The 1,153,433-nt window shown below is 38.8% G+C and overlaps 9 protein-coding genes and 3 long non-coding RNA genes across 39 annotated transcripts; 6 read left to right on the top strand and 6 right to left on the bottom strand.

The window, feature by feature from the left end:
* The first annotated feature begins 14,710 nt into the window (after nt 1–14,710).
* TMEM18 (transmembrane protein 18) lies at nt 14,711–18,052 on the top strand. The gene is made up of 5 exons (XM_085056741.1): nt 14,711–14,842; nt 15,046–15,166; nt 16,336–16,390; nt 17,242–17,335; nt 17,429–18,052. Exons 1-5 carry the CDS (start codon nt 14,795–14,797, stop codon nt 17,516–17,518), a joined length of 408 nt encoding a protein of 135 aa, XP_084912867.1. The 5' UTR covers nt 14,711–14,794; the 3' UTR covers nt 17,519–18,052.
* Nucleotides 18,053–92,658: 74,606 nt separating this feature from the next.
* Nucleotides 92,659–96,565, bottom strand: LOC146440230 (uncharacterized). Its single transcript, XR_014851374.1, has 3 exons — nt 96,475–96,565; nt 94,164–94,254; nt 92,659–93,974 (listed from the first exon to the last, which is right to left on the bottom strand). It is a non-coding gene; the product is annotated as an uncharacterized LOC146440230 (long non-coding RNA).
* A 93,428-nt stretch (nt 96,566–189,993) lies between these two features.
* On the top strand, nt 189,994–203,741 carry ALKAL2 (ALK and LTK ligand 2). Of its 2 annotated transcripts, none has more exons than XM_085056737.1 (6): nt 189,994–190,266; nt 191,197–191,466; nt 193,864–193,917; nt 194,020–194,100; nt 196,452–196,518; nt 203,079–203,741. In XM_085056737.1, the coding sequence occupies exons 2-5, from the start codon at nt 191,208–191,210 to the stop codon at nt 196,514–196,516; spliced, it is 459 nt and encodes a 152-aa protein (XP_084912863.1). In that variant the 5' UTR covers nt 189,994–190,266; nt 191,197–191,207; the 3' UTR covers nt 196,517–196,518; nt 203,079–203,741. The 2 variants fall into 2 exon arrangements, with proteins under 2 accessions (XP_084912863.1, XP_084912862.1); XM_085056736.1 differs by having other exon boundaries at nt 191,131–191,466.
* Nucleotides 203,742–207,725: 3,984 nt separating this feature from the next.
* ACP1 (acid phosphatase 1) lies at nt 207,726–228,196 on the bottom strand. The gene is made up of 6 exons (XM_085056735.1): nt 228,039–228,196; nt 216,951–217,024; nt 216,734–216,847; nt 212,123–212,184; nt 209,794–209,899; nt 207,726–208,864 (listed from the first exon to the last, which is right to left on the bottom strand). Exons 1-6 carry the CDS (start codon nt 228,079–228,081, stop codon nt 208,787–208,789), a joined length of 477 nt encoding a protein of 158 aa, XP_084912861.1. The 5' UTR covers nt 228,082–228,196; the 3' UTR covers nt 207,726–208,786.
* A 27-nt stretch (nt 228,197–228,223) lies between these two features.
* On the top strand, nt 228,224–275,361 carry SH3YL1 (SH3 and SYLF domain containing 1). Its single transcript, XM_085056734.1, has 10 exons — nt 228,224–228,428; nt 241,477–241,587; nt 242,117–242,230; nt 242,724–242,788; nt 245,339–245,451; nt 248,196–248,324; nt 249,470–249,614; nt 250,300–250,372; nt 251,106–251,162; nt 274,762–275,361. Coding segments are annotated over exons 1-10 (1,008 nt in total). The 5' UTR covers nt 228,224–228,427; the 3' UTR covers nt 274,962–275,361.
* Nucleotides 275,362–375,173: 99,812 nt separating this feature from the next.
* On the top strand, nt 375,174–386,783 carry FAM110C (family with sequence similarity 110 member C). 2 transcript variants are annotated; one of them, XR_014851090.1, is made up of 3 exons: nt 375,174–376,573; nt 379,782–380,094; nt 386,073–386,783. XR_014851090.1 is itself a non-coding variant. In XM_085056732.1 (2 exons), exon 1 carries the CDS (start codon nt 375,439–375,441, stop codon nt 376,531–376,533), a length of 1,095 nt encoding a protein of 364 aa, XP_084912858.1. In that variant the 5' UTR covers nt 375,174–375,438; the 3' UTR covers nt 376,534–376,573; nt 379,782–383,249. The 2 variants fall into 2 exon arrangements, 1 of the variants encoding a protein (XP_084912858.1); XM_085056732.1 differs by lacking the exon at nt 386,073–386,783 and having other exon boundaries at nt 379,782–383,249.
* A 68,827-nt stretch (nt 386,784–455,610) lies between these two features.
* Nucleotides 455,611–461,942, bottom strand: LOC146440225 (uncharacterized). The gene is made up of 2 exons (XR_014851088.1): nt 461,878–461,942; nt 455,611–459,324 (listed from the first exon to the last, which is right to left on the bottom strand). It is a non-coding gene; the product is annotated as an uncharacterized LOC146440225 (long non-coding RNA).
* A 4,378-nt stretch (nt 461,943–466,320) lies between these two features.
* Nucleotides 466,321–475,931, bottom strand: LOC146440224 (uncharacterized). Of its 2 annotated transcripts, none has more exons than XR_014851087.1 (3): nt 475,914–475,931; nt 467,036–467,134; nt 466,321–466,417 (listed from the first exon to the last, which is right to left on the bottom strand). It is a non-coding gene; the product is annotated as an uncharacterized LOC146440224 (long non-coding RNA). The 2 variants fall into 2 exon arrangements; XR_014851086.1 differs by lacking the exon at nt 475,914–475,931 and adding an exon at nt 469,631–472,756 and having other exon boundaries at nt 467,036–469,159.
* A 178-nt stretch (nt 475,932–476,109) lies between these two features.
* Nucleotides 476,110–506,934, top strand: FBXO25 (F-box protein 25). Of its 5 annotated transcripts, none has more exons than XM_085056729.1 (11): nt 476,110–476,263; nt 479,146–479,289; nt 485,402–485,511; nt 486,841–486,890; nt 489,764–489,856; nt 493,500–493,593; nt 494,335–494,519; nt 496,422–496,604; nt 498,675–498,818; nt 502,862–502,888; nt 505,423–506,934. In XM_085056729.1, exons 2-11 carry the CDS (start codon nt 479,153–479,155, stop codon nt 505,510–505,512), a joined length of 1,113 nt encoding a protein of 370 aa, XP_084912855.1. In that variant the 5' UTR covers nt 476,110–476,263; nt 479,146–479,152; the 3' UTR covers nt 505,513–506,934. The 5 variants fall into 5 exon arrangements, with proteins under 5 accessions (XP_084912855.1, XP_084912853.1, XP_084912851.1 ...); XM_085056725.1 differs by having other exon boundaries at nt 476,210–476,373; XM_085056727.1 differs by lacking the exon at nt 489,764–489,856 and having other exon boundaries at nt 476,208–476,373.
* A 7,574-nt stretch (nt 506,935–514,508) lies between these two features.
* Nucleotides 514,509–545,104, bottom strand: TDRP (testis development related protein). Of its 2 annotated transcripts, XM_085056723.1 has the most exons (5): nt 544,631–545,104; nt 531,797–531,856; nt 520,041–520,144; nt 517,425–517,796; nt 514,509–515,800 (listed from the first exon to the last, which is right to left on the bottom strand). In XM_085056723.1, exons 1-4 carry the CDS (start codon nt 544,736–544,738, stop codon nt 517,451–517,453), a joined length of 618 nt encoding a protein of 205 aa, XP_084912849.1. In that variant the 5' UTR covers nt 544,739–545,104; the 3' UTR covers nt 514,509–515,800; nt 517,425–517,450. The 2 variants fall into 2 exon arrangements, with proteins under 2 accessions (XP_084912849.1, XP_084912850.1); XM_085056724.1 differs by lacking the exon at nt 531,797–531,856 and having other exon boundaries at nt 514,509–517,796; nt 544,631–545,089.
* Nucleotides 545,105–591,663: 46,559 nt separating this feature from the next.
* ERICH1 (glutamate rich 1) lies at nt 591,664–680,647 on the bottom strand. 3 transcript variants are annotated; one of them, XR_014851084.1, is made up of 8 exons: nt 680,497–680,647; nt 666,762–666,956; nt 654,493–654,627; nt 625,075–625,452; nt 622,228–622,422; nt 617,464–617,647; nt 594,640–594,728; nt 591,664–592,826 (listed from the first exon to the last, which is right to left on the bottom strand). XR_014851084.1 is itself a non-coding variant. In XM_085056721.1 (6 exons), exons 1-6 carry the CDS (start codon nt 680,516–680,518, stop codon nt 617,574–617,576), a joined length of 999 nt encoding a protein of 332 aa, XP_084912847.1. In that variant the 5' UTR covers nt 680,519–680,647; the 3' UTR covers nt 617,091–617,573. The 3 variants fall into 3 exon arrangements, 1 of the variants encoding a protein (XP_084912847.1); XR_014851085.1 differs by lacking the exons at nt 591,664–592,826; nt 594,640–594,728 and adding an exon at nt 614,636–615,567; XM_085056721.1 differs by lacking the exons at nt 591,664–592,826; nt 594,640–594,728 and having other exon boundaries at nt 617,091–617,647.
* A 198-nt stretch (nt 680,648–680,845) lies between these two features.
* On the top strand, nt 680,846–1,141,079 carry DLGAP2 (DLG associated protein 2). Of its 18 annotated transcripts, none has more exons than XM_085056702.1 (16): nt 680,846–680,970; nt 758,703–758,757; nt 896,720–896,752; nt 977,768–977,800; nt 1,031,835–1,031,900; nt 1,046,437–1,047,506; nt 1,063,257–1,063,468; nt 1,078,549–1,078,696; nt 1,081,828–1,082,047; nt 1,100,316–1,100,665; nt 1,110,663–1,110,748; nt 1,111,997–1,112,412; nt 1,121,390–1,121,481; nt 1,126,195–1,126,347; nt 1,127,168–1,127,185; nt 1,128,670–1,141,079. In XM_085056702.1, the coding sequence occupies exons 1-16, from the start codon at nt 680,953–680,955 to the stop codon at nt 1,128,886–1,128,888; spliced, it is 3,189 nt and encodes a 1,062-aa protein (XP_084912828.1). In that variant the 5' UTR covers nt 680,846–680,952; the 3' UTR covers nt 1,128,889–1,141,079. The 18 variants fall into 18 exon arrangements, with proteins under 18 accessions (XP_084912828.1, XP_084912831.1, XP_084912829.1 ...); XM_085056709.1 differs by lacking the exons at nt 680,846–680,970; nt 758,703–758,757 and adding exons at nt 797,351–797,495; nt 980,726–980,845; XM_085056710.1 differs by lacking the exons at nt 680,846–680,970; nt 758,703–758,757 and adding exons at nt 812,649–813,084; nt 980,726–980,845.
* The last annotated feature ends 12,354 nt before the right edge of the window (nt 1,141,080–1,153,433 follow it).

Below are 1,153,433 nucleotides of genomic sequence, written 5' to 3'. Positions count from 1 at the left end.
TAACCAGCTTCTTTCCATTTAAAGCATCTCCTGTCTTTGATACTTGGCAACTCTGGAGAACTGCATGTATCTGAAAATCACCATGGGATAGCTAGTTTTAATCCATTGATGCTTCAGGTGCTTTTTTTTTTGTTTTGGTTTTGTTTTTCATTTTGTTTCTACGCCCTTTGTCCTAGTCCTTTAAGAATGCTTTCTCTTTGCTTCCTTCTCTTAACCTGCTGCGTGCCACACCCTGGCTTTTGCCACTTGCTCTTCATCTTGCCCCAAATGTGTTAGTGCCTCTTATGTTTCTAAACTTCTTTAGCAATGAAACACTCCTGTCTAGTATCAGAATGTGTAAAAACTTCAACAGCTAACATTAATCCATATCCCCTCTGCAAGAATGAAGAGCTGTCCACACTACATTTCATTTGATAACCTGCTACCTTAAATCACAATGGCACCCCATCTTCAGTACGTGATTAAAATTATCTTAGAGAAAAAAAAATCAAATCATTTGTTAATGCTTTGTGACTTCATCTCACTCACAGTGATGCAACCACTGAAACTGGGATGCTATGAATACCAGACACAGTAGACAATTGGGTAGCTGCCAGCTCTTCACATTGTGCTAATCTCCTCTCCTGTGGTTTTTTCATAGCTTTCTGTTTTAAATTTTACAGCACTGAGCTTGCTTTAGGCAAGCCAGCAGAAATAGGTAACTCAGTGCATGTGTTCTCCCCACCAAGAAAATTCACAACTACCCTCTCATTACAAGGAAAGAAGAGAATGTGTGGGTTTGTTCAGGATGAAACATTAGTAATTACAATCGTTCGTTGTCTCACTGGATGTTTATATTGTACTGATAGCCTTTGGGTGACACTGGGTAACACTGCAAAATACACAGTAATTTTTAACTTTTCCTGAACTGACAATGATACCGACTTCACCTTGATGACAAGAAATTATCAGAACAGCTTTTGTAGACTTAGCTTTTGAATTATTTCTTCTGCCTTAACATTGCAATGTTTTATATAAATCATTTGCAATTTCCATAACAGCCTTTAAAATGTAATTCTTATGTGTAATCTTAAACAGCCTTTTCTATTATTTTTATGAGTGACAACATTTGACTTCAGTAAAGGTGTTGCTTAAGCAATGCCAGAGAGTAATTTTCTAGTTAATGTGTTATCTATTATAAATGCCTCCCAGTTTCTCAAATGATGCCAAGAACTCTCAGCCTAGACTTTGAAGGACTGGGAATGTCTTGACCTGGGTCTAGACTCTATACACACTTCAAATCTACTAGTGTTTTGATGAACTGATACACACTGGGCTGCCACTCTGCCAACATCTCATCATGTCTGATCAACTGCTGAAAGGAGCCTATGGGTATAACTATCATGACACATTTCAACAGGATTATCAAAACCTGCATTTTCTCAAAGCTGAGCACAACACCTGTTTAAAGGCTGAAGAAGCTGTCTCATGGCTGTCACCATGCCAGCTCCTCCTCCTCCTCTGGTTTCTGGTCGCAGAAGGGCCTCAAGCTGTATGGTGTCCTCACCAATGTCTTTGTTCCCACCCCTTCTCAGATGCTCTAACTCCTAAAAAAAGGACAATAATTAGGAAATGCATGGAAAGCAAATGGAATATTTCATGACTAACAAAGGCAGACTCATGGGTATTGACTTGGCTGTAAAAGTCTTTTCTTTAAAAAAATCTTATTCAAGAAACACTATTCATCATCAAGGTGAAGAAAAAGGTAACTGTGCAAAAAAGGACTCTTTTCATTCAAAAAAAATCAAGGAGGAAAATTCCTAGCATATTTGTTAATGAAAAAAATATATAAAAATATATATAAAAATATAAAAAAATTACATATGCCTTATACCAAGGGCTTATGTCAGAATAGAACTGACTTATCTTGTCCTTTCTAAAAGAGGTATTTTAATAGTTGAAACTGAATCTTCACAATAATACAAAAAATTACAATAGAAGGGACCATTGTAAATTGTCCCATTTGACCCATGGACTATTTGACCATCCAGTCAAACATCCTACTCTCATCAGGGCTGAGAGGTTAGGTCATGCTGCTCAGAGCCTTCTCCACTCAACTTTTGAAAATATCCAGAGATGGAGATGCCACATTGATAGTATTCAACAGACATTAAAAAACATCTTGTGAGGGAACAGTGCCATTTTTTAAATCCTTAATTATACTCATGATTTGTCTAGACCAATACTTCTCCGGTGTTTAGAAATACATGTTGAAGTTTGGTGCCTAAACAAGGCCAGTTTTTTACTTTCAAATCATAGAAAACTATGGAAAACTGAATATCCCCAGCACCCTCACTGGGCAGGAACATCAGCTGGATATGCTGCTTACTGATCTGTCTGGAAAAGATGCATTAAGTGAGAGAGAATGCTCTATATGGTCATGAATGCCCATTCATTTAGAGAATGCCCCATACAGGAGTCTTCCTCTTTAGGTTCATCCCCAAACAGGTCTTCTAAAGAGAGGAGTGGGAGAGAAAAAGTAAAATCAGAGAGCTGGCTAGGTCTTTCACACAATTCCCATAAAAGTGAATTGCTTTCAAGGTTTTCAGTAGTCCTGCCTCCTTCAGCTGCTATAGTCAAGCCTCTTATTAGTACAGCCTAAAATAACAGTTTTTATTTCCAGCAAACATTTGTAAGAAAAAGTTGTTTTCTGTAATTAACACTTTTCTCTCAAACTTTTTTGTTAGCAGAGAACACCAAGTGCACAGACTTTCATGCACACACACATTTTTAAAAGAATCAATACAGTAAGGCAATAGTTCTTATTTTCTGACATTGCAATTCACGTTCCCATTCCTAAAATTTTCCTTTGATATTGAGTTTCCTTTAATATTACCTATCAGATATTATTTCCTTTTCACTGTCATACATGTAGCAAATATCTTAACTCCATCTGTTTTTAAGCACTTTAATTACTACAATTTCAAATAAAACTTTATATTTAAGAAATAAAATTGTTTCAGCTTTGCATCTCCCATTAATCATTACACTGTGAATCTACTAATTACAGTATACAACTTATCACTAAGATTGCTTACAGCTTATGTCAATATAATGGAACTGCATTTTATCTTACTATTTTTTTCAATTTACCGCGGCCTTTCTTTGTACACTACTGCCAAACTGTCCATAGATTCCCAAGAAAATGTGAAGACCTGGAAACCCCATTGCTCTTTTTGTTACCTCCTCATTCAGGTATGTTCCATCAAATGTTTTCTACTTATCTATTTTTTTCCACAAAAGCAGTGATAATTAATTAATCATTAATTTACAAGTCCTAAAGAAGTACATTTTTTAATATCTATAACCAGGCACTTTCTTCATGCCTTTGGTACTTGCAACTAACACAGATTTTCACTGTTAATAACAGAGGACTCTTCAAACCAGGAGTTATTAACAGCAGTATTTTCTAGAAGACTAATACTGAGAAATCAAAGACACTGTTCTGCAATTTACAGAAAAAATATTTAGCTATCACAGAAAAAACCCAAACATAACTTTGCATAATACAAATTTCAGGTCCCATTTTTCAGGTGCACTTCGTTCTAGGATTTTTGTTTTTCCATGAATGGATATTGCCTACATTTGGGCACATACTCAGACTCAACTTTTCTGCCTATGAGAACACTCCCCAAACAGGAAATGGGCATACAGAAAGGCCAGGCTGCACTTCAGCACTAATCTCATTGACAATATATACATGAATTCAACAAGATTGGTTTTACACAGGGTTTTCCATAACCTTCAAAGGCATCTCAATAAACTGGAGAGGTACATGTCCATCCCCACAGTAAACTCTAATTCTTATTCCACTGTGCACAGCATGCTAACCCATTCTCTACCAACACTTTCCTGCTCCAGAAGACGTGAATTACTCCATTCATTTTTAGGGCAGTTTCTTTCTACACCATCATCATGAGTGTCTAGAGAGCACAAAGAACTTTGATTCCCGAGAATGCAGCCCAACACCACCTCTCTGTAGTAACCTGCTTTCACCTCACAGATGGCCAAAACCTGGTTTAGCCAAAAACTTGAGCATTACATATTCAAAATCAGGAAACTAAAGGAGGATTAACTGCTTACCTAATAATGAAACCATTCTTCTTGGAAAGAAAGTCACATCTTCCCTCCTTTGTGAAACTATATTTTATTGCCAGGATTCTACTGTATATCACATCACATCACATGGAGATTCTCCACTTCTGGGCAACTAGTTGAGGTTCCAGAGCCAGCCTCAACAAAGACTGGGGTCAAGAAGAGCCACTGGGGTCCACATTTTAAGTTGCACCAAGGAGCATGACAGAATCCAAAAGCAATCAGAACTCTGAGGTAGTTTCTTTGTCCCCATAAATCTCAAATGATACTTAGGTTAATAAATGTGTTTAGAAGGCAGCAGTGATCAAGTACACTACAAAGAAATTGTGCTTAGTAAAAGCATATCATAGGGCAATATTAGAAAAGTATGATGAGTGATTAGTTTTGTTTGCATGGCATGGCTAGAAAGCTCAGAGTCACTTGGCTTCTGCCCTCCTATTCACCAGCCTCCTATTAACCTCCCATGTTCCAAACACAGACTTCCTTTTCATACTGGTAGCAGCAACAGCTGTAGGACACAGCACAGATGAACCAAAGCAGATGCTGTTTCTCATGCACAGCACAGCACACTGTGCATGGGACAGACACACTTGCAGTAGGTGTTGGCTCCTAGCAGACATTTAGAAAATACAGTAACAGTTTTCAGTGTTTCTACAGAGATGCACAACACAGTTTTTAAGTCTTACTGGTGGCACTTTTTTGCTTTCCTAACCTTTAAGGTAAAAGATCCCTGCCTGCATTTTTTCCTAACGTAGGGTTCTACAGAAGTCTGCAGAGTCTTTGTACCCACAGCATATATTTAGCAGTAGGGGCTAAAAGAGCAATTATTAATGCCTGCGGGAAGCATAGGCGCTGTTCCATACACTTAAAGAGGTGTGCTGGGATTTTTATTATGATGAGGCTCTACAGCTCAAAACTTCCTTCATCTGAATGTTCTTCAAAGCCTGTTTTGTGACTACTGCTCCAGTGCTCCTGAAATAGCGATGTCCTGAGGAAAAGCAAAGTCAGAGCGCCACCTGCCGCTGTTTTTTAACAGGAACAGGGTACTGGATGCTAGTTTCTCCTCCTATCTTCCACTGCACGCTGAAGTATCCTACTTGGACTCACAGCCAGCTGAGCGATATCGGCTTTACTGCACATGTATTTGGACACTCTTACAACCTGTTTCCGGCATTCACCAGGAATTGGTTAATGTTTGCACTGAGCCTTTAGCAACTACAGTTCAAATCTCAATCACAAAAACTTTTTTCCAGCTCTCAATGCTCAAAAGGAAAGAGTTGCAAGATACAGAAAATTTGTTGGGCAAGTATCTATATCTGATTGTCCTGTTTTTATATTCATCCCTCGGAATCTGCTACTAGACACTGACAAACTCAAATGTTGTACCGGTTAGTCCACAAAAGTCCATAGTCCATAAAAGGAAGGCTTTCCTGTAACAACCTTAGCCTGATAACACTAAAAAAAAAATCCCAAAACTAGAGGCAAGCCTTCAAATATGGTCTTGATACTGGAAAAAACAAACAAACAAAAAAAAAAAAACCAAAAAAACCAAAAAACAAAAAACCACCCCAAAAATAAAAACCTAGGTTATTAGTTAACAGATACTAATACTAAAACCAGTATTTTGATTTTTTCCTTTATATGTTAAACAGATCAAATAAAATAAACTATCAAACACACAGACAAGTATTTAATGCCCTCAATTTAAACAGACACTAACTAAATTAAATATCGCTTTAAATGTTTCTTTGGAAGGAAGGTCTTAAAAATTTCTTCAACCTTCTGCCTTTTTCCTTCTTCCTCAGACTGCCTCTAGAAGTCTTTTTTTTCTCCCATGAGGATGAACGTCTGAGTTAATTAACTAAGGAAAACACACTTTACTTGAACAGTTAAGGTGAATCAACAATAATGGTTTATTGAGCAGCATCATTTCTCCTAGGTATGAATGTGCTGAGCATCCATGCTCGGAGTAACAAGGAGCACACTTTGGGCACACAGCCTGTGCACACACTGTGGTTTCTCTCCTGAACTAAGCAGAAAGCTTCACACTGAGATGCAATCCAGAGTACCAGGGTTACTGGGGACACAAAGTACAGCATTTAAAGCAAGAATTCAGCAACTCTGAAGTCCTCCTGCTATTAGCAAGCAACAGATCTGGAAATAGTTATACGTCTTTTCCTTCCTCTGTAGTTGAAGGAAATCCAAAATTATCAGGGAAGTAAAAGGAGACCAGTCACAAACTTACAGACCTTCCAAAGAAAAAAATAGCTAGAGCAGCATCTTGGTGGGACCATCACTGCAAACTGCTAGCTGAGACAAAATGTATATGTGGCCTTTCTACTTCCAAAGAGGACAACTTTAATGCAGTATTTAACCCGTCAATGTAAGTGATCTTATACCACCATTAGACCTTCAGCTCAGGAGAACAAAAACATGGGCAGCTATCAGAGGATCACCACCCTGATTCTGTCAGGAGGTTATTACTCTGGTGAATTCAGTCATGGAAATGACCAAAACTTTCACTGCGAGGTTGAATGATCTGATAGCAGTCTGCAAAGGTCACAGGGCTATCCCCACAGAGTCCCACTCTACAGAATCAATGTTGCACAAAGTTAAAATGAAGGCAACATTTGAAAAACAGGGGCAATAGCTAAGTCTGCTAAACCCATCTCTGTTACAGTGAACTGAAGAATTTTGTCTGGGAGAAAGAAAACAAGGCTACTGCACTACTCAACATGAAGTCTCTGAAGCCTGGATGAGACCAGAGGACCCTCTTGAGAGAGATTCAAAGGCTGTGGAAAAGGAGATTAACCACACTCCCCAGTGAGAATATCCCAATACCCTGGAGTCTCCCCATGGGCATTTCTGAAGCCAAAGAGATTTGATAATTCTAGAGCTCTGACTCAATATTGTACTGGTGAGAGACAGTTAATTCCTGTGGTACATGACATCTGGAAGATTGCCTAACTACTGCTAGTGGTGAAAGCCTAGACTTTATATTTAAGGAAAAATCTCTGCCTGCATCTTTCCCCTAGCAACAGCTAATGACACAGTGAAGCCATGCAGTAGTTTCACTTCAGGGATAGGGGGGCAAGGATAGGGGGCAAGGAAGGCAGAGCAGCTATTTTCATTTGATCATACATTTATTTGTTTCTATCAGGACAGCAGTGAAACTCTCCCTGTCCCTCTGTGAATCTGTGTTACCCATACTGATGTAAACGCAGCCTCAGGCAACATGTTAGGAGAGCCTGATTTGAAACCATACACAGGCAGTGCGTTAATCAAAGTAAAATTTAATTCCACTCCAGAGAAAACAGCAATAACAAGGAAAGGATGCTACAATGCACACTGCAAAAGAGTGAATGTTGCCATTGCTCACAAAGCTGTGTGTGGGGTCAAGCACACAGAGAAGCATTGTCCTTTAATTGATAATGCATGCTCTAGAATAGATTTTTAGTGGTGCCCCAGATGTTACCATATTTTGTCTTTTTTCTTCCTCTGCTGTGCTTTTTCTTTCTCATTTTGTATTTTCCAGTATCAGTATGCCATCAAAAGGCACTGCAGGGGATTTTTTTTTTTTTTGGTTGTTGTTGTTGTTGTTAAACAAATGACTACTACCTTATTTTCTGGCAGTACTGTTTATGGTACAAGCAGGGCACAGAAGGACTGGACACAGAAAATAAAAGTGGGAGAATTAAGCTGGAAGAAGGGATCTCCAGTTGCAGAATACTGTTCCAAGAAGGAAGTATAGGACATAGTTACTGGACAGATATGTATTTCTTGCTAAATTCCCTTATTTCAAAGAACGTGGATTTTTCCAATCTAAATCCCACAACTCTCAATTCGAAACTGGTTAACTTTTGCACTGCACAGGCCTTCAACATGCCCTATGTACAACCATGCCCATGACAGTGTTTCTTTGCCAAAGGGAATTTTAAAATGAGACTGCATGCAATTCACTGTCCAAATACCACACAATCTTGGAATTGAAAACATGAGACCCACAACTAAGAATTCAGGACTTAGGTCTGCAATTCTTTCATCTGCAGCTCTAAAAATTGGTCTTTGCCCAAAATATTCTTTGTGGTCTTCTTCTTGCATTCATCATTTACTTCAAATTTGTGCAACTTGACTTTTCTCACAGGTTTTCCAGATATGCTGTGTGTGAGCTTTCTAAACGTTTTTGCTGATTTATCTCTCATACATTTCCTTTTCCAGTGCCTCAAAGCTTCCATCCACAGGATGACGTCTCAGCTTTTAGGGGAGCTGCAAATCTCTGTCCCTACCACAGACATCTACAAAATTGGGAAATCCTTATAACTCAAAATCTCTGAGGATTCCACAGAAATTTCTGACACAGAGGTGTCACAAAATATTCATGTACAGAATAGTATCTAAAAACTCTCATAATCTTCACAACAGTGGACTTGTCAGCACTGGTGTACTATTACAGGAGACAACCTTGAATCAAAATACTTATATCACACATTGAAAAGTGGTGTGTGAACAATTCAAAATATCATCACCACAGTAACATCCCCATCCAGTCAGGAACAGAGCTAGAGACATATCCCACCAATCACAAGGGAATGACACTGTGGGACAACCTATGAATCTGTAAAACTTCAAACTGCAAAAAAGCTGGAGGAGGATTAACTGACTACTTCTCAACTCCTCTGATGCAAGATGTTGCAGTGGAGCTCCCACACCTTTGCCAGAAAATTTCTACATGTGGATATTCTCAGGTCATATGCTTTTCGCTCACAGATAGTAAGGGGCTGATAGATGCTAATTCAGTATTTTAACATGTTAAATGCACAAATGTTTACACCTTTCCAAATATTGTTGTGTTTGAAAGTATATTATTTGTGTGTGTCAATTTCTATTTCCAAAAAATCAAATCTTAACTAAAGTGCTCAGATGGTCTGAGCCATTTGGACAAACTATACCAACAGTACTTTGGATTGCTGAGGTGATGGAATAGACAAAACACCAAAAAGCAACGACCATGGATAGCTCTAGGATCAATAGATGGATGTGCTGGCTTTCTAGCTCTTGGATGTCTCTAGCCAAATCACCACCATTTTTCCACCCTTCATTCTTCATTCATCAGAGAAAGATGATAAGCAAGAAACAGCAGAAGCCTCAAAGTACACGACTTGTATCAAGTGTTCAGTCTCAGAGATGAAAAGGCTGAGATCTCTCAGAACAACGACAACGTTCAAAAAAAGTCTCTTCCAGTTTCTGATCCTACTCCTATTGCTCTCTGCTCCATGCAGATTGTACTTCCCCTATATATTAAGAATGACAGGCAGGAGAAGCTGGGATGTGCCTTAAGAGATACCCTGAAGCAGAAAATACAATGCTGACATGAAGTTCTGCAATCAGATCAAAAACAATAATGGAAGTTGCCCTGCATGTCCCAGATACTTCTACTCCTTCTTGCCCTTTTATTACAATAACTGTACTGCAACTGTATTAGGTGCACTGCATTATGTGTTGGGTGCAGTGCATTCACACATCAAAGAAATGCAGAGGTGCTTAATTTCCATACCATGCCATGGAATGGCACAAGGTGGTATTTCTGAAATGAAAAACAATCAATGCAGCAATTCTGTGAGAAGAACACTTTAGAAGAAGTCAAAGAGACAGTAAAGTTTATAACTAAGAACAGGATCTGAGATTGTCAGTACTGCTTTTTGCTTGCAACTACACTTGGCCTCTTCCACCCTGACTGGACAAAGTCTTTCAACAGAAAGAAAATCTAGGTACTTTGCCAGAATATAGTAGGGCTTTGAAGGAATTCTGAGATCTTTGTTGGGATTAATGGAATAATTTAACAGGCAGTCATGTTAGTAGGTAGAGAACAAAAAGACATTTGCATTTCAGACTGCGTGTACTGTTTGGGAATAGCGGAGGAAGAAAAATAAGCCTGAATATGCCTGAAGCTACTCTGCAATGAGGAAAAAAAGCCCTGAAAGAAAGTGGAGGAAAGAGATAAAGTTAAGGGAATAAGGTTCTGAAAAAAACATACAAAAGTATTTATTTCACTTCCCGGCTAAAGCAATATTGTTTAGTGAACATTACTAAATAGTTGATTTCTTTCTTTTTAAGTTGTGGAGTCATTGAATCAGGATAATTCAGTTGGAAGGGACTTTAAAAAGTCATTTCAACCTCTTGCTCAAAGCCAGATTCACTATGAGGCCAAACCATGTTGCTCAGGGCTTTATCTAACTGTATCTAACTTTATCTAACTTTATCTATCTCTCCAAAAAAGAGACATCCCACCTCTGTGGATACTTTTTCCATTGTTTCACTGTCCTCATGAGGAAAAAGTTTTTCCTTAAATCCAGCCCAAACATCTAGCTTCACTTCAGGTGCATTGCACCTCATTCTTGCAGCACACCAGAAGAGCCCGGCTCTATGTTTTTTACCAGCTCCTCATAAACACTGTCGGGTTGCTACAAGGTCTCCCCTGGAGACCTTGCCAAACAAGCCCAGCTCCCTCAGCCCCTGCCCCAGGACAAATGCTTCAACTCCCTGAATATTCTGACAGCTCTCTGCAGAATTTTCACAGTTTAGCTCTATTTTCCTTATATTTTAAGTATCCATAGGTAGATGCAGGTGTGTTTTGATGAATGCTGAATCCCTTAATCTCCTGTGTGTGCTGTTAATACAGCCCAGGGAACTGCTGGCAGTATTTGCTGCCAGCTCACACTGCTGGTTTATGTTCAGCTTTTTGCACCCCCAGGCTCCCCAGGCTGTGCTTAGCAGTGCTGCTCCCCAGCCAGTTGGTCCCAGTCCATATCCCTGGGAAATCAAAAGTATAGAGCAATGTAGGTCAGACCTCTGGAGGTCATCCAATCAAGCTCATTCTCAAAAACAGGGGTAACCTCAAGCTTAGATGAAGAGGCATCCATCATCTAAATCTGAAATGCACAAATTACACGCATTAAAAAATCCAGTTTTAAATTCTATTTCTAAAGAAATCTTTAAACACTATGATTATTATTCTTATTTTCCAAGCACATCATAACCAATAAAAGCTGGTACTATAAAAAGATAAAGCAATGACAGCAGCTGCAAAAAATAATGGAAGTACTCAAAAATTATTATTTTATAATGGTAAGGACAGGGAAAGTGAAGGATTTAAGTGAAACGTTTATTAGAGTAAGTACCAGACCTGGGCTCCCTTCAGTTGCATTGGAAAGCATATGCAAATTCAAGACAGCTTTTGAGCACAACCATGAATATAAGGAAAATCTTCAGAGCAGATAAAAAGTGACCAGAGCAACAATGAACTCCTCTCATCCAGACTCCTCTCCGAGGCTCAGCCTATTTTCATAGCGAAACTGCTCACACCTCCCAAAGCTCTGGAAAGACTATCCAAGACAGTCAGTACAACACATGACTTCACAAGAGCAGGCTGAGACAGGCAGGACATGCAGAAATGAGCAGTCCCTGTCCCCACAGCAGAACTCAGCAGTGGGATGCTTGCAAAGCACAGAAACTGGGCTGTCAATATCTGTCACTAACCCCTACATGTGCCCACCTTCTATCTTTGCCTTGATTGATGAGGTGAGGGGCTGCCCCATTCATTTGCCCACACATCTTCTTACATCTTCTCCTCAAGAATGGGAACTCCATTTCCCTCAGGAAATAGCAGGAAGTAAAAAAGGCACTTCCGAGTGGTTTCTAGTACTGCGAAATATGATCTGCTAGCAAACATGCATGTAGGGTTATGACTAGGAACATAACTTAGCATTTAAGTTTGGGATTCCCTATCATTCATAGGCTTTTAGCAACCAGCTTGTTTTTTCAGCGACATAAACTTGAGATAAATGTCTGATTTTAGATCTTTTCCTATGTAAAGTAAACAAAGTTTTTCAGTTGCTAAAAGGGAAAAAATCCTTTCACCAATTGGCTTTCTTTTATCTTTCATCCAATCTGCTTGGATAATACTGTAGTGCAGAAGGAAATTACATAGGAATCTGAATCTTGCAACAGAAAACTGAGAGTGAGCTTTAGAAACTACTTAAATTACTTACAATAACAAGAATAGAAGCACTTCTATATCATTATTGCTACTGTATACTTATGGTTAGTAAAGTATTTTAAAAATTAGGATTTAATTGTAGCTTACTGGCTCTGCAAAGAAGCTATAGAAGGACAAATACACAGGTTTTTCCCCTATAAAAGAGTAATGTATCTGTTCATTGCCTCTTAAGTATCTCTGTTCACATTTCATTCTCCACTAAAAATAAATGAAAGAAAGCACAAAATATCTGGCAATACTTATGTATCTGCTACCATCTGCTGACAAACAGCATTATTGACTTTATCTTAGTCAATCTTAAAGAAGCAACTCCTATTTTCCTATAGGAAAGTTTCCATTGCTGCTACAGTGGCTGACATGAATAGTAAATAGTAAAAGCTACATGAATTTTTAATTCAGCATGTTGTAGCCATAGTAAGCCAATAATTTCCCATCCTCCCAGCTTCTCTACATCACAGATTCACCACTGACCAGCAGATTCCACTCATACAGCAATGTCTGCATCCTGCATTTATTAAAGCCCTTCAGTTACTGCAGATAGTTTCTGAAGTTAATTACTTAGCAATTACAAGACACTCATTCCTCATTTACAAAACACAAAACCATTTATTTTATTATTAGCTGTATGACTTTCTAAACAAGAAGTCACAGAATGGGTCAGGTTGGAAGGGCCACAGTGGGTCATCTGGTCCAAATTCCCTGCTCAAGCAGGGCCATACCAGAGCACATGGCACAGGATTGTGTCCAGTCAATTCTTGAACAGCTCCAGTGAGGGAGACTCCACAACATCTCTGAGCAATCTGTTCCAGTGCTCAGACACCCACAGTAAAGAAGTTCTTCCTCATATTCAGGTGGAAGTTCCTGTGCATCAGTTCCTGCCCACTGCCTCTTGTCCTATCGCTTGGCACCACCAAGAAGAGCCTGGTCCATCCTCCTGGCACTCTCCCTTCAGATACTGACAGACATTGATCATGTACTCTGTCAGTCATCTCTTCTGGAGGCTGAAAGACCCAGCTCCTTCAGCCTTTCCTCATAAGAGAGCTGCTCCAATCCCTTAATCATCACTGTAGCTCTCCATTGGACCTGCTCCAGCTGCTCAATGTCTCTCTTGTCCTGAGGAGCCCAGAACTGGACACAGCACTCCAGATGTGGGCTCACCAGGGCTGCATTGAAAGGCAGGATCACCTCCTGAGACCTGCTGGCAATGCTCTTCCCAATGCATCCCAGGATACCATCAGCCTTCTTGGCCACAAGGACCCACTGCTGGCTCATGGACAGCTTGTTGTCCAGTACAACCCCCAGGTCCTTCTGCGTGGAGCTGCTTCCCAGCAGATCAGCCCCCAGCCTGTGCTGGTGCATGGGGTTATTCCAGTCTGATTTTCCAATGTACAATGTGGGATCTAAGTATCTTTTCACCCCAGTCTTAATTTTAAGAGAGCAATGGTAGTAGGAACTGCCACCTATCACCTGATTAAATTTTAGAACACTTCAAGTGAAAGCCTTGATTAGCCTCCAGATATTATTTTTGTTGAGAAAAAGACTAAAATATCCCTAAAGAAAAAAAAATTCCCCAATTTCAAGTATCTCATACTAAATTGCAGAAGTGTGGACGTGAAAAGAAACCAGGTCGTGATGATGACCTGTATCTGGCTATACGGTAAACTGAATTAAAAGAGTACCTACAATATATACTTATCCATGCACTTCAAAACATTTGGAAAAAATAAACAAAACCAAAGCTTCAAATCTGATAAGCCAGAATGTCAGACAACAGTAATTTAATCAAAGAATGTGGAGGTATATATTACAGTATTGTTTGTTTGACGAATCTAATCCTTTAGATTAGATTTGGCTTAGTTGTGATGAATCTGCGTTTGAAATGCTCTTTAAGCAGTAAATCTTAAGAGCAGTTGGTTCTTCCAGACCTAGATGCATTTAGCAAAAGGAGTTATAAATTAGAGGTTTAATCTGTGTCTTGTTCCCTTTCCATTGTGATGTTTTAATTTTTTTTTAACTTCCAAAGTTAACAAATCCGTGTCCTTGAGCTCGGCTGCGGTGGCGAGAGCAGCAGGTGACCCTGCTGGGCCTCGCAGTGCTCGGGGGTCGCAGTGGGCGTTCCTTGGAGAGACGCAGTGTTTTTCATCTGACTTAAGTTCCTGCCTGGAGAGCTCAACTGTTTGTTTTTAAAGAACTCCCAGCTGGGCTTAAAGCTTTTTTTTTTCCCCTGCACTTCCATCGCTAAAGCCAACCTTGGGTGTTGCCGAGAGGAGACCAAAAGCCTGCACCAGTGCTGGGCCACCGAGCCACAGCGCCGAGCCCAGCGGGACCCCACGGGGCAGGGGGTGACACTGCAGCCTCCCAACGCGACCGGAGCTCCTCTCCGCTCCGGAAAGCCAGGGCTCTTTCTGTCAGCCACCTTCCGGAGAAGGAACCACCGGGACGTACGGAGCTACCTCAGCTCGCCTTCCAAAACACGGGACCAGCTGCGGTCCCTTCGCCTCAGGGCAGCGGGGCACCCTCAGCCCCACCGCCCCTTTCCCGCCATCGCCCCGCGGGAACAGCGGCGGCCGCGCGAGTCTCGCGAGAACCAGCGCCGCCGCCGCCATGGAGCCGCCGCTGCGCGGCCCGCCGGGGCTGTCGGCCGTGCTGGCGGTGAGGGGAGCGGGGCCGCCGAGGGAGCGGGACAGTCCGGCGGGGAGGGGGGAAGCCCCTGCTCTGGGCGCTCTTTGCCGAGCCTGGCGCGGGGGGGCTGCGGGGCGCGGTCCGTGACCGAGACCGGCCGCGTTCGGTCGCTGTGGCCGCCCGGCGACGCCCGTTCTGCCACCGCGCCTGACCCGCTTTCCCTCTGCCCGCAGAGCACGGACTGGTCCGAGCCCTGGCTGCTGGGGCTGGCGGCTTTCCACCTGCTCTGCTTCCTGCTGACGTGCGCGTCCCTTCAGCACCGCCGGGTGCAGGTCGGGCACTTCCTGTGCATGGGTGAGTGCGCGGGCACGGCGTGCGGCACCGGGCACTGCGTGTGACACCGGACACGGCGTGTGGCACCGGGCACTGCGTGTGACACCGGGCACAGCGTGTGACACCGGGCACTGCGTGTGACACCGGGCACGGCGTGCGGCACCGGGCACTGCGTGTGACACCGGGCACGGCGTGCGACACCGGGCACAGCGTGTGACACCGGGCACTGCGTGTGACACCGGGCACTGCGTGTGACACCGGACACGGCGTGCGGCACCGGGCACTGCGTGTGACACCGGGCACGGCGTGCGGCACCGGGCACTGCGTGTGACACCGGACACGGCGTGTGGCACCGGGCACTGCGTGTGACACCGGACACGGCGTGCGGCACCGGGCACTGCGTGCGGCACCGGGCACTGCGTGCGACACCGGGCACGGCGTGCGGCACCGGGCACGGCGTGCGACACCGGGCACGGCGTGCGACACCGGGCACGGCGTGCGGCACCGGGCACGGCGTGCGGCACCGGGCACGGCGTGCGGCACCGGGCACGGCGTGCGGCACCGGGCACTGCGTGCGGCACCGGGCACGGCGTGCGGCACCGGGCACTGCGTTAGAGTTCGTGTTCCTCTTCGAGCAGTGCAGGTGTCTGTCGATGGTCATCTGTGACTGAAGCTGCTGTGACCTGTAAATATGTAATTATTTTGTTTCCAAGAAAATATATGAAGTAGTGACTTAAAACGCTGGCCTTGTGAGGATTTGGGATGATAAGGTTTCTGCACGGTCATTGCCCTGTTGGTGACAGCTTCCCAATAAAGTGTTACGCTGGAGAAGCAGAAAAGAAATCGACTGAGAGCCTGCAGTTGCTTTCTGCTCTGCGTTGTTCTAACTTTGCAGTTCAGTGGCCGTGGGCACCTTTAGTTTCCGAAGCAAGTTCACCATAACCCTTCTGACAACTGATGGCGGCATGAGGAAAAGCAAGGCTTGTACATTGCAGTAGCAACTTGTGTTAGTTAGCTCGGGGTTTATCAGCCTGAGAATCCAGTGACCTTGCCTAGCCAAAGTAGTCATGGCTGACTGGCAGACCTACTAGCTTTTATTTAAAATCACATAGGTTTTGATTAGGTCATGTATTACAAGCAGTTGATTTTTAAAGAAATACTGAATCTAATATTTTTCTTTCCTTGTACAGTGGGCTTAGTGTACTGCGCTGAATATATCAATGAATTAGCAGCCATGAATTGGAGGTAAATGTTTTCACTTCCATCTTTTTGAATAAAACTGTACAGTACAATATAGTTATCACTTAGCTTATAAGCAATAATAATCATTAATAGCATGCATTTATTATACTGCTTAAAATCTGTTTGTATGGGTGCTTGTAAACTAACTGGTGAAAGAACTGAGGGAGAAGCAGAGTGCTGTGGTTAAGGGGAAAAGAATGTGAACTTTGAGTGTTGGTTTTGTTGGGTTTTCTTTGGTATTCATGTTTAATAGCTGAAGTGTTAATAACCACTTCTCAAAAATACACTGCTTTATATACTTGCTTATGTGTATAAAAAGCACTAACATTTTTCTGTTTTACTAAACCTGTATAGCTGAATTAAACTGATGGTTTATTTTGATAAGCACTAAACCAGTCTTTCCCTGACATGACTGAAAGTTATGTGTTTAACACCACTTTATGCAGGCATCTAATTATAAGTCTTTATGTTTCACTTCAGGCATACATGATGTAATTACAGCTTTGCTATGTTTATTATCTTTTCTAATATAAGTAAGCAAAATACGTAAAAGAATCATTTCAGATGCTTCAAGATAAGCATGATTTGTGATGCACTCGTGATGTACTCTTGTAGTCATGTTAGTAAGTTTTTGCACAGCAAAACTGTAAAGAAGAGAAAGACTAATACTAATATTCATAACTGATCAGGTACCAACTGCCTCCTTTTTCTAACTCAATACAGTAGAATTCTTGGTGATCCCAAGATGTAGGATGTTGTGTACAATGTCTATGTTGAATAGTTGCTGGGAAAGTTGAATGTGTGAACTACACTGAGTAAAGCTTTGTGTTTCATTTTCATTGTATTTCTTTCAGGCTCTTTTCTAAATACCAGTACTTTGATTCAAGAGGAATGTTTATTTCACTTGTATTTTCAGCACCACTGCTGGTGAATACTATTATAATTGTGGTATGTATGTGTTCATTCATGTAGGTGCTTTCATTAAATGGGTAAGTAAATATATGTAGATCAGCTGAATTTAATAATTTACTTACTTTTCAGGTCACCTGGGTTTACAGAACTTTGAATGTAATGACTGAACTAAAGATGCTACAGCAGAGAAGGAAAGCAGAAAAAGAGAAAAAGAAGTGAAAGCGCCAAACTGTATTTTTCTTTTTTCAGTTGTAATAATGCCTGTCTGGGTAATCAGTCCTTCTGTATGGGTATGCAGAAACAAAAGTAATTTTGTGTCTGATGTCAAGAGGACTTTGTGACTTATGGCTGTGGACATGGAGGTGAAAGCAGGTATCTGCAGTACATTTGAATTGGCTGTGAAATTAGGAAATTAGGAAAGCCAGTCTTAACAAATCTTTTGCCCTTCGGTGTAAGATAGTTTTTCACCATGACCAAGGCTGTTAGCATTGATGAGACACAATCTTCCAGTTTCCATTTGCCTGTGTATTTTTTAACTATGTCTTTACTCTGTGCTTATCAAATATCAATTCTTCTGCTGCTTAAGCCAATTGGAGCTGTGTTGGTAAATGAAAGATTTTATTCAGAATAACTCAGGAATCCATGCTTCTGTGAAGCATTTCACTTCTTTATAAATCAAGTTTCATGCTTCTGATGTGTACTGTGTGCCAGTGGCATTTTATAAATAAAACTATCTACTCACTGTATCTTAAATTGAGTTAATTTGTATTCATTTTTAATCAGACTTTTTTCTTCCTTTTTTCTCATAAAAATGCCCCTTTTGTTAAATTTCCCAGTTTAATTTGTGTAAATAATTAAAAATTATCTCTGCCTTTTTTTCAATTTACACTTCATGTTTTTAGGGCTACTAGATTTATTTTTTCAAAACTGTATGAAAATTTGATAGTTTTATGCTTCTTTATAGAACAGAAAGGGAAGTAAGTAATGTTCTGTGCAATTTTGTTCCCTTTTCTATGCTTTTTAATATAAATAACGAAAAATTAAATATAGTTAAAAAGGAAGGCTTCAGTTTTGCCTCAAGTAGCCTGTTTTTATTGAATTAAGGTAATCTGAGGAGGGGTTTGAACACAGTGGAGACTGTTCATATTTAGTAAAAGTTGTATCTCTGTGGAGATGTACAGTTCTGTCTAAAATAGGTGTCATTTAAGACGTAGAAAAAATGATCTACAAAACTGATCTTAGAATAATGTGAAAAACATTTGGGTACAAAATTGCAGCACACTAGTAAATTTATAAGCTAAGGAAGTATTTGTGAAACTAATCTAAATTACTTGAATAGTCTTCACAAGAGTGAAGATACGGACTTGAGGGAGAGAGCAGGTGCGAATCACACACAGTTTGCAAGTCTCCTAAATAGGGAGAGTGAAACTTACTGGAAGGGCAGTGAAGTGTTAGTGTTGGATCCGTTTCTTTACCTCTCCTGTGCTTCTTTGGCATTCTGTTACCCACTCATTGCTCCATCAAGAGCTACTGACAGCTAGATATGAGATAACTTTGAACATGAACACAAGAATGTGGTTACCATATATCACAAAACACATGGGTTGAAAGAGACCTTGAAGATCATCTACTTCTGACCCCTGGCCATGGTCAGGGATTCTACCCACTAGACCAGGTGGCTCAAGACCCAGTCCTACCTGGCCTTGAACACTTCCAGGGAGCAGCATCCACAGCTTCTGTGGGCAACCTGTTCCAGGGCCTCAACATTTTCTGAGGGAAGACTTTCTTCCTAACAACTAATCTAAACCCGCCCTCTTTTAGTTAAAAGCTGATCTCCTTTGTCCTATCACTACATGTCCTTATAAAAAGTCTCTCCCTCTTTTTTGTAACACCCATTCAGTGCTGAAAAGCTGCAATCAGGTCTCCCTGGAGCCTTCTCCAGGCTGAACATCTCTGGATGACACTCCTTCCTTCTTTTGTGTCACCTGCACCACTCAGCTCTGTGTCATCTACAAACTTGCTGAGGGTCCACTGGATCCCACTGTGTCATTGATAAAGACATTAAAGAGCACTGGTCTCAAGACAAGGGCCCTGAGGGATACCACGTGTCACTGGACTCTGCCTGGACATCAGCAATTTACTGCAATTCTCTGCTTGTGTCCATCCAGCCAATTTCTTACCCACACAATAGTCCACACTTCAAATCCATGTCTCACCAGTTCAGTGATGAGGATGTGTGGGACTGTGTTGAAGGCCTTGCAGAAGTCCATGTAGATGACATCTGTCAGTCTTCCCCTGCTGATTATTGCAGTCTCTCCATTATAGAAGGCCACCAGGTGGGTCAGACATGATTTGCCCTTAGTGAAGCCTTGTTGGCTGTCTTAGATGACCTTGTCTTGCATGTGGATGTGTGTTTGTCAGAAAAATATTCCCATTTTCTACATATCAGAAAGACTCAAACTTGTCTGTGTTCTCCTCTAGCTACATTTACCTAAGAAACACTAATTTCAGGAACAAAGTTTGTTTGTTTGATTTGGGGTTTTAAAATAGGTGTCTTAAACCATAAGAGAAACCCTCAGGAAGTGAAGTGTGACCTTTTTTTCATCATAAGTCTGGATTTATGAAGTGATAGTGCAATAACATTAAGTATGGGCCTACTTGCTGACAAACCAAAATAATTATATCATTAATTTAGAGGCTGTTTTGCCTGCTTAGAATTTGTATGTGTAAGTGAAGGAGAGCCAAACATTTAAGACTGGTGGAATACCTTTGCTTTTAATGGGGAAACCTGAATTTAGGTTGCTTACAAAAGAGCCTGTTTATTTCAGTTTCAAGTGTGCGTGCAGCAAAGCTGGTAGCCGCTCAACTGTATCCTCTGGAGAGCGAGAGGAGACAGAGGTGATTTGTTGCTGGTCTGTGTATCTTGCTGGCAGTGACTCAAGTCTTCAGCCTGCCTTAATGTCTCTTTCCATGACAGCACACAGCTGCATGGAAAAACATTACAAGGGAAAAAGTAATATTAACCTGGCAACTTTATCATAATAGGAGTTTTGTTGCACTGTGAAATAATGATAATCTGTGAAAAGACAGTTTATCAGAAATTAATTGACAAACTTGCTTTAGTTTGAGGTTGGCCTTGTTTCCTATGAAAATAATAACTGAGATGAGTTTCTAAAAATGAGAACCTAGAATGCTCTCTTTTTCCATATCCACTGAAATACCATATTCTTAACATGGAATGTATTTTCATCTCTTTGGTCTAATGAATCTCATGATTTCCTCTCTTAATAGATACGTGCATCTCGTTCTGCAATAAAAAACCCACCTATTTCTGAAAGGCACAGAAAGACATTAAACTGAGGTCTCCTACATCCTTGAGTGTATTTTAAACAAACAGCCTTAAAGGGCAGTATTAATACTTTTCAACAGCTGGATCTTTAGGGATCTACTCCAGAAAATCTGTCGGAATTAGATGGTGATCTGCTGTGGCTGTGAATCCTAAATGGAGGAAGAGTTTACGAAGAATTGCTTTGTGGGTGTTTAGGATCATAAGCTCAGATCTTGAACTCCATTTCTATAGGAACTGAGATTATCAGGAAAAATAATAGTGATTCTTTGTATGAATGAGATAGAAAAGAATACAGCTGGGGTATAAGAAATGTTCTATTTCTTCAAATACAGCTAAACATTTTTGTTCACCTTTATTGTATGCTTGAATAAACCTTCTGGATGCAATCATGTAGTATGTGCTCTAGAATGACCCTGTTTGAGACAGGAGGTTGGACGAGGTGACTCGCTGTGGTCCCTTGCAATGTGACCCATTCTGTGATTCTGTAATTTTTCACTTCAGATGAACACACTATTTTTGTAATTAATGTATCAAAGTATGGGGATTTTTGTTCAGGGAATACAAATAATGTGTATATTTATCTACTGGGGTTTTTTTTAAATATATTTTAAAATATATTTTAAATATTTTAGTGTGTTTCAACTAAGTACAATGATGTTTTTCTGTTTGTCAGGGGAAGAGATCACTGCAGGTAACCAAACTCACCACTGGATGTCACTATCTCACAGGCAAAAGTTGACTCGAAGCCTTCCTTTTGAGAGGGTTCTGTAGAGCTTTACTCCATAGCTTCATAAATTCTGCAGCATTTTGGAATGACCAGGAAGCCTTGGGCTGTAGCCTCTGAAAGCATAAACTGTTGCCTGAGCTCCAAGATACATCTTGAGCCACTTTCAAGTGTTTATAGACACTCTTGCTTTTTACATTAAAAAGTAGCAGTGATGAGGTACATATATGTAGGATATATACAGGAAGTATATATGTTTTAAAATTTCTTATTGCGGCAAGGGAATAAATACCCTCTTCACTGATACCTAAATTTCATGAGGAGGATTCTGCCTTCAACAAATTAAAAAGAAATATAACAATGAAAAATAATTACATTATTGTGTGAGCAATGTGCAGGAAAGTTTACTGAAGTAGTCTGCTTCATGAACCAATGGAGTTTATGCAGGTCCTCTATTTCTTTGTGAGTTACCCTTGCATAATGCAGTATTACCACATCTGTTCTTGTTACATGGCAGCTGGCAGTCAGCTGGCAGTCACTTACAGTCATGACTGAGGTTCTTAGAAGTCACTTCAGACTTTTTCCACCACCTGGCAAGCAGTGCTTTGGAGTGTTCAGAGGCTTTATGACTTCATTTGAGTAGGTCTGTATGCAGTCTTCTCCACTTGACGTTCTCCTTTGTGTACCAGGTTTTGAGCCTGGTTTTATTTAGCTTTGGAATTCATCCGAGTTCTATTTTCCACACACCACCTCTTGAAGAATATAGACTTACAGTTTGAATGGACTTCATCCCACTTCCCATGAGTTACATGCATTCACATGCACAAAACAACTCTGAAAAGATTAGGCAATTATAGTACAACATGCTTGGGAAATGCCAGCTTCATAAATCAAAACTGATGTGTTTTGTGGACCTCTGTTTTGTAATTGCTGTTCTTCTAACCAGTTCCTCCAAATTGTGGTCATACTCGCATGACTGTTTTGATCTAATACCAGAACAGTGTTATACTGAATAGAAAATATCTCAGAGGACTCAAAAGGAAGGCCTCTATATTTCCTATGGTTGTGTTTATTTTTTCATATAAATATGAACTGTTAGAATCTTTTTCATATAGTTTCAGAGGCACAATGAAGCCAGGAAAGGAGCTGTAACTGGTAATATGTTACACTGCTACAAACATTGATTTTAAGTGGTCCCGCTGAAAACGTGGTCCTGTTTTCTTTGGCACTGTGTAAAGTTAGAACCAGTTGAAACCAACAGGAGAGGATCAAATATGTTGCCTCTTTCATCTGAAAACGTTGTAATAATTAACAAGGCATTTAGCAGAACTGATTGAAACAAGGCACATGCCTTAAAATGGACAAGTTCCAAGTGTCATTTGTAATAAACTTGTTAATCCAGCCCTGAATCAAAGAAATGCAGTCTTGTGTACCTTTCTTCCCTTCTGTTCCAGCAAAAAGAGTTTGGATAGTGACCCAGGAGGAGGTAGAATGAGGTCCAGGTAGACAAAGAGGCATCTAAGGTAGGACCCGTCACTAAAATCATACTCATCTGTAAGTATTAGAACTGTGTAATGAACACACCTGAGTAGTTTCAATCAGCAGAGGAGGAGGTGAAGTTTTTTTAAGACCAATCCTTGATCTTGAAGAACATTAAGCTTGGAAGGGTTTTAATATGGTAGGAGCTACAAGACACAAACCATTTAGGTCTGTAAGAGCAGTCTCTGATAAAATGCTCTTCACCTTGATTTAGGGATTAGTGAGAGTAATCAGCTTCCTACAGCCATCCTGGAGAGAATGTGGTTTGTAAGGTCTGTACTCAAGTAAAAGCAGCACAAAAATCAGGAAACTGTGTACTAAATAAAGAGCATGGAAGCTTTTGGCTCTTTATTGCAAAGTATTTTCTAGCAGAATCCACTGAACTGTAAGCTTTTTGGTTGTCTAAATACATTTGATCCACAGTAGTGTTGAAAAACGGGCTTAGAAACAGACCTAATGGCTTTACTTAAAGGTGTTGGATGTGTATGTTAATTGATAGTGAGAGCTTTTGTAAGTAATCACAGTCAGTTTTTTTATGTCCCGGAATCAACACAAACAAAACAGTCCAATTTTATCTTTTTTGTTGTTTCAATGTCCCTAAATCCTAAATTAGACAATTAATTCTACAGTAATTATCAAAAAGTGGGGCACAACAGCCCTCTGATTAAAAAGAGCTAATTTATAGAAATGGCTTATGAGACTTATTTCTTTCCAGCAAATTGCTTTATTGATTTTTACTATCAACAATTCAAATAGATTAGTAAATAGCGTATGTTATACAAGTTGTCTGCTTCCTCCATGGAAGAAAAAAGAGTCAAATGCAAAAATAGCTGACTGGATTTATATGTGAGCAAACAATGACAATTGTAATGGTATATGATTTCCATGTAATTCTCTTTGAAATAGAAGAAAAAATATTCCAAAATATTATTAAATAGAGGTCCTTCAGAAACTGATTTGTCGGTAACTTCATTACTTACAAAAAACAACTTGAAAATGTACAAAATGCATAGTTTATACATGAGCTGTAGTTCCCTAAACCATTAACTTGCATAGAGTTTATAAGAAGTTTGGCAAACTTTAATGAAATATACTAAAGGTACTGATTTATACATCTATGTCAAAAGAAAAATCGAGTTCTCCAAGCTCTGAAGAAACTCACAGAATGACAGATTTTTCTGACTTGGAAGGAACCCACAAGGATCATCAAGTCCACTGGAATTTTGTAGAACTAAAAAATGTTTGGTTTTGAAGAGTCCTTGAAGATCACCTTATTCCAGCCCTACTTCCATGAGCAGGGATGTCACCCACTAGACAAGGTTACTCAGAGCACAGTTCAGCCTGGCCTTGGACACTTCCAGAAATGGGGCCTCCACAGCTTCTCTGGGAAACCTCTTCCAGTATCCTACCATCCTCAAAGTGAAGAATTTTTTCCTAATGTCTAATGTAAATCCACTCTCTTTCAGTTTGAAGCCATTCTGGCTGGTCCTGTCACTACAGGACTCTCACTCTTATAGGTCCCCTTTAGGTACTGGAAGGTGCTCTAAGGTCTCCCAGAATCTTCTCTTCTCCAGCCTGAACAACCACAAGTCTCTCAGACTATTTTCAATTTATGACTTTCAAGAATTCAACGTTAATAGAAATCATCCAAAAAGGCACACAGTCTTGACACTTTTCAGTGGAGTGAATACATTGGAGTCTTTCAGATTGTTTTTTGTAGTATAAATTTCAAATTATATGAATGTATTTAAAATTGAAGTTAAGTAGAATTAGTGCACTTAAAGACAACTTGTCATGGTTCTATCATGATCAAGAAATAGAAATGCCAAGTAAGATAAAATTACAGGGAAAAAAGGATATTATTATCACATTTCTTGACTGACTGCTTCTTTAATTCTTTTTACATATATATATGTTAATATATATCAACATTGACAAATTCTAGCCTGCTATAGCTCAGAAATGTCACCAAAAATCCTTTCAATTGAAAAATTGAGACTATGTCCTCTCAAATAAAAACAACTTTCTTTTAAAAGTCTAGCTGAATCTTCACACAAACATTGAATGAAAATGCTGAAAGTATGCTAAAGGCATTAAATTTAGTATTCTAATAATATTATTATTACTGCTATTTTATTTTGCCTAGAAAATTATTGGTTACAATACCAGAATATCAAACTCAATTAAACAACACCAAAGCCTTCTGGCTTTCTTGTATGTATGCTCATTAAGTCAAGACATATTAATTCAAATCCAATTTGCAACAATCATTATCATTCAATATCATTAACTTTGATCATTACTATAGAAGATATCCTTTTAGAGTGGTCAACTTATTTAAACTTAACCCAGTAATGTGATGTAATATAGCTGTATTAAATCATAAAAAAAAAAAGATCAAGTGGAGAGTATACACAATTGTTTCAATTAAATACGTATCTGGCCATATTATATCTTGGCTAGAAAGTGATCAGTTTGCTTTACAACCCTTAGAGGGCTCCATTGCCATGTAGTACTGCAAAACAGACTAATTTTGTCATCTTAACATATTCTGACATCAACTGTAAGTTAATTTAGGCTTTATATTAACTCTGTTTACATGGGTTTAACTCTGTATAGAACCTTCCAAGCTGGCTAAAAGGTCTGATGACGTAGATTTAGGATTCTGAGATGAAGGAGAATGCCTACAATGCTGTTATGTGTAGTTTTACTGGAATTAGTATCAAAAATGTGAGAAGGTTCTCAGTTCCCAGATTTGAAAAACATGAGTCCTCGTCTAAAGGCAAACAATTAAATCATGGCTTAATAATTCCTCATGATTTTCCAAATGCTTTGCTGTCCATTCAGAATGTCTGTGTGTAAATTACAGCATTGCAGTAATTTTCTCTTTAACAGGTTGAGGCAGCATGTTGCCTCCAAACAACAAATACCTCATGAGGGAAGAAATGTAAGAGTACTTCCTTTTCTTCCTTGCTGGGGATTCAGGTGTGACTCAGCTACTTTCTAGAGGTACAAAACCAGCTAAGACTAACAACATCTCTAACAAAGGGCTGGCACCACAAATAAGAAGGGTTTGATGAGAGAGAAGAGCGTGGATGTGGTAACTGAACTTCCATCCATGTTTCAGCTGTCTAGATGATGTTATTGTAAAGGCAAAAGTGAGGGCTACCACAGTAATTGAGACAAAAGAGACCTTGAAGGGCAATTGCAATTTCATAGACTATTGCTGTAGGGATACCATGTGCACAGCAAATGGTAAGGGGTTTGAAATGGAACCCCTCTACAGAAACAATCTGGCATGTATAGAAACAGATCTGGGGGAAATGAGGCATTGAAGTTAAATGTGCTTTTGTTTGTTTAAAGTAATTTTAAAAAATCTAATATTTGGAAGGAAAAGTTAAGAAAACCAAACCAATCAGTGGAGGAAAAACTACATGCAAAATAAAAAGCACGTGATAAGGTGAAAGTTTTTCCGGCAAGTGGTGGATACAGGAGAGCAGCCTTCTGGGAAAAGGAAAGGAGAATACAGCTATCTGAAAGAATATAGAAATGGACAATGAAGTAAAAAGAAGTGCTTCTTACAGCCTGCCAGTTTTCTCTGTGAAAATACGGCATATTCCTTGCATAAAAATCCTCCACAAGAGCTCTTGTGAAAGGGACCAAAATTATGTTGCACTTGTAACTTGGAAATTCTTCTAAACCCATCAAATCATGAGAATGAAAACTGTTTTTCAGAAATAGCAAGCAAACACTTACTAAATAGGTCCATGCTAAGAGTTAAAAGCCACTAAACCTCATGTGCTGCCTTCAGCACTCTGCTGAAGAGGGAGGTTGACCACAAGATAATGCTCCTTGTTCCTTTACTCTTTGGATTACAGTGTGTTTTACAAGTCAAAATGCTTCCCTAAGCTCTGTTCCTCTAGAGCATGAAGAAATGAACCATGACCATTTCAGCACACAAATCTGGCACCTTTGTCTTTGCCAGATCAATGCATTGCTGTGCATTTTCATATTCACCTGATTTGAGCTCACCAAAGTGAAACCTCAGCCAACATGGTCTCTTCCTCTGTTGCAGTTTAGAGGATGTTAAAGCAGACCTTACCCTAGAGCGTCTCTACCCAGCCCCGTTCAATGCCTCAGAGCTCCAAACCCTCTGTCTCAGGGCTGGACACTGTTCTCTCACCAGCTAGGGAGCCATAAGGCTAGCTCTGGTTCGTCTGCTTCCACAACCGGCGGTGATAAAGGAGGCGAGGAGGGTCTATGCGTTGTGTCCATGGAAGATGTTTATTCGCATGGTGCAGTGGAGGCCAACGACCTCCCCGAGGCAGAGATGCCTCGAGGGCGAAGGCCTCACATGCACAGCCACATGTGGTGCATAGACACACGTGGAGCATAGACAGCAAGATGGCAGAGGGTAAGGGGTTTTATAGGGAAACAGAGAGGGGCAGGGACAGCACACAGGCCCAGTGACCTCTGGGCACAGGGGAGGTACAGGGGCGGAGTTAGGAGTACAGGAACCATTAGGGAAAACTGAAGGGCGTGGCCAGGACCACGTGGGGTGGGGAAGGCAGGACAATAGGTGACAAGTACAGTCATTAAGAAAGGGGTGTGGGGAACTTGCAGCTATTATCACAATATTCCTCAGCTGCGTATTCCTTGCCACGGGAATGGGAAGTTCTGTCTTGCTCCAGCAAAGGGTCCAGATGGGCTTCTGAAAGGGTCCAGATGGGCTTCTTTCAACAAGCCATGCTCTAATCGCTACAGGATTCAGTATCAGGAAACTACTTCAAACTACCGGTTGACCCTGTAACCTGGAGAATGCTAAATGATCTCCCTACAGAAAAAGGGGAAACTGCCCACCTTGCTAAAATTCTCCCATAGTCTTATTGAAAATGGAATCTATAAACAAAAAAGAATTTTTATGAATATTAATATTTATTCTTCAAGGAGTTAATTTTCCAAGAGAAGAGAAAAAGGAAAATAGGTATCCTGCCAAGAATGGGATGTTAAGGGTGCAAGACAAAAATTGTATGCCATCTTAATTGAAAGTATTTGTCTAATACTCATGAAAGTCGTATCTAAAATACAAAATTAAGGTTTTAAAAGTTAAATGAATGACAGTAGTGCTAGTAGGCATAGAATAGTTTAAGGTGAAAAAATATGTATGGGATATATTAAAGTTCCACCAAATTTAAAAGAAATAGGCAGGAAGGAAGGAAAATTATTGCATGAATCATACTCCCTTGGGTAACAGTGTCAGCAGACTTGAAATCATCATGTTGCATAGGACAAACAGATGAGCAAATTGATGAGTAACTGACAAAACCTTTTTTTCCTGAACACTGAACTGGCAAACAGCTCTTTTTATATAATAAAGATGTGAGGTAATCACTATCATCTCTCTGAAAGTCAGAGCTATAAAGAAGGATATAAAGGAGCAGATGCTGTGTTATGATAATGCTCTAACAAATGGCTGCAGTAGCAGCCATGCTACTGCAAAATGCTTCTTCACAGACTGATTCAATCACAGGGGATAGACTTTGCCCTCACCACTTCAAAGCAGGTATTTATGGCATGGTTTAGCCCATTAGGCTTCTTTCAGTTCTATATACTCTGTGGCTCAAATTTCTTAACCAGTAGGGTTTGAATTTAAGCTGATCCCTTGGTGGGCCCAGATTTGTTCCTCTGTTGGGCAGTTTGAGTGCCAGCACATCAGCAGTTTGGATATTCGAGGAGTATAGACAGGCCTCGGGCTGACAGTATAGACCTGTATTTCTTAAAACCCTTTGAAGCTCTTTTGTTAGTATCTGTCTCTGTGATTTCCCAAGTTAATTTTTCTTAGTTCTTTCTTGGTTAGGTAGGGAGGTAATGGATCCTATGTATTTGACTCTGCAAGTTTGTATAGGTTGCCCCTTCCTTAAAGTGATGCCAGCAATTCCCTTCCTGAAGCAGCAGCTCAGTTAACCCTGGAAAGTCTTTGCACAGAACTAGGAGTAAGTTATTAGAACAGTATTATAATACTAATTTGGGAAAATAACCATATACAGAAATAATTTGCCAAATCATTAGCACAGAGATACCTACAGGGAGCAAGATGGACACTGAGGAGTTACAGAAGACAGTAGAGACCAGAGGGGAGCCAGTGCGAATACTCCTTTTTTTCCTCTTACTTTTCTGAAAACTTAATATTTTCCTCTCAAATGAGATTTACAGCTTGAAAATATTGACAAGTTCTGCACTACAGCAAGATTTCAAGACATCTCATGTCTCTTAAACATTGCACATTAGGCAATGTATGAACTTTAGTAATGATTTCCCAAGCTGTAGTGTAGGAACAACAGATAAAAGGTTCCCAAAAAGTGTGTGAGAGCAGTTGTAGCCTCTCTGCAATGTGATAGTATTCTCTTTGTGGTCAGGATAGAAATACAAATGGTAAGGTATGAGGAAGACAGAAAACAAATCTAATCTATGTGGCTAGTATTCCAAACAAAACAAACAAGAAAAAAAAAGACAAATTGATACTTGGTAATAAAATTAGACTTCTTGAAGTGGCTACAAACGAGGGCCACAAAAAAAATCGGGGTTTGGAGCATCTCTGTAATGCCCCTACCCACTCAGTGGTTTTGGGGGAAGATCATTTGATACATTCTAGGCAGGGCACAGGAGAAACAAAAATTCTCAGGGGCTTCAGTAACAAATCAGTCATTAACCCACGGAGGGTTCAAATCTTTTCTCCCATTAACCCTCTCCAAGGGTCAGCTTGACTTTCTCACAGAGGCAACCTTTCAAGAGGTCTGGGTTACACCAGAAAAACATTTCAACAGGTCTGATGTGCTTGGGTCATACTGAGAGGAGAAAAATTATAGCAGTGGGGAGCAGTAGAGGTCAGGTGTATCCTGGGTTGCCATGATCTTCCACTGGAGATTTTGGCTTCAACCAAAAATCGGTTCTCCTTTGTCCAGCACTCTGGCTGTTATCCCTGTAGAAAAACCTCCTCACTGCTTCTCACAGACTAATTCTGAGCAGAAAAACCCAATTTATCATTGTAATTTACTCTGGGCAGTGTGTGGGAGAAACAAGAATTCTCAGGAGGTTCAATAAGCAGCGGGGAGTGTGATTTTGAGGAATTTGGATTAAAAAGAACCAGTCTTTATTTATGCAGATACCTATCCAGTTTTTAAGGGCTGTACTGAGTGGCTCCCTTTTTGAGCACAGAACCAAAGCCTCATCTTCTCTTTATCCTTGTTTGTACTTTAGGACAGTGGTTGTGACTTGGCCTTTCTGTAGGGATTCTCACAGCAAGGAACTCCACCTTCTTCCAGAGATGACAGTTCTGGTTCTGCCTGCAGGCTCCAAGCAAACTGAAGATGTAGGGGAGGACATTCTCACTAAAGCAAAGAGAAAGAAATCAAGTCAGCTCATGTTCTGCTTTCCTCTCTTGATTTTGAGTTCATCTCAGGATTTTATGCCCTAGCACCCCACTTTTCAGGCAGCAGTGATTATCTCTTTCCCTTATTAGAGTTTAGAATTATCTACTTCATTTATAAATAAATTAAAAACCTCTTATACAGGACGGAGTGGACACCACCTTGTCTATACAATACTGTCATTATCCAATATTAGAATTCTGCTTGTCTTTTCAATATGTAGGTTATGTTTCTTAATTTTTGAGTAGGATAAAAGTAATTGATTTATAAAGACAGAATATAGTATTCTGGTATTAAGAGCTAATAGGAAGGAATAATAAATAAAGGCTCTGCAGGTCCAGACCAAATATATTCCAGTGCTGTCTCTATGGAAAATAGCAGTTACTTTGTGAAGCTTGTAAGAACAAAAAAATTATGTGTCCTAGCATCCCGCACACATAACTTGGTGAGTTTTGCTGTGGGACATCCTGGTAAGAGCATGGCTGTTAAATAATCTGAGATGCACATTCTTTCCTCATACAAATGTCATAATTTCAATGAATCCTTCAAAGCAAATCCAACAGTATGTTCTTCTTGGGTCTAATCTTCAAGGGTATTCACTCACCTTTTGTGAGATGCAGAAAAGCCATAGTCCACATTTTCCTTTTGGAAGATGAACTGAACCCAATAGGTGTTTATAGCCTAAGCCAAACTGCTGAAAGGCATGGGATCAAGTCCAAACTTAATGAGTTGGTTTTTTTAACTCATTAAATATTTTAGTAGAAATAATGCTAATTTGGTTGAAGTTCTTCAGCGTCTCCCAAGCTTTCAATAATCCCAGGTCAACTCTGAAAGCAAAGTACATAGATAATGTGATTTTGACACTATGTTCCAAATAACTGGACTATCTTGTCCCTGTTTAAAATGATAGGTGGATACCAATCTGATTTGCTACCTTAAAGCTTGACAAATTCAATATGAATGAATAATTTGTCCACTTTCTTGTCTTCTTAAGTGGGGATGAAAGGATTTTTTTTTTTTTTTTAGGAATTATATGTTGATAATTGACAGGAACTTATATTTTGTGGGGGTTTGGGTTGAGTTGGATTGTTTTTTAGGAATAAGCTCTTTTGAGTAACATTTTTGTTGGTAAAGGTTTCTCAAGTCTGAGCTGAAACTGCTGATCATAATGATCGGAGAGAGATGGAGGGAACCTCCTGACAACTCACAGCTCAAGGAATGGGACCCTCAGTTAGAAAGTTATATAACTAGAATCACAGTCCTGGCCTGGCTAAGGCATGAGCTTGAGATGCACCACAGTGCATTTACTTACCAGCAGCCTCTCAGATCTTCTCGGGCAGCCTGTTCCTTCTATCTCCATTCAAGGGCCCAAGAGAGAGCTCAGCTATTAGTGAGAAGGCCTGGTTCAAACTCTCACCTGGTGGGACAAGGTGCACCTGCAGTCAAGCCTCTTGAATCTCTCCAAACTTGGTGAACAGTCTAGACATCAAAGCACTCTGCAATGAGGCTCTCTATTGTATTTTATCTTGCCTGTAAATGTTAATGAAGGACATATATTTTGGAAATGCTTTAAGGAGCACTTGACTAAGTACTAACTCCTTCTTTAAGTATCATACTGGAAATGATGGACAGGGTTTTTTTATTACTAAAAAAACAGAAAGATAAATCAATGAAAAATATGCTTAAAAATCAGTAGCATTAGTTTAAATGTTTGTAATATTTGGGCTAAAACCAAGAAATCTGAAACAAGATGTCAAAAGTTAGAGTACAACAATTTAGAGTTAAAGCTATGCTAATTTTTCAAAAGATTGCTGTACAGTTTTGAGGAAAAAATACTGTGCTGCAAAATGCTTGGGTATTTGCATAAATTTTAAAAATTATCTTCTTTCTTTCCTGATTATAATTATGCATGTACATGGGAAATTGTAAGGTGGTGAATGTTAATATAGACAGTAAAAATAACTACATGCATATGGCAAGGAAGGGCTATTGCTAATCTTTTTGTAACAGCTTAAATTATCATTATTCTTGCATTTGTTGATAGGTTTTTCCTGCTTGACTGTCGAAAACATTTTAGTACTGTATGGTGGCTTTTCTCCAGGTTTACAGAATATTGTTTTCTTGTTGCAAAAGGGAAAATTTACATTAAATTTCATATATAGTAATTGACATTTTTAGTGCATGTAGGATTGATTACTTTAACACATGAGAAAGCTGGAGCCTTAAAATATACAGAATATCATACCTTTCCAACACATTATTTACTCTGTACTATTAAATCCTCCACTGTTGGTTGGTTTCAATGTTCTTGATACCTGAATTTTTTGCTGTGATAATATAAATTAAGTCTCGATGCACAGGTGTTTCTGAATGTCTACCAATGTTAGATGTATTGCTGTGTTATTGTCTCACTTGTGTCAGTCCAACAGTGAAATTTTGCCTGAAGGTCTGGCAAAGACATTGGTGGTAAACGTATTATGAAAAATGGATGAATTTTTAAGGTTTTTAATTTTGGTCTGAATAGGTATATTGCAGTTGTTACAAATTCTGAGTTGCTGTTCCCAACTAAAATTATGTCTGAAATTAGCCAGATTTTTTTCCTGGAATAAAAAGGAAACTTGGATTGGGATTTTGTGCAATATTTTGACTCTTAGAATTGCACAAACTTTGGTGTTTTTTCCAGAAACATGAAAGCAAATCCGTATAGTATACATCAAAAATTGTAAAATCGGCATGAGAACTGTTTGTTTGGTTTTTTCTCAATGTGAGAACTTCTACTAGCATTACCATAAAAAAGGTCTCATTTCCTTTAACTACAAAAAGTAGAGCAGTTCAGCTCAAAACTCTTAGGTCAAAATTATGCCTAAAATTCTCTTACAGTTTGAGGGCAAAACCTGAGAGAGACTTTATCTGGGATCCTCAGGAGGGGCATTACTTAAGCAGTGAAGGGAGAACCAGCCTCAGTAAAGCATAAGATTTCCCCCATTTGTTCTCTGACTATATATGCACTTTCCTTGTGTGTGTGTGTGTTTGTCCCAGTCTCATTCCATCCCCAAAATTCTGACAATAAAATTCAGGTAGCCTCCATCTAAACAACAACCTCTAGCAATAACCAGTTCTGTTTGTTTTTTGAAAATTGAAAGGAATCAGATAACAATATTATAGACAAGTAGTTCACTAAAGTTTCACATTTTCATGTTAGAAACACAAACGTTTGAAATGTGATGACAGAGAAGGTCACAGCCACACTATTAAATACAGCACCATCGAAGGCAGGGTGAGAAAGACACTTGCTGCAGGATGTCCTCCAATTGGGTGCAGCATGGAAGGAGTTGTCTCCAGGTCTTATCAGACACTGCTCTTGCTCTTCCTGCTAGCTGGGAAGAGAAGTTGCACACCCACAGTGTATGAATTCCTGGTGGGCAGCAAGTGCTGGAAGGCTTGAGGAAAAAAAGGGGTGCTGTATCTCACCACAGCCAATATGCTGTTCATCCTTGCTTAAGAGAGATGTGAAAATGACTGGTAGGCTTCCTTAATAATATTTCTATAAAATTGGTTGTGCTTTATTTGCCACAAATTTTATTAAATCCTAAAGCTTTACTCTTGTACATGAGTTTCTGCTCACTGACCTTGAAAATATCTCAGAAAGATTAGTAAAAGTTACTACCATTTATACAGAAAAGCAACACATAAAAAGTTTAGGGATATCTCTCAAGGGACAGAGAGAGAGAGAGGTGAGAAGATGCTTTTCTCAGTCAGCAGATAGCTGTTGCTCCCCACCTGCAGATGACCATTAGCATGGGAAGCAAAGGGTCACTTATTTTTTTCCTGAGAGTATGAATTAATATAAAATCTATCTTGGAGCAAAAAAACACACTAGACTATGTAGTTAAATGAATTCTAAGCCACTGAAAAAATACATTATAAAGATGTTAGACGTGGCTGCAAAAAAGCTTCATGCGAATTATTTTTCTGGCTAGTCATTGGTAGTAGGTTACTCTAAAATGTAAATTTAAACATCCATGATTAATTAAATATATCTCTCTCACATTTGACATTTTCATATTTAGTATGTAACTGTTAAAGTTTAATAAGCAATTAAAATATGCAATTTAGATCTTGACTTATAACTGTTTATTCTTTAAAAATTGCAAGGATTAACAATGTTTAATGGTTTTTAATTTAATTTTATTTTATTTGCACAGTTATTGAAGAACCACTTTGCCATACTGAATTTCATTGCATGGAGAAATCTGCATTACAATGGTGTCATAAATACCTCATTTATATTCAGCAATTTACAATTTTGCCTTTCTGCCAAAATCAGCTTTAACTGTAAGATAAAACTAGACTCCTTGTACAAAACACTTACTCCAAGGATACCACTGTTAGACAGTCTAAACACTCTTTTCCATCTAATATCATGAAAGACTTTACAAAATATTATTTCCTTGTCATGCAGCCTTTTGGCTGTAAGGTCTCAATCTTTTCTAGGAAATTTTAAAATTAATCACTTAACAACTAAAAACACACTTCAGCTAGTGCAACTATCTGGGAACAGCTATGATGCAAAAATAAAAGCATCCACAAGTTTTGTATTTCTGTTCTCTCCTGTTTTTGTTGTTGTTGCTTTGTTGGGGTTTTTTAATAAAAAAGCCATAATTCTTCTGGTACTCTGTGAAGTATATCTTCTATTTTTGCATGACCTTCTGAGAGGTTTAATCTCTACTGCATATCACTGTCAGTTTTATATAATCACATCCGTTTTGATAACTTCAACATGTCATAATCTTTTAGAGACAGATGCAGGAAAAGAAGCATGAACAATATTGTATGATACGCATTGCATATCACCAGTTTTCATTTAACCTTTATATTCCAGGGCATAATTCAAAAAAGTCTGTGCCACTTTCAGGAAACCTTTGCCTTGTAAGACAGTTTGTTTTAATTATTCAAGACAACATTGTAACTCTAGCAGTATAATGTTTCATTCCTTTTTTTTGTTGTTTTTTTTGTTAGCGCATCCCACCTAAAAAGTGGCAGCTTGAGTAAAAATTGGTAAAATTGTTATTGATCAATCTGTATTGGATTTTCCTGAATTTTCAATTAAATATTTCTAAAATTCATGAAGCTAAAGGGGAAGCAAGAAGTTGGACAGTTGTTCAAAAATAACAAATGAGCTCTTCTGGAATGTAGCTCTGGGTGAATACTAAACTTACATGTTTGTGAGTTATTCATAAATCAATATTTCTAATAAGATAAAATAAGTTTATGGTAGATTTTGATTTGACATTATTAGTACTGATCCAGTGTTCTGGTCTGGCTAGCCTACAGGTTCACACAAAAAAGATGCCTGGACAACAGCTGTTTTACTATCAGCAGAGGTGAAAAATTAGGAAAACATTTAAAATACGAGTGTTTGAAAACAAAAGTGAGCTTTTCCCTCACTTCTATTTTCTTCTAATGAAGTCTCATTTTTTGCAATTTATTAGTAATGCCTCTTTCTAATTATAACATGCCCTTTGTCGTCATTTACAGAGGCTAATTTCATTTGTAGTGTTTTCTATCTGCGTAATCTCACCTGTTAGCTTCTGATAGTATGGACTAAAAATTCTAATTTTCTCACTATTTCATAGTCAAACTTTTTCTCCTCTGTTAGACATCTTGTACTGCTGACCTCCTACTCTACTACTATTGCACTGAGCACACTATTATTTCTTGTATAGAAGAGTCTTACTGGGAGAAATACAAAGATGCTGGAATCTGAAATTTATAATGATCCTGTAAGGAAGCAAAAATTCACTGCTAACTTCCCTGAAGAGAGTGGAGGAAAAAAAATCTTGTTATTCTGCCTCTGTTGGTTCTGCTTTTGACTTAATTCATCCATGTCTCTTTATCCATGTCTATTTCATTTTCTGAGGGTTAATTCCCATGTCATACCTTGCTGATTTGAACATCCAGACTTCTGCTTTTACTGCATTTACTAAAGCTCCAAAATGTTCAATGAGATTTCAACAATTCTCACAATATAGTAAGAATCAGCTGAAAGTTTATAATTATGCAGATTGTCTAAGTGAAAGGAAAACATGCCAAGAGGGAAGAATGTGAACTGTACAGGCAAACTAGGCTAATCTGAGCTAATTTAATTCACAGCATTATCAGCAATGCCACATGGCAAACAGGACCTAATAAAGTCAATCTCTCTCTTCACGTGGAGAATTAGAGCATGGGAGAATATATGCATATTATATACACACTCTGCTTGCACCTTGGACTGTCTTGAGAGAGGTATTGTTCCAGAGAAGTAAGTGAATGAACCATTAATACTGTTACAATCTGTGCCTAACAAAATCATTTCCTGTAGAAACTGGAGTCACTAGAGGGTAATCAAATCATTTTTGCAGGTGCTAAATCTGTGGAAGTATCACCTCGACTGAGGTCCAGGGGATAACACACCTTAGTCACTTCTGGTTAACAAGCCTGGAAAGGCAGACAGGCCACAGAGTGTACTGAGACAGCCCCTGTCAGGAGAGGCTGACACACTTCCTTTGGAAAAAAAGATGTGAAAACCTTGTGGACTGGAATTATTGAGTATCTATGTGGCTGTAAACTATAGTGTATAATTTATGTGTTCATCTCTGTTTTTTCTTTATAAATTTTAACTGTAGCATTTTTTAATTCAAAAGATCTGGCTGTTCATTAGTTAACCATGGCACTGGCCCTGAGCAAAAGTAAAGCTGTTCAACTCAGTGAATTCAAGCTCAGATACACTATGAGGTACATTTCAAAGAGATTTTGGAGGTTGGAAGCAGGTTGCTCCACACATACTCCTTCACAAAGTATTTGTTAAAAATGAATTTTCTAAGTGCTTTCCCATAGGTTGTTGCTCATCTCAGACAGGATGGTTGGTTGCAGAAGGAAGGTGGAAGGTAAAAAATTTAAACTATTTTCTACTTGGGAAGCTTTACTAGAAAATATTCAGCAGCTTATAGCAAACCCCAGGGACACTGATTTGGGTGAGACAATCCAAGTATGACTCAGTATGTAGTTCCAAGAGCATGGTGTCAATCCCCTGCTGGACACAGCCAGGTGAGCAAACAGTGAAGTCATTAAAAAAGGGAAAGAGCTTTGGATAATAATAATAAAAAAAAGCAAGTTCAACAGAATTCATTGGTGTAGATTTTTGCACCCTGGCACACAGAGACTTAGTGGGATGAGCTGTTGAAGAACAAATTCTTAGTGAAAAATAAAGCCTTAGCAGCAACATCCATCAAAGTGTGTGAGCTGAGAATGGCAGTTTCTGAAACCATTATAAAATAACAGCATGCTGGGACACTTTGGCAGAAGAAATGCTATGACAAGGCTGCCAAATTCCGCTATGAGCATGACAGCGGTTGCAAGCAGAACACCTCTGACAGCCCAGCAAGTGGCACCTGTAGCCCCTGAGCTCAGGTAACACAGCTGCACATCACTCTGCCCTCCGTTCTAGTAGCCAAACCGTGTGTAGAGGTTCATCAGCATGCCCTGTCTCAGTGCAAGGCTGTACAGAGCTCCTCCTTGCTGTGTGCAGGGACAGGGCCAGAGCAGACCCTTGATCCCACACCCAGCAGCTGAGGCATTTCTACTTGTGTGCCTAACAAGCACACCAGGCACAAAAATACTAGTTTATGCATTTTGGAACAATTGATACTGACATTTTGTTGTCAGGCAAATTGTTGGTTTTTTCTGTCCTAATATGCACATCCTTCCTTAAATGTACACAGAATTACAGGAAAATATAGACTGAAAGGGGACTCTGCGTGTGGTATAGTTCAACCTGCTACTCAAAGCAGGGCTAGATGAAAATTAGATCCATCTGTGCTGGACCTTGTCTAGTTGAGTTTTGAAAGTCTCTAAGGTTGATGATTTCACAACAGTCTTAGTGATCTTATTTTAGTGTTTAACCCTCTCATTGTAAGGTTTCTTTTTTAAAGTAGTGTAGTAACCATCAATGATTTCAGAAACTAATGAAAATTTAAAAAATAGGAAAATAATTATTAATTAACACAAGTATTTCAATTATACATTTTCTCACTGTCCATTTTTGAATAATAGGAAAACCCAAGAATAATAAACTAAATGCCCAAATTAATGTTCTGGATCAGTCTAGCACGCATTTTATTTGACTGCAAAAAAAGGTTTGTTTATTTTTTTGTTTTAAGAAAAATCATTTAGCCAAAATTAAAAATCAGTTATTTATGCAACTATTTAGACTATTTTAATGCTACTTATATATTATCCACAGGAAAATCATATTGTCTTCAGTGTCCAGGAGTGTATTTTGGGTTGATTAATACTACACAAATATTTTGTGAGTGGTTTGGTTTTTTTTTTGTAAATACTTTTAACTCTGTAGTTCAGCCAATGAGCTGCTTAGGGATCAGCAAAAGCAGGATCATTTTGTCATATTCGAGTTGTAAGAGACAGTATTAATAAATCAAAGAATTGGAACAATTGCAAATAAGTGATGAGAAAATTGCAGACAATGATGTTCAATAAGGGAAGGACTGCACATTTATTGAAAGACTAATAGAATTCAAAATGATCTTGACAAGTAAAGAATGGTTTTAAAACACTATGATGCAAAACAAAGTAAATGAAAGATTGACTCAGACAATCTACTTCAGTTGTACAGAATGGAGAACTGAAAAGCTGTCAGTTTTAGAAATGAAATCTTTTGGGATTATAATGGCCAATACAATGGATGTTAACACAGTGGTATCATGCTCCAGAGGTAGCACACTAAGAGAGTCACAGCCTACATGGCAAATAATCTTCCCTCTTCTTCAAAATTCCCTTGAAGTGCTATGCAAGTTTGAAGTTCTGCTCTTTGTGAAGGATATGGAGGAGTTGCTGAGTGGAAGAAAGAAGTCTGAGCCACGACATGGAACATTTCAGATCTACAAAAGGCTGCTGAAGAGAGAAGTGAGTGAGCTGTTTTCCCCCTTGGAGTTAGAAAAGGCTTTATTACAATAAATTTTAGGTTAGGCTTAGCAAAAGAATATTGCCTAAAATCTTACCTTCTTAGAAAGTGATGTTATTATGGCACATTTTACCAGATGATTTATTAGGCCCTGTAATATGTCTGCATCATTATAAAAGACATCTCAGTATTTTAATTTCTGAAATAAAATCTCTTTCCAGCTGTTTTCTGCTAATGTAGGTTGAGATGCCATTTCACTTCTAAGAGGTTGTGAGTAATTTGATTATTCTATTTTTATTAGCAATATGCTGTGTGAGACTGTGTAAGTTAATATGTACCATCTACTCTACACAAAGCAGTATAATTTTTCAAACTTCAGGATAAAGAAAATGTCCCTTTAAAGCTCCCAGGTTTTGAAAAGTCATTAATTTTCAGCTTCAAGATTCAGATTTGATGTATTTCCTGTCTTTCTGAAATCAGAAGTACATTGTAATATATTTCAGTTGAATTACACACATGCATGTGTCTGGATTTAAGTTTCAGAGAAGGGTGTAATCCACAAGTAACTTCTGAAACCCATAACACTTTCTAATGCTGAATACAACTAAGTAACTTAAACTTGTGTGCCTAAGAGTGGTATTGACACATCTACCTATTGTACACATATTTTTGAAGATCTATAAAATACCAGTGCGGTGGAAAATGAGGTATAGATGACAATGGGAACTATAATAGATCAGCTACTTTCTAGAGATTTCTGAAGGTCTGTGATAAGAAAAGCTTTGTAACCTACCCTTGAATGCTGCCTCTCTGCTCACTGGAGCTGTTGTGTGCCATATCTAATCAAGGAGTGAGTGAGTCAGTGCCACGAGTTTAGTGGAATACTCCACTTGGATATTATCACTAAAACCATTCATCTTCTTTGTTGGGGCATGAGTCACCATAGTCACAGATTGTGGCATCATACAAATTTCTCATTGCTTACTCTTCAAGCCCATTGATTGAATTTGTGATATAATTGTAATGTTTTGTGAGAGGACCATACTATATCAAAAGGACTCAAAAAAAAAAAAAGAAAACATAATGTAACCTCACTATAAAATCAGTAAAAAAGTTTCTGAAGTGCATCTGCTTCCTAAAACAAAAGAATAATATTCATTGCCAATATGACAAGAGCAGTGTTGGAAATGCTTCCAAACAATAGAAAAGGGAAAAAGAAAACAATTCTCTCCATCCCTACCCAATCTCACAGGAAGACTAAAAATCAACACTCTGTCACTGAGAGTATGCAGGGTTGCTGAGAAGTCTGCCAAAAAAGTACTCAGTCAAGAGTATAAGAATATTTCCATCTCACTAGTGACATTTACAGTAAATCCATGAATTCAGAGGAAAACAGTTATGTGAAAATAATTTTCTGTAACATCCCATAAAACACACATTCCATGGATGGCAGGAAGCTGAGTTTTAACTGGCAAACCTCTTAGCTGCCAAGTGATCAATTTAAAATCACTCCTCAATCAAGGGAAAGCATCATTTAATTGTTGCAATAACAAAACCTGCTTTGTGGCCCATATTAATTGATGTGCCCAAATAATTGAATGAAACTCACCTAGAGCATGCAATACTAACTTATTCTCTAAAACAACATCTTGTTATGAAACAAATTGCAGTTTCACCAGCAACTTTTCATTTTGACCTTACATACATTAGATAAATCCAGAATAAGTAACAATAGTTGCTATGGACATAATAATGTCCATAGAGCCTGATTGACATAAATTTTCTTCCTCAAGAAGAGAGAGAACAAAGCAAATGAACTGAAATAGATGAGAGATTGGTTTTTCCATTTTTTTTTCTGTTACAGTCATTCAACACATTTGTTTAGGTTTTTTGGTTTTGTTTCGGGGATTTTTTTTTGGGCAGAAGGAGATAATGTCACTGGTACCCAACTGTTAATCCACAAACAAAAGCATGTTGCTTTTGGTAAAAATATTACATGCTGCACCTAGAAGAACCCACTGACAAAAGAGGTTGTCACGCCCTTCCTTTTCCACCCTTGTTTCCATGACATGAAACTGACATGACATGGATAGCACTCTGCAGTCCATCAGCTAAAGCTCTCCCTTACTTCCCCACACTCTACATGGGATTATATACTCACAAATGCCCTCTGAGACAATATGGGACTTGGTCTCACTAGTTATTGATATTTGTGAGACTCCTACACTGCTTAAATGATTTGTTTACTGGAATTTTATATTGCAGCTCACAAAGAAAATCATTCTAGCTCTGGTTTGGCGGAAGGATTAGCATCTAACGTCAGTGGTCTAAACCCACTTGTGAATAATGAATCATTGCTTTTATTACAAGAATAGGCTTATTTTAATGGTATCATAACAATCTCCAGTTTAATAATTACTCATTCAATTCAAAATGTAATGGTTATATATAATTTGTTTAAGGTAAAAAAGAAAAATCTGTGAGGAAATGCAATGATGTAAAATCAATCTCAAGTCTAATTTCCCTCTGAGTTACATCAGTGCAATCAACTGAAATTATTTCATCAGGGAGCTACTTTCAATAAAGAGTATCAATAAAGAATGCTTATAGACATTTTATATACCCATAAAAATTGTAAAGAACATAAATATGAATATATACAGCAATTCTGTTAAATCTTATACCTACCTAGAGACTACGCAATAACTTCAGGGATAAAAGTGCTAGCTGGCAAATTAAAAAACATCTTGGAAACCAGAGATTTTGGCTAAGATACTCTGTAAGTGTATTCACACCTTGCTTCTTTTCTTGAAGTGCCCAGTGATGTGCACAACCTGACATAGAGATGCTGCACACTTGGTACAGTTAAGCATAAACAGTTCACAGAGTAACCCAGACCCACCAGACAGGTGTTCATCTGCCAGCAGTGCCCTGGCTGCCTCCATCCATCCCAGCAGTGGGGTCCTTTGGGACTGCAAACCCCTAAGGGTCTACATTGACTTCTGCTCTCATGGCTGTGCCACAGCCCCATGTCTGGAAGACATAAAAATACCTGTTTTACCTCTAAGGAATTCACAAATGAAATCTGACCCTGATGAAATTAAATAGATATTTTGCCTTTAACATCACTGAGCTCATTATTTGATATTTTTTCACTAAGATTTATACCCATACTTAAAGCACGAGACCTGACTGAGCTTTTCAGACCACTGTTACTGTGAAATACTTTCCTCATAGAGGACTGAGCACAATCTCAACTGAATAGCCTGCTCTTTCTGTACCTTTTGACACAACCATAATGATGTTACATGGGTTTTTCTGCTGTTGTCTGTCATTTTGGTCAAAACAGATTTTTTACTTTCATTTTTAGTAGTGTCTATTTTGTTTATGCTAATAAGCACAGCATCCTTAGTGAATAGCAGAGACAAAAAATACTTGTGACAAAAATTTTCATTCTAAAGTTCATTTTATCCTTTCCCTTACCTACTCTGTTCTCATATTTTCTTTCATTCAATCAAATTTTACCAACATACTGCTGTGAGCAAGTGCTAAGTTTTATATTTGGCAAGTGCTAGGAGTTTGGAAGAAGAGCACAGCTGGAGTAGTTATAATGAAACAGCATTCTTCTGCACCAAAGTGATCTTGATGCTGATGAAAAAACCAAAAACATTCACAACAATATGGTGTATATTTATACCAGTTTAATGAGGCTCTATTCAAAAATCCAGCTGTGAAAATGTGATTAATCTATATATGTAGTCTTCCAGTACTAGAAAGTAAATTCTTCATAGGAAATACTGATTTCCACATATTACAGATTGTATCTTGTCACTTAATCATTTCCTGGAGAACATTCACGAGCATGTAAGTACACTTTGGAGTTTGAATATGCTGCATGGGAAGCATAGCAGCTACTAATAAGCAGCACTTCATCACTGCAGGGCTGAGCATCTGTATAATTCTAGTTCCCGAAATTCTTTGTTTATTTATGTATTTATTTATTTATTTAATGGGGGGGCACTCCTCTTCACTTTCATGTCTTTATTCCTTTTTAAAATACTTTTTACTTCAATGGAAAATTTTTAAAGCTAATACTGAATTACTTCTGTAGGTGGTGCCAGAGATGTTTTGATGGTTTTTCTTGCTTAGATTTTACTGTGTTTTAAATATGTGAAACATTTGGCTTGATGTCATACATTATAGTTTTGGATCTCTCCTTGTAATCTCTATGGGTTTTTTATCAGAAGATAAAAACAACGGTTATGCAATCTGGAAAGCAGTGGATTACCATTCATGTTCTCTGCACTGTGGTGGCATACTGTATTTGCAGAAGGAACCTTCTAAATTTTTAAGCAAGAGCATGGAATCTTTTTAAAAATTTCTAATATTCTAGGTCATCCAAATTTTAGGTTTATGTCAAAGTTAGAGACTTCATTATGAATATACCAATTTCATTCATTCTGTACCTTAGGTTTGATGTTGGTGGTTTTGGGTTTTTTTGATTGTGGTGTCTTTTACGTTGGTTAGTTGGTTGGTTGGTTAGTTGGTTGGTTGGTTGGTTGGGTTTTTTCTGTTAAAGGAAAATGCCTTTTCCTTGAATTCACATAAAAAGTGACTGAAGGGTTGGGGGACAATGCCTTGAAGACAAGAACAGATACAGCCTGTAGATTCTATTATTATTTATTTGTATTCTAACAGAGTTCCCTGGGGCTCCAGACACTGAGCTAGAAGTGTGACAAAGGATAAAATAGTACCATCACATTATTGACAGGGAACAAGAGCCAGAGGAAGCTGGAAGGAGCCACAGGAATCTGCAAAGGTAGAGAAATCTGTGTCCCATGTATTGAAAATGCCACATGTAATGGAACTCTCTCATCTCATAAGAGGAATCTGCACTGAACAGAGAGGCCTGAGCTCCTTAAGCATTCTGTGCTTAAGCAGAGGACTGTGGTGTGTTTTCCCTGATCCAATGACGTTATTTTCTAAATAGCTGCACAGCTTCCAGAGGAGGTTTGGAGTGTACCACCTTTCTTCACTCAGATCCCCATGGAACAAGCTATTATTTAATGACTAAGGTCTTCTGTGGAAGAAATGTTAAAATCCCCTCATTAATTCATATCTCCAACTCCTACCCCAGGCAGCTCTGTTACTTTGCAGGATTGATCCCCAATTTTCCTGCTTGTGAATTATAGTAACTTTTCACTTAACATGGTCATTGTGAAACTAATATATCAAATATCAATGAAAAAATAAGCTTTTTTTAAGGAAGTTCTTAAAAGTCACCTAGATAAACCAGAGTTAGTAAATGTATAATGGACCTGGAAAAGTACAGTATGCGAAGAGAGACGAAGGACTACAAGATTCCTTTTCGTCAATAGAAGGAAAAGAAAAGGGGACTGGGGAATAATGCCATATGTGAAAGAAGCATGTAAACTACACTTTCTCTCCCTGTGAAAGCAGGCTTGTAATTAGAGTTTTCTGGTTTTCCTTAAGAGGTAGGAAAAAAGAAGTGCTTAGGTTATGGTTTACTATGCACATTTGAATTAAATATCCTCATCCCCCCAAAACATGTCAACAGCAACAAAGGTTGATGTTAACAAGCTTTTTCATCAGGGAATGCCTTCTCTGTCTGAACACAGGACTGATGACTGAAGTAGCATTTCCTATGGTTGTTTGTTGCATACTTATTTTAATAATTCATCATTCACCTGGATATGTATTTGACTGTATTGAGTTTGGGGACAGTCAAGGAACACATCAGGCTCTCCAATTTTATATATTTATTGCCTGTAATAGGATGATGAGATGGGAATTAATAATAAATAGGCACAGCAATGCCAAACATAGAATACCAGACTGACTGTTTCACAATGGAGCTTTGTCACCCAGAGCATGTAAGTACATTAACAGTTTGTTCACAGACACATCAGTGGAATAAGATATAAGTGAAAGGAAAGAATTACAGTAACAGCAGTCAAACAAAAGTAAGAAAATAGTAATCGGTATGTTTTGCCACTGTGAAAGTGACATCAAAATGTCTGATTCCAATTGTTTCAAAATGAGTATGTCAAAGTCTTCAGAGAAGAGACAGAAGCTAAATAAGGTATATTTTGTCTCTTCTATGCCATGGTTCAGGAGAAAATCGAAGCAATAACATTCCTGACACTGTGCTCTAAGACTCTATACCAGGTTCATTCCTGTGAACCTGAAATAATTCTGGAACCTGTGAATTTATTTTCAAAGGTAAAACTTTCTTTGCAGGACTTCAGCAGACAGGAACTCTTCCTGTACTGCCATCCTCCAGCAAAAAGCTATAACTGCAGTCTCTTATTCCTTGCTTCTCTGACCCAGTAAAAGAGACATTGAGTAGACTGAATTATTTTCATCTGTAATTGGTGCCAAATGTAAAAGTTAGGCTTACAGGCAGCCTGTCTGACCCCAAAAATCATAGGGCCACTGAGCCATTTATGTTAGAGAGGAACTCATAAAATCATCCAGGCTCATGTCCTTAGAGTAAGGGCCATCATTAAATTGGAGTTGTTCAAGACATTGTCCAAGTAGGTATTGAAAATCTCCAAGGATGGAGACTATATAACCTTTCTAAGCAGCCTGTTTCAATGTTTTATTCCAATTTTTAAAAAGAAGAGGGTCTTATAACCTCTATTTCCTTAAACTACGGTTACAAAAGCCACCTTTTCTTCTCACTTCCTATTCACAGTGCATAGGCTTCAACATATAAAATATGAGATGGTGCAAAAGCCATTGACAGACACATTTGTTGCCCGAATGCTACATTTAAAAGTTCTGTGTTGATAGCTGTGACTGGAAGCAGACAATCCTTAGGAATGTTTGTCTGTTATCTGCTTGAGCAGGGAGGTTGGGCCAGATGACCCGCTGTGGTTCCTTCCAACCTGAACCATTTGGCAATTCAGGAATTCTGTGACTAAAAGAAGTTCTGCTTCCTGATAGTCCAGAGATCAAGGTGCAGCTGCCGCTGTGTAGGCTATAAATGTTATTGGCTTGGCTTACTATGCCATGGCACATGCATAGCTCTTCTGGAAGAGCTATAGACTGGTCCATGACTCCCTATTGCCTCCTCCTCTTACTGAACTTAAGAAGTTGTTCCTTTTTGGGGGAGGAGTTGATAGCTACTTCTTGTTCCACCTGGCCTTGGAGTTGTTAGAAGAGCTCTAAAAAATGTGCCTTGAGCTTCCTTTACTTTGGAGGGACTATAAGCCTTCATAATAATAAAAAGATTGCTCTATTGCTATTAAATCATATGTATTATATTTCACTGCAAATATATATTTCTATTCTGTAAGTGATAAATAATACTGTATGGGTGTCTTTTAAGCATATGTGCAAAAACTCCATAAAAGAATGGTGCCAATTCTTCCTGCAGGTGATCTTAATGGTTCCATGAAGACTGCACACCCTTAAGTTGGAACATATGTCTCATACACCTATAATGCTTTGAAGCTAATTTTTTTGCATAAATATATTGGGAGTTAAAACATGTAGCGCATTAAGCAACGGCATTACTGCTGCTGACCTATTAAAATATACTGTCTAAGAATGAAATGTCACAGTCTTAGTCTATCCTCAGAAGAATGTAAGTGATAATGAGCCTAGTAATTTAGCTATCTTTATACCAGTAGATAATTTGCAAATAGCACATAAAGCACAACAGTGTGCTGCTATTTTACATCTTTGCTCTCACATTTGCTCTGCTCTGATGAGACAAGTCATTGTAGTGAGAGTGGTTTGCAGAAAACAGGGAAATGTCTATTTATGAGTTGCATTGTATAATACACACTTTATATTCTGGGTGGCTGTAAGACTTGTGAAGCAATACTGTTCACACGGTTCCCTAAATAATTCTCTGTTGTGATGAGCTGACAGACTTAGCAGAGTGCATTACTTGAAAGAGTAAACATCGAAAAGCCTCCAGGGGTTCTCTCACTTCATTCATTTTGCATTATCCCATTTAGCAATTGTAGTTACATCTCTGCAGCCCTAATAACTGCTCAAGTGAAGTAATGTTATAGTTCTAAAAGACATGAACCTACTGGGCCAAACATAATCATATTCAAGTTCCAGTGATGGACATGCAGACTAAAATGTATGTAACAGCAAGGGGATATGAGCTTGCCAAGTAATCAAAGCAGACCAAAACTGACTCACTTCCTGATACAAGCAGCTAAGGCTTGGATTTTTAAAAAATTGCATTCTGTACAAAATTATAAATAATTGCAATTCACATTAACATACCCTGAAATGGAAGCTCTTCTGGCTGCTGCTTGGGAAAGTTTTCTTTTAAGACTACAGAGCTTCAACATTCTAGTTTGTTTATTGTTAAGTCAGTCTGAAAGGGTCCTTTGCTCAGTTGCTGCTAGGAGCAGTAGAGCTGCACTGCATTCATATTTGGCACCCTCACTGAGGTGGAAGCTCTAGAGAGGTTTGTTAAGAACTGTGAGCCTGTGTGGCTCAGGAGAACTGGAACCAGCATTGTTTCATTACTGCTGGCTGTGTAACACTTGAGTCCACCTCAAATATTGCCATTGTGCTTAAATAGAATCAGAACTTCTACAGCAAGAACAAGCTTGTGGAGCTAAGCTCAAAACAGGGCCAAGACAGGAATAAGACTAAATAAAACATAAAGAGCACTGGATATTTTAAAGGAAGTTTACATGTATGTAACTTGGGTTTATTTCTGTCTCTTTGTTCTTTTAGCTAAATCAGCTTTCTCTGTAGGTTAAAACTAAATATCAACCGTTCACATGAATCTTGTGCTGGAACCTTTCCTTTTCTTCATTGGTGCTTAATCATGCTAAGCTGTCAGGTGGGTAAGGAAAGAGTAATCAGAGGAGGCTGGAAAAGGAAATCTGTAATCTTGGTAGAAAAACTTTGCCCAGAAAAGTCCCTACAGCAGAGAAAGCTTATAAATGCCTTGTGAGGCAAGGCAGAAAAAAGAATCACTGAGCCTGCAGTGCTGGATAAATAGGCTTCTGTAAATGTTAGGTTCATCTATCTAGACCAGAAGTGTTTAACTCTTTATTTGCAGGAAATATCACAGCACACCTTTAAGCATAGTTTGAACAACTTAACTTGCTCCAGTTACTCCTCATCTCGTGTTTTAAAATCCATGAATCAGATCCTGAAGCTCTGCCAGGTTGCATTGACCAATGGATCTACCCGACCTGCTGATCAGCAGAGTCACACATCCCGTGAGCCTCTTGGCTGACCAGCTGTGGGATGAATTTTATAAATGATGAATAAAACTCTTATTTGTACCTTACCTTACTCCTTTGAGAAAGCACAGATCAAGGCAGATATTAATGGAGCGAAACTGCACAAGTCATGACAATTATTTTAGTGCATTGAAGTTAGTGTATTTACTTAAATTAAATTTCTTATGGCAGGGTTTAGTGGGACAAGGTATTTGTTGTTGTACCAGTAGTACTTTATAGTTAAAAAAAAAGTTGTCCTTCTGAGGCTTTGTTAATAACCTTAAAGGAAACTGTATAGAAAAAGTAAGTTTATTAAGAATTAAAATACATAAAAATGTGGACTTTGGAAACTTGCATTCAGAATAAAAACACTTCTTTGGATTAAACTGAAGTATTGTAACACAGGAGAAGAGTATTTTGCAATGTTAGATAAAAGCCAGGACACATGTATGTGCAGTCTGCACTTGAAGGATCAAACTCCAGAAACGTCAGCTTTGTTTCAAAGTAGAAATATGTATGCATTCATGAAGATAAACTCAAGTTTTTTGACAAAGCCTCTCAGCACATTGCTTTAGTATGAATAAATAAAAGTAAGCCAAATGCATATTTAGAAGCTGTGAAGGTGGTATCTTGGAAAAAAAAATTAAATGAAAGATAAATATCCTAAATTTTTTAGTCCAATCTATAAAACCGCTTTTAGTCACTGATATAATCTTTGCCACTCCTATTTGTATGGAACTAGTTAACTGCAAATTTTCTTTCCTTTTAATTGATGTATGTAAATAACTAAATATTTATTCCATTTCATATGCTATATCTCAAAGGGTTAGAAATAGATGTGAATGAAAATACCTTCATACTCTTTCTAGTCTGTTATATTTTAGTAGTAAACTGGGGCTACAAAACATGCTTTTTTGGCAACTTTCCTCCTTTTGGGGGTACTATAATAGAGAGAGATAGAAAAAACACTCTCTAGTAAACCAAATTAACGATGTCTCTTCCAAATGCTGGGTTTTAACAATTTAGAGTCAGTCTTCAACCTATGCAGGGTTTATAACCATAATAATTGGTTCTTCAAACTCAGAAGGCTACAGAAATGTTTATCAAGTGTTTAAATGATACTAAGCTTTGATGTAAACGATTAATTAATTTTTAGATATTGTGATGAAATGCAGTGACAAATTGATAATACAACAGTGTAAAACAAGGATCACTTTTTGTTCTGTAGAAGATTTCTGAATTATTACATTATTCACATAACTTCTCAGCAAGATGCCCACAACGCAGGGTACCAAATCGTGGATAATCAGGAAAACACTTTATCCTTTACTAAACTGATCAAATAATATGATGAATAGCAGAAGACTGCAAAGTGCTGAGTTACTATGGTGATAAAGGTGATATAAGGACTTCTATAGAATGGTAGATGATATAAAAGCACAGGGAATTCATCTTATTAAATATGCACCAGTCAAGCTTTCTGCTTTGTGTTAGCTTGCTCACATGCAGTCTCATATATTCCATTTTTTAATGTCCTTTGGGTAATTACTTATTTATCTCATACAAATCATCTAAGTAAACACAGGTTTAATATAACTAGTTACTGAAGTTTATATACCTCTTGGGCTTTTAGTGTTGTCTGATTAGATTAAGGAGAAGAAAAACATACCAAAAAATCCTAGTTTTCTCAAGTTTCCCCTTAACTCCTATAATTAAGTCAGTAGTATACATATTTAATAACACTTTGCTTTTCTATGCCCTCATATATGGTTGAGTCGTATTTCGAATATGTATATTTTCATAAGATTAAAAAAAAAGGGAGAAATGTAGATTCACACTGCATATATTGAGCTCTGTCTGTAAAGACTGACATAAGAATAACCTGACGCCATAAGGGATAAACAAATCTGGCTTTTAATACTAACTCAGGTTTGAACATTTATGCTGTATATACAATTGAATTGAATTCCCTCTCATAGCCAGCACATCCCAAATTATAGCTGAGGTTATTCTCTGAGGTTGTGTATATCAGTAGTGGTGTCACAGTGCATATAGAATAAACTGATTGTCAGAAAACTGGATCATGAGAAACACATATAATACATTATCTTCCCTCAGTCTGCTGCAGCCTGCAGACTTAGTGAACAGGCAAATGGACCTGATCTGATTTCTCACCCCTTTCACTCAATCCTGTAAACAAATCAAATGGAGCAATTATTAATTTACCATTAAGTAATTCACATTACTCTCTTAGACCCTGTTTGTTTCTCATTTCTGTCATTAATTTTCAATCCCAGTTCTGTACTCCTCTTAAATATGGTGTAGTGTTAAATTTTCTCTTGGAAATTAGCTCCAAAAAATTATTATCCCATTTTAAAATGTTTTAATTAAAACTTTTCAAGCTTTTATTGATGTCCTTAACAGAATCTTGCAACATTTGCATCTTCCTTCAAAAATATTTTTAAGTAGTATTGCAACAAACTTCCTGATCTCCTATATATATCAAAGTAACACTCTCTATTTTAATAAGAAAAATGTCAGCTGCTGTATTACCAATCAAATAGGTTCTTAGAAGATCAATAAAATGTTATTACATTAGTAATATAGAAATTTTAAATGCAAAAATGATATTAAAAGTTTTATATAATTTTTGGACACCTCTCAATATGAAAGGTAAAATAATGTAATAAACCACCATATATAAATATATATACAGTCATTAAAATTTTATTTGTGGTAAATATAGCAATAATTACATTATGGTGAAGAAAAGAAAACATACACACAGGTTTTTGTTCAGTTTGGATGAAGACATTGAAGACAAGCATAGGGACAAAATATTTCTATGTCCTTTGCTTTTTGAAAAATTAACATTATCACAGTTTTTTGGTACCTGTTTGAGTTTTTACTTTTTAGAATCTAAACATTACAAAGAAAAATAGCAAGAGAGATAACTGGAAATTGAATCCTTTTATTCCTAAAACTATGTATAGAAACCTAATTTCCAGATAGAGGAATTATAGAATTAATCAGACCCTGTTTCATTAAATTCCCAGCTCAAACCTAGAGTTGCAACCACCTGATCTATGAAGCTGTAGGTGGGTTTGTGATTCACAGGATCAGGTCCTAAAAAATCAAACTTTCTTTCCAATCCGTTTGGGAACAAATATACTGAATATCCTCTTCTTACCTGGAGTGAATTTCAATACATCAGGCTTTCTGAAGACGTACCTCAAATACTTGAAAACCAAACGCATTTGCTTTCAAGGTTAAATCACTGCAGTATAGATCGCAAAACAGTTTTCAAAAGTGATTTTGACTGATAAATCAGAGCCATTTCAAGGGGTTCTTTTAGTGCTAAACTTTGTATCACCTCAACAGTTTATGGTAATAGTGTTATTGAAATATCATCTGTTATTAAGTGGATAGAAAATAAATGGATGGCTTAAATGACTCACTGGAGGAAGTTAGTTGTTTTGGGGGTTTTTGCATGTGCTATAACGTTTTAACAAACAGTTGCACCACTGAGAATTTGTTGGGATAAGCAGTCTACTTAGCCAGCCAAGCTTCAGGCTTCTAGACACTTATTACCTCTTTGATTGGATTTTGTTTTCTTTACTGCGTTAAACTTTTTAATACGGATTAGCAGTGGAAGAGGACAAAAGTAAACAAATCATTATGCTCATGAGATTGTGAGGGACAAACACATTCATCATTTAAAGGACACAGAACAGGTAATGTGGCACAGTGTGATCACGTATGCGATAGGGAACAACTACTGTTACATTTCACAAGCATACAGACTCCAACTTCTTGTTAGGATTTTGAAGTTGTAGCATATTAATTTGCTGTTATGTATTTATCAAAGCATGACTTGCTGTCATCTTGCTGTCAGTTAGAATTATCTTTCAAATATTCACCTCTGCTGCATTCCTTACGACTCGCTCTGATACAATTCTTATATTTACTTACCTTGATAATCTCATTCTATCTGATTCTGGTGATAGAGTTGAAGGAAAGACGCACATGAATAATCTTATGAAATCATAAGTTCATAGTAACCATAGTCTGAAAATGACCCCAAGAAATGATCTATTCCATATTCCTGCTGTTAGGCAGCCCTGTCTAAACTTGTTTTACCTGCACACCCCAAAACTAATAAACATGTAAGTAAACGTATTTAACGTAGGATTTCCTAACACAAGCAGTTTTAAACATGGGTTATACCTTGTTGATAAAGTACATAACAGTGTAAGATTTTCAAGCACAGGAGTTGTCACTTCAAGGTTACTGGAAATAAAAGAAAAACTGATATCCATTTTCTCACTATACTGGTGGCCACACTGCAATTCCATTCTTACCTGGAATTCTGTATGGACTACTTCATAGATATGAAACCTTTCCTTATAGTTTACAGGATTTAATGCTGGATAACACACCTAGCAGAAATCAAGGTATTGACTCCATTCAAATGCACTTTAGAGACTGGTGAGGATATTGCCATCAGCCCTACTGGGAAAGCCATCTGAGAGGGCTGTCAAAGGCACGGAGAGCACCTCTGTCAGCAAGTACAACAGGGATGTTTTAGAAACTCCCAAAGGTATTTCTTTGCCTCATAGTAATCACCTATGCCAAGGAAAATTTAGGTTTCATAACTTCCTGTGCATAATAGTCTAAAATACATTTCCATGGTGCCCTACTCTCAAAATCTAAACGCCCTTTAAAATTAAATAAATATTAATTTTGGTATAGCTCTGGCAAGAGCTATTGTGTAGAAAGTGTGCAGCGAAGATTAAATAGGACTTGATTTAAGGGGAAAAGTGAAAATCTGAGAGGGTTTCTTTACAGAGTATTTGCTCTTTAAGGTAGGTGAACTACTTAACAACTGCCTTGAGCCCTTCTTTCCTGCCCCTGAGAAACATCCAAGACAGATGACAGGCCTGAAGTAGTGGTACCAGGTAAGACTCTCATTCCTAAAGCAGGATCACAAAGATTCTTTTCTGTTGGCTGTAAACCCAGGATTTTTTTCACACAAAACAGTACACACAAAACCCAAAGGTTCAGACACTATTTTTCATTATATGCCAGAGTGTCAGACAAGTTCTTCAAAAAGGGAAAAAGAAGAAGCTATAGTCCCATAAGGTAATGCATCCTTCTATACTTCCAATACCACCAAAAAGCAGCAGCTTTCTTTAAAGCTTTCTTTACCTACTCGTTCTCTTGTGCTGAATTTGAAAAATCTCTAGGTTGTAAGCTTTCTGGAAATGGATTAGCATCTGCAAAGCATGGTGAGTGTGGAAGGAGCTTTTTTCAATTGAAAAAACCCCCAGTAATTTTCCTAAATTCCCAGCTAGCTTGACTTAATATGTCTATCACATAAAGGATGATCCCAGATGCTCACAGGTAGGAGGCTTACATAGCTGGGTCTGCTCCCACACAATGAATTTAAAATATAATAAGACTCTTTTATATTCTTTAAATTTTCAAACAGCCTCAGAAAGAAAACATATTTCATGAGTGGTCTTACAATTTCAGTTTCATTATCATTTTAAGCTTTCCAGCCAGCAATGTTTTCATCAAGCTGATTAAATTGCTTCCCAGTAAAACTATTCATCCCTTTAAAAAAGTATACATCCCATGATTATGAACTCCTGGGACTCAGCTCTGACCACATGTGCAGGAAAGGCACAAGCTCCCTGGGCTGGATGCAGCCACGGTGGTGACAGCAGATTTGAGTGTGACACTGAGCACATGCCTTGCCTATAAGGTATATGCTGAGATTGTTCTCCCTTCCCTGCCCTGGTAAATCTATCAATGGATTCAAGCCCTTTTATTTCCAGAGGAGTGTCCACATGGGCCCTCAGTATTCACACCAAGCACAGTGGTTTGCTGCAGGAAAAGTAGGTGGATGTTCAGTGATTTATGAGGACACCCCATTCCCTAAACTTTAGGTTTTACAATTTCAAAGGCAACAGAGCTAATCTCCAAACTTTATTGTGGAAAAAGTTCTCTTTAATTCAGTCATAGTTTTGCCTGAATTATTTTATAGCAATTGGTCATGTCCCCAAAGCTTTGCATTAAACCTTACAGCATTTCTTAAACCAATTTTAGGGACAACAGCTGCACTATGACATCCGTCAGCAGAGATCCACAGAGCTCCCCTCTCATTCATGGCAAGCCACAGGTGTACAGCCATCCCTACAAATGAATCTGCAGCTCAAAAAGTCCCTACAGGGGTATGTCTATACCTCTGCTAGTAAATAGAATGGGTTCTCTGGCCCTGAGGACAAGTGATATGGAATGGTTTGCATCCACACAGCTAAAACCTTGTGTCCCCCCAGCAGGGCAGTACTGTCCATAGAACAGTTTCATAGGGTGGAACAGCCCCAGGCCACCCACGGGCTGAGCCCAGGCACTCTGTGAAAATGATGCCTGCAACAGAACAAAATCATACAAAGTAGTGCACTAGCATTAAACACTGCAGATATCCACTGGACCAGCAGCTGAGCTTAAGCCCTGTCTCTGTTTTGTTCACCATCACCAATACCACCAACAAAGCCCAGTTTACTCGTACACACTCCTGAAGGTTTGTTAGTAAGCTCAGGATTCATTCAGTTGAAGCTAAAAGCTAATTATGTGTGTTTATATAAAAGTTATATGTGACACTGAAGAGATTAAATATTCATTAGGACAGCATGAAAGGATTTCCTTTATGCCTAAATGAAATGTTTAAAAATAAATGAACAATGTATTCTAAAAATTAAATACCTGTTTTCTCCAACCATGTCCCACAGCTTAGTTATGCAATTGGGAATGCTTCATTTTAATTTTGTGCATTGATTTCAGATGGCATTAATAAAATATTTCCTTTTACTCTAAATTATTAATAGAATTTGTTAACACTGACATGCACCTGGAAACTTACAACCATTCAATATACCACCTCACCAAGAAATCAACAAGAATATTTCCCAAATGGGTTAGTGATAGACTCTTTTGCTAAAAATCTGCATTTTTAGTTATACAACAAATTCTAAATTCTTCCAGAACACTCCCCTCTCCCCAGAACCAGCTTAGTCACATGTATTTCTTTGACAGATGAGGTCTCTGGTTTTCATTGGATTAAATAGTGCGTGCAGGGAAGAGCACCGGCCGAAACAATAGCAGTGGCTGTTCCTTAATTTCACTTAGCCTGCAGTACTTTCATTCATAAGTGTTAAATTGGAATTGCCAATATTAACTTACCAAAGAGCTGGCGGGAAAAGTCCATGTGCTATTTATCCTCAAGGGCCCAATTCAGTTGCATCCCTGCAGAATGTCACTGACCCACTTCATCAATTACTGAAGGCAGGCGTGGGAGCTTTACATTCCTCCTGATTGTACCAGCCAAATATACCCTCTCTTTTATGTGAGAACCAGACTGCACAAAAAATAATTTTTGTAAGTTTATTTGCATTATAACAATGAAATTCTGCTTCTATTTTGCTTAATCACAGACTTAAAAAGAAGCAGGCCATAAAATGATTACAAGCTGAGAGACCTGTTAATAACAAACTACAGAAATCGTTGAGAGTTCCATCTACAAGGACAAAATACAGCTGAGAAACTTTAGAAGAACTGTAAAATGGTTTAATTTCAGTGTTTTGTACTGAAAAGTGACACTGTATGATTTTGTAACCTGAAAGTTATGAAGATATTTTCTCGTCGGGTAGACAGATATTTTGTGAAGCATACATGCTTCTGTTGACTATTTGCTTTTCATAGGGTAATGCTGCTTCACAGAGACTCATAATGTTATTTAATTTTTTCATATTCTGGTTTTTTGCTTCCAGGTTTCAAAAGCAATGAATTCTATTCAAATGCTGATTACACTGAGTAAATAATTACAAAGTTCGGGATGCATTTCCCATAGATAAATTACATATAGTCGATCAGCCTGGGGCATATATTTCTTGAAGCTACAGCAAACAATTAAAAATCTCTCACAGTTAAATAATCTCCTCCTGCTAGCTGGAGAGTAAGGGATATTTTCTTAAAATGTATCACAACGATGTTTTGTTCACCTCATCTACTGGAAATAAGACACATTCCAATGGTTTTTTTTTTCTGTAATTTTAGCTTCTATAAGAAAGAGATTTAATTCAAGCTCATCAATGACACTTAACAGAAAGAAGGAAGCATTTCTATAGACCAATTCCTCCCAGCCTAGGACACATGTCATGCTGTCATTTGGTGATTATTCTCCCACATTTCTTATCTGCTGCACAAAAGTAATCTCAAGAGACATGACAGATATGATTTTTCCGCGCTCAAGTTTTCTTTTGTGCACACAATTCTGAATGGGCAGCCACTTCCCTGCACCATATGGGGTATCTAAAAGGTGTGTGCTATAACAGCAATGCAGCCAGCCTGGGATCCTCTAACCAGCCATGGAAGTCTGCCCACAAGGAGCAGTTCCTGATGCAGCTCTGGGGTCCCTTATGTGACCCTCAGGAGGCAAGGAGCTGTATTACTGATGGGGCTTCTTTGGGCAGGGCAGGATGGTGCATTGCTTTCATGAGTCTAAGATAAAAAGTTGTCTTAGCCCAGTGATGATGCAAGCTGAATATCATGTGCAGGAGTTTCTTCAGTTAAAATAACTGACTCTGAAAGAAAGCAAATGTAAGAAAAAAAAAATTAAAAAGGGAAAAAAGAAAAAGAATGAGCAGTAATTTATTGACAGCTGACATTGATAAAATAGTAGGTTTTTTCCCCATGAGCAGGTAGGCAGGATGTTCCACAGCAACTGTTAGAAGAACTGTTCGAACAGCTATTAGATGAGAGAGTTTTCACTACTGTGTATTTTACTGGAGGGTCATGTTAAAGAACAAACAAATTATGTGTGAAAAGCTGTGTCAAAAAGACCGGAAAGTCAAAGAAAAAGTTACTTTCATGCATGTACTGTGAAAAGTATACTGGCCCATGTTCTACATTAGAGATGAACTCACTGATCATAATATTCTCTTCTGGTGTGTCAGTCATTTGTGACTGACTGCTTAAAATATATCCAAAATATTTTTTGCATTTTACTGAGAGAAATATTTCTATGTCTACTTGAATTCCAGTCAGTATTATATTCTTAACAAAAATATTTAGAACATGGAACTTCAGTTACTTTATTAAAAGCTTTCTGAACTTTTCCAAAAAAAGCTTAGCTTAGAAAAGCAGTTTGTTTTTTTTTTTTCTCCAGGATCGAATTTTAACATTTCTAATTGCATTGTACATACTAACACATTTATGTGAAGCAAAGTAGCTGACACAGCTTGTCTCAAATCTTGGTATATAAGGTAATGAGAAGGATTCATTTCTAAGTGTTAGTGAAAGCAAAGCTCCTTGTACTATAAAAAATATCTGTTTCTAGAAACTGTGGAAAGAAGTCCTTCCTTGGAAATTGGATGGACACTATTAACAGTATTGAAAGAAGCAGCATGCCATTGAAGCATAGGAGCTATTCCAAAATGGTTTTGAGTGAGGGGAAGAGTACCTACAAGAGTAAAGTAGACCATCAATAGCTGAAACACAAATGCAAGGGACAAAATACTAGTCTTATTTGTCTTGTTTCCTTCCAGAAGGGAAAATCTACCGTTAGCAGGGATATCAATTTTGAAAGGTTCATATCATCCATTTTGGTGGGCAGAAGGAAGTTTAATGAAGATCCTTCTCTGATTACCCCTCTGATCTCTCTTTCATCCATCAGTAACAACAGGCACTATTCTCAAAGTTGTCACTATATCTGCTTTTGTCCCTTTTCTGCAAAGGGATCATTTCTGCAAAACACCCTGTGTGGTGCAGGCAGCAGCTTCTTCTGTCTCAGGGTGTGAGCTGCCCACTGATGAACCTGAAAGAGGTAACTGTAAGTTACAGCTGCTCAGCTGGCAGATGTCCACTGCTTACACAAAGCTGTAATACATCCAAATTGTATTACACCATCTAGTTCACCACTCAGTTGAATGGCTTTGTGAAAGATGTAAAATGTAACAGTGCACAGAAAAATGTAAAATATTATTAAAATTTTTTGTGCTGAACATTGACTTGTACTTAAAGAAAAACAGGTACTAATAAGTAATTATCTTCAAAACTCTTTAAACATCTCATTTTCTTTGCTGTTAAGATCCAAGAGACAAACTTTTTTTTATGAATTCCAGCCTTTCTTTTACCAGACGTACCACAGGGGCAGACAAAAAAGCTGACACAAAAAACCAAAGAGGAGGCCTGTCTCCAAGGACTGACCAAACTGCTTTTAAATTGCTTTTAACTGCTTTTTAATGTGAATGGTAGGTATTTATTATCTGTGAAACAGGAATAGCAAAAGGTCAGGTTGTCGAATAAAAAGTTTGGGGTTAGAATAAGGTAAAAGATTTGGCCGTAGCATAAAAGCTGGCAAAAGCAAATATGAAGGACAGCTCTTTAGAGTCTTTGAATGCTCTAGAACTGAGGGTACCTGAGCCAGCAGCAAGCAGTGCTATCCCTTTGCCTACTTACTGTGTAGCAGTTCAGACCTTCTGAGTGATGCATCAGTGCAGGTCTGCTCTGAGGATATTAAACCTGTCTTTGAGCTAATGCCTATGGAATGAACATAGCCCTGACACATTTTCACTGCTTCTAGTGTCACTGCTGGCTTATGCAGAGCTAACAAAGGATATCTGCAAAGGATATCACACAGCACCAGACTTAAGGCTTTCAGCATGAGCTCATTTGTAATGCTACTGTTGCCATCAGCTGAGGAGAACTGTCCTGGACATCACAGTAATATGATATGGAAAACTGCCTGCAACACTGTGAAACTTGCAATTCTCATTTCTTTTATATTTTTAGTGCTGGGAACATGAAACCTGAAGGACTGATTATCTGATGGAATACATTCATACACACTTTTTTATGCTGTGACATATGGAGACATGAGCAAAATGTTATCCCTGAGTAATGTAAATATGACTGCACATTGCATTGAAGTCTTACAAGATCTGTTTTAACTGATGCTAGTCCCTTTAGTGTCTCCAAGTTCCCCACTGAGGTTTTCCATCACCTAGAATATGAAAGAAATTATTGTAATTTTTTGTGTGCTTAGCACTGACTAAGCATTTGCTTTTATTGATCCCAAAGATCTAATAAAATAAAAGGAACAAGCAAATAAAAAGAAGAATCACTTCTGAGTGTGTTTCCAGACACTTGATGAATCAACATTATTATTTCTACAATGTCCTAGGGGTATGCAGTGCTTTGCAATGTTAACAGTAAATTATTTGGCTTTGTCCATAGATTCCAGGTGAAAGTGAGAAGCCTGATATTGACCTCTGGAATCAGATAGCCCATGGAAAGAGAAGGCACTCTGTGGAACAGACTAATATAGTCTTGTTAGCTGATGAGGAAAAAGATATCTCCTGCTATTTTTGTGTGAGAGGCATGTAAAACAGTGGTGATGTATCTCTTAGGGCTGTTAAAATGTTGTTCTTGTCAATAGAAACTAATCAGTTCCCCTGAGTCCATACCTGAACCTGACTTGTTACAATCCTGTCTTTTGAGCAGTTCTAGCCAGCTCCCTACTTTTACAATCTCTTCTTAGAGGCTGAAGCTCATTTCAATTTTCTGTCTGCAAAAAATTTTTCCTATCAGTGTAGAACTCAAATACCTGCATAAAACAACTCTTCTTGGTAGAAACACATCAGAAGAGAAGGTCTATTTAACATGCCTAATCTTATGCTTGCGAATTGAGTTCAAAGGTGTCCACCTGGACTTTATTAGAGAGCACCAGCAAGAGTCATGTCTCCCTTGCATGTCCTATATGCTCCATTGGAAGCAAGGAAAGAAGAGATATGGTCACTACTGTGAGGCACTTTTGCCACTTCATGAGCTTCTGAGATGCTCCACTAAATCTTTTTGACTCTCGCAGGAACTACGCAGTCTCTGAGACCTCCATGCCTTTGGAACAATTATTTTGGTTCTTGCAGACAGAAAAGTCTACAAATGGATTTTCCTGAAAGTGAAAATAGACAATATATATCACCCAGGATGTATTTTTATCTTTATTTGGATTAACTTCACCTTCGGAAGAGCTTCTTGTAAACCTTTAACCACATATCATATTTTTCTCTGCAATTGGTCTAGACTGAAGGTGCTATCCTCAAAACAGTTCATTCCACTTACAAAGCTGCAAGCAATTTTCATACTACATTTTTTACATTAATCCAGCAATGTATCAGACATGAATGATGGATGGATTAAACTAATCTTTTACAAATTCTTAATGGTGACAAAGAAGAAAGGGTGAGGAGGGGATTCTAGGGGAAGGTGAGAAGTTCAGTTGTTGGTAATACAGAAGTATGAGGCTGAGACAGAAGTTTAATAGTTTAAACAACTTGTAGCAGAAATGACAGAAGAGCCTAAAATAAATAAAAAAATAATATTGGAAAGCAAAAGAGAAAGGAAATTTAAACAGAAATTCAAGGAAAGCAATGTTAAAGATGTAGGGAAAACAGAAGGCACCAACTAAGATACTACAGGAATAGCCAGAGTGTCGGCACAAGATCATGAAAAGAATGGAAGCTCAAAAGCAGGTAAGAGAAAGTAAGTCATGAAAGGAAGTCAAGGTAGAAAAGCTGATTAAAAAGGAAAGTTCTGACTTCTCAGTGGCATAATTTAAAACAATAGTCAAAATGGGGGCTCAGGGGACTTCAAGCAGTGCAGAGGAGAGGATCAAGAAGTGAAGAAAGAAAGTAGAAGTAAAAAGACCAAAAATTAAGGAAATCTGCAAAAAGAATATAGTGGAGTATGGACTACTAGATGTGTGGCATTGTGGGAATTTGTATTCAATACTTACATCCCACTTATGAAAGCAAGTTGGGAAAGATCCCAAAAACCTGCCCAAAATCCCCTACCCAAAATTCTGTCAAGAATCTCATTGTAGGAAATTTTTGTATTCATTGAAGAATTTATGTCTGCCACCTCAGGCCCTCTGTTTTCTTGCCAATAATACATCTGAACACTTACTTTGCCTTACTATTGTGCCAAAAAGCCATTTTCTTTTCCTGTAGTAAGAATATAGGAACTGATTTCATTACATTGAATAAATTTCTATTGTTACATTGAAAGTTAAATTACAGCCTAGAGATAGTTACATAAAATGTGTTGTCAACAATGGATAGTAGTTGATTCTAAACTTACTTCTTAGAGTAGTTTAAACTACTTCTCAAGTAGTTGCTTGTGTTTCTATGCAAATCAGTAGAACATAAGCTCTTCCTTCCCATCCATGGAGTTATTTGGTTTTGACATGAAGAAAACATGAATATGATACAATGTGATTAAAAAATATAACTCATTTGTGCCAAATATGGGCTCTTCCTTACAGGGTACATTGCTAATTAAAGAATTTTAAAAGAAATTAACTACTTTAAAAAATAATATTTAAAGTTGATATCTGGGAGCATGACATATTTGAATATTCCTAAAAAGAGGCAATTGTATCATAATATCTGCAGCACCTCTGTGATATTTTACGTCGTTTTTATGCCACCTGGTGGTCAAATGTCTAATAGAGTCACCCTGGGTGGAGCACCCCCGGCACACACTGTCCCGGGGGAAAGTGGATGTGGCCGCAGTGCCATGCAAAGGGTGGCTGACCAGGGCAGCCTTACACAGGGAAGTGCTGACATCCACACCAGCTTTCTCCAGGCCACAGAGAAGGACTGTGACTCCTAAAATTCCCAAACAACAAGGTAAGTGGTAGCCGGTCTGTCTCGTGCCTCTAGATACAATTGGGGTAAGATTTTCTTTCTGTCTTTTGTCACTGGGGCTTTACTCCGTGTGACTTGCATTGACACAGGAGGCTCCCACAAGTCATCAATTAACCCCAGGGCAAATTTATTCAGTTTCTTCCTGAATCACGAGAAAATAACTCTAAAAGCAGGTGGTATCTTAGAGTTTAAAACACATTCCTGAGGAGATAAAGATGAGAATTCTCTTTCTTGGACGAAGGATCCAGCTGATCTAATACCTGTTTCTAGTACGGGATAGCATCACGAGTTAAGCAGCCAAGTTTCATGTACCTACATCCTGGGAGCATACAAGACCTACCTGAACACCTCTAGTGATTATTCCTGATTCTCCACTTTAAACCTACAATTAGCTAATTAATTTTTCAATGGCTAAGCTCCCAAATTAAGGTTTCATATGATTTAGTCCTTCCCTTTCCAGAATTAAGGAGATCTTTTAGCTTCAACAAGCCTACTTTTTAATATGGATCAACATGGGAAATGCTCAAGGAATGAGCATTATAAGAAAACAGAGCAAGTATAGACTGATTTTTTCCGTGCTATATCTCACAGCTCTGGAAAATTTCTGAACAGGGGGGGTTTCATCTAAATAGTTATGTTAAAAAATATAAATTCTTAAAAATAAAAATATTAATTTATTTTATATCAGGAGACTATTTCTAGGCTACTGGGATTTTTTTTTCGATAATTCTTTGGAGTTCTAGGAATGGCTTTTTCCATAATTGTTCTTAAAAGATCATAAAAGGATGATCCATTCAATTCCAGCCCATGCCCATTGAGCTCCTCCTCACTGGGGAGCAAAGGAATATAGCTTGACCTTAGAACTCTCATAATGTCATGAAGTTGGCAGGTTGTAAGAGAGAGGAACATGCAAAAATATTTCATAACCCAGAAGATTTTCTGTTTGTGGAATGATAGTAATACTTTGTATTTACATACTGCAATTCAATCTTGTTCAGCAATGTTAGTTTAACCTCCTGTCACTCCTGATAGTATTAATATAATTTTTCTTATGTCATAAATGAGGAAACAAGCCCAAGGAGAGTAAATAATCTGCCTTTAACTATTTTGGTGAACATAAGAGAGAATGAAAGTTAATACAATGCCTCAGTCCCAGTCCTGTGCCTCACACACAGGACAGTATTCCAGCCAAGAATAACACACAATGACCATTTTGCCAGGCTTTTTATCTGACACATAATATGTGTGAATTCTATTAAAACTTGTAAATCTTAGTAACTGGAACAGTGGTGTCAGCTACACAGGTCGTTGTCTGGTGATGGCACATGAATGCAGTATTTGTCTCAAGATAGTAACATGCTACATTCTTTGTTATGTTTGTTCGTATGTTGGTTTCAGCTAATAAATCACAAACACCATCTTCATCTTGTCCTGCTTGTGAAGCTGGTTAGGTCCTCAACATCAACATCTTTTCAATACTCTGTTTTTTGGCCTTAAGAAAAGCTGCAGCATTGGCCAACAAGGACAGTAAGATAACTGCCTTCTGAGCAGTCTGGACAAACACATCTGTCACTGTGTTTGAAGAATACATCCAAGTTTATGCCACATGAGGAAGATTATACAGTTTAAAAATAGTATTCACAAACTTGATAAAGAAGTTTATATCCCTTTTCCACTGTCCTTTTGCTTTAGTCACTGATGGTGGACCTTGTCTTTTTGGAGGCAGTTTCCTGATAGAGCTGTCTCAGTGTCACAGGCACATTCTTGACATAGTGCTGGATGGCAAACAATAGCGCAACAGCTTCTTTGAATCAGATCCCTAAATCAAGAACATATACTTACTTAATTTGAATTCTGAAGTGTCACTACCAGAGCCATATTTGACATGGCACTGTCTAAATATGTAGAGAGTTCAGATGTCAAAATGTCATTTGCTCAATTGTTAGCCTTATTTCTGCAGTGGAACTTTTCCATCTGCTGTAGTTGAAAATGGATTATTTTTCTGGATGTTCATAGATTTTCAAGTGTTTCTTCATAAAACCATAAAAGTTAAAATCACATAATCATTTAGGCTGGAAAAGATCCCCAAGATCATCAAGTCCAATCTTTGACCAATCCCTGCCTTGTAAACTAGACCATGGCCCTAAGTGCCACATCCAGCCATTTCTTGACAACCTCCAGGGACAGTGATTCCACCACTTCCCCAGGCAGCCTTTGGATTTGCAGGATGTATTGGAGAGAACAGGAAATTCAGAGTAAAAACTGTAAATGTCTGATGCTCATGCCAAGCCCCTGTGAGGCTTCCTGATTGCTCTCTAGTGACAGATTTGATTGTCTGTTTGGGTGTAGCTGCCTCTTTATCAGATTAAGACCACAATGGTGATTTGTGCCATTTGGGACCTATGGTAATAGACATTGCTGAATTCATATGAGAGTCACCAGATTAAATTTTTACGTTGAGCAGCATCTTGTAAGAGCTACAAAAAGAAATTGGCGGAGATTGTTAAATCAGTTGCTTTCATCCTCAACTTAAAAATAGGTGTAATTTCTCTTAAATTAATAAAAATATCAGAAAAAAATAAAAAGGTAAGTGCCTAATCATAAAGTTAGAGTGGATTGAAGGGACCAAAAAGGCTTGAGAGGGAGCTGATATCAAAAGATTCACTATTAAGAAAGAGATGACTGGTGTAAAACCAGCCGAATACAGACTGCAGTTACAGCTTCCTCCTAGTTCCAACCCTTTGTAGTTGAGTTGAAGATGCTGAGATCATAGTGATTCTGCTAATAAAAGCTGCTGCTGTGAAATGGTCACAGACTTGATATAACTTCCCACAGTGGCCATGTTGTATCTCTTTATTTCAAAATGTAACCATCATAATCAATGGTGTTTCTCACAGCGAACACCCAACTGGCTCCAGGGACACTTTCTAACTCACAGAGATTCAAAACAGTGGTGCTATCCTAGCCTGAAGAGGAGAATAACACAATAACCTGATCTTCAGCATAGTTTCCCAAATTTCTCACTAAAAGTTAAAGGTATTTTATTTATCTCCATTTAATGCAGAATTGATTTTGTGTGGGAAGATAGAGAATTAGCTATGCAGACAAATTACTGTCACTCTACATATTGCAAGAAAGATTAATTGTCTACAATGGCAGAGGCTGTGCTACAACTAATTTATTTGCCACTGCCATCCTTAAACTTTAACAAATGAATATATTAAGATAAATCAGGCACTTCAACATGCCCCAGCTAAAGTAAACTGTTCTGATGCTCCTCAAACATTTAATTCATCACTGAACTTAATTCTGCAGTCCTTTACAATGACCAACTTAGCTTTCTCTAAAGAAGTGATAAGGTCAACCTTGAGATAAAAACAATTCAAATCCCAGGAACTGTTAATGAATTAACACCTAGTATCTTTCACATTCCCAGATTCACTTGGAAAGCTCTCACAACCCAAAAGTGTATTCCCTGAGGCCATCAGCTACCAGCCAAATATCACCAAAAAGAAAACAGGACAGAAGACATTTATCCCAGGCATCGCTCAGTTGCCCAGAAAGAAAAGAACCTAGTGTCACCACAGATAATTTTGTGTGACCCCATTGTCATCTGCTGCACTCTTACACATGTCAGTGTAGCCTCCAACCTTTTCCTAGCCCGCCTCTAACCTAACTCACAGATTTAGTAACTCATACTGAAAACTATTCCAAAGTGAGACAGAAAGTATAAAAAGGTGAAAAGTTTATATGGCCTTACTCTGTTCAGACATCAGATGAAGAAAATAGATCCAATGAACTCAAAAACTCTGAAAACATTAAATATTTTATGAAGTATGGGAAGAAATCTAGTGGGTACTGTTTGTTATCAGAAAACTACTGGTGCAACTGATTCCTTGCTCTTACAGTGACTGAAGGTCTTTTCTGAGGCCTCACAAGGGCTTACATACAAATGTCAGAAATATACTTGCACCTGATATGTCTCATGGAAAGCAAAAAATTCAGAAATATGGTGAACCTGTATCTGATGTAGGAATATTTGTGCCAAAATAAACATTCCAGTCCCCTTGACTAAAAATTGCTCCGTACTGTTGAAAACACTACTGGATTTTTCAAACTGTATTTATGGCAGATTTAATGAATGAAAACATATCCTCATGTATGTTCAGACTACATTAAAATGATACATCATCCAAGTGTGAGCCAAATGAGCATTTAATTTATAAAGATTAAACATGCAGGCCAACTGGTCAGGTACACGAGTGTTAAATCAGCTCAGAACCCTTTCACATAATCACAGAACCACTGAGGTTGCATGGCATCTCTGGAGATTATCTGGTCCAACAGTCTAAGAGTAAGGTCAGCCAGACCAGGCTACCCAGGACTGCATCCTGATGGGTTTTGAATTTGAAGAATAGAAACTCCACTACTTATTGGGGCAATCTGTTCCAGTGTCTGACCTCCCTCATGGGAAAAAGAATTTTTTCTTATGTTTAAAAAGTATTTCCTGTGTTTGAGCATCACAGAATCATAAAATATCCCAGGCTGAATGCTTTATATAGCCTAAGTGGTATTATGTCCCAGGTACTGCTGGCCATGCAAGAGACTGGCACTGAAAAGTTACCTGACACTCCTCTTCAATTGTTTGTGAAATATGGTCATTTTTCACATAAACCCTTCAAATAGATGTGAAGTCCAGAAAAAGTCACAGCACTCTGTAGCTTTGGCCAGCTTCCCACAGCTCTGTGTCCTGGCCAGTGATGTCTCATTTCATGGCCAGTAGCTGTCCATACACCTTTCAGTCAGCTTAACCTCAACTGAAGACCTTGTCAGAGACCTCATCATCTTCTGGCAGACGTAACACATGCTAGGGAGAAATTTGCAGTATTTTTAATATGAAATATTACCTGATTTCTGTAGCAAATAGCAATGATTTTTCTGTCTCCTATAAGTTAATATGTCCACCTCCCAAAAACTGTACAAATCCAGGTCCTTAATCCAACTAATTTCTACTTTCTCATGTATAAGGGCAGAATTTTAAGGAATATTTAGGAGGTACTTTATGCTTGAAAAGCTCATCACAAAAATTTCAGAGGGTTCTGCTCTTCCCTGGTACTTTAAAATCAAAGAAGAATAACACAGGGCTATAGGGATTTCTCTGTTTGAGAGCTGTTGGGGTGATTTCTTTTAGTGTAATTAAATGTGCTTGAATGCAATTGCAAAGGAGGGCACATCTTGCCCTATTTTCTTCTGCTCCTGTGTTTCTGTGGTTATTCTTCACATTTTATCGCTATTTTTCAATAAGTATATTTTTTCAATGTAAGAGTTTTGCTTTTCCAGATGAAAAACATTAAAGTACTTCCAGTAAAAGAGACATGAACAAGTTTTTATTTACTACTATTTACTGAACAAGAGGGATCAGAAGAAGGCTGAGAGGTAGAGGATACAGGATACATGACCACATATATCACTTTCTTAGAAAACTCAACTAAAAATGACATAATATATTGGCATTGCAGCTGTCTTCTCCCCTTGTTTCTATATCACTCCTTTTTAAATCAAGTATCCTGTTATCCAGACTACTGCTCACACTAAAATACATGCAATCCACATTTTCTTGTAGCCAGAACTGGGACTGCATGAATCATTCCTATGACTCATCATAACTCTTTTTTTGTACCAATGTTACAATGTACTGAATGATTTAACATAAAAAGTGGAGTTCTCCCCCTGTTCTGATAGAATCTTTCTGCTAAAGATTCAAATTGCTCTCTTTCAAATTGTTTTAACTTATGTTCTTCCTGGGATTTTGCTTTATTGGCAGCAGAAACAACAGCAATTAAAAGTTTAAAAGCTCATCTTTTAATCTTTGTGGATAGCCCTGATGAAAAAGACACAGTCCCCATACAGCAAGTGATATTCTGTTAAAAATATCAAGATTTATCAATTTCTTTTACACATTTCTAAGGCCTAAATAAATGTTTGGATTAAGCAGACTTTTATATTCCTACACCAAAGCATTTTTTCTCAGCACAGTTATCCAAGCAGTAGAAATTACAAGAAGCACTATGAAGCCTCCAGTCCAATGCACAGAAGTCATACACCAGCTATCTTTTCTTAATGAAAGACTATATGGTACCCCTGGGACACTAACTGATAGTGGGATTTGTATTCTGGTACCCTGCAGATGCTTTGGAAAGCAAAAGGGAAAATAAATCTTTTTACCACTTGGAAAAGTTAGAAGATCTACTCAGATCAGGAATTCAGGCCCCAGATCTGGTATTTTCCCCATAGCTTCCGGTGGAACATTATCACACTCAGCTACTTACTCAGAAGGATATTTAGTATGAATTTCCCTCTGGAGGGATTGCTCATGACAGCTGTGAGATAGAAGACATTTGAAGGTTGGTAAGGAGGATTAATCTGTGTTGAGTGTACAGTACAAGAGAATAGAAGTGCTTCAGAGGAAGCCAGAGGAAATCACAAAATGGTAGGAGGTGGTAGAATGAATGAGTTGTTTTCCTCAGTGCACAGATTACTAGGGCCACTCACAGGAAAAGGGTTTGCTGAGGTAAGCAAACACTCAGAGGTATTCAATGACTACAGCCTCTTACTACAAAGAGGCCAGAACTGTCCAAGAGCAGTGGGTGGTACCAGCCCATGAAGCATGTGCTGGGAAGGAAGTGAATGCAGTATCTGCAGTGAGTCCCGCTGCAGGCAAGTTACAGCAATCTAAAACACATCTTCTGAACAGGGTAGCTGCAGCTATGGAGACTGCTATTATGACCTTAAACCCTGAAAACAGCAATCCTTTTTTTTTTTTGTGTCAGTGTGCAGAGCTACCCTGCTAGCAGCTGAAAGTGTTTTCAGAAGTAAGTTGTTTGGTGTATGGTATCCCATGAGCACAGTCTTCCGGTGAGATGTCTGATGAAGGCAAAAAGCTTATTAAGTAAGTTCATATAAATTGAACTAAAGAAATGCACTTCTAAATAAAGTTCATATAAATAAATCTAAATAAACACAGCTGTAATATTTCAGAGAGTAATGTTTTTCTATGCCTCCTTAATGTATGAGAAAAGCATATCAGTGTCAGAGTTTAACCTTTTCATGCTAGATAGTGACAGTTTATCCAAAGGTTTGGTAAAACTTTTTTTGCCAATTTTGCCAGGTCCTTAGTGCCCCATCTATTGATATATCATCTACAGATCCACTGTGGGACACAGGCAACTCTCCTTTTGACAGCTTTTTCTAGGAGCATGTTCATGGTGCATGTTCCCCCTGCTGTAGCCAATGCAGGGCTGGGTCTAAGCTCCCCAGTCCTGCAGGGAGGCAGAAGATATTCAGTGTGGCTTTCAGGCACTGTACAATGGGTGAAGAAATGGCTAAATCATGAACAGATTTGCCTGTAAACTCATGATGGTGTCTCCATTGCTTGACAATACAATGCTCTGCAGCTCTCACTCATTATTTGTACTGCATGGTGGAACTCTGAACTTTGTGAAACAGATTAGCATTGTGACAGCCACAAATGCTACTCTGATGTAATTTCATTGTATTCTTGGAATAAAATGTCCCAAGTGATAATATGCTTGCTGGTTTTAAATGTCACCAAAATGCCCATAGCATCTTGAAAAAGCATTTAGATATCATTTTCATTCATTATAAAGGAAGCTTTTTTCATAATCATCTTGAGTTGAGAACCTGATTCAGTTAATATAACTGTTGATGATATATGTTGATTTAATAAAATATAAGGTGGATTTTGGGTCTGAAATTGCCAAAGATTTTCTTGCAGTCTTAGTATGTAATGTCCAGAAATTTAGTTCAAACTTCTTGGATATTACTGATGTTACGTCAAAGATTCACTACACAAGTAAATACTTCTGTACTATCCAGATTAAAAAAAAACATAATTTGTTTGGAAACCCAGGATCTTTGTAGCTGGAGAGAAGGTACCTCCAAGTAACAGTGTAATGGTGGATAATATTAAACCAGCTATCTCCTGCTTGAGGGACAGGACAGTTAATTTTGAATTAAGCTTTTTTGCTTTCTCTATAACGTATTAAATAATATTAAATTACATTATAACACTATCACAGTGCAGAGAATGCATTATGAATTTCCAAAGACCAAATAGCTGAGTGATTTCCTTTAATTCCCACCACTCTCAGAAAAGGTCATGGTTGCTTGACACTACAGCTCACTTGCAAGGAACAGTTCAAATGGGTCATCCAAGTAAGCTTGTTTAGGGAAGAAAGTTCCTTGATCCTTTATTTGAAACTTGCCCATACCATTTCTATGTATTTCTGTCTACTATTCAAATACATGGGCAGAATTAGCCATAACAATAACACACCGCCATCTCTTAGCTTATAGTCAAACAATCCAAAAAAGTGGAGTTGGTCTCACTAACAGGGATCACCTACCAATTAAAGAAATGAAAACATGCAGACTTCAGAGTCATTAAGGCCATGTAATTTTTAAGTCCTCAATGCTTTCCAGAGACCTCTTATTCTCTGGCACCCACCTATTTTGCTTTAGTTGTTTCTCAGGCTTGGTGATGTGCTCAGAGGTCTCTTACACAAACATCTTGGAACATTAAAAAGTTTTTGTGGTGGAATTACAGAGGCCAGAAAGTGTTTCTTCTGTAAGTAATATGTGGACATGGAAAAGCTCCAGATGGAGAACACTAGGTGATGAATAAGTTGGAGAAATCCTGAAGGCAGAAAGTCTCTCCCCCATGATTTCATGGGCCATGCATCCCTGAGGGTAATGTCAGAAATTACTACCGCAATTTTCAATAGTACTCATCTTGTCTGCAGCTCCTGTGTCCTGAAGGAGCAGTGTTCCAGACCAGAGTGGAGTAAGACTATCAGAATTTGTAAGTAATTTGTGGAGTAAGACTATTAGAACTGACTCAGTGCATTAGGGATGGGATGGCTGGTAGAAGCCCCTCTAATTCTGTAAAACCCTCCAGCTGCCAAGAATACTATTACCCGGATATTAGATATTGCCAGCTCCTTATCAGTTTTCCATAGAGAGGATCATGTTGTGTGCTATACATTTGAATTTCAGCTTTCCCCACCCAGGTATTCAGTTATAAATTTCATATTTCTGTCAAATAGAAACAAGGAGAAAAATTAAATTAGACAAGAGAAGGATATATCATGTCTGAAGGATAAATGCTGGAGGCAACTGAGTTAGATTGTTTCTTTGATTTATTAAATAAATCGGCTGGTATTCCTAACCTAAACAGTATTTTTATTATACTTATTCTGTCTTATATTGATGGGTTCACTGATTTTTCTGAAATACCTCCCCTAAACCTCCCTAAAGGTTTAGAAAGACCACAGGGAAATAAATAAATGACAACATGCCAAAGTCCATCACCACGACTGCTGTTCTAATTCATTTGATACAGGTCAGCTCAGATCATGGAGTTGGAAAGCTGTCATTGATTTAATTAAGTGCAGTACACTGTATTGTTTTAAAAGGAGATATTCTTTCCATGTTTTACATATAAATTTTATGACATACTCAAAGCAAGAAGATACGCTTGGAACATTGGAAAAGAATACAGCAAAACTGAGTCACTGAATAAAAGGTTGCTTCCAGTTTAGTCTGATTTAAGGAAGAGAGGTAGAGATGATCTCACTGAGAGCTAACACAATCAGAAAGTAGCAGTGAAGTGATCGATTTTTGTTTCAAACTTAAAACTTAAAACACTCTAAAACTGAAGACAATACCAAAGCTCTGAATCTAAAACTACAAAAGTCAGAAGGGGGGAAAAAATTACTTCTTTAATCAAAATCTAGGAAGAGAAACAGTACCATTTTGATGCCCAGCTGGACTTGAAACACCTGTGTTCTTCATTTATTTTAGCCCTGTTGAATTGATGCTCATGTCTGAGCTCAGATGGTCTGCTGCCACCTTGGCACTGGCCTTCCTTAGCATTGGAAGAAGTCAGTGAGAGAAGCAGCAAACAAAAGGGCAGCCAAGCCTCAGCTGTGAAAGCCAAAAGCTGATCTTAGCCAAAGAAGATCCCTATGACCCTGTGACTGGATGATCTCCTTCAGTATGGGTCCACTGTTTCTGTGCTGTGAGTAGGTACTCACATGGGATCACAGAATCATAGAATTGCTCAGGTTAGAAGAGACCTTTAAGAGAATTGAGTCCCATTGTAAACCTGACACTGCCAAGTTCACCACTAAATCATGTCCCTAAGTATGACCTCACACAACTTTTAAGTACTTCCAGAGACAGTGACTGAAACACTTACCTTGGCAGCCTATTCCACTTCTTGGCAACCTTGTCAGTGAAGAAATTTTTCCTAATGTCCAATTTAAATTTCTCCTGGTGCAATAGGGACATTTCTTTTTGTCCTATTAGTTGTTACATGAGAGAAGAGACCAACACCCACCTGGCTACATCCTCCTTTCAGGTAGTTGTAGAGAGCAATAAGGTCTCCAGGCTAACCTCAGGTGCTTACTATTAGATTTGTGCTCCAGACCCTTCATCAGCTAATGAGATAAAGTAGTAGTGAGGAACCCAAAACTGAACAGAGGATTCAAGGTGTAAACTTACTAGTGCTGAGTCCAGGGAGATGATCCCTTCCCCAGTCAAGCAATTGTCCAGCCACACTTCCCGAGACAGTAGAATTGCATACAGAAGTTACTGAGAAAAATGTAGCTCTAGAGCACCACCTGGGGCAATGCAGGGCTCATTAGCTGCCGACTGCTGCTGGGAAAGCTGCAGGAGAAACACGTTGATGGCTTTTCCCTGCCTCTCCTCTATTTACTTTCTGCCCTCCCCCAGGAGTAAGAGGAGAGGGAGCAGAAATGAAGCCAGAACTTGCACATGTTCCCTGCTTGTTAGGCTGTGCACTCATTCCAGAGGGCATAACCAACCTGTAGTCAGGCTCTGGCTGCAGCTGCCACTCTGGAAGGATGTGCTCAGGTGGTGTCTGAGGTGCTGCACCCTCCACGTTCCCTCGATCCTGCCTTTACGCCTCGGTGTCACAATCAGATGCTGCTTGCTCTGGACGCACATCTGGTGTGAAAACATCTTCTCCCCAGGAGGAGGCCTTTGGAGGTGATCCACCAATGCTGCAGGAGCATCATTCCACTGCTTGTATGATGTGCAGCACTGAGACAGACAGATTGCCACCCACAGCACACACGCACAGCTCGACCCAAGCCCACAGAGAACAAACAATTCAACAGCTACCTGGAGGAGCAGAAATAAAGCTGTGCTTCAATCCATACGGATAAAAAGGAACAATGACATTTCTGGAACAGAATCCATATGCTGGTCAAAATTAGATTAATGGATTCAAACCATGATTCAAACCAACCACTGTGGCTGATTCAAATCAATATTTTATGTTGAAGATTGGATTTTTCCCCAAATATTCACTCGTTCTAGTTCTATATTCTTTAGTAATGTGAGAATCTGGGTGATTCACTGTGGGATCCCCTTTCTATTTGAGAATGTATGTGAGCTAGCCTCAGGCTCAGATTTTTTCAACACCTGCAAAACGATATTTCCTTTTTCTGCTCCCTCTCCTCTAACTGGAATTGTTATTCCCAGTGTCCCTGGGGCTCACTCACTCACAATTAGGGTCAATAAGAAGGAGACTTAGAGTATTTAGTCTGTTCTATGAAGACAGTCCTGAAACCAAATCATTCAAAACAAAAAGAAAACTTTGCCATGGCTTAAAGCACCTTTCTCCCTTCTATTTTTCTGAATATTTTTGCTTTTATCAGAATGTGCTTGATTTCCTTTTGTAGGGATTTTCAATTTTAAAGCATGAGTGTCCAAAATAACACATACTGCAGAAGAAAAATAAATTAATTCCAAATCTAACACCACCACCCATTCAAAAACCAAGGAAATAACTGCAACTACACACATGCACATGCAGAGTGTAAATCTATATCTATCAGAAATATATTTCAGGGCACATTGGATTTTTCACATCAGCATTAACACAGTTCAACACTAATGAGATGGGAAACAAATTAAACAAGAAAAATGCATAAAATTATGAATTTTATTTTGATCTCAAGCATATAACTTCAAGCCCATACTGTTAAAATTGATAGAGATTTAGACTGTTATACTGTACATATGTACCATATACATGTATTATATCCAGATTTATACCATTATAATGGATCTGTAAGGGCTGATGATTACTGCAGCCAATTATTCTGATTGGAACAATCAGGATGCACTAAATTCAGCAGCATGAAGCAGTCTAGTCTTGACTTGGCTAAGACTGGGCTCCAGAGTGGAAGTAACATAAACAAATACCATGATTTTGCCATGTAACTTCGTTCTTGGTCTCCTTGAAGAGAAACCATTTTAAGCAAATGAGAAGGAACAAATGCCTAAATGAATTTTTGGGGAGGCATAACAGATACATGCAACAAAATGGAGTTTTGTCCAAAGAATTGCTTTGTTGTCAGGTTGGAAATGCTTTCAGTGATGTGATAGAAAGACTCAAGGTTGTTTTAAGCCAATATGTAAAAACTCATATCTTGTAAAAGTTTACAGACTGCCAGAACAACAGACAGATTTCACAACATTTAAATTTCAAAAGCTGAAAAAAGAACATGTTTAAGAAATGCATTTAAGCCTACCTATCATCTATGAGATAAAAAAGAAAAACTAGACATGTACAGCCCATGCTACCTACATGTACCACATTTGACAATGAATTTTTATCATGCTGGAAGGAGCTGATAAGACAAAACAGATGAGACTTATTTCTTTGTTCTAGAGCTGCAAAGACTTCAGACATCTTGGTAGCATTGCAAGTCAAACTGTAACTCCCTCGTGCTCTTCTGGCGTGTAAAATAAAATACACAACTCCTGCCACTACACAGAATGTTAAGAAGCAGAAAAATAACCATGGAGCATGAACTGGTCCATTTCCTGTCTATGGGTAGAGGATAGTGTTTGAGACTTCTCTTTTGGGTCAATATCCAGCTAAAAGATAGGCCTCAAAAACTGCAGTGCCAGGATCTAAATTTTTAGGAGCTGGGAAGCCTTTAGAGGCTTTTGGCAGAGACACTTTACAAATAGTCTTTAGCACCAGACATGTACTTTTGAGATTAATGTGGTCTCGGTTACTGACTGTGATGAGAGATCAGGCTGCTAGAAAAGTTGGGAAACAGCGCTGATCCTCCAAAATGGCAAGGATTTGGCAGTGTATTATTTCTGATACAGAAGGAAAACAGGATTAAAAAAAACCAAAACAAACCAAAACAAAACCAAACCAAAACAAACAAAAAAAAAATCCAGATTGCATAGAATAAGGACTTAAACAATCTGGGTGCCCTGAAATCATGTTTTTAGACAAATAGAAATTTTCAGTTTTGTTTTGTTTTGTTTTTTTTTTCCCCTCCCATAGTTCAAGCAAGCAACCCAAGAAATTCTGCAAGAAACCTTGAAATTCTGGTATGGGTTAACTCTTTATTTTTTCTAATTTATTTTGAGAAAAAAAACAACCCCAACCAAAACCAGTATTTTAGCTTAATTATTTTACAAAAATACTTCAGACTTAATGAATGATTTTTTAATGGAAATAAAACAGATGTTTTAATTTTTTGTGCTACATTTCATCTTCTAGTGACATATTACTTTCTTTACCACACAGAATTTAATATCTAAAGCCTGAGTGAAGGTTTACAAAATCTCTGTATATAACAGAAAACATAAAACACAAATGCATGGTACCAGAGACTTAATCAGATTTTTTTCTCCTACATTACCTCAACAAAATAATTTGTGCCTTTTTTCACTCCTCCTTAAATCCAAAACCTTGTGTGAAGAATATAAGAAATCAGAGAGAGCTGTTACACCACAAGCCAAGAATTAGGAAGGTGTTTGGTCTGAAATATTTTCCAAACAACTCCAGGGTCCTAGTCAGACATTAACCTTCTCTTATTCAAATACAGGTAAGTATACAGAATCACCAAACATTGATTAACAATTCCAGATAATTAATAAAGTTGAAGTAATTTGAATCAGTTGCAAACATATAGGTTAAATTTGTATTGCTCTTACTCTGGAGAAGTTCTCTGACAAACCACTGCCTTTACTGGCACAGCACAACCTAGTGAAAGGGGAATGAAATATATCTTTTAACACAAAAACTGAGACTGCATTCAGCTTTTCTGAATCCTGCTACATTGTGGGAAACTTCAAAGAGCAGCTCTATGACGTTGAATTTCTAAGAAACCTATAACAGATTTAAGATAAATAAATATGAATTATAGTATTTAAAGAAAAGGAATAAGAAGAAAATATCTGAAGGGATTTTTTAGAGCCTTTGGATAGATGTGGTCTGAGATGAGGATGATAAAGGAAGCAGCCAAAATTGTAACAAGGGACAAAGGTGAAAAGTTTCCCTTTAAAATACTTTCAAATTTTAGCTACAACTTATAAGAGATTTAAGGATTGGAGTGAAATCACTGAGCTCAAGCTGACCTCATTAGAGCTACTCATGTGAGGAAAGTGAGCAGGATTTGGCCATAAATCAGAAAGGCCTTTGGCCTTGTTTTCATTGCCAAGTATTTTTTAATTGATACTGCATGTAAACTCTGCCCTCTCTTAATACACTAAATAATCAGTGCTATCCAAACCCATGGCTCATTTTCTGCCTAAAATGTGATTTTGTTTGTATTGGTGCCACAGGAATGACGAGGGAGCCAGGAAGGGGCTGTGCTGTTGGACTGCTCCATCCCCATGCTGCACCATGTTTGTGTTATTCTGTGCTTGCTAATGGAGAGGTCATAGCCCTCTTAGCTGTAGTCCCCTGGTAAATCCCCACCCAGCTGTAATCCCCTGCACCTTGAAGAGGATGGGATCCCTCTGCTTTCTCTGAACATTGTATTATGTCCGTGAAACTACCAGTTGGCTTTAAAGAGACTGATTATCCAAATCCTTACAAATTATATGTAACTTTTGGATAGATATCTAATTAGGAAAAATGTACTCTAGGGCTTGGAAAGCCACAATGTCCTGAACAGAAATGGGGACTACTTTAGGCATCTCAAATAATTTTGGTAAACTCTAGTATAAACTCTAAAACAGGACTATGAGTTACTGTGATTCAGGTTTTTTTATTAATTTTGCTATTTTGCAGCATTAAAATCTTACTAAATATCCTCAACTTTACTGTATAATGCAAGAGTGTTTTTGCTATAAAAACTTGTGACTTAAGGCTGGTCTCTGAAGTCAGATTCTGTTTCCCAACAGTTGCTTATTCTCTGATAGTGTCCCTATATATTATGACACCTGATGTATGTAAAAGCTACTTTAATTTTATACTCACATCTCAGAAGCTGAAAAAGACATTTCTCACTTGCACAGTTCTTGGTGATGCTTGATGCTGACTCTATATTGATTTTTTTGTGCCTAGGAAATAGTGAAACTACTGAAGAAATTCACTGTATCAGGTACCGGTGATAGATAATGACTTGTGAAAACAGTTCTTTCCTTTAAGATTTTCCTCACTTGTCTTCGGATATTATTCAATAATTTTGTAATACTTACCTCCACTTCATAGGTGGATTCGAAATTTAAGGAATTATAATATCAGAAAGAGCTTTAAATCTAGCAATGTCCTTTCAGAAGAAAGCTTCTAAAACATCTTTGAATTATTTTTTTTTGAAGTGGAAAGATCTTAAAATACCCCAAGTCATGCAATGTCAGTGAAAAAAGCCCAGATACTAACAATATCCATGCATTTCTCCTGTAATAAGTCATACTTGTAGTGAAAAATGTGCACCTTATTTCTCATCTAGTTGTGACTTCCAGCCATTACAGTTTCACTGATTGCTCTTGCTACATTCAAATGGTTATTTCCCCCACCTTGTATTGCACTTTGGTAAGTGAAACAGAGTGCTTTGAGTGCTGCTCAGTAACTTGCTTGCTTTCTAATAATTCTTCCATGAGCACTCTTCAGTGACAAACAGTCAGTATGGACCACAATCCAAAACGAGACAGAGGGTGTAGGATTGCTCTCACTTAAAATACAACCCAGACAGCTCCCTGCTAGGTACTTGCACTAAGCTCTTGTTATTGTCAGTGAGGGCTCCTTTTTACATGTGATTCACAGTGTGTTTTGTATATTTGAGATGAGGTGAATATTACCCTAAAAACACCTATTTGAAGATAATGACATTATTTGGATAAATTCTTCTATTCTGGAAGCTGCAGCATTAGTAAAATTACATATGGAAATTTCTTTATCCTACACAATTGCCTTATTTTACCTACTCAGCAGTTGTGTTTGCCTATCTGTCCAGTGTTTCCAGAGTGTGCTTCATCCTTCTAATCATCCTCAGGGCCCTATTATGGACTTATTCCAACAGGTTCATGTCCTTCTTAAGTTGGGGGTCCCAGAGCTGGATGCAGAACTCAGGTGGGGTCGCATGAGAGCAGAGTAAAGGGGGAGCATCCCCTCCGTCAACCTGCTGCCCACACTGCTTTGGATGCAGCCAGGACACAATTGGCTTTCTGGGCTGCAAGGGCACATTGCCAGGTCATGTCCAGCCTCCCAGCACCCCCAGCTCCTTCTCCCAAGCCTGCTCTCTCTCCATTCTCCACCCATCCTGTATTTCTGCTTGTGATTGCCCCAACCCAGGTGGAGCCCCTTGAACTCAGCCTTGTTGAGCTTCATGAGGTTTGCAAGGTCTCACCTCTCAAGCCTGTTCAGGTGTCTCTGGATGGCATCCCTTCCCTCCAGTCTCATGACCACACCACACAAAGCTTGGTGTTTTCATATGATATCAGTCTCTCTGTATTCTTCCTAGGCTACCCATCCTAGATTCTACCCTCTGGAGGCTGAACACAGACATATACAAAAGGATAGGTGATATTCTTTCACTTATTCAGACATAGAATGCATACACATGCAGGAGCGATGCTCCATGTATGTGAATATGTGTGTTGAATTTACAGTTTCTTAGCACAGGTTTAGTCTCAGACTTCAAAACCTGTAGGTTTCATTATCCAAAGAAGGAATTTATGACATGTCCATGGGCCTTCTGATTTGTTATCTAGGTAATCAAGAGCATTGAGTCATGACACAGCCATGTGTTAACATAAAAAATGCCCTGAAAACAAGGTTGTCCTCCAGTGTCTACTATTAGTTTCAGTATGCTTTCATTAGAAAAGGATTTTTAAATTCAAATTAATTGCTAAAACATTAACAATTGCTCCATTATCTAAACCAAGAAATGGTTTAGAATAATCTTGTTAGCATTTTTTTTCTTAGAAATACCAATTTAATCAAATTGATACAGTTTACCAGAAAGGGAAACTTCTGGCAAATTTCCACTACCACTATTTCCATTGGTTTTTTTAAATTCTGAAATGGTCTGTTAAAACATTTTCTCAAAGAAAAAGACTGCATTTTTTCATGGTTAAGAGAATCTTATTTTTAGAAGGTAAGGAATACATTTAATAGACCTTCTAAAAAATATTTTTTTCAAAATTAGAGGAAGGAAACAATGCAATTTAATGTCATCTTAATGTTAATCTGAGAGCATTTTACATACTATAAATGTAAAAATACAAAAGTATACGTCTGCATTGTCATATGAAAAATATTGAACAGAAAATCTTTGAGAGCATAAAAACATTCAGTTTTTCTTCTTCAGACTACCTCTTGAAAAGCAGGATTTTGTTGCTCAACAACTACCAAATACTTAATAAGTATCGATAACATTTCTTCCAGTATGTAATTTCTTTTTTTTAACATATGCAAACTTTTAGCTTCCCCAGCATCTTACAGTGAAGCATTTTAAGTGTAACTATGCATTTTATGCCACTTGCAAGCCTCATGTAATGTTCCCAAAATTTTTCCATTTGTAGCAATGAATAATTGCCTATCTACCTTCTCAGCGGCTATCATAGCCAGCCACAGATATGTTTCCTAAGCTGAAAAGCCCTTGAAAACTCTATTTATTGTTTCTTATACAAAATCTGTTCTTTATCTTTTAATTTCAGTTCTTAAACTCTTTTGACAGTCCAATTTTTCATCCTGGTTTAGTCTGGGGAAAATGTTGAAATATTAAAAAAAATTCTTTGGGGATGGGAAAATCATTTTCCGTCCAGCTCCAACTTTCAGTTCCATTTTACTATCAAGAACAAAGCATCTAAAATCTGCAAACATGCATAGTACATCTGGAAACAGGTACTTCAACACTGAGAGATTCTTAGACAATGAAATAAATTTAATCTCCACAAATTCCTCAGGTGATTTGTTGCCACACAACCTTCTTCTACTTTATTTTCATTAAATGTATTTACCATTAATAATTATTACCATCTGTTCAAGTTGGGGTCTGATTTGTAGTGCTATAAATTAGAAGTAGCTTTGCAGAAATCAGTCTGATTTTTGCTTTAAATTATAAACTTGGTCATATTCTATTGTTTTCATTCATGCCTGCTGCAACTTTATAAAAAGAAAAGTCTGTAGAAAGAAATTAGGATAACCTCAGAAATTAAGTCATTTCAAGAAGTCACAAAGGGCCATAACATTTATAGGCACCCAAATTAAAACAAGCACCTTTAGGAAATATTTAGCACATCTACATTTTGGTTTATGTGTATATATTAAAAACCAAACAAATAAAACTGATAATTTAAGAAAATCAAATGGTCTCATGCACTGATTCTGCAAACTTACAATTCTGACCATAAAAAAACTTCTAATGTTAGTAATCAACATGATTCTAGATGTGTTATGTACTATGTGCATAAAAATTAGAAACTTATATTTTTTTGCTTAAGGGTGAAGAAAAATAAGCTAACTATAAGACAAAGCCAATTGGTTGAGAGGGAACAGCTATAGGAAAATAAACTGAAAAAAAGTGAATATATATGCTTTCTCTTGATAACTTCAAATCAAGGATATGTGCCTCTCCAGAAGCCATGCTTCACCAAGAGTAGATAACAAGAGATAGATTTAACAGTAACTATGCATTGTGATCATTGCTATGATACACACTTGACCCCTATTGCCTTCCCTTATTTGCAATTTTGAGGATTTATCCACAGGATAAGCCATTCCATATTCATGGAATATGATGGATTGAAATGCACCTCAAATATGGACGCTCAAATTGAAGGACAAAAGCAACAAAATAACATTTGAAACAGAGAAGAAAATTGGGGAAGAAACAAAATATTTTTGCATAGAAGTGGCATTGGATAAACTAAATAAATTATTATTCAGCAACTATTTCTTAGTTGAGCTCAATTAATTAATCCACAGCTTATTTAAAAATATCTATTTTTCGCTGTAAATTTAGGACACCAAGAGTGGAGCTTTCTAATGTATAAAAACTAAACATTCTAGTAATAAAATACTTCATCAGAGACTTTAGTGGTGGATGCAACTTTGCATCCTTGCTAGATTTTGTGTTGCAAAAAGTATTCAAGACAAAGGCCAGCTCTTTAATTGTGGTTAAGACTATCCAGCATACCAGAAAACAAATTCTACAAGATTAAGTATGTAATTTCCAGTAGTTTTATTAATCATCTGTCAAAAAATTTACTATTACTCTGTAGCAAAAAGGCAGCATGTATTGCAGAAAAAAAAAATAGGCAGTATAATGCAGATATTGTGACAGTGATTTTGCTGAATCAACTGCTAAAGAAAGAAATTAACTTTTTTTTACTATGAAGCTCCAGAGAAAGCAGAAGAACTAATTTACCACAATACTGGGAGAAAGTGTGCACTGTTAGAATGAGAATGCAAGGAAGGTTTTCATTTTGTCTGGCACTTCAAACACAATTTCAGTGTTACAGCTAACCTCAATTATAACAGTTTTTCAATTTCAATTAGCCCATCCTTTCCATCTGAAAAGCTTATAATTTGAGAGTCAGTTTGATAGCTTGCTTCCAGATCCCACATCCAAGCCAGGACCTAATTCTTCTACATCAAACTTATAGAATACAGATTTCCTGTTCTCCATGTCAGTCACTCCATGTACCCAACAGCCTAGTTTGCAGAGAAGGTTCTTTATTACTACTGTTTAGCAAGTCATTGAATTAACATCCATTGTTACAGCACAATTGTGATGACTTGCTGGAAGGAGCTGTGAATCCATCCGTTAAGTCATAATATACTACATAAATCCAAGGATCCATTTGATAAAATATGCAATATCACAAAAAGCATGCTAATATACATATCGAAGAGAAATACTAGGAATTGGAGGAAGCAAAGTTAGTACTAGAAACATACTTTTGATTTAACTTTTTTAAAATTAGAATTCAGTGATAGCCTATAAATTCTAAATATATTTACTTTGATATTACATGCATTAGTATATCCATCAATTCTTTTTTACATTAGCATATGCACACATATTCCTTTCAAAATCTTAATATTCTGCATGCTAGCATATGATCTTGAAATATATTTTTAATAAAAGTTTCTATTTTTAACATAAAAAATATTATGTTTAATAGCATCCCAAAGTAATTAAAATGCCATTGCAGGAGAGTGTAAAGGAAAAAAGTCACATCCCTGTCGTGGGTCAGAAAAAACTAAGATGAAAATCTTGCCTGTTTTCAATCAGTAAAAACAGGAAAAATCTTTCACAAATCATATGCAGAAACCTTTTCTTCAGCCTGAAAAACTCCATTTCCACTTTCATATTCTGTTGTTCACATGATGGCTCCACCAGATGTTTTCTCATGGAGCACCAGACCACAAGCAAACTGTGAAATTCTGAAAGCTGTTGTAAAACAGAATTGTCACCCTCTGGTTGGCTTTTCTGCCTGCAGAACAGCCATAACAAGAGTGGGGCAAAAAAACAGACAAGAGAGACAAGACATATCTTAACACTGCAAGTCTTTCTGCTAATTATAAAGCCATTTTGTGGTAGTTTGCATTTAGGAAATCAAAATGTTTAATAAGTAAACAAAGTGAGCATTACTTAACACAAGGTTTCAGCAGGACTACTGTATTGATTCAGTAGATTACACAGCGTATCAGCACCATGTCCCTGAAATATATTCATATTTGAGAATGTCCTTTTAGGTTAAAATATCTTGTTTTTTTAAGACATTCCCTTTGTAAGACAATTCCCATTTCTGGACTGCTTTTACACGTATCTATGCAATATGGAACAACATGAACAGCTGAATTACTGCTGAGCAGCCTAAAGCAAAGATGTGTGCAAGATTAAAGGCTCAGGTTCTGGAAGCAGTAAAGGCAGGTTAATGTGTCACTGCCTCTTCTCACAGCATCTCACTGGGGACAGCAACACAACTACACCTTTTCTCTTTCTAGAACTATCATGCTCAGAATACCCTACAAATACTGATGTGCAGGCCAGAGTCAAGCCTCAAAGGCAGTGAATTTCATTTTGCAGATACATCTTTTCCCAGTTCTTGTACCACAATAACAAAAAAAAAAAGTGACTGAGGGTGACATGATTTTGTGTGATCAAGTACTTAAATGTATAAAGGGCTTATGGCACATTTGTAATTCACATAGTGAAAATTATTGAAGGGGTGAGATGAGGACATTGGTGGAGTGGAAGATGAGAGACAGATTCCTTAATTTCATTCCACATCAAAGTCCTCTCCAGGCACAAACAATGGTTTATAAAAGCTTTTTCATAGACTGTGCAGCTGCCTGTACTGGTTCTTCTTATTCCACTAGCTGTTTTCTACCTCCTCTCATAAGGTTCCTTTCAAGTGAGTCTCTTCTTTCAAGAAATGTTGAATCACGGTCCGGGAGGGTGGCACAGGCCGGCTCCCCCCCAGTCCAGGGTCCCTGGTTCTTGTAATCTCCACCGGATGCGGGGCGAGTGGCCCCCAAGGTTCTGCAGCATGGCGTCAGTCTTCAAACCACGTCAATTCAAGCAGCAATATAGTGAGACGAAGGAAGAACTGGACTCCATCTCTGTTCTGCTAGAGGTTTATTTGGGGTAACGGGGAAAAGGGGGTTGCAGGGAAGGAGAAGGGGGAAGGGAGACAAGGCAGGTAGCAGATGCTAGCAGCCCAGAGATGGAAGACCTCGAGCTGATCCAGGCTCTGCCTTTTAAGGGAAAGGAGAGGGGGCAGGGGCTGGCTCTCTCTGAGCCAGTCCCAGGAGGATGAAGGGAAGATTGCCAGGAGGGTACACACCAATAGGTTTTGAGGTACAGCAGAGCATATTTTAAAATGAACCAATGTATACAAAGCAGAGGGACAAAGGAGCACATGGAATCCTAAAATCCCACGTTGCTACAAAGAAATATTAGAACCTTCGCAGAATTTCATCAGGATAATGTGCTGCATTTGTCCTCTGAAAAGTAACCCTGACTTAGAAGGCCTATGATCATTTTTTCTCTAAATATTCTTTTACTCTGATAAGAACCAAACAAAGGAGAGATCACAGAATATTCTGAGCTGGAAGGTACCCAAAAGGATCATCAAGTCCAAATCTTAAGTGAGTGGCCCATATGAAGACTGAACACACAACCTTGGTGTCATTAGCACCATGCTCTTACCAACTGATCTAATCTCAGGCTAAGACGATTTAATAAATACAAGAAAAGAAAAAAGTGAAAATTTGAGTTATTATGAGCATAGAGAATGTGGACGAGTGTGAAGGAGAAGGATATATTTGCTGCCTTGAACATTTATTTACTTAATTATATTCTGACAATCGCAGCCAGGGAGTGAATACATCCACATTGTTAATGAAATGTGTGACATTTAAGTCATAAACCTAGGCTGAGCAATGAACAGATAATTTGCATGTCAGGTTTTGAATTGCTACCAGTAGCTAGCATTTATGAAAGCTCATACCTTTCTCAGAGTGGGATCCGCTGCTGCCATCCCACACTGTATTGCTGAAACTTGAAATGTGTAACATCCCACATTTTGCCTAATTCTGAATGCTTAAGTCTCTGTGCTACTGACAAAAAAAAAAAAAAAAAAAAAAAAAAAAAAAAAACCCCCAAACCAAACATATTTGCTGCAAGCAAAATGACCAGAAGCACTCTAGTTGTAGGTCCATTCTTGTCATTTGGGAAGGTTTCTATGAGCTCTGTGTGTGTGGAAAAACTGAACAATATTCTAAAATTATAGTAGATATCCAAATAAGTGACAATCTGTTCCCAAAAATACAAAATCTGGATTTCTCCTTAGGGCAAAAGTCACATTATTCAGCCTAATGAAAATAAAAGTCATAATGTGGAGGAGTAAAGCATCTCTTAAAATTCTTAAAGCCATCACTCTCTGAGCAGTTCCTTTAAGCCCTGTTTCTAAAGAGAGACAGCTATTTTCAAGGTCTCATTGGAATATTTTCTTCAGCAGCAACTCACAGAAGACTCCCTAAATGCAACACACATGTTCTCATGTAGTCTGCAGCTATTCAAGTCATGGCTCATAACAGATTATGAAAACTATAAGACTCCTGATGAAGATACTTTCATGCAGAAAAACCTTGGGCTATTTACCAGCCTTCTGTTGTGTGACTATTAATATGACAGATCGGGTGGGCAAGGGTTTGAAGGGAAACACAGCTGGGACAGCTGATCCCAGCGGACCAAAGGGATAGTCTACAATGCATGATGTCAAGCTCTGGAACAGAGGAAAATAAGGTGCTCATGGAAATGACATTTGCATTCCCAAGTAAGTGTTACAGGTGCTGAAGCTCTGCTTTACAGGATGGGACTGGACACCTGCCAAAGGTAAGCAGTGAATTAATTCCTCTTTTTCCTTGGCTTGCACATACTTGTTTTTCTTTCCCTATTAAAATATCACTATCTTCATCCACGAGTCTTCTTGCCTTCATTCTATTTTCATCCTGTCCTTCAGGAAAGGGGTTTGAGCAAGGGGCTGGATGGCTGTTTGACTGGTAGATGCAGCCACTTCATAATGTTAAAATAGAGTGTTATCTACAGACTTTTCAGTGAATTACTAGTTCTTTCAGATTTATTTTAACAACACACTTTTTGCCCTATGCCAATTTTTATCTAATCTGAAAAATGGAAAAAGATAATTCAACTGCTCTAAGATGTAATCCTTTCTTCAATCCCAGTGCAATTCACACATATGTCATAAAAGCAAGTCACAGATTTTAAATTGTAATAATATGCTATAAAAATGTAATCATAAAATCATAAAATCATAGAATGGCTTAAATTTTAAGGGACCTTAAAGATCATCTAGTTGCAATCTCTCTGCCATGGACAGGGACACCTTTCACTAGACCAAGTTGCTCAGAGTCCCATCCAATCTGGCTTTGAACACCTCCAGGGCATCCATAGCTCCTGTGGGCAACCAATTTCAGTACCTCACCACCCAATAAGGAACTTCTTCCTAATATCTGATCTAAACCTACTCTCTTTCAGTTTGAAGCCATTTCTCCTTGTCATGTCTCTACATGCCCTGCTATAGTCCCTCTCCAGCTTTCTTGTAGGTTCACTTTAGGTGAACTGGAATGCCACAGTTAAGTCACCCTGAAATCTCTTCTCCAGGCTGAACAGTCACAATTCTCTCAGCCTTTCCTCATTGCAGGGGTGCTCCATCCCTTTGATCAGCTTGGTGGCCTCCTCTGGTCCCCCTCCAACAGGTCCATGAACTTCTTGTGCTGGAGAACACAGAGCTGGATGCAGCACTGCAGCTGGGGTCTCACCAGAGTAGAGCAGAGCAGAGCAGAGCAGAGCAGAGCACAACAGAGGGGGAGAATCTTCTCCAATTTTTTGCACAGCTTTGTTATGTTGTGAGAGAAAGTGCCATCAACTTCTGTCTTCATCAGACCGAAACAGTCCTGTCACATGGGCTGAGGGTCACTACATGAAATTCAGAAACCTTCTGGCTGATGAGAGTTCAATTGTTCATATGTAGTCACGCTGATCTCAGTCAAGATTTCAAATGAATATACAATTCTTTATTGTCTATTGATCTTATATCTACTCCAAATTTTCAGCAATACAGAAGGCCTACAAATGAAATGAGTATCTGTGTAAGATTACTAGAGGGTTTTAAGTTTGTTTTTGGATTTTTGTATCCTTTATTTGAGTAACAAAAGACTTTAAAAACTTGCCTGCTATAAACTTTTTATCTTCTTCCATGTCATATTTTTGCATTATGATAATAAAGGAGATATGCTCCTCAGAGATGATTTATAAGCAGTTAAAAAAAGCAAAAAATTCTCAGTTATTATAATATCCATCAGTATCCCCCCAAATAATTATATCTATGCAGTTTTTACATATTTTTCCCCAAAAACCTTAAAAATACCTATACTTTAAATTAGGAAATCTATTATTTTGTAAGACTTGTGAAGGCAAAACCCCATACATGTCATTTGTAAGCATACCGCCCCAAAAAATCATTTTAGAAAAGAATAGCTTGGCGATTAACTTAAAAGTCTTAGTCATCAGAAACCATGTAATCCCTAATGAGCACATCTCAAAAAGAACAGAGTGCAAACTGCCAAATATAAAATCTGTTTTATTTTTTATATATGTGGTTTTATTTGACTAACAACACCAAGTGAATGGGATTTAGGCACCTAAAGCTGCCAGTGCCTCATGAAAATCCCATCTTCATTGACAGACCTGTAGTGATCAAACTGCAATGCCCAGCACTGCCCTCTGGAGACCCCCAAAGCCCTTCACCTGTGACTGCCAGGAGATGACAGGACTGGTTCCCTCTGTATTTAAAAACAGGCCCAACTAAAATGCTTAAATTAGGTGGGTTAGGTCACACCTGCAAACAACATCTTCATATATGCCAAAGTTATTTTTATGATTGTTCACGCAACACAGGTATCCAATGGCAAACAAAAAGCTGTGAAGTGTTTGTTGAGGGCATTCAAAAAGTCATTGGAAATAAAAAAGCTCCTGACCAGCTCATCACAAGTTCATCTGGTACAGGAAAATAACCTTTGAACAAATATTATTAAGAAAGAGCTATTTGACCAGGTGTATCTTGCAGGTGGATTTCATTTCAGGTAACAGCCTCAAAATGATGATAATTATCCATTACTTATTTGCCTGTCTAAACTTCTGTTCACAGAAAATAAACAATATGGAAAAGAGCCATTGACACATTTGAAGAACTTCCTGCATTTATCAGAGCTAATTCTTGTTTTAAGCACACTTGTGGTCCAGTTTTACTCAATCTATTCAGTCATTGAAATTTGCTTTTATCTCCCAGTTATTCAAAGTGACAAGAATATACAGAACATGGAAAACTGAAATATGCTGCCTCATTTCCCTCTACATTTCTTTTTGCCCTTCCTATTTATTGACCTTTTTCCCCCTTTGCCTTCCATTACTCTTGATAGGGCTTGATACTTTAATCAATTTTTTGCTTACAGTCATTTGTCTGTGGAAGCTTTCCTTGCTTATCTTCCTTCTTATTTCCCAAATACATGGTTCCTTTTTTTTTATACTTTCCTTTTTTTTTGCCACAACAGGAACGCCCAATCAGCTCCCTTCACTTTCAGATTCCCTCTTTTTACTAGCTTTCCTCTTCCTTTTGCTTCTGCTTCAGCCCAGTCCTACTGTACTAAGATTTCTTGGGGATTTCTGGTTTTGGTTTATTTTGGTTTGGTTGTTATGGTTGATGTTTTTTTGGTTTGGGAAGGTATTTGTCTCTGACATTTGGGTAGTGCAGAAAGTGCACCCCTTTTTTCCTGTTCATTTCTCAATGGATTACAAAGAATAAAACCCTGTGTGTTGGGGAATGGTACAAAAGCCTGGGAATGATTTGCACAAGAGATTAGCAGAGTTTTTACTGTCACACGGTTTATCAGAAGGCACATAACTGCTGATCTGATGGGATTTATGCTGGGTAGCACTTTCACACCATGGGATTTTCAGAAATATTGTACAGTTATATTGCCAGGTGGAAGAAAACCCTAAAGCACGATGTGCTGCTGAATGTGTGTTATAGGAATTAAACTGTGAACTGAGCAGTTCCTTGGTGTGACTGGGAGAGCAAGGGCAGCGATTAAGACCAGTTGCCAAATGGGTCCCAGTTGTGCAATTAAACAGATGAGTTGCTGGAATTCCCTTCTGTCCTTCTTGCTGTTCCAGTCCATGGTATGAACAATTGAATGTCCTGGCAGTCATTTGTTTCATTTCCTGCTCAATTTAGCTTTCAAACTAAAAAGAAGTATGAATTTTGTAGTGAAACTGAGACACAAAAACGAAATGCAATGAATTGGCACTCAGGTGGACTCTTTATCGCTTCCCTTGTCAACAGACAGAGAAGGCAAATTGGGAATGGCAACCCATCAATCTCAATATAAGGGTGTATATGAGCCATTTTTCTGCTCCTCCATTCCACTACTGAGGCTCAGGCAAAGTACCAAACTATGACAAACTGGCTGCTAACAGCTGTGAAGTACAAGTCTTCCAAACAAACAAATCATACATAAATAGATGGTATATGTTGCCTTCTGTATAAACTTTAGCAGGACACAGAAGGAAAATATCTTCCCATCCCCAAAACTGTTTTGCTTGTTTAGATTTTCAATCAATCAAATTTTAATATTCACAATGGAGAATGAGAGTCACTTGATGTATTCTGGAAAAATTACTGTTGAAAACTTGCTGTGTTAAGAGGGGCAAGGCCAAAGATTTAAAACCAAATAAAAACCCCACCCCCAAAACCAACCAAAGAAAGATGAAGTAGGTAGAAAAAACATAATTATTCTATTTGACAAACTAATCCTTCAGAGAAGGAAAAAAACACAGAACATTTGCTCAGCCTATGTGTCAAGAAAAAGAAGGTCTGAATATTACCACAGAAAAGAAACTGGGATAACTCTTATCCAAATTATAAGTTTGATTGGTTGTTTCTACTATAGGTTGAATTCATGTAACTTTGGGAGTCATGTCTGGTATTTATAACATTTCTGCATGTTATACAGTAATGCCCTCCACCATGACATTTCTGCCCCTTGTATAGTCATTCTGAAATGTCCAAGGGAAAGTTATACTGTATTATTGCCTTTAGTAAGCTAACCAAGCCAAAATTTTAAATTCTTTTGCTAGGAGACACATTTTTCAATTCAGTGGTCATGCTCATAGCTTTCCTTGGCAGCCTCCCTCCAGTTTTTAAATCTTATCCAAACAGTTTCCGTATGTTCTGAAACCGATGTACTAGAGAAAGATTCCTTTATCCAGACACACTTGGGTAGTTTGAATAATGTGATACATGCTTTTGCAGCACACTTCTGCAAAACTTTGTGGGAAATTCAGCTGATGAAAAAACTGAACATCAAAGCCACTTTAGAAGGAAGGAACAAAGGTAGACTCCTCAGAAGCTTCTTGGAAACTGCATATAAAAAAAACAACTAAGTAAAATATGCTTATGTGGGAAAGATATCAGAAGCTAGAGCATGATTTGAAGAGTGTTATTAGTGTGAAACATCATAACAATGTATTTGGATACTTGTCTATAAATGGAGATTGACAGTTCATGGTTAAATCCATGTGTTGCTGTTCATATCACAGAAAAAACACTGCCCACATATGGAGATAACCAGGAACAGTTACAGAAACAACTCTAGCTTAAATGTGGGGCATTCACACTGCACTTGATAGTGCTAATTAGGAAGCTTTCTCCACCTTGGAGAATAAAGTTGTAGAATACACATCTCTTAAAAAACCCCAAACAAACAAACAAAACATATGGTAAATCTAATCCAGTATAAGTATCAGACTGTGGGATTCCTTAAAGAAACTGAGTTGCTAGGAAAGCTTTTAATGGCTTACAATTCAAATAGTTTTAGCATAACAAATCAGAAAGATGGAACTTATTTACTGATTGAATTCTGTGGGAAAATACTGCAGAAATGTTATCCTTGGATGTGAAAGGTTAGCGTTTTTACAGAATATACAGAAAACCCGAAGGGAATTCCAGCACAGGGAATACAAGCTCCCTTACTTATGATTTGGACTGAAGGAAACTCTGTAAAAGCACCCAGTGAATGCTCAAGGCACTCTTGCCTGTGCTCCTAAATAGAAGAATAAAAACCCAACCAAAACCCGCAGATTTAGTGACACGAAATGAATTTATTCAAAATAGTAACACCTGTTGTCTTTCATTCAAAGCCCACAATTTTCCCAGTCTCAAACTCCCATCTCATTACAGATATGCATGGGGTTTTGAACAAGGCCTTCTCATGAAAAGGAAGCATGAGATGTTGAATAAGACACTAGTCTGAAATTGGGAATAGCTCAGATTGTGGCTCATTGCTATATGGCAGAGGAGCTCAGACAAGTGGCTGATCCATGTCCATGTGTAGATCATCAGATGGTAATTTAGCATCTTCTCATGACTCCCAAATTATTACTCACTGTTTTGCACTGAAGCCTACAGTTAGGCTGTTGAAATATTTTGCCTGCCTTGTAAAGTGCATGAGCAGATCTGAGGTGCTGTCAAGGTCAGTCTTCCAATGAAAGAGAATTAATGATCTGAGTTAGTTCTGTTCCTAGGATTTTTTTCTCCACAATGTGTAACTGAAGTTATCTATGGACAGGTTGACTTTTCTTCAGATAGCTTAGGTTATAAGAGAGTAACCACACGTCAAAACAATGTTCAAGCCACACAAAATCATACACTTCTAAGGGCAATCTCTCACTTACTTCAAGCTACAGAATCCCACGTGTGTCTAGAGTCAGATAAGAAGCAACACAAACAACACCCCAGAGTAACTTAGCACAGAAAAAAAGCCCTACATCTTGAATGAAATTAATCCTATGCAACTTTACATGTTTATTCTATGATAAGAACAGCTTCTCTGGAAGGGTTGCTCTTTTCTATTGAATATAAAAGGAATATATTTTATATTGAATATATAAAATATTATTGCTTTAGCTTTGGACAATAAATATTAAATTAATTTAAATTTTAAATGTCTAAGATGATTAAGATAAATCTCACTCCTGTATCATAGTCTTCAAAGAAAAATGATCCTAGATTGTGCTGCTATACATATTGTGCTGCTATAGTTGGAGTAGCTTGGAATAATCCCAGCAGAATACAAAAATTTAGTTCCAAAAGGTGTTTTTAGGAATTTGATGAAACCCCAAATCTGCAATATCCACAGAGGTGTTAACATCATAACCTTTTCATCACTATGGAAACAAATCCAGTGGGAAATGACTGCATATTTCTTTTTAAGTACCAGTAATTTCTAACAACATAACTTCAAGTCCTCAGTTAGTGGGAACACTGTTCACAATATTTTTAATCTTACGTCACATTCAGAATGTCTTGTCAGTTTATTTATTCAAGGAAATAGCTGTCTTCATACAGATGAATATGCTAAATAAAGCATAGGTGAACTTCATATAGATATGAACAAATATAAGCTATAAAGATACAAACAGAGATAAAATTAAACAAGCTTACTAAAATACCGATATAATTGTTCACAAAAAATATTCTATCATGCTCTTTCTAAACCCAAAGACACAGAACCAGTTTCATATGCAGCTAAAAAAGAAAAATGAAATATGTGACCATAACCTGGAAGAGGTAACTGTAAACAAGTCCAGCCAAGATGTGCTGTAACAGAATTTGCCAATAAAACATGTACCACAGGAAAACCAGAACTAAAGCAGCCCTAAGTAATTTTAGTGGTTGTGGCTATAATTAAAATTTTCACATCAATATTTTCCTTAAAATAGCACAGAATTCAGATGGTCACACCACTAGAGCCACAATCAGTATTTCCCTGTCTGTCAGTAAAATCCCCTACTCTTAAACCCTCACCATTTCACTGGCAGCATGGGAGCTATTTATTTCTTATTAATTTTCCAGCAGGAGAGTGTTTGTTATGTTGTGCAGAATTCTTCATAGATTTGTCTGGGTAAGTACTGAATTGTTTTAAAATATATAACAAAATTGTGATTAATCTCTACTTTAATATTAGCCTCCAAGTCAGCAAATAGAAAAATACCTTCCCCAATAAATTTTAAAAATTAGACAGAGAGAGGGAAATGACAATATTAACAAATATGTAAATTTTGAATAGAAAAAGCTTGCGCAGTGGTGAGAAAAAAACCACAAGAGCAATTGAATAAATTAACCATAACACATGGTATGATGGCATATGTTCATAATGCAGTTTCAGAGTAAATATTTATATTCAGGGAATAAACTCCCCCTTTTTTTTTTTTTTAGCAGGAGAATAAGCAACATAACAAGTTAGTACATATCCACAGAATAAATCACAAAATAATTATATCAAATACACAGAAGTTATAAAAACTTAACAAAAACGGTAAAGAAAAAACAATTGGTACAGCTTTTGCATAATAAAACAAAACTGTAAGAAAACAGTCTTACAAAATGGAAGAAAGACTATATAAGAAAATAGTTTTATGTCAAATATACACCTGGTAATTCATTAAAAAAAGTATTGCAGAACAGTCCATTCTTATCTATATCCGGAAGTAGCTGCTGAGCATCTGTACTAATGACGTTCATTCCAGTACGTATTTTCCTTGGGGACAGCAGTGCACAGAAAAACAATGATGTGAGCACTACAATATCTCCCCACTGCAATGTTATGGTTTGTTTGTCTGATGGTTTTTAATAAAACTGTAATAATTTCTTCCATTTTCTCTGAGATCTCATAGACTCCTGGCAGCAGATACTGTATTAGCCCAGCAGCAATCTGTCTTGTTTCAGTTATGAGGAAGCATTTCATAGAAACATAAACATAAAAAGTAGATTTGTTTTAAGAGAGATCTATTTAGAAGCTGGTATTTGACTGAACATAATCAATTTATTTGTTCAGACATGCATACCTACACTGTACAGATTTTGGAGTGTTGATTCACAGATTAAATAGGTGAGTATTTACCTGAAGGTACTTTCACAAGTTGTCCACTATGTTTTTAATCACCTGATGCCACATTCTCCAAAATGAAGCCACCTGGCTTGGTCAGCTGGCTCTTAGAATTGAAGGAGAAATCCATGGAAGGGGAAGGTACTCAGAGAATTCTCACTCTCCACACTTACCAGAAAATGTATTGATGAGAAACTATTGTTTAAAATAGCCCACCTTCTAACTCAAGTGCACTCAGAATATATGCTTAGAAGCATAAGTCTGTTGGATTTCATAAAATAACTGTAAAGTCCTAGCAGACCTCCTTACCAGAGAAGAGGGTTGAGTTAAGTAAATTCAAATCAAAGTCTTGTTGGCATTTAAACAGAGTTACCCTGGTCATCAGAAAATGGTTGGCCTCAAATAGACCAGACAACGTCTTGGACATTATTCCTGAAAAGGGATGGTATATACTGGCCTGCAAAGACACCTGCATGACATCCAAAGCTGCTAGACTAGAAAAACCCTCTTCATAAAGAAGGATGCAAGCGTTTTTATGCTAGTTAAAGAATTCGACTTCAATGCCAAATCTAAGTCAACAATGTTGACTTTTATTTTCAGAACTGAAAAATGTTTCAATTAAAAATTAGGTAATTTTTTTTTTTTCACATAGAAATTAGTTAATTCAGTGTTCATGTAAGCTGTCTGTTGTGGGTTGAACTTGGCTGCCTGCTGGGTCACTATTCAGCTGTTGCCTCACTCTCTCTCCTCAAAAGGATGCATGTGTTGAGATAAAGACTGTGAGATGAGCTACCTTCAACCATCACGGGCAAAACAGATTCAACTTGAGGAAAATCTAATTTAATTTCTCATAAATTAAAAAAATGTAAGTAGTGAGGTAAAAAAGACAAAAGATAAAATACTTTCTCTCTATCCACCCCTTCTTCCTGGGATCAACTTCAGCCCTTCATTTCCAGCTCTTCTAACTCCTCCCCAGACTCAGTTGTGCCATGTGGGTGCTTCCCACTGTGGGCTGCAGTCTTACAGTATAAACCTGCTCCACCACAGGCTCTCCACGGGCTGAAGTTCCTTTGGAAAATATCCACCTGGCCCAGCATGGGGGTCCTCCATGGGTTATTGTCCTGGTTTCACCCCATCCAGCAAACAAGTACCATGCAGCCACACTCATTCCCCTGACCTGCCCCAAAATACTGGGGAGCGAATTAGAAGAGTAACATCTAGAAAACTTATGGGTTGAGATAAAGACAGTTTAATAGGGAAAGAAAAAGCCAGGCATGCAAGCAAAGCAAGACAAGGAATTAAATCACTGCTTTGCATGAGCAGGCAGGTATTCAACCATGTCCAGGAGAGCAGGGCTCCATTGATTCGCCCCAATCGAGCTCAGAGACACTTCAGAGACCAAGTCAGAGAAGTGGGTATTTGCTTTATTCGGTGCACCGGATGTGTGGGGATTGTTTCTACTAAACACACACACACCTCAGTACCCCAAAGACACAGAGTTATAGGTAAAACCATGAATATTAATTACATTCTTCAGGATAGGAGTGGTTATACAAATCATTTTTCGGAAGTTATTAATATCATTAGCATGTGCACCACGCATGCTCCGTATATCTTGGTGGTCTTTGGAGACCCCCAAAGCCTCCTCCAAGGTGACAGTCCTTCATGGGATGATTCAGCGGTTTCTGTGCTGGTTTCAAATGCATGCTTAGCTGATAAGCCATCAGGCTAGAGCTGTTACCTACAATTTGAATTTGAATTAAGAGTTCAGCCTTCAGCCCTGGAGGCTACAGACAGGCGCCTGTGCTGGTGGAAGGGGGCAAAAAGCTCAGAGTCTCACCATCACAGCTACTTCAGAAGACAAATGCCATCACTCCAAATGTCCCACCCCTTCCTCCTTTTTCCCTCTACTTCACATATGGAGCATGATGTCATTTGGTCTGGAATATCCTTCTGGTCAGTCTGGATCACCTGTCCTGGCTGTGTCTCTTCCTAACCTTCCACTCACCCCCAGCCCCCTCACCGGGGTGGCAGCAACAACAAAAACAGAAAAGGTCTTGGCTCGGTTTAGGCCCTGCTTGGCAATAACAAAAACATCTCTATATAATCAACCTTGTGTTCAGCACAAATCCAACACAGACCCATACCAGCCACTGCGAAGAAAATGAATCCTCCCTCAGACAAAACCAGTGCAACTGTGATGTGAATACCTGCTTCACCATGGCCCCGTCCAGAGGCTGCAGGGGAATCTCTGCTCTGGGGCCTGGACCAGCACCTCCCTCTCCCTCTGTTCTCACCTTGGTGCTCACGGGCTTGTTTCTCTTACCTACTTTTTCCTCAGGATTTTCTGTGTGACGCTTTGCCCTTTCTTGAATTTTTTCTCCCTCAGGTGCCCCTGCACTGGCTGTGGGCTCAGCCCTGGGTGGTTGGATCCTGCTGGAATCAGCTGTGTCCGGCTGGAACCGGCTGTGTCCGGCTGGAACCAGCTGTGTCCGGCTGGGGCAGCCCCGGCCTCCCCTCACGGAGCCCCTGCTGCTGTCAGGGCCTGGGCACCCACACCCTGGGCAGGATTACTGAATAGAGAATGCAGCACTTAGTCCACATGATGCATGTGCTGCCAGTGGCTGTAAGGGAAGCATTTCCCCTTAACCATCGTTGTTTGAGTTGACCCCAGTGGTCACAAAATTTGAGAGCCAATATCTTTCACCACAGTTTACTTAGCCTTTAGCCTTTCAATTGGTAAGACCAACAGGGATCTCAAATACTAACGGTAGTTATTTCAAAAATGTCATATTGGGACTGACCAGCTGCTTCCACGGGAGCCTGTAGACACCCATAGGGGAGCAACAAGGCGCACTTGCTGCCATCCTGACCCCAAGAGAGAGGCTGCATCCACCCTCTTGTACATGCTGATCCATTGAGTCATCCTGTGAACCCAGCCTCGCTATTTTAAGACTCCATTGAGCATACGATGTGGCCATAAATAGAAGCATGTCTGAAGGCAAATAAATACAAAATAAATTGCTCATTTTAGCTCGTTGCAAAAACTGTAGAAAATAACTGCCCTTTCAACAAGAAAGTCAAGGCAGTTTTTTGCCATTTTTAGCTAACAGTTCATCTGTTTCCTTTGAATTAAAGCATATTTCTGTACTTCGAAAGTTCTGTAATCTGAATAAATTTGAATCTATTTTGTCTCTTTCCAATATCTTAACAATTTTCCTCTTCTTTATTTATTTCAAATAATTTCCGTTTTAATTCTGTACAGATGATAAGATTCAAGTTTTCAATTTCTGGAAAAATTAGCCATCCTGTTTGGTTTCTGATGCAGGAACTGATGAAATATGCAGTCACAGATTACACCTGCTGGCTTCGTCTTCCTTGAGGTTTCAGTCTCTGCTTTACCCAGTATCAAACAAGGGTCCTAACACCATGTGAGCGTGACTCTAACTGTAGTTGACTGGGGAGTAATGGTGTTCAGGACACATATCTGATCTCCTAAAAAAACTCTGTGTTTTGGGGAGACATACATTGATGCAGTTTAAAGATATCTCTCTTCACTCAATGTAAGATCCCTTTCAGGACTTTAAAAGCATCAAGAAATTGGTGGTGCTGTATGTCTGTCATGGTTTAAACCCAGGAGGCAATCAAGCCACTTGCTCAGCCCCCACCCCTAGTGGGATGGGGAATAGAATAAGAATGGTCAAATGGAGGAAAAAAGCATTAATTAAGACAGTTTAAGTAAAGCAAACAAAAGCTGCATACACAAGCAAAGAAAAAGAAGGAATTAATTCGCCTCTTCCCACTTACAGGTAAGTGTTCAGTCACCCCCAGGAGAGATGGGATCAGCTGTTCCAGTTGTGTCCGCTCCCAGCTTCTTGTGCACTCACATCCTCCCCACTGGTAGGGTGAGGTAAGAAGCAGAGAAGACATTGATGCTGTGCAAACACTGCTTAATGAAGACAAAAGCAACTCTATTTTCACCACAAATCCAGAACACAGTCCCATACCACCCTCTATGAAAAATATTAACTCTATCTTAGCCAAAACCAGCATAATGGCAAAAACGTGTAAGGTTTGGCAGGGCTAAAGTGTTTGAATATTCAGATACAAAGCTCTCACAGCACCAGCCTGTCAATGGGACAGTTTATGAAAACTGAAGCTATTTTCCCCAAGGAGAAGCAGAATGACCATATTGAATTGTAAAGAAAGTAGTGTTAATTATGACAGGCAACAACATTACGGGGAATTTGAAAGGCAGTACTAAAAGTCATACAAGCCAATATTGACAGAATAGCAGAAGTGAAAGTCCCAAAGTAACTCTAGGCTTGCTTGGCCCAAAGGAGCATGTTAAACAATTCAGTTGGAAATCCACCAGAAATATCCTGCCTTGGTCTCCCCATCTGTTTGTTCATCCTGTACCTATTAACAACCCAAAGCTTTCCAATTATTTTTAGGTATTATTCTGGTGAAGCCTCTGCATGGAAACATGCACATTCTGGTGTGCTTGCTCAAGGTCTGATGAGCAAACTATATATTTGCAAGAACCGCAGTTTTCAACATAGAAGATTAGGGGCTCAGGCTTGGGTGTTTTCCTTCTAGTCAGAAGACCTCTTTTCCTTCTGAATAAGTCAATTACTTTTTAAAAGTTAGATTAAGTACTAGGTACTTTTTGTAATAAGTTTTGGTTTTAGTCTTCCCAGGAGATGATTCACTCTAGCCCAGGGGTGGCAGTAATGTCAACATCAGGTAAGGGCAATCCATAACCCTTTTGGAGAAATACTAGAATTAGAAATGCATAATGAATTTGGGAATCACAAAAAAAAACCTTGGGGAAGAGATCTGAATCTGAACAAAACACACACCAAAAAAAAAATGGATACAGTGTGAAGGGAACTAATGATTTTATATCGTGATTCTCTTCGTTGAAAGTGATACCCAGGATGGAGGCTAATCTTTTCACATAAAGCTAAGGAACTACTTAACACAGAAGCACACAAAGAGGCAGTTAAGAAACCAAACGGGATGGTCATATCTGGAGAGTAGTGGTCAATGGCTTAGCATCCAGATAGACATCAGTTATGAGAGGCACCCCTCAGGGACCTGTACTGGGACCAATAGTGTTTAATGTCTTCATTAATGACACAGACAGTAGTGTTGTGGTTTTATGGATGTTATAGTAGACCTTACTGGAGCGTGTCTCTGCCCAGCCTGGTTCAGCGCCTCAGTGCACCACACCCTCCGTCCCAGGGCCAGACACTGCTCTCTCACCAGCTAGCCAGAACTAGGCTAGCTCTGGTTTCATCTGCTTCCACAACCGGCGACGATAAATGAGGCAAGGAGGGTCTATATATGGTGTCCATGGGAGGTTTTATACACATGGCTGAACCAGAGGCCAAAGACCTCCCCTGGTGCATAGACCATGTGCAATAGAATAGAAATCCACATGCATAGATGACAATATGGTGGAGGGTGAGGGGTTTTCTAGGGAGACAGGGTGGCGGGGACAGCACATTGGCCCAGTGACCTCTGGGCACAGGGGAGGTACATGGGCGGAGTTAGGGTACAGGAACCAATAGGGGCACCTGAGGGAGTAGCCAGGACCATGTGGGGTGGGGAAAGGCAGAACAATGGGAGATGGGTAAACACATTAAGAAATGGGTGGGGAACCTGCAGCTTTTATCACAACACAATAGAATCAAATGTATGCTTAGCAGGTTTTCAGAGGACACCAATATGGGTGGTTTGATTCACATAACTGAGGGACAGGATGCCAGACAAAGGCACCTGGGCAAGCTTAAGAAATGGGCCCGTGGGAGCCTCATGAGATTCAGTAAAGTTAAATGCAAGATCCTGCACCTGGGTCAGGGTAATTTCAAGCACAAATACAGTTTGGGCAGAGAATGGATTGAAAGCAGCCCTGACAAGGACTTAAGGTGGATGAAAATCAGACATGACCTAGCAATGTGCTCTCGTAGCCCAGAAAGCCAATTGTATCCTGGGGTGCACCAATAGTAGCATTGCCAGTAGGTCGACAGGGATGATTCTTGCCCTCTATTCCACTTTCATGAGACCCCATCTGGAGTGCTGCATCCAGTTCTGGGGTCCTCAACACAAGAAAGATGTGGACCTGTTGGAGCGAGTCCAGAGGAAGGATGCAGAGATGATCAGAGGGCTGGAGGAGACAGGCTGAAAGAGCTGGGGTCATTCAGCCTGAAGAAGAGAAGACTCCGGGGAGAACTCATGGCAGCCTTTCGAGACTTAAAGGGGGCTTATAAGAAAGTTGTGAATAGACTTTTTTACAGGTGCTGTAGCAATTGGGCAATGGGTAATGGTTTTCAACTAAAAGAGGGTTTACTCAGACTAGAAATGAGGAAGATTTTTTTTACAATGAGAGTGGTGAAACACTGGAACAAGTTGACTAGAGAGCCTGCACATGATCTGTTCTTGGAACCATTAAAGTTGTGTGGGACAGGGCTATGAGCAGCCTGATCTAGTTGAAGATGTTAATGCTCAGTGCATTGGGATTGGAACTAGATGATTTTCCAAAGTCCCTTCCAACACAAGCCATTCTATGATTTTGGGTGATTAATGAATATTAAAGCATCCATGTCAAAACATGCCAGCTTTCCTCTGACAGCACTGAAAGTATTTTACAGTTAAATAAGTGAGCTGCATTTTTACAAAAATTAGTGACAAATTTGAAGGATTAAATCTGTGACAACCTCTAATGTACCACCAAAAATGAACAGAATTGATCTGAACAGGAAGACTGAAAATATAATTGGAGTGAGAATAGCAAATCGCCTTGTTAAAATCATATGGGTTTTTAATGGTAATAATGGTTGTAATATTTCAGCTAACAGTCAATATAGGATATCCAACTAATTTACTTGTACTTCAGAAAGCATTTCAAACAGCCCACTAAACAAGCAATTATGAAATTAAATAGACACAGGGTAATAGATAATGAACTTTGAGGGTGAGAAACTGATTAACTTCTAAAATAAAAATATACTAGAACACAATCTACAGATTTAGGTGCTTTAAACAGCCTTTTCATATACATCCACAAAATTAATTTCTGTCATGCAAGGAAGAAAGAAAGGGGAAAACTATGTAATGAAAAAGAAAATCCACAATATTGAAAAGCTCATCCAGAATGCTGCAAATTGTCAAAGAGACTTTTTTTCTTTAGAAGTTAACCTTGTTAAAAACATTCTATTCTTTGTGCAACCTCTTAGAGAGTTCTTAAGCAACTAGTTGGGGAGAAAAACAAACCCAAAAACATTACAGTACTGACATGGAAAACCGATCCATATGAAAGACTATTACAACAATGTCTTAAACAACGCCATGCCTTAGCAAGGAAGTCTGACCCAGTCACTTCAAACAAATTATTGAATAATATTACAATGGAGTTGTAAGGGAATGCACATGGTAAAAAAATAAGAGTCATGGAAACCTCTCTATTAAAGAAGAGCTTAAAAGAAAAGATATAAAATAATGGTTAATAATGTTTTCTGATTTTACTTACCTCAGCATAGTAGAAGGTGTAATTGTCTAGAAAGGAGCATAAGAAAGCATTTGTTTCCAAATTGCGTAAATAACTTATGTAATTGCCACATGGTGTTTAACAGTATAACAGTATTAAAAGCATGTTTATATGGAATCATCACAAATAAAATCACTTAAAAAGAGAATGGCTCTTATGCTTCAGGGCATAATTAAATCAGGACACAATGGGGCCAGAAAGAAAGTTGGTGTTGGGGAAATAGTACTTATGTCTGCTAAGTATATCTGGGCTTCCTGCTTCACACATTCATAAGTTCTTGTGATAAAATGTTGTATGTTGTCTCACATTGCAAGCCAAAAACACTGTGTCTGGCTAGGTTTATTGCTTGCTCTGTTCCCAAGTGAAACTTTCTTTTTGTAACTCTCTTGTTTCCTACATTATTTTAACAGCTCAGCTGGGCCCTGGAGATCCTACATCCGTCATCTCAGAACACCATCGGAGCTGCACAATATTGGTCACTCTTATAGAAATTATCTGACTTCACAGGACTCACTTTTTTTCCTCATTGTTTTCCTCAAGCTCAATACATCATTGCTTTTATTTGGTACTATAAATCTGCCAGTCAGATTTATAATAATCTCTAATTTTAATCCCTGTGTTGTTTTGGGGATTGGAGAGTGTGCAGAGAGCTCAGGACTGTTTTCCACGTGCATTCTGTCTGTTAGGCATCCCTATGCCATCTGAAGATTATCATCTCATCTACCCAGCATTGTATGTGGTAGTGAAGTCAAAATCTGGGCAAACCCAGATCCATCTAGAATCATCTCCCTGAGCTGCTGAAATTGAACAGATTAGGTTAGTGACATTACAAACTGCAAATCATGAAGAAGAGGCAGTCTCTGAATCCTTCTCTATTACACTGTGTTCAAACTGGAGCCTCTTGTTTTCCTTTTCTTTTGTCAAGTATGAAAGATCTTGACACCTATGTAGACAGAGACAAAAAACCTGTAAATACTGGTAGTGGGCCAGCCCCAAATTACTTACTCGAGTAAGGACACATTAGATGCCTAGAGTCTGGCTGTATTCGCAGGACTAAAGAAACTGTAAATCAGCTGTTTTAAAGATCTTTGGTCTTCTCTTGCTGACAGTTAACTGGGCAGTAGCTGTCTGATAACAAGTTTTTCTTTTGCACAATGTTTTATTCCAGGAGATGCTGATTATTTTTGAATCCTAATTCAAAAATTCCAGGAGATGCTGATTATTTTTGAATCCTAATTCAAAAATAACCAAAAAGAGAACTATTTTATTAACATCCCAGAAAATATATACCAAATTACAAAATGCTATGCCCATTCTGATTCTGGGAATGCTGTGATGACACAGCATCTGACGGATCTCTGGTCAGGGCATTGCATAGAGTACATAGCCTGTCTGTGGTGAAGTTGACCAGCATTACAGCCTTAATTGGGTTTTCCTACAAGTAAACAACTCTATTCATCATTTTTGCTGTTGAGCAAAAGGATGTTTATATGAAAACATCCTGTTTCACTTTGAGACAAAGACAAGGACATGCTGGTGGTGTCATTACTAGTGATCCCACGTCAGAGAATTGTGCAGTTCAGCACAGCCCTAAAGGGCAAGTACTGTTTGAAGTAAAGCACAAACCTCAACCTACTTAGGTCAGCTGCTGTGTGGATCAATAACACCTCATCCTCCAGCAGTCTTTGTTTAGGATCATGGCAGAAGTCACAGTATCTGAGATTGAAATATCAAGCACACTGCATTCTTGGAAATCCATTATAGGATTATGGTTCTCACAGGACTTGGGCATTTATTTATTTATTTATCTATCTAGGTTCCTTCACTGAAAAGAGGCATTTTGTTTTAAGGTCTGAAGAAGAGCTATGTCTTTTGGTTTATTGCACAATCCCCAGCTGACACTCTTCTTCCACAGTAAGACATACAGATTTCTGGAAATTCACACTTTTTGATAAGTTTCATATCGTTTTCAGTATGATATCTGAATCTGTAGGTATAGCTAGATGCAATACTGTGTCAGTGAATACTTCTTTAGTGAGATCTTCTGGGCAATGTCTTCCAACACTGCTGAAATGCTGCAGGGCATGGACGAATTCAGTAAAAATGTGACTTTTGCCTTGTGAGCCTTAGGCCACAACCTAAGTGATTATCATAGGCTTGTGGTTGGTTTTACTTTACTCAGAAGATAAAAGTGTTAACCTTTTTTACAAGCCTTTAAAATCTCAAAGTCAGAGGTTCTTGGGGTTAATTTTCTGTTGTCTATACATACAGGACATATGTAATCTTTCTCCTCCAAAGTAAATAACACAGAAAAAGAATGATGACCCTTTTACATCCATATACTCTCTCTCCTTTTGTCTGTCATTATATTAACCTAATGATATCTTTTCCCTTGATTAGGATCATAGGATAAATAAGGGTGAGAGGAACCTCAGGAGGTTTCTAGATCAACCTCTTGCTTGAAATCTGGATCAGCTTTGAGATCAGGCCAGGTTGTTCAGGGCTTTATCCAGTTAGGTCTTGAAAAACTGCAAGAGTGGAAGCAACAAGTGATCAGTAGAGAGGGATAGTCTCTTCCCTCATTGAGCTGTCTGTGCTTCTGCTAATGCAGCACAAGAGATGCTCTTGGCCACCACTGCTGATGGAGCTCACTGCTGGCTGAGGCTCAGGTCACTGCCCACAGGACCCCCAGGACATCTTCAGCAGAGCTGCCCTGGGCAGGCAGGCCCAGCTGGGATCACTGCAAGAAGATTCATTTAATTTTATGTACTGATAAGAAGAGTTGTTCTTATCATGGAAAAGGCATTTTAACAATTTACTGATGAATAATAATAGCATTATCCATGATACTGAAGCACACAGAAATTTAACCATCTTCCCACAGTTCATCAGCACATGAATGCATGTAGTAGTAGGGAGCTTTCATGGCCCCTAGAAGGCCTTGCGGACCTTACCAAAGGCCTGGCTTCGGCCCGCCCTCACTCCTACTCCGCCTCTCTGGCCGGCTCAGTCGACCCCGGGTTGATCCGCCGCCGGTCCGTGATCAAGGAGTGAGCCCAAGAGCGGGGAGAGAGTGACCGGCTTCTTGCCCCCGAGAGTAAAGAAAGTCCAGAGAGTGAAGGTCTCCAAGGCTCGGCTTTATTGATGGAGCAGCGGAAGCATGAGCATCAGAAAACCCTCAGGCAATTGGAGTCACGGGGAGCTCAGCACCAAACACACAGGTCTGGTCCCAAGCAGCCACGAGGCACCAAGGGCACAAACACACAAGGCAACAAGGGGTTTTAAGGTCATACACAGGGTTTCTGGGGGCGGAACAGCAGGGGTGGAGCCAACAGGCTCTGGTACAGAGTTGATGGGCAAGCGGGGAAGCAAATCAGAGCCAACAGGGGAGGGGTTACAGAACAACCAATGGGGGAGCGGCAGCAACAGAAGGTTCTAGCAGGGGGTGGCAACAGGGGAGGGGAGAAGGCGAGGTAGCAGAACTTTAACCCTGTAAACTAACAGAAAACTTTCCAGGGGAGGAGTGGGGAGGCTCAGACCTCGGCCTCTGCAGAGTCCCAGGAAAGCACGTCCTCCTCCTCATCGGGGGACTGGACAGCATTTACTGTTGGGCTTTGGGACTCGGGATCGGCCTGCTCAGGCTGCCGCACCTCAACAAATGCACATCTTAATGCTTGCCTCAAAGTACACAGTGATAAATGGATTCCTATTTCAGTCCTTTTCCAAAGGATTTTGGACCAATTTACTACTGCAACTGGGATTATTTTCGTATCTTACTTTCTTCAATAACTCCGGTATCTGAACTACACATGTTTCATCACTTGCCAACAGGTAAGACATCTATGTCCTTTAATATTGCACTCTATCACTGAAATGAATGTGAAAAGGTTTTGCGGTTTTTTTCGGTGGGGTCTCTTTATTTTCAATTATTTCTCTTGCTATGGAAGCTTCAATCCACCCTTCACTCAAATTCTTGCACGCAGAGTACTGTTAGTGTTACTGATAACCATGAAGCCTTTCTATGTGTGAATTGCTTTTATTCTGAAAAAAATGTTCTTTACACATAGCTTTGGTTTGTATCCAGCATTATAGCTGAAGACCCTTCCAACTGAGCATTTGTTAATGAGATTCTCAATGTTGCCTCAATTAACACACGTGCCTGTTTACCAGTTCTTTTACCTTTGTACACCTGATTGCAGCTCTCATTTCATTAGTAATGATTTCCCTTGCACCTAGTATTATTTTAACCATTGTGGATTATTCCCATGCATGTAGCAGAGATCACATCTTTTAGCTGGATTTCCCACTGACACTTTTTTGAAAGAAAATCTGTGAACTCCTTAACAATTCTTATATTCTCAATATCATAAAGTTTGGGAAATGAATATAAGTATTCCCTCAAGTTACTCTTTCTTCAAGAGCAGACCATTTCAATTTATAGTTATCAAATTGCTTCCTTTATTTTGTTCATCCAAGGAGTGAATTTATTTTGCTTGGGCAATTTATTTTACTTCATGATGGTGATACCTTGTTTCTCTCTCCTTATAAAGAGATTGCCTGATGTTTACTCAGAGTGCCCCTAAGCAGTTTCATTTTTCCTGGTTTTATTTATTTTATTCTTTTTACTATTGCTCCATTTCTATGCCACGGGTAAAGTTCTTTTTTTTTTTTTTTTCCACAATAGTATTTTTTTATAAACCTAATTTTTTTAAGAATGGGTTCAGTTCATATCTAATACTCTTATGGGGCATATGAGGGGAAAAAAAAGAAAAGTGTAAAAGTGTAAAAGAAACAATTGAAACTGATACTTTGGACCTAAATATGGATTCTGTATGTTGTGATGGAAACATAACCTTTTCAGGTAATCCATTGGATATAATAGAAAATCTGATTCAGTTCTTTTGGGTTTTTGAGCTACTTTTAAGATAGATGATATAGATAGATATAGATATAGATGATATAGATATAGATAGATATAGATAGATGATATAGATATAGATAGCTTTATGTTCTAAATAATAAAAACTTAGGATTCTTCTAAATTTAAAAAATGAGAGATCATGTCTCTACTCAGTTTAGGTGTTCCAACCTTGGACTAGTTGCATGGAAGCATGTGTGTATTTCTGGCTTTCAGAAACCCCACTTGGCTCTGTTTCCTTTTAGATATCCCAGCCTAATAAAATTTACCTTGCCTTCTTGTAGAATTGCCAAACCACCTGTGATCCTGTGATCTTCTAAACAAAGACTTCCCAGGTTTGAAATTTGCTGAGGCTGTTTGTCTAGGGCTTCTATTTTCAGCAGGTTTCATCAATTCAGTTTCCATAAACTTTACTCTATGGTGTTTTTCTGTCACTTATGATCATCCTATCTCTTGTAGTCTGAAACAATAACAAAATTCTTCTTGTTAACAAGACTCACACTGCCTTTCCATTTAGTTTTTTACAAGATATGTAGTTTGTGAGAACTGATTCTGTCTATGATGATCCAGACAGAGAAACCTGGGCATTTTTTTAACCTTTGTGGAAATAGACTCAGACTACTCCTGGCAGAGCTAACAGTAAAGGAAATTGCTATAGCCTAAAGTTTCTTGCTCACACTTTGTGATGTGCTAGGACACAGTCAGTGCTAGGACAGCCTCTCTAATCTCAGGCAACAAAATCTCAATCTTCACCATTCTGTGGCTTATTCAGTTGCATTCCTCTGGAAAAAATAGCATTAACTGGAGTTTTCAGTTTTGTTAAACTCAGCTATTTAAGGAGTCCTTTATTTTTATACTGGGACAGAAATCTGTTGGGTTTTGATTTATTTTTAGCAAGGTTCTCATGGATTGTGACCACCATGGTCCATAGCTAGAAGCCAGCACCCTGCTAGCTGTCACTCACATTAATCTCTGACTTCATCCTTCTTTTCTTAAAGGAACTGTTCCCAGTCCTCATGTTACTTTGTACATAACATTATTAAAAGATAGTCGATATACTGATTGCCTCACTAAAAATTAACAACAAGAAGTTCTTTGCAAAGACCTTCTGGGATTGGTCCACTCTGGCTTGCTGACATCTTTTTCCTTGAAACTTCTTTCAGTAGGATATATGTTTGTGGGGGTTTTAGGAACAATTACATATGTGTTAACCTCAATTTATGTGCACCAAAGAGAACTATTCTCAATTTATACTATTGCTGATAAAGGAATAGTTGCATCTGTATATGGGCATTTCTTCACATAACAAAGACACAATGAAATTTCATCCTGTTGAAGCTGAGAGCAGAACCATGTTTTATCAGCATGCAAATTACAATCAAAAAACCTCTCACCATGCAGGATGAAGAAGAGCATTCTTGCATTTACCAAGACAGAAAAAGTAGGAGAATATCCTTTCAGTATAGTGTTTTTATAATTATGTAACAAAATTGTCTCTGTAAAATGTACTCATAACAGAGGACAGTTTGCCGACAAACTTCCTCTAGCAGAGAGATGATCTATCACTTATAAAAAGCTTCCAACTTTCTGAGCTGAACACTGAGGCTGAGTCATATGTAGCTGTACACAAGTTCAAGGATACAGGTCCAAGTACGGACAAACAAACTATCTACTAAGAACTAGCTCTACTCTGTTATGTCCTTACCTGAAGTGTAAGACATAATTGTTGCTAACTTACCAATAAGAGATATGTTTAAAGACTGTACCACTATTCCTAGATGTTTCAGAGAGAAATCTTGATGTATTGTCTGTGCAAAGCAATGATGTGTGACATCCATCTCTCTGTGAATAGTTAGATCAAGTCTGTTTTGAGAATATGGTTGATTTGTGAAGTGTTTGCATATCTTTCTTCCCATCTAGACACTGGACTTTTTTCCCAGAGACTTCATAGACTGGGAAGACAGAGAAATGAAAGATTCCCTCATAGCCTCAAAGGAAAAAATTATCATAGGTACCTGAAATCCTCTGAGATTGCCTTGCATGCTAATCATTCCAGACAAAAAATATATGCAATATTGGAAAACACCTGGTACAGTCTTGGATGTCATTGAGGTTTTGACTTTCTCAAATATTCCTGCCTTCTGTCATCATTCCTGTTTATTTACTGCACCTTTGATTTTCATTTCTATCATCTTCCAAAGCATGACTACGAATGAATATATCAAATAAAATTATTATAGTTCTCCCCCTAAAAATATGTCCACATTTTCCTTTTGTGTTCTTGGTTTTAATCTACTTTTAGCCCTACTCTCTCTGTACCAATGATTTGATTCTGGTCTCTGCTATTTTCTCACCACTTTTTCTGTTTCTTTTCTCCACTGAATCATTCTTATGTCAAATTGCTTTCCTTTGCTTTTTGCCTAAGGAAAAACATATTCTGGATACTGTGTAGTAAGCAGAGACTTAGACCCCTGCATTGTTTGTCAGTAGTGTTGGATTGGTTCCTGCACTTTCCAGATATAATTTTGAGATGGAACTGAGAGAGAAAGACCTCAGTGAAAAGGGTCAAAGATACAACAAAACCTTTTTTGTTTGTTTGTTTGTTTTCTCCATTCCCCTTCATAAATACAATAGAGAGTCAAAAGGTGGAAATGCATTTCCTAAGTTTGAGGTCAGCAATATAGTATAAAATATATGCATGTGGTATTCAGAACATGTTTATATTTTGATCCTTTTTTGACAATAACTACCTGTAAAAATGAAGCAGGAAAAAAGACAAGTTTTATTACCATCAATGACTAGTTTGCCATGGGGTAAAAATACCAACAATGTAAGCACGCAGAAGCTGTAAAAATGTATCCATAATAGAGGTCAGTTTACAAAGATGTGCATGGTCAAAAAAAGACTCCAGGTCTAAATACAAGGCGAAAAACAATGTGCTAGTCCCACATAAAGGAGTATAGGCTCCTTTCAAGGCAGCAGCTAAGCCAGACCAATGCAATGGGAGGGCAAAAGCCCTCTTCCCTAAGTGACGCTGACCACCAAGAATTCAAGCCCAGGTCCTGTTTAACACCAGTTTGGAAAAAGAAGATGCATGGCTACTGAATTTTTCTTCTTGAAATATACTTGCGATAGTCTGTGAAGAAGTTCAACCCTTCTCAGCCATCAAGTCCTACAGTAACCCAAGGGTTCTCCTAACTCCAGAGCAGCCATCCACCCCTCTGCTTTCTGCTCTCCCCTGCAATATCCCTTGTTACTATGACTCTTAGCCTTGATGAGGACATTTAATCTGCTGAGATGACTTCTACTCCTCCCTTTTCACTCTGCCCGCCCCACCTCGCAGTCTGAAGAGACCCTCCCATGAAGCAACCCTGTTACTATCCAGGGAGAACATGTCTCCCTTCTTGCAGACAGCTCCCAGTGCAGTCCAGTGTCCAGTAGGTAGAAAAAATACCCCACCAGCCTTCCTCCCTACAGCCTAGACTACTCTTTTTGAAGAAACATAATGTACAGTAACTGTGAGTAAAACCATTAAGTAGTTGCACAATCCACCACAAATTTCAAAGACCATTTTGTGATTTTTGACCTTAATGTTACAGAAGTTTGATATGCACAGTCATTCTTGTAGGATTGATTCGTCATAGAGACATCACTGAATCTCTCTCGAGCATATTGCCACTGTGTTTCTAAGGAGTGATCCATCTCCATGTAATTTTGATGAGAGTTGCATCACACCCTTAGTCCTTTACTCTTTTATGTACTATGGTGACAGTATTTCCAGGAAGTCCAAACTGGGTAATATTCACAAAAGCTTCGTATCAGGCTTGTTCCTTGTGGAGCCCTAAGGCCTTCATAAACAATCAGCAGTACTTCATACCTATCTATGACAGCAGCCTTGTATGACACAAATAAAGTGGGATTTTCAAAATACTTAAGGGAATCTGACTTCTGCTGGTTAGAGAAACGTGTCCTAAGTTACAAGATAAAGGGCTTTTGTATACTGCTTTTCCAGTTCTGATTTGTTTCTCACTCATGATCCCTGATCCCATTTCCACTTTACCTTGCTGCATTTAATAGCTCTTTCAGGTTCCATTTCCTGATTAAATGGAGATAAAGGCAAAACCAATAATAACTAGAAAATTCATACACCAGCCATATTATAAGTATCATACACACACCAGTTAAAAGCATCTTGTGAATGAGTGTACATGTATATATGGTCTCAGTCAGCCAGCATTAACATAAGTGGAAAGGCTGGCAATGTTTTCAGTGGAAAAGATTAGGAACTGTGGGTGCTTGTTAGCCACGGGTATATGTGACACTCAGGGACATGGTTTAGTGATGTACTTGGCAGTGCTAGGTTTACAGCTGGATGTCATATGACAAACAAACCTTACTCACTTTTTTAAGTTTTGGAAGGTTGAATTTCTATTAACAGTGTGTCAGGATACCCAGAGCATTCCACTATTTTCACATTTTGCTATCCAGGAAGGAGATGCATCTTAATCTGTGTAGGCATTCAAAATATAGATTTGTGCCTTAAAATGTGGCAGCATGGACCACTGTGCTTAATGGAACAGAAATGGTGAATTACCATACCTGTACCCAGAATGTATAAGACTACGGTCTTCTGAAACTTACAAATCTCCTTGTATATTCTCTCAAAGCTTACAAATCTCCTTGTACATTCTCTCAGATTGAGAATTCATCCTTCATTCAGATGACACTCCAGACCTTATTCTTTTTCTCTGGTGTTTATTAAAGTGACGCACCTCTGCAATGACACCATCCCCTGGCGACAGGGAACACTCCATAGTGGAAGTGCTGGGAGTCATAAGGTAGCCTCTTGATAGTAATAACTTTATTATAATAATCAGTGTTCTTCTAGCTTATACACTGGTATTGTAAAATGCTTGTCCAAAGTGTTTTTAGAGTAAATTGCTAATGAGAAATAATGAAATGCTGAAAATTCTTCCTTCCGCAATTTCTTATTTAAGGCACCAAACTCCTAACATTAACTTATTCCCTTCAGAGTCATAGGACAGACTCTGGCTTACTAACTTCCTGCCTAATGGGTCTTTCTTATATGGGTTTATTTTTCCCTGCAGAGAAGATAGCCGGATTATGCTTTTTTTTGTTGTTCTTTATCTATTATTTACACAGAAAAACATTTCATTTTTTTTCCTTGCTGAAAATATGCAGTTATTCCTGGCACCAATAAAAGCGGTGTTGTTAGTGTAATAAATGATCAGTTACTGTATTTTCTCTAAACTTGTATATTACTGAAATACATGTTGAATACACAGCACAACAAATTTTGACTGATATAACTGAAGTAGGAGTTCAGACACTGCATATTTTTATGGGTGTGTCCCAGGTTTGGAGATATCCATGCATATTTCCTCTGATCCACAAGAACTATTTCTCCATGATTCTCCTTTCTATACTTGTACAACATCAGGCTTAGCTTTAAAACACAGATAATGTGAAATATTTGTTAACCACAGCTAATACATACTCACAAAACACAATACATTTCCATTTAGCTAAAAGAAGATTAAATATTACTGTGTTTAAGTATTAAAGGATGGGGTTTTTTACTGACAGAGAAAATCCATAATATCGGGAATCAAAAGGGTTTTTTTAGATATTGCTGTTCTAAATGCAAGTTCCATTAGGCCCATGGAATTTCCTCTGCTGACATTTTGCTGTTGGCAAGGGTGACCTGAGTGTCTGACTAATGCGAGTATCATGATTAATGAAGCCATTCAGTCATGGGCCCACGGAGATGACGTGCTTCAGGTGAGACTGCATCACAAGAAATGACTGGACACAAATTGACAGGAATCTGTCAATATGATGTTTCACCAGTCACAGAATCTACCAGCTGACTCCTCAGTCCTGCTTGAAGTTTAGTTTTAGGTAGTCCTGTGTGAAGCAGGGAGTTGGACTTGATTATTCCTATGGGTCCCGACTAACTCAAGATGCTCTGTGATTCTGTAAATCTTAGAGAGGTACTTGAAAGGTAGCAGTTTCCTATGAAGGAAGTCCAAATTTAACTGAATATGCATCACCCATGTGAAAGAGGTAAGAATACAGTCAGCAGTTTAAATGTGAACAAAGTAAGGCCTTGTTGATTCAATAAAGATTACACAACAAACAGGTGACAGATTCTGGGAAGATGTCTGGTCCCACTGAAATAGAATAAAAAATTTCAAGTATTGCCTCTATTACTTGAAAATCAGGAGTTCATTCCTCCTATACCACATCATTACATTAAATATCAACAGCTTACCTGACTAGGCAGACACAGAAAAATTGTATTTCTAAAAGTACTCTGAAGTTATGCACAACTGTAAGACTTGACCCAAGAATATACATGTTCAGCATGGTCTTTTTAAGATTAGGTTAAATATTCTAAGCAAAGTGTACAAAAATGCTCAATGGAATTATTACCCTATTTATTGGTCTATAGTTCAGTGCATTTGTGTTAAGGACATAAAATCAAAGTCTAAGGTCAGTCTAAGCTCAGTGTCAGCCTAGTAAAATTGGACTGGGTTTTGTAGACAGTAGGGAAACTCATTCTTTGGAACAAGATGAAGTGTAAATGTGGCAGTCATTTAGAGATAGTTCATCTTTAATAAGTGTGTGTGCAAACACCTCTTCTCTGTTATCCCCTTTGGCACTTGTACATCTTAACCCAAACCACAGCTGCACACATCTATAACATTGCATCGCTGCTACTGACTGCTTGGCCATTATGAGAGACTGAAAATTAATGGCTTAAGCATTGTTAAGAAAGACTTCTGCCCATTATGGCAATACTGTATAGAAGAGCCAAGACCACTGAAGCACACCCTTCCCTGAATATGCCTCCTGACTGGAACTGGAATGTAAATTGAACCACCTAACAGTGACTCTATTGTCCAATTATGTCAAGTCTATGGAAAAGTAAACTAGGCTGAGGGAGAAAAATGTATCCACAAGGAAAGCCAAACCCAGAAACTGTCCCAAAAATCAGCTCTGGCTGGGATCAGGGTGCGAGAGGCCATAGCCCACAGACACATTTGCTGAGGCCACGTTTGCACACATTACCTCCAAACCAAAGGGAGAGGAGGGGAATTTTCAGGTGTGTGGTGAATACCCATCCTCCCTTGCACAAACTGGCTTTCCTTACTGGCTGTAAAATCCCCCCACCCCAGGAAGGCCACATACACATGGGACATTTATGTGAGAGACAGCTGAGAAGGATCATAAACCATCAAAGACCCCCAAAGTGCTCCCAGACTCATTCCTGAGGCCTTGCACCAGAGGATGCAAAGGGATGCAACAGATCCAGAGCCTGTGGCAAGAGACTGTAAAAATTCCCCCCAGAGGAGGTACCTGGCTGTTCTCAAACAGCCTGAACAGATATACATCCATTGAACTCTGTGTTTTGTCTCCACTGAGAAGACCAGAAGAGGATCAATAGGATGTCGTCAGGATCCACAGAGCGCTAATATTTTCTACTTAATTTATCTTTCTGTCACTCTCTCCAGCCTCCCCCACACCTTTTATTATTCTTTCTCTCTCCCTCTCTTTTTCTCTCTCCCTCACATTTACTGTTAAATAAAATCCATATTATTGACTTCGGCATGTGGTCTTCTTTTCACTTTAATTCAGGCAGGGGCATCTCTCTAACAATTTTATTAACTGGTCCTTAACAGCCATAGAGGCTGACATAATTTTTATATTATACATAAAGTTCCTTATAGGATATGCTGTTTCACTTTTTTTTTTGAATATATTTTTCTATATTCTTAAGAAATTCAAGTCTTAAGAACCCAAAAAAAGAGCTTGTTTTTCACTGCTCCTTAAAAGTACAATTAATAGGTCCTACATGCTTTCACCATTCTAAAAGTCTGGTTTTAGAACTTCTTATAAAGTTTCCAAGAAAGAGTTTTTCAAAGAAAAAGATATTAAAAGATCTGAAAAACCAGAGTAATTCTTTACAGTGGCAAAGTCATGTATCAAAGAAAGAAAGAATGCAAAACAGCTTCAGAAGAACACCACAAAACTAGGTTCTGAGAATATACTGCTAAAGTGAAGAGCATGAATACAATTTTTGCTAATGCTTGTTGCCAGTACCATGGTATGTATTGGTTTGCTCATTTATTAACCACATGATCTCCAAAAAAACTTTGACATCTCTTGATAGTTTCTGTATTTCCCACATTTACAAGTCTATCAGCAGAAAAATTCTGTAAGTTTCATGAAGGCACAGAAAAAGGAATATCTGTATTTTGGTAAAACCTTTCACACATAGGAAAATTCACATAGGTAATACATTATTTCTTATCAGTTAAATCTTTTCTGATCACTGATTTTGACATCGTCAAAATTGCAGTTATTTTTTTGAGACCCACCAAGAAAGTTAGAAATAGTCCAACTGTAAAGCCCCCAACAATGAAAATATTTTGAGAAAATATTTAGCGCACTCTCTCAGATACTGTCTCTGCCCTGTTTTTTATTATTGCTCACCTGTTTCTGAACAGTAAACCTACTGTTCTTGTCTTTCATATGCTCTAATTTATTTGCTAAATAAACAGACTTTAGACTCTTCTGGTAAACTTCATTCTTGTAGAAGCTCTACCATCACTTTCTCCAGTGAGGGCTGTTTTAAAAGACTAGAATGTCTCTACTACTTAATATCAGAAATCTCGTCAGATAGCAACACACCTTTATTACAGATGGCTGGGATGAAGACTATATTGCTAAAAAATAAAAAATAAAATAAAAAACAACAAAAAAATTTATTAGACCACATGAAATTTCAGTCAACCTTTCCAAACAGTAAATCCCAACATACTATATTCGTAATGATGAGGTCAGCAGTTCTTGAAATGTTACAGAAGGGAACACAAGAAAGCAAGCTTCCTATAGTACAGGAGACCTCACCTATATCTTTTCTAAAAGGAAAGTTAAAATCACTTTGGGATTAAACTTCAGGGTTGAAAAGCTTGAAACTATTATATCAGGTATTTATGGAGCATGTGGTTTGATGAAAAGTTCCCTGACTTTTGCATTCTAAAACCAGAGTAATTGGGACAATTCTCACTCACTGAAAGTGAAATGAAATTGCTTGAGATCTGTGGCACTGAAGTGCGCAAAACTCTACTGGAGTGCAGTTAGCTGATGCAGGTAAGATCAGTGTCAAATAAAACTTGCACAATTTTTTCTAGTGACAATCCCAAATCCTCAGAAACACAGTGAAATTAAAGGTAAATTCAGGAAGACTCCTGGAAAAGATTTCTGGTCTTTCACTTCTTTCCACAACCAAGTTCTTCTCATTCTCTGACCATTTTGAGAAAAGCTCATATTATTAGATAAAATTATTTTTAATTGAAAAGACAAAAACCACAAGACAGTTACAAAAATTAAAAGGCTTTAATTTTTTTCTAAATAAGAAAGTAAAAAGCCACATCATTGGATTTTCCAGGATCATTTTCTCAGCTGAATACAACTATTTTATACAGCTCCGATTTGATAGCTTCCTGTTTACCCAAGCTGAGGCCCTGACTCATAAAATCATGTTCCTAAGTATCAGGATGGACCATTCTTTTACTGCAACAAGGTTGTCCTTAAGAATGCTAACATAGCAGAGAAAGGAAATATTTCCTTCCTTGAAGAAAAAAAGGAAAAAATTTACAGATCCAGCAAAAATATTTATTCAGTTCCTTCTGTCACCCAATGTAGAGCAGGAGTTATGTTTAAGGTATCAATATATTTCACCATTAAATTGATTCATTTTAAGTATTAGAAATCAGAAATTTAAACTGTGTCATTGGTAATCACGAAGTCCCTTAGCTATTCTGTCTCATTATAAAGAAGGAAATCCACCTACCTTCTAAATAAAAAGGCAATTAAAATTCAGAAGTGGTTTAGAGCTGAATCTGTGAAAATGTCTGAAATGACTGAGAACAGGTACTCAGAATTTGAAGCATATTTATTTAGATGTGAGAAGTTTTTATTATTTACATATGGAATATTATAAATTGTATATTGTGGAACACATATAAAACATGAACTTCAAAGAACAAATAATTCCAACCAGCTAAATTATAAATTATTGGAAAAAATCAAGTGACTATCCAAATACATTTGAATTCATTTACTCTTCCTCTTACTTTTGCTTTTGTATTGTGTCAGATACATTTAGCCCAAAAATGAAGGGTTGCTTACAAATAGACCCAAACTAATCTGGTCTTTTTGCCATGGTAAAGTAATAAATGAGGATTATCAAAAAACAACTAGGCACCCCAAATATTCTTTACAATTTACAATTCTTTACAATTGGTTATGAAATTTCAGAATGTCTGCACATTAAATCCTGTTACCCACTCCATTGTGGGAAATAATATCTGACTAAAAAAAATGCCTAATTTCAAAATAAACAATAACAAAAAATCCACATTGGCCTTAGCCAACATTAGAAACATTCATAATTTTAACACTAAATTCAGTGAATGTCAGTGCACAAAATCCAGTGAATTACCACAGCAATATGAACAATTAGAATAAGATAAATAATTTTTCCAAAAGTTTGTTATCATTTTTATTGGACTTCAATGTACTTTTTCCTCCAGGCATTTTGCTATCTTTTGGTTAACAATATAAAAAATAATTCCATACTAACCAGGTCACTCTTAAATGAAATAGCTGGGTGATACTGATATTTTTTGCTAAGCTCCTATTACAGGAGGAAATATTGAAATTAGATACCTTTGGTACCTCGGCTACCAATTACCTCTGAAAAAATTGTTTTATGGTGCTCAGTTCCATGGAACCCTATTCTCTCCTCCTCTCCCTATTCACTCACTCATATGAAGCCCCACAAAATAGTTTCCAACTTCCTGAATAAAACTGAGGAAGTACATTTATAAATAAATTCTGACACTTTCAATCTCAGCATTTCCTTGCAGGAATATTGTTCTTTCTGCTGAAGTGAAAATATGAACCTTAAAAAAGCTGTTAAAAGTTTTTCATGCCGTGGTTTATTTTGGTTTCACCATTGTTATTTCTTATAGAAGGGACAGGAGAGAACACTTATTGCAATTTAATGAAGGAGAACATTCTAAAAGTCTTGGTCAAAAATATTTTTTCACTTCTCTTAAACTATTTACTATTCCATTTTTGTTTGAAAAGCTTTTACAATATAACAAAAATCTACACAATTCGGCCCTTTAGTTTTGCTAGTCTGCTTGCAAGTTAGAGCATCACTCAGAAAGCTCATGATCCGAATTTTGTGATCTTTTCTGAATGATGTGCTAAAATTATTACCCAGTTTCATTAGATAATGCCCATGCTGAGATGTTGATCCACCTGCTATCCACAGGAGCAGCTGCTCAGTGACTGCATTTGTTACTGGCAGAATAAAGACATTTGGGACAAAGACACTCTCAACAGTGATGTTCCTCACTGTGGTGCCAGGGGAAGGCCAGGACAAAGTTATTTTGATTGTGAATCTTGCAATAGTAGCTACAGAAAGGAGAGCAGGAACTGCAAGCATGGTACTTATGATTGACATTGAGTGTCTTGAACAGTATATAAAAGGGATTGTCTTCATGTCACTCCTAAAACATCATGGTTTGTCTGGGGTTTTCCTTTGAAGAGTATGTTTTCTTGAGCAACTGATGTCTTGTTGAAAACAGTTTCAAGATTTAGCCAAACAACTGAACTCAAATGAATGCTTAATTATAAAGATACCATTAGGGTTGGGAAAGTAGTCATGCTAAGAAAGTTAACAAGAGATAAAAGTAAAGCAATTTTAGCTTATGCAAATCAATACCATGTTAGAGCCTATGTTCAACACAAAGGCCACCATGGCAGCAGATGGATCAAATTTGCAGCTGGTTTAAATCATTAAAATTCTCTGGGTTCCAATAGAGCTTTTCTGATTAAAAGCATCTGAGAATCTGGACCAATTATATCCAGATAAATTATTCACCAAATAATGGGCAAAATTGCAAATAATTAATTTTATTAATACAGTCTGACCATCTATAGAGTTAGTTGAGTAGGAGAAAACATTTTTGTGGAAATAATACTTGATAATTAATCAACAAATAAAAAAGATGTCATTATTATTCCTTCGATGAAAAAAGAAAACAGAATACACCAATAAAGTGATGAGAATAACTGCAGGATTTCTTATGGGATAATTAAAAAACATAGAAGTGGAATGCATGAATTTAACTTGCTCTGAGATAGAAGATTTATTGCTTAATTATATTACAATTACAGGTCTATTAATGAAGCTAATATGAAACAGGAATCCAAACATCCAAACAAGGAATTTCAGAAGAGAATATGGGACAAATCTTGACATATTGCAAGTGGTGTAACTATATGGTTGGAGATGAACTCATGCCTCTGAAACACAGCCTGTTTGTATTTGAGAATAGCAAGGAAAAATAAAGTAGAAGAAAATATGTATCAGATACATTAACTATTACTGGGTTCCAAGAACAACACAGTACATTATTCCTAACATCAGGCTGTGTGTCAACAGAGGAAATAAGCTGGAAATTTGAAATTAATTAAACTTGCCATGTTTCCACTGCATCCTGGATATGTCCCAAGTAAGTATAAACAAATTTAAATATATCGAATAAACATCTGGACCGTCAATATTGTCATACATAATCAAATTAGAAAACAGTTGCTTAGTCAACTTTCCCAGGTGCTAGAAGCACAAGCAAAAAAGTCTTAATTGTGTGAGCCAACACATGTTAGACATTACTGTATCACAGAATTGCTCAACAAAGGAATTAAAGATTCTCTTAGAGAAAATCACTACTAAAAGTGAAGGCTTTAGTTTTCGTAACTATCTCTGCTTCAGTTCCCAGGCAATTTACTTTTGAGATTTCTTTAGCTTCTGTATGCATCAGTAACTCTGCTAGCCTGGAAGACTCACAGAGCATTAGGCCCTGAGGTTTTGTTCAGTTGAGTATTCAGACATGACTTTAAAATAAAAGTCTCCTGGCTTCTGCTAACCTACAATTAGGGATGGCTGAGCCCCAGCATCAGCAGAATCCAATATTTTTGTCATCTTCCTACCTGAGAATGATAAAAGTTATTGCTCTTCATGCCACTGGTTCAGCTCTTCCTTTTGTCTGTCCTGTTCTGGTTCCAGGTCTACTACCTCTCCCACACAGCCAGCACAGGTCAGGCTGTAAGTTTGTCTTAACAAGGCTCTCATGTTCCTGGGAACCACAGTTGTAGGCATAAAAAGTCTGAAAAAAAGGATTTGTATTACTTCCTTCTACTCCTGGGCCTACATTTATAGTATCCTTTTATCAAACACTCTCTGTTAAATTACTATAAAAAGGAAACGAGAAACATTTTTCCTAGTCAAGCCACCTTGTAATTTCTTTCCTATCCCTTATGGCCCTTCAAAGTGCTGCACTGACACAGTGAGACTATACAAGTTCAGGACTTGGTTTCATGGAAAAGTCTGAAAAACACAAGAGTAATTTTGTTTTAAATTCTCTGTTGTTTGCATTTCTTCTGTTTGGTTTACAAATTTGCAATGGTTTCTCTTTAAATCTCAAAAAGCATGCTTGGAAATACTTTTGTGGAGAGGAAAACATTCTCCCAGTTCTCTTACTCTCGTTTTGTTCTGCTACAGTAAGTGCAGCTAATTCTGACTATAGAGATAGCAAAGGGTAGCTATTCTGACTCTTACTTACTCTTACTTTTGTACCCTACGAAGTATTAAATACCAAAACTATGGTTGTCTGGAGGGCATGACACCTGTCTTTGTGGTCTACAGCCAACCACATACCTGAGAATAACTCATCTGATTTCAATAGAATTTAATTTTATCTTCAGTGGTGCAAATAACATTGCAATCTCGGGTAGGATTAGAAAAGTGCTTATGTGCTGAATACACTGTCACTTTGGCATTACATAATCCTAAATCTCTTACAAATGACTTTCCGTTAAATAGGGAAAAATATGCATTATTATATTTCTGCCTTTGCTCAAACTGAGTAGCAGCCCAGCATTTTGGCTGCAGTTAAAATCAGAGGAACAAACTGCACATCGATTACACTGAACATAAAAAAAACCCATGGCATTTAAGGTAGAATACAGGCAAAACTCAAGGCATTTAAGGTCAAAGATGAGACCCATGAATACTAAGCTCTTTAATACCTGAAAGCTCATAGCTCCTATGTTTTCCCCAGAAAATTTTAAAAGGTTAAACTTCTCTGCAGGTATTGAACCACGGCCTTAAAACACAGTCTGGTAAGCATAAACTAATGATGACTTTCAAATGCACACACAGTCCTTTTATTTACAAACATGGTTGGAAAAGATGATAATGCCAAATTCTGGTACCCAGGCTCAGGGTTAAGATTTTCCTCAGGGGGGTCTGCAGATTGCTGGGAGTCCAGAGAAGTTAGGGACAGAAACTAACACTTCTGCACAGAAGGATGCAAAATTTTCAACAGGTGAGGGGAATGGCAAGAAGAAAACTGTGTGTGCTTGTCTTCCTAATGTAGTAGTATGTAGCTGCTCACTCGAGAAAGGGGCACTGTTCTCCACAGACTTGTTTGTGCCTTCTTTCACTTTAAAAGTAGTTGTATAGAATGTTGCAGAAATAAAACGTTCTTACTAAACCACAATTTTTTCTAAGTGAGACTGTGCATGTGTGTTCACTCCACTGCTTGGAGTTAAAGGTGGCAGAGTTGAGGCCTCTGTAAAGGAAAAGAATTTTTCTGTCATTTTTCTGTCTGTATATAGCCAGCAGCTCCTGAAACACAACTCTTTGTTTTCAAAGAACAAATGTGATTTGACCAGGGAGACTGTGTTGTGTTTTCTCAGCTGTTTAGATTGTTTCACACTTTTTTTTTGCAGCCAACTCTGCCCAACTGAGTGAGCAGGGAGTCTGGCTCACAGCCCTTCTCCCTTCTCGGTGTGTTTCAGCAAATCAAATTGCTATGACCACTGCTGAAAAAGAGGCCTTAGCTGGTCAAGAATCTGTGATGACAGAAAAGCAAACATAAGATTCATGTCTTTAAAGTTTGGACTGGAAGTGACATTAGAGAGCTGTTCCCAGGGCTTGTGAAGAAAGCTGGTCATGTGGAAACATTATGTTTAACGCAATCAACATTTTTAAAACAGCTAATTTTATACATTCAGAGCTGTCTACATAGAAACTAAATCTGTATACTTTTAGTATGACCTACAGTCCAAAAACATCTATTGTAATATGCTTCTCTTTTTTGTGATATGTGATACCATAATATAGTTGATATTGGTGTACTATGATTCTGAGGCTTATAAGAATTCTGATATCAGTATAGGCATATATTTGCATTTTCAATGTAAATATAGTCTTCTTTTTTGGAAATTTTCCAATAAACTTGATTTGTTTTCTAACTCATGTTGTCATTTTCTGTCACCATTTGATATTTCCTCATTTGTGAGCAATTCACAGAAATATTCCTCTGGTCCTTTTTTTAACATATCCAAATGATTAATTAGACTCTCTGTGGGAAGTTGAAAAGACACCCTTAAGGTCATCTGGTCCTAATGACAATCTTCATTTTTTTCCCCTCCTAAACTGGTTGCAAATGCCTTACACATGTTTGTCATAAAATCAAACCCACTGTTTGCATGAGAAAGTAGAAGTTGGTGCTGTTTCACACCTGTTGTTATTCTTGTTCAGTAAGAAAAACTATGTGTGAAATACATTACTGTAATTGTCTATTTGCAGAAGAATTTTTTTCTACTGAGCAAGACTTCTAACATCATCTTAAAGCCTTTGTGGACCTAAATTTTTGGGAACACAAAACGTTTATGAGGAATCAGAACCAGAGAGAGGGAATACATGAATTCTGTGAAAGCAGCAAAAGAAAATAAATTAAAATATCAGGCTACAGCAAGTACCAGAGGCTGCAGGCTGACTCATGTAGATCCCATACACATATAGTAAGAAATAATACCAAGAGGAAACTGAATGGACTAATGAAATGAAGGTCATAATTTATTAATATTTCTGATGGCATTGGAATAACGCAGCAGAAATGAAGCAGTACACAGCATGGATCTTCATTTTATAAAGGCTTCCCATACTGCACAAACAGTACACACAAATCAGATTTCAGAACCTCTCTGCTGAGGTAATAGTGTGCAGCTGCCAAAAACAGACTGCTAATTTTTTTTTTTTTTAATGGCACTAGTTGGAAAAAAGTAATAATCCAGAATGGTATATAGGATCATCACTACAATTTATGTTCATCACTTCTGTAGTTGAAATTCAGGAGGCTAAGAAATGAATCATCTAAGTGACTGGATGTTGGCTCAGGGGTTTACATCAGCTGGGGTAAACTCAGCACCTGGTGACTGAGGGCCACATTAACAATTCCCATTGTTTCAGACTTGCAAATTTGGACTGTAGGTGTTTGATTTAAAGAAAAAAAATTTCCATGTGAATTAAACAAAAGGTAAAGTAAAAATTTCCAACATCACTTTTATAATAAGATCAGCATGCTGTAAAATTTAGGTAAGCCTAGTCCATCTTCAAACATTTACCTTAAACTGATAAGCTTTTATTTTAGCAAATTCATTTATCTGTTGGCTTATCTAAAACCGTACCGCAATGTCTGTACTTCCCTAGGCACATGAGTTTGATGAAAATAAACACAATGACATGGTCTGGACTCCCAAGAACAAAGAAAACAAGGTCACAGTAAAGCCCCTCCCTCAAGATGGCCGCATCTGTACATGACCATGTGGTCCAGGGGACAAAGACAAGATGGCACAGAAGCTCCTCCCCAAAATAGTGGCCTCCATAGAAGACAGCATGCTCCAGGGGACAAAGGAAAAATGGTGGACAAGCCCCCTTCTCACAATCGTGGTGGAGAGAGAGAACCTAATTAAAAATAAAACAACACAGCAACCAAACCTCTGCAATTACAAAACTACCTCTTCCTCCAAACAACAATCGACAGGGAGCAAGGACAACAACCAACAGGGAAAAGAAAACCTGGAGTCTGAAACCAGTCAAATGCTGCCGAGACGTTTGCTCCACACCACCCGACAGGACCTGTCCCAGTGGCAGCAGCTCTGAACCAGCAGTGTCAATTTCTCTTTCAGCCCACTGGACCCAGGTGGTGTCGCACTGCAGTTCTGTTGTCAGGACGCTTTGGGGCAAAGAGGAAAAAAGGGGCCCTGCAGGGCACCAAAACCAGTAGTCGTGACCCTGCTGGTCCCAGCTGTAAAGAGGTATTTGTGAAATTTGCCCTGAAACAGTTTAGGATCATGAAATGCAGTTTCTTGGAGGCCTTTGCCAGGCAAGGAGTTTAGAGAGAAACCAAAGGCGTCTGCCTTGCGCTGCCTTGCACTGCCTTTGCTCAGTGAAGCAACTCTCTTAGCAGCCCTGCAAGAATGAAAAGAAAGCCGTCCTTGAGTGATCCTGACTCTGAAAAGAACCCCAACACTATCCACCTCCAGGAACCCAGGGGAAGACACTCCAGTTCTGGTTTTGGCTCCTGGATCTCAAAGGCACAGTAACAATCTTGGGCAGATTGGTGTATGAAAGACATGGAATATAATATACATCTTTTGGTTTACCCAGGACACAATGTGAGAAAGAAGCCTCCTACAAAAGTGAGTGAACAAAATAATTTCTAAAGCATTACTCTGCTGAAAGTTAACCATCAAGAACAGCTCCATATATGACAGCACAGTCAACTCCACACTCGGATGAGAAAATTCAGAGATGCATCTCTTTTACTGCATGTAATCACAACCTTTGATCATAAGTTGTCTTGTGTTCTCGAGTATTCCTTTCAAGGTTCCTTAATGCTGTAAGGAGCACATGTAAACAATCACACAGTGCATTGGAAAATATTCTTTTACTTACTGGACTGATAATCTAAAAAAAAAAGATATATAAACACCACGTGAAGAAATTACCAGAGCATTCCATATTGCCATGGTTTAACCCCAGCCAGCAACTAAGCTCCACACAGCCATTCAGTCACTCCACCTCTTGTAGGATAGGGAAGAGAATTGGAACAGTAAAAGTGAGATAACTCATGGGTGGAGACGAAGACAGTTTAACAATTGAAATTAAACCTAATAATAATAATAGTAATGAATATCATTATAAATTATAATTATAATTAAAAAATAAAAAATAAAATAACAAATAGGAACAAAATCCAAGAAAAACAAGTGCTGCAAATGAATACAATTTCTCAGTATTAACCAACCTATGCTTATTCAGTCCCTGAGCAACACCTCCCCCACCAATCTTCCCCATTAATTTTATTGCAGAACATAATGTCATATGGTGTGGAATATCCCTGTGGTCAGTTGGGATCAGCTGTCCTGGCAGTGTCCCCTCCCAACTCCTTTTACACCACCAGCCCACTCATTGTTGTGGTGGGGTAAGAAGCAGAAAAAGCCTTGATGCTGTGTGAGATCTGCCCAGGAGTAACAAAAACCTGTATTATCAACAGGTTGTGCTGTTTTCAGCACGAATCCAAAACACAGCCCCATACCAGCTGCTGTGAAAGAAAGCAACTCTATCTCAGCCAAAATCAGCATGTACATATGTGGCTGTTGGTGCCTTTTCCATTGCTCCTGTAGAAGATATACTGCCTACTGGAAGGTTCAGGACCAATGTGTGGTTTTCAGTTCCATTGACTAATTGATTCATCCAGAAATGAGACACCAGAGTTTGAGGCCTTTCTCTGGCTGAGAGTCAGCTCTCATCTTGCAGCAGACAGCTGGGATCAGAAAGTGGGTGATCAGAAACACCAGAAGTAAACCTGCTGAATTTGGACAACACATTAGCAAACCTAAGATGCTCAGGGAGACCTTGATTACTAACTGCAAAATGATGAATGTCAAGCTGTTCCTACCATCCTCCAGTGCAGAAGGTGCTAAGAACAACTCTTGTCTTTTGCATTAAGGAATACTTGTGCAAAATGTAGTGGCAAGTCAGACCTAGTTCCCCGAGAATTTTTTTCCTTCTTTGGCTGCACTGATTTCTGCAGAGATCCATGTCAGCTTCAGCAAAGAGGATAGGGAAAGTGTTCAAGCACTGCAGTTTGGCTTGGTACAACCAAGACATGCTGCCACATGACTTTCAGCCTTGGAGATTTGAACCAAAGGTAGCCTAAAATCCAGATCTCCCAAGTTCTGATGGTCCTGGCATGCCCTTCATTCCAAAGTCAGTGTTACCAGCATCTCCTAGGAGACTCTGAGCACGTGCATCAAGAAAGACCCCTTTGGGAAGAGCCCTAGCAATAACTAGTTTGTGACTACTTAACAGCCCTGATGTCCCTTGTCAGACAAAGTGGTGGTGTACAAAAATTATGGACATCAAAAGATACTAGGGGAGGTAGGCATGGAGTGTTCCTTTTATAGCTTTGTTAAAAGTCAACATGCCTGAAGTAGTCCTAAGGCATTTATGTTCTTTTAGTCTTGCTTCAAAAGATGATAAAAATATAAGGCAAGGAAATACATACTTAGGACTGAAAAGACTTTTGGGGGAAGTTAAAATTGTGTTTCTGGTCAGGGTTTTCCTCATAATCTTATATCTCTGACATTTCTTTAATGTTTCCTTTCATAATATATGTTAACAGAACTATGCAGTGATTTTATTCTCTTCTTTATTACTCCAGTGCCAAAATCTATGAAATGAGCTAAATAATTCAGTAATCATGCCCTTTAAATTAAGAGATGTTAAAAGGACCAATGCAGCCAGGGATTTCTTCAATTATTTAATCCATCCACCTGAAAATATGATATAGTCAAGTAACAGGGCCGCCATTTGAATGCTCATCTAAATTATATCTGTTTATTTAAAATGTTTTGCCATCAAGTAGTACTAAAAGTGGTATAGTTCTGATTAAAATGACAAATTTTATCCTGGAAATCTTCCTCCTCTCCTAATATATTTCAATTACTTATTGAAGGGTTTTCCTCATGAGGTAAAAAATAAAATACCAATGTTAGCTGTATTTCTCCTTTCTCTCCCATATTTGCATCGCTGATACTAAATAATGTAATTGCTGCAAGCATCATAAATTGTAAAAATCAATGTTCAGCAGGGACTCAATCCAGCCCTAAAGCCAGAGAGCATTGCAGCCCCAAAAGCTGACAAAACACAAGTGAACAGAGCCAGTATTATGAGAATTTTCGGTTGGTGCACTTCTGTCCATTTTCATTCTGTGATCTTCACATTCCTACTCTCCTTCCCCTAACAGTGGTTGGCAATGTAGACATGGCTTTATTGTGACTTAGTGGTTTTGTGGATGGTTTTGACAACCACTTCTGGTTTAAGTACTCTTTGTATGAGTTATAGCAATAAATAAAAGGCCTTAGGTAAACTTTCCCAGTCTCTGGAGCTTATTATACATTGTTTTGGTGCAGACAGTATTAATACTTTTATTTTCATCATCTTGGTAACCTGGTGCTGTTAGCATTTTAGTAAGGATTGGTTTTTAATGTCAGATCCAACGTACAGTGTGCACAAGTCGCTGCAGTTAATTCACACACAGCCATTCGCTCGCCAGAACTGAGCACACGTCTGGGATTTGGCACCCTCTGTGTGGAGTTTGCAGATGGTTGGTTCCCCTGTGGGATCCTCAAGCCTCTGAAGGAGAGGTCAGCTCACCTCCCCCCTTCTTCTGCTATTTGAGCCCTTTGAGGGACAAAGAGGCCTGACCTGTTCATCTCTGTGCCTCTCCTCGTGAAACTGTCTACAATGAAAAGAGAATTGCTAGAGTCACAGACACAAAAGATCAAAGAAAAGAGAGTGTGGCACAGTCTAATGAAGAACACATCTGGCTAAAGGATGGGGAGCATGGGTACTGCTCCCTGGTAAGAAAATATTTCAGATCTTTTTTTTTCACCTGAGATGCAAAGGCATTCCTCAAACTAGGACCCAAAACTGGGCATTCTGGTAGCAATTTCCAGCTACTAAGCAACAAAATTCTTCTTGTTTATGTTTGCTGTCATTTGGTCTCTTGCCTTCAAAAAATGGAAGAAACATCTTTATCATTTGAAAGTTAAAAGATGGGAGCTTTGTCCTAGCCTCTGGTTTCTTTGAATATTTTTCTATAAGACTTTGCCACCTACCAGGCCCTTCTAATTCAAGTGCAAACAGTAAAAGTCTCAGCAAGTGGAATGTTGAAATTCAACATTCCCAAGAATGTTGAAAAATGTGTTTTCTCTGCAATGTGGGAACTTAAGGAATTAGTGCGGAAAATACAAAGACTGAAAATGTTCATCACTTCAGAGCTGCTCACATTTCGTAGAGTTCTTTTTCTTTAGTTTAAAAACACTTTAAGATACTTTTGTTGAATCTTTTTTTCTGTTTAACAGAAGCAGCAATGACAAAGCTTCAGCAAATAATAATAAATTTATACTTTTTTAATTTTTTTAATAACAAGGCCATGGTGTGCAGCTCTGCAAAGTATACTTTCTATTTATATTTATGGCATATAATATGTTAGTAATATAAGAATGTATTTCAGACTTATGAAAAAGTCTAACTTTTCATTATCCTCTTCCACAAATCTGTACTATCATACTAAATGATTGTATATTTCAGTGTAAAAATTTGGCCAATGGTCACATGACTAGAAACATAAAGAAAAATATAAGAAATCAACAAGTTTAGATTGCCCTTCTACAATATGCTAGTACAGACAATCCACATTATAACTTTTACTTAAAATTACCAATCTGGAATTTAAAAAAGTAAATGTTTGTACGTGTGCAAAAGGGAAACTATAGTACCAAATGTCTGGCTACTTTATCAGACTAGCACTTTACATCTTTTAAGAGGGCATCAGGCTATTACATATGACTAATAGATCAAGTTTCAATGCAGCATTTATTCAAAATTTAATAGAGATAATAGTAACATAAAAGCTACCCTCTGAATCTTATAATTAAAAGGACAAGAGCCTGAGAGTCATAAGAAGAGAACATAAAGATAATTACTTGCTTGTGTACAGAATAGGAAGTCTATAATCTTAAGTAGTAGCCAATTTGTACGTTTGAATTCCTGAACATTAATGTATTAGGAGAATCATTTCTACTTCTGATAATTTCTTCATATAATTATGATTAGACACTTAGCTGTAGTTTAATTTACTATGCCACTTCCCAACACGCCCCTTTCTCTATGGTTTTGTTTACCAGAGCAAAGATTTCAGACACGGATATTGTCTGAAAGCTTACAGTAAATCTAAACAGTAAATATGTTTTACAGTCAGCTGTAGCAGAAAATAAAAAGTGATAGTACTGAGTATTTCTTAGTAGATATAAAATCCAGTGGGGGTAAATTATATTCTGAAATATTAGTTTTACGCTCTTTATGGGTAAAATTAAAGTTAAATTTAAAAATAAATACCCATGTTTTCTCCAGAAATAATTTTCAGCTAAATTTTGGTGTCTATGACAATTTTCCAAGCTTTCAGTATCAACTCTTCCGGGAGATTAAAAGTAGTCAAGAGGGGCAATGCTGAAAATGCAGAACCTGAACACTTTTCCAAATTGCTCTTGAGAGTTTTTTATTTCCTACTGTACATCATGTACCCTATTTCTTTCCTACTGCTGCTAAATTACAAGTCAGATATGAAAAACCTATCTGGAGCTTCCTTGAGCATCTGGAAAAGTGGTGCAGCACACAACAAATAGAGGGATGAAAATGTATTTGGAAAAATATTTCAGGATTAAAGCAACAGCCCAGATGGCATGATGGCCAAACTGACAAAAGTAAATGAAACTTTTTAACAATAAAATGGAGAGGAGAGGAGAGGAGAGGAGAGGAGGAGAGGAGAGAGGAGAGGAGAGGAGGGAGAGGAGAGGAGAGGAGAGGAGAGAGGAGAGAGGAGAGAGGAGAGAGGAGAGAGGAGAGAGGAGAGAGGAGAGAGGAGAGAGGAGAGAGGAGAGAGGAGAGAGGAGAGAGGAGAGAGGAGAGGAGAGGAGAGGAGAGGAGAGGAGAGGAGAGGAGAGGAGAGGAGAGGAGAGGAGAGGAGAGGAGAGGAGAGGAGAGGAGAGGAGAGATTAGCCTAATGACCCAGGTATGAAAGACCATCTAGTCAGAATCCCAAACTGAAGTGTATGCTTTGCTTTCACATTCAAGATATTCAATCATATTGTGCACAACAACAAAGGCTGAACTGTTGACTGGAAGGGGATTGTATAAACAGAAAGTATCACATCTGAAGTGGGAACAAATTTTAAATCAAATATATTTAAAATCAATTCTGAAAGCATAGACATGAAATCTAAGAAGGAAGGAAGGGGGAATGTAGTAAACTACCCATATTTCAGAAGGTGTTAAATATATTGTGAAAAACTGCAAGTTTATCAATTTTCTATGACTAACAGGCTGGAGACAAGACCTTGTTATGTTTTAATTATACCCTTAAAATTAATTCAGACAGAGAAAAACCGCATGACTTTTACATAATCCTGAATAATGACAAAATAGAAACATGTTCATCTGTGTTTATTTCTAATCAGATGCACTGATATTTCAGCATGATTACTGCAACATAGGTATGCTTACTATGTCTTCCAGCAGGACTAGATAAGCTTGCTTTCTATGGCATGTATTCCTAAACTTTCTTTCCTGTCAGTAGTTAAAAATCTCAATAAGCATCATCTAATTTTCAGGACAAATTGAATTTAAGATATGTGTCTGTCCATGATTGTTTCATGGGTAACATACTTTTGAAATCCTCATGTAAGTCTGAATGTCACCTAACATTGCCAGGAAATAAACAGATTAATTTAAAAGTACCATTACATTGAAGTCTCACAGATCTTCTACAATTCTGATTCTAAAATAAAGTGTTGCCATCACATCTAGTTCAAGATAAAATGTGAACACAATTATAGCTGCATAATATGTTGGATTAAAGTCAAATTAAATAAAATAATGTCCCAGAAGTGACACACCTTGTTGGATCTGTGTGCAATACTAAGTTCTTAGGTGATAATTATAGACAGCATGATGTGTAACACAGAAAATTCACATGATGTTGTGAAAATACAATTACTGACATAACATTTCCTTTCCCTGAAATAGACAAAGACATAAGAAATATATTAAAATATAGGGTTATTCTTTTAGAAATCATTTAATAGTTTACTTTCACTCTTCTACAGATGTATCCACAGTTAATGTCATTACGTAACGATTGATGTCATAACCAGTAACAATGGCTTTACACAGAATTTGCATATGCAGAAGTTCTTTAGAGCTAGGCATTCCTTTGCACAGTGAAGAGACAGGACCCTATAAGGGATCCCTGTTAAAATAAATAGATCTATTACCTCGTGGGACTACAAAAAGGTCTTGATCATTATTTGTATTTTGGTTAGTAAGTGATTAAAATGGACTAACACATAGTTAATACAATTTTAACTAATGATCAAAGAGTTAGAGTATAGGTAAGGAGACCCCATCTAGTGTCTTGTATGGCTTAACCGTGCAGGAAGTGAATATTTGTTCTTCTGATAATGGTACATATTTGTTATGGGTTTATATTTGTAATAAATATTTATTTATTAAAGACTTACAGCTGTTTCCATAACTTTAATACAGACTGCAGAGAGAGGATTGATTTTATTCCATCAGAAGAGTCCCTGTGTTTGACAGACTTGTAAAAATGTATCAACTGGATTCACATTAAAAATTATTTTGATGCAAAATTTTAAAAATCATAAATTGAAGACCACTTCTCACTGGGTTTATATCACATTTTGGAATAAAGATGGTGTAATGGCATGTCCTAGTATCAGCAAGGACATACTAGTTTTCAGAGTAAAAGAAGGTATTTCACCAGAGAAACATACACAATGATACAATTGCACTTATTCTTATATTCACCAATAAATAATAATACTAAAAAGAAGCTTCCTTTTTAAAGAGAAAACATATATATGAAACTGATAAAAATTCACACAAATTTAGATAATTGCTCTAGGACATCAGTGTGAGTATAAAATTATCTTGGAATGACTTGCAGTAACATATGCTTGCAGCACATTTTCACAAGGTCCCTCATACTCATTCTGTCTTCCACAGGACAGGATGAATATCTGGGTGAGCACTACAGCCGCACAGCTGCCTTACCAGCGCCTGCCTCCAAATCAATCAGTACCTTTCTTAAATCAGTATCTGTCCTAATCATGGCAGCCCTCCAGTTTATCACTCCAGAGTAACACACCTGTAGTGTGATATTTTCAGTGGTCCTATGCTTCTCTTCATTAGGTACAATTCCACTGCTGCTACTTACTGTACATGGATGAGTACCTCTCCTTCATTTTTTTTCTGGCACTCAGTTTTGCAACTCAGCAGGGTTCATTTCTCAGCAATAGCAGTGGAAGGAGGTGTGAATCTGATAGCAAAGGATAATTTCAGCCACCCACTGCCTTATCCTCACAGAATAAAGTAGGAAATAGTATAGTAGAGGAGGTATACTGTCTTGGAGCAATTGATTTTGTGGTTCTATAATGCAATGACACGTATTTGCTGTATATGTCCAATAATGTACTTTCTGGAAACACTACTACATGATCATCTGGTTTAGTTTCATTGATTCTAAAACTGGATTTGTATTATTGTCTGGACTGCTGGGTCTGGATCTCAATATGTATTTCTAAGAGTGTGTAGTGTACTTTTATTTGGACATGAGGGTTTGGATCCATCCTTATTTAAATCTTCTTTTATTGAGGTTAAGATACGGAGCCAGAACACTCTTACAATCAATCTCTTAACATTCTTAAATCTTGAATGTTACATCAACCAACCTGATAGCCTTCTACAAAGAGATGACTGGCATCATGAGCAAGGGGAAAACAGCAGAGAAAATGCTGCTTGCCACAGCCTGGAGAACTTCTGAAAAACAGAAGGCTCAAGTAGTGTAGATCTTATCACTGTGCATAAATACATGATGGGAGGAAAAGGAGAAAAGAGTGACAGGCTCTTCTCAGTAACACCCAACAACAGAAAGAGTCAAGGGGCATAAACTGAAACACAGCACATTCTGAATGAACATAAAAAATCTCTTTACATTGTGACAGTGGTACAGCTTGTCCAGAGACACTGTGGAGTCTCCCTTCTTGGAAATGTTCAGAAACAGACTGGACATGGTTCTGAGCATTATGTTCTATGTGACCCTGCTCTGAGCAGGAGGTCAGACTTAAACAGTCTCCCAAGGCCCCTTCTGATCTCAGCACTTCTGCAATTCTGTGTGTCCATCCTTCTTTCTTGGCTCACTCACATCTTCTGTTGGCTTGTACTAAAATCCATCAAAAGCAGAATAATTTTAGGAGACTTTCACTGTTCTCAGAGTCAATTAAATTAAAGCATTACTTACTAAACCAAATTCTCCAATTAATATGCTAAATACATACATTGAATAGAAGCACATGCATAGCTGAGGGTATAAACCACCCCAGGTACTGTACATTATTTATGATGGAGTTCAACAGCTTTTTGTATTTAATTTCTCCTTCATCATTTTAACCGGAGTTCTACTACTGAAGGCAAATGAAAATATTTACAGTAGAAGATCAGGAGAGAGAATTTTTTTGGGCTCATGATAAAAAAATAATGCATAGTTTTATGCTTTGGGAATTCATCTCCCATGTCCTGCAAAATATAGTACTGAGACGGGTTATAATGGATCTGGTTTATCTGGAACAAATACTGTAAGATATGATTTCCCCTTCAGCTAACAAGAATTTGCTAATTATTAGCATGGATGATTAAGTGTTTTGAAAGAACAGTGAGAAGGAAATTGCAGTGAAAAAAATCATATTAGAAACTTGCAGCAACACTTATTATTCCCATTAAATATGAATCATTTATTACCAAAAGTGACTGTAAGTGGTACACATGCATTCACAGATAACCCAGTGTGAGGCTTATGAAATTAATGGGAAATAGAGCAATCTTTGTAATGTCCCGTTTAATGGCTGGATGGCTAGTCCCTGCTAATATAGCATGAAGCACTTTGAAGGGTCATGGCCTTTTCTCCTTGCCTCACTTCTGGTCATTGTACAGCAAATTTGGTACTGTGACTTGCGCAGAAATACCCAGGATGTGTGTATTTTCCTTGATTAGATACATTCTGTAGAAAAAGCACAGTCAGATCTGGTTAAGAATGAAGGAAGTTAAAACGAGTAAAAATTAAATCTGTTGCCCTGGAAACAAACAGAAATGCTAGTGAGTAAGGTCCATATCACAGCAGACATTTGGGTCCCATTCCTTTTATTTTAAAAAACAGGTATAAGGAAACCAAGTTAAAAAAAAAAAAAAGAAATTATTTATTCAAATCCTATTTTACTAGTTTTATTAAGAAAGAAGATCATAGAATCAAAGAATGTTTTGGGTTGGAAGAAACCTTTAAAGGTCACCTAGTCCAACCCCCCTGCACTGGGCAGGGACAGCTTCTACTTGATCAGGTTGCTCAGATCCCTACCCAACCCTTGAATGTTTCCCAGGGATGAGGCATGTACATATGAATGTACCATGGAAATGGTAAATATAAAGATTTTTCAAAGGTTATAGTGTCAAATTACTCTCTCTGCATCTAATAGAGGGTGGCCATACATCTGCAATATTGAAGTTGTATTTAAAAGAATTATGAATCTTTTAGATTAAATTATGAGGAAGATGTTTTCCCTAGGTTATCAAGCACCACACTGAGGCTTTCTCCTCCAAAAGACAGGTGAACATTGGGATATTTGGCAATACTGTGGAGGGCAGCTTTTTATACGTTGAAAACACTGGGCTATTTCCTTGCCTTTAATCTCCTGTTCTCTGTACAGTTCCTGAGCAGACCCAGTAACAGACCTAAGGACAACCTTATCTTCTCATGAAATATTTATAGATTTTGATAAAAAAACCAGAAGAAGAAAATAAAACAGAATTTAAAGTAAAGCATAAAAAAATAAATAGCATGATGATCTGACTTGAGCTCAGTGTAGTGTTTGTTAGAGAAGTTATATTTGGTTTGTTGCATGTGTACATCTGTACCTGTACGAGGTGCAGGTGCACAGGCTCCAGCAGCAGCGGGGCTCCGGGGGGGGGGGCTGCCCCAGCCGGACAGAGCCGGTTCCAGTTGGACACAGCCGGTTCCAGCCGGACACAGCCGGTTCCAGTTGGACACAACCCGTTCCAGCCGGACACAGCCGGTTCCAGTTGGACACAGCTGGTTCCAGTTGGACACAGCCGGTTCCAGCCACATCCAGCCACCCAGCTCACGGTGCAGCTGGGCCCACGGCAAGGGCGGGGGTGCTCTGAAGATTATTTAACAATGGGAAAAGAAGACTGCGCAGGCAGTGAGGAAGAAAAGGTGAGAGAAACAGCCCTGTGAGTTGGGGAAAAGAGGAGAAAGAGGGGAGAAGTTCATCCAGACAGCAGAGCAGAGATTCTCCTGCAGATTGTGGAGGGAACATGATGGAGCAGACACCTGCACTGCAGCCCACGGAAGACCCCACATTAGGGCAGGGGGATATTCCCTGGAGAGCTGCAGCTCATGGAGACACCACACCAGAGCAGACTTACCCTGAGTGTTCAGCTCATGAAAAGGACCCATGCCAAAGCAGAAGAAAAGAGTGTGAAGGAAGGAGCAGCAGAGAGGAGCCAGCATTTACTGACCATGGAACGCTGCTCTGCATTTCTCCTATGCTTCTCAGGAGGCAAGAGAGGAGTCAGGAGAAGGGGGAGAAAGTGTTAGTTTCATGCATGTTTCTCACTATCTGAATCTATTTTTATTGGCAACAAGTTGAATTATTTTTCCTCAAGTCAAACATGGTTTGTCTTGCATGGTCACTAGTAAGTGATCTTGAATTTATCTCAACCCACAAGCTCTCCTTTTTTTGCCATGTCCTACTGAGGAAGGGAAGTGAGTGAGCAGCTGGATGGGAGTTTGGCTGCTGGCCAAGGCTAATTTGCCATTGCATGGGAGTCTTTTTCATCTTAAAATTTAGCTGACAGATGAACAATCCCCGAATAAAAAAATATTCCCACAAAGATTTTTCTGTAAAATCCTCATTAGAACATGAATACTTTCCCTTGTGACAATAAAAAGGTAGATATTTTATGTCCAACTTAGACCCCTTTCTGCAATCTAATTTGGTTTAGATTTCATTAGAGCTTTCTCATAAGCTTTAGTTTAAGAAATAGTAGGGTTGAACAGTCAAGAATAACAGGGTTATGGTGTCTAAAAAACATTTCTAGCACAGGAATTTTGTTATCCATAAAGCTTATCCTTGATTTCATTTGTAAATCCAGATATAAAGCATACCTTCATTCCTTTCCTTTCATTTATAATATCCAGATTCTTAAAAAAACCAGGAGTTATTATGCTATATTTTATATTTGTTAGTCTATATTTTGTATCTGACTCTTTTCTTCTGAGTAGACTCTGTTTACATTGGTTTTCCTCTTACTATTATACACCATGTCTTCAGTTTATCAAAATCATTATGAGTCTCCCAAGGTTCTCGTGATCTCTCCAAAACTGGCCTTGTCAGCAAATTTTATCGAGCACTTTCATCTGTAATTCACCACACTGAGATATGTAAGAAAAAGTATAAACTAGAGCTTACAGCTAGGAATTCCTCTGCGACAATATAAGGAGGAGGTTTCTGTTTCCATTAAAACCAAACATTTACTTTTATATTTAACTATAGTCAAAATTTGAATAAAGGTGTAACATAATTTGTTAGAGCTATAGGCATAAATGGAAAAGTGGTAAGGTATGCCAAATTTTTCAGTTTTTGAAAGAATTATACCAGTCAGATTAGTGGTCTTGTATATTCCCTCATCTGGTTCTTCATTAGTGCTTCAAGACTACATTGACTCCTTTAACAGACTGAATCATAAAATAAATAACCAAAATAAAGCAAAAAAAAAGTACTTTATTATAAATTTTGATCCTTCAACAAATGCAAAAATCTTCCCTTATCAGGAATTTGGGAAACAAATTACTTTCCATGGCTTCCAATAGTTCCTCATTCATAATCTGAATCTTGAAACAATTATTAAGTGGAAAAAAGGTGGGGACAGAATAAACTCGCAAAACCCAGCAATGAATACATGGGTATGTCTTTTGCTTAGGGAATCTACACACTCTGAGAAGTCCCAGTTTATGGGTAAATGCAACTTCCTTCAGCGTAAAGACTAGTGTGTGCAGATGACATACCCCTCTCTCCCTCCCTTCTTACCAGCTGTTCCTTCCTACCCCTGAAATGTCTCTCAACAAAATCACAGAGCTGTTTGTGAGGCTTCATGTTCTATCAGTTAAAAACCTGGCACCAATGAAAAATAACCCTTTAAAGATGACTAATTCAATGAACAATTGCTTCTAGCATTATTTTCTGTCTTTCACTCAATCTACTCACAGTTTAACATTCAGGATTTGTAGAATGCTGGCCTCAAGTCAGTCCATCAAAATGTACAAAGAAAAGCTGTTCCATCTGAAGAAATTACATTCACATGCACAGCAGCTAGGGAAGTCTTCTTCAGGGGCATTAAAAACAGGTTTCAATTCTCATTCATAAATCTTGCCTCTGTGTGATCCACCACTTCAGAAATCCACAGATCCACTCACCAAAACTTGATATATTTAGTATTGAACAAAATTAAATTTTTCCATCACATGCATATCAAATTCCAGTGTCTATTCATCTACAAGCAATTCAGCTCTATTAGAACAGACAATTCAAGGGCACATAAGTGTGTGTATATATATCTGTGTGTGTGTGTATATATGCACATATGGTGAAGAATACTGAGAAGAATAGGAAGTACATCATGGTGTGGTTCCAGCTAGCAAAAGATAAGGAAATTTGAGTAATATAGGAAAACTAGACAGGGAAATGGGAACAAAGGAGGCTGGTGTCATCATCAGGATAAAGGAAATCCAAAGACCTTGACAAAAACTAAGCGTAGAAATTGGCAGCAGTGTACCTTCCAAATTATTTCCAGGGACTTCAACTAAATATCCTGGGAATGATTTTTATATGTTTCTTAGACATGTATACTATAACCACAGACATGGTGTGACACATATTTAAAATAAAAAAAATATTATGCTTCAATGCAATTAAAGTATAATGCAATAACTTAAGAAAATGAAGAGCCAGCCTTATAAGAGATGCCTTCAGTTACTCTGATATTGTAGCAGAGATTTTAATGACATGGAAAACACAGCTAAGTATTCAATTGCTTTTTGTTTCAGAATCAACATTAGCTATAACTTAACCTGTCTTTATTTCACTTCTACTATGGCCTAGTTTTCTACACACATCCATATTTGTCTGTACTTCTAAATATATTTACCTGCTTTTTTTCCTTATATGTGTAATTTAAACCACCACAAAAAGCATACAAGAAGAATTTAGTGTAAAGAAAAATATACTCAGAGCTTTTCCACTGAAATTCTGGTTCTCAATTATGTCTTTAGTTGAATGACTTTTACTTTTTTTATCATTCTGTAATCAATACTTCAGTCAATAATATTAAGCACTCAGAATTTTAATGATGGAATTATTAAGGTTTTCTTTGTTTCATACTGCCCAATTTTCATGGATATTTATAGGAGGAGAGTCACTACCTGATACTCTCCTGAATTTGGGATATTTATTTCCATATCCTCTTCACCTCCCCAATTACATTTTCTTCCTCTGTCTCTGATACTAACCCCATTCTGTTTCATTTTGCCTATGATAGAACAACTTCTTCTGTTGAAATCTATGCTAGTTTTGGGTGGGGTAGAATTAATTTTCTTCCCAGTGGCTGGTATGGGCTGTGTTTTGGATCTGTGCTTAATACAGGGCTGATAACATAACAATGTTTTCAGTATTGCTGAGCAGGGCTTACACAGAGCCAAAGCTTTTTCTGCTTTTCATACTGCCATGCTGTTGACGAGGCTGGGGCAGAATGGGAAGTTGGGAGAAGACACAGCCAGGACAGGGGATCCAGACTGACCAGAGGACTATTACAGACCATCCTGGTTAATATATAAAGTGGAGGGAAGAAGGGAGAAGTGGGGGGACATTTGGAGTGATGATGCTTGTCTTCCCAAGTAACTGTTTAGTATGATGGGGCCCTGCTCCTCTGGTGATGGCTGAACATCTGCCTGCTCATGGAAACCAGTGAATTAATTCCTTGCTTTTCTTTGCTTGTGTGAGTGGCTTTTTCTTTCCCTATTAAACTGCCTTTATGTCAGTTCATGAATTCTGTACCTTTTACCCTTCCAATTCTCTCCCCAGTCCTGCAGGTGGGGGAGTGAGCGAGTGGCTGCATGGGGCTTGGTTGCTGGCTGGGGCTAAACCATGACAAAATCCCAAAAAAACTGCTTAAAACACATCCTTTGCTACTAATGAAATAAAATTACAGAAGCTTCCTCTGTTGATAAAGCAAAGCCAGCACTATAAGTTGGATGCAGGAAGATGGCTGCACTTGCAGTATAATGATTTGCCTCTACTTGCATTCAGATAAAAGCAATCCTGTTTTTCTCTATGACAAATTTATATTATGAGTCACTTTCTGTAAGGTCGCCATAGGTGCATTACATCACAGGGAGAGGTACAACTCAGCATTGCATTTCTGTATTATATCACTGGAACAATTCTGCCAAGTTTTGTCAGCAGGCAGAAGGGTCAGGTTCAAAATCTGTGAGTTCTTTGTAAAATTACAAAACAAAACCAGATGAGTATTCATTCAAGCACCTGGGAAAATTAAACCCTTCTTCTCAAGGCCAAAGGTAGTCAATACATTCCTATTCTCAAGGAGGGCATAATTTTGTGCATATAATAAAACAAACAAAAGTAAAACAAACCCAAAGCATTTCTCTTAAGGTGAAAGAGAGCACAAGCAGCAAGGAATTTGCAAAATGTAATGTATAAAGCACATATAGCCCAAAATTGATTTTGACAATAAACTTTTCCCTTTGCTTCTTTTTTGTGCTGACACAAGTATCCATTGACTAAATATCCTGTTGACACACTTATTTCTTGGTTTTATTTTTTCATGACTGGGATTTATTTCTTTTCGATAGTGAACGGTCAGAATCACTTTGATGGGTACATTTTGAGCCCCTCGATGAAAACCCTCAGTGACTTCTTTGGACATGCATACATAGCTCTTCTGCTCTCATTAGCAGAGGTTTAGTACTAAAGTACTTAATTTATGATCAGGTCAGAGCCATTTTGTACATGGTCTGCTCAGACAATGGACAGAGGATCTTTCTAAACCCACTCCAGGACTACCCCCATTAAATGACCTCTTGACTTCATCTTCAAGCATCTTTGTAATAACCTGGTGAACCAGGAGGATCTACTTTCAGATTTGTAAATGCTGTGCAGAAAATCTGGTTTTTTTTTTTTTCCTAGGGGAGCTGCTGTGGATAACAATCTGTAGCAATCTGCAGCAAAGAAGTGCCCTTTTATTTTTAGTGCCAAAACTATGCTGATTTTAGCCCTGTGCTTATTTTGAGAACTGGTTTAAATTCTCATTCAGCTCTTGATGCAACCTAGAGCTTCAGCAAAATGTGTCTTCCATGTGATTTCTCCTCTGGATTCTGCTGTAAATTGCAGAGTACTCATTTGGTTTTGACCCATTAAAACAAATGGAGCAAAATTGTCTTTAGCCACCACACATTTGTTCTTTCTCATTTCTTTCAGCTGTGTCTAGAAGCTAGAGGATGGCAAATCTAGTTTCTTTGTTTAATGTGGAAGTATGACTAGTGAAAGCTGAAACATTAGCAGCCTTTAAGCCCTTTAGATTGGAAATGTAGGATCAGCTCTAAGGTTTAGTGTTTGTATTTGTTGGTTCATATCCCCATTGAGGATCTGGACCACAGTCTAAATTAACCAAATGTGATGCTATCATCTAAAAGGCGTGGCAAAAGACTAAAAAACTGAAATATCATTACTTCAAGTTTCCAATAAGCCATAACCCATATAACCTCTGATACTAGAAATGTAGTTGACAGCTTTCTATCAGAGAAGGTTGTCCAAGTTAAAAACAAAGCTACAGTTGGTTTCAGTGGTAAAGACCTAACTGTAGATGTTTAAATCTTAGAAGGGAAGTTCTGTTTCTCTTTGACCTCCAAGATGACCTAAGTTTACAGATGATTCAAAACAGATGATGCAGAAAGAAAAACAATGATACCACCAACAGTTAAAGACTGGGAATGAATTGAGGGTTTTGTCCATATGTTCTTCAGGAGGTAAAGGCAAGGTTCTTTTACTTACTAACCAGCAGATCTGTCCTACAGGGTGGATAGTTTAATTCTTCATTCAGTTCTTGACTTCATTTGGTGGGTCCTTGTTTCTAGTGTGATAATCCTTTTTCTGTGTAAATAAAATGAAATGGCATGAGGCAAAAGAAATAAAGGGAGTTTTAACAAAAATATTTCCTTAAAAGTTCTCCACTTATCCCTTTTGCCTTTGAATTTGAAAATTTTTATCCCTTTGAATTTGAAAAATTCAAGCATATTTTTCCCATGTCATCTCATGAACTTGTATATAGAAATGAGAAATTAGTCATTTTCAAATCTGTAGAAGGATTTCACTCCTAAAAAATAAGAGATCTCTCCCTCAAAGTAAAAGCAAGAAAAACAAGACTAAAAAATGAAACAATATGCATGGTTTTTGGTTAAAATATGTTAACAAAATACTGATTTAAAATCAGAAAAGCCAGGAGATGCTACAGGTGTTCATAGTTTCACTAAGTTTCAAAGAGTCAAAGAAAAGACATTTTGCTTGAAAGCTGTCCAACACTAGAATAAGACAGGTTGAGCCCACCATGCCTGCATCTCTCAGTACTCAGTAGAGGACATAACAGGCAAATCATATGTCTTTAGAAGTTATTTCTCACTTTGATTTATTAGAAACACAGCTTTGTATCCATTATGGCTGAAAACTTCCAATACAGACAGACAAGGTCCATCAAGACAAGATCTTTGATAAGGATTCTGTTTGTTAGATGTTTAAAAGTTGAATATTCTGTTTTGAATTAATAAAAGGGATGTTTCTGCTAACAGCAAACAGTATCTATTCCCTCATTGCTGATAATCACAAAAAGCTTTCCTTCTATGCTGTTGCTCTTGAAAAAGAGCAGGGTACTACCATGACACATTTCCTAGGATTTTTTTCCCAATCTATTTCCCTCTTTCCTAAATAACATGTAAAGCTAGCAGGAAGATTAATGAGAAGACATGGTCTATGAAGCATATTTGGCATTGTATCTCTTCTACCAGATCTATCCAGAATTTCAGAGCGACTTAGAATATGGATGAAACTGGACATTCATGAAATGAAAAGGGATCATCTGTATAAAACATTAGAAAGCTGAAAGAATTGACAAAAGAGATTGTTCTTGTCCCATGAACCACTTTGCATGTAATTCAGTGAGTATTTCAAGTGTTTGTAGGCTGCAGCCCATTGGCTTTTCATCTTCTGGTAAAGATGGTTTAGAAACAGCTCTGCATATCTGTAGTCCCTATATCAGAATTAATAAATTTCCGGGGTAAAAAATTGTGCCAGCAACCTCCCTTCCTCAAAATACACCCCATTCTATTGAAGAGCATGTCTCCACAGTAACTAAAATAATTTTGGATAGAGGCAGACTGTTAAAGCTATTCAGGTCTCATGTCTTTCTGCTGTCTTGACATTGTCTTCTTTCACGACAGAAGGCTAAATTTTTTTAAAGTGTATACAGCCTGTTGAAGCAAGATTTTAAGAAAACTCTCAAACACCTAAAAATTCTCAAAAAAACTATTGAATTATGTACAAAATTTCAACATGTAATTCTGACTTCGAAGATAATTTTATTTATTTATTACATATTATCTTTATCTCTGTTTTCAGGTAACTCAAGATCTATACAAATCTTGATGTTGATTTCAGTCTTGGTTATTCAGCTGATCCCACACTTCTCCAACTCTCACCTCTTTTTGCCAATAACAAGTTATATTAAAAATGTTGAAGTGTGGTCTAAATTTTCAAGAGTGGATAGTGATTTAAGATTGCTGAAGCAGCTGGGAATCAAGCACATGAAATTTTATAGATGCAAAATCTATCTTTCAACCAGTGAATTGCTGGGTCTTTTGGGGAAAATAAGCTTAAAAACAACACAAGAACTGAATCATTCAAATGATGCATTAGAAAATGCTGAAATACAACTGAGCTAATCTTTTCTGTTCTTTATTCTTGCTCTGAATTGCTGTGCAGTTCAAATTTACCATACTGACAATAATGGCAATATCAGGATATAGACAAAACAACAATAGACCTCATCTTTGTGTTGAAAATGCCAATAGCAAAAATTAGAGATCAGCATAGTTAGCAGTCCAGTCCAATCCCATAAGGTATACACTTATCTTAAGCACAGAATTTTGTAAGGCCAAAACAAACAAAAAAAAAAAAACGTAACAGGGTGTACCAAGTAAAGCTAGCAAAAACTTTGTAAGAAAATACTTTTCTCATAATAAATGCTGTATGGTCAAACTGTAAGGGTTCTTTCCTTCTTTGGAATTTTTTTTTCTCTATGGCTTTGAAATTTCCTTAGTAAAAAATGTTACTTCTCTGTTTGATATCCCTTCTGGGTTTTAAATGCAAGCAAATTAGAGTAACAGCCTTTTCAAAACACAGAACAATGAATGTGTGCAGTTAATTGTAATTCACAATGGCACTATATTTTTAAAATTTTTATTTTCACAGCATGGAAAAAAAATGCTGTTTATCTCCAGCAACAGGAAAGAATTCTGGCATTTTTTCAGTGCAGAAAATAAAGACTAGAGCTACGTCAGTCCTTGGGAGCCATGGAGAAAGTAGTTCTGGATACCTGAAGGAATGTAAATTGATCTACCCTTTGGAAGGCATCCCCCATTCTTTTCTTAAATTGGTTTGGCAGGAGGAAGGGTTAGGGGCTGTGACTCTTCCCCTCTTCTAGACCCACTGAGATTGGCATTACAAAGATGAATGCAGATAAAAATCCATACTGATGGTATCTGTTTCAGATCCTTCACTGGTAGAACTTGAGGAACAACTTCAGTTCCAGAGCAAATTCACCTCCACAGCTAACCCAAATTTAGGAGCACATCAGATTCCTTACATTTATATACTCAGCTAAGATGGCTGTTACCAGATGGCTTAGTTATCTAATCATCCAAGACTTTCACTTTCAATGATGAAACGAAATAGATGCCCATAGTAATTTACTCTTATCTGAGAACATAGATCAGAGTGAATTGCCTTCTGAAAATATCTATCATTTCCTCTCTCCACTGAACTGCAAGGTTCCTCAGTTAAGCAGTTGAAATTAGGAGAGAGAAATCTGGGTCTATTAGTTGCAGAGGCACTTAAAGTGTTAAGGGTCTGATTTAAAGTTATGCTAACGGAGAACCATGGTTTTGCTATTCTGCTTGTACAGGGTTATATTGCTTTTGTTAATGGTCTTCTTTCTGGTTAATAAAATTTTAGTTTAAAATTTTATTCACTCTTTACATTTGCTAAGTTTATGCTTTATACTGGATACTAACCACATGTGTTACTTTGAAGTCCAATACTGTGAAAAAGTGATGGTAACACAGGATAGGATCTTCAATTTGGTGGGATAAAGTGCCAAATCAAAGCACTCCATTTTACTAGCTGAGATAATCAGTAATTGTAACAGTTCTTATTAAGAGAGAACAGAGATGATTCTTTGACAGCTATATCTAACATGTTCACATCAAATTGTACTGGACTCCTTTTTGAAAGTTGAACACTAGTGAAATAAAGTAGCTAATTGAAAAAAATTCATAACTTAAATTCAGTTGCCAAGGTTTGTCCTTATAATCTCAAAACTTAGTCCAAAAAGGTTGTCTACATATGGAAGAAGGAAAACATACCATCTTGGGGAAAGTCTAATGAAACCACTGTTAGATTAGATTTTTCACACTAATCCCATCTATCCTGATTTACAACATCCATTTTTCCATAACCATAAGAGTTTCTGAGAGATGATAATCAATTGGGCAAGTGGTGAGAATACATTTAGGCTTTCCCAATCCACAGCATTGTTGCTGATAAAGAGCCTCACCAAATAACTTGGTTTTCTCCACAGGGGAGCAAGTGATGTATTTTTGGTTGTTCAATCAGGCTGCATCAAATACTTCATATTTGAAACAAGGATTTTTTTCACTCTTATGTTCTGCAGCCTACTACAAATAATAATAAAAATACAGTTTTCAAAGAACTTTTTGGATGACATATCTGTTCAGGCAATTTTACAGTTTTACCTCTGAATTGAAAAAAGACATCACTGAAATAATACTCCCTGTTAATTTGACACTCTCCAAAATTATGAGCATAGTCAAAAAATCACAAAACTGTTAAGTTTGGATGGCATCTCTGGAGATAGCCTAGTTTTCCATTCTTTTTTCAGAAATATCTAGTGAATGAGATTGTAACAATATTCTGCTTGCGCTACAAATACTGCAAATCTATGTGCACCCGTGCACTTTCATTTACCTATATAAACATAAAAGATTAAAAAACAGGATAACTTATGCTAATCTTGAATGAAACTGGTTTTCTGATCCTTACTAATTCTTTGCTTTCAGAACGTATTACTGACACTTGGCAACAAAGCACATGCTTCACTCACCTCATGTGCTAGCCTGCATAAAGATGAGTAATCTGCTATTGCCTAGTGTTAATGAAGACGACTGTATTACTTTGTTGCTTGTTGTTATTACTTTAGATTTGCATAGCTTCCAAAATGTAGTCTCACCTGTTAATATCAAAGGGATGATTTGTGACTCATCATATCTTTTTTCCTACTTAAAGTGATAGAAAATTGGAAAATAATCTGTGTTCAGACTCAAGTTGGTAAGAACACATTTTTCCATATATTACCATTAAAGTACATTAAATTTAGGAGAAGTTTACCTAGGTCCATTCACATATGCTGAGAAATTCCGGCTTAGTGTTTTGTCTCAATAAATTGATGAGAAAATAAAACCTTCGTAGATTTTGTTGCCCCTTCTCATTTGTCCTGTATTGTAGCTGTATTAGTAAAAAACCTCAGACTGTATCATCTCTGTCTGTAATGTCCAAAACCATCTTTACCTAAAAACACGTATCCAAAACTTTTTTTCAAACAGTTAAATCTAGTATGCATCATGCAGTAGACATCATGAAGTAAATAAAGAATTACATCTAAATTGCAATGCATTTTTATGGCATTTTTCAGACAAAGTATGCTCATAAATCCTGTCTGCTCAGTCACGAAGAACTTCCAGTTTAGCAGTGAACAAAACAGCAATCAACTTGAAGCTTAATTTCCAGAATGCTCCCCACAAATAATTTCTGTTTATGAAGTCTTTCTATCAGATCAGCAGTGTCACTGGCTACAGCAAAGCCAGATAGATTCATGAGGCTATAGAAGGCACATGGCCTCTTCCACCTGCAACAAGGCTGCAGTGCATTGCTACAAAAAAAGCCATGGATTTCTAACATTCAGGCTCTGAAGAGGTTTCATTTTGTACCACCTTTTGTCAAGACTTGATAAAAAAATAAGAGGAAGGTGACAGAATCAGATTAAATCTAAAGTAGAGAAGATTTTTCCTGCTAGCAAGACAGCAAGAAATGAGTCAGCTGAGTAGAATGATCCTACATCAAGTTAGAACGAGCTGCTGGAGATACCCAGTGTATCAGAGTCTAACAAGCACTTAAAATTCTGGCTTCTTCAGCTTTGAACAAGAATTGCTTTTCATCTATAATAAAATTGAGCAGACAGAACATCACTACTTTCATTTACCACAATAGCACATGTGGCAATTGTAATTCTCAGAGAGGTTTCAAGAAATATTAAAGATATAATTAAATTTTGGATTCCTTACGCATGTCATTGGAGATAAATCTTTGATCACCAGCAAACCCCACAGAGAAAAAGCCATGTTTGCTAACAGGATAAGCAATGGTCCTGTTCTATCTAAATCATCATGTAATTTCTGGATGTAGATAGTCTAAGATTGAGAAGGTCACTGTGATGTCTGAAATACAGCATATCTGTGGCCACCAGGTTTACCTTAATTTACATGTTTTCGTTAACTAATTGTTTTCTTGTACCTAATTCACTCAAGCCTTATGTCTTAATCTGGATTTTAATTACCTCAGGCTCTGATCTTTGTTATAACGTGGCCCGCTAGATTTGGAAAGCTTTCAACTAGCAGTTTTCTCTTCCTTCTGTAGCTACTCACAGACAAAAGTCGTCTCTCTTTAGCCTCTTCTATGGGCAACTCATCTCAGCATACATCAGAAACACCTGAGCAAGCCTGACATCAATTAGTTTGAGCTCATTCTTACATACTCTGCTGTGGAATCATGACCTGATTTTCCTCTGCTAATTTCTGTTTCTAGAGTACAGATGTGCATCGTCAATTATTTTTTTAATCTCTTGTTGATAGCACAATATAAAACATTGTAAGATTTTAAAAGAAACAAACAGCTAACTTTCTCTTCTAGAATTATGAAATTTTTGAGTCCAAACCCAGACAATTTCTGTACAAATACCTTTTACTTCCAGTATTTTCTTTTTTGGTGTTTGTCTTCCTCTTGTTCTTTTATTTCTTCTTTGGTGGGGAGGAAGGTGTTTCATTTGCAAAACCTGTCCTTTCTCAGATTTCCCCTGCCTCGAAAGTTTTCAGTCTGTGATTGATTCAGCAGCTCTTAAAATCAGTTGAAAAATTAAGCTCATCTTTGGTGGGTTTAAGACCAAAAATAAAAGTCAATGTAAATTTACACTACGATGCTAAGTTACAATATTAGTTTTGAGTACAAAGACGATTGATTTCACCTAAAATCTGTGTCTAAAAAGTTAGATGTCTAAGCCTAACTCAGTTACTCCCTTTATACATAATGGTGTATAAGAAGTATCTTCACCAAATGACTCATTGCATCATAAAATGGGTGTCTAAGATGAGTTAGTTACCTGAGTCACCCTCTCTAAGTATATTTTTCTCTTCACTCACTATAGAAAGGATTATTATCCTAGATTTAGAAGAACAGTTTTTAGGTATTTCAGGAATGATTCAGGTGCCTATACAGACATGCTGAAGATTATCCTCATAGAGGTAAGAGAGACAACACAGAAGTGGAGGCCCACATACACCTGCAGCACTGTGAGCACTCAAAGGTGAGCCTTCTGAGGTTTTGGGAGGGTAATTTGACCAGAACCATGAAGGCCATATGCATACTGGATGTCTTCAGATGCAGGTTTATGTACCAAACCAGCCACTGAGCATAGAAGTGCAAAAGGGTGCAAGTTAAAATAACTTAACAGTGGATAAAAGCGAGGGTATGTTTCCTCAAGATTCGTGCTCCACAAACGCAGTCGTCTTCTCTCTGAGTGGTGATATTCCACAGTGCTGTGCTCTGCAGATCTACCAGTCTCTCAGACTATGCACTACATATTAGTTCAACTTGAGACACATAAAATCAAGCATTAGAACCTCAAAAGCTCTTCCAGATAAGGCAGATTTCTTGAGAAACCTGCATTTCTATTAATCCACCTTTCTTGAATTAAATGACCAGAACAGTGAAGCAAGGACTAAAAAAAAAACTCATATTTCAAATAAATTGTCTAATCACTAGAACAATTATTCATTTTTTTCCTTTTCCTTGACCTTTCTGCTCAACAAATAGTAATTAAACAATGTGAAGTAGAAGAGTTTTGCATTCCCTTCTGGCAACAAGAAGAATAAGCTTAAATGGACACATTTTGGTCTCTTCTCACTCAGGGAGGACCAGTTCTGGTTTAGGTGCTTAAATCATGGACCTGATGAATAAAAATAAGCTCTAACTCAACATTATTGTTTGAAGTTATGCTAAGGCACATGGAGGACAGGAGGTGATTCAAGACAGCCAGCACAGCATCACCAAGGGCAAGTCTTGCCTGACCAACCCAGTGGCCTTCCTTCAGTGGAATGACTACATCAGCAGACAAAGAATGAGCTACAGGTATCATTTATATGAACTTTTGTAAAGACATGGTCCACACAACATCCTTCTCTCTAAATTAGGGACAGGTGGATTTGATGGGTGGACTGTTAGATGAAAAAGAAAGGAGCTGAACAGACACATCCAGAGGGTAGAGGTCAAAGGTTCAGAATCCAAATGGACATCAGTGAAAAGTGGTGTCCCTCAGGGGTCCATATTGGACCCAACGTTTTTAATATCTTCATTAATGACATGGATAAAGGGATCCGTTGCAACTTCAGCAAATTTGCAGAGGACACCAAGCTGAGTGGCGCATCCTAAAGGACAGGGTGCCATCCAGAGGGACTTGGACAAGCTCAAGAAGTGGTCCATGGAAATCTCATGATAAGGTCAATGCAAGGTGCTGCACCTGGGTCAGAGCAACCCCCGATATCAATGCAGGCTGGGGCAACCAGAACAGATCCAGAGCAACCCTGGAGAGAAGGACTTGGGGCTGCTGTGGGTGAGAGGCTGGACATGATCCAGCCATGTGCCCTGGCAGCCAGAGAGCCAAACAAGTCCTGGGCTGCATCCAAAGCAGTGTGGGCAGCAGGGGAGGGAGGGGATTCTGCCCCTCTGCTCTGCTCTGCTCTGCTCTGGTGAGATCCCACCTGCAGTGCTGCATTGTTGCTGTTGAGCAGCTAGCCGAGTAAAGAACTCAGTTCTCAGTGGCAAGAAGGAAAGACCTTTATTGTTTTGATTTCATCATATATATAGAGTTTTCAAAAGTCACCCAGATTGGTTAGTCAGAAACCTCCCCCTAGGCCTGATTGGCCAGGCCTGCACCATCCAGATCTTGCGACACTGTTTTTAATAACATCCAAACTTTATCTTTATTTATAAAAAACAAAAAGAATTCTCATGGGAACGACCTGCGCTAGCCACACTGCATCAGCTCTGGGGTCCCAGCACAGGAAGGACATGGAACTGTTAGAGCCAGTCCAGAGGAGGCCACCAAGATGATCAGAGGGATGCAGCACCTCTCCTATGAGGAAAGGCTGAGAGGATTGGGTTTATTCAGCCTGGAAAAGAAGCAGCTTAGAAGTGACCTAATTCCAGCCTTCCAGGAACTGAAGGAAACCTGCAAGAAAAATGGGGTGGGACTTTTTACAAGGGTGTGTAGTGGCAGGACAAGGGGGAAGTGGCTTCAAACTAAAAGAAAGAAAATTTAGTTTAGATATTAGGAAAAAAATTCTTTACTTTGAGGGTGATGAGACACTTCAACAGGTTGCCCAGAGAAGCTGTGGATGCCCCATCCATGGAGGCATTCAAGGCCAGATTGGATGGAGCTTTGAATAGCCTGATCTAGTGGAAGGTGTCCCTGCTCAAGTCAGAGGGATTGGGATTGGAACTAGATGATCTTTAAGGTCCCTTCGAACCCAAGACATGGTTTGAAGATTGGAGTGAATCTATGGCACTGAGGTATCCAACCCTATGTGCATTACCAGCCCATCTCAAATATATTTAAAGTGCATTAGATTAAAATACTTTCACTAAAACTTAATACATTTTTCTTACATTTATGATGAATTAAGAGCATGTAGGTGGCAGCATACAACAGATTGTTGACAATGGAGGTCTCTGCAGAGATTGTCTCTACCTGCTACCCAATCTTGAAGGAATTCAGTTCAGAATTGACACATAAATGCAGGTGTTTACACATAAATGCCTGTAGGTAGGCTGTTTCTTAAATTCTCCTTATATGCAATGGACTATTATTCAACAGAATCAATCAAAATTGAAAGAGTTACTCAGCTCACCATAAAATAGATATCTGGTGGTATAATCTGGAGCTGAATTTTGAACACTATCACTAAATATCAACAGCTGAACCACCACCATTAGGTGATTATTTGTCTATACTGTCAGCAGAGAAATCCTAGACAAAAAGAATTAAGCTCAGAAACCTAATTGTTACATGGCTGGAATTAGATTAAATCAATCTCACTGGTTTTATTGCAAGGTTTTTCCTTTGTCTCACTCTCATATTCATTCTTTGGCCATTTTTTCTGCAAATTTCTCTGCTACATTGTGAATAAGCTGCTAACATTGTTAGCAGTGGTTGAAAAAAAATAGGGACATACCCTGATTATTTTAATTTTCAGAAAGAAAGAGGTAAATAGATCTTGGCTTCTCAATGGAGAAATAATCTGATAAAGAACTGTTTTCCTAATATATATTTTTGGTTGCTCAGTACAGTCAGACTAGGGAAGAAAATTTCTGAAAGCAAAATGACTTGTAATGATGAATCACAGCTGAGAAAGGGGATATACCAATCATCTTCTTGGCTGTATTGATTTCAGTATACAGACAGCTCAATCTCTGATGTAATGGGAAGCACTGTCCATAGCACTTCCCTAAGGACTAAGAGGCTTTATGCTATTACATGAATGTCTCCTAAATGAGGATGAGGATTAATTTTCAAAACTCTGAAACAAAAACTGTAAGTTTTGCTCTCTCACACTCAGTTGGATCTGTTACATAGCAACTCCCACTGCTTAATTCTCCAAATTGCAGCAAATTGGCCCTGACTTTTTAAGAGTTGGCCTTACCTCATGCAACCCACAGATAAACTATTTTATTTTGTTTTGTTTTTTTTTTAATTAAAAGACCAAATTATACAAATTAAAGTCTCGCCAAAGTATTCTGTTGAAATATGCACCTAGACAGGCTGAGTTGGGAAAAAGATGAACTCTTGATCCTTTTCTCAAAATCTGACATAGACACCTGAAGTCAACAAATTTTGGTTTTGAGTGAGACAGGGTTTAGGATTATGTCTTTACCATTGGAGAGTCATTGATTAAATTAAATACAGTGCAATTTGAGATCTAATCAAATCAAGCACAAATCTTTTCCATAAAGAAATTCTAAGAGTCCGCTATTTCCTTAATGATGTTAATGTTCAAATATATACGTACCATGTATAGTACCTTCATGCTGAAATTCTCTATCTCCATTTGCCATCTTTGTCTTTCTCATTATTTGTATATAGTTCAGAAATTAGAATATAATAATATGATCTGTTGAGAGCACTGAATCCCCAAGTAAAATGTTTCAAGCAGCATGATTTTTTATTGGCTCAGCACTACTGAACTCGGACTTGGATACTCATCCAAATGTAGTCTGTTAAATTATAGGTTCGTGTTTGATATTGTTAACGGAAATACATTTTTAAGTATGCATAAATATGGACCAATGGCACACAAAATAAAAGCCATATGCTACTCAGATTAAGCATTTATGTGAGTTAAAATCATTGTGTTATCCTGAAACTTGATAATTTTTCTTTTGACTGAAATTTGGAATGTTTTCTTTTTGTTGAATGTTTCTTGGTGGGTGTCTTGTTAGAAAGCCTGATGAAGCAGACTTAAGCAGAGTAAATTAAAAGCAAAGAGGAGTTTTCATTTTAATATACACAGATATTGTTAAAATGAGACACCAACCATGTTACTGTGAGTCTTTCACTAATAGTGTGTGAGTTGTCTTTCAGTATTACAGCAAATACAGCTCAAATTCATTCAATATGCAACAACAGCCTGATGCTTCTGTCTCTCCACAGGAACCATGATACAGCTTCGGAATTACATAGAGCTTCATATATTTATGTTACTGAATCATTCTTTTAAGACACAAGTTTAATCTTCATCGCCATCTTCCTGTTTAAACAGGCTGGCAAATTAAAATGAATGCTCTTTGGAGAACATCTGAAGAATACAGTAGGAAGTCCCAGGTGAGTTTCTGATCATGCATGAGATACGACATGACTGACAGGCTTGTTCTTCCTTCATGTATGATGCATATGAAAGATCATGTTGGGTGACTTCAAACAGTAGGTAACAGTCATTCCGAAGCTAGGAGATACAGATCTGTAGGAGTTTCTGTATTTATGGCACTATAATAAGACCACACTTATCCATGCTTGGTATGGGCATGGAATTTAGATTCTAATTTAAAATCTATCATATTAAATATATGCAACTAAGAAGATATATTGTACTGAAGTTATGAACTGGCCAACACCTGACAGTTGCTATTTAAACCTTAAAATAGTGCCCGCAACTGTCACTTCACATACGTATCACACAGGATGGAGAGATAGTGACATTCCTGTCTGACCACTGTCAAAAATTATCTAACACAATCCATCTGGAAATCAAGCATGGAAGACCACACATATTTACAGCAGCATGAGAACTTTTCTTCCCATATTCAGTGTGTTACACACTTGCACTCTGAGACAAAAGTGCTGCAAGGAAGTTTCCTCTTACATAAATTTTCTTAGAAAATTTAAGATAGCTACAAAAAAGGAAGGGATTCTATAGTGGTTTTACATTAGTTTCATCTTCATTTTAATGCCAGAAAAATCCAGTATTACTACTTAGATTGATTAGTCTCTTAGAAACTTTGTCTTCTGCAGCATCACAAAGACTCAGACTGAATAAGACAAATTTGGGAGAAAAGACCTTGCTAAGTATCTTTATCCTGCTACAATGAAGAACATTACTACAATTTTTTGGCTTTGCCTATTCACTTACTTAAGTTCTTCAACATTTTAACGACCTACTTTGTAACTCAGATCCCTAAAACTTTGATTTCCAGTCTTTGCTGCAAAAAGCAGGTAGTAATTATAATACTTTCTCTAAAATTCCGTTAAATATTCAACTTTTCCATCTAAGAAAATCTCCAGTTTATAAAGGAAGAAACCAATATTTTAAATTTGCCAAGAAATAACTTCCACATGGGCTGTGTTGGGCTTTTAAATGTCTGCCATTTATTTCATTATATTAATGATGAACTTGAGATATTTCATCTTCCAAAACTGGCTTGACCTGACTGTAGGACTTCATGAGAGGATGAGCTAAGACTGTAGGAGAGAAAGAGGGAATTAACAAGGGCGGAAAGATTGTTAGGGGTAAATTAGAGGACATTGAGAAGTTATACTTGAATTGCAACAAAAATTATAATGGTATGAGATGTGTAGGGTAAAATACAGTTGCTGCTCCCTGGATAGAATGCAGCTGGCATGCTCAAAACTTATTCCAAAGTGATTCCCCACACATACACACCTGCTAAGGGGATGGAATGGAGGGTGGAGCAGATTGGAGACATCGCAGCCAGACTCTGTTGAAATCCTTGCAGGGAAAGGAACCTGATGGTACTTTGCAGCTGATAAACCACATAACACCCGTCAGCCAGGGCAGATAGGGGAGGTGGTGTCTTGCTGCTGAGCCAGCAACTGTGGGGAAATTTCTCTCCTCAGATGAACTTGGTGCATTATAGCCTAATTGTAATATTACTGCACACCTCCATCCCAAAGTTATCCATCACCAAGGTACAACCACTCCCCACTGGGCATGCAATCGAAAGTGTTTTTGACTGTATCTTTAAAAGCAGAGCGAGAAAATTTTACATCAATCAGTGACAAAGATATGTATGACTAGCGTCACTCAAGCTCCACCTAAACATGGAGAAATAGTGTAAAATCAAGTTGAGAATGGGGAAAAAGTTAGAGAAGGCTCCATTGTAACTGTTGGGATCAGTCAATGGGCTGAACCTTTCTTCTCCCCCATAGGGACACCTATTGTGTAAAAATCACACTCTGTGTGCACTAAACATTTTACTGGGGATTAGAGCTAGTCCATGTATTGCTTTGAATATATTTTTGCAATCAGATGCAATCACCAGCAATCCTCGATCTTTAAGCTGTCACAATTTTATATTAACAAAGAGTGATATTCCATAAACTATTGGTATGAGTCCTTCACGTGCACTGGTAGTCACCAGCAGTGGGGAAAATACTGGAGTAAAGAGGAACACCTGCTGAGGGGTCTCCCTTTTGCTGCTGGCTCATTTCCCTGAACAAGTCAGTCAAAAACAGCCTCCAATCCAGCAGGACTGCTCAGTGAAGGGTCCCCATACTGGGACACTGACAGACTGGATGAGAACAATGGTCTTGGCTTTACTGGGATGCTGACAGACAAATCAAACACTAAGGGTCAAGGAAACCTCCCCTTTTTATGTGACAAACAAGCATGACAAGGGATTTCTTTCTGGAACTCCAGATTTAGATATGATGCTTTTGGGCTGGTAGAAGCTAGAGGAAATAATGATATATGGCAGTGGCACAGAGAATATCAGATAAAGGTGAGAATATGGCAGTAGCAGTGTTAGTGGCTGGGGGAGTGGTACAGATATGGAAAAGACCATATCAAAGAGAGCAAAACCTGGAAGAGAGACTGGATGGGTGAGGCCAAGGCAGGTAGGTGTAGGTCAGCAGAGGACAGAGAAAAGTAGCTAAACCATGCTATTATGTTTTCGTCAGGGCACAATGTCTTTGTGCACAGATTTGAGAGCTGACAGAACAAGACAGGCTGTGATGATCCCAGCATCAAATCCTCTTATTTCTCTGAGTGTCTTGGACTCACTAGAAAGGCTCAAAGTTCCCTCTTGTCCCAGGCATCTTTCAAAAGGGATGTGACTGCCTCTGTGATTATCGATTGGTTCCTGTTTGTGCATCCCCAGACTGCCTGCTGTCATGAGACCTACAAAGACCAACTCTACATATGGGTAGAGCTGAGTATTCCTGGGTCCAGACATCCAGACGTTTTGTACTCTGGGTCCAACTTCAGGCACCTTCTCATTGCTGGTAACATGATGCCTTATTAGAGTGCACACTCTGAGGGTCTGACCCTCAGACTAAGTATCTTTCTCTTTATATATGGACATCAGGACTGTTATTTTCAAAAGAAACATTATCCATTAATAAGAAGTCAACAAATGCTGTTGATATATCCTGCTGACTGAATATCATACCATGCATCAGAAGCATTCCCTGGAATTTGGTGACAATTTGGGAAATATCCTACATTTAGTGTCCTAAATTATGACATTGCACTCCTTTAGACCATGCAGAAATGCCCAGAACGTAGCCAGAATATGTGGCCACCCATCTAGGGAGATGTTCATTTTCTACTAATGAAAAAGATCTCAAAAAGACCACGAAGTAAGCATCTCATTAGCTAAAATTAGGGCCTGCCTTCTTAAGAACAAAGCTAAGAAATCATAAGAAATGGTTTGATTGTAGAAGTTCTGCTTGAAAGTAATATGTTCAACATTTTGATGACAAGTCATCTGAGATAAATGAATGAAATTATGTCTATTGTTTCATCAGACAAAACATCCCCAATAAAACCAGGTGCACTAACAAAAGATACTGTATATACCTACAGCACATCTGCACCAATTTCTCCATATGAAAATAGAAACGTGTGGGCGGCATTACATAATTAATTCTGTAGCTGCTTCTCAAATTTCAGTAGTAATCTACAAAGATCTATGAACAGTGTTTGACCACCTTATGTGTTAACCATGTACAGTAACATCCTGCATTTTAGACAACCTTTTCTCCAAACCTCATAAACCTATAAAGTCCTTATGCATATAATTAGTTTGATAGCCTGAGGAAGAGATGGAGAACCATTCTTTTCAGAGATTCATCATCTCAAGAACAATGATGTTCTGTCAATCAGCAGTGGGTTCCATTTGCTTTTAACATTGTAATTTTTGTTTTAATCACATGCCAAAGAGGATAAAAATACTCAGGGTAGAATTAGAATACACAAATTACAGAATGGATGACATTGCAAAAGACCTGTGGAGACTGTCTAGTTCAACACCTAGCTCAAAGTTGTGCAGGTAATTCAGGACTATTTGGCTTTGAATATCTTCAAGGATTAAGCCTCCACAACCTCTCTGGGCAAACTGTTGCAGTGCTTGACTCTCACTATAAAAAGGTTTCTTTCTTATATTTAAACATAATTTTTCTGTGTTTCAATTTGTGCCCATTGCCTCTTTTCCTGCCAGCAGGCACCAATGAGAACAATGTACTTCTCTCTTCTCCATTTCCTCACATTGATAAGATCCCCCTGAGTCTTCCCCAAGCTGAAGAGTTCTAGCTCTCCCAGACCCTTCTCTCCATCTGACAGATGCTCCAAGCCCTAAATCATCTTTATGGTCCTTTGCTGGACTCTCTCCAGTATGTCTGTATTCTCTCTTGTACTAGGGTTACCATAACTGGACACAGTACTCCAGGTATGGCCTCAGCACCACTGACTCAACCATGACAGTCTGCTAGGCCCATTTCTCCAGCCTATCTGAGGTCTATCTATCTGGGTGGAACCAGCCCAGTTGGTTTGAATCATAAAAGTAAATGTCAAACAGAAGTGGGCCCAGTATCAATCCACAGGTATGCTGCTAGTCACTGGTGCCCAGGCAAACTTTGTGTTGCTGGCCACAAGCCCTTTAAGCCCAGCAGCAGTTTTCAGTCCACCTCACAGTCTATTTCTTTAGCCTATGCCTCATCAATTTTTCTATTAAGATGTGATAGATATAGTGTCAACAGCCTCATAAAGTCAAGATAGGCAACAGTCACCACCCTCCCCTTACCTTCTGTCACAGTCATTTCATTGTGCAAGACTATGAGGTTGGAAAGGTATTATTTCCCTTTTGAAAATCCATGTTGACTACTCCCAATCATATTTCTGTCCTTGATATATTTGGGAATGATTTCCATGAGTGTTTACTCCATTCCATTCTGAGGCCTTGAAGACAAACTGCCTGTCCTATAATTCTGTGGGTACTTCCTCTTGCCCTTCTTGAAAATAGGAGTGTAACATGCTGTCCTTCTGTCATCCTAAATCTCCCCCAGTTTCAATGGCCCTTTCTAGTGAATTCTTCCCACAAAGGATATAAATATTATGTCTCAAGCCCCCTGAAGAAAACTGAGAAAGTAAACAATACTGTGTGGTTACTCATTAATGAATATATCCCTTCTTTAAAAAAAAGCTTTCTTCTATTTGAATGGGCAAAATAACTAATCTCTGTGCATAACTGTTACTTCCCAATTCTGTTTTGTAGTCTTTGATAGAGAATTCCAGCTGCTGGAAAGTTTTATCTCTTGCCCCAGTCATGATGTGACCACCATCATCACCACTTCTGTACTTACTACTCTGCCCATTTTTTCCAGCAAATGCAGCAGGGTTTCCTTGTAGAGGAACCAGGGGCACCTGATTAAATTCTTGGCATGACAAGGAAAAGAAACTGGGGTCTCCTTCACATTTTCTCAATTTTACTCCTTTTAAGCTTGATCCTGTCACAGGCTGCAGCATTTATGGACCACAAAGACAACTGGCAGATCTTCCAAGATAAGGCAGAAACTAATAAACCCAACTCAGTGCTGAAATCAGCTCCAACTGGGTAAAAGGTAATTCTGGTAGGGGGAGATCTGTAACCACTGACTCAGGGGCCACAGACACAAGAAACCTACTGACCCAAAAGAAGAGAAACACTGAGCATGGGGACTAATTAGCATGAGAGGCGAGAGAATCATTAACCAACAGAAGATAGAATGCTAATTAATAAGAGAACTATGCCACTTGTATCCAATGAACACTACCTCCTTTGTTTGCTAAAATGTATAAACAGTAAAAAGTTTTGATTTTTGGTGTGCTTGATTTGTGGAATTCCACAAGCACCCAGGCTTGCACAAGTCTGAAATAAATAATCAGTGTCTCACATGAGTGTTAATTTTTGGCTTGTTGCACATCAGGTAACAAATCTGAGTTTTGCAGACAACATGTGAACTGAGATGTCTCACCAAAGGTTTGCAATCTGAATAAAAATTCCACCCTGAAAACATATTGGAATGTTAAAAATGCCTCAAATCCTTACATAACTTGCTTGCAAATGAGGATTAGTAGCTACCTTTACTTGCCAGCAGATGCTGGCAGAACACTTTTTCCCTGGGGAGGTTTCTCTCCATCTGCAATTTTAAATAACTTTGGATTCCTCTTTTGATCCACTTATCAACAAAGGTGAAAAGCAAGCTTTTTGTTTAATGTTTCAAACCAGCATCCTAGTAGGCAAAAGGGACATTATCACTGGGTAGTAGATATGCATGCTCACACATCCTTACTGTTTTTCCCACTATAGTCTGTTGCTTTTGCACAGCCAGTGGCACAACTTCTGGAAGATAGGGAAGACTCTTTCATCTACTCAGTCTTATGGCTGGTCAATCAGGATATTCTACTAGAAAATTGAAATAGGATGTTAAAAATTCTGGGAAGAACAGAAAGTCAGTTACTCAAATTCTATAGATGTGCACATGCTCTAAATCCTTAAGTTGTAACCTTTAGCCTAGGAAGTATTGTTCCAGGTTCATAAGTAACACCTGTATGGATCTCTTCTTCTCCTCTCTGAGTATCTTCCTGAAGGACAAACACTAGCAGTGTGAGTTCTGTGTTGGACTCTAGGCTGGGATCACATGCTAAATGTGTATTTTTTCCTATTGTCTAGCTAAAGACAGCCAGGCCTAGAGCATGATTCAGTTGCATCAAGATAGGACAAGCAAGAAAATTACTGTGAAAATGTTCTTCCTTATACCTTTTATGTGCCCACTACTTCCTCATTTTAGAGGCATTGTGAATTTCAGATAAACATCAAGATAAATCTACAGCTCTGGCATCAGCTACATCATTTACATGTATACACTACATGCAGCTATGTTGTACTTGTGGTAATTGATTCTGTGTTTATAACATTCCAGCTGACAGATAATACTGTTGAACAGATTGGAAAGATATTGTGCCCTTAACAGTCTGGCTTCTGTGATAAAATTATACATTAGATAGATGACATACTGTGTTTTTCACTGATGTCTCAGCACAGCTTTATACTTTCAGTATTATCATTAGCTAAGCAGCCTTCACAGTATGTCATTATTTACATACATGCAGTATCTTCGAGGGTAGCATTCGAGAGCAGATGTCAGACAGTCTAGTCTTGCAACAAAAGCCTCCAGCATAGGATAAACATACAAAAGGAAATGTTCTTAAGAAGGCTGTCAGGTCCCTGCCTTTCTGGAGCCTATGAGCCACATGGCACCCAGTGGAGTCAATGGAAATCTTTCCATTAACTTCAGTAAGCTTTGGATTAGTACTTTGAATTTCTGTGGTAGTCCTGATCAGCCACTGTACAAATGTTAATGAGATGAACTGAACAACACCCTTCGAAGCTGCAAAGACAGAACATACTGTTTCATCCATCCATTTCGGACAAGGGTGTAGTGCCCTGAGGGAGGAATGTAAGGAGATACCACACAGTGTCTCAAAATGCTCATTATACTCTTTAAAAATCCAAAGGCATTTAGATGGATGAGTTTCTATTGGCTCCCTAATAATTCCTCTTGAGGATAAATCCATAAGCAGAATTAGAATGGAGATAACGACTGAGGTTGATATACATTTGCTTAAACTTCTGTCAGGAGCATGCCTATAGGCTTTTAAGCATTTTAGCACCACTCCTAAAGTTGAAAATCACAAATGAATACTTAGAAGTATGTAAAATAATCACAGATGATCACTTGGACTTTTAATAAAACTCCTATTTTCTCACAATGCTAACTCATTGCTACAGCAAATTCCAAATAAAGATGTAAAACTGAGTTCAAATTGTTGGCATATTTTAAAAAATATATTATTCTTGCAGTATTAAAAATAATGCTATGGATACTGAGCCTTGTGAAGTTTCTATGAAAAATGTTCATGTCAGGACACACTTAGGAATACTATTTCCTAAGCACACACTCTTGGCCTCCATCACAGAATGGCTTAGATAAAATGGATGTCTTGGCTTTCGGTGCAAACACAAAACAGTCTGCTACTGGGTCAAACAGCACATCTTAAATTTTGTGACTTTCAGGTAGGGAGAGAGAAAACAAGGAAGATAGAACAAAGACATTTAAGGACATAAACAGAGGAGTTGTGCATTAAGTGAAGGTGTCTCACTGACATACATAGTTCATGGTACTCTTTTGCAACAGTAAACACCATGAAAAGATAGCAAAAAACCATCTTACTGAAATCAATAAAACTTGAATATAATTAGCATCAAGTTTAAGGCAAATAGTCCCATATGTCTATACTTGGTAAGCTTTTATCCATTAGGTTTTCATTTGCCAAGGTCATATGTCTTGAAATATATACGTTGTTTATATCTTGGAAAACTTACAAATTGCTGTGTCCCTTCTTCAAGCAGGAAAGCCTGGGTGGAAGAAGTTTCTCACTGTTCTCATGTTAAAACTTCCTGTGTAAAACCAGAAAAATACCATGATACCTATTAACTTTGTGAACCCTCAAATCCTGTCCTAGCATGAAAAGAGGACACTTGAGAAAATACAAAAATCTTCAGACAATTATAGCATAAAATATTGGTGATTCCATGCTTATTTATTATTGATTTCATGTGTGTTTATCTGTACACTTCCAAATTGATTTTTTTCAATATGTTGTATATTTTGTAGTATAAAAATATTTTAAGCTATTGGAACAATCTCTGTCAAAATGGGGAGAAACTGAAATCGTAGCTTTCCTTTTTGAGCAAGACATAATTTAAAAAACTTGATTTTAACACAAGAATGACTGGATGAAATTCTGATATAATTACACTGAATACCAGATTGGATTAATTTTGTAAGTTTGTTGGAATATGATAGACTCCACACAGGAAAATTAATTTTGAAATTTTAAACATACGGTGATTACCATGCCCTGTTGAAAGGATTCACAAAGTTACATCAAAAATTTGGGAGCACTTTTTGAGTTCCAACTAGTCCCTTGATTCCTTGACCACTAGAAAGAAAAGAAATTCCTATTAAATGGAAAACTACTGATAAGTTTGATGTAGCCAGAATCACACTGTATCTGCTGCATATGGTTATGCAATTGTAGGTGTATTTCCTTTTTTATAAAATAGTCATATTTCTATTTTTTTCCTCCTGTGTCTTCTAATATTTTGCATAACAAAACCAGATGCATCTTTTAGGATACTTGTCATATTGCAAGCCCATAAGTGAAGTATTTTCACAAGAAGTTAGTATCAGCACTGAAATACATATTTTTCAATGAAATTTAATTAAGAAACATAATATTTTTCTCCAGAATAATTAATTGCTCACCTTAAAATGCTTATGACCATAATTTAAAACATAACAGCATGATAGTGATCTTGGCATTTCATTAAATCTTTTATCTTTTTATGTATTAGTTTTTCCTTGTTTTGCAACTTAGCATCAAGGGTTTTGCCATAATTTCAATTTTTAGAGCCATATAATTTGCCCTTGCTCTTCTAGTGAACTTGAAAATAAAAAGCCTCCAAATAAATTGTCCTTTATGTTATTGATACCGAGTCAGACATCTGTTCGGAATGCTCTTTTTGCACACCTAATCAGAGTTTCTGGTGGTCATTTATTTACTTATTTCACTCAGAAGAGCAAGAGCAAAAGGATATACTGGACATCAAATCTACTTTAACATACTAATGCCACAACCTGTTGGTCATCTGTCCATGGATGATAGCTAAGTCAGTATAATCATATCATAGGACTGTCTCTTCTCTATTTCACAACTTTCTGTTCATCTACCTGTGATTTGCTGGTTTGCTCATATATTACATAGTTATTTGCAAATTTTATAGGAAGTCAAGTTTTGGAAATAAGTAATTTGTCCTACAGGGACTTTGTTGCTGTTGAGCCGCTAGCAGAGTAAGAAGACCCAGGTTCAAAGTGGCATCAAGAAGAAGGTTTTATTATTTAATTCCATCTTATATAGACTTTTCAAAGGTCACCCAGATTGGTCAGTTCGAAGCCTCCCCCTAGGCCTGATTGGCCAGGCCTGAACTGTCCACATCCCGAGAAACTGTTTTTAATAACATCCAAACTTTATCTTTATTTATAAAACACAGGAAGAAGAGACAGAATAATTCTCACGGGAAAGGTCTGTGCTAGCCACAGGACTTCCCTGCTGTGACTAGTATGTAAACATCTTTGTTTCCATGTGCATCTTGCAGGCAGGCAAAGGATTGTGGTGTTTTGACTTTGGCCAGCAGAGACACCCCACCCAGCTGCTCTCTCACTCTGCCTCCTCAACAGGATGAGGGGAGAAAATAAGGTGGAAAACTCATGGATCAAAGCAAGCACATTGGGATCATTTAACAATTGACACCACAGGCAAAAGAGACTCATCTTAGGCATAATTAATTTAATTTATTGCAAATTCAAAATATAGTGGGATGGTGAGAAACAAAGACCTCACCACACCCTCCCTTTTCCCAGGCTTAATTTCAGTACTTCATTCCTGATTCCTTTACGTCCTTCTCCTAACCCCAAGTGGCACAGGGGAATGGGTAATGGGCACTGTGGTCAGTCCATATGAGTTCCTCTGTTGCTCCTTCCCTCTCCCACTTTTCACCTCTGCCAGTCTTTCAGGGTAAATGTGCTCCAGCATGGAGTCCCCACTGTCAGCAGCTCCTTTAAGGAGCCTTCTCCAACATGGAGCAGTTTATATTCATGGTTATAACTTCCTTCAGAATACATCCATGTGCTCTGTGTGGTGTCATCCATGGGCAGACAGCATGGTCCTCTCCATGGGCTGCTAGGGAACCACCTGTGTCATCACAGGCTCCTCCACAGGTTGCAGGGGAATCTCTGCTCCAGGGCCTGCAGCAGCTCCTCCACTTCCCTCTGTTCTCACCTTGGCGTTCACAAAGTTGTTTGTCTTGTCTGTTTTTTCCTCAACACCTTTTGTGCAGCATTTTTGCCTTTCCTTACACACACTGTCCCTGAGATGCCCCCGCTCTGGCTGTGGGCTCAGCCGTGCCCTGCACTGGGTGGTTGGATCCAGCTGGAACCGGCTGTGTTCGGCTGGAACCGGCTGTGTCCAGCTGGAACCGGCTGTGTCCAGCTGGAAGTGTCTCTGTCCGGCTGGGGCAGTTCCAGCCTCCCCTCACGGAGCCCCCACAACCCCCAGTACTGCCAGAGCCCAGGCATGGGAACTCTGTAGTGTCTCTGGAGAACATCAAACCAGAAGCTCTAAGCACAGACACCCTCTTCAGACTGGCAAAAGCCACTTCCTTGACAAGTAGAGCTCCTTTAAAGTATGCCTTTGAGGGTTACATATCTTTTAGACACCTTAAGGATTTTCTGTCACTATGGATACTACTGTCTACTACTGTCTGTCTACTGACAGACTGTCTACTGGCCTGTCTACTACTCAGTGTGGATACAGTGTGCCCAGAGAAGTGAGGCTCTGCAGTAAAAACCAGGGTGATTTTTTTGTAACAGGACTGCCCACTGTATGATGGAGTCTGGGACCCAGGATGTTGTCAGGAGACTCTCATGACTTGTCAAGCCCTCCAGCTGTTCCCCTAATGACTCCAATGACATGGACATGCTGGTCAGTAATGACATTACCAGGAGAGAGCCGGAGTGTACCAAGCAAGACTACAAGGCTCTTGGGGCAATGGTCAAGGGCATGGTGGCCCAGGCTTCTTTCTCTGTAATCCTCCTGGTGAAAGGGACAAGATCAGGAGGAGTGGAAGGATCCTGTGGGCAAACAACTGTTTGCAGACCTGGTATCATCATCAGAAATTAAACTTTTACGGCTATTTTTGAGGATTTGAAGACTTCTAGGAAGATAGAGAAGCATCTGAGCAAGTGCAGCAAAATTGTCTTTGCCAATTGGCTGGCCAACCTGCTGAGGAGAGCTTTCAGCTAGGAAAGATGAAGAAAGGAGGTGATGATCAACAATCAGATGAGGAAATTTTAGATGGGTGGCAAGCAAAGGATGTAGGGTGATGTGGTCAGAAGAGATATGGTAATCAAATCAAAATCATCATGGTAATCATCAAAACAGGGTTGAAGACACTACTTATGATGACATAAATAAGGGAATGATGAGAGGGCTGCATTATGGGAGAAGCTCTCATACTTCTGGGAAATCACCACAACTCTGTGCTGATGATCGGTACACTAATGCATGTAGCATGGGGAACAAGCAGGAGGAATTAGAGGACTGCATGCAGTCTCTAGGCCTCTACACCATCCATTAAAATAAACCACTCATTCTGATGATTCAGATGTACTTTATAACTTTGTTTCATCTACAATACTCTTTTGAAGATATATTGAGGTAGTGGTGCTAAACTAAACGGTTCTAACTTCTTAGACTCTGATCTAGCTTCTTTTGTTATCTGATTTTTTGAATGATTTGTCTGTGGCTACAGCTCAGGATGAGCTGTATGAGTGCTGTTGAGTGGAAAAAAGAGATAGTGGAAAAGAACATATGTCCTTAGAGACAGCATCCTTTTAAAGTTAGGAGGACTATAACAGACATAATAGAAAAAGTTTAAGTCACAAGAACCTTTCTTCAGATTTAAACTAGAAACTTTAATCAAAACAACCTCATCCCATTTACACTGTCAAATATACACGAAGATACACGAAGATGTCTAAAGATACACGAAGTTCACACAAGAGATCACATCTATAAAAAAATAGGGCTTTTGCAGTTTAGTCTAGATTTTGAAGCACCTGTTTTAAAATGAAGTTCATTCTTTATCAGTGTATTGGATCTGACTGAGCTGGAGCTCATTTTCCCCATGGCAGTCCTCACAGTGCTATGCTTTGTATTGGTACCTAGAAAGGTGTTGATAACACACCAGTGTTTTGGCTACTGCTGAGCAGTGCTGGCACACCATCAATACTGTCTCTCCAGGTGAGCAAGATCTTGAGAGGAGAAACAACCAGGATGGCAGACTCAAACTGTCCAAAAGCATATTCCATACCCTATGATATCTGCTCAGATGCAAAATCATTATTACAGTGCTCGTCTTCCAGAGCAACAGCTACATGTATTTAACCCCTGCTTCCCAGAAAGTGGCTGATGGGAAGTAGAGAATAAAGCTTTCACTTTTATTAAACTGCCTTTATCTTGATCCATGAGGTTTTTCCATTTTATTTTATCCCCTCTACTCTCCCTCCTGCTGAGAAGGAGAGTAATACAGCAGCTTAGCGGATACCTTGCACCCAGCCAAGGTAAACCCATCACAATCAGCTACCTCCTGGACATTCATTCTATGTTTTTGCACACTTACAGCCTTGGCTTCCAAACTTTTATTCAATAGTGCACATGAAGGTATGAATCCCAGTACCTCATTCAGCAATTCAGTTTCCAAAACATCACCTAAAGCAAAACTCTGGGAAGGTAAAGGCAAAAATTTTTCAAGCTGTTCTCTGCCTTTTTAAATGCTGCCTGTATAGTATACTTACTATAAAAAGTAATATAGTTTGCTGCCTAAAGTATATTTATAAATACTTTTATTGTATTTGATAACTTCTGACAACTGAGGTTTTTCATTGATTACTCTGAATATCTCATTTAACAATTAAAATTAATGAAAAATTTGGGCAAATATGGGTATATTCTAGGAAAAGATATGGCAATAATATTCATGTATCTTCATAAACAATGCAAAATAAATTAAAATTAACTTAATTTTCAATAAAGGCTCAAATAATTATAAAATGATGCAAAATTGTGAAAATAAATTCAAATACTTTTATGACTAGGTAGTTTCAAACCAGTACAGTGAAATCTGTTCCAACAAGGTAAGAGGTCATTTGTATTTGTAGCTTGCCATATTGCAAAGCAGAATAGGTCTACCTAGTCACTACATAGTTTATATCCAGTAACTTTCCATTAAGTTACAGTGACATTAACTGTAATGGTCCTAATGAAGCCAAATCAAGTACTCACTGTATGTCTGTAACACAGCTCTCTCCCTTCTCCATTCCCACTGAGTTTTCTTAATGCAACAGAGTCTCTGAATCCAATGCCAAAATCCATTACTATGAGACTGACTTGATTGCTTCAGGAAATGTTTAAGTTGCCCTGTTAGACAATTATTGCTAAGTCAGGTAAGTACATATTAGTTAGATAATTTGAGAAATTTCCTCCAAAAGGGCTAAGCTTTGTCAAATTGTTTTTCATTCAATATAATAGAACAGATTCATTACCAAGTCAGTTTATAGTTTAGCTATGTGTCTGAACCCTTAACAACAGACTGATGACATTTTTATGATGAAAGTTGCTTTCAAAAGAGTGATTTTCCAGAACATTGTAGCTTCACCAGCTCATAAAGAATGCAGTAGAAACCTGTCCTCTGTGGTGTGCAACAGAGAAGGAAAAGACATTAAAGTGTTCTCATCACTTCCCCTTAGTTCCCAAGTAACAAGCTGAAGTGCAGGATTTCCCTGAATTTGCCTTCTGTTTTGGCTCTAGTTTGAGGAATCCTTGTTTCATTGTGCATGCAGTTAAATAAAACTGCAGAGATGATTTTTCACCCTGCATGACCTAAAGTAAAGCAAATTATGTGAAAGGAGGAGAATCAAAGAGTTTTTCAATAGACCACCAATAGTCACCTGGCAATACATGGTTATTCTACTAATGCTGCTGTATAACCCAGAATAGTAGAGGTGATTGGAATAGTTTGGTAGCATAGATAATCAAATTGTAGATACAGGTATCTTGATGTGTTAAAGGATGGTTCTCACATCTATTGTACTTTGTCTTTTTTCTCCCATTAGAAAGTAAAACCCCACATAAACTAGTTTATTTAAATAAAAGGCAGCTAAGACCCATTACTTCCTGAAGAAAATTAGATCACATACTGTGAGGGATTTGGAGAAAACAGTCTAAATATATTTTTGCATTTTGAATAACCAAAACCAAAATTCTGCCATTCTTTTTCACACTAAAAATAGAGAAACTCCTATTAGTCTTATGAAGCCCTGCTCCCATAACACATTCAACAGATGTCTTCCATTAGGAAGAGAATGCCCTTAAGGTGATAAGTCCCATCTAGTCAGACTTCTTTAAACATGAATATATAAGGAATGCAAATACTTTGCCAGCATTATCTGTCTCTTTTTTATGTTGGAACTCCAGTGAAAATTTACACAGGAATGAGGGAAACAGGAAAAAAAATTCATTTAGAAGACATAAAATATTGAGGGATATCAATATATCAGTTTGTCAGGTTCTCTTTGTGTTATTGACAAAAGTAACTTGAAAAAATATACAAATCTGAAAATTTAACTTTTGGTTTATTATTTACATTTAGATAAACAAAAGGGCATTTTTTACAATCAAGCCAATGTTAGGTCAAATAAATTTTACAGGTAAATTTTAGATGGTTGAAACTTAAACTCAGTATTTGTGGATTCTGGCTGCCTCAGAAAAGGATCCAAAATATGTAACACAGAAGAAGCTATCTTAAAGCAGCCCTTACAGAATCACAGAATGGGTCAGGTTGGAAGGGACAACAGTAGGTCATCTGGTCCAACCTCCCTGCTCAAGCAGGGTCATCCCAGAGCATATTGCACAGGATTGTGTTCAGACAGTTCTTAAATATCACCAGTGAGGGAGACTCCACAACCTTTCTGAGCAATCTATTCTAGTGTGTGTTCACCTGCCCAGTAAAAGAATGCAATTTTTCTGTCTTTTCCTGATTACTGTAGACATGTGCATACACATCCCTTGTGAAGTGTGGAAAGGACTTGACTTTGTTCCTCAGTCTGAATGGGCATCACATGGACACACACACACACACACCCCTTAGAGTGACTCAAGCAACTCCAAGAGTTGTCATTTTGTATGAGGAAAGGACACTTTTCATGTCTTTTATAGACCTTTTCTACATTGAAGAGTTTAGGTCATCCATGATTCCAAATTTCTGAAAAAATAAAGATTTCATCCAAGAAGTAAAGACATAACATTGATACCAGGTGGCTAGGACAATCTTCTGGAAATGAGGAGGATTGTTTATCAAACTGGTAACAATCTAATATAAAATGTAGATGGTGAACAAGGAGCAGAATTAAAATGGAGTTGCCTTCTCAGCAGTGATGCCTGGTCACTAAACCATAAAAGCACAGTCCATCCTCTGGTCCGTCTCTCACTCTCTTAATCTACAATGGAAAAACAGCTTCTGAAGAGATACAAAATGCCCGGTCAACACCACCCAAAGCAGCCTTAAAATATTATTCTCATTGACATGTATCTCCTGGACCATATGATTTCCCTTAAATAGCATATGGCATACAATTCAGGTTCTCTACTTTCTTGATGGAAGCTGTAGCTATGGTCAATATACAGAGGGGAAGAACTCAGATTGGGCTGAACTTGGTTAAGCTTGGCACAAAATTGTGCTCATGTTTGCAAAGGCTTCTCTTTGTACAGGGCACCTTGCACCACCTCAGCATTGACCTAAACCACACAGTGGAACACAAGTAAAGGTTTGTGCTCAGAGTTCTCTAAATTCATCTAAATGTTTTAAGCATATACAAAATTGGAAAAGTGTAGGGAAAGGAAGACTGCATGTTAATTACGCATTTAAGCTGTTAAATTTTGTCTTTCCTAAATGAAAAAATATATGAATGCATAAAAATACTTGAAAACAACTAAAATTAAAAAAAAAAAAAAAAAGGTTTTGCACCAGGCTACTGAATGTGAAACTGGGGTCAACTGTGAATTTAAATACAAAAATTTGATTGGGTCAGTCTGGGGAGTAAAATTGTCTACATAGAGGTAGGTAGCACTAATACAAGTATTTTACAAGTAAGGACTAACTATGATAGTTGTTACTGCTAGTATACAGTTTTGCACATTTAGACTGTGATGGTTTCAGTAACTTCATCTCATCTGCATACAACTGAAAAAGCACAAGTATTTATTGAACAAGTGTGGAGAAAATATTAAAAAGAAGCATTTTTATGCTTATATTTTTAAAGAAAAGCTCTCAAGTCTAGGGGGGTTTTGAAAGTTGCAGGAAATTTTTTAATAAGCTTTGGTAGGAAATGAGCATTTTTATCCTCTGAGGGCTACATGTCTTACTAAATGGTCTCAAATCCAGAGTTTATAGGCAAGAGACAATTAAAGAGACCCCAACTATAATAAAACTGCATCATGCTCAGAGGCTCAAAGAAAGAAACACCCACTGTGCTTTAGGGTCTAAGGTAAACATGAAAACAGAACTCAGATCTCCACAAAATGAATTCTGTTGGTTCTGCTTAAAGATTCAGAAAAATCGAATACAAATGAATAACTTACTAAAAAGAACTACAGAAAAAACCCTTATTTTGATTACAAAGTCAAAAACTTGGAAATAGCTACAATAAGGTTTCCTTGCTCTCTCAGTTTAACTGCTTTCTGTTTATTAAATGATATTTTTTCCCTAAATGCATTCAGTTGTAATCAAAGCATGCAATGATACATGCAATTATTTTTAAGTACAGAATTAACAGATATTGGTAGTAACATTTTTTTATTAGTTTATTGACTCTGAAATTGTGGGTGGAAAGCAGTCTTGGGAAAGCAGTCTTTCTTTTCAGCACCTTTTATTATGCTAAGACTGAGTTCATATATTAATAGGTCCTTCTTACAACTGTGTTCTGTTGTTTAGGATAATTTATAGGGAAGGCATGTAGAGAAAGACTAAAACTGAAATAATTTTAAACTAAAGAATGAATAAGAAAATGAAATGTTAATAACATCTTGTAATATTTCATAAAGTCCACAAGCAACTTTGTACTTGGTTCAACACACCAGAAAGTAATTTTCTAAAATGTAACATGTATTGGTAACATAAATTAACATCTCAGACTTCAAAGCTCAAATTCTCAATTATTCAAAAACAATGAGTTGTTTTTAACTGTCACATAATAAATTCAAAACTGGTTTAGTTACACAATCTAGGGTAATGAAGGAAGTATTTTAGAATTTGGTATTTTATCATAGCACATAATGTGTATATACTATACCATAGTGAAGTGTAAGCACTTCGTCTTCACATTTTATCTAATAAGCATTTTCACAGAGTTGACAAAGGAAAAAAAAAGAAAAAGAAAATCAAACCTACATGTTTATTTTGTCCAGTAATTCTGAGATTGGAGTTACTTTTTTTGTTGTTTTTTTTTAATGAGCAAGTAAAAGAATGTAAGTATTTTTAGCAAGGCTCAGTTCTGGACTCTGAAGTCTCCTGGGCATGTTATGTTATTTAATAACTCACTCATGAATAGAAAATTCAAGGAAGCATCTGTGAAAAGATAAAAACTTAACTCTGATACAGAAAACAAAACACAAATTTAATCAAGTTTGGCAACTGAGTACTGAATTTTTATTGTAAAGGTGAGCAGCAAAATTGTTTAAACAGTGAATAGACAAAGTCTATTATTTAACGCATATGAGAAGTATTCATATGAAGTTTCAGAAGTTTCAGAACTTTCAGAAGTTTCAAGACTTCAGATCATGGAATATTTTAAAACAATCATAGTACTATGAAAAAGAGACTTGTGTATTTTGTAATGAGGATATATACACATATATGATAAAGATGCATATATAAGATAACCCCTGTGTCTTACATTTTAAATAGACTTCGTCTGGGAGGGAACCTCATGATGCGCTTCAGAAGTAAACTTACCACACGTCACATATCAGGCAAGTCCTGAGGCTGAGAACAGAAATCAAGCTTAGTGCTAGCACTGCACACCCTGGAGTAGCACTGGCAAACTCATGAGACTGATGCCAGCTTTGGTACCAGCACAGATTTATACTAGCACCAAAAATGCTTAAAGCACATTTAAAATAAATTTTTCATTATACATTAAAAATCTTCACTATTTCACATTTCTAGATCCTAGAGAGAAGAATCTGAAAAGTTAATTTATTTGCATTTGCAAGGCCTGTAAAGTTGGTACAACAGTGAAGGCCAACAATAATCCTAGCTAACTTCTTATCTTTTTCAGATATTTGCCTAAATTTGGGGTTACAGTTATAGTTGGACTGAAGATCTAGTTTTATTTTTGGATTCTGAACACAGATACCAGAGAACATGAGAAAATAGCTTTAAATGAGTTAGGGAAGGGAATTTAGCCTCTTAGTGAGGCTAAGGCTGGATTAGAAACAGATTTAGTGTCTCAGAAGAGAAGGCTGAAGATCTAGGTTAATTTCTGGATTCTTCAGTGCCTAGAGAGCTAATCCAGGGCCATATAAACAGACAGTGGCTTCTGCTTACTTTGGAGGCAGATGTGAACTGCAAGTTTAAGAAAAGCTGTAAAATCAGAACCGGGAGGAATGAAGGAGCATAGTGTTATTGGCAGCACTTGAAAAGCACAAAGAGCTGTGAAAGACTTGGTGCTAGAGCAGCAAATTGGTTTTGGTTAATTGTCTAGATGTTATTGGGTTCTGGGTGCAGTTATCAATAAGGATAAGATTCAGCTCTGAGAATATGAGCAGAACTCATCAGCAAGTGAAGGGTTTACCAGCAATGCTACCTATGACAAGTATGAATTAAGTATATCTCAAGAAAGCTTCAAATTAACCTTGAGAATATGAAAAAGTGAACAAGATTTTTTTCAGGTTCCTGCAGCTCTGCACTCTAGAATGCACAATATCAGAGGCTTGAAGTGGGTCACATACACAATATGGTATAGTGCACAACTGTAGAGTACAAAAAAAAATTTGTATTTTGTGTGACAGTTTAATTTTGGAAGGAGGAAATGAATTTTTTCTGTTTGTTATGTGTGATTTACAGGCCTAGGGTGATGTTTTGCAGAGTCAAATAGGTCAGAATGAAATGGATCAGGCCAAAAAGTGTATTGTTTGGTTTATATTTCATTTCAGTTCAGAGATTCAGACCAAGATATACTGAAGATGTGGGCTACATGTAACCCATAAGCCCGACAGAGTCAGGGACAGAAAGTGTTAAATTGCTAAGACTATTTTTGGAAGCAGCAAAAAGACAGAAAACAAGATCTGGAAACTGCAGAAACAAATTTCTTATAGTTGACCTTTTGTCTTTAAAATCCTAACTGTAATAAATAACCGCCTTTTACCAACAATCAATGTCTACATTAATATTAGACAGGCTTTCCAAGACCATCCTTCATCTTGATTTAGAAGATCCTAAACTATATTGTTACCAGTTTAGCCCCAGAGCCCTTGTTGTATAGCACCATGAAACAAGCAGAAATTTACGTGAAGCACATTTGAACCAGAAATAAAACCGTTTATCAAAGCCAGTTGCGGGATCACCCTAATTCTGCAAGAATTAAACCCACACGATTCCCAAAAGTTTTCAGCACCTGTTGTACAGAACCTACATTTCACTTTCAATTGTAGCCCTTGTCTCAGCTATGCTTTAAGGGCCCATAAACACCTTCACAGAACATCTTGGTCCTGTGTGCTCTGCTCTCAATGAGCTTAATTTCTTCCTCTGTTCATCTCACCTATTTCTATTCCTGGACCTCATTAGAACAGTAAATTCTCCAATACAATCATCATAAAGACTCAAAAGAAGTACTTCACAGCATTCACCCTCATTCTGCCTCTTCAAATTACATCTTAAAAGACTTCAGTCCCTGCTGTTCTTACTACTACCCCATACCATAAAATTAGCCCCAGACTCTACCTTTTACAGAGAACTATGCTCCCTTCCCTTTCAGAACTAAACTTCTCATTCAGACCAAACTCACCTACAATTTGTCTGGTCCTACAGATCCTGCAGGAAAGATAAAGCCATTATCCCAACTCTGTAGTTATTGTTACTATAATCCTTCCTAATTTTAAACTTATTAACAGTAGTCTGTTCCATAGGAAGGAGTCTCTAAAGAGTACCTTCCAGGAGATAGCTCTGTGGCTACCCCAGCCTGCTACTGTGCAGTTAAGAAAAGGGAAAATATTGTGGTTATGGCAAAATTCATTTTATTGTCAAGAAATGCTTCTTGGCAAACTGGGAATTGGGATGGAACTGGCAAGGTCCTGTATCTTACAGGTAATTCCTAGGTGATTTCAGGCTGATGATAAGTCAGAATAAGATTTGACTTTGGTGTTGCTAGTACTATTGGGGAGAGGAGATCATGGAAATTTTAGGATATAGCCATGGTGCTTTCACCTTCTCTCCTGGCACCTACAATGCCCTCCCTCTCCCAGTTTTGAGATTAAATTTAAGAATAGGAGTGATGGATTTATTGAGGTTATTGCTGGATCTTGATAAACATGCAAAAATTTGGCGAAGACTAGCTCTGTAATTCCTGTATTCCTTTTCTTCTTAACCTGATATCAAAGCATCCATCTACCTTTAAACAGAAAAAAAAAATAAAGTGCTTCTACTCATCTTAGGTCTGCATGGCTTGCAAGATGTCTTCAATATCAAGTTCTTCAGTACCTCTCCTGCCCGCATAATTGCATCACTGTTCCTAATCTTTGGTCTCACTTTGCATCTATTAGTCATAACTGCCAGAGAATGAACCATGACTCTCCCACTCCTGTTGGCACCAGCTTTAATTCCAAGAGTGTGAGCCTTTTTTCCAATACTGTATTATTAACCATAAGGTCTCACTTTATAACACTTCATAATATGGTGGGCACTATTATCTTACATAAGGATTTAGGAAGGAATTCAATCGCCTGGCTAAGTGTCTGTGCTTTTGGAAAAGGTGTGAGGTTCTTAAATATAACACAGTAAAAACTCTTCCTGAGCTCTCAAGGGCCAAAAAAGTAAAACTTGAAATGACAGAGGTGGATGGGTTCAAGGTAGTAATTTCCAGCCTATAATTCCCATCTATTGAATTTCCAGTGTTATTGATTTCTTGAAAAATCTGTTTATGGTTTTAGTAAAGGATCTACTTAAAAGCAGAACAGATATAAATTCAAAATGAGATGTGCTGGATGTGAAACATGCAAATGTTTTAGAGCTGTTTATCTGGCTAGTAGAAGTATCCTTTGCTATCATAAAGATGGGATAGAGCTGAATGTAGGGGTTTGATAAGAGCCAGGGACAAGGGTCTGAATTGCAATTCAGCCCCTGAACCAGCTGATGCCTCCAACACAACTTCGTGCAGCTCTTTCACAAATCCTTTTGCAGCAATCTGACCCCAGGTTACACAGCTGCACTGTCTCAAAGCTGGCCTCGACCACAGGTGGTCAAGCATCTCAGAGAGGGGAAAGGCATGAAGGGGCTGTTGTTGGGTCTCAGGACCCTGACAGCAAGAGTGGGTGGGGAACACCTCTCCAATTTTTTAGCAACAAACTCTTACCAAGAGAGCTGAATGAATGAAATGCTAACAGAAAAGAGGTGCCTAAGAAAGCAGATCAGCCTCACAATTCATTTCTCAGTGTTATTCACTGTCAACATTATTGCAGTCCATGCAAAAGAGAAACCCCCAGGTTAGCCTGCTGATACTTCATCTGAGATAAAGACATCAAAAAGTTCCAACATACACAAAAGATAATTGTGCCATGGTCAATACACAGTCAGATCTCCTGTCACACTTTGTAACTAATACGGTTGAGCTAATCTATTCCAGATCTAACTCTTCAATGCTCTTAACACCCATCTTTTGCCATTCTTTTGCTCTATGATGCAGGCTTTCTATAGTCAGAAGTTCTGCAACCACCTGTATAGAAGTGTTCAAAAACATGCATGTCCTTAATTCCAAAACAAATGTCTCTGGATACTTCTCAGGAAGCTGCTTATATTTTTTATTATCCAAAGGAGAGAATCTTCATGTCTATTTTTGTGCCTCATTCCTGAAAATCAGGTGCCAGTTAAAGCATCAAAAACTTGCTAAACGTAATAGATCCAGGCCTTGTGCATTATAGTCATCCATCTTAATATGCCACAGAATTCCATGAAGATCAACAACTTCATCTCTCTTAAAGAAGTGAAATACAGTCCATGGTCCATGGATACTCTAATAGCTCCTGAGAATGCTTTTCATGCTCCGATCAAGCAACTAGTAAGATCTAGCCTTCGCTTTTAAGTCAATGCTAAACCACATTTGGACATGTGATGTCATATTCCCTGCATGTATTCCTGCAGCAGGTTTGGGATTTTCCAAACTGTCTTCCACAAACTGGACAGCTTGACAACCCAAGGGTATCTGGATTACATTAAGACACTTGAAAGCTCTACAAATACTTCCAGTTTATCCTCAGGCTGATTTTACTGGGAGACAACCATTCCCTGTGAGTTTACATCACTGTACCTACCCTATGTGCTGGCTTCCTTTTTGTTGTGGTCTGCTAATCAGAGCAACAGTTTTTAATCCTTTTTCATAGTCCTGGAGCCTCTTGTTTTTAATGTTCCTCCTGTAGCAATCATTCTTACTTTGCCATAAGTTCTTGCAAGTGGTCACAGGCTCTCAAAGCTTCTACTGGGTCTGCTGCTGCCACCTTTAACTGCACCTGTAGGTACATTTGCTGCAACTGTTCCTGGTGGTGTGCTGCTTCCTTTTGCTTTTCTTACCAAGGAACTTTGAATCTGCATTTTCTACTGGCAGCAGCCTTGCTGCAAACATTCTCCCTCTCAGGTGGTCCGGCTTTGCCTGCGGTCACCTTAGGATCACTGGTATCAGTCCACTGAACAACTCTTTATCACTGTTTCAACACAAAGCAAATGCAGCAATGCTACCCAGGGAATAACAACAGACCCCTTTTTCCTTGTGTAGACATAATTTTTTCACTTACTACGGAAGAATCAAGACCCACACAATGGCAACCCCACATAAGATGCACAAATACTTGAAAAATTGGTATGCAAGCTCTTCTACTCCTTCACTAAGGTAGGAATTGACAAGCATGTGTGTATCATTTTATTATGGAATACAAACAGTCAATTTGCTAGATTCAAAAAAAATAGACACATGAACTCTATTTGAGGGAACTAACAAAATTAGTTCTTGTGAGTCATCACTGCATTGCTGGTAAAGTGAAAGTATTCAGAACAGGAAGAATAGATTAATTAAACTTGAACCCCGCAAAGCAGGCATGGCTAAGATAAAACCAGGAACCAGTAGGCATAGAATGGGTTTTATTTTATTTTCTGGCAAGTATTAATGGGTGGTTTACAAGGCTACCAGAGCTGAAGAATAAAGCATAGTCTTCTACAAGATTATAATGAAGGTCAGAGATCATAGTTATTATGGATCTTTGATCCACAGTAGCGTTAGTTCTGCTTCCAATTAAGGTTTCTCAACAGAAACTGCTAAATTTTTACTTTTTTTTTTTTTAAGAGGGATTTTCAAGATCTCCAGGGATAGCTGTAGGTCTGGAGCCATGGTATTTATTTCTGAACCAAGTATGATCATTATGTCATATAAGAAATATAGCTGGTTTTCAAAAACTCAGTATAGATTATAGTGCACGTGATGGCATCCTGGGTTACGATTAAGCAAATGGTTTTCTCTGGAAATTGGCTAGGGTTCAGGACTGTGAGAAACTGAGATGAGTGCTCTACAATTCAAATATTTGGTTGAGTGGGGTGAAAGCTGGATTTAACAAACATGGGTTTTTGGTCTTTTTTTGGCACCCAGTGTAAGGCAGCGGCCACAGGTGTCAGGACTTTCACAAGGGAAAATTGCCCTTGCCTATCAAGGAATTGCTCTTGCCAATGAGGGACCCACAACCTGCGATCACCTCATCATGAAAATAAATCCCTGTGACCTGTCAAAAGTCCCTAAATCCCCCAGGAAGGATGAACACCAGAAGAGAGCAGAGACCAAGGAACTACCTGGTGCAAGGAAGCAGGACTTGAAGAGGAAAGCCACAGACACTCCTGAGGAGTTCCTTTGAAAGAGAAAGAGAGAAGACAAGGAGAAGAATGATAGAAAATGAAATCAGGAAAGGAATCAATATCATTATAGTCTTTAGCTAACAGACTTCAATAAACTGAAAGCATCAAAAGCTTCATTTGACATGCAGAAAAAAGATCTGCTGCTCCTGCCACTGCCACATATGTCTATTGCACAGTCTGCACCAAAGTCAACCAAGACAGCCCTTAAAGAGGCACAGAACTGAGACTGACAAGCTTCCTACCATGAATAACACTGCCAGGAACAAGAGCAACCACAAGAATCCTTTGTTCACCATGGAGAGGAAAGTGAAGAGAAACCACACAGAACTGTCAAAGGGTGTCAAAGGGTCTGCAGGTCTTACAAATCATTTCCCAGTGCCTTCTTTACCAGATGGTACCTTCAAGTCAAGGAGGCCTCGAATCAATTCTGAAAAACAGCATTCAAAGAAATACTGCTTAGAAAAGACCAAGAGGCTGAAGCACAAAGCTGATGCGACAACTGAGAAGGCTGGAAAGGCCTTTCAGTACCAGGCAGAAGCGGCCATACTATTCATCAAATATGGGATTGCCTTGAAATCGGATGCACTAGAACCAAAATCAGTTTATGGCATATTCAGTGGTACCAAATTTCTCATCAAATTCATCATGACATTGAAAACCATTTGCAAACTCTTCAGTATCTTCACATGGAAAAATCTTTGCCATGTTATGAATGTGCTGACAGTACATTTTACACATGGCAATGTTTGGTTACATTATTCCAGGCTCTTGAATGACCACTTCAAGACTTATTCCACAGTAAAACAAGCTTCTTCTCCAGATGTTGCAAGAAGCACAGACTTGCCTTCTGCTCTTTCTCCAACACCCTCTCCTGTCAGTTTTGTGAGTTCTCAGCTGGGATTAAATGCCAGCAACAGCATTGGCAGAAATGGCATTGTCTAGAATGGCTTCACGTCTGAATACATTTAAACTTACCATTTGGAGCAACCTGTGTCAGGGTGTTTTGCAGAAAACACAGATTAGGAAGCACTTCCTATCATCTGTTTTGAATATAAGGCCCCTAGACCTTTCATTTGAAGACACAAGCATTCCCTATTCACTAATCGACCAATAGCACTCTTGATTTCATAATCCTTTACCACATGCCTTCACTCATAATTTCCATGTTGAAAGTCCTAATGCATTTAGCTGTTCCCTGTATACAAACTATTTCAAGTATCTCATCATCTCTGTTAACTTGCAGAGCCTCATGCAGTCGTAATATGTATTTCTGCAGTGGGTAGGGAGGCAGGAACACAGCTGCAGACAGATCACAATGCTCTGTGGAGAGGGAAGGAGTGGTTTCCACCACTTCTTTTTTAAATAGTTCTCAATATTGACTTGATTTTGAGCAACACGTTGACATTTTTAACAGAACAATATATTTTAATTCAGAGACAGCATTCAGAATAGTAATAAGTTCAATTTCCTTTCTGTGTAAAATCGAAATTATTTTGCTGAACATCAGATGTATCTGTACTGAGTCTCACCTGCCATTGCAGTGACCAAGCTATCTTATATGGCTCTTTCCTACTTTTTTCATAGTTAGGCTCTCCTGAATAACTTAATATCAGTAAACACTGTCACATTTCCCAAGGAATGTCTCATTTCTGAATATGTTGAAAATTACCAATCTTAGCACAGATTCTTGAAGGGCTTTATCAGTAATTTTACAGAATCACAGAATCGACGAGGTTGGGAAAGATTTCGGAGATCATCAAGTCCAATCTATGATGTAATACCACCTTATTAACTAAACCATGATACTGATTGCCACATCCAGTCTTTTTTTAAACATTTCCAGAGACAGTAACTCCACCACCTTCCTAGACAGTCCATTCCAATGCCCAACCACTCTTTCTGTAAAGGATTTATTTCTAATGTCTAGCCCCTGGTGCAGCTTAGGACTGTGTCCTCTCATCCTGTCACTGGTTGCCTGGGAGAAGAGACTGACCCCCATGTGGCTACAACCTCTTTTCAGGTAGTTGTACAGAGTGAAAATTTACTGCTTACTCTAATTTATTACACTGTGAAAATTTGCTGCTTACTCCAGTTTCCATTTTATGTATTCTATACATTTACATGTGTAACATGTTTTGTGCTTATTCAGTGGATGCTTTATTTGTGTAGGATCTATTTGGGATAGCATGTTGACAATATCAGTCAGATTTCCTTAATACATGCTTATTTCTCAAACAAAAGCACAATAGGTATTATGTTGTGTATGGTATGACTTGTGTAGTGTAAGGTATGGCTTTCCTCTGCAAATTTTGTGTTATTAATATTGAAACACAAAAGCCACCTGAACTAAAACCACCTGAACTATAGGAAAGCTAGCACCAACGGAAAAAAATCCATTTGCAGCACAGCTAAGAGTGAGGAATTCTAGTGCACTGAAAAAGAAATGAATCATAGCAACAAAAAGGCCTTTTAACTAGACACGGATTGCTAAATTATTAAAAGTGCAGAAAAGGAATTTTTATTCAATTAATACTTTTGCTCTGTTTTTTAAAGAAAGCCTGGTAAGATACATGGATCACATAGGAATAAAGGAAAGATTCTTAATTCACCATCAACTGAGGAAGATATTAGACAACATCAAAACCAAATAAGCATCTTACAGGTACATAAGATGTCCCCAGTAACACTTAATTGTTTGCTGAGGAAAAATCTGGCCTCCTAATTTGAATTTTATTTATTTATTACAGTGACAATAAAAGTGTAGAAGACTGAAAACACTGATTTTTTTTTTTTTGGCCGCCATTCAGAATGAGGAAATGGAATGTTAATTGATTAGTCTGATTCCAGATAGAAGGATATTAATCAAAAGTTATTTCAGAATCAATAAAGAATTAAAAGACAGAATTCTAGTTAATCTCAGTAAACAAATATTTTTAAAAAAGAATACATTTTTTCAAACAAGATGGGATGGATTTTTTTTAGATAATACAGATCTAGAAATAATACAGATAATTAAATATATATATATATATTTTAGATAATATTTTAGATAGTATCTTTTTGTTAATAAAAGTCTGTTAACCAAACGGATACTGTATTGTTAAGGAATTAAATATGTACAAGTAACATAATAACTCAATGCCATCCTGTAGCAAAATAACTGAATGAATTTGCACTTGAGTTTACTAACAAGAGATAAGAACTGGAAGTTCAGATACAGCAGTGGTGAGACTGTTACTGGCCTCTTGACGTTATGTTTCCTTTTACAAAAGGATATAGGGAAAAAATAGAAGACCCTAAAAAAAGGGAACATAAAAATAATTTAAGGGTTATAGAAAGTGTGAGAAGAAACATACTACATAAATTGGAACAAGAGTCAGGTGCTTTTGCCTTGAATGAAATGAAAACCTGTGAAAATAGGCGAACACAATAACTTATCCCTGTAATCTTCCACTAACCCATGATTAATCCACTAATGTTTGCATAGTTAATTGGGCTAGCTTCATTTAATCCTTTTCTGGAGGCATAAAGTATATGGATATTTCATCAAATGAAAGAATTAGGATCCAGGTTAATGTGGTTTTACTGAGTCAAATATCACTTGATTTTCTCTATGTATACCTTTGGGTAAGATAAGAAAGAATCATTCAACTTCCTTCTCACAGCAACAAAAATGTACCAGTTTTCCACATTATGTGGAGCAACTAATCAAAGCATCCATTTGCTCTGGACAGATATATGATCAATACTGGAATAGCGTTTCTTTTCCAAAGTATGCTATATAAAACTGCCAGATCTGCTTGCCATTCTTGTGGGATACACTGCTGACAGGGCCATCTCACCTTGAATAGAGATTAGGATGAATAAAATGAAAATACTGATTTTTTTCCATTAACATAAAAGCATAGAACTTTTTCTGATGTTTCTTCATAACTTTCTGTTCAATATGTATCTGCTTGCCTACACAAGGACTTGCTTGTTCAATACAGTGAGTTTTGTCATGTCTGCAGAACAACAAAAAAACCCCAAGCAAACAAAAAGCTGCAATATTAAGTGTTCCCCTACTAAGAAATACCTTAAATGGATCATGCTTATTTAATTTCTGTTCCTTCCCCCAGTTTTTCAGACTGAGAACTTCATACTACATGAAGAGAGTTAGTAAGCAGTTTTCAAACATGGCAATATTTCATTAACGGAACACTTCTTTGTTAAAGAGCTGCTAAAAATATTTTGTTTTCTGTCAACCTGTGATGAATCACAAATGGCACTTCCTAGTAGGTTGCACTACACAGATCATTCCAGAGTCCGGCAGCTGGGCATTTAACAGATGGAACAGCCCAGCTGAAGTTTCTTGGCACAGTCAGGAGTTACACAACATCATTGAGCCAAGAGCACAGCAGCCTTGGAAAATCTATATTCCAGCTTTAAAGAACTTGGAAACATCTCCAAGGCATCCTGCTCCACATGTCCTTTGTGCTAGTCCTAATTCTGGGGAATTCCCAAGAATGCTCCCACTTCTGAATGAGATGTGTGCACTTTTTAATTTTGGAGGAATCATAGGATATTCTAATTTCCTGAAAGACTTGTAGTATTTATTTTCCACTGTCAATATCTTTGAAGGTTTTTTATTTGTTTGTGAGATTGTCTCAGGTCAAAACTACATGTTTTGAAATGTTGCACTTTTTCAGAGAATGGAAGTTCTGAATTTTATCTAGCTTCTAATAATTATCACTGTGGTTGTGACCCTTTTCCTTTAAGTACTGTTCTCTTGCTCCTCTAACATGTGAGGAATGGACAAAGAAAAGGTGACAAATAGCTCAATCTGAAACAAGGTGTTTTTCTTTCTTGTGTATCTCATGTTCTCAAATAGAATGATTGCAGAGCTCACACTTTAACTGAGCAACACTGCTCAGGGAACATTCTCGTTCTATGACAGCCTCTAACAGAAACATCTGCCTGCAATTTGTGACTTAGCTAAATTACTAAACACTAAAGTGGTGTTTCCACTGCAGAATAAGAAGATGGGCATAAATATTGATATCAATGTGCAGTACCTGATGGCTGTGACAGGAGTCCATCTGCATTCCTTTAATCACAGAGAAAAATTCTTTGGTATATTAGAACAACATTTTACAAAATTTGTATATAAGAGAAATAAAATCTTCATTGAATATCTTAACCAGAAATTAACATTTTAAGACAGAAACCCTTCTCTTGTGATATTTGTTACTACATCTTTAAAAAAATGCATGAAGACTTCCCCAGATGAGTATGCCAACAGGGTAAGGGGAAAACAATTCTGCTGCTTCTGTTATTCAGGCTGAGCTCAAAGTAAAATTTAAATCAATGGCATAAAACAGGGAATTGTCAATTCAAATTTTTTTTTTTTGTTAACCATATGGGTACTAATTCAGCAACACAGGTTTTTCTCATATCAGTACCTGTTGCTGCTGCTGTTTGCTAAATAGAGTGAGAATTGTAGAAAAGACTTTCATGATGTGATTTTTTGAACATGACACTTCAACACCAACAATAACACAACCCAAAAAAATTGAAGATTGGTTACATTTTATGATGAATGTCAAATCCAAGTCAATTTCCAGTTTCAGAACCATTTGGCATTAATGTTCTGAGACAAACTGGAACACACCTGACATTTTAGCTTAGAATAAGACAAAAAGAGAAGTGAATACTACTGCTACAAGACCCCTCAAATGAATTTAATGTTTGGACTGGTCTCAAAATGGTATTATTCTTTTATGTGTGAAAATTTCTCCATTAAAGAATGTATGAGTAGTTTTGGGGGGGTGGAGAGGGGATCATGTCTGGAAAGGGGCCAAAAAAAGCAGTCACAATAGTAAAACATTCAGCAGGTATGCCATACCTTTTTAAAAATAATGTAATGTGAGACAAGGTAATTTTCTATCTTAGGAGAAAGACCAGCTTTTAACAGTCATATAAATTTTTTTTTTAATCTCTTCTTTTTCTTTGAACTAAAACTAAAGATAATGAAAATTTTGGCCCATTGCCATACAAGATCTAACAGATCTTGCATTTATAAAAACAGTGGACCTGAGGGGAAAAGGAAAAAAAAACCAACTTTTTCTTGTTGTTTAACTAAGTTGGTTTTACCGTGGTTCTGCCCAACTTGCATTGAATCTTTGCTGCCTCCAGCGGAAGCCATGTATAGCTGCCTGACCATAAAGACATGGAACTATTTTTTTAAGCTGATTTCAAGTCTTGATGCTGCTTTTTGAAGCCTCTGCAGTTCCCAGAATCTGATGCTTATTTTATTCCCATTTAGGCCATGACGCAAAAAAGCTCATGTCAGTTCCACCGACCAGTAGGAGTCCCCAAAGCTTTTGTCTCTGCCCTTTGCAACACAGGAGGGACCCACAGGTTGTGACTGTAACAGAAGAAAAATGTGAAAACAGCCAGGGAGGTTTCCTGGCACTGGAATGCAGCCATCAATACTGTTAAATTGTTAGGGCAGTCCCTGGAACACGGTTAGTCTGTGACAACTCTCCTGATCGATCCTTGTGTACTGTTGGGAAGCCAGGCATCCCAGGAAGTGCTCCTAATGAGTAGTTTGCGTAAGGCTGTCCTCTTGCTGGCAGTAAGAAGGATGGACAGAATGGATGTGGCCTAACCTGTGCCAGCTGGCTTAAGTGCCACAGACTTTATCAGTGCTCTTGAACGCATTATATTTATTCCTGCAGATGTAGCCTGTGTATTCCAGGCCCTGAGCTTCCTGCAGTTCACCTGAACCAGGATATTTTTTCTCCTCTAAAGGACAGCAAATTTCCATACAAGAAGAGATAACATTCACGACCCTGGGCTTGTGGATGCACAATAGAGTATATTGAAAATATATTCTGCACTTTGATATCTTTGCATCACTTCAAGTGCAGAATCAAAAGCTAGAAGTTGAACACTGAAATCTAGAGATAGCTCTTCATAGTCTTCTGTTACTGTTGAATAAACTTTCAGTCTTTACTGTTAAGACAGCTTAATCTCATTATGAAGCTGGTTATGAGGATGCTGACTGGGTGCAGCTTGGGACTGCAGCACTGGTTTCTGGAAGTAGAAAACCTCTGGTCAACAGTGAACATGTGTAGGGGGCTCAGTGCTGCACAGTAGTTGTAGAACTGCTTATGGCCTGAAAGATAGGTGCCTAGAAGGGGATTAACCTCCCTTCCTCCCTCAGCAGCTTTTGTAGGCACCTGATCTTCCAAAGGGTGTGCTTGCCTCCAAGAGGTCTCTGGAATACACTCTGGCCAATGGGCCTGCTCTACAGCTCATCTGTAAAAAGTCATCCGGGTCTCCACTGGGTAGTCATGAGGCCTGCTCACTAAACCAACAGTGTGCCTGCCTACTGATGACCTGCAGAAGGAAACAACTACCTCTGCTTTTTATAGTTCTCGATGCTTGTACTTAGCATTCAGATGCTGATAGTGAGTCATATGGGATATCCTTATGTTGCCTGAGATGGCATTTGTTTTTCAGCATAAATTTTTTAAGAAGTGGTGCAAAGACAATGTGAGATAACATTCTCAGATTTAGAGTACACTATCAAAACATGTCATCATTTATCAGCCATGGCTCTGAAAAACACATATGAAACACTTGTCTCTTCGAGCTAAGAACCATGGCTATGATGAAAGATGAAGCTACTCTGCTTCTAAAATTACTAGGTTCTTATGCACACTGAAGCCATCCTCTTTCCTTTGGCACAGAAAGACCAGAGTAAGCCAGAAAATGTAATACATTCTATCAGCTAATGAGACACCAGCTAGGGCTTTTACTTGTAATCCTAATTTGATGCAGAAAGAGTTTCTGTGGCTGCAGCTATATAACCCTAAATAAACAGATAGGAGCCCACATGTAGCAGGCTCAGTGCTGCACAGTAGCTATGGAAGGTCGTTTCCTAGAATGGCATTAATCCCCTACCCTCCCTTACCTGCTTAAAAGTTTAGGGTCTGGTCTATGTTAGTATATTTCTGTAGGCAATAGTCCACACTCCAGAGAGGTTTGACTTCCTTCACTGGGGCATTTATCTTTACTGTGTAAAAGAAAGTATCTCTGAAACCCTAAATACAGAGTAATTCTGAGGGGTGGTCTCTGGACATTTCAGGAGGTACCCTGAAGACTATGAAATGCATCTAAAAAAGAGAGACTATCCTCTCAGGACGTAAATTTCCTTCTGCTGGTTCAGTAGGATTTCCAAAGCCTTGTGTTGGTGCAGCACTGTTGCCCTGCTGCAGCACTGCAAAGCTGATTGAACATAATTTTAAAACTGGCTCAATAACTGATGCATTGGCCAACTCAGAGGTGTCTTCAGCCTTGAATTTACAGGCAGAGAAAAGTTCTAGCCAAAAATCTGGTTGGGAATTTTGTTGTGGTTTCTTTTTTTAACTTACTACCAAACATCAAGCCGGCCCTGGCTGCAATTCTGATGAAACATTTGGGAAATGTATCAAAGTTCTTCAATTTTGGTTGCAGTGATGATTAATGGGATTTTAATCTTGTTGGCATTTGCATCAGGTAGGAAGTGGGGAAAGCCCTTAAAATGCTCAATTGGCTTTAATACCCCTAACATCTGTTGAAGTTTTTGTTCTAGTTATATATGTTCTCTGGCTGATTTCAGCGCTATAGGAATTCTTAATGCCTCATCTTTAGTCTCCCCAGCAGCTGTCATTGGGCATTGCCTCTGAGAGTTGGAGGCTCACAGAGATGACTCGGCCAGGTGCATAAATATTATTTTATACTTATGTACAATACATTATATTGAAAACATTCTGCATTTTCATTAACTTGGAACAGAGATTTTAGAAAGTATCATCTGTTGGATGCAGTGTATATATTTTTCTATACAGATTTTAAAAGCAACTATCACACATGCAGATTCCATGTGTGTGGTCAACATTTTATAAATTGAATTGCCATGTCAACCAACTGATACCCACTCAACGCAACAGAATTACCAGCCCAATCTCATTCCAGAGTACTAACCTCTACTGGGATTGGCTTGTAACCTGAAGATTAAATGCTGCTTTTCTTTTGTGAGGAGTGAAAAGTCTGGTTTTTAAACCAGGAGTTTTGTAAGTTGATGTGATGTTTAAGGGAAAAAATGTATTTTAAAATATTTTTTGAGGTTCTGAGGTCAATAAAGAGCAATGCAAAATGCATTTTTTTTAGCCTAGTCATATGAAGGTCCATTGGAATTTTCTTCTAAGCATACACTCAGTTCATGTATTGGTTATGAGCCTGATTTAGACAATCAGCTCTGCTCTGCAATGACTCCAGAAAATGTTGCACTTGCTTTTATTAAATATAGATAGGGACCCTTATGTCTGTTATAATCAGCTGAAACAAGAGCATGCTTGAAACTGTAGGGCTCTTAGCATGAAAATTTCACCAGTCGTAGACAACAGCACCACAGAGAACACATTTTCTTGCTTTCATGTACACCATGTAAGTAAAGGAAGCCAAGATATCTGTCCTTTGCTGTCTTAGCATGGCACACTAGAATGGAATACTAGAATGGAATTGGTGAAAACAGTGACTAATGTGCGTTATTTCACAAAGCTAGAAATTCTGCCTGGCATTTGTTCCAAATCCCAAATGTAGAGCCTCTGTTTCATAACCAAGGGAACAGGGTACAGTGGCTAAAACTATCCACCAAATGCTGCATTTGATCTCCTCATTTGCGTATGCTTATTTCGCGAGGTTCTTATCTGAGGATCACGGTATTTATTTGAAAGACAGGGTATTTTTAATAACATTGTAGATCGATCTACACATAGATTTTGATTGTGGAAAAATGAACTAACTTGACATTCTGTAAAAATAAGACAAAAAAAATCACATCACTTTTAAATGAAAACCACTCCTCCAGGACAAGCCAAAAAACTGGATTGCATAGCATTACCTCTAGGGATCTGGTCTCTCAGGTACATGCTGCTTTTTGAGAATGAGTTTCAGATCTCCCTCTCCACCTTCTTTGAAGGAAAGCAAGCAGGTTTTTGTCCTGGCAGGAAAGGTGTGTTCATCTTTCGTCTCTGCCTGAAGGGATTAAAACTTACATCTTGTAAATCCTGGAAGAATGCTTTCTTCACCATCCTGGCTGTTTAGTGTTGACAAGAGTCAGGCGCTTCCCGGTATCCAGGGAAGAAGTCCAAGAACCTGTGAGTGGTCATGGCAAAAAGTGCACCTACTCACTTTAGAAGCCTCAGGAGTCACATTGAGGGTGGGTGGAAGCTGGGGATTGTAGTTTTGACAATATATATGCAGAGTAGGAGCTTGGTAGCACATAGGCAGTTACCATCTAGATGGCTAGCTTAGATGAAGCACTAAGAAAATGGACTTAAGAAAATATAACCTGTTTGAATATTAAATTACCATCCTAAACCTATCAGTGGGAATTTCAACTCTATTCAAGTTATGGGAGCTATTATATATCTTTGTATATGTCAATGTAAACAAATCAGAATAAATCCTTGTCTCAGAGTCTGCATGCAAAAAAACCCAAACTGTTCCTCTACCTCATATCTCTGATAATACCTTCATTGTGCTTTGAGTCTGTGTTTACATTAGTAAATTTAAAAGGAGTATTCCTGAGCATTGGAATTCAATTGTTTATGACATTAACTTGTCCTTGGTGTGTCTTTGGCCAGTTCCAGCTGTCCCATTCCCAGACTTATGTTCACTTATCCCATAAAAGGAATTAATGCAGTTTCTGCTAATGTCCACTGTCTCTTCAAAAAGAAGACAACTACACAAACCATATTATTTAACAATCTGCTGGTCGTTCCTTGACAGCTGGTCTCCATGCCAAACAGGCATCTCTGGGTACATCTAACATGGTAGGAAAGATGCAGCCAAGCATTCCTGACTTGAACTGGTGTGTACTAAAACCACAGATCCTTCCTTACACGATGGTGACCAAAACCGACATGGAAGTTGTAGCTGTAAGGAAGGGGAGGATCCATCCAGGTGTTTCGCTTAATTCCTCTTTGAGTTCTGCAGCTGTCTCTCTTTCCCAAAGAGATTACTTCAGGTGAAGGAATACTTAAAATGTAATCTTAGTAACACCAAGCTGTGCTCTGCCTGCCTCGTTTTCCATGTTCCCTGTCTCCAATCGGTGACCTCAATGTGTCAATATTTGGAATGACTAACATGTAAATACAGCCATACCAAGTTATGTCATGCAAGGGGACATTCTTTTTCACTGTTGAACTGATTGTTCAATTTCTTTTTTCCCCTGAGTCTTAAGGTGACTGGAAACAAACCATGAAGCCAAGAGGAGGAAGGATTTTGGACACCTGACAAAGCAGTCTTGTTCAGTCTTGCCTCTGGGTCTCTTTCTTCATCATGTGGTGTGTATTTTTCTTTTCGGTTTTTTTAATGTTTTTGTACCTTCACTGTGACAGCATGGGCTGAGATTTTTGTAGTGAAAGACATTTGTGCAATTCATATATCGGTTTTGAAGATAAATCTATTAAAATAATACTTCGGAAACCAACTGCATGCAATACAGAGAAATAGAGGAGGTGACTGTGTGGATGCCGCACGTGAGGAAGCGCTGCAGGCCGGGCCGGAGGGCGCTGAGGGCTGCCGGGCCGGAGGGCGCTCAGAGCTGCCGGGCCGGAGGGCGCTGAGCGCTGCCGGCTGCACGGTGCCGCTGCCCGCGGCCGTGTGGGGCTCCGGCCGGTCCCTCAGCGGGACGGCCGCGGGGCGCTCAGCGCCACCTGGCGGCGGACGGTAGCAGCGCAGGGGGCGCGCGGGGCAGCGGCCGCTGGGGGTCGCTGTTCTCGCTGCTGTGCGCGCGGAGCCGGCGGCGCGTGGCCCCCGGAGAGGCGCCCCCGGTCCCGCGCGCGGAGCAGCTCCGCGTGCGCCGCCCGGCTCCTGAGGGACAGGCTCGGCCACACGGCACGGCGAACGGGGAGACTGCCGCGGGCCGGGTTTCAGCCTCCCCCGCCGCGCCCCGAGGGGCTACGCCGAGAGGGCGGCAGCGTGTGTGCCCTCTGGGTAAGGGGTCTCGTAGGAAGGGGCTCGGCGCTCCCCGCAGGCTGCCCCGTGCCGCCAGTGCCTTTCGCTCGGGCTGTCACCTCAGCCGAGGGGCCGGCAGCTGCGGGAGCGGACAGGGTGCTCCCGGCGGTGGCACTGCCTTCGTCCTCCTCCTCCTCCTCTCCCGGCACCGCAGGGAGCGCTTCCAGGCAGCGCCGCGCCGGGAGCCCAGGAAGCCGCCTCGCCACCCGGGACCTCCCGTGCCAAGAATCGGCGAAAGAGGCGGCACACCCGCTCCCTCCCTCTACTCAGACCCACTGCAGCTGCCTCTCCGCGGGCTTCCCGGCCGGCGGGAGCAGAAATAGCCTTCCCCTTCCCCGGCAGCTCGCCCCCGCCCCAACACCTCCCTTTCCCCGCCGCGGCCGGGCTCGGAGTTCCCGGTAAACAGGCGGCTTCCCCGCCCGCCCCCCGCGGGGCTGTGGCCGCGGGCCGGGGACCCGCCTGACGAGAGCTGCGCCAGGGACATCAATATTTCAGTGCGGTTCTAATTAAAGGCTCGGGCGATGCGCCCCCCCCGTCCCCATCTTCCCGCCGCCGCCCCCTCCCACTCCAAACACACACACTTGGGACCGTCTCCTTACGTCGGAGAGCAGCGAAGGAGTGACTGAGCCCTGCCCGGGAGAACCGAGCAGGGGGAGGGACGGGGGGAACCGGGGCGGGAGGGGAGAGAGGGCGGGAAGGGGGGGCTTGTGCAAGCAGCGACGCTCCCGAGGTTGCCAAGTGGACTTTTATTGTTTTCCACCCACTTCCAAGTCGATACTATCTGCCGTCTCATGTCCATCCTATAGCCTATATAAGCGGCTGCGCTGGGGCTGGCGGCGATGGAGTAGTTTGTGGATACGGCGGGAGCGCAGGGACGGGAGGGGGGCGGGTGGGCCAGCCGCGGAATACTCGGACTCCCTGCTGCTCGCGGGCTGCTGCCGTCGGGGAGCGGCTCTCTGGGGGAAGACACCTCGGCTTCTGGGACGGAGACACAGGTAAAGCGGCCGGCGAGCGACAGCAACCTCCTTCCCCTCTGTCTACCTCCCCACGCCCCCATCCCTCCCGCCCCGCCGGGCCAAAGCGCTGCGTGCGGCGCGACCGGTGACAGCCGCGGGCGAGAGCGGCCGCCGCCGGACCTCGGCAGAGTTGGCAGGGCAGAGCCACCGCACGGAGCGGCCGTGTGTGAGGGGCGGTCAGCCGTCCGAAGGCGAGCGGCTCCGGGGATCAGGCTGGCCGCCGCTCCGGGCTGCTCCTGTGGGGAAGGGGAGCGGTGAAAGGTTCAGAAAACAGGAGACTGGCGGTGCTGTCCCGTGACCCCGGCCGGCTGCCCCCCAGCCGCGAGCCTCCCGTCCCGCCGCTCCTGCCCGCAGCCCGGGCACGCAGCCCCGCAGCGAGGGTGGGGAACCTCTCTGTGCGCAGCTGCCGCGGCTCTCCGGCAGAAACTTCGGGGAAAGTTGTCGCCCCTCGCCCGTGTTCCTCCGCTCCGCGGCGGGGCGGGGAGAGGCGTACCGGAACGCCCGTCCCGACCGGGGATCTGCTCCGCCGGGGCACCCCCAGCCTGGCCCCGCTGCCGGGCTCCCCCCCCACCCCCCCGCGGGGCCCGACTCCGGGCGCTGCCCGCGGCCCTGGGGCGGCTCTGCCCGCGGGGCGGGCGCTGCGGGGCGCGGGGGCAGCGGCGGAGCTTCGCGGACCCCCCGCCCCGTCCCCCGCCGCCAGCCCCCGGCAGCCCGGAGCGGTCTGTGTGTGCCCCCGCCTTGTGTAACCTATGAAGCGCTCGCCGCTCTTTGCTCCACTAATGTTTCCGATTTCACCCCCACGAGTCTCCCCACCTTCGACCCACCCCCGATTTTCTCTTCCAGTGAAACGGGAGACCTCCCATAGATAGCAGCGGATCCTTCCCCTTCATCTCCTCATGTACTCTTCAGGTCGAACTGCAATGAGTGGACTGAGGTCTTCTGGGCTGCTGGGGCTGGTACTCTTAATGCTCTCAGCAGGATACTGCAAAGAGAAAACGGACTCCGCAGATTTGAAGGACAAACAAAGTCTCTTAAATCTCATCATGGAGATCATTCAGGAACTGAAAAAGTACCACCTGGAGAAGGACAGTGGGGTTCAGTACTTCTCCAAGCATGACTATAACTTGGATCGAAGGGAAGTGGCTGACTACGGAGGATACCAGGACGAGCAGAGAGTCGGTAAGTCACAGTCCGTCTTTTTCTTTTTTTTTTCTCTGGGGTACCTTGCTGAATGAGATAGTGCACCAGGTTACTAATTTTGTACTAAGAATTCACCACTCAAAATACCTGCAGATTCTCTTTGGTATCGGAAACAGACACAAATGGCAAATTTGGAATAGAAAAACTCCATTCGCCTCTCAGAGTCTTTTACTCTCTGGATAATGTAATCTACTGAAAGTCCAACTTCCTGTGGCTTTGAACAAAACCTGTTAATAAGGGAATAGACTGAAATGGGCTGAGATCAAAGAAACAAGGGATGAAAACGGTTTTTCCTGGAAGGTTACCACTTATTATCATGGGCTTGGTTTAAGTGTTTCTTGGAAATGACTGTAGCAAGAATTCTCCTGCAGGACTACAGTATGTCCTTCCCTGCAGCTCAGCTTCCCTGAACTGTTCACCCTGCTTGTTAGTTCCTTTTGTACTCCAGAGGTTGCGCCTTTGAAATACTAGGGAACTGAGACAGGACTCCTGTGTCACTGTGCAGCCTGTGGCCAGTCTGGGACACTGCTGCAAGTCATCCTTGTACTCATTTGACTGGCTCTTCTCTAACCTTCAGTGAAGCCCAGGTTTGTTCATGAGATGTTCAGGGTTGCATAGAGCAGTCCAGAAGTATACACAGTGATGGATAGTTACTGCTTAGTTTGATGATGTGCTTCTGTGCATCCAGTTGAAACTTGATTTAGTTTCTACTGCTGCCATGTCTAATTTAGTGTTCCCTGTCACTCCCAAACCCCTACAGCATTACTGCTGCTCATCTGACCCCTCCAATTGAAAGTGACTTTTGAATATTTTCCAGCAGATGTCTACTCACCTTTTCCCAAATTTGCCTTCATTTTGATAGTATACTATTTATTTTGCCTTTATTGATCTTATAAAGCTTCATTCTACCTTTTTGTCATTCTCATTCAAATATACTCACAATTTGCATTTATTGGTGGTTGTCATGAAGATGTTGCTTCTCCATTTGGATGATTAATGAATGTACAGAGGAAGACAATTTTGTTCTACTTAAGGTCAACACAGGAGAGAACATTTTGTTTATGAATGTTAAAAAGTCAAAGAGGCCAGACTAAGCAGGGAACCAAGATCTGCACAACTCTAAATCTCATCTTGGAATGTGGGCATAGTTCTTGGTCCCCCTGTTGGTGTGAAACATCTGGCTTGTGTGGAACAGTTATTTCTGAAATTAATAAACCTGATTCAGAGCAGATTAGTTGGTAGTGTTGTTATTGGTGCCTAAGCAGGATTTTTCATTCTGTTATTATAATGGAGTTATTCCCAGCAACTCTGAAAAGGACCTACTAGTTAGTCTTTCATTTCAGTTTTGGCATCACTTTCCAAGTGAGCCTGTCCCATGGGAAACTTCTGAGTGAAGCATGTGTGTTTTTAATGCTGTTCATGACATAATTAGGTCGAATAGGATAAGGTCAATTTTACTTACACTGACTAAAGTTAGAAGTAAATGAAGAATGACTTTCGAGAAGTGTCTAAATTCACAAGTGAATCGGATCTGGATGGAAATGCTCTCTGCTTTATATCTGATAAGAGGTGCCAGGGGAATGGAAAAGGCTGCTCAGGCATTTATGGTCAAGTAAATAAAGCACCATATAGTGTATCATTCACAATCAGCACTAAGCTATCAGCATAGAGTTTGTAACGGAAAGCAATCAAAGATAGCTGTAAATCAGGAAGTCACAAGCAGGGGTTAGGGCTGAAATGGATTTCAGTAAACCAGTTTCATTTTGCCATCTGCTGAACACAAAACACAAGGCGGTAAACCACAAACACAGGGAGCCAGAAGAGAGCAATTTGCTTGGAATAATTTCCTGTGAATTTTATTTACTGCTAGAGGGGAGGGGAAAAAAGATTCCTGTAAGTAGATCAATCCAGTTTTCATGATTACAGCAGAGCAATGCTTCTACAAACATACCTGGGACAGAACAGTGGATATATTTGCATAAGAGAATTAGAAGACACAACCCCAAACTTGAATATATCTTTGGATCTCTATCACTAGTGTAATATGAAAGAATTTAAATCTAGGTAAACTTGATAATGCAGTTCATAGAGAGCTAAAATCTGACTCTTAGTTAATAACCGTCATCATTAATGTTTTCTTACCTAACAGACATTGTTTCATCAGCACCGTGTTTCACAGAGCATTTTTCAGAGTCTCTCTATGTAAAGCAAATGCTTGCATTTTGGCCTACTGTATGCAAAGGACTTTTGACCTCTGTGCACCTGTCAAGACATAGTGGTGATGTTTGCTGGACAGAGTATTCCCTGTTCTCATACTGTGCTTGGCAAGCATAGTTCCAGTGCAGCACAGTAACTATTCCTTTTTCTGTCCAACAGAAATAGTTCCAAGAGATCTGAGAATGAAAGACAAGTTCTTAAAGCATTTAACAGGTACGTTTTAATTTTGCATTAAAATACATACATATTCTAAGCTGCACTACTCTACCTGTGAGCTGTACTGATTCATGACTTACTTTTTTCTTTATATTTCAGGTCCACTCTACTTTAGCCCAAAATGTAGCAAACACTTTCATCGGCTTTATCACAATACAAGGGACTGCACCATCCCAGCATGTAAGTGACAAAAGCAGAGACTTCCCTATAACAAAAGGAAAGTCTAAAATTTATTAGCTCTATCAAGTATCAGTAGTGATAGAATGTCGGAATGCATTCCTTGCAAAGAAAAATTTGGAGTGCTCTGAAATGTACTAAGTGTTCTCTACAGCATTGCTGGAACAGCATCAGCATTATAGAGAGGAAAATGGAAACAAAACTTTTTATCATTGCAAATACATTGTGTAGAATGGCTGTAAACACTGCATCCTTAGGTACTGGAATATTTGCCTCATGGGTACCAAACCAAGTGTTTGCTTCTCATAGGAACATGACTCCTCTCACAAATATTCACAAATATTAATTTCTAGTGCTCTAAGTTCAAGACAGGATCACAAACACAGGTGGGGCTATTTACTTTTCATTGATTATTTATGTAGGACATATTTTATAGACATTCTCTGTTTTGACTATTCAGCTTCCAATCTACCAGTGACATTGTCAATGAATCTTTTTAACACTTGTCTTCACTGAGTTACAAAAGTATAACTTCATAAGGCTCAGGAAAAAAATAAAAGTGCTGACGGACATAACTAAGGAAAGGCACCTTATGATTCCTCATCACTGTTGGCAGCACAGAGAATTAAATAAAAATCAAACGTTGACATTTATCAGTCAGTGGATGTGACTCCAGATTCATACTGAGGTGGACCTGTTGAGTAAGCAGATGCTATTTTAGTATAGCCTTTTCAGAATGGAAGCACACTTTATTTTACTTGTCTGAGGTCAACCAGTTGGGTCAGTAGCAGAGCTGGGAATAGAAACAAGAGTTACAGATTCCAAGTTTCAGCCCAGTGAATTTTAAAGGCATATTTGGTAAGAATTGTGGACTTTTTCGCTATTTGTAAGGCTTCAGATTAGGAATACCTTGGAAAGACAATAATTTCTAGATGATAGGTAATCAGATCACATTCTGTTTACATGGGTGGAGATGTAAGTTGTTCATAACTTGTCTGTTTTGAACAAGCAATGGTCATACTACCTTTATTGTAAGGATGACAACACAAACATAATTTGGCTCAGCACTAATGAGTACTCTGAGCTGTGAAGCTAGAAACTAGTTGGCCTTAAAGTCTAAATTAGCATTTTCCTCCTGACAGGTGACATATCCACCAACATAATGTCTGGTTAATGAAGGATAATTTGTATGGCAATTATAGCATAACTATGCTGTGAGGCGGGGATTGTTAACATTTCATCTCTACAAAACATTAGATGTAGTTACTCATTAATGAAATAATGCCTAGCAAAAGTGAACATCAGTTACTGGACTGGATTGACTTGCATCTCTTTAAAGTAACTTGCTTCCAGGAAAATGACATGAACAGCCTGCTTTAATTCTTCATGCACAAAACGATGTTACTTTTTGATAATATCCTGAATTCAAATAATATTTCTCCTTCTGCGTAGAAATCATAAGGCCAAACAGCAAAGAAATTAAAATCCTCTATGATGCTGCAGTACAAAAGCATTGTGTTGGCATACTTTCTAGTACTTTGTATAGTGTAATAGCATTGGCACCTGAAAAATAATTCACTTTTCTCTCTGTCCATAACCAGCTTTCACAGTATGTGCTTTCAGATTTTCATGTAAATGAAGAAAGAACCCTTTTGATTAATTTTTTCAGTTTTGCATTCGTTCTGTCCCTTACTATGAATGCATAAAAAGGTTGAAGGTACCTAAAATACAAACAACTAACAATAGGACTACTGTGGAAAAAGCAATTTTACTAGTGTTAAGATAAAACTTGATACTCTTACGAATGTTTATGATATGGTCATCTACTTGGGCTAGACTTTACATTCGTATAACTACAAGATGTTATTTATCTAATTTAACAGCTTTCTCAGGAAGAAAATCTATTGGAGAGTGGCATTACTTAATATTGACAGACTTGCTCACTGAAGGCTGGATTTCAAAGGTGGATCAGCACTACATATTCTTTCTCTAAGACAGAAACACTACAGTCCCATGTTTAGATCCCACACAGAAGCACAGACAGAGATGTATAAATTTTCATACATACACACACTTGGAGAGCCTCCAAGCATGTTGATGCTGTTTGTTTACAGATAGAACATGTGCAGAAGTCAGTTGCATAGTTACACGTGCCATTAGGCATGGCTTTCAGTTAACACAGGTTTTACACACTCCGTTTTTAAGTTAAAGGAGTTGATTTTTACTCTGCTGCAAATGAAGGTATATATTGAACTTTGCTGTGACACTAATTTGCACACTGATACCAATTTTGATTTTTAAAGGCAAAGTTGATTACTTTGGTAATCTAGTCATGCTCTTTTTTTTTCATACAGACTATAAAAGATGTGCCAGGCTTCTTACTCGATTGGCAGTAAGCCCTATGTGCATGGAAGGATAAAGGTAAGCTTTTTCTTAGCAGTAATGACATTCCACTGCATAGCAAAGCAGTGGATGTTGTGTTCCATACATGAAAATTCATGGGCATATAATAACAGCTGTCCTTTAGATAAGGTATTCCCCTCTTAGAGGACTTGAAGCAACTGGCTTAATCTGGCAAATTTTGGCATTAAGGAAAGTGTACCCCCTACTGGAAGTCATTACATAAACATCCATGTGCATCATCCGTGAATTATTTATAGCAGCGTACAGTTAGCAGTGAATTTGTTGCTACAGAAGAAACACAACAGCTGTGGCTTATTTTTCAAGAGTTTACTCAGTACACAATTGCCTGTATCGGCAGCAGCAGCCACCCTTTTATGTGTGCAGCTGTAGATCTGTGCTGTGCTCTCTAGTATGAGTTAATATATACATAGCTATCCACATGAAAGCTTTACAAATGCAGATAGGTTGCAGGTGCTTTTATAGTAATTCAGTTAAAATGTATTGTTAGTAGCATTGATAAACTAACTTCAAGCTACTCGGATTTCTTGGGATTTCCTTGTGTACACCTCTCATGCTTATAGGTTAATTCCCTCCTTTTTTGCCTAGATGTGCCTCTGTTTCCCCTAAATACTTCAGAAATTTTATCATGCACCAAAATAAAATGAAAGCAAATCAACCAAAACAAAAAGTACTCCCAAACTGTCTGTATTTTTAGAGAACTGTAACATAAGAACACAGAAGGACTAACTTACATTCTGTCCTCACCCTCAACCTGAGACAAAAATGTGATCTTGGACAAAAGATAAATAATAACCATGTAGATTTGTCAGTAACAAATGCTGTCAAACCAAGATACTTTAACTCTGTGATAACACACACATCTTCTGGAAGGAGTCAGTGAGAAAAAGTAGTAAGTATTTTATTTTATTTCTTCTTAAGCATTGACACTGTTTTGCACTTCACTCTTATAAGCAAGCTGGGGAAATATGATCGAGATAAATGTAAAAATATCTGGAAAAAGATGTAAGTTGTTAGCGCTTAATTGTCAAAACTGGAAAAATGTATTGAGCAGTGTCATACAGCTTCATTATGGGTATGATATTGTTCAATACTTTCATTAATAACTTGGGTGATAGAATACGGTATTTATGTATTTTAGTAGTACAGGAGAAGCAACCGTGACAGTACAATCTTGAAATTAAAAATAATCTTGGAAAATGAGTCTAAAACCAGGATAACATAAAAAGAGGAGAATTATGAAGTCATGTAGGAGTATTCAACTGCAGAAATACATGGAATTTGGTGAACAGTTAGACAGGTAGTGCTGCCGAAAACATAGAGGTTGTCACGGACCACAAACTAAGCAAGTCAGCAGTGTTACACTTGAAGAAAATAATACTGGAATTTATAAATAGAATCACTGTTTATGAAACTCCTGATATTAGTGTTACTGAAATAGTATATTTAATTAAGGGCTCCACATTTGAAGACATGTGAGTTCTTCTTGTAAGAGGCCAAAAAAGATCAACATTGATGTCCAAAGGCCTAGAAAACTCAGTATATGAAAACAGTTACAAGAATTGGGATTATTTAATCTGAAAAAAAGACATGGAAAAACATGGAAAGGAAAACATGAAGGAGCAATTCAATTTCTCAATTTCACAAAAGGTTGCTACAAGTTATTCTCCCTATCCAGTCTGGATAAATGAGACATAATCTTGTTTAACTTTGCAAATACCTGAATAATGTTATTACCAATACCAATAAGCAGATACATCAGAGTATGATATTCTTTTCTTCCTTTAGAAAGTTTTGTCTGTATCTTAATAACCTGTCATGGAAACATGAACTCGTAATATGAAGGAATAGCAAAGTAGTTCACATCTCAAGCTGGGAGTCTGTTTAAAAATGTCTGTCTCTCAAACATCTTTGCTCAACTAGCAGGCATGTTTCAATGTCAGCATCAGCTCTCATTCACACAGACACAAATCAATAGTGGCAGACTTCTTAAGCAGCCTTGTTAGTAGAAAGGGAGACTATCCTCTACCACATGCATCTGGAGATGCACAGGTGTCTCCATAAGATTAAGCTTCTTTTCTCTTTAGAGCTTTTCCACTACATCAGTTCAATTTGTGTGAAACTAGGTTTCCTGTTTTGCTCCATATCTGATTTTTGTTTCCTTGGAGTTTTTTAAGTGGGCTGGGCTACAGATGGACTATTACTTTGGCAAACTGGTAGTTTTGGTGGATTTTTCAGATCTATGGACATATATCCATGTTTAGAGATCAATTTGGAGAGGAGAAAAAAAAGATGGATTTATTTATATTTGTATATAAAATGCATTTTGGACTATCACAGCTTTAAAGCACACAAGACATTGAAACTCAGAGTTAAGATAAAACAAGAAAATAGTATGTGAAAAAAGGAATTAGACATCTGTTAACTGTCACAACACATACCTAAGTGGGCACATGTGTGTTTATGTTACAATGTGTTTTATGGACCCTTCACTTTTCTCATTTATCCTACACATATGTAACTGAGCTCCATATTCTTTTTTTTTAGTGTATGTTCCCTTTCTGCCTGTCCTACAGACATGAGCAATGCAGGGACACAGTAACAGCCCTTCAACTTATTGAGATTGCATGAGTGAAGCCAGAGCAGCAGATTTGTGTTACCACATCTCTCAGTAGTCCTTTTTTTTACAGTCAGCTACCCAGGCTGTATTCCCTGGCTGCCACCTGCACCATCTCTGATTAATTTTATTCTACAACCCCTTCTCATGGTCAACACAGCTATGCTAGAGTCCTGTCCTTGATGCTCCTTTTGTTTTGTTCTGTTCTTCAGCCTCATTCTTCTGCCAGCTTCCTAGTAGTTCCCATATTCCATGCTTGCTTTGCTCCACTCTGTGCAGATACATCCCAAATTTGTTATGTTTTCCATATCTGCAGTAGATAAGAAATGCCAGGAACAGGATTCCTGAAGTCTTCACCTAAATAAAGTTCACAATTCAGATCATGAGCATGTCCTATGACAGACAGTGATGAATCTGAAAATCCCTTTGACAGCATTTGTCACAGCCACTTTAGCTACAGTCATACGGAATTTACTGCTTTTGGTGGAAAACTGCAGTTGCTACTGTTAGTGCCTTCCCTTTTCCATTACCTGTTGATCATGTGTTTGCTAGAGACCAACACTGATCTTGTACTTTATGTTGAAAACTTGTACTGTGAGGAGTAGTTCAGGGACTAAGGACTGCATTATCACATGTTGTTACATACTTCTGTTTTGAAGATTTCTTCTAATTTCTATACTGACAAATATTAATGGAGTTTTTAAAACTTGTTTAAAGCATCTGCAGTTATTTCAAATGAAGTAAAACTAATGACACACTTTTACACTAATAAATACAAGACTGGTGTGGGTAGTTGGAGTCTCAGGCTAAGCAGAGAAAATGAGGTTTATATACTATAAAAAAAGTGTATTAAAGAAATCTACCTGTTGCTTGTTTCCTTAAGAAGCAGATACAAATAATTAATATTGGTACATACAGATCAAATATTCTTTACAAAACTCCTAGTAAGCTTAAAACTGACATTTCCTTTGGAACTCAGAAAAATCTGTATAAACTCCTCAAGATTTATTTGCCATACTAGTAATGTGTGTGACAAATGCTGAAAATCCAAGATAAAGTTGGAAACTTAAAATACATGAAGGAAAAAACAAAATACCCCACTAAACATCCCATTCCTATACACCATATTATATATCCATTTTTTCAAACTATTCTTAAACCATGTTATTTGGACACTTGAACTTTGCTTCAAGTGTTTTGTAACAATGGAAACAACAGCCCTTAACTGCATTCTCTCTTAGACTGCTGCTTACTCAGAGTAACCTTGAGTGCATTCAAGAAATGTCAGACACTTGAATTGCATAAAAGTGAAGGTGAAATTAAGGTGAGGGGGTTGTGTATTATTCAGTGAAGGCCTTTTTATTTCTAGATAGTATAGCTTGATCTGTTACACAGCTGCTCAGGGCATGTTCAATCACCTCTTGGTGCCAGGAAGTGGTTCCCAAGGTAACTAATTTAAGACTTTTATCAGAACTACTACTTTGAGTTAAAAAGGCAGTCAGTGTACATGGTTACTACTGTGGCATAGTCCAGGTTTATTAAAAGGCAGCTCATAGTTCTCCTTGCTGTGGGATGTCTGTGGCTAGGACCAGATGGAACATTAACAGCTTCATCGTCTTCAATGCATGGATCTCTGTGATCACATTACAGCAGAATTCCACCTGGGTGTGCACACTAGTGAAAAGAATTTTTTACACAATTATCTGTAAGCACAGGGAGGTTCTGCTACAAAACCCTACTCGCACAGAATTTTAAAGTTTATATTGACATTTAAACCACTAAATTCTTCTCATATAGATTAGCTTTTTCTTACAGAGTTTATCATCATGCGCAGATAATAACTAGAATCAAATTTGGAAAGCTGTAATATGCCTTTACAATAGCTTTCATTTGTCCTTTTAAAAATTGGAGCATTTGGTTGGCAATTTGTGTCGGTACCTATGTTCTCAACAGAGGCTGTATTTAAATTGCATTCAGGATCTCCACTAAGACTACCTGTCATCCTTCAGCTAAGTTCCAGTCTTATTTTCCTAGGCTTATGCATATAACAAACTATATGAAATAAAAAATTATTTTAAAAAGCACAACAGATTTATCAATGCTAAAAATCTGGGGTCTATTCAAGGATTTCTGAAAATGCCAGGGGTTTAGAAAACTGTAAGTTAGCTGATAAAAACCTGTAAATTACCTATGCAAAAGCAGGTGTAGATGACAAATTAGCATTCTATCCACTGTTTTTCACCCCCAGTGAGCTGCATATTCCCATTAGTAATGAAAAAAGTTTGTATTACATTTTCAGTGTTTAACTTGTGAGTTGGAACACTCACTGATCAAACCAAATGTATGTAAATTTCTTCTAAACACTTTTAAACATCATAGCTTAAATACGGTGCAGTAGGAGCATACATACAGAAAATAAGCTAGATGAAAATGCAAGACAAGGAAAATTTACGTTTCCCTTCTAAGAAAGGATAGTAAAAAAAATAATTGTCCTATCTGCAAAGCCAGAACAAAACCCCTAGATTACATCACGCTTTTTTGTAACATTACATTTCCTAATAGCTTTCAAAAATTGCAAAACTAAATGTTTAAATACTACTAACAAGTATTCCTGTATGCACCAATAGCTTGATTTTCAATGGATTATGTCAAGTTCAACTGACTTCGCATACAAATGATTCTATTACAAATTATACTTAAGCAGTAGAAAATGTAGAGAAAATCAGAGTATCAGAGAATTCACACTGATCATGGGAAAGACAGTCACCTATGTTCAGACAGACAATATGAAAGTTTTAACTGTGGAAAGTGTTACCAGAAGAATTGTAGTATCAGAGTGTTCCTGGTTTTCATCTCCCACATGAACATTTGATGGCTGTAAGACACCCAAGCTTCAGCTGAATCTGTTTGCATGTAAGAGTCTTTCAGCTGTGTAGTTCCTGCTGACTAAAAGACATCATATGTTTCTTACTTTTAAATAAGAACAATAGCAGGCATAGAAACATGTGAAACTGGGTGGGCAGACTTGCAGCATTCAGTTCTCCTGTCTAGAAGATATATGGAAGATGCCACCTGTCCAGAGGAGGATGGGCTTCTAGATACATGTATATGCAGTTACACTACATTTTCTTACAAGCTTTAAAGGTGTGGGGAATAGGGTTGTGAAAACCTTCACTGCTCACCCTTTGAATCAACATTTCTGGAATAGAGACAAAATATATACATAAGCAATGTGGAAACCTGTAATTTTGTATCAGTGATTTTGAAATCAGTGTCATAGGCATGGTTGTGATTTCATTCCAAGAAACTATTCTGGGAAGAGTTAATTGAACAGGCATCAAATTGAACCACTGCAGCTCCTGCTTAGTTCACGGTGGCTCAGTGCTTGCACATTCCAGGGGCTATATTTATATAACCAAATCTAAAAAAGTTACTTCTATTTGTTTCTTGTTTATATGAATCCAAGTTTCTTCACAAATGGGCCCAATGAAACATCAAATCCTTCCCAGATCCTTCAAACTGGACACCCTATCAACAGCTTCTGACACCAAGGCATTTAGACAGAATTTTGCAATCTGTTAATGCTATTTCTGAGGTTTATTCACTTTTTGACTTCACAGATGCAGTCTTTGGAACTGGCCAGACTTAACTATGAGCACATTTCGAATAGGTAGAACTGGATTTTCCTAGTCTGTCTACCAAAAATGAATCATCAAAAACACGATGCTTTCCAGAATTTCAGCCTTGATGAACAAAGAAAGCCTTAATGTAACAGTCAGGATGATATGAACTGAACTAAATCTGAAATACTGGTCTTTCCAAAGTTATTACCAAATTCTCCAGTTTATTTACTATTTTCACTATGGTAAACACATTCTCAAACATATGTATGTGAGTATAAAAATGATGAAAGGTAATTTTCTTCTTTCTTTTAATCCACCAGATGTTATTACTATGACAAGAAACACCAAGAACCAAGAGAAGTGCCTTGGAAACCAACAGGGAAATAGAACTTACTACCTTTTAGTGAACTCCATTGTGAACAAGAGATTTATTTTTGCAGATTGACAGATTACTTCCCATAATTCTTTTAACATGCATTTTGTATGCCATCAACAGTTTGCGGATTGACATTCTTTACAGTAACATAACTGCTAGTACTTAAAAGCTCCATACTTAAAAACACACTACAATTGATGTGTAATGCTGCCAAAAATTATGTAAACACAAATATTTCACCAAGAAAATTCATGTTCTATTGCTTAATTCTACAATTTTAAGGAATGTTTGTTTGTATATCTAGAACTACTAAAGATCTGCTCCACAGTAGTTGTGGTCACTTGATAACCTTCATGCTTATGCAATTTTTTAAAAGTTTGGTTAAAACAGACTTGCATTGGGGTCACATTGTACCCTGGAGTACAAATTGCATGACAAACAGGAACGTAATTCCAAGTAGACATACTTTTTGGGACAGTGGAGCATGGATTTTGTACACAAACACAAGCTGCCATTAATTTACTTTATATAATAAAACATTCCAGCGAACGTGCAATATGTAAATACTGTAAATAACAAGCGTAAGTAATAAAGTGTTTGGTATTAAGTTGTTCTCAGTTTGCTTTCTGCTCACTGAATCAGGGTAAACAAGCTACCTTCTGCTAGTCACTATCATTTATCTACACTTGAACCTCTCTCCGCTAAGAGTTCACTAGTTTAAGAAGGAAACGTACTCACCTCAGAGTTCAGTAATCTGGACAGCCCGGATTTGTGAGGATGGATGGATCTGTGTGTTTCAAACCCACAAAATGCCCAGACCACAAGGCTGCTCCAATTCTCTACAGCATTATAAAATGGAATAGTTTTAAAGACTAACAGTTCTTCTGGGGTTTTCATTTGGGATTTGGGTTCATTTTGGGGAGGGACTTACTCTTTGTTATTTTAATAATATGCAGTCTGTTCATGATACTGCAAGGCAATGTAATCAGAGAACATCCAGGAAATCATTTTAATATTGTAGGATTTTTAAGGAGTTGGTGAACACTTACTCCAGAAGCCTTGAGACACATTTCCCTCTCTTCTTTAAATCAGTTATTAAATCCAGTTGTCATAGTAAAATGACTCAGAGGAAGAATATTTTTATGTGCAACCTATAAATGCATGTATTGGGTTTGCATGGCCAGGTTTTGGCAGTGCAGGGCCTACAGGGGTGATTTCTGTGAGAAGCTGCCAGAAACTTCCTCCATGTCTGGCAGAGCCAATGCCAGACAGCTCCAAGACAGACATGCCCCTGACCAAGGCTGGGCCAATTAGAAGTGGTGGTAATGCCTCTGTGATAACGTAGTTAAGAAAAAGAAAAATTGCATAGTTGTAACTGGGGCTAGAGTAGAGCAGAGTAAGAGTGAGAGGAACAGTTCTGCAGACACCAAGGTCAGTGCAGAAGGAGGGGCAGGAGGTGAGATTCCCCTGCAGCTGAGATTCCCCTGCAGCCCATGGTGAAGCCCATGGTGCAGCCCATGGTGAGGCAGCTGTGCTCCTGCAGCCCATGGAGAACCATAGGAATGCAGAGATCCACCTGCAGCTCGTGGAGGATCCCATGCCAGGATGCCTGAGAGGAGGCTGTGACCCTGTGGGAGGCCCCTGCTGGAACAGGCTGTGCCTGAAGAACTGCACCCTGTGGAAGAGTGACCCAGAGTGACCCCCATGTAGCAGTTGGTGGAGAGCTGTTACCTGTGGGATGGACTCATGTTGGAAAAGTTCATGGAGAACTGTCTCCAGTGGGGGTGATCAGTGGGGTCCAGTGGAGGAACCCCAGGCTGGAGCACGGAATGACCCCTCTCCCTGAGCAGTGGCAGCAACAACCTGTGATGAACTGATCATAACCCCCATTCCCATCTCCCTGCACCACTGGAGGAGGAGGTAGAGTTCAGAAAGAGGGAGGAGTGGGGAGAAGGAGTTAAGGTCTTACTTTACTTATCATCCCGCTATGAATTTTTTAGTAATAAATTAATTTAATATCTTGAGTCTGTTTTGCCCATGATGGTATTTGATGAGTGATCTCTCCCAGTTCTTATCTCAACTCATCGACCCTTCGTTGTATTTTCTCTCCCCTGTCCAGTTGTGGAGGGGAGCAAGAAAGAGGCTTTGGTGGATGTCTGGCATCCAGCTGGGGTCAACCCACTACAATCAACCACAGGTACTTTAATACTAGCATTTATAATTTCCATTCTATCCTCCATTTGAACTGATGCTGGATGATTTTTGCCTTTTTTTCTTTCATATATGTTTGTAGCCTTCCCTGTACTTTTCCCTACCCTTTTCCCCAGCTAGGAAGACCAAACACATTCCAGAGCTCCAAGCCCTGGGGGGCACAAGGCCCCTATTGTATCTTGGTTCTGCCTGGGAACCAAGGTTGAGAACAAGGTCTTCAAGACACATTTTCATAAACAAGTACAACTAGTACCAAGGGTGGAGGGCTCCAGACTAGGGGCTTGACCTGGGGGGGAATTGTATCACTTGTCCTCCTAACTGGTGCTTTTTATCAATTACACTGATGTCCTAAAACCTGAAAAACTGTATTCACTCCTCTGGGGGTGGGCTTTTGTGGATATTCTTCTGTAACTGCCCCTGGAGCTCCAATAAAAATCTATTTTTATGTTACCTCCTATACTAAAATTATCTCAAGGTTCATTTCTAAGCTGAAAAAGGCAACAGAACCACAAAATGTAAAACCAAACACAACCCTGAGAAATAAAGGAGCTTAAGTTCTGGAAACCAACGCTTCAGAGCCTTCAGCATCCAACTCTTCAGAAGAAAATGACAGAAGTACAAAATCCCATCCTGGAATGTGGCTGTATTTAGCAGGGGAGAAGTATACATTTTTATTTGGTTTCAGTGATCACTAAATGCTGAAATTCCATGTCTCAATGGATAATGCATGCCTGCAGAAAAACCTGGCTGTTAAGGGAATGAACTACAGGATTCACTAAGCTGCTCATCTACAGTAAATGTGGATGGAACTCTGTTCTTCACTGTGCTTTCATTCCACTGACCAGATCACAGCCTACTACGTAACGTGGGTTTATAATATTTAAAATATTGTAAAGCTTTCTTTTTCTAGTATGATACCTGAAATCAGGCTAAACAAAAACTTTCTAGAAAATTTCCTTGTAAAAGAAAAATAGCAACTTATTTAATGATTTCATAAATTAATCCCTTAGAAGTTTTCTAGATTTAGCAGAAATCAACATGCTCTGACAGAAAATACACCTATACTATAGCACAGACTTTTAAATTTAGTCTTAACTTTACTACCTAAAATATAACAAGCCATGGGGGAGGAAAGGGAGAAATAGGAGTCAGTTCTGTATTTTTTCATTTAAAATTAAATTTTTCATGAGAGGTATTTTGGATGTGTGAGCTCTTAGTCATCTGTATGATACATGATTTGTGCCTTAATCCTGTGTTCACTGTTTCTCTTTAAACCCAAATAATGGTTCTGTGCAACTGACCTTCCCAAGGGCAATCCCTGTTCTGTATTTTGGGCTTCTGCAAATTTGTATAAAACACCATAGTGATCTCCTTCCCCTCTTCCAGAAAAAAACATACTGATTATAAAAATAAACCAATCAACTTATTCCTCCTACTAGAGATCGTTAATTATTTAGTCAATAGATCACTATTGTCAATAGATCACAAAAGCTGAAAATCTGTCTCAAGGCTTAAACTTTTAAAATCTGAACTGAATTTAACACAAAGAGCTTTGACTTAGTATCACTTTACAGGAAGATTCCTAAGGCTAGTGAAGGTAAACAACCATATCCTCTTATTTCCTTTGTTACCCTGGCAGCTCAAAGATAAAGATTTAAAACCTTTCAATCTTAGCTTTAATACACAGGAAACTATAGGCTGAATTCCTACACAGCCATGAATGTGAAAGCAGCACAAACCACCATGTTCTCAAAATCTTTTGAGTTATTTTACTTTCACTGGAATATTTGCAATGGTCATTCTGGCAGGGAATAACATAAGATTATGCCTAAATACTTCCACCTTTGAGGTTAGTGCATCAAACCATATTTAGAATGTTTTGTCCCTAATTGCCCATCACTTTCCCCCATTTACTTTGAAATGGAAAATAATTTTTCTAGAGTCAGTACTTAATCGGATCTGAAATAGCGTATTACTTTGTGCCTGAGAAGTGAAGCAGCTATTACCTTGCAAATTCCTAGACTGTTTTTCAGAAGTCAAAACTGATGGTAATGCAATAATGCACAAAGATTCTGATTTCTGTATTTAAGTATTCCCTCTACCACCTGCCTTTTGTAAGCAGACTCCAAAGTTTTATGTCTGATTGAAATTTTAGCACAAAGCAGTAACCTCACTAACACAAACACATCTATTCTACAGCAAAAGTTCCAAGAAACTTAATCCCCACTGTGAAGCAATGCACACAGAGTGACACCAGGATTCCAACCTCCCAAAGAATAACAGGATCTTCTATTGAAATCCATCTCTCTCCCAGAAGGTTGAGCAGATGACAAGTACAGAAACTACAAGTTCAGAAGGCAGAAAGAGACAAAAACAAGGCTAAAGTAAGAAACCAAATTTTATAGATCCAGTTTTATAGATAATATGGTAATGCTAGTTCATACCAATGCTGATAATATTCAAGACAAGAAAATCATCATGGTATCACTTACATTACTGATCTCAGCACATTTACGTGTCTAAGGCAGACAGAAAAGGTGATGTTCAGACAAGCAGGCATAGACTTTTACAAAGCATTCAAATTTTGTCCAAGAGCAGAACTCTACTTACTGGCCTTCTGCTAACTTAGTATTGCATTACAGATGGACTGTTTTTACATTGAACTGTACTCTCAAAGAACACTTTTGACAGGCTGTACATTGTCCTGAGTAAACCTGGGTATACTATCTGACCATCATATAGGATCTGGGATAACAGCAAATTTCTTATCTTTTATATTGCATGGACTTGAGTGTTTTACTACTGTGAGATACAAAATGTGATTTCACATTTCAGTTTTTAGGCTGGTATGTCTTCTCCTCAAAGTAAATGTTATGTTACATGTGCTTGTGTCAGTGTGCTAGGAACTGACCAGAAGACCAAAGGAAGACTTACTTAGTTCTATCAGACAGCAGATCTTTTAGTCTAGCAGGCTCTATTTGAAACAGCTTCCATCCAAAGGCTGCCTAATGATACTGGGATGACACACCTAGGTTACACATCAATGATTATCTCACAGACTACCATTGAAAGTTGATTGAAATTAACTCACTGAGGACACAATGACAAGACCTCAGTTCAGTTAGCACAGCATATAAAAAAGCAAGGTGTTACTTTTGCAGTGCTTGTGAGAAAGCACTGGAAGAGTTTACAGATAAATTTATCCTGAATTATATGCTTTATTACTACATTGATGTGTGACAAAATGGCTGATCATGTAATCCAATTAAAACTGTTCTATATTTTTTCATTGGATTTCAGAACAGCTAAAATACAAAAATTAAACTGAATAAGTATTGAATGTGGAGGCATAATTTTACAATTTAAATACATCAACCAAGGAAATTTTACATATTTTAGGAGAAGCTAATTACTTTCTTTTAGAAATTATATGATGAAACATTAATGAGACTTCTCCAAAAATGCTTTACAGCATCTAAGACACTGCTCATAAACAGTTTCAAAGTCCTTTTCGTTTCCCTAGAAAAGAAGAGAGGAAAAAGATGGTAAGAATAACAATACTGGTTAAAGAGAAAATAATAATAATTGCAGACTTGTCTCTCCACTGTCAGTAATATCAAACAACAGACATTAGGAAAAAAAACCAGTGCAAATACTTGGTGATAGCTTTTGCATATTTCTCTCTAATTTGAACTCGGGAATTTCCACAAACACTGTGACTTTATATTCACCGGTCCTGTATGACTTTCCTTCACTTATTTCTTCCAATCTCTTTTGAGCCTTTTAAGTATTTTCCTTTTTTATGTTCACACTCACCTGTCATATTGAGTTTCACAGTTTAATGAAGCACTGTGTGGAAAAGAAAATAAACCCAAAACAAACCTCTTTTTGTTTTGAACCTGCTTTCCACTAATACCATTCGATATTCTCTACTTCCTGGGTAATGAATAGCAATTCCTTATTCAGCTTTTCCCATTATATCAACATTTTATAGAACTCTACTGCATCTTCACCCACTTCTGTTTCATAAACTGAAGAATTTTAGTCTAATTGTTTGCTCTTGCCTGGTACTATCGAACTTTTTTGACCACCTGAGTCACGTCTTGGTCTCTATCTTTCCTGATCACAACCTCTTTGCAAGGAGGCTGATCAAACAAGGCATCACCCAATACTGAAAATAGAGTACTTAAATTTAATAATTTATTTAAATTATTAAATAATAATTACATTAAATTTAAATAATTGTTATAAGCATAATAATGTTCTCCTTTCCTGTCCCAGTAATTTATAGTTTTCTTAAGTCATTAAAAAAAAATTTACACTTTGCTTTGTATAAAGTGATGATATATCAAATTACGTATCACATGCCAACTGTGGGATCTGGAAAGATTATATACTACACACACACAATTTTTAATCAAGCCACCCAAAGAATTTCTTACACATACATAGTACGGATCTTCAATGATAAGCTGTTTCTGTGGATCATAAGTTCCAAGTAGCTCAATTTTGGCCTTGCAGTCTTTAACTTGGTTGCTTTTCCTGTTCAAATCTCTGTAAAAGAGAAAATAAAAATTCCCCTGAATTTCCCCTCGGAATTTTGGCACCAACACAAGATGCTCATGACCATTTCTAGACAACACAGGAAAATAACGTGTCTGGACTCAGTCAATCCTGTGGACTCTATGCTGCTGCTTATTTTTGTTTTTCTTGCTATTTGGGGTCTTGTTTAACAGAGTTTGGAGGACAATGCAGAGCATAAACAAGCATTCAGACACTTAACCTATAGATTAAAAAAACTCTGTAACACTAAGTTCATAAAGTTCTTCCTCAAATCAATCATTAGTATTTTAATACCCACCCTTAGCTTCTATTGAACAAAAAATAATGGAAATTATCCAGGTATTTCCTGAGAAGTACATGTAAGATGCTCCCATGTGCTCAAAGCCAGTGTTTTAGATTGGTATGTTACAAGTTCTCTCAATATTACCTCTTTCTAATGTGAAATCCTACCACATTCAGTTAACAGAGAATGGTAAATCAGTGAGCTACACCTGTTTTTCTTTTGATATACTGCAACATTTCCTCAGTTGTCACATTCTCTTCCTTCTACATTGCCTCTCATTGGCAAAACATTCTGGTTTTGAGATGGCATTTTCCCTATCTGCTTAAAAATGGTCATCTATTATCCCAAAGGCATTTAAAATGCACCTCACATCATCTTCAGATTAAAGTCAGCTCAGTACTATAATTTTCACAATGAACTCCCAGAACATACTAAATTATTTTAATATTACACATCTCCATACCAGATCATCGTTTTACTTACTCACCATTAGAAAAGGCAAAGAAACCCCCTGTGAACACTTAGTCATAACCATATCAGTTTTGAGAAATTAAATTCTATTTATTAATTCTGATTAAGAAATTAATTTCAGATAGTTCAGAATTAGCAGTGAGACCACAATACTGGTTTTGATTGAAGAAAAATCAGAGCTCCTTTATCAAGTTATTGCTTGAATTTACAGATTTTTCAATAAATTCTCTAGACTTTTATTATTAAACAAATGTCAGACCATCTTCTTAAAGGCTTTTGGCATACCACTTAGTGAACAGGTGAAGGCCAGATAGCTCTGCTACTTAAGAAAGGACATGTCCCAAATCTTCCTTTTCTGATATTACAGGCATTCCATCAACACCTGGAATCCTAGTGCCACTAATAGGCATTGCTATGCAAAATGGTTGAACTCAGTGCAATTTAAAGGTGAAACTTAAGCATAGCAGTAGCAATATCCCTGTTGCAGTTCCTAGCAGTTTCTTCTGCTCTACAGCTCATAACATATAAATTGTTAATTCAAATTTCTGTTTAAGAATTCAAGTGAAAATAGAAGTAAGCCTTGTCACGTCATTGCCTGAGATGCTGCAATCAAGTCAAGTGTTATATACACCTCATTCATGAAGACTGTGGAAGAGAGCTTATTCAAGATGTTCTAGAAAATTCAGCAAAATCATACTTATTTCAGTTAAGTACTGCTGCTTCTAGAAGTCTTTATGTGCTACTAATAGGGTCTTTATTTGCGTTTTGTTGTTGTGGTTTGGGCCTTTTTAAACTAACTTTACAACAGCCCTTACAAACACTTTGACACATTTGGAGTTTATTAAAATTCAGCTCCTTAATCCTCAATATATATGTAACTAAGTAAAAATTTTGCTAGTGATATCTACATTTTTACACTAGGCAGCTACTTCACCATATCTTTCTAAAGTACACTTAACTAGAGCATAGCTAACAATAAAACAAGACTTCTCCAAGCTAACAACCTTGCTTATTTCAGAGCTCCCTCTATTTCTATTAAAAAAAAGTTAAAAAATCCACACCATATTTAATCCCTTAAAAGTTCCCACGGTTTGTCTTTTAGCTGGCATGCAATTAGAAAAACAGATCACTTCAATCAAGATAGTAAGTACATCCTCATTCTTAATTACACAGGCATCAGCTGTATACTGCACAAAGTAACTAAATTTCCATGTCTTTAATCCTTGAGAGGCATGTATCACAGAAATAAACCATTGAGTTCTGGCTCATTAAACTTATTAGAAGTGAAGAATCCATCCATTAGCTCATCATTCACATACATGTAAAAAGAAAAACAAAAAAAACCACAAAAACCCCCAACACAAGCTAAGCAGTAAAATGTGACATCTGTCTTCAAAGTGACTTATGAGACATCACTACAAGCAATCCATATGAATTTGTTCCATTTCTTTATACATTACCTTAGATTGCTCTCATCCATACAAAGTATATGATCAAAGGTCTGGAAATCCTCTTTAGTAATCTAGAAGTAAAAATAGGTGCTTTAGTCTAAAAACTGCATTTGATTAATAAAAAAGGGGGAAAATTTTCAAATTCTGTAGCTCTGATTTATTAAAAAAGACACAGGTGGAAGAATAAAACGGCACCTTCATCAAATTTTACAATAACTTGTGACATTTAGAATATACTCTATCATGATTATTTACCCATTTCTGCAGGTATTCTACAAAAAAAAAGTCAGCTATTTACATTTTTTTTTTTTAATTCATGCATCAACTTAAAACATCATTACAAGCAACATTTCTAGTACTTTTCAACTACTAAAACTACAGTAATTTCGAATCATGGAAATATACAATAAAAATGGTTAAAAATAAAACAGAAAAATTACTTTCTTGATAGGACAACAAAAATGTAGGTAACCTGGAATCAGTTCCAATACTTCTGATCTAGAAATTTGCCACTGCACAGAAAAAGATACCAAGTGAAACTAAAAGCTGAAGTACGATGGTATGAGTTACAATCTCTTAAAAACAAATGCATCCACAATATTTTAGACCATGTAAATTCACAGAATTTGTAGTACGATGTGAAAAAATCTGGGATCTATTGTACATCTTCCTACCATCCTATGATGTGTTCTTTTTCTTTCCTGTTATTTACTGACACCGAAACATGCATATCAATTAAATTCAGAGATCTGAGTTCACAGTCATGTAGGCAAATATAGCAGATCAACCACTGACTTAAATACTAATGTCATCTGTGCTGTTATAAGGATGACTGCAGATATTTGCCAGTGTCATTTTATTTCAGTTTACATTAAAGCACTAGCTCAGGGTAAAATCCTCCTAGACTATGCCACAATGCTGGTATAAGATTCTGAACCAGGTGTCCATAATGAGGATGAAGAAATGGAATAAAATCTCTAATATTAGAGTTCATATTAAGACTGCATTTCATGCATAGTCCTATATGAAGCATCATAACCAAGAAACTTGGAAAGTTTGTTCAGAGCAGATTCTCTGGCAGGCATCTCTTCAAAGGAAGGTCTAGAGAAGTTCAATAAGCAAGTGGACAGACAGAAAGGCAAACCACATTATCCTGTAAGTGTTTTGACTTGTAAAACTTATTTCTGTATTAAAAAAAAAGTTTAGATGGCAAAACAGCCACTATTTTTTTGTGCATATATCAACTAGACACTGCCTATTATGGAAGCTTAATCAGTAAGAAAAGACAGAAATTATCATCAAAATAAAGCCATAAATAAAAAATTACACACAAAGAGAATTGAAGGGGTGAGGTGTGTCATGAGTGCATGTGAAAAGGAAGGGTTAAGGGTGAAAACTAACGCAGACTTGTTTATTTTCACTGTAAAAATATTTGCTGTATTCATGCAGTGCCTTTGACCTATGAAAATATTTTTGCAGTGGAAATAGCTCTGTTTTCCTGGCAAATCTAATCAGAACCTCTACAAGCTGCTTCTGATTGCTCTATATGACTAAACACTGGCCCCTGTGAAAATATGAGGGCACAGATCTCTTTGTTGTACAGACAAATGTAAGAATAAACTAGGAACACTTGACAATGTGAGAGTTATTGCCCTATGTGAAGCACTAACACAGTTGCAAATGTTTTTAGTTGCAGCCCTGAAACCAAGGTTTCCATTTGGCTTGTGTTCTTAAACCTTAACACGAACATGGTGTCAGCTAAAAAAAGCTTTAATTGACCAAACTCTTGTGAACTCATGGTACTCCTCAAAACTATGAAAACTAGTACTTTGGGGGATGAAATTGAGGACAGAAAAATTTACATACATTTCGAGAAGAGCAGTGAAAAGTTCAAGTAGTCAACTTTGGATGAAACTACACAGACCACAATAACTTTACATTAAAAAAATGCATATAACCATTATTATTTTATTAGTGAAACATTTCCCTTTATTTACAGAAGGGAAATCTCATTTTCTCTACCTAAAACCCAAAGAGAGGCAGTAATCCTCAAATTTATCCAGTTGTGAAACAGTGTTTAATACAACCTTCTGCTAATCTCAATTTCATATTTAAGGCAAATGCATGGTATGAGTCATACCAAAATCAATTTTGGCCTCAGCATGAATAAAAGTGAAACTGATTAAAATCTCTCTGGTTTGTGCATGAAGAGTAAGAGCTTAGAGAATTTCAGTGCATACATAAACATAAAGCAACCCACCATCAACTGTTAACAACTCTTTATTTTATATATAAATATATACATTTATTTTTATACTTCACTTTTAACTTAAAAGATCACTGTATATGATGGTAGGACACAATCAATTTAATATTCTCTTTACATAAACCATTCTTGTAGTTTTGAATTTAAAAAATGCTTAAATCCATGATTATCATAATTATGCAAAAATTACATGAAAGAAGGTGCCTTTCACTGGGTAGGTAATAGTTTTCCACAGGACTGAAGAGGATAATTGTACAAGGTACTTATCTTATGACAGTATTTCAAAGGCAACAGAAGATAAATCCCTGCTCTCCATTTCTGTAGCTTCTGTATTAAATCTTCCTTAATCTGCTCTGAAACAAGTGTCACACAAATTTCTCTCCTTGAGGTTGTTTCTAATAGAGAAACAAATACACTTCCACTTGTACTAACCTGACCACTCTGAAAAGTCCTATTCCACTCTTTTTTCAGAAGTACTACAAAACCATATCAGGTCTGCAGTTCAGAGAATCAGCAGAGACCATCTGACAGAAGTTTGGGGAAAAAAAAATTGGAGTTACATAGTTTTGACATCAGTGCAAAATGAACAGTTACCTGTAGTTCAGGGATTTGAAGATTTTCTTTACAAAATGAACTGTTAACTTTGTTGAACTATGAACAACTATTTTGTTGAAATGAACTGTGGGATGATTTAGACAAATTTTCATCCTGGTAGTCTTTCCTTTAAGTGTCTCATTCTTTTAATTTTCTCTCCCTGTACATGTAATATTTTAGGGCCTTCTGACTAAAAAATCTCTTCATTTGCCAGAATGTATAAGCAAATGTCTTCACTGAAGTGTTCTCATCCCTTCTCTGCCAAAGGAGGATACAAAAATTTGCTTCAAGACAGAGGATCAACTTGGTTTGGTCCTTTGCTTTAATTAAACTGCTCATAAGCCACTCTATGAATGCCCAAAACAGTTCTCAAGTTTCCAAGGTGTTTTCTAAGAAGACAAACATGTTACACTACTGTGATGACTGAAACACTGACTGAATAGTTTCAGTACCATCTAGCTTGTATACTGACAAATAACGATGTTTGTAAGCATTGATAAACAGTAAATCAAGAGGTTGTAACAGGAAAAGATTACAACAGACTTTTTTTAGTAATTATACTAATAGTAAAATATTGAAAAATCTGAAATGGTGCTGTGCTTAATTCCGTTTATCGTACAAAGAGAGATTAACATCAGGAGAGGTCAGTAGAGGGCAACTGACTAATTGAGAAAATTTATTTTTGAAAGTCAAAAAAATAAGCATGTAGTCTTTGAAAAGTCAAGAAAGTAAATATTACCTCAGTGAGGTCTAGTAAAATTCTGAAGGGAACAGAAATGTAAGATAATAACAAGACTACTTGATCTTTTTGTCAATACAAAAGCTAGTGGCATAAACTTAGACTAAGTAAAGGTCAAGCCCTAAAGGAATATCTTATATCCAGAGAATAGTTAACTGAAGTAAATTATGTGCATTTATTTGAGTGTCTGAATGATTTAAATAAATGCAGACACATTTACTTCCAATCTCTTTGGAATGCAGTATGGAAATACATGTTCTTTTGTTAATGAAAACAGATATGAGTTCAGGTAAAAGTTTGAGGATTTCACTAAATGATAAACCTGCTTTTGACTTAAGGATGATTCAAGGATATGTTGTCCTCTTAAGTTACCACCAACTGTGCTACTGATCTTGGGTTTGAGTGCTTTCATTCTAATTTAGCACTCCATGTATTTTTAAAAGATCTTCACACAAGCACAGAAGCCTTTTGTGACGGATGAACAGGTATTCTACTTCTTTTTGGACATGCTGAATAAATATATAATTCCTTGCTGAAGGATGCATCACAGGTTACCAGACTAAGTACATTTTTAAAAAGTATTTTTAAAATGCTCAAAATACTAAACATTTGGAGGCAAGAACTTTCTATAATGCAGAAACCGGTTCAATGCTTGCTAGTTATACTTCCAATGAAACTTAACAAAAAACTGATTAAGCCTAACTAGAAGAGTTAGGCCACTTTGGAGTCCTTTAAAAAACTGCACGAAGTATCTATTACTTGATGCTTAACCATGCATCGGTCAAATGACTTCTGTGATTGCAATGGTTAGGGCATGAGTATGAATGAGAAAGAAAATATACTCTCTTCTACCTGTCGTGCTTTATGTGCTGTCTCAATGCCATGATTTCTTAGACAGCTTAAAGCCCTTGAATCTGGGAAGCGCCCCACGTTCCAGTCTGAAACAGCGGCACTGTCTGTCCTCCACTGTAACAACAAAACAAATATATACACAGGTTTAAAGAAAATTAAGGTACAGTACCTGCCTGGCAATATGACTCATGGGAATGCCATGCTTCTTCATGCAATTCTGTCCTCGATAGTCAGGAGGGCTTCCTATTTCATAGGCAGATGTCGCTGCACTGTCTATCCTCCACTACAGAAAAACAAATTTATATTTTTATGTTTTTTTCCTCACTACTTATATTTCTAACTGGCTAAGAGACAGTTATGTCTTGGAACTGAAATAAATAGCTTACCTTATGTTCAAGCTTTTCATCAGTTACAAGTTTTCTAAAAACTGCTTCAGCTATTGGAGAGCGACAGATGTTTCCTATGGAAACAGGAGATTAAAATGAATTTTCAGACTATTGAAAACAAAAAATCCATAATTGTGTGGAATTTACTACCCCAGACTAGAATAAAGCTTTTTATTTATGTAGATAGAACGAGGATTGCGTATGTGAAAACCCAGAGTTCTTCATCTGGGCTGGGGCAATCTCCAATATCAGTACAGACTGTGGCACTGAGAGGAGCCTGGTGGACTGGGGACACCAGTGGATGAAAAGCTGGATATGAGCCAGCAGTAAGCACCTGCAGCCCAGAAGGCCAATCATATCCTTGGCTGTATCAAAGGCAGCATGGCCAGCAGGTTGAGGGAGGGGATTCTGCCTCTCTACTCAGTTCTCATGAGACCCCACCTGGCTAGTGTACTGATTTCTAAGGCACCCAGCACAAGACATGGAACTGTTGGGGTGGGTCCAAAGGAGGGCCACAAAGATGATCAGAGGGCTAAGCATCTCTGAGTGAGAGCTGATGTTGTGCAGTCTGAAAAAGAGAAGGACTAGGGAGATCAAATCTTGCAACCTTTCTATATGTAGAGGGGACTGTAGTGACGGGACAAGGGATAATGGTTTTAAACAGAAATGAAGAAGACTTGTATTGGACATAAACCAGAATTATTTTTTTTTTTACAGTGAGGATGGTGAGACATTGGAACAGGTCACCCAGAGAAACTGTGGTGTTCCATCCCTGGAAGTGTTCGAGGCCAGGCAGGAGAGAGAGGGCTTTGAGCAACCTGGTGTAGTGGAAGGTGGTCCTACTTATGATAGGCAGGTGGTTGGAACTGGATGAGATGATCTAGCTGATGATCCAAATAATTCTATATTATCCAACTGTCTCTTGAAATGCAAACTATTGTAACATATAACCTATTAAATAGGAGGAATTATGTGTAAGCACATCACTCTCTTCTTCATAAATGGTATGTGATCATGGAAGACAAGACAAAACTACAGAATTTAAATGGCAGAATATAATTTTTATCTTCTAATCTTCCTACACACTGCCAAATTTCAACTAATACCACCTTCAAGTAATGCACGAAGAATCTTGAATATTTGCCTGAAGTATTTATATTACTACCTACCTGTGAGCAAAAACTTTTGGACAACTCCAAAACACAGCCATCACCATTGTGAAAATGTAGTGGAATGGCTGAACAACCTGCAGTAAAAATGCTCTTAATCGCTGAAGTCGCTACAGGTCAAACTGAGCCTTTACCAAGAGCTGCATCCAGAAATCAATTCCAACCCACCACCCCTCCCCCAAATGAATTAAATTACACAAGCTCTAAAACATCACAGGAAAAAACAATCCAGACTTTTTCATCCAAAATGAGGAGGATTACAAACAAAACCCAGCACACGGCAAAGTTGAAGTGCTGTCAATCAGCCAAGAAACAGTTAAGGTATTACACAAATACATCATCAGTTTTCCCCTCCAACTGCACTAGTCACTTGATCTGACCTTATTTTCAAAAAACCTATTTCAACAATGCATTACAGCCCCATTAAAAACTAAAAATAATGTATCTACAGCAAATTTGTTCTGAAACTGTAACTAAGTTAACAATCTATGGTAGACCTCTTAAAAACACATGCAGAATTCATATTCTTTGAGAAAGAATGAAGCATCTCAACAAAAAGAAAAACCCTTTATTATTACCCTTCAACTATTACTTTAACTCTTTCTTTTTCATCCTTCCAAAATTTTCGGTAATTAGATGGATATTTACAGTATTTGATACGTCACCCAGATGGCAGTTACTCATATGCACAAATCTTCACATTCCATCAAACAAAATGTGTAACTTTGCTCATCTCTGACTTTTGAGCAGGTAAGTATAAAATACCAGAAATGGCAAAACTCATCTCTGTACCCTTAAATAAATCACTCTCCTACCACTCATTAAATTCTTTCCATATCTCAAACAGTAAAAAGAAATAAATGCCCATGAACAAAGTTAAATTTCCACCAGCAGAAAGAAATTTTCACATTAAACAATCTCATTTTCATGCCTATATTTTCAAACAAAACACCAAGGTAGACACTTCATTACTAAATAGAGAGAAGCTGCTGTGACCTGGGCATTTAATAACTTGCTGTCACATTCAGGTCAACTATAAAAATCACAAAGAGGGAAGGAAGTGAAGGACTGAAGCAACGTAAATTGACTGTCAAAGATTTTGAGAACATCAAATCACTAAATGGCAAAAGGAACAGGTTAACCACTGAAAAACTGACCTTGCTGAAACAGAGAATTCTGACATCAGTAGATCTTCCAGGAGAAAACATACTAATTCCATTGTTTGAATTAGTTTATTTCATGACAGAAATTAAATTGGTCTTGGAAGAAATACAAAGCAGGAAAATTTTGGCGTTCCTTATGTGGTTAAGTGAGAAAACAGGTCAGTACTATTAATTATGAAAACGTTTAAAATATGGTAATAAAGTAAAAAATCTCACTTTTGAGTAAGCAAGTTAAGCATTAAACAATACAATTTCAAAACACACAGCACAAGACAGAAAATAACCTTCATATCAATGAACCCAATCCTTTCATATTGCAAGCCTATATAGCATCACTCCTTTTACAAACACACCAAGCTCCATTTTAAAAAGCATCACCTATCTTAAAAAGCTACTCCAGACACTAATTTCCTGTGGTAGCATAAGACCTTCCAGTTTCAACTTAGTATTTATTCCTGGAAGTCTGCGCTCATCAGATCTTGGTTAACATCAGTCTCTGTCCTTCCTTCAGCAGATACAGAACCCTTGCAAGCATAGCTGTGCCAAAGTAAACAAACCAAGCTCTCAGTCTCCTCATGAAATTAACTGACCTTATCTAATCACTCCAGTTAAGTCAGCTCCGCACTTTCTAATTTGAATTTACTTTTCTTAAGTACTGACAAATAAAATCACAGACTACACTACAGGAAAAATTTGTTCCAATTTGTTTTTTAGATTTAAAAAAAAAAGTCAGAAGTAAGTAGTTAGTTATTTTGAAAATAACCTCAGAATTTCTATACTCATATTTGACTCATTCACGGGGTATCAAATTTATTATTATAATCCCTTACTTTTCATTTGTCCATTTCCTCTTTCTGTTGCTTCAAATAGGTGATCTTTAAGTCTTTTCTGCTTCCATTACACCAGCTGTTGAGGCCATCCATTTCTTCCTGTACAAAATCTTTTCTCTGTACAAAATTTTTTCTCTGTATAAATGACCCCACACAACTGTGCATGAACAGTAACTTTCATTACTACACTCAACATTTCAGCAAAAAACAATGATTAATACTGCTGGTCCTAGTAAAACACTAGCTAGCTTCCAGAATTTCAAAATGGTGCTTTTGAAATAAATCCCTCAATGCTTTTTCCATTTGTTTAACCTTCTGCTTTATATGGATTGAACTTGTTTTAAATTTTCACTCTTCTATAGCTTGCTCACTTCTTAAAATAAATGCCATAAATATAATCTTTAATGATATAATATCAAATACTACAATGAACAGCACCATGATCATCCTTAATTAAACATATTAACTACCACTTCTAGCAGTAACTAGAAACTACAGTTGTATCATTTTTAAAACAAACACTTAACCCAGTTTGTGACTTAAAAATTAATGTGTTCTCTGATGACACATCCCAGATATTACCAGAGGTATTAACACTGTTAGGGAACTGCAATCATCATTCAGATCTATTCTTGGGAACTATGGACAGAATCACAGAACTGACTTAACAGAGGCTCTTTTCCCCACATATTCTGCAATATTATTTTCATCCTAATCAACTTTTACCTATGCTACTCCTTGCAACTGTTATCGTTCATCTCAAGATTGATATAATGCCCTATCTTATTCCACTGACATATGCAAACCTAATCCTTGTTTTCCAGTCACTTTTCTCACTAAATTCTATCCATTTCATATCCAGTTTTACATCCCACATTGGTCTTTCCAGGCTTTGCTGAGGTTCCTCACAGATGTAAGTATTTCCTAAGCTATGGATTGACAGACACATTTGGAGAGTGAAAGGGGAAATTTCACAAGAATCATAGGGCAATTACCTTCCTCCTTGGACTTGAACCATATTTTCCTTAAATGCTATCTACACCTTATCTTCACTACCTATCCTCTTCTGTTGTTCCTTTCTTCTTTGTTGTATTTCCAATTTATCTGATCATGGCTTTATTTAGAAGGTATCAGTGTTCAAGTTCTTACAATCTCCATCTTCTCCCTTCCTTTTTTTGCATTTCAAGTTCTTTAAGTTGCAGTGGCATTTTCAATCATAGAACACTAATGCCGCAGGTACCCAGTCGACCCACTGAAATTAATCCCACAGACATCTCTGAATACGATGATTCAAGGACAAGAGATTTCAATCACAGAATCTGTATTGCAACCATTTGTCAATAATTTTTAAACAGTCATGTTTTCTCACTCATTTTCTAAGCACAAGGCCTCCACTAACACTGATCTAAGCCAACACTTAATTTTTTGAGTTCTTACTCCAGTCTGCACTAATATTTGACCCATTCCCAGACAGAAATGGGAATTTCTGCTTCTACTCGCAGGAAAGACAACTTGCATCCATTTCATGCTCAGGTCCATTGGTCATCTCTTGAGTATGTTGATCCAAGTATCTATTCTCTTAATAGTTTTTGTATCTTAGTTGTTTCTTATTTGGCTCCCTAATGCTTTCAGACCTTCCCCAAATGCAAGCAAATGCTTTTCTCTTGTCCCTTTCTTTTTCCATCAGCTGTTAATAACAGAAGTTTTAGTAGCTTTCATCTTCTCACATGCAAAAACCTGATTTTAATTCTACTTATCTTTTCATGAATGATCACTTCATCTGAGTGACTGGAATAATGCCTTCCAGCACCATTTCCTTCATTCATCAGGTCCCTTCACAAGCAAGTGTTTAAAACTGACTGGTCACTTTTATTCCATTCTGTACTCAAATTCCTGTCAGAACTTCTTCACAAGTCCTAGTTCTTTCCATCTTGTCACACCCAACATTCAACTACTTTTGTAAGGAACCATTCAAGGCACTGATTTTAGTTCAGATTCCCTGGTCTTCACGTTCATGTGTATGTCTCACAGAAAAGTTTCCTTGCAGCAAGAATAATTATCCTGAGTTACTCAACTGCTGGTACATTATGCTTTTCTAATGAACCTAAAGGTTCATCAGGGAAACACAAGTTTTCAATACATAAGCACCTAGTCACAACAATCAGACCCTTAACATGTTTTAAGCACATATCTTGTTTTTCAATTCCAAGATTACTTTTATAACCATGCTTTCAACTCTCTAGTACTTCTGCATCATTTTGAAACACATATTAAATAAAACACTGTATTCTTACAGCTGTATTACCAATACTGAAGGGAAGAAAGGTAATTTTCCTTACATTTATCTAACATTCTCTTCTTTATTAAAAAGAAGACATTTTTTTGTCAACTTGCCAAGAATATTCATCACAGCATCTGTTTTTCATGACTTTGTCCATTTCTCACCCAACCTATTGCTTTCCCATTCTGCAGTTATATAAATAGCATTTTGTCCTATGAAACCTAGTATTTGGCTATATATAAAGACATATAATGGATTGTGACAACTGAACCAGAAACTCAAATCTCTCTGTAACTGTCAATGTCCTCATACCAACTAAGTTAGTTGCCATTTCAGAAAAGATTTTATGCAGTGTAGATCTCTGGTGATAATACTCACACTCAGTGATTCACAACAAGCATTAATCTTCTGAAGATTTAGCCAAAACCACTTTGCTCAACTCATCTTACACTCATGTTACAACTGTTCCCTCATCTGTGGAGGAGATCATGGTCTAAGATGCCCATTTGGCTTATGTTACAGTGGTGAAGACATCAGAGGGAAAGAGGTTGACTTATATAACGCAGCATCATATTAAGCGCATTTCTGGAGCTCAACTATTAATTACGTGAGCTAAGTAAGTGTAAAATGAGCAAACTGCGTTTTGATTCACCTCCACTTTTAATTATTTCTTTGCTTAAATTCTTTTCTGGTGCCTTTTCATATGCTGTAATTACATATGCTGCTGCGTATTTCAATTATTTCTCAGTGATGAGGAGCCCTTATCACTAACATAGTTAGGCACATTAACTAGATTGTATTTTGTTGTGTAATGAGTATCTGCTTATTTCATTACAAACAAAGAACACAGTCAATAGATGTTTCAGTAATAAGTTTCTTTCAAAACAATGTTGAAAGAAAATGTAATTTTTCATGAAGGATGAAAAATCCCTTTCTGGGATCCACTCTCACTAGATGTGGCAAACTTCACTATCAATGTACTGCATTACCAGCAAAGAACACTACAGTTAAATGCAGTTCTAGAAATCTGTTTAGTTCTCTTTTCAGCACTAATCTCAGCTATCACTCCTAATAACATTTAGGAGGAAAAAAGTATCACTCTTGAAGAATAAAAAAAAAAAAAATCAAGCAAATGTAAAAAAGGAAGAAGAAACAAGCTGCGTACAAAATTTAACTGAAAAGAGTGTATATCTCATCGGAAAAAAAAGAAGTGCTTATCGTATCAATTAGCTTTTCACACCACATACCATTAAGGTAATTCTTTTATAACCCAGTAACACAGAAGAGGAAATTTAAAAGCTATGTACAACATTTGATTAAAAAAATCCATCCCATTAACATTGGTACTGACTTGTCCAACCTTTCCTCAGGCTTAATAACTAATTAATAAAAACTACTTTATTATGTTACACTAATAGGGAGCTCCTGCATTAGAACCTTGTTATAGTGCACATCACTGTTGTGGACTTAGAAACCCACCTGTATGAATTGTTTCACAAAATCATAGCATAGTTTAAGTTGGAAAAGATCCTAAAGACCAAGTCCAACAGTCAACCCAGCACTGCCAAGTCCATCACTAACCCATGTCCTTAAGCATCATGTCTATTTGTCTATTAAATACCTATAGAGCCTCAACCATTTCCCTGGGCAGCCCCTTCCAATGCTTGACAACCCTTCTGCAATGAAGTTTTTCTTAACACCCAATTTAAAACTTCCCTGGTGCAACTTGAGAACTTGAGGCTGTTCCCTCTCATCTTGTCTCTTTTAACTTATTTCATGTATTATAAAGAGTGGTAAGGTTTCCCCGCAACCTCCCTTTCTCCAGGATAAAAAACCCCAACTCCCACAGTCACTCCTCATCACACTTGTGCTCCAGACACTTCACCAGCTCTGTTGCCCTCCTCTGGACACACTCCAGCACCTCCACGTTGTTCTGACTGAGGGGCTCAGAACTGGACACAGCACTTGAGATACAGTTTCACCAGTGCTGAGTACAGGGGGACAATCACTGCCCTGGTCCTGCTGGCCACACTATTGCTGATCCAGGCCAGGATGCCATTGGCCTTCTTGGCCACCTGGACACACCCTGGCTCATGTTCAGCTGCTGTGAACCAGCACCCCCAGGCCCTTTCCCACAGGGCTTTCCAGCCACTCTGCCCTCAGTCTGCAGTACTGTATGGGGTTGTCGTGATTCAAGGGCAGGACTCAGCACTTGGTCTTGTTGAATCTCATGCTGTTGGATTTGCTCCAGCCTGCCCAGATCCCTCTGCACAACCTTTCTACTCTCCAGCAGAGCAACACTCCCACCCAACTTGGCGTTGTCTGTGAACTGACTGTGGTAGTTCTCAATCTCCTCATCCAGATCATTGACAAAGACATTAAACAAGACTGATCCCAATACTGAGCCATGGGGAACCACTACTCATGACCAGCTACCAGCTGGATTTAACTCCATTCACCACTATTTTGGGCCCACACATCCAGTTTTTTACCCAGTGAAGAGTGCACCCATCCAAGCCCTAAGTAGCCAGTTTCTCCAGGAGACTGCTGTGGGAAATGTTGTTAAAGGCTATAGTGAACTCCAGGTAGACAACATGCACAGCCTCTCTCTCCTCCACTAGGTGGGTCACCTTGTCACAGAAGATCAGGTTGTTCAAGTAAGTCCTGCCCTTCCTAAACCCATCCTGGCTGGGCCTAATGCCCTTGTTGTTCTGTATGTGCCACATAATGGCACTCATGATGATCTGCTCCATGACCCTCCCTGGCACCAACATCAGGCTGACAGACCTGCAGTTCCCCAGATTGTTCTTTCAAACCTTCTTGTACATGACTGTCACATTTGCCAGCCTTCAGTCAACCAGGACCTCCCCAACTGACCAGGATCAATGGTAAATGATTGAAAGTGGCTCGGTGAGCACTCCCAGCAGCTCTCTCAGTGCAGGAAACATGGCTGGAAAGCAACCTGGCAGAAAAGGACCTGGAGGTGCTGGTTGACATGCCTAGGTGGCCAAGACGGCCAGGGACACCCTGGCTTGTTTCAGCAACACTGTGGCCAGCAGGACCACAGCAGTGATTGTCCCCCTGTACTTGGCACTGGTGAGGCTACACCTTGAATCTTACATTCAGTTCTGGGTACCTCACAACAAGAAAGACATTGAGAGGCTGGAGTGTGCACAGAGAAGGGCAACAGAGCTGGTGAAGGGTATGGAGCCCAAGTCCTGTGAGGAGCGGCTGAGAGAGCTGGGATTGTTCACCCTGGAGAAAAGAAGGCTCACAGAGAACCTTATCACTCTCTACAACTACCTGAAAGAAGACTGTAGACAGGTGGGAGTTGGTCTCTTTTCCCAGGCCACTCACAACAGAAGAGGAAATGGACTCAAGCTGCAGCAGGGGAGGTTCAGATTGGACATCAGGAGCAATTTTTTCACTGAAAGGGTGGTTAAGAATTGAAAGCAGGGTGAGAGAGTCCCTGTCCCTGAAGTGCTCAAGAACTAACTAGATGTGGCACTTACTGCTATGGTTCAGCCAATAGATTGATGTGTGGTCAAAGGTTGGACTTGATGACCTTGGAAGTCTTTTCCAACCTTAGTTGGAAGTGTGCCAATCTGTTCTCCAGCTCAGGGGGCTGGTACACAGAGACCAACTGGTCCTACTGTTCAAGACTGAGAAAAAGAAGGCATTAAATACCTCAGCCTTTTTCTCCTCCTTTATCACTGTCTCCTCCTGCATCCAATAAAGGATGGAGATTCTACTTAGCCCTCCTCTTGCTGCTGATGTATTTATAGAGTTTTTTTTCTTTTCAAGTGGCAGTAACCACTTCAAATTCTAGCTGGGTTTTGGATCTTCTAACTTTTCTCCCTGCATAACCTCATGACATCCTGTTGTCCTTCTGAGTTGCCTGCCTCTTCTTCCAAAGGTCACAATCTCTCCTTTCTTCCTTCATTTCCAGTCAGAGCACCCTGTTCATCCAGGCCAGGCTTCTTCCCCACAGGCTGACCCTTCAGCACATGAGGACGGTGATCACCACTGTCTTTAGAACATCATGTTTGGGAAGGAGGATTCATATTAATTAAGATGGTTTTACACAAAAACATTTGTAAAAACCACTAGCTTCCAAACACACAGCAACTGATAATCCCTTACTAAAGGATATTTTCCCTGGATTATTATTAGGGGTTGATTTTATTTTAAGGTAAACATCAGAACATATTTCACAAAACTAAACTCTCGTTTTACTATTCAATGAATCTGCAAATCTCATATTACAAAAAAAAAAAAAAAAAAAAAAGCAGATAGTGAAAAGCCCAAACATTAACTAATTGGTTTTGCAACACACCTGGCAGAATGCCAGGGATTCATAGCACATGGGTAAGATTCTGTGGGCTAGGAAGCAGGTAATGTTAACAGCTCTGCAGATAATGTTAACAGCTCTCCCGGATCAGAGCAGAGAGCCATCCAGCTTGTTATCCCCTGAAGAAAGCTGAAGTTTAGAGAAAGAATGTACAAAATGGGGCATGGTTCTGTAATCTATGTAGACAAGTTGGCTATTTATTGGTTGTGATTATCTTATTTACCAGTAATCGATTGTCCTAAGCTTCAGAAAACATTCAGGTGATTTCTGACCCCATTTACACTTCTGTTTTCTATGACTTTGCATGACAAGATTTACAACTTATACAGAATATCAGTGAAAGGACGTTTTCTATTTCTTCATTTTGGTAGCCTTTCAAAAAAGTCTTATTCTTTTCACTAATTTTCATAACAGATCAAGATTTCATTATTAGATCATGATGGATCAGGCTCTACCAAGTTCTCTTCCTTACTTAAAAGTCCTAACCTTCTTTCTCTCTTTTCACAGTGACTGTTACACTAACTTCAGTGATTCTTGTGGTTTTCTCTCCCTTTCCCACATCAGGTGCTCCCAACAGCAAACCTGCAGGCAGGCCCCCCGTTCCCATTGCACTCTTCCAGAAGCTAAGTGCTGCACAGCCCATCTCAGAAAGATGTCCACAGCGACCTCTCCGTGCTGCCCCCAAGCAGCAGCCTTAAATCAGAGCTGGCTTATGCATTTTAGGTGTTGCTCTTCCCCACACACAACCTTCATGTTTGTCAACATTCGATCTTATTTCCTTCACTATTTCCTATTGATTTCGTAGAAACACAGAACTATTAGGATTGTGAGGGACCGCTGGAGATTATCTAGTCCAATGCCCCTGTCAAGGCAGGGTCACCTGGAGCAGGTTACACAGGAACGCGTCCAGGTAGGTTTGGAATGTCTCTAGCCAGCGAGACTCCACGACCTCCCCGGCCAGCCTGTTCCTGTCATATGCCACCCTCAAAGCTAAACTCTTCCCCATTATTCCTATCGCAAAAAGGGCACGGGTGCATTCCGCTTTCTGCCTCCCTTCCTGGGTACTACTCCGGCCCTCCCCGAGAAGGGAAACCCACGGAGCCGCCCGAGGTCGAGACGCCTGCGGCACCGCGCCGGGCCTGCCGCACTTCCCCGCTCCCAGCCTCGCCTCACCGCGCTCGCACCCCATCCCGCCGGTGCCCCGGGCCGAGAGCGGCGGGCGCAGAGCGGGAGCAGCGGCGGGCGGAGCAGCGCAGCGGCGGCGGAGCAGCCCCGCCGTCCCTCGCCCGCTCACCCAGACACACGAACAGCACCGACTTCCCCTCGCCCGCCGCCATCTTCGCCGGGAGGACCTCGCAACTGTCGCACCGCCCACGCCTCGCTTTGCGGCACCGGCTGTTATAGGCGGCCAGGGCATTTGCCTGTTTTGAGGTTAAAAGGGAGCGCGGTCGGAACGCGCCGGGACAGCGGGAAGGGAGGGACGGGACGGCAGCGGGCTGTGTCGGTGCCGCCGTGGAGCCGCGGGCGGGAAGGGGAGCGGGAGCTTCGCAGCCGCCCCGGCCCCGCCCGCCTCACCTGCGGCAGGTGCGCGGCTCGGCGGGGCTGCCCCGGCGCCGCCCAGTGAGGCTGCGGCGGCAGGAGGAGAGGAGGCGAGGGGGAGCGGGGCGCCGCGGCCCGGGCAGGAGTGAGTATCCCGCGGGGGCAGGAGCGAGGATCCCCGGGACAGGAGCGAGGATCCCCGGGGGCAGGTGGGCTCCTCAGCGGGGCAGCCAGGCGGGCTCGGACTCGCCCCGCAGCCCCGCGGGCGGAGCTCCCCCAGCGCGGGCAGCGCAGCGCTGCTCAGCGCATCCCCTCTGGCCCGGGTCTCAGTGTGCTGCGCCCTCCACGTAGAAATCTTAGAAGCGTCGAGTGCGGCTGTGGCCTCGCCAGGCTGCTGGTGACATCGAGCACACGGGCGCTTCGCTTTCTAGGGCAGCTCGAGTGTCTGGTTTTTTGGTTTGTTTTATTTAGTTGTATTGTATATCTATGTATAATATAGATAGCATGATATATATCTACTATATATTGTAAGGTACATAGATGCGTATTTATATTTTAAATTTTTTAACTTTTATATGTATTTATTTCTGTTTTTTGCTGGGCTATCTTGTACACTGTATCTGCGTACCTGGCTGGGTTTTGTAACGCCAGCAGACACAGCCCCACCATGCAGGGTGTGGCCGCGACTGGATTCCTCTGCTGCTTTTTAAAGACTTGTTTGGCTGGTCTTTTGGTCAAAACGCAGCACTTTGGAGAATAAATAAAAAAGTGCTAGATTCATAATTTTGCGCCAGATTTGTGACTTTGAAATGAAAGCTGAAGAGCTTATATAACATTTACTGTGGACTGGAACAAACTTCACATTTCGTTTTTTGCTGCTTGAAATGCTATCCTGCATTTGCTGTTTCTTTTGTGAATGTATTTGTACAACCAATTTGTTGAAATTTATCTAATTAGTTTACTTCGCAGTAGAAGTGATTGATAATCAGCAACATAGTTTCTCTCTCCAGCGTTCCCCGGTGCCTTCAGCGTCCTGCTGTAGTCAGGCAGCTCCCAGGTGTGGGGAGTTCAGGATGGTGGAGCCAGGCAGGGCTCAGCGCGTTTGTCAGACATGGCCTTGGTGAAGGAGGGCAAGATCAGTCAGTTGTGTCATTCTCACGTGTGGCTCTGCCATATTTTATAACTGAGCAGTGCAGAGTACCTTTAGTCCTGCTTTCTGTCAAGCGAAGTCCCATGAGGTGTTGACACAGGAAGCAGATTCCCCTTCTGCACCACTCCCTTCCTATGCGATTGTGGGTCGAGGAAGTGAGGCTGTATATAGGAGTGCTTGGAAAGACCATCCTGGAGTTCCTACAAAACCCGCTGTTTGTGTCTGTGTATGTTACATGTAGGCACATGGCCAGCTGTAATTTTGAGGCAAGGTCTTTAATGTTTCCCTATCTTGAGGAGGGGACTGGGGAGGATCCTTACCTTCAGTGTTATCCTGCATTCTTCATTGAGGGAGTTATTAAGCGTTTGAACAGGCTGCCCGGAGCGGTGAGGGAGTCACCATCCCTGAAGGTGTTCATGGAACAACTGGATGTAGCACTTAGGGCTGTGATCTAGTTGACAAAGTGGTGTTTGGCCAAAGATTGGGCTTGATGATCTCAGAGGTGTTTTCCAACCTAAACGACTGTCATTTTCAGCCCTCAACAGTGGAAGAGAGTCTCAGTTTGTGCCTTCTTCAGCTAAAGGCAACTTCATACCTTTGAAATGAACTGTAGCAGAATTCACTGTTGTTCTTTGCTTTTTGTCATGGTTTCTCATTAAGAATTGTTTCTGTTGCAATAAGCTCTGTTATGTTTACAGAACAGCTCATTACTGTTTCTGAAGTAATAAGCTCTCCATATTTTGGGGGCTTTTGCAACAGTTATTGCAATGTTGTAGAAGAGCCTGTAATGCAGAGCTGCTATGAAGGATAACCTGTATGACTTAGTGGAGGGGAAATGCTCCTGTGAACAAGATAATCTAAGAGCTTAGACAGAACTAGGGCTCTTCAAACTCTTGATTAATAAATATCAAGCACTTTCACTTTTTAAATGTTTATTCCTTTTAGTTTGAAAAAAAGGTTTCTTGTGTGATTAATTGTAGGAATTAATTCATTGTGGGAGTTGGTAACTTCTTAGATTTGATTCATGCACATAGTGAGTTGGGACATCTATGACGTGGAAATTGATCAGAATGATGGTGACAGTTTTCTTGAGAGAAGTGTTAAGTATTTTCATTGGGAAATGAGTCTCGATTTTGTTAAGGTAGTTAATAGGTTTTCATGGTAGCATAGAGGGCTTTTTTGTAGTGCACGTCTGGATTTCATCTGTTACATTTTTGTTCTCTCTGTACTTCTGGCCCTGGTGAGAAGATAAACAAGATGTTTGTTTAGGATACTTGTATAAAAACAGCTTTGTTTTAGTTAAAGCTTTCATGTGCAAAGGGTAATAATGTACTTGTTAATCTGCTTGAGTTGCCTTGAAGTTTATTCTTCATGATTAAAATAGAGCTAACAAGTCAAAATTGGGATTCCCTTTGATGTTTTCCCCTTACACCCATGTCTAAATTTCACATATTATACCAACTCTTATACTAAGATGAGACAAGACAGGTAGAACTGAATTTGTAGCTTTGACTTAGCTTCAGTCATGCTACTTATCTTGCTTGGTGGGTAGCACGCCTTTGGTGCCAATTGTTTACGCATCCAACATACTATAATACATGTATATGAAGGACTTGCTAAAAGGGTTTCAAGTAGACTGTTTCCTGGGGCATGGGTGGTAGTGTGGATAGGTGTGGTGGCATGTTTTGAGCCAAAGCCTGCATTGTAAATTCTAATTGCTAAAAGTTACAAGAATTTTTGAAGACTTTTAGCTACAGGTGTTCCACTACTGTGTCTCCTGTGCAACTGAACAGATGTCTAATGTGCTTTTTGGAACAAATCCTCTGTGCCTCAGGCTGGTAGTGACTGTCTTCACATGCCACAGTTCCTTAGAAACAAGGTATATCACCTAGTTGAAAGATCTTTCATATACAAGGGGAACACATTTTTCTTCAAAGTACATTATTCAGCTTTGTCACTACCATTTTACCCTCAGGTATTTCAGCTCTCATCAGAAAAGGAGATGAGAAGAAATTCAGCATTTCTAATTAGACTTTTCTCCAAGCTGTCTTCAGTACAAAAACTGCTGGGAGCCCAACTTGTTTAAATGCTTTTAATAATGCAGGAGATTGTGTTACAGGACTTCTTTTCCTTGACTTTTCTCAAGGAAATAGTTAATTCAAAGTGGGACTGAGGACTGATACCACATAAAGTTACAAAGTGATCAACTTTGTGGTTGAAGTTCTTTTCTCTTTGTGGAGAAAAGTAATAAAAATTATGCCACAATGAAATAGGGCATGGGTTTTTTATGTTATAGGGTTGTTTTAGAATTAAGAAAATGGATATTCCATGTGAAAAATATTGAGCTCCTGTGGTCTAGAAGTGCATACATAATTCGTAGCAAAATTTGAAAAGGCAGCTTGTAAATCCTAGAGCTGACCAAAACTCTGTATGCTTTTGGACCACTATACATGACAGTAGTCACACTGACACAGCTAATAAAAATTAATACTTTTATCACATTTCATACAATTTCATTTATATCAGCTTGTGCAGAGCTTAAGCTTATTTTGGATGTGTTATCTTAAATAATTACAGCATTTTAAATAAATTTTGCTTTGCTTTCAAAAAGGTCATCAGCTAACATCTCAGTTTCTATCTCTGTAAGCCTGAGCTCTGCTTAGAGGACAGCAGCCTAAAAACTTGACCATGAAGACATTTACTTACTGCTTTAAAAGAGTTGTAGCAGAGAGCCTTAAACCTAAGTTCAGTGCTTACCCTCAGCAAGTTTGCTGATGACACAAAGCTGAGCAGTGCCATTGATGGAACAGAAGGACAGGATGCCATTGAGAGGAACCTGGACAAGCTTGAGAAGTGGTACCATGAGAACCTCCTGAAGTTCAACAAGTCCAAGTACAAGGTGCTGTACCTGGTTCAAGGCAATCCCAGATACAAGTACAGAGTGGGAGAAGAACTCAGTGAGAGCAGCACTGCTGAGAAGGACTCGGAGGTTCTGGTGGACAAAAAGCTGGATGTGAGTTGACAATGTGCACTTGCAGCTCAGAAAGCCAGCTGCACCTGGGGCTGCATCCAAACAGTGTGGGCAGCAGGGCAAGGGATGGGATTCTGCCCCTCTGCTCTGCTCTCATGAGACCCCACCTGGAGTGCTGCATCCAGCTCTGGATTTCTTAGCACAAGACAAATGTGGACCTATTGGAGCAAATCCGGAGATGGGACACAGAGATGATCAAAGGGATGAAGCACCTCTCCTCTGGAGACAGGCTGAGAAAGCTGGGTTTTTTCTGCGTGGAGAAGATTCCAGGGAGGCCTCATTGTGGCTTTCTGGTACTTCAAAGGGGGCTTATAAAAAGAGGTAGAGGTGATGCCTAAAAGGGGACTTTTTGCAAAGGCAGATAGTGATAGAATAAGGGGTAGTGATTTTAAACTAAAAGAGGGGAGATTTAAATTAGATGTTAGGAATACATTCTTTACTGTGAGGTGGTAAGGCACTGGAAACAGGTTGCAGAGAGGTTGTGGATGCCTTATCAGTGAAAGCGTTCAAGGCCAGGTTTGGTGGTACTTTGAGCAACCTGGTCTGGTGGATTGTATCCCTGGCCGTTGCAGGGGGCTTGTAACTGGACGATCTTTCAGCTCCTTTCCAACACAAACCATTCAATGATCCTATAATAAAGGCTTTGAAGAGTTACTCAAGCCTTAGAGAACTAGGTAATGGTAGACATAGTGCACATGCACTTAGTTGGGGTGAGGCACTTTGCCTCTCCACGTTTAGAGTTACCACATTTACATGCCTCTGGTAATTCTGGCTTCCTTTGAGTTATCTTCAGAAGTATTTTGATTTCCATAGCTCACAGTAATGTACTAAAAAAAAACCCCAAGACCACAAACACACAAACCCCCAAAACTCAAAACTGCAGACTTTTAGAGACGAGAACAAAGGAAGAAATCTGCTCATCTATCTCCATTACTTCATTTCTATCAATGGAAGGCTTTCTGTGTTTGAGATGATTCTTTTTTCAATAAAGACTTGTGATTCTTTATATTTCCGCTTGATTTCATACTGTGTATTTGCATGCCAAAATCTGAATGGAGATGGCTTTGTTTCTTCTCATTGTCTGACTTCTTAGCTGTCTTACAATAACCATACAGATGTGATGCAAATTTGCGTAAACGTTTTTGGAAATATTAATCTCAATGGCATTTGTTATTCCTCCTCCCACACAAATTGTTGTGATTTTAATGTAGAAAAATATATGTAATTGTGGAAATACGAGCTTCACAAATTCTATAATAATTTCTTCATTAAAAATTCATCAAAATACTGTAAATATCTCAGTTTTCTATATTGATAGAAATGTCTGTGAGATTCTCCTCTTTGAAACAGAATTGTTGGGCTGTTTTCCTTTCAGAGAAGGTGCTGTCTTCTGTTATGTGTCATTCCTTTTGCATATTTGAGTTCTTGAAGGCTGAATTTAGTTGTAACTTCACTATGCTCATCAGGCTTTTCCTGGGCACAGGCTTTCGTCAACAGCTATCTTTAGCAGGTTATTGCAGGTAAGCCAAGGAAAAACAGGCTGGTTTTAACAGGGATAAGAGTGGGTTTTTTTAAATTTTCAACTTTATTTTTCAGCACTTTTTTACTTCCTTCCAATGCAGTGTTTGGACAGAATATATTTCTGTCTTAGGTAAACCTTAAAATACTTCCAGCTCCTTGCTATCTGTATGCTGCCAGCTGCAGGTTCTGCAGACCTTTCCGGTCTGTTCTGCCTCCCTCACCACTACCAGCATCAGCTTAATGCAATACCATCCAGTAAACAGCTTGTTATCCAGGGTGGGGAAGGAGGAAAGTGTAGTTACATTAATTCACAGTGTGAAAACCATTAGCGTTGTGAAAGCACACATTAGAGTCTTTCAGTGCAGCTCAGCTGACACTCTGCAAGGCCATGTAGTGCTTGCAGCAGTACTTCTACCCTGCCAGAACTTGTGCTGTCACTGACATGTCACTGACTTCTCACACCAACGTTGTTGATGAACTGTGAAGCATGGAATTTGGTAAAACTTCAGGAAGTGATGAAGATTGTGGTAGAAATACATGAGCTTAGTGCAAAGCTTCACTGTGCAGAGACTCTGCTTTCTACTTTTCAACTCTGCTTCCATTGCCTTACACTCATGTATATTCTGTTGTCTTCTGTCTCCCTTGCTGTTCTCCACGTGTCTGTGTCAGAATTGTACAAGATTGCCAGTTGGCATAACCACTGTGTCAATAATGTTTTTGCATTCCCTGCTACTGCTTTCCTAGACTCCCTGCTATACCATTAGTCCTTTCCAATAGGATGATCAAAGTGTATGTTCTGAGCCATTCCTCATTCATGGTCCTTTAAATCTCGAGGAAACAACATCTGCTTGTTGCTCATGGTTCCAAAACCAGGAGTAAGGAGCTTAGGCTCTGACAACAGTTGTCTGCTGGATTCCAACTAAAGAGGGTGGTTATTGCCTTTAATTTTTAAAATCCTTTTCCTCTAGGTTCCTTTTCAAATTATGCCACTGTTTCCTTGAACTCTGCAGATCTTTTCTTGGCATTTCATTAACTTTAACTTGGCCTCTTTACTTTCAGTCATTGGTCCAAGTGTTGGAAATTGTAAATGGAGAGAGACTGATAGTGACGTGTTTAGCATGAGCTGCTGATTTTCATCCACTGCTCTGTATTACATCACTTTTTCTTGGGCTGGGCAAAATGCTTACAATGCACATCTTGCATGCTGTTAATGGAATTCCAAATACCAGATGAATCCCAAGGCTGGAGCTGGCCACCACGATACCATGTTGTTACACATTTGTGAAACCAACATTGCATTAATCTCTCTAATTGTAATGCCAAATTGAAATCTCTTGTTCAAGTTCTTTTCTAGTGCTGCACAGTCTTGTTTTTCAGGTTTCTCTTTCTCATTAGAATGTTCTTAATTTTTTCTTGACTATACTAGTTCTCATGTTTATGAATGTTCGTAATTTCGAATGTTCTCTGTTCATACAAGCCTTTTGGCATTGATGTTCCTGATGTAACCATGGGTATTTGCAAATCAGCCATACCTTAATGTATTCTTGTGCTGTTTCTGAACTTTTTAGCGAAGTGGAAGTAAAGACTGCTGTATGAGGCTCATAGTCATTGTTTTTTATTCTTCATGTAGCCAGAAAAACCTATAAAACCACTTTCTGCCAAATACTTCAAAATTCAGACATATGTGGGCAACACATTTATGAAATCTGCATGCGAGTCTTTGTCTCCCCTTTGTCATCCATTCTTTTAAACTGTACAGTTGATATTTGAGTTCTCATAATACCACTATGCTTTATTTCATCTGTTCATATTCAGCAGAATTTTGATTGTATCAGAATTAGTTATAGCTTTTAAATAAAAAAGCTTTTTTAATTCTTTAATGTACCTTGCTCAGATAATTTCACCAGATGTTCAGCCAACAAATTATTACTGTTAGTCAGAATGTAAATTAGAGGCTGACGCACTTGCCTCATCAGCTTACAAATTAAGCAGTTAATCAATTTTGGTGTGATATTCCCCCATGGGGTTTGTGTTGCTGACTCACATATGCTCAATATCTTCTCCTTTCAACAACAAGCCGGAGTGCAAATGAAGCTTGCTCCCAGCTGAGCATTCGCTGGTCACGGCATTCCAAATCCATCAGTCAGTGTATCCTCCTGATAGATATTATTGTCTTATTGCTCCTGGTTACTTCTTTCCTGAGCAGTGCTTGAATACAAAACAGACAATTATATATGCATACTTAAAAACCAATAGTGAAGACAGTGCTACAGGGTTATTACGTATGTTATTGATGGGGTAAACTGAACATGGAAATTCTGCTCATGTCTAAGTATTTGTTAAAAAGCAGATATGTCTATAAGATCTTTTCAATAGACTTCCAGTATTAAATGAGTTTCTAAGAAACTAATTTTCCAGTTCAAATCCTAAGACAAGCTTGAGGGAGAGGGGAGGACAATTTGGTAGATGAACGGAAGTTGAAATCACTTTTGAGGTCACAGAAATCCCACTTACAGTTTTGTCTGTTTATAGAGTGATCAGATAAATAGAAGCAAGAATTTATTCCTTCATCTTCATTATAATATTTATTTATTTTATTTCTATTGTATTTTAGGACAGATGCCACCATTTCATAGTGCAAACCTCCATGTCCTCTTTTTTAAAAGTGAATAACTAGTTTTGAATTGTCTGACATATTTGTGCTATTTTCAATTTATTAGGTTTTGGGGTGGTTTTGTGATTTTGGGGGCTTTTTTACTGAAAAAACAATAATTTTCTTTGCCTTTGGACAAAGTTTTATGAAATTGATCTAAAATTCAATAGTTGGAGTCAGGCCTCAGCCATACTATATATACGCTATATATCAAAACATTAAACTTTGCCTTTTTAGTGTTGATTGTTGACTCTGTCCTTATATAATCCTGAACTCTGTCAACAAAATCTTGAGTGTGGTGTATCCCAAGAGGGAGAGCCAAACTTCCCCCTTTCCTCAGTGATAAAAATACTATGTTTCTTCTGCTGTGGTTCTAATAATCACCAAAATGGGAGTCTAGCCAGGCCTTATCAAGCATTATATTACACATAATTAAGGTCAGGGTGTGAACTTGTTTGGGTTTTTTTTTAACAAGTCATCAGTTCCTCAAGGCCTCTGTAGGCATCCTGCCAGTTCCTTAGTATCTACACATTATGGAAGTAAATAAAGGAACTGAAAGTGAGCCACTGGAGGGAGAATCATATGGTTACCACTTTGGGTAACTATGTTGGTTTTCAGCATGAAAGTTTTTAATCAGGTGGCTTATTGATCCTGCCCATTGTTAAAACCTCTCTGTGCCATGTTTGCTTGCCAGTTAATGTCACTTTTTCATACCTGCTACTGTCTAAATTAAAATCTTACTTGCAGCCTTTCTCTACAAGGTGTACCTCTGAGCTCTTCAGTTGGTAGCATGTTCAACCTCTTTCTGTTTTCCTGCTGTTTTCCCCTCTCTGTATCTCTGTTGAACTTTAGAAATATCACCCATTTCTTAGCTTCTAAAAGTGCACAAGTCTAGCCACATGCAAACAAACTGGCAGAATGTTGTCAAATCCACCTGCATGTCTTAGTCCAGCAAAATAATCCTGCATTACTTCAGTCTGTGGCAGGAAGGGAAAAAGCAAGAGATAATGGAAGAGTGAATTCCTGTAGCTACCCAAGGAATACAGAGCAATACTGATGTAGGAAACAAGTCATACAGGGAGAAAGTGAAATTTCTATTAGTTTAAGGGTGGGGAGTGAAGCTATTCTCGTGCTTGCTGTTGTGGTGTACAGCTAGATGAATGTCTCTCCAGATTCTCTGTTCCCTGGTAATAAAGGTACCCCACATTATGAGGCACCAAAAGAAAAAAAAAAACCAACAAAAAACAAAACAAAACAAAAACAAAAACAACAACAAAAAACCCAAACCAAAAACAAACAAACAAAAAACCCCATAAAACAGCCCTTTTAGAGGGGTTGGAGTGGAAATACCTAATTTTCAATCTGGTTAAGTAATGCTATATTTCTGCGCAAAGTTCGTAATTTAGAATACAGTTTTTGGAATCATAGTGCAGGTAAGTCATAGAATGTTTTGGGTTGGAAGGGAAAAGGACATCTAGTCCAACCCCTTCTGCAATAGGCAGGGACACCTTCTACTAGAGCAGTTTGCTCAGAGCAACGTACTGGGAGGTGAAGGGACAGTGAGGTAGTAACAGTATTACTTTTGCTGACTTGTGAAGGTCAGCCTTGAATTGTCTTCAATTAAATAGTAGCTCCTACGTGCACAGTGGCATGCACACGGTGTTTTCTGGCAACCATCAAATCTTTGTGAGGCAATTCTGAATCTGAAAATGCTTACAAAAACTGTAAAATCATTTTATTCCCCCCCCCCTCTATTTTTCCTGTTTGCAGACTTCTAGGTCTGAAAACACCTCATCTTTTTCAATGGATTTAGCTGAGGGATTTCTCTTCTAATACATACAAAATATGATTTTTTTAAAACTTTTTATTACTAGGAGGATTAGTTGGAGATGTTTCTCAAAATTCTGAGATTAGCCAAAGAGAAGCAATGGGGAGGAAGGAACACATGCAAAGACAAGGAAGAAGAGTATGAGAAGAGCACAGAAGTTTATTTTGTTTCTCTAATCTAGAAGCTGGATAATGCTTGCTTTTGCTCAGTAATGTTTTTTAACTCCCCAATGTTTTTTTATCTCCAGAGTACATGTCTTATTTTCATTGTGTTGATTACTTTGCTGGAAGTCCTGCATGGTCAGGTACATAACTATCCATTTTACCACAGTTTAATCTTACCGAACCATAAGAATAATTAAGTACCATGAAATGTGTATTTTGGGTAGACTGGGTAGGTGACCCTTCCCAGCTTGAGACCTCTAGACTTGCAAAGTATCTGGAGTGAAAGCCTACATATAGAAGTGTTCACCTGATCTTGCAAATGGACATGTATTGTGTATTACAATGTTAATTATTAATTACAAATTATATTATGCTAAGTTTATTCTTCGTGCCTCTTGAGAAGAATGGTGTTGCAATATGCTTTTTGGGACTGCATCTATGTAAGTCCCTACAAAAGCAAAAATCTTATTTTTCTCTTGCAATGTGCCGGTCATGTTTGCTCTCTGACCTTGAAAATGTAGCTTCAAGTACAAACAACAGAAGTAATGGAGGCATTTGCTTTAGCCCAGGTTGTTAATCTGCCAAAATCAGTTGTCGGTTCATGTTTTATTTAGGCTACAGTGGCCATTTTTGCCGTGTAGCCAGATTCCAGCCTGGGGAAGCCTTCCAACCACAGAAGAAATGCATGTCCAAAACTCCTGCAAGCAGTTTGACAATTTTAGTACCATAACAGTCAGAATTCACATGCCAAGAACTTTTTCAGAATGTCCTGAGCTCTTAGAGCTTCACCTTTTCCTATCCTTTCACACTCAGGGTCTTGGCTGTCATGTATTTCTGAAAAGAGAAGGGATGATTAGGAGATAGAAATAGTATTTCTACTCTGATACCACAGTGCGGTTTAGAGTCTGTTGCATTCTGTGCATCTATTTCCTTTTGTTCCCAGAGAAGGCAATATTTCTGCACAGCCTTCTGATGACACCATGTCAAACTCTCCAAGGTTATACCTGCTGCATCTTCACCAAAGCCAAATGTTGCTGCAAGCTTGCTCAGGGGATGCTAGTCCAGACATTCAGCTGTCAAAATCTCCCTTATTCTTGAAATCTTTGTTCTTGCCTGGAGAACATACTAGAGGAATATTCTTCTGTTTAAAAAGTGGAGGTATATCGTATTCTAGTCAGTGGAGCCTAGGCAGAAACTTGGCTGACTTGCTGCTATGTGCTTCACTTGGTCTGAGTTGAATTGCTCTTTAAGCTTCATTGATGTAATCTCGAAATTTATTTAGTCCTCACTCTCTTGGTTTTGGGTGGGAATGTTGCCCAGATTGAAGAGATGGATGAATGTTCAGGGAACGCCAATTAAAAAAATAGTCCACTTCTGACTGTTTTTTGTCTATGCAGTCTTTTTTATGTGCTTGTGAATTTAGGAACAATAGAATTTTATGGAAATGCTGTCGCTAGCTTTTTTCAGGGATGCAACATGAGACTAGATGCATCTTGGGTCTGGCAATATATTAATGTGTTACCTGGATAGTTTGTTGCTGATAAACTTGGAAATAGTGAGTGCTGTTATGCCCAGACAGGAAAACAAGAATAATATAAGTGATAGGTGTGAGGGATTTTAGTAGATGTATCAATCACGACTCTTATCTCTTTAACTGCACTGAGGCTTCTTTTTGCAAATCTACAGGTGAAACATTACTATTAATACATAAAATGGTATTTATAATGTTGCAGAGTACTAACATTTTGTAATATTTGATTCTGTCCAGTCATTGACTAGTGACAGCAGATCTGGTGGATCAAAGTGGGATAAACACACTTCAGTAGACTTTATGATCCTATGGGTTTGGAGGGTAGATTTCAAGATTTTGTGTGTTTGCTACTGTACTCTGCAGCTTTATAAAGCAAACATAATTTATCTCTAAACTGTGCTTTTTTCTCGGTTGAAATATATGAGGAGCTTATATTAGATCACATTGGAAAGAAAATATTGATAAGACCTTCAACAGGAAATAGATTTCTAAAGGAAATTTCTTGCTCTGAAGGAGAATTTTGTTCACTTTCATAACATGCCGCATGTTTACCTCTGTAAGAGAAGTGTCCTGAAGAGGTGTGAAACCTTTAGTGTTCATGAGTCAACAGTTGCAGGTCTGAAGAGCAGCAGAGTTGATGGTCGTATAAAGAAGAGCAATTAGAGTGGTCAGTGATGGAGCAACTACCCTGAGGAGGGACTAAGAAGGTTGAGACTCCTGAAAGAGTGGAAAATTCTGGGGGCTGTGACTATTTATGCATGAAGGTAAGCATGCATAAATTAAAAGCATGAAGGTAGTAGATAAGTTGAATGCGTTAGGTATTCACCAGAACCTGTGAGACTTGAGCTAGCAGGCATTCACTGTAAGTAGCAGAGTAATTTAAAATTGAGCACATATTTCTTTAAGTAGGAGGTGACCTGCTACTGCAGGAATTCTGAAGGCAGAGTATCAGTGGGTTTGAAAAAGCATTAGACAAATTCATGTGCAATAAAACCATAAGTAAATAGTGACAGGAACAGCTGAGGATGTGTCTTCAACAGCTTTGCTGTTACCAGTGAGGATTCTGGACACAAGAGAAAGAGATTGCATAAAAATGTCAGGCTTGTGTGTTTTTCTAAGTGGTGTCTTCAGTTAAAACTGTCAGAAACAAAATGTGGATCTGATGCAGAAGATAATTTCTTATATTTGCTTTTTCTGTGTTTGATTTCCTCTTTATTTGTAGAGAACCACATTTCGTATACAAACGATACTGTTTTTTTATATGAGATATTTTAAACTAACCATAGATATAATTTATTTCTTTCATGTTTTACAGTGAACAACCCTATACCTTCCAACCTGAAGTCAGAAGCTAAAAAGGCAGCTAAAATATTACGAGAATTTACAGAAATAACTTCCAGAAATGGACCAGATAAAATCATACCACGTGAGTAAAGAAAATGCTTTGATTCAGCTAGAACCTTCAGCACTCCCATGTGTTGCAGTCATGTTCCCTTACCAATTCCCTCTATTTTCACTGACTACAACTTAGAGATGAATGAAGATTTCGGGTGCCATAACTTCTTGGAAAATATTTTGGAAGTAAAGGTTTTCAGTTTGCTGTATTATTCGCAGGTGTCACTGGGAGAGATCTTCCCTCTGGGGTGGGTGAAGTGTCTCATGCTCAACCTTGTCAATGCATGTTCTTAAGAGAAAACCTGGAATAGTATCTCTAGCTCCGGAATATCTGTGTTTATTAGAATTAGCTAGCTGAAATTGACGCAAAGTGATCAGGGTGCATTTTCCATTTGATACTAGTTCAGCACTCTTACTTGCTGCTGTCCTCTTTGTTTTTGCAGGTGTTCTTCAATTATTTGACTCTTGTGTGTTCAGAATTGCTAAATGTTGAGTTTTGTTTTCTCCTATTCTTAGAACTTCTCTTACAAGGTCTTGAATAAATGATTTTGCTATTTCAGCTCATGTAATAGCTAAAGCCAAAGGCCTTGCAGTTTTGTCTGTTATCAAAGCTGGATTTTTGGTGACTGCTCGAGGTGGAAGTGGAATTGTATTAGCTCGTCTTCCTAATGGAAGTAAGTGGATATTTTCCTTTTGTACTTCATGAGAGAATTAAAAGAGGTAAAGATATATTTTTTCCATTATTCTTTTCACAGCATAAAACAGGAGATGTGTGATGAGCCAGGCAAGTAGGTGACAATGTTTGGTGTGAAAGCTGTTTTCAAATCTTTGTACCTTTGACCAAATGTAAATGCTTTCAGTATCTTTGTGGAAAAGGATTAAACATAAAAACACATAGTATAAAATTCATTAGAAAAACTGATTATATCTGATTATGAACAAGTGTATGATAAATAATTTGTAACAAGGAATTGTTTAGATTGTCAGGTTTGTATTTCTTAAATTCCCTTCTGTAGGATGAAGCATTATAGTTACGGTTCTGTTGTAGTGGTTTGAACATACATTTAAATAGAGAATTTGTTAGCATTTTTAACTGTAATAATAAAATTAGTATTGCTTCTAATATATGGTTAAAATTCCATAAATTTCTCTTGTTTTACACGACAGCCTGGTCTGCTCCTTCCGCAATAGGAATTGCTGGTCTTGGTGGTGGATTTGAAATTGGAATTGAGGTATGATTTTGTATATGTAATATTTGTTGGTAACTTTTTTTGCAAGAAATTAAAGTACATTGGCAAATATCTAAATGTTAGTGAGATGGTAAAATCTACTTTTATGTACAAAGAATATTATTATGAAATCCATTTATGCAAGACAAACAAAAGAGAGGGTTTGATCTTATCAGTCAAATAGTTAGGAGACATTTAGATGAAAAGAAGTGACATGACACTTATTTCCTTGATTTCTCACTTTTTCACTTATGGAGAGCTTCCTGTCAGTGTTCACATATAAGACAATTGAAGTTAATTAAAAAAGTATCCTATACATAAAACTGTATCAAATGCTTTGCTAAAGAGCACAGGGACTCCATCTGGCAAGAAGCAGGGAAAAGAAATCCACTTAATGTTAATGTACTTCGCACATTTCCCACTCAGACTTATGGTTACTGACATGACCCTTCAGTTTTAAAACACCAGAACTGGTAATGCCTCTTCTGAAGGAATACTATAGAAAAGGAGCCAATTTCCAGCCAGCAAAAATGCTTAAGTGAAGGACTCCCAATACATTCAGAGAAAATCTGGTGAGTTGAGCCCTGACAGTGCTCTGCCTCTGCTTCCCATTTGTACTTCCTCACATCTCCTTCACACTTGTATGTTTTCACCTTTTCTCCTCTTCCTGACCCTAGCCTCTAGACTTGTCCTTCTCTTTTTCTCTGTGTGTAGCTTCTGTTCTTCTTATTCCCACAGAATATCAGAGTAACAATATGCTGCCAACAAGATCTCTTGCAATGGGCATTCTGATCAACAGAAGAATCCATGTATAGCTGATCTGGGTGATCCATGTCAGCCCTCAGTACATCTACAACTGCCCAGCTATCCCTGTCCTGGCAGATAGTCAGACAGCACTCACATTATGAGCAAGAGATCAATATTTTGCTCTCTTCTCATTGTTCACTGTGTGATCTCAGGCATTATTGCAGTGCACTTTTAAAGGATGATGTGAATACAGAAACATTAATTACTGTAAGGGTTTTTCTTCGGTTTTCATGGCTACGGGATCTCAATGCATTATAAAGTGTTCAGTTTGAGCCCTAGAGTTTGTTTTGTTGCGTTGTTTGGTTTTTTTTTTTCCTTTTTGGCCTCTTCATGTGTTTTGATTAATCTATAAAAATTTTCTTTTAATCATCCCCATCTGATATTTTAGATAATGTAGCCATTTCTTATTGATACTTAATCAGATACTTTCAGTACAGAAGCTATTTGTGAGAGGGTTTTTTTTTCTGAGTAATACTGTGCCTTTCATCTGAAATTTTAGTCAGCTTACAAAATGCTGTTTCCTTACTGGTATTATTATAACACAATCTTCTTTTTCTTCTAGAAAATATATGTTATTCAGAAATACCTGAGTGACTTAGGAGCCCAGAGTCCAATTTCAGTGTTTTTCTAGTCCTATATAAATTTAGATGTTTTAGAAAGTGGGTGAATTTTATTCCTGTAGGAGAATAGTTGACAAAGTTGTAGTGATACCTATGGATGGTTTTAAATAACAAGAAGGAAATCACAGACTTCAGAAGTCACAGTGACTTGGTATCTCTAATTAAAGACCAATTTTAAAGTTCATACAAATGCTTTACTTGAAGGTTTCTCACTATGGAATTACTTATGGTAAGCAATGATTAAGAGGAGGAAGCAATATCCTGAAAGACATTCTCCCTCCATCCCTGGATGATTCGGAAACTACTCCTGTAGCCATCTTTTGTTTGGGATGGGGTGAAGATTACCAGGGGCTAATAACAAAGACCTCTCTTATGCTGTGTGTAATACTTCTAGGCCAGCCTTGTTTTGCAAATAATCTGGTATTTCCTCTTGTATTCCCTGCTGTCACTGTTTGGAATTTGGGGTAAGTTGAAAGTTTTTTTTCTGAACCTGGCTTTCAGTCAAGTCCATCAGATGAAATATCAGGTGCAGTAGTCCTTGGGTACATTGCTACCTCTTCAGTTATTAGGTTTAATAGGTTCTTGAAGCAACTGACTACATCTCATATTCAAGTCTTAAAAGGTTAAATAATATTTCATACACACACACACACACACACACACAGACACATATAAAACCCCCATCATGAAAATAAAGTTTTATCAATAGCACCTGTATCCTTTTTACCTTTTATTCTTTGGGTAGTAATTTTTGTTTAGTAGGTTTTGTCTTGCCTTTTAAATTAATTATGGAAGGACCAAAATTATTTATATCTGAAAATGCCTTCATAATTGTGTATAAGCCATAGAAAATAATAAATTGTTACTTGGGAATTTTGAATTAAGATAGAGTTTCTGTTATAGTTGTTGTTTATCACATACTGACCATATCAGCACTTTGAAAAAACCAATCAGTCAAATTTGATAAAAAAGTAGTTGAAAGGATTTTTCATTTCAAAATACCTTGCAGAAAAAGCATCAACTTTGTCATGAAAGCCATTTCAAAATAATCCTTTACAAGAAGGGAAGTTCTCCTGTGCAGTTCTTTCTTCCTAAAAAGCATAGTACTTTATTTGTTATTTTTTAGGTCTCAGACTTAGTGATAATACTGAATCATGAAAGAGCAGTAGAAGCCTTTGCCAAAGGAGGGAATCTTACACTTGGAGGAAATCTTACTGTGGCAATTGGACCTCTGGGGAGGTGGGTAAAATGCTTTCCTAGTATGGTGTATGTGGAAGACAATTTTTAAAAGCCACATTAATGGTCCCTTTTCTTTTAATATGTTACAGAACAATCAGGGCAACTGTTTGCTGTCTGGACCATATTGTTCTTACCCATTTCTCTTTTCTCCTCTCTTCTCTTCTCCTCTCTTCTCTTCTCCTCTCTTCTCTTCTCCTCTCTTCTCTTCTCCTCTCTTCTCTTCTCCTCTCTTCTCTTCTCCTCTCTTCTCTTCTCCTCTCTTCTCTTCTCCTCTCTTCTCTTCTCCTCTCTTCTCTTCTCCTCTCTTCTCTTCTCCTCTCTTCTCTTCTCCTCTCTTCTCTTCTCCTCTCTTCTCTTCTCCTCTCTTCTCTTCTCCTCTCTTCTCTTCTCCTCTCTTCTCTTCTCCTCTCCTCTCTTCTCCTCTCCTCTCTTCTCCTCTCTTCTCTTCTCCTCTCCTCTCTTCTCCTCTCCTCTCTTCTCCTCTCCTCTCTTCTCCTCTCCTCTCTTCTCCTCTCCTCTCTTCTCCTCTCCTCTCTTCTCCTCTCCTCTCTCTTCCTTTCTTGTCTTTTATTGGTAGAAGGAAAGTGTTCTAAGATTTGCTCTTTTTTTGCTGGAGACTGCTTGGCTAGGCTCAGTGAAGAGCACAGGTGCTTCTGTGCCTGATAGAACTTTGATTTTCAGTAACATATGGGTCTATGCTTTCTGTAACCACAGATCTGCCCAACAGTAAATAAAAACTACACCAAATAATTGCTTTTAAACCTTCAAGTGGTTAAGCCTTTTTGCTTTGAGGGATGAGATGAAATAATCACTGAAAAATTTAACTTGGAAACGAACCTTGAAAGATTGCTACTCCAACCTCCTGCTCAAAGCAAGGTCTGTTATGTCTTTAGATCAGGTTGCTCAGCTCTTTTTTCCAGTTGGCTCTTGAAAATCTCCAAAGATGGAAATTGTTCTGCAGGCAACCTTCTCTACTCTTCAGCTCTCCTGCCTTACATCCAGTTAAAGTTTTTCTTCTTTCTACTTACATCAATAGTGTTTTGTTCTTCCACTGTGTGCTGTTAAAAAGAGCCTGGTTTCATACTCTCTCCATAGATGCTTGAAGCCTGGTGTTAGGTTTGCCCCAAGTCTTCTCTTCTCCAGACATACCAGCACCCAGCTACCTCAGACTCTGCTTATGGGATATGTGCCTCCTTATAGCTTTTCTTTTTTTTGATGATGATGATGAAGTTTTTACTGCTGGTTTTTAATCTCTTCTAACAAAATAAAAGGATGATACTTATTCCACAGAAGAGAGAGACATGCAAAGGCATTTAGTACACTGTCCTGCAACATCTCTGTATCCAATCTGGGACATAGGTGTCAGGGTGGGGAGACAAGGAAACAGGTGAAGAACCAGATTATCTGGTTTGAAGAGCAGTGGTAAATGGGTAGTGTTGAAATCTGAGACCACATTTCTTTGGAATTCCTCAGGAGAGTCTTCTAAGACCTCTCCTGCTTGGTATTTTTGTCAGTGACCTAGAGGACCTGTTGCAAAATATCCTCTTCAAGTTTGTGGATGACTCCAAACCTGGGGATGCAGCCAATGCGCTTCAGGGTAGGGCCACCATTCAGAGTAATGGACCTGGAGAATGTAGAGGAAAGATCCAACAAGAAACCCCAAATCTTATAAGGCCTTACTTGAAATGTTTTGTGCTGATGATAAAATTTAGGAGTAGTTGGAAATATTGAATAGAGTTTCAGTGACCAGTCCAAACATAATCAGATCATTTAAAAATGTGATTAAAAAGTGGCTTAATAGTTTTCAGAGGAAGCTGTTAAGATCCAGTTATGAACATTATTACAGATATGCCTCTGCCCAAATTAAGGTGCAAACGAGGCCGTATGCTGAAGTCAATAGTATGGATTTTATTTAAGAGTAAATGGTGAGAGGGGGAGAGAGACAGAGAGAAAGAAATAGAAAAAAAGGAAGGGGATAGAGAAAGAGTGACGGAGACAGATTGAGTAGAAAATATTACCACTCTGTGGATCCTGTTGATCCTTTTCTTCTGGTCTTCTCAATGGTCAGGGTTCCATGAAGCTTGGAATTCAATGGATCAATATATATTCAGGCTAGTTGGGAACACCCAGGTACATCCCCTGGATCGGAAGTTTGATGCTATCTCTTGCCACAGGCTCTGTATCTGTGGAATCCCTTTGCATCAGGTGCAGTCCTCTGGTGCAAGGCCTCAAGAATCAGTCTGGGGGAGCTTTGGGGGGTCTTTGATGATCCCTGCTTAGACATGACAGCTGCCTCTCTGGTCAGTGCATTGAGTCAGTTATGCCCCATCAGACCTTCCCTGGGAGAGGGAGTGGGAGTTGTGTAAGGGAGAGCAACTACCATGATGAAAGGTGCCATCCCACCTTGCAGGATTTGCTTCTTATCAGCCTCAAAGGCAGGCTTGCAGCCCCCACTGCTGTCTTGTGTGAATCCCACTGCACACCCAAACTCACCTCCTCTGGAAGGATGCAAACCTGTCCTCAGCAAATCACCCTGGAGCCTCCTTGATTGTTTTGAGTCATTAACCATGAACAGTCCAGTCTCTCAGGGATCTAATGGGGAGCATTCACATGAGGCAATGTTCTTCTGTGCTTTTGTCTGAAAATAGGGTTAAAATAAAATAAAGGATTAAAAGAAAAAGACAATTGCTCTTCATACTACAAAACCATATTGAAGAATATCAACCAAAACTTTTTCCTTCTAGAAACTTGGAAGGGGATGTTGCCCTGAGAAGCTCTGCTGCTGTCTATACATACTGCAAATCTCGAGGACTCTTTGCAGGCGTTTCTCTGGAAGGAACCTGTTTAATTGAAAGGAAAGAAACAAATCGCAAGTAAGCTCTCTTCAAATCTAGAAGATTCAGTGAAGGCATGGTGACAGCATTAACTAGGAAACATTCACTTGGGAAAAAGAGTTTTTTTGAAAACATGCTATGGTCAGTTAAGAATTTCTTGGGGGATGTCTTGGTTTGAAAACAAACCAATGGGAGATCACAAGTCAAGATTGAAATTAAAAATAAGTGAAATAATACAAGGAAAAGCACTGACAAAGTCAGATACAACCTAACACCCTGTTATGGTGGTAGTAGCAGTCCAACTGAAGCAGTCCAGCTGAGGCGGCGATCCTGTGAAGGTCCGGTCTCCAGCCGAAAATCCAGCGGTAGCTCTCGTCCTCTGGGAACCCAGTAGACAGGGCTACCTCAGGCAGTTCCAAGGCCAGGTTATATCCAGGTGGGAACACCTGGCTCCTCCCTCCTCGGCAGAGCATCCCACAATGGGATGAGATAAGTCCATGAGTCACACGGTGGGTCCCTGATGGCCCATTGCCTGTCATGCAGGGTGGGTCATTAGCAAGTGATGATAGCTAACGGATGGCCCATTGCCTGTCATCCGGAGTGGGTGATAGCAGCTAATGGCCCACAGCTGGTGGTAATAGAATACTTAACTACATCAATATTGCAACCTAGGACAGGGGACAAGGTTTTCTTCAATTTAGACATCTTGCAATGGGTATTGAGATGATACTAAATGTTTAGAGATTATTTATCTGTGGCAGGTTGACCTTAGCTAGCCACCATATGCCAGCCCAGCTGCTTTGTCACTCCCCCTCCAAAAAAACTCCAACCTCATCAAGAGGAGATGAGTTTAATTTATTTTCAATTAGTAAGATGATAGGATAATGAGAAATATGAACAAATCTAGAAAACAACACCTTTCCGCCCCACCCCTTTCATCTTACTGGGCTCAACTTCAATCACAGCTTCTCTATCTCCTCCTCCCAAGTGGTGTAGGGGAATGGTGCCTGTGACCAAATCTACAGTATTGAACTAGTTCTGTTATTTCTCTATATATGATCAGCAGGAAAAATTAAGGGCCAGGGATGGAGATAGGGAGCATTTGCACAGAGTGAATTTATCTAGAACTTGAAATGTAATAATAATCAAATACCTGCCATCTTTTTTTTTTTTTTTTGTATCAGGTTTTATGGCCAGGACATTCGTGCTAGTGCCATCCTGCTTGGTGACGTGCCTTTCCCTACTCAAGCAGATGATCTTTATGAAACTCTAGCATCCTTCACTGAAGTGTATGAAAATGAAGAGCAAAAAAATAATCCAGGAAAATCTGTAAGGGAAAAAAGAAGGGTTTGTGCACTTCTTTTTCACATAGGCTTTTTCTGTTCCTGAGCTGTTCCTAGTCAATTTTAATGCTGATGTTCATGTCGCATTTTTCACTTCTCCATTGGATGACACAAGATGTAGCATATGTCAGATACTGCATGTGGTACGTGCACTGTCTGACAATACCCGTTCAAGTATTTCCCTGCTAGGCTCTTGTGGACAAGAATTGTTTTTATGTTTGCTTTGCATCTTCCAGAATAACAGGGTGTATCCTTGTTTTATAACTGTGCATTATCAAATCTGAGGCGATGATCAGGAACATTTGGTCAAGTATTTTTAATTAAGTTCATTGCAAATTGGATACTCTTAGTTTTTCTACTTTTTCTGTCTTCCATTCAAGCAATAACATTAACAATGTAATACTGGGACCTTAGAAGATATTGTATAATAGATGCTGATGTTACTGATACACAAGCATTTACTTTCAGCTTTGTTAAACCCATGGGGAATTACTTTAGTGTCATGTGTATGTCACTAGTGTTTATTATGCTTCTTGAGTTCCTACAAGTTCAGGGGAGAAAAAGAGATTTTAAAATTTTTTTTCAGTGTAACTCGACATACTTCTAGGCTCTGCAGTCACAATCTATGTCCAGATGTGATGCAACATTTTTTAAAAATTTGTGTATTTTAGGTAAATGACCCACCTGCTAGACCATCGTCCGGACCACAGCCACCTAAACCCACTGTTAGACCTACACCACCAGGTGAAAACTTTTGATAATGACTAAATAATTCTCTTCATAAAATTTGAGCATTAAAGCTAATTAATGCTATGCAGTTATGATAGCAGCTGCCTCTATAAAAACATTTTTTGAATACCCTCCCTTGGACAAACACTGAGGGCATGTTGCTATAGTACCATGAATGATAAAGAGTAAAGGATTTGTTTGTTTTATATGAACAAACCTTTTCTCTCTGACAGATTTGTTATAGAAACAGTGTTTTTATAGTTACAGAATCAGTGTTTTTATAGTTACAGAATCATGTAATAATTCAAAGGAAATATTAATGTTATTGGATACACAGAAGCTCTATGGAACAATGAAACTTCTTAGCAAAAAGAACAGTCATATTAGAAACGTCTAGTCCTAGTTCTAGAAACTTCTGGTTTCTAGAAATCAGTTTCTCTTTTAGGTTGTCATTATCTTTTAACCATTACAGGTTTTGCAGTAGAGAAGAAGAGGCAGAAATTTAGCTCTCTGACAGTTTGTCTACCAAAGGGCTTTCATTCAAAGTGCGGCTTTACTGTGCAGCTCCTCTTGTTAGCTTACTTCTCCAGTTGAGAATATGAGGCAAAGTCCATATTTCTTCTGCACTGCACCTTAGTTAACTCCAATAATTTAATAACTACTGAACTTAAATTAGAAGAGCAGTAGACAAAATATAACAAGGTATGTTAGCACGTCATATAAGTTGCTACTATATTTTCTCTTTCAGCTAAAAAGAATACAAACAAACTTTATCCTGAACTTCCCAACAATTATGCATCTGTGGGTAAGTATGAAGCTTACACTTATTAATACAGTGTAGAATCTGGGAAATCCTAAAAGTGCTTTGAAAGATATGCAATAATATCTGGCTGTTGATATTTTTCTTTATTGTCCCTGTGTTAAAAAGAGATTCAGGTCTTGTATGCTCTCCTGAAAATATTTCGTAAACATTAATCTTATTCCCTGGCTTTACAGTCTAATGATGATGTTCTTTTTCTGAGTAGCAAAAGTTCTTTTGTTTTATTCTGTAAGCTTGAAAAATGCACTTGAAGTAGTAAAATTGTTTTATGTTACCACCTAATTGAAATGAAAAAGAAAGCTGATATAACAAGCTTCTGTCCAAGTGCTTATGCAATGTACTATAATTCCTGTTTTAATTTTAAAAGTGCTTCCACCGATCATACCTGATTATGCTGGCATAAACAATGATTTACATTGCTTCTTGAAGTTTTTATATTGGAATAACTCTGCATGGTACTCAAGTTATTACTTGTTTGTTGTTCTATTGATTCTCTTATGTTTAAAGCACTTTCAGCTTTAAGATTTTCAGAATCTTACTGTGTAGTATGTGAATTCCATATTACATATATATATATATGAATATGTACTCATATTTTCACATATTGCATGATCCACTTGAAAATTAAACAAAATATCTCTTTTTAACTTTTGCAAATAGAGCTAAAATTTAGCTTTATAATAGATCACAATGGAAAGTCTATTTCAGGCAAAGAGTAGTTAGAGCTTTTCACAAAAAATTAAGATAAATTATGTGTCATTGTCTTTACATTCTTTTTCATATCTTGTCTTCATACATGTTCTTGAAATGTGTTTCTTTTGAAGGGACCAACGTAGGGGTATCTTAAGCTGAGTTGTTCATGTGACTTCTGCAGATCAGAGACTTCCTGAGAATCAAAATTTATGTTGCAGGACTTTTACCAGGAAAAGAAGGATGACTCTAGTGGTCTGTACTCAATAGCTGTCATCTAAAAAGAGAGAAGAATTGGTCTTCTCACCATTAAAACTGAGCTTTCCCAGTCTTACAAAAGCCCTGATAAACTGAGAACAGATTTCCAAAGCTTGCACACGTTTGCTATATTGAAAGGACTGCTCTATACAGGTGCAAGTGAAAAGGTAAAAATATTCCAGAGCCATCTGTTGAATCTCTTTCAAGATACTTCAGAATCAAAATATAGGCTCGATCAGTCTGCTACTGGGGATTTCTAGAAATTTCTAGAAATATACATGTTTATCTTTGAGGAATGCAAGAGGCATTTGGATCTTGTCTAAATGATGGCATGGTATATTTTGCTTTCTGTTGCAGATTATAGTTCCATAGATGGCAGTTCAAATGCTTTCTGGATCCACAGAAATACTCTATATTTCTAAAGGCTACAGATTTTTTTTTTATCGCAGGGAGCAATTGAAATTGAAGTCAGTTTCTCTGAGCATTTCAACTACCATAGCCTATGTGCATGTGGATAGGAGGCTGGAAAAGAGTTGCAGTCCCTTTCACAAAGGGTATATTAATACTGGGGAATGAAACAGACAGAACCAGAAGGCCATACTTCCTGTAAATAATCTGTTTCTTCCTAATTATAGTCTAAATTGCTCCAACAGAGGTATCTGGCAGCTATAGCACATACTGGTCAATCTTTGTGGCAGGAGTAGTTGCTGCAATGGCTACTCTTCAACAGTGATCTGTAAAAAACATGTTCAACATTTTTTTTGTGTCTTTCTAGTTTAAAAAATACATACAACCAATAGAAGAGTGAATTAATCTTACTTTTAGGAAGCTACATTTTATGTATAATGGCTGGTGTGGAAGTAGATTTTGATGTTGAGCAACAAGCTTCTGGGTTGCAAGTAATAAGAACTTGCCTTTGCTTATGGAAGGGGGAAATTGGCATTGTGTTACCAGCATTTGGTTTTGCAACAGTTATACAAGTAGTAGCAAGGTTGAAACATTAATTCTTCTCATTAGATGAAAGAAGATCCAGACTTGTGGATGAAACATTTTAAATTATTTTCTGTGGACTTGAATTATATAGATAAGTAATGTAATATAATCTATTTCAAATGCAAGAAGAATGATAAGTGAAAAACATGCTTTTCTAAACTGATAACATGAAACTTGAACTCAGATGCAAGGAGCTTGTTTTCATGTAACTGAATAATGCTTAAGGTAATGCATTTAGTTGTAAAATGAGGTTTGTTAGTGTCTTAAATGTTTCCAGAAACCTGGGAATACCACACATTTTATTTAAAAGCAATTTAAAAATTGCACAGACCTTTTAAAATTCTGGGAAATAAGACCCCTAAACAACCACAGCAAAAAACCGCAATAGCTGATACAGTTATTGTGATTCAGTGAAGAATGAAGTTTCTACAGTAGTAGAGATTTTTCTGGAGGCTCTTTAAATAAAGAAATTCAATTTGCTTATGAGTATGAAAGTTCATGCCTTCTCCTTGGCTACAATCAGGCATTTGCATCTTCATTTTTCTGCTTGTCCCCTCTTTGTTGTAAAATCTAGTAAAAGGGCTGTCTGGGCCTTCCAAGCTTTATTGCCACAACTTAGCTTTTCTTTTTCTGGATGCATGATTCTTTGGAGTTTGGTACCACATCTATAATATAAATGACCCTTGATTCTTTAGTGACTACTTGGACATTGTAGATTCCAGAGTTTATTTCATTAGGACAATTTCTTTAGATACATCAGGTTCATAGTTTGTCAACTAGAATATCTAATCCTAGATATTGGATTTTCATTAGTGTTATGATTTCTATTTTTTTTTCTGCTTCGGAGTTCTGCCATGGAGCAGCAAGTAACCAAAAATGTTGATAAATGGTTACTTACCTGCCTACCCTCCTAACAGTTTGCTGAATAGTATGCAATTCTGAAAATGTTATAGTGGTGTGGTTTCCCAGCTGAACTGGTAGCAGCAGGAGTAGTGATCCACTAGTAAAAGTTGGACCTGGGTTGAGGTGAATGTTGGTGAGAATCAGCAACAGGCAGTTTGTTCAAATCAGAAGTCAGATATTTTTTTTTTTACTTTTTCTTCAGCTCAGCTAATCAGAAAAGGATTGTTTCACATGTTTGGAAAAGAATCACTTGAAATTGCCAAGATGCTGAAACAATCATTAAACAGACTTGAGGCAGGAGTGGGGATGAAAATGGAATAAACTTTTTCCCTTCAAAGCACTGTTCTTTCACTATTCATTCACAATTATCAAAACTCACCATGGCCTTGAATTCTTACAATACTGTAGGACAAAAAGCTCGTATTAAAAACAAAACAGTTCTTTTGATAACAGTGTAAGTATTTTATGATAATTTGGAGAAAGTAATGATGCTGTCTGCATTTTTAAGCAGTCATATGACTTGCTTAAGAAACCCAAAGGAACTTGTGGCTATGGAGCCTAAATATTCAAGGGTTATTTTTTTCTTTATATTTCTCTCAGAAACACTGCCTTTCTTACCTTCCATGGGTATTTGACTAAATATTTTTAAATTTTATCTTTAGAAAAATATTTGCTCTCTTTTCTGGACTTTAGGATGGAGTAAGTTACCTGCAGCCATTGAACTTTTTAACTACTGTGCATAAAATCAACACATCCCAACTCGATTACAGTAAAACTAAAAAAAACCCCAAAATGTAAATTGTAACTAGGTTTTTTCAGCAGAAACCTTTCACTTTGAAAATAAAATAAAATGTTAACAGTTTGTTATTGTCCCATTAGGCATATATTTATATTCTTGCATACTGAAAGAAGTGCTATATCAAGCCTACTGATGAAGATATGGAGGCAGATGAGAAAATTGTCACTGTTTTTAAAAAGCTAAAAAAAACTCTTCTTCCTTCAATGATGATTTGAGTGATTCATCAACCTCATTATTAAAAATTCATGCCTTCCTATATGAATTTGTCTGCAGCTTTTAGATAATATTTGTTGTGGCTTTCTTCACTATATTAAAGAGCCATTTGCTACCCAGAGGAGCTTTGTTTTTTGTTCCACTCTTGTTCTCTTTGAGACACTTGTGCTGTAATCAAATCACTTTTTGGTCTGCCTTTATCTTTCTTTTGATTGCCAAACAGATTGATGAGCTCTTTGTCAAAAGTCATTTTCTCTTTCCTCTCAAATTTTAAGTAATATTACAAATAGCAAATTCTGAGTTATGAGCTCACTGAGATCAGTAAAATTTGGGCTCCTAAAAGCTCTAATGAATTTGCACTAAACTCCAGTCCTTATATTTTTTATTATTTATTAATCCATTTTTTTATTTTAACCTTCTTGCACATTACTAATCTATGTTTAAAACAGTTGAGGCAATATCAACCCTTTTTGATTAGGTGGTACCATGAGGTTGTAAACTCAGTTTGTGTTAGCTAAATGCATCACAGAGATGCTGCTTTTCATGGTTACAGTTCTCCAGGAATCAGGTCTGGCCCACTTCTCTGTAGTTTCAGAGATGATCTCAGTGTTTCTTTCGGTAATCTATGAATGCCAGATGGTTCAGTAGATCTGTGAAAATCTGTTTCCTCAGAGAATTCCAAGACAGATTTTCATGCCTCCTGAAGTGTATTTTGTCAAGGAAACTAGAGGATCTGTATGTGAATTTGCCTTTGTTAGTACATTATGTATTTTTTGTGGCCAGTTAAAAATGTGTTAACTAAGCCAACACAATTATATGGACTAAGATGTCATAGCTTCTGAGGTAAAAAGCTTTAAAAAAATCTGTTTCACAGCTCTCTGAGGGCAATTGCATAATTTTTACTTAAGATTTCACCTCCTGTTTCGCTTATTTTACTTCAAGGCCTGTTCTTCACTTCAGTATCCCTTCCACTTACTATCTTTTCATTTCTAAAGCTACTACCCTCTAGGATAATATTGATCAAACTTGGAAAAGAAAATATAACCTGGAATGTGGACACCATTCTAGCAGTCACTGCGTTAATTAGTACCTCTAGTTATGCATGCTGCTGAGCTTTTTTGTCACAGTATAATGAAAAAAATGGAATTTTTAGTTAGAACTGCTGAAATAGAGCATCACTCTGTATCTTAAAATGTACTAGCTTTAGTAAACATGTATTGAAGCAATCACTTATATTTCTCAACTTAGGTTTAACAAAACCTAAGTACTATTTTGGAACAGCTCAAATTTAACTGGAAATCTGACATACAACTATTTATGTTCACTGTGCAGTTCCATGTTTAGAAATGCCCACTGGAAAAAAAAATTCTGACAACTGTGCTCCAAGAGAAATGTAAGTGTGCCCAAATCTCCTCTTGATGAGTAACTTTTGACTTGGGCATTTTTATTTTAACTAAGCCTAAACACCACAGCAGGAAAGTAAAAATATTTCATTAATTTTGAAATAAAAAAAAAAAATCAGCTATCTCTGTGGTCTCAGACTAACTTTTTCCCACTGTAATACCTGAATTTTTTGCTTTTCACTTGTTGTTAGAAAGCATATACTATAAGTCTGCCTTTCTAGGATATTTTCAATATTTCATTATTTGTTTCTTTCTGTCTGTTCTGGACCAAGATGATTTAAAAAGGTTTCACCATTCGGAAGTTTCCTTTGCCAACTTAAATTCTAGTAAAATGGAATCAAAAGCTTTTAGTTAAGCAAGACTATAAAATGTTTTTTTGTACCTGATATCTGCATAGACCTGGAATGGAGAAGGAATCCAGAACCTCTTGTTTTTAAGGATGGAGGAAGACTCCGTGGTTCACAGTGAGGAGAAAAATGCATTTTGCTTTTGAACTGGAAATCAAATCATCCATGAAAATATGATAAAATCAGATATGTGCATACTCCTTTAGGTACTGTGGATATGTGCTGTGTATCTGAAACTGGATAAAAAAGCCACTTTTCATTCTTCAGTTTATGAATTACTCCTTTTCCAAGAAAGGAAGAGATTTGTTGTAGGATCAAGTAGAACTATATCACATTGTAAGGAAGAACCCTCATCAAGCTGTGCAGTAATCTGTTCCTTCAATACTATAATTTGATGAGGAACTCTAGCAGATTATAAACTATGAAATCAATAAGACAGCTCAGTGTGACAAATAGGTATTTGTTTTAGAAAATTTTTACAAAGTGAGACATATGAAGTTTCTGCCATAATCCTTCATTACATTGTGTACTAATTTGGTAAACTAAAGTATTGGAGTTTTTGTTTTGTTTTAAGAATTTTAGCTGAGCTTGGTCTATTTTTGTGTTTTTCGTGGCAAGACTTGTGACGTGTTTATATTTAGTTACTAGAAAAATAAAACATCCATCTGGTGGTCCCCCACAGTATTAATTTTCTTGCCATTATGAGCTCTTTCTTAATACTAACCAAACCCAGGAAATCCCAGGAAATTATTTTTGAGACTATTTTTATCCCTGACTCACTTTTACTAGGATTGTACTATTACTATTGTGAATGTGATAAGTCAGATAATCAAGCTGCTTATGGCTTATGTTGTGGCAAGCTGAGAGGAAAATATGCAGCATGCAGGTCTTCACTGGTCATACTGAAACAAATAACTTGATGCATGTAATCAGCTAACTCAAAATACAACAAGGCACAGAGAGATTGAGGTCAGACATGCTAGAATGAAATTGGGGTCTTTCTGTATGTGTGTATGCATGGGCAGAGAGCTGTTGTGCTAAGTATGAACCAGATACTCTGGCACGGGTAACAATATCTTTTTCTTGGCATTTTTTAATGATCTGGGACAAAAATTAGGAAATTAGAGCCAAAACACAGGAAAATTATAGTGCAATCTATGCTTATTTTTTAATTGTAAAGCACCACTAAGGTGATAATTCTGACTTACAGAATTAAAACATGAAGCTGTTCATGGGAAGATACAAATGTTAAATGGTGTAGATTGAAATCTTGTCTGAAGCCATTGTAATACATACAGATTAATGCTTTAGCATATTTATGGATACATGCTTAAAAAGTTGTTACAAAGCTGCGTACTGCATATTTTAATCTGTGTTGTTCAAGCAGTAGGATTGAAGCAAGTTTAAATTGCTTTCCTATCCATTATCCAGAAAAGCCTTTTGGAGTATGGGAGCTTCTGTTTCATTTATAGTACTTGAAGCCAAACAGAAATTTTGACTACCTCAAGGAAGGTATATATACAGGATTTTTCTCCAGAGTGTGGTGAAATGTGTTGTGCATGACTCACTTGAGACAAAAGCTAACAACTGTTCTTAGTAATGGAGATCTTTTTGCAGTAATGGTGGGCTGATGCCTTACAGATCCATCCTTACAGCAGGTACGAGAACATCTGCTTTATACTAAATGCTAAAGGAAGACTTTCCTTTCATGGAAACTTATTACTTTTACCCTGATGGAACACCCACTTTAAATATATTTTCTTATGAGCAGTAAAATTAAGTCCCACAGTTCCCCAAAAAGTGATGTATTCTCTGTCATGGATGGACCTGGAGTCCTGCATCAACCTTGGCTATGCTGGTTCAGTGTTACATCATGCAGGTCAGCCAGCTGGATATTGCTGATTGAATGACCAAGAAGGTCATTCATCTTTTGTGGAAATACTGTCACTCCCTGAATAAGAAATAGGAGGCCTTGGAAAAAGAAATCAATAAGACAAACATTAATGTAAGCTAAAGTAGTATGACAAATAGCTGTTCAGAAATGGTGTAATAATGCTTCTCATTTCTACAAAAAGACAAGGTTTCAAGAAACTTCTTACCTTTTCATGGGGAGGTCTGACAAGGTTTGCACTGAGGCTTCTCTGGTTATATTTCATTGGCTTTTTCTTTTTCATTGGCAATTTTATTGCCATATTAGGCAACCTTCAAATAGTCTTTTCCCAGTTGTTGTTTCTTGAAGAAGCTCAGCTAGAAGTGACCTCTGTCTAGACGTGGCCTCTACTCTTGTGGAAAGGAAGTGAAGTATTAACTTTTTCATACACAGTGAGACTTGTCACCCCTCTTCCCCTTTTTCTCTTTCTGGTGCATTTTTGTTTTTAGCAGCTCCTTTGCCCTTTAGCAAGGAAGGTGGCAAAAGAAGGTTAAAAATAGGAAAATAGAAAAGCCCTCTGTAAGGAAAAATAAAATGGGAAAACTTGCTCTGTTACACAATGTCAAGTATTGGTCTCTGACATAAGGTTGAGACTGTGCCTTCTCTATTCCTTTCTGCCATTTCTGCTTCTGTCAGCAGCTACAGAAGGATGAGACAGAATTTGAGGTTAGTGTTACAGCTGCATATTGGACAGCAGAGTAAGTTCGGAGATACTGTTGGGGAAAAAATCTGCCTTCGCATTTGTTGCACATTGGACAAATTTGAGCTAGGGACTGAACCCCATCTGCAAGCCTGAATTTCTTCATGCTTGAGCTAAGAGATGTATTTATTGTTAGCTTTTTCCTTTGAAAGAGCATCTACACATCCAGTATTTCACATGACTTAAAAGCATACGTATGAAGAATACTGTTATTACCATTCTCAAATTTCAACTGAAAACTGAAGTACTGATTGCTTTTTCATGTCAAGATCTCTATCATAACTGACTAGGCTGATTTAGGGAGTATTCTGTGAAGTTTGGTTGTGCTTAGCTGGGAAGTGTAATGTGAACACACCATGGGTGATAATGGCTGTCCAAGATGCTTCATCCATGTGATGATAGATGTTGCAGGTTGCAGCATTTGCACTGATCAGTTTAGGCCCCAGTTCATGGTTCTGTGTCATTTCTAGCTCTTGCTGAAGTTGTTCTGTAATGAATGGGGTATCTACCTTTCTCCTACCAGTTTAAACTGTAATCAAATAATTACAGGATTGTGCTATGGGATACTGTAAGTGGAAGTACAATTGCTTAAATCACCATTTGGCAGAGGAGGGGAATATTGAACACCTTTTGAAATTGTAAGTTGATCAAACCTGTGGTATAGGTAGAATTAATAATGGCTGTACTGCTAGTGAAGTAACATAAAAGCAATGAGAATGAGTAATTGTGCCAAGAATAAATCCTAGCATGGATTTCAACAGTGCCTATGTCCCTTAGTGCAGCTAAAGTTAACAAGAGTTTTCTATGTATTGAAGGTGTTCATAAAATATAAATGTAATCATGAAAGTGCTAGACACTGTATTAAAACAGTTAAGAGATACTCACTTGTCCCCTTTACAGAAAACAATTTCTGAATCTTTCACTATGACTTGTAACTTCTTGCTGCTTTTCATCTATACTTTTTTTAGCAAGATTAATCATTCTTTTCTCATGCTATCCAGTTCTCTAGCAAAAATACTTTTCTGTCTGATAAATACTTCTTTGTCTGATTCCTTTGTCTGGTAGTAGTGACATGTTTTATCTCTTTTATTCTGTGAAGCTCATTTTCATTTTGCCTTGAAAACAGGCTTTCTGTTGTTGGTCCTCTATTTTCTCAACCAGTTTTAAACATTGATGATAAGGATTGTGGACTGACCTTCAAATGAGGCCTTGCACAATATTATTATTTTGTATGTTTCAATATGAGATATTCTTTGTCTCATGTAATTTTGTTACTTTAACCATTTTTCTAACCAGTGCAGAGAAGTATTTCTCCATGCAAGGCTGAAAAAAAAAATTCAATCAGTATTATACAAAGCATTACCCTAAGAAACTGGCAGAAACTATACAGAATTGTTGCATTTACTACTTTTTATTTTAGTTTGGTTTTTCTTTTCCTAAGGCTGTAGATTTTTTCCCAGACTGGCATAAAAGATAAGACTTCTATCAAGTGAACCAGCTTATGGGCCAAGAATAGCAATGGCAGAACTTTTGAAGCTGGCAGTACAGAGATTTGAGAATCAAAATGCAGATACAGTGAATTGAGATTGACATGCTAACTCAGCATGTGTAGAGGAAACATGGAGAAGCTTGTCAACATAGAAGAGCCCCAGATCATTCCTAAATCATCGGTTTCACTTGAATGAAACAGAGCTCAATTCTTGCCACTGTACCTTATTTTTCAAATTATGACAGTTATGCTTAGCATTGCATCTCAGCTTTTGTAGTATGATTTCAGCACAGGCATTTGCATTACTGTAGTCTTGAGCATGATAAAGCCCTTGACATTGGTTTATTTGATATGGTTTATTTGACCTTTTCAGTTTGAATGAAAATCTAATTGTATTTTGAAAAGGCGGAAAAAACCAAAAAGTAATCAGCAAAAGTTATGGAATTGACTCGGGCAAACAGGAGGTAGGGGTTTTTTATATCCTAAATATCAAATACATCCACAGATGCTTAACAAAAAAGGCACTTCTTTAATGCAAAAGCTGAGTGTGCTGAAACAAAGATAGAAAGCATTCCATCAGCAGATGAAGATGATGAGCCAGCATGTTCCCTAGTAGGCCAGAAACTCAAAACCAGCGAAATATGTTTCATACTGAATGAGCTAAATTTGCACAGTAACTTAAACTTTAAATATAGTCAGGTCTGTTTTAATCACCAATTTTGTTTGCTAGACATGACACTGTTCAGTAACGACACAAGTTGGTAATACTGAATCTGCTTTGACATGATCCATTTCCAGCTTATATAGAAGAGATCAAAAATACAAAAATACTTTTCCTGGGTTTTGTGAGTCCCTTACCAAAGTGTGTATAATATCTCCATTCCATACATACAGATTTGCAGCTGATGATGAGCTTCTTACCTGTTGAGGCTTTATAGCAAAATTGAGGGTCGTGTACCTTGTGTGGAACATCTGTGGCTAACTCTGGATAGTTTTTTCCAACCACCATTTATTTGCTAATGGAGGATGTAGTTATTAAGTTCTATTTATAATGGTGGCTGGAAAAAACAGTCCAAAGTTATATCAACTGGAGGGCTTTGTTACACTGGAAACCTGGACAAAGTATCCAGTTATAGTAATACATAACATCTAGCTCTGCAGCTAATTCAGAAAATAGGGTTTGCTGAGACAGTCCTCATGGAAGTGCAAGAGGGCTTCACATTTGGTTTTGCTCTCCTTGTAAGAACTTGGGTGTACATTTAGTACCAAGACTTATTAACGAGTGTAGTTCTCAGAATGACACAGGCCTTCCTTGATATTCTCCATGTACCTTGAACGCATTTTCGAGGTGACTGGGAAAAGGTAAACATTGTACACCTCTTCCTAAGACCTGTACTAAAGTACAGGGGGACAGGGAGGTGATTCAAGACAGCCAGCATGGCTTCACCAAGGGCAAGTCCTGCCTGACCAACCCAGGTGGTTCTATGGTGGAGTGACTGCATCAGTGGACAAGGAAAGGGTTACAGATGCCATTTATCTGGGTTTCAGGGCCCTTCCAACCCAAGCCATTCTTTGATTCTTTGGTTTTGAAATCTCCTTAAATTTACAACTGCTGTAACAAAAGAGCCTTCAGGTGTTCTAGGTATAGAACAATTCTTTGCCCATAAGTGAATGTAGAATAGAGCAATGCAACTCATGTCTCCTCTCCCTCCTCAGAGCAGGTTCATTTAACTGAGCACGAATAGGCATTTGTGGGGCATTTAAAGAGTACTGTTTTACCCCAGTGACAGTGAAGCTGTCTTAATGCAAAAAATCCATCCTTGTTTTCTTAGTCATGAAGAACTAATTATTTACAGATCTCAATGTTGAGTTGAAATAACTGAATTTTTAAAGAAGCTTTTATTTTGAAAGTAGAGGAAGACAAGTGATTTTGTTTACTTGCCCAAAACAAGCCATAATTATTGGCAAAGAAACAGCTAAGGCAAGAGATTATTTGTTCTGAGTGTGATTTGCTGAATATCATGTCTCCCGACCTTTGATCAGATGAGCATTATTGGAGATTATTTGGATCAATGGTAGCATATGACTTACTTCAAGTATCTGTACAGAATATATCTGATTATAGCAGATTAGTACCTGTAGATATAAAATGTCAAATCTACAGTGCATATTTAGGCCTTCCCAAACATCTGTTTGGTAAGATCTGAGGTTGTTGTTTTGTGTATGCTGAGGGTTTTTTGAGGTGAGTCTACATTAAAAAAAAAACAAAATTAAAAAGGCCATTAAGGAAATTAGTAGTTTAATGTGAGTAGGACATTTGAGATTTCACTTGTAATGCTGAACAAACAATTGGTTTGTTACTTGTCCGGAAAAAACTAAAATTAAATTTGTAAGTAAGTATACATCTGTTCTGCTCTAGAAGCTGACATAAACCCCTTTTTTCTTAAGCTAAAGGCTGAGAGGTGAAAGGTAAGAATATGTGAAAGGAACACATTGGGTAGAGAAAAGAATTCATCTGTATACTGGTGTGATTCAAGAACTAAAATTATTTTTATGACTTTTAGTACTTAGGATACAGTTAGGCTGTTTTTCTTTCTAAATGGGAGTTGCTTAAAAACTGTTTTTCTTAAGTAGCCATTAGATTATGCAATATTTTGTTTCCATATAGGAATTGAAAAGTTAATTTCTTCAGTCACAGTGTGTAATACACTGCAGTATGATTCTTCTTTTCCCTAGTCCTCACTGGCTAATGTTTTGTCTTGCCATGAGAGAAGAAAGCCATGACATCTTTTAATTTACTGCCCTCTTATTCTACATGTATTAATTCATATGGTACTTTCTTTCTTCCTTTCTCTGACTTTCCTTACTTCATTTCCTTCCAAAGTTTTTAAGCAGATCATTTGCCACTTTCCCAAGGTGTTGCTGTTTTAGGCCTGTCACCAGGCATAGTGAATTATAAAGCCTGGAAATAGACATTGCCGAATAAGGGCCCTGTAAGTGAATCTCAACATTATAATGTGTTTTATTTCTGCTTATCATGACATTGTAACTTAGATAACTCAGTAATTTGACTTAACTTTTGTGCACCCTACCTGTGAATATGAACTCAACATCATCTTTGTGGCTCTGAGCCACAACTTCGAGCCAAAGCTGACATTACCTAAATTTGTTAGAAACTGCTTACAAATAGTAAAGGCTTGAAATTCAAATATCAGAGCATGGACCATTAATTGCATTAAACATCTGCATCCATAAAATATTAAAAAGTATACATATCCAGTGAGCTACACTTAGTGATGTCTTAATCTCCAAGATGCCGATTTCCAAAAGTCATATGGAATGAGATACTGTAACTGTCATGTTCCTATTATTGCATGTGGTCATAAAGGGGACATTTTGAGGTAGTGTTGTTTCAATATTTCATGACTTTGGAATTTTTCTTTCTTTATTTACATTCCAGGAAGGAAATGAGCCAGTCCTTTCTCATAAAAGAATTACATAATACATGCGAGAGGTTTTTAAATTTGGGGAGATAGTCAAACTGGTAGTCACATCCATTGCAAACTCTATATTTTCTATTTCAAAAACAGCATACTGTTTTCAGTTGCAGTTTTCATCATTTTAATTGCTTTCTAAAGTAATGAGTGGAAAAATTGGTTGTAAAAAGATTTTTTTTATGTGCATGTAATAAATGTACAATTCTGTACTTTTGTAACTTTATTTCTTTACATATGAGAGTATCTTCTTCCTGTGCAAATTTGACTGTTACAGCATAAATGACATTGTTTCCATTGCTTTGTTGCTAAGGAGACAGGTTTAGTCATATACATGTATGCTTTACTTCTAAGATTGCTTTTAGAATATCAACAAAGAATCTTCAACTGTTTCTTTGTTCTAACTCAGCGTGCAACTCATTAGACTTACCGTGATGAAGACTACTAATATTTTTTTTAAATTTCCTATCAAGTCTTCATTGTTACTGGCACCAACTATCATTTTTTACTCAGAGATTTGCAGTGGGCCCATTAATTAACCTAGTTCTTTAACCTACCTTGGATTCTTTCCTGAACTCTGATTATAAACTCAATACTAACCCTTTCTGAGCAAAAGCCTATAATGGGTAAAGAATCAATATTTTTGTATGTTCGCTGTTACCTCTCTCATAATAAACCTATGAGCAATACCTGATCCTTTCAATGCCTCTGAACAGTGTCCTAGTATACTAAACCTTTCTGATACTTGATATGTTTGTTTTCAAAAGCACAGATTTTTGCATCTGCCTAATCTGTTAGTTGTTTTCCATCACTTGGTCTGTTTCTTGGTTTTATCTTACTTCTGCACAAACAGGGTCCATGTGATTGCTTAGTTTTCTAGGTCTCCATTTAAACAATGAGAATTCTATTGCTTTTCTGTAAGATGACACTTTTTGGTGGACTTTTATCCCAGCTGACTTGTAACATTTTGTGGCAGTCCATTCACCAAAGTAAATATTTAGTTAAAAATATATCATGTATGGACATTCAGCAACAAGAACACCCTGGCAGTGACCTGTACCTTTGATCAGATGGCTCATTGGTGCTGACAATTGAGTCACAGGGCTCTTTTTTGCACGCTCTTTAATATGATTTAGATGACCCCAAAACCAGCAGTAGTAGTTTATGTTAGTTCACTTACAGTTGCTATCATATAGTTTGTCCTGATTTTTTCTGGGGTAGAGCCAATTTTCCTCTTAGTAGCTGGTAGTGTTAATAGCTAGTAGTGTTGTGTTCTGGATTTAGGATGAGAATAAAGCTGATAACACACTGATGTTTTAGTTGTTGCTGAGCCAGGGTTACCCTAAGTCAAGGACTTTTCAGCTTCTCGTGCTGCACTGTCAGCAAGTATGCTGGGGGTTTGGGGGGAGACACAGCTGGGACAGCTGACCCCAGCTGGGTAAAGGTATATCCCACCGAGTCATGCTCAGTATATAAACCTGGGGGAAGGCTGCGTGAGGGGGCCACTGCTTGGGAGCAGGCTGAGCATCATTTGGTTGGTGGTGAGAAATTGCTTTTCATTTGCATCACCTTCTTTTCTTGGCTTTTATTTATCTCTTTTTTTGCTATTTTCCTTTTCATTCCTTTTTTCAAAAAATATTATTTTATTTAAATTATTTTACTGTTCTTATCTCAACCCAAGATTCCATGAGTTTTCTTACTTTCAGCTCTCCAGTTCACTTTTGCATCCCACTGAGGGGGTAGGGAGTGAGGTGTATGTGGGACTTAGTCACCATCTGGCATTAAACCATGACACCGGTGCACACGTGACCCATAAAATTGTGCTAGTTCTCAAATTACTGACAATTAGCAAAATTTGCGAAGTGGATATTTACTAATCTCACCACCAACTTCAAGTTCATGAAACTTATTTCAGTTTTATTGCTGTGTCCGTGGCCAAAAGCAGCACATCTTCTTTCTGCAAGCTGTTCAGCATCAGGCATTTGGTGGCTGGGGGATATATGCATTTATGCCACTGAAATTAAATTTGAAGCCCACAGCTGAACTGTACTATTCTGTGTTCCAACTCAAACTTGGGTTTTGAAAGTATAATTAGCTCAAGCCAAAATGATTACAAATGCCTGTTACTCTCTAAAAACCATTCTTAGAAATAGCCTATGGCTTTACTAATATTTTATAAGTTCACATTAGAATGTGAAACTAGTGGCTACTTTATTTACTAGTAAATTAAATAGTGTGAAAGCATGGGCCCAAGCACTACAACTCATTTATTTATGTGATTGTGTTGTTAGAAATCACCTTGTCATTATTCTCACCTTGCACTTTCCCAAATAATTCCAAGATGTGGTTTGGTTGTTACTACAGGATAGCAAGCAGTAGGCAGTTTGAATGTGGCTGTGCTCTCTGGATGGTCAGTGTTTAGGGGTGTGTATGTGGCCAGCCTGTGCCACCTGGCTTGTAGTCACACTGGCACCCTTAAGTGAGTCATAGAAGTGTAGACAGTGCATCTGTTCTACAGTGACTTTATAGAAAATGCTTTTATTCCATGTTAAATATGTCATAATTAAAAATGGTTTTATTGCTGTTTCACTCTGGGGCTGGTATTGCAGCACACCCAAGAGGCCATAAATTCACTCTAGTTTGTACCCCACCAAGCCTTTTACATGTAGCAGTGGTCCTTCACAAAATCTTCAAATCATTATGATATGTAAAGATGAATAAAATGAAAGGATATTGTGGCCAGAGAAGTTTGTTATCAAGCATATGCCATACCTGTGTATGCTGGAGCATTGAATGTGTATGCTGGCCACAGCACTAACTGATCTTCAACCAAAATGTCTATATTTCTGTATCGACCACTGCGTTTGTGGAAGTGTGATGTGTGTATTCAAATACCTATAACAAATAAGGATTTTCCACAATGTACTTTGCTTTTGTTGCAGTGTGCATATTAATAAATCTCAATGATTTCAGTATTATATGCTGTATGTAGCACTGTAGCACCATCTTGTGTGAGATGAAATTGTGGTTTCTGTATATGCATTCAGCAGTCTTCATGTGGAATATAACAATTTTATTTAAAACCCTTTTATGTAAAACTGAAACTGGGAAATGAGAACACAAAATAGATCCTCCTTATAATTGACGTGGTAGATTTCAACAGTGCATTCATTTAAGATACCTCATTATTAGGATGATTCATATAAATATGAAGCATGGGATGCTGAACTCTGGAGGCAAGAAATATGCATTCTGTTTGCTTTGTGCTACAAAACTACATAATTAAAGCACAGAAATTGGAATCTTTGTGAGAAATAAAATGCAATTAAACTGTAGTATAGGAAAAGGCTCCTAGGGAAAAATAAGTAGAAATGGCTATGAAGGAGCTGACAGCAATAAAGCTGTAAAGTGCTTTTAAATGATTGCAGGTAGCAAATGGGGTAAGGACACAGAACTGAGCATTCATATTCAGCTGTAGTGCTTTGAGGTTTCTCTATGTTTGGAAAGATGCATATGTACAAAAGTTGGGGCAAAAATGGGAAGAGAAACACATTAAAAAATCTTGTTCATATGACACAGCAAACAACAATTGGAGGCACAACTGTGCTGCATTGAATACACTCCTACCCTTTGACATCTCACACATGGATCTTTTTTCCACCTTTTCATGCTTTAATTTGTGTCTTGTTGTTATGATCTAATTATTAAGGTTCTTTAGAAATACCTCTGCCCGAATTAAGGTACAAACGAGACCATATGCCAGTTAATAGTATGAGTTTTATTTGATAGAAAATATGAGAGAGAGAGGGAAGAAAAGAGAGAAAAAGAGAAGTAAGAAAAGAGGTGGGGGGGACAGAAAGAGGGAAAGAGAAAATATCACCATCCGTGGATCCCAACGATGTTGCGTTGATCCTCTCCAGCCGGTCTTCTCGGTGGTGGTGGTCCCCCCCGAAAAGCACAGGATGCCATGGGTTAATATACACTCAGGCCAGGGGCAATGTCCAGGCATGTCCCCCCGGGGGAGGGAGCAGCCTCTAGCCGTAGACTCTGCTTGCATCACGTGTACTCCTGTGGTGCCAGGCCTAGCACTCTGGGGGGTCTGTGATGGATTGTGACTCCCCCTCAGCTCCTCTCACGTGAAAGTCCCATGGATGTAGCCAGTGAGGCTGGGGGTTCCACAGCTGGGCCAGTCTGTGTCAACCTGGCTTCTGTGAGCTGTGCTATGCCCCCACCCCAAACTCAGCCAGGGATGATTCTCAGCACAGCTGGTGGCTTTGGCCTTTGTGTATGCATACCTTTCCCTCAGCTTGAGATGATTGAACAATAGGTTTCCCTTTATCTAATCTCAGCAGTTTGACTCAGTCCAAAGTCCCAGTCAGGTATCTTCAGGGAGGTTTCTTTGATTGTAGCTTCTTTATACACTTTTTGTTATAATGAGCAAAACTTTATATCAATGTTTGAGGCATGAACTATTTTAGTCTCTGACAGCCACCCCGTGACTCAAACATTGTAATAAATGTCTCTTTTTTAGCAATCTTCTTTAGCCTATGGGTTGTCCACGGAGGTGATGAAAAAAAGGATAATGGGAGAAAAGATAGAAATAGTAGAAGCAATAACATGAGCAATTATACTAATAGGTACAATAGTTCAAAGCATAAATTCAACTGTAATCATTAATTTAATTTTCATTAGTCAGTACCTCCACCCCGCGACCCCAGGAATTAGTGTTTTTAAATGGGTGGTGGGTGTGAGGGGTATTTTTATATTGTATCTCTTAGATGTTAGCTTAATATGTTTGGAAATTGGTTATAGAATTATACAGCTGTTTTTTATTTATTTTTTTTTTGGTATAAATGTGGATGGATTTAGCAGGGATGTATGTTTCTTTTTCAACTACATTTACATATAGTTGGTAGAATTTTATAGGTAATATTTCTTTTTCGCTGGACAATTCTATAAATCATGAAAATTACTTTTATGATACAAAATTAACATACAAAAGATTTTATAAAAATTATTGTTAAGCAATCTTATCTTTACATGAGGGCTATGCTCTGTTTTTTAAGATTCAGATTATAGCACTGTTGTAATTTAGCCTTGAAACAAATTAGAAATTATAGCTTTACAATCAGTGTAATTAAAAAATGAAATTGATTGCTTTTCAAATTCAGTTGTATTATCTCAACTAGTTTTTTTTTACGAATTTTTGAGGCAGAGTTAAAATACTCTCTTAGGATATATGGCAGGAGATTTAACAGCCATTGGTTTGAGAGCTGGTAGAAGGCTTTTCTGTTTTTTATTTACGTCATTTTATATAACGTTTGTGTTTTGTTAAGATTTTTTAATTCGCTATTTAGTAAATTTGAAAAATTTAGCCAAATTATAATAATTTTAAATTTTTCTAAGGCAGAACTGAGATGATTAGTGCATTTTGTATAAATTCTTATACCAACTCTCAGGATTAAATTGGTTGAGACAAATTATGCATCTATAACAACTTTTGCCACATTATTTTTCAGTAAAAAGACAAAATAAGTTAGATAAAAATCAAACATAAGAATATATAAAATATTTTAACTAATATTTGATCTTCTAGCAAGTTACTTGCAATGACAACACGAATAAATTACAAATGTTAACAAACTGACAATGCAAGCAATTATGGTGACATTTTAAATTTTCACTGGCTCTCATGCAGCATCATTTCATGTGTTGGTACGTTCCTATAAAAGAAAAGTGAAAATGTGGCCCACCAGGCTAATTATTAAAATGAAACAAAACTTCTCGTTGCCAACACTAAGCGACAGAGTTTACATGAAGAAAAGGTCATCACATTTAGGCATGATTTTGCTGTTTGCAGATTCTCTGCTCTCAAACTCGTTTTCCTTATCTTCAATGCAAGAGTGTTTGACATTCCTGGAAAAGAAAAGAAACAAGCTTCCCCGGCAATACTTTTTTTTGGACATTATTAAATTTAGTGACAAACAATGCCATTGTTTAAAACATTTTGAAGAATTAATCACCTTTTTAGTAACCAAGCATGTTTTTAGTAACCAATTGCTTCTTATTCCACTTTTTCTTGCACTAAGTCTAAGCTAGGGTAGACAGGCAAGTAACAAATTAACTAAAGAAAGACAATACAACATTATCTTTCTACTGGCTGCTTGGGATAGGAATTTTCCCCTAAACTTTTTCTACAGCCTCCCAACAGGGGAAGCTGCATGAAAAATACGTAAGCTTGTACAGGGACAACACCATCTTCACAAGGCAGCAGCTTAATAATGGGCTTCAGGGTTAGAACCAATTCTAGTTTTCCACACAAACCACAGACTGGGGGGGGAGGGTGGTGGGGGGTGTTCCCTAAAAGACAAGAGCTGCAGAAGTGACTTCAGGAGTGAAACCTGTCAATTCTGGCTTTTTACAACAAAATACACACACACACAAAAAACACAAAGTAGGGGCGTGGGTCCCCTCCAAACAGGAGTTTTCAGGCTCCGCACAACACCACGAACAGGAGCTTTCCAGCTCCGCACAAAGTAGGGGCGTGGGTCCCCTCCAAACAGGAGTTTTCAGGCTCCGCACAACACCACGAACAGGAGCTTCGCTAGCTCCGCACAAAACACCAAGGTGAGGCTTTTACTACAAACTACAGACAGGAAGGCCTCCCCACGAGACACAAGCAGCAGAATTGGCTTCAGGACTGAAACCTGCCAATTCTGGACTCGCACAACAAAAGACACTAAAGGGAACTAGAACCCCCATATCAGTTTACTATAACTTCTGGCCCCCAGAGATGACACTTTAATTTTCACAATGTACTCAGAGAAAATTGCAGTCAAATTTTAAGTGTTTAAACAAACTAGAATATGCACAACCCATCAAAGAAAGTTGGTCTAAGAGAATTGTTATGGATGGAGTTATAACAACTCTTATCACCCTTTAAAAAAAAAAGGTAGTGTTTATATTTGTTAGTATATAGTATACTAACATAGTATTGTACAATTAATAATTATTATATCGTAAATAGTATAAAAGGAAGAACGTGAAATTATTTGATGAGAGAAGACAATAGTATTGTGAAAGGCACTTCGGGTCAGAGAATGTTATCCTGCCGACTACGCCAATAAAATGTTATGATCCAATTATTAAGGTTCTTTAGAAATACCTCTGCCCGAATTAAGGTACAAACGAGACCATATGCCAGTCAATAGTATGAGTTTTATTCGATAGAAAATATGAGAGAGAGAGAGAAGAAAAGAGAGAAAAAGAGAAGTAAGAAAAGAGGTGGGGGGGACAGAAAGAGGGAAAGAGAAAATATCACCATCCGTGGATCCCAACGATGTTGCGTTGATCCTCTCCAGCCAGTCTTCTCGGTGGTGGTGGTCCCCCCGAAAAGCACAGGATGCCATGGGTTAATATACACTCAGGCCAGGGGCAATGTCCAGGCATGTCCCCCCGGGGGAGGGAGCAGCCTCTAGCCGTAGACTCTGCTTGCATCACGTGTACTCCTGTGGTGCCAGGCCTAGCACTCTGGGGGGTCTGTGATGGATTGTGACTCCCCCTCAGCTGCCTCTCACGTGAAAGTCCCATGGATGTAGCCAGTGAGGCTGGGGGTTCCACAGCTGGGCCAGTCTGTGTCAACCTGGCTTCTGTGAGCTGTGCTATGCCCCCACCCCAAACTCAGCCAGGGATGATTCTCAGCACAGCTGGTGGCTTTGGCCTTTGTGTATGCATACCTTTCCCTCAGCTTGAGATGATTGAACAATAGGTTTCCCTTTATCTAATCTCAGCAGTTTGACTCAGTCCAAAGTCCCAGTCAGGTATCTTCAGGGAGGTTTCTTTGATTGTAGCTTCTTTATACACTTTTTGTTATAATGAGCAAAACTTTATATCAATGTTTGAGGCATGAACTATTTTAGTCTCTGACACTTGTTTCCATTTATTTTTCTTCCTACTTTTACAGAGCCATTTTCAGAATAATCAGTAGTTTGCGTAAAAGGAATTATAGTCTTAATACAGGTTAAGGCATGGAGGTGGTAACTATTAGTTACTGCCATTGCTATGAGTCCAGCATATCATACTGGTCTTGACAGCTCTTTTTTTCAATGTAGTGAAAAGAAGCTCTCACATCACTTTTAACACTTTCAGTATTTTCTTTTGCTCTATCAAATATCTAATTTTTCCCTATGTATTTGGGGCAGTTATATAGAAACTCCAATTCCGTTTGAGTGATTATTCATTTAGGTGATGGAAACACATAGGTTTAAGAACTCAAAGTATAGGAATTTGTTGCCTTCACTGTAACATATAAATACACTTCTACCCATGTGTGCTTCCGGAATGTGGAGCAGGGGTAAAACACACCCCTTCTTCCTTTTTATATGCAACTGAGTCATAACTGTTTTCATGCCTTAGCACCTAAAGAGTCCTGGGCCACAGTATTTTCTGATTATTATTCAAATAATACTAGGAGTAAAAAGCTGATCTTTTACTTTTGTGAGTTTTGCTACGATTTACTCAATCAAAATATCTAGCTTCGAACCATACTGTGCATGGGAGCACATCATATCATCCCAACTGCATCAAAAGCTGGAATTCTTGAAGAAAAATTATGTAATTGCTGAATATTCAGTCTGTCAGGGTTTCAGATGTAAAAAAGCTATTTAGAAAAGCTGCATTGCTGCCTTTTTTGGTAGGAGTAACTGCTGGAGATATGGACCTGATAAACATGGTTTTATTTTCACATTAAAAGAAATAGTGTTGTGTGACTTTATATCATGACTATAGATACCAGGAGGGAGAGATTGTGTGATCAAGAAAGATGGCATTTGACTTCTCTGCAATCAAATTTTTCCCAGCTCATGGCCAAATAATTTTGCATTAGTCTTTAATAATTGATAAAAATGCAAATCATGAAGAGAAAGCACTAGCCTGTAGAATGAACATATATATTGTCAGATGCTGGGGGAAAAAAACCCTGTGCTGCTTATGCATACATTTGTTGTCCTTTGTTCTTCTCTGTCCTCTTTTGACTATGGTTTGTGTTTGTGAGCCTTAGGGAAAAGAATTTTTCATCTTTCTTTTGAAATTATAAAAGCAACCAGAAGAAAAGATCTGTGGGTATCACTTGTTGAAGACAGACTGGGAAAAAAACTTGTATCAATGCTTCTCTCACCATCCTTTCTAGCTCTGTGCTTGCAATGTGTAGACTAATAAGAGCTTGGGTTTCCCCTTTTGCGACAGTTTTTACAGCAAGAAGGTGCAGCTAATGCTAAAAGCCTTGAATCTTGCATGCCTGAGCCATCATGTCCACATGAGCAATATACCCCGAAGTCTCTCTACCTGACTGTGTAAACATTATTTCCTCTTACCTAATCTTCCATTGCACCTTCCATTTTTCACTTTTAGATTCACTCATGTGGAAGATTTAACTGTTTTTTAAATCAACATTAATCTAATGCAACTACCTTCTATAGCTCAGACAGTTAAAGGAATTGAGAATAATTATTATTAAATTGAAAATATTCACTTAGATTAAAAGTTCAATGGTAATAAACATTGAGATATTGGCTAAAAATTTTTAATAGGAATGGAGGATGGATAATAGTATCCAAGATTTTGATGATTTTAAAACTAGTTTAGAAGACTGACAGCATGATTCCAACCCCAGCTGAGGACTAAAAGAGTTGTTTAAGAGACCAGTGTAAAGAGAATAAAAGCCATTTATGTATGTGGTTGAAAACACTACTATACAGACCAAGTCACTTCCAGTACATCAAACCATTACCAGTTCATTCCACTGGCACATTTTGTGTGTTCTGTTTAACATCTGAGATACACAAAAATCCCAGGCACTGCAAAACCTATGGAACAAGAAGGGAAGTGCTGTGGATGGTTTGTATTTTGCCATCCTGTGTCCCAAGTTTTGGTTTAAAAATCACATATTCTCCTTTGAGATATGCAGTTTTTATGAAGAAGCTGTCACAGAGAACACTTACCAAAACTCAAACCTGAGCAGTGGCTCTGACAGCAGTCATTTGGGAAACCCTCATACTTTCTTCAACACACCACTTTTGTTCCCACTGTCTCTGACTGTATGAGACATACAGAAAAATGGCTGATCTTTGTTTTGTATTTTATTAAATAGATTGTGCTGATAGGCTGGAATTCAAATTTCACTTACCTAAGAATATAGTGGAAATGGAGAGGGTTTTATATTAGTGGTTTATATGCTCAAAGAGATTATTTTGGTGTCTTTGCCACCCTTTTCTACTGTCATTTAAGAATATTCTATTTAAGAATTTAGTGCATGTGCTGTAATTTTCTTTTAATAATTTCCTTTTTATTTAATTTCTTTAATTTCAGATAACTCGAAGAGTGATCCAGTAGAAGTGACAGCGCTTTATTCATTTGAAGGACAACAGCCAGGTGACTTGACTTTCAAAGCTGGAGACAAAATCACAGTCACAACTAAAACAAATTCCCAATTTGATTGGTGGGAAGGAAGAATTGGAGAAAAAACTGGCATCTTCCCAGCCAATTACATTGCCATAAGTAACAACTAAATATGTACAGAATAAAATGTTGAGGCAGTAATATATTTACACTGAAAAATATATTTTAACTTTTCAGATTTTATTAAAATGAGATTTTTGATCAATACTATTGTAACAAAAAAATGAAATGCTTTGAATGACCATAAATTTCCCCTAAATTTATTTCTTAAGTATAAAACTTAAGTAGGTGATAGTCAATTTATGAGAGTTTTATTTTTGAGCAAGTTGCCATATAAAAAGTAATCCAATTTGTATATAGTTTCAATTCTGTCTTGCTATACGGATTTATTTTTAAATGAGGGGAAAATTGGAAACAATTTAGAATTAGACATGCTGAAAAAAATGTTGATTTCAATAAAATTGTAATTTATGATCTTTCTTTAATAAATGCTCTTAAATTTGCTTCAAACCATGTCTGACTCAGAGTTCTTTACTTAGTAAATACACATATTTTTTCACAGGTATGAGAGATAAATTGCCTTCATACTTAGTTTTAAAAATCACTCTAGATATTGCAGTTTTTTAGTTACTACTTTAGATCTGGTCTGTAATGTTTGTCATTGTTAGGTATACAAGGACTTTTTTAAAACAACTCTGTGACAGTTAAGCTGTTCAGCTTCTCTGATAGCCTGTCTTATATTGCCCTCACCTTTGGAGAATTTAGGCACTCCTGAAAGTTGTTTTAATAAAATGCATTAATAGTCCCTCAGAAAACATATAGGCTTCTCCTTGATTCCTGTAGGAACTTGTTCCATGGATCTCTCTGTCCACAAGATAGAGACATTTCTAGTTCACAAGTGAGCTTGAATTCTTCGTGCTTCTTCCCATTTAAGACTTTTTGAATGATTAATCTTTAAGGAAAGAGTAACATAGAGTAAACTAGAGAGTAAATAGGGTACATTTATAGCAGTAAGAAAGGGAAGCTATTTCTCCAGGATAGATGTGATAGTAATGTATAGCACTATCATTCTCAGATTTCAATTTCATTTTGAGCATATTTGTAAATCAACTTCATTTTACAGATACAGATACTGCCTTTTAAAGTTGATGTGGCAAATCAGAGCAGAGGTGAGAATGAGACTTCAAGTTTTTTAGAACCAGCCTAGTTTCCTTCTCGATGCTGAATATGCTGAATTTGCCTCTTATATGGAGTTAGTGCCAAGATGGTAATTATGTTCCATCAGTCTCAGGTTTTCCCCACTTGGAAATGTGTTTTGTTAAGTCCTTGTTTCTTCTAACAGTGCCATGAGGACCAGAAAAATAGTATGTGTGGTCTTTCCAGCAACCAAGTTACAGCTGATCTGTTATGATCCACTAATCTATCAGGTAATCTTTAGCTTTTAGTTATCCCATCTGAACGGTAAGGCTAAACCTAGTGTAGATGAAGACAGCATTAGGAAGTTTCTGTATTTCTTTCAGACTGGGGCAAAATGCATTTTGATAAACAAACTCAAAATGAGACAGAAGAGACTGAAACCATAGTCAGATGCATTTACAACCTTTCAGTGAAAATCCTTCATATGCTTTGCCTCATAGATCAGACAGATACCTGTCTTCAAATACATACCACCACCAAACAGTTCCATATTGCTTGCAGATGTTTTTTAAAAGTATTTTCCGGCTAGTAGGAAAGAGTAATACTACCTCATGTAGCTGCAGTGGAAATGGTAATATATGCCTTTAGAAGTACTGTAGTAGCATCTGCCAGTTTGAGGTGAGAAAGCAGGTTCTGTGCTTGCCTATCTTTTACAGACTGCATCTGTTGCTTCTTAAGCCAGAAAACACTAAATAAGCCACTGTCAGGACTTGGTGAACAGGATTTATGCTAGTGTGATAGACAAAAGCTAGATATTGTCACATATTCACAAAGAATAACTTGTGCATTGATTATATCCTATTGCTGCACTTTTGTTGCTGTATAAGCTGAACCATCCACTGGCAGAATTCTGCTGTAATACTTCAGTAGTAATTTCCACAATGCTGGCTGCTTTTTCAGCCAGTGTACTTGCCTTCATGTAGAGTTGTTAAAGCTTCTTAACTCATCTCAAGTGTCTTCTTCCATGAAACTGTCAGAATTTATGAACTTGCACAGTAAAATCTTTTTTATGTAAATTCAGTTTCTTGGATTGTCTTAGCTGAGTTTGGGGTAAAATGAGGATTTTCTAATCTCAGTGTTCATGATAGTCTGTAAGTTTTTCAGGATATCACTGATTAATTACTAAATCCAAGCTGCATTTTGGGGGAGAATATTAAATGGAAATCATATCTTATACCTGGAACATGTCTTAGTTCATTTAAATGCAATATAGCAAAGAGCAGATTCAGCAAATTAGCCTAATGCAAGAAAAGTCATTGGTTGTCAAAAACAAACCTTGAAGCATTACAGAGCACTACTGCCTGGATCCAAATGTCATTGACACAGGCTGGATCAGCTCACATCAGTGGGCTTAAGCTAATTGTAAAAATATTTTTACAGTAAAAACAGTTTATTGTGAAAGTCAGTCTGCACATTTCAGTAAACGAAGAGATCTGTAAGGAACAGCGATTGTATCTCAGGTTCTCTGTAGTGAATCTAGGAACAAAAACCTGGAGTTACACAGAGTCACCCATGAGACCCATGTTCTGGTAAGAGAGGTTTTCCATCAATGCAAATCCATACTTGTGTTCCTTTGCTACAGGATGCCTGACCAGATCCAGAAGAAAGATACTGAAGAAGATGGTGTCTCTGGCACAAAGTATTTAATGAGTTATGAGGTGCCTGGTATCCAGCTGTTAGTCTGGGTTGGGAGCATAGATGTCTGCAGCACCAAATCAGTGGGAATCTGCACTGGAAGAGAAATAATGAGTTATGGAGCCATGGGATTCCCTCAAGGTGATACTTAGTAAAAGGTACAGAGATTACAGGTGAAGTACTTCTGCTGTGAGTTGAGCAGGTTCAATTCATCATCCTACTTTTATAAGCACTTACCTGGAGTGCTGTGTCCAGTTCTGGGTTCCTCAGGACAAGAGAGACATGGAGCACCTGGAGCAGGTCCAATGGAGAGCTACAAAGATGATTAAGGGTTTGGAGCATCTCTCTTATGAGGAAAGGCTGAGGGAGCTGGGTCTTTCAGCCTCCAGAAGAGATGACTGTGAGGGAATATGATCATTGTCTGTCATTATCTGAATGGAGGTGTCAGAGGATGTTTCCAGGCTCTGCTCAGTGGTACGAAGCAATAGGACAAGAGGCAATGGGCAGAAACAGATGTGTGGGAAGACCCACCTAAACATGAGAAAGAACTTCTTTACAAGTGATGGAGCACTGGGACAGGTTGCCCAGAGAGGTTTCGAAATCCTGTGCAGTATGCTCTAGGATGACCCTGCTTGAGCAGAAAGCTTAGACCAGGTCACAGAATCACAGAATCAGCTGTGTTGGAAGGGAACTACAAAGACCATTGAGTCAAACTCCTCTCCCTGCACAGCACCATCCCCAAGAGTCACACCATGTGCATGAGAGCATTGTCCAAATGCTTCTTGAGCTCTGTCAGGCTTGGCTGTGACCACTTCCCTGGGGAGCCTGTTCCAGTGCCCAAACACCCTCTGGGTGACAAACCTTTTCCTGATATCCAACCCAAACCTCCCCTGACACAACTTCAGGCCATTCCCTCAGGTCCTGTCCCTGGTCACCACAGAGAAGAGATCAGTGTCTGCCCCTCCTCTTCCCCTCACAAGGAAGTTGTAACTGTAATGAGGTCTCCCCTCAGTCTCCTCCAGGCTGAACAGAGGACCCACTGTGGTTCCTCCCAACCTGACCCAGGTGATTCTGTGATTCCTAACATATCTTTGGCAGCTTACATAATTTTGTCCCTTTATGTATGTTTGTGACACTTTAAATATATGGCCATAAATATAATGACAGTGTTCAGATTCTATTCTTTATGGTACATTTAAAAAAATGTGTTCGTTTACTAGTAATTCAGCTTTAACTCATGATTTTAAAAGTTATTTTCATAATAAGTAGAATTACAAAACTTTTCACATCCATTCATTTTTTTTCCTTGCAGGCCATCGCAAGCCAAAAAAATATTTCTGTTATGTGCAGGTGTAAAGTTCCATCATGGCTAATATCTCCAGGTCTTCAGCAACAAGTAAATACGTAATCCCACTCTCCCTTCTCATATCAGGCCAAACACTCCTGTTTGTTAAACCTTTCAAAAATTTTTTTCAGGCCGATCTTTCTTGATTAAGTGTTCTGTTTCACTTTCTTTATGCACTCACACACTCACTCACACTCACACACAGGGTGGTTATTTTGGATCTGTGTTTGGATAAGGACCAGCCCTGTCTAACTGCATGTCTTCCTCTGTGATGTTTGTCTTTATAAATTGGGAGTAAAATGGCAGGCAGAATTCCTGATTGAGTCCTGACTGGCATCTCCCTGAAAAATGACTGCATTTCTCCTTTAAAAACTCAATAAATTTCTACAGTAGCTGTAATTACATTTGTATAAATTTTGGAGCTAGATTTTTACAAATCAGATCAAATTTTACGGACCTAAATCCATACTGCATGCATTTCTGTCAAGTATATATATAACCTATGCCCATAGGATAGTAAGAAAGACAGAAAAAGTTGTTCATGTTTGCAATTTATCTTTAAAAGAATTGTCTGATCCAAAGGGAGCTAAACTACAGCTGTTCATGTTGATTTATTGAGGGTACTTAGTTGCACAGGACTTTTGAAATTTAGATATTTCTTCTGTATTACCTAAAAATATAGACATATCATTCTACCTGTAAGCATCCATTTCTAAAAAACTTGGCCAGAACATTTTGAAATCAAATTAGTTTTTTATTGGGAATCTAAATTTATCCAACACTTCAATCTAAAAGTTCATGGGAAACCGTTTGACTTTTTAATTGGCTCTTGCTCTTAATTGAATTAGAAATACTACAAAGAAAATCTCTTGGGCTTTTCCCATGCCATAACTAATGTAAGAAAAATAAATAAAAAGAAATGGTAAGCCTCATTCTTTGGAAAAGATTTTTAGTTAATTTCATCTAATATTAAGTGCAAATAGTTCCTTAAATGTCAGGAGTGTATAAACTAGTGTGTGCTAATCCTTGTGCTAGATTGAAATCCACATATTCTATATCTGCTTTCCATTCTGTTCTTTGCCTACATCTGATTTTTGACAGTAAAAATTAAAATTTGGATAACTGTAGACTGCAGAGGAGTTCTGCCATCTGCATTGCTAAGGTGGTCCTTTATATTTGTCTTTATAAAGCCTATAGGTAGCACCACATTGGAGTTTTCTTCAACGATTCTTGAGCCTTTTACCTGGGAAAATTCACATCTCATTTGACATTCTGGAAGAGGCAAATACTCTTAGCATGTTTTTATGTCTGTTTCCAGCCTTTGGCTTGAGAATTTGTTTTTTACAGGAGTGTCTTTTACAGGCAGAGAAAGCAGCCTGGGCAGGGCCTGGAGGGGCTGAATGTGGCTCTCTACCACATGGAAGATCTGCCTCGCTGAAGAATGAGGAGCTGCTTTGCTTGTCCAACCTGAGGGCATTGTCTGTAGTGGTAATATGAGCCTAAAGGGCATTCTAACTATATGAAGTGTTTCCATGGACTACTTGAATACAATTAATTCCATTCACAAAAGCAATAATCATAGTTAAAGTAATTTTATGGTTTAAGACATTTTGAAGCAGAGTTTATTCTTTTTCACCTGTGTATCCTTCTCCAGTTTTGTGCTATTCCTGTGCTATGTGTGGCCAATTAGTATCTGACTTGCTGAATACCTGAGGACTGTGTTTGACAGTGTCCAGGGCAAGTGATCCTAACCTTCCTGTGGCCTCCCTCTAAATATCTGAGTAATGCTAACCACTGTAGCACACAGTTAATTTGGGAGGAAAAAAAAACAAACTAGTCACCTGGCTTTAGCAGCCTAAATTCTTGCATCATTCCTGTAAATGAGAGTTGTTGTTCTGTCAAATCAGATACATGGTTTCACAACAAACGTTATTAGACTTCTGAGTTTCTGAACATTCTGTTTTCACAATATTGCAGTGCCTTTTACGCTTTCAGACATTTTAATTTGATTTTCCAAATGCAAATGCTAGTCAAATCTTTTTCTCCAAGAGTTTTTAATCTTTTTAGATTCTAATTTCATGCCAACTAAATGTGAGTTTATGCCTCACAATAAATTTAGATGATGCTCTTGAGGCAAACAAACAAAGCACCTGGATGCCGAAGTATTCTCACGGATTGACAGTTCCAGCTGCTTGGGAGACATTTTTGATTACTAAAGTATCAAGTCACTTAAATATGTGCCATTCTGTAATATTTTATCAACTGCAAAAATTTGGGTCAAAATTAACTGTTTTGAAGCAGAGGGGATGTCTGTTAAAATACTGGGTCTAATTCATTTCAAATATTCTGTGGTGGTCATTTTTTGCAGAAACTAGATCTGCCCATTACCTTTTAAAACCTGCCTCAGGCTATTACTTGCTCTCAGCCTTTTATTCCCTTTAGTGTGTCTTGTATTTTAATTTTCCCAATTTCCTTCTGTCATATCTGATGTCAAAATTAAGGCCACAGTTAAGCCAGAAATTCAAAACATCAGTCTCTTATTCTAATTGGTTTCGTGTCAGCCGTCAGATTCTTACAAATGTGAACCAGGACAAGCTGTTTTAAGATTCTGCAGCTGAAGATTGTATTTGATGTGTTTTGGATCATTCCTCTGCATATCTTATTTCGTGCTTTTCAGACTAACCCCTTGTTTCCTTCTGGGAAAATACTTGGGCCTGTTCCAGCTGCTTTTACATCAGTGGGATTCTTTTGGTAGCTTGAGATATACTAAATGTTGAATGTTGCTAATTTACTTAAAATCTTCATTACTCTCCTGAATTTTCTAGGAGCCATATTGTTGCACAAATTACAGTGTAAAACAGAGATTATTGATGTATTTATAAACTTCTGAAAACAATCGAATCAGTATTTTCTCTGTGGCCATCGCACTCTCAAGCAACAGGTTCCCTTAATGTAGGTTTCCAGTAGCTCACATTCTTACCAGAAAGGATGCTTGCTTTGCATCACTCTGTGCTAAGATCTCTTTTTTTTTTTTTTTTTGTATGTACCATCTATGTGTTCTTCTGGTCAGTTACTTCTGTCTTTTAAAAAGCCATAAAAAGCCATCTCACATATTTAAAGTCTGTTACAGCTTAAGCTGTGAAGCAGCCCTGAGCTTGGCAGAATCCTGAGCAGAGCAACAGCATCTTTTCCTATAGTTCCCTTGGAGTCTGGTCATGAACATGGCAGCCAAAGGAAACAGATTTTCTTTTTGAAGATTCCAACTCACAATTGGTCTTTTGATTGCATAAAAAAAGAATTTACTATATAAAAATTAAAATCCTACAGCTACCTCCTCGTTTTGCCTTCTCAAGTTTTGGAACATTAACTTAGCTTTACTTAGAGTGTTTCATAATGTGGAGAATTTTCCTCTTGTAGCAGGGCTTTGTCTTCTGATGCACACAGGTCCCCTTCTATAGAGTAGGATTCATTGCTATAGGGCTGATAAATGCTAAAAAATAAAAGTGGAAAGAATGAAGAATCATAGAATGGCTTGAGTTGGAAGGGACCTTAGGGATCATCTAGTTCCAAACCCCTGCATGGGCAGGGATACCTTCCACTAGACCAAGTTGCTCAAAGCTCCATCCATTCTGGCTTTGAACACTTTCAGGGATGGAGGACCCACAACTCCTCTGAGCAACCAGTTCCAGTGCCTCACCACCCTCATGATAAAGAATATATTGCTAATACTTAATCTAAACCTACCCTCCTTCAGCTTAAAGCCATTACCCCTTGTTCTATCACTACATGCCCGTGTAACAAAGCTCCTCTCCAGCTCTCTTGCAGGCTCCCCTCAGGTACTGGAAGGTGCTCCAACTTCTCCCTGGAGCCGTCTCCAGGCTGAAATGTGGGCCAAGAAAACAAAGAATGCTCAGTATTATCGGAACAAAGACTGCTTGGTTAAGAAGAACAAGTACTATCCAGTCAAGGCAGGAGAGATGTAACAAAGTTTCTAAAATGTAACAGGTAACAGAACCACAGTAGTTTGCAGAAAAGTTGTTTGCAAGTTTTTGTTCTAAGGAAAAAAAAAGGCTGATGTGAATGTTAGGTGTATGTATTATTGGCTATCCAGACATGTGTTATTCTAATCTGATAGTGAAAATATTAGAAGTCTATGTATGCTTTTAATAAACATTTCTGGTTACACCATGACTGGGGACCGTGCATCTTTCACACACCGCACTGAACCACCCCAATACTCAGCCTGTCTTTCTAGGAGAGTATTCTCCTACCCTGATCATATTAGTGACCCTCCTTTGGACTTACTCCAGCAGGTCCATGTGTTTCACATGTTGGGGCCCCAGAGCTGGGCACAGACTTCCAGGTGGAGTCTCACAAGAGTGGAGTAAAGGGATAGAATCACTTCTCAAAGATTGCTGGCCACACTGCTTTTGAAGCAACTCAGGATGCATTTGTCTCCCTGGGCTGCAGGTGACATTGCTTGGTCACGTTGAGCTTTTTGTCCACCAACAACCCCAAATCCTTCTCCCTGCAGCTGTTCTCAATCCGTTCTCTGCCCAGCCTATACTTGTGCTTGGGATTTCCCTGACCCAGGAGCAGGATCTTGCACTTGACCTTGAAGTGGAGGGGAAGCATATTCAGCACCAACCAACACATCATTCAAAGAGCATTTTTATTTTTGAAAATACACCTAGATTTGTGCCATTGATTTCCAGGCACCTGTTCTTAAAGGTTTAGGAGTCCTCCCAGTTTGGATGTCTGTTTTTCATGAGCAGTCAGTTAAAAGAGGTAGGTTGCATGAAGTGCTTTCTAGAGTGCTTTCTAGAGTCTGCGGTACAGAACATTGACTTGCTCTGTGAAACTGCCATCCTAATGTCATTTTGTAGTGAATCCCTCAGGATGAACTTTCTTTATAAATCCTTTATACTTGCATTTCAAAAATAAGTATGATTTTTTTCTCCATGACCTGCTAAATTAAGGAAGGAGACACGATTTCAAATCCTATTAGCCAGTGTTTCCATACTGGAATGTGAACTGACGCTATGGATCTCTGCCACTGGGAATGAAGAATGAAAAATCTAAGAAAGGGAAAGACATAACTAACAGCAACATAAGTTCATATCTACTTTGGTAATAAGAATTAATATGGGGTATTAATCTTAGTTCCTAATTTTGACACACTCAAGCTCTCTGCTTATTTCATCATTGCCTTTTTTGGTACTAAGACAAATGCCAGTTAAAAATATGTGTCTATCTAACTTCGTATTCAGTGAAATGGTTTAGATTAATATAACACCCTTCAAGTTATTCTTCTTTGATCAGTTTGGAAATATTCATGGCAGAGCAAAGAGCTGGAAAGAGAACTTCCTGATCTGCACAAAATAAAGATCTCATGAAAAGTTGTTATTTATTAAAACTTTTAAAATCATATATTGCTAAATGTGTTATTTTAATTTAGCAATATTACTCCTTGATATTATCTAACAACAGTGTACATTCCAAGCCTAAGAAACTCAGGTAATCTGGAATATCTTTCTTTCACATGATATAATATAAAAAATTTATATTTATATTCTTCTCCTGAGGATGATGTTAGAATAAAAGACTAATTCTTTTACATTTTAAAATGCCAGTTTTCTTAAATGTGAAGTGTTTGCTGTTAACAACTGGGCTCCAAAATCCAAATGAACAAATTGTTTAACATGAAACTCAGCAGCTCCACGTTAATACATCCTGGCTGACAGTATGAAACTGGGACATTATTGATTACAATTCCAATGAGATGTACTAGCTTTAATAGAGCTTACAAGCAACATGTGCAGGCAAGCCAGATTCAAAACTGAAACATTATCTAAACAGAGTTGATTTCAAATGTTTCAAATGTAAATAACCCACCGGGTGGTCCTTGAGACTGTCAGCAGTCATTATTTTCTGTAGCATAAACAGGGCTGTCAGCTGGGATTTCTGTCACAGAGATAAAAAAGTCATTCTTCCCTTGCAAATCCCAGGCTGTTTTTAAACACCTCCAAGATAGATTGAGAGTTCCTTTCTAGATTTTAGTGAAAGTATCTTATAAGGTGCTGTGAAAACCAGAATAGGTGTCTGAACAGTGTAGTCTGTGAGCTAAGTAAAGGATAACAGAGTTAGCAAGTAATAAGCCTTAAAATTTTGACATGTCTAATTAAATGCATAATTTCCATAGATTCTGTATGTTTGTTTTTCAAAGTTTTCTGCAGGTAGCAAAAACTAAACCAAGAATCATAGATATTAATAGATAACAAATGTAATAACCTTGGATGAAAAAATCATTGTACGTTAGAGGCTACTGCTTCAATTTAACATAGAAACATGATCAGTTTAAGTGACCTAAAGTATTAGTTGATCACAGGGATTTATATAAAGGCTTTAAGATTTAAGTCAACCAATCTGATACAGATATTTCAGAAGAGTGTTACTGCTCTGCCTGCCTCTACTTAGTTCAATGACAGCCGAGCAATTAAAACATCTTAACAACTCTGGTCTCACATCTCTTAACACAAAATTGATTATGTAGTACTATCTTCTGTATCAACAGTTACACCTTTGTGTGACAGCCACTGAAATCCACAAGAACATTGCCATTGGCTTCAGTGGAAAGTTGGTTTTGGACAGTGCAACACATCAGAATTTATTTCCAAAATCATTGAAGAATTTTCCAACTGATTTCCTGGAAGAAAGTAAAATTTCCAGGTTCGTCTCCAGACCATTTTTACACTTCCTCCTGGAAATGGGTCATCAGGGGTCCATGCTTGCTTTCTGTAATGGTCCTGTGCACTGCTCAAAAACTAGAGAACTTCACTGTTTACTGAACCTCAAAGACCTCTTCTTCTTATGCAAGTATTTTCTTTGTGCCTGGGAAACCGAATATAGATTCTACTTTCCATAGTAGAATCATTCTTTGCAACACATTTATACTTGCTTACATGGTGCAGTAAGTAGAGTCAACAGAAAGCATGAACAATGGGGTTAATCCCTCCTGGTGCCTTGAATCCTTGATACATATTACATCCTTTAGTAATTCTTGGAAGAAAAGGAAATTCTTCCTCTGGAGTGTTACTTGAAACCTAAAAATATATGGAAACAATGTATGATAAATTAAAGCTTTTGAAAGCAACAGTGGTTCCACGGTGAATCTGAACTCTCATCCTTTTCTAGCAAGGAGTGTCATCACATTTTAGTCTGAATTAATGAACTGAATCCCACGGTTGCACTTTGTTGCTTCCAGATGACATGGCAAGATAAACTCAGCTGCATTTGCGCAGAAAAAAATATCCCTTCACCTAAGAACCTGAGACCAGTCATGTGAAACTGATTTTTTTTTTCAAGCAGTCCCTTATCATTCAAAAATACATGCAGAGAAGGGTTAAAATATCAAGAAATATTTATTCCTCTCTTCTACCTAAATCCTTTTTCTTTGCTTGTATATCCTATAAAGTCTGTGTGTAGTGTTGCCTGTGTGCTTGTCAGATTGTCTGCCTAGACTTTTTCCTTTCTCCCTTCTTTCACTGCACTTCCCATGTTCTCTCAAGCAGCCACCAAGTATTCACTTCACCCTTCACCAGGGGATTTTGGACAGTCCTCTTGATCCTTGAGTTCTTATCTTGGAGAAACACCTGTATAACATGGCTAGCATCCTGAAAAAAGCTCCTTCCCTTTAAAACCTAGTACTTAACTCTCTAAAGTTGTCTATAGTTGTCTTTATCTTTTTGTCACTGCAGAACCTTTCAATTTGCATAACTGGGTAAAATACTGTGAGCATCCCACTACTTTCTACTGCTAAAAGGAATTTGGTGGCCAACTCCTACTGAGATCAATGAATTAGATAAACATAAAATATTACAGGAATATTGCATATTTTTCTTTTGTGTCAGAATTAACTTTATTTGGAATGATGGTATATTTTAAACAGTTTTTCATTCAGCAGCTGAGGCCAGCAGATACTCTGAGTACCTGAGCTAGGAGTGTCTTTATCCCACATACGCTTCGGGAGGTGCAAAGCTTTCCCGGTGTTACATTTTACTAAGCACCGCCCCAGACAAATACCACGTGCATGTCACATACCATGTGCAGGCCTACATAAATGAAATTATGACAGCAAGGGACTGTCCTTGCATAAGTATTGAGAGGTGGATGGAGGTCAGTGTCCCAGTTTCTGGGTGCTGAAAGGGGAATGTCCTCTCCTTGGTATGTGTTATGTCCAGAGGATTCTGCTTCTTTGAATCACAGCTGTGAATTTTGTTTTTGCCAAAAGTCCTTTTTTCAACAGAATGCAATTTTCCACAAAACACTCCCTTCCACAAGAATTGCCCATTTTTAAAAGTCTTTGAAATAGGAAGTGTTTAGATTAAAAATTTAAAAAAAATTCTTCAAGTGTTTTTCAGGTGTTCCAACCCCCTGAGACTTTTCTTCTACTCTTCCCCATAGGTTTTTCACCCTACAGTGTTTCAGTAATTTTCATACATAATGCCCTTACTTTTGTGTTTGTGCATTTCATGGGCTTTCAGAGAAAAGAAATATAACTCCTGAATTAAAAAGGAATTGAAATCCCTGCAGTAGAATTGTGCATCAGAGATACCATAAGCTGTAAATGGGTGCTTTATAATCATAGTACTTCCCTTTTTTCTTCACCTGGCATTATTTTTCTTATAGTAACAATACATCAGTCTGGTAATTGTCTGTAGTAAAGAAAATGCACTGACATGTCAGATTTGAATGCTAAAGGAAAACACATGGAGCATGGAAGTCACCTGAAACTGGTCGCAGAGAAAGAAGATTCTTTCAAATCCTGTTCTTCAGTATCTTTCTATAAACATTCATTGTATTTTTTTAGATTAATGCCAAAAGGCTTTACTGTATCAGTCAGTAATAAAGTGGAGCGACTGAGTAAGCTAGGGGTAGATTCTGTGTAGAGGTTCAGTGAGTGCCTCTGCACGTGTGTCTGTCCATATGTGGTCTTTGGTGAAGAAGTAGTGCAGGACTGAACCACTTTGATTGGATTATATTGTGTCTTGCCCTTTCCATCATTATTATATTATTAGCTGCTGTTTATTTTCATAACTGTGCTTTTACTACAGCTGTAAAAAAAAAAGAGAGCCTTTTTTGAAGTTCAGGATTATATTGTGCTGGGAATATTACTTAAAAATTGGCTAAAATACAGTAATGGTGGGAGGGGGCTGATCATGGGAATTTTAAGGCTGAGTGGAGCAAAAGCCATAGAAGTTCTGAAGCCCTGGTCCCGTGACCTTTAATCACATAGCTTTGCTTTTCTTCCACTCCACAAACAGCACTGCTGATTTACTTGCATGAATAAGATTTAAAAGATCAAAACTATAAATTGACACTGGTGGATTTATTGGCATAGTTTGGTTTAGTCTACTGTAAGATCTAATTTTGCTCTGATTCAGAAGAGAAAAATTAGAAGAGCAAACTCCCTACATAGTCACTGGAGAGAGGTAAGTGCTTCCAGGGAGGCCACTTAGGCAGTGTCAGTAAAATGGCTAAAGCAGACAGCATAGATAACATGCTTCTGAAATATAACCGTACCATGTGGTCCTTGGAAAGTGAGACAGAGACTTGGGTGCATGTTAAGATTAGTCAAAGAAAGATAAACTTATGGTGGAGTTCTTGCTACTTTCATTTGGAATGTTAATAGCTCAAATTAAACAGTGTAGAGTACTCCAAATACCAGAGCAATGAAAAAGTTTACAGCAATGATATCAACATTTGGAGAGTCCATATTTTTTCAAGGTCTGTTCACTTCCCATGACTTTCAACATATTTGTACATTGCCAAGTATAACTCAGGGTGCAGATATGATGTAGGCCTGATTTAACTTGAGTGCCTGGGTATAATTCCTTCACCAGTGTTACCCCATTAAACCAAAACAGAATCAAACCAAATAATGTTGCTTTCTAAAGTATATTTTGTCCCCATATATGAAACAAACTTCCACGTTTGTGTACTCAGAAGGAGGCCAAGGAGTGAACCAGGAGGAAAAAATTCTCCCTATGAGTAAGAATAAAGTGATTTTCTAAGGTCAATGTAGAAATGTAAGTAACCCCTGCTAAAATTATGCCTTCTTTAGGCAAACATAGGTAAGTTTGTTCTCAAAGTCTTGGCAACCTTGTCTATTATCCTCCTGAATTCAGATGTTATATGCAGCTTTCACATGAGAGATGTGGCATGGAATTAAACAGGAAGATGAAGTTTTGGTCTCACTTTTTTGCAAGCAGAACTTATCAAGGACCAGGCTGCCAGATAGGAAATGGCAAAGCAACAGACAGAGAGAAAAGAAGCCGGGCATTTGTGTCCATCCAGCTCCTCAGTCTGCTGCTTCCTGGATGCAATTTCTTGGTCGTGCCAGCCTTGCCACTTATCTTTCCCCATGTGCAAGGTGAGGAACACCCTGTGTTTAAAACACTGCAAGGACTAATAAATGGAACTGAACACGGGCATGTTTGAGAGAAGGAAGTCTATTTCTAAACCACTCCTGTTAGATTCTCTGTGTTGGTACCTTGGCAGCCCTGCTCAACTTACTGCTTGTGAACGCTGGTTTTGGACCAGTCCCTAACTTAAAGGGACAGCACAGTAACATGCTGAGCTCCCTGTAGTGTCCATGGTGTTAAAGAAAGTAAAAACAAATTATTTGTAATATTGGTATGTGCCCACACAATAATTGAGGCTGTATCCTAAAGACTTGCTGTCTTGGATGAACCCCAGCTGTCCTGGGCATCTACCACTCCAAAAGCAAACCTTTGGCCCTTTTATATTTTCCCAATTATATGTATGTTATCAAAAAGAAGCAAGAACGTGGGAAAGGGGAAAGAAAAATGGTTAAAAATAAGCATCCTTACTGTGGGAACATGGTGGGGGAAGAATGGTAAATGCAGCAGCTCTCCTTCACAGCAGAATGGAATTCTTTGCAAGGTTCTGTTGCTTACATGCCAGTTTTTTTCAGAAAGGGACTGTTGCCTAAGCACCTGCCTGACTTACACTAAAGCAAACAGACAGCAAATAGGTCTCTCTCAGAGACATTAAAAATGGCCACAGTTTGAGCTTACTAGGTCCAAAGCCAACAGGAGACCAGGCCAAGCAAACACACCTTCTTGTTTGGCAAGTTTGGGTGCTGGCTATTTGCTGGTGAGAGTCCACAGATGCTACATATCCTATCTGATTTGAAACATCTGTGAAAAGAAGTATCACATGAATGATAAGTACAGAATCGAAAGTTCTCATTGCCAACTAAAAAAAAAAAAATGCAAGAAAAAAAGGGCTCATCTTTGCTGCTTTTCCATTGTGGTCCTTTAGTAAATGCTAAAATGAAAACAAAATGAAAGGAACCTACATTAAAATACCTTACATGCTAAAAAGGTTTGATCCAATTGCTCTTGAAATCGATAGGAATTAACTTTAGAGAGCTTTGTATTGAATGCCTGAGGAAATCCTTCTTTTAAGAAATTAGCTGCCTCATTGAACAGATTTGAAGAATTTAGGATAAAGTAAAGGGCATTTAAATTATAGAGCTTTTGGCTAATGTGGCAACAGCCATAGGGTTACAGCAGCCACAGCCCCAAGCAAATCACAGATTAAAAGAAACCATTAATACCAGTAAGAATAGCAATGGGCTCTGTATTAGCTGAAGAGTATCTGTGTTTATCATCCTCTAATCTTTGAGGGATTTTTCCTAAAATTTTGTACATTCTAAATAAAATTTATGTCCTTGGGACAGTATGAGAAGCCGACCAAGGCTTCTTCAAAAGTGTTTGTGAGACACACAAGACATTACTGCCCAGATAGTTTTCTCATGCACATAGAGCAGGAAGCATCAAAGCCCAAGCCTTGTTAGGCACAGAGAAAGGAGCAAGGGATAGGTCCCTCCTGGAAGAAGAACTTGTAATTCCAGATAAATGCAGAGGGTTAATAAATATCTAACGAGCTAATATGGCCCCATCAGTCTGCTTCAGTAAAGAGGAACTGCAGTGGCACTGCCAGACAACACTGGAATGCGTGAGAAAATGAGAGGTTAGACAAGTTAAGGAAGGGACAGTATGAACATGGGAAGAACCTGTAGAATAGAGAGTTAAAAAAGATTTATATCAGAAGACTGGTACCACCAATTAATTAATCCAAATGTTTTGTGGTTCATGCGTCAACCTCATTTTATTTTGGGAGTCATCTTTAGTGACTTTGGAGGAAGACAGCAGAAGAAGTGAAAAATCCATTTCCTCCCATGAACTAAGGATTAATGGAAGAGATGTCTGTTGTTCTTTTGAGTTCCAAATTATATTAAATATCCTTTTATTTCTCTTTATCCTCTTCCCATAGAGCCAAAAGCCTAAAATTGGCACAGCACAAATATTAACAAAGCCTCCACACAAAAGTTGCACAGAAACCTGTGAAGTATTCTGTGAAGCCAGAAATACAGTTAAAACTTGAAAGCCCTCTCAATAAATATTCTGTCACAAGCAAAGCTGTTTGTAATTTTTGATAGCAGAACTTCCCCTCCTGGGGATTGTTAAGACCCACCTTGAATGCTGGGCAAGGTGAGCCTGTGGCAGGAATGGCAGCAGCATCAGTCAGAAGCATTCAGCAGTGAGAAAATGTGTTGGCAATGGACTGTGCAAAATTCAATGATGCCTTTTGGCCTTTCCACACCTATCCCCGGTGCAGGTGATTTCCAAAATTCACCAGAACCAAGCAAAAACACCTATTTCTTTGCATTCACTGTCCTGGAATTTTTGTTTTCCCCCTTGCCTTTGGGCATCAACTCATTACAATAAAAAAAAATACACTTTTTAGCTCAATACAAAATCCAGCACCCAGGCAAGAAAGGGACAAAGATGGTCATTGATATTTTTCTTCTTAAATATTTGTGTGGCACATCACTACTATGATACAGGGGCTGCACCAAGCTACCCAGATTTTTTTGAAAAGAAACACAAGGAATATCTTGACATCTCAGGTGATTCTGTAACTACAGAAAATCAACACAATTAATTTATTTACATGACCTGATGGTCCTTTCTGCAAATTTACATGATGTTCAAATGCAAACATTAGCATGAGTTCCACAGATTTTAATATGCTTTTACATTTTTATGTTTACCTGATCATTAGGTGAGCATCTGTCCTTCATATTATGGAATAAAATTTACTGAGGAAATGATAGAAAGTAGTGACACTATTCACGAAAAAGTACATTTTGAATAAAGTTTGGCTGACATTCAAAAATGCAGAACTCTGATGGCTCAGTCCATTTCAGTGGGAGTCCTGCTCTCAGACAGGCTAAATTTTGTCAGTGGCAGCCAACAGAGCAATAGCTAACTTGGCTTTTGGTAGATAGTGGTTCTTGTTAGCCAGTTGGGTTAATATGCTGTTTTGAAAGCAACTTTATCTACTGTTACATTGACAAAAGTTTATAATCATTGAATCTGAAAGCCTGAATTAGAAAAGAATCCAAAACAGAGAAAAATAACTAAAGCAATATACTTTGCTGCCACTAAAGTCAAAAGACCTGAGCCAACAGTAGAAAAACCTGGAGTGATTATTTTTGATAGGGGCAGTGGCAATCTAAAATTCACAGTCTGATGCTCTGTAGGTGAAAGAGCTATAGATATATTCCATTTTTCTTGAGAAATACATATATGTTGTTAAAGTCACACTGTACTTCAATAAAAGTTTACTCTAAACGGGGAATTAAGTTTCTTTGCTGAGTTAGAGGCCAAATTAAATGGTTAAAAAATAAACCCTGATTTTTAGTCTTGTAGTTTGTTAATATATTTCAAGAATAATCAAATTAATAATAAAAATTTAAAATATAATAATTACAATTATAAGCAAGCAGAACAGATGGAATTTCAATATTCAAACCAAAAAATTATTACTTATTTCCCCATTTCTCCTTTTGTCTTTTTAAATAGCAATCCCCACAGACTTTTAAAAGGAAGGACAAAAATGACTGAAAAGAGTGCCTAAGGAGTAAAAGTAAAGAAATTGCTAGAAAAACTGACCTTGAGCCAGATTTTTGGAATGACAGGCTGATTAAGTTAAGGGACCAGATGGCCAAGAATATTGAAGATAAAACAGAAAAAGTCCTCAGCCTTTGTTTTAAGCACTTTTAGACATTTCCCCTGCCATTATCTTATTGACCTAAAGAAAATGTTGACTTCCCTTGATTCCTAATTTCTATAAATTAGGGGGGGTTTATAGAAGAACAATGTCAGTTTGATCATACACAGTGTTTACAGTTGGTAATGGCTACAAGGAAGGAAGGTAACTTACCAGATTGCTTTTCATAGCATTTTTTCTGGAGATGAGGAACTACTAGGTTAACAGCTGAATGATCTGGGGTGAAATCGTGGCCAATGGGAATTTTGCCATCAACTTCAAAAGATTCAAATTTCATCCTAGATCTTATTTGTTTAGCAAGAGAGTGCTTATTTTTCTATTCTTTTTTTGTGCACAAACTGTCAGCTTTGCATGAAACAAACCATCCTGATTTCCAGAGTGCCTTTCAAAAGCCGGGTGATTGCCAAAATTGCAAATCCAATTTGTTCACAGACTGACCAGTGTGTGATCATTCCAATTATATTTGGCACATGTCAAGTGGAAGAATCAAACCTCATTCTTTTTGGATCACTTATAAACACTTCAAAAAATAAACTCCCAATATAATTAGCTGCTGAAATGCTTGGCGGGTTGCCCTTAAAAAATGCCCATCGGAAAACACACCCCTTGATTCTTCCTGAGCATGTTCTTCAGTGAGAGACTCAGACCTTGTTCCCTGCACCTGCACTGATTAGTGTAATCCTCCTGACTGCCTGTGGGTACCCCCAGAAACTAGTTTTCCCACAACTGAGGGCCAGGAATTGCGTTACATGAGAGCTGGATGATGTGGCAAGGTCTCTCCCCCCCACCCCTCAAGCTGCTGCTGAGTCCATCTGCAAGCTGAATGTGTGCAGCAGAGCTCACTGGCTCCCTTGCCCATCAAAAACTCTGCTACTGATACATGTTTGGGGTTTTTTTTTGCAGTGCATCAGTGAAAATGCATTGCCCTGTCAAGCTTTCTGAAACCCTGTGTAGGAGTTACCTTTTCCAGCAAGAATCTGCCTTAACTCTTAAAAACAGTTTGCATAATCCTGCCAAAAAGCAGAGGAAAATTCAGTGAGCCAGTTACCCATTTTTGCTGCTATCTTGAAACACAAGAGCTTTTTTTCTTTTTCCTCTTCCTTTTTTTTTATTTTTTGTTTTGTTTTCCTTTCCAATGATTGTCATGAGAATCACTTCAAAACACTCAGAAGCTGAGAAAAAGAAAGTCAGTGCTGAAGAAGGAAAGCAGAACAACAGGTAAATATATCATGAAACTCAAGCTTATTCAGCAAAACTACATTTTTGAGAACAGTTTGGCAAGAAAGAAAACATGCATTTCAAAGTAACATACGTTGCAATCAGAACACTAGGGATCTCCCAGTCTTTAAAACATCTTACTTTTGAGGCTAATTCATAGTCCCCTGGTGCTTTACCTCTACTCCCTGCTGTTTTTAGCAAAGTTTGTGGGTACCCATTTCATATGGGAAGACCATCAACTAAAGTATTTAATCAGCCTCATCTCACAACCCAAAAGCCCTTTTCAGCTCCATAGATACCAGCTCCAAGCAAAACCTCATTTTTTCCTCATGAAGTATTTCCATCCTGATGATTGCTTTCCATTTTCCTCATTTTCTCCATCTTAGTTCAGCTCTCATGTAGGACATGACCAAAGGCAATAGCAAGTGTTTTAGACAAATCTGGATGGTTTGGCTCTGGTTCATCCCCCTCACCCAGGAATAGCTTAGCACAAAAGTTGCCAGATAAGCCTTGCAGAATCCATATTTGGTAAGTATTGTTGCATTTCTTCCACATCTCTACTCATGTTTTTCTTCAAAATTGTTCTGAAATCATGAATACTGACAAATGGCTCAGTAGATGCCTGCCTTATGTTTTTCTTTCATTAAATATAGCTCGGAAGTTTATTATTCTCTAGTCAAAAGCAACCATAGTCAATGTGATGGGTGTATTTATAATGGTTTCTACCAGACTTCTACCTCCATGTGCCAGTTCTCTCAGTGTTCTGGCATGATCTGATCCCTCTGGCTGAACTGTGAACTATTTAAGACTGTCTGCCATCTTGTAGTCAGTAACAATCATATCCATAGTTCAGTTTTTTCTGTTTTCTAACCATAACTTCCCATTGAGAGATGGTGAGCCACTTCATTTTAAGAGCAGAATTTATGTTCACTTTCACCATCTCATGAAATTTTGTGAGATTGCTGCCAAAAGTATGTTCTTTTGGGAGAAAAATAGTTGTACTTGGAAGGATATGTAAACCCTAAGACAAATATTATGAAAATAGGGTTCAGACAGGTAAACTTGATACCTAGTAAGATACTGGATCTTCCTTACCCTTTTTAAGGAAAAAAATTACTTCAAAGAGAACAGATTAAAACCTTACTATTAATGTCTTCTAGATGATTTTGTTTTGTGTTGTATTTCTGCTTTTGAAGGCACTGCAGCAATCCCCACTTTTATGTACGGTGTTGGGACACACTCCCTCTTCTTTATAAATGTGTATTTCTGGATCTCTATAAATCGGCCACTCAAGATTGCTCCAGACAGATACTTGGCTTCAAGACTCTCGATGCAGAGAAGAATGGTTTTCTTTTCTTCCTGTACTGACAAAAGTAGACGTGATAGCGGGTAAGCCACACCACTGGAATGCATTAAGTAAACAAATATTTAAAGGACATTTTAGCAGCCTCAGCCAGTTTATTTACCTAGCTCTAACTCAAATGACCTCTGTTTAAAGCATAGTTCAGGCAGTCAACTGCACCCTAAATACCTGCATCCTGCCCCCTCAACAAGAACAAGGAATGTGAACATAGAGTGTCCTAACATTTGGGAGTATGCAGGAACAACGGGCACAACGAAGCACCAAAGCATCAGGACTGCATTGGCAAGCTTGAATCTCACATATTTCTGGTGAGACTTTGCCAATAGTTCCTGAAGCACAGCGTACACTGCTCCCAGAGCATGAGATTCTGGGCAAGGAGACCCAAACCTCCCCATACCAGAAGGAAAGAGATGGTAATGCTCAACTGTTATTCCATTCTTGGGTAATTTTTCTAACTGGGAGAAAATGCAGGCCACAAAGAAAGAAGGTAATGGTCCCAATATTACAGAAATTCCCCGCAGTCCCTTCCTTTCAGAGGGCTAAGGCTCCAACACTAATTTCACGCCATGAAATTCTCTTATTCCTGTTCCTCAGCTGCTGGGGAGTGTCTTTCCTCCAAGCCCCTCCTGGGGTCAGTGCTATGAATATCGCCTCCAGCACAGCAAGCTGAGGCAGGCAGCAGCCACGGATGGCATTTGTCTTGGGAAATGTTTAGTTATGTGAACATCAGCTTTCGCAATCTGATTCATAGCCTGAATAAAGGTTGCAAGTTTTCAGGCTGGTATGCACCACATTCAACATGAGATCACAGCCTTACCAGCTCTTTTATTTAATCTGAAGAGAGTCAAGTTACAATGAACATAACCAGTCTTTAGAATACTGAATACACTTGATTTTCCCCCACTTTCTCCCCATTCCATGTTCCTTTCCAGCAGAAATGAGAATTTCAGTTTTTAGAGAGATAACAAAGGAAAACAAATATTTATGTATCAGTTGTTCCTCCAGGGCCACATGAAATTGATTGCTTTAATCAGCTAAAGAAAGAAAACACTGTCTGCTATCAATGACTGAGTCACTCAGGAATCCCAAAGGAAAAGTTTATTGTAGAAGAGGGAAAAAATTCAGCCCCTGTCCCTTCCTCCTTGTACCTTCAACACTTAACCAGCCTCCTCCAGCTTTGCTTGGGCTTGTGTCTGAGGCATCCAAGCCCTCACAAGGAAATGAACATATCTAGAGGACTGTTTTAGTGGTCACAGCAACTCAAGCCATTAGGTTCTTGATTCAGTTGATACCCTAAAATTAAGAAGAATTAATTTAGGCTACAGTTTAATGTAAGTAAGTGTGTGAAAAAGACTGAAAAATCTCTTTAGTGCAGGCATGGGTAAATAAAAGGCATCAACTTATTTAAAATTATGGTGTTTGCACAAAAAAGATTTTCTGATGTGATGAACAAAAAAAATGGGTAGGGTTTGTGTCACAAGTGCATAGCTCACCCTGAAAAAATGCTACTTAAGTTTGGTTGGGATTTTTCCCCTCTGAGAAAATCTTCTTTTTAAAGTATAAGAATAGTCAGTAATATTCTTATATATCTTGTTTTCCATTCCTCTCAAATTTTGCATAGATCCCTAGTGTTGTTTTGTGGGGAAAAAAAAAAAATGGTTATTTAAACAGGTGCCCAGTCTCTATGAGATGCATAGATTATGTTGAGTTTAGCAAATGGCCATGAAGTCATTGTAGCTGAGACTGTTGATCAAAAGGGTTACAAATATGCTTTTCCTCTAAAAAAAAAAAAAAGAGGTAATACATGGGGTTGTCTTAGACTGAGATTTGGTTTTAATTACTTTAATTATTTTATTCTCTAATAAGAATCCAAACATGCAAGGAGAGATTCAAGTCCTTCTGTATCCTCTTTGCGATGCCTCAATGGCATGGGGAGATGCTGATAACTGTGACAATGCCTGCCAAAGGCTGCCATCCATTTCTTTTTCTCCAAGGTGCCTAAGGCTATGGTGACTTGGGTGAAGAAAAGCAGGGATTGAATGGCTGGAGATGGCATTCACCTGCAGCAACCCCTCCAGGACTGGGGCTGCAGAGACGATGCAGTGTGCCATCAGTGGCTGTCAGCAGCACAGCTTTCCCCAAGTGCCTGAGCTCTTTGTGCAGTGAGGCGCAGAGGTAAAGGGAGCATGTGAAGCTGGAGCTAGATCTGTGTGGGGTGCAACATCGAATGATGCCAGCCTAAGATGTAGGGGTCAGCTATGACAGGTATTTGACCACAGGCACTGTTCAGACATTGGTGCCTTTCTTTGGCTTTAGTAAAGATGGTGTGCAATGGATTCTATTAACAAGACTATCAGATGGATCCACACAGCAAAAAATTTTTTCAGAAAGGTAAACACAAGGCAAGAAGCAGTTTTTACCCCACTTTACCACTCCTGAAACATCTTTCAGAGCTTTAGTGACCACCAGCATGATGTGGCAGCCTCTGAGAGCAAGTTTCTCAGTTGGGCTTCTGCTGCTGCTGAGAATGTAAGTCATGCATGAAGAGAAGGTCATGTACCCACATTTCAAGCTGTAAAGCAAGCCAGAAAACTCTCACAGTTTTGTGTAACTGTGTCAAAAGCTAAAGAAGTCTAATACATGGGAGAAATCACATTTCCTTGTGCCTGTGTGAGAGAGAAGGACCTTAAGTTGGTGGCAGTATGTGAAAATATTTGCATTTGCTCTCTTTAAGATAAAATACTAAATACCTTATTTTCATTTGGGTTTTTTAGTTGGTTGATTAGAGATTTTTTGTTGGTTTTTTTCATTATTTTTGTGTATTGTTACAGCCCTAGCAGACCGGAGACATGGAAAAAACAAAACCTGTAGGGAAATATGTTGTATTTTGAGATGCAAAATTATGCCTGTTAAGTGTTAAAATCAGTCAACACCATTCTTCAGCCATCACAGTAAGTGTCCCTTGCCAACAGAGCTAAAGAAAAGTACAGACACTTCACTGATCCTCTTCTAAATATAATGTGCTTCATCCAGGCATCATGAGGGCAATAGTGCTATCAGGACAAAACTAAGCAGCATACAACAAGGTGAACACACCCTCACTAATATACATAAAGATCAGGTTGGGAGAATATTTTTCATGAAGTTTGAGCTCTGAGTCCTCTTCCCCTTCAAAAACTGAACTTAAAAATTCATAATTCCACTTGCTTTAAAGACAATAGAAAAACTTCATCTTGAGCTTTCTTTTCCACAAATGTATTTCTTTTTATTCTCCTAGGACTAATGGCCTCTGTCCTGTTCTAAATCCTTTACTTCTCTACTCCTTTTTTTCAAATTGTCTCACTCATTAAAACAATTAAATTAAACTCAGAGCAGTTGTTCTGTTCTCAGCCATTCTTAATCTGTTCTTGACCTTCCTTAACTTCATCTTTGCTTCTTCTACCTAAGACACAAAGAGGGATCACTTATCCCATATGCTACATGTTTGTTTCACCTGTGCAGACACACAACCAGCATCTTCACATCTTTTTACGATAATTTCATTATTTTAATAGTACATATAAACCATACCTCTTAAAATACAAGGAAAAATTATTTTACCAAATAATAGAATCATGGAAAAGCCCAGGCTGGAAAAGACCTTGAAAGTTCATCTGATCCCATCTTTCATGGGAAAAGGAGCCCAGATGTTAGTTCCTACAGCACCTGAAGATTATAAAGTAGTGAAAATAATGGAATAATCTTGTAAATAGAGATGCCATTGAGTAGGCAAAGTAATATTTGATGTTTAAATCTGTCCTTTATAGGCCTTCTGCCAGTGATGATCACAGATCTGGTTGCATAGTTCACTAAAAGTATCAGTCACTATCTCTTTTTAAAGGAATATTTGTCTTTCTAAACTACTGGTTTCATGCAGCACAAAAACCTTTGGGCAGGTTTTTACCCTGGAGCTGGATGTCCTGCACTTGCTGTTGCCTGTGCTTCCATGTGTGTTCAGTCAGAAATCCCTCATGTTACTTTTTCTGGTTTTGATCATCAGTATTCCCAAAGAGGACAGAAAATAGAAGTGTATATGTTTAAAACTTTGTCAGTATCATTTCTTACTTTGGGACTTGTCATTTTTCGCTATGTTTTTCTGTGATAATCACCTCTTTAAGACATTTGTTTCTATAATTTTGTTTTTCTAGTAATTTCCTGATCAATCTCTCTTCATTTTGCTTTTTTCTTTAAACTCTGACCATTTTGCCACTATTTGAGAAATTAGGAGTTATGTCTACATGCACAATTAATAACTTGGTTTAGTGGCTGACCTTTAAAATATGGGTTAATGAAAGTTTATGGCTGGCCTAATAAAATTATTAATTTTGAGATGGAAATATTTTCACATTTTTTAAAAGTGCACTTTTGATCATACTGGGCATTAATCCAACTCAAAGAAATTTAATTTTTTTCAAACTAGGTTTTATCACATTGGCATTTTTTCAGTGGGAATCAAATTTTAATTCATCAAAATGCATCAGCCTGGTATTCTAGGTGACATCTTACTGGAGCAACAAGGTAAGAATAAGAAGTGTCTTCCCGAGGGTGCAGATTTGTGTAGCCATCAGAGATGGTTTTCCTGAGACCAACATCTGGAGCTGAGTGAGCAGCCAGGGGCAGGACTGACAGCCAACTTTCCTTTTCCTGTTGGGACAACAGAAGTAGAACCTTCTGCCACAAGGCATTTTCCATCTGATTTGAAGCTGAAAGATTTGCCTAAGACTCAGGTGGGATGAATAAAATTTGATACCAAGTTGGGTCACTCACTTCCATGCTCTGAGAATCACCTTAATGGTTAGAAGCATATTACAGAACCTAGGAGGAAATAAAAAATCTGTACAAGAGAGACTAGAGATCAAGTATTTTTCATGGCAAATGTCAGTGGTGTTATAGATTCAGGTTCTCTGGGTAAAACAGAGATTCATGGTTATAATAAGGCTTCCCTGCATTTTATCTGTTCCTGCTGTTCTGGTGGCAAACATTTTTCCTCAAAAATCAAATAGAAAAGACATCCTTCTGAGTGTTAACTTGTCATAAACAGTACAAATTATTGGCAGCATTTTCAAAAATATTCTGGGTCAGTCTATCCATGACTTTGGAAATAAAAAATGCTTCTGTCCCAACCTCACATTGACTTCAGTGAAGCTGCTTTTATATCCTTTACTATTTTCAGGTCACTGTCATTATTCTGTGGATCTGAAGGTAAACTTATCTCCCATTGTCTTACTAGGCTGAGATCATTCTAACTGGGTTTTGAATCAATAATTTTCCCATCTTTTCCACATACAAAATGGTTCTATTTTCTCTTTAGTTTCCCCATAAATCTCAAGATACTGTCAAAATGCAATGTGATTTATATTCATTGTGCTTCATGTATGTCTCCCAAAGGTGCCAAAACAATAAACCCTGGATAATAGATAAGTTATTGCTGATAACTCAACCAAGAAATATATGACAACTGTGATAGCACAGTTTGTTCTCAGCAATTATTTGTATTCTCTGAGAGATGGAAACTATTGCAGAGCCTGAGAGCACAAAGCCTCTAATCCAGCTGTTAGGAAGAGAAGATGGATTCACTAAACTGCTGGGCCACAGAGATTGCTTATCTCTTTGTCATTACACTGGGGCAAAGGCAATTATTTCTGTTGAGCCTGGGCACAGGTTCCTCTCTGAAGGAACCGCAAATTGGGAGCCTTTAATTTCTCCAGGGAGAAACATAATTTATCCTATTCATAAGCAAATAAGTAGGTTAGTAATTAACATGAGAAAAGCCCATATGAAACAGATGGCAGAAAGGTGAAGAGCTGGAGCCTCAAGTGACCACCAAATGGCAGGACAAGGGCACATGGACTGGTGTCTGCAGCCTCATGCCCTTTCCACCTCCATCCAAGGTCAACCAGGAAAAAGCTATTTTGTTCAGGAAGGCGCAGGAGCCATGGAGCATGGGCTGGTGTAACACAGCCACTCTCTCAGTGACACTGTCAGTGGAGCAGCAGGACAACAAAAGGGGTGACAAGGCATGGGCCTGTGGTGTAAGCACTGCCCAGCTGGGCACTCCAGGCGTGGCAGCATCGCCACAGTCTGCCTGGCATGCACTGGAAACAGGGCTGTCCCTGTGAAGATGTGCAACAAAATTCAAAACAGAACAGGGTTATTTCATTAGCACTATGTTTGTAACAGCACAAATGGCTTCCTCATCATAAGCACGTGCAGTAAATGCTTTCCAGCAACCAACAGAGAAACCACACATCCAAAAACCTCAAGGAATGAAAAGCACTGGGATCCCTCCCAGCAGCATAGTGTTACAGGCAATATTCAAAAAAACACATCAGAGTTTAAAAATAAAGCAAATAAACAAGTAAGCATGTCACATTCCACCACTCCTCAGTACATAATTTCTTACTGAGAAATGAGCTGTCAGCAGAGCTGGTCCAGGTTGCCACCCCAGAAATGTAGGTCAAAGTTCACCACCATTTTTTTGGAGATCAAGGTACCAGCTTACATATCATCTCAATTGAGCTCCTTCGACAGCCAGAGGAAAGTCTGTCCTCAAAATATCCAAGTCATGTTCTGGAAGAAATTCTTCCACAGCTGAGATAGCTAAGAATCTCTGGAATGCTCTGTCATTCCTCAATAAATTGAGAAGGGAAATAGATAGACAAGATCTCATGCTCTTATATAGAATGTGCTCTGTGACCTTAGACTACAAGGTCCTTTTGTACCCTTCTTTCTATATAACTAGTAGACTTCCTGGCTGGAGCAGCCTTGGGTACATTTACCAGGGTTTGTAGGTTCTGGAAACACAATTACAGTGACAGTGTAAAGTCCCATAATTCTGCTATGGCTCATGGTCCTGTTCAGTCCACCAAGCAAGGACTTGTTTGCCTGTACAGCCTAGCAGGCTTCTTAGCAAAGTAATCCTGAGTTTGAATGAATCCTGTCATGAGAACTAAATCTCCAGAGTAATTTTTGTGCAGAACAGTATGACCCCTTTGGTATCTGGGGTTTTTTTGCATTCATTTCTGTAATCCCAATCAGGTTTGGTGGAAGAATGGGAGGAATTGTTGGTAGAGTTGCTTTAGAGTTGCTTTGGAACATACTTTGCCCTGTTCCCATTGTCTCCATCAGCAGCCTGTTTCAGGAAGGCACTGACAGCCCCCAACCCCTGTGGTGCCCACGCCCTGCTGCTCCTGTGCTCCATGCCAAGTACAGCTGGCACCCTGCTCCTCCAGCTCACCAGTTGCTTCCCAGGTGCCTCATGCCTAGAAATACCAACAAGGTATTGAAATACCGACAAGGTCCTTGAAAAGCAAATTGAATTAAAAGCAGCTTTCCTGACTCTCAAAAGGGGGATTGAAAGAGGAAAAATGCTGCTTCTGAAGAAACTGCTGCTTATTCACTTGCAGTTGTTGAATAATAAAAAAAAAAAAAAAAGATAAATTAGTCAACAAGAATCTTGTTTCTTAACCAGTCATACTGTAAATTAGTTCATAACTTAGATACTCTAAAATGTGACCAAGAACACACTGCCTGCACCCCCCTATATTTACTTTGTATTGAGTAAATAAATCTCCCCCTGGCCATGGGGCCTTGTGGAGGGGTGAGCAAAAACTTTATATTCAGATGAAAACCTGCAATATTGAAGTAGCTCACAATATTTCATTGAAAATATAAAGTTGTGCCTCAGCATTTATCTTTTTCCACAGGTCACGATTGTTGCATTTCTCAGTGAAGATGGAAATGCCTGTCTGCAGACTTCAGCAATGACCACTGCAGTTGGAAGTGAGGCTTTAGGGTTCAAACTCCCAGCTGCTGTTTGAAGGAGACACATGGAGATGATGTGCTTTCCAGACAATGCAATTCTCGAAGGCAGTCCCTAGATGTCACTGAACACCACGGCTGGTTTAAATATAAACCAAGACAGTTTACACCAGGCAAGTCTTTCTCATGCTAGAGACATGGTGTATTTCTGCTAGCTAGAAAATGATGGCTGCCAAAAAAATTTTTTTATACATTCAGTCCTTCAATTTCAGTGGTGAAATAGTTCCACATTGAAAATTAGGAAACTTGGAGCATAACGAGCTGCTGAAGCACCAGTGCTAGGTTTGCTCCTGAGCTCCAGCAGACCTGCAGGGTGGTTTGTGTCCCCTTTGGAGGTGACTTAGGGACCATCCAGCAGCTTATCCATTAAGAGGGAAAATAGTCTCTTTCATGCCCTGGCTGCCTGATGAGTATCCCCATTATAACATAGCATTCCCTATGAAGACTGGCTGGGAGAGCTGGGGTTGTTCAGCCTGGAGAAGGGAAGGCTCCAAGGAGACCTTAGAGCAGAGACCTAAAAGAGGGCTTACAAGAAAGCAGAGTACTGCCCCTCATACCAAGAACTTCAGCTAAGAGGCTGTCTTTGATAAACAGAAGGCCTGTGGGGAAGATTTTCAAAGGTAGATGTGACAGGTAATATTTTTGATCATCTGCCTTTGTGCTATAATATATAGCTATATATGATGCTATAAACTGTGCTATATATAAATTGGTATCACAAATTGATGTCTAGAATTTCTTCAGACTTCCAAAGCAGCCCCAAAAGGAGTGATCTTTTTTTTTGTCATGGACTGTGTTAGACAAGTGGCTTTTTCCTTATAAAAACAAAAAATATTTGTAAACATTTAAAGCACCCCCAAGTGGAAAAGAGGTTCAATTTAAAATGGAAAGTGTGAACGGTCTGCATTTAAAGTAAGAAAGAAAAGCAACAACATTTCTTACAAAAGAGGTCTCATGGGATTTGTGCTTACAGAAGAGAGGCTGTAAACCAGAAACATGCTCCACCAGTAAATCCAGGTCGGTGCTGCTGTTGCTGCTACAGACTTCCTCTTAGTCAAACAGCACTGCCTTGTCTGCCAGAAAAACACCTGAGTCTCAAGATTTTTTTTCAAGGTTAAGAAATCTGGGAACTTTCTGCAATGGTTCAAGTATTTTCTCCCAAAAGCTTTCCTGGTAGTACATTAAAAAAAAAAAGTATTTCATATTTTAAATAGGCAGTACAATCAAAAAATAGAGAGCAATGGAGCAGAGTTGTGGCTTATAAAATACGCATAATATACTGATAAAAAATGTATGCAGTCAATTATTGTATAGTTATTTAATGAAAGGAAGGATAAAAGGAAGAAAAAAATCCACAATGTTAAGGTGTTAAAAGGGTGTTATTAGAACAGAAAATCTTGTCTCACTTAAGCAACTTTATGATTTTTTAGTATCTACAGATAAGAATAACCGCACGAGCACAGCTACCAAATCAGTACTGCACATACTTTTCATTAGCTTGAACACCAATATAAAATCATTTTAGTCTACATAATGTAAGTGAATATGATAAGGTAAATGAGCACAAAAAGGGGAAAATCATACCTCTTGACTATATAACTGACTGAGTTTCTGGTTGTTTGCTCACAGAAAGCCCTGTGTCATTTCTGCCTCTGACTTAGGGAGTTCCTGTGGCATCTCATTTCCCATTATCCTAACAAAAGCTGTGATGGCAGAGGGTGCTTGCAGTGGTTGCCCTACTAGCCAAAGTACTGCTCATGTTGCCTTATTTTAGCACAAACACTGTTTTCCATGTTGCCTAATAGTAAACACTTCACTTAAGCTTGCTTGGAGTAGGGTGAAATACCATATTTATACCTTGTGCTGGGGTATGTATGAAAACCTATCAAGGACGAGGAGACTGTTAGACTTGAGTAGTATTTCAGGGAGGAATTTTGTCATTTCAGTTGAATAAAGGAAGAAGCACAAGCCTGTGTTGTTAAACATTTTGACATTGCCTCCTTTCTGCCCTTCACCAACAGTTTTGATGAGCATTTTTCAAAAAGCAATTTCCGAATTTCTGTGGCTCTGGGAATCATGCTATCTGTGAACTAAGCATCCAACTTTGAGGGCCTGTACTGTTTGAAAAGTGTTTGTATAAATCCTGAAGAAAAATTTCAGGTCCTCAACTGAGGCAGAAATAACCAGCTCCCCACATGAGGCAATGTGTAGCAGCCCAGAAAAAGAACAGGGGCTTCAGCTGAGCACAGGCTGAGACAATGATGTCTTGCCATTGAAGGAGAAGCAAATTCCTGTTTGAACAAGAGATTCACTTCCAAAAAATCCAATTTGCATTAAGGCTTCATCTAGAATTCTGACTGTTGCACTTGGAGATATGCTATCCATGGAGATGGCTGGAAGAAAAGCGGTGAGAAGGGTGAAAAGTCTGGAAACTTCCACCCTGTGAAAAAAAGAAAAATTGAACACTTGAGGTAAGAATGTGCAAAAAAATTGTTGCAAAGAAGAAGTGTGGTCAGTAGGTCAAAGGAGGGGGATTCTGCCCCTCTACTCTGCTCTTGTGAGAGACCCCTCCTGGAGCACTGCATCCAGCTTTGGGATCCCCAAAATAGAAGATGTAAGAACAATGTGGACCTGTTGGAGAAAGACCAGAGGAGGTTCTCAAAGATGATCACAGGGCTGGAGCACCTCTCCTATGCAGACAGGCTGAGATAGTTGGGGTTGTTCAGCCTAGAGAAGACTCTGAGAAGACCTTAGAGTACTTTCCAGTACCAAAAGGGTACTGGAGAGAGGGAGCAAGAGAGCTGGAGAGGGACTTTTCACAATGGCATGTAATGAATGGCTTTGAACTGAAAGAGGACAGGTTTAGAATAGATATTAGAGAGAATTTTTTTACTGTGAGGGTAGTGAGGCACTAGCACAGGTTATGGAGTAGTTATGGATGCCTCATCCCTGGATGTGTGCAAGGCCGGCTTGGATGGGGCTTTGAGCAATCTGGTCAAGTGGAAGGTGTCCCTGCCCGTGGCAGAGGGGCTGGAGCTAGATGGTCTTTAAGGTCCCTTTCAACCCAATCCATTCCATGAGTTTATTATTATATAATGTGCTGAAGGGCAGCAAGAAAAAATTACATTTTCCATAAGGAATTTCTTTTTTTAATCATCAGAGTGGTGAAGCACTGATTATGTGAAGGTTTGTGAAGCCTGCATGGTTGGAGGTGGCTTGAAAGAAACATCCATGAAGAGAGGTGGATAGACTAGATGACGTCCTCCAGACCATTTCAAGTCTTGTAATTATGATTCTGTGATTTATCATGTCAAATAATTGTAAATTTAAATTGTTTTCACATTTCACTGCAAATCTCATAATAACTTGACACCACTTCTATATTTAAAGAGAAAATATGTCAGCCCTAAGGAAATTGATCAAAACTACAGTTTGCTGCTGTGGCTAGCACAGGTCTTTCCCATGAGAAATCCTTTTGTGTTTTATAATTAAAGATAAGGTTTGGATGTTATTAAAAACAGTGTCCCAAGACTTGGACAGTGCAAACCTGGCCAATCAGGTCTAGGGGGAGGTTTTTGACTGACCAATCTGGGTGACCTTTGAAAACTCTATATATATGATGAAATCAAAACAATAAAGGCTTTTCCTTCTTGCCACTGAGAACTGGATTCTTCTCTCTGCTAGCGGCTCAACAGCGACATGCTTCTATCTGTAGGGGCTGCTTTTCTTTTCAATTTGACGCCCATATTATTAAAGCCTTACCTTATCATCACTTCAAAACACTTTGCAAAAACTAGAGGATTATATATATTCCATCATTAAAAAAAGAAAAACAAAACCCCACAAAACCCCCACACCTTATCCTTTACAACTGTTACCTTTCCTCTTTTTCACCACATGGCCCTGCCAGTTCTGTAGCTTCACTGCACACGAGGTACTTCATTTAATGCTGGATTGCAAATCTTCAAATCAAAACTGTCTTTTTATAGGCAAAATCAGCCATGCCACTTAGAGGCTGCAGACGATCTGCGATCAAAGACACAACAATATAGTGACTTTACACCCACCTGATTGCTACAGTGACAGATTAGATTTGTCTTTCAGTTCCAAATTCATCATGCAAAGGGCAACACCATAATAAAAATTTCATTAAGCAGCTTTACTTTTTCCATACAACAAACTTCAAAGGAAAAGAGAATTTGGGGGAAAAGAATGCATGATATAAGAAAAAAAAATACAATTCCAAATGAAAGGATACTATGGATAACTGGGACATTCCTTTGCAGAAGTATTAAATGCCTGCAGCTGAAAATCACTCCACAGCCCTGAAAATCAGGCTGCTGTTATTTAACCAAGATGAACCATTTTCCACATATCATGTATCAGCACGAATCTGTAATAAAGGTTACCAAAGAGTAACTAAGTGCAGAGCTTGGCCTTACATATTTCTGTTGCAATAATTTCTTCTGCTTTTTGTGGAGACACTACTTCTCCCTATGTGATATTAATGCTGACAGGAATCTGTGAGTCCCTAATTCCTAATGAGACTGAAGATGGCACAGATTAATTTGAAAGGAAACCACCTTGGAGCTTTGCCAAGAATGATTCAATTTTTCTTTTTGGCTTTGGGGATCTGCTAACACCTTTTAGTTTCCCATTAGCATATTTCATGGGGTGAGGTATCCTGAGAAATGCTCAGTTCCCATCAAAATCTCCAGAGGAAAACAGTTCAAGCCTTTATGGCCTTATAGGTAGAACATTCACACTGATTATGTGCAATCCCCTGAATTCATGTAATGGAAGACTGATTGCAGCAAATAATTAGATGACAAAAAATTTAAAACTTGCTCAGAACCTGCAACCTTTTTTATTCCACGTTGTGCTTCAGCTAGAATGGCTATTTAACATACATTGTGCCCTAGAGATTTTATTTTGATTTTTTACTTTTTATTTTTTTACATATGCCAAGCAGATAACTCCCACTGGCTTGCTCTTAACCATGTAAAGTAAATGTCAGATTACAAATTTTGTGTTTCTTTTTTTTTTTTTTTAAGTGGTGTATTTTTTTGCTTTGCAAGCAAATATAGTGGTTTATTCTTCCCCATAATTACTGGTGTCTTTGTTCCATACTATTTTACACCTGTCAAACAACAAAGAGTCTGTCTAGCAGACAATAAAAGGAAAGAAGAAAACCAAACTAAGACAAAAACAAGGTTAGAAGAAAATAAAACACAGGCAGTATTTTTTCAGAGCATCCTCTTAAGATGAGTACCAGCAAGTGAATATAGGGCCATACAGTAACCTAAATCCTGTCTTTCTCATCAGGACTGGCTTCTAGGAACAGATTATCTTCCATTTTAGCCATTTGATATTTCTACAGTTTCAAATAAGACAGATACATAAATATGGAAACAAAGGGTTTTTTTTATATTCACAAAGGGGTTTTTTATATTATGTATGATTTTATTGCGTACATGTATAGCAAATTCAGAGAGTACCCATCTAATGTCCATAACTACTGAAATTACATCAAAAGTGGAATTTAGACTTCTAATTTCCATCTACTAAAATACATGCATGGTACAAAATCTCATCTAAATGTGAAGTGCAGCAAAGGTGAAAAGCCCTGTGACCTTGGGCCCCAATTTCAGCTCATGATTTCATTTTGCAAGGCATGTGAGTACATGTTTGTTTAGTTGTTTTTTTAATGCTATTATTGGATAAACACTTGTGGTTAATGTTTGGTCTAAAAATGTCTTTGGCAAGCCTAGTCAGCAAGGACTAGTTTCCCCACCCTGAATATAACATATTCAAGAGATGTCTGGTTTTAGTATTCAGAAGTCCCAACACCAAAAATTGTATAAGGGAGCTTTCCTATCACCCAGAAACTGTAATAAATCTGGTCTGTAGATACAAGAGAAGGGGAAGAAACCTGGACTCAAGAGAGGAGTGAGAGACACATCTTGTTGCAGAACTTGAGATATTTTCCATCTTGCACTGGCCAGTGAAAGAGCTTCCCATAGTGAAATCACCATTGTTTGCATTTAAAGCCAGCACTTTGGAGGCAAATTTTCTTTTAACATATGTCAAATAGGAAGAATATTATATGCTTCCTATGCTGCATACAGTATACCCTGAGCACAGGAAGTACATTTTATGTCATTCAGTGTTCCTGGTGAGCCAAATCACCTCTACTGCAATTATATAGTACTCCAAGAATTTTGACCATGGATGAATTGTGTCCAGTCACCTGATTTTATACCTTGCAAGCAGTAGGTTATGCAGTAGGCTATGCATTCTAGTACTGTGGAGGGACCTCTGTTAATCCAGACATGATCTGGTGGTACTTAGATTACTTTTGGCCTAACTGCAGTTAAGAAATCTGATGTTCAGTCAGTTTTAGAGTGTGTTTTGGTCATACTTTCTGGTTCTTCTCTTAAGGCATGAGTCTTAAACATTTCTGGTTTTTCATAAATGTTAGGTTGGTTTGGCTTTTTTTTCCATAACCCTATGACTTCCATAGCTGAGGTTTAAGAAAGTTATCATGTACTAAGAAACTGAAGATAAAATTACAAGAGTTGTTACCTCTTTAACTGCATGTACAATCAAGGAAATAGGTTTGCCATTGATACTGACTTCACAGTCCTTCTAAAACCATATTCCAACTTGTCACCATACCGTATTTTCAAATTAATTGTTTAATATTGTCAATCACCTGTGAAAACCATATTTATTAAGGGGGTTCTTTGTAGCCCGTCCTTGTTTCCCTGAGATTGACCAAAGAGTAATTCAGAATTTTTCCTTTACTCTTACGTTATCTCACCTGCAGAACAGTCTTACATTTTCCTATGGGCTTCTGGGTTTGAGTTAGACAGCTATGAATATGTCAGTAAGTTTTCATTTTAGACAGTTCTATTTTCCCTGCACAGTTCATGCTGACATTAAAATTCTGAGCCTTAAATATACTTCATACTTTCTGGTTTTACTTTTAAAAGTTCTTAAAAAATATTTTGTGAGTTTTACTGATGCTTTTCCACATAGTCAGGAATTTACTTGAATAGGAATCACATTTTATAGGTGACTACTAAAATTAAAATTAATCAAAAAGATAGAGAAGTATGCCATCCCTTTCATACAGATTGCTACCATTGCAGATGTTCTTATATCAATTATGTTCTTTAAGACAACTCCTGGATCCCTCAGAAGCTGTCCTGCTCCTTGGTTTTGATGAGTTTTATGGAGAGGTGGTGCCTATCTTACATTCAGAGGAGGGAGGAATGTGCTGGGTCTGGGGTGGTGTGAAGAGAAGAGATCCCTGATAGGACTGTGGCTACCAAGACCTCAGAGCTGTCTAGTCCTGTAAAGACTTAAAAGGAATTCAGATGCTGGCATGATGGCCAGCTTCAAGTCATCTGCCAGCCTCAGAGAAAGAGATTCATGATTGCATGGTGATTAAACTATCTCATTGCTAAATCTGTGAGGTACCCAAAGGTAGAAAAGGGAGTGCAACATCCACCACCTTTAACCAGAGCAAAAAACAGGTTGTGGAAGAACTAAGCTCAGGGCCATTGCTGCTTTACCTAACCAGCACATCTAAATAAACTGTACTTTTCACCTCTAGCTTTACCTGCTTCAGACTGTGAATTTGCCTTAACATGAAGAAGCCTCAGCCTTGCAGCTTGAAGGCAAGGTGGGGTGGCTTCCTCTTCACCAACAGAGACAGTGATGGAGGAGATAATTTCTTTCTGCACAAGAGAAGCAATAGCTTTCCAAGTATTTGAACATTTATTATATTCAGAATAAATGAATAGTGAATGTCATCTAGGAGGTAGATGAGCCTAGTTCTGCCATAGTCTTCCTGAGAAGACATGACAAGAACTCCATAAAGAATTCCAAGTTGAGGGGTGACATGATTAAGTTCTGTTTCTTTCTTTTCTAATAGCACCAAGTAAGCATTGTGGCTTTGCAAGCAAAGCTGAAGACTGGGCTGATGTCTCAGGAGAGCAAGGCACAACAGTTCCAAAACTTCATTTTCTGATCAGCAGCAGCAGCTCATTTAGAATCCATCACTATGCATGTACAGTTGTGGATACTTTTTCCCATGTGAACTCCTTTGTTTTTAATGACATTGAATTTCATCTGTGATTTTGCCATTTAATATTGCGAACTCCTTCAGTGGCATTCTGTATTCAGTTTTAATTTTGAACCACTGCAAAGCTTCACCTCACTAATAATGTTGTTATTGCAGCCTGATTCTGAACATGTTGAGCAGTACAAAATCCAATGATTTCCAGAGACTTTCCCTGACAGTTGCAAAAAGCTTTTCTTCTTATCCTTAGTCCAAAACCTGATCTTTTTTCTAGGCCAGTAAGAACCTATTATGTCAAAGAGTCAATTGAGAGGAATTATCATCAAAATATTTTGAAAGTTAAGGAACAGCTCATCTCTTATGCCAGGTGTATTTAAGCTCTCAAAAATGTGATTTCTGTATGTCAGACACCAAAAAAAAGAGGACAGGGACCAGAGGCAAGGAAGAGAAACACTTTGTGGTTTATAGCTTTGCTTACCATTAGTATTCTTTATTAGGTGTACCTTGTCTCATAGTGACTTCTTAAAACTTTTTATCCTTGCTCCCTCCACTATTACGCTAGAAACCTCTAACCTCATGCCAAATCCCAAACTCCTAGCCCAACACCTAAATTCCCTTAATGGCTTCCCAGGCCCCTGCCTCCCACCTGCCCTAGATGACTGCCTGGCAGAGTTTCTCCACCTTTTGCTTCCCAAAGACTCTCCCACTGCAGAACTTCACCCTCCCACTTAAAGTGAGACAGGCAACTGCTTGAAAGGTAATGAAGATCAGTTTGTGCTGAAAATGAAAGCCCCCCAAGCCCTTGGCCACCAGCAGCCCCTCCAGGAGCAGTCAGCACCAGTGAGCTGCAGCTCTCAGTGCTGGTATTCCCCACTTCAGTGCAGCTGACCTTCAGTGAGGTCTGAATTCCTTTCAGTGCTTCTCCTAGTAACTAAATATTGCTCTGAAGAACATTTACCTTTCGGTGCTGTTGTAGTTGCAGCAGTTACAGTACACATGCCTTGAGGCATGCCATCTCACAGAAGCCTCAACGACAATCTGGGAAAACCAGTGAAACCAGGAGCAACTTTTCCATTTAATATGGGAGCCTTTATTTTAGTACTTTGAGTGCTTTATTTTTACTAACATATAACAAGTAAATGATACCGTTTCATAAATATGCAGGTTTAGTAGTTATAATCACAAATATCTATAATTATTCCATATAAAACCATGATTTTTCTTCTGAGATCCACTTTCAGATGAAATGTTATTAACAATAATTGGCATAATTCACCAATTTGCAATTTTTAAAGATTACAGTTTTTGTCTTTTTTCTTTTCACACTGCAGATCAATACAAAGTTTTACTACTTACATTTCCCTAAAAACTCTTTGACTGTACTTTTCTTTAGATTTTAAGGCTAAAAAGGAAGAACTATGATGCTCCTGCATACAATGGACCATTTTTTTCCAGTGCTGATAGTTTTGGTCAGCCTATGGCAACATTTCTCACTTGGTAAGGTTTGATTCAAAGTGGCCCACAGAAGTGAAGGTTTGCATAAGGGATTTCAAATTGTGTTATCAACTTAATATTACTAATACCAAAGAGAGGATATTGACAAAAATCTCACCTAGACCACATGTTGATTTCATAGTCTTGTGATTAGCATCGGTGATCAAATTATTAATTTCTATCATGAACATAAGTAGATTCAGTCTGTTTTAAATTTGAATAGACAAACAACAACCCCCCGCCCCCAGACTTTAAAACTTAATCTGAAAAGAACAAGAAATGTTTATGCAGAACCATGTGTTTTAGCAAGGATTTCAAAGCTTAGACCCTCCCTGTGCTAGGTATGTCCATGAATATTAAACTTTCAGGATGTACAGATTTCACCTGCATTAGAGAGTTTGAAAATAGAAAAGGACTAAAAGATGTTTTTAAGGATCTCCTAAATGCAAAATTGCATTTAGATGCTCTCAATTAGCTCAATAGCATTCTGCACTGACTAGGCATGAAGATGCTCTGACCCATTTCCACTGGTTCCCATTTTAGGCATTTATATATAGGTATTTAGGTATTTGTATACCTAACTCTGCTCAGTTTTTATCTTGCTGTAGAAAAGCCTCTTTTGCAACACTACTTCTGTAATTCCTCACAGTTTCATTTTGTCCCTTCTCAAATATCTTCATAAAAATAGTGTTACGAAAAACAATTGCCCTCTGATGGCTAAGTTCAGTATAAAATCTGAACTGATACCATATTTTTGTAACTACATTTTTAAAAATGAGACTCATCTGTTCATAATGGTTCTGTTGATAGAATTACCACTATTACAGTGGTAGAAAAGGCTGTTATGGGATAATACATATAAAATATTCTTCAGATAAATAAAAGATTAACTTCTCTATGTGGGACTCTGCAGAATACAGATAAATGAAGTAATAAGAATGAACTGAACCTGAAGCACATTTTTGTTCTTCCCACTTGCCTGATATAGGGAAAAGAGTAAAGATGAAAAGAAAGGGGAATCAATAGGATTAGTTTCAAAAACATTGCACTGTGTTTCTGATAATCCTCTCAAATAAATTGTTACTTTTTCAACCCTTTTCACCCTGACTTTGCCTCCCATTTGGTGCCATTAGACATGCTGATCCAGTGCTGCTTGCTCTAGTTGCAGGAGTACTCTACATATCCCTTTTAAATGATGCCCCAATGGATTAGCTGAACAATTTCCTTTTGAAGGCAGTGAGTAACCACTGAGTGCTGAGGTAATATAATTTCAATGAATCAGTTCCATCTGAAATGTCAGATAATGGTCAAACTAGATAATGGAAATGGAATCCAGCCATATCCCTTTGTGAAATGGCAGTTTGACGTGAAATAAAAGCCATTCATCCTTTCCACTCCCTAAATCACATCAGTTGAAAGAAAGCAGAAATTGTCAATGCTGCAATTGGGGTGAAAATGTAGATTTGGGGAAGTAGGTAGGTAACAGCAAGCTGGGTGGTGTGATACCTTAACCCTGAAGGGAATATGGATTGACTGTCTCACTGATGTAGAGTATGGGGATTCTTCAGAACTCCAGAAAGTATTGGCCCCCATATTTATTTAGTGGTTTAATGGTTTTAACTACGACCAATGAATAAAAGTTTCAGTCTCTGCCCTCCGTTTTTTTGCTACTTGAGGGCAAATAAGCAGGGACAAACCCATGTCTCTGACCTCCAGAGGGAGCTCCCTAAGTGTCTGGTTATGGTGTAAAAAACGGGCTTGAAGATGCTTTCTTCTCTTCCCAGTGAGGAGCACAAATTCCACAGGAGAGAGAAGAGAGCTAGCAGAAGTCTCCCTAACCTGGGGCTGTGGTTAGGACACAGCTTGGGAAGTGTTGGGTGCTGATGTGAGCCTTTTCAGGTGTTGGAAAACATTAATAATCCCCTCTTTGAGGGAAACAGCCAAGTCACAAACTGCGACTGAAAGTGAGGTTATGACAGAAAATTTTGTGAGACACCAAATGATACTAATAAGAGGACAAGTCACCTCTCCCCCTTCACCCAAGTATTTGCCTAGGTCCCTAACCATCTCAGTGTGGGGTCTGCCAAAGAAATTACGTAGGAGAATATCTGTACTGCAAGATGGTCCAAAGACAGACATGGAGCTGCAGAGCAGATGGCTCAGGGCACTGGCAGAACTGTAGAAGAGTGGTAAGTCCTCTGCAGGCTGCAGGGTCATCTTGGGTGTCTTCAGGAATAGGGGCTTCTGAGTAGAGGGGAAGGGTGTGAGAGGAAAGGAGATTTGTGATTCACATCTTGCAATTTAGGTATCTGAAAGCTGCCTAAGTGCTAGTTTGGCTCCCAGCCCAAGCTCTGTTCTGAATAACAATCACGTCTGAAAGCTTAACACTGTAGAGCAAGACCTGAGATGATAAGGAATGAGGTCCATGGAGTCTGGAAGCCAGACCAACATTTCAGGGCAGAAGACAGTGTTAGAGGCTCAGTGAATGGAGGCTTTGATGCTACTCAGATGAGCAGGCATGAAGAATATGGAAGAGGCTGCACAGTTTAGGTTGTGGTGTTCATTTTAGAATTCATTTTGGCAGTGAAGATTACTAGGAAGAAACACATTTTTCAAGCTGAGGTTGGGAAAACAGGAACAATATTTTGTAAAGTCTTTGCTCTGGTAGAGGAGACAGAAATGGCTTGTAACAGTAGTAACAGTAGTGTTACCTAGTACAATCTATCCACTGTTAACACAGATATTTGGAGAGAGCATAGACAACAAATCCAGACATCATTTTGTAAGAGTTATTAGAAACCTAGTCAGGTAAAACAATGAAAAATGAATTTGATTAGGTTAAAAAAGCTAGGTGATGACTAATGTGGAGATGAATATGCATGCAGACATCTTCCTGGGTGTATAAACAGGGGGAGGTTCAGTCTTGCAAGCTGATCTTGCCTTGAAAAATACACAATGACTTGGATAATTCTCTGGCTAATGAGACAAAATGGTCAAGGGAGCAGTGAGGGGCTCTGTGATTAGGATAAACTCAGACTATAAGGATAACCTTCCACCCTCAATGTCCTTTTAAGCACAAAAGGCATATTCTGACGACTCATTGCATGGTTACCAACCTTTGTATCATCTCAGAGCCCACTGACTGGGCTGGCATCCACATGCCCACCAGTGCTACATCAGCTTCTGGAGCCTAAAGGGTCCATTCAGTGCCATCACTGGAACATCATTTTATGGGTCACATGTAAACAAGTGCAAGAAAGATTAAACTGATCAGTCAATAATCAGGAGTAGGCCTTTGATGATTCTTTTAGGTCCCTTCCAACTCCATACATAGGATTCTGTGATTCCTTTAAATAGAGTTGTGCTAAAAATTCATACATGGGTAAGCTTAGAAAAGTAAACCAGGCATTTCAATATACACCAAATGAAATTGCTCCCCCTGAAATAGCTCCTTGGGGAAGATCTTGGTGGGACAGAGGGGGTTTCTGCTGCAGGTGTCAGTGGTGGCTGGAAGGTCCCTACAGTGCATGCATAATCCAACTCAGTCACTTTTTGTTTAAAAAACAGCATTTCAGAGGTTAATGCTGGGTCAGATTCTTCAGCTTGAGTCAAACAGGTGCATGTTTGGAGTCAGTCTTGAAATCAGAATTAAAAAAAGGCTGTAGGGTGAGATGAATGGAAGCAGAACTTGACTCTACATCAGAGCTTTATGCACTTCACTCTCTAACACTTGGGTATTCTTAGCAAACTAATGGCATTTTCTCAGAGAGCAGGAAGTTCAGAAAATGAGAAGCACTAATCACAACAAATTGATTTTAATGCATCTAAAAATAAAAGACACAGTACTTCTTTCAGATACAGCTGCAGAGAAACTGATTCATTGCACTTAATATAAAATTGAAATTCTGAACTAATTCTTGAGGGCAAATGTAGCTAAGGAGCTAAGGAAGGATCATCACCTCTCTATTTAGTACTCCAAGGCAATGTATTCCTGCAGCACTGACATTCTGCAACAAGCTGTGCTGTGTTTTGTTGATGGATTTTGTGTACATATGTGTTCCTTTAACTGAGAGGAACTTAGATGTTCAAGCTCTCATCAGTTTATTACACTTTCCCTTTCTGACAAAGGAGAGGTGTTAAGTCCATTGCATCCCTGTCAAGTGTCATGACATTCAATTATATACTAATTTTGAGCAAAAGATTCTTAGAAACCTTTTTAGCTCCACCAGCTGATGAAACAATCAAAGGCCTTATTGATGTCAGCATTGTGTGATTTTCTTCTCCTTCTGAAATCTACTGTACCAGTACATTAATTCTCATTATGCACTCAGAACACCTTGTACAAAAAATATGTGAAAATTCTCAAGATGCCAGGTTAATCACTCAAAAATTAATGGGTTACAGATTTAAAATCATTTGAGTAACAACTTGCAATATGGCACAGCTATAAAATTATTTCCTTTATCACCTCTCTCAGTTTTATTTACCTACATTTGGGATATAAAATAGAAAATAGATTTATAGGAAAATCTAGGGTAGAGTGGACCTCTGAATGTCATCTGGACTCATCCTCTCCTCAAGCAAGTCTAACTTCAAACTTAAATCATGTTGCTCAGGGTCTTGTTCAGTTGAGGTTTGGAAGATTATGGAAATCATTAGACACTTTTTCTTCTCCCAACACCTTCAGGGGAATCTCTGAAGCCCTGAAGCCAAATTTGAGAAAATCTGAAAAACTGAAGGTATTCAAAAAGAATGGAGTATTGCCACTGCAGCTCAAATAATGAAATTCTTCACTTTGGATTTTATCAAAAAACAATTAAAACTGAAAATATAACTCAGGACAGCTGAAAATATAACTCATGACAGCCAACATGGATTCACAGAAGGCAAATCCAGGGAAAGGATCTTATCTTTTTCTTTTTTTTGGTGCAGCAGGTTGTTAAAGAGAAAATAACTAATTTTTGCAATATAATTTTCTACTACAGCATAGAATTTTTGCACTTTTTTTACTAGAGCATAGTACTTTAACCAAAATGTTTTCCTTTCAGAACACACCTCATGTAAATATATAAATATATAAAATGTAAATGCTTTGGAAGACCCTGGCACTAAGGCAGGGCCCTCTTGCACCCACTGGCCTCCCTGCAGAAAGCCAAACCCTGGTGCTGTAGCAAAGCAAAGAGAAGTAAAGTCTAAAGATAGAGAGATTTGATAACAATTCAGCTGAAACAACCCCCTTTTGTTTTCCTGATAAGGGTCCATCTTTTTTCTCCCTATAGGATGGAAATTTTAAATTTTTCCTTCTACTTCAAGAGTCAGATTCCAAATATTTATTAAACCAAAGCCAAGTACAAATCAAACATTTTAGTCCAGGAGTCAAAGCAAAATCTAGAGTTTGCCAATACTGCAACAATAGAAAAAGCAATCCCAAAGTCTTCAAAACAGCTCTGAGCCTCCCTGAGGCTCTGATCATTCCAGAGTCCTGATTCATGCTGGAGTTACGTTTGCGCCTTGGGTCCTGCCTGAGATAGCCTCATAACACTAACCAGGGATTTATGCTGGATTTAATCCTGGATTAAAACCAAGATGCCTTCTCTGCTTTACTGAACATTGAAATTGGGCAGAGGACAATCCCTGTAAATCTATGCATGCTAAGCAAACACAGAGATTATATCAGAGGTTGTAATTCTGCAGGATTGCATTTACTAAGAGAGATTAGAACCCTTAGGATTTCACTTCTGAAATGACTGCAGTGTAATTTTCATGTCCCCAAAGAAAATGAAATTAAAAGAAAAATCTCTTCTTTTTCCTAGGAAACACGTTTTTGTATGAGCATTATCCACTACCAAGGTAAAAGAAACTCTGAAAGAAGCAGAATGGAAACTTTCAGAGTACAGTCTTGGTGAACTAAAGCCAATGCTGACATTTAATTTTGCATCATTTTCCAACTGGTCCAATTAAAGACCAAATCATGTGCTTTCAAGTGTATGCTAATTGTGGATGTCCAAATAGAAACACTGGATTTTGCTATTTTAAGTCTTACTTTGTCCTCACCAAAAAAAAACCTCAAAACCAGCCAAACAAACAAAAACCCCAAACAAAACAAAAACAAACAAAAAAACCCAAACCTTGAATGTTGTTGGATGGGCACTGCAAAATGGACATGGTGAAGATTAGTGAATTCCACAACATTTTTGACCTAATGACCTGATTTGAGGAAGTGCTTCAATTTTCATAGACATAAAATCCTCTGTTTTTTTGCACATATCTCTGGTGATAAGGAACTTCAGGGTCTGCTTCAAGTTCCTGCTTTGTTAAACCCCAAACCATACGAAAGTAATACATGGAAATAAGAGTTCTTGCAGGTGAAGTTCAGATAACAGTGAAGTCCTGCTCACTTTAGAAACCTTAAAAGAAACAGATCAAATTTCAATTAAAATTTTTTTAAACGATTTTGATTATTATAAATTTTTATTTGTGATATACATAAAGCACCTTCAGCTATTCCCCTTAGTTTTGATAATATACTTCTTCAGCATCAAGAAAAGTATATTATAGTAAATTATAGTCTGAGCTAAGTTCTTGTAACCACAGCTTCATTACTTTTCTATTAAATTCTGCTCTCTTTCCCCTTGGCTTCACCCTGCTCACTGTTGCTGCAAAAGGAATATCAGATCTTCTGAAAATGTGTTTCAATGAGATTTGGATAATTCACTGCCAAAAGCTGGGCTGTGCTATGCTGATGATTATTTCATACTTTGACCCCTTCAGCTAGAGCCATTATTCATATTTAGGGAAACATTTCAAGCCAAGCAGCTGTTCACATTTGCAATGTAGGAAAAGGAAGACCTTCACTTTCTTCAACCAGTCTACTAGTTATTTTTTTGCTAGGGAGAGTAGTCTGAGAAAACACAGGTATATTTTTTTAACTTCAATTTTATACAAAACGAGTTTAATGTCCTATCCACAAATCAGTTTTGATTTATTCTAAGCATCCATAGAATGAGATGAATGTCTTCCACCTCAGTACCACAAGTTTAAATAAGCCATAAATCTCTTTTTGTTGCAGTTTGGATACACAATAGGTCAAACTTCCTTAATGTTTGTGTCAGTCTGTCATAAAAGCACTAAAAACCTTGAACTTTTATACCCACTCCCCCCATCCAAAAATCTTATTTACTCAATAACCTTTTGTTCTTCTATTAGTTGCTCATGCTTGTGAGACAAAACATACGCAACATTTATTTTTAGCTTTGCCTTTGACAGTTCAGAGTTTAAATCTCAAATGTTTAAATCAAGTCATGATGTCCATAGCAAATCTTAAACAGTGCAATAGCCAATCTATTGGATTCTTGGAACTGAGCAATGAAAGTATAATTGGAATTTTTATAGTATTTGGCAGTGTAGAGTAATATTGATGCTTTTGTCCATTGAAATACAAATATACTCTTTCCAGAGTTTTGTTGCCTTATAATTTTTAGGAGTTTTACTGAGTTAGGGAGCTGTGAAATAAAAATGAACGTCTGAAGTTACTACTGTTTATTTTGTTGGGAAACTGCTTTAGCTGTACATAACTTCACCTCCAAAATAGTCCTGATTAACTACTAAAGTTTGTAATCTTATTTTTTTTACAAAAAATGTTTTCTTTTGCACACTATCAATGTAATTAATACAAACTTTTACTGCTTTGCTCCTGGACTCTACCCATCATGTACCCCTGGAGTCTCAAAACCCTTTTTGGACCTCAACTGCATTTCTGTTAGATGAAGAGTTGTGAACTCAGCCCTTACAGCAGGTCTTTAGGATCAGGGGGTCTCCAGACAGCACAATAATTCTGGCCATGTCTCTCTTTTGATAAAAAAGATCATAATTGTTTTGGTAAAAACAAAAATCTGGATTTATTTCATAAACAGTATATCAGAGACCACTCCCAAGACATTTTAGGAATTTGAGAGTGGTAAGTCTCTGTCAGCCTAATATGGGAGACAGAAGGAGGAAACTAGGTTGTTGATAGGTAATAAACTTCCTCTTGCTTTTTCTTCTGGAAGAAAGCTGTGGTTAATTATCCCAAAACTATGGATGGCCCAAGTAACTAGGAAACAAGTCCTGAGTTCTACGTCTATGGAGACAGTAATTTTTTTTCTTTTATCTGTTTGAATAAAGTTCCACTGAAAGAATTTAAAACCAGAGATTTTGTCCAGCAAGTGCTGACACCTTTTAAAAATCAAATTGTCATTTCTTTATCTTGTTGGTAAGTTGTTGTTTTGACGTCATACCCCTCTCCTCCCTCCATTCTGGGGCTTCTTACACCATTTCAGAGCTTGCCTTCTGTCAATGTCAACACCACAAACCAGTCTTACAGTTTTCCAGGAAATTGAAGTAAGTACAATTTGTTAATATAGTTCTAGTTCAAGAAAAACAGGTAACCCCTTACTGTGAATAATAATTTTATATTTAAAAAAGAAGTAGTAGAATACACTTTTTATACCCTTTCTCAAAATAGAATATTTTATAAGACATTTTTCTATATTAAAACTTACTCCACAGTCTGTTTTAAAGTTGTGCTTTTTTCTCTCTGAATGGATGACAATCCATCATGTACACACACAGAAATCTTAGCCAGGATACAGTCTTCAATATGAAGATTTCTCTAACATATATCCCTAGAGTTAAAGAACAAATAAATAAATTAGACGGACAGTACACGTATCCAAAATAGCTACAAATTAAGCTTTTTAATAATTGCAATCAATTTGTTTGTATCTGTCACTTATTCATATGTAGGATAAAGAAAAGGTAGCAAAATCATTTGCTCTATTATGTCGTTTCATTACACTGCATTATAAAATGTCCTATGCAAGTTTTGGAATGCCAACTAACATTGCATAACACCTTAATTACTTTTCACAGAACATGGTACATTTCAATTCAATAAAAAAATCATTTTGGTCCCATGCAAGGCCACAAAAGACCTAAAAAATTGATTTCAGGATAACTCAGACAGATTTTATTGAATCTGGCCCTCACTAATACATCTGTCATTGTTAAGGCAATAGCAGGGTCATGGTGTTGCTTGTGTAAGATCCATGGGCAAAGCAATCTCTTCTCAGAGATACAGCTGGTATTTATCTGCTGCTGGTGGCACCTCAAATGTACCAGATATTTTCCAAAAAAACCCAAAGGAATACCTTCTGTAGCTGTTCAGCTTCTTGCTGAAGTGCACTGAAATAGGGCAGAGCTAAGGGGAGGAGAGGAAAGAAGAGGCAGCCCAGCTGAGAAACAAAGTGGAGCAAACCTGTACCTTGTGGGTCCAGCTGGCTTCCAGGAAGGAAAAGCATGCTCCCACATCTACTGCAAGAAATTACCCAAGAACAGCTCAGAGATGCTTACATGAGATCCAAGGACACAAATTAACTTGTGGGTGATTTCTCATCAGGCATAAAATCCTTAAAACCTATTGAAATCTCTAGTAGAATCTCCATCCTTGGGAATACTCAAGACTTTGCTGGTTTTGACATGTGGCCCTGAGCAACATGGTCTAAGATCAAAGGTGGATAAGACTTTGAGTCCTGCAAGGATTGGATCAGATGATCTGAAGTGATATCTTTGCATCTTAATTTTTGTGTGATCCTGTAAAAAAGGTAAGATGTAAAAAAGGTAAGACTTTATTTATTCAGCTGGTCTCAACAGAAGGTCACCAGGCACCTGTTCAGGCCCTGGATACCTCCACCACCTGTTGCAGGCACAGTGCCTCCAGCAGCAAAGGTGGGTGCACTCTGCTCACCCCCCTGAGCAGCCACGATGGCACAGGGATGCAAAGATGCCTGGGGCATTCGAGACTGTGGGGCTTGTAGTGAGGAAGAGGTGATGCATGAGAGCAGGGAAGAGCCACTCAGCTGAGGACTCCTTGCAGGCATCACCCAGGGACAGCTTCCCTCTGCTTTATGCTGACAAAGCATGGATTGAGCAGCTCTGCTGGTCTCAGCCCCATCAAGGACTAGATCAGGAGCTGTTTCAGATTCCAGAGCTTTAAGTTAATGCCCTGGATTTCACCAAAGAGCTTACCAGAGGGCCCAGCCAGTGTCAGCACCGTGGTGTCTCTGTGCTGCCAGGGCAGCTCTGCTCCAATGCAGCCCCCAGCCCTCGGCAGCAGCACAAACATGTGGATGTTCCCAGGCACCACACTGAGCATGGAGCAACCCAGGCTTCAGTGGATGTGAGAAAGATAACTGTGATGGGCCACAGTAGCAGGGAAAGGGGGATGATCTCACCATAGCAAAGGCTTCTATCTGCTGGATTTTGACCTGACTGTGCTGAGGGACAGCCTGGCTCTGAGACTCGAGGGGAGAAGCTGTTGTACTCTGAACCTGGCTGCCAATAAATATTCCTCCTGCTGCCTCTGCCCATCCTGCCACAGCTACTGTCTAGACAGGGGCAGAGATACCACTTTTATATAAGCATGGTTTGTAGCTGGCTTTAAATGAGCAAATTGTCACACAAGCAACAGTGTGGAGGGTGACTCTACAGCAAAGGAAACTGAGGCAGGTTACTGATAATGCTGATTTTAAAAGGGGAAATTAACAGCTGAACCTGGTCTGTTTCCAGGCAAGCCCTAGGGTTACTTGTAAGCACAGATGTGCAAAATAAAAATTATAAAAAGAGGTATTATAGGAAAATTACCAAACTTTCTTTTATTTCCACTCCAATCAACAAGCATATCAATTTTGAACAGTTTGTTGGACTTCAGGATGACACATCTAGAAAATCTGCACATTACTGATCCTGTGAGATACAGATTGAGTTCATCTTTGTGTGCCCAGCTGAACACACGACTTTGAGGTATAACGGAAAAAAGATTAGGCAATTTTTTTTCAAACCAGTTTCCTCACTGGGAAAATATTCCTTTAGGTCACAAAGTACTTATTTACTCAGTCTGTACTTTGACAGTGAGATTTACAATTATATCATTAATAATACTGATTGACGAAGAACTTCCTCAAAACTCTTTCAACTCCAGACAAATGTGATATATGAACAAAAGTATATAGTTACAGATTTACAGTCAAACACATGTTTGGTGCAGGGGTGGGAAAGGAAATGGGGAGGAGCCCATAAAAAACAACACCTGATTTTTGTTTCCCTGTGATCAGTATTTGAGGCTGACTCATATTTGTTATGAATAGTTGTTGACTTTTTCCATTGGTTGCTTAGGGTCCTTTTGATCTCTTAAAGGATGAACTGGAAAGGGACTCCTCTTTCAGAGAACTTTCACAATTCCTTACACTCAAATGGGCTTATGATAAACACATTATTTTGTCCATAGCGAATGAACTAGATGATAGCTCTCCTTGGATTTGGTTAAGGACCAAGTTAATACTTTTTCCTGTTTTTTCTGAATACATCCACTCCACATCTCTCTTGCAGGAATTGTGAGGGGAAAAGGGAGACCTTGGTGGAGATAAGTGCAGTTGCTCCAATGCTCCTGTTATTGAAGCTATTTTGTATTTAATGAGTCTTTTCTGTTTGTGCCTCATAATAGCTGTAGGATTTTTTTATTTATTGGTACCAATTACGCTTGGTCTTCTTTTTAATAAAACAATTTTCCATTGCAAAATGACCTTGTGTCCAAGGAGAAAGTTCTGTGGGCCCAAGTTAATTGAGATAATTTATTCTTGGGTAAAGATGGCCTAAGAAATACATTTCTTTTGTCATTTCGAATACAAGATTTTTACATTTTTCTAACTTCACTATTCAGATTTATTTTTTGACTTTATGTCATATTTAGGTGTCTTGTACACTGTACTTCCTGTCATAAATCATAGACTTGAATTATAAATAAATATAGAAAGTAATTTACATTATCTGGCTATCTTTAATATTAGATTCTTTAGCAATTATCTGCAGCTGCTGAATCTAGTAGTTTCTTTTACTCTGCAGGTTTATGCTGAATCTTTAAGTATTTCCTTACTAGCCTAATTCCAGCAGATGAATATTGAAAAAAAAACCCTTTTCCTCTAAAGGCAGCACCTGGATTTTCTGTATAGTCAGTGCAGAGAAGGAGGTACTTAGACCCCCACTGGGAGTTCTTGTGTGTCTTTCTTCTGTGCCTCACATGAAAAAAAGAAAGATTTTGGAGAGAGGTAATATTTTTTATGGGACCAACTGCAGAGGCATTCAGAAGTCCCAGCCCCTTTCTTGATCATCTATACCGGGAGTTTGGGTTTTAACTTTGGAGGAGAATTACCTCATTAAGCAAATATTGTTTAAATGCAATCTGAATTAAACAGCCAAGTCTTGGCTGGTGGCTGCAGCAAAAACCTTGAAAACCTCTTCTGAACATGCACATGAACTAAAAAGAAAGGCACTAAGGGCTTTAAAAAAAAATCCCAGGGCTGTGCCAGTCTCATGATTTTGAGGGTGTGTCGCCTGCTGTTTGAACATGTGGATTTGACAATGATACACAAATTGCTTGGCCAGGTGATTATGTCTTGCTGTCCACCTGGGATCTCTTCTGTCAGCTTCACTTCTAGTAAATCCTGTCCCGACTGCTGAAGGACTCCACAGAATGAGGGGCTTCTTCACACCGTGCAGAGCCTGTGCCACCATCCAGACAGGAAGGATATCTACTGCAGCTCTGGCAAGCAGTCAGGCCATGCTGATGAACATCTGGGATAGGGCAGTTAGAGTGCAGCAGGAGCTGCAGTTCATCCCTGGCTCTGGAATGGCCATGCTGGTGTCTGGGAGATAAGCTGCTCCAGGGCTGCAGCACCACACCTACCCACCAGTGATGGGACCCAGATCTTCCAATTGTGTTTAATGGCAATGTACTCTGAAAAATAAAAAAGAATTAAGCTGAGTTGCGCTGTCTCTGTCTCATCCTGTCTTCCTCCCTTTTCTGCTGTGCATGTATAAAGGCACTGAAAATATTAACTGCACCACAGAGGTGAAACTGAGCTAATAACTGTACCAACACTGATACTTGTAAGAAAACCAGATGTAAGTCATCAGCACAACTGCACAGGCTCGGGTGAGCTCCTGTGGTGCTATTCTGCACAGAGATGCCCACACCTATTTGTTTGAGTTAGAGTTTGTACACGTGAATAGCTGCAGATTTACCAGACTTGGGTGCTGACTGATGGGCTGAAAAAAGGCTGGTGTGACCAGGACATACCCAGGAAGACACAGTCAGGGCACCTCACTCTGCTGGGCAGAGCTGCACACTCCCAGCACCCACGCTGGAGCCAGTGGCAATGTGGTGGGAAATCCACTAGATGTAGATACAGCGTTAGGCTGTCACTGATCCAGGAAAACTGGAATCTGTCTTCAAGGGAAAATTACCTTTCAGTACCATGAGAGGGGGCAGGTGCTTCTAAACAGAAATTAAAAACCTTTTAAGGATTATACTGATCTTAGGTGCCTCCAAAGCCCCCCTCCCCCTTGCAGCAGGGTTGCTGAGATTTGTCAGCTCACCAAGGCAGCGCTGTTGGCAGCTCATGCTGTGGAAAGCATTAGTGTGCTCTTGGGGGAGAGCAAAATATTGGGAAATAAATGGTAGATAAATAATGCTTTTGTCCTGAGATAATCAGGCTCTTTTTTGGAATGCAGATGAGGAATTTAAAAAAAAAGAAGGCTAATGTAAACTTCTAAATGTTTAAATCATCTAAATGGTGTGTGAGAAACACTGGCAGGTTATCCTTTGTCCTGGGCAATAGAGCAGAGCATCAGCTAATGTAAATCCATCCCAGCTACAGCAAGATATAGCAGTGCTAGACCATGCACGGGGCTGGCATGGCCAAGGAAAACACCCTGTAGAAAGAGCACCCTGCTTCCAGATGGACAGGTAAAGGGAAAGAAAGGCTATTGCCAAGGGCGTGTTAGAGACAGGTCCACTTTCTCTCTGTCAGAAAGGCACTCACTGTTCAGACTCTCCATTCATTTTCCAATGTGATACAAAGTCAGGGTAGCAAGTTTACCCTGCAGCATTTTCCTAGTGTCGAAGAGTAGCAGAAAAATATACCTAGAGAGGAATAAAAAAATAAAATCATTAGCCAACTTATAATCATTTTAAAGATAAGAGAATAGCAAAGAGGAAAGGCTGCCTGCAGGCTAACGGTACTTGCAAAGAACTGAGCACTCAGGAAGGCTCAGAATGAAAAAAACTGGCAATTTTCAAAGACAAACATCAGATCCAATGGATAACAACAGATAAACAAAACAAAATTAAATTAAAAAAGAATTCAATAAATAACACTTGAAAGACATTTTGAGTTTTCTTACCCATGCCAACACCTGCTGCCAAGAGCAGTCCCATCCTATTCCTCAACGCAAGCATCACAATATCCACACCAACAGCTCACAAGGCCAGGAGGCAGGTTTGAGCAGTGGCCCACCAATTATCCAGTGTTTGGATGTGAGTGGTGAATGGTTAACATGCTTCCAGGTGGGGTTTTGGTGTATGCCACATAAAATTTTCCCAAATCCTGCTTGAGCAAGGTTTGGGAGAGGCCGCATGTGAGGCCCAGTTCCCAGCAGACAGGATGGGTGTGATTGCATCAGGCTGGCTCCCTCTGCTCTCTCCTCCACCTTAACCCTGGGATTCACACCCACAACTACCTCCACATGCCAGCACACTACACTGCAGGCTTTGCAAACTAGCCACCACCTTCCTACCACAGGAAAAAATGAAGCTGAAAAAATCATCACATTTTTTTCAGGGACTTTAAGGAGAAAGAAAACCAGCTTTCCACAGTATGATAATGATGGCACAGGGACACAAGATGAAGTGCTGAGGAGATGCAGGTCAAGCGCTGTGTAAAGTGCCTGAGCTGCTTCCCCACCTCCAGGCCAGCTAGTTCCCAAACTTGTTTTAATTTGCTGGGCAGAGCCTTAAATCCCAATGAGGAAGTGTATGGTTGCTCTGTGAATTCCCAGGTAGAAATAAAGCGATGCACATGAATAAATTATGCTCTGTGTCACAGACTACACAGTAGGGAAAAACGGCAGGATTTGGGTATAATAGGAAAGGTCTCTCTGCCTTGGGTTGGGGTGGACTTGTCTCACCAACACTGAGCAATGTTCAAGCAGCTGCTGGGCAGCAACACGAGACACAGAGTGGAAAATGGCCCTCACAGCTCAGGGCCAGGCTCTGCATTGCACAGGCTGAAGGCTCTGAGATTTATGAGCCACAAAAGACAGTTGGCTTTTTCTCAATAAATTACTTTGGCAAGAGGTACTTTTTCACAAAAGAAAACAAACCAAACACTCTCTGCAACACAATAATGATAATATTTTTCTTATTTTGGGGAAGTGTTGAGCTGCTTAATTGTTTTTCATCCAATATTTTGACATGGTGTTACCAAAATAGCTACTAAAATGTTTACCTGCTAAAATCTCAGTCTCTGATAAATCAATGGAAAAGAAATTAAGAGACACTATGACAACATCTTCACAAGAAAGCCCAAAAATTAATAAACACAAGAAATGCTAATTTGAGAGAAATCAGAGAAATTAATTTGGTTTTAAGCGTTTGGAATTTTAAGACTTTGCTCCTAACAACAAAGTTGTTTTTCAGCCAGCTTTTCTCAGACCTGCTTTCAGGAGTTATCCACATGCTCAGAGTTTGCTGTTGCCTTCAAAGATTATAATCTCATTCAAGCAGAGACTCATCTTCTCCCATGTTTGCAAAGCACTTGCACAATTCTGAATGTCACTGGAGTTAGGAGCAACAGACCCATCAACACAAAGATCAAGCAGAAGATAAAAAGCAAAAAAAATGTCTTTATATGGCATTTGAGAGAAAATATGTTTCCAGAAAGGAAAGATGAATAGTGCAATCTAAGATTCACACAGTAACCCAGCTGAGTGTCTGGGCAAGCTCCAGGCAGCTGTGGGAGCAGCACAAGCTCTGTGCCCATGTCTGTGGCTGTGTGGCAGCACTGTCAGTGCACAGCCCCAGGTCAGCCTTCCCCTGCTCGCTGTGGCACACAGCCCTGGCAGGTGGCTGGGCAGGCTCCCCATGGACTCCTCAAATGACTAACATTACCCAGAGCCTCCCCACTGCTGTGCTTTTATCTTTTCTCTGCCTGTGCTAAGCTGTTTACAGCCTCAATATCATGCACAGTTTGCTCACTTTAATAAACAAAGGGAAAATAGAAAGAGATTGCCTGCTAAAATGTACTTACTGCAGGAGCGCTTGACCTGTATGTGAACTGAAGGGGCTGGCTGAGGAAAGGACATTCATATATACAAAACCTACATCTGGGACACTTGGGAAGCTGTCTGTACCTTTCCTGAAATATTTCAGGGCTTCCAAAGTGAAAAAGGTTAAAACACTGGAAACAAGGAGCATTTATATGGCTCAGTGCTGTGTCATGTATCAAAGACCTAGCCAAGAAGTCCTAAGCCATATAAATGCCATACTTCACTTGGATTAATTCAACCTCTGTCTCACAGGGGTTAGAGGGCAGTTCAGGTACTTTGGTACACTGCTGCAATATGCTGGGCAGACATAAACTACTGTTTAAAAGGGTAAGCACCAGATGAAGAAAGCTATGCAATTTGCTCGAGGTCAGAAAAATACCTGTGGAGACAATCTCCCAAATATCACCCCAATGAGCCATGCACTCACAAAGGCCATCTCCCTTGTGTGTGTGTGACATGCAGCGGGAGGAGAGAGGCCAGCAAAGCACCCAGCAAAGGGGGAGAACACATTGATACATTCTCTGCAAATTTAACAGTGGGTACTGAAAAACAAAGCCTAAAATTTGGTGACAATCTCCTCAGTTCTCTGAACTCCTTCACAGATGTCATCCCTAGCCTGACCTTTTAAACCTGGTAGTAAATGGGCAGGAGAGCTCAGCTCTTTACTTCATGTTGTTAATGAGATCCAGCACAGACAGATCCCTCTTACCCCTCCTGATCATTTGTCAGATATGCCGATGTCTCATCCGCTACTCAGAGCAGAAAGAATCCAAATGTCATTACAGCCTGCCCTTACTGTCCGGGGACAACTGTTTAACAGAGCAGGTCACAAGGGCAGAGGGAGCTTTTAGACACTGCCAGGTGAACAACTGAAACAGCACCAACTGGCAGGAGACAAATTTTAACTTGTGGCATAAGATGCACAGAATGGGATATAGTTACTGGACTACTGAGACAAAGAGGACAGACACAAGAGATAAAACTAATGGTTTCAGCAGAAATTATGGAGCAAAAGACCAGAGGTCTCTTGGCTGGGGCCACCAAGGCAGGGGTTTGCAGCTGATGGGTGCAGTGCTCCCCACCCCCTGACTGAGGGCAAGGACTCAGGGTTAAAAAAACCATATTGAGGTGAGACTACAAACAATTTCTAGCTTGCTGTCCTCCATCATCCCCCAGCCTTCTCACCCAAGGAGCTGTATTGCTTCACGCAATGTCACTTTAACATGTATTCATATTCCCAAGTTCAGTAAACTGACAGGAATAACCAGTCTTTGGGCTGAGGGTTTTTTCTTTTCTGGAAATTTCACAGTGCTCTTCTGAGTGTGGCTGCCTTTCAAAAGCACAAATTCTTGAGTGCAAAGGACTGGATTATATCTACTGCAGCCTGTCATTGCTAAGTGCAGTTGACCTCTTTCACTCACTCTAATTCCGAAACATGCATGCTGTTGCGCAGTACTAAATATTTTTTTTGCATACAGTGTGTAACAGATATGTTATACAGATTAAGAAAAACAACAAACAGTCATTCAGCTCTTCCTGGAGAGGTTTCATATGTGATGAGTCTGTCACATGTCAGTTATTCAAAACAAACCCAGGGAGTGCCAATGTGAAAGAAAACTTACTTGATCCAGGGGCCTCACCAATGCATGACTGAAACATGTAGAAGTCACAGTATGGAAGAGATGCCATTTCAGCTTCCTTTTCAGCGTGTCCACATACAGCTGGGGCTTCACAGCCTTCCCACAAGCACTGGGACTTTCTCTTCCCACCTTCCTACAGTCTCTGGTTCTTCTTCATCCCTGACATGTAACCCTCCTCACTCTTTTTCACTCTGCATTACCTTTTTCCCTTCCCTTCTTCCCCCATGCTGTGCTCTCCTGCTGGGCCCCTGCTTCCATGATGCTTGCTGTGTGTAGCAGAGGGAAGAACAATGGGTGGCAAGACCTTACAAGCAGAGGGGAAGGAAAATGGAAGAGGTCATTAGGTCTTGCAAGCTGCCTCTCCCACTTTAAGGAGAACTTTGGCTCAAATAAAGACAGGATCCTCCCAGGATCCTATTTCCAGGTGAGATGCCTCATGCATGTTGAAGATACTGTTTTGTCAAGCTGCAAGATATCCTGAATGATGCCAACAGACATCAGTTGTGGGGAGTGGGGACCAGAGTCCTGAAGGCTGATACTGCTCACTATTTGGCACCAAGGTGGTGAGAATCACCAGGAGTTGCCACCACTGGAAAAAACATCACCAGAACAAAGCCACCAGAATTGTAGCTGACCCTGCTAAGAAGTGTAGGGAACACACTGGTGGATATAAAGAAAAAATAAATAAGATTTTAAATTGGAGCCATCATTCTTCTGCCGAAACCTCTGTCCAACATATACTGCTTAATGTGTGTATGTTTTCCTTTGGATGAATGTAGCCATACCCTTAAAATTTTCCTGCATAAAATGAAGGCATAATATTCAATACAGCAGGTTGAAGATATATTGAACATATTTACTACGTTCTGCTTATGTATATGGTGTTTGTTTAACCCTCTTTACTCACAATAATTAACTGTTGCATTGCAATTGTCTTTAGCACCAAATAAAAGTTGCTCTGTACTTCTTTACCGATGTATTTTTAAGCCACTCAGTGCTTAATACAAGTCTGTCACCTGCAGGCTCAAGTCTTGTGGAGACTCATGCACATTAATTATTCATAAACTAAGGAACCGTGGCTATTAACATCAGTAAAAGTACTTGAAAAAGAAAAGTAGCTCACGCTTCATTTTTGTTCAGGCATTGACCTTAATTTGCTCTTCAGATGTAGACTGTCTTATTAGGAAGCTTTCTTGTCTGTTTCTTTATTCATTTTATACAGGTAGGAAACAGATGAAAAAGGTCTCCTTACTCTATAAATCTTGTAAGTTAGATTGAACTTTCATGACAGTTGTAACACTGTGGACAGCATCTTAAACCAAAGGGTCCCTCTGCCTCCCCCACTGCCCCAACATTCAATACCTTTGTATGACTGTGAGGAGGCAGACCAGATGACTCAAATGCCATTAATGTTTACAAGACAGGTCTGTGAAGCCTTAAATCAGTGAGGCTCAGCTGTCATCCTGTGCATTTGTATTTGTAGTGTAAAAGCAAATTCCTGATAATTCCTTGATTTTCCTTAAACAGAGAGAAAACAGAATATTTTAAAGAGCAGTGAAACAGAACTCAGCTGTCACATTCGCAAAGTGCCACACATTCATCTTGCTGTTAGGAACTGTAAGAAAAAATCTGATAAGAGCAAAGCTTTCCCTGCTTACAAAGTAAACAGTGAAATATAAACTGGATTACCTGTCATATCAGGAATATGTCACTGTTTTTTCGGGTTTTCAGATATTTTATTCCAGAAAGCCTTCACCAATTTCACTAGATTCAAGCTGTAGTAGAAGCTATGGTAAAGTGATATTGCCTAAGGCCCTTTTTACTTACTATGTGCTAGAAAAATTCAGAAAAGGATGGCTCTTACCAAGTTAAAAATTTGTCAGTTGGAGTTGTGACTTCCACATTTTAAGGAAAAACAAATAAACAAAAATAATTTTGAAGATTTTTTGCTTTGTTTAGAGTCACCTACCATCCTGTTACCATGTGAGGTGGCTGTAGCACCACAGAGCAAGACTCACTGCAGTCACAGGTTGCAGCATGAAGACTCACTCCTTTCTCTCAGAGCTGGCAGATCATTAGCAGCCAGTTTATCACCTTACCACAGGCTGTGAGCCCTCTGAATTTTTCATTATCTCTTCCCCTTAAGAGCACAAAACCCATAATTTTTTCCACACAAGCAACAGACCATGGGATTCAAGGGAAAAAAAATTTGGACTTTGATCAATGTCTTTGATGCAGTTTAAGAAATTTCACAGATTGAGATGCATTCCTGCACTTCCAGTCCAAAAATCCCTTAGTTTCAGACAGGGATGAGCATTCCTCACTGTCCTCTCTGGGTTGCCCCTCAGCTGAGGACACCTTTTCAATACAGAAGGTGCAGAGTGGCCCAACTCTCCATAGCTCTGGGCATATGTGATTTTGCATCTTCACCTGGGTTGTGTGGGCAAAGCAGTGTCTGTGTCATCTCCTTCAGATTAAGAAACCAAAATTTTTTTCTCTGTTGTCTCAGGAAGCACTTGTGAACATTTCAGGACACAGGAATGCAGCCTGGCTTTCTTCTTTATGTTATCGAGGTGTCCTGGCCACTAAGCTCTGCCGACAGCTCCCCTGCCACAGGCTGTTGTGCATCCCTGGCTGTGTGTGTGTCTGGCTCAGCAGGATGGGTGGAGGGGGCAGCTCTTCCCCTGCATAAGCTGTTTCATGTCAAAATCTTCATTTTCTGGAAGCAGCATTTCCTCCAGGTTTAGCAGGCCTTACCTGCCACTAACACCCAGTAAACTCTGCTAAATGCATCTTTCCTTACTTTTGAGTAAGGCTTTGGAAAACAAGTTTGGAAAGATATATAAAAGAAAACCTAAACAATTTACCCAGAGTCAAGTCTCTCTTAAACATATTCCAAGGCAGCTAAGCCAAACCACTGTTTCTTAGATGCTGATGGACCTGGATATATGAGGAAACAGCCTTCCAGTGTCACCAGGCTCTCTCATTGCCTTTTCAGTTCTTCAGGACTTTCTTTTTCCTCCATAGTACACACCTGGCTTGATTCAAAGTGAAGGCACCACTGTGATATCCATCTCAATACTTAGTAACATTTCAGAATCAGGTTGTTTTTTCCTTTAATTCACATGACATGAAAATAATTATTCATGCAAGGCTAATAGAAATTTTGTGCTTGTGTTCTGCACATCCTGTAGTAATCTCTCAGGTTTTAGTAGAGATTCAGTCTTTTTTTAGTATTATTAGGAGGATACAAAAATAAATTGAGCCCTGGTCATTTCACACTCAAGTTAACCAGTATCATTTTAAGCTTCTCTGCAATCATACCAGCCTTAGGAGCCTGGACCCCAAAGGAAATTTGTCCATGGGGAAACCCTGATTCTGGCACCAAATCACTTACGATGACTATGTGCTTTCTACATCAGCTCAAAAGCATTTTATCATGTGCTATAAATGCATCCTCAACACCCAGTTTAGCTTGCTGGGAACATATTGCTGGAGCCAGAGAGGTCTGATGGTTAAGGAAGTGCAGAGCTTGCAGCCAGGACTTACGAGACCCTGGTACCTTGTATCAGCTTGCTCTCTGCTTTTCTAGTGCAAAGCTGACCTTTTGAAGCTTCCCTCTCCCTTTGTGCTATGCTCCCTTGTACTTTAGTCAGCACAGCTGCACGACAAGGAACAAGCAGGGCAAAGCACGAACCTTGAATAAATAAACGGCAAGGAGAGAAACGAATCCTGACTGACTTCTTGCATCTCTTGACGAAAGCAGTAGATCCTGGCAGCCCGTGTGTCTCACAGCTCCAGGGGGATTAGCGTGGTGTTTACCTGCTCTTTCCCAGGCTGAGCAAACGTTTGATCTTGCTAATGTGTACACGAGTTTTTGACAGTTGCCATAGCACAACAGGAACCCTCCCTTCTCTCTTGCTGTTTGTAACCTTTCAGGACTAACCAGCCAAGCTTTCTGACAGCATCAAAAATGCAGCTCATTTTAAATTAACTTCCAGGGGAAAAAGGGTGGCTTTCACAGGTTCAGTCACTGACTGAGTTGGATATTCCTCCATCAGCAAGCACCAGATTCCTTTTCAAAGGAGGAAAGGGCTTTTCTACTCCCAGGGAACAGGCAACTGGTTGGCTTTCGGGGAATTTTATGGAAGAAGAATCTGAAAAGTGGTACTGTGGTGCCTACACCTGCACTGGAGAAACAGGGAAACACTTCCCTCTCCCATGGGACCCCATTTGGGTTCTATTGACTATTATTTTGAGCATGGTATTCAATACTTGTCTTGTAGTAGAGACTAATGTTCCATTGTGTACCTGGGCACTTCATGTCAGGCGGCATTTAACCACAATTAAAGCAAGGTGCTGCCAAGAACCTGCACGGGGAGGTTGCAGAACCTTGGGAAAAGTTGGGAAAGCTTCCTGGCGTACCACAGGTAAAATAAGGGTGGACCTACAGCACCAAACTGTGCACTGTGTATGTCACAGCAAGGGCCCATAGCATTGATGTCTGCACAATACTGCCTTTTCTTCATTTTATCTTCACCATGCCATCTTCCTTCATATACTTGAATGGGCATATATTAAATAGGATTTATATGGGTCAGGTGTCAGAACTATCTGATGTGATGGTTCAGCAGTGAGTCATGTTGCACGACTGAATGCCTTCCCTTACTCCACATCATCAACAGTGTCCAGTGTATGGGTAGCACATTCACTAAGTGAGAGCAGGTAGAAGCCTAGACAGCCCTTTGGGATTGTGTGGTGGGAGGTAAGCACTGCTTCACACACAGGTGTCATGTCCAGTGTCAGAAAATTAAATCTAAGGAATGAAAATGGCCTTTGCTACCATTTCCACACTCTGTGAAATGCTGATCATTCAGACAAAAACTTTAAAAAAATCTCCATCTTATATTCTCAGTAAGCTGAGTGTGCCATCATTTAAATAAAAGCTGAAAGAGGAAACCATTTTTCCAGCAGTGTGCTTTTAATGGCTCCACTTATCTCGATCTTATTTTGGCTTGGCACTGCTGGTGTAACGTCACTTCCCAAGCATTAGCATCAGCATTTAAATTTATCAGGTTCTGAGGACTATCAGTTGAAACAAATTCAGCCTATCCAAAGTGGAAACATTAACAGCATTGATGGAGCCTCAAATAGAATTGGTGGGTCCTTTGCAGTGTTAAATTAAATAACAACAGAAAATTCATGCTGTAGACATCACTTGCCATGTAAGCAAACTGAATTCCCACAGCCCCATTTCAGGTCCTAAAAGTCTGGTGAGCAGTAAAGAGCAAGATAAGTCCCTTTCCTGTCACAGCTAAAAGTCATGTCCTGGTTTAATCCCTTGATCCCCATTAAAAATCCTGGTATTCAATTTCTTAATCTGGGAGTGGAAAAAAAGGAGGAGAGACAGAGACCAGAAGTGTTCTCAATCTTTTATTTACCTACTTACATAATTGCTGCTTCTTCTTTGGACTTGCACAATGAGGTTAAATCATAAACAAGGAGGAAGCCAAATACTTACTCTGTTATTCTGTGACTGTTTCAGAGGTGAGAGTGAGAGGTGAAGTGAGAGGTGAGATGAAGAGGCTTTGCTGAGTATTGATCAATGTCCTTCATGAAGTGGAGGGTAAAACCTCTGGTGCACTTTTATTTTTCAGGTTATACTTTTAATCAACAGCTTTTATATCTGTTTTTTCAATCGCACTGGAAGTGCATGCACAGAAATTTCATGTTACAAATCAAGAAGTCACACATTATATTCACACAGGTAAAAGAGGTAAGATTCCTCCTTTTCTCCTGGACTCTTAGAGCTCTACCTTTCTTCAAGGAATTGCCAGTCCTAGCCTTTGTTAGCCACAGTATGCATGGCAATGTGCAGTCCATCTCACCTGGAATAACCATAGGTATCCTATAAATACTTTACTGAGGAGCAACCACCTGAACTGCCCAAGCTGCTTTTTCACAAGCTTTCTTATCACTTCCGGGAGCCCTTAATTTACTATCTAAACATGGCAGAATGATTTTGCAAAAGACAGCTAGCAAATTGTCACTATGTAAATCTGGATTCATATTCTTACAGCTGGTTCGGTAAGACTTCTCTGGCTTAAAACTGGAACTGATAATACTATCTGTTTTCCTGAGTGCTTGATTAAATTAGTTTCTTTTCTTGTTTGTGAGACATTCACAAAGGACTCCTGTTTCCACTCAGTCTGACTTTTGACTGGATGCCAGATAACTTACACAAACTAACCTGTTTGTGAACGGTTGATTTCGACTGGCAAACTGAGCTGCCTGGCCTGTCTCCAAAGTGCTGATTGGAACTCTCTCACACAGGTCTCCTGTGACAATGAGCAAACAACACTCCAAGGTTCATGTGCTTCTCCCAGACAAGGGCCAGTATCTCATTTCACAACTGCACAGAGGATTTGCCACTTGGCCCTGCCAGTGCTACACAGGCTGTGCCAGTGTGGCCATTATGAAAGTACAGCTTGTACTTGCCAAAAGGTTCTTCAGCTCATTCTAAAATTAACTACAAATGCACAATTTGTCTGCCTTTTCCAACTTTGCATTTTGCTGGCCTAAGTTTTTTTTTTTTAAGCTGAAGAATCATATCCTCTCAGAGAAAACACCAAAGAATCATTTCTGGTATAGACAGGGTTAGAAAACTCATTTACTAACAGACATTTGTAGCTTGGCTGGATTTAATGAAGTGACATGTCAAAACAATAAATATTAAAAGAGTACAAAGATTGATAGTAGAAGAAAGTTTTTTCATTAGAAAGCATCAGAAAGCTCTTGTAGAGAAAGAACTCCTCTTGAACTCTATCAAAGTCTGTGTGTGAGGTCGATGCATGACTATGAATTTTAATTTATGGACTGAAGGGAGAAGATTGGTAGAGGATCTTGGAGACCCTAGCTATTGATTAGAAAGAAGGAAAAAAAGAAGGAAAGGAGGGCAGAGAAGAAGAAGAACTGGGAGAAAGAATGATTCTTGTAAAAGTCATCAGATAGAAGGTATGGTTAATGAGTTTCCATGTAGGAGACTAAGAGATAGGAGTGAGAAACAACTGAGAAATTGATGTACAAGAAGTTCAAGTACTCCAGAAAAGAAAATCTGGGAATTGAAACTATTGTACAGAATGTAAAAATAAATACTGTAGAGAAAACCAGACCACAATCAAATAGCAATCAAGACTTGATCTCTGAGATTGAAGCATTTATGATAATCAGGAAAGAGAAATAAAGAGCAGACTGCTGTAATCTCTCCAGCAGTGGTGATGGCTTAGAAAAATATTCCTTAAGATTACTAGTACAGGTATTAACAATATAGGAAGATAAACACTACAAAAGAAAATGGAAGGTTTTTAGTTCCAAGATATCAATTAGACATAAAATCAGATATCTAGTTCGGTAGCCATGACATTTGTTTGCAATTGAGAAAAAAGTTCCTGAACAAAGAAAGGCTTTGTATCTGGTCTTGTTACAACATAAGCCCATCATGGAAGTTCTGGCTGCAGGAAATTGTCTTGGCTCATGTGGGGTTAAATTAACTGGAAGGACCAACAAAAAGAGCCTATATTAAAGATTATTCAGTTCCAGAAGGGAAATCTGTTGGATACTGGAAAAGCTAATGAGTGAAGGCACAGGTGCTGAGGAGTTCAGAAAATTGAACGAGACTTCGGTGTTGGAGATAAAAAAAGTGCTACTCAAACCTTCAAACCAAGAAAAGGAGAAAATTTAAAGAAGGGTCCTAAAATTGTTTAGGTAATTAGCCACATAAAAACTGGGGATATGTAAAAAAACCTAAACACCAGAAAGAAAGGCCTTTTACAAAATGCAAAGTTACTCACAGACCAATTCTAAAAGCTGAACCTGTGTCTCTGTATAGCTATTCTGCAGTTCCTATCCTCGTATTATAGACAGTCTTTCACCCTTTCATCCCACAGATGGCAACTCTTGGACAGAGTTCACATCCACTTCCAGAGATGATGCTGGGGCAAACCTTTGTTCTCAGCTTGCCCCAGCTGTCTTTAACAAAATGACTTAGTGTGTCCTTCTCCACCAGCCAGATGGAAGGAGGGCAACAAGAAAATGTGTAGAACTCAACCAGCCATGAGCTCAGGTGGGACTAACTGGAACCAACCACATTCCCTTTTAAGTCTTTTCTCATCTTTGATCTGTTGCTGCCTTCTGGCTTTGCTGTGTAATAAGGATTCTACTGTTTTTAAATATTACAGGTTTCTGCTGCTGTTTCAATGCTGCCCCGAAATTACTGAGCAGAAGTACCACAGTAGCAATTTACACAAATGGTGGAAGTGCAAGTTATACTCCCCATTTTCTTTCATTTTCACTCATTGTTCAATAATTCATATATACTCAAGATTTCAAATTACTTTCGAGTTCTATGACTAATAGGGTGTGGAGCTATAATTTACTTACATGAATGTTTCATTATTTCCTTTCCAGTGAATTTGGTGAAGGCATCACAAAACCTCAATTCCTAAGCATTTTAACAGGGATCCAGGACTGAGATGAAATTTGACTCAAATTTAGCATGTAAATTCTGACCCTCTGCAAAAGGGAAAAGCTAGCATTGTAGTTTCTCTTTATCATTACCTTCCATTTACCAGGAGTGCTTCAGATGCATTTGAAGAAGGCCCCAGTGCAAAGAAGAGCAAATTAGGGCATGTGAAACATCAATTATTAAAATATAATATTCATTACAATGGATGTAGTCACTAGGAATGGCTAATGTGCTCAGAGACACATGTTGGTCTTGATTTACAGATATTAACTGATGTACTGATATTTAGACAGAATAAGTACTGGGTATATAAGGACTGGTATTAAAAAAGCACCCATTTAGACTCAATAAAAAAAGAAAAAGAAATGCCATGTATTAATATTTCATTCTCTGCCATTAAAGCTGCAAGGTTGAAAACTCATCCCTTAGGTTTTCTCAAAAAGCCCTATCATTTCTGTATTGTAGCATCTTAAAAATTTACAAACTTTCAAATATTTTGTTTCCCTCCTATTCCCTGCTCACTCCTAAGACTGCCCTTCTTGCTTCCAAATCTAGCAGGGCTCTCGCTCTCTCAGAAACTCTGAAGTTTCCTGGCTTGTGCAAACCCAGAGAAACATTAGCCCTGCACTCTAGCAGGGTCAGAGCATCTTATAACTTCTGGCAAAGGGCTGTGGCTGCCAGAATTTATGCTGTGTACACCTGCATGCATGCTCCCAGTTTACATCCATCCTTCACCAGCCAGTGCAAAAGCTGCCTCATTGCTCCAGCTCTTATCCATGGACAAAACACCCTGGATGGCAGCAGCCCACACAATGTCTTATCTCATGGAGTTTTGTGAAGACTAGCCACAAGAAGTCAGCATGTGAATGGCAGTTCCCCAGAACTGCTGCAATGAAAGGCAAATCTGGAGACCTGGGATATACGGCCAAGTTCCCAGGAGAGATTGCTTAACGAAAGGAGGGGATTGCCAGTGTCATTTTTTAAGAACAGGTTGGACAAAAAAGCAACAGAACTGGCAGAGTCAAAGATAAATAAACCTGTCTTTGGGCAGCAGTAGGCATTCAAAGATGTGGTACATTGACCTCTGCTTTCTGTCATCTGCCTAGGTACACTGATTTCTGGCAGCTTTCTCAAGCCTTCTCTTTGTGCCCACACCAATTTGGATGATGAACCAGCAGAGAGGTGCTGGAACAGGAATCAGGATGAGCAGGGCATGTTTTCTCCTTCAGTACTGCTCCACTGTTTGACCTTGAGCTTCTCACATCCTGCTGTGTTAGCCAAGACTGTGCATCTACAAATGAAACTCATGGTAATTCATCTGCATCATAGTGCTAAGATTTTGGATTACAATCAATGTGGAAAGAAATCTCTTTTCTTTTCTTCTTTATGTAAAAGATTAATCATATGAAGCAAGAAGAAAATAAATTCTTACCTATGGGAAGAATTACTACAGCAGAATTTGAGGAGCAGTCACAGAAATGTATGCTTACACTGCATAAAATCAAACTGGGCTTTGCAGTGCTTTTCAGATTTTATGATGGACACACCAATACATTGTCCCACATGTCTTACTTGTGTTGAAGTAACCTCCAAAATACCCTCCTGAAATTGTTGGAAGACTAACAAGAAGTAGTGAACAATCACCATTTCAATTAAGTTCACCTGGAGTGAACTGCTGTCCTTGCCAAGAAAACACCCATTTTTCCCAAGTGACCCCCAAGTGAATGCAAGTGATTTTGACACCTCCTTGGTCTGAATTCTTGAGTATTCAGAATATGTAGAACAAGGAATGTTGATAGTGCAGTGGCATTTTAAAGTGGTTGTCTTCTCCACATGTTTCTCATTATCAGGACTAAAATTTTTTTGAAAGTGACACGATTCCTCATGGAGAGAAAAATGTTCCCTATCTATCTCCACAAATTTTTGAAGAACTGAGAGAAGTAAAGAGAAAAAACCCCTGTATGTATAAATAACTTTCAGTCAGATGAAAATGCAGCCAGTTATTGGCAACCTCGGTAAAAAGCAAGGCTACCAGTCAGTAACCAGAAATATAAATTCAGTTAACATGTCTGTGTGTACAAATTGATAAAGAAGAACTGCTGTACTCTGTAAATGACAAGATTGTGGTTCAGACTGAGTTAAGGGCAGAAGTAACTTCTGTGGATTACTTTCTTACTGGGCAATCAAACATATGCCTTCCATGTTCACACAATTCCAGTCTAACAGGCTGAAATACATGAAGTAGAACCACAAGCCCCACAAGGAGAAAATGTGACTGTACATAGTATAGAAAACGGTATTTTCCCCCAGTATTTTCCTTCCTGAATCCTCTCCTAAATAGATTAATCCATCCTGACATCCCTATCCTTCTCATCTCTCCACTGTCGGCTGGATCACCACTGGCCTCCAACTCCTCTTTCCCCTCTCCCAGCTTGGTGCTGGAAAGTACCTCATTCAAACATTTCAGAAATAGCAAAATAAGGATGTTTCTGAGTGGAAAGTGAAAAACATGTAAACGCCTGTTGCAACAGGGGCTCTGAGTTCCCCTGAGTTCTTCACCCATTTCCATTCATTCATGCTAACAATGGACCTGTTCCAGGCAATCTGCTAGCAAGCTCCTACCAAAGTAGAATTAAAACATACATTTATACTGCAATATCATGTTATAAAGTTGGAACTTGGAATAATTATTTTTGCAGAGCCAAATTATTTTGTGAGAATGTATACTATAGTCAACATCCTCTCCCACTTTGTACTGTGTCACTGTTCATTTCTCAAAGAAATATTAAGTGGGAAGAAAAATCATGACAAGCAGTGTGACCGCTGTTCACCCTAAAATATATTATTCAAATAAATTATCTTTGCTGTTGATCAGTAGCTCCAGCTCCCAATGTTAGCAAGGCTGAAAGTCGGGGACAGAATTCGTCTGTTTCATCAGCTGCATTTGGTCACTCCAACCACATCAGAATTCATGCTATAAAAAGACATGAAATAAAAGCAAAGGGTGAATGTGCAATACAGAACTGACACAAGCTTTCTGCATTTTCAAATGGTATGGAAATCTAAAATCATTAAAATGTTTGTTTTCATCAAAATTTTAGCAATATGAAGTTGTCTGGGTTATATTTGGGTTTCACTCTCCATGAGGTCTAGATGATTGTAGATCCTACTTCTTTTTATGTCCCCTTTACTCCGGTGAAATTAAATGATCCTCTAGTTTAACAAAAGAGAGTGTCTTCTTTTAAAGCACACAGTCATTTGTGCATTTCTAAAATGGCAGATGCCAAGCTCTGTTGGGCCCAAAATCAGATTTGATAAAGAAGACTTTAAAGCCCTGTGCACAGTATCAATTAAGTCTTGTCTGTAATCGAGTTTTTTTTGTTGCACAATTATCTTCAGACATGGTATTTTAATGTGAAAGGACATAGTCTGTGTGAAACCTTGACAGTGGAAAATTTACTAATAGTGTCATGCATCCTCCCAAGGAATAAAGCACACAAAAATTATAAAGTTCCTACAGCTGCACTGAATAATCTGTTTCTCTTTGGTTAAAGGAAAGAATAACAAGAAAATCTGGGCAGTAATGATTATTAAACACTTATTTTCCACCTTACCTTCAGTCAGCTTGCTGGTTTAAGAAATCAACTATTTTAATTTCAAATTTCTCAATACACAATTTATGAAATGCAAAAGCATCCAGATTTTGAAATTTTCATTTTGTTAAATATTTGTATCAGTGTTCTAGGCTCCATTTTTGCCTCTAAATCCTGGTGATTATTCTAGCATAATTACTGAATTTTGGTTTTGTTTTGGCATTTATATCTTCTTTGTGTTCTGCAAATGGAAGTCCTCTTTGCCTCCTTTGGCATCTCTCTTTTCTTTGGTCCCTCAGTCCTACATCAGAAACATAGCAAGACTTCCTTCTGAAATAGGAATAGAGATACAAATCAGATTTAATTATGGTGTCAAAATTATGGAGTAGAATTATATGCCAGAATGTGTGTGATTTTCAGGTAATTTCTCTTCCCTGGAATGCTTCTGTCTCATTTAAAACATTAATTTAAAGTCTGAGGGGCCAGCCCATCCTGCACACAATGTACTGGGCTGAAAATTAAATTCTTAACTAACAAGGGGCAACAAACCCTTGCTGCCAGAAGGCAATATATTGCTGATGTTTGCATGTTTTGTAGCTTTAATCCAACAGCACATTGCGCTGCAGGCAGATGCTCCTATTTAAATGAGGCAAGTCAGGAGAGAATGTATTATTATTAAATATACATAGGAACAAAGAAACATCCTGATTGTATTTCTTCCAAGCACTTGTGTATAGGTATAATCCTGTGATTGATGTTTCTATACCCATGCACTAATAGCCAAAGAGATTTTCAAATTCACAAGAGCCACTGAAGAACATCCAATTCCCCTCCCTTCACCTGGATGTCATAAAAGTTGTAGAGTGATGGCTGACCCTGGACTAACTCTTAAACTAAAACAAGTGTGCTTCTTATTCTTGGTAGTGGTGTTCTCATCAATAGCAGGAGGGTTCTATTAAGAAGTATTTGGCCAAATAGACCAGATTTGTAGCCATGTGTAAATCTCTATTAAAATCCTCTTTTAGAGCATTGTCAGTACCCAGTAAAAGGTGTAGACCTACTTCTCATAAGTGAAGAAAACACATACCTGCTTTGTATCCACAAAATGTGGTTTTTTTCAGTGTTCTCTCATCTTACTGTATTGTCACTCAGCTGAAGGGAGTTTTTAGTGTTTCCTCTGTAAGCAAACTCCCCAGTGAGACTTGAGCCTACTTCTTACACCTCTCTTAACAAAGACTTTTCAGTCTATGCATCCTGTTCTTTTGCTTAGCTTTCAAAGAGAAAAGCCTTTTTGATAGCAGTTTTCTGGGAAAGTAGGGAATATTCACAGAGTGACCCACAGTGTGAATGTACCTGTGGATAATCACATGAAGGAACAGAGGGACTTTCTTATCCCAAACCCCTCTCCCTGATGTGCTCCTGATGCACACAGGCACAGCCTTTGCTCCTGCCCTTCTTTTCAATCACGGTGCATTTTGTGATTCTGCATCAGGAGGAGCTGCCAGGATGCCCTGATCTGCCCTGATCTGCAGCAGCCACAGGAGGTAGGTGCAGAGGAGGCAGCCTCAGGCAGCATCTGCAGTTACTACTGGCTAGAAAATCCTCCAGGTCACAGTATTGTGGGAAAGATCCCCTGCTGCCAGGGTGTACATATGGCTCACATACCTCAAAAGATGAGTAAAATAAATCCTCTTTGATGGACAGCTTTATTCAGCTTCCTTCATCAAAGAGTAAAGATATAGCATGAATATATAAGAAAGTTATATCAAAGTAACAAGCTGAAAATAAACTTGCTTTAATTAGATGGATGTAGTTTGATTATGCTCGGTCATCATTTTCTAAACTTGATCTTAATTTCCCTTCATATATCAGGTTCCTACTATATAAAATTGTATTTGCTTTCCTGCCTTCATCCCTGCTGTCAGCTTTCCAGGTTGCTTTGTAATTTACTGCAATCCTCCTGTGGGTGAATCACCCTTCATGCTGGTGTCTCCTGCCAGGAATAATTTTTTTGTCCTGGTGCATTTTACTGAACTGTGCTCTTCCAGAAAGTGACTGATGACCCCAGTAAAACTCAGAAGTAGTTTACAACCAGTAGAAAGTTTTCTGTGACAGAGAAATAATTTTAAGGTCCATGACAGCTTTGGAGGGCTCTAGCAAATACAGTTTAAGAGCCAAACAATTTGGGAAAAAGCATGTAACACAAATATTGTGTCTCTTCAGTATCACTTGTATTCCCAGGGTATTTCTGGGAAAAATGCCAGCCAAAGGTGGCACATACACCTGCCACAGCTGAGAACAGAGTGCAAAGTGACTCCAGCTGGGACTGGATCAAGAGCTGTAGCTCCTGTCAAATACCCTGTGAATAAAAGACCAGCTTGGATCAGCTCAAACACTACTAGAAGACTGTGTAGGATTGACACTGCTGAAGAAAACTCTTTTTTTCTGTTTTTACTTTTTGCTGTAAAATGTCACCCTCCTGATGACCATTTGTCACGTGATTCTCAAAGGCGAGGACCAGCTGAGAGGTACAGATCCAATTTAGATGTTGCTCAGGACCAGGTTAAGCTCCCAAAGCAAAACTCCCTGGGCCTGAATGACCCACAGCAGCTGTGAGATTTATGTGTATCAACCAATTCACTGTGGGTGGCTCAGTGATGGCAAACTGTGTGAAGATCACTGCTCCCAGTGGGTCTGTGTTGATGCAGTGCAGTCTCTTCTCTGGAGAAGTATTCAGCCTGGGATGAGTGAAACAAGAAAGGGCTTTAACTGAGCAGTGGGTCTTACTCCTTCTGATAGGTAGAAGTGCTAAAGCACAGGGCAAAGCTTTAGAAGTGGAGATGTGGCCATTCTGGCTGCAGGAATGTAATGGTTTGACCCTGGCCAAATGCCAGGCACACACAACAGGCACTCATTCGCTCTCCTCTGCCATAGCTGGGCAAAGGACAGAAAAAAATTAAGTGAAAGGCTCATGAGTCAAGATAAGGACCAGGAGGAAACACTCCAAGGGCAAAACAGGCTCAGCTTAGAGTTACAAAGTGAATTTATTACTAACAGAATTAGAGGAGGATAACCAGAAGTAAAATAAGCCCTTAAAACACCGTTCTTCCCCCAACCCTTCTTCCTCCTTCCTACTGACAGCCCAGGGAGACAGGGCATGGGGGTTTGGGTCAGTTCATCACCAAGATCTTCTTCCCCTGCTCAGGGAGAGGAGTCCTTCCCCTGCTGTGCTGTGGGGTCCCTCCCACGGGAGACAGTTCTCTGTCAATTTCTCCAGTGTTGTTCCAATCTCACGAGCAGCAGTTCTCCCCAAACTGCTGCAGTGTGAGTTCCCTCCTAGGGCAGACAGTCCCCCCGAGACTGCCACAGCATGGGTCACTGTTCCATGGAGTGCAGTCCTCCAAGGACAGGCTGCTCCAGCATGGGCACCTCCCCACAGGCTGTGGGTGGATCCCTGCATCCCCCATGGACCCCATGGGCTGCAGGAGCACAGCTGCTCCACCATGGTCATCACCACAGCCTGCAGAGCAACCTTGGCTCAGGCACCTGGAGCTCCTCCTCCCCCTCCTTCTCCACTGATCTTGGTGTCTCCATGTTGTTTCCCTCTCATCTTCTCACCTCTTCTTCCTCTTCTCTGGCTAGGAAAAAACTGTCCCCTTTGTTTTGATTTCCTCTTAAATATATTTTCACAGATGGGTAACTAACATCTCTAATTGGCCCAGCCTTGGCCAGCAGCATGTCCATCTTCAGAGCCATCAGGGATTGGCATGGTGGAAGTTTCCAGCACCTTCTCACAGGAGATGCCTCTGTGGCCAGCCAACTACCACAAACCAGGCCAAGCAAAACCAACACAGGGAGTCATGAAACTCAGTCCTAGGCCTGCGGGCATGGAAAAGTAGGTTTTCTCTGTAGCATCAAAATTCTTGGAAATTGCAGAAAATTGCAGTCAAACTACACAGCCCGGTATCTGGTATTCAGTCCTCTTTCCTGTTCAATCTCTGGCAGTACTCAGACTCTTGCTGGAAGATTCCTATTATTGTGAAATACCCCTGAGACAATAAAAGACATGAAAACTCCAGAGGTCTTTGAATATAAACTGGAGAAATATTCTCAGATGTGAGCTATCACAGGACAGCTCTCTTTTTCTAAAGCTAACCTTATTTTAAGGCATTTTTTGCATTTGAGTGATGTACAGATGAAATTTCTACAAATTTTATCTATTGCCTCTGCCACTGGTCATTGAACATGACACTGTTTGTAGTTACAAGTAACTCACATAGCATGGAAAAAGCCAAGCCCATGGCTTGTGTGGGTTGATGGAAGTAGGCTGATCCCCACATGCTGAGGAGCTCTCGTGACACCAGGCACCACCATCCTCCAGCTTTCACACCAGCAGGCAAACAGGCAACAGTCACTCCAGGGGCACCTGGAGAGGCTTTTGAAAGTCTCCTTCAAACAACAGTAAATTATTTTGTGCTATTGTGTTTTAAGCTCTTAAAGAGCCTCTGCTTTTTTTAAATGTCAGAATATAAAGCATAATTAGACAATCTCCATATATGTGGGTTGTAAACAGAGCTGCGCTAAAGTGTTGGCTCATAAGGCTTTTTAATGGCTTTTATTTACAGTCAGAAGATAAACTATAGAACAGACATTATTGTGAGATGTTCTACAGCATTGAACTAGCCAAATCATTTCAAGGATCGCATGCTCGAATCTTTATTAGCACAGGATGATCTCGTCCCTGAATCAGGAGCCTACAGAGAGGTAAAGAGAAACAACAATGTAAAGCTTTCTGGAAGCACTGGCATATCAGTACAGTACAGTTATTATGATATATAAGGCACAGTGTGCTATAATGAACAAGCTGTCTTACTGTTTATCTCACTTAGATCCTCCCTACAATAATGATTTTTTTGTAAGATACATCTTCGTAATCTTTATTATATCTGTTTTCTTATAAAGAATTTTACTCTCACCTGTTTAGCTGCTCTTGGCAATTCTCCTTTAGGTATATGCACACAATGTCATATAAAAGAGCTGTGTGAGAAGGTTTTGTAACTGAAAATCATTGTATTGAACCTCATCCTGCAGCTGCCCAGCTGTGGAGCTGGTTCCACCTCAGACAATGGCTCATTCCACAGCCAAAATTTATTTTCCTTTTTCTTCTCCAGTACAGTTCTGTCTCTACTTTTAGGCACTGCATGTCCTTTTTGAGTCGTGCCCTACAGGAGCATGGCTTTCCAACCCTGAGGCCACAGAGCAGAAGTGTTTTCTTATCCTGTTTCACTGCTTCCTCTTTTGTTGTGTTCCTTATTAAGTAAACAAAACACTTTCAAAAGATGATGGTAGGAACTCAAATCCATAAAACTGGGAGTCAACAGACATTTTAATGGAGCATTTTTAATGGAACATTTTTAATGGAACGCTGTGGTATCTCTCCTTCCTCCCCACATTAACCTTCCCCTCCTCCTTAGGCAATGCACTACTTGTTCTTTTATTTTTCCTTCAGTAAGTGATAATCACCTTCTTATCTTATCTAGCATCCCCCATGTAATTCCTGAGGCTCAAGCTGCCCAGCCACTCTGTGTTGTCTTAAATGATTTACACATCTAATTAAATACAAGTAGCTAGGATTTAGCTCTGGAGTTTGAGGATTCAATTTTACATCTCAAATATATATAGAAAGTGTATATACAAAACTTGTGTTCCTGAAAGCTTATCTGCTTCTTTCAAATACAGAAGTTATTCTTATAAAAGATTATTCCCCAGCCTTGTCATGTTATATGTTTACAGTGGTAAACATATGTAGGATGTGGAGGGCAGAGATGAGAGCCCAAAGAGTTCAGAGGGAGGAAAATGTAAGTGAGGTCTCTGAGGGGATGTTGTCCCACAGTGGCAATGTTTTTACTCACACTTTGTTTGATTATTTGGTTAGAATTAGCTCTGATAAAATTACCCATCTAGTCTGTGTGGGATCATAAAATGTCAAAAGTGAAGAATAATAAATAAGCACCTCGGTCCAGGAGTTCTTCACAGGCTTTTATCTGATGGTAGAAAAGCATTAAGAACTTCCAAGTTTATGAACTTTCACCAGTAGAAAAATGTATATTTTTACAATACAGACATCAGAATTCCTTTTGTAAGCAACTCAATTTCCCTGTCTGAAGTTTCAGTGAGATAAAGAAAATGGTCCTCTGTAAATGGCTCTTTGGAATGCATAAAGGACTTCTGTTTTCTTTTCCCTTTGATAAGAAAATGTCCATAGTAGAATTAGATAAACTTATGAAAATTAATAATATTTATGAATAGGTGAAAAACAATTATAGTAGACTAAAATCTTTCAATTTTTTTTTAATTAAAAAATTTAAAAGCCAGCCAACATGTTCATTGATAAAACTGTACAATTTCCCTTTAAAAGGCCAAACCTCTATGGCAGTCATTCACTTTATTTTGGGTGTGCTGCAACAAGAATCCAGTTTATATTTGCTGCATAAAACAGTGGACTTAATGACCATAGAGAATTCTACCTAAAAATCCTTCAAAAAATAAACCACAAAAACCCCACCGACCAAAACCCAAAACCAAATTGAAACAACAAGCCCTCCCCCCTCAAACACACAAAAAAGAAACAAGAAAAAACAAAACAATACATAGCTTTGAAAAGCACATTTTGGCAAATTAGATACAGAAACAGCTATTTGAAAATCACTATTTTTGTGTTTTTAAAATCATTGCATGAGATTACAGAGTCTTTTCATGGGGAAGAAAATGGGGTGGAAGGTACATAAATGTTTAATGATATAATTAGCAAATCTTTGTTCATTAAAAATAAAAACTTTTTGGCCCAGTAAAGTCTCAACAGCATCAGAAACTGGCCATAGGCAAAGGGCAGATAAAATGCAAAGGGCAGGGCAGATAAAATGCCTGCAACCCTGCAATAAAAACATCTCCAGTTAAGAACAGAGGAATTGTGCATTTTGACAAAGGACTGATGGATGCATCAGAAAAATATTGTTTGCTGCACTCCTCAGAGCTAATGGCATAACTGATACCAGCAAATAAATAATAAGTCATTTCTCAAAACAGAATGAATCAGCTCACTTCTGGTTCTTCCATTACGCCCTCCCTCCTGCTCAGCACTTTGTATTCAGCAGGAACACCATGATGGCTGAGCAAAGCAGAACAGGGTAATTAAGTTGCCCTTTTCTCTGACAGAAAAGAAAGAGCTCCTCGTTGGAATTTGAAGTTTCCTATTGCTTCCTTCCAGAGGCTGTGATAACTTCGTAAACTGCCTGGTACAGGTAAAATTAAAGCCCCAGAGATGAGAGGTATCTTTAGTTCTGTGTTTATTGTCAGTCTTTCATTCACCATGTCCTGGGGCGGGCTACTCAGCTGTCCAAAGGAAAGGCTCTGGGTATCTACTTACCTGCTTTCTGCTTCAGAAATCTCTGTTGTCTCTTGCATCTTTCCAGTAACTACTTAAGAAGTCTCATTCCTGGTTTTTAAGGTCAGTAGTTGGTTAGAGTTCTAATATACTAAACCAAATAGTTTTGCCAGTGTGATTTCCCAGACCCTTGTTTCCTACTGACCGATGTACCTCCAAGAGCAGGTCTGGCCTCTCCCTTCCCTCCAGCATAATCCATCCTGAATAGCTCCTTCTTATATGTCTCTTTCCCAGTGTCACACAACCCAACCTCCATTCCCATCAAAGTCTCCATCTCCCAACACACCAGTGTGGCAAAAGACAGTTTTTGCCATGCCCTGCTGGGAGTTTTACATGTGCTGGACAGCTCAGTGATATATGGTGATAATTATGGACATCCAGGGGGGCAAACTCCTACATTGGGTACAGCCCAGAATCCCACCCCAGCTCTGCTCCATGTGCCAGCTGGATGTGCAGGAAGAGAGGATCCTGAGGCTTCTCACTCTCTGTCAACTGCCATGGACAGAGAGCAGTGGCATTTTCATCCAATTCTTCTCCTTCAGTAATTAACCTAGGAGTGAGTCCTGGTTTGAACAACCTATAGCAGGAATGTGGTAAAATGTCATGTGCAGCAACTGTTCAATATTGAATTTAAGATGTCTACCATTAGTTTCTGGGGTTAATAACCTACTGTGATGCATGGGGGAGGCACCAGCTTGTAGAGTGACTGGAGCTACTTGTTTAAGATTTCAGACAAAAAAGCTGGTTTGACCTTTTTTGAAAGTGAAAGAATATCATCATGCTGTCAGACAGAAAAAAAATGACTGGAATATATATTAAAGCCTATCTAGAACATACATAAAAAGAAGATGCAACAAAAACTGAGAAATTATATGAAATAAAAATGAGGTAGTTTAACCATCATTACAAAAATAAAGGTAGTTTTACCATATACATATATTAGCGGGCAACTTTTATTTTGTGGTCTGTCTTGGAGCCAGTGACTATTTGACTCAGACTGCTGTACTCTTCTCCAGTCTTCAGCTTCCCTGCTCACTGCCACATGTTTGTCACACATGACACTTGGCCATTGCAAAACAATGCTGAGATAGGTGAGAGACACCTTTTTCTGATTATGGATTCTTGGCAGCAGCAAAATGCTCCAGTTTGAGCAGGGTTTGGACATCCAAGTTTTGGGAGAAGTAAAATCAGTAAACTGGTGACCTTTATTTTAGTTTTGGTTAAAAAATACTTTCACAAATAAGTAATTCTTTTGTGCTTATATTTAGATGTAAATACATTTATGATGTCAACTTATTGGAAAAATAAGGGTCTACATTATACTGGAAACAATTCACATGAAAAATACACTTTTAAAGGAGTATGTCAAACTTTTATATCTTCTGAGGCTAGTTAATTCAAAATTCCTTGATTTTTAGATAAAAAACATTTTAAAAACAGCATTTAAGACTTTCCATCTCTTTCAGGATGTTTTCACATGTGCTGCATTTTTAGATTATTCTAAATTCTTTCTCCTGAGACTCTAGAGTTCTGTGTATGAATTAGGCAATCTAAACATTAGCGTAATTGATAAACAATATAGTTCTTTGCAATATCACTGTATTTTAAAAAAAGTCCAAAGGTATGATGGCAACTTCTGCTGGCAAGTATCATTTGAGCTATCTGAAGAGGAAAAAGAACATGTTTTCATCCCTATTAATTATTTTGGAATATAAAAATCAGGAAAAATTGCATGTTATTTTATGTTCATTTCTGTATTCAATTTAAGCATTTGAAAGCCTCACTCAGTTTCAAGTTCCCATTTTCTACATACTACACCATCCCAGTATAGCTGCTCCCTGAAAAAATCCATAGGGAAGACTGATGATATAAGGTGGTGGGAGTGTATAATCCTGTGAATGTCTCTTTCATTTCCCGGATGAAATATCAGGCTTCACGGATCAGTAAATTATTACTGGGTTTTAATCCATCAAAGCTGCTCGAGTTTGAAAGCAGCAGCAGCGTGGGATGGTTGCAGGAGTGGGGATGTTGAAGGGGAGGGGGTGTCTTGCTCTGCCCTCAGTGCAGCTACAGCTCCTCCAGGCGCTGGCAAAGCGAGGAAGGCAAGGAGAACTGGGGGCTGCTGGGGGCTCCTGCCCACCCAAGCTTGGTGGCAGCAGAGCACAAGGGACACTTGTGCTTTTCAAACTCCTTTCCACAGTTCACTGCACTCATTTCAGCCTTGCCAGCCCAGGTGTGAGTGGAAGGCTATAAACCCCAAAGCACACATAGATCTCTAGTACCATTGGGCAGGAAACCAAAGAGGCAAAGAAGGGCAACCCCTTGTATGAGCTGTCACTTGTGTGTGCAATGCTGAAAAGCCACTGCAATGTACAGTGGGTACTGCATAACACTTGGTGTCATTTGGAGTGAATTTCTGTATTTTTCCCATTGTCTACCTCATCTTTCAAACCATAAATTCCTTAGCTCACTTACTTTCTGTCATCAGGTATCTACACAGAACCCAAGACCACCAGCTCCAAATATCCTACTGTTTCACTTCAGTCAGCAGCACCCTGACCTGCAGGTGCACATACAGCTGAGCAGCTGCTCTGCCTTCATCTCTTCTCCTCCCATCCCACAGACATCAAATACTTGTGATCTGCTGAGGCAGGGGAAGATTCCTATATGCAAGTAGTTTAAAATACAAAGCACACAGAAAACAAACAGCAAAAATACAAACTATTTTGTATCCCGGGACACTATCTCAATACAAATTATAGCACAATGTGGTTCTGCAACCTTTTCTGGGGTTTCTTCTTCAACAACCTGTGCTGTGTACAATCACTTATTAACGTTTCGTGGAAGTCTGTAGGGTAATGTGAAATTAAAAGTCACTCTGGCTGGTGTGCACGGATGAGAAAAGCTCATTTCGAATTTCAAATAAAGCTTGTAGGACTCATGTAAGAATACTCATATAAGCAATTCCCATATTAGAAGGCATCTTCCAGGAAAGCAATTAACATTCCATCTCCTGTATTTTCACCGCTTGAGAATTTGGGTGCTGACAACCATTGACATCTCCTTACTTACTCCATTTCCCCCTTGCACACCTAGCTCCCAAACATGAGTGCTGTTTCCCAGCTCCAGGCCTCTTATTAGTGATAATAACAATGCTTCAGTGAGAGCAATTACAAAGCAGCCTCTAGAGATTTGACAGTCATTTCCCCTTGCACTAAATATGTCAGGATCTGTGTCACCTACAATTTGACCAAAAAGTAGTTTAAAAACTTCCCCACAGCAATGTGTAACTCTGATTCTATCAATTAGCAGACATCAGGACAGTGATGGGGAGGCTGCATACAAGCTCAGCAGGGGAGGCATGAAACAAATCTGGCAGGGACTGGCATCAGTGCTGGATGGGTGCTCTGACAGTGCCTCTCAGCAGGACAAACCCTCTGCCTGTCTGCTGCTGGGAGAAGCCAGAAACACTTTTCATAGGAACTTTCTATACAACATGTTTCTAAGGGTGGTATCCATGAACTTTTTGTGATCATTATGCTCATTAAATTTAAAAAAATGCACCATGATAGTAATGAAAATTATGAAATAACCAATTAAAAACCTTATTTTTAAAGGCTCAACCAACCTACCTCAAAGCCTCTTATGTTAAACAATGGAAAGAGGGGCAGAGATCTTGCATCATATTTCCAAACAGGTGCATTAATAGATCATACTCTTTTCAGGTCAGTGGACAATTCTGAACATAATGTAATTTGTGGTACTGAATAACAATTTACTGGTGTCAGAAAGATCATTGCAAATAAATAAATTGAATGAGTGATGAAAAATACAATTTTAGCTTGCTGAATAAAGTTATACATACCAGTCCTGTTTTTCCTGCCTTAGATTCTTAAAAAGATCTCTGGAAATATTCTCAAAAATTTATTTCAGGTAGAAAAAAGGTTTAGTTCTGAAATCCTTGGCTATATTACAGATTTATGGGCATACTTGACCACAACACAGTTATTATTTTGAAAGTAAAATTCATCTTCTCCATTATTTACCCTTCTTCTACTAGCAGGACCTTTCTTTGTCCTTCTCTTCTTTCCCTGCACATACCACCAATCATTTTAATGAAGTTGCCAAGGTTTTTCCCCTTTCTTTCTCTAAACTTTGCTGTGTGAGTGAGCTCACCCAGGATTAGATTAAGCACCAGAATATATTTTAGTAAACAGAATTTACTCCCGGCCTTCAGCTCCCCATCCACTGTTACAAACCAATCTTCCATTCCCTTAAGGCAACATCTGAGGAAGAAGCTTCTGTATAAAAGAGTTACAACTCAAACAGACTCTGAAGGATAAACTGTCAAAACAATGCATTGAAGGGGGCACATCCAATAATACTCTTGTCTATTCAAACCACATCCAGGTTTGTATTCTGCGTAATACTCACATGTCAGATCTGAATCTTGTTTACTCTTTCAAAAAGTGGAATTTAGGTATTTTAATTACCTGATGATGTTTTAGCTACACAGAAAATGCAGTGGTAGAGGAACCCCTAAATTTGAATAAGAGGCTTTCAGACATGTGGGATATCCTTTTTCACCCTCAGCAGGACAAGCAGCTTCCACTGAACACTTCATCATAAAGATCATTAAAAAAAGTCTCCTTGGCCCATGTTTAACAACAAAGCTTTGGCCTTGTACCTGTGTCTCACCAAAGCTTTGCACTCTCTTTTATGCACTACCACAATTAGGACAAATTTTCGAACAAGCTAACCTGGAGCAAATAATAACATTTTTGTATGCCAGAGTCACTGCATTTTGCCTGATTGTGTAGAATCTTAGCAACATTTAGGTTGGAAAAGACCCTTGAGATTGAGTCCAGCCATTAACCCTGCACTGCCAAGTCAACCACTGTATAAAAAACTATACGAGGGCTTTGTAACATCCCTCTGTGCTGACCCAAATTAATTGCTGACATAGAACATGATTTTGGCCCTAAATTTGAATGAATCTGCTATCAATTCATACAAAATAATTGAGAAGAAGGAGCACTCTTCCTTTAATTTTTCTTAAAACTCTGTGCATTGGGGAATGCACAATCCAGACCGGAGAAATCATCAAAGGAAAGGATGCTACATCTTGTAAGTCAGGACAGAGCTAAATTTTAGGCTTCTAAAACCTCTAGTCAAAAGTGAAGGTGCCAACAAAACAGAAGCCAGCCCCAGGACACCTGCAGCCCCTGGTTACCAATATGTTGTGCAGGCTGCCTCATCCCTGGGCCAGGCAATGCTGTCCGTGCTCTGCAGGACCCTCTGAAACAGAACCAGAACAACAGCTCAGTGCCAGGACTGCAGACCTTGAGCCCCTGGAACAGTCCCACACCAGCACTCTTCACACTACAGCATCTGTCACTCAAGGTGGAAAATCTGTTTCCTGCCATGTCACTCTCCCTTCACAGCTCTTAAAAAACATTTTTTAATCCTGAAGCTTTTATTTATTTATGCAAAAGAAAGCTGATCTCACTGTAGAGTTCCTGGGGGCATGTAATGACATCCTGATGACTGCAACCTGTGAAAGTGCCTATACTTGTTTAATTTTAATCACATGAATTGCCCTGCTGAAGTCAATGAGATCATATTCCAGACATAACTTAAGTGCATCTGTTGTTTCAGGGACAGATACTACATCTGGAGCATGTACACTCATTTAAGTGAGAGTATAATTTTTTGTATGTGGTAGAGCAATGCATCTGGTGTGCCAATGTGCAAAAACCCCACCTTTTTGCAGTAAGCATTTTCAGTTGTTCTTTAAGTCTGATTTTCCAGTGTAGTGCCAAAGATCCAAATGGGTGTCAGAAAGTTATACCACACTAGGTAGAAGAAAACCAGAAACTAGATAGAAAGAACAGAAAATAACCATACTCCTTCCACCATGATTCACTTTGGAGAACCCACCAACCAGAGAGGTTGGTGACATTTTCCACACTCAGATGAGTGCAGAATTTAGAAATGTTCCAGTAGCTTATTAAAAAAAATCCCATATAATTTAGAATAGGTTAATTCAATTCAGTGGATACAAACACATTTTTCTCCCTGTGTAATGGTATCACTTTTGGAAGAGTTAAGTACTGGTGACAAGTACAAGACAGTAGCACAAAGACATTGGCTCCTGAACTTTTGCATCATTGTGTATTGGCACAATTTGGTACTCTGTATCTGAGAAACACTGAAGCAAGATTCAGTGGTACCTTTTGTTGTCATACACCTTTTCCCAGAGGTACTATATGTCACGTAAATATAGCTTGAGTCATCTAAGCTAGTTTTTTATCTCAGAGGTGTAGAAATCAATGATTTTAGGCAATTTAAAAATTGAAATAAAAATTGAATTAAGATTACTGTATCTGCTAGACACTGTTATTATTCTATTTACCAGTCTCCAAGTTATTTCCAGTTTCATATAATCATTCAACTTTTATGACCCTGATGTCGTTGCAGAAGTAACACACTGATATTTTCTAATACATACCATTTGTAGCTATATGAAATATTCAGCAGCTAAGTTGTTATTTTCCTGTGTTGCTCCTGTTGCTCCTTTACTTTAGAAATTGTTTGTAAACTTCTATACCAACCCCACTGACCATTACTCAGTCACATGCCAAAAACCAGTGCTGGGTTAGTTAAGGGTGCTGCAGACTCACAGGTGCTAGCTGTAGAAAACAGCCACTAAACACAGACGTCACTTCTGCCATAGAAATTTCATGCTCTACTAATACATATCTCACTAAAGCCCCAGGCTAAAACATTTAATTGTAAGTGCCAGATTTTGGTGGAATTCTATGTAAATGTCAAACCCCTGCCATCCTGCGCTCCCCTGCGTGAAGACATTGACTTCTGCAATCTGTATGCCTGTTCTTTTCCTAAGTCTTGTATTTGATGTTATCACATTCTTTTCTCATCTGTACTTACACCAGGATTTCCCCCACTTTTATTTTATTTTAATTTTGCTCATGAGTGCAGTTTAGGAGAATTTTAGAAAATTTCATTTAAAAACATTCCTCTAGGTCGTCTAGAGAAAGCTGCATGGTGAGCATGGAACGAGCCAGTTGAGGAGAAGCACAATGCAGACAGTCTATGCCTTAATGAAAACAAGTGTGTTTACACCAGAAGGACACATATGCCTGGCAGAATTCCAGAGCCAGGCTCCTGAGTGGGCTAAGTATCCATTATGGGACCCAACTAGTGGGAGAATACTTGGATTTTGGTCTGACCAAGTATTGTCCTTCACATGGTTTTATTACACCCACTTTCATCTCCTGCTAGAACCATCCTTCTCCTGTGTTCACTAAATTAAGCCTCCTGCTTTCACACAGCAGGTCACTTATGTCTAATTTATACCACCATTATATACTTCACCTATGAATTTGGCAGAGAAAATACAGTGGTTTCCATCCTACCTAATTATGAGTGATACTATACATCAAATTTTCAGCATATTGGAGGAGAAACTAGAAAATATCCTTAAATATCTGACACCATGGTCTGATTTGTATGTGTCTGCACACTACTTAAAGACACATACTGCCTTCGTATATGAGAAGAAGAATAAATGGAGTCCTGGTGGTCTTATCATCTACTTAGGCTTCAGCTAAAGAAAAGAGCAATTAACTATCCAAAGGATGTAATTAATAATCCTGGCCATGATTAGCAAACTGGCAGCTCCTAGCACTCTTTACTTTCTTGTGTATACTCACTCGAGATGTCTTTAAAGACATTAATTACCTGTGCTTTTTACCATCTAAAGATCCTCTGTTTTCCATGGTATTTTCTCAACCAGCAGATCTAAATTCGAAGAACCATGAAGAATTGTAAATGGAACAATGTGGGGGAAAACCCCCCAACACACTATGTTGACAGCACTTTAGGCCCATTAGCACATCATTTTGAAACTCAACAAGTAGCCAAATGTAAAGCATCAGCTATTTTTTTGTTTGATTGTGGTTTTGCATTTTTGTTGATTCGTTTGTTGTTAAAAAATACAATTTCTCAGAATGAACTAAATACAGAGAGAGAAATTGTAAAGGTGGAAACATAAAATATTAACTCAAGGAAGCAAGATGCAATGCATTTTAGATTACATAGAATATATTGTAGTTTGTATTATGCAGATTTGTGAAAGAGTTTTGGCACTATGTCAGAGACTGAAATAGTTCATGCCTCAAATATTGATATAAAGTTTTTCTCAGGAACCACATTAGCCTGGAGAAAAAAGCCTGAGCTTAAGGGCAAATGTAAAATAATAATTTACTGTATGTGCACTTAGTGTAATAGGCAGCTGCAATCTCTCCTTGTATTAGAGTCCACCCCTATTAGACATATGAGCAAACCAAAACAGGCAAAACATTACTCATTGCTTGAGCAGCCCTGCTGCATCCAAGGTGGCTTCTACTCTTCAACCTGTCTCATTAAGAAACTGAGTAAGCAGCTGGGAAAAAAGACCTTTCACCAAAAGGCAGAAATGTAAGCCTTGACAGTGGAGACAGACAGAAGAGAGAGTCTCATGTGTACTGCCAGGGCAATATTATCTAAATGTATAACCAGAATAAACAGCAAGATTTGGATTCTAAGCCTGCCACAAGTCAAGGCACGGGAGTACAAACTTCTCCCTTAGATACACCATCAGGGTCTCACAAAGAAAAAAAAGAAATATCTCAAGTCCTTTTTCACATCTGCAAAATAGTTGGCTGTGGATGAATTGGTTATGAAGAAAGGTTACACAGGAACCCTCAACCCCCTTCATTTTTATGATACAGCCACTGAACAAAGTGTCTTCTTGGTTTTCCTAGGAAAAAAGTGTGATCCTTTAAAGTTCCCAAAACACAGTTAGGGGTTTTTTTATGCAATTAGTTCTTTATCTCACTGACAGCTAAGTAGAGTGACTGAGGTCTTCCAGAAACACAAAGACTGGAGATCTTCTCCTAGGACCTCTCTTTATGAGAAGATGGTCCAGAATGATACATTGTGCTGACTCTAAGGTCAACAATTTGTTCAAAAAGTTCTGTCTCATTTAGCTTAGTGAATTTTGGAAATGATTGAAGTCAATGTGCACAAAGCACACAGGGCATGTCAGCACAGATCAGCACCTCAGTTTGTGCTCAGTGCTGCAGCAATGGGCTTACATGACTTGCAGAACAGAAATAGTCTCTGTCTGCCCAAATCAAGCATGGACAGGAGAACAAGGTATCATTGACCCATCAGTTTAGATGTGACCAGGATAGGGAACAATACCGTTCAAATGGAGAGACCCTTATGTTGCTGTTTGCACTGCAAATTCAGATCTTGACTTTCTATAGAGTACCTTTTCCATGCAGTTTTACCCTTAGACAGAGCATAAAAAACACTCGAGAGGACTTCCAAGCTGGTCAGCCATAGCTGAAAACATGTGGCAGAGGAAATTGTAGATGTTTATTTTAATATTGACACAGTCCACAGGCTGCAAGACTGTGTAATTGTCAGTGCTTCTGTTTTAAACTCAGGATAATACATAAAAACAAAACAAAAAACCAAAACAGCAATTATGCTGTCATGCTGGCTGTTTGCTGAAATTTACCTTCTCTGAACATTGTTTTTTTTTAGAAGTTCAGGCAGGAGTGCACTAACCCTGCCCATGCCACACCCTGGGTGAACTTGGCCACAGTATCAGCCAGAGGTATTACAAAACTGCCAAAAGTTCAAACCAAAGGGCATAGGGTAGTCAGATGACAGGAGCATTGGTGTGGGAACAGGCTGTGACTCGAGAGCTTTTTCCACACAACACCTGGGCTACACCCAGTGTCATCCTCCGCAGGCTTCTCCCTCCTGGAGCAGACATATTCCCAGGAAAATCTGCAGCAGTTAACATGACCTGGGCAGTCCTGATGCAGCAAAAGAGGTATTACAAGACACACTTCAGCTCATAACAAAACAGATGTCACCAGCAAGAAACAGGGGAACAGAGAGCGGACACAGAAGGACCATCTGAAATGTAGACGTTTTTAGTGTTGATGTTACATGGGAACTGAGTTCCCTAAGCATAGGCATCTGGTGTCATTTGAGTCACAACAGGAGGTATAAAGTGGCATCATGGAGCCATCAAATATGGCACATATCCTATAGAGTACCAATTTACTTCCAGATCAGCAGCTAGAGATCCCATGGGTTGACCGTCAGACAGCTCAAATGGTGCAGAAGTCTACATCTAAGCATCTGAACTTAGGTGGGCTTTAGGGTGACCCCCACAATTGTCTAGTGAGTGAGATCACTAGACCTCCACCGGCCATGGGCACAGTTTAGACTCATGGCACCTACATGGGAACACTTAACATTTTGTTCTTTGCTGAACCCCACTGGCACTGTTAGATGAAAGGAATACAGCCTCAGAGTCAGCGTGTATAAATACATAGATTATTAAAAATTTATTGATCATAGGATTTCAATCTCTCCTGGTTGGAAGGCTTGATGCAGCATAATGGAGAAGTGGACAAAGACTAAGTGATGGTTTCTCCTCTCAGATAACATGCCAGGTTTTCAAGATTTAAAGTGAATCACAGAGCTCCTGATCAGAAAGAGCTAGTTTACAGATTTGCCTTGACAACATAATATAGCTTAAACGGGATTTGCAGAAATCATATACTATTTCTGCTGGTTGCATTCCAGCACAGCACTGCATGGATAAATAGCTCAAAGGAAATGTTCAGCAGGAGTGTTCAGTGCTTTCTACTAACCTCAGTTGTTTTGATGTAGTTAAGTGATATAATGATTAAAGCCATATTTTTCAATATTTTAAGACTAAAAAAATTCAAGTGAAAACACTTTTCTCTCTTTTACCATTATTCGTTTCCAACCCACATGCTCAGGAGAACTCATACTTGACAAAAACTTGTTTCTGCTGGCTCATGAGAAAGCTGGCATCAGGCCCTATCCAAGGTGGAGCTGTCAGGGTCTCTGTGCAAGTGTCTTTAGTGACCACAGACCAAATGGCCACAACCTGCTCTACAAACAGTGCACTAAAGACTAAAGACCACCAACTTAGCATTCCTCTGCTTGTAAGGAAAACAAAACCTCAATGACTTCTTACAATGAAGTCAAAACTTCCCACAGATTGTTTTTAAACTAGATCTGTTCCCAGGAAGGAATGATCTAATCAACAGGAGTGAAGAAACCACCTGGAGGATGAACAGGATTGCAGCTGTAGTGAGTGTGGAGCCCCTGCAGCATCCTGCTTCCAGCACAGTAATGCTGCTGCAGTCCCTGGAAAGGCTCTGGAGATGCTCTCCCTCCAGCACAGTGCACACACATAAACACATGTGCACAGCCAGAAGAGGTACAAGCTCTGTCACGCCATCAGAAACGAGAGGCTGAAGGCCAGTTTCTTGCTACCATCTTGGGCAAGTCAGACCAGAAGTGCCTGTTCTGGGGAACACACGGGTAACACACAGCAGACAGCACAGCCCAAGGGAAGCACATCCACTGAACTGCACCCAGGCTGGACCAGATCCAGAGACTGCCTCTCAGTAACTGGGATGTAGGGTGCCCTGGTACTTCCATCAAATAGGATCCCACACAGGAATCTGAGATCACACTGAAGTACAAACCAAAGTGCAGTAAAAGGAGATGATTAGGAGACTGGGTAGAAAATCCCATGACTGAATTGAATAAAAACTGAAACAGAAACTCAAACAGGTTACCCCTGTTACTGAGGTCTGTGTGCATGAGGTCCTGCCTTGCCCTTAGCCATCAGATATGGCTCTTTTCAGAAGCAATGTTAATCACTATTTAAAAACAAACAAACAAACAAAAAACGAACACATTTTCACAGCAATCTTTGCACTTATCCGTGTGCATTTTTCAATAGAGACGCTATCTGTCCTTAGAGGGTTCCTGTTTTAAACACTGAGACCAGAACACAACTGTCTTGCTTTATTCTGTGAGAGAAAACGATGATTTTGCAGCATAGGACTCTTTCTGAGGAGCAGGGTGATGGTGGAGGACTCCAAGTGTCCTGGCTGTGCGGCACGATGCACAAGCTGGTTCGTGACATGGCAGGGATAGCAGCTAGCTGTTCTCTGTGGGGGAGCAGGGAGCATCTGCTGTCCTCCTGTAGCAGCCGAGACACATGGAAAGGGCAGAGCCAGCCAGGGCCCCAGCTGGGGAGCCATCAGCACGGAGGGGAAAGCAAATGCCTCTCATCAGGCCCCAATTAGCACAAACGTGATGAGGGAGACCGCCTCCCCTGCAGGCTGCTGAATGCTTGGGCAAAGACAGCAGTGAGGGAGAAACAGTGGGAAGAGAGGGAGAATGATAACAGAGTGGGAAAGCTGAGAGGGAGAAGGGAGTGGAAAAGATGGACAGCAGGATTTGTGTGCTCTAAGATAAAATACCAACCACATCATGTCAGTAAATGCATTTCAGCCTTTCCCAGCTGAAAGATTTAGTCCAATGACTTTGCCAGTAATCCAAAACCTCTCACCTCAAGTCACACAGAGCTCAACTGAGCAACTCAGCTGTGTCTTGCTGGCAAAGGAAACAAACTCTTGCTGCTGTTGTACTAGAGAACACAGCCCCCAACCATTTCCATGTGCTTTGCTATCATTTCTCATGTTGAGCTACAAAGAACTCCATGCTGTGAGGCCAGGCTTCAAACCTGTGCAGTGTGCACCAGGGCTGTTGCTTACACCCTCAGCACGAAGCTAAGGACAAATATTGTTCATATAAATGGAACTCCAGTTTCAAACAGAAGGAAAATTCATACTTATATGGAAGAAAATGCATTCTTCACTGAAGAGGCCAGTGCTGGCTTTGGAGAGTGGTGAGCCCCAGTAGGAAGGTGAGGGGGGCAGATGTGGACCACAGCCTTCATTTTGTGTGGTGCCTTCCAAGGGGTGAGCTGCAGCAGTGTTGTATTTATGATAGAAACACAACACCCTCACTAAGTAACAGCTCTGCTAGTAGAAGGATTTGCAAGTGCCACCATTTAAAATTATATGTAAAAAGATTTAAGTGTTCATTAAAAACATTGCCTATTATATCTATTTTTTTGTCTAGAAAAGGAAAGCTTTTTGGGGTTTTTTTCCCTTACTCTGTAGAGCAGTGTGGAGTTGGAAGCTGATTTTGCCAGCTGACGTCCTTGCTGATCATTCTTCTTCGATCTCTAAAATCCTTTAAAACATAATAAGGCAACTTAGTCATCAATGTGTAATGTCAGCCTTTTCAAAGAATTGTATAGAATAGTAAAAGGCAAAGGACTGACACTGAAGCTCAGAGATGCAACCTCACACTTTGATGCTGTATCCATTTACAAATTCAATATTAAGGAATGCCTAGACAGTATTAATAACATGTAAATCTCTCAAATAAGACAATAGCAAAGACATCCATAATGCATCCATATTTTGTCTACAGTACTTTTAATTCTAAAAAGGTTAAAGAAATATTAAATTATATTTTACTAATTAATTTTTTAATTTTTTAAAAATAAAATATAATTAGTCAAGTGATAAATTAAGTTCATCACGCTATTTATCTCATTTTAAAAGCCTTTGTAAAGGTTCAATTGAGCATTGACATCTCCAGCTAACTTGACAGGATGCAAGTTATTTTTATTTCTTCAGTGATTGTATCTCTGAGCAAACAAACTTGCCTAATGCTTCATGTCTTTATCTCTGACTGAAGCCAGTGGGAACTGGAGCTGTTTATAGCTTAGTAGTATTCACTGATACACTGAAATCTTTCATTTTTGCATGAAAAACCTATAAGGACACAACTGATTTTCACCATCTTAGCCTATCCCTTCACCTCTGCCATGTTCAAATAATTTCAGTTGGCTGAAGCAGCAGTCTCAAGAAGGAAGGAAAGAAAAGCCAGGAACATTGTGGTCTGGCAGATGACTTTAGTTTCTCAACAAGTCTGTGCAAGTGTCAAGTGATTCACAAATGGTTCAGCAAATGTTGTCTCTGCTGAAATCAGATAAAGGGCACTTCCAGGCGCCACACGAAACACATGAAGCCAGAGCCAGTGCTGGGATTGCAGGGACTCTGGTGGATGCACACTTCTCAGGGTCCCACTCTTTTCCCTGGAGAGCTGCCCCCCTTTCCACAAAATATTTGCAATGGTTTGGCTTAATAATTATTAATAATTATGGCATTTTGGAAATATTTTCCCCTCATAATCCAGAATGCTAATCTGAATTACCAGATTGCCTGTTAATTCATTACTTAGTACCAGTCTTCAACCAAAGGAACAAGGATTTCAACTAACTTTTATTCTACAACATACTGCCTAACTTGAGTCTGTGTCTTAAGTCTTAATTTTTTTTCTCTTTCATAAAATGTTGGACACAGATCCTGAACAGGACAATAGAATAATCAAATACTTTCAGAGAATCACAGAACATTCTGAGTTGGAAGGGACCCAGAAAGATCATTGAGTCCAACTCCTAAGTGAATGACCCATGCAGAGATGGAATCCACAACCTTGGTGTTATTAGCACCATGTTCTAACTGAGCTAATCTCATATGAAAGAGAAAAAGAAACACAACAGTCTAATCATTAAAATATTTTAAAAGTGGTGGTTCAGAGGGTGAGGGTTTCTTTGGTAGGTTTAGCAGATAGGATAATGGAGGCAATTTGCTAGGAGAAATTTAAAATAATTATCAAGTTACTATCTGCAGTTACTCTTTAAGAACAAGGAATGAGTTCTATTAGGCCTACATTACAGGCTCCCTCTAAGTTCAGCTGGTATTCAAATAATACTTACTATTCAAAGCCAAATAACAATAAACTGAAGTAATTTTTCTCTCCAGTGAAGCCTGACTTTCAGTGGGGATAAATAATTACTTTATACTGTAAATAAATAGCATATCACATTTCTTTGTACATCAGTTGGTTTTAACATTGCTAAAATTTCTTTATTTTATGCCTAAAAATGTTTTAAGCAATTTATGGACCAATTAAATACACAAAAGAGAAGCCTAAAATCTGTATAGAAAAACTAAATGAATGGATCATGTTAAGAATGGAAATTTAATAGGTGTTCAAAAATATCATACTATCAACTATTAATTTTTTTCCTTATTCCTCTTGTTCTGCCAAATCTGACTGGTCTTCATATAGTCCTTCCTTATAACACTGTGTTTAGCTCTAGGCCATAACCTGCTCTGGTCTCACAGCTGAGCCTCCTTGGAGCAAGAGTTTGGACTAGAGATCTGAAGTTGCTTTCAATATGAAATTCCCTCTGATCCTATGATCTGGGCTGGCTCCAGTTACTCCGCTCGTCAGCCAAAGCAACCCGTGGGCTACACCTACACTGCCAAATCTCTCCAGATTTGGTCCTGGGCTAACCCCAGTGCCCATGGTGGAGAGGGGCATCAGCAAGTGAGAATAGACCATGAGTGGGTACCATGTGTGTACCCACACTGCTCCTAGAGACAATCTACACCCACCCCACACCTCTCTGCTCCAGACTCCTGTGCTACTCCTGAGGCATAGTTACCATCTGTGTGAGTGGGAGAGGGGTCATTTTGTCCAAAACAACTGAAAAGCAAGGGTCATGCTTGTTCCACAGGGTGAACTATTTGTGCTGGAGACCACATGTTTTGTGCCTGAAGGTGTAGGGTGAAGGAGACTGAGGGCAGAAGGAGCCAGACCTCGGGGGGCCCTATCCATGTATCCCTTCAGAGAGGCTCTGGGGGTGGAATCTCTCTGAGCAGCACCCTGGGGACTTGCCTGCTCTGGAGAAGAGCAACTGGAGGCTCTAAAGGAAAGCCAGCGTGGAAATGAGGGGACAAGTGCTCACCTTTCCCCCCTGACCTCCTCACACTCATTGGGTCACAATCCTTCCCTTGGTTTAATTCACCGTCTTGTAACTCAGGCTCTAGTAAAGCCCAAATGGCCTTGGCTTCTACTTCAATAATCCAGGAAGATCTTCCGGTTTTATATTTGTCAGTAAAAGTTCTCCTAGAAAGATTTATATAGGCTAGTTTATAGAGAGGGTGCCATAAATAAGATGTCTGTACCAGTTGTACTTGTAAAAAAGGAAAGTAGCAAGAAATAGGTAGAAGAACATTTTCTGACAGGTAAATTCCTGGATGGACACTGCATAGTCACATGGGATGAATGATTAAAATCTCCAAACACTTTTCTGCTCATTGAATCTACTTTTTCAGCTAGGGTTTAGCATCTTGCTAGCACCTGACTTAAAGTTTGCGTGGCAGGGGTGGAGCTGTCCATGGAAGAGGTCTGGACTATTGTTTCCCAGAAAAAACTGCAAATAAGAATAACTGTGTGATTCTGTCCAGAGCAGCTGCTGCAGCATCAGCATGATAAGATCTAACTGAATCTGTAATTTTGTTTAATGTAGCTGTTGCAACATAAACCTAATGAGGCTTGAATACTGGGGCTTATGTTTATTTGTTTTGTATAACTTTGGAATTGATATAATTATACAGAACAGCTAAGCTATTTTACTCTCTTTATCCAAGATGTTATTTAATCTTCAGAGTCAATCAGATCAGAACAAATCTGTTACAACTTTCAAGATAAATTCATGTACATCAAGAACTTGTAGTCAGGTCATTGCAAGAGTATTGTGAATGTTCTTTTGTTATTATGTGGAGCTCAAGTGATGTTGGGGTGCATTTAGAAGGACTGAAATGCAAAGGGCAAGACAAGGCTCCATTTCACCATGTGAACAACTGTGTCAGAGAACCCACTTGCAACACAGATGCTGCCCAGCTTAGTTAATACACAACTCAATAGTGTAACAAAAGTTTACTCATCTTCCTAAATCAAAGCTGAAAATTATCAAACAGACTCAGTCGAACTCAGAATTAGCCTACATATAAAACTGCTGCATGTCATGGTGAATATCTAGAGAAGGTCAAACAGATAATTAATTAAATTCATCGTGGGGATTCAGAATTGCATTTGTGGGCTCAGATTTGCTCTCTGGTCCCAAGACTAAACCAGACGTGATTTGACAACATCTACACTATTTAACTCACTTGTTAGCCAAATAAGATAGTTGGGAATAGCCAATAGCTTGTGCTGATTCCCAAAGCCAAGCCAAGGAGACATAGTCTATCTATCTCCTCTGTACATACAGACAGGGCAGAGTCCAGGCTCCCTTTTAAGCTTGGAAGATATTTGCCTTTTATGTCTGAACTGTACAAGAGTCCTTTAGAAAGTTAACAGGACAAACCACCACACCTCCAGAGGTATAGTGACTGATGACTATTAAATGTAAACGTTTGTCCTTGGCAGGGCAACTGTCTTGATAAATTAGTTCATTTTCCCATCTAAACTCTGAAAGGAGCTCTTGCATCAGCAAACTGAAGGACACCTGGAAATACTTAGAAGGGGGAAGAAAAAATGCTGCATGAATACATAGAAGCACATTTATCAGTTTTCCTACATTTGCATATTTCTCATGTCTAAACAGTAAAAACCAATCACCCTTTGGAGTCCTTAAACAGCCTGTACTCCAACAGTCTGCTTTAATTATCACACATCCATCAAGAACTGAACTGCCAACCCACATCCTTAGGGATCTGGGAAAGATTCTAAGCACTGAAATATCATCAAAAACCGCAAGGTATCTCAGCAATGAAAAACATGGGCTCCTACAGTGGAAAGGTAACATGCAGACTTCATTTGCCAATGACTCTGCTAGAGAGACCATGCAAGAGCTCTTCTAGCCCCAAATTAATACATAGGAAGTACAGATAAAACATTGGTCAGTTCTCCATAGATTTCATAAGGACAGACTTTTAAATTTGCAATCACTGATAAGAAAGATTAAGCAATTGATAGCTGTATCTTCAGAGAGACTACAAGAAATCCTTGGGAAAGAAGCATCATGATCTCATCCAATTTGCTGTTAAAACCTTGGACAGAAGATGACAGACTTCACATCTTATACATATCTGTACATTCCAAGTTCTGGTACTTTGCACCTCAGGTGATATTTCTAGTGTTTTGGTGTTTGACAGATGAGTTTCTTTAAACATTAGGAGCTGTGTCCATCATAGTGTTGGACAAATTTATTCAGTTACATTTAAAAGGAGCTCTATGATGGGCATTCTCTCAAGGAAAACGTATCAAAATTTTTGCCTTAATAGAAACATTTTGAGTTTAGTGACTCATCCCTTGTTATAAAATATTTCATATAATCTACAGAAAATGGATAAGACCAATAGGGAATGGGATTTCCAGCAGTCAGTGTCTGAGTGGGTGTAAGGGTCGATCCAAGAATCGAGTTCTGTCTCAACATTTCTCATCAGAAATTACAGGTGCAGGACTTATGCAGAGAATGCTGTGTACTTGCCTAAGGCTGGTGCGGAGCGAATGCTTCGTGCCTGCCTAAGGTGGTACAGAACGAAGACTTTGCACCTGCCTGAGCTGATACAGAACAAAGGCCTTGTGCCTGCCAATGTGGGTATGTGACGAAGGCTTTGCACCCGTTGCCCTGACACCCATTGTGAAAAACCTGCCGACCATGCCTCGGACACTCCTCCCCTGACCCTGCCAAGTGGAGATTGGCAAATCTCCACGAGAATTAAGGGGGGGCAAAGGCGGCTGGCAAGGAGGGACCAGGTGTATGGACTAGCATAAAATACAGCTTTGGAGTGGCTGAACTCCAAAGATCTTCCCCACCGAAAGATCACATCGATCTTTGCAGAGGCCAAGGAACGCCGACTGACCGGGACTCCAGGGACGCCGGACGTCTGTGGACCCGTGGTGGTAGCTATAGCCCCTTTCCTGCCCTTTTCTCCCCATCTTTTCCCAATTTTCTCTCTCTCTCTCTCTATCGCAGGCCGCTTTACAGGCCAAATTAATAAAGTTCCCCCTTGGATTGAAATTTAACTCCCTTGACTTGTTGCATTTTGTGTTTTCTTTTCCTTTTTGCACTCTGAGATCGTAGCTGGTATGAACCATCACGCGTCTGCTCATGAGTGGACCGTGACAGTGGGCCAACACTTCCATAAGCTAGTAGGACACTCAGAAGTCCGAAGACTGCTCTGAGTGTTGTTCGGTTCCTATGTATCACTGGGATTTTCAAATATGAATATTATCCTCTTGTTTATTTCTAAACTCAAGTCTGTATAATTGAAAATGAGACTGGCAGAGCTTATAACAGCATGTCAGCAAGTACGGTAGAGGAGAGGAAGTTTTTAGATAAAATTTTGTGATTTGAACGCACATCTCCAGTGAACACCTTAAACAGCAGCAAAGGTGAGACTTTTTCAACCTTCCCTGTTTAAATTCTTCCACTTTGCAAGAGTAACTAAAAATCCATGCACTTCCTAGCTGCATACATTCTGTCCATTACCTTCAGTAAATTTCTAATTAGACAAGCAAAACATAAATGTTTTCAGCAACAGAATCTGAGTGACAATGAACTAAAAACTCCCATTATAACTACTGTGTTGGGAAGCAAGAAATCCAATTTTGAAAGTTTGCTCCAAATCTGGGAGAGGAAGATTGTCTCGCACACTTGCCAGGTGAACATCCCAACTAGCACAATACAAATTATATATAACAGACAACAGGCAATTCTCTGTCAGAATTTCAATAATTAGTGACCTTTCAGCCTCCTAATCTGCCTGTGTGTGAACACACAGTGGAATTCTTGGGACGTAAGCATGCACTGTATCTCCCAAGTGCTTAGGCCCATGGATAGACATGTACTGCCTTGGCACAGCAACAGCAAAAACTTTGCACTGATTGTTTTAGGCATCTGCCAGGCAAGAAGACAGCAGAGGGGTGACACACAGATGCTGGAAGTTCCCTAAAACAACAGGGATCTCTATGGCTTTAAACCCTTTATGGGTATTCGCTTTATATTAGGTGAAAAGATTTTGCTATGACCAAAGCTAACAGTACATGAGACTAGGCTAGCAGGACCTTTACAGAGGAAAACTGTGTGGATAAATATGCTGGTGAAATGCAGCAATGCTGCCTATAAAATCCATAAAGTATTTAAGAAATGCCCTGACCCATCCCTGTGTTGGGTGAAGAGACTGTGTATGAGCTTGGTTGATTGGCAGAGGGTGTTGCAACCACTGAGAGAGGCAGCTGTACAACTCCAAGTTATGGCTGTGCCTATGGGGAACACTGTGGGAACATTTATCCAACCCATACACGACAGAAGCAACAGTAAGAACCTTTCACTGAATGTGAAGTTTATTTTAACACACATAACACACATTCACTTATGAAGTATCTCAATTCAAAAATCAAGGAATCTGTTTCAGGATCAGAGTTGTTCTGGGAGTTAACTTACATCGTTTACAGCATCATAGCTGTATTTTACTGTGAAAACTGTGGCTCTTCCTCTCTTCCAAATCACTCAGTGAATTTGATCAGACAGAATGATAAACATGTCAGTCTTTTCAAATCAAAATATTCAATCTCTACATTTTAACATACACTTAAATATGCTACAAGCAAACCTGGATTGGATTTTTTTCATTTTTACATTTTAGACATGTCAGAGGTGTATGAAAAAAGGAAGTAGGGTAGGCTCAGATGTACTGCAAGAACAAAAGGGCATAAAAAGGGAAACAAGCATGCTATGGCTTGCACCTTCCCCATTGTCACTGCCTGGTGTAATGCATGTTGCATTTGTTCTCCCTTTCATCTCTTGCTCTCACTGTGATATTCCATCATTTTTCTTATGCTCTTTGTTCTAATAAGGCTCCCCATATGTTGTCATGAATCACTGTGGTGTAAATTATGCAGTCCTGTTGAGATCCATCATGGTTGTTCAACCTGGAAAATGGTACACCTGGGGTTTCCAAAATTCTACTGAAAAAATGAAGCCCACTAATGACAATAGTGAACAAGCTGGATTGATTTTAGGAGGAAGATGTTTTCTGATTAAGATGCCAAGCTGTTTAAGGAAGGAAATAACCCAAAATCACAAGGATGGAAAAGGATGCTAAGCAACCTGATAGTGGTGGGAGAGGCTAAAAGAAGACATAGAAGTGATACGGGTCTGCCTCTGCCATACAGTGCTCAAGCCCAGACTCCTAAAAGTCTGCCTGAAGATGTACAGGCATGCCTGTATCTTGTAGTGTGTGAATCTGGGAGTGAATTGGGACTGTCACTGATTTCATGATGAAAGGCCTAAAATTTCCCCACTGGAGAGAGCTGTTTGGAAACAAACTGTTCATTTCTGTGTTGTGGCTGCTTTCCATCACCCCAATGCAGCAAACAGGACACTCAGTGGCACCACTCAGTGTCCCAGAGGAAGAGAACCACCCTCTGATGTGGGCTGGAATACCTGCACCCAGCACTGAGAACTGCTGGCGAGGAGAAACCCCAGTCCTGGGTCACAGTTGTTCTGGTAGTCTCCAAAATGGGAGCACCCCATTTCTGTTAGGGCTTGAGATCCCCTTTCCTCCTTGCCTTTACCTCCCACTGCCACCACTTCACTTTTGCCCTTTGACCCCTATAAATTAGCATGTCACTGACACTGGCAATGGGGTGGGAGCAGTGACAGCAATGACCTAAGCTTTGCACACATTGTACTGTTTGCTTGCAGTGCCATTGCACCAGCTGTTTCTGGCTTTCCTCTGGCTCAGTCTCTAGCTGTGCCCTGAAAACGTCTCTTATTAATAAAAACAGTGAGAAGTGTTTTTTCTTACCTCACATAAAATTTAGCTGCTTTGTGTTTAGTGATGATTTTAAATGCCAGCTTACTCAAAGGTGTTCTGTAGAACTCCCCTCCTGTGGGAAAACTCGCTGTGTCAGCTCAGGCTTCATGTGTGCAGGACTTGTTTCTCTTCCTTTGCCTAATGTATTGGTGCCAGAGGGAGACTGATGGCAGCTGACAGGCTGAGGGATGGGTGCTGCTGCACCCATTTTTATTTCCATTTTATTATCTGCAAGCATGTCCTGGGACAGGGGCAAAGGTGGTTTGCTTGGGGCTCTCATGAGACACTCTTCCTCTCTGCTTTCCAGAAAGAAGAAATGCAATGGCTCCCTCTTCTTTGAATACTGTAAGAATATATCCATAAATAAAAGAGCTAATTCCAAAAAATACAAATATAAGTAATTAAAATAACAGAATCATATTTTAAACTGAAATGCATTTAGGTTTTAAAATATGTGACCTCAATATATTTAAAATACCATGTAACTTTGCAGCTGCTATATTGATGTACCTTATTAAAGGGAGACAGGATGATGATAAAATTTTGTCGCTCGCAATGTTTTCTGACCTTGGGAAGACTCCTCTTCCCCTTAAATGTTGTTGTCATCACCCAGGATTCTCAGGGTAAAGTGTCTCACATATCTGAAAAGACAGCTGAAAATTGCTGTTGCAATTTTTCATGAGAAATTTCTTGTGACATGCACTTCATGGAAAATCAAAACTTTCATCTTCTTTTGTCAGTGAGAGGGGGATGAAACTGACTGAAAAATGAAAATATTCCATCAAAAGTGTCCAGATTTGTCTTTCATGCGTTTAAAACCAAGGACATTCTAAGAGAAAACGTCTCAATTTTTTAAATGTTTTAAACCATTTTTTTCCATCAAAACCACGTTTTTTAATTGGTTTTGTAGATCAACTCTAAACACAAAGCTATTGTTTACTGAGAAAAATGATATAATATTGCAAGGAGTGAATGAACAGTTTTGATAAATTAATTGTAGTTATTTAATAAGACCCCTCTTACTGATACTTATGTGTGCTCATTTTTTTCATTATTTCAAATGTACGCAAATGGTATTTTTTGTAAGTTCTTAAAGCTTCTAGAAGACAGCAGAATTTGGGACAAACACCAACTAAAATGCAGAGAGAAATGTGAATACGTGTTATTACATTATGCAGTCCCACAGAACTCCAAGAAAAATGGTGAAGGAAAAAACTGAGGCAGATTTGTCTATATGGGAATGAAACATTAGTATCTCCTTACTAAATTCATTACATCTATCAGCTTATTGCTCAGATTCATTGTCAGAAGACATTAAACTTCTCTATATGCTCAGCATCCCATGAAGCATTTAAATATGTAATGATATTAACTACACTCTGACACAGCTGTGTATGAGCCACTTTAACAGGAAAGTGTTCCCTAGTAATTAACTATGCTTAAACTTTTATTATTGTCTCTCAGTTTTTGAGAATATTGATTTTTAAGTGTCACGTGAACAAGTTCTACTTGTACACCTGTAGAAGAAAAAAGGTTCTTTCTCAAAAAACTGCACCCATTCTACATATCAACAAGAATTTCACCCTAAGTGATCTCAAAGCATGTCACAAGTTTCAGTCCTGATTCAGGCAAGCATCGCATCTGGGATCCTTGCTGTGAACAGGAGAGGCAGTCGTATGTGTTATGGGGCTTCTAAAGTTCACATCTACATGTCTAGGAACAAAGATAATGTAAAATTAAGGGGAAAACCAGCAGTAGAACCACGTTGGCAAGAGAATACTTCTGTTTTGTATGTTTCTAGGTCTTCACTGAAGAGCTCACCCAAACTCAGAGTCCAGGGTTGCTCATAACCTTTATCTTGTCACAATGAGAATCTTGCTGGTAGCAAAGTGGTGTACCCTGAAACTTCATAATGAGGACAGGGAGGCTCATCCCTTCCTTTCTAAACTTGTTTGCTACCATTTAGTGATTGTAAAGATGAAGTATGGACCAATAACCACAAAAGCATTCTAGTATTCCCCCAGAAGTAATAGACAAACTAAAGCCAAACCAAACCAACAAAAAATATGCATGAAAAAATTTGCAGATATAAATTGGCTTTTGTTTGCCATGTAAGAAGAAAAGTTATCTATAATTCAGTTATTATTGGCCTCAGTGCATCTCACATGAGATCACGAGTTAAAGTTGGACTGGCCAGGTGATTACCTATGACTTACACGTCTCATTTTCAGGTGTTTACATAACAGCCAATGGCTCTGCCCTGCCTGCTCAGAATTGCCAGCCCAAGACGGGAATTCTGCCCTATGCTTCCAAAGGTTTGCAACACGCAATTCAGACTAATGTCATTCCACAGCACTTTACTCCTGCACAGCCTCAACACAGCTGCGGGCCAGGGACAAAGGTGTCCCTGCTGCCGCCGATGCCCCGGGAAAGGCAGGATGCTGCTATCACAGCTGGAGGCACAGCTGGAGGCACAGCTGGGGGCACAGCTGGAGGCATATCTGTGCTGCCCGTCCGGCGTGCCTCCGCTGTGCGCTGGAAGCCCGAGTCCCGTCCTTTCCCCATCATTCCAAAGCTTGCTGCTGGAGCGCAGCAGCCGGCACGGCCGGGCAGGGAAACCAGCGGAGGGGCCGCGAAAGGAGCGGGGCGAGGTGGTGCCCTCCGGAGGGGAAGATGGGCTGAGGTCTGCTGGGTCAGGCTCTAAAGCAGCGCCCCGTCCCCAAGTGGGGGCCCGGGAGAGATGTTTCCGAGGGGAGCAAACCTTCCGAGTGCCGCGGCGTCGGAGCAGGAGGCTCCCCGCGCCCCCGCAGCGCCGTGCCCCGCAGCCCCAGCCCCGCGGGAGGTGGCGGGGGCCGGGCCGCTGCCACCCCCACCAGGGCGGCTCCTGCCTCCTTCCCTGCCTCCCTCGCTGCCTTCCTGCGGGCCGGGATTGGCTGTGCCGGCCGGGAGTGGCGGTGCCGGCCGGCGGGCGGGCGTGGGGCGCGGGCGGGACACGCGGCGCCCCGACGGTGAGGGGAGCGCGGCCCTCGGAGCAGCGCCGGCTCCGCGACCAGCCTGTCCTACACCGCGTTTTGCCTTTTTTTTTTTGTAATCCCCCTTCCCTCCCGGGACTAGAGGCAGGTTCCGCGTCCCTGAAACTGCTATGCCAGCTGAAGTCTCCCGGGCCGTGGGAATGCACGCCATCTCCGACCTGCACTCCTCCCTCCCCCTGCGGCTCCTCAACAAGGGGCCCGAGTACCTCCGCAGGCAGCTGGAGGCCGGCAAGCCGGGCAGGAAAAGTGCCGTGGAGAGACTGGCCGCCGATAAGGCCAAGTACGTAAAGAGCCAGCAGGTCATCAGCACCAGGCAGGATCCCGTCATCGCGCTCAGCTCAGCCTCGGAGAGCAGCAGCGAGACCTGTTCGGTGGAGAGCAGAGCAGTGAGCGGCGAGCTGGGCAGGGGGCCGGGCGCGAAGCCCCTGGAGCTGGGCAAGGCGGTGAGCTCCTGCCGAGCCCCCCTGCAGCACGGCCCCCCCATCGCCCGGCGCAGCACCAAGAGGCAGATGCGGCCGGATTCCCTGGTGATCTACCGTCAGAAATGCGAGCTTGGGAAAGGTCAAAGCCAGGACAGCTCACGAGGGAACTTGGTGAGGAGGATCTTCCATGGGTCCGTAAAGGAGAAGCAGTTGGCTTCACCTGAGTTGCCCAGAGTCATGGAAGACATCGCAGCCACCGAGAGCAACGAGATTCTCTCAGCAAAAGATGGTGACCGTGAGCCAAGTGAGCATGGAGCGGTGCAGGCTGTCCCTGTGAGCACTGGAGGGGCAGGGGTATGTGCAACAGAGCATGAAAGACCCTCAAAACTCAGTACACTTCCTGAAGAGGTCAAGGAGGTGAAGAGGAGAGGTCTCCATCGCTCCCAGTCGGACATCAGCTCTCGCTACTCCAAGTCCTTCGCTGAGTTTGAAACATTTTTCAAATACTGTGGCCTGGAGCAGGAGGTCATTGAGGATCTTGGGAGAGAGAACTTTTCAGTAGTGTCTGACAATGTCTCCTTCAAGATCCGCAGCATCAGCGTGGCAACATCTGAGAGTGAGTTCACGAGGCACAGCGGCGATGAGGGGCTGCTGGAGGATGAACTCACGGAGCAGGTCCCCAGCAGCACCTCCGTGATTGAGCGCAACGCTCGGATAATCAAATGGTTGTACACGTGTAAGAAAGCCAAGGAGACTAACAAGGTGATGCAGGAACTGGCGTGATGGCTTCATTCAGCATGCGTTGCAGCCTGGTGAACTCAAGGTGTGTGCAAAGCCTCGCCCTGGCAATTTGTGTTTCTCTTTCCCTTTTAGGGAGCAGTTGACCTCCCATGGTTTATATTAGTCTTTTCAGGAAGGGCTGAAGGAAAATGTATTGTGTTTACCACATGTTCCAAGTATGGCTTTTTTGCAAAGCAGAAATCCGTGTTGTTTCAAAAACCAAAATACAAACAAGTAAATTTGCTTGCAGCTTACCAGGTTGCCAGGTTTAGATCAGTCTCCCCACAGGAAATTAAAAGTCAGTGTCTGTGAAGGATGCCTGCACTTTGCAGATTCCTGCTTTGCAAATAGCTTGTTTCCTCTAATTTCTGCTGTAATAAATGCTAGAAAAAAGCTTTAGAACAGTATTCAACCCTTAGTTACAGTTATTTGAATTACAGACTGAATGGACTACTACTAATTAGGAATACACTGTGTTTATATTATACTGTTGAAACTATTACTCATCAGGAGTGTACCGTATTTATACTACACTGCTACAGTTTTCCCCTCTTTACTTTCCTTGATTCTCTCTCCTTCCCCTTACACACAGGCACCCCCCAGTATCAGGAAAGCAAAATTGAGTCAGTGCCCCTGCTAGCAATCTTATTTCCTCCACCGCTTTCTGTTGGGACCATAAAAGTTTGTTCCAGGTGACCTTGTAGCATTTCAGGGACTTTGGGTTTTCCTCTGCAATGGGTTTTGCCATGTGGTTTGGTGCTGGTAATTGGGAATGGGTTGTGTGGTTTAACTGGTCAGAGGGATACTTCACAGTTTTACTCTAAAGATAATTAACACAAAAGTGTAGATCTAGGCTTAGAAATCAATTACTTCACAGACAGAAGCAGGACAATTTCACTGCTGGTAAAAGTCGATGTCCTGGGTTTCATAAAAGCAGTGTTTATTTTGCATATGATCTCCTGAAAAAGAGCTATATTCATGGAATCTTTGGTATTGATAATTTAGGAGATAACAGTTTTTCTCCTTCCAGTACATAAAGTCCCTAGGATAACTGCCCCAGCTTACAGTGAGGTATTTAAAAATTGCATGAGTAGGTCTTGATATGAAGGGTTACATGCATATTTTCTGACAGTTCGTAATTGATGCGTGAGAAGGACATCATTTGGTGCAGATAGAGCTGTTGATAGAGCATGTGGGCCTTATGAATGTGGAGAATTGTGCTTGAGCCTCATTCCTATGTGGATGTGAGGTTGTCACTCTAAATTCCTTTAATCCCTATAATGCAAAAATCCATTTGCTTACTTGAAACTGGTTTTAATGATGTGAAATTCGGTTCACTTTTAGAATTAGAATTTTTCTCAAAAGCCTATTTTCTTCCTGCAAGAGGAGGAAGACAGGGAGAGAGCAATTTTACACAAACTTTTCAAGGCCTTGCAGATAAGAATGTTCTCAGGTATCCGGCTGACAACTTAAAAGAAGTGTTGTTATGTAACAAATCCTTTCCCAAATAACATTAGAGAGAAGAAAGAGCTCTCCTGAACTAATCATTTCTTCTCGATCATCCTTCTGTGATAAAAGGCCAGGGAGATACATAAAACAAAATGAGGAAGGTGGTGGTTTTGTGAAGCTCCTTGGAGCTGCCAGCCTTGCTAAATAAGAGGCAGATTCCAGCAAGCATGAACTATGCGAGAAAAACAACCCGATAAAAGCCTGTTTGCTCCTGAATGCCCCGGATGGGGGTAGGGTCCAGGGCCAGAGCCACGGTCCTTACCACAGAGCTGGCCCCAGATGGAGCAGCTGGCCCTTTCCCCATCCATTTGCAGGGTGCTAAGCACGTCCAGTGCTGCAGCTGAGGCAGGAGATGCTGGTTTGCACCCCAGGGAGCATGCAGGCTGCATACGAGGTGGCTGCACCAGGGCAAAGGCAAGGGTAGGGGGTAGGAAATACCAGGGGCTGAACCAGTGTAACCTCATAGGGGCTTTTTCAATGGCATTTTGTTTTTACCATGTAAGATAAAATGGTAGTACATAGCCTAACAAGGTGGTGAGAAAATCTCCATGAAGTTTATTCAAGTGACTCTATGTTCATTCTGCAATGACTTTAATACCTAGAACAAGGGAATACTTTACACTGGTAGCAATTTCCTTCAGCACCAAAATTTTTGACAGCCTAGGAAAGACTAATCAGAGGGTCCTTATTTATAAAACTAATTTTAAGACTACTAGGGCTGACTTGCAGCTGTTGGATCTCAGCTGTAGGGTAATTTTTGAAAATCAAAACATACTTGTCATTTAGGCCACAGAAGGAGGAAGTTCAGAAAGGTCAGCTAAAAATACCTGTACACAGCACTCAGAATAAAGGCCAAAGGTCATCAACAGTTACCATAAGTTAAATATTACATTTACTGGACAGAATTTAAGGAGAGAGTTGTTATCACCACGTGATTGCAAGATTAGTTTTGTAGTTCTGATCAAAATTTTCATTCAGTCCTACACTTTCTCTGACAATAGAGCATCAGGTTGGATATCTGTATGTTTTTACAATATCCAAGTATTTGGCTCTGTTTAGTTTGCTTTTTAAAGGGCAGTGGACTGCTGTGCTGTGCTGGGGAGCAATGTGCTCTTCCTGGTGCTCCCAGGCATATCCTTGGAAGTTCCTTGTTTTATACAGAGGCATGAAAATTGTTGCACCTTCTTTGGACAATGAGGCAGAAACCTCATTTCTGAAATCCCAACATTTGTTACGTATAAAGAACCCTTCAAGAACTGCAGAGCTTTTATGGGCCAGTGATCATTCCATTCATATTTTATGTTCTCTGTTTAATTTTTCATGAGCTCTCCGGGACCTGGTGGAGCACCACGTAAATAAGAGAGCTGTTTGGAGGATCAGGTTCTTTAGCATGTTTCATCAGAGTAAAGATTGCAGAGTGTGGGTTGTGAGCTTCAGAAAACCAAGGTCCTTGGCAAAATGGACATTGCTGTTTCTTGGTGGAAAGCTGTCTGGGTTCACCTCTGCAGTTCAGTTTCTCTCACTGTCAGTTCTACTTTATTCTTAGAAAAGGGTTCACTCTGCATCCTCCTTGAGTTTCTCATCATTCTTAAATGAATGGGCATTATTCAAGTGGAAGTCTCCTGGGAGGGTAATTTACTATGTTGGCAATAGCCATAAGCAGCTGAATAAAATCTTTAGAGTATCACCTTGTGTTTGTCTGATATAAATAACAAATGACAGTATTTTTCTTCTTTCTTCAGAATTGTTGACTTGGAAGTTGAACAAAACCAGACCCAGGAAGATACCTTTTCCTCATCTGGCTTATGTCTGCTTTGTCCAAGTTTTGTATTTTATTATTGCTTCCTACCTTCTCCCCCATCCCCTGGAATCCTCACTCTTGTTAAGCCCAAGGATGTCCAAGACTGCAATGACAAGTGGAGATTGTGAACTGTGCCCCAGCGAGACAGCAGGAAACAAAAGCCCCTGGAAAAGCAAAGTGTGGCAGCAGCTGCCATCCACAATACTCAACATCAGCTCACTGCCTCAGGATGTCAGTCCAGGCTGTGACAGAAGGTCTGTGTTGTGCAGCCATCTCTTTCTAGCAATGAATTTGTCAACAGGGGTGGGGGAAGAAAGTGGGAATGAAGTGGCAATAACCTCTGGGTCAGGTGTTCCCTTGCAAACAGACTCCACCTGGATGTTCCAAGTCTCTATCTCACCAGGGCTGTTTGATCAGAGCTCATCCTGACATCATTCAACATCATTTGCTTGGCTGGTGAGGACTAACTGTGCCAGCTTTGTCTGAGATACTTGGCAAACACGTTGTAAGCTAAATTCCTGCCAAACCTCTCTTTCTCTGAGACTGTTCAAGCCAAATTGATGTACCTTGTATCCATCTAGTTTGCTCTTGCTAGTTTGTCACACAGCTTGCCTCAGCCATTGGGAAAGAATAGCAAAAATACTTCAAGGAGCACGGCTCCAAGAAACAGGTATTGAGGGAGGTTTTGCGTTGTTTCTGCCTTGCAGAACAGTACAGTTTGCAGTGTGTGCCTGAGTCTGACATTGCAAACATTGCAAGGTTTGGCAGCTTGTGGTGTAACCCCTTTAGTTTTATGCCGTGAGTGAGCAGGCTCTAGCAGAATCACGTTAGGAAACTGTGCCAGTCTGTGAAAGCCACACTACCCTAGTGTGGGTCTGCAGTAGGGCTGTGCAAGGCTGCACTGCAAGGCAAGAAGGCATGCTGGGGCACAGCCAGGCCAAGGAATGTCCTGATGGCACCCAGTGTAGACAAAACCTTAATATCATCAGTAAAATGCTTCCTTTGTGCTTCCTGAGCTAAGCATGTTTTAAAAGGTGATACTTTGGATCCTTAGTGTAGTGAATGAGGCCTCTGCAATAACGCATGGAATTTGCTGGCTATGCCTCAGACACCCCAATCTGTCATTGCTTGCTAGAAAATCAGAGCATTTCCATGTGAACATTACAAACCACAAAGCAACACAAAAAAAACCAACCCAAAGCCACTTTCCCTTTCGTTTGCACTGATGCCTGTCTGTGAAAGCTGCCTGACTGGCATAATGTTGACGTGACCTGTTGGTCCTGCAGAGGTTAAAAGCTGACTTTGTGTTATGGTTGTGAAAGAGTTGCCCTCGAAGAGCTCATCAACATCAGCTAAATATCATTAGAGTTGCATTTCCATGGGTTTTAAATTTGCTTGTCAGTCCTTGGATGGTTAGTTCTCAATTACAGCACCAGGTTGGAAATGCAAGGCATTTGTCTTCTGTTTCTAGTGTTAGGTACCTAGGTCTACATGTCTGAAGTTCTCAAGATAACTAGATAACAATTCCAGATAAAATAATTGCTGAAACCACTTTTCAGTTAGGAGAAAACTAAATAGTTTGTGTGAGCTCCTTCAAACTTAGAGAGAAGGTAGTGTATGTGGATATTTTCTTTAATAATGAAATCTCCTTGTATATTTGTTACATTGTTATAAAAAGATGATTCTCAGAAAACTTCAATTCAAGATGCTGCTAATAGGATAAAATTTATACACTTTAGGGTGCAGATTTTTTAAGGGACATGGTCTAGGTTTATTAGTCAGGAACACAATCTGACGTATCTGTTCTCTTCATGCTCCCTTTGAAAGATGCTGTACCACATATATATTTCTATATCAGAGCTACAGATTTTACAGGTTTCTTTGAAAACATGGATGACTTTAAACAGCTTAGAGTGCGAAAAATCTTTTGACTTACCATCCAGTGCCCTGCCACAGGAGAAGAGAATTAATTTATTTCCTAGGAAATCTTTGGTTTGATTTTCAAACTTCTGTTTGTTTTTGTACTTTCAGTTGAGCAGCTCTCAAAAGTTAAGATAAAAGATGTATTGCTCATGAGTTTTCAATATTAGGAAGAAATGTGTTTAATTTGCTTGAAAATACTGAACATTAGCCTTTCTGGAAACTCATGAGGGTTTTATGGCAGAAGTTAGTGAAATCAGACCTGGACCCATTCTGAATACTTTTTTAATCCCACTTTTTATCTTTGTGAATAGTTCAGTAGGGTTCAGGTGACTTTCCACACTAATGTGGCAAAATTTCTATGGCTTTGTTCAAACTCTGTAGGAATCCCAAGCACTCCCATTTATTTCAGAGATTATGTGGACCTGTCTAAGATCTTTGCTTGATAAGCTATATATTCCCTTTTTTTAATAATACCTTATGCAGAGACTAATAATTTACATTTCCTATATGTCAGAACAAAAATAGATTACAATCTTTCTTTCTCCATATGTCTTGGGAATGGGTAATTCAGTGCTTTTTCCAAATGATGAGAGCTCTGGTGTTCATTCAGCTCCCATTATTGTTACATGTAAAGGGTTTTCCTTTCTTCTGCTGGGTCTTTTAGTCATACCCAAAACAAGAAAAACTTGCTAATGTTAGCCACTACCTGTCTTTTTCTAAAAAAAAAAAATCATTATTTCTTTTTTATCATTTCTATTTTATTTTCTTTTTAAAACTATTTGATTATAAAAGACATGCTTTGGGAGGGGTGAAATTCTGCAGCTTTAGCGTTAAGCTGGGGAAAAAGCAGGCTGCTGCAGTTTGAATAGAAGTTTTAACAACCAAGTTGGTTTTCCAGCCTTCTAGGGAGCCAAAAATGGTGGCTGATGACAAAGGCAAGTCATAAATTGGATTATTTTGTTTGATTAGAACTGTGTAAACAAAACTAGTCAAATGGGGTGCAAGCGTGCAGAACAAACTGCTGTTCATACCCAAGTGTTTCATGGTTCTCCAGTGCTGTGACAAGGGACAATGTCTGCAGCTGTAGCATGACAGGAAAAAGGTACAAAGTCTGGGGTTTATGGCCTGGAAGCAAGTATTTGCAATGAGATAAAACTGAAATGTTTGCAATATATTGTAAATATTACTGTACAGAAATCTATAAGAAAAACAGATTTTTCTATATGTATATTACTTTTCTAAGGGGTATAAGTCTACACGTTTTGTGAAATTGGCCAAGCATTACATCCGTGGGGATTAAGCAGAAACTTCTGGGAGCAGTTTATCCTGCTGTTACTTCCTGTGAAGTTTCTTGAATCTGCTTTTGAGTCCTTTGAAATGGAATGCTGGTCAGATCTAATATGAACATGTCACTATTGTTATGCTTATATTCCTGTGAAAAACCCTGTGTGCTATTGAATGCATACAAATAAAACTATTACACTAAGAGGTAATGTTTGTTTTTTTAAAGTATACTTTTATTTTGCTGTCTCCATTAAAGTACTATTATTTTAAAGTTGGAATCCCATTAGGGAATTAATTTCTCTGTGAGTGAGGCTGATACTAGACTGTGAACATCTGAGAGTGCAGTGCATCCCTGAGCCATGCCCAGACCCCCTGGCTGAGAGCTTAGGCATGGAATCTTGCAAGGTGGTGGTGCAGTAACTGTTGGCTCTCAATATCAGTAAATTTGAATTATATGAGGCTAGGGCTGTTCTGCAGCATTCTAATATTTTTCACTTCAGAATATGGCTGAAAGGATAGAGTTTATTTCTGAAAGGTACTATTTTTTTAAAGTTTTTAATATTATATTTGGTTTTGCTCACTGTCAAAAGCTACAATGAGCTGCAGGCAATACCACATTCATTGGTATTGCCAGTGTCCAAAGTGGAAGCTTGAAGTTCTGCTTGGAAAAAGTACTATCTCCAGAATCTTATAAACAAGCTGTTGACTGTTCTTTGTAGAAAGAATTCAATATATTATGCTAAATCCCTGTTCATTTATTTTGTGAAGAAAACAGCAGAAATAATGGTTGTGTACAATAAGCTTTTACCAGAAACCAATGCACATTTCATAGTAATCACTTTGATATGGTCGAACCTGCTCAGACACAAGTATTTCACCAGCCAGCATTTGAAGGCAACTTGAGGTAGAACTAAATGATGCTTGCTGTGCAGATTAGGATCTTCCACAAAAACCAAGAGCAACTTTATTATCATTAACATGTAACCTTCCTCTCCCAAGTCCTGGGTGACCTATGTCAGTGCAAGGTACGAAGCAAGTCTGGAAAGGGTGACAATTTGTGCTTCCCCCTTTCTAAGGAGGTTAATCTACCACAGCAAGCCGTTGCTCATCTTGCTGCCTTAGAGAGAACAGAGCCATTGTAATCTGAGAATGACTTTGGGCTACAGCCCACCTTAGCATTTAGGAACATTGCTCTCAAGGAATTTTTCAGATAATATCTTTATCCTGTATTTTGTGAAGTCCAATGGTTTTCTTCCAGAAATAAGGTTTGGCAAGCTCCTGCTCTCGGGCTTTATGGTACAAGCAACCTCTAAAAATCCACAGCTTACTGATCCGCTGCTTTGCTTCTGATTCGTCTCAGGGTAGTAAATAGTTATTGGAGAGAAACCAGAAAAAAGGCCTTTTCAGGTGTATTGTAGATGTTGAGGCATTCTGAACACACAACTACAAAAGTACTTAGTTTCTCCAAGAGCTTTTGCCAAAGAACAGCCTATGTCAACAGCAGGCAAATAAGCAAATATAAGACTTGGCTTTACTCTGCAAAGAGATGCCTTCAAATTTTGAGGAGGTTTAGTGACTGGGCTGTATTTATCCTGGCTTTGTCCTGAGGGACTGAGGAGGGCTGTGTCAATTCACTTAAGTATGTTGTAGAGAGAGGTGGTATATACCCCATCTTTGGAAATAAAACGGGCTTAGAAATGACTACGCAGCTCATTTGCAGACAGTGATGTAACAGCAGTCTGTGGAGATCTCAAATGACAAAATGTATTGAGAATTTTGATCACTTACACTTGCCAATAAAATTTGTGATATAACACAAATACAGTGTCATAGAAAACCTCCAGATCGAAGTTGGTTATGTATATCCATCTCCAGGAATCAATCTGATTAATGAAAGAACATGAAATCCTGTAAAATTAGCTTGCACATTTGTACTGGATTTGAGTGGCCTCAACAGTGTCGATTAAAAATATCTAAGAGCTGTGGTTGTCTGGGTTTCTGAGTTTGCCTCAATTATCAAGAGCTCCACAGGAGTACCAATGTTTATGTTCTTTTTCATAGTCAGTAGCAAGAACTAGAGGGTAGCAATCATCACCATTTACCCACAACACCACGTGATTATTGGTTGATTATTGATCGGCAATAGAGTGCTGAACCAACAAGCACTGAGACTTAGAGTCAAACACAGAGGCAGGCACAGCTGAGCATATGATGGGGAATGCTGCTCCTATTCCTGTTAGCCCAACCTCTTCTTGCATCACTATGTTTGATGACCAGGAAGTCTTAACCACTTCCGCAGTTATTCATCGGTCTGAGTTGCTCATCTTACGCTCTCTCTGACAATCCCTCTCCATGTTTACATTTCCAATGAACTCATTAATGTACCAATCCTTACGCAAGACACTATTCTATTTATCCTCATTTTTGTAGTCTTTTTTTCTGAATAATGCTTTTGGTGAGCTTTTACACTCTTCTGCTTGATCTTTCTGTTTCTACCCTAAGGAAACAAAGAACTAATCATGCAAAAAGTCAAGATATGAATTTGTTGTGTAGTTAAGCAGAAGCTTACAAGATCAGAGAGCAACTCTTTAGTCCTTTTTCATCTATATAGCTCTTCCTGCATAGTTTAGCATATAATTTTTCATTGTTTTGTTCTTTGTTTGTAACATCATCTTTGTCTTGGTTTATGTTTTCTGGATGATAAATTATTCAGAGCTGTGGTGACACTTTGTTTTCAAAGAGCTCTAAGCACAGCTACTACAAAATCAAATGCCAAATGACAAGTCTTTTCATGGTGTAGTATAGTTTAAACCTTCTAGGAAGTTTGGTGTGGCCAAATAAGAGCATTAGGACAGGGAAAGCCAGTTGGGGAAGCTTTGCAGTAGCAGGAGTGAAAAAGAAATGCCCCTGAAGCTGTTCTGTGAGGGACCCAGAGCAGCAAGGTATCTCTTGAGCTTGTTGGAAAGATGCAGATTGCCACTCATTTCTTGGGAACACATCTTCACTCAACATTTATTTCCTGCAGGAAAATAAATTTAAGAAGAACTTTATCACATGCAAGAACCAACCATCATCAAACAGTGATGTCGTCTATTTGGCTAACCTGCAAACACAAGCTGAAGTGACTCTCCAGGCATCTACTGAAATTAAGAAGAGCCTCCGCAGAGCTGCCCTCTTCTGCTCTGACAGTAGTGAGAATAGTTTCTGCCATTGTTTCTCCATGTCATAAAAAGGGATTTCATTCCTTGATGTCAATTACTATGAAGAGGCTGTGTCATTTCTGAGAACAAGCCTTCAGTGTGACATTCCAAAACAGACTAATTGTCTGGAGGCTCCAATTTTCCTAAATTTTCAGTTACTTAGATTGTATAATTTTACTACCCTACAGTTGTTGGTAAAAAGATCATTATTCCTCCAGAGCTTGAGACATTCATAGATCATCTTATATTTGCTAAAACCATTGCAGAAACAAAGCAATGGGATGGTAAGGAGGCTTCTCTGCCCACTGATTATAGAATAATAGAATATGCTGAGTTGGAAGGGACCCGCAAGGATCATCAACTCCAACTCCTGGCCCTGCACAGGACAATCCCAAGAATCACACCACGTGCCTCAGAGTCTTATCATTCACTGTCCAAGGGGATGGTTTTCTTCCATGGCCACTTTGTCTAAAATCCCCATTTACCTGTGCTTGATCTCAAACTGTTACAAATAAATTCCCCTGATGTTCACATTTGTATTTACAACTTAAATCAGTGTGGTTTGTATCACGTAAGCATCTTGTTTTACCTGAGGAATGAGGCTAATATTAACAACAGTCCTCATATGTAAAATGTTTGTGCAAAAGCAGGAATACATAAAAAAATCTTAAATCTGCTGATAAAAAACACAGTACATAGGATAATCTGTAAGATATGTTATGGTAAAAATTAGTATGATACAATAAAAAATAATGTCCTGCAAAATGGAAGGAAACAGGGAAAGATAATTTGGAGGAATGTTTAATTCCCAAAGTTACATAATGTGATGTATTTTTGTCTTTCTTCAGAGTACCCTAAGAAATACAATTACAGCCTATCTAATGGTTCAGCAGAGCTGGCAAGACCTGGGAAGGTTGCAGTAAATTACAAAAGATATATTTCCTCACAAAATAGAACTCAGATTCTGTCTGCTGTTGGGAGGCACAGAAAACTGTTGTTTTAATTAGAAGTATGGATTTAAATCTATTTATATTACTTTAATTGTAAAATAAAATTGATTGAAAAAAGTGTTGCAAATGTCCATGTGCTCAATTGTCCTTCAGCAGTCCTCCCTCTGCTTCATTTGTGTCAGCTTGCCACAGGGCTCAGCTGAACAGAAACAACTGAAAAGATTTGAAACTCTGAAACATTCATTTAGTTAAGATATGGCCATGCAATGAGATCCAGCTATCAAATGCTGTTGACCATCCATCAGCTGCAAATCCAGCCTCCAGCACATGCTGAGGTGCACAAGAGCAGAGCTTGACCATTGCTAGCCCTGCTTTAGTGCTGTAGCACCTCTGGGCATTTTCTTGAGTTCTTGTCCATGTGGCAGGAGGTGTTGGAGGAGTGGGGACTGCTGGGAAAGGAGGCCTGTAGGAAGAAGAGGTGGCTGACCTAAAAGTGCTTGCCAGGGATCATCATGTTCCAGCCTCAGAGCATGTGCCTGTTGTGTAAGGAGAATATGTACTGGTAAGTTGGAAGAGGACAGGTTTTCTTTTCATCTAAATGAATGCTCTACCACTTCAAACAATTCTATATTTGTCCCTCTAAATAGACCACAAATACATATTTCCAGCTTAAAATTATTTTGCTTTTTCCTAAATTACAACAAGCACTGATCAAGGACTCCTGTACTTCTTCTCTGTTGATTTTACTCAACAATCTTCTACACAGATATCTTTTCAAGTTATATAAAGGTGTATTTCTATAGAAATTAAAGCTTTTCATAGTTCTGTAAACACAGTTATGGTCCAGATTGAAACCATCCAGACATTTAGGATAGTTCAGTTACTGAATGTGAACAAGAAACAGAAGGACACCAATTTTACACTTTACATTTTGCTACAAGCCTGGTTTTCATCTAGATTCACAGCCCAGTGGAGGAGGCAGGAGTGTCAGGAGGAACGTATGGCATGTAGCATGTCAGGTCATGGGTAAGTGCCGTGTTTTGTTGTAGGTGTATACATGTAGCATGATAACATCCTGGGAATGACTGCAAAGCATAAACATTGCCCAGTACAAACATTTCCAATGTCAAGAACCCTCTGATGTCCATTTCCTGCAGTCTTTCCAGCCTTCTCTAGTGCTTCTACTCAAAGACATAGTGATGAACCCCAAAGACATAGCTGGAGACACAACAATGTTCTCTGCACAGTCAGGATCACACCTTTGCCACTGTGATCAAGGATGAAATGGAGAGCAAAGGTCCCAAATTCTATCCAAGTAAGAAATAAATGTGGGTAGTTCTGAGTGAAATCAAATGGGATGATGCAATGGAAAGGCAAAATATTCAGTCATAAACTGATGTGCTTCACAGGAAGAATTGTGCCACATAGCAACAAATCCATCAGAAGCATGAGAAAAGGCAGTGTAGCTAAAAAAGGAGGTGAAAATAAAATAACTTAAAGAAAGATTCTTAAAACATGAGGAATAAGGTGAACTAGAAAGCTCCCAGATTGTGGAAAGAAAATGTAGCTGTGATGATGGAATTTTTCATTGTGAGGAGGAGGCAAGAAAAATTCATCAAGAATAAAGTGAAAGATGCGTAGACTGTCTAAGTTCCTTATTAATAATGAGGTTGGATCCACTATGCTGTTAAGTCTGATGATCTTCTAAGGTAAAAGAAAGCTCGTGTGAGAATTACATTAATGAAAAGATCACTTTAATGAAGTCATAGATTTTGTCTTTATAAAATGTTTTGCTTTTCAGGATTAAAGATTCTCACTGTATTTAATTGAGTAATTAATCAATTATTGGTAGTAGTTACAGCTAGAAAGAGCCACGTGGTACTGCAGAAAAGAAGAGGAGGTGCTAAGATACTGGGTCATAGCTTGAGTTTTATGAAATGGTGTAATGTTTCCAAAGAACTCACAACCTTTGCAAATAATAATTCTCTTTATCAGAAGTATCTCAGAGCCAGTTTTGCAAACAGATGCTGGTACTAAGGGTTCAGCCCCATGACTCAGCTCTGGCAGCCCAACCTGCCAGCACTTGTCCTGTGAGCTGCTGTGACTGTCCAGGTGTGCGCTCCCAGCCCGCTCCAAAGGGGACGTGATGCAGCCTGTAGGTATTTTAGAGCTGGGGCTGTTGCTCTGTTCTGAGGTCAGGCTAACACAAACCATGCCCAGCAGCACAGTACATCTACCTCACTGCCTACCCCAGCAGACCTACCTGCAGCCATGAGTCATCCTGTCATCAGATACACCTGGAATGAATCACTTCTGCAGCTACCTACAGTTCACTGCTGACTACCGAGGAGGAATGGTGACTGATGTAGGCTGGACTACTAACCTTTGGCCAGATAAACTTGCACAAGAGAAATCCCACCCTCATTTGGTGTTCATAACCTGTAACACCATGAATTCAGTGTTTTTCTGAAGTTATAAAGCCTACTGAGGTTTTTAGAGAGGGCCTGCCACTTTTTTGTCCTTTATTGAGATAAAACATTTTGGCCACAGTGCCTACTGTTTCTGAAAATCCCCATACAGGTGTGGCTGGAACAAACTTCAGTTTGGTAAACCCCAAATTTGTCAAAACGGAGGGTCCCTGGAAGAAATGCAGCATAGCCAACTTTGTCATTGGCAGAAAGTCCCAATAGTGCAAAGAATGTCAGGTTCCTCCAGGCTAGATAGGCTCGGGAAATGTGACACCATAGTGGTACTCCAGTGTCAAGAGGAAGTGTAAAAAATGTCCTTACTTATCTAGGAACAGGCAAGTTAGTTGAATATAAACTTAATATCTAGCATATTAATTCACTTGCATGGAGTGTGGCTATCTAGAACAAATTCTTCATTGTCTGCTCCCTTCAATCTCTTATTTGAAGACTATCAACCTCACAACCTGAAGGTTGAAGTGGTGCTAACTGAGCCATGCTGAGATTTGGTTTATTCTTTTGAAAGAGGGCTATCAAAACACAGAAGGCTAACCTGAAAAATCAAGCAGTTTGCTCCTATTTCAGAAAATATCTGTGTCTTTAGCCAAAAAATGAAGCAGTTGCTGGAAAGGCAGGGAAGATAAAGGCAAGGATTGATGCAACTGTCTTTGTTTTATTTTCAGAATGAAAGAGGAAGGAGCAGTTTATGAAAACAATAGCAAATGTGTTGAAAACCAGTGGACGAAGGAGATGTGAGTCATTAGTGTACATAAATCTAGATATCTGAATGGTAAAGTTGGTAAAAAAAATTCCAACAAAAAAAATTTCAAAATGGAACATGACTTTTATGGAGTTCATGTTTTTCACAGAAGTTTTGTATTAATATTCCGCCCCCTTCCCTCCCCCTCTCTCCCAAATAAAATTTTATACACCAACAAAATTAGAAATTTCTGAAAATTAATATATTTTTGCCAGGACGAATAGTCTAGGTCTAAGCAAACCATCACATACATAGTAGAGGAAGCAGTGTGCTCAGAGCATCTGGTGTATTCAGAAATAGGCTCGTTTTCAGTTTGGGTGTTGGGTACTTCTTGGTCTTGAGGGGGATCATGGAAAAGTTGAATACAATTAATTAGTGATTGTTCAGCTGAACAATTTTTTGTTGTTGTTGTTATAGGTAAAGGCCAAAACTACTGACAAGAGTTTTAGAGAGCTCTCATTAGCTCTGAAGTCTATTGATATTAAAGTTTAATATTCAATACTATTCCAGTCAGCCAAATATGTTCCAGGCCATTAGAGTGCAATATAAAGAGTAATTTCTTTTTCCAGAAAAAGTGCAATGCACTAAAAGGAAAGTTTTCATTTGAACTCTAAACTTGGATGATATCTTAATATGTGAATGTACAACTGTTGAAGCAGTTAATGTGTAACTAAGTGAAAGATTCTTTGGAACAATACCTTGAGCCTCTGCAGTTTTCTCAGTTGTGTTATTGTCAGCAACGTGTGATTTGCATGTGCTGTGATAAAATATTTTGTATATAACAAGTACCGTGTGCGTCAGAGAGGAAATTAAAGGCAATTTCCCTTCTAGCTATCTTTTTCTCTTTTCTAAAGGTCTATGTACTCTCTCTAAATATTGCTTTATCCCTACTATAATGAAAAACAAGTATGTTGTGAAACACTCCTAAATCATCCAGGAAGCCTTAAAACACCCTTTCAGGTTATTTCACAATGATATTTTTATTTCACTGTGGAAAACTGAAGCAAAAAGAAATAATTTCATCAAAATTGAGAAAACACATGCTGTTGCTAAAGGGAAATTTTTATGTTTCTGAAAGAGAACTATAAAGGAAAAATGGTAAAAAAATAAGAGGGAAGGGAAGGGAAGGGAAGGGAAGGGAAGGGAAGGGAAGGGAAGGGGAAGGGAAGGAAGGGAAGGGAAGGGAAGGGAAGGAAGGAAGGGAAGGAAGGGAAGGGAAGGAAGGGAAGGAAGGGAAGGGAAGGGAAGGGAAGGGAAGGGAAGGGAAGGGAAGGGAAGGGAAGGGAAGGGAAGGGAAGGGAAGGGAAGGGAAGGGAAGGGAAGGGATCACAGGCAAAATCAGGCTGAAATAAAAGTGTCCAGAAATTAGAAATCAAAAAGCCTATGACCTGTTGGTAGCTCAGCTATTCTTCCTAAGAAATTACACACTTCCTAGAATCTTGCTTACATGATTTTCATAATCTGCCTAGAAGTAATTATTTTACACTTTGCTCCTAAATTTGTCCCCAGCAGTCTTCCCCCTCATATCTGGTCCTTTGATTTGTCATTCTGCTTATGAAAATAAGGCTGCTTGCAAGGGTACATGACACTAAACAGGGCATTCACGAGGTGTACCTGAAAGTCATGCCCTGTATTTGCCTGAGGCTGCTCCTCCCATAAAGGGGCAGAGATTGCATTTGTTTGCAGATGAAATCTATATTATTGATTTCTAGCCATCAAGGTTCAGGCAGCTGCTGTTTTCTGAAACCCTAAGGCAAACTATGAATTGCAGCACCAGAGAGACACCAGACAATTTTTCTTGCTTCTGCCATTTCCTTGCACTAGCATTTATGTCTTTTATCTTGACTTTCTGCTTTGGAGACATGTCTAAGTCATATTTCATATAAATGTGTTTTGTATCCTGAGATTTTCCTTGCTCTCCTAAATGCACTAGTCCTCCAAACTCTAACAGTCTGTCAAAGGTGATCAAAGAAGGAGCTGAGAGGAGACACTTTAAAAGGGAATTGCTGATCAAAGGAATGCAAAAAACCTTTTGACCAGAGACGTGTGATATTATGTCATAAGAGAATTGGCATCCAGGGAATGATGATCTGTTATATTATTAAGATAAAAGTTTGCAATAATAATAATAGGTTGTTTAAAAAAAAAGGTAATATCTCTTATTATCTGATAAAAATTAAGCAGTGGCTTTTTGATAGCTTTTCAGCTCCTTTCATCAGCTCTTCAGACCTAAGGGCTCTTTCCTTTTTGGTATACATTTAACGCTTTTGCTGAAGTCCCTTGAACTGTTAACTTTTGAAGATACGACACAGGACTAAATGGATCGATATTTATATTTTATTGGCTTGTTAAAACCAAGCATGTTCTGAGGAAGAAAAATTGACAAACTGGCAAAGATTAAAAGCTGTGAAGGGCAGAACATGTAACTGGGACAACTTGCAGTATTTGTGTGAATCTACCAGGAAGCCACCTACTTTGCACCAGGCTTGTGCTGTGGGAAATGCACCCACACAGCTCAGAATCTACCCAAAGCTGTAGGATGGTGCTCTCTGCACCAGCACAGGGGTGCTTTCAAACCCTGTATCCCCAAGTGCTTGACAAGGCACAAACACAAACCAGTAATATGTTTTCAGCAAAAGCAGTTTACAGTCTAGTAGCTGTCAAGAAATGACTGACAGCTACAGTAAAGACAACGAAAGCAAGTCAAAACAAAGCCAACATTTTCAAAACACTGCTAGTATCTTAATCTGGAGTTGGGCAACTTAATTACTCAACCACAGACCTCATTAAAGGCATTAACAGTTATGAAAGAAAAGAGGTCCCATTTTGTTGCCTGAACACAGTTGCAGAACCAAGCTTTTCCTAAGAACACAGGGACTGATTCAGAAAGGCCAACTTCAGACATGCCTGACAGTCCAGCTCTGCAGAAACACCACATGAGAACCCACCCCATATTGGCAAAGTGTCTCCTGCAGTTGGTAATTCAAAATTCTGAGAATTTTGGTTTGGATTCCTGATTATAAATACAGTATTTTAAAATACACATTCAACATGCACTGAATATTTAAATTTCAGAGTAGACTTTCACTGTTCTTTCAATACTTCAATATCAGCAGTGCTCAAGGGAAAGTACTACTAAATGATTGTATGGATTTGAACATACCTTTAAAAAAATCATTAAGAGCATGGTTTACAAAGTCTTTCAGTCTCTTTTTTGATAAAGATTCATTGTTCTAAAAAACACAGGTACACAACAGAATTGCAAAATACATCAACATTTCTCTTATTGTCTTTTATTTTGGGGAGGATTGGAAGACCTGATTGTAAATATGCATCCCTCATCCAATTTCTGATCTATCAACCAATAAAAAGTTAATAGCATTTAAAAATATTCACAATAACCTGAAATATAAAACAGAGCTAGATATGGATTCTTGTCTTCTCCAGAATTAGACACCCTGTTCATTTTTTGGAGAGCAGTATGAATGAATAGATGAATAAGGAAAAAGAAAGGCAGACACATAAATAATTTTAAAACATGACTAATGTTCTAAACCATTAAATGAAGATTTTGTCATTTTATCATATCTCTTTCCATTCAGTTGCATGGATTCTCCCATTAGGAGCAATTTCTCTTCAGAATTCCTCAGTGTCTTTCCAAAGAGAGTTTCACCACTGTTGAAGATGAACTGACAGACCAGTTACAAAATAGTGGATTTCCCTAATACTGTCTGGTTAGACATGAAAATGAATATCACAACACAAACATTTCTGGAGTTTGCAGACAGTGATGATTTAATAATCATTGCAATATGTGTAGCCATTTTCGTGTGTGTTTACATAACAGAAGCAACAAGGCTTGCTGAACTGGAAGTTGATCAAAGTCATATTCCCAATTAGGCATTAAGTCAAGGGAAAGGGCAAATTTATAGACTTCACAGTATTCATATACCTCTTAAATTCTAACTAATCATGGGATTATTGATATGAAATACATGACACTGGCAAAAAATATTGAAGCTTTTATCTTAGAACTATCAAAAAATAAAATTTTGATCTTGGAAAAAAGAAAATTTTTACCATAGACATTCATGAAATAATATTAATGGGTCTTATTTTCATTTTGTACAAGATCAAAAGGGTGGAACCACAGAAAATTTGTTTTTAATTATTTTTAAATATTTCAGTGGACAATTTTGAGAACTTTCTTCTGAAAATAGCAGTACAATCTACAACTACAGAGGTTTCCAACCTCACTATCATTTCAATGAAAGAAGAAATAGGACTGCAATTTCATTTTTAAAAGAAAAATAGAAACAAATGTAAAACCTGTTCTCTTTAGTGGACAATGATGACTAGGGCTAGATGCCAGAATATTGGATTTGGCACTGAAGGGATTCCCTCAGAGTTTATGAAGAAAAATTATCTTTACACACATCACCGAAGATGGTGGAAACAAAACCTTGAATGCTTTTCTCTAGAGTAAAGTAAGCCATGGACCTACTCAATAGTGCTTTTCTGAGGACAACTGGTTTTCCTATAATTGAGCTACCATGATGCTAAGAGCAACACAGCAACACAATTGGGTGCTGCCTCAAACCAAATTTTTTCTTTTATAGTTACTAATAAATGCACCTTTTCACTTAGTTCCTCCATTTGCCCCATAATTAGAGAAAATATAAAGTTTATGCAATTTTTAGCTTTTGCTTAAAGCAGGAAATATGAAATGGATTGAATACGGCCTTTTAGCTCCACAGTTACACATCTTCCCTGATAACTAGAAGATGTCTTCAATTCTTTTTTCCTCTTATGAAGGAATGTAGGGTTTGATTTGTCTTTATCACAGTAAAAATCATAATTTCCATGGAACAACAGAAAATTCATATGAATGTCTTTGAGGAGTTTGGTTTGATTTTCCCTGGTATATTCAAGAACACACCCCAGAATATTGCAAAAAGATGCTTTGAACATTCCCTTTACTCATCAGTACTTTACTTAACAAATTACAGGCCTCATATATTCATTGCAAACGAGAAAAACCAGAGCTGTGCCAAACCTAGGTGCAAAGCCCTACTGTGCTAGTTTACTATGTTACAAGTAATCTTTTTCTCCTTTTCTTTTCTAAAAGGTGATTTATCTTGTTCTGACTGGAACTATCACTATTTGTTGTATCTTTTTGATACAGAAAACTTTCCTAAAACCTGAAACAAGCTGATCCTTCATGGTGTCAGTGAACATTTAGAATGCCCAGCACTTTCCAGGCTGGTCTTCCAGTGCAGCTGCTCTACTTGTGGTGCTGCTGCTGCAAGCCAGGTGCTGTTGGAGCAGCTGGCAATTGTTCATGGCACAGCAGGTGAGCTCTGCCTGCATGTACCTGCAGTGCTTTGTAATGGTTTCTGTAAACCCTCCAGTATGAAACAGAAAATGTCCATTGGCAGATGGCAAACACAGGTAGCAAATGCCAGTAAGAAGATGGACTTCTTGGCCGATCTTCATAACATTCAGAGAAGTAGCCCTTCAGGAAAGGATTTTTTAAAATTCCATTCCTGGGAGAAACTGCAAATATACAAGTTCACCACACCCCAAAGCAAACTTAGAGCCACTTCTATTTGACTGCAGATGTTTTTAGCTACACAAGAGAAAACATGATTTCATAATGCCATCCCATCACTTATTCACTCTTAGCAACCCCAGCTCATGAAGCAATTTAGGTCACACAGATGACTGCACTCAATCCCTAGCAGCAAAGCTGGTGTTTAAGAACTCACCATTAATCATGCTATGTAATATTCAGGTATGTGCACGTTACAGTGCAGTCAGTGCCATGCACAAACCTGTACATACTAACCATGGCTAATTTAGGGGAGGCATGTAAAATAATTAAACACCAAAGCACAAGGCATTTTAAGAGACTGGTGATGCTTCTTTGAGATTTTCAAAGTCTGGGTACAACAACAGAGCCTCAAACAGCACAGGGAGTGCAAAACTCTTCACAAACTGTACTATTAATCATCTTTTATATATTGGATCAAGGTGCAGAGATACATATAAAAATTATTACCATGGTTATACACCAGTTCTGATCTCTCAGCTTAGCTCTCACCAATGGCCCTGGAGTGCCCCACACTGACAGCCCACATTGCTAGGCCACCAGGTTCAGTGCACGTTGCACTTGGGTCCTCATGTAGAAAACCCCCAAAGATATGGTGGACGTGGTGGAGGAGAGGTTGGACATGACCTAGCAATGTGCCCTTGCAGCCCAGAAATCTAGCTGTATCCTGGGCTGCATCCAAAGCAGAAAGTTGTATCCATGGGCAGCAGGGGAGGGAGGGGATTCTGCCCTTCTACTTCGCCCTGGCGAGACCCCACCTGCAGTGCTGCATCAGCTCTAGGGTCTGCAGCACAGGAAGGACATGGACCTGTTGGAGTGAGTCCAGATGAGGCCACCAAGATGATCAGAGGGATGGAGCACCTCTGCTATGAGGAAAGACTGAGAGAATTGGGATTGTTCAGCCTGGAGAAGAGATGGCTTTGGGGTGACCCTGTTGCAGCCTTCCAGCACCTGAAGGAAGAATACAAATGAGCTGGAGGACTTTTTATAGGGGAATGTATGAATGGCTTCAAACTGAAAAAGAGTACGCTTAGATTAGACTAAAAATTTTTTTAAAATCCTTTACTGTGAGGGTGATGAGGCCTAGCTGGACAGGGAGGCTGTAGATGCTAGACATTCCTAGACATCTTCAAGGCCAGGTTGGATGGAGCTCTGAAAAACCTGGTCTAGTGAAAGACATCCCTTCCCACTGTAGGGGTGTTGAATCTAGATGATTTCTAATGTCTCTTCCAGCTCAAGCCATTCTGTAATTCTGTGAGTTATGCTATATCTGTGAATCTGCAAGAAGAGTGTGTGACCCAGCTCAGCAAGGGACAAAAACTTTTTTCTTTACATAATTCAAAGCCTGAGGACAGGAAAGACCATCTGCCACTACTGCCCCAGTAACACATCAGTCTGCAGAAAGCATGTCACCTTGTTGTGATGCCACACAGAGTCAAAGATTTATTCAGCCAGGGCACAGAGGACATTCCCCAGAAGGCGAGTGATTCAGCAGGGCCTGTGAGGCTGTGACTGAGTGCATCTATGAGAAGTGTGAAAAACTAGTGAGAATCACTGCCCTCATGAAGCCCTCATTTCAGCAGGATTGCTTCACCAAGCACCAGGTGCTTAGGTACAGTTCAAGAGCCTAGGTTAGGCCAACTGAGTGCAATCAGGAATTAATTTCCATATAACCTGGTGTTTTCAATGAAAAGTAATATTAGGCAAAGACTGAAAAGTATGGTTACTATGCTGTTATAGCATGAGATGAGAAAATCAAGTATGAAGAGAAGTTAGAAAAGGAGAAACTTGTTAACAGTTGGGAAAAGTGTCTTGGAAGAAGTGGGAACAGGAAAAAGAAGTGAGCCTCAAGACCAGGCAGAAGTACTAGTGTTAACAGGCTTTAACATGGCATATTCTATCTTGGACTATGAGGGACTATGAGGGAAGCATGGTGACTTTTGTGATAGACATCCAGATAGTGTTGGTCATACTTGGAACAGATAATTCAGTGTCAGTCATACTTGGAACAGATCATTCAGTGTCCGCCTCTTACAACATTCAGTCTGGAAAGCCTCTCCTGTGTCCTCAGAGAGTTCTTCTCAATGGCACAGCATGATGCTTATGCTTTGGATTGGGCAGTGAACCAGATGCAAATCTGCACCCTGTTGCTCAAACAGTCCCAGAACCCAGCATGGCTCTATTTGTGGAGAGTCGCTTTTTGCATCTCACAGTTCAGCAGCCCACTGCTTTTCCTCCAGCAGGTGCTCATCCAAAGCACTCACAGATCTATATAAAATGACTGAACTGATCCCACAAATGAAAGCCTCCAGAATTTCAAATGTGCTTTCCATGTATTAGTCTTGATCTCTGACATAAGCACTGTAAAGCTCCCGGGTTATCAGGTTTTTCTGTTCCTGTAGCTAAAGCTACTCAAGCAGACGGCTTTGCCTCACACTTTCTCAGCCTTACAAGTTCCTATTACATGGGACAGTTTGTGAAGCAAACATCTGGGGCACAAGGCCGCTGCCAGAACAGCCTTGCTATGGATGCCTTTTGGGGAAGTTTGGAAGCGCAAATTATGCAAGATCATTTTGCATCGCTTTCTGGATCTGTGAACCAAGAGCTGAGGTGGGGAATGAAGCATGTGGAGGAATCCACCCTGCATCTGCCATGCCTCTGTATCTGTGACTGGTGCCTGTAAGGTTTTCCTCATCATCCATCCTTGGGCTTTGCCAGCAGAGACCCAAGTGTCTTCAGGTCCTGAGGGCTATGCAGTTAAGATGAGAATCAATGAGGGGAGGTGCTCTGATGGACTTCATGCTTACAAAGGAAAAGAATTTCACAGGAACATAAAGATCAGGGGGCAGTTGACTGCGGCAACTGCAAGCTGGTGGAGTTCAGGATTCGAAGAGGAGGAATCAAGGCAAAAAGCAGGATCATAACCCTGGTCTCCAGGAGAGCAGAGTTTGGCCTGTTCAGACAGTTATGTAGCAGGTTTTTATGGGATACAGTTCAGGAGGGACTCTAAAGTTAAAGGTGATTTTCTCTCATCTAAAGAATGGTCCATCCTCACAAGTAGGAGTAGAAGCAAACATGGCAGGAGGACTGCCACGCCTCTGTAAACTCAAGCATAAAAAGGGATCAAAGAGGATGTGAAGCTGGGACAGGTAACCCAGGAGAAATATATGAATACTGCCTAAGCATGCAAGGATGGGGTTAGGAAAGGCAGAGCCCACCTAGAGTTAAATTTTCATGTGGGGGACATGCTGGACAACAAGATCTTCAGCAGCTATATTGACAACAAAGGGAAGATTGGGAAGGATGTGTGTCTGCTGCTCAGTGGGGTGGTGCTCCTGGTGACAAAGGACAACGCAGTAAATGGGCTGAGAGATTGAATGCTCCCTTCAACTTGGTCTTTACTGGTCTTATCCTTCATCAGTTCCAAGGCCTTTAGACCAGTGGGAAAGACTGGAACAAAAAAAGACTTACTAAAGCCTTACTGTAGGAGGATCATTTAGGGAACCTGTGAAGACAAGTTGGATGCACCCATGAGTGCTGAGGGAGCTGACCAATGTCACTGGAAAGCTACTTTCAAAGGTCATGGCAACTGGGAAAGGTTCATGAGCACTGTTAGGGAGCAAATATCTCTGTCTTCAAGGAAGGTGAGAAAGACAATATGGGGAACTACAGCCCAGGCAGCCTCATCTCAATCACAGGGAAGGTGATGGCGCATGTAATCCTGAAAAACCTTTCTAAACAGAAACAGAGCAAGAAAGTGCCTGGGAATAGTCAGCAAGGATTTGCAAAGAGGAAAAAAATGCTTGAGCTGATAGCCTTCTGCAATGAAACTGAGGAAAAGAGGATGTTTATCTTGACTTTAACAGGGCTTTTCACCCTGGCTCTCATAACCTCATCAATGATCTAGATGTTGGGGCAGAGGGAAGACTCAGTAAGGCTACAGAAAATACAAAGTTGGAATGAGTGGTTGACACACCAGGGAGTTGTTTGGGCCTTCCGAGGGACATGACATCACCAGGCTGGAGAAATGGGCTGGCAGGATTCTCATGAAGTTCAACAAGGGACAGTGAAAAGTCTTGCACCTGGGGAGGAGAAGTCCATACACCAATAAACTCTGGGAGCCACCCAGCTGAAAAGCAGATCTGCAGAGAAGGACAGTGGGGAACACTGGTGGACAACAAGCTGACCATAACCCAACACTGAATAATTGTAGCAAAGAAGGTCAAGAACCTCTTGGGCTGCATTAAAAGTGGTGTTGCTAGCAGGTCAAAGGGTGAGACCCTGCCCTCTGCTCTACTTACAATTGTGCATAAACAATCAACAGAGCTGTAAGGAATATATGGGGGTCAGACAGGACACTTCTGGAAGTCCCTTTCAACTCATCTGTTCTGTGATTCTGGCAAAACAAATGAGGAAGAAAGCACACTTTTTAGTCTCTCAGTATGGAGTAGAAGAAATAGGTGTTCTGGTTCACATGGCAGTGTCTGTCCTATTAGCTTATCCACTGATTTTAACATAAAGCTCAAAAGAATATGCTTGGCCATAGTTCTCAGTGAACTGACACAGTCACAGCTTTCCACTGCTGTAATGGAAATGACACCACTGAAGTGGATGCGACTATGAAATAACTGATGATGTGCTGCTTTACATAGAGAAAAAAAAAGCCGCATTTTCAGAACCAACATCACTGCAAAACTGTGCTGGTAAGTTTGAAAATCCTTCTAGTAAGAAACATAACTGAAAAGAATGCCAAAGCATGGCTAAAACTGCCTAGTTAAGATACATTCTGTCCCACTCTGTGGTATTAACTACCTTTGTCATCCAGTGCATTATTATAGACTCTGACTTCAAAGTCTTGCTTTAGGTTCTTTCATTTGCTCAAAATGCCCTGGTCTCGATGTCCTCTGCCAAATTCCTTCCTGCAGAGGGTTGATCAAGCATTTATGAAACTTATATTTGGCCTATGATTTTTCTTTCCTAAAACTGGGGGAGATATGAAACTCATCCAATTTTAATTAGTTCTTTAAATGGGTCATTATCATATCTGAAATATCTGAATGAGATTTTTGGAGCTGGCACATCTCAGAGGGTAGAATATTCAGATGCTTTACATAACATGGTTACAAGGCAAGAGGGAGCTCTATAATTTTTCCCAAAGTGGTGCAATGCAGAAGGATGTATGCTAGATGAAAATTCCCTGGGGAGACCCAATGCAAACAAGTGCCTTTCATGCCCACGAGTTTCAAGGACGTTTTTTTTTCTTTGCTACATATAGAAGGTATCAACAAAAGATGCAGAGGCTTGGACTCATGCCTCACTTCAGAAGCTAAGACAAAGCTTCACTGCCTTCCTCTGCAGTCACTGGGGAAGGAGAAGCAGGGTCTCCCCAGCCTGTCTGTGAGACACAGCTCAAGTCCCAGCCACCTCATTGCAAAAATTACTTCTTGCCAGCCAATAACATTGTGAAGAAAGCCTGAAGGAAACAGGCCTGACAGCCTTTTCATGCTCCTCCTGCATACATATATGTGGTTTCCCTCCACTGCTTTTGGTCATCTCATGGTGTTTGATCTTTCTTACCTTCCTGCTCTGGATGAAGGCGTGACCTTCAGTGCCAGTTCCTACTGCAGGTCAGATTGCATTTCAAAGTCCTTTTAAATACAGCCAGGCAGTAAGCAAGCTACATCAACTCTGATGGCTTTACCATCATACCCTGTGATGTCCTTTGGGGAAGCTGGATCCTGGCACTCTTATTTTCACCCACAGGGATTCTCAGCTATGGTGGTAAAAAGGATTGAAAATAAACAGGAGAGAGTTTTGGTGCAGAGAAGCATCCACCTCTTGGCTCCCGCCTGCTCATTTGAGTAAGCAAACCGTGTGTGATCCCCTAATGATCTAAGTATATTCTACAAAGAATTTTTTACTCACAACTATTTATCTCATGTTTAGTTACTGGGTGGCAACCTCCAATATGAAATGCAAGGCTGCATACAGAGGAGAGTAAATAATCTGCCCAGAACGGTCCCCTGCAGTCCTCTGATAAAAGGAAATGTGAGCAGAGGTGCACCTTGACCAGCTGGAGTTTTGAATTGTGTTTGCAGAAGCTCAGGTTGCAGCCTGTGTAAAATCTTTTCTAGCATAGTGGTTAGATCAAGCATTAACAGCTGCTGTTCACTGGTGCATATGGAATTAAAGCCAGTGACAAGTAAAAAAAAAAAAAAGCCAGAAAGAGAAAACACATGCAACAGGGTAAGGAACAAGGGCTGGTTGATGTTATCACTCAGCTGCAAACATCAGAGCAGGGGAGGGGAGGGAGGGCTCCTCATCCCAGTTAATCCAGCCTGCTGCAGATTCAAAGGGTCTTTGCTTTGCTTGTAACTCCAGTTCCCAGAACAGTGACACAAGGAAGAAAAACAAGTTCAAGGACTTTTTTGGTGGGCAAGGCAAATAAAATACAGTAATGACAGTGTCCTAGAGTGAGCTAGGAGAGGAAACCGTAAAACATGTTCTCATGCAAAACAGATGGTTAGCTTTCCACCTTGAGCAGCAATTACCTGTTTCTTCCAAAACAAGTTTAGTAGCATTCATGTTAGGGGTGGTATCACCTTCTGTTTTCTCCACGCTTACCTGCATTAGAATACACAAAACTTGGTAGCAGATAATATTTCAAACCTAAATCCAGCTAAGTACTGAAACACCGCCTGAAAATGAGGCACATCATTAGTCCCACCAAAGTCAACAAGGTATTGATTTGATTAAATTTTAACAGGTACTTGAATGCTTTGCTAGACTGAGCTCTCCCAGATGCTTTTACTTGCTAATTCCCTAAAGTGCTGAGCAAAAGATTCACCCAACCCTCTTCCTAGGCAAAGTCTGCCTGCCAGCTGTGCTCTGGCTTGGGAGGCTCCATGTGCACACATCCATCGTCACGTCATGGCTGCAGCAGCTTCTTGCCTGGGACTACCTGTGTGAGACACTGCCCTCTGACCTCCTGCTCAGCCCAAGGGAGGTGAACCAGGGTCCAAAAATGGACTGGGCCTTGCTTTGAGTGATGGAGGTCAAGGAGCCTGTGCCGAGGTAAAATGTTTGGGAGGATGGTACCTTCTGTCTTGCCAATGATGCTGAAGATCTCAGCCTCTCCATCTGCATGCCTGAGCCCCAGGGAGGCGCACATTAGCTGCCAGGATGGAAATGTCATGGTAAAACAGTAATTTTTTTCATGCAATAATCAAGGGAATTAAATACAGACCATTCTTTTCCTTGGGGTTACTTGACTTCATATTCAGTTTGTGTCACAAATTGTCAATGACTCCTAAAACAGAAAAAGTTGATGTGGGCACCTCCTCTGCGGGTGGAAATTCAGGGCAGAGTTTCTGTTGTCAGAAGTCTCCACTTTGGAGTCAAGCCATGAAGTAAAGTCATTATTTTTTTGGTCTGAGATATTTAATGCCCTCCTGTACTTGAAGAAAGGAACATTTCTCAACCACAGAAATATGACTGTAGGTGTGGACCAAAGCTGAAAGTTCCATTCATTCACACAAGCTGCCTGTATAAAATTAAGAAGGTTGTACAGCTCCCTTAAGCTATACATGTCCTGGGCTTCAAAGCACATACAGGAAACACACCTACATAAAGACATGGATTTCTGAAGCCCCAGGTTAAAAATGTAATACAAGGCTTATTGACTTGGTGTATTATGCTCAGTCTAGTAATTCTGTACCATGCTATGCAATTAAAAATGTCAAGTTGCTAGGGGAAATTTAAACTATCCTTCTGAAAGAAATACCCACACCATGACTCAGAACTGGCTTTGGGCATAGACAAAGTAGAGAAGAAGACTGCTGGAAGGCAAGTCTGTCATGGGTAGCAGTGTATATACCAGAGCTTTGAAAAATCCTTTAACAGGTGCTGAATTCTAGATGCTTTAGTCAGGGCAAAAGAATTAAATTTTAGAGAAGATGCCCTAATTTCTTGTCTCAGTGACTGCATATGGGGTTGGGGCCAGGAAGTCTGGGCAAATTTCTCACCCCACCACTGAACTCATGATTTGCACTGCCTAAATGCCTTGTAATGGCTGCGAAAAAAAGGCTGTCAGGGTGTGAGGGTGTGGTGAGCCTTTTTTGTAACTTTTTTCAAGTAAGCAATCAAACAAAAAAAAATCCTCAGTGCATTGTGGTTTACTCTAAAACTTCTTAGAAAATCTAGATTGTTTCTGTCTTTGGCTATTAAACTTGATTAATATGGCCAAGCAGGTGCAAATGTAGTAGTAAATGTTTAAAAAGTACAGTTGTCCTTCTCTCTGCTATTTTCCAAATAACTTTCTTCCTTTCAGACTGTATTACTCATTAGATTGTATTTCACAGACCACTAATCAGGCTCAGTGCCTATGGCTCTCAGGGAGAGCTCCAGTTTAGGAAGCACCCAGTGTACAGCCCCATCTGAGCAGTGAGATGAGGTGGGGCATTCCAGGTGTAAGCACCTCCAGGACTTCTCAGTGATAAAAATACACACACTTCTTGAAATGCTGATTGCAGTGCACTTGCACAAGGCTTTCTGGGGGGGGAAAAACCAGTCTTGGAACTGCTATTCATTTATCACAGCTGTTGCTTCTCAAATCAGATGCTGTAAGGATTAAGAATGGGATTGAAGTAAACACAGTGGGAGTTTGGACCTACCTTTGCCCATCAACTCTATGATCTCTAACCTCAGTGTAGCTGGCTGCTGCTGAGCCATCATTCATCACAGCACCTCCAGTTCCCTGCACCAGCAGGTGCCAGTCCAAGATCAAAAGAAATCACAGCAAGTATAGTTTTTCTGCACTTACTGTGAACATGAAGGGGCATCAGGGCTGTAAAGAAATGTGAATAAAGACAGCTTCTTTATCTTTGTTCCTGTGACTTATATGGTGACTCAAGGTATTTTCGAGAAACACACACAGAAAGAAGAATAACCTTCAGCCAGACACGACTCAGCCCTTTGCTTGCAGAAAAAAATGCAACACAGGGTTACTTGATCTTGTTTTCCTGTCCAGACACTGTCAAGACCTGTTTGGACTGCCTTGTCCTATTGAAATAGCTGTGTGCTCTGCAGAGCAAAATATTAATCTTCAGCACTACTAGTGTGCTTAACATTTTACCAGGGCTTCACAAATATAAACTGAACTGCAAGTCATAACATTGATATGTGAAGTAGTAAGCTGACAGCAAGGTAAGATAGCAAGCACTCCTCCCCTCCTACAGATTGATACCAGCCTCACTCAGAAATGACGGTGTCAAAGCAAGTGTCCATGATCACAAATCTTGACAGTGGTCTGAATTCTATGCACTGATAGGTTTTTTTTGTAAAAGTCCCTTGGGAAAAAGTGTAGAAATATCACTTTCCATGGTTAAAATGACCTTGAAAAGCAGAAACCTGCCAGGTGTAGAGGAATATGCCTCCCAAAGAGCTTGCAGGAACAAATCAGCCACAAATGAAACAGAGCTGAAAGGCAGGGAGGCTGATAACAGTAGATTTATACTGAAAGGTTTGATCCCTCAAAGATATATGGACATGGTGACCTCTATGCACTGGGGCTGGGCTCTGCATAGCATCCTGCAGCCCCTCCAGGGCATTACCTGACAGCCCAGCTGCTCAGATGCAGTTGTCATAGGACAGGGGTGTTGTCCACAAAAATTGGATTCATTACCTGGTGTGCAGCAAGCCAGTTATGAAACACTCAAAAGAGACACTGATTATTTATTTCAGACTTGTGCAAGCCTGGGTGCTTGTGGAATTCCACAAATCAAGCACACCAAAAATCAAAACTTTTTACTGTTTATACATTTTAGCAAAGGAATTAATGTTCATTGGATACAAGTTACATAGTTCTGTTATTAATTAGCATTCTATCTTCTGTTGGTTAATTATTCTTTTGCCTCTCATGCTAATTAATCCCCATGCTCAGTGTTTCTCTTCTTTTGGGTCAGTGGGTTTCTTGTGTCTGTGGCCCCTGAGTCAGTGGTTGCAGATCTCCCCCTACCAGAATTACCTTTTACCTAGTTGGAGCTGATTTCAGCACTGAGTTGGGTTTATTAGTTTCTGCCTTCTGAAAGTCCTGCCAGTTGTCTTTTTGGCCCATAAATTCTACATTGTTTGTCCCCACTCTCAGTAGGCATCCTTCTTCCCAAGCTTTGTTAACATCCCCCTAGGTCTGAGATCATGTCCAGCCCTAAACCTTAACAAGGCAATTCTACCAACAAGTAATTTACTTTTCTAACACAAGGGCATCACTTAAGAGTCTGTTGGCTTCTCTCTGTTTAATGGTTTAAATCTCCCTTCTTGTTGATTGGGTTTGAACATATATGAAGACCAAGGATTAAAGAATTTTTAATGAAAATTTTATATATTTCACAGCTTGCAACAATCCTGAAGACCAGGATGAGGGTTAGGCCAACTCTACCCATGTATGACAAAGACTGAATCATCTGATGAGTGTAAATACCCTTCTAGCGGGTGTTATTTGGGGCAAACATAATAAGATACATTCTTCAGCCCTCCGTCAGTTTATCCACACTGATAGAATATGTAGCATTGACATTGGTAATATTTTTTAGTTAAGTATATTGGAAAAATGTCTCTGTATTTAGCTATGTAGTTAAATCTGTAAAGATGAGAACTGACAGCTAAGGTGAGATGTTTCTGCTTTCATGACACAATCCATAATAGTGATGCCGAAGAATATCTTGTTGGATGATTTTAAAAGATAGCTTAAATTCTGTGGCTTATTACTGCTTACAATAGCTATTTGGTCATTGTCTTAAAATTGAATGTTTATTAAAGGCTCCTTCTCTGCCTAACTTTTGTGGTCTACAAATTTTAAAGCTTTGCTGTAAGACCATTTGACTAAGGTATCTCCAGTAGCTCTGAGGAAAGCACTGGACACAGAACAGGGTGGATGTTAACATTATTGGAGTGTAGAGATAAAATTGTTTTCCCTGTTTCTATGAGATTGAACTCTTCTGTAAGAACAGTGTAGCTTTCCGTTGTCAAGCATAAGACAAGGCATGCTGTTCAGTTAGCAGGCTGCCCGTCCAGCACAAAAAGCAGAAGGATAAGATCTGCATTTTTCTAGGATCGGAGTTTAATCTGACACCACTGAGAATGTCTAACTAAGCTTTTTCTAATTTGTTTGTTTGCACAGTAAATGGAATATTCTTGTGTCAACCTAATTAAGCTCTCTATAAGTAAATGCAGGATTCATCAAGCAGTCATCAGGACCTGGTAGTCTTTAAGTCCTGTGGCAGGCTCCCCGTGAAATTAATCCCCAGTTCCTCAGACTTTCCAGACTGTTTTCTCTCATAGCAGGGCTTGACTGATAGGAAGTGAACAAGGAACAGCTCTTTATCTGAATCACTGAGCTGCTGCACCGGCATGTGAGGGAATAGCCTTTGCTCAAATCAGACAAGAAGGCCAATTAAATTGGTAGATTTTCCTCTTTGGAGAAAAAAGCTGTTACTAAAGCTCTTTCTCTAAGTCACAAGGCTGCACTCTATGAATGAGATAAGGCCATCATCTAGTCAGTGGGTTTGCCTTTCCTCTTGAGATATCACTGTGTTGCTGCTGTGAAAGCATAGGAAACCAGGTCATTTTTTAGCTAATTTCTCTCTTTGCTAGTTAAAACCCTCTCATGTAAGGCCACTTCACTTGACTTGCTGGAGCATGCAATTGCTCCCTGGTAAGTTTTGTAGAGGAAACAGTGTTATCTGATAACACAAGCTATATCATAACATTAAATGCCATGTTTAAAAAGCTAATCCTCTAGTTAAGTGATTATGCGGAAATCCCAATTCATTGAAATAACAAATATTGGCTTTGTCAGGCGCCACTGCTGTAGAGGAAGGCTTGAAAATAAGTAGTCCAAACATCACAAACCATGAAATAAACAAAACCAATTTAAACTAAATTGTACTTTAAAAAACAGACAAACAAAACCCCCAAACGAAATCAACCAACCAACCAAAAAAAAAAGACCCAAATTCCCATAAAATTTCCTATTTTTATGTCTGTTCTTTCATTTTTAGGGAAACTTCTTAAAAGGCATTGGGGCTATGCCTAAAATCATTAAACATTGTTTTCTGTTAACTGCCCACTTGTAAGTGTACCATAAGCTTTTTATACTTGTATTGCTACTGTTTGTAAAGGGATGAGTTGTTGCACTTTGGACAAATATACACCAAAATGTTTAAATTTCATTTTCTTTTGCATTTGTAAACTTAAAAAATCTAGATTTATTTAGACTTTATTCTCAAAACACTCATGTGCACTTTCATTTCTGCCCAAATCCCTCTATTATCCTGCAAAGGCCTTTTGCAATTTAGGACTATTTCCACTTTTGAAAAACATTTATTTTTGCTATGCATTTGTACTTATTTTCAGTGGACACATGAATATCTAACACTGTGTCTTTTTACTGGGAAGCCTGAAAGAGGGAAGAGGGACCATAACAAGAGGCAGTAGGGACTCATCTGGGCTAAGTACAGGTTTTTTGGCAGCTGTTTGCTCCTGCTCCCTTTTGTCAATTTAGCTGGTAGAGATCCTGCCTTCAGTTTCAAATCTTTTATCCACGCAGAGAAGTATGACGGTAGAAATTACCTACCTCTTCCGTGAATTTATTACTAACCTTTTCCTTTGTGGTTTTTTTTCTCTAGTCTTTACCTGACTTGACTGTGCAAATTTTAACATGTTTTCCCTTTGTTTCTCCAGTCCTCTCCTGCAGCAGTTTTCACACATTTAACATCACCCAGCAGTAGCTGTCTACACACTTCAACAGGCCCATTATGAGGTTTAATTTACTGTGGCCAAACCAGCTTCTCTGTGACTCACATATTAGCCCTAGGAGCTCCCTTTTCCTGGTACTTGGGATACATGGGAAAGGAGGCAGAAATTTTTCGCTTGGTGTTAAACTGCTGGTAACTTAGTAACTTAGCAGGTTATCTGTGTCTAACAAGTCTGAGATGTCTATTGACAGCTGTTTTACAGAACTGATACTTTCAGAAAAATTATTCTCATGGCTGCTTTGAGAACTTCCTGTATTTAGAAGAACTCTAAAGGTAAAAACAGTTATTAGATTTGTTCTACTTAGGCATCATCTGTTTTGTTTTTTTACAGCCATGCCACCTCCAACAATAGGTAACAAGAGAGGATCATGAGATGTCCAATATCACCAGGTTCAAAATAAGACCAATGAAAAATGGCATATGATTGTCTGGGAAGGACCTTTCACTCTCTCATAAAATCCTGCAAAATTTAAACATAAATAACAAGACATGAGCATCACTGCCCGTATGAGAAAGAATGTCACACTAGCGATGCTAATCTGTTTCAAGGATTTCCTGTTCTTTTCATCCCGTTCCTTTTGGTCTTACATAAAGACATTTATTCTAGGCAGGTCTCAATTACCTTTAACGAGTGTCTTAGTGATGTTAGTGGCAATCTTGTAAGAAGTACTGGGAGAATTTAAGAGAGAAGTCTACTTTAATAATGAGCCATAGTATATTTGTGAAATATCTGTGCTGAAAACCTGCTGTGGTTTATAGTGGAAATTCAAGCAGAAATTCTGTTATCTCCTGCTCAGCTGTGCATATGCCATCCTGCAGCAGGCCAATATATCTGCTTAGCTCCTTGAAAGCAAAGGATTTACCATCCCTGAAAATGGCAGACTGTCCAAGTAAATTTGTTCAGGCAATTATCAGGACCAGCTTGAAATAACATGAAAGAAAGGCCTCTTCCACATAATTTCTTCTTTAGATCTGCAAGCAGCCTCTCATGGCATTCCTTTGGATATCTCCTGCCTCTGTCCTCCCTCTTCTTTCCAACTCTCTTCTGCAGTTTGGAAGTGTCACCTGGGCAGAACAGGAGGATTTCCTGCTTTTGTCTGTGACTTCTGGCATGCTCAGCATCCAGAAAATCTGGAGGTGATCCTTGGGGAGGAATGCTACTCTTCAGCATCCATTCCAAAGTCTGATTCTTTGGGAGTGTTGGGGGATTGATTTTATGGATTTCATAGATGATCTGTGTTTCTGCTGTACATTTGATGTGCTCAGGATGTCTGACTTACTATGCAGAACCAGCACACACGCAGTAGGTTTGATGCTCCCCAGATGTATTAAACCCATCAGGTGCACTGCACTGAAGCCTGCAAAAGTATTTCTGTCAAGAAAATCCATCTATCTTAGTGGGCCCTGAAGGGACCTTCCCAAGAGTCAGTGTCTAAAACAATTAAATTTTCACTACTTTTCTAGGTGATATGAAACCAGAAGTCATAGCCTCAACAGAATTCAAATTCATCCCCAATAAGCCATCACACTCCTTCTCCCAGTGAGTATTCATTAATAGCAGGTAGGTGGGGCACTAAGGGTGCTCTCCTTCCTGTCATACACCCAGCTCTGCTGCACAGCTTCTTCCATGATAGCACACTGGAAGACAAGTGAGGGAAGCTACTTTATTTTCTTTTTCAAGAGCAGTGCTCCAGGATACAAAAATTTTGCTTGCCAGTATTGTCAGAAATGACACAATTTGCAAAAGTCATCAAGGACATTTTTTCCAGCAGGTTGCCAATTGTTTCTAATTTGCAAAGCATCCAAAAATATTTCAGCTACTGCACCTAGTTCAAATTTTTGCGCTCAAACCCTGTCACTTTTATTGATTTTAGAGGCAAATATATGACAGGCTCAGGGCTAAAAACTGATGCTGCCACATCCCACTTTACTCATATTGTGCCCTTGCAAACGATGACAAGAACTAGAATACCAAGAACCAACTGGCTTTCCCCTCTTGACACCTTCCCTTCAGATGCTTATATACATTGATAAGGTCCCCTCTCAGTCTTCTCTTCTTGAGGCTGAACAAGCTCAGCTTCTTCAGCCTTTCCTCGTAACAGAGATGCTCCAGCCCCCTACCTATCTTTGTAGCTCCCATTGGACCTGCTCCAGGAGCTCCATGTCTCTCTTGTCCTTAGGAGCTCAGAACTGGACACAGCACTCACCAGAGCTGCACTGAAAGGCAGCATGACCTCCCTCAAGCTTCTGGCAATGCTCTTATCAATGCATCCCAGAACACCTTTGGCTTTCTTGGCCACCAGGACACACTGGTGGCTCATGGACAGCTTCCTGTCCACCAGGATCTCTCCTCTTCTCCACAGAGCTGCTTCCCAGCAGGTGGGCCCTCAGCCTGTGCTGGGGTTATTCCTCCCCAGGTGCAGGACCCTGCACTTGCTTTTGTTGATTCCCACCATCACTATTTCACAGACACAAGGCTAAAGATCCCCTGGCATTGTGGCACCCCTCCTGCTCTGCAGTCCCATGTGTTTGACTGAGGTGGCCAGGCTGGCCAGAATGCCAGCATGAGAGGAGCATCAAAGGCATGCACAGGAACCAAGTAGGTACCATATTCAAGCTATCCCTTCTGGAAAGCATATTCCCAGCCTGCTCCCACACTCCCTCCATGTGGGCAACTGGGAAAAGGAAAAAAAGAGGCTTTACACAGATACTGTCCCATAGAGCTTCTCAGGGTGGTATGCAATGTCATCTTCAGCACTAAAAAAAAACTGGTTAACCACAGTGAAGCCTCTGCAAAAACAAAAAGCAGAAAAATGCCCTGGATTCTGGAGAGGTGATTAAATTGCATGCCCTGTAAACTCTTATTATTATAATCACTTTTGATGTGCACTGTGAAACATTCACTTGGCTTTCATCCCTACCTCTGTCTGCTGCTTGTGGTTGAAGAAAAAGTGACGTTTATTTTGGACTAAAAGACAGCTTTGTTCCAGAGCAGATGTCTCATTCAGTGTGCATATGTCAGCCCTGCAGGTGCTATCTCAGACTCAAGAAACAGCAAGTTTTTCAAATAACAATTCAATGTCAAGATACTACTTGGACAAAATAATAAAAGACTTTCTGAGTTTCAGTCACAGCAAGTTTTGTGGTCTGCTTTTTGGTTTTTTGCCCATACATTGAGTTATATGTGCTTTCTCTTCCCTCACTGTAAGTGAGAATAACTCGAATAACTCCATTGACTTCAGAGGAAGGCTATCTATGCTATTAAGAGGAAATTTTAAACTAGCACATGGATATGCTGCACATTTGAGGGACTTGGCTGGATTAAGACTTTAATGCTTCAGGGACTGTTCTTTAGATTTTCTTGTCTGTAATGCATTGAAAACAAATCCAAGTTTTCAAGGAGTCCTTTAAGAATCTCAGCTTTTGGGGAAAATTTTTACTTAAGAGTTTCAAATGAACATTATGTCACTTAGATGTAAACAGCAGAGTGTCCTTCCATATTTAACCCAGCTGATACATCACATAACATACCAACTGACTTCTCCCTTTCACCCATCACAAAAGAATTGTAACATCTTCCTTCTTGCTTTTAAAACACCTGTTTTGGAAACAGTTGATTTTTTTTGTATTGACAGCTCACTGTCATTTCAAATATGGGTCCTTCTCAAATGTCACTTGCAAGTGATCCTTTTGTGTTTCCTTTCAAATGGGTAAAATTTAGATTTTAAGATATGAAGAATAGATTGCCACAGTGGCTACTGATCACATACCTTTGCTTCATCTTAAGCTGTGTGACTGTCATTAGAAGTAAATGACCATGGTCCAGATCTACAAAAGTACCTGAAGAAGAACCTATGTAGAACCAGGATTTTCATCACCAGAGAGACATACTCCAAAAAGCTGCCTAATCCCACAAGGACTAGGACAATTTTTGGTGTGGCGTTTAGTTAAACTTTAATATATGCAGAGTGCTGAATCTGTCTTTGAGGGAAATCACTGTTCATCATCCATGGGTGGCCAAACCCACCATCCAAACTTCCCTCTGACAGATGAAAGTTCTGCACATTGCATCACTACCATATCTAATATGCTTTGCTTATGGGTACTTGGGGACATCTTGGGCCAATTTCTGCCACAAGTCCCGAGAAAACCTGATCAACCCTGCACTAGCCAACACTAGAGCTAGTCCTACCAATGAGTGAGGAGGACAGACAGGCTGCCACATTGCACTGTAAAAAACTTTGCTTGTGGATCTGAGGCATAGTATAAACCACAGTGCCCTTTTGTAACTGTGTTGCTGGCCCTGTGTTAAATGGAAATTAATCTCTCTCTTAAAGAGTTTCACATTCAGAAGAACCATAACAGAAAAAAAGGGTCAAGCAGAAATCCCCAAACCCTGTCACCTCCAAAACTGTAAAGGTCAACATTTTTTATTATTATCCTCTCTGAAGGGTCCTCCTCTTGACACAGAAGAGCAAACTGCTAATAATGGGTAATTAATCCTGGTCACAAAGAGCTTTTGTGGCTTTGGCTCTGGTTTGCAATCTGTTTCCACAATACATAAGTGGAAGAAGCATATAAACCATTTTTGGGGTTTTTTAAAGAAAACATAAATATAAGTAATTTGTCTTCTTTCTTTAAAGTTTTAGGAAACCAATCTGCCTGACATTTGTGCTTATGTGAGTGCTTATGTTTTAATTTTTTTGAGGTCTCTTCACTTTATCTTTGCTTACCAGTCTCAGGGAGTACATGGTGTTTTGAATGTTAAAGAGAAATTCCCTATGTGATGTCCAGCATGTGAATTCACAAAAGAAAAATGTCTCCACATCCCAAGCTTAGAAAGAGGGGTTTTCTTCTCTCTTACAAAAATTTTTAAGAGCATTTTGCTGTACACAATAAAATCAGCAAAAGATGTGGAAGTTTTAGTACAAACATACCATTTACAAGGTCACTTTCCTGAAATATGCATGTGGAGCTGGGGTGTACTGTCAGCTAGCATGAAGCTGATTCTGCTGTCTCTGTTTCTCTTCCATGGGAAATGAGGACAAGTTCAGCCAAGCAGTTATGGCCATAATTTCAAGTTTTGACCTAAACCTCCTAAAAGAGAGGCTGTACAGAACAGTGAAGGGTAGATGTACGTGGGCTGCCCTTAAGATGTATTTCAGTGGATGACAGTAATACAGCCACCAGAGGCACTGAGAATGAAAATATTCAAAGTCGGTAGATGCCTTGCATTCTGCTTGCTACCCCATATCACATTTTTACAGGTACTCACACTTCTGCTAGTCAGATAAATTTCAGTGTAGTTTAATTTTAATCCAGACCATCACCTTCATTTTCCTGTGTAGCAAACACATAAGATTAAGGCATGTGCTGAAGTCTGCTGAATTAACATACCTGCATAAGTAACTTGCTGTGCACTCACTGGACTATCTAACTGACCGTCTGTCTATTTTTGCTCTATATTGAGATTTTTATTTGAACTCCCTGTTTTTTAAATCATTGGGAAATTCTCTGCAGAAAGCCACAATTTCAGGAATAATTACCTTAAGGCCTTAAGATAAGGAGGGAAGGTTTAGATTAGCTATTAGGGAGAAATTATTTATGATAAGGTTGGTGAGGCACTGGAACTGAGGATTCTCAGACAGGTTGTGGACTCTCCATCCTTGGAAGTGTTCAAGGCCAGGCTGGATGGGGCTCTGAGTAACCTGATCCAGTGAAAAGGGTCCCTGCCCATGCCAGGGGTGAAGGAACTGGGTAATCTTTCAGATCCCTCCCAGTCCAAACCATTTTATGATTCTGTGATTCTGGGATTCTATCTACTATCTAACAAAAATATTAAAATATTTGTGTTACCTTAAAATACTGTAAAGGAAATGTTTAACTCTCCACTATGGATTAGTATATTATACAGCTCAAGAAATACATACATTCAATTTCAGGACTTCTAGTCATTCCCCATAATGCAGATAGTCTTCTGCACAGTATGTCAATCAAGCTATTTCTTATTTTTCCAGGATTCTTTTTGCAGTGCTACTTGTTCAAAAATCGATGAAAGACTACTTATAAAGGATAATAGACTTATAGTTTGGAGACATAATGTCTTCTTGCCATTTTCTTCACTCTTTGAGGCACTTTATTTTTCTTGTTCTTACAGCTAAAAATGCCAAGATGCAGGATGGCTGGATGCAGAAATGTGACTTTTAGAAAGCACAACACCCTAAACAATAATCCACGATACTCATCTCTTCCAGAAAAAAAACCTAATTCACTCATATTTTAATTAGTAATCTTATAATCACCATTATATATCCTAAATAGGTAGACATTAAGGTGGACATTATGTACAATTAACCAAGATTCAAGGTGTAGGTCTGCAGGTCATATTTATCCTTTATATCTTAATATACATTTATAATCAGAGGGAGCTCAAGGGGATCAGTACAGATTAGAACTTGCTAGGGCACAGCGTCAGGTATTATATTACTTGATCAACAGTTATCTGACTTTCCATGTGCAATTAACTACTCTAGCTTCAAAACTAGAGTTGTAGTCATGTGTTCTTCACAAACCCACAAAGCTGTGTGTGTAAATGGCTAATAGTTGCTGCTGTCATGACACCAGCAGGTGGCTCCCATTCTGAACCTGGCATAATCCTGGTCTTCAGTGACTGGTAATAGCCAAACAAGCCTCCCAGATGAAAGGTGAAATCCTAGCTGTGCTGTGGCAAATGCCAAAGCTAATATCAGAACACACAGGATTTTATTTAGAAAATTGCATTTACATTCTTAAATGAGAACATGTTGAATTTTCTTCTTCAAAATATCATTTGCAGCACAAAGGTTGTGTACCCTTCCTATGGTTATTTCTTCCAGTAAATATCTTCGAGGAAAATGCAAAAGTTGAAAACAAACCTTTGTTTGTAATGACTGCAACTAGAACAAGAATCAGCAGAACACAGGGAATTCAAGGTAGAGAAACAGTGGAAGAAAAACAGAGAAATAGCCAGGTTCCTAGCTGCTCAGATATGGTCTATTTCACTGAAAGCCAGCCTAGTTTTCTCACCAAATAATTCAGATAGATAGAAAATACTGTCTGTCCCTGTGAACAGCCTTGGCACACTCATAGCCTTACATCATCAAGGCTACAACTAAAGACTGGTAATACAAATAAAAATTGGCCTGTTACTCAAAGGTTTCCTTAGGAAAGACAAGAGAGTAAATCAAAGACAGGGAACAGAAAACTTGTCACATAATATCTATAGGCTTCATCGCATGTATTTTACAGGAATCCATTCCTGAATGATCATCATCTGGTGATCCACCAGCCTGAGAGGAGAAGCTGCAGCAAGACAAATTTCAGTTCAAAGCCAGGATGTGACAACAGCAAAATGTGGAAATGTAGGTGGAGTCCAGCTGGGCTGATGTATATAGCAGTGGCACCACAAATCAGCACCACTCAAATCATACTAACAGGAGTGAGGACATGAGAGGCAAAGTGCATATTAATGTAATGACACTTTACCTTTTTACTTAAAAGATCAAATATAAGAGTCAGCTCCTTAATTTGTACACAGTGTAAAATCAGGCTGTAAAATGTTGTCTTCTCAATCTCTTTCTTCTGCTGTCCTTGATTATCGAAGGGATTCATGAACAGGCTTTAGCTAAGTTTAGGCTCTTTGAAAGATATTCATTATCTGTGTTCACCCCTCACTGGGAATCCCCAAAGCAGGGTGAAAATCTTTCTGCTAAATTTCAAAGGTATTAAAGGTAATCCTGTCAGCCTAAAAGCCCTTTTTATTTCCAAATAATTAAACAATTCCTTAACACTTTTGTTGTTAAGCAATTTATGGCAAAACTGCAGACTGACTCTGATTGCAAAGATGGCTCAGGAAGTTTACACATTTGCCAGCAGCTGTTGCTCTGCCTGGCATATACCTTACCTGTGATACACAAAGCATGGCCTGCTGCTCTTTAAAAGAGTACAGGTGTCCTGCAGAGCCTTTGGAAGAAAGGCCATCAACCAGTTTTGGCATAAAACTGTACATAGGCTAAACATTTCTGGTGAAGGAAATCTCTAAAATCTCAGACTATGAGAGTTCATGGGCAGTTCTGTCACTCAACTACCAAATCTGAGCTATCCTATGGATGCTCTTGCTTAAAAGACTCAGGGAAAAAGATCAGACCTTTGTAATCTGTAGCTTTGTCTATACCACTGAATAAAATGGTCAAGGGACCACAGGCCCTGAGGCTAACTGGCAGAACACACTTTGCAATCCATGCATGACTTACCCCCTTGCTTGAGCTGACTTTTTGGGAACAGTCCATGACAGACATTGTGATCCAGGATGTGCCTGATCATTCCTTGGGGAAAAGGTAGTTTCAGAGATCTTCAGAGCTCTGTAGGAAGGGGACCAAATATCTGTGGGTTCTGTTGATCATGTTACTGGTCAATGCCAGAGAGCCTGTGGGCAGCAACCATCCCAGCTTTAGGGGATGACTCAAATAGTCATTTATGAACAAGTGGCCTGGTGGCAGAGCCAGCAGCCTATTGCACAAGCCCATTTTCTTTGCCAGACAGCTGAGCTGGCACCTGGCTGGAAGAGGTAACTAGAGAGAACTTCTTTAAAAAACAAGGGGTCCCAACTCCCTTGAGAACAGTGTCCTGAGGTTGGAAAGATATGTGCTCAATCAATTTAAGGTTGCCAATGACAGGCTCAGCATAGCTTAGTGTTGTCAGACCCCTGCTTCCAACGATATACTTTTTTCACCACCAACCTGTCCAAGCCAGCTCCCTACACTTCTTCAGGGCTGTGGGGCTATGAGGTGGCCACATGATCTGATCAGATCTAGAGTTCATCTTCTTAGATGAAAATTACCCACTGTGGTAGCTGCACTTCTGAGCACCCATCTGCATGTGGTGATGCTGCATTGTCAGCCCCATCCAGTGTTGGAGCCATTCCAAGAAGGTCATTATGTCCATTTGGCCAGTGAACTATTGCTGTCATATCTTTTCTGGCATGAAACAAGCATTTGGAGCGTGCTCTAATAACGGAATGGCAATCAGTCTTTAGAAAATTCCACTGCTATCATTTCTATATGCCTAATTTAAGTTGCTGAACCCATATATAGCCAGTAAAATGAAATGGCCTGATTTTCAGAGATGCTCAGCTCTTCCACATAAGTGCCTTTGCAAGACAGATGATTTACAAGGCTGTGCTGTTAAGCTTGTTAGCTGCTGGCTCTGAAGTTTCAAAGGCTAATCTAAAGTGACAGAAATAGGTGTTTTGCAGAGGGACCATCTTAGAGGAGAAATATTTTATAGGAATACACACTGAATCTATATATAGATACTGGGCTATCAGCCAGGGTGTGCAATGCTATAAGTTGTTTCCACCAGAAACAATTGATAAAGATATTGATTAAAAATTTCACCCAAAAGTCACCTATTTTTTATATGCAATCCCATTTATTCACAGCAGCAATGACAAAAATGCAAGGACTTAAGTTTCCTTCATGACACTGATTTAGCACAGGAGCTAATAGACCTGTGGTCCTCTTTGCAGTAGCTCATCCACTAAAACAACACCTCCCTGCAGCTGGCGAGGAAGAACTGCTCCTCTCCCTCCATCAAGACTGCATCTGCTTTGGAGTCCCTGATGTAGAATCAAACAATGCAATGAAGTTCCTTTTTCCTTGGCACCAAGCCCTTTTTTTGCTTGCCTGAAAGCCTCAAATCTTTTTTTTTTTTTTTTTTTTTTTTTAATATCATGCAACATACACCCTCTTGTGTTTTGTCTTGCTTTGCTAGTTGCCCTGCTTCTTTCTCACGTAATCAAATATGCCTTAGCATGTACTTGTTTTCTGGAGGATGATTTTTGGTACTGTTACCTCCCTTAAAAATGTAGTTACTTGTTGTCTGAGATGAGCAGTGGGTGTTCTAGCCTTTCTTGTGTGTCCTTAGATCTTAAGGGATTTCACAGGCTTTGCTGTGCCTTGGATAAAGACCTCTCACGAGATTCTTCCTTTGTGTGAGATGTCCTCTCTCCCATGGATTTCACAGGCAACATTCTAAATATTCTTTGACGGATGCAATAGCAATTCAGGACCCAAAGTCAGTGAAAAAAAATGCAATCAGGCAAGAAATGGGGAAAAAAATCATTCCAACATCCCAGTTTGGACCCATTCTCTATATCAAAGGGAAAGGTAGAAAAAATTATGGTTTGGGTGGTGAATTTATTTCTTCTTTATGACTAGGTGCAGACACTGACGTTCACTTTGTGATAAGGAAAGTTCAGCAAAATTGCAAATGGACAGTAACTATCCAGCCCTGTACTTGCCTGCTCTTCAAAATTTTAATTATTCCAGTGAGTAGAGAAAACATAATTTATTCTTCTCATGAGACAGAAAATGAGCAAAAGACAGACAGCAAGGTCTGTTCTTTTAATTCATTAATCTAGTAATCTATATTCCACATTTTTGGAAATCAAATTTATCCTGCATAGTAAATGCAGCTTGGCAAGATTTCACTTGAGCATACGTAATTTTTCTAATCTCCTTTCAGAAATTCTTGACCACTCCACATTTTTTGCAAACATCAAAGCAGAGATCACAGTAGCTGTCTTTTTTATTTTGCTAGGTGGGAACTGAAATATCCCATGAGTACATGCTCTGAAATAAAGATGCTGATTTGACAGGCTTTAAGATCATGTAGTCACTGGAAATCAGGGAACTCACACAGAATCCGTATTGAAGATCTCTCCCAAACCTCAGTTTTGGGTGTATAATAATTTTAAGCAATCCAGACCCATCCTTTATTAATTTGGTCTTTTTTATGGTTTTTTTCCTCCTTGAAGCCCCTCTACAAACTACCTTATTAATTACTTTTACTTTTGTTACCAGACTTTCTACACTTCTATATTTTTTAGTAATGCATAAGTAAATGTTATGTGTATCCCATAGTTGTTCATATCAAATAGATATTTCATATAATTTCTTTAGGCAGTTTTTATTTTGCAAATACTCAGTTATTTTTAAAAACACCCAGATTCTTGCAAAGTTCTTAAAACAGATTGATTCAATTAGCTTCAATGGTGAGATGGTCTAGGAAATTATGATTTCTGGGCCTCTTTTCAGAAGCAGGCAAGGACAAGAATTTTTATATTTCAACCAGGGTACAAATTTCACTTGCTTCTCATTTCTAGAGCCCTCCATACACGATCTGAATTTGGATTCTTGTCATCCTGCATGAGGTAAGTAATTACAGGTTTAATACATCCAACATATTATGGGCATTGTGTATAAGCTATATGGTCAAGCTACAGTAGTCAACTAAGTAAAAAAAAACAAATTGCAAGATTCAAGATTCATGCACTGAGTCCTTGCTAAAAGTACCTTCTGACATGAAAACTTTGCACTAGGAAATGTATCGATCTTCCTATTTGTTCCTACCAATCTTTCCTATATGAAATTTCCTTATTATTTTTTTATAATAATTTGTATTTTTTTATAATCAGTTGTATGCAGAAATGTTAATGATATTTGTATATTTTATCTCCTGGTCCACATTCAACTTCCTGCCATATGTCCCCTATAAGTTAAAAGGTCTAAATGGACTGACTTCTATTCAGGCAGTACAGCCAATGGGCCAAGACAACAAATTGATGTAAGTATGTAGAGAATAATTCATATTGTAGCATACCTTGGTTATTCTGCCTAAATAATTCATCAGCATTCAATCCAGTAGGGAACTTCTTGCCAATGAAAAAGACTTGGCAGTCCACAGCAGCAGAGTCTTCCTGTAGGTAAAACTGGATAAAAAACTGGGCTAGTTTAGATTTAAAAGATTAAACAAGGATAGGAAGAATGAGAGAAAAGATTATACAACCAAAAAAGGAGACCATAGGAGCTAGAGGAAGACAGGTACCTGAGGTGATGGTCAGAATAAGTCTCATTTGATGTATTCTGCCAAATAATAATTTGAAGTTGGCAGAATATTTCAAACCTTAAAGAGATTAACATACCAAAGGTCCATCTATATTTTCTATCATCTTGTCTGGTTTTTTTCTCTTTCTTTTTCTTTCCCCATCATACTCAGCTTGAAACGTGTCCCATTTCAACTTCTGCCCATCAAAAACAGTAGAGGTGCAAAGAAGCATTTTATTCATCTTGTTTGTATGAGGATAGCTCCCTGATTTGAGTGTGATTTCCTCGTGGAAACAACTATAAACCAGTACAAATCCAAGCAAGGAAGAATTAGCTTTAGTGATGGTGGTATGTATGGTTTTAAATAAGCATGCCAGTCTTTACATGGCAAGAATTACTGTAAGGAAACAAAAGTAATGTGAGGAAACCTATTGATTTAAATGGTATTGCTTATGTGAATAAACTGCTAGGTTATGCAATCTGTTGTGCAAAATGCACCCTCCTCCTCTTGACTAAAAAAGAACAATGACTGTGAGCCATACAGTTATCATACTCAAGAGTACCAAACACTAGTGTTATGAAGAACTCTTGCACACCAAGTTTGGGAATATAAAGCATCTTCTATATGTACCATGGACACTTAATTTACAGGGTTTCCATCCTGTTTAGACTAGGCATATGGTGTTTGATTTGTCAAAGATCATTCTAACAAAGATGGAAAATCTTCCCACAATTTGTTTATATAATGTCTGTGCTTCTCATTTTCAAACCCTAGATCCTTATTTATAGAGAAAGGAAATCTGGATTATCACACAAGAATGAGGGAGTTCTTCATTTGTTCATAATTTATTCTCATCCTGCTGCTAGTTTCTGCAGTTCAGCCATTAGACGCAGTCAGACAATAAAAGCTCACAGCATGATGCCTATCTGTAGAGTTTTGCTCTGTTTTTGCAATCTAGGAAGCAATGTTCTTTTGCTAAGTAGAGGCAAAATTCTATGTACCATCCAAACATGTTTTTAGGTCATCTATGTGCATTATCTGCTGTTGAAACAAATATAAGCCACATTTAACCAATGACAAAATCTTGCATTTTATCTCAAAATAGTTTATGCTCACTCAGCTTTAGAACCATGTTTGGATATGAGATAAGAACCAAAACAAAATCCACTTTAAAAAAATTGAGTGTATAATAACCCTTACATATTTTTTCCCTGTAGTAATAGTTACACTGCCAGATCCAAATGAAAATTGTGTTAACTGACACACTGACTAGAAGCTACAGAGTTATCAATCAGTTATCACTCAGTTATCATTCAGTCAGCCAGTCGTGGTGTCTGCACAGAGGTAACCCTGGGCTATTGCCCTATTGATCAATCTGCCATTCCAGTTCCTTTTCTGGCAAAGAATTTATAGGGAAATTTTGACAGACAGCTTGATTAACTCAAGTAAAACCAGGTTATTCTAATTTTACACCTCTTAAAAAAAATATATCCCATGGTTTTGATCTTAGCCCCTGGTCAATTTTTTAAAGGATGATGTGAACTGTGTAGGCAGACTTCCCAATTCCCTTGTTGTGATACTAATGCCCCTTGTTTCCCCTTTTGCAGTCATTAAATGATTGCTGATATTATCCAGCCTGCTAGGTACAAGAAGATGCTGGAATGTCTGAGTCATCCCAGTGAACTGAGGGATAAGGATACACAACCTCATTTCAAGCACTGGTAACAAGACCTTGCATTTGGATGCAACCCATAATAATGAAAATATCACAGAATCAGCTGAGTTGGAAGAGACCCACAGGGATCATCGAGTCCAACTCCTGTCCCCACACAGCACCATCCCCAAGAGTCACACCCTGTGCCTGAGAGCATTGTCTGAACACTTCTTGAACTCAGGTTTGGTGCTGTGACCACTTCCCTGGGGAGTCTGTTCCAGTGCCCAAACCCTCTCTGGGTGAAGAACCTTTTTCTAATATCCAACCTAAACCTCCCCTGACACAACTTCAGGCCATTCCCTTGGGTCCTGTCACTGGTCACCACAGAGTTCGGTCCAGAAGGGATTTCTCTTCTCCTCACAAGGAAGTTGGAGACTGCACTGAGGTCTCCCTTCAGTCTCCTCTTCTCCAGGCTGAACAGAGCTATCAAGCATTTTTGCTGGGGCTTCTACTGATCAAGGCACCCCACTATGATGACCTTAAATGGCAGAGAAAAATCCAGGTTTGGTACTAGGGCAAATTTCTTAATATCAGGGTCAATTAGGGTCAAGAGGGATTGCCCAAGGACATTGCTGAATATCCATCCCCAGAAACCTTTGAAAAAGAGAAAAACTGCAGTTATGGGTAATGCTGTCTTGCGGTAGCCAGCTGAACTTCATGAATTCTTGAGGTCACCTCCATCTTTATTTTTGTATGCTACCCTGTTCCATAACTTACTATGAGAAATATCAGCAGAACAATCCCCTTCACCTGGTGGAAGTGTGTGCATTGCATCTGACAATGTGCTGTGTGTGCTGTTGGGAAATCCACTGCAGCAGTGGTTCAGATGATCCACAGGCACCTCCAGCAGCCACACAGGAGTTACAAGCCATGTCAGCCAGTGTGCATTGCCCCTACAGATGAATCATCACCCTGATAAGCATGAGGCAAAAGCCAGAAGGACAGACAAAATTAGAGTTAAAAGCAGAATAATTATGTGAGACTTTCCCCTTTCTCAGTATCAAAAAGGGAAAAAAAGGTTGCCAATAGATTTTGTAAGAAAGCCACCGACGTGGTAGTAGCAAACACCCTTTTATTCTGCACTTGCTGCACAGCTGGAGTGCAAGACAGATCTAGACTTTGGCTTTTTCCATCAGTTTCTTGCAGGATGTCTTCCAATGTGGGTTAGAAAATTGAAGAGGAACAGCAGGGTGGGACACATCTATTAGGACTGAAGAGCGGTGATGACATTTTTTGGAAGAAGTGTGAGAAATGCTTCATAGGAATGAGCAGAAAGCCTGCCCCATCCTGTAAGTTCTTCAGTGTCCAGAAAGTGCTTATTGCATAACTTTTCTATTACAATTAAATATAATGAGGATCATGGCAAGGAAGTCCTTAATTTTAGCACCATTAGGTAAAATGAAGGTGACAAGTGATCACTGTCAGGTTGAGAGTATTTAGTCTTCTTTATAAATTGAAACACAATGTATAATTCCTACTGATAATGTATTTATATCCTGAACAGATGGATTTCCTTGTCATCCTGACTGGTTGTCTCAGCAAGGAGGCCAAGATTTGAGAAAACTCAGAAGAATTAAACATCAGGACAAATGAATATCACTGGGGGAGGTTTGTAATTTCCCTTCAAAGTATAATATAATAAAAACAATTCATGCTGGAGAATATTTCATATGGGCTGAAAAAGAGAAGAAAGGAAACATTTCCTAGTCCTCTTACTGCTGCAAAAGGAGACAAATAAGAAGAAATATTAGGAAGTTTACATTGCCAAGACAAACATTTTAAGAAACCCCATAATGCAGGGACAAAGACCTCTATCTTAAAACCAAAGATGGTTTTCTATCTGAATATGGTATCTGATGTCTAAATGTTAAAGGCATTCTGGTTTGAATACAGTATTTGGTTTATGGCAGGCACAGATGGGAACTTTCTGTTTCTTTTTCAAGGCAGGATTTCTGATCTGTCCAATGACTGATCCCAAGATGAAGCACTGGATAGTCAAAGGATGGTTAGAGCTATGTTTCATGAAAACTCAAGGTATTTCTCAGCACCAGCAGAATGCATCTTCAGGGACCAACACAGCCTTAGAGCTCTGCCGTGAAAGACTCATTAATCCATGAGCAGCCACAGAATGTGGCTTCTCTGATTCCTTGCTCTTACTGGCTTTGCTATTGGTACCAGTTATTAAACTTATAAAATCTATCTTAATAAAATGGGAAAAACAAACATCTTTCAGTGTCCTATATTCACTTCATGTGGAGTCATCAAGTTCAGCAGCCTCATTAACTTTGCAGTATCTGAGCCTTAGTGAGTAAGCCAAGTTCACTCAGCCTTCTACAAATGCAGCTGGTTACAGTACTTCAACATTTCAAAATAAGAATGAAAAAAAGATGTTGATCAGTAATTACTACTCCTACAGTGAGACAGCCATGAATTATTTTAGTCAGAGTAAGTTGTCCCCAGCCTAAACATTTATTTTTGCTGCATTCCTTTTGAAGCATCTAGACATTGTGCTGTTGAACAGAGTGCTTTTCTTATTTTATTCTGAAAAAATTACAAGAGTGAAAAAAAGCCAAGGAAGCATAATACATTATTTCTCATAGACTCACTTGTTTAATTTCCCAGTTGGCAGAATAAGAAATAAAGCTGTGTAGTTTTGCTTTAAAGATTAAAATATTCCGTATCAACACACATGTGTACATTTGCCACTGTGATATTGATATACTCAGCTATACGTGGACAATGAATAGAGATACATAAGCTTCATTAGAAATTAGGTTAATCTAAGTAAATGGGCATAATCTGGAGTCAAATGATGATGCAACAGGGTACAGTTGCAAGTAAAAGCATAAATTAAAATATGGAAGGAGACAGACACAGAAATCTGGCCTAATGGAGTAAAATCTGCTTTACATCTTGAGCATGTTTTCTGTTATAATTTCTGCATAATGTTCTTGTAATCTCTCTGGGTACAAACTTCATCGGCACACATCTCTGTATGGCTACTGAATACTCCATTTTTTTCATATAGAGTTTACACCACAGCTGTCTGTTACCTTTTCTTTTTCAATAAGTTCAGTATTTATACCACAGACATCCCAACTTTGCTCTCAAAAATTTTTCCACATTAGATCAAATTTTTATATCACTCCAAATAATTATCAAGCGAATTAAAGTCATCTTTAATGTCCTCTTTCTATGTTTTGTCCTATTTATGCCCCCTAGTTAAGTGTGCCTCAAACATTCCCTCCCTCTGGCTTGGGGCCAAGCCTGTGCTCCACATCTGTGACAGTTTGACAGGAGAGGTGATGCCTTTCCCTGCAGAAACTCTGCACTGGCCATTCTGCTGATTCCAGTGAGATTTCTGAGATTTCTACATGGCTACGTTGCAAGTACTAAAATTCAATATTAAGCAACAGTGTATATATCACTTCACAGCAGCATTTTAATAAAAGTTTTAGAAATAGGCTACTAAACCCAAGTTCTTATAAAAGGAGAGAGACCAGAGGAAAAAAGCTATAATATACAGAAGTTGTCTTTGTATTTACTATTTCATTTTATGTTCAGGCATTCATTAATCTACTGCAATAATGTATTGAACCTTTTCTGCTATTAATTTGTGTACTTTATCAGTGACAGCGGTTATGGGCTGTAATTATACATGTGCATATAAATTAACAGAGAGATAGGAATTGTCTTCTTTTTTTCAGTTTGACTTCTTAAGGCTTGTGTAGCTGTCAATTTTCCAAAGACAGAGCTTTCAGTACTTTCAACAGTAAACATCCTATCAGAAAATGAGGGACCAAGTTATCTTTCAATATCAGACCACATTTCCATGGCAAAACAGGTTAGTCTAGGGCACAAGAAAGAATTACGGTGCCAAATTCACAAAGAAGGAATATGCAGGCACACTGGCTTAGATTAATAAATGCACTTTCTTCATCAAGAACAGGTAAAGGAATAACGTCATTGAAGACAAGGAGCCATTGGACAGGAGGCACCTGGGTGTGCTTCACCAGAGTGAGCTCCATGACGTCTGGCCATACCTATGTGGCAGCCAGGAAGACATTTCATATCCTGTATGATTTCAAATTATTATTTACTGAACTTGGTATTGTATAAACTTTAGTTCCATTTAAATCCTGTGAAAGAAAACCCAGTCATGCCCCTGAGACACAGGAATGGGAGTATAGAAATCAGGAAGTTACTCCTGGCTGAGCCCCAGTGGTTTTGTGGAAACGACAACTACACACATAAAAGACAGAGCAAGAGCAATAGTTCTTAAGGTATCAGATTCACAAAAGCTTGAAAAAGGTTTTGTATTTTTTCATCCTCCACCCTCTGCATATTAGCTCACAGGATGCATGGCACAGAATCCTGACAAAATCCTGTTGATTTGTTAAGTATTAAAGTTTGCCAAACACTAATGCACAAATTTGGGGTAGAATTAATTTCTTCTGCCAAAGCACTTCATCTAAATGCTGCAACAGTCTAATGAAGAAAATGTTTTGAAGGTTGCCTGGAAAAAGGACACAGAAAAATAGTTATTCCACGAATTTAAGAGATAAAAACATGACAAAGTTATTCCAATAAAAAATTTGCCAATTGTGCAAACATCCCCCGCCCCCCCTCCCAGTTTAGAGTTATGGAATCAGTAGAAAAAATCCTCCCAGCTCATCACAGAAAATGATGAAGAAATAAAAATAAGACAGTAAGTAAGAAAACATGAAATCTTTAATTACAAACTGCCTCCTTCAGCATTTTCCTGAAATCATTAAGGGATTTCTGTGAATTGCAGTTGTTTTCTTTGGCTTACAAGCTGAATCTAGAGGTTTATTCTCCCTGATAAAAGTGGCTGTTGAAAACAGGGCAGAAATGATGAGGACTAAAGCACATGAGTTGTGACAGGTCTTTTATTATCTCACTGAAAACTGAAAGGGGGAGGCAGGGAATATTTTATGAGTAATGTGTTTCTCACATTTTGGAGGAAAAGAAATGATAGAAATATGGTGGGAAATGCCATGAAAATTCACATCAGAACTGCAAACAACATGTAACAATCTATTTTGGGACAAAAAAGAAAAGGATTAACTAGAAAGACAAAAAACTTCTAAATTTGGATCCAGTGTTCCAGTACAAGAACCCAATCCAGAATGTATGTTTTTCACTACTGCCTGATTCCTAACACCAGGATTTCAGATTCTTGCTTTATCTTTGCTGATAACCAAAACCTTCATCACACAGATGGAGACTACTCTTCCTTGATCTCCTCTCCTACCTGGCTCCAACTCCCAGCATCATCTCCTCTGAGTTAGAGCACTGTCCTGGGCAGAGGAAACACATTTCTCAGTGCCTGACTGCAGTGCAAACCCCACCACCTCTCTCAGCAGCTATTTTTGAGCAGGAGAGACCCTCAGCCCTGCAGGCATGGCCCTCCTCCAAGAGGCCATCAGCACCCAGCTCTTGCCCTGGCAGCAGCCCCAGGTGCAGCAACGCCCAAACTGTCTCTGGAAGCAGAGTAGCAACACCACTGGGCCAAACCTTTCTGCTGGCTTTGTGCTGCCATGGCACCTGCCTGGAGCTGCTCTCCTGACGAAGCTCCTCTCTCGACACCAACCTCACAGGCAGCCAAGGCGTCAGACACAGCGAGTCTAGGGGAGCACTGGGAACTGGGCTTTCCCATGCTGCACAGATCATGTTGGGTGCTCACTAGTAAGGGATGAGGAAATTTCCCTGTGTGCAGCAATGTGTGCAGAATAATGACTGTAGCAATGGTGTAGGGTTGTGATCCTCTATGTTTTGGATTTCAGTACTGCCATGTAAATTCTTTAGAGAAGCCAGCCACCAATTCACTTAATGTTAGACACTCTTCTTTAGCAGTATTATGATTAAGAAATAATACATAATATTTGATGAAGTATTAAATTAATAAATTTAGCTAATTGCTTTTTAAATATGCATCAATTCAATAACTAAATGAAAGTAAGAGATCCATTGAGGAACAAATTTTTAAGCTCCAGGTGCTGAATTCACTTGTCCCATTTCAAAGAAAAGGATGAGAAAAATGAGGTAAACTTCTGTTCCCTATCTATGTTGTACATAGGCATTTATGTTTCATGTATTACAGTGTGAAGACTGTGAGAGGCCTGTGAGGCCACAGAAGGTGGTCTACAGCTGGTATGCAGCTCTGTATCTCATGATAAAAGTGCTTGGTGTTTTGTGAAAGATTGTGTCTGAACAGAAATGTTCATGTTAAACATATCCATGATTCAAATAGCCCAGAGATCAGGCAGAGTTCTCTGCTCAGGAAAATGTTCAGGATCCCACTGATTCACCATCTCTGCCATCCATTTCAACTCCCTGTCTGCTCAGGCCAACCCAGGGTGGTGGTTTTTGTGGCTGCCACCAACTATTTACATGCTGGTCTTTTTAGCATTCAGGTCTACTTTTGACTGTAGACTTAATTGAGTAAAAATATTAAGCCATGATCTGCAGAATTTCCAGAGCAAAATTGTTTCCTGATCAGATTTTATACCACTAAAAATGTACACCCCATTCATATTCCAAAATAGCCTTTTCTAGTGGTTCCTCTATACCTTTTCCATCATGAGTGGTATTTTTCACTGCTACATTGTTCAGGGTTTCTAAGCCACTTGTACTGCCATTATTTCCCAATATTTTTTCCACCTCTATTGAAAACCTGATGGAAAGTGCATTAAGATAATGCAGTTCTGAGGATTATCCACAGGCCTCCAACTGTGGTCATGCAGACTTCTTGAGGATGATTGTTTGGGAAGTCCCTTTTATTTTATTTCATTTTTATAAGGAAATTTGTGCTTTCATTAATCCCCTGAAGTGCAAAGAGCAATATGAGTGAGAAGCCTTTAGTGTCATCCAGGAGAATTGAAATCAAACATAGCAGAGAATGAGAACAGGGATGTAGAAATTGCAGACTGGGGTGACACAGTCAGTTTCTAAATAATGACTGCTCTCAGGTCAGCTTCATTCTTGTGGTCAGAAGCCACTTGATCCAAGCTAGCAGCTCTGCTACTTGTGAACAATGGGTTTTGTCTGTGGGAAAATGTCTCTGCTAGAAGTTGGGAGAGCTCAGTGACATCAGGCACACTGACTGAGAGTGGCAGCAGCCCTTTCAAGAGCAGGTGGCAGAAAATGAGAAGGCAGCATTTCAGCTGCTTGGCTCTGTGAGATCTGTGTCCATGGAGAGGAGACCAGTCACTTGTTAAGATTAGAGTCACCTCTGCTTAGTATTCCGTGGACACCTGTTAATGAAGCCAGGTGGGATTTGATGAGTTGATTCATCCCTTTTCAAAAGTAAGGATGCCATGACTAGGTGCATGTGCTGATAGTGTTTGTGGAGAGCAGTTTATCACCCAGAGACTACTGGGATACTCAGCCATGCACCAAGGCATGGGGAAGGGACGGTTTGGAGCTCTGCAGCTCCTGGGACACTTCGCTTCCCAGGGTTGGGAAGAGCACATGAAAGTTAAAGGGGCAGAAAAAAGCACCTGCAGGTCTTGGTTCTCTGTAAGGACATCTAGTAATTTCAGTCTTCTTTTTGCCCTGGTGCTAGCTGGCACCAGAATCTCTCAGAAACACAGTGCCACAAGTCTTCATCAAGACTAAGTACAGCAGCAGGAGACATGCTGCTCTGCAAACCTTCCATGCTGTTAGCTAAACCTACACAGAGCTTAATTGCCATTTCTGTGGAGCCTTGCAGAGCTGGGGGCTATGTACCTTGTGCAGAAAATGTCAAATCTCACACAAAACAATTCTCTTACTACTTTAACTTAATGACCACTGTTTGCCTTTACTGACTGCCCTTTTATTGATGAAAAAGAAAACTCATTTTTTAAGTGACAAGAGAATTCTTGTTCTCCCATTTATTTTAGTATACACCTGAAGAAAGTATTGACATCAATAACACTGAACATCATGAGAGAGGAAAATCAGGCCCCACAGATTCAGAGGATTTAAAGACATCACTGGTTCAGAAACACAATGTTCATTGTCACCAACAATTATGCTGTTCCACCAGCAAAGAAAGCTTCTCTTTCAAGAATGTTTTTCAAAATTTCTTTAGAAGGTCAGTACACACTATTCTGAGCCCTCTTCTGGTGAGTGCTAGTTAGCAGATACTTTAGATTAAATAAATGTTTATTTATTTTGTTTTCTCATCTCCAATGTTGAAAAAGTCTGCCAAATGAAAGTCCAGCTTTTGAGGTACTGGGCCATCTGTGGACAACCACATTCTGAAGTTCGCTTATTTGTACAAAATCCTGATGATGAATTTCACATGTTTAAACAAAACCACTTCACCAGAACATTGCTTAAACTACTGTTCATACACTGAAGTATTCCATGAGAAGAAAAAGATTTTTCTGGTTCATAGAGTACATTTGAACTCTGTTCTGAACTGCAGAGGCTAACACACACTGCTGAGAAATTCTGAAAAAAATCGAAAAGATTCCAACACTGAAATGTACTTAGACCTTCAAGAGCTGACATTAGTTATGTGTATTGTGAACAGCTGTCACATAAATCATTCCAAATCTTTGGTCTTTAGTTTCACATTTTGTTCCTCTCTAGTTATTTTTCTCATTGCTCAAATTCCCCATCAAAAGCCTAACAAACACTTTTTATCAAACAATTCTTAACTTCTTGCTTCATATCTCAACTGCCATGTCAACATTTCATTTCACTTCACTCAATCCACATAATGTAATAAGTCCATTATTTATTGGAAGTTAATTATGCATTATCTAATATAATGGTTTATATTAGATATGTCATAATGATACAGCATAACAATTTTACAATACATTATAGATATACTATATAATTATTACATATACATTATATAATTACTACACTGTATCATCTACAAATATAGTACATGCACTAAACAACATTACAAAATGTAAAAACAGAATTGTATCAAATATTATATTTTAAGATATATTTAATGTGTGTATAAGGATAATTAATCATACATTTTTGTTTATCTCGTTGATTTTTAACAATATGTTCATTAGTTCGTGTCAAGCTCAAAGAAATGTTTCTTTTTCATAGCATTTGCCTTAAAAAAGAGCAAAAATTAAAAGAACTGTTCTATTGATAATTCACTATCAAGGCACTTTGGCTGTTTATTAGCTATTATTTGTATTACAAGATCATTTCCACAACATCATATTCTAATATTACTTGTCTTCCTGACTGGCAAACTGGAATTCTTTTAAGGGTAGTGGTATTAAAGCTTTCAGTTGCATCACATCTGTAGAGATATTCAGGCCAAATATATCTATAGCATGGGAAAGATGCTCTGTATCTTCCCTGGAGTTTAGAACATGTTTTCTTTACATATATTTTGGGGAATATTTTTAAGGTTGCTTGTAATCAATGATCTGTTTACAGCACAGAGCTGTAAACCAAATCTGCAGCCCTTTCTAGCAAGCCAATTAGCAGAACTCATTATGTAAAAGAGGATATTCCAGCAGAACTTCTGTTTTATTTATGCTGAACTAAACTCAAAGATCCGTTTTGTTCCTACTTACTTAAGAACAGAATTGAGCTACTCATGCGCAGAGAAAATAGAATAAAAATGTTAAGGAGATACCTTTTATCTTTCAGGGCAATATTTGTCCTGAAGTATACAAAAACACTTGGCGGACCAGGTCACTACAGCTAAACTATTTCAGTGGGTCTAGCTGTGTTTGCACTGGTGCAGCCTCACCATGAATATTGTGTGCAGTTTTAATCACTGCAATGTAAGAAAGATATTAAACTCTTAGAGAGCTTCCAAAGGAGGGCAACAAAGATGGTGAAGGACCTTGAGAGGAACCTTTGTGAGGAGCTGCTGAGGTCACTTGGTCTGTTCAGCCTGGAGGAGACTGAGAGGAGACCTCATTGCAGTTACAACTTCCTCGTGAGGGGAAGAGGAGGGGCAGACCCTGATCTCTTCTCTGTGGTGACCAATGACAGGACCAAAGGGAGTGGCCTGAAGTTGTTTGAGGGGGGATTTGAGTTGGCTATTTGAAAAACGTCCTTCACCTAGAGGGTGTCTGGGGACTGGAACAGATCCGCAGGGAAGTGGTCACAGCACCAAGCCTGACAGAGCTCAAGAAGGATTTGGACAATACTTTCAGGCACAGGGTGTGACTCTTAGGGGTAGTTCTGTGCAGGGCCAGGAGCTGGGCTCAATGATTTGTGGGCTCTTTGCAACTGAGCTGATTCTGTGATTCACACTTCAGGATATGATGGGAGATATCACCCCGCCACCCTCTCTGACAGTTCTAGTTTAGCTACCCCACTCCATAAATGCCTACATGTACTCCCTCCTGTTCAGAGAAATAGTGCTTAAGAGTAGCTCTGTTGAGTCATAAAATATATTTATGCTTAGGCAACTAAATTCTTCTTGAACTGGCTTGAGACAAGCTTTGCATTAAGTAGATCTCCTTTGACTATCGTGGAAACTAGATATTCTATATGTTGGTACAAACCTACATGTAGACATCTATAATGTAAGGGTTTTGACTTCTGATCTGGATACCAGTGAATATATTTAAATGCAAAGATTTGAGACAATGCTGTCACATCATTAAAACAACTTATACCACTGAGGCCATGGACAAATGCACAATTCGGCTTTAATTACTTCATTTTTTGTAATGTGTTTTGAAGTATTTTGAAGGTAGAATAATTCTTGCTCTTATTATTAGGGAACCAGCTGCAAAACTAAGAAAATAAATTCAGAACCAAGCCAAAAGTAAATGGTCGGTAAGGCAGCCCTGTAAGGCAGCCATGTAAGGCAGCCATGCTAAGAAAATAAGCCACAATATTTTTTGGATAAGGAACATCTGGCAGAAAATCGTCAGATTTCCCAATCTTCCTGGTAAAAGCTGTGGTTGGTCATCTGTGAACATCCACACTGCTCCCTTGAAGGGTGCTCTGGTTCCTTGTCCTTGCTGCACCTGATTAATTTACATTCAGAAGGCCAAAGTATGAATGAACTGTGACCTCCTGCAGCTCTCCCTTCCAAATGCCACCTGGGACAGTGCAGTCAGACTGAGCTTTACCAACTCTGTCCCTTAACTCTTTCCTGATGAAGCAAATTTAAAGACCAAGACCCAGCTTGTCAGTGAAACCCAAAATAAAGGATTTGGCTCTGTTTGGGCAGGAGCTGCAGGTGCTGTGGGTTGGCTGAGAGGGCCTTTAGCCCTGGTGCCACTTCTGTTCATGTGTGATGTCCAGAAGGTGACTCCAGTGAAGCACATCCTCACCCACCAGATGCTCCCAGGGAAGCAGAGTCCAGACACATGTGTTCATGTCTGACCAGCTTGGCAGAAAGCTTCCCATGGCAGGACTGCTCTCTTCTGGAAATTTTTATCTCCTATCTTTATGTAAGTTGATCAAAGGAATCATGATTCACTTAAGATTTGTTCCACTGTAAGTAAAGCCAAAGTCTTAACCACAAACACTTTACATGCGCTTCTTAGCAGTATGTAAGTTATACGCCAGTCCCTCCTGGCTTTTTGCAACTAGTCCAAGATTCATTTATTACCATTCCATGTTGTCTAACACTATCCTGCTGATCTACAGGGAAAAAATGCATAGTAAGCAACAACTGAATATTATAAAAGGCTCCCATTTTTGCTGTTTAATGCGTTATCTAACTCATATATCTTTGCATTACCACAAGGTTTTTGGAAATTAAAGTGTTGGAACATGACTTGCATGTGCTCAAGATTTTCTGGTAGGCTTACAAGGTATCAAAGGAACAGTTTGAATTTTTGTTAGGGCATATGCCCAATAATTGGAAAAATGGGTGTGTGGTTCTGCAACTGTTGACAGCCAGTGCAGGCATGCTCTCATTTCACATACCAGCACTTTCTCCATTGTCATCTGAGGGATTGTTTTAAAGGCAAATATCCAAACACATACTATACAAAGAAAACTTTCAGCATTTCAGCATTCCATATATGGGACTGATTTGTGAGCAGACCTTGAATTTCAGTCTCAGAAATCAATATGTGAAGCAGAAAACTGAGGCTTCAGCCCTACAGCAGACAGCCACTGTCACCCACTGCTGCCACCTCTGCACATCATGCAGGACCAGAAGGGCAGTACATGTCAGATGTGCACAGAAAAGTTGCACTAAGTCCTAAAAAACTTCTGTGAATGAACAGATAAACTAGGTTCCAGAGAGCTAGATTCTGGAGCTTCAATTTTGGAAGCAGTTATTAATCCAAAGAAAACACTGTGGCCAAAGGTATAAGATTCATGGCACTGAAATTTAAAATGTTTGGAGAACAAGCTCAAAAGAGGCATGGAACCATACAGTTTCTATTCTCGTTTTTCTTTAGATTTTGTAATTACAAATTAATTAGAAATAAGCAACATCAGAATTAGTCAATGTACTAATTTATTTAAAAGACACAATTAGGTAAAGTATTTACTGTATCAACAAGAACACCAGAGACTTGTCACATTGTGCCTTAAGCAAACACAGGATAGAGCAGAAAATTTCATAAGTGTGCAAGTCCGACAGACTGACATAACTGTGCACTGCAGATGTAACTGCAGTGCCTAAAATCATAAATGGCAGTTTCCCAAATGGGATTTCAGAACATCAAACAACTTCACTGCAGACCTGTCACGGTCCACTCGTAAGCAGACGCGTGATGGTTCATACCAGCTACGATCTCAGAGTGCAAAAAGGAAAAGAAAACACAAAATGCAACAAGTCAAGGGAGTTAAATTTCAATCCAAGGGGGAACTTTATTAATTTGGCCTGTAAAGCGGCCTGCGATAGAGAGAGAAAGAGAGAAAATTGGGAAAAGATGGGGAGGAAAGGGAAGGAAAGGGGCTATAGCTACCACCACGGGTCCACAGACGTCCGGCGTCCCTGGAGTCCCGGTCAGTCGGCGTTCCTTGGCCTCTGCAAAGATCGATGTGATCTTTCGGTGGGGAAGATCTTCGGAGTTCAGCCACTCCAAAGCTGTCTTTTATGCTAGTCCATACACCTGGTCCCTCCTTGCCAGCCGCCTTTGCCCCCCCTTAATTCTTGTGGAGATTTGCCAAACTCCACTTGGCAGGGTCAAGGGAGAAGTGTCCGAGGCATGGTCGGCAGGTTTTTCACAATGGGTGTCAGGGCAACGGGTGCAAAGCCTTCGTCACATACCCGCATTGGCAGGCACAAGGCCTTTGTTCTGTATCAACTCAGGCAGGTGCAAAGTCTTCGTTCAGTACCACCTTAGGCAGGTACAAAGCATTCGCTCCGTATCAGCTTTGGGTAGGCACAAAGCATTCATTCCGTACTACCTTAGGCGGGCACGAAGCATTCGCTCCGCACCAGCCTTAGGCAAGTACACAGCATTCTCTGCATAAGTCCTGCACCTGTAATTTCTGATGAGAAATGTTGAGACAGAACTTGATTCTTGGATCGACCCTTACAAGACCTCCTTGTGACAAATAAAAAGATGAGAGATTGGAATTGGGCACTTTGGAGGACTACTCTGGCAAGTGTATAACTTATTGCTTCACTGCAGAAAATTATGACCAAAGCTGACCTGAAAAATCATGTTTTGAAGGAAAATCTTGGGTTTTTTCAATGACAGGCTTAATAGATGAATTTGGGAAGAAGCAGGGTAGTGTACACATGAGGAATTGAAGAACTTTCTCCTCTTTTGGTTACTCAGGGTACCTGTGAGGAACAAGCATTAAAATATGCAAACTTGTAACTCTTATGTAAAAACCTGGAAGACTTGCGTAAAGAAGCCTTAACTTTTTGGATTGTATTCTTCAAGAAATTTTAGACCTCTGGAAAAATTCCAGACTGCTGGATGTCGGAGGCAGGTATGAAAAAGGACTGATGAATAAAGATAATATGTAGACTAATACTTCAGAGTAACAGATTGCCATAGTGGCTTTTAACTAACACTTTAAAGAACATGGCTGAAGTTTTTCTGGTGAATTTGAATACTTCTAGAATCTGTTGATCTCCTCTTCCTATTCTGTCTGGTATATCATCATCTTCAGACCTGAAACAAGTTTTTTTTTAAAGTTACTAAAACAAACCTTATAAACACAATTTTTTTCTTGACATGATGATGACAACATACCAATTTAAGCAGCGGTTAAATAATTCGCTCTGTCAAAGGGAAAAATTATGTGTCTGGATTACTTGTGTAATGTTGTCATGGTATCTCTACTCCCCGAAAACCAAATCTGGAGGAGTGGTCTCATCCCAAACATTCCATCAGCCCAAACCTGCTTGGCTGTCATCACTTCCAGACTCTGTCAATAACTGGTAATAAGGTTCTTTCATAATTCTCCTTTCCATGTTTATATAAAACATATTTCTGATGTATATGGTATAAAGGATTGTGCACTGAGGTTTATATCACTTAACATTCTGCAATTAACACCTAATTTTCAACAGTTAATGATGTGTTTATTGACAAGTATCAATCTATTGACTAGATGTGGCCTCAAATGAATGTTTTGTTTACTGTCTGGCCAAGTGCTAACTCTGCCCTGAGGACATCAGCATTTCTAAATATTTGGAATGTATTTTTAAACTCCTGACTTTCTTACTAGAGGACAACCAGGTGAATACATTTGATTTTGAATGGAGTTCCTAGAGAGAAGTGTCAAAAAGTAGAGGTGTGATCTCAGATGACTCTCTGATCCTTCGAAGGCATTCGTGATGTTTCAGAACACCTGGGTCCCAGCTGGCAGACCTGCACGACCATCAGTAGCTCTTTGGACAGTGGTCTAGAGAGCACCTTGAGCTTACTAAGCAAAGCATCAGTAGCTAGAAACACCTGGGGCTCCTTGTGTATAGTTGCTGCAAATACACTACTTGTCAAGTGTATTTTAGAATGATTATCAGTTCATTTTGCTTTTACTTATGGTTTGCCCATTCTTCAAAGCAGTCTCCAGGCCAAAGATTGTATTCACACAGGGGTGGCAGCCCCAAACCAGGTGACTGGTTCCCCCTCTGCGGTGTGCAGGGTGCCAGGACAACCTCAGGGTGCTCTGGACAAGGCAGAGACCTTTTGGAACCAACAAATGGGAAGGACCTTTGCCACAGGATGTTTGCTGACCAGTGCACTCTTGCATGGGTAAGAATTTTAAGATAATCCATATAGATCTCCTGTAAATTTACAGACATTAAATCTTCATTTAGGCCGTTTATCCCTAGCTACTCAGTCATAAGAAGCATGATATAGTCCTTGGGAGGGTAACTTAAAATCCTGGTATTTTCAGAATAGTACATTGTTTCTTGCCTTTGGTGTATTTGATGTTTGAATTTTAGCATATACTTGGGACATACAGTAAAAAATTTTTCCCTGCAAGAGTTTTCTTTATTATCATGTAATCATGACATTGCAAGTCTTGAGTTGGTACATTTAAGGACAAGCCATTAAAATAGAAATAATGAGGATGATTTTTTCTTTGTTTTGAAAGATTTTAGCAGATTCTGAGGGGTAGATTTTCTTTCTGTTCCAAATGATATGATTCTGAATGTGTGACTATCAAAAATACGTGTTGTTCAATGGTCCCATGAAAAATTGTGAAGGTGCAGTGGACTCCTAACCCTTCCTTTCAGGAAGTCCTTACATATAATTTAAACCTAAGGAATATTAACACACTTATATTTCCACCTCCAAATTACTGGGTTTTTTCTTTATGCTAATTTTTTCTCTCTCTAATATTAATAGAAGAGATATTTTTCCTATATTCTGTCATGGAGTGTTTATTTTCTGTTCTTTCTTGTCACTTGCCTTAACTGAAATTAAAGAAGCTATAGCTTGCCAGAGCATGATTTGTTCCTTGTGCATGAAAACATAATGTCCTTCTAGGTTATCTCAGTGGGGTGCACTGTGACTGCAATGCACCAAAAACCCTCTGAAATTAAAATCAAATAAACCAGCTGCGTTTATGTTAAACGAAACAATGGAAAATTCCCATCAATTTAAGAAAGTAAGGTTGCAGAAATGTTTCCTATTCTTCTCCAAACTCCCCACTTTCTTTCTGTTCAGTAAGAAATGCAACACCATGCTGCATTTTCCTGATTGATGACTATGCTATCATAACGATTCTTTCTTTCATATTGCCATAAAAGGTTATAAACAATTAACTTAGAAAATTGATAATATCACGGTTGTTCATTGCAGTTGCCCTCACATCAAAATGTGTAACTATCATTAACCAAATAATTCAACTTTAATGTTATAGTAGAAAAAGTACTAGCCTGAAATCCTTACAAAAGATTTCAGGGTAAAAGAGACATTTTCATCTGCCACAGCTAAAATCAGTGTGATCACTGACTGTGACCAATAAAATAATCATTTAAACTTCAGCTGTAAGCCTTTAGTAGCAGTATCACACAAGTAATCACAGCATCAGACATCACAGTCATAAATCAAGGACCTTTTTGTACAATACAGAACAAAAATTATGACCCTTGAGTTTAAGTTCCCTGTTCTAAGGATAAATATGACTCAGTGATGACAAATGTCAGGTTGGCTTCCTGTGTGTTTTGCGTGACACTCTCTAAAACAAATAACTACACACCAGTGATAGCAAACCTGTCTGCAAAAGGAAGTACCTGACATAGGATATTACTCACCTTCAGAATTTATTTGAATCCCTACCAGCTCACTTGTGATTATTTCTGTAATTTGAAAAGGAATGAAGCCAAAGCATGCCACTTCCCTTTCATTAAACCAGGAAAATTTCCCCAAGATAAGTTTAGATAACAAGAGGAATTCAGAACTTCCAAGCCATTCCTTTAGGGGCTTGCTGGGTAAGCAAGACTATTTTTTTTAAACAAAGAAAGTGTGTTTCCTAAAGTAGCCTCTATGGAAATTCTCTACCTTTATGAAGAGATCCAATGGCTTAAAAATATCCCCAAAAGCCTCAGATTTGGAACATATTTGGCAGACTAGCCCAGGTCAAATCCTGTAGCATCAGTGAAGAAATTGCAATGGTAATGGTATATGTAAGGGAATTTGGCATAAGGGCAGGAATATTTCATGCAAGTGCTCACATCAGCACCTAGAACATTCTTCTGGCTATCTGTTCTTGTGCAGCTAATCCAGTGCCTCAGAAATCTTTAGTGCATGTGCATTTATGAAGGCAAGGTTTCTTATTCTCTACAGTCTGCAATCGGCTCTCTCTTTCATACAGTCTCCTGCCTTAGTAAATAAAAACTCTCACAAAATTGAGTTAAAATAGGAATAAGATACAGAAATTCTTTCTGAAATGCCAGGAGTTAATCTGTGCTCACATGAGGATTTATCCTTTTGATCCTCCCTCTGACACCTGGCTGTGTCTGTGGCTAATACCTGAGCTACAGTGCAAAATGCAAAAGGAATGCAGGCTCCAGCACTCCCAAGATGCCATAACAACAAAAATGCAGTGCACAAACACAATTCTGTGTAAGTTCCTTATCAACACAAATACTCATAAATGCAGTGTGGAAGGCACTTTTTCTACAGGTAAGAACTGCAGAGCAGAAGTCACCAAAGCCAAGCATCAGAAAAGCAATAATCAAGTCCTTATGGAAATCTTACTGTGACTGTATGAAATCTTTTTGGCAGTTACATCTCCTCTGGATGATGTTTTGATGCAGTGCTTGTCTTGCTGAAATAATTTCCATTTCTACAAACAGAGAAGTAATTTTTAATTAATCCAGACATACAGGTAAACTTGCTCAAAATGAAGTCATTCCCCAAGTTTGGAAGTCTACTTCCCTGAATAGTGATTGAAATGTTCCTGAGAGGCAGAAGGCTGATAGATATAGGGAAAGTGCTCCAAATATTGTATTAGGATAACTGAACAGGTTTAATGAGCCCACTAATTATGCTAATTCAACCTGTTGAAGAATACAACCTGTTGAAGAATACCTTCAGTGCAGGTAGCTCACTGTGCAAGCTGCAGATTGAGCTCTGGGTGGTGAGAGCAAGAGGAAAGAGATCAGGAACTGGCACTGATTTTGCACAAGAAAGGGCACAGGGATCTGTGATCCCGACAGATGACCAGACTCTCAGACACAGCAGGAGCCAAAGACCCCCCGACTTCCCCATGCTTAGACTGTGAGGATATAAAAGCCCAGGGTTTCCTTTGTTTGGGTTCCCTCCTCAGAAACATGCAGCTTGAGTTTTTATCTTGTTATTTAGTAATTGCACCAAGATTAAATTATTTTAAGGATCCAGATTCTGGAAATCCAGGGTTGAGCCAGTAACGAAACCTGGTCTATGTGAGAGTGGGCTGTGCAGGAAGTCAAGTGGGACCTGTCAGTCACTGGAGCCACCCTCTTCCAAGGTGGCTTCATCCCAGCTCAGATGATGTGAGTGAGACTGCCAGAGTGGCTCTGGGATGGTCAGACAGGAAAGCTTCCTTAACACAATCTAAAGTTCAGTGCCAGTTTGTCTTGCATGGTAGCTAAGACCCTATGTCAGAAACTTAAATATGAATTAGTGTGCCTGAAACCTAAGCAGGCTAGTCTGTGCTAGTAAAAAAAACGAGCCCAGAGACAGAACCATACAGTGAGCCTCACACCACATGGAGAACTTCTCTTCCAGCCCAAAATAGTGTCTTAGATTCTGGAATGTGATGGGTGGCCTATAATGTTCCCTGAACTATACCCAAATGCTGTTTGGGAAAGTGTTAGATGTGTCACCATGGGACTATGTCCAGTCCTTTCAGAATTTACTAATATAGACAGAGTTTATGAATCTGCCTTCAGGAAGCTGCATTTTTAATTTATCCATCTGTTGATAGTGTTTATACAGAGCTGCAGCACAAGTTCAGGGATTTGCTGGTTTAAGCTGTTTTATGCTGAGAAGCATGTGTCCAAGAGTGCTCTATCCATCAGTACCTCCAGCCTGTGCCCATGACACCAAACATTCTAACCCAGTGAAATCCAACATTCCCATATCAATCTCTCATTCAGAATGACCTGTGCCAACTCAGAATGGTGCCCAGGAGTTGCCAAGGCTACTTGACATGGGTCAAATCTTGCCAAAAAAGTTCTAAGAACTTAACAATAGAGAAGACTATTTCCCATACCCAAGAGTATACTCTGATATGGCTTAATTTATGAATGTAGATGTAGCAAGAAAGACTGCTTTTATACATAGGTATCTGCTAGTCCAAGCTACAGGCAAACATTACACAAGGCAGGCCTTCCTTCATTCCTTCCATTGTCCCTATATTCAATTTCTACAGAACAACTCAATTCAATAATTAATTACATTAAAAAAAAACAAACTGAGAACATGATCTTGTTCTGTACGTGGAAAATTCTCTACCCAGGACTTTGTATTAGCAACAGCAAAATTACACAATTTGTATTGAAAGCTAAATATTTGCTTGTACATTCAAATAATAGATAGTGTACATGGCAGCTATCACAATAAAATATTTTCAATACACCAACATATAAAAATAACATCTTAAAACTTGGAGGTTGCAAATCAAGCTCTAATGGAATCTGTGGGAGGATTGCTACATACTTCAGTAAATGCAGGCACTGGCTTGCAGTTCCAGCAATGTTAAATTTCCAGTAACTATTAGCTAAGTGGGAATTCCTCCAGAATTGCAGAAATGAGAGCCAAATTCAGTCAAAAATATTTTTAAAATACTTTTATAATCATGCTAAAATGCTGGCATGACAAGTAAGAGCAAAACAAAAGCATACAGTGTGAAAGCTACTCACTACAGTTTCTCCACTGAATGCCTTTTTGAGTGTGATATTTAGCTATTTTTATGAACCTAATTTCAGAGATGCTTGCATGGAAGCTGAAGAGTATGTGAAGAACACTTTCTGTGCCAGTAATATCTTCTGTCCCCTGATCTTCATGAGTGAGATAAATTGTATAAACATATAAACACTCCTCCCTGTCTTAAATACCTATCCAGACCTTACTGAGTAGCCAATGTACTGCCTTCAATAGGATAAAGCCAGAGATAAAAAGGAAGCAAACCTGAAAATTGCTTTCATTAGTCCAGAACCCCCCAATCCTCAAAAACCTCTTGTTAGAAAACTCAGTATTAACTAGGTTGCATGTTCTTCTCCTCAGCTGAACTCCCTCTTCACCTTAATTTTTTTTTCATTGTTATTCATATTAAAAATAGCAATAAATAAATAATACAGTTCCTTTGAATCCTATTTCTGACGTGAGACAGGTTTATCACTCTGTTTGCCAAATGAACAGCTTTCTAATGTTTTTTTTCTTTGTTCGGGCTCTGAAGCACTCTAGATCCCTGGGGCAACGATAAGAAACTTCACATTTTTCCTTTTTGTGAAGCAGACCTTTGGCAGCCTGCAGAGAGAGGCAGCTACAAGAAGGAGCATGTGTCAGGCCCTGAGCATCTCTCCTTTGCCCTCTCCCAAACCAGTTATTTCCGTTCTCTGTGCTGCAGTGAACCCATTTTACAGAACCATACTGTGCTCTTATACACAGCCACAATAGTTGTAGCTTCAAACCTCCAGAAATGTCATAAAGTTCACTCAGACAGCCAAGTATTTCAACAAAGGCCAGCTTAAGTACTGAAAAGGAAACACACATTCACTTTCTTTTTGAGATGTAAATACGGAGAAGTGTTGAGGTCTTTTCAGGTGAAGAGGAAGATTATTTCCCTTGGCTGCTGTCTGCTTCTTGGGAGTTTATGGATGCTTAGCATTTTTCAAGTCTTGGTCCAGCAATAGCATGAAAACTGTAAATACGGTTCAGGCACATATTTTCTCTGCTTTGCAGCTGAATATTACATACAGGGGAATTGGCGACCCCTGTAATGGCAGGCTATAGCAGAAGGAAATATTTTTTCATGTGTATTCATTTTCCCTTTCACTCTTCCCCAGTATTTAAATCAGCATATTAAAGAAGCAGATTTTTCCTGCACTGTAGCACTTTTGCAAATAGAATCAGAATCACAGAATCAATTAGGTAGGAAAAGAACTTTAAGATTATCGATTCCAACCTATGACCAAACACCACCTTGTCAACTAGATCATGGCACTGAGTACCACATCCAGTCTTTTCATAAATACCTCCAGGGAAAGTGACTCCACCACCTCCCTGGGCTGCCCATTCCAATGCCCGACCACTCCTGTGAAGAGCCTCTTTCTGATGTCCAGACTAAACCTCTCCAAGATCAACTTAAGACTGCACTCATTAGCACTCATAGACTGTGCTGATTTTGTCTAGGGGGGTGATAATTTTCTCCACAATAGCTGGTATGAGGACATGTTTTGGATTTGTGCTGAAAACAGCATTGATAATACTGGAATGTTTTCACTGTTGCTAAGCAGTGCTTTCACAGTGTCAAGGTATTTTCTGCTCCTTATCCCAGCCTACCAGAGGGAGTCCTGGGATTGCACAAGGAACTGGATTGCACACAGCCAGGACAGCTGACCCTAACTGACCCAAGGCATATTCCACACCATATGGTGTCTTGCTCAGCACATATAAAGCTGGGAGAACAAGGAGGAAGAGGTGGACGTTTGGAATGATGACTGTCTTCCCAAGTCCCCATTTTGTGTGATAGAACCCTGCTTTCCTAGGGATGGCTGAACACCTGCCTGCCCATGGGAAGGGATCAATTAATTCCTTGTTTTCCGTTGCTTGTGGGTGCAGCTTTTGCTTTACTTTTTCAACTGCCTTTATTTCTTTATCTGTATATTTTGCAGGTAATCGTCTGCAGAAAAACATATCTGTAACAAAAACAAATTCTGCCCTAACATTCCCCAAGGCCACTCTGAACTGTATGCCAAGTGTGAAGACTAAAATTCTGGGGTATTTTGGAACAAGTAGATTTTCTGTTCACAAAATGCTAACATATTTGACAGTGCAATGACCTGAATATTTCTGTTGATATTGGCCAGACCCTCACCACGGTCATATGTAAACTGTTCTCACTGGAGTCAGAGGAAACTGTCACTAAACCCTTGTTATAAAAAGCCCTAGCCAAGTGTAGGACTGTTCACAGCAAGATGATAATCCACTGAGCTTGCAAAATCCATGGAATGGCCATCATTTGCACCTTCTGCAGAGTGCCCAACATGAAGGGCAGAGATTCAAAGTAATAAGCAGAGAGTATCACTCAGGTGTTCCCCACTTTGAGGATTAAAAAATAAAGCAAAAGAAGAATTGGCAGCTGGATGGATATGCTGACAACCCGCAGTCTTGCCCACATATAGATGAGATCCCCTAGCCCTGATTGGTGCAGTCTCAAGGCTCAGTCAGAATAGGGAAATTTTGAGATGTTTTGCAGTATCCTGTACCTAACTGTGGCAACACTCAGCCTTCCATTGCATATAAATCAAATACAGCCACATTCTGAACTGTACAAGCAAAAGGATAGTCAGCAGGTCAAGGGAAGTGGTTATTTTCCTCTTCTCAGTGCTTATGTGGCTGCATCTGGAACACTGTGGTTTCACTTTTGGCCCCCAGCACAACTGTGGGAAGAACAAATCAGAGCAAACCCAGCAGCTGATTACTGCAATGTTTAAAGATCTGGAACAGGTGATGTAAAAAGAGATGCTGAAGGACTGCAATTTTTAGCTTTAAGAAGAGAAGACCACAAGGGAACCTAGGAACAGTCTGTCATTTCTGAAAGGGAGTTAAAAGAGAAGATGAAGCAAGACTTCTCAGACTGTCACAGTGAATGGACAAGAGAGGATGCAAGTTCCAAAAAGAGAAATTCCTATCAAACATGAGGAAAAAATCCACAGTGAGGGTTAATCAAACACACTGCCAGATAAACTGTGTAATCTCCATCCTTGGAGACGCTCAGAATTTAGCTAAACAGAGCCTGTAACAAACCCCACCTGCCTTCAGAGATAGCCCTGCTTTGAGCAGAAGTCTGAACTACATAACCTTCAAACATCCCTTCCAAACTGTTTTTCCATTATTCTCTGATTGTAAGTATTTACCATTAAAATAGGCATAGGTCTAACTGTCCTTTATTTACTTGCAAAGCAATTACAATGTTACAAGATGGATGTCAGTGCACAGAGCAAAACTTCCAAGACCCTCTATGTGACTCAAGAAAAAGGAGTTAGGCCTTGATAGATACTACAACTTGGTCATAATTATAACCTAATTTTAGCTGATCTACTATGCAAAATTTCTGAAGTAAGAGCAGAAGCCCTTAAAATTATTTAGCACAAGATTGAAGGAAAAAGAAAGCACCAAGCTTTGCAGGACACTCAGGTTTCACAGGCAGAAAAATTTACAGGCAGACAGCAGCAAGAGATGGGGCCATTCCCTAGGGCAAGGTGAGGTGGGGGCTGAGGGTGAGTGCTCATCCAGCAGTGCCTTCACTAGGCAGGGCACAGCCCACAGCACCTGTGCTGCAGTTCAGGTAACATGCAAGGGCATAGAGAGGACATTAATTGGGTCCTTGGTCCACCCAGGGACCATTAGGAGATTAAGGACAGAGACAGTATGGGAGAAAAAGCTATAGCAAAGGTCCAGGGTCCATCCCAGAGGCAGGACCAGAGACATGGATGGGCACAGGCTCATTCACAGCACACCTGAGACCAGCAATGAATGTCCAGACCTGAGCTGAAATGAATGCCCCAGGACAGCAGTGGGGATGGAGGCTCCAGGCAAGTCTGGTCAGGGCCATTAAAGCCTATTAGTTCTCTCAGAACCCTGCCAAATTCAGGGTTTAAAGGTATATCTTGTCTAAAGCTGTAATTATCCAATAATGTTAAGAAAAAAAAAGCTTGGTGACCCTGAAGACCATTTTCCACAATGTGACAGAAGGCAAAATATATTTTATCATCAGAAAAATAACAAAGTGTGATCCCATTAAATAATCTTTTCTATTGCTTAGTAATAAATCAAGCCATTACATCCAATTTTGACAAGATTCCTAAATTCCTTACTATCATGCCCACTGCTTTTATAGTGGTATCTCACAGCTTGGACCTATTCACTATAGTATTAGAAACTGATTGACATCTTGACTTTTTTTCTCCATTCCAGCTTGTGCATTGTGGTCACACTTCAAGAGAAATTGAAAATGCTATCTGGGCCAGATTAATTTCAGTGAAGTACACATAAAATAAATTCGACCAGCTGTCACAGATTTCTCAATTTATATTAGAATAACTTCAACAATGTTAAATAAGCTTCCCCAGAAACTGGAAATGCTCCATCAATCATTTAATTTAATACCAATAGATTAAATACTGAGCACCAGCTCTGGCAATGATTGGAATGTGATTCTTGCTGTATCTCCTACACATATCTTAGCACAACCATTCTTAGAGCTAGGAAGTTCTTCCCACCCTTCATACTCTGTATAGATTTTTGTAATAATCTGGTACCTGAATCTGATCTTATAACATACAAAGCACCTTCACGTTCACCTTCACATTTTATTGACATCCATGAAATTTGTGCATACTATAGATTTTCATGAAATAACTCCAAAATCCTATTTTTAGAAACGGTTCCTATGTATTAAGAAATCAGTGATAGTGTGTCCTCCCCAGATGCCCTGAGAAATGAAGATTTCTTAGTTTGAGTCTGTGCACAACTCTTGCCATGAGAATAAAGCAATGCTTCTCACACAGTGAGTTAAAGTTATCACCAGGAAGGATGAGCATATGGGTAATGAGCTAAGAACTGCTTGATGTCTCTGCTGACAATTTAGGAATAGATTTGGTATAATTTCCTTTTAGCAAAGCTCAAAAACTGAACCAAGTCTTCTATATTTTAGCAAATAGGAAAACTAGTGTGCCATTTCCTAGCTATTTAGAGTTCCACTCTCCTGATTACTGTTGTTGCTGCTGTTGTTAGTGCCCCACAGAGCTGTATGGCATTACCACTTTTCATCTTGAGGGTAGATACAGTTTTGATCAGGGGAGGGGAGAAGTTTGTATTCACAGTGCATGTCAGTGATCCTGATGAGCCTCTTCAGGTCCCACTGGGTCAAATCCCCACCTGTCACAACCGTACAAAACAATTCATCATCTGTCTGAGGTATTTTGCTTTCATGTCAAGCAGGAGTGTGTTGATAGCTTTCCAGCCCTGCTATGGATCGCAGCAGTCAGCTGAAACTGTGCCAGAAGTCCTCTCTCCACTGGGAACATTGGTGCTGCTGCTGCTGCTGCTTTTCCTTCTGGGTTTTCAATCCATAAGCATGAAAGTCATTCACTAAAAGAAAGTTTGCACCGCTGCAATTAGAAGTTAACTTTTATTTGTTACATTTTTTAACAACTTAAATTAACATCTCTTGTACAAAGTAATTTCTCCCTCATGCTTCCTTCAGGCTACTGTTTTTCTTCCGTGCAGCTTGTTATCATTCTGTGGTACTGGAATTCTGTGGTACTGGTGTGCTGGAATCCTGACACCTACTTCTATTTGGAAGAGCGCTTGGAGCTTCCCAAGGAAATGGCCAGAACCCCATGACTGACTCACCCCTCACTCTAACCTCTTTGAATTCAACAAGTTCCCCCTCAAAGGGACCCTTCCCCTTCTCCATGGGGATAGCTGCATTTCCTCTATCCAGCTGCTTTCCATAGCAGCCAAAGGTTATAACTATTCTTCATTTTCTTTCCCTACAAAAGAAATGGTGTTACCTCAATGCCCACATCACTCAGCCTTCTGAGTTTCTCTCCTGGCTCCTTAGCAATGACTACATCAAATTTAAGGTTTTGCCAGCACCACGGAAAGCTCTGCTGGAGAATCCCGCTGGAGAATCTTGTGCTTTCAGCACCAGGGAGTGTCTGGAAAGAACAAGTGAAGTTTACAAAAATGAAGCAAGTGCATTGTTATTCATATTAATCTCAGAGTCATAGCAACTACAAAAGACCTTCATTTCCTGCTTTCCAGCACTACACAACAAAGCAGGAACATCTATACCTGGACTATTCCTGGTAGACATCTCTCTAATCTCTTCTCAAAGTTCTTCAAAGACAGAGATGCCATGACCTTCCCCAGGCAGCTTTTCCATCCCTTTACTACTTGAACTGTTAGAAAACTTCCACGGTGTCTAACCTGAATTTTCTGATGTAATTTAAGCCCTTACATCCTATGGCATAAGCATGTCATAGACAAAGAGAACAAATTAATTCCTTGATCTTCACTGAAGACCTTTCATTATTTGAAGTTTGACACTTCTTTCCCTCTCTTTTTCTCCTGATAATCCTTCTTTCATCTAAATAACCCTTGTTTGTTCAGTCTTTACTTGTAGGTCATGTTATCCAGACCTCTGGTCCTTTTTGTGGTTCTCTTCCTGAATTTCTCCTTTTCTTCTCCCATGAACTGGAAGTCTCTGCATCTGCAGAACCTTCATAAGTGCTGTGTAAAGACTACAGTTTACTTCTTTTGTCTTGCAAGCTGTATTTCTCTTCACTTGGGCATCTTCATCTAAATGAGGTGTATTAAGTATGTAGGCATCATCTGCGTGTGAAAGAAGTAGCAAAATAATCAGTCCCTTCCACTGGTTTTCTTTTATTAGATCTTTCTTAGCCTCAGGTTTGTCTAGCATTCCATCATTTAAATTACAAAAAAAACCCACAAAGTAAAGTCCTAGACAAATTACAGTAAAGATGAGATAAATTGTAGCACTTAATAATGATGCAATTGCAAGAGGTTTTTAAAAAACTTTACTGAGGAAATACAGAGAGGTCCGAGTTATAAAAGCACATGGGTAAGTGAATTTTTGATTAAAAATGTATGGAACTTGAGTTTAAAAGGTGGCTGCTCTCTCCTGGCTATGTGAGAGCTACATGTAGGCAGTTCATCTGGGAAAGTACTAAATCATAGAATCACGGAATGGGTCGAGTTGAAGTGGACCTTAAAAATCTTCTAGTTTCAATGTCTCTGTCATGAGCAGGGACCTTCCTCTAAGCCATGTGGCTCAAAGTCCCATCCAGCCTGTCCTTGAACATCCTTGACCTTCCAGGGATAGGGAATCCAGAGCTTGTCTGGGCAACCTGTTTCTGTTCCTCACCACACTCACAGTAAAGAATTTCATACTCAAACCTAATCTAAACCTACACTCTCAGTTTGAAGCCCTTGTCCTATCACTACTGGCCCTTGTAAAAAGTCCCTCTCCAGCTTTTTTTTTATCCCTTCCTTTAAGTAGTGGAAGACTGCCTGGAGCCTTCTGTTCTTCAGGCTGAACAGCCCTAACTCACTCAGCCTGTCTTCCTAGGAGAGATGCTCCTGCCCTCTGATCATCCTTGTGGTCCTCCTTTGGATTAGCTCCAGCAGGTCCATGTCCTTCTTCTGTTGGATGCTCCAGAGCTGGGTGGAACACTCCAGGTAAGGTCTCAGGAAAGCAGAGTAGAGGGGTAGAATCACCTCCCTCAACCTGCTGGCCACAATCATTACAACTCCAAATGATATCTGGTGGAATCCACAGCTGGCTTAGGCCCTTTTTTCCAGTTCGTAACAAAGAGAGTTACTTGAACACATCATTTCCACGTGACTAGAAAAATAAACCCTTATGATCTGGTAGACTGAAAGAAATATTGCTAATGGCACTAAATAACGACAGTAATGACAGAAATTTTGGCAGCAGTGGAATACAATTTGCAAAATGAATGCTACAAAAAGGCATGTCTTCTATTATTTTTTGCCAATTTTTTAATTAAAAGAGTGAGTCATACTTCATGTAAACGTGCTTCCCAATTTTACTGACTCCCTGGATTTAGTGAGCAGAAAAAGAAATATGATACGTGAAAAGTTCACAGACTTTCACACTACAGTTTAAGGCCCATGGGTTAGAGCTGTCAAAGGAGGCTGAAATCTAAACATTTGGTAGCAGGTTCTGAAAATGGGAACCCACATTTTAGATTTATAATCTCTATGCAGGGAGGTAAACTTTTATAAAGGGTATTTAAAATTAAATACCCTTTCCTATAGTTCATCAGTAGGACTCCATCAGGGTAGATCTTTTTACAAAAATATCCCTTTTTCTAGAGCTGGATCCTTGACTGGGGAACACAAGTATGTAGTGCCCAGGATCTGCAGCACAATCTCCTTGAAACAAGCATAATTATTTTCCAAATACTACACAGGAGTCACTCTTTTCATTTCAAATAAGATCGAAGTAGGAATGGCCCAGAAATCAGGAAACCTGAATTAATTTCCTCTCTGAGGGAACGCTGTAGGAAGTAGGCTGTGCTACCTACTATTCCCTGCTATTGAAGCTGGGCCATTATGTAGCAGAGGACACTGAGGAAATTGCAAAATTAAAAACCAAGAGATTGGAAGCACAGCTCACTCATATTTATATACCTGGCTAGGCAGAGATGTACACAGGAAAATACACATGTGGTAATATACATTACCATACATGTGGTAATATTTCTTTCAAGGTGTACAGTCTACTGACTGAAGCACTAAGATGTACAAAGCTCCTCAGAGCCCAACTTTTAAGAGAGCAGGCAGAGTTCACTCAGTGATATTCCTACATGCAGTGGAGAACCAGCGCTAGCATGAAGGACTGAAACCCATGATTCACACTAACCTATTCCCAGTGCCTTAATCACTGGATAAAGAATGTGTCCATGATTATATGGATAAGAAGACAATTTCCAGCTCTGGGGACAAAGACACTCTCCATGGTCAAAAAAATTAAAAATACATCTTTTTCATTAGTTTCACTCAGAAATTAAGGCCAAGCCTATGTTTCTCCAAACAAACCATCCTAGAAGTTAATTCAAGAGATTTCCATGTTATAGTGACAATTCATCAAAGGTTTGGACATCTATTTTGTATGCTGGGATCATGATATACATAGCTACATAGTAACTTTCTACTCTTCTGTGGTCCTTGCAGCTAATTGTCATCCACATATGATTAATGAAAGCATTCAATGTACCAAACCTTAAGCAGAATTTTGGAATGTTGATCTGGGCCTAAAGCTGAGCATTGGGGAAAGTCATATATTTTGCTATGCAGGAAAAAAGAGCTGTGCTGTGAATGTCATGAGTGAAAGCTGTCTTTGAAAGAAACCTCTGAATGTCGTTCACAGAGGGCATCTCTTTCACTGATCTATTGATGTGTTTTTTTCCTGGAGTATTGAAGTTCAATGATCATTTGATGATACTGTATCTGTCACTCAGTATTAAAATATCAATATTGAATATATTTTTTTGTAGGACAATAAGAAGATATTCAGTTTCTCTAAAATTATTTCAACAGGAATACATAATATGATATGCACCTGTCTGACCCAACATGCTTTAAAGAAAAATCTTATGTCAGCTAAAAATAATATCTCCATTACAATACTGTTTCCCATTTTAATTTTAATTTCTTGTCATAAATTATTACATCTTTTAAAGATTTTATGATTGAAAGTGAAATTAAAAGCTAAAGAGCAACAACCAGAAATATCAGTTACAACTTCAGTAACTGCTCAAAATACAGAAATTGTGAGAGAAGAGTACAGGTTAGAGGAATAAAAACTGTTTACAGGAAAATATATTCATTGTGAAGGAACTGGATAGACACTCAAGAATTAAGAATTTTGAACTTGCTTCTGTTACTCTCTTGATAGAGCTTTAAGCAAGCCACTTCATGATTTCTAGTTACATTTCATTGGAAACAGGGATAATACTATTTCCTTATTTTCATATTAATAAGGATATGCATGTTGATAAAAAGCTGCTATTACATTGACTGATGTCACATATTCTCCAACTAATTAAAAGAGAATTTGCATTCTTTTTCTTCTTTCAACTAAAGTTTAATATCTGCAATTAATTAAAAGAGAATCTGCATTCTTTTTCTTCTTTCAACCAGTTTTTAATAGCTCAGTCATCAGCAACAGAATATTTGTCAACAAGTGAGATAATGACCTAGGAACCAGAGACTTAGAAGAACAGCCTAAATTCCACATTCTGTCTCTGCATTCACACTCTCAATTCTTCACAGCAGCTTGGCCAAGAAAAAGTGTCTGATAAGGACAAAGGAAGAACTGGTTTAGTGAAGTTCTTTCCTGCCTCTGAAGAAAGCATTGCCTCTTCTGAACACTGAATTCACAGAAAGCACTGACCTGACATGGAATTTATTTGCCTGAGTCAACTTGACAACTGGCAGGCAGTTGAGGGACGTTTCACTTCCCGCAGTGCCTGAGCTGCTGCATGTGAGTCAAGTGTAACCAAGCTCTACTTGTCAAAGGCAGTCACAGAACAAGTTGCAGCCCAGGAAGTTGACATATACAGACACCAACAAGAAGCAGAAAAATGTAACTCCATTGCTTCATCACTAAGGGACACTTATCAGCTGGAGTTCAGTGACAACCTTGACAAACACAAAATACAGAGAATGAAGGTAAAGGTGAAAGATGGTGTGAAGATGCCTTTATCCTTTGCTAGGTCTGAGCTACTGTAATGAATGCAGTTTTTAACATTCATCAGAGCATCCAAAAGATGATAAAAGTAATGATTTTCTTCTTTCGCAGGCTTCAATACACATGATAACATGTAGCTGTGTACATTGCAAGAATGAGTCTTCCAGAAATGCCCTTTTCTCCTCTCCTCCCCTCTGCTCTAACCTGGCTGCCATGAGGTAGAAAGTTCTGCATTTTGTATTACTTCACAGAATCACAGAACTGTTAGGGTTGGATGGGACCTCTGAAGATCATCCAGTTCAACCCTTCTTTCAAGGCAGGATCACCTAAATCCAGATACACAGGAACATGTCCAGGTGGGTTTGGAATGTCTCCAGAGAGGAAGACTCCATCACCTCCCTGGGCAGCTGTTCCAGTGCTCTGACACTCTCAGTGTAAAGAAGTTCCTCTTCACCTTGAGGTGAAACTTTTTGTAGTTTACTTCATGGCCATTGCTCCTCATCCTATCCCTGGGCACCACTGAAAGGAATCTGGCACCATCCTCTTGGCACCTGGCTTCGAGGGATATATATGGATTAATGGGATACACTTTCTGTTTTTCCATCTTTCTCCTCTTTTTTTAAAATGTTTGAAAAAATGGTAGGAGGTATTGACCAGAATCAGTTTTTCAGTTCCTGATTTTTTGTACAGGCACATTCAGAAGGAATCCTTCTCTTGGGTTTATGATTTTAAAATTCAGAATTTCAGAAATTCAGTGAGAGATGTTTAGTAGTTTGATGGGTAGTGGTGTAATGTTTGGTTGATAACCTGGTTTGCAACTATATAAAATCATCATATGGTATGGATTTCCTTCTCATTTTCATCTACCACTATCACATTAAAAAACCCCCAAACAAACAAGCAAAATACGTAAATTGTCACTAATAACATAAGACTTGCACTATCATGTGTTTAGACGTCTCAGAACCAGGTAAAAAAATGCAGGTCTTAACTCTCTCACAGATATGCTAACAGAACCAAAAATTTACGTTAATTTGAAATTTCATTTAAAAGCCAAGAAAAAGTTTCTGAGTTTATACAAGAAAATGGAATGAAGATGATGAGAGTAGACATTGAAAGACTGGTAATTGATATATGCCATAGTCAATGATATTTCTGTTATCCCACCTTTTTCTACATTTATTTTTAAGGTACAAGCTGATGGATTTTCACTGTGATTTCTATAAATCAAACTCATCAGAGACTTAGCTCCTGAGTCATCACTTATTCTAAGAAGTACTGCCTGATTTTTGCTTTCCTCATATTTATTTGTGGTGATAGGAAGCCTTTAGCAAACAGGTGGGTCTTGCAATCTGCTCCAAGGGAAATCTCACCCTGATTGTGTCTAATCTCTTTGACTTCTAAATCACAAGGAGATTTAGAAAAATGCTCTGAAAATACTCTCCTACATTTTGACAGTGACAGCAAGCAATAGTTCAGCACTACCAGCAGCACAAAGTAAACAATATGTCCCCATGTTTTTGTGACATCTGAGGCAAGGAAGGAAGCACAGGTTCTTTTAAAGGACACTTTGGATTTTTCTTGAATGGGAGAGTTTGGATGCACAAAGATGAAAACATAGATTGAGCACTGGAGGAATCCTGTTAGGCAAATCTTGCAATAGGCAAATTATTTTAATACTTGGACTCTCATGGAAAAGAGTGCTTGGTCACAGCATATTTTGCCTAGAGTAAGAGAAACAGTACCAAGAATGACATATCTGTTTCCACATCATGTGGAAAACATTATTAAACTCTCTTGTATGTCTGCTTTAGTACAATGTTTAATTAAAAACCACATACAGTTCTTTCCAACATGTCTGAGGATCAAATTAATGCAGAATACTGAAGAAGACTCTTATCTGTAGCAGTCTCATTTCCTGAGGGAATAAGAAGATCTCTGGTGAATAAATGGAACAAAAAAGGCTGATCTCAAGCTTGAGACAATTGAATCTTTTGCTTATAGTTTTTTGCTTCCAGCCTCCCAACAATAGTTTTCTGGTTTGGGTTGTTTTGGGTCTTTTTCTCTGTGATGCCAACCTCCCTCTAGGCTAAGTATTTTCCAGATTATCACTATGTTATTGTTTTCTCTCTTTCTTAAGTGCTGGAGGCTTGACAAAAATGCTAAGTGCCCCTTTGTCCTATCCCAAGAAAACCAATTTGGAAGATCTGCCTCAAAGGCATGAGAACTTTATACCTTTTCAGAAAAAACTAAGGCTGTCTGTGTGTTCTGCCCTGAGAAGACAGCTGTATTTTTCTTTCTCTTCATTCTTAGTGAAAAGTCAGGAGAAGGCTGACGCTCGACACTCAGGCTGTGACTATATTCGTAAATCAGACACTGCAGAGACAGCTCTGTAGCACTGGGTAGCCAAGTGTCACAACACAGTTTGCAGACATCCCACTAAATTATCTTACATCCCAAACCAGAAGGGCCAGAGCCTGGCTGTCTCCCCAGTCTGTGCTTAGCAAACTCTGCCAGAACCCAGGCTAACAACCAGTACAGCCAGTCAGGTGCTCTGGCTGTGTTCAGCCTTATGGTGTAAACATAGTCTCCAGGTTTCAGCCTGGATGGGTACAAGTGGTAACACTATGAACAGCTGAGATTAGCAAGTACTGATGGTCCTTCCCTAAATTTCTTCTTCTTTGGGGTCTTTTTCAAGTGGCATTTTCATACTCTTTCCATGAAGTTGCCAAAGCAGTTTTATAACTTTTAATTGAAGCACCCTATGATAAGGTCATTCATTATTTTTATTTCATTCTGTGTGTTTGTTTATAAAGGCAACACATGCATGGGTTTATTTAAGTAAAGTAGGTTGAAGTTTGCTTTCCTATGACACTGTTATCTGAAGTGCTGTGCATCATTTACATTGATTCCGTATTTATAGTTCAACACTAGCATAATTAGAAGGATTTATTCCATGAAATGACAGAAAAGCCATATTTGTATAAGTAGTTGATTAAATCTCTTTCTGAAACTTTTGCTGTTTAGATGTGGTAATAACATCAAAGCAGATTTAACATGGTTTAAGCATGGTAATTTCTGTGTTGTTGTTGTTAATACACAAACTGTACAGCCATACCTTGATACAAACACCACACACCTAAACAGCACTTTTCTCTGTGAAGGATGCCTAAACATTTTACAAACTATTCATCATTCTTCACTACAGATAAAAGGGTTTTCTGGAATTGCCTCTGGCATTTGATTAATGGTAACTGTTCAAGTCAGTCTGAGTCACAAAATAATACCATACTACTCAAAAAGGGCAACAGTTTACATAAGCAGGATAAAATTATCTGAATTGGATTTGCGCTGGTTTTAGCTAGGGTAATGTTAATTTTCTTCACAATGGCTGATACGGGCCTACATTCTAGACTTGTGCTGGAAACAGTGTTGATAATACAGGGATGTTTTTGTGGTTACTGAGCAGCTGTCACTTGCACAGCACTTGGCACCTTTTCTGCTTTTCATGGTGCCACACTCATGAGCAGGCTGTGGGTGTGTGGGAAGCTGGGAGGTGACACAGCTGGGACAGGTGACCCAAACTGACCAACGGGATATCCCAGGCCATATGGTGACATTCAGTACATAAAGGGCTGGGGGAACAAGGAGGAAGAGAGGAATATTTGGAGTGATGGTGTTTGTCTTCCCAAGTCACCATTACATGCAGCTTTCCTGGGGGCAGCTGAACACCTGCCTGCCCATGGAAAGTGGTGAATTAATTTCTTATTTTGCTTTGCTTGCATGTGTGGGGATTATTTGTCTTTACCTATTAAACTGCCTTTATCTCGACTCATGAGTTTTCTAGCTTTTACTCTTTCAGTTCTCTCCCCCATCCAACCATTGGGGGAGTGAGTGGGTGGCTGTGTGTTGCTGAGTTTCTGGTTGAAGTTACACCACAGCAAGTCTCCAAGGCAGTCTCATGAACCACTATTTCTGCACATTCAGAAAAGGGTATAGATTATTTCACAGGTTTTTATCTGACATTCCTCTTTACTGGCACAGTAGCCTACCTCTCATTTTGGAGCTCTCTTTTGGTGCTAATTTCTGGGCTACAATAACACTTCTGGGTTGGAGAGTAGTCACACCTTAAAACTGAGCAAATGTGTGCTGGAGTTGCACTGTTGTCTGATCCTGCTGCCATACAATCACCAACACTATCTACAGTACTCTGGTTTCTTCACAGTGTGCTGGTTAGATGTAAACAGCTTGATTACTTGGAGTTGTTAACAAGTCTGAAGTCACTGAAAAAGAGCTAATACTACTTTAGGGAAACTTTTTTTTTCAAATTAGAATTTAAATGTATTTATTACAATTCCTAAAGAGTATAATATTCTCGATGCTTAAATGTCCTTATGCTAACCTGCTTATGGACAAATTTCATAACGCATATATGGGAGTCATTACTAAGAAAGAACAGATGAAAGTTATTCCAGAGAAAAGGCAGCTTTAAAGTAGAATACCTATGCTAAATCAAGCCATGCAGTGGTGGCCCACTGAAGTTTAAGTAACTTAACCAAGGGCAATCACTGAGATAACAGCTAAATGAAGAGAGAAATATGATGTTTTATATATAATAACTGCAAATAGTGATAGTTTCAAAGTGCCTACTTATACAGGTGGCTAAATACTGCTAATTGATTTAGGTAAAACAGTTTTACATATCTCTCTGTTGTGAAAACAGACCTTGAATGCAGCATTTAATTTTCATTATAAATCTGGCACTGTATTTCTGATCTAAAAAAAAATTCACAACTAATTAAAAGCTATTTTCTGTGGACATCAAGCTAATGAGCTATGATACTTGAATATAAACAAGTATGTGCAGATTTTCTTGCTAAGTATCTGCATGAGTTCATGTCTGCAAGTCAAGTGAAAACCCACTAAAGCTCATTTTTTTCCCAGATGAGAGAACATGGTAGGATGTTTGTCTGAGACGTTGGACACCACAACAATTAACAACATCATTTCAGACCTCACTGATGACTTCTTTTAGATCTCTTTTATGCTTAATGCCTGCTTGTGAGTGAGGCAGTGTGCAACTTCATATTGTTTCTCTCTTCAATTTTAGTACATTTCACACTCAAGTATGCAAATCTCCTCCATCACCTATAAAGCTTCAGTCCTTGCACCTTTAGAGCAATAATTGTCTTCATGACTCGGAGAGAATATCAGATCTCAGAGCATTTTCTGTGCTAGGCCAGAGACTGAGATTTCTCCATGCCCCTCTGAGCTGTCTCCTTTGACAGCTATGGAGATATGGATTACTCGGGGTTTACCATCATGTCCCATAGACTTTGGAAATTTGCCTTGAATCTTGAATTGCCAAGAAGCTTATCATGCTTGGAGGGAGATAGATGACAAAGAAATTCAGTAGTCAAGTAACTGGCTTTGACTGCCTAGGGAACCTCTCCCATGACATTTCTGTCCTGCTTCCTCCTCACATTACCTTGTGGCACCATGAAGTGGAGTTACTCCTGATTTACTCCAGTAAGTGACCTAAAGAAGTGTGGCTTCTGATTACAGATTCACCTTATTTAAGAACTGTCAGCCAAGGTCATCCAGCTAATCTTAACTGATGAGAAAGCAACTGAAGCAAAATTTCACAGGCCAAGGGATGTGATCCTCAGCCTCTACTCAACCCTAGTGAGGCCACATCTGGAGTATTGTGCTCAGTTCTGATCTACACAGTTCAAGAAAGGCAATGAACTACTGAAGAGGAGACCACAAAGATGATTAGGAGTCTGAAGCACCTCTCTCATAAGGAGAGATTGCAGGAGATGGACCTGCTTCTCAGCCTGGAGAAGACTGAGAGGGATCTCGTCAGTACACACAAATATCTCAAAGCCAGGTGCCAAGAAATGGTGCCAGACTCCTTTCAGTGGTGCCCAGGGATAGGATGAGAAGTAATGGCCATAAAGTAAAAAAGAAGAAGTTTCACTTCAAGGTGAGGAGGAACTTCTTTACACAGAGAGTGTCAGAGCACTGGAACAGCTGCCCAGGGACATTGTGGAATCTTCCTCTCTGGAGACATTCCAAACCCACCTGGACATGTTCCTGTGTATCCTGTTCCAGGTAATCCTGCCTTGACAGAGGGGTTGAACCAGATGATCTCCAGAGGTCTCGTCTAACTTTAACTGTTCTCTGATTCCGTGATCCCAAGTCCTTAAATCCCAAAACATAGTCTTGGGAAGCCAGTTATATCCTGCAAGATTTGGGAACTGGAATATTCTCTGCAAGCTGTAGCACAACAGCCTCATACACAGACACTTTATTCACAAGATCGTGACAATAAAATTGCTCATATATGAAAAAGGACAGAAAATAAAAAGGTACTATCATTCAGAATCAAATGAAGATATGTCCTGAAATACGAAGGCTCACATCTGGATTTATTTTTCTCTCTACACTGCTGCCACCAATGAGTTTTCAATGTCTTATGAATATCTGTAAAGGAAGGAAAAGAAAGGCATTGTCAGGAAGCAGACATGACAGCAAAGTCATTTTTACAGACTTTGGAAACTACATTCTGAAAAACAATAATAATAATAATAATAATTTTTTTTTTAGTCCTGTGAAGGTCAGCTTGGCATACAATGTGTTTGCTGGATTTAGATTGTGAATGGTTTGAATATTTATAAATGCTTACAAGAGTGAGGAATGATTATTGCTGCACATTCATAAAGAAGTCCCTTCTTCCTCAATAAGACTAATAGCATCTGCAGTGCTGAGACTCATAAAGCATTACTGTTGGCTTTTAGGATGATTCATAGGCCAATTTTAACAGAGAGAGGTATCTTAGCATAGCATTGGGAGTCAGCAGTTCCTCCCTTCTGATCTGGTCTCCGATACAAAATTTTCTTTATAGCCTTGAGCTGTTCACTTAATCTTTCTGCCTCATACTCCACATCTGTGAAATATGTAGTTACCATATTCACCTCACAGTAAAAAAAGGTCATTGTTTCTCTCCTCCAAAAATATTTCCCTTAGGCCATACCTCACCTCAAAGTCACATGAGAACTGAAAGTTTTCCTGTGGATTTTGAACCTTTGAGACAGAGTTAAAAGTGCTTGATGCCACATAATTTCTCTCCATAGAATTATCTACTGGCAAACTCAGAACCTGAATCCTGGATACACAGACTATCTGACCATAGCACAGACCTGAATGTAGATAAATGTAGATAATGTGGATGCTTAGTGAGCTTCTGCTTGAAGGTGTAAGGAAGAGTCCACTTAAAAGACAATATAGGTGGAACTCTTGCAGTTGGGAAGACAGCTTTGGTGCCTATGTTCCAAATATCTAAAATAAATAATTTTATTAAAAAAGTAGGCAATTCTTACTTTGACCCACAAAGGAATCTCTTTATATTTTTTTTACTGTGAAGCCATGAGAACTGCTGTGGCTTTAGCCCTGCAGAAAAATCTGCGGCAAGCTAATTCCATCAATATCCAATTTGCTTTTCAGGAAACTCATCCATAGCCTAGAAACATATTGTAAAAAATAAATAAGTTTTTCTTTTCTTTCAAAATAGTAGCAAGATTAAAAGGATATCTTCACAACCCAGAAGAATATTCTGCAAAAGAAACTGATCTTTTTCATTCAAAATGGTAACAATATTAAAAGGCTATATTCTTGAACGGTCTAGGAACTTTACTCCATGTTTTTTAACCTTCAGTGGTCCATTCTATTCTTTAAAAGTTCAGTATTCTTATTTACAGTAGAAGTTGTATTATGGTAACACAGAATATTAGTTCTTGTCTCCTCTTGTGGGATGTTAAACAACACCACTGAGAACCTGGCAATGAGAAAGATGTATTAAGAAAAATGTTCTAAACCCACAAACAGTGAGAACTGGGGATGTTTCCCTGAGCAGCTGGGAAGTCCTATACAGGACTATTCATGTTATCTCCCAAACATGGTATATCAAGTACATCAAGAAAGAAAAAGGAGTTTCCAGAAAGTCACATCCTTCTGTTCCTCTGCACTGGCTGATGATACCAACTAAACCAAAAGATTTAGACCACTGTAAAAGGAGAAGTACAGCTGTGATCTCTCCTCCCAAACTAACACCACAATTTAATCCCTCTGCAGTGTTTCAGTCTTCTTTTTCTAATTAAATGAGTCATGCAGCATAACATCTCTACTACTCAGAAGAAGAGGTGGAAACGAAAACTTGATTCATATATTCTACAAATGTATTTCATGATGAAAGAAAACTGCTCTCAAACTCTGTGCATACACCGATTTGTTGAGGAAATTGAGGAACAAAGGAGTGGGGCCTGTGACCGTCAGACTCTGTAATCATCCAGATGGTAAAAGCAACATTTAACCTTTGTTTGGATTGAGAGCCTCTAATAAACACTCTTTCATGGAAGGGCAGATTCTAACTCAGAGTAAATACAAGCTTTTCTAGTAGACTTAAATTAATTTCTCTAGATTTTACATCTGGATAGAAGAAACATGTAGTACTGTAAACATGCTTTACTTTTTTCTAATTTCATTCAAAACATAGTCTAAAATAATTTCTGAGATTCTCCTCCATTCAATTCCTTGAGTAAACTTTACTTTTACTGGTTGACAATCCAGTATTTCTAATGTATACTGTTGCCATCTAGTGTCAAAAACCCAGCAGTATACTTAAAATTCTATTTCCCATTTTTAGGTGATTAAGCACATATTTGTATGTCTCTACTAATCTTTAAATTAGTTTGATTCTCTTCTGTATCTGTGCTTTTCACCTTATCAGCCATTTGTGATAAAGCCACCCAGCTCATACCATGTCTACTGCATATCTTGCCCAAGGTCAGCTAGTGGGGATTGGTGCTTTGACTTCAACTCTGTTGGGCCACCAAGGCATGGTACAGTACTTGGGAACTATGGTGGGAACTGAAATTCTTCCCCAAAAGCTGCAAGGAAAATGGGATGTTCTGCAGGAGAATTCATCCCAGAGGGAATGAATCTCATCTAACTGGACATACTTACAGCATAGACATTTACCTTTGAAGTTCCCCCTTCAGCCACTGGAAAGACACTGGTACTTTCAGGGAGAAATTCATCTCATCTTAAAGTAGAAGAGCAAAATAGGTCCAATTACTGATGTGCTTTAAAATTGCCTGCTTCTGCATGCTCCCCCTGATTACAGAGCCAGCATCAGGTGGCAAACTCAGGACACATCTAAACTAGAGATGGCTAAAGTCAGATGAATCTTACTTTAACTCACTCTCATAAGGTCTGGAAAGATCTCACTAACTGCCCAAATTTGGACTTGAGCCTGTCTTTTAAATAGTCCCGTTTGAATATTCTTCACAAGTGGTAATGAGATTTTCAAGTTATGTGCTTGCTGTCACTGATGGCAGCTAGTATCTTTTAAATCTTTTCTAATCATTTCAAGAGAGGTCGACTGAACACTGGAGGAGGGACAATTTGATTACATAATTGATTAAAGTGAAGATGCAGCAAAGCTGCCAAGGCAATCCCTTTAGACCTGGAAACCCAAAGCACAATCCAACCCAATAATTCATCATAATGACAAGTAACTGGAGAATGGAGATCCAGTTGTGGTATTTTCCTGTAATATTTAGAAAGACAGCAGGATGTTGTTAGGTTTTTGTTTTGTTTTAAGGCAACAGTTTTCACAGAATTGAACCTACATTAAAAGAGAAATTTTGGCTTGTTCTAGTCCACTGAAGTCTTGCCATTGATTTCATTGAGATCAGGACAGGATTCTCAGTGATGCTGCTGCCTGCTCTATCAAGGAGCTAAAACTTACGGAGCACAGCAATACATGAAGGAGCATTTGAGGTGAACGCTTAAGCCAAAAGAGAGTCTTGGAAAGAGTAAGATTCAAGAAATGTGCAATTTTTTCCTCTCTTTTCTGTCAAGTGTTCCTGTCTGACTATTAAATGTACACTCCCAGAACTCTTAATTCCTGTGACTATCCCCACATGTGTTTAAATTTCTGTTAACGCAGTTAGCTCTGCTTCCATATGGCACAGCAGTGGCACTTGGTTGCTGTGATTAACTCTAAGCATTGGCTGGGAAGGTAAATGAAAAGGCATGCTTTCTGCTGAAGCAATTTGTCAGTGAAGTACTGCAAGCCATATGTTTCTCTATCGTCTTCCAAATATTTGTGCTGATGTTGCTAGAAGGCGATGTCATCCAAGGAAAAGGAGATTCATGGTAGATCATGCTGTGATAGATTAGTGAAAGCACACAGCACTTGCCTAATGCATTTTTAGCCCCTAAACTCACTGCTTTACAACCACCGATGCTGCTGCCACTAGAACACATCAGATTATTCCTCCCACCAACAGGACTGTCACTTTGTGGGGTCCATTATTTTCTTGTAGTGTTGGAAGCTGTGAAGGTTTTGCTCTCTGTCTCGATGGACATTCTGCTCAAAGCATGTACAATAAAATTGTAAAAAATAATAATAAATAGATCAGTGGTCAGCTCTGCATTAAATTAAATACATGTCCTCAAGTAAGGTTAAATAATTGCAAATTGGTTTTAATTCAGTAATTTTTCTGACATGAAAATAAAATTAATTCCCCAGACTGCCACAGGCTTATCTGAAAAACAGCATCCTGGGGCCAGTCTTCACTCTGCCAAATTCTGGCTGAAGTTACTGAGCCCAGCTCATGTCACAGACATAACCTCTGCCCACCACTTTATCACTGCCATGGGATTAATACTCCCTAAACCAGGCAGCTTCCATAACAAGCATGGAAGTGACTACCAAAGGAAGAAGCATTCAAAATGGTAGTTATATCCATATGCAACTTCATCTGTCACTGTAGTAACTCAACTAGTCCAGCTTTAAGGGCTGAAAAAAACACTTTTCCCTGATCCTCTTACCTCTTCTATGCCAAAAACATTTTGTACAGATCCCAATTCTGCAGCTGAAAGATCTAACATCGAAGTTATAAATTACTCTCATTTTTTATTTAATTAAAAGAATAAAATGTAGCCATGCTATAAAATTGAGACATTAAAATAGTACATGCCATGAATTTACATTTTAGAACTGTCAGCAAATTCAATCAGGAAATGATCTCCTTAATATAAATGAACACAGGAAAGTGATTAACTTTTTTAAATTTAGCAACAACAAATTGTAATATCTTTCAGACAGGTAAATCAGAATTATGTCCTACCTTTAATAATCTATAGGCAGCTGCTCTGTCTTCCCAAAGTGGAAGAATTAATGTAAGGGTAGAGGTTAACAGCAGCAATTATGAGCACAATCATAAATATGTTCTTTTAAGCATATTGATTCAAATGAAATAAAAATGCCACAGAACAGAATTCTACAGGGTGCAATCCTGCTGCCATTACCTAGACAAATCTTTCAGCATCAGCAGTTTTCACAACTGGTGACATCACATTACTGGACCTTTATAAAAATCATAGAATATGAAGGACATGAGTAGACTATCTTTAAACAAATTAGCTGAAGCTTTAAACAGATAAGCTACATCTTTACTGTACTTTACAGTTTAGAGTGGTCTAAATTCCAGTTTATCCCAAAGACCTACTGCAAGTGATTAGGAGTGACTGCTAACCTCCCCCATTTTATGGCAGTGTGGATGTACATATCAGGTGCTGATTTATTTTCTCAAAGGGCCTACAGAATCATCTAGATGTTAAACACCATCAAAAGAGCTGAAAATGTTCACAGTGGGAGGAGACAACACCAGTCCATGGCACCTTTTTTTTCAGGCCAGAACTGTGAAGAACAGAAGCCTCCACAGAAGCCATGAATTGAAGGAGGTTGGCCACCAGCCCACAGCTGTCTCGGTGTGAGCACAAGTCCTTAGATTCTTTGCTGAGGAGCAGTGTGGGGCTTCCACTGCCTGAGACCTACATAGTCAAAGTTTAAAGAAAGAAGTAGAAGAAATGGAAGGGGACAAAAGAGACATAATGAAATGTGGTTCCTATTCTATTCTTAGGGTTTTAAAGATATGTAGTCATCTTTTTGATAGGAATAGGCAATCATTGCTGCAGTAAGTGTTATGTTCATTTAACCAGGGTGCTTGCAGGAGAAAAACATGTAAGTGATTCTTGAATCTGGCTCATGGGACAGCTGTACACCTAGTTATGTAATGTCAGCCTAAATAGCATTTCCAATACTATTAGCAAGATTATTCTCATTGTTTATTGGTATTTGCTAGCATAAATTTCCAACTTGAAAGGCACATTGATCACTTCCTGCTGTTTCTCTAGTCTAATACGTGTGTTAATGAGGCTGTTTTATCTTAATAGGTTTTAAAAATTATTTAATTCCTTGCATATTGCTTGTGTTAAAATAATATATTAATGAAATCCATGTGTCTTCCAGGACTATGAACTTCTGAAAATTACTGTATGGTTTAATGGCAATCCTCCTTTTTCTATCAAAATGCACCAGGAAAAAGAATTTTCCTATACACAAGGCCTTTGACTCTTTTCTAAAAGTTCCTATCTACATCAATAGATTTTATTTATAAGATATCTATAAAATCATAATATAAATTTAAAAAAAACATGTGAATAAACATATACTCAGAATTAATAGTTCTAAAGCTCTCTGAGAACTGGCTAGATGGACTGTCACAGAGTTCTGCTCTGTGTAATAGAATGGTCCCAAGAACTATGCAGAAATCTGTCTGTGAGTCTGAAGTAAATGCTGCTTTCATTTCTTCCTTATCAGGGAAAAAACAAAACAAAACACCAAGAAAACAAACCTGAAATTTGCTCAGCTTTTTTCATGACTGTTTCTAGTACTGGACTGGCACTGAATTTAACTATAAAGTTTAGAATTGTAGTTGCATAATATGCAGTTGCTTTTCTTTCATATAAACAAGCCTGATTCATTTCCGGTGAAATAAAGGTCAAAATCCTCCTTGACTCCCTTGGGGCTTGGATGGCACTTCAAGCTGTCATAAAAAGTGGTGTTCATATTAATACAGTAACCAGAAACTGAATGCAGGAATTTCAAGCCATAAAGCATACCGGACAAATTCACAAAAAAACCCCAAAACAAAACAAAAAACCAACAAATGAACTCTTCAATAGGAAATGTGAATTTAGGTATTATATGGTGAGCAAGACTATGAATAATAATCATAAAAGTATATTATGCTCCTATTTCACAAAATATATTACTTTCCTCTGTTTTGTTCTTCCAAAGGGAACTCTTTATTGCAGCAGATCACATTGAATTACAAATCATGAGGACTACTAATGATGAAGTGTAGAATTACTGACCATGTGCTATTCTCTGATGGACTTTCGAGTAGTTAAATTAGTTGTAAATATACAATACATCGAGCATATATTAGAGAGTAACCTCTACAACAGTCAACCTTCAGGTTTTCATTTTGTTCATTAGAATCACTTATATTTGCATTTTTCCAAGAAAAGATAAAATTATTCTGAACCCATCACTCCAATACCTTACCAAGTAAAGGTTTTGACAAATTGCTTGCTGTTTCATCTCTGGGTCAGATTGATAGTCCATTGATGCCACTCTCATTCAGCAGTACTGCAAATTACTCTATTGAAAAAAAAGGCCATTATGTTATTTATAACCAAAATCTATTTCTCAAAAGAAGTATAACAAGCAAGATTACATGCATGCAAAGACTAGATAAAAACACTAATTTCCAGTTGCTGGAGATGGTGAATTTTAAATATGACAGTAACTCCCTCTGGCCAAAGGCATGAACAGCCTGAGCTCTAGAATGACTGAGGGCTTTGAAGAGAAAACAATCAAAACTCAGAATCTCCTGAGAAAGGGGAGTGGTAATGCAAGGTTTCAAAGTCACTACAGGACACCTGCAAGGATGAAAACATACAGTATATGTAGCCATCTGTCTGTCACTATTGATGGCAGCCATAACACAACTCAAAGAAAGGAGTCATTAAAACTCAGTCTAATACTCAAATGTCTACAATTGCTCAGTGCCTCAAAGCTGCTGAAACATCACTTCTTGCTGAAAAGTTGCACCATGAGGTAATAAACATAACACATGGTACTAACTACATTTGTCATAAAAGATGAGCATGAGACTAAAGCCTGCATCCCACAGAAGCAAACACACACACCAACAGAATTTACAATGCTCCAGAGTTCATCGTGTGATTATCCCAGCCCCCTTATTCTACTGCCTACCTCTACAGAAGTTATTGTTTTTATTTCAGCATGTCCTCTTTCTGCTTGTGCCACTATCTCGTTCTAGCCTCTTCCCCTCCTTTGTGCTATTGAAAATTGCTCAAACATAAAACATGGAAACAGAAAATTACCAAAACCTCAATAAACTGAATGTTCAGTTCAACATGCAAAAATCTACCAGAGAAAGACGTCCGGTAGGAGTAGAAAATGTTCCAGTTCTTGAAAATAACATAGGTATACTATAAAAGCAGTTGAATTAAGAAATTTGTTAGCTTGTTTTAGAAATTTCTCTGGAGTCTGCTTTGCCAGGGGAAAGACACTTTGACTTTAAGGGACTTTACTAAGAATTTTTATGGTACAAGATGTTTCTTTTTCCTTAGTATGAATTTGCAGTTCACATCAAAAAGCAAACCTGGAACAGGTAATTTTGTAAGCCAGAGCTACTTTTCTGTGTAACTTGAATTACTAAAGTTAGGAGTCTGCATCCAATGCAGATGAAACACAGTTGTGGTTTTAAGCCCAGCTGGAGGTGAAACAAGGAGCAGCCACTCACTCAACTCCCCTTCCCTTCCCTTCCCCCCTTCCCTAGCTGACACCAGGACAAGATTAAAATGTGTTTGTTGGCTTCTATTAAAATTTTGATAAATCAGAAAGCCTGATTCTATTCTCCCACTTCCATAAACCACAACATAAATTGACTAACACAGTTATTATTTATAGGTGTTTCATTCCATATAAGCAAAAGCTAAGTAAACTTCAGGGTTGGGGTTTTTTTATTATTATTTAAACATGCTTTCTTTTTTATTTCCTCACTGGTCAGCTTTATCCCAATAATGCTACTGTTCTATCAGATACAGCTTCTGCTGTTGAGACAGAGACAGTTACTGATATCACTAGTAATTGAGTTTGGTTTTATGCTATTCCATTAAACGGGGTATATGATAGGCATAGCTAGATGGGAGCGAAGCACTCTATGGACAGATGTTTTAATTATGAGTATATATACAAAAGAAGGTCTGTAGGGAATTTCATTCTGTTTCAGACCACTTCTCCAAGCTAATTTTTAATTCTTAGCATATCTTTCACTTTCTTAGACATCTTGCCAATTTCCTCTCATCTACCAACTTAACATGCATACACTTAATTCTGTATTCCTCCAGCTCACTAAAGAGATCATATTAGTATGGGATTTTTCCACCAGAAGTTAAAGTTAAAATTTTATGTTTTTTAAAAATAGACACAATATTTGCCTTTTTGTAGCTCTGTCACACTCCTCCAATCCTCTATATGTTTTCTGTATAACTGCTGGTATCTTTAAGATTGCTTTCTGGCTATGTAACTCAATTTATCAGGTCCAGCCAAACTGATGAACACCTGATTTCTCTAAACATTCTAGCTATCTTTCTCTTGCAAGCCCTATTTTTCCACTGTCTTTGTCTTACTTTGAAAATTTACCCTTTTCATCTAGAAGTTCTGTTAGCCATTTCCTTCAGCTGAGCATTTTAGCAAACATAAGTGCATGTCATTTTGTAGAAAAGCAGAGTAACAGATTAATTCTTTTCTTACCCTTCTAAGTACATCTACTAGTTTGCTTTCAGTTCCCTGCAGTCAGATTCAACCATATCATATATACTGATTAAGCTTCCCTTCCTGTACTGATTAAGATTATCTGTAAAATTAGATTTCTTTGTTCCAATTCTTCCTATGAGAAAAGCCAAGAGAAACAAGAGAGAAAAATAATCTCTCCCCTTCAACAGTTAGATATCTTCTCATTTACAGATTCATTTTATATCTATCTTAATTATTACAAAATTGTCTTCAGTTTTGGTCCATTTTTTCCTTGAGTTCTATGTCCCCAGCTTCTGCTGCAGAAATCACTTTCTCTCAGGAACATGTTTGAAACCACTAATCCAAACTAATTTACAGATTCTATGGATGCATACAAATATAGTGAAAACAGATGGTAACTTACCAATATAGGGAGTCTGCTTCTAAAAATTGGTGGTTTTTCCTGAGGTTTTAAAGGTTTCAAGAAGGTTAGAAACCTCTTGCCATCCTTCATTAGGATAAAAGCAATCAACCTTATTTTGATAAGTGATTTCGTATCAATTTTTTTAGATTGAACTGCCATGAAACATGTATTGGTTTGAAAACAAACCAGTGGGAGATCACAAGTCAAGATTGAAATTAAAAATAAGTGAAATAATACAAGGAAAAGCACTGACAAAGTCAGATACAACCTAACACCCTGTTAGGGTGGTAGTAGCAGTCCAACTGAAGTAGTCCAGTTGAAGCGGTGATCCTGTGAAGGTCTAGTCTCCAGCTGAAGATCCAGTGGTAGCTCTCGTCCTCTGGGAACCCAGTAGACAGGGCTAGCTCAGGCAGTTCCAAGGCCAGGTTATATCCAGGTGGGAACACCTGGCTCCTCCCTCCTGGGCAGAGCATCCCACAATGGGATGAGATAAGTCCATGAGTCACACGGTGGGTCCCTGATGGCCCATTGCCTGTCATCCGGAGTGGGTCATTAGCAGGTGATAGCAGCTAACAGCCCACAGCTGGTGGTAATAGAATACTTAACTACATCTATATTGCAACCTAGGACAAAACTCCACCCCACAGTGCAAATTCCTAAACTAAATAATTTTCTTTCTCAGTTATCTTTCTCTAATATAGGCAAAGAACATATTTCTTGAAAAATGAAAATTTCTTTTCCAAATCTTAGTTTTGACCTCAGATTTCTCCCATCTCAAATGAGTTAGTTGCAGTATCCAACCTGTCATTGATCAAATGGTGTAATTTCTGTTCGTGTCCCAGGGCTTTCAATTAAAGATTTGTCTCAAGATATTGTACATGCTGTTTTTCAGAATGTTTCTCTGGGGTTATCTAAAATCATGGGTTTTACTGCCAGTCTGAAAGTTCCTCTATTTCTGCCTTAATGTTATTTCCCAGCAAACTGTTACTGATTTTTTCTCTAGAGTAATTATTTGTTTTCAAAATTCTTTTCCCTATGCTATACAGTGTTTGTTACCAAAGTAAGTTTGTTTTTACAACCACCAACAAATTATTATAAAATACAACATCTTCCACATTAAAATTCTGCAATCAACATTGATTTGCAAATCTGCTGAAGATAGTTACTTTTCTGAGTGTAGTTCTTAATAACCTACTCTATCTGTGAATCTTTTTTTTCCCACAAAGCTCTTATATTTCTGTTCATAGCCTTTCCGTTTCCCATGCTCTTTGGAGAGCAATTTGTCTGATGGGATCACATCCCTGTGGACTGGGGAGCTGTGAGGGATGCTGGGGTGACAAGGCAAAGGCCTTGCCCGTCAGAGCATCCGTGCGTAAGGTGAGGAGATGGTGACCAGGTTCAACCAAGAGTCCAGACCAGCAGGTAAGGCAGGTTCAGGCAGCTCCAAGGTCAAGCTGGGAAGCCAATCTGGAGGTCCAGGTATGAGCCCAGCTCATCAGGCTACAGGGACAGGCCAGTCTGGTTCTCCTGGCGCTGTCAGCAGCCTCTCTCCTATGTTCCCAGGAGGAAAGGAGCTGCCCTGGACTGCACCACTGCTGAGCTGGCCCTGGTCCTCAGCAGCCAAGCCTTTGGGAAGGGGGATCTTATCTTATGCATCTATAATTTCCCTAGTACACTTAATTATTTATCTTCTCACACTGAGGAGAGTAATAAACCAAAGGAAGGAAGAACGGTAGCATTACCTCTTGTTTTGGCAGTATTGATGATAAACATTTAGGAAAAAATTATGCCAGCCACAAAAGAAATATCTGAAGAACTGTGTAATACACTCAAAAACACACATTAAGAAATACCTGGGATAATGAGGCTTTTCTCCAAGTTTTGATTCTTTTTTACAGTTTGGTAGCTTTTCCTGAAAAATAAAATTATAAGCAACTGATTCCTTGGAAAAAGGCCAACTGTTTGGATTATGTGTTCTTTACCATTTTTGTTTTACTTATGAGTTTTGTCTTCATTATTGTCGTGAGTTTCCATCTGCTGTCTAATGGTTTTATTGCAGCTGCATCACTGTCCTGTTTCTCTTTGTTAGCATTAAATGTTGCTAAGTAACTGAATCAGGCTGTGGTATTATTTTGCAGAACTATTATTTTTTTTGAAATATGTATAGAGATTACTCAGCAAAATGAGTAATCTCCCAAAGGAAAGAAGGCCATTTGCATCTACCACAACTCTCATTTTCAGATGATTTCTAAGAAGAAATTGAAAGTGATTCCTATAAACATGTTATATATAAACATAAACACATATAAACATTCCTACAATGCATAATTTCAGATCAGGCAGTTAAGAAAGTATGAATCTTAATGAAAACTTGCTTTACCTGCTCCATGAGGTTATCCTAAGCCACACCAAATAACAACATTAGTTTTGCTTTTAGTAATGTGTCTCAGCTCTTACAAGCAATGTAATTTAAAAGTAAAATAGCTTGGCTTTCTGTCAGTGCAAGCTCATTTAGAGAATGTACCTTTGCTGTGGGTTATTACATGGAAATCATAATTTAAGTTGTTTAATAACAAAAAATGGGAAAGATGGAATTTACCGTTTTATTTAAGTCTCTAATTTCATGTTAATGTGGCAATGATCTAGTGTCTCATCTACATGGACCTGCGATCAGCAATAAGGGTAACTATCCCAATAGCAAAACCTATCTGGGTTTAATGAAATTTCCACTTTAAAATCTCTCTGAAACAGTCAGAATCACTAACAGCCACACTGCAGATCACTTTGTTCAATTTCCACTGTGAAGGTTTAAACTGCTTTAGTGTTAAATAAAACATAATAGAAGACTGTGACACCAGAACAAGAGAATTACCATAGAACTTTATAAAGAATGTCTGAAATGGAATGGCGTCAATCATTATTAAATTATTCAAGAATTGCTTGAGCTGCAATGTGTTGATTAGAATAGTCTTAAAAGGTTCCACATTCCATTATGTTATTTTACAGTTTGAAACCCCCCTAAAGAGAACAATGTATTTTCTTTTGTATACTTTTAACACAGACAGGCACTACACATAAAAAATATTTTAAAATAAATTTCTCAGTCTTCAATGAATCTTTTATAGGTCAGAGAACGGACTCTCAAGATAGCAACTATTGTTAACATGGGAAATATCTTTAAATTTGTTCATTTGAAAATTTATCATATTTATCAGATGGAGAGGTATCATACACAAATAGCAAAATTGTTTCATGAACACTAAATAGCAAAATTACTTTGGTTTTGAAGGACAGGGTGAGAAATGCTTGCAAGACAGGATGGCTCAATGCTAACTATGGGCAATAACCACTTTGCATCTGCTTGTTGAATAATCACAAGATTTTTAGACACTTGGAGTAAAACCACATATACATAAAGTCTTATAATAAGTGGCTCTGAACTAAAAAAAAAAAATCACATTCTTCCAGCTCCCTCGATTTTATAATTAATATAAATACGCTGAAGCCAGCAGGTGAAGTATTATAATAGCTGGGCATGAGTAGCAGCAAATATGCAGAAAAGAGAACTGTCATGGAAAATCCAATTACTTATGTACTTCAGCTATTAATAACTTTATTAAATTTGAAGCACAAGTCAAAGAGTGTGACCATCCAAGCTGGGAAGACACAGTTGTCCTTGTCCTTCTAGGACCTATACCAGAGAAAAGAAAAAGCTAGAAGCAGCACATGATTTCCTCTATTTCCTCCTTCCTTACTGTATCCTCCCTAAGGTATGAGGTAAATCCCCCAGGTGCACTTGATACCAGCAGGTGTGACCAGCAGGTTGAGGAGGACACTCTGCCCCTGTACTCCAGCTCTGGGGACAGAGAACGTCTAAAAAGATGCTTGGAGGGCTGGAGCAGGTCTCCCACAAACACTGCCTGAGACAGCTGGGGGTGCTCATTTGAGAGAAGGCTCCAGGGAAACCCTCTACACCTTCCAGTACATGAAGAATGCCTAAAAAAAAAAAAAAAAAACCATAGAGGAGCTTTATACAAGGGCATGTACTGATAGGAAAAGTGGGAATGGCCTTAAACTGAAAGAAAGTAGGTTTAGATTAGATATTAGGAAGAAACTCTTCCCTGTGAGGGTAGTGAGGCACTGTCACAGGCTGCCCAGAGGAGCTGTGGATTCTCCATTCCCTGGAAATGTTCAAGGCCAGGGTGGATGGAGATTTGAGATTTGATTTGGTCTAGTGGAAGGTGTCCCTGCCCATGGCAGGGGAATTGGAAATAGATGACCTTCAAAGATCCTTTCCAACCCAAAGCATTCTATGATTTTAGCAAGTGTAGTGTCCACCTCACTGCTCTCTCACTCCCCCCTTCAGCAGGACAGGGGGAAAAAATAAAATGAAAAAGCTCATGGGTCCAGACAAGGACAGAGAGATTATCCACCTATTACCATCACAGGTAAACCAGACTCAACTTAGGGAAGATTAATTTACTTTGCTGTGAATTAGAAATTGGGTATTTTTAAAACAGCCCAGTGAGAAACAGAATCAAAAATAAAAGCACTTTTCTTTCCAAAGCCAACTCCACTCTTTTTTTTTGACTTTTCTGCCACCTCCTCCCCTCCACAAGTGTCACAGGGAGATGGAAGACTGGGGTTGGGTTCATAACATTTTGTCTGCACCACTCCTTCCTTCTCATGTTCCTCCCCTGCTCCAGTATGGAGTCCCTCTCCTGGACAGAGTCTGCCACAAATTGCTCCAATGGGCGTACTTCCCAAAATGCTGCACTTTTTCAACAAGTAATCTCCTTCTTACTGTCTTTCAGGGTTTTGATGCTGTTTGCTCATTGGGTAAACACAAGAGAGCTGCAGCACATATTCTGAACTGCATCACTGTTGGATTAGATGCTCACTCGTGATGCTCTACTAGTAAAATCCAACCTGCCCTAAAGGATCAACCCCACCTGAATGATGAGGTAACTGAGTACTCATTGTATGGTCACACACCACAGGATACCTCAAAGACAGAGAGAAAATATAGACAGATCCTAGAGACAAAAGGATCTTTGCCACATTATGAAGGAATTTTGTAGATCCAGATGCCAAAGGGCAAAAAAACCCTTTCATGGGCTGGACAAGGAGATTGACATGTTCCTGGCAGAGTAGTGTTGGGATGGGTGATACCATCTCAGGAACTGCTGAGGAGCTGAGTGGTTCCAACACAGCAGAACCCCACTGGTGGAAGCCTTCTTAGTCCTCCCCCCTGGAGAACACGATGGTTCCTCCCCAAATTATGTAAATCCCCCCAGCTGTAACCTAACCCCTGATCCCATCCCTTCCTCCTCCCATTGGTTGTGGTGTTCCCCCCGCCTCCTCTCCCCTGACCCTCCAGCCGCCCCTTTAAATGTAGACGGCTGGGGTGCCTCGTCCTCTTTTGGCCCTGGAACCCTTCAGAATAAACCTCTAGAACCTCCGGCTGACTGAGCGCTCTGAATTCTTTGTCTCTGGTAACGCACGAGTTATCTAACTCCGTGGGTGAGTGAAAATATGTGCCTTACACCGGCACGGGTGTGAGAAGGGCTTTTCTGTACAGCACCAGGCAGTGCTGACTGGAGTGATCTCTCGATAGCTTAGAGACACTTTCGGTAAACGCAGAGGCCTGGTTCCACCCCTCCTCCCCCTCCGCGTTAGAGTAGTGTTGTAGAACTGTTAATCCTGACTCACATCCTTTTCCAGTGTGAGGCTGGGAAACCCATGAGGCAATGGCAGAGGGAGTGGACTACAGCCTTTTGCTGTGCAAAGGCAGCACCTTTGCAATGGTTGTATTCATGTCAGGATACTGGGCTCTTGAAAAAGATTTGGGTATTCAACATTTTCCCATCTTCAAGAAAAGAGAGGAATCCTATCTCTAGTTTAACTATTAAAAGTAATGTAATGAGAATACAATGAATCCCAGGCCAAGAATAACTACTCATGTAAATTTTTTAAGACCACAGACAGAAAAAAGCCCTTCCAATCAGAGTATTTGCTGAATTCTGTGCTGTTATGACACTGAAATTATTTTATAAGCTCATAACCTCCATTCTCTTATAGAAAAGACTACCAAAAAGACTAAGGATTGCTTCCAGATAGGGACAAGTTGCAGTAATTGTATCATCAGTCCCAAGCATTCAAATTATTAAAATAATAAAAGCCTCTTTCTACAGCACAAAATTTAAGACCAATTACAAAATTTGGAAACACATTTTTTAATTTTACTATTATCGCCTTGACTTTTTATTTTATATTTTTCTCCACATTCAAACAGGTTAAAATGACTGATTTTAAGTGAAATCTGAAATGTTTATACAATCATGAAGTAATGATTTAAAATTTTAAGAAGCAAGGCTCTCTGTAAGCTTGGTTTTCCAGGTGCACTGGCACACCTGGGGCACACATGCAGGGTCACACTGGGGGCACACTGAGGGTGCAGGGGCACACCAGGTCACACCGGGCAGGTCACATTAGGGGGCGTGTCACACAGGGGGACATGGATTATACTGTGGGGGCAATCGGGAGGCCACACCAGCTCCTCGGGGCACACAGTGGGGACAATGCCAGAGCAGGGGAATCACATTAGACACACCAGTCACGCCAGGGAGTCACACTGCTCATGGCAGAGAGGAGCTCACACTGGGCCACGGTGGGGGGAAGTTTCCCCAGGTGGTCACACGGGGTCACACCGGGAGGGCTTCCCCAGAGGTCACAGCGGGCAGGGTCACACTGGGGGGGGAGGGTTTCCCTAGGTGGTCACACGGGGTCACACTGGGCGCGGTCACACTGAGGGGGGTTTCACCGGAGGTCAGACGGGTCACTCCGGGAGGGGTCACACCGGGGGCAGGGTCACTCCGGGAGGGGTCACTCCGGGAGGGGTCTCACAGGGGGTCACTCCGGGAGGTGCCCTCAGGCTGCCCCGCCCCGTCCCGCGCGCCCCGCCCCGCCCCGCCCCGCCCCGCGCGCCCCGCCCCGCCCCGCCCCCCCGCCGACCAAAACATTGGCACGTGCGCGTCGCTGGCGCTTGTCACGTGACGCGGGCGGCTCGCGCCGGGAGGAGGTGGCTCCGCCCCGCTGCGCCAATGGCGGCGCGCGCTGCAGGGTAGCAACAAGCGCGCGGGCGGCGGCCAATCAGCGCGGCGGGGGCGTGGCCAGCGCGGCCCATGGTACTTCCGGCAACAGCCCCGGGCCCGGGCCGAGCGCCGGGCGGGGAGCGGCAGGGACGGCGCGGGGAGGTGAGCGCGGCTCGGCTCGGCTCGGCCCGGCCCGGCTCGGCCCGGCCCGGCCCGGCCCGGCTCGGCTCGGCCGGCAGCGGGGCCGGGAGGTCGCCTGTGAGGCCGTGTGAGTGAGCTCCACCGGCCCGGGGAGTTGGGATTGAGCGTGGGCAGTCGTGGCTTGAGGGGCTTGGGGTTGGTTCTTAAGGGCGTGTGGAGCAAGGTGTTAAAGCTAGGGTGGGCAGGTAAGCCTGGGGAAGGGGCTGGGGCGAGGCATGAGGGGCAGCACTGAGGGGTCTGGAGGAGGTGTGTGGAGCCTGCCTGGAGGAGTGGGGTGTTGTGATCTCATCGGGCTGTGTGAGGGTGGGAGTCAGCATGGCTTCACTAAGGGCAAATCCTGCCTCACAGATTTGGTGGCCTTCTACGGTGGGGTTTCAAGGTTGGTGGATGAGGGAAGAGCAACTGATGTCATCTCCATGGCCTTGTGAAGAGCATTTGAAACTGTCCCCCACAACTTCCTTGTTTCTAAACTGGAGAGACATGGGTTTGACAGATGGACCGCTGGGTAGATAAAGAACTGGCTGGGTGGTCACATTCAAAGAGTTGCAGTCAACAGCTCCATGTCCAAGTGGAGATGAGTGACAAGTGACATTCCTGAGGGGTCAGTCAGGGACCGGGCCTGTTTAACATCTTTGTTGGGAACATGGACAATGGCATTGAGTGCACCCTCTGCAAGTTTGTGGATGACACCAAGGTATGTGCTGCAGGCAACAAGCTGGAGGGAAGGGATGACATCCAGAGGGACCTTGACAGGACAAAAGTGAGTGTGTGCAAACCTCATGGAGTTCAACAAGGCCAAGTGTAAGGTCCTGCAGCTGGGTCATGGCAGTCCCAAGTACAAGTAGAGGATGGGTGCAGAATGGATTGCAAATAGCCTTGAGAGGAAGGACTCAGGGGTGTTGGTTGACCAGAAGCTCAATGTCAGTCAGCAGTGTGCACTTGTAGGCCAGAAAGCCGAAAGTGTTCTGGGTGGCACCAAAAGAAGAGTGTCCAGTGGGTCACGGGAGGTGATTCTGCCCTTCTGCTCTGCTCTCCTGATATTCCACCTGCAGTGTTGCATCTAGCTCTGGGATCCCCACCATAGGAACGGTGTGAACCTGTTGGAGAGCCATGATGATGATTGGAGGGCTGGAGCACCTCTCCTGTGAGCATAGGCTGAGAGAATTTTGATTGTTTAGCCAGGTGGAGAGAAGGCTTTGGGGAGACCAATAAAGCAGTCTTCCAACCCTTAAAGGGAGGCTACAAGAGAGCTGGAGAGGTACTTTTTACAAGGGCATATAGTGACAGAACAAGGCAAAATGGTACTAAACTGAAAGAAGGTCAGTTTGGGTTAGGTTTTAGAAAAAAATGCTTTACTGTGAGATTGATGAGGCACTGGCACAGGTTGCCCAGAGAAGTGGTGGGAATCCCATCCTTTTTAGCATTCAAGGCCAGATTGGATGGGGCTCTGAGCAACCTGGTCAAGTGGATGGTGTCCCTGCCCATGTTGGGGGTTGGAACTGGGTCCCTTTAAGGTCTCTTCCAACCCAAACAATTCTGCGATAAAGACATCATTATGAGGGGAGTTCTAAACAGCTTGTTGTGGTTCATATTATTCCTAGGAAGCAGTAACAGGATTGGAAAAGCAGGTAGGCATGAATAAAATTTGTGGTGACGAGGGGAAAGGATGTCATAAATTTTGGAAAAGGTTCTTGTTAGGAGCACAGGAAAGCTGAGTTATGAGCAGGAAGGGGACTTTAGTAAATTCTGGGGCCTAGACAATGCACTTCATTTTGCACAGTGTGCAGATTTTTAATTGAAGAAAAACCCAACTGGCTCACTCAACCTTTATTTCTTCTGGCTTTTTATCCTGTTCTATATGAATATATTGGGCAAATGCTGGTCAAGGGTGCAAATTTTTAAATAAGTTCATAGTGATGTTTGACTGATGTGGCCCAGAAAATGCATATTTGTTGAGACCAAAGCTGGTGCTGTTATATTTTAACATGTGTTTCAAAGATGATAATGTTGTCTTCCCTCCATAGCTTGCATATGAAATCCCGTGTTAAACTAAGGATCAATATGTTTGTGTGATAAATGGGAAGAAAAGGGCAAAAGCTGGCAAGGTCATAGCCTTCAAAGTGTAGAAAACTGCCTTGTTCAAATTCTCAGTGTGTCAGAAGTGAATGTCACATTTGAAAACTGGTAGCAGACCACTGTTTGAGTGATATACCTGTGATAACTTGCATCTGTTCGTAGGAATTTCTGGAGACATGTCATAATGGACTTTATCTTGCAGTCTTGTTTTGTCCTGGTATCTGCTTAATAGGCTGGCATGGGAGGTGACCCTCAACAACAACTGAAAAAATGCTTAGCAAAATGAAAATTCCTTTACCAAAACATCACTACACAGTGTATCATAAACTCTGTATTTGTAAGGATTAGAAAAAATTGAAGGAGCAAAATTGATTTTGTGAGCTGTAATTCTCTTTAAAAACCATTTATTAGTCACATATAAAAATCAGTAATCTGTTTGATCATGGCAGAGCAGATTACACATGATACAATTTTGCTTCTTTTGGTATCATTCCTTTCTTGGACTACCATGATTATTTTCCTTGTTCTCTAAAGAACAAGGAAATCTACCTTGATCTAATAAATGCTGAAAGACAAGAAGAATGTGGTTAGAGAATAAAAATATACTTAAACCACTCAATCTGCTTCTTAAAAGGATGCTCTACAGAGAACTTTCCTCAAGGTAATTTTTTTTTTTAAGGCTGAAAGAAAAATTGAAATAATGATAGGAAGTTTTGACATTTTTTAAAATAAATATTAGACAAAGAATCTCTTCTTGCTGCTTATAGAGAAACCATGCCATTTTTGGGCCAAGACTGGAGATCCCCTGGATGGAGATGGGTTAAAACAGAAGATGGATGGAAAAGATGTGAACCCTTTAGTCCTGCACTTGAAGATGGGAATAATCAGCTGAATGATATCAGCCACACTGTGTAAGTTAAAAAAAAAAAAGAAGTGATTCTGCATGAGTTAATAGCAAGTGGGAAGACAAAGGTTGACTTAATTTCCATTCAGATGACAACTGTTTGTGATAGCTGATGTCATCTGTGTACAAATGCAGTCATGTGTTTTGTTAGTTAGGCAGACAGGAGACCCCTGTGGAGATTGTCTGCCTTTTGTCACTGCTTTGTGAGTTGCTTTTTTGCAGCAGCCAGATCCCTTCTTAGGTTATAGGTTTTTCAAAATAATAAAACAATAAGTACTTGAAAAAAACCAAAAAAGCCACCCCCCAAGTGCCTGTCAAGTACTATTTAAAGGTAAAAGTGACACTTATAAATTGCAAGTGCAACAGGCATATTTAACTGTTACCTGGAAGTGAATGAAGGCTTTCTGCTGAGTGGGTGTTGGATTAATTTGTGGCAGACACATAATGCCTTTGCTCCAAATATACAATCAGTGGTAGCTTAATGCTTATTCTCTATCACAATATATGACTGTATGGGCTCCTGTAGAACAGGTGAGAAAGCAATTAGATAAATAAAGTAATACTTGTGGCAAATGCCCACAGACTGGTGTCATATAAATAGCTTTGTCGAAACAAATTTCTCCACACAGAAGTAATTCTCAGGGATAGCATTCTTGGTCATAAATTCCAGCATAATGTGCTCATAATGAGGAAAAGGAACATTGAGTGTTTTGTTAATCCAGTAAATAAGTCATCTGATTTAGAGGGAATTTACTGGGAAGCTAGGACTTGCTGTAGTCACACACCTGTGTTTTCTAAATTTGTGAAACAATCCTCAAGGGTGTTATCAAGCAGTGAAGCATTATTATTAAGATTAACCTACTGTTTTCTTTTTGTCTTTTCCCCTTTTGTGTTCATCTGTCACTGATCTCGTTTGGACTTCTTTATCCACAAAGTCTGGCCACTGTGGATACAAAACACTGTCTGGAAGAATGTTCAGTAAGCCTCCAACATAAAAGTTGCCTTAAATACCCTTGAAAAAAAATCTTGTCTTTTTCATATACTTGGAAATTAAAGGAAATCTAGTAATTATTTAGCAACTGTGCAAACAGCTTCAAAAATAAATACATTGTAGGTTGATGTAATTAATATTGTTTGACAAGTATGAAAGGAATTATCACTCTTTTTGATAATTACCGTCACAATATAGTGAATACCATTAGACTTTTTCTCTTCTGCTCATTTGTGTGTGTATATACATATATGTATCTTTTCCCCAAAGAGCAAGGTGAGGTATTTTTATTGCTTCTTTGAGCAAAAATACTGGGTTCTTTTGTTTTGGTTTTTTTTTCTCCTTAGTCTCGGAAGACCCTAGAATTGAACTCCTCTGGAACCACAAACGGTGGCTTCAATTTTTTTTTTTCTTAATTCTGCTTCTGTCTGTTTAGTTAAAAATGTATGTTATCCAAACTCAGACTGGAGAATCCAAGTTGATAGTTCTTGGCATAGCAGCACTACTTTGGAGTAATTTCACTGCACCTTGAGCTTTGGATCTGACTGTAACTTGAACTTTTCATATGCTAGTTAAGTTCCATGTGTAAACCGCAATTAACATCTATTTGCACAACATTATGGAACAATTTAGGGTGGAAATGACCTGGGGGTCATCTCGTTGAAACACAAACTTAAAGCAAGGCTAGCTGAGGTTGGGTTGTATAGGGCCTTGCCCTGTTCAGCTCTGTGCATTTCCAAGAATGGAAATTCTTCTCTGGGGTCCTGTTCTAAGTTCTGTTACTCTCAATATTATTTTTTTGTTTGTTGTTGTCCTGTCCCACATTGTGTTTTTCCTCTCCACCATCCTCAATCTAGTAAGAATTTCTCTTATCACAGATTGTCCACTATCACTTGACTTACTACTGTCCACCTCCTCTAACCTTAGAGTCTCACTCCATCTTATTTATAACCTCATATTAAAAACTGACATCTCCATCACCAGCTCTTAACACTGATCAAGGTCAGTTCTCTTACTCTTGTGCACCATGTGCACAAACCAAGCTCAAGCCAAGGTGCAGTTGGCTTAATACAACACAAGGGCACACTGCTGACCTGTTTTCAGCTACTTATCCACAAGACTCATGGCTCCTTTCCTGCAAAACTGTTTCCTATCCAGTCTATACCCAGCATATACCAAGGCTTGGGGCTCTGTGCCATGAGCAGGGCTTCACATTGTGGTACAGCAGGGCAAGATGTCTTTCTGGCTGGTTCTCTGTACCATCATCTTATGCTATTTGGAAATAATTATGGTGCATATTGAAGACAACTCATCTTAGGATAATTTTTAACATGATGTAGCACAGAAAAAAGAATTAGACTTGATAAAGTGCTTCCTTGTAGAAGAAACATATAGTAAACAATACAAAAATACCTATTTGTCTCTTTTGAAGCTGACCTGTGAGTAGGGACGGTGGTGTATGCCAGTCTGGCTGTTCTAGCAGGGTTTTATTCATTTACATCCATTGGAAGGAACAATAATTTTTCACCAAAATACTCTGTAGAGATCTCTACAGAAGTTGGTACTTAAATATTGTATTCCAGGGAACAGTTATAGCAGTTTTCCTGTATAAAGAAATAAATTCAAGCTATGTAGTTGATTGAAACCCTCTTTAGTTTTGCTTCTGTGCTCTTCTGTGAGAGAAAATATAGATACAGTCACTTGCAAACTTTGTCTTTTACCCTTTGCAAATACTTTATCTTCAGAAATGACAAAGATCTGATCACAAACAGATTCAGAAATAAACCTTCAAGACACATAAGTTACTTAAGTTGAAGAATGTGTTCTTATTAAAATAGAACTTCTAGCCTTACTTGGTTAGTCATCCAGTGCCTTGGAGAATCTAGTTGCTGAATTAGTAAAAATGGGGGACCAAATGATAACCATGCTTGAACAAATCAATCACTTGTGCAGGAACAATTTAATTATTTGGCATAGTGCTTGAATAGTTGCACTCTAGATCCATTTATAGAAACAAAGATGGAAAAAAAAATGAGACCATCAGTTCTGTAGGTCTTTATTTACATAATTAATATTATGATATATAATAAGTGAAGAGTGCCTTGTGTTCAAGGTATATAGTAGCTGGAAATGTGGCTTGGGCTGTGTGCATTCAAGATCTGTGTGGTGAATGCTGGCCATGACTGCCTGTAAATTCAAGAAAAGATAGATTTTTCCAGTGCTATGGCACTGTATCCTTGAAGTTTGGTGGGGGTGGCACTGCCTTACAGAATTGCATGCAAGTGCCTTTCAGTTGTCTGCAGCTTAGGAGTAAAGCTGTCCTGTGCTTTTCTTTTGAGGTAAAAGAAAGAGAATTACACTTTAGACTAAGGAGTAAAAGAAAGAGAATTAGACTTAATAGGATTTTTGTGATGGTGGTGTTTATTTTTTTTTGTGTTAGGTTCATATGAACTACTTGGGCTGGCAGGGTAGTAATTTCAATCTGCAGTATGCCTTGTCTAATTTAGTGAGATACAGTGTTCACAAGAGTGATTTTGGCACTGGATAGAAGTCCATTGATTTGAATCTATTAATAGATAACATTACAATACATCTGTCAAATGACAAAACCATTTGGTGCACACACTTGGCTCAGGATTTTCCATGCATGGTCAAGCTGTAAGAGTCACTTCTAAAATACTTAGTGTGTCTCTGTATATAACTGCATGAGTTGAGGGCCATGTGAAAAGAAGCAAGGAGATGAGGGAAAATAGTTGGAGCTCAGATAGCCCTGTCACATTTTCCATCATTTTAAGTGTCATACTCAAGAGGTTATTTAAATACTGCTATGAAATTACTTTTTTTGGAAAAACTGAAATTCTTACATGATTTTTCTAAGATATTATAGTCTAAGGACACCAGGTACTTTGCTTTTAAAAGCTTTAGAACAATTTTTTATGAAGTGCATCATCAAGACAGGAAAGTAAGAATAGCTGTAAATTGGCAGTATTATGTATTCATTTAAATCCTTCCAGGTGCACTCTAGTGTCACGTGCAGTATTACAATAAAAGCATTAAATTAAGGCTTCTGTTACACCATATGGCACATGCAGCACTTGATTTGGTTTCTAGTATCTCAGCTTGGTGTTTGAGGGGGCAGGGGTTGCTTTTGGAATGGTAGAGCAGCTTTATTACTCATCAAGCAGCTCTGCAGATTTCTGGAAGGAATGCTAGCAGTCACTGGGTAACTCTGTGTTTCTATCCCATTCTTCTGATGTCTGTAGGATCCTTGCTTTCATTCCTTGCTTTCAGACTTAAGGTTTGTCAAGAAGAGTGGTGGTATTTACAGATGAGTAGGGAAAGACTCTCCATGTGAAGTGGGAAAGAACATGAGGAAATAAAGCCTCATATCAGAAGATTCTCAGAGGTAACAGTCCAATTTGTCTTTTCTCTAAAGAGACCTGAGGAATTCCAGGAATGTCACAGAGGAATTTGAATGCTCAACAAAGGTGTTTGAAACAACCCTCTTCATCTTCACAGCTCCTTGTGTTTATTGACTCCTTAAGCTTCCTTAGTTATTTATGTGATGCTTGAGGAAGTGTGTGTTGTGGGGTGGCAGGAGTAGGCTTTAAATCACTTCAGGTCTGTTACTGGTCTAAATTACTTTCTAGGGACACTTCTCCATGAGCAAAAGAAGGAATCTTTTGGAATTGGAGGGAGGAGTATTAACCTTCCTCCTCTAAGCAGGCCTTCAGGAATGTGGCTTCCCATCCCTTCCCCATTGCTTGCCCTGGGTCAAGGGGAACGAGAGAGTTTCTCTGCTGCCTGGATTGTGTTGTAGAGTATCAGGACGTGTCTCCCTAGCCTTGTATCTACTGTTAGGATGATAAAGCTCTGGGAGCTTTGGGCTCAATTTCTGATTCTGTAGCAACTCTTCAGATTCTGCAGTAACTTCTCACATGATGTGGTGATGCAGCCAATACGTTAAAACACAATTAAATTAATTTTAGTGAACTTAAAGAGATTTCCTTTATGATAGCTTTGGGGGAAAAAAAGCAAGCTAATGGATTGGAATGTTACATAATCGAATAGCTTGTTGGTGTTGATGTTTTGCTTTTGTCAGTTGCTTTGCTTTTGTTTCTTGCTGGTTTCTTCCCTCTGAACTGTTTTGCTGTTTGACCAGATGTGATATTTGGCACTAGTTCATAGACTATTTGAGGTGTTGAGTCTTTATCCTCTGCTTTAAAAATATTAAGGCATGAACTAAGGCACTCACCTTTGATTGAGCATTATCTGAATGCAGAGGTATGTTATGTTTAAATCCTGAAGAAAAAAAATGCTAAGATGAAACCAACTTTCTTTTTCTAAATCTTCTCGACTTGTGTACCTTGAAACTGAGCTAGCATTTACTGATTAAAACAATTCAAAAACCAGACGTTTTTTACAGTGTTTATCAGACGGTTCAAGCCTGACAATTTTAACTCTGTAAGCTAGTAGCAATAGACTAAAATAATTTGGTTTTTATCACTTAATACCCAGATACAGGTTATTTTTGAAAAATCTTATGTCCTTCAGTTTACAGTGTTCAGTTGTTTTAATCTGGAGTTCAAACTGGTTTTGATAAAACACAATTTAGATTAAAAATAGTAATGAATTTTAGTGAGGAGTTGTGCTGGCTTTCTGCATATGTAAGGATGTGTAATAATTTGTCACAGACTTTTACCTGTGTGCAGTTTGGTCCATTTCAAATAATGGATTTTTGTACATTTGAACATTTGTACATTTTTGTACATTTTGTACATTTGTACATTTTCGTGCACTCAGAACTTTGCAGAGTTTTGCAGTTGTCCAGCTAGTACTGTCTCCTTAGCAGTCCTTCCTAAATGTCAGTAATGACTTACAAGATACCTGTTAGGAAGATACTTTTGTGTATTTAATCACTTGGACACAAAATTCAACCCCTCTGGAAAGAAAAGAACAAGACAGCTTCTCTCAAGATGTGTTGCTATAGACAATCAGGTAGAGTATCTTAAATTAAGAATATGATTTTCTTTTTTTTCAGCTGGTAGACTTTAATACAGAAAATTGTAAGATGTATGCATCTTAAATGTTTAATTACTGCTATTCTAATTAGATGTTTTTATTTCAGCATCATAACTGGGGATAAGGAGAACGAAGAAGTATACAGTACTGAAGACTGTGAGTTTGCGGCCAAGAAAAGGAAAAAAGATCATTCTAGGAATAACACAGATTCACAATGTAAGGCTGGGGTTTTTTCATTTATTTTAGAAGACTGATGTAGGTTCAGAAAAATGTTATAATAGCCATTCTTTTATGTTCACCTACAGAGTAGCCTTCTAAATTATATTTATTTCTGTATTGGCAACAAATTCTGGTGTCAAAAGTGATATGTCTTAATTGAAACTGTGCTATCGATCATTTACTTTGCTGGATTTGGTTTTTTTCAAAGATCCAGAGGTAGTTAATTTAAGAATAGTAATTCCTGAGTATTAGATGTCTTCTGAAACTAACTGCTGCTATGTGGACTAGTTTTAGATTAAATTCTTCTGGATGCTTATGGAAGCTTCTACTTCCCAAAGCAGGTGGTTTATTTTTTGCTTAATTCAACTTCTAATTAGTCATACACTTCCAGAATTGGTAAATAAATAAATATATTTTTCATAATAATCATATCTTGATAAAGACTTTATCAGTATTGAGTTTCTTGGAGAGAAGACCCTTTTAAAATACAATTAAAATGTGAAAGCCATTTTATAAGTTCTCATTTATAAAAGATCAGTTATATTTTGGACTGCAAATGTGTATGATAGCAAGTAACTTATTGAAGCAGAGACTTTGGTAGAGTAGGTAAAAAAAGGTAAGTTGGTTAGCAACTTTTTGGCATTTCTAATGCTTTGATCTTGAAATGATCTGTTGTTTGTATATCCCCCAAATTTTTAGAGAGAGAATATTGCAGAAAGCTGCAAACTTCTCCAGGTTTGTCTGAGTTTAAAACATTTCAGCAGATTCGAGGGGTTGTATGTCTCATTTGGCAACGTGAGACTTCTGAAAGTTGAAGGTCTGCCTGGTTGCCTTTATTAGTCTTGTACCCTTGGCTTCCCTGCAGTCTTCTGCAATTAGTTGAACCAAGTCAAAGTAGAGCAGGCACCTGTACAGAAGAAAAATGGATTAGAGGGGTAGAGTGGTCAGGAACAAAAATATTGCCTATATCTGCTTTACTTTCCAGTGCTGAGGAGCCTGTTTTATTGAAAAAAAGATCAGGAATTACATAGGACCACTGTTACCTCAGTAATTGGTCACAGCTGATAAAAGTTGTGATTCATGTGCCAATTGCGTGCCAATTCTTGTGGTTTTAAAAAAATATAACTTTACTGGTATTTTCATTAAGTCCATAACTTGTGAAACTTTTCAGTTATCCTTTCCAGCCTTTATAAAATTTCTTCATTAAAACTGTTCTGCTATCTGATGAAGCATTTTATTGAAAATCGTGTGTTTAGCTCTGTTTCTTTCTAGAAGACATTAACTAATGTGGAAGCCTAAAATCCTTATATTTTGATTTTATTTTAGGTTTTTATCGTGAAAAGTGGATTTATGTTCATAAAGAAAGCACCAGGGAAGTAAGTCTACATGTTGTGGGTCGATTCCTACAGTCTTTGTGGGTCTTAATTGACAGGCAGTATATTGAAAAAAAGCATTTTTGCCATGTGGTCTTTGGGGTTATACTTAACTTTCTTCATTGGCAACACTGCATACCTGCACGTGATGAGGCAGAGATGTGGGAAGTTGCAAGGATGGACGTACAGTTCTCCATGACTTATCTAAGCCCATCTGTCTTGCTACTGTCTCTGAACTAAAATTGAAAGTATTTGCAAAACTGCAGAAATGTCTCCAAAGAAGGTGCTTGCAGGCAGCCACCTGATCTATTTAAATCTTGATTTAAATTTGAATGGAAGAAAGTAAAACATCAGTTTCAAACTTTACAAAAAGGATCTTTATTTTCAACAAAGTCCAGATGCTTTCAGTTTGGGGTATAAACTGTATCATGTAACTGTAAAGGAAACATGAAAGCTCTTGGAATGACCTCTTGGAAAGCCAAGAGTTAACATACATCCATTGTATGTACAGATAAAGTGTCTTGAAGTTTGAATTTCATTCCTGTGTTGATTCGCATGACTATCTGCAATGTGTGGAACTTGAGCACCAGTAAGGTTTAACATCCACATAGTAATGCCAGCCAGGAGAGGGGGAAGGAGGTAAGTGTGATGACTGTAGTCATGCAGGCAAAAGTAGCTTTGCACTTTAGAGCTGAGAGAGACAACACAGAGCTTTTTACTCAGGAAGAGGATGATAGTGAGGTGAGCTTACATAAAGGAGATACTGGAAGAGTTTGCAGACCTTGTAGACAGTGACCTTCTACATCTGAAGGGTACAGTAAAGCCTTTCACCAGATTCACAGCCCTCTTTCTGCTTTATCTTCCAGATGATGTTATTTACACTGGTCTGCAAAAGTCTCAAGCATGCTTTTTCCCTTTCATCTCAAATTAGGGTGAGAAGGAGTGTGGGGACAACAGACTGACACCAATCATTGTGGTGCTTTGAATGATAAGGTTGTTAAGCTGAGTTTTCAAACTACATTGAGGTCAAAATACAAATAGCCCAAAATCACTTATTGGTGTCCTTCATAACCTATATATAGGGATTATTTTTTCCCCTACTTGTGCAGAAGTTGGTGTACTAGAAGTTGACGTGTGAGTATTTACCTTTGTTTCTTGTCCATTCAGCAAGTGGACAAAATATTTTGGTTACCCTCTAATATTTGACCATTCACCTTTCAGGTTTATTTGGGTTTTTTAATATAAAAACCAAACCAGGGATGGTTGGAATTAAACACTAATCTTTCAAGTAATTCTTTATATAAATTTACAAGCTGGAGGAAAAGGTTGAAAAAGTAGCAAAGAATAAGCATACTTGAACTAGATAATTCAGAGCAACAATTTAAGGTAATCTAAAACATAATTTAGGGGCTCTAGTTTTTCTTACACGTTCTAATCTTGCTAGATTTTGAAGTAGCAGTCTCACAACTAGGAAACTTTTTTTCCCAAACTGGATACTGTTCTTGAGGGCAAAATGACGGTATAGTAAAGTCTTGATGAGAAACATGTGAAACATTCTATGGGAGAGCATTGAATGCAAGTACATGTGTATAGCTGAAATGAAATTGGAGATGCTTTTTGAATAATTTTGTCTTGATGGTACATTGGGAAAGGTGGAGCTGTAATTTCACAGAAATCTGCTTCCACCTGATCAAGGAAATGTCTCTCATGTTAATGTATTTAAGTATGACCTTATGATAACTGTTCAGCCAGAGAGCAGCTACAATACTTAAATTTCAACAAAAGTTTTGTTGACTGTATGTGTTAATTCACTGCTATTTAGCCAAGCAAGGTGTGCATCTTGTGCAGTGTGCTTGGGTCTGAGGTCTATCAACTGAATGAGCAAGCAGTAGAATCCTGAATTTGGTCATTAACTAATAGGCAGTAATTACCACCACTCTGCAGTGAATTGTTAACTGTGCCTTCCTGCTGGGGTACATGCAGGGTAAGCTTTCATTGGGTCACAAAAATGAACATTCATTCATACTGCCTACTTGTCACCATCACATAATATACAAGGAAGTCTGTCTTGGAATGAGATTCAAACAATTACTTATCCCCCTCCTTCCCTGGGCTAATGAGCTGTAGTAGCACACTGCTCTGCAAGACTCTCTTTTACCAGTTAAGAGTTTTTCCTAGCCTCAGTATATTTGGTCCTGAATTCCAGTGTGGCTTGGTGGCTCTAAATGTAGAGTTAATGTGATCCCTTGTAATTTTGGGCTGCTACTACCACCTTAAGATGTTCATAACAGCCTCTGAAACTTCCATTCTCACATTAAGATGTGGAGAAGTACTCAAAGAAAATGCAGCTGCTGTTGCTCTTGGTGCATAAAAAAAAATTGTGCCTAAGCTTCTAGCACCTGGCAAATAAATTCAAGATGTTGCGACCATTTGTTCTTCTGATCCCAGAAGCAACTTACCCTCAAGTGAAAATCCTATAATTTTCATGTTTGTAGTTCAGACTGCTGTACAAGCAAGCTCTTCCTTGTGCTGATGCAAATGGGGACGGTGATAGCCGTGAGGGAGTGCCAGCATTGTGGCCATGCAAGAGCTGGGCAAATTCCAGGGGAAATCAAATACCAGTGATGCCAGATTACACAATTAGTATGAATTGAAAGGCCTTGCCTACATACCTGTTAGTTACAAATAGTGTATCTGGTTTCATTTAATTTCTTGTAGAGTGTGAGCACAAATAACTCTTCAGTCCAGTGGCATTATACTTCCAGGGAGCATGGTATCCGTTAGTAGCAGCTGCATGTCAAGTGCTTTTCTGAATGTTTTGCTCAATTTTGTCTTTGTTTCCTTCCATTTAAAGTGTGTTTTTTTCCTCTTCATAGAGACATGGCTATTGCACCTTGGGAGAAGCTTTTAACCGCTTAGACTTTTCAAGTGCGATTCAGGACATCAGAAGGTTCAATTACGTAGTCAAAGTAAGCTCTTTATTTTATATGCATATTATAAAAATGCCTTTGCTGGTCTGCCTATGTGTACAAATGGGATATTTTTTGCACTGAACAGATGATGATTTATAATTGTATAAATATCCTGTTCATATGTAATTTATAATGTAAGAAGCAACTTTAAACAAAAAATTTTCTTTGGTGAAAACTCATTATATTGCTGTCTGAAAGCCTATAGCTTGAGGTTGATAGTGATGGCCAGTGTGCTGTGTATTTAGAGGGAAACATTGATAGTAGTTTCAACTGTTGTTCATCTGTCTGGGTAACGAACTCTCTTTAAAGTTAAAATAATTTCTATACAACCAAAAATAGCAAAGTTTAATTCATCTTAAATACACTTTGCTCCATCTCAAATATGCTTAAAAGAACAATTTCTAGAAGAATACTTGATGTGTGAATATTTTGCAATTTCTGTATCTTCTGCAACTTCTTAGCATTCCTGTGCTTCGTTGCGCACTTCTTTTAATCTAGGACAAGATATCTATGCATTTGTCTTCATTAACATCCCTTAAAACTTGATACTCCAGCATTAATTACCTCAATGCCTAACCAGCTGCCCACTTGGAAATGCCTATTCTGGGGATACTGATCTTCTTCTAGCCCCGGATTTATTTTATTGTCTAACTTGAGGTAGTAAAGTGCTTGTCCCAACTCCTAGAGAAGCTCCAAATGTGAGTCATGTCAGGACTAGAGTTCAGCTCAGTGGTGAGGCTGTTCACAAGTATTGTAGTTCTTGGAATGCATCCAGAACTTGAAAAGACACAAATAAAAATTAAATAAACATACCAGGAGAACACCCTTACTGCTAGGCTGTGGAGTATTTGGAGAGAAAACATTCTATCCATCCCTGTGAAGCTGAGGCAATGTATTGTACTTTGAAAAAAACAAGAGATGTGGAAACAAAGCAAAAAGGATTTGCTTCCAGGCTGATGGTTAGGGTACTTGCCTGGATTGTTCCCCTTGCAGGGTTTGGGGGTTTTTTGGTATATGTATGCATTGTGGTTTAGAACATTACTTCTTAATGCTGTTTTGGGGGCAGAATCGAGAGCCTTGCTCTTTCCCAAGACTTTTCAGCCTTGAACAGTAGAAAGAAAAAACCCAAAGCACCAAGAAAAGGTGATTTGTGTTATAAATGGTGTCAACCTTGGTGCCTTACTTGAACAGCAAGTAGGCTGAAGGAATGCAGATCTAGAATTTATTTGTTTTAGATGCTGCAGTGCCTAAACTGGGTTGCTGGAAACAGTTGATCAAGTCAAACTGCAAAGTCCAGCTTGAGCACATTGACTAGTTTTTCTTCTGTTCATCAAGGAATATAAAATGCGGGTTTAGTCAGCCAGGCTTAGGATCATTGAGGACAGACCACTACTTTAAAATTTAAAAATTTGGCTTTGCAATCCAAACCATTTTTTCTGTTAATAGTAGACCCTAATAAATCTGGGTGAATTTAAAATACTAGGTAGACTTCCAAAATTGTTTAAATGTTTTAGCATTTATTCAAAATGTTTGTAAAACAATTCTAAATTTTAAACACAAAACTTTAATTATATCTTTGCCTCAGTTCCCCTGAGGTGGTGGCTTCTTGTTGATAGCAAGGTATAAATTAAGGATACTTTTTTTTAAAGACCAAAAGCTACTCTAGCTCTTCTTTGATCCCAGACCACCAAGATGATTCTCCAACTAACTAAAAATATGCCAGTCATTATTAAAAGTCTGTCCAGGACACTTTTAAAATGGGCAGTGAGAGGCAGAAGGTATTATCAGTTGTTTTTTTTTTTTTATATTTGTTGGTGCTGTAGTATATTGATAATTTTGTAGCTGTTAAATGCTGATACATTAAATTTGATATGAGTGGGTTTTTTTCCAAATGTCTGATAAAACAGATGATCCATTCAGAGTTATAATCTCCTGTAGACAACATAAGCCATGGCTCTGCATGTATCAGTCTGTCAGATCCTTGTACTCCTGCTACCTTGCTTTTGTTAAAATTGTCTTAATCCTTCTGTATTAACTTTCACTGAAATTGGAATCTTCATTAAAATCAGTCAGGTGGAATTTGTTTCTCTAATTTGATCTTTAGACTGAGTGACAAAACTGATTTTTTTTTTTTTTAATTAATTAAGAGAAATGTACCTACTTGCTTGAACTGGCAGACTGCCAGAGACCTCTAGGTGTGTTCTAAATTATTAATCAAGCTAATAGGCTTTGAAAAAGCCAACAAAGAGATCCTGATATCTATTGATACAGTTTTTGAGACTTAATTGCACCTGTTTAAATACATCAGGACAATTATTTCTTTCTTTCATAGTACGTAATGTTTTATATGAAATATAAATACTTGAAATTAAATATTAAATACTTTATAATATTACAGAGATCATGCAGAGAAGCCAGAAGGAACACTATTAAATCAGGGAGAGGTGTATTCTCTCTTCCTCCCAAGGAGAATTAATGTTGAATGGAAGTATCAAATTGGTGTTTTAGAAATAACGATACAATACGATTTTTGGCAAACTTAGTCTTTTTCACTGTCTGTGCCAACACTTGATGCTATCCTGCATAGGAGCACAGTTCAGGTTACTGGTGGGAGCACTGTAGGGAATGCTGTTTTCTGCTCCCTGCTTTCCCTTTTCAGTGTGTTGAGAGCACTTGTTCTGAACTCATTGTTACAAAGTGCAATTGCAAAGCTCAGTGCCACGCTTCTAAATATTGTAAGTGTCACAACATCAAAGTCTCTCATAATAAGAGGCCATTTTTTGTTAAAGAGCTAATGGTTCTTATCAGCTACAAAACTGAATCTAAAATGTAAAAGTAAAGGTGCCAAAATGGAGCAAGGGCCACTTCTAGTAGCTATAGCTTGGCATTCATGTGCAGCAAGAGCTTAAGATGTTTAGTGCAAAATAACCAAAACCATTCCCACTGCTCTCACTAATATTTTGGTCACAGTGGTTTCAGAGACAGGTATGTGGACAGCTAGGAGATTCTTACTATAATAGTTTTAAAAAGTTACTGATACAATTTGTACGCTGCTCATTATTAGATCGCTGTGGTTTATTCTACCAGGGATCTGAATGTAAGAGTAATACAAGAATTTTTTTTTCCCTAATTTAGGCAAAATAGGGTATTTGCTCTCCATGAGTAGAAAGTAGTACACTAAATCCATCACACTTCAGTTTGACCAGTATAATACTTTCCCTTAGGAGCTGGAATTCTTGTAGCTGGTCTCAGTTCAGTGATGTTCCTTGGCCACCAAATCTGTCAGGGACTTCAGGACCCAACTACGTCCAAGTTTACATTTGTATTTGCGAGCCCCAAAAAACAGACTCTCTCTGTTGTTTCACTGCAGCTCATAAAATTTGTATGTCATGTGCTTTGTCAGAGATAAACACCAGTATTTGTACCATATTTTGAAAATGTACATCCTTCAGGAATTGTTCATGGGATGCCAGTGGGAATGCTTAAAGCTTTCCACGTCTTACTTTGTCTTCCGAGCTCTGCAGTTATATTTTCAAAAAATGCCAGTGCAGGCTATTGTAGGTGAGTGTATGCACTAAACGTGCATTTTAAACCATCCTGTACTTCTGTCATTCTTCTGACTTTTAATTTTTTGTCATAGCTTTTGCAGTTAATTGCAAAATCCCAGTTAACTTCACTGAGTGGTGCAGCACAGAAGAACTACTTTAACATTTTGGACAAAATTGTGCAGAAAGGTAAGACCTAAGGGTTTGTAATCTGACTGTTCAGATTTGATTGCTGTAGCTAAGAGATCAGTGGTTTTTTTTAATTAATTCTATTACCATTTTTACATTATAAGACACAGCAATAGCATACTTAATTAGTGCAAGGTTTCATACTTCCTGTCCCACAATTGCAATAAGTTGTTTTCTCTTAGTTATTGAATAATGTCTATTGAAACAGATTGGTGAAATTAAGTGACAATTAGGTTCTATTCAGAAATTTTTGGCTATTGTTAAGCAATACTTTTCATGAAATGTGAAAGCTTTTTGATTAAAAAAATGTTTGGGTTTAAGTTTGCATGATGTACCGAGGCTCAAAATACATATCTGTTTTGATTATTTTATAAAAAAGCCATTAAATTATATTGGGTTTTTTTTTTTTTTAGTTTTTTTTCTGGTAACCACACTAAATGGAGATGTTATACCCTCTGCTTTGAGCTGAAGAAATTGGATTTATAACTAGTTGTCTAGAATTAAGTTTATTAAATGAGTAGCATGAAAAGTTGCATCAAATTTGCTTGTGGAATTGTTAATTATTGATTTTGCATGTATTTAACAGTACTGATGAATGTCATGGTGGGAATTAGAGCAGCTATTTGTACACAGAAAGTTGAGTTGTAATTAGTTTGTCTAAAAAACGTGTTGATTAGCTTGAGCTATTAGCTTGGTTAACTCTGTCAACAAAAATTGTATTTGGTTTGTTTTGTTTTCCAGTTATGGAAGACCAATATAATCCACGATTAATCAAAGATCTTCTACAGGATCTGAGTTCTACTCTCTGTATACTGATTAGGGGAGTGGGAAAATCTGTGTTGGTAGGCAACATTAATATTTGGATTTGCCGATTAGAAACTATTCTTCTGTGGCAACAACAACTAAAAAATCTTCAGATGAACAAGGTATATTATTATATCATATTAAATACTATTTGGGGAGGGGAATTATGTTGAATATTGATTGAGGATTTTTAAGTGAACCAAGTTTCAAATACATTTTAAACAGTTTTACTTGTTTCGTTTTTTAAAGAAGTAATGTGTAACTAATTAATTGGAATCAACTTAATTTTCTAATGTTTTAATAGATTTTCTCTGATAAAAACTGCTACAATGTCTATACTGCTGATTTGTAATAGAGATGTATAGATAGAACTGGTTTTCTCACTCAAATAAGTTTAAAAAAATTTGGCTCTAGATTGTCAGATAGAGATGGAAAAAACCTCCAATTTTTAATTCCAAAATAAATTTTCTACAAGTGAAGAAATAAAAATCTAAAAGGCACTTTGGAGGTGTATCAAGAAAACAGAAAGAAAGAGAAAAATACTCAAACAGCAGTTTTACAGATTATTCATTAGCACAGTTGCTTTTGTAAAAAAATAGAAGATAATGACTCTAGCATCTGGATTCTCCCCATGTGACTGTGTTCAAAGCATGTGGTGTGCACTGTTCCAGGGTTTTATAGTGGAAACTTCTGATGATAAGCAGGCAATTGTTTTTAATCTGACTGGGTTACTCCTGGAATAAATGCTGTAAAATATTGCTCATTACAAAGTCATAAAGTGTTTCATCTATTGGCTTTCAGCTATGAAATTTGGAAATTATCCTTTCTGTGTGAGCTGGGTATCTGAATAAACCAGCTACTTTTGGGAGAAATGAGGGACCTGGTCTCAGCAGTTTTCATGTGCCAGGCAGCCACAGCACAGACACTTCTGAGACACTGCAGTTACTGCTGTGCGTGTTTCCTTCCAATGTGACACTTCCCTTGGAGCTTTTTCATGTTGATTGAAGTAATCTATGAGAAATTTTGCATCTGTAGTGCCCACAAATTCATTCCTCAACAGAGGGACAGTCCCAGCAGTATTTGTGACAGATGACACTATGGAAAGTTTGGTCTATAGGCAAGATGAATGGCTATGAAGGAAACAGTAGTGTAAACCCCAGGGCGCAGGGCTGCTGTGCTCCCACTGCCTTGGGACAGAGCAGCTCTGCTCCCTGGGTCTGGCAGCTGCCTCTGCTCCCTCCCTGCCAGCTGGGACAAGGCCTCCAGCCTCCTGGGCCTCGTGCCACCTGGCACTGTGGGCTCCAGCTTTAGCCATGTGTGAGCTATGCTGTAGGTTAGCCCATTACAGTTCACAGAAGTGTATAGTAGTCTCAATGAAAACTTCTTCAGAGCTCTAATCTGTCACCTCTGCAGAACTTCTCACTTATGTGTGAGGGAAACTGTCTCTCTCCAGACTTCAGAAATTATCCTGTTCTCTTCTGCCTCTGACTTCCATAATGCTTTCATTTTGTATCTCTGATCTTCAGTCCTGCATTCTCTATTCTGTTCTGTACTGTAGTTGTCTTAAGGCAAGTCAGCATGTGTTTTGTTTCTTAATAAAAGTTGAGAAACTGTAGTGATCCAACAAGTTACAAATAATTGGTTCATACCTTTATTATAGTTAAGGCTTTAGCACACTTAAAGATGGAATTGACTATATTATAGTTTTCAAGACTGCAGAATATTATTTTGAGAGAACAGAAGTGTTTCAAAAATTATTTGAAATTTAAATAATGAATTCGGGATATGTTTATTTTAACAGTAGGAAAGCTGTGAGTTATAAAGCTAGTCTCTTGCTCCTTCTGTACCTGTAGTCATTTAGGTTTTGAACGGAAGTTAGAGAATAATTGTAGGCAAGAATTAACCATAGATTTTACTCGATGATTTGAAAAGACTAAACTAAGACCTGCGATACCTCTAAAGTAAGAATCTTATTTTATACTGTCACATTTTTGTAGCTAAAAGTCTTCAACTCTTATTTCCAGCAAGTCAACAATGGACTTACACTGAGCGATCTCCCCCTCCACATGCTGAATAACATCTTGTACAGGTTCTCTGATGGCTGGGACATTATTACTCTGGGTCAAGTGACCCCAACTTTGTACATGCTTAGTGAAGACAGACAGTTGTGGAAAAAACTCTGCCAGTACCATTTTGCAGAAAAGCAGGTAATAAACTCTGGTATTTGTATAAATGTAGCCTGTGTGATATGATGTACTAATAATGGAGCATGAAGTTGCCCTTTTTGAGATAAAAGTGTATCATTGTGCAGTAATAGCAAAAGTCTTCTCTGTATTTGGGGCTTGGTTCCTCCTAAATACTGCATTCAGTGTGTCTGTGTGTTTAGGATAACTACTGGGCTGTTTCCTTGCATTATTTTTAAAAATGTCTATTGCAAGATGGGGTCTTTTAAAAACTGCCTAACCCGTGTTGTAGAGGATTTCTCTAAGGTGTTCCTGTAAAGTAGAGCTTGCTTTACTAAGATGGGCAGACAGGTAGCTCAAACTTTTAAGCCATGTGAAAGTTCTGGAGAAGCCAAACTGAATTTTTGCCAAGATGACCAGAAAAAATGCTCTGAAATTAATAATGAAAAGAGAAACAGTACTTTCCTGTCGCTTCCTCATAAAGAGCATTAAAGTAATCTGAGAATGACTCAAGAACTGTCTTCATTTTATGACATTAATAAATGCTGGGAAAAGATCAGACTAGGTGAAAATAAACCTAAAAAAGTAGAAGTTACTTCATTAGAGCTGGAGGAAGAACTTTTGAAACCTAATACATTCCAGGCTGGAGAAAGCAAAAGTGCTCATTCTTAAAAATGAAGTGCTGAAGTTTCTTGGTGACTACCAGATTAAGTATTATTGTAATGGGTCAGACAGAACTGAAGATCAATTAACACAGTTGGCCCAAAAAGATATTTTTGTCAGATGAAAGGTTTTAGAAATAACTGTGGAAAAAATAGACAGAAGCAAAGTGAAAACCCATCTTCAGAAGCAGCCCAGAAGAATTCAAGGTGAAGTTACAAGGAAAACAAATTGAAGCTTATGTAACAGTTGAGTGGATTTTGAGGGTAGATGAGGTAAGCTCTATTGAACAGTGACAAAACTGGTTGGAGAGGAACTTATTTTACAAGGGTAATGCAGGGGAAAAGATCCTTAAGGATTTCAGTGAAATTAGCTATCCCTGTGCCCCATAAAGTACTCCTGTACACAGTGTTCCCCATGTGTTCCTGAATGTTCACATTCAATTTCTTACTAAGTTGTTAATGATAGAAATCTAATTATTTTATTTATATTCCCATAGCAAATTCTGCTTCTTCTCTTTAAAAGTAATAATAATAATAAGCTACAGAATCATGTTAGGTTTGTTTTTTATGTCCTCTGCAGTATATTTGTTGAACCGTTGAAACAACCATGGAAACATAATTGATATCTGAAGAGCACTTTTGGAAAAAATGAGAGCTTTAAACAGGGAAGCCATTATGAAACAAAGTGAAGTGTAGCTGAAGTCAGAAAGCAGTGCTATTCTCTCCCCATCCAGGACCTGTCTTCTGAATGAAGAAAACCCTCAATGTATTAACATTAATCCACACTGAGTGGAACAAAAGTGTTTTATGAGTAAATACTTAATAAACCTTGGCTGTGTCTTAAGATAGGGAGAAATACCTGTTGTGCATCAGCTAATCTTTACATGCAGATTAGGTCCTCAAGAAAGTACATCAATCACTAATTACTGCTATCCTTCTAGAAAGATCACAACAAAATGTGAAAAATAGTCATATATATGCTTTTAAAATTAAAGAAAGATTTATTTAAATCCATAATGTCTTAACAGGAAACCGCTATCCATAATGCACAATCACGTTTTTAAATTTAATTTCTGAGTGGCTTGGTTTTTTTTAAAGAATAAAATTAATTGCTTACAGCTGTAAATACTGTTTTGTTAAATGCTTCTTGACTATAATTAGAATAATTTTGAGACAGTGGAATTAGATCAGCTGTGTGTGGCCTAGTTTTTCTTGGCAAATATGCACTCTCCTATTTTTAGTGTTTGCCTTCCATCTTTTTTTGTGGCCAGATCTCTCTTACTGCTTTGCAGAAATGTATGATGTCAGAATATTGACTTCAAAGAATTCCAGTTACAAAACTTCAGTTTAACTACCTTCCCCCCACCTTTCCCTGTCCTTTACCTGAATTGACTACAACAATTTTAAAGGAAGATATTAATTTTATGTCTAGTTTTGTAGGCATTTGATTCCATCAGAGAAAGGTCACATTGACTGGAAGCTGATGTACTTTGCACTTCAGAAATATTACCCAATAAAGGAACAGTATGGGGACACCTTGCATTTCTGTCGACACTGTAGCATTCTGTTTTGGAAGGTAAGAGCTTTGAAACTGGTGATCAGAAATAAGTTCAAACAGCTACTGGTGATCATCTGAAAACAAAATTTATTAAGGTCATCTTGTCAGCTTTCTCATGTGAAATGTGATTGGATAACTAATATCTAATTTTAAGATAATATATAGGACTTCCATATAAAATCAGTATTAAATTCTAAACTTGCTCTTTATCTTGCCTTCTTATTTCTTGATATCTGATAACCTCAATATTTAGAATTGTAATGAAAAGTGTCATGTGGAAAGAGTTACTCTGTCTACTTTTATTAATTTAATCTTATGGAAAGTTGTGAGGGACTACTCTGAAGTTAGTGTTTTGTAATGATGCTATGGTAATCAATACATCTCTAATGAGAAATAATTACTACAGTTTTCCTACCACATTGGTGTAAAGCTCTATATATTTTTTTTCACTTCTGTCCCGTATGAAACTTGGAGGAACATTTGAAATTTCATCCAGAGTGTGTTTTGCCCTGGTTTTGAGGTTTACCATGAAGCATATGTTGCCTTACAGGATGATTTTAATTTCAGTAGGGCATTTCCTTCTTTAATGTGTGTGATTACATAGTCCTGCTTTTACGCTGTGTTGCACGTACCTTAGCCTTCTAGTTAGTGAGACTTCTTTAATTTTGCAGCTGAAAGATCAGATATGGGTAGTGCTAAGTGGACAGCAAAGAGCAAGAAATGTTTGAGAAATCTTGGAAAATACTCATATTACTCATATTCTAATTAACATAAATTAGCTGCTCTTGTGTCATCTTCATGTGATTTTAAAGAGAAGTTGCATGTCAGTGTGAGGCTTTTTAGTTTCCTTCAAAAAACCTGGGCTGTTTAACAGGATAAGCTGGCTTTCATAGAAATAACATATTCTTTAATGATGTTATGTCAAAGTTGAGTATTTTTGATATCACAGGACCCCCTGCAGGTAGTAATGTTTTGAAGAATTTATCGCAGGAAAGCAGGTAGTCAGAATTGGCTTCTACTGTGTAAACCTGAAGGATCTGTGTCAAGAATGACTAAGAATTTTCATTACAGTGGAATAAGTCTTTAGCATGTAGCTCAATATGTGATGTAAAACCTTTTCTTTGAAAGTGGAAATTTTAAAGGTAAGTACACAGATGCACGTAGATGAGCATTTGTGGTATCAGATTTCTTTGGATTGTCTGCCTTCACTGTGTAAAGACTTAATGCTTTCTAAACTAAATTTCTCTCATTTTATGTTGGTATAATTGAAAGTACAAGTCTCTAATATTAAGAACTACTTCAAATATGTTTGGAATTAAATGCGTAACTTTGGAGATTGTGTGACAGTAAGAGGCAGTGAGCCTGTGTAGGTTCCAGTAGTATTCCAGCAGTAGATGGGAGTGGTCAAGGTGACAAGACACCTGTTCCAATCTACTGCTGGAATAATAGGGCTCATTTTGGGCTTTTAACTTTTTTGAAACACAGCACAGGAAGTTCTAAAGGTACTTTGGATTGATGAGCAGTACCTCCTAGATCACCATTCCAGTGCTGACTGCCTCATCCTACAGATTTGGGCAGGCCTTAAAGTGACAGTGCAATTATAGATGAGTTGTGTGCTTCTGCACAAAAATACTGCAGCAGGTGTTTGGGATCAGCTGTTTTAACAAGAGCACAGTCAGCAGGTTGAGGTAAACCATTATCAGCACTCATTAGACCATCTGGGATACTGCATCCAGTGGGGTTCCCATTAAAAAGATATTCATAAACAGGATGCAGTTCATATGAGGTGAGGGTCATGATCAGGGAGGCTGCAGGACTTGCCCTGTGAGGAGTGGCTGGAGAAGCCTGCTTCAGAGGGATGTAAGAGCCTGCTGTGAGCACAGCCAAGCGAGGGAACAGTTTGACCATAGAGCTGAGGCAGTTTCCATCCTGGGATGTGATCAGAAACTGAATAAAACTCAGAACAATCTAGTCTGATCTCACAGCTTAGCCTGCTTTGAGCAGGAGGCTGGGATGCTCCTGAGGTGCCTCCCAACCTGATCATTCTGTCAGCCTACACTGCAGTGTTCCTTCTCTAATCTTGGCATGTAAGCCTTGTCCCTGTCTTAAACTAAATGATGATCAGGCTGAAATAGATTATTAAATGAATTAATTTATGCACAATTGGCACCCTTATTGGCAGGGGCAGGTTAATTGTTACTCTGAAATACTGTCCCTCTTTTTACAGGGCAATGTGGGTCAAGTAGTGCTGATCACTCAGTTATATGGGGGAAAAAATAGTTCTGCTTTTTTGTTTGTTTGTTTCTCAGATTCTTGTATCTATATCCTTTCCTGAGCTAACTAAAGACAGGTGAGAAGTAAAGCAGGGATGAGGGGCAAAGGGACAGGAGCTTTATTAATTCTAGATAAATCCTGGGTTAGGTGAAAACAATTCTTAACCAGAAGTTTTTTCAGGCTTTGACAATTTATTCAAGCTTCAGAAGTATCATACTTGATTAGAAAGATTGTTAAATTAAATATGGATATGAGTGCTTGACGTACAACTATGTCTGTAACGCATAGCAAGAAAAACCCCAAACAAAGCAAAAAACCAACAAAAACACCACCACCAAATGCAAACTTAAAAAGAGAAATCACAGTTACTTTATGGAGGAAAAGTAGCAAGTGTTTGAATCTTGAAACAAATGGAAGCACTGTATTCTTCAGATAGCTGATAATATGTTAAAGTTTTGTTTCTTCTTTTAATGGCACAATTCAGAAGTCAGGCAACTTTTGTTTCCAAGGGTATTCAGAAAAACTTCAGGCAGAGCTGAACACATCTTCATATGGCATCTATTTTTATTTTTCTTCCCTCATTAAAGAACAAAGCAAAATTGGAACAGTTGCAGAGGAAAAAGTACTAAATTGATCAGGGCCTGAAGAAGACTAGAAAGGATCATTTCTCTTAACTCAGCTGGGTTAAAGCTAACAAGGAATGTGACTGCTCTCCATAAATTGTTTTTTGAGAGAGAAGTGGTGCATAAACATGAGACTACTTCAGGAAATTATTTACACTAAGGGACATCCTTGATGCAAGCAAATTGTAGTTTTGAATAAATGTTAAGAGTTTCTAGGAACCAAAACCACAAGGGTCTGAAACAGCCCTAAAGCAAAGGCCTAGCTAGCGATGAGAAGAATTTTCAGCAGTTCATGAAATTGATAATATACCATAATTGCTGACAACATGAGAGGCCTACACACAGAAAATTCTTAGAGTTCCCTGTTTTGTGTTCTTTTCAAAGAAGGCCTTGCAAAAGAAGGAACTGATTACTGCTGAATTGAGTCAGCAATTGCATTATTGAAGTGGGGAAATGACTTTTCACTTTTTCAGTATGCAATAATAATTATAGTGGGTTTTTAACAAGTCTTTAAGAGCTTTTCAGGAAGAGACATTTGTATTCCTGTACTTGTCTAAAATCTGTTACCAAAGTAAATTTATTTATATTACGTAGGAGTCTCCTAAGTTCTTTGTTGGAAGTACAGTGACTTTTGTACTCTCCTGTGTTAGAGGAGGAATAAAAAAAAATTCATATTATATGTCTCTTTTCAAAAATGACTCCTTGTTAAAGGATTTGTCTATGATGAAACTGAGAAAAACACATAATGTCAGTAATTCAAAAGTAATGACAAACTAATTATTGTGTGATGCCTCTGTGACTGCTTTTGTGTATACTATTTCTTGTGTTCCACTAGGCACCATTGCAATTGTGGCAGGTTCTTTTATTTTTTTAAGCTTACTTAGTAGCACTTTTCAGTTATCTCAGACATGGCCACAGAAGCTGAAATACCTTTTCTTCTTTCCTTTTCCAGGGCTTTATGAAAACAGTGTAATCACTTTGCATAACACTTTGTTTTAGTCTTCTTGAGACTTGTGCTGATTTTGGTTCTCACAAAGCTGTGATTTGCCACAAGAATAAAAGACTTTTTCTAAATGGCTTTTGAACCTTTGCTTAAATAAACCTTAACTCTGCTTCTTTTACTTTATGGCTCTCCTTCCTGCTTCCTTCTGCACGATCTCAAAGGACTACCACCTTGCTTTGTTACTCCAGGTATTTCCTGTGTCTCATCTGTTTTCATTGCTGACTGTTCTGTAATGTCAAAGTGAATAATGTGCTCCTTTCTGATCATCTGATGCTCTTTGTTTTGATTGTTGTTTCTGCACATCAGTTTTGCAGCAGGAATAGTTTGTTTCTTATTCCTTTTTAGATAAAGATAGTGATGACTTCCCATCCCAGCTTTTCATCATTTTGTCTTTTATTATTGCTGTATTCCCTCTTAATGTCATTTAAACTGGGAACCATAATTCAATTTCTAATGAGCATAGGTGTCAGTGAAATCAGCCAGATTTTTCTAAGAAATAGGTTTCTCTGCACTCAGTGTTATTATAAACTGTTTTCTGTATTATGTTTTCTGCACTCCCTGATGTATTTAATTCAGCACTTAAATCTGAAAAGAGTAACGTGTACCTCAGATAACTTTCACACAAAGGTACTAAAATTGATTTTATGGCACTTGGAATGCTGTAGTCGTATTTACTTTTACAGAGAGTCTCTCTGAAAAGAAATTGCCAAAATAAGGCTGCATGTGACTTGGGATAGTCAAGGGAAGCAATTATATTGTTGCCTTCTGAATGAGGAAATGGTGAAAATACTTATACAGAGCTTCTTAATCTCTAGCAAGGCCAAATTTTGAGGAAAACAACTACATTTTCCAGCAAACACTCCTCCTGGGGAATTCTCTTCTTACTTTAAAAGAAGTCTACCTTAGCTTTGATACATTGAAAAGCAATATTATTTTAACACTTTATTATATATTTAATTCCAATGAAAAAATATTTCTCTTGGAAGGAGGTATACTCTTAATTACAGCAAAGTTATGATTCTTCTTTTCAGTCCTCATCACTTTTTTCACTGTAAAATTTATGTTGTTTTCAATAACTAAAACACCAAGAACTGATCTGAGGTTTTATTGCATTTGTGATTCCCGACTGGGCAGAGCTTTCAAAAGTGTTTTTATAATGATGTGCAGAGAAAGCAAATAGCATGTTAAAAACTCAGTCTAAAATATTCAGGAGTATAAATAAGTACTAAAAGAGGATAAACCCTACCTTGTTTCCCAGAATTATAATTCTGATGTTTTTTTTTTCCTGGAAACTAGTAAAGTAATGACATGACATTGACATGGCAATGGATAGAGAAGATACTAGTCCATTGGCAGCTACCTTTAAGAGTGTTTTCTTGTGTGGTGTAGCTCTTCCTTGCAGATGTCATCTCAAGATGAAGGTGTTAAGTGTAATATTTCTGGTTTTGGTCTTCGTCATCTGTTCTTTCTCATCTGCAGATTCCCCCAGTAGGCAGTTTTACCTGGGTCTCTTTTTTCATGTGTGTGTTTGTTTTTTCCCTCTGTGTTATGAATCTAACAACTGTTTCTCAGGGGATGTTAAAGCAATTATTAAAAAGAGTGGGAGGATGAGGAGGTGATACCACATGGTATATTCATGTCGTTCTCTATAGACTTAATGAAGAAGCACAGATAATAAACCTATTGAGTAACAATTTTCACTGGGAAAGCTGAGTAGTATTTAGAATGTGTTTCACCTAGTGTACTTTGGTGCTACAAAGATTTTGGGTGGGAATGTGGCAGTGAGGAAAAAAAAATCACTTAGAGATTCTTTTCATCTATAAACTGAATTGCATGTAACTTCCTTCCTATGGAAGCAAAAGCAATGAGGACCACAGTAGTTTGTGATCTATTTGCCATGTATTTATCTAGTTTTCTTGCCTCACATGGTGGATTCATCAACATTGGTGGAAAAGGGACAGAAACTCCTTAAAGCCTAGTGAGGATGCTTCTGGGCATTACAACATTGACCAAGGTGTTTAATTTGTCCATTGAACTCTCTGGGAACTTCTTCTCATTACACTTCTGCATTTCCCTCACTTAGGGGGTTCTAGTAAGGTGCAAAATGGAACTTTTTGTTCAAAGAGGAATTTGAATCTTAAATAATCAGACAGTTCTTCTGAGGTTAAATTTCTGTAAGAGGAAAGAAAGCACTGCAGGCTTTAGTGAATTTGTAATGACAAAACCTTTCCACCCTGTCTAACGTCTCCATTCCTAACTTTGCCTACGTGCCAGCTTCTGTTTTAAGGCAATGCTTTCATTTCACTTGGGGGAAAGGTAGGAGTGAAAGATGAAAGATATTAGGGGGAAAATGTAGCAAGGTAGAAAAACTTTTAAGACTAGGACTTCAAACGTGCTGTTCAGGTTTCTTGAGGAAGTATCTGCTGCCCACCATTTTCAAAGCAAGGGGCTTATTTTATCCCAAAGCAATAGTTGACTTCAGCTTTTGATTAAACAGATAATTTAGGTTCAAAAAAGCATGTGCCTTTTTGCCTTTTTGTTATGCTTAGCAAAAAGCAATGGATAAGGAAGATAAGTTTTTCCAAGAGCTCCAACTCAGGTTCTGGTTTTGGTAGAAGGAGAGAATTTTTCCTTTTTTTTTTTTTTTTTCCCTAACTTGGGTGTGAGGGGAGACTGTGAATGTGGAAAGAGAACTTACTTATTTTTCTCCTTCAATTTTCAGGATACAGGACACCCCTGCACAGCCAGTGATCCAAACACCTGTCTCATGCCAGTATCTCCTCAGCATTTCATTGATCTCTTCAAATTTTGAGATGTTCAATAGCTATTCTCCTGTGTTTGTGGCCATTTTTGTGAAGAGTCAGGCAGGATATGTTATGCTTTTTGTGCAATATATTTAAGTGTAATGTTATACTGTAGTTTAAAAAAATATATGGGGAGATTATTAGAGAGGTTTATTTGGTGTATTGCTTTTGTGCAGAATAGAGAGGAGGAGAAGGAGAAACATTAAGAAAATTTCTTTGTCAGGAAATCTCCAGTGGACTTCTTTTCAAGTCCAAGAAAGACCCCTTTAATCTCAACTTAAAATCCGTGCTTTTGACGCCTTAATAGTTGGTTAAAATTATGTAGGGGAGTTTTGAAAGTTTCATGGAAGAATTAAACTACTCTTGCAGGGACCAAAGGAGGGTTTTTTGTTAATCCTTCTTTCTATAAGCCATGGTTTTCAAAACACCTCCATATAATTTGCACTATTATGAAGAATAGGCCAATAGTCTCTTACTACATCGTTACGAAGGTAGCATTAATTATTGTGAGCTAACGAATAAAATCTAACTGTGGTTATATCTGCTGTTGAACCTATATGAATGAAGGAAACCAACCAAGTTTTGTACATACATTATGCAAAAATATTTATTTTTCTTAAGGACTTTATAAAACATATAACCTATCTCAGCACATACTGCAGAACTCATGAGACCAATCTGGGGCTACTGGAAATCTTTCTGATAGTAGCTACAGCCTTCATTTATACTTTTTGGAATGTCTACAAATGCAACTGCATTAATTCATCTTCTAAGAAGAAGATATTATTGAAATTTAATGAGAATGGAGTTGCTTGCTTCTAGACTGGTACAGTGGCAGAACACTATTCTACCAATTAACCTGACAAGCTATGGGAAACACTGAAAGTCAGTCTGAGTTGGCACACCTTCTGCCAAGTTAATCAGATGATAAATTATCCAGGAACCTGTTTTCTTCTGTCTTATAGAACAAAATAAATGGCTTGGCTTCAGCAGGTAAAGGAAAAATTATGGAAGTTTTGGGTTTGTCAGTGAAATTTAACAATATGTAATGTACAGAAAAAATAAATCATGTACCATATTCTGCACTTGCTTGTTCTGAATCTAGTTTTGTACAGTGTAATAAATCATGTTTTTATCTGTTATTCCTAGAAGCCTCTGGTGCATAGATATGAATCAATTCGAATTTTGTAAGATCTGTAACCTGTTGTCTGTAGTAATTGGTAATGGATTGAGAAGCATGCAAGCAGTCCTAGTGCTATTGCTTTACAGTAGCTGCTTGTATTAGCCCTTTTTGTAATAGGATAGCTGGGCTGTTAAGTAGGCTGCACAAGAAGAGAAGAATGTTTATTTCCTCAAGAAATAGTTTTTATGCTCACTTAAAACTTGGTGATATACCAGCTTTATCTATTGAATCTGCTGATTTTTCAGTACAGGGTTTTGTAGAATTTTTTTTTTTTTTTTTTTTTTTTTTTTGCTTACTTTCAGTTCAGGTGTTGGCTATGGCCATAGTAGTGGTCAAATGTGGAGCCAAGGATGTCCATTCTTACTCCTTTTCATTCAGAGCACTGCTGTAGCCACTGGATTTGTTAAGCACCCAGCAGCCCTCCTTTAACAATTTGCACCCCATTTATTTCTGTAATGGGTCAGATGCTTTCCTGTCTCTGTGACCTCGGTAACTGTGACCATGGCTGCTGATGGCTGACATCCATTAATCCCTCCTTTACCATGGTTACAGTTTTGCTACCTTTCATAAAAACTCCTGTAAATATATGGATGCTTTCTTTGAGAGCTTGAAAGAAAGGTTTTAAAGCCAGCATTTGGTTTAATGCTGCTGTGAGCTCTTCCCCCTTGTGCTGAAGGCCTCTGCTGAGGGACTGTGCAGAACCATCTCTCCTGCAGACAGAGGGCAAAGCTCTTACACTGCTACCGAGAGCTGCACAGCACTGAAAAGACAAATAAGGTGACAACTGGAGAAAGGGATGAAAGAAGTTGAGAAGAACCTCCCATGTAGAACACTGAACTGAGGAGAGAGAAATTACTTTCAGGTCTTATAGGCCATTTTAAGACAGGTTTTGAAAAAAACAGTATCTGTAATAACTAATTTTCAGTTCTCTTGGAAATGTCAGGTGACAGCAGTCAGGCTTACTCTCCCTTTCACTACTTGTTTTGTTCTTTCTTCAGTGTCAAGAAGCTTTGACAGGCTGAATGTTAAGTTCTGAGATACGTTCCTATTTATGGATATCCATTTAGGATAACCAGGGTGCCCCATTGGTCTGAGGTGGCAGTAGCTAAGATGACAAGAAGCAAGACTCTGCCTTGTATTTAAGAGGCTTCATTCTACACTCACAGCTTGGCTGAGGGTGGAAGGGACGCAGCTGAAGCAGGGTTACCTAGAGCTGGTTGTCTAGGACTTTGTCCAGAATTGTGTCCAGATGGCTTTTGAGTATGTCCAAGGAAGGAGACTCTACAGCCTCTCTGGGCAACTGTGCCAGTGCTTGGTTACCCTCACAGTAACAGAGTATTTCCTGATGTTCAGATAACACCTCTTCCAGTTTGTGCACCTTGCCTCTAGTCCTTTCAGTGCCTGGCTCCCTTCAGGTTTTTCTAGATGATGAGATCCCCCTGAGCCTTACCTTCTCCAGGCTGAACAATTCCAGCTCTCTCAGATTTTTCTCACGGGACAGATGCTCCAGTCATCTCCTTTTCTTTACACCTTTATCATCTTCATGACCCTTCACTTGACTCCCAGCAGTAGGTCCATGTAGCCCATTAACCTTATTTGTGTTGAGGGCACATTGGCTTGTGTTCAGCTTGGTGCCCACCATGACCCCCAGGCCCAAAAAACAGTAAGGTGGCTTTTTAAACCATTCTGGGTTAAAAAAAAACCAAGCAAAAAAAACCCCAAACAACAACCAGGAGGTGAAAGAAGAGATGTGCACAGAAGAGAAGCATTTCAGTTCAGGACCTTTTTTTTTTTTTTTTTAAATCTTAAACACTGCAAACAGAATCACATTGTCATGAGCAGTGTTACATGCTTTTAACATTTGTCAAAACTGAGCTTTGGGAATAGTTCTACATGATAGTTAAATATTTAGTGAATACACTGCTTGGAGTAGGCAAAAAGAGCTTGATTTAGAGTAACTGTGATGGGAAGTCATTGGATGCATAAGAAGATAACTCAATTGTATTACTTAAGCAAAAAGTCTAAAGCAGTGGTTTTGATAATAGGGTTGGTGTTGTTGGGGGTTTTGTGTTAACCTTTTGTTTGTTTGTTTGTTTGTTTGTTTTTAATTGCATAAAGAGATAGGGGAAAGGATTTCACCTTTAGGACAACAATCTTGTTCATACCTCACCTGAAGTAAAGAATGTATTTTGACAGCCTGAATTCATCTCTTTTTCTTTTACACCAGCACTTACTCATGTAACCTAGAGCACTATAACCATGAGAAGGGTTATGCCTTAACATGAAACCTCAGCTCCTTTGGCCTCCTGTGTGCCACTGTCCTAGGCAAAGAAAGGTAGGAGCTCTCCCCTACAGCAGAAAGGATCCCTTGAAATGTGTTTTAAATCTCTACAGCACAGGTTTCTTTTGCTCCACAACTTTTGTCCCCAAACCTTGATCTGCTTACAGACAGATTTTGCAGTGGCAGTGGTAGGAAATCATGTTTTAACTGTGGCCCTCCTCCATGATCACTTCACAATCCTGGGTGATTTGGATTTTATTGAATTCTAGTCCCGAAAAACAATACTATACTGATTCAAAGGCAATCAAGACTTTCTCTGACATAGTCCAAAAGGAGCTTGAAATTACAATTTTGAAAAACAGGATCTTACTTCCCCCTCCCCAGTCACCGCCTCCAAAACCCATCTCTGAGAGACTCCTGGCCTTTTTTTATTACATTCTCTCCCAACAGTTTTGTTCACCTGTCTCTGGGAAAAGACACTCTGTCCCTGACCTGTTCCAAGGGCAGAGTGAGCCTTTCTGTTTGGATGTCAGACAGGACTGAGGACTTTTATCTGGAAAAAAAATGAGGAGTGGAACCTTGCTCTTTAATCCCCCCTGCTCCACATCCCTGGGGAATGCATTAAGTTGCTTTCAGAGAAGGAAAAAGCTGAACTTGAAGAAAACACCAAGCTCAAACCAAGAGATATCCTCTGAGACTGGCACTGAAAGACCATGGTCCTTTTGCAGTCTAGAAGACAGAAACAAGGAGGGCTAGCAGGAGGAGAGGGTGGGATGGGGAACAGTAGCACAACATTTTGGATTTCGTGGTGCACAAATTAGCATATTTTCAGCTCCATCACTGGCAAAAAACTTAGAGGAAGGTTAGACCCTTAATATCCAGCTGAGGTTGCTTGAATTGGCAGAGAGATAGAGAGATACCTGCATTAAATAAATCAAACAATATCAAATTTCCAAACAACTGTTTGGAAACAGTTGTTAAATTATGGTTCAGAATATTGAAACATTAGCTAAGTATGCTATTCACTTGCACTGTTTTTATACTTTCACCTTCAAGGCTCAGGTCCAACCCCTCAAAGACACGAACATGAATCCCAGCAAAATTCCCACAAAGTTTAGTAGAATGAGGGTTACCTTTAATGCTTAAAATGTCTGTATTGGAGGAGATGACAGATAAGTGAATTCAGAATATGAGAGGTGAGGGTAAAGATGAGTTTCTTTCCATTCCCATGGGCCATTCTCTGTGCCCCACACAGACCTGTCCCTCCACCTGTCAGACATGCTGGTGAGGCTTATTTCCTGCAGCTTTATGTGCACATTCTTTTACAAATATGAATAAAGCACATACAGTTTTATATTTTTTGTACTTTATGGTCATTGTGCCTTCAGCCTAAAGTTTTTCTAACAATTTTCAAGACCCACACAAACGCTGGTCACTCAATTCTAAAATTTACTGGATTTTTATTTGTTCTTCCCACTTGAACGCTGTTTTTTATAGTATTTATAGCAAAACAATAATGGAAGAATAATTCATTTGCTAAAGTCAGTTGTCATTCCCACATAATGCTTCGATATGGAACAAAGTTCTGCATGCTGAGAGCACCTCTTCCCACTGTTTTGGTCCCTGTTATTCTCTTAGGCACAGCCATTATTTTTAGCCCTTTTCCTACTGGAAACTTTTAAACCGGTAAACCTGCACTCCTCTTCTGAACTCAGTGGTATCACTTTAGAACTTGGTCAATTTATAAAAGCAATACTTTGGCAGCATTTTCACTAGAACCAGATATGCTTCACCATAATGCAGCAGCATGTCCCAGGCTGCACCTTGGCTATGTTTCCTTTCCAAGCTCCACAGTGCATGGCCTGATCCTGTGCCCTCTGTGACCCTTTGCCTCCTCTCACAATGAAGCCTGAGCACATTTAACCAGCCACTGGGCAGAAACGAGACCCCCACTAACCAGGATGGGTATTGCTCCACTGCCTAGTGAAGCCAACTCTCTTCAATACATTAATCCTACCACCACTTAAGCTCTTGCTGCAAGCTGCCCACTATGCCTTCTGCTGATCCTGTGTTTGAGGATACATTCTTCTACTGCCTGCACTCACCTTCTATGTTTCTCATCAAGTAAGTCTAATTCATTGGCAGAGTAGTATGGAATAGATCTGGAGGAGTGTTTGCTGCAAGCTGCAGAGCACCAACATTACAAGCAAACAGAACTCACTGTTTGTGCCTGTGCACAGGTGACATTCTTTGGTACTACCAGCCCTAGGAACATTCCCAGATGTTCTGGATTTCTTACTTCTTTTTATAATGTACTTCATTCCTCGATGCCAGAACATCTGCTCCTTCACTGGTCTGGAAAACCTTCCCCAGTGCTCAGTGCATCCAGTTGTCAGCACCCAGCTCAGGAGCTCAGATCTTGCACTGTGGCCTCTGCTGCTGCTCACCTTGGCCACAATTGTTTGTTCAGGTCACATCTGCACTCAGGCAGGGAGCACTGAGACAGCCATGCTGTGCAGATGGGTTACTGCACTTCAGGGTTAGTTTATAAAATGAAAAAAAAGAGCAAGTATATATTTCATTAAGTCTCTAATTTTCAAAATAACCCTATGTGCAGATTTACTCTAGCTGTAGTATGACTTCTGGGAATCTTGTGCTTCATCCCATCAAACAATGGTTTACTTCCTCATGGGAAATGATGCTTTACTTGTTTTCCTTTTTTAGTCCTATCAAATGTTGGTTGCCAAGTTTCTGTCCAAATGTTCAAAAGATAAACTGTTTACAGGCACTAACTAAACTTTTAGGCATTTGAGCCTAAAATGGGGGCGTTGCTCATGAGAAACAGCAAAGAGCAGGTCTTCATGTAATCAGGATGCCTTTGCATGTGTGACACTCTCCCCCCACCCGGAAAAAAAAGGGAAGCTAATAGTCCACAAGTGCAAAAATAAAACAAATCAAAGAATAATTAATATTAATCATCTTGCACATTAGAAAGGTTTGGCAGAAAAAAATAATATGCCAAGTACAGTACTTGGTCTCAGGATACATTGTTCTCCCTTCCTTTCTCCAGCACAAACATACACCACTGTGTTTCCTCCATCCCTCAAATATCAGAAACATTTAGCAGTGTAACCTTGTAGAGAATCCGAGTCTCCCAGACAAACAAGATGGTCAAAGCAACAGCATTTGGGGGTTTCAAGGAGAAAGGTACAAGTTAAGAAAGGCCAAAAGACATTGCTAAATTATAGGCATGTTTGTGTATCAAATCTGATCTATTTCACTATAAAATCTAAAATAAACCAGAAAATTTTCTGAAAAATTACTTAAACTCAACTGTTCACTCTCCTTAGTACAAGGGGCTGGACCAACTAGAAAGCAAAATATCAAATTATTATTTTCAATAGTGGACAAACCAATTTTAGAAAACACAGCTGCGCACTTTTCTATGCAGAGAATAATAATTTTTCTTTTCCAATAGCAAACTCGCAGTTCAAAATATGTTATTAGGCTTCCACTAGTGTTATTTGGGTCTCAAGAGCATAAAAATTTAAATGCCAGCCAAGCTTTTACCAGACTGTTATGGACTTGAAAAGAATATACTCTCTTGCATCATTTAGTAATCACCAGACACAGAATAGGAAAAATTTCTTCCCAAGTACAGACCAAGAATTTCTTTTTTCATTACCAGTGATAACAGTTGGTTGATATCATATGAAAAACCATAATCTCCCTAAACTTTGTTTACTATTATATATTTTCTATTACTTATACCCCTATTTTTTTACTCTTTTCATACTTTTTATTTCTTTGTAACTACAGAAGCAGCATTATTTTCTGCTATTATGCTGGTGGCACTTACAATAAATGTAATTATCTTTTGATTTCAAAACTGGTTTCTTTGCCTATATGTTTTTGATTCCCTGTCTTTTATGGTACAAAGCAGTCATGCTAGAAGAAATTTTTGAGACTGGCAGATATCTAATGAAACACACTGTTGCCAGCTATCACTGGTGGTAAGCCTTTTAGGAAATTACTTTTCTTCTTCACAGTATGGGCTTTATTTCCCAGATATATCAGAAATTAAGTAGCAGGCACTTAGAGGAAAAAATCAAATAAACGAACCAAAATTAGCAAGAACAGTTTAAACATGCAAGAAACAGCTAAATAACATGCACACTCATGTTTTCAGATTGCACAGGACCTACAGTTTGGTCATCCAAGACTCCCATACGATAACCATTTTGAAATGTTTTGAAAATTGAGACAGATGCCAAGCCAAATTCACCTGGGCTATGGGAACATCTATGCTCAAAATTTGACAGAGTCCTCATCTACCCAGGGTCTGGAAATGCAGGTCCTTCCACTTGCTGCCACCTGACTGGATGTGCATCTGACCCACCTGTGTCTAGTCAGAGGCATCTCAATATAGCCTTTTTTCCCCCCTAAGAATATAACTTTTATGAATAAAATTGTCTCGTTTAGGTACTTCATGCACTACGGTAAGAAACATCTTGCTGAAATGTTCCCTGCGAGGTCTGTGTAGAAAACCACAAAGCCAGCAGACTGGAGTGGAAGAATGAGAGGCTGACAATACACTTCCTTCTGCAGCTGCTGCACTGGTAACAGAGGCTGCTCCTCCCATGCCTCTTCTCACAGGCCAGGCTGTGCAGGTCTCACCTTGTTATGGGTCAGTGTGTGCAAAAGCATTTCAGGTCCTCCACTTTACATGTAGCTCGTGGAGTCTTCAGGGATCGAATGCTGCTCTGCCCAAGCTTTCTCAACAGCCAGTGAGTTTAAAAAAAACACAAACCACAATATTTTAAAGCAATAAATACCAATAAAGCAAAGTATTTTTAGTTTGTTGAAACCAATGAATTCTTCCTGCTGTAAATGCAGTGTGTGATGTTTTTAGTCTAGGATGCTACAACTTCTAAGATGGCAAGATTCACAGAGTATGGGAAACATTGCTATCACTTCCTTGGCCATGCTCTACAATGATGCAACTAATGGCACAGAGTCAAAAAATCAGCAGAGTTGGAAGGGACCTCAAGGATCATCAAGTCCAACTCCTGGTCCTGCACAGCACCATCCCCAGGAGTCACACCATGTGCCTGAGAGCGTTGTCCAAATGCTTCTGGAACTCAGTCAGGCTTGGTGCTGTGACCACTTCCCTGGGGAGCTGTTCCAGCAACCACCCTCTGGGTGAAGAACCTTTTTCTGATATCCAAGCTAAACCTCCCCTGGCACAGCTTTGAGCCATTCCTTTGCGTGCTGTCACTGGTCACTACAGAGAGGAGATCAGTGTCTGCAGTGAGGTCTCCCCTCAGTCTCCTCCAGGCTGAACAGACCAAGTGACCTCAGCTGTTGCTCATATGGCTTCCCCTCAAGGCTCTTCACCATCCTCGTTGCCCTTCTTTGGACACCTTCTAACAGCTTAATTATCTTTCTTATATTGTGATGCCCAAAACTGTCCAAGCAAATGGAAAGATATTGACGTGATAAATAAAATGGGACCAAAAAAAGTCAAAGAGTAAGGCGTATCAGTTCAAACTAAATCTTTATTCATATGGAAAATACTAGTTTTCTTTTTTGCAAATGATGATAATAAATAAAAATACTCAGAAAGAACTTTGCTCAGAGCTAAGTGACTAGGAACAGCCACACGAAGTTTTAAATTCCCGTTAAAACCACGCCAACAATCATGCAGATTGGCTACGAGAAAGCAATATAAACTATATTTTATTTTGTGCAATCTTATCGTACAATCTTAATGCTACCTTCTTCTAAAACATTTCACATAGACTGAAATGCAATTTCAAAACAAATATTAAAGGACATATTCTACACTTATTCCACATATGGAGCTGTGTATAGCTTAAGCTTATAAACGTATAATGTAGTTAAGCATCTAACAAAGGTAAAAGATGAAAGGACACCATTCTGAAAATTCAGACACATTTATAAACATGAGAGAAGGAAAGCTCACACCAGTGAGTTTTCAACAGACAAATACATTATTAAAGCATAACAATAAATTATATTAAATTTAATATGATCCTTAAAATGGTTACTTCTGAGGAAATATCACTTAAAAAGCACACCAAAACTTTCATCACTAGGAGTGAAACTGGAATTTTATATCTCTCAATTTCCCACTTGGATGCAATTTTTATAATAGGCTTCAGATTTGTGAGCATATTCTTTATGAAACATCTAACAACAAATTGAAAAAGGTTGCAGTTAAGCTGTGCATCAAACACATCATCAAGGTGAGAAACAGGCACTTGACAGTATAATGTGCAAGGCAAAACCTTCACTGGTCACAGTATAAATAGTTTCTTCAGGAGTGAAATTAAAAGTTCTCAGTCCATCTTCGAGAGCAAAATATTAAGGGCTGCTAACAGATCTTTCTCTGTTCTTTCAGGCCAGCACCAAAAACCAAACTAAATACTAGCTCATGCCTTACAGGGTATTCCATAAGCTATAAAATGCAGCATACTTTACCCAATAATACTAATTCTTTCCTATAATTAACCTCAGCATATGTACTCGCCCAAGGCAAAACCAGAGTTTACTCAGTCTAAACAATGCAATATAAATGCTAATCTTTTCCCCTCTATTAATAATGTTTAATATCTAATGCCAATTTTACAAATATATTTGCCAGTTGCAAGATCCTGTTTTGCAGCACAAAACATCACTGTTCTTTTATATAAACTTTTAGCATCCTATTAATATTAGGAAAAAAACCCCAACCAACTAAAACCATTTTGCTACAGTTTTCCTCCAGGCACGTCTCAGCAGGAATCTCCACAAAATAGCAATGCAGGAACTGCAAGTCAGAAAACTATACATTAATTGGAGGAGAAAGGAAAAAGAGAGGTAAGGGAGAAGTAGTGTGGCAGAAACAGAAACAAGGTACTAGCTTAGAAAAAAATTGCATGCATCCCTTTTCATCAGCATAAGCTTCTTGCAAAAATATGTTTACAAGACATCTGTTCTATAAAGGTCTATATTTTCTTGTAAAAATGCTGATTTTCTCTGACATGCTAGCTTCATCTTCTGACTGCACTGGCCATATTGCTAGACAGTCAAGCTTCAGTTCTTTTATACCAGTTCAACAATTAGGAGAGAAAAAGCCTACTGTTCATTTCTTATGAAACTTTTGGTTTATCTGTGAATGTTAAGTAATCTTTGTGTGGGTCATATAAACAAAATGGAAATCAACTTTGGATCTAACATCAGCTGCACCACTAGTGAGAGACAATATGCTGAAAAGAGGCACTTTTATTAGTCATATATACATTTCAAATCTCAAGTTTAACACTTCACCTTCTTTTACCAAAACATCAAAGTATCAGTAGCTAATAAGATGGAGCTTTACTACAAAAATGCTTCAGAAGTTGTGTGCATGCACATACTTGCAATGGCTCAGTTACTCAGCTACCCTGAAAATGCCAGAGTATAACTCGATCACTGCTTATGGGGTGGGGAGGAAGGAAAAACAGTAAAAACCAAAAATGCTGTTTGTAGAACAAGGATCAGCTACTGTAAAAAAATGAAAACATATGCCTTCCTTAAGAAGCAACTTATTCCTACATCCAGATTCAATATTCCCCCAGATATCACCTTATACTTTACTCAATGCTGTCTTCCAAATTTTCAATCATTTCTATTTTTGGCATAACATGAGAAACTTAGCTTTTTCAAAAAAAGTTCAGTATTAAAAAAAAAAACAAACCAAAACCAAAATAAAACAAAAAAACAGCAACCAAAGAAACACAGGGAAAAAAAACCCAAACAAACATGGAAAAAAAAAATCCCAAAACACAAAAAGACCCTGACTGGAAGACCCATTTAACCCGACTGTTGGTGATGATGCTGTAATGGAAGGAATTACACTAGAATAGTATTTTCCCATTTCACACACAGTATAGCACAATGTGACAGTAAGCACCTAGTATACACAAGCTGAAGCATATGCTGAGGTTGAAGATTTGGAAAACAGTTCTAAGTACAAGCATTCTCCCTGCAAGCCACATATTCATATTCTTAGTTAAAAAGGGACAGCATCAAAACTAAAATTTTGAGTGGCTCTCAAATACCAGAAAAAAGACAGGACCTCAAGCTAGTGGAAGTTCTTACATAAGGCAGTCAAATTTACAACCAGTGTATACATTCACTAAGGAATTAATTTTTTGTTTTTGTTTTTGTAAAACCAACAATCCGACATACTGCAGAGTCTGAATGTGAAATATAGGCACAAAATAGATTCTCTACTTTTTTTCAGTGTGGAAAAAATAGCTATTAACAATGTAATAAGAAAATTTACTATCAGGTGAGCAAAAATTTGTAACAATCTGAATAAAACAAAGTACTGTATAAAGGTGCAATATTGAGCAGATTTGATTTTGGTTTAAACATATGAGTAAATCATGGAACCTTTCTCTTCTTACCTATGAAGTATTTCACATTACCAGCATCATTCTAGCTCTTCCCAGTTGTCAGTAAGGTTACCTTTGCTTTGACGTCTAATACTAACCAGCTTTCCAGCTGATTTGATACTCCACCTGGAACTGTTTCCTGAGCTGGCCAGGTTTGTGTATTTTGTGGAGCCTTTGGTTTCATCTTCCCAGCCTGACCAGGCTGTATAGTCACTTAAAGGAGTTGCTGCATCACTGGCAGAGTCAGCAGTGGTAATCTGTGGTGGTTCCCATCCCTCAATCTCATCTGGTTTCCTAGATGGAACATTCTGCTTTATCACCAAACTGTCCCAAAAACCTGGCTTCTTTTCAGACTTCATCTCTTCCTTTAACTTTAGGTTTGTTCTAGAAAATAACAGTGATGAAGTGATTAATTTCTTCACTTAATAATGTATGTAGCAGTTATCAATAAACATTCAATTGAATTATGTTTTACAGTGAGGAATGCTAATCATTGTCAGCCCAAGACAGCACATCCATTACTGTCACCTTCAGGAAAAACATGCTCACATACACGTAAGCCTAAACACAGCAGAATCTTGTAGTGATAAATCAGAAGAGGACTGAGTATGGTCATTTTCTATTACAAAAGAATTTACATACCACCATCCCCACCCTGCTCCCACATAGGGTGAATTCCACAGACCTGCCTTTGGAAATGCACAAAGTATTTTAGGATGCATTAGAACAATTTAGGACTTTAACCCAACAAAACAAACAAAAACAAACAAGTAAAAAAACCCCCAGGGGTACAACAGTAGAAGGAGTATTAAAATGTTCTAACACCAGCTTTAACACTGGTTACTCAGTGGTTACTCACTATGTTAGTCAGTTTCATACACCTGTTACCACCTCGCCAGTTAAACCTTATACCCTAAAACAGTCGATGTACACAGTATTAGGATTTCAAAGATATCAGGTTTTTTATTTTTGTAAAGATCCACACAATATCGTGAAAACAGCTGTTTTGTATTTCTGTTAAGAACTCCCAAAATCCCCCTCCCAAATCCAAGAAATAACTATAACTTCTCTATCAAAGAGCCATTTGAAAGGCTACTTGTTTTATTACTCTTCTTATCCCATTGAGAATCTTCAACCTGAATAATTTTGCAGTATGAGATATTTAAATTACAGAATTTCAGACGTCTACGCATAACTTTGTATGCAGGGTTATGTATGTAATCAAATAATGGGCCACAAGGAAAGGTTGAACACCAGGGGTGAAACACACAACCTTTAGGGTTCAATGACCTAAAAAGCAAATTGAAAACATTATCTGTAGTAGCATATAAATTCCTTAGCCACCACTGAATCTTTTCTAAACATTTCTATTAAAAGAGCTCTGTTCCATTAATGAAAGCTTAGCTCTATCATATTTAAACAGAAGCAATTCAACCAATACCTTTAAAATCACTTTTCCATTACTGAATTTTGAATTTAAGATTACTTAGAATTTTCATCTTGCTAAAACTATCCACAAACTCCAAACACTTTTCTTGTATTTTGTGAGCTGCACACTTAAAAGTTGCATTTGTCTTTAAAAATAAAGTAAAATTGTGTTTTATAATTAAAGAAAAATATCCCTAACTTAAAAAACAGGCAATTCTTATAGTAATACCAAAATAGCTTTCCACATCTGTGTTAACTCTGTTACCACACTTCTGCTCTCTTCGCTGTATTACTTGATTCTTATATTCAGCATCAATTGCAAATTATCACTACAGGAGCCTAGCATCTTAAAATTGTACAGGGGTAGCAGCTGGGAACTTTTGGGAAGTTTTATGGAACAGGCTTAAATGGAAATAAAATATATGGTTTTACATTCTAAATTCTTGGTTTATATACATACACCCCCTACATGCATATATATACACTTGCATTCTGAAACACATTTATTTCAAAGTAAACAGGAGACAAAGCCTGCTACAGCAAATCTTATCAAAGCTAGTATTTGGCAGGAACAGATCTACTGATATGTGCCATATTTGGTTTGCAACCAAGGCAGCCAGGTAGCACATGTAGGTAAAGCCTACATAGACTTGTAACAGGAAGATAGTCTGTCCTGGGAAGAGCATTCTGTTCAGAGAACTGTTCTAACCACACGAGCAGCATAACTGTGCCAAAAATGCACCTCACTGCCAACAGGAAAGACTTGCAGATCCTAGTACAGCTACTTCACTTAACCTTTCTAGGTGTAGTAAGACTTCAAAAGAGGAAGTAAGGCATGTAAAAAAGGGAATTTGTAAACTCAACCATAATTAATCCCTAAGAGAAAAGGGGGCGTGTGAGAACGGCCCTTTTACTCACAAGCCTTTACTACTTTTCTACAGTAAAAAAATTATTATGCAGCTAAATTCCTTTTTCTTCCTGACAAACCTAAAAATGTTAACATCATCTGTCCTTTCCTGATACAGCATGCCTTATTCATTGTAAGCCTAACAGCTTTGCCCATAAACCTTTCTCTGGCAATTTGACTTCCAGTAGTTGAACACCACTGTTTCTCAGTGTCCAGCTTCAATACTTTGCACAGCTATTTTCTGTTCCAGAGAGTGTATTTTAATAGCAGATAGACCAAATGGTTTTACTCACCCTTTGGATTTTGGAGACTTGCATCCTGCTAGCAATTGCTGTTCATCATCTTTATTGAACATAGACGTCACTTCCTTCCAACCCCGGAAACTTGCACCTTGAACCTACACAGAGAAGCAAATCCTCATCAGAGTGAATTACAGACTTGGAAGCACAGAGTGGGACTCTCCTGCTGATGCTGGGGGGCTGGCAGGCAGCAATAGCTATATCTCCTGCAGGCAGTGCTGTTGGCAATGAAGTGACACAACACACTGCAGAGCATGGCCGTGCTTAGGAAAGAGTTGGTCCAGCTACTGCAGCAAGAACTCTTGTTGAGCAAAGAATACAGTATCTTGGTGGTTTTGTGATGTCATTGAGTACCGCTGGGCTCTATTTTAATGCATCACTGTAAGAAGGGAATCTAGGCAGCTTCAAAGACATCTGAAGGGCTTCAGTAGACAAGAAATGAAACAAACTGTCATTTCTAGGAAGAGTCACAACAGACAGGACAGCCACATGAGTTAGGAACATCTTTAGATTTAACCTGCTTTACACATATTGTTCCGCTCTGTAACCCCAAAACTACAACTTCCAGCCCTACAAGCAAGAATGGTAAGAGCACTAGCTCACCAGTGAAATGTAAAATGTGACACTGGTGCACTACAGTGTGTTCTCTAGATTTACTGTGACCATTATGCATGCAGCATAAATTACTTTTTAAACTTTAATAAAGGTTTGATTCTCCCTCCCTCAAGGTAAAATAACTAGACATAGGTTATTTTTACTTCGATAGCATGCTTACAAAAATACACACGTGTGCTGAGCACAGAATATGAAAGCTGCTGCTCTTCTTGACAGGATTCAGTAAGAATGGCAATGATAGTCTGTCAGTGCTACTCAACTATATTAAAAAAATGCAATGATACATTCTGAAGTACAATAATCAAAACAAAACTGTAGCTGTCAAGAAAAGCAAAGGCTAATTCATTACCTATTATTATGCTTAATCCCTTTTGCAGAACTCAGGGGTGTAAATTAGTATCAACTTGCCATTTAGGTTCTAATCAATTACAGTTTAACTGGTACATCCACATACATCTTAAAACATGAAACATCACCTATGAATTGAACACAGTCATCAGACAGGAAAATACTGGTACTGCCAACTCCTCACCTTTCAGAAACCCACAGCCTCTACCATTTACAGGAGTAGGAACAACCTTGTTCCTGCAGGTTAGTCATGCACAATTTCCATCTCTTGTTCTCCCATTTTACTATGTCCTGCTTTCACTTCTTGCCCACCTTCCCTGTTCATATCTGAACTGCATCAGCTACTCCAACAGGAAATATAGCAGGGCTGTTTTAGGATCAGGAGGAAGGTCTAACCTAGTCTCAGTGGCACCTTGGTTAGATACAAACATGAATCCAGCTATGGGCACAGCACTGCAGAACTCTGAAGAGAGAAGGCTGAGCAAGGCCAGGGCAATTGCAAGCTCTTGTTCATGGGATATGGACAGACTGGGTGCAACAGACCCGGCCCACCACAACTCAGGCCTCCAAAACTGCTCTGCTCACCTCTTCCTAAACCCAGGCCTAATCTTACTGTAAACCACAGTACTCCTCATGGCTTCACAAGGTAAAATCAACAGCTTCGACAGGTATTTTTTCCCACTCTGACAATACAGTGACTACAGATTTTAGTACGCAAATCCTCATGTTTAATTCAAACATACATTTTCTATTTTTAATTAAGTTAAAAATATGTAGATACTATATGAAAATATGTAGCCTAAAATAACACCAAACAAGCTGTAGACAATACCTTCAAACAGGTAGCTTGCTATACTATCTGCCTCTCCAAGCAGTATTCAACATTTAATGCTTCTATGGTGCAAATGATGGTCTAAACTCTCAATTTCAATCAATAAAGGCCTAATACTGTTATATGTTTTGATTGTTCAGTTACATTCTGTAAAAAGTTTCCCATGAGGATTTGTTACTCTAATTGGGCTTCCTTTCACTGCAAAGTACTTAATCCACAACTAACTTCCACAAAAAGGAAGACTCTCAGGAAGTTGACTGTTGAAGGAAGTAGTCCTTTTTAAAACACGAAAGAAAAAACAAAACAAAACAAACAAAAAAACCCCAAACAAATAAAAAAGAGAGAGAAACTTGAGACAGCACTTGGCTTTTCATGTGTTAAAAACTCCTGCATCTTGTATGAATCTGCAAGTCCTGAGGAAATTGGTGTAGGAAGTAGCTAAGTCACTATCCATCATATCTGAGAAGCTGTCACAATCCAGTGAAGTTCCCACTGATTCAAAAAGGGGAAACATATACCCAGTTTAAGCAAATGGAAATAAGGAAGACTGGGGAACTACAGGTTGGTCAGTCTCACCTCTATGCCCAGCAAGATCATGAAAAAGATCCTCTGGGAAGGTATGCTACAGCACATGGAAAATAAGGAGGGAATTGATGACAGCCAACATGACTTCACCAGCAGCAAATTCTGCCTCACAAATTTGGTGGCCTTCTGTGACCGTGTTACAGCATTGCTGGGTGAGGGAAGAGCAACTGATGGCACCTACATAGACTTGAGCAAAGCATTTGACACTGTCCTGAACAGTGTCTCTGTCTCTAAACTGGAGAGACATGCATTTGATGAATGAACCATTCAGTGGATAAGGAATTGACAGGACATTTGCACTCAAAGAGTTGCAGTCAACAGCTCCATGTCCAACTGGAGCACCAGTGACAAGTGCCATTTGTGAGGGGTCAATATTGGGATCAGGCGTGTTTACCATCTTGCTGGGGATGTGGACAGTGGGATTGAGTGCACCCTCTGCAAATTTGTGGATGGCACCAAGCTGTGTGGTGCAGTCAACAAGCTGGAGGGAAGGGATGACATCCAGAGGGACCTTGTATTGCAAACTGGTTTAAACACAGAGGAGCGGAGAAAACTAAGTCTCTGCGTATAAAACAGAAACAACTTTAAAGGTTCAAAATATTCCCAAAAAACAAAATAAAAACCAAATGAGATTAAATGTTGATGTCACAAATTTTACATATTTTTTATTTAATGGTAAGAGAGGCAAAGAGAAAGAAAGGGAAAAGTAGAGAAAAGTTAGAAAAAGTCAAGGTTATTTAAAAAAGCCTAGGATAATTTACCACCACACTGTTGCTACCTTTGTTGCTGTTGAGATGGTGGGGGAAGGGCAGGGGAAGGGCTTTTCCCTCCACAATTTGCACCAGTTATGCCTTCCTTTCCATGGGCCTCAAGGCAGGCTACTCACAGTCCATCCCACACATAGTTTTCAGGTGTTCAAGAGTGATTATGACAAGCAGATGTAATGACAAAGCACTTCCTGAAGCTTTTCTCTTATTATCAGGCTCTTACACCTTGACAGGACCAAGGCAGGCCCACGTGAACCTCATGGAGTTCAACAAGGCACAGTGCAAGGTCCTGCAGCTGGGTCATGGGAATCCCAGTCACAAATCCAGGATGGGTGGATCAGGGATTGAGAAGAGCAAGCTCAACATGACTCAGCAATGTGTGCTTGCAGGCCAGAAAGGCAAATGTGTTCTGGGCTGCATCAAAAGCAGCATGGCCAGTGGGTCAAGAGAGGTGATCCTCCCCCTCTACTCTGCTTTTGTGTGATCCTACCTGAAGTGCAGCATCCAGCTCTGGAGATGCCAAAAAAAATAACAACACAGACCTGCTCAAGTGAGCCCAGAGAAGGGCCATGAAGATGCTCAGACGGCTAGAGCACCTCTTCTATCAACACAGGTCTGAGAGAGGTGGAATTGTTCAGTCTGGAGAACGCTCCAGGGAGACCCTTAAAGAGGGGCTATAAGAAAGTCAAAGAGGAGCTTTTGACAAGGGCATGTAGTAATAGGACAAGGAGGAATGGCCTTAAACTGAAGCAGGGTAGGTTTAGATTAGATATGAGGAAGAAATTCTTTACTGTGAGGCTGGTGAGGCACTGGAACAGGCCGTCCAGAGAAGTTATGGATGCCTCATCCCTGGAAGTGTTCAAAGCTAGGCCGGATGGGGCTTTGAGCAACAAGGTCTAGTGGAAGGTGTCCCTGCCCATGGCAAGAGGGTTGGAACTATATGATCTTTAAGGTCTCACCCAACCCAAACCATTTCATGACTCTATCATCTGTTTTCTTGCTAAAATTCTATTATTTCAGGCCTTTTTGGGAAGGAATTTTTGCTACCATAGGCAAAGACAGAGCTACAAGTTGCACTTAAAAACTCTTACTGCCCTTTAAACTGGAAAAGGACATGAATATACCTCAGTGATGTAATTTATATATATGCTGTCTTCTTTCAATAAAGATGTTTCATCCAGTCATTTCCACCTAATAAATTTGATGATTACAAACAAATAGAACCACATTGTTACTAGTTTTCAGATAGCAATTTAAGACATAGAACAGGTTTAATTTAAATTGTATGTGCCTTTAAAGAACAACATTGACAAAAGACAGCTTGGAGAAAATCATTTATATGCACACATTCAATGTAAAAAAAGGATATACCTATACATACACCTTTAATCTAGAACATCATACATACTTCACCAACGTAATCCCGACTTTGCTGCACTGTTTGGGTACTCAAGCAATCCTCCACCCAAAAAAAACCCCAAAAAACAAAAAACAAACTATATCTAGCCAGAAGCTTTCCATACTTTTTAACTTTAGATTTATTCTTCTCTCAACTAGTCCTTAGGAGAAAATGTACACTAAACATTTAAGATATACTTCCATTGCTTACTTATTTGGGGTTTCCAAAGGAAACACTGTCAGGATAATCTGCATAAGAGCACCAATGCCCAAGTAGACCATATTTTGCCAATATGTGATACAACTCATTGCACAAAGTCTACTACATATTAAATGGAGTAGCCTGAAAGACACCACAGAAGTGCAAGAGTAAGACCAGAACCTCTGCCTACCATGCCTAAGCTTCCTCTTCTACACCTGCCTGCGCCAGCACAGATCTCCTGAAACATCTTTTCACTCCACCGACCAGGAGTGAACAGCTCACTCGTGATCGTCTTCTCAGTGGTAGCATACTTTAGAATTTAAACCTTAGTGAAGGAGGAGGTCAAATATGTATTTCACACTTCCAGAAGCTTTTTTGTAACTCCTGAACTGTTTCTAAGACAACAAATTTGCTTTTTCACTACTGTTGTCAAGTAGCTGACACATACTAAAGAAATTCCTTAGAACAGCCTGCCGCATTTCCATGTTTCTTTTCAGAGTTCTTTAAACACTTTTAACCTAGTGACAAGTGCCACCATCAATAAAGCTGGAACAGTTACAACTGTATGAGCTGGTAGGTACAGCCCAGGAAGGAGATCTTGAAGTCACCATTTCCTGGAACCATCAGTCTGATATGCAGCAGCTCTACAGCAAAAAATGCTGGGAACCATCAAAAAAAGAATTAGACAAATTCAGACAGGAGATCCATAAATGACTACCCCCTGTATAAAGGGGTGCACCCTCTAATACCTCAACACAATGATTCTTGGTGCTAGGAGAAGAGGCCCTAGCCACATTTATGCTCTCCCTGAACACCATCTCCTGTTGCCACAGTCACAGACAGATTGCCAGAATACAGGGGCCAGTCTCTGAATCAGCTGGGAATCACTTACAGTCTTACAGAGTACCTGGAGAAAGACCCATATCCCAGAACAATTAGCTTCCTCGCTAACAGAAGTCAAAGGGAGGTCAGTCAGTAAAGATGACACTTCAGTAAGCTGACTCCTCGCCACACTGGAGACTTGGTTTATGTAAAACTATTAAAGTTATGCAAAGTATGAAAACACAGTACTGATATGGTCTTAAAGCATCAATCCACCAGCAGAAGCTCTGTATTTCCTTTTTATGATGTAACTCTCTACACAAAAGTACCACTCCTAAAATTTTCTAGAAGATTTATAAATGTAACTGACCTGATTATATACTCAGACCTTTAAACTACTTTTCCCTGCGTCATTGGAAAAAGAAATAATTCAACATCCAGAATTCACAGAATTACAGAGCCTTTACAACTGCAAAGGACCTCTGGAGACCATCTAGTCCAACCCCACTGCTCAAAGCAGGGTCACCCTCAGCAGGTTGCCAAGGATCATGGACAGCCAGGTTTTGAATATCTCCACAGCTGGAGAATCCACAACCTCTGTCCCAGGGCTTGATTGCCCTCACAGTGAAAACATTTTTTCTTATTTTTAAGTTATATTTCTTCTATTTCGATTTGTGCCCATTGCCTCTTGCCCATTCACTGAGCACCCTGAGAAGAGTCAGGCTCCAACTTCTTCACACTTTCTCTGCTGCTGGTGTACATGCAGAAACCTTTCTTGTTACTCACCTGATTTCACTCTAGGTGGGTTTAATCCTTCCTAACCCCATCCCTGCATGCTCCAAGAGTGTATCTATACCCCCCTCAGATATAGACCCCCTCAGGTCACTTGAGCCTGCTTCCACCTCTAGTACGCCCCCCCTTAACACTTGTGGTTTTTGAGGAACATCACATTCATGCCTCCTGCCACCTTTGCTTCTTTCTCTGCTTGATGGGTTGGGTTATTCTTGAGCTTGGAGTAGGAGATCTTTGAAAATCAAAGTTGACTGATAGAACCAGGTGTACACTCAAAACTGTAGGTAAAAAAAAAAATTAAAATTCTGTGAAATGCTTATAAGACAGCTAAAAAAAAAGAAGACCGCTATTAAGGAAGATAGCACTATTACTGACTACAACTGTAACATCAAATGTTAGAATTAGAGGACCAGGTTGGGTGCTGTAGTCTACTATTTTTCAAAAATGTCAATGAGAAACAAAGCAGAAACTTCTCAAGATTCCATTTCAGTATTCCCTGAAGTAGGAATACAGATGGGCCTCAGTTTGACTATGACAGCACAGAGTATGCCTATCAGAACAGCAGTTAATAATTTTTCTCCTGTATCTTCCACTTTAGGAAGTAAAAACCTGTGCAGCAACACCCTGTGCAGTGACGTAAAAGAATCGATAAAAAATGAAATTAAACATATATGTTAGTTCATCAACTGGCAAACTATTGAAAAGCCATCATGGTCTGTTCCAACTGGTATTTTAGGAGCTGGAGAACAGAGCACAGATTATTTTCCTTTAGCTCCTCCTAGCTTATGAAGTACATTTTCTCCACCACGAGAAAGCTGCCATTTAATTAGGGTATCTTCTGAAACTGGGAGTACAAGCAGTCCTCCTAGAACATCATGCAAAGGATATGGTCTGTATCCCTGGTCAAACTGTCTGCTGTTTCTCCTGCTTGCTCCTCTCTCCTCTGCTTTGCCAATGCTCCAGTGCCCATCTGTCAGACAGATCCCCAGAGAGAACTCTCACAAGGTGGAAGATCTGGTTTATCAGATACTACTGCTGAAAAGAGTCAACCCAGCCTCACCACAAGCCAGCCTGCTCACTAATGCTGCCTTCCTTATGCTACGGCTTCATACCTGTGTGATGCTGTGGAAAACTGGTTCAACTACCTAAGCCAGCAGAATTCTAACTCCCTCATTTTTTGCATTCTTTTAGGTTAGTGCTAAGAATCAATTCATTAAAGATAAAGCCTGTGGAATTTAGGGGCAACAGCACATTTTTTTGCTGCAGCAACTATTCTAACAGCCAAAGAACCCCCCGAAAATTGCAGTCATCTATTAACTTTCTTCCATACACAGAGCTTTGTACATACAATATAGCTCCCCAAAACCCCTAAGCTTCACTCTAATCTCAACCTTCATAGTAAAACTTCAGCTGTTGCCTCTATTGATTCAAGTGAATCGACTGTATATAAATTGTATATGCTGACTGCAATTTTTCTTTATTTAGATAAAGCAGGGAACAAATGCCTATTGATAATTAACTTTATAAAATGCTCCAGAATGGGCCAGGACCTCTTAAATTGGAAGTCTCCTACAAAATTGATAGGTATTATTACCAAAAATTACTTTAAGATCACCGTTTTTTCACCACATCAACAAACTGATGTTTACATAATCCCCATCTTCCCATAACAGGCAAACAGGCAAAGACTAACAAATGAACAGTCAAAGAGTCTACTGGGAAACAGTAAAGCATCACTATGAAGACTTTTCAGTTAATTTTACTGCCAAAGGTAAACAGCTGATAATTGCTGCTAGAGGACAAGAAGGTTCATCAAAAATTAGGGTAAAAGGCAACAAACCAGGAATACTAACAACTGGGTATAAACTAAAGAAGTAGTTCAGTCCTAAAAGCAAATTTTAAAAGTATATTGCACCAAAAAAAGTACGCAGATACAGATGAACATATACTAAAGAGGAAGACTGTGTAAATTTAACTATAAACAGGTAAACTCATGCATCAGATGGATATGGTTAATACAGATCAACATCTTATAATGGGAGAGATAAAAAAGCACAAAATTCAATCAAGTCAAAGAGTAACAACATCTGGAACACTGAGTTAGAGGTACAAGACAGCAGTTTACAAGGCAAGAGATTCAAGTATGTTTGAACTTTATTCTGACGGCATTAGGAGTGGGTACCAGTATTTTCAGTATATTCCTGTAAGACCCTTCTACTTTCCGACTGCCTGGCCAGCAGGGCTCTGGAGCACAGAAATCACTCTCTGCAGGCTAGAACAAGCCACATGATAGAGTCTTAGCAAGCAAAATGAGCAATTACAGGGGATTCTTGCTGTACACCTGCAGTGAGAATCAGCACGTTCAATAGCATTGTGCAGTTAAGCAGCTAATCCCTAAAAAGTCACTGCTCAGCATGTATGAAATGAGATTTCCAGAAATTTGTATTTGGACCATGTTTTAGCAGACCTTCACAAGTATTTTCACAGAGGATTGACAACTGGTGAATCAAAATTCTCCAGCTAAGTAGAGGCACTCCACAAACCACTTGCTGAAATTTTTTATCAATATAAACAAAAAGAACAGATTTTCCTCTTGACCTTGACTGAGAAGAAACAATTGTTTGTTCTACAGTTTCCCTCATTCCTCCCTTTAAAAAAAATTAACTAAAATAAAAAGCTAGAGATAGAATTTTCCATAGAAGTACCTTACAGTTCAATAAAGTTACAGCTAAGTGTTTGAAAGTTAAATAAAAGCCAATCAGCTTTAATTAAAGAAGCATTCTTCCCATATTATAGGAAACCTCTTTGTAACATGCAAGAAAACAGATAACAAATATTTAAAAACCAACTCCCTGCAAATTTGTCTTACAGATATTAAAGCATTGGTGGTGGGGGGGATTTTCTTAAGTCAGCCAGCCTCTGATATGCAGACCAAGGAATCTCTTTGTGTACCAATACCCTTGAATCCTTCTCAATAGGGCAGTTCTCAATCCTTTCTCCACCCATCCTGGTCTTGTGCTTGGGACTGCCATGACCCAGCTGCAGGACCTTACACATTGCCATGTCGAACCTCATGAGGCCATCCCTGTCCTGTCAAGGTCCCTCTGGATGTGATCCCTTTCCTCCAGCTTGTTGCCTGCACCACACAGCTTGGTGCCATCCACAGACTTGCAGAAGGTGCATTCAATCCCACTGTCTGTGTCTCCAACAAGACATTAAACAGGCCTGATCCAAATACCCCTGGGGAATGTCTCTCATTACTGATCTCTACTTGAACATCAATCCACTGACCATAATTCTTTGTGTGTGACCATACAGCCAGTTTCTTATCTACTGACTGGTCCACCTGTCAAATCCATGTGTCTCCAGTTTAAAGGCATGAATATTGTGCAAATTGTGCAGTTTAATGGATATTGTGCAAATGCTTCGCACAAGCACACATGAATGACATCAGTCGCTCTTTCCTCACTCACCAGTGCTGTAACACTATCATAGAAGGTGATCAAATTTGTCAGGCATGATTTGCCCTTAGTGAAGCCATGTTGGCTGTTACCAATCCCCTCCTTATTTCACACCAGCCTTAGTATAATTTCCAAGAGGACTGGCTTCATGACCCTGCCTGGCACAGAGCTGAGACTGACCAGCCTGCAGTTCCCTGGTCTTCTTGATTTCCTTTTCTAAAAGTGGGGATTATGTTTTCTGTTTTCCAGTCAGTGGGAATTTCACCAGACTGCCATAACTCCTTAAGTATGATGGACAGTGGCTTAGCCACTTCCTCCACCAGCTCCCTCAGGACCGCAAATGTATCTCATCAGGTTCCATGGATTTGTGCACATCAAGGTTCTTGATCTAATTTGTTTCTCAAAACTTTGTCTCTTTTCAAAATCAGGCCTAAAACCAACTGCAGATGAAGTTTCTACTGTACTTTTAATTCAAAAGATGAGCATGGTGGTCAGACCCCCAAACACTAGTTTTGCAGAGGCTGAACCATCGAATCATTTAGGTTGGAAAAGACCTCTGAGATCATTGAGTCCAACTGTGACCGAACACCATCTTGTCAACCAGACCATAGCACTGACTGCTAGGCTGTCTCCCTAAAGAGCACACATATTATTCACCCACTACCTTCTTCAAGAACTTTGTTATTCTTCACCATACTGTTTCAACATGGAGACTATTTTATTCATGACATGTGAGTACTGAAAAGGCCACATAGGCAATTCATCAGCCTTTTATTAACATATTAAAGATTTTAGAACTTCTGGAATATCATTGTACTGACTGCTTCTAAGACAACAGAACAATCAAATAAAATACAGAATTGCTTTTAGAAAGAGAGGATGAGAAGGATAAGGTGCTTTCTTGAGAATACATTTTTAAGACAACAGGGTTTTACTTTAAAACACAAAAATACTGCAGCTCAGTGGTTTGCCTGGTGACATTTTTGTTTTTTTAAGTCAGAACACACACTTAGCAAGCCTTCCTGAATGACTAAGAAAGGGGCAAAAAAAATTTCAGTATAAAATAGATTCATTTTAAGATTCTCTCCCTAAACATTTATCATGCGGTATAAAATATATGGTAATTTATGTTTTCATAAAAAAGAATACATATCTTCAAAAGGGAAGAAAAAGGTATAGTACAATCTGACTTCTATTTTCAATGAAAATCCTGCTGCATCTGAAGTAGAACAAAAAGAAATAACATAGACAGATGTTCAGTTTATACATATTAATGTAAAGTATCCTATTACACTAATGAACCTATTTTAAAATGCTTTTCTTTATACCTATGGAATTTCAAAACAAGCTCTAGCTTATCATAATAACTTCCAATTCTTTCATCTTCTACTAATGTATTTTAAGAATATTAAAGAAGATTCTTGGACACATATCAAGGTAAAAAAAATTAACTTGCATGCCTTCTTCTCTTTCCTGAAAGAGATACGAAATAAAATCCTTAACCTCTTGTGGTCAGACAGCCAGCACAGCTACACATAATGGAATAAACAACCCCAAACTCTTTGACTTTTCATGTTTTTATTGCCAATTGAAGCTAGAATTTAGTGCTTCTTTAGACTTAAGCAAATCCTGGTTCTTCTTATTTTCATTTTGTGTTCTAATAGCCATCATGGGGAAGAAAAAAAAAATCAGGATACCTTCCCCTCCCCATCAATGAAAGGAAAAAGGCAGCTTTCCAACTAATCCTGCACTGCTAATATTACTTCTATGACCCCATGACCAAGGATCATACACAATTATAAAATCATCAATGAATTATATAAAGTCCTTAATCAGCTGTCCACAAGAAACTGGTAACTTTCTAAAATACATGGACTGAAATATATATATGATATTAAATGTTACATTTTCAAAGAACAGGTATTTACCTTTGTTGCAAGATGTGACACTGAAGATGAAACTTCATAATGAAGAAACTGGTCTTTATTCTCAAAAAAAGGATAAAGATAAAAAAGGCCCATAGTCAGTTTTGGTTTGACAATTAGCACTGACACATTTTAGACTATTCACAAATGCTTTTATTCTATTTGGCACAACATAAAAGAAAATTGACAAAATACGATCACAACACAAAACTAAGTGAACACCACTACTAAAATACAAATCTGCACTTAGAGTGATGAAAAATATTGTACCAGATGTAAAAACCAAAATCAAACCCTTACAGAACTAAAAACCACATAACATGAAGGGAGAAACATCCTTGCATCACAAAAAATTTGGTACAATTAAAAATAAAAATTTGATTTAATGATAGTGTCCTAATTTTTTGGATCTGATCTGAGTTTCTAAATACTGTACTAGATGATTGCTTATGCATTGTCTGTGGGCTGGGGGGAGAGGAATGTCCCAAGATTTTTTCCTCCTTCACATTAGAAAGCTCTACCTTCCCTTAACTCAAGGACAGACTCTCACCCACATTCCTTTCCCCTCCACTCACAACTGTAGAAGAAAACTAGAGTGCTAAAGACACCTGTGAAGGTTATTCAGTAGAGAAGCATTTCTGTCCATCTCTGAATTAAACTGCTGTGCTAGTACTGTCAGGCCATCTTGTTACTATCAGTGCTTTCTTCAATTCATGGCAGATAAGATCATTGTTGGAAGCACTTTAGAGGCCAAAGATAAAAGGGGGATATAGAATTCAGGAAATACAAAATTTTCAATTTCTTCACTCTGTGTTTTATGAGAAAAATGGTACCTTTTTCTTTTTCCTCCACATATGAGTCCAAACACAAACAGTACCCGTACAAAACCAGAACAGCTACATATCACTGAAAATATTTAACTCCAGTTTCAGGAAAAAAACAGAATTAGAAGAGTGGAAAGTGTCTTTGAAGCAGCAGTTTTACAAAGTCCCAAATATTCACTCTGGTCCATAGTTTGATTAGGTCAGCCACTTACTCTTTCAAAAATCAAATTTATCAACTCTTTCCTCTTCAGCTAAAGTAAATGCTGTGTTGATATGCACTCCACATGCACATATCCCAAGACACCTAAAATACTCATTATCCCAGCTCCTACACATTGCCAAAGGCCTCCTTCACTGTGCTAACAGCATCAGAAAGAGGTGAGAAAGCCAGCACTAGAGTGTTACATATTTCTAGTCATGTGGGGACCCAGATGTATCAGCTTCATTTTGAGAGACCAGCTGCAAATCTCATGCATTTTTAGTTATATTTATTTATATATATTTATTTGCATACTAATTTTTCCATTTACTATACAGGCAATATTTTATATTATACAAGGGACAAGGATAAAGCATTTCTAGAATTGCGTATGGAGACCGTTGCTCTGCAGTTCAACAGTATTTGTATGTTGGAATAGAGTGACTTGTAGACAGTCAGCTTTACTTGCTGGAGTAGAACACAAAGTCAGGAACTCGTAATATCATTCAAAATGAGACTATTACTTCCTGTGAATTGCAGTAAGTTATTTAACTTCCGAATTCAGTTAGCTGTCTAACACAGGAGGATATTATTGTAGATGGGATACCAAAAATGAAAATGTTAAGATTTCAGTAGTTCTCTCAAATTGAATTCAAATCGCTTCCACCCTTTTTGTCTTTTTTATTTATCCTTTTAAGAGAAATATTGTCAATGTTTTCAATGGAAACACCTCACACATACTATTCAGAAGTCTTCCTGTTTGCCCTCAACACTCTCAGCTCTCAAACTTTTGGATGAGGTTGCAAAGTTCTAGACTTAACATGATGGTGTCTCTACTAGGACAGAGGCTAGGAGCTAGAGAATACCTCAGCTGATTTGTACAAATTTTTCCCAAGTACAAAAAAACCAAAACAAACAAACAAACAAACAAAAAAACTCCAAAAAACCAACAAGAACTAGGAAAGCTCCAAGGGAAAATATGGTAAAAGGAGAAATTCTCAGACATCAAGAGCTGGCAGAGCTATCAGTTTCAGCAACCAACAATATTGCCTCCAGAACAAATAAGACACTGTCAGTACCTTCCAAAGAAATAACACCTCTCATTTTAATTTTTCCAGCTCTCCAAGTATCTTAGGTAGGAAAATAAAAATACAGAAGTGCGTAGAGACATCATGTTCTAGCAGAGAGAAAAGATGGAAGCTTGAAGGCATACAGCCTCTAGCAAGACTGAGCACAAGGAAGCAAGAGCACAAGGCATTTTCATAGTGGAAGTTTTTAGGGGAAAACCAGGAGATGCAACAAGCTAGGGAGGGACATAGGGCTAGGGAGTCAGCATAATAAAATGTGAATACCATTGTCAACAAAAGATGTAATTAACAATAAATAGCAGATAAAAAGGGATATTTATTTGCTTCTTTTAAAAAGAGACAACTAGGACTGAGTTGCTGTATTAATATAGTGTTTCTACTCATTGTTATACAAAGTGATCTCTCCTAAGGAATAAGACACAGTTTGCAGCAACAATACTCATGCAACTGAGGCTGATAGCAAGTAGACAACACAAAGTTTAAAGAGATGAAATACAAAAATTGAAATACATTAAAACCTCCAAAAAGCACGTGGTGAGAATTCGATTTCTAAAATACATTTTTTGGGGTGAAAGACCTATTGAGTATTCATAGTATCCTTATAAGATACACTGCTGAAGAAAAAGGAGACTTGGACAACGGCAGTGTGCTTGTGATGTCCATCCATATATCCCATGCATTGTTCAAAAACAGCCTGTAGGTTTGAATTCAGCAGTCTTCAACAGACTAGATTTCAAAACATTTAGTGGAAAATCCATCCTTAGGGAAAGCAGAGAGAAGCAGACTAACACTGCACAGCAAGAACAGAGTGTGAGAGGAGCAGGTGTAGGGGTTCAGAGCCAGCCATGGCCCACAGGGCAGGGAGGGACCTGGGCACCCTGCAGAGAAGGGATGGGCTGTGTGTTAAAAAAAAAAAAAAAAAGAATTACAGAGGGAAAGAGCAGAAAATGGGAGGGGAAGTATGCCGCCACTGCGAAGAACCCAGGAGAAAAGATGAGAGATCCCATAGAACCCATGTTCTCTTTTTACCCACAGAATAACTTGTATTTTTTTAAGTGATACACATTAGTACACCCTTCTCCTGGCACATATTCTCTACTTTTGTTACCATGCTGATATGAGGGAGACTATGGTATGGTTTATCAATTTTCTTTAGAGGAAAATCTACTGTGCAGCTACATGTAAAAAAAGCTCATCTTCACTATTTATCATGCTGCATAACACATACTGATGCAGAACACCAATAAATTATTTCAGTATGTTTTAGTCTAGGGGGTTTACAGTTACGACAATTCATTATTTTACTTCAATTTAAAAGAAAAACGTGGACTGTGTTACAGTATTTAGATACTTATAGGTGGCTCAATGCTAACGCTACTGGGAAATGCTGATCAGCAACTTGAATAGCCCTCCAGTTCTGGCAGGGGAAGGTTGGTATGCACAGCATGTTTTCATAAGGAAACAAGTGCCCTTTTGTTGGACATACTGCAAACCATAAGGTACTCAAGGGACTAATTCAACTAGCACACAAACCTTTTTGTACAGAGATCAAAATTGTAATCTACTTCCCTCAGCTTCCTTTGTGGTAAAGTAATTAATTAGTCTCTTTAGATCATTCACTTTCATAATTCAGGCCAAGATGAAGAATGCTGAACATCAAAGAGTTAAGGCAAATAATAGCATCATTTCATCCTGCATGCCCTTCTTGTGCTCTGGTAAGTAAAATGGTACATTATTGATTTTCTCTACACAGTTGTAGGGGCTTCCTATCATGTACACACACACACACTCACATTAGCTGTGCAAACATAAGAGTAAACAAGCTGTTATTAAAAGAGAAGGTCCTTTTGGAGCAAATTCTCACCCTTCTACTGACTTACTGCATCCCCTCCGCCTACCATCACATCTCATCAAGCACTGAATGTAACCAAAATCTAGGTTGTCATGCCTCTAAGTGTGAGCTAGATTATGTACCACAAATGTATCATTTCAGTGGAAAAAAAAAATCCCCAAACAAACAGCACTCGAAAAGATAAACTCCGGGGAAGAATTTAACATCATTTCCAGTACTCCACAAATCCCACTAAATAATTTAGTGATAGGAGAGGGGAAGGTTAAAAATAAATTTTAAAAAATCACTCAGGAAATCACAAACCTGAAAGTCAACCTCTGGAGTTGGAAAGATTCCCAAAACACTGATTACAAACCAAACAGTAGAACAACTATGTATACACAGCCTGACCAGAAACAACAGATTGGGAAGAGGAGATCACACTGCCAGATCACCATCATAAAATACAGCTAACAAAAGAAAATATTTCCTTGGGTTTGAGAAGGATCTTAATATAGAGTAAAATTAAGTAAGACTAAAGCTGATTATTAATGTAAAAGTCACTCTGCTTATTTAAGTTTAGAATTGAATCAAAAACAATGCAAAGTACACTCAAACATGAGTAGGAGGAAAGTTATCAGTAAAGGATCAGTGGCACTTGGCCTCATTTTCTTTGCCGCACCTGCAATATACACCAGTAAAAATTCGATGCATGGATATATGATTTCTGAGTCAGGAAATTGATGCAACAGGAATTAAATGTAAATGGGCACTGAAACAACTCTACTACTTTCAACATACTCCTTTAACACAGCTGAAATACAAAGCTGAACTGTACCTGGACACCCACACAAAACTGAACACACCTTTAAGGAAAACAAGGCTTTCAATTTTAACAAATAAAGGCTGCATTACTCAGTCATACTTCGCCTTCTTGGTCATGAGGCTCTGTGTTCAGAAGAAAAACTCCAATTCTGAACTGTGCATTGCCTCTGCTCCTTTCTGGCAGAGATAGCCTAGACTGAGATCAAGATAATTTGATCAGCCTTGTCCGTATTTTATCTACTGCTAGATTTCAATCTTCTGTTTGTATGTCCCTAAAGCAAGTGAATCAAACCACCCATCTGGGCAGGTAGTGTAAATCGAAAATTTCCTGTTAATGTCACCAATGAAAAGCATTAACCTAGTGTCCTAGGTTGCAATATTGATGTAGTTAAGTATTCTATTACCACCAGCTGTGGGCCATTAGCTGCTATCACCCACTCCGGATGACAGGCAATGGGCCATCCACAACACCAAACCCACCCCCCAACACAACCACAACCCACCACCAACACCACCCAAACCCCAAAAACCACCCACAAAACCCCAACCACACCCCACCCCAAACAACACACACCACAGACTAGACCTTCACAGGATCACCGCTTCAACTGGACTACTTCAGTTGGACTGCTACTACCACCCTAACAGGGTGTTAGGTTGTATCTGACTTTGTCAGTGCTTTTCCTTGTATTATTTCACTTATTTTTTTTAATTTCAATCTTGACTTGTGATCTCCCACTGGTTTGTTATCAAACCAATACACCTAGGCATTTCTAAAGTCTTGCTCAAGAGTAGTTTGGTATTTTAAATTCATTTTTCTCTTCATAAACAATACTTTCCCACTCCAGATTGCTCACTACACTTAGAAAAAACATCTGTATTATGACAATAAACTAACTAAATAGTGACAGTGACTCCTATCCTGCAAGTTTCCTCAGCCAGTCTTCAGCAAAGGTGAAAATATGTTTGTTGATAAAGAAAAGGAAAATGTAAAATCTAAGTGTGATGAAGTATTATACTTCAATTTTGGCATATATTTCACAGACAACACTAATTTGGAAACATGCTTTTAAAATATAATTCATCAGAACATTTCTACAAATACTTATTTCACTCCACTAACTTTGAAAAGTCTGGGTGACTACTTCAGATACAGGAGACAACCCATCCAACATATTTAAAAATGCTTCCATCTTCTAGGCTCCAGTCTCTCACAACTGGCGACTATTCACCAGACCAACTGAGAGGTGAAAACATAGGAAAACTGGTTTTCATCTTTCAAATAATTTGAATTTATTCAGTATTATTGACAAAGACGATGCTTTTTTCTTCAGCATCCGCAGCTGTTAAGAACTTGCTAAGCATATTCAATCTCTGTTTCATTCAACCCCGTCAGTTATTGTTTCACATTCCATTGCACTTTAAAACAGAATATCTGAATTATTTCCATATTTTTACTGTCAATTGATATAAATGGCCAAGTGTACCAGAGAAGATTAATTTCAGAATGTAAGTATTTACACAAGAATACTTCTGTAGTTCTGCATTTTACTGGCATTACAAAGAGAAACATTGGAACACCAGATTCCTGTGCTCTCTGTTTTTACATCAATACACAAGGTTACTCTATTAAGTGTCCACATTACTGTGCATCTCTGTTGTAAGAGGTTATAATACATCTTACTCAGGCTTTGCTTCTCTGAAATATTTTTGGAATAATATTAAAGATTGATCCCCTTAAAATATTTAAAAATCTCGTATGTCATTAAGAATTTAGTTTTACCTAATTTACAATATTTCAAATATGCTTCATGAAATAGAAACAGCTCTATTAAGATCAAAAAACCACCAGCGTCATAGCTGAAACAAAGAAGGTCAGATAATCAATTTTAATTCAATTTCTGCAACAATTCAACTATTCCAGTGAAGTTTTCACTTTTGATGAAATTTCCAGCTAAAAATGTGTCAATTATTTTTAGCAACTTAGCCATAGTAGAAGTTCATATTTGCTGTTTCCTTATCCAGAAAATAAACCAATAGATGCTAACTCAAAAGAGAGTAGCTGACATACAATTCTTATTCAATCATGGAGTATGCCGTTAAATTACATGTCTCCAATAGAGGTCTTGGATGAGTAATGGCCATATTTTCCTAGTACAGTTTCTGCAAAACAGGCTGAATGCATCATTTTTTTGTTACGGTGTTCAGCAGCACACATACGGTTTCCTTTGGCATGCGGCTTCTATCACACATGCACACAGACGTTTTCCTGCAGCTCCTCAGAGAGAACCAGCAGCAAAACTTGTTGGAAATGTACCTCTGATGATGACAGAACTGAAAGATTGTCTACCTGGTAAAGAGTTCAGCAACTTCTAGTAACTCTACTTGTTATGTATGTCCTCAGGCAATGTGGCAAGTAGTTTCTATAAAAGTGAGGGAAACATTATAAACCTACTTTAACAGTAAAGAATTAAAATGATTCATTCTTTCTCAAAACCCATTATATTTTAGTTTGTAAACTGATGGTAGGAAGTCCAGCACTGGTAGGAGAGCATGGCTCCAGAAACCCTACAAAACCCTGAGAAGATGCAACAAATAACTTAAGGAAAGCAGATCTCAAGCAATGCTGAAGGGGAGAGGATGATGGTGGGTTTGGATCTGTGGGAGCAGATAATTCTGTGTTGGGCTGCAGGGGAGGAGGGCAGACAGCTGCTGCTGGCAAACCCAGGCAATCAGAACCAGTAAAGCAGAACTGGCTTGAGGAAAGACACAAGTGATAAAAATGACAAATGGGATAGAGGAAGGGGATGTACTAAGAAAAACCTTGAAAGCAAGGACAGAGATTTAAATGCAAATTTCCTGAAACAAAGGGAGGCCAGATGAAGAAATGGAATCTGAAGGAAAAGGAGGACTTAAACTTTATGCCATAAGCAACAACATTAATATCAGCAATGGAATTTGCAGGAACTAGGGGATGGGAAACCACACCATAGGTATTAGAAGCTGCAGAGGAAGTAATCACCATCAGTATGGGAAGTGACGGTCTGAACAAGAATTTCAGCTGTCTAGACAGCAAGAAAAATAATAATAATTACCAAAAAAAAAAAGACAGAGAAAAAAGAAAGGAGAGGGGAAAAAAAGAAAAAAGCAGACCTGACCTGGACTTCATAGAGGAAACAACAGTAAAGTCTAGGACACAAATTCTCTTTTGCACAATAGATAAAAACCACCAACAAGCTACAGGTTACAGGCTTGACTGAAAGAAAAAAATATATATACTGATGGTGTCTGTAGTAGGAGGTCAATCAAACCATATGTGCTTTGTGGACTTTTAAGAGTCAGAATAAGCCAAGAGAGAGGGGATAAGAAGTGAGAAACAGATCTGATCCCAGCCAACCATGTAAAAAATGAGAGTATAAATTAAAAAGTGAAGCACGTCAAAAATGAAAAGGATTTAAAACTCAGAAAGTGTAAAGCCCCAAAAGACACTGCCAGCTCTGCAGAGCTCCAGAAACACTGTGAGGAAGAAACGGGATCCACTCAAGAAGCTGCTGAAAGATGGTATGTGACAAGGAGGAGGAAAAGCAAGAAAGGCAGGCCAAGGAAGGCTCAGGAAAGTCTTCGCTGACAGTACCACAATCTAATGTTCAAGAATGATGACAGAATACAGGTGATGGATTTTAGCCAGGAAAATGCCACTGAAATGTCACAAGAACAACTCCAATGAAAAGGAAAAAACCAGGCTAGCAGAGAAGGTATGATGGAATTATTAGAGTACTGCTGGCAAAGCCTGAGACACACAGAAGTGGCTACAAAGTGAAGGAAAGGCATTAGCTGGATTACATTCACTGCTTTATTTTTTTTTAATTAAAAAATAACCCTATTCAACATGTTAGTCAAACATAAGAAATGCTGCTCAGCTCCCACCCATTTCTGCAGGGCTTGTCTGAGTTCAATTCATTCCAAGAAGAAAGCCAGTATTATAATTGAACCAGACACTTAAACATCTTCATTAAAAGAGATAAATAAAATTTTGTATAGCCAACCTTCAAACATCCTGAGCAAGTCTAAACAAAATTCAGTATAAAACATGTTTTTGCACATATTCTCTTTGAACATAACAAAAAATACAAGTGGGGAGAACAGATCAAGGCTAGGGTTCTGAAATATTTTTACATGAAAGACTGAGTTTCATTAGATAATATAGGTCAGCCTGACTCCTATCCCCTCCCCTAATATATAGATGTATTTTAATGTGGAGTGCCATTTTATGTCAGAGTTACATGAGATATTGACACAGCATTGACATCTCTGAGAACTGATTAGATGGTAGGATTGCATCAAGGAGAACTTAGCACAACCACCAAAACAATGCCTTCCAGAAATCGAAACCCGGCAGTTTTCCCTTTCCAAAAATACAACTACAGTTTGAAACATAATGACTATATTCCAAACTGAACACAAGTTTGGCATGCACCACTGTACATTTCTAGCATATTTTAGAGGGACACACAAAAAGCATATTCATTTCATCTTATACACGTGTACTATTTATGTATGTTGTTACCTTCATTCGTTAATTATAACTTATGTGAATAAAGCACCTTCATTGTATAAATTAAAAATATTTATGCTTCAAAGCATAAATTAAAATTAACTTCTAAGATACAGTCTAAAACTGTTTGGTCAAAAAAAGCCCCACAATAATCCACACATTTATTTACACAAGTACTGTTTCAAAATTTACTTGTCTTTCTTATCTCAGGAAACACGTTACTATTTTAAATAAGTGTTAACAATTCAAAGTACTTGAATGTATGCAGAAACTTTTGCTAAAAAGTGGCCAGAGGCTGACAGTTCCCTCCCTTGTTCTAAAATTTGTTTTTGTTCTCCCCTGGAACAAAATCAAACTATTCTGTATAACACAAAACCAGAACTGTCAAAACTTCTCCTTTTAGATCAAACTAAGCTTTGCTATTTAAGAACTATGGACTTCTACAAATTCAAATGTCTGCTTGAGTAAGCCCAGATCAGGCTTCCATATCTAAATAGGATGATTAAAATTGCACTAGAGAAACAAAGGGGTTTCTTGTGTTGGGCTTTTTTCTTTTTTTTTTAACTTATAGTAGACTAATTCTTTGTTGCTGTCTGCTACTGCAATGTCCTAATTATTAGGTTGCACAGTGAGAACTCCTTCACTCTTTCTCAGCTTTGAAGAAACAATATACAGCACCAACATTTCATTATACTGGAATACTTTCAACGTGGTTTGCTTTAATGACATAGATGTGACTACCAATTTCTTGCCTTTGAAGTAGAAAGTTTCAGCCATATTTATAGCATGAATGCTAGAAGCTAAAGTATTTGCTTTCCACTTGCTTATTAAAAATGAAAAAAAAAAAAAAAGATGGTTTTTGGGAAAACAACATATCAAAGTCAAAACATGATGTCTCTGGTTCATCTTCTCTTTTACCAAATGATGTATCAGAAAAGGAAATGAAACCTAACAGTCAACTTCTGCATGAGATCTACAGCTGGGCTTCTTAATTTACTAAAAAGCACTCAAACTAATTATCTGGATTTTGGCTCTAACGATAAAAAATTAGGGAAGTCCTGGATTCTCCTCTTCTTGATGAGGTAATCCTTCATTCACAGCAGGCTGTACCATAACAACTTATACACAGACTGAAGGTCTTCCTCAGCCAATCTCATGCACAGCTAAGAATCACAAGTACCACAATCACAGCATCACAAGAACTGCTCCTGTGACTCTTGCAAGCTCTCATGGTGCTAGTGTCCTCCAAAGCCAGGGGCTTGGCTGCTGCAGGTCAGGACGCAGCAGCAGAGAGTGCAGATCATTACCAAATCCCGCTACGCACTAGTGGATTCCACTCCCTTACAATCACATTATTGGGGGAAAAAAAACCCAGGATCTAATGAAACATCAAAGATTTCAAATACTAAAAGCAAGGAACATGAACCAGATCAGCTACAATAAGCCGAACAAACGCATTTGGTTACCTCATGCTTTTCATTGACACCTGTCCCAGCCATGTTTTAGATACACTGTACCTAGGGCTGACCTAAAAGCTGCTCTGATCGTGAGAATTACGTCAGTCAAGTGGTCAGAGCTTTCCATATAGTCTATCCTTCCCCCATTTGTACATAAACTCTCAAACAACTATCACTAAATATTTTGGGCAGGATGTCACATTTCTTTCAAAAGATTTTGATTTTAACAGGTAAAATAACTAACAGCATATGATCATCACTCCAGCCCTTGTGCCAAGCTACACTACAGTTGTGCTAACATTACTGAATCCTTTATCTTTAAGAATATTTCATTTAGTGACTTAGAATAATTTATTTTTCTCCTGCCAACCCCAACACCAAAATCAGCATCCCAGATCCTCTGGGAGTCAGAAAGGAATTTTCTTAAAATTCATGAAAATGCAAACCATTTGCACCAGAAATCATTGTCATCACCACTATAATTTGAGACTTCAACTAATGGAAGAGAGGCCCAGGACAGTAAAAGACAATTGGACTGGACAAAATAAAACAAACAAACTCCAGCCTCTGTTGCTAAAGTGGAGGGCTGGGAGAATTGTCTGGACAGAAGTCTGAAGAATCCTCTCCTGACTGGGAGGCTACAGTCAGGAGCCTCAAAGGGGGCTTGGATAGTTCGTTAATGGTAGAGAGGAGAAGCAGTGAAGAGTCAATGGGATTTACTGAAAGTTTTCAGTGACCTTTGGAGTTCGAGGAGAGTTTCAGGAGGTAAGCAAGTCTATGAGGGCAATGACAACACAAGCCAATAGCTTAGCAAAAACCGTGGAATTTTCCAAGCACCTGAGGATAGGAACTGTAAGAGGCAGAGGTTAGAGGCATGAGAGGTTGGGGGAGATACATCAGGTCACCTGAAACCCCATAATCCCCCTTCCTCCTCTGAAAGGGGTCTCCAAAATAAGTGTCCATTTTTCTTCCACAGGAGGAGATCCTATTCATACCTGTGACTCTCCACAGCTGCTGTCAAAAGAAGTAGCAAGGGCTATGGCACCACTGTTTACTGTGCAAGGGGAAGGGCAAGGCAAGGCTAAACTGGTGGTTTTGGCTACTGGAAGATGAGAGGGTAACTGCTGTGACTGGGAGAGGCTGCTCTTCAGCAGTTGCCACATGTGCTGACAACTCGCAACACTTGTCAACCAGAAACTCAAGCTGAGGAGTTTATCCAGACACACTCCAGCTCATTCAACAAGATATGCAAGGCAAACATGGGGTAGAAAGATGGGTAGGCTTTAGTACCTTCGTTTGAAAAGAAACCTCACTGTTTTGCAACCCTGGGCAACTGCTTACTTCAAAACCTCTCATTCAGTATCTGAAGTAACTCTGTGGCAACAGAAGATCAGCAAGGAAGCTGTACTGGGCAGTGTAACAGGCTTCTGAGCTGGATGGATGCCTAATTGCTACCAAGTTTTTGAAAGCAAGTCAACAAACATTTTTTTCAGTTGTTTTCCCTGATACTCAACTGATTCCCTTCCTTTCAGGTTATATTCGTTGAGAAGGTCACTGTTGATATTTAATTTGTCACTTAACATCAAAAGCTTTCAAACAAGATTGCGGCTATTTAAAGATAGCAAACTACCATTATTGAAACCATAGGAAAAAAGCAATCCTGCCAAAACATCAGTGCTCTACACAAATGCGCAAATAAAGTTGTGCTCTTAAACATCCCTGTTTAATGTACTGTGCTTAACAGATGGGTTGCAGTGCCCCTGCCTAGGGCTACGAGAGAAAGTAGCCTGCGGTATGAAGCCACTGGAATGAAGGGCAGCAAGTCTCAGCAACGCCGGAGGCCGGCTGCTGGAAGGAACCTGGGGTGGACAGGCCACTCGGCACCCCAAAAAATCGGGTGACAGTCGCACGATCCGCTCCGACACTCCCAGCTCCGACCAGGGCCAGCCTGCCGGCACATCAGGGTGGGAAAAGTGATTACTCATGCCGCCGGAGAGGAGGGCAGCGGGAGCGGGGCCGAGCCTCACGACCCCTCCGAGCCGGGCTCCGCGCTCCTACCTGGGGGGCCGCGAAGGCGGCGGCGGGCGGCGGCCCGCGGGGACGCGTCTCCTCCTCCTCGGGCGAGTCGTCCAGCAGAACTTTGCTGCTCTTGTTGAGCTTCCACATGGCGGGCGCGGGGGCGGCCCCGCTGCGTCCCAGCAGCGAGCGGGCCGAGGCGGGAGCGGGCTCTGCTCCGCAGCCCCGGCCGGGGCGGCTGCGCTCGGCAGGGCTGTCACCCCGCCGGGGGCTCCCGGCCGGCACGGAGGGAGGGAGGAGCTGCCTGGCGGCGCCGGGAGCCCGCCCCCCGCCACCGCCTCGCCCACCGGCCTGCGGATGGAGCCGGGGTGCGGACGGACGGCCCGCGGCGGCGGCGGGCCGGGCCGGGCCGGGCCGGGCAGGGCAGGGCAGGGCAGGGCCGGGCCGGGGAGCCACCGCCCCCCGCCGCTCCTCACCTGCCGCCTCTCCCCGCAGGAGCTCCCGCCGCCCGCGGCCGCCGCGCCGCCGCTGCCATGTTTGCGGGGCGGGGGCACGGGCAGGGGGGGCTGCCCGTCATCACCGTGGCAACGGCGCCGGGCCGCCGGCAGCACCCCGCGCTCGTCCCGCAGCCTCCCGCAGGCACGGCAGGGGTGCCGGGGGGAAGAACCCGCCGAGCGCTGTGCAGGATGCGGATGGCGCTGCCCGGCCGGCGGTGGCAGCAGGATGTCTGTGAGGGCGACGCGGGGCGCTCCCAGGTGAAGCCGGAGCTGTGTGGGTGCTGGCAGTAGCGGCACCCGCAGAGCGCCATGGACGGCCCGACAGCTGTGCACATGGTCCTGGCGTACCCTGCCCATGCACCCACCGTGTCCCTGCCAGTGCACCCATCCGTGTGCACGACAGTGTGCCTGCTGCTTTGTACCCTGCTCATGGACCAGCCCTGTACCCTGGGTCACCGGGGTGCCCCTCAGGCAGGGCAGGCTGTACAGGCAGCTCCCCAGCCTGGACAGACCACAGGCCTGCTTCCCTTGCCCTGCGGAGCCTTGCAGCCAGGGCAGAACAGCCTGGTGCATCCAGCTGGAGTCTGGTGAGTGCCAGCAGCTCCGTTTGTTGGCTGAATGATCCTGATTTAATGCCCCATGTACCAGCTGGTATTTTCATCAATTCTTAGTTTTCAGACAGATGTGCTAGGATACTTTTCCATTAAAATCCCCACCTGAGCACTTCTTTATCCATTATTTTGATCTGTGTGTTAGGGTCAGATGTCCAAAGAACTGGGAAACTATTCTAAAACACCATTTTTGGTGGTTCCCTTGCTTAAATGCTGCTATGATTTCACTAGCGAAAGGTCATCACACTCAATGATCCCTCATGACAGACTTGCAAGTCTCGCTTTGACTGCTTGATCCCTTTGGGGCTGAGCGGCAGCAATCAGGTAGCAGCAATGCTTTGCTGAGGATGTTTTTGACTGCAATGTGCACCTACCTGCTTAACCAGAAAAGGGTTCACCCCGGGGCAGGAGCAGCAGCTCCCGCAGGCCAGCTGCTCTGTGTGCTGCCTGCTGCCTTCAGCTCCCATCAGTGGCATAGGGACACCCACAGATTCGACATTTGCAAATCAATGAGAAAACTACTTTTGCTGTCATAAAACGTCCTATGTACTAAGCTAACCTCAGAGGCATCATAGTTTTAACTATAAACCCTCTTTTGTACTGATTAAGGATTTCTGTAATGACTTAGGAATGTTGTGTAGCTAACTATAATTTGTAGCTAACTCCACAAAAGATGTATTCACTTCAGTTTGGACCTGTAACCACAGAATTTACACCAGTGCCGTTTTAACCCTCTGTCTTGAAAATGAACTTCACAAAATTATATTGATGAGCATAAAGCAAGTGCACAAGTGCTTGAAGGACTCTAAAAGCCGTTAGTTTTTCAATAAGTTTTCAAAGTCTTCTTTATCTCATTTTCAATCCCTTCTCTTGCAAGACTAAAAGCTACTAAAAAGTGAAGCACAGAATTTCACATCTTGCTTGCATTAATATTAACTGAATCTCAAGAGGGTAGGAGACAAAACACATTCTCGGTTATTAAAGACAGATCAGGTTTTGCATGGATTTCCTCTTGAAGGCCAAGTCAATTTATGACTAGTTTTTTAACCTCTCACTCCTTCAAATTTATAAACAAAAATATTTCTAATTCATATTGGTACATGTTTAGATAAGTAGAAAACAACAATTTTATTTTATTTGAGTTCTTTACTTAGACCTTGGAAAGATCAAATGAGTTATTATGCACCATGTGGCCCTACTATTTTAATCCAATGCCTTCCTTATGCTATTTTTCTTATGGCTGTCTGAAACACCAACTCTACGAGGCTTAAATCCTGCAAATACTTATGATTCTGCTCAGGTTTGGTTTCACTAAGAAATCCACACAGCATTCTGAATACATATAAAATTAGCTACATGTCTTTGGTCTTTTTTATTTATATTAATTTTGACTTTTTTCCCCTTAGATTTTCTCCTAAGATCTTGAACTTCAGTGTGAAGACCTGGCTTTACTTTGGTCACTGAAAATCAGTCCAGTTAACTTTAGATAGGTGAGAATTTCAGTTCACATTTTCTATTTATCTTCAAGACACCAGGGCGTGGATGAGCACTATCTCATATTCTTCTGAGAAGAATGTTATTTTCTGCTGATCTGTTCTACAGATTTGTGCTTATAAACTTATTATTTCATTTTAAAATTAATTATATACAATTAATCAAATTTGTTTTTCCAGAGTAAGAAGCTGACATCTGCCAACTGGATCTGCCTAGGGTGAAAAAGCATACAAACCACTTAAATACAAAGTTTTTTCCTCTAAGCAACTACATTGTCATGTGTCCATAAGTTGTATTCAGGGGAAAGCTGTGAAATCCTTTGAGAAGCTTCTTGCATGGTATTTAAAATGCTGTGAACATCCTTGTAAATATTATGAGAAAAAATTGATGATTCCTCTTCTGAACTCTGATCCTGTCTCCCTTAAGCGAGCACAGAGCTGGGGAAAAAAGGTGAGAGAAATAGCAGAAAATGCAGCCTTTGTCTCTGACTCCCAAAGAGGACTGATGTGTTTCAACAGCAAAGCCAGACAACATGGTTTTAGCAGCCACTTCATGACCTGGCAAAACATTATGCTGCTGAAAAACATGTTTCTCCTTTCCTCTTTTACTCCAGGCTCTGACTCAGGAGAGAAAATGATGGAGTTCTTTTGCTGCCTAAACCAGGCTCTCAGGAGACAGAGAGCAAAATCAGAAAAATAAAGAGCAGTAAGGAGATGATCCCCTGTATCATACCAAGTAACTCCATGACACTTAGTGTCATGGCTCTATTGTACATTAGTGACTCCAGGCTGCAGGACCTTTGGATATTACCTCACTTCTGGGTACATGCAATGGTTTCAGGTACTGGATCCATCCCAACAGCTCTCAGCATTTGCCTTTCAAATCCCAGTTACTATTCGTGGCATCTCTTGCTCATCTGAGCCACAATCAGTATCTCATGCAAGGGGTCTGTCACCCTTCCTGACAGACAAACCTTGCTGTGGCTGCCTGAACACTGCTGCAGTGCTGCTGTTCTAACCAAGATGCGAAAACAAACCCATATTGTGCTGGGGATGACATATCCACCATTGCTGCTGTCGGAAACAATATAACTTTAGAAATTTTATTGTATCTCTCTAGTTAGTTTTAACTTGACTTTACCTAGGTAAAAGGAGCTTTCTTTAGGTTTTTTTTAAGAGATATAGTATCACCCTACGGAGATGGGATTAACATACCACGGATTGGGAGTGACCCCGAAGATAACCAGAAAGATAAAGACCATTAACAGAACATCCACAGGACATTGTGGCCACCACTGAACATCCGCAGGTCATGGGGGTTATCAACTGCAACATCCACAGGACATGGTAGCTATCACAAACATCCACCAGATGCCACGTCCAGCAGGGATAAAGGCATCTGATCCGGAATAGGAATGATAAGAAAAACTGAAGAATGAAATACCTAATTAGCATCAGAAGTGAAGAGATTTGGATCCAATGAGAACCTGAATATTCGGAGGTTACTCAACTCTGGTCCAATGAAACTTGAAAACAAGGTATCTCTATGGGGGTTTGGCTGTATAAAATTCGGGGGAAAATTCTCTGAAAGTATGTGTTCTTGGAATACTTTCCTGGGCACATCCTGGCCAGCAAATAAAGTAATGCCTGATTCTCTATCACTTCAAATACAGTGTTAGAGGGCTTTTCTTTTTCCCGCAGATTTGGTGACACTGCCACCACTGCCAACCTTCTCAGCTGCACTTGGTACTCAGAGCTTAGCTATGCTATTGGAGACCACCGCTGTCAAGATGAGATTCACCACTTCCCAGCAGTGTTGGGCACACACCACAAGCATTAGGGAGATATCCCTCTCCCGCTGCAGAGGCCCACTGTTGGCCATTTTATGGTGAAAACTGTCTTTATGGCACTGTGCCAGAACAAAGCATAGGCACTGGAGTATCCGTATGTCCTTTCCTGGATTCCTAGCCCATGTGTTTTTTACTTTCTGGACACTGATAGTGCCAGAGTCCCAGTCTGGAACTTACCTCATGAAAGTTTAAATGCCTAGATGTTATATCTTGCTTATTGTCCCAGTCTAACTTGTGGAGAGAAACACTATGTTGTCTTGCCTTTTTCATGTTAGCTTTCTGGAGTGTTTACTGTGGACATCTACCTGTAACCATACCAAAGTTCACAAAAATAAGCAATTCCAGGGCTAAATCTTCTGAACTGCAGAGAGGGAGCAACTAGTAATACTAGCATCCAGGGAGAGAACAACTTTCTTATTCATGTTTTCCCCCATGCTTCTTAGCAGTTCTATAGCCAACCTCAAGCTAAAACATTTGTGATATCTATGAGAGAATACATATCATGTGATACAATACACAATTTTTAGGAATATAATTTCTGGATGACTATAGTACATAAGTTCTGCAAGTCATCACAGTGTCCAAACTCATTCAAAAGAAATACTTACATTTCATTTATATATACCTAGGTGTGTAAGTCACATTTATTACAGAAAAGCTGTTCTAGATAATTTGGAAAAAGTTGCATTTTACTCTTCTGGGATTTTAGAGTAATTCTCATTTAAAACAAAACATAAACATATCTGGTTTAGGAGCCAGAAAACACCCCAAGATGGTCTAACCTTCTTTTCTAAACTCTAAAGGCTTACCAATAGAAAGGTGAGGTCCAACCCTACAAGGGAAAGGAAATCTTCTGTCTCTAGCCAAACTCCATTCCTATTGATAATAAAACCACTTTGATTTGAAATACTGACATGTATAGGAAAGCTGTTTGTGGCTTGGCATGTAACTTAGTCAATGTAGCCCTTTGTCCAAAGAAAACATGTAAGAGAGAAAAGCAAAACACTTTTGTAAAATAGACTTATTTTAAAAAATTGACAGCTGGTTGAATCAACTGTAGGTCAGTTCAAGAAATACCAAGAGTCCTAGAGGAAGCAGATTATTGCGTGCAAATGCATGCTAAATTAATTTATACTTTGTCATTACGATTTATTATAGAGATTTTATGTCCCCAGGGATGACATAGCAAAAATAGAAGAAGGCCAGAACTGATGACAAAGACTCTCAGACATGGAAAAATACTGTTATGAAGATAGATTAACACTGTGCTGTAAACCAGAAATAAATACAAGGAAATTGAATAAATGTACAGAAAAAAAGACTGAAAAGGTGGATGGAACTAATAGAATTGCCTCTTCGCATCAGATATAAACAAGGAAGCATCCATTTAGACAAAAGATAATGCATTTATAACTGAAAAAGGAAATAGATGTTTCTCAACTGTGTAATTGCACACTGTGCAAATTCATTTCTGAAGAATGTCATTGAAGTTGTATTCAAGAAACAGGAACTTTATGAGGATAACAAGAATATCAGGTAGCACAAGTAAACCCCAAAAAGCTAACAGTATTAGGCTCAGATTTCAAGGGATATGCTAATTTTCACAAGCTAGATTTTAATAAAATGAACATATATTCCACTATTTTCTACTGCAGGATTTCTTGCTGTAATGTACATCAAATTGGCAGTGACCTCTACGGGAAGTAGAATTCTAGATAAAGCACACCACTACCTAACCTCTCCGATCTTACATCCTTTATTTTTTTCACAAGTATTTTCAAAATTTTTCCTAGAGACAAAGAAGTTAAAATTAAATGACCTGAAACAGTACTGTTCTCTGCAATACATACATTGGATAGAAGTGCACTCAGAAGATTGCATGTACTAAAATTTCATTGCCTGCAGGAAACAAATGTCATTCCCTGTTCTTTGAAGTATGCTGTATTTTATATTATGTTGATCACAAACTGTCTCTCAAGAAATCTAGTGCATTTAAAATTTTTAATTATCAAAATATAATGAAAATGAAAAATTGGGAGATTAACTTTTGAATATTTAAGCCACAGAGTACATGGTTCAACTCATGAGAATACTCTCATGAGCTTGCCCTGACTCACACAAGAAGACTAAGTGTAAGCAAACATGCATCACCTTCTAGACTACTCAATGATCGGTTTTGCAGGAGTACTAAAGAGTTAAACCTAATGAAACCTCCCCAGCATTTTATTTTAGTCAACAGTAAAACTTTGCAGATTCAGGCCTTCTCTGTTGGTGATCTCAGCCTGAAATATTTTCATGGATATACCAGCACACCAAACAGGCAAAGCTCTCCAGGTGGAGCCTTTTGTTTTGTAGTTCCACAATTATCTGAGGAAGGCAAGGTGTACTGGGGGGGAAAAAGGGGGACTGATTTGACCCCACAAAGCCATCTGCCAGAGCAGCAGCTCTGACCATCGGGGATATCTCTGGACTGTGGAAGTCTGCCAAGCTATAGCAGACATGGCCTTGGTTTCCTTTGGAGAGCCAATTCTTACCTACAGTTTTGATCCAAATTTACAGCACAATGACTCTGAAGAGTGCAAGGCTCACCTCCAAGTTCTCTTGTTGCACAGAGCATTGTGAGGCCATTAGTCACAAAAAAAATCTCCAAAAAGATGGACATAAGAAAGGGATTGACAAAGAAAAATATTACAGAAACATTCCAGTTCAGTGCTTATTCTGCTGGTTAACATCAGCAGTGGGAAGATAACAAAGGAAACTACTCAGTGTGAAGAGGGAATCTCAAGGCACCAGTGTATGACTCTCCTGGGACCAATTATTCCTCAAATATTTCTCAGTGATGCAGTGAGCACGTAAGCTTTCACTAGGCCCTGCAGGAAGGAGCAAAAATATTTTAATTAAGTCCTGTTTAAACCATGTTAGCTGTCTTTCTCTCTTTTAGAGACAGGTGTTAGTCCAAGCGTAACCAAACCTTCAAGCCCTTTGAGCAGAAAAGGGTGGAGGAAGAAAGGAATACAAGGAGAACAAGAAGTGATTCCAGAGGACAAAAAAAGATGAAAAGAAAAGTGTGTGAGTATGTCAGGCTCAAAAGTGGACTGATGGGCACTGGAGGAGGGCAGCCCCTAACAACATCAGTCACTCCTGGAAGATGTGCAGGGAAGCCATGGTTGCTGCCCACCAGTGCTCTCTTTGTCAACATGAGAAGATGAGGGACTAGATGCAGATGATACAGTTGCCAGGATTCCCTCTTTGAGTTTGTGTCTCATGGTGCCGTGGAAGGCCACTTTGGCTGTAACCAGGAGGAGACTGATGAATAGGTCTTGTGTTTACTGCCCATTGTGTTATAAACATCTCGAGTGATCACTAATGAAATCTGTTTGAAGAGTAAATACTTTTTAATCTAGGCAAGAATGAAATACTGTTCTGCAGTGAGAAAGCCTGCTTTTTTTGTATGTCATGTATGGTTTAAGACAGAATTTTGTTTATTTGTAACTTCTATTCTTCCCTGACATTTAAAATGTTCTTTATTTGTTATACTAATAATGGGCTTCGGATGTGAGAAAACGAATTACATACTTCCTTTGTAGTGCAACTTCAGTGCAATGATCTGAAACTACTCACATATTAGTGAATTAATCCTGACAACATATTAGTCAAAAAACATCTTCACAGCTGGAAACTCCAGCTTATCTTTTTTTCACCTCTTTTTCAAAGTTTGCTATTACTGGAATAAAACAACAAATGATGATTAATAATAAAGCTCTAGGTATGCTGGAAGCCAAAATACACAGATTTTTCTAGCAAGCTCTGTCAAATCGTTTACAAAACAAGCAGCTATATCCTGACTTCACATTCTTGCTGTTTATCCACTAGCCGACTTTCTTTTCCAATTCCACATCTACACTAACAAGTACTGTTGCAGAACTGTCAACAAGTAGTCATGGATTGTGTATCTACAAATACGTTTTTTTAAGCGATCAAAACTTCAAATTATTTTCATCCGAGTGATACAACCTTTCCAAAGCTGCAGAAGCTTTTATCAAGCCTACAGAAGATCGGGAACATAGATGTTGCCTCATTTATATATTTCCTAACAATCTTCCAGTTCCACAATGCCCTGTTCCCTCAAAGCAATTGTCCCATTGTGGTTTTGTTTTCTATTGCTTTGCATTGATCAGTGTGATATGAAAGCTTCACATTTGAGAAATACTTTTTATTTTCTCCACTGCTAGCCCTAATCACAGGCAGGCAGCCATTGCCTCACATAAATTGTGAAGACACCTAAATACCATGCTTCTGTCTGCAGAGAAGGAGCGTGAATCTCCTCACACTGGAGAGAAGGGAAGTTGTAAGGCTATTTATCATGCAGCTGTAGCAATAGCCAGATTTGTGAGGAATACAGAAGAGATGCAAACCAAGCAACGAGAAGCAATATTGCTAAAATGCAAATATCCCTCTGGAATGGTAAAGGGATATGTGTTTCAGTATGGTTGAATCAGGCCAAAAGTCCATTTGCCCCAGCATCCTGTTGCTGACAATGGTGTTTAAGAAAAGAAAAGGCATGGGGCAGGTTCAGTGTGGCATGTCCTGTCAGCATCAGCTTCCTATTCTAAAAGGCATATCAGCATCTTTGGTTTTAAAAAACCTGATGGACTTTTTTCCCATGAGTTTTCATTATGGATTCAACTTTTCTCCATAAAATGTATTTACTTTCATTTTCTTTCTTTTTTTTTTCCCTTTTTAAATTTAAAGAAAAAGAAAACCATACAGAGAACTTTGCTTTTGTGCAGCAGAAGTTAGGAATGTTAATAGCATGATGGGAAAAATTATGTGGGTCACCTGGTCATATTCCTATCAGTGGAACAATGCTATCCACTGCAAAAAGTCCCCCTGGATGTCACCACAGGACAGCCCTGTGCCCATCTGAGCAACCCCTTAGTTTCCACCGAGCTCTGCACACAGCCAGGGTGCCCAGCACTCAGGTGTGCTTTTGCTCTAGCATAGACTTTCAGAGGATGATGGAATTTACAATAATTTAACTTTCTCTTGGTGGCAGAGGATAAAAGTCAAGTCCAAACAGCCCATTAAGCATCTCAAGTGTTACTGTTATTATACTATACAGACACATAATCTGCCCTTTTAAACATTTGACAATCTATAACCAATGATTACGAGAATGCCAGTGGAGTCCAGAATCTGAGAAATTTTGGTTTCTATTGTAAGGAAATATAGAATTAGACATAGTATAGAAGCATACTGTGGATAATGCAGTCAAAGGCACTGAGAAAACTAAAAGATTGAATGGCATTGGAAAAATTATATATACTAGCTAAGCAACCAAACTGTCCCAGTTGTGTGACAGATGGAGTTAGAGTTATGGCTCATGAAATTGTGACCATATATTTTCCACAGAAATCTGTAGAAAAAACTTGTTATTCATGAAAGTTGAAAATTTAAAATAATTTTAATGCAAGTTATTGTCATCTCAATAAAACTGCATGTGAATGTCATATTCAGAAAGCATTTTGCAATCAAGAATTTTGCTTACTGTATTTCATAGGTCTTTAAAAAGTGGGTTAAATTATATTTACTCCTTACATAGATAGTTTTACTGTTGATTTGACCTTGATTTCACTTTTTTTACTTTGCTTCTGATATATGCAAAATTAAATTAAAAGTTCTTTAATTCTGAAGCAGTGTCCACACAGGATTAAAGGCAGTTTTACTAATACACTTCAAAGTTACACCTGTAGGTGGTTCAGATAATTTTCCTACATAATCAAGGCTGGTGTGACATACTAATATGGGAAACTGTTGTAGCCCTGGATAATGAGAGTCAGGAAGAGAGCTATAAATATTGCTACAGAAGTTAGTACTCAGTTTTGATTATTAATTAGTTTTCTAATAAAGTATGCAGGAGTCAGTGGCATTTGCCTAAATTTGCCTAGAGAATGTGCCATTCCTATTAATTTTCTTTAACATGAAAATAGTTCCCATTCACAGGCTAATGATGCAAGATGGAGTTGTGTTTTCCTTTCTATGCTTAGATCGAGTTGCTGAAGGCTTGACCTCACTGATGTCATTGATTAAGCTTTTCCTGACTTTAGCAGGGGTGTATTTTAATTTAAAATAACTTTATACAGAAGGGAGAGGAAAAAACTTGCATATGTGCAGTGTAGAAATATCAAAGAAATCTAAAGAGATATTTTATCAGATAAGTTCTTGGTAAGACTTTTCTCTATGTAGAGATCAAGATGTTCATAGTTTGAAGTTTTCTAATCTGTTAATAAAAACACTGGTAATACACCCAAGTAGTTTTATTCTCTCTTATGCTTTGAGATGAGTATTAAAAAAGAGATTTTGTTATCCAGTTAAATTTCACAAGAGAAAGATTCACTTCAGTTAGTTCAAAACCTAGTTAAAGGAATGATTGTTTTGCATCTCTTTTTCCTCTTGATCATAGCAGTACCTAACCTGAAAGAAGACCTTGAGTTAGCCTCATTTCTTCTGACAGAGACTAACCTAAAATGTTCCTGAACAAATATTTGAAATTAAGGGCATAAAAAAAAAATCTAGTGGATGTTGGAGCAGGGTCTTAAATTCAATTTTGGTATTACTTATCCAATTGTGTAGGTGACTTAAATTTAGAAAACCTGTGTAACAGTTTACATGGCTGAGTCTTTGCAGTTTTCTTAGAATCATTAAGGTTTTTCTTGTCTCTAATTTCAGCATCAATGAAAATAATTTTCTCAGCATTTAGCTATTCTTCTATAAGCAGAACTCAGAAACAAAGTGATTCCAAAATCATCAAATTTTCACCAATCACTTGCTGCCTTTTGCTGTTCTCACGGCACTAGCATGTAAAGCCAGCATGGATCCCCAAGGAAACTGGCAGCTTGCTACTTTACAATTTTCTTCATGTATCCCCAGTGAGATGTGAATCTACAATAATCTAGATTTTCCACCTTTTTTACAGCACTTAAAATTTTAGATCCAAATAAATTTTCCCCCAGGTGTTCACTAATAACATACTCAGGTTTTACTTAACAGAAAGTTCTACTGTAAAGCAGATCCAGGTGAAAGAATTACTTTCTGAAAGCTTACAGTGCTTTGTGTTTGTTATGGTTAGTGTAGGCCAGGTAACAGAGACTACATCCCTTATATTTGGGAGTAAGGGAATATAAAGCTTGTTTTAGCCACAAGGGGCTTATACCAATATAGGAATTCAGTTTAGGCTAAAGCTGGAGAGATTTATACTGGCTGAGAATTTGCTTATGCTTTAAGATGCTTATTTTAATTTAGAGAGTTCAGATATTTTAGCAAAAGGCTTCAATTAGAAGAGTTTATCTTCTGTGGAATACATTTGCCTACCAGTACTTATTTCTCATAAGAATTTTGTAACTTAAATTTGCATAGTTTTAAATTACATTATTTTAAATCCAAATAAATTTTTCATAGCTCTCCCTGCCTTTATTTCACCCACCCTTGATGAGTTTACATGTTCACATATTACAGTTATACTGTAAAATCAGTAACTTCCTTGAAATTCCACTGTATCTTCCTCCTGACTTTAATAGGCTCAATAGATACTTTACTTAAATCCTTTTGCTTTTACGGCCATGATAGTTTACTATTTAGTATAGTTGTCCATTTGGTCAGGAATTTATATCTATTGCAAACAACAACAACAAAAAAATTAGTTACTTGGAACAAAGAAATTCATATACTTCAGGAACGGTGCAGATTGATATCAAAATGAATCAGCTTACATTTCTGTGAGGGAAAATGTTTAGATTTAGAAATGGCATTGCCTGCTGTGTCATGTATTGTGTCTGTTGAGCTGTTGTATAGTGCTGTAATCTCATAATTCTGCTTCTGCAAAACTGTATTTAAAACTTCATCTTATGTGTGCGCAAAGTCAGTCATCCTGCATTTTGCTTAAGAAATACCCAGTAAGTAAAGTTTCCTTTGAATTTCAAAGCAAATAACATCTGGTTTAGCCATCCTGTGCAAGGTTTCTGGATGAGTTCAGCAGCATAGGAGCCTGCAGTTGATCAGTTTGCCACTGCCTTCAAAGGGAAGCATTGAATTGTTTCAGATGGCACAGGATAATGCAACTAAGCCATCAAATTATTCAATTCATACATGATACATTTTAATGCTTCTCTTTTGTTTTCTTTGCAAAGAAAGGCTTGGCATCTTAATGTGGTATTGTACCACATCTTTCTTGTGTAAACTGATGAAAACCTATCAGTGAGGTAATTTCAGAGGGAAGGTAGCACATGCCATTAACCTGTGCTAGGATCTGCGTACCTGGTACTCAGCTAAATCCTAGTGTGCAATCCAGAAAGACTTTCATCACAGTTTGAACTAAACAGCAAGCTCTCTAAGTACAGGGTCTGCAAGTTCCCTGCACTGCAGCATCACTGGGTTTAGCAGCAGCGCCTGGTTGCTGGGAGCTGGGAGGCTGGCACTTGCCTTACCTCCTCATCAGCCCAGTGTTAAGGAAACAATCTCATTTTTGCTAACCTCCTTCAAAGAGGTTTTGGTTGCCTGGCCCTCAGTATGTCTTTTAGTCTGCACAGATGCAGCAAGGGTGATACCCTCTGATGGGTGACTGAGCACAGAGACCTAATGGTGGAACATCAATTCCCAGTTTTTTCAGTGACTACTGTGCCCATCTTAACCCACTACAAGTATTCCTCATGCTGCTGAGGAGAGTTCCACAACAGGCAGGACCTGAGCCCACAAAAATGAGGAATTCCTTTCGTAATGCTTCTTTTAACATCTGGTTTCTCCCTAGAAGAAGTCATATGCCTCTTCAACACCACTGCAAGAAAGAACAAAAATTTTTAGGGGGCATGTACTTGAATGTATAAAATGTTACATTTTTTTCTTTAATTACTTGATCCTTGTGTTCTATAGAGATCTGGAGGCATAATTTTACTGTGTAATTTTTGAAGACTTGGCCATTACAATATCTCTGACAGTAAGAGTAAAAACAACTAGGCAAAAAAATGGAAGTTCTTAACCTAATTACACAAATGTCCAAAGAAATTCTGCAGGTCATACATATATGCAGATTTTCTCCATTAAACAAGCCTGCAGAAAAATGCCTGAGTAAACATGTGAATTACACTAGCATAAGAATAAATTGATTCAATCAATAAAAATACCCATCCTAATACTGACCCCCTTCTATGAAAAAAGCCACTGATATTTCTCCTGAGGGTCTGTGGGAAAATATGCAACATTAATAAAACCTAGCTTTTGCCTTTCAGTACTATCCCAAGCAGGAGTTTTAATGCATTATATGAGTTGGAGAATAGCTCACAGACCACATGCCCAAAAGAGATTTGGGTTTTTGTTTGTTTATGGGGGGGTTTAATTTCTTTCTGAAAGCAGGGTAAGTTAATAATGTTGTTTAATATTAGATGACAAGCACCATGTCTAAATTGTACAAACACAGCTGGGGGCTGACTTAGATGGTGACTGCTCCTTACCCACCCATGTTGGCAGGGCAGTTGCATTTCCAACTGGTAATTCCTAGGCATGCTAACTAGGAAGATGCAGATTATGATCAATTGCACTCCAGAAATTCAGCATAGCCTAAATTAATATGGGTTCCTTGTAGTTCCATAGCCCACATTTTTATGGAGGAGTTCCTAACTATTCCTGTAGAATTAATCTTTCCAGGTACACTGGCATTTCTCTGCAGGCACACATTGCTCACAAATTTAGATCAGCAACAGAAAATATCTTGATTGAAGAGTAAATGTTCATTTTTAGCTGTTTAACTGATAAAAACCAGTGATTTTGCCAGTAAATTTGCTGACCCTGACAAAGTGACATATGGCAGGCTAGTCCAGTGCAGTGGTTAATAGCATGAGTACCACCTGTAGCACCAATGGTAGTACCAAAGGAAGACACTTGAGTTTTGCTTCCTGCCCCAACTCTGCAACTGCAGGTTAATGAAGGAGATCCATGATTGCAGCAATCTGTAATTCCAACCACAGAATGAACAAAACTGCTGTCCATCGTAAAAAAAAAAAAAAAAGAAGTTGCATATTCTATTTAATAGAACATTTATTTGGTTTTTTATGCATTTGTCAAAATGACCGTTAGTGTGATATTATGCCATAAATCTGTATGCTGTTAAGTTTAAAGTAATCTGTAAGAAATTAGTCATGCTTATTATTATCACCTTTTTTGTTATCTGGTATTTTATATTTCCCACCTGTGAATAATCAAGTTATCTATGAGTAAGTAATGTTATAAAATATATCAATATTCAAAGAAAAATTTTTTTGCTGTCTTACTGTAATATTTGTCTCCTAGAAAGTGGAGTTTTTAACTTTGACATGGAAGAATGATTTACAGTGCCTGAAAAAAAATGCAGTTTCTAAGAGAATGAAGATGTTCTTCATCACAGAAAAACACTGGTATTCAAAACTTTCTTGCTGACTCCCTCAGCCACTTCTCATAAGATGTTTAATTGTAAACTATTGTATAGAAATCTTAAGCTCATGATTTAGCACTGCCAGTGCCTATGCTGGTGTTACCAGGCTGCTGCAACACAGCATTTGAGTCCTTTAGGGAGATTTGTAAGTTGTGGCTCGAAGCTATTATGTTGTGTATGAAAACTGAATTGAAGCTTAGTGAGCTCTCATTGAACTGGCATTCTGAAAAGATTGTGGCTGGTAAGAATTTAACCTATTGCACAGTAAAACAAAAGAAATGTGTGTTACTAAGGTTATGACATGAGCTAGAGAAAGCAAAACAGTAAAAAGGTAACTTTTATATTCAGTCCAGAATTGCTGTGTATGGCATAAAATGTGACATCCAAAGTGGCCAGCTTTACTCAGTGAGCTAAAAATTTTGTTATATCCAAATAGGTGGAAATGTTAGAATTGTAGATCCTAGAGCTTTGTGTGGCTCCGTTTTTCCTTAAATGTTGATCTGTGTATGTAATGGTACAGGATTATAGGGGAGAAAAAGACCTCATTAAGAAAGCCCTGCACAGATGAGCCATTCTTCTGTATATATTTTTCTGTAGAATCACTCAGGAAAATCATATTTTTCTGGTGATACAAGCTATTTCATTAGTCTTTTTATTCGTTTGTTTGGTTTGTTTTTCATCCTTGTAGATACTGGAAGGACAGAGAATCTGGCTTTTTTAAAGGTCTGCAGGTCTAGGTCTGCAAAGAAGAGCTCCTGACCTCCAAGATTTTGTAGTGGAACAGAGCTGCTCATCCCAGAGTTGTGCACCAGGCACGCCTTCCCTGCACTTCATTTCCACAGGAACCACCCCCAGTCCTGCAGTCTGTAAGATGGCCAGCATGGCCCAGGAGAATTCCCTACAATGTACCCCTTAGCATGGGTGCACCTGGCAGCACATGGAGACAGAGCCTTCCAGAGCCACAGCACAAGTGCAAGATAAGTGAGAAGAGTTAAAAGGAAGCTGAAATAAAATGGGTAATTGAAACCAAGGCTAAAGAAAAGCCATGCAATCAGATCCTCAGTATTATAAAGCACCTCATTCCGCTTCCTTACAAAGCTGGAACAAGAGAGAGCTCTAAATCTAATCAAACCTAGAAGAATGCTTGCCTTGGTCCTGGGAAGAAAGCAAATCAAAGAAACAAGTATCAGAGACTGAAAATTTCAGATGACAAAAACAAAATACAAAGTGTTTATGTATTTGTTATTATTGCAGTAATTTATCTCCAGTTTAAATTTTGGTTTTGTTCTGTAACTTAACAAATCTCAGTTTATTCACTTGCAAAACTGGTATATTACTTACCTAGCAGAAGCCTTCCAAATATAAATAGATGTGTTACATTCTTTATTTGGTTCAATGTTTCAGAAACGCTTTTTGAGATTCCTGAGTAACAGGCACAGGAGAACTGTGAAAGTATTGTTGTTACTATTACTCTGAGCTTTGTATTAGGGGCCTGACATGATGAAAATAATGACAGTGACCCACTTCAAATTCTGTATTTCTTCTGTAAACTTGCTGCGTTTATCTGTAAGTGTGAGCACAAGGGAGGACTGTTTTAGCATATGCAAGGAAGGAAAAAAGCACAGTCAGAGCTAGATATTTTTTTTTTTAATCCATGTTTAGACACCTAAAGGGGATGAAATTAAAAGTTGCTGAACAATTCCAGATGTTACCATCTTGAAAGAGTGCTGGGAATATTTCTGTCCCTTAGCACCAGGAAAGAACTGGCCTGATTCTTAACTACGAATTCAAGTAATCCCAGATATTCAGTTTTGAAGATGCTGTCTGAAACCTCTAGATATGTGAAACACCCAAATCCTGTATTAGTACCAATTAGCCTTTTCTATGCCTTGAAAGATCTATGGGACAGCTTTCAGTAAATAGGAGTAAAACCATGTTTTCTTTTTTTCTGTGTGAAGTAACTCCCTGAATCTCATTCTTTTGGATCAACTGTAGGCAACACTCTGGCAGAAATAAAGACTGCCAATGTAAAAATGATGAGTCTGTTCAGCAGACTCATCACACCGTAAATATTGTAGCTTGTGGAAAGAAATGCAGTGTGGGAGTAACCTTTTACACCCTTCTGCATACTTGTGGGGGCTTTCTGCCCTTTTGCACAGTTGTAAGTGATTGAATGTAAAGCAAAGCACTACTGGAGGCTGTAGAGCACTGCTGGAAGCAGAGCAGAGCAGGTGACTCCATGAGCTTTCCTGCCAAATAGTTAAAAGGTACCTTTAGCGCCAGTGTGCGGGGTGCACATTAAATGAGGTCTCTGTTTGCACTGCCCAGAGTAGGGCTGAGTGAGGATGCTCAGTGACTAATGGTGCACGGGGGAGGCTTTTCTGCCCTCAAGAGACCCCATACCACCCTTTAACCACAGCTGAGACAGCCTGGCCTAGGGCACACATCCATGTCAGGCAGAGGCACTCAAATTAGCTTTCAGAAAATCATGTGTACCGGAGGCAGCCAGCTAGTGCAAACATCAGAACAGACACCCCCTGAGATTTATATACCAATAAACAGAAAATACTCTCCTGCCTCACAGGTATGTCTGAGATTTGGTCCTTCCCTTTAAGGCTTAATAGTCTATGGAGAACAGAAGAGCCAGTGAAGTGCTGACTACTTTCTCTCCAGTGCCTGATAGCTGGTGAGTGAAGAGGATGACACCACCTAAGTGAGCCCATTGTACCTCCATTTACAGACTGAATTAACAGCAGTAATAATACATCACACACCTTCATTTCCTGCCAACTCAACAAGGCAATGATATGCATTTGTTGTAGGTTAAAATACCACAGCAAGTCAAGCCCAGTGGATCACCAAATATCCCAAATACCAGTATACTATTTCCTCCTTGTCCTGTCAGATCCCCTAGGGCTCAGGCTTTCCATTTTTTGGTGGGATTTGTTGGTAGAGCTTAATATCATTTCCCAAACTGCAAAAAGATGGAAATAAGTATCATGTTTTTTGTCTGTATAATTTGTTAATGTAAGTATGTTAAGTCTTCAAAATAGCACTCCTAGCCAATATTAGAAGACCGCAGTGTTTTCTAAAATCACATTTAGCCTTTTTTAGGCAACTGAGAAACAACAGCAGCTTTGGTCACCCTGACATTTCTGCTGCTCCATATTGAGTGTTCCTGTGGGAATAGGACATCCTTCCTCTTGCAGTGCCAGCCAACTGAGCTGTTCTGATGTCTTTGAACATATGCCAAGAGAGGATTGAAACTTCCAAAGTGAGTAAATTTGATGGCACAAACCAACAAAGCAGGTTACTTCTTTGCATGAAGCTAGTAATAGTTTCAGTGGAGGTATAGGAGTACTTTGTATTTGAATTGAATTAATTTCAATTTCATTAAAGTTTGAAATTCTACTTCAATACAAAACAAAACAAAGGAACTAAAGAAAATACAAGGGTTTTTTTACAGCATAAAATATTTTTCTTGGGGGAGGGGGTTTTGTTTTGTTGGGGGTTTATTTTGTTGGTTGGTTGGTTGGTTTGGTGGTTTGTTTTTTGGGATTTTTTGGTTTTGTTGTTGTTGTGGTTGGTTGGTTGCTTTTGTTGGTGGTGGTGGTTTTTGGTTTTGTTGGTTTTTTTTTTTCAAAGGTCTACAGACCTTTACCTCTATCAGCGTATGCCGATAATTAGTGCTGGATAGGAAAAAGCATAACTTCAAAAAATAAAGAAACAAAATCCAATTTGTATTTGCATACCTGCTCTCTCAGAGCTCATGAAGTTTCCCCCTACTGTTAAGAAATGTCCTTTTCCCTGAAGGACCAAAGAAACCTCTTCCAGTGGGGAGGGTTAGTCATAATACCCACATGAGCTGCAGGGCACTGGGGGGATGGCTCTAAGCAGGTGTGACAAAGGGAGTGTTGTGTTACCCGTCCAAGGTGGGGGCTTGACCACTACCCTGGCTGAGTGGCTCTCTGCTCACAGGCAGCTCCATGAAGTTTGAATATTCAAGGTCACTGAGCTGGATTCCAAACCTCACTGACCAGGGCTCTCCTCCTGATCTGAAAGAAGTAGTAATCATCCCAACCACTTTACAGGAATCTTTCCTCTCCCATGCTCCCATGGTACACATATATATAAACACACTTGTAACTGGGCAGACACCTTTTATTCTTCTGAAAACAGTGACTGAAAAAGCAAACATCCACACAACCTCTTCTATCCCACATCTCCAAGACACAGATTTCATGAAACATAGTGCCTTGTTCTCTTTGGAGATTCAGGCATATTTCCACACAAACACACACTTAGACACTCTTTATCAAGGTTTGTATACTGCCTGTACATTTTTATTGCTGCACTATCACAATATTGCTTTAGTAAGTGTGTTAAGTGGCAGGGAAGCTTCACCCCTACAATGGTGTTGCCAAACTGTTTTTTTTCAAAATTAGTGTTTAGTTATGCCCTGTGAGAAATATGGTGTGAAATCCCTCTGAAAAGACAGGTAAGTGCAAAAGCAATGAAGGGGAGGAGTGCCACAGTTCATCCATGTATGAAATACATGAGGGTTTATGTCCTTTTTGTTTGCTCCTGTACTATCTTCCCCGCTATTTCTAATATCTGCTGTCCTAAGGATCAGGTTAAGAGACTCTGAGAATTAGGATATAGAAGTATAAAATTTGAAAAAGAGTTATTGCAGTTTCTTTATTAAACTTGAAAAGAATGGTTTGTACCATAGGCACTGAGATTCACTTTCTAATGATAGTAATTTGTACAATAACAGCAGTAGGGTCATTGCTTCCCATAGATTCATTTGGGGCCACTTTGGATAAACTTACTAAATAAAAAACATGGGTTATTCCTCACCAATCTTTAAAATAGTTGAGCTTTCTGTGGATGCCCCAAAACTGATTTATTATTTTAAAATTATTCTGAAGCACATTTCCCTTTTAGTGATCCTACATTACAGAATATGGTAGGATCTAGAGACATTTTTCTGCAGCAAAGATTTGTGCAGCCACCAATGAAAAGCAGTTTTTCACCACAAAGGGCAGCTGCAGTGAGTCAGACCAAAGTGAGTCTTTTCCTCCTCTGGCTGAAAACCACTGGTAGCTGTTCTTCAGGGAAAAATATTACAATTACAAAAAAGAGCAGTGTTTTGCCAAGCACACCTTCCCTGTAGCTTCCACCCATCTCCTTTGTAGTGGAACTATTTACAAAACACAGCCCTTCATATCCTGCAGTAATACATGTTTGCATTTCCATTTGCCAGTGCAACAAAAAAGTGTTTTCTTTTTTTTTATATCAAACCTTTGCCTGATGATTTGAGGGGCAAGATTGCATCTCTGTAAAAGGAGCTAGAAAAAACAATATGCACATATTTTATACTCTCATTTATACGTTCATTATATGGTAAATAAAACTCAAAAAATTATCTCACTGTTCAGTGTAAGAAAAACTGTTTCACATGAAAGTTTTATTTCAATCTTTCTTTCTTGAACAGTGAGAAGTTCCCAAATTGAATTTTGGCCTTAAAAATAAGGACACAGAAGAGTTCTTTATATGTAAGGCATTGGAAGGCAGATGAGAAGCAGAAGTTGAAATACATATTTCCAGTATATTCACTATGTATTTGGGCTTACTCTATAAAAATAAGTGCAGGTGTGCCAAAACACAAGTGAGAGAGAGAGAGAGAGAGAGGCAGTCAAGCTAAAATATCCTGGCAGGACCGATGGACACAGGCCTTTTTGGCATCATGTGTACTCAAATCTGTGAGCTGAGAGTGTGTGTTCAAAAACAGAATCTATTTCTCTGCAAGAAACCCCCCACACTGAACTTCTCTAGGCAATCTATAAAGGGCTGGTAGTGGCAGCTTTCCCTGCTCCACCCTAGATTTCACAGCAGTGCAAAACTTGGCCACCCTGATGCTGCTGGAAGTCCTCAGATTGCCTACCCTCAGGGCTCCTCAGTGCTTGGAAAGTTTCTGAAATAGCTATTCCAGAACATTATTTGGGCGTACATCCTTTCTGGATATTCCTATTTCAGAAAAGGAATGCTTTTTTGGTCTGACTCTAATCCTTATTCAGAGCTAATTCAGAAACCAGGTGGCTGCACAGAGACTTAGATCAAAATAGGTATTAAAAAAATCATTCTTGAATAATATTCACAGCTCTCATTTCTGCATCAGATGCAGTTATGGGGGATTGCCTCTTCCAGTGTATTTCCCCATGGAGGTGAGCCCTGAGTGTTCCACTGCCTGTGTTTGCCCCAATCAGATAAAGAAAAATCCATTTGCCACAGTCCTGAGAAATAAATGAAAACCCTTTGAACTGAAATGCTGCTCTAAACTGAAGTTATTTTGACAATAGATCAATCAAAAGTATCACGCTTTATTTCTGGTGCCTGAAAAGTTGAATTCTGAGCTGTAGTTTCTGTTGCATCACTGAGTTACTCATTGTCTTAAACTTAACTAAAGATGATTCATGGGCAATTAAAAAATGACAAGGAAGAGGAATGCCACCCTGGTGTCATCCAGCAGATTTGTCAGGTAGAGAAACGCAGGCAGCAGGTAGGTGTTGTCTCAAACCCAGTCTCACCAGCAAGGCAGCAAGGATGCAGCCAGTTTAAACCACACTGCACAGCTCTTGTCCTATGCTTGGGAACAATGTACCAAAGTTCTACAACAGTCTCCAGCCAGTGCAAAGCAGACTGAGTCGGCTCTGTACCCTTGTGCCTGAAGGACACTGCCCAGGAGACCCTTTGTGTAGCCTTTGTTTACCATGTTTGCCTCACGCAGCTCCACAGTGAGATGCCAGCTGGAATAGAAATGCTGCTGGACTGAAGGAGTGAACCAGATTTTTGTTGTATTTTATATTAACGTATTTTATATTACCGTAAGAACCATTATCACTTTAATACCTTTTCTAGTAACAAAACTGGTTTACATTGGACATTAGGAGAAATTTCTTTACTGAAAGGGTGGTCAAGCATTGGAACAGGCTGCTCAAAGAAGTAGTGGAGTCACCGTCCCTGGAAGTGATCAAAAAACATGTAGATGTGGTGCTTAGGGACATGTTTTTGTGGTGGACTTGGCAGTGTAAGGTTGGACTCAATGGCCTTAGAGGTCTTTTCCAACCTTAATCATTCCATGATTCCAGGTATCTAAAAGAAGGAAGGAAAGGCATTGGTGCTGTGAACTTGGGCAGCTACTCTTCCTCTGCAGTCAGCAGTCTCTTGAAGGACAAGTGAGATCAAGACGTGAGCTGAGGTGGTCTGAAGGGCTCTCTAGAAGGCACTTTCTCTCCACTGCCCTCACAGGGAGACCACTGGCTCTCAAACAGGTGCTTTTACAGCATGTGGTGTTAGCAGCTCTCCAAACACTTAGTTCTATAGTAAAATGATAACATACAACAACAATGAGAAGGCTGAGCTTTCTCCAAATCTGATCTCAAGATAAAAAAGGCAAGATCTATACCTGTCAAAAGACAGATATTAGGCTGTTGGGATTCTCACAGTTATTGCTAAAGGCCAACACGTAATAAATAACCACAAAGTCAATCTATTAACTTCTTTACTAGGGTTGGCCAAAAATAGGCCACTGCTATTTGTAGCAGAGAGAGAAATACTGGATGGGTACAGAGGAATAAAGTGCCATTGTATGAATTATGAGCTAATGGGTGTTGAAAATGCTAAATTATAGATATTAAGTAATTATGCAAATTATATTCCTTCATCTAATTATTTATTTAGAGGAAACACTTATTTTCACAAAGTGACTGCAATGGCAGAAACAGTCCTGTTGATGTATAACCTGAAGAATTAGAAGTAAACAAACTTCTGTTACAAATGGTATTGTCTTCAGGAACCTCAAAGCTTTTCATAATGTTAAACAATGTCTTAAGGTGGTCCTCAGAAATATAGGGATGGGTAATCTGAGGCACAAAACTGGCAAAGGAAGTAAGATCCAGGCTTTTCCTCTTCTTAAGTTTCATGAACCAGTTTCTCTGCAGATGGCAATGCTTGGTTTAACACACTCCCATAACTATCACCCAAGCCTAGGCTATCCAGTGCCCCTGCCCTTGCCATGCTCCTCAGGTAAATCTGCATGATTGCTCATTGGACTACTTCCACAAACAAGATTAACCCTTTCTTAAAAAAAGAAAAAAAAAAAAAAGCTTTAAATAGTGTTTTAAAAATTGTTTTGCATTTGCAATGTTTTTCCTTTTTATTTCTTTTTTTAATTACATGGTTGCCTTGGCAGGAATGCATGGTGGCAGGAGCAAGCGGCAGCAGCAGCAGAGCTGGGGGAATTGTCAGCCCCAGGTGGGACAGGGGATCTGTGCTCTCCACCTAAGAGACTCATTGAGCCTCCCCCTTAGCCTGTGAAGATTACAGCTCTCCTCTCCATGCACTGCTGAAGCATTGTTTGCAGGAGGTTGGGTAAAATCCAGCAAATATATATTTGTTTTTCAATCTGGTCACATACAATTCTCACTGGGTTTTATGGTTATGCTGGCTGCTCTCTCTTCAGACTAAATGAGCAAACAATTAAGTATCCCACTGCTCAGCCAGACCTAAAGCAATGGTAGCTGCTGCCAAGGACTAGACTGACTATAAACACTAACACTGGAAATTAATTATTTCAGGGTTTATATGTGTGTGTGACTTATAGAACAGGCAGAATTTCAGCAGAAAGCCATGCAGACAGGAAAAGTCATGTTTGTAAGTCAGAAAGAAAACCAGAAAACTACTTTTTAGCCAGAATGCTAGCTGAAGGCGAGGGCTGAAATATGGAAAGGGAAATTGGCTCTGTATGATTTTCGTGCTTAGGAGAACATTATTTGCCAATAAACATAGCTGTATCCAAGAAATAGCTGACTGTCATAATTTTCTCCTATGGAGTAATGTGCATAGATCACTGCACACGAGGCAAATTCTTGCAATGAAAAGAATGAAAACACGAGATCTGAGCTGATGCATTTGAGGCCTCTACTTGGGTATTTAAAAGTTGCCCATTAATCTGAAACTGGAAAACTTTGTTATCCAACAAACTGCAAGTCCTGCTAAAACTGCCTGTTGCTTTGCAAAGCCTGGCAGTGGTGACACAGCCCTCAATGCAGCCCAGGCCAAGGCACAGATTTACTCATCACGTGTCCAGCAGCAACTCTCAAACTCTTCTTCTGCTGGGAGATGCAGTGTGAAGAATCAGCAGCTGCTAGATGGGATTTTTAGGTGTATTTCTTGCTTGTTGAAATGAAACCAGACCAAAAGCTTTCATTAGAAACTGGAATGACAGAACTTGAAAATAGGATGATTTCGCTGCCTTACCACATATCCTGCCAACACCTGTGAGGGACTAGCCATGCACTAGCCATGCAGAAGTTAATGGGAATGGATGTGTAGGTAACATAGGACTTTAACAGCTGTTAGAGACAGGAGCAGCCCCCACAACCTGAAGGACAAGTGAAGAACCATCTGTCCAGATCCCATCTCATCACCAGAATGAATGATATCTAACTCTTGGCTTTTTTATATCTATTTAAAGTCTTAAATGTGGTAAATAAGCAGTAAATCATAAAGTAATCCCTGGAACAAATATTGCCATGCAAAGGCTTTCCTTTTCTCTTTCTTACTCCCAAATCTAATTATTTTTCTAATTTTCTTCCCGTCTTTTTCCCAGTTCTTGCTCTGTTTCCTCTCTATCATTCTCACTCCTGCTTAAAACTTTCTGCTTCTTTGCACTTTTCCTTTCAACAAAGGGAAACAAAATCATGCAGTCCTTCATTTTACTGCTCCTTTGTAGCAAAATCAGAAGGAGAAAATACAGCAGAGAAGGCAAGAGAAGCACATTTACATTTCTGCTAACTACTGTTGTTGCTGACATTTATATTTGTTTGATTTACATGCATTCTAATTAATACAAGTAGTAAAGGGGAGAGCTCAGCGGTGAAGCTACAAAAGTTTACAAGTTGCTTTCACATGTTTATTGCTTTGCTAAACCTCAGATCCCTAATCAGCTTAACAGATTAGTCCCTGCATTCATAATGCTCCACTGACAATGAAATGTAAACAATCTGCTGCAATGGGAGAGGTAAGATCTATAGAAAAGATCCCAGTGTTAACTTATGTGTCTGTTCCTGGTGTCAGAAAAAAAAAAAAGAAGCAGTAATACAAGCCTCAAGTGAGTAGTTTTACTGCAAGTGAAAACAATCTCGCTGATCAAAAACTGTATGAGTATATATCTAAGGAACACATTGTCTCACAGTTATTAATTGTGAATACAGTTGCCAGCAGTATCAATCACTCAAGTGAATGGAAACAATTTCAACCAAAAAAAAGAAGAGATAATGTGTAAAGGTAGTAATAAAAAATCTGCCCAAAACCAAACACCGTAATTTGCGGAAAAATAAAAACCAAAGCACCAAAAAGTATAAAAAAAAAAAAAAGCGTAATGAATAGGAGTCCAGAAGAGCTCTCTTACTGCCACTCTTATAGCCTGGGAGCTGTAAGGGAGGTACACCCACAATATCAGGAAGAAGGAACGCTACATGACACTTCCTTCCTGCGACTAGAAATGGGGATTCTTTTTCCTTTTACTCCAGAAAAGATGGGATTCAGAAAAGCTGGGTATTTCTGCAGTTTTTAATTTAAATTACTATTCCCTCCCCCCCACCCCAATCCAATCTGCTACTCATGACAAGCTCACAGTATTTTTGTGTCTTTGCACCACACACTGGATCCTCAGAGAGTGCTTAGGACCACAGGGAAGACAATCCTACTTTCACCTGGACAGTGTGCAGGTTAAAGGTAGATCTTGCCTCAAATTACATCCTATACTACTGAGAAAGGGCCCCACTGTGAGCTGGTTTTGAGTGGCATTCACCCACAGAAACTTGATTTTCTAGCCTAGAGCTGACCTCTCTGCAGTCAGCATCTGCAGCAATCAAACCAAACCTGTCAGGGAGACTGCAGGGCTTCCAAGCAAATGAGTGCACACAAGGTGGCCAGGCTGCACCTACATGTGCTCTGCTGTGTATTCAATTAAACATGCAGAAAAACCAACTGCATTTCATCAGTTCTTGCAAGTCATTAGGCTTTTCTCTGCCCTTGCCACAATCATACCACAATCACAAATTTTTAAATAAGTAGGCACTCCTCAATAACTTCCAGCTGTAAGAAATGGGTCTCAGAAGGACAGGATCATCTATTCCGAGTTCTTGAGCCCTGAGCTACAAGTTTAATTTGTTACATCTCACATTAGATTGCAAGGCAGTTCAGGCTGCTATAGGGAATTCCATAACAGGAAGAATTGATATGTATTCAAATAAAAACGTCTTTAGTCTGCTATGCAGTCAAGGAAGGCAAAGCCTATTCATATTCTCCTGATATTCATTCAAAAACCCATCACATTACAGACAGAAATATATAGCTTGTTTTCTCATCATCACCCATCAACAATGACAGCCTGACTGACAGACAATTTCAGTGTTCTCCTAAGCCCTCCATCCTCAAACCAATATTTCACAGGTTCAGCATATCTACTGCAGCAGGAAATATCCAGTTTATTCAAGGGCATTTGCAATGTTGACCATTTTGTTCAAAAAATGGTCCCAGAATTGGATATTTCACAGCAGCTTTCCCATTACATAGGACCAGTAGCTGAAGCCTATGGCTTTTCACTGACCTTTTTCCCCAAAGGCATGTGAGCAATCAGGGAGATGCAGCCCATCTGATCTCTACAGCTCCTTGTCAGAGGAGGTGACAGTGGTTAACACAGCTCTTCTAGGTGTCTAATTTAACCTGTAATTAGATTCAATTGATCTAATGTGATTGATTAGATTAGACAAGATTAGATTACTCCTGCACTTTCAAGGAACTGTGGTGTAAGAGGAGAGCCAGGGTCTTCATCTGCATCTGATGATCTTTCAGTAGACAGCATAGTGCTGGCTCAGGGAAGTGCTCCTACAGGAATCTTCCCCAAAAAGACATCTACTGCAAGGTGAGAACTGTGACTTAGTGCTCCAGCTGGAAGAGAATTTCAGCCTTGGCCATGCAGTGGAAGGTTTCATGTGTCAAATATCCTGTGTTATGTTCTGATCTTAGAATTTTCTTGGAGTGTATACAGGCCTATAGTTGCAGATATCTTCTGAAATTATCCTCCAGTGTGATACTTCTTTATGGAGTACAACAAATTAATAACAGAGTGCAGGCCAAACCACTGGGCCACATAGGAAGGCTTAAGCAGGAATTAATTTAGAGTACTATATGGATCTAGTCCCAAATGCAGAAGTTCAGGTATTTAATTGCAGTGCAGCTGCTCACATCACTGTGCCAGAAGCAAAGAACCATCAAGGAGGCTGGGAGAGCAAGGGAAGTATGGCCTCATGGGGTAGCACAAGGAAGAGAGGAATGTAGCTGGAAACTATTTGTATCATTCTGTAATCAGAAAAATAAGAATTTGTACTGGTCACTCCTGCACTAAGTCACTTTTTCATTCTTCTCTGCAAAAGTCAAGGAAAGGGACCCTCATGCAGATAGTGTACATCCCTCCTCTGGCACCTGTTTGCTGGAAACAAGGACAGCACTGAAGCAGCTCCCAGTTCACATCCTGGCAACAGCAAGACTTGCCTGAATAGTTCAGCTCAAGGCATACACAACAGGATACTTTAAGGCAGCAAGATCCAAGTGCTTCTCTTCAGATCACACTGTGCTCCTGAGAGGGGGATTTCACCTGTCATCCTCAGGGGAACCAGTCCTGAATCACACTGATTTAGCTGAGCACATCAACACACAGGGGACTGACTTCCACTCAACTGCTTAACAGCAATTGCCCAAATGCATGTCTCTTGCCAATGGAAAACACAGGGTAGCTCCTGATGTGTTGCTGCTGTCTGCTGCAAGTTAGACAGTTTTGTATTTCCTGAGGAGTAAAAATTTTCAGGTTATCTGTTGCTGGGCTGTAGCTAACACATTGTAAATTCAGAGGATATTGTGCCTACAGGTCCATAATCCTGAGAGCAGCATCAAGCTAAAAGGCCTGAGGAAATTATAGGAATAGCTTATTCAATAATTAATTTTAATTAGGATTCCAGGATGAGTGGACAAAGGAAATAAATAACTAACAATCTTAACCTAAGGAATCAGGATAGTTACGTTTGCATTTGTTTGAATTTGTTCAGAAAACCTCTGCAGCTGTGTCAGGTGAGCAGGTTATGTTCTCTTGCATGAAATCATTAATTTAAGAAAAGCCATGCCTTGCAATAATTTTTATGAGGTAGATGTAGAAATTGCTGATGGACCCAGATGACTCTGTGATGCAATTGTTTTCCTGCTGAAAACAGGAGTAACAGACAAGACAGCAAAGGTTCCCAGCTTCCTTCCCTGCTGGGCCGTGCCTGAAAGTTCCTTTTATTTCTTCCTCTCAAGTCTTACTCTAGTTCCTGTTTTGATTTTGTGTTCTCTAGGCTCTGTGTGCTTTTTGTACCATTTCCCTTCAGAAAGGAGCAATTCACCAACTCTCTCCACATGTGACAGCTCTGCCTGTGCCTTGGTGTTGTGGGGTCCTGCCAAAGGTGCTCTCATTTCTGCCACACCAGCCCATTAAATACTCTTGCTCTGTCTCACAACCACTTTAAGCACAAGAGAGCTGCAGCTCTAGCACATCTGCGGTGTTAGGCAGTTTCACTGCGTTTTGAGGGGGTTGCTTTTCTGTTTTTTGGGTAGATCCAAATCCTATCACATGGCACATCACCTGCATTTCTGGTGACAGTCTTAGCAAGAAACTAGACTTTTTGAGGTTTTATATGTAGATAGATATATATATATATATATATATATATATATATATATATATAAAAGATATATAGATATATAGATATATAGATATATAGACATATAGATATATAGACATATAGATATATAGATATATACATATATAGATATATAGATATAAAACCAAATAGTTACCTGTTCATATAGGGATGTGTGTGCATGTGTATACATTTTCCAGGAGCTGTATATTGGAGCTGTTACTGATGTCCTGAGGTTCTGAATAACTAGCACATGGATAGTGCCCAGGAAGGGAAACCATAAACCCTTGGCCTTGGAGCACCTGAGGTCACTGTCATTTAACCTTTCTGGCTCAGCTCAGTGGCTCCATCCCCAAAGTGCCCTGAGGAAAGATGTGTTATTTATGAAGTCCTGAGTTAAATTAATTTGCAGGTTGGTATCAGCCCTTCATCTGCTTTTTACAGAAGCACTGTCAGGTGAAGAAAAGGCCCTATAAGGTGAAGCAACCACGCTACAAGAAGCTATAAGTTCTGTGATTGTATATTACATTTATAAGAAGACATACAGAAGTGCTATAAGGTGAACTAATTGGCGAGGAAGTTGCTCTTGAATGAATTTTGATTTCACATTGGTCAGAAGTAAAAAACACTGACTAGTTTTATGACCTTAAGTTGTTTCAACTGCACTGCAACTTTTTTGTAGTAGGTATTAAATGCCTAAAATCAAAAGTTAACCTGATGTGAACAGTATGAAAGATACTGAGTGTCCCTAGCCAAAGACTGTTTCCAAAGCCTTAAACATAGGTAATCCAGATTCCTCCAACATGGTGATGGGCACTTGAGGACCGTGACATTGAAGTAGAACACTTTGGCAAAATCTGTTGCAAATCATTGAAAAGGTTTGTTGTTTTGGGCTTTCTTTTTAGCACAATAATACATGAAAATAAGAAAGCGAGCTTTTTGCCTGGAAACGTAGCCGAGGGAGCCTGTGGCTGTGCGTGTGGCACGGCACAGACAGGGCTGTGCTGCCGGGCCTCTCTCCGGAGCAGGAGCCGTGCGGCTGCCGCGGCCGTGGCCGTGGCCGTGGCCGTGGCCGTGGCCGTGGCCGTGGCCGTGGCCGTGGCCGTGGCCGTGGCCGTGGCCGTGGCCGTGCGGGCGGCCTGCGGGGCCTGGCGGCCTGCGGGGCTGCCTCTCGGCTGGGCCGGGGTATCAGACCAGGCCTGGCGGGGACCAGAGTCCGTACGAAGAGCAGCTGGAGGAGAGCTCTTTGCAGAGGGCAGCGCGGCGGCAGCACTACCCGGGGCGATGAGGGGAGCAGCGCCTGGAGCCGCTCTGTGCCCTCTCTGCCTCCCGCACGGGCTGCGGGTGGAACGCCACCGGCTGGGCCCGTTGCCCCGAGTCGGGAGCACTGGGAGGCGCTGGCCGCCTTTCCCCTGGCTTTCCACTGGTGTTGGTGGTGCTGGTGGGGGAATGCGGCCCCGGCCGGGGACAGGGGCAAGGGACGTGCCGAAGCTGCTCCTGCCGCCCCACAGCGGGGATGTGGGAGCACACAGGGAGCTGTGGGGTGTGTGTCCTGCTGCCACCCGGCCTGGGGACACACAGGGAGCTGTGGGGTGTGTGTCCTGCTGCCACCCGGCCTGGGGACACGCGGAGAGCTGTGCCTTAGCGGGAGCACAGAAATACTAGTGATAACAGCAATAATGACAATAGTAAATCCAGTTCAGTAATTCTGCGTTAATAAATCACATAAATACATTGATTGATACTATAAAAACAAAATCATATATAATGATACTTCTCATTCTCCTCCTCTGACTCTGTTAGTAATAAATTCACTTTGTAACTCTAAGTTGAGCCTGTTTTGCCCTTGGAATGTTTCCTGCTGGTCCTTATCTCCACTCCTGACCCCTTAGTTTAACTTTTTTCCTCTCCTCTGCCCAGCTGTGACAGGGAAGAGCGAGTGAGCATCTCTTGTGGGTGCCTGGTGTTTGGCCAGTGTTAAACCACAACAGTATATGCATTATATGCACATAATATAGTATTTGTGTTGTTATTTTTAGACATAATGTTATAGGTGCACTTAAAGCCCTCAGCTGAAATACATGAGTGTATCTGTGAGGTTCAGCTTGTGCCTTTGCAGCGTTGGGCAGTTTTGCTTCTCTCTGGAAAAAGTGCAGAGTGACTCCTGAAGAGGAGGCACAAGGAGAGCAGAGGTGGCATAATGTGCCTTCTTATAAAACTTCAAAATGAGAACTAACATTGTGGTGTCCACCTCTTGCTTCTCTTCATTTTAGTACTGGTTTTCCATAAATTGCATTTTCAACCTAAATATATTGGTGGCAATTAGAACGTTATGTAGCAGCTCTTTAATGTTACCCCACTGCTGCAGGACATCCCTGCCTGACATATTTGCCCAAATGTGTGTTAGTTTCTTTTTATGGATTGTGTTTAATTCCCAGGAAATAACTCAGAAAAAAATGAAATATTGAGTAAAGGTTTCTGAAGATGGCTCCTTCCGTGAGAGTGTTGGCTGATAAGATAATTCCCAGAGAGTGGTGAGATTTATTCCTGGGATAAAGATGATGCACATCATTGCCTCAACACAAACATCTGAAAAGCTGATTATCTGAAGTGCTCGGAAAGTATTTCTTGCACAAATCTGCTCTTTCCATACTTTCTTGCATACTTTCAAGATAACACCTACCACTGCAGTTGCCTCTTACAGGAAGAAATTATTGAGAATTCTCTGGAAAAAAAGAGAGCAAAGGATTGTGTAGGGGTGGCTGAGACTTCAGATGGGAATTTGAGAAATAGCTTTGGGCAACTGGGCACAGGAAGAAATGTGTAGAGACAGCCAAAGCAGTGATTGATTTCCCAGTCTCCAACCACACCAACATTCATCGCATCACACTGGTCTTTTTTTATTATTATTTATTTGTTTATTTAGGGTGTGTATTTTCCTCTGTGCTATTTCACAGAACCACTTTCAGGTGAATTTTATGACAGAATTTTTTGTTTCATTATTTAAATTGGCAGGAGTCTTTTCTTTCTTTTAAAAAAAAAATATTTTTAAAGTTCATACTCTTAGAAGGGTAATGCAATAATGGCACCTAAAATATGAATTGCTACAAAAAACTCCATTTTTTTCATTTTTGATATTCAGAAACAACTCAACAACATAAGAAGAAATCCATCTGGAGAATGCAAGAGTTAAAATCATGGGGTTTGTAATATTGATTTTATTTCAGGCATTGATTTAGATCCTAATCCAAACCAAATAAGGTCAACACCAGGACAGTCATGGTCAGCAGACCTCCTCTGCTGCCTGTGGAGTGCTGAGGTGTGAGAGAGGAAAAATTTTATATCACTTTTGATGCTGAAGGACTGCCTTGTCTAATCATTCCCTCTGGTACCTCTGCAGGGTGCTGCCAAATTCAGTGGGGTTGAATCAATGTGAGTAAGATTTGAATATTTCAAAACTGATAGAGCAGTGCTGGAGCTATTTAGGTTTGGGATATTTTGAGATGCCTTGTAGTGTTCATCCCACAAACTGAATTGCCTCCTGCTTGGTGTTCTGTAACGTCAGTCAGCTGTTCCTCTGAAGAGAGTTTTTTAACAGACATCCCCCTCCCAAATTATGACGTCTCGTAGAGTCACACTTCATTTTAGTGTTTCTCTCTGGCAATCTGCCTCTAAAGAATGAGTTTTCTTTTGCTTATAGATTAATTATAGTGTATTCCCATATATTTCCCTGCCCAGCCCTGAAGGGTATATCACTTAGTGTAAAAAAGCCTTTCTTAATGGGTCACGTATAGAGTTACATATGTAGTATAGCACTAAGTATATAGGAAAACTTGATGATACGTTTTTGTTACTTTGAATCCTGTCTATAATAACCACCTATCCATATGTTGCCAGTAGGTTTGACAGCATGAGGATGTGTTTATTACACGGGGGTGGCTCTTGGCTCACAGTGCTGCTCTGGGACCACCTCAGTGAAGAGTGTTGTTGTTACAGCTGTGGGGTGGTGGTGGGTGCCATGCTGGCTCTTCTCCCTGAACACACACACCAAAACCTCCCAACGATGTTGTGGGGTGTCTGTGAAAGGAGGACACTTCTCTGGCAGCAGGAGTGGTGCAAGTGGGCATGTGCTCAACCCCGTGGTGGGGCTGCAGCACCCAGGACACACAGGGAGGCCATGTGTGCATTTGCAGGCAGTCCCAGCCATAATATGGCAAGAAACATCCCTCACCTGGTGTTTTAGTAACACGAGTTTGGCACACCTTGGTGCCAGTGAGTCTTACTGGAGACTCATTCTTACAGGTGGTGCACAGTGTGGTTCTGACAAAAGAAGGTTCCTTGTAGGGAAAACTTCAATGGAGATATGATGTCTCACTGCAGCACCTGAGACTTTTTATGTTATCCCAACTAATCTTATTTTAGTTCATGAGTTATTTCAATACAGAGGAATTTCATAGGACTTGTGCTTCCACGAGGGATGTTACAGAGGAAGATACCTGAACTTTTCAAAATATTAAAGCAGTTAAAGAAACATATTGGTGTTGTAAGCATGTGCACTTAAATCAGGCCTTATCTATATATACTAAATCAAAACGTCCAAAATTGGAAAGAAGGCCCAGAGGGAAGCAAAAACTCAACACACACCTCTGCTTTTGTACACAGAAGTACTTCAGGTGCAAATCCACCACAGAAATCCTGTATTCTACCCACTGTATGGAGCAGACTTTGGTCTATGGCACTGGTGTATGGACAGGATTTGCAAAGCTGCTCCCCACACCTCTAGCCTTGGTGCAATTTCTGATTCTATATATTGTAAAGGAGCAAACTGGGGCATTACAAAAAGCCCAGCTCTCACATTGTCCTCCAGTATTTCCTATGGCTGCAGTAGCTCTGCATGTTCCACTGTATGCTCTCTGCAGGCACGTTAGCAAGCAGGATGTGTTCCGTGTGAAATAGGAGTGGGAGACCACAGCACACCAGAAGGAGCCTCACCCAGGAGCTTTTACATCAGTTTGATAGCCTTTGGCTTCTTTAAAGATATTTAGAGTGGTTTCAAAGTGACAAATATTACCTTATTCCCCATAAGGTGTTCCACGGATGAGGCATTTTTTTGGCATTGTTAGAAAGATGATTCATTTGTCTAAACCATTCAGCCTCGTTGGGTGCTCAGCTGGTAAATAGCAGTCACACCCAGGCAGGCTCCCAAAGAAGGAAATACCTCATCTCTTGTCAAAAAGAGGAAAAGTTAAATTTGCTAACACTACAATTTTCCTAGGACTTAAAAGGATAAGCACCTGGGGCTAATAGGTGATTTATTCTCATTTTCAGGACTCTGCTCTCTTCTACTTGTTCCTTTATCTTAAAAGCGCAGATGCAAGGGGTTGACCAAATCCTCGCTTGTTCCTGCCTTGGGAAAGTTTCCTGATTTGGCAAAAATAACTGTGTATTAAAAATATTTTTTTTTAATGCAGGAATTTGCACAGGTGGATGTGAACACATGCATATTACAGGGATGGTTTAGGATCTTGTCTGGAAAGCTGCCCTCAAATACCTTTCAGTGATAGATATTCAGATTGAGTTGTTTCAAAGAACAAGCTTATGAGGCACCAGAGATTACTTAAAATGAACCATGAATGTCATTTTTCAGAAGGGTCTCACTGGAGCAACATGGAAAGATGATGTACAGGGAATCAAAATACATCCTAAGGACATGCTGAGCTCCAGACCTGCTGTTTTTCCTAGCATACTGCTGGCTGCAGGATGGCTGCGCTCACTCTGAGAACTCATTTATACTGACTTTATGTTTTGGTGAGGGCTTGCACAGAGGAAATTACCTTCACCAGGGCAAGAGTATTGACTGGCTTTTGCAGATAGGATAAAATGATGCCAGTTCTGACAGCAACTGCTAAATTTAAACTCCTCTGCATGTCCAACGGCAAAAGCTGGCCAATATTTTCAGATCACTGTCAAAAAAAGTTTTGGTCTCATGTTTGCCCAATATATTGAGTTCTTCTAGAGCTGGTCAAAAGAAGAGCTATATTTCAACAGGAGATTAACAGAAAAATGGTACTTTTCACTAAGTATCCTTATCCTTCTTTTTACTTGCATGTAAATTTGTGAAAGAAATATAATTTCTCTTCTAAATTGATCTTTATGCTTCCCCCATGCTGATGCTATAGGAACAGTTCACAGGAAACCTGCAATAACATTTTTTCTCTTGATGATCAATAGAATATGAAATAAAAGCTCCACTCCTAAAAATAAACCAGGGATTTATGCTATTGAATTTACCTTAGGCATATAAACTATTATTTGGGTTGCATGATATTGAATAGTTGACACAGAAAAGTAAATCAGACTAGTGAATTGGACCATGTGCAACAATGAGAATAACAGAAGGTATCCCATGTATTTCAAACCAAACACTAGAACTGGGCTTAGGATGGACAGGTGGTAAGAGTGAAAACTCCAGAATGGGAAGAAAAACAGTACTGAAAAGAGCAGATATTTGCATAAAATTATTATTCTTTTATCCTAAAAAAGAACGTCTGGGTGCACCATTTCTGAAGTTTCATAGCACAGCAGTTATGTTAAAGATCAGAGACAGCTTTCCTCCTCCCACTTGGTGTGTCATATATCAGAATAATGAATATCCTATCATGTTGGTTTTGCTTGGCCTGGTTCGTGGTAGTCTGAGGACCACAGAGGTGTCTTCTGTTAGAAGCTGCTGGAAGTTTGTGCCATGTCCAGCAGAGCCAATCCCTGATGGCTCTGCAGATGATGGACCTGCTGCTGGCCAAGGCTGGCCCAATTAGAGATGTTGGTTATGCCTCTGTGATAACATATTTAAAAAGAAAATCAAAACAAAGGGGACACAGTTTTTTTCCGAGGCAGAGAAGAGGAGGAGGAGGTGAGAACCTGTGAGGGAAACAACATGGAGACCCCAAGGTCAGTGGAGAAGGAGGGGGAGGAGGAGCTCCAGGTGCCTGAGCCAAGATTGCTCTGCAGGCTGTGGTGATGACCATGGTGGAGCAGCTGTGCTCCTGCAGCCCATGGGGTCCATGGGGGATGCAGAGATCCACCCATGGCTCAGGGGGAGGTGCCCATGCTGGAGCAGGTGGATGCCTGGAGGAGGCTGTGAGCCTGTGGGAGACCTGGTGGAGAGAGGGGGTCCTGCTTCCAGGCTGGAGCAGCCTGGCCTTGGAGGACTGCACCCCGTGGAAGAGAGACCCATGCTGCAGCAGTCTGGGGAGGACTGTCTGCCCATGGGGGGAACTCATGCTCCAGCAGGTGTATGTGTGCTGCTGCGTGTAAGATTGAACTCACACTGGAGAAGTTCATGGAGAACTGTCTCCCGTGGGAGGCGAAGCAGGAGAAGGACTCCTCTCCCTAAGGAGTGGAAGAAGATCTTGGTGATGAACTGGCCACAACCTCCATGCCCTGTCTTCCTGGTGGGAAGGAGGGAGGGGTCTGGGGAGAAAGGATGTCTCTAAGGGCTTATTTTACTTCTCATTACCCTCCTCTGACTCTGTTAGAAATAAATTCACTTTATATTTCTAAGTTGGGCCTGTTTTGCCCTTGGAATGTTTCCTCCTGGTCCTTATCTTGACTCATGAACCCTTCATTGATTTTTTTTTTCTCTCCTCTGCCCAGATGTGGCAGGGGAGAGTGAGTGAGTGACTGTTGGGGATGCCTGGCATCATGACACCTGTGTACCTGAAGCTGGGCTCCTGCACCAAAACTGGGCCATCTTCACCTTCTGGTCAACAGGGCAAAGCAGGGCTCATACCATGGAGATGTCCCTAAAGTGCCTCAGGGGAGGGCTTGATGTGTGGATGTGCAGCTGTGACCTCTGAGACCAGGTGTCCAATGCTAATGACTTGCCATGGTTTCAGCAACCAATCTTTGGGACAGGGGGAGGTGAGTGTAGGCATGAGAACTCTGCCTCTACCCACCAGACTTGCCAAGCTGAGCAATCCTGCTGTGTGTGACTTGCTTATATATCTGGCAGGGTATGGCACTGGAGATAATTGAGGTTGTTTACCACTTGCAAACAATCTTCTACAGAGCACAGACAAGATCATGGCTCTGTCTCAGAAATTATAATGGAAAGGAGAATTGTTGACATTTGATTCAATATTCATGCTGAAGTTCAGTCAGTCTGTTTTCAGTGGTTAATTACATTTGGTTGAGCCATGGGAGGAGCAGGGCAGATGCTCGGAGGTCTGTGGTTTAAAGTTTTTACCTTTATTTCCCATGCTAGCTGTTCACCTACAGCCATGCTTCTGGTCCTGCTCTTGCTCACTTGGTGTTCTCGTGCCCAGCTGTCCCACAGCAGGGACCTGCCTCATCCCCAGGCCTGCTTATGGGGGCACCTTTTGGAGCTGGCAGGTGTCCAGGGCTGGGGACACAGCGCTCCTGGCAATGAGTTTGGTGCCACATCCACCTGAGAAAGGTGCTTTGGCTACTGGACTCTTGGGGAGGAGCAAAGGCACTGTTTGCTCTCTGCCACCTGTGCATCCAGAGGCACCTGTGCATCCAGAGGCACCAGCTGATGAAGGATGCATGTGTTGGGAAGACACTTCCACTGGCTGGTGGGTCCTTAGTGTCCAGGACTATTCAAGTTCTGATGGAAGCTCATATATTTTGGAGTAGCTGCCCCAGCAGGAGGCTGTATCCTGCAGACTTGCAGGGCTGCACTGCAGTCTCTCTTCTTCCCCCTGACACTGTGGGGAGCACAGGTTACCCTCCTGGCAGGTTACAGCTCATTTCCATGTGGTTGAGCTTTCTGGTACCTAAAGAAAGGCATCTCAAATAGTAAGTCATGACTTTGGCACCAGTGCCTTTACAAATCTAAGCCAAGCTTTCTTTTCTCCCTCTCCCAATATTATGGACTGTTTTCCAGTCAGAGAGAGCACAACAGCAAGAGATCAACTTTGCTGGAATGTCTTTTACTAAATAAAACTGAAAAGAAAATACACATCTCCAGACAACCCTTGAAAGCACTTGGCAGTGCAGCCATGCACATCTGTGTTCCTGGATGCCAGCCTGTGGGACAGAGAAAGAACACCTGCTTTTTGTGGGTCAGTAGAGGTGCTTTCAACAGGCACAGTGTCCACCATCAGGGCTGTTGGGGATCTGGTGGGGTCTGTGGCATTTATCAGTCTTCTCCTTTCCAGCCTACCAGTTTGTTAAGTCTTTCTGAATGTGCAGGTCACATTTCCTGCACTTCTTATTTTTGTAACTTTCTTCTGAGCTCTCTTCACTTGGTGCACATCTTCGCTGAAGGGTGGTGTCCAAAATGGGAAACAGCAGTTTTGCTGGGCCTTCACCAGCACTGGACAAAGCAGGATGACTCCTTCACACACGTTGCAGCCTGCACCCCCTCTCTTGGCATCCCCATGGGGTTGCCCCCTGCCCCTGCAAGTGTTTGCCACTGCTGCCTACTGCTGTGATTCACTCCATCTCCCTTGCCTTGCTCCTCATCTGGTGTTCACACAGCTGATGCTTCTGCCAAAGCAAGTCCCCATCAATGCTTGTCCCTCTTGAATCCCATGGCTGATCTTAGAGCACCTGGCAGATTTTAGATCATTGTGAATTCTGCTCCTGTCTTTCAGCAACCGCAGACCTTCCGAGGTTGATGTTTTATGCATTCCCACTCACATAACATGAGTCATTAGTAAAAATATCAGGCAGCCCTCGTTCACAGCAGTGTGCAGCAGCCCATTCTATACTTTTTTCCCAGACACTCAAAGAATGCTCTTCATTCTTTGCAGGTTTTTGAACAAGGGCTGTAATCTCATTACTGAGGTTTATTTAAGAGTGTTTTCCCCCACCTTGCATGTGAGAATGTCATTTGCCACCTACATTACGATGCTTGCTCACCTCATAATGTTATCTAAGAAGGAAACTAGTTTGATTGCACATGATTTATTCCTGGTAAACACATTTGCTGCTTTTTATCCTCTTATTTTCTTGTGGGTTTGCAGATAGCTCTGATTATTTGTCAAGTACTGTTGAGTGTTTTTTGAGCACTACTGAGTGGTGATCCTAGGCTTTTCCATCTGAAAGATTTTTGCCCTTTTTTCAGTCTTCTGGGACCTCCCCCATCCTTCAGGAACCTCAGCTATAACCACTAATGACTCTGAGACTCCTTCAGCCAGATTCTCAAGTACTCCTGAGCAAATTTCCTCAGGTAACAGAGAGGGCTGTGGTCCATCAGAGTCCAGCACCCAGAGAACACCTTACCTGCATGGGAAAACTGCCACCAGCCCCCTGCTGCTGCCATGGGCAGAGCAAAAAAGTGAGAAAAAGGAAATATTATTACCTACATGTTGTAGGTGAGGAACTAAAACTACAGCTGGGGTCCCTAATTGGACTCTAATGTAAAAATTGAGCCTTATTGTCCACACAGCCTCTCCTTTTCTCTTCCTCTCTCAGTAAAATGGATGATTTCAAGTCCTTGGCACCAGTTCAGATCAGAGAGTGCAAAGCACATACAGTACTTTATTTACAGTGCAACAGAGATCTGCAGATAATTCAGCCTCAGCAATATTACACAATTACTTATAGATGCCTGTGTTGAAAATAAATTAAAATTATTATTTATTGACAACTTCTCAGCAGTCCCTGGGATTAAAGAATGTAATAACCAGTAACATTCTATGTTGAACATTGTGTTAGGAGAAATAATACTTTAGTACAGGTATTGGCAAAAGAATGTTTCATTTAAAGGGCTGTTAGTCTACAGTGAGTGCAGGAAGTCCAGCTTTAAAAGAACCATGACAATCAAGGTACAGCACAACTCACTTTTTAATCAAATCTCAGGGATGACAGTGGAGCTCTAACTCTGAAGGCCCCTTCTCTCCCAAACCATTCTGTGACTCTGTAATGCTGTTCATGACTGACTGTGGCTTTGTTGCTTGGGAAAACCAAGTGTTAAGAGCCATGGTTGTCATTTGTTGTAAGCGCAAGTTGTTTGACCTTTGGCAGTGGGAGATTTGACTCTTGAGTGGGTTGATTTTGGCTTGGATTCATCCTAGCTAGCTATGGAAACATAAATGAGATGCCTACATTCGGAGCACAGGCACAATAGGCTCCCTCCATAATCAGTGGAAAGCAATGTGTGCCTCTGGAGGGTGGACAGGCTCACCCAAGAACTAAGTAGCATTTATTTCTTTCCAGTGACAATGGGAAGGACCTAAAGTAATTGCAATCCTAGTTTAAATACCTCAAATATTTTATGTCATGTCTGTTTATGTACAAGTTGCTCAGGTGGAAAAATAATGATGAACTAAATAAGACTCAAGACAGTATTTGAAGCATATTTTATATAGAGCTGCACAGGTTTGAGCTGCACTTTCCTTTTTGCTTGTCTATTTGTTTGAGATTTGTTGAGGTTTTTTATTTTTTTTGCAGATTAAAGTTCTTACCCAGAAATGATTAATTTTCTGCTGTTCCCTCTTAGCTTACATAAAAGACTGGACAACTTGTTAAATTGCACTCATATGCCAGTTGAAATTAATCAATTAAGTGGCTTGCATGGGATTGCTGGAGCACATGGGCATCTCCTGATTTGGCCACAACTCATGTCCTGGGGTCAGCAGATGGCTCTGGTGCCACCAGGCTTCTGGCCCTCAATCTCCCTCCAGCCTGTAGCCTGGAGGCAGTGGCCATCCCTTTGTTTCAGGAGGAGCAGAAGGTGAGCCATCTCTCATGAATTCATTACAGAGGAGGGTCATTTCCCTGAAAGGCCCACCAAGGCAGGTGGTGCTGGAGATACAAGAGTGACCAGACTCAGGTCCCTGTTCCTGTAATGGGGAGATGGAGGGGCAGGAGCTGGTGGGGTTGTGAATGGGCCTCATGGTGGATCCTTCAGTGCTATTGCAGTTTTCTGGATGCCTGGAAGCTGTTCCATCTGCAGAGGGCATCCTGCCTCTTTTGGGGAGGATGGTCAGTAGATCAGCCAGACTCCTGTCTGGTGGCTGCTGCTGTAGCCCAATGACAGTGCACACATGGTGGCAAGGGCTTCCTGTCCACAAATACAGAGTGCCCTTTGTGACCTTTTATTCCCATGAGGATGCTCGGACCTGGCATCTTCCCTGCCTCCTTTCATAAATGCTACTCAGCCCTGGTACCTGGCAGGCTCCAGTACATCCACCTCTCCAGGGCAGCCTTGCTCCTACTCAGCGCTGCTTCAGCTCTCTGAGGCTTCCAGCTGCCTCCATCTGAGATGTGAGCCACACTGGGGCTGATCAGTGCCCAGGCTCAGCTTTCCTGGTCCCAGGGACAGCATCCTGCAGCTCAGTGACTCCCTCTGAAAGATGCCTAGAGTCTGGAAGTTTTGCCTCTGAATTCACTATCTGTCCGAGTGTCTGTGTTCAATGACAAAACTGCTATTATTGGAACAGAACGTTTTTGCAGAGATTGGGATAATTTGTCTCTGCTATCTTGAGCTTTCTGACAGTGAGATGCCCAGCCCCTGGTCAGTATAGAGAGAGGCACTCATTAGATGAGGAGTTCGCCCACTTCTTCTAGATGCCTACTGAAGGGGCTGAATTTTCTCTAGAGGTGTTAATTTTTTTTACTCACTATAGACAGAACCTATGGAAATAATTCAGGCCAAGTATTTAATATGTAGTGACTAAAGTTTAGTGAAATAAAGGTGCAGACTCATACTCCTGTGTTGATATCCTCAAGCAAATTCTGGGCTTTTTAAGGCACTGCTCAGCAAGGAACTAATTAATGTGGTAGAGCAACTATGAAGTGGAATTCAGACTGCACGATTTAAAAAGAAACAACAAAAAAGTCTGCTTGTGACCCACTGAAATTGGGTTTCTTTACATTCATCCTCCTGTCACTTTGACACAAACCTGAACTCAGACAGTTGCACAGCTAAACCACAACTACCCAGAGCCTGAGAGAGTTTCCAGGTTTGCTCAATGATTGTGGGAGTGTTGGCTCATTTGAAGCCACCCTAGGCTCAGTGTGGTCCCAGGCTCACTGCATGGCCCCAGTTGAGATTTACAGCCCCTCTCACCCAGTGGGAGGGATGCTGGTTCTGCTTCTCTTGTTGTTTGCTGAGTGATGTCTCTCCTCCCATCCCATGCTGTTCTGCAAGATGGGGTCAGCTGAGGCCTTGGGGCCTTTCTGCTTGGCAAGGAAAAGCAGGAAGATGCAGGGAAACACATGCAGCAGCAGAATTGTTATGGGGAAATTGAAGATAAGGTGGAAAGTGGCAAAAAACATTGCAGGTACTGTCTCAGGGCAAACACTCACAGTGATGAGTTTCTCCTCTTGATTCTATGCTGTCAAATTGACAGTTGAATTCACCTGGGGATGAAGCATGACAAATAATCCCTCAGGTGAGCTCTGGGGCTAATGAACAGGATGCAACTGGCAAGTGACCAAAAAGGGGACTCCAAGTTACCTGGTGAAGGATCTTCTTGCCAGCACTGTGCTGCAGATGAAAGCTAAGACCCTAAGCTAAGGGGGAGGTTGCAGGTTACTCAGGCCAGAGCCAAGGATTTGCAGAAAACACAGATGCTGTGAGGCATTGCTCCTCACACCACTTCAGAGTTCATCACCTCCTGCAGCTGAGCACCAGAGCCTGCTCCTGCACTCTCCCCTTATGTGCACAGACAGACAGACAGACAGACACAGTGTCTGGGGTCAGTGACAGCTCAACAAGCTTCAGAGGGGCCACAGAGCAGCTCTGGGAGTAGGGGACAGCAGTTGGGACAGAGATATGGACCCTCACCAAAGACTCAGCTGTTGTCTTGGCCCAAAGCAGCCAGCCAAGGGGCTCTTCTGCCATTGGAGTGTCATAGCGAAGCAAAGTTTTGGGTTCCATTCCTCTGCCCTTCCACTCCTCAGGGATCTATCACAGTGCAGCTGAAGAGCACCTGGCAGAGCAGAGCACAGCCTGATGTGCTTTCTTTTCCCATGGGCAAGAGCTTGCTTTTTAAAAGGACAATGGCTCTCAGCTATGACAGGGAAGGTGCATGGTGTTTGAGCTATTCCTGGCCAGTGACGATTTGTTCAAGCTTTCAGCAATTTTGGCTTTACATGCCACCATTCCTGTTGGGCTAAGAGTTCCAAGTTCCAGTAATCCATTACTGCAGAACAGAGAGTGAAGGACAAACCAATTGGTCATTTGCTTTTTTAAAAAAAATATTAAAAATCTTTCTCAGCAACAGGGTAACTCTGCCTTGGCATTTCTTCCTTACTCTGGTTTAAATAACAGCAATAAGATATAGTCCCTTCCTCTAGTCAGGAAAATTACAGAAAAATTATAGAACCCCCAAACTCTAAGTACTTTGACATGTAAGAAAACCATTTGCATTCCTTCAGCTCATCACAAAGCACCTTGAGGCTGCTGCCAGGTGTAGGGTGGCAGGGCCATCCCCAGGACCTGTCTCTGCTGTTATTGAGGGGTAAGGGCAGATTTGGCCAAACTTTTCATTGCTTGTGGCAGCTGAGCTGGATCCCATTTTTCGTTGCTTAATGGAAACACATGGAAGCATCCACTGAGAGCTAATTCAAGCCCTTATCCTGCTTGGCATCAGACACGTCCTTTGACTACTCTGGCTCCAGTGTCCCCTTGCAGCATGGACCTCATCAGTGGGGTGCTGTGGATTACATGAAATTCCTAAAACCTTCTGAAAAGGTGTGGATTAATGGTTTTCACACTCTTAAAAAGGTCACTTGCAAGAATGCTGTTAAGGAGGGGAAGAAATAGCTCTTTCTGGGCCCTTTGGGGCTGTTTTTATTCTTACAAACACACCCACTGCAGAAGCAGGGGCACTCTGATTAAAAGTCAGTGACACTCCATAGCTCATGATTACACACTAAGTTGAAAGCAGAAGTGAATGTAGCCTTAGGAACCTTATTAATCTACTGTTTGATTAAACTACCTTTCAGCCTCCTTATTAAACTGCAATAGTTCTAGAAGAATAACAACAAAGTCATTTGAAAGGCAAGACTGCTTTAGGGTGTTATTTTGTGTTGTCATTGACTACTCATAACTAAGAGGGGAAAATGCATCTTTTCCAAGGTAAGAAAAATGTGACAAGCATAAATACCTTATTTTGTTTGTTTTATCCCTTATATATCCATAGGGAAGTGCCATTGCACTGTGCAGGTAAAACCATTTCTCAGTTAAGTCTCAGTGGCCACATTCCACTGAAGCCAGGGAAGTGAATGAACACTAACACAGCTTTTCTACTGAGAAACCCACAGCACAACTTGCCTTTGAAAAGGCGGTGCAGACACAGAACTTTCCAGGAAGGAAGCTCCCACACAGTGTCAGTGCTCCAGTTTTATTTATTACTTTGTCAATTATCACTACAGCAGCATCTGAAACCTCAGCTGAGGCCAGGCTTCCATGCACCTGGCACTAGCAAAAATTCATGGTCTAAAAGGAAGGGTTTCTCAGCTTGTTTGCATCCTGTTCTCAGTTGGATATATGAATTAAGGGCTTGGCACCATGATGACATTGCCGTTGCCTCCTAAGAGACAGAGCACCCACTGGTAAGGCAAACTCAACATCTTCTTGGTCTGTGATACATTGGGAGATGCACAATCTTCAGCTCTGACTTGAGAGATAAAGAATGGTCTTGAGCAGTAGTTTTGATGCAGAAGCATAATTCCCAAAAGGTGCACAAAAATACGTCAGACACTACCTTTATTTTATACTTCCCTTACTAGTAGATGAGTGCTACCTTGAGTGACCACCCTTGGTTGCCTGTCCTGATGGAAGGAGACAAAAATCCTGCTTGAGGTAACTGAGTTCATGTATGTGAAAGAGAGCTTGAATGCTCTGTGATATTCACTAGCAATGCCATTTATCGCAAACGAGTCTCCAGTCTGTGCTACATCTGTTTGAAGAGAGTAACAACCATGTTTGAGTTTCTGATTATTTAATACTTTCATTTCACTTGCCTTTAGGAGGTGGAGTCAAGCATACAGATCAAACAGCAACAAAATCTCCTGTGATTCCTCCTCAAAGAATAAAACAATTAACTTGATATATCAAGACATAATTCAGACTAGATAAATTTCTGCTGTTAGAAGTGGATTAGCTGAGTTACATTGTTCAGCATCAGGAAGTATTAACCTATATTTGCCTGATAGAAGTAAAACCAATCCAATAAATTTTATGAAAGGGCTTTTAAAGTCCATTTGTAAAGAAGGTCTAATATTTACTAGCTTATATAGTACTTCTATTTAAATATTTTTACAAGCTGGGGAAGGTACAAAGTAATTCCTGGAGGGTAAGTTCTCAAACATAACAATTTATATGCCAAATTAAATCTGTTGTTGGTGTCTCTTAGAACTAAGTAATGCAGCTTTAACTTCCCCAAGCTCACCAGGCTCTGACTTTCATCAGCATTCAATTGTTGATGAATTGCCAACATTTTTGAAGTAAAATCATATAAACAAAAGTACAAATATATTTAAAATGTAAATGCTTCTTGGTGGAGATCAAGGAAAAGATTAAATACCACAGTCTGGCAAAGGATGTAAGGATGTTCCTTAAACCTCCTTTGACTTCAATAGGATGTAAACATATACTTGAAGTTTGGCGTGCTCAGAGCTTTGAAGAGCAAATTCACAGGCAGGTTTGGGAATTGCAGCATGGAGCAGTATTCTACTCAGATTTTGGGAGCCCAGCCATGTACTGAGCTTGCAGGCTTGAGTTAGATGTCTGTAAACATGGCAAACATAGGTGAGGTCCAAATCCATGGCATACTGTGTGCAGAGAGTGGGCAAATTTAGGCACTTAGGAAAATGTTTTAGCTTGTCCTAAGTGTCTGTGCCCCTTGGTGCAGCAGGTGCAGAGCAGGGACAGGCTCATCCAGCCAGCCTCCTCGGGGAGTGGAGACCCCATGGGACAATGCTGGTCCCTCAGGAGAACATGGGGAGGGAAGGTACAGTGCCAGGGGCTCCTCTGTGGAGGCACCTGTGCAGGTGCCTTTCCCTCCTCTGCCAAAGAGTGCTCTAACAAACATCAGGACAAAAGGGGATACAGGATTTTAGCTTCCAGTCATATTCTGGGCAACCTCCAGTCCACTGCTGGGCTTCCAGACACAGGAAGGATGAGAAGATGAGCATTTTGTTGCCACCTCCACATGGTTTTGATGTCTTGGTGCTCAACACACACCAGCCTCACCTGGCTGAGGGGAAACCTGGAAGATCTTCCAGGGAGACTCATCAGTGAAAGAGAAGGGCACAGGGCTGTCTGCTGGCATGAGGTGGCAGCTGCACTTCAGAAAACTGACATTTTGGGTGTAGGTTCCCACAGGAACAGATAGGTTAGATACCAATGCCTACATCATCTGCTGGATGCAGTCCCAGCTTTTCACCTAAAGGTGATTTTCTGCCCAGGCCAAATTCATCAGCAGCAAGTTGAAACATGTCTGTTTTGTAAATAATTTCAATTATAGCTCCGTGGTGCTTTACTGTATCTTCCTGAGGCTCCTATGGCCCCTACTTTTATTAAGTCTCTACATATTCAGTGTGCCTATTGGCTGTGTTGGCCTCCTGACATTTTCACTGGTACTAAATAAAGCTTTCAAAACTATTCAAAGCAAATCTCATGGGAAAAGTACACCATCCTCATGAGCATCATTTCCAATGGGAACATCTCAATGGCCAAGTCATCGTTTATTTTATTTTAGTATATGTTCTTAAAATGATGTTGTTATTGCATTTACTCTTCATCTAACAAAAAAGCTTGCATTAGCATAGTGATGGCCCTGCAAAACAGCTAATGGTCTTACATGCATGTGGAATGTGAGCAGGAAATCAGTTAACAAAAATGCAGCTGCCAAAAAACCTATAATAGTTTAAAAAGCCATAATTATGGCATACTGAGGGTGGTGGTGGGGGGTCACACTCAGTCAATCAGTCTCTGTGACTGAATGATTTCCAGAGGTATCATTCCTTTGCCAAGGAGTTCAACTATTTTCTTTCATTTCTTGTAGGTGAAGGCAGAAGATGGAATATTTTGTTATATGATTATTTTTTTTAAAAATATAAATAGAAGTCTATACAAGATTGAGGTAATTTGTGACCTGGCATGTTGGAAAAAAAAATGACCTTGTAAACACTGATTTTCTTATCATCTTTAGTTTAACAAGAGTTGTGGGGGGAGGAGAGACATTTCTTAGAGAGGGTGAGAAAAAGGGAAACTGGGACAAGAATGATTAAAAAAAAAAAAAGTAAAAACTTCAGCCTGATTCAATTTGTGGTTGTCATGTTGGAATGAGTGATCTGAAGAGTTCAAAATATTCAGCTGTGTAGGATGCCCCTTAGTGGTTGAATATAAACACTGTTGACTGATGAAATAATTGGAAACACTGAAAAAAGACCCCAAAATAATATTTGTATTTAGTAACCAAGAACAAAGGATTTTAAATGCTAACATATTCACAGAAGAGCCTACAAAGCCATGTTTACATAAAACGTAAGAAACAGTTGGAAAAATGCAAACCAATAGTAAGAGAACATTCCTGAATAAGCTATTGAGCCAAATGAGAAAAAAACAAGGGAGAAGTAGGGGGAAAAGGTCAAATTCTATTTCTATTTTAATCAGAATGTATATTATGGGATGAGTTGACTTTGCAGAAGAATACAGCCAAATACTGAACTCTGCAATGGAACCCAACCCAATGTTTTTACTTACACTTTCTAGAACAGGGAGCTTCTGCACAGCTGTGGAGTTATCTGGTCTGGAGCCATGGGGCCTTCCCAGCACCATATGTCTGATGCAGCCTGTGGCCATCTTTGCTGTGATAGAAGGCTACCCTCTTGTGTTACAGCACACAAACATTGCTGCTCAAAAGGCATCAAGAAACGTTTACGATTCAATAGAAAAAGCTAGAGTGCACCAATTCACTAATACCCAAATATACAGTGCAAAGAGTCTATGGGAGATTAATTTCATTTTTTCTAACCCTTGTTATGAGGAATATATTTATTCTAACTTCTTCTTTTCAAGACCAGTCTTTGTATTGGAGTAATTTGCAAAAGCTGCCATGCAGTGACACTCGCAGAGCCCACACTGGTCTGTTTACAGCAGCTTCCAATGTAACTGTATTTTGTACCTTTAGATCTCTATGTAGACACTGGGTAACAAAAGAAGTCCATCATATTCACAGAAAGTTTGTCTTATTTGGAAATCTGATGCTTCTGATAGCAGTTATTTTTCTTCTTTCTTGAAGAAGTCTGTGATTATTCCATCTATTTAACTTTGCATGTCAAAGTCACAGCTGCAAAGTGTCTCATTACCTCCACACCGGTAACTGAGGCAGAAAAGCCACTGATCAGCAGAATTGACATAAGTCTGGACCTCTTGGGTCCCATCCTAACCCAGCTTAAGGGGTGGAGGGGAATCTCTTTGTTTGAGTGAGCTGGTGTGTGCTGTAGCTGGATATACTGATCCCGAACACTCCCAGGAGCAATGCCGCCCTTTGCAGCGCTGTGTCTGAAGGGTTGATAACGATCTTTGCTGCAGCTTGAGTCTGAGGGAGAAACAGGGCAAGTTACCAGCTGATTCAGATCAGTGCGACACAAAAGAAGGTCTTTGAAACCTACGAAGCACATCTTTCTTCTCCCTGCCATTTAACAGGGTATGACTGCTTTCTGCTGAAGAGCATTTCACACAATCTATTGGATGTTTTTGAAGGCTCCCCTTTTTATCAGCTGGTAAAAGATAGGACACATTTCTGATATGATTTTCCTTTCAATTGCTACTTATTGATTTCGGTCACTTTAATGGGGTTCCCTCTGGCTACCTGAGAGGGAGAGCTGAATCAACTCTCCCTTAGGCTTAGGCATAAAGGAGAAAGAATTTTCTTATTCTGTAAATAAAAAAGATCTCTTCCTTCACACAGATTAGCTACTAACACAGGATGCTTCCTTGAATGTTAGATATAAATTCAGGAATGCAAGGCTAAAAGGGATCACTAACATCTTTTATGACCTCCACAGGTATGGCTAGACCAAGCAGAGAAGTTTTAACACAGTCACTTGATCAAGCCCAATGAAGAAGCAGGAAATGCCAAGCAAAGTAAAATAAGAATTACTTATTTACTATCTGAATAACAATCAGAAAAAAAAAAAAAAGAATTTACTGTTGCTTGCCTATGATATACTGACCAAGAGGCAGAAACACAGTTGCATGGAGTCCCTAAAGAGCAAAACAAAAATTCCTATACATATTGCCACTTTGAGTTAAAACATAGCATGTGTCTTTCTAGTTTCTGCATTTGGTTTCTTTAAGTGAAATAAATACTAGGCTTCAAATAATGATTTTTTAGAAATGCTTTCCCTTGCAATCCATAGATGAAAAGCATGGCATCACTGTCAGGAGCAACAGAATCCAAGGAGTCTCTTTTTCACTTCCAGATTCTAGTTTTGTTATTGAGCTTAAAGAATCAGAGCTGAGTGCCCTGACCTTGGTAAATGTGCCTGACTGTGGCTACTTCAGCCTCAAAATAAAGACAAAAGAAATTCCAAACAGAATTACTATGTAGGGTGGTATCAAAAGATATGCAGGGAGGTGTGAAAGACATTCACAGCTAGGGCTGCAACACAGCATCTTTAGCTCAGCCTCTCAACTACTCAACCATTTCCTCTCAGCTACTGCAGTCTATGATTCTGGATGGAGATCACAGTGCTAAGAGCTGTGACATTTTCCAGAAAAAGGATGGATACTCTGTAAATTTAAAAATATGGAATACAATAAGGAAGATGTTTTACTTTGGTGTGTATATATATATATATATAAATACATATAGCTGCTTTGTCTCCATTAGTCTGCTGATTTAAAATGTTTTCTATGCATGCTTTTATTTGTTTTCCCCATATAATGATTGATAGTCTGATTTCCCAGTGTTCCAGAGGTCAATACTGATAGTGGTTTCCTTATCATGGCCACAGAAGCTGGCTGAATTGTTTTACTGATGGGTCAGCTGAGTTGTATCCTTCTTTCCATTAGCATTTTCCTACTGCCCCAAACACACAAAGCCATTGCAAGAGAAAATTATGGAGAAGCAGTTTCTGCTTAAGCACTGTAGGAGAAATAACTCCTTTCAAATATTCTGCATTTGGTATTCCAGCATGATACCAATTATCAAGAAATATCATAATGAATTTGCTTTTCAGCAGAGGATTAATTCTTTAAGTTGTTATGTGAGTTAACCCACAAGAAAACAGCATTCCCTTGGGTTGGTCATGCAATAATTTGAAGTAAAATCAACCTGACCAAGAGAAATGAAGGTGTTTTTAAGATTAATTAAAAGCAGGAAAAAAAAAAAGACAGAAATTTCATACCTGCAGCAACCTTATATAGCCAGGTGTCATTCTCCGGAGAGGAATAACCATGATTTCTGAGTCTTCGTAGAATTTCAGCCCCTACAATTCTAGAACACACAAAACATTACTGAGTCCCAGGGATGTTTTATAAGTTGACTTCTTAATGAAACATCAGATTAAGCCTAATGCAGCTTGCTACAATGCCAGAAGCACCCCAAGAAACACAGTATGCAAACGTTTCCTCCTCACCTGATGCTCTTTTCCCTCGAGCCCTTTCCATGCTTTAGGTCCTGGGGTATATAAAGCCCCACTCAGTTGCATAAGCTGTCACATGGGATCTGTCTGCACCACTTAGGTGTTGGCAGGGCTGGAACTATCCTGCCTGGGGCCAGGTATGTCTTGTAATATTGGAAAACTCTCTGGGAATGCCTAAAGCTCATTAAGAGAGCTGACCTCCTTAATAAGAAAAGGGCCTAAGCCTGCTTTATAGATAGCACTGGACATAGGAAAAGGAGGTCATTATAGCATTTTGTGTCGCAGGGTGACAATGCAAATAGGATTGGATGGTGTTTATATAACTTAAACCATATATTTATACCCATAGGATGACCTGACTGGGTAGGAAGCTTAATGCAGCCATGACCCAAGTTGAAAGGATGTGCTAATATAACAGGGCTATTTGGAGGCACATTTAAAAATAAGTACTGTCTTTTCTGATAGCATTCTCTTTTACCCGGCATTGTGCACGGTCTTGTGCATTTTTCTACTGCTAGTTCTTTAAAACTAAAAATACCTAATCTGGTACTTACTGTTATTACTACTTTTTGTTAACTGTGATTTCTCTTTACTGTAGTGAGCTTGAATTCACTTCTATTCCTGCATTCATATAGAGCACTATGTGAGAAATGGTGGTAAAATATAATCTGCAAAATTAACTTATCCAACTTTTAGGAGTGTCCATTGATAGACCATGCTAAGAAAGCCCTTTTTTTCCATTTTCAATATTTGCAACCTTGAATATAGATAGCAAGGCAGAATTTGACTCCAGTTGCAGTCGTATTTCTAAACATGCAGAGTAAAAATCTTCAGGTGTAAGGTGTTTTAAGTCAATATAGCAGCAATGTGCACATTAGTCCACACCAGTTTTCATGGTAAGTGTTCCAGAGATCAGTGCTGACTTGCACCCCTCTAGTCTCTGCTATGGCAGTTTAAAGATACCTGAGAAATATTCCTGCTGTAAAAGAGCAGAAACATGTGTCTACTCAGAGAAATACTCCATTCCAGGTATTCCACAGTTATCTCACAATGATACCACTTACCAAGGATTCTCATAATTCATCTTCTTTCAGCAGATGCCTAATTAATGTTACATAAAGGAATGTTTCTGTTTTATTCTGAGGCTCTGGCTTACATAGCACACACTCATTTTCCTTTCATAGCATCATGTTTGTAGCACACCAACTCCACTGGCACCAATAGAGCTATGTCTCATTAAAAAAAAAAATAACTTGACTTGAACTCATCCTATAGCATCAATCTAAATCATCATCATCAAATCATCAGAGATGGTTTGGGTTGGAAAGGACCTTTGAAGGTCATCTAGTTCCAACTCCCCTGCCGTGCACAGGGACACCTTCCGCTAGACCAGGTTGCTCCAAGCCCCATCCTACTTGGGCTTGAATATTTCTAGACACTAAAAGCAAGAGACTGGGAGCCTGTCAATCTGTTAGTTCCTTTTTTTAATAATATGCAATTTTCACAGTGACCCCATGCTAAACCTTTTGCATTGTATCCCTTAGCTAGAGGAAGTACTGTATTAACAGGAAGCAATCAACATAAAATTGGGAGCTGGCTGAAGTGAACAGGAAACCTTCAGTACCTGCCCTAATGCATCTGGGGTGAAAACCTACAGTATGAAAATTCAAAGGCTTTTTCCTTGTTTCTCACTGTATGCCCCATGCCAGCTTTCCAAAACGATCAGGAGAGTGTCTGTGCTTGCTGCCCAGAGCAGGACAAGGATAATACTGCAGAATCTGCCTTTTTCTGGAAATACACAGAACACTGAAATTTTCCTTTAAATTTCCAGCCTTGCCTGCATTCAAAGGAAAACCTCTTTACTGAAATATCTGCGTGTCAGGAGCTGCAAAATTTCTGCCATTTTGTGTGTAACTCTTTCCATTTGGAGAATGACAGTGAGATTCCAGTGACATGGTATTCAGAAAGAGAGAGCTTTCCAAACAAGTTTCTTTGTGAGGAAAATAAAAGGGAAATGAAAGAATATGCGTTGGCTGACATAGCTCTCTTTAAAAAGATTCTCTTGGCCATATTCAACGCAGCTGAATTGTAGAATATTTTCTATAATTGCAGGTGTACCAAAATCTGAAGTACTTGTCTAAGGACTCTGGAAGAATAACCCTGCCAGGCTTTTTCAGGAGAATGTTGATCAAACAAGGGGTTGCCTCCTTCCTTTTGAAGTCCAGGCCTCTGAGAATTGAGTCCTGACTGCCAGGACGCAGAGATAAAGGAGCCCCTCCCCCCCTGGGCAGGGGACAGGACAAGAAGCCACAAAGGCCACTCTTGGCACAAACACAGGGATCCCACGTGCTGTACTCACTTCATGCAACTACTAATGCCTTCACTGCTTGATGGAGGCACTGTTTTCTAACAGGCATCAAGCAGCTAAGAATGCAAGTGACATGCTGACATCCTCCCCTGTATTAAAGACAAGGGATACTTTGAACGCAGCTGTCCATATTCACCACCTTGTGCTCTATTTCCATTAAGAGGAGAAATCAATAATGAAATTACAAGTTCCTTTGCTGTAATCCAGTGCCACTGGGACCAGCAAGGACTGCTTCCCCAAATGCAGCAGGGATCAACCAACAGAAATAAATTCCTTTCACACTCCTAAAAGGCCCTTCTTGACTGGCACTCCTGAGAAGGCTTTCTGTGCCGCCAGCAAGCATGTCCCTGCCTCTCCAGAGTGTGGAGCAGGGATTCTCATGGCAGCATCACCCACCTCAGCTCAGTGCCAGGGGCAGGGAAAGCACAGCACATGGGGCTCAGGCCCCTGCTCTTCTGGTGGACTTTGAAGCCTGTGCTGTTGATCACCCTGAGACAAATGGCTCAAATATTTAGACAGTAATCGTCCCTGGACTTGTCACTTTCTCTGTGTGCCCCAGACTTTGTTAGGTTCTCTTTCACAGGCAGCTGCTTCTCTTGACAGCTGGACTTTATGATCTTAGAGGTCTTTCAAAGCTTTAACGATGATATGATTCTCCCATCACAAGAATCCTCTTTCAGATCCTTAAAATGTTTTTCTTGTTTCCTGTGCTCTATACAATTATTCCTATTTACCAGCTCATTTCCCCACATATTTCCTAGCATATTTATTTTTATTCTGACAAAAGGGCAGCTACATCAACATTTCCCTCTATAACAGCTTTAGCATCAGAAATTTCTCTTCAGGAGAGGGTCCCATACTGCTTTCTTCTGCTTGTCAATTTGTGCCATCTGAGACCCTTGTGGGATCTGGAATAGCAATGGCCTAAGGCGCTTGAGACTCTGGATGCTAGCAGGCCCTGACTCTTACACACAGCAGTCCATTGCCTATGTCTGCCTTTGCTTTTTTTCCCCCCTCACTGCTTTGGTTTTTTTTTAATCTGTTTCTGAAAAAATTTTTGGCCATCCTGCAGCAGAGAGAAGGAGGAGTGAGACAAGCTCAGGTGCATGAGTTAAACCACAGGAAGAGGGGGTGGAGGTGCCCAGGTGAGCAGCTCCCTCAGGGCTCCTCTCCAGTACAGCCAGGCCACCCCAGAAAGTCCCCTGCAGGAATGACCCAAGACTTGCTGGGAGCTGCTGGAGCTGCTGCTGGTTCTGCTGGTGGTGCTGATATCACTGACCCATGTGTGCTGACCGACTGCCCCACAGGGATGGCCTGGACCCCAAGCAGTGGTGGCAAAAGCAGGGGCAAAGCAGGTGGTTCTCCTGTTGCCACACTCAATTCCTAAGGGAATCTGCCACACTCACATTACTGGCTTTGCTGGGTCAAGGTCATGAGACTGACAACATGAGAGCAAGGATGTGACACCAAGGAGGGGACAATGCTGCCCCACGGGTGGCTGGGCTGAGCAGCCCTCCCTGCACACCTACAGACAGGAGGCTCTTGGCAGCCCAAGGCACCTCAGGCAGGTGGCACATGTGCATGTTGATGGGCATCAGTTTCTTGTGACCCAGAGCCCTCTCAGGGGCTTGGGGCTGATGTCTCCCAGTTATTGCTCCTACCTGATGGGTACAGATTGCAGGCAGAACACTGCAGGGCACTGCTTACGTGCAATCACATTTCTGAACAATAAACTGGATTAAAGCAAGACTCTCTGCTGGCTTTGAGGGCCATTAAGCTTGATTTACTCAAGGCTCTCTATACTGATACAGGGACAGAATTTTAAAACAGGATTTCCCATAAAGCATCCACCATTTTAATTCTATACCCTGTGAATAATATGACATTTGGAAGTCATAATTTTGAAAATAATCCAGATATTTAACTAAATATATACTTTCCAAAATTCATCACCCTTAAGTTGCATCCAGGGTGCAGGAATATGGGGCAGGATTCCGAACCTACCCATGGCTTCCACTACACTCCTTTGTGCAGGATAGGAGTAAACAATAAAGTGCTGTCACTGCAGGCAAATCAATAAAATAAACCATATAAAGAAAACAAACCACCAAATCTTCCTCAACACACCACTGTATGTCTAATCCTGGGCTTTTTGACTTTAACAGTTATTAGATCTGAGAGCATGTCCTTCTAAATCATTATGTGTATTACTTAAAAATGAGAGCTAAGCTAAAAGTAATTTTGCCTAAGCCAAAGGTAACTGAACTACCAGCTCTCTTGGGGTGACAGGACGGGGCACCATCAGCTTACAGAAGGAAGAGAGTCCTGCCCCAAAGAGCTACAGGCTGTGGGGAGGCAGATGGTTGCCACCAGCTGGAGGAGCACAGGGAAACAAAGAGAAGGTATAGCTTGGCATGTAAGGCAATGTTCTCAGCTCACTCACAGTCAGACTGTTTCCAAATTTTTGTAGGCGTTGCAGCAAAACAGTGTAAAGGAGAGATGTGAAGGTGCTTAATAAATTTTAAAGTGATAAGGGAGGCAAGGAACAGGAACAATGTTAGTTGTATTGTTGTGTTACACAGTAGTATCATCACAAAGCAAAAATTAAGGAGATGCATTAAATATGTTAATGACAGAAGTAGGAAATGCCATCAATAAAGGAAGACTGCAGTGCTGTGTAGATGAGCTGAGCCATAGACTGCAGAGTTCAGTCCTCAAAGTCATCTGAGGTTACAGATACACAGCAGCAAGAGATTTGTGTTGCTGAGGCTTACGGAGTTACCACTGAAGTAGCTTAAACTATTCATTTATTTCCTGCTGAGCACTGACTCCTGCACTTCCCACAGCTCCACTGCCAAGCAGTTACTCCTGTGTTTGCAGCCTGCCTGCCCACAGTGCTTTGATGCCATTGAGGGACAAAAGAATAGAAACTGACAAAAATGTAATAGCAAAAGAATAGCAAAATATCAAATTCATTACTGCTGTGGAGAAAGGAGAAATTCTTCCACAAAAGCAAATTTTGTCAGAAAATGCTGCAATTTGTATGTGTTAGAAACTACAGGGGGGGAAATATCCAGAAGTATTTCCTAAGCAAAGGTAGGTAAGCGTTACTATCACCAGCAAAGCACAAAGGCATTGCTCCAGAACTTACCTGGAACCCAGTTCTGTCAAGCAGGGCTGGATCTCTCTCACCTAACTCCAGATCAGGCTCACACAGATGCCTGCCTTGGAGCTAGTTGCTCTAAATTCCCATTCTAATTTACCTATTTTAAATGTTCATGTTTAGATCAGGGCAAGAAGTGATGACAGTAGAGTGAGTTGGCACAAATTGTACCCACTGCTTACAGCAGGACAATTCAAAATGAAGCTGTCATGAAGAATGGCTTTTAGGATGACCAAAGCAAATTAAAAGCATATATTACAAGGCAAAGCTATATTTACCCTCACAAAAGGAGGACCATGAAACCCTAACTCTCAGATACTGAAAAGCAGTGAGGATATCCTTGAACAATGATTTTTGCCTCACTCCCCAACTACTGGATGTGGTAAATAGCCAAGCTTCATCTCCCCTCACTCAGTAGAGGTCTTCATAGAGGGAAGGCAGCACTAGTAACGTTAAGTAGCCATAGAAAAGCCAACACATGAGAAGGACTGAATCCAAGGCTTTGCATAAACAGTTACTATCCCTACAGCAGTGACAGCTACTGATCATGAGCCATCAGTTGGATGAGCAAACTTGCTGTCATCTTTTCTCTAGTTCAGATGTGTAGTATTATAGATGTATTAATTCCTTTCACAATTGAAAAACAAAATGAAAAACAGTTAAACACAAAATAACCCAACCCAAACCCAGGAATAGAAACAATGGGCATTAACAGAGATTATGGGATCATGAAGGTCTGAAGACCTTAATGGAAGCTAGCAGCTTTTGGCAAGGTGCTGCTCCCCTCGTGCCAACCACTGGCAACTCTGATGTTTGGGTCCATCTTAATGCTTTGTGCAATTTTGCAGAATCTGTAGGTTGGACTGCAACAGAGAACTGTTCTAGCAGTTGGTCCAGTTTAAAATGCACAGCAAAATTACAACTGTCTCATTGGAGCAACAGCTTTATGCCTTGCTGCTTCTGCGGTGGGTTCACAGGTCAACCAACACAACACGCTCTGAGAGAAGCTGGAACACTTGGCCTGAGAGCTGTGCTCACTGACCTGGAATTGTCTGGGTGCATAGTGGTTGACAGACTTATCTGTAGCCATTGTTCTGGGAAGGCTCACATCTGGTAGGCAGTGGACAGACTTCCAGCAGAGGTCCAGAGTCCCAGTGAACCCTGGAAACAGCTGTTAACAGAGTTCCCCTTTTCTCCCAAGTGCAATGCCCTGTCCTGCCATGTCCCAGTATTCAGAACATGCACTCCTCCTTTAGCAAGGAAGTGCACTGAAGGACACACAGGGCAGTCCTGACAGCTTGTGAAGAAGGTGGGTATCATCCTTCTACACAGAGCCATTTCTCAGCTACCAAGGCACTGCTGATGTGACATGGGAAGCCGATGGCACCCCTGTGGATGTATCTGGACACATGAGTCCCACGACATGGTGTTACTTGAGAGCACATGCACTCCTCTGACTGTGTGAACATTTAGCTTTATTATTATTAATCCGTGACAGTAGATTATTTGTTGCTCTAAAGGAGTGACTTACAATGGCTGACATTTTGCACAGAAACAAGGCATTAGGTTTTTTACTATGAACAGCCTGCAATTTCCCTTCTGTTCTCAAAGAGGGGTGACCTTGTTAAGGAGCAAGGCATGTTCTCTCATTCTGCTCTACTCCCCAGAGTCCACTAAAATGGGTATCTAAGTCAGGACACCCACCAGATACTGGCTCCCATGCCAGGCTGAACATGCGTTCCTGGCTGGCCATGCTCAGTGGGTGTTTTTCTCTGTTAGTGCTAGTATGAGAAATTTTATTACAATCTGTGTTGAGAACTCCTCATGTTGTGTCCTTTGCTGCTTCTGTGGCTGATGAGACTACAAGCAGGACTGTCATACTCCATGTCCTTATGGGACTTCCTCATTCCATCTGCAGGGGGTTCCAAATCAGGCAAGGTTTCATCACAGCACCCCAGATACCTTCTGCATCTTGATACACAGCATATAGAAATACTGACCTGTGTAACCATTGCAGCCTGCCCACTGCACACACAGCCCAGAGCCTTTGGGATTTGAATTTGTTTGTAAAAAGCTGGACAGATTATTCCCAAAAGTGCTGTACTGCTGCTGGGAAATTTTCTCATGAGTAAAACTGAGCAGATGCATATTCCACCAACTATTGCACAGGGCTCTTTCTCCTTGTCTATCTCCCACATTGCAACCTGTTACACACATGCCAAGTCCCTGAGGGTCACAAAAGTGAGAGAGCTTAGGAAGCAGCCCTCTGACACGTAATTCCAGAAGTGGAGGTATTTGGGTATGGCAGATAAAGATAGGAGGCTGTGAGATCTCCTATGATGCCTGTGAATGACTGGATGCCTTGCAAAGAACTGCCAAATTTCATGTGTGTGAACGACCCTAACATACAGCTTGCTGTGCTTTTATGTAACTTAGGGACGTGTTTCATTTGTTTCAGAGCAAAGCCAGAGTGTGAAATTATAGCTGCAGTGGGGATATCTGGGGTACCAGGACTCTGGAATAGAAGAGGATTCATTCTAAGAAGGCACAGATACATTCAAAGCACTACCACAATTTCGACTCTAATTCTAAAGCACTGATTTACAACAGAAGTACACAACTTCAGCCAGTCATTTCATTAATATCTCTCAATTCCTTTCAAGCAAAATTTGCAGACAGTCAAAATGTCTAAGTTACTTTATTCCATATGGCTTTATAAACTGTGAGTAATGAATTCTACAAAAGCACCTGTTCTAACTTCTAAAGAATCCTGCACAATCTTCTTGTTGGAAGGACTGGAACTTGTTCTACATGGGATCACAGTTTAAATGAATGTAGAGGTATTTTCAAAATTCAGACTTTTACTGACATTTACCATTCCTCAATTGGAAAATGTGTCTAAACATCCAAGGGTTCTGAAGTTTTCTGTAGTGGTCTCCTAGAAAATTTTCTTACATTTAGTGGTAATGGATATCTAGGTCTGTAGTATCCAAAAATGTTTTCTGATTTAGAAACTGTAAATGCTTTGATTCATCCTGAATATATTTTGCAGTATGCTGTGTGTCTCCAACGCAACAGCCTAGTGAATTAGTCCACCAAAACCACAAAAGGTCTGTAAATTCCCTTGTAAGACTTTAAACTGAAATATAAGAAGATATAAATTACTTGAGCTTTCCAAGTGTGACAGAAAATCCTTCAAAGCTTTAAATTAAATTACACAGCTTTAGTGGGAACCTTGCTAGCTGAATTTCTGTTCTTGGATGCTTTCTGTTATGTTCACTTGTTTTGGCTCCTTGCAATTGCCTTCACATTGCTGATTACACATGGTTCCCATTCCTTACTGTCTGTCTTCCAATATTAATGTTCTAATCCCTTAAACAGACATCTGTTACTTCTGGCATGGCATTGTGCCAGCACAGTTGTGGCTATTTAACACAATTGGCAGTCTATTTTTAGGCATAATCCTGTGTAAAGGTACATCTTACTTTGTGAACTCTCTAGCTGAACACTGCAGATTCTTTCATCAACTTAAGAAGAGGGTGAAAAATCTATGCAATAAATATGAAATAAAGCATGACAAGCAAGCAAGGAGCACCACTTCTATAACATTTGTCTATTTCATTAGATGGTCTTTTTTCTGGTGCAGTATCATGGATATCTGACTGTGAGGCCAAGCAGAAATTACTAGAACAGAATTCAAATTACCTAGGAATGGAAAACAAACTGAGGGGCAGAGCAGTGAGCATTTGCACTTATGTACAATCCACTGGACTTAGCACAGAGCTCTCTCTTCAGAGATCACATTTCCCAGGACACAACCCTAACAGCTCACTAGGAGCAGACGGAATTCACCTAAGAGCTCTAAACCAACTGAAGGACGAAACACCACTGTGAGCTGCAGTGTGTAACCTCTCCCTGGGAATCATTGGTGTCAGGGGATGGGAAGGTGGGGAAATGGCTGATTTTTACAAAGGATTCCAGGGGTGATACGAGGACCTATAGATGAGTGAACATGATATCCTTGATTAGCAAAACGGTAGAAGCCACTGCAAGGAACAGAATGAGCAGACACATGGAAACAGTACATTGGGAAACACTCCATTAAGCATCTGTAAAGGGAAGATACACTTCACAGGCCTACTGGCATTTGTTTTGGGGGGGGGGGATTGGCAAATAAGCAAATAAGGTTTATTAAAGTGCATTTTTAAAATTAAATGGAGAAAAAGAAAGCCCTTAAAAAGCGAGTCTCATGGGCTACAATGATCCTCATTTGAATGAAAAAGCAATTAAAAAATATGAAAGAAAAAGCAGGAATGCAGTTTTCCCACTGGAAGGAAATCACCAACACAATCCTATGGGATTTTTTCCCAGGATCTGTGCTGCTCAGCAAAGTCTTAAATGACCTGGAAAAGGTGATGAATAATGGGAGAACAGAGACTGCTGATTCTGTTGCAGTTATCACAGGGATTAAAATCAAAAGCTGACTGTGCAAAGCTGCAGAAAAGCACTGTGATCATGGACAACTTGAGATAAAGTGGCAGATGAAATTCCATGTAGGATATCACAAAATGGTGGACATAATTATGTGAACTGATAAGGTCTGTACATGAATTTAAAAAAAAAAAATCCATGAAGATGTCAGCTCCATACCCAGTAAGGGGTGAAAAAAGCAACCAAATTATTTGAAAGGACTAGAAAACAAACTAAAGCACACTTAATAAAAAAAGTGTGGTGAACCAGCAGTTTCAATAACATGGGCAGTTTTTGTTCTCTCTTATTTGAAAGGATGAGCCAGCCTTAGAAATGTTACAGGAAAGGGCAAAAAGGGTAAAAAGACGAGTAGGAAAAGTTTCTTTATGAAGAATCAGCAAACAGGCCTCTTCAAGTTGCATGTGTCCTTCTGCTCTTATCCCTGCTTCCCTCCTTCCTCTGCATGGAGTTCTCTGCCTCTCATGTTACTGTGAGAGTACTTATTAAAATTTCCATAGTCTTCCCAAACAAATTGAAGGGTCAAAATACAAGCTTTTGGGATTTTCTCCTCTAACTCAAGAGTTTGAGGGAGGGTTTCTTCTATCTTTCTATATTCCTTCTCCAAAGGCAGGAAATGAATATGGATTCACTGCACTAATATACAAAAGGTAAAAAAAAAAATTCCTTTGAATTTTTTACCTCTTTCCTCCATCACAGGCTTGTCAACAAGATTTCTACTGATTATCAGACATTGACTTCTCCAGTTTGGAGGCAGAGGCTGTTTTCAGTGCAGAGCTTCTCTGTGAGTTAAGAACTCCAGGGGCAGACTCTCCCACCTGGAACTTACTTTCAGAGCCAACTGTAAACTCCTCCCACTTCACAGCTTATAGAAATCCTCTGCTAAGCATGTTTCACTCTCACCTCTCACATATGGAAAGCAAGTCAACTTTATTAGGAACCTGGAGCACAGGTTCTACAATTGCCAGGGGATGCACATGCCCTGACTGCTTCATCTCAAAATTTACCTCTGAACTCGTTTTGAGTCTGTTGGAAAATCACTCCAAGATGTATTCATGGATTCCCACTCATTTGAGTGGGACAGACACTCAAGTTACTGAGAAATACACTGCTTCAGTCCTTGGATCATACCTATTCAAAGACCTGTGCAGTTCAGTTCAGGAGGAATGGGACTGATGGGCTGTGGGTGGGAAGCTCTACAAAGACTTTCCATGAGATGCAGATCAATATATTCCTATGAAATTGTACACAAAAGCCTTTCCCTGTTAGACGTGATTTGTTTTTTACAGTCTATAAAAGTGTCCAATTATACAGATTACACAGATTTCTCCTTTGCTTGGTGCCCTACAGCCTGAAGCACTCATCTTCATTAAATTAGTATCACATATTTTTGTGAGCACTAGAAACCCAATGGAAGGCTGAGAGTAGCACTGTAGAAAGAAGATTGCTAGTCACTATAAAAATGCAAAGCACAACCAAGAGAGGGTGCTTTAATTTCAGATAGACAGCTGTAAAATTGCTTAGCAAAGATAGTTGAAGATTTGCTTGTACTTCTTCCCAATTGCAATGCAGAGGTGAATGGCTGTGTGCTGATAAAGCCATCTGTCTTGTGGGTGCCTGGAGGAAGCCTCTGCACCAAAGCAATATTGCCAGTTTTACAGTTAATATCCTGGCGCACAATACTCTTCAGCTGAGAGCTGGATTGCAGACATTTCTGCTGCTTTAGGGCATCCCTGAGCACAGCATGCCTGGTTGTAATGACTCTTGCTCAAAAGCACAGGCAGCTTGATTGAGAAAGGGGATGAATAATGCTACAGGGCATAATGCATTGCAAGCACATAATTCCATGCACTGAAATAATATTCAGGACTATGGACTCAGATTTGAACCCAAAGAAGAGACAGAAGAACAACTGTCAGTAGAATGCTTTCGTTGGGAAGGTTTTTCAGGTGGCATGCATATCCTGGAGTGCTGGTTTTGACTGGGGTAGGATTGATTCCCAGTAGCTGCTGTGGGCCTGTTTTGGATTTGTGCTGAAAACAGGGTTGATAATTATATTGGGTTTGTGAGGTCAGGTTTTGGTAGTGCAGGGGCTACAGCAGTGACTTCTGTGAGAAGCTACCAGAATCTTCCTCCATGTCCAGCAGAGCCAATGCCAGACAGCTCCAAGATGGACCCACTGCTGGCCAAGGCAGAGCTAAACAGGAATGATAGTAACACCTCTGTGATAACATATTTAAGAAGGAAAAAACAAGTTATAGCACAGTTGTAATTGCAGCCAGAGAAGAGCAGAGAACATGTGAGAGGAACAGCTCTGCAGACACCAAGGTCAGTGCAGAAGGAGGGGCAGGAGGTGCTCCAGGCACCAGAGCTGAGATTCCCTTGCAGCCCATGGTGCAGCCCATGGTGAGGCAGCTGTGCCCCTGCAGCCCATGGAGAACCATAGGAATGCAGAGATCCACCTGCAGCTCATGGAGGATCCCATGCCAGGATGCCTGAGAGGAGGCTGCGACCCTGTGGGAGGCCCCTGCTGGAGCAGGGTCCTGGCAGGGACCTGCAGACCTGTGGAGAGAGAAGCCCATGCTGGAGCAGGTTTGCTAGTGGGGCTTGTGACCCTGTGGGGAACTGACCATAACCCCCATTCCCATCTCCCTGCACCACTGGGGGAGGAGGTAGAGCTGGGAAGGAGGAAGGGGTGGAGGAAAAGTGTTTTTCAAATTTATTTTACTTATCATCCTCCTCTGACTTTGTTAGTAATGAATTCATTTAATATCCTAAAGCTGAGTCTGTTTTGCCTGTGACAGTATTTGGTGAATGGTCTCTCCCAGTCCTTATCTCAACTCATGAAACTTTCATTGTATTTTCTCTCCCCTGTCCAGTTGTGGAGGGGAGTAAGAAAGGCTTTTGTGGGTGTCTGGCATCCAGCTGGGGTCAACCCACTACAATACAGAGATGTTTTCACTGTTCCTGAGCATTGCTCCAACAGTCAAGGCCTTTTCTGTTCCTCACCTCAACCCACCAGTGAGGCAGTTGGAGGTGCACAGAGAGCTGGGACAGCTAACCCCAACTGATCCAGGGGATATCCAATACCATATGGGGTCATGCTCAGTATGTAAAGCTGAGGGAAGGAGGAGGAAGGAGGGGATTTTTAGAGTGATGGCCTTGGTCACTGTCACACAAGGGAGCCCTGCTTCCCTGGGGATGGATGAACACCTGCCTGCCTGTGGTAAGTGATCAATGTATTTTTTTTTGGTTTGTTTTGCTTGTACATGTGGCTTTTGCTTTACCTATTAAGCTGTCTTTATCTCAGCCCACAAGTTCTCTCACTTTTGCTCTTTATATTCTCTCCCCTGTCCTGCTACTGGGGAGAGTGAGTGGCTGTGTGGTGAGTAGATGCTGAATGTGGCCAATCCACAGCACCTGGATATTCACAAAGAATGACAACAATTTTTGGGCTCAGCAAGAAAAAACATGGTGAAGACTGGCCTAGTTTGAATTCCTAAAAGATAGTTTTATGTTTTTTGTATAATTTTAGATTCTTTTCTTTGGTTGGCTTCAAGCTAAATACCATTCAAAAGACTGCTGTACAAAGCAACTGTGACTGACACCAGTAATTCCTGTCATCAGCCTTGGACAACTGGAGCTGCACCAAGGTTGACATAGATGACTCCTAGTTATTATTCAAAAGACTAATGATCCTCTCAGAAATACTTGCTCAATGTCATCTCACCTTTGTGACTTTTATCTCCCAAGCTTTTTACTGCTCTCATTTGAAAAGGCAAGAACACTGTCAAGCACAGAGCAGAATGGGTCTGTGGGTCACCACTGCAACCTACAAGGAAAGTGCTACACTCGTGTTTCCTTCCCTTCTGTTCACACCACCTCAGGAAGACACTCTCGCCAGCTGCTTCCCAGGATCTGCCCATGTTCAAATTCTCACTCTGTGGTACCTGCAAGATTGTTTGAGACCACTTTTCACTTTGCAAGGCCTTCCAAATAATGGAAAAAGTAGATGGACAGGGGACTTTTAGAAACACAACAGTCAGCAAAGTCTTTGTGCCTTAGGTCACCTGACAAGGACACCTGAACTGTTTTTGGCTTGATATTGAACTTCGATGTTTTTGCTTATGCATAAAGGAATCAGACTGAAAGAAAGGATACCAGGACATTTTGACAAAAATGCTGCTTTTTTGCTCCTAAGAGTTCTGGTGTAGTAGAGAGTTAAGGAACCTTTTGGAATCCTGCAAGATGTTATGTATTAGCAGTGAGCTAGATCCTGGGAGCTGAAGGCTCTATGCTGTTTGTCTGCAAGGGCTTATACAGCCACAGTCCAATAATTATTTCTGATGAATCCTTACACTGATCTTATCTTAGGGTTTAGATAGCTAATGCTGATGCTGACAGTTAACATGCAGTTAACATGCCTGTGCTGCAGCCTAGAAATCTGCTTCTGTAAAAAATGGAAAATTTACATATCCCACTCTAAAACTGTGAATGCAATTTTGCAAGCAAACTTCTACATCTCAAATCTGTTTTATTCATCAGCAGTTGAATTTATTGCAGGGATCTTTCTTCAATTACCAGCCAGAAGAAATATAACATAAAGGTAATACAAACAATAGATATCTTTGTAACTAAAACTATGGATCACATCTTGCAGGAAAAGAAAAAAAATATTACTTTTCCCTTGATGTTTAAAAAGAAAGAATCTTACACAACAATCATTCTTAACTAATGCAAATCATTCCCTGTAGAGCAAGAAATTGAAAACAGCTAAGATAAATTTGAGAGGCTATTTACTTTGAATACTTTTCAATTCTTCTGCTTCCCCCAAAACATACTTTAAAGCACAATTTTAGAGGGTTTTGTTTTTAGTGTCTTTAATTTTGATTCTTATCCTTATCTGAGAAACATTTAAAGCTTGTTTTTGTAGAAAATGGAAGAAATATTTGTTGACAACTACTATACCTAGTGCCATATGACCTTCTGATCAAAACAAAAAGAGCATATAATACAGTAAATATGTTAAATATATTAGAAATCCACTAGATCATTTCAGTTTTCTGTTTTCAAAAAGAAGGTTGAAATAGGAAATCATGACTGAATAATATTATTTCTCTTTGAATCCCATAAAGATTAGTACTGGAACTTGACACATTCAGCATTTTTACTGACGATCTGGAAGAAAACATATAATTGTTGTTGGCAAAATTTGCAGATGTCACCAAGATTAGCAGATAGCCAATACTAATGAAAGCAGTACAGGCACACAAAATGATCCATCACTCACTATACTATACTAGACATAGTAAAAAAAGAAATAAAGTTAATACAGCCAAACAAAAAGACAAACATTTATGAACATTAAGTATGGAACCAAAGGCTAAATCTTGGAAAGCAATAAGTTTCAAGAGTACTTGAATGCTATTCAAATAATTTAAAGTGGACTTATACAATCCCATGGCAAGACATTGATCCAAACCAATGAAACAGTGAGTACAAAAGTTTGTACTACTGAGATTTTAAATGAAGTTTTATGCTTAGTTCCAGCAGACTTGTTTCCTAAATGGTGGGGAAAAAAATGGAGATAATATATGACAGAGCCACAAAACCAAGTTGGAGGCTATAGAAAATGCCTTAAATCAAATAATTTAAAGAGATAATACTTGGGGTGTCAAAAAGAAGGTTGCCTTGTTGCTCAGTTACAGTGCTCAACAAAACTTTCCCAGACAGTGAAAACAGCAGCTAGTGCAGGACTACTTAATTTAGTGAAGAAAAGCATACCAAGAACTAATGGCTGAAAGGTAAATCCAGACAAATTCAAATTTAAAATAAGGCAATTGATTGTAAGCATGGAAGTGATTAAGTATTGGAATAAATAAAGAAGGGGCGAAGTCTTCATTTCTTGATGTCTTTAAATCAAGCTGGCCTGTCTCTGCACACGACTTGCTTTAGCAGAAACCACAAACTGTGCTTTTGTCAGACTGGTCTTTGCCCTGAAGTAAAGGGAAAATTTATGACCAGGGATCTTGATGGGGTCAGAGAAGATAATCTCATGTCCTTTTCAGTCTTATCCTCCACGAATCTATCAATTTACTGAATGAGTACAGAGAAAAAAATTTCTGACTGATTTTGCCATCTGGATAACAATGTGATCCATAGCAGATTGTAAATCATACAGTAATAAATGTATGTCAGAAGACATCGAGATGAATATATATTCTTGCAATGCCTTATAATTTAGAAATTTAGAGTTATTTAATATTTTACACAATAATCTTTTTCTGGGTAATTGAATTAAGGTGAAAGGGTTAAGCAGACAGGCTAATGAAACACTGTGACATGTACTTTGTTTAATGTGGTTGGAAAAATCAATGAACTTTGGTTTGTCAGTTTGCAATCACAGATTTAATTGAATAACATGTCAAGTATTTTAAACTGCTTACCAATGTAAATAGAATCCAGCACTATAGTCATGGTAATAAGCCAAGCTGCTTTCCTTGAATTTCAATCAGATTTGAACATGACCTTCCTTTCAAACTCCCACATGCCAGACAGAGATCAAACAGCTATCATTATGTCTACAGAGTTCAGTGATTACACCTGTGATTCTGAAAAAAAAATATATTTGCTATTGATTCCTTCTCTAGAACCCAGGCAATGGCTGATCAGTTTGATATTCCTAGCAATGGTTATTCCTTCTCTGTGCATTTATAGTCACTTCCATTTGATTGCTGTCACTGGGAGAAGGAATGAATGACTTAGCAAGCTTTTACTGAGTGTGCCTGAGAAGTGGTGGAGGCTGCTTTGTGCATGACCACATGAAGGGAACAAAAAGAGCAGGAGAAGCATCTCCTCAGTTTATGTTGGGTGAATTCCAGGCACAGCTGTACAACAGCTCCTTACTCTTCTCCTTTTCCCACTTGCAGGCAGTAATTTCTCAAGACATGAATACATTAAGGGAGAGAGGGTCACAGCCCTGTGCAAGCTGAAAGAGCTGAAAGAGCTTGCCATTGCCAGACCAGCACCACGAGTAGGTGATGTTTTGGTCATGTAACATGCACATTCCTGTCTTTTTCTCAGATGCACTGAATGATTTTTCATTCCTTTTTTTTAAACAAGATCCAGATGCCTGCAATGCAGATGTTTTCATGACTTACCTATTTATGCTTCCATACAAGTCAACATAAAGCCTTAAGTTCTCCCATTGGTACCATTGCTCCATTGTAAAATAGATGCCTAGCAGCAATCAGTTATACTGGGCTATTTAATCCCAGTGACTAGAAAGTTCTTTAGGATAGGCAGCTCAGATGGTAAAAGCTACCCTGTAGCCATCTGAAGTCAGGGGAAATGAATCCCACCCCGCCAGCCTCCAAGCTGATCACATGTGTCATGTAAAATTATGAAGCCACTTGATCAGCAGCCTTGCTCACACATTCAAGTATGTTCTCCATTGTAGGTAAGTCTGTTACATTTCCCGAGCACACTGTCATCTCCGACGGGATAGGAATTGGCTGTGCTGGTGTTGTGCCACAGGGCAAATCCTGCATCATAATGCTACTCTTATAGGAAAAAAGAAAACGGGAGAAAACAGGGAGATTGATGTGGGAATACATGGACAGTAGGGCAACATTAGTCAGCACAGTAGGCAGCTGTCCTAGCACAATATCGACCAGGTTGTGGCCAAGGTTTTGGGTAGCATCACAGCAAAAGAGAGCTTTAAAGAAGGAAAGGAAGTTAACGGAAAGATTAGTCTGTAGAGTTGTGTAAAGCACTGTGGGGAAAAAGCATAAATGTGAACATCTGAAGGTATGGCAAATGGGTGATGGAAGTTAGTGCCAGGGGCTCTCAGGGATGGAGGAATCATCTGTGCACCGAATGAGAGATGGAGAAGACTGGCAAAGATCTTAAAAGTGAAGAAAAGCAGCTCCTACTTGATGCAGCCTATAGCAGCCTAGAGTTAATGCAAAACAGAAGTATTGAACCAAAGATTTGTTCCTTCTGTTTTTGTGTACCCTTCAATCTTAGATTACATTTTTTTTTCCATTATGTATCCTGAAACAGGATGTAGTCTTGCACTAATAATGTAAAAGAGAACTACAGCTTGCTTATATGCTTTACCAGAGTACACAGTTCATTAAAATGACTACAGACTATTCATTCTACTAAGTTAAGCATTCAACTTGGAGAACATCCTTATGAAAGCTATATATTTGACCTTCACTGACTATGGTGCATATGCACAGTGTTCAAATAATCATAGAATATATAGTTTTTTCCTAGATTCTTAGAGATCAGAAACAAAGCATCTTTAATTTCTGCTTTTTCTTTATACATGTCACCCCTGCTCCTTAGTCCTGCATATATCTAACAGTTTAAAACAAAAACCAAAATTTACTCAGATTCATTGCAGAGGATAAAGCAGTAATCAGTGAAGCTTAATTAGCTGCATAAACAAGTGCAATACAGCCTTCCTTAGGAGCAATCTAGGGCTGAAGCAATTAACTACAAACCTGCATCGCTATAACATGAGGTTTCCTTAAATATTAAATATAGCACATTTTCCCAATCATATAGATTGCCATCTTTTGCACTATCACTGTTGTTATTATGCCCATTGTGTAATATACTGTACATGTACAACACACACTTCTTTCCACTCTACATCTGTGGACTGGTTTTATGATATACATGGTATTACTGGGAGAAATAAGTTTTCTTTGTTGAAAGCTTAAAAATCTTCTGCCTTCATGCTGCCATTCACATTTTCCCTTCCTTTTTTTTTTTAAGTCTTTTTTTCCCCCCACAAAGTAATTTCAGAGATTCAGCCTAGTCAGCCTAACTCCCTACACTGGTGCAGGAGAGAAAAGTCAGCTGTCATAGAAAACACATTAAGGAATTTATAACTCTACATGACTGTAAAGCACTACATAAAATATTGCACCAATTACAAAGCAGTAAAATCCTGTAACATTAGAGACTGATTCCCATATTACATATCCACGAAAGAGAAAAATTAAGGTCTTACAGGCAATTTTAAGAATAAAACATGTACCTATATATAGAGATGGCTTTGGACTCCTATCCTTGCATACAAGCACAGTGATCAGCTTATTATTCACAACTACAGATGCCACAAATTACTTCACCCTCTGTGGTCTTCCTTGTCCATGTAAGTAAGGGACCACTGCCTCTCAGAGCCTGATTTCTCTCCCACTGTGCTGCTGCTCCTTACTTACTGTGCATTGTTCAATTATGTACACTAGAAGTTAAACCTTGAAGACACATACAGATTACCTTCCAGTGGATCCCTAAATTCTTCCGACTCTTGGAGTCCATGTAGGTTTTAAACCCAAAATTTAAAAGCTCTGTCTTCATGGAAGTTTGAAATATGCTGATAATAATGTGTGTACAGTTCAGTCTAAAGTATTCTGATGCAAAATCCACTTAAAAAACTTTTCCATGTTTCAGAAATTCCACATGATGCAGCACATTCATTAAACTGAATGATGTTGAAGAAGCAAAAATTCAACGCCATCTCCTTTGCCATTTAAAAGTTTAGCAGGAAAATCTAAAGGGATAAACATTTCATTGTTATGTTGAAGGAGCCATGTATAGTGAAATGAAAAACACAGTGTTCACTGGTGGCTAATGAATTTTTCAGTTTTTGTATCTCAGCTGTGCTACACCACTGCTCAAATAAACCTGAAAAGGTGTATTGAGCACCATTTCTTTTAAAAAGAGCAGTGCAGAAAAGTGACCAGGTATTAAAATCATAATGTATGAAGTCTTTTGATTGCAAATAGGATGTCAAACATAGAACCCTTGCCATTTTTAGTACACTGCCTAATTTATATTATGATTAATGTCCATTTCTTTTGCTTTTAAACTAGATCTTTCTTCTGTACTTTTTCGTGCATTGCTCTTAAGTGTCCTCATGCATGCTGCAGTTCAGCACACCACTGTCTGGCACCTTTATTTCAGAAACAAATACACTATTATGCAGCTGCATTTATCTACAGTGACAATCTACAATTTATCTGCTTGAATTTGGTCCAATTTTCGAAACTTTTTAGCATACTTTACCCTCTTCATAATCCCTGCAATAGTGGCAAGTTTGGTACGTGTAAGATTCAGCTCCTATCGCAGGTCATTTGCAAAGACATCAGATATCACTGACTAAATGGCTATGCTCAGAAACTGCTCCCAGGCTTGCTTTGCTGGGACCAGCTGATTTCTGCACAGAATATAAGGCTCTTACAGTGGTAAAACAAAAGGGAAAAAAGAGAGACCAAAAGTAATCTTTTCTTCATTACTACCTGATTCAAGGAAAGTATATTTTTGACCTGTGAAATTTTACTCGCATTCTGGAATGGTAAAAATGTTACCCTGCTCAAGCAGTGAGGCTGAACCAGATGAGCCCACTGTGGTCCTTTCCAATCTTACCCATTTTGTGATTCCTTGAAAATATTTCTGTTTGGCAAAGATATCAAAATCTGCTCATCTATATGCAGCTATTTAGAATTCAGTTGAATTTTGAAAATCACTTTAATATTGAGCAACCTGGTCTAGTGGAAGGTGTCCCTGCCCAGGGCAGGGGGGGCTATACCTTGATGATCTTCATGTCCCTTCCAACCCAAACCATTCTATGATTATGAGAAATGGCCAAGCACTGAAAGAGAAATAATAAGAGAAATTAAAGCAATGAACAAAGCTGTGACAGGAGTGCACGAATACTTGTGAGATGAGTGTGTGAATGTGTGGAATTGTGCTCCAGGCTGGAGGGCAGGAGAGCTGTAGAGCAGGTAAGAGGCCCAGGATCTGGGCAGGGATAGGAGAGTGGCTGTCCTGCTATTCAAGGGATCAAAAGGCTGTGTAGTCAGCCATGTGAGTGTTGTCCGTGTGTCCCTGAGATAGGTGCTTAAGCATTGCTACCATCTGAACCTGGAAACGTGGAGACTGAAGTCACCTACACTGACATCCAGATCTCCAAGTACACCAGCCTGGGATCCAGAAGACAAGACAGAAGAATTGCCAGGCCCTGGGCTCTACCCCAGGTAGCAGCCTTATAACATCCCTCAGCACAGTCACTCAAGTATCAGGAAATGCAGATATTATAGTTATTTTTGTGGTCCCTATTTCATCTCTTGTGTTTCAAAAGTCTGTCTTTAATTAAATGACCTCATTTATTTTTTTCATATTCAGTGTTTAGGACAGATGATGTTTACCTAATGAGTTGCTGTGTATCCCTTTTTGCAGTACCTAGGCCTCATTTACTGTGTGACATTCCAACCTTAAACTGAGAATGAAGTGATCATTTCCCATGAGTCGGTTAAGAGAGTATCCAGGTGCTTCACATTCAAGTGATGTTTTCTTCTTTCTCCAGATGTGGGACTAAGGCACACAGGATCTCAGTGAAAAGTCACAGCTACGGTTCAATGTACAGTTCTGTGTGTTAACAATTCAGGAGCATTAAAACAGGGAACACACTACTAGTTTCCCCTCTGCAAAGTTTATACACCTTTCCTAGCAGATACAGTTCTGTATCTGCTCAAGTTCTTCAGAGCTGCAAAGCTCCCTTAGCAATGAGACTGTTTTTTCTGCACTGGCAATCATTTGGTGTATTACCAAACCCCTTTTAATTTCTTCAGTTAATAAGAAAGGGGTATGATTGTATTTTTATTACAAATTTTGACCATCACTAAACCAATGCATTGCAATAGGATATACCAGGCAATAAAATAAAGAAGAAAAAACAAAGCAAAAAAAAAGCATGCACTGTTTATATAGTTGCATCAGTAGTATATCTCCAAGCACATGTTGGAGGAGCTAAATATGTTGCCCCTATCTTACTGATGACAAAGCTAACACACCTAGATATGAGACATGGTTCATCATATCAGATGAATGATACAGCTGAGAGAAGAGCCTCTCACAAAGCACTTTTTTCATCATGATTCCAAAACATTTTACAACCATGGAATTATTTACTCCATTATCTACAACTGCAGAAATATTACACAGCAGTAGACAGATTACACAGTAATCAGTGAGAGAGAACCCAATCCCATAACTCTGCAGTCACTGAAACCCATTGGATTGTAACAGGCTGAGCCATGGAGTAGTTCTGAAAATTCCATCCAAGTTTCTGTGTAACTCCAAATAGGGCCTACATGACACAGATGTAGAAACGTATCTATTTCCACAATTTAGCAGTTTATTCAGGAAAAATACATTTCTCAGACATACTGCTGCTTAGGTTTAAATATAAAAAATTAAGTTCTGTTTTCCAGGCAAGCAGATATACAAAAATGTCAAGAAATATAACTTCCAGAAAGGAACGATATATTTACAAACAGAAAAGATAATAAATACTATACTTTTTAAACAAAATACCTGATAGAGACTTAATAATTCCAGTTAAGTCCTTTATCCTAAAGTGAAATGTACATATTAATGCAGATGAAATCTCAGGCCACACTCTTGACCAACCAATCACAAGTGTCACATTGTAGTTACACCTTTATTGTCTTCTGGAGTTTGTAACACAGAAAAATAATCCATTAACCTGCAGGTGTAGAATGTGTATTGACACTGCTCTTCCTGAACAATTGCTACGTGGTTAAGAGTTTGTATATTAAATTTCAATACTGTGCATATGGACACGGGGGCAAGACTTTATTTCCTGTTCTTCACAGGAAGAATATCTGTAATCCAGTAATGAAACAGAGATGCGGCTACCTTGGCATGATCTGAAACAAAGAAAACACATTCCTCCTGAAACACCTCCAAGACATTGCTGAGCACTAAGAAAAAGACTTGTATGAACATCTGCTTCCATTCAATATTAACATTTCCGTAGAACCAGTGTAGATATTGGAGCTTGTACACTAATACATATGAATTTCTATATAAGCAGGTGCAGTTCATTTTAGGAGTTCAGTCATTTGTATGAGAAACAATTTTGTTCCTATACTCTGAAATGTCCTATTTGTTATGATTCAATAATTCAGAAAAAAAGAGACTGAAATGACATGATCATATAGGCAAGGCTTCTTTCTGTCTGGAGAGCAATTTCACACACCGTTATTTAACTTACAGTAGTATCTAGAAGCCCCAGTTCAGAAGGAGTCATATTGTACAGATAGCTGCATTAAAGCTTCAAAATGCTACAGCTTCTGTCTCAATTCAAAGATTACCTATGTGGCTTTACTGGTATTTAATAATAGGACTTTCTGCAGTACTTTTCATATAATAATCACATTTAAGATGATTCTATAACATTATGCTAATACAGTTTTCAAATTTCCTTTTCTTTGAATGCTCATTCATAAAAAAAAAAAAAAAAAGAAAGTGCAAATTTTGTCATTTTAAGGCCTCTGTATATCCAGCCTCTGCACTGCTGGCACACAGTAACTGTATTACTTCCGGTCTGCAAAACATACCTCCCTCTGCAATGAAGACTTACATAAATGACAATTCTCAAAAAAAAGGCAGTTAAAAGAAGCTTCTTGCTCTACTATGACTGATAATTTCCTAGGCAACAAGGGAAGAGTATGTTTGAGATTTGAAACTAACCAACAAAGGGAAAATGTTAATAGATAATAGAATGAATTTGATGAGTAGAAGTCCATAAATGAGTTCATAAATTAGGAGATAATGACTTTTTTCTTTAATTAGGCAATCACCTATGCTTTAATAATTGATGTGAAATGAGAATTAAGTAGCTCTTATTTCAACAGCTAGTTTTCAACCAGCAAGGGGAGCATTACTTCCAGTCACAGCTCTTCTCCTTTGCCCACTGCACTGTGGAGGACCATGAAGGTCTTTGACTTCCTTTTGCTACGGCCACAGACTTTCTAACAGAGATCATCAAAGCCCCTGTCATGAGAAAACCACATCTGTGTGACTTGTAAACATTCTCTTCCCTGCACTTATTCAAGATTTTAGGTAGAGGTAAGTACTTTTTGTTAAAGACTACCGAATAAATGGGAATGGTAATAGGGCATTTTGTTGTCTTTTATAGACTGAGGTCGACACTTTAAATAACCATGTTCACACAAATACTCCTGACCAACCTCATCTTTGTCTGATCACTCACATACAAGGTCAAAGGTAACTTGATGAAATAATCTGAAGTGCAAAGTACAAAGTAAGTTGATGGAGGATGACGACTAAACAGAACAACCAGTACCTCTGAACCACAGAGATTTCCTTTAAATAGTTTTTTGCATTTAAATGAAGGGTTAAAAGATAATACCTACTGTTGATAATTTTTTGTCTGAATCTCCTTAGTATTTCTTTTTCCTGCAAAATTGATCAGATCCTACCACCACCCTTGTTAGGCCTTTCTGTGATATGACTGCAAATATTGGGATCTAAGAGCTTAAGATAAAACGGAAATTTATTTCAAGTTTCTTTTTTCTTTTGGATGCACTGTGGTTTCCAATCTGAGTAACAGGCTAAGAGATGTAAAAAAAAATACCAAATCATGTAATTGAACCAGTGGTTTTCAATTTGTGATCTGCAGACCTTGAGCAGCCCACGGCTTTATTCTAAAGCACATTTATCATCAGTAGGCATAAGCTTGCCAAGTGGGACTTGGTAACCCCACTGGAAAGTTAGATGGAAAGTTAGATGAAACCATCACACACACACATAAATATATATATATATATGAGAGGAAATAAAAGACATAATGGTACGTAAAATTTGTAAATTTTACTAATGGAGAATGTCCACTTATATATGAAGAGATGGATCACTTCTCACTTTTTTCTTACACTTCCCTTCCTGGAATTAAAGGTAAAACTGTACAAAATATAGCATCCATCTTTACTTTGATGATGGCATCTTAAGTAGAATCATAACCATGGGGAAAAGGGTTAACATACTGCTTCTTGAACTACAGGGAATAAAATGTTGATTTTGTAAAAATAATACACCTCCCTAAAAGAAAGGTACTTTTTTTTATCATGGTAATATAGAATGACCTTTCCTTCTAGTACATTGCACCCCAGTAGAAATAAAGAGAAAAAAGAAAAGATAATAAGACAAAGTCATAAAAAAATAGAAATTACCATTATGTACTGTGCATTTTCCCCTTCATAAACAGCCCTAACTTGTCTTTCTGTAATAAGAACTTGAATTTGTTAAGACAACAGGTTTTTGCAATAACTCTTAACTTTTATCACCTGCTCATTGGGAGTGAATACTAAAATGTAAAATACCCACACTGGACAAGATGACTTTGTTTTGAGCCACATGTAGGTAAAAAAGTATAATCAAAGGCCTAATTCAAAGCAAAATTTCAGACAATTATATTTTCATTCACTGAATTTCCTGAATTACAAATAGAAATATTTGTTAAAGTCTGCTGAGAAAAATTAATGACTAGCAGTTGCTTAATTATCCTTTAATAATTTATAAGAATTTATTTTCCTCTTTCTTATGTCGTTGTACCTCATGAATATCAAATCAACTACTATGGTTACACCACTGTGAACCTGGAATGAGATTAGAATTGAGCCCAGAGTGACAGCAGTTATTAGGGAAAAAAATCAACTGGAAGAGTAAACAATTCCAGGTTGTACCAGCAGAAACATTAATGAATTTTAAAAATCACTCAGAAAATTGTCATTTGCTTTTTGAAGTATGATGAATACATACATTGGAAAATTAGGGGTTTTAATTTGCTTTTGTTTTCTCTCTTCAGTTTGACGTTTCTGCTGTACAAAAGTAAACAGTGCAACTTGTCTCAAGGTTGCAAAACTCAACAGAACTCCAACTCTATTGTATAAAATTTAGATAAGGCCTGTAAAGGATATCTTGAATGCTGTGACTTCAACAGTTCAATCTGGATTTAATCAAGAGAAGCTGAATTAGTTCATTCAATAAAGGAACAGTACCATTTTCACCATTCCTGTTGAGTTCTACTTGGTTTGCACATGTGTATTACATCCAATGAGACCATGTGATTATAATTAAGATGGGAGATTGTAGGCTTGAAATGCACAGAAGGATTTCATTCCATGTATATGTGGATACTTCATCAGAACCTTAAGTGGTGTCATACTGCATATCTACCCTTAAAAGAATATCAAAGTATTTCTCTAAGAGCATCCCTTTAAAAATGTATATAAAAACTCCACAGGCAGGAAGTCTCTTTTCTCTGTTTGTACAACACACAGCATTCAGTAGGCTTCCATCTTCATGAGGAACTTTAGCCACTATGACGCTGTAAATTAATTAATGAAGTTACAAACAGATGTCTCTTCTCTGAATGCTATTGCTAAGACTCTGATGGCTATGATCCTAATTACACTGTTACCACACTATCATCTCTGCTGTTACTCTTCAAAAGACTTAGAGCACAATCTAAAATGGCTGAGATTCTCTCATGCCATACACAAGTGCTCTCAACTCTGATTAAATTCTTTGGGAGGCAAGTAAAACCAGCACATCTTTTAGATTTTTGTCTGATGCTGAAATACAAGTTCTAATGACTAGTAGCAATGACTGTTTAAATGAAGACTACACGGAAAATGAATCATTATACCTTCTGTGGCCTACATGCTGATCCCACATTCACTTGAGGAACTATTAACTGTACAAGAGGAGATTCTACTAAAATAATAGGGGTTATAATCAAGAACAGAAGGAGCTTGGTGCCTCAGGAATGAAAAGATTCAGTAACACAGTAATTTTTCTTTTTATGAATGACTTCAGAATATCATTTGTTATAAAGAGTAACTTCAAATTTTTACATTATCAACAGTACTTTTTAGAAACTTAAACAAGATGTTTGTATTTAAACAAAACCAAAACTGTAAATCAAAATTTAGATTGCAAAATCTGTGTATTAAAGAAGCCACATAGGTGACCAGGAAGAAATAAAATAATGGGTTTTATTGATTCTTATGCATGTAAAATTAATCCTTAACCAGAGAAGTGAAATCTCCAAGATAAACAAGTTAATTCCTGCAATTTAAAAATTCTACCATGGGAATGTATTAAAAACATGCTTTAAATATGATTAAATTTTAAAACACTCCAGATTTTAAAAATATTGGTTTAAACCCCTGAATCATCTTGTATTCTGTAGTTGCTGTGAAGTGAGAAAAGCTTCCATACTAACTGTAAACAAACGGGAAATAAGGATCTCACTGTAGTTTTGGTGGGAATTACGCTTTCAAGTCTTCAAATAAGCATATGTGTATATATATATGATTATATAACTATTTACAGGTTCCTAATTAAAAAAAAATTAAGTGATGTGACTTTTAATTCACAAAAAAATATCAGTGTATGAACATGAGTGAATGGTACCTACCAGGAGACATCATGGATTGTTCCTGGAATTGTTTCAAAGCATCCTTCAATCTCTCAACATCCTGTAGCAATACAAGGGATTTCAGCCGATGCAGATGAGTCACATCTGAGGAAGAGATGGTGCGAGATTCAAGACATTGTAAGAACTCTTGGGCAGTTGCTGAATTTAGAGCACCATCTCTGCATTCTGATTTCTCTGGAAATACAGTTAGAAAACTATGTTAAAAATATTCAGTGAGCACAGAGAAATTTTGTAATTACACTTTCTTTTCAAAGACAGCATCTTCCTTTTATAGTACAGCTGACAACCAAATATCAGGTACTAAAGAGCAGCTTGTTAAACACTTTTTGTTAAATATTAAAACAATGATAAGGCAAAAACTACAAAATTCAATAAGTAAAAAGGACAATAGAATTCATAATCACAGGAATGCAAGAAAAATCAAAATTTTCAAAATTAGCAGCAGAAGAAGGCGTGATGAAGAAACTGTACTGTGGCCAAAGCACTGTGTTTTTGCTTCCTACACACTGTATTATAAATTGCACACACATTTGGAGAAGGGAACAACTCTGTGGAACTACTGTAAAGCACTTCTGGAGGCAAAGAATTATCTTGGTATTGCACCTTTATGTTTTTATTTAAAAAGCAAGTATTAAAGCATGCAGGGCAGCAGAGAAGGACATACATTGTTGTAATAGGTTGACCTTGGCTGGATACTAGGTGCCCACCAAGCCACTCTATCACTCCCCTGTGGGAAAGGGGAAAGAAAATGAGATGAAAAGCAACTCATAGGTTGAGATAAGGCAGTTTGCTAAAAAAACTGAAAACCACAAAAAACCCCCACCAAAAGTAGCAGATGTTTGCACACACATAATTAAAGAGAAGAAAAACTTTATTCTCTGTTTCCCACCAGGGAGTGGGAAATGCCATGTTCAGCCACTTCCCAGGAAGCAGGGCTTCAGCATGTGTAGCGATTGCTCCGGAAGGCAAATACTGGAAAGTAATGAATGCTCCCTGTTCTCCCTACCTTAGCTTTTCTGTCTGAGCTGACATCATATGGTATGGAATATCCCCTTGGTTAGTGGGGGCCAGCTGCCCTAGTTGTGTCCCCTCCCAGGATCTTGCCCACTCCCAGTCCCATGATGGAGGGGAATGTTGGAGAGAGTGTTGATACAGTGCCAGCACTGCCCAGCAGCAGTGAAACACTGCTGTGTTACCAACACCTTTCCAGGGACCAGTGCAAAGTACTGTGGGGGCTGCTGTGTGCAAATGAACTCCAGTAACAATGTGTTGTCTGTCCCTTTCACCAAAATCCCTTTAATTCTGTTTTTTACCAGCAAGACACTTGAGTACAGAATATTCCCAATTCAGATTTTTAACACATGTATTAGAAGTATAATGGAATGTATCCATTTGAAAATGCTGCTAAAAGAAATGGCTTCCAATTTAATCTAAAAAAAAATAGGAAGTGTTAAAGTCATTCAAATAGAAAAACAGCATAATATCAGATCTATATATAAACTGGGATCTGCCTATCAAGGAAGTTAGTCACACTCTGATTTATAGATGTCATATCTCATCTGCAGATGAACTTCCTTTTACCTAAGAATTCCTCTCTGTGGATTCCAAGGTACTCCCTGGCTCAACACTCTGATCTGCTGGTTTGAAATCAGGGTCAGTCAGTCAAAAACTCCAAAATCTGAACTTGACTTGCAGGAAAGCAGGAAGTTCAACAACATTATTAAAACTCAACACACAGCACAGCTTTGGACAACTGATTAGGTCTCTGTTCTGGGTTATGTATTAACAGAACTTGAAGAATTTGCAGTCTTGCTGTAGTGGAGTTCTACTACAGCAAATGCATGTAGCTTAGCTTGCATTTACTTAGACATATGGTGAAGTAGTAAAATTCTTAATTTTGATAATGGAAATACCTTAGCCAAAAATTAGGATAGATTTCAAATGCTAGGCTTAGAATGAAGACCTGATGCAGCAGAAAAATTTAACATTAAGCAAAGAAAATGCTATGTATAAATCTTGAAAAAAATGAACATGAAATCCCTGATGTCATCTGAACAGAGTTTTAGAAGTAATTCTGTAGTCAAAAAATTAATTGTATGGTACTAGAAGCTGACAGCTCTGACTTCAGATGGACTAGTACAGGTAGGTAAGCCGTTTAATACTCTCCATTCAGCTCCACAGTGACCAGTGCACACTTGATAGGCCATTAGGTATAAATCCATGCAATTCTTTTAAAAGTACTATGGAATGTACATTGAGCATCAGTTCCCATTCATTTTGTTCACAAGTGTTTTATGCCAATATACTTTGCCATTGCCAATAGTATCTTCCTTTCCTTTACATGCTGTCTGTCTAGATTTCCTTGTAGAACACAAATAAATCTCATCCTGAGCAGGAGAACATTCTGAAAAGTAGATTGGTTCAGCAATCCTAAGCATGAAAGTAGTTTAGGACAGCAACTGACCTCATTTGAAGTTCTCTGAAAGCAACTAATCCTTCTAGATGTGTGCTTGCAGGGGGAAGAAGAATTCAGCCCATTTTAACCACCTGTCCCAAGGGTATTGGAATGTTTAAGAGAAGAGCAAGGAACATAATGTATATTTTTTAAGACAGAGGACCACAGGTTTTTTCTATTGACATGAATTCTTACATATTCATGTACACACCAGAAAGTGGGACAAATACTAGGTACTCACATGTCTTACTGAGTTCAAGAGAGACATTTCTTTAGTAGACTTGTCCCCTTTTACAGGAGTAATGAATGCATATCCATTTTCCCCTGTGTGGTAATACTTATATAAAGAAAGAAGAAAGAGTGGTACATACTGTCAGCAAAATAAATTTGTTGTGTTGCCTGCAGGAAGTCCAGAATGCTATCTGCCTTTTCATCTATGTCTTTTAAGCCTGCTGCTTCTTCTCTGCTGTTTTTGTCAGGCTGATATATAAAATCCACACCAGTAGTTTTTGTTACCAAGCCAGCTGCTCTCTTTTTTTCTTTCTGTCGCTTCTTTTTCATTTTCCTCTTTTTGTTTTTGCTTATTTTGGGATGGTCTGTCCGCTGCAGCTGTAAATTATCTTGAACAACAGTTGCTTCCATTTCAGTATCTGTTTGTTCTCCATGTAAATGACTAGAGATTTGCAAACTGCTCTTTTGTTTCTTCCTTCGAATGCGCTTTCTCTTGGTTTGCCCTTGATATTCCTCTTCTGCAGATTCAAAAGAGACATGAGAGCTGTAAATAAGAAGATCTGTAATAAGCATTTTAGAACTGCATATAATGAAATATGACACCCTTCAAATTCTGGGATACCTGAGTGGCTCTAACCTTACTTTTATGCTTACAATGTCTTTCAGTACTACAATGTCAAAGCCAACTTTTTTGAATGCATTGAGTAAGAAGACAAGCTTTTTTTCCCTTGTGCTTTCAATAAAGACTGTATTCTCCTTCATGCTACCTACTTTGTAACTCATACTTTCTTAAGGCAGATAATACAGTTCTTTACAGAGTGAGGTGAAAAGAATCCCCAGAGCAAAAAACCATATAGGCAGACTGGGGGACATGGCATGAGAGAGGTTCTCCTATGAGTCCCACACCACCAGGTTGTAGACTTGACCAAGAACACGAGAAGAATGAACCTTAATTTACAATGAAAATGACAGTGTTTATATTGATGATATCCATTCCTGACAGTGCTATGCTTTAAAAACACCAGGCATCTGTTTCTGACTCATCTATTTTCTCCTCCTTAAACATTCTTCTCCTTTGGGATATCTTACCGCTAGCTCAGTTTTGGACATCAACTTTATAGGAAAAGTATGCAAGGCAACAGTGACCTTGGTAAGTAATCTCCAATCTCTTTAACAGCCTCCCTTGGTTCAGTTGCTCCCTTGCTACATTATAATTTCCTTACTACCTAATTCTTCAAAAGGCTCAAATGTCACAGGAAATAAGTCCCTCCTGCTTCTCAAGACAGCTTTTGTGCTTCTTTACTCTGATCTTATCCCTGTACACAAAGCCTGAGTTTTAAAGTAATCCCTGACCCTGGACTGACTGCTCCTCCCACACATTCACTTCTGAGTGTTAGCCCCTCCAACACTAGCTAAGGAAGATTTGGTGAGAAGCCAGAACCCATCTTCCCTCTGAGTGCACTGCTGCTGAAGTCCATATTCATGTCCATAATAATTACTAACTAACTGGAATTCCCGCATTCATGGTCTAACAAAATCCTCACACATTTAAACATCACAGATTGCAGAATGCCAGTTTTCTTCTATGTATTGAGTTTGCATGACAAGATTTTGGTCACAGCAGGGCTACGGGGGTGACTTCTGTGAAAAGCTGCCATAAGCTTCCCCTATGTCCAGCAGAGCCAATGTCAGCTGGCTCCAAGACAGACCTGCTGCTGGCCAAGGCTGAGTCATCAGTGATGGTAGTAATGCCTCTGGGATAACATAGGTAAGAAGGGGAAAAAAGCTATTGTGCAGAAGAATTGCAGCCAGATAAGGCACAGTGAGAATAGGTGACACAAACAACTCTGCAGATACCAAGGTCAATGCAGGAGATGCTCCAGGTGCCAGAGCAGATTCCCCTGCAGTCCGTGGTGAAGACCATGGTGAAGCAGCTGTGCCCCGGCAGCCCCTGGAGGGCCATGGTGGAGCAGAGGTTCTCCACAGGAGAACCCTACACTTGATCAAGTGAAAGCCTGAGGGAGGCTGTGACCTCATGGGAAGCCCATGCTGGAGCAGGCTCCTGGCAGGATCTGTGGCCTTGTGGAGACAGTAGAGCCCACACTGCAGCAGTTTTGCTGGCAGGATTTGTGACCCCACAGAGGACCCACACAGGAGGAATTTATTCCTGAAGGACTGTACACTGTGGAAAAGGACTAATGCTGGAGGAGTCCATGAAGAGCTGCAGTCTGTGGGAAGGATTCCTGCTGGAGAAGTTCAGGGAGGACTGACTCTCATGGGTGGGAACCCATGCCAGAGAAGGGGAAGGACTCCTTTCCCTGAAGAGCTGAACTGCCTGTAACCCTCATTCCCCATCTCCCTGCGCTGCTGGTGAGAAGGAGGTAGAGAACTGGGAATAAGGTTAAGTCTGGGAATATGGATGGGGGCAGGGCAAGGAAGGTGCTTTTATGATTTGATTTTACTTTTCACTACCCTGCTCTAATTTTGATCGGTAATAAATTCAAACAGTTTCCCCAAGTTGAGTCTGTTTTACCCATAACAGTAATTAGCGAGTGATCTCTCCCTGCCCTTATCTTGTGAACATTTAGTAATATTTCCTATCTCCTGTTCAGCTGAGCACAGTAATAGAATGGCGTTGGTGGGCACCTGGTGTTCAGCCAAGGTCAAAACACAACATTCTAATGTTTTGCTCTAGAAAGTTAAGCCATTAATACTTCCCTCAACTCCTACCTGCATGTCCCTAAACTCCTTACAGTGCCCTGAGCCTAGTAGTCTTGTTTATCTAGACCTACAACATTCCCTTAGGGTCAAAGCAATCTTGTTTGGCTAACGCTGGTGTAACACAGGAGAGACATCTGAAGCCCAATGCTTGTTTCAGAATGATATGCATAATCTCCTGAACTGTCTCTGACATTCTCAGCTGGTTTGGCTTTCTCATCACTCCTCCCCCTAACCAGTCTTTGTCGCTATTTTCTCCATGGTTGGAGGCCCTCTTTAATTTCTGTTTCTTTTTCTGTCTTGAACTCTGTCAGCTCTGAGCCACTTTCTCTTTAAATATCACTACAGACTTTTAGTTCTGTAGCTGTCAAATGACTCACTGCAAAGCAATTTTCTGTACTTTCAATGAAGAAGGCTGCATAAAAATAAATTTGCTGTATTGTAATTGAACACCACAGCATGTTAAAGACACGCCTAACGTCACCCTGGACCCACAGTGTGGAATATTTTGCACCCATGGTATTTGAGCTAAATATCTTTATATGCGATTTGGACATATGGGATGTGGGAAAAATAACATCTGTGTCATCCTGAAGGAATAAAATATCAGAACTGAAGGCAGATATGAATGGTGAAAGATGCTATAAACAAAACATCAGTGTTTCATCTTGAGATCTAATTTGGATTTTCATGGGAGTATTTGTGTTATAATAGGTGAATTTCACTGCAAATATATATACATTGTTTTACAAAATTTCTGAGCCCTCTGATAACCTGAACAGCACTGCTTGCTAATAACAGTACCTTAATCTGTGCTTTCAGCAAAGTGGCCTAACTTGCTCTTTAAGCATCCAAGTTCCCAAATCTCAGTGAAACTACAGCATGTTGTGCAGCCAAGCACCTTCTTTGGTTTGAAATCACTTGAAAAAAACCAGGGTAGAAGCAAGGACAGGGCTTAAGGTAACATGTTGGGAGTCAAATCCAAACATTTCCCTATCCTGGGTAGCTCAAGACAGCAGAAGGTCTGAAGAGACCACGGTGAAGCTGTCAAAAGTCAGAAATGTAGTCTTCCCATGTGTAGGTATTAAGATAAATGCCCAACTGAAAGGAAACCAAAACTATGCTGACTTTCCTCCAATGCAGCAAACAAACACAAGACTCTGCTTAATTCTCTTGAGGAGCTAGAGTGGCAGTCCTTTAGCAGTTTTTGTCATTCTTTGCCCTGTATTCTAGTATCTGTGTAGTATCTACTGTTCCATGTGTGGGAGCTACCAGTGATTCAACATCAGGAACAAATGAAATTAGGCACTTATGAATGCAAAACAATGCACACAAAAGGGATTAATTTGAACAGCTCACTGGTAGGGGTAAAGTGAGCTGTTATCAGCTCAGGAAAAACAAAAGCCATACCTGTGCATCAGCACGGAAAGTTCAACAAAAGCATTTGCTCAGTTGGTGTCAGTGATCATAACAGCTAACACCTTGTTTGCATACATAAGAAAGAGAAGGGAATAACAGGAAAAATATTCCAAAGCTATTATATAAACCTATTGTACTGTTTAAGCTTGTAATACTGTGTTTCTTAGCATAACTCCAGAACAGTAAGATTTTGGCAGGAAAGAGGAGGACTCTCACAGAAGTTAGCAGAGAAAGAAACTCCAAAAAGATTTGTATGATTTGACTTGAAAGAAAGAGTAACTAAATACACTTAATTTCTGCCTCCTCATATGAAAACAAGGTGATATGCAATTAATCTGAGATGTTCCACAAGCTAATAGAAGAAAGTAAACCCTTTTTTCACTAACGGTACAGTTTGCTATGGATTTCCCATGCGTGTCGGATGCAGAGGAGCCAAGAACTTGATGGGATTCAAGAACTGGTTGATCATATAGCCAGCAAGGCTACCTGATTACAACAGCCACGCTAAAATAGAAATAAAAGTTATACAAGAAACATACACCATAAAGTTTATGTCACAGCCCACACAATGACCTTAACAAATGACATGTTCAGTGGGATTTGCCTCCCACAGCTTTAGCTGCCTGAAAATACTTAGTGCATACTTAGACCTATGCTCCCTCTGATAACCCAAGAGACACTTCAACCTCCAGAAAGCAGTTTCTCTCATCCTAAACCAGCAGGGATGGAAACACAACCTGAAGGACTTCCTCTCTCTCTCTCCCCTTCCATTAACCACAAAGGAAATTGAGATGACGAATTCTGACTAGATGCTTGCAACAACTGAGAAGAATCAGTCTCTTTTCCAAAAAGTGTTCATACCTGAGAAGTTGTTTTTTAACGAGTATTCTCATCAGCTGATTTTTACCAATTAACAAAATCTACTGTTTTATAGAAAAACGCCAAACAAGACCCAATTTTTGACTGATTGTCTAAATCTCAAGCCAGTAGGGAGGCCTGATAAAATTTCAACAGATACAAATTTGGTTCCAACAATATTTCCCAGTGACAGAAAAGGTTTCTTATGTCAAAGCTGCGTAATTATAACAGATGCAGGGAATATACACTATGGCACTATGCAAGCAATCTCAGTATGTTGAGTAAGAACTTAAACAACAACGATAGGAATAGCTTTTGAACCACACTAACTCTAGCAACAACTATAGCTACAGCTTGCTCTAATTCCACTAAAACTGATGATTCTTCTCCTGTTCCATAATGGTCTGTCACCTCTCTCCCTCCTAAGACCTATCTCTGCTTCACAAGTTGCTTAATTGATCACATAATCCAATTATCCAGGAGCAATTGACTCTAACCTGTTTAGTCTGCACTTGGTGCTCTTTCAGACTGAGCAAAGTGTCTTCCAGATGGAATGCCCATATACATTTCCTAGTCACAGTCACAATTTCATAGGCATTTCTTTCAGCCTTAATAAGAACCCCTTCCTCAGGAACTATTCAGAGTTAATTTTTTTTTGCATAGATAACTTTTCAGATGCAGTCTACCACACAGGTGCACAGTCACACAACCTTGACTGACAGTATGATATGGAAGTGGGAAAGAGCAGCCTCAGAATGTAAGTCAGCATCAAAAATCATTGTCTAACAGCCTATTTTATCTTGTCTGAAAGACTAAAAAGTTTTCTCCATTCAAACTGCATGTTTCTCTAACAGAAGTAGAAATATGTAAAAAAAAAAAAGACTAAATGAAAGAAGGACTCAGTTTATACACACAACTTACTGAATTTTAATAATGAAAAGTCAGTGCAGCCAGTTTCTATCTTCAAGGGAAAATAGAAAACAGTAAGATTTAGAAAATTTAAAAAAAAATCTTGATTGACATCAAGATTCCAAATAAACTAACTTTTATGGAGTTCTATTATAGTAGCAAGTTACTTTGTATTCATTATCAGAGCAGCTGGAGACACAAAGAGATTAAATACCAAACTTAACACAGGCTAAGAGCAACAGCTGACTTCCTCCTGTCCAGACTAACCATCAGCATGAACATACTGCTGGCAACTCCACGACGGAAAAGATAAGCTTCCTCGAGTTTATCTTTACTATTTCAGTTCCTTCAGGCAATGCCAGATGGAAACATTGTGGGACAGCATCCTATGACAATGAAAAATGGGAGGCTGATTACTTAGGTGTCTGCAAATCTAAGGGATATGAAGTTCCACAGTATGCCAAAATGAAGTTTGGCTCTGAGAATAAGCAGGGATTTTTGAATGCTAGGGATTTTTAAAAATCAGGTCCCTGAATATTATTAGAACAAACTTCTAGAACAGCAGGGAAAAAATTAAAAAAAAAAAAAAAAAAAAGTAAAGCAGACCAAGGAAGAAAGAGTCAAAGAATATCCTCTCAACTTTAGGAATCCATATAATGTGCTCATCATGACTCAAGTGTGGCAGCTGGCTCGCCTGTTCAAGTCCCACAGTTGGCTGTCTGGATGTCGCTCATGGTAATTTGTAATTCTGTTGGGTTTTGGTTTTTTGGCTTTGTGGGTTTTTGGTTCTTTTTCAGATGAAACAGGATGTATGCTCTCCTGATTTTTCAGCCAGTTTAAGCTCTTTTCTTCTCCTTGATACTGGATGAACCTTCCATGGTGTACCATGCAGTCAATGCAGAGGAGTTTAATTTTGGTTAAGGATCTTTAAGGGAAAAAACAAATGTTATTTTTAGTGCCAATTAAGATATCTGTAGCTGCAATTTGGCCAAGAGGGAAAAGCTGTGGCTAGTGAATGCAATAAAATGGAATGGTTCATTAGAATAAAAGCAATATTGGAAAGATTTCAGGCACACAAAATGATGTTACTATTGCTTCATTCTTTTTGGGGGAAACTGCTTCAAATCACCATTTGAAATCAGAGAAAAAAAACCATCAAAAAACTTTAAAACTTCTAGTAATGTGAAACATTTGTAATATTGTAGAAAACCGCAAAAGACTGGAAGCTGTTTAGGATAGGGACTGTCTTTTACTTTTTAGTTCATATGATGTTTGTGAGCTCACAAATGAAGAATTCTCACAAAACTGGCAAATGTTGTATAAGTGCTGCCTACCACAAAGGAGTATTACCTCCTGGATATTAAGCAAATCCAATTAACACTAATGACGATAATCACTTATAGGCAGATACCACTTTCTGACTGAGTCTTCAATCATAAATGTTCACCTGACTGTATATACAGATGAATTTCTCTTACTCATAAGTTAAGTCAAATTCCTGCCATAGGAGGAACTGTACTTGGTCACAACAAACAACTACCTACTTCTCTATCCTGTATCAAACTGTAGCCACACACTGAATTCAAGAAACTGTGAGCTTTGGGCTTATACAGAGGTATAATGATGGCCCTTCTTTTGCACTTTTTACCCTAATAATTGCCATAATTTTATTTGCTTTTTGATTGCTGCTGAGTGCTAAAATGTTGTTTTCACAGTTATTCATCATGTAACATCTTATTCCTGCTTGGTAACAGTCAGTTCCGAGCTCAGCATTTTGCAAGTGAATTTTGACTGGTTATTTTTTCCTATGTACATCATTTGACAACTGCCTAAGACGTGTTTCATTTGTCATTTTTGACTAATCACTCAATCTGGGATTACACTACACCCAGCTCTTGCCTTTAGTGCAGAAACCTGATATCACTGTTCCCTCTTCTTATCTGACCATCTATTGAACACAAGCCTCCAGTTGTGACCTTTGTATTTTGAGAACTGCTGCATTCTCTCCATCTACTTTTCTGTTCTAGGGCTTCATCTTTCATGTTACGTCTATGTGCACTCTTTGGAGAGGGGCTTTATCAAAAACTTGGTGGAAATTCAAGGAAACCACATCAGCTGTTGCATCCTTATTCATTTATTTCCTAGGTCTTCAAAGATTCCAAGATGTTTGTATACCTCCCCATTGCAAACCTTTTGTTGATCTGTCCCATTCAGTTCAAAGGTTTTCAAGCACCCACAAGTATTATTTTGCATCATAGTTTGTGCTGAACTGCCTAAAACAAAGAACAGGATTACAGGCTTGCAGTTTCCTGGATGATTTAAGAACTGTTTTAAAAAACTGGCCTCACACTATCTAACCTCAAAGTCTCTGACAACACAGTAATTGGAAAAGCAAGTAGCTATGCATCATTGTTGAGCATTTTTTTTTTTCCTTAAATTCTTTTAGAAAGTTTAGGTGAATAATATTGGTACTTGTGATTTTATTTTATAAATTTATTTTGTTGCATGACCATTAAACAACTTCAATTTTACGTATCCTTTCAGAAAAGCCAGGAAGAAGTGCTGCATCATAGCATTTTTTCCACAGCTAACATCAATGAAAGGATTTATTTAACTTCTCTGAAACAGGCCTCTGAAACAGGCCTCTTTCGTTCTACACCATGATCACTGGCTCACAAGTGGCAGACACATTGCTCCTGATGCATCAGAAGACCTATTGCCAGTTTTAATTCTATATAGCATTTGCTCAAACACTCCTTCGCCTGTCTTACCCTGTTCTTACATTTAAATATGTTTAATACATCATTGGGGTGTGAATTCAGTTTTTTAAAAGACACCTACTTCTTCCTAGCAACTTCCTTTACTCTGTTGTCTGGCTCTGCTGTCTTTCTCTTGCTTTTTCTCGAGCCTTTCATGACAGGTGGTGGGCGCTGGCCTTGAATATCACATATGGTGTCCTTAAGTAGCTTCCATACCACCTGGTACAACTTCCTTCTCTTAGCTGACCTTTTTTAGGCTCCTTTTAGCTAGAATCTTTATTTTTGTGTAGTGTTCCTTCTTGAACTGTTGTGGATTGTTGCTTGTTTCCTGTTGTTTCAGTAGCATGCTGAACCCAATGGCTGCTGTTGTGAGGAGCCTCTTGTAAACCAACCTTTCTGTAGGATAAAGTCAAGAGTCTCATTGCCTCTCACACCTCCACTAACCAATGTCTTGGTTACTGACTGTGTCTAAAATCTGAAACTTTTCACAACATCCTGATGAGACACTAAGGGAGAAACTGAAGATCGCATTATTGCTCTCTCTGCTGCTTCTCTGATCTTTCAGCAGTAAGTATTCCCAATCCCAGCTGGATACATGATGAAACAGACTGTAAGCTTGCTTTGCTTTTTGATATGTACACTCTGTGCACACACACACTGATCTAAGACATCCAGGAGACATCTGAAACTATTTTAATGCAAAAATTAATTTTAGCAGTCATGTTTTAGGCCTTCTGTCACTTTATATAGAAAGCTATACTTGATAAAGCCCCCAATCTTTCTTATATAGCAACATTTCTGATACATTTTCTGTACCATTCAGTGACTTAATTTTTAAACAAAAGCAAGTATTTCAACCTTTCAGTGATCCTTTATCGTTTTAAATGTCAAACTCACTATCCTCTCTCATTTTGGCATTTTGGGGTGATGTGCAAATAATCTGGCTCAGTCACCATTATTTAGAGGCATCATACAGCACTTCTGAAATGAGTTCAGTTCTACCCTCCAAAATCACTGAGAATTATTTTGACTCAGTGAGGAAAATAAAGTAAAATCACAAAGCCAAGCACATTCAAATACAAGAAAAAAGACAGATTCAATGACAACCAGTAACTATTTTGAAGGCTACTAATCCAGAAATGCTCCAGAATCTTAAGCAGCTACAAGGACTAATTGCTACTAAATTGAGAAATCTTCTTAGTCTTTGGCTAAATAAGATTACATCTCTGTATTTGAACAGATAGCACCACTATGAATATGAGGGGGAGATTTGTAACATTTATATTAAAAAACTGGAAACATTTAAACATCTGGTGTCACATTTCCACTTTGAAAATTTGTTCTTTCTTTTACTTTTCAGGACAAAAATACATGTTCAGAGTTTTCTTCAAGGCGTTTTTTCCCAGAGGTGGTTTTCAACCAATGGTTAGTGTGGTTAGTTTAAAGAATCCAAAGCTCTCCCTTTGCTCAGAAAAACAACAGAAATTATAAGAAACATTGCAATCTTAAAATCCTGTGCAGCATTTAAAATGTTCTTTCCAAATATACCAGCTAGAATAGCACAAAATGTTTGTGCTATTTTAATGTTTGTGCTATTAAGACTATAGGAACACAGACCGGAAAAACAGGTTATCTACTGGAAAACAGGTATGCAGTTTTCTCCCGGGATAAAATAACATCTAAGACCAGAGCTAAACTAAAGTACTATCCTTAGCACAAAAGAATTACATAAAAGTACACAGACACTGACACAGCAAAATTAATATACTCAGCAACAACCCCCCAGTCCCAATTTATTCAGTTATCACCTCAATATTTCAGTTTACACCTCAATTCTATTTTTTGCAATATTCTGCAATATTTCATAACTTTCTACAAAGCATCTCATAAACAACTATATTTAATCCCATATATAAAAGAGCTGCCTTGACTGCAATTTATTACATGGTTCTTCCAGTAAATCCTATTTCAAAACATGCTGTAAAAGTCTGAAAGAATGCAAAATTTACACATTTTATTTTAAACTATTTCCTTCATCCATTTATCTTCGGATCTTAAACTAGATTTGAACTAAATTTACTTACATAGTTTCTAAGCAGCTTTGTAAAAACAGGGATCTTTTAGGACATGGATTAAGCTTACTTTTATTAATCACATTCTAAATTAATTGTGTTTTAAAGAGTCAGTAATTTCTTAATGACCAAGTGTTCTATGTTGAACTAATCATACATACAGACATGTAGGCAGGTATGCTGGAAAAATGAGCAACACCACAGGGAAAATCCAGAACAGATGTAATTTGGTGATTTGTATATTTGTAATAAATGTGAATCTGGTGCCACAGTCTTCCTGAGAAGCAGGTTTGTTCTTGACTGCATGTGGTGCTGCAGCAGGCCCTGCCCTGCCCAGAGCTGTGAGGTCACACCACTCAAACTTCTTTACCATAGTGAACATTCCAAACCAGCTTTTTAATGGGAAAGCTAGGTTTTATTAGAACAGACACTAGAACAGCTGATTTCTTTTTGGGGGTGGGAAAAACTCAAAATGAAGAGAATTGAAACAAAACTCTACATACTTAACCTTATCTCCACCTTGCCCACTGCATCCTCATAAATTAATCCTCTTTTCTTAGGCTTATTCTTAGTTCAGCACACCAGATACTTCCAGAGTTGCAGAACAGTCTGCACAGTGCTTTCTGGGTCTCTAGGGAATGTCCCTCCAACACCTGGGTTCCCACTGTTCTCAGCAGACTTCTGGCCTCTGCTGTACAGAGGGTTTATTCCTTGGCCATCGCTTCTCTATAACCTGTTTGTCCCTCACATCCTATAAAGCTATTTCCTCTCAGTGTGTGTCTCCTCATCTCATAAGAGCTCCATCCTGGCTTCTGTACTAAGCAGCTACAGATTTTCAAAGAATGAAATGTGATATACGACATAAACATCTGATTATTCATACTAATAAATTTTAAAAAAACCAAAAAACCCACAAAACCCAGCTGACACCATCTGTTACAAAAATAAATGTTTGGAAAGTGACTGAAACAATTTTGTCACATGTTCTCAAAAAGAGACCATGTGATATGCATATTCTATTTTCCTAGGTGTAGAACCTATTGTACATCATCTTTATACTATTAGAGCACCTATTTCTGGGCACAGTAAAATGTTACTGGGATATAATGGGTCACTCTATAATTTCTAGGATTTCTTGTGCTGCTTCCCAAAAGAAAAGCACTTAAAATGGCAGCAGGAGCACAACAACTTGTCTATTCAGCTCAGTAAAGTGTCAAGTTGTTTTTAGCTCCCTTTCAAGTAGTTGAAAAATAAGAGTTGCTCTGCATCTCATCGAAGCACAGTATCATCCCTTGAAAATAAGAAACACATTGTTACTCTCCTGTAGTTGACATGATCTGTGAAATAACCCTGCTGTGATAAAGGGAAATGTGTTCATCCGTCTCCACTTGACTTTGTATTTCATACAAATTTTAAAATCTGTCATCTGCTTGCAGAACACAGTTTCTTCCATCACACACTGTACCCCCAATCCAGATTAGTGGTGATGCTAATGCTTTTCATCTTTACTTGTACACTGCCTAACATCTCTATAAAGTTGGTTTAATTTTTCTTTTCAACATCACAGAACCTTAGACATCAACAGCTGTCAGTCACAGAATATCATCATATGCTATGGATATGCATACTTTTCTCATCTTTGATGCACTTAGATGTTCATTGCTAAATGAATCTCTCACATGCTTTCATGAGCTGGCTGATGTATATACTACTATGGTAGTATACCAGTTGGGATACCAGTAAATTTCCTTGTTGGTGTAAAATGCCATTCCTTTAGGGAAAGAATAAAAAGGCTCTCACAAAGAGAGCTTATCCTGCCACAAGCATCTAACTTTAACCATATGTATTGGTTTTGCTTAGCCCAGAACATCAGCAAGGTATCTTTAGCATCTAGGGGAAATTTTAACCCTTCAAAAGCTGGTGTGGTAGGCCTGGAGAAGTGGCTGAAGGGTTGGGAGGAAACACACCCCTGTGGTCATGTGTTGCTTTTGTTTAGTTCAGTTTTTGCTAGGGCATGGGGAGTGGCACAAAGATGGGTCCTGTGTGTTTTGTGTGAATGTTCTGGAAGTTTTCTAGCACATCCAGCAGAGCCAATCTCTGATGGCTCCAAATATGATGGACATGCTGCTGGCCAAGGCCAGTTAGATATGTTGGTTACGCCACTGTGAAAACATATTAAAGAAGAAATCAAAACAATGTGAGCACACACTTCTTTTTAGCTAGAAGAGGAGGTGGTGAGAATATGTGAGGGGAAACAACATGGAGACACCAAGGTCAGTGGAGAAGGTGGGGGAGGAAGTGCTCCAGGAGCTGGAGCTGAAAACCCTATGCTGGCTGTGGTGAAGACCATGGTGGAGCAGGCTGTTCCCCTGCAGCCCATGGAGTCCACAGGGGTGCAGAGATCCACCCACAGCCCGTGGGGAGGTGCCCACACCAGAGTTAGTGGATGCCTGGAAGAAGCTGGGATCCAGTGGAAGTCTCAGTAGAGAAAAAGACCTTGCCTTGCTCCTGAGATGGAAACAGCCTGGCCTCAGCTCAGAGGTCTGCACCCTGTGGACAAGGACTCGTGCTGCAGCAGACTCAGGCAGGATGCTGCTCCTGAGATTGGACCCATGCCAAAGAAGTTTGCAGAGGACTGTCTCCTGTGGGAGGGGCCCCATGGCAATGTAGAGGACTCCTCTCCCTGAGCAGTGGAAGAAATTTCGGTGATGGACTGACCACTTTGAAACTTTAAGTTTAAGCCTGTTTTTCCTTTTTCTCAGTGCATCCTCCCCAGTTCCTTATGTCAATTCATGAGCCCTGTGTGTGTGTGTGTGTGAGCTTTTTTTACCTCTCCTCTGCACAGTTATGGCAGGGGAGAGCAGAGAAAGCAGATGTCGTAGGTGCCTGGCATTTGGCCAGGGTCAAACCATGACACCATATATGTTGACTTTTAGGCAGGATGTTCTTCCTGAATGAAATACCCAGCAGCAGGTAAGCAATATGTGAGAAGAGGAATAAATCTGGGTCTAGGAAGTCCCTCTCCAGGCTTAATGATTAACAGAACCCCCTGAGTTGGAAGGGACTCACAAGGATCACCAAGCCCAACTCTTAAGTGTTTCACTTTTCCCCAAAACAGCTACTACACCACAAAACGTTTTCTAACACTAGGGGATATTACCTCTTTATATTCAGAGCCTGATTATATGCATCATGAATTATATTATTTAAACAAGAAAATGTAAAAAAAAAAAAAGTGTCTTCCTTTTACTTGTATAGAGAAAGTAAGAAGAGCCTTCTTGTAGGTTCCAGGCACAAGCTCACCCCTAATATTTTAAGTCTGCTTCATAAAGCAAAGATGCTGCATTTAGATGCATGAAACATAAGCCTGAGAATATTTTTTAAATTTGCCTAAGCAATAACAGTTTCCTTAAGTTTAATTAATGAACAAACACAAGGCTGGTGAAAAAAGAAATCTCATTGCAAATTAAAATGTTCTGCTGGAGTCATAGACTATAGCTCCATTTGGCCTTTCCCACCCTGAGAACACACAAATTTTTACAGCTGACTAGACAATGTGGGCTAGTTAAGCAGGCTGCATAAATTTAAAGAGATGTGTGCTTCTGTAAGAAATACATATATTACATGACTGTCGCTGTTCCTATCTGTCCGAACTATCCAACTGCTTTTACACTATACTACTATTACTCTCATGGCTGTATCACATGCTATACATGAAGCACATGCAAAGTTATTGCATTTGTATCAACCTGAGTATCTTCTGTGTAGTACAGGTCACCAAAACAGCCTCATTGAAAAGTAACATTTATGTTTTATAAAGACTTCTGGATGACTGTTTACTATATGAAAAAGTGCTTTTTAAAAATCAAAACCAAACCAAACCACCAAAACCAATGCACTATGTTCTATACAAGTCCTAAAGTCCTAGGGGTTTTCGCAAAGCTCAGTTTTGTATTTTTCCAAAGGATAGGCAAAGTAAATGATGAGGAAGTGGGACATTTTCTTCTACACCAGTGAACAGCAAAGAGAAAGCTGGACAGATCTAACCAAAATTCAGTTATTTAACAAAAAATAAAGTCCAAGAAGTCTGTAGTAAGGTAACAAGCTGTAGACATCTTATTAGTAAATTCAAGATTCTTAAGGTTTTACTGGAATGCGGGGTTTGAAATCACAAGCGATGGTTGTTCAGTTCCACTCCTGATTCCTTCACAAAAGTCATCTTTCATCAAGCAAGACAAGAGGCCACACAGCACAAGTTTCTGTCTTCTCTGAGTACTGGGATTTTTACTTTGGTACACAGTTCCTGTGTTCACAGGACTTTTTTTTCATTCTGGAATACTAAAGAGTTCACAAAAATCTTGCAGCAGGTGAAAAGATCAATAAATCTCAGGAATGGCTTTAGGTTCTCTGAAGATAAGGGCCAGGGCACTGACCTCTGTGAAAGAAGGACTGGGAATGGGGGCCCTCTGGATGGAGACAGCAGATGCCTGGCTCTGGTGTTGGCTACTTCTCTGCCTGGACAGCATTAAGGGAGACTGCAGCTGATATTTTACTACTCAATCATCCCCACAAGGAGATACATGCTAATCAGGACTTCACACAAGATTAATTTCTGCTGTTATCTTACACTATACCAGGTAGAGAGAACTTCCACTGTACTAACAAGTATGGTGACACAAAAAGTTGGCAGATCACCGGAGAATAGGCTGCAAATAGCTCAAAATAATTCACGGCTTTACATTTACTTGGCTTTTACATAAGCATTTCACTGCAAGCAAATTAAAGTGTACAAAATTACTCCTATTAAAAGGTATAAAAAGGGAAGTATAAAAACCTTGTAAATACATTTCAACTAACAGATATATAATAACAATGGAAGTTTACAAAGCTTGTAACGTAACTGCTAGAGGCATTTCAATTTAATAGAATTTATATATAACACAAGAATGTATTTAATAGAAGAAAAATGCCAGAGTTAGAGTGAAAAGGAAAAGCATTAGGTCACTACAGAACATATTAAAATAATCATTGTGCTTTTACTTAGATATTTTTCTGCACACATACAAGTGATAACACTATCTCTAAAGCTCTTGCTGAAGTTCTATATGCAAGTACATACAGTTTTATACTAAACAAAGTGTGAAGATTATTTTCAAATGTTAACATTTCTAATTATTAGTGGATGTTGCATACCATTATGATTTCTAGATATATGTCAAACAAAACACTGGAACAGATTTTTTTCCTTGGAAAAGTAATTTCTGAGATTACTGAATCATACATCTAAATTTCATGCAATTAGTAAACTACCTTACAATTTGAAATTAGAAACACACTGAATTAGAAACACATAAGTATCACATGAAATAAGGAAACACTGCATATTGTATTTGGTAAGATTTCATTTTTCCTTGATATAGTCTTCTTCTCTTTCAGTGGAAAAAAAATCTCCATCCAAAGCTGTATAATATTTAGCACTAAAGGCTCCATCCATCAATAACATTTTCAAGATTATGGTATCAATGTTTAGCTGAGCAGCCTGTCAGAACTGTCTCTGAGTACTTATTTACCATGCACCTGTATGCCCTAAAACAATCATAGACAGTGGTAGTAAAAGAATCACTGAAGAGCAGAGAAAAATAAAAAATGGAGGTATCAGAAAATATGGAGGGGAGAAGGCACCCAAAATTAAAACCAAAAAGCCCAAGAGACAGTTAGTAACGGAATGTACTGGGCTTGCATGGCAGGTTTTGGTAGTGCAGGGGCTACAGCAGTGACTTCTGTGAGAAGCTACCAGAATCTTCCTCCATGTCCAGCAGAGCCAATGCCAGACAGCTCCAAGATGGACCCACTGCTGGCCAGGCAGAGCTAAACAGGAATGATAGTAACACCTCTGTGATAACATATTTAAGAAGGAAAAAACAAGTTATAGCACAGTTGTAATTGCAGCCACAGAAGAGCAGAGAACATGTGAGAGGAACAGCTCTGCAGACACCAAGGTCAGTGCAGAAGGAGGGGCAGGAGGTGCTCCAGGCACCAGAGCTGAGATTCCCTTGCAGCCCATGGTGCAGCCCATGGTGAGGCAGCTGTGCCCCTGCAGCCCATGGAGAACCATAGGAATGCAGAGATCCACCTGCAGCTCTTGCCAGAGCAGGTGGATGCCTGCTAGGAGGCTGTGACCCTGTGGGAGGCCTGTGCTGGAGCAGGGTCCTGGCAGGGACCTGCAGACCTGTGGAGAGAGAAGCCCATGCTGGAGCAGGTTTGCTAGTGGGACTTGTGACCCTGTGGGGAACCCACACTGGAGCAGCCTGTCCTTGAAGGACTGCTGTAGTGGAGAGCTGTTACCTGTGGGATGGACTCCTGTTGGAGAAGTTCATGGTGAACTATCTCCTGTAGGAGAACCCCAGGCTGGAGCAGGGAAGGACTCCTGTCCCTGAGCAGTGGCAGAAACAACCTGTGATGAACTGACCATAACCCCCATTCCCATCTCCCTGCACCACTGGGGGAGCAGGTAGAGTTGAGATGGAGGGAAGGGTGGAGGGAAGGTGTTTTAAAGTGTTTTTACTTCTCATTATCCTGATATGATTTTTATAGTAGCAAATTCAAATAATATCCTCAATTTGAGTCTGTTTTCCCTGTGACAGTATTTGGTGAGTGATCTCTCCTGGTCCTTGTCTTAACCTATGAACTCTTAGTTATATTTTCTCCCCCCTGTCCAGCTGCAGAGGGGAGTGAGAGAGTGGCTTTGGTGGGTGTCTGGAACCCAGCCAGGGTCAGGCCACTATATGGAGGTAATGCAAGATTTCCATTGGCAAGTGCTACAAAGGAGAAAGATGCCAAGAAAATCTGGCATTTTTTCTCAGCAGGAGAAAAGCTGGCAAAAAAGACAAAATAAATATGGATTCTGAGATGAAAGTGGAAGAGCTCTATCACTGGTTTATTACTTTAAGTCTTCCTACTTATCCTAAGGCTATGTATTTTTATTTCTTAAGGAGCTGTAACAAATTAATTTCTCTCCTCTACGGTGTTCACCTATATAGTAAATAAAGTACTGAACAAAGAATCGATCATTTCTCTGGCAGAAGAACGAGAAGGATAGACATTGTGTTCTTTTCAGTAAAAATGCCACAGTTCAGTTAAGGTATTTAACTGCCATGTAAAAGCTACTATAATATTCATTCCCCTTTCTGGGCTCACATAAAAAGAGACAGGCTCCTCCAAACAGAAAGTTTGATCCCCGACAGACTTTATTATCATCACTTACGGTAATATCACTAGGTGCCTCACTCTTCTAATTATACAAGCAGTTTAGTATTCTCATATGCTTCAGTGAAGAGGTGGAAAAAAAATCAGATCTGTGCACTAATGTGTTGTACTGCAGCAGTTCAGGGTATGAAGTGTTACAGACCTGCAGAGCAGCCCTACAGCCTGCAGCAGTTGCTGCCTCTATGTGCTGATCTATCAGCCCTGTCTCAGCATCAACCACATTACTATAAGCATGTTTTCGCTCATGTCTCTATATGTTTGGGCTTCCGCAGCAGAATCTTTACTATTTTATATAGCTTGTGATATGAGAAGTGCCTTGATCTGAGCGTTCAGTAGTCAGATTCTCTGAGGAATGACTCTTAATAAACGTGCACCTTAATTCTGCTACCTTGTCTAAAAGTTAATGAAGAACTGATCTAAATTTTTCCGTTAGAAACTAAGGTTTTTAGTACACTGAATGAAGGCTAGAAAAGAATATGTGCCATACTTAAGCGCTTCCTCTAGAAAGGTAGCTGAATAACTAGAGATACAGCTCCTATATTTATTAATAGCCACTTTCCATAAAGTTTCACAGCAAATAGGTGTTTTATCAATGAAATGTTGCACGCCTCTATCATTTTTGGAAATTTATCTTACATGTTGTTTCACAATGGGAATTACAAAGCATTCTATATGTAAAAAGACGTGCAGTATACATTATCATTTTTTAACTCATCTTCAGATGGACAGTGACCAAAAAATTGGATAGAGCTCTTTTTTTGTCCAGACTGACAAATGATGTGTCCATTTTTAAGTACTCAAGAAATGCTGATATACTACTCATGTTGAATGCATACCTAAATGTAAACAGAATAGAATGGTTTTGTGAACATACTGCAAACCTAAGCCATCCAGACAAGAAAGTATCTAAGTTGACTTTAAGACGGAAGCATGGAAGGAATTAAGCTTATCATGCATTAAAGATGCATCTTTTTTATTTAACGTGTGTTAGGCTCTCCTTGAGGTGTGGCAACCATTAGAGTTCCATTGCATTTCAGATTTTTGCATCTAGCTAAGCTATTACTCAAGCTACCAAAACAAATGTTTTATCTTATATCTGGCATCATGATAGTGCAATGGCTATTCGCCAGTGAGATGAAAATTAACAAAGTAGCTTTAATTTTGTGGTTAGCTGTGCAAGGATGCTGTAACACTGATCCAGTTCAGTGTTACACTCACACTGTGGTCCTGTTCCAAAACCACTACCCCCACAACACCCACTGAGAGTAACGTACTAAGAATGGCAGAACTTGTTTCTATAAGTCAGGACTTTAGGTCACATGGCACTTTTCATCCTGTTCTACATACCTTAAAGTTGGACTTGTCAGAAAATTAGCTTATGTTGTATTCTCTCAATGTTCCTAACATTTATGATTTCAGCTTTTAAATAATCCTTTTTTAAAAAAGCAACTTTTATTCATGCCCATTCAGTTAGATTGGTGAAAAATTGGTTTCATCAGCCTAACAAAATAAAAATAGTTGCATAAAACTGTTTCTGTGTTCTCTCCTATTCTCTCCACAGCAAGATGCAGGGAGTTTGTCGGGTGAGAGACTATAAGTAAGTCCTTTCCAAACATCATCCATGCACCCAGAAACAAAGAGCTTTGAGAAAGTAAAGTCACCCAGTTCTTATGGAATAATACAGAAGCTGGCAGAACAGGTATGAATTCACACAAAATTTCACCTGTCATCAGACCAGTTACACCAAGACAGGAGGCTCAAAGCTATTGTTTAAAGTATCTGCATCAAGAAAAGAAGTGTCAGATGCTTGGCAGTGTCCCGCAGTTCAGTGAAGGACTCTTCCCCATGTTCCCCACAACACCCCTACAGAGTTGGGTGCTCAGCTAACTGCAAACTAGCAGACTCAGTTGCGTCAGTACAGCTGTGCTGGTTATACCAGCCCAGAGAATGAGCAAATTCTAATTTCAGGAAAGGAGTCCAGGATTTGCAACCCTATTAACTGGATAAAGCCAAAGTGCAGCTGTTGGAAAGGATTTTCTTTCTGTCAGGAGAGACTGCCTATTTGCCCTAATGCCTCCTCCTCACCTGCACACGGCTGAGGCAGCTAGGAAATGGAATTGCTGGTACAGAGATGCAGCAGCTTTGTTCAATCATAACAAGCTGCTCAAAGCAACTGGGGATCCTTGGAATGCACTTCAGATTGCCTGTACTGCATTTTGGCTAGATTACAGCAATACACTTGTGTACACTGGTATTTCTGTATTTTGCTATATAGCAATATAAATTTTTTTCAGCCCTCCACAGATCGCTGGAAAGAAAGAGTGTGAGTGAGGCTGATGCACGGCCTGGGCAACACACAGCTTGTAATATTGAACAATCCTGAGCCTACAGCAAAGGCAGGAGCTTCCCTTCTTGCTACAAAGTACAGAAGGCTCTGATGGAGTATGCCCTGTTAGTGATTTGAACTCTACTTATCAGCCAATTTCCACTTGCAGGGAAGTGGAAGGAAATGGAAGGAAATATGGAAGGAAAATAGCATGGAACTAACAAAATTATTTAGCAAAAGTACTGCAAATGGGAGATTGATGAAAGATGATTTTCAAAGCTTCCATGGCACAGCTTACAGCTGTACTGAGGGTTGTTCAGTACTTTCAAACTGCTACCTGTAAACTTTGCCAAGGGCAGTAATCAAAGGCGAAGGATATGAGATAAAAAAATTTCCCCAGTGGAGACTGAATGGAGACAGCCTACTGGAAGCTATATCAATATGTCACTGTTAAGCCCACAAGTTGCCATAAACTACAACTACTGCTATAAAAAAAGAATAACAATGAAATTAAATCATGAGGTAGGCCTGATTCTGACTTTCAACATGAGACAGCAGCATTTTTTGTACGTCATACAAAATACTTGCAGAAAGCTGTGCAAGAAAAAAGAAGACATGGTTAACACCACACACAATTTTCTTTTACTGTCTTCATTTTCCTTGTCTACTCAGCCGCACTAAGTGAGAAACAAGCTTTCTACTCTGTTTTCACAGTGTCCCAGGGTATTTAAACACCAAGGTAATTTGAATACAGAATTCCTATTCTTAGAATTCCTGTTCTTACAAAAGGCTTTCCTCTTACCCTGCTCCCTATTTTATTTTCAATTTGAAAATTTTAAATACTGCATTGAAACAAGTCTTGTTAGAAAGAGTAACTTGGGCTCTCACAACAAGAGGATGAGCCAGGATCACCTTCTCACACCTAATATTCAATAAGTGTGTTGTCTGTCAGTGTATATTTGGGTCTTAATGTGAAGGACAGCAACATATCGCTGTGGTTCAATACCAACAGATTCATAGGCAATAGCAAAGCAGTGAAGGTTAGAATTTTGCATGCAAACAACTATACAACTGATAACCAAAATGAAAATACCATGTGATCAGAAATATCCCAAGATCTACAAACCTATTTAATTTCCTGCTTTAATATGTGATGAGCTAAGATCCAGAACCACAAAGCACTTCCACACACAGACCCAGCTATCTTCTGCTTCTCTCCTTCATCCAGCCCTGTACTGACTTTACCCTGCTGCTCCAGGAAGATTTAACAGCAAAAGCTTAGGTCTTGATTATGTTTATTACGAAACAAGGAGGTGAAATTAGTCAAGCAGTGTCAGATTTCCAGAGTGTTGGGTGTCTGGTCAAGTGAGGCAGCAATTATAACAGTGCTGGCTTTTGTGCTGGGAAGAGGTTGTTGGTGCTGTTCTCTATTTCTTTTCCTTTGCCATCAGTGCCTGTCACTATGACAACAGGAAGCCTGTAACACAGCTGCAAGGGAGGAGAAAGGGGGAGCATGCTCCAGCTATCGAAGCATGCTGTCCACCCAGATAGGGGTGAAGTGACTCAGCCAGTAGGGAGCAAAAAGAGAAGAATGATGTGCAGTAGGGAAAGAGGACAAAATAGAAGACCACAGTGCTTTTTCTTTCTCTGAGACTCATCTATAAGAGGATACGATGCTCAACAGAAATAACTGTCATCACTGTAATTTGAAATAAAAAGCAAGAAAAAAAAAAGAGATAAAGGCCCTAATTCCCTCTCCTCCTACTACACATACTATCACCTGACTACAGAACCCACTTTAATCAAACTACTTTCAGACTTAGGGACATGTAACAAGAAGAGATTCAGTTTGAGAAACCAGTGTAGCACACAGGAATAAGAAAAGCTGAAGGTCAAAGAACTACCACAGAAAGTGAAGGTAATGACCAGAGCCAACATGTCTCATTAAACATGCACTTGTTGGTGAATTCTTACTCTGCTTAAGCACACATCTGTCCTCTGGGATCCAGCCCAGCATTCCCTTTACTTTGTTAAAATGTAAAGTCATAAACTAGGTGTGTTGGGTTTGCATGGCCAGGTATTTGGTGGTAGCGGAGGTGCTACAGTGGTGGCTTTTGTGAGAAGCTGTCAGAAGCTTCCTCAGTGCCCAGCAGAGCCAATCCCTGCTAGCACCAAAGACGGATGTGCCTCTGGCCAAGGCTGGGCTAATCAGAAATGGTGGCAACACCTCTGTGATAACACAGCTAAGAAGAAATCAAAACAAAAAAGTGGTGGCACAGGTGTAATTGCAGTCAGAGAAGAGTGGGGTGAGAACATGTGAGAACAGCTTTGCAGACACCAAGGTCAGTGGAGGAGGAGGAGGTGCTCCAGGCACCAGAGCTGAGATTCCCCTGCAGCCCATGGTGAAGACCATGGTGAAGCAGCTGTGCCCCTGCAGCCCATGAAGGGCCATGGGGAGGCAGAGATCCACCCACAGCCTGGGGAGGAGCCCCATGCCAGAGCAGGTGGGTGCCTGGAGGAGGCTGTAACCCCATGGGAGACCCACAGAGAGAGGGGTCCTGCTCCCATGCTGGAACAGCCTGCCCTTGGAGAACCGCACCTCATGGAAGAGTGACCCACACTGCAGCAGTCTGTGGAGGACTGTTGACTGTGGGATGGACTCACACTGGAGAAGTTTGCGAACTTCATGTCTCTAATTAGCTCCTGTTTTGCCTGTGACTGTATTTGGTGAGTGATCTCTACCTGTCCTTGTCTCAACCCATGAACCCTTTGTTAAATTTTCTCTTCCCTGTCCAGCTGCAGAGGGGAGTGAGTGAGTGGCTTTAGTGGGTGTCTGGTATCCAGCCAGCATCAATCCACTACACTAGGATTAGGGGTATATTGTTTTCTAGACTACAGAAACATATAGGAATGAGAGATTATTTGAAAGGTAAATTTTTGTTATTGAAATACTTGAGGCTTTTTCAAGAAACATGCAGAAACTAATAGGGCATCTAAACATGTATGCATGTATGTTACTTACAGTTATAAAAATATAAATCAAGGATTTTTAATAAACCTTTACCATGCAGCCATGGCTAAAGTAAAGCATTACCAGTGTATCATATCACATTACCAGTGTCTCACCGTGTATTCTTTTTTTCCTTAATACATTTTCAGCATTTACATACTTTCCTAACGCCACACACAAATTTGAACTATATATCTGGGGCAGAATTCTTTGCCATCTGGCTTCCAAAGCCATTTTCCAGAGGGGTTTTGGGGAATTGCTTTTTTTTGGGGGGGAGGGGAGGGGCAGTGGGAATTGTTTTGTTTTATTGTGTGTTTGTTTTGATGGGGTGTCTGCCAGCGTCTTAATGTTAGAAACACTACAGACTTTTAAAAAAAATTAAGCCAGATTTAACAAATTATTAAATACTTTATCTGAACTCTGAAAATAAAAATGATTATTTAATCTTATTCAATTTCAGAAAGAAAACGGTGGTGATTTTATCTATTACGGAATGTCATTGCATCTATCAACAAATACAAGGTCTGCCAAGAGCATATTGAAGGAAAAGACATCTCAAGAACAGAATCCTTCAGCTGTAGCTGTCCTACATCTCTATTTGTTTGTGGCATCTTTCACTGTAACTGATTCCAAAATGTCAAGTACACTTACACTGAAGAAGAAACAGGCTGTAGAAAAGAAAGTTCTTAAACCTCACAGACAGCTTTCCTTCCAAGTTATTGATTAATCTATAAACACCAAAACATTTTGAAAAAGCTTATAGTAACAGCATCAACAGAGGTGTCATTGTTGCTACAGCTTGCTCTCTGATGATGGCATACACATGAGAATTCCTGAAACTGTTGATGGCTCAGAAAAATCTGCCCTTCACAAACTGGGAGTAATACATTAATTTCTGCAAGGACAAAGCTAAACTATAGAATGTTATCACTTATAGTTTTATCACACACAAATAATTGTTTTAATACTAAACAGTGATGTCCAAGCTGGTAGAGAACTAAAATCAGAACACCCAAAATTAACTGGGGGAATTAATCCATTAAAAAAACCCAAAAAACTTAGCCTAACTATTAAAAATACAAAAAAAGCCCAAAGTACCTTATAATCACCACTTCTTTCTAGCTGAATTATCAAAACATTTAAAAATGTCAGTTTTTAAAGTAGTATTTTTTTCACAAATAAGTTTTCCATCTGCAAGTCCATGTCACCCTAACTAGAAAAGGAAAGACACATGCTAATAAATCTAAGAAAAGGAAAAGAGAACCAAACCTCAAAGCAAGAGTTACAGAAGTAGCTGAAAGCAGAATAGTAAAACTTTCTTTTTCAGCAAGTTGTAAAAAAATCTACACATCTGTATATCAATCACATTCACTTACTGATGCTATGATTATGAAATATGATTTGGTGCATCTGTGTTGCAAAAGACTGACTATTATACTAAGTTAAGAGCTGTAATCTAGCATCTTTCATTATTCAGGCATATTTAACGAAGTATTAAATTAGATAGGATTTTTGTTCATAAGAATCCTTTAATGGGTTTGTTATTCTATTTTAAAAAATGAACAGAACTACAAAGAATTTTATAATTTTTAGTTTGCAAATGCAGACTCCTTACTCTGAAACCTCTGCAATTCCCTCAATTTGTCTTGTTATGAGCCTTGGATATTCTCACAGAAGTTGCCATAAGACTCTGGACAGTGAATGCAGGAGCAGCTGACAGAAGGCACTATAAGATAACCTGATTCACAGGAGGTTTTTTCACAGCTTTTTCTCTCAGATATAAGATTCAGAAAAGCAATTGCAAGTATCGCAAGCTTCTTTGTTTTCAAGAGAAGTTGAGTTTATTTCATTATGAGTTCTTTCCCGAACTCTTATTTAAAATAGGTAATAGCAGTCATTAAGTACTGTTAAACATTTTAATTTACAGTTAAGAAGCACTACATAAAAAATACTCATTGCAGTATCACTGAGATAACTGTATACATGAACAAACTGATGTGGAATTAGAAGCAGAAGGATTTTAAAGAAATATTTCTTGTAAATTTTTTCTACTGTCACACCCTATTAATTTGAAAATGTACTTAGAACATTGATACAGTATTAGTTTCAAGGGTAAGGAAATACAAATACTACATGCAGTAGTGGAGTTAATATTCTTAAAAATATGCTGTGGAAAGGGTGATATTTAAAGGAGCTACAAAAATGACTTGAGGATTGAAGCAAATAACTTAGAGCAATACACATGTAAACCAGTTTTAATCAAAAAGATTATGGTGACCTTGATTACTGTGCTTCTTTGTGGGAAGAAAATACTGCTTAATGGAAGAAGGCAGAAAAAAGAAATTTTCATTTCTTTTTTTATTAAATAGAGTGAGACCAATTAACTGTTAGCACTACAAAGTAGTGGAGGCTCTGTGACATCTTTGAAATGTGGATAGCTTTTTTTTATTTAGTTTGGTTTCTTTTAAATGCAAAGTGCTAAGCTCGATATGGGGTAAGACCTCTCTAACAGGTAGAGAAGATTAAATTACACGCTCTAATGATTCTTCTGGTTTGAAGGCTACAAAAAGATTCATCATGGTGGAGTTTCACAACTGGTGCCACCAGCGAATAAAGTTTGCTGCTGACCTTAGCTGCTTACAATACATTGTTCCCTCGGTGTGCTGAGTATATATAAGTTCTGGAATGCATCAAATTCCCAACCACTTGTCAGGAACAAAGTAGTCAACATATGACTCATAGTAGCATCTCCTTAAAAACAAACATAAGCTTAAGCACCATTAAGTCTTCCTGAAATGGCCACCTTTACCTTTAAGTGAATGAAGACACTAAAAATAGGTAAGAGAATACCTGAATCTTTTCCCCCCCCTTTTTGTTCAGAAGCTATTCTGGACAACATTAATTTCATCCTGACAGTATCAACCATAATGGAACTAGCAGTTTAAACAACAAAAATAATGGACAAACCGAAACATATTTTAGAGCTGACAAGAAATTATTTTATAATTTTAATTAACTTCAACTTTAAAACAATTTCTCAAAAACAGTTGATGTCAAAATACAGATTTTAGTGACTGAATATTTCATTCTTCCACAGATTAATTTAACACAATGTCAGCCACGGCACATTTATTCTTCTTGACAATCTTGTTACATTAATTCAGATACACTCATATTAGGTTTTCTTAATTTATTGAGAGGACATAGCAAATCCCAGTGATATATAATTAAAGAATTTAAATCCTAAAACAGAGTAATATTATTTTCATGAGACAAGTTTGATAAACAATTAAATTAATTTTTGAGTCAGATTTCTTTTTGTTGAATTTCCACATCATTCATTTCCCTTAGCTCTGGGCCAAAAGGCTAGAAAAGGATAGCACAGGAACCTTTTCTTAGCCAGCACATAAACGACATGCTCAATTTTTTTAGAAAACACAGTGGAAGATTACCTGTTACCATTTAAAATGTATCATATAGATAGTATCAGAATTAAAACAATGCATACACCATATCTCAACTTCACCTTATGGAGCTAATCCTTTGGGAATACCTGGGACAATTCTAAACAAAATGGATTTATTTTATATACATAAAATATGCATACTTACAGTCATGCATGCACCCTCTTTCTTCTTCAGTGTCAAAGATTCTCATTAAAGATTTCCTTTTACCCTTCAGAAAAGATCTAAATAGGGGATATAAAACTAAATCTAGGTGAGCAAACTGAGTAATTCATGGTGTGATTGTATAAGCTGTTCCTTTTATATTTTATGAACATTGCCTGAAATCACAGACTTCATTCTGCAACAGATTTTAAGTGTATGCCTAAACGACACATACGAGTGAAGTTAACCACATACCTCAACCTTGCAAGATTAGCAAGATCTCCAATTCTGCAATCCATATTTAGACAAAATAAATAATAAGGGTCTAAACTGCAGCAAGAAAGATTAAAGCGCAGAAAAACACTAGAATAAGTGAAAAAGGGAATGTAAGAAAAATCTCCCTATAAGGAGGTTTTAAAAAAATAATTAGGCAAATACCAGGGAAGAATCACATCTATAGTCAAAACTACCTTGCAAGGAGAATCACAGATTAAAAACCTTCACTTCCAACTTATTTTCTCTTGATTCCATGAAAAAGTGCAAAGCCAAATAACAAACCAATCCAAAAATAAGTCTCCCAATATTCCAGATCCTTTGTTAACTGTTGAAAAAGTGGCTAAAACCCAAAACTTACTCTTCCTGAGCAGTGAAACTGAGATCAGCTAACAGAATTCTCCATCCAACAGTCAATACTGTCACTAAGCAACATCAGAACTCTACTTACTGCTACCATGGCTGAGTACATTTGCTTTGAAACACTAAAGAAAAATATTAAATCTAAAAAATGAGCAAGTGAAGCCATTGTTCAATATTCTATCCACTGTAAAACCAGGCAGGTATTTATGACTCTAAAAAGAGACACTATAACTCAATCTTAAGTTCTGTTCTGCTTAACTGCTTTGCAATATATCAACATCTAATATGCACCACACATAATCTGATTTATTCATAGATTTTAAACAGCAGCTGAGTAAATTTGCCACAAAAGTTCCACACTATTGCTTTAATAAGGATACATCTTGGTTGCAGCAGTGTTCAGACTGTATTCTAGTGTTTTATTTAAAAGCAGCAAAAGTCCCTCTATAAAACTGAATTTACCTATGAAGTATTATGAGAATTCATTTAGCCTTATCAGCAAAACACAGAAGAGGAAGAAGCACCCCACTAATATCTGAAAAGAAAGTACATGAACTAGTGAACAGAAATTATATGGCACGGAAAGAGAGAAAAGGTGCTTCAAGATCAGAATAAGCAGATTGAATCTGAAATGCTGGGAAAGAGAAACCCAGTGAACTGTCCTAAGACAGTTGTGCAACTAAAAAAAGTTAAGGGTAGTCTACAAACAGCTTCTGGATTCCAAATATGTATCCTAACAAAAAAAAGCATAACTTAGAAGCTCTAAATTAGACCATCTTTCCATTCATAATCCAAAAACTATCAAGATCTACTCTTATGTTACTCTGATAATGTTGCTTCTTTGTCACTCAGAAATGGTCTTTAAACCATTGCATACCAAGGAAGAACATTCTTGATGTGCCATCAGTCACACTGTATTTTGCTTCAGTCCCTTAAGCTAATTTGATAGCTTTACTTGTATTCAGATTCTGAATGGAGTTCATAACAGGCTGTAGACCCGATTTCCAAGCTGAAAATTCACCCCTGTGGGTACTGTTTGCAAAGGCAAGCAGCATTTCCCTTTCTGTATCTGCAAGTCATATCTCAGGTTTTCCTTACATTTAAGGCAGTTTCCAGGATGAAACTGATACTGTAGTTTAATAACCACTTTTATCAGGTGTTTTGCTTCAGCTGCCTCACCTGGTTATCTTCTTTGCGGTAGAACGTCCCTAGCAACAAATAACACACATCCACAGGATGTACAGGACAAACATACATCCACAGGAACACATTAATTAATTAATTAATTTGTCTTGTCTAGGCTTAAGATTTCCTTCTAAAGACAGGCAGAATGAATTGAATTTTGGCAACCTCATTCAGAAAACTGTATTTAGCTGAGATCAACTTAGAACCCACTTTACAGATTCCGTGCTTTTTCTCGTTTCGTAGACAACATTAAATATTGTTTCTGAAGTTATATGGTCACAGTTTCTCAACAGAAAGCCTCTCAATGCTAAAGGATTGATACCTCCCCCCTATCAACTCCAATGACGAATTTCTGCTCTGAAAGAGGCCAGTTTGAAAGGTTGTTAAGCCTCTACCCAATTCCTGAGAACATCAAGAGTAAGACTTAGTAAAACAGCTTTATCTAACATTTATCCTTAAAAATTACTCTAAGCAGGCATAATATGAACATACATGTCACTTGAGTGGGATGAGCTAAAGACTTTGCCCTCAGTTAGATTCCACATAACTTCAGCAAGGTCCGTGGCACTGCATGGCTATAACCAAATGTTGCATCTAGTCTAGAAACCCAAAATGATGGAAATGAACCCATAGGGATGTACATCCTCATTTTGCTTATGTTGCAAAACAGTGACACCCACTGGCAGCAACAGTTTAAATACTTAATTGTTGCAGTCTGAATCTACCTGATAAGAACTGCTAAGAAGTTTCCGTTGAGAAAAATTAATCACAGTAACAACCATACAAACTTACCTGTTGAGTCAGCACCACTGCCTGAGTTTTCAGAAACTGCATTACTAAGAGCATCTGGAGTAACTGCAACATAACCCTCAGGAGGAAGATCCACTGTGTAAATTCTTCTTGGAGACATAACTGTATCATCACTACCTACAAAACAGAAAATCCGAAGTATCGGGCTCAATATTGGTCTCATTACAGATTTTCTCAAATGTTTTCACAACTACAGCAGTAAGTGATCTTGAAAATCCTTACAGAGGGTCAGGTGTGGAACACTGAAATTATCCTATGACCAACAGAACTGCACCAAATTTCGTAGAGCTACAAATGAACAAATACTCCATGGACTAGTGCTTTCCACCAGAAGCATTTTTTTCCATTGTATCAGGCAAATCTTCTGCACTATCTTTAGAAGAAGCTTCCACTTATAGTGATATTTTAAGAGAGGCTCTAAATGTTTTTCCCCATGCAGCATGAGCAGACACTATTTCTTTAAGAACTGTTCCACAAAAGATGGATGGATGGATGGATAGATACAAGCTTATTATGAAGCGACAGAAACAACAGAAAAAGAATCACAAAACTGTGGCTTGCCCATTTGCAGACTTTTTAACCACAACCTATGCTTCTCTGAAGGGTGCAAAGATAAAGGGTGTTTGAAAGTCACACTTGACTAAGGCTCAGCAGTGCCTGCCCAAGAGGACTTGCCTCCTCATCCTGCTCTGCTTTCTGGGACAGGAGGGGAAGTGCCAAGGGCCAGCTTTCCAACTATTTCACTGTATAGGAAACTACTCGTAGTGACGGCAGCAGTCTGTTTCTGAAGGACTTCTTTCCCTTTGAAAGGTAATTAAAAATGCATGCAAGAGCAGCACTAGAAACTTCTCATTTGTTCACCAGACAAGAAGTGACAGAGACACATCTCTGCTCCACTTACATGAAACCAGACTGTATTTCTGCACAAAGTAGTGACAACAAAAGAGGTCAACCACAGTGAGAAAAAAGCCTTTCCAGAAAGCCAGGATGTCAGGGTGTCTCCAGATGTTGCAACACAGTTTTAGATGGGTCAGTGTGGGATTTTTTTAGTTTTGGTTTGTTGGGCTTTTTTGGTTGCGCTTGTTGTTGCTTTGTTGGGTTTTTTAACACTCAGACAGCTCCACAAGTCAGCAGAGACACAGCACTAGCCTTCCCTTCTTGGGAGCAATCTGCCCCTTTAAAACAGAGACAGAGCTGTGAAAATGATAGACAATAAAAACATCTTTGAAAGGTGGACATAACCAACTTGCTTACACCATAAACTTGCTAGAAGATCCCAGGTGTAGTTTTGTTACCGAGGTGTAGTTTTGTGCAGCTACAGTTGGACTTATTCCTAAGTATTTAACATGCAGTTGTGTCTGATAGATCCCTAACAACAATTACTTCCATATTTCTAATATGCAATTTACCTATGCACTGACATTTCTCAGACAGCCAGCTTCAAAGACAATAAAGTACATTTCTGAACGTTCAAAGTACTTCTGAAAACACCACAATAATTTTCATCATCATGAGGGAATAAATTTGTTTTGAAAACACATTAGAATATTATTGTTTTTTTTTCTTGAACAAGCCAGAAAATTTCTAACTGATATTGATGATACTTTAAGGGATAATAAAGGGAAAGAAATAAATAATACAAAAAGATGAAGAGCAACTAGGTGATTTGGAAAAAAATTAATTAAAAATTAACATGGAATAATTCTTCAAATGATCCTTTCCATGTAGATGATGCCAAATCATTGAACTGGCAGTATTTGCATTGACTTTTTCCCCTCATCCAGGCTGATTAATGATGAAGTGCTAATTAGTGACAGTTTTAAATTACAAGGATGTATAAATGTTTGAGTTACTCCCTTTTGAAGGATTTCAAGTTTCCCCTTTTTTCCATTTTTATTTAGGTTTTGTAAAATAAACATTAGGAATACATTAAACCTAATTTACAACAGTCGTCAAAAACTCAAATCTTTCAATCGTAAAGGCAGTAACTATATTGGGATAATAACCTCCCAGGCAAAATAGTTACACATAACAGAATTTGAGGGACCATCTGTAACATACAGTCCAACTAAAAAGAACAGTAACAACTCTTACTATGGAAATTAATGATTACCCAACTATTTTTAAAAATTTTACCTGTTTAAATGGGGGTCTCCAAATTACATATTTATTCACACCAGATGCATCTTTAAGAAGTTTGCAAGCTCATAAATCTAGCATTAGTCCTTGCTAATCCTTTGCAAGTGTGTCAAACCATACTGTTACCATATCTACACCTGGATTTTTGCCACGTGGGGCCAAAGTCTCCTCGGGCCAAGAAGAGATGGGATGGTAATAAAGTCAAATATTGCTGCAAAGCAAATGGCTGAGCTTATAAAACTGTGACACAAAGAGGGTTTTCTGATTAACTAAAGTAATCAGATACAAGAGATAATTAAGAATGCTCTCCTTTTACTAGCTAAAAGTCATAAATCACATTTCTGAAATTTTATTTTAAGGAATTTTCTGTGTGGTGTTACAGTAGATATGACATGGACAAAAATAAGGCTTGAATGAGGTCTGTCATATCCCTTAAAAATTTTGTATTAAAGTATTATTTCACTTATTATGTAAGCTAGCATATGACCCTGTTATAGTATAGCTATTCCTCAGTTTTATTGCATACAAGTGAGACTACAACCCCAAAATTTTGACAATTTCCAAGGCATATATACATCTCGTTATCTGTACACAATATCTTTCTCCTTCACTTTCACTGACTAGCAAGACAAGCATCTATAAAGCCAGGACACACAAATCCTGGGCAAGAGTCATCTCCTCTAAAAAACTTTCATAAACTGAAGAGTACCAAAGGTGGTATCAGTGACTGTATGCACCTTGAGATTCCTCCTGAACTGTGGTACTGAAAAATAAATACTTTTCCACTTGATCAATGTGAAGACATCAAAATGTCCTTCAATAGTATTAACAAATCCAGTGAACCTGAATACCCACTTGTTCCCCAACGTATACTCATTTTTGTTCAGATAAAATCCAAGTTCCTGAACAACAAGCTGTTACAGTCTGCCATGATAAGGTTCATTAAAGTAACCTCAGGGACATGTGCTATAGTATGTACAAACAACCTCAGTTCACAGGCTGACTTAACATAGGCTTGTTTTCTAGTCTCAAGTCAACACACACACACACACACTAGAATGCTTTCCACAAAGACAGAAGCTTTTACTTCAAGTAGTCTTCTGTGCAATCGGAAAGTACAATCCTTCTCCTTGAAGTGTGGAATTCCTCCTTGACCAGAGACTTCAGCAGGATTCTTTCCCTCAATACTAGAGAAGTCATACTGGGTGGAAAATAAAAAAAAAAAAAAAAAAAGAACAGACTCTACCAGTCTACCAGTCACTACAGACTATCTGTCACTTCTGGTCGTCTGCTTTACTCAATGATAACCAGTGCACACCACCACACAACAGTGGAAATGGCTGTGCTTCCTTGCTGGGTGACTGGAATAGTTGATGAATTATTTCTGTAGAAATTCACTACTGCAGGCAGAAACCTGCCTTTCAAAATTATGGAGAGCTACTATAGTTTACTATTACAGTCTAATTGTTTTAGCTTGTTGTGGGACCTCATTATCCTTACTTTACTGGAATAAGCAAGGGGAGTCACTCAAGCCACTTCATGGCAGAACAAGAGATATATATTGATTCCAAAGATTCTCTATCTTTTTTTAAATTAAAAAAAAAAAAAAGTTTTCTGAATGACTTTGGATATCCAATTATCTCAAATACATTGTTACTACTGTAATATATTTTATTAGCACCAATACTTGATAATAAAATGCTGAAAAAGTTTTTTCTTCTGCAAAGCTCAGAATTTTTTAACTTTGAAATTCTGAAGAGGCTTGCCATTTTTATGGAAGGACAAATTTCCCTGTTTGCCAAGTAAAATGTCAAACTTTATAGGTCTATTCAAAACTGCAGAATTACATACATTATAACAATAAAGTGATAAAAGAAAAAAAATCTTATAGTAAACAGATACATGCTGTCCTCTGGCTCAGAAAATCCTTAAGCAGCAACTGTTGGAGAACATTGTAGGGAAGCAGCACAATAAACTTATTTAATTCCAATCCTCTTTTTTTATAATACTAATGGTCACAACATATAAATGCAGACAGCAGTACTGAATTTTTTGATTGACCTTAATTTCTGATACTTTATTCAGTTACATTTACAAAAAAAAAAAAAAAAAAAAAGTCCACTAGTCTTTGATGTTCAAGCAAAGCCTGCTTTCACTTCATTCCCAGAGTAATTTTTTAAGAATCCTAGCCTTATTACAGAAGGCTGCTCCCGGTTTTTAGGGTGTACACCATTTGTACCTGGTAGCATGTCGAAATTCAAGAACAGTTCATGACAAAATCCCTTCTGACACTTCACATCCCCAGAAGTGCTTCACTTCACTGAAAAGAGGATATTAGACTAGAGCACTGAAAGAAGACACCAAAATGAGAAAATCCTCAGAAGTACTTCCTCATCATGGTGATTTCCTTCAGTTTAATGAAAACCAAAAACTTTGAAAGGAAATTGAGGTCAATGAAGACATACCCATTTTGCAAGTCCTAGGGCTGGGATGGGAAATTCATAAAAAACAAGGAACAAGAGTGCTCACATTTATTTCTGTCACTACCTCCCACATGTACACTAACTCTCAGATGTACTTTTTTTTTAGACATGTAGAATGTTATAGCTCATTTTATTGGAGACAGCACTTACCATTATAACTCAGCTTCAGTTTTGCTACATTAGGAGTGGCAGACATTTTTGGTCAGAGAGAAAAAACTGATAAAAAAAGTACAAATCCTTCTTTCTCTTGCTCTCATTCATTATGTGGGGAAGATATTCTTGCTTTTTACCTATGAACCATTAAAATATCTACATTCTCTCAGAAAAAGTAATGAAAACTAATCACAATGCAAAGTGAGAGTAAAGCATGGAAAAACCACTGATTGAGGAAACCAAGAAACAGAACACTTTTCAGAGGCGGATCTGACTACAGGTAGAAGGCAGAATTAAATTTTTGCTGTTTTCTGTATTCTGAAAGTTGAATATAGGATGTAATGATGAAACAAACTATGCAGCTATATGGTGTATGTGCCCATATATGCCCTGGTATATGCAATATTTTGATTAGATGTCTAAGAATTCTAGCTGTATAAACAGGAACATAAAGCTATCTTAACGTTATGCTAGTACACAACTCAATTATTTCTCCTGCTGCAGATCTTATTTGTTCAACATGCTTCTCAAAAGCCAAATATATCTCTGTCAATCAATCCTTAAAAAAAAAAAGCAACAACATTGAATACGAAAGGCCATGTCTAAGTTGCAATTACTTAATTATCCTCACTGATTAAGTGATTGTCATTACTGGAACTTACCTGAAACAAGACCAGAAAATAAACAGATGTGCTCATCAGAGTAAAAGCAAACAAAACTTAAGGTTTTAAAGCTTTTGCCTCCCTAAACTCACATTTTCTATTACATAACTGAAGTTATTGGCGACAGTCCTTTTTCATTTGCGTAAAAAGTAATGCAAAGCACAAAAAATTATGGGAAATTATTTGCTCAAAACTTACTTCAGTACCAAGCCCACATTACAAACGTTTCCACTTTTCAAATACTTGTTAAAGGGCAGAGTTGATAGGAAAGACAAGTAGAAAGCCTGTGTAAGAGCAGAAAACATGATATTTCACTCTGAATAGCTATGATTTTAACAATAACAGCTTAAGTAAAAAAATCCCCAGTGTAAATTGAAGCAAGAGTGGTGTCTCACACAACCCGTTTTGTTGTCAGTGCATTGAAAATTCTTTCAAACAGAGAGTCAAGGCAGACAGTGGGAACACTAACACACAACTATTATGCTGCAGTTCAACTCAATTTAGTACCACCAGCCATTCCCTAGCTGAAATAAGGCCACTTTATCAAGTTCTTAAACAAGTCATTTTTCCACTTACTTTACCAAGATAATTAGTTTTCCGGCAGCTGACTAGTTTAGGCTTAGAGCTTGTGTACACTTACGAGCTAAAGCTGGCATTTTCTACTCAAAGCAGCTCATCATACTGTCAGATGAGCTACTCATTAAATTGCTTTGGGGTCTCACAGAGGCCAGCACCTCTCCAAACAACAGCTAAGCTGTTTGAAATAAGCACATAGAAGAGAAGAATGAGTTAATGTATATACATAAGAACAGTGGAGAAAGAAAGGAATTGGCCAGCCAGCAGTAAACAACCCCTCGAAAACCCACAAAAACATTGCTAGAGGAGCTGGAGACTGAACAACAGAACTGTTTCTGACACAAACAGAAGTTACAGATATTATATATGCAGCCCACTCAGTCTGAACAGAGACAGGGGGTGTTTTATTTGCTTGTGGAGTTTGGGCTGCTTGGGTTTTTTAGGTTGGGGTTTGGCATTTTTTTCCCTTCTCCCCTAAACCCCAGATTTTTACATTCCCCTAAGGCATATAAAACTGGCTGGGCACCATTTTTACCACAGCCACCAGGGGCTGGTATCTTCACCCAAATACTCTACTCCTGGATACATCTGTCCCATTTGCACAGTATAATGGCACTGTAATATACCATGTAAAGAGAACTTTTATACCCTTAAGAGAAGACTATAAGTGTGTGACAGCACTTTATTGTATAACAATTATAATCTCCGTTGCTCTTTAGCTTATTCACAATAAACAGTTTTTCAAAGTAATTAACTAAAGTGAGGCTGAATTGTTTAACAAGTCTTTAAAGTTGTTTATTGCATTGAGTACTGCTAGAATTTAATTTCTCAACCATATGCACTTCATCAATTTGATCAACTAAAAGGCAGGGCTGTTCATGCATATTTTTAGACAAGTTTTGTCTTCAAGGCATTTCTGTCAGTAACTTAAGTTTTCGACAGTAGAATGGCTGCAGGAAGACAGGATTACTATGAAGGAGGACACAGTGCTGGTGTCTTCGTGATGATTTAAACACAGTACACTGTCAGCATCAATAACTCCAACGGAACAAGTAAGAAGGAGAACACAAAATAATCACACAGCTGTATTCAATTTTGACATGAATTCCTCATACAGTATAACAATGCTGGGATATGTCACATTTGACAAGACATTCACATTTTTATTTAATGAATATGGAGTAAATTGCATTTTGTCCATTTATATAGCATAACACAGATTCCAGCTTTTTTAGAAAGCTAAAACCTATTAGGAGTAACAGCTTAGTGTCACTCCCCATTATTTCTTTCTTAAATAAATGAAGGAGAAGAAAAGATCAAATCAGTTGTCTCCACAAGATCCAAAACTCTGGCCAGGCTCTCTGCATTTCAAATTCCTTGTTCAGAATTAGGGAAAATGCAAAAATCAGAAGTGGCACAGCACACTTTATACCGACAAACTGAACACTATGCATTTCCCTTGGACACAATTACCCTTCTTCGGCAACTCTGAAATTTACATTTTTATAAGGAAGATGCGAAATACTGATCAGTAAATCCCAAGTCTTAAAAAATAGTTAAAATTCTGACCAAGAAAAATGTCAGAGACTAGGGAGGCCATTTCCTCTAACTAGGAAAGGTTGAGGGAGCTGGGCCTGTTCAGCCTTGAGAAGAGATGAGTGAGATGGCTACAGGTATCTGAAGGGAGGTGTCAGAGGATGTTTCCAGGCTCTTCTTGGTGGTGCCAAGCAATAGGATAAGAGGCAGTGGGCAGGAACTGATGCACAGGAAGTTCCACCTGAACGTGAGGAAGAACTTCTTTACTGTGTGGGTGACTGAGCACTGGAACAGATTTTACAACCTCTCTGGGCAATCCTGTGCAATGCACTCTAGGATGACCCTGCTTGAGCAGGGAGGTTGGACTAGATGACCCACTGTGGTCCCTTCCAACCTGATTCTGTGAAAAACCCAATTCTACAATTAGCAAATCTCCAGTTAAAAGTGTGCAAGTCTCTTTTGAATATATACTATAAAGCTATTAAAATAATTTGGGAGGTTCTAAAAATATCAATAATATGCAATGAAATTACAGAACTGCAGACTTCACAAGAAAAATTTTCCATTCTATTAATCCTTTTTCCTAGTAGATCTTGCCCTAACAAGGGTCAAAACCAAACAAAAACAATTATCAGGACAAAATTTAGCCAAAGCCCATATCCAAGTGAGCAATTTGTATTTTGAAATGCACAGTCTTTTGCCAGACACTATTTTTTTCTGTGATACAGCAAGTTTTAAAGCATTTTTAATACAACATTTTCAAGCATATTCACAAAATATGCTTAGTTTAGGGAAAATGTTCTATTATTTCGAGGAGTTTTCAACTTTCCATTTGCTGTCTTTTAATGCTTTGCCTGCCATAAGACTCAGGTTTATTATGTCTGTGTAACTAAAATGGTTTAAGGTAATAAAGATGTTAATCTAGACCCCCTTCAATTTTATGCTGAAGAAAGAAAAAGCTCTTTCATTACATCTTTTGAAATGAAGAACTATAGTTCTTGCAACGGATGGATCAAGTTCCTCAAGAGGAGAAACATTTAGAAAGTCTTATCGAACTGTCCTGGGGGATAGGAATCCCTACTTTGGTTAAATTCATTTTCTCACTGAGTATTTTGGTAAAAGAGGGGGGAAAAGTCTGATTCAGGACAAGTATAATCCAGAGGGAAGGTATATCTTACTATCTATGCCCTAGAACAGAAATTTTGCGCACAGGCAAGTGCTTTGTTTTGGTTTGTTATTTATTTGGTTTTTGGTTTTGTGGTTTTGGTTTTTTTTTTGGGGGGGGGTGTTGTGTGTGGTTTTTGTTTTGGTTTGTTAGTTTAAAAAAAAAAAATCTTTTTCAAGAGAAAAATATTTTACTAATCCCCTTCTTTGGAGTCCAGAAAAAGCATGACATCTCCACGTTTTCTCCATCCCTAACAGATCTACCACCTTCCTGAAGAAAATGCAAATACCCTTCAGAAGGCCTCCCTATAGTCACAAAAGACAGTGTCCCTCAGAATTTGTCTTTCATCTCTAGTTATTCTGGCTCTTATAGTAAGCTTTGGTTCCAGAACTAGGTGAGGAGCTTTATGGGATAACCCTTTCTGATACTAAATTATTAATTATCCAGAATTAAATGAGAACCAATCATTAACATAGGCCGTGATGTTCCATCTCATTAAGCACCTCAACTTCCACTTGGTCTCAAAAAAGGCATGTGAATGCAAATATTTACAGGATATAAAAGTATGATCTTAAAAGCCTGCATCTGGAAGCACAATACAGACATGTCCATAAAATTTAAAGGCAATGCTGCAAACTGCATTCCAATAAAGATCCCAATCCCACAGGGAGAAGATGGTGGTGGTTTAGCTCAGACAAACTGGTAATGGTATTTTCACAATCTGAGAATAACTGTTAAAGGCAAATAGGACACTGTGATGAGTTTTATAGTAAAACCTGTTATTTAATGCTAGAAAATACTTTAGACTAAGTGAGTTTTTTAGAGAAATCCTAAGCTTTTTATTGATACTAGATAATTTTTAATAGTATTTTGTAGGATTGAAATAATCACTTTCAACATAGGAATGAGTTAATATTTACAAAAAAAACCCCCCTCATTTTCCATTGTTGCTTTCAATTAATCATCTTTGTCTACTGCTACTTAAATAATCAGCTGTCTTGTAGTTATGCCCATAATCTTTGGTCTGTAAGTAAGAAGTGACTTAAAACAGTTTATGATCAAAAAATTCAATCAATGCTTTTATGTTTTTCCTTCATCAAGGCTACAGAGATTATAGCTAAAACCTCCTAGCCTATCTCTAAACATGTACTTTCAGCGTCCAGTGCTATAAAATCGCAACATGCAAGTGCTAGAGCTCCTTAAATTTAAATAAATTCACAACCAGAACAGAATAGTTGTCTGTTGCTTTCCCAGATAGGTAATTGATTTATCTTTTTTTTGTCCTATAAGCCTTTCTTCAAGGCTTCTTTAAGTACTTATATGTTAAACTTGAATCAAGGCAGAACCCTTTCTGTACTATTGTAGCATTTACATGCCTCCAACAGAAAACAAACTTAGTAATAGTTTACTGTTAATTTCAAAAACAGCCTTGTTGCTCTGATGTGAAAATCCTAAATACAGATCTGTTCTCTTTACTCCGTGTTTCCTATCCCATAAGCTATATTTTATCTGTGTTAGGATTCTAAATAAAAATATTTTCTTTCATTACCTTGAAGAACATTGCATTAGGAATCAGGTATAAACAAATCAGAGGAGTTATAAATCACAAGGTCAAATAAATTCTGTCCTTCACCTCCCATTTCAGTCGGAGTTTTGCCAGGCCCTAGTTTATATGGAATGGTATAGATTCACTACAAATGAAGGCAGTTTTAGCTTAAGGAATTACTCCATAGTTGTGCATATTTAGCACACCATCATAGGGCAAATAAATACCCTGTTATCAATTTTGAAAGGACAATTAGTTCCCAATGCTATCACGTATCCTTTTACAGAGCAAGTTTAATGCTTTATCAACCTTCTGAAAATATGCCTTTCATTACTGACTGCACAAAAGAAGTACCGGAAGTACTAATCTAGAAAACGGAGTATAAAACAAATAGAATTACAGAAGTTGAAATTTCCATGCAATCTTCTGTTACAGTAATGGTGTGCTGGTTTTGGTTGGGGTAGAGTCAATTTTCTTCCCAGTGGCTGGTATGTGGCTGTGTTTTGGATTTGTACTGAACACACAGTTGATAACATAAAGATGTTTCTGTTACTGCTGAGCAGGGCTTACACAGGGCCAAGGCCTTTCCCGCTTTTTGTGCTGCCACCTTGGTGAGGAACTTGGGGGTGAGTGGAAGGCTGGAAGAAGACATAGCTGGGACAGGTGACCCAAATTGACCAGAGGGATATTCCAGCCCAACTGATGCACACACTCACTCACTTACAGACTTTACATAATGGCTTGACCTCAGACCTGCCTTGACACTATTAATTTGTCCAGTGTCACTGGACTGTTGATTGAACCTGGTTACTGTTAACAGACATGTTCTGCTCTTCTTTGTCAGGCACTGTGGGCCTGTTTCCACAGTGATGACACAGCTCCTGTGCTTGCTTTGTCCCAGCTGATCTTCCCTAACCTTCTCTTTGCTGCTCCCAGACACATCTGAGCTCAGCCAGGCATCTGCTACACTTGCTTCTTTTTATGCATGTCAAAATAAGCCATTCTTGTGCTTTGAGAGGCTATTCTTGAAGATGAACCAGGTCTTCAGAGCTCTTTTGTAATTCAGACCAATCCTCCAATTAATCCTACCAAGCAGATCCCTGAACAAGACAAACATCTGTTAATTATGTAGCACAGGGCTCCAACCCTGCTACTCATTCTGCTCATTTCTTTCCAGACTTTACTCCCCTGCCCCAGACCACATCCACTATCAGTTCCTCCTTGTGTGCAAGTAAGAAGCCTAGCTGAGCATCTCCCCTACAGAAAGCTTTTTACACTATTGGGAAACACACCTTTCTATTTCAAGTCAGTGTAACAGCCTTCTAGTTATGGCAAAATTTGGTTTTAGATGAATAAAAAGCAATTCACATTCTATACTTGGGCACAGTGCCTTTTACCCACAGGTAATACCACAGCTACCTGATTTTTCAGCTCCATCTTTTGGCACACCATTCACATTCTACAACCTATTTGAAAAAAGGACTTTTACTTACCTTTTCAAATACTTATGTGCCATGTTCATTGCATAAACACACACAAAATAATGCACTTTCACAAGGTACTAACATAGTCTCTGAATTAATATTTGCCTTCTGTTGGATTTGTGTTCCCCAAGGGGCTTCTGTTGCAACATGAGGAAGGGATCATCTATTCCCACCAATCTTTGTGTGAATGTCTAACAGCTGAGCAGAGCTATACCAGTAGAAGTCATTTTATCACCGTTTAACAGACATTACACCAAAGACAGTTATAGCTTACAGTGAACTTTCATATTTCCTGCTGCTAAATGCTGCATATACACCAAGACAATTTACTGGTTTTCATTTGACTTATGCACTGGCCTCAAGTGTTCCAGGTACTAAGTACCACTAGCACTAGCATTCAAATTCATGTTACTATCAATAAAAGAAAAAACTACATACTATACTGTTCTAAAATAAAGCAGCTATATTTAAAAGTATATTATCAGAAAAAGGACAATGTAGTCTCACCTTGAAATGATTTGCACGATGTATTAGTTGATGTGCTAGCAGCTGCTGCTGAAGTCTCAATATTATCTGAATTCTTTTCTTTAGATTTTGATCCAAGATTTTCAAGAACCACCTCCTCTTCTCTACTTGAATTATGAACAAGAGAAGATGATGAAGTTTCACCATAGAGTCGTTTCAGTAATTTTGCCAGGAACACTGCAGGGTAAGAAAACTTTTTTTAACAGGAAGAAATATAGTGTTTTAAAATATTTTAAGACTTAAAAACCCAACAACTAATTGATATGAGACAGTTTCCCTCATTTTCCATGGAATTCTGTTTTAAGTAGTCCCTACCTCTTATAGGTGAAACTGCAAATAATATATTTAAGTTCAAAACTTGAGTCAGAAAAGCAGCTTTAAAATCCAGAGCTCATTAGCAAGGTTGCATTTAAAGTCTTCTATCTGACTATATCTTAGCAATAAATTAATACACTACATTTACAGACTAAACACACATTAATTTTTAAAACAAGTGTCTTCCTGTAGAAGTATTACAAGGTGGCTCAAAGTGCAGGTCTCTTCTGGCACAGAAGCACCACAATTGAATTACTTATTAAAATCAGTAAGCTATAACAATTTAATCACACAGAAAAACTAGAAGTAGGCAGCAGCAGAAACACATGGTAACCCAGTTATTTCTACAGAATTACCAGAATTCTTATACGCCTCTTCTTCTTATGGGCCCATTTCTGACGACAGTGACAATCTGCTACTAGTTAGTCAAATGCAAGTATCATTTGATTAAAGAAATATATGCAAATAATCTACTAATTAACAAAACCACTCTTTTCTTTACATACACGTGTATTTCAATCACTTTAGAAGATATATTATACTAAAGCATAAAGCATTACTAAGAAGGTTTTTACCTATTGCAAAGCAACATCCCTGGTTTGATGAATTCTATGTGGTCAAGGAGATATTGCAGGATGTTGGGGTGGGTAAAAAGATTTGGAGAAAAACGTTATTCAAACTGCAACTTCAAATTTAATATACATTCTGTGGACACTCCACAGCCTCCTGCAGATTCACAATAAAATAATTCTGCCAAGAGAAAAGGAATTCTTTAAGAAGAATGCATTCTACTGCAGCTTAGCAGAAAAACATTTTATAATCACATAACTTGTCAATAAATAACTTCACAACTGAAAAAAATACCTTGTTCCTTGAACCATCAGTCCCTGATAAACAAACTGTACCTCCAATGTACCTTGGCAAATATGCTTTCTCATGTAAATGCCTAACTATGTGGAAGAATGCTTTGTTGTGAGTTATGTCTACAGTTCCCAGATAGACATAAGCAAGTGACTGTGTGTTTTCTCTTCATAAGGTTCCCTTGCCAGGTTAGTCTATACTTAGAAAGACAAAAGTCCCCAGCTACCCTCCTCAACTAAAGAAAGCAGACAGAAATAACCAGTATAACAAGACAAAGTTAACCGCCTTTTGCGGATCTGTGACTGCAAAGCAAGTTATCCAAGAGGTTTATCCTGAGTCCTTTCCCTAAGTACTGTTACTACCACTGCAGCATTTTAATAAACTCCAGTAGAGCCATTACTAAATGTCATGCTGTAATGCCAGTAGGCAGCCAAGTCCCACACAGCTGCTTGCTCACTCCCCTCCACATGGAATGGGGGAAAGAATCAGAAAGATAGAATTGAGATCATTCATGGGTTGAGGTAAAGACAGTATAACAGGTAAAGCAAAGTCATGCACACAAGCAAAGCAAGGAATTCATTCTTCACTTCAACCACCCTCTGGGTGAAGAACCTTTTTCTGATCTCCAACCTAAACCTCCCCTTACACAGTTTTAGGCCACTCCCTCAGGTCCTGTTCCCAAGCACCACAGAGAAGAGATCAGTGTCTGCCCCTCCCCTTCCCCTCATGAGGAACTTGTAACTGCAATGAGGTCTCCCCTCAGTCTCCTCTTTTCCAGGCTGAAAAGACCAAGTGACTTGCGCTGCTCCTCACACAGCTTCCCCTCAAGGTCCTTCACCATCTTTGTAGGTCTCTTTTGGATACTCTCTAATAGCTTAGTGTCTTCCTTACACTGTGTCACCCCAAACTGCCCCCAGCACTCGAGGTGAGGCTGCCCCAGGTCAGAGCAGAGCAGGACAATCCCCTCCTTTGCCTGGCTGGTGATGCTGTGCCTGATGCCCTCCAGGACAGGGTTGGCCCTCCTGGCTGCCAGGGCACTGCTGACTCATGTTCGACTTGTCATCGACCAGGAGCCCCAGGTGCCTTTCTGTGGCACTGCTTTCCAGCATCTCATTCCCCAGTCTATCCATCCAGGGTTGCAGAATCTGGCACTTTCTCTTGTTGAACTTCCTATGGTTAATGACTTTTCAGCCCTCTGATCTGTGGAGGTCTCTCTGCGGGGCCACCCTGCCCTCCAGGGAGTCAAAAGCTCCTCCCAATTTTGTATCATCTGTGATTTTGCTTAGTATCCCTAGAATTGCTAGAGAATGTTGAAAAAACTGACTGACTTCGTTCGAACTATTTGGAATCCTAAACATATTCTAGTCTGAATAAAAAATAAAATAAAAATCTGCCTGCAGCCCAAAACCTTTTGAACAAAATGGTCCTGTGTATCAGTGAACATGGAAATTAGGCTCTGAGAAATACCCATTCCGCCATCCTCAGAAGCTTTACATGCTCTAAAGCAGTACTCTGCTTTTCAGTTAAGAGTCTCAGAACTGAGCTACCAAAACATTTTTCAGATGACAAAGGAAGCTCTTTCCACAGGATTTTACTGCTGCAATTACTTGAAAAAAGGTATTGTGTGATATCCATAAGCATTGGGTCAACCACAGGAGGTTAGTCTTGCCTGATGCGCTATAGAGCAGTTCTTCTCTATTCAAAATCTCTCCTTCACCTGATGTCTCATCTTAACCTGATGCAGCATCAGAGATCAGTCCATTTGGTAATAACTACTCAGACCCTTAAAAATAACCACCTCTTTACAGAAAATTAGCAATAAAGGAAATTCAAGTAAAAAAAATCTACTACCAGAGAGGTATCTTACCTATCAGTTTCAAAATGGAGTAAGATTTACTCTCACTATATCCATAGCATAGTGAACCATATGGTTGTGTTGATGTTTTCCAGTCAACATAACTGATGGAGGAACTGTACAGGTTCATGTGGTCTTTTGATTCTGGTTAGGCATTTTATTTAATTTTAAAATTTAAAAAAAAAATTCCTTTCCAGCTGAAAACATGCAACACTACTAAAATATTCCTACTGTGCAATGAGCTGAAGAAACACTATAACACGTATCTTTCCAGGAATTCTTCAGTGACAAAAAGGAGCCAGTATTTTCAGACATGAGAACTGCAACAGGTACCAAACTAGGTCCATGGCTAATTCTTCACAACTCATGTCTGGAAATAGTGAAGTACAAATACATCAGAAAACTGAAAAAGCACCAGGTTTCTACAGCTTGACACCACCAAAAGCAAAATGTAACTCCAAGAAATACAATGCATAACACATGCTGGCTACTGATACAAATTGTGAACATCCAGGATCTTTCTACTACTAATTTTGCAACAAGAGTAAGGAGCCTTCTTCAATGCATTTTTGGCACCTATGTATTAAATTGACACCTTGACCAAATTTGTATTATGTACATAAGCAGACTATTCACAAACAGATTTATGAACATTCTGGGGTTGGTATGACTTAGCATGACTTAAAACTCAGGAATGACTACAAGTGTAACAAAAGCATGCAGAATAACTAAGCAAATTAAGTTCTGAACAACATCAAAAAAGCTCCTGTCCAGCAACAGTTTCCTCAAAAACATTTCTGTGGAAAATGCTTGCCTCATACTTTTGGCTACGTGCCACACACACTGTAAGTACCCCCACCACGTTTCTCATTTGGTTGCCTCCTGCCTACTCAAGTTGATTTTGGGCAGCAAGAACAAAATAAGAGGCATCAAGAGCATTGAACTCAGTGAAGCTTGCAACTTGTCGTACTTGGTCTTTTTGTCTCTCCTACAAACAGACGCTTTCCAAAAAGGGAAGAATCAGGAACTCTGAAACCATCCCATGTGCAAAATGCACTAATATGCTATTTCTGCTAAAGTAGAAGAAAAGATAGTACAGCAGAATGGAAAAGGACGGAAAGAGCAGACAGAATGATAATCCACATGCAGAACATATGGACAAGGCTTCACTAAAATGTTCAGTTCATCTCTGTTAGTGCAGAATTACTCTCCAATGATTCAAATTCTTGAAGTCTCTTTTATCATGCAAGCACCACATCTCCTACGAAGGTCATGACAGGACAGTTGCTTTGTTACATGGTCATAAAAATCACGTAATTGTTAAGGCTGGAAGAGACCTCCAGGCATCACCTAGTCTAATACCCAAGCTCAGACCAGGATCAACTAGAGCAGACTGCATAGAGCCTTGCCTAGTTGGGTATAACAATCCCATTGTCTGGATCATCTCCTCTTCCCTAATCATGGTTGGACACTTGACTGGAGATGCTCAAGGGGACCACCTGAAAAAGAGTGACTCTTGAAAAAGAGATGTCTGCATTTATCAGGACCTAGAGCAATGGAGTGTAAAAGCATTTTAAAAGATTGCTACAGACAGAAAATGCTAGCCAGACTGCTGTTCTTATCAGCTAGCAGGTGGAAGACTGATGGTAACTTCAGGCTAGGAGCTCCTCATTCCTTTAAACTATTCCCCACAAAGCTTACTTGTCCTTTAACCATACAGGATAGAGTTTCATAGTTCATGTCTTCTGGATTCTTTCTGAAGGAGTTTCTCAGCTGGCCAAACTGATGAACAAAGGTCTTTGCACTGGGTTTGTTTGGCCTAACACAGTGATTCTTGGGTCATGGCTCTGCAAACCTCACAAAGACAAAGGCATTCAGTCTGTATTTCTGCCACCAGGGCAAAATTCAGTCTGCAATTACAACACCTAATGTCATGCAAGGTATCCTACTTTGCCTACAGATTGGACACCGCCCCTGAGACCTTTTGTACAGAAGACACCAATTCTGCCAATGAGCCTCTGCGTGCCCAAGACATACTCAGTAGTGACGACGGTGTTCTCAGCAGAGGTCCCTGTTACAGTAAATGGAAATCAATACACAGAATCTCCAAGATAATTGAATTTATTAACCTTGACCTAAACTTCCCAATGTAGGCAAAAACCACATATACCCAAACTGACCTCAGACAAAACCAAAACCTGCAAGCATCAAGCCTACAGCCAAAATGACACAAGCAAAATAAAAAGGAATAAGCTGAAAGCTCAAAGACCCCAAACCATTGCTAGAAATGGCAGAGACCAGAGGCTAGAATTAAGTCAGGAGAGCTCGTGTGTATGCAGAAGCACACAACATATTCTAGATCTGAGGGAAATGAATAGCTATTTAGTCATTAACTTCAAAACCCTCTGAGTAGGGATCACTTAGCTGCAGAGGAGATTCCCACATTTGGGATACAAGTTCACTAACTACCAAGAGATTAAAATCAATGAAGAACGAGAGTAATTAACCACTACAAAACATTCCATGGCACCAGAACAGGCTATCATTTTCCTGCTCCCCCTCATTTTTACCAAAAACATTCAAGCTACACAGGGATATGAGGAATATAATGACACAGTGACATGCAATTACATCCTGTGTAGCCTTGACAGTTCAGATCATCAAAAGGGTGTATCTAATATGTAAGAAGGGATGCTCTTGTTCAAGTCAGGAGAAAGAAACAGAAAACGTGATTTTCCTGCTATCGGCAAGGTCAGTTTTGCCAACAGTGACATACTTCCATTTCACCATAGATAGTGCATGTGAACCAAAGCAAAGTACTGTAGCAGTGTTGTGTGCATAAAAAAATTGATCTTTCCAACTGGGGGGAAAATAAGTGAAATATGCGGAATCCTAGCTGTGATCAAAGTACAGTTTTACGTACACAGGAATGGGTACAGTATTTTGCTTTGCGTTCACAGTCTGCAAGCAGTCTCCCTCCTGCACACGAAGCTATGGTAACAGGCTCTTACAACAGTAGCTAAAGGACAAAAAAAAAAAAAAATAAAAGCATGGACTGCAAGATCTGCAGCAGAAAATTCAGGCTGAAGCTGACTGTCTCTTGAAAGAGGCACTTGTAGACAAACACAGAAGCTAACAGCTTACAGGATCTTGTGTTTGGTCAAGAGGAGGCCATTCTGCAGATCATCAACTACATCTTCAGTCTTCATACTTCAGACTTAACTCCATCAATCTATGAATTCATAGTCCTTACTTCCAAATAGCACTGCTATTCTATGACATCCTTTCTTGAGGAAGACACTGAGTAATTTTTCAACTTCAGATTTCAGGGTAGAATTCACTTGCATCTTAAGGCCAGAAAAAGCACTATGCCATGTTGTCTGAATGACTTGGACAAGTAACTTTACACATTACCTACACTGAGACCCAAAAACTTGTATCCCAATACTTTTAATGTACTTCAAAAGACTCTAGAGGAACTCCATAGCTCATATATTTTTTCTGAACAAAGGCTGTTCATCCAATTTCTCCTACAAGCTACAATCACCTGGGTCAGTAGATATCAAGCAGGGTGAGTTGCTTGGTTGTTTTGGTTTTATTTGCTTTGTTTTTTGAACTACAAAACTCTAAAATTGAGACTGAGTAGGAACATCGTAGTGAAATGCTCATATCACAAACTGATTACTTTTAACGTGACTAGCTCCTTAGACAATCTGTTAGTTCTACTAGACCCACAAAACTTTAATGACATCTTAAAGGGAAGAATTTGTACAGTTCTTCACAGGATGTCTACACAAGGTGGGAATGATCCTCTTTCCGGGTTTTACAATTAGTCTCATTGACAATTACACATAATAGGTTGTTTTAACTGCTAAAGCTATTATTACATATTTAATGGGTACCATTTGAGAATCAAATAATGGAAGGATTTAATTGTATTCAAGGTCACATGAATTCTGTGCTTGACCTACTAGGTATCAGCTGTCTGCATGTCAGTATGGCTGTTAACCAAAATGTCACAGGGAGTTGCACAAGAAAGTTGGATGCTATCATTTTATATCTAGTGTGTAATACTAACTTCACAATATTGAGGTTTGTCTCAAGACCACTGACAGTATTCTCACTGAACAGCATCTGTGAGTCTTCAACGTCACATTAAACAGAAAAATCGGACGCTAATTGTCTAAATTTTACTCCAGTCTTATTCTTTATTACAGGTTCAAGAACCACAGTGGAAAAAACTTCAGCTTTGTGTTCTAAGGTAGTTGATTAAATGTGTCTCCATTTATCTTTTTACCTTGCATTTATTTTTACAGCACGTGGAAACCCACTTTGTTATCCAAAACTCAGTAATATAGAATTCTCTTGTCTGTGAGGCAACTTCTGAAGAGCTGCAGCTCATTTAAGTATATGGCACACATCAGTAGGGTTGAAAGGTAAGAAAGGAAATGAAAATAGTGATTATGCAACCAATATCTATGTATTTACCTAAATTAAGCAGTTATTACAAAGGGAGAGTGATCTGCCATTCAAAAATTGACCTGTGTGCCTCCAGACCAATGCAGTTCATAGCAATTGCAAATACAAACCTGTAATTTATGCTAGAAAAAGCGGACAGTTATTTTTTCTTCTTAGCTTAAAAGAAACTGATTCAGCTAGACCAAGCACAATCTCTGTCACATTGCAGTTTCAAATCAGTTGCACTGGTGTTACATCTGTCAACAAATTCTACGAGTGTGTAGTTCAGTATGAATCTCAGTAATAGATCGTGCCATCCTGTCTCAACAAAGGTTTCAGAGATCTGTCAGTAGGCCTTAATTGCAGCCACAAGCTCCTAGATATCTAATAAACTTGACATGACAAAGATGATAAGAAGCTACATAACCACAATGAGAACACCAGCAGAACAGTATTTTGTTCTGCTGTTTTTAAGAACCCTATCTGCCCTGCAGTGAAACCCTGTGAAGTATGCATTGTTACTGCAGGCCTGGGAAAACAGCATCTTCACTATAGTTTCAATTTGTGCAGGCTATCCATCTTCCACAAAACTTAAAAATACGTTTCTCATACTGCACCATTATCTTGTCCCTACCTGGCACAATCACACAGACCTCACTCAAAACATCTAAAGACATCTCACACACCCTTACTAAAGTTTAGCTTTGGTGAGTATTATTATTAACAATCATTATTCTGGCCACTCAGAGTTGAGCCAACCACAGTAGCACAAGACTGTCAGCAGTTCCCTGGCAGCCAGGAGGGCCAACCCTGTCCTGGGGGGCATCAGGTATGGCATCACCAGCCGGGCAAGGGAGGAGATTGTCCTGCTCTGCTCTGACCTGGGGCAGCCTCACCTCGAGTGCTGGGGGCAGTCTGGGGTGACACAGTGTAAGGAAGACACTAAGTTATTAGAGAGTATCCAAAAGAGACCTACAAAGATGGTGAAGGACCTTGAGGGGAAGCTGTGTGAGGAGCAGCTCAGGTCACTTGATGTGTTCAGCCTGGAGAAGAGGAGACTGAGGGGAGACCTCATTGCAGTTACAAGTTCCTCATGAGGGGAAGGGGAGGGGCAGACACTGATCTGTTCTCTGTGGTGCCTGGGAACAGAACCTGAGGGAGTGGCCTAAAATTGTGCAAGGGGAGGCTAGGTTGGAGATCAGAAAAAGGTTCTTCACCCAGAGGGCGGCTGCACACTGGAACAGGCTCTCCAGGGAAGTGGTCACAGCCCCAAGCCTGACAGAGTTCAAGAAGTGTTTGGATAATGCTCTCATGCACACGGTGTGACTCTTGGGGTGTCCTGTGCAGGACCAGGAGCTGGACCCTAATGGTCCTTGTGCTCCCTTCCAACTCAGGATATTCTGTAATTCTATGAGACCTTTTTCGTCTCTCTTCTGGGCAGATTTGGGTGAAGGAAGGGGGAAGGCTGTGCACTTATAACTTCACTGCTCACTGAGACCAATCTGCTGCTAGCACAGGTGTAAAGTTTCAGAAAGTTTAAATCTTACTTCAACCTAAATCTGGATGCAAAGAGCATATGGCTTAAAGTGAGGATCAAACCATGTCACACATGGGCTAAAGTTAAATGTTATGGTAACTAATAGTAGTAATATGGAAAATAGACATAAGAATAGCTGAAAATAGTTAAAAAAAAACCAAAACACCAAAACACAAAAAGCTCCCAACTCATTCAGAGTTCAGATTACTGAAGAGAAAAAAATTTGCAAATTTTAAAGAGACAGTTTCATATGAGGAGAAGAAGCAAGTTAAAATGAAGATCAATAAACCAGTATTTAAAAACCAAACCATGAAACCGGCAGGTGTAGTATCATTGAGCACAGACAAAAATCCAACAAGATTGTGCATTAAGTATTATTCTAAAGGAATCTTCATTAGCTCATATTATATAAAATATAAATATAATTGAATTTTCACATAGCCTTCCTCAAAGAGCAAATGTATCACCCTTTACATTGACTTCAATATTTTTTATAGCACACTATCAAGGAACTTCTGCAAGCATCCCTACACATACACATAACAGAAATCAATATTACACCGAACATCTCCCCATGGAAAAGTTCTGGAAGTTTCAATGGAGATGAATTTTTCTTTTCTTTCTAGACATATATGGAGTTTTAATTTAAGTTATTAGGAAACCCATAGAAATCCAAACTTCTTGAGAAAAGTTTTCAACCTTTTGAACTAAACACAAGTGAAAACATAAGAAACCACATATAGCCATAACAATCTGTGCTGGTTTCAGCTGGGATGGAGCTGATATTTTTCATAGTAGCTGGTATAGGGCTGCATTTTGGATATGTGCTGAAAACAGGGTTGATAATACAGGGATGTTTTTGTTATTGCTGAGCAGTCTTAAGGCCTGTTCCACTCCTCACCTCACCATGAAGAAGGCTGGAAGTACCTAGGGAATTGGGAGGGGACACATGTGGGGCAACTGACCCCAGCTGCCCCAAGGGATATCCCAAACCATATGCTGACATGCTCAGCACATAAAGCTGGGGAAAAGGAGGAAGGAGGGGATGCTCGGAGTGGTGGTGTTTATCTTCCCAAGTCATCATTACATGTAATGGAGCGCTGCTTTTCTGAGGAAGGCTAAACACCTGCCTGCCCATGGGAAGTGGTGAATTCCTTCTTTTGCTTTGCTTGTGTGGATTTTGGTTTACCTATTAAACTGTCTTTGTCTCAACGAAGTGAATTTTCTCACTTTAACTCTTCCAATTCTTTCCCCCATCCCAGTGGTAGGTGAGGATGTGAGCAGCTTTGCTCCAAGCCAACCCATAGATTCCAGAAATCTACTGATAACAAGAGCAAAACTAGCGTAGAGTGAAAAGCATTACACACTGTTTAATAAGGCAAAATAACTCCAAACCTTAATGGCACACACCACCACCTCCCCCACTTACCACTTTTACTATATAACATGAGTACATACCTGCGCCTAAATATATGGTTGCATGTTTAAACAGTCCCACCTATCACTTGTGGACCATCCTATCTCAAGGCAAAGTAGGCAAGAATTGCCTCAAATTCCTAAAAAAAAACCAAACTCTACACTAACACACTCCATCCTCCAAAAAAACCCCCAAACCCCAAACAGCCACCCACACAAAACACAGAAGCCTGTGTTTTGGAGACCACACTGTCAGGCTCTGCTCTCTGTGAACATGAGCTCCCTTTGCGGACCTTCCATATAGAAAGCCATTGGACATATAATTTCTGCTTCTTTCATTACCTTGTTGGCTTTTCTCCTTGGCTACATTTCTCATCCAGGCACAACACCAAGGTCAGCAACAAAACTGTTTCTTTTCCCCCCTCCCATAACAGGTTTAAATGGCAGAGTCAAGAACACTTAGTCTAGCATAGCTTTTACATTTAATCACAACCCCCCTATTTGTAATTTAGTCAACTACAATCCAAATAAAATTTACATCTTGGTAAGCTGTAATAAATCTTTGGTCACATTTCAAGGGGGGTGGCCAAGATACCTTTTCCAAAAGTAAAAAAATAGTGTCAGGCATCAAACTCCATTTGCAATTAATATTCCCTTACTGACAAACACATACGATAAAAGAAAACACATCCACTTAAAAAATAGTGTTTATCTTTTTCCTAGTGAAACATCAAAGTATTTGCCAAAAAATTATGTTGAGTTTAAAAAACAAAAATAAAAAAAGGATTTAAATATCCTCAAGATCTCCAACAATCAGTGTTTCTCTGAAACAGTTAGAAAAAGGAAAGAAATTGTGTGCTCTTTTTCAAGAATTAAGATGCTTAATATCTGATATGGCCATTTAAAAAAAAAAACCAAACAAACAACAAAACAACAAAACTCCAAAACGAAGGGAATGGCAATCTCATTCCAATCCTCATTATAATCCTGCCCCAAGTCATCTGATTCCTCACATAAATATGAAAATAGTAATCCTTGAAGCAATATTCTCTGCTTAAAACCATTTGTTACTGATGTCTATCAACATTTGTTTTCCACTTTAATCTCTCCAATAGGAAGCCTCCTGTTATCCCACTAGATCATCCTTTGTACAGCACAACTTTTCAATAATTTCTTATTAGCAACTGTAGTCCATAATGTACACTGCACCTACATCAACACCTTAGCTCTACCCTTCAGCAGCTGGAACATCACTCTCTAGATAACCCTTTATGACAGTGTTATTTTGAGGTGGCACAAACTGTCAAGAATGATGACTAAAGCTTTCAAGATGCAATTGTCAATGTTTAACAGCAATGAATTATGAGTTCAGTTATCCCAGAAAGGACAAATAGCTTGTTGATAATACACAGAATGACACTGGTAGTACCTCTGGCCCTGTCATGAATCACTGGAATCACTGGTACATGAGCAAGTAAAAAAACAAAAAGCCCTGCAAAACGCAAAAAAAAAAATGCACTTTCTCAACTATATCTGTCCCACCCTTTCCTGGCACAATGAAGTGCATTTCACTTACCTGCTCTACTGGCTTTTCATTATTTAGAATCTCCTCACTGACAATTAGACTCATGACCTACAAGCTGTTGACCATCCAATTTATTCTGTATTACAGTCCAGTTCCAGACAAAATAAAAAGCTTCACTGTTCACTTGTAATGCAGACAAAACTCTGTCTTCAGCATCTTCAACACACTCTTGCAAAAAAGAGCAAAACTAACCTTAAAGCAGCTAAACCTTCTTTTTCAGCTTTTTTCTAGGACACCTGTCTTTTCAAAAATATATAGTTTCACAATAGAAAGTCAACAGTTTTCATGTATGCTATCAGCTGCAGAGGCTGATCAGATAAAGCTCTAAACTCTTGCAGTTTTGTTACTTCCTCCTGGGTGAGCACGTGACATCCTCGTACCTCTCACTGTATTTTCTTCCCAATCTTAAGTCATTGCTTCTTAAGAGTAGCTGAATAAAAAATGATTTCCAACTTTACACGGTAAAGTCAGACACTCAGCATGATCATTTTAGCTTTCTCTGACACATTACCGAAACAAGTGGTTCTTTATCTCACCTTCAGTTTTAAACAATTTGAGCGTTTTAGAATTCAGTTTCCCCATTCTCAGCTCTAGAGCCATGCATTCATCCACAAGTGCAAGGACTCACTCTTCCTAATTCACTTTCTTCCAGAAAGCATCAATTTTTAATTCACATCCCCAAAGCCTAGAAGCGAAAGTTACTCCTCCATTTTTCACCAGGAATCTGTATCTAAACCACAGAGAACACTACTGTGTATTTATACCTCCTTCAAGCTATCTCTAGTTGCAGTCTGTCAGCAAATAGCTTAAACAGTAACTCCTGCTGATCAGTCTCACTCTCAAATTGTTATCCTCCCATGAAGTATTCCAGTTTCAGGACGCTGGAACTGTCTGAAAACGCAGAAAGTCAGGCACAGGATGCAAGCATTCAGCTCTCTCACAGCTCAGCCCTACTCAACACTCGTTAAGAACGAGATACCACTTATAGAACACCTCTATTTTTATTACTGCGTCCTTCCTGTGCAAAGCCAGGTCTTAAAAAACATAAAGGGAATGGACTGAAGCTGTGTTTGGATAGCAGAAGGCTTTTATTCCATTCTTTACAAGCACAGTACCACGGTTATTTCAGAAGTGAGCTAACTCACTTGAAATAAGCCAAGATACATGGTCACTAACAGCAAGTAAGCACGCATGCATGCACATACTGAGGAAAAAGGTGTCACCTTAAAAGAATTTGTGCTTAGAGAAACAATTTTTCTTTACTCTCTCCCCAACCCCGGCAATGGGAGCCGCCCTGGCAGCTCCGAGCCAGAGGGAAGGACAGGGCTTGGGAGGGCTGAGCCCCGCTGGCTCTACGGCCCCGCTGGCTCCACGGCCCCGCGCCGAGCCTCCGCCGAGGCCACTTCTGTCCTCCCGCCTCCCCCGCTGCCAGGCTCGCCGGCTTCTCACCGCCTCCACCGCGGGAAGGGCGCCGAGGAGCGGAACAAGCGAGTCCCACGGCAGCACGGTGCGCCCGGGCCGAAACGCAGGTCGGCTGAGGGCAGCCGCGCCCGGGGCCGTCACCACCGCCCCCCGGTTCCCTCCGTCACCAGCCCCGGGAGCAGCACGGCGAGACCGACACACCCTCACCCTCACCCTCACCCTCACCCTCACCCTCACCCTCACCCTCACCCTCACCGCGCGGTCTCACCGTTCCTCCTGCTCCCGGCCATGGCCCCGCGGTCCCTCCGAGCCGCCCGTCGCAGGCCCGTGCCCGCTCTCCTTCCTGTTGGCCGCCGCGCCTGTCCGTCACGGCGCCCAGCGGCGCCATTGGCGGAGGCTGCGGCAGGGCGTGCCCGCGCCGCGGGTTGGCCCCACCCCCTCCCCGCCTCGGCCGGCGCGGTGCCCGCGGGCTCCGGCAGGGGGCGCGCGGCTGCGCAGAGCCGGCGGGGGCGCCTGTGCCGCGCGCGCGGGAGCGAGGGCGGGGGTGCGCGCGGGGCGCGAGGGGCGGGGGGGAGCGGCGCGCGGCGGGCGGGCGGCGCGCGGCGGCCCCGGCGGGTGAGCGGCGCCGGGGGGACGCTGGGCGCGCGCCGCTGCTCCCGCTCCCGGCGTCTCCTTAATCCTGACCCGCCGCAGCCCGCTCCCGCCGCGTTAATAATGCACTAGAATGTCAGCGCTGAAAAAGGTAGGGAGGGACGAGAGGCAACGGAAGGGAAGGGGAGGAGAGAGAAGGGGCCGCCGTCGGGGCGGCAAGCGCGCCGACCTGCTCGCGGGGCGCCTCCGCCCAGGCGGCGGAGGGAACGGGGGCTGCCGGTGCCGCGGGGACCGCGCCGTCGGGGACGGGCGCCCGGGCAGCGGGGGCGAGGGCGCGCCAGCCGCGCCGTCGGTTGTGGTGTCATCCCCATCACCGGTGTGTCCCGGCGCGGTGTCGCCGCGGCGGGTGTCTCGCCCCGGTGTAGCTGGGGCAGGACGGCTGCGCGGCGGGGTGCCCGGTGCCCGAGCGGGGCGGCCGCGGGCTGGCACCCACCGTGTGGCCGGGCTGGCACCCACCGTGTGGCCGGGCTGGCCGGAGGCAGCGGCGGGGCGGGGGATGCTGCGCGCGGAGCCGCAGTGCCGGGCCGATTTAAATTTTGGCAGCGCGCGATTCTGGGGCTGCCCCGCGAGGAGGGGCCGGGCAGCCGGGGCTGGCGGCGCACCGCCGCCCGCACCGCTCCCCCTTTTCCCTTCGCGGCCGCCGTGCCGTGCCGTGCCGGAGAGGGTGCGGGTACGTCGGAGGCGCTGCGTTGCTCCCCCCCGCTTTTCCCAGACCGCGGGACGGGCTGCCCGGCCCCCAGGGGCGGTGGGGCCGCAGCCCGGCAGCCGAGGTGGGGCGGGCGGCAGGTGCGTCCAGCACGTTCTCGGCGCCGGCTCTGCGCGTCTGCCCCGCCGCGGGTGCGTGGGGCTCGGCGCGGCTGGAGAGTCCGCGGGCGCGCACCCGGAGCGCGGGGGTGGATGCCGGGCGCATCTGCTGCGCTGCCCTCGGTCACCGGAGCGATCACGGGTGGCTCTCGCCGCTCAGAGGGTGGCGTTCGCGGGCGGGTTGGCTGAGCGCCTCCGTGGTAGTTCGAAACACCGTCTGCCGGAGAAATAAAATAATTACCCGGCATCGTAGTGGGAGCGCAGCGCGCCCCAGCCCGCCCCGCCTCACCTCCCGGAGCGGAGCCGGCAAACCGCCGGGCGGCCGCCACCGTCGGGGCGGGCAGTCCCCGCCGGCCCGGCCCAGGGCGCTGCTGTGGGGCCGGTGCGGCTCGGTCCGGGGCAGGGGAGCTGGGAGAGCCCTCCAGCTGGCGAGAAATGCAGAAAAGGGGCTTTCTTTTACGGCCCCGCTTTCTGTCGCCTTCGTAACCTAATTCCTGTGGCTGCTGGTGTCCCAGTTCCAACAGCGGTGCCGGTGCCGTACAGCTTGGCGTTTAGCCGTAAATCCATATATAAGTGCTTCGGCTTCAACTTCCCTCAAACTTACAAAGGTTTCTAATTTGCGGCGACAACCTATTGTTTGGTTGTGCTTCGTAATGGCACAGCCTTACGCAGGCTGTGTAATCTCTTCCAAATTAAAGCCCTCAGAAGGAGACCGAGTGCTCCCGTCACCTTAGGTGGTGTGAGCCCAAGAACAGGGCTGTGAAACTCAAGTGTCCTTCTTAGTGCTGTAGTGTTTTGTAACTATTTCTGTGTGCTTCAGAGTAGCATCAAAAGCGAAGCACTAAAAAAAATTTGAAACACTGGATACCTCTAGCCATTAAGGTAGTAGATGACTGCAAGCAGGCATCCTGCGAGGAGCAATGGTCACCTCAGTATGACTGAGTACAGATCTAAGTGCAGATGACAGAGAAATCTCATGTGGGGTCTTAGTAATTGAATGCTTTTTACTATGAGATGTGTCAAGGGACCATGCTGATGGTACTGGACATTTTAAAAAGCAACGTGGGGGTAGAGCAGAGCATGATATGATTTTATAATGCAAATGTATTTGAGGTATCAGCCTTTAACATCTCTGATTAGTTGCATTTCCATCTTTCAGTTTTATCTGGAAAACAGGTAAAATAGGAAGAGTAGAAGTTTTATATTTCTGTGCTTTCAGCAATATAGCAATATTTTCAAGTCATTTCCAGATGGTTTGCACAAAACACTTTGAGAACTGCAAGTTTTAATTTTACTGTGTGTAGCTATTTTTACAGTGCTAACCGGATCATATAATTTATATTTGAAAGGTTGTTCCTTCCCTCATCATTTTGCATGCTTTTCAAAATGTCTGGTATGTGTTTAAAATGGACTCGGACAATGTTTAATAGTTTTATAAATTACAATGTTATGCATTGGAGATTTAATTCTGAATGCTCAAGGCAGACCCTGTGTGATTTGACATAATATTCCTAAATTAAAGAATGCATTTATTATGCCATTGTTCAGTAACACATGAACTAAAAACCAGGATTGTCAAATAAATTTATTGACCTTACTTTAGATTTTTTTAAGCTTTTCATTTTAGTACTATAAAGGGCTATTTGCGTTTAGTCATATATCTAGTTTGGACTAGAATGGTATAGGGCATACCTCTTTGATAACTTTTTACAATTTCTAGTCCCTCTGAAATGAGTTTAAATTCCCGGTGCAAGTTGAAATTACACTTAGAGTGATGTCAAATGCTTTAAACAAGCCTTTAACAGTCAGCAAACGTAGACTGTTCTTGACAGAGGTGTTGAGGATAATGTGTTTTGTCTATATAATACATAAAACCACAGTCAAATCCAAGACTTGCTGAATCAATGGAAATATCCCTAATGATGTAATGGGACTGGGATTTCACATTTGTGTACGGCAAAATCCCACCAGTGTTAATGGTGATACTGTTTACAATGCCAAGCTGATAAAACAAAAAGTTACCAAAGCAAGACAAAAATTGCAAGGTCCATTATGGCAAACTAAAAGTTATATTCTAAATTAAGTCCAATATATGAAACAAGTTATTTCAATAGTAATTGGTAGATGTAATAGAAGAAGCATATCCCTGAATAGGGGGATTCATACATGATCTGAAGGAAAGCTTGGATGTTCAGTCTCCACTGTGTCTGAATGCCAAGCAGCGTTCTGCCCAAAGGGTACCCTCTGCAAGCTACCCTGAACTTTGCCAGTCCTGGTACACTCACCACATCACACAGTTAGGAAAAGGTTTTTTGACAGCAGATGTTCTGATGGGAAATATTGGTAGATGTGGTCTGGACAACTGAATTTCAGCTTGATTGTGAGTTTTGCCTGGCTAAATTGTGGGCTTTGGAGTAGTTATTGGGATAGTTTTTGTGTGCCTTAACAAGGATGGTAAAACACTATTTTGCACTTGCCTTTGGCAGAAACTTTCTTTCCTGTTTGTGATTACACATAGTCAAAGCAATTTCCCTGTATAACTATGATAATCCTATGAGAAGTGTTAGTAATAAAAAGAACATAACCCCTTAAATAACCTGCTGATTTTTTATGAGGTATACCATTGGGGGCCCTTTGAATCTGCACCAGTCAAACAAAAACAGCTGCTTTGGTTCTATGACATGAACAAGACAAGTCTTATTTGCTGCTTCACCTAATCAGTAGTGAATTTGTTTATCTAACCGTGCATGGTGAACGACAGGACCACTAATGCAGAAAGTTAGTGTTAACCCATCAATTATGATTGCATTTAAAGGAGACTTTCAGTTCTTAGAAGTGTATTACATGGGCCAAAGTATCCCATTGAATTGAAAATGTTCTGTTTGCTAAATGGGTAGTTTGTTTGAATAGCTACAGGAAAAAAAAATTATACACATATTAGTTCAGTTTGCCTTGCAAAAATTCATAGTCATCCACGAACCATATGGTTCTTACCTCTAGTAGAGAAATAGCTCTCAGCATGGCAGATACAGTATGTCAACAGCTATGATCAAATATAAGTAGAAGTGGGCATGGATGAATCAGAATCTCTTTTAAAGTAGACTTGTTGGAGAATACAACTCATATTTCAGTCCATATATATCTCCATTATAGAATTATATTTCCCGGAACAGATTATAGTTCATCACAACTACTTTCTGTTGGAGAGGCCAGAATGATTCATTAAAGTAAAATAAGTACTCTTCCCATGATATTTATTTAGAAAATGTCAAGTAGCAGTTTATTCATTTAGTACACGCTCAGTTGTGATGAGAGGAATGGAAATCACTGCAGTTAGATTTCTCAATCAGTGTTTCCACGCATGCATATATATTTGGTCTCACTTTGCTTTTATCTGCTTCTCACTGTACTCTCTTAAATACTTCTTTCGTGCATAAAATTTACTTATCTTCCATGCATTTTCATTCTGTATTTGTCACATTTCTCTGTCCTTGCCAGTTTTGAAAATGAACAGCAAATAACTTCCAATATGGCATTGGTCTCAAGCCCTCTAATTTTTTTGTGGTTTTATAGGCATACATTCTTATGATGTAAAAAGACTTTCTTTTTTCTTTTGATAGTAAAGTAGTATACACCAGCAGTTAGCAGAAATCCATTAGGTATATCACAGATGAAGGCTTTTGTCTCACAAGGGGAATCAGTGTCTGTTATCTCCAGCAGATGCTGCAACAACTGTGTGTAGAAAAATTGACAGTAATGGAACATGTCAAAAATATGACCAAATGCATAAATCCAAGAAGACAAAAATTAGTGATTTAGAGATTCAGACTTTGCACAAATAGCGGAAAGAGGTGAAGTATACACCAGAGCTTTCTATCCATCTATCTATAGATCCCCATCTTGGGTCGTTCCAAGCTTCTCTACTCAAAGTCCTTCCACCACTTTCAGTTTAGCATCTCCATCTTAAATACTTTAAAAGTAAAGTCTTTAAAAAGTAAATTTGTTATGTCAGAGGAAAGAAAAGCATCTTAATTTTGTCAGATTGACTTGAGCTCATTCTGAATGCCAAAAGTTGTTGCAAGTCAATGTTTATTCTAGAAAATGTAAAGGTTTAATCTTGGTAATGAAGTTGAAAGCAGTTAGGAAAGCATAAAACTAAGATACACAGATTTAGGGAGAAATTGAACTCCGCTATAGTGTGTTCTGAAGTGAAGCTATAAAGTGTCTCTGATACGTATTTCATCTTGGAAGCTGAGAGGCTGCTTGAGCAGTGTTCAGCCTCTGATGTGCTGCCTTTCATAGGGAACAACTTCTCTGCATTGTCCTGGAGAGGCCGCAGGTCAGCACTAAGAAAAACAATTCAAAACAATTTTTATTGTCTTTCTCCTTTAATTTAGGTGATATTGTATTTTCACTAATCACTAAGGTGTGTCGAGAATGCAAATTAATTTTTTAAGCTTTTCTGGAATCTCATTTCCCTTAGTGTGCCAGGTTTTTTCAAAAATGTTGATTTCCTTCATGGAATTTTTTTTGTGCATTGGAGGTCAAGTGAAGTAATTTCTTGTGATTCTTTTCTTCTCAACAGTGTGGCTTGTATTGTGAAACATTTAAATGCCTTAATAATGTATGTAAATTATATATCATAAAGTATCACCAAAGTCTCCAGCAATTCTCCTAGTTTTGCAACTGGATAGGCTGGTGACATTTCATAGAAAACAGACACAATATTATTAATGATACAGATAATCAAGATACCCTTAAAGGAAACTGTCCAAACCATTTCACTCTTGTGTGGTGGGTTTTAGAGCTTGTGCAGCTGCAGGAATATAGAAGTATGCTATTGTATTATTCTGTGCTTTACTGGCAATGAGGAGTAGAATGAACTTCGCAGCTTTCACACCTGCCTTCTAGTTTCACAAGTAGCCTATAAAAATAAGACTGAACAAATAGCTTCAATCGCCTCAACTGGGAGGTTACTTTTTAACCTGTTTTTTTCCCCCTGAATAGCAGACAGTAATGAGAGAATCTCACGTGGTTACTAAACCTTTTATTTCTTATAATCTAAAAATAGGGGAGCAAGGAAAAAAACCCAGAGGATATTCCACTTTCACATCCATATTGATTTATGGCTTAATAAGTCACTGGCATATAAAGCTACAGAACATAAACACTCTTATTCTCTCGAATTTGTCTAAGCAGAGTCCAAGTAAGATAAAAGAAAACACGTTTGCCTCATTCATGCAGAGTGTAATTCTTTCCAAGGAGCATCAGTATAAGGCCACCTTTATCCTCTGCACAACAGCAGATTTCACTTAAATGAACAAATATATTCTTTAGTTTTAGAGTTTGATAACAATTATCTTCCCCAATGAGCAGAAAGGAGGACAAAGTTTGCTTTCATTCCTTTGATTTACTTCCCTTGATCTTGCAGTGTCTCAAATTCTACATAGTTGAATCTACAAGAAGAATCGGGGCCTTTTTTTAATGCTAGAAAAGGAAATGGAAAAGTACAACCAAATGTCTTGAAAAACCTATGTATCTGTCTGAATTCTTTATCATACCCTTATCAAGGCTTCCTCATGGTAACACAACGTAGAGGAAATACTATGTCAACTTAAGGATATTTATTATTTTTTTAATTGGGCTATGAAGACCATCACAGCAAGAGGATGCTGCAGATCAGAGAGAAGTATTAATATCCTCTAGCTGGGAAGACGATGGGCTCCCATTGGTAAGAATGACATGAGCTTCACCTTCCCTCTGGAGGAGAGTTCAAGCCCCTCTGATGTTTCCAACCCCTTCTGGCTGCAGGACATGAAACTGATCTTTTCTTTGATGGCAACTTGTGGCTTTGTTATCTAGCATCTGGCCTGGTTTTTGGCTATTTTGGGATTATCTTTGGCATAATGCTTCACTTAAAGGTAAGAAATTGAAAAAATACGATTGTTAAGTGTTCCTGTTACACATTGTATACATGATAATTCTATCTGAGTCTGAGAGTTTTATTCTCACTCACTTGAGGGTCTGTTTATAAATATTGTCATTTAGGAATAGCTACTATAGCTTGTACTCATACCACAAATGTCCAAAATCAGGTTTCAGAGGTAGATAAATTATCTGATTTAAGAGAATAGCTGCAATATTTTATAGATTCATTTTAAAATAACTAATGTAAATGATCTTTTTTTTCTTAGTAACTTAACAGAAATTTAAATTTACTCTTTTCCTTTATGGAATTCAAATGAATAAAGAGGAATGCTCTTTTCTTCCCTTTCATTTTAGTAGACTGAGAAATCAAAATGTTACATGTAGCCTAGGCATGGCTCTTTCATGACACATTGTAAAAACTTCAATATACTACAGTTTGTAGATCAGAGTTATTTTGTCACAAGGTCCTGCAGTTTATAGCATTATATGCAGAAAAGGCTGCAATACATATGCAAATATAGCATTACTTTTGTTGCCAGTCCTGAAGTGCATTGGATTCTTAGTGTCGCCCATCTCCATGCAGGTCAGCTCTTATTCATTATGCAAGAGCTGAGCAGAGCAAGTGGATGTTTCAGAAGAAATTATTTTTGTGAAGTTGGAAAGGGATGCAATTAATTATTATATCATGTACTTTTAGAATAATATAGATGGTAATTTGATAACAGTTTTCTTAAATGATAATTTATAATGTACTACTCAAAAATCTTGACATGACACTTGTAAGGGAGAAATTGTGTTTCTATGATATTTTTCAGTCCCATTCTCCTTCAAGTAAGTGATGCATTCTTATATCACACTGGCCTTTCTCATGAAAATTTGAGCTACCTACACTGCAAGGTTTCAGCTGCAACAATATTTAGAAAGTTATGTATTACTTTATGAATTCAAAGGCACATGGTGAGCTCTGAACGTAAGGAAATATATGAGCAAAGTATTACAATAGATCTAAATAGTTAAATTAAATATTTTGAAGTTATATTATTTTTCTTTTCAACTTGAGAACTGATAGAATAATTTTGGATGCTTCCCAGTTTTTCTCTTCCCCCCCCCAATTAATGTTTCTCTACAGCTAAAATAACTTGGTGACAGAAATCAGTAGAAATATTCTAATGTCCACCAATAAAATACCTCATATAGCAACGTGTGTTCAGTCTTGAGGTAATTTATAGTACAGTTAATGTTCTTTTATATTGTTTCATTTTTAATTATCTTTTTTTAATGTGTATTTCTTTTTTTCCCCTTAATTATTGTGTTTCAAAATACCTTTTTCATTTTATGGTGCTTTTTGATATTGTGCATACCTTAGTAAATGTCTCATCTGATATATTTTTAATATGTGCTGTGTTTATGATTTAGAGCAGTGTGGAAGTCAGTCCAATACTCTTAGTTGTGGATAAGTTATGCAGCATAATTACTTTGCTAAGCAGTGTCAGGTCTTTGATTAATTCCCAGGGTTTTTCCATTTCTTTTCAAAGTTGTCATGAATTGCTGTTCTAAAAATGATGCAGAAAAACAAAATACAAAGCTGAGAAGCTGAGTGTAGGCCAGGCTATAGAATAATGCTTTGATCAATAAAATAGATAATAAAATATTTCTCCTATAAAAGTGTATCACAATCAGATGGCATGCTCTTCCAGGAGCTTTCCTGGCATGTTTGTGAGTAATGTTCTATTTAGTTGCACTCCTGAGTAACATAATACATTTTATTTTTCTTTCTTTTTGTTTTAGAAAGATGCAAATGTCTTTTCCGAACTTCCTTTAATAGAACATTTTCTCTGCATTTGTTAATTTCTTTAAATTGTGCTCCATTATTTTAAGAACTCTGTGGTATGCTTCCTAATTTGATGGAATTTTGTTTAAAGTGTACTGACAAATGTCCATTTGTCACTCCACAGCAGTTACATGGACACTGAAACTTAGCAAAGTAGTGTGATGGCTGAGTATCACAAAAATGTGTGAAGCTTTACATTCTGATTACAGCCTGGAAATGAAATCTAACATTTTGCTTCACTGCTAGAATAATCAGTACTCTAGGTGCAGCTTGTTGTTTTAACATTTGTGTTATCCTGTATTTCATGTTGCAGTCTATGAGCTGAAGGGTGAACAAATGAAAACAGGAGCAAGCCCAGGTTAACACTGGAAAAAAGGGGAGAGTAATACGGAGCGGTTTAGGGAAGCCTGTAGTACTGCTTGGCACCAGAAGAAAAGGAGACACATGATCATGGATATAGATGAAAGTGTCTGAATATAACACTGGACAGATCCTAATAGGGCTGTACAGGGGATGACTATTTTGGTTGCCTTGTTCTGGTTGCATGTAAGGGGCAGGAACAAGCTGTATAACATCTCTTTCCTGAGGTATCACACACATTTTAGGAACTGTGTCATGCAAGATTGACAGACTTAAATGTTTCTATGTGTACAAGATAAAATTGCATGGACCATAGGTAAACAGACATCAGTATTGCATAATGCATCTTGATATATAAAAAGGTATAGAAGAGGCTCAGCTGAAATGGGGTACCTGCCAGGCTACATTTGGATTGTTCTTTACTTGAAAAACAGATTGCCCATAAAATAGGATTACTTATATTAAGAAAAAACATGAAAACAACAAAACCCAAGAAGTTTACTGCAAGAAAACATTATTCTGCTATGAACTTCAGTTGCATAATTCCATATAATTATGAATAAAATTTGTCTCTCTTTTTCAACATCTTTCATGGGGCTGATCCAAGTTGCCCTAAAGAAATATCTTACTCATTATTATCACTGAAATTTGCCACAAAAGCTGTGCTTCTCTTGACCAATGGAATAAACTTTTCCTATGCTTCTGATTTTAGAGCACAAGGAGCAAAGTATTCTTGGCAGCCAGGCTGCTCCCGTGTGAATTTTCTTCTGAGAGACATCAATGTGATCATTAGTCTTTATTTTTTTCAGAGCAAAATATAAAATCCTCCAGCCTTGTCCTCCTTTCATAAATATGTCCAGCTCTTGTAATTACTGCCACTGGTGAAATCTCATCTGAAAGATTCGCAAGAAGTACCAAAATAAACAGCAATGTATGTGCATGTGAGATGTCCCCATTATGAAGGAATGACAGATACACTGAAATATTGTTTCATAAAAACTTGCTGATGCATTTTCTTTAGAACTGTATCCATGAAAATTTACTCTAACTGTCCAGTACTACTGTTTCTTTGGCTGTAGCTATTAATCCTGTGCAGTTTGACCTAGAAGATTTTCTGATATTTGTTTTGATAGATTTTTTTCATGTATTGTTTTTACATCAATCTGCTTGAACCTACATGCCATAAACCTTTTAGAAAAATTGCCTGTATATATAAGCAACAAATTGTGATTATATCCAAGCATTTATAGATGTTCCACAAAGGAGAGTGGAGAAAGATGGAAGATTGCAGACCAACCAAACAGTGAGTTTTCAAGATCTTTAGGGTCCTTCGATTTCACAGAAATTTTAAGAGTAATTTAAATATTCCCAGTGAAAAAAAGAAGTGATTAATGTATAATAAAGTAGAAAGTCAGAAGATAATACAGAATTAATGATACTGAGCAATAGCAAAGTAGTATTCATATAGCCATTATAAAAATGAAACTAATAATAATTTCACTTTTTTTCCATATGGAGGCAGTTAATTGTTCCTAAATATATGGAAAAACTCATAAACTGAAAGATGAAACCAGAGTTTAACTGATTCCTGTAAAAATTAAAATATTTTATAATGTCATTTAGTGGTTATATAGAAATTTTTTTCCCTCACTCGTGACTTGAAGTTTTTATTTAGAAATCAACAAAAATAATTCCCTGGAATGTTGCCTGTTGTCACCAGGAAACGGCATCTTTCAGAATTTCCTTGATATTAATGTTTTCATTGGTTTTTTTTTTTCACAGTGGGCAACTTGGAAATTTAAGCTGGTGTTGAAATGATACCTATTTGTGAATTCATGTAAAAATATCTTCCAGGTTTGTGGCTGAACCTGGGCCTTCATTTAGTTTCTTGATGCAGTAAAAAGGCTGGCTGAAACCTCTTGTTCCCCTTTGTGGTTTGGTCTGTATGGATATTTCAGGCTTTCTCTTGCACAATGGCAGTTTATTTGCTTTACCTGTGTTTGATTCCATGTTGTTTCAGTGAGTCGGGGGCAAGGAGAATGCAGCATCCCCATTTTTGACAGGAGTCAGCATTTTGATAACTCTGGTTTGCACTTGGGACTAAACGAAACTAGGGTCCCTTTGATGCCCATCATCACTTCAGGTACCATAGCATCTCCAAGATGCCTGTGCAGACCTGGCTGGCTGGCTGGCTGGCACAACAAGGACTGGCTTCATCCAGGTCAGGGGCACCCAGCTCTGCCCAGGTCAGGGGCACCCAGCAGCTGCCCGAGGTAGCCCTCCCCTGCCATGGCTGAAGAGCTCAGGGCCATGTTAGGGACTATAGATAGTCACCCTTCTGCCCTTCAGCCACTGTGTCAGAAGGGTTCCATGTAATCCATGTGCTGTATCTGCCAACTTGATACAAATCTGCCCACCTCAGGTGTCTTGAACTTTCCCAAATAATACCAGGTACCTGTTTGCGAGTAACTAAATCCTGCCCAAGACCTGTGTTGCCATTGCACCAAGGGAAGCTGTTTAAGAGGCAGTACCTGGCTGTAACCATCGACTTTGATGAAAACAGCTTCACTGGGAAAGTAAATTCAAAACTAGTGGATCCTAGAGATTTAAATGCTGTTGTGTTTTTTGTTTGATATAATAAATAAGCACATATAAAGTATTCTTCAGATAAGCTTGGAGAGCATTGTGCTGCCTATGTGCAAATTTGAGCTGTCAGTTGTTCAGACTTCAACTCATTTGTATTTAGTTTCCCCAAATTAGCCTAATTCCCAGTGACAACCAGCCATCTGAAATATTTGAAATGTTTTAATTCAGCCATTTGAGTCATGGGTGAACAAGGAAGGTTTTGCTTCTGAACTCAGACCCAGTTTTTAGGTGCCAGCTGGCAAAGGCATCCCTAAGCACACACCGTGCTGTGAGCATGGTTTTTGGTTTTACATTGTATTTGGACTGTGTCATACTTGTTTTCACTGTAGCTTTCCACAGAAAAAGCTACTTGTATGTATTAAGTCTCTGAGCAAAATTTTGACAAGCATGGGTATTTTCAAATCGTAAAGATCAAAAGCTGCCTGCAAGAGAAGCTGTATTTTTTCTTCTCTATGTTGTTTATGAGCAAATAATCCATATTCCTGTTTTTTCTTCTAACGTGAAACGGGGAAAAAGCATTTTCTTACTGTTTGTGCTTCTGTCAGAAAAGTAGCTGAATACCCCAAAACACTGGGCTGGGATATGTGCTTTACTGATAGCTGAAGAGAGAGCATCACCAAGTTGTTCTCCCCAAACTCTGGAGTCTCCTTTGTTTGATAATCTCCCATCAATGAGCACTGAAGGTGTGCTGGGTGCCTGAGACCAGGACAGCACTGCATGAAATGTCACAGTGGCTCTTTCCCTGACACTGCACTGTTGATGAACATGCCACCTTTGGGGCTTGTCGCCAGCTGTACATGTGGGCAAGTGGGCAAGTCCATTTTTCTATGGTGTCAGTGAGTTGTCCAAGTCTGAACTTGCTGCAAGCTGCCCCAGTCACTGGCATGATGGGAATTACTGGAGTATTTTGGGCTGTTCCTCTGCCGGCATCAGAGAAACCTGAAGGAGGGCCTGAGAGGGAACTGGCACCTGAAGATCTCTGCCTTCTTCATCCAAGATGATGTCTTCAGGCCATACTGAAGCTGAGCAGCATATCACATTTCAGTGCCAAACCACAATTACAGCTCCAAAGCTTGGCCTGCCACTGGGACACCAACCTCTCTTCCAGGTGCAGTGTTTGGGAAGAGCTCAGTCAGCGAGCCTCTCTGCTGATCTCCAGTAAAGGCTGAGAAGGGGGACAGATTTAGTATTTATCCTGAACAGGGCTGCATGTGCTTTTCCGTCATTTTTAGAAACTTCCTTTAAAGAGCTGACAATGCGTGATCTATTTTAAATAGTGCTTCAGAAGATGAAATTATTTTTGGTGTAAGTGTAATCAATAAGCAGTTTTAAATATAAGATATGGTTTAAATAAGCTAAAAAGTATCCAATGACCCTCAGAATTTATTGTATGTCTTAGGCTGCTATGACAACATTTATTAGCTAATTAGTAGCCCCTTTCTGTAGAGCAGCTTACTGAAGCCAACAAAACCTCACTCTAAAGTCTTTCAGAGGCATGAGTAGTAACAGGTGCAGGTGTGGTGTTGTCTCTTTTATTTCAGACTTCCCTTTCTCTTGGGATACCTGTTCCTCACAGTTCTGGACCTTCTTCTCCCTGGCTTCCTTGTGTGCAGCAGGAAGTCTTCCAAGTCTGTTTAGCCCATCACCAAGACAGGTGCTGGTAAAATTCCAGTTTGCATCTTCCTTGTCTGTGCTGTTACAAACTCCTCCATCCTGGCACTGCATGGTTGAGCTCTGCACATGCTGGACTGTGTAAAGTGATGCTCTGACTTTGCTTTGGAGATCACCATTCCTCTGGCCGTGCTCTCACAGTCAAAGGGCTCAGAGTAGATTTGATTTCCTGAACAGAGAAGCATTTTTAAGTTCTTTATAAAAATTAATGTAGCCCTCCCATGCTTCCTTTTTTCCCCCTAATGCTCTCTTTTTGCTGTCTCCTTGTCTACCACTATAATTCTGATGTTGGTACTTTCATTTGTTATGTTGAATATTTTCTGAAATAAATAGGAACATTGCTTACATTTGTGGATAATGCTGGTCCCTTATGTATAGTATTGGGAAGCATTGCCTAGCAAATTCTGTGACTCTTGATGAAATATGTTAGGGTTTTTTTTTTCATAATTTACATCCGTTATTTCTCACAGTATTTGATATATTTTACATGCTTTTGTAAGCCTGACTTTAAAGGAAAGTGAAATGTGGTCAGACGGACTTATGGACTCAGTTCTTTCTTTGAGACTTTGTTGGTGGGTGCGAGGTTAATCTGATTAAATGTGCATGTTGTAGCTGCTCCATTGGGACAGTAACTAGTGGTTACTGCAACTTCTTGGTTCCCTCGGTGTGGAGAGTGGAGTGGGATGGGCAGCCCTAAGGGGAGATGCTGTCTTTCTCTAAGGCAGGTTAGCTGCATCACACCTTGGAAGTGCTGCTTATGTCAACAATAGAGCTTGGGATGACTGGCACAGAGGTGGATTTCTATCATTAAGGATGTGTGTATAAGTATGGTGAGTTTTTCAGGGAAATCTACAGGTAGTCATTTTTTTTTCATACATTTCAGTAGAACTTTGCCATAATGTTAAACAGGTCCTGAAAGAATGAATTTCTTGATTGTAGTTTCTCACTGTTGCTAAAGATGCTTTTAAAATAAGTATCTGTGCACAAATACATCAGAAATAGATTTCTCATTAATATGAGGTTGCAATTAAATCAATTGTTCTCATGCCCTGAATTCTGCAGAAAGCTGAAAATTGTGTCCTAACACTGCATGAACTTTGAGTTGTATGCCCTGTTTCATGCACACTTTTTTCTTCATAGCAGAAGAAGTCTAGTTTAGTGTAGTTCCACACAGGAGCAGGGCTGGGGTCATTGCCTTCTCTCTCTCTCTCTCTCCCCCCTCTCTCCCTCTCTCTCTCTTCCTCTCTCTTTTTACCAGTAAGTAAATTTTTGTCAGATCTCCTGAGATGCTTGCTGATTCTATTCCGTGCTCAGCAACAGGAGGTTAAGACATAGAAAAAGGCTGTTTTGGAGCTTATTTGAAATACGCCAATAATAGCAATTGTTGGTAATGAATCTCTTCCTTATGAGTACATGACATGCTCCTTCTCTCTTGTGATAGAATCTTTAAATGTTAGTATCCAGGAAGTGCCAGCATTTTGATTGCTGTCTGTAGTTAAATACATAAAAATATCAGAGGCATAAAATATTTTTGCATTAAAAAAAGCAAATTGGTTGAGAGATAGGGAATATAAGGCAGAGGCAGAAGTGTCTGCTTGAAATACTTGATATTGCCTTTCCTCCAACTATTGCTAAGGGAAGTTTAGCAGTCACAAAGGAAACGTGTTTGTGTTTCCTCACCAGCTCTGTTTGAACTGGTGATCTCACATCATCAGTTTTGACCTCTAAGTTGGTCCTTGTAACAAGATTTTTCATGTCTAGATAGTCATGGTGCTGGTTTTAAAATGCTAAAAAGTGGAAAGTTCTACAGTGATGTGGAAATGCTGGCTCCATCCATGGTGTTCTTGGAATGGATGTGTCCTGCATTTCCTTGGCTGATCTGTCAGTTTCTGAAGTGGCAACACTGTACTGTGCTGCCTTAACCCAGAATTAAAATAATTACCAAAAAAAGTAACAAAATAATCTTTCAGAAGAACAATTCTCGTGCATTTTATTCCAGCTGAACTTATTTTGGCATTTTTATGAATTGAATCTGCTGCTGATCATTAGAACGTTAAATAAAAATTGCCATTGAAACTGGATGTTTAGTCAAAGTTACACTCCCATAACTATGCTAGCATAAAAGGGATAAACTATCAGTATACATTAGGCACATCATTGTACACATATCCATTATCTTTTTCCAGTAGCGAATATATTCAGTGTTTAAAAATTTTTTTTTAATTAAATGGAGCTGTTATTGTTGGGATTTAAAAGTGTGTAAAGCCCTGTTTTACCATGCTGCACACACAGCTATTTTTAGCCATAACCAAGTTTCTTTCAAACTGAGTCAATGTTAGAAGGTTTCAGCTGAGGAAGCTGGTAATGATTCAGGGTAAGTCTTCAATTTCTTTATGTGTAACAATGAAAAAATACAGAAAACATTCCGTAATTGTATGCTTCTAATACCTAAAAATGCCCTATTAGATATTGGCGTTGCTCCCTATGAAACTTCTGTAAGTTATCTTAGTCCTAGTGGGTTCAGCATCCTAAACAGGCCCATGTTCATGAATTAAATTAACAGCCCCTCTGTTGCCCTGTAAGCATGAAATCAAATAAATTTTTGTGGTTCTTTATTCCAAAGACTTTACAGTGGATCCTTAAATACTTTTATTATTAGAAATTCAACATTTTTTCTTCCTCCAAAGAGCCTGAATGCTTTGTGTTTGAGCTGCACGGGTAGGTTACATTTTTTGTGTCCAACTGACTTCTAAACTGTTTTCTGTTGCTTTTGGTTATTGAATAGTTAGCTTACCCTAGCTCTGCAGGACACTGAGGAAAAAGAAGATAATTGTTCAATAGAGATATGGCTATTCTCTCTCCAATCTTCCTCAACACTCTTATTATCACTCTTATTATCAACTTTAATACAACTCTAATAGTTGTATTTTAATACTGTATAGATATGTTATACAGTCACAAATTTTTTCCATAAAATAAGATAAATTAGTTTATAAATTACCTAAACATAGATGCAGTGCCTATCTATCATAATCACATCAATATCTAAATCATATTTAAGCATAATACTTCGTAAGGAAGATGACCGTAAATGTTTTTCTTCTCTACAGTGGTAGCCTGTGTGCATTGTCACCATTCAGACAACATATTTTTTCATTAAAATGTTTCACTGCACTCTTTATAAAGTTTGTGGGCAACACATGTTGCTGTTTTCAACCAAGCTGTAAAACACCACTGCCAGCTGGGGTTGTGAGCACTACTGTCTTTGCTTCCACCAGACTTATTTTTACTTCTCTGTAACCTTAAGGGGTTACTTTTTAAAATTACATTCATTATGACCTATTACTCTAATCAGCTCTACAGCCTAGGTACAAATTCTTAGGGTACTATTTATTTTAGAATCTAAAGATGATATTCAGTTTGGGATTAAGATACCTGAATGTAGTTTTATGCCTCAATAAGACATCTAATACCTTTTCAGAAACCTTAAGTTATTTCACATCATTCTCAGCTACTGTGCTAAAAGACTCCAGTCCCTCTTAGGTCTTAAGTGATATCTCCCAATGTCAGCAGAGCACTGAGTAAATAGGCAGCCCAAGAATTGGGGGGAGGCATAATAACCACAACAATAATAATAAACACAGTCACCTGTATTTGTGCATGGACTCAATCCCTACATGCCTAAGATACCACTATAGTGCATGAAGATTAATCAGTACAGTGACAGCAACTGAGAAATTCAGCTGAACAGCCTCTGTGTGTGTGGTAAACTCTGGTATTACAGATGCTTAAGGTTATCTGAGACACCTGCATGGGGTAGAATGTATGTTGTAGGATGTACAGAGGGTGTATGTTCTTTAGAAATGGCAGCTGGAGGTCACGCATCATATCTGAGAGCACCACCAGTGACATCAGGCACTGGTATACGAACAGCTGAATTGAGCTTCAGAGTATTATCAGAGGCCCCACTGACCATATTAGAGGCATTGGCACTTTGGGAACTGTAGACACCAGAATTTGTGCCTCATAGATCTGTGAGCTGAATTCTGCCTCATTGAGGACCTGGATATTAATTTAGCATAATTTTGTTGTTTGGCTATTTGCCTGTGGTACCTCAAATGCTTCATTGTCATGTATGTACAAGAAATTACTAGTCCATCAATTAAAGAGACCTGTCCCCATGAACTAACATTCTCTGCTCTTTGGCCTGTAAGTCTTCTTCAAGACTTTGACTTGAAATTCAGACAGTGCCATTTGCTACATCTTCTGTGCCTAATTCAACTTTTGAACAGTCATCACTAATTTTCATGAACCAACATCTGTGTACTTGTGACTAAATTTGGTAATTCATGTCTACAGCTCTTTATTAAGTCCTTTATTGACCTTCTCTTACCAAAACATCACTTCAATTTTATGAAGTTCAAATGCTTGAAGTGTGGGAATCTGAAGTGTGCAGCAATCTTCCCACCAGACTACATCTGTGCAGCCTGAACAGGAGTTGGGGCTAAAGTCAAACTATGTAATAATCACAATAACAAGACCTCACAATTCTGGATCATCAGAGGTTTTAAATTTGTTTTGCAAGTATTAACATCAAAACAGAGTGGAGTGCATATTGTTAGCTTGTGCACATGTCTGTGAGGATAAATATGGAATTAAAAAGAAGCTATGAACTCTTTCTGAAACCTTAGGTAAATCATTCATATTGTCAACTGCTGCCTTAGGTGAATAGTAGTGCTTCTGTATTCAGTGGGGAGCTGGGAGGCGATGCTAGCTGGGGAGGATATTGCTATCTGAGATGGCAAGTGTAGGGGTGTTTTTACAGCCAAAAATAATGTGAATAGGGATTCAGTGCACAATTCTTATTTGCATTTATCACAATGTGTGGAATTCATACAGTGCAGATGTCTCCATCTGAGCTTGTTGCCCTTGCATTTCTTTACAGTCAGTGGAGGTCTAGTCAGTGTAAAGTGTAATTAATCTGATTCTAAAGTAGGTGTCTGAATAGATCAGACTGACTGCAAAGGGTACATGGAGGTGACTAGTTCAAATGTAGGAGAACTGAATCTCATCCTACCTGTTCCGTGGGCAAAACTGCTATGATTTTGCCTTTAAAAATATACATTTAACTTTACTGAGCCACAGTTAGCATACCAGATGTAGAAGTGTTTCAGAATAAGTCTGTTCTAAGCATTTACCACAGATTGTCATACCAGAATTTTCATTTAATTAAAAATACCAAATAATTGTTTTATCATCATACACAAATACAAGGCCAATACCCATTATGTCTCTGTGTGTCATCTGGAGCAGCAAGTAAGGCAATGAATAAGGTTTCACAGTGGAGGACTGAGGAAATTTTCTAGGACTTCTACATTGTTCCTTAATGTGATCTCTTGGAACCTTGTTCAGATTTCCACACATCTAATGCAGTACTTGGTACCCTTGTGTAACCATCCCTGTCTCCAGCTGGTGCTTAAGGAAGGTGTAGTCTTCTATAGCTTCTGTATCTTGCCTGCCACTGTGCAGGTGACTCAGGTACCTGCACACACAAGTGTCTCAGAATGCACTGGACATCATATATGGATATCTTGTGTCAAGGTTTACTCTTTTGTCATCTCCTTCCTTGGATCTCCTAAAGTTACCCTCATTTAAAAGAAAAGAATGTTACAACAAAAATCTGCCACACTGAGGATTTCAGAGAAGGCACAGATCATCCACACTGGAACTGCTCACAGTTACTGACCTGAGTTCTCATTCTTATCCTAATTATATGTAGTTTCCTTCTGCCCTGTTTCTTTCACAGTCATGGCTGATTTCCTTACTGTGAAAATAGATTAATCTTCTATAACAGAATATTTATTCTACAGCAATAGCTGGATATTGACACTGTACCTCACAAATTAATCCAAAAATTATCTTAGCTGATTTTGACAACTTTCAAAAGACTTGGGAACAGCTTCATATTGGAAGAAGGCAGATCTATATGAGATCGTATAAGCAGTGGTAATTCTCTGCCAGCTTTTACTGGTAAGGAAAGTCTTGGTAATCACAATGCACCAAAAAACCCCAACTTAAAGCACTAAGACAATCTCTATAATATTTTAGTAAATATATATGGGACCTGCATCATTGTTACTGAAATGAATACATAGTTTGATGCTTTATTTCTTACCGTTTTTTTAAAAACAATGCTATCCACATGCTGATCACACGATTTACTAGGAAATTCTTTGAAATTCCATTCTGTACTCAACACTAGATGATTTAAATATGAAGGAGAAACAATATGTTGCTAATTCATATTAAAATAAATGATTATTTAAGCCCTATGTTTGCTCTGAAGCTACAAGTTGGGCATTGTGGGCTAGCCATAGCAGTTACAAAAGAATATTAAGGGATTCATATTGTGTTTTTTCTAAGGAATAAATATTCTAAGTCAGTGTGGCCAGTCAGGCCACATATGTCAGATATGCTGAAACCTGCTCAAGTGCTACAAGGCATGTTTTTGATATCTTAATTTTAAAATCAATCATAAAATTTTTATGCCTAAATTTAGGAAAGTTGAATTGGAAGCTATATTATTTGGGAAGGGCAAGTTCATTAGTATGAATCTGGATTTAGTACTGACTTGACTGCCCTTACTCCTGCTAGTGAAAATGTCAGGCAAGAAAAAAAGCAGGAGTGTTAGTACTCCACCAGTCAGGAACTCTGCAGGAAAGTGAAATTATAAATGGTGGGAGTTACAGAAAGAATAATGTGAGTCATGCTAAGAAACTGTGTGTATTTAAGAGGAGCAATGGGCAAGAGTGTATTTGCTTTACCTGTACCTACTGCACAGCAGCCTCATATTCACCATTGCCAACAGGGCCAAGTGTAAATAGCATAACTAAATAAAGGGGTGGGAAAGCAAACTGTAAGGGAATACCTCCTCTCATCCAAAAGCTGTGAAACTGCATGAGGGTGATGCTCTGCACAATCTAAGTCCTTGCTGTGTCTGTGAACAAATGTGCAGTTTTTAATTATTTTTCTTGCTCCATTTGCTGATGAGCATTAAGGCTTGGCCAGGGTGTATCTTAGAAAACGGCAACTCATCATGCATATTTAGAACTGCCATGATTGGCATTTAAGAGACAACTGCAAGAAATTAACTCATGTTTCAAACTGAGAGTGCAGAAAGGAACTTTTCTGTTACATTTAGCACCACTCTGAAATGTTCTGTAAAACTTCAGTGTCTCTAAAGTCATCGAGGCTTATAAAAACTTCATATACAAATACCTTTTTTGATTAACCTAGCTTCTCAATTCAGACACTTTGATTTTTGCAGGGGATGATCGCTTTTTTGTCTTACATTTGTGAAGAAGTTTTTACTCAGTAAAGGGATAAACACATTGGAATGATGGTATATTGTAGTCACTTTACCCTCGATTAGAAAAGATATAAGTAAATAACTAAACAGAGGGTAAGATGAGTTGTCTGTTGTGTGCAATCTGTAGCAGTTCAGTAGTTTCTCATGCCATTAGTGTGGTAACAAAATGCTGTGATGGTAGTACTCAAAAATACAAAGAAGAGTTGTGTTCAAAGCCACAATCCTGATATTAATTTCAGTGGGAGTCTTATAATCCGTATATGAATGTGGTTTGTTATTTCGTCTCTTAAAATCTGTCAAGCACTGCTGTCTCTCTTCAATAAATATTTATAGATCTGTCTTACTAAATGTTTTAGTTGTTTTTATGTAATTGCCTTTGAATCAAGGCATTCCTGTCCTAAATGGAGAATGAAAAGTAGCTTAGCAGTGCAGTCTTTTCACTTGCTGTTCAGATTTTCTCTCTAAATTTACATTAGTATAATAAGAATATAAAACGCAGATTTTTAAATCCAGAATGGATAAGACTGTGGTAAAAAACATTTGAAGTTTCAATAGCTATTATAAAAATCAAGAGTTGACAAAAGAAACCCACATTACACAAAAGATAGAGAAGCAGTTAAAAAAAGGATCAGATTATTAAAAGAACTTATTGCAGCATTAAGCTTCATCAAATTAGATCTTCCACTCTACAAAACCTTTCATTGTATGGCTTGTGGCTCTTTTCCTTTTTTTGCACTTTTCCAGTTTTACTTGTTTTATTTTATCACACTCTAGTCACAGTCCTAATCATCCATTTGTACTTCCCTAGTCTTATGTCCCCTCCCTTGCTTCTTGACCCTCATGGCTGAATCATGCCTCCACATCTGGGAACTTCTCTGTGAGCAGTGCTTCCCAAACAGCCTACGTGTCCTTCCAGAGTCCTGACTGCTGGAAACACAGCTCTCCCAATCCTTCAGTTGTTTGTGAGCAGCTGTTGTCATCTCAAAGAGTGGGAAGTTGACTTGAGAAGGGAGTGAGAAGCCAGGAAAGTGGAAGACATGGCTACATTCAGAAAGGCTTGCTGTACTGGCCGAGGCTTTAAATGTGCAAGTATTTTCATTCATACAAAAATATTTTCATTCCTGTGTTAGCTGATTAAAAAAAATAAAAAGCATTCCTGAACATAACACAGAAAACTGAGCTCTTAGCAGCTATTTCACAGAGTGATCAGATACAATTTCTAGTCAGGAGCATCTGAAACCACTGGCAGCTGAAAGCCAGGAGCGTGCATCCAGAGAAGGGGCATTCAGTTTCTTCACTTTACTAAAATGTCTCCTACTGACTGTGTGGAAGCAAGGCACAACTGGTACATCTTACATGGTCTGTGGGCCTGAGCTGGTGTAACTATTCTTGTGTTAATCTCCCAAGGATGTGCACATTTGACCAAATCTCCAGTTAATGAAATTCTTTATATTTGCATTAAAGAAATTAAACCACTTCACATAAACTGAGCTTCTATAGTCCCGTCTTGGATTTCTTTAAAAGTATCAATCATTTATAGGGGTTTACAGAATTTTATTCTAGTCCTTAGGAATGACTTAGATAAAAGAGTATCAGCTTCACATTCAAGAGATTTGAAAACTGCTAATCAGCAAGACAGGTAAATTACCAAAACTCCTTTAATTAATGTATCACATGTAAGCCTTTGGCTATCAGACTTTTGCTTTCTAAATATGTAATTACATATTGCTATCCCTTTACAGATTAACAGGTTGTCCTTGCTTTTAGTGGTTTTGTTGGAGCATAGATTTGATTCCCCTGGTAAATTTTAGAGACCGAAATAATGTCTTTTTCTTCCCCCCTGAGAAATACTGAAAGTTTTTTGCTTGCAGTTTTAACCCCCTCTTACACTTTGCACTAAGGTGAAAATCTGGTGAATCTCTTCTGAACAATTCTGGATGGATCCTAGATATTGGATGTGCTCATGTTGTTTGATTTTTCTTGTTCTCAGAAGTAATTTAATGTCCCCTTCAGTGTATATGCAGCCAGAAGTATGGCTCCTATTGCTCTTAGCAGCACTGGAGTTTCCTTATTCATTAACATGACTTTATGTACAAGGTGGTGATTTTTTTTGCACGGAATGCCTGAAATGGGAGTTGTTCTGGTCATCAGTCAGTGATTGTATAATTTAAGTTTGTATTCTAATGCATATTCAGAAGTGCCAAATAAAGACATTTCATGTTTCCTGACTTCCAACCGCCTGACTTGACAACTTCAATTATATTATTTTCATTTATATTTTAGAACCTTCTTAGATTATAAAATTATTTTATTTTTAATAAACTTTGCATCAGCAGCACACTTATTAGCTACCATACGGCTCTGTCACTCATGCTTAAGATGACATTTATCCAACCGGTCAGTTAGACCAGTCATGGGGAGAAAATGTTCAACAACTGGGAATGGTGGAAAGGTGCTTCCACAGTAGCTGTACCCAGGTACTTGAGTGACTTTGGGAGACAATGTACCTACATGACACAGTTTTGCTGTATTTCTCTTATCCTTATTTATTTCTGTTGCAGTAGTGCATAAGGGCATGTGGCAAAAAGTCCTGACTGCTTTTTTTTCTCACCATCTGTGTAACATTGTCTAAAAGAAAATCACTCACAGAGAAGTGGAGTGTCTTGTCTGAGGGTTCAAAAGGAGTGTGTCCTCCAGGAGACAACACCACACCCGACAAGGCTGTGCAGCTCAGCTCCAGTGCATGGCCCAGCGAGTGGGCAGGAGTCAGAGCACCTGAAGCTGAAGCTGGAAGGGATCCTCTGCTTCCCAGAGTCACACAGCTGCCTCATGGCTGGGGGAGCAGCTGTCTGAATGCTGTAGTGACATGCTGAAAGAGACCTGCTCAATGAACAAGAATGTAATGAAAGGTTACTCTTAGGAATAAAGCATTTAGGACTGAGAAGGATCACTTGGATCAGTGAAATGTGATCATATATATCATTGGACTGATTTAAGTCCCAATTTTATTTATTGCTAGTTATTTTTGTGTCCTTATTTTGTATTTTGGAAAGACTTCTAAATCTTTGCAACTCCAAAGGTTTAAAGCAAAATAAATTAATTTTTGACTATATCAGACAGCACTCCCCTTTCCCACCTAGCTCAGTATTCTCAGGATGCTTAAGGTATTTTTCTAGGAAGTAGAAGAGCAATATTCAATTCTTACTGTGCACAGATTTAGTGCCTTAACTTAATTTGTCTTTTCCATGTCACTGATCAGTGCTCAAGATAAAAGACTATTACGTCTTTTCCCCACTCTCACAAGAATATCACTCTTAACTTGATAAGTGTTTTCAGAGGAACTGAGAATTGTTCCACACAAAATATCTATGTTACCAAGTTGTTTCTAGCCAACATTAATTCTAAAGCAATGTATACAGAGTAGAAAAAAATATTGAAGAATGTTACCAAGCTGCCAAGAGTGTCCTGTGCTTTCTGATACATGCATAAGAAATGCTGTCATTCAGTGATCTTCTCTAAATATAACTGGATTTTTCTCAGGGCAATGCAAAAAGTACCTCCATGATTTACCTATCTGCTAAAGTTTGAATTCTGCAGAAAACTGTGAAGAGAACATTTCAAAGGAAATGACAAGCTTTTCATAGTGGAAATTAATATGTAATACTATAAGGTTTACTGTCGCTGTTGAGCAGCTAGCAGAGTAATGAAAGCACCAGTTCTCAGTGGCAAGAAGGAATGACCTTTATTGTTTTGATTTTATTACATATATAGAGTTCTTAAAAGTCACCCAGACTGGTCAGTCAGAAGCCTTCCCCCAGGCCTGATTGGCCAGGCCTGCACTGTCCAAGTTCTGAGTAACTGTTCCAATAACATCCAAACTTTATCTTTATTTATAAAACACAAGAAGAATTCTCGTGAGAAAAACCTGTGCTATCCACAGTTTACTGCTTTTTTCTTTCCAATGTATCTCAGAATCCACAAAAAGACAGCATTCCATATAGCCAATACTTCTATTTGTGAAGTTGCCCACTTAAATGAATTGAGTTACCTCTCATGGTTAAAGTTAGTTGCATGTTTGGGATCACACACTCTCAATGCTGCTTCAGCTTCCTCACCTTCACAGTGCACCCTTTTCTTAACTCCCTCCAGTCTTTCTTGCATTAGAATTCCTCTTCTGGACATCGCGACTGATACCTCAGAGTCCTCTGTCCCTTTTTATCTTTTCAAGCAGATTTGCTGGTAATTTGACAGGTCTAATTCACACTCTTATTCCTCTTGGGCAGGATGTATCACTATCAACAAATCTCTCTTCTTCACATATTCACCATCTTGGGGAGTGTAGTCTTGTCGTTTTTTCATGGGAATTTACTGTGTTTCCATAATCCTTTGGCTTACCCTCTCTTCCTCTTGTAGAAATATCCTCTCCTATCTATAAATACTCCATGTGGGGTGGTGTTTCTGCTGCGTATCACTTTGCATCCACCACCTGTAAAAGCATGGGGATGGCATAGGCATCAGCTTGAAGCGCTGCAGTGGAGCAAGGTGTAGTGACCTCTTGTGCTTATGGTACAGGACCTGCTCTAAGAACAAGACAACACTATGGGGCACAGAGTAGAACTTCACTGATTCATGGAATTTCAGCCTAAATGTGCCACTACGAGTATCTGAACTTGATTCCTGAATGATGCTGGTGAGGGACCAATATTCCTCACCCCACACTCCTCTCAACTGCCTTTTTTTGCTCATGGAAGCTTGAAATTAAGAACTCTACAGTTGTGGCTGAGAGAAAATAAGGTGTTTTCCAGAACTGGTTACCAGTGATGGCTGCCCATTGGTCAGCAAGGAAAATGAACTTGCTACCCTGAAATTTCATCCAAGAATTCCTGGCTCAAATCAACTTTTTGAAAGAAAAAAGCAGTAACTATTCTATACTATTGTATACAAGTAGAGATAAAACAGGAGTAATAAAGAATGGGAATAAAAGAGATGTTTTGCTTTTTCTAATGAAAGCAATTAAGATAATAGCAATGAAGGAGTTTTATAGAGAAGACAATACTGTTATGAGCACAATAGTCAGATGAATTTCCATGTGACCTGTGCTTACTAGGCAGGTTTAATAACTGACCAGTTGGCACTTTTTCATCACCTTTTCTACATCCTGTTCTTCTCTCCATGCATAAACTACCATTACAGGCAACTGAACAAGTATAGCTGTGCTCCACTTATCTTTTCTATATGTTACACACATTAAATAGTGCCAGAGGACAGCTCATGAATAAATATTCTCCACTGGTTTTAGCTTGTCCTTGTACAGTAGCCTAAGAAAAGAGGGGTCTTACAGTACACTTTAAAGGTTAACAAACCTGAGCTTTCACAAAGCCCGAGGGTACACCCAAACTGAGCCCCCCATCACAAAAAAGGCCTTTTCACTTATACCATAAAACCACAATTGAACATCCCTGCAAATCGTGACTGCAGTAAGACTTCACAGGGACAGAAGCAATTTCTCAGGTAATATGGTCTCAAATCACACAAGGCATTGGAGGTTGCAGCCAGCATTTGGCTCCCACCTAGAAACCTACTGTATTTTCATTGCGGTATAGAGGAGATTCAGGTGCTTCCTTTCATTTTATTTGAAGTTTTGAATTTAGGGCACAAGGCTCTTGCTATAAACTCTGAAATGTGCCTATTTCCTTGTGACAGGCTGTGCTTGTGTGCTTTTCCAGTGGGGAAGCAGTAAAGTAGGATGTTGGGATAGCATAAAACATGTCCAGGTATTTATCAGCCTTTTAATTCTGAGCTGCCATTTCAAGTGATGATTTATAGTCCTACCTTCTTGCCTGTGCCTTTCCTATTTTATCCTGCTGCTTTGGTGGTGGATCTTGGAGAGGGACAGATGTTGAACTTCTCCTGCTATAGGGCTGTTTGGAGACAAGGAAGTCTCAGTTGAAGACAAAGCTTGGTGGCCAAGACATTGAATAATGAATTTTCTGCTGAACCTGAAGTCTCAAGTGTACCTTACTTTGGACCCAAGGCTTCCTGTGGCCAGTGGAGAGTCTTCCACTGATTCAGATGACCTTTGGATGTAGCCCAGACCCATCCACCTGATATAGCTGAAGATGTCCCTGCTCATTGCAGGGGGCTGGTGTAGAGGACCTTTCAAGGTCCATTCCAACCCAAACTGTTCTGTGATTCTATTACCTAGCTATGTTTTCATAAACAGATAATTACAGGTTAAGTATTCATAATTAAATGAAAACCTTATAGGCCAAATTATTCTCTGGGGTAATTCTGTTGTGTTTCAGTTGAGTTATATCAATAAATATTTGACCCAATATTTTGCTTATAGAAAGGCTTATGAAATGCTAATTATGTTGGTCAAATTAGAGAAAACCAAACAGACTTCAGCTTTGTTTGTATGGTTAAGCAATGTAATTATGAATGCTGGAATTGACAACTAGGCTTAATGTGGAATACTGAGCTCTGACTAAAAATGTATAAGTGAAACACTTTGTTGGGAGTACATACTGTACGGAAACTAGAACATGTTTTTGGACAGCATCCCTGGCTTTGCAAATCAGATGCTAAGATTCAGCAAAGATGACTCTTGAAGGTAAGGAACACACTAGCAGAAGAAAATCATAATATGGGTGTTAGTCATGGATTGCACTGCCTTGTGAATGAAGGTTCAGCTGAAATAATTTTGAATTAACAATTATATTTAAACTATCTCTAGTTCACTATAGTAAAGCAATGTTAATTTGCTATATGAATGACTCTAATCTGAATAAAATTACCCATGTTAAAGGGGGAGCTGTAAGTGTGATTGATTTTCTTTGTATTGCCCAGTTTGGTCAAAGCCAAATCCTGGCCCCACATCCTAAGACATACCTATAGGAGATCCGAGAAACAGCATTTAACAGTATCTTACATAACCTGATCACACTATCTAAGTTCCTATCCCTTTTAAAGCTCTTTTTTCAACACTCAGTGGAGAGCATGGTATATAATACAGTATTTTAACTAACATAACATGGTTATTCAGCAAAATATTTCAAAATAAATCACTATATGCATTTCAAAGGAATTCTCTCAATAGGGCAAAGCATAATTTTCAAACTGTCAGTGCTTGATTGCAGGTTTACATTGAGATGCTTTTGAAATTACTAGAAACACCAAAAAGGCAGTAATAGCTAGCTACATGAAGATCTAGAGAGGAAATCTGAAGTGGAATGCCAAAAGTGAAAATGTTTATGCTCTTTTGGTTCTTCTGTACTTATAAGAATGGGAACAATAGCATTTACCAGAAGCAGAGGTGCTGCACTAGATTTTGTCATCCAACTGAATAATTGTGGTTTATGCTGATGTATGGCTTTGCTGTAAAAATCCCTACAACACTCACCAGAATTGCTAGTGAAGATGAATTGTGTGACTGCTCTTCTGGCTAACATCCATTAAACAGAGTAACCACATTTCTCCTTATAGATTCTGATATACCCCTCACAGGTAAGCAGTTATTATATTCATCCATGGAGCCTCCTACTCTCTCGTAATACACCTTTAGCTCACTGTCAAAAATATCCCTGGAGTTCAAGTGATTTATTTTTGTTCAGAAAGTATTCAGAAACAATTGGGAATCCTTTGTTTTTATTACACAGTTTTTGTTAGAAACCAGTATGGAGTAGAAAGATTAAAATACTAACCTTTGTCTCTTTTGTGAGCAATTTAAAATTTTAGAGCATCTTTCTCTCATGGCATTATTACAATAATAATAGCAACAATAGTAATAGTTAAATTTGAATTATTTCATCTGAACCTTCACTCACAAGGCAATGTAATCCATGACTATCAGCCATATTACAAGTATTATTATTATTGTTAGTATTGCTACTGTTCCTATGGAGAGTATTTCAAGGAATGTATTACCAGAAAAAGGTTGGTGTTTGCTTTTTTTTTTTTTTTTTTAATGGATGAAGGCAATCATATATATATATATTATACAGACAGAGGACTAGCAATAGGAAACAGGCTTTTATAGCTCTATGAAGTTTCTGGCCATGAGTCCTTGCTTAAGACTGGTGACACAGTTACGGAATTAATAGTATCTCTGTCCCATTTCTGGTCCCTCAGGAATGAGTCCTCCTGGTGTCAGGTCTGATGCCTAGTCCTGTGTCTGGCTGTAAGCTCAGCCTTTAACCTACATTGTGACCAGAATCTAGGTGCCATTCCAGCTCCTCCTCAAGTTATTCAGCTTTTAATCAAGTGTCCATTTGAAGTGTCTGTCCATTTTGCCGTTCTCCAGCTACTATGTAGGCAGCATTTATCCAGTGAGAAAAGTTTTTAGAGGAAAGTATTTTAAAACCTCAGCCAATCTACATGCTTACCTGGTTGTCCATTGTCTTATGTTGCCCTGTGAAGACAAGTCAGTGACTTCCTTTTTCAAGGAAAAAAGCCAACTAGTTTAAAGAAAGTTAATTATTTTTAGTGAACAGTTCCAAACATTTTATGGCATTTCTAAGTGATTTTGCTTTCTTCTCCTCTCTCAGTACCCTTGCTGCTTTTTACCTGTGGGCTTGGGTTCCTTTAGAGCTAGTCCAGCCCTGCTCCTTCCTGACACCTTCCCCCTCTCAAGACCTCTGCCACTGCCTCCCCAGTTCCTCCTGAGACCCAGCCTGGGAAACTCCACTTCCCAGTCTTATTCGTGGCACAGCTGGGACTGAACTTAGTTCAGATACTGGTTGTCCATTCAAAAACTTGTATTTTTTACCAAATGTCTCTGCTCCCAACCAGTTGGCCCAAGAGTGCACTGATAAGGTGATCGCCCAGCAGTCAGCCATGGACTATGCCTGCATTTACCACCAATGACTCTGCTATCACAGCACAGATTCAGACTGTTTGGTCAGGAAAATTCAGTGTTATTTCATTATTGTAACCATCTGATTCAAAGAAAAGTGGTAACTCATTGCTGTACTTATCAAATAGTCCATTTTCAATGTTTTGGACTCATAAATGCATCAATTTTACCATTTCACTATGGACTGCAGTTTCTTTACTCCAGTCCAGGAAGGATTGGTGCTGCTTTTTTGTAGGTTGTTTTAGACTGTTTTTTAAAGTCAGCAAGAAACTGGTGCAAGTGGCATTTTTCAGTTGCCACTTAAGTCACAGGCTAAGGTACAGGAGGGTAAGCTTAAACTGATCTAGATGTTATAAGGCAATTTCCCAGCAAACTGGCACTGCAGTGCAGTGCTTAAAATCCCTTTCAGCAACAATATTGAAGTCTCAGGGGTGCCATCGCATTGCAAAAATGCTGGTAAAAGGATAAAGTTCCTTGGTGTTTTGTTCTCTCTTCTTTGTTCCTTGTGGCTCCTGGTAGCTTGTGGAAATTAATAGGCTGGAATTGAGAGTATTGCTCCTTATTCTGTTGCTACAGAGAGAAATTTGTGTCCTTTCTTTCCCAAATCTCTTTGAAGAAATAAGAAAGGCAGAAAAAACCCACACTTTAGTGGGCTGACTAGATTCAAATACCAGCCACTGTTGGCCTTTCATTTGTGTTCAGCAGCCTTTGCAAGATTGTTTTGGGAGCCCCTCCAACACACAAATTTGCAATCTGCTGATACATATGCCATGGAGTTGAAAGTGTTTTTCATTTATCAAGAACCTCTCAGAGCATCCTTATGCTTCTTGCACTGATTCAGGCTTCTGCCAGAGTTACCCCTTACATTTTATCAGTCTTCAGCAGCCGAGATGAGGCATTGCTACTGCTAGATACTAAATTCATTCTACAGATGAGCTTGCTGTATGGACATGTGAAATATTTTACTACTGTCATAATTACAGTGTCAAAAAATTACTGTAAAAAAACTTGCCATTATACCCAACCCAGACAGAAATGTAAATACAAGGTTATGCTATTACTCATCGACTTGCACTTCAATGTTACTAAAATGTTGTCTTAAATGAAGCATTTCTAAACCATACCAGCAGCATGGCCTCATTAGGGTCCAGAAGATAAAGACTTTATGGTGATTATTAAAAACCCAGTTGCCTTAAGAGTTAAGTTGGTCTCTTTTTTTCCTCTCATTTTTTTCTCTCATTTTTTTCTCTGACAAGAAAAATAAGATGGTGTAAAGAAGTTTCTATTTCAAAACCCCCTTCCTCATCTTCTCTTTCATTACAAATGGGGACCATCTTTGTACTTTTTCACAGAGTGTGTTAGAATTGTGGTTTTGTGGTGGAGACCATACCCATTGCAGGCAGAAATCTACACATGAAAAGTTGCTCTTTCTCCCTTTCTCCATTTTTTTAAAGACTTGCATTAATTTGCTTTCCTGAATAAATGGTCCCAGATATGAGTTAGCAATTGTACTGTATCAGTAATATGTAATTAAAGTTTTCCACTGAATGTTTTACATATGAATAAAACAATACTTACTAATCCTTATAAAGTGTTATCAAATACATTAATACTGAAACCTAAAGAGACATTTTAAAGTTTTGTTCCAGACTCAAGACATGTACTGAGACAACAAATACCAGTTTATAGCTACAAGGATGAGCATCTTCCCTGATGCAAAGGGATCATTCACAATAAAAGAAAATAGTTGCCAAAAACATATTGAACATTTGTGAAATTCAAATAAGCAAGGAAGGCCTAAGCTTTTAAATTTTTATATTCTCTAAGTATCTCATCTACAGAAAAGATTGTGCATGAAATGAGTAATTCTATTAATGGAAAGTCAAGATTGCAATGACCTGACATTGTAAAAAGACATTGTACTTGCTTTTTTATTATTATTTTTTTTTTTACATTTTTATGGAAGTATCCTCTGCAGTAAATTTGTTGTAAAAAACCATTTTTTCAGACAAAAAATGGTGGCTGTCCAGCATTTCCATCTTCAGCAGTGTTGCAAGCTCAAGGGATCTCAACTGTGAGCAAAAAAATGTGCCTTAAAGTTTTCCAGATGCTTACTAGCTCTTTTTCTAAGCTTTCCATCAATAAATCAATTGAAGTGTAAGATGGTTACTTGAGCAAATGAGAAGCCTAAGAAAAAGATTATTTTTTCAACAATTAGCAGTTTACAGCCAATTTGTTTCTCACACCAGCATACTACTTCTTACTAGTTTGGATAACCTTTGCTACCTGATACCTCTTTAGACCTTGGTAGATACAAATGCATAAACAGACATAGTGCTCTGTAAACAGGATTGGAAAGTATTTCTGCCTTCCCTGTTAGCAGTGAGGGCATTTATTTTCAGCCCATTTGTTGCCACAAGTTATCAAACAGACAGAAAACTAGTTCACAAAGACAAACATCACTGTTCCCTATTTATACTTGTCCTTTCTGAGACACATTACCAAAAAGATCCAGACAGAACCTTTGATTTGTAGTTACACTTCTGCTTGAGCCAAAGTCCAAAATAATGCTGAAATTACTCTCTAGTTTGAAAACAAGGCCCCAGACAGCCATATAAAAAAATGGAGCTTAAAAATATCAGTAATATTTACATTAAATCTGATAGTTGTAAAACCCCATTTAAGGATGAGATGCTTTGCATTTTCTTTTATTGTCTGTATTTTCAACTTTAAAATTTCCCATGCTTTGTGTTTCAAAGACTAGTAAGCAATTAAACAATTTATTAGCTTAAAGTAACATAAAACCATCAAACAGGTGCATGTTTTAGTGTTCAGCTCTTAGATGCATTGGTTGTATTTGTCTAGTTGATACATATTCTTTGTCTTCAAAGAAAACTTAAAACAATTGACCCTCTAAATTTACATCGGTATTTTCCTGAATCAGCAGGGGGTTTAGCATCAAGCAAAGACTATACACAGGACTGAATGCTCTCTTTGATTCATAGGTTTGTGCAAAAGCTTTGATATAATGACTGTTTGGAGGAATTCAGTGAATCTTGGCAGTTTGAAGAAATAAGAAAGTTCAGGATGAAGAATGGGTTGTGCAAATGTCTATGAGAAATCATTCTTTATAATCCTGCTGAATTTTCCTAGTTTTTGACCCAAATATTAATAAGTTAATAGTCAAGGTAAAATTGGCCGGATTCTCTGTTATACGAAGGAACTGTGTGCTATTCAGATAACTTAAATTAGCACACTTACTTTAAGGCACCTTTAGCAATGAAGCACTTTGAGAGATTTCAGGGCAACATCTGTGAAAGATGTGTGCACTCCCATCCCCAGCAATGCAGTGCCTCTTTTTCTCTCCTATCTCCCAAAAGTAGAGTCCCCAGTCCTGAGAAGAAGCCCATAGAAACTTTAGACATCACCTGGGGCGAGAGAATAGCATTTCAGAATTGGATGCTAAGTAGCATGGTGAACCAAACAGCTCTTCAAGTACCTCAGTGTGAAGCCATGTAGAACTAGCCAAAGGGGATGCTCAGTGTCCTAAATAGATGTGACCTACATTTTAGACCTTTGCAAGATTTAGATACATATGGCAGGGACCTCCCTTTGCTCTGGATTTGAAAATATTAACTTCTCATATGGTATGATTACAGGTATGATTACACCTTTTCTCAGTTTTATTCTGAAGTTTTATTTTAAAGCAAAACATCATCCTGCTGTGTTTTTTGGTTCTGTTCTGAACACTGAAGCATTCACAAAAGGCATCATCTTGACTTTTTTTTTTCCCCTCATGTCTGAAATTGCTGATTGGTCTCAGGTACTTTCTGTGCTGAGGGTCAGAAGGAGTTGAGAAGCGCCGCTAAATAAATCCAATTTAAGTAAACTAACCCAGTCAATGCAATCCTATCAAAATAAACCAAATTTATTAATTAAACCAATAAGTAATGACATAAGCAATAATATAAATAAGAGCATTTAAAAATGTTAGCGAGAAATTACTAGTTTTGCTAACATTGCTCCTCGTGGGACTGAGGAACAGTCTCCAGCAGTGGTGGGACTGAGGTAAAAGAAAAGGCTTCCACAGGTGGGAGACATTCCTGCCAGTACCTGGGGAACAGGAATAGCTGTTCTCGTCCTGCACCTCCCTTTCTGGGGGAGGCTTCAGAAAAAGCAGGGTCAGCTGTGCTTTGAAACTGCAGTCACCTGGGGCTGCATTTTCTCACTCCTTTGCACAGAAGCAGCCTGAAGAGAGTGAAATGCTGCCTATGAAGCCAGAGGAGGGATGAGGTGCTGCAACCCTAGGGCAGCCAGTGCTAAATGAGCCTCTGACCTCCTCTCCACCACCCTTTTGGCCTGTCAGCCCCACTTTCTCTACACTTAAGTGCATTTTCTGCAGTGATTTGACCTAAAATCCAGTATTTCAGCTCAGCAGAGAAGTCATGCAGGACCTGGAGGGGGTTCAGATGAGGGGGCTCATTGCTGCCACCCTGACAGAGGGATCACACCTACCCTGTTCTCAAGTCCATGGGTCTCTCTACTCGGTGTTGTGAGTGTAGGACAGGCTGTGCTCACCCCACTTCTGGATTGTCCTCCAGTTTCAAAGCTATAGTTTCTGTACTTCTGAGCTTGCCATGGGCTTACTTCCCCACTGCTGGTAAACATGGATCTGTAGGCAGCACAGTTGGTTAATGCTGCTTTTATGATTTTCTAGCCTTTGGGGCAGAACACTGCTATTAGGCATCAAATCCTTTGATATGTGTGTTTGATTTTTGCCACTTTGAGACAAAATTCTGAGCCAGCTGAATTGTCAGTTTATCCTTTAATCCTGGTATCTCAGGTAAGCTGGTGGCTTTTCTCTGTGAACCAACATAGCAAAGCAGTGGGGGAATAAACATTAATCAAGATTGTAGACCCTGGATAGACTAAAAGTGATGGGAAGCATGAATGAATTCTCCAGCATCATACAAACTGAGCTGGTATCTACAAGCAGTGTTTATTAGGCTAAAAGAAGACGAGCTGCAATTCAGAGTTGAGTACTGACAGGCAAGTCAAACAAACATGTAATTTCTAAAGGGCATGCAAAAGAGTATTTTACTGGCCTCTGAGTATGAATTAACTTATTTTGATTTGATTTAATTTCATTTCATTTTGCCAAAGTAAAAATGCCCTACTTCTACCGTAAATCAAACCAAAGAGCATGGCTAGGATTTAAATGCCTACATATCTAACATGAGTGGTTTTGGCTGTGTCTACACTGTTGTGTGCTGCTCTCAGGAGTAGATCAAGACTACCATTGCTGCACATCCACAGCTCTTGCCTATAGGAGCCTGAAACTTGCTCTAAATGCCCATATTTATAAGTTTTATGTGTATGTATGTAGATGTACCCCCCCCATACATATATATAAAAATAACCCCCCCTCATCCCTCAGGATGCCCTTACCTCAAGAGTGACTGGTTCTTAATCTTAAGTGGTTGTATTTGCCTTTGGAGAGGGTTGGTTGAAAAGACAACTTAATCTACTTTCTTGCGGGAGTTTTTGAGCTTTTCGGTATGTTCTTAAATGGTATTCAAATGATACTGAAGCATCATCCAGATGCCATGGTGTGGATCCTCCTGCCAGCACTCTGAGCTGAGGGAATGCTATCCCAGCAAAATCAAGGCAGAGAAGACTGAGATGGGCTTTGGGTTTGCTAAGATGCTGATGACAGTTCAGTACTGGTGCACCTTAGGTTTAGCACTGCACTGCATTTGGAGCATTTTGAGGTGCTCCCAGTAAATGGGAGTACAGATTTACAAGGCTGCTCTGTCCTTTGGGTGGCTCTGTCTACAAAGGATATATGTAAAGAGCTAAATCTTCTGAGAACTGTAGGCAGGAGATGGATGTACAAATCCCCAGAAGTTTTAAAATATAAAGTGTTTCTATTGGTAAGGCTCCACCTGTTCCTGTATTGAAGTGGCCCTATTTACAGGGAGTATTAATTCTCTAGAACCCACATCTTGCCACTACCAAGTGGAATTTCTCTGGGCATTTTTTTGAAAGAGACATTTGCAGTTTTTGAAAGAAAGAAAAGTATTTCCTAATGCAGCTCTGGGGCTCATGGATTAGTGCTTCAACCCCCAAATTAAAATAAGTTCCTTCACACTGTTTTCTGAAAAGTTCTTGCATTCCAGAGGAGAAAAAAAAATTCAGCCATTTCCATAATCTTCAATTGCGTGCTATAATGTGCTGTCTTACGTAGCACCTACCCTTAGGTATCTCAAATTTCTTTGGACATAGTTTAGGAAGCCTAACTGTTGGATCTTGGGTGTTGCTGATTTGGAGTGTCTGAACTATGACTTGGAGTAGAAGTACTGCATTGCGTAGCATTGTGGAATAAAGCCAAAATGTGAATTCCTTGAACATTGTACAAATGATGGCAGCTTATTTCCCACCTTATTTCCCATCTGTCTGTGTGATGTAAGGCCTTGCTGTGTCCATGGGTCAGCTCTGTGGGGCACACACATATGGGGTTGGCTCAATGGGTGTGATGCATTTCAGATGTCTCAGATTCCCTGTGAATGTACCATACCTGTGTACTTTTATCATGTCCGTTTCTGTTTAAGCATTTCCAAACAGAAGTTAAACATCCTTCCTGAAGGATGAACCTCTATCCTTTATTTATTTATTTATTGGGTTGTGTAGAAGATTCAGCATAGTAATATGTTGCATTTTCTACTCTCTTGACTTATTTCCTATATTGTCATGCTAACTATCCTATATTGCTATGCTGACTTTCCTAAACAAGCTCGTATCTTTCTTTAGTCTATTCCCTTATGTGTCTTTCCAGCAACTGTCCATCCTACCTGGTGAATAATGAGTAGATGATTTAATTAGATTGTCTCTTTTTTTTCCCTGTATCTTGCATAGAAAAGAGGTATTGTTATAAACATTTGCAATATATGATGGCAAAGTCAAATATATGAAAAAGGTTTTCCATAGTACTGTTGTTAACATGCTGCTTGTGTCCCTGTGTTGCTTGTGTCATGCAACATTGCTATGCTTAATTAAATTAAAAACTTCTTGGAGCTGTGGATTTGGGTTTTTTGGGTTTTGGTGTTTTTTTGTTTGTTTGGGGGTTTTTTTTCTTTGTTTTTTTTCTTTATATGCACACTGCAAGAACTTAAAACCTGTTCCCTTTCTTTTCCTCCTTGTTTTTTTTTTTTTTTTGGTGGTCTTCTGCATTTTTAGCATACTTCCCCCCTTGCTGCTCATCCTCACCTTAGGGTTTCTCTTCCTCTGACGTATGGGGAGGAGAGCCCCAAGTTCGCCCACTGCTACTCCGTGCGAGTCCCTGCCGGGTTGTGCAAGGCTTAGACATGGGCACAGCTCGGCTCTGCTCTGAGCTCAGGGACAGCAGTCTGTGTTTGTGGGGACAGCTCGGGGTCTGCTCTGAGCTCAGGGACAGCAGTCTGTGTTTCTGGAGAAGACAGAGGGCTGGCGGCACACAATGACATCCAGGACTCAGCGCGGTGCTGCGGTCCATGCACGGTACGGCTTCTGGGCGGGGAGATCATCCAGCACTTGCTGCTCCCGGGCAGTGCCACAGCCCAAAGCGCCCTCAACTCTCCTTCTTCGCCCTCTGCCCTGCAGCGATAGGCAGGACAGGCCCAGGCCTGGGACCCACGTCCCTCGCTGCCGTGGGCCGTGGCTGCCGGGGGGAGAGCCCCCTGTCTGGGCAGAGCGCTTACGCTGCGGCCCATGTGGCACTGGTTTGTGCCTGGGCGCTAACCCTGCCCCTCACGGGCTGTTCCAGAAAGCTCCCTGCCCGCGCGTGCAGCGCCCTGCCCAGCCTGGCGCGCGGCTGCCGGCGGGGGGCGGGGCGGGGCCGCCGGCGCGGCGCGGTGCTGCCCCCTGGCGGCGGCAGCGGGCCCGGCCACGCAGACCCGGCCCGGCCCGGCCGCTCCACCTTCCCCTGTCCCGGTGTGACCTCGGCCCCTTCCCTGTCCCATCCCATCCCGGCCGCTCCACCTTCCCCTGTCCCGGTGTGACCTCGGCCCCTTCCCTGCCATCCCGGCCGCTCCACCTTCCCCTGTCCCGGTGTGACCTCGGCCCCTTCCCTGTCCCATCCCATCCCGGCCGCTCCACCTTCCCCTGTCCCGGTGTGACCTCGGCCCCTTCCCTGTCCCATCCCGGCCGCTCCACCTTCCCCTGTCCCGGTGTGACCTCGGCCCCTTCCCTGTCCATCCCGGCCGCTCCACCTGCTCCTGCCTGTCCCGGTGTAACTCCGGCCTCCACCCTCCCCCGCCCCGGGCGGAGTAGAATCGGGAAGGGAAAAGGTAACCCCCAGGGTCTGAAATAAGAGTTTAATATTTGAAGCAAAAGTAAGTATAATAATTATACGGATGATACTAATGATAATAATAACAAAAGTAGTAATAAAATAATAATTATAATAATTGTAATAAAAAGGAGAAAGAGGAGTAAAGCCCAAGAGAAATAAGTGATTCCCAATACAACTCATTACCCACTGGCGGATGCTCAGCCCATAGCCCATCCCTGAGCAGGGGTCAGCAGCTCCCAGCTGATTCCCCCCAGTTTACATACTGAGGTTTGTGTTCCCAGGTCTGGAATATTGCCCGGGCCAGTTCAGGTCAGCTTTCCTGGCTTCTTACACACCTGCTTGCTGGCAAAGCACTATTAGCAATAACTAAAACATCACTGTTGTATCAACATTATTCTCAAAACACAGCACTGCACCAGCAACTAGGAAGAAAATTATCCCAGCCAAAATCAGGACATCCTAGTCGGAAAATTTTTACTTGGGGATGGGGGGCAGGGGGAGGTGTATGTTACCTATATTTCTTGGAGCTTTTGGGTTTTTTAATGGATCAAATAATTTTACAAAATTATAATAATTTTCTAGTGTAAGGTTTTTCTTCTCCCTAAACTTACATTTCAAGAAATAAAGCAAACCATTCTGAGCCTTAAGTCCATTTTAGGTGTTCATCTGCTGTTGGGCCTTGATTTAGTTTTATTACGTTGAAGGAATCAATATGTTGCTGTAATTCAGAAAATGCTTCAACTGAGCTAGATGTAAGGCTTTTTATGTTTTTTTTTCTTGTTAGTAATTAATTAACAGTGCTGTAAGTGGGAAAGCAGTACCTGAAGTACAATTTTGTATTATGGTATCTGATGATGAAATTGATTATAAACTACATTAGCTGTAAACAAATTTAAATATCATACATAGTGCATACAGTAGATGTTGTGCAGCTCTGTATTTTACATTTTCTTTGTGTGTCGTTTTTTGTTGGTCAATAGTTCTGTAGTCTCTGTTTATGAATATATAGATAGGTCTAAAAATGTAGATGAGAAGTTAACTCATCACAGCATCATTTTCAAATCCTGTTTAAGCCATCTGCTTTCTAGGTGTTGACTTTGTTTTCTGATTATGCACAGTAATCATACAATGGTGAAAAATGAATAGCAAAAGTGAAAATGTGATACATGCAGTAAAAAATGCAGTTTAAATTATTTCATACATATACTTTCAGAATACACTTTGATATCAGGGGTGTTTCTGGAAGAATTAAGATGGTAAAACAGGAATTTCATGGGAAGAAACTTGAATATACCAAAGGAAATTAATCCAAGCCCTTATTTTCCAGATACCTGCTTTAGATTGGGTGAAGTTTATTGTTTTCTTTATATTGTAGATTCACTAACTTAGAAATACTGTCTTAGTATTTCTAAGTAATTTTAGTATTAGTTTTAATGGCTCTCAGTTGTTGGTCTGCTTTGTAAGTAAACTATTGCCATTAACAAGAGTGGGCTACTACCCTTTGCAGTGATTTAAGGAATGGAGTTACCCAAGAGCCTTGCATTCACAGGCTGAGCCTGAGATGCAAATACACATCCTTATAAGGAGGAAGATACACGTCATTCCATGGAAAGTAATCCAGTAAGAAATATATTATGAATGATTCATGAACACCGTGACCTTTTCCAAGACCAGCCATTTAAATATATTTGTTTGAATATAAGGTAGCTTTAATCTTGAAAGCCATCTTCTTTATTCCATTGGGTTTTTTTCTAATATTTCTTTTGAAGCCATTCTTGCTGTCCTGGGTGAAAATATTAGTATTTTCAGTGTTCTTTTCTTAGATGCCTACGCATATAACTGCCAGATGCCATGGTTTCTGTATAGACCAACTGCAAATGTACAATGACCTCAAAAGTCATGCTTTCAGTTCACTGTGAATATGTGCCCTCAGTGTACAGAAGCCCTTGAAAGGTATTTTGTATTGTTTTACCTTTCAGCTTGTTATTATTTTCAGCATCAGACACTTTACAGCTATAGATCTAGCAACTTGCTTGACAAAATATGTAGCACCTGTTATGAATGTGTGCAAATTATCCTGTTGCCCAGAACTCACTGCCAACTACAAGAGAAAAGCAAGGTAAGAAGCCTGTGTGTTTGGAGGCTCAGGGTCCTGTCTATGCTTTCTGAGGGCTTAAGCAAAGCTTAAGCAACTCGCAGGTCTTGCATCCCCATTGTGCCCCAAAACCATTTAGCACCAAAGCTGGTGGTTCTGAACCTTCTCTGTGTGTCACTGTATGTCATGGCTGAGCAAGCTTTGGGGAATCTCCCCTTGGATATTGTCACCTTTGCTAGGATACTTCTAAGGACAAGGAAAGGCAATTGATGTGGGGGAAGGGAGAGTATACACTGCTTCAGGAATAACTTCAGACTCAGAAACAATTAAAAAAAAAAAAGATGAAACCCAGGAAAATTTTGTAACATTGTGTTCCTTTGGAAAGAAAGCACCAAGTAAAACTGGGGACAGGGCCAGTGCATAGTATTTGCTTTTGGCAAACATGGTATGGAGCCTTTGTATTGTGATCAGATAAATTTACTTTGCAAGAGTAAATTTTTGCTGCAGGGGAAGGGTATGCTCATAACAGATTTAGTGGAATATGTGTTTCCTTTTTAAATATATAAATTAGAACTGAGTGCAAAGTGCTGTTTGCACATCAATAATTGCCTTGTGTCCAACTGCCAGCCAGGCTTGACTGCTCAGCAAACATCAAAGAGGGGCTGATCGCTGTCTTCGTATCTGCTCTTTGTCCTTGACTACTGCATGCAGTTTTGGCTTGAAGAATGTGTTTTTGCTGCGGAGTAACTGATTGACACAAGCCATCCTGAGGTTAAGTCACTGTAGGCATAAAGCACTATGGGTTTTTCTCAAATGTTGAAGTATCTTGAGGATGAATGACATCTCTGGTGTGGTTGATCTCACCTAGTTTATGACATGATGCAAATAAAGTGCTTTTTCTTCATCATAGTTTCATGTTATACAGCTTATATGTTAGTTACCTTCCTGGGACATATTATAGCTTTTTCTGACCAGAGGAGTAAAAGCTAACAGCAAAAGCTCCACAAGAGTTGATAACTCCACTGTCATTTGAAGTGGAGCATGGATATTATTTTGGTTAGGTCTCATTTTGGTTAGGCAGTTGGACTGTGAAAGTCTAAACTTCAGGCAGAAGCAAGTTGTTTCCAGGACTATGGACATGGATGTTATTTATCCTCATGGCCAATACAAAGAACTTCTTCTCTTTGGGGTTCATGCCATAAACTTCAATGACAGATCCCTTTATTTACTTCTGCTGTTGTATTCTAATCCAGTCACACAAAAATTCACCACAGATCCAAATTATAGAGAAGACTAAGCCCATTAGTCACCCATTCCTTTTAAAAATAAAAATAAATTACAATCAAGCTTGGAGTTATTAAAATAAAGGCTGCAGCTAATATATCGCTGATAAAAACCAAGCAGACATTTTATTTTCCTTAAGCTGGTTTGAAAAAAAATAGCAGAAGTGGGAAAACCACAGCAAAGAAATAAAAGGATAGAGAAAGGTCTGGAATAGCTTCTGAAAGCTATTCCATAGCCTGGAATGGGTCAGGCTGGGAAAGAAAGAGCTGGGAGAGATCTAAAATGCACAAGTAATAGGAAAAAGGTGAGCAAGGAAACATCTTCCTTCTCAGGTAGAAACAAGGGAGCAGCAACTGGAACTTGCAGGTGACATGCTGGAGAGGTGAAAGGTGAGGGCTGTGCCTACATTGAATGGATAAGTTCCAGTACTTCTTGCTTCAGGATCCTTAGGTGCTAGGAGTTTTAAAGTATTCTGATGGATGAATTCAGAGCAGGGTCAGGTTAACACAAGGGCTATTAAACACAAATGGCTCACCCCAGCTGCTGATGTCTTCTGGCTGCTCATAAGATACTTGAGGGTGTCCATAACATCTCCCTGGGGCTGGTGCAGGATCTGTGGTGGAGCTGTACGTGTCAGACACGGGAGCTGGAGGCCCAGTGGGGTGTCTTTGGGCACCTGATGTTGGGAACCTGAGGGTCACGGATATCCCCAGCAAGGCATGAGCCAAATGCCAGAGCTTGAACAGCTCTGATGAGATGTGACAGGTGATCTTAGCTGGTGTCTTGCTTAGTAGACAGGTGAACTTCTTGTGTTGCTGCAGCACAGGAGGTGGGTAGAGGAGGAAAATATAAAGGGCCTTAAAATGAGGTAAGAGCTGTCTTATGGTACATACCAAGAAAAGCTATTCAGTTTTGTGTCTGAGCAGTGAAACTAGGAGAAACCACAGGTTTTCATTTCCAAAATAACTGTTGGGATGCCAGGATGTGTCAAATCTCTGAAACATTTTACTTAGGACTTACTAGCTTTATAGGCTTGGGGCATATTGGTTCCATTTTTCATGGTAATGTCAGCACAATTCTAGGCCTGTTCTAGGGGCTGTCACCAGTGGGGAACTGCAGTCAGCTCTGCTGGTGTGCAGCTCACCCTGGCCAGAGCTCTTGCTTTGCTGGTCCTGACAAGCAGCTTCAGGGCACTGCGGAACTTAGCAGTGAGCATGGGGCAAACCAGCACAAGGATCTGACTTCTCTGCCAGCACTGTAGGACACACAGTGAGGGGGTGGGAATGACCTGGGCAAGGCGAGACACAGTGGCTCTGGTTCCCTGTAGCCGAAAGCCTTGCATGTGTTTCATGTTCAGGTAAATGTAGTCAAGTCCTTTGAACTGATCCTGGGGCCAGTCCTTCCATCAGCAGAAGCCAAATTTGCTCTCTAAACACCAGCCTTTCCTCATGAGCTCAGATGCCAGGAAATGGGCCCTAATTCACTTCCTGGATCTAAACATGCAGCACTTTGGCTTGCACAAATGTTCCCAGAGCTGCGCGAGGGCTTTGCTCTGCTCTTTGCGATTTTTCTCTCTTTCTGCTTGGTGTGTGGAGGAGAGCATGGATAGATTCCATGCCACTGCCCTGCATCAGCCATTGTTGTCCTGTGCCTTGGAAGAGTAGAAGTTATAGACAGATGGCACAAAAGAGCAGAGAGGTAATGCCACTTCAGACTTGTCTTGCTGTTACCTACCTGTTGCAGTCAGCACGTTTTCTCTTTATGGTGGCCAAATCAAAACTTTCCATCAAAAAAAACTGGAATTCTGTCTTTGATGGTTGGCTATAAGCAATCTTTCTCCTTCTAAGCCTCAAATCTTCTCTTCCAGTTTTTACTGCATATTTACTGTGGATTACAAGAAGCACTGTCTGAGGGCTGCACAGGCTGTGAACACCCTTGGAGAGCCACATATTTTGTCTGTGGCAACACTTTCTGAAACAAAGCTTGGCACAGGCTGTAACTAGAGCCTGCGTATACTGGTAAGGTTTTAATGCAGTTGAAATAGATTGAAATGAGCAACTCCACTGATACAGGAGTTTAACTGACTCTCTGTTGAATGTGACTGATGCTTTATAAAGCAGTACATCACTTGGATAATGACTGTGCTTTGCATCTGTGTTGTGCTCCAGAGTTCTGATAAACTCTCTTGTCATAATCTACTTTCTTTACAAGTAACCAGTCCCACATACTATGCCAAACCACTCTGATATACACTTTTGTGCAAATGAAAGACAGGATCTTAAACAAATACCGAACACAAAATGCCTGAAAGACCAGAGATTTCAAGTTACTGTTCATTTTTAAACACTTAAAATAAGCATAGCCTTTTTAAAAAATCTATGTATGTCCATCAAGTTTTAATAGAAAGGTGACTTGCTGATTTTGTCATAAATGGTCAGGCTGTACCCTGTACTCAAGTAATATAATCTAACTCAAATGTTGTGGTTGTGCTTACTTAACAGAATTAGATGGCATATTTTCAGAGCCAGAATCATACAATCATTTAAAGACCTTTAAAATCATTGAGTTCAACCATTAACCTAACACTGCCAAGTCCATCACTAAACCATGTCCCTAGAGTCTGGCTTTGCCTAATTAAATTCTGCCTAGGTAGTCTGAAGCTTTTAGGATTTAGGGTAATTTAGTTAGTCCAAATAGCTGCTGCTACTAGACTTTGTAAATGTATATAAATGTATAAATGTATATGTCCTCTTGCTAAGGTACCTGTCGCATAATTCGCCACTACTTCTCATCTATTTCTGTGCAAGCTGTCTTCCCCCCAGCTATTATCCAGTCAGTGAACATATGATATCATGTGGATTGTGTGCTATTTTCTTAAGCTTCAAATAATGAAATTAGTTCTGAGTGGGATTTTCCATTGTAGATTTAACCTAGAGTATGCGTAAATATACCTCATAGCCTGTTTTTTTCTGACTTACATTTGCTATATATGCTGAAAGATTTGTAAAAATACAGTTTGATTGCTATTGGTTCCACTTAGTCTTCTTTTGTGGAGTGCTGTGTTATACCACACTAGAAATGCTAACTAGCTTATGTGTACACCAAGGCACAGCAGAAGATAAGACTAGGCTATTTGATCAGAGCCTAGAGGAAATCAAGCAAGGAGTGTACTTATTCTGAGCCCTGACTTAATAAAAACTCTCATGAGTGTTTAAAATCCCCTCCAACAGTGGTACAAAAACCCCAACTCACTGAGCAAGTCTCATGGGCATCAGAAGGCCCTGGTTCCTTCATTCATTTGCTGAAGGGATACTCAGCCTTCTGCTGATAGAGATGTCTCTCAGGGGAAAGGAGAAAAACTGCTATGTCATTTTGATTCCTGGGGTTGTTGGGTTTGATTTCTGTACTACCCTCTTCCTTCTCCTGTTTATTTTGCGAGCAGTAAACCCCAGAAAACGTGCTCCAGCTGTGCTCTTCAAAGACAGTTCCTTTCTATTAAAGCCCAAATTGCTCTGTACCTCAAGGAGATGTGATAGAAGTAGGAAGTTATTTTGCAGCAGCTGTGATCTCCTGCCTAAACCCTAGAATTTACAAGATATACAATTACTTATCAGTGGGGTTCATTTTGTAAAACTGCTTTCCCACTAGTACTTGTACACAAAGCAAGCATGCTGGAGAGCAGCCCCGTTTTTTAGCAATAAAGCAACAGCAGCATTCCCAGCTAAATGTGATGTATTCAGTTTCCTGTCTAAAGGGGCTCAGTCTCCTGTCTTCTAATTTACCAGAAACTGGTCTGAGTGTCTTGGATTTTTTTTTTGGGGAAGGTTCTTTGTAGTTTCTCCTTTTGCAAAAATAATTAAATTTTAAGGTGCAAGATAAAAAAAAAAAAGCTAGTTGTTGAGGGTATTTCTCTGAGGAAGGGACTGCCTCTGTTCTGAATGCTTAGTGCTCCATACTCACTGAAATAGCTACATAAGCTCTACAGGAAGAATTAATTTTTAACTATCCCATTCTGTGTATTTGTCCTTCCCTGGTTAAAAAAATACCAAACAAAAGATAACCCAAGGAAAAAAGCCCAACGATTGCCCATTGAAGATGGAAGAGCTGTACTAAGAGGGATCAAGAAGTTAATGAGCATTCGCCTCAGTAACAGATGCTGGTTGCTCGACTCTAGTCAGCTATGGAAACAACTTAAAACCCATTTCCTTACCTCCTGTCAGTCTCTGAAATGTTCCAGTATATTTTGTGAAAAAGAGCATAGGCAGCCATGTATGGAAGAAAATTCCAGCTGGGGAAGTCCACCAGACTGAAAGTGAGTGCCTAAGGGAACTGGGCTTCAGGTCACATTGCTCACTCAATTATTTCCATAGCCAAGGCTATGCCCCTGCTCACTGCAATGATCTCGTGATTTCCATTTTATGCAACTGTTTTCATGAGAAGATGCCTTCCTAGTTCCCTAATGGAGTTTATCTGGTTGCAGTAGGCAATCAGGGGAGAATAAGAGGAGTGTTGAATCTAGCACCACCTGGGCCCGTAAATGTCTCCCATTTTGCCTCCTTATCTGTCAATGAAAGATATAGCACTCAGTGGACAGTGACTATATAATATCACAGTTATGCAACATACAGCGTTGCTTATCAGGGAAATCATTCTAAACATATGCTTGATCCATGTCCACTGAGGGACACTGGAACAGAGAGGCAGCAAGCATGACACCAGCATGGTGGTGGCTCTGACAAGGAATCTGGAAGACAGACCAGGGAAGAGAGGAGAGGGAGCATCTCTTGCTCTCCACAGGGCTGGCAGCAAGTGGCTGGGCTTTAGGGCATTGGATGTTAAGGTAGTGCCTTTCTAATGTCCAATCGAAGCTGTACGCAATAATAATCTGGCTATTCAGCTTGGACCATGGCATTTCAGTGCAGACTACATGAGAAGCTGTGTGGTCGTTATGAATATCAGTCTCTGCCAGATTGTTTTGCATAAATCATCTATTTTGCATCTTGCAGGGGTTACTGAGAACACGTCTATCATCAGATACTCCCACATCAAGCAGACTTGAGACTACCATCATTCTATACTGTTCATTACAACTAATGTTCTTCCGATCATTGCTTATGTGCTCCTCTTGATTTTGTACATATTTCCCCTATAAAATACCATCACTGAGGATCTTCTGGAAAATATTTAATTGTTTAGGAATTCAGGCTTATTGTTAAGAAACCACAGTTCACATTGGTGATTTGACACTTCTCTCATTCCTGCCTGAGGTTTCACATTTCATCTGTATACACCACTCAGCTGTTCTATCAATAGACTGAGCGATTATGGTTGTTATGTTTTCTTTTTCCTGATAACAGCTCCTTTTAAAAGTAAAACTCTGGACACACTGAATGAAAAGTACTGACTGTACCTTTCATTGTCCATGCTCTCAAAGCAAATGTTGTCCATACTAGTGCTTCACACAGTACCCTTTGCCCTGCTGCATTGAGGCTCACTGCCCCTGTGGCTTGCAGATGTCCTTCCATTCCCATTTCCTCTAAGAGATGTCACGAGAATGACTTAATGGCAATTGATCTGTTCAGAGAGGATGAATGAAATATTTCATAGGCTGGCTACAGTCTTGTTAGTGAGAGCACTCTTGAAACACAACATGATGACAGCTCGGATAGCCAAGAAAAAGCTCAAATTCAACCACTTGAAATGCCTCATGCTAAAAAAAGGAAAAAAAAGTGTGGAGTTTCTGAAAGAATCTTTTTGGAAATGGAAATGAACTTTCCCCTTGGAAAATGGGCTAAACATTGTAAACTCTGCAAATTTTCCAGCAAACTCTGCTGTACCTTTGTGAGTTCTGCCAAAACTTGGCAAATGAAGATAATCTGAAATGTGATAAATTATTTTTAGCTTTTACAAAAATAGATTGCTTGAAATTTGGAATGCTGTGATAACAAAATAGTCTTTAACTTTACAGAAACACTTTAATGGAATACAGAAACAAGAGTTATTTCCTTATTTTATTTCATAATGGAGATAAATTAGGAAGCTAATTAAAATGTGGCTAACTTGGCCATAGTCTGGGAGTTTTTGAGGAACAAAGCCTTTTTTCACTTATTTAAAAAACTGACATAAAATATAGGAGGGTATTATAAGAAGTGCTCTGAGGTAATAAATTAAATCAGACGAGTCTTAATTTGCTCCTTTATTTTAATTATATTTCAAAATTCATATTTTAATTCAAGCAGAGATGGTCTTTACAATTTTATACTCTCTGAGAATGCAGGAAAAACTGACCATAAATTGGAATTTGTATAGTGAACTGCCAGTAAAATTTAGCTTTGTTCAGAGATCTGGAATAAAAATTATGCTACATGTAAGTCATATTAAGGCCTCTGTGGAGAGTGAGACTGTACAACTCTAAGATAATACATAATTGATTTTATCTTGGAAGTGTATGCTATTGCTCTTCTTTGTATCAGATGAATGAATCTGACAGACAAAATACTGCATTTAAAACACAAAAGACAGATCATTATCCTTTGATTTCCTCTCTGTCCTTATGATACAATCTGAGTTCTTTCTCATTTTCTCCTACTGAAGCTCAAGTTAGGTTGCCTCATTTCCCCATTGAATTTATGGTTATTTAGGAGGTGTAGTAGCAATTGTATTACCATCAGCACTTCACCTTGAGAAACCCATCTGGAAGTGTGCATGTTCTGCAGCAATTTCTTGGATCTCTTTGCATAATAATTACACTAATTATGATTGTATTCTGAAGAAAATGAAATGCTAATAAAGGTGTGCATTTGCTGTTGAGGAGATGTGCGCAGGAGCCGCAACAATGGGCACAGCAACCTTGACTCTTCAGGGCACTCCCTGTTTCTCCAGCCCAGCTCTCCCTTTTTGTGAAGTGGCTCAGCTCTGCTTGTTGTCTTGGCAAAAGGCAGACAGCTCTTCGTGAAAGCTGTGAGCCTGGCTTAGATCATGGAAATCTTCCAAGCTTTTCCAGGTTGTCAGTTCTGAGTAATCCCCCCGAAAAAAAGTTATGAAGGAAATAGCTGAGGCGTGTTCTGAACCAGTAGTGTGAATCCTGGAGAGCTAAGAAGACTTCAGAACCTGGGAAAGTGCTATAATGTAGTTCAAATATCAAGGGTAGAAAATGGGACCTAGAACACACACACACCCCTCTTATATGAACCCAGATTCCATTCTAATATTGGAACTTTTACCCTGGAAGATTCAACAGAAAGGATAGGTTAACAAACATAAATAATGCCAGTCAATATTGTTTGATAGCAAGGAAGACTTGTCAAATAAATCCGTTATATTTTGTTGACAGGACTATAGATTGGTTGATGGAAACAACTGTGTGGATACAGAAGCAATTTCATTTCTCTGAAGTATTTGGCTTGGTGTCACAGGGTATTTTGATTAAAAACTACAACTGTGTTAGGAGGAATAAACAACTGTCTCATTTACAGGTTTGACTGTGTCTTTTCCTAGGGGGGATCTGCAGAGACTGGTTATTGAGTGAAAGCTGCTCCATACTTTTGGCAATGGTCTAAATGAAAACATGGCTGGTAAAGCGTGTGGAAGGCACATAGATGCTACAAAGTTATGTGGATTCTTCTCCAAATGGTTTCTGTTCATTATTTTGTTTTGTTAATTTAAGTGCAATGTAATGAATTGAGAATGAAGAATGAAGGCATATGAGCGAGTAGTATTAGGCAGAAGCTGAGATGAAGCTTTGTCCCTGACGGGAGGGTGGCAGTCAGAGTGCTGCAGGCTGCTGGTGGCATTGCCAGCAGACCTGGAGGTGCTGGTAGGGGTTCACCCACAGCAGCAGAGGTGCAGAGCTCTGTGAGGGGCATGCCAGCAGTGATGTCTGTTCCTGTGGAAGGGGAGGTGGGGAGGTCCCCAGGCCACTGAACACCAATCTAGAGTGGAGTAAAGGGATCTGACAGGAGCATGCTTTCCTACTTTGCAGGCAAAAGCACAGCAAGAACCTATGGCTGGAAATTAAGTTAAATTAACATCAGTTTTAGTGTGGGACTTGGGGATTTAGCCTCAACTCTCCATGTAGAGCTTGAAATATGAACATCAGCCTAGGTAGAAGTGGATGATACAGCAGGACAAAGCAGATAATAAGCCTGAAGCCAGCTACCACATTTGCTACTCTTTGCTTCCAGCCTCACAGTACCTGTGACTTTTACAGCAATTACAGGGCTTTCTTTCCAAATGTGTGTATTAGATCTCCAAATATGTCTTTTCAGGTGAGGTGTATGGCATTTCTAAGAGTGACAGTGCTATTACTGTGCCTTCCAACCTAGGGAGAATTTTAAAATAGAAGTAAACCTCACCACTTCTCTTAAAAAGATAATACAAAGTCCAGTCCAAAGCCCATTGAAATTACTGCTCATTGATTACGGTTTCAAAGGCTTCAGAAGAACCCAGCTAAATATAAAACAGAGTATGCTCAAGTCTACTGACTAAAACGAGATGTATACCATTATATTCATTTGAGATACAGCATGTGAAAGCATACTGTAAATCTCTAGTAGCACACTTTCAAATGTAAATATTCATATGAATGCTTTTTAAAACATCAGTGATATTTTACAGTGAAGGCTGAGAACAAATTTTTTTAAAAATCCACATTCATGTGTTTATGTGTAGGCTAGATAAATGTGTGTAAATATACTTATAAATATTATAATGAAAATCTTTCATGCCTATTATCATGTAATATAAAAGAAGCAAAATGCAAAACTGACTGGTGGGTAACTGTAGTATTTAAACCAGCAGAAATAAATGATTTGTTTTCAAAATTCAGGAAGCATAGAAGTCCTGGATGAGGTATATATTTGGAAAATAGAGTCCAGCTAACTTTGGTGAAATAATTTTCAATTATTTTGAGCCACAGAGCACACTGCTGTGGATCCTGCATCGTCAGCCTTTGCAGTCTGTGGAGATAGCAGGCTTTCAGAGATGGCTCATCTGTCTGCCATAGAAACCCATCTGGATGTCTCTCTTGGGGTGCCTTCTTCTCTCTGTTGCCTATGGAGAACATGAATATGAATCCTGTGAATCCCATCCACTATATATACATCACCTTTATGGCTGTACTGGCTTGGCTTTGTGGTACTCCCAGCCTCTTTGGCAGCTCTCTGTGGCATTGGGGATCCCTGCTGTCTGACCAGCGGGCTCCTGCCCACAGTCCACTCCTGTCCCCAGGCACAGTGCTGCTGTGTGACAAGCTCACCATCACAGTCCTGGGCCAGAGCTGCTGCACTGCAGCAATACTGGTTGTCTGCTTTCAGGTTTTCCTTGGAGCCACAGTCATTTGCATCTAAACAGTCTGTTAGTTGTACATCAGGGATCGAACAGCTTCGTCACCAGTGCGGGCGTTGTGGGTTATATCCTGGCAGTTCTCAGAGATCAAATGTACCCAAGCAGTATTGTGCAGTGGCAGCCCCTTTTTCCTTTCTCTACCAAAAATCACAGATCTGTGTGAGGCTAACAGGTCTTCAGCAAAGGACTCTACTTATGGACGCTTCAGTGGTCATCTGAGAGGCTGCAAAATAAGCAGAGATGTGAGCATGGAGTGAAATAAGGTGGAGGTGCAGGTGGATATGAGGCAGCTTTTTGTTGGGTGTCATACAGGCAGGAATTCATGTTCGTGCATAAAACACTGCCAGTTTTTGGATTTTGTTGTCATTATGCATCCACATTTTACAGTTTTCCAGGAAAGAAATAAATGAGCTCCAATGAGCTAATGATCATAAGAGACGAGCAGTTCCCTGAGACAAAGGAGTTTCTGGTAGGGTATCACTGCGCTACTGGGAGCCTGTTCTCTGCAAGATGACTCCAGAGCTTGCTGCATCAGGCATTGCTGTTGGACTGCAGTTACTGTAGTGGAGGCATCCTGCTGTCCCAATCTCTCCTCATAATACTAATAGTGAGATGATCTTGGTCTTCCAGAACTCCCTGACTTATATCCAAGCCCTTGGGTGCTCTGGCCTGACCCTTAGCAGCACCCAAAGACTCCTGTAGATATAGAAGCCAAGGCTGAGGTCTCTCTGGAGGGCTGAGCTCTGGGGTCCTGTTCCTTTTTCCCTCCAGAGCTGTGTTGAGACTCTGTCTCATAACAGCTTGTGCAATCCTTTGCGTTTCCCCCATGCTGCCATTTCATTCTGCAGGGGCTGTGACAGTTTCAGTCAGGGACAAGCAGGCTTCTGGCAAAGCCTTTAGTACATTAATCAGACTTTATTCTTGGGGAAAATAGAATAGAGAAGCACATGCAAACCACCCCTCATATATCAGTATCTCCTTTCCTTGAAGCAAGACAAACAACGCAAGGTTGCAATAAAAACCATAAACAAGGATACAAGCTTGCAAAGTGTTCATGAAATAAAATAGAAATGCTTGAGTTCCCCAAGGCAGATCCCCAAGCTGTCATATTTAGTGTCTATTGTTAGATCAGTATGTTAGTTTACAAGCACCTAGGGAGAGGTGAGCTAGGTGGAACAATATCATATCATGTAAACACATATCAAGTGGTATGAATAGTAAGAATACATAGAATATACAGGATGTGCTCTACAAAGTCCGTATATGCAGGCAGAATAATCAAGATGTATTTCACTTTAATTTTTATATGTTTTGCATTAATATTATGGGTTTTTTCAGTAACATAAGTGCATTGAAATGCTCTGGATATTAAAAATACCTCATGAAAATGCACAGGGTGGTTTTGTCAGTACATTTCCAATATATTGTATGGTGAGTTGCTCTTTATGAACCTTTACAGCAACTTCTGTCTACGTAATGTACATTTCATGGAATCAAGAATCGTAGAATATGCTGAGTTGGAAGGGACCCATCAGGAACATCAAGTTCAAATCCTAGTGCTGCACAGGACAGCCTCAAGAGCCACACCATGTGCTTGAGAGTGTTGCCCAAATGCTTCTTGAACTGTGTCAGGCTTGAGGCTGTGACCTCTTCCCTGGGGAGTCTGTTCCAGTGCCCAGCCACCCTTTGGGTGCAAAACTTTCCCCTGATATTCAGCCTAAACCTCCCCTGACTCAGCTTCATGCTGTTTCCTTGTGTCCTGTCACTGGTCACCACAGAGATCAGTGTCTGCCCCTCCTCTTTCCCTCATGAAGAAGGTGAAGACTGCAGGTCTCCTCCCAGTCTCCTCTTCTTCAGGCTGAGCTGACCAAGTGACCTCGGCAGCTCCTCATACAGCTTCCCGTCAAGGCCCTCCACCATCCTTGTGGCCCTTCTTTAGCTTAATGTCTATTTTATATTGTGGCACCCAAAACCACATGCAATTTTCAAAGCGAGACCACCCCAGTGCAGAGCAGAGCGGGACAATCCCCTGCCTTGACCAGCTGAGGATGCTTTGCCTCATGCACCCCAGGTATAGCTCACCTTTTCCTTTGCATGATGTGTTGTTAGGACTTTTTGCTACTGACGTTTCTGTCACTCTCCCCAATATATTTATGTAAATAATTTTTCCTTTGTGTGCTTGCACACCTTTCTATAAAAATATTTATATTATTGAGTAAATCTGGCATTTATAGTTAGTTAAGAAATTATGTCAACAGAGGCAGAAGGTTGTCACTTGACAGGGTCCCCTGCAGTGCTATAGTTAATGTTAAGGCACTTATTAAAAATAAATGTAAAAGCAGAACAAATGTGCTCAGAATGTGAGGCATCCATCCTGCAACTGTGCTTTGTTCAGTGACCCCTATGTCTCCTACATGAATGGATTAATTATGCTGATGCCCCCCCTGCCTTTCGCTGTGCATTACTGCAACGTGTTCAAAAGAGCTGCGTTGTACATGCAGCTCATGAATGAATCCCTGCATTTCAGTCACCCCCTCACTCCCTGCATCAAAATGTGAGCTGCTCTCCATCTGGAGTAAGGAATGGAATATCTTTCCTATCTGGATGACAGCTGTGAAATACATCCCTCTGTCTGTCCCATTTAGTCTGCAATCTTCCCTCAAATTTTGGGATCCACTCCAATTTTGCAGCACCTTAGACATTACAATGATGGCTGATCACTGACAGCTGCTAGAGGAAGCCCTAATACAGATGGATCATTCTTTTCTATTCACTCCAGTTTCTTGGGTTTGCTTGTTTTATTGAACCTTCATTTTCAAACATTGTGTGCCATCTTTTCTTTTTCCCAGGAATATATGAAGTTCCATGCAGGACAAGATTAGGGATCCTACTAATGTAATACCCTGCCCAAAACAGGTTCTTCAAAAGAAAATGAAACTCCCATTTGGCAGACTTGTAATTAAATATGCCTTTGCAGGAGAATTTTCTGAAACTACTAACAGCTCTATTGAATTTTAGATAAAGAGAATATAAATTTTATATAAAGAAGACATAAATTTTATATAAAGAGGATACAAATTTGTGGGCCAATTCTGCACATTTTTTATATTTTGCAATGAAGTAGCAACAAAAATACTAATTCAGAGAAATGTGTAGCATTTCTTTTCAAAATGGTTTTGTTTTCTGCTTTTGCAAGTCGATAAATTGAGTCCCACCATATCAGCTGTATTTCTTCAGTTCCTCTTTAACTTCTGAAAATTAGAAATCATCCTTCCTTGTCATTTTTTATTTTGAGGGAACTAGGCTGATTGAGCAGCTTCTATACATGTAGATGCTTTAGCTTCTGCCAACATCACTTTGCTATGAGCAGAGCTTTGGAAAAAAATCCATCTTCCTGTTAGGAAATATAACTGGTGCCAAGCACGTGCTACATATACCCCCTTCTGCTGTCTGCTTACCATCAGATAAGATAAAAGATTGGAAAGAGCCCAGCAGAGAACTACTGTGCACAAACAATTGATCTAATCAGAAAACCAAGAAACCAGGATTCACCCCTGTAGCCTCCACCAGTCTTCAAATGATGTTTCCTCTTCTGCTTTCATTCTCTTTTTTCTTCCCCATAGTCATCCTCCATGGATTGCATTTTGAACCTAAAATTAACCCTTTACTTTACGCCAGAAGACCACTTCTCTCCTGACTTCCTTTTGTGCTTGCTTCCCTCCTTCCCCCAGCTATGTTCTCATCTGGTGTGCAATGTAACTGCAGCCTTACTTCAGACAGTTTTTACTCTTATATTTTGCATGCTGAATTCCATCCACACACCCCTGTTTCCTCTGAAGGCAGTGCTGAAGCACTACTCTGTTATTCTCTCCATTTCATGCTCTTCCCTCTTCATACTCAGTACTGCAGCTGGTAGCATTATGTGATACAAATAAAATAACTGATTAACTGATTAGCTCTTTTCTCTCTTTGTGAAGCAGATATATAAACTGATTCTATTTGTTGTCAATTTATACATAAGCCTTTGCTGAGTAGTTGAGATACGTATTTTCTAGTCTGTCGGTACTTCACAAACTGCTTACTTTGATTATTAGCTTTTCAGTCTGTGATTAGTCATCTAAATCACAGGGTATCAGTATTGCCAACTTTAAACATTACAGAATCATGAGTCAGCCTCAAAAAATCATAGAATTGTTTAAAAATTATGTGGGTTTTTTCCTATTGAAATACTTATGCAGTTTAGATTTTACTTGGCTTTTGAGCCTTTAGATTTCATTTTATTTAAATTTTCAATCTTTTCTTTGCAAGTTTGGATAAGAACACTTTTTAGTGAAGGAAATTAATTTTGCAGTCTCCTGATTTAATGATCTGGATCATCAAGAAGAAATTAGGGAAAATAAAATAAAAAAACCAAGAGTTGAAATGCTATACTGTATTTGTGTTATCTTATTGAATGACTGAAATTTTTTACATGGAAAATATACCAAGTAAAGATGAATAGAGAGATCAATTTTCTGCATTTATTTAAATTCAAACAATTTAACGCTTTCACACTAAGAGGTGTTAGGCTCCAGTTTTATTAATAATGTCCCTGCAGCCTTTGGAAGAAAAATAAAGGTTTGTATAGGAGGCTAACTAACTATTGGCAATAAATCAAGCCATGGAAAGATCTGCACTACTCTTACAAATAAACATGAGCTTTTCATATGAATGCAGGTACTTATGTGCAAATACAATCTTTGAAGTGACGAGCTGATATCCTTGAACTGTTAAATCACTCAAGCATCTTTTTACTTTAATGTAGGCAAAGAATTCTCCTAGATCAGGTGTGACCAGCCCATGATCTGCTTACTAGGGCAGCTTACACCATCCTCTCTCCATGGGCTCCTTCCAATGGTTGTTTGGGATTCAACTGTGTACCAGAAACACACCTTCCTCCCAACCATGTCTCTTGCACCTATGATCCATGTGGAAAAAATTACCTTTGCTGCCACCAGAACTGGCTTTTTCACTTGTGGCTCCCCCTTGGTTTGAAGGCACCAGACAGAGGGTTTCTGGGTTTCTTGGTTTGAGGGCACCAGACAGGCAGTGTCTAGGTTTCAAGTTTGGAAAGCCTGTAACAGAAGGCTACTACATAAGTAGCCAATTTTTATCTTGCTTGTGCTCCTCACCACTTCTCCAAGCTGCTAATGCTGCCTTCATTGCCTGCAGCCTGCTTGGGTATTAGTAGAAGGGCACAAAAGGGCAAAGTCTGCAAATGCTTTAAATATGACTGTGAGGCAGCTGTCAGTTCTAAACTCTGTTACCTTTTGCTGTTGTTCATTACAAATCATAAGGGTCTCTTGTCTAGAAGGAAGTGTCTGTACAAAGCCACCATTACAGCAAGTAATCTAAGTAAAAGTAATAGGAAGTTGCATGAAAGCACAGTAAATGTCATGTCGGATTTATCTTACATTCCTTATAAGCACTACCAGGTGCAGCTTGGTTAAAGGCACAAAACCCGAGATGAAAAGTTTAAATCCCAAGGAAGACTTCATCTGCCTCATTGCTGGCTAAATCCTTTGACTCACACAGATATCTTTCTTATCAAATTCCCCTAATCCCAAGCTGGTGATTGCTTTCAAAACTAGTTTCCTCTTCTTACTAGCCGTGCAGGTTTCTTTAGAAGATAGACCTCTGAAGAATTTTAGAGAATGATTAATAGCTACCTTTGAAACACCTAATTGCTGTCCTTCCTTGAATCTACCTTCAGAACAAACTGAATCTAGGTTTTGAGTCAAACCTCTTGCTTCATCCCCCTAAGGCTTCCCCCTGCCCTTTCCCTGCCCCTCGCCCCACCTCTTTTTTAGAAACAGGAATCATGAGCAGTTCCTCATATATTTTGAAGGCATTGCAGTATAGTAGACCCAGCAAAGAAACTCGAGGCAGTCTATCTTAGCAATGGACAAGCCCTCACTATACATATATGTAGAAATGTTCCAGTAAGGATAGGCCAATATAAGTCACATTAATACAAGAAAACATGATTGTAATATCTTTTGAAAACCGTTTGGCATACATGTGTCACAGATAATGAAAATTTCAACCTTTATTTGATCAAAACTGAAAATTCTGAAGATTTGTTCCTATCCTGAATGGTAGCCAGTGGAGTATTACTCAGCTTCTGAGTGTTCTCTCTTCTGTTCTCCTGTAAATCTTTTCTCTCCATGCCACTGACTTTGCTTTAGCAGAGACGTCAATAGTCCCTTTAGGTAATTCTAGCTAGAACTCATCTCCCAAGACCTTCTGTTTAATGTCTAGTACTGCAAGGCTCAACAATAGCAACCTTTTGGAAGAGTTGTATATCCCTCTATTTTTGCCACTTGTGTTAGGGCCAAATTGTGGTCATCCCATTAGCTATCACCACAAAGACAGGCAGCTGAATATTTCTCCCACAAGTTAAGCACTCATTAAGGTTGAGTGCTTAACTATTAAGCAGTCGTAAACAAGCTACTCTGAAGCTTGAGCAACTTTGAAGCTCCTTTTTCATTGTACAAAAGCTGATGATTCAAACATGACAGTCAGGAAGATACTGTCTCAGCTCTTGGTAGTGGTTGTTAGAGGGCAGCAGGTTGCTATCCTTGTAGCATCTTTTCTATCTTTATTTGTAAGACATCAGACTAAGGAAAGACCAAACCCAGTATCAGGACTTAGGGCTGTGCTTATGTAGCAAAGCCAGCACTCTTTTGGGACTATGGTCTCCTGACAGGCTCCAGAATTTGTTATTGCTTCCCAGCCTTGTCCACACACTGGGTCTATCTTCAGATCTTGCTTTGTTGCTCGATCTGCTCATCCTCCTGCAGCTACTGCCTGTTTTACAGTTCTCTGCAGGCAGACCCTTGCTGCAATTTTAACCCAGCTGTGAGGCACTCCTGCTGGCTCTGACAGAATGCAGTGCCTCCTGGCACACCTTGCTTGCTGCTGCTTGGTGTAAAAGTCAGGGATTGGCTGTGCTGCACCAGGAAAAGAGGCAGACTGGCTGCTGCTGTGCTCCTTCAAAGTATCGTCAGGGTGGTGGCACCTGAGCTAGCTTGGAGCTAGATTCAAAAACTATCAACACCTCCCCAGTGGTTTGTCTCCCTCTGTCTTGCATGTCAGCTTTATTTTTTACTTTGCAGCACAGTTTATTCCCATTACTCTTCCTAGACCAGGTGTCTCCTCCAGGCTCCTTGATGGCATTTTCAAATGCTGTAGTACAATAGCCTCCTATGCACCCCATTCATTTCTTCTCAGTGTTGTATCTCAGCAGCCTTTCAACATGACTTGCATGAATAACTTATCCTGTTGAATTCATGCAGAAGCCACTATCAAAAACAAGTAACCAAAGTACTTATTTCCAGCCAATATGTCAGAATGGAAGGGCTAAAGATGCTGCACTTATAAAAGCATAAGGTCAGTGTGTTCAAAATGTCAGTGTTGGAAGTGTCCCTTTTGAAAGTGTCAGTATGAGTTCATAAAATTTCCCTTCGAAATCAGCATGAGATGTGTGTCAGTAGGGACTGCAAAGGATGCTAAAAGTAAATATAGCCAAGAGAGCTTCTTTGGACACATCTGAACTGGGGAATTTTGGAGCATTTCCCAGTTCCTTCAACTGAGTACTCAGGCCAGACCATCAGTGTTTGTTGGACAGAAACACAAATGCATAAGTAGCAAGTGAGCCATTATGTGTTCCTCTGTGCTCTCCCATCTGGAGCATAGGATTGGAACTTCTGTAACAGTTTCAGGGCATTTTTGAGAGAAAAGTAGAGAGAAAAGAATAAAAGAAAGAGAGAGAGAGAGAAAGAAAGAAAGAGAGAAAGAGAGAGAAAGAAGGAGAGAAAGAAAGAAAGGAAAGAAAGGAAGAAAGAAAGAAAGAAAGAGTCTGCTTAGTTCTCTCTGGATAATGCACATTAATAGTGCAGCTGCCAGCAGTGCTTTGGATCAGGCTGGATCTGAACCACAAAGAATTGTTAAAAATGCTTTAAAGAACTGTTCATCATTTCCTCTTCCAGACAACTATCTGAAAAATAAAAAACAAAAAAAAAACAAAAAAAAAGTTTTTTAAAAGTGAGTCTGGTGGGTCCCTTCTAGCACAGAATATTCTATAATTCTATGATGTCTGATTTTAACCACGTGTTATCGCTGTCTGCTGCCATTTTACTGAGGATGTTTTAAAGAAATAGGCGCCAGGTACATTAGATTTTTGTAAGTACATTGTAAGGTTCCAGAAAACAAAGCAGCCTCGGGAAAAAAGAGAGGCAAAGCAGTACACAATTAGACTGAGAATACTGCTTTTGTTGTATATGTAGTAGCTTGTTTCAAAGCATGAGGGAGTTCTGTAAATCCCCAGACATGTGGAAAATAGCACATTATTGCAAGGTCATAATGATAATCTATAACAACAGAATGAGAGAACAAGTTTATTTATTTTAACATTATTATACTTAACTTGTGAACAATAACACTGCTTGAAGCTGAAGTACAAAGAGCAGAATGTTATTCCATTGCCCAAATTTCATAAGATATTGTGAATTTATCTGCAAATGAGTCCATATACTACAACATCTAACATTAAATTCAAGAACAAACTGCCTAAAGATAAATGATCTTTGTGTGTGGTACAAGAACAAGACCAGCTTTGGAGCAGCTGACTTAGGAAAGATGTTAGGTAAGTGCAGCCAGGGAAATGTGGTTAAGACTCTTGGGTCCAGACAAAAAAAGGATCCTAAGTCGGGTGACTGTCTCTGGGAGCTGAAGTCACAGAGTATATCTAAGCCCCAGCTTATTTCAAAGTTGATTCTGTCCCTGGCAGCTGAAGAAGTATAATTTTCAGCCCTTGGAGGGATAAACATGAGTCATAATAAATTTTGTATCTCTGATGGGTAATTTTAAAGAAGAAGAACTCTGCACTGTGTTTCTTCTGAAATTCGGCTGCTCTCCAGGAGAAGATAAGGAGATTTTGCTGTCTGTTCAGGGCTCTCCTCTGGGAGCAAAGGCATGTAGTTCTGATCCCTGCTTCCAGCAGTGCCTTGGTAATTTTTATTTAGATAGTCACCAGCTAAAATCTGGAAGCCATCCCGGGAAATTTCTCTGCCTCACATGTTCTCTCTAAATTAAAAGGTAGGGAACTGCTTTACCTGGTCATGCCTGGTCCTTATCCTGCCCTGTGTTGCTTGACTGTCTCACTTATTGTGTATGTCTTATCCATGTAACAATTTGCTCACCATTTCTGAACTGGGAGCTAAATGACAGAAATGCTACCAGAAATAACGGATTTTACATACATAAAAGCTTTCAATGGCATGACAGTTTTATAACATCACCCACATTTCATAAACTGCAGATAAATTCCTCTGGCAGTCTCATGAGGGACATCCTCTTTGTCAGACATAACTTCTGAACTCCATTTATGCTTACAGCGCACAGGAGAATTTTTCACATGAAGGAATCATTCATGCAAAGTAGTTTCACTGTCCTGGGGAGCTTAAAAAATTCAGGTATGTTTTAAGGAGAAATTATAGCCTTAGTACTGGGCTAAGGTAATTCACTAGGAACTTGATTTTTAGTTGGAAATTTTTGAAAATCCATTGTTATTGGCTATATCAGTACTTTGAGAAATGGCCTTTGTACCCATCAAAGTGTGGCTGACTGTGAGAGGACTCCAACGTGGGTTTGTGCTAGGAGTGTTTGATGCCATCACTTTCTGTTGCCGCTTTTCATGACACTGAGTAAGAAGTTTCAGTTGAAAATTATTCTGCTCTAGTCTCCAGTTCTCACAAAGTAACTGTTTACCTTTCCTGTTACATTTTGACGTTTTAAGTTTAAGCTCTCTTAACTTTCTCTCAAGTGGTGCTACTGTGAATCAGCTCAGACAGACAAGGGGGTCCCTGCCCTGTCCTGCTTCTGCCTGCCTGCTGTCCTCGCCTTCCTACTGAGATTATTGTCCACTCAGTTCTGGACCCGTCCTCTCTAAAAAGCTTGGTTTAATTTTAAACATCTAACCAAACTGTTTACTGTTGAAATTGGTCGTTGGTTAACTCAGGGTGTGCAGTGTTTTTTAAGGGCATGGACTTCACAAGATGGTGGTGAGCAAAGAAAACATTTATTGCACAGTGATAATTCCTTATATACTACAGCACAAACCGGCAGTAACTCTACACTGCAAACTGCTCCAATTAACTATTGTGTTTCACATTACCTTTTATGGCAAGAGGTAAACAATGCCTACTAAGGTAACAAACAGTGTTTCTCACTCCTGACAGGTCCAGCACTTCACAGGCCCACAATGCACTTTCCACTTCCCCTGTGACCAGGATGTTTTTCACTGGTCCCAGGGTTTCTTCTGGAACAGAGACAGAAGGTCACTTTGGCTTTCAAGGCCTGTTGCTCTGCTACCTACATCCTGTAACTCCACAAGGGTGAGCTCAGAAGAGAGCACTGACCTGCTCTCTCTCAAGCCACTGGTCCTGCTGACATAAGATGAGGGGGTTCTGCTCTGCCTCACATCCCCCTCATCCCAGTGTGTGCAGTCCAGCTCTGTCTCTGAGGCCAGGATCTAGCTCAATATGCCAGCAGAAATTAACTTTTTTCTTATTAATTTATTTCTGGATTTCTTTTCTGGCAGCTCAGTGAACTGAACAGGCTTGGCATCGGGCAGGATAAGCAGCCAAATAAGTGTATGAGAAAGTGCCTGGGCAGCGGGCAGGAGGAATAGGACAGCCTCTTCTGCTGGCAGCAGCATGGTATCATCTCATGGCTTTTAGTCACCTCCCAGCTCTCTGTGCTGCAAATAGGGGCTGCTCAGCAGCTGCTGTTTGATTTGATAGCTGAGCTACCTACCATGCAGGTGTGACTTCTGCAACAAGGACAGTTTGGGTAATGAGGAGCAGGAGCCACAGCAGTCTTCCCAAGGCAGATCATCGCCAAGGCTGCATGTGAGCCCCTCTTTGTTTTCCTTTTTCCTGTACACCCAATTTACAGGGATGAACATGATTTAGTGGACTTTCTAAAAACAGCATTTGCAATAAGTCACAAATTAGAATCATACATTCTGGATGCTATTTTGGAAGAATCAAGCTATTCTGGAGAAGGAGGATGAGCGGGTGAAAACAGTGAAGTTGTAATGAAATTGATAGACTTAATTATAGTATTTGCTTCTGTACAAGCTATAATGTTGTCTAATCAGTTAAAAAATGTGGGAAGATGAAGGAGGTACTCTTTTGTCTATTTACAGTATTATTTTTAGGGTTTATTGAATAACATATCTAGGATACCATATAAAATGTAAAGGTGTATATGGAAATATATAAGCTAATTACATGTTTGGAAAAAAACACATGAAATACCAGAAAGCAAGAAAAAATTCTGCTGTTTTAGGTTGTGCATTTGCATTTTATATGCTCCCCGGCTTACCTAATCAACTGCCTTTGAAAAAAACCCACCATTAGTCTGTTGTAGTATCCTTCACCGTAGTAAATTTGAAATGCCCTGTGTAAACCAAAATAACAAAAGGTTATTATTACTAACTGTTAGGGCAACAAATGTAAACAATACTGTACTGACACTGTGAAAAACTGCTGGGTTACTTTGAATCATTTAGATTAATTTATGTGCTCTAGTTGGTTTTGATAAAGACTGTTTTGCATCACTTGGTAGACCCAAGTTTGACCATGAATTATTTGATCTTTATGGGTTTTTGGTTTTTTGGGGTTTTTTGTGCTTGCGGTGCCAGGCAAAGCAGCTGGGAGCAAAGCATTTTTTGTCAGATCCCAAGAATGATGCTGAACATTTTATTTTCTGTTCTGCATTTCTTATGTTGCTGTAACTCTTCAGAGTAGGGCCAAATTACCATCTCATTTGCATTAGTTATATTAGTTAGTATAACTAGCATTAGTCTAAAAATGATAAATAAGTTAATTACAACTTCTCGGCCCTCATTTTTTACTTTAGTAAAAAACTTTGGAGTAAAAACTATAAACGTACATGGGAGCATACACTATATATTCATGTTTTTCTCTATACCCTTGGCAAAGCCTATACTCTTTACTCTAAACCCACCTGCTCCAGTGTAGCCGAGTCAGCAGAAGCAGTCTTGCTGTTGGTGCAGTTCCAGGGTTGTGGAGTATCCTCATGGGACTGCTTCTGCTTCAGTGATATTTCCTCATTCTTTTCTCAAAGCAGTGCCTGATGGATGAATTTTACCCTGAGGCACTAAAACATAAAGATATTGACCAAACCAACCAGTAGACAATTAGTTGTAATCTTCTGGTGTCCAGTCAGGTATTTCTCAGCAAAAGGCTCCAAAAATGTCACAGGTGTAATAAACCATGCTCAGGGCCACAGCAAGACAGGCTGGGATGTACAGTGTGATGCAGGGAATGCCAAACATATAAACTGCGTGGGAACTGATGACAGTATCATACCTATCTATGCATATGCAATGGTAGAAAATGGGGACATTGTTTACTGTTTGTATTATCAACTTCTGTGTTAAATTTTTCAGCTGAAATACTCATACACTTTAGTTTTGAAGTTATGACCCAAACATATAAGTAGCAAGTATTGTTAGATTCACTAATTTGTCTTTATTAATTTAATAATAGATTTAGTAGTAATGATGTCTATGCTGCAACCCAATAAAACACTAAAGTATATATTTTGCAGTTCAATATGTGATTAAATGTGGACAGACTGCTGAATCAGGGCTTGAATCAGTGACTTGTGAATGGATATTAATCACAACAAAATACTGAACTATAATGAGCATCTGTGTGCCAAGTCAAAGAGCAAACACACATGACCCCTGGAGTATTTATTTTATCGTTCTGTGGCCAATTAATGCTATTTTGTTCTTTTTCCTCCAGTTATATGTAAATTTTTGTGACTCTTACACTGTTTTGACCTTATTTTGCCAATACCTCAAACAAAGGCTTATCATGTTTTTTCACCCCTGATGCTTGTAGCTTAATCTGTAATCACATTCAAACTTTCAGTTGTCTATGTTTTTAAATGTCTGATTTTCAGAAAAGAATGCCAGTTGTCTGTTTCCCAATTGTTTGAATTCATAGTTACAGAGAATGACAAGCACACAATATATGTCATTGTGGAACCCAGTACTGCAGAGTGCACCAACATTCATGCTATTTTCTTTGTGAGCAGGAGTAGATCATGTCATATGCATGAATTTGAATAGGCTTCAGCATGAATTAATTATTTGTTTTAACAAGTAAATACAAAGAAGGTCTTCAAACATATTTTCATCAGTAACACAGTGTAGAAAGTATTTCCTTCTATGATCATGACCACAATTTTGCTATTCTTCCTGGTCTTTTTTTTAAGGATGAAAAAATATGGACAGAAAATAGCAGGCCACCTTTGAAAGGTAGAAAGTATTTACTTATTTGCTACAAAAATCAGTATGGAATTTAAAGGAGCATCCTTCTCTGAAGATGGGTCAAGGGAAAATAGCGACAGGTATTGAAGTAGTAGTTTATTTTATTTAACACTTCTACCCCCACATTTGCATTGATATGAATTTCCAGACTATGTCACATAACAATAATGTTTCTGTTCCAGTTCACAGATCACAATATCTTCTCTTGGTGTCTAAATGAAAGCCACAAAATTAATTGCCATTTTCTCCAAGCACTCCAAACAGCAAATTAGGTGCAGTTACCTCATAGCTTTTTTGCATGTTTGAATAACAAAAACTCATCAATCTAAGGCAGTCTGAAATTCAGTGGGATGTTGCAATAGTTGTACAGAATATTTGTGTAAACAAACAGGCCACTTATACTTTGGAATCTTTTCTGTGTCAAAACATTTTGGTAGCTTTTTTAATAGCATTTTGGCTAGAATAAACAATACAAATACTGAGTGACAGCTCTTTAATCTTTCATCACACCAGCACAACTGGGAGATACTCAGGAAATTTCATTACTAATTCTAGATTCTGATTTGAAAAACATAAATTGCTGGTGTTTACCAGTTATGTGGTAACGTCAATGCTGGCATGTATGAAGATGGGATGACCCATGAGAATAATTAAAACACTGGAAAAGGAAATTATGCCAGTGGAGATGGCTTGTCCACTAGTCAGGTGCTCATTCTTCAATATTTTCAGTAGCTTAGGCTTGTCAAGCAGACTGATTATATAGTTCAGCATTGTGTGACTTGACCTTTTGTTCTTGAGAGGTGACATTTCCTTGAAAGCAACATGAAAAGAAGAATTAAAAACAAACAAGCTGAAAACAAGCTATGTTCAACTGGATAGTCAAGACAGAAAGAAAAAGAAAATGCCTGTAAAACTACATTTATTTTAGCTTGTAGTTAAGAAAATGGATACATGAAAGGTCATTCCACATATACATTTACCAACAAAACAAATTTCCCATACCCTTCCACCGGTTATTTTGCTCATTTCTCTGATGGAAAATGAAAACTCTAGAAGCATCATAAAAAAAGCCAGTAAAAAATTCAACCTGGTCAGAGAACTAGTTAACTCTGTACAGCCTCTAGGTCCTTTGCAAGCTTTACAAAACCCCCAAAACATAGAGAGCTGGTGAAAAATGTAATTGTTAGTAATTATAGGGGAATACTTTGCATGGTGGCCTGGGATGTAACTGGCAAGTATTTCTCTTGATTAATTTCAGAGTTCTTTCCCACTCCAGTGCTCTCAAACTGTGGACATTTTTCCATGAAAGTAGTTCTGCTTTGTACAAAATACTTAAATGAGTGTTAGCAAAGAGGCAGGAACTTTTTCCTTGACAGCTAAATTGTAGACCTCTTTGTGGTCTAAGTAACATTAGTAACATTTTGCTAATTGTGCAAAATGAAGAAAATCTTCATCAGAGAAGAAGAATGTTATCTGACAATAACTGCTCATGGCATCCTTTTAAAAGATAAGATCTCCCATCTCTGTTTGGCAGATGTTTGACTTGCAGTTCAATCTCCTATACTGTAGATAAGCTGTGCCTCTGTTGCCTGTCTCTCAAGAGTTGACACAGCACTGTCATCTCCAGTGCTCAGTTTAAGACTATCCCCAAGAGTCTATCAGGTATTTTATAACTGCCATCTTTGTTAAACTCCGGGGGATTCCCCAGGCTCCCCTGAGTCTTCTCACTGCACTAGAGGAGCATCAACGGCAGAGAAATATGCAAATCTGTGCATATTTTACATCTGCCTTTCTGCCTTTGTAGGCATCAAAAATACTCTTTCTGTGTGTGCATCTTTGGGTCACCTAGTGGTGTGTAGACAATAAACTGATCAAAGATTGGAGTAATGTATTGAAGCCACATAGTTTTAACAGTGTGATATCATTATCTTACAGATTAGAACTGCCCTACCATTCTTCCAACTTTGTATTCTCAAAAACTGAGTACACAGATGATCTCCTTCCTTGAAAATTCCCACCAGAGGCATAACTGTTTAACTGGGACTGAAAAAATTATAACCTGCTTACTGAGACCGATCCTTGTTTTATCCCACCTTCAGCAAAATCTCCCCACATGACTGGGGCTTGCAGTAAACTATGCTATTGTCCAACATTGAATGAAACATGGGTAATATTTCTGTCTTAAAGAGAAAGCTATTATTTCCACAAGAATGCCTGCTCATCGGGGAAGGAGGTGTGGGTAGGCGCTCTGTGTTCTGAAATCTATATCCCCCTGTGCTATCAAACATTGCCAACGGCATGAGTGAGGCACAGGCATCCTTCTCTGTTTGTTCTCTTTGCTTGAAAGATATGTATAGCCTAAATCTATGAAATAAGTATTCCTAAAAATAACCCATCCATCTCTGGTTTTTTACTGTCACTTGTCCATCAGGAGTGAAATGTCCCAGTTCTGCGTATGCATAGATTGTGTAGTGTGCTGCCGCCTCACTTTGTGTGTTGGGCCAAAAGGTGACTAAATGGACTTGACTTACAAACAACAACAAAGCAGCTGTTGAAAAAATTATTCTTGGTTCCCAGTTTTCAGGGCATCTTTCACTTGGGCAGGGAAAATGGCTAGATGAAATATCAGACATCTGATTAATCTCTGTGGTTCTTCCATCAATGATAGAGAGTACTCCTTATGTCTAGAGTCTCAACTTCTCCAAAGTGACAAATGCATAAAAACCTCATTTGATGTATAATACCAAATAATATTTACAGACTCTGGTCCTTACGCAGTGGAGACTTCAGTTTCCCCCACTTATATAGGTGATGTCTATTTTTAGCTATTAGTAAATTTGAAATTGGATTTATCAAATACCTTCTAAAAGCAACCATATGTCATAGCTAAACTACTAATAAATTATAAACCATTAGGTAACTTTCTGTATAGTTGAAGTAACGATTCATGACTTCTGGTACAAGTTCACAGCAGGAAAGATCTATGATACCAGCACCGTAAATGCACGTAAACAGTTAGGATGTTTCTTTTTTAATTTTTGTTGTGGTAACTTTTATACTTAAAACATTCTCTCTCACCTTGTTCATAATTTTTGAACTGAATGTCATTGTATCTATGTGACTCGTACACAGTAGAATAAAGCTAGCCATTGGGAGAGTTTTGTTGCCAAGTCCTAGCACAAAAACATAAACTTTAATTTTTAATGAAGATTAGTTTCTTTCTAACAGAGATGCACAGAAGGACTATTACTCTATTTTACATGTTTAATGGATTTGCTTCTACAGTGCAAGTACAGACATCAAAATATTTTAAATCCACATACTTCACACGTACATCTTAAATACAATTCCAGAGGAGCAAGGACAAGTACCACTTGGTATTTCCTGGCATTTACCCTACATATATAATTATTATCTCAATAATCTGTGCTTTTGAATCACATAATTTTTTTGGCATTGTGCATTAAAAAGATTTCTTGCAACAAGCCACAATAAAAACATATTCCACAATACTTTCTCAGATTAAAACCTGAGAGAGCCCAAGCTATGGCTGGCTTTTTAAGTGGTGTGTGGGTGAGGCGGAAGCAAGGAAGCATCCCACATCTCTAACAATATCTTTTAGGAGTCAAGTGCTGCCCAGTGAGGTCCCAGGAGCACTGTGCAGGTTGGTGCCACCAGGTCCAGCCCACTGACTGATGGCAAGGCACCTCCAGTTCTGCAGCACTGGTTTTGGTGTGTCCAGCTTACTGGAGACCGTTCCTGAGAGAGGAGGGTTTTTTCCCTCTCTGTAGGTGTGCGGCAGGCTGTTGCAGCCCAGCCCAGCCCAGCTCTTCCTGGCAGGGATTCAGCCCTGTGGAAAGAGCGGGTAGGCATGTAGGATCCAAGCTGACCCACAAGGACTATGATTTCTACTTGGGAGAAATAAGAGAAATCTCTGTCAGGGATGGTGGCAGTGTATCTGCAGTGCATAGTGTGTGTGTGCATGCTGACAGCCTGTCAGCCAAGTGACAAGTGCAGGGAGGTAGCCAGGACCTATCTGCTAAAGGGCTTAAAATTCCCCAGCCTGCAAGCATTTGCTGTGATTTACTGTAGCCTTGCTCTATACTGACTTTTACCTGCACCTTTTTGATGAGTACCCTCAGGGTATTGGAATAATAAGAGCAATACCAGGGTGTCCTTTTCCCCAAGGAGGGATCTGCTTCCACCCCTGCAACCTCACCGGTTATTCCTACCACTGTAGTACCATCCTCTCCAACTAGGAGACCTTGCAGTCTAGGCATTACAAGGTCCATACATCCTTTTTATATAAATAGTCTGGTGCAAGGGGAAAAAAGGAGCTGTTGTTATTTTGTTTTGTATTTTAGAGAATGAAAATTAAGATGTTTGTTCTGGTCCAATATATACTGCAACCTCTAGAATTTTTATTTACTCAAAATTTGATCAGATGCCTAAAGATAAATCATGGATTTACTTATTCAGCTCAGTTAAGATTTCTTAAGCAACTTCTTGGGCCAAATAACTCTTCATGCCTTACTCTTCTGTGAATTAAACAATTATACCCTTAGGGTGACTGTTTAGTAACTTCTAAGGGAATACCTGTCTTTTAGGTGCCTTCTAAAGCTGCTTTGCTTCTGTAAGACTTTTGAGTTTTGCTGGTGGACAAAAATGTGCTCACTATTCAAGTTTAAGGCTCATTAGTAGAAATAGAAATTACATATGTCAATTAAAACTATATTTGAGGGAGGATAGAGGAACTGATGCATTTTAATCTTATATTTTAGTGTGATATTTGACTGTATCAGTGCATTAAATCTAATATATTAAAATTTTGGAATAACTTAGGTTGGAAGAGACTTCTAGAGATCATCAAAGCCAAGGCTCTCCTCAGTGCAGGCTACTTTCAAAGTTAGAACAGGTTTCTTAGGGCTTTTTTGAAAATCTTCAAGGATAAAGATTCCACAAGAAAAAAATCTCTAGGATGTCTTTAGCCTTATCTTCTCTTTCTCAGAATTCCCCTACCTCTTGTCCTGAGAAGATGCCCACCTTCCAAGACTGACAGAGAGAGGACTCACAGTCATCACCCTTGGACCCCTTAGATGTATTCTATCCAGCCTCATGGATTTGCTATATCCAGTTAACCAGTGTTCCCTTCCTTGATCCTCCTGGATGTGCAGCTCAGGGGTGTAATGCAGGGGCTGGGTGAACCTTGCAATTACTGTAGTACATGCAGTGCCTGGGCTCCAGGCTAGTAGCAAACTCCTGAGGCAGCTGGTCCAGCCATCCCTTCTTCAGCACAAGATGAAGCTTGGGATCTTACGTGTGCAGAGTCTCTGTGGAAAGGTGTGACTGACATTTGGACTATTAGTGATCTGCTACAGTTATTTCTGTGACCATGATCCACATGATCCTATCACTCCGGAGATAGGATAGCTCACGTCTAGGCTATTGCCATTAGGTAGGAGAAGCAACTGCTGCTCACGGTGGTAAGAGACAGAAAAAATGTTTGTGATTTCTGCTTTACACCAAAACTTGTTTCTCAAGTACAATTGCAGGAGAGTGAACTTGTTTATGTTGGTTACTAAATGCATACAATGGCTGTATATCTGATCACAGAATCACAGAATCAAGTAGGTTGGGAAAGACCTTTGAGGTCATCAGGTCCAACCTATGAACAAACACCACCTTGCCAACTAGACCATGGCACTAAGTGCCACATCCAGTCCTCACATAAATACCTCCAGGGACTGTGGCTCCACCACCTCCCTGGGCTGCCCATTCCAAAGCCCAATCAACTTTTCTGTGAAGAACTTCTTCCTAATGTCCAACCTAAACCTCCCCTGACACAGCTTAAGACTCTGTCCTCTTGTCCTGTCTCTGGTTGCCTGCAAGAGGCTGACCTCCACCTTGCTACAATCCCCTTTCAGGCAGTTACACAGAGTGATAAGGTGTCCCCTGAGCCTCTTCTTCCCCAGGCTAAGCAACCCCAGCTCCCTCAGCCCCTCCTGATAGGGCTTGTGTTCCAGAACCTTCACCAGGATTGCTGCCCTTCTGTGGACATGCTCCAGCATCTCAACATCCTTCCTAAACTGGGGGGCCCAGAACTGGACACAGTACTCAGGGTGTAGCCTAACCAGTGCCGAGTACAGGATAAAGAATGACGAGTCCTTCTGGCCATACTATTCCTGATAACAGGCTAGGATGCCATTGGCCCTCTTGCCCATGTGGGTACACTGCTGGTTCATGCTCAGCCTGCTGTCAATCAGACGATGAGATGCTTAGGAATGTTTCACCTGAAGGAAAGTTGAAAATGCAATTGGTTTTGTCCTGAAGTTTGTCCTCCTATTCATTTGCTTTTGGAAAAAGAAATTAAAACATCAACTGAAAAGTCTTGGCCTTTTCCTTCCAGCAAGGTTAGCCTGGGAAGGACAGCATCATCATGTCTCAGATTCAGAGCACTTTGTGAGCATCATAATTTCTCAGCTTCAGAGAACTTTGACATTCCTGGTTCCAGATTTTTGAAGGCATAGTGGTGACAATGGTGCAATTATCTGAACAACAAAGCGAAGAGTTCCAAATAGACCTGTATTTATCATGCTGTGTTTAGTCTGTGGGATCTTAAATAATTTGTGGAATCTCTTGTAAGTGCTGCCAGTTACCGTAATTGGACCCAGAGGTCACAAGTATATGGATCACTACAGCAAAGTCTTGTTCCATCAGTCAAGAGTGTAAATTTCTGACAAATGAAAGACATAAAAGAGTTTTTTGCTCTTGCTGAGGTATTGTTCTCTAAGTGTCTAAACACTGAGGAGGAAGTTAGAAATAAATAGGGTTTGTGGCTGTTGCCAGTACCACCACTTATTTTCCCTCTATTAAGTAAGTGTTAAGTATGAAAAAACTGTCTTTAGGTATTATTTTTAGTCATTCCAGGGCTAATTCCATTCTACATAGGTTTTTTCCCCCTCAGTGTCGGCTAGTTACTCTATTTACTCTGTATGTTATATTCTTATGAAAGCGGCACAGATTATACTTTAGATGATAACTTTTAAAAGATTCATGTTTATAAGTACATGTTAATCATAGGGCAATTATAATTAGTTCATATTAATGTAGATTCATGCTAACATTACTCTGAAAAGTGTCATAATGGTTATCATGTTTTCTTTCCTGGGTCATCAAAAAATTATTAAGTCTGTGTTTCAGCTTAACTTGTCACGGTGACTGGATAGAAGGAATAATGAAGCCAATCACTGCTTGGAGATCATCCATGTTATCCAGGGTCATTTTAACACTATACCCTCTCTTCTGCAGTTCTTTTGTCTTATTTAGTTTTGATTGAGATGTACAAAGTAAATAGTGCAGTTAATGATTTCCTTATTACTTAAATGTCTGTCACCTTTTTTTGAAAACTCTGGTAAGGAAATGTTGCTTCTGTTGTTTCTGTCAGTACTTCCTTTAATCATGGAAAGAGTTGTAGAGAATTTTCATTTTTTGAGATGTAATACAATCTGAAAGAACACATATTAGTATGGATACTGTAATATTTTCAAAATACTTTTGAAATGTATCTTCTTTAACATTTCCTTCTATTCCAAATGAAAAGGACACAATATACATATTTAAATGTGGTGTAGTGTGTGATGATAAATACATTAATAAATGCATTGATAAAATGCCAGTGTTTTATATATGATTTATTATAGCCAAACATGATTTATTTATTTTCATTGTAACTTCTTCTTTCCACAAAATCATAATGTTTTATTAATGTTCTTGCTATCTAATTGGGAATGGTGGCTAAGGTAGAGGATTATAAAAGGAAATACTTTTACTAAAAACCCCACAAAGCAGATGGATCATTAGCAAGTTCTGTTTTGACATTAAATTAGCATGGAAGTTCATCCGTATATATGTGAAATTGGATTTTGGACAATTGCAATCCAGTAAAATCTTGAGGAAACATAATTGGACAAGTCTGGGCCATCTCATCAGAATACAATGAAATAAACTGACAAGACAGGCTTCTCACTCTCGCTGCCGTGGGTGGCAGACATTTTGGCACAGGCTGCCTTTGCAGCAGGGTGCATCTCGTCAGGAGCTAAGAGGAAAGGTTGCTTCCTTGGGAGGGCAGAGGAACTGACAGCTCACAGGGAATGATTGAAAGGTCTTGCAAAATCTCTACTATTTTCAGCAGTACCAGACAGAAAACAAAAAATCAATCCTTAATATATTCTACTTGGGCCCGCTTTGCCATTGCAAGTGGGGTCTGTGTTGCTCTGACAGGGAACACATATGGTTTTGGCATAAACCTTAGGAGGGCAGGTGCCACTGGTCCTGATGCTCTCTTCCTCCAGAGCCAGATATTTCAAGGTTTGATTTTAGAAGTAACTTGGAACTGTTGCTGATGCTAGTGTAGGTTGTATCAATAACAGCTTCAAGTGACACAGAAGAGACACACTGGTAATCTAAGGTTATCTTTTTGAGTTCTTACAGGAACAGAAATGATAACTGGTATTTGTTGATACACTCCCTAGATAACCTTTTAAAAGCTTAACCAAATGTAATTATGCTTGTGGAAGTGGTATGAAGTTCAGATCTGGCTTTGGTAGGTTGAACCAAATGCATATTGTAAGAAAGCTGAAGGCAATTAACTTGATGCAGTACTTCACCACCTGGTTGCATAAAATCCTGTTAGGATCATAGAATAATTTGTGTTAGAAGGGACCTTAAAGATCATCTGGTTCCAACTCCCTTGCCATAGGCAGGGACATCTTCCACTAGACCAGCTTGCTGGTCAAAGCCCCATCCAACCTGGCCTTGAACACTTTCAGGGATGGAGCATCCATAAGTTCTCTGGGCAAGTTCCAGCACCTCACCACTTTCTGAGTAAAGAATGTCTTCCTAATATCAAATCTAAATCTCTTCACTTTTAGTGTAAAACTATTTCCTACCTTGCTGACTTTTCACACCCCATCTCAACTCAGATGCCTTTACAGATCTGCCAGAGAAGTGTCTGTTTTGAGCAGCCAAATCCCAAATGCTTCCTTTCTGCTTAAGAAGCATCAGTGAATAGGTTTCAGAGAGGTAGGACCTTCTTATTCAGCAGTGTCAATCAGACAGAGGCATCTAAAATCCTCAGGTATGAAGCCCAAAATAGAAGAAAACAGTAATACAAATGAAAACAAAAATGCCCCTTTAATGAGAGGAGGCAACAAAAGACATTCAGAGGAGCATGAGTACAGAGTTTCCAGTGATTTAAGATCTAGTTACAAACATTATTCCAAAACCTCTCTGTAGTAGCTGAGAAGGAAACTTTTCCTTCAAAAGCCCTGAGACAAATATAAGGAAAAGCAAATACAGAGGTAGAATGGATATGATCCTTGGAATGAAAACATTCAAAATTCATTGCACGAGGCTTGTGCAGATGGTAGGAAGGCATCAATGCTCAGCACAGAGCAGCACAGGCAGCATGGTCTAGGAAGTGCCTATCTTTTCCAAAGTGACACAACATTTGAAGAACAACAAGATAGGAACTCGCTTACTGGATCACCCCCAAATATCTGACCTGAATTTTCTCCAGTACTGTACTGATTCCATAGGAGATGCAAGGCACACTTGGTGGGTGACTCTGCCCAAGGACCATTTTTTTGAAACCATCAGTGTATGAGTAAAGCTGAAATTCTGGAATCTCTTTTCTCTGAAATTTTGTAAATCGATGTGTATTTTCCCAGTTTTTGACACATTTTCTTTCTGAATGTTACCATATTCTTGCAATCAAAATGCCTCACATGCTAATTGCAATAGTTTTCTGGGGAGAGAAGTTTGGAGCATAGAGGGCTCTCCCAGAGGCAGTCCTTGGAAATGGCTGAACATGACCACAAGGGCCACACACAGGACCTGTGTGGCTGGCATGCTTAAAAGAGTATGTTCTGACTGTTTACATCGTAGAAATCCAGTTCACTGGATTTCTAGGATGTAAAAAGCAGAAAAATATTGTGAGTCAACTTGGGACCTGCAATTCGATTTCAGCTTCTTTCCTTCTGGCAAGTTAAAAATCACAGTTTAAATCGTTGTTAACTTCTGCCTTAAGTTTCACTTATCTAGCACTTGGACTCCTGAGTTTGGTGTTCTGGAAATATGGACCTGTGAAACTTTCGACATTTTCAGCTGACTTACTTTTTAGCAGAAAAAAATGTAAATGGAGAAGGAAAAATAGTATCTAGCACACTTTTCTATGGCTATTTTAGCAGTCCAATTATACGTGGAGTAGAAAGCAAAACATTTTTATCATTCAGTACCATAGAGAGGCCTGATCATCTTTGTGCAGCAGATCCTTTTAAGTGAGCAGATATCCATTTTACAGAGGCCTTTTTCCACATGAGAATTATTTTGCTTCACGTTTCCACTTCTCTGTAAAGTGGGGGTTTTTTTTAGTGGTTTTGAAGCTAGTACTTTCCAAACTTAAATTGGTTTTTCAGAAATTAATTCCAGTTCTTGGTATATCACTCTAAAAAAACCAAACTTGTGTGCTGAACACTCAAAGGACTCATCTGTCTTATTTTAAAGAAATTGAAGGAAAGTTTCCAAGCAAGCACATGAAAATATGATCTTTATTAAACTAAAAACAGCTACGTAACTACCCTGTGCTGCTCTGAGGAGCTTTCTGAATATCTATATTGTGTATTGCTACAGGTTAAAATTTGAACACAGATTATGACAGCTATATATGTATATATCTCTAAGCACATCAACCTATAGTGAAAACAAATGTAAATAGGTCCAAATCAATATACAACAATAGCAACTAGTATTTTTCACTGAATTTGAGCATGCTTTCATCTTGGCACCATAAGCAAAGACTGTGTTCCTGCTATATGTGACTGTCTGGCTATATACCATTGACCAGAACTAATTTACCTACTGCTAGGGAAGCACCTTGATGTTAAGGACATACCACCTGCTGTATTATTTATTCTGTTTCTGCATCTGTGAGTCCATTTTTAATTTAGTATTGCAATGCCTTAACTCCCAGCTGAGAGCTTATAAAACAACTGAAGGTTAAATCATCAGTTAATATAATTGAAACCTGTTTCTCTTTTGCTTTTCTCCAGCACCACTCCCCTCCCCAGCCCCTTTCCCTCATGTAAATCCCTCTGGTTGCTCACATATTTTGATTTCTACAGCAGAGACCACTCCAAGTCTGCTTTGGGTAAAGATTCTCACTCAAATTGCCTGTGTAGGTAAATTTCAAACAACCAAAACAAAACAAAAAATTAATCTAGGGATTTTCTGTGAAATTAGAGAAAAATGTCTGGGATTTATAAGGCATTTTAGTAATTTTAAGCAATAAACTGAGTATTACAGCATGCAAATGAATGCAATAAAAGCAGCAGGGGAAAGGAGAGGCTTGTAGAGGGAAAGGTGACAGTTTTGCTGAGGAATTCTCCTGTCAGTTTCCCTAGGGAGGAGAGAAACAAAGTGGGGAGAAAAGTGGGAGGAGAGCAGTGTGAAAAGGCTCTTGGATACCATGGAGATGGGTACAGTGTAAAAATCTGTATACTGTAGATAAGTAAGTGGGAGGTTGATATCAAACTCCTACCAGCCAAAAACTGGCTTTGTGCAGGGTAAACATGTTAAAGGGCTGGGGAGCAGGAAGCATTGTTTAAGCCTTTGCCATACTGTTTCCCTACTTAACACTTAAGACAGTGAGGAAAAGGGACAAAGAAATATTTTTCCAGCTTGTATTTTTTGTATGTCTGTTCTCTTATCTATATCCAGTCTACCAGGAAGGGTAAACTATTTTCTAGAGCTCTTTTTTTTCTCATTGAAGTTGTCTTGCTACTTCTGATCTGGTTTTTTTTTTTCGTCTCTTCTTTTAATTTCAGTCTTAATTTGATTAACTGGGAGCTCATAGGAAATTCATAATTCTTCATCGTTCGTGAATGTGGGGAAGAAAATGTGACAGATTCCTGAGGAACTAAATGTTACTTTATGTCTGAGTAAGACAGTATGTTTTTAAAATTCAAGTCTTTGTGTTATACTGCTTTGAAAGAGTATCTCGGCTCATTTTAGGATTTCTTTGTTCTCTGCTTCTAAGTTTTATGTTTTTGATGCCTGTAAGACTGCTGTTATTTATATCCATGGCCATAAGGAAAATGCTATTGTTTGTACATATGATATCGTACTTCAAAGAATTATTTGATTTTTAAAAAATTCTAATATGTAATAAACACTGTAAAATGGTGAGTGTGGTTTTCAGAAAATTGTTATTTTTGCCATTGATTCTTCCCAAAATACAAGCTTCCTGCTGCCTATGAATTGGGGTAAGGCAGGCTGATTTTTTTCCTTTTTATCCACAACCTTGGATAAACAAGTGAATTACTTTTGTAAGGGCTTACATTTAAATGCTGTGGCTTCTGTAAAATTCAGATAAGTTGGATGAGGAGACTGTTCTCATCCCTCTCAGTTGTACTCATTGCTTTTTGTTCAGGGAGGCTTTCTGGCCACAGACTGATTCATGAAGTAGTAATGGCAATAAAAGCAGTGTTTTGCGATGGCCCTGCCTTTGCATCTGTGCATTCAGGAGGAAGCATGGTGCAGCAAGGTTCTTAAGACTTTAATTTGTTGTGCTGAGGACACACAAACCAAGGTGTTCATCCTCCTGGGCGTACTGAAAGCAAGTAGTGGAAAAGTCCTGCAGGGAGGAATGGGGATGTGCAGCACTGCCGTACGGCTGAATGTGGCTGGGTCTGAGCAGTCTCATCCCTGGATATTAACCTTGGCCAAACAGCAATAGCAGTCTTTGTGAAAAATAAAAATAAAAATGTTTCTTTTCCCTAAAATATTTTTCTCCCTGGATTTTTAGAACTTAATGCCAGCTGCGGTGGTGCTTGAAGTCTTCTTAGAGGTTGGAGGCTGAGGATTTCCTGACAGTGGTGGTGCTGGCCTGTGGTCTGCAGAAACTAACAGGGTTTTTTCTTTTAAGTTTTAGACTTTAAAAGGTGCATGTTGACCTCCAAGGGAAAATTTGAAGAAACCATCTCAGAGTATGACTTTTAATTGGCTTTTTCTCAGAAACAGCAAAAGGAAAGTCATTAAACTTTAAGCTGCAGTTTTACTGATGCTGATATCATTGTACAGGCTGCAAGCTGTAGATTTAAAAGTCAGATTAAAATTAAGTATTGGGTGCTTCAAGTACAGGCTATTGCTACTAGGAGTAGCAAAGCTGGTTGTCTACACCAAAACTGGTGAATTTAGTATGTAAATCTGTGGAGATTGATGAGGTCCTGCCTGTAGGAAAGGGCCAGAGCTTCTGCAGCATTTCTCACTGCCTGCCAGAAGCATTGCACCATGGTGGATGTGGTGAGCCACAAAAGTGAGATCTTCTCAAGGGAATGGTCCCCATTCCCTTGAGTTTCCTACTCAAGCTTCTGGAGTTTTGTGTTGTCCACTGGAACAGGCTATGTGGAGAGGAAAATGCTGTACTTTGGAATTTGGACCTCAGTGATTTACAACAAGCTGGATGCCATAACCCCAGGGCTACATGTGCAAAATCAGGTCAGCAGCATCACTGACTGATAATAACTTCTAAGTTGAGCCTGTTTTATTATGGTCTTAGGTTCTTTTAATCAGCTTTTGATAGTGTAATAATGAAAAAATGAAACTAACTTTACAGGCAGGTAGTAAGCAGCTAATTTTGTCAGATTCTTCTCTGTTTGCAGTTCCTAATGAACAGGATTCACATTTACATCACATGATAGTTAATTTGGATCCAGTTTAAGAGCACAAAGCTTGATCAGATGCACCAAATGCAGTATTCCAGCAATCATTGGCTCTTCATATGATGTTAAAATATATATATCTATCTATATATTAATGCCTGTTTCTTTGTTGCCACAGGTTCTGCCTGGCATACTGCAGAAGCATTGCTGTATTTTACCTGACAGGAACACAGGTAAACTTTTTTCTTAGTGAGTTGACATTGTAATATGATTTGGAGAAATGCAAACACAAATTGGATCATATAGATTGCTTGCTACTTATGGTCATTGAAGTTATCTTTTAGGGAGTGTTAACTTGGATTTTGTTTTTAATTACCTGCTTTCATGTGAAGATTTTATGTATTCTGTCAACATTTTGGAGGTGTCACAGTTGTAGAGGCTGCTGTCGGGTCTTGCTTATAAACTTATTTGTATGAACTTTGGAAGCATTTCTATGTTGTTAATTAAAAACTTTTAACTTTGTCAAGAAAAGGGATTTAATACTGAAGTCTGAAGTCTGGGCCTGTTGATTCACAAATGTATTAAGCCTTAAGTCATGCGTAGCTCTGACTGCAGATAAATGTTAGCCCTGTGCTTATTTTTCAGAGTAGAGGAGTAGACTAAAGGAGTAGACAGAAGCAGTATCACTAACAATACCTTGTTGTTGTTCAGGAGGAAACTTAGAGTAATGTGTTTGTGACAGAAAAAATAAATTGATGAGAATGATATCAGATCAGAAGAAAGGCATAATTGTTATAAATTGAGTGAAAGTGACTGCATATGCAACTCAGTATGATTTGACAGACTAATTCCACAGAAGTAGTAGGAAAAATATAGCTTTTTTTTCTATATCTTCTTAGTAGAATATATGTGATTGCTTATCTTAATCTTATATGTGATTGCATCTCATTAATCTGCATCCCCCTTTCTCCCAGTAGGTACCATTAAAATAAACCAGTTGGTTCCTTGGCTTGCTATTACCTGTATTTCAGGCACAGTTTGCACTAAGGGTAATTACAGAGAGAACATGACAACTGTGTTGAACTGTAGTGCGATTTGTGGTTACCTGCAAATGTGCAAAAAGAATTTAAAATCTGATTTCCGTTTTAGGCTGTGAACACGATACAAATACGCTAGTAAGATAGTTAATAACATACCCCTTCCAGACAGAATTTGGAAGTTTGTAACCAGTGAACAAATTGCAGAGAGAGTTTGGCCTTCATAATAATTTCAAGATTTCCTGAAAACTAGACTTGGTATAGTGACCTCAGCCCAGTCTGCATGCTCCTTTGCTAATATCCTGTGCTAATTATTTTTTTCCTTTTATTGGTAATATAAGAACTTGAACTGCATTCCATTGACAACCAAACTCCTCTTAATTTATACAGAAGTGTATCATGTGGATATCAAAGGCAAGATTTACATGAAGTGATGGTCTGGAGCTGAGCAGTAAGACTGACCATTTATCTGGAGAGGGTATAATATGCCTTTACAACCAATATCAAGAAAACCATTTATGTAAAACCTCAGTTACTTTCAATAGTGCCTACATTTTGACATAAAACATAAGGGAGGAACTTCCTGATGTAAAATTTGATTTTGAGAACTTTGAACTAAGCTCTTTGAAGAGGAAACCTGTTTGGTTTCGGTATATAACAGCTGCTGTACAACTCAAGAACACTTATGTGTGAAAATATCTGTAAGTTCTGTTGCTTCTGTGTGACTGCTGCAGTATTCTTTTTTACCTGCTATACAGTTGGGAGTTGCCAGCAGGTGCAATGTAACTGATATCTGTGTTCCATTTCCCCCACTTCTCCCATTTACAGAGTTTAAACACTTGACAGAGAGAAGGAGAGGGAGGTCCTGTTCAGACAGGATGTGGGGGATTTTTCACCTCCTTTCTGGAGGAAAAGAATGACTGAATTTCACTTTGATTAATTGCACCTGTTAGAGATAAATGGACCTTTGTATTTGTCAGACCTTATTTCTAAATCAACTAGCCCAAATTAAAAATGAGAAATTCGGTAAATCCGTGTAAATGTGGAATGTGCTATTTGAATTCAAATGTATACATCATACATAATCTGGTCCAGCTCCACTCTCAGTAAATGAGCCCAGAGAAATTGTCTGATTGTGAGCTATAGGTCTGTTTGTGTCCAGCTGTTGACATTTGGAGGAACTGAGCAATGGCTTGGGCGTGGATCCTAATAAATAGAGAAGGAAAAGGAGAAATGGACTAGGTAGAGGGATGGGAGAAGAAAGAAGGGAAGAACCATACAATGAGACTGACAAAACCATGCTGTAGGGAGTAAGGGTGAGTGAAAGCAAGAGAGGCAGTAGCAGTTTCTGCACTTATTTATAGCCATTCAACAGTTGAAGTGTAGGCAGCTGGGTGTTCTTGGGCTTCTCATTCAAGAGTGCCCACATGACCAGCCTCTTCTACACTATTAGCACTGGAGCTGAACCCCAGGGAAAGAAATGAGCCTTTGGGAATGATGAGGCCAGCTCTGCCAGGCCATCCTTTTGTCTGACTGCCCTTCAGACCTAGCCTGAGTTTGATTCTTGTGGAATATATGCAATTAGCCTTAGAAGTAATATGTCCCTGGATTGCCTGTAGTCTAGAAAACTCTTCTCACTGTCCCTTCCTACACTGCGTAGGAGTTTGAAGTGACCACACTTTGTCAGTATTGGTATTCTGTATTTGTAAACTGGAGAATAGAGCTATGCATGCAAAGATTGGTACATGGGAGCAATGATCTCCTTCCTGTGGTGATGGTGTGTTAGTACTTCTACCATGAACTTTTATTCTCAGTGCTTATAACTTAGCTATAAAAAGATATCCTGTAAAGACTTTCAGAAGGGAGCATAAAAACTGAAATTCAGTCATTCCATAGCAATGCAGTTTTGGAAGAAGATACATATTTAATGAGATTAGGTGTTTCAAAGGTTAAAGATTGGTTAATTTTCAGACATGTAAAGTCTTTACAAAATCTCATTCTCTAAATAAAACACTGAACAGAGCAATAGGTTGCTTGCATTAAGCTTTGGTAATAGACAGTGATGTTTCATTTCTTAAGTGTTAATTTATTTGTGGCTTTCCATTAGTGGTATTTTCATAACTAAATTAAAAGTTCATATTGCATGCACTGGCACAACATATGCTTGTTACTGTGTTAGGTATCCAGAACCTGTATTTGTCACATACTCTATGCCTCAAGAAGCACAAAATCCCAGACCAGACACCATTATTCTACACTTCCATCTTATTTGCCATAATCATACTGTAAGAACTGTATTCATGGCCCTGCTCAGTTTCTTTTCATCTCCTGCAACCTAACCAGGCAGCAGCAACTGGGATGCATTAGCAGTTACAAATTTAATTGGAGGAAAAGCAGCTACATGCTCTATACAGGTGTTAGTAACAAGATCATGAGAGGAAACAGTGTGAGTGTACTAATGACCTGGTGGGGAGCAGCTTGCTTATTTTCTTGAGTTATAAGCCTCTCTCTCTCTAGCTCCAACTGGGAGAAATAACCCATCCTTTTTGACAGATATCCACCACCCTCTGTGTACACCTGCAGTCAGCTTGTATTCCCTTTATAAATATTTCCCAGCAATGATCCATCCCCTGTTAATGGGAAATCTTCAGTCGAGTTAGAAGTCCTTCCCATTACTGGAGAATCACTTCTGTAAACCTGAGGCAGATACTAAGGCTGTCCTTCTTCCCTTGTTTAGTAAGGTTCTTGGTTATTATAATGGAAAAAAGAGCTGTTCATGCAGTATGAGCAATGCTCTTAGTTTCTACCCTCAAAATGAAGACAGCCATTAAATGCAATATGTTTTGGCATTTCTAAACAACAGAAAAAATTGAGGGGTAGGAATGCAGATTTGAAACAGAGAAGTCAATGTACACTGCTGTGTATTGCTTTTTATTTAAATGTATGTATTTTTAAAATTTATTTTTATTTCCAGTCTTGCTTGAAATAGAACTCTTCAGGCAGTACATGTGGGTTGTTTAGCTGTAGAAAATTTCATGTAAATAAGAAGAGGAAATATATCTGAAATCTTATGTTTTTGTGTATGCAGTATTTAAGCAATCTTAGAGCTGATAACTGAATTATTTGGAGTTTGATCTTTGTTTATCCCAGGGCCCCCTGTATCATGATCTAGCACAGTAAATGATCCTCAAGGTGAGCACAAATATATTTGGTGCAGTAAAATGTAATGGGACTCATTAATAGAAGGTGATCAGTGTGACTTTTAGCATTGCTACAGCTGTTAAATAGATATTCTTGCACTGCAGAGATGCTGATAGCTGTGTGTTTTGTCTGTCTCTGTTGTGCTCTTGATACACAATTCTTAGTTTTCTGTCATGTGAGGAAATTGCACAAACAGCTTCTATACTATTATTTTCCATTGTAACCATGAGTTTATATGGACTGCTAATATTGGCTCATTTTTTCCATGGAAGGTCCCAAAGGAAGGAATGAATCAATAGTGACTAGCAGCTTCTTTGGCTGATTCATTCTTTGAGGCTTTAATCTTAAATTTCCCCTCTCATGGTGAAGAAAAACACAGGTACAATAAAAAACATCTACAACTATCTTGCTGACTTGATTCTGATAAATAGCTCTTTTAAACTTTGAGTGACACTCTTAAAAAAAAAAAAGAAAAAAGATTGATGCTGTTTCAAGTTTCTGCATAACCCATTTTCAGGTCAGCTCTTGTATGCTGAAATTGAACTTGCCCAAGATGTTAAATCCTTCATTATAATCATCCTCTTTTGTCCACTGCATCGACTAAAATTACACTGAAAAAAGTGTGACCAGTGTTCTGCTTTCTGCAAAGAATGAGTAATATCTTCTAGAAAGAGTGGTAATTGCTTTATATACAAAAGCAGGAGTTTAATAATAACCAATCTCTTCACTGGGGGAAGTACAGCCCAAGAAAGGAATGTTTCATCCTTTGCTTGTTTGCTTTTCTTCCTGTTACTTGAAGAGCAAATATTGAACAGGAGAAAAATCTAAGATGGTGTTAAATAGAATTCCTGCACTAAACTTTACTAAATTGGATAAAGTTAACATAGCTATTTTTTTTCTTTAACTACAACTGTGTTGCCTTATTAGCTTCTAAAATACGAGTGTGGATTTGTGCTCAAAACCAATGTGTTTCATAACTAGCAAATATGTTGCTACCTCCTAGTTAATTATCTATATGTATATATGTATGTATATATATTTCTTGAAATGCAGTGGATGTTTGTAAGAAGAGCCATCCAGATGACTGGGCTGACAATGCATGTGTATGAACTGTACAGCAGCCAGTTTGATTACACAGAAGGAGTTACAGGATACTGTTCAGAAGCCAAAGCATGGTACAAAAATATCTTTACCATATTCAATTGCATCTTATCTTCCATCTGAACATTTTGAAGTATTAAAATAATTGCAATGATTTTTTGTCTTGTGCCATTGTGATAAAGAAATTTTTCATATCATATCTTCTTTTATCAAAGAGGTAGTTAGATTATCAACTGCTGCCACACAAGAATATTCAATAGGGTTATATATCATCCTCTTTAGAAGTTCTTTGCTGAAACTGAGGTTGTCCTTTTGCTTTCAAGATATAGCTATAGATTTTAGACTGTTCCTGCAGATTTCACCTGCTGTCTGCTTGCTGAGTTAAACATGAGCATTCTCATTCAGATGTTCAGCTGCAGGCTGCCTGCTGGTACTTTCCAGCCCAGTTTCCATGGAAATGGGAATTAGACGGGTGAAAATATAGGAAGAATAAGTATTTTCTTAATCTTCTGGTTAATCCGGAAGTTGTCTTACCTTGGCATCAAGGTTGCTTTGCTTTTAGTTGGATAGGCATATGATGCCAACTTCTGCAAATTCAAAAATAAATAAAACTTGCTATTGGAGCTGTTACAAGCAATGCCTGTTACCATGACTCTGTAGAGGTGTTGGAGATCACCAGAAGAGGATGAAGAAGGAAGAACTGAACTGGACTGTGAAAGAATAAACTGATGAAAGGATGTAAGGCAATACCCAGTGGCCATTTTAGATTTAGTACTGCTAGAAGTCTACCTAGAATAAGGAATTATACACTTCCAATCTCAAACTGGCCAGAAGACTGCTTTGTCTTATTGGACCTGTATCTACCTAGGATTGTTCATCTTGATGCACTAAAATCTGGTCTCTACATGTGCAAAAATATAGACAGTTTGGGGTAGAGTCATACTTCAATGGGGACAGGTTTATTATCTCAAGACCAGTAGGATCTCAGACTTCAGTATCAAGACTTTTAGCTATAAAACTAGTCACCATGTATTTGTCCACTTAAAATAACTGGGCAGGCTAGAAGACTCGGGATATGTGTGAGCATAAAAATGTTTTAAGACTCTAGCTGGCACAGATCTCTGTGCCATTCTGCTTATGGTGTATAAAGCATGATCACAGCACACAGTGCTGGTGCTTCAGTCTTTTCATGGTGTCCTAGTCAGTTGTGAGCATAGTAGAAAGACCTTTTTGGAGTTCAAGGTCCTCTACTGCAACTAGCTCATCCCAAGAGATGTTTTTCCTCTCTTATTACTGTTATGAGAAGTCATAGTTGTGTTTCACCCAAAACTATGTAGTCTTAAAACCAAAACACTGAGCGAAAGACTTCACTGATATTTAGATATCAAGTTAAATGTTTCAAGATTGATGAAATATGCTCCCCTGAAACGCAAGTGCTGCCTAACCTGTGCTCTCGGGACTGAATGTAAACCATTAGCTGTAAAATAGCACTTTCTCAACAGTCTCACCTTCATATGTGTGGGGCAAACAGGGACTAAAGAATTACTTGGTGAAGCTTAATTCTAGAGGCAGACATGTGAGCATGTGTGTTTGCAGTCTCTTTGCCTAACATCGTAAGAGTCCTGGTAGCTAAAGGTGTGTAGGAAGAAAATTCTCTGCAGAAAACAGCATCTCTTTCAAGAAAGCTTACTTGACCTTTATTTCTGAAATGTTTTGTAAAGCATTCCAATGCATACAGCTCAGCTTCTGAAGGAAGAGAGAACTGTGTATCATCAGCAGCAGAAACTGCAGGCAGCTCTGATAACTGGCCATGTTAATAATGTGACTAAGTCTTGATAAATGAAAGCAGTATGTAGAATGACTGATTTCTATATGCCACAGTTTGGAATTTTCATTTCTTTGTGCTTTCATCTATTTGTGAAACGGTTGCCCAGGCAGTATATAAATCACGTGGTCGGAGGGGCTCTGTGTGTGTGAGTGTTCTGTACACGGGCACTCTCTTGCGGAGGAACATAGTTTTGAAGTTCACTGCCAAAAGGTGTCTTGGCCAACACAAAGCAGTGTGTGGGCAGAGGTAAAGAGTGTGTAATTGTGCAGAGAAATCAAAAGCCAGACATTTTTACTCATACAGTGAGTAAGGTAAAATGTTAGTGTGTTTTTCTAGAACAACTCTAAGTCAATGGCGAGGAGCACAGGGAATTCTTATAAGTCTCAGAGGAATATAGCTATAATGCTGGAGGACTCTTGAATTAATTGGTTTTACATGGGTACAGTAGACTACACTGATATTTCATTACCCCTAGAGAAATTTTACTGTAGGCCAAAAGAAACTATTCCCTTACCTTTTAAAGCTCTCAGAGGTGCCTACAGAAAAGTATCTGCATTCCTGCTTCAGTAGCATCCTGCCTCTCCAGCTATTTTGAAGCACCTCGGAAACAAGAACAGACCTCTTGGCTGGTATGCATTAATCATACATAAGTCAGTTGTGCGAAGTATAGAAATAATAGGTATGTTTTATTTGCTACCATTTTTAAAACATGTTAATTATATTGCTTTTTCCCTTAAATTGCAATTCAACTGTGTAAATGGATTGTTATCCTGAAAAGATATCTTTTCATGATCTTTGAAGACACCCAGTCCTGAGAGCAGTAAGCAATGGAAACAGCACTGGAAATGACCACCAGTCCTTTATACCAGATTCACATCATTTGAATCACAATCCTCCAATTTAGTGGAAGCTCTTCAAGATTCTGAGGAGCAAAACATTATTTTTCAGGTTTGTGGGGACAATGGAATTTGTCATAAAATACTTATTGAAAAAAGAATTTAAGAAAAAATAAGGACTAGAATTCACACTGCTAACTTCTTGAAAGAAATCTATTTTATGAAACTCTTGTTTGCTTTATTTTGTCCTTCACCCACCCCCCCACTCCTCCACCACCCCTTTTTACTAGAAGAGTAGGAGAGTATGGGGAATTGGGTTCTGTATCTAAGATGCCCACAGTGTTAGATAACTTTTATTTTCATAACATCCCTGAACAATCTTTGCCTGCTCTAAGGCATGCTTCCTAATTTGGAATAGTCTGCCTCATGTTTTGGACTAGTATTTGCCTCCCTAGGATAAAATAACAGTTTAAAAAAGATGTAGCATTCAAGCATCTCCATGATTAAAACCATCAGAGCTCTCTTTCATTCTAATTGTGCATTTTCCAGAAAAGGACATCCCACTTCCAGTGATGTACTGGTGGAAACTTTTTCCAGATCTACCTTTCTGCTTTTAGCTGATTGTATTAATGTACAGTTTTTCCTGTTCTTCTTGTATCTTCTTATATTACCTGGTTGGGTGGGAGTACTAAAAGATATATTCTGTTATCAAAACATCCGAGCTGTTCATGCTTTCCATTCTACAGTGATATTCTCTATGCTTAAAATGGTTTATTTTGCTAGAATGGTTTTATTTGTAGTAATACTGTATGACGTGGTTCTCCTGCCATTTGGGATACTATAGGAGCTATAAATAACAGCTGCTAATATCTACAGTCATGCACAACAGGAAGTAATTTAACCACTTGTCTCCTTTCTGTCATGATGGTAAATATCAAACATTTCTGCACCAATAATGCATATGATCCCTGTAAGCTGTTAGTGGTGCTTATTGTGGAAGTGTATTACCAGAGGCAATGCTGCACCCTCTGCACTTCAGATTAAACCATAGCAAATGTTTCCATGCATGTGGTTTAGTTGTCTCAGTATGACTGTGCATTGGGTAAGACACCAGCTGTATCTCCAGAGAATCTCTCCCAGTCTGCCAGCCAAGAGGAGCGATGCTGTTAAGCAGAGAAAAGCAGGGGAAGAGCCTGGGAACAGCAAAAACTGGAACATTCGCTTATCCTTCTTGATGCAAAGATCATGGGGGTAGAGTAGGAGCAGAGAAAATGAAGATGTTTTAATATAAAGGAGGATGATGTTTTAGTATATCTCTATGAAAGTCATTGTACAAGATTAGATACATGTTGTCTCTTGTAGGTTGTATTAAGTTTATTAAATATGTTGGTTTGCTAGACTTAGGTAGTTAAATGCTTAAGTGAGGGAGTTTGAATATGTAGTTGGCCAAAGATGCTGTCCCAGAGTTCCCGAGGTCTTATCTGGACACAGCTTAAAAGCAGGGAAGAAGTGAGGGGCAAGAGTACAGTACCAGAGTAACTAAGGGAAGCATAACTCACAACTGTGCTCATCTGACAGCAAACCCTGCGGATGAATCATCTGCAGATTTTCAGTGGTATATATAGGAAACCTAAACTTACCAAAGAATAGCGATGGGATGATAAAAAGCCATGGGGGCATTTGCAGGTTTTCTTACCTTATGTAATGGCTTCTTGAATGTCCTCTTTAAACCAAGGACTGATCCTCTGTACTGTACCATTAAAACTTGTGAGCCATGAACCTCCATACTGAACATGGGCAGAACAATGCTGGAGGCTTCAGTTGACAGAAGTTTAATTCATGAACCACCTTCACAAGTATATTTGGAAATTGTGACTCACAGAAATCAGCCCACAAGGCATAAGAAATTACATCATGGTTAAGCTGCAGGTGATTATAAATGTAAGGGATAAGATAAGCTTCAGGAAAAGGCATGTATATGTTGAAAATCCCTCAGTATTTTTTGCTCCCCTTCTAATTTTGAGGGCAGTTGGAGGAAGCAAAACAAAATTGAAAAGCTGAAGAGGAAGGATTAGCATGATATGGACTGTTAATACCATGTGTTAAAGCATGTGTCCTTTTTTTCCCTTACCATAAAAACTTGGAAATCATGTACAGCCATGAGCATCTGTGCATTTAGGACTAGTGATCAGTGCTTCATACACCTGAGTATAAATCTTTCTGATATACTGTATTTGCGCTAAATGTATATAATGATTCTTTACCAAAGATCATTAGAATTTGTTGCCCAGTGCTAAAATTTTCTCTCTCCTGTTTCTATGGCAACTGTAATACTGATAAGACACAGTAAACAAATGCACTGTGTTATAAGCCTCCCCTTTAGCAGGACATTCATTTTATTAATATCTGTCCAAATTTGTCTGTTGACAGGTATGGTTCGTTTAACCATTCAAACAGTAAAGTATCTATTTCATTTTCACTGAAGACTTATAGCTTTAAGGGCTTTTGCTTGCTCTGGATAATTTTTCTAACCCAGTGGTGAGTTGGTATGTGCCAGTGGCTGCTGCTGGTAGTATTTGCTTAGCTCAGAGGAGAGTAGTGAGTGCTTTTATGAAGTGCTTCAGAAATGGGAAAGTCTTAAAGCATAGAAGTACATTTACTGCTAGCTAATGCAGAAAAGAAAAACTTCTTTTGCCTGTGATTCTTTTGAACATGTTTATGTGGCATGGTTTTTTGGGGCATAGCTGGAAAAGTACAACCTACTGTCTAAGAATTAGACATAGCCTTTTGTGGAACAAGTTACACCTCACAAAGTGGAGTGTCATCATTCAGAGCCATGCACAATTGTGGTCTTGCAGTATTTTACCCAGCAACAAGTGCTCTGTATGTTCTAGACTGCCAAACACAGCCAGACAGTGAGGAGACTGATGTCTTCCCCCCCTGCTCTGGCCGGGAGGACTGGCAGGTTGCAGGCAGAGGCAGGTAGTGCATCCCCTGTGGCGCTGAAGACCGTGTGTCTGGCAGGCACTTGCCAACCCGGAGAGCTTGAGTGGAGATGGCAAACTTTGTACTCACTGATGATACAATAAAATTGCTGCATGTTTGCTGATCTTGCATTCTGTTTTAGAACCTTCCTTTTGTGAAACAGTTTCAAAGTGACTATGCTGAAAAGGAAAAGGAGGTTTTCAAAGATCAAAACTGGACAAATCGTTCAAATGACTCAGTAAATGCCATGCCTATGCTGTACATCGTGAGTGGTTTATGGGGAGTGAAATGTCAAAGCTCAGATAGTCAAGGTGAGCACTAGAGACCCTGTTTGCGTTTCATGTGCTTAAGGGATTGCTGGCATTCAGGTTACTGGGATCCTCCTCTGGGCTGCAGGATGGCAGTAAGGCTGTCACCTTTGCTCCAGTTAGTAACATTAAATACCCTTTAGGAACTTAAAGAACTGCCAGAGCATAAGCAAAATACTTTTTCTTTGCAATGAAAAATTTATGATGGTTATTTCATTGAAGACTTGCTGTGTTAAATATCTAACTAAATCTGTTGTTAACTTTATTAATGGTACTCACTTTTAAAAAGGCTTTAGAGAAACTGATGGGAATGGGGGTCCTAATGAAGAAAAGCTGTTGATCTAGAGAAACACAAATTATCACCCAAAGCCTTGATGTACTCATGGGTAATGGTAGACAGCAAAATCCCAATTTGTACATTTTTCTCTTCAGATTCATTAGCAGTATTATGAATATCACTACTGTGAATGAGACTAAGATAATGTATCAGGATTCTGGATTTTGGGTACAGTGGTGACAAATGGTGCTCCTCGAAGATACAGAATTGCTTTGATGTTCAATAAGAGGAAGGCTGTTGGATAGTGCTTAAGGTATCTACTTTGTGCGCAAACACAAGTGTCTTGATATCATCCAGAAAAAAAGCTGATTTAGGCAGGACATCAGGTTTGACAGGGGCTCTTGAGACAGTTTTTACTGCTTCATTGAGGCAAACAGGTGCTGGAAAGGGACTGCCCAGATGATCATGGCAAGGCCCCACCATTGCAGCTGTTATATCTTGCTGAGATGGAGAACCCCAGGTATTGAGCTTGGGTAATTAACTAAGGCTAGGGTTACTGCTCTGCATAGGGTAGGGCTGAGAGATCTAAAGAGCCTCGAGCTGCAGGCACACAGTCCGCTGGAACTGGCTTGCCAAGATGATCGTGGCAAGGCCCCAACATTGCTGCTCCTACATCTTTCTCACTTAGAGAGCCCTAGGTACTCGGCTTGGGTAACTAACTGGGGTGAGGGTTTGGGTTATGCCCAGGGTTGGGGTTGAGAGATCTAAAGAGCCTCGAGCTCAAGGCACACTGGCTCTTGAAAGGGCCTGCTGAGAGGATTCAGGCACAGCCCCATCACTGCTGATCCCACACCTTTCTAATCTGCATCCCCTTCTGGGGTGGGCACTTTGGCCCAGTGCTCAGCTGCTGGTAGGGGCTAGGGTTAGGGTTGAGAGATCTAAATTACCTCGAGCTCCAGGCACACGGGCACTGGAAAGAGCCTGCCAAGATAATTGTGGCAAGGCCCCAGCCTTGCTGCTCCTTAACTTTCTGACTTGGAGGACCCCATGAACTGGGCTCAGGTAGCTAATCAAGGCTAGGATTACTTAAGGGTTATGTCTAGGCTTAGGGTTAAGACTTTTAATGAGCCTTGAGCTCCAGGCACACTGGTGTTGGAAAGGGACTGCCAAGATTATTACAGCGAGTCAGCAACATTGCTAATCCCAGATAGTAATTTTTCAGTATGACTGTCTTTCCATTTCTTGTGTTTACTTGAAAAGAAATAGAGTGCACCATTCATCATTCAACATTTAAAGGGGCCCTGAATAAAAGACTGAGAAACACTTTTTCCTAAGGCATGTATTGAGTATTGGGGATTGGCTTAAACTTAAAGAAGGTGGTTTTGATATGCACATAAGGCAGGATTTGTTCACACAGTATCTCACTGGAAGAAGTGGTGGATCATTGGAAGCATTCAAAATTAGGCTGGATAGGACTTTGAACTATCTGATCTAGTGAAATATGTTCCTGCCCATTGCAGGGGGTTTGGACTAAATGATTTTTGAAGATTGCTTCCAACCCAAACCACTTTATGATCTATGGTTTTTTTATTTTGGTTGTACTTGTTTTTGAATTAAAATTCAAGAAGGGGTAGACTCTGAGATAGTTTTTGATTGCTTGTCCTTTCAGTTTTCATGAGATTCTCCTTCATCAAAAAGGAGATTTTGGCCTTAGGGTTGACATCTTCAAAATATCAACCATGCATGCATGAAGATACTACCCCGCTGGAAATCACTGCAAGTAAATAGTTGCTGGGCTATGTTTATTGTTTTCTGCTAGAGCTGGTCTCTGACTTCTTTACTCAGGTAATTTATGGGTGGGGAGGCTGTGGTCATCTTTCTTCTTTTGAAACACTATTGTTTAAGTCCTTGTGGAAGACATCCTATGCCATTTCATCATTTTGATTGTTTTGAGTTGTAATTCAAGAGCATCACAGATCACAGATATATTCTCTGATGTTCTGTGTTTTCTTTTTTCTTAGGACCTTTCATAACTCAGCATAGCCAATAACTTGGTAGTTATTTTCATCCTTTTTTTAAAAAAAAATTGACAGCTTTATAGTTTTCTTACATATTTTGCTGATTCTCATGCTTAATGTTTTGCAGTTCCCCGCAGGATTTTTTAAATTGTCTCTCTAGTTTTGCTTCCTTTCTTTTTGATCTTCTAATTTTTTTCTTTATAACTTATCTGAATGTTTTTTCTGTCTTTTTTTTTTTTTAATAGTTTAAGAAACACTTCCTAGGTTGCTATTCACTATACTTCCACTTGATTAATGTAGTCTTTTTAGCTAGCAGATTCTTAGCTTTTTGATGTTGTGTAACACTTGGCTGTAAAACTCAGCGCATCTTTAACTATTACTGGCATCTTTGTTTGGCATTATAGAAGACATATGGCTTCCTACAAAACTGTGTCGTTATTTAACTTGAATTTTGTTGCCTTCCTGTTGGAGCTTTTGACTAAGGTATAAATACTGCACCATAAATATTTCTTTTCCCATTCAAGGAATCTTATGTTGGCTTAACACTGAGAATTATGGGAGAGAACTTGGGAGGTTTTGGTTGCAGTAAAAATATTTTGGTGTTTCATTCCCCTCTGCTTCCTCCTGGTATTGGGCATGTGTGCCCAGCACATTAATTTTTGAATTTTTTCTCAAGCCATGTGGGTGGTATAGAAGTGCCAAGAGTGAGTTTATTTTTCAGCAGAAATTAAGATATGGAATCTTTTTTGTTGTTGTCATTGTTGTATGGTTTGAGTGTTTTTTTTCCTTATTTTTTATTTTCTGGGTAGGCAGTAAAGTTAAAGATGGAATTTGCACTCCAGTCTTTCAGCTTCACTGTCTTTTCTACTTGCACTCTGGCCAGCCAAGGTGAAGGCAGGGCAGTCATAGCATAATTTGTTGCTCTTTAGACTGAGTTTCCAGACTCCCACATACAGCATGTCTTCTCTAACACAATTGATTGCTACTGCCAGGGATCTGTTATATAGAAACATTTTTCCTTTCCAGGTATCTTGAATTGGTATTACTGAAATTCTTAGATGATGACAAGGGTTATCCATAATTTAGGGTCTCTGGTACAATTGAATAGTGTCTCTCTCTGTCTCTTCATAAGCATGTTTTACATTGTCACATTTGATATCTTCCTAGTGGATGGTAACTTTTAACTTATAACACAATCTGCCTATACAGACAATTTCTTATGGAATTTATAACTGATTTTGCATATAGTTTAATTAAATAATTTTACAGTAATTTTGACTATTTGGAGAATGCAATATATGCAAGAATTCTGCCTGAAGGCATATTATTTAATCCAGTAGAAAACTGCCTTTTTAATTTCAGTTGTATCTATCTGATGTGATGGCCACAGGTTTTTTAAGGTTTTCAGATAACCAGAGAAGACCTCTAGATCGGGAAGATGATTTGAACTTTGGACAGTCTCTTCCCCTTGTCCAATGCAGGCGCTGTTTGTGCCTGCAGGTAATTCCTCATGGTTGTGCAGCCTGTGACAGGTTCCACAACTTCCTGAAGCAAAGTAGGCCTGTACTCGATGAGTCTTACTGTTAGGTACCGTGCAGTGTATTTCAAACTGAATATACCCTGTTGCAACTTTAAACTTAATATTATTATTTGGTCCACCATTGGCATATTTGATTTTTACCTGTTTTTGTAATAGCATTTTATGTACCTGGAAATTAGTGCCCTTGATTTGAGCTTGCTCTTTTTCAAGAAAAGATGTTAAAACAGTTTCTTTGCCCTCAACCATTTTTTTCTAAACTTCTTGAGGAAAAAGTGAATCTGGCGTTATACTCTTTCTTTCTTAAAGTGGGATGTGACTGCATTGAAATTTCTTATAGAGGTAAGAAAATGTGATCACCATTCCTAGATAACAAGAATGTTTGTCTTGTAGTTATTTTTTAAACCCAAATAATTTTTTTTTTAAAATATTAAACATTTGCCTCTATTTCTGATATTAGTTGAAAAGTGAATGACATAGGCCAACACACCTGTCACAATGAAATAATCCTGCTTAATCTACATGAATGGGAAGCATAAGAAGAAGCCATAGTTTAAAAGCTCACTTTTAAGAAGTCAATTAATATATAGAGCTGTGGATTGTCTTCCAGTTTAAATAGGAATTAAGGCATGATAACTTCTTTATACTTAAATATATTTTTGTCCTCCATTCTTTCCTTCCCCCATTTCTCCATCTGTGGTAAAATGAGCATAGTAGTGCTCATTTAACTGTAGTAGCTAGTCCATTCTATTGGTTAATTTAGAAGTGATCTTTGAAGAAAATAAAGAAAAACATAGCCTATTTTAGCCTATTTTAGCCTATTTTAGCCTATTTTCGTTATTTCAGCCTTGGAATTATTAACAAGAAAGCTTTGTTTATGTTATAGATATTGACTTTGGGATGCACTTATATTATTTAAAGTTCAACAGTCAATGAGTAAATCATACTAAAATATAAGTTAACTGGCAACAGTGCCACTTGACCATTTCTGCATTTCATATTGGCATATATTTATGAAACAACTACCATCCCAGTGATAATCCTTATTTTCAATCCTTAAGTGTTTTTCATTTGATGTGTTCACACTCAGATTACACACTGAAAACTAAATCTGTGGGAGTTAAATGCCTATTTTCTTATGTTATGCAAAAGAAAGAAATCCAGTTAGACATATTGCTGGAGTGATGATTTTCAACATTAAATATTTTATTCAAATGAATTAAAGGGCATGTATGCTTCTAGGAAAGGCTGCATACTTGCCTTCCATCTTCTATCTTTTTCTCCTTCAGATTTTTTAATATTAAAACATATTCATCTTCTTTTTTTCAATCTGTGTGTGCTAGCTAGATGTTTTTGAAATGAAGCTGTCTGAAGAAAATGTAGCTGAACTCTACCTTCTTGAGGTCTTGGGAAACATTTGCTTTTTTTTTTTTTTGTTTTTAATTTTATTTCTCTCTTGAATTTTATGACTGGCTGTTTGCAATTCAAAAGTACCTTTATCTTTTGCCTGGGATGTTCACTAATGCATCTGGGGAATCTATTAATGTAATATTTTAGAGTTCAATGAGTTTGTCTTTGCTCCAGATCACCTCAAGTTGGCTAACAAATGCAAAGATTATTTCCAAGTATGGCTGTGTACATTAAAATGATATGGAACTGGCTTCTGTGCTTTCTGTCATGAGAGATAGGAAAGTTTCTATAGGTCTGACTCCTTTCTTTATGAGGACCTGATATAGCAAAGCACTTAAAAGTGTGTTTCCTCAAAAATATTAGTGAAAAATATAGTGAAAATTGGCAGAACAAAGTTTAATGGAGGATTTTAGACAACTTAGAAACAAACCAAAAAAAAATATAGCAGAGGAGTAAATCCATTGTGGTTGAGTAAAGTTCAAGTGCTGATGATAAAAGAAATTAGAGGGTTTCAATAAGCATTTCTCTTCTGTATTCTACTTTTCAGGTGTAAGGCCTTGTATTATGCAAGTCAGTAGTCTTTCTGTGCCGCTGGTATCTATGAATAACATTAATATCTGTAGTCTCAGGTCATTTACATCCAAGAGTGTGAAACAGCTGGTATAGAAAGTTTTCTGGTTCATTGTTAATACTAGAATAATTCAAGGACTGCTGAGAAAACTTCCCTACCCATGGCAGGGGGGTTGGAACTAGATGATCTTTAAGGCTCTTTCCAACCCAAACCGTTCTATGATTCTGTGAAAACTTTCTAAGTGTGTCAGTATTATACCAGTATTCAAAGTAATAACCATGACTGCTCCAGTAGCAAATTAGATTCATTTGATATAAAATGTAAATTCCGTCACATCTTTTTGGTTGGCAAGGAGTTGCAGGTTTAGACTCTGTAATGGATTTTCACATTTTTTAATGACATTAGATCTTGTCGCAGAATCACAGAATGGCTTGGGTTGGAAGGGACCTTAAAGGTTCTGTAGCTCCAATCCCCCTGCCAAGGGTAGGGACACCTTCCACTAGACCAGATTGCTCCGAGCTCCATCCAAACTGGCCTTGAACATTTCCAAGGATGCAGATGTTTTCTTCAAGGTTTCAGTTATTGTCAGCCAAATGCGTATAGAGTACTGCAAGCTGCCTGACTTGATGCAGATGGTTTTAAAAACATCACTCCATAATAGCAGTTATGGGTTAGATAGTAGTTAAAAGACAGATCTCAAAAGGTTGTGATGGCAGTGAAGTGGGATTGTTTTTAGAATGGTTGTGCACCAAGTGGAACCATGTTAAGCCCAATTCAGCACTCAACTGGAAGTAAATATAAAAAAAAGTCTTCTAAAAGTCTTCGAAAACTTATATCTGAAACAAACAATTAGAACACTAGGAATAGAATTTACAGTTGTATAAATTAATCTCATTTATGTTCACAAAGCTGGACACCTGGTTAAGGGAAAAATGAAAAGTCCAATTAGGACCAAGAAAAGGAGGTTACATAACTAGAATAGCAAAGAAGATCTTCTTGGAAATTTCAGCTCTTTCTATTCTGTGGTGCTGGACATGGAAGGCAACACTGGTTTAGGGTCATGCTGGGAGCTGAAGGGCTCACTTTCTGATTTGGTATTTAAACAGAAGGCTAGGGAACAGGGAGAGGGCTTCAGCATTACAGTGGTGTTATTGATATTAGTACATGACAGTTTCCTTGTTTGTCTTTCTTAAGTGACCTTGGAAAAACACATAGGCATGCAAAAAAAGAGGAAAAAAATCCCTTAAGATCTGGGTAAAATGCCATACAGTCAGACTCAGTTTGATTGCTTGCTTTTCAGAAACAGAAGTGTATTTTAGCTGAACCAGATAAGCATCAGTCCCAAGCGAAAGCATCATCAAATACAAGGTTCTTGAATTTGTCAGAGAAAAGTAGAATAAGACAACGACAAATAAGGCAATATTTTGCTCTGGTGAAAATGGAGCTAGAAGTGGCTGGTGAAACACCTGTTTCCTGTGGCAGATTCTTCATCTCTGACCAGCTCCCACTCATATCTGTTTTGTCTCATACCTGTCATACCTGAGGACTTTTGGGTTGACCCTTCCAGCTCCAGAGGCCAAGCCTGCTGAGTCAGAGCTGTATTTCTAGAATATGTATGAGACAAGCACTGCAATACCTAGCCAAATGATAACCTGTGGAACACCGGGCTTCTTAGACTTTCTGGGAATTTGCAGGGCACTTGTCTTTCAAATGCCTTGCTAATGCACTTCAGATAGATGTAAAGATCTTTATATGGGCCACTTTGCTTATTTACTTGCATAGCAGAGTGCATGCACTGATGACCTTTAAGACTGCAATTGCTGTTTGCCAATTTTGATAAATATAAAACTAGATATTATCTGTAGTACTAAATTAAAAAAAAATCTGGATTCCCTTTTCCCTCTCTTTGTTTTGTCTACAGAATATTTTTTTTCATTCTTATTGTGTAAATTTTCTTCTGGGCATTGATGTTTCAGTGGCCAAGGTGCAGATGCTCCTGCCCATATGACCACAACATATACCTGATGTGTGCCTTTTTAAAAGGCCATGATTTAGATGACCCAGTTGACTGGAGATTTTGTGTAAAATGTAGATGTCTGTGGAGAAATGGTGACTAAACTAGATGATTTAATTATCTTTTCTAGGTTTTTGGGAAACAATGAACTGTATGTAAGTTGCTTTTCTGATAATTAAGGGCTTCAGGAGCAGGCTGAAATGGTTTCTTCATCACACCCTGTTACCTGTATAATGTAGCTTGCATATTTTCCTGAAAATTACACGTAAAGTACTATCTTATTCCCAGCTGTCTGTAACATCAGAGCTTTTAACTTTTATCTTGATGTTATCATGGATGGATCTTTCTGGCTCTGAAGTGATCAGAGATCACTTGTTATGCAGATGAACAAGCTGAAGAGCAATTTCATAACAGCAATTCTGAATGAATCAGAAGTGCAATGGGGATTAACAGGATTGTGAAACCGTGCCTTGCTGAGAAGTACGCCCATCCACTAGATACATCTTTCTCTACTTCCAGTGATCCTGTATCACAAAATATTCAAGAAGTTTTCTCATCTAGGTTTGCACACAAGTAAATGCATGTACTGTCCTAACTGCTGAATTCAGTCAAATTTTAAAAGTATGCAAATAGTACATGCTTATGATGTGTATGATGAATGTGATCTCATGGGATTAAATGCTGAGAAATGTTTCTCAAAAGCATTGAAAAGTGTTTATTGAGCAGAGTAGTGCAGTATTTTTCCTGTTGAAGATGAAAATTCTGTCATTGTTACAGCAGGTCCTGTGCCCATATTTAAATATGTTTGTAGATAAAGGGCTCTGGTTGTTGCCAAGTTGTTGATAAATTCAGGTCCAAGGCTATTTGAAAAAGGGGAGTGCTCATTTCTTAAAATCATTACAGTATCATTGCATTTAGTTCTATTTCTAGGAAAACACCCATCCTGATAAATCAGTAACATGTAAATTAATTTAATATGATGTGACAAAAAGTTATCTCTGGTAACTTAAAAACTGAATCATTAGAATTTGAATCAACACTTCTGCAAACATTTCTCATGGACAAGTCATGCAACCAAGTAAAGCTGTCCTGGTTTTAAGTGGGTTCCTGAGAGATTACAGGATTTCTGTGCAGGAAAATATTTCAGGATTGATTTTCAGATCTTATATATTTCATTTTTTTGGACATGTATGCATGATTGGTGGATATATACATAATCTCACATTTGAGAGAAATAATTAGGAAATTAGGAGAATGTCTTCTTATTTTCTGTCAGAGGTGGATTACTTTATTCCATTTCATTGATGTGATTATGTTTTGTAAGCTTAATAGTCATTCTGTCACAAAAGTTCAGAGTCTTGTCAAAAAATTGTAGTTTTGCAAATCACACCTAGAGTAGAAAACCAGTAATTCCCACAGTTGGATGGATTGGAGAATAACTTTGTAATGTTCCTAGGCTTTAAGGATTTTGTAAAACATTTCTCTTCTGCACAAATATGGAGACCAGTTTTCCTATGAGTTCTAATATTCTGATGAGCCTGTTTAAAAGTGAATCTACCTTTGTAGGCTGGAGGCATTGGCAAGGCAGGGTCGTTGTATCATGCATGGCAAAAAGGTCAATCCAAGACTAGTGCAAAGCAAGACTATTGACAACCTTTTAACTGAATTTTATAATTGGAATAATAACATGTGCTTCGGAGAGTGAAAATTTTAAACATTATTAAAAACTAAAAGCAATTACAGTGACTCAGAAAAAGATAAATAAGTAATTGAAACTGGAAAAGACTATAATGAGATTATAATGGTACAATAATAATAAAAACAAATAGTAAGCAAAGCAAGATTATGCTCTCAAATAGGTAAAGCTCCTGACAATAGCTGGTGAAAAGAATGGGTAAGATGGATAGGGAACATTTTGGAGTTTTGATGATGCAGTAATTAGCTGTGAGCTGTGCTGCAGAGGCATTACAAGCAGTAAGAAACTGTCCTTTTAGAGAATAGGGCCAAACCTTACCAAACCTGAGCTACCTCTGTATGTATGCTGTGAGTGTGGCAAGAGGAAGGCAATTTGGGGCTGCAATCCACTTTTTGGGGAGGAATCTGAAAATAGGACGTCTTGAATTCCTCATGTTCAGTCATAACCTAATCTCCCATAGTACTAATTCTGACCTGTGATAATATCCTATTTCAGCAGTGATATTACAATCCAAAAGTGAGAAATTAAGCAAGAGAGAGATCAAAGTATTGTTTTTCTTTGTACTGTGGTATCTCCCAAAGGTCTTCTGGAACTTCTGGTTCCTCTTATTAATGTTGCTACAAATTTACTAGTGACAGCACCAGAAACATGGGCTAACCCTGCCAGAGCTGCCTCCACAAGGGCACTGTTGAGAGGAGATTGACTCCCTGTCCATGTGCTCCCAAAGTGATTTATGTCGAAGCCGACATGGGAAGAGACAGTTCTGAGCTGGGCTGATGATCCTATATTCCCCCACTGTTAGGCTCATGGAAACATCTGTGGGAGCACATAGAAAAGGGGAGCAAAGAACCAATACAGAATAAAACTCGCTCTTTTAATGAATGTGTGTTAATTCCCAGTTGTTAAACTACAAGTCCCACTGTAAAGCCACAAGAACCAAGTGGTCAAATGTTGGGGTGGCAGAGCTGTCTCTCCCCAATACTGTGTGAGATTCCAGCTTCCAGCACTCAGAGATCTACAGTGTTAGATGTGGACAGAGATCTATTCGAAGTAAAGAGTTAACTTTTTCTTTCCCCAGCAGTTACTCACTAGATCCAAAGTAGTTTACCTCTTCATATCTTGTCTCTCAGATTTAAGTCCATATAACAATGTGATTTACACTGAAAGAAGTATTTTGTTTGACCCAGAATTGCAAAACTTCAGGACTTTGTTTTTACAGGGCCAGTAGCCAGATATTTGTGTCCCTCAGCAGTCTGAGATGAGCACTTCTTTATGTAAGAGTACACAGAGGTTCCACTGCCTAGTGCATTCTTTACACACATTTTATGTTCATTTGTTTTTCAGGTTGCTTCTCTGAACTCTTCCTTTCGCCTTACTTTTTTTTTACTTGCCCATTTTCTTTCCCATTCTCCTTTCATTTTTCCCTCTTTTAAATTAGTAATTACAGGTACGTTTTCAATCAGGCTGTAGGACCTAGGCTACATATGTACTAGTAAATAAAACCATGGACTGCAAACGTCCTAATATCATTCACAGATTCAGAGATATTGTTATTTTCCAATCCACAGATTTTAATGTTTTCCATGTTGCTTAATTGTTAATATAGAGAGGTTTTTCCCACTGCATTTTTGCTTGGAGCCCAAACGATCCTGTGTCTCAGACAATTCTTAGACAAGGACAAGTGGTGCCTGAGGCTTAGGACAGAACCCATCAACAGCTTCTTGGATGCAGCCACTCTTATTTTAGAGGAAAAAGAGATGTCCAGAAAATTGTGTGGACAGGTTGTGCATGTTGCCCTCACAGTAAGTGAATGCTCCTTGGTGAATTTTGTTTACTGGTGTTGATGTGGCACAGACCTTTGTGTACACACAAAAGGGATATTGGGGGAGGTTGTGTATGGCCTGTGGCTCTGGGCTGAATAACAACAGGTCTGTCTACAAGCCAGATTCAGAGGTTCTTGCTGTGAAAGTAGAAGAATAATGCTGAGTATCCTAAATTCCTGATGATGATCAGGTTTATGCTGCCTGTCTCATTTCCAACTTGTCACAGCTCTGGTTCTCCATTTCAGTGCTATTCATGGTCCCTCCCCCTCAGGCTCCCCACTCCTGCTTCACTCCTTGCTGAGGAAGTCTGAGTCTCTACCTCTAAACATCCCACTGCAGTGAATAGTGGAGTACTGTGGAAACAAGACGTACCTTGAACTCAGTTTCTTAGTTTGCCTGTTCTTACTAAGAGGACACTTTTTTTTTTGAGAAACATTTCTAAGAAGTGATCTGAGCCAACCAAAGCAAAGTAAGGCTTCAAATGTTTGGGTCAAGGCAGTAAATGATATATATTCTTGACTTCATGCTCACTTTTCACTAGAAAGGCTGTTTGAGAAGTTGAATATCTGTAGAAAATGTAGTGCCTGGAAGAAATGGTCACAACTTTGGTATTCTTATACACACCTCATAATAATAACAATAGGCATTGCTCATACATGGGCATTCAAGTCTCTCAAGAAAATTCTTAATACATGAACAAGAAGCTCATATGCCCTGTATCTTTTTACTTCACAGTGGTTTCACACACACACAGCCCTGATGTCTTCATGTTTACAAGGCAGTTTTTGTACTTCATGTTTAAAAAGGCAAACAAAACTGACAGTGACCTACTCTGTTGGAGAGTAGAGGCTGTAAAGGCCTTTTTTAATTGGTGACTTTGTTAAAGCCATATTTTCTGTACTGATCTTTGGCCATTTTCTTCAGTCAACCACTTTTAGTGTGTTCTTTGTATCTTGGCTCAGTGATAGTGCCTCTGCTGGGACTGGTGGGAAATTGGGATTTGAAAAGGGCAGAGATACTGAATCATGCTCGTTGTATTCTGATGAAAAATATGAACAGTGTCTTGCAAGTTGCTCCCAGGAGGATTTTGCTTAAATGTTGGTAAGACACAGTTGTAATGCAGTGGCAGCACCCGTGAGAATAGCTGAGGATGGATTAGCAGTACTGGGAACGGGCAAGGTTAGATCTTGCCACTGTCCTGCCAAGGCAGGGGTGTCCTATGCCTGAGTGGTTGCTGCTGTGTGTCCTCCAGAGAGGCCCAATTCTGCCAGCTTGTTCTCAGCTTCTGCCAAATGACCCTAATTAAAACAGGAATACAATTTTATAGTGGGGCTATATGTAGCTACCTCTGTGTTTTAAGGAAAATGGCAAAATTGTATATAAACAGAAAATTTGGAGGAACGGAGAAGGCGGCACTTTTTCTTCTCATAGATTTGTTGCAGTAGGGGGGAAGATTATAACCATGCCACCTAGACCAGTGACATCTGGGTTAGATGAACTGGTTTCGTGTGCTCATTGAAGAGCTCAGTGCCTATCTTTCTGACATGGATGACAGTGTAGAACACCTCTAAGATCACCTATGACCAGTATTTTTGACCTCAAATACAAAACTATAGAGTTACAGTGAGATACTTTTGCGTGCAGAAAGGATTTGTATACAGCATTTTAGCTTTTTAGTGTATGAACTCTTTCCTCTTGATTGCAATTTACATAAATGTAGATTACAATTCACAGAAATTAAATTAGGTTATTATTTTTAATTAAGGTACAAACAGAAAATAATTTTCTGAAACTTCTGTCAAATGTATAAAATCTTCCAATTAAATGTTAGAAAGAAACTTTTTCTTGTTGACTGTAGTATTAATTTTCTGCTACATGGGAATAGAACAAAAAGAGCTTATTATTGTTATTTCAGTTAAGGCTACATACACATTTTTCATGACAGCACCTTAATTTTGAGCATTGCAAGGTGAATAGAAAAAATTAAACTTTAATCTGTCCTGTTGGATATGTGACTAAAAGCCCAATCCATGTAAGGAAAATAGCAAATGCAAATTTCTTTCAGTGAAAACTTGAAGACTGAGGAAGAAGGCATTTTAATATTATTTCTTTTATTTGGTCAATTAATGTATGTATCTCTTATCATCTGGTTTTTTTGAGTCTTCTAGAGAAGTGTCAATTTTATTACAGCATGGTTTAATAAAAAAGGAAAAAAGCAGAGGCAGCAAATATTATTAATTCCAGCATTCACAATGCTCTGAAAAAGCAAAAAAAAGGGGGCAGCCTGTGAGCAAGAGAGGTTGAAGCTTTACTCTCAGTTATATTAGTTCTGTAGCTATTTTACCCCTTTGCACCTATTTGCTTTATATATACACAGTTGGACTGGAGGAAACCTCTGCAAGGAGGTCTGGATGCATATCAGTGGTGCAGAAGAAAACATTCTCCTTAATTAAAATGTGGCCCATTGCAAACTAGGAGCCCTATGGAGAGCAAAAGTACAGTGATGTTATAATTAGCACAGCTATACTCAGTTAAAGTGAACATCCAGCATCAGAACATTATATATAACTGACTGAATTCAGCATCTTGAAAATCAGGTTGTTAAATGAACTTCAGTGACTGGGAATTTGATGCTTAGATGTAGTTCAGTCTCTCCCACCACTCCCACCAGAGGCCAGTAATGTAGATATTTTACCTAAAAACATCTATTCTGACTCTTGTTTCTGAAAGCAAAAAGGTGTCTTTTAATGATATTTGATGAGCATGTTTGGAAACCTTAGTTCTAAAATAATGAGAAATTATTTTTCATGCCTACTAGTTCAAGCAATGCTTCCCTTATAAAAACAAATCACAGAATCATTTCAGTTGGAAAAGGCCTCTATGCTCATCAAGACCCATCATTAACCCAGTGCTGCCAAATCCACCACTAAGCCATGACTCTGTTCACCGTATCTACACATCTTCTAAACATCTTCAGGGATGGTGACTCCACCACTTCTCTGGGCAGCCTGTTCCAATGTTTGTCAACCCTTTTGGTGGAGAAATTTTTCCTAATATCCAAAATAAAACTTCCCTGGTGCAACTTGAGGCTGTTTCCTCTCATCCTGCTGCTTGTTGCTTGGGAGAAGAGACTGACCCTCACCTGGCTACATCCTCCTTTTAGGGAGTTGTAGAGAGCACTGAGGTCTCCTTTGAATCTCCTCTTCTCCAGACTAAACGATCCCAACTCCCTCAGCTGCTGCTCATCAGACTTGTGCTCCAGACCCTTCACCAGCTCCATTGCCCTTCTCTGGACTTGCTCCAGCTCCTCAATGTCTTGTAGTGATGAGCCCAGAACTGTACACAGCACTTGAGATGCAGCCTCACCAGAGCCAAGCACAGGGGGACGATCACTGCCCTGGTCCTGCTGGCCACACTATTGCTGATACAGGCCAGGATGCCATTGGCCTCCTTGGCCACCTGGGCACAGCTGGCTTATGTTCAGCTGCTGTGAACCAGCACCTCCAGGTCCTTTTCCACAGGGCTTTCCAGCCACTCCTCCCCCAGCCTGTGGCACTGCAGGGGTTCCCTGTGATCCAAGGACACGACCCAGCACTTGGTCTTGTTGGCCCTCATACAAGTGGCCTCAGTCCATTGATCCAGGCTGTCCAGATCCCTCTGTGGAGTCCTCCTACTCTCCAGTAGATCAACACTCCCACACAACTTGGTGTGATCTGCAAACTGTCTGAGGAAGCATCAGTCTCCTCATGCAGTTCACTGATAAAGATATTAAACAGGGCTGGACGCAACACTGAGCCCTGGGAAACACCAGTATGTGGGAAGTCTACGTGGAGAAACCCACAGCTTCCTTTTAGGACTAGTTCTCATCTGAGGTTTTCCACTTGCCTGTGCAATTGTCAGATGATCAAGTATCTCCAAAAGGCTCTTCTTTCTTGCATTCCATGCAACTTTATCTGTTTGCTGGCTAACAACAGAGCACACTGTTCCATTTATGGCCAGGGGAAACATGTTGACTCTTTTCTTTAAAAAATACATTATAGATTCCCTCTACATACATGTATTTAAAAATACATGACAGATTTCTCATCTCTGCCTCTTCCTTCTGCCGTATGTTAATATCAGGTGCAAGCCCCAACTTGACCTAACTTTTGTGTAGTCTTGGACAGTGCTTGCCAGGAGACCTTGACTGCTGCCTGCATTGAATGGAGAAGTTTGGGTCATCGTGAATCCCCTTGCTGAAGTATGATAAGTTCATTGTAGTGGTCCAAGGGGAAGTTACTCAATTCTGCTGTGCTCAGTGACACAAGGGCTTTAGCAATCAATATCCTGCTTTCAGCCACCTTTTCCTTGAAGCAAAGCTTTGGGACCAAATACATTTTTAAATCAGAAATTTAAAAATCCTGTTTGTTTTCTTTAGTTCTGTACAGAAAAATGATTATTACCTTGTATCTAAGCTCCAGTGCAATGCCATTTCATTCAGGGGTGTTAGCCACACCTCCACTGTTCTTCAGTAAGGAAATGGCTTCTTCAGCTTCCTGAGGAAGCTGATTTAACTCCTAAAGTTAGTGCTAGATGGGTAAACAGTATGCTCACACTCAGGACATTGCATAACAAACAGGCAAATAAGCCAAGGGAAGGCCCAGTGCACTACTGATCACCAAGAATATTTATCAGTAAATATGGATCAAACTTCTGAGAATACCACTTGGTCATCACACATTAACTTCCTGCAGTATGAAAGAAAACTGGTGCTGGTTCTGCTTGCTTGGTCATTCAATGTCCTTCCAGCCAGTGATGTGCCAGGGGTACATCATTGAGCAGTTGCAATTTCTGCTGTTTCAAAAACCTGTCCTGGAACAAATCAGATCATGTCCTAGCACATAGCAAGATACTACATACTTTATTTGGTGCACCAACTACCAACAAGACAGATACTTAAATATATTGTTCTTAGCTTATATATCCATTTGGAGATATACTATTCCTATCCTGGACTGAAAGTGCACTTCTCAATGTGTCTCTGCTCCAGCTGTACTCATGAATTGTTGATTAATAGCAGGTTTGAATGTCTGTTCATAATGCATACTTTCCTAGTCAGACCTCTTCTGTTGCTTCTATATGTTTCACCAATAGATGGTGTAGAAAGTGCCAATAATTCTTTAAAGATTCATTCAGATGATAGCTTAATTGTAAAATAATTCTGTCCTGGAGGACATTATGTAATATGATACCAGCATTTAAATTTGTAAATAAAATAAAAATATATGCAAGTGTCTTTACTAAACAAGGCATTTGACAAAAAGACTTCCTTTTACCTCAGCTATTCTTTGGTGCTCTAGCATTAAAGAAAATTTTTTGGAATATACTATTGTACACAGCTGTTTGGTAGGAGGAAGTGGGGGTGTCTTCAGTGAAACACATAAGTTTTGCATGCAAAGACTACTATTTTTGTTGAGCATTAATATTCAGTTTTGTTAAAGTAGATCAAGAAGAAACAAGTTCTGTGATGAGCAGATTCTTGACAGTAATCAATTAACTGACAGTGATTTCCATGACTAAATGTTCATGTTTAGTATATAGCCAGCACAATTTATTGCAATGTGTTCCTCTCAGAGAAAAAAATGAAACCCAACATGATGCAGGGATTTCTTTTTTTTCCTTTCCACTATTATATTGTCATGCTTATTATTCCCGAATGTCTCTAGCATGAAATGTGAAATTAGATTTGTTTGGATTTATCTACTTGGCATTCTTAAGCTTTGTGACATAGGAACTATGAGTTGAATGTAAATGTTATTTATATTCTTTTCACATTTCAGAAATGCAGTCTTATGTGTATAAAAGAACAAGGCTTACAGAACAGAGTTTAGACAGAGCGAATAATAAAATATGCTTTCTCTTTAGAGTTTAAATGAATAACCACTGTCTAGTTTAGTAATGGTAACTGTCTTGCTCCTACTTGCTTCTCCCCTCTCTCTATTCTGTCCAGGACTGTCTTTCTCCAAGACAGTGACTTGCAGACTTGGTTACTAAATGGTGATCTTATAATGCCACTGGAATCTGGGCAATGGAAACAGTCCTAGAAATATTATGGCTCAAACATTTAAGCTAGCTTTTACAGTCTATATTCTTTCTCTCTTTTCAGTTATCTTTTTTTTTCCCTTCCCTTCTTCTCCCAGAATTGAAAACCATCCAGTAAACATAGGCTTGAAAATTCAGTTACAGCAGAAACATTGGTAGATTCTTATTTTTCCTCAAAGTCTGAAAAATGGGGGAAGACTTAAAGAGGAAAAGCTGGCTCTGCCATGGGTGCTTCTCGCTGTCCCCTATTTAGGGGAGAGGGGGGAGGCACCCCTCCAAACTTCTTCTACCTCAGAATAGAGTTCAGTCATAATTACATAACCACATTCAAACAGGTCCAAAAACACCCCCCTGGCCAGAGTATACGGTGAGGTAAAGGGATATTTAATGTAGCATGCTTCCTTTTTGTCGGAGTGAGGCTATGACACGTCCCAAGCATCAGAAGCAGCCCCGAGTTGTTGCCATCTCACTACTTTACCTCCAGGCATGGGCACACAAGGCTGACGAGGGAGCAAGTGCTACGTGACCCTTCCTAAACTTAGAAGAGCTGAAGGATTGGCTTGAATTATTGATGGAAGTGGTTCCCATGCAGGTTATGCCAACTCTGTGAACCTCACACCCACACAGATCTTGTTGTTCTGTGTCTCTTGTACCTATCACAGGACATGACGGGGAGAGCTGGTGCAAGGGTAGTCTTTCTGTGTGAAATTTCTCAGTCTGAGGGTAGAGAACACCACTGATCAGAGACTGGGGTATCTTTTCTAAGCCTGTGGAGGTAGGCTAACACCATTTGGCTAGAGAAAGGTAATTCTAATTTCTGGTATAGGCAAAAGGACTTCAATCTCTTCAGGGAAAGGTAAGTCAGAAGATTTTCCAAATGATAATGTACATTCTAACCTGAACCCCTTCTGTGATAACTGCAATAGCACTAATAAGCCATAATTAGCACTGAAGTCCCTTCTCATTGCACCCAAGAATGTGCTGTGAAGAGTTACGCCTCTTCTCTTCTGAAAGTTGTTGGAGCTCTCCCCCTCTCCCTATTCTCCTTGAGCAAGAGCCAAGAGTGATGTCTGCTTCCATTGTAAATAATAATAGACCTGGTGGGAATTGCCTGAACCAACAGTTGCTTTCTCTTAAAAAAGGAAATAACTTTTTACTGAAGTTCATTTCTCCTAGCAGCTTGGGAGAGAGGCCAGGCCAGGTTGCTCATGCTGGTGGTTGCTCATGCTTCAATCTCTTCTGCTGCTTATAGCTTGAGTTTGCTGCTGTTTTGCACATTTTGCCACTCTCCCAAGTACCTGGTCAGACATTTTATACCAAGTAGTTGATGTCTGTCCTTTTCACCCAGCCAGATATGACTCTAAATAAAATTCCTGCTCTGAAAGAAAAGAAAATTGGGAACTAGAAAGCAAGTCAACCTTTCAACTGAGCAACAAACTGCAGTCATATGCTTGAGGACAGATTTTAACCCCAGTCTTGAACTAGAATTCATCTGTGTTTTGACACGCTCTGGCACAGAATGAACAAGGAACATCAAATACAGCTTCTGAAAGAGCTTTTCTGCTGTGGCACTTCTGCAGTCCTCCCATCTGGGACCTGAGGATCCCAGACTTGTCACAGCTCCTGATAGCTGGACTAGTCATTTCACAAAACCAAAACAGAATTAAAAGATTTTTCTAATGTTATTTTTTCGCCTTAATTCATAACCACTGAATTACCACTTTTCACTATATTTTTAAAACAGGGTCTTAAGCACTTCCTTTTATATATATATATGTTTAAATATTGCTTTCATGGCACATTCTAACTTCAAAAAAAGTCAGTCTGAAATTTTGATAAGCATTTTGCAGTCAGAGTAAAACATGAGGAGAATTGCAGTCTTAAAGACATAAAAATATCAGTAATTCTGTTGATTATGAACCCAGAATATCTATTGCAATTGCCTTGCTTGATCATTTATATAATGCTGTTCATGTGACTTCCTTTAAATAATACATATTTGAAATTGACCCTATCTTTTAGGCAGAAAAAGATCTGATTATGATTTTAAAAATAGAGCCATTTTTATAAGAACTGCCCCTTTATCACTGTGTTCCTGATGAACATCTGAGTGCCATATTTAATAGCAGTTTACTTTAGTACCATTTCAAACCCCCAGTAAAATATTTTGGTAATCTTACTGCAAGAGCATAAAGAATACTTACAGTCTCTAATGGACTTTTCATTAATTAAGACTGAATTATTCCTTATTTCCTAATACAGTGGTTCTGTAATTTTCAATCAGATAGTTGTTATTGTCTTTGTCTTTATATATTTTTGTGTACTTGGATTTCCTGATAATGGCTTTGTTTGGAGTAAAAAAGTTTTTACTTTAAAAAAAAACCAGAGAAAGACACAAATCACTGAGAGAATTCCTGAAAATAATGACAAATTTTGTACTGAAAAATGCAAGATCATTAAATTTACCATACAGTATGCAATTGTAGGCAGAAGAGAGACTGTGGATTATTGGCTGTTGGATTTTTTTGTTCTTTTTCCCCCACATGTTAGAGAATTGATACTGTATCCAGGACTTCAGTGAAGCAACACAAATAAAAATTCAATGTTTTCCAAATAAAATGGTCTTTAATTGTTTTTCTCAGAAAGGACTTCTTCCACCTCCACATTAATACACATTCTTCTGTGCTTCATCTAACTACCAACTCACTTTCTCTCTTTAAAGGATTGTCTATCCCAATTACCATTGACTCTTTTCAGTCTCTCATTAAATTTGGAGCAGGCAATTTAATCAGGTGGTGATCAGTGTGATATTACAGAATGTGACCTTTAGAAAGTGTATCTAACAAATCTGGATATTCTGTTTTACCAAACATACATTTGGTGTTTAGTTAGTTTACAGTTTTCTTTAGGGAAAAAAAAGTGACGCATGGACAGCACTGGTATATATATATTAAAAAAAAAAATTATGTATGTTATTTATCTTTAATTTAAAGTGTTATCTCTTGCATGTCAAGCAAATACGAATTTTCACCCCCCATTTGGACAAGTTTAAATAAATTGTGGAGCTGCCTGAGGATGTGGGACATTGGTACAGCATCATTCTTCAGATTCCACATTCTGCCTGTTTTTCCCCTAGTCAGAGTATCATCTCCATTGCTTGCAGAGAGGAAGCCTCTTGCAGATGGAGTTTTACGTTGTGAGCTGTGACTCAGAGCGTCCCCGTGGGCTGTGGAGCGGAGCTGAGGAGCCTGTGGGAGCTTCAGGAAGCGGAGGGGGTGCTGCAGCCTTCTCCTGGCCTTCTGGGGGCTCCATGGGCTCTGCCGGGGACACAGCAGCTTGATCAGCTTCTAGAGTCCTTTTCTGGAAATCCCTGGAGACTCAGCGTACTGCTCCGCCAAAAAGTGGGCTTAAACTTTGGCCAATATGTAGAGTAGAAAATCTGTGAGGCCAAAATGAGTTTCATTTGGCGTAGCCGGGTTTGGCATGGCAGTGTTGAAGCACACTAAGCCATTCAGTATGATTGCTGCCTGTTGTCACCAGGAGCTGGGAAATCACAAGTACCCTGATACCAATGAGACACTGAAAATTTACTTTGAGTTTAGCAGGTTTGGTCATGTAGTACAACACAAGATCTAAAACAACCGTCTTTTCCATGTATTCAGATCACAAGTCTGGTTGATTTTTTTCATCCCTGTTCATAAGACTACAGACATATATAGTCTTTAAAAATTCTGTAATTTGAAGTCTTAGATTCAAAACCCAAAACCACCTCAGCAGCTCAGATATGTGTTTTTTAATGGATAATCCTGAGCAGCTAAAGCTGCTCACCCATGTGCCATTTGGAAGCTCTACATCTAGATTCTTCATCACACAAGGTGAATTGCAAGGTAGAAAGGTAGGATTTGACTTCTGAGAGGGTGTGTATATTTCTTCTTCTCCTCTAGGACTAAAATAATTGTATGGATGACCTGAGATATAATATCCAGTGTATTTTGTATCTCTATTTTAGACATTAGCATGTTCTGAGGTTCTAAATTTTTTTTCATACTATCTTACATTATGTAGTGCAACATTATTTAGTGTTGCCAACCAGAAAGGAAGGGACGACATCCTCTTCTATGCATGCAGATCTCTGAATTCCTCTAACATAATCCTCATACGTTTTTTCAGCTAGTCTCACATATCTGTATCAGAAATACAAAAGTATTTTTGTCAAGGAGTCAGGGCTACAAGTACATTTGTGAGGAGTAACTTAAAGGTGTTGTTGCAGTTGAGCACTGAATCAATTCCTTGTAGGAAAAAAAAGCAGTTTCATGAGATCAGAATTAACAAAGGTGCACCAATTTCTTCCCTCTGTAGACTAAAGGAATTAACAAAAAAACATTATGCCAATATTTAACATCCCAGTTCTACCCTTTCATATTTCCCAAGTACACATCCAGGAAGAAGATTTTTCAGTTGTCTCTAAGCAACATGTCAGGCAGTGTTGCAATTTTTCATTTGACACTAAAATAATTTATTTCATGTAAATAGTGAAGACACTTATGTTGAATGGTGGATTAGTTTGTAAAAGGCAGAATTATTATTATTTTGACTCCTTACTATGAGTCTCATCTTGGGAGTGCTGCTTGTCAAAAACTCACGTTGAAATGGGAAGAAAAAGATAAGATGAAGAAACAGAATGTTTTTAATATCTTATAGCACCTAAAATTACCATTAATTTTTTTAAAAAAATTGTATTGTGCTCAGTAGAGCATGTTTTTAGGGATGTACCTTTATTCTTATTCAGATATGTCAAGTACTGACTGTTTAACACAAGATGAATTGAAGAAAGGTCTGGAGGGAATTTTACAGATGTCCTAGTCATGAAAAACTTTACAAAAAGCTTGTGAAGCTGCCCACAGATTTGAGGCTGTGAGAAATCTGAAATGCCATGGATGACTATGAAGCTACTTAAAATTTCTGAGGTTAATGGACTGCATGGTAGGGATTATGAGCAACACTTGGCTGCTCTGCTTTCACAAAACAGACTTTCCCTCTTCTAATAATGTTAATTATGAAGCATATGTATTCTGAGACAACATGATGGATGCTATTGTTCCATTTATGAAAACATTTGATGTTTACCAGTGTTGGGCAGCATCTTGCATAATCCTGCTATACTACATTTTCTGTTGTACAAAATACAGTGCTACTGAATATACAGTAAAAAACTATTCCCACTTCAGTTATAATCAGGACACCAAAGTACACCTCATCCCACACCTTCATTATTTTAGAAAATGAGTGATGGCCTTCTTCAGCCTAGTGAGTATTCTTTCTCAAGAAAATCAGTCTGATTTTCAATATCTGAAAGTTTCAAACTTTTACATTTTCTCCAACAGGTCTCCTGTCTTTTATCCCTTGCAGAAGTAATTTGGACTAAACAAAGACATAAGCAGACCTATCAAATGTCTGGTATGAACATAAGAGCTGGTAGATGGCAACAACTATGGACAATAGAGCTCTATGTTCAAAACAGTCTTAACACTTACCTATTCCCATCTTTTTTCCTCTGGGAAATGTAGATGAGAGCCTTTCAGTTTGGTCCTGGATGTGCAAATACAGATATTTTAATAAAGACCACTGAAAATTAGTATTTTTCTGTTCTGGTGTTTTTTTTCTTGTTGCCATGAGCAAATGAAACCAGCAGACAAAGACCTCTTTCACTGACACATGTCAAAAATCTCTTTCTACAGAATGATAAAATTGCATCAAATCTTTGTTGCCTCCATACAGAGAGATATTAGTCTAAGATTTGAATAATTCCTAGAATTTTACTGATGTCCCCTCACCCCCATATTATTGGTGCTGATTGTGTGGGATGTCCTCCACTTCCACTCCACTTTGAACTGATGGAAATGTTTGGAATTGAGAAGGATTTTTCAGTTACTATAATGAGAGCAAAATTTTGAATGCAGAAGAGATTGGCTACCCCTCACTACTTTAGAAATTGAAGATCCCTTGTTCTCTGATTTGTAAATCTTAACAGATTCTATCAGGTTCAAAGCTTAAGTAAAGTACATATTCTAAAAGTTTTGTCATTTGAGCTGCATTTAGCCATTTCTGAAATCTTGTGAATAAAACATTCCCTGCCTCTCTCTTACAAGCAAGGAAGCATTGATTTGGAGACAAGTGCTTGAAGATGTGCTCTACTGTTCATCACTAAGGTACTAAATTACTGAAAGCCCTATAATGTTTCTCTCCCTCATGCCCATGCCTAACAAACTGTTTTATAGAAGGTTTAAATTATTCATATTGCAAGAGTAAAGTTCACAGCTACTACTCCGCTCCTTATTTGGCTGCTGGATAAAATTCTCTCCCCACAGTGGTGGACACACTAATTACACGTTAGCAGATTGGATTAAAGACATACCTCACGAAAATGGTGGATATAGAAGAAGTGAAAATAAAAGCTCAGAAAAACTTGGAAACTTTTGATGTTAAGTACGCCTAAAGCACTGCAATTGAGGAAGAACCCCATTGGGTGTTCCTTATGTTCTCAGTGAATATTTAGTTTTGACTTCCTTTGAATGATCTGTCTGCAAAGGAAAAAAGCAACCAAAATGAAGGCTTTGTTTAGTGAACGGAGAAGTATCTTTGAGCCTTTTACATACAAACCTTTTGAAAATGTCTTTTTAATCCACAGTTCTATTTTGGTTTGGACTTAGTTTTCTGTGGCACATCTTTAAAGTTGTTTTGAGTTAGGAATACATGTATATTTAGCTTAGTAGTGCTGAAGATTACCCTATTTCTGGTGGTCTGTGCAAGATGGATCCAGTTCCTGAAAAACACCTTTCTAATAGACAGAAATCTATCCAGCTTTATTATTTTCAGAAAAAGATTGTTTTCTGAGTCCAGTAAGGCTTGTCTTGCCACCTCATTTAGAAGGGTGACCCCATTAACCCTCTTGATTTGGGAAGTATGAACAAAGGCTACTGCTGCTGTGAGTGCTTTTTTTCATAGAGTGCTAAGAGTCTCCAAAGTGCAGGCTTACTATCCTTTCATTTTTACTGTAAGTAGATGTGCTCTTTAATGGGGCTCTGTGGGAGAAAAGAAAATCCCTTTTCAAATCCCATTAGTCCACAGCTTCTGCAGCTATCCAGCCCCCATCTGGACTGGGAACCATCCTGCATGCCCTGGGGTCTGTGGCAGCTGTGACCAACACAATGGAATGGAATGGAGCAGAAGCATAGATTATTTTGATTGAAAGGGATCTACAATGATCACCTAGTTCAACTGTTTAACCAATTCAGGGCTCACCAAAAGTTAAAGGAGTTATTAAGCACAAGCTTGTTACTAAGGACCTGTGTACCTACATGCATGCAACCTGTATACTTTCCTCATGAACTCCTTGAAGCCAAACAGAATATGACTGAAATTCTTCTTTGGAGGCATGAAAAGGCAATTATAAAAATGGGGGAATAACAAAGCATTTGTTAGAACCCTGGGATGTAAATTTTGTGACCATTAAAATGGTCATATGTAGCCTTTTTTCCCCTCCCTGTTGGCTGTATTGCACATATTGTCACTGCAGCTCACGTTCAGAGACTGTTGTGTACCTAATGCTTCACAGTCACTCTGAAGTCATCACTAAGAGTTGAACCTAGAAAGTTTTATGAATTTGTGTCAATGAATTCAAGAAGGCTATGCTAGGCCCAGATGTGTTTGGTGTTAAGACTGATGTTTAGGAAAAATCCTGTCGAAGAAGGTCATTCTGCTGTCCTGTGCTAAGCAGAATTAACTATTAATGTTCAATGTGAGGATTCAGAAATGAGCTATTTGTTAAGAAATGTAGAAGCACGCCTAATCATTTAGTACTTTTTGAATTTTAGGAAATTATATGGTAAGAAAAAGATTAAATTCTTACTGCTATCAGCACAGAAGTATAATGTAATATGCCATTAATTTACCTCATTTGATGGGTTTTTAAAATTTCTATCTTAGAAGCCAGTGATGTGAGACTTGTTTTCTGTGCTACCTTCTGTTGGATCCTTAGTCTGACGAACTGTAAGACTCTGGGTCATGATAAAGTCACTGAGCTCTTCTTAGTAGCTAGAAAGTCTGTAATTTTCTTCTGTATCTATCTCACAAAGTCACCCAGGAGGCAAGAACAAGGTCTCCCAGTTGGCAGCTGGTTCCCTGGCATCTGTTCTGGTTCAGGATGCTACAGGATTTGTACTGGGATTAGCTCAATTGGTTAGAGCCTGGTACTAATAACACCAGGGTTGGGTGTTCAATCCCTGTCTAGGCCATTCACTTAAGAGTTGGACTCAGTGATCCTTGTGGGTCCCTTCCAAATCAGAATATTCCATGGTTCTGAACTAAAAATGCTCTTCTGGAGCAGGAGTTGTCACAGCTGTCCTTACCTAGGTTTTCCAGCAAGGTCTATATGTGAAAGGATTTGATTCTCTAGTTCTTGGAAATATATAGCCTCTCCAAACATCCATCTCCCCTCCTATGAAATAGCAATAAAAAGAATATATTCACAGTGATATTTCAGGGGTTAAGTAATTAATGTGTTGAGTAGCTTAATGCAGAAGCACTTTGTATGATTAAGTACTGATGTACTTAATTAGTTTAGGAATTTGATAATGTTCTTTGTGGGCTCCTGCTGTGGTTCATTTAGAACAATTCTGCATGGCCTTCCCATGGGAGTATAAAGGATGTTGTGGCCAGAACACAACTACAGCCCTTGTTTTAGTCCCAACAAAAGAAACGGGACACATTAGCTATTAGGGAATTTCACTTTGTAAAAATATTGGAACCCAGAGGAAATACTAATACTGTTGGGCAGGGCTTTGCACATGACTGTTCACGATTCAATGGTAAGTACCTCTTTTCCTAGCACTCTTCTTGATCCTTGGTGCTAATAGTTTACAAGCCTGTCCTAAATTATACCTGCTATAATTCCTGGTATATAGTCCTGAAATAAAGTTTGGAAGGATTTTACCAGGTCTCCCCATGTAGTTCTTTGCTCCATTTGGGCTACTTGGGAAATGCCAAAGAGACGCAGAGAGAGTCAGGCCCAATACCTGAATCTAACTGCAGAAATAAAAATGGTTGTGCAGGTTTGTACAACTACACAATCATGGCTTCGTTTCCCAAGCTGCTCTGCTCACTGAACATTCCAGATGTGGCACTGCTTAGAAATGCAGTGGTGACTGCAAAATGGCTGCTAATCACACCAAGAGCAAGGAGGCACCACTGTCCTTGTACATCTCAGGCATAAAGAGAACTCTTTGGTAAACATATCTGCTCTTCAACAAATGAAAGATAGAGTTGCAGTCCCTTGCGTGATAGACTCAAGTAATCCTTGCTAATGCCAAACTCAGATTTTGGGGACAGCAGCCTTCAATTACAGGGGCAAATATACATTTGGATATGAAGAGTAGACAGTGAAGTGTAACATTTGGTGAGAGAATACTGCCTGTCCTATTTTTTCTACAACTTAAAGAGAAAAACAAAGAGATTCTTGATACAATGCAGATGTATCTCTTTCAAACTGATAAACTTTTGAAAACTGGTAATGCTTTCCACCTTGAGGCCACTACACTTTCAAAAGTCTCAAGTATTTTAGCCACAGTGATAGTTCCCTAATGTCTGAGAATCATGACTAGCTGTAGGTGGGTAGTCACCTTGGAGCTTTAGACTTGGCCTGTTCATCTATGGAAACACTGAAACTCATCTCTGCTTTTAACTTCTGTCTACTTTCTATTGGTATACTTGCCCTTATCTTCAGCTGTTAGCTCTGTTCTTTGTGACTAGTGTGATGGAGCCTGATTTCAGATTGTGGCTTCTAGATGCTATGGAAATAGAAATAAATACTTTAACTTTTTTTTTTTTTTAAATTTCATATTATATAAGTGCATTAGTAACAATGCATGGCACAGGGAATGCAGTAATTGAATGTGCTGTGCAGAGCTTACTCTTTGTTGCTTAGCAATTAAATGTATGCACGTAGCAGCAGCACTGACAGAAATGCTAATAAAAAGTGACAAGTTATATCTCCAGAAAAAATTACACAATTAAGAAAAAAATATCTGTCAAGATACAGGAGCAACAGCAAATGGTACATATGGATAGATCGTGTCCCTCCTGAAAGCAGGATCTTCAGGTACTGACCACTAGAGGGGCTGAGATGATGGAAATAGAAGGTATCCACATTTATAGCATGGGCTACAGACACACAGTTGTGCAAACATCATGGTAAGGCTTTCTGTTGTTGTTGTTGTTGTTCCTTTATTATTTGTACTTATTTTTATCCATAAAGTGTCTAGAAACATGTTCTGTTTCCTTTGTTTCATTTTTCTCCTCGGTGTTCAGGTTTGCTGATTTTTCGCAGCGTTTCTTTCTATTGAATTTCTGACTTTCCTAGCAGATCCTTGTGTCACAGTATAAGGTTTTATTTACATAACGTGATGCAATCTATCGTGTTAATGTAAATAGAATTATCTATAAAACTGGTTCTTTAAGAATACTAAACTGCTTCTATTTATTTATTTATTGTTTATTTTTAATTCAGAACAAACATGAAGCAGAGGAACTGCACTGTAGGCTGCAATTCTCAAAAAAGCCCAGCATTTAAAGACTCCTTTCTTTGTGGGATTTCTATGTTTAACCTTTCGCTCCTTCTCTCTCATGTTTAATCTTCCTCCAAAATCTGTGTCACTTGCGCTGTGCTCAGGTAGTGCATTGTTTCTTGGACAGACGAGTTAATACTGATTATACACATGATCTGCTGTGGATAAACACAGTTATCAAGGGTTTTTCAGAGCTTTTTCCAAACCGGCTTGACAAATTGTTGCATGAATTTTTTCATTACATTTAAAGAGTCATTTACAGGTACAAAGTAATTGCTCTTAACTTGTTTATTAATATCTGTGGCATTTAGAAAATATTTCTAGTTATGTGGAGGATTTAAATAGTTTTTCTTTTAATAATTCTTTCCGGCATTTTAGAGCTTTTCCTCATTAGATTTCTCCTCACCAAAGTGCTGATTCTGCACTTGACAGTCTGCCTGCATAGTGAATTGCAGGATCTGGGCCCAATTTTGATCTATTTATATTATAGTCCATTTCATTTTAACTGAATGCAAGTACTAATTTGGCTGTACTTGCTTTCAGCATTATCTCAAGTTGTGCCAAATCATCAGACAGTCCATTTGGAGTTTGGCGGGCTTTGCTGAAGCGCCTACATTTTTGGTCAAGTGCTATTGAAAAAATGCTATTTATCAGACAAAAGTAGCCTAACTCTTGGCTTGGTTCAAGAATTCCAGGTCTTTATCCCCAGATTTAGCAAATAAGCTGGATTCTGAATCAGTGCAGGTTGTGTTCTGTGTTAACAAAATGAATCAGGCTTCTTTTAATTCATGCACTATACCTCTTCAGAAATAAAAATGAAAACACACAGTAAAAATATTAGTTAAAAATTGGAACATTACTTGACTTTTTCCTGCTGCCTTCCTTATGACTGTATTCATAGAACAGTAATCGAGATAACTCTGCACGCAGAGCAATCCTGTCGTATGATGCAAGCAGAAAAAGGCTATTCAAAGAGAATTTTTTGAGCTAGTCCACCTTATGTTCACTTCATTTGTTCTGTATTTTTCAAAAAAGGGGCTTTTTTAGCATTAGTTAAGCAGGCAGAAATTATCTCATACAGATGAAACTATATTGCAACCCCAAACTAGCAAGGGTGAGGAAATGATAGTGTAAGATAGGAAGGAGAAGAGCAGCAGATCATTGTGCTGAAATACCTTGCATTTGGTTGTGATCTTTTTAACAAGATGTTTTAGAACTAGTTCAGAACATTGAATCAAACATCCAGAAAAGGTAAGGTTTGAATCCACTGGGATGATATAAACCAAAATTTTCCTCTTCTTCCTACTCTAGTAAACGCTATGATGGCAAAATAAACTTTGAGAGAATCACTTTGATTTGTGAAATACTTTTCTCCAAAGGCTGCATTTTGAAAGCTAATTCCAAATAAGCCCATTGCAGAAGTGTGCATATGTGTGCATATATAATACAAAGGGAAAAAGCAAATGCTTCATAGAAATGTCTGCTTAAATGTCTGCCTGAAAATGTATGCAGTATATTCTTTTTTAAGTAGCCTCCTCCTGGTAGTACCTTCACTCAGATTCTCACCATTCCCATACAGTGTGCTGTAAATACCCTGTGAGAATGACTAGCAGGGAGGATGATCTTGCATAACAGGCAGCTGACTAATTTAGACCAGGAACATTGATCTACAATGACTGAAATAGTCTCAGTCTTGTTCCGATTTCGACATTTGAAGTTTTGGCATCACTTTCATGGATACTTGTGTTGTTCAGTCTCCGGAAGTCACTGTTCATATATTTTACCATTTTCAGGTAAAGCAAGAGAGAGCTAAGACTTTCCAAATATAAAAAAAAAAGGTAGGATTTTGTGTATCATATATGTTCCTGACACACAGAAAAGGCTATGTTAAATTTTTGTGAACTATCACTGCCCTATCCACTTCTTTAACATATACCATAATAGGCACTTTTCTCCATCTTTCTCAGCATGCTACTTTGCCCTCCATATTTTATTCACCTTTCTGAGCACTGTATCTTGACCTAAGCTGTTCTTTTATCCAATTACATTAATTCATGTTTTCATGAAAAGACTGCCTCCAAAAACTTACTGCAATAATGAAAGTCTGAGGTCCATCTCCCACCTGTATTTTCTTCAGTTTTGGGCCACCCAGGTAAAGCCTGGGACTGTGGGGTATGTTTCAAAGGTACACTAATTGTGCAGTTTCTGTGGCTGCCTAGGACACTGTTTTTTGAGACATTGATTTAAATCAGTGCTGGACACTGCAAAGCCAAGCACCGCAAAGAGGCAGGACTTGCTTGAGTACTGGTCTGTTCTGGGTCTGAAGCCAAGGGACGAAGCTGAGCTTGCAAGGTGGGAATGTCTTTGAGCATAAGTGATTGCTAATCACTGGAGCCTCTTGGAGGTCAGCTCTGATGTTTTCATTTGATTGATAATCAAGTCTTCCCATGGGTGTTTGTGCATATCCAGTGCCATTGTATGTGTACATATTTGCAAACATATGTGAGAGACCACTGGGGTTCTCCTTTGACTCAACTGAGCTTTCTCTCCATCCATGCTCTTGCACTTCTCTTAGAAGAGACCTTAAAAAACTTCCAATGGGCTATTATGCATGTGCTACATAAATAGACGTACATCTTATATTCTTTGCTACCACAAAAATATGAGTCATCGCTGCAAGTAATTTTGTTTTGAGTAACAGCAAACTGGATCTGAATTCCTAAAGTAGGAAGAAGTCAGGGAAGAAATTACTGTGTAGTTTGCTAGTTTTGTTTTAAGCAATCAATCCTGTAAAATAAACAATGAATCCTGTAAATAAACAATGCTTCATGAAATATGTGCCCTTAAAAGAAACCCAAAACCTAACCTAGAACTGTAAAATATATTGCCTCTGCATCTGTTCATTTAGATTTGTATTCTTATTGCAAAAATACATCTAAAATTAATAAAACACAGAAAAAGAATAGGTTAAGAAAGGAGCAGACATTTGTGCAATTGATTTCTATAGGAAACGGAGAATTCTTTTTCTCTCTTCCCTCACTCCCCAATGTGTAATGCTTACACTAATCAGCTCACCAGTTTTAATCTTAACTACTTATACCTATCTTGCAGAATATATCATTATGGAAAAGGTAAACTTGTTTGAATACAAATTTTCTTCCTCACTAACAAACACCAGAAAAAAGTGATGGGTAAAATTTAGGACACTATTGTATAATAAATGAGTAATCTGAGAAAATGTAATGCATAGACAACAGTCTCTTCTTGCTGTGCTGTTGCTCAGATACACAGCTTGTCTGAATCTAAACATACTGATTTATAAAAAGTGCATATTTGGTGATACAAACCCACAAGCCTGAAAAACAGTGAACAGGAAGAATTATATTGATATAACTGGTGGTGCCTATTTGAAAAAGCCCTTTTAGGAGAACAGTGAGCTACAGTGGAGTTAAGCTTTTAAAGTTACATTGTAATACGTTTTGGCCTGTGACTGGGAAAAAAGGGCATTTAGAGACATCTACTCAAAGGCTTTTTTTTTCTTGATCGGTGCAGAAGAGGAACTCTTCGGTGAGAATATCTGGGCACAGAGCCCACACCCCAGCAATGGAGAGGATGAAGTTACACTTGTTTATAATTTTTAAAGTGTATGGTTTGGTGCTCCCAGGCTCCTTATCGGTATTAGTATGTGGCTGGAGATATTTGTTAATTGATGGACAGAAAAGAATAGCTTAATCTTTGTTCAATGAAGAAGGCCTTTGCATCTTAAAGGATTATAAATGTTCTCTTTGATAATCTCATTTTTTTAAACATTTCTTTAACTTCATATTAACTACTGGTGCTCTGATTGATACTGAATATAGATGTGTTTATCAAGATATTAGTGGGAAATACTCTGTATTTCTTATGAGACACTAGTGGTAAAGGAGTACAGGAACCCTTTTCCTGTGGGACCCATTCTTGCCATTAGAATGACAGTAAGCCTTCAATCTGTGTCATTTTATGGATGCCGCAGGATCGATCTGACAGGCTTGGTGCGGGAGACCATTCAAACCAAGAGCTGGGCTTCAGGGAAAGCTTGGTTTTATTTCCAACTGCTCAGCCTTTGCAGAAGGTGAGGTGGATGGAGCTTGCTCCTTTCTGCTGGACATCCCTGCCAAGAAGACAACAGCTCAGAGTGCTATTTTGAGTCGGTGCTGACTTGTGGAGAAAGACTATTTCAGTCGCAATGATGCCATTTCACCAGCTCAGGGGATATTTGCCTCTAGATGGAGCCGTCCACTTGTGTTACAGCAGCGCTGGCTAAAGCAGAGAGGCTCAAAGGTGCAGTGCTGCTCCTGGAAAGCTGCTCAGCAGAGCCCTGCAGCCAAGCAGGTGCCCAGCTCAAGCTTGGCACTGTGTGACAACAACAAACTCTCCTCTGCTCGTCTTAGAGCAGACATGGGGATGGCAGAATGGGCTGCAGGGCAGACCTCCCTATTTACAGCAAAGCCTTTTGTCCCTTCTCCAATCCCTGGCTATTTTCTTGCAGGCTTTCTCTGGTCCCTCTTCTTGGTCACCCCTTGCAGCTCACTTTGTGTCTTGGCATCTTCCAGGCCTACAGAAATCACTTGCTCCTCAGCATCTTCATTATCTCCTTAAATCCATCCTCCAGCTATGTTCTGTAAGAGTCACTTTTTAATAGCTGTGTTTTCTTTATACTGTGTACTCAGTTGCTGTGATTGTGAATCTGCACTATATTTGTCTGTGTTTTAGGTAAAGTCAGGGCATGTCTTCTATGTACCTCTATGCAGATTGGAATGATTTCTAAAGCATAATTTGTAGCTTTACAGGTCATTTGATCCCAAACAGATTAATTTAATCTGAGCAAGGTCTGTGCTTGTCTTAAATAATGTCCCATTATAAATTATCTTATTTGTGGGTTAAGATACTCTGCCATAGCTTGTAATGCTGCAGCTGAACCCCTGTATGAGGCTGTATGTAGAGCTGACTTCTTGGTTCCCAAAAAGCTGGGGCTGTGAATTTGCATTGTAGTGGGTATATGCGTTCCCAAACAGAAGAAAATGCGTTTCTGTGCCAACCAGCTTGTAACATATTTTAAGTAGCATGATGTGACATACTTAATAGTTAGCATACAGAGGTCACTTTATTTTTTGGCACTTCTCCCAGGAAATAAGACAGGAGCACAAGTAAGTAGGCAAGCGTAACAGAAAACAGCTTAAAAGTCAGAGTGGCACTCCACCAATAAATATCAGCCTTTTGGTGTACTCTCCTTCCACAGTTGCCCAAGTTTTATAAGCTCCCACTAAAATGCTATTCTGCTTTTGTCAAAACCTGGACACATGTGCATTTACTAAGACTTCATCAGAAGGAAAATCTTTATCACATTCTCATTTATATAGAAAAATTTTGAGCAGAGAATTGTTCAATATTTTCTATGACTTATATAGAAAATGCTGACTATTTTAAACCAACAGCTGAATCCTGTGAACTTCTAGGAAGTGCTTTCCTCCTCCTTTAATGTATCTAGGTGCCATACATGGAAATGATATGTGAAAAAGTAACTACTGCTGATTTGTTTTTCATGTGACATTTAATATATTAGCAAGAGTTTGTTCTCATGAAAGTGAGGGTTTACAAGGAAAAACTTTCTTCTTCAGTTTGGTTTAAGAAACTAATATTATGATAGGCAATATTCTGGGTTCTTACATGTTGGACATCTGGTATGAAGGGTCAAGGGCAATTTGCATATCTATCTTTTAAGAAAATATTTATGATTTTGGGAAAGCTCCATCTGTGAGTATTGGGGATATTGTTTGAGTCCTTGAGGCTGGCAATGTAGATTATGTAGATTTGGGTGTCTAGGGGACTATATATCCTACCTCAGCAGCAGGAATATACCTCTGATGGCACTACTTCTACACAAACCACAGCTCCTGATTCTTGCTGAAGGTTTCAAGTATTTTACCTGCATGTCCTGTATGCAGTGAGCACTCTGCTCTTCCTGGAAAAGGCAAAAAGGGGTCTCAGTGAAGGGACCTCATTGAGTGTATTGAAGAGTAGTATTAAGAATTTTCAACTAAGGGGAATGTCAGCAAAATCACATATAGGAAAAATAAAGGGAAGTAACTGAACTGATAAAGAGTATATTGATCTGTCAAATATGTCACACTAAAAGCAACTATCTGTACACTAAAAGCAACTATCTGTAAGGAAGTATTGTGGTGAAAAGACAAAATATAGGCTACTTGTATGTAGAACTGGCAATGGTGGTTCAGGCAGCTTTTCAAAATAACAGGCAATAGCAGGGAGCAAAATCACCCAGCATGCTGGGAGGAACTTAAATAGAAAGCTATCTGAAGTAAAAGGATAAAACTAAGAAATGTTTTAAATGACTGTTGAAGACACAGCCACTGAAAAGAATTTTAAAGAATTTGGTATACCGAGTGACAGTGAGATCAGGAAATATTACGGATTCTAGCCAGTTTGACATTTATATAAGAATACTGAAAGAAAGAATCATGCTGATTACTGTAAGATAAAGCAAAAGAAAACAAAATTAGTTTTACATATAGATATTCCTTATTATAGTAGATAGGGAACCTAATCACAGAAGATGAACTTTAAATTTTCTTAGTATTGAAAAAATTTACAATAATACTAAGCATAATCATATGAATTTGGCTTGGTAAATCTTCAGCTTGTGCCTTACATCTGGCATCCTGTAAAGTGTTCTAGGTTTCAGCTTTGCACTGGCCAAGAGCAGACAGCATTTCCACATACATTGCTGAAGCTGGGGGTCTACAAATCATTTCCATCACAAAGTTTCTCCTGCAATACTTTTTCTTATATTCAGATGTGTAATAGTATAGCTCAGCTCAGAGTTTTTACTTAAAAAGATAAAAGGAACACAGCTAAAAGACTTATAAACCAAAGAGATTGTTTTTTTTGTCTGAATAATTTTGGTGCATTTGGTGAATTTTAATGCATATGGAAATGAGAGATCTTATTGGAGGCAAAGAAAGTGTAGGCAGTAACCATAGTGACTTCTACACATATCAGCTTTTCCAGTGTGCTTCAGTTCTAGACTGCAAAATCCTGGATATCAAACATTTGCAGGTCCTTTCTGGGCAATCACAATGAAGGGTTGATGCAGGGATGTTATTGTCCTTTCACAGAAGACTAGAAACACAGGCACAAAACAGTCATTTGCCAAGTTTCTAGCTGAGGTCAAATCTAAATTATGAAAGCATCAAAGGGTGCCACTGTGAATATTAATGTTATTGATGATGTTTTTCCTTTGCACGCTGGCAGAGTTAAATAATCTACTTGAGATATGTGCATCTTTGTCATATGATTTTCTGGCCCTCACTCACCCTTAGAGAAAACCAGGTTTGCAGATGTACTGTAATATGCTTTCCCAAACTGTTGCTAGAGGATTTTACTTCTTCCTGCATTCCACTGTTAATGAGTAGTCTGGCTCAAATTGTCTTCCTGCAAGAAACATAAAACTTAATAGAAATAAACTACTGAAAGAATATTTCTACTACATTGTTTGCTATGGCTGAAAAAACTATTTTTAGTAGTCAGGCTAACCAGGAATTTCACTGCACATTTTCACTGCCATAGTTTATGCTAGAAGCCTATGGATCTATTCAAGCTGAAAAAAAAAGAGATTAGAATTTATAGTACATATCAGCTTGGGAACTTTCTTTTGGGATGGGAGCAAGGTTTTCTGAAATAAAAATGTAGGCTGATACAGGAAGGAGAAGATCTAGCTCCTATTAGATGAAATTATTATATATTTGAATATTGAATATTGCAATATTGAGTATTGTATGTAATTTCATTAAAGTATTCAGGGTTTTTTTATTACAAAGATGCAGTTTCCCTATCCCATGTTGTGAATATTTCTTCTTCAAAAAGGAAGCATTAAATATAATTTATTTGGTTTCTAAAATAAAAGGTTCAATTAGCTTCTAAAACAGGCTTCACAGAGATTGTGATAATATACATTACTGGTTATTTGGATGTGTGTGAATACATCTCTTTACATTCATTACTTTAAGTTAGCATGTAAGATTGGAGAGAATTCATGTCAAAATGTATTTCTAATGCATATTATGGCATCCAGTGTACCACATTTCCTCCCCTTGTCCCTATACTATGTTTTCCCATCTAGCTCAGATTTGGCACTGGGGAAAAGTCATTTAAGTGCAATAGGTTTTTCTACCTTTGAAAAACTTGCCAGTCCTACACCGATACTTTAGAGTTTGACTTTTCACATTTGTAGGGGACAAATCCAGGTTCTTGCTGAGCTGTTGCACATACTCAGTATGAAGTAAGGTTTCGGAAGAAAAACCCTTCAAGAAGCTTTTGTAAAACAGATAGTAAGAAGCAGTCCTTGCTTTGAAGACCTCTCAATCTACTTAAACAAAACAAAAAGATTTTGTTTTCCTGATTGTATTTCAGGTAAATGTGCCAAGGCAAGGTGTGTCCGTCTGAATGGTTTTCTTGGGATTCATTATTCCATGATGCTCAAAACCAGCACTGAATAACACTGAGCCCTGTATTTTTTTCCCTAAGAGCGAAATCATTCCATCTCACTTAACTAATGTATTGATTGACTTTATCAAGTCCATAATAGTTCTGAGTTTATGAGCTGTGATGCCTGGAAATGGATTAGTGCCAGTGCCTCTGATGAGATATGGCCAGAAGATGACTGTTTTGTCTCTTGGCAACACGTAAGGTTACAGAATTTGACTTTGTTTCACCTTCAGAACAAAGCTTGTCATCTCAGACCACTGTATGTCAGCCACAACAAGGACCTGAACATGATGCCAAACCCACAACCTGTTTCAACTTGAAAAGGTCCAAACTCTGGTTCTTTAGATATTGCAGCACAAGACATGGCCAATACTGGGTTTAGATAGTAGACATATTGCATACTGGATGCCAAAATCACAGAATATGTGAAGCAGAATTTTATTTACACACTAGATGATCTAGACCAAGTTGCTATTTTTACCAAATAATCAAGAAATATTACTGAGACCTTGTAGGCTCTTTCGCGTGGCTGTGACTTGGTGGCAGTGCTTCAGCTTAGAGCCTTACTGTGTGAGGTGCCTCCTTTGGGCTCAGCAGACCCTTTGAAAGCCTTTGAACTATCTGCAGCTGCAGTCATGTCTCTCTCCCCCCTTCCCAAAAGTTTGTCAAGGAAGAACAGATGATTTGATGTGGATTTAACCTCATCATACTTTGGTCATCTTCAAGTCCTTCCTCTTTGTTTTATTTTTCCATAGTTCCTAGAATGATTTTTTTTAAAACACCATCTTCAGTTCTGTCATAAAATCTACTGGTCATCTTTCAAAGATATCAGATATGTGTAAAATCCAAAACCAGGTATGAAAAGATCACTTTTTGGACTATTTTCACATCACTTTTTTGTCTACCTGAACTTAGAAAATTGGGAAGGTGGAAAAGGGGAAGTAAAGGCAAGGAACACAGGACTGCAAGTGAAGGAACTGTGTTTGACACAGGACATAGATAAAAAGCCAAAAAGATAGAAAAATAAAGCCTGTCATTTGTCACAAATCACTAGTAACTACTTTTGCTTAAAAAGAATGGTCAGAAAGCCTACACTAGCATTCTCAGATCAGTGGTTTCTGAAGCAGCGTTATTGAGAAAAATTGGTAAAAATAATGGTCCTGTTATAAAGTTTGTTAAAATGAAACACTGCAAAGTTGAGAAACTTCTTAACTGCTCTAAGTTTACACATATCTGAAGGGAGACTAGGTGTTTACTGTTCTTTTTTCATTTCCAGTAATTTTGAGATAGTAAGTTCTTGAGTACATTCAGAAAATGCTACTGCAAAGAAGTGGCTGGAAGTTCTGAAAACAAAGAAAAAAGGGGGAGGCTATTAAAAGCCTCTAACTTAAGCTCTCTGGACATGTTGGCAAGAAGAAAAGAGTGAAATTTTTTAAGTAAACTCATTGTCTTTAAAAGAAGGCATTAGTACTATATTTTTTGGTGTTACTGTTTGTATGTGGTCTTTCAAGATTGTCTTCCTCTTTGTTGTTATTATTGCTGTTCTTCTACACTTGCATTGAAAGGAAGCCAGATGTTTTTGCAGTCTTGCCTCCACATGAGTGAGGTATCATTGTTCACAAAGCTGTCCTGCTCACAGATGCATCTTCTACTTTGATATTATCAAAATATGAAGAATTTCTAACATCCTTTTCATGTCAAACTTTTATGACCATACCATAGCTTTGCTGGTCAATGTTAGGACTATTTTATAGCTTTGATCTTCAATGAAGAAAACTATATCTATAGATCTCCTGTCTGCCAAAGGAAATGTTTTGTCACAATAGCTATAATTTATAGAGAATCCTGATCTGAAATGCTCTAAGAATTAGACTTCTAGATGACGAGCATGAGCCCTACCAACCATCTGACCTCTGGAAAAACTACATTCTACAGTATTGAGGTCTCTGGTAGAAAAGAGTATTTAGTTCTGCTTATATTAAACAGTTTTTTTGTACAAACTTTAGGGCTATAAATGTTTCAATACAGTTGCCTTTCAAAGAAGTGGGGAATTCCATTGAAAAGGAAAGGACTCAGTAAAATGCACAGTTTCACAGACAGAAAGAAATCAGGCAGAACTTTTTATTCTTTTCTTCCAATTTCCCAAACAATTCTGTTTTATTTAGAAGAGTCACTACATCCAAACCATGGTAGCCCCTAATCAATCAACAGTTGTGCTAACCAGGTTTTGAAAAACAAAGAAAAGCCCTCCTTAATTTTAAAAAAAATTTATACTCTCAATTATTTTAATATTCATATGGAAATGAAAATTGCCTGGTTTTCTATCAGAACATGTAATTTTTTATTTGGGAGATTTTTTTTATGCCTGTATTGCTAATGGAGTATGAAATTCAGTGAACACTCGTATTTTCTTTGAGATACCAGCATTGCAGCTGGTGGTATAAAAGCTTGTGAACGGGACCTTTTTCTGATTAAGTAATAATTTACTGTGATTATTATTTTTAAGAATTTATTTAGGTGTGATACTGGTAATTGATATTTCTAGCTTTTTGTTGAGAAATAGGATTTTGATGAATAATTAAAAACTGCACATTATTCTTCATCAACATTGCTATGTTATGACAAATTACATTTGGCCTTACGAGGCTGAAACTCCCCCTTTGAGTTTTTCATGGTGCTGTTGAAAAGCAATAGTGATGAGTCTCAGAGGGATTTAGGGAAGAATCTTTGCTTAGGTACAGAGAAGTGATGCCTCTTGTGGTAATGTCTGTCCAATGGATCCCATCAGTTCAGTTCAGCTCCTCAAAAGATTTACACACAGGCAGATCTGGCTAAAAGAATGAGGATACACCTTTTAGCCCTTAGCATTTTTGACCTTGGCTGCAGACTTCACAAAGGATAGCAGACTCAAATTTCCTTGTACAAGACTCTTGGTTTATTTTCCTCCTTGTTTGCTAAATTTTCCTGTTTGTTTGCCATAGAAGCAAGTGGAAGCAAGTTCTCACAAGGCTTTTCCTTGTCTTAGTGAATGTGATCCTTGTTAATCGACATGCACATGGGGTGGCCTAATAATACAATTAAAGGAAGCATCACACAATGTGCAGTAGCTATTTTACTACTCTATTTCTGGGAAAGAATGGCATATAAGAACTAACTTTTTATTTGTACTGCTTGTTAACTGTTTGCAGTTTAAAAGGAAAGCATTGTAAAATTTTTTTAGCATTTTTTGTTGGTTTGGTATTTCCCCCCTAATTAATATAAGTTACAATGATACTGGAGATGGCAAGCAGCAGACAAGCTTATTTAACTGGAGCAATTTGTTTTGTCTCTACTTAGAGACTACCTATTAAAATATCAGTAGGCGTTTTAGATGGTAGCATCCTTCTGTCTCCTACCTTTCAGAATGGAGTTTCAATAATCCACTGGTGTTCTATGACTTAGGCTTCAACTCTAATTAGTGGAAAGTCCAGATTTTTTAAAGAAGATCCAGTCTGCTTATTCTCTGCCCAGAAATATGCAGATTTATCAGCTGTCTGTAATGTCTGGAGATACTTAGTTTCCAGTTATGCTAGAAAGAACAAGCCAACTAAAAGGAAAAGGTGGTTTAAGGACATTTAGACTTACTTGTTAGGATATCAGGGTATTTCAAAGATCCCAAACGTAAAGGTAAGACCTTAAGAGGGGTAGACTATTCTGTTGTGTGGTCTGCAGCTTTATCAGATGTCCACTGTACTTGCTTAGTGTTAGATGTTGTGGCTTATGACAATCTCCCCGTGACTGAGTACACAGCTTTGCTTTCGCTGGAGCGACTCATCCTTTCAGTATAATCCTTCAGGCCCTTCCTGGGACAGCAATGTGCTTGGAGTATTTTCTCTCAGTATCTCACTAAACAAATGGGAGCTGTTGGAAATGACGGTCCATTCTCTTTAACACTATGTTTTATAAAGCCTAAAAGCCTTTAAGCACGGATCAGAACCATTGAGGCATCTTCCATGGACCATTTTTAACATTCTTCTCTACACGGGAATGAGCTCTAAGCTCATCACTGTGTGTTTGGTAAGCTCAAAGCTAGGTTAAGGAAGAGTGGTGACATCCTTTGGCTTAGATGCTGAAAAAGATATTAAGAGAGCACATGCTTTCCTACTACATCCAGGGAACAGCCTTGAAAGTCTTTGTACATTAACAAGGAAATCTGATACTTTGGTGTTTCCCAAGGCAGGACTGAATTTGATGAATCAGTGATTTATTTTCTTTTTAGCTATTTTCTATCTTTCTTTCTTCCTCTCATTTCCATTTCACCAGCTTTTATCTAGCCAAGAGAGAAACTTCTGGACCATCAATTTCAGTTACACTCACACACACTTTTACTTTCTAACTGTTTCTTGTGTTATCTTTATCTTTTGTCATGGAAACACATGGAAAATATTTATGCCATCTGGACACACAGAGTATATGCTTTTCTATTTCCACTCAGTACTGAAATGAAGGTTTTGATATTCAGAGTCAGAGCTATGCTTCTGTCTTTGACTAAACAGCATATTTAGGGAGATCAGCTAGTGTTACCTCGAAGACAAGCACAGGTGGGAGGGCGAAAGAATGAACCTGCTTGTATCTAAATGGCTATTCGGTGCTCTGAAGTTGTCTTCTTCAATGTTTTCAATCACTGAGGAAGGAGTTCTTCTCTTTAGGGTGCCTGTAGAAAACCCATTGACCTCTCTGCTTTGGCAGCCTACTGTGTCTTGGAGACATGGACGCTGTGTTCAGATTTTGCTTTCAACCTATCTAGACCTGAAGTGAGACACTTTGGTAGCAGTTAACTCTGAAAGAGTTGCTTTTATTATTAAAATTTGCACTGCCTTGCTTTTGAGACCCTCTCTATATGTAATACAGAAATTTAGTAGAGGGTGGTCCCTGGTTCAAAGATACTATAAAATAAAGGCAATGTATTAAAAGGGCATTTACAGTGGAGGGGCTGGGTTTTGAGAAGTGGACCCAGTTTGCTAGAACTACATCAGTGGAAATGTATATAAAGTCCTCTCAGACTTTGTGCTTTTAAGATTTAAAGTTTCCCACCCAGAAATCCCAGCTTGACTGGTGTTCTGATGAGCATTGTCCAAACATTAATGCAGATGGATCTTCATGCTACGCATTTCTTCCTGTGTATTAAGAAGCTGTTTAGATGCAGCTCGGTCTGTTCAAAGCAGGCGTAAGTAAACCAAGATTTGTGGAGATCCCATTGAAAAATGCCCTCAGGTAATTTTTTTTTTTAATCAGGGCACCTTCTGAAGTTCTTACCAACTTCTGCCAGGAAAAATATTAAATACAAGTTCTTAAGCAATTTGCTTTAGCCTTTAGGCACAACCAAGTCCCTTGGGGAGAGGGTGGGTAGGGAAGTGAACGCTGTATCACCTTTAACTATCCTCACATCTCTGTGTGTTAGAGCAGGCAGATGGAAACTAATTTCAGCTATCTGTGAGTATCATAACGTTTCCCAAATACGTATATTTAATGGAATGATTTTTTCTTAAGAAAACACTGATGTAAGAAATTAAATCCACGTAGCTAGTGCACGGAGCAAGCCTGTCTAGCAGACTGGATTTCAAACAGTCTGAGGGTAATTTGATACAGTGTTCATATTCCAAGCTCCTGTGACAAGCAGCTGCTAATTCTAAAAAATATTCACTAAGAGTGGGCTAATTTGTGTATCACTGAAGCACTGGTCCTTTTTGCTGTCAATGCATATTTTACATTTGCAAGGAAAAAGGCTATTCAGTCTTTTATTATTTGTTAAAAAGAAACTGACAGCTACACTTCTTAACTGAGAGTGATTTTGTTCATATCTACCAGTATCCTTTAGAGTGCCGAAGGCATTTGAAAAGGTGCCACTGTTCTGTCATTTTGTTTTATCTGCCTTTACTACCTCTCTAGGGTTTTTTCCCCAGTTTTAGGTGTGGGGGTTTTGTTTGTTGTTTTTTTAGTGAGCTCCACTTTACAGTTTTTTAGGTGATTATGCAGGATTCATGCTATCACATCAGAAGAAGCTGCTGTGGATTGATGGGACCCCATCAACCACCCTGCCCACTCAATATTATAAAAATTTGTGTCGTCAGTAGTCATGACGTTTTGTAGGAAGTTGCCCATTTATGGATACTAGAGCAAATGATATCATCACAATAGGTGGCTCCTGTCTAAATAGGATCATTTGTGAAATGAGATTACGGGCATTTATCTGGGGAACAGGAGACAGAGGCACCTGCTTTATGTAATTGATATCCTGGGGAATTACTGTGTCCAATAATCGAGAAAAATCTTCATTTCTAATTCTATTATGTGGGAAAAGAGCCCTTCTTTTTTCTGCCTGCATAAAACAAACCCCACTTCCACATGGAATAAGCTCCAGACCATGTTTTCTATTATGCTTGAATATATGGGACATGCATTGCAATCCTATGCTTGCCACACTGCTGCAGTATACTTGTTTTGCAGAGCTCTGTAGCAGGCTAGTCAAAGCTGTGACTAACCAGACCCTTGGATACATTCTCTAATCTCTGGCCTTTATTTTTTACAATGAATTTGACTTGTTCATTGATTGTATATTTTTTCTGATCTGTGAGAAGCTTCATGCTCTGTGTTTGGATGCTGACTGCAATACAGCAATAGTCTTTGATACGGTAAGTCAAAGATGACTCATTTCTTACTCTTGTGCCTTCAATTTATACTTTCTACAACACCATCTCATCAGGTAGAAGATTGTGTGTTAATTAATGTTGAAGTAGTTAATTTTCAACAGATGCTCATCCCTTCCCTCTCCCGAGCACTTTGCACCATGTTTTTTTTCCTGCTCGTGAAAGCAATAGGTTTGAACTGTCTTAAGTAAAATGCTTTTGCTGTGGTATTTTTAGTAATATTGTCATCATTTTACCTATTCTCTAATTTCAACAATAAAAAAGAAAATAGATCACATGCAGAGATTTGGAACTTAACATGTGATGTTAGAATACGGTAAGTTCAGTTCAATATTAACCTTTATTACAGCGAATACAATTGGAAAGGCAAGAATCTTTTCAGGGATTTATGCTTCAGATAAAGGAGAAGGGTTTCAGTTTCTATTTGAGTATTAATACAGTCAGATACATCTAGCTACAAGAGCCTTTATTTCATGTGAAAGCAGTGGAGAGAAAATGCCTTACAGAAAGACAGTTTTCTTTGTAATGCAGCGTGCAGAATATTCAGTAGTACTCCTTATCAAGTGTACTACATGAGATAAGAGCAAAAAAACCCACATATTTGCTGCACAGTGCTAGGAGCTTCTACATTATAAAAATATTGCTAACAAAAAATGCTATTTAACAGAAATATGCTTTAATGAGCTTTAAAAAAGTGCTGTGATTACACACACAGTATGTCTCTTGGATACCTAACATTAATTGTACTGTAAGGGTTAAGATTTGATATAGGAATTTTTTTTGAGAAACCTACCTTTAAGCAGAGGTCTGGAGGATCACTGGGTTACTGGGTCTTCTTCAGTAAAATTCATTCAATCCTGGTTTTGGAACCGGCAACTTTGCAGCAAGTGAACAGTGTTCAAATGCCTTGAAATGTTTCGACATGGGAAGTATTCTCTGAATGTATTTTTCCCTCATGTTCTAAACTTTTCAACAATGGAGGTTTGGGGTAGTATTTTTTTTTTCCCTGCGGTATTAGCCCTTCTAGTTTTGGATATGCCTATCAAAAAAAATCAATACATTTCTATTTGCCAGTATAGATTTCTGATGTAAAGGTGAAATAGCTCTCTCTTTAAAAGTTTATGCAGGAACAAAGCCCCAAAGGCAAAAAAAGTGAGATCTGTATAAAATAAGAACAAAGGTTGAGGCTGGCTGTCATCAATTCACAAGTTACAATTTCTGTTGCTTTTTCACTGCTGTGGAGAAGTTTGAAGGTTTTATTTCTGTAGTATCAACATGATTATTTTACAGGCATGCATTAATATCAGTTCTTGCATTTGATCATAATTAGTTCATGGATCCATATCTGTCATGTTTCTCTGTCATTCGAGACAGACTACATCCTTTCTATTTAGCAACAAGTGACCAAAATGATCATGTAGTGCCCAGTACAGTACCTTCTTAAAGGTATCTTCTGAAACGTAAAAACAGTCAAACACTATTTTTGCTAGGTATATAAAATCTGTGTGTTTAGCAAAGTTGGTGACTACTGGCATCGTTTTTTGAACAAAACATCCTATTTTAAAAAATGAGCAAGCAGGTGAAGGTGCTTCAACATATGAGCATATTAAACAGCAGTAATGTGCCTGGTATTATTGTTTGCTTTTCCAAGAAAAAACACAGAATAAAGGCTATTTTGTTAAAATAGTTACATAATGAGATTTACTTAATATGTTTCGTAGAAGCTTTTTTACTGTAAAGGCTTCTTAAATTGATCTAGGAAAATGAAGACATTTTCACAGATTTCCTTTATGCATATTAAGCAAAAGCTAAAGGAAAGTGGCAGATACTGAGTAGAGGCCAAATTGTATGCTCTGTATTTCCTACAACTATTATGTAGCTTAGCTGATCAAATCTCAAATATCAAGCAGTTTGCAGGGTGCATCTTCTGGAGAATAAAAATAAAATAAAAAATTATGTAGTAACTGCTTCTAGTAGCACACCTGCTATTTTGAAATTTTATTTAAAAAAAATTTCTATCAGTTTTGCATCTCTTGTAATTCCCCACTAAAGGAAAGCAGATTTTGCAGCTGCTTGTCATAAATAATGAAATAATTTAAAAATAATAGAAAATATAATCAACATAGTTGGAGCAATAAGCATATTATGGCATAAAAATGAACGCCATCCATCCCTCATTTAAGAGAGTATATACTGTTCTTAAATTAAAAAAAATATACAGAAGGAGAAATGACCATAACATAGAACATGCAATGTTTCACTTGCGCTTTATCTTAAAAGTTTTAAATTTATCTATCGAGTAGTCATAGAACTCTATAGCATAGATTACGTCATACTAGTTATGCTCCACAAATTTTGCTTATTATTTCTGGCATTCTATTATTGCCAACGTGTTAGAAATCTGAGCTGTATTTTTCTGAAAACTTTTTGATCTATATACTTGCTATTTGTGTTCTTAAATATTTAATTTTTTCTCTTAGCTTCATCATTACAATAAATTTGTGTAGTTAGTAATTTGGTCTGGTTTCAAGGAGAAAAGCTTGAATTTATGCTGGAGTTCATAAAAGAAAATCAGAAATAACTGGACTTCTGTACATTCAAGTTTCATGAGTGTAGTACAAATGAGACCAGATAGATGTCTCTGATGTGAATATAAAGGGAGCTAAGTCTGAACACAAAGGAAAGAATATGGGATTCACACTGCTATCAAAAATAAAATCCTAATAAATTATTCTAGTGTAGTAGAATACTAGAATAACTGGCTTTTTGCACTCATATTAAAAAAGAAAGTTCTGTTCACTGATAAGAGTTCACTGTAGCACAGGCTTGGTAAGTGCCAGCTTTATTTTCTTTGAATACAACAGGCATTACTTTTTTTTTTATATATATATACTTTAGGAATTCTGCCCAATAACAGTGCAAAGGGCTGTAGTACATACAAAACCACACATCCTTGACTGGAGACCCCATGGCTAAATTAAATTGAATTCCTTTTACTTTCTCATAGTGTAATATAAAATATTCATACCTGCAACAATGAAAGATTTGCACAGATTGGTGCAATACAAATTATATCTGTTGTAGAATTTAATTGTTTCTGACAGATAGGCTTGCAAAATTGATATTAAAGCCTGAAAATTGTACAGGACAGTATGAATGCCAGCAATGCATACAGAAAGCAGCAAAGTAGTTCTGCTCAGCAAGCTATTAATTCCTCTTAGCAGTATGTTACCAAGGTACAAATAGGGTAACAAGTGTGTTACTGTCCCCGCACAGTAGAGCATTAAGTGATATATAGAGAAAACCACATAGTAATTCATAGATTTTTTTTTATTGAGGGGAAGTGAAACTGCATCATAGTTACCATTTACATCTTCAGAGAAATGGCAGGCAAATAATAAATGCTACTGCAGAATTTGTGGTAGCAATAATTACTTGCAGTATCAGAGTCAAAGATTTAGAGGTGACCATTGCCCATCAAATGAAAGAGAGAAAGAGATCCAAAGCAGAAAAATCACTTAGGGATCATGCATTTCTATGATCTCTGAGAAAAGGCGTTCTTTGTCATTAGGTTCAAGTTATAGCTGATCTGTATTATAATCTGTTGTCTGTCCTCTCAGTTCTACGCACTCTATCTGACATTTGATACAAGAGCAACAACATCCTTTAAAATTCTCAGTTCATTTTCTAGGTGACCTACCATTATCAAATCCTTGGTTTCTAGGGTTTGAACACGCTTCTGCTGAAGCTGATGGCAAAACACTTACTGGCTTAACTGGAATCATGATAAGGGCAATGCACCATCTAATAATAGAGGCCAGAAAATATCAGGCTGCCTTTTGCTTGTCAGATCCAGGTGCTATTCCTGCAGGCAGAAATCTCACAGCAGTTCATGAAGAGGAAGAGCGCATCCAGACCTCATGTACCTTACCCACAGAGAGAGGAGGGGTAAGGGCAGGCCAGGCATGTCGAGATAAATATTCCAGCAGCACAGCACAGATGATAGCATGGCTGGTGAGCGTGTGGCTTAGGGCAGCCAGGTGCTGTGCTCCCCAGGCCGTGCTGCCAGGGAGCAGCCTGCCTGCCTGTAGCACCATGTAGCACCTGCTGCCAGCACCCCATTGGGGTCCTGCACTTCAAATGCCAGCATCTAAAAGGAAAGCAGGTGTTGGTGATCAGATGTTACTTCAGCACACAGTCACAGTCAGTCCCTCACTGTGGCTGCTTCTCTATGTGATGACAAGGAAACCCAAATGGAGGTAGTTCATCTCCTACAGAAATTTTGCTGCGGGGTTGGAGGGGGAAGTGAGTTCGGCATTGCTTTGAAGAGTGGGCCCAGCTCAGATGTTCTTGTTTTTATGGGAATCAGGCACCTAGGAGGTGCTTATTCTTAGAAAGCTTGTTTTTGTGCTGGCTCTCCTAGAGAAAAGGCCTGGGTTAAACTCCCCCAAAACCTCAAATCCCTCACAATTCACCTCACCTGCATGGCTAGGAGAGGGCACAGAACTCGAGAGCTATTCTCTACATTTCTGCAGAAACGATCTTTTAATCCCAGTTTTTTTCTTGCATTTTTAGTCCTATAAATTTTATCAATGGCTCTTTAAGTGGGACATTGTCATTTGTTCAATTATCCTTGCATCTGATTTATTCCATTCCCTCTGTCCGACTGCTGATAGAAGTCACAGGCAAAAACTAAAAGAAATTAAAAGCATATTTTTTCTGTTCACTCTGTGTGTTTGACAGCATTTTGTATCTATTCAGCCTCATTGTTTCCTCAGTGCAATCATTTGGCTTCTTCCCATTTGTGCAGCCACAATAGAAGCTGAAAGGAGAAAACATCTTAAACCAAGAGGAATAATACTGTAGTGTCATAAAGATTGGCAGGTTAAATAGCTGAATCTCATAGGGACTCTTGATTTTATTGATTATATGGAGTCAATGGAATCTTTCTCATAAATATGTAGTCTGCATACATTTTCATAGACTTAGTTAAAGCTTAAATTATATCTTACAATTAGACAATTAATTTGCACTATTGCTCTGAACTGCCATCTAAGCATTTATCTCTCCCATATTTTAACCATACTGCCACATATTGAAGTTGTGGTACCATTTCATTATTCCTTTAGCCAATTCATCTGAAGAGGTTCACATTCTGCCCACAGACACTTGTTCCTTCCCACTCTCTGCCTGAAGTGTGCCTAGTTGTGCTGACTTGGCCCTTTCTGTGGCCACACTCCAAACCATGGCTTTGACAAGACATTCTTTTTTAAAAACTTGCAGAGACAAGCTGAACAGGCCTTTTAATAGATTGTTTTCTTTTTTTCTGTGCACGTGTACTCCATTTTCTTTGCATGTACCATTTCACAGTTCCAGTTTAAAGCACACCAGACAATAGCTAGGTTGATCTAGGAAAAATATCTGGAACTAGGAGTAAGACTGACTTCCAGTAAGAACCTCTTAAATCAGATCTACATCCAAAGAAATACTGACAAGCTTGATAAGCTCTCCCAATCTAAATGTTGGGTCCATTCTAGATGAAAACAAGTATGAACTTCCCCTAGGTTTTAGCGCGCTCTGGATGAAGCCCTGTGGGAAAAGGGAAATGCTTTCTAATCTGGGAAACTCCCTTTTCTGGGACTGTGCATAGCAACACAGCCTTTGGTGTTTGGTGTCCCTTGAAGCTGGTTGTAGTACTACTTTGATGGATTCTTTTTGTGCCTGTTGTGAACTGAGTGCCTGCTTCTTATCATTCCCATGCATCCCAGACAGAATTCCCTAGATATCCTATATAGACACTTACTGCTTTGAATTAAACTCCTTGTGTCTGATCTGAGCATGGGGGTTTATGGATACCTCTGCTTCAGTGAGCAAGAACAGATATATATTTATAACAACGTAATCTTGAGATTCACTTCTGATGTCTCTTGTTTTCCTAGGATCTCATATCTCCTGTACCTGTTGTCACCCAGGAATGCTGTAATGTGTGATCAGGGGCAGGCATTTGTTCATATGCACACACAGACACACACACACTTTCAGTAAGACAGCCAGAAAGAGCAGTGTGTGCCCCCCTGACATACTGCCACACAGTGAAGGCCACAAAAGCCAGAGAGGATCCTAAAGACCTCCTGATGCTTTTCCTCACTCTGCTCATTGTCCTGCTCCACGGCCACAAACAGGAGTTCTAGTGACAGACCTATTCTGGTCCAAATTCTGGTTCTAACGCATTTAAATGTGGGTACACAATTCTCAGTTAAGCATTTTTACTCTTAATTTATACATGAATAATTAATTAACAGCATCTCCCAAACTCTCACACACGACTGCAATTTAGCTGGCTCATAAATTCTTCAGTCTTCACTGTTTCATGCAATGCCACTGCTTTGCAAGCCAGGCCCAAGGGACCAATACGTGTTTTTTTCAGAAAAGTAGCAAAACAATAATTTTGGCTTTCTGCCAGATGAATCCCTTTGATTCAGATATTTTTATTTCACTTTTGTGATCATGCTGTTAGCAGCAGATAATAAAATCATAAATTACATAGGTGTTCAGGAAAAAAAGAGCAGGATAAGTGTTTCAATCACTTCAGTGAAGGGTGAAGATGTGACTATGCTGAAAACTTTGGTTGTTATTAGGTCATACAGTTTCCTTCTAAGTCATTCCTCTAAAGTATGGATGGCAATACTTTCCGAGGTAGTAGAAGGTTGTCTTCTTTAAGATAAAAATACAGGCGTTGCCTCTTTGATATATTTGGGAAGCACTAATGACACAAATTGATACAAATTACATCTGATGGTGTTCATACATGTTTCTTTCTCTGCTGAGGAAAGAGAAATAATCCTCACAGAAGGGGCGATATTTCCATTGATTCTCTTCTGTCAATTTGCTGAGACTCTGGAAAAGTGTAGTGAAAATGACTGCATGCAAAAATCAGGGAACCTGGCCACTAATATGCTCATTTTCATCTCTGCACTTCAACTGCATTTTCCATTTCTTTAGCTTTAAAACATAAAATTACAGCAGTAGTCATAGTCAAGTGTGGGCAGGCTTGAAGACCTAATAACACAGATGTGCATTACCTTCCAAAAATGAAGATTTTGAAATTCAAAATATACTCAAGACACTGCTACTGGGGGGATTTGGTTTAAGACTATTGTAAGAAAGTTTTTGAAAGTGCAACTCTTTAACACATTCTACACTTAATTTCATTTCAGTTTTGAAGCACTGAGAAAGCCAGCTAGCCTGAAAGGTGCTGTATGTGCCCTACTGCATTTGCATAAGAAGAAAAGAGAAGAAATCATATGCATAAGTAGCAGAAAGGCCTGGAAATTAACTCAAATATTTAAAATTGTATTTCAAAAGACTATTGTTCTAAAGCTAATTTAATGGCACAATTTCTATTTTACTGATTTCAGTTCCAAATTCTATTAACAGTTATATATGAGGCAATCAACTGCTATGTTTTTTCCTTTAGCAGTGCCAATTTTCTGAATAAAATATAAATCTTTTCCTCCCTACCCCCTAAGGCTGAAGTAATATAATTTTTTCCTTTCTTGAGTATTCACTCATGTTAAACCGTCATAACAAGTCAGTTTAACTGTCTGTTCAAATGGCTTACTCTGAAATCAAAAGAGGCTACCTTTGAATTTCCAGGTACTGTGCCATTAAGAATGCAATTTCGGGTAGTCAGTTGGTTATGAAAAGATGAGATTTTCATGGAATTTCAGTCACATCTGTATGGCAGCTGTGCCCCTGCTCCATGGGACTTCAGACAGAGCTGATGTGGTTGAAATTTTTTCAGAGACATTGAAATCCGTGAACAGATCAAGACAGTATTGGATATTGAATAATAGACATTCCTCCAAATAAAAGAATTTAAATTAATGTTTTTATCCTTAAATTTAGGTAGTCTTATTCACAGAGCTGTGATGAACAGAAAAATAATAATTGAGAACAGGATTCTGAGCTACAGTTTCCAACACAGAAGGGGACACTGTGATTACTGTGGTAGCAGCTGTTCCCTTTAAATGAAGGACACTTTTACAGAAAAGTTGTATAGGATAAGAGAGGAATAAAACAAAACTGTGCCCAAGTAAAGGGAAGTAGGGTTCTACCAAACCTTACGTAAACCTACAAAATCAACAGCCTCAAACATCCAACTGAGTGTTGTACAGATTGGTTTCAAAATTAAGTTTGTGTGACTTTCATTTGTTTTCCTCTAAAGTATATGGGTCCTCTTAGTCAAATCAATGGGATACTTACTAGTAGACAAAATTGGATGTAAAATTAACCTGATGTCCACCTAGAAGATACAAATGTGGTTCTTTCTGCTTAACATATTGCCAGTTAAAGCTAAAGACTTGGCTCCTACTGACTTGAGAAAAGTATCTATTAAAATTTATATTCATGAGGTTATGAGGTAAATTAAGAAGCCAGGAGAACCTGTTAGCTTTTTTTCAAAAGTTCAAAACCTGGCTACACACAACATTAATAAGAATATTTACTGAAAGTTTTAAAATACATGCTCCAAAATTGACTTAGTTTTCCTCAAACATTTTATGCATCAAAAGGGACGTGAACAAATCAGAGTTACAGCAATCTTGCATCAACTGGAGACTTTTTCTGAGGACTTTTTTACAGCTTTATTTTCTCTCTGTTAAAACAAGAATAAAACAAAAAGTGGCAACATTAAATGAAGAAAAGAGCTTAGTATATTAAAGGAATAAAAGATATTGGACAGGTCTATTGTGGTAGTAAGATATGAGCAGCATATACTTTTGTGCAAGGAAAAAGGTGCTTGCCCAATAACAACATAAATCTGAACTGAGAGTTGAAAGGTCCTTATTTTCAGCAAGGCAATGTTGATTAATGTAGATTAATAAGAATGTGTTTATATATCATCTCATAAAATATGAGATCTGGTCTGGTTAAGCAGTTAGTTATTTAGCATTTATCTAAAGCAGATTATCTTTTGAACTGCTAAGGCACTACTTCAAATTATTCCAAGTTTACATCTCCATAACTAAACATTAGTCTAGAGAGTTGATTTGATTTCCCTGAGTTACCTTGGACTGGATTTCTCATTCACACAAAATGGCCTGTTTGCCATGTACTCTGCTCATGGAGTTTTTCTTTCACTTGTCACTGTTGTACTGCAGGAGTTAAATGTGCCTCTTCCAATACCAAAGTAAGTTGACTAGGCAAAATATTGGAATCTGTTTCTCTGTGTGGTATCAAAATTTTGCTAGATAACCTCAAACAGATGAAGAGTTTCCCTGTTTTCAGCCAGCAGATATAGAAAGGAGTAGTTTATTTTCCACTGAGCTATTTAACATTTTTTTTAATATTGTTGTTATAAAAAAGTGCTAAACATTCATCTGTTAACCTTTAATGTTAGCCATAAGCACAAACCTTTACATCTATGATTTATTTCTGTATTGACTTAAAGCAGTGCTTTTTATCTCATTAACAACACATCTGATGTGATGATTTAATTTCTGGAAGAGTGTACATTTCTGATTTCAGTCCTTGTGCTGGGTTGACCTTGCTCAGCTGTCAGACCCCCACCCAGCCACTCCCTCATTCCCTCGCTTCAGCAGGATGAGGTGGGAAATAAGGTGAAACATTTTATGGAATGAGATAAAGACAGGGAGGTCACTTACCAATCCCCATCATTGGCAGAACAGGCTCAGCCTGGGGAAATTAATTTATTGCCAGTTTCCCCTGGCCTCTCCCTCTTCCCAGGTTCAGCTTTACTCCTTTATACCTGACTCCTTGGCCTCTGCCACCACAGGCGATGGGGAGTAGGGGTTGGGGTCCATCTGTAACATCTCTGCCACCCTTCAATACACATCTTCCCCAATGTGTGTCCTTCCATGGGCTGCAACCCTTCATGACAAACTTGCTGATGGCTGGGGTCTTCACTGGCTGCAGTGTGGCTGCTCCACCACGGTGCTCACCATGGGCTGCTGGGGAATTTCTGCTCCAGTGCCTGGAGCACCTCCTCCTCTCTGCCCTCACCTCTGAGCCCACATGGTTGGCTTTGGGGTTTTTTGAAGGTTTATCTCACCAGTTGCTTCTTCACCACTTTTTGTGCAGCATTTTTGCCCTTCCTTCCACTCACAGACCTCGAGGTGCCCTCACCCTGGCTGAGGGCTCAGGCGCACCCTGCTCTGGGCGGTTGGATCCGGCTGAACCGGCTGTGTCCGGCTGGAACCGGCTGTGTCCGGCTGAACCGGCTGTGTCCGGCTGAACCGGCTGTGTCCGGCTGGAACCGGCTGTGTCCGGCTGGGGCAGCCCCGGCCTCCCCTCACGCAGCCCCCGCTGCTGCTAGGGCCTGGGCACCCACACCCTGTGGAGTGCTTTTTTCCTTAAAATGTTCAGAACAGAAAGTTCTTAATTTATCTGATTATGTATGTAGCAGCAGTTTACAAAAAGCCCTGGGTCACATGGAGGGGATGCAGGTATGATGTGTAGGGGAACCAAAAGAAAATTCATGTAAGATTCTGGACAGTGGCATTCTGCCTTTTCTCGTGAGGAGGAGAGAGTGTAGGGCAAGCCTGCCTGAAAATGACACCTTGATCTGAAATTTTAAAGTTGTCCCAAATTTCTTTTATTTGAAACCTGATCTATTTTATTCTGTTGCATTTGGAGACTTTAGTACACTTATTTTCAAAAGTGTCAATGAAAATTTCCAGGGGAAAAACTCGGTTTCGTGCGAAGGATTCCCAAATAACTCTTTTTTGATAAATTTCACAGTGTTTCAGTTAATGAAAATGCTTTTTAAAGTATTACTTTAGAGAAAAGTCCTCAAGTTTGACAGTGTGGATTAACTATTTCAAAAACATTTTAATATGGGGGAAAACATATTTGTACAAACAGTAAGATTCATAACTTCTTTTTGTCCATCTTTGATATGGTCTGGCCTGTGAAAGTTGTACAGTGTCCATCACAGCAGAAATCAGAGCAAATGGGCAGCAGAGCAGCCTGTGTGTCTCTGTGCCCTCCTCTCAGCCCACCAAAAGGAGATTAAATTCTTCCCTTAGTGCTAAGAGAGGGGACCAACCCCAGTTTGCTCATGGGGTGTGCCTTTCAGGTTGAGGAGGAATGCCTCACTGGCAGACAGCTGGTGCCACTGCTTTCACAGCACTGCATGGCAGCTTGTCCTCCAGGAGCTCCCCTTGGAAGGGAGCACCAGGCAGCACATCTGTGCAAGTGGAGGTTTGACCATGTGCTTGGACGTGGATTGCTCCCCTACACATTGATGTAGATTACATTGCATGCCACTTTTACTTCAACTCCATAGCAAGGCTGAATTCCTTCCTGTACTGTGCATATACAGAGAAAAAATTGGTTCACATCTTCAAAGAAGACCTATGGCAATGGCAGAACTATGCAGCTGCATGTTCTTCAGATGTCTTCTGGCAGTGACACCAGTGTAAGTCCACAAAAGTCTTCATGTAGCCTTGTGTAGCCTCATAGATATGTGAGAATGAACAGTGAGATTATTTAAACTATGAGTTTTATTAAATCAAGCCTAAAGTAAATATCCAAGAAAATGGTATAGTACCAAAAGAAAGTTAGACATTAAGAAAAAATGCAATTCTGTTATCTTGGGACTATCCTGGTGACAATAATGTAGACAATACATGCAAGTGATATGTATAGTCTGTGAAATGTGTAATACAGTTAAATTATCTGAATACACTCACACAGGACACAGTACTGAGTGCTCATCCTTTTTAGCAGGCATACGGGTATGCCTTCTAAAGGAGCCATCACTATGCTATTCAGAGTGATTCATTATGCTGTGGCACTGAAATGCATGGTGGAAATGTAAATTACATTGTGCCTATTTTCAGTAAATGCCTTTTATTTGTAGGTATCTTGATTTATCTATGTAACACTCTTTTGATTATTGCTACTTACTAGGTAATTGGCATTCATATTCTTCTAAGAAATGTTGGATTTTTCTGCAGACATGTCATGCAGTTTCAGTGGGACTGACCACTGTTTCTTAGTGCAACTTTTCAGTCGGTTTTTTAAAATATCCCTTTTTCATCAAGCATAGCTCCAATATTTACTAGTGTGAAGAGATAACTATGAGAAATACAGGTGAAGGAGTCTGCACTATGGTGCAATGATGGCAGGAGATCAAAATGCTGGAGAGCTGTGGTGCACACTAAAGGAATCTCTGCTTAAGCAATTCTGCCTGTGGAATACCAATACCGATTTAGAACCAAAGATTTATTGATTGATTGATCTATTCATCTTATTCATTAGCTCTGGCTTCAGGCTAGGTCAAAGTCTCAAACTACCATGGATTGCCTTTTCTTTATTTGACTTAATAATATTCATTTAGCCATAATACTGCAAATGAAGGCGGAAGATGTTAAGAAAAGTAACTCCCGAAGGTAGACTAATAGCTTGTATACAGACAATTAAACTTACAAGGAGATGCATATGGTGCAGACTTACTCTTGCCAAAGTTTCACAAGCAGGCATTTCCAGATTCTGGACAGAAATGTTGCACCACGCTGTGTCAATCTGTCTGTGCCTAAGGCTGACTGTCTCTTGGATGCATGGTTATTCTTTAATATCAGGAGCTTTACTCAGGCAGAATTACTGTGCAACATATTGTGCATCGCTGTGCCTTGCTCAAAGTGCTTAGGGATAAACACAACTCTGGCAGGAAAATTAATGTGTTCCTTTTCTGCTTTATTTAATTTATTTTAATTATGGAAAGTAGTAAAGTTGTTCAAAGAAACTTTCACTACATGTATATAAGGTTCAAAACCCCAAAAAAACTCACTTAAATATCCTCACAATCAATACTGTATATGCCAAAGTGGTAAAATAACTAGGGGAAGAATATTGCACTAGGTTGTCTTGGATGGATTCAATAAATATATTGTAAAACTTTTATATTTACAAAACCATCTCTCCTTCTAAGCAAGATGTGTTGCCTGCAAATTGTAGGAAAGCGAGTGAACTTGCCATGCTTATCTAAATTCACTGTGTCCTTGATGTTATCCACTGATGAAAATATATGCACATATGGATGTGTGTATATGCATACATACATACAGAAGCAAAGTAATGTGAACCTGTTGCACTCTACAGCAAAGTGCCTCAGTCATCTGAGCACATCTCTGAAGTGAGGAAAGATCATTATCCTTATTTTGAGAATTAAGCAGAAGCTCTGTCAGTTCCTGCATATCCCCTAAGAGGCCTTTGGCAAAGTATGAAATTAAACACATTACTCACCAGTCTTGCACTACAGCCATAACCACTGACCTGAATGATGGACACACTGCAGTAGTCTTCAGTCTTTCATAACAGTTATTCATGATTTTTTCTCCATCTGATAACTGTGTGTGACAAAATTCTGTGACAGTCAGCATGGCCAATGTGTTTTCTCTAGTAATTGTCCTAAAACTTCATATATCTTTTGCTGACTCAGACAGTCTTGGCTACCCAGATAAATTGAATCTCTGGAAAATTTGCGTCTGTGTGCATCTGTGGGGACAGAAGATCTGGCAGAGATCTTTGATCTCACTGTTCCTGGAACTGCAATTAGGAACATTCATCTGTGACCCCACTGCAATATGTCTAACATACTCCTGGGACCAAACAACTTGTAAGAGTCATTACTGCAAACTCAGTGTGTGTTACTAATGTCAAAATCATGCTGAAATTCCATCACTGCATGATGCAGGTATGTGCTTTAGATCTAACATCACCTATAAATAATGACAGAATAAAGCCAGAGTTTAGACAGAGTGTTTGCATAGCCTCCTATAAAATATCATAATTTGTAAAAATAGGTATCAAGCACGCTTGACAGATAAAAAAGACTTCATTATGTAAGCTGTAGCGAATTTTCTCCTGAGATATGTCATCATCATTTCATCTAATTTAATCTGGACTTGCAGTATTATGATCATGGTGCATACATCAGCAACTGTGCATCAGGTGTTTTGGTGCACTCTTCCTTTCTGAGTGTTATTTCTCAATGTCCATTCAGTCCAGTTTTTATTAATAAGTAGCACAATAGTGAAAAACTTTAGTAATTTCCATTTCTCACTGCCTTCTTTGGGAAATGGATAGGGGATACAGAATAGGGGAAAAGATACTTCAAACTATGGTATCCTTACCTCATTTTACATCAGTGTAAGGATTCAGGAGGCACAAAGTTGTGATCACAGTGAGGGATGTGAAGCTACGCTATTCGAGATTACACAACTCTTTTGGTTTTTCCTTTAGATGCAACACAGAAGAGTTTAAGACATTCCCTAAAGGAGCAGCCTAGCATTATGTCCTTCAGAAAAACATGCTTTTGTTGGTATCTTTTATTCCTAGAGTAAATTTTACTTGTGTGGGAAGTGGCCCTAACGTCACTAAGACAGATGATGTGGACAAGAGCAGCAAATATAAGCAAAGGTATAGGATTATATTACTGTTTATCCAAAGTCCAAAAGTCAATTACAGGGCCATTTTATTAGTCCTCATAAGACCAAAATTAATAATTCTCTTTAATTCTTGTCCTCCTTAGAAAAACAATAGCAGTGTTAGCTATTTTTCATCATCTTCTGCATCTCTTTTAAAATAATTTTTTTCCATGTGTACCCATCAATTTTAACTTTTTTTGTGCAGGCAGCACTTTGCATTGGTGAAAGATAAGTGATCGAGTGCAAGTTCACTGCTTTCAGCTCTGGTGCACAGATTGGAGAGCCTGTAGTGTAAATGACTGCATATCACTTCACACTTCTGTGAATTTCCGTTATTTCACGTAGGCTAAAAAGCACAGCTGGATATAAATGTCATAATCACTCGTTGTTCCATTCTTCTGTTTTGTGTCAATTTTGATAATTGACTGGAAGATGCCATAATCTGTTAATTAAAGGATTGTCTCTGATCTTAGCTGCATCTTGATGCAAGTCTGTAGAGAGATAGAGAATAAATCCTCATCCTCTGGCAGATATCTAATAGCTGGATATTTCTTATTAAGATCATACTTGATAAAAAATATGCATAATACTTAGTCTTCAGTGTGTTCTCTGAATTATTTTACTAACATGGGTGCTCTGTTGAGAACTTTGTTATGTGTGACATGCAGACTAACAAGCCCCAAAATAACTCTTTTCACTTTAATTTAAACTTTCTCTTTCCTTCCCACTCATTGATACATCTTTTTAGAGCCCTTAAGTCTCGTTTGCAGCTGGGAAGTCCCATAGTTTTCATCCATTTCCTTAATCCTCATCTTCCTTAAAGTGGTTAGTTGTTGTGGAAGGGTTGGACCATCACCATGATACTATGGCACACGATGTCACCAAGAGAAGGCCTGGTTATTCTTGAAGGACCTGTTCTCTTTTGATGTCTAACATGCACCATCTTAATCTAGCCCTAAGAAAGGCTCCTAAAATTGCAGGGACCTCTAGCCAAAAGTTAACAGCAGTTCTCAACTTCAGTTCCCTTGTGTTGCACAAGTACCTTCTCTGTACCCCAGGCCACGGAGGCAGCATGAGAGGCTTTCTGCTCTTTTGTGGAAATGAAGCAGAAATGTCTTGATGGGGAAACTGATCATTTCCAGAGCATTTTTGTTTCAGTAGAAAAGTAAGAGGTATCTTCAGTACTGGGGAGCTCCATGGACAAGGAATATCTTTAGGAAAGGAGCTGAGGGGGCTTGGGGTTGGTTCTCAGGTGGGAATTCTGCCCCTGAGCCTTCAGTAGCCAGTTCAGGGCATAAAACTGAACAGGAGCCCAGCCTGTGAAGCTACAAGCTGGCATAGGTCTCTTGGTCACATAGGAAAAATTCTTTGCCTATAGCTTCAGGTTTAGCATATGGAGATGAGCCTTTTTTAATCCATCCTGTGTGTGGGTTCAACTTCTTAAAAATAGTTGCTGCAGCTGCACACTGTGAGTCTCTGTTCGTTTGCAGTAGGAGGGATGCTGAGAAGGTTTAGAGCGTAGTGTCTTTTTGAAGCAATGTCTCCCCACTGCCTTTAATTCTCCTGGGGACACCTTTTGCACAGGCCAAGAAGGACTTCTGCTTATGAGCCAATATTCATGTGAATGCCTAAGCACTGTCTAAAGCAAGTGTGAAAATGGTACCAAGAATTAACAGCACATTGACTAGAGCTTTCAATTATTCATTGAGAGCCTACTTGTATTCCTCTTTGGCATTATACTTAGAAGTGCAACGATGCGTTTTCTACAGATTTTATGGATTAGAAAATCATAGGATTAGCCACTCCATAAATTAATCCTGATGTATGGTAAGTAACTCATCTAAAAACGGATGCTTCCTATATAGAAAATGAATAATTAATTTTGTTTTCCTGGTTAAAAAAAAATCCCTCAGGTGCTTTTCTGTTTTCTGCTGAAGCTGAAATTTTTTAGTCCTCTGACAATGTCTTACACCCTCCAATATGTCTTGTTTCTATGGAGACACCAATGAACTGCAGCTTGCGTTCTTCTGCATATCACAATACAAGGTTGCTTCAGAATTTTTCCAGTGTTTCACTCTCTTCTCTTTTAATTAGAAATTAATTGATAGGTTCAGTACTCTTGTCTCATGCAATCACATATACATGCACAGGCACATATGATCCCTGTGACTGTGAGCAGCCTATAAACACAATATATGCTTTCGAAGTTTTAATTCAGAGAACAGCACATTTTACATTGAGGCTTATAGGACCAGAATTCTGAGCTGTATTAGATGGCAGTGTGGGAAGATACATCTCTTGTATGCAGTAGATGAGATGGAAGGATTTTATGATACCTCATGCTTTTTAAAAATAGGAAGGATATGTGGAGTTCTGGAATGGACATGAAATATGTTGTTTGTTTCTTTGAATACTATTAATGTTATCTGATATTAATGAATTCTATTCATATTATATTATTGTTTGGCCCCCCTCATAATTTTCATGTGAAATTTCACCCGTTATGCCTCCCACTCTGAATTATCATTTATTGAAGGAGGGTTATGTTGATCTAATTCTCTGAGCCATATTGTTCCTCCCCTGTGAGCACAAGGATTCCTCTTCAGGACAGCGGGAAGTAAGCACTTGTGTGGCAAAACACATGCTAGCAAACAGGCAAAGAAAGACGCTATGTAAATGATTTTGTTTATTAATTAAAAATGTACTATGAACTAAACTGTATTGTTAATTATCAAGAACCAGTGAGACTGAAATGATGCCAGAAGTTGTATGCTGCTGTTAGTGAGCCCTTTGAAGTCAATAGTAAGCCCATTCTTCCTGCAAGGTAGTCTAAATTATTATCCCCTGGTTAAATTGAACAGGTAAAATAGAACCAGGCTGGTGTCGGTGCCCTGAGGTTTTTTTTATCATTAGTTAATATTAAACTGAAATAAATTTCCATTAACAATTCAAAACAGCATTTGCAGAGGCCTCATGACAGATAAATGTTTATGTAAACCACTTGGTGATGGCAACAGATTACATCTGATGCTCAGTTTGTGTGCTAAGATGTATCTTGAGCAACTTTTTTCTCATTTTTTCTTTGTGATACTTAGCAGACTATATCCTCCTGTTGTCTCATATGTTCATTGTGGTCTCCTCTAGGTAAAGAGTATTTTTTTGTCTTCCTTTTTTTTTAACTACTTACAGACTTCTGAAGTTAATACTAGTCCTTAATTCTACTTAAGCAACAAGTAATCTAATGAAAAATAAAGGATTTTGATGATACACTTCTGGCCAATATTTCTTGCCAATATGTTTATATTTATGCTAATACATGCATATATACAGATTTATATATGTTTGCCTTTCATCACTGTTTCTGTTGTCAAACTGAGAGGCAAAAAATACAATTAAGCCTTTTGTATACATGATTTCAGAAAGAATGCTTTGTTTGAAGTCTATGAACATTTATTGCACTCTCAAGTTTTTTCAGCTATTCAGTATTTTTTTAACAGACACAAAGTAAGGTTTAACCTCTAAAAAGGCCAAAGCATTACTGCTTTCTCAAGGATAATAAGTGTAGCTGTGCAAGCTAGCACATAACGGTTAAATATATCCTTGCTTTTGACAGAAGCTAGTGGAGTTGGAATAGGGATGAACATAGCTTATTAAATATAGCTCTTATGAAGACTGCTCTATAATTACTGTGACTTCTCTTTGTATCATTATGATCATAGGCTGATGAAAACAATGAATCGTGCTTTCAAGAGGCCAAGAACTATTCAGCCAAATAAAAAAGATTGTACCTAGAGTAACAGCCCTGTTAGTTTACTTTGAGTAGTCCATGTAAATAATACACTATAAAGATAAAATAGCTTTTGCCAAAGCTCCTTCTTCCACTAATAAGAATTAAAAACTTAGAGGAGAGTGCTCCAAGTAGGATCAAGAATGTTTCATTCCATGAAATCACATACATATCCATGAGCAAATCTTTTGAAAACCTTTTTAATTAAGACTGGGGTTTTTTTGTATAAAAAAATATGCTGAAATTTTTGAATATCCAGAAGTGTTTTCTGAGATGAAAACGTCAGAATGAAATTACCTATATACCCAAAATATGAGTACAAAAAAGCCCTATTGTCCTTTGCTATCAGCTCTGTCACTTTTCAAATCCAAATAGTTCTGGGGACCTGAACTCAAATATTTTCCATCTTTTCTGAGTGATTTGCATGAGAGATTTGGATGCTTTTTAGCCCCAAAAGGAGCAAAAATGTCAAGGGTATATTCTTTTGGTCTAGATTATATCCTTTCTTCCCAGGTCTGTGTTGATATGACTGGGGAGGCAGCAGACCCTGATGTAGCTGCTGTGTATCAGTAGTGAACTTGAACTTTTCAGCAAAGACCTTGGTCAGTGCCAGTCCACTGTCTTCAAGAGTGCCCTTGCTTGTGAAGCTTTTCACCATGTGTACTTACTGATAACTAAATTTTTAGAGGGCAGAACTCTGATGCTTAAAAATTCAGCAGCTCATGTCTTCTTAGTAATGAAGAATAATAATTGCATTTTCTTATTTTTAGATTTCATGAGGCAATTGAGGTTCAGTAGGATTAATTCCGGAATTTCAGTATTAAGAAAATGTGAATCAGTATGTTCAAAGACAAAGTTAGGGGTTGAGAATTGTTGGTGTTCACTGTCGTGCTTGCAGAGCTGGAAGGCAGATAGAGGCAGGCATGTCTGAGATCAGGGATGGGTACACTGCCTTTTCAAGCAACCACTTGACAACTCCTTCTGTGAACCAAGCCAGCTTTGTAACAAAGGCATAAGGTTCGTTGCCTTGGCTACATGTACTGGAAGAGTGATCTGAATGTTCACATTCTTGATGGTTGTTATTTACCTTCTCATTTCTGGCCTAATTTATTCTCAGTTAGTGTGTTTGCAGGTCACCAGTAACTATGCAGGTAAAATAGATCTTTTCCTTCTCTGTTTATATTTTTTGATGTTTAACAGACACCTCTCATGCTTCCCTTAGTTGTGCTGGAAATGTGTTTGGACTTGTTTGTATCTGTGGTGCATTCATATATATTCTCACTATGTGTGTCTATTTAAGTAAATAATATTATCTTCTATTTAATATTATTTGTTTGTTATCACATACCATTCTGCACAGCCTTAAAGCAACCTAATTGTTTTATCGATTGCATGGAGTTAATTCAAGGATCTCAAATCTGTAAGGGTAAACTATGGTATGAAATAGTGAGTATGAAGAGGTAAATAGAAAGGAGAACTGTAGTAAGTGGTTGAAAACCCATTCTGAGCAAATCCAAACTTTCCAGTAGGTTTGGTTAAGACAAGAGCAAATGCATAAGCAATCGTGTTTTCTGTGCAAAGGTTTCACAAATGGCTTTCTGGTAATGCCACAATTAAACGTCAATTGAACAAATAATAACTTAGCCAAACCAATTAAAAGGAATGATTTTGTTGAATGGGCTTTTAGACCTTGCTGCAGAAACCTTGGCTGATGACACATTCCAGTTGTCTGATGTGCTGCTGTAATGATTGGTCTCTGTTTCAACCTTATTTAACAGTTTCATTAATAGTATTAAAGAAAACAAGTGAACAGCATGTTAATGAAGTCAGCAGATGATGTAAACAGCAGGAAAGAGAAAATAAACGATACTTAGAGATTAGAAACATGAGCAAGAGGAGTTATCAATATATCATATTCTGACTGAGAAAAATGAGAAACTAATGCATCTATGATAAACTAGTTCAGAACTGATTTCATATGGGTAATACATATTAATTAAATACACAGAATTATACACATTAAATAACACTAAAACATTTTCTTTTCTAGTTGAAAAAGACAGTCAGTAGAATACCTAAAAGGGCAATACTGTCTTTGAAAGAATGTGCAGATAGATTGTGTAAAAGGATAGGCATGTAATTATTGAGTTTTACAAGTAAGTGGATTGTAGAAGAAATTTGCTATTGTTCAAGCAGGGGCAATATAAGAGTAAAGACTGAAATGTAATGAATGAACAAAAAAAGGAATGGAGAGGAAGATACTGTAATCCACATATCTGAAATGTGTAAGCATTTAGAGAAGATATAGATAAAGATATAGAGAAGAAGATAGCATTACCACAAATTTGATATTGTATCAGAAAATGTTCCTTATTAGGTGAAAGCAACCTCTAACCATACTAAATCAAGAATTAAAAAATATATACATACAGGCTGTAAAGCACAATCTAGTGCCGATTAATGAAAACCTAAAACAAGCTGTAGGCTTCCACTCCCTTGCCTATAGAAATGCCAAGTCTCTTCAACACCCCTCAGTGTGAATGCATGTTGCAGAGCTCCTAAATTGTTAGATATAATCCATAATTTTTTCCCCCTTCCCCAACATTACCCAAATTATAGGAGAGGACACTTCCCAAGTGCTCCATTCAGCAAGACCAATCCCACACAAGCTCTAAAATATTTCCCCTTTCCTGGTGTGGTGACATGCACACTGCAGGCAGACTGACAACTACCTCCTCCAGTTGGAGCATATAATCATCAATACCCTTCTGAGCTCATTTAAAATGTGACTAACTTAAGCCTCAGCTCATACATTCTCAAATCCCACTTGGTGAGTCTTGTTCCTGTTCCAGCTGGAGATGGGCCCACGCTGGAATTTGGGAATCTAGTTTTCACATTCCAAAATTGAACAAAGAGACTCGGACTTATTTCTAGTTTCCTAAACTGCAGTCATGTCTGTAAGTAAAATGCTGAAACATTAGTTGTCTGGGAAAAATAAATGAGTGATGATTTTAAGAGATATGCTGTGGCTACTCAGTGCAGTAGCTTCCAGCTTTTTGGTGCTGTTCCCAGAAATGCTTCAACCATGGTGAGGAGCTCAATTCTCTAATTAAAAAAAAAAATTGTATCAAATATTTTTCAGCTTTACACTCTCAAATTAAAGCTTAAAAACCTCCAAGGAAGGAAAGGAGGCCAGATTGGAGGGGGAGGAGGTGAGAGGAAGGAAACGGGTGGAGAAAACCACTATATTCCCAAGATGCAAGGAAAGTTGAAAAGTAGAAGAAAAAATATATTAAATCAGTGTAAACTAAGAGGTAAGTTTAAGGCATTTTTTTACATTGAATGTATGTTTTGTTGGGGTGTTTTTAGCAGTAAACTTCTGTATACTTTACAAACATTTGAAATATATTAAAGTGAGATAATTGCTTTTTCTTTCAATTTCTTCTGCTATAAACTTGATCTATATTTTTATTAAACCTATCAAAGGATGTGTTGTGCTGGGATTTTGCTACTTTTCTGCTGTTGCTGGGTGAAACTGTCCATTACTTCACCAATGACGTATATGAAATGAAACAACATCCAATGGCAGCAGACAGGTTGTTTTATGGTAGAGCTCAGCTGCAAAAGTTAATTGTTTATGGAGATTTAATGGGCATTGTGCTCATACTTACCTACCTCACTGCAATTCAGTAGTGTGTTAGTGTAGCTTAGGAAAAGAGCCCCTGAAGTAATAGATTTTGGTATAGTTAGGAAGATAGTTGACCTGTGTTTTTAACTTAAGGTCAGAGCAGTGCCTTATACTGTTTATTAGTGTTGTTGCTGTTGCTATTTGGTGTGCTACCTATGCAGGGGTTGTATAAGTTAAGTTTTGATCAGAGATCACATGCCAGCTGCTGAATAGTAAAGCCTGGTGCACTTAAAAGCTCGTTTATTACTGGGATATTTGTTGCTGTACTGCCATGAGCCTGCCAGAGATGCAACAGAATAAAATATTGGTGATTAATATGACTGTGCTTGTATTGTAGCACCAAAGACTTTGCACAGTTAAGTTGAGAAAGGAAGGAAGTGGAAATCTGGAAAAAGTAGAAGCAGGTGGTAAGGAGGTTCTGCTTAGCTGTACCAGCTGGGCAGAGTGGGGAGGCAGAGGTGTTCCCGTAGCCCTCGGCATTTACTGCATATATAGACCAGGTTACTTGCAGTATTTTTATTTTTGAAGGTTGGGAACAGTGTAGGGGAAGCTGCCGAAATGGGAGAGACCAAAACTCTCAGTAGCTGATGGTGAAAAACAATACAGGAGATCGGGTTTGTAGGGAATGCTGCCACCTTCCTTTCTGATCCATATCCAGCTTCTGTTGTGTCTGATTCTCTCAGGCTGGAGGTCAAACTGTGTTTAAATGCTTCTGTCTCAATTGTTCATGATTTTATCTAGTCTTGTTTTTTAACATGTTTATACTATTGATTTCAAAAACGTTATAGAAATAGGTTCTATAAATTAATCACATTGTCTTTGTTTTAAGCGTCATGTTTGAGGATTTTATGGATTGCCTCAAGTGTTTTAACTGTGCAAAGTGAATGCTTATCATTGCCACCTTAAGCTGTCTACTTATTAACTGAAAAGTTTTGGTCTGCTTAGATTCCTCACTTGTCCATATGTCTGGCCGTCCTTGTTCCTCTCTGTACATTTTCTAGCTATGCTATACATCTTCAGTGATTCAGGTGAAAATGTTAGTAATTTGCTGCCTTCTGAAGACATGTATGTCTAATGACTATCCCTCTTGCTTGTGCTCACCATTTAGCCTTCCTTAACTTTTCTAAATATTTTTTTTCAGAGTTGAACTGAATGTTTAAATATTTCTACAGATAGCAGTTACATAAATATATGCATGGCAGCTGTGCACTTCAAGATGAATATATTATGGATGAAGAGCTTGAATGCCACAGTATTTGTACTATTTTTATTCAGACACATCCTGAGAATTTAGCATCAAATGGCCTAATTCTTCACTGACTCTAAAGCCAGCGAATTAACCAGTAGCTCCTACCAGACTCTACAGGATCAGACTCCACTCTGCCTGTTAGAGAACAGAGCTTGAAACCACTTTCAGAATTGTCCTGAACTGTGCATGAAGCTAGATATTAATAAGGGCAGTGTTTTGTAGGAAAGGAAACTTGGGAAAGAAGAAATCCCATTTGGTTAGTGGATGCAATGGTAGGATTGAGGCAAGCAAGAAGATGGAGATGGCTGAGCAACAAGAGCTGTGAGGGGTAGGCAGGCAGAGCTGACTGGCAGCTGAAGAGTAAGGGGAATGAGAACACAGCCTGGCAGGTGGGAAGCAGCTGCAGCTGCTGACCCGCAAATGTGGCAGGGGTGCTACTACATTGGTCAGATGCTCTGATACCAGAATTTCTTCAAACATCCAAAAGGCTTTGGACACCTAAGAGGGTGAATGGAATTCGGCATCCCAAGACACCTGTGCAATTTTCAGCTTTGAGGTGTCTCAACAGAAAAAAAATGCAAGATAGAAATTTTGCTTAAGAAGAGACTGGACAGCTGATGATTCAAGCAGTCTTTATTTTGTTCTGTATAGATCAATGGAAAGCATTTTCCTCAGACATTTGGAAACTATGCCTATATTTTTAAAAAATTCTTAAATAAATAATTTATGTGGCTATTTAATCGTAACTCCATCACCAGACAAAATTATCCAACCAAAGAATTAATCATAATTGTATTCTTCCCAGTACCTGGCATGTGTTCTTGTTCCTTCTCTTCTGTGGATGCTTTGAATAGTAAGGGAACCCTTTTAAGCTGATACAGTCTAGTTTAGTAGGAGACTAGAGAGAAAATAAATGTTTAAAAGAGATTCTATAAAGAAATAGAGAAAATAGAGTTTAGGCATTTTCTCAAAGTTAAATGCCTTTGCACATTGCTAATGCAATGGAAGAGAAGTGGGGGAACTGTTCAGATTGCTAAAAATGCTATATGTAAAAATTAGGCATTTACTTAGAAACTAGCAGCAATCCATAGGAGTTGATGTGTTGGCATTTTTACATCTTTTACCAGGTGTCTTCCATCAGGTTCACTTCACAAAAGGTATAAGACATAGAGTGCCATGAAGAAATTCAGGCTGGCATTAATAAAGCTGTGCATGGCAGCACTTCAGGTAGAAAAGCTGCCTTTGATACTGCTTATTTGAGGATTTATTCAAATGTGCAAACAGATTGAATCTAGACAATTAATAGCAAGCTGGGGTAATAAAAAACAAAGCCAGCCTTCTATCATGTGCCACCATGAGCTTTGCCATATTCTCCTCCTGACCACTCCAGACAGGCAATACCCCTCTGACTTAAACGGGACAAGTCTTGGTAATGCTCCAACAGCTTGTTCACAGCAGTATTCACCCAGCTGCAGCTGGATCAGATTGAATGGAAACCAAATGGTGTCATCAATTTAAGGAGTCTTTGACTTGAGTTTTGCCAACAGTTCTGCTTGTGACTGGAAATACTAAAGGCTTTATCACTGCATGATACCTGTTTTGGCCGAATGCTGTCCATTTCTGTTCTCTCAGGTTGTGCCAGCAGTGTGTCCCTTGCATTAAACATCCCTAGATGCCTATTTTTTGCACTTTCTGCACCGTGTGTATTCCTCCATTGTCACTATGTTTAGAAAATAGATAAATATGCATGAGAGTGGGGAAAAGAACTGAAGGCAAACCCTTTTCCTGTTAGAAAGTGATCCAAGCTGTCAGAGGACAGCCCCAGTAGCTTCTCCCCATGTCCGCCATGTGGAAGGCACAATAGATGATACTTCACCCAAAGTAGAAATGTTTAAATGCTGAGTAGATTGGAAAAAGAAAGATATGATTTCCTACTATGCTCCTTCATCTGAGGGGCTCCATGAAAAAAAAAAAACAAAACAACCAGAATGGTCCCCTGTCTTCCACAATTATTTATATCCCTCTAGAGAATGTGTGCCTTGCCTAGGTGGCCCTTCCTCTTTCCACAGTAGCACCTTCTTCTTCAAGGACACTCTGTGTAGTCACAGCAACTGTTAGACATGCACAAAGTTCCAATGTGAACTTCATCTTCTCACTTTTTATCACTGCTAAGGACACCAACAAAAAGAGCATCAGGATAATTTAGATTGGAAATGACCTTTAAGTTCATCAAGGCCAACTATTGACCTAGCACAGCCAGGTCTACCTCTAAACCATGTCCCAAAGTGCCATATGTATGTGTAAATAAATTCATGTTCCTTTAATACATTCATTTTCATTTCCAAATATGTTATTTAAATATTGCTGTATAACAAAGTATATTAGAAGTGCCCAATCCTCAGTAGATTTTTTTTCTTCTTGTTGTTGCACATTCAGATGTGTTCTTGCACATGGTTCAAAGCAGATCTCACATGTGGTTTCCTGTCTGGCAGTTCTTGGGCCTTCCGGGTTACACTGTTGGGGATTTTTTCCTCCCTGGTTATAGGACTTTTTCCTTGAAATAATTTAAAGTAGAGGGGGAAGCAAGAAACACTGAAAACTGTTTATTACTTCTTAAAATTTTAGTAATAATTTTTATTTTTACGGAATAATTGTTTCTCAAGTCAAGGAAGAAGCCGTTTTAGCACAAAATTTGAGACAAGTTTTGCCAAATTTCTCAGCAAATGAAAGGATTACTGTTTTAAATAAGAACTTTAATGTATCCAAGAGTGTTTAAGCACTTAGACAATGACTTCCAGATTTGGGGAAAAGTACTGTTATTTTATGTGTTTTGCACAGTCTAACTTACCTTACATACTTACTTATGCCATTAGATGACTAATGGCATACATCTATCTTGACTTTTATGACTATTCAAGATTTAAGGAAAGGGAATTTTCCTCACATCTGGTGCTCTCATGGGCTGTTGTGAGCTATACATCGTCAGGAAAGGGTTTGGCACTGTAAAATGAACTAATGGGCAAGGGAGGGATTGATCTGAAAGAAGATATGCTTCTTATTTCTCTTACAACACAGGTGATCAAGTATGGTGAAGTAATCTGCTCTTGGTTTGAATCAGTGAAGCAGTATTAGTTTCCTGGAATTAGGAAGGAGTTGACTTTTGGGATGGTTTCCTTCCCCTTCAGTGTGTCTAGTCGTGCTCAGGTAGGCTAGACAAACCCACAACCTGCATCTGCAGAGGTAAACTGTGTAGTGCAGCATCAGAAAAATATTCAAATGGAAAACCATCTTATTCACTATTAGTTTAACATTCTATAAATGGAATAACAAATCAGTACAGAAACACCTTTCTGACCATGCACTGGCCTCTGAGTGCTATGAACCAAAGGGGGCTGTGTGAAACAGTGGCCATTTACCTGACTCGAGGTGGCATTCAGTAAGTGAAGCATTGGCCAAGAGAAGAAGAAACCTGAATCTTCAGTTAATAACCATCTTAAAAAGAAAATAGGCACTGGATATCAGATTGCTATATTCTATATTTATTTAAAGAAATTGCCTAAATGAGAATTTTTTTTTCCCATGCCAACATTTGCCCCAGAAAGCTGCCCTGGGAATGCAACAGTAACACCACCTTTGGCCTAGAGTAAAGTCTGAGATTATCAGGAAAGAAATACTGTACTGGCCTCCAGTGTCAAAGGTGTCTTTGAGCTCTTAGCTCTTCAGTTCATTTCTGGGAACACAGTCATGATTTGAGCTTTGATGATGAAAGTGCATGTTCAGCAGATGCCTTAAGGTGGAATTATTTAATAGAAAAACAGAAGTAGCTGAGTTTGGAAGATATCCCTGGATTTTCCAGTCAGAGCCCACCACCTGTAAGCAGGATCCTGAGCTTGTTGCCCATGACACTGTCCAGTTGGGTTTTGTGTGTCACCAAGGATGGGTACTGCACAAACTCTCTGGAGAATTAATCCAATGTTTTATCAGTTTCACAGTGAAAAGAGCTTTTCTAAATTTTAAGTGGAAATTCCTCCGTTTCAATTTCTGCCCATTGCCTCATATGCTGTCAGTTGATATTCTGAGAAGAGTATAATAGAGGGAGAATTATTAATTTGTAAACTGTGGAACACTGTATTATTTACAAAACAAGGAGAGGACCAGTTAAGAAATAAAATTACCTTTTTTTTTTTGTTACTCTATTCTTTAAGTCTGGATCAATACTCTCTTGAAAAAAAGCACACCAAACTGGAATTAGTAGAAAGTAGGTAGGACAAAAAATCTGAACTTGATGCTATGCTTACCTCTCTGTGCCTTTGAAAAGAGATGTCAAATTCTTCATTTTCAAGTGCTTTCTGAAGAGGTTCAGTGTGTCCAGGATATGAAGCTGAATTCAATGCCAATCTAAACCAACTAGCTAACAAGACTGAAATTAAGTACTATGTAATTTTGGACTGAAGCATTGTTTCTCCTTTGTTTCAGAATAATTTAGAAGTGAGATAGTCCCAGCAGTTTTGTTAGAAATTGACTATGTTTTGTTGCTCATTCTCTCTTGGAAGTACATATGGAAGTATGTGTATCTATGAATATGTGGGGAAAAAGCCTTCGGGTGTGGCTCATGACCCGGGAAGTTATCCCCATCATGTTCTAGGATGATAACTACAGAAAAGCATTAAGGCAGCCACAGTACATAATTGACACAATTTTAATATCTATAAATGAGTGAAGACTTTGACTGTCCTCTGGTGCCCACTCGTAATACATTTTTCCATGGAAATCTATTCAGAATCACAGCTATTATCATGACAATAACCTCTTTCTCCACCATCTATTATGAAAAAGAACCAACAGGTTTTGTTACTGTAATTCACAGGCTCAGGTCATTCTACAGAGCTGTATATAGTTCAAAGTTTAAATATGCGGCATGATTTCTTTTATTTCTGTAAGCATTTTAGCAGTTGCCAATGTTTTCACAGGAATAGTGCTGAATATTACTTCACATCTGTGGATGGCTTTCAGTCATTATATCATAATCCAGGGATCTGCAAGTATAAAACTGCACATGTGGGTTTGATTGCTGTCTGTAAATTACTTTATTTAACAGATAAATATTTTTTTTATTATTTGAATAAGAATTTAGGATAATCCTATTTACACAATGTGGTAAAGATAGAGATTAACTAACATTTATTGCAGGTAACTTTCAGAGTTTTGCTTAAGGTGGCAGAGACAATAGCTACTTTTACTCTCTGTGAAAGAGATTTACCTCTGTCTCTCTCCAATGACTATAGAGAGAGGGAATATTTTCAGCTTACATTTTATGGAAATACTCAAAGTTAAGTGTGAAGAACTGAAACTCTTTAAGAGATGAATATTGTTGATAAATGCATTAACTAAAATACTCATGGCACTCTACAAAACTTTCCAAATAGAGAGGTGAGTTGCGAGCTAATTAAAAAAAAGGAGAAAAAAATCCATTGAATGTTAATCCTCTCCTGATCTCAGATGTAAGGAAAATTAGTGTTGTTTTCTGACAAGAATTTAGAGTAGTAAAGATACAAAAGGCTATTATTAGACAGACATCTCTGGAAACTAAAATGGTTTAAGATTTAAAGCTGAGGCACTCTCTTCTGCTACAAGTACTGTTTTAGCTTAATTTTACAGGGACATGAGTATATTTTTATGTTGAATTTATCTCTTTCACTACACTGGACAAATTATTCTTCATAGTTGTGTTCATTCTGGTTTTCTGAGTGTAATTTTTCTGTCACTGTGCTATTTCCAGTGGTTATAATAGAAGTTCTTTTCATGTATGTCTTGTCTGACTGATTAATTACTTGGATAATATAAATGAGATCACAAGGATTTTTTTGGTATTTTTGTATGTTTAGCTTTGCAAATGTACGTCTTAGTGTCAGATGTATTCTGACTCATTCACAAACATTCTGAAAATCTTGTTTCCTGATTGAAGTCAGGAATGGCAGCAAAATGAATTTTGAGCTGTTTTACAATGCCAAGCATCTAAAATGATTGAATTAGATCAAATTATCAGACATGAATTCTATAAATACATCTAGTAAAATACAACTTTGAATATAATGTTTTTGCATGAGAACACTTTTTTGGAGTCTGTCATATGGAATCACTGAGCAACAGTTTATGATGGCTATTGCATTGCTGATATGGAAGCAGTGACTCTAACTAGGACTGCAATTAAATAGTAAAGGTCTGGAGTTTAAGTGTTGTTCTTGAGTCTAAGTAAATGCTAAAATTCATGCTGAAGACCCAAGGGCAGGATGGCAAGGACTGCCATGTCATAACAGGGTTCATTTCTCTAGACTGTAAGTTCTCTTGTTCATTTTGAGGTAACTTGCATCTTACTGAAACTTCTGAACTTTACTAAAATAGGTGAGTTAAGATGATCGACTAACAAAAAAGACCATATTGTCTTGTGGTTTATATGAGGAGTGTCTTTATATGACATTTTAGTTATGGTTGCCACAACCAGACAGCATTTTTTAAGTTGTTATACAGTATGCTTGGAGTCTGTAATAGAAAAGATTTTGCTTCTCCACACCCTCAGTAGCTTTCATTTTTTTCCTAAACTGCATAGCTAATTTTCTTCAGGTGGACATTTTTCATTGGTTCCTTTACAAATGGACTTTTTAAGATAAAAATGTTAGTGGACAAAAAAAAAGAGCTTATTCTAGCGATGAAAAAAGAGGAGTTATCTGTAAGAGTGGGAAGGTTGAACATGGAGGAGGTTTTCCAATGCTTTTTAGCATATTTTTCTAAAAAGCAGATGCTTCAAATGCTTCAAAAACAGTTATATGGCAGAAACTTGAAAGAACGGTAAAAGCTGTCAAAGCTAGCAAGGCTGTATGAAGTATAGTTTTAGGCATAACATGAAGAGTTCATTCTTTTCATGCTCTCCCAACTCTTTAAATATGTCCTTGCTGGTCTATTCTTTAGAATTTTTAACCTATATTGGTGCAAAAATGGAAGTAGAAGACCCCTGGAACATAACACTCAGTAAATGAATTTTAATCTGGAGGTTTGTCGTGTCATTTCAACCTTATCAGCATTTGACTACAGCAAGCAATTGGTATAACAAGGGCATAGCTTTAAAATAGCATGGCTGTAAAATATTCTTTAAAACAACCCCAAATAAATATGATGTCTAAGACAGACATAAACCAAATGTATCCAAGAGAGATTGCTAGCATGTAATCAAAGGCTGATTAATGGGATCAGTAGATAAAACAAACACTGAGATTTAATGCTTCCAGATTTCTTGTAAAAATATAGACATATGGAAAGTAGGCAAAAGAATTCAGAATAAGGTTTTAAATAAAACCAAACCAAAGAAGTATTGCTGCATATGCTGTAAAAGCATAGATACTGCTGGGAAAACAATTGCTTCATCATCATGGATTCAGTCACTCAATGGATATTCTAGACAGTAAATCAGTGGAGTCTGTCATTATTGAGAGCTTATTATGAAACAATTTCAGAGGTTAGATATAAAATCTTGTCATACGGGTTTAACTGAAGAATAACTATTAACTTTTCAATATTCATCAAAAGCAAAAAGGCTATGTTTAGGTTTTCTAATGTTTATGAATAAATGACATTTTTATTAGCTATCATTCCTAAACAGTAGTGTGATAATTACCAAATGTTTATGACACTTTCTGAATACTGAACTGACCCTGCATGTTTGCATTTATTTGCCCTGAAAAAATGATTGACTCATCACCCTTAGAGGAAGTATATGCTGAGAATATGAAGATATGATGAGCCAGCTGGTGCTAGATTTTCAGATATTAGGAGTACCTGATTTCAAAAGAGATACACCTGCTCTGAATATCATAATTCATAGTTCAGAGAACATGCGAAGCATCTAATCTCTCTCACTACACTGCAGGAATTGTCACCCTCATATGTTTTCGTAATGCTTTATACAGTTTACTCAAAGGCATTTAAATGCTTCTCTAATTTTCTGCAGAGATTATTCTAAAATGAAATAAATCTCAGTGCTAGGTAGGGCTACCCAAAAATCTTAATCTTAGCTCATCTTCTCCAAAACAGGGAAAGTAAACAAAAAGAAGAAATAAAAAATATCAGCAGACAAGTGACCTCTAATTTCCAGTTTAAAAAAATGGACACACAACTTCATAGTTAATATTCTTATAAACATGTATTTCGTAGAAGAACTGGTACAAAGTGGAAAAGATTGATTCCTTTCCATTCACAACAGTGATCCAGAAAAGGATGCATTTCCTGACTAAAAGTTTAGGATATAAATATATACACCCATTTTTTTTCAATGCAGAAGAATGTCACTGTACTTAATTCCATGGGTTGATGATTTTGTGTTCTCATATGTCCAGTGTGGTGTCCATGCTACTAATAGACTTCTGTTTGTCTTACAGTTTAGAGTTATCAAGATTAAAATTTTTGTGTCTTCATGGAAATACGCACTTTCCAGTTCCCTAAAATATGTTCTATTCTGTGTAGGGTTTCCTTACAATAACCAATTGTCTTTGATGTGTAGCCTTATCAAATGCTTCTTAAAAAATGCATATGGTCCACGTCACTCATCCATAACAGCAGCATTATCTTCAAAGATTTCTATCAACTTAGTTATGCAAGACATTCCTATTATACAGTCATAATGGTTGGCTTTAATGGAATTAAGCTTGACTTAGTGGTCTCACACTAGTTGCAACAAAATTGTTTTCAATATGTATTAAAAGTGTTAAGCTAGCTGCTGATTATATATTTTACCCTTTCTCATGAGTTATTTGAATAGTGGTAGTCTCAACTTTTTAAATCTTCAGAAGCTGACTCTCCCATCGCAGAGTATTGATTGTGGAAGCTCAGTAAATGCTTTGCTAATTGGAAAATATTAGGAAGCAAAGCTCACTTATGTACTTAAACAACAGAAGCACAGAATGAAAAGAGAAAATTTCAGAGAGTTAAAGAGAGGAGTCTAAAATTTAAAAGAAAATTAGCAAGCTTAATAATCAGAACGGAACAAGAATTCTAAGGAAACTTAATTTTCTTATGCTGTAAATATCACACCTTCAGAAACAAGGTCTTAGAGGCTTGGAGAAATTATTTTTTTTCCCCCAAATGGGGGTGGGTATGTCAGTTATATTGATCACTTTGTGACATAGGAATAATTGCATTTTAATAATTGAATTGCATTTTTCAGGATATTTTCAACTTAAGGATACGTTTTGAAAGGAAAAGCAATATATAGAAATAAAATGATATATACTAACTCTTTATTAATTGTGTATCATTAAGGCTGTTACCAGACTAACACATATATAATTGTAAACTGTAGAACATAAGAAAAAATAATACAAAATGGAAAGTGAAAAGAAGCTTAAAGCCACAGTAAAGATAGAGATATTCTTTCATACCTCTGTGAAGGTAGTTTATGACCCATACAGGCATTGTATGGCAGTGAAAAGGAGTTAATGGTAGTGATATCTTGTGCGGCTTGGAAATGGAACCATACTTTTGTATTTATGTTCATCATGGAGGGAATAAATAAACCATGAAAGAAAAGACATGTTAGTAGGCTGTATTAAGCTGAAGACCTTCTCCCAAACAGTCTGAACAATGTGAAAAAAAATATTGTTTGTAGAGATAGAATTTGTTGGGGTTTTTTTTAGTATAGGAGAAATGTCCCAGTGGTTCCCAATGGTGACTGATCTATCATGATATGGGTGAGTTTAATCTCAAGGAAAGGTAAGCAAGTCTTTAGAGGGCTGTAGATCTTGATACATGCTTGAAGCATACAATGAAGCATTAGGAAATAATCCACTGCTTATTTTGTGGGACTACAGTTAGACACTAGAATCTGCATTAATATTTTGGTGAAAAGTGGATATTGTTGTCTTGCAGAACATTCTCAGTAGACAAATAGACATTTTGTCTCCTAAACTGAGAACAAAATCATTATCAGTAAACAGTGCTGCAGCTTTAGCAAATTATAGATGTTTTTTCCCTTCCCACTTAAATCAATGGTAATTCTGATCTGATGAAGTACAGTTAGTCTTGTGCACAGAAACAAGGTATACTCAGATTATGTAGGAAACACAATTAAGACAAACCTAAGTTAGTCACACATCCCCTTTACTTGTTACTTTAGAATTGTAGACTTATTCTGACATTAAAACATAGACACTGATTCCATCTGAAAGGCTCCGTAAAATAATGTAACGTGACTGAAGCCTTTTGCTTCATTAAAGAAGGTATTAGTATCTTGGCCCAAATAACAAGCAATAGATCAAGAGGAAATGGCCTCAAGTTGTACCATGGGAGGTTTAAATTTTAGGAAAATATTCTTCATTGAAAGGGCTGTCCAGTATTGGAACAGGCTGCTCAGGAAACAGGTTGAGTCCACACCCCTGGAGGTATTAAAAAAATGTCTAGAAGCAGCACTTGGGGATCGCAGTGTGTGACTTAGGCTCCATGGTTTAGTGGTGGACTTGACAAAGGCAGTTTTATGGCTGGACTTGATGATCTTAAAGGTCTATTGCAACCTAAATGATTCTGTGATTCTACGTATTGATCATTTTAGGAGATAAATAATTCTGATAGAAATCTATCAGTTGCTAAGAAGCAGTGTGCCACTTGAGGATTTTTTCTCAGATGATTATTTTTCTTGCATTGAGAAAGAAATGTGTTTGAGAGAAACTGCAAAAATAGAGGAAAGATAAAACAACTCTTCATCTTATGCTTAAAAGTATATTTCATACAGCTTTACTCAATATTTAACAAATTTGAGCATATGCAATCATGAATTCTGTTTGAGTCAACTATATGCTTTCAGATCTATATCATGTGTTACCCAGACAGTGGAACACAGTTGAAACTAGATGGATGTATTTTTTTCTAGAATTTATTGAGAAACGGCTTCAGAGACTTGTACAGTGTTTAGGGATTTTTTTTCTTCTTTTAAAGACCCATTCTGGATAGGCACCTAAACCATTATGTTGGTGATGACATAAAATAAATTAATTAAGTTTCTTACAAGCCTGGCTAATGTACAGAAATATATATGTTAATGCATTGTCAAAATACTATTCAGTGAAATATTTCATTTACTGTAAAAAGCCACTTTTTGCTTGTCTTTGCCATCTGTAAAATGAATGGAGAAGATTAGTTAATAGTACAGTCAAATCTTGCAGTGGCAGGGAAAAAAAATATTCATGTTAGCACATTATGCAGTCTCAGGAGTTACCTTCTGTGTAAATGAATGTCATGCCCCTGGAGGAAGCCAGACTGACAGGGCTTTTTGCTCAAGCCTTCTATTCAGGTTATATAAGGCACACAGAGCTCTCTCCCAACTACCCTTCCTTTGTCCTGCTCTGAAGCAATGATAAGCAAATCCTGTGTCCATGATGATTTTCTTCTCCTTCATGGATCTTTTTCCAGGGGTATCATTCAAGTTTAGTTGTCAAATTATAGTTCTTTGATACAGGCGGAAATCTAACTCGATCTTTCTCTTGTGAAAGCTTATTCCTTGCTGCTGTGTTTCTAGTGTTTTGTTTTATTACAGTTAAGGTGTCACATAGTTAGAACTTTCATTGTTCTTAGTAGAGAAAGCACTCCAAACACTCCTCTGTTTGACCAGCTACTAGGGAAATTCATACTGCACAGATTTGCTTTGTTCTGGGCATGGATTTTCCAATACCTGAAAATTTTTGAAAAGGGAGATTCCAGTTTTGGTCTACGTGCATAACATAAATTCAAGTTCTGAATTCTCAGTTATTTATTAGGGAAACTTTAACAATTTTTTTTAAAATGTTCTTTTCCTAATAACTTTATAGAGTTCCCTTCTGCATTGTTATGTTCTGCACACTTATGCAGACAGAGTGATTTCGCCTACAAACTGCATTAGCTTTGAAAATAGAATGAGCCTCCAGCACCTTGCTGGATAGGAACAATAATTATAATGCATTAAAGCCATGAAAAACATTTATTTCTGGATAGCCTAATAAGACATCAGTTTTAAGTATAAAAAAATTGGAGTGGTGATTTAGCCTTCGTCCGTATTTTAAGTCAGAAAATTTGTTTCATTCTTACAGAAGTATGTGTTATTTTGCCACAATTTATTTAGATACTAAGTTTCAAAGCAATTTTTGTTTAGTAAATAAAGAGAAAAAAAATAGACATTATTTGTGTCATTAAAATTTACGATTTTTACCAGAATTTCATTATTTGTTTTATGACAAAGGCGTGAGTAGATCAAACCCATCAAGGAGATTGTAAAACAGAAGGGTAAATAATGGTGAAGACATTTGTATGGATATTTCCTTTTATTACTGACTCTTTCTCTGGGTAGCCAGCAATATCTGTACCTGTTAATGAACTGGGAGAGTCCATTTAACTCTTCGAATAACTATTCTTCAGGCCTAGATAGGCCAAAATTCTTTACTATATAACCAGCTCCATAGCTTTTAACATAGGGAAGACTTTCAGTTAAAATCCTGATCTTTACAGTGATTCAGGTTGTTTTAAGTTTCTTCATGAGCGACATGAATAAACAGGTTAAAAAGCAGTCTGCACACTGCTTGTGTAGTCAGAATTCTCCCTTTGCTCCCTTATTTGAGTGTTATAGCAAATATACGATTAAAGAAGCTTTTCACTCGGCTTGCATTATTTATCTATAAACTGTGTTTGGTTATACTAGCTCTTCTTTCCTGGCTCTTTCATCTCTTCCTACTTTTATTTCCAGGAATGACAATTACTTCCTTTTCATCTTGTTCTAGCCGTGACTTCCACCAAGGTCCTTAAGAACATTATAAAAATCTGTTTCTAAACAGAAACTAATACTAAATATACTTTAAAAACTACTACTTTAAATACTAAAAATAGTATGTTTCAAAAGGTTCGTTGAATAGATGTACACTCTGGTGGGAAAAAAAAAAACAAAAGCAAAACCAAATACATTGAAGATCTAATAAATTATTTTGAGTTTTGCCTGTGTGGAGATGGAAAAGTCTACACATGGATTTAATGTAATTTTTTTGTTGACTGGAAATGCCATTGTATGGGTGTCATCATAACAAGCAGAAAAGGAAATTTCACCTTCAGAATTTTTTCTTTGCTGCAGTAGTGATGAAGACCATATCATTACATTAGAAACTAGAAAAGCTTTTATTTTTAAGATTACATTGATAATTCTAGAAGTAGGAAAAGGCAAAAATAGCTTCAAATGCTGTTAGATCTGTTTTCACACCTTTCCATTCATTTTAATGGAATTGAATTTACTTGCTGTCACCTTCAGTTCTGGAGCACGTGTTTAAAACCAGATACCATTAGATGTATTTTCTTTTGCATAATTTATTTAAATTATTAAAACAATGGCAGAAAATGGTAGGATAAGCACAATTAACAGTATTAAATACATGGAATATTTTTTGCTAGTAAAACTAGTAAATATGTTGACATGGATTTGCAGAACATTTTAAGTTATAGTGTAAGAACTACAGCACACTGTGAGGATGTAGTTTCAAAAATATTGAATATGCAGTTTAGAAGACTTGAAGCAAAAACACTTCAATATGAAACTGTTCATTTATTATCCCCTCTTGCCTTCAAAGTTTTCTTGGGATTTCTGTTGTCCACACTGTGTCTATTAATCTTCAAGTTATCCTTATGAGAACAAGCCACACACTTCAGGGACATAATGTAATCAGTAGCACTGAGCACACAGCACTGTCAGTTTTATCAAGAAGACATAACCACCCATAAAACAGTTTTGGATACCTTTGTGTTTGCACTCTAAACATGATTCTCCAGAAGACTTCAGCCAGTTTCTACAGCTCTGTGCCAAAACAAGGGTTTGCCATCTGTTGTTTGCAGGATTTAGACCAGTAAATGGACCTGATCTGAACTGAACACAAGGGCCCTTATGAGAATTAGAAACTTGATTATCAAGGTGCTGGTGCGTTTGAATACGAGGTCCTGAGTTTGATACTAAATGCCATGGTCTGTGTGATACTGAGCTTAATCTCTCTATAATTTTCTTTAAACTGTAAATGGGACTGAAAAGAACACAGATAATACAGTTGCAGGTGCTTGGTAAGTATGCAAAAGAGAAAGTAAGTACCATCTGTAATTTCTAAAGACATTTCCTAATGTCAAGGACTGTATTATTTTGGAACCTGAAATTCTACATCAAAGATTTTCACTGAAGAGTTGAAGAACTCAATACCCAACAAAAACTAATCTTCCTTTAGTACAATATTATTTAATTTTTTCTTGCTTGGTATGCTTCAAGGGTTTGTAATTGTTTTAAATTATATTATATATATTACTTTGACATATTAGTCTACTAAAGGGGCTTTGTAAAAACTGTGTGATATTACGATACAGTTTTCTTATGGTAGCAATCAATATCTATACATCTGCTTGAGGGCATTGCATTTCTCAATAAGACACTCTTGAATTATATAGAAATATCTAAACTTCCATTCAGAATTTTGCTTAACAAGTGCATCTGTATCATCCACCATTCTTTATATGTGATGTACATGATTGGTCCCAATGCTTAGAGAATTTGTAATGGACAAGCAGAATATATTCTCTACTTATAAGATTGTGGAGATAGAGTCAAAATCTTAAAGCTTAATGGTGTCTATTGTTTTGAAAACATATGAATTCAAGGAGAAAAGGGTGTTTCACCTTATGGTTTTTTTGTCTAAAAAAATGTGATATTTTCATTATTTGAATTTTCATGATATTTTTCATGAATTGAAAGATACATAGGGGCAAAACCTGTACTGTTGATGTAGTGGGTAGATTGGCATGAAGAAATCGAGACAGATTATTACATAAAAGTGGAAAGAAATATCCACAAATCTTCCATTAATTTGACTTTATGATTTAACAGACCAATTGCTTTTTACAACCACCATGAACTTAGGAGAACAGCTTGTCATCCATTTTGCAAATCTACCATTTCAGATCACATTCACAGCCAACAGAACCACAAACAGTAAATGAAAACTCTGCCATATTTGCTGTCATCTGTTGAAGCAATATTTAGTCTTTAGGGAAAAAAAGCATAAAAGTTAAAAAAAAAGTAGAAAAATTAGTCACTGGAGCTTTTTGCCTCCTTATGATCCTATGACAGTATACAATACTGGTCTTTCAAGGAAATGAGCTGGGTTTTGCCATATGGTTGGGGATGTCATAGCTGCCTCCACTGCTCCTGATGTTGACCAGTAGCACCAAGAGCTGAGAAGAATCTCTCCTTTTCTAGGTGAACAAAATGGAATGCTTTCCTTACTCGAATTGAATGTGTTTCTTACTCAAAATGATTCTGTTCAATTAAAGGCAGAGTAAATGCATTCATTCCCTAGAACAAAACTTAAATACGTGTTCAGTTTCCAGAGAAAATCCCAGAAATCTGTAGAAGTTAATTTTCATCAATTTCATTCCCAAAATGCACAGCCACTGTAGAAAAATAAATCATTAATATTTTTGGAAAAAATTCTTCAAAGTTTTGAACTTAAATGAGAAGTTTCTTATTAGTAAAGTTAGAAAACTATTAATCCCACCTAATATTTTATTTGTTCTACTATTATATCAGTTACCAATTCATAGTATTATATATTTTGAATGCTTTTTAATATAAATTTATACAAATATCCTATTTAGTTTTCATGGAGAATATTTCTTTAGTCAAATAATTTGCTTTTTTAAGTTTGGACAGGGGGACTTCTCTGCACATCTTCCTTTATAGAATAAGTGTAGCTGTATCTCCTTTAAAAATTGCAAATGCCAGTACTAGGAAATTGCTTTGTTTCTGTTTTTTCAAATAAGCAATCTTTGAAACAGCGGACCAAGTCTTCTCTTTTCTACAGCATTAATGTGACAGGAAATTTTCTTTACTGAGATCAAGAGAATCTGTCTCTGAAAAGATATTTTTCTTCTCTATTTTCTGTTATCCTTGCCGGTATGTTTGTTAGTGTTAAATTGACAGCTTCCAAGAGCATGGAATTGCACATGTGCAGCATTCTTAGATAGTGCTTTGTATTTGCAGGACATTTTACACTTGCAGATAGTAAGAAGAGTTGTCAAATAAGCATCACAATAATGCAATACACTTAAGATTTACGGTGATAATCCATAACATCTAAAGCTGATGAGGAACCTGAACTCTTTGATCATAGCAATATTCTATAGAAAATTGATTTTTTAAAAAAAGTATATGTTTGGAGATTAATGCTAGCTATGACAGCCTTTATTGGGTACACTTCAAATGGTTTCAGCTTGACTTGCCTCCAAATGAAAAGTGTGAGGGTAAAGGCCAAATACTGCAAATGAAAATTCATATCATAAAGCTGTATCTAAGGCAGTAAAGTACAGTTCTAGCTGTGCAACTTCACAGATTGCTGGCACAGTTAAAGGCATCTGTATTTAAAGGTAGCGCGTTATTAGTGTTATCCCAGCTTGGACTCCAGCTTCAGTGCTTCACAGCTGGTTTACTGCTGACACACTTGCTATGCTTTCTTTTCTTGGACTTTTTGTATCATGGATACTACTGCACCTCTTTCCTTTTTGAGAGTAGCTACATGAATGGAGAAGCACAAGGCTGAGTAAATCAAATCTGTAGGAGATACAGTACATACTCAAGTGAGCCCTTTATATTGTACTTTCCAATGGTTCTATTCTATAGTTTGTAAAAGATATCTTCCTTGTGGAAAAGTGTACTTTCTATTAAGCTTTCATTGAGAACTGAGAGCTGTGAGAGAGCCCAAAACTGCCAGAGCTTTGAGGTAGTGGTGCCTGAACATTTTCCTTATAAAGAGCTTTCCAAAGAGGATCCAAATGACTTTGAAGTTCAAAAAGCCAGATTCTCTTAGGCTATGAACTGGAATAATTAATAAAAGTGCCAGAAAACTCCAAGTGGCCCGATGAAGCAGAATGGAAATACAAGGTTTATAAATCAGTGACCTCCTTCTCCCTGTGACCTTGCAGGGTGATCTTTGCTTTCAGTCATCTCCTCACTGCTGTGCTTATTGGTCCTTGGCGGTATCTCCCGTTGTTCTGCTTGCAGCCCTTTGCTGCTCTTAGCAATCATTCAGGCTCTCTTTGAGCTGCAGGATCCAGGTGTGTTCTCTTTTTCTCCCTTAGCTTTTCCCTGCCTTTGGCATGCAGTAACTGAGGCTACTGCATTTCCCAACGAAATGTGCAGTTTCTGCCCCCTCCTAGGAGATGACTGTCACTCCTTTTAATGTAATGAGGACAAATTTCACAGACTGATCAAAGGGAAAGAAGCAGTATTTCCTATCTGCACAGGTACATTGTCAGTGATGATGAAGATTCCCCTTTTGTGTGATCATACAGTATAACAAGTCTGTTAGTTGTATATATACATAAATAGTGCATGAAGTTCAATATAGATATGTATCCATGAGGGATCTAATTAATTGATAAATATATTTGTGTATTGATGTTGTTGTTGTTCCAGGCTGCCCATTTAAAAACAAGCATGTCTAATAAAGGTAGAAGAGGTATAAAATGACTAAGGATGGTTTTTTTCAGACTGGTATAGGTGACATTAGTGCTCTTTTCCATAGGCATACTTTGGGGCATGTCTCTGTAACTAGTCTTCGAGGCCATTTACCTCCTGCTCCTTGTGCCTGTGTGCTGTCCCAAGTAATACTGCTTGTCTTTGTTTCTCCTATCTGAATTGCACAATCCATGTATTCAAATCAATAAGCTAAGCTATGTTGCAGAAACATAAAAGGATGTTTTGTCTCACTATACTAATCGAGTCATATATCCACCCAGTTGGCCAGGTTTTCCATTTGTGTGACTCAGCAGAACTGTACTGAAATTTATGAACTAAATGAATAATAATAGCTCAGAATTGCCACAATTGTTTAATCAATATAAGTGATTTTTAAATCCTTACTAGTATATTTTATGTTGACAGTTAAAAAAAAGGATCAGGCATTGCTTTATCCAAGGAACAGCCTTACATTCCTGTTTCAGAACAGGAACCAGTTTTCCTAGTGCTTTATAGCCAGCTGCTGTTTTGTTGTAGGCCACATATTGACTTAGGTAAACCTCTTCTTTGATAGGTTTCTTACTTCTAACATGATAATTTCTCTTAGGAACCCTTATTTACTGAATTAGACCCAAACCATAGATGCATGCAAGTTGTCCCATTAAATCCAATTAAACCACTTTAGGCATCTCCAAATGCTCATTGTTAATTTGCAAGCATGAGCTCAGTCATGGCAATGGAAATGCAGTTCCTCAGGGTGCTGAGAGCCTCCTGTTCATGTGGAAGTCAATGGAAGTGTGAAAGGACTTGCCACATTTGGAGAGTCTATCGACATTATCCAGGTGCACACATACATTTAAAAGCATTCCAGCTTCTTTCCCAGCCTTACACTGGATAAGTAATTTAAGGCATGTCCTGGCTGTACTTTCTACTGTAGTTCAGACATGACGAGTCTCTCCAGTGTTCTTCGCCATTTGGTAATACTTACCATGGCAACAGTTCTGGCTGCTGCAAATTTTGACATTGTGGCATTATATTTATACTATACAACATGCTGTAAACACTTTAGTATTGTAAAATGCTAAAAATTTTTTTTATGTTGCCTGTAATTGTCACTATTAGTGGATTGGCTATTCACACTTCAAACCTTGTGTTCAGTGATAGTGCATCTTTTAGGTAGCTTCTTTAATATTTTATTAATTATACTAATGTATAATATTAATAATAATATATATTAATTAGGAACCCTGTGGTTAATCTTTTTGTATTGCAAGTGCTGCAAAAAACAAGTCTCAAGATCAGATCTTGAATTCTTTTATTCTTAACTATGTTTAGTAATATCTGTACAAAATCTTCATAAATGTATATATTAGTTTAATTTAGAAATAATACCCAAACAAATGAAAACAAACATATCTTTCCAATGTATGCTTCTAACCTGAGTGATTACTTTTGCAGTGTTCAGTTCTGTGCTTTCCAACCACTATATGCATTGGCTACTCCCATCTGTTGTGTGTAGCAGAAATTGCGTTGGGAATCTTTTTGCATGGAGCTTGACTTTCCCCGTCTTTTGTGGAGCAGCAAATCTACTTTTCCAAGCAGTGTAAAATAAATTTGATGCACTGCTCATTTATCTCAAACAGCAGCAAACTAGTATTTAACTATAAAGACGGGATTCAAATGGATTAGTTCTGAAAATGTGAATATTCTCTGTAAGACAGAAAGACATATAATAAATGACTTAATAATTGGGCAATATGCAGCAGAGATGGCAGACCATTTCGAAGTGAAGTTGAATAAAAAAGTGGCTAGTAAGACTGGATACACTAGTAAAGGGAAAGCATACAAACAAAATCCACCTTGAATAATAAAATATTTACCAAAAGCTGACAGCGCTTGCTTTGGGCATGTTGCACTCTTACCAGCTGTTACTCTTAAGAAAGGTTTAACACGTTTGAAAATGTTCAGATGCGCTGCTCGTTACTCTCTCCACGTGTGAAGAGTGTAGGAGCTGTCACTAGGAATCAAGGTTCAGCTTCTTAGTTCCATTCTTAAACAATATAAAGTAATCTGGTTTAAATTATATTCACCCTGATTTTAAAACTTTTGGGCTGCCAGGATGGTACAGTGGATGGTACTGTGGTACAACGGATCTGGGAAATCAGGAATAGACTAAGCCACTCTAAACTGGAAACTGAATCTGGAAGCACACAAAGTAAAAGGAAAGTCTTGTTATTTCACTGTCAACAAAGGCAATTATTTTCTTTGCTTTCTAGGCCACTGTATATTACCCATCTATTGTGTAGAGATGCATTAGGAGTACACAAAGTATCTGCTTTCAACAAAAGTACAAATCAGATTTTAGAGAAAAATATTTTCCTGTTACCACTTTTTTTTTTAAATTTTGAAGAATAAATTTATTTGACATAAAAGAAAAAAAAAGGTGTAAACTTAATATTTTGAAGCAGAGAAAACAGATATTAAGAGAGGAGTCATTTGAGAGAAGTGTCCTCAGGAGAAAACATACTAATAGGTGTTTCAATAAGAGAGGAAAGTTGGCCAGCCGTGAGAGAGATCATAAATAATATTTCTTTTTTGTTTTTCACGCAACATTCTGCTGTATTACTTCAGTATCTGTCATGCAAATCCAAAACATATTTTCTCTTTTGGTTGTTCATGATCAGCCAAGAGAAGTTTGTGTTTCAAGAGAACATAAATATCACAGTCTCATCAAGGCTAAAGGTGCAGACAGGTGTTTTATGATTTCATCTAACCCTGTTGGGATGAGATTACATTCTTGCAAATAACCAATACAACAGAGACTAATAATTGTACTCTTCATTTAATTATCATCTCCCTGTGGTCTTTAAGCTTGTATTTCAAGTTATAAACATGAAAAAGACAAGTAATTAGTTGTGCAAAATGCTTTAAACTATAGGTTGTGAAGTGCCTGCCAGGAATATGTGGACATCTGTTAAAACCTTAGTTCTAATTAACAAGAGGAATTCAATTGATTAGGGAGCAGTGTATCTTTCCAAATGGTTTGTGTCAACAGAAGAACAGTAGCAGCATATTCTGAAAACATTTAGGTGCAATCTCACCTGGTAAAATATTTAGCTGTTAATATGGTAGTTAGAATTTTGCCCCTGATGTTTTAAGGTAGAAAACTAGTAATTAGTTTGGAAGAAAACATCTCAAAATGCTTAAGCTCTAGTTGCTCTTTCTCTGAAAGATGTTCTGTAAGTACTTACAAGGAAATCAGAACAAAATGATGGTTTAGATTTATATGTCTCATATAAAACAATATGCATTTACAGTATGAGTATTTTCAACCATTTGGAATTAAATTTGGAAAGTTTAATTTCTCTTGTGAACTGATATCCTAGGATGGCACAAAAACCCAAAGTTACACTATTCTGACAGATCTTAATATAACCTCAAAGAAGGCAGTATGTTTTTGCCACAGCATTATTCTGAAAAGATGATATTATAGGTCCTAAATATCTGTGCTATTCCTTGTTGAAGAAAGTCAGTCTTAGATAAAATTAAAAATATTGTATGAATATATCTGGATTTGAACCAAATTTTGTATAGAGGGAAGCAGTCAACTGACATAATAAAGGTTGTTCCTTATTCTTTGGAGTGTTCTTATAATATAGTTGTATGAACAAATTAGTAGCTTGAAATCACACCATCCTTTGTGTTTTTAAGATGCATGCACAGGTAAAAGTGTGTAGCACTTAACTGAGAAATCCACAGAGTACTTGTAAAGAAGAATAATCCAGTTTCTGTTTAAACACGCCAAATACATATCTGTAACTAAAAGCACACTATTTTGATATGGCCCCTCTTCAAAACAGAGCAGATCCTTGTTTGCTTGTTTGGGATTTTTTTGGTTTTTTTCAAAAGGGTTCTCACATGTCTTGTAGTTCAAATATTAACCATTCCAGATGTTTGTGATGAGTGAGAAGAAAATCAGCTTGTGCAACATCCATTATTACTGGTTGTAACAATGAACTATGTAGTCTTTCCTCCCTGTTATCTGCAGTATAACTCTTAAAAGTAAATTCTAGCAAAGAAAGGAAAAATATTATATAGTATAAACTGAAATGGTAATTTTCAATTCAAGACACAATGCTTTTAGACATTTTGGAAATTCTAACAGTGAAGGTACTCACCAAAGGAAAATACTTGTTTCTCCCAGTCTGTTACTTGGAAGTGTGTTTTACACACTTCATGTTTTACATGTAATGTTAAGCTAGGTTTACAGTCACCAGAGCAGACCCTGTCACAGTTACTCCCCACACATCATGAGGCAACCTGATGTGTGAGGTAATTCTGGCCACATTTAAGTAAGTGTGTCCAGCCTGATAATCCACGCTGAATGGAAGAATGTATTTATTGGGTTGTAGCACCACACTTTACTCCAGTAGACCTGTCTACTTGTCACTGTTCCTTCAGGATAATGTGACAGTCTATACTGGATTGCAAATATTTATAGAGAATCATGCTGAAAAAAAGAAGTGCCAATACCATGAACTTCATAAATACTAGCAAAGTATTTATGAAGTATTTATGAAGACAGCAAAGAGACAACAGATAACATATCCAGTAATGATGGAAGGCCTTATACTCTGAATCTTTCTGTTCTGAGGTTTCCATGTTGTAGCCTCAGATATCAAAACAGACGGACCAGCTAATATAAAACTAGAGCACACTGCAATTCTAAAGTGTGATATGGGAAAAAATATGCAATTATATATGTTTTTTATATGAACAGCTTAACAAAGCGGAGATGATCCAGAGATGATAAAGATATAAAGTGGGGTTACACCCTCTCTGCTGAATTGCATATTTGCAATGTTGTGAGAGAAAAGTCAGTTCAAAGCTGACGGGCTTATTTCAACTCAAGATGCAGAACAGGTGGAATAATGGAAATGTAAAAACCACCTGTGTCTCTGCAAAATTGACATATGAAGGTGGTTAAGAAAATGAGCTGATCTGATCCAATCAGCAATGTCGCATAATATACCACAATCCATCATAGGATAACTAGCACCAGAGTAAGAGGAATGCATGAGATGAAGCCTGCTTCTCTTTAGATTAGCAGGCTAAATGAGTCACAAGCAAAGCTGAGGTAGATCAGGTGGGAGGCAGCACAGTGAAGTGCCAAACGCTTTTGAAACAGCCTCCTCCTGGGCTGCATGGGCTCCTGAGTCACAGCAGGTGTTAGGGCACTTGCAGCAAAAAGACAGTGTAAATTCTGCTGTTGCTCAGAGATAAGTATGAGATCAATCTCATCCACTGCAGGTACAGTCAGTCAGCCATCCTCCGGCTCCATTAACACATTCCAAGTCATCTCTGTCATAACTGGTTACCTGGTAAATATTTTTTATGCAGTGAAGCATTCCAGCTCTGAAATTCCTGCTCCTGGGTGATAGGAGTCACAGTTCTTATGAGTTGCTCTCTACCTGTCCTTGGCAGGCACTGTTAATGAGGGTGCCTTAATGACATCTTGCTTTGATACAGTCACGCTGTGTAATAGTAGCTAGCTGTGAATCTGACTTCAGAGTACATTTATATTGATAATCCAGTTGCCTTGAATTATGTTCTTCAGCTCTATGTGCTCTGTTTGTCCTCACTTGTTTTGTAGCCTTGTTTTTGTGGCCTTATTTCCTAAGCGGGCTGGGTTTATGTGATTTCTCTGTGTAACAGTCCCTTCCCTAACCATTACGAAGCCACAGCTAACATTAACAGAAGAGTACCTCACCCATAATGGCAGGAGAAGGTGAAGAGAATGCAAGATGGGCCAAGGCCAGTTGTATGAGGTCCAACAAGGCAAAGTGTTGGATCTTCCATTTGGGTCACAACAACCTCCTGCAGTGCTGCAGGTTGGGGGCAGAGTGGCTGGAAAGCTGCCCGTTGGAAAAGGACCTGGAGGTGCTGGTTGACAGCGGCTGAACATAAGCCAGAGTGTGCCCAGGTGGCCAAGATGGCCAATGGCATCCTGGCCTGTATTAGCAATAGTGTGGCCAGCAGGTCTGGAACAGTACTCAGCACTGCTAGGCTGCACCTGGAATCCTGTGCTCAGTTTTGGGCCCCTTACTACAAGAAAGACATTCTGATGAGGAGGGACTGATGTAGCTGAAGGATTTTAGCCTGGAGAAAATGAAGTTCTGGAGAACCTTGTCACTCTCTATAACTACCTGCAGGAAGGTGATTAGCCAGGTGGAGATTTGTCTCTTCTTCCAAGTAGCAAGTGATAGGATAAGTGGAAATGGCCTTGAGTTGCACCAGAGGAGGTTTAGATTGGATATTAGGAAAAATTTCTTTACCGAGAGGGTGGTCAAGCATTGGAAGAGGCTTCCCAGGGAAGTGGTTGAGTTACCATCCCTGGAGGTATTATAAAAATGTCTATATGTGAAACCTGGGGAAATGGCTAGGAAACCTTGCAATGCTAGGTTTGTGGTTGGAGTAATTGTCTTTAGGGTCGTTTTCAACATAAATGATTCTAGGATTCTTCATTAGAAAGCAAGGGTATCTCAGAATCATTTTTATATGGGAACACCATACTTGATAACCAGCATGTGCATAGTGGTAAATACAGTGTTGAACCCTAGACTGAGGGACAAATTTTGTACCTAGTTAATTGTTTAGGCTTCAGATTTTAAAACAAACAACACTTGGATATAATTTCTGATCTTGTGATAAGATTTTCAGGTAGCTAATACTCAAAGCAAATTAAAAATTCAAGAGATTAATAAATAAATGGCCCAAAATATTTGAGTTTTGTGGTCAAATGCATGGAATGTTATAATAGTATCTGGATTTAGATCTTTCAGTGTTCAGTTCTCAGTGTTCAACACAGAACTATTTCTGATAAACAAACAGAATTTTAATAAGGTTAATATTGTGATCTAAGTTCATCTTTAAATAAATAGGATTATTAGTACTTTTTCAATGAAACTATATTTTTAGTTTGGAGTCAGAGATATATTATTATATGTGTCATGTGCATGTACATCTTGAATAAATACCACATATTTCTTTGATTGTATGAATTAAACCTTATAGGTTTTTTTAAGGTTTTCGTATAAGTTATGCTTAGTTTCTACAAAATTCCCTTTACTTTTCCCTGTAATAATTTTTAAAACTCGAGCATTTAACTTCATGATTTACTCTGCAATGACAGGGTGCATGACAACCCATGTTTCCTGCTTCTCACTGTCATCAGTGTGAGACCTGACATGGAAATTTTCAGTCAGCATTTTCAGCAATCAAGATGACTTTCTCCTTTCCTGCCCCTGACAAAGAAGAGTTTTATCTCAGATAATCTCCAAAATTCCTTTATTCTTCCCTGGACCCCTATCCTACTTCAGCAGTTTGTGGAAAAAGTAAGAATCGATATCTATTGAATGTGACTGACATGAATGCTGCAACATCAGAATTTGAGTTCATTTCTGTCAATTCAGCCTGTCTTGAGTGAGAGAAGTTACACTGGAAAGTAACAGTGCAGCAAAGTGATTGGATTAACAGCACAGAATAGCTGAGTCAGGCTGTGAGATGGGGGTGGGGTGGGGGTGGTTGTTTGTGTTGTGGCTCTTTTGTGCTTTTTTTTTTTTGGTGGTGTTTGTTTGGGATTTTTTTCCCTGGAATAGTCTTTTTGCTGTAAAAAGCAGTTTCACAGCATTCCAAACAAGGCACTAATTTGAGTAGAATGTATTTGCTGGCAGATTTCTTTGCTTTGCTTTCTCCTTAAAATCACTGGGGGAGGTGAGGATGATGGTGCCAGCAATCTGATTTACCCACTTGTCCTTTTAGGACAGGGAATTTCCTCCTCAGCCTGAGAGGCTCAGGTCACTTTTCATGTGTCTCAATGTACCTGCCACTGAGCCATGGAGATTCCTCAGTCCCGTGATGCCAGCAGTGGTGATTTCCTTGGGAACAAGGAAATACTAACCTCAGCATCTTTTCTTCTGGATGGTTGTCTGAAGAGGCAGTTTTCATATTTCTGTAGCTCAGAGTCTTGAGGTGCAACAGAGAGAATCAGTTTAGCCACTACTCATATTGGCTCCTCACTGCTTTACTGACAGGAGCACCACTAGTATTTGAACTTTGACCCTTGCCTCCAGGTAGGACAGTTAACTGGAATTTAGAGAATTGCTTCATTTTGAGACTTATATGTGTGAAGAATGACAATGAGGTGTTATACCTTAAAGAAATGCTTTGCATTATTGATTATGAGCTCGCATGGGGGCATGAAATAGAAAAAAATCACACAATTTCTTTCCCTCTTTTTTCCTCTTATTTTTCATCTGAGCTAAAAGGAAAGTTACATGGATTTGTCTTGTTCCTAGTACAGTGAAGGTTAATTAGTAAATACTTTTCAGAGCACTATTAAAATCCTCAGATTAAAGGCTCCGAATAACGCAAGTATAAAATATTCTTATTTATTATTCATTTATTTTCATCTGCTTCAGGACATATGGAAAACTCATTTTTAACTTAAAAAACGATGAATTATAATTTGGTACCAAAGCTTTTCATCTGACTCTTTTTGAGGGGGTAGGTCATCTTTGCACTGAAAAAAATTATCCACAAAAATTACAGTGGATGTTAATGAGCAGAGTTTTAATGATGTTCAGGGCCTCTACAGAAACAAAGTATAAACATTAAATACAATGCACTCTTATACAGTCTAGTTTTTTTAAAATGTAGCCTCGTATTTTTTTCCTATTTTAAGGTTATCCTCTTTATCTGGCCCCTGTTTTCTTTTCTCTGGTTGAGTCGATCAAAGCAAGATACTGAAGAGTGGTGCAATGCATCATGCTTGCTCAATCTGCAGCTATGAAGAGCTGTAAGAGTATTTCTAATGGTTGCCTGCTCTGAGACATGCAGTGGCCTCTTCCGATGAGTAACTGAACACTTTTCTGAGGTAGTGTACCTGAGGAAACCCAGAGTTAAACTCTTTGTCTTGGGTGACAGCTTTCTTTTGAGAAATAGCAGTAGGGGACAAGTTCTGGACCATGTTATTTTGTGTTAGCAAGGCTATGAAATCCCATTTATAACTCTAATATTTATTTTATTCAAGTTTTACTGATCATCTTTAAATATCATTATAAAGCATCAGTGTTTATTGTAGATCTGTGAGTGTTTCCAGAGTACTCATTGCTATGGTTTCTGAGTGCGTGAGGTGCCGAAGTTATCAATTTGACTGTGAAGCTAAATTAGGCAGTAATGCCCTTGACTATGTTTTCTCCAGATCAGGCAATAAGCTCCATGATTATGGGCTCTGTTGTTTATTAATTGACCATGACTTGTTATGCATCCTAGACTGAAGATGCATAACCTATTTCAAGGTCACTTATGTACTAATCAAATGTCTTAAAAGGGTGAATATTGATGAATTCCAGTTTTAAAGTCAACTTTTCCTTTAATAATGTAACAGTGCTCTTACATACTTTTACATAACACATCTAAAGCTTGTCTTCCTTAGATCTTCTTAAGACAGACATTTGTAGCAAAACTTTAGCTTTTTATAATTAATGGAGACAGTAAATTATTAACTTCAGAACTACGACTAAATGCCTTTGCAAATGGTTGTTTGCTGGAAATGTGCAATTTTAATTGTGCTCTGGTTATCTGTGAAGCTGTGGAAATTTTAGTTGTGGTGCCTTCATGGAGAAGAAGAAATTGTGCAGTATGAGCAAAATGAAAGTTCAGAATATTTAAGAGGCTTTTAATTAGTAGGCACTGGAAATCAAGCAAATTGTTTCCATTATAGTCTATTGTTTAATAACATGGTTTAATCCATGTTGTAGAGTTCCCTATGCTAAACCCACTGACTGAAGTACTCTGTTACAAAAGGCTGGACAGCTGGACCCAAATTCATATGTAGTAGAAGTGAATCTCAAAAAAAAAAAAAACAAACCAAAAACGGAAGAGGAGAATTTGCTTTTGTTAACTTGAAGACGTTTTCAAAATGGCCTCTAAGCTGGTGATTTTATAACAATAAATGTCTTGCTTTGCCTATTTCAGTGAAATTTCTCACAGAAATTTTATTTTTCTTCCACCATAGATGTTTTTAGCAGATATGCTGAATAAGAAACTTTTTCTACATATATGCATCTACTTCTATTTTATTAAAATTATCTGCATTTCCCTAAAGTTTACTTTCTGTATATCTCAGTGGTCTTTATTAAGATGACCTAACAACCTAATCATTATTATCTCAAAGCTTCAAAATGGAAAAGTCAGAAGAAAATATTAGCTTGATGGAGACTGAAGAGGAAACCAGCAAGGATAGCTGGCACAGGAACTCAATAGTCTTGTCCTTAGCCTACTCTGTTCTCATGCCACTGTGTCTTGGCAAAGACTTGAATCTTGTCTTGAATTTTGTCTGTAGTTCTCAGCAGACTCAGACATTTCATAGCTGTTTTAGCACTGGTATATTGATTAGCATAAGAACAATCACTGGAATAAAAGTCAATATTAAAATATATATATATATATATATACATATCTCTTGGAAAAGACAGAAACCAATAATCTTACTTAAAATAACTATGTTATTTTAATAGGACAGAAAGTAGTATGCCAAAATTATTCTTTTACTTTATCATTTACAGAAAGGTACTTTTGATTCATATTATTCAGAGTTTGTTGTTTCAGCTGAACTACAGCAAATATCTCATCATGCCTTATACCTTGTGGGTAGCATGGCACTTCTTTCTTAGAAGAACAGAATGGATATGAAGCTGCTTCTATGCTTTTGACAGATGAATAATATCTTACATTCTGAAAGCTTCATTTTTCATAGTTTCAGTACTTATTTGATATTTGCTGTTTAAAAACTATGCCTCACCTCATGCATTTTAAGTTGTTTTGTATCAACAACACAACCCCACAACACAGGGTCCCAGCTGAACACCTGTGTTTACTAACACAGTATTCACCTATTCCAGGTCTTGCTGGTTTCTAAAATATGAGCCAAAGTGAGAACTGCTAGAAAACTATGGGTCTATATGAAGAGATGCTGTGCAATTCCCAAGCAGTGCAGGCCTGATGCTATCACTGTGTTTACTGCCCTAGACACACTTTATGCTGCTAGCCAACTGAGTTTACCAAGATGCTAAATAAGAGTGCAGTTGCAAATAATGGTCTAAGGGGGAAAGTGAACAAAGTAATATTCTGTAATATTTTCTATTATGTTCTTAAAAGAAAAAAAAATTATAGATTCGCAGGTTTTCATTGAATTCTATTGAGGAAGATAGTTCAAGATGGATAAAAATGTTCTTCATGACTGAAAAGAACCCAAAATGGAGAAATTCCTTAGAAAAGCTATTTACCTTAAATGATTCAATAGTTGGCTCTTTTTGAGGTATATTGCAAATGGGAGACAAACTGTATTTTTAGAGAAGGAGGTAGGAGGTAAGCCTTGTTATTATATCTGGTATGTTCCTTATCCCCCAGTTCTAAAATTAAATCCCTGGATGAGGTTTAAACTGGATGCCTGAAGCTGACTATAAAAACCACAATTTCTTAGTCCTTCTGGATGGAATTCATTTCATCCAATACTGGTATAATAGAGATGCCTGCACATTGAATTGATCATCTCTTTCTTCTTTTGCAACGAATGTTGAGAAATAGGCAGGTTTAGTTCTGCCTTCTTTCAGGTATGTGAATCAATTGTGCCCTAAAGTGACTGTTACTTCTCTCTTCACTGTGAGACAACTATCTTATCTGTAATTTAACACAGTCATCTGCATTTGATTATATGAATCCCACTATGTAGTGTTTATTGCATTATAAATAAGGACCCCTTCATAAAGTGAATTCAAAATTCAGTGTGCTAGCTCTAAAAAGCTGCTCAGTCCAAGGTCATTGCTGCATGATTTAACTTCTCATTCTATACACTGCCCGTCTCACCTAATGAATTATGTTTAGCTGTCCATTAGTCTTGCAGAATACATTGCTCCTCTCCTTTTTCCCCTTTTACATTAAACATCACATTCACAGATAATAAAAATGTCCACAAAAATATATAGCCATAGAAAAATGTTGCATTCATAATGGGGCCAGATATTTTAAGCCTAAATTTTCACAGCAGGATTTTAAAAATGGATGTGATTTCTCTTCATCAGAAGTCAGATAAATGCAGCCATAACACAGTTATATGCTATAGGTGGCCCTGTTAGAAGGTCAATACTTTCAGACAGTTACTATTTTCTGGAATAAAGGTAAGCTTGATGTTTCATGTTGTGAATTTGGGAATTTTCTGAGATATTTCAGAGATGAGTGAAATAGCTTAGCAAGTCCCACTGTTTCTACAATGACTGATGCAAGTAACAAGTGCTGAAACTATACCTATGATTTGGGACAATGGAGTCCTGTCATATGGTCCCTCCTTTTTTTCTGTAATACATTGTGGTAAGATGAAGTATCCAAATCTCACAGCAGTGTGTGCATTTTCATTAGTCAGAAGATAATATACATTAACAAGGTTCACTACAGGGACAGAAAATTATACATTTCCATTCCCCAACTTCCCAACTGAATGCAGAGATGCAGAATTATATTTCCTTCTGTGTTTTAGATATGTACCCCTATGACTGTTTTCATTCTTTATGCTCCAGCCTTTGCTCTAAACTGATAACTGGATCATATTCGTGGGAAAGGAGAGGTGTGATAGCAAAATATCTTCTGCTGAAGAAGACTTTGGAAGAGACCTGTTTTTCTGCTTCTTGGAAAAAGGCAACCCTAGGCTGGTATAGAAAAGATAAAAATAGTTCCCTTACTTCTTACCCATTAAACTTGTGCTATCAGTGGCATTTGCCACTGATGCTGAGATCACATTGCTGAGTTAAAGGATTTTACTGTCTTAGACTCTGATCATGTTTTGCTGGGCATATGTACTTCTGAGCCTTTGAAAGGAACATTGGTTAGGAAACACTGTTTTAGAAACTCAAAATGGCAGCAGTTTGAAATGTGCCCAAAAAGGGCTCTCAACAGAAATACCTGAATCTTTCCATAATAGTTTTACAACACTGCTAATATAATGGTTACCAACGTAAACAGTAGGATTTTTCAATTTTTGTCTACCAGTTTTATTTCCTCCGGTATGTATATTCCATTTTTCTAACAGAAAATCTGGTAAAGTAGGATCACTGTTATTTTCTCATGTATAGCAGAAAAATTCTTTACACATACAAATTTAGGCTCAAAATAAAATAAACTTCTTTTTAACTATAGGTTGTTTATTCTTAAAAGCCAAACCAATCTTGTTCCCAATTCTAGTATTAACCAATTCTAGTTAATACTAATGCCCTTATTCTAATTCTTTTATTTCTGATAATGAAGCACATGGATACCTCAGTGATGTTAATCATGTTTAGAAGGTGAAGATCAATATTCCATTGGCCTTGTGGTTGGACAACATGACTCCAGAGTTTCTTGCTGTCTAAATGATGATAGTCTATAACTACTACAGAATTGTTTGCCAAAACTAAACCATTTCCCTTTTCTGGATTTTTGTGTCTTTTTGTTTTTATTGAACACATGCTTCCCATCCCTTTCCCATAAAGTAGCTCTTTAAACTTGGTAGATGATTGCTTTTATTTCCAAGGCAAATTGCTGGCAGCTGTTGCAGAGTGATTCATGGTGTCTACATTTAAACAGTGATGCCTAATCATTATAAAATGATCCATCTGGGTTTTTATTCTACAGAGGGGACTTTCTGTGCTATGAAAAGACACAAGGCATGTGACACAGATATTTTAGTATGAGAACATAGCAAGTGCTCTGTCTCATAGCTTCCTAGATTCTTGATCTTCCCCTAAGCCTTAAACATCAGCATATAAAGCTTACTTTTGGAAACTGTAAGTTGCTGATACAACTGTCCTGTTCTTTATTTAGGGTACGATTGTGCCTATTGGCATAGCCTTCAGCAAGAGGTGGTGTGTGAACTGCATCATTGTAATGCCAGCCTGGGGAAGTATGGTGACTCAGATTTTCCTCTGAATCACATTTTCTCTTCTGCTTCTTCCTTGCTCTGGGGGAATAGTAATTTACTTCTGGAAATTAGTATCTTTCTGCAGTGGCGCAGCTGTTCTAACCAACAAGGCTGGAAAAAGACTTTAATCTTGCCCCCATTCCTCCCTATGATCCTTCTGCTCACCTGTTTCAAAGGAGATACAGCTAGGTAAATAGTCTGGTTTAAACCTACACACTCAGGCCTAAAATTTGGGTGGTATGCATAGGGCTGTAATTGCAGGGTTCTTCCATTCTCTCCTGCGTGGGTGCATACTTACAGACTTAAACCTTACAGAGAAGACTCCAGATGCGATATGCGGCCTAGAGAAAATAAATATAATTTTATTTTGTCTCAGTCATTTAAATAAAAGAGAACTGATAATCTGGAAAATTTGTAGCACTCTATGAGTTTAACTTTTCTTTATCAAATAGCTTATAGTTTTGTATAGCAAACTAATTTAGTCCTAATGCAATCAGAAAGAGAATCTGTCAGCCTGTAAAACTATATCCTCTTGACTCTTGCTTTGAGTGGAAGTTTTATGGTATTTGGTGATATCAACTGATGTAGGCTTGTCCTGCCATTGCTGCATGTGACCATTTTAGTACATCATATGTGGAACTGAATGGGCATGTTACAACTTCTAAAATTGTAGGAGGGATGGCAGGATAACTGAATACCAGTTATCAGCACTAATTATGCTATAGAGGAATCTTTTAAAAAATCTTTTTGCATTTTAACATATCTATGCTGAAGTAGCTCAGGACTAAGTATGATCTACTGTTGCATTGGAGTTTATTCTGATTTGGTACTGCTGTATCAATCATGCTGCTGTGGAGGAGAGTGTTGCTGAATAAAACACACATACACATGCCAGTCTTTGAAACAGTCATTATAAGTATATGGTAACAGATAACACTTCATGTATGATTTCTAAATGGCAGAAGCAAAATGTGATAAACATCAAACCAAATAGCACTTCCTTTTCTTCGCTGAAGGAGTGTGGGACATTAATCAGGTGCAGCATCCTTAACCAGTGGAGACACTGCTGGAGCAATGCTCTCTCCCTGCTTTTCCTTTGTGCTCATTCTAAGGACTGTGATCTTACATACTTTCTTCTCTTTGAGTTATCATTATATGTATCCAGATTTATGTGTTTGATGTGTGTTTTTTATTTTCTTTATTGTGCTCTAAAAGCAATTCCGCTGAGCTCTCCAAGTTGCACTCCTTTAGTGGCCAGGAACAGACCATTTGCTGTATGTGCTTCATTCCCTGGGGCCTCACTGTTACACTGAGTCTGTTCTTTCAATATACCTATTATTGTTCTGTGCTTTGCCTCCCAAGGACCCCTTCTAGAGTTAGACTTAATTCTGACCATACTGAGCAGTTACTCTAACAAAACTCTGTAAGGCTGCTGTTGACCACAGCTGGTGTTGTCATTGCCAAGACCCAACTTATACTCTTTTCGTAACAGGGGGGTCCATCACCTGTGCAAATACCTCGGTCTAGACCTTAATAATTTATCATATGGTCAATAATGATCACTAATATTTTTACATTTTGTTCTGCTGAGGAAGCATGACTTTTTTTTGCTATAGAAAGAAGAGAAGGCATACAAACATTTAGAATAAGCCTTTTTTAAGAGCTCCAGGAGGCCTGGGGGGATGAAAAGCCCCTACAATACACATGCCCTGCTTAGTGTTTCCAGTAACCATAAATGTTGTTAACCATTCAAAGGATAAACAAAATGCTACAATAAATTTTAATTTACTTTCTAGTTTGTGTGCCATATAGACCTGATTCAAGCCCTGTTTTAGCAGTGCTAAATTTTTCTACTAAGGCATCTTTTTTTCAGTTTGAGGTCATTACCCTAATGGGGTATCAGAAAGAAGAGAGAGTGTATTGTATTAAGACAGTTGCTATGAAAATCTGTGTGTGGATTACAGATATTTTTAACAGAATATGCCATGGTGCAGTTACCCATAAAATGTTTACATGAAACACCATGCCATATCAGTACACTGGTAGTAAGACAACTCTTTCTATCTTGCATCCTGGCTAAGCTACTTTAAATGTGCTGGTTTTGGTTGGTCTTTTTCTAAAAGGAAAACTTCTTTTTAAGGTATAATAATCTCTGCAGGGCTCTACCAGCTCAGGAAGTTAAATGACTGACACCCTGTAACAAGGCATCTCCTACTAGCACAACCCAGAAAGCAGTATGCCCTTTTTCTGAAATGCCGTTGGCATTGCTGATTGCTATGTGATCACTGTTAACACCTAGCTTCCTATCAGTCATTCCCTGTCTGTATAGTCACTTTTTGTATTAGTGCACGTGTTCGCTCCTTTCTAATATCAGTATTTTGCCTGGTCTCTCTTGAATTTTATCCTCTCAATTTTGAACACACTGAACTTTATCAAAATCATTTTGAATTCTGATGCTGCCTGGCAAAATGCTTTTTACCCCTAGAGCAATATGAATGCAGTTCCACTGCAATAGTGTAAATCACTGTTGAAAATACATTATAGTCCCACATTTGGGGCAGCACTGAAGATGTTCTGCAAGTTTGGTGACTCCAGACTTGATGACTGACAATTGATAATGGCAGGAATGGTTGTGATATTTTTTTCCCCAAAGTTGTGGTTCTCTGTAGTAGTAGTTACATTCAGGTTATCATTAAAAAGATTGTTATTAAATTTGAAGCAGTGTCATTAACCATATTAAAGTCATTTTTATATTTGCTGGAGGCAGGCAATTACATTGGCTTTATTTTGCTTGACAAACTCTTATTTTCTGCTTATAGATTGTCTTATATTCTTTCTGTAGCTTTCTTTTTTTGATCTTTTGCAATATTTTGACTTTCAAAGCTAGATTAATATGATTTTATTTCCTCAGTCTTTCCTTATCCCAGTAGATAGAGGAAGTGTTTGTTATTCTGCTACCTTCTTCCTTGTGTACTTGGAGGCGATCTCTGTTGAGACTGCCTTGGCTGGTTAGAAAAGTTCTCTACAGTAATTCATTCTCCAAAACCTTATATATTCACTTTTTGTACATATTCTTCAGCTTCTTTTCTTTTCCTGGACTGCTGTTTGCATTTTGTTTTGTATCCGATTGTAATTAATTCTTCCGTATATGAAACCTGAAGCAGTGTGGAGAACTTTAGCCATCTCTGCGTATCACCAATATTTATGTCTCCTGTCCAATTAAACAGTGGTCTCTTCCTTTCTTTTGTCTTCCCGCTTAATGTATTTATAGACTTTCTCCTCATTGCCTTTTGTGTCTCTAGTTAATTGAAAGATGTTTTGCACCCCGGTCTTTTCATTTTTATCCATATGGGGCATGTGAGCTGTCCATTGTGGTTACCATTAATTATCTTCTTTTGTTTCCAATTTTACAATTATTATTTTTTCATTTTCAGCTCATTTAAAAAAACTACTGATGCAGTTAGAATGGTCTCTTCATATTTTTCTTACCTGCACTTCAAAAGGGGTTTGCTTTTGTGTATTCAATGTAGTTTCTCTCAGTAGGTAGTAGCTCTCGTGCTCATTTTTCCTTTGGATAATGTTATTGAGAGATCTTACCGTGGGTTTTTTTTCTCTCTTTTAGTCTGCTTTTTAACTCAGAACAAGAACTTTGAATGTTTTTTTTTAATATAGTAAACCTCATCATTTCACAATGACCCCATGTTAGCCCTGCTTTGCCAGTTAATTTCATTTGAAGTTAAAAACAAACCTACAGTAGCTCCTCCCCAGTAGCTTTTTTCACCTCTTGAACTTACTGAAATTTTACATTAGAGGTTTGATTAATTATGTGTCTTAAAAAAAACAACAACCCCAACCCCCTTGCTACTCATTGGCCATGACTGTTTTCTCTTGCTAAATCCACCCTGAGATAACAAGTAAGTTATTAGGTCTTTCTGAATTTCAGAGTAAGACTTACACAAGGTCTTCTAGACAATATATGCAGTTCCAGACCTTCCTGTATACGCTTGCTAAAAAGCACTTTCACATTGTCTCTGTGATATCTTTGATGTGTATAGATGCTTTTATGTTTTCCTTAGTAGTACTCTAATATCTGATATTTTCCAGAAGATTCAGATAAAAGTTTATTATTATCACTATTTCTCACATAGCCTTGCTGCAATATCTAATTTCTAGATTTGTATTTAATAAGTAAATCTGTGTTTTGAAAGCAGCAGTGGGCTTCTTACAACCACTTATTCTTACCCTACTGTAGTAGAAAGACCTCATTCATCTACTTATATCCCAGCTAAAATCTCTTTCTGCTTCTTATCAGGTACTATTACTTATCTCTTACCTTATGTAGATTCTTGAAATTCCACTTCCCTTGGGACTGAGATGGATTTTGTGTGGCTGTTGGATTTTATCAGGGCAATGTGCCATTGTTCCTAGGTTTTGAGCTTGATATATGTGTACAGTCAGTTTGTCTGTCTGTAAACCTTCCCCTTAAAAGGTTAAGGTATGTGTGTGTTGATCCTGAGCTACTGCACATTGAACAAGACAATGACATGAGAAAATGCAGTGCTACACATAGCCAAATGGGAGCAGTGCACATGTAGATGACCTACCCTGTCCTTTGGTGACATTCATAAGGTGGCCACATGAGAGACAGCAGGACACTTTGGATAAAGGAAGGGAACCAACTGTTGCACAAAACTGATGGCCAAGGCAGGAAATACCAAGACAACTGTATCAGGGTCACCAAGTAAGGGTATAAAGCCAGCAAAACCAGAGCCAGTGAGGTAAGGGTAAATTAGAGGGGAAGGGGTAGAGGATGGTAAACAGGAATAGCTTGGAAAGAGGGGGTGAATGAAGTATAAGGTGAAGCAAGTTATCTGCTTGGAGCTTTTTGGGAATATCTGTTGAGCAGCTTGTTCACAATCAGTGCTGTCTGGCAGGACAGCCTCTCTGTTGCTGTCTGACTGGCTCCAGTGCTTGGGGGAGCTGGGATGCTCTCCCTAACACCCGTGACAGAACTCCCAGAAGAACAGACTGAACTTCTTAACAAAACCCTTTTAAACTCACTGATCTCGAAGATCTGAAGATTTTTATAACGACAGGGAGAAAGACACAAATTCAATCAAATTGGTAGAAAAACTTCAGTCTTGGCTCCAAATTCAGCTGCATAAGCAATGGGTGTGTGCCCATGGGCCAGTCAGTGCACAGCGCTGGCACACAGCCAGGCAGGAGCTACTTAGAAGCCTGTGAGGAAGACTGGGGTGAGTCTAGGGAAATATAAGTAAGAGAAGAATGGAAGAAAACTGGAATTACTACATGAGGCACTGTGTGCACCCCAAGAACCTAAAATACAGTAAAAGGTATGTAAGGAGTCAGAACATAATTGAAAACAAACAACAACAAAAAAACCCCAACCAACCTGCCAACCAACCAATGAAACAACCAAAAACCCAAAAGAAAAAAAAGTATTTGTAGCCCCTGCTTATGGAACAATGTATTTCAAATCCCCATGGATTTCCTCTGACATTTTTTGGGTGAAGACGAATTATTTATTTAGCTTCCTTTTTCCGCAGTGAATCATCCTAATCTTTCAGGAAAGTAGTCATCACAAACTTTAGACTTTATCTGTGATAAAAATACCATTTCCCCCTTGCTTTTCTTTCAAACTTTATCTGCAAATTATTTCTATTGTTCTGACTCTGTACTGATAAAATAACACTCTTACTCTCACAGAACTAACATCATCTGCAAATTATCTCCTTTGTTCTGATGTCTTTTCCATATAACGTTCACTGACTTCACTTATGACAGGCAATCTTTGTGTCATTCATTTGGGCAAAGAATGTAGTATGTGTATATCACAGCTCTAGAGCTGTTATTGTGCAGATCCCAGAGGAAAGTTTCTACCCTCCTCTAGTGTGTTGTGTTCACAAAATTAAAAACAATTAGCTAAATTGAATTCTGTTTCCTAATCAAACATGTTCGACTTAACATTCAAGTCATCTTATCAATGTATGTAATTTGTTTAAAATTTAGAGGTTTCTTGGCATGGAAATCCCAGTTTTTGTCTTCATGATTACTTGCTGCCAAAAGATGATGTACTGGTGACCCCATCTACACCAGACAAACAAGGAGTTAGTAACCAGCGGCTTTAATTTGCAAGATTTTGACACAACTGGAGTGTTGAATACCTTTGGCCCAACTGTCTTACCTGCTGGCCTTGGTAGCCTTTTCACCTGCATCTCTTTTCTCTTGTGATCTCAGGTACTGCAAAAGCCTGTTTGTTTTCAGTTTATGTGTCCCTCAGTTCAGAAAGACTCAGATTAGAAGACTGAAAAAGTTCAAAGCCTTGATATACCACCTAAGCAACTTGACACAGTGGGGGACATTTCAAATCATTCTCTTTTAGCTCTTAAAAAAATACACTGAACCTCCCTTCTCATACACCCCTATAGTTGCTTTTCTCTTAACCCTTTAAAGACTGCTTTATCTGTTTGTCTCTAAACAATCAGCAGCATATCCCAAGTACCTGTAGGTATTCGAGTACTTCTCCTTGTTTTCTTTGCAATTTGATAAAGCAAATTCTGCTGTTACAGGTATAACTGCTGAAATTTATTAGTGAAGTGGAAAAATAAAAGATAGGACATAGTTTATCTTAAGCAAACTTGCCTTTTTAGGCTTTGAGTTTACATAGTAACCTTTTTTTTATTTCTTTTCTATCCCAGAATGCACCATAGTTAAGCACAAGAACTCCATATACCACTGCCTTTTCAATGTACAAAAATGGATTTGATATCTTTACATGTGCAGTTTCTCCCATCTCTATTAACATCTCCTTTTTGCCTGTTTACTTTCTATAATATATGGTAAAAGCTATGAGAAAAATTAGGTGTTATATTAAGAATAAAGTATCTGAATGTTTATGTCAGCCTTTATGTGGAAAGGTTAGTACAGATTTGCTTGGAACACTTGTATCATAAACATCATGTTACATTTCTTTGTAGACTACACATGCAGAAAAAAACCCCTGCTTTAAAATTATTTGTAACATATTGACTACGCTCATTAGGATTTTTTTTTAATACTCCTTTGACTTTATAAATTACTGAGATTTGATTTAAAATTATGTAAACTGGAATTCTGTATAGCAGCAGGAAAAAAATCTCAGTTTTAACTGTGGTTTGTGAGACATATGCTGGGATCCTCTGAGGAATGTTCACTTTCCAGTAACATGAAGTACCATTTGCTATCTCAGTGGGAATTGCCAGATATTGAATGTCAGGCCTGCCACTGGTTCATTTGTACATTTTGGACCTTAGGATTTTGTCATATGGGGGAGGAATGAAAGTGAGGGAATGGCAGAAAAATGCACTTGCAGGAAGGAAAATACATTTCTCTGGAGACATTGGTGTATTTTTAATTGCAGCTTTTAAAAGCACTTGTCTGGCATGATAGGTTTGGCATGATGCCTTGTTCAAAGAAGGCTGATTGTACTCTATCCTCTGTGACCTGAGAGAGACTGTGGTGGCTGCTGTCACAGTCTTTTCAATCTTCATGCCCTCCAAGTTCGGTGACTCAATTGCTTTGTGTAGCTCCTTGCCACCTCTATAAATACATCAGCAACAAAAGGAAGGCTGAGGAGAATTCCCATCTTTTATTTGATGCAGGGGAAACAGTGACAAAGGATGAGAAAAAGGCCAAGGCACTTAATGCTTTCTTTGCCTCAATCTTGAACAGTAAGACCAGTTGGTCTCTGTGTACCAGCCCCCTGAGCTGTAAGACAGGGATGGGGAGCAGAATGAAGACCCTGTATTCCAAGGGGAAATGGCCAGTGAGCTGCTACACCACCTAGACACACGCAGGTATATGGAGCTGGATGGGATCCATCCCAGAGTACTGAGGGAGCTGGCGGAAGAACTCACAAAGCAGCTTACAGCCATTTACCAGCAGCTCTGGCTAACCTAGGGAGGTCACAGTCTACTGGAAGTTTGCAAATGTGACACTCACCTATAAGAAGGGTTGGAAGGAGAATCTGGGGACCTACAGGCCTGTCGGTGATACCTGGTTCTGGGTAAGGTCATGAAGCAGACCATCTTGAGACTGGCCTTTAGTAAAGCTTTTGATACTGCTTCCCACAGTATTCTGGAGAAACTGGGTGTTCTTGCCTTGAACAGGTGAACTCTTCGCCTGGTAAAAGAAAATGAGTAGATGACTGAGCCCAGAGAGTGCTGGTGGAGTTACATGTAGCTGGCGATGGTCATGAATGGTGTTACCCGGGACTCAGTATTGGGGATAGTCCTGTTTAATGTCTTTACCAGTGATCTGGACGAGGGGATCAAGAGCACCCTCAGTTGGTTTGCAGAGGACACCAAGTTGTGTGGGAGTTGATCTGCTGGAAAGTAGGAAGGCTCTGCTGAGGGATCTGGACAGGCTGGATCAGTGGGCCAAGGCCAGTTGTATGAGGTTCAAAAGGACAAAGTGATGGGTCCTGCCCTGGGTCACAACAAGCCCCAGGCAGGGCTACAGGCTGGGGGAGGAATGGCTGGAAAGCTGTCCATTGGAAAAGAGCCTGGGAGTGCTGGTGACAGCAGCCTAACTGATTATGACAAGAGGGACAGAGGTATCCTGGGGTATCCTGGCCTCTATCAGCAATAGTGTGGGCAGCAGGACCAGGGCAGTGATTGTCCCCCTGTGCTCAGTACTGGTGAGGCTGCCCCTGAAATCCTTTGATCAGTTTTGGGTCCCTCACTACAAGAAAGACATTGAGGTGTTGGAGTGAATCCAGAGAAGGGCAATGGAGCTGGTGTGGGGTCGGGAGCATGAACCTGATGGGAGCTGGAAGTGTTTAGTTGGGAAAAACAAGCTCAGGGAGAACATTGCTGCTCTCTACAACTACCTGAAAGGAGGTTGGAGTGAGGTGGGGATCAGTTTCTTCTTTCAAGTAGCAAGTGACAGGATGAGAGGAAATGGACTTACGTTGCCCCAGGGGAGGTTTAGATTGGATATTAGGAAAACTTTTTTTCACCTAACTGGTCCCCAAGCATTGGAAGAGGCTTCCCAGGGAAGTGGTTGAGTCACCATCCCTGGAGGTATTTAAAAGATGTGCATATGTGGCACTTAGGGAAATGGCTAGGATTTGCAGTTCTAGGTTAACTGTTGGAATCCATGATCTTAGAAGTCATTTCCAACCCAAACAATTCTAGGATTCTGTGATGGGGAGGCAAGGGTATCTCAGATAAAATAATTTCTATATAGAAGCACCGAACTCAATTACCAACATGCATTTACTGGAAAACACAGTGTTGAGCCTTAGAACAAGAGACAGATAGTATAGTGCTGGGTTAATGGTCAGACTTGATAATCTGAGAGATGTTTTCCAAGTTAAGTGATTCTATGATTATGTGATTGTGTGTGCACAGTGCAAGCACAGGAAAGCAGAAATTTGCCTTGCCTATGCTGTCATCTCTAGGTATTTCAGCAGCTACCTTTTTACTCTAGATAGCACAAACAGTGAATTGAAGGTCATTACATGAATATTTTACTTCAGATGAACAGAAAGTGAGTAGGTATATTACAGTTGAAATATCTTGTATAGATAGATGTTTTGTCCAGTGTTGCTCTGGTATCTAGAGGAAATCAAAGTTAAGGGTTATGAAACTTACACAACAGCACCTATTAATTTTCCTAGAACATGTAATATAATTTAATGACCATTTTGCATGCCATTTTAACAAAACTTGAATATAAAAGCCTTCTTTATTCCTCAGCTACTGAAATCTAATATATTAAAATGGTCTCAGATGATTTGTACCAGTATTGTTTTAGCTTTTATAATGACAGATTAAACAAATAAATTTAGTAAGATTACTCTGGTAGGAGGGTGTGATTTTTCAGCAAATAGGATTGTGAAGCTAATTTTCTGGAACTCAACCTCCCAAGAACAGCACATCATCTTTTTTCATGCCCCTTCAGAAAAGCAAACATGGCACTAAAGACAGAGGCAAGGTAGGTAGAGTGAGTCCTAGCCTGTATTCAATCAGCAAGAAGCCCTTATTCAGCTTTAATAATGATCATTAATATAGTTATTTATCATTATTACTTAGCTTCCCTGGGCAAAGTTATGGCTTGGAAGCATTTGTTTCTTACACCTCAACTGTGGTTTTGATCTTATTCAGGCTATAAATTTAGAAATGAGTAGCCACAACTGATAACAAGAAGCTAGGACAGGAATTTTGCTTTCCAGTATTCCCCTTAAGATGGTGCCATGCCCTACCTAGCTCATGTACAGGTTTTCAGTGATGTATCCTTTACTGAAAGATTCTATTTTTTTTAGTCCTCTATGAAAATGTGTGTTAGGGCATTCTGACCCTTATGTATGTGAACATAACATTTGTATCCCCCAATGACTACTTGTTCACATTCAGAAAAATCACAGTCCTTTCTCTAACTACTTGTTGAACGGTAAACTGTCAACATAAAAAAATAAAAATGCTTGATGGTACCCACTGGAGACAAAACAGTGGAAGCACTTATATGAACGTTTGGGCACAAGTCATTGTTTTATGATTAGATTTTAAATGCACCAGAGTTTTGTAAACCCTACCTAATTCTTCACACACAGTGCTCTTTTCTCCAGCTTCTGAGAGAAAGGAAAATGCAGCCACTTTTTATGTGAACCTTTATATTGAGCCAGCCTGGTTGGATGCTATTTTGTGAGGGAAAGAGTGACAGGTTAGAATGACTAGCAGAAAAATTACCAGCACTGATTATTTAGACTAAGGGCCAAAGGGGGAGACCTAACAGGTTGCAGCAGCCTTTTGCAGGTTTTTTTTTTTTTATTAAAGGGGCACAAGTCCATTTCCTGTATTTCATTTTCTACCTGAGACAATTATTTGCAAAGGTAACAGGACAAATTTCCAACAGAAACAGTAGTAAAATTATCACTAATTTTTAGGAACCTTGGTGTTGGGTGGAAAAACATGCATTTGCTTTAACAATATTTAACATATTGCAAGTTTCATTATGCCTGTGACAGACACCTTTACTAAAAGTTGATTTCTGTGAATATTTATTACATATTCCGTGATTGGGGAAAGAATTTCTGGCAAAATAAAACACTACCAGATTTTGAATTTCTTGGCTATTACATAATGAAAAGGAATATGATTTCTGTATCAGGCTGGATCAGCTGTATTTCAAAGTTTTGCTGGGCTGGAATGCTTTTCTTTGTAACAGATACTGAACTGCACTACTGGAGTACTGCACTACCTGTTCCAGTGCCTCACCAATCTGATAGTGAAAAAATTATTCCTAACATCTAATCTAAACCTAATCTCTTTCAAGGGCAGATTTTGCAAGCTGTCTCTTTTCCAGGCTGAGCAATCCCAGCTCTCTCAGCCTGTCTGAATAGGAGAGGTGCTCCAGACTTCTGATCATCTTTGTGGCCTCCCCTTGCTCCACAGGTCCCTGTCTGTCCTATGTTGTGGGCCCCAGAGCTGGACGCAGCACTCCAGGTAGGGTCTCATGAGAGTGGAGCAGAGGGAGAGAATCACCTCCTCACTTACTGGCCACAAATCTTTTGATGCAGGCAGGATACAGTTGACTTTTGGGGCTGCAAGTGGACATTGGTAGGTTATGTTGAGCTTCTTATCCACCAACATGCCTGAGTCCTTTTCCTCAGGACTAATCTCAATCCATTCTCTACCCCACCCTGCACTCCCTTTAATCCTGACCCATAAACTCTTGATTGGCTGCTCATCCATCCCCAGGTGGAGCTCCAAGCACTCCAGCTGGTCATTGACATAGAGAGTGACACCCCCTCCTTGTCTCCCTTGACTGTCCTTTCTAAAAAGCCTGTATCCTTCCATTCCAACACGCCAGTCACAGAAACCATCCCACCACATCACCAAGTGATGCCAGTAAGATCACAGCTCTGCAGGCACATGCACATCTCTAACTCCTCTTGTTTATTCCATGCGGGGTGTGCGTTTGCATAGAAGCATTCAAGAAGGGCCCTAGATGAGGCCAATTTACTGGTTAAAATGGCTGTATTATGTTTTCTCAGGAACTATGAACTTCCATTTCTTAGAGGTTATGATTTGTGTTAACTAACCTACCTTGTAAGTTATAGTAAGTACAGAGGATATCAGTGAATTAGAATGTTACTTTAAAAGTAGTCTTAATTTGTAGAGTAAATGTGCTATTTTTTTTCTCCAAGATAAATGGCAATATGATTCTGTGGGAGTATATGAATCCAGAAGCATCCTGGGGATGAAATTTGTGTTAGAGGCAGTTTCATTCCCATTGCTTCAGAGAAGTACTAATCAGATGACTGACAATAACAGAAGCAAAGTACTACTTTACTCAGTACAGACAAATTTATGGTTATATTGTTATATGAAGATAAAACAGCATGTTTCCCGCCTACCAAGTAGAAAAGAGGAAGCAGGTAAAAGAACAAGAAATAAATAGTTTGCATACAAAAATGTACCATAAAAGTCTTATTCTTTCTTTTAGATAGGGGTTGAAAGAACTCCAAAGGACAGTCAAGCTTAAGGGAAATGTTCTAAGAATATCAGTTTAGAGATTCTCTGCTCAGTTAAAAAAATTTACTGTGCTTTTTCAGTACTAGTTAAAAAGTGCTTTGAGATCACTAATTCTCTGCAAACTTAAGGGACACAAGCAAAGAAAAACATTTATGTCTTCTATTCTTTGGTCAAACTGTAATTAATACCTGGTATAGATCAGCCATTATATTAAAATTATTCTGAAAATATTGTCTTTTATTATTTGTAATTTACTAGTTCAAAATTAGATTTATTCTGAACATTTCAATGCCACATTGTATTTGGAAAACAATCAAGTTGTTTGATTAATGCTGGAACTAATGAAACTCTCTTACAGATTTATGACCTATGTTCCTATGTTGCAGTAGCCTGGTCTTCTCCTCTTGTTCCTTATAAATAACCTTCCTCCCAACCCAAGTAATATCTTTACTTCCTTGATAACATCTGCTAGGCTTTCCTATTCACAGCATGCTTGGCTCTCTCCCATGTCCCCTAAATCCCAGCTGCTGGGGAAGGAGCAGCTTGTATAATAGCTGATTTCAACATAATACGTGTGCTGATTGAGAGATTGAGCAATCTGATTGTTGCTGAGCTGGTACAGCTGCCTTTACAATGTGGGTCTTATGCTGGGTTTCTGTTTCCTCTTTCCAGATGCCAATATTCTCAAATCTCCTAGCAACTTGTCTTCTAGGTGTCAAGCACCCTGTTGAAATGCAGAAGAGTGGGCAAAGCTGGGGAGAATTGTACATAGAAGAGTAAGAGAATTGACAAAGGGATGGACAGTCAGATATATTTACTCTCCTTATCAAAGCAAAATTTAAAAGGAGAATCAAGTGGGAGCAAGGGAGCAGCTTACCTGTGTGTGTCCTGGTCCAAAAATGGAGTCCAAATTACTCCCAGTGCGGGCACCAACACTGCCCTAGAGCCTTCCAAGTATTTCTTAATTTTCTCTAAAGTAGTACCATTCCTTCCAGGCCCTCTGGAGCTACCTACAATACACTCCTCTCTGATCACTCCAGTGACTTCCCCTACCCATGACCCATGCTCACATATCTTCTTTCCTGGAGTGACCCTACTCCCTCCAAGCTCTGCCCCCAGCCTTGGTCCCAGTTTCTACCCCAGAATTCCTCTTCCCCATCATCTGGTCCCAACCCTTTCCACCTCCACTTCTCCTGTGGGCCAAACATAAGCTCAGTGTCCCATACACTTCTCCCTCTTTTCTCAGCCAGGTCCAGGTACTTTGATTTACGTGGATAGGTCTGAGCTGATGGATTGCCCTTACTTTCTGGATTTTTTTCCCAATAGTCACTTGAATCAACTTGTTGTTGGTTACTCTGACAGCTGAGCACATCCCTTCCCTTGGAGTCCTTGCTTGCTAATATAAATATCGATGTTGGAAGTGATTTTTGCAAGCACAGAAACCGGTTCACAAAGCAGAAATTTGGGCCTGAACAGAAGTGAGCAATTGAGCTTAGAGGGCTTCTGTGGTGATCAAGAAAGAGGAATGCTTACTTTACAAGAGAAAATATTATTGGTTGACAAGTTTTACACACCAAGGGGAAGGGATATGATTGTTCTCTATAAATATTTCAAGAAGGTAAACAGCAGGAATAAAGACAAGTATTATAGTCTAAATCATATTGCCAGCCGAAAGATAAACTGGCCATGAATTAATGTCAGTTCCAATTTACTAGGATGGTTTTAATCCTCCAAGATTGAAGCTCCTGAAACAGTGTTTTAAAAGCAACAAAAATATCCTACCTAGGTTTGGGTGAAATTTGTCACATCATGAATGAGACCGGAGAGGCTCAAGAGCCCTGAGAGTCTGGTGCTTGGAGGGTATCACTAGCACACCAGATTTTTGTCAGTAATGCACTGCCTTTCTGCATGTTCCCATGCCTGCCAGTGCCAGGTGGAATATTCTAGACGGTTGTTAACAAATGCCTGGAATGCTAATAATATCACTTTACTTTGTGGTATATCTATTTATTAATATAACCTGCTATCATCTTTGCCTCCTTTTTCAGCAGCTGTGAAATGATTTGATGGTTTTAATTATTTTTCATAATAACCCCCAAATTCCTCTCTTGATTAGCTTCCTAGATGAGATTTCCATTTAGTATATATTCTCTAACTTGGTGTTTGGTTTCCCTGCTAATTATCTCACTTTTTTTTCTGTGTTAAGCTGCATTTGCCATCTGCTCAGCCAGTCAAAAAATAATGGAAAACCTTTTGAATCCAACTGCATTCTCTTAATTACTGGTTCTGTCTCCAGTTGTGTTATTACCCACAGATTGAAAGATCTTGGGCCAAATAATTAATAAAAACCTGAGATTCCTTTGATTTCGGCTGAGCCATGCTGATACATACCAAGATCCTGATCTAATCACTTCCTACTGTTCTGTATTTTAAGTTCCTCATCTTTCAAAACATAAACATCTGAGTCACACTTCTCTCAGTTTTCATGCACAGTATTGATGCTGCATATCCCACACTTAGACCAAGCTCGTGCTGTGAATGAGTATTTCATTTAACTGTACTCTGCAAGTACTCTCTCCAGGGAATTCACATGAACTTAGTTGCACTTCCAACAAGCTTCAGTGTTTCAATAAACATGAACTGAACATTCATTTGTGGCTTTGCATGTATGAACATCTGCAGATGTTTGGCAATATCAATGCTTACAGCATTAAAAAAACCCAAACCAACAACACTTTAAGTTCTCATATGTATCTTTTCTTCTTTCTCTGTATCTACTGATTTTTTTTTCAGCTTCTCAGTGTTTCTGTGTACCATTTTGGTGTAGGTACTTTTTAAGCTTCGTACTTGGATTCTGTGATGCTGTTACCTCCTGATACTTGTTACTGAACTGGGTTGACCCTGGCTGGATACCAGACATCCACCAAAGCCTGTTTATCACTTCCCTCCGCAGCTGGACAGGGGAGAGAAAATATAACTAAGGGCTCATGAGTTGAGATAAAGACAGAGAGAGATCACTCACAAAATACTGTCATGGGCAAAACAGGCTAAAATTAGAGATAGTTATTAAATTTATTACAAAAAATGATAATGAGAAGTAAAGATAAATTAGTAAAGATAAAGAAGTAAAGATAAGGATAATGAGAAGTAAAATAAAACCTTAAAAACACCTTCCCCCACACTTCCCTCCTTCCCAGCTCTTCTTCTTCCCCCAGAGGCACAGGGAGATGGGAATGGGGGTTATGGTTAGTTCATCACAGATTGTTTCTGGTGCTGCTTCGGGAGAGGAGTGCTCCAGTGTGGAGCACTTCCCTGCTCCAGTGTGGGGTCCTTCCCACAGGAGATAGTTCTCTGTGAATTTCTTCAACTTGAGTCCATCCTAATGGCAAGAGTCCTCCACAAACTGCTACATGGGGGTCACTCTTGCACAGGATGCAATCCTTCAAGGACAGGCTGCTCCGCTTTGGGCTAGTCTCTCCGTGGGCCTCCTGCAAGGTCACAGCCTCCTCTCAGGCATCCACCTGCTTTGCTGTGGGTCTCCTCCACGAGCTGCAGGTGGATCTCTGCATTCCTATGGTTCTCCATGGGCTGCAGGGGCACAGCTGCCTCACCATGGGCTGCACCATGCAGGGGAATCTCAGCTCTGGTTCCTGGAGCACCTGTAATTATGTGAAAACATGTCATTTCCCACCCAGAATTTTATTTTATTGTGTGAAAAATCATTTGATTAATTATTTTAATCCTATGGAACCAGATGGAACTAAAAGTACAACCCTGGAGAAAATCATGTGTGTCTTCAGAACATGAAAAAATAAAAAACATGTGTCAAAAAGTTTTATGAATATTCTCAAAACATTTAGATTCCTTTGGATAGTTTAGATATTAGATGAATTTTTGCTGGGTTATTAATGAAATAATAAAGCTAGGCTGTAAAACTTCATTTAAGACAAAGCATTTGTAAGTCTAATAGATAGAATTATGTCTTTACTAGTACATCATAAAATTAGTTCATGAAGGCTGTATAGTTGTTTAAAGGGCCTGAAATATTAATGTAAAATTAAAAATGTTGGGAAACTTATGTTTAAACTCCATCTTAGCCAATGTAAGGTTTACTGCTTTCCGATCACACCTGAGGTACAATGGGTTTTGAAGTCAAACAGCAATTGTCTAAACATATCATCCAATAACTAAAATGTTTTAAATAGGAAAATTTAGATAAACAGTCCTGAAAAATTGCTATGATAAACCATGTTGTTCTTTTTTTGATAAGGATCAAGTGCTAAATTTAATGACAACTAATTTCACATGTGTGTGTATATATGTTTTCTGTTGATTAGTAATTCAGGGGTGTTTCTGTAATTAAGAGAATTTCTAAAGCTAAATTCTTTAGCATTATAAATGACTCACTTATGGCATTTATTTATGAGTAACTTGAATATTATTTATAGTTTGACTATCGAAAGCTGGATCATAACTTTTTCATTACTTGTCTCCTGCCAGTAATTCAATATTATCTTCTTGTTAAAAATAACCTCTTCAGTTTTAAATTTTCAGGAATTTGCCCCTCAGTTACATCTTGAAAATAGTATGATGGAGGCCAGTAAAATTGTGGTAATCACATGTGAATTTATAATTTCTAAATTTCTGGCCAGTCCTGCAGATAACCCCACTTAGGTGATTGTTTACGGGTCTGTCAGCAGTGTTCAGTATGGTTATCTAAAAGAAAAGGCTACATTAACAACAAATTTCATATGATTGATACAAATTTTTTCCCTTTAAATATTCTGTCAGAAAAACAGACTGAGAGTGGCAGTTTCTTGACGTGACTTTGAACATTGGATCGTAAAGAGAAACTACTTAATCAATCTGATTTTTCATTTTTGTATGTAAACTTCTTCCATTATCTTGTTAGAAAGTAGAGAACAGTGGCTATTATTATCAAAGAGGCAGTTTCAATAGATAATTTATTTAATGCATTTGGAAAGGAAAAAGGTAGTTCTAAAGGATGGAGAGAAACTGGTATGGCTTTAAACTCAGTTTACTAATCTGGAAAATTATGGGCATTTAATATGGACTAGTGTATTTTCTGGAATTCTGCTTTTGTCTCTCTCTCAAAAGTGAAGTGTAATTGTACAACTCCATCTTATGTTTGACACAACAAAATGCTTATTTTCCAAAAGGCAGTAAGATTCAGATGGCACCATTAGTAGTATCCTGTCCTTAGGCTAGATTGGTCAGTGGAGGTTTGCTCCAGTGATGATAATGCCAGTGATTTGTACTTAATTAGTTGAGTATATTATACATTAATTTAATTTTGAGAGTTTTATGAGGTTTTCAATATATCAATAACAGTGTCTAAAATGCTTGCAAGGCTTGTGCTGAGATTCTAATTTTGGTGATGTTTAAAATCAGACAAAAGCATCCCATATGAGTTTTGTGTGTTTACACTTCAGGTTCCCTGAAGTTTCTAAGTGACATATAGAGATTTGTGATACTTAGCAGTTACAGCCGTGGCAAAGTGCATGTTAACAATTTGTATTTTGACCTTTCAATGATTGTGCTCTGTACATAGACTCCTAACACTGCAGATTTGGACTTCCTTGTAGCTAGCTATTAAAGAAATCACCAGACCATTGCAAAAGCATAAAGGAAATGAAGGTCAAATCACTGGCAGTGAATTCTAGCTTGCTGCAGTAATCTAAAAGGTAATGCTGGCTGGAAGAGGTACCACTTGCTGTGTTCATGATGCACTGAAGAAAGCAAGGGACTCCTACAGTTGAAAAGATGTAGTGATTTTTAAATCTGCAGTTACAACTTTGCCTTTGGCTATTTAAGGTTGAATTCATTAGTGTTTCTCCAAAAAGATCAGACTATTTTTCAGTCATTGAATTCCAGATCTTAATTTAGCTTGAAATATCTTTTGCACCCTCAACTCCTGTTTCTTTATTGCAATTCTACATCTTTTTGTCAAAGGGTTTTTCTACATTTATGATTAATCTTCATTTAGTTGTAACTAGAATTTTGGGTTGGTTTTGTTTATGAATATTCGTAAAGAATGTTTACTATGAAAAACCATGGATAGCAAGTTTCCAGATGTGCTCAGTTTTACACTTTGTTCCAGCACAGGGGCTTTGTACAAGTGTGGGTGAGTACTTCACCAGAAAAAAGTAGGGAGATTGAAGTTGAAGTTAATACTTTTTACAGATAACAAAAAACTTTTTTTTTATGTTTAGCTCACTGGACAGTTTCTACAACCCCAAATAAGTATTTCATTTCTATTGTGAAAGCTAAAATTAAGCACTCATTTTTTTGAGCTTAAATCTGCGTCCTGCAACAAGCTCTTTGTGCCTTTGTACTGGTTATGATAGAGGTCACATTTATGTATCCAGTGAAAATGTGTTTTAAATCATCATTGCAACAGACTTTTTTTCCTGAGAATGTTCAAGGTGGAAATGAAGGGATATTTTCTGTAAGTCGACTTTCAAATTTTTCCAGATTAGCTTTATTAACGCTTGTTTGTTTGGCAGCAAATGCTATACAACGTAAACAAATTTTGGGTTAATTTCTTAAAATCAGTTTTAGTGCTTCACACTACATTTGTGCTGCTCCTGTATTTGCTCTCCAGAAGACAATGTTTCTGATGGAGAGCAGAGACTATATGGAAGCTCTCATCCTGAGATATGCAGATATATTTAGAAATATCATGATATGCAGATATATTTAGAAATATCATCAGGTCTCAAAGACAGACATCTTAACAGTTTCAGCTCAGAGCTCTTGTAAACTTTGTTCCCCGCAGTCGGTATTTAAGGAGCAACCCATAGTGGATTCTTTCTCAGGACAGTGGAAAAGTCTTATACAACCAATCACACCTTGAGTTATGGTCTCTAGCTGTAGGTAGACACTGCCTGGCGCATCAGAGTTTGCTGCTTTAAACCTCCTCAAGTAGTCATTTAGCATATGAGGTCACTGCACATTTGGTGCTGGATCAGGTCAAAGCTTTAAAGTCGGATATCACAGTCCTTTTGTGTTTGAATTAGGACCTCAGAAGTGCAGCACTTTTATAAGGACCTCAGAAACGTATCTGCAGCGATGAATGCTGACTGTACGCTGGACAGCACCAGTACAGCTAGTAGGTTAAACTGAGTGATTATTCCTCTCCTTTTGGCACTTCACATGCTGCAGTTGGAGCAGGGCCCAGTTCTAGCCCTTGCCCCACCCCCACCCCAGTATTAGAAGCACAGATGAATTGGACCATGTCCAGTGGATGGCCAAGATGGGCAGGGTACAGAAGTATATGATGCACAAGCAGACACTGAAGAGACCTGAATTTGTTCAGCCTGAGGCTGAGGAAGTTGAGAGAAGAACAGAGCTAATTGCTGTCCTCAGCTGCTTAATGGGTCATTACAGCCAGATGGAGCCAGACTGTTAATGGACATGCACAGTGTAAGGACAGGAGGGAATAGATAGATGTTGCAGCAAGGGAAATTTCAATTAGATGTGAGGTTTAAACTCTTCATTGTGAGGATAGCCAAACACTGGAACAGTTGCTCAGAGTGACTGTTAATTCTTCTTCCTGGTGGATTTTCAAAACTTGAGCAGGCAATGCCTTGAGAAACCAAATGTTACTTTGAAGTTGGCAGTGCTCTGCATTGAGGGATAAACTCTTAACAACCTCAGAATATCTCTTCCAATCCATACTGTTCTGCTTTGGGATACATTACTGACTTTATGTGAAGGACATCGGTCAAGTCTTGCCCAGATATGGATACATTTCCTTCAAATGGTTACGTATTTTTGTAGACCCTTTGTATTTCAAATAACCTCCTTAAATTTGTTTTTAAAGTCAAATCCCCACTCCATTTAGATGCTTTCAAAATCTGATTCCTATATGAGAGCAAAAAAGGAAAAAGGAGTAAAAAATCAATTTAACCTTCAGTGTACCAGAGTTTCAGAGTAGGTGATCTATTCTATATCTGTGCTGTCCTATCCTATATTTTTTGCTCTCTGTCTATTTGGGTCTTTGTTATATCATGCTCAGCCTGGATTTGTATTATTTTTATTTGTTCTTATGAGGCTCTGAGGCTGTTGGTGAAATCTCTTAACATGAGCAAAGTGAAAAAAGATAGAGAAAAAAAGAAAAAAAAATGGAAGAATTATGATTTTTCTGGGTAATTTTGCATTAATACTATTGACCCTGAGCTGAACTCCATTGACACTTGCATTGGCTCCAGAGGGCTTTTGGAGCAAGCAAGGTTCAGACTGTCTTCAGTTTTGTATTTCACAGCACTCTCATGGGTCATCACTGTTACAATTTTTGATCATCACTATTACCTTCCTTGGTATTTTTCAAAAGCATGCTACAATGTGATTAGGCAGTGGCATGTTTCTTTACCTTGTCTGTGGGGTATATGACTCACTTTAACCTTCCATGTCAGTAGAAAATGAGGAAAAATGAGGAGAAATACATACGGATTTGCTCTTTATGAACCTATCACCTGGTCTTTTTTGGACTCATTTGGGATGTTTAGACTCTCCACTTGAATATTGTGCATTTGAAATGTGTATCAGAAGTGTGCTAAAGCACATCCTTTTTATTACTATGTTTATGGCTGCTCCTCTGAAAAGAAAGCATTTGTGTTCAGATCACCAAGAGAAACATCCTGAGTGGCTAATATTTTGCTTTTTATTGCTTCAGTTGTTTTTGTTTTCCTGTGAAAATATTTGATTGTCTAATCCTTTTATTTATTTATTAATTTTTGCCTGAAATGTCTTTTGGTTTAGTTAATGCATGTGTAATGTGTAAACTCCATATGGAGGAGGATCTGATGTGCAAGTACTGTGAATAGGTTCTGGCATTGCTTTGAGCATGAACCTTATATTTTTGTCTGGAGAACATAATGGTCTCTTAGTGGTTGCTTTATGCATTTGGTTGGATGTCAGTTCATTTGTTCAAAAAGATACAAAGTTTGCTGCCAGATTGGTTCATTTTCTTCAGTTTTAGGCTCATTCTATTTTTAATAATGGCTATTCTGTAGTCTATTTTTATTCAAAGTTCTTGTATTACCTTCACTTCTCAGGACTACTCATTTCCCTTGCTCTGTCTTTCCCAGTACAGCCCAGCTGCTAGACTCTCACAGGCAGCTGTTTTTTCCTATTGTATTTTTACTATTCTCCAAAACTTTAGCAGCTATTTGATTTTCCTAACCTCAAGGCCCAGTCCTGGGCAGTAAAAGGGCTTTAGTTATAAATACCATGGTTGAAAGGAAGTATTCAGAAAGCTGAAACTGCAAATGCAAGGGAATCTCGTATTGGGAATGGTCATACAATGGTCAGCAGCGAGAGGCAGGCAGGGAAGCAGGCTTTTACACTCAGCAGGAAGTGCTTGTAGAAATAGTTTCTAAGGAATTAAATACATACATTTGCTATATCCACAACAACTCTAAACAATTGTTGTGATATTTTTCAGCATGTTCTGCATGATGGAGTGACTTACTTTTCTGAGTAAAAAGACAACAAAAAACCAAAACAGGTTTCAAGATGGACAGATATGTTTACATATACACAAATGTAAATGTGTGGTTTTCTTTTGGTTGAAGTTATTTTTATTTCCTCTATGACTGTTCATGGAAATGGGCCCAAATAATATCTAAGTGCAAAAATACTTGCTTTCTCTTCCTATTGTGCCATTTGTCAGCACTCAAAATAAAATAAGAAATGCAGTGTTTTGGTGTAGTGTCATTTTGATTATTTTTACCACTTCATAGTTTCAAACAAGAATTTATAAAAAGCACCTTGAATGCTTTGTGGATTTGTTTTGCATGGATTACATGAATAGGGCTCATACTGCAAAAGTGCATCGACAAAGTATCCTTGACTTCATTCTTATGATGGCAACTGATGCAGGTACCTCCAGTACCTTCTGTCCAAAAGGACAAGTGACAGCTCATTTGAGTCAAGAAAATAATGCTGCCCTAAATTAGGCCAATAGCATTCTTAGTAATATAAGACATTATAAGAGGGTAAAGATTTTGACCAGACAGTCAAAGGGTTTTGATCATGAACTGCATTCAGTGTGGGGCACTTATAATTTTAGGTTCTGGCTAAGCTGGAGAACAGCAAACATGAGTATTACACACCATGACTGTGAGAAAAACTGAGGACTTAGAATAGGAAAAAAACAAAAAAAAAACCCTTGACGAAATTAATATCAATTAGATATTATTGTTTTTTCCCTGAGTGCATTAAACATTTTATTATATATCTGCATATAGAGGGTTTTATTCCCTATCATTGGAGGCTTTAGAGCACATTTTACAAAAAATCTAATTTTTTTCTAAAAAAATTTTCTAAAATGGTCCTTGTAAAAGTGAAGGTTAGTTGGTTTTTGTAGATGTCTCTCAATACCTTACCTAAATGGGTGACTGAACACAGAGCAGGAGACCTCCAAAGGATTTGCTGTAGCATCAGTGTGGAAAAAGAGGATATTGTAAATGGATAATCTTGGACATGATGAAATCTTGCAGTTTATCCTACAGCTTTTTCACACTGATGTTTCAGCAGATGATGCTGCGCAATGGTGAGGTATCAACAGGAGGATAAAGCTACTTATTAAAGCAAAAGGTATAGGAGAAAAAATACATATGAGGAGAGAGAATGGAAAACATAGTTCATAATACTGTCAGCTTTTATTAGTGCTATTATAGCCCTGTTTAGATACAAATGTTGGATTAAACTCCTTAAAATTATCAGTCTTACAACTGAGCCTTAAATTATGCTTTGCTTTTCAGCTGCACTAAATCTCAATATAATGCATGGCTACTCCTTGTCTCTTTGAGTGTCACAGAGTTCTGTTTCATTAACGTCAGTGAAATTATGAAAGGAGACTGGTGACTAAGTGTGCTAATGAAAATTATGAAAATGTTGTATTTCTTGCCATTAAAACCAAAATCTAAAGAACCACGTGCTCAATTTCCTCACTGGAACTTGATATATTATTATTATTATTATTATTATTATTATCATTTTTATTTTTATTTTTATTTTGTATGAATGAATGGGGGGAAAAGGTAAACTGAGAATTGTTTTCTGTGAGGCAAACATAGTTCCATATGTTTTGTGAAACAAAAATAATTTCCAGTTTTCCTCTGCTGCCTTGAAGTCTAGATTCAAATAGGCAGTGATATTCGGTAATTGTATAGTGCTATCTGCTTTTTTTGGCCAATCAGTAAATAGATTTACTGAGGAGAAAAAGGAAAGGCAAATAGAGAATTATAAGCAATAGAGAACATACATGTTTCTAATTGAAATTAAAAATAATATAGGCAGCAGGGAAGAGCTGTAAAGGGTATCTGAAAGTATCAGAGAAAGAGACAGAAGGGCCTGTTACACAAATGAAGGGGAGATACCAAACTGTATATGTGGTATATTATTCAAAGGATAGTCAGAAGTGCTGACCTCATGCATTTTCTGAATGCAGTGCTGAGGTGACAAGTTATCCCCAGCAGTGCTTCTCACCTTTCTGTATTATTTCTCACCATATTGTCACTTCCAAAAAACTTAGTCAAAACTCATCTGGATTGGACTCCATAATCTGAATAATTCCCTGTTGAGTGCACAGTGTACAGTTAAGTGTTGTGTTAAATACCATCCAGTATTTTCCTCAATTAAAAATATTACTATATTACTGGTATGTGCTGTCTTAGTCTTATGACATTATATAGCTTGCATGGGTATATTCAATTGTAATTTTTTTAATGGCTATTTTGTATAGTTTACCTGGCCCTTATATTGTTTTCCTTACTCTACCTCTTTATAGTAGCTTTGATTGTACTTGCACCAACCATACAAGAAAAGTATATACAGAGGACAAAAGGTTAACATGTTTAGCAGAATAATTTATTTTCACTCTAATTTAAAACAATGTTGAACTCAGCTTTTTTTGAGAAATAATGTTGGCATTTATATGTCTGAGTATATTATTTTTAGTTGTTCTTATCATTTAGGTTAGACAAGAAAAACTATAAAAATGAAATACATTTCATAATATTTGGAGGGGAAAAGAGATATTGTGTCTTCATGATAAATTTGTTTCTTCAAGAGATCTTTCTTGTGGCCTATTTTGTCAGCAAGTTCTTATATCTGGGAAGATTATTTCTGTTGGCTAGACAATTTCTAAATGACAGAGTGAGATTAATAATATAGGTACAGGTTTTCCTTGTTCTATTGATTTATTGGGTCCTAAATCTCTGAACACTCACCTGGAATAGTCATTTTACTATTGAGAGCTGTGACAAAAAAGTTACTCAGAGGTATGAGTGTTTGCAAGAAGGACCATCTTGGTTAAGTGCAACAGAGTAACAACATACTACAAAGAAAGAATACCTCCTGTGAAAGTATCACTATAATTCTTCGGATGTATCAGCTATGTGCAGGCATAATCCATTACTAAGAATTGTGCAAGGGAGAGGCTTAAAAAATATCTTTGTCTGAAATGTGGTCACGTCCCTGCTTCTATTCCATCCACTTCAACATTTTATTCAGCATGGGTGTAGAAAAGTTACTTGTCTGAGGCCATAATTTCATATGCATTAGCACTGCTGGAGTAGGTGGGAGACTTGGATCAGGGGATTTATTTTATTAAGACTTGATTTACTAGTTTGTTTTTTTTCCTGAAATGAACACGAATACCAAGCTGCATATGAGTGAATAGATAGTGTTCTCATTGCAAACAGGTAATGTGCATGCTGGGCTATGTCAGGATGAGTAGGATTAGCAAATTCAGGAGGTTATTTCCCTCTGGTGCTGGTGAGGCTGGTGGCACAAACAATACTGTGTTCAGTGGCTGGGGCTCCCTGCTTCAAAAAGCATAGGGAGAAAATTAAGGGAGTCTAGCCAAGGGCCCACTGGTCAGAATAGCTGAAAGAGCTGGGCTTATTTAGTCTGTTGAGGTCAAGATCCATGGTGAGCTACATGAAGGAGAGTTAGAGACAGGATGGAGCAAAAGTCACTTTGGCAATGCTGAGTGATATAACAAAGAACAACCACAAACAGCAGACCAAGAGATTCAGATGAGGCTGATGCAGCACTGGAGCAGGCTGCTCATTGGCGCTGTGGAATCTCCATCCCTGGTGATTTTCAGGACTTGACTATTAAACCCCAGCAGAGTTGGACTTACGTTGTCAAAAGCCCTTCTCTGCTCTCAGTAGAAGGCTGGACTAGTTCATCTCCAGAGGTCACCTATAATAAACTTTTCTCTTTTGCAGTGAATAATATTATGAAGTCTAAGATATTTTACAACATAAAAAAAAAAAAAGAATACTCAAAAAAAAGTGACTTCTTGATTCTGATTTTATGCTACATGAGTTTCTAAGGCAGATTAGGTGGCTGTTTCTTTCCGCTCATTGATAAATTTTTTAAGACTTGTTCAGCTTTTGAACACCAGTGCTGACACACTCATCTTCGGGTGAGATGCATCTAAGCCTAAACAATGTAATTTCACCTGATGGAGTGGTAATGTTTTACACTGTTGTCATATTCTTCATTGTTGTCATGTGACCCCAGAACTGAAATTTAAATTAGAAAGAAATTAAATTAGTGCAGGTGTTTAATATTAAGCCATCTTCCAGAAAAATATTTTCTGCCAAGATACAGCAACTTCATTGCAGAGAAAAGAAGTTAAAATAAGTGTCAAGTCGTAGCTTCTTAACAGATTGTAAGATTTCTGTATTTCCATATAACATAAATCTACAAATAATTGAGTGCCCTGTGCATGTTTTATGTGTTGTGGTTTTGGAAACTGAGTGCGTGCAATCTCACAACAACAGCCATAGAACGTACAGAACAAAACAGACAATATAGAAAAATAACAATTTCTGTCTCTCTGAACAGGCTGTGTGGAAAACAGGGCTCTGTGCAACTTCCTTGTCATGTTGTTTACGTGCCTACTAGAAGTGGTTGTGTTTTTATTTGCCACTCAATCTGTATGTGTCAAGCACAACAAAAATAATATCTAGTCTCCCTCCCCCACTTCCACCCCTTGCCCAGTGGCAAACTACAGCAGGGAAATTCATAAACAGAAGCTTACTGGTGAATTATCCACATCCACAAAGTCTGCTTCTCACCAGTGTGGAGAGATGTGCTGCTGTCAGTTTGAAATGATTGCCAGCCTCTGGAAGGCATGAAAACAAAATCCCCCCAGGAAGTCTCCCCAGGCATGCTGAGATAGGGGGACACCTGGGTTGCCCGCAGATATGGGACCTTAAGAAACATCTGAAGAAAGTCCAAAAATGCAGTGGTCTGGCAGGGATAGTGCTGACAGCTCTCTAGCTTTTGACAACTTTCTGGCACCAATCATAGCTGCAAGCTGTATTTTGCAGGTAGACTATCTAGCCTGCTCCAGACTTGTAATATTGGCACTAATTTATGTTTATGAGGAAAAAAGAGGGAAGCCAGTAATTTGTACAGTTGAGTGGAAGATGCTGTTTGGAGATGCGAAATATGTCAAGCAGACTCCTTGGATTGTAACAAACTTGTGAAGCAGTTGTTCGCAGAACATACAGGATCAAAAAAAGTCAGAAGTTCAGAAACCAAGTCTTGGCTTGTTCTTCCCTATCAATCAGGATAACAAACTGCACACAGGCAGACAGCCCATCTCAGTAAAACCGCAGGAACTCTTTGAATTAAACGTGAAAAAAAGATCTTCTGAGCTGCTTCCTCTGCATCACTTCTTGTGGCAAATGCATTTTTCATCCAGCAATGAAAGAAACTGGCCTGACTTACCTGAGACCAGGCTTTTCATGCTCTTCACTGGAGGTTTTCTCAATCCTGCTGTTGGGGTGTTGATTCCAGTTTGTCAGCTCTGCTGGGAACACTAATGAGTCTGTCGATACGAGGTTCAGCTACGTGATTCATCAAATTTCATTCATGCAACTTTATGGTGTTCTAAAAGTTGTGATGCACCTATCAGCAGCAGCGCTGCCTGGAAAAACTTATTTTTTCTCATTTGTCTCCCATATGCATGCCACAGCCTCTAGCAGTAGTAAAATCCCCATGATTAACGTGTTTAAAATATATGAAACATGTAGGGTCAAGTGCCATTACAACAGTGGGTTACTGTGAGACACTTTCTTATCGGTATGGAGAAAGTACTTCTAAATAACTGGCAGTGTCACAGCAGCGCTATAAAGGCTATAAAGGTCAATCGGCTCAGTGAGTGTGTTTCATATTGTATTTTTCTGTCATTTTTTTGCCTTCGAGTGAAGATCACAGCTAAAGTCTAATCTTCTATTTGGTATTCAAGGTGGAGATAATTTCAGCAAGCTTTTGTAGTGGACTTTTATTTGCCAGGCATGTTAAACTGCTTTTTACTGATTTTATATTAAAATGCACACATGCATATGTATATGTGTGTGCCTATATATCTATATATCTATATCTATATCTATATATATTTGCTTCAGCATACTTGTTGTCTTTGGAGAAGTCATTTTTCACCTGATGGTTAAAATGAAGATGTCAGAGATTTGTAATATAAAATACACTGTGCTTTCTTATTCTAGTAGGACTCTTACCAGTGTATCACAAGTATCTGCCAACATGATTACATTCCCTGAGATTTCAATTGATTTTTGTATTTGGATTCTAAACAATGGCTTTGTTCTACAGCTTGATACTAACTCCTGAAGCAGCTTTGTCTCAAGAGATACTTCAAAATATTTCCTTCATGTGTCCATATATTTGTACATTATGCAAAATAGATTTTAATACAGCCAACTTCCAAATAGTGGTGTGTGGATAAAATACTAACTGCACATTTAGATGCTGGTTATGATGGAGTTTTATTTCCTTCATTTCTATACTTGAATATTTTGCTGAGTGTAACCATACATTTGAATGACTGACTTCTCTTGCCTGGGAGGACTTGGGAGTCTTTTATGTGCAACAAATATAACTCTGTCACTATTACTGGAGGTTTGCTACCTCCAATAGTAAAATATTAGCAGACTTAAACATTTTATTTCAGTGACTGTTGTCACTGCAGTATTGCACATATAAAAATACAAAAAAGTCATGTGGAAGCAAAAAGTCGTGCTACATGAATGCAATCAGCTGGAGTCTCTAAAGGTGACAATTATATAAATGTAACTAAACATTGATACAGTTCTATTTTAAAATTCTTCCTTCAAAAATATCTTTTTTTGAAAATTATTTTGCAGTTGTTAAGAAATGTGTGCTGAAAATAGAATTGCATTTTTTGTGTTGACTTTGAGTTCCCAACATTTTGTTATATTTGGATATAATTATGACATCTTAAAATAAAGAAATTATAATGTTCTCTTTCTCTTTGCAGAGTCACAGTGTACACTCTGTGGGGAGCCTGAAGGTGAGCATGTTTTCCTACTAATGCATTTCAAAGCAGCTTGAGGTGAACACTTGACTCAAATGATACTCATGTACAATAGATTAGAAATAGCACAAGAATGACAGACATTCTACCCTGTGTTAGATACAAAAAATGATTTGAATTAAGCTGAGTAGAGAACAGTACATGCTCCAGGCAGGAAATACCTTAAATGACAAATATTCCATTAGAGCAAAAATTGAAATATTTACTTCTCATTCTTTTGCATGTTTGTCAAACAAATTTGGCAGTAAGCAGGAATGTAAAGAGACATTTAAGGAGGATGGAAAACAAAGAGATTGGACACAGAAGACAAATGAAAAATGTTTTAGATTTGCTATTAAATTTACAAAGAGGCTAACACATTTTAGCAGTTGAAGTGAATAAATACGACTTTTGAAATAAAGATAATTAAGCAATAACTTACGCAGTTCGAGTACGTGCCCACATGACAGTGTTTGTTGGTTTGTTTTGTTAGGGATTTTTCCAGGTGACTAATTAAATGCCAAGGTGAAATCCACATTTTACCTAATTGAATGCTGAAACAATGAGATTATGATTATTAAAGTAGGCCTTTATTAAGGAAAATATCACTAATTTATGTATTTGTTAATTAACATTGGTGCTGTTATAAAGAAAATGTCAAAAGGTTGGCCTTAGTTTGAAATCAACCACCTGGAGTCTATCTCAGAGTTCAAAATAGCCAATGTAAATGCTGGAGCAAGGTTTACTAACTAAAAAAAAACAAAATTAAAAAATAAATAAAACAGATTCTATGCTGTTCCCAAAGATATTCAGCTTTATATCTTGAATAGTTGCTAAAAAAAAAAAGTTTCAGCTTCTAATGGTTTATAAATTTAGGAGGGAGAAGTTATTGAGATATGAAGCCTGGAAATGGAAGGCTCAGTAAATTAAATATTAATTATCTCCTTCTCCTTTGGTATCTGACAAATAATTATTTTAGAAATTTGTTTTGACTTCAGTCCTTTAATAAACAGTCAATTGTTGATTTTTAAATTTTCTTTGTCCTTTATTTGATAAATTTATAATAGCACAGATACATGTATGAAAAGGAAAAATAAGATTGGTGGTGTTTTGCCTTTCATGAGATATTTCTCTGCTGATAAGCTTGTCCAGCTTTAAAGTTATGCATTGGATTAGTTCTTTTTTATTATATGTTGTGACTGCTTTATAACAATAGTTCTCCTTTCTTTTCATTGCTGCTCTTTCATGCCTCTTCAGCTTTGCAAATATTAATACATATATATGGACTGTGTAAAAAGGGAATTTAAAAAAGGGTAATTTTATTTTTTTTTATATGTCTATGACTAAAAATCCACAATCAAAAGATTACTATATAGTAATAGGAATAGGCCTCAAGAACAAAACATTGAGTTTTTAGCTATATAGAAATGAAAGGAGTGAATGTCTCCTGGATCACCAGTCTCACATCTGAAATACTGTATTATTTGAATACTAATTATTAATTCTCTGCTTCCATTTTAAAAACATTGACATATGTGTCAGTTTAGATTAGTGACAAAACGTAGAATCTGAAGTTTTTTCCTTGCCAGATTTACACAAATTCTGATCTAACACTAAACATTCACAGAAGTTTGATATGTGATTTTGTGATGAAGAATCAGTTGCTATGCATATACGACTTTAGTTTTTAAAAGGCCATTCCAAGAGAAACTTCATATCTCTGTTGCATAATCCAAAACCAAAAAAATCCCCTCAATATCCCTTTCCTATGCAATGTTCCATAAATTTTGCTATGGTTTCATAGTAGATTAAGAGAAGGGAAGAACTAAAAAATCAAGTTTTTGCAGTATTCTAAGTGCAATTTCTGAATTTTCTCTGTAGCCTCCTTCAGAAATTTGAGATACTTTCTGGCTTGTAGTTTGCATTTTTAAAATTTGAGGAAAAATCAGAGATTATCTGTTAAAGTTAGGTACTGTTTGCCTGCAAGTTCCTTTTTCCCTCCTCCTTTTCAGATAAAATAAATCTAAGTTGGCTAAGTGCCTTAATGTACTTTAGCATATTAAGATGAATTTGCAGAGTTATAGGACAGATATGCCACAGTGTAATCCTCCTATACTAGTTTCCAAAGTGTTAAGAGATTCATTTGAGAAATTGTAGATGTGGGGAAACCTCCTTGTCTTGGGTGTGAGAAAGACAATGTTTCACATCTTATGTCTTCTGAGTTCCTCTGAAGCTGTTTATGCCATTTCTTGAAAGACCTGCAGGCAACGAGGTCTGTGAGTTTGTGATTGTGTTCTGCCTTCTGTAACAGAGGTGACAAAATGGAAGCAGTTTGCAAGCCTCAAATTCTCATTGTCAAATTGGCCAAGGGCAGTTTCACTGTTCTCGCTACTGTTCATCCTTTCTCTAACCATCACTCCCCTCTCAAAACCAGCAGTTTTTTCCTGGATTATCAGTGTCATAAAAATGACTGTGTAAAACAGTGCTCTTTGCCAGCAGCACTTTGCCAAGTTTTTAGCAGTTACTACTGCACTGCAGGAAGAAAGTGCGTTTATCTGCATACACATTGTTGCACAGGTGTGGAACATCGTGGGTGCCTATTTTGTAGAGTGAAAAAGTATCAGATATGGAAGGGAGATATGAGAATACAGATTTCTCGTTTCAGGGTTCTGCCTGGGGAACTTGTGGTTTTGCAGTTAAATGTGTTGTGTGTCCTCCTTTGAATCCTAACTAAAGAGAATGAGTTGGACAAAACAGGTCTGTGAGAATAAGCCTTTTCCATGAGCTGCAAAGGCTTACGTGTTCTGTTTCAAAAATCACAGGTTTGCTCCGTTATTGATAGTGTGCCAGCCGTCATTCCTGTCAGTGTGAGATATTTGAAGACCATGATGGTTTTTTTTATACTGGGAGGAAGCTAAAGTTGCAGAATCCCATTAGCATGGCTGCTTCAAGCTGATCCATCTTCTGGAAACACAAGAGCAGCAATGCCGTGTTTTCAGAGAGGTGACAACAGCTACCTTTGGGAAGTGATCTGCAGATGACAGATTATGTTGTCACAGTAAACATTGTTGGGCTGTGCTTTGCTTTATTCCTCCTCAGATTTTAAGTGAGGATGGCATGTTATAGACAAGTGCCTATCTCAGTCTTTGTGACAGCTGAAGTACTCTGTTAGACACACTGGTGTAGTCATGAGAAGTTTCAGGAACAGTTATCCCCATTAATCCTCTAGAAGGATTCTGTTCCTTCTAAGTCTTTGTATTTATTCACAGAAGGTTTTGAAAGGACTATATGATCAAATGTAATTTTCTATATTATCAATGCAGAAAACAAGTACTTTCGGTGTCAGGGAAGGTTTCAGTAGACCACTCTGTCTTCTCAAAGACTATGTGAATGAAAGATTTTCTTCCAGACATTTTAATATCCTTCATAACTCCAGTAGTGTCTTACTCTTTCTAGAATTTGTCCAGGTAGTTCAGATTCTTCCTCAGCATCTCAGATCTGTTTTGGGCTGTGGTATTCACCTACAGTTTGAATTCGGTTTGCCAATTATTTTTTTTGCAAGCAACTGGTGCAAGAAATGATCGGTGTTGTTAGACTTGATGGGTTTGTGGCATCAAACTTAAAAGAGTGACTCTTTTAATTAGTAAAATAAATATTCCATGCAAAAGGAGCATTTAGAGGAGACATATTTCTTAATGTATCTCACATTTCCCATAGCTGTTTTTTTTTTCCTAAACTTGTTATTTTGTTAAGTTAAACAGTTAATAGTTCATACAGCCAATGCATAGATATTGCATGACTCCAAGGGTCTAAAGGTTCAGAAATTTATCACAATTATATTTTTCTGATAATAAATCCGATTGTCAGAAGATGAAGATATCTTTTTTCTGTTGATTTAAATTTTTGAGCTTAGATGCCAACATAACTTTGTCTTTCTCTGAGAAAAAAAGAGTTTGTGCAAAATTTTTAGCTGTTACAAGAAGGCTAGCATATGTCACACATTTACCCTTACAGAAGTTTGTGATAATTAATTTTAGAAGAATTTTTAATTTGATTAATAGTGGAGGATGACTTTAATTTACTTTTTATTCTATTTTTGTTTAGTAACAGAAGTTTTGAATGTTCTGAAAAACATTCAGAAAACAATTTGTATTTGCTCACGAGATACATAAAATGTTTGGTGGAATTTTGGAAATACGAGAAATTTAAATAAATATTTTACAGTAAAAACAAAAAAACCCTCTAAATTCCTTGATGAAAAAAAAGTCTTTTTCAGATATGTCAGTGTTAGAGAGGTGTATTTATTTCAGGTGCTATCAGCTTTGGTGCCTTCTGTGCTCGGATTAATGGTAGTGTATTGGAGTTTGGGGGTAAATAAGTCTGGATTTTTACTTTTTTTTGTTGGTCTGGTTAATTTTCTTATTTTGTTTGGTTGAGGTTTTTGTTTGTGTGTGTGTGTGTGTTTTTGGTTTTTTGGTGTTTTGTTTTTTCTGTAGTGTTTTTTTTGGGGGGTTGGTTTTGGTTTTTTTTTTTAATAAAGAATCTAGAGACTAGGTAGTTCAAAAATTTACCCTAAACTTGGCAATATGTCTTAATATTGATGATGTTCCATCTGTGTAGTTCTGGCTCTGAATATAAATATTTCCCTTGGTATCCTGTGGAAAACTATTTCAGGCATATTAATAACTCCAGAGAATTTCCTTAATCTTCATTTTGCTAATCTTAACATTTAGTAATCCACATTGAGAGCTGACAGTTTTGCCACTCTTAGCAATGACTTTCAAGAGTCCTGTAGTCTTAACTTTTTTATACTTCTCCTGTATTTACTAGACCAACAATTACCAGCAATAAAGTTGCTTGAGGAAGCAAAGTGCATTTCACAACACATACTCCTGACATTTTAAGGAAACAATAATACTTAATGAAATATTAGAATAATAAAAAATGGAATAATAGAAATTAGAATAATAGAAAATAAAATAATTTGCCTAATTTTAATATTTCTTCTTTTTCTACTACTTATAAAAAAATCACAGTTGTTTCTTCATGTGAGAAGGTTTCTTATTCTGTATATGTACCATGAAATACTTAAATAGATTATGGTTCCTGCTATCAACATAATAATAATTAATAATTATTACCTGAAATGATTGCCATAATGCTGAGTTTATTCAGTCATGTATGAAAAATTTTATGTAAATTCAGGGTCAAGGTCTGTGATGTTTCTGCTTTGTTCTATTTGTACATCAACACCTTGGTTTTCATGAACAGACACTTTTGTGTGCCTATGTGAACTTCCTTGCTAACATTTAAATAATAATGAATAAAATTCCTGGTAATGTGAAACACTCTCCTGATCCAAGTATTTTTAATAGACATTTTAAAAAAAAAATTAGTTATTACTCTCAAAGTGATTTGATTTGTATTTTATATGGAAACTTTTTCAAGTTTCATAGAACTGTATTGCTCTCATACTCCATTGGGTAGTCTGGAAATAATGATTAATTTTTTTTAACGTGCAAATTAGTTACACTACATGCTTTTAAAATAACCTACAAAATTTGGAGATTGTATGAACCTCAATATTTTTTAATCTCTTTCTCACTAGGCTAATATGTGAGATTCTACTGATAATTTCTTTAGGACACCCAGTATATTCACAGTGTGCACTATTCTTGGACTGTGCTGGGTTTTTTACAAAGTGATGAGATGTGTATCATGATTTTCAGGAACCAGTTACAGTATTTTTTTCTTCAAACAACATTGAACTACATGTTGCCACTGTATTTTCATGTTTCCTGCATTTAGGCAGAGAGCAAAAGTTGTCTACAGTATGTCTGCTAAAGATGTAGATGCTGAAAAAGTTCTCAGTGTCTGGCTATACTTGAAGTATTTGAAGGTTCAATTTTGAACTGATCTATAGTTCATATTTAAATAGTTTGAAAAGTTATATATGACATTATTAAAATGAATACTTTTGTCTATAACTAGTAACAAAGCTGCCCATTTTGTCCAGTTGGATCGAAACAGACAATGGTATATTCAAAGGCCTAGGTCTTATGTAAACTGAGTGTGAGATATGGTGATATTAATTTTGGTTCTGTTACATGCTATCTTGTGGTAAGTTAAGATAAAAATATTTAAAGAAAGAAATCTCATTTTATTTTAAGAAAATAAATTATATTCTTTAATAAAGTGTGTTCCAGGCCTTCACTTAATTTATATTTGGAATAAATTAAATTAATTCTTCAGCTCTTTTTCTTTCTCATATGTACAGGAAACAGCTGCACTCAAAACTACATTGTTATTCTTGGCTTTTTCATCTACTCATCCACTCCCCTGAGTTTTGCAAACCAAAAAAAGAAAAAAGAATCTGATTTAATTTAGATAAATACGATGTAATCCCAATTGCACATTCATTTCACATCGTTGTGATTAAACAAACAAACAAAACCAAAGACAAGGACCATCTTATCTTTTTTGCTCCAATAGGAATGAATAAGTGAAAAGCTGATTTGATTTCTGGGGATGAGGGGAGAAAAGTTGGCCTCAAAAGCTATAGTCAACACACTTAAGGTTTCATGCAGCATTAGAAATGTGAATATTTCCTCTGACAACAGTGAGTGAAGTTGAAAATGTAATTTAGTCCTATAGGGGAATAAATAGTCTCAGGACTGCAGTGTTTGCTGGAGTGGAGGCCAGTGTGAGTAAGGTCGGTACCGCCTAGAAGCTATAGATATTTTAAATTAACCTTTGCATAGAAGTAGATAAGTATATATACACACTTCTTTCTTCCATTTTTGTTCTTTTTCTAACTGTTTAGGACATTTTCATATTACATGAAATGTCCTGTTTTGAGTAGTTTGTATACGTCAGATTTGTCTGCTGAATGTTAATTTCTGCAGGAGCACCTTCCTCTTAAACATGCTGTTTTAGAAGCATGTCTCATAAAAAGAAACCATTTCTTTGATATGTAGACTGCCTGTGCTTTCCCTTACCTGCTAATTTTCTTGCTCTGCAATTCAACTATAACATTGCTTTGTATGTATGCGTAGCAGGTCTCTTTATATCGAACAGTCATGTCTACAGAATATTGCCTACAGCTTCTAGCACACTTTATATTTTACTTCTTCTACATACTTCTGCATATTTGTAGGAAAAGAAACAGGATGAATTTCTATGTAAACAGATTTATTTTTTTTTTTAAAGATGGCAGATTTCAACTTTTATTCCTTATTTAATTTACTATGGATTTAACCCTGTAAAGCTGAAATACCTGATATTATGGGCCAGTTTTAAGTTCTGCGGATTGGGATGGCCAGTTTGCAAACTTGATTTGACTTTCACCATATCTCTCCTTGGACCTGTCCCTTAGTCCCAGGCTCAGGACAGGCTTAGATGGTCAACCTAGCCTCTGCAGACACCTTCTTATAAGGAAACCTAGGCCTGCCTTATATTGCAGTTCTATATCTAACAGGAGCCTTGTCCTACTGGGGAATTGTCAGTATCTTTGTCCTTTTCTAGGCTAAGGTGAAGCTGATTCTACACGTAAAGTTGAACACAAGTGAGATGCAAAATGGTCTAAGTGCCACTGGATCTTCTGTATGCAAGATTAAGTTATTTTGTCTAGATCTTGTGTTTAATTCTTCTGGGTAGAGGGAGAGTCTTAAAAAAATCTGTGATTGTGAAGTTTGAGAAGCACAATTGTAAAACTTCCATTCGTATCATCACACACTGAGACCTTCAAGACTGAATATTTCCAATCCATCTTCTGAAACCCATGCACAAATAAATTACATTATTATTACTGCACACATGTACACATTTCATTCTGACTGAGCAGATCATGAATTATTTTTACCTTGATTCTAGAGCGTCAGTCTAAAAAGGTTAAGAAGCAGTGTGATAGCAAAAGGAACATGGTTTTGAAGCCAAAACCTGCATTAATTTAAAAGAGATTTCCATGCAAAAATCATGCTGGCTTCTCCTATAGTGTACATTTGCATAAATCTTAGATAACTTCTGGCAACATTCATCTCAACTATGTATGAAAATCCTGAGCTCTTACTTTGTGCAGAGCTACAACTCATATTAGTAGAAATATTATGTAGAAAAAGAGCTAGGACTTCCACAGCAAAGAACTTCAAGCAGATTGACTTAGACTTCTGTACTTACTGATTATTTTCCATAAGCTTTCATCACAATTTTAGTCACTGGAATCTTCTCACACCTTATAAAATATTAAAGGCAACACTTTTCTGTAGTAATGTGTGACAAAGAAATAGCTTTGAGTATGTGGTTGTAAATATTTTTTTGTATCTTCTGACTGTTCATGAAAATGAAAAATATGATGGCAGCAGCTGTGTTAAAAACAATTAGCTTGTGCAGATGGATGTTAAACAAGCTTTTCAGTGCTGGTCTCTGAAAAATATTTCAGAAAAATTTGACATGGTATTGTTCCAGTTAGAGAAAAAATGCATTTCCAGGTGTATCAAGAGGCAGCATATCTTCCACAGTGCAGTTCCTACCCCAGAGCTGGTTTTACAGATTTTAACCCCACACAATAGAGCAGAAACTTGGGTCAGTGTGTCCTTTCCCCACAGCTTCTTTTTCTCAGTGGTACAAATGGACTACCACTGAATGCCTCAGCATGCTTAGCAAAAGGAATAACTTCTTACATTAATGCTGCACAAAGGTCATGGTTCACTCTTTATTCATTTTACTTAATGTAGCCCATGAAAAGATAATGGGGCAAATGTGTTCTGTCAGATATAGGGCTTTGTACACTGTCCAACAAGTTATATGGAAGAAAAAGATAATTTTGTTCATGGACTCATTGTCTAACTAGAAACTTTGAATGTTGGACTTGGTTACACTAATGTCCATTATCATCATTCCTTATGAGACAGACTAATTATTAAAACATGGAATTAGTTTATCTTTCAGCATATGTGGAGACAGTAATCTCTTGAGGATTTTTAGCTTGTGTTGAATTTTCATTCTGCCATCACATTTTTTGTTTGTCAAGTGTATAATGACAGTGTCCTTTTTAAGAACTGAATGTCTAGGTTTGCAAATCAGACTCCATTCTGAAAAGAAACTTCTAAGAATGTTGAGAAAATTCCATCTCAACAATCTGTGTTCCTTACCAAGTGCATCCAGAACTAGTGATGGAACAACATTCCTTTGGTAGATTATTGTAAGTTACGGATTACATGAATTGAAGTAAGACTTTAAGTTAATGCCATGAATGGCACCATGGAGATTTGATTTTTGCCTTTTCCTCAATAACCTTCAGTTCATCATACTGATATAGAAGAAAATTAATTCCCTTACTGATGAAGAACATGTGAATGTCTTTTGTCTTCCTTTGTTTTCCTTTGTATTTACTGTGTATAGACTTCTTTAAAAATAGTTTTGTGCTAGACATAGTGATTTTCACCTTTCTGGTGGTGAAGCAACTGATTAAGTAATTGTTTAACCACTGCAATATTTGCCTTGAACCACAGAAACAACAGGGAGGATCTGGAGGATATTCCTGAAGGCAAGGCAAAAATGTTGTTCTTTATTTTGTCTATCCCAGCAGGCTAGATACTTTATGATCAAGAAAAGTCCATGCAGTTCAAATTCTGGATTTTTCTTCTGTGACCTAAATCTGATTCTTGATACCATAAGGTTTATGTGTTATGTTTTCTAGCTAGCCAGTTGCTGAGAGTTTAAACCCAGCTTGGGAGAGGGCCTTTTGGAATTATTTACTTCATGTTGTAAAAGCACTTTCATAAAAGAACATGTTATTACTGTCTCTGCCATGAGAAACTCTTTCAAGCAATCAATATGTAATTTAGGATTCCTGCTTGATACCAAAAATTCTCTGCCTGCAAAGGCTGGGTCTGAGTGCAGTCTGTTTTAAGTATGGGGCATTTTTATAGTCTGTATATGAATGTCTTCATATTGATCTAAAACCTCAAAAAGGTAAAAGGAAAAAATCTTGCTTTAGGCAAAAGACTGGCAGTGTAGGGTTTCTAAACTTCAACAACCATGTATATAAATGCAGCTCCCACAAGACATATGACAAGGGCAAACTCAGCTTTCAAGGCTGAATTCAAGATATTTGGTTAATAATCAAGAGATTCACTGACTGTTGGAGGACTTCAGGAAGAAAGTATATCAAATTCCACTTAACAAAGGAGAAGCCAGAATTGTGGAAGAGAGGTAAAGCTTTAGATGGTGGGACTTACACATGAGCAGAATTGGGAAAGCATAAAGATCTTCTGAACCATCATCAAAATATGGTGATATTCAAGAGCAGCAAGGAACAAAGGAAGGGAGATGTCTCTCTGTGTTTCATTTTTATGACAGACTATAAACTGCTTTTCTTGTGCTGGATCATGGCTTAAGTCACATGGCTTAAGCTAAATGTGATTTATTTGCAGAATCTTTATAAATCTAATTTGTTTCTTAGCGTTCAATGTCCTTAACCTTGAAAAGGTGAACTCAGATTACCCATAACCTGAGGGGAGATGGACACATTCAATATAGCTGAGCTTTAAGTTCTCATTCTGTGACATGAGAATAGAGAGACCATGGAAGGAGATTAAACACACCCAATTCTCTTACTGTGAAAACCAAATAAATATAGAAGCATCATCTAGCACAAAAGATCAGCTGTGGATGTGGTAGAAGATGTAACAAAAGAGGGACAAAGACCAACTTTGTCATTGGAATTCTTGCTGCATGCCATTGATGCAGGGCTTTTTCCCAGGCTCCTAGCCTCTAAAGGATGGCAGTTTTAACACCTGCAAGAAATTTGGTCCCATTTTAGCATTTTAATATGTCTGTGGAAAACATTTGTACTCTGCTTAACCACATAGCACCTTTCTGCCATAATTATTTCAACGTAGCAAGCTCAGGATTTGATGTATCTAACTGAGTAGGCAATGCAAACTGAAATGATTAATGTGTTTGAAATGGGACAGTTAAGGAAATTTTTGCACTAAGTTTTTTCTACAAGACAGATGAGGTTGAATAATTTGTGCCTGCATCTGTGCTCTATTCCTAACATTATCCTTTAGAAAGATCAGCCTCTGAATATGAAGACTTGTACAATATATTTTAACAAGACATTGACAAATCAATCATTCCAACTCACAGTGGAAAGAAATAGGCAATTTGTTACTGTCTCCAAGAATGATGGAGATAACAGGCAGAAGAACTGGAGGAGAATCCAAAGTGGAACATTGACAGGAGCAGAAACAAAAAACAGCCCTAGCTGACTGTGTAGTCCCCTACTATCCCTGCTGACTGACTGCAAGATCTTGCAGTAAAATTACTACATGGTTCTAAATAATTAGCATTCTGTAGCAAGCCTATGTTACCCTCACAACCGAAAATGGGATTACTCATTAACATGTGATTAATTACTTTTACAAGTGAAACTTCAGAAACACCCAACTGTGGAGATACAAATTCAGTACTTGGAATTAAAAATAATAATGTCCCATCTTGTATTCTGGGATACTGCTACAAATCCATTATTAAATATTAAATATTAATTTATATTTATATAGGTCATATTAAATAATATTAAATAATAGGTAAAAAAATAATAGGTCATATTAAATAATACATTATTGTAGCTCTATTTTAAAAAATACAGTCACTCTATATGGTTTTCAGTATATCTTTAATTTTGTCAAAGGCTATTTTCTCCAGAAAAATCTGCTGCCAGAGAATTAAGTGCTTCCAACTGAGAACTAAGGAAAAAAAAAACCAAACAAATCAATATTTGATGATTTTTAAGGTTTAAAAGTTGTAGTTGTAAACAGCACAATTATGTAGTAAGGTAACAGTGTCCCTTTTTAAGTCGTTATGAATCAGCTGTGATCACATCACAAACTGCTGTGCCATTCAATAGGCATCTTAGTGACCCAGCAATAGAAGGCTCTGAGGCAGAATCTAACACAGCTTATTTTAAATAAAACCACATCATGGTTTGGGTTGGAAGGGAACTTTAGATCATCTCGTTCCACCCCCCCTGCAATGGGCAGGGACACCTTCCACTAGACCAGGTTGCTCAAAACCACATCCAGTCTGGTCTTGAACACTTTCAGGGAAGGAGCATCCACAACTGCTCTGGGCAACCTGTTCCAGGGCCTCACCACCGTCATAGTGAAGAATGTTTTCCTGATATCTAATCTAAATCTTTCTTTTTTCTGTATAGTAAATAGAAGGCATAAACTCTGGTCAGAATGTTTATGCTTGTTTTGTAGTGATTGGTTGTTTACTAAATTTTGCATTTCAAATAACATCTAGTGTGCTTTTGTTGAGTCCACAGAGACCTGCTTAATAAGCTGCGTGATCTAAAAAGTGATCAAATGTACAGTGAAGACAAAGGGAATTTATGAAGCAAAATTGACACTGTTTAAAAGAAGCAACATTTTAATATAATTTGTAGAAATGAATGATAATTGTTTTCACACTAAAATCTGGGAACACAGCAGGACAATTCCAAAAAATGTCAGGATCTTTCTACTGGCTTAGAAGGAGATAAATGCATTGTAAATATTCACAATTTTGATGTTCTCTACAACTCACCAATTCCTTATGGAACATTTTTCACTCTGTGGTAAACATCTCTCCTGTCTCATCTTGTATTTAGAGCCCAAACTCCCCCCATTCTTCTCGCTGTTTCCTTGCAGCATAATGTATCATACTCTATCTACTGCTAAAATATGCACAGTAGAGGATTTTGTTTCTTGTTTGAATAGGTAATGCATTGATTAATAAATGCTACATAATTTATCGAAGAAGTAATTGCTCATACAGTGGTAAATTAAGCTTCCTAGCAATACAAAACTTCTGGAAAGCTTTTTTCTGGCTCTAATTTCTGGTGGAATAAGATTGATACCATGTCTCTCCTCAGGAGAAGTGACTATAAAGAATACTAATTTTAAAGGAGTGATCTGAAAGTTTAGGTTGAGGGTAATTTTTGAAGAAAAGGTCAGACCTGTTGAAAAGAAAACATGTCTTGGAAATGTAGGGATTCAGATGACAATGTGCTTACTAATATTTCATAAAATAAATACACTTCACAGCTGATTGACAAGCTCTTCTTCAGATGTGAGAGAATCTTCAGTCCCTGCTTCCACTTAGTTCAGAATAGGAACACTGAAGCTGAGTCTGTTTTCCAGATGAATGCTCTGGTCTGGATTAAAGTCTAATGTAGAACAGATCTCCAGTGGCCTATGTAATCGTTCTTTCTTTGAAACAGTAGGTGGTTGTTTATCCATAATGGTACAAGAGAAATTGACAAACACGTTAACCAAAAGCAAAATTCGGTCACCTACTCTGGTGCTGTTTTTAAGGAATAAAAATTAAACAAAGGAAGTGCATGGAGACAACAGCTCTGCTCAGGGAATAATTCCATTTACATAACTTCAATTTGTTTAGTATTTCCTATGGTTGACATTTTTACCATTTGAGAAATGTTAATGTGAATAATCAGATCTAAAGAATGGCCTAGTGGTATACATCCCAACATGTTTAAGAGACATTTGTAGTAACACCACATTTTGGAGAGACCATGGACTGGATTACTAGGCTTAAAATCTCACTTTTAGCAACATTAATTTTATTGAAAATTATTTGGAACACTGAAAGGAGAAGCTTAGTATGCAAGTTGCCCCTAGGTTTCCTAGGATACTGACATCAGTCTGTTTTGGGTTCATTGAAGTGCTTGATCTTACAGCCCTGGCCAAAGCAGTGGGATTGCTGGCTCCTGGACAGCAGCTGCACTGACCTTACTTGGTCCTACCTTCATCAGCTCCAAGGATTGATTTCAAACTGAGTGTAAAACTACTGTATTCTTCAATGACTCAGTAATCCAAGTCTGGCCACTTAATGACCAATTTTTGTGTTTTTATTGTATCTGAGAAACAAAAAGACAAAATAATATTCTGTTTATCAACATGTTTCATTTACTCTCAAGTCAATTTGTGTCTCCTGCCATTTTACTGCACTGGATAGGGAAACAGCCTTGATCCTCAAAAGACATCTGGGTGTTTACATCAAGTAACAAAGGCAAGCTCAAGGGCTGTTCTCTGAATGCATATCACAGCTTCAATGAGTGGACTGTTTTCCAGTTTCGTTTTTTAATAAGAAAAAGAAAAGGTGTTAATACAAAGAAAAAAAATTTGTAATTAAGCATATAGCAGGAAATAAACATAATCCTGAAACAGAACATCTCCGTTTCTTAGGTAAGCTTGATATCCAAATCCATTCCGTCCTTTGTCTCATTTCTCAAACCAGATGCAAAGAGAAGATCTCCTACACTGATCTACAAATTATTTCTCTCTCTTCCCTTTGTGCTTTCCTTCCTTTTGTCTTACTTCAAGCAAGTAGGCTCAGAAAAGGTCTAAATCAACCAGCTGAATGCTACCACTTATGACTGATTTGATTACTAACTTTTTTTTCCAGAGCTGCTTATTTAAGGTATAAGATAGCTGAATGGGTGGTCAGAGGCAACTTGCAGCCTGAGTACTAATCAATTAAGACCAATACATAGTTCCTATTTCTTGTACAGAAACATATTTTGAAAAGTCCTTCAAATCATTCTCTGCTTCCACCATCACTTGTCCCTAAATGTCTATGGACTGCACTTAAAACGCAGCACAAGTGAATGCTAGTAAGGATAGTGCTTGACAGAATTGCCTTGGAGGCTGTGTGATGATGAATGAAAACTGCTGCAATTCTCAGAAGATCTGCAACAGAATGACAATTGTTTGATCAACTGTGGCATCCCTATTAAAGCTCCAGTGAGACTGGAACCTTTCAATCTTACAGCATTGTGGCATGTCAGAGCTTTGGCTGTTCCCAAAGCACAGCATGCTGTGAAGATGGAAAGAAAGCTCACTTGCAGTATTGTAGCTGCTGTGCTCTGTGTCTGGAATGCATATAACTCTCAGACCCTTGGATAAATATTTCAGTAGCTGAGGATGAGCGAGTTACCTATTGGCACCTTTACTAGAAGAAGGTGAAATAATCTACTCTTGGAGGAAATTCAGAACTGGAGAGGTTATTAAAAAACAACAACAACAACGAAAAACAACTCAAAAACCCCAAAGAAAACCAGGTAGAAGGAGGTGCCATGGCAGCAGCAAAAATATTGCAGATGCAGGATTATATTGAAGTTAGTCTTGTGAGTTAGTCAAAGGGTCATTATCAGAAGACACTTGTACATTTTGCTGTTGACCTACTGGGCCATGAGGACAGTGACAGAAATCTTCCACAGGATCTCAGGCGACATTCTGAAGTACACAGCTGCCAGGCTTTGGACTAAAAACCATGTATGCACATTTAAATATAAAATTCAGCTGTGAAATTGCTATTCAACCAGCAACCTAAAAAAGGCTAATAGATTATTTGTTTAGTTGTCTGCTTAGCTGCTCAATTGAGCACATGCTTTGTCTTAAGCAGTCAAGTTTAAGTATTTCATTATATGTCAGTAATAATCAGCTTAAGCCTATGCTGACAATTTTGTGTTGAATCAGGTATATTTGTTTGACAGGTGTGGAAAAAGAGAAATTATTTGTTTTGCAGATCAATTGGGCTGCCCCACCTACCACTGAATTCTCATTGAAAACTAAGCATCATCTGGCTCATAATTTTGAAGTCAGCCTTAATTGTCAAGAATGTAAAGCTGAATACTACAGTGAAGCAATGTTGAATGGCATGGGAAAAAATGGGATTTAAGGGCTATGAATTAAGAATTTCAAGGATGAATGCATTTTTGCTGTGCTGCACTTGCATAATCAAGTTACCAAAAATACAAAGCTTAAATAAAGAATGCCTTAAAATGAAAAAACCCTGCAATATCTAAAATGGGACCTGTTTACGAATACTTCCTGTTTGCAAACACATATTTAAAAACCTACTTTCCATAATAACATTGCTGTGTTATTAACTGACAGTTAGGATGCCTGCATCTATTTTATCAAACTAGTGCATTTTCGATATACAGATATCCCATAATATCTCCAGCAGTTAACCCATCCCTCGTAAACACAGAGAATGAAGTTTAATTTGCTGTTGAACAAAGTCTCCTGTCAGGTGTCTTTGCTGACACAAAAGCAGCACGAGTCTGTTTTTCTTGCAAAAGACCTTCAGACAAAAGCATGTATGTATTCAAAATGCGGTCTTTAATCCTTGTAATCAATTTTGAGCTTAATATGTTGAATATAATTTATTTACTAAGTAATGTAGCACCCCTTTGGTGGGAAACATAAGCAGTTAATGACCTGCAAAATGCTTCTATGTAACTAAATTCTAAAAGCATTTGACAATTAATTGAATTAACTGTCTTGAAACCTGGCATTCTGGGAATATTCTAGCAATTAATAATAAGCCTGCTTTCTATAGATAAAGCAGATTTTTCTCTACCCACATTTGTGTCCATAATTTTCACTGTGAATCAGTGTACATATATGTAACCCGTCATAAGATAAATTACCTTAGATTTAATAGTTTTAATATAAAAACTTGTATTCTCATTTTAGATAAAAAACACATCACAATTGCAGCTCCTAGATCACTTGAACATTTGAACTGTATTTTTTTTCATGTAAAAAGAGGGTGAAATACCTGGGGGAAAGTATTTTGATGAGTTGTCCTACCTCTTGCTTACAAGTGCTATTTTAGCCTAGATTTTTTAGCAAGATTCTTATTTATTTATTGGTCAATCTGAGGAATAAAATGTGGGAAAATAAGTGCACTGGAAGTGACACAGCCCAGGATGATCACTTCTGTAATGTTAGTTATGGATGAAGATTTTTTATCTGTTTTCTATTTTGCATATATTTTGTAAGCCCTTCCGTCATGTTGTCCTCTGCACCACAAGTCCCAGCCTGCAGAATCCTGGGGAAAAAGGCTGAAGAAGTTTTTCTGTTAATAATCTCTGCAGATATAAACTTAATCCTAAACTTGTTTCCAAAAATTAGAGTATCAGTTGATTACTCAGCTGCTCCACAACTCACTAGAGGATTAAAAAATAGATGAACTGACTTGCTTAAAAATACAAAATGTGGACAGTGACCCATAAATGAAGCTTCAAATTTCAAAAGAGTGTTTTGTTATGCGTGTCTGGGGTAAAAATAAGGGTTAGAAAAACATGTGAAGTGTGAACACCATTCTTAAGTCCTGGATGAGTTATGTATGTCAGCCACATACTGACAAGTAATTCCATTTCTCCTCCAGCCTGTACACCCAGCATCTCTCACTACTGTAGGTTATTCATCATCTTGCAGGTACAGTTACTGTCCTTCTTTCTCCCCCAAGTATATTACCCCATGCTTCTCTCTTTGTTGTTTTCTTTTCTCCTTCTTCAGCAGCTTCAGACTCCCTCAGTCTCACCTTCAAACTTCGTATGTCAAGCTTGCCTACAGCTTGACTCGCACTTGGCTCTGCTGTGGCTTGTTTACTTTGATTTAATTAAAATGCACCCATCCAGAACTCTGGGCGCCTTGCAGAACCTTAAATTTCTGCTGTATTTTCACATTGCTTTTTCTCTGTGCTTGGAACAACCTCTTTCTTCAATTACAACAAGCAATGTAAAGTTTTTCTCTCCAAACCACCCTTTGAATCCTCGCTTAACTACCAAACCCCTATTTTTGCCTTCTTTAGCCAGTCAGGAATTTAATTTATTTCAGTTGCTGAAGAAATAAACTACTGCGAATAGGAAGATCAACCTTAAAGTCCTTGTTTATTTGTGTGCTCTTTTTTTCCTGGTGCTGTTAAGATTTTTTTGTTAGTGTCAGGAGAGTAGCTTCATCATATGATCATATGAACACTAATTCCTGTACTGCAGATGGAAAACAATAGTGTATTCTCCTATGTTACTCAAGTACTTTTGGATGGGAAGAATTAGCAAATGGAAAAGTGTTTCTTCCTAAGTTAAACAGTAATTTAAAAAAAAAGGAAGAAAAATAAAAGTTGTGAGTTTCTCATATATGGAGCCTTAGCTTTATTCTTAAGTACTGAGAATATCAATAGCACTGTAAAAACCTAATTCAGGCAATTAGGAGCCTGAATAAATATAATTTATTAACCTTTGGATTATTTGGGATTTTTTTTCAAGCAAGGGAACTTGTTTGTCTTTTCTTTTTTATTTCCTAATTCCTCTCTGTTTCCAGTTCTGTCCTTCAAAGCTCATTCTCATCCTTTCTCCCTGCTCCATTCTCTTACTACTCCCTCCCTCTGTGTATTGCTCATGAGTTCAGTTCTTGGTGTGGCAATTGCTCTTTTCACTCCCTTTATCCATAGTCTAACATGCTGCACCTGGTCCCCCACTACAAGCAACAAAGAGAAATAAGGGTGCTCATGTGTGAGGATGGACAGGACACAGGAACAAACAAAAATCCATGGATGAAATGCAAAATGTAAATTTATTTTCATTCAAAGTTTAAATTTATTTTCATTAACCTCACTAACAGGGAGACCCCCAAAGCAGCAGCTGGGCAGTGGCACACAGGTGGGGACTCAGGCACCACGGAGCTTGGTCCATGCTGGAGGGTGGCAGGACCTGCTGTTTCCACATGGCTTCCAGGGATTCATACAAGCAGTGTGTGAATTCACTGAACCACTGGGCTTTGATCTTTCCCACAGCAGGGCAGGAGTCTCAGGCAAGTTTGATAGGCTGCCTCTGAGTATCACAGGCCTCTCTTACTGAAACACAGATGTTCTGCTTGTCAAGCACACAAGACTAAAATATAATTAGTATGACATATATGTTTTTTCTACACCCCATCTGCAAATCACTTGAGTGTGTTTGCAATAATCCTCCTTATTCTTTCGTTGTTTTCCCATACTGTGAAAGTCTGATCATGTGACTTTCTTTTAAAGAGCTCTATAATGTCAGATGAATCTTTGCTGACTCTAAAATCAGTGACAGAAGCAGATGTCACAGAATACTGCAGATATCAGCTCTTGGACAGATGAATCCCACCCTCACTGAGTGCTCCAGTTTTCTTTGAAATGCATTCTTGGAAGGCCTGAATAATTTGATCAGCAATCAGCCAAGATACTGTCTGGATTTCCTGGTTCTGCCTTCAGAGCAGCCATGGGGACTTTAAAACTCTAGTTTTTGTGCTCAGAGGGGGCAAAATGTTCCTTGCTTATACATTGCTGGTAAAGAGACTCATCACTTGGTATCAGAAGCAGAATTAAGTGGGTTAGTACTAACAGGCATATTTGGAATTTAAATCAGTTATTTAGGTATAATAAAGTGTGCATGGGAGGAGTGCAGAGGAACTGCGTTTGCTGCTCTGCTGCTCCTGGAGAATGCTTGATGCTAGACATGTTACCGAGCTGCTCAGTTTTCTTCTTGAAACACATTGTGGTTGGTGCACTTCTAAGACTATACATTTCTAAAACTTTTCTGTTCCTGCAGAACCACTTTTGAAAAATAACCTTTTTGCTTTGCCATTGTGATGCAAAAATGTAGGTGTTAGGGTATTTAGAACAAGATATTTATCAGAAAGCATTACGCAGGTTACACAGATCTTGAGAGATCTGAAGTCTTTATTTGCATTTTCAAATCACAAGGGTTTTTTGACTAAAATTTTTTATTTCTTTCATTATTCTAACATCAGTTTTGGTTTCCATTTTTTTAACTTTCTTTTTCCCAATGATAGCTGCAAAAGATATGTCAATATATCAATGCAACTGTAAAATACTTAACTTTTTCTGTAATCAGCATTTCACTTTAATATTTTATTGGTTGTTAGTATGCAAAGAATTGCTCTCTCAGCTTCAAATTACAAATATGCGTTTTCTCTCTGTTTTTATGGTAACTTCAGCCCCAGAAAATCAAAATTAATTAAATTTATTCTGACTCTAAAGGTGGTAAAACTGGTATAATGTTCTGTTGAAAAAAAAAGGTGATGCTACAAAAATGCACATTTTTATTAATGTTTCTTTTGCCATGGAAAACTTTGAAGTATGCTTCTAGAGTCTCCAATTATAAATGCTAAAAGGTGTTTAATGGTGTTAGTTTTAATTTCTTAATTTAGGAAGACTTTAATTAATGATCCAAGTATTTGGTTATCCTTAACAAGCTTGGTTCAATATCTTTTTCCAGTGAGTGTGATGTTTCTTCTATTTAGTAAAGTATGACCTTACTTTTTATGGTTTAAGAATGTTTTTGTGGTCTTTTTTATTTTTTAGCAATGTTTTTATTATATTAATGGAATCTTAGAATGGTTTGTGTTGGAAGGGACCCTAAAGATCATCCAGTTCCAACCCTGTCATGGGCAGGGACACTTTCCACTAGATCAGGTTGCTCAAAGCCCCATCCAACCCATCTTGAACACTTTCAGGGAAAGAGCATCCATAACTGCTCTGGGCACCCTGTTCCAGTGCCTCAATCCCTCATAGTGAATAATTTTCCCCTCAAACCTAATCTAAACTTTCCCTATTTCAGTTCTAATCCCTTCCCCCTTGTCCTGTGTCTCCATACCCTTGTAGAAAGTTCCTCTCCTGTTCCCTTGTATATCCCCTTCAGCTACTGGAAGGCTGCATTTAGATCACCCAGAAGCCTTCTCTTCTCCAGGCAGAACAACCCCAACTCTCCTCACAGGAGACCTGTTCCAGCCCTCTGATTATCTTCATGGATTGCTCTGGACCCACCCCAACAGGTCCTTGTCCTTCTTCCTTTGGGGGCCCCAGAGCCAACAACAGTCCTCCAGCTGGGGTGTCATGAGAGCAGTGTAGAGTGGTAGAATCACCTTTGAAATGAGTGACTCAAAAAGAAATTTGGCTTTCCTATAGGTTAGAGTATATCATATATTGCTGGTTATATATAGACTGTAGAAATCCAGCTACTGTGATTAGACCAAACAAGGGAGGCTTCGTGAAAGGTCAAATTTTCATCAGTTCTGCACTGTTTGCACTCTATGTTTTCCTGTGTTGTAAATGAGCACAATTTCATTAAAAGTATTTCTGACTGTGCACTAGCACATACTTCCTTTTGAGATTCTAAAACTTTTTCTTGATTTGTTCTTGATCTGCAAGAAAATAACTTTTTATTGAAATGTTTTCTAATTATTTTGGTATTTGTGTACACGGGCTAATGAAAATGATTCTAGAGAAGTTGAAAGAATTTATTTCAAAAGCAAGAGATTCTTACTGCTAAGCTGCACTGCCCACTTCAGACTTAAGCCATCTGCTCTCCAATGTGAAACCTGAGCTTCTTCCAGCTCCACTACCCCAGTAGATTCTGACATTCAAAACTACAGGAGCAAATTCAGAGAACAAAAAGCATTTGAGTTATTGAAATTACTGAGTATTTCCTATGCCTCCATGTGTTTGCTTTATCAGCCTAGATTATATTTACCTTCACAAAGGCTTTATCACATGAGCACAGCAATTCATTTCAGAAAGTTGCTCATATCCATTCTCTTTTCATCTGCAAATTCAGTTGAAAGTTTGTTCAAAGTAACAAAGAAAAAATTTATACTCACTTTACAAGAAGGATAAGTAGCAGCCATTTAAGGTTTTAAGACCTTAAAAATAGATTGATCTAAGTAAATATAATATCTTCTGAAATAATTTCTCTGTATGCAGGTTAGAATTTACATTAATATGTGCTATCATAAATTTAGTTGTTTCTAACTCCATGAGATCAGTCAAGGTTATTTCATTGTAATGTCTTCTTTCTGGATATGACTTTGAAAATGAGTAAGATTTAAAATCTACTAGGCAGGATGTGCAGTGTGGTTTGGATTAACTGTGTCAGTTGGTATAGATGGATTTCTCTGTTAAGTAATAACTCTTGCTGCACTAGGAGTGCTAGTGACAGTGACAGCCCTCTGACTGTACAGCCTGGACATGTGATTGAACTGCTTTTCTCTACACCATTGTGAAGAGCTTTTATGGTTCTCAGCCTGCCTGAGTAGTCTAGAAAATATGTTTGTGCCAAAAATACATTCAGCATCATAATCCTTTATTTGTCTCATAAATCTCAACGTAATATCCAGCCTAGTGTGAGACTTTGATAATTAAGCTCTACACTGAAAGCTATGTGCTTCATGGATCATTGGATATGCTAATTTCCTTTTACTAGGACTGTCACCTGTATTTATGTTGTGGTAAGCAATGGAATAATTTCATGTACGTGGCAAAATTAGTAGTTATGTAGGTATTTTAACTGTTGTGGATTTTTTTAGATAAAACATAAAAAAGCTATGCTTTTTTTTTCTGTGTACTCTGGCTAAATGAAACTGAATATCAATCTAAGTAGGTCTGTTGAGGTTTTTTTTTCACTTCATGGAGTGTATTTGCAATGTATTTTGTATTTTCTATGGCACTTGGGTTTGCATGTCCTTTTACCTTTCTCTAAATTGGAACAAATTGTTCAGAGCTTGAATTGGATAAACAGATCTATTCTATGTAATTCAATAACTGCTGATAAATGGTTCATATTGCACAATATGGGAGGTTATCAACACCTTTTTCTCTTCTTTGCTATGATACAAGAGCACTAACACAGTGTCAGGAAAAAGTAGTTTTCTCATTTACAACAGTGGTGTTCAGGTTATTCTGTAATTTTATGTTAAATTTATTTTTTATTTAACTATTAGATCTGATCAGGGAAGAAAAGCAATGGAGTAAATATATGTGAACATCCACTTCAAATATAGCCAAATTCTTGTTTATATTTTATCTGAAAATGGTATAATAATAAATTTGACTTCCTTAATTAGAAAATAGAGGTAGAGTTAAGCTTTTTTCAATATTAATACAGGAAAACCACAGGAAAATGTGTAATGTCTTGTAAAGCAAGAGACTACACCTCCCTGACCTCTTTATGAAAATAAGCTGGTTTATTAACAATGACAATATTAGATCAAAAAGAAACTAGTACTATTGTATTTTCCCCTTGAAAGACTTTGGCATTTCAAGATAAAGGATGAAGTGTCCAAATAAAAAATGTTGTTTGTTTTACATGACATTTTATATCATATTCATGTGACAAATATTTGTTTCTATAGAAGTTCCTGGTGATGCACAAGCTATACCCAAATGGATGGGGCTTTTGATTCTCTGTTGGGTTACCAAAGAGTCAACTCCAAAAACTGTCTAACAAAATCTGCTCCCAAATTTTCAGTGAGCTCACTGAGGATGCAATTGACAGAAAGTGAAAAAGAGTGAACTAATGCTTTTCAGTAGAAAACAATAAGACAATAAAGGTACATATGATAATATTCTGATTACCTGTGTCTTTTTTGAAATGTTATGTTAGAAATCACAAAGCTCCTTTTTCAGTGTAGCACAGTGATAGCCTAATGTCTCTGCCCCTGAAAGCTACAGGTTGAAAGTTTGTTCAATGGTCTCATGTTCTTGAGCACTTAGAGGTGTGTGGTTTGCTTATCTGCACAAATGCAGGTACCAATGCAAAGTTTGAACCAGAGTAAAACTCCTTATGTAATCACTCCCCTAAGAGTAGAAATATATCTTCAGATATATTTTTAAATTTATTTTTAAAGACTGTATTGGTCTGAAAACAAACCAGTGGGAGATCACAAGTCCAGATTGAAATTAAAAATAAGTGAAATAGTACAAGGAAAAGCGCCGACAAAGTCAGATACAACCTGACACCCTGTTAGGGTGGTGGTAGCAGTCCAACTGAAGTAGTTCAGTTCAAGCAGTGATCCTGTGAAGGTCTAGTCTCCAGCTGAAGGTCCAGTGGTAGCTCTGGTCCTCTGGGAACCCAGTAGACAGGGCTAACTTAGGCAGTTCCAAGGCCAGGTTATATCCAGGTGGGAACTTCTGGTTCCTCCCTCCTGGGCAGAGCATCCCACAATGGGATGAGATAAGTCCATGAGTCACACGGTGGGTCCCTGATGGCCCATTGCCTGTCATCCGGAGTGGGTCATTAGCAGGTGATAGCAGCTAATGGCCCACAGCTGGTGGTAATAGAATACTTAAATACATCTATATTGCAACCCAGGACAAAGACATATTTTAAAAATTAAATCCCACTTTGTTTATATTAAAATAAATATGTCTGGTGATTTTCCTGGGCAAAATAATTTATTTTGGTTGTAGCTGTGTTGAATCACGGTCCGGGAGGGTGGCACAGGCCGGCTCCCCCCCGGTCTGGGGTCCCTGGTTCTTGTAATTCCCACCGGCTGCGGGGCGAGTGGCCCCCGAGGTTCTGTGGCATGGCGTGAGTCTTCTAACCGCGTCAATTCAAGCAGGAATATCGTGAGACTAGGAAAGAACTGGACTCCATCTCTGTTCTGCTAGAGAGGTTTATTTTGGGGTAACGGGGAAAAGGGGTGCAGGGAAGGAGAAGGGGGAAGGCATACAAGGCAGGTAGGAGATGCTAGCAGCCCAGAGATGGAAAGACCTTGAGCTGATCTGGACATCACCTTATAAAGGGAAAGGAAGGGGAGGGACTGTCTCCCCTGGAGCCAGTCCCAGGGAGTCTGAAGGGAAGACAGGCATAGGGAACCCACCAATAGATTTCGGGGTACAGCAGAGCATATTTCAAAATGAACCAATGGTATACAAAGCAGAGGCACAAAGGAGCACATGGAATCCTAAAACCCATGTTGCTACATAGCTGCTACATAAATTTGAGCCTTTTGAGTATCTTTCGGATATTTTACCTTTTTAGGATATTTTATGGGATTTTTTTCCTTCAATTTCTTGTTACAACATGTATTTACCAGTACGCTCCATTTTTTTTAAGCTTCATTGTTTTCTGGTAAATGAAACTGTATTTGTTCGTGCAGAAATGTTGGATCTGTAGTGAAACTGACAGGAGTCACAGTTTTTTAAGTCTAGTTGTTTTAAATCTGTTTCCAGATCAACAGGATTTTTCCCCTTCTAAGTGTTACTGCATGCTTATGGGAAAAACATTTAAAGTGTGATTCTTGGACTGGATATCCACATAATACTTAAGAGTAACCAGTATCATGCTGAATGTCTCAGCTTGTGCACACTGTCTGAACACAAAAGCAGAACTCAGAATTAGTTATGAATAATCAGTTTGATTATTCATAATCGGTGTGGAAACATATGGGGTAACCCGATTCAACTTTGCACATACCTTCTTTGTGATAAAATTGTTTTCCCAACTATCTGAGAAATTCAGGTAATGTAAATTACTAAATCTGCTTCTCCATAGTTTAATTTGATGGGTTTCACAGTCCATGCAATATTGTAATAGTTCCTTTAATATCAGCCTTTTCAACAGGGTTTTTCAAAGACAAACTTATCATTATATTCCTCACAGTCATTAATTGTCTGATTGTTTAAATATATATTTTTACTTATACATTTGAAAGTCTACAGCTACTATGTTTGCATCTTCTGCTCTAATGGATTCATCTCAATGATTCAAATAAATTAAAAGCCTGAGGTGACTTCATCAGCAATTATTAGTTTAGAAATCTCTGATATTAGAAGTGGCATATATTACTTGCTTATACTTGATTCATCTATAGTGGACAGTATCAAATGACAAATTCAAATAGATGACATCAAAGAAGAAAAGTGAAGTAATTAAGTAATTTAGCTCCTTCTCTGAACTCTTTCAGTACCAACTACACCTAAAGAAACTGGACCAGCAATATATCTGTACTTTAAAACTTTCAAATAAATGGTTCAGTAATATTCCTAACTTCCCTCTTTCTCTTTCTTTCTTTCTTTCTTTCTTTCTTTCTTTCTTTCTTTCTTTCTTTCTTTCTTTCTTTCTTTCTTTCTTTCTTTCTTTCTTTCCTTCCTTCCTTCCTTCCTTCCTTCCTTCCTTCCTTCCTTCCTTCCTTCCTTCCTTCCTTCCTTCCTTCCTTCCTTCCTTCCTTCCTTCCTTCCTTCCTTCCTTCCTTCTTTCTTTCTTTCTTTCTTTCTTTCTTTCTTTCTTTCTTTCTTTCTTTCTTTCTTTTCTTCTTTCTTTCTTTCTTTCCTTCCTTCCTTCCTTCCTTCCTTCCTTCCTTCCTTCCTTCCTTCCTTCCTTCCTTCTTTCTTTCCTTCTTTCTTTCTTTCTTTCTTTCTTTCTTTCTTTCTTTCTTTCTTTCTTTCTTTCTTTCTTTCTCTTTCTTTCTTTCTTTCTTTCTTTCTTTCTTTCTTTCTTTCTTTCTTTCTCTTTCTTTCTCTCTTTCTCTCTTTCTCTTTCTCTCTTTCTCTCTTTCTCTCTTTCTCTCTTTCTCTCTTTCTCTCTCTCTCTCTCTTTCTCTCTTTCTTTCTTTCTCTTTTTCTTTCTTTCTCTCATTCTTTCTTTCTTTCTTTCTCTCTTTCTTTCTTTCTTTCTTTCTTTCTTTCTTTCTTTCTTTCTTTCTTTCTTTCACTTGCTTGCTATTCAGTGTTGATAATACATTTTTTTTTGCAAATTACATTGGTTCCCTCCCTACCCTACAGTGGCCATTGATCACCATTTTGTTTATAACACATTTGTGCATGGTGAAAGAATATGACTGTCAGTCTTCTCACCTTCAAACTAATTATTACTTGAACTACAGATTACTTGAACCTTTGCTTGCAAGTTATATATTCTATTTTTTCTCATACCTTTTACTGCTCCTTGCATTTTCCTTCATGTTATCTCCCTCTTCCCTAAAGTGTTGGTGTGCAAAGAGGATACTGCATTACTTGGAGCTCATGGGTGGACAATTATTGCATCTTTATCTGCTCAGCTGCTGCTTACCTTTTTACTTCCTGTATTATGACTGTGATTGTTGTTTTCCAGGTACAAGACTTTGTGGTTGCCTCCAGGAATTCCAACCAGCAGTTGAAATTTTAAAACCCTAGTCTAAAAATTATTTTTATTCCAGCTTCCAATGTGCTTAGAACCCCTCTGCCCTTAGTCTGACAATCAAATTTGGTCATGTTTTTGCTATTACAAGTGGAACTGGTGAAAACTCTTGGTAGATCTCATACCTTCCTTCTCAGACCTCAGATCCAATCCTACCTGAAATCCTTTCACAGTCTGACAGCAGATCATTGATAATTGCTGAGAGAAATTTCTCAACTGATTGTCCACCCATCTGATGGTGATTATATCTCCTGACTTAGCATTTTATGAGAATACTATACAGAGTAGTGTCAGAAGCTTTAACTAAAAGTCAGGATATATCAGATCTGCAATGTCCCTTGTATCCAGTTGACTCGTTGTAGAAGGAAAGTAGACTGGTTTGACATGAGTTCTTTTTGACAGATGTAGCTACATTCTCTTACTATCTTATCTTCTAGGAGCTTACAGATATCATGGTTAATATTTATCTTAAAAGTTATTAATTTACCTAGGTGATTCTCTGGCCATGAGAAGTTTTCAGTGGTTGTTTTGGGTTTTTTCTCTTCTCCTATAAGTGCTTGATAAATACTTAGATAAATACTTAGTAATATTCAGAATTCCAATAGCTAATTTCTTAAAAACTTCAAACTGTATGTTTTTAGTCTCTGCCCCGTTGCTCACATTTGACTGATCTGCATCTTCTTTCATCATATTTTCTTTGTCAGTGCATTTAAGTATACTTGTTAAATTAATTCCATTAAATGGGTCTTCATTATTTGTCATTCATGAAAATATTTAAGGAAAAAGGTAATGGAATAGTTACCCTTCTTTTTTACAATTTGGTTTCTGTTCTCTTTTACATTCTTTTGTTTCCATTATTCAAGTATAGTCATGGACTCTTCCTGTTGCCTTCTCTTCCTTGTTCCAATAAGTACTTTTTTTTGTTTTTCCACACCAACATTTTTGATTTATTTTCATATGAACATAAAGTACTCCCACGTGTTTCTGTTTCTATGATTCCTTTTCTGCTTTCAGATCATTAAAGAGCTCCTAGCTTAGCCAGAAAGATCTCTAGCCTTTCTTCCTCTATTTTCTTCACATATGCACAATTTGTCTTTTGTACATTTGGTAACAAAAAGTAGAGTCTTGCTAATAGGAATATTTTCAAACTACCTGCTCAGATTAGTTGAAATGTGTCTTACTGTACTTTTGTACTTACTAGGATTTTTTTAATAAGCTACTAAATATACTACTTTGTTTTTTCAGACAGAAAAGGCAAGACAGCATTTGAAGTGTACACACAAAGATGAAAAACATGTCGTGGCATTGATGATATCAGAAACAGCAAAAGATTCAGCTTTCAGCAAACCCATGCACTTAGATTAGCAAGTTATTTGTTGTTTGAGATTTTCTGTAGCTGTTCAAAAAAACAATCAGCTCTTCTGCCCTCGTTGTTTTGGTCAGGATAGTATCAAGGGTACATGGCCAATTTAATTGCAACTTTTTCCCCTAAAGGCTAAGTCTCAGCAGGAACTGGAAGATATTGGTTCTTAAGGAGACACATGCTGTCAATCCCATAATCATATTGCAATTTTTTTATGCAAGATAGCAGCTCTTGGCAATTGTAGAGCCTGGAGTTCAGTAGGAACCAGCAGCTGGGAGACATCTTCATTGATGCCTCTGATGATGCTGTCACTCCTAGGTTTTGGTTCTATATTAGCCCTGCTTCCTAGAACTACCTATCTACAGCTCCTGTCTCCAGCATCTCTACCTTAGCTTGCTTACTCCAACTTACATTTACTATTCAAGAGACACTTGAGGGTTTTGAAGTCCATTACTGCTACTTATTTTGCTCAACTTTCCAGTTAATTCAAATATTAATTTTAATAGCTGTTTTTCCAATTCATTTTCTCCCTCTAGATTCTCACTGAATTCCTCACTACTAATTAAATTTAAATCTGACATAGCTGCTCATTGGATGAATAAAAGGAAAGTCTTGTACATCCTCTCTTTCTTCTCAGACCTCCTATTATGATGCTGAATAAACTGGACTCTTCCTACTTCCTGAATTCAGAGGAAAATTACTTCTTATGGAAGTATGCCTGCCCTTAAAAAATTAATTGTACCATTCAGGTCAATATTGCAGTTCTGTGATTTATCTCACAAAGTAAGGGTGGAAACAATCTTCTGTAACTTCAGTTGTTTAGTAGGATAGGTAAAATGTCCTGTCTCAATAGAAAATGATTTTATGAAGAATTCCAGAGTAGAATTATGTATAAACTAGAGTCTATCACAGCTTTAAAATACAAGGAGCAACTTGCTTGACTCAGGAAATAATTTGAAAGCTACAGAGTATAAGTACCAGTTATTTTTTAGCCAGCTGAAACCATTTCTTGTCTCTAGGAAAAGTGTTATTATTCAGCAGCAGACATCAATGCACTTCACTTGAGAATTTTTGCCAGATAGTGTCACATAGATTTCCAAAGATTGTATAATATCTCTCCATTTATTGTGATGCTGTTTGAAAATGCAGTAAAGTCATACAGCAACACTACAGTATTTTGTGTGAAATTTATTCTTATTCTTTCATACTCTTTTTTGAGATCTAATCAAGAAGTGTGACTATCCCTACTCTGTGTGACTCTCATAGCCAGTCTACTCTTGTTCTCACAATTGAAAATGTTTACACTGGACATGACAAATAACACACAGGTGTTTCTTCATAACAAATTCTCAAAATGTTTTGATTCTGCTAGCCTTAATCCTATAAATTTACGTGTACTGGGAACCTCTTTGGCTCTATTCACGTAAGTGAGATATATGTGGACACACACACACACACACACACACACACACACACACACACACAGAGTAGTTGATTTGTAACCTTTCCCAAAAAAAGGATATGTGTAATCTAAGTAAGTTTCAAAAGCATGAGAGAATAATGTTAGTGATTTTAATGCTAGAAGAATGAAACTTGTTCTAAACACTAGGGGTCTGCCACATCACTGAGGGGAAAAACACCTGAGAAAACAGAAACTCTTGCAGCTCCTACATGATGTCTTTTTACTATCTTTCCTGCAAAAGGTAGAAAATGCAGTGTTTCCTCTTTATTGAGATCTAAATTGATGCAGTGGGGTCTGCTATGGAGAAATTCTGATCCTCCTCAGCTGGGACAGAGGCTGCTTTGAGTATTATATGGGATATATAAAACAAAATTCTCTGAAAGATTGAATCCTGGGCAGTTCAGAATGGACATTGAATGTTAGTTGTCTGATACCTTTACTGAATATTTCTCAATTCTTCATACACCATATGGGGCATAAAGAAAATAAATCAGTTTGTGAAATACTCCTAACCTCTGGAGTTGAAAAATCTGTGAGGCTAATAATAACTATTGTTTAACTGCTCACTGAGACTACAGAGTATTGTATAGATGCATGTTAAGTGAGCATCCACCATTATGAGTTCTGGGTGAAGCCAGAACCCTGTGCAAAATGGAATCAGACCATGTAATTTAGGCCAGTCAAGCTAGGGTGGCAAATTGGAGTACCCTAGTAAACTAATTCTTGCACTTCCTAACTACTGAAAGGCTCATTTTTGAAAATAATGCTCTTTAATGCATTTTTTGTGTGTATAATATATATTTGTAGTTGTTGGTTTTTTGTGACTGAAAGTCTAATTCATTGTAATGTTGCCTTCTGTTTTCCAATGGAAATACTGGGATTTTTTTTTTTTTACTTCTTATGAGGAATTGTATCTTTTAGCACCTTTTCAGATTGTCGAGCAGCTTGTCCTACTTTTCACTGCAAGCAGTAGATGCTGTCCAAAGGATAAAAAACCAAAACAACACAGCTGGTATTTCAGTAGGAGCTGTAGGCAGCAGCTACAGTCTGTGGACACATCAGCCTGAACACTACAATTTATTAACCAGAGAATACATATAAACTTTCTTCCAAAGGAAATGCTGGATACAGAAAGACATGTCTTCCCTTACAGCCCTCTCCATGGAGAGCTGTTGTGGTACATGTGCCATCTTAAAACGTTTGGCTGACAGTGCACAGCTGCCTGGGTCACAGGACTGTGTAGAGGAAGATCAGGATATCTCCACAGCTTCAGTTAGGAGCATGGGCCATTTCCTTGGCATCTCTTTACCCTATGGTGAACCCTGCACACCACAACCAAAAAGAAAGCTATGAGGAGAGCACTACAGAAGACCTGCCAAAATGAAATAGTGGAACCAACAAATGTTCTTATAGCAACCTCACCATGATGTGTTGTACAAACCCAAGTAGTAGTTGTGCATAAAACAGCAAAGGAACTCAGAACAGAGCTTCAGAGAGCAAAGTCCCTTGTGTCTGTAGCCTCTGACAGACTGAATATCCTTCTCCTCATAGCCATGTTGGAAATAATGTACAAGACTGAAACAGAGATTGGAAGCTAGGTCCAGTCCAACTGCTCCCTCCCACAAAGCAGTGAAGAGCCATCAAGAAGTTCTTATAAAACTTCATGCTAGAAATGCATTTCCTACTAGACTGAATGGGAAGGATGAGTTATAGGCTCTCATTGTATTTCACTTTTATAACCTTTTCCATCTGACTGGATACACAATAATTTTCTGGAACCTCAGTAGTCAACTACTTGCTTTGCAATTCATCAAAATTGGCTATTCTTTATTTAAATAAGTCTTAACGTTTTTTTATGGTACTTCACATCTGATGTGCTGGCATATCTGTGTTTAAATATTTATGAGAATTTTCGTATATGTTTTAAAATATTTAAGATATGCCAAATAGAAAGAGGCTAGAAACTGTGGCTTCAGAACCTAGGAATAGTATGTATTATTTTGGAAAAGCATACTTTATCAAAAGCTTATGTGCGGAGTAGTCCAAGTGCAAAGGTTTTTATAACTCTGATAATTTGAAACACAAAGTGAAGAACTGAGGAAAACCCCATGTAGTCTTATACTCTTTGAAAATAATTAGCTATGAAGGTCATGTTCCTTGAGGGAATCCCATTTCTCTCTCATGATTGATGGTTTTCCCACTCAGATATTTTTTACTTCCTCCTATCTCATTACAGTTGGTAATTCCACACTGAATAATCATGCCTGATTATTTCCACCTTTTCATTGGCCTTTCTAGATAGGTAAGGTATTATCTCTCCCACATATCTAGTCTTCCATTTCTGTTTCCCCAGATGTTTTACAAACCTCTTCATGGTTAGATTCTTCTCATTCTTTTTTTCCTCTTCTTCAGTCCTTGCACAATTCTGCTTCTGTCTGAATCTTTTTGCCTTTTTGTCCTCCCTCATTTTCTATCAGTCCCACATAAACACTGTCTAGTTTGCTCCTTTTATTGCCTGCTCATTTTGGCTTTCCCACTACAGCATGTGACCTCTCCAGTTACTACAAGATTGCTTTTTCAAAGCCATTAATTTATTTGGATACATCTTCCTGTTGTCCAGCTCAGACACTGAATAAGTGTATGTTAATGTTTGTGAATGCCAGCATTTTAGGTTTACAACTGTTGATTATTTGGTTTTGATACTGCCTGAGCTTGCAGAGTCTGGTAGCCCAATGCAGTGTGGCATTTATGGTTCTGTATCCCCAGTCCCAAAAGGGCTGAGTACCTATTTCTGAGAGGCATATATATATATATCTATCTATACACAGACATATATCGCTATTCATGTGCATGTATATATATGTATCCATATATGTATATACACACACCTATGCCCTTCAGAACACTCTAGAAGCTGGCCTTAGACTTTCAGTCTGCCTACAAGCTTGCCATTCAATCCCAGGTCTCCCCAGTTGCTGGCACATATAGACACAAGCCTTGGAGGCCCACAGTCCAGCTCTGGTTGCTAGTGTTGAGATCTCTAATCCTGTTTGCCATGTAGTCCAGCTTGATGTTCACTAGCATTCACCTTTGCCCACTCAGAACAGAAGTGCCTCCACACAGAAGGTACATATAATATAATATAAATATGTATGTAAAATACACATGTGGTGATCAAGCACAGGGCATAGTCAGACAAATAAAATGTACTACTGCCTGTTTCCACTTGATTTATCTTGTTTACTTCTATATTCCCACTCCTCTTCCTTGCTGAGCCACCTAGGTACCTCCCTTTCTCCACTGTGAGTTCTTCCACTAAATACCCCATAATAAATTCCACACATTCCCAAAATTTCTTTAAAACATCCCTTCTGAAAGTTTTACACAATCTCCAAAAATGTTCCTTCCCTTCATCCCACAAGGAGTGTCAAACCTTTAAGGACAGCCAAGCCCTCCAGCATGGACGTGGCCATGCAGAAGTGTTTGTTTCACTGCATCACTTTGGGGCGTTTCACCCTGGAACTGTGGTACAACAGGTCCCCTTTCTGGTCTTAGGGAGCAGCTGATTTAGTGAGCCACTTTTCACTGATTAGGTTACTTTGGTTCCTCTGCCTGGCATTGCTCCTCCAGTCCTCACTGGGCTTTTTGCATTGGTGGTAATTAGCCTTTAGTAAAATCAAACATACTAACACACTGGGAAAAGCTCCAACCCAGCCACAACACATAAATAATCCTGTTTTGTGAAAAAGTTATATTTTTTCCTCCTTTGAAAGATGTCATCAGTGCACTTCTAAGTTGGGATTTTTACTAAAATCTAGAACTGAAGACTAACTTTTTAGCACAGACAGGACTTTGCTGGAGCGTTTTAGATATTGAGAGTTGGTTACAAGTATGAAGAGACAATTTTTCATTTGGTTTGAAGACTTCTGTAATGGTATAGTATTTCAATCAGGAGAAAATCCATTGTGTTCTGCCTAATTCTGACTCCTTAGCACTCATAAAATCCATGGGTGCAGAATCACTCAATGTCCGTGATTAACTCTTGATATCTGAGTTGTATTTAAGCTGTATCACCTTATCATGCAATGACATTTCAAGGCCCTTTGCCCAAGGCACTTGTTCATTGAATTCTGTGGTGTCTATTGCCAGTCAAAATGACTGAGGGCACAATGGGGAAATAAGTGAGCTTTCAGCTCTGATTTAGGGCAAGGGAGAGATAGCATTCTTGGCAGAATTGGGCATGGAGCACTGGAAAGACTGGGATACCTGGAGAAGAAGGGACAGTAGATCTCTCCCCATGTACTCTCAAAGAATGCAGAATAAAGTCAGGTCTATTCCAACTTCACTGGAGTGTTAAAAGTGGGTCTTATGAAAAAAATCTTTTGGATTAATCCTGAAAACCTGGGAAAGCAAACTCTGTGTGTATCACATTCAAGATGAAAAGACACCTGAGCAGCTATTCTAACCATATCAACACTAGTCATATATATAAAATGGTGAAAGTTTGTGAGAAGTTTTGATAATCTGAAGTTATCATTCTAAATTCTGAGAAAGCTAAAAATTTCCATCGTTTCATTTGAAAGGCATTTTTAGAAAGTATTTTGATCTTGTTCTCTTTAGTAGTTAAAAATATATACCTCTCCTGGGTTGAAAGGGTCCACTGGAAGTATAGACACTTGCATACACAAAAACTAACTACTTCTTTTGTATAATCTGATGTTAATTAAGACATTTTTAATATGCATCCAATGATAGGTTTTATTTCATTACAGGACCACTTAGCGAGAGCAGTGTTAGAACAAAGGGCTCCAGGTTCAAGAGTATGACATCTGGGGGGTTTTATACTTTATATATTCAAATTCTGTGATGTTGAAATATTTGTATTTTCCAAAATATGTTATAAACCTGAAAATATTGTATCACTAAAATATCAAAGTATGAAAGTATAAAGCATTGCAAAGCTATTTTAAATATATTCAAATTATTAAAGGTGGTTCCTGAGGCAATGAGATAAGTATGGTTAGAGTAACACCAGAGCAGAATGGGAGCACTCTGATTATTAGTTACACATATATGTTAGTACATATTTGTGCTGCGCTGTCTCAAATCCCTGTAGAATTGAGTTCTTTGTGTCTGCTGGGATTGAAATCTAAACCTAATACATCTATGAGGAACAAGAGGAAGATTTTATTTTCTCATTGTTTGGGGGCTTTTATTTGTGCATTTCATGGATAAACTTCTGTCAAAATCTTTAATGTTTGCTCTAAAATATTCCTGTGTATTCGGCACTCACACCTGACTTGTGAACTAATGCAAAAAGTCATAGCTTCTCTCAAACACTTTACTTCATAGGAGAGGAATATCCATTCTATAAAGTGATACTATTACTTTACAAACCATCCTTCACAGGAAACTTTATCATAAGATACTCAACACAGAGATTCATAAACTGAGGCACATGAAGATGAATTTTACTCTGGTTTATAGAAAAATGGGAACTTATATCAATTTAACGGAATGGAGAAAACATAAATCTGCAGGAAAGAAAGGGTAGTAAAAAACCCAACCGTAGTATATAGATAGGATTTATCTTTAGATGTGATTATGAGGTAGGCAACAAGTCAGTAAAGTCAGAGGTGATAAACTTGGTTTTAGGAATGAGCAATTTCTCATGAAAATTCAGGAATGAGCATTCAGGAAAGGAGGCTGAGAGGGAAAGAGTTCGGAAAACTATAGTAGGTGACAGATTAAAGAGACAGTGAATTTGTAAGGATGAATTCTGCAATGCTTTGGAACCATTTAGTAGGTTGATTTATGAGACACATGAAAGGAGAAAATGTGAAAAAATCAAAATAACAAAAAATTCTGATTTTAGTCAAAGAGTAGGTATGTGTGCTGGCATTCAGTGGGGAAGCAGGTGGAAGGAATTAATCTCATTTAACATGAGGATTTGCAATTTGGATTTCTGAATGAAAATTAATTGTACAAGACAGTCTTTGTAATCACAGGAGAGATGTACTAGTGTAACTTATCTGACATCAGCCTTAAGATAAGGTAAAATAGTGCCTTGTTTGTCATCACTGACTTTAAAGATGAAGGCAGAAACAATGTCTACATTAGGTATTTATTTGATCAGTGAAACACTCTATTCCTCTCCAGCCTTTTCTTTTACACAGCTCATCTTTGCAACCTGAGGAGCAAAAGCATAGGAAGCTAGGAGAATGGGCGCTGAAATTTTCTTGTCATTTCAGCTCTTTTATGAGGACTGTGTCCAAACTGAATCATATGTTACAGTGTCCAATATTGTTATCTTCTGCAAAAACAAAAAAAAGGCAGGAAGAGCAAGCCACAATCTACTGATAAATGCCTGGCTCAAATCCCACATGAAAAGAGAGCCCTTGCTGAGACATCTGCAACACAACCATTTCCCATTTTCCTTTTCGATCCTCAAGCAGAGAGCACAGACAGGTGAATAACTAGGGCTTCTGTCAGCTGTTTTGTTTTGCTGTGGTGTGTTGGAGCTAACATAGAGAAATCAGAAAACTCTAAACAGATTGTGAGTCTCCCTGCACTGTACTAAACAGAAGATCTATCTGTATCATTACCAAACATTTATAGATGAATACATGTCTCATGACATGCAGAACTTACTGAAGACCTATATATATAGTATTGTTCATATGTAACTACACAAGAATGTTAAGACAGACTGGAATTTGAAATGAATTGTTAAAAAGTTTTGCAGTAGTTACCATAGTTTTCATTATCTCTCCTTCTAAAACAGATGTCTGAGCCTTTAGAGCAGAATATTTCCAGTCTCTTTCCATCCCCAAAGTTTCTGTTTTCACTACATCACATCTGCCTCCCACTGTTCTTTCTTATCATTTCTTTCCTCACACATCAATTTAAGAGTATGTGACACCAGTGCCAGTGAAACATGGAGAATTAAGAGTGGCTGTGTTTGATAACCCCAAATGCTAAAAATATTACCCACTTATGCACCCGCACTGCTATTTTTTTTTCTTATTAACATATGTGGCTTTACTCTCACTGTGATGCAATACAATGTAGACAAAAGCTGGTCCTCCTGCCTCAATTCAACCAAAGATTTTTACAGGTAGTCACTCTGGGGTGTTGTTACTGGAGGGGTAGCTTGAGGTTTAGCAGAGGTGCTGGGAAACGAGAGAGTGGAAATGGCTTCGCTTGCCAGACCTCTCCCCTCTCTCTTACACCATAAGCTGCACTACACAATGTGGGGACAAGGACTGGAAAGGACTGTGGAGCCCCATGCCCTGCTGTCACAGACAGCTGTGTCACATAAAGCAATAAATGTGTGGAGTCACAGTGCCTGATTATGGTAGTGTATGTCTCAAACCTGTTCAGTGAGATATTTAATGTTTTTCAGGTGCTGAAGGGAATGAGAGGCTGAATAAGAGGCTAGAAAGGTGATAAATTTATCTCTAGAGTAAGTAGGAAAAAGGAAGTAAGAGGCTGGACTGGGTGAACACTGTGAAAAGCAAAGCAAAGAGCAATTTAATGGAAAAGTCTGCCTTGACAAAGATCAGGCAGGGTGAATGTACATGCAAACCTTAAATGCTCTGAACAGATTAATCTTTGATCACTGTGACAAACTGAAAGTTTGTAAATATATTCAATTACTGACAGTTTATATCTGATTATTCACCACTTGCAGTGAACTGTGAAATAGCAGCATATTTATAATTTATGTTTATGGAATCTCTGATTTTATGACTTATTAAATATTTTTTCACATGAAGCCATTATGATAGTTCAGTATTTACTGAGAAGCTTTTGGCAAAGTAGAATCTGAGGACAGAAATAAAAATTCCTAGAATCACAGCAAAGTCTTATCTCTGATTTGGGGATAAGAAAAGATGTTGTGAGGGACTGTGTCAAATACCTAAGTTTAGATAGACATCTGTCTGTCTTCCCTTGTCAACCCTTGCAGTCACTCCATCATAGAAGGCTGCCAGATTGTCCAGGCAGGATCTGCTCTAATAAAACCTCTTTGTCTTGTATGTGTCTTCACATTGCTTCCATAAGGATCTTCTCCGTGGTATTCCCAGGCACAGAGGAGAGTCTCACTGGCCTGTAGTTCCCTGGATCTTCCTTTCATCCCTTTTTAAAACTAGGAGTGGTGTTTCAATTTTTCTGCCACTGGGGACTTCTCTCTTGACCATGTGATTTTTCAAATAGGAGGGAGAGTGGCTTGGCAACAGCACCAGCGAGCTCTCTCAGTACCCTGGGATGTGTTGTCAGGCCCCCCAGACCTGTTCCTTCTCAGTTTCATCAAACAGTCATGAACCTGGTCTTCACTTACAGTGGGAGGGACTTCATTGCCTCAACCCCTACCTGGAGGTTTAGGAACTTAAGAGAAGTGAGAAGCCTGACTGCCAGTGACAACTGAGGCAAAGAAGTCATTGAGTACCTCAGCTTTCTTCATACGTGTTGTCACCAGTTCTCCCTTTTCATTTTTCAGGGGCTACAGTCTCCCTGGCCTTTTTTTTCTAACCTAAGTACTTAGAGAATGCTTTCTTGTTACTCTTCACAGAAAAATAACCTTTCAAACACAGGAATAATTTTTTTGCCTCTTCATTATTTAGCTGAGATGCATCAGCTGCTCCCCAACTAAACATCACCAGTATAGACAAGAAGAAAATTTATATTATTCTAGCATTTTGCTTGGTTAAATTATCTTTACTTTAAATGAGATGTTTGGCATCAACATCACCACCTGATTTTGGCTCTATATTGTCAAGTGCAGTGTTATTGATTTCTCATCCATCTTTTAAAGTTGCTTAGTGAGTTAAGTTTTTTCCTGTGCCTCAAACTCTTGTTTACAAATTCCAGAAAAAAATATATCTTGTAACTTCATCAATAAACTAAAAAATAGTTTTCAGAGGATAAAGGCAAATAAACCCTCTTAAGTATGAAGAAAATGTCTTGGTAACAGGACTGGTCTTTGACAAATGATGACTAATGCAAACCTTTTTTTTTTTTAAATGAACTTTCTTAGTCTAATAATGTATTTTTGCTGTTGAAACGGTACAATTTGATTCTAATTAATCATGAGCCTAGTAAGAATATGAAAATGTTATGCAAAAAAGCAAAATCTGGGCTTCCAAATGATTCAGTGTTAATGTTGTTGTCACACAACCTTCTGCCCATGTTCTGCTTAGTTCACAAATGTTCACTTGATACCATACTTGAATCATCTGTTCAGTCTTCTAGCTGTAAGACCAATTCACAGTTACATTTTGTCATTTGCTTGGGTCCTTCTCTTAAAAGCAGCAACACGTGCCTCCTTAGAATATGGATTTTCATTAAAAGATATATATATATTTAATTGTTTTTTGGTTTTTTTATCCTGCTTTGCAAAGAGTTTGAAATATAGTGCTTCTTCTGTAACAGTATTTTTAAACATGCCAGTATGAGCCTATCAGGAATAACTAGGTATAAGTATCACTAATAAGTAAACAAATGTTTAATCCAGGTTAAGGCATATAAGTGTAGAAAATGTTTAAACCCTTAAAAATCATCCAAATATGAAGTATGATACTACAAGTATTATTTTTTTCTATGTGAGCTATTTATTCTCAAATTGCTGGTAACTAATCTTGTTATGAATTTGTGGTTTTTAAAATACTGGAATGTTTAAAGGTGAGGGAGTTAAAGAAAGTAGTTGAGGTGAATGAGGTAGTAATGTTCATAGTGGCTCTTTTTTTACAGTATGAGCAGATTAATTTGAAATAATTTTTTCTATTTGTATGTCTGCTGCTTAAACCTACGTAGGAAAAGATCCATATTCTTCATTGGTATAACAAGCCTGTCAAAATAGAAAGCAGAATGGTTCCTGCTTGTGAGTGATCTCACCCACATTTTTCATCATGTTACTTAGACTCTTTCTCTTAACATTAACAGCAGTTGTCTATAGCCCTGGTATGCTGTGAACCATTCACCAGTATTCCTTGTGTTCCCATGCCTGGAAGTTGTATCAGATGCTCCAAGTTTGAACTATCCCTGTGCACTTTACACCTCTCCTCTCTGAAGTACTTCTGGTTGTTGCAGGGTTTGAAGAAAGGCAACAGCCAGAAACAATCCCTTGATTTTTGTGCCCTGACTTCTAATAATTTTCCATTTTCTTTCCCATAGAGAAGTATGATTATGAAATATACAGTTCAGCTTTAAACTTTCACAAATGTTTCTATAAAATTTTTATTCTAATTTTGTCAAAACTATTGTGGAAAATAAATGAGCTGCAGAAGCAGCAAAATAGCCTGAGGACTATGAAATAAATATGTTGTTCTTGGGTGACTGTTTGCCACTATTAAGAAAATTACTCCATTACTGTCATAGGTAAATACCTCCTAATAACCTCAACAGAAATTTTCCTCACTTTCCAAAGGAGAAAAATGTAGGGACAATAAGAAAAAAGCCTTCCATAGCTAGCTCTAAGCTTTTAAGCTCAATTTGGTTATAGTCATGCCTTTCTTTCTCTTATTTTTCTATACTTCTGGGTGCCCTGATTTCCAGGGCAAGAACACTGAGGTTTATGACATGGTAACAAGCCAAATGATGCTTTTGGCCCAATCTCTGCTCTGTATGACTTTAGAGATCAGGAGCTCAGAGAGTATTATATATTGTGTGTGGTCACAAATCACTACATGCAGCCAATGCCACTTTCTCTAATGTTTATTAATTAATCTTAAAAGGTTTTAAAATTTATTCAGATTTGAAAACTCCGAAGAGTCTGTATGTCAGACTATTATCTTGTCTCTTGGTATATAACCTTAAATGAAAGCTATTAATAAGTTATGCTAACTCTCTCTTGGCTACTTAGCCAACAAATGTGTGTTACTTTATTTATTTATTTTTTCAAACTAATGTGAGGCAGGCTAATATTTCAGATAATGTAAAATGTATGAGGTTTTAGAGAGGTTAAGTTTTTAAGCAGCTTTTGAAGCCTTAGATAATTTTAATTCTGCCTGATTTAAAGACAGAAAGAAATCCTGGAAAGTGTGTGAACCAATAACTAAAAGACTGAAGGTTAGACCATAAAAGAAAAATACTGTGGAGAGAATTACCTGCTGTGGTTAACGTGCTCTGCCTGAGCCACACTTGCCTTTTCTTCCAAGAATATATTTTACCTGCCCAATACAACACTCAGACACTCCCAATTTTTGCTGGAATTAGCCCTTGTATTGCAAACCCAATGAAGGATATACTTCCCTCTAATCATCCGTGGATCACTCTTAAGCTTCAAAGTTTGAGAGGAGTGCTGGTCCTGCTAAAGGCAATAGGACTTTTGACATTGGCTCAAATGCCTATTTTGAAAAATTCGTTACAGTTTGCACAAGTGATCAAAGTTGTGCAAAAGGGAGGCTGATAAGGTCGCAGCATTGCTGGGCTATTTGTACTGGAGCCCTTGGTAGAACAAAGACTTAAAATTGTTTCTTTTGGAATTGAAAACAGTAGAAAGTATGTTTGCAAATTTGTATTATCAACAAATATGTTTTTCACCAAAGTAAAATGTCAAGCCTAGAAGGTTAATGATTTTAAAATGAGAATACAAAAATGGGAACTAGATTGAAAACTACTCTGCAACGTCCGTTATAGCAGATTCCGACATTGCAAATAGTATAATATTTTGCTGATATTTCATTCCACTACTTTCTGCTTTGAAGAGGCTTCAAGAGCAGTCTGGCTGGTTTGTTGGGGCTTTTTTTCCTCTTGTGGTACAGGAGTGCTGCACTAGACAAGGCTCTTATCTCTGAACTGGCCATTCATCAAGACCTTGACTTAACAGTGTGACATTCTACAAGAGTCTGTGCAGTTTATGGTGCACTATAGTTTGCTCTTGCAATTGACCGTTGTTTGCTTGTCATGGCAGAGTGGAGAAGTAATGATATGGGCTAAAAAGAAGCAAAAAAAAGAGAAGGTGACATTTAAATTATATAACCAGTGAGCCATTATTAGATTGCTAAAAGACTTTACTTGAAGCCTGGGATAACTTTTTCACATATCCTACCTAAAACAGATTTTTCAGGCTCAAAATTAAATTAGGTAATCACTCTTGTGATCACCTTACTCCTATCTTTGTTCATTGTTTTACAATCACAATTGCAATTCAACCACAACAGGAGGATATAAATTCCAATGTATAAATTGTCTTGTAATTTCTGCTTGTGCAGTTCCCAGCACAGAAAGACATCAAATAAAAATCAAACAATTGGTGCTAATAAAGACTGATAAAACATCCCGGCATTCCATCAGCCGCATCCTGCACTGGCATATATTTTCAAAGTTTTCTCTTTGTGTTCCCATTTCCAATTATAAAGCAGAAGATAAAAAGCATGATAGTGAAATATGGTAGGACCTAGAAAATTGCTGGTGAAAAAAGTTACTGCTTAATTCTAAAATTAAATGTGAACTCTTTAATAAACTAGAAATGGTATCATTGGCTGCATTCCAACAACTGTAGAGTTGCAAATAAAAACGGAATATTTCAGAGAGAGGCTGAAAAAAAATCAAATGCAGCTGGATATAGTTTTGTAGTATGTTTGTACACTATGGTATAGCTAAGAACTCTCATTTGTTAAGGACTGCTTCACCAAGGTCACCTTTCTGTGTTGTTTGCATAGCAGTCAGATGTTAGTGTTCAGAGACTATATTATATTATAATACCTGATTCATAAACCTTTGCTTTTTGTCTCATTTATCATTCTGCTGGTGACATCAACACAATGAAATTCTGGTTGGCTACCTTTATAAGAGAGTTTAAAAGTAAGCCTGGAAATCTACTCTGATTTAAGAATGATAAGAAGAGTTAAGATGTGAAATCACAGCTGGAATGCAGTCATTATGTGTTTTGTCAGGGACTTAAGTGGATGAAGGACTTCCTACCATTCACTTTGAGGGCAGAGAGAAGAAGGGGCTTCACTGATGAATCCAAACTGATGCTAGGTGTTTCCTGCTAACAAGGATGGCTCTGATTCATATAGGTAGGAAGTATATGTAATATGACAGGTAATTTTTTTAAAATTACAGTTATTTTAATCAAAATTTAAATATTATTTGAAATTAAAGATTATTTAAACAAAATCCTGTGAGTCAGATAAAATCTAAATTCTTTTCATTGAGGAATCTCTTCGTCCAGGGTGCAGGGAATAATTTCCAAGTTTTACTGCTCGCTTTTTTAATTAGATGTATGTTTTGGTATAACATCATTAAACAAAATTAAAAGATAATTAACACTACTGGATTAAATTTGTATATATTCATTAAGCAAAAATTTTCAGCAAAGTATTTCAGAAAGCTCTGAAGTCTGATCATTGTTCCATCTCTTTCTAGTTTACTGTTAGTAGGTTACTGTCAGGACTTAAGCCCAGTTCAGATATGTAGCTATTTGTGAATTGTCTTGCAATTACAAATACTAATATTGCTGATCACATCTAGGAGAGTGGCAATTCCCTGGTTCATTGTTGTGACTTTTCTAGCCGTAATATTTCTTTGTACACCTTTACCAAGTCCCTGGTGAGTTTATGAGCTGCTCTTGTGTGCTGTCAACAATTCTCATACAGAGTTCTGTTGTGTGGAGGATTGCTGCATTTTGATCAGTGATTTATGTCACCTCAGTGTTGAGGTCTAATTGGTATCTTGTTGTTAGCTATATGCAGCGCTTATCTTAAATGATAACATCAATCCTTGGTTTAGTTTCTTTGGGGTTTTTTTTGTTGTTTTGTTTTGGTTTGGTTTTTTAATTAATTTTAAGGGTCCATATTTTTTTTTAATTCCCAGGAATAACCTGTACTGGGGGTAGCTTTTCATAGGTGAGGTTTCCCTGCTCTGGGATTAGGTTCCATGCTTATCATGTAAATGAGTGAGCATGCACAGTCTGTTCTTCTGGACTTCTCTGGAAATGGGTTGGGGGTTTTGAGGGTCTTTGGTGATCTCAATCCCCATCTACTGGATTGACTCTCAGTAGACTGTTCATGGCCACTTTTTGACCCCATTCTTTTGCTTGCACTGTTCTTTACGTTGTGCAGTCACCGTGGACCAGAACAGGGAACTACCTCTTTCCAGCCCCTCTTTCCAGCCACACCCTGTTCTAACTTGCCCACTTGAGTGGCCATGGGTGCTTGAGACATAGCAACACATTAACTCCTTACTGTCCAGGTTTTTACACGGACTAGTAACATTATTTTTAGTGAATATGATCTTCATTGCTCAGTCTGTGTTTTAGGATAGATGATGTCCCAGTCACAGCATGTGCCCTGTGTCCTGTGTGCTTGCCTGCTGCAGTAAAAATTTTTCTCCTTTTATTTAAACAATTTTTGGTCTTCCCTGGTGATTAGTTTTGCAGCAAATGCACAACATTATGTCACTTTGGCATAGCCCAGGGTATCTCATGATTCATGATTAGAGCAGAGAGCTCCAGGGTCTTCTGCTGAGTAAGCAGTACAGCTTTTCTATGAAGTTTTGTGACATGAACTTTCTTACTACCCTATATATGTCTGTATCCCAAACTCTTCACTGTTATGCTTGAAATCTTGCAGCAGGAGACAAGATAGCAAGAGAATTGGATAAAGGCAATCACACTGCTTGACTGTAAGCAGAACAAAGAGAACAATCTGGCAATTGTTGACAGTTAACATCAATCCTCAGAAAAATTCTAGAGCAAAAAGTCAAATAAAGTAGAGGAACAAAGCACTAGCTGTCATATATCTTATATTTGATGCAGTACACTCTCTAGGATACTTTTTTTAACAACCTAGATGATGGAATAGAGTATGTTTATTGTATCTTGTGATGATCCAAAACTGGGATAGAGCTCGTATGCTGGACGATGGGATCCAAATTCAAAATGATAATGACAAAGCAGCAGTGCATGTGAGAACATAAAGCAGGAATTATTTACTGCAGTGACACAAAATGAGGATAGTTGCTTTTGTAGCAGTTTTTCAGAAAAAGCTGAGAATGAGCCCACTGTGCTATAAAAAAACAAGCACAAAGCTAAAGTACAGCCAGAAAGATGTGTGAGCTAATCAGAAATGTGGCCTCTGGTAGAGTAGCCAGCTAGAAAACTGCTGTTTGGGGCATTGTACTTCAAGATCTATGTGGTCCAGTGGAGGTAGTCTGGAATAAATGAATGAGATGAATTACAGTTCTGTAAAGTTTGACCTATTTCATTATTGAAAAACACTAAAATGGCAAAGTCAGTGAAGAACTGTTATAGTTCTCTTTGTGAGTGATGGAATGTCCACCACTGGAGGTTTTTAAGAACTAGTCAAACAGATCTTGCAAACAATGTATATATCATTTATCTTACCTGGAAGCTAGGTAGATAAACTAGATGACCTTCCATGACTCCTGCAAGCCTCATTTTTCTGTTATCCCGTGATTATTAAAGCTCAAGTTCAAAGTTTTGATCACAACTGAATTATACACCAAATAAGTGGTTAATATTCCTTAATTTCTTAATAATAGATCCGTCTGGGTGGATTGGAGTGAAATAACAGTAAATGCTCCATGTTTATACATGTATATATGTATATTATGAGAACTTTTTTTTCAGCTGGACAGTTTTGACAAGCTCAGTATAGTTACCCAGATGGAGCTGTCAAAGTTGCTGATGTTGAGGTATTAGCTAGTACCCGCAATGGACACTGGTGGAGAAGTTGGAATTCTTCATTTAGCAAGTCACTCTTACAGATTCCTCTTGTCAATGGCTATTGTTTATGTTTATGCTTTTATTTTCCTTTATTCATAAATGTTTGAGAAATAAAGAAAAAACTAATTTAAGAGCAACAGAATCAGGATCTTGGAATAATTTAACTGACAGGATATCACATCAACAGGAGTTGAACACATTCTTGAGTATACTAATGGGTTTCGACCCCTAAAAATAGGATATTATATTGTTTTTGTCCTTAATATTGAACCCATGCCTTCCATGCAGTTCGGTAGTGGTCTTTGAATTTTGTTCCTCTAAAATAAAAATAAATATTTAAGCAGAATGTAAGCATTTTCTGGTGGATAGTTTGTATTCAGTTTGAACTGCTTGGTGTCACCTTAACGATAAAACTGGGATAGCGTAACAGGTGCTTATTGTCTTTTTCTTCCTCATTGTCTTTCAGATGTTATGTTTTGGCATATGTTAGTGACTGTCAAGGGGATATTATTGATCTGCTGAGACATCTGCTCCACTCACATTAATTTGACTGTTCTTTCATGAAAGATGAGTGCCTTAGGACTTCCCATTCCTAGCACAGTAATACTGACCAAGTCTGCAGCTGGAAATTAACATTATTTAAGATGTACGTCTAAATTATATAGTTTTTGTTTCCTTCTAGTTGAATGCCATTCTTTTTGTTGGAATTATCATGTAATGAGCTATCTAAGGAATAAAAATCCAAGTATTTGAATAGTTAATTTTATTTTTAAAATGCATTATAACTCATTATTTTTGATGTAGCAATAAAAAGGCAAAACTGTTTCATAGAATCATAGCAAGGTTTGTGTTGGGTGAGACCTTAAAGATCATCTAATTTCAAGTCCTCTGCCATGGCCAGGGACATCTTCCACTAGACCAGTTGCCTGGGTCCCCATCCAGCCTGGCCTTGAACACTTCCAGGGATGGGGTATCCACAAATTTCTGGGCACTCACCACCCTTACAATAAAGAATTAATTCCTAATATGTATCTAAACCTATCCTGTGACTGTTTAAAGCCATTCCTCCTTGTCCTTGTCCCCCTTTTAAGTCTTGTCCCCCTTCCCACTACATGTGTTTGTGAAAAGTCCCTCTCCACCCATTTTGAAGGCCCTCTTCGGATACTGGAAGGTGCTGTATGGTCTCTCTGGAGCCTTCTCTTCTCCAGGATGAACAACCCCAAATCTCTCTGCCTGTCTTCACAAGAGAGGTGCTTCATCCCTCTGAGCATCTTCTTGGCCCTTCTCTGGATTCACTTCAGGAAGTCCACATTCTTCTTCTGGGGTGTCCCTGGAGCTGCACACAGCACTCCAGGTAGGGTGTCATGAGAGTAAAATAACGTGAAATCACTTCTCTCACCCTGCTGGCCACACTGCTTTGGATGCAGCCTGGGACACGACTGGCTTTCTGGGCTGCCAGCACACACAGCAGGCTCATGTCAAGTTTCTGGTCAACCAACACTCCCAAGTCTTTCTCCTCAGGGCTGCTGTCTAGCCAGCCTCTACCCAGCCTGGTTTTGTGCTTGGGATTGCCCCAACCCATGTGCAGGACAGTCATAAAAAGGCTTTAGAATATCTTAGGGAATAACCGTAAACCAGAAAATAATCCATTGACCTTTTTAAAGGATGAAATTAATTAGTGGGTTCAGGCAATACTATATTTTAAGAGATATTTCTGAAAGAAAAATATGATCATTTTATTAAATTGAAAAAGAAAAGGGGTGAAATTCAACATGCTAAATGCAAAAAGACAAAACTGGCAGGCATCAGTTAAACCAGCATCCAGAAATGTACCTCCAATTTCCTTCGCTTAATTTAACCCATGACTCAAAAACAAACCCCATTCATACCATCCAACTTGAAAAATGTACTTTTATTTTGAATTAATTTAATTTAAAATAGTATAGATTTAAAAACTGTTGAGGACACAACAGTCATATAGTCCAAGTAACCTAGCTCCCCTCTTGCTTGAGCTACCAACTACTGTGGTTAGTTTGACAAAGGTATTATTTTGTAAAAGTGATTTGATTTGTGTCTACAAATACATTTTATTTTAAAAACCAAATTAACTTCTGTTTTGAATATCAGTTTTGAATTTCCCTGTAATTCTCCTTATTCATATGACTTTTTATCCTTGAAGCAGTAAGCAGATTAGTGAATAAACTGGTTTGCTCTCTGTGCTCTAATCTGTGCGGAACTCAAAATGAGTAAACAAAACCTGGTGGAATTTTCTGCCCACTGCTCTTATCTCAGCAACCTTATGAGGTGGCTTATTACTACCTTGCTATCTTGATATCTTGCCTGTTGTGGAGAAAGGCATTTCTCCTACTCTGGTGATTACTTAACAGCAATTGGCTGCTACACTGACCCATATGTAGGACCTAAAACATATCAAGTAACTGTGGTGTCTTACAGATTCACAGGAACAACTGAGGGTGGGGCAGAAGTGAAGAGGAAGAGAATAAAGGTGTAAGTGGAGGAACAAAAGAGAGAGGGAGGTTAACAGTGGTAACATTTGGATGATATTTAAAAAGTGATGATAGTAAAAGACCCAACTTTTGGAGACAGGAAAACAGTGGCCAAACAGACATGTATGACTGATTGACCATTGTTACAGTATCTGTAAAATGCTGTAATCAACTTCCACATCGTTACCATTAGGAAATTCCTATGCATATTGCATGTCACAGTTTTTATAAGGTCTGTACCTTGGAACATCAAAGAGCCAATTGTCATCTCTGATTTTGATCCTTAAGAGAAACTAAGCCAGACTTTGTAAAGAGATAGCACTGAATTCTGTAACAGAAAAAATGTTTTCTATCTCAAGGCAGACATATCCTTTCTCTAGAAAAGTGTCTGTTTCCATAGACTTTGACAGAATTTTAAAAGCTAAAATTTCAGATGCTGATGAACACAATCTAGGGTACTGTGTAAAATATACTGTTACACCCTAGTGTTACACCTCAGGTGATACCATTCTGAAAAAAAATATTTTGGATGCTCTGGATTATAATATATAAATTCTTTTTTATTTATATATAGCTATATTTATGCAGATAGGTACAGATATATTTCATTAGAAGAAGTTCTAAGAGCCTGATAGAAGAAACATCGCATTTCTATTACACTAAACCAATTTGACCGTACTATTTTCTTTGCTATCATTGAAATTTCAAATTATATTAGTATAACAATGAGTGCATTGCATAGGATCCGGTCTTGCTTCCACTGAACTCAATGGCAAAATTCCTATTAATTTAAATGGCAGCAAGAATGATCTCCAAATGTTCCTCCCATTAAACTGTTCACAAGCTGTGCCTCCTTCATGTTAATCGGCAGTGAATTTTGTCAGTACAGCTGATAATTTTGCATTAAAATAATAATAAAGAGATGTGATGACAGCCTGCCATTTTTTGTTCCTTCAGTCAAACACTTGATGTGATGGACTATGTGATTTCTTCATTTAATGAACTGCCAGCTGAAGAAGTAAATTTTGTAACTGACACAAAGCAGAAATGTTCACAAAAAATCTTTAATATAATTTAAGAAATGTTTTTAGTGAAAAGAAAATTTATTCACTTGCTTTCTTTTTCAGACAAATGGCTTTTTGAGTCCTGTATGTTAAAATTTATCCCTAGACCTTTGAGAAAAGGAACTAGAAAAAGGAGAAACAATGCACTCAGTTGTTGTTATTTTGGCTACCACGCGTGCTACATAGTAAGTGTAAACATTCAAGTTAGTAGAATGGCAGCATTCTTCCTGTAATGTGGATTAATCGAAAAATCGCAGGCGGCATTCTACTTTTCTCCCTAATTCTCATGTTTACAAAAGATCTTTTTACTTCTGCAGTGTATGAATTCCATTAAGTCCAAATTACTGGGTTCTCCCATGCATGGATTGTAACCCATGCAGCCCTTTACATATTTAGACAGGGAAAAGAGCAAATCTTCCTTATCTTCCTTTTCATTCATGGCAAATATTGCCTAAGGCTTTTTTCTCCTCTTTTGACCTCATTACTAACCTTGTTGCTTCTGAGGAAACTTAGCAAGCCATATTCGTTTCCATTAACCAACTGTTCAGACGGAAAGGGCAAGGGAAAATGTAATATTAACATGACATGACAGAAAAATTGTTAAAATTGTTCTAGTAGCAACTAATACTTGTTTTTCAGATGGCAAACAATTAAAATTCGTTGTCATTTTATTTTACTTTTTTTCACCACAAAACTCTGGTCGATTGGTATATTACTAACTACACAATGCTCTTCACTATAACTGTAATGTGCTACTATGTACACTATGTATACTGTGACTGTAATGTCATCACTTGGAGTAAAACTTCCCCTATCTCTGCAGAAAGTGAGCTAAGAACCTGTGTTACATATACAAAAAACACCATGAAAGAAGCCATTTAGTTAAAAACAATCCTTGGAAGAATCCCTCTATGTGCCATTTACCACTAGAGCCAATGCAGAGTTTTAGACACCGTGGAATTTGATGCATCAGGAAGACAAATCATTATGTTTTGGCAAAAGAGAGAATCGCTGGTATAGAATCATAGAATCATTTAGGTTGGAAAAGACCTTTAAGATCATCAAGGCCAACCATTAATCCAGCATTGCCAAGTCCACCACTAACCATATACTTAAGTTCCATATCAACACCTCTTTTAAATACCTCCAGGGATGATGACTCCACCACTTCCCTGGGAAGACTGTTTCAATGCTAGACAACAACGTTTTCCATGAGGAAAGTTTGCTTAATATGCAGTTTAAACCTCTCCTAGCACAACATGACACCATCTCCTCTCATCATCTCACTTGTTACTTGGGAGATGAGACTGATCCCTACATCGCTTCAATCTCCTTTCAGGTACTTTCAGAGAGATAAGTTCACCCTCAGCCTCCTTTTCTCCCGCCCCAGCTTCCTCAGCATCTCCTCACTAAGACTCGTGCTGCAGACTTTTCACCAGCTCTGTTGTCCTTTTCTGAATAGACTCCAGCACTTTCATGTCTTCTTTGTAGTGAGGGCCCCAAAACTGGACACAGCACTTGAGGTGTGGCCTCACCAGTGCTGAGGACAGGGGCGTGATCATTGTCCAAGTCCTACTGGCCACACTGTTGCTGATACAGGCCTGGATGCCATTGGCCTTCTTGGCCAGCTGGTCACATGCTGGCTCATGTTCAGCTGCTGTCAACCAGAACCCCCAGGCCCTTTTCCCATGGGCAGCTTTCCAGCCACTCTGCCCCCATCCTGTGGCACTGCAGGGGTTGTTGTGACTCAAGGGCACCATCCAGCACTTGGTCTTGTAGAACCTCACACAGTTGGCTTCGGCCCATCAACCTAGCTATTCCAGATCCCTGCCACGATTTTTCTACCCTTCAGAAGTTTAATGCTCTCACCTGACTTGATGTGATATGCAAACTTTGTGAGGGTGCACTCGATCCCCTCATCCAGACTGTTGATAAAGATATCAAACAGAACTGTTTCAAATACTGAGCCCTGGAGAACACCACTCATGACTGGCTGCCAGCTGGATGTAACTCCATTCCCCACCACTCTCTGGGCCCAGCCCTTCAGCCAGTTTTTACTCACTGAACAGTGCACTGTCCAAGCCATGAGCAGCCAGATTCTCCCAGAGAATGCTATGGGAAATGGTGCCAAAGGCTTTACTGAAGCCTAGGTAGACAACATCCACAGCCTCATTGAATAAGTGGGTCCCTCTGTCATAAAAGAATTTCAAGTTGGTCAAACAGCACCTGTCTTTCATAAACCTGCCTTTCTTGTAGAAAGATGTCACATTTGCTAACTTCCAGACCTCCCCTCCCCAGGTAACTAGGACTGCTGGTAAATTATGGAAAATGGCTCAGTGAACTCTTCCACGAGCTCTTCCACCAGCTTCCTCAGTACCTTTGGGTCAATCCCAAGGTGCATTGGTGTAGATGCACTTCACTTGGGCTGTTGATCCCGACACGTTTTTGGGGGAGAGAAGCTCTAATTCTTAAACAATGGTTCTCAGGCACCCCTGTGGTTTCTAACACATCAATAAACCTTGTGTCTTTACTCCTGCATGTATCTCCATCCCCCACCTCCACTGAAGTGGCAGACTAACTGGCTTTGCTAGCCCACTGTCCCTCAAACACTGGCATGCTGTCCCCCGACTTTTCTCTAGCAATTCTGGTTTTATTCCTTTCCCCATTCAAATCTACTTAAAGTTCTTTCAGTGAGCCCTTGCAATTCCTGTGCAAAAATCCTTCTCCTCCTTTGAGACAGGAATACCCTGTTTCCCACAGGCTCAGTGTTGTGTAAACACATGATCAAAAACCTCTAAAATCTGCTGGTGATACCAGGCTCAGAGCCAGGTATTGATCTGCTGACTCTTCCTGTTTCTTTCTTTATCATTCCTTGCAACTGGAAGGATAGAGGATGACATTGCTTGTGCTCCTGATCCCTTAACAAGTCATCCCAAGGCCCTAAGGTCTCTCAAACATCCTCAGACTTCTTATTGCAACTTCATTGCTGCCTACCTGAAAAATCAAAAATGGATAATAATCTGAGGCACATATCAGGGTAGGAAGCTTTCTTTTCACATCTTTAACCTGGTGTCACTCTGGGACAGATCTCTAAATCCTCACATGGAACAAGAATCATTCTGCACCAGTGACCTGCACAAGGCCATAGAGAACTCAAATACGAATGCTGAGGGTCATTCCTTTACTTGCCACAACAGATGTTTCTCAGAAGGATAAATGGATACTGGTGCCTGACACAGTAGCTCAGAGGTATTATACTGTACTGCTTTAAAAGGGGCAATATAACAAAATTTATTTCTGTGATCAAATTAATCACTTCTCTTTTTCTGAACAGTACCGGTGAAACATGCTTACTGAAAGCAAAGAACCTAGGTTCATAATAATTTGAAAGTCAATGTTTATAAGAGCACCTGGCCAGGTTACTTGTCCCTGTCACATCTCATACCCATAGCTTGCTTTTATTTTTTTAATTTTATTTTAAATTTAGGTATTTTTGTGATAGCTTTTAATTATTATAAAGATATCATAAGACCACATTTGGAATATGAAAATTATGCATGTAGACTTTTGGGGAACATTCATAGCTGAATTGTGGCTTACAGGGATGTACTATTAAAGAGATGTTTAGTATCCCTTTTCAACATGATATTCTTAATTTTTCCGACACCCATCCTTTTAAAAAAGAGATTTCAATACAAGTTTTTACTTGTAAGTAAAAACTTACAAGTAAGTAGAAATTTTGCTAGTTCCTGAAATGTTCTCTATGTAAATTAGGATAAAAAACTTCTGAAGGACGACCTTTAAAACTTAGATCTTTTAAAGTCTTCCTAAATTCTCTTTGGTTTTTTGGTTGTTTTTTTTTTCTTCCATATATCTCAGCATTCAGCTAGATGGTCCAGAAAACTGCATTTGCTTGTGTAACAAAAGAAAAAAAGAGACCCAAAACAATATGTTTGAATTGAAAGTAGAATGACAGCCTCTTGTTTGCTGATATATTATAGATAGATTTATTGTGTTGACCTGTTTCTATTTTAAAGGATGGGGAGAAATCTGTTAATTAAATTTATGTTTCATTTTCTACTCACATTTTCCTTAGGAGTGCTTTCAGAATAGCCAGAAACATTGACACATAGTTATTTGATGATACAGATAAGCACCATAGAATACTGCTGATATATTACAACAAATGCTGTTATGCTTTATACTTTGAATTAACAATAACTCTAACCTGAAAACATACAGTAGTATTCCCCTGACATTAAAATTCTAAGTGCCTAAATTGGACAGCTTGTTTAACTATGCTTTGGATACCAAGAAAGAGGGATGGTATCCCCAAAGATAGGAATAGGGGTTTAATTTAGGTATTTTTTCTTTCTGTTGACCAGTTTTGGGAATGTGAATACCAAAAGGCAAACATTGTGAATAATCCAGAAAGGCTCAGTTACAAATTTGACATTTGACAAAAGCAAGTAAATTAGTTGCATCACTTGCAGAGTAAAATAATCCCATTCTAGTCATTGATGAGAGCTTTGCAAAGCTTTTAAAAAAATGTTCAGGCTCAGGTATTGTCCTAATCCTCAACTGCAGTTACTGATATCTCCTTCCTTTTCACTGAGGATGTAGGCGACACTCAAGTTTGATTTAATAATTTTGATGCAGGTGCAATGATTTGGAGTGGTAGAAAGGCCATGTATTAATAGTCTCCATAGGTAACACACTAACATTATTCACCTGTTGCATTCACTTTACTGTGTCTCAGTGCCATAGTATCAATCACTTTGCCATGTGTTAAAATCAAAGCAGAAAACACTTGGACACACACTCTGCTCTTCCAAATTCTCATGTGCTTAATCCAGCTACACAGCAAAAGATAACACATTAGGTGTAATTGCTGAGTTGGAGTATTGAAATATGGCCAATGGCATCCCTGCTTTCTCTGCCAACGGAGAGGGAAGACCCCTGGCTCTGATCAGGCACAGAGCCCTAACCAGGGCAAGCACAGCTGGGTACATTCTTCCTCCCTCTGCATCCTCTGCTTCCATTTTTGCAAAGGCTGTCGTGCTCCACCCTCCTTATTAATTCCATTGAATTTTCCATAAATTTAGGTTATTTCAATATTGAATGAATATTTTCTGACCTCTGTTATGCCCTAAAGTGGGTTCAGCTTGGTTCCCAGAGCTGTATTCCTTTGATGAGCATTAATTCACCATTTGTGGTTTGTGTTCATTCTCTCAGACTCTCTAACACCATACTGTGCTTGTCTTTTAAGGCTTTTGTTATCATTTTGTCCTTTAACTCCCAAAGGCACCTGCTATACTCCTGTGGTTGCTTAATCAGGAAGCGACACACAATAGGTATAGTTCTATTTTAAAAATACATTTTTGTATTTTTCTTTATCACTGACACGAACAAGAAAATTTATAATAGAGCTAACATTAATTGCTGATGAAGAGAAAGTGCCAGACAAGCTCAAAACATCAATGCATGCTTTTCCCTGACAATTTCCTAAAGTCCTTGTGTTACTCATATATAATCAGACTGTCATCAATCTTAAGAAGTGTTATCACACCATAAACAGGGCATTGCCTTTGATCATAACATGACACCATTCTGATTTTCTACATTCAAAATTGGTAATAGACATCAATAATCCTTGGATAGCTAGAACCAATAGTTATGGGCAGAGATAAGCAGCTATAATTTACTTAAAAATGTGGCTGTGCTACTATAGACATCATAATAACAACTAGTACTATATTTATTGCATTTTTATTATTTATATTACATTCAGACTACTGTATTTTTTAGATATATAAGATACCATATAGACTTAAAAAACCTCCTTGTTCTCACATTTTTTATATTCTTACTCCAAGCATTGTTCAACTAATAAGTTCTTTTTAGGTGAAAGGAAGTTATTTTTGCAGGATATGGCAAAGTAACATTAGACACAGCTCTGCCTATCCTTTCCTCTGATACAGTGTGTACTGGATTAGCCATGCCCAGGTTTTTAAATTATACCTTTGTCATTAGGAGGTTTTCAGTGTTTATCTTTAAAAAGGTCTGTCATGCGAGACACTATTGACTCTCAGTACTTTCTACTTCTTTGATAGATAAAGCATTCATAAATATGGGATGTTTTAACTTCAGTTTTTTTTTAGTTTGACAAAAACTAGTGGCATATATTGGCAGGACAGGACTTGTAAAATTAGTCAAGCAAAATGTTAACTTTTGATAAAAAAACAGTATGCTGTTTTTAAACTTTCAGTGTTCATTTATCTAGCCAATTGTGACTGGATGTTATATTCTGGAAGTTTCCTTCTTTATGATACTATTGCATGGTTTTATTTTCATAATTTCTTAATCCTCATGGGAAAGTGCCACTTGGGTTTTAGTTTGGTTTTTACAGCTTTGAAAGCTGTGTGAGATACTATTTAAGACATTTAGTCCCAGTTGACTGAGTATTACTTGATCAGAAGCCTTATTTTCTTACTTTGACAAAGAAAAAGGGTTCTCATCAACCAAAACCAAGCTCACTAGATATAAATGGCTAAGATTTTGTGGTCTTCTTGTTTTCATGGGACGTTTTCTTGAACAGTGGCTTATATCTCATCAGTGGCTTGATATAAAATACAATGGACTTCATAGACTTTGATAGAGATGAAAATGTTTTACCACAAGGAAAAAAATTATCATGTGATGAAATTCTTAAGAAAATCTGTAACAATTCAGCCTATTGGTTAATAAATACACTGTGCCCAAGCTAAAATATCTTAGTTTTGTTTTCTACTGTAGTTTTTTAAACAAGACAAGAGCTGAAATTTTTAGAATCATACAGTTAATTTTATTGGTAAATAAATACTGTGCCAAAGCTAAAATACCTAGGGTTTTGTTTTCCATTTATTTTTTTAGGAGAAAGGATTTTGTTTTTTGCAATAATACGGTCCTCTAATTAATAAAATATTGCAAAATATGTAGTTCGTAGTTATTATTCCTCCTCAGTGTTTAGCCTTACAGAAAGATTAATTTCCCACAAATACATATTCATATCAGACTAAAATATTAATACTCTAATACCATGGAAGAGAGTGAATTAAAACAAGCAAGGTCCCTAGATTATATTTAGGTTTTATCTTTTATCTATTAAAAATTCCAGAAAACCAAACTGTTACTGGTAGTAACTCTCCTAGCATAGTTATTCAGCTGGTTTGTTTGCCTAATTCATCTTTCTGCAAAGTTTATTTAGGAAACATATTGGGGAGCTAAAAAGGACTACAGTATGCTCAGCTTGTTTATAAGATGTGAAACTCCCACATCAGATTGATTTTCTGCTTCTTGGGACTTTCAAGATGATGGGGGTAGGGGGAGAAATAAAAAGAAAAACCCAGAACATATTTTCCATCATATATATAAGCCAAAAGATGAGAAACCAGAAAAAAATACCTTACACAAATGTATTTTTAGGTAGGATGAAAGAGCAGAGTACAGAAAGAAAAAGATTTTATTACTTTATAAATTTTATGATCAAATGAATGTGAATGCAGTAGCTCTACACCTTCAGCACCAATGAATGCCATACCCACAGTTCCAGTAACCTTTATTCTATTGAATTACTTCTCAAAGCTTCCACCTCTCTCTTTTTACAGAGTCTTGCTGGTTTTTTTCCAAGAGAAAATAAACAGAATTTGTCGTGACCTTTTTTCTTTCTTTGGCTTGCTTTTTCTTCTCCTTTTCCTCTTTTCATCATGTTCAGAGAAGTTTCTCCTTCTCTTTTCTTTTCTCACCTCTTCACTTGCTTGAATTTCTGCATCATTCATCTCTCCTCCATGAGCTTGTACCCATTTTATGTTGAACTTTTCATTACCTTAGCAGAGGTTTTAAGAGACAAGGTTTCCACTAGATAATGGAAATTTCTAACTCGTTGCTAATTCTTGATTTCTCTATTTTCCATCTGATGTCTTACATCAGAGCTATTTATAAGAGTGACTTTTCCTCACACTACACCTGCACAACACTGCATACAAAAAGCTTTAACTTCTCAACAAGAAGAAAGTTATTTTTACAATAAGAACAGCAGTCTTGATTCAATAAATCAAAGGTTTATCTGCCACTTGGAATCTGCTCTTTCCTCTTACCTATAGTTCCTTCAGGTGGGAAGCTATTTACTTACATTCAGTTAATGAGAAAAACAAGTGCAGGAGCAAAGCACTTCAGGCTGTGTGTAGCTGGAGCAATGTGTTCAAGTAGGATATATTTATTACTGTCCTCTGCTGATATTTTAAGACTAATGCACCTCTTCTTCTACAAAAATACAATCCTTTTTATAAATCTGATGAGTTTTTTCTACTGCAGTGTGTGATTCACATATAAACTGTGTTTTTCACGTGGGCGTTCAAATCTGGCAGTCTGCACACAAAACCTCCCTGAGCCACAAGAAACCTCTAAAAGCATATAAAAGACACTGCTGCAATCTGAACATTTAATTTCTTCTGAAAAGTTACTGCTGCAACAGTTCATGAAGGAAACACCCCTGCATACATCCATTTAATGTGTAAACAGAACACAATCATAGAAAAGCATCATGCTAGTTTTTGAGTGAAAAGAGCATCCTAAGTGACCGTGATGTGAGTTAACTGACCTAACCAAGGGAAATATGGCTGTGGTAATTGGGTTCACACCCTCATAACCCATCTAAAGTGCTCACACTGTCAGACTGATGTTAGATTTATTCTGAGCTAAACAAGAAAACATCACAGCTCTTTTTCCCTGTTTGAAGATCAAGCTATGTTGAACAGAATATCAAATGAATAGGCTTTTCTACTACACCATGTTTCAACACTGTAGATATCTGAAGATGTAGTGCTGAACATGGATTTTAATCAAACCTCTCAGGCTAATTTATCAGTGTGACATTTTCCACACAGTTTTGCAAAGAAATTTAAGGGCTTTTCTTCAATTGATTTAAAGTTATTATAAATAAGACATAAATCTATCCTAAAAATTCTTTTCATTAGCAACAGCAATTTCATTCAACAGACTTGATTTTCATTTCTGTATTAAGAACAGGAAATTTTCTGATGGGTTTCACAGGTACAAAAATGATTGTTCAGCTTACAGAATACTAGGCAACTACAAATACTAGCAATAATTCAGGCCATAGAATTAATTATTTTATTCCAGAATAGCAAAAAAAAATTTTATTTTTTCTACCTTTTCTATGATTTTTTATTGACAGTAAGAAGACTATAGAAGAAATAAGTCATAATAGATAAACCCATCACTGGAATGAAAATGGAATGTTTACAATACCATGGGGGAAAATGAAATCTGGCTTAAAAATGGATATCTGAAAAAAAAATCGGGGGGGGAAAAAAAAGATATTGTGGCTTCATTAAGGGTAGAATCTTCTTTCTTCTTTTCTCTCCCTTCCTTCTTGACATGAAAAATATGTGCTGGAATCTGCTATCATCCTATTTATTTATCCATTTTGGTTGTCTCCCTTATGTAGACATTTTGTTGCAGCTTGATGGTGTGGTTATATTAGATCTGTGTTATCCAGAGCTTCTCCAGTTGCTTTAATATTTGCCATTCAATAGGTTTCTATAGGCAGCAAGACAAGACAGGCGAACTTGTAGTATGATTTTGTGACCTTGACCTGAATGTTCATTTCCCCTTTCTTGCAAGTGTTAGCTGTAGTTCTTTCCTTAGTAAGTGGGAAAAACTGCCACAAGATCAGTGACTGGGAAGAGCTCGCTGAGGCAGCTGCAGGCAGATGTTTGTAGGTATGACACTTTGACGATTTCACATCTGGTATTAGGCAGTTAACATAACAACAGTAGTGTTATGCATAGCAGAAGAAATTGATCCAAATCAAACCCAAAATGTTTTTTGAGAGCAAAACTGTTGCATTAAATTTTTTACAAAATACACTTTTTAAAAAATACCTTTTTTTAAGAACATCTTGCAACTAGGGAATCTATGTAGTGGCCACAAGACAGATACAGATTTCGAGAAGCTTTTTAAGTATTTCCATTTTTTATCTCTAGCTACATGGACTAAACTTTTTCTAAGAAATCAATGCTGAAATGTTGAGAACCTCACATGCAAGTGGTACAGGATGCAAACTAGGGCAGAATTAGCAGAAAACATTTTGCTCTAGGGTTCATGAGTCTGTCTTACCTCCTCTGGGTACAGATTATGTTTCAGGACATTTGAATAGCAGCATAAAAAAATGAGTTCCTTTTGTAGCTAAATGAACTATGAATTAAATTTGTTATCAGATGACCAGTAGCTGTTAAGCATTTTCCAGCTGAGTAAGCTAATAAACCTATTTACTCTTTCTGCACGAGCAAGCACAGGCCCATTAGCTGCAGATGCCTTCAGCAATATTCTTTGACATATAGAAGGTCATTCTCCTTTCATTGTCTTCATATCTTTATAGTTTAATGGTTAAGCAAAAAGAACAGCTGCAATAGTTCTAATTAGTAATTTAAAATTGCAGTTGTAGGATTTTTATCCTCTTTAACCTCATTCTGACAGATTAGTACTTTATATGCATTTACTTTGAAGACTCTTGATTTAAACTGAAATCACCTGTAGTAATTTAAATTGTCAGAGGCTTTATTAAAATTTTGTAGGAAAAATATCATGCACATCAAAAGACCTTGCTCTTGTTCTTTACTTTGTTATTCAACATTTGAGTGTTCGCTAGCAAGATCCTTTGCAAGTGGTGGATCAGGCAGAAGCTAGTGGATTATTTAATTTACTATATCTTTGGACAGGTGCTGTGTACTTTCTTGTTTTGTGACAAGGTGGCAGGACAGGTTCAGTTTTCTGATACATTTCTCAGAGCCTGTTTCAGTCCTGTAAGTTTCTGCAGTAGGGTAACAAAAATAAAAATACATTTCTGTTTTTGTTGCCTGTATGGCCATGTCTTCTTCATCAGTGTCAGGGAGAGCTGCCACTATGGGTCTCTATGCTCTCTTGTAAATATTTTTTAGAAGGACAGAGCCAGTTCACAGTGCAAGTTCACAACACACAAACAACAGGAGACAAAAAAACAGATTTCATTTTTGCTGTGTAAGAGTTATAAAGTTCATGATGTTTTGTGTTGCATCTATGAAGTGTTGCTTCTGGACCTTTGAGTTTTTCTGCCTGATCAGACCAACAGTTGCTTTAATTTTGTATCCTACTGCAGTGAATAAGATACCTGCTGGAGAAGAGTATACTCTACCCACTTCAGCTAGAAAAAGCTCTATTCTATACTCTTTTCCCTCCCAGGGAAAATCATGCCTAGAAATATCCAACTGTTCCTATAATTTCCTCAATTTTCTTTTTTTTTTTTTTTTTTTTTTTAACCTTTATTATGCTATGCTACATAAGCATATCAAGTTTATAGGAGGGATTTAAATATCTGCTTCCATTTCTTTGGGTTTCTCAGTTTTTGTTTCACACCTCAATTTGCTTAGAATGATTTCCAAATTTCTACAGTTCCACCACAACCTGGTAGAACCCTTTTGTAATTACAGGTACCAAGAAAAGGATAAATATTCATAAAATTGTATTATTATTATTTTACCAATAGGCTAAAATATTAATTCCATGAAAAAATACTGATATTTTTACTGTGATTATTGACAAAGGATACTAGAAATAAAATCAAGTTAAGTTGTAATAAATATCTGTTTTAACTCAGTCACTTTTCTGTACTCTTCAGATATATGCAACTCTTCAGATTCAGTTTTTAGCCAGGGGGAAAGAAGTGTAAAGTTACTTAAGTGCTAAATTAAAATTAATATTGGCAGTAAACCCTGAAACTGGCTGTGAGAAACTTTGTGTCATCAGATGAGCCTTCCTGCCTTAGGGTGATTTATTCTGGAAGAAGTATGGGTAGTTCTATTGTGTTTTATTGCTCATTCAGTATTGGGCCTTCTATGTATTAGAAATCTCTATCTGGCTTAGCCTCCATTTCTGTGTGTTCTTTGAGCTCTGCTGACATTGACATTTTTGATTGGAAAGGCTCTCCTTTCTTTTGGTTGCCCCACAGCTTTCATTATACTTGCTTTGGTTGCAGTAGAAAGAAATCCATACTTTTTTACTGCTTTTCCTTACATCCCCTTTCTGGTGTTAGAGGATTCAAGTGTTTGGTCCTCGGGCTGGTCTTTCTCAATTCTGCAGTTATTGCATGTGTGAGAAAATTGCAGTTCTTCTAATGTGAGAAGTTTGTAACTGTGTGACGTGGAAAAGTGTTTTTCAGTGCATTTGAAATTCTTGTCTCAAAAGTTCTGAAGTATCATTTCCCTTCCACAAATGTTTGAGAGTATGGAGTGCTTTTATATGTGAACGGTTTATGTATAAATGCTTAGGACCATGTAATGATTTCCAAAGTCTCTGACAATTTACGTTGCCTGCAAACCTGGACTCTAAACACAGTATTTGAAAACTTATATTGCTAGAGCTGTTACCACACTTTATTTTGTCAACCACGTATCTAGGAATCTTATTTCTAAGTATAATAACCAAGTTGCCAGTATATAATTCTTAAATCTGTAAATCTAGGGTGACTAGACAATCCCAGAACTTCCATAAAGAATATATCACATAACTGATAACATAAAATCTTTGTTTGTGCTGTGGGAGCATAGTTATAGTAGAAAAAAAATCTAAAATAAAGAATATATATAAATCACAAAACCCAAAACAAAATGTAGTTTAAATATAAGAACAGAGTTTTAAATAGAGGGACATTGACTACAGCAATATTTTGTAGACCAAATTTATTTTTCTGTATACTATCTTGTAGAGAAAATTACTGGTGCAAAACAGTTGTTTTACCTAGGTATGCATAGTCTTTCATTCTTCCAGCAATTTTTCTGAAGGAAGTTATGGCAAAGCGTGGTGGATATGGGGAAAATTCTGAGTCTTGCTGTCTACCTCATGACCTGCACTGCAGCTTTGATAGCATCTCAGAAGTGCTGCCAAGGGCCTTCCTGTCCTAAAGCCAGCTTTCTTTGATCAGACAACACATGAAAACAGAAAAATGTCAAAATGGTGATTGACCAATGATTCCCTCCTGGTCCCCATGTCCTTTCATCCTTTCTTCCCATCTTGCTCCCAGCCCAGGCAGCTCTCAGTTGATTCCTGCAAGTTGCATTCAATCCCTTCTTGAGCAGTAGGAAATAGGCAGGCTGACCTGTGCCTTTGGCTCTGTTTGCTGCTTTCACCCCACCTGTCCCTCAGCCTCTGGCCCAATGCTGGACACCTCTCTCCCACAGAGCACATTCCTGCACTCCTGGGGAGCATCACCTCTGCCCTTCCTCCACACGCTTCACCAATGGATGGTGCAGCCACTAGGAGAAGGCAAACAAGGGCTTTCTGGACTGTCCAACCACAGGCTATTGAAAAACCTAACACAAATTAAATAAATTAATAAATAAAATATATATTGTTTGCTGCAGCTGGATTTTTTTTTTTAATGGAAAGTTCAGAAGACAGTTTGGGAACCAGATGCTGGAATTTGAAATCATGCTATGTTTCTTTTTCAGTAATCCATACACTGACATTTCTAGGACAAACCTAGGTTGTCTTCATATGAGTATATTATAATAGTCCCAGCTTCTGATTTGAATTTAACTTTTTAAAGTTTCTGAGTGCCATATATAGGCAAAAGAGAGCAGCCTGTGTCATTGAACACAGAAGGATTTTTTCTCCCTGTTGACACAACAGTGCTTGCTTTCAGAGTAGTGCTTCATTAGGTGTAACTTAGAGAGCCATTCAGTGTTTGGTTTTCTCTGAGGACCAACTTGAATTAAAGCTATCTCCCTGCACATGAATGCTTACTCTTATCATAGTAGTGCCATTCACTGTCTCCAGTGTCTTTCTCCTGCAGTTCTTAGGCTGCAGTCTGAAAGCTGAAGTTAAACTGATTACCACAATGGTCTCTACTACAGTGATTTGTTTTTTAACTTTGAAAATTTCTATGTAATGATTTGCACTCCCATAAATTGCTGCACATCCAGTATTTCATCCATTATAGTAAAGAATGATAAATCTACCATATTTACTCACTGCTTCTGCCAGCCCTGTGCTAGATTTCAAAACAAAGCTAAAGCCTCACAACCCCACTGTTACTGTGTCCTGCTAAGGTTCTGCTTTAACTACAAAAAAAAGAATTTCTGTATTTTTTACACAATAAGACGGGTTTTGTATGAGCTGTTCACAGAGTTTTTATTGTTGCTAGAGGTAGTTTCAAAGTCCTTTCTGGCCAAAAGTGTCATCACAATTTTCATATGCTTTCATAGCAGCAGTAAGGTGCTGATGAAATATGGCTAACTGGAAATGTAAACTTTATGAGAAGTGTTTGAATTTGTAGATCAGTGGTATTGACTGAGACAAGAAGGGAAGTAGGATTGTTGCATTTACAGAGAATAGTCCTCAGGAGTATGTCCTTCATTCTTCTTACTTTTGTACTGCTTATATGAATTTTAAGAAAATAAAAAGTAATTAAGTGTTAAGCTAGTATTTTCAGTGGGTTTGCATCCCTGAATGCAATGCTAGGGCATATTCTAACCCTCTGCTGCACCAGAATTCTGGGGTAAGGGAGAAATATATTCTCCTGATTTCTTAAAATCCTCCCCTCTCCCGTCAGTTCTGCTAATATTCTTTGCACTTTCATTTAGGTTTTTTTTTTTAATATTTTAGATTAACAGTTTCAAAGGATAATACCCAGGCAGAACTCCCATACAGGCAAGAAAAAAAAACCTCGTGTCCAAGTTCTTGTCACAGCATTTGTCCTCTTGATCTTTGCACTTCTTTTGTTTCTGATAAACCAAACAAAGGACTACTTAATAACTGCTTTTCTGTTGACCCTAGTGAGGGTTACTACCTGTAGCATTTCCAAGCTTCACTAAGACTGGAGATTTCTAACAAGTCAGTTACATTACTTGAGAAGAGTGAAACTTTCAGAATAAAAATAACAACAGTGGTGTACTTAGAAACAAAATTATTGTGTTGGTAGATGCTTATCACTTAATACCAATTAAAGAGCAAATCAGGGCTTTATTTCTACAGCCTGTCTATAAGCAAGGGATAGATTGAATTTCTGTTGTATAGAAAGGCATAAAGTTAGGAAAGAAAATGCAAAACAGCATCGATATAGAGCCTTTTTTATGTCCATTGCTTTTGTGATGGTAGTAAGCTTTCTGTCCACCACTGCTTTCAGTCTCAATTCCTTTGAGAGCAAGCAGTTTCAAGAAAGCATCACACAACAGTCTGTAAAAGAAGACTTTTTCTATTTTTTTAAACTATGTGAGTAGTTAATTTAAGTTTTATTATTTGTCATTGTGCTTGACATTGTTCATTGCTCTTAGTTTTAATATTCAGTTTTCCTTTTCCACTCATTTCTTTCAGTTTGGTTTAACCTGAATTGGCAAAGCAACTCTGTGAATATGAATTCCATTAGGTCTCATGAAATATTCCTTCATGTGAGCTTTAAGGAACCTTTTGAACTTACTTTTATTTTTAAGCTCTTTGTATTGCAATAAGATTCCTCTTATGTTGACAAAGTAGAAAATATACAGTTCACTGACTGACAAGGACTGATCTAATATTGATTGACAATATTACCAGAAGATCCCTACTATAAACAGAAGACAAGCTTTCAGAAAAATAGGGCAAGAAAAGAGCTGCACAGAACAGCCAGTCTATCTTCTGCCTGTGTATGATTGGTGATGCTGAACAGATGTTTGGTCCAACCTGGCTTTCAACACTTCCAACAATGGAAAGGCCATAATATCACCAGCAGTTCTGCTCCTCTGCTTCACTATCCTTGCTGATAGAAATTCCACCTAATGTTTGACCCGAGTCTTCCCTGTTTAAGAATAAGTTCCCTAATTTATTTATTTATTTATTTATTTGCATATGAAAGCATAAATAGATTATTCCTTCCCTTTGGCAACAATCTTTCCCACATTTGAAGACTGATATTGTACCCTGTTGGTCTTATATCTGCTAGACTTCAAAGCAACTACTCTTCCAGTCTTTTCTCACCGGCCATGTTTTCCAGAGTTCTGATCAATCTCTATATTCTCTCCTGCCAAATTTGCAGACAGCTAAGGCCCTCACCTGTACTGCGCATGAAAAGAGAACAACTTTCCATGCCTTTTAGCTTCTACTCTTGCTTATATATCCTACTGTGATCCTTATTTCTTTCACAAATAGCATGGTTGTCTACTTAAAGTGTGCTGAACTGTAACAGTGGACACTTTATTGCTTAGAACAGACACATGACAATTTGTCCTTCAGCTGATATGTTACAATTAATTTTTCCATCCTCTGTTCAGTATCTTGTACTTGTCCTTACTAAATACAATCGTATTTAATTTTTTTCTTTTAAGAAATTTGTTTAGTTATACAAGGTAATTGTAAGCCTGCCCTCATGCTCTCCCAGTGACATACCCAGTCAGTCCCATCTGCCCAAAAAAACTCCAACTTGCCATTACCTATTCATCAGTATTAAATGGGAAAATTCTATTTAACATAACATAAGGAAATGGCCTTAACTTGCTCCAGGGAGGTTCAGATTAGATATTAGAAAAAAATGCCACTGAAAGAGTGGTACGACTTTGTGTAAGTTGCCCAGAGAGGTGGTGGAGTCACTATCTCTGGAAGTTTCGGGAGGTATTTGGATGTGGCACTTAGGGATATGGTCTAGGGATGAATATGGTGGTGCTGGATTGATGATTGAACTGGGTGATCTTGAAGCTCTCTTCCAGCCTTGAGGATTCTGCAGTTTCAACAGTGTATGCCTGGTTATAATACAAGTTTTTGACTTTTCATCAGTTCAATTTAAAGTAATTTCATCTAGAGTGTGTTCATCCCATTATCATGTGGGCCCGTGTCAAAAGACTTAAGAAAGTCAATTAAGAGATACCTAAGGCTCGTCCTCATATATAAGACTTTCTATTCTAACACAAAAATAAATCCTTCAATTCTAGACAGACAAAATGAGGCCTTCCATTCCTTTGCTTGTCTTCTTCCAAGTGCTTATATACTGTTGTTTAAAATTTTTCATTTCCCCAGAATTTCTAATTTCTACAACTTTATGACTAGTCACCCTCTGTTCCCTACCCCTTCCCTTTAAAGGTTTAAACTCTATTTTCCCTTTGTAATCTCTTAATATCTTGCCCGTTCGCCACAAGATCAAGATAATTTAATAGAATTCATTAAATAAATATTCCTGCTTGTCCTACAAGACACACCTGCCAAAGAGCAGTATTTTTCTGCCATAGCAGAAATGTGGAAGCCTGTTGCTACAGGTACCTGTCTCTAGTTACCCTGGGCTCTGCTCAGCCAGGCCAGAATGAACACACTTATTGCAGAGCCAATTATAGAAAGTCATTAAAAAACCCTTGAACTATAGGGGGAAAATGGGCTGTAACAACTCTCTTTTTGTCCTCCATCTACTTATAAATGTGCTTTAAGTACTTGTTCCACCAGTTTTCCAGAGTTGTGCACCTGTCTTCATGTGATGTAAATCACTCCCTGAAAATGCGTTTTTCTGTGTTGGTTATAGAAGACTAAACAAACAGCATATACTAAATAGCTAATTTTTCATAGGCTACATGCAGACATGATTATTAAGGGAATTTCCTGAAGTTACTCGGCAGAGCAGTAGTAGAGCTGGGAATAGGCCAATGCTTCTGAACTCCTTTCTTTGGCTGTTCTGAATCTCTAATTGTTGCCTTTGTACACTGTATTACAAAAGAGAACTTTAATGTGCAGCTAAAATAAAGACCAACTTATGCTATGTCTTTGTACAGAAAATTATTTCTTTTATACTTGAGACTCTGAGAACTCTTAGAATATGGGCATTGGTGAATGCAATGCAAAATTTCAATTTTATTTTTTAAAGCTATTTTTAATTCCAGCACCTACTTTAAGTACTATGCACCAAATTACCAGATATCATTGTGAAAACTGCCCTCACAGTTAGGGTTTGATATAATATATATTAAGGATACTAATGGAGATTGGTATGATGCCAGCTTTTTGATGGATTTTATATGTTACTGATCATCCATATTTTTTTTTTGAAGTTTTACCTGTGGCCAATGTGGTATAAGATTATTGGAGAGAAAATTTAAAGAAAATATGAAGCATATTATTCTCCCCTTCTTTTTCTTTTTTTTAAAGCATCTGGTGCTGTGGGTCAGGGATAAAGTTTGGCAGAATATTTGCACAACCTCTCCACATTTTCAAGTTTTTGATATGAATTTTTCAGCTCTTGTGTCTAAAAAAACCTGTAATAAAATAATTATTTAAATGAAGTTAATCCCTTGCCACATAATGAGAAGGGTTGAGGACTCTCTGTTTTGTGATGCCTGATTATTTTTTTCTTTTCTGAGGAGACAGCACATCAGATGTAGAATGTGCGTCAACCCAGATGAGAAAATCCATTTATATACGTGACCTCCGTATATAATCAGCAGCAGTGGGGCTTTCACTGATGGCGGCTGCTCCTTGTGGGTTAAAATCCAAGGTTTTTCTGGGAACTCGAACTCATTCAGCTGTCCTTTAGGCAGAAGAGTGGTGTGAGTCTCTTACAACAATAAAATAATATTGTCAATGGAGTCCCTTCCACCCAAAGCTACATACACAAGACTGAATACTTTTTTGTTACAAACTAAGAAACTTTATGATGAAGAGAATTAGGGCACGTGCATATCCTGCAGCTGAATGTAGGGACAGAAGAGAGCTGACTCAGAACCTGGAGTCAATTTCTGAAGCCATTGCTCTATTGGTGTAACTCACCGGCCACTCCAGTTGCCATAACATCCTGCTGCTCTCTCTGGATGGCTGCCTGCAAAGCAAAGGCTAGAAGAGGAGAACTGATGGGTTTTCAATGTTCAACATCTCTTTGATGAAAAAAGATGTCATATTTAGAATGTATGATGAGAAGATGAAGAGGCCAAGACCTCACAGGGAAGAGGAGCAGTAGGACTGCAACATGAAGAGAAATGTGAGGACAGATAGTTTGTGTCTTTAGGACCTCTAGGGATGTGAGCAAACAATACTTCACCAATGCTGCTCTAATGGCTTAGAACCTATTCTGTTTGTCTTAGTACAGAGCTGAACCTACTGAAGAAACTTAGCATGGATATGATAGGGACACCTTTGACCACATTTAGAAACTTCAATGTCAGCAAAATCTTGACACTACGCAACAAACTTGGGTGAAATGCTGTTTGAATTTATTTGAAATCTGTTCAGGAATTAGAAAGCTGTAAACTTTTGCTAAGAATACAGATGGACTTCAAAAACATGTTTTGTAGTGCTGTCTCAGAAAAGAAAGAAAAAGGTAAAAAATCCAAATTAATTTAAGTTTAATGGTAGCTCTTTTGAGATTATAAAGGCAGTTCTAAGAAACTCTCTTGCCTGAGGCTACTGACTGCAGTTTTCTCTTATAATTAGACTTTCTTACACTGTGTCACATTCAGTTGCAGTACAACAATTAAACTAAGAAATATGAAAGATATCATCCTCTACACTTTATGTCAGTGAAATAGTTCTTCTAACAACTAAATCACTGCAAGATTTGAAAGACACAGAAAACAGCTCCCTTTTCTCATTGATTATGAGTGCCTGAGACCAATAGGATCTTACTTTTTGAGCAACAGTACTAAAAATAATGTATATTATTATTTTTTATAAAAGATCCTCCCTCTCATAGTATGCAGTTGGCTCAGGATAAATGCTAAGTATAACAACAGGAAAAGAATCAGAAGTTAAAAGAATCAGAAGTTGTTTGGAACTGCTTTTCTAGCCTTTTTATTACCTTTTTTTTTAATATATAATAGCCGAAGTTCCTGGTAGACATGTCATAAAATAAACAGACAAAGTAGTGCTACCAATACAAATTAAGATTGCAATTAGAAACATGCATTACTGGAGGGGGGGGTTGAGTCTTCTAAGTTGCATGATTTATTTTATTTATGGGTGATCTCCACAGTTGTGAGGCTGTGGGCTTGGGCTGTTTTGAAGGTTTGTTTTTTTATGGCTCTCATCAATATTAATGTTGCATTGAGGTTCATATTCCTAATATACCCAGATTGGAAAACGTTGCTTCTACAAAGTTCAGCCAGGTAATTTTGGAGGCAGATCTAATTCCATATCAAAGCTGGCTTAAAAAAAAAAAAAAAAAAGTAAATTAATACAACCTTCCTATTGTTACAGATTTTGTTAAAGTAAATCGCAGAACATATAATACGTAGATATGCTAAAATATGAAAGGAGGTCTTAGTTGTTCAGGAATTACACACTGCAGACTAGACGGCTTCAAACACAGTTATTTTTAAAATTTTCTGATAATTCTTTTTCTTGCATTTGAAAATGCTGATTTTTCAAAACTGAGTCTACCGCAGAGAACAAAGAAGTTTCTTTAGTATAGTTTTTCAAAGCCAAAGCTGTCAAAGTGAAAGAAACCCTGAACAATTTGGCTGCTTGCCTATTTGCATGCCAGAGTTCAGAATTCACTTGTACCTCAGATATGTATCCTGGCTTTAGAGTGGTAATTGACCTGTTCACTCTGTTTTAACTGTACATACATGTATTTTACCCTAGTGTTCAGAAGAATCATACTTAGGATTTGGGTTATGAATAAATTGTTATTTCATCTAATAGTTGAATATTTAACATCTAAAAAATCAGATACTTTTGATGGTGAGCCATATTCTGTATTGGAATAATTCCACTGAATCCAGTGAGTTATAACATGAAATAACTTTTCTCCTCTCCTTTCAACATGAACAATGTTGAAAGCAAAAAACTGTGCTGAAAGAATGCTAAACCAACCAAGTGAAACAATCAAATCTGGAAATGCCTGTGGGCAAAGCCTTTACTTCATTCCCTTGTGCATTGAGATTTTAATTACATTATCACAAACTTTCCCCATGAAATCCCTTCTCCTGTTTCATGGTCTTTTCCTTCTGAATTCAGTGCAATTCTTATATGAAATTAAAGGGTGTCTGGCAGGCATTTCTGATAAAACTCTGGTGTTTATCACTGAAAACACTGACAACTTTCTTTAAGTTACCACTTCAGAGATTGGCTGTTGTTTAGTGAATGAGACACAAACCACACCTCATCATGGATGCACAGAGTTTCTGGGCCAGTCACATAGGTGTGCTTTTGCCACTTGTTCCCAGTTGGGCTTATTTTAGCCTCCAATTCAGTGAGCTCCTGTCACTCCAGAAATAGAAATGGGTTCTGCCTCTTTACAGTTCGATGGCATTAGGGTACACTGTGCAGTGGTAGCTACTAGAGCTTTATACTCCTCATCCTATGGAAATGATTTCTTTTACAATTTTAGAAAAAGTGGAGAATCCTACTACCAGTAGTAGAGGAGCCCTGCTTCCAGACATGTGGGGTATAGGGACAACCAACTGGATCTAGTATGCAACAATCCAACAATATACTCTATTTTTCCTACCCTGATGAAAAGCTGTAACAACAGATGGAGTCCAAAGGCATGGACTAAATGAACTCAATGAACTTTTTTAGGGATGGTCCACAAACTAAGCCAATGACATGTTTGTTTGTGTGTATGTGTGTGTGTATAAATATATATATCAAAGGACTGGAAGAGTGATGATGGTTTACTGGGATGCACTCAAAAGTGTAGGACCTGTTCATGGCGAAAATTATATGGAATAAAAGTGAATACTGTCCTGGTTTCAACTGGGATATAGTGTATTTTACTCTTATTAGCTGGTACAGTGCTCTGTTTTGAATTTAGTTTGAGAATTGTATTGTTAACACACTGATTTTCAGTTGCTGCTAATAGTGCTTACCCTAAATCAAGGACTTTTCAGTTTCCCATACTCTGCCAGTGAGCAAATGCACAAAAAGCTAGGAGGGAGCATGGCCACGATAGGTGACCCAAACTGGCCAAAGGGATATTCCAGTCCACAGAATGTCATGCTCAGTGTATAAACTGCAGGGGAACTGTATGGACCAATCACTGCATTGGACAGCAGGGGTAATTGCATTGTATATCACTTGTCTTCCTTGGATTTTATTCCTTTCCTTTCCTTTATTTCAATCATTAAATTAATCTTATCTCAGTCTACAAGTTTTACCTTCTCCTGATTCTCCACCCTACCCCACCAGGGAAGTGGCTGCATGGTATGTAGTTGCTGGCTTGGATCAAGCCACAGCTACTTAAGCAGATGCTGCTTCTTGTGGTTGTGGGTTTTTTCCAACTTCCCCCTAGCTTTTGCATAGCTATATCCCTTAGGAGACTCAGCTTGTTTAGTATAACCAGAGTTGTCCTAATATTTAGTAAACCACTGAGTCAGCTTTGTCATATAAAGCTCGACTTGGTACTTTACAAGTCAATGTATAGACATAGTTATTTAGTCTTTCTGAAACCAGGCAGGGCATCAAAGGCTTGAAAGATTGCTTGGGTTTATCTGATAAAAGGAAAAAAAGGACAGGAGAATGAATATGGAAAAAATACTGTCTCTTGATTCGTAGAACACAGTGAATGATATATGAAAGACCAGATCAAGCTGAATACAAATGTGAAAGCAATCTCACATGATTTAGAGGAAGGGAAGCTGATGCTGACTTGAAAATGAGAAAAAAAAATATTTTATTTAGAAAAGCCTTCTGATTCAAGAGCTTACATTTCTGTAACGAAAAGACCAAAGTCAAAAAGACAAGGAAAGTGGGAAAGAAGAGGAATTTCCAGAAGAAGAGAAAGAATGATATAAACAGAAAGAGTCTGACATGAAGAAGCAGCTTCTGAAAGACATGTCATACTATTTGACGTAGCATAAGGTGAAACAGTTGAATTTCACAGGATTTCTTGCCTTTCTCGTGAAGAAAGAAGATTTAGAAAGGAATGTCAATAAAACGGAACAGATATATTGTCTTGAAGTTCACTTTTCAGGAAACAGATATTTTTTTCTGTTTTCTTTTTTGGTGTAATATTACATCAAATATTATGGAACCTTTGTTTGAGACTCCTCCTTTGCCCAGAGACTACCTTCAGAATTTCATCAGACTGTTTCCCAAATATCTCAACATAACATAAACAGTTTGAATTTCATTTAGCATATTTTTACTTTTTATGGTTTTTTATGTTCTCAAAAATTTGATAGCTTGATATTTCTGAGAGTCATGATATCACCATATCATGATATGTATCATGTCATTTCTACTTGAGTCATGGAATACATATGCTCCATGATCATGCATGATAAATTGAAGTTTTGACATTTCGTACGGAAAGATAATGTGATTGAATGTATAGATCAGATTCAAGTAGACTCTAAAGTTTCTGCCATCTATTTGCTGTCAGATACAGAAACTCTATGTACAAATAATGCTTTTTGGATTTTGAATAAGCATAAGTAGCCCATGGCTGTCTGTGTTAGCCATTTTCTTAATTTGGAAACTGTTTTTTCTCTGTGGTATTATTCAGACAAATAGGAAAGAGTTACACTTTCCCTTTGAGAACAGAAATCAGCTCTCACCCAAAGTTAATGCTTTAGGTTATTAGCTCAAGAACAGTACTGCACTAGCCACAGTTCCACAGATCCAGGATATGGGCAGGCTATAGTTATAGCTGAACTGGAATAAATTTACAAGTGTCCTTTAAAAAAGTGAGTTGGAAATACAATTAGCTAGAAAGTTTTAGGCCTCAGGCTGTCCCCATGTGTTGTAAGATGGGCTGATGGGGGAGAAGAGTGGCCTGGTTGAACAGAGAACTTTTCCTGGAACTCAGGAAAAACTGGAAAGTTTATGACCTTTGGAAGAAGGGGCAGAAAACTCAGGAGTACTATAAGGATATCATGAGGTCAAGAAGGGAGGGAATTAGAAGGGCCAAAGCCCAACTGGAACTTAGTCTGACTACTGCTGTAAAAAACAATAAAAATGTTTCTATAAGTACATCAGCAACAAAAAGGGGGCTAAGGAGAATCTCCATCCCTTATGGGATGATGTGACCAAGGGTAAGGAGAAGTCTGAGGTACTTGATGCCTTCTTTACCTCAGTCTTGAACAGTAAGACCAGTTGCTCTCCAGGTTCCAGACTCTGGGGCTGGAAGACAGGTACAGAGAATGGAATGAAACCCCCATAATACAAGGGGAAATGGTTTGTGACCTGCTACAAAACTTAGACACACTCAAGTCTGTGGGGCTGGATGGGATTCATCCAAGGGTACTGAGGAAGCTGTTGGAAGTGCTCACCAAGCCTCCAACTCTCCATCAATTATCAGCAGCCTTGGCTAAGCAGAGAGGTCTCAGGTGACTAGAAGGTAGCAAATGTGAGGCTAGGACAACCTGGACCCAGCCAGCACAAGTTTATGTAAGGCAGGTTCTGCTTGATCAACTTGATCTCCTTCATGGATATTGTCTACCTGGACAAATAAAAAGCCTTTGACCTCATTCCCACAGCATTCTTTTGCAGCAAATGGAGCCTATGCCTTGGATGGGGCACTGCTTGCTGGGTCAAAAAGGCCGATTGTGTGAGATTCAACAAGACCAAGTCACAAGTCCTGCCCTTGTGTCACAACAACATTCTGCAGTGCTCCAGGTTGGGGGCAGAGTGGCTGGAAAGCTGCCCGTGGGAAAAGAACCTGGCGGTGCCAGTTGACAACAGCTGAACATGATCCAGGGTGTGTCCAGGTGGCCAAGGCAGCCTTGGCCTGTATCAGCAACAGTGTGGCCAGCAGGTCTGGGGCAGTGATTGTACCGCTGTACTCAGCACTGGTGAGGCCACACCTCGAATGTTGCGTCCAGTTCTGGGCCCTCACTGCCAGAAGGACATTGAGGGACTGTAGAATGTCCAGAGAAGGGCAACAGAGCTAGTGAAAGGTCTGTAGCACAAGTCTGATGAGGAGCAGCTGAGGGAGCTGTGATTTTTTAGCCTGGGCAAACAGAGGCTCAGACAGAGCCTTGTTGCTCTTTACTACTACCTGAAAGGAGCTGGTAGTGAGGGGAAGTCAGTCTAATCTCCCAAATACCACGTGATAAGGCATCAGCAAAGAGGTTGTGTCAGGGAAGGTTTAGATTGGATGTTAGGATGACTTTCTTCACCGAAAGAGATGTCCAGCATTTGAACAGGTTACCCAGGAAAGTGGTGGAATTGCCATGCCTGGAGGTGTTTAAAGACTTGCAGATGTGGTACTTAGGGGCATGGTTTAGTAGTGGATTTAGCAGTGCTGGGTTAATGGTAGAACTTGATGATATTCAGGGTCTTTTTCAACCTAAATGATTCTTTGTTTTTAAGGTGTTGGTTATTCAATGATCTGCCATAGGTAATTTTAAAAGTGCTTTTGAGCTTAAAAAGGTTTGTGGATATACTAAAACATTAAAGAGCATTAGGTAAAAGGGGTGCTTTCACCTCTTCCATGGCTAAGCTAGCTACACAACTGGAAGTTGCTGGGGAAAGTATGAATAATATTTGTGCTGATCTTTCTGAGAAACTTTTCCATTTTTATGCTTGCTTTACATAAATGCATGTATGCACACAACAGTATGCCTGTAGATGATATAGTGTGCATTCCTGAAAGTATTTGGATTATTACATGTGGTGAGGATGGCATGCCTGTGGTAGTCCACTGTGAAATCCTGGCTCAATACAAGGCAGTAAAGCTGTGATGAACTCCACAAGGTCCAAATTACAGTACCCCTAGCTCTGGTATGTGTTCTCCATGGCTGCTCTCAAAGAGCTGGTGAATGCTGCCTCAACAAAGTCTCTGCACTCAAGCAGGGTGGGTGCTGCTGCCGCTGTCAGTGCAGCATCCATCACTGCAGGAAACCAGGGCTGGGATTTCATCCGTAATGTACCTTTTGTTTCCTGATGAGAGTTACTTTGGAAAGCATTAATGTTCTGATCTTGAGATGGCTGTATGCAGCTGTAGGACCTACAACATATTTTAAGAAGCTATTTAAAACCCCTACACTGAGTCTGGATAAACCAGTCCTGAGGCCATGATTATACTAGGAAGCATGAAGCAGACAGATTGCTTGAGATCAGCAGCAGAAGAAAATGGATTAATGATGGCTTTCAAAATGTAAGGAAACTGTTTCTGGAGTATTTATTTTTTGTTAGTGGTTGTTTTTCTTCAGTTTTTTAAAGTGAGACAGAGTAAAGAAATGAGGAAAACACATTTTGGAGAAAGAGAAGAAAGTCATGATGCAGTTTAGTTGTGCTGCTGTCACATGTGCCCAGGCTGCTGGACATATATACACATGATGAAGTGAAGGTACCTTTGAGGGACTTCCTGGGCACCCACCTGGGAACCCCCATGTGCTGTTATGATCCTGTGCCTCTGTGCAGACAGCTGCTGTTGGCCCTCCCAGTCATGCACTGTGGAAAATTGTGAGTGAGTGTGCAAGTGCAAGAGTGAGCTGTGTGAGTAAAGTCTTCAATGGCCAGTGTGAAAGGTTACCATTTATCAAAAATAACACGTGTTCTATTACAGAAACCAGACTTATTATTAAAGTTCCCATAATCTTTTTTTTTTGTGATCTTTCTCCTTCAGTTCAGTTGTCTCATCATGAATAATTCACTTCTTTTTTCTACTCGTTCAACATTGCAGCCATATGTGGTCTGGGTTTTTTTCAACAATTGTTATTATCTCACAGAGTCATGGAATGGCTGAGATTCAAAGGCATCTCTGGAAGTTATGTGGTCCAACCCTCTTCCTCAAGCAGGACGTTCTAGGACCACATCCAGATGGCTTTTATTTACCTACAGGGAAGGAGACTCCATAATCTCCCTGGGCAACCTGTGTTGCCAGTGCTCAGTCACTCATGATTAAAAAAAAAGGTGTTTCCTGGTGTTCAGATGTTCCTTTTGTGTTTCAGTTTGTAACCTTGCTCAAGTTCTTGCTGGAATAAATCAGAAGGCAAAATATAAGCTGCAAGTATCATCCTGTATAATTATCATAAGATTAAAAGAGAGGAGAAAAATGATCAGTGAGTTTTTGCACTAGAGGCTGACAGGACTAAGTTTTTTTTTGTCCAGGACTTATTTTAATTAGACATTTTAGAGGGCTGAGGCCATCAAATTTACCAATTGTAAACCAGCTATTATAAATGGGAATAATAAAATCATTCCCATTTTATTGTTGTGACTGTGTCAGATCCATGTCCACATATACAGATTATTTTCCTGAAAGTTTCTTGTGGTGAGATTCATCTCCAATTACCTACACTATAGGTAATATAGATATGTAGCTGTCCAAACTCACACTATAGTTATTAGAGACCTTGTTAATGGAAAGAGCTGGTTTAAATATTAATCTGTTCAAGTTTCATTTCTACTTTTCAATATAATGAATTGACTCAATTTCAACTGCTTCTTCTTTGGAGCTAATCAAAGCTCAGACGTAGCTCACATGAAAACATCTCTACTGAAGAAAAGTGAGTTTGAATCTGACTCTTAATGGTATCACAGAAAGGAATGCTGGTTAAATGAAACCCTGGTTAGCAGCATAAGTGTAATCTACCTGTCTCAATATAATGCACTTTTTAATCAATAAATTAATACTATCAAGTTGAATCAGAGCAATAAATAGGCTTTGAAATGTCATATTGATAAGTCTTCATGACTAACTGCTCAGCTGGATTTTTTTTCTTCGAATTATCTCCAAAAGTAAAAATTAATTTCAAACACCAGCACAAGTGAGCAGTAGGTTTGTGGTGACTGCAGTATTATGAATTCCTGAGCACAGTGTTTATGCTGGGCTTTTTGGTTTTTTTTCTTGTCAGGGAAATTCTTGCAGAAAAGTTTTGCATTTCCATTACAATTATAATTGTGCTGTTTAAAGGATTGGTCACCAATGAATGCAAATAATCTATTAATGAAAATAAGAGAGACTCTGAAAACAGCTTTATTGATAATAAATAGAGCAGACCCAAGCTGAGGCGACAGGAATGTGCAAGAGGTGCTTCTACTGAAAAAAACAGGTTTTTTAGTGAATAATTCACATAATTTCCAAAGCTAAAGGGAATTCTCCCCCTCCAGAGGCTAATGAAAAGAATTGTTCACCTCCTTCTCCTTTAGACTCTGGCTTTATGTTTGGCTAGTACCAAATTAACCCTCAAATCTTGGTTCAGCCAAACTCACAATCCCAATCCAATCCTGAGTTACATGCCAATAGTTTTCAGTGGCCTGATTGTCAAAGCTACAGTTGTAACTTCTGGTTGATGCAAGTCATCTTTCATCTTCAGCCACTGCAGCTCTATGTCACTCTATTCTCTTCTTTGTGACCAGCCCTTTTTATTCCAAATGTTATGAGCATCTGGACTTCACTCATCTTGTTTAAAGAAAACTTGAGCTTTGTAGAATTCATGATCCAGGTCTTGTGCACATCTGCAAGGGTTCCTGAGTTCTGTTATGGGCGTATTGTGAAATAAGATTGAGTCTAACTGGAAATTTAGCAAAGCAGAGACACTCATTTACTGCTGACAACAGCTGTTAAAACACATAGAAGCAGGGCAAAATCTTATATTTTCAAGAGAGCATGATTTAGCATTCATTTAGCTTCTTCTAACCTTTCTAAGCAAGTACCAGCTCCCAGAGATGGTTTGGTATTACATCATCTTGCTGCCAATGCTATGGAGAGCCTTTAATGTTAAATGACTTAAATGCGCTCTGCACCTTAAATGTGTTTTCCTTGTACTGTAAAAGTCATCCCTTCCACTCAGTTTGTGTGGGCATTCTGCCAGAGCATCCTAGTGGCAGCTATACAGTGCTTTGATATTTTACTGTAAGCGCAGCACGAGGAGAATGATGAGAGGGAAAGTCAAAGGTTGAGCACTGCATTGTGCAGTGAACACTGTAAAATAGGAGGAACAGGGCCTTGGAGGAAAGATACGGACAGAAATACATCTTTGCTAATGAACTCTAGGAAAAAATAATTAGTTTATTGGCATGAAAATCTTGTACCATTTCCAACATCTGTTTTACATTGAGCTAATGAAATGACTGTGGTGTACCAGAGATACTGCCTGCTGAAAAGTCCATATTCTTTCCCTTTTAAAAAAATCATGCTATGCATTACAACTCAAATCAGCTTAATTTTCAAATAAAAGTTTTATTACTTAAGTCAGTGACATTGTATGAATGAGGTTTGTATTTCATGAAGGTAATTCCTTGCTAACTGCTACTGTGGATATGCTAGCTATGCTGCCTTTAAAAGGGAATGAAAGCGTGTGTCACTTTTATGTACTCCACTTTCATCTCAGATTCCTGCTGCTTAGAAAGTCTTCTGTACGAAAAGAAAACTGAATAGCAACAAATCAGGGCAATTCACTAAATAAATGGAATGGAGGAAAATTGGATTCCACCTGTTCAGGCTTACTTAATTGAAAATCAGTCAAGGAAGCTGAGAAATGTTCCTAACAATAACAGAAAATTATGATTTTTCTAGTGCCCTTGGAGTCCATAGCAGAGTACAAGAAATCTTATGGCAGAGACTAAATACTCCAGTTGTTTCAGTCACAGCAAAGGTTTCATTCCATTATAACTGCAGTAATTTCATGTATTGAACTCTAGCAGAGAAATGTTGCACACTGTATTTATCTTTATATGGGAAACTTTACCTTGCCTGCCTATGCAGTGTCAGCTCATATCATTCTTTGTGAAATGTAATGATGGAATTGGGGCATGTGGATCATGATTTGTGGGTTCAATATACCATAAACTCTTCTGGTTTCAGCTAGCAAAGTAGGTCTGATTTTATTTAACAGTTCACACAGGACACATGCTTGTGTGACAAACTACCTTGTTTTCAGTTAGTGTAGGCTGACTTGTAAGAAAATAAACACATCCACAATTTATATTATCAGCTTAACACAAAGTATTACACAGTAGTGGTGTTTTATGCTGGAACAAGAGCCTAATTAATATGCATCATCTTATCTGCTGTGCTTTCAGAATAGCATTTTTAATTGTGATTTCACTGCAAGTTATAGTATGTACATGAACTTTCAGACAAAAGTCCCACTTTTCTGGTTTGGTTGGGTTTTTTTGTTTTGGTTTTTTTTTTTTAGTTTGGGTTTTCTGGTTGATTAGTTGGTTGGTTGGGTTTTTTTTCTTTTAATTCCCAGTGTCTGAGTAATATTCTTTCACTGCTATAGGAAGAAGAAATTTTTTTCCTCTTCTGTTCTTTTTCTTGGATTTTCAGGTTTTGCATCAGCATATTTTCATTAATAAAATGACATAGAACAGATGTTTTCAAACACCTTATTGCTGTGTCAAGATGGGCCACAGGATGTGCACATTGACAGCAGTTTGGGCAATTCAAGCATTGGATATCTTTTGGGTTGATTCCAATTTGCAAGGTAGCTGCATGCAGTCTCTGAGCTTTCAGGGAGCAGTTACTGCCTAACTAGATGCTCCATTTATGCATAATCCAGTTTTGGTGTGGTTTTTATGGGCTCCTAGGGGGCAACAACATTCTTCTGTCTCTCAGGCTCTGAAAAAACAAATCCTGAGGTTGATTTTTCTTTCTTCTCTAGTTTATGACAAAGCTTGAGACACTCCACACTGGAATTGTTAGTTAATTCATTGGGTTCAGCAATCTGGATTTCAGAAAGCAATTGTCTCTAGTGCATTTACCACATTTTGGGTGGATTTTCTCCTGTGATCACTTACAAAAGTAAGCTTGTTCACAGTCCTCAGGAAATGTCTAATTTAAATAGTTATAAGTTATTAGAGCCAAGCACACTTTTCCTCCTGTCTAGAGAGTTCCTACTGCAGTTCCAGGAGTTAATTGGTAAATATTTTCCCAATAACTTTTAGAATTAGTTACTGCATTACAAGAAGTTCAGAATTTCTGTTGCCTAAACCATTAACTTAGAATCTTGTATCTGTTGACTGTTGCAATAAGAAAACAACTATTTTCTTTAAGATGAAGTCGTTTAAAAACAGTACTAAAAGTTTTTTCCAGGCACTGCTAGTAAATACATTCAATTCCTAAAAATTACAAGAAAGCTGATGTATAAACACATAGTAGGGTGGGTTGGTCAGCTACAATCTGTCTATATTACTTTTCCAGGAGCAGGTAGTGTCTGCACCCCTCTGAGATCCCAATTGTCAATTGAAGGGAGGAAGGACAGTCTGGGACCTTGGTGGACTGCCCCTCGCAGCAGGGCTTGTTTTCCAAATGGGCTCATGTCGCTTCTTGTGTGCCAGAACACCATCTAGGAAGGAGTTTCTTTTGGCCATACATGCCTGAGAACTGGCCTTTTACCTCAGCAATGCAATAGCAATCCCAGATGGTGTTGTGACTGTATTTTATTGGCCTCAACTACTCTTCTGGCTATCGTCTAACTGCTTGAAGTTACAAAATAAATCTTTGTTAAGAGCATGGTGCAAAGCAACCATGCTCTTAACAAAGGTGCAAAGCACTTCAAAGATGGAATCCTGAATTCTGGTCCCAGTGCACATTGAGGAGGGTCCATTCTGATGCCTCCAGCATCACTGATGTGCCTTCCTGCTCTCTTCTCTTATTGGAGTCACCAGTGAAGCCCTCATTTATGCTTTATGGTGTCAGCAGGAATAATTCCAGCTCTTTTCTCTTTTTTGAAAACAGGGAGATTGGGAAAAAGCAAAAAAAGAAAGTATGAACACTAGAATAGACAAAATTAGGTCTGTTATTTGTTATGATCAAGAAAGAAAATTTTTTAAAGTGTACAATCTAAAACCCATCCTGTGCTTTTCTAATTATTTTTCTTATGTACAAAAGCAGAACAAAAGTTTATACTCAAGATATGGGTTTCTGAAAGCAGAAGCTCATTTAGAAAATATTGTAAAGTTCTTATTTAATTGTGGTATGTCTGTCTTAAACAGTAAAATAAATTAACTTTTCAGGGTGTTCAAAGCTTTCATCTTTAGATAATATTTTACATCTTTACAAAACTATGGAGAGGAAAACCTTCATAATGTAATGCTATGTTCTATTTTTGCTTTTATACATAAATGATTAAAATTTTATATTGGTGATAATGTAATATTTGGTGCCAGGTTTGCTTTTGATTTTTTGTGCTTTTTAATATTAAATTAGTGTTAAAGATTTTTTTCACTGTTTTAATTTCAGATTTGGATTCTCTAACAGGGCATGCATTTCCAGGTAAAGTGGACAGTTAGATTAGATTATGTTATTTGTTTGTTTTATACTGAGTTTATTGCATTTTCAGGGGAGGGGGGGAGGGGGGAAAGGTGTGTTGTGAAATTTATTTGGTGTGCTTCAGACAGCATTTTGTTACATATCAAAACTGTACTCTTGGTTGACTTTTTTTTTTAGATTTCAGATGAATGAAGAACAGGTAGCTATTACCTGCACTAGTTTAAAGAATAGAATTGAAAATTTGCTTTAAATGTTAACTATTATATCATTAATGTTAAACAAACCAAGGTGAGAGAAGCATTATTACAAAACAACAAGTCCTAATGATAAGATTTTAAGTAATTCAAACTTGCATGTGATTCTGCAAGGAAAGTAAAAAACACTTGTCAGTATTTAAGGAAAGCAAAGATTCAAGAAATACAAGACTTAGTTTCCAGTTTTATTACTAGAAGTGTATAGGAAAGAGGTTTTGAATAATAAGAACATCATTTTCAGTAGAGAATCAAGAAAGAATGAGAACACAATTATATTAATTCTCTGGATTTTACTGTACACACGCATTTTTTATGTTGTGTGGAACTTAATTTTAAAAAAAGTACACTCAAAAAATTTAGAATTTTACAACTATAATTAGTCTACAATTCAAACATTTTGAGTTGGGAATTTTTTAGCAGAAATACAAGAGCGGTGAATTTGATGCTAAGTAATCATGTGAACTTCTGTGTTACTTGGGTAGAGGTTTTGGCACAGGAAGAATTTAAATGGCCACCGTTTGAAAAAAAGTAAATTTCTGCTGCAAATATGCAGACTCTTTCTGTACTTAAAATTTTCTTGAATAATCCTTCAGTTGAACAGGCTGTGAAAACTAAGGCATAATATTTGTATCCCAAAGAGATTTAGTCAAAATTTCTGATTATATTTATCATTAGAACAATATTACTATTTATTATGTCAATGGCTTCTAATGTGTCTATTGCATAGTACAATATTCCTCCTTCCATTTTTGCTTAAAGATTATTCTTTTAAAATTATGGCTCAGTAGATTCATTTGAGGTTTTCCAAACATTCCTGCACTGTACGCATTAGGAATACTGTAAGATATGGACCAAAAAGGAACAATAGAACATAAAAGTTTAGAAGTTATTTATAATAAAACTTGTGCACAGTGTGGAGCAGATCTGGGTACAGATTCTGTCAGAGTTATTTGTACTCAAATGCAGTAGCACAAGTGATGCCTGTTTGAGAAGTGAGAAGAGTGTAAGCATAGATTTTGTAATTTTCATCCCAGATGAGGAAACTCTTATTCTGAGTATTTTGGTTTGATCGGAGTAAGGATACCCATGGAATAACATAGTGCTTAATTAGGGCATCTTGGAAATTTGATCTTCATAACTGCTGTCAAATATATGCATGTGTCACAAAAATAAGCATTGGGACAAGCAGGATCAGTGTGTCTTTTTTTTTCTCTCCGCTTTTTAAAGGTTGAGTCTGCTTTTGGTTTTGCATGAATATTTTGTGTTACTAGATGGTGCTGTCATAGTGTGTCCCATTCTTACTTTGTAATATCACAATGTAATCATAATGACCAATACTGACAACAGAGCCTTATATTAATATGTATGCTTCAGACTTATGGCAAAGAGAAATCATCCTTATTCTGCATGGAAAATGTCCTGAATTGCAGGACAGGTGATTTACATGTCTGCTTCACATTCCAGATGTAGCTGTGCACAAATCCATCAAATGGCCTGTTATTTAGCACAGACAGAAACATCTTTGAATCTAACTGACTGTCAAAGGCATGTAGGAGAATAGTATAGAGTAGCTAATAAGCATAAAAGTCTGGCATGGATGGCACTTAAATAGATATTTATTTGGAGACTCACCATATGAACGTGGTCCTGTGCGGTTTACAGAAATCCCTAGAAGAACCATTTCTCATTTTATGTTTTATTTGATGGAGCTGAGATATAATCTTTTCACATAAAAGGGTAAAAGTAGCAGAATGTTCTGTCTTGGCTTCACTTTTATTTACATTTAATAATCAAGTCATTATAGTATTCTGTTATAATAGTGCAGAATGTATTGTTACAGATGTAGCTAAACTGAAAACCAAAAGGGATGCTTATGTATCTAGTTATGCTGGAAAACACAGAACAGTAAATTCTGATACCTGTGTGTTCATATGATTAGTTAGGCTAAAATGTTTTAACTTTCAGGAGACAGAAGAGATCGAGGTGTTACTTATAAATCTTCAATAGCAATTAGTCAATTAGTTTTGTCCAAATGATCTTAGTGTGTTAACAGGTGATTTGTATCTCACACTGAGCAAACAAAACAAACTCATTTGATATTTCTATTTATCTCACCTTGGAAAAAAGCACACCGTTTGAGCTAGTCCAGTAAGATTCATTAGTGAGACCTCTAAGGGTATGGTGATCTAATAGTTTTCATTTGACCCTTGGCCAGTGCTCTGCAGGAGCAGAGCATGAAATGGCTCCTTTCCTTAAGTCATTTAGCAGCAGCAGTGAAATGTTGAGTAGGTGCTACTGCCAGACCCTTAGCAGGGCAGACAGATCAAACCTTCTGCCCTGACCTAATCACACAAGTTCCAGGGCTGAAGCAGTTTGCACCCATCTAAATGATCTCAAATTCATGTGAGTTCCCATTTGGATACGACTGCTTTGTGAATTTCAGGCTAACAGAAAGTATTTTCCCTATCAACCCTGGCAACTGCATCAGCTGCCCCATATTTCCTGTAGATTTAGGCAATCTCTGCTACTTCAGAGACAGATCAGAATATAAACCACACCAAAGTATCTGTCTGATTTTTATGTGAAAGGAAAAAGAAATTATTTATAACCCTTGCAGTTGATCAGATGAAACCCTAAAGTATGAGATTTGATTATAGTCATTGTCTTAATGCAGAGCTGCAAGTGTTATGGGCATGTTGAGAACTTCCAGAAGCTGGATTAAAGCATCTCTTTTACAATGATATCTAATCTCGTCCTAAAGCTCCAAGCAATGGCGAGTCCACCAGCTCCCCTGGTAAGCCGTTCCAATATTTAATTACCCTTAGTGCTAGGAAATTGAAATGTTGTGGAAGGGTTGAATTTGTCGAATTTCCGCTGCCAGTCTTCCTTTTGCTATGCCTTTGTCAGCAACACTGAAAATTCCCCCTTTTTCAGGTATGTTTTCTGAACAAGTGTCTATAAAAAATTGCAGTGACCTGTTGAAAAGTCTCTGGGCACAAAAGCTATGCCAACTGGCCTGATGAACCTATTGCCTTGATCTGCAAACCTGGCCTCTTTCACAGATTATCAGAATTTTATCACCCCTATGACTACTAAAAATTTATATACAGCAGTCAAGGTACCTTTTAACTTTTGTTCTGGTAAATTTGATATGTTGTACTGCTTAAGGCTCACACTGTAAGACTGGTTTTCTGACAGCTGTTTTAGAAACTCTAGCCCCTTTTTTTTTCAAAAACTATGAGAATATATTAATGTAGAATTATGTAAATGCTGTATATAGAAGTAAAGTTCTTTCTTATTTGTACATAACACCTCCTTTTTTATTCTCCCTTTTTAAGGATTTAGTTACAGTTCAGATTACAGTGATTGTCTGTGTCAAGCAAACCAAGTGGTAATCCCAAAAGGCAATTGATAGAATAGGAATGAGCATTTTTCCCTAGTTTGATGTGGTTAATATGAGATTTGAGGTGAAAGGGAATGCTCTTATGGCAGCACATGAAATCTAGCTGTTTCCAGTCTGGTGAAACCTGGGTGGGCACTGAGTTTTGGGTGAGAATTAGTCCAAAGAAGGAGGATTAGCCAGGGTGTATCTCTAAGGAGTGGGATGAAGAAAAGGTTAGAGACTTTAAAGCCCCATTCCAATGCATTCCTCAGACTGCATCCCTATAGCTAATATCTTGTGTTAACTCACTTAGAAGGTTAAGAATGTATCTCTAACACAGAGGAGCTCCGTGGTGAAGGTAGTTAGTAGCAGTTGTTTGCTCCAATTTCCAGTGGCTGTGAAGCACTTTTATGCATTCCTGTTCTAGATCAAATTAGTTAGGTGCCACCCAAGTTAGGCATCTACAGGAGGTAATCCAAATGCACCTTCTGCATCTCTTGATTTTTCTTTTAATTCTGCTTTAGTGTGCAGTGTTTTCTGTTTTTCCTACTACCACCCCAAAGTGCCCAGCCTCAGTAAGATCCATAGACTTTGTATTTCATTGTGCTAATGATGAATGCTGTTTTTTGGCAATTCATCCAAATAGGCTTGAAGTTTTCTGAAATACCTCAGGGACAAAGCTGCTTTTTTTTTTTTTTCAGATTTCATCACTGTTGGCAATATAATGCTAGATTTAAACTTCAGTTTTTTGGTTTTTTTTTTTTTTTAATTCCTGAAAGCCATTTAATAGTCTAGGGAAAAGACTGCTGTCTTCAGCACTGTCAGTAAAACCAAGATAGTATTAAGTGGAATGAGCATTCTCAGGTCTTTGTATAATAGCTCAAGCTGTGTAGGAGTTTGGCACATGCAGTCCTGTAGGAAGTGTTTAGAGAGAGTGTCTCAAATGCTAATCAAATATGAACTCCAAATATCCATTCTAATTTCTGGGTGTATCTGATCAAGGTAGTTGGTTGGTGACCTGCTTATTTTCCAGAAGAAATAAAACTTTGTCCATATAATGAGCATAATTTCATGAGTTACTTTATGGCCAGTTGAACTGTGCACTTTCCTATTCACAGATCTGCTAGGTCAAAAACTTAAACGGACATTTCATTCAGTACACCAGTACTGGGTGTTGTGGTTGAAATAAAAGTTTATCTGTGAGTGTCTGCTCAGCCATTTTATTTGCAGTTACCGTAGCATTGAGTCAGAAGCACAGAAAGGCTCATCTTTATCCTTTTTCTCTGCCTTTGCCCAAAGCATGTGTAAGGTTGGGCAGAATATTAATGAAGATTGGATGGCTTAGGACAAATAACACTAAGTAGAATTTAGTTCAAGAGTATCAACAACAGAATATCAAAGTTTAGTGCTATTTGATTAGAGCTGCCAGATTTTTAAAGAACAAATTTGGAGAAAATACTATTTTGCAGCTGGTTTTGTCTATCTTGATTTTACCTGAGGAAATGCTTGCCTAGTGAATTGAGTCTGGCTAAGTGTTGGAGGTTTTTTTTAGTCTTTCTACTGAATTTCACTAACATTATTTTGATGTTCAAAATAAGGAAGATCTGTTATCTTAGGCTGAAGACAAGCTTGATTTACAAAAAAAAAAGTAAAACAAAACATAAAATGACAGTCATCAAACCATAAGGGGGTGGAGTATGATGAGCTAGTAAACAAAACAAAAAACTAAAAAGGTCACTCACAGCTGAGCTCCTATTGAGTTTCTGTAAAACTGAAAAGACAGAATCACAAATTAAAAATAAGTTATCTTTCATTTATTGTACTCATCTAGTAGTCATATAGTATAGATCTTATCCAAATTAATCTCTTTTAGTTCTGTTAGTATCTTATAGTTCCATGTTTGCTCCTTGACTTTTCTGACTTAAGTAAAAACCATGAGGAGAAAGTTTGTGTGTACCCTATCTTGCCTTTAGAGTCTTGATTGGGATGTAACTGTGTGTAGCTCTGCTGTTCAAAATATCAGTTTTCCAGATGAATCTGCAGGTAAAAACCCAAGGCTTTTCTACCAACATTAAAACTCTGTTCTGGGAATTTGCACTTGGGGTGGATATTAAAACATTATTTCAAATCAATTGAATTTTTTTGAATTTGTTTTTTTTTCTGAACTCCTTCAGGCTCCTGGTCTAAAATAGCTTTTAATCTGGTTTAAATCTGGGTTGCTCTGGAGCCTCCTGTTCTGGGTGATTGAGCAATGAGGATTGCACGTCACTGAGCAAACTTTTCCTGGGGTGGGGAAACAAACATGTTCTGGGAAAGCGGAGCTGGGGCATGCACAGCATGGTGATGTGTCCTTGCTCTAGACTGCAACTCAGTCATGGAGTTACAAAAATGGGAAAACAAATGAAAATGCCTAATCATGCAGGAACTTGACCTTTGTGTGAATTTCATTCCTGTTTTCAAATGTTTATTTCTGTATTCTCAATTTCACCTGTTTAGTTTCCACCTAAATATATGCAAAAAGGAAAAATGAAAGGGATATGAACTTTTCTTGAAAATTTGGTAATTTCAGAAGTGAAGGAACTATATATTCCTTCTTTGAAATTAAGCATCTCACAGAGACATATGGTGCCGATGCTTTGCCACAGGAGTTTATTTTACACTTTAGAATTACTTGGTCTCATTTCTTTGATTCTTTGCTATGATTCATAGTTGTTTAACAAGAAGTGTATAAAGAACTGTTGATACAGAGGTACAGCAGGTACTACTAGTAATTCTTAGGCATTTATATAACATGAGTTATAAAAAGTCTCAATGAGTTCTGCACAATACTTGATTTTGCTTAATGTAAAGTTAATGATCAATTTTTACTTGTACTTTTAATTAATTCTTTTTTGATATTTTATTAATTATTGTGTTTAAGTATTCTGGGGTATTTCATGTTAAGGGTACAGGATGAATCAGACTAATTATGTACCTCATTCAGTACTACCAAACAAAATTTAAAGGAACTAAAATAAATTTAAAAAATATTTGGACTCTACTAGATACTGTAGAGCTACATGATGTATCTCTGATTTGCAAATGCATGAAGTCATGGCTTGATTCTTCTTTAAGTAAGCTTGTATTTTTAGAAATATCTGAAATATAATTATTTGAGAGCAGCAAGGGCTACGGTATTTATGATACTGTGTTTGTCAAATTATTCCCAACGTTCAATTAACGCAGCAATTTTTCCAAACTGTCATTCAACAATTGTTAGTCTTAGCTCTATGTTTAGACTGGTGCTGCAGGAAATTGTTGCAGCACTTCATAACGTTAGGAGAAACAGGTCAAAACAAAACCCTGAAATGTTAAAGTCTCCTAAAAGAAGTATATTCAGATGTTTTAAACTACTTCTATAGTCCACAAGAACTCATATGAAGAAAGATATCAAACTGGAATTAGAGCCAATGCCAGATCCTTAATGGTGAATAATTTAATTTTTGAATTGAAAAGAGGACAACCATGTTGGCAGACAAAGCTTGGTGATTTGCAAGCTCTGACTGCTCATTTAAAGCCTGTGTCATTTAATTTTCTCATTTTGATGGTGTGGATTAAATATAGATTTTTTTCACAGCTACATTTAGAAAATGCCTTTAATTCATCAGGTAAAAGCTTTTCAAAATAGACAAATATTAAATACTGCATCGATGAGGTTTGTATTTACTGTGATCATATACTGTCCAATGTTACTCCTTACACTCATGTTAAGGTCAGCTTATAGCAGCTGAAGGTTGTACTTAAAATATTTTACAAAGTAGTTCATATTAGCGCATATTCCTCTAATATATATATTTTTACAGGACACAATATGAATAGTGACCATTATTATCCTCAGTGGCCAATTAAATGGTCAAGCAGCACTTTTGAATGAATTTTAGTTGTTTGTTGTAGGCAAAAGGGAAGATTTTTAAAAAATTGTTTATATTGTAGCTCTAAATTTTTCTAAGTATTACTTTGTCAAATATTATTTTCCCTCAAATTATATCACCTCATTGTGATTTTTAAGTTTATCATTTTGAAATGTATATTTATTTCAGACCTTAAAAGTTTTTCTTTTCTTGAAATGAGCGGTTTGAGCTGTGAGTTACAAAAACTATCCAAGGAGAATGGATGTCCAGATTATTTTCTATAAGCCAACAAATTCTGCACAGAAGCTTTTTGTATTGCTTAGATCACAAGTCAGGTATTTCTTCCCTGGTACAAGATTTTTAACAAGGAGAAATCCTACTGCTATATAAACATATTCTTATAAAAATAGTAAATGACACTCTCAAAGCTAAAATGCCATAAAGCAGTCTTTACTACTTCAAAGTAAACTGGATGATAGAATTTAAATCTTATTTTTGACATAGTTCTAGAACTATTTCCTGATTCAGCTTTCAGCCAAGGATGTGGTCATAATGACTAGAGGTGATAGCAGCTTGAGTTTCTTTGATTGTCTCTACCTCTGACTAAATATGGTTGGGATTCTTGTGATCATAAATTTTGGAGGTGGTAGCATAAGACTTATCTATCAAGATTAGTGACTCGTATGTGTGTTTCACTTTAATGCAAGACTAGGCTCTGTTAATATGGAGATGACTTTTTACAGTCCTGGTGGTTAACACTCCATCAGTTTTTTCAGAAACAGAATAGTTATTATTCTTGTTAGTTGGGCAGGCATACTCAACCTGCCTCATAGGTTAAGAACTGGTCATTGCTGTGATTACGAGTCTGTCAGAGAGGATTACAGAATTTGTCATGTAGGATAATAAAGGCTCATACACTATTTCAGTAGCGTAACCTAATGCTCAGTTATTGCGTATATTCAACTGCAGGATAAAAATACCCCTGTAATAATTACTCTGGTAGGGGTAATGCTTTTTTCTTTTTATATCAGTTGAACATGTAAGCCTTCATCAAGATGCTAGATCATATGTACTTCATTTGTATGAATGAAATTATAATCAGGTTGTGCATATTTGTTTGGATGAATGTAGAAGTAGAGGATTATTCCTCTGTGTCAGGATCTTTGGCTGTAAAATATTCAATGCATTGCATTGGAGCTGGAAAAAAGAAGCTAACTGCCATGATTACATTTTATATTTTCTTTGGGTGAAATTCATAAGTAGCATATATTGCATCTCAGTCTTGATCCCTGGGTTGCTCCTACCCGCAGGACAAGTGATTGTACTCCGGCATCACTTTTCCTTTTCCAGCTACCTGTGTCAGTTTCCATCTTTGGGGTGCTGTTCAACTTGCCAAAATGAGAAAACGTAGAAATCAAATAAATTATCTGCATCCTAATACCATGTATAATTAATTCTCAGTGGTGAAGTTAAAAACTTAGTGGTTTTACCTCCTACCTATTTTTATAGTAAGGAAAAATCTGTGTAGAGGTGAGTGCCTGAGGGTCCCTGTCAAGGGCTCAGCTCAGAACTTCAGAGACAGAGCCATCACTTCATTACAGAGTCTATCAAATGCAGTGTCCAATATAGCTTGCTTTCAAAAGCATGCATTTCCCATGGACAGGTGGTGATTCAATCAGATTTCTTGCTGACATCAATCAGACTTCTCTTCAAAAAGAATTCTTCCAGCCTCCCTGAGAAAATAATGTAAGACGTTATTCTGTGCAAGGTAAGGATTGCAGACTGCAATCCAGTACTTCCAGTAGATAGAAATTGATGGTGCTCCCCCTGATCTTTCCATTTAGACCACAGCTACACAAGTGTGAAATCTGAGTACCGTTAGTGAGAATATTAGTTCTGCTGTCTTTTTAAGTTCCTATTTTAAAATTTTCTCTGAGATTTTTTTTTTTTAATTTAAAAATATGGAGCGAGATGTTTTTTAAATGTGCTTTAAAGTGATTCAGACTAATAACAAGATTCATGGAACCATTGGGGAAGCAAAAGACTTACGACCATGGGAGTGTGTCAGCAATGTGTTAAATTAGTAACTGTGTGTAGGCTCAATATGAGATTTAACAGGTGCCCCAGATATGTTGTGCTGACTCTCTGCATTGAAGAGAATTTTATTCTGGAAACTGAGAGGAGGAAGGAGAGAAAGATGGAATAGGCCAGTGAAGAAGCTGCTCCTGCACATTCCAGAAATAATCAGACAAAGACAACAGACAGGACAGCTTCAGGTGTGTTTCACTGGATCTCCAGCACCACAAGAAGAACTAGATTAGCATGTGGTGAGTTGAGGATGATAGAGTATCCCTTTAAATACAGGTGAGAAGAGAAAGAAGCATTTTATTGTCCTGCATCTGTAATAAAACCTATGCTCTCCTCAGCATTTCCAGCATTTTGTCTGTTTACCACATTGTACTCTTAGAAGACATACTTGTGTATTTTGTAAACTGCAACAACAATGAGATCCCTAGAATAGAAAGCAGCTATCTTAGCTAAATTATGTTGCCTGTTGCTATGGAAATGGTAGCTCACGAATTTTTATGTAAGTGCTTGAGCTACAATACTTATGACATCTTACTCTAGAAAGCAATGTTTATACTTCATCCACCATCAGGTTTTTGCTTTACTTTAATGACAATATTGGGCAGTAATCCCCAAGGAGCAAATGCTAAAATAAGGCACCATTCCATAGAAATATATTTCATCATAATTAACTGGGCAGTTGTTGAATTGCAGCATAATCAGGAAGTTATCAACCTATAAATCTGATTTATATATCCATTGCTGATGGTTTCAATACATATAGTTACAGGAAAATGCAAATCATTCTAAGCAAACATTGTTTATTCTGCATGTTGCAATGAAGACTCTACCTGCCTTCTTTCAGTATCACCTTTATATAATTTTTTGTTCTAAGTTGAGGTGTAGCCAAAAAAAGTATTAAAGTAGGCTTCAGAATTGTAGCCCAAGCCCTCACGAGCTTTATCAAAAACTTGATTTCCCCTCACATCTTATAAAACATTCTCACTGAATCTAGCCAAGAATTTGTTTTTGTCCTGCAGAGAATTACTTGCATTCTCGTAACACTTTCCACGTCATGTAAAATGCACCTGCTGTAACTGTTTATTTCTTACTTAATAAAAAAGTGTTATATTTGTCTTGAAATCACAGATTGAAATATGAAACTCATATTTTCCCCATTATTTTATCAAATTATGTAGTTGCTAAATAAACAGAGAACTATCTGCAAGAGACCAGAAACAAGCCAAGCAAAAGATATTTTCCGTGTAACACTATATTTATGTTAAGCATGTGATCCTAGTAAAATAGTTGAATATTATGAAATGAAAGCAATTCTTTAGGAATATGAAGATGCTGTATTGTTTTCATCTCAAGGAAATCACAGAGCAAGTGCATTCCTTAGGCAAGCAAGTCATCAACTAACACAAGACTTGCACAGTGTGGATTCCAGCATTTGTTGGGTCATTGCTGGGATCTTTGTTACAGTAACAGAGGGGAAGATAGGTAGTAAAAAAAACGTTTTTCCTCTTGCTTTTCTTTGATCAAACCTTTTGTAGGACCAGGTCATCCATTTTTTACACATCTGGTCTGAGTCCCAGCTGTACTAGTTCAGTGAACCAAATTGCCCAGTGCCTGTGACTGCCTGTGCACAGTGAGCTGCTGTGGGCTGGGGTCTGAGTGCCCTGGCTGGCATGGGGACATCCGCACAGGTAACGACAGTGCACTCCTTGTGTGTGTGCCTGGCTGTGTTTCAAGGACTTAGGTTGGTAAAGCACCTTTCCCAAAAACCAGTATTGAAGCAGGAATCTTATTTGTGGATGTGGAAGAGGGGATGAAGGATTTCATCCCCTGGTACAAGCAGGAGCTGTGTGGTGACAGCTGACCTCGAGGCCTGTGTGATGGCCCAGGGCCATTTGTCATTTACACAATGTCATGGCTTAACCCCAACCAGCACAGCTTCTTGCTCACTCCCCTCCAAGGGGAGAGAATCAAAAGGGTAAAAGTGAAAAAACTCATGGGTTGAGATAAAGACAGGTTAATAGGTAGAGCAAAAGCTGCACACACAAGCAAAGCAAAGAATTCATTCACTACTTCATGCAGCTGTCCCCAAGAAAGCCAGTCTTCATCATGTGTAACAGTGACTCGTGAAGAGAAAAGGCATCACTCTGAATGTCCCTACCTTCCCTCTTCCTCCCTCAGCTTTATGTGCTGAACAGGACACCATGTGGTGTGGGATATCCCTTGGGTCATGGGATCAGCTATCCCAGCTGTGTCCCTTCCAAATCCTTGTGCACCCACAGCCTCCTTGCTGGTGGGGTGGGATGAGGTGAGGAGCGGAAAAGGCCTTGGCTTTGTGTGAGCACTTCTCAGCAATGACAAAAACATTCCTGTATTATCAGCTCTGTTTACAGTACAAATCCAAAACACAGCCCCATACCAGTTGCTGCAAAAAAATTAACCCTATCCCTGCCAAAACCAGCACAGCATGTAAATAGAGCCCATACAGATATAATCCTGAACAAGTCTGCACTTGTACAGACGTATTATCTCATTCTGACTATTGCACTTGTTTCTTCTGTAACCATCAGATAGCCATGTTTTCTGTGTTAGGGCCTGCACAGAACTGGTAGGCAGTTTCTCCCCTCATATGCATTATTTTAATGCCTTTGACACTTTACAATGACTGAGAAAAGAGTACACTGATCTGTCATTTCCCTCCCCCATGCACCAGGAGGATGACCATATTCACCCTCAGTCCCTAATATCTATGGAGCTTTCTAGAGATATTAAAGTCCTAGCTCAGAATATTCTGACATATTTTTAAAATAAAAGCTTTACAGCCCTTCCTGCTTGGTCGCACAAACAACTTTCTTTCATGACCTGATTCCTTTCAATTAAATAAGTTTTATCATCAGGAACTTGTCTTCAACTGCATTTATTTTCCAGTCATTTCTTCAATCGTTCTGCTCTGTCTGATTTTTCTATTATCTGTTGGTATAATTTAAGATGAGGAATACATTTCACTCTTTCAAACAAACCCAGTTACTGTTCCAATTAAGAAAGTGGCAGGACTCCCAAATCAGGATTTGCTTGATGCACTAACTTCTGTCAAGGTGGATTATGGCTGTTTGTTGATTATTACACATTTTAGGGATATAAGTGAACTTTGTGGTCTGAATAGATTGCACTATTCACTCCTCATAAGCTCCAGAAAGTTACATAGGGTGTTCTTATTTGCTGTTTAAGATAATAGCTTTCTGTTTTCTTGACCTCTTTCCTTCTATTTTAGTGCTTAGTTTTTAAAATATTGCATACAGTTTTCATGACCTTTTGCAAACCTCTCCAACACATTTTTTATGCAATAGGAGGCATGTCTGCAATAAAAATTAGGGATATGATGATATGAATGTTTCAAGCTTTTTATGTCTTTGAAGGCATCCTTTTTATTTATTGAGACAAAAGCACTTTTTGTGAACAAGATCTTTCTCAAGTGGAAACCAAAATCTTAGTCAATTTGCACAATACAGAAAATTAGTTTTTCTTGAAATAGAGGTGTTTGGGGTGTTAGATAGCTGAAGTCTAACCTATTTTTCCATCAGTGCTGGATATGCAAAGAATACTAGATAATGTTTCAGACATGTTAGGACAACATAAAAGTATAAACTAACACTGACTTAAACTGTTTTCATAGTAGCCTTTATATTCTTAATATTTCTAAAGGTATGAAAAACAAAACTTTTATGAATCTATGGACACTCTGGACCAGATTTAGTATAACTTTATTCTGGATTGTTAATGCAACTCATACTCTTCTCAAACCCTGATACTAAGTTCAAAGTCCCTAAAAACTGCACTACTGATTTGCCTGAGTTTTCATTACCAGACTTTGGAAGTAAGTACAAGCATAGCTGGGGCTCGGACTTCACAGGGCCTCCCTTGGAGGAAGTAGGTCAGCTCCAGAAGCTCATTTCCGTACAATAGGCAGTAGAGAAGTACAGCCTGTGGCAGGATGGTGAATGCTGGAAGCTCTCACTTCTGAGTTTGCAGTTCTAGACATGACCTGTACCCATGTGGGTGTGACAAAGGGGAGGGCAGTGGCCTTCACCTTTTGTGCCCTGCCCTCCAAACTTTGAGTTACTCAGCAATATGGGCAGCTCAGCCCACACCAAGCACCTTCTGCTCTGGGTGAGCTGTGGGCCAGGTCTCAGGGGTGTGCAGTGGCATGTGTCAGATGGTGAATCAATGCTGGGTTCACAGACTCATCAGGCGTTGGTGTGTAATGCTTCCCTGCGTGAGTTAGTGTCCCTACATGTATGAGTCATCTCCTGGAGGGGTTTGGGGTAAGAAATAGTCAAAACAGGTAGTAAAGAATATTGTTAGTAACTACTTTCTAGAATTGATTGTCTTATCTGTTTTGCTTTGCAGTTTCACTTCTTTTTTCCTAAAAGATTATTCCAAGTCTTGCTAAATTGTCCTAGACAAATATTTCGCTTATGCAGCTGTGGCAAAATGAAGTGAGCTAAAACTGACAAAGTTCAGTTGCAGGAAATGCAAAGGACTGGGGAAAGCAGGGTCTATGGGTATGTCTTTGCAGTATGCCACAGACCAGTGTGAGAGGTTGTGCTATCAGCTACCAAATTTGGGCCTCACAGAAAAACTTGTTTGGAAGAGGAGACAGCAGGGAAGACCTCTGCTTCCAAATAATGACTAGTGTGTTTGTCTCTCATGTTGGCCTAACTGTTCAGACCAGCTGTTTTTCTGTATTGGAGATAAAGAATAAGAACTTTTGAAACAAAGAAGATTTATTCTTTGGGTTTTACTCAAGAGGAAAAAAATCAGCTGGGGTTTAATGACACTTGCCCAGTTCATTTCCGTTTTTCTTTTAAGGAAAGTCACTGTGGAATCCTTGACATGATTTATTTGTACATTAAGTATCTGATTCTACATTTGAATTTCAGAGGTGACATTCAATTCTGCCTGACATGAAGTATTTACACCTCTGTTAAAGCTAGTAACCTCAGACTCTACAGTAAATGGAGAGAAACAAGTACTTTCAGGATAAAATTCATCTGACCTGTTTAAGATGTCTTCTTTAAGATTAGATGAATAGTAGCCTATTCACGCAATAGCACTTCATCTCCACATTGACAGTGTATGGATTCAACAGTGTTTGCTAAGATTAATTTAGGCAGTTGAGTTTTGCTCCTGTTGAGCCAAATAAACTTGCAAGATACATTCAGGCTTCTAAAGTACTTGGAAATACTTTGGTAGCATTCTAACTGAGTAACATAAATCGCTTTGGGGGTTTTAGAGAATGATAAGTAAAATGTTTTTTCCATCAGCTACTCTTCATAAGAATTGATATGCTATAAAGGACACTGGCAAGTCTTAATCAGGATAACTGATGACCATGATAACATGCACAAAATGAGTTCTTATGTAGGCAAATGGAAATACTGAAGTCTACTTCCCCATGAATTGTCTGACTTTTCATCCCACATAACAGCCCATACAGTAGCAATATTGTTGCTACCCTGCAACTGTGTGGGCATTGCTGAGCTAATACCCGTATGCCATCTGGGCACTTGGCTTCTGCCAGGTCCAGTGTCATGGCCGGCTTCTGCCTAAGTGGAGTCACTATTGTGCGTTTCCCTACTCATTTTCTGATTTTCACAAATTATCTCTAGTAATTCTTATTCCCTTTTAAATCAGGCTTTGAGTTCAGAGTTAGTTGCAAACTGCCAAACCTATGGATAACCTGACTGCACAAGTCAGGTCTTCTTAAAATTCTATGCCAAAAATACCAATAAGGTATATGTAAATAAGATTATATAGTGAAGTGGCAGTTGCAGACATCTAATACTAATGTTGCTGTGGAGGATGGAGATGAGTGATCCCTAAATTAATATTTATTTGAGTGGTAAATCTTTGTGACACAGTGCCATGAGTAGGCAACTAAACATGTAAAGACAGGGGTCAGTCTGTACAGAACTTCCTTGGGTGGGTGTGCAGCATAACAAACATTCAGCTGGAAAAATGCAGGATTTACTAAGTGAGCATCCAGTGTTTGAAGTTATGGACACTCATTGCCAGTAAAGGAGGCTGAATTGAGTACAGTGTTGATAGCAGGCATGGGACACACAACTGACAGGGGACTGAGGGGGAGCAGCTCACGTTGGCTCCAAGCTGCTGACAGCCAGGTGAGCAGTGTGTGAGAGGCACAGAGCTACCCGAGGCAGGTACAGGGACCTCGCTGCTGCCAGACTCCACTTGGGAGCACTTGTTACGTTGCTCCCGCTGGATTAGTCAGTTCAGCAGGTAGCAGAACTTCTGTCCACTGAATCCAGCTTTATGCTGCAGTTCTTTGCTTTTTATATCTTTGTGCATAATACATTTTAGCTGAGCCAATATATGTTTTTTAACACAATGTTTGGCAGATCCTCAGGAGGATAAAACAGCTTAATAGTATAAAAATCAAGTAAGTTAAATCAACTTATGTTGGCCAAGACTGGCTCCCACACTGAAATTCATGGTTCTTCTAGATGTCTATATTTGCTGTAATTTTGCTCAGGCTCTGACCTGGTTGTTTGTGGGCAAGTTTCAGGCCAACATCTTTGCAGCCATACTTAATGTGATGGAGTACAGAGCTAAAAAAGCCCTGCCGGGAACTGAGCTGAAGCGCAGTACTGTGCAAATGCCAACTTACATGGTTATCACGTGGAAGTTGGCTCAGGCATAATCATCAAAGCCTGGCAAAAAGCTTTACAGAAACCCTCAGTACCCATAATCTCATGTTGTTATTTTACCTGCAGTTTGTGAGAAGGAAGAGCCAACTGAGACATTAAGCTAACTAATAAGGCTTGCAAGAGTACAGGAGTCAGAAAACACTATTAAAGCAGATGATAATTGTGAACAACACCTCTTCAAATATGATCTTTAAGACTGAATAGAGTACCACTTAAAATGCACTTTTAAAAGTGAGCTCTGTATTCAACTGCCTGAAAGAAGTCTCACGAGTACTTCTATGGCTGTAATCATGATGCTGTGCTTTTCAGGCCTTTTTTTGCTGATCCTGGCTTAAAAGGTCAGACTTGCAACATTCATTACTTTGACCTAGCAGCATCAGGCATCTGTAGCAGTTAACTCTAGCTATTATTCTCTAAACACTTGGAGTGGAGGCTAGAAACCTCTAAGTCCTGACTTTTGAGTTTTCTCATGTTTCTATAAAAAGATTTTTTTATAGAATATGACACAAACTATATCTCGAGTCCATCAATAAGGCTGTAATGTAGGGTGGGAATAGAAAAACAGGAACTGGCTGCCAGCAGCAATTCTTACACAACTACAATAAACAAGTGCATATTAGAAGCACAGGATTTGGGATTTTTGGTGGTTCTCTTTTATTATTTTATGTATTTATTTGTGGAATAATATGTGTCTCTAAGTCTTAATGAAATGCTTCCAACCTGTAAGTCATAAGGCTGAATTTAAACTCACATTACACATTTTACTTTTATTTGTCTCCATAGAAACTGAATGTTCAAATGTGTTAAGTTATTTTTGTCTTTGGAGTATTTATGTGCCTCAGAATTTGGACATGTGCTCAGAGGTAAAAGCTATGATCTCAATCAAATTGTGTTGTCTCATGGACCATCAGCAGGTGAATGAAATGTATTTGAATGACTGGTATGGCAAAAATAAACTCTGGAAAGAGAGAAATTCAGAACTCGGTATTGTAAATAAACTAACCTTAATGTTCCATCAACTTGCAAAATCTGTTACCCTATTTAGAATGTCCAGAACCATCACTTTCCTTCTGTTGTGCCTTTGAAATCTAATTGAAATAAGGAAGTCCGTTGAAGGATGGTTATCAATACAATTGTGTGAAATTTAATCTCAGTTAATACTTTGTTTCTCAGCAGAGACATTATACTCTCTCAGAATCAAGGAAAAGTACCACTGCCGCTGAAATAAAGTTAACATTATTTGACTTTTTAATACAGAGTTTTACTGAAGAAAAACTGTCACCCAAAGTAGGAGAGCCCTGAGAATGAGGACCTTCAGTGAATGGTTCAATAGTAGAGACCTTCAGTTTCAGCCCTTCAGAGTGGCTGTTTTCAATCCTGTGAGTTAGAAGAAAAGTTGGTATTTATTTTTACTGGTTTTATCTGGATACAAGTAGTGTCTGAAATTCAATTTTTGGGTGGTGTTTCCTTACTGAATCAGTACATACTGGTATTTTAAGGGCCATCACTTCCTAGATGATTCTCACTCTGTCTCTTTTAAAATAAATATAATTTTATTGCATGAAGGACAATTCATGAGTTATGGTAAAACTCCGTATCAAAACAAATCAAAACCAAAGACACCATGAAGCCACATTCTTTGTGTCATATAATATCTTACATTCATTTGTCGTTTTCTGTTGTAAGTCAGAAAGGCAAAAGGAGGCAAAGTAAAGGGAAACCATGGGAAGTGCAGGAAAGATAATACCCAGAATATAGTGGCAGGCAGAAGGAAACCCATGCAGAGACAGAAAATTGTCAACATACAGCAGAGAACAAACTTGATATTTATACAGATGCTGTGACGCAAATACAAGCACACATTGTATCATCATGGCAAAAACTTTACTGCCTCCAAGATACAACACAGATCTCTTAATTTCTCTTCAAAGGCTTCAGTCTGACTAAAGCATAGCAACACATTTAGTCCTGAAGTAATAAAAATCCATGGGATAGTAAAAAGCGATTTTAAGAAAAAATTGGTAAGCAGAGTGTCATGGACAGATACACCAGAAAAGAGGTAAATTAGCTGTGGAAAGGAGTGCAGTAAACTTTTGTGTTCCAGGTAGCTGTGTACACTCTGGGATGTGCCCCTTAATTGCATGGGACTGTCAAAAAAAGCCATTTTATAGACTACGTCCAATTCTATGAGGTTATATTTTCTTAGGGTATACAAAATCATTTTTTAAGGCAAGTAAATCTGTGTTATCAAATGAACAGAAGGCAATTGTTTATTAAACACACTGAGCAAAGAGCATATGCTATGGATGCTGTGCTATGTCTATGCGGAAGGTAGTCATTAAATCATATAAAGCAGATGCTAGCATTCTTTCTTTTTAGCTAGAAAATATCTGCCTTATCAGTATGCTGTACTTTCATTATTGCAGTGTCAGGCTTGCAAAATTATTTCTTGCTTTAAGAATGACAAATATGCTGTCTTAATTTTATGAAGTGAAAATTAAACAGGATATGATGCTACACAAGAATACTCAAGTATGACTTTATTCACTCATAAAAGACGGAGACAGGTTGATGTTGTATGCAACAGAGCTAATACTTTACCAATCAGTGCAAATGCATAGTATTCCATATTTTTATGAGTAGGTTGTTAAAATCTGGAATCACAAGAAAATACAAATTGTAAGGGAGCTCTGCATAACATCTGGTCCAGGTTGCACTCAAAGCAATGCCAACCTGGAGTTTCTCAGGGTCTTGTATAGGCAAGTTTGAACATCTCCAAGGATGGAGATATCTACAGCCTTTCTAGAAAACCTGGTGCAATATTTGAAAGCCTTAAAAGTGCCCCATTAAGTCATATTCAACTCATTATCCATCAGGAATTACAAGTTCTTTTCTGCAAAGCTGCCTTGGAATCAACTGATGACCAGCCGTAGCAGAGGCAAGAGGCTATTGCATGCCAGATGCAGGACTTTCAATTCGTCTTGCACACAGTAAGTTTATTATCAGCTGGTTTCTCTGTCAGTTTTTTCTGAACAGCAGTATTAAAAGGCACTGTGCTGGCCTTTCCCCTAAACTGGTACTGCTGACAGGGGACTCTGTCACCTCCTCCAGACAGTAATGAAGGTATTGAATAAGTGACCCCAGTTTTAAGGTGTGGGGATGCCACTAGAATCCAGCCACTGGCCAAACTTTTTATCAGTGATCACAACACCGCAAACCCAGATGTCCGGCGGATTTTGCATTCACCATAAGGAATGGGTAGCCCACTGATCCAAACCCATTCCTGTGGATTTATGAATGGACATTATTATACTAATAATACATGTGATAATCATGAATATTAATGCATTGCAATTGTTTTAATCTCACTTTAAACAGTATTCATCCAATACACGATTAGTATTTAGTCAGTGCACTAGGATGTTTCTGGCTATGCAGCTGTTTCCACTTCAATTCAAAGAGTCTTTGGAATTGGATATTTCAGATAGAGATATTATCTTATTCTATGTTTGAGTTCTGTTCCAGACTGGCTGGTAAATAATTTGTTCTAGAAGCAGCATTATTATATTCCTACAGGTCTGATCCCAAGAAAGCTGAAATGAATGAAAATAGTCCCATCAATATTTCTAGGTTTTATATGAGACTCAGTGAACTCCCAAGTTGATGTTAAACAAATGCACTTGCATTACTGAGGCACTGGAGAACAGCAGCAAAGAGTGTTAAGGAAGCATCGTAACTATGAATAACTGTAGTTTAAACCTTAACCTGTAACATTTTATTAAATTTACAAGATTTCACTACAAATGTTTATGATACTACTCATCACACAGAGAATTCAGATGGGAGTGAGGCAGCAATGTTTTTGGCCAGGATTCCAAGCAAGATACTCAAAAGTATTTTGGAAGGATATGTAATATTTAAAATATGCATTATAAAAAGTATCACAGTAGATTTAGATCCTTATTCTAAAACATCCACTCTCAGTGCAGACAAAATAGCTGTTGTATTAGTATTGAGATATTATAGTGAAAAACACCAAAGAAATATAAATATAAATATATGTGTGGTGAAAAATACTCAACAACAACAACAATTCTGTGATTAATTTAACTATTTTGGGAAATGATTTTTCTTTTTCCCACCAAACTGGAAACTGGAAACTTGGTCACAGCAAATGTCACTCTTCTGTGATGATGTCTCATAAAGAATCTAAAAACCCTGTTACCTACATAGTAAAAAAAAATGTGTTCTTGTATGCATTCAGCTGGAAATTTGAAGCTTTTCAAGTAATATGGGATTGGAGATGGTTCTAGAAGTTTTGAGTCACATATTGAAAACACTCAAAAAGCCCTGGTACTAAAATGATTTAGCCATATTTTTGTAAAACAGATGCACATTATTTAAAATAAAAGTACCGGGGAGTTTTCATGAGGTCTGATATTTCCTTGGGCTTTCTTTCTTACTTTTTTACTTTTCACTGTCTTTCATAAAGCTTTCCATTAGCAACGATACTCCTAGTACATTTTGTGCAGGAAGGTGAAGCACCCAAGTGAAAAGTCAAAAGAGTGATTTTTAACTGCACTGTTTGATGTACCAGTTGAGGGAATTTAGGCTCATGTACATGGAGCAGCCTAACAGTGAGGATTGTCACAGCTAACAGTGAGGACTGTCACAAACTGACAACAGAGGTACTCTATGGCCTCAAGAAGGAGCTGCCTCCATCCTTCCTGCCAGTCAGAAAAAGCAAACTGAACCACAATGGTGCAAAATACCCAAGGAATAGAATTGGTACCATTACCTGCCCAAAACTGCCAGTTTTACTATGGGAGAGTTGTTGCAGCTATTACTTTTGGTTTTAACCAGAAATAACATTTCTGTTCCTGCTAATATGTTTAGATTGCAGTAGCTCCATGTGATGCTGGTGGAGAACCATTCCATATTCCATGTGAAAAAGTAAGAGAGGGGAAAAAAAAATCACATTTTTCTTAGTCTAGTGGCTTCTGTATATTGAACTAGGACCAGTTTGAAAATTTCTCTATCGTGGACATGAAATATATAACTTTCACATTCAATGCATTTTTGGTTGTACAAAGGTATATTTAAAAATTACGTTGTAATATTAGAATATTGATTTACCTTTTATGTTTAAGTAATACCTCTGTAAACCTATCATCTTGCAAATACAGCTCTTTGTATTGCTGAGGTAGTGCGAAGTATATTCTCACACAGTTTTTGAAGTTGTTATTCATGAGCTATCAGTAACTTTGAATACTGCAGTAAAGAAAGAAGGGTGACATGTTTGTGTTTTGAAATTTTTAATATGTTTTACAAATGTATTATTAATAATAAGATAGGAAAAAATGAATATTTGTTTTAGGCAGTGCAATTCTTTGCTTTAGACTATCACAAATGCTTTAATCTTTTTAGATTTCCCATTTTATTGAAGTCTGAATGTAAATTGAAGTTATGTTATTAAAAAACTGACAGGTCATAGAAGATCTGGTCCTGAATTATGAACATCTCTTAAAACTGAAAAGTTGCAATAGCACAGAGTTAAATGGAGAATCATACAAATGAAAGAAGTGAAAGAGATTTTGCAGAATCATCTCCTTTAGTTAGAACCTCAACAGAGTCTCATTCTTCTTAATTTTTTTCTGTTTCAAGCTGGAACAAATCCCAAGTTTGTCCTGAATTTTTGTTATTTGTTTTTGTGTTGCACTTTGAATTTCAGCTATTTTTTCAGAAATACCAGAGATTCCCCACTACCTGGGCTTTAGTTTGGCATCCCTTTGAGTAGGGACCTAGAACAAAATCTATGTGTTTTATTAAGACCAATGTGTGGGGTTTCCATTTACTTCTGTGAAAGGGAGTTTATTGATGGTCCTTCTGAGTGTTTTGTGCAGAATATATATCATGGTCTTGATCTCAATTCACAAAAAAAATTCAATAACATGGTTTTTATTTTTATCTGACTTTTTCTATTCACTTTGTAAGGAAGCATAATGCTATTAAATTAAAATCCATAGGGAAAATAAATAGATATGTGGAATCTAGATACTTTTCTGAATTGAAGTAGCAGTCATAATAGGGACAAGTCCACCTCCTCCTTCATCTATTTTATTTTATTCATTTGAAATAAATCCTAAGAAATCATATGTTAAATATAGTAATATAACCCCAGGATGTTGGGACATGCCAGTGTCAAGACCTCTGCCTCTCCACTTTTTAACTAGGTACTTAATTACTTAACATTTTCTGGTTTGGGATGACAGACAGCTTTTAATTTATGTCAACATAGTACTTGTTCCTGTCTTATCATTTCCACACCAGTTTTTGATCTGACAGCTTATCAAATGCCTGGGTGAAATACAGACAGATTGCTTTCATCACCTTTCTATCATCTATTTCCTTGGTCCTTTTTTTCACTTTCAAAGAACTCACTCGGGTTTGTTTGGCAAATAAATATTAGTGGGAGTTTGGATTTTTTTGCCTTCTGTCATCCTCTATGAAGCAGACCCTGTTTTCCTTAATGACTGACATGAATGTTTTGCCCAGAGGATAGGCTGGTCTCTAAGGAGTTGCATTTTTCACTCCTGTTCATTTCTTGAATAGGATGGCTAATGTATTTAACCCTTTTCAAGTAGCTGCTCTGTAAGAGCACTGATTTCAGCTATACAGTCTATTTCTGAAGGTCAGGGTGGATGCCAATCTGATATCATGGATAAGGGAAAAAAAGACCCCAAAAGTTAAAAAAAATAAATCTGCTGAAGTGTACTGCTGATTTTTTAAGCTGACATGTCACCTGCTATGTCAACTTGTACAAGGAAGCCTGGAAATCTCCTGCTTGCAATTTCAACCAGTTAACTGCATTTTGCAGTTGGTTGCACACACTGCTGGGCTCTGTAGGCATAGCAGAGAGAAATCAAATGTTAGGATCTGCTCCTGAAAGGTTAAAGTAAATACTGAAAACTGAAGCCTAGGGCTGTTTCACGAGGTGGTGGTTTTCACCATCCATATCCTGCATGCCACTAAGTGCAGGGACAGGCTCGCCAGTGCCAGCTCCTGGCAGAAGATCCGCCAAGTCTGCTCCACATTTGGTGGGTGCCACCTTCCAGTTCTCTGTGCCTGCCTCTGGAGCTGGAGACAATAGGGGAAGGGCATGTGCTGGGGGATTCAGAGCAGGAATGGGAAGAGCATGTGATGCAGCTCCCGGCTTCTGAGTCAGGATTCCTGCCAGTGGCATGAGAGGTCTTTGTGCTGCACCCCGTGCTGTCAATGCATGTTACCATGAGTGTCACTAAAAGATCAAGCCCTTGTGGAAATTCAAACAGAAATCAGCTGCTTTGCCTATGATTTTTAAGTGGTGGCAGATCTCAGGAAGGATTCAGCAGCCTAGTTTAGCAGCAGTAACTTTTCGAAAAACTTGCCATGTTACCGTAAGGGGAATTTTCTTACCAACAAAGAAGCAACTAGTGAAAAGTAGAAGATGCTGTATTCTTGACCTCTCTTAGCAGCTGATTTTACCAATGTTCATATTTAAGATTGCCTGAATGCCATATCTAATTTCTAAAATCTAGGCCACCAAGTGACACATAGTATGACAAATAATTTACATGCATTAAGTGGGTTTCTTTACCTTTGCAGTCTCCAATATCATTATAACTGATATTTTGTTGAATAACTCTTTCAGGAACTTTTCTCTGATAAATGCTTACTTCAGTCCTGTAAGACTCCCATAAAAATTTTTGGAAAGTTCAGTGTTAACTTCTAGTGCTGAATTATTAGCCTGCTCTCCCATGCAAGGACAACAGGCCAAATGACCTTCTTAGATAAGAATGAAGGGTTGATGTTACTTTGGCTAAATGGAAGTACATACATTGTGCTAATGAAAGATATTACTTTGAAATTAGTTCTGTAATACAGTTCAAGTGTGTGGACCATTAAATAACTCTCATAGTGCAGAGCCGCCAATCTAATAATTTCCATCCCTTTATAACTATGGTTGGTTTTATTCTTATTTTAATCTTATTTTTTCTCTGTTTATCATTATTTTATCCTTTGATAATCCCTCTATTTCATCTTATGGAGAAGAACAAAATTTAATATTGCTCTTTAGATTTGAATTTAAATATGGGTATGAACTGGCTTAATTAATCATCCATGCATATGAGTAACTACATAATACCTACCAAACCAAACAGAAGTCAAAGCAACTGTCAAAGCAACTGGCAGTATGTAATGGGAGGTGAGTAAGAAGAAAGACGTAGTGCTCATCCTGCAGAGCCTCCATGGCTGGGTGGCATGTCTGTTTCCCAGGTAGCAGGGAATGCACAGAACAGTGCATAAGGTATAGTCCTTGAGTCTGTCAAATGACAGAAGCAGAATTTTAAGATCTCTAATTACAGCCAGTATACTATATTTCTGTAAATAAATGAACTTATTTTTATGAAGGAATAGATATAGAAAAGCTATACTTGTTTTCTGTGTAAGGTAAAAATTATAATATCCAGGCAGAACAAGGCTTCCTTCCCATGTCCATGTCCTCAGCTCACTCGCAATCCATTGGATTTTTTAAAAATTACTTTATCCCTCTACACTTCTAATTTAATGACAGTGGTACAAATACAGATTGGATCTTCTTGTAGTTTTCAGTTCCAAACAATGACTATTGTAAAAGCTTCAGAACTTGGGGTAGGGAGTGAAATTTGGAGAAAAAGATTCATAATCCAGGACATAATTTGCACCTAACAATTGCACACTTCTTTGGCATCACTAGATAGAATGAATCTAAAAAAAATGTGACGTTTCTCCTGTATCACTTTACCACGGCAAGATTTACAGTAATGCTGAAGGATAAATTGCAGTGGCTAAGGAAGTGTAAATATTACTCTGCAAATTAAGTCTTTTTCATGGAAGCAGGAAGGATTCTGCATGATTCCACTTGCTATATAAATAAATAAAAGGGGAAAAAAGACCATGTTACACTCACTCTCAAACGTCTTATTGAAATTGCATATTTTACAGCACTGGCATCAAGTGTCTTTGTATCAGGTAAAAAAAAAATTGTCATTTAATTGAGGTAGGTGTTAATTCTGCTTCAGTGGACAATTCAGACATGAGTCTCCAGGGAAATCCAATCCAAAATAAGAAATAAAATCAGCTGCAAATGAGACTCAGCTTTTTTAGTGTGCTTTTCCAAAGAGGTTATATTTGAACGCAGCCCCAGGTTTGTGGCATCCTGTGTGCTAGAAAGCCAGAGCAGATTTTACATACTGCAGAATGCTGCCATTCAGAAATAAATAAAATAAATAAAGTGCAAACTCAAGCTTCTCTCCATGGCAACCGCTGCATCACTTGAGCTTTGTGCCACTTCCTGAGCAACTGCGCATAGGAAAATAAGCTAGCAGCCAGCACGGGGAAAAATAACAGGGGCAGGTACATAAAATCTGCCCCTATTTAATCAGGTGCCTGACAGGCTGTCAGGCACCATCTTTGTATAGACTGTTTAGGGCTGCCTTTTAAACTTTATTTCTGTAGTAGGTTCTGGTTTATCTTCACAGGGCACGGGGGGCAGAAGATGGGTGGCTGATGGGAGAACTAAGGCTGGGATGATGCAGACTCTTCTTCCCAGCACAGGCCTTGTGCAACAGCTTTGTCCCTCAGCAGGTCTGGTGGGCAGGAGGCAGGGCAGGAGGAAGGGCAGGCTGCCCCTGGGTCTTTCTGGAGCCACCAGCATGGGGTCGCTGCAGTGATTCTTCCCAAGCAGGTATGGAGCTGCACTTGAAACCAAGCCACAACAGCCAGGCAGTAAAGCAGCACTGAACTGTATCCAGCCCTGCAACAGTTGTCAATTTTACCTGCTTAGCCTCTTTCACCGAATCCATTTTAGTAAGCAAAATGGGCCCCAGTAAGACGCTGAACTGTCTTTTCTCAGGACAATCTTCCCTCATTCAAAATGTCCTGGAGAAAGAGCCCTAAAACATGGCCATGTGCTGCCTGGTGGGAGTCCGAGTGGGAAGGCTTCCTCCCATCCCAACAAGTATGCTCCCAGTCAAATCCTGTGGAGGAAATTGGAACAGTATTTACATACCAGCCCCAATCTGCTTTATGAACTTCCACATAAAAATGCTGGAAACAGATAGACATCAGGATGGCATAAATGGGCTATGCTTTTTTTTTAAACACTTTTGCACTTTGAGGAGAGACATCAAGCAGAGCTGGCAGAATGAACTCTTGGAAGGGCCAGACTTGCTCTGCATTCAGTGCACTGGTTTGGCTAGGAGGAGATTGGCAGTCCTCTGGCAAACTTCTTGTATCACAGCAGAGATGGGATTCTTACAGTGTTTCTGATATTCTTCCTGCTTAATAAAGTTTGTAATAGAATTAAATACAGTTGTGCCTAGTGCAGGATCAAAGAACAAAGTTCATGACCCTCAACTCTACCATATGGAGGCACTCTGAGTGTAATGGGTTTCTCTGCTACAGCAGTCTACATACTCCTTAATATTAGCTTTTTGGTACTTGGCACCATATGAGGGATGGAAGCTCTATATTCAGACCTTATAAGTGTACACCAAGCAAATAGACATAAGTGTATCGTGTGCATTTTACACCTATCTCTATATATGAACTCTTCTTTAACCCTTTTCCAAACCTAATACTAAGAGCATTTTCAGGAGTAATTGCTTTAAATCCATTTTATATATGTTATACATTAACATTTTATGTTATACAAACATTTTTTTACACTTTGCAAATGTGCTACATAGAGAATGGCTCACTTACCAGCACAGTGACAAAAAGCAACCGGTGCTGAATCAAGAGATAGGTGACTATTGAGAGAATTAGTGCAGGGATGAGGAAAAAAACCCAAATCTCTCCTTTTTAGTTAGGAATAAATTGACTGTAAATGTCTTTGCAGGATACTTTCTTAGATCAACAGGTAAATTTGCCAAGAGAATGTCGTAGGCACTGGATTAGAGAAACGCACTCTTCAGGGGTCACTGAATGCTTAATTATTTAAACAAGATGGAACAGGTCCAGCTGGAGAGAAAATAACATTAGCCTTGTGGTTAGGGTATTTAGCTGTCATTGAGGGATGTAGAGTCAAGTCTCTGCATCAAGGCAAGCAGTGTATATGCACCACACAGGACAGCTGATCATTTGTCTTTTGGCTGTTCTTTAATAGCAGTGTTTAAATCTCTAATAGCAGTGTTTACATGTCAACTTCCTCATGACAGTTTTTGAACTTTTATTTTTTTCCCCCAGGGAAGATTAACCTCATTTATAAAATATTATTTATGAAGAAAAAGAGGCTGGCTAGCTAGACATCCTGATTAATTTTCAGAAACAATTTCACAGGGTTTTTTTCCTATTGAATATGCAAAATTTGGTGGATTTAGTCAATTGAATTAATCAACGCAGTATAAATATGTGTATGTATCATTGGGACAATGGGAGGTCAAAAGGGAAAAAATGATGTAATGAAGAGGGTAGTGAGAAATATCACTTTACTGATGCCATTACTGCTGCTGCAGCTGCCTTGGAATTTTTATTTTTCCAGTTTAAAGGAACACCTCATAGATGCAAATTCTCTATGGCCCATTTTCTACTGGCAAATATTGGACAGCATTGCTCTTCTACTATACCTTGTGTGGGAGATGCTCTCTGGTAGATGATCTGCTGCACTTAGAGTCAGTCAAGGTCTCTTCTTCCTTTGTTGGACTCCTGCAGATTCAGGTAAAGTGGCAGCCTGCTTGGAAAAGCAGAAGAAAAAGCTGAAGGCCACATTTCAGTGTCTTCCCATTACCAGTGAGAGGTGTTCAAACATGTATCTTCCTTGTTTCAGGTAATAGCTGAATGGTACTTTTGTACATGTAATCGAGTACATATGTCACCCTTAATACAGGCATTTAAGAAAGCTGTGCCATTTCAGACTTATTTAGGCTGTGTATTTTACAGGCTGGCTGTGACAACTCAACAGAGCTCTTGAAATTTTTTCTAATGTAATTTCTTGGGGGGACAGAAAATAGATAATATAATTAGGGTGGAGCTTTTAAGATGTATGTAATAGCAGGCTCAAGGTGTGAAAAATTTTCCTTTTATTAGTGTGAGGATGATATGAAACTCACTGACTTCAGAAAGAGCTGTACTTTTATGCCCAAAAGTAGATTTGAGCCTTCAAGATATAGTTTATGTGTGTTGTCCTCATATAGTTCCTGGAAATGGCTCTAATGGGTGTTTTACAGAGATGTGTGCAAAAGCCCATAATCACTTCAAAGCAGAGTTACTCTTTGAAGTAGTCAGCCAAGACTGGTCACCTTATCAAAATTTGAAGTGACATATTGAAATAGCCATTTGGATGCTGTATCCAGATAATAAATGTTCAGAATGAGTCTTCCTTTGTGTGTCTAGACCAATGTAATATCTCTGCAAATCACATACACATCCTAAGCCAACTTTAAAGTAATTTTGTAAGTACTGGTTATAGACCAGCCATTATAGACTACAGTACTGTGTGGCTTGCTCAGGATACCTATTTATTTTTACCCTGTGCTCAGTGTTTTGCAGCAGCAGCAACACATCTGGAAACATCAAGTTGGAGGAGCTGATGCTGGCTGCAATATAATTAGAAACTGTGTGAAGCTGAGGGAGTCAGCTGTTGGTTCCAGGTCTAAACCACTATTTCCTAGATAGACACAAGATTGCTCTGTCCTGCTCCAGGGCAAATGAAAGCTGCCTGGATGTGGCTACCAGGGTGCTGGCCCTAAGCTAATACACCCTCCCTCGCAAGAGTTTATTAGCTCAGACTCAACACCATGTTAATTGCTTTTCATATCTAACAAACATAAGCTATGCAGAATGGACAAGTGAACACATGTCTGCTTATAAATAGCTATTCAGACATTGAATGAGCCAAATTGTCTGGTGGAAATAAAAGTGAGACACAGACAGTTCTTGAGCCCAACTGTTTACTCTGGGTTTCCTATAAAAGGCTGAACACTGTGTGTCTCAGATGGGATGCGAAAGGAATAACAAATTACATTAGCTGAGTTTTCCTCTGGTTCTTTTTCATCTCAGTGGAAAGCACCCCAAATCTCATGTTTCCACTTGGCATAAAAGAGCAAAAGTAAATCCTTTTGTGTGATTTGTCTGTTGAAACAGAGGCATAATTAGAGACTGTTTATTAGTCTAGGAAGACCAACTGACTCATTGCTTCTGTCTTTAATGGTTCTTTTGTGTTCATAGCTTATCTGAATAGTGCATTAACCAGGGATTCAGGAGATCTACTTATGAGCGCAGCCTGTGGCACGACTTTCAGCAACAAAACCTTACTTTATGGTTTCCCAATTCATAAATTATTAATAGTGACACCAACTATTCCATCAAAAAATGTACTGAGATGTACTGACGAGGAGAAGTACATATTAGAGAGAGATATAATTATAATCATTGTTTACTTCTTGGTTAACTGAACAATAATTGATGGGTAATACTTATTACATTCAAGTATTAAGATAGGAAATTTCATAGACATCTTGAGAGGGCTGCTCAGTGTTGAAAATTAAAAGTAGAGTTTGAGGGAGTAGATTGAATAGGTGAAAAAATGCCTACCTTACATCTCCTGATGGAATTCAGGTGCTTTCTACTCCCTACCTAGTACAGTATGTTCAAGACAAACAAAATTAGTGAAAATGTTAGATTCTGAAGGAACATTAAAGTTAGTAACTTACTGCAGATCTGAAAACTTAACTTTTGGACTCTTCCTTAGGTAGCAATATGGCTAGATCCTGGCTTAGATAGTTAGGTGGCATTTATATTATATATGTATGTAGTCAGAGCAGATTTGAGAATTTAGATCTCTGTGTAAATCTAGCCCTTAAAGTGAGTTCTGTAAGTTTGAAATAGGAATTCTTTGTCAAAAGGATTGCCTAAATTCTGGTATGTCACAACTGTCACATCTATGCTAGTGCCAGGACAAGGACTTGAACCCTGTTTCTTTTCAGAACATATTCAATTATGAGTGAATGTGAACTTCAACAAGAATCATACAGGTATACATGCAGTTGTGTACAGAGATGAAACAGATAGTAATTAATGGCTACAGGAAAGAAGGCTATCACACAGAATGTTTCTGAGACCCTTTTCATTATAGGAGCTTTCATTTTTATATTTCTATTAGAGAAGAAAAGGCAAGAAAGAAAACGAAAAGAAAGAATTGGAGGATTTGTTTTTGAACAGTATGTGATGTAGTACAGCTTGCCTTTAGCTCCATGTTAATGGTTTTCACAAGACAATTCATATTTTTGCTGAAAAGTAAAAAAGAAAATCTCATAAATGAAGGTTGGGTGGAGAGAGAGAGATCTGCTTCCCTTCTTTAGCAATAGTTGGCAACAGCTGTAGCACAGCTGAGTTCTTATAAGTGTAGTGGGGAAAAGCTACACCATTAATGGTAATTTATCTTATGTTGTTCTCCAGGCTCTGACTATTATCTAAGTGCTTTGTGCCAAATGTAATAAAATGGCCAGATTTCTCATTATAGAAAGCATAAATTGCTGAAAGCAAATATATTATGAGGGAAGCTGTCAATGTGATAATTGTGCACTCCTGTCACTAAATTGCATAAAATATATATATTTATGAATATGCTAACCCTCTAGACCATTTACTGGTAGACTAACTGGAAGAGTGTGCACTGAGAATGTTTTATTCTTTTTGTCATTTTTATTGCTACATAGCCTATAGAGATTACACATTACAATATATTTGAAAAGCATTATAAGTAGGTCAGGATGCCACTATTTGCCCAGTCTCTGTCAGACACTTGTAATAATATCATTTTAGAAATTACAAAATTATTTGAGCAATAAATTAACTTGCAATTCAAGGGAAATGAAAATCAGCACATGTAAGTTGGCCCTTTGTTAAAAATATGAAGTCAGCTGGTTTTACTGATGAAATACATGCTTCTCTTGTATAAATCTTTTGAATGCTTCTGGTGATAGTCATCAAAGAAATACTGGCTAAGGTCATTTTAGCAGTTTAACAGTACAAGTAGCTAGCTGTCACACATTGAATTTAAAATAATATTTATTATTAAAATAATTGCATTTTTATATTTTAAAAGCAGCACTTATATGCTATTAATAAATTGAGTTTTGCTATCTTCAACAGGAATAGTTCCTAACTATAAGGGTTACAACACTGTTAACCAATCTAACTCTTCTCCATCATAGGGTTGTTTACAAAAACCATGATGCAATTTTCAGGTATTAAATAAAATTATGTATCAGAAATAAAATTTTCCCAAATGGGCGGTCTTGAGAAAATGTGTATAGGATAGAAAGGAGGACATTGGAAACAGAGAAGAGGAAAGGGAAGAACTCCAAGTTCTTCTGGGCCACTGCCAGTGAATGAGTTCTATGTTACTCAAGTTACCTTCCTAGTGACCACGAAGGAATTTTAGATGAAAGGGATGGAAAAGAAAAACCAAGGTTTCCATCCTGAACAAAAGGGAGAGAGGAGAATGTGAAACATAGGAAGTATCCACAAAGTATTTTGAGTGCTTCCTAGCTCTCTGTGGGTGCTCCATCTGTCTGCATGCTTGAAGGACCTGCCTTCCCCAAGCTCTTTTTCCTGGACATCAATGGGAGCTGGAATACGTTCCAGTCACAGTGTTAAATGAGAGACACAACTCAGATGACCTATGCACCCCAAGCTACCAGGCCTTAAAGTTAGCCAAGATACTAGAACAGAGAAGAAGGAATAAGATTTCATGTACAAATTAAAACTGTACTTTCTTGATCTATCATTTGTTTCTTTAGCTTAACTCACAATTTAGAAATCAAGAAAATTACTCTGCTTTTCTTGTGTCTATATCTTTAGAATGACCTTGGGAATGCTGGCAAGCCCGAATGTGTCTGACAGAGCTCAATTCAGAATTCAAATGTCAAATATACTTATCTACAGACAAACTAGATTCTAATTTCCCATGACAGTCAATGAAGATCCCATCAGTGGGGCCTCAGCTCACCATACAGAGTCCACTGAATATATTGAATAAATCTATGAGCATGTGGCAGCTCAGATCCATAGCACCTATGTAGACACCTTCATTAATATATAGCTGTTATGGGTGAATTAAATCTCACCTATGATATCTTAATAAAAGCATAACAAGTTATAGCCAGATGTTTAGAATTTTTGGCCTTGATACAACACAGTGAGATGGCTGTAAAAGCTGTTCCTGCCATTAACATTCCCACGTGGGGTAGGTATTGTATCTGCATCTATGTAGAAACACACCCTGGAATAGTGCCAGGCAATGAAACTGTGTGGCATGATCTGATCTTCCTTTAGTTAGTAAATCTGTCAGCCTCCAAAACATGCCTGTGCACATGGATGTGAGCATGAAAAGTGTCTGTTGGAAATGGCAGAGAGCTGTTCATCTGCCTGCAACATTCTGATCCCACACCACTGCTGAAACCCCTTTAGGGCACAGGGTTTTATGCTAAGTGGCACAAGCAAAAAACATGCAGCAGACCAATCTAACAATTTATCCACGTCTGACTACACACCAGAGCCTGAGGATATTCCTGGGCAGTGTTTAATTTATTGGTGTGCTTATAGGTTGTAAGTAGTACTTCTCATCTGTCCCTGTTGTACCCACAACGGCGCAATGCAGCACATGAACTCAACTCCGTGAAAAGCAGCAGAAAGGAGTTTGTTGTTGTAATTTCTCTTTACATATGGTAAAAACTCATCCGTGGTAGGACAGTGGTCACCCACCCCCTGGGGTGATTTGATGAAGTCCTACAACACTCAATTCTAAACATGCTCTGTCTTGGAGCAAAACAGATCAGGAAAAACAGCAGGTGTTTAATAATTATCTCATTGTTTGCATATTTTGCATGGGAAAGAAAAGGTTCTCAAGAAAGGGCCTGTGTAGCCACACTCATCTATGTAACTTGTAGGCTTTTCCTTTGAATCCAGCATGATCCAACTGGAATGGAAGAGTGTTACGGTACTATGAATAAAATATAGCAGCTTGGTTACAGATGAAGGAAAAAATCCACAAACACCAATCCAAGAAATCAAGAAAAAAGTTTCATATTGCTTTGTTTCCATCTTCCTGCCACAGCTTATGATAACTCAGTTATTGGAACAGCAATGCAACATTTCTTGGGATTTTCTAATAATGCTCACTGAACAAGTGGCATGGGAAGGTAAATGGTGCCATGGAAACAGAATTTAGATACTGTCTTGAGTAGGATGGTAGTGTACTGTAGGACTAACAAAAGGATATATAATAATTATGTTAAATATGGTCTAAATGTGAGTGAATCCTACATGGAAATAGATGATAACTCAATACATTTATGTTTGCCTATTTTATGCTCCCCCCAAAAAAATCCATCTCACAGGACAGTGAAATATGAGATTTTTATTCTATAGTGCCATGCATACTGAATTTTAGAGGTAACAGATGTATTTTTGTACTGTATTTGAATGCATTCTCAAGCCGTGTTTCTTTTCATTGTTTTTACTGTAGAAATAACACAGTTAGCTCTAAGTGTGTTGGAAATCTCTCTCATTATCGACTTCAGTGCAAACTTAGGTTATGACAGCGGATAAAAGAAAAAATGAAACTTGAATAGTCCTATGCAGATAGCCTAGTCCAAGGAAAACCTCTAGCTTTTGTAGTAAAATATGGATTAGGTGAATAGCAACGTTTTTCTTTAATACTTCTCTTAAAAATTCTCTTGAAATTATTTCAATTTAACTGAAAAGCAGATTGTTTTCCTTATTTCATTCTTTTCTTTCGCATTGCATGTTACCTTTTTTTTCAAGTGTTGCTGAAGTGTTGCCCCTACCAACAGATTTAGGCATCTGTGTGTTGAATCTAGTCTTTATGTTGTGCAATGTCTGTTATCTCTTTCTGCATGTTTGAAATTAGCCATCCAGCTATTCTCATCTATAAATAGCAATGCACTGGTGAAATAAAATTCTGTATCAGAAGTAATTTAACAGGATTTTTGTTTCTGTCTCTACTTGTTTTGAATAAGCTATCACAGTATGCTGGGATGCCTTGAACGTGTGCTTTAGGATCTGGGTCATGGAAATTAAGCCAGTTTGTAACTAAGAGTTTCTTGGTAATATATTTTATAACCATCATATTTGTAATCATTACATTTATGAGACTGCAAGCTGGAGAGGGACAAACAGAGACTAGGGGAGGTGTAAGGGCATGAAATGCCTTGCTTTGTGGGAGCAGCTGATGCCACAGTCCTGTAAAAGCAACAAGCAGCTGTAGTGAACAGGTGGACAGACACACAGCCCTTCCATGAGTGTTGCCCATTCCACTCCATCTCAGCACTGTTTTCAGTGGGCCCATTGCAGCCACTTTGGCAAGGAAGACCTGAATAAACTCAGAAATAGAAACTCACAAGCTGTCTTTGAAGAGTACAGCTGTATTTTGGAGATTGTATAGCTGAGGCAGAAAGACTGCCACTTCCCAAGGTTTCAAATCAAACCAGCAGCAAAACCAATAATTAGGACCCACAAGTTCCTTATTTACAGCCCTCTCCTATTTTCCCAGATGCTGCCACTTCACCATTCTTTATCTTTTTTCTTTATTTTTTCAGAAAGTTTCTGCAATTATGAATTTTAATTCATCTTTGAAAGGCCCTTTGAAAGGCCAGGGCATAAGAGCCTCAACATGCACTGGAAAGCATGGCCAATGGTACTAACTTGTCTCCTGAAAATTGAAAATAGGATATTGAACTCAGTTTTGTGTATTAAATGAAATATTTATCACAAAAAATTTAGGGAAAAGGATTTGAAAGGTCAAATTTTCCATTATGGTCTAGTAGCAGAAAGGACAGCATAGATCTTCAGAGAATAGCTGAGGTAAAAATATCACTTTATTCTTAACCTTGACATGTAGACTCTTCATTTAATTCAGCAAACTGCATCCTGTTTCTACTCAACCCCTTATCCCCTTGACATTCACCTACAAGAGCAATGCTTCACAATTGCTATGTATTGTTTTTCCTTTCATTAATTCTTCCACACTTCAGATGTGCTCTTTCTACATGCTCACAAGCAATTCTGAGAAAGTAAAATCTTTGAAAAGGAAAGTGTTGTGTAGCTTTTTCCACTGTCTAATTAATTGTAAACAGGTGATTTCCTTTTAAAAAATGTGTGAGCCCCCCCCTCATTTCTGCCTGATAAAAATTAAAACCTTTTCTGCAACTTTCAGGTGCCAAATCTGCAGCCTATGGGCTGGGAAAAAAGCCTGAAAGATATCTTGTGCAGTTTTGTGGTGGCTCAGCCAAGCCTAACTTGAGCCTTCATGTTTTCTAGGCATTTCAGACTCCGTCTTTGCTGTGTTTGACTCCTGTCCATCCTTTCCATGCATTTTAGTCATTGTCATCAACTCATATTTGGTTTTAGGAATGAAGGAACTACTCATCATGAATGAAGAGGGGTTTTATCATGAGGCTTTTTTTTTTTTTTTTTTTGCCTTCAAGACTGTGTCACTGTTGAGCAGCTAGCAGAGTAATGAATGCATCAGTTTTCAGTGGCAAGAAGGAATGACCTTTATTGTTTTGATTTCATCACATATATAGAGTTCTCAAAAGTCACCCAGATTGGTCAGTCAGAAGCCTTCCCCCAGGCCTGATTGGCCAGGCCTGCACTGTCCGAGTTCTGGGACACTGTTCCAAAAACATCCAAACTTTATTTATAAAACACAAGAAAATTTCTCATGGGAAAAACCTGTGCTAGCCACAAGACTGTGTAGTTTGACTTGCTCATGTTACTGTATTCCATAGAGAGCTAACACGGCAAGTCTGGCATCTGGTCCTTGTTGCACAGAACAGAGATGGTATGTACTGCAAACATATCATGGTCAGAAAAGCAAAAAAAAAGATGGTCAAAAGATGTTCAGAAAGCAAAAGACAAATTCCAGATTCTTTAGTACAGTGCAGTCTGCATGAATCATAAAGAGTTATCAATACAAATGTCAGACTAGTAGGGAAAAGAGAAAAAGGGAAATGAGTAAAAAAGGTTCGGAAACAGAGCATCTTTAATCTCATTTAGATTTTAATTTTGATGCACAGTGACAAAAAGCTTGATATAAACATTTTTTTATGTCCAAGAAAGTAGTGACTCAGATTAAGGGATACTCTCAAAACTACTCTGAAATCTAAGGAAGCAACAAGAGAAAAGACCTATTATTTGTCTGGTGAGTAATTTCTAATGCAGAATATTATCTCCATAATATATTTTTCCATTGACTCAGTTCTTGGAAAAGAATTTAAGCAAATTTTTAAATTTTGAAAAGCTGTCTTCAGGGCTTTATTTTGTATTTTTTTTCCCCACAAAGTTGGTTTTGCCAAGACAAAGCAAGACATTTGGCATATCTGAAGACAGAAGCCTCAGGACTCCAGACATGTAGTAAAATAAATTCTATTTTTATTGCTAATGATTAAAAGCAGAAAAACAAAAAGCAAGTTTTTGGAACCCACACAGACTCGCCAAAATTCACATTAATTCAACAAGTAGAAGCTGTTGCCAATTGAAAAAATTGCAGGTTCATTTTGATCAAAAGTGGGGTTTTGTATACCAGGTACAATAGTGATACCAAGAGATACCTGAAACTTAAAAATAATGGAGTGGAAAATTAGTTAGAGTAAAGAGGTAAACTGATGTCTCATGCAAGCACTGAGTTTCCAGTCATCAGATTCTGTGGATTAGTAGCCCAGGAATTGCCTAGACTTATATTACCTCCTTTTAAAAGATATCCTTACTTATATTCAGCACTATTCTCAAATTTCTTTTTCTACTAATACACATTTTTGTTTCGTTTCAGACAAAATGTGGGGTTTGTATGGTTTGGTTTTTTTTATTTTCTTCAGGAGGTGCTTTTTCTTCTTTTTTTTTTTTTTGCCAAGAGAATTGATTTTTTTGACATGTAAAGTCTGTAACTACACCAAGAATAAAAGCTCACTTCATTAAGGATATTGTAATTCTTTTTAATTCTAGTTCACTATAAAGCCCTCCAAATTTTAAATTCTTCAGCTTGAAAAATTCTACCAGATTGGGCACTTCCTATGACAAGCCTGTCTCAGAACTAAAAATGCTGCTTAGCCAGGTCTCTGGGCTACAGTGACACTCCTAGAGAACAGAGGAAGGGATCCAAGGGAAAATTAATTTATTTCCCTTGCGGAGCTATGGTGAAGCTTTGTTGTGATCAAAATATCTTCATAAAATGTCTTGACTCCAGAGAACAGGAGCCAGAAAATGCTGGATATTTTCTGAGCAGCACTTATGTTAACAAGATTTCTTTCGGTTTTCCCTCGAAGGCTTGGCTGTTTGAAAGTGCTTGATCGGTATGAACTATTTCTTTCTCATCTGCTTAGGAACTGTCTTTTACCTCATATGCTATATTTTGTAACGACTTTTCAAACAAATGTTGGCCTTTCACCCACTTCAGCAAATCAGAAGTGTTAATATTTTTTCTCGCCAGTGATATATGCATAAGCAGTTGCTATAATAAACATAGTGAATTTTAGGGTACATTGATACATCATGTTATAGAAGACCCAGAATGTTGAAATAAATAGCTGTAAGATTGATGGAAAGAAAAAATGTAGCATTGATAGCAAATAAGAAAATCTTGAACATGTGTAGATAAATAATGTCTTATATAAAAAATGCAGTTAAAATGCCAGAGAATGTTAATTACTTACAGTTTAATGAGAAAATTAATTAAGGTACAGCACAACTACAAAGTAAGAATGCCTGTTGCTTTTCTCAGCAGCTAATTGACAGCTTTGAAATACTAATAAAAGCCAAGCTTGAGACATACAAGGCTATTATAGGGCCTATTATTTCATGCAGAGGTGAGTTTTGGGCACACGTTGAAAAAAAATTAACTTCATAAAAGAAGCATCAAGAATAATCTAGAGCCATAAGAAAAAATATTGATGTTAAAAAAAATATCAAAGAAGGAAATCAGGGAAGTGGTACCTGAAGTGAAATCCCAGCAATAAAAGCAGGCTGGACATATAGTTAGGATCCTGAAAGATTTCTACAATTATCTTCTGTGAGGTTACCCTCTCCTTTTTGACTTTGTGTCCATGGAAAATGGAGAAGATTGAATAAAGAATATAATTTATTAATATGATTTACAAACAATAGGAGAAATGTATTTTTAGCCAAGAATATTTGGACTAGTATTGGGAAAGACAGAAAAAAATTGTTAGTTATGAGAAAGGCTCTTAGGATCAGGGAGTCATATATATCCTACAGTGTGATGTCTTAAACATTTCAGACAGGAAGGATTCTAGTAATCCCTTATAAACTCCTGCTTAGTATGCTGGGTATAGATTTTTCCAGTTTGCACTTGGCAAGCAGGCAGTAGGTTTCTACCAGTATACCTATAAAATTTAGGTCTGATTATCTGATAAATCATGATATAAGGAAGTTTTATTTTTCAGACTGATATTATCCTTTCTATAGATGTATCATATTCCTCCTAATTATGTTCAAATGAATAGAAGAAAGGCAAGAAGAGAGGAAACAACCAAAGGAAGCATCAATGTCTACTTGTAAAACTTTCACAGAGTTTATAACACATGGCATAATTGAAATAGCAGAATAAAAAATCCTACAGAATTTCTATAAACTACGCACTGAAACATTGAAATTACTTTTGCTCATGCTTTCACACATTCTTTATAATCTTAGATGCATCTCCAGGAGAAATTTTATTCCTGTAAATGGAAATAGATGTATATATGCCAATTATTTTTTTTTATTCAATATATACAGACAGTGCAGTCCTAAATTGCCACTTCATTTGCATATCCATTTCTTTACTATTAGTGGTAGGTTAGAGATTCCATTTCCAGATATCTTATGTGTATATTGTCAAAATATTTATTTCCCAATTACATGAATAATGACCTATGCAGGAGATATCTTTGTCTTCCTACTTATTGCACCCAAATGTTTGTTTCTTTGTTACTTTTATTAGCTTTTCTAATGCTGCTTTTTTAATGCCACTTTTCATCCTTAAAGCCATTAGTTTTCTTAAAAAAAAAAAAGAAAAAAGAAAAGAAAAAAAAAAAGGCCAGGATGAATAATTCTATGGCTGCAGAATTTCCAGGTGTCCTAACTTCCATATGAGGGCCTTGCTGTCCCAGTTTATGGACTTTCTTTGTGAGCTGTTTTCAGTAAAACAATTCTAATAAGTATTAGAAACACTAATGCTATCATACTACTAGGAATAACCATAATAATCTAGTATTAATTACTTATTTCATTACTTATATGTTAAATTTAGCATTGTAGCATTAGAAAACCAAGAGCTGAGCAATGCAGCAATGAGCTGCTGTAAATTTAGGAGAGTAGTGTTTATAATCTTCAATTTCAAGATGAGAAAATAAGAGGAGAAATTACTGCAAAACAGATTGAGCAGCAATTTACAGCTATCATTCTAGTTCTCTGAGTGGGAGTTATTTTAATGGAGTTTTCTTGTTATTTACAAGTTTTGATTGGAGTTTTGAGAAGAAAGCTGATGCAAACAGAGAAACCAAACAAAAAAAACCAAAAAAACAACAGCAAAAAAACAAAAACCAAAAACAGAAAAACAAAAAAAAACACCACCAAAAAACAGCTGGGATATTTTAGAAGCCCCTGGGTCTACCCTGGACTGGGTCCATGTGTCCAGAACATGAGGAGCATAACTTAATGAATTGTGAAGGAAGACCTGTCATGCTGTCCTGGACAATGTTATCCATGGACATGTTTATCCTGCCATCAAGTGTGATTTTCGTTAATTAGTTCAGCAGATTGGCTGATGTATTTAGCTCCAGTACTGATGGCAACAAAGCTGCTGTTGCTCAGGCTTCAGTGAAGTTTTTACCAGAACCTAGTGTCTATTCTTGGTGGAAAAGGCCTGAATTGCTATTGCTTAGCAACTGGTGATTTCTAGACAGAATAAAGTTACGTGTTCTGTAATCATTCTTAATAAGAAAGCATATGATCTTGAGCAAGTGTGTTTATGGGTGCGAGAACAGAGGGCTGAAGATGGATAAGCACACATCAGTAAGGAGATGGAAAACTACTGCAGTGAGCACAGGATAGCACAGGAGGCCCTGATTTCAATGCCTTGATGATGTAGTAAAATTCAAGGTGGGGGAGAGGGTATTTGAGCATAACATTACGGGGTTTTGTATCAGTGAAAGCATTTCAACAAAATATGTCACGTTCTATATCTTTCAAGGGTGGTAAGTTTTAGTCACTGATAATTCCCCTTTTGTCCATAAATCCAAAATCTTTAGATGAAATTCTGAGGTGAAAAAAAACCCCTTTTAACTCCCCTTTATGTAATGAGCTGCAAAATACAATCACTAAGGTGGAAAAGGCTTCTAAGATCATTGAGTCCAACTGTCCACTAAGTTGATGACTTGGGTGGTGCAAATGATAGTAATTTCAAATTAAGTGTGGAGGGTATTCAAACAGCTACTGGTCTTATTTGGAGAATTAAACATTTGGACAGAAAACAGTTTTTCACTATCACGGGACTTGTCAGGATTGCAAGTTTTCAGAACTGCAGCAAAACTGGGTGTGGGCTGACCCCAACCAGCAGCCAAACACCCACACAGCTGCTTCCTCATTCCCTCTGCCATGGGACAGGGAGAAAATAGAAGGAAGCTGAAAAGACTCATGGACCAAGGTAATGACAGTTAATAAAAAAAGTAAGAGTTGCACATGGAGACAAACAGAGGAATTCATTCATTGCTTCCCATCAGCAGCTAAGTGTGCAGCCATTCCCTGGAAACAAGGGACTCAGCACCCATAGCGATGACTTGGGAAGTCAAATGCCATAACCACAAACATCCTTCCTCTTCTGCCTCCATTTGGGCTGACATGGAGATAGCAAGCTTCATCCCAGCCAGACCCAGCAGAAATGTTTATGTTTGCTTTTTTTCCTTTTTTTCCTTTTTTTTTTTTAAATGTGTGCCTGAAGAGGTGTATGACCCCTAGTACAATACGAGAAACCCAAACACATTTTTCTGCTTTTCTACTTGACATTACTTGACTTTTGGCATGATGACTCATTCTCCCGCTGTCTTAAACTTTTAACAATTTAAATTAATTCAAATAGGTCCAACAAAAAAAAACCCTAGAAAATATCAAGTCCAGAACATCAAGATACTTTGAGTGCTTGATCAAGTGAGGGACTTGTTTTCTAACACCAAACTTGACCCAGATAAAGTAACAGCTGACAGCTGCTTCTTCTATGCTGAATCAATGTCAAAATTAGCAAATACTTCTAAGGTATATTTGCTTTTCTCTTTGACTGGAAGAGGAAACCTTCATCAAAATTGATACATTCCTGCAATAAATTTAGGTCTTAATGGGTTGATATTTTCTAAGAACAGGAAAAATAAGGGGGGGCGGAATGAAAAAGAACAACAAAATCCCCAACAAACCTCTCCCCCACAAATTTACTTTTCCATAAAGGAGTAAGTCAAGACAATATTCCTCAGGAAATCCAAAAGCAAGGGATGCATAAATAAGGCATGCTATGAGGTTAAACTTTAAATGAGACTGCACAGAGAACAACCATCAGTGTTGCCATAGGTGATTGTCTGCACGAACATGATGGGAGATGATTCCACTTATAAGAACTGTGGGTGCAGCAGTGAGATTTAACCAATTGAATGCTTTCAGTGCTGGAAACTGATTGCTAGAAAGTCATTGACATATGTTTATTGTCAGAATGCTGTCTTTTTGCTTATTTATTTTAAGCTGCCACTGTCATACAGTCATATTCTTTCTGCTACCTGTAAATACATGGTGTGCTTTCAGTGCCTTTGCCATTTTCCTTTGGACTGACTCCAAATAAAGTCTAACCAACAGAAGGTCTTGTATGAAGAGACTGCACAATTCAACTCAAATTAGCTCTTTGCTCAGAGGCCGGAGAATGAATACAAAAAGTAATATTACTTTCAAAAGAAAGTCATTAGCAATCATTAAAGCAGCAGCCAAATGCAGAAGGCATTACAGCTGCATTAAAAAAATGGAAGTGGAAGTCAAACATTACTACTAATCACTGCCATTGTCCTGAAAGAGCAGAAATTAAGCACTGATTTAAACTCATTTTAAATCCCATTACTGGGAGACCAAATTACTAAAATTGTGGAGGCCTTACTCATGGATTTTCATAGAACAAAACCAGCTTTGCATTCTTAAATACTCACAAATGTCCTTAAGAGCTACCAGAATGGCAGTGTAGGAACTGTATCTAGTTGCATGATTGAATAATGGGTACATGGAAGCAAGATTCCTAGTGCTGTCTTGCTGATGTGACTTGACTGTGCTGGGGTAAGAAGCTGACAGATTATTTTATTCCCCTTGCCCTTTCATTCTGAGACAACAAAAAGAGATGAAAGTTTTATCGTGATGGACTCTCCCTTTTGGGAGTTCACAGAATTCGCTAATTCATTTTCAGCCAAGGAGTTTGTCACTGCCAGCCTGGGCTTGATTTGAGCATCACATCAGAAACTAAAATCTCAATATTCCATTTGCACCTTCTGGCCTTTCTGGTGCCCCTATTTATGGCCTTGAATAAAAAAAGATACGGAGAAGCAAAATGAGCCTAACAGTAATCATTTGGTTTCCATTTGTAATGTGAGCTTGAAGACCCTTATATCAAGCCTTTCTCGTCCTTCTCTTGAAAATGCAGCCATGACTGAAATACTGCATGACTATATGTAACATCCCAGCAAATGTTCATGCATGTCCTGAACAGTTATTAAAGTAAGGCTGTGGCAAAAATTGATTGCAATTGAAAGATACTGTGTTCAGGGTACTGAAACTGCCTAAATGTAACTCTAAATAGAATGATGTGTTAGTTTCTTATATATTTTGTATCTGCGATGGACAGATCAAAATGAGGGCCCTTCCACCCCAGTGTGTTGCAGCAGTTTAGTAAGCTCAGCATATGTCTGCTGAGCCTTGGAAACTGAACTTCTTTATGCTGTGCTATTGGCAGACATATTCTAATTCCAGTACTTTTACCTTACAGGCTGTGGTTAAACTGACTTGACTTACCTTATAGGCAGATGGATGTTTACTCCAGCAGGGCTGATATTCTTAAGCACATTAAACCAAACAACTCTGATCAAGTATCTAACCTAATATTATTAAACACTTTTTTTTGTTAAATTTTTCAGTTCCATGAATTGTTCCAAAGAACAAGTTGGATATATTCCTGACCACATATTGTTGCCAGGGCAGGAAAAGGCCAGGTGAACATCTGTCCAAAGAACCTTTAGTGTGTTGCAGATGCAGCAGTAGAAAGAGTCCATGTGCATAATGTCAGTGGCCTTGGCTCTGCGTGGGTATTTGCCCACATACAGACCTCAATGAGAAATTCTCGAAGTCAACAAGGTCTGTAAACTATTTTACTTCGTGGCTCAAGTAAGATTAGCAGCCCTTAAATGTGGAAGAAATTTAGGTTGTACCTCTGTCAGTGTAGCAGCTAGCGAGGTGATCTGAACAAAAAGCATTTTTGCTGAGAGAGCAAATATTTGTGTTCAGTTTCTCAGTTCCTTTTTAAGTAATCGTGACAGTCTGGCTTAATGTCATTTTGCTTTAGGCCCTCATTTGGGGACTGGAGGTGATGAGCCTGGCAACCCAGCACTTTCCTTAGTCCCTGGAGAGGTGGGCTGGACAGGGATCAGTATAGAGCTGCCAACTCCTCCCCACTAAGGGGAGGAAGACAAGGGTGCCCAGGCTCCCATGTGCTTCAACAAAAAGCCTATCCTTAAGAGATTAAATTTTGATGAGATCAGTACAGTGAACTTTAAGATTAGCAGCTGGCCAAGCATCTGTATACCTTTATACCAACGTCCAAATATGGATTCTGCCCATCCCACAAACACAGCTTATTATTTTGCTTTCTGTTTTCACTGGCCACACAGAGAATTGATTCTCCTTCAACTTCATTTCTGTTTGTGTCATAGGGAAAATCCAAATAACCCAGCAGCTGCACAGGTTATTTGGTTGTAATTGAATGTCACGACCAACAAACAGATAGGTTCACCTCAGCCCTATTGTAGTTGGTTTTAAAATGTAATGAGTCAGTGTGTCTGTGTGCCCTAAGTAATCACAGAAATATCTGCTATGTATTACACAGTTTCTAAAGCAGCTAGAATGGACCCAAGGAGGGTTGCACCCACTCTGCAGAGTGTTAAGCAAATGCACTGGTGAGAAAGCTCACTCTGGTGAGGTGGTTGGCAGAAATCTTTTCTTTGTAAAGCACAACCTTCCTGAAACTGAAACTGTTCACGAGTTAGTTCCAAACAAATTCTTTCTTCAAATAAAAATGAAGCGGAAAAAATATATTTTCAATTGTTGAAACAACCTATTTTGACATTTTTAGAAGTTTCATTTTTCTACTTTTAACGTGTGCTGCATGAGTTCTCTTTTAACTTGGAAAAAAAGATAAATCTATATGGAATTAATTTGAAAATATGGATGTTTCTTTCATTTCAGATTATCACTTAACAATTTTATTAATTTTAAATTTGTCATTTTATAATTTATCGCTGAAAATTGCTATGGGAAGGGGGGAAAGTTTATTTGTTTTTTCTAATTATTTGCAGTTCTAAATTAAAGACCTGGAGGTACCAATAACTCAGTAAAGTACATAGTTGGGAGTACACATGCATGCACAAAATCTTCAGGTGACCCTCAACCTGTGACAGATTATTTGTATCTCAGTGAAATTAGGACTGAGTATGGAAGAAGAGGATAAAAAAAAGAAAGAAAAGATTAGTGGGGGAGAATTAAAAAGAAAAATAAGAAAAAATAAAGGAGATCTATGAAGAAGATGGAAAAGAGAGGGATATAGGACAAGGGAAAGATGAGTGAGATGGAAGGAAGTAGATGAGAGAGGAAGTCTCACATTGCAATTGCATGGGATTGGTGGGGGGTGGAACTAATAACCAATCGCTGGAAAATGCATTAAATCTGAACCACTGAGCATAACTTCAGCAGCATCCATGGGATGATGAAAACATAGGGAAGAGAAATGAGGTATCCTGATCCATCAGTCTTTGCCTGCTACAGCTGCTCCAGACCCGTGATTCTTTCTAGGAAGAAAACCTGTTCTGGTTATTGCTATTTTTGAGAGAGAAAATGGGCTCATTTATAGGTACTGCATTTCCTATCTGCTTAAATTGCCAAAAGGAAGCTGCATATTATATATTATATATTATATAATCATATTTGCTAAATAAAAAATCCCACCAGCTGTCAATCTTACCACCCCAGCATTTAAGAGTTCACAGAAATCCTCACCAAAATTGTCTTGTGTAGGAATGATTATATTTGTGCCCTCCCTCTGCTTTCTTTTAACCTTTCACATAGAGAAAAACCCATGCACATCCTGTCTTCAGTTATACAGAGCTTCATCATCTAATGTCAAAAGACCTCATTGAGGGGTTTCACAACTGCAGATACTAACAGCTAATTTCAGTTTTCAGTGGAACTGCTGACTTTGCCCTCACATCCCATTGGGGTCAGAGGTTTTCCATGCTAAATGTCTCCTACCATGGCAGATCAATGTAACAAATGCAGTTGTTCTCTAACTTTAAAATATCTTATTTATTGAACATTTGAAAGACAGGGACATTGCTGAGACCTTTTGCCCCACCATAAAATGAATCTGTAAAATCAGAATGCCATGACCGCTAGTAATAATTGTTGTATATCTGGTTGTGGTTTTTACCAAAGAGTAAAGCAAAATATAGTGTGAGCATATCTAGTTCTAACCTGAAAATGGAAAGGTTACAAAACCCATGTTCTGTCAAACATAGTTTAATATAAGAGATCACAGTCATTTTTAAGGAAAGTCTAAACTGCTTTTCCTCAAAGTGGTTTTGAAATATATTGAAAAGGCTAATTTCATCTACAGTTTATTTTTTCTAAATGCTTTTTCATTTAAAAATGTGTGCAGAAGATAGAAAGATCATTAAATAACCACACTCATCCACCAAGAGAAATATCCTGTTTCCTCTTCACAAACTAGTGCAATTCAGGGACAATTTTTATGTATTTCTAGGAGAGGAGTAAGTCAAGTTTTCTGACTTGTGTACTCCTCTCTCACTAGTGAACTTTGTCCTACACTTTGCTCTGGTGTTCTTCCTCACTTTGGATTCTCTTGAGTATGTTTTCATATAATTTCTGCAGGTATTTTAATAGACCTGGTGAACATTTTACTCCTCTGACGGGACAGTTAAACCTTCACAGCTGTGCAAAATCATTCTGTGTTCCTGACATGCATTTTCTATTTCCTCTCTGGCAAGGTCCAAGACAGACTTCCTATACCTCCTCAACTGTCCACTGGGGAGGTAGCTGCAAGTCCTTCCAAGAGCTGTCACAGTAGGTGGAAGACGAAAGGGTGCGAAAGGCACTTGTCGCAGTTTACCTGCAGAAAGAAAAATATGGATTCTGAAGAGCTGTAGGGAGAACTAATGATTTTTCTGGGTTGTCCAGACTACTGGGTTCACAGGATATGGGTTACAATTCACAATAATGAGATAATATATTTTTAATATTCCCACTTTTTATTATAGGATATTTGGGATTCTTCTCACAGATCGGGAAAAACAATAAAGGGTAAATAACCTGTTCAGGGGCTTGACGTAGTCATCCTTAACTTAACATAGTCATCCAGCCATGAAAATCCAGGAAGAAAGAACTTTTAGAAATTTCCTGGACTGTTTGAAGCACATCACAGAGAGCTGAGTCTGAGCACACTGTCTTATCACTGACTTACTCTTTTTTTGCAGTCACTTGTTAATTTTGATATGAAAAGATAGAGTTATTTAACTGAATTCGTCATTTAAGTTTTAGAATGACTGAAAAGTGACTCTGCTTTAAGACTTCACAGCATCAACCAACACGTTTTTGCATTTATTGCTTTAAGTAGGGAAGGGAAGAGGAACTTGCAGATCTCTGAGGTGAAAGGGATAAGGGAGCTCAGAAAGACTTCCAAGGAGCAAAATTACCCTGGCTGGCTCAGGAGAGGCTGCTGTGGGGGACCAAAGCCTTTCAGAGTGATCACCACAATATTGCTAAGGTAACTTGTGTTTTGTGGATGATTTTCAGCTGCCAAAAGCTGGGAGGTAGGAGTTAGTGTGCCAAGACCAAGATGATCCTTGACAGCTTCTGTGGTCCCCTGCAATATATTTTATTTTATTCTTTTTCCCAGATAGGACCTGAGGGACACAGCCAGCTTCCTCTCTCTGATTTATTAGGCTTTGTGCCTGACTACTCACTCTGATAGCTGATGGCTGATTTCATAGTCCTGTTGTGTGGAGCTATGCTGTATAAAAGTGGAAAGTATGGATAAAAGCAGGAGAACAGGAATTCCTCAGTCCTGATTTCAGGGGTTGTGAGAGGTGGTTTGTTTTAAGAGTTTTGATAGTAACCTGAGCTAAGTAAAAGGCTGGGATTCTTCAATATTTATTAGTGTAATATATAAGAGAAATATGTTTGTGTTTGTAAAGCCAAACAAATTGTCTCTCTTGGGCACAACTTAATATGACTAATGAATTCTCTAAGTTATGAAAATGGCAGATGAAAATATTAAAAAATAAAATAGAATAAAAAAAGCAGAGAATCACATGCCACAAGGAAAAAACCCCAAACTGTAAAGCCATTTGAATTTCTGGCTGCTGTGTCTGAAAATGGCATAGCAGAGCAACAATAATGTACAGAGAAGAGGGAAAAGGACAATGAAAGTTTTAGAAAGCTTTGCCATAATGAAATACTAAATAGATTGATTCCTTGGTTTTTAAAAGGGAGGACTAAGGCAGAGATATGGTGTACACAATTGTAAATGATATAGACATGTTGAATAGGGCTCGATGATCCATTATTTTTCACAACCAAAGAACTAGAGGCACCTAATTTAATTATCAGGCATCCTGATAAACAAACAAAAAGGAAATTCTTTTTCAAATAAAGCATAATTGAATTGTGAGGTGCATTGGCACAGGATGCAGAAGAGGCTATCAGTATAAATGGGCTCAGAGAAGATTAGATAAATCCATAGAGGATAGATCCATTGGTGGCTATTAAAAATTATGGTCTTGATTAAACTTCTGTCTCAGGAAGTCCCTTAAGTATTGATTGCAGAAAGTTGAAAAGGTATCCTAGGCAATGTATTTGCCTTGTTTCTAGCAACATTCTTTTGGGGTAGTGCTGGTGCACTGGGATGAACAGATCTTTGCTGAATTCATCAGTATCATTTCTATGTGTGTTTGAGAAAAATAAGAACAAGAAAAAATGAGGCTGTGATGAGAAAAGCAAAAACAGCTTAATTAAACAGTGACTTCCTCTTACTGTTAATACTTTTAGCACAGGCCTCTTGCAAAGGAAAACCTCAATAACCCTAAATCTGCTACTATCAGCTTTAATTTTTATTTCAATCAGATTTTTCCCAGCCCTGCTGTGCTTCTGTGTATTTGTTGCTTATCAGCATGCTATGAGAACAATGCATGAGGATATTATATTTGACAATACTGCCACCTGGGCTATATCTGTAGTAGTATATTAAACAGTGCCAGGACAATGCCCAACAAACAGGAATTTCATTATTTGTAATGCTTGTGAGACAGGTCCATGTCTTAGTTTAAACTCGGCCAAATAATTTTTTGCTGTCCCAAATAATTCCCAGGCTTTACTAGGGAATTAGCATGGGCAAGAGACCATTCCCCACTACAGTTTGGATCGATCCAACCTGTTCTTGAAGATATGGCTAGAGCATGCCAGTTGGCCTCATGGCCAGAGGAAGAGCCTTCACCATGCCGAATTTATTATATAGATGAAATAATGATTGGATGTAACCTCTTGAGGACTGGGTGAGGAAAGGAATAGGTTTGCCAGAAGTGTTTTTAGCCTCTTGGGGAAGGTCCAAACCAATCCAATTAGCTGTCTCCCAGGAGCGGTGAGGAGTCCATAACATCTCCCAGGCATACAGGCATTTGGTTGTTTCCCTGATGTCAGGGTGAGTTCTCAGTTCGCTGTTCTCATGACATACACTGAGCAGACTGGGGATACCTTTGGCAAGGCTGAAAGGCCACCTGCAAGAAATGCTTTAATTGCATAGCAGGACTTGACATACAGGAGATGTCTCTTCTAGATCTCTAAGTTTTCCTAGTCTGGGAGAGGTGATTTTGTTTTCTCAGATCATGGAATGATGTGGTAAGTGTCCCATATTCATCCTCTGGACATATTCTATGATCCATCATTGTGTGATTGAATGTAATTCCCGCTGCAGTTTAATTCAGACATTTTTAGGACCGTGTTTTCTTTTATTTGTTGTCAGACTTAACATACCAGGCACTGTATAAAAATTAAAAAACAACAGATGCCATAGGAAGCTTGCAGGCTGAAAGAAAAGCACAGGCAGAAAAAAAAAAAAGTGAGGTCCAGAGCAGGCCAATAATAAATAAATTAAAATCCTATGAACTAAGAAGTTCAATATCAGTTCTAGTTCTGTCTTACTCTTATATTGTGATGGACAAGGCAGTTAATTGATTATAAGTCTTGCTGATGTGAACCTTTTAAAGTATGTGAGCAACAAGTCCACTGACACTGGGGCCTACTTTGTGGATGGATAAGCTATAAAAAAAGTACAATTAGGAGATGGAAACAGCATGCGTGGTTATTAAAGGTAGAATGAATGCCTAAAAAATGAGGGCAAACAAAGGGGCAAGACTTTGCAGTTGAAGAAAGAGAATTAAAACTGATAGATCAGGTTCAAAGAGTAGACTGAGAGGTTAAAGCTGAGATGATAAAATCTGAAGGATGGGCAAAGTGATTATTCATCCCTGCCACAGCACAAACCCTTGACCAGATTTGGCCCATGCCAGCCAGTGCTTCCTTAGAGAACATCTCCTTAGCAGGGTATGAAACAGCCAGGGCATACTCCTGACAGATATCCAGCCTGTTCTGAGGACAAAAGCTGTGCCATGCCAGCTTGATCTTGGGCACTGGTCTGTGTCATTTCCCACTGCACATGTAGCAGCTTCAGGGTTGAATGAGCCGTCTGGATCTGTCAAGCTGGTTCCAACTCAGCAATATCTCCTGACGTTTCCAAGCTTAAGTCTAGAGAACTTCAGCTGTGAAAGGTTCCTATCACAGTTTTGAGTGTCATCTGTGCAGTGTTTTACTGGAATGAATGACAGATACATCACATATTTAAAAAAGAGAACGAGATACTACATGTAAGTGATAGTTTGTGCTCTCCTACTTATGCAGATCACAGCATCATTTTACTATACATTGAGCTTTCACAGAAGCAAATATCTCTGCACTCTTATTTCATTTTTTGTAACTATTTTGAGCCCTGTTGAGAGTGAAGGTTTTCCTGCTATATGTCAGCTTAGTCCTTCTGTATGCTTCAGAGCAAGAGTCTTGCTTTTTATTTAGACCAGAGTCTAAATGATGTGTCCCTTGTGTGTGACCTGTGTTCCATACATTGTTTTGAAACTTACATTGTAAATCATCCCATTTTCATAATCTCATCTTTGTTTGCAATTCATTGCCCATTGAAGCATTCCATGTTAAGAACACCATTTTCTTCTCTGCCCACTGGTAGAATGTTCTATCAGTAGGTAGCAAAGGGCAAGCAGAGATCCTATGGATCTGTGAGATAGGGAAGGTGAATGACATAAAATGAATATATTCATTCTCTGGCACTTGCATTCCAGCATGAGAGAGAATTCTGTGATAATATGCCTAACTCCATTACTATAGATATGAGGAGTTCATGAATGCTGTGCGCTCATGAATGAAGGCCATGCTTTTCATTTCTATGATCAAATAAAAATGGTAATTTCTAGGAAAAATTTAAACTGAAAAAAAAGGCCATGTACGTCTGTTGCTGAAGGAATAACATGAGTTCGGAGTACAGTTCAACCTCATACAAAGATTGTCTGTGTAATACTGTGAGAGCCACTGAGACTAGATTAATTTATGCTTCATAAGTGGGGAACACAAAAACTGAATCTCTTCAAGGGCTGAAATGACAGAAGCCTTTTAAAAAGACAATATAAATAATGAAATAGTGATGTGAATAGGTATAGTGATGAAATATAAATAAATAAGAAGTCCTCATAATTAGAAAGTAAACTAATCACTAAGAGCTACTCATACCACTCATACAGATTCATCAACTTAAGGGAATGACAAAAGAATTCTAAGTTCCTTTGAAATATCTGCAACTGACCCTATTCAAAACAGAATACAACTTTTCTGAAGGAAGGAGATTTTATCTCTTTGTGCTCTCAATGGGCTCTTCTAGGCAACAGGCTCACTGCCACTAACAAATGTAATATAGCTACAAGAAAGAAATTAATTCTAATTCTAATTTGAAATTGAGACAGAAAGAGATTGAGTGGATTGTCCAAATTTGCACGGGAATGCTTACAGCAAAGTCAGAATCTGACTTAAGGATCTCATCGCATGACCTTTCCCTTTAATTTTGAATTTTTTTTTTTTTCCACAAACACTTCAGACCCACAAGTGTTTAATCTTGTTTAGCCTACTCATAGCATCTTAGTCTAGTTTTGTTATATGATGTTGATTTCTTGCAAGGGAAAATAATATTATGCATTCATTCTGTGTTTCTGAATACATATGCATGATAGACCTTTAGAATAAATTAATATCTTTTTCAAAAATACAAAGCTATCTTATTTATTTTGAAGTTAGCAGTAAGATCTCCTAGTTACAAGAATGTAAAGGACCCTTCCAAATATTTTTGTTATAACTTTCATTTGATTCCTTCTTCCTGTGCAGCCACATTAGAGGACAAGCGTATGAGTTATACAATATAGGCTGATCATGTGAGCAAAGTCTCCATGGAAACTGCCTAATTTGTGCTTTTATTTAATTAGAGTTGTCCATTACCTCCCCAAATGAAGTTTAATTTAAATTCATATGCCAGTCATTTTTTTTAATTGTGTATGACTTTTCATCCGTCACTTACTGAGATATCTTGTAGGCTGTATTTTAGCAGACTGAGTTTATTTAACAATTGAGTTTATAAACAAGATGTTTATTTGACAGCTCAGCTTATCCAACATTCTTAACATCCTTGGAACTAATTTTCTATGCGGCATCTGCGCTATACAACTCATTGTTATCAATTAGATATTCTTAACCTCAGAAATTGTCAAAAGCTCGGAACAATTGCTTGAGAGATCCACATGAGTATATTCACTCATTTTGCTTGCTGTGAGATAATTGGGAAAAAATCAGAGTACAAATACAAACTGTAACCAAGACCAAGAAATATGCAAAATGCATGTGTATGTTAAATGGAGCATTGACACAGGCAAAACTGTGTGTCTATTGTAAGCTGCATCACAAAAACCAGCTGGTATCATTGAGGTATTCTTAAGGAAAGTCTGAATTGGTTCAACCTTACAGAAATGTCTGCCTGGTGTGAGTTATTTGGAAGTCATCAGACCTGAGTTGTGCTCCGGAAAAACATGGTCTGCAGTACCTGATTCTATCTTTCTTTCAAGAGCTGCTGGTTGAACATATAGTGAGAGGATATGGAGTACTCTGTTATTTCCCTGTTCTTCTGGGGTGTCTGTGCTTGTAAAAAACACAGATGGTAAGCAAGAGTACAGTGGAAGGCTGTGTATGCTTGATAATTTCCAAACACCTGAGACACCAGAAAATATGGAGAATAGGGCAAAACCATAAAAAACATTGGAAAGGTAGTATTGAGTAAGTTCATGAAGCATATTACTGAGATATTTTATATCCCAGTCCATGGATTCTGAAGCCAATCTTGCATCTCATTGCATTGTTACTGACCCAGTTTTCCATTTGTAGCTCTGTTACAGAAATATCTTGACTAGGTGCCTGGTCCAAAATTAGTTTGTATGCCAGCATGACAGGAGGGCAATGCAGAGGTAACAAACTACAGCTCTGAAAGGGATGTAAGCAGGGTAGCTCAGAGCGGCACTCAGCCCATTCAGGTGGTTTCAGCATTCATACAGCATACATATATCACCCAAGTTTAAATACTTTTTCTGAATTACAGAAGTTATCTCTGGCACAAAAGTAATGTTATCGATAGGAAAAAGTAATCATAACAGCATTGTCATAGTTCAAAATGGTAGAATAGAAATATTTATGTGTAAAAGGTAATAAAAGTGGCCTAAGAGTCATGTGTGGGAAATGCTAGAGGTGCAACTGGAGGACCAACAATAAGAATTCTTCTGGAATAATTAAATGAAGACTAAAAGTCAATGCAATTCAATGTGACTAAGAGAAGTTGGAAAGAACAATGTAAAAGATGTTACAAAAAAGGCATTTATGAATATTATGACACTAATGATTTGAAAATGTCTAACAAAATTAAAATAATAATAACAATTAATAATAATACTAATGGAAGAACACTAGAACAACTGGAAAAAGGATAGCTACTGCAGATAACAGCAGCTCAGTGGCTTTACATTAGCAAGGATCCTGACTGGTAATAGGTATCACTGAGTGGATTTAAAAACTGGTGGAGAGTTATGTCTGGATATAGAAAAATATTGGAGTTATTAAAGAGCTACTTTGTTTCTGTCTTTTCAGAAGAAGAGGGTGGCGATCTGCTCAAGTCGAGCTTCAGTTTTCCAGGGACGCCAGAGGAGGAGCTAGGTACAGATCCCATCTCTCAGATACCTGGTACTGCTCGTGCACCCCGAGGCTGGGCACAGCCACGGGGCTGGGGCGCAGAGGCTGCTCTGGGGTACAGCCACGGAGCCCACGGCAGGCACGGCACTGCGTGCTGCCACTGACAGTGGCCAAAAAACTCTCTGTCAAATCCTTCTGGGCATTTCTCACCTGCTCTGTAAGGTTAAAGAATGCAAAGTAAGAAACCATCAAATTTAAGTAACACTCAGGCAATCGAGAATTCAAAAGAAGGTGTTCAAGGAAATTGCCAACCTTCCTTCTTTTGTTTCTTTCTCTTTGTCTTATCCCTTAGAGAACACTCTAAATGCAGACAGAGTTTTCAATGTTACCTTTTCAATTTGAAAAAATAACAGAAGCAAGAAGAAATCAGAAACTCTTAAAGCCCATGAGTGAAGTCTTGATACTTCTGTCTTACAAAGCTAGTACTAAAATGTCCCACTGACTTCAGTTTTATGAATTCAGATTGTGAAAAAATAAGTTTCTGTTCCTGGAATTTCATACTCAGATTGTCACTGGTTTATGTGAAATCCATCAAAATTTTTATTTATATGCAATTGCTTCATGTGGTTATTTTTAGGAGAGCAATATGGGAAGTGGTTTCTATGTGTTTGCTACTTAAAGCTCCCTTTATTCGACATGAGTGTACTTGCATTTCAGAATTCAGTGTAAAGTGTTTTTTTCTCTTTTTGTGCATATGCTGTTGTTAATATATTACAACAGTTTATTTTCTGTAATTAGGATATTGTTGTAGTTGACAAGAATATTGTAAACTCTCGCCCTGACTGTATTATTGCACACTGCTAAGAAGATAAATCATAGTTGCTATGTTGAGGAAAACTACCCAAGTTGTTTGAACAAGGAGCATGAATTCAGACAGGTTTTGTCCTTGTGTTTAGACAGTCTCTTAGAAGAGGATTTTCTAAAACAAGCAGTGTTGCCATTCAGTTGCACTCAAGTCAATGAGTTCCAAAATTTTCAGTGTAAAAATATCTGTACTGGACTTGTTTGTTCACTTAACATTCCAAAACAAGTGAAAAAAACCCCAAAAACTACAGGACATATCCAAAGTTTGGACAGAAGAATGTGTTAAGGAAGAGATTGAAGAAGCCTCAGCAGTTTTTGCCTTAATCAAAGTGGTGTAAAAGGTGAGATATGGTTAAATGTGAGGCTTCCTAGGAATCTCACAAGTGGATCCTATGGAGGAGTCATGAAATGAACAAGTCTCTCAGCCTTTTTGGACATTTGGAGTTTTTTCACCCTTCTGTCCCATTTCACAGCACACAGGAAGGAGTTCAGATGTCCTGGGTTAGAACTCATCTCACCTGAGAGCTGGAAAGTATTTCAGATATATATGTCTCAACTGTAGATCTCTGGACTTCTTTTAGAGTCAATGAAGAGTGATAGACTTTTCTAGGACGTAGTAGGTTTGGCCTACTTTAGAGGCTTAATGTAAAGTGAGACAAGTCATTCTTTAGAAGTATGTTAAAATTGTTCTCCTTCCCATTTGTTTGAGGAAGAACTGCAGGATTTCTGGAGCCAGAGTCAGTGATATATAAGTCAATAATATTAAATATCAGGTGTCTGTAGGAGCAAGGACCCTCTTATGAAATAGGTAATCAAAGATTAACAGAAAGATATATTCCAATTGATCAATCATCCAGAACCCTGACTAGGAAGAAGGTGGGGGATAACTGAGAAATGAGAAACAGGAAATTGAAACAAGAACAAATCACAACAGAATACAATCTAATTAAGCTGCTTTCAAAAATTTCAGCTATTTATGGCCAAATGACTGAAAAAAACATATGCCAAAGGCAAGGAAAGATCTGTCCTTTTTCCTAAATTTTGTGTCATTAGAGCCCTCTGAAAGTAATTACCAAAGATTGCTAGATAATACATGGGAAGAGGTGGATGGCTTTAATATTTTCAGAAGAAAATCCTGTCCACCTGGCCCAACTACAAAACTGGAGATGGTCAAAATGAGTGGACTGGATACCATCAGTAATGTATAAACATATGACATCCCTTTCTCACTTTGAGAGAGCCACTGAAATTGGGAAGACTTTTATAAAATTTGTGGGGTAGTTAGTCAAGCTCTGTGCAGACAAGCTCTGTAGCTACATCTATGCTAATGTGGGACACCTCTACAGATGGACAAGACACATCTGTCTTTGCAACTTTGCCTCAGTGTTCTGTTCTGTCACTTGAAGATTTGAGTTCAAAACAATGAACTGTATATATATAACATAAGTGAAAAAGCTGCAAAGTATTAGATCTTTGTCGGTCTTCACTTTTTCTTGTTGTTGGACATATATAAACTTAAATATTCATTGGAGATAAATATGATTCTGGGGGGATTCTATAACCACTGGGCTCTGGAAATGGGCTTACTTCTTTTCTGTAAGTACATACCCAGTGACTATGTCATTATTTTGTATGAACAGCTTCAATCTGACAGACTGCTAGAGACCTTCATCCCTGAAGAAAACACAGAAAGGGCTTTCCTTGAGAAGTAAAATAATTGCCCCAAGCCAAGACAGAGTCAGGATGATGTTCTTTGAGGTAGCTCTCACTGCAGGGCCATTCATTATTCTAGACTCTCATCGTCCTGAGGAGCTTCAAGTTATGATCTCTCTGGTACTGAAAGATCTCTGGCTCCAGGCCCTTATTTGTAAAATGGGTTTAGTATTTCCCAGTGAGGTCTGGGGCTTTGGTGGGGATTAATTAATGTTGGCATAGTATCTCACCAGAGTAAAAATGCTGAATAGTCATTAAATAATATTATTAATAAAATGATCCAGTGCCTTAATTGGAAAAAGGTATCAAGGGATAACACTGATCTCAACTCTTTCACACTATTGATTCTGTAAAAGGCCTCATTAGTTAAAACAGGTGGAAATGCAATGGATTCCTTCAAAAAAAGCTCACCCAAGCATTAATAGTTGCTTTTGAGAACAATACTTCATAGCTTTTCCATTAACATTTATTTGTTACCAAAGTTCAGGGTGATAAGAATTATTGTTACAAGATTCATACAGACACAAAAAAATTCTAATTTTTTTCACTAGGAATACCTCAAATAAGCAACCTGGTTAACCAAATTAGCAAATAAAGGTAGCAGGGCATAGTGAAGGGAACAAGAGATCTGATGTGTGATCTCAAGTAGCTCACTGTAAGTCTCATGGAAACTGGAGTTCTTTCAGTTCCAAGCACTCTTCTAGTTGGTGTTTATATTATCTAAACAATGTTAATGTATTAGAAAATAAATATTTTATGAAGCTACTCTTTTCTATGCTATCTGCAAATTTCTCATGGTCTTCTTTACTTTAGACATGTAAATGGTAAGGTAAGATTTTGCTTTAGGAAGCAAACAGTGCAATCTTAGAAAAAGACAGAAAATGCCATTTATGAAGGGCACTCAAATAATTAACGAGATGTGAACAGGGAAGATGGGATGAACTTCTCTTTGAATATATATTTTAATAGGTAGTACATGCACAGAGTAAAGAGGGAAAAATAGATTATTGAAAAAATATTTTAACTCCTTTTTATAGGTAAGGAAAACATATACTTTACACAAGTTTTGTAGTTAACAGCATCTGATGTCAAGCAAAGAAAGAGAACTTGCTCTACAGGTTTTTTATTACAGTAAATTGCTGTTTTCTTTTCAGGAATGGATAATAAGTTGATGTTAAGAAAAAGGTTGAAACCTGTAAAACAGGTTGCAGTTACTAATAATGCTCTTAACATGCAATTTCAAAGTGAACTCTAACGGAGTTTGAGGGCAGGTTACGAAAATGTATTTTTATTTCAAAGTTGATGCAGTCGTGCTTTTGATTAATTGGTAAGGTTCAAGTGTCAGACAGTAACTCATGGTTATTCAATCACTGCTGATTGCACGATCATGCCTTTATGACCTTATGCGTAGGAAGGAAGAAAGGGTATAGCTGCTCTTGAAATGAAAACATGAATAAAGGTCTGACTTTTCAGTCTGTCTGTCCTTCTGCCATATTATCCTTCCTTATTGAGTGCAGTCAGTGTCTGAACACTTTGCACTTTTCAAGGGTTTTATCTTCTTGTACTTGGCACAACAGGAAATTTTCTTCAGGACAGAGAAAAGATTGTCAGAGAGCTCTTGACTCTCCTCTGTGCCACACCCATGCCTTGGTGCACCTCTTGCCAGAGCATCCTGGGACAGTTAAAGAGCTGCAGACTGACTGGAGCTGGAGCAACTCCAGTCACACACATGGCTTGGCCACACAGAGTATCTGCTACAGTGACACTCATCCCTGTAATCTGCAGGCACAGTAACAAACACTCTGTTTTAAATTCTTAGATGGGCCACAGACTGAATGTTTCCTGGGTTTCTGACACTAACCCTCAGAGGTACAGAGGTTTTATTCCAGTCCAATGGGGAAGTGAAGTAGGGAGTCTACAAGAGATATCCACAAAGGTTCACTGCAACCCACTGAGGCAAGGTCAAGCCTCTCCATGGCAACTGACACATCTGCCCATGGCCTTATACTGCACCACACAAATAATTCGTGGCTGACAGGAAACTTAACTGCAGATTTCTGAAGTTAATCCTCTAACCACAGGGCTATCTTTCTGTCAGATAATAAGAATATGTAGCCAGCTGGTTTGTTATGACAATATAAAAGTCTTTAAAATTTGCAAGAGATTTTATTTTTGAGGTGCCCCTATATGATTCAGTAGCACCCTATTATTTGCTTATTGTTACTAGATGAGCAGATACTGGAAAAAAAAAGCCTTTCTTATTACTCTTGTTCCATCATATCTCAAAATAATTCCACTTCACATCCTTCATTTTTCTGTACTCAGAAATTGTAGTGTAGAAGGTTATTGGTGTGATGAACAAGACCACAGAAAATATTAATGAAATAATATGAAATGTTTTTCAGAAAATAAATTTTGAACTTTAAATTCCTTTTAATTATGCTTGAGAACTTATTCTGTAAATTATTTTCAGTCATAGAACAAAATAATATCATAGACCATCATATAAAACATATTAACTGTCCAGTATTTTAATTATAGGCTATTGGCAACAAATGCTTACTAACAATCTGCAGATCAGAAGCTATTCCTGAAAATTAAATACCTCATAATGTCAAATAATTCTGTAAAAATTCCATTAGGCCCAAGGTCAATTCACAAAGAGGAGAAGATATTTGTAAGGACATAAGATTAATCAAATAGGATAGTTGTTATGAATTATTCATCCATTTCTACTACAGAATACAAAGGGGGTTATGTATTCATAAACAAATATTTCTGTTCTAAATTATTTCACATGCAGGATGTTAGCAAAGGAGGAACATTTTTCTCTCCCTCATGCCCTGCTGACCTCTGTAACACCTGGGTGCATACCTGACATGCAACATTTACCTTCCCATAAAGAGTGTGATGGCTGCAACAGAGATGAGATAAGATGAGAGACTGACTCATCTGACTGCTTTGCCACCCTTGCCTTCCTCAATGAGTGTCCCTTTTCAAAAGGATAAAATGTGCAGCCTTTTAAATCTATTCCTATGATGAGCAGCTTAAATGATGTGCTCTCCATTTTCTCAGAAAAAAGTTATCATGCTCTATCTCTGCATTCGTTATTGGCTGCTTAGGTTCTGTTGGGAGTGGGACAATTTTTGGCGCAACCATGGTTGAGGAGATGCTTCCAATGTGGAGGTAAATGACTGCAGTCTTCTGTCACAGTGCTGGGCACATAGGCCTCTGTCTTCCCAAGGGAATTTGCACTGGCAGAGGCAGCGCAGCAGGATAAACACCAGCAAAGTTTGCTGACACAATCCCAGCTTTCGCTGCTGAGATCAGTTGTCACCTTTCATTGTGCAAGTTCACTTGTATTTTCCACCTTTTCATAGTGTCATTTCTCTTCATAAGAGAGCAGACAGCAGCATGTTGAGATGCTCTGTCTCAAACTCGCCCACCACCTCGTCCCAAGAAAAGGAGTCACAGTTTGGCCCTTCACTGCTGCATGGAAATCTGGGTGCTAGTGACTGTGGGGAAAGGCAATTAATGCTTCCCATGTTTGTCACAGATCCAAAACAGAGCTCAGCCAGGCAGAAAAGAGACAGCACCCTGATTTGAAAAATTCCCAATCTGGAGGTTATGTAAAGAGGAAGATTGTCTGCCTGTTACTATGGCAACAGTTTAAAAGGGATCTTGTCACCACGCTGCTATTTCTTCCTGCACCCCATAGGAAAATCAGGATGAGTCCTCCTCCATCTCAGTGGGTTGAACTGAAGAGAAAAGTTCACCATACAATGGCAAAGCAGCAAGAGGCAGTGCCAAGGGTGTGCACCTGAGCAGATAATGATGAACTCCAAAAATTAAAACCATGGTTTTGGGTCAGACCATGGCCAAAAGTAAAATTTTTGTTGAATCAAAAGTCTGCAAAGAAATGATGCTGAAGAAAACAGAAAATCATACAATTTTTCTTCAGTTCTGATAATTTAAAAGCTGAATTAATGTTTAAAACAAAAAAGAAAAATAAAGGTAATTTTGAAATAGAATGGTATTTTAAATTGTGCAGTCATTGTTCTGTGGCAATAATTAATGCTTTTGAGAATGAATTATAACATTATTTCTTTCCCAGAAGAGCACTCTATAAAGTAAACAAAATCTTTAAAATATATCCATATTTTAAAGAAATAATAAAAGGCAGTTTAGAGGGAATATATGATTAATGCTTTTGCTTGGATACATGAGCATTAGTTGTTTCAGTCTCCTTAGTATTGGAGGGGGTGGAAAACTTCCTCCGTGATATATCATCATAAAAAATGAACAAATTCAGATGAATTCCAGAAACACTAAGAAAAAATCAGGGGAAAAGGTCACAAACAAATATTTATTTTGTTTGATTTTTATTTAAGAATAAATGATAAGTATTTCATGTTAGAAAAGAAACCCTAGATTTTCAGTGGTTCCATTCAGCTGAATAGTTGGTCTAAGTGGTTTACACCTTTGGTATTAAATCTCAGCCATATGCTATCATGGGCAGTATTTTAAAAGAACCAGTTTCACCCATCTATGCCATCATCTTTCTGACTGCAGACCCTTGCAGGTTTCTAACACATTTATTCCAGTGCAGCACAAATTGTGTATTCTGCAAAATACAGCTGTGATTAGAGATGATCTACCTGAAGTAACAAAGGTGTCGTAGGTAAAATGACCAAGAATTTTCTCAGCAAATGTTTAGAACCAATCCTGGCCCCATGATCTTAATGAGAGATTTGTTACTGCTATCAGCAAGGATTTCCCTTATACTTCTAGAGTTGTGCATTGATTTCTTTGTATACCTTTGAGTTGTACCATGCAATTACTTTGGCTTTCTTTAATTGCTGAGAGAATAGTGGCAGTTTTATGACCCCGAGGGAAATGGATTGTCTCATGACCGAATAACTGCAAGCAGCAAAATTTTATCCTTTAGGAAAGGAAGTCCATAAAGCCAGGAACAATAAGGAACAACAGAAGTCTGGGCTAGCTTTTCTGCTCTGTATTTAGAAACATCATGACCAATTGTACAATGATATTCACATAGTGAAGCCCTAGTTCACTCCATGCAGCTGTATTTTTCCAGAGAAAAAGCTTATGTGTTAGTTGTTTTAGGTCAATCTAATCCTGATACATTATAATTTTTTTCAAAACTTCCCTGACCATATAGATTCTGTGAAAAAATATTAGTAGTAAATAATTTTGTGGACTTACAAGCATCATAGCACTGTTGAAAGGTGAATAATGGCAATGTATTTCAAACTTGAAAAGCACTGTGAAGGTCTGTGTGCTGCTTGCTAGTCAGTACCATGGCATCACACACTTCAAACCAATGGAAATTAATTTTGCACCGTGCTGAGGACTCTCTGCATTGATCCGTTCCATACTCTGGAGCTTTGTACAAATCCCATATTGCCTCTCATGGACTTCTGTCCTGTCCTTTGTCATGGCATGAGAACAATATTGTGACTCTCGTCCTCTTCATTCTGTCCAAGGGCTGATTTTTCCACCCAGAAGATGTGAGATGTCTTCATTCCTGAAATACTGTTCCCACCCTGTTCTTCATGCCAGACAGTCAGTGTTTAAGCTGGCTTTAGCTTGTCCCTGGACACAACTTTACCCAGTCATCACAACTCTCTGTGCTTTTCTTCTTCCTATATATTGTGATTTGTGTCTCCAACCAGCCTCCCCACCACCTGCAAGATTCCATTCATCAACTATTATTCTGGACTCCTTTTATTATATACCCTTTTATCTTATCACACTTATTTATCTCAGAAATAAATCCCTTGATATGTTGGACTGTGAATCCACTAACCTTTATTTGAAAGATGGATGGACTTTTTGGCTGAACTGTTTGGCTGAACAATAGGATTCAATGCCATCAAATATTTGTTCCACATGCAGATACCTGCATAACAGTGCTCAAAACTGACTGTACTGAATAAATTGCAGCATTCCACACGCTCCTTTCCTCTCCCTTTGGTTTTTCTGGCTTTGCTCCAATTTGTTATATTCTGGACGCTGGTGCTGTTTTAAGAAAAGAATTTGAATGTCCATTTTTGTCTAACATGGGACTTATAAAAACCATCTTACTCTTGGTCATTATTTATCGTGTGATTCCACTGAATTAGCTTGGGCTGTCAAAATATTTTCCACAGTTTAGCAGTATACATGTGCCTCAGATCACTTAAATTTATGTATTTATGATGTAGGTTTCTGCACTGGAGCTTGTCAGCCACCGTTTTTGCCATAGTCAGTAGAGGCAAACATGTACACAAAGGGTGGTACTCATCTGGTGGTTTTTCGACATGCAGTTCAGGCTTCAGAAGAATCGTGCCAGTTTTTCAGTTAGAAATAAAACTGCATCCAGTCTGCATATTTGTAACAATCTTTGGCTGCTGTTTTTCTTGAAATCATACCTATGTATCAGTTGGAAGAGTCCTATTTACATAGTATGAAACCACGATGGCAACAGTTTACCTGTATGGGCTTGGACACATCCTCTAGCTCTGTTTACACTGCCAGTGGAAACGGAGCCATGCGTGCCTGCCACACAGTGCCCAGGATTCTGAATGGAGAAGTATTTATTTTTCAGGCTTATGTCAGAGCAAACCAAGCATCCACACGCAGCCCATGTGCTGTTTGACAGCATTGGGCATTTTGGTGTTTTTCTTTAGGTCCTCAGAAACACCTTCTTCTTCCCTTTGACTGTGCAGGAAGACTATGTGCTTAAAATACATTGTTGCAACAGTCCTCTGAGTGCCAATATTACTTGTCTTTGAGGGAACACTACTCAATGTTTAATATTTCAAGTAAGCAGCCTGAGCAGTTATGTAGGATTTCACAGAGAGGTCAATGTACTGCATGAAGTGTACACACACTTCAAGCAAATACAAGTCATCTTCTAAAACTGGAAGGTGGTCACTCAATCTTTGCAATTTTATGTAATTTTTATACCAGGTGTTGTGCTACACAAATAGGTTGGAAATCTCATGAGACCATAACAGAAGATTAAGGCATTTGCATTTCTAGGACTTCTTGCTTGCATTTGGCCAATTAGTCACTCTTCTCAATCCCTGTAAATATTCATTTTAAAGGCTCAAATAGAACAGAGGAAAATACTATAACAAGTTAATGAGGAAACAGTGCTTATCTAATACTACTTAATGAAGACCTTGGACAGACATTTTTCCAGCTAAAACATTTTAATTAACCATTTTCATGTTTAATGTCTACTTATTTAATTAATATGCCCATTTTCCCTATGTTTCATTTTTTATTAGTTATAGGTTAAGCTGTGAGAATATATTTTTCATAATGCATTGCAACACTGAAACAGGAACATGTCTGGTTTTGTCTACCACCTCTTTTTGAAAGCTAGATTAGGTATCTCTCTTCAGCAGTGCATATTCCTGGTTATACTAGGCAGAAGAACTGTTCCTTCTCCAATGAAAACAGCACAGATGTTTCAGATGGGAAAGCAGTTTACTGAGGGGCTTATAAGGTTAAAGCAATTCAAATTAATTTCTCATTAGAAAGAGAAGTAAGAAAAAATCAGGCATCATTTAGTAGTTCCAGAGAGTATTATCATGCTCTGTGAGCTTGCTTGTAATACACAACACACAAAAAGATTTGTGGAGACATGCACTTCTTTTGAATGCCAGAGAAGTTTCAGTGCCTTTATATGATGCTCTTTAGCCAAAAACAGTGTTCTAGGAGCTCTAGAAATGCACACCTCTTATGTTTCATTACTTAGAGGGTTTTAGCCTTTTGCCCTAGAATATTAATAGCAATTCTAGTTCATTATTTCCAACATTATTCTTGGCCCTTGAACCTATCTTTCTTTCCTTGATACTGACTAGCACAAGGAAAAAGCTTGTATGAGCTGAAAATTGTGGCCAGACTTCAAACACAGGAAAACCAACCTCTGCTTGGAGTAAGAGAACAATTCTTTCAGCATCAGAAAGTCCAGAACTGAAAACAGGACAGGACATGGCAAAACAGGGAAAGAGTTGAAATAGATTGGAAGGGATGTAGAAATCCTTCCATCTGTCGAGGTTAAAGGTTGACATATCTGTACAGAAGTCTCTGAAAAAGAAGAGCTTTAAGGGATTCTCAGGGTTTTGGAATTACTGGATTCTCTGACATAACAGTCTATGTCTTGTTCTACGTCCACCCCCAACCCCAGTCTTTAGGTATTATCTGACTATCCATTGAAGTTAATTAGAAGATTCCATTTTGCTCTGATGAAATCTAAAAAAAGCTATTCATATGGTCTCATATATTTTTCTCTGCTCCTATTCCTTTATCTTGTTTTCTGCTTTGGGTTATGTTTATTTTTTCTTGTGTCTCCCTTTCGCTCTTTAATTCTGATGGCAGCATTTTATGTTTTTAGAGTGATTGCCCAGAGCAAACATAGGAGCTGCTGTAAAAAAAAGGCCACACTTCAAGATATAGATTAAAACTTCAGTCCAATATACCATTATTGGATTTATCAAATCTGAAACTATTTTATTATACCAAAATATTAAATTTCTTTTGAAAGGATTGAGAAAAAAATTGCTGTAACTTTATGAATTTTATGAATCAGCTGAGCTGTAGTCATTGACCATAGACACACTTTTAGCCCCTTGCAAATGCTACAAAAGCATGTTAGCTTAATTGAATTTTAAGCCAGCACATTTTTCTTTGCATTTCTGGCAGGCTAAGAGCTAGCACATGGGCAATTACACTGCTCTGGTACCACACAGTAATTCATTCAGCCACAGCTCAACTGTTTCTCCGAGCCCTTCAGTCTCCTGAATAAAGTTGACATAAAATTTTATGTTATTTTTCATATTTCTGAAGATTTTTCAAAGGATTTGTATGAAGAAGTAATTGTGTCTGGGACAAAGAACAGGTTTGATGTCCTAGATAGACAAACCTAACTAGATTCATAAATTTAAATGATGCACATGTAAGTAATTTGGGAGTTTATCTGGTTTTAGTTACGCTCTATGACAGAGTTAAGAGGGGGAAATTGCTTCTGGAAAACATCTACTTCTTAATTCATATTTTAATTATTTTGCTTAAGCTTAATAAATGCATATAGGAATTTCTATCTACTGTGTTTCAAATAAAAATAATTCAGACATTCCATGTAGCACATAAAATGCTATATGGTTGTTAAAGTGACATACAGAAAATTGTATTTTTCTATAGTTGCAGTGAGTAAGAATCACAGGGAGCCATGAGGGACAGAGAAGCTGTTAGATTATCCATTGCAGTGCAGTCAAATCATCACGTCTCATATTCCTAGGGATGTAACGGGATGAAAATGTTTGAAGCCTTCTGGGCTATGTTTGATGTTGCATGAGGCCTAAACAAATCATCAGGGACCAGCAATTCTGTGCTTAGGAACTCATTTAAAATTAGTTTCTTATTCTCTTTCTTTCATTCTGGGTCTCTGCCATGCCCTTACATTTTTGTCTAAATGCACTGGTGAGGCATAGTGCAAATTATATTCATTCATAGATGTGCAAGATTGTTGTGATGAAAAGGCATGGGGTTTACTCTCATTGTGCTGTCAGTGTGACAGAAGACCTTTTTCTTCCACCTCCCTCTGGCTCACACCTCTGTGAACATTAAAATCAGAAAATCCATAAGCACTTTGGAAAACATTTCCTCTGTATTGCAACTTGCTATTTCTGTAAAAGGAAAATAGTACCTTCCACATAGAATCATAGAATAGTTTGGCTGGGAGGGACCTTTAAAGGTCAGCTAATCCAACCTGCCTGTAACAGGCAGGGACATCTTCAACTAGATCAACCTCTTCCAGTGTTTTACCACACTCATTGTAAAAAAACTTCTTCCATCTATCTAATCTCCTGGGTTTGTAAAGAACTAATGCAGTAATCTCTGTCAGTTGCTTTGGGAACACTTTATGGGAAATACAGACTAAGTTCAGCACATGGTTCATTATTTTTCCCCTGCTAATGTTTGGTAATATCCTGAGTAAAGTACCACTAATTACAGGAATGCTTATGTGGCTGAATTCCAAAGCCCTGTTATAATTTACTGCCATGTCTGTATATAATCAAAATTACGTCATTTCAGAGAAACAGTTATATTTCCTTTCTGTAACTACATTTATGCAAGGTATGATAACCTAAATAGGACAACAGACTGAGTAACCAGCAGTAATAGGATTTTATTTTAATGTGATAATAGCCAAGAATTAAGAAGAAAAAAAAAAAAGCTAACAGGAAAACAAAATAGAAGCAGAAAAGGATGTATGTGCAGACCCAGAAGTTTCATGCCATGGTGAAGTATGGAGGTGACATTTGGACCCTTAAATCCATCTTTGACTTCAGTGTGGCAAGATTGTGCCTAGGCTGAAGAATACTTCACTGTTTATTAGTTTAATGCTACATTCATTTTAAAACATTATGTGGAGCTCTGTTTAAATTAGGGTGTAATAAAATTATCAAAACATCTCCCATAATAGGAAATATAGAGCATTTGGGTTATGGGGTAGCTGATGCTAAAGACTAGCAACAAGTTGCCTTCTGTACTGAAGATATCATGATGTAACACATATTAGTTGAATAAAATTAGAGATATATGAGTAGTGATCTGTTTTATGATCATATCCAGGCACTGAGTTTTCACCAGCAGTGGGAATATGATTTAGGAGAGCTTTGTCCTATGGTTAGAAACCCTTCAAAGTCCTGTCAATTACTGTGTTATTTCTACAGCCTGGTTTCCAGTGTCCAGTTAATAGATATTCTCTGGCTTCCATTCTTGTTGAGACCTGCAAATTCCTTGTATCAAGCACCTGTGCCAGATTATTATGATTCTTAGAGCAAATTTGCAGAAAGGCTGTGCTAAGTGGGTTGTATAAACACACATATGTCTGATCCTCTAAAGGATTATCTTGCATCCTATCTCTTTGTCGTCTTTTGTAATGTTTCTTAAATAAGCTGAAATTGAAGAGGGAAAATGAATGAGAAAATCAAATTGAAGTATTTCTGGGGTTGTTTTTAATTTTCTGTTTGTAGCATTTGACAGCTGCAAGAAATTGCATGAGAGAAAAAAACCAAAGGCTTAAGTATCAAAATCTTTGCTTACAAGCGACTCTTATTTAGCAATCATGCTTGCATAATAACCACAACTTGGAGCACATGATTCATAGGAACCAGTAATCAAGTATATAAAACCCCATAGCTTAAACCTAAAGAAATTTGTATTTTTCAGGAATAACGGAGAGTCATTAAGTAAATATTTTGTACTTTGGTCATAAAAAGGGTAAAACTGCTTAATAGAGAATACTCTACATGTATAGTAACAGCAATAATACTTCTGGACTAAGGATACCGGATGTTCAAATAGTATGAAATGCTTATTCATAAACTGTTTAGCAATATAAACATTGAGCTTCAATTCAGCATGTTCATATCTTTTTTTCCTTGCTGTTAATTATTTATATGTATTAAGAGTGAATTTAGGATCATGAAGCTCAGATGCATTGAAGAAAATAAAGTTCAATTTATGATACAAAAATGGCTCAATGGAGAAAGGATATGTTTAATATATCCAAATGTGAAACCACCAAAATAGAAACTAGACCCATGTAACTTAAATGACTCGCAACAAAGCTTAACATGTGAGCTATAAATATTAAATAATAAAATGAATACTTGAATGTATCCATTAAATTTGAGTAAATGTACACAATGAATAGCTTCATAACATCTAGAACTGCTAGCAGACAATTTTGCAAACAGAAAGGAGGCTGTATTCATCCTATAACTTACTCGTAGTGAACAATTTTAACCAGTTTTAAAATGGTGGAGGAAATTTCATAAACGGTGAGACTTTCCATCAAGCTCATAGAGAAAAAAATGTTTAGTTTTTCAATATACTTGGAATTTTCAAGTTAATCTTTTAATCAGACACATAACACAGGTTTTATGTGTTCTCATGACAGACCAGCAGTACTCATGGTCGCCTTCTCAGCACTTCAATGAAGAAAGATACTCTCCTGCTCCGAGGAATATGAAAGGATTATCTGGTAGTCGCAATCAACCACAGTTATGTTCAGCTCATACTTGTGGCTTAGCATCCCCTGAAGATTGTGAACATACCCACGACCATATCCACCATGGGCAAGAGCCAAGGCAGTCGTATCTTCTCAGCCCCACGGAGAGTTGCCCGCTGGACCACCATCGTTGCTCCCCACGCAGCTCCATTCATTCTGAGTGCATGATGATGCCCATGGTAATGGGCGATCACATGTCAAGTAGCACTTTCCCCAGAATGCACTACAGCTCACATTACGACTCAAGAGACGACTGCGCCATGTCTCACGGTAACCCTAAGATTAACCGTATTCCTGCCAATCTTTTGGACCAGTTTGAGAAACAACTTCCTCTTCACCGGGATGGGTTTCATACTTTACAGTACCAGCGGACCTCAACAGCTGCGGAACAGCGCAGTGAGAGCCCGGGAAGAATACGCCATCTCGTTCATTCTGTCCAGAAACTTTTTACTAAATCTCATTCTCTGGAAGGATCATCCAAGGGCAATGTTAATGGAACAAAGGGAGACAGTCGAGGGGACGATCATCATCATGGACACCATTCCAAGCATAGCAAAAGGAGTAAAAGTAAGGAGAGAAAACCAGAAGGCAAGCATAAATCTGGAATGAGTAGCTGGTGGAGCTCTGATGATAATTTGGACAGTGATAGCACTTACCGAACCCCTAGTGTGGTAAATAGGCACCATGCAGATCATATATCCCATTGCTATCCTGAGCCACTCGGGGGGCATTTTGGGGATCTCTCATTGAAGACTTCCAAAAGTAACAATGATGTGAAGTGTTCGGCTTGTGAAGGGCTACCAATGACCCCTGATAGTAAATATATGAAAAGGAGTTCTTGGTCCACGCTTACAGTAAGTCAGGCTAAAGAAGCTTATCGCAAATCATCACTGAATTTAGATAAGCCTCTGGTTCACCAGGAAATCAAGCCTTCCTTGAGGCCGTGCCATTACCTTCAGGTAAGAGGAAGATTTTCTTGAGATTTGTAATGAAAAGAGCATCACAGTATATGCCATAGTCATCATAAAAAATACAAGGGTATCAAAGAATTTCTGTATGACTCGCCTAATGCAGGTATTCCATTAAAATGAGAAATCTCTAGCTTTTGTCTTTGTTTGCAGTGCACAGATTAAAAACTATAAAACAGGTGTGATATAAATTAGTTTCAGGTCAGTGGATATGTTTTCATCTTTGGACTTCACATTGAACACCTTGACAAAATCCATATATCACAGTAAAAAAGGAGCAGTCCTCTCAGCTACCTCAGTCTGAGGGGTAGAAAAAGTGTTTCAAATAGATCTATAAATGAGTGATTTTAAAAACAGGCTGTGAGGAATCTTATTTTTTTTGTTCTTTTATTCCTTTTCTCCATGTTTTTGTAAGTAACAGGAGAATGGATTTACTGGTGTATCAAATTTCTTTGTCGTGATGATCACTCGCATATTTGTTTTTAGTGATCAGATCACCCAGGAGCATGTTGAACTGAGCATCTTTTGAGACCATGCTATAATAACATCTGTGTTAAAAGATACACAGGTACCTCAGGGAAAGAGATATTTCAGGCCTGGCCCTCAGACTGATTTTGGTGGTGTTCTGCACATGTTTTCTCTTGCAGCAACAAAGAAGCTCCCACTTCCTCCTACATTTAAATTTTTGTACCTTCTGCTTGATGCCATTTGCCCCTTCTACATTGTGCTAATGTAACTATTTATCATGCTGCCCAATGAGCTGGATCATAAAGTGATATGGATTTTAAAAATACTTTCCAAAATACTATTTTTGGACATTTACATCACTTACATGGCCTACGTCCAGTACAGTGCCATCACAAATGACATTAGCACATCAGATCGTAGAAAGAACTGCAGTGGGTGCAGAGCGGAAAGGAGGGAGTACCTGGGAGGATTACATCTTCAGCTAGCTTTGTCACTGGAAAAAATGTTGTATACAAATATTCCTTTGATAATTTATACTAAGCATAGCCTGAAAAGCCCACATTGTTCTGAGTACATTGTCTTCTATTTCTTTTTGAGGAGCTCCTCTTTCTCCAGAACTTAACCAATTCTCCCAAGAACATGAGGAACTCTCTAGTCCAGACTTATGTATTTGGAGATCTTCAGTTCCTCTAGGCCCTGCAGAACCTGGCAAATGCAGATTAGCAGCATGACTGTACTTCTGTGCAGAGCTCTCTCCCCTCAGAGCTATAGGTGTCCAATAGCGATGAGTCACTCTTGAAGAGCCAGATCTTTTCAAATGCTTATGCAGACATGTAGGATCAGTTCTTCCCTACTGAAACAGGGAAAGTTTCTCATTGCAGAGAAAGGAAAATAAATTGCAGCCCTCATAACATTACTATGCAAATTGATTCCAATCTAGACTGACAGCTGTGGTATTTTATCATATCCAAGTACATTCTCATGTATGTAAAATAGACTGCAGTTCCCTGGAAGTTTTTGATCTAACTCAACGAGCCAGAACTGGAAGTGCGTCATGTGCAGAGACTTCCACTCTGTGTGAAGTGTCTGTGTTCTAAACCCACACGTACAGCTGTGACATTACAGAGAAGTATAGATATGGCTAGTTTTTTCCTTCCTGTTACACACTTCTACACTGACAACTCTGGTTCCTCTACGACTCTTTTGGGTTTAGTGCTTTCCTTCTCAATCATGTTTCATTGCTGCTTCTTCTTCCCCACCCCCCCACCACCTCTACATCTCATTTGTCTTTGCAGAAGCCATCCATTTTTACTTTTCATTGGTCTTCTCCTTACTCCCAACTTGTATCAGCTTCCTCAAGTGAATGTGAAAGACTGAGCTAACCAACTAACTTGGTTATCACTAAGCTTTAGATCAAGCCCAGTGACAAGCCTAGGGGTCAAAAAACCACACACTTTACAGCAATTTTTTTATGCTTTTTGTTAATTGGGATTACTAGAGACAGGATTTTTCATTCAGTAATTAGGAAGGAATTAGTAATTCATCCACTAGTAGGTTTATCCACCTTAAAATCTAGGAGATGCAAATTCAAATTTTTGCTGCACAGAGATTTTGTGATCTTTGTTTTTAAGACCCTTTAAAATGGGATAGTACACATTCCCTATTCACAGGGATCCTATAACAGAAATCTGTCAAGACTCAAGCACTCAGTTACTACCACAAGGAATCTATACTTGTGTCCAAAGCAGTAATACAAGGAATTCTATAACAGGAATATTCTCATTATAAAATATTAAAATAAAACATATGTTCCATCATATCAGAATATGTCATTCAGAGCATAGATATCCTTTGGATTGAGTGGCTGGCTTATTCACTAGGCCAAGGTCAGCAAACAAATTGAGGGGACCCCATTCTGTCAATGTCATAACTAAATGCTTGGTTTTGAAACTTTTACTTTGAGCGATGTTGGGCTGTCACAATGTAATTGTTAAGATCAGAGATATGTCCCATTATTAGCTCTGCCAGGAACTTTCTCTCTGACCCAGGAAATGTAATTTGTTAAACACTGCACATTTCAATTGCTCTATCTGCAAAACTGAGGAGTGATGTTTAACTTTTCTTATGGCAGTGTAAGCAGCATCACTGAATAATGATTGGATAAAAATAATCATTAGGTTAAGAAAATGAGAAAGGTAGAGAAACATGTCAGAATCTCTACCCAGGAGAGTTTACTGCCTTGCTCAAGAGTAGATGGCAATGAGAATTCAAGGGATTATGAAGCTGGTGTGAAGCAGCAGATTTCCCTGAGGTGCACAAGTGATTAGCATAAAACCCCAAGGCCCTTCACAGGGTCTCTGTATTTAAAGTATTACAGCATTGAATATTAAATACATTTGTCATGACTGATGTCAGCTATATATTTTTAATTCTTTTTAAAATAAAGCTGTGAAATTATAGTGCTTCAATGAATACATGAATACATAAGCATACCTCAGAATAATGAAAAATAATTTTCTATGTTTATATATTAATATTATAAATTTATAATATTTATATGGCTTTTGTTCTACTACCTAGTTATGTGAGGATTCTCAGTAGCCAACTCACTTTTCTGTCTACTGGGTTTCTTCCTATTGTGTTTTTTAGTATCTGCATGAAATATTTCTGCTTCTGTTTTAGAGACTTTTGATATGCAGAGTCTCAAACTGAAAGACCATGGCAATGTCTTAGGCCTGTGCTTGAGACTTTGTTTCTGTCTTATGTTTCTGGGATTCCACTTTGTCCTCCACCATGGTTACTGAGTTTCTTTTCCCTTCAAACTGAAACTCTGAAGAGTGAATATAGAATTTTGCTTTCTAAGAAGGAAGCTGCTAGCAAATTAACAAATTCCTGGAAACAGGAGAGGAAACAAGCTTTTTGAAGGTGTCTGCTCATTATATGCTTCAGTCATGTCCTAGAGTTGAAAGCAAGGATTTCTTTAACCTGGTAAATCTCCAAGATTAATCACTGGCTCCTCTTTAAGGGTTTCACATTCCCTTCTCCTCCACACAGAGTCCTTGCAGCTGAGGCATTTCCTTGGACTGGGAGTGTGGTGCTGTAAGTCAGAGGTGATTCAGTCAACCTGCCTTTTTCAAGCAAGGACAGCCATCTAGTCCTAAAGTGGATGGTTTAAGAGAACTAAATTAGTTGAAATAAAGCTGTATAATATAGTGATTGATTTTTCTCATGTAAAACTTGGATCAGATTTGCATCACTCCTGCTACAGTGGAGGTGGTGGGAATGTACAGAGACAAGGGAGAGGGGAAGGGTCAGAAGCCCATTTGGGAGGGCTGTAGTGTCAACCAGATGGTCAACTATCACCTCAGGAGCAGAGGGCAACCATTTGTAACTGCACACTAATGGCATTTATCAGATCATATCATGTGAATTATTAGCTGCAGTTATTATTTCTGTTTTGAATGTGGACAAATTGAGCATTTCAGGACATTTCTGGGCACCAAACACTTTGCCATCTCACTGAGCACGCAAAACACCCCAAGCAGATCACAAATGCAATAAAGCACACTTTTGTATCATTTTAGCTATAGTGGCTGCTACTGTTTTCCATGTCATTTTAATTTTAATATAAAATATGTTAAGAAAAAGATAAATGAGCTGTGAGATCTCCTCTGTCTTCATCAGCTGTTTTGGCTAATTAGGTTTCACACATGTACAGTGCAATGACTTTGATTAATTTCATTCTGAAATGAGTACTAGCAAGGTGCAAAGATTTTTAACAGAAAAAAATGGATGTGAACTAGATAGCTGTGCTGAAAGGATGTGCACAAGAGTCACAGTTTCCAGAACTGAAATAACTTTGAATGTTAGTTAACGAAAAATAATTCCTACAATAAAGCCAGAAGATAGGCAAGGGCATCACACTCACCATCACTGCAGTTCTGGAGCACAGTGCGATGTGTCACTGATTAATATTTCTTCCTCACCCATTCAACAGCCTCTGAAGCAGCAAGCAATTGGGGTAAACATTACACAAGGTACAGTGAATGAGTCAGCACTAAAAAAGGAAATAGCATGTTGTTCTAAAAATGGCTTCAGCCCACTCCTGTCTTCCTAGTGCATTTAAGTACGAGCGTCATCAGTTACAGCAGAGGCACTGCAAAGTATGTGGGTAAGAATGTCAGCTGTGTACTCCACAGAATGAAAGGAAAGCACAGAGTTGGTCTCTTTAAAAGAGAAAAAGATAAAAGCAGCAGTTTCAACGAGGCTGTTTGATGGTTTAAGTTAAGCCTACATGGAGAAAATCTTTGAGGACAAGGTAATGGATAAATAGGCCTTAAGCCCCCAGTTACATTTTCCTAGGAACTCTACTGGGGACATGACAGACTCCCACAAATGAGACCACTGCCCTTGTGAGGCACACAACTGCTTTGCACTCTCCCTCTGGTTTGCGAGGATGGATGGATTTGAACTCAATCCACTTTTCTCAGCACTCCATCTTTGTGAAACTAGGTTGTGTCTGTTTGTTTGACATAAAACCCATGCATGAACACAGAAACTACATCCAATCCTCTACCAGTGAATGCACACTGTGGAGCCAGCCAGAGCTAGCAGAGTTTTGATACATCCAAATCACTATCACCCACACTGCCTTCACAGTGATTTATGACCAGCCACCACTCAAGAATTAACTGGGTTGTTTCCACAGCAGGAAAAGCTAGTATAGACAGTAGGATATGAGGGCAGTCTGCATCCTAAATCAGCATGGACAAATGCTGTACCATTTGGTTTTCTACAGCCCATTACAATCCCACAAGGATGTTTCAGCTACCCCTATGCTCTCCCAGTCAGCAGTGGAGGTGTGCAAGGCAGACATGTAGTGGCCAGATGATTAGGGAAATGATGGGACAGTTTTTGCCCTACAGTCCATTCACAGTGTTAATATCCGCCTGCAACATCTTGTGGAGCATTAAATAAAAAGGAGCAAGAAAGCTTACAGTTCCCTGTATTTACAGAATGCTGACGGGTTTGTGTATCACAAATCCCAGAATACTTAAATACCCCTTCCAAGGGAAAACAAGTAATAAATATATTCAATCTATGATAGTATAAAGCTCTGACCAAATAGCTGTCTCAAATCAAATCTCTGGTACCTTGAATTATTGTGTTAAGTAGTGATACAGGGCACTGCTTCCATGCCCGTGTAGTAGGATCCTCATACTGGACAAAATGAATTGCTGAAACATGTCTCCAAACAAGACTAGAAAGATTTCAGAGTTAGTATTTTCTTAAAGCTGCCAGAACAAGTCCCTATTACTGTGGAAATGTCAAAGCTATGACTAGAAAAGGGAGGCCGTGATCCCACTGCCCTTTAATCAGGGGGAATTGTCCTCCTTTATAATGTTAGGAGTGTGTTGCCAAATTGTTTTTCAATGTTCACTTCACTAAAGCTGAAGGTTGACCTTTGCAGTTGTTACTCAAAGGTGTCACTGGTTCTAAAGAAGTTTTCATACAGGAGTAATGTATTATTCTATACACTCAGGCCATCTGTCAAAGGAGACTGCCAGGAACACTTGGGGCTGTAATGACTGCACACTTTCCCAGGCCGCAGGCTTGCTGCCTAGGGCAGACCCAGCTTCTCTCTTGAGCAGTCCATGCCATTTTTCCTGCAAGGAAGTGACTGTAAAAATGGTGGAGTATTCACAAATGTGGCTTTGGTTTTATTTTTGTTTTCCTGTGTTTGGCCATCTTACAGTGCTGTGCTCAAAGGCTGTTTTTTAAAGTCTTATTGCAGATGTATTTAAATAGCTCAAGGTCCATAAGGACAAGGTTCCTGGTACTCCTGGTAGGCAAAAACATTTTGAAAAGTATGCAGACAGTTCAGCATTACATTGTAGATAGACAGGAAAAATACTTATTTTGCTCTGGAAGCTAATTAATTGCAGTCATCTTGACATAACTGTTCAAAATATTACGTCAATCAGTTAGAAGCAGAAAAATTGATGAGAAGCAAATATATATATTAAATAGCCTTTAAAATTATTTGTATTTTAAAGACATGTACTGTTTTGTCAGTACTAGACATATAACAAATTGAAAAAAAGTGATGTCATTTCCTGCTTCAATTAAATAAGACGCTGTTTACTACAGGCCACTTTCTGAGTCAGCCCTGCATATGCTGCCTTTTAGGTTCATCTCTCTCTAGTCTTGCAATATCTGTGCAACACTGGAGTCTTTGCTTATCAGTCTCCGTGGTTTTAGACATGCTGTGCATTATGAGTATGTTGAGAGCACCTCTCCTTTTCTTCCTTTTATGGGCATTTTTTTCTCTTACTTTATACTTCTGTAACCTTGAATGGTCTGTGGGGTCTTGCCTGACTCAGAAAAACTTGTAGTCAGCTTCAGTTGCTGGTGTTGTAGTCCCCTGGGCCTCGTCTGCTGCCTGTCTGGTGCTGCAGCCCAGCTGGCAGGTGTACTCCTGGCTCCCCTTCACCTGTAGTAAGAGACAGACTGCAATCCAGTTTAGGTCTTTAGCCTTTTGATGCTTGGTTTTAGCAGAATTTCCATTTAATTCAGTTTACAGAGAAAGATTTAAAAGAAAATGCATTTATGAGCTGGCCCAAAATGGCAATGACACAGGAAAACAAACTCTGGGTGCAAACTCTCTTAGCAGAAAAGCTGCATATTGTGGCAAGCATGCAAAATCCAAGTTTTGATCTTTGATGTTTCTGTGAACTTCTGTGAACTAAGGTAGCAAAAAATTTGCTACCTTATGCTACATCTGCTATCAAACTGCATAGTGTCAGGATGGTTTCCTTGGCACTGCATCCTGATCCTCAATACTGTTATGTGGCTCAGCTGGTCTCAGGCATTGTTTTCATCCAAGCTACCCAATATTTTCCTAAAGTCCTTCATGAATCCTCTTGGTTCTGTACTTAGCACAGGCCGGGGAATGTTCCTGGTAGCCACATTTTTTTGGAGGTAAAGGCTGCTCCACAGCATGGGAGTGAAGTGCTGCAGAGCAGCTGCCCTTCAGGCAAGGCTGTGGGTCTTTATGGATCTTTATGGACCTGTGAGTGTCCAGCCCTAGGGCAGTCACCACCACAGACAGACAGGGAGCTGGAGCAACTCGCCAGCTCAGCTAAACACCTACCTTATCCTTTTTACTGTTGTTAGGGTAATTTTTCAGGTAGCACTCTAGGTCACTTGGCCATTACTAGCATTGCTTGAAAAGATGAATATTGCTTAAGGAAAACCTACCCCACTGAAGTTAATGGTAATACCATTTTAAGGTGGCTTAAGCTGACCACAAAGCTATCCTTTGTCACATACCAAAGGAAATATGCAGCCAACTGAAACACAGGCTTCTTGGTTGAAATTCTACTGGTTTTGCGTCTTAGACTTAGAGACTATAAACAGGTTCTCATTTAAGTACAGGCCAAGCCTTCTCTTCAGCCCAAGCTCACCTCATATCAAAGCTTTGGCACAAGATCTCAGTGAGCTCCAGGTTTAGCAGGCTCACCTAGAGTGAGGACAAGCCCATGACTGCTGTCTGACTGCACCTTGCTCCACACCATGTCAAAACAGCACAGAGTCCAGAGGGTCCCAGAGAGACTCAACAACACAGCAGAGGATTTGCAGGTGGCTGAACTGCAAGGGTCCGTGCCATCAATATGAGCACAGATGGTAATGGGGAGGGAATTTGGCCTACTTTCATCCAAGCAGTATAAACAAAGCCACAAAGTCCTCACAACACCAATTACAGTATTTAGCCATCTTTGAATTATAATGCATTGCTGCTGGAGAACCAGTATGGTCTTTTTTCTTTTTTTTTTCTTTGTTTTGTTTTGTTTGTTTTTTTTTAATTCATCACTTGTGAGATAGGACTTATAAAACATTTTTTAAGTGAAAAGAACACAGTTTTGTAGAAAACACAGAAGTGGTAACTAAGAAATCTTAGCACATGGGGCAGAAATCTTCTTTCCTTCAAGAATTGCTCAGTGCAGTTTGCTTGGAAGTGCACATGAGAGAATAAAATCAGGCAATAAATAGTGCTGCCAATGATTTGCCTATTTGAACATCTCCCAGCTGGAATGGTATGTTTGTGTTCTGTGATCTTCACGGGTGTCCACATTATTATGAAATCCCAAATTCCTGAAGTCAAGTTGTTTTCAACCCAGTGTAAAGCATATATTCTTTGGGATCTATGTGATTTCCTTCGTCTTCCTGTAATATGTGGCTGTTCACAGCAAAGGGTGGAGAGGATGGCTGGCAAGGTAAAGATGACTCTTGTTTTCTCAAATTAGCTCCTGCGTTGATGGACAATGTCAGCACACCTTTGGGAATGCTGCAAGAACTCTCTGTGCTTCTGAGCTGTCAAGGAGTTCAAGGAGTAGAGGGTGGCATGTGAAAATTAAAGCTAATTATGAAGAGTGACATTGTTAGTGGTGAGGAGGAGTCCCTGGCATGTTTTGTAGAGATTTTTCAATGACTTCATTGCATAATTCATGTTCTTTGCACAATGAATCAGCACATTAAAAAAAAAAAAAAGCCACACAGAGGAAACTAGTCAAAAATGTGCACCAAGAATTGTGGTGAGTTGTGGACACAAGATTAGATACTGAGGGAACAAACTTCTCTTTTCAGGTACTGCACTCATCCCCCTGCAAAAAGCCTGAGCAACAGGGTCTAGAGTCCACAGCCAGTAAACACAGGAATGTTTTAGTGCCATTAACTTCAGAAAAATTTTCTTGTAATTTCTTGGTGTTCCTTCTTCAGGGAAATTTTTGAAAACACAGGAGGTCCAAGTCCTATCTCCCACTGTAGTATCAAAGAAACTTTCTACTGTTGCAAAAAATCATCTTTGTCTGCCTTCCAAGATTGTCATTTCCTTTCATCTACTGGTAGCTGAGCACAAAGGCTGTTCTTCAGAGGCACCTTAAAGAAGACATGACTTAAGATAAAACCTCTTGGCTGCATTTCAGATTGTGTCATCTTCTTGACCAGGCTGAGAAAGCATAAAATTATGAAAATTATGTATCTCCAGCATAGTGTTTCATATCTTATCCTTCTTCACATCATCTATACTCTAATTCCAAGTGCAGAAAGCTTCTGCTTCTAGTAAAATGTGAAATTTGTATTACTAAAATAAGATTTAGGTCAAAATTAATATTTCAGTGCACTTTACATCTGCATGCTAATTCAATTTCACAGAACTCCTATGAGGTAGGTAATCCTCACTTAAACCTTTGGGAATGAGAAATATGAAGAAGTGATAGTCATTTCCCTCAGCTGAAGCCATTTATTTAGAAGAGTTTCATTTTGGATAGTAAAGTGATATGCAGGTTTTAAGCAGATCAGCAGTTTAGTGGTGGAACATCTTTAAAATTCTGGGAGGTCTGAGCAAATGCCATAGAAGTGGATGGAACAACAGGAACAGATCTGTTTTGAAATGTCAATGGCTGTTGCCATTTTTACTGTTTTAGCTAAATCCTAAACTGAAATAAACTAAAAAAATGTCAAATTAACAGTGGTTAAAGTCCAGAAGAATTGGTATTTCATTGTTTCTTCCAGTTTTGTCCGTATTGCTTAGACATAAGATTAGATATTCACACTCCTAGAATTAGTTTTAGGGAGCCTAGATTACCTATTTCTCATCAGGTATATGGAAAAACTTTTTCCCCCTGAGTGTAATCAAACATTGGAACAGGTTGCCTAGAGAGGTTGTGGAGTCTTTGTCTTTGGAAACATTCAAAACCCAGTTGGACACAGTCAAATTATCACAGAATATCCTGAGTTGGAAGGGATCCACAAGGATTCCTGAGTCCAAATCCTGGCCCTGCACAGCACCATCCCCAGGAGTCACACCATTGTCTGAACCCTTCTTGAGCTCTGTCAGGCTTGGTGCTGTGACCACTTCCCTGGGGAGTCTGTTCCAGTGCCGCCTTCTAATATCCAACCTACATCTCCCCTGACACAAGTTCAGGCCATTGCCTTGGGTCCTGTCCCTGTCACCACAGAGAAGAGATCAGTGTCTGCTCCTCTTCTCCAGGCTGAACAGACCAAGTGACTTCAGCCACTCCTCACACAGCTTCTCCTCAAGGCCCTTCACCATCTTTGTAGCAGTCCTGGGCAACCTGCTCTACCTAACCATACTTGGAGAAGAAGGCTGGACTAGAGACTTCCAGAGTCCCTTCCAACCTCAGCAATTCCATGATTTCTAGTTTGTTCTGTAGTTTTGTTAAATCCATGCCTGCTTTCTCTGACAACATGTTGTTGTTTACACACAGAATCTATGAATCAAATTTTCTTTCTGAGAATCAGGGGACAGATCACTGCTGAAGTCCAGTTAGGGGTCCAAAATCCTTCTTCTCTCAGGTCTGATCTGAGCACAATCAGTACACCCAACAGGAAGGATAGAAACGTAGAATCATTTAGAATGGAAATTTCCTCTAAGGTCATTGAGTCCACCTGTTAACCCAGCAGTGCCAAGTCCACCACTAAACCATGCCTCTAAGCACCACATCTACACATCTTTTTAATACCTCAAGAAATGTTGATTTAACCACTTACCTGGGCAGCCTGGTCCATTTTAATAAAATTAAAACAGTGTAAAACATATGAAATAATAAAAGAAGAAAAATAAGAACTATACTCATACAAATATGTACTGTTTCTATAAAAGGGAGATATAAATAAGATTTAGAATAAAATTCAGAAATCATCACTTTCATGGCCATTAACTGGTCATGTGACACTCTAGGTATTTAGCAAAAAAATTAGTAGTAAGGGATATTTTAAGACATGAACTTCTAACAAAGATCAAGGATTTCATCTAAAGCAAAGAAATTTGTTTTTATAGTAACAAAGTTTCTAGAATACCCACTGTAAAGATGACAGTTCAGTTTCTTCCTTAGCCTATGCAAGGTCAAACTCTTATCTTCTCAGTTCCCTGAATTGCATTCTGAGCAGCAGGATGTACATCAGTGTGGAGCAAAGGTACTTCTTTCTTTCTTAAGAGGCTCCACAAGTTTTATCCAAACACTCTCTTACATAAAATTCATGTGAGTGCTTGGCCTAGGGGCTATAACTAAGCTCCCTCCTTTCAGGTAAACACCTGATCACAAAACTGCAGCATACCCTTTCATGTACATGGAGTTCCTCTCTCCTAACCAACTCTCCCCAGGCAATCTGTGAGTGCTTCATGAGAAGACTGTGAGTTACAAAAGGAGAAGGAGAGCATAACAGTTTCTTTATGAGCCCAAGGTCTTCTTCTTCCTGAGCTTTCCAAACATTATTGATTAGAAAGTGAGCAATAAGGTCTCCCACTAACACAGCTGTTCCATCACAGAAGGAAAGAGTAAGGCCACTGTTCTTTGGGGAAAAAAAAAAAAAAAAGAACTTTTTCTTCAGAAGATGGTTCTAGAATCTGACTGGGAAATAACAGAAGCCTTTCTGCTGCCTGTAGTCAGATACAGGAAGTCCAAGAAAGAGGAACTATTTGAGATTTTTCTTCATGCTTTACATTTTGATTGCTAACTAGATGGACATTTTGGATGCTACTTTGAAGGAACTAACTCTCCTAAATGCATTTAAGGGGAATTTGGGATCCTTCCTAAGGTTCTGGAGTTCACCCTCAGTTCAGCTTCACAACATGTAATAAGTGTTATGTACCAAGTGCTTTATTAAAATTTACCCTAGGTGATTAATGTAAGATATCAAAGTGAATCAGTAGCTGGACAATTGAAAGATGTCAAATTTTCTAATCCTGGTGTTCCTCACAGCAACAGTGCATGGTACTTATGAAGGAGACTCATCCTTCTCTGTAATAGTTATAACCATATCAGCAGCGAGACCTTGTCAGCTAGTTGTTCCTGCAAAAGGAAATTCATGGGGTAATATGCAGTCTAAGTCCTCTGTGGATAGAAACTACATATACAAGGTTTCATGTTAACATCTAGAACAGAAGGAAAGCCTTTTTAGGCATTATAAATATCAGCACTCATCACTATATACAAGTAGATAATTAGGGTAATTATTCCAAATTAGCAGCTGCAAGCCCTGCAGATGGGAATTTCAGGGGCTTGTAACTACTGTAAGATAGAATTTCTGCAAGTTTCAAAGCCCTTTCCATATTTTGGTAGATATGTATTTAATGACCCTCATACAAGATGCTAAAATTTTTTGCTAATATCTCAAAATAAAAATCATTCTGCACTAGTATAATGTTGTTGCTTTTCTTAAAGGCTATGATGGGGTCTGAGATATCCAGGATTTGGAAAGACTTTTTCCAAGTATTTAACCTATCAGCTCAATAAATGAACAATGGGGCTGAACTGGGACTCAAATTTTGCTTCTATTCTCAGTCCATGAGGAAAAACAATGTCAAGGGCCCTTTTTTTTTTTTTTTTAAGGATGCCAAAAAGACTCCAGCTGTTCTCCAAAGCTCTGGATGAAACCTTCTGAGAGAACACACAGTCAAACTTCCTCATGAGGTTTCAGAAGCATTTTCACTGTATTCATTGGATTGTGCTCCTCTGAGCGGCTTAAGGGCAAAAAAAAAACCCCAACCAAAACCAGATATTTTAATTGTGAATAATGTTGTTACAACCATGAATGTTTCTGTGGTAGCCAAAGAGTTGGCCTGATTGGAAAGGGATTCTTGTTGCCATGGTGTGTACCATGAACACATGAAAAGCAGATATGGAGCAGTGCTTCTTTGGTTTTTAGCTTTGGTCTTTAGCTGTTATGTGAATTCATGTAACTTATGGGTACAGAAAGCAAAAGAAATGCAATCAACAGAAACAGTAAAGCACATAATTGTAATATTTGTCCTTATCACAGTGAAGAAGTTTAATTTTTTTAGATACTTTAATGTACAAAATCAGTCATTCCTATCGTTTAAAGTAAGATTGCAACTTCAATCAACAAATAAGCTTGTGTGCACTCATTTAAATCCAGTCTTTATCTAGTTATTTGAACATGGAATTTCAGACAAAATAAAGTTTAGAAAGTAATAATTTTCTGCATTTGAGTAAGTAAAAGGTTATTGATCCATGTCTTTTTAAACTTTCTATTTAATTATCTTTGAGCTTAAATGAAGGAAAGAAGTTTCAAGCCATAATAGTTATTCTATGGAAAAGTTACTAGTTTTTTTTCAAGAAAATAATATTAAGACATGATAATTCATCTTTAGTGCTGAAAATTGAACAGTATATCTTAGAGTGGGCCTATGTAGATGCCAGTAACTGCTTTTTCAGCATTTGGATTTTGGTTTTAGCCATGCTGACATACATTTAAGAAAGAATATTAAAAATAAGAGTATGTTTGTATTATATCAACTAATAAAATAGTTCTCTAAATCAGATACTTACAGCTGTTGGTGTTGTCAGCGGTAGATTAAAAAATTCTTAATTAAATATTTCTTTTTTTGGTATTTTAGGAGACAGGCTATGACTACTATGACTACATGTAAATACCTTTTAGGTCTTGTAGAATCATAGAAAACATTCCTGCAACATTAATCTGATACATACTAGGTTTTAGAAAATAAATGAGGATGATGTATCACATTTACAGGCTTCAAGTTTGCGAAGATCTTCAATGCTTCTTTTACAATCACCATCCAAAACTGAATAATGTGAGGAGTTTGTGAAGAGTTTGTTTCTTTGCATGATCTAACCCATATTTCATTGAGATTCATGCTCTCTCCTATTACTTTGTATAAGAATATTACTCTTTTTTTCACTGATAGTCATCTCTAACATTTTTCTGATATATGAAATCTATTTCATCTCTTCTTATCTGGCTTCATCTTCAAAGGATTTTTTCTGTCTTGAGCTTGTTTTTTTTTTAATTTAGTATCTCTATTTTTATTTGTTCACCCCCTTTTAAAACTTCATTTCTCCCTTAATCCCTTTTTAGGACTCAAAGCATCAGGTCTGTGCACCTGGTGTGCATGGCTAATTCACCTGTCTTGAAAGGGCCATAAAGATGGCAAGCAGATCGTGTTAGTTATTCAAATCCAATCTTCAAGACTGCTGAAACCAATGAGAGCATTTGCTTCAACTCCACAGTGAATTCTGTCTATAGAAGATCTCAAAGATGTTTGACTCGAAAATCTTTGTTAGACATCCTGCTTTGCAGAAACTACTAAATACATGTTTAACTGAAATTTCAGATTTATAGTATATTGGTAAATAAAGCCATTAAACTGCTTAATATCAATGGAATCATTATGGTGATATAGGATTTGATGCTACTAAGGCCATCAGCCTTGGTGCACTGATGAACTCTGTCACATCCTTATTTTTAACCATGAGTCCTTATTATGCATTTCAGAGAGCTGCCTATAGCCTTTAAACTAAATAAATGCATCAAAGTGTTTCTGGATTAGAGCCAGAGGATTTAGCACCTTGGAAGATTAAATAAATTAAAAAAGAAACAAACAAAAAAAAAGCAATACTGGCAAAGACAGGCTTGCTGAGTTTAATCATAAGCCTTAAAACAAGGCTGATTTCACTTTGGGTTGAAGAATCCACTCCTGCTCAATTCTTTGGTAATTTGTAGTGCAGAAAGATGTCCATCTACCAGTGGTGGATTATCTGACTACCAGTCTTACTGTTTGGAAAACCACCTCAACTGCATAAAAGAAACCTCAACCCGGCAACCACATGTATTATTTAACTGGTTGCATTCCTGCTACATTACAGTCTATCAATTATTTTGCAGTTTCTAAATAGAAAAAAGACAAATTACCACTTTTTCTTTTTTCCCCATAGAAATTGTCTCTAAAGCATAATCCCATCCATTTATGCCAAACTCATGGCTTAGTTTATTTTAAATACACCATTCACCTTTCTAAAAGCCACTTATGAGGACTGTTGGTAATAAACCCTGAAGTGCTCAGCTTTCAATGAGTTTTAGGTCTGAGATACCTGATTAAGTTACTGTTTTCAGCTGAAAATCTATGTGCAAACTTTAAAGTGCTTCCTGCAATTTAGAGCATGTCTAAAAAAAGATATTGCTGCTCAGCTCACAATACATGATTTTGTTGTTTCTTGGGTTCTAACATTTATAAACTGAAAATTTCAAACTCTGAAGTTGAAGTTAAATGACAAAATTATTTAGGGTTCTTAGAAATCTCTTTATAAGCAATCAGTTTCTGAATAATAAAAAATTCCTTATTTGTCTTTGTAAAATGAAAAATATAAAGAAGTATTTAAATATATGAGAAGAATAAATTTTGTGTGTGTGTTTTATGGTCTCTATTAGGTACCTCAGGATGAATGGGGGGGATATCCAGCTGGAGGGAAAGACGAAGAGATCCCCTGCAGAAGAATGAGAAGTGGGAGCTATATTAAGGCCATGGGAGATGAAGAAAGTGGAGATTCTGATACTAGCCCCAAGACATCGCCAAAATTAACAGTTCGACCAGAGTCACTATTAAAATCCATTGGGCAAAGACCACTGGGAGATCATCAAAAGTAAGCTTCATTACACCTTGTTATAAACCTTTCTGGAAGTTGTTGTGACTTGGATAACTTTTCTTTGTGTCTTATGTGCAATGGTCAGCATCCATAAGAAAAAAATTATTTGTAGTTTAAAAATTAATTTTGTGGCTTCATTTTTAACTTAGCTTACAGTTTCTTGTGATTACTGGATGAAAACCTGCCATCTTCTTCCACCCATGAAATAAACCTGCTACTTCTGAATGAGTTTGTTATGTTTACTGAAGGAAATATATTCATATTTTTGTCAGAAGTTCAAAGTTTTGATTTTTTTTCTCTAGAAAGATTGGTTTATAAAATGAATTTTTGTTATTTCATTGCTTTCTCTGAAATAGAAAATATTTTACACTAGATATAGTAGTAAATATATAATTGTACCATATATTTGGCATTTTACACCTTTTTTATCAGTATAATTCTTTCTGTATCAGCTATACTGTGTCATACTCATTTAAACTCATTGTGGGAGATTTTGTTTGACTGGGTTATTTTTCATTCATACTACCTACAATATGGCCTATTAAACAACTAAAGCAAATCTTGAAACTATAGGGAAATATGCAGCTATGTATATTTTCCAATAGATCTTTATTTTTCTCTCCTTTTTATCTTTTCAATATATCATTTTATAAGTAAACTGTAAATATACTCATTAGGAGATTTTCAAAGTGGTAGCCTGATTTTAAATCTGCAGCTTCTATTAATGTGACTGGGTGTTTCTCATGGCTTAGAGAATTTATCTTTTTGTCTGGAACAGAAACTAAAGAAATTAAGAGTGAAACCTTTGACCAAGCATTGTTTATTGCTCTGTAGGTAATACCATATGATTTACCATAATGACTCACCTTTTCATAAAATAAAACAAAAGCCCTTGGCAAAAATCCTTTCGTCTTAACTAAATTGAATTATTAACCTTGCAATCTGCAAGAAAGCCACCTACTTTCACTATTATTGAAGAGCAGAGTTTACAACTGTATTGTTTCATATTGTACTGTCCCAGCCACTGCCTGGCTGTGTTCTGGGCACTGTTGAAGGCCAGGGATCATTCCCAGAGACAGTTTGGTTGCAGTCATCCCAGTTTGGGAGGGTATGTCTGATCTTGTTAGTACTGCATACTAAATCTCTTCTTAGACACTGCTCTAACTTTCCAAGCACTTAGACCAAATAAAATATATTCTATGCTGGTTTTTGCTTCCAGCTAATCTTGGGCCTCCCCCAAGGGAATTTCCAGTGAGAGGCAGGTCTTGGTGCCTGCCCTAGACCACTACAGCTTATAAACAGATTCAGACAGCAACTAAACATATATATTCATATAAGGAAGATATTTCAAGGAAAAAGGTATTCCTGATCTGTTAAATCCTGAAGGCAGGTGGTTATTAGTACGTCAATACCAAATGCTGTGTCTTCTGTCAGTTTTCCATGTATTGCAAATACACCACTCAAAATATAATTGATTAAAGCACAGGTGCACTGCTGATGTATGTACAGGGGTTGACAGCTGTGCCTGTTCATGGCCCTGGAGGATTTCATGGCATCATTACCACTAACCAGTCAGAAAAGGAGCAAGCTTTTTATAATACTGTAAAATATTATTTAGGGTTCTGTTGAGAATTTGTCACTAGCACTGGACTAGGAATAATTGAGCAGCCAGGCTGCTGCTGACAGATATCTTTTAAGTCTTCCGTTTTTCCTGAAACGGAAGGGCAGCACTTTGAATCTGCCAGCCTAATGTGCATGGGTTTTTCCAGTGAACTTCGAGCAGAAATGTGGCAACTATTCTGGTTCTTGTAAGTCTTTCTTATCTACAGATTTCAGGAATCCTAAAGCAGATAGAAAGTTTCTTGTTGCACTGAAATACGAAGTGCTGATCCTAAACTTGAGTTTTCACTACAAGCCATCTCCTCCCAGTATATCTCTGTCTCCCTGTCACTGTGGTTGCCTTTTATGTCTGGCAGATTTCTGTGACAGATATAGCAATGGATAATGGTTATGGAGCCTTTCTTCCTCCCCCAGCATGGCTCAGTAATCCCCACTGCATGCCGAGCACCATTTGTACCACTGATCATACTGCTGAACCAGAAGCCAGGGCTTTGAACAGCATTCCTGCATGTATAGCAGGGCTGAATAGCATTTCTGGCATGTGTTATGAGAAATTGCATAATTCAAGATGTCAGCTGCATTAGCTGGCTTTTTAGCTTGTTTACCCAGATGGAGGGAGCTAGTGCACAGAAATAAAATGGGAGTTTAATTCTCTTAGTCCTCTGCTTGGGTGACAGGGTAGCTGAGAACTGGGGTCTGCCAGAGCAGCAGTAGACTTGTAATAAAGGCTGAATATTGATAGTTTTGGCAGTATAAAAACATATATTGGCTGCAAAACACAAGTAGATGGATTTCATAAGAAAAAGCCTGGTTTTCTATCACTTTCCTGAATAGGATAAAAGGAAAATTAGAACAGCCTTCATTTAACCTTCAACAGATGTTTGACATGTGTGCGTGTTTCTCCTCTGAGTATTATTAGGCATCTTTGCAAAGATTTTTTTTCACATTTAAATTCTGTTTATGCTTTGACAAAAGTAAGCCCTGTTTTATTGGCTTGTGTTCCTCAAAGATTCAGCAAATTGAACATTAACAGTTTCTAAACAATAAAAATGCATATTTCCATCTGAATAAATATATACAAATAGGTAAATGTAAATGATATAATAGAAGCATTAAAATTCTGAAATAATCTCCTTTAAGTTGCTTTTGAAAGGGAGTATATTTTAGTCCAAGCTGGAAAAAAATAAAAAAAGGAAGTGCATAGTCTGCCACTGCTGGTTCAAACAGCTGACAGAAGCAGGTCATACACCCAGCCACAGCTATCTGATCCCAACCTCTTGGCAGAGAGATAGCACAGCCAGCAGCATCCCCAGCCCAACTCCAGCCTAGGCCACCTGTCTCACCTCTGGATAGAGCCAAGACAATGTTCAGGGAACAGCTCTGTTGGATGCAGCCTCCCTCACTGTAGGATAAGAAAGTTTGGCCAAAGGGTCAGATAATGGACCTGGCTTATTTCCTAGTATAGCTATACCATAAGGGGCTTGATTATTTTCTGGACTTTTCAAAAATTAAATGCACCTAAATATCTAGATTACTCACTGAAGATAAATGAATTTCAGTTCTTTCTTTATGAACACTCTTTCAAAAAACCAAATAGTAGGTTGCACTTCTTAGTCCTATAACAGCAAGTTGAAGGCCAATGTAATTTATTAGTATTATTAGGAAATTGCATTTGAGCGAAATATAATGCAATCAGACTTGCTGTGCTGGAGACAGGACACATACCTGAATCTGCTTCCTTTCAACTTTTTGCTTTCTTGGAATGGTGCCAGAAGTCCTATTTAATGTGGAAATTATGTTGACTCCCAGTAGTCCCAGAAGAAAAAAAAAATTAACTTTTTAAATTTTTTTTTCCACTATTGATTATACAAAATCATTCAGATGTCAGTTTTGGTACACTAGAAGTGAAATGCAAGCTCCTTCTATTGACCCCATTGTTTTCTGCTGTGCTGTGATGCTGCTGAAGATGAAGTTAAACTGTTTTGGAAGGCAATAGTTTGTAGATGGTATGTCATATACTGCTAAGCATTTTCATTTACAGTAAAGGTCAAAACAATTGAACAGTTTATGGAATGGATAGCTGAAACAAAGGGAATGCCTGTCCCTGTCCTAAATAAGTTTTGTGCAATCCTGGAAGAGAGACTGACCCACATTTGTGAGGGTGTCTTTCCAACCTAGTACATATAATTTTTCTGTATTTGTGACAGAACCAAGCAAAGCTCAGATGGAAGCGTCAGAGACACTGGGATCCAGAAAGCAAAGCTGAACATAAAACAAAAATTGGATACTCTGCAATAGAAAAGCAATTCTGAAAAACTGAAGATAATACAGTTATTTGATACTTCTCATTTTCAGGAAAAAAGTACTTAATATACCGATTATGTAAATGAACAGAATAACAATGTAGAAATAACAAATTCCGTTTTCAGTATCTCCTTTTTGAAGTGCTGTGAAAGACTCTGAAAACCATCTCACCATTTAGTCAAAAGGGATAACAATAGCATTTAGCCCAAAGTAAATACACTCTATTTGAAGATCATACTGGTATCACTCACACAAATGAACAGTCGTGCTGTGCTGAAATTTTCCATTATGCTCTGAAGTGACTCACAGGAAGCTAGATGTGGCAAATATGAAGATGAAATAGGTTAAGCTGCAATAAAATAAATTCAGTGACAGCAATGCATACTTTTGTTTTGTGAAGCTCTAATAGCAGACTTTTCTGTTTCTGATAGTCCAGACACCCAAAGCTGATGGGTAGGAAATCAGAAAGATGTGTGAGAACAGAGGTAGTACAAAAATGTATTTCAATGAGGAAGGAAATCTGCCATAGTACAAATTTTTTGGCGAACTACCACAGTACAATACCCATGATACTTCGAGTTGTGTTGACAACCCAAGATTAAGTTTTTCACTTAATCCTCTGCTAGGTTTTGGCCCCTGTATGGAATGAGTATTTTAAATTCTGAATCATGCTCACAGAGAGAGAGCATCTGTGCCTTCCTCAAATATTTAACATCTTTGTAGGTTGTTTACACCCATAGAACACCTGAAGAGCATGATGTCCATATTTCATCCACTCTTATTCACAGTCTGGTGACTCAACACAGAACACTTTCTTCAGTATTTTAAGATAATATGCCTAATACCTGAAATTGTTGACACGTTTTCTGGGCTTATGGTAAACCAGAGCAAAAGAATGAGCTTTCACTGCTCTCCCTTTTTCCAGAGTGAGAGATTGCATCTATCTGTGGCCACGGTAATTTAATGCTTATATGAACTTTTATCCAGGGTACGTCCACATATTCTGTTCTGCAAACTTTATTATGGCAACAAAAATGTTGCCAAAGCACACAGCAAGGGGATTAAACCACAACCAGATCTGACAGCACTTCGCTGCCAGACTCCTTTGGCTCAGCAGGAATCATGGAGCAGCACAGGCTTCTCTAAGAGAAATGGGAAATCACCATTAAAAAAAAATTCTTTCCGTTTGCAACCATTTGTGCTAACCATAACATACTTACACCTTGAAAAAGAGAAAGCCAAACTAAGAGTTGGGAAGCAGTGCATGAGATCAGCCCTGTGTGTTTTCATCCATCTTTGCCCGTGACGGTGCAGACTCCATTATTGTTTAGTGGGAAACAAATCTGTGGGTATTTCTCCTAAGACACAGCCCTTGGCAAGTGCACACAGAAAAGGCTATGGTAGGTATGCACAAGTGGAGGAGTGGGTGTGCTGCAAAAACATCACCAATTGAGAGTTAAAGCACACTTCCCTTGCTAGAGAAATTAATGTCCTATTTCAATATCATTCATTGCTGCGCACCAGTGATGCAAACCTTTTTTAATTTTTAAGGTAAACTTCAATTTACCATTAACTCTTCTACATTTTAAATTAGGAATGGTTTTGAAGCCGTTCCTGAGAAATATTTTCGGTAGAAGAGATGAGGAAAATCACTAGAAAAGGAACCCTCATCTTTTATATGCTTTTTATTTATCTTTGGGTTTTTTTCCCCTCAATCTTCTGACTCTAAAAAGCCTCATTACACACTTCATTAGTAGCTTTCTGAGGCCCTATAGTGTAGTAGCATCTACTCAGAGTCTCTGAGGGGTGAAATTGGAGATTTACTGAGGAGAGTTTGAGGGCTAATTACAAAGCCTTATCAACTAATAATGCAATCAGAGGGCCACGGGCACAGTGATAGTGTTCTCTGCTGCAGTCAATAAGATCTGGGTTAGATTAGTCGCAGGGTTAAGAGGAAATGCTGATGAAGGGCAGACGGTCATCTGGCTACCTAGAAGCATCTTTTGTGAGGTCAGAAGACATCCCCATCTTTCTTCCTTTGCAGAATAATAGGAAATGCTCTTAAGCAGTGTTAGGCATCTTGTTCTCTGAGAAGTAGCATAGTGTGAAACCCAGGGAGTCATTGAGCCCAGATCTCCTGCCTCATTTTAGTAAATACCAGCTTTGTGTTGTAGTACTGAAATGCATTACCCTGGATTAGGGATGGAAGGGGTATCCTAAGGCTCTAAACAAAGTGCAGAGTCTTTTCAGGAATAAAGCAGGCTTTTCTCAGAAAAATGCAATTACGTGATGGATTGTGGTGAAAATGCAGTAAGATTCAGGCCAATCTCACAAGCACAAATGCTGACACCCAAGAGAAAATATGCTTCTGGTTCCTGGTGCTTATTTGTTCCTACTTCCAATGAATATGTTGAGTTTTACTTTTCATTTGAAAAGGATCAAAAACTGATTTTCTCATTTGTTTACTTTTTAATAAAAACTAAATAGGACTATAAAGCATGTGTACAGAAGCACTTCTTTGGTCAAGCATTTAAAAATTAAGATGGTTTTGGTTTAAAAAGCAGAAATGTTACATATATATTCACTTTTCCCCATTCTATTCAATTGTTTCTCCAGAAATTACATGGCCTTATTAATATCTTCAACTTCAGCCTGAAGGTCACTTATTTTCTTTGGATCTGTTGGTTTTAATGGACTTACATGTGTGTTTAAATTAAGCTCACACTCAGATGCTTTAATAAGTCCTGATAGTCGTAGTCTATACTTGTTCTGCCCAATTAGCTATTTTTGCATGCATACATGGAAATGCACCAGAAACAACAACAACAACGAGAGAGCTTCCTGAAGACATGTATGACTATTTCAATTCACTATTTAAATGGATTTAGGAACATACATCCAATATTAGTTCTGCTTAGATCCATAGACCCATTTGCTGTGCTGCTACATGATGCTTTAAATGCCCCCTAAGTTTTTGCCATAGCACCTGCCTGAATTTTGCTGGTGCTGACCAGCTCATTGCCTGCTTGCCAGGTATTGGAACAAGAGTTTTAGGATTCGCTATAGATTAGCTATATGTGCAAATCTGTTACCTTTCACAAAGTTTAGACTTTAGATTTCTCATATCACTTTTTTTTTTATTATGTGCACATTTTGAGTGATTTGGAATACAGGCTTGGTTGAGCCTACATCCTCTCTGTCTTTGCAAGGAGTGATCAAACCACCAGACTGTTTAACGATTCTGATGATTTTCTCTCACTCTCTTCTGGTTTATGTTGTACCAAATCTCTAAACACTTGCTAACAATAAGAGTTCTCTCCTACCAGTGATTAGTAGGCATTTCATAAGGATGGAAACTGCAATCTCCACCAGTTTCCTAGAATATTTTTGTAATAAATCAAATGTCAATATCTTTCAGGCACATTTTTTTGAAAGGTATGGGTCAATGATGAAATATATAGACATCTTAACAATTTAATTTGGCCCAAATTCTCATATCTACCAGTGATCAGAGAAGCTTCAGACTGGCAAAGATTAGAAAAGAAATTCTTCACTACAGATAAATTTGTGAGATTTATGTGCATTTTCAGTTTTTCAAAGAGCCAGACTAAATGTGCTGTTCCAAAGGGAAAATCAGATTTAATGTCTACACTCTGAGCTCTCCAATGGGCTGCATGCAGGCACATCTGGGCCCCTTTGCAGAGCTCTATTGACTTCAGCAGGGCTCCATGGAGATACAGTGTGACTAGCAGCTGCTATACAATGGCACTTCTAGCTAAGCTTAATCATTAGATTCTGGTCGATGAATTATTTCATGTTATCTAAAAGGACTTAGTTAAGATAGATCCAAATAGAGAAATGAATATCCATTGAAATGCAAATCTCTCAATAAAATAGGTTTTGATAACTGCCGCTATTTTGATTATCCTAATGCACCTCCCTTTTAGGCGCCCAAGATGAATTCTTTTACAAATTTTATCTTTTTGTCCCAGAAAGACACTTCTGAATTGCATATACTGATTTGAACAGAAGTGATTGTACTTTCTTTTAAGTTCCCATTCATTCTCAGATTTTTGCACAAATGAAGGCATGATCATGAAAATAAAAAGGTATGATTTTAGAATATGGCAATTCTGAAAATTAATTTGATGGAACATGGGCTTCCTTTATATTGGATGTTCCCTGAATAAACCTGATAAACCCATTCAGAGTCAGAAGGTGACCTTTTTGCTGCAACTTTTAGCGGCTTCTGAAGATGTTAATTCACTTTCAGTACCTTCTTGACCCAGGGTGCACTGGTGGCTGAACATTTGACAGAGAAGAGGTGCTCTGGGGAGTGATCACTAGTTTGAGCATGAGTAGATGAAGGAATGACCTTGGCAAGTGTATGACATTTGCAGCATAGTTGGCATCACAATCATGCCTTTTTAAGCAAAGGTATTAGGTTTATGACAAAGTATGTGATGTCAATCACTCATTAGAAAATAAAATGCAGACATTAAAAAAAAGTGTGACTGAGAGATCGCCTGGCCTTGGCTTGGAGTTTTGCACCCTGTGGACAAAAGCTCATGCTGCAGCAGATTCAGGCAGGCTGTTGCTCATGAGATTGGATCTATGCCAAAGAAGTTCACAGAGGACTGTCTCCTGTGGGAGGGACCCCATGGCTAAGAGAGGACTCTTCTCCCTGAGCAGTGGATGGACTGACCAAAAAAATTCCCCTTACCCTGCCCTCCCCCATGCTGTCGATTGGAAGGAGGGAGAGGGGTGAGTGGAGAAATGGTGTTTTAAGAGGGAGAGGGGTGAGAGTAGAAATGGTGAATGTAGCAGAAGAAATTGTGGTGATGGTTTGACTAAGAAAAAAACTCCATACCCTGCCACACCCGGGGCTGTTGGTTGGAAGGAGGAAGGGTTGGTGAGTGAAGAAATGGTGTCTTAAGAGCTTATTTTCACTATTCATTTATCCTCCGACTCTGTTAGTTTAATAAATCACTTTGCAACTTTAAGTTTTCAGCCTGTTTCGTTTCACCCTTTCTCAGTGTGTCCTCCCATCAGTGTCTTCTCTCCACTCATGAGCCATGTGTATGTGTGTGTGTGTGTTAGTTTTTTTCCCCGTTTTACACATCTGTGGCAGGAGAGAGAAGAGAGCAGATGTTGTAGGTGCCTGGCATTTGGCCAGGGTCAAACCATGACAGCTGTAAATAGGATGTAAAACCATACCATTTTCTATTTCTGGCATTTCAAGCTGTCCTAAAAGTGAAACAATATTGTTTACCATACATACCTTTTCACCAAATGATAAAAAGATTCATCTTTGCAAAACATGCAATACTTGCATAAGTCCTCTTGCAGTACTGCGTGTTGTGAGTCTAGCTCACAGCAATACTTGTCATGCAGCAATGACAAGAGACTTGAGGAAACATGCCACAAACCATCCTGGGTGTTCATCAACATCTGGTCTCAGTGATGACGAAAGATGGGCTGAGTGCTACACAAAGTGATGGACTTCAATTGAGTGGAGCAAGGTGTTGTACAGACCACAGTGGGGATGCCTCAAATCCCCAGTGCTATATATGAAGTTACAGTGCTACTTCAGACACTATCCATGGTCCCATAAACTTTCCAAAAGTTATACAAACAATAAGATACAGGAAAAACCCGAACAATGTTAGCTATCTCTTATTTATAAAGTATTTTACTTCTTTAACAAATACACATTAATATAAAAGGAAATAGATGGTAAATATTAGATGGCTGATGATGAGGAAATGAGAGTCTTTCTGTTATCGTTAATGTTCTTCCCTTATCATTTGTTAATGTGTTATTGCAGCTATTGGATTAGTTTGAATTATTGTTCCTTCCATTAAAACATATTCTAAATAGCTCTCTGGTTTTCCAAGTCTTCTGTTAGAATGGTCTAAATTGGGAAAAATAAGGAGATGTAGACATCCTTTTCCGTCTCCTGAAATCTCTCCACAAACCTTAAGTAGTGCTTTTTGATTGCAATACAAGGAAACCTCAATTTCATCATACATTTTTGATGTATGGAGTCCTGTTAAGGATGGCTACAAGACAGGGAAAAATACATATTTAAATTGAGGGTTGGAGTCAAAAGAATTTTAAAAAGTACTTTTTTTTTCATTGGGTTTGGGGTGTTTTAGCACATCTTGTTGCTTGTTATAGGGTTAAAGTAATAGGTGTTTTCCTGCAACTACTTTCCCCCATTCTGCTCTTAAATTTTACCCGTGATGAGGTGTGGGCAAAAACAGTTAGTTTGCACAAGAAGTGGAAGAGGTTTTGGGTTTGTGGTAGCCTCCTAAGTGAGGGGGTAGGATGAGATGGCTGTAGCAGGTTGAGCAGGACTGTGATGACAAACAGAGGTGTTAGGGGTACTTTTGAAATCTGCAGAGGACATAAAAATGATGGCCCAGTGGCCCAGTGCTAACTTCTGTGTGGGTGTTTTAGAAGATCTTGAAACAGGTGAGCTGAGACTTACAGAAGGAGCAGTAAGGATTAGGATATGGGTGGGTCAAGAAGAGCTGTCCTGGGGGGTTCTGGTAAATGTGAATTCTGGGGCTGAAGAAAGGGGCAGCTTTCAAGTAGGAGCATCAGGGCTCATGAGGTTTGGATACATAAGCCTGAGTTTTTGCAGTTTAGAGAAATACAAGAAAAGAGACTGTGATGCAAGACTCTTAGAAACTGCTCAGGAATGCTTTTTCACTACTGTCTCTTCCCTTATCTTTGATCTATTTTTTGTTGGAATATGCAGCCTAACCTCACTGCCATTCACTCTGCAGTAGGGTGACAGGCTATCCCAGCTATGCTACCAGACATGCTATCAGATATACTGTCCCAGATAAGCCTGTCATGTGATACCTCACTTTATGTGGTTATAATACAGGATTTTGTCCTCCCTGAACACACTCAGGCAATCTGCTGAGTCTCAAAGTGCTGTTGCAAATTTAGCTGGCTTCACTGGGAGTCCTTCACTTTTAGAGCAGAGGTTCTCAACAGCTGCAAGGTCATTATATGGAACTGCTTTTTTCCCCAAAATTTCTTTAGGCTTTGAGCCTTTATTTCACCTAAGATACTTCTCATTAAATTTAAGACCTCTGCCTGGCTGCCATGAACTTCTTCTGAAGCAAATGGAAAATGGAAAGAAACCCTTGGGGGCAAAAAAGCTTTTAATGGAGATCTCTTTCTAAAATCTTGTCTATTCAGAAAAGCAAGTAGGAAGAGAGCAGACATACTAATTTAATTTTTCCTATAAGTCTCACCTTATTCCTCCTTTTCCATCGTTCTGATTTTTAGAGCCACCTCTTTGATGTTACTGTGTATATTTGCTTAGTGGTCCTGGAGATGATCTGTCTCGTTTGCACATGCTTGCCTTGCATGTGCTGCAGTGATCAGCTGAGATATAAGATCTATGCTGCTACAGAACATAAAAGAAAATTATCTTCTGTTTTCAAAGCAAAAGAGCCTTGATGCTTTGGAAATGAAGGTCAAGGATTTTGTTCCTAAACTTATAGATAGAGTAGATGTCATTAAAAAGTCACCATTTCCCAAGGTCAGGTGTTGATTGTGTTGTCTAGCGTTGTTGACAAGCATGAGACTTCCCTGAGCAACAGATCATGACATTGGAGACCAACTCCCCTAGGTAATTCTGGTATTTTGCTTCTGGATCATGTTTATAGCAAGGTCATAATTTTCAACATGCATTGACACATTTATCCTAGCAGATAACTTTGAGAGTATATCTTAGAAATAAAAGCTATTTTTTTAATCAGGAAAATTTCAAAGTGTTAATCAAATGAGTGTAAAATTGCTTTTATAGCCCAATATATGTAACATTTATTTTATTTTGCTACAGTTCCATGAATCAATTAATCTCCTGTGATAAATAAAAAATTATTTAACCATCAGGTAATATCTAAACTCATTCATCAAAACTGAGCTACTTCGAAGTACTATGGAATACTGCACTTCTTTCCCTAAGAAATTATGACTGTTGATTGTGTTTAATGATAGCAATACCTAATGAGGAACCAGAATGTGATTAATTAAATACTAGGTTGTTAAGCATTACTTAGCAAAGGGGACAGTTATTAGGATCCTGTTTAAATTAATTAAATTTAAGTAGTTATTACAACAATTTATAATTTAATTCTATTCCTTCTATCTTTTCTTAATGTGGCCCACGTTTTAATAAAATCTCAACCATCTCTTTCACAAACTGTTCATGAACTCAGAATCTAGATTTTGCCACCTGATGATGACAAGCAGAAGGTTCAGGAGGGACTTACCTGTTTTGAAAAATACTAACATAACAACACCAAAGAGATTATTGACAATACCAGGCAGATTAAAAGTGTCTCTGACCTCGTGAGACCCCACCTGGAGTAGTATGTCCAGGTCAGGAATCCTCAGCACAAGATGTGAGCCCCTTAGATCAGGTCTACAGGAGGGCAAAAGATGATCAGAGGGCTGTAGCACCTCTCCTGTGAAGACAGGCTGAGAGAGCTGGGGCTGTTCAGCCTGAAGAAGAGAAGGCAAACTTGCAACCTTCCAGTACCTAAAGGGGCTTTTAAAGAAGAAGGGAGAACATTTTACCTGGGCAGGTAGTGATAGAACAAGATCAGTTTTGAACGTAGAAGTCTGGGTTAATTCTCAGGAAGAAATTCTTGTCTGTGGGGGTGGTGAGGCCCTGGAACAGATTGCCCAGAGAAGCTGTGGCTGCCCCATCCCTGGATGTGTTCAAGGACAAGTTGGACTGGGCTTTGAGCAGTGTGGTCTAGTGGGAGATGTCCTTGCCCATGGCAGGCAGTTGAAACTACATGATCTTTAAGGTCCCCTCCAGCACAAGCCATCCTGCTATTCCCTGATTAAGTAAAGCAGATGCAAATAATCAGAATAACACAGAGCAGGTGTCAGTCATCAGCCTGCCTACAGGGGAAAGGAAGTTCAGTTACATCCAGAAACCAAATGTAGATAGTGAGGCTCTGCACCACTTCGGCTACTCTATTTGTCTTCATACCTATGGGAAACAAAACAATGCTGCTACAGCTCTTTTTTTTCCTCTTTATCATCTAAAACCAAATTAGGCCCTCTATCAGACCCACTGTTATCTTAATCATAGAATCACTTTGACTGTAATGACTTAATTAACCTCTGAGCACATACCTACAATAATCTCATACATTTTCGTTTTGGTTTTAGCAGTTATAGCATAGTTTCTACATAGCTTACCACTGGCATGAGTTTACAGAGATATTCCATAGAAGGAACTGAATAGACAGGAAGAAATGAATTGGTTTATTTCTCCAGGGAAATTTCTTAGGATTTTGAAAGAATTCCTGCCTTGAACAAAGATGAAACAAAACCCATCCTTTTTTTTTGCTTCAGCAGCTCTCTTGCTCTTCTTTGGACATACTCCAGCAAAATTTATTCGGAAAAATTTCTTTGCTGAAAGGATTATCAGGCATTGGAACAGGCTGCGCAGGGAAATGGTTGAGTCACCATCCCTGTCGGTATTGAAAGGACATATAGATGTGGTACTTAGGGACATGGTTTAGCAGTGGACTTGGTGGCACTCAGTTAACAATTGAATTCAATGATCTTAGAAGTCTTTTCCAAAGTAAATGATTCTATGGATCTAAGGCAGATGCACTGAGGAAGCAAGGCTGTGTATGTGTTGACCATGAGATGAGAAAACACATGGAAATGTTTGAGAACAGATCTCCAATATAAAGGTCTCTAAATCCCATCTGCTATTGCAGCTGGTGGTGTGAGGGAATACTGGATCATCACATGTCAGACATCAAAGGACATGGCCACACAGGAAGATGGATCTCAGCACTCTTTGCTTTTCTAGGCAAAGCTGTGATCAAATGTTTGTGACTGCTCCCTGATGCTCCTCAGGGATTGCATCCAAACTCAGGTTGCATCCACTCAGTGAGGAAGGTTGAGTTTTTCCTCAAGCACCTCAAGCACATGGCCATGCTCAATGTTTGATAAATATGGTCTGAAAAATAAAATCCTGGTTTGTGCTTCATCTTATAGCAGGAGTTGAACCTGTGGCTTTCTCACTCACTGAGTGGTCTGGTTCTTCCAGAGGGGAAACTTCACCCTTCACAGGGAAATTTCCAGCAGCCCAGGCACGTGTCACAGACACTGCTGGACTGACCAACTCTGCCAGCTCAGCATGAAGTAACCATATGGCCAATATTAGGCATTCAACTGGCACAAATTACTGTCCCAGAAACAGTTTTTGTTAAAGCTACCTTTAAGGAATAAATATAAAAACTGATAATTTGCCACATGAAATCAAATATTGTCTGGGACATTCATTCATTTCTGCACTGATGTGTAGGGGAAAGCTCTAAAATCTGATTTATGGAGGTTCTGAGAAATCTGGTGCACCATGATTGAGACTTAAATTTTTTATATTCAAGGCAAAGTACTGCACTTTTCTTAGGTTTATTTATTTTCTTGGAATGTTAATCAATATATTTAAAACAAAACATGAAGACTAGCATACCCTTGGTGAGAAAGCATACTGAAGAGGGCTCAGTGTGATGTTAAGGTCCCAGTCCTGCAAAATGGGAAATGTATTGTAGGAAAACAATTTCTAGAGCTTCGTGCAGTTGCTCTGAGCACCTTATTAATTTATTTTTTTAGCTGAACATGGGATATTTTAATCTTTTGTAAAACTATATCAATCCTTTGAACATAAAAAGTCTCTTGATGCCTAACACCCTGATGAAAACCAGATTACAAGTAGCAGATCTTATCTGTGAAGAAAGGTTTTTAGTTACTTTGGTGTGTGCTTTAGTTCTGTTTTTTGTTCCTGTTGACCTAGACAATGCCTTTTAGCAAAGTTCAACATTAATAGCCAGGAGGATTGATGATGTTTAAATTTAAAGATTTAAAGCAAAGATTTAAAATTTCATACCATCTAGGTAGCAGAACCACAGACAAATTCTTGGCTTGTGCTAAGACATTTGACTACAACAGCTCTATGATGCTTTATACAGAGTAAGATTTGGACCCTGGGGAGTGGGTTTGTGAGTCTCATACAAATTACTGTCTTTAGTGTCTTAATTGATTCCATCTGTAGTTTTACACCCTTTCCTTTTTTCTTCCTCTTTCCTTTGTAGTCAGAGCTACCTTCAAACTGCAAGTGACGTGCCTGGGGGTCACAACCTGGATCCCTCTGCAAACTACAATTCCCCAAAGTTTCGCTCAAGGAATCAGAGCTATATGAGAGCAGTGAGCACGCTCAGTCAGGCCAGCTGTGTTAGTCAGGTGGGAAAATCTTGTTATAACTTTTCTTATAGGTTAACTGCAGATTGTGAGATTTGTTACTAGTGGATGGTTTTAGTTTTTGGGGTTTTTTAGAATTAATATCAAACTGAGGATGTGAATTGTCAAAGTAATTCACTTCTGAGAAATATAACTGAAAACTTCAAGAAAAATACTGAATGCTAGAGTCAAAGAGACATTACTACACATAATATTTTCCAGTTATTTTTAATTAAAAATATTAATACTGGTGGTTTTATTTTCAGTCCATATTAAATATTTAAATGTTAAGAAGATTCAGAATACATGAGGAGTACACTCCTGAAATATTCATCCTCTGAAAGTACCTGCTCTGTTTTCAGTAAATGTGGGTTGCCAGATTAAGATATAGATTGATAAAAATTGTGCTCCAAAGGACCAGTCATTCATCCTAAACCAAATCCCTCACCCCTGTTGGGTGAAAGAGTAAGTTCCACCAACTATTTTATGTATGGGGACTTCTGAAAAGATACACTTTTCCTCCCTAACAGTTTTATGTCTCTTAGTTTGTATGAACTCGTGGTAAAGTGGGGTCTGAATCAGACCTGAAGTGCAAGCAGCCATAAGAAATATGTGCATGTTCTGTTTAGCAGAGAACTTTACATAAAATTCCCGATGTTTCTAATGTTTATTGGTCCTGACTTTTCTTCCCTGTGTTGTTTCATGACAGATGGGCCCTGCCCTCTTCTCAGACATGTTACTTAATATTTCTTCGACCATTTAGTTAGCCACCTAAGGATATACATACAAAATGGTTATGTTACAAGAGAAATCTTTTTAAAGCAATTTTATATTCATTCATATTCGATTTGTATTGCATAGCTATTCAGGCCTGGATTCAACTCATCTAACTTGAGGCTTTTAACTGAGGCTACAACTAAAGCTTCCTCTGCAGTTAATGGAGCGAAAGACTTTCTTCCGGGACAGTGCACATCCCGAGTGAAGAGAGCCCTCTGGAAATGCTTGTCAGTCTCCACTGACTGTAGAGAGCTGGGAGGGGCTAGTCACCTGACTAATGCCCTTCAGTCAAATTCCTTAATTTATGTGATGTAATTCTAAGTGTAATCCTGTGTAGCACACATTGGAATTAAACACAGTCAGTCATTTTCCAAACCTTTTATTATTTTTCACAGCTCCCTTGTGAAACCTCTTCCCATCATTCTCATGCCTTGGGTTTTATTATGCTGGTTTGGTTATTTTCTATTTTTATTATACTCTGCTTTTGAGAAAGTTTCACATGAATTAGATTCTGCATTCAAAGCAAATGCTGTTGGCTGTCCCCTAACAGTGTTATCACACAGAACTATCCTAACATCTTCTGCCTCTTTGAACATGTCTGTGCTCAGAGATGTTCACTGAGCTGTCCATAATGACTAATTGCTTTCAGCAGTGGTTAAAATTCTTCATTTCAGTGTTACCTGGAAGGTTTCCACAATAGGTTTCATTTGCAGGTAGATTGCTCAATTGGCCAGATTAACTAAACCTGCTGGATAGAGTTCCTTAGGTTTTCAGTGTTCACTAACCTGTGCAACTTTTTGTTAGCCACACACTTCCTACCTCACAGTCCAGCTATTTCCAGACCATTAATAAATGCATTTAATAGATATTACACAAAGCAAATGTATTAAAATATCAAGTTCTGAACCTTTGCTGTTTCCTAACCTTTTTCCATGGCACCATCATCTTCTTGTTCCATCTACATAGTAGCAGTTTGTATAATTTGTGAGGTTTTTAATGCCTTTTTGTTGTGAGATCCTTCTTTTTTCACTCCTGACAAAAGAGTTTCAAGAAGAATGCTGAGTTCCATGGTTTATCTTTTTAATTTAAGTTTGAAAACTTTTATTTTTCTATTGTCAATAACCTCAGTTTGAAAGAAGTGGTTTACAGAGTTTATGGACTAAATTACCATAAATTTCCTGATCAACAATATTGCAAAATAATTCAAAGTAAGATTTTTTTTTTAATCTTCTTGAGATTCCATTAGCCAATTTAAATTTACTAAAAGCAAATTTTATGAAGAGTATGTAATTCCTTTCAAAAGAGTTTTAGTAGCCAAAATGTTATACACAAAATTAAAATATCAGTTATTCATAATCATCAGAACTTCTGTATAAAATTTCCATTTACTTAAACAAAATCCTAAAACATTTGAAACATTTGCATGGCCTCTCTTTCCATAATGAATAAAGCACCAGGAGCACTTAGCAGCTGTATAGAAAAATTAATATCAACTGAATGGGCCATTTAGTGATGCTATAACTTTAACTTGTAAAATTATTCATACTGATTCTGATTTCTAACACTCACTTTTTAGAAAAAAAGTATTTTCAGAAAGTCACACAATTATCTGTCCAGTGTTAGGTTCTTATCTGATTTTGGATAAACATAATATGGAATTATTCAGGTACATTTACTGATAGTTAGGGCTGACTTCAGTGAACCTTTGAAAAATGCTGTAGGGAGAACTTAGGTGCTAATCTTCAAAACTGCAAAACATGGTTCCCTACCGAGGTTCCCCAAGCCTGGCCACTCTGCCTAAACCCTGTTTATCAAGAAAGCTGCCTCTAGAAAAGGCACAGTGTTGCATCTTGCCCTACTTGCAAGGCAGGGTTAGCAGGTAGATTCTGGGTCCTTCCTAATCCCTGCAGGGAGCTGGAGGATGCTGCTGAAATGCCCCAAGGGGACAGCCTGGTAGAGGTACAAGAGGCACAGCTGGGCTGCTCTGCCAGGCAGGGCTCCTTAGCAAACCTGCTGGTAGAAATATCAGATTCTATATAATGCTGCTGAAGAAAAGGTTCTTCCATGGTAGTGAATGGTTAACCCAGGGAGTGGGTTTGGTTTGAGTCCCTTCTCAACTATGCCAAAAGATATGAAATGTAAAATTAAGGTGTGGCATGTGTGATGCACTTAATATATACTTGTAAACAGCTGATGTAAGTTAAACAATGTGAATGTGATCAGAAGGCATTACTACATTTTAACTATTTGCTAAAACAGTTCTTCATCAATGTACAGGTGTCCATTTGAGATGTTGAGGCCGTGATGATCACAAAAAAGCAAGTCAAAAATCAAATGCCTTGTTGTTGTTTATTCAGATGAGTGAAGCAGAGGTTAATGGGCAATTTGAATCGGTGTGTGAATCAGTGTTTAGTGAAGTTGAAGCTCAGGCAATGGATGCCCTTGACCTCCCTGGATGTTTCCGAACGAGAAGCCACAGTTACTTGCGTGCCATTCAGGCAGGCTATTCCCAAGATGATGAATGTATACCTGCGCTGACATCTTCCAACATCACCTCAACCATCAGGTCAACCACAGGTAAGCAAATCTCCACTGACCCTTCCACTGCTCTGCATGTAAAAATACATCAGCTTGTTTTCTAAAAGGATGTTTAACACTGGAAACCTTTTCCCTGTGTAGTGATAACAGTCAGTACCAGCATTTGTAAGGTTGTAATACTGTACCATGGTGGCTACATCTTGGAATAAGCTCCTTCTGGGAAAAATCTTGTATGCATAATATAATGGACTTTTGACCTCCATTTCACATACATACAGTTATCTAGGTGCAAATATAAAAATGCAAGTGCAAATGGTATCATTTCAGTGTTGTTAGAAATTTATGTGGTTTATCTATCAAGTAATTGATCTTCCAAATGAGATTAGTTGTGCTAATTTTAATTTAGGTTGTTAAAGTACCAAAAAAAAGAGAAGCAAGATTAAAAATATTTGGTCTCAGTACTAGAAGTCAGTTAATTTAAAAGGTAATTAATGACTTCAAGGGAAGGTGTAACTAATTGTATCAATGCACTGAATTGTAAACATTTTGGCAAGCCTCACACATCTGCTATTACTCATCAGTAGCCATCAGCATTCATTTTTAAAACACTCGCTGTTAAGGTCTTTTAACATCCTTCTGACAACTTTTTCTCTTATTAGTTGCTTAGCAAAGATGATAGCTTTATTCATTTTAGAATATTAGTGTGTATTGGTAGAGAAAAGATTGCACAGAGAGCAGTTAAATAATTAAAATTAGATCTATAGGAAATATGTATTCTTTGTAAACTGATCCAAATTCACTTTTATGTTTCCAAATGTGTTAATGTCAGTTCCTAATTATGATATTGTCCTTGCCACATGCTATTAAATTGTAGTGCAGGCTACCCATCTACAAAAGGTAAAAATGAGCTCAAAATGTATAGTGTAAAAATACTTCAGAAATTATTTGCTTGACACATCTGTTGTGTAACAGAACAGTGGGAGCTTAGAAAGGAAGCTGCGGTTGAATAACACACATTTGCATTCCAGAAGTAGCATAAAATGTTACTTTATCTTAAGCATAGTATTTTAATTGTTATATAAAACTTTGTGTAAACCTAGAAATTGTTGCTTACAGTGCCCCCTCTAGGGATGTTTCTGTCTGTTGATTAATAAAGATGCTATCATGATATGAAATGAGATCTTATTGTTAGCCCAGAGACTAATTTTTCTCTTTATCATATATAACTGTGTGATCATTATGAAGACACCTTCCACGGCAAACGACACAAGTAGATACTTATTCTGGTGTCTGATTCCAAGTACTAAATTGGAATATTTTCAGAATTACCTTGGTTACCAAGTGGGCTGTTTCCAACCTAAACCGTCTTGAGTTTATATCCTAGATAAGCCCAACATTATTTGTTGTATCACATTCCGGGAGGGTGGCACAGGCCGGCTCCCCCCGGACCAGGTCTCTGGTTCTTGTAAATCCCACCAGATCTGGGGCAAGCGGCCCCCGAGGTTCTGCGGCATGGCGGCAGTCTTCTAACCACATCAATTCAGCAGGAATATCGTGATACGAAGGAAGAACTGGACTCCATCTCTGTTCTACTAGGGATGTTTATTTAGGGTAACGGGAAAAGGGGTGCAGGGAAGGAGAAGGGGAAAGGGACACAAGGCAGGGAGGGGATGCTAGCAGCCCAGAGATGGAAAGACCACAAGGTGATCTGAACATCGCCTTATAAAGGGAAAGGAAGGGGAGGGACTGTCTCCCCCAGAGCCAGTCCCGGGGAGTCTGAAGGGAAGACAGGCATAGGGAACCCACCAATAGATTTCGGGGTACAGCAGAGCATATTTCAAAATGAACCAATGGGATACAAAGCAGAGGGACAAAGGAGCACATGGAATCCTAAAACCCCACGTTGCTACATTCTCACTGAAAAGAATTTATTTTATATTCTCTAGAGTTATAAAGCTGAATATTGGAATATTTTTGGGAAAATACAAGATTAGGTATCAAGTATGTTTGTATCACTGTGTTTTCATACTTACGAAAAATGTTTTGCATTGATTAGTAGTCTACTGGTTAAATACTGTGGTTTTGAAAATTTTAACCTTCATTTCACACATAACTTCTCCCTCATCTCAGAAATGATTTATCAGATAGATGTTCTTGCCCCCAAATGTAATTCTTCTTCTTTGTTGTGGTGAGGTGATATTGACAATCTGGAGAAAAAAGATTACTTGAGGTGTTTTCCTGATCCAAAATTATTTCCAAGCCTATGGACAGTTCTGTGTGGTTCTATATTTAATATGTCATCTCTGTGCCACTGAGAAAGTTTGTCTTTAGCTTCTATATAAGGTAAATATGCAAATCAGAAATAATTAGTGGATATACAAGAAGACTAAGGATTTTGTAATTGACTTTTAATGGGAAATTTCAGTTGCCAAATAAGTTCTTGTTTTTAAAACCCTAGCAGCAACTCTTCCATTTTTCTTCTTCAGCCCCTGTCACTTTGGAGAGAGATGCTTCATTTCCTATCATTACTATAATTCAAAAAATATCTCATTTCTCCACCCCTCTCTGAAAATTGCAAAAGAAGCAGTTGCCTGAAATGTGAAAATGGTGTTGGCAGATATTTGACATTTATATGGGGTTCATTCAAATAAATGTCAAAAAGGTCAGAGTTTCACATCAACTTTTAGTTTTAATTCAGTCTTTTGAATTCTTAAGAAAATTACATTCATTTCTTTTTTGCTTCTGATGTAACAAATTCTTCTTGGCAAAGAAACTAATGGAATTTTTTAGAAAATTATCAGCCATGTCAATTTAATTATTCCATTCTGTTTTAGTGATATAGGTCATGACTGCCTCTTATCATTGTTGTAAAGCAATTAAATCATAACATATAAGCTTAGCTAAAAATTAATTATTGTGACTAAAAATGTAAACCTAATATAAAATAGTAGCATTTGACCTATGAATTCAATTACAAAAGTATAAAATATATATTTACAGCATGCAGTTTCCTAAAATATTCCTAGATGCATTAACAGATTTTAGAAGGCAGGAAGTTTGGAACTATAATGAATATTATGTGTGAAATTATTAATGGACTCTGCTAATGGGGAAATAATAGATGGAAAAAAAACTTCCAGTATTGGGGTCTTCTCAACTGTATACAACTTTACAGAGAAAGCCCAATGTTTCATTGCTAATATCTATGGTACTAAAGAACACATAATTTCTGCACAGATCCATGCAGTATAATTATTTGTGGAACCAGTCTTCTCCACTAAAGGAGATTGTGAGAAGGTATAGGGCGCTCCCTGTTTTACAAGGTGTGAATGAATGAGACAAGTGACAGTGCAAAGGAGGCAGCCAGCATTGCTGGCCCACAGTAAGCTAGACCTGGGCTCTGTGTGAGTCCTGCTGAGACTCTTGTTTCATTGAGTTTAGGGCATTTCTAGCCATCACATTTCATTTTGCAGAGAGATAATGAACCCAGTAAAACACACTTGATGTTGAAAGCCCTGAATGACAGCATATGCCTTCTGTCTCTGAACTGTATCCAGTCGCAGCTGTCAGATGCACAGCTGAGAAAATACATCTCCAGCTGCTGCTGCCTCCCACCTCGTTCCTCCATCACAGACAACATGTAATTTCCTGAATGGGAAGTCACTGAGTGCAGTAGTCATCCTAAGTGCTACAGACTTATAGCTCCGCTGCTCCTGCAAGCAATGTTTCACTTTTCAGGAAGAGGTCATAACTGGGTCAGTTTCCCAGGTAGTACTAGCCGGGTTCCCTGTTGTCTAAGCACACCATTCCGCTGTCGGCTCGGCAGGCTCCCTCCCAGTAATCCCCGGGAAGTGTGCCGTGGGAAGCACAGGCTGCTGAGGGGCTGGGGCTGTGTAGGGAGCCCTGGCTGTAGAGTCCTGCTGGGAAATGGGTTGGGAGCAGTGCTGCAGGAACACACTATCCCACCTGCAACACCTGGCTTCTCTTACTGAAAAGCAGTTCAAATACCATGGTACAACACTGGACTGTACAATGAAAACATAACCAACAAGGACATCTGGAAGATATTAATCATTCTCTCCCTTGTTTTGCCTTCATCTGAGAAGGTCAACTAATTTTTGTTACAAGTTCTGTATGTAGAGAGAGTCCTTTATATTACTCACTCCATATGTTTCTATTTCAGGATGTTTCCTCACAGGTTTTTTAGTTTGGTTTTCCTGTGATAGCAGAAATACTGAGTTGCAATGGTAATGTAAGTAGGAGTTAGGATGGTCTCTTGTGAAGCAGAAGAACATGCTAAAATACCTTCCCTGAGAGAGAGAGAAACTTGTCATCTGCACTTTTGGCCAACTTGAACACCAACCTATCATCTGTTCAGATGTGAGGGGCACATCTATTTTCTCCTGATGACATTATTATGCATTGTATAAAACATTTTCATCTTTATTGAGAGAAAAACACTGCCTCTCTGAGCCACTGTGCAGGATGTTCACCCATCAGGTGTAATGTCTTCTCAGTGTATATTGCTTTTATATTCAAATCGAAACAGCTAAGCCAGAAATACTGAATATCTGACTCAATCAGATGTAGGAAATCCTTCTCCAGTAACAAGCACTGACTGAGTGGCCTCAGTTAAGTTCTTTGATTTTTAGGCTGATTAATAAAAAAGAGGACATTTTCAGTTTCTTAAAATTCTTTCACATTTTCCTCTAACCCAGGCTTTTTGGCTACAACAGTTTTTCTGACTGGATTAATGATAAATAATTGAATTAATGATAAAAAGTTCACCTAGCTATGGACTTCAGCACAATGGGGACTTGGTCAGGGTACATAAAGGCATCCTGGATTTCTGTCCTGAGTTAAGTGTCAGCCCAAAGTGATTTCTCCCACTTCAGAGATTTCCAGTTAATCTTGAGAGAAATTTAGCATGAAGCATTGCTGAATTCAGAGAGTATAGTTACTGGACTTAAGTTGCCAGTACACTGCATAAAACATTTTAGTTCTTCTAGAAAGTGTAGCATTATGCAAATCCATCAGATTTTTTCCAACCGCAATGATTCTCACAGTTGTGCACATACCTCCTTTTATCTTGATTTATGTAGGTAGCTCAGTTAAGCTCATGCTTGCTAAAGACTTCACTGAAGAGGATGAAAAGCAGGGAAATCTCTTTTGGCCATTTTACTATTCTTAGTCAGCTGGACTCTGCTTGGCAATGAGTAAACTTCAGAGAATTCCACTTTTACTGAACTATTGAGCACTAATTCCAAAACCAATTAATTCAAACAAGGTCACATTGGATGAGGGAGTTTTCAATTAGAGCTCTTGCAATTACTCAGGATGCCTGAGGAATTGCAGGTTTCCCTGCTCCTGGCTTCAATCTATTTTCAGCTTTCCATTTTCAAATAAAGGGCTATATAGGCTGAATTTTTACAGCCCATGTTTGATAATCAGCCACAAAACTCTCGTGGTCAGTGAACTGATTGCACAGTCATGTACTTACAGGAATAAAGGGATGAGAATACAATATTTCACAGAGAAATTGTACTGTTCCACTGCTACCACTGCTACCCCTTCAGACCCTGAAAGGATGGATTCACTGGTTGCTATCTAAACACTATTAGCAGTAGTTATTGGTTTTAGGTTTTGCTGGTTGGTCTTTTTTTTTTTTTTCAATATATGAGGATATCAAAGATGGGCAAAAGCCGTGGTGACACCCCTCCCATAAGAAAAACCTTAGAGAGTCGGGACTGCTCAGCCTGAAGAAGAGAAAGCTCAGAGGGAATTTTATAAATGTGCATAGGTATAAAAATTGACAAAAAGTGCTCTTCAGTTCTTAAAAGGAAAATGGTTTATGAGCAACAAATGTGTGATTTTCTTTTATTTCCTCAAATATGGGATACTTCATCCAGGTGGCTGTTTGGATCTTCTTAATCTGATGCAGTATGGCAAGGAAAACCCAGCCAAATGAGGGAAAACATATGCATGAAGTCACATCTCCACAACTTCTGCTCTCTCTATAGAAATAAATGCTCAGTCATAGGGGATTTTACTCGTATCCATTGCTAAGTAATACCTAGCAGTGGAATCCACAACAGGTATGTTTAAAAACACAAAACACTGAGTCCAAATAAGATATAGAAGGCTGTGTTCTCAATCATAATTTACTGTGTTGACTTTCCTTAATTACTGCTGGGGCTCAATGGAATTATCTAACACTCTCTGCAGGAAACACACCATCTATCTCTGGGAGCACTTGGGCATCCTGAGTTCATCCTTTGATGCTGTGCCAACTTGTGTTCCTATACTGCAAGAATAAATCTTATCCTAACAAATTATGAGCCCAGTTCTACACTTAGGTATGCATACATAATTTTCACTGCTCTGGGTGTATCTGGAGGGCATAATTAGTCTTTATTTTTTTAAACATATTGAAGTTCTGCTGCTATGCTGACACTGCTGTTCAACAGCAGCTCTGTGTGGTGGAAATGGCCCAGGGAGTCACTGGGATGAAGGTGACACAAACCCTTTGGTTCAAGGAGTTTGACAGAGGATGGCCAAGGGGCTGTCACAACTGTTCACAGCTCTGGGATTCCTGGAGATGGAGAAAGGCTGTGCTAATCAGGGCTGCCTGGACTCTTCAGGCTGATGAGGCATGAAAGCAATCGGAGCAGTAGCCAGGAGCTTTTCATAATTTTCATTCTCCCTGGTACAGATTATCTTCAGAGTCAAAGATAAAAAATGAAGTCACTGCCTTCCATCTATGGTTAGTTTAAAAAATGTGTAATGAGTGTTTCTCTCTTGCTCCTGCTGTTCTGTGCTTGACAAAATTCCTCTGTAACCCACTGGATTTGCCAGACAGCTAGTTCTTTTTTTATTAAAAAGGATACCTATGCTCCCTCCCCTGGCAGAATTTGGCTTCAAAGCTATTCTGTTCACAGAATTTTCTCAGCTATGTTTTCTTTATGGTATTATATGGTAAAAAAAAAAAATTAAAAAAAAAGAAGAATTTGTCAGAAAAATAAAACATGCAAGGAAGGTGATTCACTGCTCAGTGTCTGAACCCTTCCTGACACAGTAGAAGCTGACAGTGACATCAGTTCAGCTGTTTAGCCTGAGGTTGCCAGAGGGCTTTGCCCTCTGGTGGGTCTGTGCAGCTGGGGGAAGCACACAGGGTGGGTGACCCTGGAAGCACCAGTTCATCATGCTTCCTTGCATGGAAAAGAAGGAAGGACCCTATCTGTGCTTCTCCTTCTGGGTTCCTCTGTGAATGAAAATAACCTCTAAGGAGTCTTCTCAGAAGCTCAGCATGTATTCGGTCCTGGTTTTTTGTTAAAGGCAAATGTCAGGAGCTATAATGATGATATGTGCACTGGAGCTACACTCCTTGCTGTGCTGGGTATACAAACATCATTTGATCCATTTCTGGATCAGAAAACTTATTCAGACCTATTCAGATCTACCCTAGAAAGACAACTGATAAACCTGATACTTAAAACATACTTGAAAGATTTTTTCCAGGGCATCAGAGAAAATAAAGGTACTAAAATCAGTGACATTCCTAGGGTGTTACCTGACAGAATTAGCCTCTGACCAGACAGTTTACTTGAATGGTGTCAGTTTAGCCTCCAGATCAAGTCAACTAAACATAGATGCTTTTGTGCAATCTAGTTGTCAAAGTTCCCATGACAAGAAACTCTGGTTAGTTCAAAGACATTTGGCTGGTACCATTTGAGACATCTACACAGGCCCTAGAAGAGAACTGCATCATTCTGGACAAGAAGCTGTTGTCTGGCCAAGGAGGCTTAGGTACCCATGTTTTGGTGAGTTTGGCTCAGACTGAATACAGTGTGAGTATTCTCTCATAGGATCCTAAAGGATCACAATAGGATCCTGTTGTGCACTGACAGAGAATCAACAAACCCCAGCCAACTCTGAGATGTTTTATGGTCACCTAATAGTGCCTTGATAGTTCCCAACAAAGTCTGTACTCACTGTAAGGCCAAGGTTCAGTCCCAGTATACAGTCCATTAAAATATACACTCTGGAAACCGCAAATACCAGAGCAATCCCAGCAGCTCACTGTTACTCCTCAAGGGCAGCTAGAGGACATCCAGGGTTAGGGAAGATACTGAGTCTGAAGTGAATAACCTGTCTCTTGGCTTTCTGAGAATGAGAACAGCATATGAAGGACACATCAATGAGTCGTGATTTTTGTATGTATTTCTTTCCCTTTTGGGACATTCCTGTGTCCAGAAAAATGCGTATATTTCCACTCTCTGTCTCCTTCCCCCAGTCAAAGAAATTATACAAATTTCAGTCACAAAAGTTCATCTCACATGAGACATACATCCAAAATGTAGGTTTCAAAGGCGGTCACGTTAATATCCAATTATAGCCAGTGGATATATATCTCCTTTATACTTTGTACCTGTTAGGAAACAAGTGGTCCTCTGGACATCCATATTTCTCTCTGTTGTCTACTAAAATAGTCTACAATGATAGCATTGTATAGCTAGGTAACTTTCATAAACCTAAGGCAAAAGTCCAACCTATTCAAATTGCAATATAGGATGAAAACAAAGGTTAAATTCTGCTCCCACTGAAAACAAGGATAACTGAGAGAACCATGCTCTGACTCAGAAAGCTGAGAGGGCAAAACACAGCAGCATCATTTTCTCCACCTAAATACAGGGATGGCAGCCTGCAAGTAGCTTTCTTAGCACTAGTTTTGACACTCATACTGACTCCATTCTCTTACTGGGTAAAATGATTATTTGATTTGACAAAAAAGTGCACTCTGAATTTGTGTCCAGACTTGTAGCTCTTTGTGGATTAAATTATTTGTTTAAAGGTATTAAATTACATGTGGTTAAATATTTAGCAATCACCTAAATTCTTAAATTTTAGATTATTATAATGTAGTGATAAAATTATGCAACATTTGCTTGAGGGTAAGTAAGCAAATTGTTTTTCTCATCCTATTCACCTTAGAATTCTTTACTGTAAGTTAAATAAAATTACAAGTTGCACATGGTTACTGTAAGAAAGAGAATAGAAAATATAAAAACAAAACCAGTTATAAGCCTACATAATATATTCATGAGGGTGTTTAGGAGGCTGATGGAAATTAATTTAACTGAATGAGAAGGGTATGTAGGAGTTCAAGAAGAAATTCTACTGAAAAACATTTATTTGTTTTTTGTTTTATTTCAATGTGAAAAGAGTAGCACAAGAAAAGCGATTCTTAGTGTTTGGAACTCTTTTTTCTCTTTGTGTCCTACTGTGTTGATGATGTGACAAATGCAATCTGTATTCCTGAAAAGCCACACATACATTTCAAAAATGAAATATAGTTAAAGGAACATTTTTCCTTCCTGCAACTGAAAAACCGAGATGCTGTTTTTTAATGCAACTTCAGTATTTTAGAGGCACATAGGAACTGTTTAGAAGAGCAGTACAGCTGTCAGCACTTCGCCATGCCATCTACAGGACACTGGTTAGGCTATAATTTCTTGCTAATTAACTGATCTGAAATAGAACCTTTTGTAACCAATCCATCAGCAATCTATGAGTTTTGTGTTGCCCACATCTCTTTTAATTTTAGCAAAGGCCTACAGTTTCTGATCTTGATGTCTTGTTTGATTTGCATTTCTGTTTTGAGCCTAACATTAATTACACTGTCAAAACAGATTTTATAGTTTATGTAACATGGAGCTGCCTACAGACCTAAGTTTTCTCAATATGGAGGTAACATCTTGCGCACTGAATGACTTGATTACAGTAATTCCTTTTATACTTTTCTTCTCCAAGGAGACTGTAGTGGCTTCAGATTTTTCCAAATTTAGTGGTCACATTTCCACTTAATTGCTAGTTTCCTGTAGAAAATCAGATAGATGTGCAGAACTGAAGCCTAAAAGGATCTACTCTGAATATTGAGACTAACCTGATGCATACACAGATTTATTTTCTTTTGTGTTTTTTGAAAAAAATAACTCATTCAGTAATTTTGCCTTACACCACTGAATTTTAATGGAGGTTATGTGTCATACAAATTATTTAAGTACTTTTTAAAAGTGCTGTACAGATTCTGTTTAGCAGAGAGATGTCAAAGACAGATGCTGCTTAAAAAAATAGGGGTTTTATATGGAATTCACTTGGCTGCAGTGTCTCAGCAATATGCTACTTTGAAAAACTCTTTAAAAGAGTTGTATATAGGAAATGCAATTCTTGTCTATGTCAATAATAAGTTAATGTAATGGTCCAGATCTTGAGCTGGTGTGAATTAATCAGATTCCACTGAGTTCAATATCAACATTTTCAATGGAATTAAAAGCATGGTCTAGTCTAGAGCCTCAAACTGTCCATTTAATTCAAAAATTACAGAGATATAGAAGGTTTGCTTTTCATATCTATCTGGAGTTATAAAGGTACCTTGGGAAAAGCTGGTACTGACTGCTGTGTAGTAGCTTTAGCAGAAGGTATCAAGGAGCAGGAAATTAGGTTTCAGTCCTTACTGCAGGCAAATTCCATTCAGATTGGCTTTACCATCCAGCTCATAGGGGATGTGGAGCAGGGGAGATGAAGCTCCCACCTTTCTGAAAAACACTAGTAACAAAAGACAGGAGAGGTTATGCCCCAGTGCAAACCAGTGTGTCACAGGGACAGAGCTTTTGGCTGGAGTTCATCTCATCCCTTTAGGCATTTCAGAGCACCATAGAATCATTCAGGTTGTATAAGACCTCCAAGGTCATCAAGTCCAACCTTTGACTGAACACCACCATGTCAACTAAATCAAATGCCAAGCCCAGATGTTTCTTGAATGCTTCCAGTGATGGTAACTGTCAAAATTAGATGTCCTGATTTGAGCTGGTTGTCCTTGGTTCTCTTTATGGCTGACAGAGAAAAGCACAGGATGATTCATTTCTTGGTAAAATAAGCATCTAAGATGGGCGAGAATTGCCCCCAGAATTTCTTTTTTTTCTCACAGATATTCTAAAAGTGATCAGACAACTAACTCAGACCTGTATGATTGGGGTTTTTTCAGTGACTGATGTGAGGTGAGATGGATTTCCATGCATAGTTCTCAAAATTGTCATGAAGGTATGAGGTAATTCACTGTTACTAAAAGACCCTACTTAAAATACTGGCACAGGATAAATTCAACATTTTGCCCCCTGGACTATGCAACATGAGACTATAAATTAACACCTGACTTTAGGGTTTAACAAATAACCAGGTTTATTTATCATAAAGCATGTAAAATGTATTTACATGTATTTTACAATGCTTTTACTTATGTAGATTAAATAAATTCAGCCCATCATATAAACTGTGCTGATAAAAATCATCTAGGTGTAAGCAGTCTTTTCAAGAAAATATGGCATAAAAATACCTTGTTGATATTTTTATATTATATAAATATATATCAAAGTGATAAATATATAGCACTGTGTCTTACTGTTTAATCTGGAAAGGAAGAAACAAGGTCTTTTCACAGATATCCAAGCTCAAGACACTCTCTTTCTACTGAGAAACTGTCTGGTCCCTTTACTGGCTAGGATTCATTATGGAGGGCTGAATGAGAAAAGGGAAGAAGCAGGAAGATAGGTTAATAACTGAAGTATCTCTCTGATTATATTGGAGAGAAATTTATTCAAAATTTAATTAAAAAATTAACTTAATTAAAACCAAAATTATCTCTTGAATTTCAATCACAATATGACGTTGGTAAGTTTTAATGACTACTTTTGCGAGGTTTGAATGTCCTTACAATTAAAAGAAAAAAACCACACTCAATTACCTTACAAATGGAGAAACTCTTGAACATGGAAAGCTCTCAGAAATCACAGGATCTTTCACTACCAGAACAGCAAGCAAAAGTGTGGACCTTTCTGGGGAGCAGCAAAGGAAAGGGCTGGAGAGCCCTGGACTGTATGTGACATGTCTCCCTTCCCTGCCCTACACTCACATACAGATGATGTTTCAATTTAAGTGCAGTTGGATGTGTTAGAGAAGCACTCTGAAGGACTTGCATTTACATTCAGGTGCCTGTCTAGGGTCAGGTAATTGAACAAATCATTCATTTTTCTGTGCAGCATGAGCACAGCAATGCTCCAGCGTTGAAAAGAGACAGTAGAGACCCCAATCATCAGTGCAGGTTTTGAGGTAGCCACTGAGGACACACATTGAAAATGGCAGGCTTGGATCAAACAGACTGATTTACCTTAACCTTTGCTCTTCATTCTAACCGATCCATTTTTCTTAATTAAATACCAGAGGCTACACATGTCAAAACTAACCATTTTTAAGCCATTTTGTTACAACTGAACTTTAAAGGATTACTGATTCAAGGAGAAAACCCCTTCCTAACATTTTAGAATTTGACTAAGAAATGCAGATTATTTTGTACAATTAAAGTGGCCTGTTTGACACTACAGTCTCCTTTTAATGATGTTTGTCATCAGACACCAGTGAAAATGGAAGCTGAAAAGAGGCATATAAAAAAAAAAAATATGTGTCCTGACAACCTCTTTTTTAAACAGGGACTTGTATTCTTATTTTTGACCTCCATGGCTTGCTAGAAAAATCATCAAAGAGTTAACTCTTTTAATGAGAAATAAACTCTTTTAGTGTCTGAGGTTTTTTTTTCTCAAAAGTCCCCTTTGATTTCTTAATGTTCTTTTAATGATCATCATTCTGTATTTTGAGAAGTAACTGCTAGGCATCCATATGTACGTTTTTATTTTAAGAGTAACTGATGACCATGATGGAGCATGGTAAAGAGATTTCAGGGCATTTCAGGGACAGTCATGTTAGCTGGGACTTTTAAAGCCTTTGGCTAGACCTGTATACACCATGGTCAAAAGATTATTCTAAAAACTGAGTACTCTTTTGATACAGATTTGACCATGGCCTTTCATTATGAGAAGGTCTCTTTTTCCTCTTCTGATAGTTTAAGGGTTGATGTTCACTTTCCCACAGAAAAGCAGAAGATCTAGCACCAGCATGGGTATCTGCATTGTGTTTCTCCTGGTGCTGTGGCTCCTCAGAGGAGCCCTGTGTGCCTTCAACAATATGCCCCTGGGACCTCTGCCTCCAGGGCAGCTCCAAGCTCCCTGCAGAGCAATTATTCTCCTTCTGAATAAACCTCCTTACAAAATGGAAAATTCGGTTTACTCCTGCCATGTGTCATAAGGGACAACCACTTCTTTTAATTGATGGTGCTTTCATGTAAATTCATCATCCAGCTAACTTTATGATCTCAGCCTAAATAAGGTTATTTTGACTAAGTGCTTAATGGCTATATTGATTTGTAAAACCCCTCAGGTGATTCTATCTTGCAAATGGACCAAAAGCAGTGATTTATTAAAAGGCTGCCTTTTGAAAGGTGTTCTGAATGTCACCCACAGCCTCTGCTATTTCATCAAATATATTATGTCTCTCCTTCTGCCTTGAGTCTGTGAAGGTCTATGGCTAACCTGGAGTTACATCTAAATTGACTTGTTTTAGTAATTTTATTTCTAGCACAAACTTTGTTGGCACTGAAACATGGACAGAATCACTGACTTAACTTCTATGGCTGTATCAACAGATACCATTAACAAGTTTAGACAAAGACAGTGTAGATTAAGAGGGATATTCTGCTTCCAGCTTCATCAGTTAAATTTTCAAATATCCTGTTACTTATGAATTATCACAAAACCATCCTTGTATTTCTGCTGTGTGTATCCAAACCACTAAATTGCCGGTTCTCCAGTGCTGGAATTGTCTTCCTGGCTACTCTGCAGTATTTCCATAGTGCCTGATATTCTGGATGTGACCGCTGCTGCCTGGCTGGCATCATACAGCACATTATAAATATTAATGTCATTTACAGAACATATCATTCATAGCCACCTCTGTGCCAAATTCAGCACTGATAAGCAATTTTGTGTATGTGAGAGTCTGGCAGTTAAGATACCAATCCTTACAAAAGCAATTTGATGTTTTACACTTTTTCCTGACTAGGTGACAAACTAATGCATGTTATGCTGCATTGCTTCCTCATCATTTCAACTGAACAATTTATACTTGCTTAACATCATCATTTAATCTGACCCACTATGAGGCTGCACAGAACCACTTTGTTTTCTCTGAATTTCTCTAACAATGTCCTTCCTTAAAGGAAAATCCAGTGGAGCAAATTGCACATGTTTATATTGAAGTGGGGCAAGTACCTAAGCAGTTAATATTTTGATTCAAATGGAAGTCTGAAATGCCCATATGGTTTAGAATTAGAATACTTTGTTACCATTTTTATAATTATTGATTGATAATTGTAAGCTAAAAGATGGAGACAGAACGTTAGGAACTTTAAAAAAAATTTTTCCCACTTTATTAAATTTAGCAAAAAATAAATTCTTCTTTCTATATCAAGATAGCCTTTGAATTCAACTGTAAAGAAAATGTTCATTTCCTTTTTCTACTTTATTCATTAAAAAGACATATTTATGTCTTTTTCTATGTTTACTTTCTTTTTCTTTGCGTTTCAGAGCAGCTATAGATTTTACAAACTGATTAACAGCATGGCAGAGGGCTGTTGTTTTACTTTGTTGAGCCTCATTGCTCAGCAGTAGAACTGGTGAGAGAAGTATCAGGAGTGTTCAGGATATGTACAATAAAACTGCTAAAATACTAAGGAAATCAGAAAACTAAATAAGTCAGAAATCTTTTGTCAGCCCCAGAAACAACAGGAGGTTATCCCAGATCAATGTTTTATGTGTCCAAACATGGTGCAGGTCTCTGCATCTGCTCAAGTCCACAACTGAAATCAGTCTGAAGCCATCCTGCGCCAGCTCTGCCCTCCTGGTGCTGTGCTCTTTCACACCCTGCCTCATGCTGCCTCTCATCCCCTGCTGTTGTGCTGCTTCTGACACCCAGCTTGTCCTCACTGAAGACAAGAATTCTCCATCCCAGTCTTCTCCATCCCAGTTCAATTTTCATCAACAGTGCCCTGTGGAGCTATGAGGCACTCAGCTCCCCAGGGCTGCATTGCCCAGCACCAGCCCTCTCTGTGGGGCCAGCAAAATTCTCCACAGCTCTGAGGTTTGTAGAATGATAGACTGAAAAATGGGGAAGACACAAAGCAGTGCTGAGGAGGTTTTATATGCTTGCTTTGAACTAGTAACTATGAAGGCAAATAAAGTTTACAAAGTAGAGAATAATGCAAAGCTGACAATAGCTGCATCCATCAGCATAAGGAGATGATAAATTTTTAAAAAAGCTCATTTTATATTAGGAGAAGGAATTGTTTCTGTCCATATATAAAGTGTTGTATGTACAACTGCCAGGACCAAGAATTGGACATGATAGAAAAACATGTTATTGCTGATAACAGGAATATTCACAGATGCCATTATTAATGGAAACAATTGCAAGTGACATAAAATTTCATACTTCAGACCTTAAGGCAATACTTTTTTATTACAGATCTAAACCCAAGCATGAACAATAAACCATGGATTACTGGATTACTTTCTCTGTTAACAAACCCCTAATCTGTTATGTAGTCATCTCTTAAATCAGCAATACATGCCAAGTTATCCCATTTACTTCACTAGAACCACTTGAGTGATTAAAGCAAATAGAATTTGGTAACAAGATTTGACTCTCAGATGCATGTCTCTATCCTCTTACCTGATTTTGTTAGTCTCCAATTAGACCCAGATTTCTGTCTCTGAAACTGTTGTTCCAGATATGAACTCATTAACAGTGTAGAGATGGATTTTTTTATTCCCTGCTCAATATTTGATCTCTGTGACTGTATAGGAATTAATTGGATTTCTTCCTGCCATATTTCACTGTAATTATGTAGCCAGTTTCTCACAAACTTCTAGTCTTTCTCATGGCTTTTTCTACTTGTTGAACATCTGTGGGATTTTTAATTCCTGTTTAGTGTTCACAATCAAATGCTTGCCAGAATACTGCAGTTGCCCTAATACTTGATGGTTTTAAAACATGTCACTCCACTGAAATAGTCATACATTTTTGGAAAAAAATATTCAGTCCTAGGGGGACAAAAAAAGGTGGGGGGGAGGGGAGGAGGAAGCAAGTGATTGTTTTGGTTTTGCCATAAGGAGAATTTTTCTGTTTCAGAAATGTAAATGAAGATTAAGTCAGCTATGAAGGGTTGCAACAGCAGTTTAACATTTATATTCATTAGACAGAGAAATGATCTACTGCTCAAGTAGTAGGGATATACCTGCTTGTGATGTTTCATTATCACATTAACCATATGTTTCATGATTCACTGCTGTTCCTTTGCATGAAGACAGAAAAAAATAGTGAAGTAGTCATAACAGTGATATCCTGTCTTATGTAACGGGTAAAATTGGCTTCCTGTGCTGGATATCATTCACCCTATATCACCCCATTGTCTCTCCTTCTAAGGTTTCCCAGCACTTTGATCACTTGCAGGAGGGAGGTGGGGGAGCAGCATCGTGGCAACTCACTTAGTGGAAACATTCCTTAGAGCCACTGCTTGACTTCACTAGACACTGTCTTAATTTCCAAGCTTTCAACTCTCCCCTTTCTTCTGTGAACTTTCTGTTCTCTCTAAAGCGTCTGAAAACTCTTGAGTTTTTCTTCCTTCTTAAATGTTGGTTTCAAAACTGTCAGGAGATAAGACTGGTGATAGAACAACAAAATGGCACTTCAAAAAAAGCGTGGTCTCAGATTGTGAAGAACATGTTTCATGGTTTTTTTGTGTTTCACTCTGTTAGAGCAATTTAGCTCAGAGCAAGACTCTAAATCTCTACCAGAATTGCGTGGCATCAATAGTAATTCAAAATGTTCATTAAATGAAGGTTTTCACTTCCTAGCTCTGCCTTGCTCACTTTTATGTATGATAACACTTTTATTTATGATTATCAAAAATCAACAATTAAGAGTAATTTTCTCTAGACTCACTGTTCACATAGGCCAGCCTGGTGATATAGGCTCAGCAGTCCAAGGTGTTAATTCCTAAGCTGGTCTCTTCACTCCAGACAGCTGCAATGTAGCCTTATATCAAAAAACACAACTGGAGAGGCTGAGTTCATTGCTCATCAGCCCATACTGGTGTAATAGGAAGAGGAACTCTTATAGAATCCTCTTTTGTAGAACTCTTGTAGAATCCTCCCCCTTGTAGAAACTCTTTTGATTCAAGTAACCCCAGTTCCAAGGTTACCTGAGTCACTTTTGCAGTGTCAATCCATTTGGTAACACCTGAAAAAGGAAAACTTACTCCTGTAATTATACAAGAAGTGAATTGGACTTGGTTTCCCAATACAGGAATAAAGAAAGACATGTTGCAACGCATTTTTTATCAGTTGCTAATTTTATGAATTATGATTATATGTGCTTTGGAAAAAAATACTCTTCCACAATAGAAATACTCTTATTAGTACCAAAAAAAAAGTGTATAGTGGGCTTAGACAGTTAGGAAATTCAGTTGTGTGATATTAATGACTAAATATTAATGTTTATGAAATTTTTTAAATTTTGGAAGGAAGCAGTATTGGCACAGTTCTCCATCTGTAGAGTTTTCTTGGATATTTTATTGATCCTTATGCTAGAAGACAGAATCTATGTTAAACCAGCCTCAGAATGGCTCTGCTCATCAAAGTCTTAATAGCTTTGCATATATTATAATATTTTTAACATGCCTTGAATTTCCTTTTATTAACTGTACTGTGGATATTTTAAAAATATGTGCTTCTTACACAAGTAAGTAGCCAACCTTGCCTAATTCCAACCAGTGCACCTGGAAGGATTTTAAAAGGTTGAAGTGTGGCATACCATAAAGTAGAAGTTGCTGAATAATATTTTGTTCTACATTGATGCTATTTTTGTAATATACTGTATCCATGCAAAGCTCACAGTTCAGATGATAAGAACAGGGGGAAAAAATCCTCCTTTATTTCTCCTATGAGCTTTATCCTGTGTGGGGACAATCTCAGAAGCCGCAGTGTGTACCTTCCCAACACAAATCTCAACATGCATATCGTCACTAATTCTCTTTCATCTTGTCTGTACTTTGGGACTCCCATTTTCACCTCTTCCTTCTTCCTTGTCAAAATAAAATGTTTCTGGGGATACCCAGTGGACTCTGAGACGCTTTCAAATAAATTCATGGAGAGCACTACGTTATACCATCGTAATTTTTAAGTAGCACAATCTTAAGGTGATTTCTGTTGTCAGGTTTCCATCAGACTAATCCTGATTTCTCTCTTTCTTTCTTTATTTTTTTTGCTTGGTTTTTTTTTCTTTCTTTTAATTCTTCCCATAGCTGTAACTTACACAAGTTACAAAAAAACACCACCACCAGTACCCCCTCGTACCACTTCCAAGCCACTGATCTCAGTCACGGCACAGAGCAGCACAGAATCCACGCAGGATGCATATCACGACAGCCGGACTCAGAGGATATCCCCGTGGCCGCAGGACGGGCGAGGGATGTACAACTCCACCGACAGCTTGGACAGCAACAAGGCCATGAACCTCGCCCTGGAGACGGCAGCTGCCCAGCGCCACGCGGCCGAGAGCCAGAGCACCTCCATACGGACCAGCGACAAGGCCATCCTGGTGACAAAAGCAGAGGAGTTTCTCAAGAGTCGACGTTCCTCTATAGGGATCCAGGTAGTCTATCATTAACATCTGTCTGATGAATTGCTTGTCTTCTTTCTGTAAATAGCATAGAATGAGTCATTCAGCTTCACTTGCTCTAATAATCTAACAAACAACCCCTGGCTGCTTAGCGTTAATTGTAATTCACATCATGGCTGTGCAGAAAAGACTTCGGCTAATACACTGTACCTGGGAGAAAATGAATGAATAAATCTCTAGGGAGGTTACCTGTCATTAACACTTGATATGAAAATTATACTGCAGAGCTGCAGGTGAACAGCATGTTCATCTCCTTCCCTCCATGAATTCACAGTCCTTTTTATAGAATTTCACTAGCTTTAAAATGCTTTACTGTATTTTTTCCATTATATTTCTCTTTTGCCTTGGAAAATGTGTAATGCCATTCGATCTTCAATTATTCTGCCTAAAAAGACACCCTTGGCCTTACTTTTAGTTGTGCTGCAAAGGTAGCAAAAAAGAAAAAGAAATGTCCTGCTGTAGATACAGCATAATTAGAGATGGCAAGTAATGAAATAACATTAATAAACACAGTCTTTGAGCATTCTTCCATTTGTCCATCAAAACTCACAATATTTATTTCACCTGAAAAAATGTGTGTCAGGCTGTGGAAAGCTCAGTCAAGTTCTGTTGTTTCAGGCAAATGAAATAAGGCAATTCCAAATGCAATTTTTTATTGCTATTCCTTCTACTAAATGGAAAATACTAGACAGCTAGAAATGGTCATCTGTTTAAATCTCTAGGAAATACCAAGTAATAATAAAAATTGGAAAGTTGGACTTGCAAAGAGCATGAAGTCCTTTGAGACAGGAGTAGAGGAAAATTTGGGCTTCTTTTTTGCTGAATATTCCCTTTTTCATCACTGGGTTCACTTCTGTGCTTACTTTTGCTAGATCAGCTATAGAGAAAATGACATTTATTTTGACATAGTTATAGGTATTGTGAAGACAGCAACATAGATCTTGAGAAGGTAATTGTCTGTGTAAAAAAGCCCAGTGAGTGACTGTATATTAGAAATATACAAGAATATAAAAGAAAGTATATTATTTTCTTAAAAAAATAGTAATTCCATTTCCATTAATTTCATAATATAGTCATAGAAAAGTGCTTGGGTTAAGGATGCCACAGCTACTGATTGAACTTCACAGGTTAACATTTTAGAGTGCTGTAATTTTGCTGTTCCATAATGCATAAGACTAATGGGAAGGAATCCACTTTGTCAGAAAGCTGTTTGTCCATTTCTTGACCTAAAAGTCCTTGCTTCTGATTCTTCAGATGCAGAAGAGTAGAATTCAATTTAACAATCACGGTAAAATATTCAGATGGCTACTTTTCAAATGTTTTACAAAGCAATTAGTGTATCCTAAATTGTTCAGAGAAGAGGCTAGGCAGATAACACTGAAAAAGCCCATAGGAGCAGCAAAAAAATCTTTGGTACCTTTGAGCCCCTAACCTGAAACTAACTCTTCAGAAAGGAGTAGTATCTAGTGCTGTTCTTATCTCTCCTTTACAGCAGCTGTGCACAGGGGTATTTATTAATGTTGGTGTCTTGATTTGGTCAGTCCTGGTATTACAGCAATTAATTCTGGAACTTTGATTACATCGCTTGATCCTGTTTATTACTACAGGTGATGACCAGTACTTTTCACTGGGCCCTGACCCTTCTTTATGTGTGCTGTGTTTAATAATACGTGCTTATAATCCACAAAAACACCTGTGCCATGATTTTCATGGAGGCAGCGGATCTTCCATAGCAGCTTGGCCTCTAACATTGGTCCTCAGGTGCACACATGGAGAAAGGCAAATGTTGTTTACAAGAGCAGGTCTTAGAAGGGTGAGCTGTTTGTTATCTTACAAGAAATACAAACTGCTTGGTTGTACCATTTGGCATTAGATAAGGTTAAATTTTCAACAGTATCCTGAGAGCACATTTTAGTTGTTTAGGACGTTTTTCAGCACTAAGTTTCAAATGTCGTATTAGTGCGAAAAATATATTTCTGCAGTGTTTTTCAACAGTAAATGCATTTTGTTATATTACTAATGCCAGGTTTGTACAGAGTAAAAACTCAAGGTAGCATGTTCTTATTGCAAACTATACAAATAATAATTTATGCACTCAAAATACTGTTGCAATATTTAATTTCTTTTAGAATTCTGTGTCAAAGTACCTTGGAAAAGGATGTTTTTTATTTGCATATTTCCTTGATTGACTAAATTACTTGTTTTCTCATTAGCATGCCATGCCAGGGTAATGCATTGAATTTGCATCTATTTGCATTAGTTAATTTGCTATCAGGATGGTTAATTTGTGCATTTTTTAATGTTCCACTCCTTTAACACATTGAGGAAAGATTGCTTGCCAAGAGAGCTTCATACAGGAGCAGAGAGGAGTAAAGGTACAGAGTGACCAGTGGTGCCACTGCAAGTGGAAACACGATGGATCCACCCCAGGGCTCCCATGTTTTTGAGATGTATGATTTGTGTAGGGTACATGTAGTGAATAAAAGTCCTTTTAAAAAGCCCTGGCATGCCAGGCGTGTGCCAGTAGGAGTGGTATTCACATGCACAGGGGACTCAAGCTCCTAGGGAAGCACTGCAGTTAGTACCAAGATCAGTAGCACCCATCTGCAGGGACAGAACAGCACAGATGCACTAATCCATCTCACAGTATTAGTCCTATCCCAGATGGGAATTTAGAACCAAAAAAAAAAACCAAAAAACCCAAAAAACTTCAGAAACAAAGCTTTTCCAGAAAATAGCTGGGGGCCTTTGGGTTTTTATTGCTTTGGTTTCTTTTTCCAGTGACAGATTTAAATCAAGACAAATATTGTCAGTCATGTCAGGCACTGGGAAAAAATGTTGATTTATAAATTCAAATTAATTTCAAAATAATGATTTTGAAAAAATTAGTCAGCAACAATATATAGATATAAAAATAACAAAACTCTTGTAATACTAGTAGCTATAAACTTCATATCTGTCTTCTATCATGACAGCAAAAAATTAATCAAAGTATTTGATTTAAAATGGAGAGTATAGATTTTCAATAGTAAAATAAGCACTAAATCAGAACAAGGTTGTTGCCAAGATATTTTCAGGGATTTTCCTTGCTCTTTTGCACACCCTGATATATATATATGCTAATGATTAACATTCAAAATCTGCTTTAGTTATAAACCATTTCATATTAAAAGCATTTGGAATGTGAAATATATGAGAAAACATGTCAAGAAGTTGCTCCTTATTTATTTCAAGTACTTCAAAACATGCAGTCCTTAGTTTCTTCTCTATTTAAAAGACATCAAGGCTTCTCAAAATGAACAGAAACCCCGGAAACGAATGAGATGGAAACAAATGTTCCAAGTGTGAAGGCTGATTCATGGTGGTATTTTTGGAGACAAGCGCTAATTGTAGCGTAGAGAATGGACTCTGTCATCTTCATTTATCATCAGAAGATCACGCTTCAAAATACCTAGTGGGTTTTTTATAATCTCCAGAATCTACATTAAACAAGTCCTTCTTATAAATTAAAGGCTGTATCCAGGGAGATTAGTGCAATAGCTTGCCTGCCTAACTTTTTCGTATCAAAAGGGGATCTTCTGCCCTTTATATGTATATATGATGAAATTATTCATGTCATATGGCAAAATGTTGTTCATTATATTCTGCACTCTCAAACTAGAATTCCCCTTTAACGCAACGCATTTTGTACCCATATGGCAAATGTACTCAAATAGGCACCTACATTTTCTTTGTAGTGTTTAGGTTATAGCATCCTGGTCAGTGCTCTACTTCAGTGTATACACAGCAGTCAAAAGAAATATTTGCATTGATCACACTGGTCTTTGGATCATAAATGATCCAAAGTTTTAGAAGTAACTATTGTTTATTCTTCTCCTAAAATTACTCATAGACAGTCATATTTGTGGTTCCCAGTAATTTGCCACTTAGGAGTAAATGCACCAGAAAGGTTATCAGTAGCCTCTACAGTGTGCATTATTTTCTTGCTACAGTCTCATGTTAGCTTGACATAAATCCCATTTCTAAACTCTGGCTTGTATTTTTAGTAAAAAGTCCTTCCTTAAAAGATCAGAGGAAGTTTTCAAGCCATCATAAGATATCCTTTTGGTAATTAGCTCTTACTGTGCCATGCCATGTTATTTGAGTAGTCCAGATGTTCTGCTGGGAAGTAGTGGAGTGGCAAAATGGAGCTCGGTGGTGAGACAAAAAATCTGAAAGCATGAAAGTTTGGGTTTATTTTGCTGGATTTCTAAAAATTATTTTGAAAGAGTGTATGTTTTTTGGCTGGTTAAAGTATACCATCAATTAAGGAAAGCAATAGCAGTTAATACTGTAGTTTTATTTGAAATGGTTTTCCTACTTTGAAGTCACTGCATACAAATAAGCTCTCCCCATACCTAAGAATGGTTATCTGAATTCACAATTACATGTACTTGCTCTAGTGTCAAAAGCAGTGTTTTCTACTCTATTGTAGTCTTGTTCTCTGAGAAGCCTATGCAAGAGAGGAAGGGTGAATTATTTCCCTTCCTGTATATCGTCAGAGAAATTGTTTATTAAATTCTAATTATAGAAAAAATTGGTTACAGCAGTAGAAACCCATTGAGGGCAGTGAAGTCACATGGGGAGAGATAATGTGGCCTGAAGGACTCTTACTACTAATGTTTAGGAGAGAGAAGCAAAAGTCAACAGGTTAGAATCTGTTTTCTTATGCATTGAATATATTAACTCCAAGTCTACCTTAGAGACAGTATGGATAGAGGCTTAGAGTGGAATTTTTAAGACCCTTCAATGTTACACTGCAGTGCTCATATTTAAGAGCCGAGGCTTTAATACAGAAATGAAAATTGTTTTTAAGTGGTTAAAATTATTATCTAAAAAAGCATAGTAAATACTTTGAAGGAATAATTTCCTTCATGCATTCTTTGCTAGAATGAGTGTCCATAAACACACTAAGATTGATTATAACAAGGAAGTTACGTGAAATAATGATTTGCATTTATTCATATAATTTTGTGTTCGTATAATTTACTTGTGGATCCTTCATTACCAAGGCAATGTCAGTATCTGATATGTAGTTTTCAAATTTAGAGCTGTATCAGTCAGCAGTGATGGATCTCCGGGAATTAATAGTATTGTCTGCTCCCTGAATTGACAGAAAGGAGTATGTAGGGGACTGTTATGTCTTTGTGAAAGGTAAGACATAGAATCAGAGAACCATGGAATATCCTGGGTTGGAAGGGACCCACAAGGATCATTGGTAAAATAGAAATAGTCTCAAAATGCTCTGTTACATTTGCAATTAACACTGTAAGCCTAGTGGACATAAGCGCATAGGACAACATTTTTCATGGCCAATTTTTGAGAGGCTTGTAGTTCTTTTTTTACAATGAGAGAGGAAAATTATGTGCTATATTAGGTCTACTTCTTTCTTCTGCTTTTGGTCATGACTGGCTATTTTTCTTCTTTCCTCTTTTGTGTGAGACTCCATCACAAACATATAAAGATACAATTTTTCACATTATTTTGCTTTCCTGAGATTGTAGGCCAATTTGAAAATATTAAGGCTTTTAGAACCCATGTAAATATTAAAACAATAATGAATCAAGGAGAATAACAACAGATTTAGTAAGACTTATTTTCAAGAGTCACACAATCAAACCAAATGTATTACTTTTTATCCTCTGCTCATTTGAGTTTAGCCTGGCCGATCTGATTAGTTTCCTGCTGTTTTCTAGCAGGAGTCTTTATAATATCTGTCATACAGCAACATCATTTATTTGTTCATTTTTTGCTTTATGATTGCAAATTATTGTCTTATTTTCCATTTTTACTTGTGTTGGTATTTGCCTCCATTTTCCATTTTGTTGGTTGTTACAATATTTGCAATCTTAGATTTTGCCCTCACACACACACACAAAATTGGCATTCTCCTGCTGTTACAAGGCACAGTGAGAAAATGAAATCATTAAAATATCAAGGCAATCATCAGGTCATTTAATTGGTGTCAGTCTTGGCAAGTTGGAGGGAAGGATAATTTGGCAAGAGTTCATATTTAGAGGTAAGTAATACCATTTTTATTTTGATACCTGGATCATCATTTTTCTGATAGTTCTTTTCATAAAATTTTAGAGTGTGTTACTTCATTTGTGCCTGTGAATTCTAGGTGTCAATTCAGTATTGGGTAAATTACTCAGGATTTTATTTCTAGGTGAAATGCCTGTAAGAAAACACTTGAAAACAGATAGATGAAAAAGATTTTCTCTTGATGTGTTGCATCAATGGAAAGGTACCAAACCATTCCAAATATAAAAGGTAAATCTGTCTCCACACATCAGAAACAGAGTTCAAAAGAAGACCTGCTATTTCTTACTAAACCAAACAATGTAGCTGGCAAAAACAGGTATGTTTTGATATGCAATAAGGAAGAAGAGTGCATGTTGCAAGTCTGACTGTTTTGTTCCAGAAAAAATTGACGGACCAATTGATATTCTCCATATGGGCCTTTCCTTGTTTATATCTTTGGAGCATCACGTTTCCAATAACCCTGTATCTGAGCTGCTGAGACATCTGTATGGAAAGCAAAAGTCTGTTCTCTGTCCATTGGCTATTGCTCACCTCCAGAACGTTACTAGCTGCATGTTAGCCCCATGAGTACAATACCATTGACCCTTCTTACCCTATTCCTGTGTTCAGGAATCTGACCTACACCTCATACCACAGGACTCACTCCATAGGTCCCAAAGAGCACATTAGACAGAAATGGTCATCCTAAGAATATCACTCTATGAGGGAAGTGCAGTGCTTTGGAAGGGGCTGAAGGCAAAGACTGACATGTGGAGATGTCAGCTTGGCTTCATCTCTGGCTTTGGCTCAGGTCTGAACTGGCACACAATGTCCTGTCCTTCCATGCTGAGCCATGGGAGTGAGCAGAAGGCCCTGATAAATCCTTTGGTCCCATCTGCTCAACTTCTTCAGTCTGGCCACCCAGAAACATCTTTTCCCTTGTCAAACCTTAAGGTTTGTAATCCTGTGGATCCTGTGCCTATATCACTGACACCATCATCCAGCTGCAGTTCAGTCAAACAATTCTTGATCAACATGTGGAAGTAATAAGAAATTTTGTTGGTCTTTTCCTTTGGACCCAGTCCAATAGAATAATAAAATACAATAGAATTATAGAATGGTTTGGGTTCGAAAGGGCTTTAAAGATCATATAGTTACAACTGCCTTCCATGGGCAGGGACACTTTTCACTGGACCAGGGAACTCAGCGCCCCATCCAATTTGGCCTCAAACACATTTCCAGGGATGAGGTATCCACAACTTCTCTGGGCAATCTTTTCCTAAAGTATGTGATTTAACTCAGACTGACTGGTTGCTTTGGGGATGAACCCCAGTACCATAGTTCTTGGGAACAGTTTAGACTTCGTGATCACTCCAGATGTTGTTAAGGATTTCAACATCAATCAACATCCTCCAGAAAATATTTCCCCACCTCAGACAACATCTTCCTGCTAGTGCATACAGCATAGAGGTGCAACTAAGACCCATTGTCTAAGTATTTTGTGTTCTCTGCTCTTATTCACTACAGAATCACAAAATGGGTCAGGTTGGAAGGGACCACAGAGGTCCCTTCTGGTCCAACCTCTCTGCTCAAGCAGGGCTGTCCCAGAGCACATTGCACAGGAGTGCCTGCAGGTGGTTCTTGAATATCTCCTGTGGAGGGAGACTCCACAACCTCTCCGGGCAATCTGTTCCTGTGCTTGCTCACTCACATAGTAATGCAGTTCTCAGTTCTTCCTTGTATTCAGTTTCTGCCCATTGTATCTTGTCCTATTTCTTGGCACCACTGAGAAGAGCCTGGAAACATCCTCTTTACAGTCTCCCTTCAGATACTTGTAGACATTTATATGGTGCCCTCTCAGTCACCCTCCTCTACCTCTGAGAACAAGTTGACTTCACTCTTCAAAACATGTCCAATGCATATTTGACTGAGGTCTCATTGCAGTAGTCAAAGCTGCAAGTGTAACTTGCCTCTTTGCTCCCCCCCGACAGCATGCATGTGTATCTCATTCTTTTCCCAGGTAATGTGGGAAATGAATATGTTTTATATGCAGCATTCCTCAAATCACTGAAAGGACTAGGTGAGTGCCTAGTCCCTTGCTTAGACTATAACTTGTTATTTAAGGCTCTTTTGGACTCTTCTGTGCTATAAATAATGCTGTCTTTCCTGATAGATATCTCCTGTGCTAAAAACTGGACCTCATGGCTGCTTCACTTAGAGCAATGTTCTTTCAGAAACTGTGACACCCCCTGCCCCAAGCAGCTGAAGCTTCTCACTTGTGTTGCAGCCAAGACCCACCTTAACTAGGAAACCAATTTACCTATTATTTCAGTTGGTTGTTCTTGCGTTTTTTCCTCCAAGCTGCTACCTCTGTGGCTGAGGCTTTTTTTTACTGCCAACATCAAGAGGTATCTTTCTTTTTATACTGATGACACCACATTCTGGAGACTGTTATCAAGTCTGATATTTTAGTTCTCTCAATGCACTGCCCATCCAAGTGAGCATAGCCAGCTTCCACGCAGCTGCCAGGGTGGAAACAGATGGCAGCATGCACTGTCCGCTAGACCTTATGCCAAATAAATGGAATTGCTGGGAAATATGTCTTTCCTGGACTGTTGTCACACTGACAGCCAGAGATTTTAGCACACCTGTGCCTGGTGCTACACTGTACAGGTCAAACTTGCCATTAACATTTATTAAAGGGTTCCTGCACTAGCTGTTCTCATGAGCATCTCCAATATTCACACACAGGTAAATATGATAATGTCCTAATTGCTGGCTGGAATTCCCTTCCATGTGAATGTACACTGGGCTACAGCTTAAAGATGGAAGAAGTTACCAACCACTGGCTTCTTCAGGAAGTCCACATATACACCCATTTCCCGCCTTCCTCCCACCTTGTCTCTGCATCCTTCCAGAGACCAGGTGGGGTTGGACTGTGCAGCTGAGACACAGTTGCAAAGACCATCAGGCTCTTGCCAGAGGTATCTGTGACTGCTGCAAGGGTAAATCTTTTCTTGTCTCTATCATCAGATATGTTCTTTGGATTCACACATGGAGTGTGCATATTGCAAAACTCGTTGCTAATAATATTTTTTGTGATTTAACAGTGAAAATATCATTCAGAAGGAGAAGTCAGTTCTACTCTTTTTCCTGCCTCTCCCTTGATTCAGTATAATTTGCATACTGCAGCACTTGCTCTGTCTGTGTCAAAGACTTGGGGGCGGTGTGGTGTGGGAAGTGCTATATAGAATCCTACAGAAACTTGCAAACGCAAGTCTCAGTCATGAAGGAAACTACTGTGAATATATTTCGGTAAGTGTACTTCAGATGGGAATACTATAAAAAGTGCATAAATTGCTTGCTTGATATAGCATTTTCAGGACTGTGTTATTAAAAAAGGTGAGCTAGGGCATTCTGCTGTATACCTCACATCATTTAATGGTTTTATATTTGTCAACACAGTTGTCGATAAAATTTCACTGCTCCATTTCTTTTTATCCCTTGCAAGCTTATGGGGCTACTTGAGATTTTATTTTATTTTGTAAATCAAGGACTATAATGAGACTGGTTTATAATAATATAAAAAGGGATTACCCCATGGATTCCTCATTCTACGAACAGCCCTTCCAGACCAAGCTTACTCCCTGCTTCCACCAAACTGAGTAATTGCTTCTGCTTAGGTTTGAAATAGGAAATTGCATAGCAGAAGTACTTGTGCAAAGCTTTAAGACACAGCACCAAAACAATGATACCAGGCTGAATACCTATTGCATTTATTTTACTGTACTAGGTGTTTCTTAGCAGTAAGAGATGAAATATATAATTTATTTTGAATGAGTGTGTGTAGAAATAGGGCTGAGTTGTTGATGCTCACTCTACAGATGTATCTTTTGTGTTGAATTAGGTGGAAACAGCAACTGATTCAGATACTGAAAGCAGAGGCCTGCGGGAATACCACTCTGTTGGAATACAAGTGGAGGATGAAAAACGGTAATTCAAGCATGTTCCAAAATCTGTAGCTTTTCATAACACAACACAACACCACACAACACAGATTTGTAAACAGAGTTAATAACAAACACCTGGCAACTGCTGCCACTAAATAATTCACAAAGCCAAATTTTTTACATGCATGCTTGTCATTTGGTAAAATCTGTGGAGATTACTTAGCAGTTGCTTCACATTTAGCTAACTTTCCAGTTTTTAATTGGAGGGAAGGAAGTGAAAGTATTAAATTGAAGTAGTGGCTTAATATAATTTCATTGTTGACAGAACAAATACTAAGCTGTGTATTGGAACAGTCTTCCTTTCATAGGACTCCCCATGCTGATCCAGACTTTCCCAGTCCACACAAGGAGACCCAATTCTTAGGATGCAACCCATGGTACCTTTACTCTAAACTGGAATCAGCTTTTTCACTTGTTCAGTCCTTCTCTGGTTTTGTAAAGCTGCTGGCCCATGTAGTGACCCACAGGTTATCCCTGGCAGGCGCTGTTTGCCAAGTACTGGACCGGGACCATTATCTCATTTCACAGCAGCTGTCAGACAGTATCTGGCTGTAATTGCCTTTTGCTATCATTGACTAGAAGTCCTTTGAGACAATAGGTGCCAATGTGAAAAGATTTCACAAATAATATTTGCTTCTCTATCTAACTTTTTAACACAGAGCTTTTCTAAAATGTCATTATTTGGGGTCATATGACAGTAGAAAATCAACTTTTAATGGGGACTCTATAAAACAAAAAAAACTCCACAACCCATAGTCTTAAACCTGCTGATACTATCTTTGTTTTATTTTAGGATTCTTAAAAGTCCTAACGGAGCAGATTTTCAGATTTTTCTACTTACAGTTCTGAACATTTGAAATTTTTTTATAGATGTACTTTACAGACTTCTATCAGGAAGTTCTAGTTCTGCTAGTTATTTCCAGTTTATTTAGTAACAATATGTGTTATTTTGTAGTATGAGAATAAATCAATATTTGCTTCCAGAGATAACTTAAATGATTTTCTTTTGCACCCTTGCTTAGATCAATGATTCCACCATGCACTTTGTTTTTCGTCACTATTGCTACTCACCATCTAATTTTAGTGAGATATACACAAGGAAAAATTGTGTATCAGAGAGTCTAACAGGAAGAACAGAGTCCACTCACTGAAACATTATTCTGTGCCTCTGTAGTATCATATATCTTATTTATATCTCTTAATATCTTTTCTTTCTTCCCTCTTCACCAAGGCACGGACGATTCAAGCGCTCAAACAGTGTAACAGCAGCTGTTCAGGCTGACCTGGAACTGGAGGGTTTTCCAGGACACATCACCATGGAGGATAAGGGACTTCAATTTGGCTCGTCATTCCAGCAGCACTCAGAGCCCAGCACACCCACCCAGTATAGTGCAGTGAGAACTGTACGGACACAGGGACTGTTCAGTTACAGAGAAGATTATAGGACCCCAGTTGACACCTCAAACCTTCCACCACCAGAGCCCTGGCTAGAGCCAGCCATTGAGACAGTAGAGACTGGTCGGATGTCTCCTTGTCGACGGGATGGATCTTGGTTTATGAAGTTACTACACACTGAAACTAAGAGAATGGAAGGATGGTGCAAAGAAATGGAAAGAGAAGCAGAAGAAAATGATCTTTCTGAAGAAAGTAAGAATATTTCAGTATCTTTTCTTATAGACAATTGCTAAAATAAGAATTCTGTTAGGATAAAGCTGTGATCTGTGGTTTCTCCTCACTCATTCTGTAGGAACAAAGAACCCTGAGATATAAGAGCACTGTCCTGCAAGTGACTGTGCAAGACAGTGTTTCCCAGAGTAAGGTTTTGTGGAAGCAGTTAAAGAGCCAACTCTAGAGTCCAGTGCAGGATCAAAGTCTGGTATTAGAGTTCAGACAGTGCAATAGCTCCATCCACAGCTCCACATCTGACACATCCTCCCACTCTCTTGTATGGCTCCAGTGCTTGATCCTTTGCCAGAGCACACAGGGTGGTCCTGTATGAACAGTGTTTTGCCCTTTTCCTGAAACCTGTGATTTTGCCTCTTATTAGTGAGCAGGCATTCTAAAAATGTTTCCATTCCTTTACAGGCACTTGAGTCTGTTGGAAGAACAGAAACGAGTAGTAGGCAAGAACAATAGTTAAAACACTTCTGCATTTACACAGGCCCTATGAATTATTAGAAAATTCAGCTGTATTTCCTTATTACAATTTTGTCAAGAATCATTATTATTCTCATATGTCCTGTGGACACCTTGAAAGGAGTGATGGGATAAAGTGAAAAATAACGCAGACTATTTTGGAACAAGACCCAAGACATCGCTAATGATGGTAATATATCAAAGTGGTCCTAGGACTCAGTAGCCAGCTCTCTGTGATTCCCTTTGAGGTCAATTACCCTTGTTCTTCAGGCTCAGTTTTATAAATATTTCAATCCCTGACAATCTGAATTATTGTCTCAGCTGAGATTTTCTCAGATTACAAATTAATTTGTATTAAGTGTTCTTACTAGAATCTTTCCCTGCACTCTTACAAATTTCACCATCACCTCTGAGTAGTTTCCTGATCACCTTCCTTCCCCCTCAATGAGTTCTTGCTATGAAGTGCCCTTAGGTCGTGAGCCAGGCCAGCATGGTGACTAAAAGGCCAATTTCTATTTCTTGCACTGACCTTTTCAAAACAAAGAAGTCTATGTTTTTACATCATCATTTTCTTTATTTTACAGTCATATTTATCCTCTGTACTGTGCACAAGTCTGCCAAGTAAAAACATGGGATTTCGGATGGGGCAGTGCATAAGGCTGGGTCTCCCTCATTCAGCCTCTGGTGCTTTCTGGACTGTAGGTTTTGTCCTTATTTTCACCATGGCAGAGCAGAGCTCAGAATTTTCCCCTTGCATTGATACTGTGAAGACTTTAATATGCTCCTAGGGACTGTTAAAGAATAAATAATAAAATATTTTGCTATGATTAGCCTGTGTGAGAATTTCCAACACTGCTTTCATAATGGTTATTCCTCAAAACTTCTTTTTATCACATATGTCTTTTTTTTCAATTTTTCAAATCTTTGCACTTCTGAATACTGATGTTTCAATGCCATCATTAAGAATCCCAAAACACCTGCTTCCCAGATCACCTGCTACTGATGTAGGAACATCAGTGTTTTCAATCTGAAGCAGGAGTCCAAAGATCAAGACTTTGATCCCCTTGGAAAGAGAAGGATTATTAGGAAGCAAAGGGGAGAAGCACACAGGCCATTAGCCCCTCTCTTTCCCAGTGAGGAGTCTGCAGACAAGGGCTGTGGCTTCCTTGCAAAAGGTAAGCTCTTCCTTTTGCACAGCCCTAGTCAAATCTGCAGCCATATGAAATGGGCAATGGAAACAATCAGTATCCCTCCCTCACTTGGAGACATGGAGAGGCAGTTAGAGCTGTTATTCTTTGGAATATGAAACTGGGTACTACATGAGGAAAACTTGGATGACCTGACTTTAGTTGGCTACCTGTTCTCAGGTGCAGAACCATTCTCCTTTCCATCATGTGCAACTATACTCTTGCACTGCAGAAATACTCTGAAACTCTTTGCTGCATGGTGAAATGGTAGTCAAGAAGGTAGTTTTCAGTAAATTGTGCAGAGGACATGAAGACAATATGGACTTCAGTAATTTTTATTAATATTTGGAGTTAGTGACACCCTTTTAGCTTGGAACATTTCAGTCAAAAAAGAAAATATAGTGTCAGAATTTTGTTTCCCTGTTTGTAGAGGGACTCCAATCTGTAAGAGAAAAAGAAATAGCAATTTCCTGATAAGAGAGTTGATAAAATACAACTGAAACCTTTGAAATCTCTTTTCTAAACTAACAAAAATGGGATAATTACTTGTGTTTGAGGGAAAATTTTGACGTACCTAATAGGTTAAAGAAGTTATAGAATAGGTCTACATAGTGTTTGCAAAGACAGAAGTTTGTGTTCAGTTGACTGTCAAAAGTGAACCCCAAAATTCTGATTTTCTATTGTATATGACCCATTTCAAGAGATCTTCCTGAAATAATTTCCAATTTATATTATTTCCAATTTATATTATTTTTTAAATGTTATCCCTTCATTTAATAACACCTACATCAAGTGGAGGGAAGTTTTCATAGAATTAATTTCACCAGGGGAATGAGCTTCACAGCATTCTAAAAATCCTGTGTGAATAATGTTTTTTTCCTGTTGAGTCTTTGGAGCATTTTGTATCCCCAGTTTGAGCTACAGAGGTTGTAAGGTATGTAATCTCAAGAAATTAAGTTTAATGATATCCCAGCATGAAATGTATCCTGACATATTTAAACATCTGGCAGTTCCTTGAAGAAAATACACACAAATGGCTGAGCCAAAAGGAAATAAAATGGTTTTCCATCTTCCAGAAAGACTATTATTCCCAAAACACTTAACAGCAAAGTTGGTACATTCAAGCAGTCATCCTTAATGCTGAATCATTTCTTTTTGACCTGGGTATATGAATTGTACCTGCAGACCAAATATAGCTTTGCATTCACATAGGAGAAGGCTGTCCTTATGATACAACTTCTATTTTCTGTAATAGAAGTGGTATTATAAGTACTTTTTCTGCTTAAACAAGACAAGAGTTAAAATAGAACTGCATTTTAGAAAACAATTTCATTTTTGGCATTAACACAACAGCCCTGAGATCACCAAAAGCTGTCTGATTGCTATATTGATTTTTTCTTTCACTGTAGCTTTTCTCTCATAATGTTGTTTTAAGAACTTCACTCATCAGGTCTTAAAAAATAGGGAAGATAATCGTTGCAGCAAAAATAACCTCTCTCTCCTTGTTTTCACAGAATTTGTTTATTTGGCTAGTTGCAATTAATTTTATTTTGAAGTCTCTGCAAAGTTCTTACATTGTTTGTGGAGGGCAGTTATTTGTGTTCTAACGGTTTATTATATATTTTAAATATATATATATTTGTGTTTGTGTGCGTTCATGTATAAGTAAAAAATATAGATTTGTGGCTGTAACAGTTTCCAGGCTTAGACATCTGGTCATTTGTACTCACAGGGTGCCTCCAGGCAAATATATGTGTTTCTCATGGGTGCTGACTGGAGTTTCACTTTTACACCCTGAAGATTGTGTTTGGCTATCGCTGGTGTGTAGCTGATGACAAGAAAAACAATTTCAAGTGTCACAAAGCTATTGAAGACCAAGAGGGTCAGGACTCTGCCTCCCCTGAGTGTGGCAGGGAGAGCAGAGGAGGGAGAGGGAGCCACAGTCCCATCCCAGAGCTTGCAGGCAAGGTCTGGCAGAGGAAAGAAGGCAACACCGTGGGCTTCTTAGTGCCACATGCTTGGCCACTGGAATACTTTGTGAGGTAGAACAGCTCCACGGAATTTACTCTCACATAAAAATCCTTAGATAAGTGCAAATATTAACTATAGGATAAACTATGCCAGCAGAAATGTTGTTTTGCTGGTATCTTCAACACTGTGGTTAGGAGCTCTGATGGCATAGCAGTAAAGTGATCTCCAGTGGGTAAAAAACAATTAAGGTGAGTGGGAGTTCAGAGTATCACCTTTCTCTCCCGTTCCCCTTCATTCCATGGATACTGGACTTCTCCTTGCTAATCCTCTAGCTGATGATTCCACAGTACTGCAAAGACTTTACTAATAGGGCTGAATAGTAATAGAAAACACCGAGTAAAATCTCCCATAATTTAAGGGGACTAAAAATCAACCAAAAATCCTTACAACCAATTGATTTTAGAATATTCATTAATTAATTATCCATAAAAGCTTTCTTAGGTGTTTGAGCAAATATAATTTCCTTTAACCAAGGAGAAATTATTGACATAATTTTCTAATACTTTTCACAAACCTATCCTTCAGGAACTATTGAAATTTACAGCTGGAGGATTGTGAATGACTAAAGAATGCCTTAACTGTACTGTAACAGTCTGTAAAGTCCTGCAGTGTGGCATCCAATAATTCCTCCTAGCATTTGTATTGCTCTCCTGAAATTTTGTCCTCTTTGAACTTAGCTTTGTTGCAGTAAAAGCAAATTTGCAGCAAGTCCCAGCTGGTGCACAAGGGTCCCATTTCCCTCCAGAGCACTGTCAGCCGGGGGCTGTGTTGTCCTAAAATGCCATCTGAACATTATATATTTATTTTTGTGTCTACATGCCCTGTTGATAGTGAAAGAGATATTTCTAAAGAGTACTCATTTAGGTTTAGAGTTTAGACAAATATCATGCCCTACTTTGAGTTAGGAGGATGAACTAAATGACAGTTTCAATATTTTTTCCAAGCATATTTTCTCAGATTGTTTGTGGAGTAATTTATTTGCAAGTATAAGAGGAAAATTGAATGATCAAATGCAATGAAAATTTAAATTAAAACATGTCATTTAAATAAACAGTAATGAATGCCACAAGCAGATTGATTGTTAGCAGTTTCTCACTGATGGTGCAGCAGTGGCACAAGTGAGCAAAGCTTTTAAGCTGTCAAGATCAGAGTTACAGCATCAGATTATAATCAGTTTCATTAATATAGACCTAACTTTTCCCCTTCTACCCCAGGCTACCTGAAAACAGAGGCTAAAACAATTAGGTGTATAAAAAGCAGACAAATTTATTCAAGGCCTTCAAGGTACACTCGGGTAAGCAAAGTTCCCCTTGGGGACTACATCCAAAATGGACCCCAGGTCACGAGCCCTTCACCTTTTATAAGTTTTGTCTTATTAGCATGTTGGTCCCTAATTCTCCACTCACACCTTCAGGTGATGATACTGACTGCCCAGGCCCTGCTCTCACCTTTCCACCATTGATTACATATTTCAGGCTCTAAGGTAACGAATATGTCCTTGAATCTCTATCCAGAGAGCTTTGGTTTGGCTAAATGTGTTGGGAACAGAGGTTTTCAGCATTCTGTGAGAGCATAGAACTACACCAAGTTACAGATGCATGAAGAGGAAAAACAAAAACCCAAAATTATTAGGCATCAATATGAAATAATTTTTGATTGCAAGGTTGTGCAGAATTTCTTAAGCAATTCCACACATACAGGGGCAAAGACACCATTGTGTTAATTGTGCAGTTTGCACAATCTCTAACCAGGGTGTAAATGCTGAGTGTGCTTTTATTGAAGTCATGGTCAGGGTTTTGTATATGTTCCAAGCTGAAGTCATACAGGAGCTCACAACAAAAATGGAGTGCTTCATATGCTTCAAGGAGCAAAACTGAGGTTGTGTGACTCTTTCTGACATTTGGGCATATATAACGTTATCTTAATGGAGGGAGGTATATGGATTATATTAAGATTATGTCTAGTTATGTGTATTGGTAGATTTTATCATCATTTATTTACAAGAAAAATCTTCTAGTCATCACCAAACATCTCAATCTCTCCAGTCTCTAACATTTATCATTCTTTCATGGAGATAATCAATCTACACTCATCAGAGTAATTCCCCAATGCATGAAATTAATAACAAGGCTTTGGATGTCTATTAATATTGTGCTAAAGATTATGAGTTGAAGTGTTTTAATACTTTAATTTAATTACAGCAAGGCAGAGTGGCATGAATATGAAGGATTCTAACCTCTATGTTTTATTACATCTGATTTACTTATTAAAATGGAAATAGAGTTAGATCTCTGGCAAATGCCGGGGCTGTAATTATACATGTGTATTCAGCACTGTGACTCAGTGGCACATGCAAGCAGCCCCATCTTATGTCCCTGACAGATGTGTATCCCACCAAAATGCTACAGTGCCAGTGACTAAGCCTTGACCAGTCTGGGCGTTAAATCACTACTGCTTGTTGACATGATGATTCGTGATCAGGCAGATAAAATTGATGTTTATTTAGTACAGGGGTTCGGATAACTGAGATTCACCAGAAAATATCAGACGTATAGATCCTGTCAGGATCTACATTTCTGCAGAAGAGCTAAAACCAGTACCCCTTACTCAGACTAGGTACTTGAGTTATGAACTGTAAAATTCAGCAGAGGAAACTGAAACAGCTTTACTTGCTACAGACAAACAATACCAACCATCAGCCTGTGGAGTCATCCCCACTCTTTTTTTGCCCCATTAATCAGTGAACATAGTATGGAAAAGGTGATGTCAGGGACCCACTACAGCACAATTCCTCATCCTGGAAAAGGAGGAGCTCTAACCCCACACTGGGAGTTTGTCTAATGTCCTAAGCTACAGATCACAGAGAGAGAAAAGGAGGATAAAAGGCTCTTTGTCACTGAAGTCATTGCCTTTATTAAAAATGCTGGAAACCAAATTAAAGCTTTTTTTTTTCAGATTAAATGAAACATTTCTTTTTATTTATGTTTTTTGTATGTTTGTTCAGGTTTTAACACTCAAAATATTCCTTTCTGTATGCCAATAACACTGTAGAGGAAAGTGAGGGGTTTGGTGATCAAAACCCCCAAACCAATTTAAATGTTTTATTTCATTTGGCCAACAAAACAAAAACAAACCCCAGCAAATTACTCATGCAGCCCTGAACCACTTAACCCTTTCACAATGATTGTCACACAGGACTGATGAGTTATGTATATTGCTGTTTAATTTAGTGTTGTGGCACAGCTGTACTGTTTGTCTAACAGAAAATGAAATAGAGTTTGAGAACCACAGTTCTACATATTAACATATGCCTCGAAAGTTGCTGAGTTTGTAACTGGAGCCCAAAACTTTCAAATTATCTCTTGCTGCTACTTGTAGGTGAGCAGATGTTTCACTTGTCTAGAGAAAGCAGAATTAAAATGTAAAACCTATTAACAAAATGCTGTTTTCACATGCCCACAACAAAATGGTAACCCTGCCATAGTTTAACATTTCCTATATCATGGGCTGCAGATCAGTTGTGCTGTGCTACTGTAGCTTTATTCCACACTCACCATCCCATTTGAATTATCAAACTTGGTTTCTCTAAATTGAAGTAAAATAGAGTAATTCCTGTTTACCCTTACCCCACCTCACTGTATCTTTAACATTATTTAAAGATCTAGAAATTCTCCAGCTAAAACAATTTTTTGATTGAGACTATGGTCTCAATCAAATATAAGGCTTTTTAAAATGCTTTTTATTATAATGCTTTTTAAAATGTTGGTTTTTTCATCATAGAAACAGATGTGGAGGAAAGGAAGTGTAGGAAAGGATATGTAGGAAGTGGGTATAGAAAAGCATGGTGCTACCTGCCAAAGTGTGGTATTTATCCCAGCAAAGGTGGGAGTCAGGACGACTTAGTTTCTTAGGGATAAGACAATCCCCTTAGGCACTGCTGTCAGTGGAAAGACAGAGGCATCTCCAGGAGGAAATTCAGCTCATCTAAAAATAAGTGCCTAACATGGCTGAGCTGCTGAGCTCAGATCACTGATTATAAAGCATTCAAAAATTTTAATTTAGACAGATGACTCTTGGAAAAAAAGTCAAGTAAAATGAGTTTTGTCCTTTTTCCTAGTGCATACTGTAAGGGCATGTACACAGACAGTGAGGAAATACCAACACATCCATGGGGGCTGATCCTGATTCTGCAAGGTCCTGCAGCACCTGCTTGTGTCCCACTTTGTCTGAAGCTCATGTGCTCAGGACTTTGTGTATTTTCCTGGGCAGACAACTTGTAATTCCTGATGGGTGTACCAAAACATGTCTTTGAGATGTAATTCCTCTGAGGATCTAATCCTTATGGAAGGAATGTGTCATATTACAGTTGAATGTATTAACTTTACCGTCAGAACAGGCAAGACAAAGAGAGCTCACCCAAGGATCATCTGCACAAGTGTACTGAGTGAAGTAATTTGCAGTTGCAGAACCAGAGGATTTTATCTGAGGTACATGTCCCTTTGACATCAGAAGGAACAGGCATCCAACTCGTTCTTGAGACAAGACAATTTCAACAGCTCCCAATTTACATGAGCAAATGTAAATGGGAGGGGTGTCATTTATTTTGAAATTTAGGAGTGTTTACAAAAACATATGGATGGATGGATGGATGGATGGATGGATGGATGGATGGATGGATGGATGGATAGATGATGCCCACTTCACAAAGCTGAATAGAGTCCCTTCTTTTTTCCTACTTCCTTAAGCAAGTAAATGTCGCTGTTGGGCCGCCAGCAGAGAAAAGGACCCCAGTTCTCAGTGTAGCAAGAAAAGCGTTTATTATTTTGATTTCCATATATATATATAGACTTTTCAGAGGTCGCCCAGATTGGTCAGTCAGAAACCTCCCCCTAGGCCTAATTGGCCAGGCCTGAACTGTCCAAGTCTCGAGACACTGTTTGAAAAACATCCAGACTTTATCTTTGTTTATGAAACACAGCAGAATGTTCTCACGAGAAAGACCTGTGCTAGCCACAGTAAAATCTTAGCTGTTTTGACTTAATAATATATCATTCATTATTCTTTCATTATTGCCAAAATATAAGGTGCCACTGAGCTTTCCTATACCACAGTCTTTTTTTAAAATGTTTTATGTGTATAATCACAAGAAACAAAACCAAATATTTACTTCCCTTTTGAAATGAACAGGAATTTCGGCAGCATATTTTTGATCTTGATATTGTACTTACTGCCAAAAAAACTTATTGGTAATAATCTGTCTGTATGTTTAGTCCTAGGTAAGATCCGAAGTGCTGTTGGAAGTGCTCAGCTACTCATGTCTCAGAAATTCCAGCAATTTTATTGGCTTTGTCAGCAAAATCTGGTAAGTCTCTTTGCCTGGCTATTCTTGAAGAGTTTGAGGGTACTCATCCATAATATTCCACAAAATGTCACTTTAAATTTTCTAATTTAGTATTTTTACTACAAAAACAACAACAAAAACAAGTACCCAAGAAGTAGCATTCTGAAATGTTATTTTCATGGCCCACATTTACTTCTGCCTTTTTTCTACCTTAGTCCTTAAGTATGATGTTACTAGATTTTTTTTTAAAGCAAATATGAAATTTCAGTAATTTCAGTCTGTTTATGTTTTGTTTTTTCTCTTTTTTGCTGTCTTTATTAAAGAAAACAAAATGAGAAAGGAAGAAATGCAAATTTTCTGAGACATAATATTATGCCTTATTTTTGCAATATTCTAATATAGCAATTATATTTCAGGTAAGAAAGGAGAAAATTTTCACATTACAATCAGTTGAAGATAGCAAAATAGAATAGTGGAGAATACATGATCCAGCTTTCTACCTACCTGAAAATAGGACTGATCATGGAAATGAGATATATATAATGTTCATAAAATTGGGATGGATAATTTGCATTGCCAATTATGTATAAGATGTCCTGGGGCTAAAAGAACAGATGCATTATATTACTTATGAGAGTTACTGCTATTGTCCTGGAAGTTCATTAGAGACTAATTCAATTCAAAATGTTATCTTCATTAATATGGCAGCAGCCATCAGTGATACAAATGTTGTGGCAAGATGATACTAATCAATAGAAAAACATAATTCTTCTAGCTACAGCTGGTGGTGGAACACCTTTCTTTGTCTCTCTCAAATATCAAGTGTACCTTTTCCTTTTGACTGTCCCTCATATGTTGAGAGTACTGAATTTTGTTGTGTGCATGACAGCAGACATACCCTATACATCTGCTTAGGTACTTTTCTTTGCTTGTTGGCATTTGTCACATAACTTCAAAGGCAGAACGTCCATTCTGCAAAGACCTACTTGCTACTTTCCATCCATAAATTTAAACATTCAGTATACCTGAAATTGCAATGAAATAATACTGAGAAAGTCATGCCAAATATGTCATGCCAAATATGTCATGCCTTCTCACAGAAAATAATAAGATATATGGTCCTCATTAGGAAAGAATCCAATTAGCCACTTCAAAAATGCTGTCAAAACAAGAATTTTAATAGCTGTTACAGAATAACAGAGTACATACAAAAAGTGAGACAAGCAAGAGTTGACCACATATGTATTATCAATTACATCATGTGTGTTCCCTATATAGTAATTTGTTTCATACCAAATGGAGGAAATCTTCATCATTGTCTGAAAGTTTCTGACTGCAAATTTAAAAATGCCCTCCACTACCCGATTGATTAAGCTATGCAAACTAAGATTTGGAGAGCCTAACCTCCACTCCATTTATCTTCAAGTGGGCCCAGCACTTGTGCTCGAGAGCATTACTATAAGAGCAAGTGCAGCTCCTGCTCAGCACAGCCATCAGCTGCTTGGGAGAGAGAACAATTCATTACTGCAAAAGCAACAGGAGCACAAGCAGAAATCTGCAGCTTGGCAGACAACATCACCAAAAAGCTGGCAAGATTTTACTTCTCTTTTACTTATTTGGGTAATAAATCTCTGAATGTCATAACAGCAGCTTTATCTCACTCTCAAGATTTAGGAACGGGCTCTGCAGCAACTGCAAATCTGGACTTTAGGCCATTTATATTTGAAGGCTTTTCTTCCTACACCTAATGATAGAGATTGTTGCTAAGCAGTCACTGAGTGCACACCCACAGCAGGCTTTCCACAGGCTCCTAAGGCAGCATCTCGGTGCCCCCCAGGCATGCTGCCAGCTTGTGTGTTCCCTCTCTCAGAAACATCCAGCACACACAGGGCTGCCACACGGCAGTTTTTCTGACAATGTTCAGCACCTGTATGCATAAATGTAGGACACAGAACAGCAGCATTTACTTCTGCCAATTCAAAATGCAACAAAGGTTTAAGAGGAAAATACTTACTCAAACTGAAATTTAACCAGGAAGCTCATCTCTGGACTTTTCTAAAGGGTCATGGGAACTTCAAGCAGCACACTTGATTATGCTTTGCATTAAGAGCTCTTATCAAACACTCTCATTTACGGTAAATTCACAGAAATGTAAGCTCAATTAAGTTTTTTTTTTATTAATCTGGCTGATTATCTACTACATGTATATTGTTTCCACTAACCACTTAGAAATTAAGTCATTAGTGCTTAATAACTAATCCGTTCTGCATCATTCACATTCGTTTTTGTAACACTCTTTTTTGTTGTTGTTGTTTTGGGGTTTTGGGGTTTTGAGGGGTTTTGTTTTGGTTTGGTTTGGTTTTGTTTTGTTTTGTTTGTTTTGTTTTGTTTTGTTTTGTTTTGTTTTGTTTTGTTTTGTTTGAAGTGTCCTGTTCCATGCTCTCTAGTCAGCACAGGTCCTGCTCAGCTTGTGTGTCATGGTTGCAGGCTAAAAAAAAGCCAGCTTGAGCACCAGCTAGGTACATGTTTCTTGCTTTAGGCTTCCTTCAGAAGGAGGGCTGCAAAGCTGAATTCCAAGTAAGATACAAATAAATGAGCAGTTTCTGAGAAGAAGCAGGTTTAAGCCAATCTTTTAAAAACTTAGTTAGCTGTAGTAGTACTCATTTGTGCCAGCATTTATTTGTGAGCTGTGGTTGTGTAAGAAGCAGGAGGCAGCCCTCTTGTGTCCAGACCACACACGGCACAGCCCTCTGCAAGAGTCGTGCTGGAGGCCATGGTCTTCACAAACACCATGAGCACAGTGGGAGCACAAAGGCACAGAACAGCAATTAGCCTTGATTCAGAAGGCAGTGGCCTTGCAATGAGTGACATAATTTCCTGACTATTTAGAGGAAACTGGGGAGAGTGACTGAAGAGATCAGGCAGGAGAGAACAGATTGCAAGATAAGACGGACTGCTGTGGGACTGTCTTCGTGAATTTCACACAGGGAGTCAGTTCCCAAAGCCTGAGATATTGACCTCTGTAGACTAAGTAACACCACTGCCATAAATTTTATATTGTTTTGTAGTAAATTGGGATCCATCCAAGGAAGTAGTTTTCAGTAAACACTAATCTGGAGTTGTAATGTTTCCCAGAAGTCTGTTATAATCTGTATGGGCAGTTCTCTTAAATCCTTTAAGATTCCTGTTAAAAGGACCTTTTCTTCTAGTGAAGAACACTTCTAAGTTGTTCTTGGCCCAGATTTCAATAGGGGTTTAGGTATGGATATCACTACATGTTGTCATGCCCAGTTCCAGGTGCTCATCTCCCACAGTGGCAGTTGTAAACATGAGTTTGAATAGCAATTCCTAATTTAAAACCCATAGAAATGTGTGATTCAAGGGAGGAATTCCATAGCGATGCTGACTTATCTTCCCAGTTTCTAGACAGCTGTGGGGTTGTGTTTAAATCTAAAATGCCTTTGAGCACTGGGTTTGTAAAAGGTGGGGCACAGAGCCTGCAATAACAGCAGGGTTACTAACACAGCAAACTAGTCTTTGCAGCTTTTGCCCTGGAGGGAGGATATCCAAACTCCATTTGGCCCGGTTTTGACTTCATCTCTCCCAGCTCCATTCTTTAGACCATCATAATGGCTTCTTCCTGCCCTGGAAGAAAAAAGGCAGTTCATTACTGTGGCTAGCACAGGTCTTTCCCATGAGAAATCCTTTTGTGTTTTATAAATAAAGATAAGGTTTGGATGTTATTAAAAACAGTGTCCCAAGACTTGGACGGTGCAGACCTGGCCAATCAGGCCTAGGGGGAGGTTTTTGACTGACCAATCTGGGTGACTTTTGAAAACTCTATATATATGATGAAATCAAAACAATAAAGGCCTTTTCCTTCTTGCTACTGAGAACTGACTTCCTTACTCTGCTAGCTGCTCAACAGCGACATATTACCTTCACGGTCATGTTTAACAATTAAGCCCTATTTCATTAAAGTGACAGTACTATCTTCTTTAGCTACTACCAGTGCTCAGAAAGCATAAGGTTAAGAGTGTGCATACCATTTTATAATACAATTTTTATCCAGCATTGGCATCAGGTTAATAATCAAATAGAGAATCATCTTGCTAATTGTTGCCATCAATGTTTGCTCCATTAAGTCTTATGGACATAGAGCCTCTTAATTGCAGTACCTGGTGGTAATGCCTTCCCAATTCCTGAGTGTGATTCAACTCTCTGGAGAACAAAATCCAAGCATGCCATCAAAATTTCATACTTCATGTATACATTTGAAAATGCAAGACAATGTAAACATCAAGTTCAGCATAAGCTGACAACATCTTTGTGGCATTGTTTGGTCTTCTAATCAGCTATCGTGAATGCAATTTTTAACAAGAAAGACTTCAGGCTGGCTGGAATACAATCCATGTTCCCCTTGCCTTTAATAACCAGCAGACAGAGGCTGTCAGCTTGTCCCTTTTTAGAAATGCAGGTCAGCACAGCATATGGTGCTAAGGAACTTCCCATGCCGCAAATTCAAGAAGGCTCGTGTGTGACATCCAACTCATTCATGTTTGGGTTGTGTAGGAGGCGCAGCTTTCCAGTCACAGCTCCCAGCTGCTCAGCACACAGAGCCTTAGCACTGAGCAGTGCTGCAGTGATGAAATCTGGCACAATGCCCTTCCTGCCTCAGTGCACACCACTGAAAGCCTCCTGGAGTATCCACGTTCTCTCCTTTGTGCATTACAGGACCCGAGTGCCATGCCGAGACCAACTTCCCAGGACCTAGCAGGTTTCTGGGACTTACTGCAGCTCTCCATTGAAGATGTCAGCATGAAATTTGATGAACTGCACCAGTTGAAACTCAATGAATGGAAAATAATAGAATCACCTGAAAGGAAGGTAAGCAGACCATGGACAATACCATTTACTCCCCATTTGTAGTTCTGCGGTCTCCTTGTGTTAAGTACAATAGTGAAACACAATAGGTTTCTCACACTGGGAAGTATTTAATTGGCATGGCCCAATTTTTACATGGAAACTTTGATCAGATGTGAGGAGTTTTTTCTTTTTTAACTATGTTGAATTGTAAAATAAAATGGATTTTGCTACGCTAGTTTACTCCATTACACTTTTGTTCAAATTACTTGGATTCATATTCTAAAGGCTAGAACAGAAATATGTTCTTATTAATTCAGACTGAAGACAATAGCCTGAGAATTCAAACAAGGTAAATTCAGCACTCTGCTACATTTGGGGCAGCTCAAACCTGAACACTTCAGTGTTTAAACCTGCCTGCACGACACAACCGATAATAGAACAGGAATGAGATCAAAGCATGTGACAAAACACATGCAGAGAATAATAAAGTTCAGCCAACAAACTTCTGGGGGACAAAGTGCTACTGGCAAATTGCCCCAGCTCTGCCCTGCAACTCTACGATTTGGGAGATGCCCCACATGATGCTTACAAACCACAGGTGGCAAATTGCCCATAAAAGCAGTGTAATTGTGAAACTGCCTTCCCCCTCTTTAGAACTTCATCCTTTACCTTGATTATCCCACTATCCTTGATGATTATTGTATCAGTCAGATGAAAACAGCATTCGGTTTGAGTCAGTACTGTTGGCCTCAGGTGAATACTTGTTTGGTTTGGGAGGAATTAGGAGGCTTTTTGACAACTTTTTCATTTCTTCATGCTCCTCTTGGATTTTAATTTTCAGCCAACGGGTTGGTGGATGGTGAGTTTGCAACTCTTGCTTACTAGTGACAACTGGAAGTAAGAAATTATTATAGTGACAGCAACAGTGAAATTCCTAAGAGGGAAACAACTAAAAGTGGAAAAAAAATTATGATGGGATGACAGGAATGGAGCCTTTATGCTCCTATCTGAAAACAGGAAATAGAGAAAATAAAGACAGGAAGAACTGGCTATCATGGGGAATAGCATCTTAGGCTACTGCAATGTCCCTTTTTCATGTAGAACTATGTTTTTAAATAACCTTAGTTATTTAGTCTTGGCTATTGCACTTTAGTAGTAGACTCAGAATTAGTTTTTCTAAAAACTTAAACAAAACAATACAAAACAATGAAGAGTCTGTAAACCATAGGTGCCTCAGTTCAATTTTTGTATTATTTGAATCCTGCTGTGCATCGAATTAACTGTGTTCTCCATAAGGAACAGCCCATACTCTGGACTATTACCATTACTTTAAGAAATTATATAGCAAAAGCATCTATCGTAATAACCATACCTATACAAATGAAGTTGCAGAGTCTCCATCTTCAGGGCTGTGCAGTCCAGTATTAAACATGACTTTAAAAAAACTGATTTAACTTCAAAGTTGCATCTAATTTCAAGTGCACTTTGAATGGGGATTGTGTGAAATCACTTCCAGAGGTCCATCTCTCCTAACCTAAATGAGTTTACAATGCCTTGATTATAGGCCCTCATATGATATTTCACAGTCTCTAAATGGAATAAAATATCCATTTCATGCTTCAAAACAATTCTTGATTTAACACCTGCAGAGAAATTTACAGCTACTTTGGTAACAAAATCTACTGACTTTCACTTTATAATTTGATAATTTTGCAGAATAATTTTCTTTAAAATGGCCCAGGTTGGCAAGCTGAACAATTAGCCCTATGTTCTCTCTCCGGTTGGCGCTTGAATGTTTCCATATAGCAATTCCTGGAGGAGACTAAACTAATAGACATGTATACACAGCTGCTATCTCATATCCAGCTGAGGCTAAACTCAGTATGATTAATTTAATCAAAAATCCTGTCCTGCTAATCTTCGAGAGTCTTTTCACTTGATCAGACCACACAGATGCGCTGAATTCTTATTGGAGAGACAGTGTGTGTTTCTGTTTATAATGAGTGTAACAATGTGTCAGCTAAAATTAAACAAATCCATATGAAAGTGAGATGTGCAGATTGCATGTGCTGATACCTGCAAGGACAGTGGAAGGAAGCACAGTCTTTTTTCAGGCACAGGACCGCAGAATGCGTAATGTTTGTCAAAAGAAGAGGGTTTTGTCAGTGTCCCTAGTGTGGATAGCTTTTAATGTAATCCATTAGTCAGCTGATGGGCAAGCACAAATTGAGCATGCTTGATGTATGTAATCAGTATTTTGCATTTCATGTCTTTGATGTGCATGCTTTGCTGACAAGTACTTTTTGCATTCGCCTCACCCTAAGTTTTAATGCCCTATTGCAGGAAGAAAGAAAGATTCCTCCTCCTGTACCAAAGAAGCCCCCAAAAGGAAAATTCCCTATCACAAGAGAAAAATCTCTGGACCTACCTGACAGACAACGACAAGAAGCTAGAAGACGGCTGATGGCTGCCAAGCGAGCAGCCTCTTTCCGGCAGAATTCAGCCACAGAGCGTGCAGACAGCATTGAGATCTATATCCCAGAGGCTCAAACCCGGCTTTAAAGACAGAATGCTGCAGAGTCCCTTTTTTAAACAAAATGCTTGTACAGTTTGTCACTTACCTGGTAATTTTTGTCTCATTCTCTCCACTAAATATGCCCTTGCTGTTGTGTTCTTTGTGCCATAAGCACAGTGGAATGCTTTTGATTTCCTCAGAATTTGCTGAGCTCACCGCAAGAACGACTTCTTTTTGTATTTATTGTCTGACTTACAATCAGCTACAATGGATAGGGCTTGTCAAGACCTGACTTATCCAGTATATTCTCAGAGGACAACAAGAAACACCTCTTGAGATGGAACCCAGCTTACTTTTTGTTATTTATATTTTTATAAAATGTGTGATAATTAGGGATAAGAATAACAAACTATAAATGGGTGCATCTCACCATTCACTAGAGGCATTAGCTATTCCAAGTAGAAGGTGCTACAAATGTAAAGAGCAGGAAAGAAAGAACCCATTTATCTCCTTGACCTCCAGTTTCTTTTCCTAGAACCAAGCTAACATATTACCCATGCACTCTGCCACTCTTCTCATCTTTGTTACTGCAAAATAACATTAGGCCTCTCATCTCATTCAAGTTTCTGGAGATGAACAGGGATATCCAGCCACTCACACTCCAAAGTTCATCAGAAACCAAGAAGCATACAAGTCTGGTGATGGTGGGAATGTCCACTCAGAAACGTTTGCTGTTAGCAGTATAATGACACTCTGAAACCTAAGCAAAATTGTAATGCAAGAGGACTTGAGTGATGGGTGAAAGGAAAACGGAAGCCTTAAAAAGTTAGATCTTCTGTAGTGAGATGAGTAAAGAAAAAGTTATACTTGCTCCTTTGGACCACTCATTGCATTTTTAACAGTTCTTTTACATGTTAATATTTATTTTATAAACCTTCTCTCTTTCATTTCAAGAGCTGTGCTACATGTACTATTTCAAACTCTCAAATTGTTATAACAATTGAGTTTCCAGGGTATCCTTGAGAACAAAAAAATCTTGCTTGTTTAAAATGCCAGTTATGATGTTGTAAACAGTTTAAGAAATATGAATGTGAGTGGTAAGTATATATAAGTTTAAATGGTTATGTTAAGGTAAAGGTGAACTGTGGTTTACAGTTGTATTTTTTTTTTTTTAGAATTATTTTTCTATGCAGTATCATTTATGGCAAGAATATGGTTCTTGCTTGCTACAGACATAGAAAAAAAACAAAACCATGACTCAAGAGATAAGTGATTGCCAGCCATGGAACATATGGAAAATAATACATTTTTAAGCCTCACATTGTCAGAAGAGAGAAGTAGTAGCTACCACAGTCAAGAGGCTTTCATTTAACACAAATTAAGACAGAATTATTCCACTTCACCTACCTTCCAGAGCCAACCAAGCAATCCAGCACTTAGAAGTCTTCAGGTGAAGACGCAATAAAATGAGTAACCTGCAGCCCCAGTTCCAAGATTTGAATCCTACTGAATACAAGTTTAGGTCAAAACAGTGAGAACCCAGTGAGACAGACAGCTCCAGCTACTGCATTCCCTGTTTACCTGCTTTAAAAAATGCAATGTTTTAGCCACAGGCAGAATAACTATTTAATTATACTCGAGCACTTTGGTTCTTCACCTGTTGAGCACTTTAAATCCAACTCCCACACACCCTGCAGCCTGATGGATGACTGAAAATGTGAAGTACCGAAGGTTATGTAGATCTGACATTGCTTCAAATCTGTTTTCTTTTGTTTGTTTGTTTGTTTTTTCCTTCTCTTTTTCCTACAGTGTGTGGTATTAAGCATGAGTTCTGTCTTTGGACAGCTGATAAAGCATGCTTGGCTTCAAGGTACAAATCTTTAGAGATGAAGTTTTGAGGAGTTTCTGTGAGAAGACACCCCTGTAAATTGAGCCTGGTATCTGGTATATACTTTACCAAATAGCCTTAAACTATATTTGAAGCAAAAACAAAGACGAATGTATATCCTGCAAGAATGCAAAAAAAAAAAAAAAACCCCATAAAAAAGGAATAAAAAAGAATAAATCCCTGAAATATTCTTCTATAGATGAAAACATTATATTTCCCATCCCTTGTGTTTTCAAGGCATTTTCTATTACAGAAAGAGCTGAATTCTAGGCAGTGTACAATATTGATGTTACTTCCTATATTTGTTGTACTATTTCAAATGGAAAAGTACCTGCAAGACACTGGCATCTTTAGTCTTGAAAACTGGTATCTTAAAGTGGAGCTGCTAATTAGAATATCCACACAAACCAAAGCCAGTATTTTCCCTAAATTGAAGAAATTTAAAATAGACACACACACGCACCCGCACACATATATACATATGGCAGCTGACACTTTTTATCTCATTTTCATGTACACTTCCAGGAGGAATCACACTTGTCTTACTCGCTTGAACCCTTCCACCTGCAGCAACAGGTCATGCAATTAAGACAAGCTGTACCTGATCCTGCCAGCAATCAGACTTTATGGATAGAAATTATAAACCAAACAGATTACAAACTGAGATCCCAGCTGGCCTAATAATACTGACTTAGAGGAGTCTGTGTTCTACATTTCCCATGCCATTATAAGAAAATGCTCAATATAAGATCTATAAATCTATTATTTCTGTTTGTTCCACCTTGTTCAAACAAACAAAAAAACCCACCCACACACAAAAAACCAAACACAAAAAAACCCCCACAAAAAACAATTGGAAAAAATCAAAAATAAACTAGATGCATAACAACTAATCTGATAATATGTTTTCTGTGCACATTACATTTTGAAGTGCAATATATTAAATTATTGTACAGGTAACATTATATCTTTTAAGGCAAATAAGCCATTTCAATTTACATATTGTACACTTATTAGTTTAGAAAGATAACATTATACTTATCATATATGTGAAGCAAATAAATCAAAATCAGGTTGTTTCAGTCTCTCACTTGAGAAACACTGTATCTTAATAAACATATAACCAGGTCAATTGCAATCTGACCCCACATTATAAAAATAAAAGTCAGTTACAAAACCAGCATAGGAGGAACATAAATAAACAGAAAGATAGGAACTAGAATACTTTCTCCTCTGAGAATTCATGGTATAGACCCACTCAAAACAGCTGAATATAGCAAAATAGTCTAGTGTTTAATTAAATATTAATTGATTAGTATGTATTTTAGCACATTAAAATTATAGAAAGTCTCTGTTCATTTAGTCATTGCCCGTAAACACAAGTATAATAAACAGAACTCAGAAAATTTAAATAAGGGAAAAGGCCTGAATGGTAAAATTGTTGATATTTGCCATACTTACTTTTGCTTTGTATACTTTTTTAGATTTTAAATTCTTTGTAATTTGGTGAAGTACATTATGAAGTGTTTTATTATTTCATGTCCACCTGATTAGAATGGCCTTTGGCAGAATGCAAAGAGGAAAAACGTTGTACAGTTTAATACCAAAAAATGATTTTTTAATTTATGCTTAAACCTTGACATTATATGAGATTTGAGATCAATCAGGAAGGAATTAAAGCGTGCATAGGAAGGTGTGTGAATTTCATATATATAGATAGATATAACATATATTTCATATAATGGAAATTATTTGTTTTAAAATAAGCCCATGTCCTGCTGTATCAGTAAATTAGTACTCTACTTCCTCAGCACTGCATCTAGCATAAAATGAAGGAATGATTGGTCATTGGGTGGTTTTGCAAGTAACTGCTACGTGATGGTGTCACGTGTGGCCTGATGTGTCACATGTGGCTGCAGCCTCCTCGTGCCCTGCGGGAGCAGTGCCCTGGAGAGGTTCCTGGCCCTGTGGCACCTCAGGCAGTGCCACCACTCTGTCCCAGGCCCTCTCCATGCAGACCCACCCTGGCCCCTTGTCTGGAGCAGAGGGCCTCCACATCAGCCCAGCTCAGCCTTTTGCACTCAAAGCCTTGAGCCTGCCCTGCCCAGTTGGGTTGGATGTCCTCCTCAGCGTTTCAGTGTTGGCACCAGTGGCATGGGGCACACCGGAGGCTGCCCCATCAAGTGCTGGTTTCTGCATGCCTATTTGAGGTCTGAAGCTGCTTTGGCAGCTCCAGGTGTCGAGCTGCGTGCACTGAAAACCTGTGAAACCAGAGCCTCAGTGAAAGAGAGTTTAAATGAATCATGAAGCAACCTTACTCCCTTTACTGTTCCCAGAGCATCTTATGATGCAAGGATACCACCCGCCAACTGCGCTCGAGGAGAGGAGTATCAGCAAACCCCTTAATGTCCAGAGAGGTGCTTCCTGCTGTATGACAGGTTGGCACCCACACTTATACAGTGCCTTTCATCCAGAAGGATCTCCAAGCACTTTATTAGCCAACACACGAACTCCAGGCTGGGCTGCAGCTGGGACAGGTAACCCAGCATGGCAGGATGCTGGGGGTTCTCCCACCTGTCCCCATGCTGCTCGGGAGTTTCCTTCCACAGCACCCTTCCAGCAGCTGGGACCTCAGAGTCTGAGCCTGTGCTGAAAGAGAAGCAAAGACTTGCTGAACTGAGAGGAAGACCTGAGCAAAGCAGAGATGAGGGCAATCAGTGCTCATACCACCCCTCCAGGGAGTAGGCAGGGAGTGATGAGCATCAACTTAAACTTACAGAACAATCACTGCCTTTTCTGTTCCTGACAATGGCAGTGAGGTCCCTGCAGTGGAGGAGCTCCCTGGAAGGGTGCCGGAGGAGACTCCTGGCTGGTGCCAGGCACAGGAGCTGATGGCACCTGCAGCTGAGCCCTCCTGGTCAGGAATCTTGGCAAGTCCCCCCTTCGCAAGTGCATTTTCCCCCGCTTTCTTCGCAGGAGAGATCCGTCCGGGGTACTTGCTGCACAAGCAGCCTTCCCCAAGCGCCCTGCTCTCTCCCCGAGTCTGCCCTCCAGCCCAGCTAACACAAGGGATGACATGGGGCGCAGGACCTAGGCATGATGATTGTGCTTTGGTTTGGATTGGGCTCTTTAGTGAGACTCAGCCCTAACCCTAAGGGTTCTGTGTATGGCAGAGCAATGGGGACACCTCTCCCTGCATGTGGACTGGATCAGCAGAGGAGAGGCCGCCGCTTCATATGGCACAGAGCAGAAAGAGGATATATACATATATCTAGAGATACACATAACAATTTTTCACTGTCATGGTTCCAGACAACCGGACCCAGGAACCACAGTCAACGCTCACATTTCTGTAGATTGTGCCACTTTCTTGCAGCTCATCCTCAACACTGACAGCTGTGGCAGGTTCACTGCCTACCGCAGTGCCATGGCCCATCAGCAGCTATTCACCGTGTTCCCTTCCAGGGAGCATCTTCCAGGAACAGATGTTTTATGGCATACTCATATGCATACACAGAGTCCTGTCAGGAATTAAGCCCTCTGTATCCACAGAAATTGCTTAATTTATCTCTGAAATGCAGCTACCTCTATGGCATAATGCTGTAGCTGTTTAACTACATAATGGGCTGTTCAGGACAGCACATATAAAACCAAAATTGAAATGGAACATTGCCCGAAAGAAAATTTGGCCAGCATATGTAGGCTGATTCAGCTTTTCTTAATGAAATAAAATTCCAGTAGCTGGAAGAGGCCATGGCATTCATTACTGAATGTCTTTTCCAACATAAACGATTCTATGATTCTGTATCTAAAAACAGTATTCCAGATTTTTTCTCATTAAATGCATATTGCATTTCATAAAAGAAGATCGCAGAAGAAGACTGCATGTTCACTGATTTCCTTTCCACACACAGCTTTTCTCCCATTACCCTTCATTGCCAGAAGAGAACCGGGCTTTTGAAGTCAGATTGTAGTTAAGGTAAATTAGTATGTCTACACAGCTTGCTCTTTGACTGAGCAAACACAGAACAGTTTTCATCAGCTGGCAATTTAATTATATATTTTATTAAGGCCAAATTGTTATTTTTCTAAATTGGTTTTGTTGGACAAGATTTTTTACTTCTCTAGGTACAAAACCATGAATATTTTCACCTAAGCATAAATGAGGGGGAGGCTTATTTGGATATATAGTCATTATTCCCAAACACAGCCCATTAGTGAGAAATTTTCTTCTCCTTACCTTGCCACTCTGTCCTTCAACACACTGTTTCCCATTCCTAAAGCTTCATGGTCATACAAGTTTCTTATTTGTGAGATGGATTATTGCAGAGCTCCAGGCTAAGTTCTGATCCCAGTTGTATTAGAATCAATGCTCAGAAACTGAAACCAGAAAGAAATATCAGATCTGAATCAATAAAATTCAGATCAATATCTGACTCAGCAAGTCTGAGACAGGAGGGACTCTCCATTCAAGGCAGCAAGTGTGCCATTATTTTGTAGGAGCTCATTCTTCCTTTCAGGTAGGCCACAGTCATGCAGAGGGCTCAGAAGTATGTTCAAGGCTCTGAAGAGAGCCCTCACAAAGAAATGCCAGCTTTGTTTATAATTTCCCATAGAATCCACATGCTCATACCCACGCTTTGATTTACCCTCTGGAGGTTTAATAGTATGGCCATCTCATTTTAAAAGGGCTCAGCATGTATGTATTATTTAGTTCAATTTATATATTCATTTCCTGACTGAAATAAAATTCCCTTTCAAGTAGCCTGGCTTATATGCTCTAGAACTGTTCTTTCCGAAGAAAAGTCACTATGACTGTGCAGGATTTTCTGTACAGAGACAAAACTCATACTTTCATTTACCATGGACATGCCAAAATAATCAAGTGTGGCCTAAGGACTAAATTAAATGCCTCCTATAGAACTTCAAGGAATGTTAGAACCAGGAAACTAGCTGTTTAGTTATCATTAAAAGTATATATAAATATATATAAATATATATACACATAAGAAATCATATCAACAATGAGGATGAACTGAGTGCCAAATATTCACTATCTGTATAAAGCTACACTTCACTAGAATTAAACTATTTTATGTAATTCTCTTTCTCATGCTTTTATGGTTCTTTTGATAAATTCTATTTAGTAGCATGCAGGATACCTAAATTGAATGTACAGTATGTTGTTTCATCGCTACAATAATTTCTTGCTTCTCAGTAATATCTTCTTTACCAGAATGTTATTTGTTACTTTGAAGACATATTTGAAAATTGTTTTATTATTGAGTTATTCTTTTTTTCATGGTTCTCTACTCACCTCCAGCTGATTGTAAGAAAATGTGCTTCACTATTTTGCCCCATGGCTCTTTTATGAAGCTGCCTCTTTCAATTGGTTTATGTATTGTTTATGTTCATCTCCTGTAAATAATTCTGCAATTAAATTTTTTGAGAAAAAATAGAGTACACTCTTTATTACATTTTAAATTTTGCATTAGTTAAAATATGACATTTCCAACTAGACAATTTGTAGACAACACTAAATTATTACTTTAGACTTTTAGTCTTTGGAATGTTAGGAAATTAATTATAAAAAAATAATTTTGATAGGATTTTAGTGGGAATCAAAGAAAGACGCAAATAAAATCTGAAGGAAAATAGCTAGTAATGGAATAAGCTTTGCAATTCCATCAATGTGTTTTGATTTATAGACATTAATGCTATAGGTACAGAATGTCATCCGCTGATTTTGAGCGAGAACATTGTGTATCTTTAACAGAAAGAATACTAGTCTCTTTTGCTTGTAAAAAACCCAAAACTGAATTATGTGTCATTAGCAGGCAGAAGTAACTGAATGGATTTCTTTTGACAAGGTGAATCCTCAAGCATTTCTCTGTGTGTTTTCACCATTTGCAACAGAATAACCAAAAGGAGCTTCTAGTTTACTTCATGGTTTTGAGCTCCTTTCAGGGCAGACAAGTCTCCTTCTGGGAATGGCTTTAGCAACTCAGCAGAAAATTTGATCAATACTTTGCCACATTTCTTGATTAGAGAAATGCCATGGCAGGCATGAAACAAAGATGAGTCTAAACAAAGGAGGTATCAGATATATTATGAAAAATATTAATTTATTTGGCATGAAAAAGTGCTTAGTTGCTTGAATAATTAGATTTTTATTCCTCATTTGTTGTATATACTATTGTAATGCTTAGGAGCTCTAGCTACAGACAATTTGTACATTTGAACATTGTACATTTACAAAATGAAAATTTTCTTTTACCACAAAGGGTTAACAGCCCAACCAACAGATAAGAAACAGCAGCTAGGCAGACACAGGAGAGAAACTGATGGGAAAAAGTGAGTTGCTATTAATTAAAATGAAGAGCAGCATCCCATCAGTGTCATTTGTTTTGCAGACATCAGAAAAAGAGAGGATAATGAAGTGGAAGATACCCTCAGGGATGTCCTCCCAATAAGGGATTGAGTTCAAGAAAGATGTTTGTTTGAAAATTTAACACAAAGATTATGAATGTTGGCATCCTTCGCCAGCTGGAGGTGGAAGCTGACATCTCCTTATTTAATGACTGGTACTAGGTACACCATGGAGAGGTGGTGTATAAAGAGGCTATGAAAGGTCTTGACAATAAAATTCAACTTTGATACTCTGGGGGCTCATTGCTTCTATGAAGGAATTTTCATCTTTAGTATCTGTTGTGGAAGGCTCAAAATTTTTCAGCTATATGTCAGCACTTTTAATGAGAATGAAATTTAGGGAAAGGTCATTGGAGCAGCTTAGTGGTTGTTTTTGTCTATCTTCTAACACTGGATGTTATGACATGGAGCATCACTCACGGCAGTTCTGTACTGTTATATCAGAACTCAGACCTTGATCACTTCTAGCCAAAATTCCAGTAACCTCGTAGCTTCTCTTAACCTTCATAAGTTCCCTAAAATAGGGTGATCCTTCCTGCAATCTGGAAAGGATCTCAGGACTAACAAGAAAGCTGTTTCTTGTACAACAGCTTCACAGATGGTTGAATGTCAGCCTTAGTATCACAGACATACCCACATAAATGAGGACAGGCATCGCTGATGAACTAGTAGGGTCAAGTAAAGCTGGAGAATAAATGTGATATATTTTGTTTCAGTTGCTGAACCAAATAATCAGGTGCAGAGTACATGCTCTGGAATTAACATATTTATTCCAGTTGAACTGCACTGACACTGACAGTGGATTTGTGGAAGACTGTTATTGTTTTAACTGTAGCAGCACAGCTGAAGTGTGAAAATTTTGAAATGTAGACAAGTACCTTACATAACCTACAGCAGCCCTAACACAATCCCTGAACAGATTCTGCTGTGAATTTTTAAACAAGCAATTTATAAGTAGCTGGAGGATAACGCAGTGATAAAAAGTAGGAAACACTGGTTTGCCAGCATCCTATCATGTCAGCTGATTTAATTTTCCTCTTTAACTGGATGAAAGGCCTAAGAAATCAGGTAAAAACAGTAGGCTGTGACAGATCTTCACTTCATTGAGGCTTTTGATTCAGTTCCAGGTTAAAATTTTCATATAAAACTAGAAAAATATTGTCTAAATGAATTTCTTGTAAAATTAAAACTGATGCAGCTAAAAATATTATTTTAAATATACATATGTCTTTGTCCTATTGTTAAATCTAAAGGCCTTTTGAAGTGTGAGAGGGAGAAAAATCTAACCCGCCCTCAGTACCATTCAGCAATTTCATTAACAAGTTTGATAATTTACTAAAAATATCATCATAGACCTGGGAGCATGATATTCATTGACCTGGGAATGGTTACAGGTTCTATAGAGTATATGATCAAAATTCACAGTGATCCCAAGATAATAGGCACACTTTCCAAATGCAGTGTGATGTAATTCAGTGAAGAAAAAAAGTTCTACACTGAATGCTATACTAAATGCTGTACTCAGATGTGACAGAATATTGTTTTGAGAAACAGTAGAGCAAAAAAATGTTATCTATCGTGGCTCACAAGCTAAAGGAGAGTCAAACTGGTGCTAAATCAGCACATGTTAATCACATGCTCGTAGGAAAAGCGGAAATCTAATAGTGAATGTATTAGCATATCATTAAATTAGTGTGGCTTAACAAATTATCATGCTGTGTAATCATCCGTGTATACACAATCTTAAATTGCAGCATGCACACACATTATTGGATTTGACATTGCAAGCCAAGCTAAAACAAATTACCCATAGAAGGAAGAAGTCTTCAGATCAATAAAAATCAAACTTGTGCATCAGAGACATGGCTCATCCTCCCCCATCCAGGCTGCTCAGTAGAAAATCTCCACAAGCACTGCATTTTGCTCTTGCCAGGTGTCTAAGGAGTTCTCACAGACTTGGGTGGAGATGGTGTTTTTCCTGGGTATGAGCCCCAGCAGGTCTGGGGTACAGGGCAGGATGCTTTTTGTGTGCTTGTCTGCCTGTGTTTAGGAACCAGACTGTCATGTCTGGGCAGTGGTGGGATACAGACTCTCTGAATCTTGCTATCTTCTATTTAGCCACTTCCACCCACATTCTGTCTGAGATGGCAGAAATTACCCTCTGAATCTCAGGCAAACACTCAAACACAAAATGTTAACAAGTGGGATAGGCAGAAATGTTTCATAACGCTTAAAAGTGACACTGACTGGCTGAGTACTCAGTGATACCACTGAGAAAATGGCAAGTCAGATGTAAGGACATCTCCTGTATGCTACAGGGGTTCTCGTTTCACTTTGTTCAATACCGTTAAGCTTTGGCTGGAGTACTAATTCCTGTTTTGAAGGAATTGAGAAGCAGCAGAGAAAATTTGAAAGAAAGTAACAAGGATTACAATATATTTAGAAAGGGTGTCATAAGTGAACAGAGTTCAGAAAATTGATTAAAAAAAAACTGATTGGTTTCGATACAAATGAGTTGCTATGAGCTGCAAATGAAATTGCTTCCCCATTCTCTGGAAGGAGGTTATTAGCATCATTAGCAGAAAAGTCAAGCTTTTGTTTCTTTGGATAAGGACAGTGAATCTCTATCTAACCATTTAACTCAAGGACAAGGTAGCAAACATACCCTGTGCAGCTTTGCAGCTGTGATTCACATCAGAACTCCCTGAAAAGCCACAGGAGGCACCATCCAGCACCCTGACTGCACACATCCCCTCTGAAAGGGATGTGCCCAGACCACTGGTACCCTCATCTCACTTGACAGATGGTCCTATTTATAAGCAACTGACCTTTTGCAAGTGTAAAAGAGGCATTTGCCTGCCAAAGCTGCCAGTGCTGCTCAGTGAACTGTTCCCCAGCTCTTCCCAGAAGGACGAGCTGACCAGGCAGGGGGATATGAGAGGCCAGTGCCTCTGCTGGCCTCAGCACTTGGGGAGGTGAGTGCTCAGGGTTGTGGCTGGGTCTCCTCTTCTTCTCACTGTTATGGGGTTATCAGCTCACAAAGGAACAAAGATGGGCTCTTCTGGAATAAAACACCTTAATACTAAATAAGGGAATTGTAGAAAATTGGTGATAGCAGCTGAGTCAGCAATGTTCTCTTCTCAGTATGAGGTTCATATCCCTTTTATTAGTAGCAGGCACTAGGCTGCTTGAGGTGTTGCAATTAAGAGAAAAATCTAAAGAAAGTTTCTGCTCTGCATGAGGGGTAACATCACCTCAGCCTTTACCCCTGAATGGAAGCCCAAATCCTGACTAGGAGCCAACATTATTAACCTGCTCAGCCAGAATCTCATAGAAATTCTTTGTGGATTTTGTGTGGCTCATGTATCATTTGTGACCCACACTAACTCACCTGCATGGGTGAGAGCTATCAGAAACACAGAGTCTGCTTGTCAGAAGTGCTCTGCACCCATCATTGCCATACTTTATTTCCTCCTTGCAACTGAGCATCGTCACACTCGCTGCAGAGCTTGGCAGTAAAATATGTGAGGAGGACGGGGCTTAGGTCAATGGAATGGAAAATAATGACAAATCAATTTAAATGCAGATCCTGGAGGAGCATATTATAATAGACTGCTTCAGACAAATCTTTAAAGGAAATTAGCTTTGGTAAAAATCAAGGATTCAATGTATTAAAAAGTGACATAATCCCAATCATAATAAAGGTGATAAATCAGCTTTGCCAGATAGGAAATAAATCATGACTGAACAGTAAGGGAAGCAGGTGAATGTTATGATTTTGGATTTGAATATGTCAAAGTGAATTTTGTAAAATATTTATAAATTTGTGAAGCATTGACAACATCTTTAAAAATCTGGTATTTAGAATTTTATGGATGTTTTTATTTATATATTTGTATGAATTTATGTGGCTTTATATGTGTGTATGTGTATATATATATATACATATGTATATGTATATGTGTATATATAATATGTATGTATATATTTATCCATACAGAAATAAAAGAGAAGCAACTGTAAATTTTATATATACTTACTTTTTAAATGGCCAGAATTCATGTTCTGTTTGGTTTGTGCATGTCTCTATCTCAGAATAAAATCATTTGCTTGTCTAAATCACAGAAAGAGGAAGTTGAAAAGAAATATGAGGAGAACAGCACTGAGGAAAGGGAAAACCTATAGAGCAAAACAAATATCAATGCTATATTCTTTATTCTTTGCTTATTAGAAATACATAATAACTTCAGCTGATTTGATATAGGACTTTACCATAATTCTACTTCACGGCAAAAAAACCATTTTTGGACTAATTCACACTACATATCAGTTTCTACAGCCAGATCTCAAATCAAATACACGCATGCATATTGTGCCAGAAAGCAAACAGATTCTAAATGAGATGAGCTAATTCATTTTGACACTTTCAGCCTCACTTAGGACAGGTGGTCGTACTGTTTTGAGACAAATTGGTCTATAACAAATTCAAGATCTTTTATTCCTCCACTCAGATTTGCTCCATTCTCCAAAATCTTTCCAAAATATGTTTAGTTGTCAATTTATTTAATGGGACACAGAATGAACAAATTTACAACAGCATCCTTGTTTGAAATAACTAGTAAGAAGCTGCAGCCATCCATCAGATTTTACATTATTAATTAGTAAGAAGAAGAAAAAAAGACTAATACTTGGCAATAAATGTGAATTTCTATCCATTCAGTTAGAAGGGTCACTTAAGACCATGTGTAAACCAGCTGTAATAGCACACCTGAAGGGGAGGTTCCCTCTGTGTGTCATTTCCCAGCTTGCTTGTCTCCAAATATCAAAATAAGGTAAGTGTAATAAAAGTACTGTTGTCAGTCAGAGGCTACAAAGTTTTGCCTGGAATTTACTGTGCAGCAGAAGAACAAGGTGGTACAAGGAGAGGAGGGGTTTTGTGCATAGAAGGGCCTGAGGAGCAGACGGCAGCATTTCATGGCTGTGAGAAAGACTTGTAGGAAGCCTCTGGGGCACATTTACCATCTGTGATGTGTTTCACTTTGATGGCATTTACCTTGTGAGACATAACAGATTGTGACCCTTCCTTGGCTTCTTTCTGGGTTCAGCATTTCTGTTTTGGAAAACAGAGAGAATACATGGTCCACGAGCTGTTAAGTATTTATCTTTATTGTCACAAATTAAATATCCATAAATATCTTCTGTGACGATCTGTCGTGTTATCTAGTGTCAGATACTATAGGGAGACCACTGGCTTTTTTGGCCGAAGATTAATGGCTTCCAGTGAAGCTAATGTTATATTTTCACCTGTGAAGAAAAAGGTTAGGTGAGTTCAGGAACAAGATAAGTGATAACCCTCAGTCAACTCATGAAACCGGGTAGTTTTCAAGGTAAGATATATAAGGGAAATTGTTCCTGGTGAAGCGGGTGAGAGATGTCAGAGATGGATGGGAATGAACAATAGATGCTTTTCAGTTACAAGTTCATTTCCAGTAGTTAAAAATGAAACATGATTATGATCAAAATAGAATCTAACTTGCTGTAATTCTCATTGCATTTACTTACATTACCCAAGGGAGATGTGGATTTCAGAAAGCTTACGAGAGGCTGATGGCCCTTTCAACTCCCATCACATCACCATGCTCTCTCTGCTGATGTGCCCCCCTTTCTGAATATTTCCAAAGTTATAATGTAATTTGCTTTTGCTCTAAACAAACAAATGCTTATCAGGGTCCTGGGAGTTCCCTCCTTGTACAGTGCTGGTTAAAGGCAAATCCCCTTTGACACTTCTTGCCTCATTTTACCTTATTCTGAAAGGAACTTCACTGCTTCTTACATTTAACTAAATAAACCAGTATAACCTGTATAATAAATTGGTATAAATGTAGTTCTGCCACACTTCTTTGTCAAGAAGGAAACAGAGAAACAAATATATTAGAGGATGTCTTTGAATACTGTCTGGAGGGACAGTCTGGGGAGGCACTAAATTATTCAGTTCCTTTTGGCTGTGCCGAACAGGACAGAAGAAGCTTTTCGCAGTCCCATTTTGCTAGTCTGGAAAGTGTGAGGAATGACAGGCATACATCACATCTCCTTCCCAGCCTTCCCTCCTGGCTGCCTTTCCAAAGGCAGGCAGCATGCAGCAGAACTGCTGCACCCTCTCATTGTGTCCTGCTGCGCAGCTGGACTAGGGGCTGCTGGCACAGGCACAGCGCAGCTGCCGCGTCCAACAGGCTCAGCCAGCACTTCTGAGTACAGCTCCCTGCATTTCAGAAGTTTATACTGCCACCCACTGCTGAATCTGAGCACATTTCCCCTGAAAGTGATAGCAAACTCCTGAATGTTATTCACTCACAATAACACATTTCTCTTTCTGAGATCATATCTCTCCATCACAGCAAACAGATATATTTGGGAATAATGCTTCTGAAGTGTGTCTGCATAGGTTAGAGTGGAAATGCTTTCTCAAAGGCAAACTGTGATCAGACTGGGGAGTCATTGGATTTATTTTCAGTGCCTGCTTCTTCTCAGCCAAGAATCCTTTGGCCCCAGCTTTGTCCCTCTGCCTCAGGGGTTTTGTCCCAGATGTTTTCAGCATGTCGCAGGGGAAAAAATTCAGTTCTTCATAACCTCTGAGGCTGAGCATCCATTGCCTGACAAGAAGATACATTATGCCACATGATCAGAAAGAACTGCACCTGCAGAGCAGGTGCAATGGGAAATATGGCTCCTATAAATTGAGATGAGAAGGAAACTACATTTGGGACTGCATGGGTACATCTGCACCATCAATGTACACTGATGAAATAATGGAATCTATGTTTTTCTGTAGACAGAGCTTACCAAAAAAAAAAGGCATCAAACCAATACATCAGTAGTTGGTATAATAAAAAGCACCAAATTCAAGAATTTTCTCCAATGGTGTTGATTCACTCTTTTTCAGAGGGTTTGGGGGATTTAATGTTGTCATATAGTTTTACAAATGTTTCTTTGCACCATGCTTGTGCTATTCAAAGAACTTTAATTTTAATTTAATTTCTTTCGTTTGGCTTCCTCTGCTATAACTATACATACCCAGTTTGCACCTGTGTTCCCAATACATGCACACGTGTTGATAAATTCCCTTATGATAAATTCCTTTACACCAGAATTTGCCATTAATGAAATTCAGTCTCAAATTTTCCATGCCATTGATCAGCATCTCAAGAAATTACCTGGCAGGACATTTGAAGGCGTAAGAATGCATTTCTATAAGCGGGACAAAGAAGAAAATTAATTTTTTTTGTATTTAAAAAATTGTGTTACTCATTTCACCAGCATCATAGAACTGAGGAACCCCATGGTATGTCTAGAGTAAAGTTAAGCTCTGCATGAGTCATGTGGAAAACAAAACGTGCATAGCAGCTCAAGCTGGAGGGATTTTGGGAGCTTCTGGGCACAGCAATCCTGCAGAGCCTAAGAAGGGACAGGATAAGAGACCAGGATTTTCCTTCTATTTGTTTCTTCCATCTTTGAAGAGACTGGGAAGGAACTGAGAAGTTTTTGCAAACTGAAGCTGGGGAGTATCTCCAGGGATGTTTGTTTTTCCTTCCAGTGCTCAGGAAGCAAAAAGTTATTGAGGAAGAAATCTAGCTCATTCTGAGAAGGAGGGCAGAAAGCTTGGAGAGGAAGAATAGGAGAAGAGCCAGGGGGTAGGAAGGGTTTGCTTCAGGAAACAGCAAGAAATACATGTGAAAAAGGTGCTGATGGAGGTCAAGGCTGCCTGCTGGGATGGAGCAGGACCTCATTCTCCCTAACCCAGACTGAATTCATGGCTACTGAACAGTAAATGTTCAGCTACTCTCAGTCAATATCTCTGGAAAAACAGTGGATTATTACTCAGCCATGTCTCAGCCCTCGTAAGAGATCAGTCCACATGGAGGTCAGCAAAAATGATGGAATGGTCTAGTTCTTTCAAATACCAAACTGGATTTTGGTTTGGGGTTGAGGGGTTGGGAGATTTTAAAAGCCTGTTGCACAGTGCAAAAAAAACCAAAAAAACCCAAAAAAAACCCAACAAAAAAAAAAACAAAATCAAAAAAAAAAAAAACAACAAACATGCCCCTCATCCTATAAAGAATAGATTGAATGCAGCTTGTATGAGGCCAAAAGAGCTGTTGGGAAGTAGGATGAGCAAGCTCCCAATTGGGGCATGGAGGGTTTCTCAGCATCCTATCTCCATTTTCCCATTGCCAGTAATGCCATGTAATATGCAAGTGTGAGAAACTACAAATAAACACAGGGATTTATGATACAGCAAGGAGAAAACTACATAATGAAATTAAACAAGGCTCCTATCCGAACATAAAAGAACTTCAATAATTCTAATTAATGGCCAGGAGACACATTACAAGACACAAGACAAGCAATGAGGCATAAATGAATAAATAAAAACATCAAGAATGCTGAATCACAGAATACATTTTGCTCATTTTATTTGCTGCTTTTTCATTCAAATTACAAAAAAAAAAAAAAAACCACAAAAAAACACCAGAACATTTGGAGTTGTAGGTAGTATTCAGATCTTGTTAATGCTTTAAAAATAAATCAACAAATCAAACACTCTTCAAAATATTGCAGATGGAATTTCATTTCAATAATGCATAGTAAGCCATAGCATGCTAGGGAGGATCAGAAGTGCATTCATTAAGTGTAAGTCAAGACAGGTATGCCAGATCTTATAAAAGTACTCATGCTTGAGTATGCTTGCCCCTCACTTCAATGGCCTGAGCTTATCCTTGTGGATTCATGAATAGCACTTGAATTTTAAATCTACAATTTCAAATTTTCTGGGTTTGTCTGTCCTCTGAGTGCCTATATTTAGACCACTGAACCATGCAAATAGAATACCTCCTTTTATACCTCTAAGTAAAATAAGTTAAGACATAGCTTAAGTGTAAGCTAAGTTCAATACCACCTAGTTTCTTCAGCTTCAAAACAACAATGTAAGACTTGGTCCATAAGGTTGATGTTGCTATTTTAAGATACACAAATTTTTCTATACCAAAAATAATAAATTTTTATAGTGTTCTGTAAAGTAACAAATAATTCAGTTTCTTCTAAATGAAAAATGCTGTGAGAGACAGTTCTTGCCTGACTGAGCATTTGTTCAAGTAGTGATTTTAAAGGGAATGTCTAAATGACAGTTCCATCCAACCCACATGGGTTTACCTTTAAATTACCCTGAAATTCAGCAATTAAGGGAACTTTAATAGCTGCAGCAATCTACACCACACTACTGTCTGATACCATTGGTAGAAGAAGCTGAGTTAATGAGAGGTCATGGAATAGAAATCACTTTCTTTGCTGCAGAGAACAAATTGTCATTTATTTGCAAGGACAGCATGAAGATTTGTGGCATAAGCATTTGGGACATATTTCTGTATACTGGAGGCGGGGAGGAAACCCTATTAATTTCAGAAGGAAAGAGAAAAGTACAAATTGAAAATGAAAATTTGTCATAAAAATCAGGATGAACTGTGGCAACATGAAAACTGACATGAGAAAATACCTTCTCTGAGACTGTGATTGCCCCTCTTCCCTGCTCCAGTCCACCACCATAGGCAATGGCCATGCAGAAAACTCACTGAATGCAACTTTGCACATGGCTGGGCTCAGTCTATGCTCAGCAAGTTTTCTCTAATGAGAAAAGCAACATAATTTAGTATATTTGGGGATGGGAAAATCTGCTGTTCCTGTTCTTGAAACATTAATTATCTCCTGTGTTTATCCACCTAGAGAAAAGACACAGGTAAGTGCAAGTTTTACTTTTATGAACTAAAAATGGATTTTCAAAGCACTAATAAGGCGGCGGCCCGATGCTGCGGATCCCGAGTCCCCGAGGCCGGCGGTCGGCGTAATCCACGGGGACGCTGCCGAGGATGCCATCGCCTGGGACTCGGAGGAGGCCGGGCCGTAAACCGCTCTCTCCCTCCCCTGGAAAGTTTTCCTAAGCTTATTGGTTTAAGGTTTGCTTACCCGCCCCTATCACCGCCCCCGCTGCTTGCCCACACTAGAATGTTCTGCTGCCGGGCTTTCCCCATGAGTTGCTTGTAATCCCCTCCCTACTTACATTTCATTTGCTCCCCCGCTTGTCCCTCATGTTGTCCCGGAGCCCCGTTGGCTCCGCCCCTGCTGTTCCTCCCCGGGAAACCCCGTATTTCCCCCTAAAAACCCCTGCCCTTTGTTCTCTCGGCGTGGTGTGGCCGCGACCCCAGCCCCGCCGGGTTCTGCGCCCGGCAGCTGCGTGGACCGCCCCACCCGAGAGCCCCCAGTGTGCCTCCCCCGCGCCGCTTCTCCTGAATAAACTGCACACTGCTGACTCTCAACTCGTAGCACTCTCTTTATCCCGGGAAGCGACCAGCGACTCCACGGCGTTCCTGCCCGGCAGGCCCCCGCCTCCGCCGCGTTGTCCCTGCCGCTCCAAAGGAGCGACCCTGGGAACACCGAGGCTGACTGCAGCCGCCTCTGGACAGAGCCGAACAGCCGGGAGGGCTGAGAGCTTGGGCCAGGTGAGGCCCCCGAGGTCTCCCGAAGCCCCGGAGCTCGTTGGGGCCAGGCGGCCGGACCGCCGGACCCCACCGGACCCTTTACAACTTCAAGTGGCGCCGTCAACGTGACCCTCCGAACCTGCCTTCGCTCCTTGGAAGGGAAGAGTGGAGATCTGTTGTTCCGCCACCCGGCGAGTTGCAGCACCCTCCCTGGACTACATCGAGAGGTGCTCCTCGCCGGCTCTGCCAGCCCCGTGAGCCCCGTGAACCGACCGCGCCGCTTTGTGTTCGGGTGAGTTGGTAGGGAAAGGGGTTCCCTAGCTTGCCCTCTTTTCATTTAATTTTTCGTTCGGATCGGTCGGGTGAGAGTTTGGTTCGGCTAACCTTTATCTCGGGTGGAAAAGATGGGAGTTAACCTAACCAAAAAGCAACGAGAATTTTATGTTTCCGTTAAAACCTCCCTCCGAGTAGCGAAATTTTCTTTTCCCTCCCCGCTCCTAAAACGCTTTGTTAAATTTATTTTTGCCGAATTTCCCGATGTTTCTCCCCAAGATGCTAACTCCATCGATTTTTGGCGTGGGGTCCGCTCGCGCATGAACCAGCTTCTGTCCCGGGGGGACAAGCGAGTGGACCAGTTTTTCGGGATTTTAACGCAGATTTTCCACGCTTTCCGTCCCTCCCTTCGGAGCGCGGGAGTCCCTGCTAACCCTTCCCCGTCTGCCCGTTCCTCAAATAACCCCAGCCCCTGTCCTTCCCGAGGTGACCATGGCGGCTCAGAACGTCCGCGGACACGGAGTTCTCATCTAGTCTCCGGCGCCCCCGCGGTCACTTCGTCCCCTGCCTGGGAGGGAGAACGCGCGACCCTCTCGGGCACCCCCGGTTCTGTCTCTCCTAACCCCTCTTCCCGAGTTGATTCGTCCCTGGTAGTCCCCCGCAATCCCCGCTGTGTATCCTTTTGTCTCCCCGGAGAGCCACGAAGGAGCGGCGGCTGGCAGCAGGATGGCGCCTGCCGCGTGGCTTTCCCATCCCCCACCCCTTCTCCCTATAATTCTCCCGTTCCCGCTGCTTCTTCGGCTTTCCCGCCGAGCCCCTTCCCTGATCCCTCCCCCTGGGCGGCCTATCCATCACCGTGCGGGCACACCCCCTCCCTCGGACCCTCCGCCCCTGCGCCCAACCCCCTTATCCCTACCCCGCCTACCTCCCCTTTCCCACCGAAACCCCACCTCTTCCTCGACTCCTCCCCGGGACCTTCGTCAGTCGCCCCTCCCGATGTTCCGCCCCTTCCGAACCCCTCCCCGGAGGCGGGTCTTCCCGGTTCCCACGGCTACCCTTCCGGCGTCCGCCGGAAGGACGCCATCTTGGATCCCCTTTCCCACGATGACCGGAAGGAGGCCATCTTTGTTGGTCCTCCAACGGTCCCTGACCGGAAGGAGGCCATCTTTGTTGGTCCTCCAACGGTCCCTGACCGGAAGGAGGCCATCTTTGTTGGTCCTCCAACGGTCCCTGACCGGAAGGAGGCCATCTTGGATGGGTCCTCCGGCTTGGCTGGGAAAGGTTGTCACCTGGATCTGAAACCGGAGAGCCTCCAGGCCCCCTTCGCCGCACCAGTCCGCGTTTCGGGGCAACGCGATCACCCACGGTGGGAGCCCTTTGACAGGGCCGCGCTCAAAGACCTGGCCAAAACGCAAAAGGAGTTTGGCCGGGACTCGAACTATTTCAGAGCAGTCCTTCACGCCACTTTCACCGGCGTCCCTCTAGTTCCCTCCGACATCAAATTAGTGATGTCTTGTCTACTGTCCCCCGTTGAATACCAAGAGTGGGAGGACGAGTGGAAAAGGCAGATCAGGGGGCTAGAGCGACTGCTTCCTGGGCACGGCACTCCAAACGGCCCCACCTTCGAGTTGTTGTTGGGTGAGGGGGATTACTCTAAACCCCAGACGCAAGCCCGAGAGATACCCATAGACATTCTGGTGTCTCTCGCTGGTGCAGCGGAGAGGGTACTGCTTGGTATCCCTCCGGTGGATGCCCCTACCATCCCCTACTTGGAGATATTCCAAGGGCCTGACGAGGCCTTCCCCAGTTTTGTTGATAAATTAAAACAGGCCATCGATCGTCAGGTCCCCGACCACACCATCAGGGAGCAGCTGCTTGTGGACGGGGCAATCACCAGATCCAACACCATCTGCAAAGAAATCATATTGTCCCTGCCACATGACCCACGGCCGACCATCGCCCAGATGGTCAGTGCCTGTCGGCGCCTGGCTGCGGTCAAGGCGCTGAATGCTAACACCTCTCAGGCACTGGCCATCCGAAACACCTATGCCACCTGTAACCGGTGTGGCAAAAGAGGACACTTCGCCGCAGACTGCCCCACGCCGGTCGAAGAAATCTCCAAGTTTTCCCGTTCTCCTGCCCCTGCCCGCGCCCAGCGTCCTTCCCCCATGTCCCTAACTGACCCTTCCTCGTTTCCACCTCCCTTCCCTGCTGGCCAGGGAAACTGAGAGCGCAGCGTGAGATGCCGGCCTCACGCTGCCAACAGCCACCGGCCGGCCTCGACCCCACGGATTTCCAGCAGGCGTGGGTCGATGATGACTGCACGATACCCGGATGTGACTCCTTTCTTGTTAAGCTAAAGTGTGACTTTCCTGACGCTCTTGTCCTTGCCATTTCAGATGCGGACGCCGGACCCAAAGGGATTGCCATCATCCCTTCCTTGATCAGCGTGGATGCAGAGGGGTTCTTTCCACTCCAGGTTGAAGTTGCCGACCCCCCTCTTATCCTCTCTAGGAATCAGGTCGTGGCCAGGATCAAGGTCATCCCGTTCCACGCTATCCTCACGGAACGACCGCTGGTTGCCTGGTCCGAGGCGGTTGGTAAGGACAGGCCAATGCTTACTTGTGGCCTTTCCCAGAAGGGAAGCAACATCTCCCTTACTGGCATGATTGACACTGGTGCGGATGTCACGGTCATCTCCTCGGCGAGTTGGCCGTCGGCATGGGCCAAGAAGCCTGTGGCTCAGTCGTTGAAAGGTGTGGGAGGATATACTCCTGCAGAGCGGAGTTCCATCCCCGTTCTAATTGAAGGCCACGAGGGTCGCATCGCCACCGTGCGGCCATTCATCATCAACTCGGGATTCAACCTGTGGGGGAGAGACACTATGTCCCAATGGGGTGCCCGAGTCGAATTGGCTCCGGCTCGGGATTTTTGATTGGGGTCACTGGTGAGCGCCCGACCCAGCCATTGAATTGGCTCACTAATAAACCTGTCTGGGTCGACCAGTGGCCTTTGCCTATACACAAATTAAGAGCGCTCGAAGAGCTCGTTGAGGAGCAACTGGAGAAGGGGCACATCGTGCCCTCGACCAGTCCATGGAACTCGCCCGTCTTCGTTATCAAGAAGGCGGGAGGGACCAAATGGAGGCTCCTCCATGACCTCAGAAAAATAAACGAAGTCATTGAGGACATGGGGCCTCTCCAGCCCGGGTTGCCATCGCCTTCAATGCTCCCGCGGGACTGGAAGATTGCAGTGGTGGACATAAAGGACTGCTTCTTCCAGATCCCCCTGCACCCAGACGATGCGCCCAGGTTCGCCTTTTCAGTTCCCTCCACCAACAGGGAACGCCCAATGCGCCGCTATCACTGGCGAGTGCTCCCGCAAGGGATGAAAAACTCCCCCACCATTTGCCAGTGGTATGTGGACAGCATTCTCGCACCAGTGCGAGAGGTCACGAGTGAGTCAATCATTGTCCATTATATGGATGATGTATTGGTCTGTTCGCCAACCGAAGCCATCTTGCGGACAGCACTCTCTAGAGTCGTGGGGGCCCTAGAGAGCGAAGGGTTTGAGATCCAACCCTCCAAGGTCCAGGTGACGGCGCCGTGGAGATACCTGGGAGCAAAAATTGAGGAACAAACAATAACACCCTTGCCGATCAAAATTATTGACAATCCATCTAACCTGCAGGAAATGCACCAGCTCTGTGGTGCCATCAACTGGATTCGGCCCCTGATCGGCATCTCCTCGGAAGACCTGGTCCAGCTGTTTTCCCTCCTGTGTGGAGATCGCGACCTGACCTCCCCAAGGACATTGACCCCGGAAGCGCGGGAATCCATCAGAAAGGTACAGAACGCCCTGAAAACATGTCGCGTTCACCGATGCGACCCCAAATTGCCCTTTAATTTGGCCATCCTCGGTAAAATGCCCCACCTGCACGGGCTCATCTTTCAATGGGACCTGAAAGACATGGAGAACCGACTGCTCATTATTGAGTGGGTCTTCCTGCCTATCTCGTCCCCCAAAGTTTTAGTTTCGCCACTGGACAAGACGGCGCAGCTTGTTAGACGAGCGAGGTCCCGCCTGTCCACCCTAGCAGGACGTGAGTTCGCATACATCCACGTTCCATTCGACACAAAATCATTCGAATTTGCCTTGCTAAAGAGTGAGGAGATGCAGCTAGCACTTGAATCGTTTCCCGGCCAGGTTGTTACCTGGTTTCCAAAACATAAGATATTCGCAATATCTGAACTAAAAATTGTTCTTGACCGGGTCCAAAGTCGGAAATCCCTCAGTGCTCCGACACTTTTCACTGACGGCTCGGGCACATCAGGAAAATCGGTGATCGCCTGGTGGAACCCCTCGACAGAGCGGTGGGATTGCGATGTCGAGATCGTTTCTGGGTCCGCCCAGGTGGCCGAGCTCGCAGCCGCCGTCAGAGCATTTGAGCGCTTTCCGGGACCCTTCAATCTGGTTACTGATTCGGCCTATGTAGCGGGGATCGTTTCAAGGGCTGAGGACAGTTGGCTGTCCGGCTCCTCCAACCCAAAAATTAATTGTTTGGTCAAGAGGCTCAAGACAGCCATTTCCCACCGTGACCAACCCTTCTACGTGATGCATGTGCGTTCACACACTGACCTTCCGGGTCCAATCACGGAAGGGAATAGGGTGGCAGACGCGCTCGCTGCACCCGTGCATGTTGCCAACGTGCCTGATCGATTCCAGCAGGCATCGCTGAGCCATGCACTCTTTCACCAAAATGTCCCGGCCTTGAGGCGAATGTTTGAGTTAACAGTGGACCAAGCCAAGGCCATTGTGGCGGCCTGTCCCCATTGTCAACCCCTCCAGATTACATCCATGGGGTCTGGAATCAACCCCAGAGGGCTTAATAGTGGGGAGCTTTGGCAGTCAGATGTCACGCACGTGCCTGAATTTGGCCGACTAAAATATGTACACGTGAGCGTAGACACCTTTTCAGGCGCGATCTTTGCCACCGCACATTCGGGGGAAAAGGCGAAGGATGTGATTTCGCACTTCCTGCAGGCCTTCGCCGTCCTGGGTATTCCTAAAGAGGTTAAGACGGACAACGGTCCGTGTTACACCTCTGGACCAGTGAGGAAATTTTTCCTCCAGTGGGGCATTTCCCACACCACCGGGATTCCCCACTCAGCCACGGGTCAAGCCCTGGTGGAAAGGGCCCATCGGTCCCTCAAGAGGGTGCTTCAGCAGCAAAAGGGGGGACCAGAAACAGAGACCCCGGCAAATCGGCTCGCCAGGGCTCTTTTTACTCTAAATTTTCTCAATTGCTCCGATAAGGAGCCAGACCCCCCGGTGGTTCGCCACTTTGCCAACCACACGCGAGCCAAGCTGAAGGAGCGCCCCCTTGTCCTGATCAAGGAACCGGATTCCCTAAAGATCGTTGGCCCCTTCCCTCTCGTCATCTGGGGGCGTGGCTATAGCTGCGTCTCCACCTCTG

This window comes from Lichenostomus cassidix, chromosome 3 (assembly GCF_008360975.1).
Source record: "Lichenostomus cassidix isolate B80296 chromosome 3, HeHo_3.0, whole genome shotgun sequence".
NCBI lineage: Eukaryota > Metazoa > Chordata > Aves > Passeriformes > Meliphagidae > Lichenostomus > Lichenostomus cassidix.
This window is presented reverse-complemented; position numbering and strand designations above follow the sequence as displayed.

Bases quoted from the DNA above. Each gene is read 5' to 3' on its own strand.
- TMEM18 (XM_085056741.1), top strand. From the start codon at position 14,795: ATGGAGCCGCCGCTGCGCGGCCCGCCGGGGCTGTCGGCCGTGCTGGCG. The intron at 14,843-15,045 runs GTGAGGGGAGCG...CTCTGCCCGCAG, and splicing joins GGCTGTCGGCCGTGCTGGCG to AGCACGGACTGGTCCGAGCC. The intron at 16,391-17,241 runs GTAAATGTTTTC...TATTTCTTTCAG, and splicing joins TTAGCAGCCATGAATTGGAG to GCTCTTTTCTAAATACCAGT.
- DLGAP2 (XM_085056702.1), top strand. The intron at 977,801-1,031,834 runs GTAAAGTGGACA...CTGTCTTTTCAG, and splicing joins AACAGGGCATGCATTTCCAG to AAGAAGAGGGTGGCGATCTG. The intron at 1,082,048-1,100,315 runs GTAAGCAAATCT...TTCTTCCCATAG, and splicing joins AACCATCAGGTCAACCACAG to CTGTAACTTACACAAGTTAC.
- TDRP (XM_085056723.1), bottom strand. From the start codon at position 544,738: ATGTGGAAGCTCAACAAGAGCAGCAAAGTTCTGCTGGACGACTCGCCC. The intron at 531,857-544,630 runs GTAGGAGCGCGG...CCTTTTTTTGAG, and splicing joins CCGCCTTCGCGGCCCCCCAG to AATAAAGACCAGTTTCTTCA. The intron at 520,145-531,796 runs GTAAATACCTGT...TTCTCTGTGTAG, and splicing joins TGTCACATCTTGCAACAAAG to GTTCAAGGTGCAAGTTTCCG.
- SH3YL1 (XM_085056734.1), top strand. The intron at 245,452-248,195 runs GTGGGTAAAATG...TTTTCCTTCTAG, and splicing joins GCAATTGGACCTCTGGGGAG to AAACTTGGAAGGGGATGTTG. The intron at 250,373-251,105 runs GTGAAAACTTTT...TTTCTCTTTCAG, and splicing joins TGTTAGACCTACACCACCAG to CTAAAAAGAATACAAACAAA.
- ACP1 (XM_085056735.1), bottom strand. From the start codon at position 228,081: ATGGCGGCGGGCGAGGGGAAGTCGGTGCTGTTCGTGTGTCTGG. The intron at 216,848-216,950 runs GTAAGCTATTTA...GTTTTTCTGTAG, and splicing joins ATGAAAAGCTTGAACATAAG to TGGAGGATAGACAGTGCAGC. The intron at 208,865-209,793 runs GTATGTGTAAGA...CTTCTTTTCTAG, and splicing joins TCATTGAAGATCCGTACTAT to GGAAACGAAAAGGACTTTGA.
- ALKAL2 (XM_085056736.1), top strand. From the start codon at position 191,184: ATGTACTCTTCAGGTCGAACTGCAATGAGTGGACTGAGGTCTTCTGGG. The intron at 191,467-193,863 runs GTAAGTCACAGT...TCTGTCCAACAG, and splicing joins CCAGGACGAGCAGAGAGTCG to AAATAGTTCCAAGAGATCTG. The intron at 193,918-194,019 runs GTACGTTTTAAT...TTTATATTTCAG, and splicing joins GTTCTTAAAGCATTTAACAG to GTCCACTCTACTTTAGCCCA.
- FBXO25 (XM_085056729.1), top strand. From the start codon at position 479,153: ATGCCATTTTTGGGCCAAGACTGGAGATCCCCTGGATGGAGATGGGTT. The intron at 496,605-498,674 runs GTAATAAACTCT...TTTTATGTCTAG, and splicing joins ACCATTTTGCAGAAAAGCAG to TTTTGTAGGCATTTGATTCC. The intron at 498,819-502,861 runs GTAAGAGCTTTG...ACGATCTCAAAG, and splicing joins GTAGCATTCTGTTTTGGAAG to GACTACCACCTTGCTTTGTT.
- ERICH1 (XM_085056721.1), bottom strand. From the start codon at position 680,518: ATGGCCGGGAGCAGGAGGAACG. The intron at 625,453-654,492 runs GTAAGTTTGTAT...TTGAATCTGCAG, and splicing joins CAGTGGTGCTGACTCAACAG to AAGAGGAATATCAAGGGCAA. The intron at 622,423-625,074 runs GTATGTACCACT...CTGTATTTCCAG, and splicing joins ACAAATTTATTTTGCTGACA to AGAAATCAGAATGCAGAGAT.
- FAM110C (XM_085056732.1), top strand. From the start codon at position 375,439: ATGCCAGCTGAAGTCTCCCGGGCCGTGGGAATGCACGCCATCTCCGAC.